Source organism: Halichoerus grypus, chromosome 7 (assembly GCF_964656455.1).
Source record: "Halichoerus grypus chromosome 7, mHalGry1.hap1.1, whole genome shotgun sequence".
NCBI classification, from domain to species: domain Eukaryota; kingdom Metazoa; phylum Chordata; class Mammalia; order Carnivora; family Phocidae; genus Halichoerus; species Halichoerus grypus.
In genome coordinates this window covers 111,807,898-112,817,272 of record NC_135718.1, presented here as the reverse complement: position 1 = coordinate 112,817,272, position 1,009,375 = coordinate 111,807,898, and the positions used below count along the sequence as shown (strand labels likewise).

The 1,009,375-nt window shown below is 41.7% G+C and overlaps 10 protein-coding genes, 1 long non-coding RNA gene, 1 other non-coding gene and 1 pseudogene across 29 annotated transcripts; 7 read left to right on the top strand and 6 right to left on the bottom strand.

Moving 5' to 3' along the window:
- Positions 1-24,416: 24,416 nt before the first annotated feature.
- On the top strand, positions 24,417-24,566 carry LOC118519956 (U1 spliceosomal RNA; annotated as a pseudogene).
- A 31,722-nt stretch (positions 24,567-56,288) lies between these two features.
- LAMC1 (laminin subunit gamma 1) lies at positions 56,289-180,670 on the top strand. Its single transcript, XM_036076391.2, has 28 exons — positions 56,289-57,199; positions 137,576-137,880; positions 142,323-142,453; positions 144,407-144,573; positions 147,113-147,301; positions 148,110-148,227; positions 148,604-148,702; positions 148,794-148,930; positions 149,511-149,633; positions 149,725-149,914; positions 150,220-150,332; positions 152,336-152,557; positions 152,691-152,879; positions 158,235-158,480; positions 158,830-158,983; positions 159,606-159,748; positions 160,993-161,171; positions 162,267-162,423; positions 165,883-166,088; positions 166,527-166,606; positions 168,396-168,533; positions 169,059-169,203; positions 170,347-170,496; positions 170,758-170,872; positions 171,867-172,066; positions 173,370-173,528; positions 175,719-175,818; positions 177,622-180,670. Exons 1-28 carry the CDS (start codon positions 56,785-56,787, stop codon positions 177,876-177,878), a joined length of 4,827 nt encoding a protein of 1,608 aa, XP_035932284.1. The 5' UTR covers positions 56,289-56,784; the 3' UTR covers positions 177,879-180,670.
- A 31,036-nt stretch (positions 180,671-211,706) lies between these two features.
- Positions 211,707-267,292, top strand: LAMC2 (laminin subunit gamma 2). The gene is made up of 24 exons (XM_036076484.2): positions 211,707-211,786; positions 211,902-212,117; positions 229,948-230,136; positions 238,234-238,369; positions 241,622-241,720; positions 244,229-244,365; positions 245,368-245,490; positions 246,326-246,515; positions 247,598-247,710; positions 248,661-248,879; positions 249,508-249,690; positions 250,640-250,885; positions 252,996-253,141; positions 254,163-254,319; positions 254,600-254,805; positions 256,080-256,159; positions 257,255-257,404; positions 257,878-258,022; positions 258,723-258,872; positions 259,422-259,536; positions 260,491-260,690; positions 262,377-262,535; positions 262,629-262,728; positions 265,576-267,292. Exons 2-24 carry the CDS (start codon positions 212,039-212,041, stop codon positions 265,827-265,829), a joined length of 3,576 nt encoding a protein of 1,191 aa, XP_035932377.2. The 5' UTR covers positions 211,707-211,786; positions 211,902-212,038; the 3' UTR covers positions 265,830-267,292.
- Positions 215,967-222,441, bottom strand: LOC118525749 (uncharacterized). Its single transcript, XR_004912290.2, has 2 exons — positions 222,216-222,441; positions 215,967-217,339 (listed from the first exon to the last, which is right to left on the bottom strand). It is a non-coding gene; the product is annotated as an uncharacterized LOC118525749 (long non-coding RNA).
- On the top strand, positions 250,228-250,300 carry TRNAQ-CUG (transfer RNA glutamine (anticodon CUG)). Its single transcript has one exon. It is a non-coding gene; the product is annotated as a tRNA-Gln (tRNA).
- Positions 267,293-269,027: 1,735 nt separating the features above from the next.
- Positions 269,028-453,265, bottom strand: NMNAT2 (nicotinamide nucleotide adenylyltransferase 2). 3 transcript variants are annotated; one of them, XM_036076583.2, is made up of 13 exons: positions 453,126-453,265; positions 450,428-450,556; positions 414,698-414,843; positions 303,349-303,437; positions 302,480-302,547; positions 300,381-300,459; positions 297,507-297,633; positions 296,006-296,086; positions 294,603-294,647; positions 289,890-289,966; positions 276,927-277,028; positions 276,686-276,753; positions 269,028-274,378 (listed from the first exon to the last, which is right to left on the bottom strand). In XM_036076583.2, the coding sequence occupies exons 3-13, from the start codon at positions 414,780-414,782 to the stop codon at positions 274,276-274,278; spliced, it is 924 nt and encodes a 307-aa protein (XP_035932476.1). In that variant the 5' UTR covers positions 414,783-414,843; positions 450,428-450,556; positions 453,126-453,265; the 3' UTR covers positions 269,028-274,275. The 3 variants fall into 3 exon arrangements, with proteins under 3 accessions (XP_035932476.1, XP_035932457.1, XP_035932486.1); XM_036076564.2 differs by lacking the exons at positions 450,428-450,556; positions 453,126-453,265 and having other exon boundaries at positions 414,698-414,929; XM_036076593.2 differs by lacking the exons at positions 414,698-414,843; positions 450,428-450,556; positions 453,126-453,265 and adding an exon at positions 414,564-414,606.
- SMG7 (SMG7 nonsense mediated mRNA decay factor) lies at positions 453,156-541,903 on the top strand. 6 transcript variants are annotated; one of them, XM_036076429.2, is made up of 24 exons: positions 453,156-453,292; positions 487,973-488,111; positions 503,213-503,244; positions 505,546-505,663; positions 507,370-507,502; positions 516,016-516,187; positions 517,392-517,463; positions 518,288-518,438; positions 518,820-518,955; positions 523,133-523,295; positions 523,845-524,001; positions 525,077-525,147; positions 526,370-526,430; positions 528,888-529,007; positions 529,866-530,154; positions 532,117-532,261; positions 532,752-533,131; positions 533,757-534,128; positions 534,900-535,049; positions 537,002-537,082; positions 537,582-537,741; positions 538,422-538,592; positions 538,712-538,857; positions 539,466-541,903. In XM_036076429.2, the coding sequence occupies exons 2-24, from the start codon at positions 487,996-487,998 to the stop codon at positions 539,577-539,579; spliced, it is 3,510 nt and encodes a 1,169-aa protein (XP_035932322.1). In that variant the 5' UTR covers positions 453,156-453,292; positions 487,973-487,995; the 3' UTR covers positions 539,580-541,903. The 6 variants fall into 6 exon arrangements, with proteins under 6 accessions (XP_035932322.1, XP_035932314.1, XP_035932349.1 ...); XM_036076421.2 differs by having other exon boundaries at positions 529,866-530,292; XM_036076456.2 differs by lacking the exon at positions 534,900-535,049.
- A 1,073-nt stretch (positions 541,904-542,976) lies between these two features.
- NCF2 (neutrophil cytosolic factor 2) lies at positions 542,977-572,813 on the bottom strand. 2 transcript variants are annotated; one of them, XM_078078072.1, is made up of 15 exons: positions 572,429-572,813; positions 570,511-570,593; positions 563,773-563,881; positions 559,264-559,398; positions 558,502-558,609; positions 557,351-557,410; positions 556,025-556,068; positions 554,263-554,404; positions 553,964-554,032; positions 552,921-552,996; positions 551,214-551,239; positions 550,440-550,591; positions 550,212-550,323; positions 545,800-545,977; positions 542,977-543,468 (listed from the first exon to the last, which is right to left on the bottom strand). In XM_078078072.1, the coding sequence occupies exons 1-15, from the start codon at positions 572,600-572,602 to the stop codon at positions 543,356-543,358; spliced, it is 1,581 nt and encodes a 526-aa protein (XP_077934198.1). In that variant the 5' UTR covers positions 572,603-572,813; the 3' UTR covers positions 542,977-543,355. The 2 variants fall into 2 exon arrangements, with proteins under 2 accessions (XP_077934198.1, XP_077934199.1); XM_078078073.1 differs by lacking the exon at positions 570,511-570,593 and having other exon boundaries at positions 572,429-572,524.
- A 27,021-nt stretch (positions 572,814-599,834) lies between these two features.
- ARPC5 (actin related protein 2/3 complex subunit 5) lies at positions 599,835-607,979 on the bottom strand. The gene is made up of 4 exons (XM_036076663.2): positions 607,636-607,979; positions 605,192-605,264; positions 602,999-603,175; positions 599,835-601,212 (listed from the first exon to the last, which is right to left on the bottom strand). The coding sequence occupies exons 1-4, from the start codon at positions 607,776-607,778 to the stop codon at positions 601,150-601,152; spliced, it is 456 nt and encodes a 151-aa protein (XP_035932556.1). The 5' UTR covers positions 607,779-607,979; the 3' UTR covers positions 599,835-601,149.
- Positions 607,980-608,191: 212 nt separating this feature from the next.
- RGL1 (ral guanine nucleotide dissociation stimulator like 1) lies at positions 608,192-851,105 on the top strand. Of its 7 annotated transcripts, none has more exons than XM_078078067.1 (20): positions 608,194-608,635; positions 660,003-660,118; positions 691,455-691,618; positions 728,134-728,244; positions 764,499-764,707; positions 788,506-788,583; positions 804,544-804,728; positions 809,507-809,631; positions 811,028-811,243; positions 814,742-814,845; positions 818,129-818,213; positions 823,165-823,254; positions 825,982-826,068; positions 827,386-827,418; positions 829,419-829,540; positions 832,074-832,163; positions 837,279-837,465; positions 841,500-841,754; positions 845,740-845,854; positions 848,652-851,105. In XM_078078067.1, exons 3-20 carry the CDS (start codon positions 691,487-691,489, stop codon positions 848,837-848,839), a joined length of 2,412 nt encoding a protein of 803 aa, XP_077934193.1. In that variant the 5' UTR covers positions 608,194-608,635; positions 660,003-660,118; positions 691,455-691,486; the 3' UTR covers positions 848,840-851,105. The 7 variants fall into 7 exon arrangements, with proteins under 7 accessions (XP_077934194.1, XP_077934193.1, XP_035932583.1 ...); XM_036076690.2 differs by lacking the exon at positions 660,003-660,118 and adding an exon at positions 637,105-637,219; XM_036076671.2 differs by lacking the exon at positions 660,003-660,118 and having other exon boundaries at positions 608,195-608,635.
- Positions 617,977-619,086, bottom strand: APOBEC4 (apolipoprotein B mRNA editing enzyme catalytic polypeptide like 4). Its single transcript, XM_036076756.1, has one exon. The coding sequence runs from the start codon at positions 619,084-619,086 to the stop codon at positions 617,977-617,979; it is 1,110 nt and encodes a 369-aa protein (XP_035932649.1).
- Positions 851,106-856,540: 5,435 nt separating the features above from the next.
- Positions 856,541-962,811, bottom strand: COLGALT2 (collagen beta(1-O)galactosyltransferase 2). The gene is made up of 12 exons (XM_036076724.2): positions 962,257-962,811; positions 901,270-901,380; positions 898,462-898,579; positions 895,858-895,992; positions 892,870-893,074; positions 887,409-887,528; positions 877,106-877,182; positions 873,200-873,306; positions 865,989-866,121; positions 864,752-864,879; positions 860,982-861,188; positions 856,541-859,425 (listed from the first exon to the last, which is right to left on the bottom strand). The coding sequence occupies exons 1-12, from the start codon at positions 962,517-962,519 to the stop codon at positions 859,149-859,151; spliced, it is 1,881 nt and encodes a 626-aa protein (XP_035932617.1). The 5' UTR covers positions 962,520-962,811; the 3' UTR covers positions 856,541-859,148.
- Positions 962,812-973,340: 10,529 nt separating this feature from the next.
- Positions 973,341-1,005,680, top strand: TSEN15 (tRNA splicing endonuclease subunit 15). Of its 4 annotated transcripts, XM_078078065.1 has the most exons (6): positions 973,341-973,576; positions 975,797-975,878; positions 976,153-976,288; positions 1,002,013-1,002,050; positions 1,004,293-1,004,426; positions 1,005,023-1,005,680. In XM_078078065.1, exons 1-6 carry the CDS (start codon positions 973,448-973,450, stop codon positions 1,005,080-1,005,082), a joined length of 579 nt encoding a protein of 192 aa, XP_077934191.1. In that variant the 5' UTR covers positions 973,341-973,447; the 3' UTR covers positions 1,005,083-1,005,680. The 4 variants fall into 4 exon arrangements, with proteins under 4 accessions (XP_077934191.1, XP_035932680.2, XP_035932686.1 ...); XM_036076784.2 differs by lacking the exons at positions 1,004,293-1,004,426; positions 1,005,023-1,005,680 and adding an exon at positions 1,002,680-1,004,094 and having other exon boundaries at positions 973,368-973,576; positions 1,002,013-1,002,154; XM_036076787.2 differs by lacking the exons at positions 1,002,013-1,002,050; positions 1,004,293-1,004,426 and having other exon boundaries at positions 973,345-973,576.
- Positions 1,005,681-1,009,375: the final 3,695 nt, after the last annotated feature.

The following is a 1,009,375-nucleotide window of genomic DNA, read 5'->3' as shown; positions in this document are numbered from 1 at the left end:
TCTGCCAGCATGGGGGACTCTAGCTTTTAATGGGGAGAAGTGAGCTCAGAGGGTTCAGGGGAATCTGGGGATTCAGTATCTCCCAGTGCATCAACCAGGATGTCCTCATACCAAGTCTCAGGATCTCTCCTTCCCAATCAGAGCCTGACTGGTTTAGCAATCCTGCTTCTGAGAACTCAACCTTTTCTGGAACTTACTTTTTTTTTTTTTTTATTTTAAGATTTCATTTATTTGAGACAGAGAGGGAGCATGAATGGGGAGGGGGAAGGAGAGAAGAGAGAATCTCAAGCAGACTCCCCGCTGAGCATGGAGCGTTGAGCATGGGGCTCAATCCCAGGACCCTGAGATCATGACCTGGGGCTGAAATCAGACGCTTAACTGACTGAACCACCCAGGTGCCCCTGGAGCACCATTACTCTTATAAAAAAAACCTGGAGCCCAAGTTTTTTCTGCCCTTCAGCTGGAAATGAGTCTCTTTATGTGCTGCAATGGAGGCCTTCTGGTTTTGACACTTCACCTTAAATTGGTTATCTCAGCATTTCTTTGTCTTATGCCAGTAAATACATAATACTTAGCAAGAGACAACTGATTCCATAGTCCTTATAAACACTATGTCCACCAAACCTCTCAACTCCTGACATTGCACCACCAGGGCATTCTCTTCCGTCTCACCCAGAGTGGAAGTTTGAACAATTGCACCAGCACAGCACACTAGGAGTGATCAGTATTCCACGCGCCACCAATGACAGCGTCCTCATTGACAGCTGCCTAGAAGGTGATTCAGCTCCAACATATCATTTTATAATCTGCTTCCATACTGTTTGTCTTAGCTTGGGTCTCCTGGGAAGGATCAGAGGCAATGACTTGCATAAAGAGAATTTGGGGGGGGTGCTTTCGAGAACAATATCTATAAGGGAATGGGGGACTCAGGAATGGGCAAGGAGAACTGTGGAACTATAATGTGTTTGTAACAGAGTTCTCAGCCCTTCCTCCTGGAAGCTCTGGACTAGGATGGCCCTTTCGAGTTATGGCAAGGGGTGGGCCTTTACATCCATGCCTCTTCTAGTCACTGGGGGTGAGCTGCCCACAGAGAGAGACATGATCTTGATGTGGCAGCTCCCTTTGTAAGAAACTGCCAAACTGTCTTCCAAAGCAGCTATATCATTTTTGCGTTCCCACCAGCAATGAATGAGAGTTCCTATTGCTTTGCACCCTCACCAGCATTTGGTGTTGTCAGTGTTCTGGCCATTCTAACCGATGTGGGGTAGCGGCAGCACCTTTTGGCTGAGGGTCACTCCCAGAGAGGGATTTAGAGGTGAGTTTTCAGCAGCCTACACTCCCAACATCCAAGAGAATGAATGTCTTGGTTCTAGAAGAAGGCTTGGGGCAGCAAGCCATAGCATCCAGTCCACACAGTTATCAGACTGGGATATAAGAACAGAACTCTACCAAAGTGCACTTGCTGCTGACTCCTCTGAGCCGCTGGCCTTGAACACAGCCTTAGTCCAGCACTTGAGATTATTGTCGAGAAGTCAATTGGTTTTAGCTCTGGGTATTGATGGGAAACCATACAAAGTGTTAGCCATGCTCTCCCTAAGCCTGGGATTCAAGGGATTTGAAGGATGGACACAGGCAAAGTTTTTGAATGTCCATGTAGCTGATTTCACTGGACTCATGTCTTTGAGCTTTCTTTTCCTCCAGCACTTTCTCTCCATTCATTTTTTTGGTGAAGTTATATTGTAAAATGAATGGTCAAGAGCATGGACTCTGGCCAGACTGCCTGGGTTCTATGGTGTGGCTCTGATGTAAAGGTAAATTTCTCTCCTCTTCAAGGCCTTTTCCTTGCCAGTAAAATGGGACTTAAATAACAATTTGTGGTAAGGAGTTTCTGTGCCCTCAGTGTTCTACTTTTTTAGTAGTGCCTGAGGCCCATCCCACCCAATGTTCAGTCAACTTTTGCTTTCCCATAGCAGTTAAAACAATTCTTGCATTTGATTAGTGATTCTAACTAACAAGGCCTTGGGTGTTAAATGAGGCCAGCTCTGTTCTATATCTTGGGGTGGAAAAACTCATTTCCCTTCTTTCTCCTTGGAGGCTTTTCCTTGAATTGGCTCTTCCTTCCCATTGAAGTGGTGAGATACAAGAGGGTGATTGTTGAGCGGGGCCCTGGCTTGTGTGGGCACTAGGACTCAGGCCTGCCTAAGAGGGGCAAGAGAGTCTGTGGTTCCTGCATACGTGGGCTAGTTTCCACATTGGGCTTTATGGCCAAAACCTGCTGGCCTTATCTTGTTTCTCACAAAGACCTCTGCCTGGCTGTGGCAGAATTGAACTTGAGAAATCTAAGGTCCTGGCTATCTTTCTTTATCTCTTGTTTCCAGGGATCCAACCAGTAGCCACTGTCCTGCCTTGCTCATGCCATTTTCTTTACCTTGAATGCCCTTCCTGCTTGTCTCTACCTGTCAGAGTTCTCCTAGGCCAGGTTCCAATACACAGCCCTCATGAGAACTAAGCTTTTTCTCCTCTGTTGTCAGAGTACTTTCTGCCCAGTATTACAAACACTGAAAACACTTCACGTACAGGGACAGATATATTTTATCCCCAGTACTTAGCACAGTCCTTGACACATAACAAGTAAAAGTTTTAAGAATGGTACCACTATAGGAGTATAATCAACATTTTTTCCAATTTCTGAGTTGAAATGTGTATCCATTCTTCTCCTCCCCTGGGATGTCACTTCCTTGATGCCCACCCAGGATCAGGTCTACTCATCTTTATGTCCATTGCAGAACTTACTTAGCATGTGGTTTAAGTTTTACAAATTAATGGGAATATTCACAGGCTTTTATTCTCTTCGGGTTGGGCTATCTGAGGGACCGCTAAGTTAAATCCTCAGGCTGCCTCCAATATACAAATAATCTACATTACAAAAGTTTATTTAAAAATTAGAGATGCCTGGGTGGCTCAGCAGGTTAAGCGGCTGCCTTCGGCTCAGGTCATGATCCTAAGGTGTTGGGATCGAGTCCCGCATTGGGCTCCTTGCTCAGCGGGGGAGCCTGCTTCTCCCTCTGCCTGCCACTCCCCCTGCTTGTGCCCACTCTCTCTCTCTCTGATTAAAAAAAAAAAATTAGAACTCATTATTGTCTATCTGAAAAATCTTTCTGATCAAAACTTCTCTTCCTAGGTCACTGAAGCAGAAAGTAGGCTTATAAATTCTTTCAGTCTTCCAGTCTCTGAAAATTAACTCTTTGAGATCTTCTTTTTTCTTTTTTGCTCTTAGAGGGAAAGAGCAAAGCACTGATGAATAATAACACCTAGCTGTAGACAAAATAAGAATAGATAAGAGTTGGGGCGCCTGGGTGTCTCAGTCGGTTGAGCGTCTGCCTTTGGCTCAGGTCAAGATCTCTGGGTCCTGGGATCCAGCCCCCATGGGCTCCCTGCTCAGCAGGAAGCCAGCTTCTCCCTCTCCTGCTCCCCCTGCTCCTGTGCTCACTCTCTCTCTGTCCCCCTCCCTCTCAAATGAATAGATAAAATCTTTTTTAAAAAAAGGAATAGATAAGACTCAGTGACATTTCAGAGATTCACCCAGACTCAGTTTCCTTGAGGTTTCATTATTATGTAGAGTAGGGACTTGGGGTCAAGAGTGGACAGATCTACTGGATATAAGTACAGAGATGTTATAGGGGCTGGAGTGTAATGCAACCAGCTCTGGGACTGGGGAGATGGACTGGAGAGACAGCAGAGACTGGGAGTATTCACCTTCCTTTCCTCCTAGTGATGACTAACTGGAACTTAGGGGAAGAGTTAGGGACCAGAATTAAGAGGAACTGAGGGATCCTGTGTAGCAAAGAGAAAAGAGAAGGGCTGTTGTTTCATTAGACAGATCGTTGTTGTCAACCTACTTTGTGCTGGCATGGTGTTAGGTGTTGGGGATATAGCAAAATACACAAAAATCCCTGAGCTTGCATTCTGGCTAAGGGAGATAGACAATAAACATTTTTTTTAAGTAAAATTCCCAAGAGAAACAAACACTTGTCCGCACAAAAACTTGCACAAGAATGTTCAGAGCAGCATTATTTATAATAACCAAGAAATGAACTCAAACGTCCCTCAGTTGATAAACAGAAAAAGGAAATGTGGTATAATCCATATAATGGATATTATTCCAAATGAAGTACCGATACACACAACATGGAAGAACCTTGAAAACATGCTAAGTGAATGAAGTCAGTCACAAAGCCCACAGGACGTATGATTCCATTTATATGAAATGTCCTGAATAGGCAAATTATAAGGACAGGAAGCAAATTAGAGATTGCCTAGGATTAGGGGCAGTGGGATGGCTTGAGGGGAAATGAGATCCTGCTAACTGATAACGGGTCCGGGAGTTCTTTTAGGGGTGATGTGAACATACCGTAACTGATTATAATGAAGGTTGCACAACTTTGAGAATACACTAATAATCATTGAGTTATTGGTGTTAAATGGATGAATTGTATGGTATGTGAATTAAAGTCAATTTGAAAAAGTAAAATTTGTAGTGATAAGTGCTATGAGAATGATAAAAATATGGCAGGGAGCAGAGATGGGGGAGTTTTGGAGGGTAGGGCTGGGGATACAATTTTTACACAGAATAGGGAGGGTAGGTCTCACCCATAGGTGACATTTGAGTGAGTACAAATCTACAGGAGGTCAAGAGGAAAATATTGGACTTTGACAGTACAAGGGAAAGAAACTTTTTTCCATCACCCAGTTATTTCCAGAGGGCAATTCGGATAAAAGGAACACAGGTAACTACAGTTTTAGAAAGTCCGTAATACAACTAGCATATTATTTTCACATTTCCTTACGATAAGCATTTAAATAAGGCTCACATTGGTCAGAAAACACTAAATGAGTACATCTGGGGATTTAGGAATTTTAGAAGTTTTGTCTGGTGGAGATTGGTTTTTATCATTTTGGTGAATCGTTTGGTATCGTTTTGTGAAATGCTGTTGTATTTGTTTCTCTACTTGGTTTTCTCAATTGAATAAATAAGTAAATATTAATAAGCACTTCAATCAGCAATTTATTCTCAAGCACTTTCATTTTTCCTCTCTTCGAACACGAATTTTCCTCTCTTCCTTAACTCTTTGACCTTAACTTTGTGAACAAATACTCGGGGGGGGGGGGGGGGGGGGACCTGGGAGGAGCAGCTCTCTTGGAAGCATGTAACTCCTCATTTTTGCCAGAGGAGGGCACTGGAGAGCTTTTGGGCCGTTTTAAGGGCCCCAATCCCAAAGGGCTAGGTGGAGCCTGAAGCCATCCTTCAGCCCAGCCCGCCCCAGTTCTGACTCAGAGTCAGACTGGGCACCACTTTGCTAGGGGACAAGCTCAGACACATCTCTCTAATGTCTCACACTTCTTTAACCACAAACGTGGTGTTCTGCTAACTCTTCAAACTTTGACAGTGTGTACTAACTCCCTGATACTTGTTCTGTGTTCTGCTTTTGTTTTTAGCTCTTTTTGGGATAAATACAGGATTTTAATTTTACATTAACCAGCAGACATATTAGGAGCACATGAGCTCCACTAAAGAGAGGCAATACGGGATATGGACAGGGAACAGCCTAAAACCACTGACAATATCTTCCCGGGCAAAGAGCTAACAGGCCAAACTTGCCTGAATAGTGCTCAGAAGTCTTACATTTCAATCTGACAGTAAAGGACACTAAGAATGACAGGGACAATGGCTAATTAGCCTACATTTCAAAAGGTGCCTAGATATCTAATAGTAGGGCAAACACGTAATATTGATAATGACCACTGTAAGATACTCACTCTCGACCACTGTTGATAGAAGTCGAAATTGTTAAAGACATTTAGGAAGGCAATCTGGCAAAATCTTTCAGAGTGTCAAATGTGCTTAACTTCAATCCGGCAATGCCATCTTTAGAAATCAGTTCCCCAGAAATGGCTTGTGCAGAAAGGCATATGGAATAATCATAACGATGATAATAGCACTTATAGTAGATAATAGTAGAACTCCATGTATATTGACTAATGTAATTCTAAAAGTAGCCCAGCGATCCCCTCTTCATTGACGAGGAAAGAGGCACAGTGAGGTTAGTGACAACCACAATTCAAATACAGGCAGTCTGATTGCAGAGTTTATGCTTTCCTAACCAAGACATTGGGCAGTACAGGGTATTTACTGTAGCATTGTTTCTAATAGTGTAAAACTGGAAACAACCTACACCCATGACTAGTGGAATACCTAAATCACGGATGATACATCCATCTTATCAAAATGAGGTCAACCTAGATGCACTGACTCAGAAAGAGCCCCAAAGACATATTGTAGGGAAAATGGCAGGCGGGCAGGGGGAGGAGGGAAACGATTCTCAGGATAATATATATAATATGATTCCCTTTACAGTTCTTTAAATTTCATATTTGTACTTGGACATATATACAAGCATAGAGAAAGGATGGAAGGACATTACAGGCATCAAACTGTACTAGTTGTAACCTTTGGGAAGAGAGTGGGTTTGGGGATGGGGGTGTTTGTAAAAGGGAAATTTCAATGTTTTACCCTATATAATTCTGAATGACTTAAATGTTTTGAAATAAAATGTATTTATATACTAGAGGAACATCCGTTCCATAGGAGGGAAAATGATATAGTGTAAAAATAGAAGGTCATCTTGGCAAGCAGTCCAGTCAACCCCTTCACATCACAAATAAGGAAACTGCGGTGTTGAGGAGTAGAATGGAGCGTGCGCTGTTTTACGTGCAGCGGCCGAGCTAAGCTAGAGCCTGCCGGCCCCACTCCTGCCCCGGTGTTCTCTGCATTGCACCATTTTGCCTTCACTCTAGTGAAACCTCTGAAAATGAGCCATGCACTATCTTAATATGATCTCACAGTTATGTTTTATTTCAGAGATTCATAATCATCTGGCCTTTAAAAGTTTTGGAAGGTATATAATGTCAGTCATTCAATCAACAATTATTTATTAAATCAAATAATTAGAGAGTACTAATTAGATGCTCATTGTTGTATGCCAGGTACTACTGCCCTAGGCCTGGAAGTACAGTGGGATTTTTTGTTTGTCTATTTGTTTTATTTCAAGTTTTTATTTAAACTCTAGTTCGTTTGGAAGTACGATGTTGATCGAGGAAAAAAAAAAAAACAGTTGCTGCCCTCAAGAATTCTGGACACATGTTCACCACGTAACCATGTATGGATTAACGAAAATGTGAGGCTGTGCTTGCTGGAAGAACATGCACAGAAATGTTAATGGCTTTGTCTTAGGAGTGTTAGGGTGTTTATGTGGTTCTTTACAGATTTCCATGTTTTCCTTTTTCCAGAAGTTTCCAATTTGTGTGTATTTCTTCCACACTCAGAAAAATATATTTTAAAGAATCCAGTAGTAGCTCTTTGTCTGTGTCTGAAGCATGTTGAATTATATGGAAAGGGAAGAAGGTCATTATACTGGAGGAAATGAAATGTTTCCTGGGGGGAGAAAAGGCTTGGGCAAGCTGTTCTCTCCCTGACACTAAACCATAATTCTATGGAATTCCCCAGAGAAAAGGCTTCTCAAAGGGCACTGAATGGAGGTGGGAGATCTTTTGTCACACTCCAGGGAACATCAAGCAGTATGCTAAAGGGGAGAGGGTGCTGGAAGCCAGGTACACACCAACGGGTCAGTCCTCAGGCTTTGGAGACAGACACCTGGGCTGCTCACCCTTGGGAAATACACTTACCTTTCTGAACTTGTTTCTCCATTCATAAATGGGAAGAAGATAGATATCATACCATTGGGTGGTTATGAGAACTAAATGAGATAATGTGTGTAAGCAGCTCAAAACCAAAAACAAAATTAAAAAAAAAAAAAAAAAAAAAAAACCCTCAAAACCATGGTTGACCCATAGCAGTGCTTAGTTTATGTTGCCTGCTGCAGAGTTCAGCAGCAAAACCTAATCCTCACTCCCTTGGCCATCCCCTCATGCCCACACAGTCCAAACACATATATGCACTCACACACTAAAAACACAGGCCAGGCCAGAGAGAAAATGTCATCAATGCTATTTCAGGCAGTCATACAAATTAGTTCATTTTCCTAGCAGTCGGACCAGAAATAGAACAAATATAATAATAGAAAATGACCCCCATGACATTTCTTTTCACATTATTGCTCAGGGATCCTCTATGTCCAGAGAAATAGGTCTTAGGGCGCCTGGCTGGCTCAGTTGGAAGAGCATGCAACTCTTGATCTTGGGGTTGTGAGTTCGATTCCCACACTGGGTGTGGAGATTACTACAAAAATAAACTTAAAAAAAAAAGAAATAGGTCTTAATATTTTACCATATCCATTGCCTTATTTTTCCAATTCCTTAAAAGGAACCTATAATGGAAGGACTCTGAAGAAAAGTGGCCATGTGGTAATAATGTAAGAAGGGTTAGCCCTGAGTGACAGGGCGTCCAAATAAGCAAAGGCTTGGATGATCCCTGACATGTGATCAGCAGAGCTATCTAATTTGAAGAGACCACATGGGCTCAGCAAGGAGGATAGCCATGGCACCCATAGTGACTTAACCCTTAGTCCTTGTCCAACACCAGAAGTTTGGGCTTCAGCACTTTGATGCTTCAGAGAACCATTTGTAAAAGACTCCTATCTTTGTCTAATAATGCAGCACCTGCTAGATTTTGAAGGAAAGTAAAACAATGTATTAAACCTACAGTGAAATCACAAGATCACTTTCCAACAAGTCGTCCTACTGCTAAAAGCCTTCTTGCAATCATGAAGGAAGCCAGACTGGGTGCAAAGCCAGAAAAACAAGAAACAGAAAGAAGGAGAGCCAGAGCCTCGATCCAACTATTCCTGAAGCTTGGAACCATTTCTGGACTCTTCAGTTATATTGGCCAATAAATCCCAAGGCTTTTTGAAAAACAACCAATAATAGATAGTTCATATTGCATATATTAATGAAGGAAACAGATATTCAGTAGAACAAGTGAGTTTCCTATTCTGGTTTTGAGTCAGAGAACCAAATTTATGGAGCATGAACTGATGCAGAGTCACAGCAAAGTTTTTACACTAGTATGTTTGTTCCCTATCCCTAGCAATTCCAAATTCTATTGATTTTGGAATACTTCTTCACTCAGACTTTTTAATATATATTTAAAAGTCAAAGCTGTAAGTATGTTTTACTGGTGAACACAATTCGTCAACTTACCAGTTGGAGGTTTGGAAGGCTCACCAAGCCCAGGACTCACTGCTGGGGAAGAGGTACCAGAGCACTTGGCTGACCTGGGGCTCCCGCCAAATGGGGGCTGAGGGAGCAAACACTGTTCCAGGGAGTCACTCATCCATCTTTCTGCTGTGGATTTGTTGCTGGAGGGAACATATCAAACATTAAGGAAAGGGGAAATGAGCTACATTTCAGATAAGGAACTGTTTGACTTAAACAGGATTTCTCCGTGCCCTTCTCTTTGATCTCAGAGAGAGCAAGAGGAAAGAAACGTGCTAGTGGAGAGGTAAACGAGAAGAGCAGCCATGTCTTTGCCTCATGAATGCCAAGAAACTTGAGTCCCAGGGCACCTGAGTGCCTCAGTCATTGAGCGTCTGCCTTCGGCGTGGGTCGAGATCCTGGGGTCCTGGGATCCAGCCCCGCATCAGGCTCCCTGCCCTGCGGGGAGCCTGCTTCTCCCTCTCCCACCCCCCTTGCTTGTGTCGCCTCTCTCTGTGGGGAGACTGTGTCTCTCTCTGTCAAATAAATTAAATTAAATTAAATTAAATTAAATTAAATTAAATTTTAAAAAAAGAAACTTGAGTCCCTGAATACCGGAATACTGCTAACTGGCCTTTGCCTGGTTAGAGTTAAAAAACCTCCTTCAGGCAGCCCAGGGAAGAATATAGAAATGGAGAATTGGAAAACTCCAGCAAGGCTAGTTCAAAGCAGGTTCCAATTTGACTTAGAAATGTAATTCATTTTATCCTGTAGCTGTGAAAAGTTAATGCCTTTCTAAAGAACTTAGAATCAGAGGGTAACTAATGGACTACAAAAAAAACGGAATGGTTTGAGGTAGAATGATTTGGGAGGGCTTGGGACACACACCCTTCCTTTGTATAAGACAACTGGAAGTTCCATTGCATTCATATTCAAGTGCATCTCCCCAGCCGAGAGCTGAACACACTCCACAAATTGGTCTAGACTTCTTTTCTTGCCTTGTCTCTGGCTAAACTTTGTTTATCCCATACCTTTCATACCATTTCTTACCTTTGGGCTTTTGTTTAAGCGGCTCCATTTCTGCTTGGAATTCCTCATCCTCTCCCTCCCCATAGTATCTGCCCATCAAATTTATACTTTTTTTTTTTTTAAGGCATAGCTCCAAACTGACATACCCCAAGTGCCTCACAAAGTTCTTCCGGCAGGAAAGAATTTCACTGTCCTTAATATTCTCATAGTGTTTTGTGTGTACTGATCTTGTACACTTACTGCTGGCTGTCTTGTATCACAGTTATTTATGTGCTTATCTTCCATGCTTGGTTACCTGCTCAGAATGCAAGGACCATGCCTCTTTCACCTTTGAGCCTCCATCTATGCTCTTTGCCCATATTGTATAGCTCATGGATTCAGTGCATTCCCATTTTCTTGTAGTATTTATGTACTACTACCCATAATAATAGCTCACCTTTATTCATTCAAGCATGGTTTTTAAGATTTTATTTATTTATTTGACAGAGAGAGAGATCACAAGTAGGGAGATAGGCAGGCAGGCAGAGGGAGAGGGAGAAGCAGGCTCCCCGCTGAGCATGGAGCCGATGCGGGCTCGAACCCAGGACGCTGGGATCATGACCTGAGCCAAAGGCAGACGCTTAACCGACTGAGCCACCCAGGCTCCCTCAAGCATGGTTTTAAAAGCTCTGCATATATCAACTCATTTAAAACACATAACACTGCTATGGGGTAGGTTACCTTTATTACCCACAGTTTACAGTTGACAATACTGACATGTTACAATAAATTACCCAAGGTCACACAGCTAATAAGTAGCAGACAGGGATTCGAATCTAGAAAGTCTGGTTCCAGAGTCAGGCTCTTAACCACTAAGAGATATGTGTGTGTGCATATGTGTGTGTATACATGATCACCATTATTCTTAATTATTATATTCTTTTGGAGAAATCAAAGACTTTGGTAAGTCACACATTGCATGGGAAATTCTAGAGGTCTGACATCATAAGTACTTGATTAAGAGAATTTGTCTGAACATGAGTAAAGCCATTGACATTGGAAGCTGTTGAAATGGATATTTCTTATTTTTAGTCTGCCCAGCATTTTCTGATCACTTTTGCTACATCAGGGAAATCTCTAGACCTAGGAGTCCTGCTTCCCCAAGACAGAAACCCAGAAAATTCGATTCCTTGGGATCCTTTGCAGCTAGCCCATAGGTATGCGAGATTTTATCTCTGAAGTTGTACAAGGAAACAGACTCAGTGGAAGCAATCCATTTTGCAGATAAGGGTGGAAGTAGAGGGGACAGCTGTGATCCTAAGGTTGGTTTCTCACCTGGGAGTTAGCTGTGGTGCTGGCCAGAGTATGGACACTGTCAAGTCAGTTCCTGGCAGAAGGACCGTGGTGAGCCATCCATGGTGGGGAGAGCAAGGCCAGCAGGTTCCTCATCAGACCATTCCTTCACTAGGGTTTTCACTGTTGCTCCTGGAAGTGTAGCTTGAATTCACATCTGTTTTCTCAGGTCGTCCCCCTGATTCTGTGAGCCATCCTGTGATATGATTTATAATAAGAAATGTATAGTTGGTTTTTGTCCAGTGAAGAGAGTGAAAAAAAAAAAAGATGTCCTTTGTTATGTTAATGAGATGACTTTTGGAAAGACCCTAAGGATGGGGCTGGTCAGAGCAATTACAGGGCTGGAGTTTTCAGTGCCCGCCCCCCACCCCCCAGCCCCATCCTGAGGAAGGAAGAGGGGCTGGAGATTGAATTCAATCACTGGTGGCCACCGATTTAATCAATAGTGCCTGTGTAATGGTGCCTCCATAAAAACCCAGAAGGATGGGGTTTGGAGAGCTTCTGGGTTGGTGAATACTTGGAAATATATGAGGGGAGAATGGCAGGACCAGACAGCATGGAAGCTCTAATGCCTCCTTCCCACACACCTGACCCTGTGCATACTTCATGAGAGAGCTAAGGCTGTCTCTCAGTGCTGGAAGCTAGGATAGCTCAACAGGTGAATCTTGCTTATCAGCAAAAGAGAAACTGAAGGCTCACTGAGGAGCCTGATGCAGTTCAGGCCTTTGAGAACTGACGATATAGCAAAGGAATGAAGAATCTCATCCCTTATGAGTTTGGTATCTACATGATAAGAAGATTAGATCAGAAATGACAAACTGCTGAGTTTTTCTGTTGTCTTTTTTTTTTAATCTGAGTCTCAGGAGGTCTTAAATATTAAATCATTTTGTCTAGAAATCTTGTGTAAAATTGGACTGGAATAAATTCAAGACAGTAAGACATGGATTGTATTTCCAAATGGTATCTTTTTAAAATATTTTATTTATTTATTTATTTATTTATTTATTTATTTATTTATTTATTTATTTAGAGAGTATGCGTGAGCTGGGGGAGGCGGCGTGTGGGGAGGAGCCCAGGGAGAGAATCTCAAGCAGACTGCGCTGAAGTGTGGAGCCCAACACGAGGCTCGATCCCACAACCCCGAGATCATGACCTGAGCCGAAACCAAGAGTCCATCACTTAACTGACTGAACCGCCCAGGTGCCCCTCAAATGGTATTTTTAAGAAAAATCCAATCATGCCTTTTCAGCATTCAGAACTCAACCTCAGTCCCACCATACACAGCTATACCACTGTGAGCAAAAATCCAGGGCCTAAAAGAGATTGAGAGAATAAATACTCCTTGGAAGTTGTTTCTAGCCAGAAAGTAAATATGATCAAACAATGGAGCATGGTTGTGGTATTTTTCAAATATGAGCTAAATTCAGCGTGGTGTGTTACCAAGCTCAATTTACTCAGCACAAAATGTTCCAATTCACAAGGAGGTGTGGGGAAGAGCCCCAGTTTACTTTACTTGCAACTGGAAATTTTGGAGGAAGATTAAGTTTAAAAGTTATTTTTCTCATTCTGAAGTTTACTTTTGGTTTTTAAGGGCTCCCTGGCTTCTCAGGACATCAAGGCAAAGCATGCTTGTTGTTTTCACTGTGAAGTTACAGTAACTAACTGGTAGTTTTTAGAAACACGGAGTATAAGGTTGCCTTTGTCAGCAAGCTATTAGACTGTTGATTAACCCCTACTCAAGGTCTGATGTTTAACTTCTTGAAGTAAACATTTGCAGGTCGCAGCAGTGACTATGTGTAGGTTTTACATATCACTTCAGGTGAAGAGGTGAAAGTGTTAATGGTAAACTACACATTTGGTCAATGTATCCGTTCCCTGTGTTTAAGAATTGAATGTGAATTACAATGATAAAGGAAATCAGTCTCTTGGATTCTGAACTATAAATTCATGATAATTTCAAGAAAAATATTTATAACTTTATGATTTCAATGTGGAACTATGATTTTTGAAATTTAAAAGTTTGCAGAAAACTACAAAATCTTTAAAAAGTTTTAAAAAAGCATTTTACGTTGGTTTTTTATGATTTTTTTTCTGTTTTATTTTATTGAACTGAAGGATTACGAAAATGGAAGTGTGAGGATCAGTCATGATCTTATTGCAGAAGGCCAGGTGAAAGATAATAGTAGCTCAGTCTGATAGAGATGGGTGGAGCAATGTGTTCAGATTCAGGATATATTCTAGAGGTAGAACTGACAGGACATAGTGATGGGTTGGATGGGTGAGGATGAAGGAAAGGAAGGCATCAAGAATCAATCCCAGGCTTCTGGTTTTGGTAACTGAAAGAATGGTAGTGCTAGGATTTATGGCAGAAAATAAAAAATTCCACTCTAAACATATTAAGTTTGAGATGACTTTGAGTCATCTAAGTAGGTAATATACAACTAGAGTTCAGAGAAGCAAGCTGAGGATCAATAAAATTGGGGTTTAAAACAAATAAATGGTATTTGAAGTCACAGAAATAGATGGGTTCACCTAGACAACGTATGGATATTGAGAAGAATCTGGTAGGAAGAACAATGCTGGCAGACGCATTGCAAGTGCAAAGGGCCTGCAAGGCAAAGGGCTTGGCGTGTTAGAAAAAAACTGACAGAAGGCTCAGATGAGGGAAGCATCAGGACCAGGGTGGGTGGCGTGAAATGAGATTAGAGAGATAGGTGGATACAGATCCCACAGGAAAACATTTCTCAAAACTTTTTGACAGTGACTCACTGTGGGTAACACAGTTTATATCTCATTCAGTACTTAAACAAAGCAAATGCACGAAACAAGACGTACTCTTATAATGTGTAATGTCTACGATATGTTCTATTATGTTCTGTAATTTTATTTTAAAATGCTGATCATTACCTACTGAATTGATTTCCTGACCAACTAATGGATTTTTGCAAAAATACAGATAAAGGTCCTTGTAGGCCAGGGTAAAGAGTTTGGGAAATCATTGCAAGTCTTTATTTATTTATTTGGCAGAGAGAGACACAGCGAGAGAGGGAACACAAGCAGGGGAGTGGGAGAGGGAGAAGCAGGCTCCCGCTGAGCGGGCAGCCCGATGCGGGGCTCGATCCCAGGACCCTGGGATCATGACCTGAGCCGAAGGCAGACGCTTAAGGACTGAGCCACCCAGGTGCCCCTATTTTTATTTTTTTTTAAAGATTTTATTTATTTATTTGACAGAGAAACACAGAGAGGGAACACAAGCAGGGGGAGTGGGGGAGGGAGAAGCAGGCTCCCGCTGAGCGGGCAGCCCGATGCGGGGCTCCATCGCAGGACCCTGGGATCATGACCCGAGCCGAAGGCAGACGCTTAACAACTGAGCCACCCAGGCGCCCCACGTTGGTTTTTTAAATTTCCAGGACACAGTTGGAATCCAAACATTCTAGTAGTTGCTAGATTTCTGGAAATAATTACCTGCAAGGAGATTAACACCTCTCAACGAGTTAGTGGCCCAGCTGTATGCTATTGTTTGTTGGTAAGGGAGCTATTCATTCATAGAGCTGAGCCTACCAAACCAAACAAAGAGACTCTTGGTGGCTATTCAGGTAACTCCAAGCCAAGAAAAAAGGATTGCCTCATTTCCTCAAGACTGAACTTTTGATCAGTGCTGTGTGGTCAATCTAAAAAGTTTGATGGAATTTTAAACAAGGTTTTAATGGCATTTCGGAAGCCACCACCAAATATCCTCTGCTAAGGAAGCAGGATAACAAGACAGATGGAGTCAGATAGGAATTTGTTAAGGAAATTCGCCTCTATTACTACACTATGCATAGAACTCTTTCTGACATCTACTGTCAAGGCTGATGACTATTTTACAAATAATAATAAATTATTCACTTTGGCAAATCTGAGGATGTAACATGGGCCTATTTCATAACTTTCAAGTTTTTTATAACTAAAATGAGGTTGAGTTTGCAAGATGCTGGGGTACAAGAGAGAAAAGATTGACAAAGCTCCTGTTCCCGTGGACCTTAGATGCTAGTGGCGGAGACTGACTGTAAATATCTTTTTAAAATATATTTTTACAAGTTGTGATTAGTGTTTTGAAAGAAATAGGGTACTGAGAAGAAAATAACAGAGGGAAACTAATTCAATAGGGTGATCAGGGAAGTCCTTTCTGAGGTGTGGACTTTAAACTTGAGACCCAAAAGATGAAAAGAAGCCGTTCATGGGAAATCTGGTAGGAAGAACAATGCTGGCAGACGCATTGCAAGTGCAAAGGGCCTGCAAGGCAAAGGGCTTGGCGTGTTAGAAAAAAACTGACAGAAGGCTCAGATGAGGGAAGCATCAGGACCAGGGTGGGTGGCGTGAAATGAGATTAGAGAGATAGGTGGATACAGATCCCACAGGAAAACATTTCTCAAAACTTTTTGACAGTGACTCACTGTGGGAAACACAGTTTATATCTCATTCAGTACTTAAACAAAGCAAATGCACGAAACAAGACGTACTCTTATAATGTGTAATGTCTACGATATGTTCTATTATGTTCTGTAATTTTATTTTAAAATGCTGATCATTACCTACTGAATTGATTTCCTGACCAACTAATGGATTTTTGCAAAAATACAGATAAAGGTCCTTGTAGGCCAGGGTAAAGAGTTTGGGAAATCATTGCAAGTCTTTAAGGAAGGGGGAGCATTATTAATTTAAAAAAAATCATTTTAGCTATTGTAGGAAGGATAAACTGAAGGATTACGAAAATGGAAGTGTGAGGATCAGTCATGATCTTATTGCAGAAGGCCAGGTGAAAGATAATAGTAGCTCAGTCTGATAGAGATGGGTGGAGCAATGTGTTCAGATTCAGGATATATTCTAGAGGTAGAACTGACAGGACATAGTGATGGGTTGGATGGGTGAGGATGAAGGAAAGGAAGGCATCAAGAATCAATCCCAGGCTTCTGGTTTTGGTAACTGAAAGAATGGTAGTGCTAGGATTTATGGCGGAAAATAAAAAATTCCACTCTAAACATATTAAGTTTGAGATGACTTTGAGTCATCTAAGTAGGTAATATACAACTAGAGTTCAGAGAAGCAAGCTGAGGATCAATAAAATTGGGGTTTAAAACAAATAAATGGTATTTGAAGTCACAGAAATAGATGGGTTCACCTAGACAACGTATGGATATTGAGAAGAAAAGGAAGGGCTCAGGAAGGACTTCCAAGGAGTTCCCATGCTGAGAAATGGGATAGAGGGGTTAGGAGGACCTAGCAAAAGAGATCAAGAAGGACCTACCTTGAAATATGAGCAATGGCAGCAGAGTGCACTATCCTAAGAACCACCAGGCAGAGTGTTTCAAGGATGGAAAAGCTGTGTGAAGTACTATTAAAGAACCAAGCATAATGAGAATGGAAAATTACCCATCTGGCACTGTGAAGGCCTTTGGCAATCTTGACAAGGGTATCTGAGTGTAACTGAAGGGACACAAGCTAAATTAAACCCTATAACCCAGAAATTCCACCCCTCGGTTATTGGAAACAAACTCTTGCATGAGTACACCAAGAGACTCCTATACAAGATGGTCATAACTGCTTTCTTTACTGGGGCAAATAACTGGAAATGACCCAAATCTGCATCCTTAGGAGAATAGGTAAATAAATTGTGCTGTATTCATGGAATGGAGTAGTATAGAGTAATGAAAGTGAATTCTTCAACGGGGGTAAATCATGTGAACTTAATGTTGATGGGGAAAAAGGCATAGAAAAAAGGTATAATTCCATTTATATAAAGATTAGAAATACATTGTTTAATGATGCATAAGCAAGGGAATGACAAACACAAAATTCAGAAGGGCCGTTAGCTGGTACATATGGGAATGCTCAAAGATTAAACTATGTATTGTATACATTTTGGTGGATATAAAATATTTCATTAAAAATAGCTACCTAGCTCTGTCCACTGAATAGGCCTAAATGCATTAACCAACCCAGTAGCAGTGAGTACTGCTACTCAGTACTCTGGTCTCCAAATGCTATTTCCTACTGAAAAGAATAAGGACTCTTTGGGAAAAGGGCTGATTTCAGGTATGGAACAAGGGAATATACAGGACAAGTTTGAAAATGTTGTCTTAGACTATAAGGAAGATCTTGGGATTGCTAGGGTTGTGTCTAAAGAACTCAGAAGCCAAGCTGAAGGGTGCCTGGGTGGCTCAGTTGGTTAAGCGACTGCCTTCGGCTCAGGTCATGATCCTGGAGTCCCGGGATCGAGTCCCGCATCGGGCTCCCTGCTCAGTGGGGAGTCTGCTTCTCCCTCTGACCCTCCCCCCTCTCATGTACACTCTCTCTCTCTCATTTTCGCTCTCTCAAATAAATAAATAAATCTTAAAAAAAAAAAAAGAAGCCAAGCTGAAGAGGCTCCCATTGAAAAGATGGGAAAGTTTGAGCACCCATAAGGATAAAAAATGCAGTAAATTGAAAAACACATCAAATATTCTTACCTACTTTTCTTATATAAACTATTATTACTATTGGTTATCTAAATGGCAAACAAGGACAGTTTCTCTTTATAGTATTCCAGATAATAAATGAAGAAGAAATGAGAAAATATAACCATTTTGCAATTTGTAGTCAATGAATAGACTTAGACATCATTCATCAATTCCTAACATCACAGAAAGAAAATCAGACATTATGTGCAAAAAGAAATCAAACCTGAATCTGATCAAGCCTCTAGATCCAACTACCAATTTATAGGAAATGCAGAAGACACAACTACCAATTTGTGGGAAATGCAGAAGACACAGGACTATCTTAAATCACACTGCAGGGATGTAATCTGCAAGATGAATACTGTGGAAAATTCCCAAAGACAAACAACTTGATTTTTTTTCAACAACAACAATAAGAACAACTGTAAACTGGTAAAGGAAACTGAGAGACGAAAGAGGAACCTACTGATTTAAGGAGCTTTAAAAGATAACCAATCCCAATATGTGGACATTATTTGGATTCTGATTCAAACAAACTATTAAACATTTCTAAGAAATGTATGGGACAATTGGAAATTTGAATGCTGATAGATACTTAGGATGTTAGGCAATTTCTAAGTATTTTTATATGTGATAAGGCGATTGTGGTTATAGTAAAATGAATTTTACATTTAAAATGACTTTGGTTTGGAGATAAAAATTAATTTTTAAAAAAGAGCTAATTTGCGGCACCTGGGTGACTCAGTCAGTTAAGCGTCTGCCTTCAGCCCAGGTCATGATCCCAGGGTCTTGGGATCGAGCCCCACATCAGGCTCCCTGCTCTGCGGGGAGTCTGTTTCTCCCTCTGCCTCTGCCCCTTTAGGCCCACATGTGCTCTCTCTCTCTCAAATAAATAAATACAATCTTAAAAAAAAAAAAAAAGAGCTAATTTGGGTTAGTTAAATAGACAAAAGAAACATTTAGTTAAAATATCTGATTGAATGCACTTTCAAAGTTGCTTTCTCCCAAATTAGAGTGATAGAAAAGTGTATACTGTACATACATACTTGTATGAATTTTAAAGACATAAATCCATGAGTACAAAAAAATAATGGAGCAAAACAACGACAGAATTCTGGACTTGGGGACACAATGCCCATGGGAGGGTGGGAGTATACCAAAAACAGAGAGTTAAGTGAAAGCTTCCTTGGCCCATCCAGCTGGAGAATGTTGGTTTTATCACTTTAACTTGCATTTCCCTAATTAAGAGTGAGGTTGATCATCTTTATTACTGGCCATTTAGTTTCTTTTTTTGTGATTTGGTTGTTCATATATTTTGCCTAATTTTCTAGTGGGTGGCTTGTTTTCAAGTATTCTGAATACTAAACTTTCATTGGTTGTATATGTTGCAAATATCTTCTCTGAGACTGTCACTTGTATTTTAACTTTGGGGTGTCTTTTGTCATGTATATATTTTATGTAGTCAAATTTATTAACATTTTCCTTTATGATTTATGGTTTTTATCTTATTTAAGAATACTTCCCCTTCCAAGGTCATAAAGATTTTTCCTATATTTTCTTCTAAAAGTTTTAAGGCTTTACCTTTCATTAAATACTTAATCCATCCGGAACGATTTTTGTGTAAGATTTAAAGTACAGATCTAGGGGCACCTGGGTGGCTTAGTCGGTTGAGCGGCCGACTCTTGATTTTGGCTCAGGTCATGATCTAGAGGTCCTGGGATTGAGCCCCAAGTCAGGCATTGTGCTCAGTGGGGAGTCAGCTTGAGGATTCTTTCTCTCTCTCTCCTTTGGCTCCTCCCCCTGCTCACACTCTCAATCTCTCTGAAATAGATAAATAAATTTTAAAATTAAAGTATAGATCTAATAGCTTTTAAAATTTTTTAAAATTTTTAAAAGATTTTATTTATTTATTTGAGAAAGAGAGAGAGAAGGAGCAGAGGGAAGGGCAGAGGGAGAAGCAGGCTCCCCCCTGAGCAGGGAGCCTGACACGGGCTCGATCCCAGGACCCTGGGATCATGACTTGAGCTGAAGGCAGACGCTTACCTGACTGAGCCACCCAGGCGCTCCTTAATAGCTTTTTTAAAAATGTGAATTATCCAGTTGTCCCAAGATCATTTACTGAATAGTTCATCATTTTCCCACTAGTTTAACATAGCTTTTCCCATCACATACAAGTTCCCAAATAATCATTAATCTGTTTTCAATTGTTCTCTTCTATTTTATTGATCTGTTTGTCCCTTTACCCATGCTTCTTAGTGTGAACTACTATAGCATCAAACAAAATCTTGATAGGCAGTTGGGCAAGTAAAAGAAGGCTTTGTTTTTTAAAGCAAAGTCAAAACATTATTAGAAGAGAAAGGAATTAGACTGAGAAGGGGCAAAGGCCATAAAATGCTATACTTTATTAAATCATCCATAAGGGCTTATTATCACTTTCAGTGTTCAGAGGAGAATAAACCACATGCTTTCTTTGAGCAGGATTTGTTTTGGAACAAACTGGAATATTCGTGTTACAACTAAAAACCAACAGAAGATTCACACTAGACAAGACAGGGACTTGCCCTTTTGTACCTGATGTGTTTATGCATAGATTTAATCTTCATCCAAGCTCCGATCAGAAATTGGTTCAGCTTTTGTATGAAGTGAACGTATGATGAGTAAATCACCTGGATGAGGTACCTACTTTTTATCTAAAATCCATAAGTACTACTTAATGAAGAATATGCAAAGCCATAATTAGGAGCAACAGAGATATTCTGTTTTGAAAGATTTCTAAATTAATAGAACTTATGGCTTCCGTTAGTAGTTCTTTTAAAAGTTGTCTCACAAATATCTCAGATCTGATCTGTATTTGAAAAAGTAAATCACTTTTGGGCGCCTGGGTGGCTCAGTTGGTTAAGCGACTGCCTTCGGCTCAGGTCATGATCCTGGAGTCCCGGGATCGAGTCCCACGTCAGGCTCCCTGCTCAGCAGGGAGTCTGCTTCTCCCTCTGACCCTCCTCCCTCTCATGCTCTCTGTCTCTCATTGTCTCTCTCACAAATAAATAAAATCTTAAAAAAAAAATTAAAAAAAAAAGTAAATCACTTTTTTTTTTTTAAAGATTTTATTTATTTATTTGAAAGAGAGAGAATGAGAGAGAGCACATGAGAGGGGGGAGGGTCAGAGGGAGAAGCAGACTCCCTGCCGAGCAGGGAGCCCGATGCGGGACTCGATCCAGGGACTCCAGGATCATGACCTGAGCCGAAGGCAGTCGCTTAACCAACTGAGCCACCCAGGCGCCCCGTAAATCACTTTTATGAGCATAATTTTTTAAATGATAGAGGTGGTTTTGTGACAAGCTAGTATATTATAAACTAATAACCATAGTATAGAAAATTTGAAAAACTAAAGCCAGTAAGTCACCCACAAAGTCAGTGCCCTAACACAACCTTTACTATTGTTTTAGAAAGTATTTTCAGTGGCGTGCCTGGGTGGCTCAGTCGTTAAGCATCTGCCTTCAGCTCAGGTCATGATCCCAGGGTCCTGGGATCGAGCCCCACATCAGGCTCCCTGCTCCGCGGGAAGCCTGCTTCTCCCTCTCCCACTCCCCCTGCTTGTGTTCCCTCTCTCGCTGTGTCTCTCTCTGTCAAATAAATAAAATCTTTAAAAAAAAAAAAAAAAGAAAATATTTTCAGTATGTTTTTCACCTGAATAAGTTTCTACTAATAATTTTGTATTGCATTGTGCATGAACATGTATAAATGAACTATTACAAAGTGAACACATCACGTAACACCATCCAGAAGAAGAATATTAACAGGACCCTAGAATCCACTAAGTGTCCTCCCCTCCCCCAGTTGTTAATGCCTTCTTTCTCCTAAAAGGAATCACTATCTTGCCTTCTAAAGCCATAGACTAAGTCTGTCTGTTTTAAAATTTTATGTGAGTAGAATTAAACAGTAAGCTTTCTTTCTGGCTTCTTTTAGTCAATGGTACATTTGTTTCATCCATGTTGCTGCACGTAGAAGTAGTTGGTTCATTTAATTGCTATATAGTATTCTATTGCATGACTAAACCACAATTTATTATAATCCTTCTGGACATCTGGATTGTTTACAGATTAGGGCTAATAAGAATAATGGTGCTATAAATATTCTTTTTTTTCCCCTAAAGATTTATTTATTTACTTGAGAGAGAGAGAGAGAGTACAGAGGGAGAGGGACAAGCAGAGTCCCTGCTGAGCAGGGAGCCTGATGCAGCGCTCCATCCCAGGACCCTGAGATCATGACCTGAGCCGAACGCAGACGCTTAACCGACTGAGCCACCCAGGCACCCCTATAAATATTCTTTCAGTTGTCTTTTCCTGTATATATGTATTTATTTATGTTGGATATATATCTAGGAGGGGGTTTGCTAGGTCATAGGGTATGCATATGTTTAACCTTAGTACACATTACAAAACAGTTTTACATTGTAGTTGTACTAATTTACTCTATCCTAAGTAGGGCACGAGAGTTGTGATGAATATTAAAATCATGAGTAGGTATCAAATTGCACCACGTTTTTCTTTTACATCTGTTGTGATGAGTATTTGGCTTTCTCCTATATTTTGTTCATTTTCAAGTGTTAAACCATTCTTGCTTTCTTGGAATAACTCCAACTTAGTTATAATGTACTCTTCTTTTTAATTAACACTGGATTTGTTTTCTAATATTTTGTTTAGGGGTTTGTATACAGCTCATCAGAGACATCTGTGATGTTTTCTTTCTTTCTTTATATGCCTTCAGTTTGGATGTCAAAGTTTGCTGGCCTCATAAAATAAGTTGGGAGTGTATATACTTTCTTCATTTTTTAAGTTGTAGTACAATATACAGAACATAAAATTGACCATTTGAACCATTTTTAAGTGTTCAGTTCACTGGCATTAAGTACATTCACACTACTGTGCAGTCATTGGCACTATCCATCTCCAGAACTTTTTTCATCTTCCCAAACTGAAACTCTGTGCCCATTAAACAATAACCCTCCATTCCTCCCTCCCCTCAGACTCTAGAAACCACCTTTCTACTTTCTTATCGATGAATAAGACTACTCTAGGCAGCTCCTATAAGTGGAAGCATACAGTAATTTGTCCTTTTGTGTCTGGCTTATTTCATTTACTATATCCAAAGTTCACCCATGTTGTAGCATGTGTCTGAATTTCCTTCCTTTTTTTTGGCTGAATAATTTCATTGTATGCATCTATCACATTTTGTTTATTCATTCATCTGTTGATGGACACTTGGGTTTTTTCTTTTACATTTTATTTATTCATTCAACTGTTGAGGAACACTGGGTTTCTTCTATCTTTTCTTCTACCTGTTTCTTCTTTTCTTCTATTGTATATCTTCTGTGGCCATTGTGAATAATGCTGCTGTGATTATGGGCATACAAATATATTTTCGAATCTCCTTTCAATTATGTTAGATATATTCCCAGAATTGCTGGATCATATGGTAGTTCTATTTTTAACTTTTTAAAGAAACTCCATACTGTTTCCAAAGCAGCTGCACCATTTTACATTCCTACCAACAATGCACAGGTTTCCAACTTCTCCACATCCTCACCAACACTTACTATTTTCTGGTTTTGTTTTGTTTTTGTTTTTGTTTTGTAATAGGCATCCTAATGGGTATGAATTGTGATTTTGATTTGCATTTCCGTAATGATTAGTGATGTTGAGTAACTGTTGATCTTTTAAGGTTTCTAATACAATTCATGACTTTTACTTCTTCCCAGGTAATGGAAGGACCTTAGAACACTTGATTTCGATTTCCTCTTACTGCCTATTGCTACTATCATTATGTAATTTAATTCTACATATATTTTAAAATTCCATGAGGCGTTATTATTGTTTCATAAAGTCACTACTGATTTGTTTTCCTGAAAATAAGAGCTAAGAAACATGCGCTGTTCTCATATCCATTTTTCTCTGTTCCCCTGCTTTTCATAGGGATTGCGTTTCCCAGGCTCCCTTGCTAACTGATCCCGTTAGGTTCCTACAAATGGGAGGCACTGGTAAAAGATTGGAAGGTAGCAGAAAGGGAGAAGTCAAGCCATTTTCCTGTTTCTCCCTCTGCTTCAGGGGGTATCTCCATCGGTCACTGTGCCTTCTCTGTGGCTGTAGCTCCTACTGGGTGTCCCTCTCCCTGGGATCCTAGCATCCATTGGGCACTTCTCACTATGGTTCTGTCCCCTTGCTGCATGGCCCTGCCCTCTAGGCTCTGAGAAGAACTCCTCATCCCATTGCCCCTACTCCTACTGGGTGTCCCTCTCCCTGGGATCTTAGCATCCATTGGGCACTTCTCACTATGGTTCTGTCCCCTTGCTGCATGGCCCTGCCCTCTAGGCCCTCTAGGCTCTGATAAGAACTCCTCATCCAGGGCGAGGCTTATCCATTGCACTCCGGATGTGCTGACCCCTGCGATTTCCCCAAATGTGGGAAACTCGACTGCATAATTTGTGGTAGTGGGGGACTGCGTTTGCGCTTTCCCCTGAAAAAAAAAAAGAACTCCTCATCTCATTGTCCCTGCTAATACCTGGGCTGTCACCCTGTCCCTGTGAGGCTTCTCAGGGCCTTCATCACTTACATAACCAGTTCTCTGTACTAAGGTCCTTTTGTTCATAGGTCTGAGAGTAGTTCCCATTTCCTGACTGGATCCTATTATTACACTCTACAAAATACCATTTGCTCACCAAGGTATAGCATTAAGAAGCTGTTACCTAGTTATTCTGAACAGAGATTCAAAAAGAGAAATGCAATAAGATGTGTATTGATTTTAAGTCTTGAGAATGGTGTGGGTTGATTTTCATTCTATTATAAACCTTGGAAGCCGCAAATCAATGTTTGCCAAATAGGAAAAAATAAATACATTGGTATTTAGGGGAAGGAAATGTTATTTTTAAGAATCTAAGTTACATATTTAAAACAATAGAATGCTTAAAAAAGAAAACCTTAAGAATATATAAAAATAAGCCAGTTTCCTCTGAAATACTGCATTATTTCCTTTATGAAAAAAAAATCAGTCAATACCTATTTAGAAAATTAAAATATTCAATTGTTTTTAAAAACAAATTTAAATTTATTAAGTTTTAAAATTTTAATTTAAAGTAGATAATAAAAATTATGGGGCACCTGTTCTGTGCTAGGTAAGTATTATGAGACATACAGGATGAATAAGACAAAAATAACTCAAAAGACAAAACAAAACACAGGAAAAAAAATGTACATGTCTGGAAATCCATGTATAAGATTAGCCATCACTTAAGTTACATTTATTTATTTATTTATTTATGATTTATTTATTTGAGAGAGTGAGTGTATGTGGGGGGAGGGGCAAAAGGAGAGAATCTTCAAGCAGACTCCCCACTGAGCCCGGAGCCCTAAGTGGGGCTTGATCACATGCCAAGAGTCAGATGCTTAATGACTAAGTCACCCAGGTGCCCCAACTTAATTTAAATTTAAATTTAACTAACATATTCTATCTTATCATGGAATCAGAAGGAAGATTTAATATTAGAATACTAGTGATACAATGCTGATTTCATTTTTTACCACTTTCCCTTTTGCTCCCCCCATTCTTGCTACACCAGACTTATTGCTCTTCCTTAAACAAGGTAAGCATGCAGACAATGGGAGATAATACATAAAAATATAATATATAAAATACAAGTATAATATATAAAAATAACAAAATATATTAATGATGATGGGTGTCAAATTCCTTATTTTTTGGAGAAACATATGGAAAAGGACAAAACTAGAATGAACACTTTGGATTGGATTAGAATTAGAAGTATTGGTGTGAACTCATGGATTTCAGTATGTGTAGACAGATACGAAAATACATATAAATATAAGATACATACATTCCCTAATCTTGGCCTAGAGCAACAATGCTTCACCCATAATAGCAATGAATACACCAACTGTCCAGAAATTGTCTTCTAAATACTATTATTCTCCACTAAAAGGAATCAGGACTCTTATAAAAATGGCTGATTCCAGAGTTGGTGCAGGGAAAGTAAAAGATGAGCCTGGGATATTTTATTATTCCAGACAAAAAAAAAAAGAAACACTCAAAGAATGACGGGGACATGTCAAAAGGACACAGAAGTCAATTTGAACAGAGTTCCCATTGGCCAAAATGGGGATCATATGAACAACAGAATGATTCTTGAACAGGTTATGAATTCATGAGTCCATTGTAACATATATTAATAAATGAATAAATTAAAGGTTTGGTGAAACTTTATAATAGTCTCAAAGTACCACTTTACAAAATGCTTATTAATGATAAAGGGAAAAAGAGTAACTGTAAAGTGGAGAAGCCTGGCAGACATCACCTTAATCAAGTGATCAGAGTTAAATGGAACAAATGAAAATTCTGTGTGCCTGGATTGGATGGAATGAGAAAGGGCATTACTCCTGTGATGTTCCTGACAAAGGTTCAATACCTGAGAGCATAAGGAAATCTTACACAAATCCAAATTCAAGGACATTCTACAAAATAACTTGCAAGTAATTCCCAAAAATATCAAGGTCATGGCAGTGAAAGAAAGACGAAGGAACTGTTTGATACTGAAGTGTCTGAAGATGAATCACAAGGAAGTGCAATCGGTGATTCTGGATTGAACCTGTTCCCTATGAAGGAGATCACAAGTGTTGATTTCCTGATTTTGATGGTTGTATTGTGGTTATGAATTCATAACATATTCCTACTGTGAGGACATCAAATCAGAAATTTAACTCCCAAATGATTTAGGAAAAGGTTCTTTGTGGTATACTTGCAAATTTTCTCTAAGTTTGAGATGATATCAAGATAATATGATGCATACAAAGAAAAAGAATGGAACTCTTTCACAATCCTCTGGGTCAGGAATTCAGGCAGGACGGGCAACTTTTGTGCTCTGTGTAGCAAAAGCTGGGGTCACTCACTCAGCTGCATTCAACTAGAAGTTGTGCTAGAAGTTCCAAGGTAGCTTCACTCACTGTCTGGCTCCTATGTGCTCCTCCATGTGTGCCCCCCTACCCCTCCACACACAGTGTCCCATCACTCAGGAGTCTAGCCCAGTCTTCTTTCAGTCTGATAGCTGGATTCCCAGAACAACAGAAAAACAGCTAGGCCTCTTAAAGTCTTCTCCACCTGGCTGGTGGAGATCAGCCAAAGGTGTTCACTTTGTACAGATTTAATCAGGCTGTATACTTAAGATTTTATTTACCTTATATTATGTTCGATGTACTTCAACAAAATAAGTAAAAATAACTTCTAGTTACTGTTTGTACTGTTCTAATTGCACATCCTCCTTTTTTACCTTTCCAATTAACAACATCTGATAGACAAATTCTTCTGGAATGAAGGTAAGATGGTAACATAAGCACATGTATTTCACAACCTTCCTTTCTAAATATCTACAAAAATAATCCAGCAAATATAAAATGGATATGTTTTGCCTAATCCTGGAAAATAAAGGCCTATCCCACCTACATATTTCAAGACTCCAGGAATTTTCACTGAGCTAACATAAGCAAGAAAATGGAGCACCAGCTTGTTGGCAGTTACTTTTAACCATTCTTTCTAGGGAGAACTAGAGAATGGCTTTGACTCATATCCTTTTTGCTTGCTAGGAGAACTGGCTGGTTCACAAATATTTATTAGCCTCCCACTCTGGAGGAAACCTCTTTACAGGTTTGCCCCCAGGGAAAGACGTGCCTGGTCCTGTTCTCAAAACCACTCAAGAGGAAGCCTGCTTGGAAACTTGCTCCAGGGAGATTGCAATCTCTGTAGCCACAGGCTCTGCTCCTGCTCAAAGGAAGGAATCTGAGAATAAGAAAGAGAAATATATTTTATTTTTTAATCTAGTTAAGGTAGATTATAACTGAATGAGCACTAACTTATGGAAAATTAAATGTGTGAATTGTCCCATAATGGAGAACAAAAAGGCTGATGGAAGTTATTAGATTAAAGGTAAAAACATGGAATACAGAAGTAAGTAATCCAGTGTTTGTTTTGTTTTGTTTTTAATGAGTTGCTAGAAGTAAAAATAAAGAAAATAACCAAAAGAAATTTATAAATAGATATGCAGTCAGGATCACTGAAAAAGAGATGTACAGCTACATGCATTCTGATAAAATTTATAGATTTCAAAGATAAAGAAATTTTATATACTTCAAGAAAGAAAAATATCTACAAAGGAAAGATAATCAGACTGGTAGTAGATTAGTCCAGATGTTCACAAAGATGTATGAAGTTTGGAAACAAATTAAAATATCCTTTGGTAGAATTTACTGGTTACATTTTAAAGGAATAAAGTATTTAGTCTACCTATCCAGGAACATGATCTCTCTCTCTATGTGTCAGATAGTCTTTTGTGTCTCTGAATAAAATTTTATAGTTTTCTTCATTTGGGTCTTGCTCATGTCTTAATAGATTTAATCTTTGGCATTATGTGGGTTTTTGTGTGTTTGTTTTGACATTGCTTGTTTATTTTTTTCATTATATTTTGTAAGCAATATTAGTAGTACATATTGCTAAAAATAATGACCATTTGTTTATCCCGTTTCAAAATTTATACTGTATTTTTTCTTATCTTATTGCATTACTTAGTACCTCTAGTACAGTGTTGATACTTTCAGTCTTTTTTTTTTTCTGACTTGAATGGGATTGCATTTAATGTTTCACCATTAAATATGAAGTTTGCCATAGAGTCTGGTAGATCACTTTTATCAGATATATTCCTAGCTTACTAAGGTTGTTTATAGATGTGGAATTTTTATTGAATTTTTTTTCTGTCATCTTTTGAGATGATTGCTTTTATATAACTCTGTTAATGTAGTGAATCTCATCCTTAGATTCTGTAAAGCTGATGCATTTTTATATTCCTGTGATAAACCTAATTAGGCAAAAGTATTCATCTCTTTGTATACTACAGAATCTAATTTGCTACTAATGATTTAGCATTTTTGCCTCTTTGTTCATTAGTGAGACTGCCTATAATTTTATTTTTGGTGTGCTGTAATTGTATTTTAGAACTAGAACTATGGGTATGTTAGATTCATAGAACAGGTTGGAAAGATTTTTTAAGCACATGTTCCTGAACAGTTTGTACAATTTAAAAATTATTGAAACTAGGAAGAAATTGTGTAAAATTCATTAATTTTTTAGAGTGGTTCTTTGACAGGTTCTAATTTCTCCTAAGGTTTTGTTGTTTTTTTTTTTAAAGATTTTATTTATTTATTTGACAGAGAGAGAGCGAGAGACAGCAAGAGCAGGAACACAAGAAGGGGGAGTGGGAGAAGGAGAAGCAGGCTTCCCACCGAGCAGGGAGCCCGATGCGGGGCTCGATCCCAGGACCCTGGGATCATGACCTGAGCCGAAGGCAGACGCTTAACCACTGAGCCACCCAGGCACCTCTCTCCTAAGGTTTTAATGTATTTATTGTTTCTACTCCTTTTTTTTAATTTTATTATGTTATGTTAATCACCATTCATTACATCATTAGTTTTTGATGTAGTGTTCCATGATTCATTGTTTGCGTATAACACCCAGTGCTCCATTCAGTACGTGCCCTCTTTAATACCCATCACCAGGCTAACCCATCCCCCGACCCGTTTCTACTCCTTCTTGAGTCAAAAGTAACATTTATATTTTCCTAGAAAATCATCCATTTCAAGTAGCTTGTCAAGTTACTTTTGTATAATAGTTAACAATATTATCTAAGAGCATTTAATCTTTCTTTAAGCAGTTGTGTCCGTTTCTTGTTTTTAATGGTGTTTAATGATTTGTACTCATTGTTTTCTTGACTGTTCTTACCAAAAGTTTTTCTATTTTATTGGTATTTTCAATGAAACAGCTTTTGGTTTTTTCAATTAAGGTTACATTTTAATTTTTGGTTTTGGTTCTTATTTACCAGTTCATTTCTTTGTTCTTATTAATTATTTACATTTACGTATATGGCTATATTTTGCTATATTTTCTTCTGACTTCTTGAGTGGAATATTTAATACCTGAATTGTATTTTGTTTTAATTTGTAAAAATTTCATCAAGGTAATATATACAAATAGATAAATTATCAAGTAGTATTAGAGGCTTACATCAAGAAATAGTAGCCTTGGTGGTGGGGTGGGGGTTGGCACTGTTTGTAAGTGGCCCTGGCCCCACTGTCCACCTGGCCCCATGGTTCACCCCAGCCAGGCGGCCAGCCTACAATCCCCCTACCCACACCTCCCCAACTGGAAGGCCGCAGCCCTTGCCAGAGTAAGGCCAGCCAGAGTGGGAAGGAGCACACAGCACAGGCTTGCCTGGAGAGAGGATCCCATGCTGGGGGATGGAGTCCACCTCCTAGCAAATTATTGGAACAAACGAAAAATGGCTGTATCCTGTCCTTGTGTGCGATCCAGCCTGGCCCAGAATGTAGGTGTTCCAGGTGCATCTGCTGGACCACTGACCTGAAGCAGAGGCCTGGTACCCTCCAGTGCCCTCTGCTCCCCACCTCAGGGGCCTCCCTTGCAGATGGTGCAGTGCCAGCGGGTCTCCACGTGGTGCTTGCACTCGTTGCAGTGTAGACAAAGCAGTCTTGGCTGTGGGTGTACAGCTCCACCAGCATGCACATGGTGGACCACTGGGCTCTTTGGAGTGGAGAGAACTCCAGGTGCTTGTCCCTTGTGAGGGTAAGGAAGGCGACCGGCTCATCCATCAGATAGCAGGGGATGAGGAGGTCAGGATCAACGATGTGAGGCAGGTAATAAGAGGGATCACAAAGAAGACAATCTCAGTCTGACTCTGGAACAAGAGCACCGCATGGCGCTGGATCAACAGCAGCAAACAGGTTGACCTAAATGCCCATGAGGCTGGTAATAAACTTCAGTTAGTTTACAACCATACAAGTTTCGACGATACAGCCCTCGCTTTTTCCTGCTCACAAACCTCTGGTCGCTTCTCTGAGAATGACTACAATGGACCTAAAATCTACATCTTTTTATCTTCTCATTTAATAATTCCTTCAAAATAAGAACCATTTAGGTCAGGTACAGTGTATGTACAGTGGACATTTTGCCTCAAAAGGTCTACTCTAAAATGTAGCCCATAGTTCAATCTGAATCTAATCACAAGGAAACAAGTCAGACAGATCCAAATTGAAGGACATTCTAAAAAACAATTTTTGGCCTTGACTTTCAACAAAATGCCCATGTTATGAAAGAAAAGAAAGCCAGGAACTGAGACATGGCAACTTAACCTGACACAATCCTTGATTGGAGCAGACGCTAGATAGTGGCACTGGGGGAAGCTTCCTGTGTGAAGCCCTAGTGTGGTTAAGCAGAGAACTACAGATAAAGAAGATGTAGCAAAATGTTAGCAATTGGTGAATCTAAGCAAGGGATAAGGGAGGGGGTCCACTATGCAACTTACTGTAAGTTTAAAATTTTTGAAAGTTGGTGGGAGTGGGAAAAATAAAAAAGCAAAATCTTCTTAGTCCTTGCTGTGGAAAAAACAAGAGTTTTTCTCATTAATGTCTGAGAAGACACAACCACCATTAATTCTCATACCCGTTAGTGTAAAGGCTGCAATAGGAAGCTGGTATTGCATATCTATTTTACATTAATTCGTATATAACTCTAAACTCTATTAAACTGAAAAATGTAAAATGGTACCTTCAAGAGATCAGGAACTCGTGAGCAACTGCTGTGCTGCCCACTACATTCTACCAGTTTCTCAGAGACTGAAAATCTGTGCAAACTGGCAGTAACACTTGTAATATACTTGGGCAGCAATGTTTGCATAAAACAAGAGTCTTAAGATAAGACACATTTCTAGAAAAAGAACGTAGGGCAAGAGAGCACACTGAGTAGAGACACCTCTCAAACAGACGCCAAAAGTTAAAAGCATCAAGGGAGGACTGTGACATGTGTTTGACCTTGTAATATTGGGTATAAGATTGTGACTCAAAGAAAACACTCATAAAACAAGGAAGAGCATTTTGAAAAGGTGATGCACAGGAAAACACTAACAGTGGAGAATGCCTGTAACAACTCATTCAAAATAGAGGCAAATAAAACCATCTAGTAACCAAAAAAAAAAAAGAGAGAGAGAGAGAGAAATAAAAGAAATAGTAGACTTTTCTCTTTCTACCACCAACTATAACTCCTTAAGAGCATCCATTTTCACCTTTTTTAGCTGAATCTTCTGCTATTCATCTCCATCTTTCTAAAATTATGCTATTTCTTTTTTTTATGTTTCATGATTAACTTTATTTTTTTTTAATTTTTTTATTGTTATGTTAATCCCCATACATTACATCATTAGTTTTAGATATAGTGTTCCATGATTCATTGTTTGTGCATAACACCCAGTGCTCCATGCAGAACGTGCCCTCCTCAATACCCATCACCAGGCTAACCCATCCTCCCACCCCCAAATTATGCTATTTCTTGACTTATCAATTTTAGGCAGAACCTATAGATTACCTTTTATGGTAGTTGAGGATTTACTTCTGTACTTCCCTTTTTCCATTCTCAAAAAATTTTGTTAAAGCAATATCCAATGTTATATATCGTTCTGATATGTAAATATTGTTCACTATTTTGCAAAATAATGTACTATGATGATAGGTCCTTTCTGTAAACACTCTGGTTTTCCTGCAAGTAATAATTGCCTCCTTTTAAAAATTTGCTTAAGTTTTTTCTGTACGTAGCTCTAAGTGTTTTCCAAATACTACTACCATTTATTTTTCCAAATCACCTAGCAATTTTTCCAAATGCTCCATCATATCAGATAATCTGTAAGTTCCATCTATTTTCCTTGATGCCTTTGTCCCAAAGTCCACCGTCCTCCGACTCTAATATGAACCAATTGGCCCCTAGGCCTGGTGTGTAGTTGTTAAGATGGGCATTTCTTTGTCATTCTCCTGTGGAAGATCTCCTGTTTCCTAGCTTCCACATCTCTTGTTATAGATTAACAGTCTAGAGAATATATTCTAGCTAGTTTAAGCCCAAAGAAAATTATTTGATTTGTACAATCATTGAAAGAGCTGAAGGAGGAATCTCTGGGTCAAGCTTTCAGGACCTCTGCCAAAGTCATACCATAAAACTAAGTAGTGTCGGGCCCTGTCATGATCAGGAAGCTGCTGAATCAGGAAGCTGCTTCCACAATGGCTGGCACCAGAACCAGGCCACCTCTGCCACATCAAAGTTGCTGAAAATAAAGCCCCCTGCTAAACCAGGAGGCTCCCTGGCAATCGGTATGCCGCAGCCATAGTGGCCAGCTCTAAAACCCTATCTCCTCTTCACAATCTGTATCCGTCTCTATTCTCACATAATTCAGTTCCAGGTCAGATTCCCTCAGAGTGCATATGCTTGGCCCAGTACACATAATCTGAATCTAGAACCTTAGCTGCAACTTAAATCTAAATTCTGGGATGAATGGTTTTCTGCTTTCCAACCTCTGCATTACGGGAAGGCATTCTGGGACAAGGGTAACAGCACAGTAGGTGTTGTGCAAACCATTCCACAGTATGTGCGATAGTCCTCTTGGTTACCTAACATCTATACTCACCATTCTTCCCAGACCTAAACTTCCAACGACAGTGTATTCCCACTTAACACAATGCAACTATACTTTGTACAAATGAAAACATCCTTACCATCTTTCGAGAAGAGGAGACCCAAAATCTCAGTCACTGCCTCCATTTCTGGGTGATGCTCTTTCTTCCTCTGGTTCGGTCACAAACCTCTCTTGCTAACCTACGACATGTAGATTAAATAAACTCACCTCTACCAATACACTTTGTATAAAAGCAGAGGAAAGAAAAAGGGAAAAAAGGAAAATTAAGTCATTATGCAGATCTTCCATGATTTACAATGGCATTATGTATGGAGAAGCCCATCATAAATTAAAAATATCCTGTCAAAAATGCATTTAATACACCTAACCTACCAAATATCATAGCTTAGACTAGTCTACATTAAAAGTGTTCAGAACACTTACACGAGACCACAGCTGAGCAAAATCATCTAATGCAAAACCTATTTTTCAAACAAGGGTTGCATATCTTACATAATTTATTGAATACTGTACTGAAAGTGAAAATGGGTACAAAATCATTGTAAGTGTGTTGGTTGGTTCATGATTGTGTGGCTGACTGGGACCTGGGCTCACTGCTGGTTCCCGGCATCACAAGAGAGTAGCATACTGCATACTGCTAGCCCAGGAAGGATCAAAATTCAAAATTTGAAGTATGATTTCTACTGAATGTGTATTGCGTTAACAGCAATGGCTTTATAGGTTACTCAGTAAAAAGTCAGAGCTGTATACCGAACCATGGCACATACTAACTCCAAAATGCAGGCAATCCTACTAAGTGTTGTGCCTTTGTTTTCAAAGTAGAGTTTTAAGGTATATCACTGTATCTTTCCCTTTGGAGGGACTATGCTGCTGTGACTCAAATAATTGGAATCTTAGAAACTTTATTGAGGTAGCAGGACCATGAATTTTTATGGGATTTATTTACCATTCTTTAGCACACATGACATCTGCTTATCAAGATAATGAAGGTGTAGTCCTGTTCACATTGGAGAAACCAAGCTGCTTTTAGTGTTCTCAGCTTATTAAGATAGAAAAAAATGCATTTATAAATCAGTAGCTTCATACAAGTTGTAGAATTATGTTGATTTGACCCAGTAAAGAGACCATAGGTACAATTGTCTACTCTTCTTGATTAAGCTTATGATACCAGGACCTATCTATCTTCAGCACAGGCCAATGTCAAGTTCAATGGAGATAAGATGGGGACTACTATATCTTGTTTGTTTCAAGTTTTTTAAACCTTATTTTAAAGCACTCATTTTAAGGATTCTCTTAGGAAGGGAATGCAATGTTGCTTTTGGTTTGCTATTTTGATCGGGAGGGGTGTTCTACTTGACCCTCTCTACCATGATAGCCCTTTACTACTTGATTGGAAGTTAATGTTAGGATTCTACCAGTTGCTGAGTATACTATTCCAATATACACTCTGGAATAATAGAAGTAATGATAGAATGGGTTTGTAAATGTCAAGACCCATTGTGAGATGCCCTGGAGCCCAACTCCATTTATGATCTGACCTTGTAAGTCAAACTCAACTGAGTGACCATTGTAATGTTCTGGGTTCCCAGGGATTCATGGCAGCTCATAGCCATTGGTGTTCAATAATCCTGAAAGAGTATTCCTCTTTCCCCAGTGTACAGTTAACTCAGTAAATGACACAAGGTCTTTTGGAAAAAGCCAGGAGCTCTGGGTTTGAAACAGACTCCTACTATGGTGAGGGGTCATGACTCAAATCAGGCTCTATATACCAGACCTAAAATTTTTTATTTATTTGGTTGGCTGGTTGGTTTGATTTGATTTGGTTTGGTTATATAGGTCATGTAGAACCTTATTTAATAACCTACCCAGTTATTTAGTCCTAAAGACTACATGACCAATTAATGATTGCAGAAGATTCTTGAGAATAAAATTAGTCTGTCCCTCCAGTCCTGATGCCTATTACAGCAACCATGCCTATTTGCCTCTGTGGTTAAGTACTGCTAGCTGGCCTTTGCATTCCAGTTTCCCATCATTCCTGTTGAAATTAGAGAGCCCATTTAAATGGCAGCATCTCCTTCCTTCACTCCCAGCCTACAAGGACAGGCACTTTAGCAACTCTCAAGAATAGTCTTATTTCCTTGACCATTAAACTTTGTATGCCCAAGTAAAGGAAATATCCTTTGGAACCTCCCAAGAGGATATAGGGGGTTGTTGAACTGGTCACACATGATCAGTCCACTCTAAGATCCCCATATCTCTGAGTGTTTAGATTTGTTCTTATGTACCTCTTGAAGGAATTTTGGGAATCTGTGGAACCATTGGATGTCACAGTGATTAGAGAATGTAGTAAGCATTTGCTGGCAGGGGCCAGGAATAGTAAATGTCCTGCAATTCATGGGACAGACTGACTCAACAAAGAATTGTACTGCATCCCGCATAACATTCAGTGGTCCTCCAGACATTACTGTATGTGAAAAATCTGCTTACAATAATCTGAACCTAACTCCACCTAATATATAAACACAAAGTACTTTCGCAAGGTGTTAATATACACTAAATTTTCTGGAAAGCAAGAATCGTGTAAATAAAGATATTACTATATGTTTTGTTCAGAACTCTACCAACACTTGTTTCATCATTTTGGAAAAATCATATTACTGACTGCAGTACTGCTTGTGAACTTTGATCTTCAAAAGAACACATCTGTATCAGTCTGCATCTGGAGCTGTTGTAATCAAGGCAACTCTGAATATAGATGCCGACATAGGACTACTTTGCTGTGTCTTCTAGCAGAGTTGTGCCTAAGCATTCATACACAGAAATGATGATAATTTCCTTTTATTTTCTTATGTCACAGAATATTATGTTGATTTAAAACATAATATGTATAAGTAGATTATATTAACTATAAATTTCATTTAAGAATAAAGGGGATATTACCATAAAATTATCATAAAAAGGGGACTTTGGGTCTAACAGGGTTGAGAATCACTGTTCATATAAGACCAAGGAATTTCTGTTATCTCAATTTAACTCAGCATAGAACACTATTAAATCAAAGCCAACAATTAGAACTACTCTCAGCTGCTTGAGTTAGCTCACTGAATCCAGAATCTCTCATGGATACATGCCAATTGATATATTCAGCCCAGTCTTAAGTTATGTTCCTGCCTCCTGATCTAACATCCTTAGAATTTATTACCACACATATTCACTGTTCAGGGTTTGGACAATGTAAATTAGCACTTAGGAGCAGCCAGCCTGCCTGACAGTTTTTGACTCCTTGTGTGCACCACCCCCGACTTTCTCGCTTAAGATCTATTGCAGTTGATGTGACATCTGCTAAAGCCTTGCCTTTAATAGACAATTCTTTTAAAGTCATCACAGGTGGTAATTTATGGTTTTTTTTAGCACCAGTCCTTGGACTACCAATGTCCTTTCCTTTTCTCATTATGGTTTTCTGATACTGTTTCATAGAGGCTATGTCTTCTTGCATTTTATGGAAGAGGACAAAAAAACGGAAATTTCTTTCTGAATAATGCTCTAGGATGGTTTTCAGAACTATGTTCTGCCCCTTCTTCCCCATTGGATTGTGAATCAACAAATATTATGGGAAATCTATTATGTGCTAGACATGAGGTAGGTGTCAGGGCTATATCAGGGCTATAAGACTGGCATTGTTCCTGCTCCCATGGTATGTTAAAAGTACTGTTCCCCTCCTCTTATTCTGTAGAACTTTTCCATGACCTTCATTTCTTTATGAAGTCAGATCTTTCCAGACTTTATATTTATAGTCTTTGTCAATAACAGTGGCAGTTGAATGGATCCTTTTATCTGATTCTGGATTACATCCAAGCATCTGCTAATTCAATTCAAAAAGCATGTATCTACTATACGTAAAACATTGTGCTAGGAGATATGGCAAATGATAGTAATAGCTAGCACGTACTGAATGTTTAATAAATGTCAATCACTTTTTTTTTTTTAAGATTTTTATTTATTTATTTGAGAGAGAGAGAATGAGAGACAGAGAGCATGAGAGGGAGGAGGGTCAGAGGGAGAAGCAGACTCCCTGCTGAGCAGGGAGCCCGATGCGGGGCTCGATCCCGGGACTCCAGGATCGTGACCTGAGCTGAAAGCAGCCGCTTAACCAACTGAGCCACCCAGGTGCCCCGTCAATCACTTTTAAGTACTTTGCATGTAGAACTTGTTTAGTTCTCCACCATTTTCTGAGGTGTTGCTGTTATTACCCCCATTTTACAGATGAAGAAACTGAAGCATTAAGTGGCTTAGAACCTTGCTCAAGGTCACACGCCAGTAATTAAATTAAACACAGGTGATCCACATCCAGGGCCAAATCTCTTAACTACTTTCTTGTGGTAAGTAAGATACTAAGTTGAAAAATATGACTTGCTTCAAACAACTTGCCACCAAGGGGAAGCTTTGAAAATTACTGTAACTTATTATTAGTTGAAAAAAAGTCAACTAAGATTCTTGAAGTTTTTTAGAACAGCTAGCTCAGGTAACCTTTCTGTTGACTTTTTTCTTTCACTTTTTTTTCCCTCTACTGATTCACTTGACCATTCATGAAATTATACCTATTTACATTGACTTTTTGATCTTATTGTTTATCTTCCCTACAAAAATGGAGAATTTCTTGAAGGTAGGAATCGTATATTATTTATCCTTCTATCTTCAGCACCTAACATATAATAGAGGATTACTAAAAATAAGGACTAAATTAATCCTTATATTCAAAATAAATAGCAGTAATCATTCATACTCAGTATTTATGAATACATTTCACCCAAGGGTACACCAGTGTTTTAAAGCCTTTGATTGAATAAGTCTCAGTAACATTCTCATAGGAGAGTTAAACATTATTATCCTGTTTCACAATCAAGAGCTTAATTGTCAAAAGGTCAAGTGGCTCACAAGTTATAAAATGAGTAGAGGAAAAAACAGAATCTAACGGTTTCTTATTACAAAAAGTTTCCCCCAAAGTTAAATGAATTCACATAAGAATACAAAAAAATAATAATAAAGATCTTTATCAAAGCCCAAGCAATACTTGAGCAGAAAACATTAACTTATGTTAACTTTTGGAGTAAGTTATTTTGAAAAGCAGCTATAAAGATCATGTTCAGAAATTTCTTTCCATGCTATTTTTGTTTTCTACACATTATTTTAGTAATAAGGGCTATATCCTCCCATGAGATCTACAGGACGGATATGAGATAAGCCACAGATGAGTTAACTTGTTTTGGCCTGAATAAGGAAATGTGGCTGCTCCAGATGCTTCCATGCTCCAAGCACATCAGATCTAGTAGGCCATAGAAACTGGACGAAGACTCAAAGAGGGGCAGTTTTAGCAAATAACAAAGTCTACTCCTTCAGTGTTTCCCTAGACAAAGGTTTTTTTTTTTTAAAGAAAAATATTATTACAACATAGTTCTAGATTAGCTCTTCATAAACAAACTTCAACAAAGGATGATCCTAGAGTCTTGAACTTTTTTTTACTATAGAAAAGTTATTTTTATTCTTCACTCTGTTTCGGTGACTGCTTTCCCTACTTCTGTTCATGGTTTCACCATCCACTGAACCAACCAAGCTAGAAACTTTAGATTTATTCTCCATAGCACGTTCTCCCTCACCCTCACATGTCAATGGTTTTCCACATCCTGCCCATTTTCTTTTCTTTTTTCTTTTTAAAGATTTATTTATTTATTTGAGAGAGAAAGAGCAAGAGTGGGAGAAGCAGAAGGAGAGGGAGAGAGAATCTCAAGCAGAGGCCATGCTGAGTGCAGGCCTGATGTAGGGCTCTATTCCTTGACGGTGAGATCACGACCCAAGCTGAAACCAAGAGTTGGACACTCAACCCACTGCACCATCCAGGAGTCCCAGTTTTCTAAGTAGGTATATCTCTATTGCCTCTTTTAAAGGTTGAGCCTCTTATGGACTATATGTCAGTCTCTTAGGTGGTTTTCCTATCTCCAGTCTCACCTCTTTCTAGTCGTTTTTCTTCCCTAGTCGATAAGGTTATTAACCTAGAAACCACTAATGGCTCACCTTTGCCTATGGATCACAATACAGCCTCCTTAGTAAGATATTCATGCCCTCCCCAATCTTTATAATACCTTGTTTTTTTGTATTTCCTTGAAACACTCTATGCGAACTACAAGTTCCTTTTTTTTTTTAATATTTTATTTATTTATTTGACAGAGAGAGACACAGTGAGAGTGAACACAAGCAGGGGGAGTGGGAGAGGGAGAAGCAGGCTTCCTGCTGAGCAGGAAGCCCGATATGGGGCTCGATCCCAGGACCCTGGGATCACGACCTGAGCCGAAGGCAGACGCTTAACGACTGAGCCACCCAGACACCCTGCAAGTTCCTTCTTGCCATCGCCCAGACATCTCTAACATCTTGAGCTCTTTCATGCTTCAGTGTCCTTGCCCATGATGTTCCCTTGGCCTGCAGAGTTCTTCTCCTGTATTCATCACATGGCCAACCTCCTAGACTTCCCTCAAATCCCAACACAAATGTGGCCTCCCTATTAAGGATTTCTTGACTCTTCCATTTAATTAATCACTCTTATTTCAGACCCATGGCAGAAATTCCTGCTCCTCACTGAATAATCTCTTGATGTCCCACATTTCCCAGCTCCTTTCTAATGAGTAGGGCCATGTGACTTCTTCTGGTCAAAGAGTTAGAAGTGCAAGTGAGATATGCCACTTCTGATCCAAGACATGAACTTTCAACACTCTCTTCTCTTTTGGGAAACTAAGGGGGAATTTTGACTAGATGGCAGAACCACAAGATGGAAATGGCCCAAACACACCACATTGGGGGAGCTGCTCTAGAAAGTCCTTTGAAACTGCATTAGAATTCATATAAGCAAGAAGTAAATTTTTTTGGTTAAGTCACTGAGATTTGGTATTTATTCATTACCACAGTGTAACCTCACCTATCCTGACTAATTCAATGTTCTGCCTATCTCTATTTGGCCTTTCATTATGATAAATTATGATAATGTGTTAATTATTTTTCTCCTATACTTTGAACCCTCAAGGTCAGATGCAATGCTGTGTTGCATCTAACACAGTGTTATGACCAAACTGAACTTGTTGAAAATTAAACTCAGCATCTTCAGACTTTACCCCCAAACCTGTTCTCCTTCAGTATTTCTTATCTCAGTGAATGACATCACCATTAACACAGTCACTCAATTCAGGATCTGGAGTTACCTTTCTTTATTGTCTTCTTAATCATCTTAAGAATACCTAGAAGAAACTTATTCTGCCTCCTAAGTATGCCTTGAGTTTGCCACGTTTCTCAATCCCCTTATCCCTCATTACCTATCTCTTGTTGGGATGATAGCCACCAGCTTCCTAAATGGCTCTCTTCTATTGCTCCTTTGTGATTCATTTTTCATCTGCATTAAGAGGAAGATGTTTTAAAATTTGCAAATTCGATCACATAATTTCCATGCTTAAATACGACCAAATACAGATGAGAAATATATTTTGGCCATCTGAATGACCAAACACATACATTCATTCATTCATACATACACACATACATACATAAGTATAAATTACAATATCACACCTCCCCTTGGGTTTCAAGTGTGTTCAGGGAATAGCCCTGTCTTGTCTGTTCACTGCTATATTTCCAGCTTCTGACACACAACAGACAGTACCAAATATTTATTGAATAAACTAATGAATGAATACTTGGAAACTAGTAGGTACTCAATAGGTGTTTCTTGAATAAACAGCCAACAGCTAGCTCATATATTCAAGCAAATATGAATTTCAATACATTCTGAAATGTATTATCAGTGCATATTTAAACTTTCAGTCCTCTTTCTCTTCTTTTATGTCAGCCCTTGCAACCTTTAAAATTCTAGTCCATGGCTCATTTATTCATTCTTTTATTGGGGAAGGAGGTTCTTTGCATATTAATTCTTATGCACTTATGTATCTGAGTTACATAACATCATTTAAAATTTTGTGTTATTTTGTAAACATGCTTCAATAATTTTAACATTTATATAAATATATATATATGTCTTCTGGACTGAATTATAAAATCACTTGGAATTAAATCTATGAGCTCTGTTTTGAAACTCTTGCCTCCCCTCACAACCTTAACCCTCCTGGTGCCCAGCCTTCTGCATAAGCTGATCACTTAGTTAAGTAATAGTAATTAAAGGATTGGCAAGATTTAGCTTACAAGAGTGAAAGATGGATGGGAGAAATGCTCAGCAGACAAATAATTGGAATGGATTCCTGGCTTTGCCTTAAGGTAGAAATGAACTTTGGGGCTGGCATCTAGGGCTTGGGTCAGAGGTATAGATGCCTTGTGTTCATTGTCTTAGTTTTGCTGGGCTCCATCCCCGCATGCATTTTTTTCCAACAACTCAGTCAATTACTTTTAATGACCCCATGTTATGTGTAAGACACCTTAAAAACAATCCATGGAGAAGAAAATTGTTTTTCTAAGGTCCTTTTAAACATATTTACAACTTGCAAAAACCTAAGTAAACTACATTTGTTCATTACAAATTAGGTAATGTTAAGATCTAACTTTACTTTTTTTTTTCTTACACCCTCCCACCTCTCATGAGTATTAACATTTAAAATGAAGCAAAAACAACAAAAAAATCTTGGTCTTTAACGTCAGGTGATCTGGAATATAAAAGACCCATCTCGAATGAATGAAATCAGGCACACATGTGAATTTATTCTTTGTGTGTCGCTGGCCATGGCCTTGACTCTGTGCCAAGATGGACTCTTTCCTTGGCTGTTCTGACACAGCAGCGGGAAATACATTCTAGTTTCTGTAGCTCCCATGCTGCTGTGTAATTATATATCTCACATGAGGGGATAAGACTGCTCAGGAAGGCAGCCTGATGACCATGGTTCTTTCATGTGCTCAACTGATACTGATATGTTTTCGTAATAAGCTATCCAAGATGGAAGCTCCAGAATAAGAAATACTCAAGTATTTGAAAATAATGTAAAGTTGTCCTGTTAATTAAAATGATCCTCTACACAAAATGAGGGAAAAGTACTATTTTTAAAAAAATATTCTATTTATTTGACAGAGAGTGAGACAGCGAGAGAGAGAACACAAGCAGGGGAAGTGGGAGAGGGAGAAACTTCCCACGGAGCAGGGAGCCTAACGCGGGGCTCAATCCCAGGACCCTGGAATCATGACCTGAGGCGAAGGCAGACGCTTAACAACTGAGCCACCCAGGTGCCCCGAGAAGTACTGTTATAATTCTCAGTTCTTACACCTCATGTCCATGAAAATGTTCAGATGTTATACATTCTGAGTGAAGAAAATCCATCCTTAACATTATTGAAATTAAACTTTAAATAAAACCACAAGATTTCAGAACGGAAACATAGCTTGGAGCTATAGGCAAATAGGATTTTGGCACCTTGCTGTGACTACTGGAACTTTACTGGGTAACTAAATTGTTACTTTTTTGGTATATGTTAGACATCAGTGAATATTAGATTGTGACAAATTTGGGCATATTAAGATATAATGTATTCCTATTTTTAGGTTCCACAACTGATTAAGAAAAAGCAGGCTCATTTTCAGCACATACACAGAGTCACAATTTCTGAGATATAACAGGTTCAACTTTGTGTCTACTGAAACAAACTAGTTTGTAACAATTGTATTAGGTCAGCGGCTGTAACAAATGCCATAGACTGCCTGGCTCAAACAACAGAAATTTATTTTCTCTCAGTTTCAGAGGCTCAGAAGTCCAAGAGCAGGGTGCTGGCCAAGCTTACAGACAGCTACCTTCTTGATTTGTCCTCACATGGTAGAGAGAGAGAGTGGGAGAGAGCGAGCTTGCTCTCTGGTGTCTCTTCTTATAAGGGCACTAATCTCATCAGACCAGGGCCCCACTCTCGTGACTTCATCTAACCCCAATTATTTTCCAAAAGCCCCATCTCCAAGTACCATCATATTGGGAGTTAAGGCTTTAACATATGAATTTTGGGGTCCACAATCAGTCCATAACAATTATTTAAAGCCTTTTTTTTTTTCTTGAAGCATTTCTGGCTGTTGCCATGGTGCCAATTTCTGGAGTGTGTTACTTTTTTTTTTTTTTTACATTCTGCTGGTTTTTATTTCTCAGACTTTAACGATTTGTTTTGACCTTCATTTTGTGACATACTGGGAAGAATTCTTTGGAAGTGGTAATTTTCTTTTTCTGCTTAAGAAGCCATAGGGAATATTTGTGCTTACTTGCCTTATGTAGTGATTATATTTATTCCTGCTTTATAGCCTAGAGTATTTTCCTTGCTAAAACTGCAGTGATGTCATAGAGGTCCTTTCTGTTCAGACTGTCCTTTCCACAACTCATTCCAGAATAAGTGATCAATGCTTCCATTAGCACAAATGTTCACATGCTATTAAAAACAAAACAAGGGTGCCTTATGCCTAAAAAGTTCTACTGACATGCAAGCAATGGACATCCAAAAGATCATCCAGATCTTTGAAAGAAAATGTCATTCTTGTATTCAGTTAAGACTGATGTCAAATTACTTCCTGGAATGACTTTTCTGTAAAATCAGTTTGAGCCAGTATCCATTCTTGCTTTGGAAAAGCATATCCTGTGTCATTAACAAATGGGTATAGTGAACACACCCTAAAGATCAAAGGTGAAAAGTTAGTAGAAAACTAATATTACTTCAGTCAAGTATGATTGGATAAAGGATTTAAAGCCCTATACCTAAAATTGTGGCACGCTAACACTTAAAAGCAAGTGAAGGACTTCAATTACTCTATAATTTACTGGACAGTTTAAAAAATATAATGTATGGGAAGAGGATTGTTTGCCTTTGCTGTCATTAAGCTTAGTGGGTTATTAGGTGACCCTCTCTCTGGACTTGGAAGAAAATGGACCCTTTTTCCCTTCGTGTGGAACTAACACTGAATAAGCCTTGTCACTACAGCATATTTATGAAGCCCTTGAGTGGTTTAACATTAACGTTTAACTTCTAAACTTTAATAATTCAGATTGCAACTGTGGAAAAAATAACCTGTGTGCATAACTTAAAGCAAATTGAAATTTTCTTTCCCTCAGCTGATTTTAGCTGTAATACTCATTGCTTTTTGTTACAGAATTCAACCCAAAAATATAATGTGTATTTGCATAGTGATTTTTGTCCTAAACATTATTATTTGCAGGTTATTTCTATTATGCCTATAAATTATGTTTTTAAATTTTAAAAATTGGAAAGAACTTTGCAAATACCTTATTTATGAGCAAAGCATCCATTCAGAAATAAATATCTCATCATTCCTGACACAATTACCAAACCTAGATGAATGTTAATTTGATGATATATGTGAACGGATATGTCTGACACTGGCTGTGTCTCTGCTGTTGTTTTTTGTTAAGTTTTTATTCAAATTCCACTAAGTTAACAGACAGTATTATATTAGTTTCAGGCGTACAATATAGTGATTCAACACGTCCATACATCACCCGGCGCTCATCACAAGTGCCCTCCTTCATCCCCATCTCCTATTTCACCCATCCCCCCACCCCCTTCCTTCTGGTGACCATCAGTTTGTTCCCTATAGTTAAGAGTCTGTTTCTTTGCCTCCCTCCCTCTCTCTTTTTGTTCCCTTTGCTCATTTGTTTTGTTTCTTAAATTCCACTTATGAGTGAAATCATATGGTACTTGTCTTTCTCTGACTGACTTATTTCACAGCGTTATACTCTCTAGCTTCACCCATGTCCTTGCAAATGGCAAGATTTCGTTCTTTTTTATGGCTGAGTAATATGCCATTTTGTATATATATGCCACATAATCTTTATCCATTCATCAATTGATGGACACTTGGGCTGTTTCCATGATTTGGCTATTGTAGATAATGCTGCTATAAACATCAGGGTTCATGTATCCCTTTGACTTCATCTTTTTGTATTCTTTGGGTAAATACCTAATAGCACAATTGCTGGATCATAGGGTATTTCTATTTTTAACATTTTGAAGAACTTCCATACTGTTTTCCAGAATGGCTACACCAGTTTGCATTCCCACCAACAGTGTAAGAGGGTTCCCCTTTCTCCGCATCCTAGCCAACACCTGTTGTTTCTTGTATTGTTGATTTTAACCATTCTGACAGGTGTGAGGTGAAATCTCATTGTAGTTTTGATTTGTATTTCCCTGATGATCAGTGATGTCAAGCGTCTTTTCATGTGTCTGCTGGCCATTTGGATGTCTTCTTTGGAAAAATGACTATTCATGTCTTCTGACTGGCTGTGTCTTTGACAAGTCAATATAGTTTGGGAAGCAGTATTAGATAACAGTGAAGACAAAGACTCTGCAGCCAGACTGTCCATGTTTGAGTCTCAGCTCCGTCACTTACTAGCTTTGTGGTTTTCGGCAAGTTACTGAGCCATCCCTATAAAATGGAATGATAGTAAAAATACCTACTTATAGAGTTATTGCAAAGACTGCACTGAGCACTTAAAATGTCATTGCTACCTAGGAAACTCCAAATAAGCTTGTTATTATTATCCACAGTGGTTAGGAGCATTGACTGTAGGGTCAGACATCCAGAGTTTAAGTCCAGGCTCCACTACCAGCTGAATAACCTTGGGCAAGTTACTTAATATCACAGTGTCTTCATTTCTTCATCTGAAAATGAGGATAATAATAGACATGAGAACTAATTGAAATAATAGAGAAAAAATGATTAGAAAGGTCCCTGGCCCATAGTAGGTGCTGAGTAAATATTAACAATGGATATAATAATCATATTACGGAGATTAAATTATATTCATGCCTCCTAAATATCAAGTGAAATATGATATCAAATGAAAAATGCTATATCCTATTTCACCAGTCTTGAGAATAACTTAAGGTCACGTATTTTTAGTAGTAATATGACTCCAAACATCTATCCTGCTTATTATGAAAATGTCTTTCCTTTTCTGTGTCCCTATGTCATGGTAAGTGCAGGAACCCAGGGGTTGTTACTCAGCCTCAAGGGGTCAGTATTGAAAGGCCATTGCTGCTCCTGCAATATAACCTCAGCGTACTGGGTCAGTGAGGTGCTGGTACCTGCCCTCCTTTTCAATTTGCTCAAACCACAAAATCCTTTTTCTCACCTTCCTAATGTACAGCTAAGGGCAGACACCATGATCCAAGCAAGACCATCACAATAAGTAAGAGTACATTTCCTAAGGTCTCAGTTATTCAATTTTAAATAATGATGTGACAACAAACAATATAATAACAAAGGTAAGTAGAAAATCTCCAAATGTTTAGAAATTAAACAATGCACTTTTAATAATCAATGGGCCAAAGTAGACTTTGAACAGAAATTAGAAAATATTTTGAATTGAATAATAATAATGGTGGTGTGGCACATCAAAACTTATGTTTTAAAGTGGTGTTAAGAGGGAAATTTGTGCTTTAAACACACATATGGGGAAAGTGGCTGAAATTAATTATCTGAGATTTTACTCAAGAAATTAGAATAGGATATCAAACTCAAAGTTGAAGAAAGAAGATATAATAAAAAGCAGAAATGAGCAACATAGTAAACAAACAATAAAGAAAAATTAAAAAGCCAAAAGCTGGCAATCTGTAACAATTAATTAAACTGATAAACCTAGTAAGTAAAAAGAGAAAAAATACCAGTTTTAGGAATAAAGTTCCCACCATCATTAAAAAGAGAATAAGAGGTTATTATGAGTAACTCCATGCCAATAAATTTGAAATTTAGATGAGGTTGACAAATTCCTTGAAAAATACAAGTTACTAAAACTGACTATAGAATAGAACATTTAAATAGTTCTATATTTACTTTAAAAATGGAATCTGCTGGGGCACCTGGGTGGCTCAGTCGTTAAGCATCTGCCTTCGGGGCACCTGGGTGGCTCAGATGGTTGAGCATCTGCCTTCAGCTCAGGTCATGATCCTGGAGTCCTGGGATCGAGTCCCACATTGGGCTCCCTGCTCGGCGGGGAGCCTGCTTCTCCCTCTCCCTCTGCCTGCTGCTCCCCCTGCTTGTGCTCTTTCTGTCTCTCTCTCTCAAATGAATAAATAAAATCTTTAAAAAAAAAAAAAAAAAAAAAAGCATCTGCCTTCGGCTCAGGTCATGATCTCAGGGTCCTGGGATCGAGCCCCGCATCAGGCTCCCTGCTCCGCGGGAAGCCTGCTTCTCCCTCTCCCACTCCCCCTGCTTGTGTTCCCTCTCTCGCTGTGTCTCTCCCTGTCAAATAAATAAATAAAATCTTTAAAAAAAATAAAAATGGAATCTGCTATTAAAATGTCTTCTCCTCTTCTACTCCCCCCCCCCCCCACCAAAAAACAAAAACAAAACAAACAAACAAACTAAAACCAGAACCAAATGGCTTCACTGGTGAATTTCAAGCATTGAAATATGCAATAATGCTTAAAATAATTTCCCCAGAGAATAAAAAATGGGATACCTCCCAACTTGTTTTGTAAAGCCAGCATAATCTTGGTACTAAACCTAACAGGATGTAAAAAAAGGGGGTGAGCATATAAGAGGGCAATTTCTCATTAACATAGGTTTAAAAATCCTAAGTATAATATTAGAAACTAAATTCAGTGTAAGATAAAAAGATAATAGCACAACCAAACTAGGTTTATTTCAGGAATACCAGGTTGGTTTAGCATTTAATAATTATTGAATATAACTCAGCACATTAACAAACTAATAACATATAGTACGGATAATAGAAAAGTCATGAACATTTCAATAGGTGAGAAAAATCATGACCAATTCCAACATTCATTCATAATTTAAAAATAAAGACCTCTCATCAAACTAGTAATATAAAGGAAATACCTTAATCTGATAAAAGGTAAATATAGAAAATGTACAACAAACATTATACTTGTGAAGTGTTGAAAACTTTTCCCCTGAGATCAGGAACAAGATAAAGATATCCACTATCACCATTTCTATTCAATGTTACACTAGATGTTCAACAGAAGTAGAGAAGGAAAAGAACTAAAAAGTATTAAAAAGGAAAATAAGAAATAAAACTGTTAGTATACACAGATGGCCTGATTATGTAGATGGAAAATTTAAAAGGATTTACAAGCTATTGGAAATAAAAGTGAACTTAGCAAGGTTGTTGGATTGCTGGATATAAAGCCAAAATAAGAAAATCAGTTCTATTTTTATATTCTAGTAACAAACAATAGGATAAAAAAGCAAATACCTAGCAAAATATTTAATTAAAAATGTGCAAATTTCTACACATTGTGTAGAAATGATAAATGATAAAAGATTACCATGATAATCTAAAGAAGACCTAAGAAATGGGGAGATATATATCTACACTTATATCTATATTATATGTATAGATATTGAGGGATGGAAGACTCAATGTTGCATAGACGTTACTTCTTCCTAAATTAATATATAGATTGAATGCAATCACAAACAAAATTCTGGGTAGAAATTGAGAAGCCAATTCTAAAATTATATGGAAGTGCAAAAATTATATGGAAGTGCAAGAATAATCACCATGGTCTTTAAGAAAAAAAAAAAGTGTTGGAGAACCTACCCTAGTGGATATCAAGACTTATTATAAAGCTACAGTAAAACAGAAAACAGATGTTTGAAATAGATGACTTGGGTGTTTGGTGACAAAGTTCATATTGCAGAGTAATGGGGGAAAGAATAGTCTCTTCAATTATGGTGATTTAGTAGTAAGGTAGCCGTATGGAAAAATATATTTTGATGTCTACCTCATACCATACACAAGAATCAATTCTAGGTAAATTAAAAATTTAAATGTGAAAGATAAAACAAAATTTCCAAATCATAGCACAAGAAGATATGTTAATAACCTTAAAGATTTTTTTTTTAAGATTTTATTTATTTATTTGACAGAGAGAGACACAGCAAGAGAGGGAACACAAGCAGGGGGAGCGGGAGAGGGAGAAGCAGGCTTCCCGCTGAGCAGGGAGTCCGATGAGGGACTTGATCCCAGGACCCTGAGATCATGACCTGAGCAGAAGGCAGACACTTAACGACTGAGCCACCCAGGTGCCCCAACCTTAAAGATTTTAAATAAGAATAGAAATAGCACTAGTCTTAAAGTTCAAAATTAGATTACATTTAAATGAGGAATTTCTTTCATCAAAGGGTACCATTAAATGAAATGGTATAATATCTGTGATTTTGCTTCAAAATAATTAAGTGGTGATGGGAGGGAGTGAGGTGGAGGAGAAATATGAAAGCATAGCTGAAACAAAATTGGCTATGAATCTTTTTTTTGAAACTGGAGTTTTATTGCATATTTCTCTCCACTTTTATGTTTGAATTTTTCCATAAATTAAAGTTTAAAAAACGAGAGACACTATTAAAGAAGGAAAAGACAAAGCAAGGTGAAAGAAGATATTTGCAATACATAGAACAAGAAAAGGGGCCTATGTCCAAAATGTATAAAGAATACGTACATATGATTAAGAAAAAGTCAACTCAAAGAAAAATGAGCAAAAAAAGTGAAAAGGCACAAAAAAGGATTCCCAAATGGTTAAAAAAATATGAAAAGGATGTCAGTCTAATTAGTAATTAAGGAATTAGAAAATAAAGCCACAATTCAATACTACACATTCAGTGACACAAGCAATTTATCATTTATTTATATATAATATATACACATATAATACACACACATGTACATACACACTGGAGTGAGAGGCCCCGGAGTTCAGCACCAATACCATGACAATGTTAGCCTAGGATGGTGAAGATTAAAAATGTTGACAATACCAAGTGTTTTTGTGAGGAAGTGATGTAACCGCAACTCTCATACACAGTTGGTAGGAGAGAATATTGGTTCAACTAGTTTGGAGAACAGTTTGGGAGTATCTACCAAATTTGAATATGCCTACCCCTATGACTCAGCAATTCCATTCCTACTAGATACCCTTAAATGTGTGTGTATACATATTTATATATATTTCCATAGGACAAGTAAGAATTTTGGTAGTAACAAGTAATATTGTTCATAATAGCGGAAACTGGAAATGACTGAAATGTCCACCAACAGTAGAATGAATAAACAAGCATAGTTTATTTATACAATAGAATACCATGCAATAAAGAAAAACAATGAACTATTGCTACTTTTGAATTATTATTTTGAACTATATCAATACAGATGCGTATCAAAAACATAATATTAATCAAAAGAAGCCACCCACACACAAAATACAGGTTGTGTGATTTCATTTAAATAGCATTCAAAAATGAGCAAAACTAATCTAATCTGTGGGAGACAGAAGTAAGGATAGATGTCACATATGGGGAGAAGGGAGGGGTCCTGATTGTCAAGAGACATGATAGGGCTTTTGGGCTAGGGCAATATTCTGTTTCTGGACCTGAGCAGTAATTACAGAAGTGTTTGCACTTTGTGATATGAGTCCTTGGAATTTGTGCATTGTTCTTGATATGTAGATTGTACTTCAATAAAGGATGTCTATTAGAACAGTAGAATGACAGGGGCTAGGAGAGGGAATTCTGATAGATGACAGTCACTTTAGCACAGCAGAATTATGAGTGAATTTTTAAAAAATCTTGCTTTTAATTTATCATACCAAATTTTAATTTGGTATGATAAATAAAATTTGCATTTTTATGATAAATAAAATTTGTGTGGGAGGAAAATTAATTTATCATTTGTCCAAATACATATATAAACTGGAGATGGAGGCCCTTGAGTTCTGGGCCAGGACCACAACAATTACAGCCAGAAAAAATTGTAAAGCTGTATTATAACAGCCTCCCCAAAAATATTGCTCCAGAGGCCTGGGTGGCTCAGTCGTTAAGTATCTGCCTTCAGCTCAGGTCATGATCCCAGAGTCCTGGGATCAGGTCCTGCATCAGACTCCTTGCTCAGCAGGGAGCCTGCTTCTCCCTTTGCCTGCCACTCCTCCTGCTTGTGTTCTTTCTCTCTGACAAATAAATAAAATCTTTAAAAAAATCTTGCTCAAAAAGGTGTAAACTTCTAATTTTAAACAATATAATTTTCAGGCACATCCTCAAAAAAAAAAACCCTATTGCAATATATATCTAAGTAGTTGAATAAGGTAATGAACTATAAGGCAATCAAATGTTGGGAGAAAACTAGTACTAATAGTATTAACTTTGGTTTTGAATGAAATATCCTTTTTTTCTTTTAGAGTTGATTTTTTTAAATTGCGATATAATTGACATATTATATTAGTTTCAGGTGTACAATGTAATGATTTGATATTTGTATATACTGCAAAATGGTCACCACAATAAATCTAACATCCATCACCATTCATAGCTAACTTTTTTTTCCTTGTGATGAGCACTTTTAAGACCTACTCTCCTAGCAACTTTCAAATATGTGATACAATATTGTTAACTACAGTCAATGCTGTACCTTTTCTGACAGTATTTAACCAGTCAGGGTCAACAACTTATTGAGGATATTCTGAATTCCCATAATAAAACCATGTCATCTGCATGTAAAAGATTATTTATCTCTCTGTTCTCTATGGTGAGATGTAGTCCACATCTGGTTAGTAGAACAGTAAAATTTTTGAGACGTGAAGTTCTTTGTTCCTTTGATGGGAAGATTTTGGGGTTGGGGAGGGGTCGGGCTTTGCTCCTCATTTTGGGAAATATTTCCTTTTTTATTGTTTTTGTAATAAAGTTCGAATTTAAATTTTATGAATTATGATATGTGTCCTTTCCTCTTCCTTTTTAAACCAGCATCACAATATAAAGATGGTTTAAATCAAGTACATGTTGGTGGGTGGGAAGGAAGGGTTTTACCTCATACATGAGGAATCCTGTCTTTACCTGAGCATGGCCACAAAAGATACCTTATCTTGTTATGCTTGGACTTGTACCAAGGATCCAGGAAGGATCTATAAACCTAACACAAAGGATTGTGTGTAGTTAGTGTAACTCTGAAGAGGGATATTGTTAATTTTCTTCCAGTATCACATTAATTTTCATCTAATTTAGAATTCCCATTTGATAACCTAAAAACCTTGAAAGTTCGAAGTAGCTCTTCCTTTACACTTGACGGTGACCTTTACACAACAGAAAAGGAAACAGCACTGGATAGGGAACCAGAAAGTGCAGGCTCCAGTCTTGATCTTGCTGCTTGCTAGAGATTACTTAATCTCTTTGAGTCTTAGTTTCTTCAACTCGACAAGTTAATATCCCCTGCTTCAGAGTTATTACATTTTGAAAAGCATAAGACAGAAGGTAAATATAGGCTAACATCATTATATTAGTAGTAACTGTTATCTTTAGGTTGCATTCTAAATATAAAAGATAAAGCCTAGAGTATAGTGGTGCTTAGGCTTGGGAAAAATACAGGGAAGTGAAGTCAGCAAAAACTAAGAAATGGGAAAATGGACACATTGGTAATTACAGAAGATTTTTTAAAAGGGCAAAGTTTCGATGTTAAAAGGTCACTATAACCCTTTAAGTTGTTTTTCTAACCAAATCACACATTCTCAATTTGGATGTAGTAGACATCTGTTGTATTTTTCTACCTTGTAACCTGCCCCCTTCTGGCAACGGCAATCGCTTTCCTTGAAGAACTGCTTTTCCCAAATTCCATGGCTTTCTGTTGGGCTGCTTTAGCGCCGTTACTTTATTCAACTGGCTAGGGGTGGGTATGCCCAGGGATTTGCAGGTGACCCAAGCCAGGGAAATCAGCATCCGTCCTTGAAATTGTTTAGATAGATCCTGATAGGGGGAAATCTCTTTTCTCTGGAATTCTAAGTGGGATTTTTAAAATTTTGGAACTCTTTTGTCTGTATAATAAACAACTATATCCTCTCATTCTACATTTCTTGCTGCATAGAGACCCTGGGGGTTGGGCACTAATATCATTTTTTAGGGGATCTGAAACCATTTCTCCCACACCTTCACATTTTTCTTCTGAACACTACATCTGTTTACTAGATAATGTAGTTTGTAAGCAGTTTAGAACATGTATTATTTTTTTTTTAAGATTTTATTTATTTATTTGAGAGAGAGAGAATGAGAGAGAGCACATGAGAGGGGGGAGGGTCAGAGGGAGAAGCAGACTCCCTGCAGAGCAGGGAGCCCGATGCGGGACTCGATCCAGGGACTCCAGGATCATGACCTGAGCCGAAGGCAGTCGCTTAACCAACTGAGCCACCCAGGCGCCCCTAGAACATGTATTATTAAAGGGCGCAGAATTTTTTTTTAAAAAACAGGGTAACCTCGGGGTGCCTGGGTGGCTCAGTCGGTTAAGCTCTTCATTTCTGCTCAGGTCAGGTCATGATCTCAGGGTTGTGAGATCGAGCCCCACGTTGTGCTCCCTGATGGACCTGGAGCCTGCTTAGGATACTCTCTCCCTCTCCCTTTGCACCCGCCCCCCCCCCAAAAAAACCCCACAGGGTAACCTTAAGTAAAAAAAAAATCTCACACACTTTCACTTTAAAAAAAAAAATACCAAGTCTATTTAGTAAACAGTAAAATCTTCAGGTACCTAAAATACTTAATTTGTTATCACAAAATATCTAATTAGCATTTAAATTTTCCAAATTGTCTTAAAATTTTTATTTTAACCTTTGTTTTGTTTGAATCAGAATTCAAACAATGGAGCAAAGTTGTTGTTGTTTTAATTTTTTTTACCAAGCCCCCCGGCCTAGGCCCAGTTACATTTTACCTCTCTCCAAAATAGATATTTCCTTGTCACATTCCCATGAGCAATAGAATTTAGAAATTAATTCAAAGTCTCTTTATGGGCTTTACAAATATCAGATGAGGTTCTGGTAATGAAATTTTGGGGCAGAAGTAATAAAGTTACCCTTGGATATTAGAATCCAAAAGGGAGCAGCGACAGCAAACATTTATTTTGATTTTGCAAACTTGGGTATTTCCTTACCTTAATCTGTTTTAACCTGGTAGAAAACAAAAGGACCCCCACTGTTTTGTTTGCCAATATCTAATAAAATATTGAAAATTTCTAAGGGCAAATGCATTAATGTATTTACTTAAATATATTTATTAGAAATACCGTTACAACTAACATTCTTATCTTCGTCCTATATGTCTTTGTTCTCAAGTACAATGAAAGAGAGAATATCATCCTCTTTAGGTATAAATGAATGTATTTATTTTGCTTCAACTCGAATATGAAAGGATTAAAATACTGTTACCCACAGTCCCACAAGTTTCTTCTTCCAAAGCGGAGGTGCCAAAGGATGAGGAGTTAAGAGACTTTCAGTCATGCATCACCTTCACCCAGCTCATCAAATAAATGAACAATACAAGTGATCCATGTGCCTGCTAAGCAAACTCAGCATTTTGGCAAGACACCCCCCGCCCCAACCAGACCATTATCCTTAAAGTACTCTTGGAGTTAACACTGACCCCAACCATAGTAATCTAACATTTACTTACTTCATTATTTCAGATCCCCACTCTCTTAACGGAGCTACTGAATCCAAACGTAGTTTGGGGTTGTTTCTTTTGGGGGGGTTGGGCTTTTTTCGAGCGGGGGGGGTGGGGGGCATATATTTATTATTCTCACTTTACTATTAAGATCTGGAAAAGTTAAAAAAAAATCTGTCTCATGAGCATCCACTAGTTGCATCCACTTTGCCTGGGGACTCCAAACGTTTAAAAGCCACCACCCCGGCCGTCCACTTTTACGGCACCCTCCTTTCCCGGTCCTTGCTTGTCGTATCAGCACTGGGTAAGTGCCCAGGTTCTGATCTGGGACTAAAACTCATGATCTTCTGGCTCAGGTTCTGTGAACTGAGTCATTCTGGCACGGAGAATATTCCGTGACTCAGCAGGCCCGAAAAGGAGGATGTCAGATCCAGATAATTTCGAGTCTTTTAAAGGCAAGATGGGGAACATAAACAACACAGTGGAAGAATTTCGCAGTGGGTCTGCCTACCCAGGGGAAAAATGTCATTCCATTCCCAGCCCTTTCACTTCCTTCTCTGCCCCTGTTAAAGGATGGGTTACACTTTAGAGGCAGGAAATTGCTTCAGAAAATTCATTTTGATGCTGAGACCAAGGCCCTTAATACTCCGGGGACCGTGTAGGTCCCCGGACACCCCGGGACCTCTCCTTGGAAAAGGCTAGAGCCCCGCCCCGCGCAGCAGGGGGCATTCCCGGGGCGGCCCGCGGGGGCGAGGAGCCTGCGCGCAGCTCCCAGCGTCCGGTCCCTCGGGTCCCGGCCCCAGGGCGCGGCCGGCTGGACGCAACGACCGACACCTGGTGGGGCGGAGATCCGCGTTGCCGCGGCCCCGGGTTGGCGCGGGGCCCAAAGGCCGATTCCAAGTGACCTCACCGACCCAGCGTCGCCCCTTTAAGGCTCCCTCCATTACCCCTTCCCCCAACCGGAGTCCTCCGGAGACGCGGAGCTAGGGGACCCCGGCGTCCAACTCCCCCAGGGCGCGGGCTCTCCTCAGCCTCCCCTTCCCTCCCGTCATGCACCGCCCCGCCGCCCCTCCTTCCCCCGCTCTCCCTCCGCCTCTCTCTTCCCCCTCCCATTCCCCGATCCCCCACCCCTTCCCTCACTCCCCGCCCACCCCTCGCGCCCCTCAAGGCCCCTCCCCCGCCGATCCCGCGCCGCGGGCCCGAGCGCGAGATGCCGCCGCCCCCGCCGCCGCCGCCGCCGCCGCGAGTCGCCCGGGCGGACGCTCAGTCCACGGCGCGAGGAGGGCGGGGGAGCAGCTACGGGGGCCGCGGGAGCTGTTGAGAGGAGGCCGGGGTTGGGCTTTCTCCTCCGCCAGACCCCACCCCACTCTGCCGACCCCACCCCCTGCTCCTTCCTCCCCGGGGGCGCGCTCTCGGGCCCGCGCTCGGAAGTCGGGGGTCGGCGCCGAGTGCGGGCTGTGTGGTGGGTGAGGGAGGCGCGGAGGCGGCGAGCCGGGCAGTGGTCACCGAGCCGCGCGGTCGTCGCCAGCGGCGCCCACTGGCCCGTCTCTCCAGTACGAGCCGCCGCCACCACCCGCCCCGAGAGTCCGGCCCCTGGGCCCCGAGGCTCAGCCCGCAGAGCGGCCTCCCCGGGACACCGCTGGGCGAGAGGAACGCGCCCGCGCCCTTGCCTTCGCCGTGGCCCAGCGCGCAGGCGGCGGGATGAAGGGCAGCGAGCCGGCCGCGCCGGCGCTGCGGCCCCGGGGGCGGCTCTGGCCGGTGTTGGCGGTGCTGGCGGCCGCTGCGGCCGGCTGCTCCCGGGCAGCCATGGACGAGTGCACGGACGAGGGCGGGCGGTCGCAGCGCTGCATGCCCGAGTTCGTCAACGCCGCCTTCAACGTGACCGTGGTGGCCACCAACACGTGCGGGGCTCCGCCCGAGGAGTACTGTGTGCAGACCGGGGTGACCGGGGTCACCAAGTCCTGTCACCTGTGCGACGCCGGGCAGCCCCACCTGCAGCACGGGGCAGCTTTCTTGACCGACTACAACAACCAGGCCGACACCACCTGGTGGCAAAGCCAGACCATGCTGGCCGGGGTGCAGTACCCCAACTCCATCAACCTCACGCTGCACCTGGGTAAGCGGTGACAGCCCTGTTCCTGCTGCTGCTCGGCAGCAGCCCAGCTCCCTGGCCATCTTCACCTCCTGGCCCAGCCTGCGGGGCCCAAACAGCCGCATGCTGGCTCTCTGCTCCCCAGCATGGGCCACACAGATACTCCCCTTTCCAACTTCTAAACTAGATCTAGCACTTAACATTCCGCTGAGGGCCAGGATGCCTCGCGCTAGCATCTTTGTTTGCTTTTCTGTTCTTTCTAATTTAACCAGATTTTCGCTTCCTTGATAATTCGCCATTTGGGCTGTTTTTGTCCCTTTTTTTCGGAAGCGTTAATCAGAAACCCGTAGTCTCGCTTTTCTCCCTCCTCGCAGGGCCATCACGGAGCGTTCTTGGATCAGAGATAGGAACGTCCACCTTCAGCACTTTTATCTTGTTTAAATGCCTCTCTCTCCAGGATTGAGCGTGATTGCTGTTTGCTCTATTGAATAAGCTAGAGAGCAAAGGGTCTCTAGTGAAGGGAATTTGAGAGTAGCAAATGCTTTTACTACCGGTATGGCCTATGTGTAACTAAAATAGAAATTCGCTTTTAAAGTTATTGTTCTTTAGAGTTGTTTAGCGGTAATTAAGGGCCACAAAACTATTTCACTGCTACTCCTGGAACAGAGAAAACAAAAGAAAGTGTGCACTCACTGTAATTTCTGGCCACAGTTTGGTCCCTGGGTATAAAGGCTCTCCTTACTGTCTTTCCTTTTACTTTGATTCAAAACAAGTGTAGCAACATGTATGAATGACCTTTTAGAAATCAGGAAAAGGATGTATAGAAAACTTTTTTGCTGGGTGGTAGATGAGGATGGACATTTTATCCTAAGGTAAAAAAATCATGTTTGGTCTAAGTAAGTTTTTCTTCATCACTGAACTATATAAACAAGCAGAATAATTCATTATTGTGTTTAACAGAGTAAAATATGTGTGAGAAACTGGCATCTGATTTGTAGAGCCGCAGTCCCCATTGCATTGAAATAATTGATTTTCCTGGTAGCTGGTAGTAATGAACTTCCAGAGAGAACATAGGGCCCAAGCCATTCTTTGGTCAAAGCCAGATCATCCTATAAGGCTGATATTATTTGAGGGTCTTTGAAAGGAATGTTTTATAGGCAAATAGTTCTTTTGGTCATGGTTTTGCATTTTTCTTTCCACTGCTCTCTGGCACATTAGACTCTATGTAAGTGTCAAGATTCCAGAGAAAGAATATAACTTACCAAAAGTAACTTGAAAAGCAGTTAAATTACTGTGGGTGGAGTAAGTTTTCGAAAAGCAGTGTTCAGCACCTTTGTAATACCATTTTATTTCTAGACAAGTTATTAGGAAGATGAACTTTTGGAAAATAAGTTCATAAAGTGAAACTCTGGGGCCCCTGTTTTTCAGAGATGGAAGAAGTAAACTGTACTTCAGTGTTTTAAAGGTGTTGCAAATGCCTAGAACCAACAGTATGTTGGAACAGGTGCCTTTCTAAGACACAGCAAGAGACCTAGGGTCTTCTAAGACATCATGGGAATATTCTTTAACTCTAGACAGCTATATGCTCTTAGGTGTTATATTTTTAAACTTGGCCAAAATTATTTTTGAAATTTATATCCAATTATTTTTGTGGAAACTTTGACTTATTAAAGTTTCTGTGTTGAATTTGGAATGCCCACCAAGTTTTACTTAATCTATTTTCAAATACTAAAAATTTCAAAGTGAAAGCATTTGCTCGATGTCTCAAAGTGCCTGAGATTCAACTGAAAATTTCAGAATACGAATCTGTTATTTAGGTAAAGGTCAGGCTGTCAATCTTGGCCTTCTGAGTTTTCTGCTGTGGGCACTGTGTAGCAAAAGGTTATTTCAGGTGATTGCAGAGGTAGTTGATTACTCAAAGATTATTTCTCTGTTACAAAGGTAAAAGATAAGACAGTAACAGTCAAGTTAGGTTGTTACTGTTGGGGAGCAGATACATTAATTTTGGGTCATGGTCATTTAAAGGTCAAAAGAAATCTCAGAGGCCAACTACTTAGGACTCTTACATGACTTTGTACCCTAAAAATGTTGTATGCTTGGACTTGTTTTTGCTGAAAAAGTCTTCTTCAGTTTTTGGTAATATTCGTGGTAAATGAAGTTCATAAAACTATGGGTTTAAAAAAAGTTATTTAAAATAGTTTCCATATGAGTATTGTGATTAACTGTGAAAACATTTACTTGAGACTTTTAAGATAGACAGTTTCTAAAAGCCTGACTAGAACTTACTGTACTTTTTCTTGGATCCTAAATGATGTCCCAGAGCAATTTGTGTGTGGTTGAAAAGGTGGAAAAGGGGAGGGAGATTTGTGTGTTGTGGGGGTGATGTCTCAATCTCTCTCTCCCTCTCTCTCTTTCTCCCCCCCCCCCCGCCTCTTTTTTAATGACAAGGATGTATGTATACATGGAAGTTATGATCTAGAACGTATAGGCAGGGCTTTATGTATCATTGTGTGTTTTGATGTTCAGCATATTCAGTTCCTAACATCAGTTACTCCATGGGCTCTAGCTCACTGTTTCCCATGAATTCAAGTACCATGACTGTTTGTGCATCTATTAAATCTCCCATCCAGTTCAAATTTCACATACCCTTAAGCAAGTGATGCATATTGTGCTTTGCCCTTACAGAGCCTGTGAAACTCCCAAGAGAACAGTGTGAAAGAAGCAGGGCTAGCCAACACTTTTCTCCCCTCCCTTTTGATGTTGAACTTTAAACGCAGTAAACTTTAAAATAAGCAAAGTCAGACTGCACTTACGTCGTTACAAGAAACATACATGTTTTGGATTAATCGTAGGTCATTTTTTTACTGTAAAAATAAAACATGACATGGTGAATTAAAACAGTTACATATAATGACTAGGGAATCTCTTCCTCTTCAGTTGCTAAGTTGGAAGAGACCACCATTCACAATTTCTCATGCAGCCTTCCAGAAACTTTTCATGCATACACATGTATATATAAAATTATGTTATTGTTTTAACTGCTACCATTTGGGGGGGTGTGGTCGGTAAGGCAGATTTTAACTGATGGCAAGGACAAATTAGATCATTGTACCATTATCATCACTTGTACAGAAGCCAGGAAAATCAGTGTGGATTCTGAAAGCAGCCATGTCTTAAGCACCATATACAGTAATCCAGGGTGCAGTGTATCCTCAGATATAATCAGTTCAAGTTGCTGTGGGAACAAGAATTGCATTTTCTGTCTGTTGTGGAGAGAAATCTCAGCCAGGCACCCTGTTCTAAAAAGAAGTCTTATTTTGCATTCAACTTCTGGATCTTTCCTAACTTCTGTATGGATTATTCATCTGCTGTTTAAAAGTTTGGCTTTTATGTTATATAATAAATCATAATAAGTTTTATTAGTATCAGTGGGATAGTTGATAGTAGGATTGTAGCTGAGGATTTGACTTTTATTAAACAGCCTTTTTAATTAACTTGATAGTCATTGCGGATGGAAACTTGGCAGGCTGGGTCTGAATCTAGAGGAAGGTAGCTCTCCCCCTTTCTGAAAACAATTAGATTAAGGAAGAAACTGCTTATAAACCAACTCAATCAAAGTTTATGGAACTCCTAAAATTTACACCAAGACCAGATTTGTTTCCAACCTCCTTCTATAAGCTTTCGGAACAGTGATTAAATGATGCTTTTTAGGTATATCCTTTTTGTGTGTCTCAATCAGAATAATTGGTATGTAAGGATACTGCATTTTATTCTGTTCCTTTCAGTGTATATTTAAAATGAAACAAACAGCAATTTTTTTCCCCAGGACAGTCTTTGCAAGGTAGGTTCTGACTGTGTCAGGGAATAGTTCACTCTGGTGACTTCACTGTGGTATTTGCACACCCCGAGGGGACACTATTTTAGTTTGTCTCACAAAGGACTGATTTACATGTTGCAGGTTTCAACTTGAGAAGTTAGGGAGCTCTTCTTTAATGGCCAGCGGTAGTTGAACGCAGTTTTATAAAGTTGCTGTTGGCTGTTTTCCTTTTCTACAATTCATGGCTTTTTCTGTAAATACCTTCTCCATGTTTCTAAAGCATTCAGAGAAACAATTTACGCGTTAGGAGAGAAGTTGGGACTATAAGCACCCCCCCCACCCCCCGCCATTATTTTCTCACTGGCCACAGTTGAGGGTTGGTTTGACTATTTCAGTTCTAAATCCTTTTAGGAAGTTGGATATGCCTTTTACTATGTGCTCCTTCCCCCCCATGCATACATTCTCATGTTACTACCAAATATTCTGCAAACATTTTTTAAATACCTACTAAATACATAGTACAGTACCTGATAGGTATGCAGGATTGAAGGTCGTGTCTTCAGAAGTTTACACTCTTAGATGGAATTTTCGTACTCTGTCGTAATGATGATGATAAATCAGGAGTGCTTTTATAATATTTTACACTTTATGAAACTTTCAGTTTATCACTGATTAGACTTCCACAACTCAGTGAAAGCAAAGATGAGGATCCTGAGGTGGTGATTTGCCAAAAGTCACAGTGGAGGTAGGTTTTTGACTCCTTAGTCTATTGCACTAACCCCTGCAACTCTTTGCTTCTTTAACAGATCTTTCAAGAGTGACTAGTTTATTCCAGGCCAGCTTTAAAATACAAGTTCAGGTACACACTCATTTAGAGATATCAGACTCCCTTGGTTTTCCTCCTTTTCCCTCTGTTCTTTTTCACTTATAATTTTGGATTCCTTTCTTTTTCATGGGACTCACTTTCCTTGAGTGAATTCCTCTTAGTCTCAAGGCGTTATTTACTGTTTGCAAATTAATAAATTCTAAACTTGTATCTCTAGGCCAGCTCTTACTCCAGTCCTAAAGACTTATTGGCCATGGTCAGTTTGGGGTGTCCAAAGGCCATGTCCAAAACTATATTCATTCTTCACTGTCTTACCCAACTCAAAGTCCTATCTCAATGAATGCACTACTGGTTAATCCTAAGGCTCTAGACCAGTTTTTTGCCAAGTCTCTCATAAAAGATAACCAGGCTTGATAGGCTCTCATCAGTAAGATTACTCTGTGTGGAGAGCAGATAGGATCCACTGCTGGAGGCAGGTCAGTTCTAGACAACTGTAACTCCACCCCTTTCTTTCCCACCCATCCTTACTACAATCTGTCCAAGATACCACTCTTACCTCCCATATCCAGCCACTGTGTCTCTTGAATCCTCACCTTTATCTCTACCTTATTTTAGCTTTCCATTGAATTTCACTTGAATTACTGCAACAGCTTTCTAACTACTTGGTGGTCTTTCTGCCGCCATTTTGCCCCTTCTGATCAAGCAGCCACACTTTGGACTGAGTAATGGTTCTAAAATGCAAATCTGATGATATCATTTCCCAGCTAAAATTCTTCAGTGGTTCCTCAAACCTTTAGGATAAAGTCCAGACTCCTTGGCATGATATACAAGGCACTTTAGGATCTGGACTGTTGTTTTAACCTCTAGGTTTATCTCTTGTCATCTTATATGCTCAAAGGGCTGCTTCTCTGGTTTGGAACTCTTCTCCTAGGTGTCACCACCTTCAGGAATTCTTCCCCAGTTTCTCTGTCTTCTACCCTTTTCATCCTTCTCCCAGGCATGGATTAGGTGTCCCACTCACACCACCCTGTAGGTATCTACCACAGCACTTATCAGTGATACATGTTTCTTGATTTGTCTGTTACCACTTCTTGACCATGAAGTCTTTGAAGACAGAGTCAGGGACTTAAGTCTTTTAATTCAGTTCAGTATAACCAACATTAGTTAATTGCTTGCCATTCCTCAGCACCATATTAATTCCTGGATGCATAGTGATTCATAGGACATTGCCCTGACCTCATGGAACTTGTGCCCTAATTGTGGAGACCTGTATCTCTAGACTGGGATGTAGGCAGATTATAGCCTACTGGCCAAATCAGCCCAGGGTTGCCACCTCTTTTTGTATGCACTGTGCAAATGTTTTTACATTTTTCATTCAACAATCAAGAGTGAAATTTTGTGACATATGAAAATCATATGAAATTCAAATTTTGGTATCCATAAAGTTCCATTGGAACACAATGAGTTTCATTTATGAACCTATTGTCTATGGCTGCTTCTGTGCTATAAAGGGATTGAGTTACTGCAACAGATACTGTATGTCTTGACCCTCAAAGGCTGAAATATTTACTATCTGGGCCTCTACAGCGCACATTTTGTGACTTCCGCCCTAGACCAGTGCATTCAGTGTTATATAATAAGTTGTAAGTGAAAGGTGTGAGCACAGAGAGCATTCACTTATCATTTTGATGGAGGCTAGAGTCTTTGTATCTCCAGTGCTTAGCAATGTGTCTGGCGTAGTGTTCCATAAATGTATGTAGAGTGAGTGAATACATGAATGCCTGAATTATAAGGAGTCCCCAGACATCGCCTGTTACTTTACATTCTCCTCAGCAATACTGTGGAGTTTGTGTTTATTTTTATCAGTGTCATCTCTCTATTTTCTTGAGACATATGCCACTGTAATAGCTAATATTAAACATGGTACATGGTTTTTTTATTTCTATAGTTTTTAAAAAAAGTTCTGAGTTAGATGTAACTGACATGGAATTGAAAGATCTGTGCGTGTCCTTTTTTGGGTAAAAACTAGACTTTTATGTGATTTGAAGTCATCTAGATAAATTATATGAGTAAGTTATCTTCTCAGATTTGAATCTCATAGTGAATATGTATTTCTGAAAATTTAATGTTAATATCGTGTGTGTTTTCTTTAGAAATGGACCTGCACTCATGTCCATTGTTAAAATACCCCCTTCAAGGATATCTTAAAGGGCAGTTGTGGGGAAAAGTTACAATGACATATCTGCCTATGTGTGTGGCATCATTTTTAGTTTATTTGATTCATTGGGGTACAATTAGAAGACAGGCATAGTGAAGGACCCTTCCCTCTTCCCTGCGGGCTAGCAAAGAACCACGTTATAGTCGTCAGGCAGATGGACGGTCATCACTTACTTGTCTAGAGTTAACGGGTGCAGAACCAACAGATGCTTCCTTACTTGTTCCTTGTTTCCAGCTGTACCTAATTGACAGCTCTACCACTGTTCTGTTTGAGGTTCAGGGAAAAGTGTCAAAGCTCAGAGCAGAGCTGTTTATTTATTTTTACTACCCCAAATTCCTGAGAACATTTTTAAAAATAAGGGATTAATCTGTCCCTTATCTTAAATTGTCAGTTTCAAAGGGTAAAGTTCCAAGATGACTGTGTGCTGGTTCTATTGTCTTGCTTAAGTTGCTTGCTTTTAGATTTGTAAGAGGACCTTGCTAGGATTTGCAAGCATCTCTTTTCTTATAAAATGATAAAAGTTAGATGTTTGCTCATTAGTGCCTAAAATTGATAGCTTGCTAAAAGTGGTTACCAGAAAACTCATTTATAGAAATGTCTCTGAGGTTTTAGAGTATTGTGCCAGACTGTGGGGACACTAATTAAGTACATCTGCTTTTCTTTCCATGGGCTCTTCCAGGAGGCCATCCTAAAATAACTGGGCCCAGTCAGCCTGGTGCCCTATGAAGCTACATATTCATGAATTAAAATAAAGCAGACTTATCTCTTTCTCAGACAATGGGGCTCTCAGATCTCTTGTGGGAGGAGAACCCTGTGGCAAGGCTGGGAGATGAATTAGGGGATTTACATGATTTCTTTTAAAACTTTTGGAGTTATATTCCCTGGGCTCCCTTCTTTTACTCTTTGTTTCCAACTGTGTGGCCGCTTCCTGTTATATGGAAGGCAACATGGAATTTTTGTTATACCCTCTTCTTTGGATTTTTGTTATCTTTTTGTTTTGAAAGTTCTTGGAAATATTGATCGAGAATCAGCCTCCTTCACTTTTTTTTTTTTTAAATTCTTAAAATAAAAAATGGAAATGGTCTTATGTAGAGTTACGGACTCAGTGAATTTTGTTTTGTGATGATAAATCACAGAGTACGTGAAGGTTTCTGCTAACCAAACTGATTCTCCATGACAGTGACTACAGAGGAGGCGCCTGTCAGTGTTCTCAGAGATAAGGTTAATGGCCAGTCTTTTAGCTCCTATATAGTTCTGACTTTATGTTCTATGTCTTGATTTGGGGGGAGGTTACATAGATGTATAGATATGTACAAGTTCGGAGCTGTATATTTGATATTTTTGTACTTCATTGTGTGTAAATTATTCCTCAAATTAAAAAAAATTAAACTTTTCAGTCAGTTATACAAAATAATATACTGGTGGTTTTGTTTGTTTCTGGTATGATTTTGGCTTAAAATGGTAGTGCACGAAATCTGAGGCTTAATCATCTAAGATCTGTTTCTCGTACTGTCTTTCTATTCTCTACCAGCAGTCGCTAGCAATAATAGGTGTTAACAGATGTTTCTTGGGTGAGTGGACAGATGGTTTTAATTGAAGTACCTGCAGAATGCTTTCAGGAAAGCATTCAGGTGAGCTTCATGGAAAGTCTCAGGAAGAGAAGTGTGGGGAATGGTGTGGGAAGAGCACCCAGGTGTCTTTGCTCTTCTCACGTACCTTTAAGCAGGTAGTGGTTTTGGTTGATGCTTTTGTGGTTTCAAGTGGTAAAATCATAGGTTTGCGGGTTTTGCTGCAGGTTTAGAGAATCCTCTAAGAATGTCTACGTGGTTGTGATTTGGTTACAATACCTGGTTTTTATATAACTTATTATTTAATTTCTGTGGTGAAATCTAAATGTTCCATAAATTACTTATAGTGTGAAGACCCCATCTTCTTTCGTTTGACATGTTCTGAGTAATGGCTTCCTCTCATTGAGCCTTTCAGAATAGTAAGTCTGAAGCTTGAATTGTGTGGCTTTCCTAGAGAAGTTTATGAAATTTTGTGAAGTATTTCCAAGTAAATGAAAAGAGCTACCTACCAAAAAGAGATGAGCTTATTGGATTATAAATCTAGTTAGTGGGCAAAGGTGTTCTGTAAATAAGGTGACCCTGGTGGGAAAATCCTTCATTTAGGGCTGTTGTAATAAGCGATGGGTGGGTAACAACAGATGTTGAAACACTCTATCTTCAGGTAATTTGTAATGTGTTTGAGGAGATGAGACAAAAACATTCACGCAGAGGGAATCAATGGGAGAATATAAGCATAGTAAAAATAATTCAATTGAAACTCTGGGACACTGAAGAGTGTAGATTGAAGTTAGCCAGGAAGAGCTTCGTGGGTCTTGAAGAAAAATAGCGGATGGGAATGAAGGACTTTGCAGGAAGGGTGAGTTGTTTAAAGATCTAAAAGTAACTGGATAATGGTGAAGGCATTGTTTGCTTTCCATGGAGTAATGAAGACATGCATGATGGGTTCTGAGAAGACGAGGATCCTGAAAATTAGGGGACAGAAGAAAGTAAATCACCTTTCATGGAGAACGCCCCTTCCTACCTTTTTGAATCCTCAAAAACAATTGAGAACTGTTGTTACCTCCTATGGAATAATCATGTGAGGTGACTAGTGACTTCTCTGAGGTCACTAGTGACATTTTCAGGTTGGAATCTAGACTTGTCATGGATAGGTTCTGCTCTTCCTAGTCTACCATGTTAGAACAGACTCCATGAGTGATAGAGAACTAGAGAAAGATCTTTAATTGAGGGGTGAAATGAAAGTAGGTTCTCTGACAGACCTCTGCTTGAGGGGCTCTGGATTGGGATCGCTGCTCTTACAGAGGGCTTTGCACTTTTTATGAAGAACAGAGGATTGTTGGCAATGGAAGAATTTTAGGTTTGGGGTACTTATGCTATAGTTTTATAATATTTAGCTCTTAATGCTTCTAGGAATTTCTAAGGAATTTATTGAATTTCTGAATGAGATCCTGGGTTTTGTCAGTGTCTACTGATAGGAAAAGTATACCATATACCCCATTTCCTGAAGGGTGGTCAGGGGAGTGCCCCCTTATCTCCTTTCTGCCTTATCCATGACTCTTTTCTGGTTGTTGAGAACTGTTGAATTTAGTTCAGTTGCTTACTTTATCTGACATCCTTAAAGATAAGGCTGCCAGGTCCATCTCCCAAGTTTGATTTCATTTCCATTCTGCTCCAAGTAAATTCTAACTCTTACATGGTGGCTTTTTTTTTTTTTTTTAAGATTTTATTTATTTATTTGAGAGAGAGAGAGTATGGGGGGGGGGGAGGGCAGAGGGAGAAGCAGACTTCCCGCTAAGCAGGGAGCCCGATGCGGGACTCGATCCCAGGACCCTGAGATCTGGGCCTGAGCTGAAGGCAGACGCTTAACCAACTGAGCCACCCAGGCGCCCCGCATGGTGGCTTTTTTGTTGTTCAAGTTTGCCAACTTTAGGTCTAATCAACCTTTTATGGATTGATTGATATGTAACTACTGTGGTCCTAGGAGTCCTAGGAGATCTCTTTCAGGCTCAGAAGTGACTCCCTTCACCTTGGTTTCTGTATGTGGTAATTTGTAAATCTCTGTCTATTTAGTTCATGTATCTTCTCTGTGTATCTATCCTTTATTTAAGTTACATCTCCTTAGTTTCCCCAGAGCATGCTGAGCTAAGGTTCAATCAGGGGATTCTTAGATACCTAATTTTTATTTGTGTTTTTTTTTGCCTGATCGCTGAAGGAGAGGTCATAGTTCCGGCTTAGAGTTTGCGTGTTGTGTTGCTGCCTCGCTACAGACTACCCCCTGCTTCTTGAACTTGAGATTCTGGGATTGGGTTTTCTTCACAGGTGTGAGTTGACTGATTACATTTTAAGTATTACTGAATCGCCGTCTTACCTTTTCTACATTTTTTTTTTTTTTTAAGATTTTATTTATTTATTTGACAGAGAGAGAGACAGTGAGAGAGGGAACACAAGCAGAGGGAGTGGGAGAGGGAGAAGCAGGCTTTCCGCGGAGCAGGGAGCCCGATGCGGGGCTCGATCCCAGGACCCTGGGATCATGACCTGAGCCGAAGGCAGACGCTTAACGACTGAGCCACCCAGGTGCCCCGACCTACATTTTTTTTTTTTTTTAAGATTTTATTTATTCATTTGAGACACAGAGATACAGAAAGAGAAAGCATGAGCAGGGAGAGAGGCAGAGGGAGAAGGAGAAGCAGGCTCCCCGCTGAGCCAGGAGCCCGATGTGGGGCTCGATCCCAGGACCCTGGAATCATGACCTGAGCCGAAGGCAGATGCTTAACCATCTGAGCCACCCAGGCGCCCCCCTTTTTCTACATTTTTTATAGAGCTGCTTAGCACACATTGTGTTTTCTGTGATACATGTGGCTACATCATCACATCTTAGTGACTAATCGTGTTTAAAGGTATGCTCCTTTCTTATGGGTGGTCGGGGGGGATGGTACCCATTGCTACATTTGAGGGCTGAATGTTGGGCTTAAAACGCACCCCCTCTTTTTTTGCCAGTTGGTAAAATACAGAAGCGTAAGCATTTTCCTCAAAGCTTTTCCATCAGTTTTCTTCCAGGAGAATGAAAGGATTCTATTTCCAAGAGAAGAGCTTCACCGTCTTTGAAGAGGGGATGGTGATATCTAGATGATATTGAGTTGAACAGCTCTTGCTGTAAGGGCTTTCTATTCTTTGGCAGGACTGGGAAGTGGTATTTTCCGGCTCTGGCAACACAAATCCTGATTAGAGGGAAGAATGGTCCGTCTGCGCAGATGTTCTCAAGAGCAGAGATCCTTTTATTAGGATCTGTTAGGATCTGTTGGGATCTGTTAGGAACTGTTGAGGATCTATTAGGAACTGTTGAGGAATAAATGAGAGTAACTTGGCAATGTAAAATGATTCGATCTAGATGTGGATTTTCATGTGAGGGTGTAGTTGCCTTGGTTTAGCAGTTGGTCTGTCCACCTGCACCTCTGTGCTGTGGTTCCTCCCCCAGTGGCTCCTGCTTGTCTCAGACCTTATTCTGATAGGACTGCTGACCTCTGTTGTTTTGGTGTCACCAAATTTTTAGATTATTGCCATTTTAATGCCAGACCATGATCTGGTAGAGATGAGCCTCCTTGGATGGGGGTGGGTGGCTGGGGATGTGAGGGGAGAGGGCAGTTGGAAACCAAAAGAACAATCGTGTACTTCAATTGATTTGGTCATATGATTGCCTTTCATGGAAAAAGGGTCATGTTCTGTGGGGTTGAGTGTCTAGGAGTAACTTTTAGAGTGGCTCTCTACAGAGTTGAATTTATAGCAAATATTTTAGGTAAGTTCATGGGATAGACAGTCTGCTGAAAACCAAATTTGTAGAACTCTACTAGATTATGAAAGTTTCTGGGAACATCTGTAATACAGCTGTAATAAAATTTGTTTACTTTATCAGGATTGCTTTAGAGGCTCAAGCTGGTTTGTTTACTGCTGTTTTCAGCATTCTTGCCACATGCCAAGAAATAAGTGAGCATCAACTCCTGGTGGAATTGGGGGTCATTCAGTTTTATGGCCATTCTAATAAAAGTTTTGGTTTTAAACTTATGTCCACTTTAAAGCTCTTATATCCTGGCACAAGACACAGATGGTGAATTCAGGGTACCAAAAGATGGACTGATTCTGGAAATTAACATACTTTCCAGATGTTTGGAGAATGTAGGCTTGTTTTCTCTGCTGCTGTTTGTGTTTTCCTTTGTGTACCTGTATCTCTGCTTTCCTGTGTTTTTATAGGAAACTCCCTTGGGGAGGGGGTGGGTATCTGCTTTTTGGTTTGGGAAATAAAATAGGTATTAATTTTTTTGCATGAAATATTTTGAATTGGCATTGCCATTTTCTGTGAGAGAAAGGAGAGGCAGCTTTGTTCCCACGAGAGGGAGATTGTTGGGAAGGGTGGGGGTGGGGCTGAGACTCTGGAAGTAGTAACTGGAAACAGACTTATTCACATCTCTAGTGACTTTAAATTATGAAACGGGTCACTAATGCTCTGAATCAGCAGACTTTTAACCATGCCTGACTAAATAGACCTTGTTTTTGAAATTCACAGCAGTGCCTAGATCCCTGCTGTCTCTTTGTCCATCCTGCTAACACACAGCTGTTTTTGTTCATACATTATTTTGTGTTCAACTGCCTGGTTACTTCCTCAGGTCCCTTTTATGGTGAATAATGAACACATGGGAGTTTTGAACGCCCAAGTGTGTGGTTATTCAAACAGGAAGTCTCAAGGAAGCACAGTAACCTTGTCAGAGGAACAAAAGATGGAACTGGAAAGGCCATTGATGATTCCAGGCTTAAAACATCTGCCAGGAAACATCTGACAATTTCTGAGATACAGACATTCTGCATCCTACAAATGGGATGGTTTATTTGGAACTTGTTCCTTTTTTTTTTTTTTTTTTTAATGCTTAGAGGATTAAGCCCTAACCCAAAATAGAAGTGGAGGCGAAAAAGGAAGTAATGTGGCATTATTGGCATTAGAAGCAGGAAGGTAGCTCTACCTGTGGGGTTGGCTGTGGGTCGTAGGAAAGAAGGTGCAGCATCTCATCTTTACCGAAAGGAGCAATGGGGCTGTGCCCAGAAACAAGTAGATGGGACTTGACAGGGGCTGCCGGAGCTGACGGGGTTGGGTGAAAAGATGATGTCGTGCCAAGCCTTTGATTATTGAGCATGGGAGGAATATGAGATAAAGAAGAATGTGGATGCTGCATGAAGAGCATGCAGTCTAGTGGGGGAGCAAGGATGTGTACATCAACAAATACACTCAGGCAAAACCAGACATGCCATAGGAGAAGGATAAAAATCCCATGCCACTGCAGAGGAGATCTGATTATAGCTGATCAGGGTAAGTGACTTCCAAGAACATTTATGCAGTGACCTTCCTGATTCCTATCAACCTTGAGATTCCTTGATTGTACGGTAGAGGACTTTTTAGAATGAGTCCAGTAAGTCCTGATTTTTAGATTAAAAATGAAAATTAAATCTGAACAGCAGTTCACATTAGGCAAGTGGGGTGATGCAAACGCTAGAGAAAGAATTCAGCTGTAGACTTAATTAAGGGAAGCGGTAGCATTCAAAGGAGTACTAGTTGTGTTCATTGTATGACTGGAACTGTGCCGTTGGAACCAGTCATCGTAGACGTGTTCACCCAGCACGGGTGCCACATCTTTTCTTGAGGCCTTACCTTTTTTTTTTTTGGCTACCTTCTAATTGTTCTTTAGAACTCATGCAAATTTCAGCTTTGCCAGGAAGACTGTGCTGATTTCTAATGCCTCCTGCCCCTCCATGGCACTTGCATTAAGTTGTTTGATACATTCATTTCTAAAAATCCATGAACATTGGGGCGCCTGGGTGGCTCAGTCGGTTAAGCGGCTGCCTTCGGCTCAGGTCATGATCCTGGGGTCCTGGGATCGAGCCCCACGTCCGGCTCCCTGCTCAGCAGAGAGCCTGCTTCTCCCTCTCCCTCTGCCTGCCACTCTGCATACTTGTGCTCTCTCTCTCTTTGTCAAATAAATAAAATCTTAAAAAATAAATAAATAAAAATCCGTGAACATTGTGCATGCCCATGAGGTAAGAGGTACTACATTGTTTTCTGTTTCCCCTATTAGACTGAGTTCATTGAGGACAGGACTCAATTTATTGATTTCTTAATTCATTCACCTAACAGCCACTTCCTGAGCACCTGTTACGGGAAAGGCCCCACAAAGTTCTGGAGACAGGGCAGAGAAGATGACCTGGAGCTTGCCTTCTGGGTGAAAAGCATGCACTACGGAGGACCTGACCCGGGGAGAGATTCATTTGCTTTCTTTTTCCCGTTGACTTTTTATCCCTAGTGAGGAACATACTACCTTTTATATAGTAGTAGGCGGCTCAAAAGTTTGCCAAATGAACAAATTCCTATTTCTCTGAGGCTATGGCCACAAAATGCAGATGAGGCTGAGAAACGGCAATTTTGTCTAGATTATCCCGAGATGGAGTTTGCCTTTTAGATAGGGCTCTTGAAATTGGACAGGTGGGATGGGATGGTTCGCACATGGTGTAGCTTCCTCATCAGCGTTGTTAGGTAAGGACTGAGGCACAGTAGCAAAGAGTCCAGTGATAAAGTAGTATAAAAACATTGAAGTTTGTTTCTCGCTCGGGTGGTAGTCCTGAGGTAAGTGGGCAGCAGGGTAGCTGTGATCCACACAGACGTCCTGGGACCCAGGGTCCTTTTATCTTCATGATCTGCCGTGCCTTAGGGTGTTGTCCTTGTGTGTGTGGTGTGGTTGAAGTTGGGTGATAGGCACTTCTGTGTTCCCGATGGGAGGATGGGAGGAAGGGCGGATGCCTAATTCTTTTTTTTTTGTATTTAATTTAATTTATTTTTTAATTTTAGAGATGGGAAGGAAGGGGCAGAGGGAACGGGAGAGAGAGAATCCCAAGCAGGCTCCATGCCCAGTGTGGATCCCTACACAGGGCTGGATCTCACAACCCTGAAATCATGACCTGAGCTGAAATCAAGAGTCAGACGCTTAACTCACCGAGCCACCTAAGGGCCCCATAATTCTTAAGACCCAAGACCCGAAAGCGGCATACAATCATCTGCCATCTGAGAGCATTTAGTCACCTGGCCACCTCATACATACGGGGGGCGGGGGTGCGGGGGCTGGAAAATGCAGCGCTGCTGGGCGGCCCTGTGGCCAGTCTCGGATCTGCTGTGGTCGCAGAGAGGGAGAACTGATTCTGGCAGATGGGTCTGGCATGCCTGCACGTCTGCTCCGCTGGTGGAGCTGCTGGCTCCAGCATCCTTTCTCTCTCAAGTTTTGGTCTTTCTGAAGCACCTTCTTTAGAGGATCTAGAAAAACTAGCAGACATGCTCTTTGTGGACCCTCATACTCTAGGTCTTCAGGAGAAGACCCGTGAAGAAAGGGGGTGCACCCTCATTCTGCTCTTCCCAGTGTGCAGCCTTCACACCCCACCGTTGCAGAGTTCTTTTATTCTGAGACGTCACCAGTGTTCATTCCCGTGGTGCCCTCTTGTAGTGAGATCTCCCTGTGTTGCTGCTGAATGTACTTTACCTGGTGGGCTCTGTCTCCGCTCCATCTTGGAGGAGCACATCCCACGCAGTATCATTAAGTCTTGATTTACTTGACAATACTGAGCATGTATGTATGTTTACCTTCAGCTGTGATGGATGAATAAAAGCTCTTTTAAAATCCAGATGTGTCTTAGATATGAGGATTCCAGAAATGATAAAACAGTGCCTGTTGTTTGTTCCACTCTTTGGTCATTTGAACATTCCGTTTTGTGCTGGAATCTTTTTAAATGTGTATTTATCTTTTTCTTCAATATGTGTTCATCGAGGTCAGGAACTGTGTTTTAACCCCTAATTAGGTCAGCAACTTAGAGCTAGGCACTTGACTTGGGGAATCATAGTAAATTTTGTCAAGTGGGTCTGTATTAACTAACACCTGCAGCAAAAATTTCAGTATTTCTACAACGAAACGTTTTCACATTTGAGGGTGATTAAAGACTGTAATGGCCTCACACTAGTTCAATTTGTGTTTTGTTGTCAGATGTTACGAAAATGCTGTTTAGGATTTTTGAATGTAGAATCACAGAGATAAGAAATTATGGACTTGCATCACATTTGATTATATAAAGTATACCACTTTTTACAGATAATGACAATAGGATTACTAAAGATCGTAAAAATTTGGCATGCAATAGGCATATAATAAATTTGTTACTTAAATAAGTGAATAAAGTCCATTTAATAGGAACTTTTATTTCATTGAAAGGATGAATTTTAACAGATTTATTCTAAGACCGTTTGAGTGGTTGGGTTATTATATTAAATGATAGAAGTACAAGTATGGCATTACATAAATATTTTTAAAAAGTAGTAGTGATTGAATTCTAACAAACAAATTACGAATTTAAAGACAAAAGTCTTTTTTTTTTTTTAAAGATTTTATTTATTTGACAGAGACACAGCGAGAGAGGGAACACAAGCAGGGGGAGTGGGTGAGGGAGAAGCAGGCTTCCCGCAGAGCAGGGAGCCCGATGCGGGGCTCGATCCCAGGACCCTGGGATCATGACCTGAGCTGAAGGCAGACACTTAACAACTGAGCCACCCAGGCGCCCTGACAAAAGTCTTTCTTTTAGTCTGTGGGTATTGGTTCATTTTTTGTTTTTGATTGTTTTGTGTAAAAATGCAGTTTTATCCCTGGTGCCTGTGTGCAGTCTTGTTAGGAACCTGGCTATATTAAAGCGATTTCATTTGAGATACTTTTTGAATTGGGAGTTAACTCCGATATTCTTGTTTTCAGAAGCAGATGATTTTCACAATATCTGTGTCCTTACTCTCTCCCTGTCTACCTACCTCCTTTTTTCTTTCTGTTCAGGTGTTTTAAATCAGTAAGAAATTGGTGTCTCTAGGAATCTTTAAAGAATCACTCATGTTGGGACGCCTGGGTGGCTCAGTCGGTTAAGCGTCTGCCTTGGCTCAAGTCATGATCTCAGGATCCTGGGATTGAGCCCTGTACCAGGCTCCCTGCTGATGAGAGCCTGCTTCTCTCCCACTACCCCTGCTTGTGCTCGAGCTCACTCTCTTTCAAATAAATAGATCTTAAAAAAAATCACTCATGTTGATGGTTATAATGGTTATAAATGACTGCTTTTGCCTTTAGGGTTCTCTATCATGGTTTTTGCTTTCTAAAAGATTATGGTGTCCTTGAATTCAAATCTTTTTTTTTCCCTCAAACTCATTGTCTTTATTTACTCAGAGTCCTTTGCTGTCACCCTATGCCTAAAATATATCCCATTGTCCTCTGGGTTTTATCATTCCAGTTTCTTTTGGAAGGAAATTGCCTTCTCTATAAATTCATTTCAGCATTCTAGAAGTATGATACAACAGTACGTATTGTACCACCCAGTGATCATACCACCTTGTTCTGGAATCTTTTTAATGTGTATTTTGTTTCTTCATATCAGCTCATTGGAGAGCTATATTTTAAACCATTAGGTCAGGAACTTAGAGCTAGGTACTTGACTCGTGAACTCATAGGCATTTGAATGTTCTTCGGGAGACCATGGCTTTGGAAGTGTTTGAAAGAGCTATGTTTACTAATCTTTGGAGAAAGACCACAGAGCTGTTTTCTCAAAATTTAAGATATCCTGTGTGGACAGTAATAATAGAGGACCTGTCCATTTGTTCTGATGAACTTTCTTTCAACAACAGGAACATAGCTGAAACCAACCATAAAATTGTTTCATTTTAAGAAGCCTCCTCTTCCTTTCCAGGATCCACAATGCCAAGTTAAATACCTTTCTTTTTTTAGAATACTAGAGTTTCTCAGACTGAGACTTTTTAACAGTTTCTGTTTCACCAAATATAAAGTCCTATAAAGTAGGTGTTTAAATTCCTTCTTCCTGTCTTTTGAAGGCTATTACAATATAATACTTCTCTTTTAAATACTTAATACTGATTGTTAGTGAACCTAGGGACTATTCCTTTAGGTAGGAAATCCTGTTGTCACCTGTCCTAGTGGTTCTCAAGTACTCACCAGTGATAAATGGAATCATCTTTGGAGGTTTTTTGTGTTTTGTATTGAAATACATATGGTCAGCTGCGGATTAGTATGAAGTGTTGTTTTGTGTTTATAGGTAAATACAAGTTAAAATAGATAATTACATTGTTTGTGCAGCAGATAATTCTGTTTCAGTGCACAGAAATCCGGAATAGAAGTGAAAACTTCTCTGTGGAGTGATCAGTAACTCTAGGAGCATGTCTATCCAACTTATCCACCCCAGGTATCCACTACCCTCGACTTTGTGTTTTATCCTCCTGCTTCTAAAAGAAAATAGTTTGATCATCCCTAGACAATAAAAATGGTATATTCTATATACTCATCTGCAACTTGCTTTTTTCTCTCAGTGCATTTCCAAAGTGTAGTTGTAATTCATTCATTTTCATTCTTGGGGGCATTTTATTAAGTGATTATACTAGAGCTAATTTATTGATTATCCTGCTGATGGACCTTTTTGTTGTTATCATGAATAATGTTCTGCAAGCATTCTAACGCATACTGATGTTTTCGTGCAAGAATCTCCATAACTGAGTTGGTGAGTCATAAAGAGTATCTTCAGTTTTATGAGATAATGCAAATTGTTTTCCAGAGTCATTGTGCTGGTTTCGATGCTCACTAGCAGAGTTAGTAGGCTGTTGATCCACATTTGTGTTGTGAGAATTTGTAAATTTTACCTATTTGGTGATGGAAAGTTGTTTCTCATAGTGGTTTTATTTATAAGGGTAAATATCTTTTCATGTGATTATTGGTCTTTCATATTTCCTCTCCTGGAAAATGTCTCTTCACATTTTTTGACCATTTTTCTTATTGATTTGTAGAATTCTTCATATATTCTGGATACTAATCCTTTATCAGCTACATATTGTCCATATTGTCTTTTATTTTCTCTGTAATATCTTTTAGACAGAATTTCTTAATTTTAGTGTGATCGAATATATCAGTATTTTCTCCGGTAATTATGTGTCTTATGGAAGAAATCTTTCCTATGTTTTATTTAATTTGCCTTTTACATTTAAGTTCTTAATTCACCTGAAATTCATTTGAGTGTTGTCTTTATTTCTTGGGCTGGTCCCTTTTAAACTTATTTTTCTTTTTTACAAATATTCTAGCTGTCTTTGGGCCTTTGCTCTCTCATGCAAATTTTAGAATCAGGTTGTCAAGTTCCTCACTGACCTCTGTTTGGATCTTGATTGAAATGGCATTGACTTTATACATTCTTTTGGGTTGAACTGACATCTTGATAACATTGAGTCTGTCCATGAACATAGTATAATTTAGGCCTTCTTTTTGAATTCCAGTAATGTTTTATAATTCTTTCTCCATGAGCCTTGCCTTGTTTTGTTAGATTTATTCCTGGGTATATTTTTTTTGTTGTTGCTATTTAAAATTTATTCTAAATTACTTTTTCTAACTGTTGCTGGTATATAAAAATGTAATTGGTGTTTGTATATTAATCTTATAACCATTTGTTTAATTTTCTTATGCTAATGATTTGTCTTTAGAGTCTTTCTTTTTTTTTTTTTTTTTTTAAAGATTTTATTATTTGTTTGACAGAGAGAGACACAGCGAGAGAGGGAACACAAGCAGGGGGAGTGGGAGAGGGAGAAGCAGGCTTCCCGCCGAGCAGGGAGCCCGATACAGGGCTCTATCCCAGGACCCTGAGATCATGACCTGAGCCGAAGGCAGACATTTAACAACTGAGCCACCCAGGCGCCCCAGAGTCTTTCATTTTTACATGCAGACAATCATCATCTGTAAATAATGACAGTTTTGTTTCTCTTTACCAATTCTTAACTCTTTTATTTTTTCTTTGTTGATTAGAACAATATACAAAGTTCCTGTTAAACATTCCCCTTAAAGTACTATGATTTTACAAAAGCTTTGCTAGTTTGATAGATGAGAAGTGCTTTTATTTTAGGTTACAATTCTTTTGTAATTGTAGAGGCTATTTTTTATTTTGTTGCATAATATTTATTTTTGTAAACTGCCTCACTTCCTTTTTTTGGAAAGAGATGTATTAATAAAAAATTTTTTTTAGTTTAATTTCCAACTTTTTGCAGTTAAACCATTTTAAGATATGTTTTGGGTATAGGTTTTAGTGTATTAAAATAGCTCTAAAATATTAAATGTAGTCATATACAGGTATTGCTCTTTGGTAAAATCAGTTATCAAATTAGTTGCTCTTCATACTGTTTGACATGATAAGTGGTAATTTGAAAAACGAAAACATTGCTATTTATAAAATTCACTGAAGATTTGACTAGTATATTTGTCTCCCTAAAGAACACAGCAAACTGTGTCAGTGGCAACTCTAGGAAGCACTTACAGGGGGACCTGGATTTTACTTTGGTCTTCATAAATGAATCATTCTTGTTTTCAGATAAATTTCTCAAGCTCCTGAGATGTTTTAGGCCAGACTTCATGGTTTTCATAATGTTAATGTGGGTCATATACTTTAAGCTCTTTCTCCCTCTTTAAAGTCTTAACACACTCTGAGACATTGTTTATAAATCTGAGAAGTTGACTGAATTTAAAGGTCTTAAAACAAAGAATGGTAGATCCATGGGACTTTGTGGAAGGATTGTCTTGTACAATATAAAATATGATAAATGTGAGTTTATCTTTTAAGTTCTTGGGATAGATAAGCCCCATGTGTCATTCACCTATAAATCCCACAGAAGTGGTTTTCAAAGGAGTGTGGTACTGTCTGGTTAGGGGCATTTAGTGGACAGGAGGCAGGGAGTATGAAGTGGGAGGGAGGAGAGCAAGCCCCATACAACAAAGAATTGCCCAAATCCTGCCCAATTTGGGATTTCTCACGGGACATTTGTGCTATTAAAAAACCTGATTATAAATATCTGAGCCTAGAACGTAACTTTGTCTTTATATATAAACACAGTTTTCTTTTACATAATTTTATTATACATAATTTCCCATGAATACAACCACTATGTAAATAAATATTTTTTGAGCTTAGCATGAGTTAGTACACCAATTAGGAAACTCATTCCTCAGCCACAGGTGCCTCTTGTGGTGTTTAGGTTGCCCATACAATTCATGTGTAGATCATTCTGCATTTCTAGCACTCACAATCAGAGTGATTCTGTGTATGTATTTGTATATTCTTATGTAGCCTTTTTTTTCCTGAAATGTCAAATGTAAAGAAAAGTGTTGATAATATTCAGTTGGTATTTTGAAATTTGCTTTTGCAGCTTTTCCTACATATGAGTAGTTACCAACATGTCTACTCTGCCAACTTTTTTTTTTAATGGAGCAATGAAAGCAGGTTAAGATTAAGTGAATATTTTATAAGGAAACATGCTGATAAAGTTGGCAGAGATATATCATTCTTCCTTATGTTCTCCATTTGACAGTCTATAATTTGTCCTGACTCAGTTAAAGTGATATATCTATTCAGTTGAAGTGATATTCCTCTTTATCATAAAACATATGGGTAAATCTGGTGTGTCATTACCTTTTCTGACTCCAATCTGTACCTCTGCCCCTTCATTTTCCTGTGTGTCTTGTACCGAATGGCATCCAATCCAATTTTTAAAAATGCAGATTTCTTTGTTATAATAAGTAGGTACAAGTGTCTGACAGCTTTGTTATTGCCCTCTAGTGAAGTAATCCCCAGGACTTTAGCTACTGAAATGGGTATGTTTCCTTTTAATTTCTGCTTTATATTATGGTTAGGGCTACACACATACACATACCACTTAGAAGTTATATATGTTGTAGATTATATGATTTATGGATTTCATTTTAGGGTGATAAATGGGAGGCATTACAAAATATTTGTCGCAAGAGCAGGCACGAGTCTGGTAGGCTTGGGAATGGTCCCATAATGCATTATCTTCACATGTGTGGTCTTCTAACTTGTGTCTTCCCTCCATGTTCTCTCTCCCCTCCAATCTTTTGTACAAGGGAAGCCAAGCCATCTTTCTAAAATACCAAATGTTACTTCCCTAAGTGCTAACTTGTATTAACTTTTGGTGTATATAATGTCTCACGAACTGGAGACATGCTAGGCAGGGACTATATCTTAAATTTGTTTATGTCTCCAGGATTAACATAGTTCTTTGTGCCTAGTGTATACTCCAAAAGTGTTTGCTGATATTTTTAGTCTACTTTTTCCTCCCTATGATAGAAACTACATTTGGAGAAGGTTCTCCACGTTTCCTTATAACTCACCCTTTTTTTTTGTACACGACTACTCTTTAAATGGGTCTCGGCAGTGAATATCATCTTAATATTTTCTATGGTGGAATAGCATGTACACCACCCCTAGATATAGAGGAGATGTATAGAAATGGGAAGGCCTTAATACTGGTCTGATTGTAATTAGAATATTAGAATAAACTGTGGCAGCAGTCTTTTTTTAAAAATGTACTTAACAGTGATAAAAGTAGTCTTAGTTTTCAAGTTTATCTGAAAGGTTACGTCAACACTATATTCTTGATTTTTGTTTGTAGCTATTTTTTCTAATTTGGAATTAATTTATTGTGTACATTTTTGTTTTTGTTTCCTGGTGAGGGAATTTCTTTTCTCCTTAAACACCATACTGTCCCATTCTCAGCAAAATTAAAAAAAGGAAATCATTCTGGACCTTTTCTGTGTCACCTATGTATTTTTTTTTTTTAAGTTCATTTATCTATTTAAGTAACCTCTACCCCCAGCGGGCCTTGAACTCATGACTGAGAGATCAAGAGTAGCATGCTCTTCCAACTAAGCCAGTCTTGTGCCCCCTTCTGTCAGTTTTTTTAAATATTTTATTTATTTATTTTAGAGAGAGTGAGCAAGCAGGGGGAGAGGGAGAGGGAGTTGGAGAGGCAGAGAATGTCAAGCAGACTCCATGCTGAGTGAGGAGCCCAACGTGGGGCTCGACCCCAAGACTCTGAGATCATGACGTGAGCCGAAACCAAGAGTCAGACGCTTAACCAATTGAGCCACCAAGGTGCCCCCTTCTGTTTTTTAACCTGGGTATAAAAAGAGTTTGGGAGGCATCAATAGTAAGTTAGATCTGTAGTGGATGGCATTTTACATGTGTTTCTTCTATGCATTATTCTTTCAAATTCAGTATTCTTGCCTGATACACTTAGCATCCTATGTGCTGGAAATAGAGTTGCCAGTGAACATAAAATTATCTACTTACTGATCTTTATCATCAGATTTCAGAGTTGTTGTCAATCACACTGTGTAGGATTTACTACCTATTTACTCTTCATGTGAATTTCATTATATTGCTTAATCTTCTTTTAAAAGACATTTTTGTCTATATTTAATCCATTTCTTAGAAATATAGATTACTTCCTCTTTGTGACTATTATAAATAGTGATTTGATATATACCTAGCTTTATGTGCCTTTCTGCTTGTTCTTTTATATTAAATTCTTAAAGATGGAATTATTGAATTGAAACACATTCATATTTTTAAGGCCTTTAGTGGTTCATCCTTAAACTCTAAGTAATAGGGTCTAAGAGTATCTATTGCTGTAGGAATTCCCTTTCATCCTGTCCTAATGTGAGGTAGTCAAATGAATTTTTTTCATCTGAGTTTTTAAATTCCCAGTATTCAGTAGTTAGTAAATTATGGCAGCTCTGAGTTTGGATTGAAGATGATCACATACTCTGACACTCCTCCTTTTGCGTGTGAGCTGGCCTGAGCTTTGCCCAGGATGCACTAGCAGGTGTGATGATTTGCCAGCCTTGGGCTTGTCCTTTGAGAGGAGTGGCAGCTCTCACCTTGGTCTCTGGGTGCCTGAGCTGCCATAGCGAGGTCCAGCCACCCTAAGACTGGCAGGCTTGGGAGGACATGGACAGGCACTGTGGTGTGTCCCCAGCTGTGTCCAGTCTCCTGTCCATCCCCATCGAGGCATAACCAACTCAGCTGCCAGCTGACTACTACTCGGTGACTTCAGTCAACACTGTGTGGAGCACATGAATCCTCCTGCTGAGCCCTTCCCCAATTGCTGACTCTCAAAATCATGAGCTCTAAAAATGGTGGCAGCTGTAAGTGACTAAGGTTTGGAGTAGCTGGCTGTGCAGCCATAGATAATTGGAGGTTACCGAGTCAGAGTATTGAGTTGGAGAGCCTGCACCGTTTTTTCCCAGGAGGAGTCAACCTTTATTCCCTCCTAGGATGGTTGCTTGAGAAAGGCCCTGTGGACTTTTGGTAGGCACTGTACTTCTCCCAAGCTTTAGCTAGAGAGCAGTGGGGGAAGAGCCAGAAGTCTCCTGAGGCTGTGCGTTTTTGTGTGAGAACTGAAGCTTGGCCGAAGTTTCAAACCAATTTACTGTCACAGGACTCTTGTGTCCGAGAGAGCAGCCTCTTTTCTGTTCCGAATCCTTTTGTGTCTACTGCATGGGAGGCAGGGATAGGGAACCATCTTTAAGATGATCTGAAGGGGAGCTGTAAATGTGGGTAACCGTAAGAAGACAGTCCATAGGTTTCTGCCATTCCTTGACCAAAAAGCTTCCCTTTCATTGCCTACCAAAGCCCTGGTTGCTCTTCAAGGCACTCTGGGCCTAGTGCTGTAGCCCTAACTCCCACCCTTCTCCTATAGCTACCTGTCCCATTTTCACAGTGCTTTCATGCCTTTTCCTTGCTGTTCTCCCCTCTAGAGGCACCCCACTCTCCACTCCTCATCCTTTCTTTCCCAAACAATGCCAACTGGTATTCTATTCATTCTAAAAGGTTAATTTCAGTTGCTTCCTTTTTCTTAAAAATCTTTCTTTATTCTTCCTGCTTGTGTCCTTCCTCCCTCACCTTGAGCACAGTCAGCCTGGCTTTTGGGTATTTGTCTCATATCCCTTAGTAGATTACAAGAAGTTTGAAGACACAGAAGGGGCTATTCATTCATAATATATAATAGTGTACATTAAAGTATTTGGATTATTTTCTATATTTGCATTTTTTTCTCTCTTACTCAAAGAAAATACATGAAAGTTCTTTAGGGGTTTAGAGACTAGAAACTTAAGGAATTATTGTCTTGAGACCATGTGGGTTTCCTTATGCAAACATAGGTAAATGAGGCAAGAGACTTAGACAATGAGTACTCTGTACTTCCTAGGGTTGGCTGGAGTTCTCTGTGATTCTGCTTCCTGTCCAGGGAGGGTAAAGATCAGTCATTTCTGAATTTATTTGTTTGAATTTATGGTACCAGGATGCTGTAAATCAAATCTCTTGTTAGGGTTTGATTTTTTTTTTTAAAAACTTGCTTAAAAACTTGAAAAACTTGGTGTCCTTGTCTATTTTTAATCAGTTTTTCCTGGATATTTTTGACTGTAGCCCATTAGAAAAAGCATATTTTCCATTGCCACCTAGTCAGAACATATAACTGAAACAAGTTCCTTAAAACAAATCTTACCATTGTTTCATGTATTATGCTCTGATATTTTCTATTCTAATGTTTTTAAATGCTGGTTTTGACCTGGGAACTTGCTGTTTGTTTCAAACTATTGTATTGTTTGAAATATATTCAGATAATAAAGGCTTGAATGGTAAGGGTCTGATTCTGAGGTTGATCAGCTTCCCTGAGAGAATTGGTGTTTTTAAAGGCCACATTGAGGGGCGCCTGGGTGGCTCAGTCGTTAAGCGTCTGCCTTCAGCTCAGGTCATGATCCCAGGGTCCTGGGATCGAGCCCCACATCAGGCTCCCTGCTCAGCAGGAAGCCTTCTTCTCCCTCTCCCACTCCCCCTGCTTGTGTTCCTGCTTTTGCTGTCTCTGTCTTTGTCAAATAAATAAATAAAATCTTCAAAAAAAAAAAAAAAAAAGGCCACATTGGTGGATGAATCGGATCAGAACAGTCACATTTTATAAAGATCTTGTGTAATTCAAAATGTAGGTAGTAAAAGGTAGATTTTCGTATTGGAAAGAAACATAAGGTGGGATCTGTAGTCTTTTCTCAAATGCTGCTTTTTATTTTCTTGGCATCATCACTAGCTTGAGGAATGCTCTCTCAAAGTAATGGCACTGCCTACCAAAGTAGTTTAGTTTCTGTATTTTTTCTATAAATAGTTTAATCATTTCCAGTTTTCATTTTAAAGTTGTTGATTTTCGGGTGTATTCATAACACTAGTTTCATTATTAGTACCAACACTTAACAGCTAACATTTATTGAAAAGTTATTATGTGCCATGCATGGTGTTGAGTGCTTTAATTTAACCTTCAGAGTACACCGATGGGGGTGGTAAGCTCTCCTAGTTTACAGAAGAGGAAGCTGAGACGCAAAGAGACCACACACCTTGTCTGTGGGGAGCCAGAGGTGTACCCTGGGGCCCGCTCACAGAGCTCCTGCTCTGAACTGGCCTGTGATTGATTCTACCTCTCGGAATAAAATGCCTTGTATAAAATGTAGCAGTACTATTTATAACTTCTGGGGCTTGTTAGTACTTGTAACTCATCCCTAAAATCTGAGTGTCATTTCTGGCATTCTATACCACTTTCCCTAGGATATTGATATTCTGGGATAATATTAACAATGAAACATAAGTATGGGGTAAGTAAGGTCTTTTTTGATATTTCAGTGGACTTGGTTGCGTAATTAAGGGTACAAGATTGATCTGCATTGTATATCTCACAGTAAATCTATGCTGAAGTTTCTCCTAGCTTGAAATTTACTTTTATTTGATAAACCTTGAGTTTTTTAAACATTTAGTGTCTACCATATGCTAGACCCCGTAATTGGCTCTAAGATCACAAAAATGAGTGTAGAAAATTTGGCCCTGATTAGAGGATAAGACATTGACTGTTCATGGACTCCTAGAACCACAAACCTGAGAGATTTTTTTTTCACTTAACCTCTTCTACCGATGAGGAAACAGGCCAGGTTATCAGGGTCTCTTGTTCTTTGTTCTATTGTGTTGCCTTTTCTTCTGCCATCTTATTCCTTTGGTTAGTGCGAACCCTGCACATTCTCTTTCTGATTACCTTTTTTTTTTTTTTTTTTACCAGTTTGTGAAATGTGGTGGTAGGTATTTTTAACCATTTACTAGTGATTGATTGAGTTGTGTTGACACTTGCTAAGGATGACTTAACCCCTTGAAGCCTGTTTTCTCATTTGAAAAAGTGGGGTAATAATGACACCTATTGGTAGGATTGATGTGAGGATTAAATGAAGTAAATGCATTAATAGTGTTTACATGGTGTTTGGCACAAACACAAATACATTCAGTGATGATTATTTTTAATGAGCTTAATTAAAGTGAGACTCTAGTTGGGGACATTTCTTAGAAGGTGAATTAGGTATTATAAAGATACTGTTGCATTAACAGATCTTGTGTAAAGCTTTGAGAACGGTGAACTTTACAAAAAAGAGTCTGTGCCTTTGGAGAGCTCCCAGCCTACTGGGCTGTTAAGAAACCATGGGGCTAAGGAAGATTCTGGAGGACCGAATGAGCTTTTCCCACAAGACAGATGCAGAGAAACACAGATTGGTGTTCACCTCACTCTCACCTCGGCTTCTCCAAGAGAAGGTGTTTGGTAGAGGCAGGTGTGTTTCTGTTTCAGAACCACGGTGTCCACCTCATAGCTTCCTGGGTGCTCCCAGGGACTTGCTTTGGTCAGCTCTCATTCCTTACCACTCCCTTAGCCATCTCTGGTGGGTAAACAGATTTTATAACACAGGCTAATGTCCAGTTTGATGAGGTTGCCTGTCTCTCCAGAAACTTCCTGGACCATCCCATCCCGTATAGAAATTCACTGAACAATTTTAACACCTGTCAAACTGCAGCCTAAGCTAGCAGGGTTGGGAGGCTGAAAATACACATATAAATCACTCTCATTCGGTCTATTGAAGTGTTTCTTATTTTCTCTTCTTAAATAAAACTATGTGCCTTCACCAAACATAGCATATATTTTCTATGTGCAGTTCAACATCTAAGAAGTAACGAAGTCATAATCGAAAGTCATCTTTAGAAAGATTTGCTCTTGTTTAGCAAATAATGGCAGACCTCATCTCTTTCTAAAAATAAACCGTCAGTTTATGTCACTGAGTATATTTGACTCTTCTAAAAAAGAGGCCCTCTCTCTTTCTCTCGAACATGAGAGGGCATTTATTTTTTTTGTCTGTGATGTAGTTTTTCAAGAGTTCGTCACTATTGGCTGCTTCATTTTGGTTCTAAATTTAGTAAATTCTTGGAAGTATACTTAAAGAGGTGATTTAAGGATTTTATCTCAAGCCTGGCTGGTTGTGTGGTTGCAAGTGGTCAAGTTGTTACATTTCATAGTGACAGTGTAGGGATACAGGGAGCGACTGAATTTAAAATGGTTTGCAGGGCACCTGGGTGGCTCAGGCGATTAAGCGCCTGCCTTCTGCTCAGGTCATGATCCCAGGGTCCTGGGATCAAGTCCCCTGTCAGGCTCCTTGCTCGGCGGGAAGCCTGCTTCTCCCTCTCCCACTCCCCCTGCTTGTGTTCCCTGTCTTGCTGTGTCTCTCTCTGTCAAATAAATAAATAAAATCTTTAAAAAAAATAAATAAAGTGCAGTTCTCTACATTTTTGTGTCTGACTGCTTCTTGAAAAATGAATGCATTCCTTTTTGTGGTGAAGACTCCTCTGTGGTTATTTGAATTTACCTGGCAGGTGTGAATTTATCTGGTGTCTTCTCTGCAGTTTTTTTAATAGAGAGCCAAGATGATTTTTTTTTTGTCCCCAGAAAACACTCATTGGAGTGGAGAGTGATGGAATTTGGTAATTCAGGAGTCTGGTGTGTGAATGAATCAGAAAACACATGTTAAAGACTTCAGGTTTAAGTTTTGTGGTTCCTATGCATTTCCCATTTTCTTGTAACATTTTCTCATGTCTCAATATATAAGTATTTTATCTCTACTCATACTCGTATTTCTTGTTAACCAAATTCTTTCCTAAGACTGTTGATGTAGACTTGAAGTATTTTTAATGTCTCTGGGTGTGGGTGTTCTAAGTACCTCCCAGAAAACCTCCAGGAATTTTTGCCCACCTACTTGGTTTCCCTGGAGGGTGAAAGAAGGTGATTAGTGGAGGAGAAAAACCTCACAAAAAGCCACCAACAAAAAGCTGCCTGCCTGTTTGTTAAAGGTAAGACCCATGGGCTGCCGTCTCCTCAGCTCTGCAGGCTCTTTAAGTAAGGTAATATCCATATGTCGTTCTGTTTTATAACATGTACGGTTTTCTTCCCTCAGAATAAAGTCTCAAAAAATCTTCTTGAACGATAGCTATACTGTGACAGGAGATTTTTTTTTTTTAAAGATTTATTTATTAGAAAGCAAGAGACAGAGCACAAGCAGGGGGGAAGGGCAGAGGCAGAGGGAGAAGCAGACTCCCTGCTGGACAAGGAGCCCAATGCAGGCTTGATCCCAGGACCCTGGGATCATGACTTGAGCCAAAGGCAGACGCTTAACTGACTGAGCCACCCAGGTGTCCCCAGGAGCTGTTTTTGTTGAGTGTCTCAGTTGACTGGAAGTTTCACGTGGGTAATTGCTTCCACTGTGTTGTTCCCTCTACCCTGTTGCTTATCTTGTGATTTTCTTAGAATCACCTGGTAGTGAAGTGGCCTCTGATTCAAGCCTTCACAAGCATCTATGCTTAGAGAAGGCTGTGTTAGGAGAATAAGAAACCTGCTAAAAGGGAGGCTTCACTGTTGATGATTTTATTAACTCAGGCTTGGATTCCTGCTTTGAGAGATGTTTTGCCGAAATGTTGATGGAGGGACTATTAATAAGTTATATCATGGTGGACAGTAGTATCTCAGACCTTCTCAGCCCACTTTCCCTGTTAGATACCAGCATTTGTGGTTTGTATTAACCCCAAGTGTGTGGCGGGAGAAAATGGAAGTGATCTGAGAGACCACCTGGTCTAATTCTTCATTTCAGCCGAGGAAACTAGACAGGGTAAGTGACTTGCCCAGTGTAAGGCAACACCTAATTTGTGGCCGCCGTGGGCATGGGCCCCAGGTCCTGCAGCAATTTATGAGTTAGGGAAGAGAAGGCACAGAGATGTGGAACCAGGGAGAGGACAAAAAGAGCACAGTTCAGGGTAGGAGTGTATGTGGCATTGTGGATGGAGACCATAGGATCTGGAGTTAGGTTTGAATGGCATCTCCCACTTACAAGCTATGTGATACTTGGACAAGAAACTTAATTTCTCTAAGTTCCTTTATCGTTGAGGTGTAGTAGTTAGATAAAATGATGGTATGAAGTATCTGGCACAGTGCGTGGGACCTAGGAAGTGTTCCATAATGATAGCTGTTACTGTTCGTGTAGTTTAATGGGGGAGGGAAGCATGGAGAGAAATGTGAGCATTGTTGTAGTAGGAGATACATTGGTCAGGGCTCTCTGGAGAAACAGACCCAATGGCAGATACACATATAAAGAGATTATTTGAGGAATTGGCTCATGCTATTATGGAGACCGAGAAGTTCCATGATCTGCTGTCTGCACGCTGGACACCCAGGGGAGCTGGTGGTGTAATTCCAGTCTGAGTCCAGCGGCTGGGGACCAGGGAGCCAGTGGTGTAGGTCCCAGTCCAAGGGCAGCAGAAGACAGATGTCTCAACTCATGCAGGCAGACAGGAAGCAAAAATGGTGAATTCTTCTTTTTCTGCCTTTTTCTGTTCAGGCCTTCAGCAAATTGAATGATGCCTGCCTACACTAGGGAGGGCAGTCAGCTTTACTGAATCCACACATTCAAATGCTAATCTCCTCTGGAAAACACCCTCACAGACACACCTAGAAATCATGTTTAATCTGAGCACCCCATGGCCCAGTCAAGTCGACACATAAAATTAACCATCACAAGAAGGCGTTACTGATCTTGAAAGGAGGGTCTTTCGGAGCATGTCTTTAAAATCTTCACACCTGGTCATGTCACTCTTAAAAATCATCCTTGGCCCCTCATCACATATCTAAAAGTTCAGGCTGACATGAACGTACTTTCCAGCTTTACTTCTTGTGTTTTTGTCATGCTGAATCTCTTGCAGTTAGTTCCTGGAACATGGTCTGCATTTTCATTTTTTTCTTGAGTAGCAGTTGCCCCTTTAACCTGTCCCACCACTCCCCATTAGTCATCCTTAAAGACTGAATTCAATTCCCATTTCTTCTGTGTAGTCTCTTAGACCATGGTCTCTCTGTCCCACCTTCCTTTATGGTGAATCACTACTTGTATTGTGTTTCCATAGTACCCTGTACACAATGTTACAGCAATTACGAAACTGTCCTAATGATTTGTTTACATGTCTGACTCACTAAATAATCATTACATTCCCTGAGGACAAGGACCAGGTCTTAGTCATTTTTGTATGCCTAGCACTAGATTGGTGCCAGACACATAGTAGATGCTCATTAGGTGCTTATATGAAGGGAGGGAGGGAGGAAGGAAAGAAGGAAGGAAGGAAGAAAGGAAGGAAGGGAGTTATCCTAATTAAGGGTTGTCCTAAGTTGGTATAACAGCACGAGCAAAGATAAGGCTGCAAAATTGCGTTATTTTGATGGGAAGAATGAGACCGTTTGATTGGAAAGGGTTTGTGTTGAGAAGTAGGCTTGTGTAAAAGAGAGGTAAGAAGATATGATCCCTTCATTTGGAGGGCTTTGAATATGAAGCAGAAGAATTAAGATGTGTTAAGAATTGAGATGTATTAATGAGCCATTTTAGGTTTTTATCAGAGGAGTAACATGGTTCCATAGCAGAGTTATAAGAAAATTAGCCTAGTGGCTGGATGGTTTGGAATGAGGGTAGGTGTGGATCCTGGAGTACTAGTAAAATTATTGCAGCAATAATGAGAGTTGAGATTAGGGTGATGCCAATCAGAAAGGCAAGAGGAGAGACGTTTAAAACAACAAACCACAAAATTCTGGCAAACTAGTTCACTTTAAGATTTCTCACATTTTGGTTTGCCAGAGTTTTTGTTTTTTCTTCCTCCCTTCAAAAGTAAAGTCGTCTCCATTTGGGTCTTTTGGTATTAGTGCCTAAAAACTCCACCTTAATCTGAAACTCCCTACTCTGATTTTTCAAAAAGGAACAGAAGTTCTTTCAGTAATTTTTGTTTTAGTTTTGTTTTTGTGTTTTGGTCTGGTTCATCTCTGCTGGGCTGTGGGCCCAGAAGGAAACTTGGGAAATAATTTGTCAGTTCTCTTTGGCTTTTATAAGATGTTCCTATAGTTGTCTTATTAGAGCATGGCTTCCTGACATTGAGTTTGGTTGTCGACGAGAGTGCTTATTGAAAAACAGTACCTTTATCATTTTTCTTCCTTTGTTTTTTTAATTATTTATTTATTTGAGAGAGAGAGAGAGGGAAAGTGAAAGTGGGGGGAGGGGCAGAGGGAGAGAGAGAGAGAGGGAGAAAGAATCTCAAGTAGACTCCCTGCTGAGCCCCACGTGGGGCTTGACCTCAAAGCCCTGCGATCATGACCTGAGTGTTCATGACCTGAGCTGAAATCAAGGGTCCGATGCTTAACCAACTGAGCCACCTAGCTGCCCCTTTTCTTTCTTTCTTTTTTTTTTAAGGTTCCTATATCTTTTTAGTTTTCTGTTTGAGGTATTCTCGTAAGGTCTTTTTTTTTTTATAGATTATGAAAAATGTCAAATGGAATTCTAATCAGAGGTCAGTTTGGTTCTGTGAATTTGTACATTGAAAAATAATTATCTAATTGATTGACCTCTCTCATTTTCATTTAATATTGAAGGGAAGGAGAACAGATATGAGTGCCTGCCTAGCCCCAGTCTTGGAGCTAGATGCTTCACACACATTATGTTGCATGCTCCCATCACCTGGTAAAGTACATATTAATAATTTACTAGGGAAATGAAGGATTTGGGCAGTTGTGTCACTGTGCATAGCTGGGAAGTGGTGGAGAAGGAAAACCACATCTTTCTGAATATGCCCAGTTGACGCTGCACATTTGAATACAGCAGTTCTCAACCTTTCTCAGTAAGGGGACCCTTTATCCGATGAAATCGAATTCCTGATTCATCAAATGGGTAAGAATAATGTTCCGTTATATACATATATTTTATCTGACACAGAATTTCAGGTTGAGGGTTATATGATGAAAGTGATTGAAGACTGAAACATAACTTACTCTTATACATGTAAGATACATAAGAATTCAAATAAGTATTCAAAGTCATGCAGTAAATTCTAATAGCTTATTTTTTCCTGTGTCAATATTGTTAAGAGCACTAAAAATTACAATGTGGATTTTTAAATGAATTGCTTTTTAAATAGCTTGTCTGGCAGTTTGAGAGCAGTGTCTGATTATACTGATCCAGAAAACTAGAAGGAGAAATAGTAGGAGATTTTGTTTTAAAGTTGAATTATTAATCATACCTAGTGATGTCCAAATTACTTATCAGTTAAGTTCATGGCCAGTGGGCAGCGAGGAGCAGACAGGGAGTTAGTGAATTCCTTCATATCCGGTTTCATTATTCACTGTTTGGCAGAAAACAGTTTTTGAATATACCTTATAATATTTTAAGACGTTCACGGTCACTTAAAAAAATCAGAAAACTGTTAGCTTTTCACTCAAAGGTTCAGGAATAGTCAAACGTATTTTGTTTTACATGCTGAGTACAAACTAACTTACCTGCAATCCTTACTATAGTAAGATTAGAGCTTGTTCAGCAGGACAAGCAAGTTAATGCATATATGTATTATTTCAGAGATAGTTAAATATGGAATTTATCAACCAAAAAGTAATTTTTAAAAATGTCATCAGAAATTTTTACATCAGCACATGGCCCCAGAGCAAATAGCAAGCCTAGATATGCAAAAAAAAAAAAAGTTGAAATTGTTGTATATGGGTATAGAAACCTTGGAAAATGAGCATTTCAAAGATGGCTTAGTGCAATTTGATGGCTTTGCGCATTACTATTTGGAAGATGCTGACATCTAATGCTTATTATTGACCACTTGAACATATTTTAACAGTGGCGTTTGTAGGAGCCATGCTACTCCTGAGGTCTTTCCTATCATTGCTTTAAATAGTACAGTGTAATGACTTGTAAATCTGCCTCACGTGTTACAAAGGCAAGCAAGACAGGCACATCTGTCTCATCAAAGTGAATTGTTGTAAAGAGTTCCGTTAATTTCAGACATGGAATGAACTCATCATATGCAAAGGATGCTCTTGCTTAGAATCTTCCCTGGGTGGTGTTATGAGATAATGCTATTAATTTTCTTTTCATAATATCATATTCATCCATCAGCCTCAATGTTGTGTTTCTACTTTTTTTTTTTTTTTGGATAATGTTTGCCTCTCGTATAGCTCATTCTGTGATACATTAATTTACTTTGAGTGACAGAGTACTTACATTTTTATTGTCAGGTTTAAGTGTAAAAGACAGTAAGTCCTAAAACTTTAAATCTGTATGAAGGTATTATGAAGCAAAGTGGGCAACCTCTTTATTATTGTATGGTGGACTCTTACACTGTGGCAGGTGCAGGCACTGGGTAGGCAGTTGTGCTCAGGCTTTCCCTGGCATTTGAGTGTGACACACGAGGACAGTGGACATGTGTGTTCTTATAAAGTTTTATACAAGTGGACAAGCCCAAAACTAAATTCACTTGAAGACAAAGCAGAATGGTAAACAATCTAATTAAAGACACATGTATAGGTTCAGATATACCACAGAGGTGGAGAAGAGTTTTTCCAAGGTCTGCATAAAAACAAATTAACTTCTCTGTATCAGTTAGTGCATTTGGTGGTTCAAATTTTATACGTAGTACATCTAAGTGTATGTATGGTTAGGGTTCTTCAGAGAAACAGAACCAATAGGAGATACGTGTGTGTGTATATACAAACACACCTATAAATACAACACATAAATATGTTTATCCTATATGTGTGCATAAATCAATATTATGTGCGTAAGTACATTTCTGTATATATATAAATGAATTAATATATATGTACATATGAATTTATTTTAAGGAATTAGCTCACATGATTGTGGGGACTGGGAAGCCTAAAATCTATGTGGCAGGTCAGCAGGCCATAAATTCAGATAAGAGTTTATATTTCAATCTTGAGTCCAAAAGCTGGAAAGTCAGCTAGAATTTCTGTGTTGGGGTTTGGAGGCAAAATTCCTTCATCTTAGGGGAACTTTAGTCTTTGTTCTTAATGTTTTCAACTGATTGGATGAGGCCGCCCATGTTATGGAGGGTCATCTGCTTTGCTCAAAGTCTACTGATTTAACATCTAAAAAATACCTTAATGGCAACATTGAGAGTGGTGTTTTTTTGTTTTGTTTTGTTTTGTTTTTTAATTTTTATTCTTTTTAGATTTTATTTATTTGAGAGAGAGAGAGAGAGTGAGAGAGAGCCTGAACAGGGTGAAGGGCAGAGGAGAAGCAGACTTCCCGCCGAGCAGGGAGCCTGATGCGGGGCTCAATCCCAGGACCCTGGGATCATGACCTGAGCCGAAGGCAGACGCTTAACCGACTAAGCCACCCAGGTGCCCCGAGAGTGGTGTTTGATCAAACATATGGGCACCACAGTCTAGCCAAGATGACACATAAAATTAACCATTACAGTGTGTATTTTTAATTACAAGTTTTGAAACATTAAAAATAATTCAAACATTAAATTTTGTTTAGTGTGACAACTTCTTTGGAAGTCCAGAGCTCCAAGAAGAATGAAAGGGTAGTTAGGTATTGAAAAAGTGAAGGGTTGTAGCTGAGCAGCTTGGTTTCAGACTCCAGCTCTGCTGTTTACAATTTGTGGGACTTTGGCTGAGTTCCACTTTCCCCATTTATAAAAGAAGGTGTGACTTCATCAGACTACTTTGATAAATCAATGAGAGAATGCTCGTAAGAGTCCCAGCATAGTGACTGGTGTATAGTGGCATTCAGTACATGATAACCTATCATCGTGACTATTACTATAGACTTATATTGCATTTTAAAGTTTTTAATTTCCCTTTATATCTTTTACACGGTAGCCTGGTACACAAGTGTCCTGTTGAGCATGCTCTTGGTATTGTTTAGGAGGAAGAAAAGGAATCAAAATCCAGCATCTTTCAATTTTATTTTTTAAAAGGAATATTATATTTGAATAACCAAGAAAAGTGACATTATGACCTCCAAGTATTGTTTGAAGATTAATGAGGCGTGCTGAAGAGCATCTGCTACAGAGCTTGGGACAATAAGTTGCTTATTGTGTTTTTAGATACTGGTATATAATTTTTCTGGTGTCATGGGTTACAGTTAAGTGCATTCTAAGAGTACATCCAAGACTTAATTTCTTGTTTTGATACTAGTGTTCATTGAAATGGAACCATATTTTGTAGAAAATCTTTAAAGCAGTTCATATTCTTACCTAGGGCCTTACTAACTATTGATGACTTATTGATGGACTCTGGGATTTTGCTCAGAAATAGAAAGTAATCTTTGATCTGTAAGGTCTTCAATTTTGTTTGGAATTCTTTTTTTTTTATTTAATAAGTGCATTTTTTAGAGATTTTATTTATTTGAGAGAGAGCGAGCACAAGAGGGCGGAGGGTCAGAGGGAGAAGCAGACTCCCTGCTGAGCAGGGAGCCCGACACAGGACTTGATCCCGGGACTTTGGGATCATCACCTGAGCCAAAGGCAGATGCCTAACTGACGGAGCCACCCAGGCACCCCGATAAGTGCATTTTTAAGGTTATAAAAATGCCCTTGTTTTGGTTTTTTAAAAAAATAGTGTGACGACTCCTAAAGTTGACCATACTACTGCAAAATGTATTATGTTCATTTCTTTTCTGCTGTAGTTTCTGCACTAAGTGTTCTGTAGCTTGTCAATATTGATCTTTTTTTTTTTTTTTTTTAAAGATTTTTTATTTATTTATTTGAGAGAGAGAGAATGAGAGACAGAGAGCATGAGAGGGAGGAGGGTCAGAGGGAGAAGCAGACTCCCTGCCGAGCAGGGAGCCCGATGCGGGACTCGATCCCGGGACTCCAGGATCATGACCTGAGCCGAAGGCAGTCGCTTAACCAACTGAGCCACCCAGGCGCCCTGATCTTTTTTTTTTTTAAAGATTTTATTTATTTATTTGACAGAGAGAGAGAGAGTGCACAAGCAGGGGGAGTGGCAGGCAGAGGCAGAGGGAGAAGCAGGCTCCCCGCTGAGCAGGGGGAGCCCGATGTGGGACCCGATCCCGGGATCATGACCCGAGCTGAAGGAGGTCGCTTAACTAACTGAGCCACCCAGGCACCCTTGTCAATATTGATCTTAATGGTGTTGGGAGTATATGATAGCAGAGGGGACTTTGGAAAGATCCATTATTGGGGTCTTCACATGGGTGCTGCTGTGATAAAATGAATGGCAAAAAGAGACTTAATTCTTTTTAGCTGTTTCTTCTGGTGAATCTCCCAGGAAAAGTGGATTGGAGTCCATTAACCTGAGCTTCCTATAGCAAAATGCAAGATGTGCTTAGGTTCTGTTTCCTGGTAACCTCCTGAGAGGCTTAAGGGCTAAACAGAAAGTATCTGGTAATACTCAGTTTCTTACTTGAAAGTAGAGTTTAAAAAAAAAAAATCTTTTACTAAATCTTACTGCCTAAGATGAAGTTACCATTTTAATGGTTTTTGCATTGTGGTTTCTTTTTATGAAACATGGTACTGAATAGTCCCAATCTTAGATGCTTAAGTGAACTTAAAGTATAAGATAATTATTTTCATGTAAATTAAAGTAGCACCTGGGATATTACAGTCTAAGGTAGGAGACAGAAGCTAGTGCTCATTGATAGTACCTAAGCATTGGTAGGTAAGTAAGTCCACTCAGGTGAGAATGAAGAAGCAGTCCAAACCAGAAAGGTTTGAGCAGTATGGGTGCTCTTCAGATTAGTCCGGGAAGGCTAGCAGCAGCCCCTGACTTCTAAAAGGACCTGCTAAGTGCAGACACTGTGCTCGTATTTTATGGTTAGTCAAACCACTCCAAGAAGTAGGTATTAAATTATCACAGGTCTACGGTCACACATCTAATACTCTTGGGGCAAAACATAGTTTTAGAATTTATGACTTTTTGGATGTTTAGACTATTTTAGCATATGCTTTATATTATGTATTCCCCCCTGCCTCAGCACTTTTTGGCCAAATCCCCCTTAATTGAACACGTGACTACTGTAGCGAAATACAGAAAAATTCAGGCGTTAAGTGGGATAATGACTCCAAATAGCCCCTCCCCCCCATCATTCAGGTCAAATTTTGCTACAAATGAGTTTTCTACCAAAGGAGTTTGCTGTTAACCTCAAAACAAAACAGAACAAAGACTGGTTTAAAGAGCTTTTGAAATTCCAGATTTGAGGAAAAGGGGTTATGGATCAGTATTTCTATTTTTATAGTTAGAAAGAATGGCAAAGAAAAATAATTTGCCCAAGGGAGTTTGAACTCATATGTTTACCCCCATACCACTTATAGCAGGTAGGATGTGGTGTTCCTAACAAATCATGCCATTTCATTTTTTCTCTACCTTTTTTCATCACCTCATGTGTTTCTGATTTTTTATACATCATTGCATTCTAGAGACAGTATAAGTCAATATTGGCTTTTCCACCTCATTCTTTTCCATCTAAATTAATGTGCACTTTAACCTGGTTTTAGTGCGTTATTGGGAAGTTTCAGTACTGCAGGTGAAATTAGGAGATTTCCTGTTTTACATACTTTCAAAGGTTCTTTATAATTTATAGTCTTACTCCATGGAGATATTTTGTTAGATATTTTGCATTGGTAGGTTTTTATTAGCCATCTCTTAACTTTGTCTCTTTTCCACAAAATATAAAAATAGCTTATTTGACAGTAAATCAGTGCATGTTCACTAGTTTATATATAGAAACAACATGGTGGTTAAGATTTTGCTCGGTTTTTTAAGAGTTTAAATCATATTTTTTCTGTTTTCCTTGGCTTAAATATGCTTAAATCATAGTATTTACTTTCTTGATTTGATTTGAGTGGGGAGAACTGAGAAAACAGAATAGGCTCATGATATCAGGGCGGGGGGGATGGGGGGGCTGGGGGCGTGGGGAGGGAAGATTCTGAGGGCCTAACAGCCCAGCTGCCTGGGTTCTAATCCTACCATCATCTCAGGCTTTTCATACATCTGGTTTTGAAGAGCTATCAGGAGGATTAAGTGAAGAGGTACTTGCAATGCACTGCAAAGTGCATTACACCTGTCACCTGGTGAGGACTCAGGGTTAGCTGTTATGATTGACATCCCGAGCAGAACTAAAGTTTTCACCTCATGTAGTTCTTTATCAGATTTGCATTTAAGTTTAAGCGGTTTTTGTTTGTTTGTTTGTTTGTTTGTTGGTCTCACCTTTCCCCTCACCTTCCAGTAAGTGGCCTTCTCAGCCTTTTTCCTGCTTTCCACTTGCAAGAGCTATAACATCAGATCCTTATCAGGTGCGGCACTAATGCTCAGCTGAGGGCGGTGTCGTGTGGGGGAGTAGAGGGAGACTGACTAGGGACCTCATCTCAGACTTGAGGGAGTCTGAGTGTGTTCATTGGTTTCTACTCCGTTCTCTGGGGGCCCTACCATTGAATCAGTGAATAAGTAGTCTTAGTGATTGTGCTTGCTAAGTTTCTAGTTAGGAAGTTTTCAGAAATATTTCAATATTTAAGATAGTCACCTCTGATGGGAAATGTACCAAAATACTATGGTCTGGCGATGAAGAATTAATTTAAAAATGTGTTTCTTTGTGTGACTCTTACTTCTTGACTAAAGAGAAAGCAGGACATGAGTTTACATTTAAGTGTATACTTTTAATATTCCAGTTCTTTACCTTTAATTATTTAAACCATACAGCTTTTTTAAGTGCTTTAGATAAGAAAGACCTTTATGTATGTCAGTCGCTGCAAATTTCAGTCAGTCATAGAAGCTTATGTTTCAATAAAAGTCAGGGATTTGAGGGTCCTTGCTAGTTTACTTGCATGAGTGTGGGGTGCTTGTTATGTGCAGGTCCTTATGTGCTTTCACTTGAATAGATGATTTTAGGTGCTCTGTCAGTTAAAGGTAATGAATCGTAAGGAAGCTTTTGAAAACCAAGTTGTGAATTTACAAAATATTTCCAGGGTAATAATTTAAAGATGCGTTTGGCACAAATCCAGTATTTATAAAACAAATAGCTAAGCAGTGCACAGTGAACTTTTCTAATCCCCATACGCTGTCATGATGATCTTTATCATCTTTTTTCTTTTAAGTCACCACCAAAAAATTAGAATTTGTTGACACATAATGCTATCCAATACTTAACGTAGCCTTGTACTTACTGTGACTTTGTAGACTTTTCCAATCTGATGGTTTCTTTTGCTTTTAGAGAATATGTCAGAAAGCCTTATTTTTTAAAAAGATTTTATTTATTGAGAGAGAAGGAAAGCAAGCTAGAGAGAGTGCATGAGCAGGGGGTGGGGTGGGGTGGGGTGGGGTGGGGGGAGGGACAGAGGGAGAGTGAGAAGCAGGCTCTCCGTTGAGCAGGGAGCCCGATGTGGGGCTCCATCCCAGGACCCTGGGATCATCACCTGAGCCAAAGGCAGACACTTAACCTACTGAGTCACCCAGGTGCCCCAATTCTTCTCATACTTTATGTAATGTTCTAGAGTTAAAACCTTTTAAAGCAAGTGCAAACCAACCTGAACTAATAATGAAGTTAATTTGTTCCCCTTTTAGGTGAGCAACTCATTGGCCACTTAGCTATTAATTCTGTTGGGTGGGTCTTATCGGGCTGTGTTATTTCTGTAAAATAAAGAATCACTAGGAAATAGTGCCTGTGGAGGATGGATCTAGGTGGCTTCCAAAGGTGAGGCTCTTTTTGATGTAGGTATGTTCTCAGCTTAACAGTGGAGTGAGGTTCTCATTAAGTAGCAGGTATCTTTTTTTTTTTTTTTTTTTTTGAGAGAGCGAGCGAGTAGGAGTGTGAGGGGCAGAGAAAGAGGGAGAGAGAATCTCAGGCAGACTGCACGCTGAGCATGGAGCAAGGCAAGGCTGGATCTCATGACCCTGAGATCACAACCTGAGCCGAAACCAAGAGTCAGACGCTTAACCAACTGAGCCCCCCCAGGTGCCCCTAAATAGCAGGTATCTTAATAGATGATTGAGGAGAGTTCTTATAGGAAATTTATTATAATCAGTAATATTTCAGTCATGGTGACTAGAGTAGGGATGGATGACGGCTAAATAGATTGAAAATATTGATGCATTTGAATATTTGTGCCTCAGATGATAGAAAGAATAACAAATGAAATGCAGTTTCCAAGTTGTATTTTTTTTTAAAGATTTTATTTATTTATTTGAGAGAGAGAATGAGAGACAGAGCACGAGAGGGAAGAGGGTCAGAGGGAGAAGCAGACCCCCCGCTGAGCAGGGAGCCCGATGTGGGACTCGATCCCGGGACTCAAGGATCATGACCTGAGCCGAAGGCAGTCGCTTAACCAACTGAGCCACCCAGGCGCCCTCCAAGTTGTATTTTTTAATTCTCAGAGGGAGAGTAGGAAGTGGCAGGGGTGGAAAGAAGTATTTGCATCCATGCTCTTTTAGACTTGGTCCTCAAATAGTTTTAGAACATTCTTTTATTGATAGAGTAGACATTTATTGAAAGACCACTATATGCCTGGTACTGCAGGAAGTTCTAAAGATATGCTTTTGAGGAACTCAGCCTAGTGGGCAATGTCTTAACTTTTAGAAAGCCTTTTCTAACATCTCTTGGGGTGATACGCCTCCCCTTTCTTGTGTACCCAGAGCATTCTTCTCATTATACTTACTCAAGTATTGTAAAACTCCTAGAAGCAAACATAGGGTAAATGGTTGTGACCTTGGGTTAGGCATCAGTTTGTTAGGTATGACTCCCAGAGCACCAGCAACCAAAGGAAAAAACATAAATTGGACTTGATCAAAATTAAAAGCTGTTGTGCTTCAAAGGACACTATCAAGCAAGTAAAAAGATAGCTCACTGATTGGGACACAATATTTACAAATCATCTATCTGGTAAGGATCTGGTATTCAGAATTTATAAGCTCTTACAACTCAACAATAAAAAAGACAAATAATGCAACTATAAAATGGGCAAAGGATTTGAAAACACACCTCTCCCAAGAAGATTAGTAAAGGAACAATAAGTACATGAAAAGATGTAATGGTCAACATTAGTAATCATTGGGGAAATGCAAATCAAAACCACAATGAGATACGACTTCACACTCACTAGGGTAGCTATAGTTTAAAAAAAAAAAAAAAAAACACCTAACAACAAGTCTTGGTGAGGATGTGGAGAAATGAGGAAGAACCCTCATGCATTGCTGTTGGGAATGTAAAATGGTGCTTTGGAAAATAGTTTGGCAGTCAAGGTAAACATGGAATTATCATATGACCCAGCAATCCTATTCTTAGGTGTGTTGGATTTATATGTCCACTTTGCTGGGCCATGGTATCTGAGATATTTGGCCAGACATTATTTTGGATCTTTCTCAGGGGGTGTTTTTTGGATGAGACTAACATTTATATCTATGGGCTTTAAGTAAAGCAGAGTGCCCTTCATATTGTGGGTGGACCTCATCTAATTATTGAAGGCCATAATAGAAAAAAGACTGACATCCCTTGAGCAAGAAGGAATTATACCAGCAGACAGCCTTCAGACTTAACTGTGACACTGGCTCTTCCCTGGGTCTCCAGCCTGGTGGTCTTTGGCCTTGAACTGCCATATCAGCTCTTCTGTGGGTCTCCAGCTTGCCAGCCCACCCTGTAGGTTTGAGCTTGCCTGCCTCCATAATCATGTGAGCCAATTCCTTAACATAGATGTCTCTTTCCATATATACCTCTCCTGGGGCGGGGGGTGGGGGGGGGTGCGGTTTCTGGAGAACCCTGACTTACACAATACCTAAGAGGATGAGAACCATGAGTTCACACAAAAATTTGTACACAATATTCATAGCAGCATTATTCATAATATCCAAAACATAGAAACAACCCAAATGCCCATTAACTGAATGAATAAACAAATGTTTATACAGTGGAATACTGTTCAACCATAAAAAGGAATGAAGTACAGATTCTATGTATATGTATATATATGTACATATACATGTACACATACACACACACACTACAATATGGATGAATCTTCTAAACATTATGCTTAATGAAAGAAGCCAGACACAAACGGCCACATATTGTAGGATTCCATATATATATGAAAAATTCAGAGTAGACAACCCTATAGAGACAGGAAATAGATTATTCTTGCCAGGAGCTACAAGGAAGAGGAATGGGGAGTGACTGGGAGTGGGTTTGGTGTTTCTTTTTGGGGTGATGAAAATGTTCTGGAATTGGATAGTGATGATGATTGCACAGCTTTGTGAATATACTAAAAAACACTGAATTATATACTTTGGGTGAATTTTATAATATATGAATTATGTATCAATTAAAAGACATATTTTCGGGCGCCTGGCTGGCTCAGTTGGTTAAGCGACTGCCTTCGGCTCAGGTCGTGATCCTGGAGTCCCAGGATCGAGTCCCGCATCGGGCTCCCTGCTCAGCAGGGAGTTTGCTTCTCCCTCTGACCCTCGCCCCTCTCATGCTCTCTGTCTCTCATTCTCTCTCTCTCAGATGAATAAATAAAATCTTTAAAATAAAATAAAATAAAATAAAAGACGTATTTTCAGGAAGCTTTCACCAGGTATATTATACTTGGCACATCAATCTAAATCTCTTGGGCTTTGAACATTTTTTATTTACACAGTAAATACTGAGTTAATTCAGTTACCATGTCCTACATACTCTAGGGAATAAAGACATAGATCAAAACACAGATGCCAGCTTATATATTATAATAATAATGTAACCCATATTCATGGATGGATTTGTCACTTATAAAAGAGTTTTACACATCTCATTTGATCCTTACTACAGTCCTCTGATTTAAGTAGGACAATTAATTGGTTTCTTATCTGTGTTTTCTAAAGTCTTTTCATGCCTTTTACTATGACATCTTTCTTCACAGTAGTGTATCTGTTTACATGTTCTTCTTAAACCATTATTTATCTTGTCTGTCAGCTAATAGGATCTCAATAAATGCATTGTTACTGGAATGGTTTATCCCCATTTTCTAGGTGAGGAAATCAAGACTCTGGGGTTGAAGGGACAGGCTCCTCTTCCCACACTGGGTCGGGGCATAGCTGTGGGCTGGGGTCTATGCTGGGTCCTTTCCATTTTTCCTCACTTGACCATGCACAAGAAAGATGATTATATACCATAACAGAAACTCTATCAGAGGATTTCTGAGGCTTGGAAATGAAGGCAGTGAGTTGTGAATGGAGTTTTGAATGAAGGTGGTGAAGCGGGCATTTTTGTCTCATGAGAGAATGCTTTTAACGTTTCACTGTTGAATATGATACTTGCTGAAGGCTTTTTTTTTTTTTTTTACTAGGTTAAGGAAGTTCCCCTCTCTTCCTTTTTGAGGTACTGGAGGCACTGGAAAAGAAATGTGCTCATCAGACACTTGTTATTTTTTGTCTGTTTTTGTTAACCTAGTGTTTTGGGAACGTAGTCTACCTAAAGTGAAAGAGTCCTTTGAAAGCCAAAATTGGAAAATATTGTCGCAGAGCCATTTTGGTGACTAAAAATGTTTTAGGGAAATAATGATCTCAACATTGTGTTTTTCCTACTTTGATGATAACCTGTTCGAATACCTTACACCTGGGGTATAAAGGTTTTTAAAACTGCATTTCAGGAGTTTCAAAATTTAGCATAAACTCTAAATATGAGTTTTGATCATAAGAGCTACCTGAGGAAAAGTACTGTGTGGGGTGTTGGGCAAGGATTCAAATCTCTACTGTGTCACTTAATGGTGTGACATTTTTAGATCTTAGTTTCCTTAAATCCAAAAAACAAGGTTCTTTCAGGGAGTCCCCTTCCATGAATCTGGTAGTTAACCTTGTGGTCCTGGGGTGTTTGAGATGATATCCAGATGGTGGGTTGTATTTAACAAATTTTGATAAATTGATTACTAGAAAGCTTATCAGTTACTGGGTGAACCAATAAGGGAAATCTCCGCAGTATTCCTGTTTTAAGGGGATGTAATAGGGAATGTTTATTTGTTTTTAAAATTTATGGTTGAACTCTGCCTGGTTTATATATTTTAAAATGTAATTGTGTGCCTTCACATTACAAGCTCTATTGTACCCACTATACTGCATACGACACCAACTTCTGGAGAACCAAATGAGTGGTCTTAGGCTATTGTCAGGGTTTTAGGTCCCTTTATACACTGGCAAATAGGCATATTTTAGGTTGCGTTTCTTGCCAGATTTCAAAGCAGCCTTGTATGTGTCTGGGAGCAATAATTATGGACTTTCATTGTCAGTCTTGTGGTAATGCATGTTCAAAAAAACAGGTGGAAGCTATTCACCAAGATCTATAAAACCTAATTATTAAATGGAGTTTAATGTTCTACTGTGTTGGTATGTTTAGAAGTAGAAGTGGAAGATAGAAGGGGGCATTCCAGGTAGAAGAGCATAGGCAAAGGCTCTGAGACCAAAAAGAGAATGGCCTAAGTACAGATCTTCCTCGACCTACAGTGGGTTATGTCCCAATAAACCCAGTGTAAGTTGAAAATATCCTAAGTCAAAAATGCATTTAATACACCTAACCTACTGAACATCATAGCTTAGCCTAGCCTTCCTTAAACGTGCTTGCAGCACTTACACTCGCCTATAGTTGGACAGCATTGTTTAACACTAAACCTATTTTATAATAAAATGTTGAATATCTCATGTAACTGATTGAATGCTGAACTGAAAGTGAAAAACAGAATGGTTGTAAGTATATGGGTTGATCACATGGCTCCCTGGGAGTCGCGGCTCACTGCCACTGCCCAGCCCAGGAGAGAGCATCATACTGCAGATTGCCAGCTTGGGAAGAAATCAAAAAATAAACATTCGAGGTATGGTTTCTACTGAAGGTGTATCACTTTCACACCATCCTGAAGTTGAAAAATCATAAGTCGAACCACCCTAAGTCAGGGACCATCTGTAATCTTAAGTAATTTGGGATGGCACAGTGCCCAGCACACAGTAGACTCTTCATAAGTCATTATCAAAGAATGATTGAGTGAATGAACTAATGAGTGAATGAATGCACTGGATTATAGAGTGAGCGTAGGATTAGGTAAGAGATGCATAGACTTGGCCATGAAAATCTTTTATGCCATATACTAAGGAGCTTTTTTTAAGTCCAGGGTGCTTTGGGAAATTATTGAAAGATCTGAACAATGGAATGAAATGACATATTTTGTAAAACTTGGGTAGTTTTACTGCCTAATAAATCATCTTTCCATAGCCCCTTTATGAGGCAAATACACAGTCAAATAGTTCAGTCTGTGATTCAGTAGTTATATTAGCACATTATTTAATCTCTGGGCTATTTCTTCACCTATAAATGAGGCAGATGGCTTGGGATTTTTCTGTTCCTTCCTCCTGACAACATGTATGTTTTTAAGTAAGGGACAGGGAGCAGTGCTTCTCATTGGGCTTCAGAGCTGAGCCCTTTCCATTGGGTTCCATGGCGTGGCTCTGCACGCATCACTGTGGGCTGTCATAGAGTTTAGATGACTAAGATGCTTTGTGGACGCCCAGATGTTCCTGGGATGCCTCCAGTTTTGTGGGTGATGGTGACGTCTGTGTGTTCTTCCTTTGTTGTCTGGATCATGATCTCATGGGTATAACCACCGTTTGTATTTATTTGGCCACTTTGATCTCTGGGGTAGTGAGGTAAAACCTCCTATTAGATTTGTATAACTGTAAGTAGAATAAGTGCTGTATTTAGTTGGTAATTAGGGAAACCTTACTCTTTGGAAGTGGTTAGGGGAAAAGGGTTTAACATTTAACAGTTCCTTGAGATATTAATGTTACATTTTTAAATGTAGGGCTTAAGGAGATGTGGTTTTAGGATTTTTTAAAAAGGAATTTAGGAATTTTTTTCTTTTTTTTAAAAGAGTTATTTATTTTTAGAGAGTGTGTGTGCACACATGCACACTCACAAGCAGGGGGAGAGAGAGGGAGAGGGAGAAGGAGAGAAGCAGACTCCCGCCTGGGCACAGAGCCTGACGTGGGGCTCAGTTTCAACCCTGAGATCATGACCTGAGCTAAAATCAAGAGTCAGACACTTAACCAACTGAACCACCCAGGCACCCCATTAGGAATTTTTTTTTTTTTACTTGAAATCAGTGGGATCTTTCTCACCATAATGTCACCCTTGGCAAATTTCTTCTGCTAATATGTAAAGAATAGTGGGACAGGTGGGAAGGGTCACTAAGCAGTAGGTGGGGGTGAGTTAAAAGAAGAGAAATCCTACAGATGATGACTGGTTGGATGATAAAGATGTGGGATTGTGTGTTGATATATTATTCCCTGCGGTGGTCTGCAAGTTTGTGTGGGAGACATTTGTTCTCATTTCCTGTTTCATCACACCCTGCCACCTGCTGCGTCGCTATACAAAGTAACAGTACTTTTCAAGATTGCTGTTTAGGAAATGTGTTTTATGTGTCAGGAAGCCAATTTTGTTGTTGTTCCACAGAAGGCTGATCCAGGAAATGTCTCTCAAGGCTCTAAATTTGAAGTGTGCGTGTGTGTGTGTGTGTGTGTGTGTGTGTGTGCGCGCGCGCGCGCGTGCACGCAGGCGCGCGCACACGCGTGGTCAAGTTAGCGAGTTGGTGATTGATGCCAGAAGAGACATGAGTAACTTGGAATTGTGTGAATATAGTCCACATGTGGGTGGAGGAAAATGCTTTACACTCTGTTCTGTAGCTGTTATCCTGTGGGATTTCTCACTTAAAAACTGAAACTGTATCCAGAGACAGCTGTAATTTAAAATAATAAGGATAGTACAGTCTGTATTTTTCTCTTTGTGGACACTGGGAAGATAGCACAACTATGTTGCTCTTTGACGTTCACACAAAGACCCTGTAAATCCATCTTCATTATTCAGCTGTGATATTTACGAATTCACCTATTCACTAAACTTTATTTGTAACCCCCAAATCAATATTCATGACACTTTGGCAATTATGTGGGGACGTGGGCAGAGCAGTGAAAAAGTTGACATGCTCCTCAGCTGAAGTTGAAGAAAAGGATGCTTTGCCGCCTTTTCTCAGCTCTCATACTGTAGACAAGAGTCTTTCATGGCCTGTTTAGTGCCATGTTTTTCATTTTTGTGCTTTTTCTTTGTGATTTTGCTACCTAAAATGGCCCTCAAGTGTCTAGTGTTCCTAAGTGCAAGAAGGCTTTGATGTGCTTTAGGGAGAAAATACTTGTGTTAGACAAGCTTTGTTCAGGCATGAGCTTATAAGCACTGTTGGCCATGAGTTTAATGTTAATGAATCAATAATATATAATAAATAAGGTGTCCTAAAACAGAAACATACATAAAACAAGTTTATATATTGATCTGTTGATGAAGTATTGTGACTAGAGGCTTGCAAGAGTCTAATCCTGTATTTCCTCTAGGAGCGATGCGTCAGTATTCACAACAACTTTATAGAACCTAACTACCAGGAATAATGAGAATGGAGTCTATTTAGGGTAGAAGGTTATTGCTCTTACTTATGGGCCACACTTGTCTGGGTGAACATGGGGTATTTTTATGCCTTTGAAAAGATAAAATAAAAATCTCTTGAGAATTAAAGGAACTGTTTAATTTGGAGCCAAGAACAATAATAGCACATAGGTAAAATTTGACTTTCTAAGTTCTTTATTTAAAGTTTGACCTTCTGAAATCTGTTAGTTGGGGGCACCATCTGTGATAATGTGACCATGGTGAGTGTCTGAGTTTAGATAAAATCTTACTACAACACATTCCAGAGATTGTGAGGCTTGGGGACATTTATTTGAAGTGGTCCTTGTAAGGTCTGCCGACAGCTCTTGGACTATCTCGGACTCTGGGACTTGGTCCTGGCTGACTGTGTGTGTATGTTTCTGCTTCATTAGAGTGCCTGAGTTGACAGCCAAGAGCCTCTTGTTCCACTGGTTTTTAGACACTGTATTTCTTTTACAGAGACCCTTCTTTATAGGTATGGTCCTACCAGAGCAAATGCCTGACTTGAATCCAGGAAATGGTGGGAGAGAATTTTCCCACATTACTATTATAACAGAGCTGTGAGAGAATGGACGTAGGTGTGATAAACGGATGACTTTTGGGTAGAGCAGGTTAGAGGACAGAGTCAGCAGGACATTATTGTAGCATCATTGCTTGGTATTTTCTTTTAATAGCATTAAAACTGAAGTTTTGCTTTTTAAATTCACCTATTACCTTCCATGTCCTTTCACTTTATCTCATTCATTATTGTTTGAAGAGTACTCCTTAAACCAGTCTTTAAGATCAAATATATATGTGGACTTAAAAAGAAAGTATTAGGCAGTGTCGCACTAACAATACTAATTGTATAGTTTAATCTAGAAGATGCTCTTATGTCATATGATAAAGGAACTTAGAGGAGATAGACATATTTTTATATGAATCAGATATCTAGGAGTCAGTCCTCAACTTTTGTATGAGTTCAATACACTCCAAATGTTTAACCATGAATATTTATAAATTTGTAAATTTTTTCCATAAAAATTGTTAAATGTAAGCTTCCAAAATCTGTTTGAAATGATACTTATTATGTACTGAATGTTTGTATCCCCCTCAAATTCATATGTTGAAGCCCTAGCCCCCAATGTGATGGTATTTGGAAGTGGGGCCTTTGGGAGGGAATTAGGTTTAGATGAGGTCTTGAGGGTGGGACCCTCATAGTAGAATTAGTGCCCTTATAAGGAGAGGAAGAGAGACGAGAGCTCTTTGTTCCTCTCTCTGCCATTGAGGAAACAGGGAGAAGGCTTATAAGCTCTCTGCAAACCAGGAAGAGGGTCCTCACCAGGAACTAAATCTGCTGGCAGAAGTCCTTGACCTTGGACTTCCTGGCCTCCAGAACTGTGAGAAGTAAATGTCTGTTGTTTTGTTTTAACAATATTTTGACATTTTATTATAATAGCCTGAGCTAAGATAATACTGCATGTGCTATAATGAAGAATACATTTTAATGTCCTTGGTTCTTGGTAGATTGAGCTCAGTCATGTGGCCAATGATTTAATCAGTCATGCCTATATAATGAAACCCCAATAAAAACTCTGGTCCTGAGGCTCAGTGGAGTGTCCTGGTTAACACACACTGATGTGTTGGGCGGGTGACTGTCCTGGATTCCATGAGGAGAGTGCGCAAAAGTGCTACATTTTCCCCCACCCCCATCTCACTCTATGGGAGTCTCCATTTGGCCGTTTCTGACCTGTAAGTAATTGTAAGCATAACACCTTCCTGAGTTCTGTGAGTCATTCTAGTGAATTATCGAATCTGAAGGGGTTGGGGAACTCCTGAATGTATTGCCAGTTGGTCAGAAGTTGGGGTGGTCTGGGAACTCCTGAAGAACAGCTGGTATCTGAAGTAACAGCATCTTGTGGAGGACTGAGCCTTAAGCCTGTGGGGTCCAATGCCAACTCCAAGTGGTTGATGTCAGAGTTGTATTGCAGTACACCCAGCTGGGGGTGAAAATGGAATAGTGGAAGGCTCACTACTAGCTCATATATTTAATAATACTTTACACTGATGAATCTTTAATTTTACTAATCAGATGGGTACAGAATGGTATCATTGTGGTTTTATTTTTTATTTCACTGATTTAAAAGCCTGAGCATTTTTTGCTTATTTGCTATAAATGTTCCTCTAATCCTTATACTTTTAACTTGCTTTTGTGCTGGCTAGGGTTTCTAGTATGATGTCAAGGAGTTAGGCATCTTTGTTTTGTATTTTTATGGAATTCACCTTGCCATCGAGTGTGATGATGCTAAAGCCTTTTTTGTTTGGTTTGGTTTGGTTTGGTTCAATACCTTTATTAGGTTAAAGAAGTTCTCTTTTATTCTTAGTTTGAATTTTTTATCATGAAAGAATATTGAATTTAATAAAATGTGCTTTCTTTGCCTATTGAAGTAATCAGTAATTTTTCTTTAATTTCAGAAAAGGACAGATTACATTAACATGTTTTAAAAATTGTTGAACCAACCTTGTATTTCTCGAATAAGCCCAACTTGGACATAATGCAATATCTTTTTTGTATGTTACTAGGGAGGACTTACTTTTGCCTCTGGTAATGTTCAGCCAGGCTTTTTAGCACAGTCTTTCTGAGGGGCAAAATCATCTCCAAGTATTAACAAAATAGGTAGGAGTTTCTGGGTATAAACCTAGGAAAAGGTAGGAACAACAGAAGTAAACCTTGAACACATTTTCCAGTCTGCAAGAAATACAGGTTTCCTCTGCTATCTGAAAGTAGAGTGTTCCTATGAAACCATTCTTAAGCTGAAATGGCATCAAGCAAAGAAGCGATTACCCTTACTTGATATGAAAAAATTGAGCATTCCCAGACCCAAAAAATAACTTCTCTCAAGATTTTCTGATACCTTAGGACATATCTTGCTAATGGATGCACAAAATAAATCAAGATAAGGCACAGGTGCTCACAGACACAGTTCAAAGCTCTGGCAACTTGATGTTGAGATACTGAGTGCAGTTCCCAGGGAAGGAGTTTGGCGGTGCCGCTGTAGCTGCCAGGGGAGCCCACTGCAAGCCAGAGGCTGAATGCTACTTTTGTTATTTGCCTTTTTTCGTAAAAGCTAAAATCCTTTTTGAATTTCTTTTGATTAGTGAAAATGTATTAATGTAGGTCTTCTGTAAAGGCAAAGTAGCATAACACAAACTTTTGAAAAGTGGGGTATACCTATAGCTACAAAACAGAGGTTTTGGTAGCCTCATGGGGCAAGGGAGACAAAGTCCAGGACCCATCAAAGGTAGACTGTCTGACAACCCTCCCAAACTGTTCAGCTGGGCCCCTAAGAGGCCTTCATCTTTGGATGAAGTGAAAACAGAAATATACCATCCTGCAAACAGATTTATTTATTTATTTTATTTATTTATTTTTTTTAATTTTTTTTTTAAGATTTTATTTATTTGCGAGAGAGAGAATGAGAGACAGAGAGCATGAGAGGGAGGAGGGTCAGAGGGAGAAGCAGACTCCCTGCTGAGCAGGGAGCCCGATGTGGGACTCGATCCCGGGGCTCCGGGATCATGACCTGAGCCGAAGGCAGTCGCTTAACCAACTGAGCCACCCAGGCGCCCTGCAAACAGATTTAGAGCCAGTTTTGCATCACCTGGCTAATCCAGGGGGCACTCAATCTTTGAACTTGGATTCACATGGAGCCAGTTTGGAACCACTCCCAGGTGCCTGGCATAAACAAACATTCTTTTTTTTTTTTTTTTTAAGAGAGCATGCAAGTGGTGGGCAGAGGGGCAGAGGGAGAGAGAGAATCCCAAGCAGGCTCCACACTCAGCACGGAACCCATGGAGCTTGATCTCAGAACCCTGAGGTCGTGACCTGAGCCGAAATCAAGAGTTGGATGCCTAAGCAACTGAGCCACCCAGGTGCTTGTTGAACATTATTTTGTAGGAAGATAGTGCATCTCAAATTATTCGTGTGGGTGTGTGCATTTTTAAAATATGTTGTCTAGCACATAGTCAAAGATAACTAGGCATATAAGAAAATAAGATATAATGAAAGAAAATCAGCAAAATAATAAAGAGAAGTAGACACACAAATTTCAGTTATTGAAATGACTGGTCTACAAAATATCTATGTTTTATATACTCAGAAAAAGGATAAGTGTGAAGATTTCTTTAGAGAATGAGAAACAACAAAAAAGTGACATAGATTAGAAAACAACCATACAATTTTAGAAATGAAAAACATATTGCTGGATTTAATTTACTGGATGTTTTATATCTGTATTCATAAGTGATAATGGCCTGTAATTTTCCTTATTCATCCTGCCCCTATCTGACTTGGTATCAAAGTTATACTAGTTTCATAACATGAGTTTAAAAGTATTCTTTATGTTTCTATTCTCTGGAAAAATTCTAAAGAGAAATTTAATTAAAATTAATCATGAAATTATTCAGGTCAGATACGTAGTAACTTTAGTCATATGTGTCTTTCATAGATTTACAGGTTAGCACCACTGAGTATGCATAAATTTCTGTTGCTCGTATAGTATCTTTTTAAAATATTTATTTGAGAGTGAGTGAGTGAGAGAGGGAGAGCATGCACAGGAAGGGCACAGGGAGAGGGAGAGAGAATCCCAAGCAGACTCCACACCGAGTACAGAGCCCAGCACAGGGCTCAGTCCCACAACACTGAGGTCATGACCTGAGCTAAAACGAAGAGTTGGATGCCCAAGCAACTGAGCCATCCAGTTGCCCCATATAGTATTTTTATAAAGAAAAATGATTAATTGCACTTCTTATGCTCTTAGTCACTTAAGCTCCATGAATCTACAACTTAGAAAGGGCTGAGTTTTCAGAGTCCAAGAATGATATTTCCCTGTGGAAAACAAGTGCTGTTGTCTAAGAAGTATATCCATACAAGTTTATCATATAGTGTGTGGTTCACTCTTGTGCATGGAAGGCAAAAGCGTATAAAGCCACATAGGCATGGTTTACTAAGCATTTCCCCAGTCTTTATAGGATCCTTTAAAGCTGGAACTGTCAGGTTGTGAAAGACTTAGTTCATAGGGACTTTGAACAGAGAGCCTGAGTCACATGTTTTATTAATGAAGAGGACGCGAAGTACTTACCTAAAGAAGAGCTGTACATAGAACACCTTTTCCATCTACTCTGTTACAGAGCATTTTGACACTTTATAAGTTAGAAAAAGTTGTTTTTTTCATTCTGGCCTGATAATCTCATTGGAGTCTATAAGGAAAAAAATGTTGGAAATTCTCCATTCAGTGCTGCAAGAATGAAAGATGAAACTTTACCTAAATACCAGGTAACTGAATAGAAGTAATTGAAACTGATGATTCCATTTATCTACGTTTGGATATACAGATCGACCTTTATCTCACTCACTTTACAAAAGGAAACTTACTCCCTTTAAATCCAAACACACCCTCAATATCACTTAAGTTTAAAAGAATTGTACTGAAATAGTTTGTCCACTGCTTATATTTTTTTTGTCTAATGGAAAATATTTTCCAAAAACAGGTTATTAGAATTGTAGATGTATTTGAGCAAGAATGAAAGGATGTTAAAGTTAGGAAGTGAACTCTGAGATTATCTCAAAGTCCTACTCAGTATTTGAGTCCCTTTACAATCACGGGCTCTAAGTGGCTCTCTGGCCCTATGGTCTCTCAGTGTTTTTGATCAAGCACAATAAAATATTTCTTGGCATATATACATAATATATATACACTGACTTATTTATAAATGCTATACATATATGCTATAGTAATATATTATGTACAAGTATAGTAAATGGAAAGTTTAGAAGGATGAGATCAAACTTAAATGTAAATAGAGTTTCTAATATTTTCTTCCCACACATCCCAGTGAACCGTCTTGGTTGCTCATTTTGGACAGCATTGATCTGGCCTCCCTCGTCCTTCCCCAGAGATAGGGAATTTACAACTTCTAGAGTTAGCTTACTTCAGGTGTGGTGTTAATTTGTGTAGTACAGTGATTGGAACGAACAAACATTTGGTATAGAAAACTCTCATATCCTTGGAGGGTTTTTAAAACTTCCATTTCCTTTACATCAAATCCTCAAATTCTGGGTGCTTGAAATGTTTTGGCTTTTGACTCTCAGCTGCCTCCTGGATGGAGAAGGGTAAGAGGTAGTGCGGTCAGAGTTTCTTAATTTCTTGGTGCACTGGGACATATGAAATCAGTGGATTCGAATCATGGTGTCTGGCCAGTTTCTATAAATGCTTCTGCAGCTGTCCTAAGCCGTGCATCACAAAACCTCATTCTGTCATTTTACCAGATCTCAGAGTTATTATAAAGGGAGAATTTTCTTTCCTTGGCAAGTGCTTCCCAACAGTGAATCTGTAAATATATCTCCACAATGGTAAAGAAGGATGAAAACGAGGAATCCATTCACCATTTGAAAGGCTGTGTGCTATCCAAGCTTTTTTTGTGATTGTGAGGCACACCTCATGTCGATGCCTTGAGTCCCATTTCCTTTGCCTTTATTTCTGAGTAGGGAAGGATATTTTGTTTAACTGAGCTTTGTCATTTTTATTTTTTACCAGTAAGGACTAAAGGAATGCTGTCATGGGGGTTTTGATGAAGAATGAGAAACACAAGAGAAAACATTGCAGTAGTTCTTTTTAGTTCCATGACAGGTCCAACGACTATTAACTTGTTCATCATCCTTTCCCATGTTTTGTCCAGTCCCCTAGGGTAACAATGCAGCCGAGCTGGGTTTAACCTGCTTTCTCTCTTCCCTTATTCTGCGACGGTTGAGAACCAGCCTTCATGCATCAGCATATCCTTACTTCAGGACCACTGTAGACCTTTAGGATGAGACACTGTACTTAGACCACACTTTCCTAAGACCGCATCTGAGCAAAGTCATTTTCCACTTGTTTTCCTTACTTTTCTGCCATCTCCGTCACCAATTCATTATGTGAATGTACTGTAATTGATGTTACAGGTTGGATCCTTGGTTATTGAAGCTTTGAAAAAATTTTGGACAGAAAATCACTTGGCATTCAAAACATTAGTGCATGTGCAAAAAATGAAAAATCAGTTTTTCTCTTAGAGACCCCAGTACATCCCTCCCCACCATTTAATGCCTTATAAATATTTAAACACAAAAATATTTTAACTTTATGTCTAACTAATTAAAGAAGGGCCTGTTGATTTTGGTTGTTACCTAGTGATTGACCTTTTCGTTACAGTCTCTTGAAGTAGCTTGAAAAGCCAAGGGTGTCCTTCATGAACTCATGAGTTTGGGAAATTAGTGTAATTAAGAGGTACTCTGGAGAACAGTGAGGGTTGCTTCTTTCTAATTTATAGAGAGAACAGAAGGAAGGACCTAAAAATGCAAGCAGGTACACTTGCTGAAAGTTTTGGGGAAGTGGAGCTTTCTTTGAAGTACCTGGCAGAATAATTCTGTAGCTTTTTTTTTTTTTAATTATTTCTGATCCCAGAAATAATCCTATTGAGTTGTTCTGACCAGGGGAGACTCATGGCTGTGGGCAGTGCTGACTGTTCGCAAGAGTGCCTTTTCCTGTACCCTCTCCCGGGTTCTGTCAAGCTGTTCTTAGTACCATTGCCTGTCTTGACTTGCTCTTACAGTTTTCTGTCTTGTCTCTTTGGAGTTTACTTGTTTGGAGCAATAAAGTTCTTTCTTAGATTTATTCAACTCTGATGTTTTTTTTCTTAACCTTTAAAAAAAGTTGTATTTTGCTTTTTGTTTGCCTGCTTGTGTGTCTTTGTGTATTCAATATACTTTTTTCCTTGATAGTTTAGATACGGATTAAAATGATGAAAGATATTGGTTCAGAGAGAATGTTCTTAACAGGAACTTTATCATATTTGTTATTTTTTTTAAAGATTTTATTTATTCATTTGAGACACAGGTACAGAGAGAGAGAGGGATCATGAGCAGAGGGAGAGCCAGAGGCAGAGGGAGAAGCAGGCTCCCCCCTGAGCCAGGAGCCCAATGTGGGGCTCGATCCCAGGACCCTGCGATCATAACCTGAGCCGAAGGCAGACGCTTAACCATCTGAGCCACCCAGGTGCCCTATATTTGTTATTTTTGACTAGTTATGGATCTTGTGAATTTCTGCATCTGGAGATAAGGAGTTAACTGGAAAGATATGTATCACATTGGAATGTTAACCGCTTTTTTAAATGCACTTAAGTCTAAAAACTCAAGTTAATGAGATAAGATCTTCAAATCCCCAAATCTGGAATCAAGATGATAAAGCTAAACCTGTAATAGGTGGAGTAATTTTGATTCATTTTTATGTTATGGTTAAAGGCAGCATTGTGAGATTAAGGGGATTATGACATACAGTTAATGTAAGAAGCTTTAGTGACATATAAGGAATATTGAAAAAGAAATGGGTAAAAATTTTAATCTATGCCCCATTGTCTGGGAGGGCGAGTCTTCCAATTTTAGATAACTGGTCTGATTACTTTTAGAGAGAATTATCTCTACATCAGAGATGGGCAGTTTTCTATAATTTGATAGAACTGTTGCCTGGGAGTGTTCAACTCCCATTTATTTGCTCCAGTGTTCTGCTTACCAAGCAATCTATTGATCTCGAAATTTTGGTCTTCTGTGAGGACTTGCCCTGTCCAGATACCTGCCTTTATTGTTTTGACAAAAAAAAAAAAAGAAAAAGTTTCACTCAAAAATTAACATGCAGTTGTTTGTGGTATGTAAATCAGTTTGGTTGAGTTTTGTTAGCACAAGTCAGTTCCCAAGAGCCTAATGATTTGCTGGACTGATAAAAATTAAATTTCTGAATTTCCAAAGCTGATGATCAGATGATTGTGCTTAAAATAACCAACCAGTGTTACCAGTCTTTTTAACAGATTCCATGGAATTCTATTGAATAGAAATATAAATGTTTTTTATTACTGTAGTTCTCTTATAATGAGGGGATATCTTATTGAATAATAACAGTGCCATGAAAATATTTTTTAAAAGGTTTTTTTTATTGTTCTTGCTATTTTTCCCACAGGTGATGTTTAAGATACCAACATAGTTTCTATAGTTTCTAGGCTGTATCTTTTATCTTTGGTTACCCATTTCTGAGAGCACTAGATCAAACAGTGATGAAATACACATGGGCAGAATCTGGAGGTGTGGACATTTGTTTTAGCTGTAGCTCCTGAGCAGGTTGGATGGGATGTGGCTTATTCCTGGAGTCCTCAGAGGATCAGCCCTATCTTCCTCCATCCCCAGTACTTTGCCCTCGCCCTTCCTATGGAAGCTAAGGCTTCCCTGTTCCCTTCTTACATTCTTAGACTGAAGCCTTGGAGGTTAGTGTTGAGAAAATCAGTCATTTGAGTCATACCTTCTGGGGACCAGAGATTTTCTTTCCTCCTGTTTGTTTTCTCCAGACCTAGTAGTTAGTATGTTAAACATCAGCCATTATAGTTTGATGCTAGTGTTTTTGATACTGTGTTAATAGGGAAATTTATGTTGTTAGTCTGTGATTTTATTAGTGTTATTTATGTTAGATTGGTAAGGTTTTATTTTTTAGTTGTGGTTTTTTTTTTTTTTTTTTTTATCAACACAATCCTTGTCTTTATTTTTTTGGATTTAAAAAAACTGGCTGTAAGACAACTTTTTGGCAGTCCATTGTTCTAAGATTTTAATACTTCTGAATGAAAAATGCCTTTGAAAGGCTATAACAAATTTCATTTGGCTTCTAAAACAAGTCTTTCAAATGAAATTTAGTAATGCTCTTTTTTTAATTAGTAGACTTTATTTTTAGAGCTGTTTTAGATTAGCAAAATTGAACTCTAAATAAAGTACCAAGATGCCCCACGTACCTTTTCCCCCCATCTCTACACACAGCTTCTCTCATGTCAACGTCCTACAGCAGTGTGGTACATCTGTTATAATTAATGAAACAACAGTGACTACATTAGTATCCCCCAAAGTGCATAATTTACAATGGGGTTCACTCTTGGTGCTGTAAATTCTGTGGGTTTGGACAGTGTTTAATGACATGTAACCACCATTACAGTATCATACAGAATACTGTTACTGCCCTAAACATCCTCTGTGTCCACCTATTCATCCCTCTCTCCTCCCAAATTCCTGGCAACCACTGACTTTTTTACTATCACCATAGTTTTTCCTTTTCCAGAATGTCCTATAGTTGGAGTCATACAATCTGCACCCGTTTCAGATTGTCTTTTATTGCATTTAGTAAAATGCATTTAAGTTTCCTCCATGTCTTTTCATGATTTGATAGCTCATTTATTTTTATCCCTATATGATATTCTATTGTGTGGATGTACCACAGTTTATTTATCAGTTAACCTGTTGAAGGACATTTTGCTTGCTTCCAAGTTTGGGTAATTATGAATAAAGCTGCTATAAACATTTATGTGCAGGTTTTTGTGTGGATGTAAGTTTTCACCCTATTTGGTTAAATACCAAGCAGCAATTGCTGGATCTTATGGTTAAGAGTATGTTTGATTTTATGAGAAATTGCCAGACTGTCTTCCAAAGTGACTATACCATTTTGCATTCCCCTGAACAATGAATAAGAGTAGTGATTCTTTTTACTCCTAAAGAGATTGATATATTAAATGTATTTTTGATGACTTCCTTGCAAGGGTATCATATGGGCAAAGGACTGTGAAGTTTGAAGGATCAGGGTAAAAGCGTTGACTGGGGGGTGTGACACATGCGTGCGTGCAGGCAGGGGCCTGAGAACGGACGAAGGGCAAGGGCCTCCCAACATCCTCTTTTTCCAGATTACCACAGCTCATGCAGAAATTGTCTTCTGTTTTGGAATCATTGTTAGAAATAGAGTTATGCTGTTAGTGTGAGTATAGCACTGATGTGCTTTCATTATAATAGTATTGATGGTGAAAATATCTGTGGAATTTTAGGCAGATGCCTGGACCTCCAACAGATGGGTAAATCTGGGGTTTATTATGATCTGTGCCAACCATATCCTAGTGCTGAGAGTTGAAATAAGAACCGTGACTTTGGACAGTGTTCTTTAGAGTCAGGATAGTTTCCTAGTGAGGTTCCCCCACCCGAAGCCTTGATGTGGACAGTATCATCGTTTGTCCTGTTGATGATACGGTCGGTGGAGCGAGGTCTCTTTGGCGTTGGATAGCACAGGTCATGCAAAGTTAGCTAAAATGCTCACATTTCTGCTATCTGTGCTACTGACTTCCGACATGTTTGCTCTTCACTTGAAAGGACAAGAGGACTTTGGAGGAAGCAAAGTTTTTGAATTGGTACAAGGCAAATAAGAGAAAAAAAGAATCCCTCCCCCCATGTTATTGTTATCATAAAGGGTACATTGCATGCTGTTTCTTTATAATGATTCTATATGATGCTCTTTCATTATATTGGTGTTGATGGTGATTGATCTGCCTTTACAGTTGATTTTCCTTTTTAAGTAGGAATAAAGTGGGAAGGAAGGGTCTCAAGCTGGGCTCCTTCCACTTGGGTGACTTATAGCTACTCCATGGAAACAGTAAGAATCATACCTGCACAAGAGGCTGGCCTACCACCCATATGCTACCTGACTTATGCTGGAATCTTCTGGGACTGAAATTTTGGTGTGGGTACTGCTCTGTTGTAGGACAGTTCTCCCACAGAATCCCCTTTGGACTACCATCATATTTCTTTTGAGTCTTAACATGAAATTTACCATATGAATGTGTAAAAGACAACCCCCAATATTAAGCTATTTCTCATTTTCCCTTTGGGAAGATTTTTAAAACAGGTTTATACCAACTTGAATATATAAAAATTTTAGGGAAATAGGTGAAATAATTAGATGCCTATTTAAAATATTTAATTTATTAACTTACATGTTATAAATAACATATATAAAAATTAGGATTAAATTCCACATTCTTATATCTTATGGAACCATTTTTTTAAAAGATTTTATTTATTTATTTGAGAGAGAGAGAGCACATGAGCAGGGACAGAGGGACAGGGGGAGAAGCTGACTCTCCTGAGATGCAGGACTCAATCCCAGGACCCTGGGATCATGACCTGAGCTGAAGGCAGATGCTTAACTGACTGAGCCACCCAGGTGCCCCCTTATGGAACCATTTTATTCCAGTTCTTTATATGCGTCTTTAACATCAGTGATTATTAAAGTCACCTTTTAGCCATCAGCATAGTTTCCCAGATCATATTATATTCATTTCCATGAATAAATTATTTATGATAGTGTATTTTAAAAATTTGTATAAGATTGCTATCACTGGAAATTTTATTTTAAGCCATATATACTGATTCATGTAACATTAGTATGCATTTTTCCATTTCTTCTTTTAGTTTATATTTGGGATCTTCACAATATAACCACTTATTCTCCTGCCTAATAAAGTATTCTTTAAAGGGCTTATTATTTACAGTATTCAGCACTTTTAATTTTAGAGCCATACCTCCCAGGGATAATTACATAAATCTGGGTTAATCTCTTTGCCTCTTAAAAAACAAAACAAAACAACAAGAATCTTCTATTATGTGTCCTATAAGCTTCCAAAACTTGTATTATTTGAGGTCATTTCAAGCTAATTTGATTTCCCCACAGTAATTTGTGGTCTAAAATGAAGTAACTGGGAAGCTTTGTAAGAACTAGAATACAAAGCAATTCTTCCCTTTCTGAAAGGATAATTTAGGGGAGAAATTCTTTTATTATATTAAGGCATATGTGGTATGTAGAACTAGGCTCTGTCCTTATCTGTACATGTATTCATAGAAGTTCTCTCTGTGGATTCCTTACAATGCTCCCTTCTTTTATTCTGGTGTTAAGAATGACAATGCCAGGCATTTTACTCAATGTCAATGTTCTAAAAACTCGTGTAGTAAGACATCAGGAGAAGCACTGAAAGAAAATGCAGTTGAGGGTGTGTATTATATTGATCATATTGTGTCAAAACCACCCACTTGTATTTTATCAGTTATTCGGAAAAATCTAAATTTGTCCATAACTGCTTTTTAAAAGTTCATGAAATCATCCATTTGGAATCAGTCGGCCCTGATGATGCCTTTGCTAAAACGTAGCACATCCTCCTTTGTGTTGTACTTTGATTTGTGGTCCCACGTGGTTGTAAACTTTGTGACGGCGGAGTACACATTCATCCTTACATACTCCATTACTTCAGGCATTCAGGATGTGCTTAGAAATTAAATTAGAAAGGAGGTGCCACTAAAAAAAAGTTTATAAACTTGGTCTGTAAATTCTGGACAAAACTGGGGAGAATTGGTTCACCCTCTTGCTGTCCCTTTGCTGGTGTTTTTACCACTTAGCTCCTTCCCATTTTCATCTTTCTATATATTGTTAATATACTATCAGTAGTATACTATTATATTGTATTATATTAATATATATAGTTTAGGTTCTCCTTGGACATTTATGAACTTGGAGTGTTTGACTTTCAGGACATGTCCACTTAGTCTGGCCTTTGATGAGACCTCTACCAGGGCTGGAAACAGCACTCAGTATAGACAGGCAGTTGAAGTAATGCCTGTCTCTCTATTTAGAAATATATAGACAAGCCTGCTTTAAGCTAAATTACACATCTATGGTATATGGTAGACTTGAAATTTTATTGCCAAGGAAAGGAGGAGAACGGAGAAAACTCTCGAGAAGGCTTCCTTGACTTACCAGCACAGAGTCACGGTGCAACAATGTGCTGCATGGCTGCATTACAATTCTAATCCGCCTACACGCGGAAGGCAATGGGGTCTTTGTTCCAAGCTTGCGGAGGAATGCGGGAGCCAAGTAGTGGTGGGAGTTCAGTTTAGTTCCAGTGTTTTATAGATTGGGCTAATTTTCAAAGAGATCCAGACATTTGCTTTTTCAAGTGAGGGAAGCAAGAGCAGAAAATCCGTTCTTTCTTGCTACTGAAGAACTTAATCTAAAACATGACGTGTTGTCTGTCCCTCCTAGCTAGACGTGGACAAAGATGTGTGATCATTTGTTTAGAGCCTGGAATAGAACTGCGTCAGCTTTTGTGGACCTAGAAACCAAGAGTTATCTTTTTCTCCTCCAAAGATGGAAACAATTATTTGAGAACCCTGTGCTCATTCATTAGAAAGCTTTAACCTTAAAACCTTTAACCTTGTACCTTAATTTCTGTTATCTTTTGCATTCTATTCAATATAAACATTCACCTGCATCTGGGAATATAGGACTTGACCGAGCTAGGAATATTGGCAAAAAGCACTGTGTAGGTGCAGAAAATTATTTAGTTCTTTATAGAACTGAAGTTAATTGGAAACCAGCTGATATTTCATGTCTCTGATGTCATTTGTCTTTGTGAAATCAGTTCTTAATGGCATTTTTAACATTCCTCCAGAATGTTCCTGTAAGAAAAGAAAGTATTAAAAAGACCTGGTGAGAGAGGTATCCTTAGAAACATTGCTGACAGGTAAGGTTGTAGAATTAAGCAACTTTTTAGATCTGGACGTTGAAGTTTGTCTCGTCAAGCTCTTTATTTTACAGAAGAGAAAAACAGATGTATGGTTGCTCTTTACTCCCTAGTATAGTATGTCTCTCACTTTGCATTTTAATGATTTGTGTCTTCCCTTATAGATCATATAAAATTACTTTAGGGCCAGGACTGAGTCTTATTTCTTCCTTGTATCTTCAGTGTCTAACCAACCACCTGGCATGCAGTATGTTTTAGCATATTTTTGCAAAATGAATAAGTCAGTGAATGAAGAACCAGACAACAAACCAGGCTTACCTAGGCCACTGTCTTTCTCGTATAGGATTGCTGCTTATTTTACAAGTCAGACATTTCTCTCCCTTTAAAAAACAACAAAAATGCACCTCAAGGTGAAGGGGTAGCAGACGATAAGACAAGACCTTCCGGTCCTCTAAAGGTTGCTCTCATGTCTGTGTGTGTGTGTGTGTGTGTGTGTGTGTGTACATGTAAACAAAACATGCAAAAATAAAAGATAATTCCAGGTACTGGTAATCCAATGAAAAAAGTGCCGTGAACATGACTTACAGAGAACGGAGTTTCCCAATAAATAACCAAATGTCTTCTCTTCAGTAGAAATCTAGCTTCCAGCACCAGGCATTAGTCCATCCATCCCACAGAGAGGAAATCCTTGCTACTACCCTGAAGGCTTATCACGTGCTCATGGTTGAAGTTCTTCTAGAACCAGAGCTGCTAAAAAGAACTTCTTTGGAAGGATTGGTTAGCCTCTTAAGGATGCCATGTTGATGAATGGAATTTCTGGCCTTTTCCCTTTAGGAAAAGGGGTTTTTCCTTTGATCTTGTTAAAAGCTCCCACAGACAGACTCTTTTAAAAATATTGTCCTGGTTTTAAAGTAATTGGAAGAAGATCTTAAAAGGCATCATCTTAAACTTTGTCAGTGTCCAGGAAACATCATTTCATTGTAGAATTCTGACCTGCTGTGTGTAAAAGATGAGTCAGTCTAGTAAACAAGTATTTATTGAGCACCTGGTTTGTGTCAAGGACAGTGCCTGAGGGATGGTGGGTTACAACTCCCTTATGTCATGAAATCAATTTAGTGAACTGTAACTAGCATTTTATAACAAATAAAATGGAGACTAGAATAGAATATCAAATTGTATCATAGATAGTATCAAATTTGAGTTTCAGTTCTGTGTGTATGTGTGTATTCGGGATTGCAATATAAGGTGGTGTTTTTTTGTTGTTGTGTTGTTGTTTTTACTGTGCATCATGGTCAGAAAAGCTTGAAAAATATTATAGTAGAGGATACCCTAAAAGTACAGATAGATTCCTTAGCTTTTGAGTAAGTTACTCTCTTGTAGGGTAAAAGAAACTTTTATATTGATTTGTGGTCCCACATGGTTGTAAACTTTGTGACGGCGGAGTACACATTCATCCTTACATACTTCATTACTTCAGGCATCTGTCATGTAAGGAGTGAATACTCAAGTACTGAATTCTGTGGTTTGGATAGTAGGTGCCATGTGTTCAGGAAAGTAAGATGATAACACAAGTGTCAAGTGTCATGGAGACCATAGTACCTGAACTCAACCTGGAGAGATAGGTAGGGTTTGGAAGGAGTAAAGGCTAGAGGGTGACTCTGAAGTGAGAAATGGTATATGGATAAAAACGATGGCAAAGCTGGAATAGAGGTGTTAGATTATGCTGGAGAGTTTTAGGATATGGTTTGAAGGCATAAAACGAAGCACAGTTGTTGAGATTTATGAATGCCTTGCAATAACATGCCTAAGGAATTTGCACTGCATCAAGTAACTTGCACAGATTGGTAAGCTGGAGAATGATAGGATGTAGGATGGGTTTATATGGTATTTTCCCACTCCTTCCCAATTCCTCTTTGGTCCTGGAGCTCCTAAGGGAATTTCTTCCAGGTGGGTGTTAGATACCAAGTCTCTGGCATCAGATCAAAGAGAACTAGAAAGGACTTTGGCCGTCCTCCAGAATGTAAATAGAAAGTTAGAACAAGTCCCATTGTGGTACGTGTGAAATACTCCCATGGATGAGAGCTGTAGCACTGTCTGTTTGAAATACAGTGAAGGATGGATTTGAAGAACATTTCTTCTGATAGCACTGCTAAATGTTTGCTCTCAATGTAGAAGGGAAGCAGATAAGAAAGGCTTATGTTTTTGAAGTACTAGGAATCTGACCGACCTACCTGAAGCATGCTATGTGAATAATTTGTCAGATGGTCTTCTCCTTGCCTTCGACATCCCCTCACTGACTGTGGTATATACATAATGTATAAAAACAGTTTCGACAGTGATCATAAAAAGTTTCTTCTCGCTGGAAAGGGACATTGAAAACTCTTAACTACTTTCTAATTGAAGAGAATTTAAAACAAGTTTCTGGAATTATAATGTACATTAAAGGGAAGGTGATTTAACTAGAAAAAAGCATATTTGAACACAACTATTTAATCTGTAACACTAAATACGCCGATAATTTAGATTGACTTCTGGATGGAAGTTTTGATTCTTGTTGTGGTAGATTATCAAATGTTCTAACCTGAGGCTATACTGGAGAATATTCAGTGCTTAAGTCTTTAGAAAAAATAAGCAGATGCTTGCATCTGGGAGTGCAAGATTGTTTACAAATAGTCTAGGGAGATTGCATACATGTTAGATATTTGGTGGGGCTGTAATTTAATAAGGAATGCAGTAGCAAGTTCAAGTACAGCCCACGAGAGATGAAGGGATGTGAAGGACACAAACTTTGGTTTCTAAAAGACAGTGTATAGGCTGTGTATTTCCATTCCTCTGCAAGGAGGGTGGAGGAATGAAAAATGAGGAAGAGGGTATCCGTTCATACTTATCCCACGAAGGCATCTGCTCACAGTCAGTCACCTGTGGAGAGAGTACCAGTTGGCAGAGTATTTTCACGATGTAAATATCCGTCCGCTCAGAAGAGCCACAGCACAAGGAGGCCTGTGTCAGGGACCACATTCCTACCCACGGACACTGGAGGGAGGTTCTCGCAGAGATCTCAAGGGGATCTACTCACATTTTCCACTTTTTTTTTTTTTTTAAGATTTTTTCTTTATTTATTTGACAGAGAGAGAGAGATAGCGAGAGCAGGAACACAAGCAGGGGGAGTGGGAGAGGGAGAAGCAGGCTTCCCGCTGAGCAGGGAGCCCGATGTGGGGCTCGATCCCAGGACCCTGGGATCATGACCTGAGCTTAAGGCAGACGCTTAACCGACTGAGCCACCCAGGCATCCTTCCATCCCCTCATCTTTTAACTGCTGATCTTTTTGCCTGTTCATTTGCCAGGAAAGAAAAAGATGGCATTTTTTTTCCCTATGAAGTAATAAGTAATTCTTCTATCAGAGATATTAGAATTGTTATTAATCTCGTAAAATTTCTGAATAAACTTTCTGCTTATTTTTTGTGGCAATAGAGGAAAAATTTAGATCCTTGGACCAGATTTTAAAACAGTATGCCCTGCAGACAAGAGGTAGAAGAGGTTTTAGTAGAAATCTTTGTTCTTACGGTCTTTGATTTCTTAGGTCAGTATTGGCAACTGTCTTCTTTGCAAGGCCACATAGTGAATATTATAGGCCTTGCATGCTCTCTGACAATTGCTCACCTCTGCCCTTATAACCACAAGGCAGCCAGAGACAGAGTGCAAATGAATGGGTGTGGCTTTGTTCCAGTAAAACTATTTACAAAATAGCTAAATTCAGTCTGCAGGCTATAGTTTGTCAGCCTTAGATTCTAAACTACTAAATGTGTGTCCTAAGGCTTGAGTCTGGAAGGAGACGGGATCAGTTACTTCAAAGTATTTCTAAAATGAAAAGAAAGCACTCCCTGCAGATGAGATGTGAATGCTCTGAGAGTATGGAAAATCCAGAATATCAAGTCTGGATTTTTAGACTGTTCTTAATGCTTCCTCAGTCAATCTCTATCTCCCCCTTTTCTCTCCCTCCCCTTTTTTCCTTCTGGCTCTCTGCTCCTCTCCCTCTCTTCAATATCAATATGAACTCCTGGTACTTTGCTCTTAAGTCTCCCTTCACATATATATAATTACTACAATACAATTACATATATATGAAATATATATTTTTTTAATACCTAAAATTTCTTCTCTGAAAAGTAAGTATTTTCTACACTGGTCTTGAGCCAACAGAACGTAACACCCTCCCTGAAAATGCCAGCATTACCGACACAGACTAGGATTAAACAAGTCTAGGCTTTTAGACAAAGAAGAAAAAGCGTTTTCTTATCTTTTTGAGTGTCCTGAAGCAGAAGTGAATTCTTTGCTTCCAGATTTGCTTCTTGCCATTGAGAATTGCTGTTGGTTTTGTTATCATTTTATTAAATATTAGTAATTGTCCAGAGAAGGAAGGAGGAAGTACAGGACCCAGAGGGGATGGGGAATCTGGTTTACAGGGAATCTTGACCAGTATCTGCATGGAAAGAATAGCACTGTGAAACCCCCAGCAGCAGGAGATTTCTCAAAAATCAGTATATTTCTACTTGCCCGGGAAATAGGACCTTGAGGGTATAAATTGACTGACAGAGGAAACTGGCATGGAGAAAAATGTCGGGGAGTTTGGGTTCAGCTAGTCTAATCACCCAGCCTCCTGGGAGGGGAAGTGAGCAACCCCTGTGAGTGTCACGTCTGAATGTGTTTTAAGAAGGACCGCAATGATTCTGCTTCACCCCTCCTGCCTGCACAGTTAATGTGATAAATTTCACCTTGAAATCCTGACCTGTGAAAATCAGAGTCACCACTCATGGGTGCCTGAGTTCATTCTGCAGGGCAGCACCAAGCTCAGAACTCTTTTCCTGCCTAAGTCTTTGAAGAGGGAGAACCAAGATGAGGAAGAGTCGACAGTAGGGCCATATTCCTCCAGTGTAATTATACATAAAACTCACCCAGGGTGCTTTTAAAAATACAGATTGGGGGAACTCACCCAGAACCTATAAAAATGGAACTTCTGAGGATGAGACTCAACAATTTGCACTTTTTCAGAAGTTTTCTACTTCTACAGATTCTGACAGGCAGTCTGGTCCTTACCATGGGCCAGATGATGGGACTACTGCAGCAGGAAAGCTTACCCCTGGGCTGGCTCTACTGGGGAGTGGCCTTCCAGAGCTCCTGTGGTTTTGAACTGTTTGGATACCAGATAGCTCTTTAGTCTAGATTCTCACAGTGACCCCTGTTAATTCCATTATTTCTTCTTTCTTGAAAGAAATCTTTGAGAAGTCTCAAAGAACTTTACTGTGGACCAAAGTGGGTGTCTCTTACATACTCTCATCCATCTCCACCACCAGGGAAGAGGCTCACTGTTCAGTGTAAATTCATTTCCCATCGACATAACACATGCTGTCTTCCTACCTTAAAAAGGAATTTCTCCTGGAACCCCCTCTTCTCTCCTCCATCTACCACCTTATTTCTTGATAGCAAAATTACTTGGAAAATTGTCTTTATTCGCTGTCTCCAATCCCTGTCAACACACACACACAGCACACACACACACACACACACACACACACTCACACACTCCAGCTTTCATGCCTTTCTTTCTACCACACCAGTTGTTGTCAAGGGCAGCAGTAACCTCCAGGTTGTCAAATCCAGTAACCGATGCTCAGTCTTCATCTTTCTCAGCCTTTCAGGAGTATTTGGTTCTGTTGACCATTCTCTTCTTCTTAAAACAGCTTTTAAAACTTGACCTCTGGAATTCTACTCTATTGGTTCTCTTCTGCTTCAGTGGCTGTTCCTCTTGGAGTCTCCTTTGCTGGGTCCTCCCTCTCTCCCCCTACCTCTAAAAGTTGATATGTCCCCAGACCCAGTTCTGTACCTCTCCTCTATCTGTATCTAGTCCCTAGGTGTGTTGATCTAATAACCCCATGGCTTTCAATACTGTCTGTATGGTGGTGACTTCCAGATTTCTCTTTACTGCTTGGAGCTCTTCCTGAAACCCAGACTTGTATATCTTAATTGTCAACTTGACACTTAACACTTAGAAGTTCTATAAGTATCTCAAACTTGAAATACCCGGAACTGAACTCCTCATTTTCTTGCTCTCCATCTCCACACCTGTTCCTGCTGTATTCTTTGCTCAATACATGGCAGCTTCATCTTTCTAGTTGCTTCAGCCACAGCCTACACTCCAGTCCATCAGTAAAACTGTTTTGCTCTACCCTCAAAATATGGCCAGAATCTGATCACTGCTCACTGCTCCCAGCCTGGACCAAGCTACCATTACCTTGTGCCTGGGTGATTGCAAAAAGCCCCCCATTAGCCTTCTTATCTATCTGTGGTCGCCTCTGTAGTCTGTTGTCAATAAAGCAACCAGAATGATCCTTTAAAATACCACTCAGGTCATGTTACTCCCTTGTACAAAATCCTCCAGTGGGTTTTCATCTCATTCAAAGTAGGAGCCAAAGTCTTAACAATGGCCTACAAGGCCTACATGATTGGCAGTCCTCCCTCCCGTCGGTTTCTCTGACCTCGTCCCCTACACTTTCCTTCTTCACTCTTACTTCAGCCACACTGGCCTCCTCACCATTCCCCAGAACTTGCCAGCATGCTCCTGCCTCAGGGTGTTTGCATTTGTCCTTCCTAGAATGCTCTTCCCTCCATGTCTCTTTCACTTCTTCAAATGTCACCTTATCCAGGTCTCTGATGACAGTGTATTTATAAATGGCACTTCTTTGTGCTTTCCATCTCCACCTTATTCTTCACTGTGTTAATGCATAACATTTTTGTTTTGATTTGTGATTGTCATTTATCCCATACTTACCCCACTCCCTACTGTGCTGTCAGCCCCACAATTTTGTGACCTTGTCTGTCTTATTCTCTGCCCTAGCCCCAGTACCATAACGGGCTTGGTAAATATTTGTTGAATGAATGGAAGAGTTTGGACTTGGAATTGTCAAGACCAGTTGGGCTATTATACTTGACCTAATGGGTGACTGTGGTAGGAAATTGAGCAATTGTGAAAACTGAGAAAGATATTTTGGTATTAACATATATTATGGTATCTGTAGTTTTTTCTTCTTTTGAGGGACAGATACAAATAGTATATGATCTAGGGGAATAAGGGGCAAGTTTATTAGGAATTAAAGAAACTAGAAAGTAAAAGGCATTCTAGCAAAATGAAGGACTGAGTATTACAAATAGCTCAGTAGACTTTCACTTAAATTCACCTAACAAATAGTTGTTGAATAAATAAAAGTACTCTGTTGGTCAACTTTCTGTGATTTTGGAGGGGAGGGGTTTACCAGAGTCGATCTTAAGTCTATCATTGCACCATGTAACTATATATTAGGATCTTTTCTCTCCCAGATTTTGTCACTATTCTTCTACCATTCTTTACTCTTCTGTTGATGAAAGCCAAAAATTAGTCAATTTTCAATAGTGTATGGATGGCACAGAACAAGAAATAGCTTCCCATAAAATTATGGTGTCTTTTTTCTTTTTCATCTCTTAACAATTAGGCATTTTTTAAGTATGGGTTCCTTGCAGCTTGTATTTTTGTTGCTTCTTTATTTCTTTAATTTGTTTCCTTAATATTATAATTAACTACTTTCTCTATGGGATTCCATTAAATTCCACATGTCAGTCAATTCCTTGTAGTTAGAATTCTGCTGTTCAGCAGAATGATTTTTTGCCTCTGCTTGGATGAGTGGGAGTAAATGCTGGCTTCATTCTTTTAACTCGGCTCAAGGATTTCAGGCATGCCTGTGACCCACTAGCCTGAATTAGGGCTGGTATTGAGTCTTGTAAACATGAGGTTTGGGTTAATAAGGCATAGGCCCAGTTGTTGGCTTGGAATCTTACTTGTGAATCTTATTTCTTCTGGTGAAAGTTTCAAATAAAATTATAAAATATACAATTTAGGATAAGTTTATTTTGTGTCTAAATAATGGGAAATATCTATCTTCCACAGTAATTTGCACCTATTTGAAATTACCCTCCAAGACCGTTTGCTATTCTAGTCTTCAGTTAAGAATTCTCTGTTCAGATAGTGGCTGTCTGATGATCTCGTATTTGATTAGTGTGTTGAGCCAAATCACTTTTGACCCTTCAGTTTGCTGAAGAGCATATGGCATTTCTGGGGTGTTGCAGTTGGGTAATGCAAGCAGGGAGGTTTTATTTTTTGTGGATTGCTATACTAGGTTGGTGCCATGGTCTTATTTAGCAATAGCACCAAGGGGTAGTTTGTGGGGGAAGTGGTAGGAAGAGAGCACTGTCTTCTTTGGCTTAAATTGGTACTTTATGGAAACATCTAGTTTTCCTAAGATTATGGGTTTATCTTCCCCAAAATCATGCCAGTCAACTTCAAAGCTTTTTTTCCCCGGTAGCTCCATTGTTATAGCCACAGCACTGTTTTTATGAACAGCTTTTTTTTTTTTTTTTAAAGATTTTATTTATTTATTTGAGAGAGCGAGAATGAGAGAGAGCACATGAGAGGGGGGAGGGTCAGAGGGAGAAGCAGACTCCCTGCCGAGCAGGGAACCCAATACGGGACTCGATCCAGGGACTCCAGGATCATGACCTGAGCCGAAGGCAGTCGCTTAACCAACTGAGCCACCCAGGCGCCCTATGAACAGCTTTGGTATAGACTTTTAGCCTTTTTTTTTTTTTTTTTGAAGATTTTATTTATTTATTTATTTGTTTGTTTATTTAGAGTGCAGGGGGTGGGGCAGAGGGAGAGAAAAGGGAGAGAGAACTTCAAGCAGACTCCACGATGAGCACGGAGCCTGATGCAGGGCTCGATCTCACAACCCTGAGATCATGACCTGAGCCGAAATCAAGAGTTGGATGCTTAACTGTCTGAGCCACCCAGGTGCCCCTAGAATTTTAGCTTTTTTTTTTTTTAAAGATTTATTTATTTGTCAGAGAGAGAGAGAGAGAGCACAAGCAGGGGGAACAGCAGGCAGAGGGAGAAGCAGACTCCTGCTGAGCAAGGAGCCTGATGCGGGGCTCCATCCCAGGACCCTGGGATCATGACCTGAGCCGAAGGCAGATGCTTAACCGACTGAGCCACCCAGGTGCCCCTAGAATTTTAGCTTTTAAAGGAACTCTAACAGGGAGTCTGCTACCCCCTCTCACTCTCCCTCTCTGCAATCTCTCTCTCTCTCTCTCAAATGAATGGGTAAAATCTTAAAAAAAAAAAAAAAATAGGGTGTCTGGGTGGCTCAGTCAGTTAAGTTCTGCGTTTGGCTCAGGTCATGATCTTGGGGTCTTGGGATTGAGTCCCACGTCAGGCTCTCTGCTCAGCGGGGAGTCTGCTTCTCCCTCTCCTTCTAGGTTCTCTCTCTCTCATCGTAAAATCTTTTAAAAAAATTAAAGAACTCTAAAGTGATTATCTTCACTGCTTCTTTGTCCGCCTGCTTTGTATATTTCATCATGGCAGTTTGCGACCGAGACTCTCCATAGTCCAGCGCCACTAATCTCAGCATGTCTTTCTGTCAGGACAGTGGCTCGTGTGTGATAGGAAGTGCTTATTGCATGTATTCAGGAAATTTGGACTATCGAAGCATTTCGTTTAGTCATTTGAATTTCAGTACATTTCTCAAATTGTAAATTCCATCTCATTTGCTTTAATAAATTCAATTTAAAATGACTGTTTTATACAAAGCTAATACAGGTTGCTTGTCCTCGTTCGTAAGTTGTGCTGATTGAGATGTGCTTCATATGGAATTGTCCCCTTGCACTGCTGGCCTTTAGCTGATTGACAGAGAGAGGGTATGAAAAAAGGAGCATTGACATTTAAGGGAAAGTAATGGGAGAATACGTTTTTAAAAACAATCTATTTTTTTTTTAAAGATTTTTATTTATTTATTTGAGAGAGAGAGAGTGAGAACGAGAGAGAGCATGAAAGCAGGGGAGGGTCAGAGGGAGAAGCAGACTCCCTGCCGAGCAGGGAGCCCGATGTGGGACTTGATCCCAGGACTCCAGGATCATGACCTGAGCCGAAGGCAGTCGCTTAACCAACTGAGCCACCCAGGCGCCCCAAAAACAATCTATTTTGAGGATGAGTTTTGGACAATAGAAAGTAGCTTTTCAGCAGGCAGTCAGGACTGGGTTTTCTAGCAGTGGGCATGAACTCCACGTGCCACATCACTTCAGCACATTCTGTGTGACTGTTCCTCTTTGTGCTTTCTGGTCACCCATCTGAGTCTACTGGAGGATCCCACATTCAGCATTAACTTGGCCCTGGGTCATTGATTGGCCAGGCGGTGTTTGTACCATCTGTCTGCGGGTGGAATGATAACAGCTGGTGTGCGGCCATACATGTTGTCCTGGGAACTCTTATTTCCACCAGTGGTTATACTAACAAAAATGAAAACGTCTTCGGATTGCTGCTTTCTGCAACTACTGTTTGTGTTAATTGTTTGGAGAACCCCATTGCGGAGCCTAAACGTCTACCATCTCTGATGGATTTTATGTACTACAACCTTATGACAAGTTTTATATTCCTAAGATCAAGTTTGACTTCGAGGAGAGCGGTCCTTTTCTGACTCTAAGGAGTTAGCACATGAGAACAATAGTGAATCAGTGAATTCCTAATTTGATACTTTAGAATGAACTAGTTTTCTTCGTTGAATTCAGGCCATGGAAGGGCATTTTGGAGTTTTGTGAAATTCTGTATAGCCATTGTCACTCATCACTTCACTGTAAAGGGGGTTGTTTCACAAGAGCCTCATGGAATTCTTCTGAGCTGCACATAACAGAGAGGCATTTATGTTCCCCAGTAGTCAGTTCTTGAATCCAATTCCAAGGCAGGAAGGGTTTCTCCCCTACTCAGAGAGATTAGAAATACTTCACCACGTAGGAGGCTTAAGCAGAATTCCTTGGCTTGGCCCTGCGTGAACAAAGGCTAGATTCTCATTGTTCAGATGGCCCCCTCCCCTTCCCTCATTCTCTGGCCAGCCCGAAGGGAAGCATTCAGAGCAGGAAGTATTAGTTAATTTCGTGTGCTTCATTCTAAACATCTGTACTTGAGTCTTTTTGTTTATGGAAGGAATGTGGCAGGGGAAGGGGGGAAAGCAGTAGAATATTCAGAAGCTAAATATTTTCCTGAGGGTGTGTATATCCATGGTTAGTCTTCATGCTCATGAATGCAAGGCGGGGAGGGGGGGCGGGGGGGAGATGTTCTATTTGTATAGTTGCTGAATACTTTCTAGACTTCTACTTGCTGATTTTCTTCATTGTTTAGCTTGGCCTCTTTACCTTAAAGTCATACTGTCTATGTTCGCATGCTCCCACAGTGTAAAAATAGTAGAGTGGCTCTCATTGGACTGGAAATCAGAAGACCTGGTCTTGTCTTCTATTGGTCTACCATTTAGATCTTTTTACTTTGTCCACTGTGAATCGAGTAGGATGGATAAAGAGTAGGGAGGTATGGAGAGGGAGAGAGAGAATGAGAGCGAGCATACTTGACGGGTCTCAACTGGTAGCTGTTCAATGGAATAAAACCCAGCTCCTTAGTTTCCCAGTTCTTGATTATCCATGACTACAGGTGATGGTGGATAGATCATTCAAGACTTGACCCTTCTCCATTTTCTGTATTGGCTTCCCGATTTATTCAGATTACATTCTAAGTTCCTTGAAGTAATTTCAGTCCCCTTGTCTCTTAATTTTAAAGGGGGTGCAAAGTGGGCTATAGAAAACTACACCCGCACAAAGTCATGACCTCCTACCCTCGTCTCGGCAGCCCTGTCTCTGCCCAGCAAACCCCCTTTTCCTCTGGTCCGCTTCCTCTGCTGGCCTCTGCAGGGGCTCTTATGAAGTCTCTCCCCTCTCTGCAGATATTCCCCACTGGCTTTGCTCTCACCCCCTCCCCCTTAGCAGGTACCTTTGATTTTCACTGCACAAAAAAAGATAAAGTCATTAGAACTCTCCCAGCTCCCGTCCCTTAAAACCTACTCAGTCACTTGCATTTGCCCCCGGCTGGAAAGCAAGGGTGCAGGGTTTCTCCTGTATGGAGCCAGTCCTTTCACCAGCGCAGAATCCCGTTCTTATTGCCCAGCTTATTTCCACATCCAGCCTTCCCCCTTTCGGCTGACTCGAGCACAACAACATGTAATACAACCTCCTCTCTCCTATCTCAAAAAACAAAAAAGAAAAATATTCCTGGACCCAGTGTCCCATCCCACTGTTGTCTTCCTCCTCCCCTTCAGCCCGGTGTCGTTGACTACACTTGCTGTGTCTGCTTCCCTGCCTCGTATCTGCCATTCATCTTCCATCCCACCAACCCTGCCCGCGGGGCCACTCTCCCTGAGTATAGCAGCGACCTGTTTGTGGCTTGAAGCCAGTGGACATCGCAGTCATTGCCTTACATGACTCTCTTAGCATATTTTAACACCATTGATTACTTCCTCCTCACGCTCTCTTGGTATCTGTGATACTGATCTTTTACTTGCCGTCCCCTCTCTGGCCTCACAGCCTCCCCTACAGTCCCACCACCTGCTGTGTGTGCTTTAAATGCTGACGCCCCTCAGAGCGATCTCACAAGTCCGCCTTCTCACTCAGCACCCCTGCCTCGTTAGTCTCACCCATACCCAACCTTCATTATCCATCTACCAGCCAATCTGTATATCTAACTCAGACATCGTCCTTGGGCTTTCAGACCACTTACTTCCAACTCCCTACCAGACGTTTCCTCTTGTTTCGTTGATCCACAGATACCTCAAAACTAGGATATCCAAAATTGAACTCCTCTCCCCATCCTGCCCTCCAGCCCTGCCTCCAATCCTGCTTAACCTTCTCTGTCCTCCATTTCAGTGGACGGTTCTACTCTCCATCTACTTTTTTTTAAGTTAGGAAACTGAAAGTTATTTTTAATCCTTCCATCTTACTTCCAGACAAGAAAGTTTGACAGTGAAACAACATGTCCACAGACTAAAAGTACAGGAGGCTTCAGCAGTGGCCCCTCTCCCCCGTACTTTCCATTGGTCACCAAGTTACTGCTGAGGTCGACTTCCTACACCTCACCCAAATCCCCTCATTTCTCCCCATTCCAGCTGTCAGCCACTGTCATCTCCAGGACTCCTGCCGCATCTTCTTAACTGTTCTCTCCACTTCTAGTCCCGTCCCTTCCAGCCTCATCTCTACCCAGTGGCAGTGGCCAGAGCGATCCTTTTAAAAGTCAAATCTGGGGGCGCCTGGGTGCCTTAGTTGGTTAAGTGTCCAACTCTTGATTTTGGCCCAGGTCATGATCTCAGGGTCATCAGGCTTTGCACTCAGTGTGGAGTCTACTTGGGGTTCTCTCTCTTTCCCTCTCTCTCCTCCTCTGCCCCTCCCTTGGCTCACACTCTCTGTCTCTTTCTCTCTCTCTCTCAAATAAAATCTTAATAGTAAGCCGATGGCTGAAGTTGCTCTTGAACGTGGCCTCAGACCTGGCCTGTTCTCACCGGTGAGCCCATCTCCAACCTATAGCTCCAGTTCTTGCTATACTATGCAACTCTAACTCCTCAGTGATCATTCCTCTGTGTTCTCTGGGCTTTTCATACATGCTGTTTCATTTGCCTAGACAACTGATCCCTGTTTGCTGACGTCATTCCTCTGCATTCCTCGGGTCCTGGACACAGATGTCTCTTCTTCTAGAAAATGTTTTTTGACCCCGCAAATCCAGCTTCGGTGACTTTCCTCCATGCCCCCCAAACTTTGTGCATTTCCCCTGTCAAAGCACTCATCACATGGAATTGTAGTCATCTGTATCCACTACTGGATTGACTTGATCTCTGAAGGCAGTGCCTGTGGCCGTCTTGTTATGTGGAATGTGTGAGCCTCCTTTGCGGATGGCCACAGAGCCCTTTTTCTGTTCCAGCTGTGGCTGTGGGTTGAAATGAATAAGGCAGCTCTGAAAACAAGGCTTAGTGAGGTAGGACCGGCACCAGCAAACTAGTTTGCTTCAAAGTTTAATGCTAGCCAAGTTGCTTACTCATGTTCTGCCGCCCATTGCTCTGGGTCTGTGGCAGCAGTGAGAGTGGCCACCTGAGCGGGTTTCTTTCAGAGTGTGGCTCTGTGGTGCAGATTTTAGTCTGGAACACAACACACCCTGCTCCATTTTATCTTCTCTCCTTTGATCCAGTCTCCTGCAGGTTGAGTTGTTAAAGAACAATGAGATGTCAGAAATGGAGACAGACTAGAAAAGCAGGGGTAATCTGTAATCCACAGATTAGTGAGTAAGCCTTTGAACATCCCAAACCACCTGTTCCTGAATAAAACCCAATTGTTTTACCATTCCAGAATGTCTTAGTCTCTGGAATGCCACAGTTACTATAAGTCCATACCCTCATTTAAGGGTAACATTTTAACATTTTTTTTTTTTTTTTTTTTTAAGATTTTATTTCTTTATTTGACAGAGAGATTGACAGTGAGAGAGGGAACACGAGCAGGGGGAGTGGGGGAGGGAGAAGCAGGCTTCCTGCTGAGCAGGGAGCCCGATGCGGGGCTCGATCCCAGGACCCTGGGATCATGACCTGAGCCGAAGGCAGACGCTTAACCGACTGAGCCACCCAGGCGCCCCTAACATTTTTGATACAGTAAAGAGAGAGAGGTTACATTTTCATTCTTTTAACAGGTGGGGTGTAAACTGGATTTGCAAAACCTGTGTCTAGGCAAAATGTTTTACTGCATCTTAGGTAGAAGATCCAGATTTGTATAATATTCTTTGGCAACTGTACATAGTCCCTGGTACAATCAGACCCTTCTATGTGGACATATCCAGGATCCTAATTCAGGAATTTTCTTCTAAACTCTATTATAATAATGCCTTATATTTGTATAGAGTTTTACAATTAACTAAGTACATGCAAGATCTTAGTTTGACCTTCTAACAACTCTTTGAGGTAGGTGGCTCAGGGGTCATCACCCTCATTTTTGCAGAGGAGAAAATGGCGGAGCAGAAATCACAGAGCTAGTAACTGAAGGAGCCAGGACCTGAGCTCAGGTCTCATAGTGCCCACTCCTGTGTTCTTTCCATCATGTGACACACGTTTGCATTCAAAATTGTATGTGTGTGAGTGTGTTTCATGTATATGGGGGACAGTTAATCAGACTTCTCTTTTTTAAGATCTGGACCACCTAAGAAATAGGTATGGCTCATCATATTAGTTTTAATGTGGATAATACTGGATTAAAAATAGAGCCTGGACACATGACTTACATGGGCTTTCTGCTCTTCCCCCTCCCCCACCTCTCCAGCTCAGCTGGACTCATCCACGTGGTCCCACATCTAGTAGCAGGACAGCCGCAGGCCTCCTGGCACAGAGGCAGACGCACGGTCTTGCATTGAGGTATGCAGGAGAGGAGAGGGGCCCTCAGGAGGCTGGAGAGTGAGCTGAGGATATTCCAGGCCACACATGACCATCCCTCCTTCTCCCCTAGGGATGGGTGGGCACGAGGAAGTAAGAGGATGGCAGAAGTCTCTCCGCAACACTTCTGAGAGTGTGCAGGAGTTCTTCTGTGGACTTTGTAGGAGAGGACGAGTATGGTGCTTCCTGCAGAATTAATTCGCTTGGGGAGGAAAGACTGCAAGCTCCTTGAGGGCAAGGACCTTTTATGTCTAACACATCCTGTCCCCCAAAGTATATAGCATAGGACTGAACATGTAGTTGTGCCCAACAAATCCTTGTTGACCAGTCTGTGATCTTCACGATAGCATAGAAGTTGCAGAGAATAAATATTGTCAGAGATGGAAAGACCCAATTGGTGAATGAAAGGTGATTTAAAAACAGTTGCACTTTGTCTTTTTGACCCACCTGAAGGCATGCTGGCTGGCAGCCACGCTGTCCCAGCCATCAGACCATGCCCTGGCTGCCCCAGCAAGCTGTCTGGCCAGTGGCTCTTCCTCCAGAGACAGCACCCGAGTAGCTCCTCCCTTTTGCTGTCCTTCCCTGCTCAGTGCTCGGATCTTGCATATTCTTCTTTGAACATATGCAAACAACTTTAAACCCCCCCCCCTCCTTTTCTCTCTCTCTCTCTCTCTCTCTCTCTTTTTTTTTTTTCTTTGTTCAGCTGCTGGAGGAATTTTTTCTTCATTCCTGCTGTACTCCCTGCCCCATCTCTTAATCACTGTCCTTTTCTCTTTCTCTCCTTCTCAAATTCCTCTCTTAACTTGGTAGATAAGTAGAAGAATAGTGCTCATGGAGGGAAATCGGAGGGGGCTACGAACCATGAGAGACTATGGACTCTGAGAAACAAACTGAGGGTTCTAGAGGAGAGGGGGGTGGGGGGATGGGTTAGCCTGTGATGGGTATTAAAGAGTGCACGTACTGCATGGAGCACTGGGTGTTATGCACAAACAATGAATCATGGAACACTACATCAAAAACTAATGATGTAATGTATGGTGATTAACATAACATAATAAAATAAAATTAAAAAAAAAGAATAGTGCTCATGATAGTCTTCCTTCGTCAAGAAGTAACATTAATAGAGTGAGTTTTTAAGTACCTTGAAAGTTTCCAGAATACCCACCTAGAAAGCCAGCAAATATTTTCTTTTCTGTTTTTTAATTAAATTGCTTTTGCTGAAGCACCAGCACTAAGAATAAATGCACCTTTTTATGCAATTTTGGTTTTATTTAATAGTGTAAGTACAGTGCTACCATTTCTCATGGCAAACGGGATTTCAACAATGCATATCTTAAACAAGCTTTTATGAGCCAACTTAGAACCCAGCTATAACTTGTCATTTCTGTGGGAAAACGCACACTATTTCCAGGTTTAGAATCGCCTGTTGGACACAACCAGTGTGTTGTGGGTTCTGGAACCATCTTCGTCTAGGGTGTATCCTTCCTTTGTCAAGTTCCAAAGCAACCTGGGAACAGAGGAAATTTCTTTGCTTCATACGTATGACTTACGAACTTCATGTTTGTCCCACAGGAAAAGCTTTTGACATCACATACGTGCGCCTCAAGTTCCACACCAGCCGCCCAGAGAGCTTCGCCATTTACAAGCGCACGCGGGAAGATGGGCCCTGGGTTCCTTACCAGTACTACAGTGGCTCATGTGAGAATACCTACTCGAAGGCAAACCGTGGCTTCATCAGGACAGGAGGGGACGAGCAGCAGGCCTTGTGCACAGATGAATTCAGTGACATTTCCCCTCTCACCGGGGGCAACGTGGCCTTCTCAACTCTAGAAGGAAGGCCCAGTGCCTACAACTTTGACAACAGCCCTGTGCTGCAGGTAATGCATCCAGAAGCTGGCTTTGTAGTCCCTTAGTTCCCCCACGTGCATACAGGATGCAGGAAGATTGTTGTATGGGGGCCTGTGGTCCCACTTCAGAGGTAAGGGTAGGGCTAGGAGATTCCAGGTGGATTTTATTCTGCTCTCCTGTATATTCTCAGTATGTGAAGGAAAGTAGCTTTGTTCCTGCCACCCAGGTGATGTTCTTGTGTTCTCATGTACCTGTCAATGTATTCTGGGATATAAATTTTAGAAATTTTTTAAAAAACTGAACAGTTTTAACTTGGGTCTTTACTTGCAGTGGAAACGTTTTGCTTCTGACCTTTCGAAGAGAGTATTTGAATCTACCCATTCTTTTCTTTTTTTTTAAGATTTTATTTGAGAGAGAGAGAGGGAGAGCGCGTGTGTGCGCACGGCACACGTGCATGGGGGGAGGGGCTGGGGGAGAGGGAGGAGCAGACTCCCCGCCGAGCAGGGAGCCCGATGCGGGGCTCGATCCCAGGACTCTGGGAACATGACCTGAGCCAAAGGCAGACACTTAACTGACTGAGCCACCCAGGTGCCCCATGAATTTATCCATTATTTCCACAACCTTCCTTATCTCTTCCTTCATTTGACCAAAGGAAAAGTGTTTTTTAGTATTCGAGAGGGGGACCAATTGAAGCAAGATATTTAGGAATGCCGTCTTCCTTCATTATTGTGCAAGGAAATGTGGACTGGGCTTGTCTGGCACTATTGTCACTCATAAAACCTTCTCATCACCTGGCCGTACTGGTGTTTGTGACAGGATGTAAGTGTAGGTACCCGTGGTACAGTGCTTGAGCATCACGACAGAAACCTTTCCCCATTTAAGCATAGAAAGAATTAAAGCTTTCTTTTTTCTCATGAATTCTATGTAATATTCTTCATACACCATAATTTGGAATCTTTCTGTAACACAGAATTGGAGATGCTTCTGTCTTTTGGCTGAAGTTGACATCTAAGTGGGGGCAGCCTGCCCGTATGAACTCACTGAGACAGGAAAGACTGGATGTGGGTTTGCAAACTCTATGTACGTTTTATGAAATGCTGTTGTCATTTCTAAGTAGGGAGAAATAGGGAGTCCCTTTATTCTGGGCTTTATGCTTTTTTTTTAAGATTTATTTATTTATTAGAGGGAAAGAGAGCATGCACGAGCAGTGGGGAGAGGGAGAACCAGGCTCCCCACTGAGCAAGGAGCCTGATGCAGCACTCGATCCCAGGACCCTGAGATCATGACCTGAGCCAAAGGCAGATGCTTAACCAACTGAGCCACCCAGGCGCCCCTTTATGCTTTTGTGGCTTCCAGTCTTTCTCTTAAAGTTTATTATATTCGAGGACTCTTTCTGATTTGGCCATGTGGTTTTGGATGGTGGCAAAAGATGAGAATATGTTTCTCTGTGGGTCTAGTTCTTCCCTTCTATTGTATTTCTGCAGTTTGCTGGGAGATCGTGAATCTTGATCTTGCTAACCTCTGAGGTTCTGGTGAGCAATGAGTATGTTTGCAAAGGCCTTTCAGTAAAGTGTTTCTTGCAATGGTAATAAGATGTGTTCAGAATAATGAGTTGAAAGAATAACTGATTTTGATAGATGAAAAAACAGAAGATGGAATGTATAGGGGAGATGTGATCTACAATTTTTTTAAGTTGATCAACTAGCAGACATTTGCTAGCTTAGTTTCTTCCTATACTGATGATTGTATTTGACGATCCTGCCGAGGCAGCAGGAAAAAGCAGTGACCTATGTGACTGTGGTGTTCTGGCACCTCGCCAGCTGGGTGCCTTTATCAGCCTGTCTTGAAGCAGTTCCCCCAGCTGTAGGAATTCTGATGTTTGCTATTGGTTTTTTTTTTTTTTTCCCTCAAGTAAACTCTACACCTGACATGGGGCTTGAACTCACAACCCTGAGATCAGGAGTCACATGCTCTATCAGCTGAGCCAGCCAGGCGCCCCTGATGTTTGCTACTCCTTATTCCATAGGAACTCATGAGACTAAATGTGGTAGAAATGCTATGGGCATCTGTAATAGATCTGGTCAGTTGCTGTCATTATGCAAAGACATTAATTATGTGTCTCTGGATGTAAGAGTTCTGGTTTTCATACCCAGTTGCCAAGGAGGGTTAGCTGATCGGACTTCAGCTGATTTCACAATGATTAACTGATTTGACAGCTTAGCTGATACGACCGTCTCTCCTCATTGCCTCCTGTGCCTCTCTCCAGAAGTTGTGATCTCCCAGATGGGAGAGGAGACCCTTCCTGGTTTCATTGTATATGAATATTACTAAGCATGTGCTGATTTACAATAATAATAATCAGCATTTATTATAGCACTTACTATAATGTGCCATAGTGTGCCAAGCACTGTTCTGAGTCCCTTAGATATATTAGCTATATTTACTATAGATGTATATACACACTCTCTATACTATTTACGTATTTAACCCTCACAGTAACTCTACAGGTGGATACTTCTGTTAAGCCCATTTTACAAATGGGGCATCGACATCATTTCTCAGAAGAGATCCAATAACTTGCCCCAAATCACCAGTTTTAAGCAGCAGAACTAGGATTCAAAACCTAGAAAGTCTGGCTCCAGAGCCTGTTCTTTTTAAGATGCCTGTTGTGGGAAAAAATGACTTGGACTCAGCCCTTGAGAAGCTTTTATTCAAGGAGAGCTGTGATAAAGATAAAGCTCAAAGGAGATATAATAAGCATTAAACACAGAGATATGTTGAGCTATTTACATTACAGACGACTCAAAGATTCCTCGCATTGTGGCCATGAGTGGGAGCTGTTACTGGAGTTCCAAGTTTGGATGCAGTGGAATCATCATCTCTTCTCCTTTCTAATTATACTTGGAGGCTTCACGGGGATTAGCTTTTATGAGCCCTCTAGGTTGCTCTCTGTGCCAGGTGTTTGGCATGGTTCGGGCCGTGCTGCTTGATCAGGGGCATGCCTCCCTGTCTCACGGGGAGCCTTCTGAAAACACAGACGCCTGCAGACACTTGCTTGGTGCGTCTCCATGGGTGATGCTGACAGGCAGTCCCAGGAGGGGACTTTACATGGTGTCTTTGGGTGGTCATGGGTCATACACTACTCCAAAATTTAGTGATTTTAAATGACCACGATTTATTATTTCTCATGATTCTGTGTTGGTGTGGGCTCACTCACTGGCAGGTCAGCTGGGAGCTCGGTTTCTCTCCCTCTGTGGTCTTAGTGCTTCAAGGAGGCTAGAATAGGCTTCCTGGCGTGATGGCAGAAGTATTCCAAGAGGGTAAGCCCGGGGCACAAGTGCTTATCAGACTTCTGCCTGTGTCACATTCGCTCATGTCCCCTGGGCAAAAAGCAAATCACATGCCCCAGCCCAGAATCAGGGTGTGGACACTGGCAGACATGATTCACTGGAATCATTATTCTAACAGTCCACCACAGATGTAAACATCTGACTAAAATTAGCTCAGTGAAAGGGCATTTATTATAAGGGCTTAGATCTCATAAAACCTAGGGGAAAACGTTAACTTTCATTCTTATCCTCTGTCATTATGGTACACCTACCAATTTGATCAGTTGTGGTTTCTTCAGATTTGTTCATTTGCTCAGCAGATGTTACTTGAGCACCTACTGTAGGCTAAGCACCAGGGAAACTGCAATCAACAAAGAAAATAAGTCCTGCCCTCGTGGGGCTTACAGTCTTGGTGGTGGCGGTGGTGGCAGGCTGGGGGTGGGGTTGTGGTGGTGGAAACAGACAATATAAATAAAATAGGCAAGTGAAATAGGGTGTTGGGCTGGGCAGCAATTCTAGGTTGGGTGGCCAGGAAAGGCCTCCCAGAGAAGTGACATTATGGGAAAGGTCAAGACAAAAACCGCATCTGATTGGTTCCGGCCCGTGTCATGATTTATTACTTTATACTTGCACGCCTCTCCCAGATCTGTCCGTAGCAGATTGGGGATGGAGGGAGAGAGAGATGGTACAAAATGGCCAGGCGGAGGCGATAACCAGCATATCGCATGCCACCATGGTGCTCATGAGCTCTGCGCTGGCTTCTCGGACTGGATTTGGGGTGCGGATACAGGCTGGAGAGAAGGGACATGTGTATTGAGTACCTCCCGAATGTGAAGCATTTAAAAGTATATTTCATGTAAGCCTCTCAACAACCTTGTGAAGAAACGAGTAGTATTCCTGCTTTTTGGGACTCTGAGTGGTGACACAACAACTTAGATCAAAGAAGGGAAGAGTCAAATATTAGGAAATTAAGGGAGTCATTGGGCATTATAACAGATTTAATGCTAGAAGAGGACATAAGTCACATGATATATTAACTATTTGAAAAATTTAGAAAATTTTGTCACATTTATGTCTCTTGTCTTCAGCCCCTTTACCTTTTCCTGTTTTTTTCTTTTCTTTTCTCTTCGTTCTTCTGACAGGAATGGGTAACTGCCACTGACATCAGAGTAACTCTCAATCGCCTGAATACTTTTGGAGATGAAGTGTTTAACGACCCCAAAGTTCTCAAGTCCTATTATTACGCAATCTCTGATTTTGCTGTGGGTGGTAGGTAAGTAGACCGTTAAATAACTTTGAAAGTGACTGGAGCTGTGGTTTAGAAGTGATTGTAACAACTTGCTTACAACCATATTAATAATGTTGTTAGACCTTCTCATTATCCTGGAAACAAAGTAATTAGGTTTTCTAAAACCTTGTCAGATCAGCACAGTTGGTGAATTCTTACTGAGCACCTCAGTGCAAAACTCTGCGGCAGGCCCTCTGAAGCCACCAAGGTAGCATGAGACATTCACCTGCTGAGAAGGACTTGACCTTCTAGCATCCTACAGATGAATGGAGCAGGCGATATATGAATATGTGAAAAATTAAAACACATGTTTTAGATAAAAAGAGGCCATATATCACAGAATGAGACAGAACTGTCAAGCTAGAGAAGCAGATGGAAACTAAGCGGGGCCTTGAAGCCTGGATAAGGAAGGAGGATGTGTTAGTGGGATGCAGGATAGGCGTGTCATGAGCAGAAGTGAAGGGTTGGGAGATTAAAGACCTGCTTGGCTTAGGGAACATCTCCTCTGTGAATTTGTAGAGTTGACAGAGTGAAAGCTGACAGAGACTGTAATCAATGAGAAACCATGTACTTTTTGAAGTAGGCCGATGATATCTAAACAGTGGTTAGGAAGATTAATTGCAGACAAGGTGAAAGTAGAGTACCATTGAGAGAATTTATATTCTTGTTATGATGCTGTGATCTGCGTGTTAGGTGACAAATACCTGACATTAGGGTGGTGACAATAGAATGGAAAGAAAGGAACATTTTAGATGGATTTTATTGTGAAGCAAGAATTATCAGGACTTTAGTCAAAGATGATTTTAAAGTTTAATGATCAGGAGAATGGTGGTAGTATTAATGAAGTAAATGAAGAAGATGAGCTAATTTAGGGAGATGATGAGTTTAGTTGTAGATATGTAAAATTTTAGGTTATTGGGGACATCTGAACTTGTGTACCAGTCAAGGATAGGACCTGGGAGAAAGACAAGAGCCGGGGATATGAATTTGGGATTCATCCTGGTATACTGTAGATGTTTCGGAAAGGTTTGAAATGTATTACCAAGTAGCGGTGGGAGCTATACGGCTGATTCTATCTTTAAGGAAGCTATGAGGGAAACATCAGGGCACCAGAGCATGTTTTAGTATTCATGGGCATTTCCATGAGTCCTTAGTTTATGATTGCATATCCCTGCATCTAGGGATCCTTCGGGGATTCTTGCCCCAAACAAGCTGGAGGGAGTATGAGGCTGCCAGAGTTGCATATGGTGGTGAGGTGTTGACTGTCTCTTACTACCTTCAGAATGGAATACTTTAAAATCATTATGACAGATAACAGCTGTGACCTAATTTTTGACTTGTAGTGTGCCTGCACAATCTTAGGCACGTGAATAAAGCAGCTTCTTGATCCTCCCAATAACCCCGTGAAATTCACACTGTCATCATCCCTATCTTACGGGTAAGGCACAGAGGTTAAGTGACATTGGTAAGTCACAGGGCAGGTCCCAACCCATGCAGCCGGACTTCAGGGTCCTCGCTCTGCTTAACCTACACGCTTGATTGCTACTTGATACGCACAGTTGACTTCCGGAAGTGATCCCAGAAATTGTAGAAGCCTCCGAAATTGCTAGAGACTTTCTTCTGTCTTGTTAATGCCCCATCCCCTATTAAATAAAGATGTTTGGGGGAGTTTTTGTTTTTTGTTTTTTGGGTTTTTTTTTGCTTGTTTAATTTTCCTTCCTGCCTGAAAACTCAAAACTGCCATTACTTAATTTTGCTTAGCTCCTCAGTTTACGGTCTTGAATGGTCAAACTAAAAAAAAAACAAAACAAAAAACAAAACAAACAAACCAAAAACATTCTGGGGTTGTGTTTAGTTCTTTTTGTACATCATTTTTCAGCATCCATTTCTGGGACTTGGTGGCTGTTTCATATTTTTGGGTGTCTTTTCTCTTCCCAGGTGTAAATGCAACGGACATGCAAGTGAGTGTGTGAAGAATGAATTTGGCAAGCTGGTGTGTAATTGCAAACATAATACTTACGGGGTAGACTGTGAAAAGTGTCTGCCATTCTTCAACGACCGGCCGTGGAGGAGAGCGACTGCGGAGAGCGCCAGCGAATGCCTGCGTGAGTCTGTTGAATTATCTTGAGGACTTCCAGAGTGGGGAGAAGGAATGGTTGGCTTCCTTCTGTTCCTCCTTGAAAGGAGAACTCTGAAAGGCAGTGCTGCTTCTGTAATTGGAGAGCATAGAACGGTAAACTATATGCACATCAGAGGAAAATCATAGATGAAGGCAGTTGGCTATGAATAAAAAAGTATGTTCATTTTGTTCAGTTTCCTTCATGAACACACGTACCAGAGTAGGAGCAGCATCTCCAAGGTTTGGAACTTCGCTTAGATCCAAGTGCTGGGCCAGTGTAGCCTACTATAAAATATGGTTTCTCTAGTCTTGTCTTTGCTGCACATTAAAATATTTTCCTACCAACGGTCATTTCCTCAAGCAGTCAGGGTCATTGATGAACATGTGTTGGGTGTGTTGAGTTCTAGACTAAGGCTGCCGTTGAGAAGATCATTTCTCAAAATTATTCTTCCCTTATTTCACTGAAGAGCACAACAGGGAGGATTTTCCTATTTCACCCATGCAGAGGTGGGTGGCTTTGGGAAGGAAAGTAGATCCTAGTATTTCTAGAAAAGGGTAAAAGAAGAAAGATTGCACATTGTTTTATCCCTTCATCATGGCTTGGTTTATTCTGAACAGATAGAGAAAGAAGCCTCAGGAGAAAGGAACCATGAAACTATGTAATCATGCTGTGTCAAGGACTTAAAAATAAGAAACTTTTAAAGCACCTATAATTTTTATGACCTTATAAATATTTCTTATCCTATACTCTTGATAAAGGAATAAGACACTCTGAACTCACTGGAGTTATTGGCAGAAACCTTGAGAAATGACCAGTATCTTGACTCATGACTATTTCTGTTAGTTGCCTAGAGCAGATTTTCTTATCTTTCCTTTTCCTCAGCAAATCCCAGATTTGAAGATAAATTGTACAGCCTCCTCTAGAATTCCTAGGCACTTGCTTGAGCTTCAGTTCTTTTACGGAACTGTAAAAGCCAGTATGAGAAGCCACATGATAAAGATCTTAACAGAAACAGTGAAATGCCCCTCAGATGTGACATTTCAATAAATGTACACATGTGTTTGAAAAGTATTTTGCTTAGTGATGGGGTCATATCTTGAGTCTCCAGGAACATCATGAAAATGTTCCTGGGCCAGCAAATGAACTGAATACTGTTTCTAAAGGACTTTGAGGAGAAACTAAATCAGTTTGCCTTCCTCCTTGCCTTGCCACTCTTCAGCACTTCAAAGAGTGAAGTTTCTGGAGATTGAGAGAGTACTACAATATTGTCAGGATGCTGGGGTTGGAGAAGAGAAAATTACAGCCTTCTCTCTTACCAGCTGATGGTGAAGGAGACAGAGCGTCTGCTTTACCCATGTGTTAGGACAGTGTAGACAAGAGGACTGTTCTGTTTCATAGTCCCAGAGCACCAAACCATTTAGGTGGGGATGGGCTGGGTTTGGCCGTGAGTGGGATGTGCGGGATAATCTAGGGAGGCTTGAGGGAAGAGATATAGAAAGGGAGCTCTCCAAGTTACTTAACACAACTCTAGTTTTTGGTGCCAGTGATTCAAGTTTCTAACAAGTTTTCAAGTGTAATACTATGAAAGAACTGATTATAAAGAAGGGGAGGTGACAAGAAAGAAAAAATATATATTCAAACATTCTTTTTTAAAACAACTTGGTTTATCTGAAATCAAATAAAACTGTATTTAGTGTTCAAGATACTGCTGGTACTTTGTGTGAAATCCATAATTCTAAGAAAAGAAGTTCTGTAACTACATATACTTGTTCTTACAATATAGTTGTGTTCTGCAGGGAACATAGTTACTTAATGGCAGACCTGGTTGGCATTGTGGCTCCCCAGGAGATGGATGTGTCTACTGAAGCTAGATTTCCCTTCAGTGCTGCTGCCTTCTGCAGAGGCGCTAATTTTAACCCATGTGTGTCAGGTTACTCCAGTCTAGGCTTGCAAGCAATCTGGCACTTCGAAAATTAGTGTCTTAACGTATTTCAACTGTCTGGGGCCCTAAAAGTTAGGGTAAATTAAAGCCTGAATATAAACTGGCTCCCTGTTGTTGGAGTTGGTATTAGAACGAAGGATAAAGATTCAGAAAAATTACAATTTGACTTGCCTTTCACTTATGTGTAAACAGTTACCTAGAGATTTCTAAGGACAGGAATTCCTCGTATTTTACGATGGCACTGATTTTGATAAGAACATCTCTCAGTAAACTGATAGCCTGGCTCTCTCAACCCTTCATTGACCTCCTGTTTTTGTTTTCAAATGAACAACGCGTCAAGTGGGTGTTCTTATCCTACCACCCATTGTGCCCCAGAGACATGGGAAATCGCGGTTTTGGTTTGCTTAGAGCCTCTCGAAATGCTGTTCATCAAAGGAACATGGGTCTGACGTAACTTGTACGTTTTGGCCAACAGCCTGTGACTGTAATGGCTGATCACAGGTTTGCTTGCTTAGAGCCTCTCGAAATGCTGTTCATCAAGGGAACATGGGTCTGACGTAACTTGTACGTTTTGGCCAACAGCCTGTGACTGTAATGGCCGATCACAGGAGTGCTACTTTGACCCTGAACTTTACCGGTCCACCGGCCACGGGGGCCACTGTACCAACTGCCAGGGGAACACAGATGGCGCCAACTGCGAGAGATGCCGGGAGAATTTCTTCCGCCTTGGGAACAACGAAGCCTGCTCTCCCTGTCACTGCAGTCCCGTGGGTAAGTGACAGGCAGTGCCAGCCTCAGCCTGGTGGGTTGAAAGACAAGTACTCCCCGCCCCCCCCGAAAACAAAGCTCTGCTTCCTAGGCCTGAGCTCAGGGAGTTCAGTTCCTCTGCCCAGGGGAAGAGTGGGAATGTGTGCACTGTTGTCCCGACCCATGACTCAGGAGCTGCCCGACCCCCACCTCCACTCTGTGTAACCAAGTTAAACTTTCAAATGATGTTCTGGTGTGTATAAGTAAGTGTGGACTTGGCCTGTGTAATGGTTTTGTGAAGATAATTAGTAGCCCGATCCTAGAGACCATTTGAACTTTGACTGGAAGAGGCTAGCTGCTTCATGAGTTCTTGCGCGTTAATGATTTTGTTTAGTTTACGATCCTCGAAGGGCTGAACTTCCTCAGTATGTTGGTGCGTTCAGAGATGTAAAGTGCTCTGAGTGGGCTCTCCTCTTTCAAGAGTTTGACCTTTATTTAGTTGTGCTGTAGTAAATTCTAGACACGGGCTTTCAGGAGCCTGTGCTTGCCCACAGAGAAGCGACTGGTTTTGTGTCCAGTTGGTCACTGGGTGCAGAGTGACTTGTTTTTCAACATCGATGAGCAGGGTGTGTGTCCGGAAAGTTAAAATGTTACGGCTCAAAAGGATATGATTTTGAGACAATCCGGATTTAAAATTTGATCTTTCTTCTCTCTGTAACCATCTAGAGGTTACATCTTGGGTTTCAGGCATTGTTTTTAGTGACCCATTTTTTTTTTTCCTTTGACATATTTACTGACATTTCTGGTTGTTGACAAGCTCTTTAAATTTTAGGTTCTCTCAGCACACAGTGTGATAGCTATGGCAGGTGTAGCTGCAAGCCAGGAGTGATGGGTGACAAGTGTGACCGTTGCCAGCCCGGGTATCATTCTCTCACTGAGGCAGGATGCAGGTAAGACTTTTCAAAACCAGAGAAAGGGGGCAGAATCCAACTGTAGTTGATCCAGAATAAGAGATATCGTGGCTCGTCCGCAGCAGTATGAACATTTTTCCCCATAGTAATTCAAGAACTTCTAGCTGTAATGATGGTCCAGGACTGATTTGTAACAGAAATGAAGCAGGGTTTTTAGTATTGAAATGTGAGAGGCATATCCTTGATTGAAACCAAATCCAGATACAAAACTGACTTTAGGACTCCTTTTGCTTTTTTATGTATTCTTTTTTTTTTTTTAATGTATTAACATGTAAAACAAAAGGTTGACTTTAAGAGTGGAATTTCTTTCTCGTTTCTCTTCTCTCTTTGTTTTACTCCTTTTTCCATCCAACAGGCCATGCTCTTGTAATCCTTCTGGCAGCGTAGACGAGTGTAACATTGAAACGGGAAGATGTGTTTGCAAAGACAATGTTGAAGGCTTCAATTGTGAGAGGTAACTCATTCTTTCTCTGGCTGTGCTGTGTTTTTTCTGGTCTCATATTTCAAGTCCAAGAAATTCCTGATTATATCTTTATGTTTTTCAGATGCAAACCTGGATTTTTTAATTTGGAATCATCTAATCCTAGGGGTTGCACACCCTGCTTCTGCTTCGGGCATTCTTCTGTCTGTACAAATGCTGTCGGCTACAGTGTTTATCCTATAACCTCTACCTTTCAGATCGGTAATTTGGACCTTCCCTTTGGTCTCCCAGAATTACAAGACTGGACTTACAGTATTTTTTAAAAATGAGTAACTTTTTGAGGATTTTTTGATGGTGGCAACATTTTGTTTTCAAATGTGCAAGATTTTTTTGTTTGGCTCTTTGTTTGGCTTTTTATTTATTTATTTATTTATGATTTTATTTATTTATTTATTTATGATTTAATTTATTTATTTGAGAGAGAGAGAGAGGGAGAAGCAGACTCCCTGTCAAGCAGAGAGCCCGATGCCGGGTTTGATCCCAGGACCCTGAGACCATGACCTGAGCTGAAGGCAGACACTTACCTGACTCAGCCACCCAGGCGCCCCTGTTTGACTTTTTAATTTAATGAAAACATACGTCTGTGGAATTTACTGTAGTATAAATTTATGTGAAATCAAAATATAGCTTGAGGGATGTAGCATATACAGGTACTGTCCTAGGGTCCTGTATTCAGAAATATTTACTGGTGACTTCCTGTATATTTTCGTGGTGTATAGAGGACCTGAATTCAGGATGTTCACAGTGTGATGGCCCTTGTGTTTTCATCCTGTTCTTGCAGATGAAGACGGGTGGCGGGTGGAACAAAGGGATGGCTCTGAAGCGTCACTCGAGTGGTCCTCTGAGAGGCAGGATATCACCGTCCTCTCGGATAGCTACTTTCCTCGGTACTTCATTGCTCCGGGTAAGTAAGGCTAGGCAGCAGTCTGCTGTGATGAGTGCTCCTGTTTACGCTCCTTCTCACGCTCTTTCACACCACTGTGTCTGCTTTTCAGCAAAGTTCTTGGGCAAGCAGATGTTGAGTTATGGTCAGAACTTCTCCTTCTCCTTTCGGGTGGACAGGCGAGACACTCGCCTCTCTGCAGAAGACCTGGTGCTCGAGGGAGCTGGCCTGAGAGTGTCTGTGCCCTTGATCGCTCAGGGCAATTCCTATCCGAGTGAGACCACTGTGAAATACGTCTTCAGGTAAGACGGTCTTCTTTGTAAAATCTGAGTTGACCAGAGTTATAAAAGTGGTTTCTTTACCTAAGCTTATCAGGCCTCAAGCTGTTGAAGAAAAACGTCTGGGTTATAAAGGTGACTTTGGCAAAGGAAGCCTTCCCTTTATTTACTGTACCCTTTCCAGTTGTACTAAAACCAACAGATCCATTTCTGACTTGGTTGGATTGTCAGAGCATTGACTTGTTGGCAGCATAAATGCATAAGAAATGCTTTCTCAGCACCCAGAACTGTCCTGACAGAGGTTAACGTGGCCCTTTCTTTCTCCCTAGGCTCCATGAAGCAACAGATTACCCTTGGAGGCCTCCTCTTACCCCTTTCGAATTTCAGAAGCTCCTAAACAATTTGACCTCTATCAAAATCCGTGGGACATATAGTGAGAGAAGTAAGTTATGATATAATTTAAGAGCATTAAGATGATTAGGTAGAAGGATCCACAATACAAAAGTTTATCTCTAAAGTCCCAATACTATAGTGCTGATCCTAAAGAAATGGAATGAATTATTTCGTTACATGTGAATTATGTATAAAAATAATGCATTTGTTTAACCGTTTTCAAGGACCTGGAGAAAATTTGCTAAAATTAATAAATAGCATTGTTTTATAATGACTAAGCCTAATGAGGTGACTTTATATCTAAATATAGTCTAAGAATCTTACATGTAATTCTACTGGCTCACATGCTTAACCTTTACTTCTTTTTATTTATTGCTATGTGATTATCAAGCCCTTTAAACTATTGGCTAAATTATGAAAAATTATAAATTCCTGAGTGAAGGTTCATTATAATGTTAAATAAACAAAGCTGTTTTCAGTATGCCTTTAAAATTATTTTCATTTATTTATTTATTTATTTATTTATTTATTTATTTATTGTAACGAGGACCTTTTCCTGTAGAAAGCTCAAGCTGTTTGGGTGGAGTCAGAGGGGTGGTGTGGCATTGTGAGTGGCATCTGCAGCATGGATGTGTTGGTTTTTGAGATGCCTACGTGAATATCCAGATGAAAATATCTTATAAGTTGTTAGAAATAATGGTCTGGGGCTTAGGAATAAGTTAGTACTGGAGATCTAGAATCAAAAGGTTGACTACCTATGGGCAATAATTTTTAAACTTGGAAATAAGACAAAAAATATAGAAAGAAAAAGTATAACCCCAGAAACATAGTTATCTAAGGGCCATGTGTTGAGACTCAAGGGAGAAAAAAGAATTTTAAGGAGAAGAAATAATTAAAGGGTTTATAAAGGTGATGCCATTGGATTTTGGATCGGGGGACTAAGGAATCATTGGTCATTTTTTTTTTTTTTTAAGAAGTGTTAAAACTGACGTTATGCTACAGTGCTTTGACAAGTAATTTGAAGGAGAAGAAGTAAAATAAAGCTTATTCTTTTAAGAAGTTTGGCTGTAAGGGAAGGAAAAGAGATGGATTGTAATTCAAGAGTAGGGACAAGATTAGAAGAAGAGTACTTTTTAGAATGGGAGACTTAAGAATGGTTGGAATTGGAAGCATATTAGCCAATGGGTATATCTCATGACCTAACTGTTGACAAAATCCATAAATATATTAAAAGTAACTAAGTTCACAGTAGTCATAGAAGAGATGCCCTTCAACCTGAGGTTGTCAATTTCTAAGAATTCTATACAAGGCATATATATATTTCATAACATAGGAAAATAATGATGATGTAATTAAAGACTGCCACTTGGTGGAATGTTCCTGCTGAGGCCATCACATGCCCTTTTGGGTTGGATCACCCATTGGTCTAAGCCAATTTACGGCTTCTTCTGTTTTTATTTTCTTCTAGAAGTGGGGAAGCATTGTGATATATGGCATACTGGCTTTGGAATAATTACATATATGCCAAAGTGGCCCTGAATATTAAAACTTGGTCACCAGTTTTTCCTATTTTATGCAGGGCAAAAATATATGAGTGGTGCTTGTTGGCAGGTGTTTTCCTTGCTTTCTTATCCCTGAACTCTATAGTCAGAGACTGCTTTTGTGGCAAAAGAACAAAAACACTGCTTAATGGCTGCAGACGTAAACTCGTCCCCTACATTCTCGCTCTGATCTCCTCTTGCCCCACAGTATTGTCCAGTGCCTTTCCTTTTTCACACTGGTGATTGAGACAACTGTAAAATCCAACAGATCTGGTTGTGTGTGTGTTTAACAATGTGGTTGCTATCCCGCCTCTCCAGATACTTAGCACCAGGTACCCCATGACTGTCGTGAACGCTATTTTCTAGTTATCTCCGCCAATAGATGAGTTAAACTAATAGCTGATTGTCTCTGGAATTTTGTGTCTGATTACTCTTTAGCTTTATTAACTTTCTGTAAGCTTTTGGAAAACAACAGCTAGCTCAGTGACTCTCTTATCCACACCACACGCAGGTGCTGGATATTTGGATGATGTCACCCTAACAAGTGCTCGCCCGGGGCCCGGGGTGCCTGCCACTTGGGTGGAGTCCTGCACCTGTCCTGTGGGCTACGGAGGGCAGTTCTGTGAGATGTGCCTCTCGGGTTACAGAAGAGAAACTCCGAGTCTCGGGCCGTACAGCCCGTGTGTGCTTTGTACCTGCAACGGACACAGCGAGACCTGTGACCCTGAGACAGGTGAGACGAGGTTCTTGGGGGGTGGGGGTGGGGCTGCTGGGCCTAAGTCCTCTCCAGCGGATGAGCAGGGAAGTGCTCCTGGTCTTACCGGCTGGCTCACCTGCCTTTGTTCTCATCCCCACTCTCCAAACAGGTGTTTGTGACTGCAGGGACAATACAGCTGGCCCCCACTGTGAGAAGTGTGGGGATGGGTACTACGGAGATCCCACGTCGGGCACCGCCTCCGACTGTCGGCCCTGCCCGTGTCCTGGCGGCTCGAGCTGTGCCTCTGTCCCCAAGACGCAGGAGGTGGTGTGTACCAGCTGCCCCACCGGCACCACCGGTCAGTCCGCTCTTCCCGTCTGCCCTCCGCGTTCCACTGGGCAAAAGGACCTCGGGACACAGGGCCTGGGGGTTTGCAGCTTCTGTTTGTTTGTTTGGCTCCGTGATTATAGTTGTCCGAATAGGCAAAAGTTGTGTGTGGAATTTATCACGGATTCATAGAACACATATCAGATACAAACATGGCCAACATGGTGACGGCCACGTACTTAAGCACCCTCCGCCTCCTGCCTCAGTAATCCTCACAACCCCGTGAGGTGGGTGCTGTTAGTTTCCCCGTGTGACAGCTGAGAACACCTAGGCACGGAGACATGAAGTGACGTGTCCCAGCTGCGTGGCTGGTCCCTGGAGGAGCTTGTGACGAGCCCTGTATGCTCACCCACCTAGGATGAGAACCAACACTTGATTTTTAGTTTGTGGGGCTATCCTGGGATTCTTGATATAAAGTGGTAATGCGTAAATTCTTTAAATTGTTTCTATTCTTTCTTTCAATAGTCCTTTCAGTGCATCAGAGCCCATCACGTTTAGTTAGGAAAAGATGTTTTTATAGCTTTGGATAGACATCTGTTCCCGTTCTCTGAGTTTCTTTCTTTTTGTTAATAACATAAAACTAGATCTTTCCTAGCTACTCAAGGAACTGTCGTGCTGACTAAGGAGACCAAGGCTCACTGATGAGCGTACCTCTTTTTCCGTTGACTTTAGCTTCCATGTAATGGAGAGGTTCTGGCTAGGCTTCTGATAGAACCCTTGACTCCATTACATACTTTTTCTTCAAAAGATATTGCTGCCTGGAAATAAGTGAGACAGAAAAACCACTCAGCTAATAATTTGTATCTCTTGTACATCATCAAAACACTCTTTAATCCTTGGGAAACATCAAAATACCCCATCTTCCCTTTACTACTCCACTGACCCCACACTAAGCACAAGGTCTTTGCAACACAGAGAGATTCAATCATTTGCTTAAGGTAGTTGAGAAAATAAGGAGAAACTAGTGTAGACTTTCAGATTTTTTACTCTTTTCTTTGTGTATGTGTGTTTTAAAACAGTGGCCCAACAGAGGTTCATAGATGGAGTTCTCTGACCTTGTTCCCCACCACCCTCTGTTGCCTTTGCTGTCTCTGCTGCAGCTGTCCTGGGCTGCTTGTAATCCGTCAGATCAGCCAGACTGTATGTCCTGTTATGCACGGTTTTCTTTTTTTTAGAATGCTTTACCCCACCTTGTTCCACCCAAACCTCACTTTTCTTGTTCAACTCCTCTCTTTACCGTGGAGTCTGGTTGAAACATCACTTACCCTGTGCTAGTACCTCAGGGTTTTAGGACCCTTTTTTACTCTGCTGCCGTAGCATATAGCATCCCCCTTGCAGAATCTGCTCCTAGATGTACTTAATATGACGTTTTGATGAGAGACCCCTTTGCTCATTCTGTTGTTCCACTGAGTAGACTGCAAGCCTAAAACTAAGTTAAGCATTGGAGATGTTCTCATGGCTATGCTGAATAGTACAAATGGGGGAGTTGAGACTACTTGGGATACAGAGTGGAGAGGTGGAGTATACTGTAGGAGATCTTGCAAAATGTTGTAAACCCGTTAGTCTGTAACCAGATGTCTCTCACACAAGACTGGTGAGATATGTTTGTTTTGTTAGTTATCACGTGACTTGAAGGGAATGAGCTATAGTGCTTCTTGCAGATGTTAATGAGGGTGTAGAGGTCCACGTGAAAAACAGCATAGACCCTGTGAAAGATGATGCCGTCACTCGTTAGTCCTATATCCTGCTTCCCTTTTTTCATAGCACGTTTTAACCACTTCATATTTTTCTATTTATTCATTTGTTTATTGTCTATCTTTCCCCTCCTAACCCCTGTTAAGCTCCACGACAGCAGGGACTTTTGTCTGTTCTACTGACTTTTGTATTCCTAACACCCAGAATAGCACCTGGTATGTATGCTTGTTGAATGAATGCAAATATTTTTTGGATAGCGAACAGAGATTGCAGATAGAGGGTAAGATGTTCTTCATTTAGAAGACTACTGAAGAATAGGAATAGCTACCTATAGTCCCTGAGCTCTTCACACGTGGTATGCTACACATTTGATCTTTAAAATGATCTTTTGAGGTAAATTAATAATAATAATAATAATAATAATGATACTCTTTTTTCATCACATTTATTTGAGTGCCTGGCTTTGGGAATGCAAAGATGAATAAGGGATGGTCCCCACTCTTCCGGGGCTAAAAGTATAGAGGGAAACACAGATAATTGTAAGACAGTGTGGTTAGTTCAGGCAAAGGAATGCACATAAGAGGGGTAGAGGAGAAGAAACAACACCTCTCCCGAGGTGGGGAGGGGATGATAAGGAAAGCTAAGGCAAAAAAAAAAAAAAGTACCTAACTTGCCCAAAGTCACATCCAGGACTTGGACCTACATCCTGGACTCTGAGACAAAGGATAGGTTAGCCGTTGTTGCCAGAAGATACTTTGGTATGAAAGCGTTCCATGGGCTCCCATGCAGCTCTGTTTTAGGTTTTCTACCAGATTTAAAAAAAAAAAAATTGTTTTATTCAAAACAGGTTTCAAGGCATTTTAAATATAGATCATATCTAGAATGGCTAAATGATCTGATGAAAAGCAAAACTGACACGCTGTCCTAATCCTGGTCTGGAGAAGGATCTCGGGTGAGGGTCTGGTAACTACATCAGAGACAAGAAGGGCCTGAGTAGCATCCTGTTTCTTCCTCTCCTGGCCCACCCCCAGCCACAGATTCTGTTCACCTCACCAGTGGTTTCCATTTGCCAAATGCAGGGGTCAGTTTTCAGTCCTCCTCTGACCCTGTCTCTCAGCAACGTGGGATGCTGGTGACTGCTCACTCGGCCCCAGACATTTCTCCTCTCGCCTTTGGGGACACTGCCCTCTCTTGGGTCTCCTTCCTTCCCTCTTCTCTTGAGGCTCCTTTTATCACTTCTGATTCTCAGCCTGAGACTTCCATGTCAACTTTATCTGTATTCTCCCCTCAGGTGAACAAATCTCATCTTATAGCTTCAAAAGCCTTTCTGTGCCTACTGAAAAATCTGCGTCTTGGGCCCCAACCACGCTCTCTCCCGAGTGCCAGCTACCTACTTGCCATCTCCGCTTGGCTGGTGGGCTGGAAGCCTTCCATTTGCCCCTGCACATTCTTTCTTCTTTTTTCTCCACCCCGATGGGACCTGTGTGCACGATATCACATGGGCCCTCCATTTGTGTTCAGGCAGCAGGAAGAAGGAGGTGGGTGGGGCAGAGTATTTAGTCCAAGGCCCCTTCTCTGGGGGGTCCTTGTGGCTTAGTGACTTTCATCAAGGTTCTCAGCTCCTGACACTAGCTTTCTCCAAACAGCCCTTTCTTATGTGAGGTTCCGGTTAACTGCTCCCTCCCCGCAGCCCCTGAGGCCCAAGTAATAGAGCCCCACAGTCACTACCCCGGGGCTGCACTGTCCCCCGGGATTGCTTACACCCTGCCCACACTCGTATAGATAGTATCTTTATTAAACTCTCTTCAGGTCTTGCTAATTTGAATGTGTCTATTTAATTTTCTGCTTGAGTCAGATGGCTAAAGGCATCTCAAATTTAAGCAAATCCAAGCTAAATCTTTGATTTCTTTCTTTTTCTCAACCCCAACCCTATCCTTCCCCAGTCTTGTTCATCTCAGGGAAAATACTACCATCCACCTAGTTGCTCCAGCTAGAAGCTAAACTCCTGGGCTTGTCCTTGATTCTGCTTTCTTTCATTCCCTGGAAGCAGTCAGCCAGCATGTGTGATGGACTCGATCTCACATCTGACTGCATTTCACCGCCTCCGTTTCATCACCCTGGTCCACCCACTGCGGTCTCTCACCAGAATAGCCTCCTAATTGGTCTCCCTGCAATCCATTGTCACACAGCAGCCAGGATAATCCTTTTAAAATGTAAATCAGGGGCGCCTGGGTGGCCCAGTCGGTTAAGTATCTGACTTTGGTTCAGGTCATGATCTTGGGGTCCTGGGATGAAACCCTGCGTCAAGGTTCTGTGCTCAGCGAGGAGTCTGCTTCTCCCTCTCCCTCTGCCCCCTACTCATTCTCTCTTAAATAAAATCTTTAAAAAACTGTAAATCAGGGCTTATCACTTTAAAAACCCTCAATATCACCTCATTGCACTTTAATATAAACCAGATTTTTTACTGTGACCTACAAGATTGGCTCTTACTATTTCCATAAGCTCACTGTGTTTTTCTGTAACATTCTTCCCTTGGATATTAGCATGACTGTTTTTTTTTTCCCTGTCTTTCCATTGTCATCCCAGATATCTCCTCTCTACAGAGCTTTCTCTAACCACCCAATCTGAAGTAGTCCTTACCTTGTCATTCTATCATGTTGCTCTGTTTTATTTAATTTGTTATGCTTATCCTGATCCAAAATAATCTTCTTATTTATATTGTCTGTGGATTGGTCTCCCTCAGCTATAGCATAAGCTTCATGAGAGTGGAGATCTTGTCCACCTGGTTCACTGCATCATCCTGACAACCTAGAACAGTGCCTATGTATAAGAGATGCTCAGCAAATGTTCATTAAATGAGCAAATGAGCAAACCTTTATTTCTCCAGAAAGCTTAAGCTAATTCAGTCCCTATCAGCTACAAAGATATCAAGATTCCAACTTGAGCTAATAATGAAGGGAAAGTGGGAAAGGAAAGAGGAGGAGCAGTGAGTATGGTGGCAAGAGTCCCGGATTCTAGCTGTTTGGTTGTGGGCAAGTTATTTAACTTCTCTGGTCCGTTCACTATAATAGAAGCTGGAGGCAAATGACAATCTCTAAGTTCTCTTCTAAGATACTCTTGATTCTGTCCTAGTTGACACAGCTCAAACAAGGGTTAGCACACGTCTTCCCTTTTTTAGGAAGATTGTCCTGCTTACTCTGCTGTATAGGAAACTTACGGTATTGAGTGGCACTTCATCTTTTTTAATATCATAAACCAAAACAAACATATGAATGTGCCATCCCTTGGGACAGGAGAGGTTAATAAAGCCTGAGCCTGACTCATTTACAAAGCACTTTTAATGCATGATGTCAGTTAATCCTCAGGACAATTGAAATGCAGTAGGCAAAACAGGTGCTATCGTCCTAATAACAAAATGGGGCTGTGCCCCGAGTCCCTGCGCTGGTCTGGCACAGTGCCAGGACTGCAGCCCAGGTCCTCTGCCCTCCTGTGCTGGTGCCCTGTCCGCTGTGGCACGTGGCCTCCCATCTGATGGTTCACCTGGACTCTTCGTAACCAGACCGTGTGTGTCCAGCAGCGCCAGGTATGTCTGAGGTCTTTCTTTCCTAACATCAGATTGTCCCACGTGCAGGTAAAAGGTGTGAGCTCTGTGATGATGGCTACTTCGGAGACCCTCTGGGTAGACACGGCCCTGTGAGGCTTTGCCGCCTTTGTCAATGCAGTGACAACATCGACCCCAACGCGGTTGGAAACTGCAATCGCTTGACAGGAGAGTGCCTGAAGTGCATCTATAACACTGCTGGCTTCTACTGTGACCGATGCAAAGATGGATTTTTTGGAAATCCCCTGGCTCCCAGTCCAGCAGACAAATGCAAAGGTAATCTAGCCATCGGCCGGGTTCTGCCACCGTTGTGCTCATTTATTCTGAAAATTCATCGTGTGGTCTCTTTAAGTATTTACAGATGTTTGGTCTAACACAGCGCTGTTCAATAGAAATGTAGTGTGAACCAGTCGTGTAAGTTAAGTTTTCTCATAGACACATGAAAATAAAGAGAAACAGGTGAAATTGATTTTAATCATATATTTTATTAACCCTAATATGTCTTGAGCACATCTCGAGACCAGCCACTTCACCTGAAGTCTGGAGAACCTGTGTGTATTGTTTACATTTTCGTATTTCGCTCGGGTGATTCGCATCTCTTGCTGTCTCCATCTCCCCACCCTAGCCTGTGCGTGCAATCCCCACGGCACCTCGAGGCAGCAGAACAGTTGTAACCCCGTGACCGGGCAGTGTGAATGTCTGCCCCACGTGACCGGCCGGGACTGTGGAGCCTGTGAGCCCGGATTCTACAACCTGCAGAGCGGGCAGGGCTGTGAGAGGTGAGGCGCCAGGCGCCGTTGCTGGAAGCAATCTGGGCTTGCCTTTTTTTTTTTTAATTGTGAGAGATGGATTTTTATGACTTATACCCGTAACGGTAGCCTTGATTTTGTTCGGGAATTATTTGAGTGCCTCACTCGAGCAGAGCACGCTTAGGGGCAGTACCGGACAGCGGTACTGAGGCTACTGGGAGAGGCGCGTAGAACGAAGCTGCCCTGGCTGCGTCAGTCACCTGAGCAACCTTTCAAACACGACATCTCATGAGGTGCTTTCTGAGGCGCCCAGAGTCAGACCCTCTGGGGCTCGCAGCCCGGGAATTTCTATTTTCAAAGCTCCTGCTGGTCAGCACCGAGGTGGTGCCAGGTTGGAGAGCCCCTTTGTAGTGGTTTTAGGAGTGGAATCAACCGTGTTGGTGGGTGAAGTTAGAAAAAGAGGGTTCTGAGTAGAACTCATGAAAATTACTTGAACCTCAGGCACTTAATAACCCTTAACATTTTGTTTTAATAGCCCTTTAGATTGTTTTCTCATACAAATTACAGCAGTTCTGTGCTGACTAGGGGCCGGGGGAAGGTTTGCTGAGAGTCTGTTTTTCTTACCGGAGAAACATCACGTGTTCACTTTCAGGTGCGACTGCCACGCGTTGGGTTCCACCAATGGACAGTGTGACATCCACACTGGCCAGTGTGAGTGCCAGCCTGGAGTCACGGGCCAGCACTGCGAGCGCTGTGAGGTCAACCACTTTGGGTTTGGACCCGAAGGCTGCAAACGTAAGGAGCTGGGAGCATAGAACTCTAAGTCTTTCCCAATTCCCGTTAGAACCACAGACTTTGACAGTCAGAGCTGGACCTAAGTCCTCACAGATGCTTCAGTCAGTGAATATTCTCCTTTTCTAAAACGGGATTGAGTGCTTCTCTAGTTCCTTTGCAGCCACCTTATTTACATCTTCTTGGATTGTATTTCTGTTTCTTTTTCCAGTCTCTTGTCTTTCCAAGGAATGTCTCCCTTTGATTACTGGGCTTTCCCACTGTGCTTAATGAAACATTTTATTGATCACATTCTTAGAGCAGATAATGAGACAGTGAGAGACTCTGCTCACAACTTAGTTGGTGGTTGACTTACCGGCTGCAGTCACTTCCCACCCTTGGGGCCCTTTTGGTACGGTTACATCTACACATCTGCTTCTCCTTGGCGTAAACACTTGCCTGGAATTAGGCCTCAGAACAGTTTGGTGTTTTGCTTTTTGAATTCCTTCATTTCTCCTGTGGAATGTAGCATAAATCATTGACCCAGTTCAGAGAACAAAGCAAGTAAACAAACTATAAAATAATGCAAAATATATATTAGCATTTGGGTTTTCTAGTTCCTTAGTGAGAGAAATATTAAACAGCAGAGAGATGAAGGTAGAGAAGAGTTCTTGAAGTGCATAAAAGGGCATTGATTAGTTTAATAGACTAATTTCTATAATTACTAAGTAACATGAAATGTGTCCCCTCAGAGATGATGCACATTATACTTTAAAACTCACTTATTCCTAACATAATGTAATAAAATAAAATTAATAATAATAATAATAATAATAATAAAAGAAAACTAGTGGCAGACCAAGATCAGAAGAGGAGGAGAACTGACATTAAACCTGAGATAAAAGTACAGAACTGAATTCTCATTAGTGGAATAATAAAATGTTTTCCTTATAATGCAAAAGTATTTCAAACTTCACTACATTGCTTATAGAAATATTTGTCATATACTGAATGTGATTCTAATCTTCTATGAAGATCTTTTAAAGTTTTTTAAAATGTAAAAAAAAACCTCACTTTTGCTTTAAAAATTTTTGTTTTCTCTACTGAGCAGACTTAACCATTCGAATTCTCATAATTTGGCCTGTTTTTCAAAAAAATATCTATGTATAATGAGAGTACCATCAGCTTATTGATATCAGTCTGGGTTAAAAGGCAATGTAATCTTCCTTCCTTTCTCTATCATAGACTCTTTTTACTTTATTCTGCAGCCTGTGACTGTCATCCTGAGGGATCTCTTTCACTCCAGTGCAAAGGTGATGGTTGCTGTGAATGTAAACAGGGTTTTGTGGGAAATCGCTGTGACCAGTGTGAAGAGAACTATTTCTATAATCGGTCTTGGCCTGGCTGCCAGGAGTGTCCAGCATGTTACCGGCTGGTGAAGGATAAGGTAAGCTGTCAACAGGGCATTCGCTCATTCATTCATTTATTCATTCAGTAGACATTGAATGGGTACTTCCTGTGCACTGAGCTCTAGAGAACAAATGATGAACAAGATAGGCATGGCCCCTGTCCTCAAAGACTTATGTTCCAGTCGGGAGACAAATAATAAAAATTAAATAAAGACATACTGAGATGAGCACCAGAAAGAATACAAACAGAGAATAACTGGGAGAACTACTTTATGTAAGTCCTCTCTAAGGACATTTATTTAAGGTGAGATCTTAAGAATAAGAGGGAACAAGCCTAATGAGAAGTGATGGGTAGGCTGTTCCAGGCAAAGGGAATGTGGGGTACAAGGGTCTCAAAGGTGGAGGGTGTCTGGAGCCTCCTGACTGAGGAGAGAGTGGTTTGTGATAAGACCGGAGAGGTTGGTAGAGACAGCTCATGTCATACCATGTCAACCATAGTAAGGGATTTAGATTTTACTCCAACGCACTGACGAGTTTTCAGCTAGGAAATCCAGTTTATATTTTAAGAAGAACACTCTGCTATGTGAAGAATGATGGTTAGGAGTGGGGCAAAAGGGCAAGCCTGGATTGAATTGGGTAAGTATGTGTGTTTGGGGGGCAGGGCATTAGAGGGGGCAAGAATAGAGAAAGAGAATCACCAAGGGTGCCTCTTGGGGTTTTTGCTTAAGGTAGCTGGAGGCATTGTTTATTGAAATGGAGATGACTCAGGGGAAACAGATTTAAGAGAAGAAAATCAAGAGTATAGTTTTGCATGTTGAGTTGAGATACCCATCAGAGAGCTGAGTGGAGATATCAGGAAAGCAATCTAAAATGCAAGGGAGAGGTCAGAACTGGAGTATCCTCAACATGTAGTGTTTAATGTCAAAGGAATGGGCTTGATAGTTTTTCTCTTGAAGCCAGAGAAATAAAGAAAAACTACCCATGTTATCTGTTTAAAAGTAGATATATGTGGAGTATATAGACCTACGTAAATGAGCACCCTTTTGATGATCATTCCTGCAGGGAGTACAGCTGAGTTCTTCAGGAATGTTTATATGTGCTACCTTTCCCTTTTCTTCCCTCATTATGTCCAGGTTGCTGATCATCGCGTGAAACTCCAGGAATTAGAGAATCTCATAGCAAACCTTGGAACTGGGGAAGAGGTGGTGACAGATCAAGCCTTTGAGGACAGACTAAAGGAAGCAGAGAGAGAAGTTATGGACCTCCTTCGAGAGGCCCAGGATGTCAAAGGTAAACGTGTTAAACAATGGGTAACTTCTGCCAGATGGCTCAGGCTTTAGACATGCCTCCTAGTTCAGGGTTATTTAGTATGGCTTTATAAAATTCTTCCTCAATTTTTCAAACTATTTGTAGAATCTGAATTTTTTTAAACAATCTGTGAAAATACAAGAACTTGTTTTAAGATACAGTAAGCAAAAATAATTCTCCCAACACATCAGAAACTATTAAATGCTAAAATTCCAAGTGTTGTATAAATCTCTTCCATTACAAAGTGTTTTAAAACAGTTTTTAAAAATCATGAAAGGTATGCATTTTGGGTGCGCATTATTTTAAGTTGAAAATTTGAACTTGGATTCTTCTGTCAGTCTACTGAGTGAGAATTTATTTTACGCACTGCTTTATTTCCTTAGAAAGGACCCTCATAAGGAAAAATTGTAATCTTCAAGTATTGACTAAACGGCTAGATACTAAATATATAACACCTGATATTTATGAAGGATTAGAAATTAGTGCCTGCTTATGAAATTTTCTGCTTAATAAGTGAACAAATGTGCTAGTAACATCATGTAAAAGCATATATTTTATATTATGTGCATATTTAATGTCCTTTGCAATTGTGTTGCTCCTCTGTACATTATCTGATGAGACTGATGATAATAAGCAGAGGAATTGGCTTAAGATTTAGAAAACAGTTTATTTTAAAATACTTTAAAGGAACCTGAATTTGTGAAACTTTGAAAATAAGAAAAAGTTATTTTACATTATTTACGTGCTTTTTAAATCACTTTTTTAAAAAGATCATTTATTTGAGAGAGAGCGAGCAAGAGCAAGCGAGCTGGGGGAAGGGCAGAGGGAGAGAGAGAGAATCTCCAGCAGACTCCGTGCTGAGTGTGGAGCGTGACATGGGGCTCAGTCTCACAATCCTAAGGTCATGACCTGAGCCAAAATTGAGTTGGACGCTCAACCGATGGAGCCACCCAGGCACCCCTTAAATCATTTTCACATTTTATTTTTATTACTTACTCTGAATTAAGCTTTTTTTTCTAAGTTTGGACAAATCCTTTTCTACACTTACTGAGGGCCTGTAGATACCAGGCATCGTGCTAAACACCAGTAATGAAAAGATTAAGACTGTGCTCCTTCTATCGAAGTACTCACCGCCTGGCTGAGGTCACTTTTGTTTAGGGGCTTTCCACTCATAGCGAATGTTCATTAACATTAGGACACCTGGGACCACAATGATTGACCTCTTTATTGAGTTTATGAATCTACCCATTTGGAGTTAGGTCTTCCTGTCAGAGTATAGGTCAACAGAAATTAAGTATATTACTTATTTCTTATTGTAGATATCCCTAATATATATAATTTTGATTTTATAAAATTATTAAAGAAGGAAGTAATGAGATGCATATGGTTTTGGCCAGTTTAATTTTTATATGAGTGTCAGAAATTGTTTTATAAGGTAAATTTTTAGAAATTGAAAAATAAAATGAGGGGTCAGTAGTTTGTTAACTTTAGTTGTGCGTTTGTCTTTTGTGTTGTTGTTACATTTTAAGTGTTAAACATAGATTAAGAAGAATTTGTATGTTTCCTGTTCTGTGTAAACACTAGTGTTTTTTTTAGGATGTTCATTTGTTGGCAAGAACTTTTGACACACAGTTTTCCACTAATATATTCTCTTGTAACAACAAGTTCACATCTGTCCTGCCATATACACTGAAGAATCGAATGTGGGGTTATCTTTAAGTGCTGCTCAGTCCACCTGAGAGCTGGGGTCTGGCACATAGCTCTGGTGCCCACACCAGGAGCACATGGGAATAGTCAAGAGGCCAGAAAGGGAGGTCAGCCAGCATTGTTCGGCATCTTGGTGCAGCCCCAGCTACGTCTAGCTTCCTCTGGCCATAATGACCACCTACTTCCCTCTCCCCAAGCTGGTGATTCCATCGGACAGAAGCTTGGACAAAAACCATGGATGTCAATACCGCCCCTTGAGCCACTTGAAAGGCAGGAACGTAATGGGCTGCAGCTTCTCATAGCTCAGGAGCACCACAGTGAGGCTAGGGTTAAAGTCTCCTCCCACGAAGACTTGATTCATGGAGTTCCTGGCTGACCTTTCTTACTTGGGTTCAAACTAGCCAAGAATAAGAATATCTCCACAATGATTTATCCTTTCAAACTATCCCTGAGTATTTATTTGTAGTTTAAACTTGTGTTTATTCTGCAGCTTTAAAAGATTATATGGTGCAATTAGGTTTTGCAATTTGAAGGCATTTGAAGTGATCCTACCAGTTAGATTATCTATTCTCTTTTCAGTTACTGATGTTTCTCTAAAGAGCTGGCCGGAGAGATTGGTATCTGTTACATTCCTGAAGGTCTAAAGGAAAGGGGTTTTCATAACTTCAGTGGCTGCTTATGCTTCTTGAGTCTAAATGAGTTTCTACAATTTCAACTTTTTTTTTGGTCTTTTGTTATTTTCTTAAAAATCTTTAGATTTTCAAAGAATTGTCTAACCATTCAAGCAGGGCCACTGTGTATAGTTGGGCGAGTTTCTCACTGCACCAACTTTGCATGTGTATTTTTGATGGCCCTGCTTACAAGATGCTATTTTCCAAACTTATATTCATCTTTATTGATCTTAACTTTGACCTCTCATCTTTTTCACATTCCTTGGAAAATTTAAACGCCAACTCTGAGCATTTTGCTGAAATAAGAACGGATTGATTTTGAATAGGACTTAATGGTTCTTGTATGTTAATACACCCTCATGACCTATGAGAATTTTAATAATGACAGAATTATATTTACACAGGTGTATATTTATCTTTTTATTTATTAAGACCCAGGTATGAGATTTAAGTTGAATGGGCATAATCAATAAAAAACAATTTGCAGAACTATTCAAAAGCAGAACTCAGTATGAGAGAAATTACCTGGCTCTACCAAGGGCGGGAGGGGGGGGCAGCAAGGGTCTGTGTTTAGTCTTGTATTTAGTTTAAAATACAAAATGAATTTAATTTTCCGTACTTCAACATCTGTTTGGAACCTAGATTTTTTCCTAGTTTAGAAAAATGTCCAGCTGTCAGGGCTGATAGTTCTTTCAATAACATTGTGTTTTTATGATTAAATCTGGCATGTGCTGGAACATCAAAGTTTTCCTTCCTCAGACATTTCTTGGGTGTCTCCTCTTTGCCAGTCACTGTGTAAGACTGGGGATATAGTGATGAGTAAGAAAGAGAAGCTCGTGTCCAGTGGGACAAACAGGCACACAGTTGGAGACAGTCTGATAAATGTAACAGGGGAGGTACTACTGGGCACAGTAAGGACTGACCAGTTCTGCCGATGGGCTTAGGGAAAGCTTATCAGAAAGATCTGTGTTTGGAAGAATAAAGTTGTGCCTCGGATTTCATGTGCGATATGTACCCCCCCCTTCAGATAATTTATGGACTTTCTTCTGCAATGCCATTGCAGATGTAGACCAGAATTTGATGGACCGCCTCCAGAGAGTGAATAACACCTTATCCAGCCAAATTAGCCGTTTACAGAATATCCGCAATACCATTGAAGAGACTGGAAACTTGGCTGAGCAAGCACGTGCCAGGGTAGAGAGCACAGAGCAGTTGATTGAAATTGCGACCCGAGAACTTGAGAAAGCAAAGATTGCTGTTGCCAACGTGGTGAGTGACTGGGAAGGTCTGAGGTTCGGGTGCAGGATTCCCCTGGTACTTTGTAGCAAGTCTCTTACTGTCCACAGAATGCTTCAGCTAAATTGACTCTTTGTGTCTTTTTGTCTCTAAACATGGAGCAAGAAAGCCACGTTGCTCAAAGTTGTCATTAAATAGTTCTCACAAATTGGATAACAACCAAAGGACATCTGGGTCCTTTCTCTAGCTTTGTTCCTTCTATGGCAATAGTCAGTTTAAACTTCCTTTATCCTTTGATGAGAATAGCAATAGTAATCTGTAGCCAAGGATGCTAATACTAATGAAGGATCTTTGAATCAATGAGACATTCTTTTTGTTAAATAACACTAATACAAATTTGGTTTTGACACTGGTATTAAATTTAAATAATTCAGTCCTTTGAGATTAGTGCTCTGTTTATTTCCTCTTCAGTCAATCACTCAGCCAGAGTCTACAGGGGACCCAAACAACATGACTCTTTTGGCAGAAGAGGCACGAAAGCTTGCTGAACGGTAACCTCCAGATCCCTGTGTCTTAATGGTTAAGCTATAACTTTCCTTACATGTGTACATGTTGTCCCCTCCTTTACCCACAAACACTTCGCATATAACCTACTTTTGTAAAGTTGGCTCTTTTCTGAAACGTTATTGGCTCTGTGTACTCTTTTCTTGCCTCTCCTTTGAAATCAGAATATTTACTTTGAATATTTGAACATGATGCTTTGGAGGGAAATTATATTTGCACATCTCAAAGAAAACCATAACATTTTTAGATTTTTAATTTCAAAACCTTAAAGTTGATAACTAAGAAGCTCAGTTGAATTTAGTTATATTTTTAATTTTTAAATTAATTTTTAACGAAAATGTTTCTCAGATTTTAATAGAAAACGTTTACAAACCCATAGTACCTTTGAAAATCAGCCCAAGAAAACAGACCATTTCATTCCTCATTTTTTTTTTGAGATTTTTAAAATTATTAAGTATAAGGTAGTTTCTTAGGAAAAACTTTAAATTGTAAGAGAGCATTAAATTGAAAAAGTTTGTTAAAGTAGTTGCTAGAACGTAGGCTTCACGAAGGCAGGTGTTTTTGTGTGTTTCATTCACTACTAAAGTTCTAATACCTCAAACAATGTCTGGCATATAGTAAGTACTCAATAAACGTTTGTTGAATGAATTGCAGAACAGAGCTAGTAGACCTCATGGGTGTGGGATTCTTAAGCCCGACGTTAAACTTTTAGCCTCATTGTTTAGAGCAATTACTTTGGCTTCTTGCTTTAACATGTGCTCTCTTTCTATTCTTTGCAAATGGAAATGGGTGAGTTGTATCATTTAGTTCATAGAACATTCATGGTTTCATAGCTAGATTTTCTGATGAAAAGAAGATAGCTGAAAACATACGGAAAACTCCCAAGGAAATTAGGTCTTGAAAATAAAATAATTCTGGTGTCTTTCATACAGGAATTTTGAAAGAAACCTTTATCGTACCGAAACCGAATGGCCACACACCACAGTGTGACACTGTAATACGAAATTTTAGAGCTGAAAAAAACCTTAGCAGTTCCTCAGCTGAAATTTGCATTATTTGGCTGGATTCCCTGTTGAAATGTTGCTTTCCATTTGGTGTCAGGGTGCTTTTCCTGTCAGTAATTAGGTTATATGTGAAAAGTCTGAATAGTTGGAGGCTGTTTCAAGACTATGTAGTAACTGAACCAGAGTGAAGATTAAACATTAGGTGTGGGGTTTTGTGTTTATGTCTAGACGAGTTCTTGCTAGCATACATGGTCCTTTTTTTTTTTTTTTTTTTTTTTAAAGATTTTATTTATTTATTCATGAGAAACAGAGAGAGAGAGAGGCAGAGGGAGAAGCAGGCTCCCAAGGAGCAGGGAGCCCGATGCGGGACTCGATCCCAGGACTCTGGGATCATGACCTGAGCTGAAGGCAGATGCTTAACCACCTGAGCCACCCAGGCGCCCCCATACATGCTCTTATAGATAAATTATTCTTAAATGATTTTATTTAGAAGTAATTTTTTGAAGAAATATAGACATTTGCCCCTATAAACTTTATAGGAAAATGTCATCTGGATAATACCATTTTTTTCAGATTGTAGAATGCTATTGTAAACTTAGCCCCACTGAAATGGTTGCAAAATTCCAAATTTATAAGAGTTTTTCAATATTTATAGAGCTCTGTCCATGTTAGTATATGTATATATTAATAAGGTAAGCATTACCTAAATTCTGCCTCTTTCCCTATTAAATAGTTCTGTTTCATGGCTTATTTTTTCTTTTACATTATACAGCCATAAACAAGAAGCTGATGATATCGTAAGAGTGGCAGAGACAGCTAATGATACATCAACCGAGGCATATAATCTGCTTCTGAGAACACTGGCAGGAGAAAACCAAACAGCGCTTGAGATTGAAGAGCTTAATAGAAAGTGAGTGTCATTTAAAAGTGGCTTATGGCCCTTCAGTTTTTCTTGTAAGTAGCACCGGTTCAATGAAAAATTAAATGCTGATGGATTCAGAGCATGCATTCATGCAGTAAGATTTCTTTTGTTAATCATGCTTTTGAAATGGTGCAGTAATTAGAGCAGGGGCTGGAGAGCCGCAGAGGTTTTATTCATTCCAGTTCCTGTAACTACACACAAAGGTAACAAGACTAGCCGTGATACTAAAATTTCTGCATAAATGAAAAAAAAGTATCATAGAGTCAGTAGAGAAAATATACTTGAGCTACACATATTTAAAAGGTGTCCAAAATAAGAAATATGCGGTAAACCATATGGTATAAATAGAAGTGACAAGATGAAATCTAAATTTAAGCTGTTTTGGTATTAAATAATAACATTTTCTTTGAAGTTTTAGGAAATTCCGTTGCAGTGATTTGAACCAGAATGAATGTGGTTAACATGAAGATGCCAAAAGCAACCAAGTTTTTCGTTAAATCTTTTGTTCCTTAGGTATGAACAAGCGAAGAACATGTCACAGGATCTGGAAAAGCAAGCTGCCCGAGTACACGAGGAGGCCAAGAGGGCTGGAGATAAAGCGGTGGAGATCTATGCTAGCGTTGCCCAGCTGACGCCCGTGGACTCGGAAGCTCTGGAGGTATGGGGTGGACAGCCTGTGTGCACGGGGTGTTGGCGGTCACTGCCGTCCCCCATCCATAGCACGCAGCCTCGCCCCTCGGACGTGCACACGCACACACACACAGTATGCACCCTAGCCCTCCAGACGCGCACACACACACGCACGTAGTATGCACCCTCGCCCCTCAGACGCACACACGTGTGCACACGCACACACACACATCCCTCACAGTCAGGGTAAGAGCTATTCTGACTTGCCCTGCAACTGTCACTGGTACCGACCTCCTCTGTCCTCCAGCTGACTCACTGGTAATGTCGAGTTCTGCTTCAGATATGTTCACTTACTGAGGTCAAGAATCCTGTGATTATAAAGATTAAACAGCAAAGACTACTTTAGTGATAGGAATAATCACTCCGAAGTGTTAACTATAAATCCAAATTATTACATATTTGTATTTATTAGAGCAGAGTACACCCAGACCGTTATGCCCAGGCACTCTCTGGTTGAGAACGAGAGAGAAGTAAAAGAAAATAGTTTAAATGAAAGAACTATATCAGGATGCTGCTGGGCAGCTAAAATATCTGGGGATTGGTAGGATTTTATTACATCTGTACTCTACTCATGAATCCTCATTCCAGGCTCCGTATAAATGCTATTTCTTACATTGAATTTGAAATTTTAATTAAGTTTCGCTTTTTACATCTGAGGCATTGACTTGATTTTTTTACCATCAAGGTTTAGTTCGGTCTCTTCAGACACGTACATACTGTCTGATCTTGCATATTTGAAATTTGAGAATAGGCAAAACTAATCGGTGATTAAAAACCAGACCAGTGGCAGCTGCATTGCTGAAAAGGTAGGTGTGGACATTAACTGGAAAGAGACACAAGCGAATTTCCTGGGGTGGAAATATTCTGTATCTTGATTGGGGTGTTGGCTACACAGGTAAATATATTTGTCAAAGCTCATCTCACTAAGTGCTGTGCATTTTACTGTGTGTAAAGGATACTTCAATTAAAAAAAAAAGTCCATAAAATCTTGACCTGTGCTTTTCTTTTAAAAATATCTCTGAGTGTTAAGTGTTACAGAGTTACTAAGCCTACCTTTTCATCGGTTTCATTGTTTTGTCTAAAATGTCACAACCTTACTTGCATTTCACAGAATGAGGCAAATAAAATCAAGAAGGAAGCTGAGGATCTGGACCGTCTGATTGACCAGAAATTAAAAGATTATGAGGACCTCCGAGAGGACATGAGAGGGAAGGAACTTGAAGTCAAGAAGCTTCTGGAGAAAGGAAAGACTGAACAGCAGGTTGGTTTAATTTGCAGGTGACTTCATTTCTTGAGGCAAAATGTGAAACCGTGCCGCGTGACCTGTGTCCGTGACGTCACCACACGTGCAGGGACCGCAAGCCCTCAGGAATTCAGAGGAAGGCCTTCTGTGGGGCGCCCCGGCCTAGCTGCCCCATTGCTGGCAGGTGTCAAGGTGGCAGCTAGGAGCTGCCTGGCCTGTTAGGAGAAAGAAGGGATTCACCTTGGAGGGTTTGTCCTCTGATCTGCCGTGTGTTTGCAGACTGCTGACCAGCTCCTAGCCCGAGCAGATGCCGCCAAGGCTCTTGCGGAAGAAGCTGCTAAAAAGGGACGAAATACCTTACAAGAAGCCAATGACATTCTCAACAACCTGAAGGGTATGAAAGACTCACATGATAGCGTAAATTTCTATGCTTTCTTCACTGAGGTGATTTACTTCTTAATTTTTACCATGAGATTCTCGGAAATATACCATATGAAAGATAAGAGTATACCAGATCCCATAAATCTATCATCCAGATTCAACAGTTAATGATTTTTACTACACTAACTTCATCCCCCAACATCCACCCTACTTTTTTTTATACTGAGAGAGTTCAAAGAAAAATCCGAGAGCTTGGGTCATTTTACCCCTTCATACCTCAGTATGAAAATAAAACCAAAAAAAAAAAAAAAGGAAATTTTCTGATATTAGAATAACTCATGTTATCAAGATATGCCTATTTAGCTGGCTCATGTTGTTAAATGGAGATTATTTTTCATTTTCTCTGCCAATTGCATCTCAATCCTTGTGCCTTCTGTCCTCACCCAAGGGAAAAAAGAAATGTGCTCAATTCACGGGATAGTCCTGGACTTGCCTCTGATAAAATAGCCCGTAGGTTCCATAAACATGGAAGCTTTATAAGATAATGGTTGACTCTATCGGCCCTGGTGTCAGTGGGATTGGGTTAGAATCCCTGATCCACCTCGTACTTCCTGTGAACCCTTGGGGGAAATTCTCTCCCTCCATAGTCTTCAGTTCTTATGTATAAAACTGATACAATGCCTGCTTCACAGGCATATAAAAAAGGTCTTAACCCAGTAGCTAACACCTAGTAAACACTAAATAAACTGCAGTTTTTAATACTGTTTGCCGTGGTAGTAGTAACGGCATACTCCGTGCTTTGCACAAAAATAAACTTCTTTGCAGAAACATGTTCGTTCATAAGACTCTAAAGCTGTACGCTTCCTTCTTCTAAGGCCGTCTGTGGTGTTTTTCATTTTTCTCTCCCGACTTTCACTGTTCGTAAAATGAAGTCCCGTTGCCGCTCCCTGACAGGTTCCCTTTTGGCTTGCTGAGAGTTGAGCTCAAATGCACCTGCTTTATTGTAGATTTCGATAGGCGAGTGAACGATAACAAGACTGCTGCAGAGGAGGCTTTAAGGAGAATCCCTGCCATCAACCAGACCATAATAGAAGCCAATGACAAGACAAGGGAGGCTCAGCTGGCTCTGGGCAGTGCTGCCGCCGATGCCACCGAGGCCAAGAGCAAGGCCCACGAGGCGGAGAGGATCGCCAGCGCCGTCCAGAAGGTGTGTGCTGCACACTTTGCTCCTGTGTTTCTCCAGTCGTTTTCCAGTTTCTTTCCCCATCCCTAAAAGCCCTCGTAGACTTCTTCCTCAACTCTGCTAAGATTATCCTTAAGCTGTCCTTGTTCCTTTTTTACTGGGCATTTAGAGTAGGTAAGTACATTGACTGAAGAGGGCGAATCATTGAAGTCGTTGAAAGGGCCCTTGAACATTTCTACTGTTGTCTCGGCGGCAGGGTCTCTGTGGTGAGGAGGGGGATGGCTTCCTGGGCCCAAAGAGCGCCTTGCACAAGAAAATCAGACTCTTCTCAAGTAAACACAGTTCTTTGACATGGACAGCTGATGTTTTTTCAATCTTACGTAGAGTGCCAGGTCAATACAACTCTCAGGCCCCTCTTTTGAGCATATTTTATATCGGAGCCCTACCTTATTTAGCTGCCCCTGCTAGGATTCTTTCTACTCATCTTTTTTTTTAAAGATTTTATTTATTTATTGGAGAGGGAGACAGAGCATGAGCAGGGGAGGGGCAGAGGGAGAAGCAGACTCCCCGCTGAGCAGGGAGCCTGATGCAGGGCTCCATCCCAGGACCCTGAGATCATGACCTGAGCCGAAGTCAGATGCTTTAACCAACTGAGCCACCCAGGCGTCCATCCCCTTTCTACAATCATCTTAAAGAATAATCTCTTTAAGCTGGTTTTTTCCTACTTAAAAGTCAATCTGTTTATTTTATTTAAAAGAGAGACTAGAATGGATTCTAAAAGAATGTGTTCAAGAATCACAAACATTTTTTAGTTTGTTTAGAACAGTTGGTTTTGGATTAATTATATTTTATAAAATATTCCTACATCAGGATCGTGGGGTTTTTTTGTACATTGTGATGAACTGCCAAGTAGAACAAGGCCACTACGTTTGAACTGAAAATGTATCCAAGTTGAAGAGTCTAATCAATATGATGTGTTGGAAAGTGTACACCATTTAAATGTTTTATCATTTGCTAGCCGTGTGACCTCAACTAAAAATGGCAATGATAGAAAAGGAAGTATTAAGGATAAATAAGAGGATACAAATGGAAGTGTTTTATAAAATATAAAATGCTATTAGATTAGGTGGTAACGCTAGCTTTTCTTTCCTTACTGTTACTTGGAACCCAAATAAATGATACCCTAAGTCAACGTATGGTATAATTTACTTCCCTGTTCTTTCTGGATTATATTTTCAAACCATTCTACAGATTATTAAAGATGCGGGAGCATACTTTAGAAAGAGGAAAGCTTTTTTTCACTAGCTGTTCTTTATCATGTGCCTAGAACGCTACCAGCACCAAGGCAGAAGCCGAAAGGACTTTTGCAGAAGTTACAGACCTGGATAACGAGGTGAACAATATGCTGAAACAACTACAGGAAGCAGAAAAGGAGCTGAAGAGAAAACAAGAGGACGCTGACCAGGATATGATGATGGCAGGGATGGTAAGCAGTTTTGGCCTATTTGCTTATGTGCAGAAAGTGAAGGGTGTTTAATGATAAAGATCCCCATCTTGTTAAGAAGAGTCTCTTTCATATTGACTTCTGTTTTTCATTGTGCTTTCTGGCCAAGAATCGGGTTAGTAACTTACATAGAAGACAAAGAATTTGGGTCTCTTGTGGGGTTGTTGCACAATTGTCCTGTCCCAAAGTTTCTCTCAGTTAAAAGCAAAACATTCTTTTACACATTGAAGTTTTAGGACATTGAAAAGTATGCATTTGTATTTTTGGATGGGTGATTCATATATGGTATAAAATAAAAAAGGAATAAAAAGGAATACAATGAAAAATTAATTTCCTTCCTACTCTTGTTATCCCAGCAACTTACTTTCTAGAGGCAAAAACACCAGTTTCTTGTATTTCATTTTTGAAGATGACAAAAACATACCAAACTTACATCTAATTTAATTTTTTTTTACCTTTTGTGATGATGTGTATAGACAACACTGTGGGTGACAAAATTGACTTAGGAATGCATGCCCAATAAAGAACAAGGGTGCGTTTTCCGGAAACATAACTTTGCAGTTCAGTCTGATTGCAGTCACAGTAATGAACTTGTTTAATTGTGCACTTTCAGTACAAGTGAGGGACCCTTTTTCCACTCCTGCTGAAAACAGGCCTTTTACCTGGCTGATTTTCACCCTGGGACAGAAAGGAGAAATAGTAACCCTGTTTACCTAAAGAAGACTCTAGGGAAGTGATAACAGGAAGCATTCCTATGCAAGCACCTTATTTTAGTACGCTTTTTGGCTTTTATTTCGGACTATCTCAGTTTTCTCTAGCAAGGTATGGCTCAATTGGAAATTCCCATATAGTAAAAAATACGCATTTCTCATATGGGATGAGAGGGTCTCTGCATTTCCTTTTTCATATAGTTGTAGAAACATTGCATTTAGAGCCTGTGGAGAGAAGGAAAAGGATATATTCTTGATGAGCTCCAAGAAAAGGGTATAGATTCCATTCAAAGGGTGGAAGAAGATCCATCTTTTGTTCTTTTTGGTAAATAACTTCTAACGAACACAAAGCACCAGCACGCACCCCATCCCATTTGTATTTACGTCAGTCCTGAAAGACACAGCGTTGAGCCGGTATTAAGTTTGAGTCTGTCACGTAACTTTTTTCACCAAAAGAGTAAAGGCTTATGGTTGTCCTGGAAGAGGAGGCTGGAGCCTACAGATGACCCGCGGTAGCATTGCTCTCTGTAGGCCCTCACGAAGTCACTTACCCTGTCTAGGACGTGTGCAGGAATGCCTGTCAGCGCTGTGATTTCAATAGAGATTCATCATTTATTTGTGAAGGGTTTTTTCCTCGTGCATTTTCTTTTTTTAAAAAATCTCATGTTCTGTCCAAAAATGTTGCAGTGTCTTGAGCCAAACACTAGGAAAAACAATTTTGTGGTAGGGAGCTCAAAGCTGCTCGTTTATATCCTGACTGGATTTTATTTGTGAGAGCATCTGTTTTCTGATATTCAGACGCTTCCTCTTCCATTGTCATTTCCCGTGACTCACGCACAGGGTATTTGTTCAGGTTTCATGGAATTTTCCCAAATACATTTACCTTTGGTTGATTTACAAAATGTAAACCGTATTGCCACATGCGTGTGCGTGCGTGTACGTTTGCAGGGGGGAGAGGGTGTCATAGAAGGTGTCACTTGAGTATGAAACTTCTCTGAGAACAGGACATTTCTAATAATCAAGTCTCTAAGAGTGTCCTGAAGGACATAGTTTGGTTCTAAAATGTAGTTTTTATACTTGTCCTTAAAAATAACTTGTTTCTGCTCGATGAATTTGGTTACGAATCCGCTTCCATGTATTTTTGTGTGAGAAAGTGAGAAAAGGGGATAATATTGGTCTTTCTGAAATACAGATCCAGTCAGTGTAGGCATGCGGGCTGCCTACTTGTGTCTGTTCTGTGCATTAAAAATAGCAACATTTGACCATGAAGATACTCTGAAAGACCGAAAACAAAACAAAACCAAACCAAACCCCTACAGTGAGAGATTGTAGTTTCACAAGTTAGGAAAGAGGAAGCATCTTAAAATTGGACTTGTTGGCTGACTGGGGGGGGAAAAGATTTCAAGAACATGAAAACACACGGTCAGGACTGCCGGTGTCATCTGTCCTCTTTCCGCTACAGGCTTCGCAGGCTGCTCAGGAAGCCGAGATCAATGCCAGAAAGGCCAAAAACTCCGTTACCAGCCTCCTGCACCTGATTAACGAGCTCCTGGAGCAGCTGGGTAAGTGGCTGTGCAGTGCTTGTCGGCCGCCCCCGGATTCTCTGTGCTGCCCTTGCGGTCTCATGCAGTCAATGCAAAAGCAGATAGTACAGCGGGCCTGTTGTGTGAACCGAGTCAGGACCCGAGGTCGTATTCACTCAGCTACGAGGTCCTTCCATGGCATGTGATCTGAGTCCTGGAATCTGACCACGGTCCAAGGACTTATAAAATCAGGAAGACAGGCTGCCAGCGAGGGTGGCTCACTTGTGGTCGATGCTTATGATACACTGAACGGTGATTATTCTGAGCTCATCCTGCTTGGCAGACTGTCTTTAGAGGATTTAAAGTGAAGGATTTCAGTGCTAGAGTGAAAGAACACTTTAAGCTGGTGACAACTTCACTGCCTGGAATTCTTTTCATTTGCTAATTAAAAGGAGAATCTGATGAGGTGACAGTTCTTCAAAAAGAGAATAAGCTTGATTTTTCAAGGAAATTCAAGCATGTTGAAATGCTCTTTTAATCCAGGGTGGTAGGGAGCAGGCTTCGTTACAGGACAGATGTACTTTTGTCGCCAGCCTCCATTATAAAGTGGTCATACTCCAGCCCATATGGCTTTGTGGCAAGGCATTCTGCTTTAATTTAGCCTTGAAGGTTTATTCAGTGTTTTGTTTGGGGTGTTTTTTTTTTTTTTTTGGTTTTTTTGGAGGGTGGGGGAGGGTATATTTTTTGTCTGTCTCAAATATCAAGAATAATAAATTATGTGCTGTCAGATGGGTTTTAAAATGATAGGAGCTAGAAGAGGTAGCTTTTTGTGGCAGAAAGGGCTGGATTTTTAAAGTTAGTCAGGCTTGGGTTGGAATCTGTTTTGTTGCCTTGTAAACTGTGCAAACTTGGGCAAATTGCTTAACATCTGAGAATCACTGGCAGAATATGGTCTTGTGAGAATTTAGTCAAGTACAGTATGCATAAAGTGTTGAGCGCTGTGTGGCTGTCTGCTTTCATTAACTATGGAAGCAATTCTTTCCATAAGAACCTCCTTTTCTTGCTAATTTTAAAGTGAAGCTTTTGCTGGAATTATTTCAGCATTTTCCTCCCTGGCCATTTTCCGTAGGAGGGCTCCAAATAGAGTCTAACTCCAGAAAGCAGGACAGGACTCCCCAGAACCAACCCAGCCTCCCTGGAAGCTAAAGAGCCGAGGGCTTACAGTTCTATCCCGAAGATTTTTATGTTCATTAGATAGCATTAAAATGACATACAGGTTACATACATAAACATGAAAATGGTATCAAACGTTGCCAGATGACCTTCAAAACCGCAGGTGAGGCTTAAGGTCTCAAGCAAGGCAGCTGTGTATTTAGACAACATTTCACAAAAACTGTTTCCTCAGAGAAAACATCCAGCCCAGTATCCATTATATGCTCTGACCTGTCCTCGCCGAGTTAGGTCCGTGTTTACACTTGGTCTGCATTGTTCATGCCCTTGCGTGACACGAATGGTCTACAAGCCCCGTTTGCAGGTCACCACTGCATAGCAGCAGCTGCTGGGCTTCATTTCTAAGACAGGCTAGTGGAGGGGCGCCTGGGTGGCTCGGTCAGTGAAGCATCTGCCTTCGGCTCAGGTCATGATCCCAAGGTCCTGGGATGGAGCCCCGCATCGGGCTCCCTGCTCATGGGAAGCCTGCTTCTCCCTCTCCTGCTCCCCCTGCTTGTGTTCCCTCTCTCGCTGTGTCTCTTTCTGTCAAATAAAGTGGAGGTGCTTGCGGAGTGATGTGATGATTCTTACTGGGTGCATCTGTTTCCTCCTGTGTCCTTTCTGACTCTACAGGGCAGCTGGACACAGTGGACCTGAACAAGCTCAATGAGATCGAAGGCACCCTGAACAAAGCCAAAGATGAAATGAAAGTCAGTGATCTGGACAGGAAAGTGTCTGATCTGGAGAATGAAGCCAGGAAGCAGGAGGCTGCCATCATGGACTATAACAGAGATATCGAGGAGATCATGAAGGACATTCGCAACCTGGAAGACATCAAGAAGACCTTACCATCTGGCTGCTTCAACACCCCGTCCATCGAAAAGCCCTAGAGTCATCTTTTAGGGCTGGAAGGCAGCACCCCCCAACCGGGGAGCCGTTGTGAGGCCACAGAGTGCCTTAACACACAGATTACATTTTTTCAGACCCCCACTTCTCTGCTGCTCTCCACCACTGTCCTTTTGAACCAGGAAAATTCACAAAGCTTAAAGAGAAGCAAGTCAGACATCATGAATCGGGAACAGAGGGTTTTATCTGATAGTCTCTCTTCCACGGAAGGCACTCCCTTACCCACACTTTCCCTTCTGAGTCGCGTGAGGACGTGGCATCTTACGTGATCGTACAGTGGTGTAAACACTTCGTGAGAACCATTGTCTGCCGGGACTGAGCAAGTGGCCCTCCCTTTTCTCCTGGATACCGGCAGAACCTCCTCGGTCTCAGTGCTCTTGTTTCTATGAAGGAAAAGTTTGGCCACTAGTAGCCGCGTTGCGATGGCCAGGATATCCAGTCTGTCGATAAAGAAAGTGCACCTACATCTACCACCCCTCCTCCTTTTACGCAAAAGGAAATAAACGTCCTGTGCCAAAGATATTGGTCACTTAGAACGTCAAGAGCCATCGTCAGTTGCTTTAGCTATTTTGAGTATAGGACACTGAGCCATCCACGGGTAAGGCTGCAATTATTCCTGACAGTCTCCAGGAGAATGAGGCTGCAGAAGTAGGCTGAACATTTTCTCATATGTTAATAATTGACTAGGAAGATACACTTTTTTTCAGATCTTTGGGCAGCTGATAAATCTGGATGGGCAGCTTGCACTCACCAATAGACGTCTTCTGATATTCCTATAAATGGAATTTATACAGAAGAAATAGGGATATGATAACCACTAAAGTTTGTTTTGTTTTGTTTTTTTTCAAAATCAAACTAATACCTAGAGCTTTTTTAGTGTGTTAGTCTTGGAACTAGTGCTGTTATCTGGTAGAGAGCAGTTGATCCCTAAGATCTTGACAAACAAGAAACAAGCCGCCTTGTCCTAGTCTTTCCTCGCAAAGGGATAAAACTTATATGCAACTTGTATTGTCAGGATCCCGTATATCCATTTTTTTCTTCCATTGGGGAGAGATGACACTTTTGACCCTTATCCTCAATTATCTTCTGATGTTCCCACCTTCTAGGGTCCCTCTACACGCCTGCCAAATCCTGGTGGCAAATCCCTGCACTCAGTAGTTCACACAGCTGCCAGCACCATCTAGTTCCTGCACTTTGTGATTGAAACCCATTCGAAACCTTCCCTCTCGGTGCAGAGGGAAGACCCGTAGGTGGACTTGCCTAGCTGGCTTCTCAACTTTGGATCCTCAGCTCTGTGGTTTTCTTTCAAGATCACAGTATGAAGATTCTCTGCCCCACAACGCCTTCCTCCTACCAACCCACCTTTGAGATTCATATATATCGCCTTTAACACTATGCAACTTTGTACTTTGCGTAGCGGGGGGAAAGAAACTATTATCTGACACACTGGTGCTATTAATTATTTCAAATTTATATTTTTGTGTGAATGTTTTTTTTGTTGTTGTTTATCATGATTATAGAGTAAGGAATTTATGTAAATATACTTGGTCCTATTTCTAGAATGGCACTGTCTGTTCACTTCTTCATTTTTCCCCTTCACTGGCACAATGTGTCTGTATACCTCCTTCCCTTCCGTCTGCAGTCCTTTGCCTTGCACCTGCCCCCCCATCGCTCCGCCCTGCGCCTTGTGTCTGCAGCATGTTCATTCTCTAGCGCGAATGTCCACCCGCTTCCCTCCACACCCAGCCGCTCCGCAGGGGTGCCTCCCACCCTCCTCCACCGCAGGCCCGCCCCCCGAAATTGCAGCCTGATGTTCCTGAGGCCCACCCCCGAGCAGGCGTGTCAGGTCGACAGGAGGTGGCGGGATGAGGATGTTTTGCTGAACAGCATCTTCAGCATCAATGTGGGCCTAACCGGGAATGAGCTAGAAATGCCCTTTCCGACAGCTGGACCTATGGACGGGTGCATTGAGAAGGGAGGGCGTGATCCCTGAGCACTCAGAGGCACCAGGGATGGAGTACAGACAGGTAGAGTGGGAGCGGCCGTGCAGCGGGGTCTCCCCTGCTGCCTGCTTGCATACCAGAGTCGGCTCCAAAGGCTTTGACTTGGCCTACCCCTGGCTTTCCCTGGGCCGCTTCTACTGTTGCCAGAGGCCAGGCTCGTTCCTGCCAAGTTTTCACATCAGCGTCTCCTAGCTAGTTCCTCGTGGTAAGGGGCCACCTCCTAACAGAGACATTTTGTTCAAGGTCGCAGGACAAGGACTGTAGATCGACTGCCGGGATAGTTGTCCCTCTAGCCTGTGGGTCAGCCTCACACCAGTCAGTCGTAGGCCACAGTGAAATTAGGAGTTTTTTTGTTTGGTTTGGTTTGGTTGCTTTTCTCCTTCTCCATCTGTGTCATATATTTTTAAACAGAATTTTATTTTTAAAATAAAAAGCTCTTTATAAGACAATACCTTCATTACACTCCTGCAGTATGCATTATTTTATTGTATAGTTCTAGTTACCTGAATTTCATGTAATAAAACTGACAGGGTGGCTGCTGAAGAATGCTGGGGGTCGCGGGGGGCGTATCCAGCTGCTCTCCGGAATTCTTCCTTGTAATCCCCGCGGTGGCCCTTCGATATGTGCCTTCACCTTAGCTGTCTGCCTTAATCTCTACAGTCTCGCTCTCCAGGGTGGTGAATAAAATGCAACACTTGGCCTTTTTTTTATGTTAAAAAAAAAACAAAACAGTATTTTATTTATAATAAAATCTGAATATTTGTAACCCTTTATATTTGGTGTGGCCTGAGTGTGGTACTGGGGACAGAGGATGTTTTGAAAGGTACAATGAAGAGAAAGCTGCTTGTAATACCTTCTTTGGGTGACTTATTTCCTTGAGAACAGTCCAATATGTGTGCAGGTACGTGCTGTAAGTGTGTGTGTGTGTGTGTGTGTGTGTGTGTGTATGTATATATGTGTGTATATATTATACATACAAGTAATACACACACATATATATACGTATTTTTTTTCCCCTTCTCAGATGGGGATACTTTGGTGTGGTCCAGAGGTAGGCAGACTTTTTCTGTAAAGAGCTAGACTGTACATATTGTAGGCTTCACAGGCCCTACGATCTCTGTTACACCGACTTTGCTCTTGCAGCCTGAAAGCAGCCCGGACAGTGTGTAAACAAATGAGTCCAACACAACTATTTACAAAAACAGGCACGGGCCCGAGGGCTGCCATGTACCGGACCCCTTGGGGTATGATTAATGCCTGCTTAGTGACACCTGAAGACTATTTTAAAATTATTTGGGCTTCTTAAATTAGCAGCTGTATGTAAAAAGTTGTCTTTCTACCTGTAAATATGCCCATAACTTCAGCTAAAGGGGGTCTCTTGAGGTGATGAAAACCACTCTCAAACATAAGGGAATAGAGAGAAAAAGTAAGTGATGTGCTGAGCCGGCAGGCCAGAGTAGCTCATCCGTGCCTCAGCCCATCTGGAGGGTTGACCCAGCGGGAGTCATCTGAGGCCAGGTGAAGAGTTTCAGATATGGAGACAGCAGGAAGGCTTTGGTTTCCTCTTCGGTGCTCTGTTCATAGCCCTGAGTCCCTGCGGATGACCTGCCACCTTCCTGGTCTTCTAAATCCTTGTAACTATGACACCTGTGAAGAACCTGAACTCTCCTCGATTGGACTTGCTCAGAGAGAGCTTTAGAGGGCACTAGTTCCTCGCTTTCACGCATACCCTGTTCTTAACCTGTTTGTAGGACCTGATTCAAACGCAAACACATCTTTCTAGTTACTGTGTCCGAGTGATGAGTGGGATTTTAAAAACTTGCGGGTCAGCAGTTTCTCCAAAGTTGGTATTGGCATAATCTGATGCAAAATATCCCCAAAGGTTTACTCCTTAAAGTAAACGTTTTTAGCCCCCTGATAAATCTGAATTCACCAGCTCCACTTCACTAAGCTCAAAATGGAATGCTAAAGAAGACCTCTGGCACCCAGGAGAGCCACCGAGTAGAAAAGCAGATGGTGCCTGCTTCATAGGGTGAGGAAGGACCCATCCCAATGAAAGATCACCTCTCTCCAGGCCCTTAGCTTATGGGACCAGAAACAAGACAGTTGTACATAGCAGGTAATTTTGCCTGTTCACACTAAGCAGGTTTAAATGAAGTAGATATTAATCCCTGGAGTGAAAAATAAGAAACTTCCTAGTAAATAATCTATCAGAGGCTCCAGTGGTTCAGAAGTTATCAGCAAGAGTGCTTTATATTTGTACTGAGTCCCCCAAGATGATTATATCTGCTCTACACAAATGATATTCTAAATAGAAATTAATTATATGCAGGGCGCCTGGGTGGCTCAGTCGGTTAAGCATCTGCCTTTGGCTCAGGTCATGATCCCAGGGTCCTGGGATGGAGCCCCCTTCAGGCTCCCTGCTCAGCGGGGAGCCTGCTTCTCCCTCTCCCTCTGCCCCTACCCTGCATGTGTTCTGTCTCTTTCTCTCTCAGATAAGTAAATAAAATCTTTTTTGAAAAATTAATGACATGCTTAAGAAAAGGAAATATTTAGCAGAAGTCAAATAAAAGCTAAGAAATTCCTGGTTGGGAATTCAAATAAGAGAAACCTCAACATTTCCAGTGTTGTTATAACATGTCATTTCTTTAACTCTTCTCCCTGCCCATGGTATTCTTTCTCCTTTCCATTACAGGAAAGCCTGAGGTCAAGGTGTCACCTGCTCTGTTGACATTGGTCAGTCCTTCCTTGTGTCCACCAGCCCCCCCCGCCTTGTACTGGCTTCTAGCGTTGACACATGTTTATTGATCAGGTGTCTCTCACCGACCTTTCCCCCCAAGCTCCCTCCTACTCCCCAAGATCCCGGTCTGTGTATTTCTGTCCACATCCTCAGGGTTAGGAGGCATACAGGAAGTGGTCACTGGGTTTTCTAAATGGTCTAAAGGTAAAATCAACCTTTCTCATTTGCCTATTCTCCCATTTCTGTTACTTTTCCCCTGCATGAGCAGAAAGCGAGGTTTACGGATGCTTGTTAATGCCCTCTGTCCCCTGCTTTCAGCATCGTTCTGCTCTCTCAGTACTCCCACCGAAGGAGGGATTTGCAGGAAGAGAAGCAAAACCGCTGTCTTTCACCAAGTGGCACAGCACCCACACACCACACACAGCTCCGCAAGCGGCAACCAGCTGGCGTGGTCCGCTCTGCAAGGCCCTCGCTCTGCATCCCAGTGCCAAGTGGCACAGCACCCACACACCACACACAGCTCCGCAAGCAGCAACCAGCTGGCGCGGTCCCTCACTCTGCATCCCAGCCTCACACTAGCTGCTCCCAGCACTGCGTGTGTCTGCCAGCGGTCCCTCGCTCTGCATCCCAGCCTCACACTAGCTGCTCCCAGCACTGCGTGTGTCTGCCAGCGGTCCCTCGCTCTGCATCCCAGCCTCACACTAGCTGCTCCCAGCACTGCGTGTGTCTGCCAGCGGTCCCTCGCTCTGCATCCCAGCCTCACACTAGCTGCTCCCAGCACTGCGTGTGTCTGCCAGTGGTCCCTCGCTCTGCATCCCAGCCTCACACTAGCTGCTCCCAGCACTGCGTGTGTCTGCCAGTTTTACCCACAGCCCCTTCTGTAGATACCTCTGGGTCCCGGCCCACATGATAACATTAGTTCCCTTTCTTTTTCCCTAACTCCTGGGAACGGGCCTGGTAAATTTCAACAGCTTGGTTAGTGTTTCATCCTGTTCACCCGGGTGCCTTAGAGGGCCTTGTAATATAGACCATGCAGGCATTGCTTGTGATGAATTCAGTATAGTTTGTACTTATTTCTATAAAAAGTTGAGCATCAGGCTCTCGATCAAGAATGTAACCCTCGGATACAGCACTGTTCCCATGAGTATGTCAATTTAACTGATTCTCTGTGAAATGTGCCTGGTCATACCTTTGAGGACACCTCTCTCTCCTCCCATAATCCTTTTTCACCATGGCTAGTAACAAAAAATTCTACTTGAGCTTCAGACTGTTGCTTTTGAGCCTGTGGTTTCTGTACTTGTACTGAGATCCTTTGTCATTTCAGTAACTAAATGCAATCATCAGGAGCGCCGGGGCGGCTCAGTCAGCTAAGCATCTGACTCTTGATTTTGGCTCAAGTCATGATCTCAGGGTTGTGGGATCGAGCCCCCCACTGGGCTCTGCACTCAGCACAGAGTCTGCTTATCCCTCTTCCTCTGCTCCTCCCCCAACTCCCTCTCTTTCTGTCTAAAATAAGTAAAATATTTTTAAAAATAATTAAATAAATTCAATCATCAAATTGTGTGCCATAGCAACTAGTGTTAAGAATTTCTAATGCAGGGGCGCCTGGGTGGCTCAGTCAGTTAAGCGTCTGCCTTTGGCTCAGCTCATGATCTCAGGGTCCTGGGATCGAGCCCCCATGTCAGGCTCCCTGCTCAGTGGAGAGCCTGCTTCTCCCTCTCCCTCTGTGTTCCTCTCTCTCAAAAATAAATAAATAAAAATATACATATATAAAAAAAGAATTTCTACTGCAACTCCTTTCTGAATATTCTGTGCTTGCCTTCCAGGATGTAGGATCCGATTTTTCCTCTGTGTCAGTTGACCCCCCATTCTTTTTTTTCCTCCTGAGAGTGGTTTCTAAGTTGAGGTTAGTGCCGAGTAAGCTCAAATCCAGCCATGAGCAGAAATGTCTGGAGAAGATGTGCTGTCCTAGTGTGGATTACACGTTCCTGGGTTGCTGAGCCAGCGTCCAAGATAAAGGCTCAGTAGAAACAACTGTGATTTCAGTGATTACATGTTTAGCAGGGTCAGAGAAGTTTGTGTTACAACTTGCTCATCCCTCTTGGCTCAGACAGTCTGCTATCTGCACTGTCTGAGTCAGGCTGAGACAGAGGCTCAGACCTGGCCAGAGAGATGGGTTTTGCCACATAGATTTCAGTCAGGTTGCCCTCCTTACATTTCTGAAGGACTGGGGAAGGACTGACGCTATCAAGATATTTTGCACCGTATACTATGTTTTTAAAGGTACCTTCATGATTATTTACTTTCATTTGCCCCTGATTTATTGAGGGTCTTCATTTGACCAACGAGGAGATACAACCATGGCTTGCTGCCCCATCACCCTAACCACTATTTTATTTTATTTTTTATTTTTATTTTTTTTTAAGATTTTATTTATTTATTAGAGAGAGACACAGCGAGAGAGGGAACACAAGCAGGGGGAGTGGGAGAGGGAGAAGCAGGCTTCCCACCGAGCAGAGAGCCCGATGCGGGGCTTGATCCCAGGACCCTGGGATCATGACCTGAGCTGAAGGCAGACGCTTAACGACTGAGCCACCCAGGCGCCCCCCTAACCACTATTTTAGCATCTTACCGTATTCTCTCATGATTATGATCCATTTTCCTATTATGTACATGTACTTTATGATAAGGTTCCTCAAATCCCTTTTTTGGAGAGATCAAGGCAGGATTTAAATATATTAGTAATTTGCCCAATATTAAGGAACCAGTTAGTGGCAGAATTATTACTTGGAATGGAATTGTCTTTCAGCATCTGGGCCATATACCCTACACAGCTCACACCCCTCTCGTTGCCTATGGTTTTTCCCTCTCTTTCTCTTCCCTTACTTAGGATCAGGGATAAGGAGCATAGAGCTGGCTCACCTAGCTTCCTCTCATGTTAACGTCTGATATAACCGTGGTACATTTATCAAAACTAAGAAACTATTGGTAGAAGACGTAACTATAGTCTTTTGCCTGCTTTTAAAAAACCTTTTTCGAGACCCCATTTTTAAAGTAATACTGAATTTTAAAGCAAAATGAAAAATACTCAGCATTAATACCCAAGCTATGGGACAACAGGAGTGTGGATAGTTGATTTTACTTTCGTAATACAATCAAGACTGCCCGATGTATAATGTGTTCATAATTAACTGCAAGTAATGTCATTAAACCACTTGCTAAAATGTCCTGAAAGTTTCAAAAAAGATTTTTAAAAGATCCATCAGAATTAACATGTCATTCATAACAATATGCCACAAATTTAAGTATTTATTAGAAATAGAAAATTTATTTATAAAGATTACATTTAAAATTTTTTATTACATCATTTCAGACCTACAGCAAAATTGTAAGAATAGCATAAAAAGTTCTTCAGTACTCTTTCCTCGGATTCCTCAAATGTTAACATTTTATCACATTTGCTTTTTCTCTGCTCTCACTCTTGCTCTCTGCGTAGAGAGAAAGAGAGAAATGTTTTAAGTTGCAGACATGATGCCCTTTTACCCGTAAATACTTCAATGTATATTTCCTAAAGACGGGGAACTTTCTTACATAACTACAGCACAGTTGTCAAAATCAGGAAATTACCATCAGTACAATATGATTATCTTATCCACAGCCATTATTCAGATTGCACCATTTGTGGTAGGCAGACTAATGGTCCCTCCAAAGATGTCCACATCCTAATCCCCAGAACCCGTGAATGTGTTAGGTTGCACGGCAAAGGGGAATTAAGGTTTCTGATGTCATTAAGGTTGTGAATCAGCCAATCTTAAAGTAGATTATCCTGGGTTATCTGGGTAGGCCAACATAATAATCATAAGGATTCTTATAATTGGAGGAGGGAGGCAGAAAAGGAGGTCGGGCTGATGCAATGAGATGGGGACTCAGCCTGCCATTTGGGGCTTAAAGATGGAGTGGGAGACAGGAGCCAAGGAACGTGGGCAGCCTCGAAAATCTGCAAGAGGCAAGGGAAGAGATTCTCCCCTAGAGCCTCCAGAGGGGGAACACAGCCCTGCTGACACTTTGAGTTTAACCCAGGAAGATCCCTGTCAGACTTCTAACCTACAGAAATAAAAGAGAATAAAGTTGTATTGTTTCAAGCCACTAAATTTGAGGCCACTTGTTGTGCAGCCATAGAAAACTAATACACCATTTGTCCCAGTAATGTCTTTTTAAAAAAGAGAAAATCTGAAACTATGTGTTCAGTTGTCATGTCTCTTTTATTTCCTTTACTGTGGAGCAGTTCCTGAGTCTTCCTTTGTATTTTCTGATGTTGACATTTTAAGAAAATAGACAGTTATTTTGTAGCATGTTCTTCAGTTTGGTTCCTTTGATGTTTTCTCTTGATTGGATTCAGGTTGTGCACTTTGACAGCGAGATTGCAGAAGTGATGCTGAATTCCCTTCAGTACATAGTAACAGGAGGCACATAAGTCGTTGCTGACAATGCTCACTTTGACAGCTGATTGGGGTGGTGCCTCCCAGATTTCTCCATTGTGAAGTTACTCGGTAACCCTTTGTAATTAATAAGTATCTTATGAGGACATACTTTGAAACTATATAAATATCCTGTTACTCCTTACACTTTTACCCACTAGTTTTAGCATCCATTGATGAGGCTGCCAAAGGGAGAATTCCATCATTCTTTATATATATATTAGTTGGCATTATTCTGAGAAGTAGTTTTTCCTTCTGTCCCACTTTTTATGTTAGATCTTCATATTAGATTTATGGATTCCTCTTTTATTTAATAAGTTACGATAGGTTGTTCTTGAGATTTATTTTGATCTTTAAATGTCCCTTATTTAGCCGTGGCAGTAGCTCAAAGCTGACCCCTGTGATCTTTTGATAATTTCCCTCATTCTTTGAGCGTTATCTTACTTTTGGCACAACAAGACATTTCAGGCTCGTCTTGTATTATCTGTGCCATAATCCTGGAACCAGCCACTCCTCCAAGGAGCAAAATTAGGTTTCATTAATTCCCCAAATGCCAAGAGCCAACAACAACAAAAATGGGTCACTCAAATTGATGAAAAACTCTCAAAGATGATGCTGAATTTTGAGCAAATTGTTTATTAGGCTACTTGGCTTTAGGGAGCATGGCCTATTTTATTCATTATTGACAAATATTTTTGGAGCACTCATTGCTTTTGCAGCCTACCTGGTACCAGTACCCATGGGTTTTACACTGTGACAAAGGCAATTTTTCCTACTTTGAGAAATCTATTTAAGTAGGGGAAGCAGCAAAAGACAAAAACATAAGAAATAGTTAAAAAAAAAAAAGAGGAAAACATATCTCTTTAAATAGGGATATGTGAGCATGTTGGTAAACAGATGCATAGGAACATTATATATTAATATTAGTATATTGATTTGTTCACTAAAATAAATAAATGCTAAGGACTGTTCTTTTTGCTAAGTCTGTGAAGGACAAATTATATTTGTACGAAAAAGTATAATTTTTGGCTGTGTTGGAGAATATGGTGTGGGAAATGGGTTCAGGGACATTGATCCAGATTTGAAAAGGCAGACAGCGAATTCGATGATATGCAATTGAGTGGTTGAATTTTCCTCCCATCCACTGCTCTCTGTATTGAAGATGTTCTGGAACCCAGCACTGTAGTCTCTAATCACAGGGAGAACTCTTACGCTCCATGTGCTCAGTTTCCATGTTCCAGTTTTTGATTGATAAGACCAATGACATAGCAAATTATTTCATTATTTCAAATTCTGTTTATTGAGGCTCTACAGAAGTGCCCAGTTATTAATCAGAGCCCAAACGAGAAAGATCTCCCCATGTTGAGATCAAAAAGAGTAGTTACCAAACTATTGATAGTCTATTGGTGTCTAATCAGATTCTGAAGAATGGCTGGCAAAAACTATTGTGGACTTTTTTGTGCCTTTGTGCTGAGTTTGGTGAGGGTTGAATATGTAATAAAATAAAGTTTGCATTCACATAGGATTGTGGACTCAGGAGTTCTAGAGCAATCGTACTCAAAGTGGGGTCCTAGAGCCAGCAACGTCTGCCTCACCTGTTAACTTCTTAGAAATGCATATTCTCGATACCACCTCAGACCCACTGAATCAGAAATTCAGGGGCGGAGCGGTAAGAGGGTAATCTGTGTTTTAACAAGCCCCTTCCAGGGGATTCTGATGCTGGCCAGAGAATTAGAGTGCTGTGTATTGGTTCTCAACAATTATATCTTCTGTGTCTGTGTGTTGGACTCAACCAGGCATTATTTTCACTCTCAGCTACCCTTCCTGGGTAGCTCTTTGAATTGGGAAGAATGTTCAGAATATGTGCTAATTACAGTGTTAGAGACAAACAATAGTAACTCTTCTCTGTGCTTAAAACTTATACTGAGAAACTCTAACTATATAAACATCAAATTTGTTAATTAATCAAGACATTTGTCTTATGGAATACAAAAGCCTTTTTAAAAAGTAGGTGAAAACTGACAAATCTATTTTAAAAATTTTAATGTAAGTATTTTTGTTTCCAATTGATTTCTCCACTTTTCACAAGATCTTCTAAATAATAATTTCTATCCACTAGATGTGAACAGGCCAAAAGATCATGGGAGAGACTAGACTTTTTATGATTCATAATTATCATCTAATGCTATGAATTTGGCAAGCTTGTTCTGAACGTTTCCACAAGCATGAAATAAAAGAGAGCCAAGTCATTTAATGTGGGAGATGCATTTGAAATTAGGTAAAGCAACAAATATACCTAAAGACATCCAAAGAAGTTCAGTTTAAAACTTCAGGCCCTACTGAGTGGCCACAATTCATGGACAAGTTAACTGTGTACCCTTAACTAAGTCATATAAATGGGGCTGTCACAACCCCACAGAATTGTTCAAGTCAATGGGTAAGTATGTAAAAAAATACAAAATTTAGTATAATCAGGTAAATTAAGCTTTTGTGGGTTTGGAAGCTTGTGCAACTTGGGGCCTTCTTTTAAAAAAATATATAAGATCACAAATGCAAAAGTAAGCGTGGAGCCGGAAAGGGGCCCATGAGCTCCATTACTTCCACATGGGAAATCCACCTCTGTGCTGTGACTGTATTTATTTTCTGCTAGTTGCTTCCTTTATGTCACTGTGTCATCGGGAGTGAGTATGACTATACTTCCCTTCCGCGGCAGACACCTCAGCCGCCGTCTGGCCCGGAGAACCTGTTTGGTGTGCTCACTGCATGACGACAGTGGGTGTGGCTCGGAGGGGAGTGCCAGGCTCTATAGACCATGCCCAGAGGCTGCAGAATCAGACTTTTGCCAGAGGAAGAAAGAGCGCCCGGAGGCATGCATTCACCGGAGCAATGGTGAATGGCTTGACTGGGCAGAGCCTTCCAGATCTTCGTCATTAAACCTCTTAATCTCAGACATGGAAGAGGTAAAACTCAATTTTTAAAGATCACTTGTTAAAATAGGACCACTCCTATCCTCAGGAAATTGCGCACACCAGAGACCGTCTCAAGGACTGGAGTCATTTTGAGATGCTTTGTGGCCCAAGCCTGCTCTAAGCATGCGCCACGCTGAATAGAACATAAACTCAGGACAGCGAAGTCACAGACCCTGATGTTTCAGCCAGGACTTGACGCTACTTGCTTTTTCTTAAAACAAGACAAACAGCAACAACAGCAAAAACAGTGCTATTTCAATGTGTTGAAAGAGCTGAAGTCTTTTTTTAAAAATTCCAGTTAACACAGAGTGTTATATTAAGTGCTTATCAGGATAAGTGTATTCTCAGTGCCCTTCACCGATTTCACAGTCCCTCCCCCACTGCCCCCACCAAAAAAATCTGAATTCTTTTGAAAAAAATTGTTTATTTATTTTTAAATAATCTCTATACCCAACGTGGGATTCGAACTCACAACCCCAAGGCCAAAAGTTGCATGCTCTACCAACTCAGCCAGCCAGGCCCTCTAAAGATCTGAACTCTTAAGCTTACCCTTCTGAGTCTATACTTCTGGACCTGTGAGCTGGTGCAGAATAATAATAGTGTCCTTCATTTAGGGAGTCCATTTCACTGGGGACTCCAGAGTAACCTGTGGATTTTTGCTCTCTTAAGAATGGCACATTGAAGAATATTCTGATCAGAAAACACTGAATGAAGGACTAGAAGACCTCAGTTAGTTATTTTTATCAAAGGAAAAGGATTTCTGATATTTATTACTGAAATAGAACCAAGGCAAGCCCGCCTAGCACACTTTGAGTCTACTCTGTGACTTTCTTAAGGAACCTAGGAAAGAGGCTCGCCACCTGTGAATGATTTACACAAATTACCTGGGCCCACATCAACATCTGCAACAGAGGAACTCTAGTTTTTATTCATATGGACATCATTCTATGAAGCAAATTTTAAACAAGTTTTACTTACTGACTCTTAAGTATCTAAGAAACTTTAGTGACCTGTCTTTCTACACCTATCCACTGAGAACCAGCTCCATGTGAGGCCCTGCCCACGGTGGTGAGGATAGAGCAGTGTACAAAACAAACAAAGACCCCTGCTCCTATGGGACTTATGTTCTAGTTAGGGAGACATAATAAACAAAAGATGAATAAAATATGTAAATATTAGCCAGTTGGGTAGCACTTAATATGTTCCAGGTGCGGGTCTAAGAACTTTATAAATATTATGCCTACACCCTGATGAGGTGGATGCTATTATTATTCCCATTTTGTAGACGACAAAAATGAAGAATAGAGAGATTCTATCTTTTTTTTTTTAAAGATTTTATTTATTTATTTGACAGAGAGACACAGTGAGAGAGGGAACACAAGCAGGGGGAGTGGGAGAGGGAGAAGCAGGCTTCCCACTGAGCAGGGAGCCCGATGTGGGGCTCGATCCCAGGACCCTGGGATCATGACCTGAGCCGAAGGCAGACGCTTAACGACTGAGCCACCCAGGCGCCCCGAGAGATTCTATCTTGACTACCTGCTAAGTAACAAGCCAGGCCTCGAACTCGGGCAAACTGACTCTAAGTCCTACCTGTATCCCAACCACCACATTATACTGCCTCTATGTGGCCCCAATGTCTAGTGGGGCAGAAAGTTCTAAGGAGAAAAACAAAGCAGGAAAGGGGGAAAGAAGGGGCTTGGGGGGTGGGGAGGACCTTGCAATTTGATACAAGATGGTGGAGAAAGCCCCACAAAGAAGATGGCATCTGAGTAAACCCAGAACCACACGGATATCTGGAGAAAGCACATTCCAGGTAGGGACACAAGAGATTGTAAAAGTCCCAGAATGGAACCCCATGTGGCTGAGGGTGAGTGAGAAGGAGGACAGTGAGGTGATGGGGGGGCGGTGGGGAGTGGGACACATCATGTGAGACTCTGATGACATTACAGGGACTTTGGCTTCAACTCAGAAGGAGGTGGAGTACCTAGGAGCTTTTGTAATAACGCATGATGAGATCTGAATTATACTATAATAGGAGCAGCCTGGTGTTGTGTTTAGATTAAAGGTGGGCAAAGGCAAAAGGAGGGAGATGAGACAGGAGGCTATCACAGTAATCTATGCAAAAGATGAGGGGGTTTGGATTAAGGTGATCACAATGGAGGTGACGAGAAGTGGTCCAATTCCTATCATGATCTGAAGGTAGAGTGAGCAGCAAGATTTGCTGTGAGAAAAAGAGCCAAGAATGACTTTAAGGTGCTTGGACAGAACATGCCATTTGTTTTATTTTTTATTTCTTACTCATTTTCAGGCCTTTCCATATAGGGAAGACTGAGGCAGAAGAGGTATAAGGGGCAGAATGAGTATCAGGAGCTCAGCTTTGTATTACAGCTGAGATGTTAATTACCCACCCAAATGTAGATTTCAATTAGGCAGTTGAACATGATCTTAAGAGTTCAGGGATGCTGTGCAAGCAAGCTAAAGATATAAATTTGAAAGTCGTCGGCAGATATGCTTCAAGCTGTGAGACTAGCTGAGAAAACCAAGGGAGTGAATAGAGACCAAAAAAAGAGATGAGGTCCAATGCCTGAGCGTTGGGTGGCTTCCCCTCCATTAAGAGGGCACTTCTATGTTCCCAGGTAAGAGAGATGCACATAATGTCCTGGAAACCAAGACAAGTGTTTTAAGGAGAAAGGAATGATCAATTCTGACCAATGATGCTGATAGATCCCAGAAGAGGTAGGCAGAGAATTGGCCATTGAGTTTTACAACATGGAGGTCCTTATAGACCTTGCAGAGGCCAGCTCAGTGGAGTGTGGAGGCAAAGACCTGATTGCAGTGGTTGGAGAGGCGTCGTGAGATCTAATAGCAGCGGTTTCAAGAGAGACCAGGAGGTGAGAAACTGAAGAGCACAAGCATAGACTACTCTTTTGTTGTCCATAAGGGAGGCGACTCTAAAAGGGAGCAGAGAAATAGGGCAGAAGCTAAAGTATAACAGTTGAAGGGAGTTTTTGTTTTTTAGGATGAGAAAAATTCAGAAAAGGAAGAAAAAACAATGATGCAGGAGAGAGAGTGAAGAATCCTTCTCCAGGAGGTGGAGTGCTCTCCCTGAGTAGGACAAGGGATGAGCCTTCCTGTGGGTCATAGGTGGGGTACATACCAGCGAGGAAAGTGGGAAGGAGGGCAGGTTGTTGGATGTGGCAGTAAAAGCATGTGGGAGAGGTGCTCTGCCAAGTGCTTCTATTTTCTCAGTCTTAGGAAATAGGTCATTGGCAGAGAGTGACATGAGGGAGGAGATGTGAGAGGATTGAAGAAAGGGGAAAGTATGAAATAGTCTTCAAGGAGAATTAGGAGAACCAATGGACTAGGGAAATGAGGTCTGATTGCTCAGAAGCCCTTTGAGGTTAATGAGCATGAATTCAATCTACGGCAGTACCTTAAGCCTGGGATTCTAATGGGACCCTGAGGGAGGGAGGTGGGAAATGGGTGGGAAGCATTGGGATGGCAAGAGGGGTAAGACAAGTACAAAGATGGTCAGTTCAATGGATTGCAGGGGCTGAGGTATTATTAAAGTCAGGGCACTGGACAGACTGAGCTTCCCAATTCAGAGGTGGTGATTAGAAATCGGTGGGGGAGGGGGGGAGGCAGTTCTGGAAGAGGTACAGTTACTTGGAATGGCAAGATGTAGATGTGATCACAGGAGTGAGTAACTGAGTAGGGTGTGTTTTACTAGAGAGTGTATTTGGTTAAGCAGTCACACTTTTCTCACATTTTCAACCCTGTCCCAGTTGAAGCCACCTCAGTAAATTGTCCAAAACGTTGTTTTATTTCTCAAATGAAACTGAATGACATCTTTGTTCATTGGCAGCCATAGTCTATGAATGATCCATGGTGACTCATTGATGCCCTGACTCTCTGCATCCTGCCCACAGACACATGACTAGGACATTTGACGAGACTCCCTGATAGGAAGGGATGGCTTTGAATCCCCAATGAAGATTACCATACATACTTGGGGTTGATGAAGTATACTTGAGTAATTTCTGTAAAGCCAATGGTTTAAGAATGGATATTTTATTGATTCTAACCAAATAGCAGATTACCGTATTTCCCTTTGTGGTTGCCATGTGCATTCTGCAAATTGGCCTTCTTTTAAGTATACCCCATGAGGCAAAGAATTTGAAAACCATGTACCCAGAAAACCTAAATCAGAACCCTTAATTTGAATGGTTTTTTTCCCCAGCAATTGAGTTAACTGAAAAAACAAAACAAAAACAAAAAAAAACTTCAAGAATATAAGCTCATATCAATTATCTCACTGAAAAAAAATATTAAAGAGACAAAGAACTATCCAAAATTTCCAAGTGAGGTCAAAGGGTTGAGTCAAAATTTGGCTTACACTGTCTGTGTTAACTGTAGTGCTAAAGAGTAAAAATGGTGGTTAGGAAAGAACCAGATCCAAACTCTTCAAGAAGGATTGTAGTAGGGGTGCCCGGGTGGTGCAGTCAGTTAAGCGTTGGACTCTTGATTTCGGCTCAGGTCCATGTCTCAGGGTTGTGAGTTCAAACCCACATTGGGCTCCATGCTCAGCATGGAGTCTGCTTGTCCTTCTTCCTCTGCTCCTCCCCCTACTTGGGGTTGCTTTCTCTCTCTCTCTCTCTCAAATAAATAGATAAATAAAATCTTTTTTTTTTTAAAGATTTTATTTATTTATTTGACAGGGAGAGATAGAGCGAGAGAGGGAACACAAGCAGGGGGAGTGGGAGAGGGAGAAGCAGGCTTCCCGCTGAGCAGGGAGCCCAATATGGGGCTCGATCCCAGGACCCCGGGATCACAACCCGAGCCGAAGGCAGACGCCTAACAACTGAGCCACCCAGGTGCCCTGATAAATAAAATCTTTAAAAAAAAAAGATTGTACTAATCATGCTTTAGACAATTTGGGTGACACAGAGAGGGCATCTGGCTCGTTAAATGAAGGCATGAATGCCTTAGTCTGGAAAATGAATGCTGTACCTTAGGAAAGTCTGTTAGCAAGGGTTTCGTTAGCCAGAAACCATATGCAACCCCAACATCTTCTTTCCTGAATGCTCTATTTAATCACGGATTCTCCATTTGCTGCCTTTACAGGAAGTGGGAGGTTAAGGAGGCTCTGAACTGGCCAGGATAATTCATTTTAAGAATCTTTATGATGATACACAGGAGCTGTTCAAAGGCATTTTCCTTCTGCTCATTTTAATGGCCTGAGATAACAGATCGAAATGAAGGCTTGTCCTCTGGTGCTGGTGAAAGCAGAGCAGAGGACAGGAACCAAGGCCAAGGCCACTGGGGGACGAATGCTTCTACACGCCATGCTATGGGTGGGTTTGCAAAGGGATTGTCAGAACCCTGGAATGCTGTGACGAGAGCTGTGCCCGACCTAAGGGGGAGCGAGGAACCCACTGAGCACATTAGGGGCCTCTCTGTCTTGAGGTAAACTTCGGAGAGGTGAGCAAACACCTATTTCCATAAGCCTATGCTTTGGAAGCAAATTCTGAATTGCTTTCAGAGAAAAAAATATTCTCTTAAAAAAAAATAATGGTGGCTGAACAGATGTAGAAAGATTATAGGCTGATCCAACAATACTCTTTCCCCATTTTCTTTCAGATGAACAACCCCAAATATCACCTTTCCCTTTTTACAAGAAGTCTTTCTATGGAAAAGTTCAAGTGGATTTTCAGCTACCCAGCCAATTATTCCAATGATTTTAATTCGTAGGCATGGAATTTATTCTCAAATGGTTTGGTGGTGGTGGTGGTGGTGGTGTGTGTGTGTGAGAGAGATTTTTAAGAACATGTTAATGCTCAATCAATCTAAAGATGTATGTTTTAGGAGAGGCATAGAGCTAGCTTCCTTTTTGAGGAGGGGCAGGATTCATGCCTACAAAAGGAGCCTAATGGCCTGGAACATTAGAAGCACATTCTCAGGACATGCTGAGGTAACCAGTTTAAACTTGCCAAAGGATGCTTTTCCACTTGGCTCACAGCGATTCATTCATATTGGTTTTGACCATCCCACTTGTTTTATTTTTAATTCCTTATTCATTTTCAGGCCTTTCCGTATAGGGTTAGCAAGAAATTGCTAATTCCAGAGCTGGCTGGCATTTGTGATGCTGAACTAGAAGATTGTCAGGTTTTAGAAATCTTGTTTTTTCATATTTCCTCCATGCCCAGCTTGAAAACACTCCAAATATTAATACTTAATTATAGAAAGTGGTAAGTTTTAAAGAAACCAATTTGGGGGAAGTTGGCTTTAGACTATTTTTCGGTGGTGCTTTGTAAACACTAAACAATTCATTCAAGCAAAGATTAGCCTAGAAAAGTTACTTGAGGGGAAAAAACAAATCTGCCATAGAGAAGAAGTCCAAACAATTTATGTAGCTATTCTGCCCTCGAGGAGGTGGAGGGTTACTCCCACTACTTAGCTGTGGGCAGCAGGGAGTGACTTCTGAAGAGTACAGTATGGAAAGGGAGTAAAAGGTAACTTTATGGTGGAGAAACCTGGCAAAACTGCCTCAGCCAGGTGACTAAGGTCAATGTCAACAGTGATGTCATGTTGATAGTATGTACCCTTGATAGGATGAAATGAAAATGGTACTTACCACTGTGGTCTTCCTCCCCAAAACCTATATCCCCAGTCTAATCATGAGAAAAATATCAGACAAATCCCAACTGAGGGACATTCGACAAAACACGTGACCAGCACTCAAAACTATCAAGGTCATGAAAAAACAGGGACTGTCTGAGAAATTGTCACAGCCAAGAGGAGCCAAAGGAGACACAACAACTAAGTAGAACGTGGTATCCTGGATGGGATCCTGGAATAGGAAAAGGACATTAGGTAAAAAAAATTAAAATTAAAATTAAAATTAAAAAAACCTAAGGAAATCTGTAAGATACATTATCAATACTGCTTTATTGTGGCAAATACACCACGCTAATGTAAGATGTGATTGGGGAAATGGAATATGGGGCATATGGGAATCCTCTATACTCTATATTTAAGTTTTCTATAAATCTATAACTTTTCTAAAAATAAAATCTATTAAAAAATTACTTACACACTGCTCTCACACAGTCTGATGCAGAAAGTCTCATCACAAATTGGGCAGTCCTGGGCAGTTGGAACCCTATAAACATGGACTCCACCATTCAGACTATGCTGTGAAGAGAAGTATGTTCCCAGGATCCCAGTTTCCCCATTCTGGGCCCTTTCCCCTCATAAGGATAAGAACTAATACTAACCTAGTGCTGTGCTAAGTATTTAGCTCATTAATCGCCCTTTACCTTCACAGCAGCCAACACTATGAAGTAAGCAGGGGCTGTTGTTATTATTCTTTTATCCAGGCAGAAAATGACACCTAGAGAATGGAAGGGCCCAAGATCACTCTGCCTGGAAGGGTGGAGCTGGGATTAAAACTCTAGACTGTCTGGGCCCCAGAGCCAGTGTTCTTGCACCTCTCTCATTTGTGTACTCCTCAGTCCCCTTCACCCCTTCTCTTCCAGGCATTCAGGGGCTCCTATTCCCTTCAACAGGAATTCTCCTCAGTTGATGAAGGGCCAATTTTATGATGACCTATGGTGTCGGCGGTACTGTGTAGACTTGGTAGAGAAATAATGGAGGTGGGGCAGGTGCCATGAGCAGGGTGGGAAAGCACCACTCTCTGAAGTAATGCCTGGTTTCTAATTACAGCATTGGCCCCGATCCCACACTCAGATCCCCACAGGGATTTGCAGTGAGCCTGAATCCCATCCTCTAGTCTACTCTAGCCCTAAACCGAAGTGTGGTACCCATCTGATGTTTTGGAAACAATCCAACCTTCGGGCATTTTCAAGTGGTTTCTATAATGAGCACTAGTAAACCCACAGGTGTGCCTAAAGGAGGATTTGTGAAGCTGAGCATACTTTCCCAACCCTATATTTCAGAAAGGTTGACTCCCTTTTATTTACAAAATAAGGTGAAATTGTATGTGCCAGCCCAAACGAAGAGAAGTAGCTCTCTTTCATGTTTGCAAAAGATGTGCATAAGCCTTTGAGAGAGTAATTTGAAATGGCAGCTTCTCAAACTCTGCCCTTTCCCAGACATTTCCTTAAATGGGTATAAGGTTCACAATTTAGTAAAGACCCTTGGAAAGGCTAGTCAAAGAATAGACCCATTCAGTAACTTCATAAATATAGGGAGCTAAATGTAAAATATTCCATCATGACTTCCTGCTGGAAAAGTCAAAGCTGGTTTAGGTCACTTGGAGGGGAGATTACTGCTTGTTTTATGAGTTCCCTGGGGCATGGTGTGGTGACAAGGTTTCTTTTTTTTCCCCTTTAGTTATCTGTTTTCTAATGTTTCCACAGTGGACTTGTGTTGCTCTTATCCTAATAGAAGTAAACAAGAAAAGCTATATATATATATATATAATCAGAAAGGTCAGATTGTTGTTTTGACAGGAAATGGCTTACCTGGAAAACCGTGATGTGAGCATGCGCAGGAATGGTTCTTCCTGTGACTGACCAGGCATTGCTGAACAATTTGAGGGAGATTTCTTCTGGGAGCGCAGCAGGACCCTGGGGGAATTCCTCTAACCACTGTTGGTGGGTTGAAGATCTGGCAGAAGGTTTGAGTAGTCTGGTTTCACGGGATTAACAAATAACTAGCAGACAATTCATAAAAACAAAACAAAACACACCGCCAAGGTTGGAACACAGATCAATGTAAGGAACTGATACCAATCAATCTGGAAGAAAAGAATGAGGGCAAGTAAATGACCTTCCAAAACTAAGGCTTTCATTCTGAAGCTGGTGTGTTCATTTCTTTTTCAGCTCTGCCCAGGAAAGAACAGGGAGGAAAAAACCGACTAGGTTTACATGTGAGGGCCTTATATTGGTCCAATTGAGCCCAACTTTCTCTCCTGTAACATCATGATTTAGGGGATTAGAGTCAGCTCCAAAGTGGGTTCATGTGGACCCAAGCCAGGGGTTGGCAAACTTTCTCTTAAAAGGCCAGATTGTAAATACTTGAGGATCGATGGACCCTATGGTCTCTGTTAGCAACCACAGAACTCTGTTGTGGTGCAGGAGTCGCCGTGGATAAAATGTAGGGGAAGAGTTTGTGTTCTAACAAAACTTCCCAGAAACAGCTGGTGGGTAGGATTTGGCCCACAGCCCTAATTTGCTGACTTCTGGCATAAGCCAATCATAGTTTTCCCACCCCTCTTGCCAGTGATTAGGGTACCCAAGCTTAATCCAATCCACATGAACTATTTTCCTGGTGATAGTTACTGATTGAGAGATACGCACAGGACCTAAATCAGCCCAATCAGGAAGGGGAAAGATTTTTGTTTGAAGTCTTGGGGAGAGAGATCAATAATCCTGATTGTTACTGGCAACCAGTCTACGACTATGAAGGGAACCAGTCTTCAGATGAAGTGGACTCTGAATGACAGAAGAGAAAGGTAGAACTTGGATCCTTGATGGCATCACTGGACCATAGGATAATTTAACCCTGTTTCCCCTCCAACCTCTGGATTTTCAATTATGTGAGCCGATAAATTTGCTTATTGTAAAAATCACTTTGAGTTGGGATTTCTACTACTTGCAGCTAAATGCATCCTATCTGATGGAAAATTTTAAAATAAGTTTATGACTTTCAAAGGTTACAAATGCTAAAAAGAGTTGATACCTGTTTCTATAAAATTTCCTTTCCATCATTATAAATAATTGTGAAAAATAGGAAATGAAATGGCTCTTTTTAATTGCCTAGGTTGATGAGTGTGGGTCTTCCAAGGGGCAGGGAAGGTTGGATTAAATGACCTTTAATTTATGGAATATCTGGGTTGGAGGATACTTTCTCTGTGATTCGACCAAGAAGATAGATGTAAGAGGCACCGAAGACCTGGACAAGGGTATGGAAGACCTGGACAAGGTCACCAAAGACCTTCACCAAACACCGTGAGCACAAAGTGTCCACTCACACCCTTGGTCTTAAGCACGGGTCTCTTCCCTTCAGCACCTTCAAGCTCTAAGCATAAGAAAGTACTTTTCAAATGCACATCTAAAGCTAGAATAATGAAGATAATCTAGAACCTTGGGCCTTAATGAAAAGAGTTTATCAAAAACAACAATAATAAATAACCACTTGTAACATGAAAAATAAGTATTTTTCTTAAACAGCATCTCATTTAGAAGTTTAATGTTCCTTTTGCTATTCTTATTATAGTTATAGACCATTGTTCTATATTCATTGTAGTCTCTCTTAATTGTGTGAATTTATGGCTTTAGTGATCTACCTAATTACTTTTATAAAACAAGAGAACTTAAGTTTCAGAATTGTATTTTTTTTCCAAGCAGGTCCAATCTGTGTAGTGTTAATGTAGTTAGTCATCTTCCTAACATCGTTAAGGGGTAATTTAGATTAGATAATGTCCCTCATCACATTAATATTTAAACTGAGGTATAGAAAGGTAAGTGAATTCAGTCTTGCAAAAATAAGTACTAAACATGCATTACTCATTCGTTAAAAAAGATAGTACTGAGGGCGTACCGAGGGCCGGGCAGTGAGGGTTCTAGGCCTTGTTACAACAGAGTCATGGCTGTGCTGAAGCTTATGTTCTGGAAGGAGAGACAGATAATAAGCGTGAATGTCTGACGTGGGGTGGTGAGAAGTGCTAAGAAGACACACAAAGCAGATTCAGGCATAGACGCTGGGTGGGCAGAGGTGGGAGGTGGCATCTGATTGTGGTCATTTTCTTTTCTTTTTTGTTTTTTTTAATATATTTTATATGTTTATTTGTGAGAGAGCAAGCAAGCAGAAGCTGGGGGAGCAGCAGGCAGAGGGAGAAGCAGGCTCTCCGCTGAGCAAGGAGCCTGTCGTGGGACCCGATCCCAAGATCCTGGAATCATGACCTGAGCCGAAGGCAGGCAATCAACCGACTGAGCCACCCAGGCGCCCCTGATCATGGTCATTTTCACCCTCAGGTGGGACCGGCTCTGAGACAGAGCGTACTTTCTTGTTTGAGAAACAGCAGAGGGGCCGTGTGGTCAGAGCAGAGATGGATGGGGCACGTCGTGTATGACCTTAGAGGCCCCATATGGACACTGGGTTTTATTCTGAGAAAGATGGGAATTGTCGATGTCATGAGCTTGCAGATTCCCTGACAAGCCTAAATATCGCCAGCAATACCAAGACAGCAAAACTGATGAATTCCTACTCTTCATTAAGCTGATGTAACAAGTTGTTGAATGGCCATTGATGACAGAACCAAGGGATTAATTCATTGTTCTTTTCCAGGGCGGCTTGTTGTACCAGGAAACTCTACTCCATGATCATATTTTTCATTTGGTCCCTTCATGCCTAAGGAAGTGTGTTTCGTAACACCTGTCTTATCCTTTCCCCAGAGATTATGTAGAGTGGAGCTGTATGATTTATCAAGTGCCTACCACCATGTCTGGCTCAGAGGAGACACTCAAAGAAATTCATTGAACAAGTAAGCAAAAGAATGAGCACAGCAAAATATTGTGATAAAGGATTCTCTATAAAAATTATCTCAATAAAATAAAATTGTCAGACTTTAATATTAAGAGTTTAGTCTAGGGTCACTGGAAAGACAGATTACAAGCACTTCTTTCCTCTTCTTGTGTCATATTATTTTCTTTAAAAAGATCAAATCATAAAATCAAAATCTGCATTACGATGAGAGTTTTTGAAGATAAATTCCATTTGTAGGTGATTACAGCACCTGAGTAAGATTTCAAGCATGTTCTGGGAAAGCAATTTAAAATACTTTTTTTTTTTTACATTTAACAAATGCTCAGTATTTTGCTTCTCATGAATACCCTTCAAATATAGCAAAGTGAATACAATAAGTAAGAAAATGAAAAAAAAAAAGGCAACTTTCCAAATTTTTGGCATAAGAAGGTGAAGTTTAAAGTCAGAGCAAGGAACTTATATCCCATTTCCAGGCGTCTAGTTTACAAGATTTTATTAATATAAAAATGATATTTGCCAATAGAAATGCAGGGTCAGAAAATGTTAGATAACACATAAGATAGAATTTCTGCTGGGTAAAAATGTAAAAGTCAAACAATAAATCATAAGTGTCTACCTTCAAAAAAATTTTTTCCCATCAGAAGTAATTTTATCTACTCACTAACTTAGTTACAAGTGACCACGGTGAAGGAGGTGCTTAGTGAGATGTCCATTTAAAACAGAGAGATGGGTGCCTAGGTGACTCAGTCGGTTAAGCATCTGCCTTTGGCTCAGGTCATGATCCCGGGGTCCTGGGATCGAGCCCCACATCGGGGAGCCTGCTTCTCCCTCTCCCTCTGCTGCTTCCCCTGCTTGTGCTCTCTCTCTGCCAAATAAATAAATAAAATCTTTTAAAAAATAAAATAAGACAGAGATAAAAAGGCCATGGACCTGCGCTGCCTAATATGGTAGCCCTAAACCACATGTGGCTATTTACACTTAAACAAAATTAAATAAATTAAAATTTTCACTCCTCATTTGCGCTCATTTCAAATGCTCAGTAGACCCATGTGGTTAGTGGCTATCTCATTAGGAAGCACAAATATAGAACATCTGTAGACATTTCCACTGGGTAGCACTGCCTTAGGGAGCACAGAGAAGGGAGTCAAGCTGATAGAATCTTTAAGTAAAGGTGGGTGAGCAAGCTACTCTGGAAAAGGAGTAACAGATCACACCAGGATGGCTCTTTGGGAGGGTAAATGAGTTTAAAGACAAGATAGACACATTGTAGTTTTTTGTGGATGTTAAAGAGAGTTACTAAAGTTCCATACCAGAAATTATTTTAAAGTTTCATTACCTTAGAACCAGAGGTCATATTTCGCTATGATAGGGAACTTGCTTAGGAGAGAAGAATGGGGAGGTTTTTTTGGATGGAGGAAAACGTGTTAAGAGCAACATCCTTCAAAGATTGGTGTGGTAAGCAATGTTCTCTAAAATGATTGTAAATTACCTGGAGGACATAATACATGGTTTAATCTTCCAGAAGGTATTTCGCTGAGGTTGGTGCTAAATGTCAAATCAGTGCAGCGAAAAGAAACTTTTTGGGAAAGTTCGCAAGAACTGGAATAAGCAGAAAGGTAAAATGTGAAATTCAGTGGAAAACTCATGTTAATTATTATATTTAAGGAAAAATAATCCAAATTAGGATAACTAAATGCTCGGGTGCCTGGGTGGCGCAGTCAGTTGAACATCCCACCCTCGGTTTGGGCTCGGGTTGTGATCTCAGGGTCGTGGGATTGAGCTCTGTGTCAGGCTCCATGCTCAGCGTGGAGTCTGCTTGAGTTTCTCTCCCTCTCCCTCTCCCTTTCCCCTTCCCGCCTTCCTCATGCTCACTCTCTCTCTCTCTCAAATAAATAAATAAATCTTAAAAAAAAAAAAAAAGAATAACTAAATGATGGTATCTGAATTACCAGCTTCACATCAAGGACAAAATCAAGAATTCATGTAGACTGATCCTTTGGTTCTCATTTACTGCTGATGGCTAAAAGGAGCCCCTCTGGGTAGACAAAGTAAGGAAAAGATTTCCTTCCTCTGGATGCATGCAGACTAGTGTGCATGGCTTGGCAAAAGAAGTTCTGTGTGGGATTTCAGTGCTCTGCTCTTCCTGACCCCTGCACATCTCCTCTGCTGGACCTCTCTGGGCTGGGCCTAACCCTACAAGATGCCCAGCACAGGGCCCTCCATCCAAAACCGTATGCCACCAGTGCACAAGCTGAGCTACTTCCAAACATAAGAAGTTTTACAACCTGGTCTCTCTTGGTCAAGACATACATGGGGAAGCTTGGAAACATTCTAAGGAGAGCAACCAAAATCATCACCAGGGCAGGATACTAGATGAGTCTAAAAATGGATTTTTCTGCTAGAAAGGCAAAGGGACATACAGATCAAGCTTATAAAGTCATAAGGGATTGGGGAATGGTTGAAATCTACTCTTGTTTAGCAAATCCTAAAGTATTAGAACGAGGAATGATTAAGAGGTCTTCTTAAGAAATAGGAAGTCCATATTCTATAGCAGATCAAGAAAAGACAGCTATTTAAAAGAAAGAGTTGGTGAACTTTATGGATAAAAATTCCATAATATGTTAATAAGAAAATCTGAGGATATTTTGGATTGTTTTCCTAAACATTTAAGTTAGTGTCGTGGAATACAGCATAGTTCTGCGTAAGGGGACATTGACTGGAATCAGCACAACACTTGATACGTTACCACTCTTTTGGCTGTGGTCCAGTGGGAAAATCAACATTGTGCTTGACTGGTTAGACAAGATCTGGTCCTGAAAGGAAGCTCATTAAGTTAATTTTTATTAGTATAAATTTATAAAGTTAATAAGAATTCTTCAGAAAATTTCAAGAGGTAAGAATTAGTCTATGGATAACATTGGGACAGTGACTTCAAGACAGGTTTTCTATCAGGCCCTGAAGAGTCAGAAGATTTAGAATTGCCCTTTCCTTAGAAAATATTGAATATAAGATTAAAACCTAACAAGCAAACCGACCAACAAAAGTCCCAAAATTTTACTCAAAAGATTTTTTATGAAGTAGTTAATTTTAATTCCAGTATAGTTAACATACAGTATTATATTAGTTTCAACATACGATGTAGTGATTCAACAATTCTATTCGAAAGATTTTTCTATCTAGAGCTCAAGTAATATATATTCATGTCTGCGTGCGTATGTGTAGAATTTTTAGTGAAGATATAATCCATTTTAAGTTTACCAAAGGCACATAAAATGTATCTGTTTCTACATAAACAATTCTGCTGCCAAACCAAGTAGCCATACTTTGCTTTGGCTGAGATTTTCTAAATTCCTTCCAAAGGTTATATGAATAGAGGGCCCTGAGATAAGAAAGTAGCAAAGGCGTTAGCAGCTTCATAAAGCAATGGCAATTAAATCTTGTTTTGCTGTGTGTTCATATAATAAACAGCAGAACATTGAAACAATTGTCTAAATAACTCAGTATATTATATATAATATATAAAGTATATTCACCTAAAATAAACAGATAATTGCGGGAAATGTGTCATTTTGGTTTAAGTCATCTGAATCAGTGCATTAATTCTCCTCCTGAATCTAAGCAGACATATTGAGGCTGTGGGAAATTTTTAGGCTAGTGAGGAGTGTCTCTGGACTTCTCAGTGATTATTGGTAGCTCTCTCCATAATTGCCATGGTCTGACAGTTCCACCTTGTAACCGAAGTCGAATCCAATCCACAGGCTTCCTGAAAAAGACCCACCTAGGAATGTTTGGGGATTTCTGTGTAACCTGGAGATAGCCACTAAATTCTGGCGCTCTTTCAGACCACTCAGACTCAGACGAGGCCGAAAATAATTTCCAATTATTGTAAGGAGTTTAAGAACTAAGCTACTTAATAAAAGAGCTCTTCTACTGGATTAAGGTATCAGACCAAGAGGAAAGCATCAAGACCTGGCTGGATGATGTAAAAGGATGTTGCGTAAGAATCTGAAGTCATTGTTCACTGACAAATTACAAAAGGTAATGGGAACAGGAAAATGCACCCCTAATAAATGTTTATTACTGATCTGCAGGAGAGGAGTCCTGCAGAATATAGTATATGTTATAAGGACTAGGCATTTTATTTTTTTTTAAAGATCCAACTCAACTTTTTTTTTTTGAAGTGGAGAAGTGTGTGTTTATTTAGTGGGAGGCTTAATTTGTTTTTATCTTGTAGCTGAATAATTACTCTAGAGAGCGGTATTGGCATGGATTGTGAGGGAGCCTGAGTAACCTCAAAATGAGGATAATAATAGCACCTGCTGCGGAGGGTGGTGGTGATGATTGAGTTCCTAACCCCCTGCAAGGCTCCCTGTGTGGAGCTGGGCATGTGCAGAATACCCAGTATAGTAGCCTCACTGCAAGTACCCTGGTTGTCAAAATTATTATTAGATGTTTATGCTTTATTTTAAAGATTTGTTTATTTATTTGAGAGAGAGAGAGCAGGAGGAGGGGGAGAGGTAGAGGGAGAGAAACTCAGGCAAACTTCCCACTGAACATGGAACCCAATGCGGGGCTCAATCCCACGACCTTGAGATCACAACCTGAGCCTAAATCTAGAGCCAGTTGCTTAACTGACTACGCCACCCAGGTGCCCCACATTAGATGTTTAAAATGTGTCCAAAGTTTCCTATCTAAAGACAAAGAATTCGACTCTAAATGATATAGGGTTTTTCAGACTTTATAATTTAAAGGTGGGAAAGTTCCAGATTGAAATTAAGAAGCATGTTTAGAAACACTGTTTCCTGGACATTTCTTCCTTTGGGAAGGCATATGGGTGAGGACCTCTGATCTCAGGGTGGCCCCCTCTCCCTTCCAGCCTATCTTGCCATGCCTACAGCCCTGGACCCCCACCAGTGCAACCCAGGTGAGAACTTTCACTGTGCGGGCTCCTTCACCTCTCATTCAACTCCGAATATCTATAGATCAAGGATTAGTGTGGCTGAGGAACTGTGGGCAGCGCATTTAATCTAAGAGACATTTCACAGATGGGTGGGTGCCCACATTTCAGACTAAGGGAACACAGCAGCTGACACACCCCTCAATCTAAAGTTCCCGGAATCTTTCACCGTGTCATTTCTTATATGTTCTGAGCGTGTGTCCCCTTCTCTCTGCTCCTCCCCATTTGTCGTATTGGTAAACAAAGGCTAGATTGGAATATTTCTGTCTGCAATAACTACACCAAAAAAAAAGATGCAAATGAAATCGTGCTTTGCGTGGAGCTGTTCATTTCCCAGCACATTCCCCGCCTAGGTGTACCACCAGGCAGCCACAGAAAAAAGAAAAAAAGTAATGCCCTTAAAAAGGAAAAGGCATTACTTGAGCTTTGGCCTGGCTTCTCCGGCTCCCTGAAAGCGAACTGTGGGAATGCTATATATGTTTCTGCATAAAATAGAAGCCTGCCACTTCAGCCAGAGTGCTTGCTTCAGAGAACATTGTTTTCTGGAGTCTGGCCAACCTTCGAGAATTTACCCAGATGGCCCAGGGAACACTGAACCACTTCCATTTATGGACATTTTCCTTTATCAATTAAGAACAAAGGAGAGTTGGGTGTTTTTTGTTTTTTGGGTTTTTTTTACCCCTTGATTGCTGTATTTTACATTTAAAATTTGTCTGCACATGCTGACATCATTAGAACTATCTGGGGAGATTCAGGGCAGGGAATCGAGTCCCACAGTCCCATCTGTTGCCGGCATGTGAACGGGCAGTGCTTCAGTTTTTATCGTAAGTGAGTTTGAAAGTGGGTGACATGCCAGACATTCCTTCTGAAAGTGAGCTAAGGTAATGATGGAACGCAAGGCAAAAATCAACATGTCACTTGCAATTCTATTTGGGAGTTTGGGGGTGGAGAGATGACAGTTCCGTGGAGGGATTTACATAGCACCGTGAAAAGAAAAGTCCCCTGGGTGATGACTGAGTTGCAAATAAAACAATGGACCTGGGGACTTCCAGGGCCTCAGGCTTCCCGGCCACGCCCCCAGGAAATGCCCCAGCACCTTCCCAGCTTTGCAACCAGAGAACTGTGTGGAATGAACATCATCCCCACTGACACCACGGCTTCTAGATGGACATGGCCATTGCGGGGGCGAGGGGGGGGCGGGAGGGGAGACGAGGACAATCCACATGCTCACTTCCTAAAACAACATGTCCAGCTGGGGGTTGAAATTTGTGCCCTCCAAGCAAACATTTCAGAATGGCATCTCTTACCTTTCATAAATTGCCCAAACAGAGAGGTTTCCAGCAAGAGGGGTCCCCCTGCCATTCCTGGGTAGTGTTTCTGCCTGGCGCTCTTTAGAGCTTCTGAGAACCAGCGGGGTGCTAGGGCTGGACTCCGCCTTGACTTTGCCACAACTGTGCAGACAGTGGTGTGTTTCTAGTCCTGGGTCTGGGTTTGCACATTTGAACTGAATAGCATCGCACTTATCATATCAAGTTTTTGAGATTTTCTCTTATTTTTTTATACCAGTTTTATTGAGGTATAATTTATACATAATCAAATTTGCCTATTTTAAGTGTACAATTCAATTGCTTTTTTAAAATTTGATTGCTCTTGACCATTATTGTATTTTAAAATATTTCTTTCATCCCCCCGAATGAGCCTCAGGCCCCACTGCGCTCAGTCCCCTAACCCTCCCAGCCACTGGTATGTTCTTTCCTTGTAGTTTCACCTTTTCTAGGATTCATATAAATGGAATTATTTGGAATTTGGTCTTTTGTTGTCTGGCTTTGTTCACCTATCACAGGGCCTTGAGATTCATCCATGTTCTGTATGTGTCAGCGGTTCATTCTTCTTTTATTGCTGAGTAGTACCTAATGATTTTTGTCTGAATTTGGAAAAGAAAGATTTGTTTGGGTCACATGGAAAAGCAAATAGACTTTCACTAGCTTTTCGAAAAGCATGTGTTCACTGAAGTTAATTGTAAGAATTCTTTAAATCCATCTTACCATTCCATTTTCCCTGAAATATAAGATCTTCCTACCCCTTAATTAAAATGAAGTTCTAAATGCAAAAATCTTAAAACATTACGCAGGAAGATCCGGAGGTGAAGGAAATTTCAAGATGTGTAACAAAAATACAAATTAATTAACAATTTCCAAGTAAATGTTGGCAGTCTGGATAGGAACCTGGATTAGACCAAGAGTTTCACGGAAGTTTGAAATTACTATTGAATTGTCAATTAGTAGAAGGATTGAAGCAAAACCCCCCATCTTTCTCATATGGTATTTGTTAGTAATTACAGTAAGGGAAAACTGATGGTGCTTAGTGATAATAATAGCAACAACAACTATTATTATTATTATAGCTAACTTGTATAGTGCATATTATAGGTCTGGTACTTCCCTGAGCACTAGATAGGTCATTAATGCATTTAATTTTCCCAGCATCCCTACCAGGTAACTGTTCTATCATTACCCCCATTTTACAGATGAAGAAACTGAGGCTTAGAGAAAACTAAACAAACTGCCTTGAAGAGAGGTCAAGCCAGGATCTGGCCCTGAGAATTCAAGAACCTTCAAGAACCTTCACTTTTGACAAGTAGAACACTACAGAAAAATCCTCAGATTGGCAAAGGGGGTTGATATTGTCCCTGAGCAAGGTAGGAGATTGAACCAGAGCAGGCGTCTCCAGCCTGAGCCAGACAGGTTGTTGAGATGTGTGGAGAGACCCGGAAGAAGGCAATGAGAAGGGGAAGGAAAGGAGAAACACTGACGTGTAGCGTTCACATCAAAGAGGCTGCCGGTTGGCCTGGTGCCCAGGGCCCGGCTGCCGATTTTCTACCCCAGGTCCAGGTGACCTCTGGGGGGCCTTTCAAAGCTAACATGTTAGGAATATCGGAAATACTTGTTCAGAGTCACTGTGACTTGGCTATATCGATGCGGGCCAATAGTCCACAATCCGGTTGCGTTGTGAATGTTGATGAATAACCGCTGGCGGCATAGCGAATTCATTCAGTATTGTGAATTTGTCCTTTTTATGGGGCTTTTTCATCTGACCCATAAAGTCTGGAACAAGATTGCCTAGTGTTGAATCTTGGCTTCACCACTTACTAAGAAGTGCAACTTTGAGCATGTTACTTGACCATTCCATGCCTCTGTTTTCTCATCTGTAAAATGGGAAATTAAGAGTACACCTATTCTGTAATATTGTTTCAAAGGTTAACGTGTTGTTAGGTATAAAGGATTTACAACAGCAGTTACAAATAGTAGGTACTATATGTGTGATAACTTTTATTCCTATCACTATCCAAAAATGATGGTAGGTGAAAAAAATATATATTTGTATATATGCAATAAGCTATAATAATCTGCACTAAAATGAAATTTACATCCAAGACTTTATGTTGCAGGGCTCTGTTCCTTGTTCTTGCAGGTTTGTGGAGGATTGCACAACACTGATGGGTACAAGTGCAGGCTCAGGACCCCAGGGACATGATTTTAGCCTCTACAACTCTACTAGTTACTAGATGGGAAAATTATAAATACCTGGTCTCCAGGAACTGAAACTGTAGCAGTAATTGGACACCATGCATTTTGAGAGAGAAGAATCTTTATGTTATTTGTTTGAATCCTGAACAGAGTAGAAGAGAAGAGTAGAAGCTTGGGATGAGAAAAATGGGAGTTTCCTTTCTATTCCTCGTTTTTTGGTTGCTGGAGATTTTAGAGTAGATGGTAGCCAGTTTGCAGTAAACTGTCCCCCTGTGGTTCTTTGGTGCTGTATTCAGATCCTGATTATTCCCAAACACCTAGTTCATGGTCCATGTTTTGTACAAAACCCTCCCTAGCTATCCCAGCCAGCCCATACTGCTCTCAATTATGTGCATAAACTGAAATTCTTACACCTTTTGACACATAATCATGTACTATGTTGTATTGTTTGTTGCCTTATGTTCTATAGAACTCTCTAGAGAACATTCATTCATTTAGTCAGTGAACAGTAATTTATTGGAAGCCTTTGCAGGCCTTGATGATGAAAAGTAGGAGAGGGGTTGTTTTGGACACATTGTGCATATATACTGAGTACATATAAACCTCTGGTGATTTTTATTTAATTAATTTTTAAAAGATTTTATTTACTTATTTTAGAGAAAGAGAGAGAGCGCATAAGCAGGGGCAGGAGCAGAGGGAGAGGGTCAGGCAGACTCCATGTTGAGAGTGGAGCCCAAAGCCGGCTCCATCTCACCACCCCATGGGAGGTCATGAGCTGAGCTGAAATCAAGAGTTGGGAGCTTAACCCACTGAGCCACCCAGACGTCCTCCTCTCTGGTAATTCTTAAGTCTCTAGTAGGAACCAAAGCCTTCTGTTTGACAGAGGCCTCTACATTATTTCCACAAGCCTCCTTAGGGATAAAGACGATGTAGGATACAGCAAGATTTGCAGTTTCCTGGTTATCACTCCCTTCACTTAGCACAATGGACTTGGATGACACTCACGGTTAGTCCTGTCAAACATTTTCTGTGGGCCCACAGAGAACAGTATGGGAAAAACGCTCTAAGATGTAAAAGGAATATGAAATCTGAGTCCTCCTCTTTATTCTATTCAACAGAACATTTACTGAGCACTGACGGTGAGCCAGCGACTGCACTAGAGAGTAGGAATAGAGAGTGACACCTAGCCTTCGTAGGGAGGCCAGCCAGTCAACAGGTGAGCTCATGAGTTGACAGCCTAGGTGATCAGGAAGTTAAGGGGTCCCAGGAGAGGAGCCCTCGGTCCAGCCTGGTGATGGGGAGGGAAGGAAAGAAGAGTTAGCAGAGCGGGGGTGGGGGGGTGGGGGGGAGGGCTGCTGTACTTCCCAGAGGGGTGAAGGGTAGGCCAGAGGGTGCAAGGCACCCTGTTAGGACTCTCCGACTGGCCTGTTTTCCTTGCAGTCTTTTAGACCAGAGCTGATCAGGGTCCGAGTGGTTTCTGAGTTTGCGCACTTGAGCCTGGGGCTCCCAGTTTGAGGAAGCGGCGGGCCGCCGGCTCGCTACCTCTGTGAACCGGGCCGCGGACCACCCCGGGAGAGAAGGAGGGCTGTGGGGAACGTGGCACATTCCTCCAGCAGGATCCCGGGGCCGCAGCCTCCGCACCACACCCTTGGCCCGGGCCAGGTGTGCAACCTTCTTGCGGCGAGAGGGGGGAGCCCGGCGGCTGGGGTGAGCGCTTTTGCAGCGCGGTGTGTGCCGTGTGTGTTTGTCTGCCTCCAGAGGGCTGGGTCCTCCTTATTCACAGGTGAGTCACACCCTGAAACACAGGCTCTCTTCCTGTCAGGACTGAGTCAGGTAGAAGAGTCGATAAAACCACCTGACCAAGGAGAGGGAAGGCAGAGCGGAGCGCAGAGTGAAAGCTACCAGCGGCGAGACGCGCGCAGCGACCCCTCAGCGGCGGACGGACGCGCGGCCCCGGCCATGCCTGCGCCCTGGCTGAGCTGCGGCCTCTGCCTGGCGCTCCTCCTGCCTGCAGCCGCGGCCACCTCCAGGAGGGAAGGTGAGTCGGCTTCCCCCGGAGGAAACGTTGCAGCCCTGGGCTGGTAACTGGCCTTGCTCTGCAGCCTCTGCTGGCTGAGCGCACCTCCGAGGATTCCCACTGTGTCGAGAACTTCTTTAGGGCTCCCTCCTCCTCCCGCATCTGGGGCTTCTCCAGAGATGGGGTTTAACGTAAGACCGATATTATATACAGCTGTCCGAGTTTCAAAGGTGAAGCCAGTAGGTTGTGCCAAATCAGGATTTTCCTTCTTTTAAGAATGTTCCTTCTTGATTGCGTTTTGGGTCAGTGGGCCCCTGTTTGATCAGGAATATCATCAGTAATATGTTGGCATATAAATTCTTTTCCCATAATGTGTTTTCGTGGAAGGGATTTGGGTGGGAATGTTTTCTTGTGACTGTGAACACCACAAAGATGGAAAAGGAACCTCTCTAATAATCCTTCTGGAATTCTCGGTTCGTCTTTGGGATGGAAACTGAGCCTTGGCCATGCCTCACTTTTGCATAATGTTACTTCTTAAGGGTATTCTGACATAATATTCATTCAATAGGCATTTATTGGGCACCTCTGTCATAGATCATTTGATCTGAGCTCAGCTGTCATGTCGTGAGAGGTTCAACTCACTCATGTAAACAGAACTTGCTGAGAACCTAGCAACCGTTTGCTCTAGGCATGTGTCAGCTATGACAACACTATTGGGTGTTTTCCTTGTCACTTAGTTCTAGCGATAATATCTGCTTGTCTCAGTACCCTGAATTTTCATATTTATATTGCTTCCTGCACCTGATGGCATTTCAATACTCATTTCAATAGGTCCAAGAGTCATTTTCACACATGTGAATGCGTGACCATGAGATAATGTTCACGTAGGCATAGAATTATCTTAAATTTTCCCTAAATGGCTGGCCTGAATTATGTTTGAATGGCATGGGTATTTTAGCATGTGTTCAAATGCATTGATAGTCCTTTTTTTTTCTTGGAATTAACTTCCAACCTGTGATCCCTGACTACCATGTTAAAAGTCATTTGTGAAGATAATCATGTAGGTTAGGTTCCCTTAGAGTTAACCTAGTGAGAAACATCCTAAAAGTAAGAAGAGTCTCCGAATATTAGAATTCAAAGGGACTGCTTATGGATCAACTACTATACCCCATGGCTTAAAATACGAAAACACAGAAATGGGTTTGCAGAAAGCCACACACCAGCTATTGGCAGAGATACATCTTGCACTTGATCCAGGGGTTCTTAGGCTGGAGCTTTTGGGACCACATTGTAAAGGTAATAAAGGAGCTAGTACATATGTTTTACATAATGGGTAATTATTGAAGCAATTTTCCCATTGGCTATAGTTGAGTATAGGTGTGTTGTGTTAGCATTAGATAACAGAAATAAATATGTAGGATTTGATCAATTGTTTAATAAAATCAGACTCGGGAGGACAGAGCTTGACTTGTACTTCTCCAGGATAGACAAGCTCTGAGTATTCCATCTAGACCAGTAAGTCAGAAGCTGTGTTCAGTCTCCTTTCTAGACTTTCCCCTTCCTTGGAGATGGGCTGCTTAAGATAAAGGGCTTCATAGAGCACCCATGCTCTTCTGTTCACGGGATGCTGGGATGCAGTGTAAGCTCAACTAAAGTATGGGACTTGCCACTTCCCAAAGTGACCTGCCTCTGGGCATCCTGTGGGCTGCACCTATGAGAGCCTAAAGCAATGACATTGCTTCCCAGTTGTTCTCTTGAAGGTGAAATTATGGTGTTAGATATCATCAGTGAGACTTGCAGGGCTGGTCTCAGCTAAAACACAGGCTTTAGAGTCAGCCTGACCTGGCTTCAAATTTTGGCTGACCCACTTACTAGTTTCTTATTAGTAATCAGGCTTCTCAGCTTCTTGGTCTTCTTTGCCTGTTATATGGGAACAGTAGTACTATGCCACCTTGCAGAGTTGTTGAAAGGATGAGGAATTATTGTAAAGTGCCTTAAAATCCCTGGAACCACATTTCTTTAAAAAGTCTGAAGCCAACAGTGCAGGTATAAATAGTGAACTTGAATCTGAAAAGAGCAGTAAGCAAGATAAGGACTTCCCTTCAGGAGCTCACCGTTGGTGTGAGAGAATGTGGCACGTAACTCCATTGGTCAGGATCACAGTTCACATAGATCACACGACTGGAGAAGGGGCAAGAAGTAGATAGGAATGAGACTAGAAATATAGTGAGGAGCCTTATATGCCAGGCTGTGCAGTTAGGGTAGTGCCCCAGAGGTCAACAAGAGTTGCAGATGGTTTATAACCAGGGGTGGGCACGGTCAGATTCGTGTCTTAGAAAAGTCACTTACTGAAGGGCTTAGAGGCTGGAGCTGAGCTAGGAGAGGGCAACAAATGGCCATTGCAATAATCCAAAGGAGAGATGACAAAGGCTTTCATTGTGGTGGTGGAAACAGCAAAGTGGAAACAGATTACAGGACATTTAGAAGGTAAAATTGAAAGAATTTGGTGATCCAATGCACGTGTGTTAGGGATACAAGTAAGGGGAAAGCACGAGAAATAAAGAAGAGTCCAAGACGGGTCTGAGGCTTCAGGTGAGTGCGATTGGTGAGACAGTGATGCCATGAAAGGAAATGAGAACTCTAAGGGAAGGATCAGTTTTGGGAGCAAGTTTGGGTGGTGGATGAAGAGAAAGGCGTGAGTTCCTGTGGGGATCTGTTGAATCAGAGACACAAGTGGAGATGCCCAACAGTCCTGGTGAAGAGCTGGAGCTATGATTTTGAAGTTTAGAACAGTTTGAAATATAAAATGAGGAGCCCAAATGTGGAAAACAAAGCCCTGACAATACATGAGATTACTGGGACATTGAGGTTAGAGAAATCTCAACACTTACCAAGGAGATGGCACAACAATGAAGGAGAATAGGGAGGAACAAGCCTTGAGGATAGAGGAGAACATTATCGAAGAGGAGTGTTTTGCTAGCCCAAGGGAGAGCTGTAACAACGTAGGTATAATAAATGGTATTTAGATATAAAAATGTGAATACACAAAGAATGAGGACTAAAATGATATGGTTGGATCCAGCCATCAGCTAAGCTTTGAAACAATCATTCTAGAATGATGAGCTCAGAATCCAAGGTGATTATAGAACACTAATCTGGATTTCTCCCACAGCCTGATATGGGAAAAAAGGTGCTGTGGATAGTGGAAGGGACCCCTGGAAAGGTTTAGACTCTCTGATGGATTCTGCTGCTTTAAACTGTGGAAATGGTACAGCATGATGCAAACAGGTGCAGGCCTGGGTTCAAATCCTAGCTCTGTCATTTCCCATTTGTTGGGGTTTAGACAAGCTACTTCCCTTGTTATGTAAGTTCCTGGTCTCTAAAGTGAGGAAAATAAATTGTGTGATCATTACCTCTAAAGCACTATGCATAGTGCCTAGGAAGCTCTCACTCCGTGTTCAATATTATTATAACTAACTGCCTTGCCAGGGCTGAATGTCAATATATTGCCTTCTGAGTTTTAAGTGGTAAAATTTTTGAAGAGGTTCCTTTCATTAGCCCAAGAAAGGTGATGAGGAGCCCTTCTGCTCAGGCTGAAATGAATCCCCGGTCTTACCCAATGAAACAAATGGAATTCCTGACAAGGGGCCCAAAGCAGGTTGGAATTCCAAAGTTAGCTTTCATAACATTTCTTATCCTTGCCTTTTGTCAACCACCAGATCACATCACATACAGATTCATTGAGTCTGTTGCTCTCTAGAACATACCCAGATATAAGAGGATCCCCACAGAAGCTGGTCTCCCACTTCTCAATAGGAGAATCTCCCCCATCCCCCACCAAAAAAAGGGTTTGGCCAACCAGGTTATGAAAACATTTAGCAGTGTACATGCAGTGGTCACATGTCTTTTTATGCTTAATTTAGCATATTAATTCACAAACCCACTTAAAGTCACATAATTTATAAAATAATAACTTACAAGTATTAATTTGTAAATCCACATTTCATGAACTAATTACATTCAAACTCCACCTTTAGCATCAAATGCAACTTGAATACAGTTTCTTCTTCACTTCGGACATGGGTGGCTTGAGATATAGCTCGATTTGAGTCTGCTTTTGAGGCTGTCACTAGAAAGTACACCATTTTCAAATTGTCCAAAAGATTAAACATTATCCTTCAACGCACATTGTAATCTTCACAGCACAAACATCATGAAAGCCTTATTTATGACAACTTTCGGCACTCGCCATTGTGAGATAATGAACAAGTATGAGAATGAGAATTGTGTTCAACACAGTTTCTTCTTTCTTACTGATAAATATCCAAAACATTGATTGACGTCATGTCAAATTAGTGTGTGTTTCCCAAATAATATTTTAACAATAAAAGCAATTGAGAAAGTGCCCCATACCAGGGGAGATTTTGAAAACACTTCCCCCCCCACCCCGCCCCGGAAAAATAAAAACCTCCACCTTATTATATTCAAGTATGTGCAATAAACAGCAGTATAGAACTGGGTTGGAGTATATGCTGGAAATTCCTATGAAGGCTTAAATTCTGGTGTCCTGAGCTGGGGGCAGACATTGGCTTAGCTCGACTGGTCCAAGGAGCTGAGGAAGAATATTGGTTTGTGACCCGTGTTGATAGGAAGGTCAGGAGCATGGAATTAAGCTGTCGAGGCAATTTTGGGGATATTTTTCCCATTTAAGTCCTTAGTGGTTCAACTATATATAGACTTTTTTTTTCCTAAAGAAATTTCCAACGACAAGTCTTGAATCATCTGTTACAGACCAGTGTAGAAATAGGAGTGCCATAGATTATGGAAGACTCAAATTTAGTCACAAATTAGGCCTAGCGGATTACTGAATCATTACTGGGCTGTGTACTAATATAATAACCCCCAGGTACATGATGTAATATTTGAATCATATCCAAGGCCCAAAGCTAAGTCTTTTCTGTTTCTGTGGGTGACTATATGTCTAAATATGTGCCTCCCCAACAAACATGTGCTTCCTTATGTCACAATTATGAAAGAAGAAGAGCATGGTGCTTCCTCCAACACTGATCAGTGGAAGGGCTCAATCAAGTCTTTCCCTTCTGCTATATCAGAGGAGAGATGGAGATCACCTGGCTAAAGGTATACGCATCCTGGCCTTCTTCAGGCTGGTCAACCATTCACAGAATTCCAACCTGCTTCTTTTCCAGATTTTATTTGTATTCACTGTTGTCAATATTCACGTTCTAGAAAAAATTAAATTGCAACCCAGTCATTTCCCACACTAATTTAAACATTGGAAAAGTTACTCAAATCTTTAGCTGCATGTAGGGACATTTCTTACAAAAAGGTTTGCACATTTCCCCACTTTTTTCTCATCCTACAGCATCATGGTCCTAAATGAGAGTGGTCCTTAGAGGTTCTTGACACCAGCCTCTCATTTTGTAGATGGGGAACATGATACCCGGGCCCCAGGTAAAGGAACAGTGCAGATTCTCACAGTTAGTTATCGCAGAGCTGGGCTCTAACATGTGTAATCCTCCTTTGTAGATGGGCAAATTGAGGCCCAGAACAGTGATTGCCCTGACCAGAGCCACACACTGAGTATTGGGACCAGATTTCAGTTGCTTGTTTAATGTTCTTTAACAAGACAGCTTCTTGGCTGATTTCTAATTCTTCTTAAAATTTTTTCATATAAATTAATTTCTAGACTTGATGGAATCTTGATCTATTATTATAAGAACATCCCTATGTCTCTAGTAGGGACTTCTGTGTCCTGTCTATTCAGAAGTCTCTGTTTGTGTATGTGACTCACTGTAGTGGCCTTTCCTTCAAAAATGTCAGGGGACTACAGGTTAAAACCAAACACAAACTCTAGTTTGTGGGGGCATTGACAAGAGAACAGTTTTTAAATGAGTAAGTTTTCTCTCTCTCTCTTTTTCTTTTTTGTTCAACTATGTTGTCAGATTTTCCTGCAGCTTGGAATTGACCAGGTGGCTCAGTTAAAAATAATAAAGGGACAGTTGAGGGAGAGTGATAAGCCTTTTTGTTTTACTAGTCGTTGTTCTCCAATAATTGTTGACATTTTGACTCTATATATGCATATTTGTGTCCAGAGGCTATTTTTCTCTCCCTGTTGGAGACCATTGGTCTCTCCATGAGTTTTAGAGTCTTTCAGGATCAGGACAGTTCCATGGCCAGAACATTGACCATGTAAGTTTTACACTTACTTAATACTACTATTTCAAATTATCACCCATTTTGCTTCTGGTAAAAGGGGATTCCAAATGTTGAAAGATCATTTCTCATCGCAGACAGACTGGTCTACCTTGCAGTGGCACTGGGTCCAACAGTAACCCAAAGCTTCTGCTCTTGCCTCACGGGAGGGGGCGGTTCATGGTAGGAGGGGACGTTCACGTGCTGAGGTCCACGGGCAAAGAGGTGAGGCCACAGCTGACCTGGCATGGGAGGAGATGGTGGAGGAGCAGTGCATTTGTCCAGCTGAGATGCAAGACACGTGGCACCCACTCCCTGGTGGAGGCTTTGTGGCCCAATCTCTTCTTGGAATATTTGTTACTTCTTTTTATGGATATATAAACAATGGTTGGGCCCCTAAAAGACCATTTGATTCATTCTTCTGACTTTAAGCAGTACAGTTTTACTCTACAATTTTCAAATGGATTTTCTTTCAGAAAAGAATCTCTAAGGAAGATGCTATAAATGTACTCCATACATATTTTCCCAACATTGTAAATGTACATGAATTACCATTGTTCTTTTGTCAAACTGAGAACTTTAATGGGGCACAGTAAGCATGCACATACTTACATGGGTATATCTTTGTGAAGGGCCCTAGGGATAGCAGAAAATCGATGGCTAATCTCCTTGTACAGAAATATATTGTTTGTAAAAGCAATGTAAGGTTTAAAGAGGAAGTATTTATTTGGTAACTTTTTTTTAAAAGAGCCAACAAAATATAAATTTAAATGATTGAAAAACCACATTTAATATGAACTCTGAAAAGCAATTCAGTACAAATCAGAATTGCCTTTTTAGCTTTTCTTTACCAGACTCCTTATACACATTTTTTTCCCCTTTGGTCCTCATTGCTTCATGTCACCTCTAGCTGTCCTGAACACTCTAATTTTCTTTATTTCAGCTCCTCTTAAAAGGTTATAGGATACCTTTTGTTGAGTCATATAGAAAATGCTCAATGAATACCATACTCTTTGAAGTTAGTTAAATATGCTTTCTATATTGAAACTTCTCTTTATAGATGATTTCATAGAAATATAGAAATTGCTATTTGTGCAGTCAGAAGGATGTGGGGGTGTTGAATATTTGCATATAGAATCCTTAGCATGCATACTCACTGATGAGTCTCCATGCTGTAGCTGACACCGGCTGTCTTGGCGTGGAGCCCTTACAGGTGTAAGGAAAGGAGAAACTCTCCTGTATCTCGTGTCCTAATCTTCTCTTCGCTTTCACCTTTGAACTCACTCAGACTGAGTCATCAGCCTCCTCCTTTACCCTGAACTCCTTTGCTGGTTAGAGGACAACTGGTGTCCCCAACCTACCTGTTGGCTGGGACTTTCTTTCCCTCTCCCTGCTGTCTGCCTGGGCCCTGGTCGGGCATTAGGGGAAGACATCTCCAGATGTGGTCTCCTGCTGTAGGCCTTATCAGGCCGAGTGTCTGCAGTCCACATGGGCCGTTTCCAAGTCTAGGTTGTAATATAATGTGCTATGAACTCTCAGTGAAACTAGGTGACTCCTTTTAAGCTGTAATCATTCAAAATGAAAATGTGGGGAATTTCATTGACTCTTGATGACTTTAGACTATTAAGAGTGTGGGGCACCGGGTGGCTCAGTCTGTTAAGCGTCTGCCTTTGGCTCAGGTTATGATCCTGGGGTCCTGGGATGGGGCCCCGAGCCCCGCTTCAGGCTCCCTGCTCTGCGGGGAGTCTGCTTCTCCCTCTCCCTCTGCCCCTCACCCCCAGCTCGTGCTCTCTCTCTCAAATAAATAAATCAAATCTTAAAAAAAAAAAAAGAGGCAGCTGTGAAAAATGTGAGAGAAAAACTGAATTCAGTTTAAAAACTCTTTAGTGAGGGAAGTGCCATTTTCAGTTTTAAATTTTAATTAGAACACATATTGTGACATGCCTTAAAAAGATGAAGCTGGAAGCAGACATTCACACATTAAACCATAATATTTCAAGATTAGTTTAAATAAAGAAATCTTCAGACTCTCACCCAACCTGAGAGACATATTAAATCTTGAAAAATCTCATGAAGGAGATTTTAAAACTAGAAAATACTTATGAGCATTTTCATCATCACATGTAAGTATAATAGAATAAAAATACTCATCTTGTCATCTTGAGTATCTCAGGTTTAGAGACTTCGATTTTGACAAATAGGATGATAGCTACCAATGCCTTTGGTATCTACCTAACTGATGGATGTCAGGTGTATCTTGCTTTAGGCTTTGTAAGTAATGTGCAATTTGCGTATTTGTAAAAATAACAAAAAATACATTCGAATAGATTGCTACTTAAAGGACACTTTCAATAATTGCTTTTGTTGTGAAGATAAACACTTGCCAGGTTTTGGGTTGTTGTTTGTTTGTTTTTGTTTTAATGTGAGTATACTATTCTCAATGTTAATTTTATTCATTACTTTCAGTCTAATGCTTTACATTTGGACTTCCTGTTGAACCTCATTACAACTGACTTGACTTCACGGAGGTGACCGTTGCTATATTTGAGCATAAAAGTGTTGTCAGTTTACGGGAGGCCAGTTCTTTGACTCAGAGGAAGGGAATAATATTCAATAGGACAGATGAAGGTTGAATTTTTAGTGTAACTGCTTTGAACAAACAAAAGGGAAGATGGCGATTGCCATGTTAGCCCAAATCGCCTCTCCCCACCATGATGCTTTTCCTTTACAAATCAAGAATTTTAAGAAGCAGAGGAAGTAAAGATATAAAATGAGGTATAAATGAAATGAATGGGAGAGAGGTGAAGATGTCCCAGTGGGAAGTGTTATATGAAATTAGGTTGGAAAAGTAGGTAGGATTAAACCATGGAAGTCTTTGTAGCAATGTTAAGGAATTCTGCTCTTTATCCTAAAAGTAAAGGAAAGGTACCGGAGAGCTGTAAGCAGAGACGTATTGGTAGAATTTGTATTTTGGAAAGGTGTTCTGACTGCTGGATGGAGGCAAGAGAAGTTGTAGGGAATTCAGTTAGGAAGTCTTGTAAGCAAGGGGTGATAAGGGTTTGCGCTAGAGGGGCTATTTTGGACATAGATGGGCGTGAGCTATGTAGTGGGTTATATCAATAGAATAGGTGTTGCAGGGCACCTGGGTGGCTCAGTTGTTAAGCATCTGCCTTCGGTTCAGGGTCCTGGGATCGAGTCCCACATCAGGCTCCTTGCTCAGCCAGGAGCCTGCTTCTCCCTCTGCCTGCCACTCCCCCTGCTTGTGCTCACTTTCTCTCTGTGTCAAATAAATAAATAAAATCTTAAAAAAAAAAAAAAAAAGAAGAATTTGGTGTTGCATAGAATATGGACAAGTAAGGATGGAGAACCTATAAGGATAGCTTCCAGCCTTTTGACTTGAAGGGATGACGGCTATGAGTTTGGTTTTAAACACGTTCTGTGTGAAGAGTTTGTGAGGCCCCCAGTTGGAAACCTAAAGCAGGTGGCTGGTCTGAAGGTGAGCATGAAGTCTGGGCCAGGAAGGACCTTGGCGCCCTGGTCAGCATCTATCACGTTTATCCAAGCCCTTGGCTGGGGTAAGAGAGTTCCAGGGTGAGGCGTGGTGGAGGTTCAGGACCGAGCCTGGAGCAACCCCAACATTTAGAGTTAGTGTAAGGAGAGGAGCCACAGACTTGAGTGGGAGTGGGGGACGACGTCAGAAGACAAGAGGAAACCTGATAGGACGGCCTCATGGTGTCCCAGGGAAGACAATTTCAAAAGGGAAGGACAGAAAAAGATTTGGCGTCTCCGAAAGGGAACGAGGGGCACAAAATGCTGGCAAGGGCACACACCTTTCCTCTAAATAAGGAAGAGAATGGAGTGCCATCTCCGCACGAACTCCTCCGCGGGCCATCCCAGGGGACTTACTTTACAAACCTGCTGCGTGTCACCGAGTCAGCATGCGCGCGCGAGCGGCGAAGGGAGGCGAGGGCGGCAGAGCTGCGGGCCAGGGCGGCCGGCACGCAGTGCCAGGTTCAAACTTGACGCCCGGATTCCTAGCCCCTGAGGTCGTCCCGCGCGCCGGCCAAGTGCACTGCCTGTCGAGGCTGCCCGACTCCTGCAAGCTGATCTCACGCTCTCGGGCCGCCCTCGCCCCGGCCCCTCCCGCCCCCCTCGCTCCGGCCTTGCTGCCCTTTGAGTCGGCGGGCGGGCGCAGGCGGGGCGTCAGCGCAGCTCGCAGCTCCCAGCTCCCGGCTCCCAGCTCCCGGCTGCCGAACCACCACCGGTGCGCAGGCGGTCTGGACGCGGAAATAGTTCCTCTGGTGTGAGAGCAAACCTGAAAGTCTCCTTCTAACTGAAACTATCACCTTCCTCTCGCAGTTCTTTCTGTTTCCGTCGCACCATGCAGTTTCATTTTTTTGGGGGGGGGTTTTGGTTGAAACAGTAGCTTTTTAAATTTACGCTGAATGCCATATATGTAGACAATGGAAATTTGGTGTATTGTGTTGAGAAAATTTCATACGGGGTCCCTGGACTCCTGGGAGATTTCAGGTGCTTTTTTGGCTTTTCTTAGAGTCCACCTGCCTGCCTGCCTGCCTGCCTTCCATCCACCCACCAGTCACAGCCCCACGCCTCGGTTAGGTTCGGTGGGAATCAAACGTGGAAAAGGCTATAGAGGAAGTAAGTCCTGTAGGCAAATAGCGAAGGCACAGGACAGAAAGTGATTAAATGCCAGGCCGGAGGTGAGGACGAAGTCCTGTGGGCATTCAGAGGAGGGAGAAGCTGTAAAAGGGCCATCAGCAGGGGCCCTACACCCTCATTTTTGCTCTTAAAAAGATCACTGGGTTGCTGTGTGGATTTAGGGACGGTGGGAGCAGGTAGCGCTCCTGGCAAAGGATATAGCAAGCCTAGAGGCCTGCGGTAGGAGGAAGGTGGTGCTTTCCAGAATTCATGCAAGGGTCTGTGTGTTGGAGCCCAGAGAGAGAGAGACAAAGAGGAATGAGAGAAAGTTGGAGAGGTCAGCAGCACCAAATCTGCAGGGTTTTGAAAGGAGCTTTGGATTTTTAAATTTGTCGTTACTTAGAACACTAAAAAGCACGATGATCCCATAAATTGTTAGGTCACATTGGTGAAAAGCAGAGCATGTTTTCAAGTTTAGAACAATAGAAAGAAGATCTGCTTATACGCAGACGATCATAGTAATGCCAAGTTGTTACAATTCCTCGTAACTGTTTGCAGTGTTTCCTATGGGAAATTTAAAATGAGGTCCTGATGAATGGCCACCACTGATGCTGATTAGTCCGAGGCTTTGCAACAGTACAACCCTAGGAAGTATTTTTGGTTTCCTTTCATTCTCCTAAGGATGCAGCTTGGAAACAGCCTTTGCCCCATGCTTCCTGTCTCGACCTGTTGGAGCTGTGTGTTGGAGTGAGGGTGAGAGTGTTGTGAAGTGAGCCTGAGGGGTTCTGCACACCTTGTTTGAAGAGGGCTGCCTGCCTCTCAGATCTGTGTCTGGGGGCGTGTAGGTGGTGGCGGGTGGGTCAGCCTGTGTCGGACTGCCCGGCGGGCTTCTCTAAGAAGGTCAACTTGAGGGGCGCCTGGGTGGCTCAGTTGGTTAAGCGACTGCCTTCGGCTCAGGTCATGATTCTGGCAACCCGGGATCGAGTCCCGCATCAGGCTCCCTGCTCAGCGGGGAGTCTGCTTCTCCCTCTGACCCTGCCCCTCTCATGCTCTCTGTCTCCCATTCTCTCTCTCAGATAAATAAATAAAACCTTTAAAAAAAAAAAAAGGTCAACTTGATGAATCTCATTCCTTTAGCTGTGGAGAGACCCCTGGCTGACAGAGACCGGGATTTGGGGTTGGGGGGGAGCTGGAGTGAGGGCACCGGGACAGAGAAGGACAAAAGTTTGCAGAGATGTCCCTAGCTTGGGAAAGCACAGTACAAAGGAATAGTAAAATAAGACAATGGATGGGACCTGGCACCGGTGGTACTGGGTTCACTGAAAGAGAGGGAAAAAACTGCCCGTCTTGATTCCGATGCCCTGTAATGCTTTGGGTCTGTTCAGGGTCCCAGAGTGACTTGTTTCTGTTTTTTTCCGCTGCAGTGATAAGTGAACTCCGGGCCCCAGACCCATGCCTGTCCATGGTGAAATGAGGAAAAGTGGACAATGTGACGGGTGTTTGAGAAAGCCCAATATATTGATTAAATGTATACATATTTAATCTCTTATTTGACAAAATAAAACATTGGCATCTCCCTTTTTTGAAATCATGCTGGTTCATGAAGTCCCGGAATCCAAGCGCCCAGTGCAGCCTCCCTGTCAGGTGGGAAGTGGTATTTATTAAATGAATGAAATAAATGTACATCTAAGTGACCAAGGACAGAAGAAGGAAGGGGAAAAAGGAGTAAGACTCGGTAAAGCAAAATCTATCAGTGAGGTACTTTGGAGAGAAAGGAGATTTGTAGGAGGGGTAAAGAACATATGTAACAAAATGAGAGAGGAATAGTTTGATACATTTGTTAGGTAAATAATTCATAATTTATAAGAAAAACATCACGTCTAGTAGATAAATGGATAAAACTCATGAACAGACCAGCATCACAAGTGAAATAAAATAGTAAACCAGGGGCGCCTGGCTGGCTCAGTCGGTAGAGCATGCGACTCTTGATCTCGGGGTTGTGGGTTCAAGCCCCATATTGGGTGTAGAGATTACTTATAAAAAAAAAAAATCTTAAAAAAAATAGTAAACCAGCTTATGGCACTTTCAACCTTTCCTTCCTCCTCACTTACCCCCTCCCCTTATACTTCCTATTTCCTTTCACTGCTTTATGTATTTCTCCTTAACAAATCTCACTATCCCAATATTCTCTCTGTATTACTTATCTTGTTTATTTTCTTTCCCCCTGGCTCACATGAAAACTCCATGAGGGCTGGGACAGCGATTGGTTTTGTTTACCGCTATATCCTCAGTGCCTGGAACAGCACCTGGTACATACTAGGTGCTCCATATGTATTTGTCGAGTGAATGGAACCTTGATAAACGCTTCCCAGGCAACCCAGGAAATGTCCAAGACTCCCGTCTTTATACTTCCATCACTTGTCTTTGTGTCAAGATTCTCTGATGGAAACTAGACAGCCTATTTATGAAATTTGGAAGGATAGCAAGTAGATTATAAAATAAAAATGAAAAGGAAGTTCTAGACATGAAATTGAACAAGGCTAAATATAAAAGAAGGAAAGTATAATAAACATTTTAAGAATTTCTTCCTGTTTGAAAATGTAGCCAAGGCTTATATTTAGGTCTATTAACCTAAATAAAGCATTGTATTACAAGTTACCAAGAAAGGTTGTTTTCTGGACTGAGCTGCTGTGGAGAAAATCATCCTTTCAAGGAATAGAGAAGAGACAGACTGCCAGATATTAGTATTTGTATTTTTAAGGCAGGTCCAGACATGTGGGGCACATGGAGTCCTTTCAAGTGGTCAAAACACACCTAGGGATTTCCTGAAGTTCAAGAGAACATTCATTCATTTGTTCATTAAAAAAATACCAGATAGGGTGCCTGGGTAGCTCAGTCGGTTAAACATCTGCCTTCGGCTCAGGTCATGATCCCAGGGTCCTGGGATCGAGCCCCGCATCAGGCTACCTGCTCATCGGGGAGCCTGCTTCTCCCTCTCCCTCTGCCCCTCCCCACCCTTTGTGCTCTCTCTCTTTCTCTCTCTCAAATAAATAAATAAAATATTAAAAAAAAAAAAACAACAGCAACAACAAAAAACATCAGATACCCACTATGACCAAGCCACTGTGCCATTAGACAAGGGCCCCATTTCTCCTTTTTCTAAAGTATGACCATGTTTTCTGCCTGTTAGAAGAGCAGAGTCAAGTGCAAAGATTTGCCCTTGGACACAGCTTTATTTCAAATAGAAATTTTAAAAAATTATTTTTGCCCCCATTTAAAAAATCAGTAGATGTCATACACAAAGCCAGATTTCTGTCTTCTTTGGAAACCTACGTGGAAGTGCTGACCACAGTGGGCAGCATCCCCACGTGGCTGTGGTGGGCTGCTTCCCCAAGAGCCCTTCTGGCAGAGTCCACACTGCCGCCTGCATCCTCGCTCCCAGCATGGCAGTATCCTTCTGCAGACACGGTGCCCGGGCCCGCGGCGAGGCAGAAATCAGTCACAGTATAAAAAGGACCAGGCTCAAGCAGTATGAGGCCCATTTTATTGAGCCAATTGCAAGAATATTCTGGAATTTGAAATAAAAAGATTCTTTTTTCCCCCCAGCAATGAGCGTGAGTAATAATTAGTTTTAGGGTAGTTAGTCTAAATTCAGGAGATGACTTGAGAAAGATCATGTTTCAAATGCATCAGTGACAAAAGGAGTCATCCCATGCAAAAGGAACAAACTCTCTGCTCTCCTCCTCCTCCTCCAGGTGTGAATGTTCTGAAGAGTCAATATTTTTTTTTTAAGATTTTATTTTATTATTTGACACAGAGAGAGAGAGAGAGAGAGAGGGAGAGCACAAGCAGGGGGAGAGGCAGAGGGAGAAGCAGGCTCCTGCTTAGCAAGGAGCCCGACGCAGGGCTCAATCCCAGGACCCTGGGATCATGACCTGAGCCGAAGGCTCTATGCTTAACCGACTGAGCCACCCAGGCACCCCTCGTAGAGTCAATATTAAGCAAAGTGCAGTTCAGCTAAGTGCTGAGCTCGGTGCAGCTTGGAAACCTCAAAGTCCTGCAGGCAAGGCTGGGGAGTGTCCTCATGAAGTGCTCACATCATGCAGACCCAGGAGGCCCATACACTCCCGGACACATGGCCTAGGCGTCCCTCACTCCAGTCAGCACAACCATGGGCTTTCATGGAAACTCAGGTGGCAGAGGAGGGGGATTCAGCCGTGGGTGAGTTCCAGAGTGGAGCTGCTAGCTGCTGACCTCCCTGGCTGGAAGTGTCATGCCCATCCGTGGAAGGCTGCAGATTTAAAGGAAGAACACAGGTGTGGTTTGTTTGTTTTTTCCCCCAGAGTAGAGCCTGAAAGGAGAAAGGACAGATGGGGAGGGAGGTATTAAAAGCTAGATGATAACCAGGTTGTCTATTTTTAAAATATTGCTCTGAATAAGTATTTCATGAGCTATCCTTATCAAGTTAACTATTATAAACTATAAACTCAGCAAAGAGTTTGTTCAGGGTGAAGAGAGGCACAATGAAAATGTCGTGATTGTTTGGAGATTGTCCTCAAAAGGCATCCAGAGCGGGAAAGGGCACTGGCACACGGTGCCATCCAGCTGGGTAACCTCTCAAGGGTCGTTGGCTGCTGGATTTAGCTCTTGTACGTGCCTAACGATGTACTCGGTGATTTCACAGCGCACGACAGCTGTGTGGCACATCTGTTCGGGATCCAAAAAGTTAGTTACACAAGCATTCGTTGGGAAAGATTTGGCTTGGCACCAGTTCAGCGAAAAAGACCTGGGAGCCTGAATTGAGTGCAAACTTAGTATGCTGTAAGTTTAATGAAATGTTAAATTGCGTCCCTGGAATTATAGTATCCAGTTGTGTTGCAAGCTGAGCTATTCAAACCACCCTTGGAGTACTGTCATAAAGTCTGGCCATTTCAAGAAAGACATGGGAAATTAGAGTATGTTCCTTGGAGGACAGTCAAGAAGAATCTAGAAATCGTGACACGGGAAGTGGTTGAAAGACCTGGGGGTGATAGGTCTCCAGTGTAACCAGAAGGAGAGAAGGCTAAAGAGGAAAATGCTGTCACTGTCTTCAGACGGTTCAAAGGTTCGGCTACTCCCGTGCTTGTAAGACAGTGTCTGAAATAGAATAAGTAAATGGAGAAGAGAGTAGATGTGTGTGTGTGTGTGTCTGTGTGTGTGTGTGTGTGTGTCTGTGTGTGTTTTCCAGGGAAGAACAAGAACACATAGTAAAAATTACAGGGAGGGAGGCAGATTTAAAATTCTAAAAAAATTATAATTTATAAAAAAAAAATAATTTATAATAACCAGTGCTGTCAGTGGAGGGATTTGAGTAGGGCCTGAGAAGCCTGTGTGAGGGATTTCTAGAAGGAATGCCTCCATGCCCAGTGGTAACCAGATTCTTGAGATGCAGGGCTAAAATGGGAAGGGGAGGGCTTTGTGGTTGGACAGATCTAGGAGCAAATGATATGGTTACCATTTAGCCGTGTGACTTGAAGCAACATATCCATGCTCTCTGAGGATTAGTTTCTTCATCCAGTCAATGGGGACAATAAAGCCCATGTTGAAGTGTTATTGTGAGAAGTAACCAAGCTGAGGCATGTGAAGTGCTAGAAATGGAGTGGGCTCTGGGGAGATGCTAGTTCACTTTCCCCAGATTAGAGAGCGAGTTGTAGGAAGCGTGTGTGGTAAGGAAGTCGCGCGTAGGAAGCTCATGGGTTTACTTCATCATCTTTGCGCCTCCAGAGCCTGACACGGCCCGCACGGGACAGCTGCTCGGTGCGCGATGTTGGCCCATTTGTCGACTCTTTCTGTCAGTGCGCTGCGTGAATTGTGGCCCTAGGCAGTTCTAGAAACAGACTGTCCTTGAGGCCACACGGCCAATGAAGACAGTGTGCCTGGTGGAAACAAAGTGGGTTTTGGCATCAGACACAGGTTCAAACCCCAGCTCTCCACTGGGTCAAGTTACTTAACCTTTCTGAACGGCATTTTTCTCCTCTGAGGCAGTGCCTGTCTCCCTGTCTTGTGTGAGTGAAGTAGCAGATGTGAAGGACTGGATGTTCTTTTCTCAGTGAGATCCTCTCAACAATCCAGGGAGGCAGGGAGTGTCTTCCACATTTATAAGAGAAAAGAAAAGGGATTCAGAGAGTTGAAGGGATTTGCCCAAGAAAATAGTAGAACTGGTATTTATTGGATCCGATTCTTTTAACCTCAAGGTTTATCATCTTTCTCTTCTCAGCTGTGACTGAAACATTTTTTGAGGGTCTGCCCTGCACCAGGAACGACGCTGAGTATTTCCACATGTTACCTCACTGGCTTTTAGGTCCCCCATAGAGATGTCACTCCAGGAGTATCTCTGGAACATCAACGGGGTGAACTTTCCTGGACACTTGGGAAAATGTATTCTTCATGGGGCTATGATTCTTTTTGACACCTGGCTTTGGGAGGGCCACCCAAGGCACAGTGAGGGGTGGAGAGAGATACCTGTCCAGACACTCATATTAGCTCCTCAGCCTTGACCATCACTGGAGGGACAGGTGACCCCATCAGCTGTTAGACAGTTGTGCGCATGTGCTGGTGGTCCTCAGGTCTTCTTTAGCCCGTAGACTTGGTCTAGGGGGTTGCACAGGGTTTTAAAAATGAACTCCTTGCAAATATGTAAATCGAGAATTTTTACATAAAAATACATCATGTGGGATTGTTGGTGTCCCTTGAGGAATGGGACAGTCGGGCCACTCTGAGCTCATGTTCTCTCCGACAGCACCCCCGACCCCCCCGCCCCAGCAGAGCTCCCGCTTCCTTTACATGGGACAGGGACTCTCACAGTCCGCATCCCATTTCATCCTTACCTAACTCCAAGTCGTTGGCATGAATATTTGGTACCCCGTGCATAGTTTCTATTAATAACAGTAATATTGTCTCTGAGCTTTTTACCAGCGATGTCTCTCTCCCCCGCCCCCAGTGTGTGATTGCAACGGGAAGTCCAGGCAGTGCGTCTTTGATCCCGAGCTTCACAGACAGACAGGGATCGGATTCCGCTGTCTCAACTGCAATGACCACACGGATGGCCCTCACTGCGAGCGGTGCCAGCACGGGTTCTACCGACAGAGGGAGAGGGACCGCTGCTTGCCCTGCAGCTGTCACACCAAAGGTAAGTGTGGGACGACGCACTGCGCCAAGAGGGTAGTACGCTACGTGGAATGAGTCAGACCGAGAAAGACAAATCCCGTATCATTTCACTCGTAAGTGAACGACGACAGCAACAAAACCCCACAAATGAATAAACATACAAAGAGCAGAATCAGGGGTGCCTGGCGGACTCAGTCAGAAGAGCATGTGGCTCTTGATCGCGGGGTCATGAGTTCGAGCCCCACGTTGGGTGTGGAGATTACTTAAATAAATAAATAAACCTTTTAAAAAACGCAGAAGCAGACCTATAAATACAGAGAACAAACTGACCCTGGCTGGAAGGGCGGGGGTGGGGGGATGGGCGACATGGGCGAAGAGGAGTGGGAGATACAGGCTTCCAGTGACGGAGTGAGGGGATCGTGGGGATGGAAGGTAGGGCATGGGGAACGTAGTCCGTGATACCGTGATAGCGGCCTAGGGTGCGAGATGGGAGCTACAGCTGCGGGGCGCACAGCATAACCTATAGAGATGTTGAATCGTGTTATACGCCTGCAACTAACGTAAGATTGTGTGTCAGCTATACTAAAAAAAAAGTAGTTGGGAAAAAGGGCAAGGAAAGAGGGAGAGGGAGGGGGGAAGGGGGGAAGGGAGAAGCCAGCAGGCCAAGAGAGTGGTGTTCAACATCTAGAACGACTGGGAATCTTCTAGACACTGGTGGTGGAGTGTCTTACCAATTTCAAGCTGAAAGGAAACCTGCTTTTCTTAAGTCTGGGTTGTAGGAACCAGCTGGAGTCTTTAGGACACTTTGGCTTGAATTCTAGTCGCAAGAGGAACATGATTAAGTTTCCCGGCAGATGACAGTTTGACTTAGGGACAAAGGAAGCTTCTATGCTTCTGGTGATAGTTCCCCGTATCCACAACTATGCCTTTGACCAACCTCTCAAAAAATAAGGGATAGAAAGATCTGTTTCTGGGGCTATGGTAGGTGCTAGCAATAGAAAGTGGTACTGGTCCAAGAGACAGCCCAATTAATAGGCAGATTAAAGTCTTTCACAAACACGGTTGTTAACAGGAGAAAATAGAATCAATAAATAGGAAGCACCTACAGGAGGATTGGTTGATAGTAGGGCTCTTTTTTGGTTGTACTTTGGTTTTGTTTTTTAAATATGTCACCCAGTGCTATGTTCACACAACTGTGGGTAATTCTTGCGCACACAGACGCACACTTTGTGCTGTATTCATCATGGACAGCAAAGACAAGTTAGTACATATTAGGGGCGCCTGGGTGGCTCAGTTGGTTAAGCGGCTGCCTTTGGCTCGGGACGTGATCCCAGGGTCCTGGGATCGAGTCCTGTTTCGGGCTCCCTGCTCAGTGGAGAGCCTGCTTCTCCCTCTCCCTCTGCCTGCCTCTCTGTCTACTTGTGCTCTCTCTCTCTCTCTGTCAAATAAATAAAATCTTTTAAAAAAAAAAAGTACATATAGAGAGGGAGAGACAAGTAGTTGTTAGAGAAGTTGAGTTTTTTTTTTAAACTATGTTATTTGTGTATTCTCTTTCTTGGCAGTGTGTTTCTCCTCTTTGTTAGAAAGCGTTTACTAGTGTAATATGATAAATATTAACCCACTTAAAGAGTATAGCCAGAGTGCGTGGCAATGACTCAATGTAGCTCTGTGGAACGAATACACAGCAGCAGCTGAAAGAATCTAAAAATGGTCAGGTTTGGTCCAGCCATGAGCTGCTGGGAGAGGGTGTTGGAGAGCCTTATAGAAAACTGGGGATGACCCCATGGTGATAGAGACCCAAATCCCAGCAAGCACTTCCAAATTCTCCAGTTGCTGTTACGGTGTGGTTTGAGTCAGATTTGCTCAGCTTTGGGGCATGGAGTCAGCATCCAGAATCTTTTGGATTTAGCAGCTGTTCCTGTGAATCAAAGAACTTCATAAAGAAAAATTAAAAGGAAAATGACTCCATTTTAGTGGGCTTTCAATCCTCCTGAAGAGCCCACATCCCTTTAGGTTATGCAGCTTCACTGTGAGTCACTGGAGTGGGTCATCCCAGCAAAATGATCAGTGAGAATGTAATTAGAAATTTAATTGGCTTAGCTGGAAAGCCTGGCCCGAAGACAAGGTTATTAGTCTTAGAGTAGACAAGGAGCCTGCTGCTTAGCAGAGAGATGGTGATGAAGGATTTGCCACACCGTCTCTTCTTCTTCATTGTGTAGTCCGTTGCTCGCCCAGCATCCACGAGCCTGGCTTTTTCTTTTCCTTCGGGCCATAGACATCCCAGGCTCAGTGTGAACAGCTTGGTAGGAAGTGGTGGAGCCCAAAAATGATTTCTAGCTTATGAAATGATAGTTAACATGCATTACTCGCTTACTCTGTGCCAGGCGCTTTTCTAGATGCCTTCACCCGGGAAGGAACCTTCACAAGTCACCATATGAAGCAGGTGCTATTATTACTTCCATTGTACAAATGAGGTAGCAGGGGCCAAGGGAGGGAGATGAAGGAAGCCGCCGACGGTTGTAGAGCTCAGTGGCAGAGAGGGTGCCAGCCCCAGGTTCACTGATGTCCAAGATCATAACGTAGAGACCAGTGGGTTTGGGAGCCAGACAGCCTGGGCACTTCCACTGTGTCGCTCTGGACGTGTCCCTTCTCCTCTTGCTGCCCCAGTGTCCCCATCGGTAAAAGGGTCCCCAACCCCATGCTCTTTGTATCACAAGAGCCTGTGAGCATCACATGAGGTTTGTTAAGCACGTGGTAGACAACTCAGTAAATTGGAGTTGATGGAGTTTTTATTATTAGGACAGAGATCGGTGTCGCAATTTCCTGGAACATTGGCTTTTTAAAAAATCACATTCCAGTTTAGAAGGAAGCTGTAGAGGTCATATCTTTGGTCTAAGACTATTTATTAACGTTTTATTTTTTTATTAATATCCAGAAATTGGCAGTGAATTTTTCAGTATTTTTTAAAGAGTGGGGAAATGGAGCCCTGGAGGAGTGGATAAATGGCCTCTAGTCTTCACAACAAGCCATTGCAAGGGCTAAAGTTGTAATCCAGGGCTCTGGTGGAGGACTGTTCCCTCTTACTCCTTCCACCTGAAAGTAAGAAGTATCCAAATGGTGTCCTTTTATCCCCAACAGCAGACAATTAGATGTCCAGGAAAAACTTCATGGATATTATTTCCTAAGATCTGGCTAATGCATTCTGTTTTTTCCAGAATATTTCCATATACTATGCCTTCTTCAGTACTCGTAACAACTTGACAACCTGTATGTGTTAACACGCTCCACCCACCATTCTAGAGACGAAGAAGTGAAGCTCCCGAGCCTGAGCTGCCAGGCTGAGTGGCATGTCAGGGACAGAGACTGTTCCCACCCTGTGCCATCTCCCACTACATGGTGGCTGCCCAGATTACTAGCCCGGTGACGCAAGCTTAATCCCTGTGTGACTTCTTAGTCTCCCAATCAGCCGGGAGAGATTTGTCACTTTCAAGGGAATTTGTTGTATATGCAATCTCAAATGCCGAAGAACACATCTTACCAAAAAATGCAGTCAGTCCATGTATGGTGAATGAAGCCAACAGCATTAATAATCCCCAAAGTGGTCACAGATTTTGGATTTCACATCGATTTCTCATAGATATAGCAGCGAGGCTTATTTTTAAGGGGTGACTTTGTGGGTTCAGCCACAGGGCTGAGTTATCTTCAACTCTTGTAAGCACATGTGTAAATCCTGAGGACCTTTTGCAAATATTTTGAAATTCACTGTGTGTATTTGTGTGGTTTTCCTCCCAGGACACCTACAGTCTTGAGACCTGTATGGACATCAGTGATACTGGACTTCTTCTCTTAATTTTATTATTATTTTTTACATATCTATGACCCTGAATTACTCAGACTATAACATTTGGGTAATTATTTAAAACAATCTTAAATAATAATTTATCATTATTAAATATAATTATATATTTATATTGTATATTATATAATATTATAAAAATATAATAATGTTACTTTAAAATACAAGTGTAGATATATATTTAAAGGGTTCCCAAAAGGACATACCCTCTTTTTAATTTTTATTTATTTTATTTTAATTTTTTTAAAGGTTTTATTTATTTATTTGAGAGAGAGAGAGAAAGAGTGTGAGGAGGGGGAGGGGCAGAGGAGGAAGGAGAGAGACAAGCAGACTCCGCGCTGAGCACAGAGCCCGACACAGGGCTCCATCTCACAACCCTGCGATTATGACCTGAGCTGAAACTAAGAGTCTTGCACACTTAACCGACTGAGCCACCCAGGTGCCCCTAATTTGTAAATAGTACTCATTTCAGCATACTTTCCTGAGCCCTCAGATGCACATAGACCGTATCTATAGAAGCCTTAAAAGAGCTTATTGGGACACAAAACTGAAAGAGGAAGCTGTTTTCTGTTTTTTCAGCCCACTTGTTCACAATCCCTAAGAGCAGCCCACGAAGGAGGAGTTGGGACAGGTGTTTTTATTTTAATGAGAGAGTTTGAAAACCCAGTGCTATTAGTTTGGAAGTTTTGGAATGTGACATAAAGTGGTCATGCTCACCGTAAGGACCTGTGCATGTCTCCATGTTCACTCTGCAAGGTTTGAAGGAGGCCGGAGGGAGCAGTGCCAACTACATTCTTTGAACGCCCGTGACGTGTGAGACACTGAATGAGGCACTTTATATATTTTAGTCCAAAGTCTTGCAACAGCTCCACAAGGCATAGGTGGCTACCCTCCCTTAAAAGAACTGATGAGTAAGCCATTTGCCCAAGGACACACAGCTAAGTGGCAGAGCTGGTTTTGAAGGGAGATTTGTTGGATTTCAAAGTCTGGGCTCTTTGACCCTCCAGCTTTTAGAGCAGGATTCTCTAGATAATGTCCTGTAGAATACAACATTCCTAAGATAATAATAGATGTGGCCTGTAAGAATGGCAAAGAATGTTTAGAAATACTGGCATTAAAACTTAAACAAGGTCCATGCCTGCTGAAGGTATTATTATATTATAAGTCTCTGAGGGATCAAGTGAGCACCATTTCCCAAACTTTTCTCAACACAGAACGCCTATTTTCATGAGATGATTATTGATTTCTCTCAGAAGGGTGTTTTGCAGGGTAACCATTTTGGTCTATGTGGGCCAAACCCAAAAGCCAAGTACAATCTTTTCCATTTTCTAGGAAGAATTCATTTCTGAAAAACTGTAGGGAGAATTTTCTTGGGTTGAAAGCATAATTTCCATTAATTGGAATGGGGAAAAATGGATTTCTGAGTCCCAGATTGACACCCATTTGTGTTAAAGAAAAAAAAAAAACAGAACAAGTGGATTGTATTAAAGAGAGATATCTTCTGTTGAATGTTACTTATCAGAGCATAATTCAGAAATTTTCCTTCTTAGCTCTGTTGGCTGCCTGCTTGTAGGTCAGGAGCGTGGAGGTCTGTGCTTGGCAGCCCAGGAAGCCTCTCTTCATGCTCATCTCGTCAAATATTCTCTTGCCTTAGGTCCTGAAACTCCCACCCTCCTGCTCTCTTGACCCTCAGAACTCTGCTCCCTTGGCTTCCAGTGTCCTGAGACTTCTTTCCGCTTTGATTATGAAAGGCCCCTTAATTAATGGGGTTCCATTTGTGTCCGAGGCTCCTCCCCTCCTCGTTCTATCTGCCCCCAGAGCGATCTTACACCTGCTCTGCTTTCCTACTCAGCCTGTGTGCTAAAGGCTCCTAGATCCTCACCCCCAGCCTCTTTCTTGAGCTCCAGGTGAACATTTCCACCTTAATATGCCACCGGAAACTCAAATTCACAATGTCCAAAACTAAACTCATGATCTTCTCTTGATGCTTCAACCTGAGATCTTGCTCCTTCTTTCCCATTCTCTTTGGTAAATAGCTTCCCATTGCTTCTAGTGGCGCAAGTTGGGACCTTGGTGTCATCATGTGATCCCCACCCCCTCATCGTCTATTTCTGAAGAGGGGAAGTCTGTTCCTTCTGCATCCACGTGGCTCTCTCAGCGATTCCCTCCTCCTCTTCTCACCCAGACTCCTCCAATCCAGGGCATCCTGTCACAGGAGGATGTCTTTCCGAGGAATGGTGTTCCCTTCCCTGAGGCATCCTGCAGATTGCCTTAGAGATGCCTTTCTGAACTGTGGCTCTGTAGTTCCTGAGCCTCTGATACTTCCCTGTTACCCACAAATGGATCTGTTATTCTTCTGTCAGCTCTTATTTCACTAGGAGATAGCATTTCCTAATATATATAAAGCGCCAAACCCAGTTTCTCACATGTGGTAGGTGCTCAAAAAATGTAGTTTATACCATTATCACTGAGGGCCCCTTCAAGCCTTGCAAAGTTGACATGGCGTCTTTCACCGACTGAATGTGGCTAATTTCAGCTTCCACATGTGGCAAAAAGCCATTATATCGGCACAGAGCCAAAATCTTCATTGATTGGAATTGTATCTACTAGTGAATCAAAAACTTACAGAATAACCCATTACAAAGAAAGGAGCAACTGGTTAGTGTTCTGTTGGCTTTATCGATTATGGGTGGCCTGGTTATCATGGTTCGTTGAGATACGTGGATTCTTTGATAATTCTGCCAGCAGCACAGGGAGGTTGCAAAGTAGGTGAGGTCCACCTCTCACCACCTTCCTGCTCATTTTTGGTCCCCCTCTGACTCTGTCCCAACAACCCTAACCTCTTTCTTGGCATACGTGCCTTCATCCAACAGATTTCTGGGCATCCTCTTTGGGTTGGATTCTGCCCTGGGGCCCTGGGGACAGAGCAAGGAACACAAGCTGAGGTCATCCTGAGTAAGCAGGACTGCAAGATGGCTATTTGGGATTTGGGAGTCAGAGGAGATTTCCCTAGAGAAGTAACATTAAATCAGGACCTGACAGCTGAGGATGGGCCAATTAGGGGGAAGTTCTGCGGAAGGGGCCTTCCAAGCTGGGGGAGCAGCAAGGGCAGATACCCAGAGGAGAGAAGCCATTTGGCACATTTTACACGCAGGCTGGGGGAGCTGGGAGCTGGAATGGAGTGAAGGAGAGTAGGCGATGTGCTGGGAGAGGTCGAGTCCTGTGGGCCACGATACAGAGTTTGCATTTTCTTCTGCTTATAGTGGGGAGCCACCAGAGAACGAAACAGCTGAGTAATGTGATCTGAATTCCATTGTTAAAGCAGCATGAAAGGAGGGAAGGGAGGTGAGGATGGAGGCAGGGAAGAGAGTGGGAGGCAGGGTCCAGGGAGAGAGGACAGACCCGAACTGGGGTGGGGGAGGGCGAGGCAGTCAGATGAAGAGGCTGGGCTCTGGAGGGGCGCATTTGCTACCCTGAGCACTTCTTGTCTCTCATCAACTCGCAATCCAAGAGGGCCCACTAACAAGTAAGAGCATGTCTATACAGAATCAATCACAGGACAAGTGCTCGGTGCACTAAACCGGGTGAGATGCACAGGGAAGGGGTGATGCCCCAAGGACGAGAATGTCCACCACTCCAGGTAGGAAGAGATATTTCTGGTTAGGAGGCCTTTTCATACTCAAAAAAAAAAATAAATGAATAAAATCACACTGGCCCTTAAAAGATGGCTTTTGCCTGCCAGAAATAAGAGAAAATGTTGCTTGCTTTCTCATACTAACTGTCTTCGAGGAGGCTGATGCGCTCATTCCCAAACTGTCCCTCTTCTTTTTTTTTTTTTAAGATTTTATTTATTTATTTGACAGAGAGAGAGACACAGCGAGAGAGGGAACACAAGCAGGGGGAGTGGGAGAGGGAGAAGCAGGCTTCTCGCAGAGCAGGGAGCCCGATGCGGGGCTCGATCCCAGGACCTGGAATCATGACCTGAGCCGAAGGCAGACACTTAGCGACTGAGCCACCCAGGCACCCCTGTCCCTCTTCTTGAGATCTCAAGGATTCAACAACCTTCTTTTAAAAAGCAGTGGCTGACATACTACTTAATGTTCGATAGAGAAGTACAAATGCTTCCAGGAGTAACTTCCATTTCTTTGCTGGAAGAAGCTGCGCCTGGCTGTGAGCTCTCATGGGGTTTCAGTTGTTTCCTAATGCCCTATAAACTAAATACTTCCTTTTCTTCTTTCCTTCTCCCCACCTCGTGTGTTACAGGTTCTCTTAGCGCTGGATGTGACAACTCTGGACGGTGCAGCTGCAAGCCGGGTGTGACAGGAGACAGGTGTGACCGATGTCTGCCAGGCTTCCACACGCTCACTGACGCCGGGTGCACCCGAGACCAAAGGCTACTGTAAGCACCTGCACCCCCCCCGCAGCTTCTGCCATGAGGGATGACAATGACATTAACATCCGTGGCCGCTTCCGTTACTGAGCACCAACTGTGTGGCAAGTGCTGTTTGAGGACTTCCCGTGGGTTATGCCATTTAATCCCTACAGTAAGCCTCAGAGGTTAGGATTAGCGTCACACTCATGTGGAAGATAAGAAATGTAAACCCCGAGGGGTTAAGTTTACCCAATATTACTGGTGGGGGTGGACCTAATATTCAGGCCCAGAAACCTACGTTCTTCACCCAGATGATTGCCCTGCTTTAGATGAACGAGGATGGAGGTAAAGCGCCCTCCAGATTCTTACCTGGGACCCGTTTCGACCCAAATGAATTTGGACTAGAAAAACTTCTCTGCACAGTTTTATTACGTTTTAGTTTGAAGCATTCTCTATCCCACGTCATATTCTTTCCCAGAAGAGTGGCACCTGGGTGACTCAGTCGGTTAAGTGTCCCACTCTTACGGTTAAGTGTCCCACTCTTGATTTCGGCTCAGGTCATGATCTCAGGGTCGTGAGATTGAGCACTGTGTTGGGCTTGAGCTGGGTGTAGAGTCTGCTTGAGATTCTGTCTCTCCCTCTCCTTCTGCCCCTCCCCTTGCTTGTGTGCATGCTCTCTCAAAAAAAAAAAAAATTCTTTCCTGGCAGAAGATGGAGCATACATTATAAATCACATAAGCAATCAAAGGGATGCAGAGCTGGCAGGTGCTGGCATGGCTTAGGGGGAAGAGAGCTCGGCAGGAAGGGCATCAGCTAGAAGGTGCCCGCAGAGGATCACTTCCCGGTGCCCCCTTTTCCAGCCCCTTGCCCTCCATGTTGGCGCCGGCCTGGCTACCACTGTCCCAAGTTCTCTCACCCTTGGGCCTCTGCACAGATTGTTCTCTTCCAGGCTTCCCTGTCCCCTTTTAGACTGTCTTCAGAGACCCTTCCTTCGGCCGGGTCTGCCTTTGGAAATGCTTCTAAAGCATGAAGTAGATCATATCACTTCTCTGCTTGCCACCCTCCAGTAGCTCCCTGTCCTCTCAGAATGAGATGGAGACTTCTTTTGTAGGCCAGCAGGGCTCTGCAAGATCCTCCACCCTCTGCACCCCCAGCAGTGGACTCCCACTGCTTTTCTCTCTCCCCCTGGCCCCCTGCACTCGGTCCCACCAGCCTGCCTTCCCTTCTTCAAAGGAGCCAAGCCAGGACCTCGGCCCTGGCCTAGAGCACTCCTGGTTCCTACGGGGCCACAGAGAGCCTCACGGGCTCCATCCCCACCTCATCCACGCCTCACAGAGGCCTTGCCTGACCAGTCCCCACCCCTCCAAGTTCTGACTGATGTTCTTCACATCTCTTGTTTGTCTGTCTCTCCCACCAGAACGAAAGCCCCGTGTTGGCTTTGTCTTATTCATACTGCATCCCCAGTGCCCAGAGTGGGGAGAAGCACACAGAAGGGGCCCCCCACCCGGTTCCAGCTGGCCTTAGGCTTCGCTGCCATCATTGTTCATGTTTCTGCCCTGCCTGGAGACTCCTAGAGACCAGGATCCTATTTCTTAGTGTCCTCAATGCTTAGCAACCAGTAGATGGTGCCTAATGTTTGTCAAAGGGTCCAGATAAAGTGGTGTGGAGGGGCTAGGACAGGAGGAGAGCCTCACAAGTGAAAGAGGAGGACTGGGAAAGGGATCTTCAGGGAGCCTGACAGCTTGGGACTCTGACTGAATGAGAAATGTGAGGGGAAGGAGGAGCCCATCCCGGTTTGGGTAGGATTTGGATGGGGTCAAAGGGCAGTCAAAGGGGCGAACAGTAGGGAAAAGACAGATTTGGTTTTAGACCCATGAGATAGATGCCTATGACTGTGTGCCCATCTGAGTGATACTAGTCAGTAGCCAGAGCACTAAGAGATTGTGCCAAAACTAAATAATGGAAACACTGAGAAAGTCTTGCAACCAAAAAAAAAAAAAATCAGCCAAACTCAGCAATTCCTCTCCTAGGAATACACTCAAGAAATATGAAAACGTACATATCTGCGTAGAAACGTGTGCACAAATGCTCCTAGCAGCATTATCCATAGTAGCTAAAAACGTGGAAACAACCCAAATGTCTATCAGCTGTTGAATGGATAAGCAAAATGTAGTCTATCCATATGATGGAATTTTATTCAACCATAAGAAAATGAATTATTGATACATGGATGAAGTATAACATTGGATGAACCTTGAAAACATACTAAGTGAAAGAAGCCAAACACAAAAGGCCACAGATTGTACAATTCCATTTACAGAAAATGTTCTGAAGAGGCAGATCTGTAGACACAGCAAGTACATTGGTGGTTGCCTAGGGCTAGGGGGAGAAAGGGAGGGTGATCGCTAGGGGGAGAAAGGGAGGGTGATCGCCAGGGGCACAGGGCTTCTTTCTGGAGTGATGAAAATGGTCTACAATTGATTGGGATGGTTGAGAATCTACTAAATTCTACTAAATTCTACTACTCTGAGAATCTACTAAAAGCCAGCAAATTGTACATTTTAAATGGGTGAATTGTATGGTATGTGAATTGTGTCTTTTTAAAAAATGTTTAAAGATTTGATTTATTTATTTAAGAGAGAGAGCATGAGGAGTGGGGAGGGGTAGAGGGAGAGGGAGAAGCAGACTCCCTGCTGAGCAGGGAGCCCAATGCGGGACTCAATCCTAGGACCTCAGGATGGTGACCTGAGCTGAAAGCAGACACTTAATTGACTAAGCCACCCAGGCACCCCTGAATTGTGTCTTGATAGAAGTGTTGCAAAAAGAAAGAACTAAATAAACGAAAATAGCAAGTGGATGGAATCCATCACAATGAAAGCAGTCATCACTGAATTAAACAATAGAGAAGCAAATGATAAATTAAAAAAAAAAAAAAAAGCAACTGAACCAAACAGTCAACCAAACTAAAACCAAACCAAACTGAACCGTTTAGTGATGGATTTGGCTCACACTCTGGCTCCAACCCCTCTTCTCCTTGAGGGTGGGTAGCAAGCAGTTCATGGACCAGCTGTCACCCTCAGAGTAGCGTGAGCCTAGACAACCAAGTCCTTAAAGGGCCTGGGAGAGATGAGCGTGGACAAGGGGAGCCGAGAGGGGCCTCAGTGAAGACGAAGGATTTACTCAAGTTGGTGACATTTACTTAGAAGCACTTGATCTTTATGTGGATAGCCGGGAAGCATTTGGAGACACATCCCTACTTTTCTTTGTCTTCTTTCCTAGAGACTCCACGTGTGACTGTGACCCAGCTGGTATCTTGGGGCCCTGTGATGAGGGCCGCTGTGTCTGCAAGCCAGCTGTCACCGGAGAGCGCTGTGACAGGTCCGTGTGAACCGTGGCCCTGCGGACACAGCAGGGAGAGCCTCTTGGCAGCTAGCGTGAGAATTCATCCTCTGAGTGCAGTTGTGGAAAGGGACACGTAACAAATAGAGACGATCTCTGTCCTGCCTGCTGGCCTCAAAATCCTAGCTTTTTAAAAAAAATACAGCTGAGCCCCCCAAATCTCCCTGGACCCCATCCTTTTGCAGGGTCCAGGGCCCCGGGGAGTCCCCTTGCCAGCTGACTCCGAATCCCAGGTGCTCCCATACAAGGTGGCATGCGATGATGAGGTCACCTGACTCAGCTTGGTCCCAGAAAAGGCCTGGCCTAATTAAGCATGTTGCAAAAATGCTAGTAAGAGGAAATATGGCCATATATAACCATCATGTGCAGCAAAGGAAACGCCCAGGGATGGGATGGTGCTTGCATGCACACACATGAGCCGGGAGGAGAGGTAAGAGCCCTTTGGGCCCCGGGCCATGTTGGGGCAGGTGGCACAGGAAACAGCGATCCACCCTCCGTTGCAGCTTGCGGACAGTCCTTACGGACAAATTGCTCAGACTTAAAACGCTCCCCTCCCCTACAATAGCTGGGAGGCTGGGCGCAGAGGTAAAGGCGTTCTCCCCGTTTCCTTAAAAGTAAGAAAGCAGTCCTTTGGCATCCTGACAATCACTTGTACCTGGGCAGGGAAAATACCAGATGCATTCCCAGCTTGTGTTTCCAGGGGCTTCTTCACTGCTGCAGTGGAGGGAGGGGGCCACAGCTTACGTGTTAAAAGAGGAGTCACTTTTTGAAAAGGTGTTTCATTTCGAAGTGTCAGACAGAAACAGAAAACTACATAAAACAAATGTTGTCAGCACCACCGCTTCTAAGAAGTAGACCTTCACTAAAAATGTGCCATCCCAATGGCAACAACACCCTCCCTCCTTTCGAGAAGTGACCACTGTTCTGACCTCTGTGTGATCACTTCCTTACTTTTCTTCATAATTTATTACCTGGTTACATCCCTCAACACTGTCGTTGTTTTGCCTGATTTCCTTCAGTTCCTCCTTTCCCTTCTTTTTTCATTCCCTCCCCTCGCTTTCTGTGCCCCTCCCCCTCTTCCTTCCTTGCTTTTTAATCCCTTTTAATCTGCAGGTTTCCTCCAAAGAAACCATAATGATTTTTTTTTTAAGCCCTTGCTCTGTAGAGAAAAAAAACAATGCTTATTTATATACAGCTGTTCTCTGAAGCGTTTATTGTTCACAGTTAACCTGCTTTTCTATAATTTTGCACAATATACAGACTCCCCTCATAGGGGGCAGTGGATTAGACCACATGACTTAGAGGCAGATGGACCTGGTTTGAAAATCTTTTCTCAGTCACTTACCAGCTCTATGACCTCGAACAAGTTTCTTAACCTCTCTGGCCTGGGTGTCTTCATCTAAGAAAATTGGAAATTGGGAGCCTGGGTGGCTCAGTTGGTTAAGCGTCCAACTCTTGATTTCGGCTCAGGTCATGATCTCATGGTCATGAGATCGAGCCCCTCATCAGGCTCCGTGCTGGGCATGAACCTGCTTAAGATTCTCCCTCTCCTTCTGCCCCTGCCCCTGCTCATGCTCGCTCTCTCATTCTCTTAAATAAATAAATAAATAAATAAATAAATAAATAAATAAATAAATAAATAAATAGAAATTGGAAATGACAACTCCTATCTCATAGGGTTGTACCAAGGATTAAATTGGAGAACATACACAAAGTGCCTGCCATAGCATCAGTGCTAAATAAATGATCATTGAAACTTTTATTATTTCATGAAGAAGGATGAAATTAACTTGAACGGAGAAAAACAAGTCCTCCCCAGCTTTTCCTTCTTCTCTGTGACCCCAACATCTGCGACTTGCCTGGTAGCTGTGGTCCTCAGACAAGCCACTGGCAGGTGGGACGCCAGCCTACATTTTGCTTTTGTAGGGAGCCTCCAGCCATCCTTCTTTGTCATATCCCCACCTGCCCCTTTCCCCGTGGACAGAGCAGGGATATAAGGGGCAGGGATGGTGGGCAGCAATTAGTGTTCTTGTGCGGGCCAGGACAGCTGAGCAGGTGCTGGGGCCGGGACATTTATCTTTCCTTTCTTGGCCCCACCTCCCACTCTTTGCCCCCATTAAACACTTGCTCTAAGACAGGGCCAGCTCTACGTCCCCCCTGCCACAACCCTTCTTGTCCCGCTCATGTGACCTCCATTCAGTTCCTCACCAGGGATGGGGAAATCACTAAGTTCCCAGGCCACCAAGTCCAGCGTGATTGTGCTCTACCACAGGGACAGAAAAGTGAACGTTCATGCTCTCTCAATGGGGGCTGTGACTATCCATCCCGTCTGGGAGTGGGGATGGTATGTGTAAGTTACTATTTCCCAGTTCTGGGAATTAATAGGGCCAGGCGGGAGAGAAAGTAGAAAAGATCAGTCATCATATTCTCTATGTGAAATAAGAAGTAACTTCTAACATTGTCCTGATCTCTAAAATGCTGCCACAGGTGTCGACCAGGTTATTATCACCTGGATGGGGGAAACCCTGAGGGCTGTACCCAGTGTTTTTGCTATGGGCATTCAGCCAACTGCCACAGCTCTGGAGACTACGGTGTCCATAAAATCACCTCTACTTTCTATCAAGGTAAAGTGTTCTGTTTCTAGAATTTTGTTTTTAACATTGTATAGAGCTTTATGCTTACAGACGACCTCCTCCTCGTCACAGCTTGGGACCTTTGCATAGTCTTTAGCAACTCTCTTCTGGCTTTAAAGGACATTATTTTGTCTGGGCAATAAGGCAGATCCTAATGTCTTGAAAAAGTCATAGCTGCACAGCTGACTCATACCGGTATATGAATAACTTAAAAGAATAACTAAAAAGAGACCAGATTTTCATCTCCCTGCACTTCCCACCTCCATGTATTTTAAAACCACAAAAGAGCCTTTCATTTGGATTGGGGGGGGTGGGTTATTGAGTCTTCCTGGAATTCACACTCATTAATAATACTGCTTTCACGGGCGCCTGGGTGGTTCAGTCAGTTGAGCATCTGACTCTTGGTTTCAGCTCAGGTCATGATCTCATGGGTCGTGGGATTGACCCTACAACTCTGCTTGAAAGATTCTCGCCCTCTGCCCCTCCTCCCACTCACATGTGTTCAATCTCTCTCTAAAATAAATAAATAAATCTTTTTAAAAAATACTGTTTTCACATACATTACATGAGTTAATGTATGTGAAATTAGTTATCAAGCTACAAAACCCTATAAAAATCTAGGAGAGTGACATGATTTCAACTTTGAGTTTCTGTTGGAACATACTGGACCCTCCTGACTCACAAAGGCCAGACCCTGTTTATGTAAATAAAATAAAAGTATGAACTCTACAGGCAGATGAAAACATGCTCTCTTATTATGAGAATCAGACTCAAAGAAGTCAGAGCTGCTGTGGGGTGGGAGCAGGTGAAGTTGAGACCCAAGTGGAGTGGGGCATAGGACATTTTAAGGACTGCACACGAATGTGGAACTATTAAGAAACCCCACTAGCTGTTCACCTCTAAGACTTTTTGGCAATCAAGTCTTGCCTTATTTAGCTCAATAGATGATGAGGTTTGTCCGTCAAATGCAGAGTGGTTTTATTTGCATTCCAGATGTTGATGGCTGGAAGGCTATCCAAAGAAATGGGTCTCCTGCAAAGCTCCAGTGGTCCCAGCATCACCGGGACGTGTTCAGCTCAGCACGACGATCAGACCCCGTCTATTTTGTCGCTCCTGGTATGTACGGTATTTTTCTTATAGAAGCCAACCTGTAAGCCTAGAAGTCAGGAGAGAAAAATGGAGTTAGCAAATGTGAAAACCATATCACCTGGTGTTCAGAAAAGCAGTATCTCCAGAAGACAGTTGGGGCTTCAGCCCTATTGACAAAGTCATGATACAGTAGAACAGGACTGTGTATCCAGGCAGATGGTCCCTGGTTGAGGTTCCTACTTCCGTCAAATGGGAAGTTTCTAGGTTTTCCATCAAGACAAGAAATAAAGACAGAGGTCACATCTGTGGATCTACTGAGAAGCAGATGGAAAAGTGAAAATAAGGTTTTCTCAGTTTTAACCACTTGTACATTAAAAACATGTATTAGTAGTTCATTTCATTAGCTACTATGTGGTGTTCAGGTAAGTTGTCCTCTTAACCTTTCCAAATTTCAGTTCTCACAGCTGTTAAATGGGGATAATAATTCCTCCAAGGATTATTAACATCAAACATAATGAAGTCTGTGAACTATAAAGCATTATGTAACAAATGGTACTATTCCCAACATACCCGGGACCTTTATGTCCCAGGCATTCACAGGGCCATGCTGTGAATCATCTAATACATGGAATTGTCTTACAACGTGGCCCTTTTAACATGTCAGTCACTAACTCTCCTTTGTAGCCAGGGGCAGTATGGCCACATCCATGAGCTGCTTCTTCTGGAAGGGTGGTTGGGGGCATGGTGGCACACTGATGACACAGGACTCCAACAGAAATCACCAACGTTAATGCAAACTTGCTAGCTCGTTTACTTCTCCAGTTTCACACTGATCTCAGTCTTTTCAAATTCTGTTTCACAGCCAAATTTCTTGGGAATCAACAGGTGAGCTATGGGCAAACCCTGTCTTTTGACTACCGTGTGGACAGGGGAGGCAGACACCCATCCGCCCACGATGTGATCCTGGAAGGCGCTGGTCTACGGGTCACAGCTCCCTTGATGCCTCTGGGCAAGACGCTGCCTTGTGGGATCACCAAGACTTACACGTTCAGGTAAAAAGAGTGACTACAAGTGGGTCAGGTGACTGAAGTCCCCTTCCTTTGTTCATGCATTCGATCATTCATTCTTTTAACAAGCTTTTCTGAGCACCTTGCATGTACCAGACATGGTGTTATGTACAGAAACAGGACATGCTTCCTGCCCTCAAGCCCTTGACAGGCTAGTGGGAGAAAAAGATAAACAGAATATTACAGTGTGGCTTGTGAGTGACAAGATAGGCAAGGTGGGCACAGGTGTTTTGAACACACAGAGGAGCACAAGTAACCCACATTGGAGCGATCAAGGGGAGCTTCCCAAGAAAACATGACAAGTGAAGAACAGTTTTCTAAGGATAGAAAGGGGAGCGAGGGGAAGGTGAGCAAGGCAGGGGAAATAATCATGCTTGAGGACGTTTTGTGCATTAGGAAATTCTAAGTAGTTAAGCATGAGCGAAGTGTGGAGTGGGGGAGAAGAATACAGTGAGAAGTGAGGTCAGTGAACTAAAGAAAAGAAGTTGGGTTGTTCCTGGAAGGATTCCAGTAAAAAACAAAAACAACATTTGAAAGACCAGTGCAGGGGAAGATGGTATGATGCTGTGAGATATCATCATGCTAAATGAAGAAGTATTGGACGTGTCCAATGTAGAACGTGAAAGCTGACTTTTGAAAAGAGTAAGTGAAATGTGCTCAGTTAACAAACCATTTAAACAACAAAACCAAAAATTAATGGTAGCTCTCTTGAGGGTCAGAGCTTCTTGAACTCAGCAATGTTCCTGATATTAAGTTTTGTGTGGCCAGGAATAGAAAGTGGTCTCTGAGGACTCGGGCCAGCACTGGATGCCATGACCCCTGGGGCTGGGCTTCTTGCACTGGGATGCCCTCCATCACTTCCTGTGGGGTTCATGCTCCCTGCAGAGAGAGCAAACTCCAAGTTCAAGCCTACAAGGATGCAGCTACCCATCCTTCATCCCCCTCTAGGCAGGGCCGTGAAGGGGCTTAGCGGTTCCCACCTTCTTGGGCATAATTTATATCGTGTATACAAATTATAAGACTTGATAAGAGTTGTATTTTTAAGCTTTGGGCTTTAAATCCCTCAGATTAAATGAACGTCCAAGCAGTAATTGGAGCCCCCAGCTCAGTTACTTTGAGTATCGGAGGTTACTGCGTAACCTCACAGCCCTGCGGATCCGAGCTACTTATGGAGAATACAGTAAGTGACGAAGGGAAATGAATTTCTCTCTTAGGTTTGAGTTTGTCTCAGCTTCCTGAGGTGGTGACAGTCTCCAAACAAGTAGGTAAACTACTTGATGGTTTTGATGGAGGGTCTCCGATTAGGTCTAAATTCTTATATTCTAGAAGTTGTTAAAAGTAATGTTCCTCTAAAAAGAAGTTAACACCAATGAAGAGTGAATGATGCTCCTTTGCTTAAGAGTCTCCAGATTTAGATGAAAGCTGATTATTTGAAGAAGATAATCTACAACGAATGGGCTTGTCCCCTTAGCTAGGAAATGGCATCTACAACTCAGCCCTCTATTCCTTGAGTTGCTGCTCCTTGGGGATTATACTCAGTGCTACCGTATTCAGACATCACCTGTACTCTTTTAACTCCTTTTATTGAACTTCATATGGGGGGGACTCCGATCCCAACTGGAATTCTGTAAATGTGAGTTCCTTGAGTTTTTTAGCACTTATATAAACAGGAAGCATCGCTCGCTGGCATGCCTAATTTCCACATCACTAACGAAGCAAGTCCAACAGGATATAGAAAAGGTGTTTATTAACAATTTTATTGAATCTTTACTTCGAGCCAGGCACATTATAATATATGCATTGTCTCATTTCATTTCACAACCAACATGGGAGGTCCATACCACTGTTACTTCTCTTCCACACTTGAGGAAACACCATGGTAGCAAGTTGTGTGACTTGCCCAATTCGCACAGCTAGCGAGGGTGGAGCCAAAATTTAAACCCTGCCTTTCCTGACACCACAGCCTGTGCGTCAGTCAGGACGGATGGCGGTACGTCTACCCAGGGCATAGTGAGTGAACGCCACCTGTCTTTGTTAGCGAGTTAAGAAAAATAAAATCCAAAGAGAGGCCTGCCTTTAGATCTTTCAACCTCACCACTTGCTCCTTCTAACCTGATCTCCGTGTGGCAGGCACTGGGTACCTCGACAACGTGACCCTGATTTCAGCCCGCCCCATCTCCGGAGCCCCAGCTCCCTGGGTCGAACAGTGCGTGTGTCCCATTGGCTACAAGGGCCAGTTCTGCCAGGATTGTGCTTCCGGCTACAAAAGAGATTCTGCCAGACTGGGACCTTTTGGCACCTGTATTCCGTGTAACTGCCAGGGGGGAGGAGCCTGCGATCCAGACACAGGTGCGTGAAAGGACACCTGGCCCAGGTGGCCGGGGGCGGTCAGGTGACTGGGGTCTCCCGTGCAAGAGACAGAGCTGTGTAAGGAGGACTCTGCCTGCACTCACTTCGGAGATGGGAAAGGATTAGGAAGGTAGGGCTGGAGTCAGAGAAGATGGACATGGGGCTTTATTACACTCAATCCTTTTCATTATGGAACATGCCGCGAGGGTGTGGGAAAGGTACCAGGTTACAGGAGACGGCTGTCATGGTTCAGTGCTGGGGGTGTTGTTGGTGTCAAGTTTCAATTGTTTGGAGAGATCAAAGGCAATGTCAGGGCCTGAATGAATGTGCAGACAAATGGTGTCAGGCCATGGGTGGGGGGGGTGGTAGGAAAGTGTTACATTATGGGTGGGAAAGGAAGCTAGGTCTACTGAGCATGGGGGAGCCGCATAAGAGTCAGGGTCGTGGCCAGGTTTAGAGTTGGTACTGGGGCAAAGGTGAATGCCGGTGCTCAGGCATTTTGGGGAAAGCTTCAGAAAGGAAGATTTTGGTTCCAGAGCTCTGCCTCCCACGCATCACCCATATTACAGGAAGTGTATTGTTTTACCCTGCTCGTTTCTCTGCCCTCCCTTCTTCCTCTGCCTCCCAGGAGACTGTTATTCAGGGGATGAAAACCTTGACATCGAGTGCGCCGACTGCCCCATCGGTTTCTACAACGACCCACACGACCCCCGCAGCTGCAAGCCGTGTCCCTGCCACAATGGGTTCAGCTGCTCTGTCATGCCAGAGACAGAGGAGGTCGTGTGCAATAACTGTCCCCAGGGGGTCACGGGTAAGGCCCCACACTGCTGCCCCCGTGCCAGCACCATGAATTCCCGTCAGTGGCTGCTATTCCAAACAGTCTCTAGGGGATTATAATTACTTAGGGTTACTGTAGAAGGCCTCATTCTAAAGATAAGAATGCTCCCGAAGGGTGGATGGAGGAAGGGCAGGGCATGGTTCATAGGGGATGTACGTACGGTTAACGTTGTTTTAGGTTTGTCACTAGGAGATGAAGTTTTCAGATGAAATACGTGGTTTATTTTAAAGATTTTATTTATTTATTTGAGAGAGAGAGACAGACAGAGATAGTGAGAGAGAGCATGAGTGGGGAGGAAAAGGAGAAGCAGACTCCCCACTAAGCAAGAAGCCCAACTTGGGACCCGATCCCAAGACTGAGATCATGACCTGAGCCAAAGGCAGATGCTTAATCGACTGAGCCACCCAGGCGCCCCGAAATACGTGGTTTAACTTTAAGCTTTACACAATGAACCAGGGTAGAGAAGGGAAACTTAGTGGCCTTTTAAATGTCACATCTCTCTCCTGGGGTGCCTGGCTGGCTCAGTTGGTAGGGCATGCGACTCTGGGTCTCGGGGTTGTGGGTTCGAGCCCCACGTTGGGTGTGGAGATTATTTAAAAAATAAATAAAAAATAAAAGAATAAAGGCACATCCCTCTGCTGGCCCGTCCGAAAGGAGTTAATTCTTCAGCGACAGCCTCAGTGGTATTGCTATAAAACTGACTTTTCCCCAACCACCTAGTTAGCTGGCAGGAAGCCTCCTAGCAGGGCTGCTGTGTTCCAACATCGGGGACCACCGTGGAGCAAAAGAGCCAAGCCCTTGCCCTGAGCACCTGCCCCTGAGGCTACTGTTCTGGGGTCCAGGGTGGGAGGCTCTTCTAGAAGGACGACTGGTCTTGCTGCCAGCAGATGACCACTCAGCCTTGGGCATTTGTTCCTTCCAGGGGCACGCTGCGAGCTCTGTGCCGATGGATACTTTGGGGACCCCTTTGGGGAACGTGGCCCAGTAAGGCCTTGTCAGCCCTGTCAGTGCAACAACAATGTGGACCCCAGTGCCTCTGGGAACTGCGACCGCCTGACGGGCAGGTGTCTGAAGTGCATCCACAACACGGCGGGTGTCCACTGTGACCAGTGCAAAGCAGGCTACTTTGGGGACCCGTTGGCTCCCAACCCAGCGGACAAGTGTCGAGGTAGGACTGCGTCCCCAGACAGTTGGACAGGTGGGGTGTGTGTGCGCACGCACGTCTATGCGTGTAAGCTTGCTAGCATGTACACATGTAGGAACATACTGATCAGCGAGGCCAGCAGCAGGTAAGAGGAGGCTGCTTTGGTTTCTCTGACCAACTGGCCTACGAACAGTCTGGACCTTTCACCTGTCAAAGGCCTTAAGACCCCTGCAGCAGGCTTCTGGAGGGCAGAGCTGGAGGATGTCGAATGGGTTAAAGCTGGGTGGGAGAAGAGAAAAAGGTCGAGTTTACATTCCTGAGTGGAAGAGGAGATGGAATGGGGCCAGGCCATATGCCTCATTCCAAGGCTGGCAGGAGTGCTGCCAAGCTTGTTCTAGGACAGCAGGAAACGACTTGAGACTAAGCCCGAACACACGCGGCAGGGGGGTGGGGGGTGGGGTGGAAGGGTGGGCAGCAGTTTAAAAGACCCTCTCAGGAAATCAGTGTAATTGATGTAGACAAAGGTAACAGTTCCAAGTTCTACTAACGAGACTTGGCTTCAACCTCACGGCTATCAGGGTGCATTCCTTAGGGCTGCTTCAGATCAAAGTGTAAATGTATACATCGGTCCTCTTGCTCGACCCTTTTATCAAGCCTCCGTACATGTTATATTCAGGAGGCAAGTTTAGTTCTAGGCAAGTTCAAATTCAGTTTTAGGGTGCTGGCCTGCCCCACAGACTCACCCCTCAGTCACAAAGGTCCCAGACTAGTCCTGGTGCCCAGAACTCAGGGGCTTGTTTATTATAACAGAGCCAGAGAGGGCCTCTGGGCACCCAGATGGGAGGGCTCCTGGTTCCCCAGGAGGTCTGCAGGGAGCCCAGCACCTCCCACTCACCCCAGAATCCCCAGCCCTGGAAATGCCTGAGGACCCCTGTGCAACCTGGGGCTTCCACCCAGGAACACAAATGCCACCTGCCCTAACCCCAACCTGTGGGTTAGCTCTGATGTGCTAGAAAGTACCCCATGATAAGGAAAGAGCCCACATGCTATGAGCAGTACTGAGTTCAAGTCTAGTTTTTTACCATACCTATCGTATTACACTGGTTATGCCAATTAATCTCTCTGAGCCTCAGTTTCTTCATACAGATGAATAATATTTAACTCAAAGTGGTTGCAAATATAAAATAAAATAGCATCTGAGAAGGTACACTGTAAAGGATAGAATACTAGTTACAAGGTGCTATTAATAGAGACTTCACTGGCTTTAGACCGTACATTTCTTCACTCCACCATCTGTTGTCAAGCACCTACTACCATGGACCCAATGTGCAGCTACATACTGAGGTCATAAGTCAGTTCCAGCCCCCAAAGAGATCATATGCTAATAAGGAAGACACACAAGTATGTAAGCACATAATGACAGTATACTTAGATATGTGATCATATTACTGTGTGCCGAGTGTTTTGTGAGCGCCATAGAGCAACCCAGAGAATCACCGTAACTCCCTTAGTGCAGTGTCTCACCCACCGGTATATCCTCAGCTCCTAGAACAGTGTGGCACGTAGTAGGTGCGCAATCAATATGAATGAATAAAGGTACTGCTTTTTTTTTACTGCATTTCCTACATCAAAGGCAGCAGAGCAAAAGGAAAAGAGCAATGCCTCTTTCCAAGCTCTCATTCCGGTTTACCATTTACTTGCTGTGTGACCTAGGATAGATTACTCAACCTCTCTGAGCTCATAGTCCTCATCTGTAAAATAGAGAGAGATTACATCTGGCACGTAATAGGCCCAGAAGACATGTTATTCCCCTTTTGAGCAAAGCTAGAGTGCCTACAGAATATCCAACAGGCTCACAATTTAATGGGAGGAAAAAAAGAGTAAGTGCCACCAGAAAGGGTGGACTGTTGTAGGATCTCTTTATCCACACCCACACCAAACAAACTTCTAGATGATTCCTAAGGTCCATCTATATTATAAATGTGCTTAGAGGCACAGGCAAGAGATGAATCTAGCACAATGTGAACTGACTTTGCCATTGGTGACTCGAACTTCCTTTTATCTTTGCCATACCTCCAGTTTCTAGAATTAGCTTGATATGAATGCTTTCTGTTTGTCTGTGTTTTGTCTCTAGCTTGCAACTGCAACCCAGCGGGCTCAGAGCCTGGGGAATGTAGAAATGATGGCAGCTGTGTTTGCAAGCCCGGATTTGGCGGCCTCACCTGTGAGCATGCAGCACTAACCAGCTGTCCAGCTTGCTATAATCAAGTGAACATACAGGTGTGCATGCTACCCAGCCCTCACCCCCATGAGTAAAATTGTTACGTGTCTACGGGGTGGGTCTGTCCCAGATCTAGGACCCTCTTAATCTCCCAGGGATGAGGGTGGAGATTACTATTTCTTTCTTTAAAAACTTCCATATAGTAGTAATATGTGCTCTTATAAACACTATTTTCAAGATCCCTTTTGAAGATACTGTCTGATTTGGTACTCTTGATGACTTAGTCAATTTGCAAGAGAAGGCATTCTAAAGTCAGTCACTGAGCAAAGTCTCCAAACATTTGCAATTTTTCAGTCACATGGCCAGGTGGAACCAAGAGTCCCACCCTGAATTCCCTGATTCTTGGTTCCACCTGGCCACGTGACTGAAGAATTGCAAATGTTTGGAGACTTTGCTCAGTTCAGTACTCTTTCCACTTACAACATGCCATTTCCTAGCTGGATTTTTTCCAAGAGATGTCTTTGTAAAACAAATGAAGGAAAACGTAAATATGTAGAAGATTTGAGGAGTCTAAAAGGTGTCAAGGCTGCTCAAACAAGAATGGCCTCCAGAAATTTCTCATTCACATTCCAGAGAAGAGTGAAATTGATGTTGTTGTTAATTATTATTATTTTGTCGGGGTGAAGGGCGAAGGAAGAAAAGGCCCAAACAGAACCCCAAAGGTAGAACAAACTCAACTTGTTTTTTTTGTTAACTTTTCTATTTAATCTGCCCTCTATAGCACTTTCTTTGTTCCAGACACTGTTCCAAGCACTATCCAAATACTAACTCACTTTGTCCAAGTAATAACTATGAGATATTATTATTATCCCCATCTAATGGGTAATGAAAGCGACTTGCCCAAGGTCACACTGACAGCTAATGAGTAGTGGGGCCAGGATTCAAACTCTAGGCTCTAGCACCTTTAACTACCATGACATGCCAAGCATTTCTGGGCTTTGAGCTGTTCTCCCCTGAGTACCTGGTATTGGACTGTGATGCCCGCCACCTGTTCTGACCCTCTTTCCGGTGTGCTTTCAGATGGAGCAGTTTACGCAGCAGCTGCAGAGCCTGGAGGCCCTGGTTTCCAGGGCTCAGGGTGGTGGCGGAGTGGAGCCTGACACAGAGCTGGAGGGCAGGATGCAGCAGGCCGAGCAGGCCCTTCGGGACCTTCTGAGAGAAGCCCAGATTTCAGAAGGTGATGGAGGCCAATTGCCCTTTGGACAGAAGGGAATTTATAATCTTCTGTCGGGTATCAGTTCAGTGGGTGTCTCTGTCCAGCACTTGGAGAGATAAAAGGACTGTGATCTCCTGGGACCTGAATGATGGTGATAAGAGAGTGGCTGCATGCATTCATTTATTGGGTTTTTACCATTTTGCCGTTAGCCAGTCAAAGTCACTCTTCAACCCTCCCTCATGTCCTGTTCCTCTGTGCTGACTCCAAAAGTGCTCATCCTCCTTTTCCTTGTTGGCACCAGGTGCTAGTAAATCTCTCAGTCTCCAGTTGGTCAAGGCAAGGAGCGAAGAGAATAGCTACCGGAACCGCCTCAATGACCTCAAGACGACTATGGAAAGAATCCGGGCCCTGGGCAGTCAGTATCAGAACCGAGTTCAGGATACTCACAGACTGGTCACTCAGATGCACCTGAGCCTGGAGGAGAGCGAGGCCTCCCTGAGAAACACTGTAGGTGTCGCCGGGTTCAGGGTACTGAGGATCACTGCCGTATCGGGGCACCCACCCGCCGTCTCTCACATTTTTCGGTCTACCTGGTAGAGAGCTGAACTTCTCTTCCTTGAAATAGGCGTACCTGTTCTTTGTGTTCTTGGGCTTCCTGCAATTTCCCATTTTACTGCATTTATGTTCTTCTTCCTAGCTCATTTCCTGCTAGCCATAACCTCATGTTGGCCCTCTCTCCTCTCCCTTCTTGCTGCACACCTCCTAGCTTATTAGCTCCTAGTGGGCAGGATTTAGTTTTGCTCACGTCTGCATTCTCAGCCCCCGGCACGTGTGTGGCTGTGATACGTTTGCCGCATGAATGAATGAAGGAATGAATGAGTGAATGTTCATTTCATGAACAAATGAAATGGGAGGAATGGTGGGGAGAAGGAAGGAATCCAGTGAAGACAGGATTCTGAAAAGGGGAAAAAATTGTTGCCAATGTGATTTTCTTAATGGTGTCGTTTGGAGTGTGACAGGAGGGAGAGATTTGAATGGGCCCTCTTCTCTTTCTCAGTAAAGAAGGCAATGGTGACAATAGTGTAAGTGGGTGGGTAGAAGATGAATAAAGGATACTGGAAGATAATCAGGTATGCTGGCAAAATGAAGGATTTAAAGAAAAATGTGTATTGATTTTTTCCCCTTATTACAAAAATAATGTTTATTGTAGAAAATTTAGAAAATAAATAAAAATCCCCTATGATCCCATTATTAAGAAATAACCATCATTGAAACTTGGTATATAGTCTGTTGACTTTAAATACATATGAAAATACATTTAATATGTATATATTTTTAAATGAATCTATTTCTATTTACAGTTTTTTTAAATTGGATTTCTACTTTATTCTTTTTTTTTTAAAGATTTATTTATTTATTTATTTGGGAGAGCGAGCAGAGGAGGGGCTGAGGGAGAGGGACAGGGAAAGAATCTCAAGCAGACTCCCCGCAGAGCAGGGAGCCCAATGTGGGGCTCAATCTCACAACCCTGAGATCATGACCTGAGCTGAAATCAAGAGTCAGACGCTTAACTGAGCCACCCAGGAGCCCTGGATTTCTACTTTATTCTTGTCTATACTTTTTTTTTTAATGTAATGATTATGGTGACTAGGGACTCTTGATGTGTCAGGGTGTAGAATGCTCTGTGGCTAATGACAATTAGTTCTAACAGGACAGATGCAGAACCTACTTAGGCTCCAGGGCTGAGTGCAAAGCTTTAACCAATTCTCCTTTTTCCACAGAACATTCCTTCCTCAGAGCACTACGTGGGGCCAAATGGTTTTAAAAGCCTGGCCCAGGAGGCCACAAGATTGGCAGACAGGTAAGCGGACCCCTGCTTCGGACTACCTCTGCAAGGCCAGACTTGAACAAGATGGTAGGGTATTCAGGACCTAAGCAACATATTCATTACCTCTCGGCACCTTTGCAGCCCTTTCCTTGCCTTGAAGCCATTTTTTTAAACCTCCTGGCTTTTAGCCTATGTAGGTGGCCACTGGGCATGGTCATTTGGCAAGTGTTGGGGGTGGGGGTGTTTTTTACCCCAGATTTTTCTATGACTCACTGTATGGCTCTGGTGTATGTCAGATGTGATTTTTCGGGCCCCGTGAAATGAATCAGCCTTTGGAAAAGAACGTCCTGCAGCTTTGAGGGACTCCCAGGCTCCCACATCAAGCCTGGGAACAAGTAGCAACGAGTTGTTTGCTAGCCTGTGGGAGCCAAGACTGCAGAGAGGGAACCTCCTCCCCAAAACCGGCTCTGCAGGGCCCCAGGGATAACAGGCAGCTCCCTAGTCCTTGCCCGACTGTAAAGCCTACCGTGTTAAAGAGGTTTGCTCCTAGCAGAGTGCTCAGCAGGGTGGCAGGCTCTGCTAATCCCAGATGGAATTCAGTCAGTGAAGGAGGTTGATTTGTGTTTTGTAGCATAAACTGCCTCCTGAGCTTGTTTTTTGTTGTTGTTTTGTTTGTTTTTATCACTTTGTAAGCGTTTGGGGGACTTTTATTGACAGGCTCTGTCCCCTCTAGTGGTGGACCCAATGTAGAGTTTCAGCGAAAGTCAGGGGAGAGGGGTGGGTCCCGGATGAAATAAGACCTAGGGGTTTCTTCCTGCACAAAACAGCTTATAAATGCAATACTTTATCCCCCTGAGACTGCTCGCACCCGTCTCCCCGCCCCACACCCTGCTCCCCTGGTTACGCCATAAACGGAAAAGATCACCAGCTAGGGTCTAAGACATGAGCTCCATCTCCAGAACACCTCCTGCTTCCTGACAGATCCTCTAATTCCGTCTAATCTGGGTCAATTCTGTTTGGTTTTTCTAGACAAACCAGTTCCCTTACTCCTCTCCCTTCCTTCCAATAAAAGACCTAAAGGAAGCCCTTGCTATGAAAACTCCAATTCTTTGTTTTTAATCCTTTCAGCCATGTTGAGTCAGCCAGTAACATGGAGCGGCTGGTAAGGGACACCGAGGACTATTCCAAACAAGCGCTGTCACTGGCACACAAGGCCCTGCAGGAAGGCGGCGGCGCGGGCGGCCCGGACAGCTCCGCGGTGCAAGGGCTCATGGGAAAGTACGTTCGAGGGGCCTCACCTGGGCCAGGATAGTCCGCGTCCCTCCAGGGCGTAGCGCAAACCGCGTTCGAGGGGCGCCGTGCTTCATTAAAAGATATGAATCCTAAGGGACAAGAGAATGAGAGTGTTAATTTGGGGGAAGGGACATGCCTTTATGTCTGGAAGAAGAAAAGACTAAGTAAAACTTGTGTTTTGACTGAGAGATTGCAATGCTCGGAGAAGTTGTGGTGGTTGAGTAAATGGAAAAGAATATATTATCAAGAACTGGGAAACTTGGGCGGAATTCTTCCAACCCAACCTGTATAAACTTTAAGGCTTATGTTTAGATTGTGGAAAGGGACACATGTCTGTCACATAACCTCATTCGGTTCTTCTGATGACTCCAACTGCATACTTTTTACACAACAAGATGAATGTTTGCTTTTAATAAAAAGAGTGATTCCTCAAAGTTCTCTTTCTCCCCACCCTGCAGGTTGGAGAAAGCCAAGTCCCTGGCCCAGCAACTGTCGGGGGAGGCCACTCAAACTGACATTGAAGCAGATAGGTCTTATCAGCATAGTCTTCGCCTTCTCAATTCCGTGTCTCAGCTGCCAGGAGTCAATGATCAGTCTTTTCAGGTGAGGGCCCGTACTGATGTGCTTGATGGACAGAAGGGCCACAGAGCTTGCTTCTCTGGGGGTTCCATACTATGGTTCAGTCATTCAGCTTTTCCTCCACGGGGACCCTTCTTGTGTTTGATTAGGAAGAATATCCTTCTTGTTAACCATTTCCTTGTTCTTAAACTCCAGTCTTTGCCTCTGAAAAAGGCTTAGCCCACATCCTGAACCTATTAGTGGATAACAATTTTATATCTCCTTAGTTTGGGGGACTACTGAAACTTGTGGGGAATTATTAGAGATAAAGCTTGATATTTACATTTGGGTCCAAACTATAGTACATTTCTATGTACAACCATTCCGAGGACTTTTGTTCTTCTCAGAAGTTTTACATTGTTTCTGTCATTGATTCCTTTAACTATTACAAATGTATTAGATTAAGAAGATTCAGCTTTCTACCTACACAAAAAGCACTCACAATGATTCCCATAAAAGTGTTTCCATGCATGTATAAACCAACATGTAAAATTTAAAAAGAGAGAGAGAGAGACAAGACCTGTTTGATGCTGGGGGAAACTGCCACCTGACTATCATTTAGGCATTTTGCTTCATTTCTATTAAACTTTGTGTCTGGATTGCTGTTGTTTTCAAGCTCCTAAGAAGGCTGGTGTGGCGACTGGTGGGCAGAAAGTCAGACTCCTTCATGTCTTTGGGCTTACAGGTAGAAGTGAAGAGGATCAAACAAAAAACTGACTCTCTCTCAAGCCTGGTGACTAGGCGTATGGATGAGTTCAAGCATGTGCAAAGCAGTCTGGGAAACTGGGAAGAAGAAACCCAGCAGCTCTTACAGAATGGAAAGAATGGGAGACAGGTATCCTTTTATTAACTCATTCACTCAACCAACAGGTACTGGATGCCTACCATACGAATAAATACGGCAAGAGGCCATAAATATGCAACCCTAGGAAACTCTCTGAAGGTCATGGTACCACTGCTTGTAGATGGAGTAACTGAGATACAGACAGCTTGATGTAATTAGTTCCGTTCTACCCACTGAATCAGCCCTCAAGCCTAGGAATAGGACTCAGGCCTCCTGAGTTCAATTTTGGTCCAGCTTTTTCTACTAGCTTGGCTTTAGGAAGTATCTGGAGTATAAAATTATGATTTGCAAAACCGTACTTGTCCTTGATAGTGGCCTGGAATTGGAGACTGTTCCCTGTGCAGGATGTGTCGTGGGTTTATAAAGTTTGCTCTGTCCCAGATTGTGGAGGGCTTTACGACAGCAGCCCTAGACTTTCTGGTGAATCACAGCACTCAGTTGTCACGAGGACAAATGTGTTCGAGTGATTCTGCTGGCCGGAATGCTCCTCCTAGGTGTATGTTACATTTTACTCTAATCTTATTGTCTGCCTGTTTACAGACATCAGATCAGCTACTTTCCCGTGCCAACCTTGCTAAAAGCAGAGCCCAAGAAGCACTAAGCATGGGCAATGCCACTTTTTATGAAGTTGAGAACATCCTAAAGAACCTCAGAGGTAAGCATTTCATGGTTCAGGTCACTTGATATGTTAAAGGAATAACCACAACTTTGATTTATTTTGAATCCCTGTGCATCTCTCTAAATGATAGGTACATTGGGATATTAGCAGACACTTAATAAATACCTTCCTAAAGTAAGAAATTGTATTAATATTTGATGTAGTGGAAAGAATTTAACTACATGTCAGAAGGCTTGAGTTCTGAGCTTGGCTGGGCTGCATGACGGCTCTGAGCAGACTGTGTGACCATAGGCAAGTCACAGCCTTTCCAGACCCTAACATCCTCTTCTTTAAAGAAAGAAGGTTGAGCTAAAGGATCTCTAAGGTCCTTCACAGATCCAACATCCTACTACGACGCAGATATTTTTCCCTTTTCTTTTGTAGCCTGGTTGATTCCAGGATAAAATCCACGTGGTTGTTTGTGGTGATGATAGAACAAACTGTCACAGCACCTGGATCCCAGGAAATCCGGGTTTCTGCCTTGTAGAGATTTGGTTACAATTTCAGGTTTCTTCACGAAAGAACAAAAAAGAAACATTTCTCAAGTCTTGGGATTTTCTTCACAGAAAGAACCTCTCTATCCATTCTGTTCAACCTCCAGTTCTCATCATTGGCAGCTTCGGGTTTAAGGCTCTGGCTTGAAACTTTGGGCTTCAGAGATTTCACCTATTTCTGATTTACTTTGGGGTCTTAATACTCTTGCAGTGGTGGGGACCCAGGGCAGGCTGATTGTCAGTTTCTCTAAGCAACGATCTAATCATGGCCCTTTCAGTGCCTCCTTTAAGTGGCTTTCTGCTGGATAAGAAAGGGCAGTAACAGCCACAACTTCCCACACTCTTGCCCCCAGGCAGTAATAACCCTCTTCCTGGGATTTTTCTTAAAAACTTCAGCCCCATTCAATTTCATTTGTGAGTTTCACAAGTCACTTTTGTTTTCTTGTCTTCATTTCAGAGTTTGACTTGCAGGTTGAAGACAAAAAAGCAGAAGCGGAAGAGGCCATGAAGAGACTCTCCTACATCAGCCAGAAGGTCGCAGATGCCAGTGACAAGACCAAGCAAGCAGAAACAGCCCTGGGCGGTGCTGCTGCCGACACCCAGAGGGCCAAGACCGCAGCCAGGGAGGCCCTGGAGATCACGGACAAGATAGAACAGGTAAAGAGAAATCGAAACGCAGGTTGGCATGAGCAGCACCAAACATAAGGGTCGTGTGGGAAGAGAGAGAGCATTGGGCTCATTTTGGCCCCTAGATCTCAGAGTGCTGTCGTGGTCCATGGCAGCCCCAGAGCCACTTACGTGCCCCCTTTTGTTGGTTGAGTCACAAGGCTTTCATTGACCAAGAGCTCGAACCTTCATTTTCAGCTCCCTTTTTGGACAATACCATGAGAAGAACCATCCAAGATTGGGTTTTTGTATCAACTCTTGTATTAGTGTCACTAGAGCTGCTGTAACCAAGTACCACAGGCTGGATGGCTTAAGACAACAGAAGTTTATTCTCCCACAGTTCTGGAGGCTAGAAGTAGAAATCAAGATGTCAGCAGAGCCACAGGCCCTTGGAGGCTCTTGGGTAGAAACCTTGCCTGCTTCTTCCTAGCTTCTGGTGGTGACTCTCACTCCTTACCGTTGCTTGGTTTGCAATGACGTCACTCCAGTCTCTGCCGCTATCATCACGTGGGGTTTTTCTCCCTGGATATCTCTGACCCTTCTTATAAGGACCGTGGTCATTTTGAATTAGGGGCCCACTGGACTCCAGTATAACCTTATCTTAAGTAATTGAATCTGCAACAACCCTACTTCCAAATCAGGTCACGTTCTGAGGTCCTGGGATTTAGGACATCAACATATCTTTTTGAGGACACAGTTCAACCCCATAACAACAATCATCAGTGTTTGACTCAAGATTATGAAATTCTGGAGTTCTAGTTCCCTTATCTCTATTTTCTATGTCTAAGTTCTGCGTATTCATTTTTGTTGTTGTTCCCACTATGTGCCAGCGCTGTGCTTGTTGCTGGAGATATGAAGACGAGAAAGACCCAGTCCTTCTCTTCAAAGAGCATTCCGTGTAACGGGGAGAGAGAGACTAGATACACTACAACCCCTATGTGAAACGCTGTAGTAGAAGCTGTGCTTCTCGGCTGGAAGAGAGCTGCTTAGCTCTCATTTTGGCATGACTTCTAGAAAGCTTATGCAACTCTAGAAAGCCCAGAGGGAACTCTTAGTATCTGGACTATTTGACCTCTCTCTTGGACCACTTGGTAATTTGCAAGAATTATTTCTAACTTTAAGTCCCTTGAGGGTGGAGACCAGTTTCATGTGGCTCTCTTAATATAGCTTTTAGCACAGAGATACCTGCAATTTGATGTTTAATAACAGCTTATGGGTAAAGATATTGATAAAATTTGTCCTAATAAAAACAAAAGCCACAGCTGTAGCCCATTTTCATTCTCTGCACCTTGAACTCAGCTGTCTCAAGGATCCCAGTAAAGTTGCTCAAACGACTGTGGCAGCAAAGAACTATGACAGGAAATGATGTGAATTTCTCACCCTCTGGGTTTTCCCAAATAGTTTTTATTGTGTTCACTTTTTGGTGAGCATTGACCTGAGAGGGAATCAGTGTCTCACTGCTGACCCTCCTAGTCCCTACAGACATACCCCCAAATTAATTTATTTGAAGCGGAGCTTGGGGAAGGGTGTGTCTCCAAGTCTGACTCTTGTTGTTCATCTAACTTACTCCAGCAGGGTCTGGCTGCAGCTGTTTATTTTTTCTCTATTTGTCCCTGGGACATTTTTGTGCCTCACCCCTCTCTCTCCTCCCATCCCTGGCTCCCTTTCTTTTCCCAGGAGATAGGAAGTCTGAACTTGGAAGCCAATGTGACAGCAGATGGAGCCTTGGCCATGGAGAAGGGACTGGCCACACTGAAGAGTGAGGTGAGGGAAGTGGAAGGAGAGCTGGCCAGGAAGGAGCAAGAGTTTGACCTGGATATGGACGCAGTGCAGATGGTCAGTTCCCATCGTTCTCCATGGGAGATTCCTTTAAACCTGCCAATATGAGAGACACCCTTTCAAGATTGCTTTGTATTTCTTTTTCTTCAGGTAATTACAGAAGCGCAAAGAGTTGATAACAGAGCCAAGAATGCTGGAGCTACGATCCAAGACACACTCAACTCATTGGACAGCATCCTACACCTAATAAGTATGTGGAGTATCCACAAACTTCCAGCCCCGTGCTCCAGGGCTGCTCCCAGAAGACGAGTGAGACCTAGCCCTGATAAATGGAAGCCTTAAGGGTACCCTTAAGGGTATCAGAAATTAGTTTTATTTCTAGGCCCAGATACTTTGGGCACACAACTTTACATTTTCTGGACTCTATTTTACCATCTAAAGATGGGTCACTGAGTGCCTGTTGCCCGTGGAGGTGAAAGTCTGTAGCTCAAAGATCTGGGTGTATTTAGGGAAGGTATATTGAAGCACACAGAGGTTAATCATGTCTCACTGATCCCATAGTAAACTGTGGAGGCAGTATTCAAACTTCACAGCTCAAGAGAAGACTGGACAGTTTAACAGTCCTGCTAAGGATTCTGACCTTGATCCTGAGAAGCTTGTAGGCAGTTGTGGGCAGAGGAATAACATCATCACTGTAGATTCAGAAAGATCACTAAGTGGAGTTGCACGAGTGAGTGGAGGAGCCTTGGTTAGACAAAAGGCAGGGTGAGACTACTTTGGAAATGGCGGAGGGAATCGAGGAGGATTATGGGCTCTGCGGCAGTAGAAATGGTGAGAGGGCAGTTCTCCCAGCCTGTGAAGCCAGGAGTCACTTGCCGATTCTGCTGTTCATCCCCAGCCCACAGTTATACCATGATATAACCAGCTGTGGGACTTGGCCTACCTGGCTGATAGCCCAGAAGAAACGTAAAGGTAGTAGGTACATAGATACTGCAAAATTTCCAAGTAAAATAGATGTGATGGCACAGAGTGGCAAGAATTCAGATTTACCCACAGAATTCCTCCCCCGCAAAAAACTGATGAGGATTAACATTTCGAATTGGTAAATCTGATAGCGAGCCCTCATTTGGCCCGTTTTATCAAGCGTGGACTGCAGCAGATAGGGAAGAGAGGATTCAGTCACAGACTCCAGCCACGTTCCGGAAAAGGCTTGGTTCTACCTTTTAGGTTCAGTAGAACAACTTTACTTTTTTCTTTAAGATTTTTATTTATTTATTTATTTTGAGAGAGAGCGCACAAGCAGGGGGAGGGGAAGAGGAAGAGGGAGAAGCAGACTCCCCGCTGAGCAGGGACCCTGACATGGGGCTCGGTCCCAGGACCCTGGGATCATGACCTGAGCCGAAGGCAGACACTTAACCAACTGAGCCACCCAGGTGCCCTAGCTGAAGAATTTTAAAATCTGATTTTTCTGTGGAGTACCATCGTCACTTACCCTGGGAGATCAATATTGTCTGTGTTGTTAATACTAATGAGTCTGCTTTGTGGTCCAATGAGCCCTAAAGAGTAAAGAGCCTCTAAGGGTAAAAAAAAAAGAAAAAAAAACCCCAACTCCCCAGTGGAGATTTTAGCAGCTTTGTTTAGTGTTCTGAAAAAGGTAATGAAACGAATAGGGCCTTTCAAGAGAAAATGAGAGTGTGGGGGAAATAAGTTGGTGGGAATTATTAAACATCTAGGTGTCGGGCACTCTGCCAGGTGTTTTCTGGTGTAATATCACTTAAGTCTTTTAAAGGTCCTGTGAGACAGGTTTTATTTTTTTTTTATTATTTTATCTCATGGAGCAGTAAACTGAGGCTCAGAGAGGTTGATAGGGTCCCATGGATCACATAGTAAACTTGGAGGTGGGATTCGAAGTGAGATCTCTTTGTTGCCAGTGCTCCTGCCCCCTTTTTGAGCAGTTTGTACCACCTCTCCATGGATGGTGGTTTTGTTCCCAAGCTTACTTAACTTTCTCGGCATGTCATAGACCCCGAAGTGCTGGAAATCTCCCCTGCTCCTCGGTGAAGGACCGATCCACTGGATCTGCATTTTTGTTATGGTGTTGTTCCTCCTGTTTGCTCCTTGGAGTCCTGGACCAGTCACCATGTCATCACCCCCAGGCACAATAAACTCGGGCAGGCAAATGCTATCACCACAGCTCCAATATGGGAGGCAACCTGACCTTGAGTTTGCATTGACCAAAGGCCACCCAGACCCTATGCACATCAAACAGGTTTGGCCTGGTGCCCTTCGTGCTGACATTAGTTTTAGATTGTGTATGGGTAAAACATACCTGAACAAATAAGACTACATTTCATATGGGAAATAAATGAATATCTAGCCAGATTCCCACTGTCTCAGGCCAGAATGAAGTCTTACATCATTTCCAAACAGCTGGAATCTATCCCCCAAATAGCAAAGCATACCTTGGCCTCTATAAACCCAAAAGCCCAGCCAGTTTCTAAAGGTCTTCTAATGGAAAATAGCAAGATATTTCCTAAGGGTAGTTCAATAAACATAATTTGGAGTTGGTCCTGATCCGAGGGTGAGCTGTGTGGGGCAGGCATCTTGGACAGTACTCAGTCTCCAGTGACCTTCAGCCTTCATCCTTTCAGAGCGTGAACTGTCGGCCCCAACGTGAAAGGAGAAATCCAAGCTTCCCATTTCTTAACTATAGAGCTCAGAAGTTTGAACTAGGCTGTTCATAACTAGTAACTGGGCTAGAGCTCTCGGAACATTTTCTGTATTATCTATATTATATTGTGGTCCAAGTGTAAAATATCCCAGTGTAAAATAAGGCTTTTATTTTTTTTTTAGTTTAAAGTTTTTTATTTTAAGTAAACTCCACACCACCCGTGGGGCTTGAACTCACAACCCTGAGATCAAGAGTCACATGCTCCACCGCCTGAGCCAGCCAGATCCCCCTAGAATAAGCACGGCATACTGTTTCCTCTGGGCAGGTGGAAACAGGAACTAGTTAAGGATCTAGAGGGCCCACGTGTGTTCAAGGAGATCTAACCACGCTCTTCTATATTAACTCTTTTCTCATTCCCTCAAATAGGTCAGCCTGGCAGTGTGGATGAAGAGAAGCTGATCTTATTGGAGCAGAAGCTCTTCCGGGCCAAGACTCAGATCAACAGCCAGCTGAGGCCCTTGATGTCAGAGCTGGAAGAGAGAGCACGTCGGCAGCAGGGCCACCTCCACGTGCTGGAGATGAGCATAGATGGGATTCTAGCTGACGTGAAGAACCTGGAGAACATCAGGGACAACCTGCCTCCAGGCTGCTACAATACCCAGGCTCTTGAGCAACAGTGAATCTGCTCTAGAGATTTCCCAACTGAGGTTCTTGGGATGCATAACTCAGGAGCCATCTCATGTGGTTGGGGTGGGATGGAGACATTTGAACATGTTGAATGGGCATGCTCAGGTCCACTGAACCTGACCCCATCCCTGAGATCTTGGCCAGATAAATGTCTTGTTACACCAGCGTGATACTACTTGGGCAATGAGCCAGATAGCATTGGGTATGAGACTGGCCAAGGGCCTGGACCCCGAAGGGTAGACTGGACGGAAGGACAAGCTGCACGGCCAGGTGTTTGCCTCAGGAGAGTCACAGACTGAGTCCTGGAGTATGGACAGATGCTGCTGGGCTAGAGTCAGCTTATTTTTTGGGTAATGTGACCAACGGAATTTTTTTTTTTTTTTTTACTTTGCCCACCCAGAAAATTCTTCTCAATGTCTGAACAGAGAGTGAAGTCCAGTCACACTGTGGCCAGTAAAATACTATTGCCTTATAGTGTCCAATGCAAGCTTCTTGTTGACCAGAGTTCCTCCCACTTACCACCCAGTTTGTCAACATGCACTCTACTTTCAAGCTGGAAGAAGTGAACAGTGGTGGAGTGAGAGGCTGTAAGGCTGGTCCATTTGGAGCAATGGTGCCTGCTTGGGTCCTGCCACCTTTGAGTTCTGGGGCCTGGAAGTGACATCCTTTCTCCGGTGATGCCATGACTAGTTAGAGACTACATTTTTATTAAAGCATTTCCGACCAGCAAAACAAACTTTGGGAAGGTATTTACTTTTGGGTTTCAAAGTGATAGAAAAATATAGCTTGGGCATTGAAAGAAGTACAATTATCTAGAAGATTTATTAGTCCTTATTCAATCCCACTTTTCAAATGCTAAAAATTGTATGTGTCTATGTGTTTTATTTTCTCACTCTCTCTGCCTATAGCAGAGAATGTTCCTACTCACACTGGAGCTGGGTAGACTCCATCCTTCCATCCATCCATCCATCCATCCATCCATCCTTACAACATATATTTATTGAGTCCCTGCTGTGTGTCAGGGGCTGGGGTACAGTGGTGACATAGTCTCTGCCCTCACAGAGTTGATTGTCTAGTAAGGAAGACAAACATTAAAAAAATAAATTTAAAGGTACAACTCTTGTTCATCACAAGTGGTTTTTATTGCAATAACCCCCTGGTTTGCAACCTCATTTCTCAACAGAACATATGTTGTAAGACACTCCCAGGGGGGCACTTGGGTTTTGGCAAAGCCGGGATGGCTCTGGGTTGTGCACACTTCTTTGCATTCTAGCTGTCACTCCTCCCCTTTCCACACCTGATTGCAACAGACTGTTGAGTCATGATTACACCAGTGGGAATTGCTGGAAAGACCAGAGATGCTTCCATCTCGTCTTGGAAGATGTTGGTGTAGGCTCGCCTTTGTACTTCCTTGGCTTTTCATGGATGTGTTTTTGAATAAAGAATAATTCTTAGATGCCTGTGGTCAGTTTCTAACTTGTCAAACTCTAAGTCTAAGATGGAGGTACCAAAGCAATGGAAACCAAAATGCCCCAGAAATAGCAATGAGTCCTAGAGTTCACATTTTTCTGAACATCTTGTTTTGCCCTTTCCAACCATTAGAGCACTTTATAAGAGTTAATTGGTGCTGTCTGCTCAGCATAAAGAAGGATTTATTTCTGGAACAACCTGAACAGGGTAGGGTTTTAATTAATATTTTTGTCTTTTTTTCTTCGGCTATGAAATTAAGGTAAAATCAATAGTTTGTTGTACAGTGTCATGCTTTTTAATAAATAAAAATCTAATAAATTAAGATCCTGAATTGGCCATCTAGCCAAGTGGCTGAGGAAGAGATTCTGTTCCTGTCCACATTAACCCCACAAATTCTGAGAGGTCTGATCACTTTGCTTTACCTTCTGTAGAAGTGAATTTATAATCCTGTCTTGGCATGCTCAATCACATGTCCTATAAATCTCTCACTGTAATTAACAACTAGTGCCCAGGAAATGTATATGTATTAATTAGATTAGATTAACTACTATGTCACATAGACCTAAAAATGTACATTACTGAAACACAGGAGACATTTTTCTTGCTCTCATAACAGATGGGGAGAAAGTCGGTAGGGTGACCCTCCGCATGGTCATTCCAGAACCTTGCCATTTACAACATGTGACTTCTAAGGTTGCCCTGGGAATCATTTCCATTCCAGTGATTAGAAAGGGAAAAAGACATGGAGGTGGGAGACACCTGGAAGGTTTCCGTGGGCTAGGCCTGGGAGGGGATGCATGTCACTTTCTCTCACGTTCCCTGGTCCAGAACCCAGTTTTATGACCACATCTGACTTGCAAGGGGTCTGGGAAATATAGCCCGTTGGTAAGAAGCCATGTCTCAGTGACAATCCTACTCTATGAAAGGGGATAATTCATTAGAATGCATAGCTAGTGATCGGCGTCTGTCTCTGCCAAGTATGAGATTAAGCAGTGTATGTTCTAGGGAACTTGGTGAGGGATTCCATTAGTTAATAGCATGCAATCATAAAGGGACTCCTCAATGGAATAAATTGTTAAGAAGGTCATAGAATGTCTTCCCTGATAAATGGGAGATGATCTCTGAATAGAGATGGGAAGTGGAAAAGTGACTCATATGACTCCCTTGGTATGGACATGATTCCCTCATTTTCGAGGACCTGACAAATTATCCCTAAGAAGAGAGAAGGAGTGTGTGGCTGAGAGATAGCCTACTCAGGACTTAGCCTCTGTTGCCAGTCTTGTCCTACTCTGTCAAGTTAAGAGAGCTGTCCTTCCGGGTTCTCATCAGTATTTCTAACTGGTAGTGAAAAACTCCTTTGAACTTCTCCCCTGAGAGCTTTCTGATTAATTGTGCTGCTGGTAGGCCATTATGCATATCATCATCTACTTTGACTCATAGGGATTTCTGTTTAGAGAGGGGGGTAGGAATGAACCTGCCCATAGGCCATGGCTTCTTAGCAGATGTATTTCTGATCTTATCCCAGGATGTGGTTTCTTGTCAGTACTCTTGGGAGGCCAGGGAAAAGGGGAAGAAGATACTCAGTAATGTCCAATGTTTGGAATGAGGCTCAAGGACTGGGATATATTTATTATGTCTTCTTTCAATGTTTTTGCATGGTCATGGGAGCGTTGTGGATTCTTGCTGTGGCTCAATTTTGCCACCTGGAAAATAGAGATTAGTTTTTTTTTTTTTTTTCCTGCTTTCTTTATTCTATGGGCTACATGGAACTTCCTAAGAAATTCCAAGACCTGAAGCTTACTTATGGGTCATAAGGGAAGAAGTGTGTATGTACATGTATATTAACTCATAGTACATATATTTTATAAGTTAATGTAAGTTAGCAAATTAAACCAGTGTTTATACCCAATTTTAAACAAGCTTTCAACATTACATACTCTCAGGACAGAGGAAAAAAGTGTTTAGGTTTGTGGCCAAAATAGCAAACGTAAACACCAGTAATCAATTTACAAGACATATCAAGCATCACTATGATGGGTCACCAAACCCAGATGGACACGCACAAAGCTAACTAATTCCAATCTTAAACAATAACAACAAAACACATAGTAAGGACCAAAGTGATTTTTTTTTAAAAGCACAGCTAATCTGACAAACAAGTGGCTAAGTCCTAAATGAGGGGCCTAAAGGGGAATTGCTATTTTACCATCTTAATCACGACTGATACTAGCTAACGACAACCACCATTTGGATCTATACCAACACACAATGCATGTCACAACTACAAATGAAATAAGAGCGAATAGAGCAGAACTGAGCAATTAACAAATTACTCATTTTTTTTGCTTGTTTACACTGCCCAAACTGTGAGTTTAATGATTTGTCTTACTTAAGATCTTTTATACCAAAAGTGAGTTATACAAGTTTGGTTTTTACAAATACATTTTTGCTTCGTAAAGAACTAATTTCATTAGTGAGCCAAAGCTAACCAACAGGAGACTATGAAGATTAGGTAGGTTCTAAGATTCAATCTTTAATTGAAAATTCTTAGGCACAGTTCACAAATTTGTTAATTCTTCTTCCCTACCTATGATTCTTGGGCGTGGCTGTACATGCTTTCCTATCGCACATGTGGCATCAGCTAAACCAGGCAGAAAATCTGCTCTAAGAACATTTTTGCAACTGTTGGCTCCCGTCAAGTAAGACTATGACAAAAAATTGATTAATTCTGCAACTCGCAGAGAAGATTCTGGACAGACACAGGACTAGTAGCATTGTCTTATTTATTAATGTAATTCAAACATTTTGCTGATAAAACTTTTGTCCATGACTATCCTAGCAACAAAATTTTACTCAAAATATTTCACTATGAAATGGTGTTGCAACTTCAATGTAGTTTTTATTAATGAATTGATTTTCATAAAGCAAATCTTACTCTTAAAATGGTAGGTTCAGTGACCAAAAGCGATTAAAAAAAAAAAGCTTCCCCCCTCCCCATGCCAATCCTTGAGACTGTTTGGATCAAACTGAGTTCTGGACCTGGGCTAGACTGAAGGGAAAGAGTGTAGCTCATTCCCAAGTAACTAGAACAGGCTAATAGGACACCCAAACTGACACGACCAAGAAACCACATAAAGAATTGAGTTCACTGGGCAGCTCTAGAAAGGTGTAGACCGGATGAATCTGACCGAGAGCATGGTCTCCTTCACCAGAATGCTATTCCTCGGGTATCCTAATTGGAAGAGCTACAAAATCAGTCCCTGTTTCCATCCTCCCCATCTCACCTGTAGGCCTTCCTGCGGTACCTTGGGAGAGATCCTGAGCTTTTCATATTCTACGGATTTTTGCATCACTCTTTTGATGAAGAGAATTACAATAACATGCTTCTCTCTCTTAGTCCCCTAAAGTGTGTGTTTATAGCAGTTTGAGAGAGTAGATTTGGGTTGTTAAAATACAGTCATCTCTCCCTATAATTCTCTGCCTTTTGCTGCAGTTTGATTACTGAGTCTCACTTTCTACTTAATTAGAACAGCGAGTTCTTCTATTCTTTCTGAGAAGCTTAAGTATGAGACCAGAAAACGCTGGGAAGTTTTGCCACGTGGAGATGGAAGAAGAGCGTCTCTAGAAGCTCTAGCTCTGGGTTTCAGGCACTTCAGTAAGAGACTTTCCTCCCCTGTTCCTATGTACATTCAAGGAAAATGAAAGCAAGAAGGCCCCAGAGACTGCCTGGGGGAGGGGGCGGCAAATGAGGTACCGGGTAGCCTGTCGGGTAGCAGCACAGGGCTCCCCAGAGGGCCACTCACTGAAGAAGAGTCATTGGCACAAAGGGTTTCCCTCCTGCCTGTTCTTACTCATATCAGCCACTTTCAGAAGAGTGGGACAGATGTTTTTCATTGGTAGGCAGGAAATGAGGCTCCTGACCCCTCTTAACATGATCATTGCAGCCCATGCCTTTCTCCCAATCTCAGAGCCATGCCAGCCTTGAGTTGGCCTTTGGAGGAAGAAGGGGGACCGCAGAGGGGAAGTCAGGGACTAGAGGTCATCCTCATGGCACCTGGGGCACTACTTCAGACTCTGAAACTTTCTGGTGCTACCCTTTGCAGGATCACAGCCACAATGTCCTGCCCTGGACTGAGAGAGGGGGCTCTACCCTCCCCCTAGCAAATGAAGAATGGCGCAGGTTGGGGAATGGACAATTCTACCCAAAAGGAAATTCACTTTTTCTTATATTTAAGGAAAGCTATTTTAATACAATCCCTGCGATCCACCAAGATAAGATCTGCCCCATTTCATGCCAGACATCTTCTAATGACCCTGTTCTTTTCCTTCCTGTGCACCTTCCCACCCCCACACCAACTGCATACAGCCAGCCCGGTTCCCTCTCATGGGCTGTGGACTAAACGCAGCCTGACCACAGAACCCAGCAGAGTAATGGGGTGCATCAAAGAGACAAAAAATGTTTGGTTTCTCTTGGATCTGCTCATGTAGATCCTCATAATAAACTCTAACCGTAGATAACCTTCACATCCTTGAAAATGTCATGTTCCCCTCGGGATCCGTTTCCCTCTTTTCTTTTCCTGGCTTAGGATTGCTTTGCCCAAAGTCTCTTCTGTCTCTCTGTCTCTGTCTCTGTCTCATCAAGTGTCATCTTGAGCACTCGAGGTCTTTCCTAGCCTTCCATAGAGCATCCTTTCTTGGATTCAGAGGGTCACTATATGGGATTTTCTTTAAGCTGCTGAGATCTCGATTTCTGAGGGAAACCTAACTATGGCCTTGCTCCCCATCACACCCCTCCTCCCTCAAGACTGGCATGTGCAGTGCCATCTGTAGGAGCACCTGGGTGAGACATAATTTAAGAGAAAGATGCCAGATAAGGGCTGAAAAGAGTAGAAGCCACACGTTACCTGGTCAGTATTATGGGGAACTGGGGGACAGAGATCATGCGGTACGATGCCCTAAGGGTCAGGGAAACAATATCCTTTTGCCAGGCTCTACACTTGCTGTGTAACCTTGGACCAGCCATTTAATCCAGTGGATCTCTGCTCCCTCATCTTTTAAAGGAGAATGTTGAATCAACTAATCTCTGAAGGGTTTTTTTTTTTTTTTCATTTATGATTCCATGATCTTTAACCAAACATTGAGACCCAAGAATAGGTTATTCATTCCCCCCTCTGAAGGTTATTTCCATAATCCAAAAGGAATAATACGCTCCTGGATGCTACTTGAACATGCTCTTCTGTTGAATCCAGTTCCTTTTCCTGGAGGCTATGGAAGACTGTCACAGATGTGAAATATGTACAGAAGAATGGTGTCCCCGATGTCAGGTCTCACCCCACCCCTCCTGGCCATAACTGGTACTAGATTTTGATAAAAATATCCTGTTGCTCAGGGACCCATTCCATGAAGACAACCAAAAGCCCAAGAGCCAGGGACTAGATGAGAGACACAGAGCATAAGAGAATAATTTCCTTTTGGCTCTCAAAACAGGGCATGAGTGAGACCTGAACAACTAGAACAGTCTGTCAGAACTGTTTCCAGGAACAGCAGAGGAAGGTAAGAAATTCGAAAAAGGATGAAACAATTTAGTGCCCTCCCAACCATGATCTCTGTTCTGTGAACCCACTCCCCTGCCAGACAGAATTCCTCAGGCAATGACTGTGGTTCTGGGCTCTGCAGGAGATATGACCAGCTCCAGAAACAAGGCTGAGGTACTGTGTCTCAAGAAGAAACTGACCTCAGGCACTGCGGTGAGAGTGGGTGAGAACCATCAATTCCCTTCAGGGCAACAAGCCTCTCTCTCCTTGGTCATCTTGGACTTACATCATGACAGAAAAATTTCCCAGCCAAACAGGCAAGAAATAATTCTAATTAGCAAAGATCTCTAGGGTTGAGTGAATTCCTAGCATGTTTTATTTCAGAAATGGCTGCATTATTAGGATTTGGCCTTGAATAGGTGATTCTTCTCAGATGCAGGAATGTGGCTAGGTAGGACCTCCAAGGGCTTAGGTGGTGACCTGAAGGTTTCTTGGAAATGCTGGGCTGGCAGGGAACCCACTCTGCCATTAGTCACAACCCAAAGGAAGAACCATACAGATGCCACCAGGACATGAGGATGGACTGGATCTGCGTGATCACAGGCCCAGAGCATCGGGACAATGGTCTTCTGAAATTAAGGAAATGGACACAAATTCTTCTGAGAAACCCTACTATTCCCAGACCTGCCTCCCAGGTTTTGGAACCTGAAAGCCTCAGTCCTTAGCCTAGTCGGCAGCTGCTGTGCGTGGGGGTTTGTGGGGCGTGAGTGGGCAGGTGGGGGGTGTTGGGAAGGTGGAGGCGGCTTGGCCTTCTTTACCGGGTGTGGCTCTCACGCTGAGGCTGGCTACTATCCTATCGAACGGGAAGTTACCACCACAGGAATGCGTCAAGACTACAAACATAAAGAACCACAGACACAGATTTCATCCAAATTCTATGAGGAGTGAACAACAACAACAACAACAAAACAAAACAAAAAAACAAAAAACAAGAGAAGAAAGAGAAGAAAAGAAAGAAAAAAATAGCCCTTCGTGGTAAAGGGCATGCTGGGAAGGCGAGAGCCAGAGCCGCCTCCCCAGAGCATGCTGGGAGGACGGGCCCCGGAGCCGCTCTCTAGAGCATGCTGGGAGACAGACACCAGCACGTCTCCAGGGACTGCGCTTCCCCCAACTCCCACCCCTGTTCCCTCACCCACCCCCAACCCAGAGACTAGAGGAAAGTCTGTCCAAAGACGACTGCTGAAGAGGGTATGCTGTGGTTCTCTGCAGGTCCCCCACACTGTGGAGGGTTGAGTCAGCAAGTGGGGAGAACAGTCAAGATGAGGAGATGGAGAAACAGAGAGGCAGGAGAAAAACGGGGGGACTGACAGAGCCTGGAGGGGCCAGTGTGTTGGCGGAGGACGAGGGCAGAGTGGAGCGTGCGGCCGTGTGGCTGCTAGCCCGAGGCGTTGATGTAGAGCTGGCTCTTGAGAATGTAGTCGATGACCGGCTGCGACAGGTAATCCACCACGTGGCCGTCCCCGTGCTGCAGGGCCAGCCTGGAGGAGAAGAGACGGTGGTCAGACGACGCCTTCCTTGACCAAGGCCGAAGGACGGGCCTGCCCACCTCTTTCAGGGAAAGGGTTTACCCAACACCCCAGTCTCTGCCTTTGCTTAGGCTCCATAAATGGCTTCCCTCTTGGGAAAAGCTCGCCTGCCCCAGAATTCCTCCCCCAGCCTGGTGACTCCATTCCATCCTGGCTCTGCCATTTCCTAGCACAGGGACCTCAAGCAAGTTATTTAAGCCCCTCTGTTCTTCAGTTTTCTCCTCTGTAAAAATGAGGGGAATATTTGGGCCCATCTCCTTCAGTTATTAAAAGGAATTAAAAAATAAAAATAAAAGGATTAAATGAGTCATGCAAAGCCTTTAGAATAGCCCAAACACACAGTAGGTATTTAAATGTGTTGACTGTTCTTATTTTTTTTCCTTCGTGTTTCTCTGCATCATGGTCTCATGAAAGTGAATCTCCCGAGGGACCACTTCTTTCCTTCCTACAGGAGCCCTGACACAGAAGAAGGTGACCTCCTCTGAGGCAGGGAGGAAGGAGGAAGGCACTACCAGGTACGAGAGAGTTCCAGTGAGGCGCTTTGGTTTCTCCACAGTTGTGCTCCAGCCTTGGTCTGGCTGCTTCCCATTCTCTGCTCATATGATGGTCTTGGGAATGTCAGGCCCCACAGAGCTATTTGTAAAAAATGCACATACTCCTCCAGAAATGTAGATTCTAAAAGGCAGCTGAGTCCTGCCCTGTGAGACCTCTTCAGAGGCTGGCTCACAGCCTCTTCAGTGCATACACTGTCTTGATCTTGCAAGCAAGCTAGGTCCCTAAGTGCCTCCCTGCGCAGTTCACAGCGAGGCTTCTGGAAAAAGTGATCGGTATCTGTAGTTTCCGAATGCCAATCCCAGCTTGATCAGAATCACCCAGGAAGCAGATTCCTAGGCTCATCCACCACGGATTCTGATTCAGTGGGATTCAAGGGGACACGGGAATTTGTGTGCTTGTGTAAGCTGGTGGGGTAGTTTTATTGTGCAGCCATGTTTGGAACCAAATCCTTCTCCTCTCCCCTCATTGGCCCTTGTTACTGGGTTTCAGCTCTCACCTCACAGTTTGATGCTCTGCTACTCTTTGAAGTGTGTACATAATCACCTTCCAGGGAGGAAGTCCAGTAGACCTTTAAAAATGCTGGGCCCATCTGATTTCTCTGAACTATGTGACAGAGATGACAATGCTCCCCATCTTTGTGCCCTCTCTTGCCTTGGTTCTTGGGCCAGCACGGCTGGTGGTCTCTGACGGCTCCTTAGCCTTCTTTTAAATGCTTCTCTTCTTACTGACTCTCCCTGTGAGCTCAGCCATACTCTTAACGTAATTTACAGCTATGTGCTCATGGCTTTCGGTTCTATTCCACTTCCAGACCTCTACATTCATATACCTCACCATTCTACTGGACACTTCCAGTTGCAGCTTGTGGTGGACACTGTTACCTGGTCCTTAGCATCCATTCTCTCCTTCTATTTAGGAATAGAACCTCCTGAGTTTAAGCTGGGCACATAAAGTCCATGTTTCAGCCTCCCTTGCGGCAAGCTATGGCCGCGCGACTGGGGCTGAGCCCATGGGGTGCAGCGGGGGAGTGACACGTACAATGATGAGTCACCTTTTAAAAGACAAAGCTCCTGCCCTTTCCAGCGGTCACGGCAGCAGCTGGGGACCCACAGATAAGAGGCTTCACGTGAAAGAGGTCAGAGATTCAATCTCTTTTGACTTCAGTAAGAGGGAAATAAACATTTCTCTTATTTAAACTATGACTATTTGGGCTCTTTTTGTTATGGCAGCTTAGCCTATACTCTCATTAATACAATAAACACCTCAAACTAAAGAGTCTCAAACTAAAAACATCCTCTTCCTCCCGAGAACTAGGTAAAACTAGCTGATGACCCACCTCCCTCTTTAAAAGTAAATGACTGAGGGGGCACCTGGGTGGCTCAGTCAGTTGAATGTCTGACTCTTGATTTTGGCTCAGGTCATGATTTCAGGGTTGTGAGATCGAGCCCCATGTTGGGCTCTGCGCTGGGTGTGGAACCTGCTTAAGATTCTCTCTCTCTCTCTCCCTCTCCCCCTGCCCCTCCCCGCCCCCCACTCGTGCACTCTCTCTCTCTCTCCAAAAAAAAAAAGTAGATAACTGGGGACAAATACATGAGGTCCCCAAAGAAGGCTAAATGCCAGGCAGCAGGTGTCAGCAAATGGTAAGAGTCAGTTGTATTAAAACTTGTAAGCCCATTTGACCAAGGTCCCTCTGGCTGTTAAACGTACCTGCTCTTGGTTGAGCTGACAACAGACATGGGATGGTTGATGTCATCCTTCACCACCATAATGTTATTCTGGAGACAGAGCAGAGAAAGCAGGTTGCCCTCTCCTCACACTTAAACTCCTCGGGTGCCCTCACTCTTCCCTACCACCGCTGCCCCCTACCACCTCCCCCCACCACCCCAACAGGCCCCTCAGAGAAGGAACACACCACAGAGCTAGAGCAGCAAAGAGATGGAGGACTCACTTTGTATTTGCGGAGTATTGAGGAGTGATTCATAATTCGGTCTGTGTCAGCTGCGTCCCGGGGCACCACCACAATCCCAAAGTCCCCGACGATCACCTCCATCTGAAAAAACAAAGAGAGCATCGTTTGGTGCATCCATGACTCCAACCCCTACTAAGCAACTACTTAGCAGGTGGAATGATCTTCCATGTGGAACCCCAAGCTCTGGTCCTAAGCTTGCCTTCTCAACCCTACCAGTCAGCTCTTTCAAGTAACAACCTGTAACAGTGTTAGTGGAATGAGTGGGAACTTTGCCTGGCACCACAGAAGATGCTTAATAAATACCTCTAGACTGAATGAATAAATGTGCTCCTGCATGTCTGGGCATCTCCAATTCCTGAGGCTCCCATTGAGTTCATTATGCCGAAGAGTAACAGGAATGACACATAGTCCTTACATGGTAGATACCCTCACAGGCGACACAGGTCCCGTTGCCCAGCAAGTGTACCCCCGCTCCCAGCCGGACTATTGAGAAGGGCTGAATGCTCCCTGGCTCACCCATGTCAAAGCTGCTGGGGACTCAAGGGTGATGAAGAGCATGGAAGGGCTTGGAACGCCTGTGTGCCCACAGGCAGTGATAGAAAGAATATCACTATGGGGTCACTTCTGAGATCAGCCTCTGATAAATGCTTGCTGCCCTAATGAGAAATGAAACCTTTTCATGAAGAAAAAATTATTTTTTCTGGTTATACACACAGTACAAGCTTGGGAAATTCAGGGAAAAAAAATCAATCACAACCGCACAATCCGGATAACTACTCTTAACATAGTGTGTTCTGTCCAGTGTTTCCTTCTTTATAAATAAGTGTATATACCTACAACTGGATTACACTGAAAAATTAATCATTTTATCTGTATTTTTTATTTAGTATTATATTGTGAGCATTTTTTCACATTGTTAAAAATTACTTGAAAAAATTAAGTTTTAACAGTCTGATTATTTCATTGTCTGTACTATGATATACATGATATATTAAACCAACCTTGTATTATAGAATGTGTACAGTTACTTCTGATTTTTTGCAAGTATACATAACACTTTGTTGAAGATCTTTATATATAAATCTTTTGCCACATCTCTATTTCCTTAGGATAAGAAGTAAAATGATTAGATGAAAGGATATACACTGAACAGATTTCAAAGTCTTAAGGCCTATTACCAAGTTGCTTTCTGGAAACTCGGGCCAATTTTTATTTTCAAAAAGCTTGAAAGTTACGGCATTTAATAGACTTGGATCTCGCCCGGGCATATTACTGTTTCGATCTTGCCAATTAAGGATCCCAGATGCGGAGAGAAGGGAGGGGGAGACAGGTTGCTTCTAAGCAGGGCAGCTCATTGTGCAAGACCCGCTCTGGTGGCAAGGGACCCAGGTTTTTCCTCCTAATAAGTGCCACAGAAACAGACATTAGGGAGCACTGTGGCCACCTCTTCTCTATCAGACAACTTCGATACGAGCAGAATTCCACTTCGCAGTCTGATTCATTGATTATGTTTGCGTACGTATGTGTGCGCCCGAGCATGTGTGCACATGCCCTTGGGTATTTCCAGCCACCTTTCCCCTACTTCTCCCATTGCTTACAACTGGGGCTAGAGTTGCAGCTGGAACTCTGATGTTGCTGACACAGAAAGCTGGCTGAAGGTGCCCTGGGAGGGAAGCTGTGGAGAGAAGTTAGAAGCCAGGTATAGAATATCAGAGTCCCCATTGGATCATGCCATTTGGAAGAGACAGAGCATTATACCGCATGCTGCATCTGTCGGTAGTGCTCAGGTGGGGCAAACAGGCACCAAGCATTTGTCCTATAAACCAGGAATGTTAGGGAGAGGCAGGGCAAGGAGCTGGAGGTAAAGCCACTCCTCCTCCACAGCTTTAGAATATTGCACTGGGATTCGCTACTCAGAAGGTAACCCGAGGCACTGGTTCTCAAACTTGGCTGCACGTGAGAATCACCTGAGAGCTTTTAACACTCTCAAAGCCCAACTCGCACCTAAGAGCAGTGAAAGTCAGAATCTCGGAGAATGGAACCCAGGCATCAATAGTTTGTCTAAATTTCCCAGGTGATTCCAATATGCAACCAGCTTGAGGACCAGGGGTCTAAGTACTGCTTAAAACTCCGGGGGAAGTGGTAGGGTGGAGAAAGAGAAAAGAGAAGGGGGAGGAGAGGAGAGGACCGGGGGGGGGGGGGGGAAGAGGGGAGGGAATCTATCCAAGCTGGTATACACGAACATTCCTCAACTGCCTCTCTTGGTAGATGACTCAAGATACCTGGTGTACATGGCGTAATGTAGGATCTGCCTTCAATTTGATTCTGAGGACTTGGTAGATGTTCCATAAGCGATGAATGAACTAAGAGGGCTATTTAAAGTGAGCATTCTCAGTGAAAGCCTGAAAACAACGGTTCCGCCTGGAGTCCGGCCTCGCGGGGGATGTCACCCTACGGTGACACCCTATGGGTGACATTAGTACAGCTGCTGCTTCCCACTCAGGAGCTGATGATCTGAGCACTCAATCAGTAACAGTGCCAGGTGGCTCAGTGGGTGGCAAGCAGATGGAGACCTTGCTGCCTGAGATGTTTTCTTTTTCCAGAAACAGGTGACAGACTTGCCCCCTGGGAATCGCAGATGGAGCGAGGGAGACAGGGTCTACAGGACAAGACATACAGCTTAACCACATCCAAGCTGCACGTCTGTGGAGTTCGGGTCAGAGACTGCAGATCTTTTCTGCTCCTTTGCCTAGACCCTAGGACACCGGGCTTGATTTTCATGCTAGAGGGTATCTGTGTGGGTGTGCGTCTGGGGGTGGGGAGAGATGCCATGTTCTAGAGTTGGTAAGGTGCGCCCTCCATCCCATACGTATCCATCTCGTGCAGGGACTTAGCTGTCCTTCCCACCCCCACCCCCAAACCCCGTTTCCTGTCTTCGCCTGGCCCCCAGGAGACGACCCTCTCTTGGTTTCCTCCTACCTCAGCAGCTGCAATTTTTGGTCTTCTTGTGCTGGTTCTTTCTCATGTCCCTAACCTTGACCCATTGGAGTCCCCCAGGCCTCAATCCTTGGACCTCTTCTTTTTTCTAGCTACACTCATACTCTTAATGATTTCACTCAATTTCAAAGCATTAGAGACAGACCGAAGGCTCCCAAATTAATACCTGGGGCATAACTTCTCTCCTGAACTTCAAACTCATATATCCAGCAGCCTTTTCAATATGCCTATTTAGTGGGGATCCCAAATCTAAAATGTCCATGGGCACCCAAACCCTCTGACATCAATCAATGAGTAAATCAGCCAATCCTCATACCCCGCAAAATGCTTTTCCTATAGTCTTCCTGTAGTCTTTTTCATTTCAGGAAATGGAAACTCTCTTCTCACAATTACTCAGGTCAAAGCCTGGGAATTTTCCTGGACCCCTCCCTTTCTCTCACATCCCACATTCGACCTAAAAGGTACCCAATTGATTCCAGCTTCAAAACAAATCCAAGAATCTGCTCGTTTTTCACCATTTCCATCAAGTCTCTGCTGGTCCAAGCCTCCTTTGGTAGGTTAAATAGTGGCGCCCAAAGATAACCAGGTCCTAATCTGTGGGACCTGTGAATGTTACCTTATATGGCAACATATATGCAGATGTGATTGAGCAAAGGATCTTGAAATTATCCTACATGATCTAGGTGAGCCCTAAGGTAATAACAAGTGTCCTTACAAGAGGGAGGCAGAGGGAGATTTAACACAGAAGAGAGAAGATAATGTAAAGACAGAGCAGAGAGAGATTTGAAGATGCTCCACTGTTGGCCTTGAAGATGGAAAGAAGGGTCATAAGCCCAGGAAGGCAAGCGATGCAGCTCTAGAAGCTGGAGAAGGTGAGGACACAGATTCTCCCCTGGAGCCTCTGGAGGGAATGTGGCCTTGCCAACAACTTGGTCTTGGCCCAGTGAAACCTATTTTGGACCTCTGGCTTCCAGAAGTGTAAGAGAATAAATGTGTTTGTGTGTGTTGTTGTTTTAAGATTTTATTTATTTATCTATTTGAGAGAGAGACAGAGAGCGAGCGAGCAGGGGGAGGGGCAAAGGGGGAGGGAAAGGCAGAAGGAGAGAGAATCTTGAGCAGACTCCGTGCTGAGCACCGAGCCCTATGCAGGGCTTGATCTTATGTCCCTGAGATTGTGACCTAAGCTGAAACCAAGAGTCAGAACCCTAACCAACTGAGCCACCCAGGCGCCCCTGTGTGTGGCCTTAAGCCACCAATCTTCAGCAACAGAAAATTAATTCATCCTCACCACCTCTCACTTGGATTACTCTGGTCTCCTTGTTTTTCTCTTGCCTTTTTTTCAGTCTATTCCCAACAGCCAGACCGAGAGTATTAAAGTAGATTGTCCTGCTCCTTGGCTCAAAAGTCTTCACTTAAGTGTCACCTTCTCAGTGAGACCAGGCTATTTCAACTTGTGTGGCCATGCACGCAGACCCACAGGCTTTCCACACCTGCACCATCCCTGCCCCTTCTTGGGTTTGCTGCTCCTCCTTAGCTTTTATGTCCATCTAATACCTTATATATTTTCTTTATTCCACCTGATTTTTGTCTCTTTCTCTCTCTTCTATAAAGGTAACCTCCATGAGGACAGGGAGCTTTGTGTGTTTGGTTTACCACTGTGTCCCCAGAGGAGAAGCATGCTTAATAGGTGCTATTGAAAAAGTAGATGCCTGCAGAGTCTTGTCCGGCAGCTGAGGTCGAGCCATTAGCTGATAAACTCTGTCTCAGGACCTGGCGACGAGCCCACAGTACCTCATGGGAGCTCTGGGAGGTCCAAAGAAGTTACTCAAAAGATAGACTCTCAGGTCCTATGATAAGTTAAGGGTGAGCTTACTTTTGCAGGTTCCCACATTTGATCTGATTGGTGGGCAGAAGTACCTGGGGCAGCTTTAAAACCAATGACAAAAGTAGAGCCCCCAGACCTCACCCCAGGGATTTTGATCCAACATGTCTAGGATGGGCTGGAGCCTCTCTCTTCACAAAGCTCCCTAATCCTTCTGATGTGCACCAACCCCTGGGGAATTGATGCTTCAAATCACATTGGCAGTTGCCTAAGCTGCTAATTCTCTGGCTTGGTTTGGGATGAGGTCAAAATGAGATACTCGTGCGACAAGCATCTCTGAGGATTCCAGCAAAAATGAGGACAAGCACGTCACTCTGTGCACTGGGGAGTGGGGGGCGGGGGGTTGGGGCGGACATCTGACCCCAGGAAACAGAGGGTGCTCAGGCTCTCCCTGCCCATGGAGCTTGCAGGAGTGTGCTCAGACCCCTGGGATGGAGCTGTTATTCCAGCATGAGGGGGGCCCATGTCTCCTGCATGTTCATGAAGAGTTCTCCGCCTCGGGAGTAGGGAGGTGGGTGAGTCGCCAAGGTAGCAGAGCTGTTCTGCTCGGCAAGTCCCTTTCCTGATGCTGACCAATGTGACCCCATACTACCCCGCCACAGTTAGCAAGATCAGGGTAGTCTTCTCCTACCCCCCACCCCCGCCCAGCATATAGTGGCCCTCTCAGCTGAGCTCTGGCCGGTCATGCCTGAGGTGGGGGTCTATGACATTCATCCTGTTTCAACTTCCTGCTCACAGGCACAGCGTTTTGATCATATCTTTTCATCCTCTGGTCAAAAGCTCCCCAGGGGAGGCAGGGGTGGGGATGGGGAGAGGAAGTGGGAGGGGGTGGACTCTGCTTCCCCAAATGTGGGGAATCTGAAGGAAGGATATGAGACATGTTGAGGCAGGAAGCAACTTGGCCTTGGGAGAGAGAACACTCATGAGGACCCAGGCGGCAAATCTGGAAGGAATGTGAAGTTCTCATCATCTTTCCAGGAGGCTGAATTTCAATATCTGCACTGTTGGATTAGAGGGATGCTTTGGGTTGGGGATGCCCTGTGCTCTTAGCCAAGTACTTTCCTGGGCACCAGGGACAGAGGGCTTCATCTCTTGGATCGATCACTACCTAGAAGGAGGCATTAAACAAATGATTAATGATTTCAAGTGTATCTATTGCTATGAAGGATGAGGGCAGGTTACTATATTAAGTGGCTAATACCTTGTAGTGGCTAATGTCTTATGGGTAACTTGTAAAAGTTTGGGCCACATCTCATGGTAGACTTAAACTCTCTTTTGGGCTAAGCTCCTCCAACCAAGGAGGAGGTACTCTTTCATTCCACAAACTTTTATGTCGTGTATATGGTAAATGGGGTACTCTCCTGGTGTTGCCAAATAAGACAGGTAAATCTAGTATACTCATAGAGCTAGTATACTCATAAACAAAAATGTAAATAAGAATACATGAGGTGGAATTAAGTATAATATTGAATATAAAACACAATGACCTTTAAGTTGAAACCAAAATGACAAGAAGGGGCCAGACATAGGGATATCTGGGGTAAGAGCCCTCCTAGTTAGGCCACAACTAGTGCAAAGGCCCTGAGGTAGGAAAATATATTAAAAAAAAATAAGACTGAAGCACAGAGAAGTAGGAAAAATAGACAAGGACCAGATCAAAGATGGTGTGTCATTCCAATTGCAAACAGAAGTCATTAGAGTGTTTTAAACAGAAGGTTTGACTTCCACTGACAACAGGATCCAATTTACATTGATTTGCCCAGGCAAGTGTAAGTGGACCCTCTGTAAGATCATTCTGAAATCAGGATTCAGAATCCTGACCATCTCCCCCAAACAGTGCTCTCTTCTCAGTACATGGGTGACTTGAGCCCACTTGTGTTTCTTCTCCAGATGAGGATGTTCAGCGATAGACAAGGGACTGTTAGTAAGGAGGGAAACAAACAGGCATTAAGCTATTTGTTATGTGCCAAGCACAGTGCTGGGAGCTTTACTGATTACTACACTTAATCCTTACAACAATGGTCTTCTGAGATATGTGCCTCAGTTCTCCATTTATAGATGGGGAAATCAAGACTCAGATATAGTAACTAGTTAGTGGATTTGAACCCACTCTGGTCAGCTTTAAAGGCTCTTTCTGCCACATCAAATCTCTTCGAGATCCATTTCTTAAGACTCACATTTTAGTGACTTGAAACTTTTTTGGTTTGAAAATATATTCTTATTTTTTCTCCAGGTTTATCATGGGCTTCCTCCGTTCATTACTGTACATCGCCCCCTGGAGTATATAATTTTGTATTCTTTCAACGGGGTTGCAAAAGATGCAAGGAATGGTGTCCCGCAGAAGCCACAGAGTGGGTTAGGGGTTTCTGAAATATGCCCCACCCATTTCGGCAAAAGAATTCTCCACCCTTGTTCTGGCCTCTGTTCCTCTCTGGAGGGAAAGCAGGGCAAGAGGTTAGTATGATCAGGGTTGAGAAAGTGGGAAGGCATTTCCAGAATGGCTCTCTTAAGTGCAAATAAATGAATGATCCTTCAGAGGGGTTTTCCAGAGGAAATTATCCCCATTCCCATTTCCAATTTGACTGGGGGTTGTGGGAAGGCAAGAGATTCCAGACTCAAGTCAAAAGCTTGAAAACCAAACCAACAGTATCTTTCACATGAGAACCAGAATCTTCCATGATAGGAGCTAAGCCTCCTTCCCTAAAGCCTGTAAATTTGACATTGGTTTTATCAGTGTGGGGGCCTAATCCCCCGGGGTGGAACTGTCCATCGGGCTTCCTGGCTGGGGCTGGACTGTCTGATAAAAACCATCTGAGCCTGAAAGACCAAATGTTTGTCTTTGCTCTATGAGTCCCAGAGCCCTGGGATTTCTTCTGGAGTGGCTAGTGCCCCAGGCTCTTCCTCTGTTTATTTTCTTTGGTTGTTTTCTCATCCCTGGTGGATGTAGGAAGCAGTTAGCCCATGGCTGGTTGGCTGGAAAAATGTAGGGTACAGCCAATTAGAGCCAGCCCGTGGAATGCTAGGTTTCAAGAAGTACAAAAAGAAAGAAAAAGAAAACACAATTTTCCTTACCTGCCCATCTCTGGTGCCTAATGTTCCACCTTTAGATTTTCATTCCTTTTGGTTAATTATTGCCCCTTGCTCATTTAAAATGCAAATGCCATTTGAAAGCAGCTAATACATTTAATCATTAAACTTAAAGATTTTGCCTGTTTGCTGAAAAGTCAAAAGCTTCTCAAATAAAGACCAAGATAAACCATCTCTTTCAACCAGCCAGAACCATCTCCTCAGAAGCTCTTGTTCCCACCATTAGACCTTTTACAGCCTTCTCTCAACCCCAAAAGCCCATCTTTCCACCCACTTAACCCAATCCTGCCCATTACTCAAAGCCCAGCTCAAGTGCTCCCCTCTTGCCGCCTGCTATGAAAAAATATATATATTTCTCATCCTTCTCACTGTCTTTTATGGATTAGGGATCTGAAGACTTGTGCAATTTCACTTCCCAGGAGTGTGCTGGGGGTTAACTGAGCTAATCCAGGAGAAACATCAAAGTGTTTATTGTTTCTCTCTGCCCCCCTAGAAAGTAAAGTGCCCACAGTGAGAAGCTTTGTTTTGTTTTCTCTGCTCATTCAGGCCTAGAGCAATGTCTGGCACTTGGTAGGTACTCAACGAATATTTTAAAACCAATAGATGAATAACAGCCAACATTTATTGAGCGCTTACTAGTTTCAGGAACTCTTCTAAACTTTTTACAATTTTATCTCATGCAATATAAAAAACTAATGTATTTTTAGACTGCAAGTGCCTTAAGGACAGATAACGTGCTTATATTCATACTGGGGTCTAAAACTCAGTAAGTATTAGTGGAAAGATTGATTGAAGGAAAGAATGCTGGAATCAGAATTAATTTGCCAGACTGCCTTCCATTATAATATGATGGACAAAGCAGCTGACAGCATAAGAGCTCTAGACAACGGATTTTATTTGGGGGAGGGGAGTGAGTGTAACAGCTTCCTGCTTCACAAATGTGTGCTCACGGCTGACCCTTTCATCTCTGGTCTTGACTTCCCATAGATCCTGCTCCATGCTTGGATACCTGCTTTCGTGCTGGTGCCTGGATGTGCACAGCAAAGATCAGGTCCCCTAGGGAAGACCGACTCTGTAATAAAAACCCAGGGATGGGAAAGGCTGGCCCCCCCCCCCCCCCCACTCCGGGGTGCTGCTCTCCAAGGCTAGCCCAGGAGCCTGGATCTTGAATTCTCTCAGGAATCAAGAATGAAAAAGCCAACTGCCAGGCCGCACAAGCAGCTCCTTTGTATCCCATGGAGAGAAACTTGATGAATATGTATGGCATTTTCTCCCCCTGGAATGTAAGGGGATGGGTGTGTCATTGGTCAGAGGAGGTCAGAATTCACTGTGGGCTAATGGATCTTTGTGCCTAATAGGAAATGCCCAAGGGATGAGTTAGGAGGTGGGTTTGTTCCTTTGGCTGTGGGATTAGACTGCTGGATGGAGAGCACTGCTTCAGGAGTCCCAATTGCAAGAGCTAGATGGACTCCAGAGAATTTGTGACCATGCTGGAGGAAGCCCGCTGAGGGACAGACCAACTCAGCTGCTTCCCAGGCCAGCTGGGGGCAAAGCTGCTCCCTAGCCCGCTTTGAGTTTTCTTTACAGAAGGGTGGAGAGACTCCTATTTCTCCCCAGACCTGTGGCTTCTCTCCTGCCATCAGAATCCTGAGGATTCTGAAGAACATGGGAGGCTGGGGTGTGGAGCCAGGGCTTGTGACCTTCCCAAGGAGCTTGGCTCTTCTGCCCACCTCCTGTCCCCAGTCATGGGCAGAGTCAGGGGTTTGGGCTCATGGTCACTAAACAGAGGTCTGTGGTCAACAAGTATCACTTGGGACACCAGCTAATGAAGAAACCCGGGGTAGAAATAGGTCTCATGTACCTCATCCCTGGTAATCGCATGGTTAGGAACTGAAAACCCTAAAATGGAGCCCTTCCAGGCAAACTCCAGATGGTAGAATTTTCTAGTAGAATAAGCAGGATTCACACTGTACCCAGTCTTTAAAGTAAGACCTTCCTTTTCTAGACCCTGAGATCCAACCATCTGCAAACAAGGACAGTGGAATAATCCTCGGAGTTACTAACTAGTTGTGCGTTCCCTACATCCCCCTCTGCCCAGCCCAACCCTATTTCTAGCAGAACCAGACCCTTTACCAGACCCTGCTCTCTCATTTGCAGGGCAGAAAATAATGCTTTGCAGTCAGCGGCTTTAAGCTCACTGAAGAGATTTCACTAGATATCTAGGATGAGAGAAAATAGGAAAGATACCTTTAGAAGAGAAAGAAGAGGTTCTGCATTCTCTGCCTCCCCCACTCCATCCCCCCCCCTCCCCACCCCACCCCCAGAGATAGAAGCTAGAGATCTGTGAAAATCACCCTCTCCTCCCTCCCAGGCAGCACCCTAGGGGCAAAACCTCAGAAGAAAATGAGTCCTGATGATCATTGGTGGGTGGGGCCCGGCGCTGGGCTTCCGGACTTGGCCAGGAGCCCTGCAGAACCCCACCACCTCCCAAGTGACCAAGAATGTCCAGACAGGGAAGGCGTCCTGATGAACTAATGTTCACGTTCAGGGCCCACAGAAGCCTTTCAGGTTCTGCTAGTCAGTAATATAATAATTGAGACTAACTTCCCATCAGCCCTGTGGAATAGATTTGGACTTGAATTTTAATTTGATTTAAATAAATCAAAGGTGATATTTCTAGCACACCTCTTTTGTGGGTTGAGATTCACACTCGTTATGTAAGGAAACAGCTCCTTGATTTTTTTTTTCCCCTCTACCTCAGGTAGCCAGGCTGGATGCTCTGAATCTTCAGAGTAACCAACCAAGGGGGAACACAGCTGAATAAATGAGGGTTTTGCTCCCCCTTCACTGTCACATTCCCAGTAAATCAACAGCTATTGGTTGCTCTTATTTTTTGTCTTAACCTGCGCTGCTATTTGAGCACCTAGATCTTGTACACAATTTTGGCCACATTACTGTCTACTTTCACAGCACCATGTGAAGTTAGAGAAGAAAGTAAAAGTTAATTAAGCCATTTCATCCAGAACCGAAAGGAGATTTAGAATTTCACCTGCAAGAAATGGTCCAGGGGTGGAGATGAAAGCCCTACGCAGTATAATTCACCTCCGGGAAACTCTCCCTCCCCTCTCGGTCCTCCCACAGCATGTTAGCACTCACACCCTTCACCTGGAATATCAGTGTGTATGTCCATGGGTCTGTTGAGGTAAATTTGCTTATGAATGTTTGTTGTATGTAACTGTGTGTCAGGTACTAGGCTGGGCACTTCACGTACACAATCTCATTTAATTTTCCCCAAATCCTATGAGATAGGCACTATTATTACACCCATTTTAGAGATGGGATAAACTGAGGCTCAAAATAGATTTTTGTCATGAGCTGTGTTGGAATAGAGCTGGAATCTGGAATCTGATCCTGAAGGTTCTCTCTCTCTCCAGAAACGTACATATATGTACATGAAAAAATTTCATATGTATATGTCTTGCCATCTGATACTTGGGGGAACAGACTGTATTGCCTATTTTTGTAAATGTCAGAATGTGATAGATAACATGCCATAGATTTTTTTTTTTTAAGATTTTATTTATTTATTTGACAGAGAGAGACACAGCGAGAGAGGGAACACAAGCAGGGGGAGTGGGAGAGGGAGAAGCAGGCTTCCCACTGAGCAGGGAGCTGGATGCGGGGCTCGATCCCAGGACCCTGGGTTCATGACCTGAGCCAAAGGCAGACACTTAAGGACTGAGCCACCCAGGTGCCCCAGCATGTCATAGATTTTTAAAAGCACAAGCAAGTTGTACTATGTGAAGTGATGTTAACTAAATTTGTGATAATATTTTGTAATATATACATATCTCAAATCATTGCGTTGTACACCTTAAACTAATACCATGTTACATACCAATTATATCTCAATAAAACTGGAAACAAACTGATGCCCAGAGAGTTGAGTGATTTGCAAGTTAATTAACAGCAAGTTAATTAAAAAAGCACTAGGTCTGGAATTGCTGCCTTGAGAACCCAACTGGCATAGGGCTATGGAAGTGGGAGGGGGGTGGCTCAGTTGGTTAAGTGCCTGCCTTTGGCTCGTGTCGTGATCCCAGGGTCCTGAGATCGAGCCCCGCATTGGGGACCCTGCTTAGCAGGGGAGTTTGCTTCTCTCTCTGCCTCTCCCCCGCCACCCTCTTTTGTGCTCTCTCTCTTGCTCACTCTTTCTCTCAAATAAATAAATAAAATCTTAAAAAAACGGGGGGGGGGCTATGGAATTGGGAACTAGCAATAGCTCAGGCTATCCAATGAATGAATTAATGAAAGAGCAAGAATGAATGTATAGACCAAGAGTGAGTAACTTATGAATGAGCTGGTTTAAGACATCACCATCAGATCTGGCAACAAAAGATGTCCATTGAGCTTCTAAGTGGTATAAGTTTAACTTCCTGTTTCCCTCTATCCCCAGTCAATTGCTAGAAGGATTCTACTGACCTTTTGCCATGAATGCCTCCCCTCCTGACCCCTTTTTTCTTGTTGAGGGAATTCTAGGGTGGTATTTACCACCTCTTCAAAAGGAATCAAAGGAAAACAAAACACACATAATCTCAAAAGGGCCAAGGCTTTTTTTAAAATCCCTCCCTCCCCCAGCTCCTGCCTCTGCCACACACATACACTCCGGGTACTACTTGGAGAAGGTATTGGAGAAGGTATTCTATGACTCCGATTGTTTTCCCCAGGGGCTTTACAGGAGCAAGCCCGAGTAGGAGTGAGTGTAAAAATGCAGTCAGAGCTAAAGCTTGGGATAGGTGAGAATTTTCTTCCATAGTGACGAGAATGGATTGTCCTCCTGGAAGCTCACAGGAGATGAGACCCTCGGGTTGGGGAGGGAGGCAGTGGGGGGAGGGAAGAGCAGAGGCCGAAACCAGGCGTCCCCTTCCCATCCTCCCCATGGCAGCTGTGCGTGGTGCTGTAGGGCCCTTGCTACTCACATCCGCCTCATTCCAGAGCCCAGGGATGCAGAAGGATTCCAGCAGGTCACTGCCACACAGCAGCAAGATCCGCAGCTCTGGGGAGAGGGAACAAAGTTGGCACAGGGATGAGTGGAGACCTGGAAAACATGCAACTCTCAGCCTCGCCGCTGATAAATACAGAAGTCTCCGATTCCTGGGGCTCCAACACCCATGTCCTCCAGGCTCCCCTGCACCATGGTGTGTGCGGTGTAGACACCTTTGCCTGCCTGGCTCATTTACAGACCACTCTTGTCCCCTGTGTGAGGAATTACTCATTCAGGGAGGGTCTTGGTTTGCCTGGTACCGAGGGGTTTCTGGGGACATGGGTCCTTCCATGCTAAACCAGGATGGCTGGGCTTCCTCCGAGAGACAGAGCTGGCTATGTGACTTGTCTCAAGTCTGAGGGGCTCTCTCTTCTGCTCCGTATCAAACTCAAGTGCCAACAGAGTTTGGCCCCCCTGCTGCTGTCCATTATCCAGGCTTCGTCTTTCATCACAAATGCGGAATGCTGGGGGGCCTGGGGGGACACCGAGTGTCCCCATGCAGTAGCTGAGTTAATCGGATGTCCTCTCTTTCTGGGGCCACTGTCCTCAGCAAAGAGCTTGAGAGCAAGGCCGAGCCCACCCCCCCCCATCCCAGGTGCACTTCCTGCTAGTCCGTTGTTTTCCTTCCCTTCCAGCCCACTCTGCATCATCCCAGCGAGGCCCCTCCAGACAGGCAGCGAAGTGACTGACTTACTAAAACAGAGCAATGGGGGAAAAAAGGATTCTGGGATTCTCAGGACCACGTGGGGAGAGACCCCTGCCGGGGTGTGACTCAGTGTGGAGTGTTTGGTTCCCAGGCATCCTGGGCCCTCCGGCGAGAGGCTGTGGGCATCTTGTCCGAAACGGTGAGAGAGACAGCCCAGCTCCGAGCCTTCCAGAGACCACCGCCACCCTGCACCGAGGCTGAGAGATGGCGGTTAGGTCTGCCTGCCTGAGATGTGACAGCTCGCTCGGGGACCTGACAAGGACTTACAGATGGTGACCTTGTCCCTGCTGTGGGAATCTCCAGATGGTACGGAAAAGGAAGGCCACTGGGCTGACAACAGTGTCAGTATCTCATTCCACCTCCCACCCCTCCAACCCCGCATCCCGTCTTCAGGGAGCCCCGTGGAGCGCTGTGGTCTTTGTTCCTAAATACTCCTGCAGCCTCCTCTCTCCTCCATGCCATCCTGTAGCCCAAAGATCTGCTTAGGGGCAGGGACCTTAATTTATCTTTCTATCCCCCGGGCCTGGCAGAATGACCTGCACATGGTAGGCGCTCAGGATGTAATGAATAAGTGAACCACAGACAAGCTGCCCACAGAGGCCATGCAGGCAAGCAGTCTAAGAGCCTTCTGGGCAGTCTGGGATGGCTCTGCTGGCCCTTATGGCCTTTGCTTTTGCAGCCCAGGGTCCTGGGGGAGCGGTGTCTCCCTCCTTCCATGTTATGCCGTGGGACTTCTGGCCCAACTCCCCATCTGTGGAGATGAACCAGTCTTCGTATGGCTGAGAGGAGCCACACTGGGCTCATTGCTGGGATCCTACTGTCCCCCACCCCACTTGGAACCACCCAGGGCTCCAGAGTTCTCTTTCTGTGGAAAGAGATTGCCTGTCATTCTGTATGGTAACTCTGATCGCCTAAAATTTCAGTCAGGTGGCATTGTCCAGAGGATGTGCCAGCCCCTGGCTTTCTCTGTGTCAGTGGCTCTCAGTGGGGGGCTGTTTTGCCTCCTGAATTTGACAATGCCTGGAGACATTTCTGGTTGTCAAGACCAGGGAGAGGGGCGTGGAGGGCAGGAATGCTGGCGAACATCCTGCAAGGCACATACATGGCAGCCCCCACCACACAGAATTGCTTATTTCCAAACGTCGATGGTCCACAGTTGAGAAAGCCTGCTCTACAGCCATGAAAATAAATCTCTTTTCTATTCCCAAGCCAGGAACTCCCTTTCCCACTCGAGTACAATGTTGTTGTGTTTTTTTTTTTTTTTTTTTAAAGCCAAAGCACAGAAAGTTAAAAAGTGAGGTCTCCACCCTTTCTTGCGGGACCAGAACAGATGCATTTGTCACGGACCAGAGGCCCTAGCGGAGCTTGGGATCCCACGCATGGCCGCTGGAGGGCAGCAGCGATCTCTCGTGGTTTGTTGCCGGAGACTAGAGCTAGCATTTCCCGCCCGGAAAGCCTTCGGTCTGGGGCACCCCCCAGGAGCAGACAGTGGCTTAAGAACATGGAAACGGAGCCATAGGTGCTAGCTGAGCTAGGAGAACATGGCTTTTCCTTCTCGCGAGGTGCAAGGGGATTTCAAGAAGGGGACTCGTGAGCCAGAGGGCCTCCCGGCACACAGTATGGAAGCAAGGCAGCTTCCTTCCACCTGCTCTGCGCTCCACCTCCTTCCCAGGTTCACCCCCATCCAGGGATCCAGAGCCAGGAGGCAGAACTAGCGCTGTCCCACCACACTCCTCTCCCAGGAATCCTGGCTCTGTGAAGCTCCGGCCCCGGGGCCCTTTCCAGCTCCCACTGCCCCGCTGAGGCCACGGCCAGCTGGACCACACCAGGCCACGAATCGATCCTGACAGCTGTGGCCGCCCAGCTTTCCTTTCTTGGAAAGAAGAGTAAGAATGGATCAGGCTAGCCCTGCCCCTCACCAGGCAGCGGAGAGATGAGGAACTTGAGGGTGCAGGCCTGGCAGCAAACTGCGCAAACCCTCATCAGCCCGCCCTTCTGCGGGCGGGGGCGCTCCCGGCAGGTGGCCTCACACACTGGCCCTGCCAGCCAGGAACGTAAACAAGGTCACGGCTAAAGCTTGCCACAATAAATGCTTTCTGGAACAAGGAACGCAAGAAATGGAGAAATCGACATTGAATACAGTTGCAAGTCTAAAGACTGCTCTGAGCTGGGCTGCTCAAGAAGACCTCCCAGGGAGCGCAGTTCCCGGCCAGGTGCGGAACTGCAGGACCTGGGAGTTCAGGGCTTGCTCTTCCTCGCTTTTGGGGTGTTTGGGAGCTGGGGAACCTGGTGCCGAATGCTTCTGCCTTGTTTTGGGGGAGCAACCAGGAAGCCACGTTGCTGCTTTTTGTGGCCTTAAGATGGTGAAGGGCGGGTAAATAAAGGACATTAAAATACATGAACAGGGCGCCTGGGTGGCTCAGTTGGTTAAGCGACTGCCTTCCGCTCAGGTCCTGATCCTGGAGTTCCAGGATAGAGTCCCGCATCGGGCTCCCTGCTCTGCGGGGAGTCTGCTTCTCCCTCTGACCCTACCCCCTCTTGTGCTCTCTCTCTTACTCTCTCTCTCTCAAATAAATAAAATAAAATCTCTAAATAAAATAAAATAAAATAAAATAAAATACAGGAACATAATTCAGAAGTGAGGAGTTTGGAGGACTTAGGATCTTTGTTAATACAGTGTACTGTTGTTAATACAATGTACTTAACTGTTGTTTCGTATTGGCTGCATTTGACAACCAGTTTGCATACTTCCTGAGAGTCGTAGAAAGGGTTCTAACAAAACAGTAGGCGCCAACTCAGGTACACCATGGCTCCTCAGATCACAGGACAGGACCCAGAGACACTCCTTGAAGTGATGTCACCTCTGTCGGGCCTCCTGGGAGAGAGCATGAGGCTCCGGGTACAGTCCTCCGCTCCCAGGATCCCAGCACGCACACCTGCCCGCCAGCCCACAGCAGGAAACGGATGGCCTGGAGTATTTCTGCAGCTGGGATTGCGGATTGGGCGTGTCTGCTGGACACCAGGCTGCCCCTCATGCTAGAGCTCCAAGCATTCCAGTTGTCACTGACCCTCCTTGTCACCTGGTACGGGGTCAACTCCAGCTCCATTCTGACAGCTGTCTGTTCTTTCCCCAGCTTCACACACTTGTATCTCTCACCCGCTCTGGAACTCGGGAAGAACTCAGTTTTCTGGTTTGCTCCCCAGGGTTCCGCGGGACTCCGCTCATTTCCACGGGTGGGTCAGCTCCTTCCCATCCGGCACCGTCCACCTGCTCTGGCCCTGGGCCTGCGCACGCTCACACGGACGGTGGGTGCCTTAGCCCCGCCCACGGCTGCCGGGAGGCTGTGCAGGTGGCTCTCAGCCCCTCTCTCCTCCTCGCCCTCCGAGCCCGGAAATAAGGAAGAAGATAAGGAAGACAGGGGAGGGGGCCCGGGGGGCTCAGTCGTTAAGCATCTGCCTTCAGCTCAGGTCATGGTCCCAGGGTCCTGGGATCGAGCCCCACATTGGGCTCCCTGCTCCGCGGGAAGCCTGCTTCTCCCTCTCCCACTCCCCCTGCTTGTGTTCCCTCTCTCGCTGTGTCTCTCTCTGTCAAATAAATAAATAAAATCTTAAAAAAAAAAAAAAAAAAGGAAGACGGGGAGCTCCTCCGCCTCACTCAGTGTCATGGGCCAAAGACAGGTCTCTCTGGCTGCCGCGGAAGCTTAACTTCCACGTGTTTTGGATGAGAGAGGGGAGGCTCCGAAGGGAACGTTGCCAAGCCAGCCAGTCCTACTTCCTGGGAACTGGCCAGGTGGGAGATAACTGAGAATCTGCTCTAGTTTGGAAGCCATCGTTCTGAGAGTAGACCCTGTTGCAAACACAACCCAGGGGCTCCAAGCCTCTCCCCTGCCCCCCTCTGCCCCCCAGGAAGCCCCAAGTGTCCCCGCTTTTCCGGCCACTTACCGATCTCCTCGTACCTCATCACCGTGCCCAGATTGGCGTTCTCATCTAGGGAGGAAAGAGGGAGCGGAGAAGCATGAGGGGCCTGACTGACTGCTCCCCAACACGCGGTGGGCCCAGGGGCCTCCTCCGGAGTGAGTGGGATGGGGTGCAGCGCATGGGGGTAGGGGGTCATTCCCTCCCTGCACAGAGAGCATCTGCGTACAGTGAATGGAGAGCAGTCCAGCCTAAAATGGAGAGGGAGCGTCTCCTCATGCTCCACGGCAGGAATTCACATTTCTGGGCCTTTAAGAATTATACAGCCTCGCTGGGAAGCCGATGACGAACACACACACACTCATGCTGAGCACCTTCTGCTTCTTTCTGTATTTTAGGGAGGTAGTCCACAAAAGCAATGTCCTCTAAACTTAGGGAAACAGCTCTTAGGGGCGCCTGGGTGGTTCAGTTGTTAAGCGTCTGCCTTCGGCTCAGGTCATGATCCCAGGGTCCTGGGATCGAGCCCTGCGTCGGGCTCCCTGCTCGGTGGGAAGCCCGCTTCTCCCTCTCCCACTCCCCCTGCTTGTGTTCCCTCTCTTGCTGTGTCTCTCTCTGTCAAATAAATAAATAAAATCTTTAAAAAAAAAAAAAAGAAAAAGAAACAGCTCTTAGAGTCACAAGGAGGTGGCCCTGTCTCCTTAGGGGTCGCCTGGTTCAAAGAACAAGCTGAGCGTGTTGAGATGGCAGATACAACAGGAGGCTGTGAAAGAGGAGGAGACAGAGGCTTTGACCTGTGCTCTGAAGTGTGCAATGCCGGCACGGGGGTTCACGGTGTGCACAAAAACCACAGAGCCACCATCTTGGTCCCCCATCTCCTCTCCTCCTCTGCTACCCCTCTTAGTGCCTTTTGGAAAACTGGCGGAATTTTCAGAAATCTCAGAAATGGCAGAAGTCAGCCTCAAAGCGTCAAAGGAATGAGGTCTAGACCTTCAGCTCTTCTGCAGAGTTGAATTGGGGGATCCTGAAAGAGCCCCAGTGACTTGGATATTCTCATCCATGCAGAGTCCTTGAGGGAAGAGCCAGAAACAGGGAATTAAGGAAAGAGCATGGGTGTTGGTAGCCTATCAGCAGGGAGGCAGACGCTGCCAGAGCTGGGAGGACCAGAGGGAGGATTCTGGGCTCCTGAAAACTCTTAGGCATGTGGCCTCATTCTGTGTGTGAGGGTGGGGCGGTGGGGGTGGGGGTGGGGAATGAGCACATCACCACACGGAGGTCTCAGCAGCCCCAGGCCAGGCGGGTCACACCGCTGGGCCCTGCGAGCCTGGGGACATTCCTGCTTGCTTCTGTTTTCTCTCCATCATTGCTCTATCAACAGTCATCCCACAGCAGATGCTGGGAGGTGTTTGCTGAATGAATGAATGCTCCCTTACCCACAAAGGTGAAGCGCTCCACTGGTGGGCGGACACAGCAGATCCGGCTTAGGCTTTCTCCCACCTTCCCCAAGATCTTGGCTAGGGGAGAGAGCAAGACAGACAGGGACAGAGGGAGAGAACCACTCACAACTTACAGCCCAGCATTTGGGCCACTTAAACAATAGGGTTGCCCTGGAGGGGGCAGGGGGGGGTAGTGGGAGGCAGGAGGGTGGAGAGAAAGAACAGAAATATGACAGCAAACATTCCTTCCCGTTCACAGTCCAAGGCACAAGCACTGTGAGCCACAGACCGGACTATATGCTCTGCTCGTGTTTATTATACTGTCAAAGAATGGAAAATGTAGAAGAGGAAAATATATAAAGAGGAAAATAAAAAGCACCCATAATCCCATCCTGGGAGACAACCACCACTAACACATTGGCATATTATTTATTCTCCTCCACTTAAAAAAATATGCATTATGCAGGTATGTTTGTACACCATAAGTTGGCTCATATTCTGCATTTAAAAGACATATTTGCTTTTTTCATTTTTTAATATGAGCCTTAGCCTTCATTCCTTCCCATGAAGATGGACTTTATAATAATCAGACATCCTGCTTTGGCTGAGAGGGATCTGGTTTTTGATGACCTCTCTGGGCTCTAATCCAGAAAATTTTTCTGAGCCCCCACTTGTAGCTATATGAGACTTTGTGACTTACCCTGTTTAGAACATACTAATAACCTTATAGCTTATGGTCTCTAGGCTTGAAAAGTAATACCAGGATCTGTCTCTTGAAATGGGTTGGTAAAAAAAAAATGTTGGAAAAAACATGGACCTTGGATTCAAACAGTCCTGAACATGATTTCTGACTCTTCTACTTTTGAGCTGTGTGACCTTAGGCAAATCACTTACCCTCTCTGAATTTCAGTTTTCTCCTTGTAAATGGGAACATAATATCTTTATCACAGAATTACTGCATAAAATACGAAATCACGTAAAACACTGGGCATTGTATGGGCACACAGGACTCGGTGTTGGGTAAATGTTGGAGCCCTTGCTCTCTGCCACTGAAGAGGTGGTTGAACTTGTGGGATTCTGAATGCAGATGCCTGGGTTTGACTCCGAGTCCTGACACCTCCTCAATGTGTGACCTTGGACAAGATCCTCAACTCCCTTGGAAGAGGCAGAGAAAAATGCTGCCTTTCGTGTCTTTAATTCCCAGGAAGGCAATTATAAATATAATTTATAAATATAATTCAGAATTATAAACTTATAAGTATATGAAAAAATGCACACCATCAACCCTGTCTCTCTCTCATTGTGACTGCTTCTCTCTGATGCTCTATTTTAAGGACCAGAGCATCGGTGTCACCTTGTTAAAAATGCAAATTTTCCTTCCTTCTCCCAGACCTACTAAATCACATTCTGGGGAAGGGCCTAGCAATCTGGATTTTAACAAGCCCTCCAGTTGATTCTGAGGTTTGAGAACCACGGCTCCACACCGGTGTCCCCCTACCTGCAGTGGGCTTGCTGGACACATTGCTGTTCTGGTAAATGGGCTGGGGGGTCTCATTGTGGGGCTGTCCGACCACAGGCGTCATGGAGGGCGTGTTGACATTGGAGAGGATGCAGCCAGTCACCCGCTGAGGAAAGGGAGAGGTGCAAGGTCAGTGTCGTTAGCCAAGCGACTTATGAAAAGCATTCCTAGTGATCTTCAAACGCTCATCTGTTCGTCTATCACGGGGAAGCCATTTGCAGCTGAGGTGGTGGCAGGGGCGGGTTCTAGACTCAGCTGTACCACGTGGCTGCACGTGGCCGGCAGGAGGCAAGACCGCTAGCTCAGGGCTGGAAAAGCATGGGACGCAGTGTCGCACAGACCCTGGCTCAAGTTTGAGCTCTGCCCCCCTCTGGCTGCATGACCTTGGAGAGTTACCTTCTCTCGGACCTCAGCTCAGGAGTGTAGCACGGACAGGTCACATAGCTGCCTATCTGCGTTGTGGTCGGATTACACATGCGAGTGTTTGCAAAGCATGTGCCTACAGAGTATGTGGCCCCTGGCCGCCGATGTTGTAACCTTCTGTGTAACGTGCACACCTGCCCTCCCTGCCTGCTTCCCGGGGCTCACAGGAGGTCATGTCCACAGAAGGGCTGTGTACGCTTGGCGCAGGTCATACGAACACCAGGCACTGTCACCACCTGCCGCCTCCCCAGGCCAGAGATGCCAACGACAGGATGTGTTGGTGTGGCAGGAAGCGGGGGTGGGGTGCTGGGCACTCTCGCGCCTGCTGGCCGGTGTGGATACGCATTCCAGAGCCAAGCGGAAATTCTATGTGTATGATCCATTGTGCTGCGTTATCTGGCCTGCAGTTTTCCTCTGGGGCCGCAGAAAGCACTGAGCTGATAAGGCCACGTTCTTCCCAGCTGACCCAGAAGCCACCCCCCTTCCCTGCTGTGGGTGGGAGAGCCCACTCCGGGGCAACAGAGAAACAAAGGATGGATTTTTCAATCCGTTCAGTTTTCCAAGGGCCGTTGCTTCTGCAAGGTCCCTTCCCTGAAAGCCAGTGTCCCACCCCCGTGCTCCACTCTTTCTGGATTCCGGAGTCCGGCTGCCAGAGAACCCCAAGCCGCAGGGCTGCCACGACCCTCGTGACCAGCCGTGGCTGGTGGAGTGGAAGGGGCAGCCCACCTCCTTTCTTATTATTATTTCACCTCCAGAAAAGAAAACACCACATTCTTATTAAGTAACTGGTCCTGTAGCTGAGGAATTGCTTCCTCCCGCTGTGCACGTCATGGGCCCCATGGGACTTGTTCTAGGTAGAGAACATTCTCTATTGGCCTGTGCCCGTCACTGCAACGCCTGGGGCTCCTGGCTGAGCTGCTCTGGCCCAGACTCCTGCCTCTGGGCATGAGTAACAGGGGGAGGGTTCGGGAAGCCCAGGCATTTAGAAGCAAAACAGCGGCTAGGCCACATGGCTGGTAGAGGCAGGGTTCAGGCATGTGTGCGGGGCCCCTGATTCCTCCTTTCCGTCATGGAGCCTGAGGCTGCTGTGTGATCAGAAGGCGCACAGGCCCCCGGCTGACCCCTAGCTGACATGTAGCGTGAGAAATAAACTGACATGAAGTCACCAAGATTGTAAGGATGCTTGTTACCACAGCGTACCTTAGCCTATCCTGACTGATACAGTAAGACGGGATGGGATGCCTTTTATTACTGCTGTCGTTGAGACCAGCACAGGGAGCAAGTGAGTGCCATCCTGTGGCAGAGTCCTTTCAAGGGGACCAGGAAAGACTCAGGATGTGTGTGAAGGATTCTGAAAATGGAAGGAAGGGAGGTGCACCGTCTTCAGTTCCGAGGGGGACAAACCTAGCAGATGAAGCAACAGCCAGCTAGAGCCCTCCCTCTTCCTCTTCCTCTTCCTCTTGACTCCCTGGCTGGGCGGGAGCCCGAAACCCCTACTCTATTCAAATCAAGCACAGCTGCCCAGTTGGTGAGCGTGATGCTGACAGGTCCCCAAGGAGCGGATTCTGACACCCACTGACAGAAAACACGGATGCACAGAGGCCCTGCGTGTGTGAGAACAATGCCGTCCCGACTGCCGATGGCGGCTGACGAGGGCACCGGGACAGGGTCAGTGGGGCTGGGCAGGACCCACTGCCTCTTGTCTTGGGCGGTCAGGCTTCTTGCTCCGGATGGCACTGCCCTTCATGCCGTCACTGTGGAGATCCGTGCGTTGGTGTTGATCTGGGAAGCACGCTTTCCGCACACTCTGGCCAGTGCTGCTGGCTGGTGTGGCAACCTGCTCTTCGGTCGCGACAACCTGGCCACAGGCCACGTGCTCCCATCTGTGTTCACTAAGCAATGGCTGTGTGTCCTCAGATAGATGGGCTCACCTCTCTGGGCTTCTTTTTATCCACTCATATAACAAGGACCAGAACACTGTCTGCCTTGGAACTCACGTGAGGAGGAATGAGAGTGAGCAAAGGGACAGTGACTGGCAGGGGTGAGGTGCCTCGGCCCCAAAACAGATGGGGCAGGAGCACCCGGCTGATGGCACTTCCTCCCAGCGCCCCTCTGTGCTCCTGCCTTCCTTGGCCAGGTCTCCTTCCCTCCTCACTTTCTGAAGTCTCTCCTTAATCCCACCCTGGATTTGCTGCCAGAATATGAAAACCACCCGAGTCATACTGAGCAGGCGGAGCAAGGCCGGGGGGCAGCCTCCGGTACAACTCGGGTTCCTAATCGGCTGCCCTCCTTCCTGCTGTTTGGGGCCTGGTCTCCCCCACAGCTGGCTGAGAAGCAGGAAACTGAACCAGGTCAGTAGGCCAGCAGCACCCTTACCGGGCCTGCCTGGCTTTCGGGGGCCACCCACCCCTCTGTCGTGGCCCAGCTCACCTTCATGAGGTCCCGATGGTGCTCCAGCACGCTGCACGTGGTCTGCCAGGTGTCCTGATAGCACTCCCATGGGTCCACCCTAACATAACCAGAAAGAGGCTTCCCTTGGTTTCCATTCTCATACTCTTTCCTTAGTGGCTCCTTCCAGAGACCGGAGCTCAGGGAGCTTAGCACACCGGCTCACGCCGTGTCCTTAGATCCCAAATCAGATCAAACATGGGCTTGAAACACGTTGCTACACCTCAGTTTCCCCCCTGTAAAAATGAGAGGAGTATGGGACTTTGGGAAAGTGATGTTGTCTTTTGGTGCTCACTTTCCCCACCTGTAAAATGACTCCGTAACTCTCTTGTGGGGTTATTAGAAGGGCTCGATGAGTTTTATAAACAAAGTGCTTAGTACAGAGTCTCACTCTTGTGCTTCCCCACAAGATGGAAATTCTCCTCTGGGCCCTCTAGGATTGGGATAAGGATTAAAAGCCAGGCCCTCATTGAGTGGTGGCTGCAGATATCTGAATATCTGTGCAGTGGGGGGCCTTGTGGCATGGGGGGGGCGTGCCAGTCAGACTAAAGGGCACAGCCCTGCACCCTGGTCAGCCCCTCCTGTACACGAGGATGTGAAATGAGCAGGGAGCTAGCCCAGACCGATGCAGTGCTCGGGCTTAATTGCCATCTTAATGAGCTGCTAAATTGGGAGATTTCTCAAACATTTTCTTAGCCGTTGAGCATTCCCTGCCCACTTCCCACCATGAGCACACACCTAAGCTTCCCAGAGGTAAGATCTCACTGACTGAAAACCCTTGAGAGTCAGCTTGTGCGTCAGGCTCCCAGTATCTCTGACCACCACCCACCTGCCTAAAACAGATAGACTGGGCTAGGCAGCCTCCCCCGGGGCCAGGGGCTAATTGTAGAGCTACCTGGGCCTCCCTAGTGACCTCAATTCCTGGAATTCTGACCTTGCCCAAGTGCCTGGAGCAGTGCAGAGCAGGCAGGGGGCGCTGGGTAAATATTCATTGAATGAATGAAGCAATTCTTTCAGAATCTTCCAGTCACATCCAAGCAGGAACAACCTCCTGCCCCGTGTTTTCCCCCAGTGGACCCCATTTTCCCCAGGAGATCCTGAGCCCCAATGTTACAAGGCCTTGTTTCTATCCCTAAAGTGACCATGGATGTGCTATTCACGCTCAAACCCCTTGACTTCTCTGGGCCTGTTTCTCACCAGAGAAAAGGCAGCTGTGTCTACCTGTATCTTAGGGGGATGAGAAAGTCAATAAAGGGCAAGTGTTTCTCACACAAATCACTACTCACGACTGGCTGGGATCACTATTTAATTATCATTGTCGCCTCCCTTCACTGCTCTCCTTCCTGCCCACCCCATCTCTTCTCCCTCATTGTGAGGTCAGCTTCCCTTCACTTCCCTGCTTTCATGGAAACCTCTAGGTGCTGCTTATTTTTCCGTGGGGGGAAATTACAGTACAAATGGTGTGCCATTATTTTTTTTAAAACGCCATTTTCTCATGCAAATTATAACTGTAGGAACTTGGGGGAGCATAATTAGCATAATTAGTGGAAGATGCTTTAATTACACTGCGAGCTCTGTGCATAAGGGTGGCTGCCATCTTAGTGAGGACGGTGCCCAGAGTCTGAGGGAAAGGCAGTGAGCGCTCCACGGGGAGCCCCAGGGAGCCTGAGTTCAGGAATGGGAAATAAGGAAGGCCAGGGAACATTCCCTAAAAGGAAGTGCGAGTTCACAGGAAGTAACTGGGGAGGAAAGTGGAGAGGCATTTCGGATTTCCTGGCCAGGCCTCACTCCAAATCCAATGATGCTCCAGGAAAATCCTGGATCCAAAAGTCCCAGAGCAGAAGAAACACTGACGCTTCCCTCATCAGTCTGCTGGGCCCTTTGGCCTGGTTATAAACTAAAGCTATCAGTTGGGCCACCTCCCAAGGTTTGCATAATTATTGCCTGCAAGGGACTAACATCTGTGCCGGCCTCCCCACCCCTGTGGGATCCAGATGGCTGAGGGCATTCCTCCTCTTCCTCCACTCACCCCCAGTGAGTCGCAGGCCACCCACCTGTGGCAATGGCCTGGCCAGCCCTACCTGATCCAGTCGGAGTTCTGGACGGCCAGCTGACACATGATGAGGCGGTGCCGGCTCGACACAAGGCCCTGGGGAGCAACAGAGCATCAGTGGGAGGCTCGCTGCGCTCCCCACAGCCTCCTGGAGACCCCACCCCAAGCCGGCTCCTATTCAAGGGCGCCGGGAATGAGGGTGTGGCCCCCCTGCCTGTGCACCTGCCACGCAGACACGCATGGAGCAGCGGAGGGGAAAGAAAGGGACGGAGGGCGGGGATGTGCCACTCGCGACAGGGTCCGGAGGTGGGCCTCTCGGAGGAAGCAGCCAACGCGTGCCCAGCGCAGAGACGAGACTTTTAACCCTGCAAACGGTGCTTTGTCTCGAGGCTCGAGCTGCTGGGTCGGCAACTTCCCCAGCGCCCAACCACGGGTAGCTGGGGAAGGAGGGGGGATGGACACGCGGGGAGGGCTCCTAGACTTTCCCTTTCCTGTGGCAGGCAGGGAGCGGCAAGGACAGGAATTTTAAATCAGGTCGTAAGAGGCATGGGCCTTTTCCTCCTAAAATCCGGGAAAGATCCGTAACCGGCCGCCAGTGTGGCATCCGCGCCAAGTCCCGCTCGGCCCTCAGCGGGTGTGCGTGCTCCGCTGCTGCTGAGCCCCGACCGCCTGGCGCTGCGAGCGGTCCGGCCCCGGGCACGGGCTCCTCCCGGCTGCTGCCCAGCACCCACCCGCTCACGTCGGCCTGAGCTCCAGAGCCGGGGGCAGGACGCCCGCTATCGGGCGTTTGTGTTTGCAGGGAGTGTAGCGGATGGCTGTGGGGCAGCTGTGCCCGAGGAGGAGCCATGGGGTCAGAAAGGGAGGGTCCAGGAGCAGAGAGGCAAAGGACCAACCCACCTGTTTTCCGTAGGAGTCGTGGACGGGAGAGACAATCCCACCAATCACAATAAACCTTCCGGTTTTGTGCAGATAATCCCTGGCTCTTTCTAATTAAGAGAAGAAAACCACACATTATAAAGGGGAAAGGTGTGGATTAAAGGTGATCGTTGAAATCAATACGTTCCGCGCTGCAAGGCTTATTGCCTTACAGCTTTCTCGCCATTTACATGCAAAGTGCCAACTTTCAAAGTTATGTTGGCCATTCAGAAGGTTATGGGATGAGATTCTGGCCCCAAAGCAAAAGGATTTAGAACTCAAGGGGATTAATACAGTTTAAAAGGTCCTCTGCTGGACAAGTCGGTAGCTTAGAGGGATTTAGAACAAGCATCTCACTGAAAGCCATTTGAGGGACAGATTGGAATTTACGTCTATGATCACTTGCAGAAACTCCAAAATGGAGGAGTGACTTAAAAGGAAGAAGAACCAGAGGAAGAAGAAGAAGCAGCTGCCACCTTCTTATAATATGAAAGTTGGGCTGATTGCCTCATCTCAGAAGAGAAGAACCACCGAAACAAATTTAAAAGGCCGTCTACATAATTAGGGAGAATTAACAGTAAAGCCATCATTATTGATTGAGAAAAGTTCAGTCACAGAAAAGCCTTTTTTCCTTCAGAAGGAATTCGTGAGGCTGCTTTTTCAAATTTACCAGACAAGCCCAATGTCACTTCCATGAGAAAATTCAGAAAACTAGGAAGGGGATGAAAATTTTGGTTCTCCCTTCCAAGGGGGTTCAGTGTGCAAACCCAACAGAGCCTGAGCTTGTACCACTGAGATGTGGTGTGGATTTCTGTCATAGGTGAGGGATTCTGTTCGTGAAGAGGGTCTTGGGTAGCAAGGCTGGCTGTGTAGTTTGCAAGCAAGTTCCCAGGACTTCCTTGCTGGCTCTCTTAACATTTAAAAATAATTCTCATCGCATTTGCCTTTTTTTTTTCAATGTGAAATCTCTTCGTTTCTTAAAAAAAATAATTAATAGACTTTATTTTTGAGCACAGTTTTGGATTTAAAGAACAATGGAGCAGATAGTAGAGTTCTATATACTCAGCCCCCACCTTCCTATCTCCCCTGGACACCGTTTTCCCCATGATTAATATCATGCATTAGTGTGGTTCATTTGTTACACTCGATGAGTCCATACTGACACATTATTATTGATTAACTATAGGCCATAGTTCCCGTGAAGAGACACTGTGTTGTACAATCTATGGGTTTTGATGAATGACAAATGTATGTATGATATGTATGCACCATGGCAGTTGTGTTGAGAATAGTTTCCCTACACTCAAAATCCACTGTGCTCCCCCTATTCATCCCTCTCCCTGGCCACAGACGTTGGTAACCACAGATCTTTCTACAATTTCTCTAGTTTTGCCTTTTCCAAAACACCAAGTAAGCTGGGATCATGCACTACGTAGCCTCTTCAGACTGGCTTCTTTCACTTAACAGTATGCATTTAAGGTTCCTCCATGTAGTTTCGTGGCTTGATAACTCATTTTTTAAAATTGCTGAATAACATTCCGTTGTCTGGATGTATCACCATTTCTTTATCCATTTGTACCATTTGTTTATCCATTCACCAATTGAATGACATCTTGGTTGCTTCCAGTTTTCACTGATTATGAATCAAATTGATAAAACATTCCTGTGGAGGTTTTTGCGTGGACATAGTTTGCAACTTGGTTGTGTAAACATCTAGGAGTGTAATGGCTGGATCAGATGCTGACAAGTACATTCGATTTTGGAAGAAACTGCCAAATTGGCTTCCAACATGATCGTTCCATTTTGCAGTCCCACAAGCAACAGATGAGTGTTCTTGTGTCTCCACATCCTCGCCAGCATGGGGTATTGTCAGGTTTTTTGAATTTTAGCCATTCTAATAAGGGGTGTCACCTCTGCTTTTTAAGAGTGATATTACTTTACTTGTTTTCAAGAAGTCTTATTTTGAGGCCAAGGACAAACTGAAAACCTAGTAAAAAAAAAAAAAACCTTTTGATATTTGGATAAACTCCATACCTCCTCTCTCTTCTCTTGGCCCTTCATACCCCAGTCTTCATTGAGATCATTTACATCTGGCCCTTAGCTGTCACCAAGTTTCTGCTGCAATAAGTCAGAGCTTCCTTCCTCCCCCATCCTCTAAAAAGTAGCCTCTCCTTACTCTCTGCATACCCAAGCTTTTCTTTGGAAACTCCGCTCTACTTCCCCTCTACCTCAGTCCAGCATGCCTGCTCTGTCCGACATCCCCCTTGGCTGGACTTACTGCTCTGCTAGCCCCCTGTGCATCCAGTTCAAGGGGCCTGGCTGGGAAATTGTTTCTGAAAACTTATACCTTCACTACTCTTCTGCATTGAGTTCTTCAAAGCCAGATATTTTGCCGTAGGTAGGAGGTCCCCAACTCACAGCTAAAGGAGACGTGCAGTTAACATACATGTGAGAAGCAAGCTCTTGTTGTAAAATGATTTGCATTCAAACAACCTTGACCGGACACATTGCCATTTGAAACACTGCTGCCCTAAGAAAACGAAGCTGTGATCCAAATGTGGTTCAGTCTGTCACGCATGCTGAACACTTCTTGGGTTCTTAAGCACCTTCATAGTGACTCGTTTATTGACCAATGGATGTTTAACACATGCTCACCTAGAAGGCTCATGTAGCTACCTTTCCTACTCTTGCCCTTCTAGAGTGTCCTTTCACTGGTCTATCTCAGGCTAGAGACCCACCCACTCCATTCCTCAGACCATACTCCAGAATTTCCAGAGGAAATACGTTGTCCCAAAGAAACTCATCACCTTAGAAAATGTTACCCTTTGCTTCTGGCCAAGGTGAGGAGCCACTTCTCCTGGCAATTCTCCAAGGCTCACTCTCTCACAAAGAGGCAATTTCTTTTTCTTTTTTAAGATTTTATTTATTTATGGGGCGGCTGGGTGGCTCAGTCGTTAAGCGTCTGCCTTCGGCTCAGGTCATGATCCCAGGGTCCTGGGATCGAACCCCGCATCGGGCTCCCTGCTCAGCGGGAAGCCTGCTTCTCCCTCTCCCACTCCCTCTGCTTGTGTTCCCTCTCTCACTGTATCTCTCTCTGTCAAAATAAATAAATAAATAAAATCTTTAAAAAAATATATTTTATTTATTTATTTGAGAGAGAGAGAGCATGAGCGGGGGTGAGGCAAGGGGCAGAGGAAGAGGGAGAAGCAGACTCCCCACTGAGCAGGGATCCCGACACAGGGCTCCATCCCAGGACCCCAAGATCATGAACTGAGTCGAAGGCAGATGCTTAACTGACAAGCCACCCAGGCGCCCTACAAGAGGCAATTTCTGAAAGGAATAACCCCAAACCTAAAAGAGGATACTTGATCTGAAGTAGTTAAACCCAGCAGAGGTATGATTGTGATGATGTAATCAAATCAATTCAGTTGTTGAGCACAAAACACCATGATGCATCCTAGAGGAATAAGAGGATAAAGATGGCTTTATTTATTATTCTCCAAAGGTTCACAATAATGGAGACACAGAAAGCTATACTGATGGATCTAATGAGAGGTGAGTTCTATAGCTATTGCTTTCAGTTTTGTTGGAGTACAACCCACAGTAAGAAATGCATTTTATATCCTGACACAATACATACCTACATATAGGTATAATTAACTGAAACAAATGTTTTACAATACCCTTAACCCAATGCACACTGATATTTTCCATGTATTCTATTCTGGGAATCATAAATTTAAATAAAAAGTTGGTCAAAACCTATTACTGTGTGGCAACCTATAGTTTGAACAACTCTGTGCTAACGTTGAAATGCTAGGGGCGGGGGAAAAGGGACAGGAGAGATTAATTTTGCCTTTCCAAAGAGCACTCGCCAACTGGTTTAGTCTTTTTTTTTTTTTAAAGACTTTATTTATTTATTTGACAGAGAGAGACACAGCGAGAGAGGGAACACAAGCAGGGGAGTGGGAGAGGGAGAAGCAGACTCCCCGCGGAGCAGGGAGCCGGATGCAGGCCTCGATCCCAGGACCCTGGGATCATGACCTGAGCTGAAGGCAGACACTTAACGACTGAGCCACCCAGGCGCCCCTCAACTGGTTTAGTCTTACCCACTATGTTGGTCTGTAGGTATGGAGGCCTGGTAGGGGTGAGGGTGAGGAAGGGGTACTGTTGACTAAGCAAGTTGGAATCGAACCTCATAGTCCTCAGAGGACTATGACCTGTATGCCTGAGATCGCTGTTTGGTCAACATGGATTCTGTGGACCACTTGCACTGGAATGACCAGCAGGAGGTTATTAAAATGCAGATTCCTAGGTCTCAGTCCAGAGTTACTGAGTCAAAATCTCTGGGGCTGGAACTTAAGGTCTACATTTTCAATTAGTGTCCCCAGGTGATTCTTCTCTTCTCTGAAGTTTGAGAACCCTACACATACATAGACAATGACCATAAAGTTAAGAAGTATAGACAACAGAGAATCACTGAAGGCTGTTAAACAGGGAAGTGACTTGCTCTGAGCTGGGGTGAAAAAAACTCACAGAAGGGATAGTTCCTATCCCGATGTGGGGCTCCATTCCAGGACCCCAAGATTATGACCTGAGCTGACACATAAGGCAGACACTTAACTGACTGAGCCACCCAGGTGCCCCAAATCAATTGTATTTTTATGTGCTAGCAACAAACACGTGGAAACTGAAATTAAAAATACAAGACCACTTATAACAACTCAGAAAAAAATGAAATACTTAGGTATAAATATAATAAAACATACACAGAATCTGTAAGCTAAAAACTACAACATGCTGATAAAAAGAAATCAAGGAAGATGTAAATAAATGTAGAAACACACCATGTTTATGAATTAGAAGATATAACATAGTAAGATATTAATGATCCAAACCAATATATAAATTTAATGCACGTCCTATCAAAATTCCAGCAAGATTTTTTTTTGGTGTAAACACAGACAAAATAATTCTAAAATTTATATAGAAGGAACCAGAATAGTTAAAACTTTTTTTAAAAAATAAGAAAGTGGGAAAAAAGAAAGTGGGGAAATCAATCTATCCAAATTTTATATAGATACAGTAGTCAAGACTGTGAGGTATTGGCAGAGAGGCAGACACATAAATCAATGAAACAGAATAGAGCCTAGAAATAGCCCCACATATGAATGGCCAACTGCATTTTGACAAAGGTGCAAAAATAATTCAATAAAGGAAGGATAGTCTTTTCAATAAATGGAGTTGGAGCAACTGGACAGCCATAGACAAAAATAAACAACAACAAAAAAAACCTAAGTCAACTTAAATCTCTTACCCTATAGAAAATTAATCCAAAATGGATCATAGATTTAACTTGTGTAAAATATGAATTTTAGATGAAACTATGGCAGAAAATCTTTGGGCGCAGGGCTTGGCGAAGACTCTGATATGACACTAAAAACACAATGCCCAAAAGAAAAAAACCCAATAAACTGGACTTTCACAGAATTTAAAACTTTTGCTCTTTGAAAGACCCTGTTAAGCAGATGAAAAAACGAGTTACGGATGGGTTGCCAATATCTGTGATCCACATATCTGAGGCCTCATATCTAGAATATAAAAAGGACCCTCAGATGCCCTGACCACACTGTTTCCTCCATTAACTCTCTGGAAGAGGAGAGTAGCTCCTCAGAGCTCAACAGTAAAAAAAAAACAAAACAAAACCCTAAGGATCCAATTAGAAAATGGGCAAAAGACAGAAAGAGGACAAATAAGGATGGCAAATAAGCTTAGGAAATGATGTTCAGTAGCACTCAGCATCAGGGGAATGTAAATTAAGACCGCGAAGAGCTATCACTAATTCACCAATCAGAATGGCTAAAAGAAAAAATAATGATGATACCCATAGCTGACAAGGGTGTGGAGAAACTGGATTTCTCCTACACTGCTGGTGGAAATGTCAAACGGCAAGCTCTTCTGAAAAATAGTTCGGCAGTTTCTTAAAAAACTAAACATACGCTTTATCATATAACCCAGAATGGTACTCCTGGGTGTTTTTTCCCAAGAGAAATAAAAACATGTCTACATAAAAACCTGTACATGATTATTCATATTGGCTTTATTTGTAGTATCCAACTTCAGGAAATAAATGAAATGTCCTGCAGTAGGTAAATTGTTAGACAAGCAGTGGTACATCCATACCCTGGAATACTTCTCCTTACCAGTAAAAAGGAACAAACTAACAGTTCATGCAAACAATTTGGATGGATCTCCAGATCATCATGCTGTGTGAAAACCAATCTCAAAAGGTTGAATACTATATGATCCCGTTCACATAACCTTCTCAGCAATGATACAGATTAGTGATGGTCAAGTGTTAGGGATAGGGCTGGGGGCAGGGCAGGGAGGTGGTGTGACTATAAAGGTATAGCTCCAGGGAGATCCTTGAGGTGACAGACTAGTTCTGTAGCCTAATTGTGTTGGTTACATGAAGCTACACATGTGATACAATGGCATATAACTATACATCCACTTTATACCAATGTTAATATCCTCACTTCCATATTGTACTGTAGATACATAAAATGTAACCAACAGGGTAAACTGGGTTAAGTTAGGCACATGGGAACTCTCTGTACTATCTTTGCAACTTCCTATGAATATATCATTATTTCAAAATAAAACATTTTTTAAAAGTTTACAGCAAACTACAGAACGCTGTACAATTGTAAGGTGGAAGTGTGCGTATCCAAGTAAATAACAAGCAAATTCGTGGCGCTGGATGCTTCTGGAACTTCTGGAATCTCTGCTCATCCTTTTCCATTTTTGTTGCTGTCTGGATTCCAAGATTTGGGGTTGTTATGGCTTGGGAGGTCTTGTCCGAAGCAATGTTTCTCAAACTTTGATGTGCATGTGAATCCTCTGAGGATCTTGTTAGAATGCAGATGGTCTCCCCCAGTGGTCTGGGTGGGGCCTGAGATCAGGACCAAGATTAGGGTGAGGTGAGAGGGGTAGGATCGTTCAAGTGCAGGGTCAGATCCTGTCTTCATTTAAAATTATTTTATTTTGCTCATCACAGTTTTTTTGCATTAATTTTGCCTTTTTAAAAAATGTTATTTACCTCCATTACCGAGTTTAGGGGTGCTCCCTTAAATTTTGCACCAGAGGGAGTTACCCCTTGGGCCTCACACTACCCCTAGCCCCTCCTGAGAGTCAACATTTCTTAACCAGCTCCCAAATGAGACCAATGCTGCTGGTCTATAGACTATATTTTGAACAGCAAGGGACTAAAGATGGGGGGGCAGCCCCTGCAACATTAGTGTACCCACAAAAGAAGCTCTCCTCCCTCCCCAACTCCACCACCACCTCCACTTCGCATGATGAGGGCGTTTCTGGACATTGGCAGGTAGTCCACTGGCAGAGCAATAGCTAGGGCCCTGGAATTTAATTTCATGCCAGGCTTCCCAAGATGTAGTCTATTTTTGTCCCTCAGCTCTGCCCCAGGAACAAGCCAAATCCCTCTAACATTTTACACTCAGGTCCAACCTGTCCTCCATCTGGTCTACCCTCCCTGCTCCTGTAGTCACAGAGGAGGAGCCCAAGGCCACTGGTGGCATTGCCGTGTCCTTGCCCTCCTCAACACCCTGATGATCCACGTGTCTCACAACTCATTCCAGGCCACTTTGAGCCAGGTAAATCTCCACTCCTGACAGCCTGTGTTAGACGCCCCCCAGCCACGGACGGACACAACACAGATGATTTGTCCATTAATAGTAATTCATGAGACAGACATGTCTCGCCTGCCTCCTGGCTACTCAGTGAAACCAACTGATGTGTGTAATCTACTCTCCTCTTCCAGAGAGTTAATGGAGGAAACAGTGTGGTCAGGGCATCGATACTAACACAATTTTTCCTTTTCAGCTGCAATGAGAAATGACCCTTTCGGAGTTGTATTCACAGCTGGAGCTGCCTGAATTTTCCTTGTTTGTGAGTTTCACAATGATCTGGATTTGTAAACATTCTACATTTTAGAATGTTTAGGGGCGCCTGGGTGGCTCAGCCGGTTAAGCGGCTGCCTTCGGCTCAGGTCCTGATCCCAGGGTCCTGGGATCGAGCCCCGCATCCGGCTCCCTGCTCAGCGGGGAGCCTGCTTCTCCCTCTCCCTCTGCCTGCCTATCTGCCTACTTGTTCTCTCTCTCTCTGTCAAATAAATAAATAAAAAATCTAAAAAAATAAAAAAATAAAAAAAATAAATTTTAGAATGTTTATTGGATGATAAAGGAAGGAACCAAGCAGGGTTATTCCTGCCCAGGGGTTGAAAATGGTTTTTCTTTTAAAGGAACCACCCCTGTAGCCTACCACACTGAACCTTGGGCATTCCTTAACAAAAATTTAGTGAGTATTTATTACGTTCAAGGCTCTGTGCCAGGTGCTGTGGGGGACACAGAGAAGTAAAAGACACAGTCCCCACTTCCAAGGATCGTGGATTTTGATAGAGGGACACAGCACTCTCTGCTTAGATAATGGACACAAAGCTGAAGAGCAGCACCACTCCGTGCCATAGGACTTCAGGGGGAGGGAGTGATCCCAATGGGACAGAGTAGCCTGGGAAGCTCTCCTAGAACAGATGAGACTTGAGCTGGGTCCTGAGAGCAGAGAAGAGGAAGGTGTATTAACTGTGTCTTTTTATTTTTCTGTTTTCTGAGGCTGACATCTGGGGCCTTGCTGACCCTGGAGGGGCCAGCCCTCCCAGGGATAGCCAGTTCCTAGAGATAGTAAACAACTCACCCTAGAGCAGGCCTTTCAAATGCAAACTAACCAATCCAGAGCCCATACCCCCAACTACCCCCTCGGTGTGGCGCTCATGCTCAGCGCCACTATCCACCTGCCCTAATCACCCCAGGGCCAGGTACCAGACACCTAGGGACAGCTTCTATGTCACAGAGCCACAGAAATTAATCAGACTAGCCAGTCATAAGCCTGATTACCCTTCCTCCCGGCTTCCTCCCTGCAGTAACCACAAAAAAGTCTCTGGCCCCTGTTTCCCCAACTCTCTCAGCCTCCTGACTGGTGCTTCCCCATGTGCCCCCCTCCCCGCCCCCCCCCCCCTGCAGCACGGCATGTCCTCTCTTGGGATCTGTGAGTATCATTATCTTTTCAGTAACGTTCGACTCCGGACCTGTTAGCTTTGCCGCACAGTAAAACACACACTTTAAAACAGAAGGAATATGGGGCCCCTGGGTGTCTCAGTCAGTTAAGTGTCTGCCTTCGGCTCAGGTCATGATCCCAGGGTCCTGGGACTGAGCCCCATGTCAGGCTCCCAACTCATTGGGGAGCCTGCTTCTTCTCCCCACTGCTCGTGCTCTCTCTCTCTCTCTCAAATAAATAAACAGAATCTTAAAAAAAAACAGAAGGAAGAAACTCGTTTCAGGGGATGTGAGCAGATGGACTGAGTCAGGAATGGAGCCTCCAGGTTCCACTGAGCTCTATGGCTTGGCTTTCTTTGCTTGAGAAGCAATGGTACCATTTCCATGCCTTGTCATGGAGGGTGTCTCACCCTGGAGCATCTTCCTGGATCTCCTTCTACTCCCAGACCCTCCAGTCGCAATGTGTTTGGGAAGCAGGGTGCTGGGTGATCATGTTTCCCTGGGTGGGTGAAACAGTCAATCATACCAGGTCCTCTCTCTTCAAGATGTCCAGCCCAAGCCATAAGTGTTCAAGTGAGCTTCCCACTTGAATCTGAAGCAAGTGTGAAAAGGAGTATGGTCCCTGACCTTGATCCATGAGTGAGACCATGGGAGCCCACCAGATCACCACTAGCTGAGTGGGCTGCCAGCCCCCTATAATAAGTGCAGGCTAGTTATGGACTTAGTCTCCAGGAGGAGCAACTGGCTTAGCCCTTTCTGGAGCTGGCCAGCCCTGCCCCCAGCCAGCCATCTACAAACGCTTGCCACCATCCCTCAGCAGAGCTGGTGGGCAAGATGCACTTTCACCAGCGCAATGGTCTCTCCTCTCCTACACACCCAGGACTCTTAACTATAAGAGAAGCAGTGAAATAGGGAGCCTCTTGGGATTATGAGAGCACAGCTTTTGTTCTTCGCCTGCTTACTCCTGTCTCTCTGACTCAGGAAGGCTACATTTCCCAAGGCGATGATAGGGTGCGCCGATCTGGCGTGTTCTTCCACGCGGTCTCTGTGGCCAGGGGCTGACCAGAAGAAGATGTGGGCTGGGTGTGGATGCATGTGGGGGTCAGACTGAAGCCCCTGGCCAGACTCATGTGCAGAGCAGTCCAGCAAAGCCCGAGAAGCTCCCCTGGACACAGAGTCTGGTTCTCTCGACCATCTGTCTACTACCACCATCTGCCCCCATCTGCCCCCATCTGCCCCCATCTCCGGTGCACGCACCTCGGGTTGTCTTAATTCACCAGAGAAGACAACAAATGCTTCCCAGAACCCCCTGCATGCCTGGATTTCCTCTAGTTCCTGGGTTTTCATCCATTTGTCTGGCTAGCACAGTTCCTCCCTCATTACTGCTCATCCTATTTGCTCCGCAACCTCTAGATTGGGAGAATGTGTGTCCCTTTGTCTTCACCGCTAGGAAATGATTTATGACCGTCAGTTCCACAACCCTCACTTCTGACAGACCGTGCCGGGGTGAACCTCTCATGTGTCCCAGCGGCTCCGTGCCACCTTCGAAGTCTGGCCTCTCCATCTGAATCCTCTCCACTGGAAAAGCTCCCCAGATTCCCGTCCCTCGCTCTTTCCAAACCCTGCTTCTGGGAATTCACCCGTTATTGAAAACGATTTTTTTTTTCTATTTATTTCTCCAGAAATAGAAAGCTAAATATATATGTAAAAAGACAGCATGAACTGGTTTCCCCTTGAGACTCATAAACACATGGGAAAATTATTTTACAAACCCACAGCCTGTAATACTAAATATAACTGGGTGGGTGGGGGCGGGGGAGAGAGGGGAAAGTGTAGGGAAAGGTATAAAGACAGAAGAGCACACATGATGTTAAAAAAAAAAAAGAAAAAAAAACACCCCACCGTGGCTTCACATTAGTGATGAGTCTGTCACTGGCATGGAATCTGGCTCTATTTTTAACTACACGTCTGTTATTTCCCACTGGATGAACCATTAACTTTTTGAATATAAGTTCACCATACAGGTTTCTTATTTAGGGATAATTCAGGCTCTGAAGTAGAGTTTATCCAGGAAATTGCTTTGCTTTTGTCTCGTAAAACAAGTGGGGAACATTAGGCAGAGAAGGCTCCCTTTTGGAAGGATGTGGTCCTGCTGAGGCTCTCGTGCAGGGAACACAAAGGACAGGACTGCTTAAAGGTTAAAAGTTGCTTTCCCCCTAAGAATGCGATTGGGAAAACACTGTTTCCCTTCCAGCTTTCTTACCTGTGCTCATCTTCCCTTTCTACTTTCCCAAGAATCAGTAGAAGTATCTTCCTGGATCAAGGGCACCCCCGGCCAGGGGCAACCAACTCTCCAGGCTTGCCTGGAACTTTCCTACTTTCAACACTGAAGTTTCCACAACCTGGAAGTGCTCATAGTCCCCTGCAAACTGAGATGAGAAGTGTGGTTGCTGAACGACAGCCCTCCAAAGAAGTCCAAGTCCTAATCCCTGGAACCTGGAAATATGTCACCTGAATGTGGCAAGAAGGACTTTGCAGGTGTGACTTAGATTAAAGACCTCATCTCAAGATGAGGAGATGATCCTGGATGCTCCAGGTGGGTCCGTGTGATCACAGAGAGAATGCAGGACAGTCAGACTCAGAGAAGATGTGACAATGGAAGCAGAGAGCGTTGAGGGGTTTGAAGTTGGAGGAAGGGACCTCGTGACAAGGAACGTACTTGTCCTCTGGAAGCCAGGAGAGGAAAGGAAGCAGATCTCCCCTAGAGCTTCCAGGAGCTATAAGATAATAGTTTTAGGACTTTCAGAAGTATAAGATAGTAAATGTGTATTGCTTCGAGCCAACAAGTTTGTGGTCACTGATTGCAGTAGCAGCAGGAAGCTAATACCGCGGTCACCCTACCCATTGCTTGAATCAGCGTGCCCAGGGAACCCGTGAGTCACTCTGTCTTGCTTTGCATGCACTGAACCAAAGAACAAGTACCAACTCCTGCAGAAGTGGAGAGAGGAAATCAGCTCAAAGAAAATGTATCATGCGTTGGACTTGTTCATGGTTGCAGAAAGGACAGGTTTTAAAGTAATTTCATTGGGATTTTAGAATTTTCTCTTTGAAGAAACCTGTAAGTAAAGAAGTGAACGATAACCTACGAACTACCAAAATCAAGCCTTTGAAATTCCTGAAATTAAGTCACAGCCCACCTCGTTGGCAATAGAGCGTAAGTTTATAGACTCTAGGTTCAAATCCTGCTCCAGGTGTGACTAGCTGGGTGACCTTGGGTTAGTTACCCAAATGCTCTGGCTACTGACACATCTTTAAAATAGAGATAATAGGGCGCCTGGGTGGCTCAGTTGGTTAAGCAACTGCCTTCGGCTCAGGTCATGATCCTGGAGTCCCTGGATTGAGTCCCGAATCGGGCTCCCTGCTCGGCAGGGAGTCTGCTTCTCCCTCTGACCCTCCCCCCTCTCATGTGCTCTCTCTCATTCTCTCTCTCTCAAATAAATAAATAAAATCTTTAAAAAAAAAATAAATAAAATAAAATAAAATAGAGATAATATGATCCAACCTCACAGGGTTGTGAAGTAACAGACGTGAAAAGCAGCATAACACCAGCATCCAGAAGACATTGGCCATCCATACTTTTTTTTCTTGGATAAGTTCAACAATTCCTTTGGAGAGGAAGGTTATGAGATAATGGAAAATATATATATTGGTCTCTGCCCCTGGTTCCTGGCACAGAGCTCCTAAAATCCTTGCAGATTCCTAAGGGATAAGAGTACTGGGTGCATCTATTGTTCTGATATTTGGTCTTTGAGCCCCATTCCTGACATACAGTTCCAACATCCCTTGGAATTTCCTGCGTGATAGCAGTGTCTTTTGTTCTAAATGAGATGACTCTTGGTGCTCCTGGATGGGAGCTGGTCACCAGAAAGACCAAGCCATGATCAGAAGCTTGGAATTTTTAGCCCCCTCTTCCCACCCTTCATCCTCCAGAGAGGGAAGAGCGGGCTGGAAATGGAGTTAATATTTGATCATGCCGATGTGAAGAAGCCTCCATAAAATCCCAATAGTAGGGGGTTCAGAGAGCTTTGAACACAACATGGGGAGGGTGACACATCTGGACTCCATGGGGACAGAAGCTCCTAAGCTTGGGACCCTCCCAGACCTCACCCTGTCTCTTCTTCTGTATCCTTTACCATATCCTTTAATAAGCTGGTAAATAGATGGACTCTGAGAAAAAACTGAGGGTTCTAGAGGGGAGGGGGGTGGGAGGATGGGTTAGTCTGGTGATGGGTATTAAAGAGGGCACGTTCTGCATGGAGCACTGGGTGTTATACACAAACAATGAATCATGGAACACTACATCAAAAACTAATGATGTAATGTATGGTGATTAACATAACATAATAAAAAAAAAAGCTGGTAAATAGAGGTAAGTGTTTCCCTGAGTTCTGTGAGCCACTCTAGCAAATTAATCAAACCCAAGGATGGGTCTTTAGGACCTCTGATCTATAGCCAGTTGGTCAAAAACAGGTGACAAACCTGGGCTTGCTCCTGGCTCCTGAGGTGTGTGTGAGAAGGGGGCGAGGGGCCACACTTGTGAGACTGAGCCCTTACCTGTCTCTGGGTAGATACTGTCAGAATTGAGTTAAATTGTAGGGCACCCAGCTGGTGTCACAGAGAATTGACTGTCTTGGGGAAAAACCTCCGCACGACAGGTGACCAGAAATGTCCGAAGTGCGAGCATTTTGTACAAGGAGTAAAGGAGACACCCAGGGAAGAGACTCCTAGTAGGAAAGAACTGAGTTTTTCCCTACGCAGGGAGGTGGAAAATGGAGGTTTTTTTCTTATTACAAAAGTGAAGGTGGGACAGGAAAAATTGAAAAACTCTTTTTAAAAAAATATACAGCTTGCCATTGTGGGGGCATCAAGTATCAGAAAGCTTCCTTTGCTCCTAATGCTCTTGGTGTCCCCGATGAGCCGTTTCTCATGGTGCTGGCAGCCGCTGGTCCTGCCCTCCCGTAGAGAGTGGATGTGGCCCTCTGTCCGAGTGTCTGCCTATTCCCAGACCCTGAGCTCCCGTCCTTCGGTGCAACCGAGCAAAGGGTTCTGAGCAATGCCAGAGAAGCCAAGACTGGGGGTGGGGGCCTGCTGCACTTGGGCAGATTTCGGCTCTGTTCAGTCGGAGCTGAGCGGCAGGATGTGTTTGGATGATGGATGGGGGAGCATGCTGCATGCCGGAAATGTCAGGCTGGCCCACGGCTCTCCAGGTTATTGATCGCGCTCCGCTGGCGGCTGGACAGAGGGCCTTTCTGCGGCGATGGATGAGACAGCTTTCAGAGGTTTCATTTGTCTTCGGGAGCTCTCAAGAGCTCACAGAGGCTTTCGCTGCTTCTCCCCAAGCTGACCTGGAGGCATGACTCCAAGGGACGCCCAGCAGGAAACGATCCTAAAATGGCCTTCAGGCTCATGATGTGAAAGCTGATAGCTCTGTCGTATATCCTTTAAGGCAACATTTTTTTAAAAATGATACTAATTAGTGTCAGTGAGAATGAGGGGAGTGTGTACTCTAACACACCATCGGTGGGAGTATAAATTGATTGCCTTTTAGGAAAGCAATGTGGCAGTGAGCATCTATCAAAATGACAAATGGACATAACCTTTGACCTGGCAATTTCACTTCCAGGAATCTTTAGTACAGAAAAAATCCGTGCATGTGCACAGAGGTGTGTCCAAAAGGATGGTTCACTTCAGCATCATTTGCAATAGTAAAAAATCAGAAATAAATGTGGCAGCCATCAGACAAATTATGGTACATACACCTAAAGGAATATTACGTAGCCATTAAAAAGAATGGACTAGGCCTATTCAGTCTGACATGGGAAGGTCTCTAAGACACATTGTTAAAAAAAAAGTCAATAATGGATTTTGAAAAAAAAAATTCAAGTCACAGAACACTACGTATAGTATGGTGACATTTGACTAAAACCATATGCGTGTAAAATTATTTCAGATAGTGATAATAAGAGCAGTGAAGAAAATAAAATGGGCAGAGAGGGTGAAGACTGGGTGGTTGTGGGTGGGCTTCTCTGTGGAGGTGACGTGGAGGCAGAGGAGTGAATGACAGGGCATCAGCCACACAAAGATCAGGAGGGAGAGTGTGGCAGATCATGGGGTGCAGTGGGTACAAAGTCCCAAAGGCAGAAGAGTCAGGCTTGTGCTGAAGTCAGGGAGGCAGGAGGGAGACCAACCCCGAAGGGCCTTGGGAGCAAGGAAGAAGTTTAGGATTTTATTTTAAGCCCTTGGAAGGTTGTAAGCAAGAGAACGATATTTTTTGAAATGTTTGAAATTTGAAATTTTGACTATTTTGCAATTTTCAAAAAATTTGAGAGCACATTTGTCTATTGGGTGGAAAATGAGTTGAGGGGGAGCAAGAACGGAGGGAGTGAAACCACTTAGGTGATCCATATGAGTCCAGGAAAGACATGATGGTCATGAATTGCAAATGGCCAGGTCTCCCATCATTTACCTCTCAAGGAGCTACAGTAATCGATTAGCATCTTACAAAGTGTTGGATAACTAAGACATTATTTTTTTTTTAAAGATTTAATTTATTTATTTGACAGAGACAGAGATAGCAAGAGCAGGAACACAAGCAGGGGGAGTGGGAGAGGGAGAAGCAGGCTTCCCGCTGAGCAGGGAGCCTGATGCGGGGCTCGATCCCAGAATCCTGGGATCATGACCTGAGCTGAAGGTAGACGCTTAACGACTGAGCCACCCAGGCACCCCTAAGACATTATTTTAAAAAGTAGAAAGGCCTACATGAGGGAGAGAGTAATATTACAGTAGAATTAAGTTTTGTGATAGCTGATTAATTATGAAGATTATTTTGTGAGGACCGTATTTGATTTGGTCAAATCCCTTCCCCAGAACATGGCTGTGTATTCAACAACCTGATATAATATTGTTAGTTTATGAAATGAGTAGCAATACTGCTCCCCCAAACCCAAGAGTTGAAAGCAGACCCCAAGAATTATGAAAACCTGTGCAAAATTCCTAAGTAAGCAGTAAGTCCCATATTCTCGTGCTCTTAAGGTGTATCATGCATGTGTTTAAGCATACTTATCTCTCTGGTTTTTGTTCCTTTTTTTTAGCTGAAGTTACAATGCCCCCTAGAAGACCAGACTTGATATTCTCATCCTGATTTTAGGCCCAGCAAGTATTTTTTCTTGGATGAACCTTCTCAGCACTTTCCTGAAAATGTAGGGTGGACACCTGAAGACTCATGGAAATTCACCCTGGGCGGTCCACAGCGCTGCTCTTGGAATGTACAAGATGAGCTTTGTGACCGTCTACCGGGAGGGCAATTCTAATTACAGAGCAAAGAGAGAGACTGCCAGGAGCAGGTAAATCTGCAGCCAACCTGGGCGGGGCCCAGATGGACGCTCCCTAACATTCTTAAGATGCCGTATTTCTAATTATTCAAAGACCTTGACCTGGCAATCTGGATCTTACTATCTCTGGGTCCGCTTTCCGTACTGCCCCGATCCTGAAACTGCTCTCAAAAACTCCTGTGTGAACAGCCGGTGCAGAACATGACACAGTCCTAGACTTTAGATCTAGCACCCGGAGTAATACCACAAACCATGTCTTCCAGAATGTCTCACCCCTCAGGTCACAACTGTTTCTCTTCGCTCCATCAGCCCAAGCTGAATCAAATGCCTTTAGCTTCTTCTGGTTTCCCAAGAAGAACAGGAAGACCCCTATTCTTAAGGAAGTTCTGGATCAGCTCGCAACCGGGTTGATTTTGCTCTCTGGGGGACACTTGGCAAGTCTGGAGACAATTTTGGTTGTTGCTGTCGGAAGGGGGCTGCTACCGGCTTTTAGCTGGTAAAGGCCAGGATGCTGCTTAACATCCTACAATGCTCAGGACAGCCTCCATAACGAAGAATTATCTGGTCCAACAGTGCCCAGATTGAGAAACTAAGTTCCAGATAAATAAAACAAGGCCTCTGTCTGAAAGGTAAAATGGAAACGAATAACGCTAACACAGGTGGAAGAATTATAGCCCCAAGAGAAGAAAAACAAGGGCGCTGGGATTTCAGAGTCCACCTTTCCACCCCTTCTAGCACAAGGGACTGTTACTGGGGAAAGTGACCAAGTCAAATACCATTATGACAAAAAGCCCCACACGATGAAAGGATTTCCAAGAGATCCAGCAGGGTTGTAAGAGACGAGTCCTGCGGTTCGTGCTCACGGCAACGGGCTACACAGCGAGACTTGCCTCTGCTTGAGTGAAGGACGGTGATCTGGACAAGTTCCTGTTCACCTGCCTTCTTCCTCTCTATCTGCTCCCCTCCCTTTGCTTTTACAGCCTCTGGAGTCACGCATCTAAGCTTCAAAAATCTCCTGAGCTGACAGAATGAACGTTTTTTTTTTTTTTAAGATTTTATTTATTTATTTATTTGACAGAGAGAGAGAGAGCACAAACAGGGGGGAGCGGGAGAGGGAGAAGCAGGCTTCCTGCTGAGCAGGTAGCCCGATGCAGGACTCAATCCCAGGACCCTGGGATCATGACCTGAGCTGAAGGCAGATGCTTAACCATCTGAGCCACCCAGGCGCCCGTTAGAATGAATGGTTTTTGTGCACAGTAGTGAAAGTGCACAGGATTTTGGAACGAGCAGACTGAGCGATTTAGGGAATCCTTGGCCAGAAATCAAGGGAGACCCTTTCTCCTCGAAGGCCCTACTTAATTCATGTTCCTTATGAAAAGCTGTGAGGGAATAATTCAGACAAGCAACAGCGAAAGGATTTCTCAGCAGTCTATTTTCTAGGCCCAAAGTAATATTATATAATACTCAGGTAAAAAAAAAAAATTGCACTGTTTCTTGGCACTCTGCTGTAAAGATTTTTTTTTTTCTTCTGGAAGTTCAAATGGTAGGGACCTGTTTGCACGGTCTTGGCAGGAGTGAACAGAGAGGCTTGTTTCTGGCCAAGCTCCCTGGAAGGATCTGCCTCCTGCTTCTCAGGTCAGGGGACAGGAGGGTCTGTTTTATAACCTGATGATAAGAGCCATGAGATATAGTTACTACTTTTCTCATGCAGAACCTGAGAAGTGAGCAGCTGCTCCAAACAGAGTAAGATAGTTGTGCAAGACATTCACACTTCTGGCCCCCTACACACACACACACACACACACACACACACACACACACACACCACATCCTGGAGTTCTACCCAATTTAATCAAACAGATTTAGAAATTTGGCAGCATACTCTGACATAGGAAAAGGCAGAGAATCACTTTTTCTAAGCACATTAGTCACAGGTTCATGTTCTTTTAAAAAATATTTTTATTTTTACATAATTTCAGATTTAGAAACAAGTTGCTGAACTCCCATATACCATACCATTCACCCCAACTCCCATATACCATACCATTCACCCCAACTCCCATATACCATACCATTCACCCCAACTCCCATATACCATACCATTCACCCCAACTCCCTACCTGTTAATATCTTACCACATTTGCTTTATCATTTTGCTTTCCGTATATTCATATTATTATTACTTTTTAAACTATTGGATAGTAAGCGGCCTTTCGGCTCCTAAATATTTCAGTGTGTATTTCCTAACAAAAGGGCATATTAGTGACAGTTTATGAAGCTCGTCCTTTTCCAATTGAAGAATAGCTGAGTGACTGGCAAATGGTTTAAAAGTCTGTACCAGCAGAATAGGATTTTCCAAGGATCTCCTGGTATATCTGGGTTCAAATCCTGGCCTCACTACTTGCCAGTAGTGTGACTTTGGACACCTTCTTAAGTCTCAATTTCTCCATCTGTAAAATGGGGAAAATGCTCATCTCTCTTTCCTAGGTCTCTGGGAACGACCAAATGAACCAAGTCACCAAGTAAGTCTATGCAGGGACAGGTTTCACACATGTGTGAAGCAATACTCAGTAAGAGTCCTCATGTTCTCTACTGTCTCCTTTTCTTTTCACTTCTCATTTCCTTGTGATTATATAGGATTATTATTCTCCAGTACTTCTCCAGCCAGTGCCCTTTGCGATGAAGTCCAGTCCTCCAGTTTTCATTGGCAGAGCTGGTATCAAACGTGCAATCTCCCTAAATGCTTTCTCTCCCTGCCAGGTCCCCTCCCCACCCACCCACATCAGTCTTCTGTTCAATGAAACCATGACAGATTTAGAGATTTATAAGCATACTACAGAATAGAAAAAAACAAAACTCCATTTCTTGTAAGATTACTAAAATACCTGTGCTTTAAAGTAGGACAACCACGGGACGCCTGGGTGGCTCAATTGGTTAAACGTCTACCTTCGGCTCAGGTCATGATCCCGGGGTCCTGGGATTGAACGCCACATCGGGCTCCCTGCTCAGCCAGGAGTCTGCTTTTCCCTGTGCTCTCTCTCACTCTCTGACAAATAAATAAATAAAGGCTAAATAAATAGATAAATAAATACATGAATAAAGTAGGACAACCACAAAGAACCTAGTGTGCGTAAGATCACATCTCTTCCTAAGCAACAGGGCGGTGATTTGAGTATTGACCACTGAACACAGGGAGCTACCTGGCTTCTGAGCTTTTGGGTCAACCAGCTGTACTTTCTTTCCCTGGGCATGGATAACTGGGTATTCGGTTAGGAAGAAAAAAAGAAAACTAATGTTTAAAATATACTTACTATGTTGCTGGTGTTTTCACAAGATGTTTAGCTATTTCCACTTTCAAGCATTTCTTTTTGAGAAATATCTTTTATTTATTTATATATTTATTTTTAAAGATTTTGTTTTTTTATTTTGAGAGAGCGAGAGCAAGCAAGCGCGGGGAGGGGTAGAGGGGGAGGGAGAGAGAGAATCTCAAGCAGACTCTCCGCTGAGCACCGAGCCCAACTTGGAGCTCGATCTCACTACCCTGAGAGCGTGACCTGAGCCAAAACCAAGAGTCAGATGCTTAACCGATTGAGCCACGGAGGCGCCCCAAGAAAAAAATCCAATGACAACAGCACATATCAACTAATCACTAACTACCATCAATGGGCAGCTCCAAAGACAAAGGCTGGAAGAAGCGCCTGGAAGCAGAAAGTGTGGTTTGGCCCCAGCTGTAGGTGGGTTTTCTCTCCAGGGACCTGCCAGGTGTGTAGCTACTGGAAACAGGGTGGCTCTTGCTGAGCCACAGCCTTAGGCCTCACGTGTATGAGGCAGCCTCTGGCAAGAGCAGTTGCAGCTGAAAGTCAAGCAGCCTTCAGTGTGTCCCATGTGGAATCTTCTGCTTGTCTCCAGGGGCACCTACTCACCCTCTACCATGCGTTCAAACCTTCCACAGCTCCTCGCCTTTAGGATAAGGCCCAAACTCCCAAGCAGACCCCTTTAAATCTGAACCCTGAGGCTCTCTCCTGTGCCCCCCCCACAGCCTCAAGCCTGCCCTTCCCCTCCAGCGACATGGATTCTTGCACACGCACCCCCTGGCACCTTTACCCATGTGTTCCTTCTTCCTCGAATGCCCTTCCCCAGCTTGGTGACACCTGGCAAAGGACTGTGCTTTACTCTTCTTTGCATCTCCAGTACCGGGCCCCTCCTATCACTTAGACAGTAGGTAATACACAATGAGCACTCGTGCTGAATTACAGCACATGTATGTGTAAAAGTGCAGGTTCCTTGAAAACTAGAATTACCAGCCTGAAGGTGAATTTTTCGCATACAAATATAGTAACTTGTTAGAAAAAAAAGTGTTATGAATTTAGTTTCCTAACATTACCTCATATGGACTTCAAGAGATAAAATAATAATTAGGTCAAAAAAATTTACATTAACACTTCATCTGAATATGCCAACCAATTATTTTTTCTCTTGTTATCTAGAAGACTGGTTTACCTCAACAAAAAGGTGGTAATGATTATTTTAAAAAGAAGAAGAAGAGGAGCATATTCAATGGGACTATCCACCGTACTATGATGGCGATTCTGAAATCACGTGGGGCAGATATACCGATCGAAATAAAATACTTCTGTACTTGCTTTCATTTTATTTGTTTGTTTGTTTATTTAAGTGGGCTCCGTGCTAGGCGTGGAGCCCAACATTGGGCTTGAACTCACAACCCTGAGATCGAGTCAGGTGCTTAACCAACTAAGCCACCCAGGCACACTCCCTACCCCGTACTTACTTTTAAAAGGGTTCATTTATATCTCAACTGTTTTAACAAAACAAAGAATAAGTCCCAAGTCTCCCAAAGGCACAGCAGTTGCACCTTGGTGAACACAAATGCATATCATGCATGTTCAGTAACATGTGTAGTGACCAGTCCAACACTCCTTTAGGGGGTACAGTCCACACAGAATGTGTGTTGTATGTGTGGGGGTGCAGGTTTAATTCAACCCAAATTAAAGACATCATGTCCAAACTCCTTTTGAAATATTAGAGTACCCCACAGACTGAGCAAACCACCAAATTCAGAGTAACCAGTCTTTCATTTTTGATTCGAAGATGTTTTTTTCTCCTTAATGACTATTGAAGTAAACCACCACCCTGTGGGAGGGATCAGCCTGTGTTTCTCTTCTTGGGCTCAGTCTGTGCCTATCCTGACAGCATCTATAGATTGGGGTGCTTGAGGCAGTGAGGCAGCTTTCTTCAGAAATGGGGAAGGGGCGCCGGGGTGGGTTAAGTGTCTGACTCTTGGTTTCAGCTCAGGTCATGATCTCAGGTTTGTGAGATCCGCGCTCAGTGCGGAGTCTGCTTAAGTCTCTCTCTCCCTCTGCCCTTCCCCCACTCTCTTTCTCTAAAAAATAAATTTAAAAAGTTTAAAAAAAAAAATGAAAGAAATGGTGGGGACCTCATAGGCCCAGATCCACTCCCCAAACCCATGTGCTTGCATTCCCAGAAACTTCTCTCCTAGGATCTGGAATTTATTTATTTTTTATTGTTATGTTAATCACCATACATTACATCATTAGTTTTAGATGTAGTGTTCCATGATTCATTGTTTGCGCATAACACCCAGTGCTCCATGCAGAACGTGCCCTCTTTAATACCCATCACCAGGCTAACCCATCCTCCCCCCCCTCCCCTCTAGAACCCTCAGTTTGTTTTTTACACAGGTCAGAGAGCCATGTGAACAATGAGGAAGGAGCGGGTGGTAGGGCTCTGTGTCTATGTCACCTGGGCGGGGGGTGGGTGGGGGGCTGTCTCCCTGACTCCTCCCTGCCATCAGTGGCCACTTGGTGGGATGGGGAGTGAAGGGGGGAGGGGCCAGTTCTCTCCCCTGCAGGCTCTCTAGCTTAAAAAGGGAGAGGATTCGTCCTCCACACATTCTTTCTGACCTGTCTTCTCTGCGTCTCAGATCATGTGCCAAGCCAAACAACAATCCCAGATTTTCTTCTAGGTGGCAGGAGCCCTGGCCCCAGATCCAGGGCCAGACAGCCCACCGGGTGTCCCAGGCCTCTGAGCTGACCCAGGCATGGGCTCCTGGTGGGCTGTCCAGGAGTGTTCTGGAGGGAGGGCTGTGTCTCACGCAGCTTGCTGCCTTCCCCCCTCCACCCCCAGCCCTTAGCAAGCATCTTAAATATTACTGATACTCAACAGAACACTGAATGAGGGAGTGATTGAAAGCAGACCGATACTCACAGGAATATTGCATACTAGGCAAAATATGTTGGAAATAGGCCCTTCTCTGATTTCCCTTCTTCCCACTTGTGGAAACTGAGGTCTTTGCCAGCAGCGCCGAGTCCTCCTGCTCGGCCCCTTCTCTGCATTTTGGAGCTCTCATTCAGCAGCCCTGGCATGCTCCATGTTCCAGACCTCAGGGCTCCCCTCCTGCCCTCCGCCAGATGTTACTTAGTATCCTGACACCACTAATCACTAGGCCTGTGTATTTTTTTTTTTTTTTTTAAAGATTTTATTTATTTATTTGACAGAGAGAGGGCACAAGTAGGCAGAGTGGTAGACAGAGAGAGAAGGAGAAGCAGGCTCCCTGCTGAGCAGGGAGCCCGATGCGGGGCTTGATCCCAGCACCCTGGGATCATGACCTGAGCTGAAGGCAGACGCTTAACGACTGAGCCACCCAGGCGCCCCATAGGCCTGTGTATGTTTAATAAATGTTACCTAGTCCAGGTCTAATAACATACATTTTAACCCTCAGCCTGCCCCTCCCCAAAGGAGCCACTCTAAAATGATCATTTCAGGGGTGCCTGGGGGGCTCGGTCAGTTCAGCGTCCGACTCTTGGTTTCAGCTCAGGTTATGATCTGAGGGTCATGGGATCCAGCCCGAGTGGAGCTCCCTGCTTCTCCCTCCTGCTCGTGCACACACACACTCTCTTTCTCTCTGAAATACATACATCTTAAAAAAAAAAAAAAATCCCGCACCCTCCCCCTTTGGATAGGCAGGGTAAATAAATAAATAAATAAATAAATAAAATGATCATTTCAGCAGTCTCTGTCGAGGTAGGGTAGATCCCTCTAGATTGGAGCCCTCAGGAAGACCTCTAAAAGTGGCAGCCTCAGGGCAGTGTGACCAGGCAGGTCAGCCCTTCCATCCCAGAGGGGAGGCCCAGCTTTACCCAGCTATATCTCAGGCCCCCTCCCCACACCCCCTGCCCCACCCTGGGCCTGAGCCCTGGTCCTCTATGCAGTCAAGTCACCCATTCAGTCTCTGCAAGCAGAAAAACCCTTTAGAGTTGACTCCGTTTCCCCATCACTTTACTGACAGAGGGGTGAGGGCCCAGAGACTGTCGAAGCTAACCTATAGTTCTGGACAGGGATTCATGATCCCCCCCAGCCCAAGGCCAGTAACTGCAGGGCTTTTGTCACTAGTCAAGAGACAGGTCCCTAGCCAGGTTAATGACAGGAGCTTTTCAAAAAGTTTTGCCTCGGGTCCAAAGTAAAAAATTTTTTTTAGTTCGCAGCAGCTGTGAGCTGGGTCCTGTAGGAAGCACCGCAGATTGGGATGAGTCCCCCAGTGTGAGGGAGAGATGCTTAAATAGACAAATCCAGTAGCGTCAGCAGTTGTGATATGGTCAACACTCTGAGCCATTTTTATGTACTGGACACTGCTACAGACTTCACAGTTCCTAAGTCTTTTACTGACAGAGGGAAGCTCGGAATCCCACTGCCGGAGGCGGGGAAGGGGGCCTCTCACCCCGGGCACCGGCGCCTGGCCCAGCCGGGTCTCTGCCTCACCGCGCCCCCACCAAGTCGGCCCCAGCCGCAGAGCCTGGGGCCCCAGCTCCTCTCCCTTGGGCTTCACCGGGCCTCTTCTGGGCCTCGGTCCTGGAGCTCTCGGGCCTGTTTACGAGCCGTCGCCTAGTCTGTTGGAGACAAGCCCAGGCCAGATGAAGAAACAGGGCCTGCCTTTGGAGGCGGCTCCCGGCTTGGCTGGGGGGGGGGGGGGGCGCGACGATGCGGAGGGGATGCCCACAGGAAAGGAGGAAGTGAGTGAGCTCGGTCTTTGGAAGCTAGGTCAGCTCGGGAGGGTTCATTCCCGTTCCGTCTTGGAATTCCGAAACCAGAGCGGGGTCATCTTGTCCTCCCTGAGAAAGGAAATCCCCCGAAGGGGATGGTGGGGGAGGAACTTGTGGGGCTGGCTCCGCCTGACCGGGCCGGGAGGGGCCGGCAGGAGAGGGCACCAGAACGTCGCACCACCCCGGGAAAGTCCGAAGTCCTTGCCGCCTCGGCAAGAGCCGGAGGCCACGGGCTCCACCTACTGAGGCCCATGGACCCGAGACCAACAAGCCCCGAGCAGCTGACTTCCGCTTCCGCCCGGCCGGACTTCCGCAATCCGCTGCGGGGGCAGAGGGCATGCGCGTCCGCATCGCCTTTTTGTTGTTACTTTTCATCATCACACCGGCTCTATCGGGGGTGGTATGTTTAAGCCCAGTTTAAAGGTGGCAGAGTCAGGAATCACACGAGGTGTGGACTCAGAAGCCCCGGCACGGGGGACACACGTGTGTGCGCACCCCGCGGGAGACCCCCCAGGACTGCCGCGGTGGAAACGTCACTGAAGTAGAAGTCAGACTTCCCCGGTGTTGACTCCACTGGACGCTGGTTGGTGGCTCTGGGCTTTAGTTGACTCTCCTAAACAAATCTGCCCTGCTTACTTCCGTCTCACCAATGCTGAGTACCTACTAAGTGCCGAGGCACCGCGCTGAGGGCCAGGAACACAAGGATTCCTGTTTTCCTGGACTCATCCCAGGGTGAGAGGAAACTGGTTGATGCATCTCTGTCCTCTCCCCTCTCCCCTTCTCTGCCTCTGGAGGGAGCTCTGGGGTAGCACAGTCTTCAGTGCCGAATTGGGGTAGTTGAGAAAAACCACTGGGTGGATTGATTTCCTCTGGAAAGTAACTCTGAGTTGTCGGTGGAAGAGAAATAAACAGATCCTGAGTGAGATGAGAAGAGAAGAAGGATGCGAACCTTCTGGGCTCGGGGGCCGTTTGGGGGAGTGTGGAGGGAGATGACAGTACTTGAGGTAGTTGTATTCAAAATGTACATGGGGAGAGAGTTGTTTTTTTTTTAAGTGTTGCTCTATTTTGAGCAGAACACCCTTTTGGTGTTCTTTGAGAGGTTTGAGCAGAGATTAGAATTTCTTTGTGAATGACTTTTTGGCTATCCAAAGATTGTTTCTGAGTACATCACCATTTTGGGACTGGGTCACCAGGCAGCCATGCTTTGTGTGGGTTACACCAACACTCATGGAATTTGATCCAAAGTCACCTAACATCTTCATTGTATTACAGAAAAAGAAACAGATCGGAGCCAGACAGGCCCCATTTTCTTGTTTCTCAACTAATTTCCTGACCAAGGAGTGGAACTGCTCTGTCCTCACTGCCAAAAGAGAATTAGGGGAGATTGGTGAGGAGGGGGGAGAAAGGAGAGGAGCGGGGAGAGAGAAACCATCTCCCTCCATTTCTCTCGTTGGCACACCCCCATCTCAGCCCCCTTCATGCTGGCAAGAAGTTCCTGTTCTCTCCCTGCCTTTTTAAAGCTCCATGGCTCTGGGTGAGTTTTCGTTTCCTTCTCTATAAAGTCAGATTAATGAGACCAACTACCCTGCAAGGTTGTTGGGAAGTTGGAAGGAGAGCATGGAAGTGTCAGTCGACCCGTAAGTGTGCAATGAAACAAAAATGTCCATTCCTCCTTCCCACCAGAGAGAGTCCTGTCATTTCAACCTCCTCCCCTAAAACTCCTTCCCCACTTTCAAAAAGGATGCATGCTTTCCTCCTAGGAGAGAGGCCAGACACATCCATAATAAAGGGCTAAGGGAGAGAGCAGGGCAGGGAGGGAGGCATCCAGAGAGGCTGGCATAGAAGAGAGTTTATTTATGAGGGAGGGAGAGCCGGGTTTGTCAGTGGTGGTGCCTGAGTCTCTGTGGTGTATAAATCACATGAATAGAAAAAGAGATAAGATTTTAATTAACATTACCGGGACTATGCATTTGAGTGCCTTTAACATCCTTGACAGTAAAGATGGAATAATTTTTAAATTTCGAGTGAATGCTAAGCTGACTTTCCAGAATATGACACCCTCTGAGACTATATTATGTGGGTTTATGGGTTCAGAAGGGGTACAAATGTGAGAGATTATAGTATCATCTGCCCGTGAGACCCTTGAGGGAGAGAACATGTTCAGGTGTATGGTCCCAGGCTCTCCTTAGACCTGAGCACAGTGGGCCTTGAATCCTCCTTCTTCCCTGTGCTGTGCTGCACCTGCCTGGAGGTTCCAGGAGTAATCGCAGCCACTTAGGGCAAGGACAGCTCCTTCTTGACTGGAAATATCCTGCTCCAGCCACCCCATCCAGATGGCCAGACCTCTCCCTCCTCCCACCCTGACTTCTCACAAGCTGGGCCTGTCCCAACCTCTGTCCCCAGCTGGGAGCTCCCACATATCACCAGACTAAGAGAGCCTGCACAGGGGGTAGCTGCAGCTGTCGGGATCACTGACTCACCACCTGGGTCCCCAGGGCCTCTGGGACAGCCATCTGGAGCCTAAGCTCTTCTTACTCAAATCACGAGGTGAAATTTTCAGGACCACACAGCAAAGCCCTAAGCCCCACCTGAACACTTGAGACTACTTAAGGTCCATTCCCATGATTTTAAATACCATCTGTCTGCTGACCACTCCCAAATTTCCATCACCTTGCAGACCTCTCCCCTGAGCTTTAATCTCAGAAATCAAATGATCTGCTTGACATCTCTTGCTAGTATGTCTCTCACGAATATCTCAAACTTGAAACATACAAAACTAGATTCTTGATATCCATCCCCAAATCCACTCCCCACTTGCTTACTCCCTCCCTGCCCTGCTCTCTACCCAGGGCCTAGTTGCTAAAGCCAGCATCCAGGGAGGTATCCTTGGTTTCTTCCTCTCCCATAACCTCCCCACCCCCATCTGATCCATCAACAGCCTCTAAACCCCACCAGCTTCTTTCCAACTTCACTGCCACCACCATCCTCCCAAGTGACACTGCTCTAGATGACCAGGGAGTGGAGCTTAGAGGAGAATGAGATTGGAAAGGAAGAGCATTTCTTTCTTTTTTTTTTTTTTAAAGATTTTATTTATTTATTTGACAGAGAGACACAGTGAGAGAGGGAACACAAGCAGGGGGAGTGGGAGAGGGAAAAGCAGGCTTCCCACTGAGCAGGGAGCCTGATGCAGGGCTCAATCCCAGGACCCTGAGATCACGACCTGAGCCGAAGGGAGACGCTTAACGACTGAACCACCCAGGCGCCCCAGAAAAGGGAGAGCATTTCAACTGAGGCTGGAACCTGGCTCACTGCTGCCCCACTCCCTCATGACTGTGGCATGGAGTCCAAATTGGAAAAGTTTGAGAATCTGAGAATGGAAAGAACTTGACCCCACTAACCCTCTGCAACTCTGAACAAAAATTTCAGCACCAGCAAGGGATGCACAGTAAATGAGCAGATTTAGGCAGAGAAAGGGACTGAGATACTACCTTCCTGACATCTTCCCCCTGCCCCGCCCCATTATCTTTGCTTCCTGTAGGGTGGGGAGATTGGATCAATGCCTAGGTGCCAAAGTGGGACAAAGGTTAGCTTGGGGGCTTGTTGGGGGATCATCATAAAATGTGCAAGGGGTCCCAAAGTCAGAAGCTTCAGGGTGGGTGACCAAACTGGGGACTTGAGAGGAGGCAGAGCAGTAAGGGCAGAGATGAAGGCAGAACTTGGAAGGGGAGACCCCTAGAGAAGTTAATTCATGTTGCCCAGGGCAAGAGAACAAATGCCAAGCTACATTAAAACAGCAGATGCCAGCAGAGGACGAGCATGGGTCAGGTGCCCTTCCTTCAACATCAGAAAGATACATATGCCCCTTGGAATTTTGAGCAAATCCAGGGAGAAAGGGTGAAGGAAAAGGGAGGGAGGAATTCTGAAATTGCTGAGAGGGTATTAAAAAAGAGTACCAGAACTTACTGTGTCATCTGCCCTGACAAGGGCAAATGGACTCTCATTAACTGAGTTTCATCATAGGGAAATACACAAAATTAAATGTCTGTACACAGTACTGTTCAAAGTGGGGATTCTCACACCGGTGACACGTAAATCCAATCATACTATTTGCCTTAACTCAAAATCCAAATCCAAACTGCTTACTTTGACCCAGAAGGCCCTGTGGTCTGACTTCTGCCTTCTTCACTACCCTTATTTCAAGCCTCTTCCTGGACCACTGAAGGCCAGCTTCCCTGGCTTTCCTTGAGTTCCTCCATACTATAAGCCTTTTCCTGCCTTTGAACAAGCTCTCCCTTCCTCCTTTTAGATCCTTCAAACGAATGCCACCTTCTCTGGAAAGTCTTCTCTGACCCCTTTCTAAGTGCTTTTCTGCATCATTCTCCATCTCTGCCCCTCGCTTCCATCCTCCTAACACTTCACTGTACTTTTTTCTTTCTCTTTGGCTTGCTACCTGTCTCCCCCAGGCTTAACCTCCCTGAAGGTAGGAACTTAGACTTTCCTACCATCACCATTATGTACCTAGTTCCTGGTAGTGTGAGTAGTGGGCAGATAAATATTTATTGAATGACTGAATCTCTGGACCCCCCCAGAACCCACCCAGTAGAGTGTCAGTGTGGTTCAATGTGGGCAGAGTAAATGTGGGTTCAATGACTGTGGTCCAACAGAGAAATCCTTGGGGTTACCCAGGAGCCAGAAGTCACACCAAGTCCTCTCTCTGGGTATAGAGCAGATGATTAGGGACCGCTCGCCCAGGGTCTGCCATTTCACCATCATCCATCCATCCTGATCTCTTGCCCCCAGTAGATCAGGACACCTAAGTAAGTCCAGTCCCTTGACTCTCCAAGTGAGAAACTTGAGGCCCCGTGAGATGATCTGACTCACCAGTTAACTTCGTGGTAGGACTGACCCCAGCAGCTGAGCTTCCCAAACCCTAGCCAGTGCTCTTTCCCTACCTCAGCCAGCTCCATTCCATATTTAATTTCTTCCTTGGTGTAGGTAAAAGGATTTTATTCCCTCTCTTTCAACTGAATGCAAACACAGTCACCTTGTAAAAGGATTAAAATCCATAAATACTCTGTAGAGATTCATACATTTATCTGCATGAATAAAATGGAAAAATGAAAAGTGTCATGTTCTTTAAGAGACTCAGGGCAACCTTTATGGCTTTCTTTAAGCTAATTTAATGCTCGATGGTTTGGGGAAAATGCATCAGAAACCTCTAAAGAATATGTCTAAATAGGCCCAAAGTATTACACCAGGGCTGGAGCTACTTTAAATAAAACCTTTCACCTTCTATTATTTCCCCAATGGAGCAAGCCAGATCAGTCTGTTGGTATTATTTTGGGTTTCTTAATGCAATTGCAGTGTGGTTTGGATATTAAAAGAACCATCACCTCCCCCGCCCCCATACTCAAATAGTAGTTAATCATGTGTTACGACCATCAACTCTATGTGGGCAGTCTGTTTTATTTCATCACTATTGGCCCATCACATAGTACAATTCTTCACACATCATAGGTGCTCACAAAAGAAGTAAATAAATATTTATTGAGCACCTGCTATATCTTGGGTACCCTGCCTGGGTGCTAATGGTCAGAGGTGGGCCAAAGGGATATATCCCTGTCCCCTTGGAGCTTACAACCTGAAGGAGGGAGACAGAGAAGACTGGTATTTATTTTGAAGTATACACATAAACACATAAATGCAAATTGAGAAACATGAGCAGAATGAAATAATTGGGTAATGAACAGAATGAAGTAATCAGGAACATGTGGAATAGGGGAAGAGAGTTACTTAGATAATGGTTGTCAGGGAAGATAGGTTGGAAAAAATAATTTTCATTTGAGGTATGAATGAGGAGGAGGATCCAGGGGCAGAGATTTAGAGGTTTAGCCTTCCAAGTGGAGGCAACAGCATGAGCAAAGACTCTAAGATAGGTGTGTTCCAGAACATGAAAAGTCTAGCATCACTGAGGGGTTCCACAGGCAACAGACCATGTTGGGTGTATGTCACTGAGGGGATTTGAGAAAGTGACATGGTCTCACTTAGGTTTTAGGAAAGCACTCTGGGCTGTAAGGAGAATGGATTGAGAAGCTAGAGGGGCACTACTGCCACAGAAGAGGTTAAGAGTTGACAAGGGAAGTGGAAAGAGGTTAGACTCAAGATACACGTTGGAGGAAGAATTACCAGGGTAGCTGAGGGTTTGGCTCTGGGGGTTAGGGAAGGGCTTGGATAACCAGGTGGATGGAAGAAGACTGGGTGAGAACCAGGATAAGGAGATGAATGGAATCAGTCTCCAGTCATACCACACAGGAGTAAAAGGGTTGGGATGGCTGCCACCATTCCCACTTCCCAGCAGTGCTCATGGTTGTTTTTTTTTTTTTTTTCTTTAATAGGAAAGTAGAAACAGAAATTGGTGAGATAGTTTATCTCCGTTCACACAGCAAATTATGGAGATGTGTTGGCATAAGAATCAACAATCCAGCAAGCCAAATGGGCCATATTTACATGCAGTCCCCCTTGTTACCTCTGTGGTGCTAATCTAAAGGTCAATGAGCCTTTCTAGAAGAGTTCTTCTCTGGGGTGCCTGGGTGGCTCAGTCGTTACGTGTCTGCCTTTGGCTCAGGTCATGATCCTGGAGTCCCAGGATCAAGTCCCACATCGGGCTCCCTGCTGAGCAGGAAGTCTGCTTCTCCCTCTTCCACTCTCCCTGCTTGTGTTCCCTCTCTCGCTGTCTCTCTCTCTGTCAAATGAATAAATAAAATCTTAAAAAAAAAAAAAAACAGAAGAGTTCTTTTCTGTGATTCACCATCTCTGCCTCCCTGCCACTCCTCAGATGTTCTTGGGCAATGGTCCCTTTGTCCTCCAGTCCTTCCTGAGGGTGGTGGAGACCTGTGCAAAGCCCTGGGTAGTCCCGAGTGAGCCAGCATGGCCATTGCTGATCTGCCCACCAGATTTGCCATCAGAGCCTGCAGTCCTTCTGATTCTAGTCTAAGTGCCTTGTCTCCCAGTGCCTGGCCTACAGTCCTTCCCAGCTCCAACACATAGTGCCACTGGAATGATGTTCCACAGTAGTAAACTTCTGCCTCCTGTGGGGAGAACTTAAGGAATGTCTGTCCAATTTACAGTGTCTCCCTATACCGACCTGAGAACCCACAGAGACAAGAAGCTGGCAGCCATCTTGAAAAATGTGGCCCTGTTCTCCACTCCACTCACAGCTGATTGGACTAGAAGGACAAAGAAGAATTTTCCCCCTGGTATTAGGACCGGAGGAGAGAGAGACAGAAAAACATGGAGATGGAAGGATTTGGTCCTTCTGTGAGGCTGTGGTTGGCCATCTTATGCTGTGAATTTTGAGGTATAGAGGTCTTAAGTCAGCAGAATGAGTGAATGATGAATCAGGTACACAGAAGAGGCAAAGATGAGAGAGGACTATACTTCAAGGAATCCCTACAGTGTTCCAAATTTGAGTTTCTAGCCTCCCTGAGGCCCCTTCTTGCCCACAGGGGTTCATGATTGTTATAATAAAGTCCCTCTTCTTGCTGAAGTGATTTCTGTCCCCACCACCAACATAGACTAAAGCAACAATAATGCTATTAAATTTCTTTAATTTTAACATGGACCACAAGCATTCAATAATTCGTGTGTGTGTATGTGTGTGTGTGTGTTTGTCTTGGGGGAGAAACACTACATTAAAAATAAGTTTGTATGACATTCCAATTTTAGAAATGTTCAACATGAAAAGCATGCATCTCAGCATTGAGGAAATAGGACACTTCAATTTTTAACTCTCTGATTCTGACTCTTAATTAGGTAAAATGGTCCATTTAAATGCAATTAAAGTGTACACGTCTCCAAGTCATTAAGGAGTAGCTGAAATCTATCTGTTACTGCCTTCGTGGGAGAGCTACTTGAGTTAGCCTTTGGCTGGTGGGGCATAGCCCTTGGCAGTTTCCTACTAACCCTGCCATGAGGACCATAACCATGGTCATCATCATGGGGTTCATAATCATAAGAGGATCTCCCTGTTAAGATCATTATCCAAACCCTTACTGTCCCCCTCACAGAGGGACATTGTCAGAGCCTCATTAAGCTGTCCATCTTTCCAAAGGAGGCTGCCCCCCCCACTACCTTTCTGCCAAGTGTGTTTGCCTCCCTCCCTCCCTCCATCTTCCTCTGGGGATCCCCAAGGTGAGTTCCAGGCAGCTGCAGGGATGGCTTGGCCCAAGCAGAGCTGAGTGCTCTTCGGGGGCCTTGCAAGCCTTCAGGGGTACAGTGGTATAGAAGTCAGCTAGCTAAAGATATGGAACTGGGGTGCAGAGCATTCAAGCCATGTGCACAGGGACCCCTGGCCAGATAGTGACAGACCCAGACTAGAACCAGGTTTACTGACCTCCAGGCTGTCTTCTACTCACTCTATCCAACTCCTCTTCCCACCCAAAGCACGGAGGCTGGGCATGGAGCAGGGAGACAAAGGGAGCCAGCGTGAGTGCAGCAGAACCGGTGATTAAGAGCATGGATCTGCTTCCAGAGTGCCCAGGTTCAAATCCCAGCTCCACCCCTCCTGAGCTGCACTGGCTCTGGCCAGCTACTTAACCCCTTTATGCCTCAGCCATTTTGTCTGTAAAATGGGAGCTAAAAACAGTATCAGTCACATAGGTTTGTTTCAGCATTATTATAATTAATGTGAATAAAACACATTGAATAGTGCTTGGCACATGCAGTTCGCGCTATATGTGTGTTTGTTAAATACAACCCAGCAGCCTCTGGAGATCCAAAGTCTGATGAGGCGTCTGGGGGTCGAGCCATCCTGGGACATCAGGTGGACAGAGTCCCTCACCACCAGGGGCTGGGTTACAAAAGCAGCCAGGTGGAGACCCACAGGAAGGGGGGTAGGAAGGATGCTGGCTTGTGGCTTGGGCTACCTCAACATATAGCCCATCACCTCGCCTACTACCTCCCTCCTCAGGAAGGCTCCATATTCTTTCTGACAGCACTGTAGCTAGTGGTGCCCTTGAGAACACTGCTGGTGGCAGTGGGACCGCAGGCTGACGGGCCAAGTCCCTCCACCTCTGAAAGCAGGACCTGGGGGGAGGAGAGGGTTTCAGAGGCTCCTGCTGGAGGAGGCTGTGGGTGCTTCCTGAAGTCTGCGTCAGCCTGCCGCCCGCTCTGGAAATAGAGAGCTGGGTCACAAAAGGCACTCCTAAACAAATGAGGCATTTCTTTCTTTTTTTTTTTTTTTTTTAGATTTTTACTTATTTATCTGAGAGAGAGTGAGAGCAAGAGAGATCACAGAGAGAGAGGGAGAAGCAGACTCCTCACTGAGCAGGGAGCCCGACATGGGGCTCGATCCCAGGACCCCAAGATCATGACCTGAGCCAGAGGCAGATGCTTAACTGAACCACCCAGGCGCCCCCAAGTGAGGCATTTCTTATTAACCTCCAAACATGTGGGGTTTGGAGTTTTTTGACCAACCTGCATTTTTAAGGATAAATCCAAACCAGAACAGAGGTCTAGAGTAAAATATGCAGGGCTCAGAGCTCTCTGAGCTCTGTCTAAAGAATTCCAACATCTCCTTCAGATCTTCATTCAACCTCTCAGAAATGTGGAACCTCCTCTGTTTCCTTCCCTTTCTAAGATGCTCTCTCTCTCCCCTCTTTCTTTTTCCCCTACCCTCTCCCCCCCTCACTTCCCCAGGTTTGTTAGAGGTCCATGCCTGATTTTCAGGCAGAGACGCAGCCTGAGACTCAGCTGGGGTCCCCTCCACCCTGAACCCCTCATGGCAATTCCAGTGACAGAACAGAAGTGAATTGGGGCAGGGTTGGCGGGGGCAGAGTGGGGGGCAGCGGTGTGCTGAGCGCTCAGGAAGGAAAGAGGGCAGATGCGGACCCCAGCTGTTGTCATAAAACATGCCGGGCCACCGGGGCAGGGGGCTGGGTGGAGGGTTGCCAGAGCGTGTTTGCAGCTCGCAGCTGGGGAAGAGGGGAGCAGGAGGGCCATGTGGAAGGATGAAGGGGAGGAGGAGAGGGAGCTGGAGGGGGAGCTGCTGGTAGGAGATCCTGCTGCCCAGACCAGATGAAAGGAGAGCAGATACCCGTGAAGGAAGCAGAGGCAGGTTTGGCCCAGGGGTGGGCCAAGGGAATCGGGGAGACTAGAATGTGAACACCTTCTCCCCATCATGAAAAGCCACCAGGCTTTCTTTTTGAGCTCCCTCTCTTTCTGGAGGGCTTCCCGCTCTCTCTGTCGGGCACTCCTGCCTCAGCCTCTTCAGGGCCAGATGCACACTGCTGACAGCTCAGGGCTCCCCTCCCCGGGGCGGGGGGGACACAGTCTGCCTCCCACTCACCCAGGCGGCTCTCTTGCCAGTAGCAGGCCCCACTCTGCACCTCTTTTACAAACTCCAAATGGAACCCGTGTTCTCTGAGGAGAACTCTGCCAAAACATTGCACAGGCCTCCCAGCCAGGAGTTCAGCTTTCTGTTAGAGAACATTATGGGACTGCAAACAAAGGGCCAGTGGGCCTTTTCTAGAATTTGAATGCAGGGCCCAGATTCACAAAGTTAACCCTACTCCTTTCTATATTATCTGATCTCACCAGCAAGGGATTTCTCTTTTTTCCTCCAGACAACTTTATCTTATCTGACTGTCTTTGGGGGGACACCATAACCCAGGAGGTATAGCAGAGTTAAATGGTAAGAGGCAGGATATGGTATTAATCACTGAGAATGCTCAGTGTAAAAGGCACCAAAGCCTGAATAAATTAAAGCGCTAGTCATGCAGGCCAGGACCAAAGAGAGGGGAAACTGAGGGCAACAACAATGGAGAAAAGACTTGAAATGAGCTTTGGGATCCGCATGAGCACGTAGGATGGAAGTGAAGTGCAATCAGATCCTGTCACCAGCCAGCCCTGCACCAGATGGGGAAAGAAATTCAAAAAAGTAGAAAAGACACTTGCCTGCCTTTGAGCCTGCCTGAAAGACATGCTAGCTAAGCCCAGGAGGGCCACCCCAGAGTCACTTTTAAGCTATGCTGGACCAGAAAGAAATTCCATGACTTCCTTGGATGTAACCCTTTCTCTGGGGATCCAAACTCACCCTGGAATTCTCCCAGCTTCACACAGGTCTGGGCACCCTGCCCTCCCACCTTCCCTGCTGGCTTCATGGCCTTTAAAACCTCTGCACATTTCCCCTCACTTTGTTTGCAACAGTGACGGCCATCAGCCTATCGGGAGCCACAGGGTAATGGCAAATGAGATCACGATCCAGGGAGGTGGCCCTTGGTCTTATGGCTGGGCAAGGCTGTGATGTCCGTGTCACCAGGCAATGCTGGCACAGAGCTGGGACGCCTCTGGCCCCCACTAAAAACCCCACAGAAAAGGACTCCACCCAGCTGCTCGAAATTCTTTTGGAGGGAAGAACAAAACCTAGGAGGAGCCGAATGCCCAGAGAACCCTCCAGCGGATATTCGGAGCTGGTAAAAGTGAATCCTGGATACCCCATCACTCAGAGGTGTTACTGAACATCTCCAGATAGACCCAAAGATAGGCCCTTTGGCCAAAAGAATGGTCAAATTGGGAGTGGGTTGAGAAGGTCATCTCTACCATGGTAGGCAGTATAATGGTCCCCCAAAGATGTCTACATCCTAATTGCCAGAACCTGTGAATATGTCACCTCACATGGCCAAAAGGACTTTGCAGGTGTCATTAAGTTAAGGATCTTGAGATGGGGAAATTATCCTGGATAATTTGGGTAGACCTAAGGTAACATAAGGATCCTTACAAGAGGGAGGCAAGAGGGTCAGAGTCGGGAAAGGAGATGTGATGAGGAAAGCAGAGGTCAAAGTAACAGGACGCCATGAGCCAAGGGATGTGGCAGTTTCTCGAAGATGGAATGGACAGGAAAACAGATTCTTCCCTAGAGACTCCAGAAGGGAAAGCAGCCCGCCTGACTGATTTTCAACCTCTGACCTCTAGAGTTGTAAGCTAATACCTTTATATTGTTTAAAACGATCAGTTTGTGGCAATTTCTTATAGCAGGAATAGGAAACAAGTATACTCATTAAGCGATTTGACTTCCCCATGACCCAAACCATTTCTGGGTAAGCCTGAAACATGGCACTCCTCTTGGCTTTCTTCACAGAGCATCTACAGCTCGTGCTTCCCTCTCCTGCCATTAATTCTGTCATTTCTGGCTGTGAATTGGTTCTCTCCAGCTATCTCAGGGATCCACTGGTACAGTTTAACTGTTCCCAGAGGTGTGAAAGCTGGAAGGAGGAAATGATAAATGCGAGTCCAGAGGCTTTGAGAAACGTGCATGATGGCTTTTCCTCACTGAATGAAGAGGATGCTGGGAAGGATCCCCTCCAGCAGATGAGCTTATCAAAAGTTTCTTCCCACCACACTCAGGGCAATATATTACGTGACTGTGCCACGCAGACTGGGGTTAGCCTTCACACAATACTGTCCTGGGGATGTGCAGGGCCCAGAGCCTCTCTTGGAGGTGTGCTGGAAGGACAAGCAGCTTAGGTGTCTCCGCCTACCCGACCCCCAATGGTCACCTGGGCAATCTGGCTAACAAATGTCAGGGGAGACCTTCTGTGGCCTTCTACGCAGCCTCCTCAAGGGGAAGGTATTTGTCTCTATTCCCCGATGCACAGACACAAGCTTGTGTCGAGATTTGCTGAGCCCCAGTTGGAGCAAGCCATTCTCTTCAGCTCCAACTTTGCCACCATAGGCAGCAGCTCTCAGGCCTTAGGGCCCCACAACACACCCAAGAGCCTATTTGTGCCTGCTCTTATCATAGGCCCCGGGGTGGGCCGCTGAGGTGAGCACAAGAACACTAGAACCTTAGGTCCCACTCAAACAGCCATGGAGACTGAGCACTGGTGTTTGGGAGGCTCCAGTGGAGAGGCTCTGGGCCCACTTCCTGTTTGCTCTAGTCAATGGGTCAGGAAGAGGTCACATGATATTGTCCTAAGTGGAGAGAATTCAGGAACTAGAGCACAGGTTGGGATTAGGTTATCACAAAAGCATGATTCAAACCAGGTCTCCCAACTCCTTACCATATTGATTAATAATAGTTATCAATAGTTAATATAACTTACCAAGCACTTTACAGATGCTCCCTCATTTAATTCACGCTACTATCTGGTTATCCTCATTTTACTGGGCTTCTGTGAAAGATCACCAAACATTTTATTTAACTTATTTTTTAATCCCCAGCCTAGCCAGTGCCTGGCACATTATAGACACTTACCAATGTTTGTTGGATAAATAATCTGTGACTATAAGAAGCCTGCCTGTCCTCTGTGCACAGGATCTTCTTAAGAGATGAACAGGTTTATAAGGATGTAGGAGGCAGAGACTTCCACAGCTAAGCCCCTGAACTCTACGAAACCTGCTTCTGGAAAGAAGTTAAGCCTAGTCAGAAATTGCTCCCTGAATTTATGTGATTTCCTCTAATACCAACCTTATTCCCTGGCAACAGACTTTAATGCCTCCCTAAATCAGTACAGTGAACTTCTGTTTGTTGGGTTTTTAATCAGGATCAGCACTGTGGTGTTACTAGAGCAGGCCATGATCAAATCTAAGCCTACTGGACTCGATTCAGAATCAAGCTGGGGGACTGGATTAAACATGGTAACTGTCAACATTATGAGTCACTGTCCCCTTCACTTTTCATTTAGTCCTTACAGCAGACTTCTGTTGCACACGGTAGACTGAACATATGCATCTATTTCTACTCTCTTAAAACCCCACTAAGAGGGGAGCACCTGGGTGGCTCAGTCAGTTGAGCATCCTGACTCTTGATTTCGGCTCAGGTCATGATCTCAGGGTCATGGGATTGAGCCCTGCATCAGGCTCTGCACTGGGCATGAAGCCTGCTTAAGATTCTCTCTTTTTCTCTCTCCCTCTGCCCTACCCCACTCACACTCTGTCAAAAACAAAACAAAATAAAAACAAAAACACAACCCATTAAAATGAAAGTAAAGGAATAAAAAAGTAAAATGTTAAAGACAAAGAAAATGGGATGGGAGGTAACACCAGACAAAAGATATCCACATTATCTTTGGAAGGTGAAAAACAGATGCATGAATAGTAATTGACAGAGCAGAGTGGAGAAAGTCAAACATAAATGCCCAAAGCTAATTTGCATGACTGAATCTAAGAGTGGGGATTTGAGGCACCATTACCTTACAAAGTATGGAGCTGAACACAGAATAGGTAAAAATTGGTAAAAAGGGCCATTAGACCCCCACATTCTCTGACCTCCTCCATGTAGTGTGTTTGTTGCCCTTCTCTGATCCTGGCAGGAAATGGGAATATTTTCCTCTGGAGCAAATAACCCTAAGAGGTTCTAGACTCCGAGAAACAAGCCGAAGTGAAGGGCAGAGGGGAAGTGCTTGCTGGAAAACAAGGGGATTAAATCAAAGTCTCCATGCTAAACAGTGAGATCCACAGCTTCCTTTCCCATGAGGCTCCCAAAACACTAGCAGGCTAGTTGATGTTCTTCAAGCAGAAGATCGAGGGCTCTTCTTTGGGGAAACTGAGTGGCTCAAGAGAAAACATGGATGGATATTGGTGGAGCCACCCTTACATGTCCATAAACCCACTAGTCAACAAGCTCCATCTCTGATTCAGCAAGGCCCAGTTTGTGAATGAACAGTCAAGGATCACCAGTCACTTGAAGAAAACATCCAACATAAAGGAGGAAAATGAAAATTAACAATGGGGGTCGGGAGAGGAAACTCAGAGAAACAGAGGAAATGCAGAAAATAGAAAAAAAAATTTCAAAGATATTATAATATCCTCAGAGAGATATAAGATTTTGCATCCATGAAATAAGAAGAAAATGCTATAACAGACCCAACCGTTAGTTCATTTGGTAGATTTTTCCTGTGCCTAACTGTGCACAGCACTAGTCTAGGTTCTAGAAACAGCAGTAGCACTAATATAGAACACATTTAAACAACCCTGCCCTCAGGGAGCTTTCATTCTAGTGGAGAGAGATAGATAACAAACAAAAATAGGTAAACTGTAGTATGCCAGCTGATGGTAAATTCTTTGGAGAGAAAAAATACAGCAGGGAAGGGAGTTAGGCAGAGCTAGCAGGGAGATTACATAAATTTAAACACAATGACCAGAGAAGACCTCACTGAGAAAGTAACATTTGAACACAGAAATGAAGGAGTTGAGATAGCAAATATGAGAACACAAAGAGACTCTTGCCAACTGAAAACACTACAACCAAAAATTAAAATTCTAAGAAAAGTTGGAAGATTAGGTTGAAGAAATCACATAAAGTAAACCATGAAGACAAAGAACAATAAGAGAGAAAAATAAGGTAGAAGATCAATCCAGGAGATCCAATCTGACTAAAAGGTTTTCCTGAGACCCAAACACATATGGTCAATTGATTTGCAATAAAAGCAGATCAATGGGGAAAGAAGTCTTTTCAACAACTGGTGCTGAAACAACTAGATAAATGTATGGGAAAACCCTGCCAGAACTTCAACTCCTATCCACAACATTCACAAATATTAGTTTGAAAGAAGCATAGCACATTTATCTAAATATAAAAGCTAAAACCATAAAGCCTCTAGAAGAAATAGAAGATAAGGAATTTGTGACCTTGGAATATAGGCAAAGCTTTCTAAGGACAGAAAAAGTATTAACTGGGGCACCTGGGTGGCTCAGTCGCTAAGCGTCTGCCTTCAACTCAGGTCATGATCCCAGGGTCCTGGGATTCAGCCCCGCATTGGGCTCCCCGCTCTGCAGGAAGCCTGCTTCTCCCTCTCCCACTCCCCCTGCTTGTGTTCCCTCTCTCGCTGTGTCTCTCTCTGTCAAATAAATAAATAAAATCTTAAAAAAAAAGAAAAAGAAAAAGTATTAACTATAAAAGAAAAAGTGATAAATTAACCTCCAACAAAATTTAAAAGTTGTGCTTATCAAAAGATACTTTATTTTTTTTTAAGATTTTATTTCTCTGAGAGAGAGAGAGCACCAGAGGAGGGTGGGGGTGGGGAGAGGGGCAGAGGGAGAAGAAGACTCCCTGCTGAGTAGGAGCCCAATGTGGGGCTAGATCCCAGGACTCTGGGATCATGACCAGAGGGAAGTCAGAGGCTCAACCCACTGAGCCACCCAGACCCCCAAAACATACTTTAAAGAAAATAAATAGGCAAGCAACCAACTGCAGAAAATATTTGCAACATATGTAACTGAGGACTTATATCTAGAATATGTAAACAACTCCTACCACTCAATAACAAGAAGACAAACAACCAAGTTAAAGGAAAATGTATGAAAACTTGAATGTACACTTCACAAAAGAAGACAGATGAGGGACCGAAAGCCACATGAAGAAGTATTCAACATCATTAGGAATCCAAGAAATGCAAAATAAAACTATAAGGAAATACCACTTCACACCTGTTTTTTGAAAAAACAACGTATTTTTAAACCTTTTTGTTTTGAAAATACTGCTAGATTCACAGGAAGTTGCAAAGACAGTAGAAAGGGGTCCCATGTATTCTTTCACCCAGTTTATCTCATTGGTTATATTTTCCACCACTTTATACCAGTTTGAAGACCTACAGTTAAAAAGACTGACGAAGCCAAATGTTGGTGGGGGTGTGGAAGAACTGGAACTGGTGGGCTTGTAAAATAGCAGCCATTTTGAGAAACTATGAGGTAGTTCTCTACAAAGTTAAACAGTTACCATATGACTCAGCAATTTTACTCCTAAAAACTTACCAAAGAGAAATGAAAGCGTATGTCCACAAAAATACTTCTACAAGACGGCTTATAGCAGCTGTGTTCACAATAGCCCCAAACCAGAAACAGCCCACACGTTCGTCAACAGATGGGATAAACAAATTGTGGTAGACTCTTACAATGGAATACTACTCTGCAGTTTAAAAAGGATAAACTTTGTTACTCTCAAGAGCACAGATAAATCTCAGTAACATTATGTTGAGCAAAGAAAGCCAAAGGCAAAGCAACGTATACAGTGTAATTCCATTTATGTGAAGTTCAAGAATGCAAAACTAATCGACGATGACAAAAATCAGAAAAATTAGCTGTCTGGGAGGGGTAAGGGCTGCATGGATGGGGGCATGAGGACACTTTCTCGGTTGGAGGAAATGGTCTATATCTTCACTGGGGAGTTGGTTACGCGGGCGTATTTATTTATCGAAATTCACTGAATTGTACATTTAAGATTGGAGCTTGCCGCTCTGTATAGATTTTACCTGTTTTCAAAACTGAAAAGAATGGGGAAGAAAGCATTTCCACAATGACAGAGAAAATGAGATAATGGTGGGAAAGAAATAAGGAAAAAAATACTAATAATTTTTTTTTACTTTAAAATCCTCACATCCCTATTTGACATGTTATTTAGTGTTATTATTATAACATAGATTTTTATAAATAAAACCCTGAGACATAAAAAGGTTAAGTAATTTGTTAAAAACTAAGTCCTGAATTTAGGTTTCCTTACTAACAATAATCTTAACCACCTCCTCTCTGCAGCAAAAAAGACCATATATTTGAGTAGCATCTATAATGGAGAATCACTATCAGTTTGTGGGCTATTTTAATTATTCCTTCAAGAGTAATGGACCAAGGATTCAGCTGAAGCTTCTCTCTGTTGGCAACAATCATTTCCTGCTCCATTTTTAAATTCTTAATCACTTAGATACCTTCAGCCATCAATACTCTCGATCCATTTGCACTATTACTGCCATTTTCCAGAGGTCTAAATGCCTCATAGATGATGCTAGAAGATGTTGCAGGCCAGGCTTCTTTATGGAGAGAGGCTGAGCTGCCCTCAGAGGTTTAATGCCCAAGTACCGGGCTGCTCGAGTGCGCACACCCTTCCAGGGGGGTTTCTTTATTTGCTACTGTAGTCTAAGGAATAAACTAGTAATTCTCTTATTATTGGTTGCAAATAGGTCCCCTCCCTGAAGAAAGTATATTCCCTGAGCTATAAGAATGGCAGTGTTACAGGATACAGCTAGACAAGTGGGAACAGGTCTGAAAGATCACAACCTTGGTACAAGTATCATAAACGGAACAAGGGCGCATCAGAAAGCTGAAAGACATTCGATTCTGTTTGAGCTAGAAGGGACCTCAGAGCTCGTTTATTGCAAACTTGAACTTCACACGTGAAACTCGGAAGTTCATTGTGTGTGTGTCTGTATGGGGTATGGGGAGAAAGGAGAGAAGTGACAATGTGGACATACCATTGGGACTGCTACTAAGATCTTAGGTTTGTGTCCTGATTTTCACCTATGAGAGGCCCAATCTCCATCAGGCTCTTAACCACACCTCAGGTTCTCTTCTGTAAAATGGAAATCAGAGAATCTGTCCTGATCATTCACGCGGTCTTACAAGAATTAAATGAAACAGGGTTTGAAAGGCCATTTTGTCAATGCTGTCTTAGTGTTTGTTATTACTATTGCCAGGTTGGTAAATGGAAAAGCTAAATGTAGAACCCGGGTCTCCTGAGTGCACTCCATCCATCTGAAAAACTGCCTCTACTCAGCTGCCCTCATGGGGCACTCTCTTACTCACTGATGACTTAGGAAGCAGCACGTGGCTTCAGGGGGCTGTGGAGGAGGGCAGCTGACCATGACAGTTCTATGAACAATGTGGCCTTGGGTTATGGTAAGAAGCAACTACAACTGCCCCTCATGGGGGAATTTGGCCAGGCAACCTTTTTTGGAGACGGCCTATCAGTCTCAGGCTAACAATTGGGGTGAAGTGGGGCAGGGCAGGCAGGGCGGGCAGGGCTGGGAAGAGAGATGGAAATGTCTCAGGGGATCAGAGCCAAGCGCCTCTATTTCACTGTTGGCTGAGTGCACAGGGTCCTGCCAGGAGCCCCTCTCCCCCACCCCAGTCCCTCCACAAGGGCTCCCCTGGGGACACACGTCCCATTAGGGTAGACACAGCAGCTCCAGTCCCTGAGATCACAGTTTTAAGTCCTCAGGGATTGATGCCCAGAGTAAGTGCTTGGACAACACTGCTTTAGTCCCTTTCAGCATTTTGGGACAGAGTCAGGGTGGGAGGAAGCACAAGTCAGAGGAATCCTGAGTTCGAGTCCTGAGGACATCATTCACAAGCTGAATGAAGCTGCCTGGGAAGAGATCCATCTTCTCTGAGCTCCAGTTTCCTCCTGCTTAAAGTTGAGTTACTAACAATACTTCTTCATAACGTATTGTGAGAAAGGTAATAATGATGACTAATATTAACTAAACACTGCCTGTGTGCAGTGTTCTAAGCATTTGGCGTGGATTATCTCAGTTGTCACACAATGCATTTTTGGTAACTGTCCTGGCAACCAGAGAGGTACGCTGTGGACCAGGAAAGTGACATTGCTTTTGAGACAGCACCTTTATCTCTGCCTTCTGGGTGGCCCAGTGAGGCTCTGACAGGGACATGTGTGCTGGGATGGGGGGAAGAAAGGAGGGTTGGAAACATTCATTAATGCCTGGAACACATAGGGAGGTGGGGCCATTACTGTTATTAAGGATCAGCATCCTGAAAACCCAAACACGTGAAAGAGGAATGGTCCCCTTGACCATCAAAAGAGCCAGTTGGGCTGATTAGAATGGTTACAATGAGCACAGAGCCTGGTCCCATGACCTTCCTTAAGGTCCACTGCCAACCAGCCTTGCAAGGGACCTCGGGCCAGAAGATCAGACTCCCTGGCTTCTCCCTTCCCAGATGCTGCCTCCCTGCAGGGGGCCAAAGTGCTGAAGAGCAAACCCAGCCTCTCACTCTGGCTCCCCCAGAAGGCACATCCTCAAACACACACAGCTGGCTGGTACCGATGGGTCATTTGGATCCTGACACTGTCCTCTGCTTAGCTGCTTCTCATGGACAGCCAGACTGGGAACTTTTTCCAAATATCTCCTTGACTTAGGTGTGACGATACCTGCCTGGATGCTGGGAGGTGTTTGTCCTTCCCGGCCTGCCAACCTGGGCTGGAGAAGCACAACCCAAGGATGATCTGCCATGTGGTTGGTTTAATTACAGCATCCAGCAAGTGGCCTAATGGCAGAGCAGCCAAATGATCGTCACCCAGAAGCCCTACCTAACCACCTGGATTTTTACTGAGGGCAGGTCATGGTTATTGGGATAATATCCTTCACCTGGAGTAGGCTGTCGTTCACAAAGGCCCCACATGTGTTATTTCATTAGATGCTGATGACGAACTGTGGGCAAAGGCAATACCTGTCCTCATTTTACTGCTGGGAAAATAGGTTCTGTCAGGCTAAGTGACTTCCCCAAGGTCATGCAGTTAATGGACAGCTGAGCTAGAACTCGATCCCAGCTCTGTTAACTCCAAACCCTCAGCCCTTTCCCCTCTGGTACACCAGACTGCCCAAGTTGGTAGGACTGAATGCTGTGAGTCAGAAGAAGGCATTTCACTGTGGTTCACTTCAAGATTCCAGGAACTCAGGGTCTCTATTATGTACCTACCACTCAGTTGCCCCGGTTCTGAAATGGCAAACATAATATTTTCAAATGGGATAAGTGAAGTGCTTTGGGACAAATGACCATACGTGGTAGGCATCCGATAAACGTTGATTGTTGTTAAATATGACAAACTGTTCCCTTCAATTCAGATTACTTTCCAGACTCATGCATTTAAGATTGATTTCCATTAAGAGTACTCAGAGGAAAAAAGTCATCTCAGAAGCCCACTGGAAAATATATCAATATACTTACATTCCCTCAATTTTGTTAAAGTGCTTTTTGTCTGGACACACAATTACCAAATTAATTGATGGAAACCAAGCTCCATTCCTTTTGGATGGTTTGCCCCAAAGACATTACATGGGGTAGAATCCCATCTCTGAATTTTGGTGGGGGGAGCTTCTTACAGACCAGTTGCATCTCCAGGATTGTTTTCTCTTCCTTCCTCTCCTCTCTGCTGCCCCTTCCGTCGCCTAGGGCCCCTGCCCACCACCCCTGCTGTGTCCAAACCTGCAAAGCAGTGTCTCTGGTTGAGAAACCATCCACACTGCCAGAAAATCTCACCTTTGTGGCTCCATCCTTCTTAGGCTTGCACTTGCAGCCCCTGAAGACAGCTTCAGATAATCCTTTATGAAAAAGGCTGGAGGAAGATTGAAACCACCCTGACACATAGTGCACATCTTTATTGGTGTGTAAATCTCTGAAGGGCACATCTTTAAGATATTTCTTTCTTTCTTTCTTTCTTTTTAAGATTTATTTATTTATTTGAGAGAGAGAGAGAGAGAGTTCACAAGTAGGGGAGGGGCAGAGGGAGAGAATCTTTAAGCAGACTCCCTACTGAGCGCACAGCCCAAAGCGGGGCTCAATCCCATGACCCTGAGATCATGACCTGAGCTGAAATCAAGAGTCAGATGCTCAACCGACTACGCCCCGCCCCAGGCGCCCTTCACTTGTTTTCTTGTTTATTCTAGGTCTATTCCACTAGAAGGCAGTCTCTGTGTTATCGGGATTTTGTCTTTTTCATCGTGGTATTCCAATCACCAAGAACTTAGTAAATGCTCAATAAAAGTTACCAGAGTGAATGGAACTATGCTTTGAGATAAAGCATTAGTTCTATTGTATCTCCCTCCTGGGTTTTTGCAAAAGTCTCCTTATATGTCTATTGGTCCCTTCTAATCTACCCTACGGACTTCAGAAAGAGTGATTTATTTTTCCTAACTCCTAAGTCTGACCTTGTCACTCTCCCATTTTAAATATTCCAGTGGCTCCTCCCAATTTATAGTGCAAAAGCTGAGCTCTTTGGCATTGAAAAAAAGGTACTTCATGATGGGGCCTCACCTACTTGTCCAGCCTCTTATCCTGCTAGCTTCTAACCCCAGTCCCAGCCAACACCCCTACTTTCTGTTAACTTGAGCAGTACTGAGCTATTTGTAGTTCTTCAAACAAGTCATGATATAATCTCTCCCAGAATCTTTGCCCATGATGTTTTCTCTGTGTCCAAAATGCCTCTTGTTGCTTACCTAGAAAACTTCTACTCATTCTTCAAGCCTCAGATGAAATGCTACTCTGCAAAGCTTTCCCAAATCTTCAGGCGGGCAAACATCATCATTATCAGCAACAGCACTGTCTTCATCATTAGCGTTAGTTGCCATTTCTTGATCAATCATTATGTGTCAGCACTGTGCGAAGTTCATTTCATCCTCACACAAACAATAAGGTCAGCATAATTATCTGTATCATAGGTGAGGAAATCGAGATTTATGGGGGTTCGGTAATTTGCCCCAGGTGATGCAGTAAGAATAGAACTAGTGATGTGGAAACAAAGGCAAAAGAAAACTTAAATGTCCTTACTACCTAGAGCCCACTGACAAGTCCTTGAAACAGGCAGAGGGACATTCCTCTAGGGACTCAGCTGCCTCCATGGCGATACTTTGCTAAGGGCAAAAGGCAATCTAAGCCTGACCCCCAGGATCCTGTAAGTCTACTTTAACATATATAAATTCCTTTGGAAACTTCCTTTATCTCTAAACCCCCCAAGATACATGTTGGGAATCATCCCCCAAGCATATGGCCCACCGATATATATCTGAAGGGTCTCACGACTCAGGTTTTATTAGCCAGTAATAAATGACCTTCTCCTAACAGTAGCTAGCCCCCTCAAGGTCCTGGAAACCTTGCTTCCAAAATTCCTTAGCGACTTATGCATCCCTAACCCCCTCCCAACTTGAAAGTATATAATGGGCCACTCCTCATGATGCCCTTGCAGCTCTTTCTGCCCATGGGTCCTATTCCTGTGCTTTACTAAAACCACCTTTTTGCACCGAGGGCACCTCAAGGATTCTTTCTTGGCCATTGGCCAACCCTAACATCTTTCCATCACTAGGACTCAAATCCAACGCTGACCAACTCCAAAGAGACTGCTTTTCAGGATGCCTGGGTGGCTCAATACGTTAAGCATCTGCCTTTGGCTCAGGTCATGATCCCAGGGTTCTGGAATCGAGTCCCGCATCGGGCTCCTTGCTCAGCGGGGAGCCTGCTTCTCCCTCTGCCTGCCACTCCCCCTGCTTGTGCGCTCTCCCTCTCTCTCTCTCTGACAAATAAATAAATAAAATCTTAGAGAAAAACAAAACAAAACAAAACAAAAAAACAAAGAAAATGCTTTTCAACCACCATGCTGGGTTTCTTTTCCATTATTCGTGCTGGTCTTCATATGTACTCCCATGATAACATGCATCTTATTTCTGTATCATTGAACATGTCTGTCTCCTCACAACACTGTCAGAAATTTGAGAGCATAAATTTGCCTTTCATCTTCATATCCTCAGCTCTGTGCTTAGAGGTGGCACTTAGTAGGTGCTTTATGAATAATAAGTGCATTAACGTAAGCTTTCTCGGCCACAGCACTGTTGATACGTTGGACCAGATAATTCTTCATTGTGGGGGCTGGCCTGTGCATTGTAAGATATGTTAAAAAGAAACCACAGGCCCAAAAGGGAGTCATCTTTGCTAAACTTCACTAAGACTTAATCCCTAACTCAACCGCACTTCCAGCCTCTCTCAGGAGTGGAATCTTAAACCAATCAGTCTAGAATTTCCTCATCAGCACTAGTGAGGTCATCTGCATGATAAGACCCCCTGCTCCTCCCCTTGACCTTGCATGTTACAATCCTTTCTTTTCTTTTGCTAATAACCTCCTTGTCCTGCCCCCGTTTCTGCCTATAATACCCTTCCATTTTATACAACTGTCCATTAGATGGGATGTTGCCCGATTCATGAATTGTTTAATAAAGCCAATTGGATCTTTAAATTAGTCAGTTGAATTTTGCTTTTTTAACAGATTTTTAGTAGCATCTCTGGCCTCTACCCACAAGGGAAAAAGTCCAAGTTTCCCTGGGTGAACAAACTGCCCTGGATTAAGGACCACTGCGTTACGGTAGGTAGAAAATGAATGTCAGCTGAGAACCTAATCCTCATTAACTCACCTTACTCAGCAGCCCAAATTGTGAGCAATTCATGGTCTCATGAGAGCCAACTTCTGTGACCCTGACATCAAAATAGATCTCAGAGGTATACCTGGGTGGCTCAGTCAGTTAAGCATCTGACTCGTGATTTTGGCTCAGGTCATGATCTCATGGGTCCTGAGATCAAACCCGTTTCCCTGCGTGGGCTCCACGCTCAGTGGGGAGCCTGCTTGAGATTCTCTCCCTCTGCCCCTCCCCTCACTTGCTTAAATAAAAAAATAGATCTCAGAAGTAAGAGGTGATTCTCTCTTGACCTCCATACCAATCCTAATGGAAATGAAATAGATTTTCCATACAATATGACCACTACCTGCCATTAGTAAAACTAAACCAACGGCACTTTCATCTGGCCCCCCTGTCACTGAAGAACTCCAGCACAGCAGAAGATGGAATTCCTTTAGTCCACTCAGATGCTACCTCCTCCATGAAGCTTTCCTTGATCTTCCTGGTTGGAACTGACCTTTCCTTCTTACAAACTACTATAGCACATCCTTTGTAGCTTCTCCTCTGGCATTTTATCACTTTCTTCTGTGAGTGTTCTGTCCTTGCTGTAGAGCACAAACTCCTGGTTCATAACCTATAAAATGAAATAATACCTATCTCATGGAACTGTTGAGAGGATTAAATTAAATAAATTATTATATGGAAAATTTCCTAATCCATAGGAAAATACATTCTGAAAATGCTGTTATTAATTACAGCTTTGTGTCTTTGAGGCACTTAGCATGGTGCTAGGACATCGGAATTTTCAAAAATATTTTTGACCATATGAATGACTGCAACAGCACTGTTCTTTGAAGATCAATACAACTGTGCAGCATCTAGCAGGGGTTCCCATTCCACCGCAGATCTTTGAATGTAAACTATTTGTTCTTCAGTGCTGCTATTCTCCACCTGTTAGGTGGGCCCCAAACCATCCTGTTCCTTTAGATCAGTTGACCTCAACATTTTTATTTTTATGCCAGCACTCAGAGAGATGGCACACACTCTCAGAAACGTGGCTATAGGTTCAACAGCAACTCAGGGTGGGAGGAATGAATGAGAACATGTACATTGAAAATCGTTCCCAAGAGAATTCCTGCTATAGCTCTCCTCCCCACCTGCTGCCCCGTTTTGAAAAGAGGCACTCACCTGTCTCTCTTTAAAAGATAGGACCTGAATATAAAATGCCCTCCTTACTTTCCCAACATGGGTGATACATTCTCTCCTTTTCCATCCAGCCTGATGGTTAGTAAAAACGGTGGCAACCCAGCAAAGACATCTTTTACAGGTTTTTCAGTCCATTGAAATAATAAGGAACATGGTTGGTTTGGTCTTAATCTGTGTGTGTGTGTGTGTGTGTGCACGCATGCACGAGTATGTAAGTGCATGCATAGGCAGCAGGGAGAATGGAAGTAATTTATTCTGGCAAAGCTGAGTGAGTGAGTGCTGTTAAATCATTTCTACCCCTCTCACTATAAATGTCCATCCAGGGAGCTCCCCTGTGGACAAGGAGCAGCACCAAGGGCAAAAAAATATTAGTTACGAAGACCACTTATGTTCTTTGCTGTTAAGACCTGTGTACTGATGTGAATGTCCCGGAAACAAAATAAAAGAGGGAGATGAAAGGAGAATGAGAGAGAAAATGTCTGTGTTTTGCCTAATGCACCAGACCAGCCTTGCAGCCCGGACCATGTTTGGAGATTTGCTGGAACAAAGGGTCTTTCATGGTACATGCATGATAACGGGCATCTCAGCAGGGTCCTTTTGCTTTAACAAAACAAAACCCAAAACTGTTCTCCTTCGCTTGTTCCTGCCACACATTCCAGGCACAAGGAAGCTATTATGCTTTCGGAGGCCGTGGGTTTTGATGAGATCTTGATGCCAGACCTATTAAATTTCCTATCTGAGTCCTGATCCTTTCGTCCGCCAACAAGCACAACTTTTCCTCGAAAAGACAGCCTCCACAGAAGACCAGGAAGTGAATCCTTGGAAGTCATTACAGTTTCACCTCCTGTCTGCTTAGGAGAGCTGATGACGCAGGTTAGGTCCTTGCCAGGAGAAAAGAACACCAGTGTGAACGCCGGGGAGGACTCATGCTGCCCTGGGGACATCTGTTGCAAAGAGCAAGGCAAGCAGTGAGAATGTCACCCATGAAACCCCTACCAGGTGGACCCTGACCCATGGCCCCGGCCCAGCTGCTTCCTGATCTGCACTGTCCTGGGCTCTGGTTTCTGGTATTCAGAAATAGCTCAAGTGAAACCTGGCATGTGGAGTATGCTTCCCCCAAAGGACAGAGCTCTGCCAGTTTGTAATCCAGAATCATCAACTTAGAACACCATTCTGCATGGTAGACTTGAAAGCAGGCTTGGAAATGCTCGCTGCCCAGTTTAGGTGCCTCTGCTCTTTCAGGCAGCCCCGGAGGAGCCTGAGAGCCACTGTCCACACTCAGGGCCAACAGCTCAAACTCTCTGCCTGCTCACAAAAGGACCAGTCATCCTTAAACGGTCATAGACTGAGAAGAAGGGACAGGATGGCTCTGAAGCCGAAGACAAGGGAAGAGAAAGAAATGAAAAGATTTTAAAAGCATTCTCTTTCCAGCCCCCGCTGAGAATTTTACATGCCTTCTCCTCTGACATTTTTGAAGTCTGCATTTTATTGTCTGTTTAACTTACCCAGCAAGCCTCTGGGGCAGGCGAGAACTGTGTTGTTGCATGTTTGTGTCTAGTGCTGAGTATGCTGTTGGCACTCAGAGGAGCAGAAAATAATATACCTAAAATCCACTGCAGCAGTGGGTGGCCTGGGCCCAGAATGTAAAAGCCGGGGGAGAAACTTCCTATCTGGGTGGTGTGAAGAGGACATGAGATTTCCAAAGTTGCAAACGTAAATGCAGCCAATACCGATTTCCTGCTGGAAAATGTATCTTGGCCCTGCAGACTTGGAGCCTGGGGTGGGGTGAGGTGGGGTGGGGAGAACCGAGAGGCTTACACTTCCAGGAAAGAAAACACAGAAACTATCCCAACGCTGAACTTGCGAGAAGATGCTGTCTCAGTCCAAAATAGGAGGCCCCCGGGGCACCTGGGTGGCTCAGTCGGTTAAGCATCTGATTCTCGATTTCAGCTCAGGTCTGTGATCTCAGGGTCGTGGGATTGAGCCCCAAGTCAGGCTCTGCATTCAGCATGGAGTCTGCTTGGGACTCTTTCTCTCCCTCTTCCCTCAGCAACCCCCACACCCCCTGCCGCGCACGCTCTCTCTCTCTTTCTCTCAAATAAATAAATAAATAAATAAATCTTTAGGGAAAAAAATAGGAGGTCCCCTTGCTGGAATTGGCAGAATGTAGTTGGAGGCTCCTAAGCTCAGCAATTTTCCAGATTTGCTTTGTGACCCTGCCCCACCAGGCCACAATCATACACATGCATGCCTTCGTTTGCTGTACATTTATCAAATCCCTGCTCTGCACCAGGCACTGTGCAAACACCGAACACATAAAAGTATATGAGATACACACAGTCCCACATGGAGCTCCCATTCCAAGGGGCATAACTATAGAGGATGGTAAATGCTATCAATAAATACATTGAATAACATGATTGTCAGGGTCGTCCTTCTTTTCCCCTCCTTCACCCACCAAGCAAGAGCCATGACCTAGAGTGTCCAGGAGGACAAAGGAGTCCCCTTTTCTGCTCACCAACTGAGATCAGGGAACTGTCCTTGTCAGCCTTGGTCAGTTTTGGAGGGAAAATTGAGATAAATCCATTCAAAGATATCCTGCAGTTTGAAGGTCTTGATGATAAAGGGAAGAGGGAATAAAGGGGAGAAGGAAGACAGAAGGAAATAATGGGATCCTCCTTTTATTACCACAATTTTATAGCTCAAAGTTCATAAGTTATCTTTAGTAAGGAATATACATGTCTGACTTCCCAAGGCCAATGCTAATTTGTTCAAATTCACTTTTGTTATTGGGCTTGATTGCAATTCAGCTCCTGGAGTGAACGATTGTACATTTGGACAAGACTCTTGGAAATGGAGTAGAAGGAATTCTTTATGGATGCATTAAAGGGAGCTGCGACAAGAAATAGGAGAAATAATTATTTCCATTTACTGCATGTCTACCACATGCCACACATTACATGTAATTTCATTTAATCTTCCATAAGCAGTCCTTCTGGGTGGGTATTATTTTCTCTTTTTTACAGCTGAGTGAACTAAGGCTCAGATAAATTAAGTACCATATATAAGATCACAAAGCTATTAAGTGGTACAGCTGGGATTTGAACAATAAGCTAGTTTACTGAGTTCAAGATAAATTTGGAGGGAAAATTCCCCAGTTCCAGAATTGGGTCAGCAAAAAATAGCAATGAATCTCACTGTGGAATCTTGTTTTGAGGGTTGGGGGTGGGAATAGGGGTCCTTGGGAGCCATGTCCCATCACTGTTAGCAGCCAACCAATCTGCTAACATTCCATTTTCCCCTGTAGAAGAGTGCCCCATACTCTAAATCAGTGCTCCTGCACCTGGGGCCCATTTTGGGGGGAGGGGAGGGTCTTGTTCTTTGCTCAGCCACTTATGTCATTATCTGTTACTGACTTCATGTAAAATGATTTGCATTATAAAAGGAACCTTCTGGAGACAATGCTATAACTAAATAAGGGTCCGAAACTATGGTGGGATTTTTCAGATACTTGGACAAGCCTCATGGGGCCCTAGTAGCAGGCTATTCCCTTCATGAGCCCCAGGGTTCAGCTTTCTCCATCAAAATAGCAAACATCTAGAGTCCTGGATAGATAGGAGTCATTCTAAGTGATAGAATGAGCTCCAAGGATGCTGAGGACACAAACTGCCAAGTCTGTGAAGGTCTGGACCCTCCTTCTCTGTGGAACTTTTGAAACAGGCCAGCTACCCATTCCTGATGTCATTTACTCTTCTCTTACATCCTCTGCAGCACCTTGAGAAAAAAACCTCATCCATAAACCTCATCCAGGTGCTAGACACACAGAGCATTGGCAATATCTTCTCATTGGTTCACCCTTTTCAGCCTAGGGTCTTTGTTGAAAAAACTAAGCCCTCAGAGGGTGGTAAGTTCTGCAATGTTGGCAGTATCCAAGTCAAGGTGGGCCAGGGATATGGCATTGGGAATTTGTGTTTTAAAGATTTATTTACTTATTATTTGAGAGAGAGAGTGGCGGGGGGGGGGAGGAGCAGAAGGAGAGAGAGAGAGAATCTCAAGCAGACTCCCCTGAGCCAAGAGCCCAATGTGGGGCTCTATCTTACAACCCTGAGATCATGACCTGAGCCGAAATCAAGAGTCGGTTGCTTAACTGAGTCACCCAGGCACCCCCGGGGAGTTTGTGTTTTAAAGTGTTGGATTTGAAGAACTGTTGGTCCTTCTACAGTCCTGGAGGAGGCTCTAGTGGGCTCCCTGTAAAAATATAGAAATCAGGTACCCTTGGAAAGGGACACTATTAACAGTCAAGCTATCCAAAAAGAACATCAATAAATCAGGAGACAAGGTGACCAGGGTGTGATTTGAGTGGACATAATTGCAAATGGTTTTAGCATTGAGATAGTTGAAACCCAGTGAGATGTAATATGTTATTGACAGGGTTATGCCAAAAAGAGCAAAACTGATCAGTATTTACTTTCCCAAGGCTGTCCTAGGAAGAGAATGGCAAGCTCAGGGGCATGTGAACATTCTGCTATAACCCAAAAGTGTGTGTCTTTGGACAGGGATACTTCAGCAGGGGTTTCTGTCCCAAATGAAAGATCATTCAAGGTCATCCACTTCACTTTGCTCTAAAGCTTTAATCACTAAGTAAGCTCCTGATTATCAGTTCTATCTCCCAAATACTCTGACACTGGATAAGAGACCTGAGAAATCCGGTCTCTGAAATGGGATATCCTCCATTATAAAATTTATATAGAGACATTTGAATTTATATGTCAATTTATGGCAAACCTGGTTATTATGAGTCAGTCTATGAAACCCGGACCTATAAAACAAATGGCTGGTCTCAGGAACACAGTGACCACACCACGGTCCTGCACTATGAGAGACCTCACCTGAATGAAGTCTTAAAGTCTCAGCTAGTTCCATGCTCACCCCTTTCTGACTGAAGCCCTTTCCAGCTCTGATATTCTGTGATTCAAGACTTGTTTGACTCATCCTGAGAACAGCCTGAGGGTGCCTGTATGGCCTGGGCATGCAATCTGACCAGATGAGGGGGCTTGAAGAAGAGGCCCTGGCCATCTTTTTCTGAACACAACCTCCTAAAGAGACAGAAGAGCCAGAGCAAATGTTCTCAGAGATCTTTAGGAAACAGCAGGATCTTTTCCATTCATCCTTCCCTTCTTGATATTTCTCAAAATCAGAAAAGTTGGAAAATGTTGTAATGTCCCAAGAAAGACTTTTAAGCTAGTTAAAAATCTCATACGATTGGAGCCCTAAAGTCTATCATTCCCTGGGGATGGTGCAGTGGACAAGGGGGAAGGCATATTATGAGACGGTGCTTCTAGGCTTCTATCCTAAGACTGCATCACCATGTGGAAAACCATCTGAAATTCTATCAAATGCCTGTGAACCAAGTCATCACAGATATTTCCAATCTGAGACATGAAAGTGGAGAAATACAACAGGTTTTCAAAGTAGCAGTTGAGTCACCCCCATATTGCTAGGTTGCTGGTCTCAAAAAAAGAGATGGTATTACCATTGCCATGGGAACCTCCACTTTGACTCACTGGTGTTCAAACCTCCAGCTGGAAGCATCCTGTTCCTGTCCCTAATTGCAGCTCATGACCTACTTCTACTTGCTTGAGCAAGAGGCTCTGCTGAGATAGCTGGGAGCCAGGAAGCTCCAAACCTCCACTCTGGAATTGGCTTCCTTCCCTCTCTGGCAGACAGCAAGGTATTTTGCTCCATGGTTCAGTGTTGCCCCAGTGAAATAAGGATGACAATATTAAGCTTTCTCTGATGAATGTTTTAAGAGTTTTACAGAAGAGCTTGAAATGGATACAGCATCTGTGTATGTGGACAATCCTTTTTCCCATTGTGTTTGTCAGATTGGGAACCAATGCCCACAGGTTTTGATCAAACTTTAACTAGAGTCTTGCCCTCATCTTCAGATAGTCTACTGCCACAGCAAATAGCTTAATTAGCCCAAAGAAATGGCAGATGGCATCAAGCCTGGCTTGATGGCGAAGAGATGAGAGGAAAAGGGGAAGAAAGATGAGAGGTAAGATCAAATAAAGACTGTCAGTGGATGTGTACACAAAATTTTCATCACTTTCTCGGGAAGATCATCAGATCCATCCCGCTGCTATAATTTCATCCTACTTACCCATAGTCATCCTTAACTGTTTTCTTTTCCTCTCTCCCACATCCAACCCATCACCAAATTTTAGCCATATTACCTCCAAACAATATCCCAGATTTACCTACTTCCCTCAATCCCTACAGGTGCCATCGATGTCCAAGTCACCATTTTTTTTTTTTTGGCCTGGACTTCTATAACAGTCTCCTCACCAGTCTCCTACTACCATTTTTTCCTTTTATCCAATCCATCTTTCATACAGTGGCAATAAGTTAAATCTTAAAACTATAAATCGGAACATGTCACTTTTCTGCTCAACAAAGGCTTCCCACCGTGCTTAACACATAAACCACAACCCTTCTGCTCATCTGCAAGATCCTGATGATCTATCTGACTCTTGTCCCTGTGACTTTGTCTGAACGACTGTCCCCCCACCCACCATGGTCCCGCCACACTGGCCTCCCTTCTCCAACTCACCACGCTCCCTTCCTACTCACGGCTCCTTCGTTATTCCCCGCCGCCCCCCACTCTTTCCCGCCTGTTCAGATTTCAGTTTAAATGCCATTTCTTCAGAGAGGACTTCTAAGACTCTTCTGATCTGAGTTAGGACCCTCTGATATACTCTCCAGACCCTCTATATTTTTGCCCCACAGAACCTATCACAGTTTGTTATTATACATTAGTGGTTCTCCAAGTGTGGCTCCTAGACCAGCATCACCTGGAAATTCATTAAGAATGCAAATGTTGGGCCCCACTCCAGACCTCCTGAATCAGAAACTGTTTTAACAAATCTTTCAGAGGATTCTGATGCACACTAAGGGTTTTTTTTTTAAGATTTTATTTATTTATTCATTTATTTATTTGACACAGAGAGAGAGAGAGAGAGCACAAGCAGGGGAAGGGGCAGAGGGAAAGGGAGAAACAGACTCACCACTGAGCAGGGAGGCTGACATGGGACTCGATCCCGGGACCCCGTGATCATGACCTGAGCTGAAGGCAGACGCTTAACAGACTGAGCCACCCAGGCGTCCACACACTAAGGTTTGAGAACCAGTGCTATAGTGCTATTCCTGTGGCAAACTGATTGACACCTGTCTCTCCAGCTTGAATGAAAACTCCATGAGGTCAGTGGTTGGCACAGAAGCAGGCACTTAATAAGATTTTGTTGAGTGAATGAATTAATAAATGTGCATTACATGGGTTCATTGGGAGAGATGGTACTGTGGCCAAGATCAGAAATGTAGCCCTGGCGTGGGCTCCTGAAGCTTGCTCTGCTCCACAGACTTTAATGGCTAACCCTTTAGCCAGGTCCCAGCCCAGGTTCTGCTCACAGTATGTTTCAGGGCCATAGAGGTTATGCTGTCATTCTAACCCATGGAGCCCCTGATATAGAGACAGTAGATCTGCCGCCCCCTCCCAGCCTTAGACACTTGAGAAACAGTGTTTTGTGTTGTTTTTTTTTTTAAGATTTTGTTTATTTACTTGAGGGAGAGAGAGGGAGAACACAGAGGGAGAGGGAGAGGGAGAGGAAGAAGCAAACTCCCCACTGAGCAGGAAGTCCGACAGGGACTCCATCCCAAGACCCCAAGATCATGACCTGAGCCGAAGGCAGACACTTAACTGACTGAGCCACCCAGGTGCCCCAAGAGGAAAGGTTTTTGACAGAGTTGTACCATTATTCTCTCTACCTTTGAAATCCTTCTTCTGGAAATCTCAGGGCTGCACCGAGGGTAGAGTGGGTTCAGCTTAGTCTTCTGAGAACAGCACTTCCTGCTTAAAAGCCAGAATTAATGGAGGACTGCTGCCAGAGAGGCTGGGCATCTATTACTAAGCACATGGGAATAGTCAACTCCCAAGAGCTGGCAGGTACTGAGCACTGACTACGTGTCCGACACCACGGAGAAATGCACAATTCCATATAGTCCTCAAAACAGTGAAGTGGGCTATTACTCCACCTCACATATTTTTTTAAATGAGCCTTAAAGAGATCAAGTATCTTATTTTACATCACTCCTTTAGTAGTGGGTGGAACCAGGACTTAACCTAGTTCTGTCAAAACACTCTTAATTCTTTTTTTTAAAATATTTTATTTATTTATTTGACAGAGAGAGATACAGCTGGTTCTTAACCATTATCCTATACTATTCCCCATTAGAGAGAGCCACGGACTCTTAGAGCCACTTCTGGGGCAAATAGCCAGCCTACTGGGTGCATCTGAGCAGCTTGTTGGCACCAAGGGCTTTCCACTCAGCAATGCCAGGGAGTGCCCAGCATGCCACTCGGCCAAGTGTGTAGTTTAGCATGTACCTACTAAATTACGGAGTGCAAAAATGTAGCATCATCACCCTGTGCATTTGTCCTGCATCTCAAATCTTTTGTTCAAACTTGTCTCAGATGTGACTCCCATTAGACCATGGACCCCACTAACAATAGGCCAGAGACAAGACCAGCTGGATAAACCGTGGGCTTGAGTCAAGTGGTTGTGACTGTGTTCACAGTATATACACAAGCAGAGTTAACTAGCAAGGAAGTGAGAAATGTTCACCTTTGAAAGGTGTTAAAATTCCTTTGTGCTGCCAGGGGCTATTTATGATAGTGGAAGATGGATTTTTCTAGATTAAACTGTGTTTGTCAGAAAATGAGCCTCTAACATCCAAACAACATTTCACTAACAGAATCAGGTCTACTGTTACAATTCACAGCCAATATTCTATTCAATTTCGGTACCCACAGTGGTCTGGGTCTGTGCCATGTGCTATGGATAATATAAAAATTAATAAGACACACATTCATCCTCAAAAAGCTTATAATTGATTACATGGGATAGCTATGGTAGGGAGGGGTGGGCAGTGTGTGGAGGATTTTAGTGAGGATCAGAAAAAGTGCAGTAACATAACCTATGGCAGAACCCAGGTACTAGAGCCAAGTAGCTCAGGGAAAAGAGGCATCAAATTCAATAGAATATTTCAGGGGTGCCCTCATGAAGACCAGGATTTCCTGAGCTGCGCCACAGAGGGTGGGGAGGATAGAGGGAGGGCTCGAGCAAAGGTGCAAAGGTGAAAATGCTGCAAACACATTTGCAACATCTTGAGCTGAGTGACCAGACCAGAGACCTGGAAGCAAGCCCGAGCAGAACGGGGAGTGGCAGCTTCCAGAGAGAACGGTGGGGTATACGTGCCTCATCACTTATCATCCCTCATCCCTTGGTCTGACGATTTCAGTTTTTTCCTAACATGCTGAGTCTAAACCATTTCTAGAATCTTCCAGTATGCCAAGAGTGTGCAACTGTACTCTTTTTCTGCCCTCTCACGTCTGCTCCTCCTTTCTGGATGGCAGCACATTGAAAGGTCCAAGGCACACACTAAAGCTGGTGCATGCCTCTTTCCAGACCTCTCCTAATTCACTCAGGCTATGCTGCATGAATGATCTGAAGATAGAAGCATCCTGATGATGTAGGGGAAGGGGAGTGGCCTCTGGTGTCTCTGCCAGTTGCTCTGTGTAACCTTGGGCAAATGACTTACCCTGTTGGTCCCCAATCTCCTCAATTGTAAAACAAGAGGATTAGATAAAGTGGTCTCAGAAGACTTTTCCCATTATAAAATGTTCTGATTCCTTTCATTTTATCATTTTTAAAAAATATTTTATTCATTTATTTATTTGAGAGAAAGAGAGCGTGCACATGCACACGAGTCGGGGGAGGGGCAGAGGGAGAGAGAGAAGCATACTTTCCACTGAGCAGGGAGCCTGCTGTGGGGCTCGATCAGAGGACCCTAAGATCATGACCTGAGCCGCAGTCAGACACTTAACCGAATGAGCCACCCAGGCGCCCCTCCCTTGTATCATTTGACTTCTCTTTGAAAGGGTCCGATCCCTTCTTCCTGAAAGGAGGCATCACATAATCAAAATAAGATTTAATGGGATAGCATAAACAAAATGCTTAAGGATTGGGAGTAGAAGGGAGGAGCTTGATTTACTTGAATATAAAAGGAACAGGTCAGTCCCTGACTGAAGCAGAGCAGGAACGTGCATGCCTCACATGCAGAACTTGCAGGTGTTCCTATGAACAGCGCTTGTGCAAGCAGGCTAGCAGAGAGCAGCTGGGCGAAGATGGTACAATTAAAGTGTCATTATTTGTTGAGTTGTTCAAATATACTTATAAAATGTTCTATCTTGATTTTTCTTTTAAAGGGTGTGGCTTTTAATACCAATTACAGAACATAACGAAACTGATTTCATTATATAATTAATTTTTTTATGTAATTTTAATAATTCTGTTACATTTCCAAAAATGTCCTTTCTTTTTTGGAGTGGGGGGTAGGGCATCTCCCGGTTCCTTCAGGCCTCCTCAGTGCCACACTACCAACAGATTATGTTAGGAAATAAGAACTTCTTTTTTATTTATTTATTTATTTATTTATTTATTTGAGAGAGAGAGAATGAGAGACAGAGAGCATGAGAGGGAGGAGGGTCAGAGGGAGAAGCAGACTCCCTGCCGAGCAGGGAGCCCGATGCGGGACTCGATCCAGGGACTCCAGGATCATGACCTGAGCCGAAGGCAGTTGCTTAACCAACTGAGCCACCCAGGCGCCCAAGAACTTCTTTATAACACACTTACAGTACTGCCATTAGGAACCTTTCCATAAGGAGACAAAGGACTCTCTGGAAACAGAAATCCCCTCTTTTCCTCATCTCCCACCCAACAGATAGCCAGGAGAAGAAAACATAGCAGTATGTGAACCACCAGATTTGTCAGTTGGAATGACAGCTCATCCCATCTTTACTGTCTGGTTGCTCTGGGATGAGAAGAGAAGAACAGCCCTGGGAAGCTGATGCCAGTTGTCTTTGTTTCTTAATTTCCTGGCTCACTTTATATTTTGAGCCATGTGAGTTCTGAACTCTGTCCTTCCTCTGTGTGACGCTGCAGTGGGCAAATCTTTTTCCAAGTATGGGAGAACAGGACAGAGGGCATCTGAGTCATTTGTAAGGGATGGAGATGGAGTCAGCTCAAGGCTGGTGGGAACACGTCCCTTGGGGCCGTCTCCTTCCTATCCTCTTGCCAAGATCTGGCTCAGCAGTGGGAGAGGGACAAAGGAGAGATATGTGAGACAGAGTCCAGTAGAAGTAGGATACAGGTGTGGTTTAAAGGCAGGAAGCACTGGAAGGCATTTATTCTGGGAACTTTAGCCTGGATATAAATTTTTTCTAGTTAATCTTCCTGCAGAGAGACCTGCAAGATAATGACAGTGTTTTTGCTTACAACATTCTAGCAGCTTTTTTCCTGTATCCTTATTGTCTGTCCCAAGCATATCCTTATCCTTATGTAAAGTTAAGTGTAAAACACTGAAGTTTTGCTGGTTTGGGGCTTTTTTCTGATGGGCTGTTAAGTTTAAATCCTCTACTTATTCTTCCTGTAAAGAGACAGACCAGTGATGAGTCACCCCACTTTCCCCTCCTTATTTCTGTGTCATTTCTGCTTTGTTCCCAGAAGCTTATATGATACATTTCAGGGCAAAGCTAACTTGATTTCCAAAAACCCTTGGCAAATAGGAAATATGAAACCCATTTCACAAATGAGAAAGCCACGTTTCAACCAAGGAAAAACAGCCTGGTAGGGCTGACATGGAAAATTTGAGGCAAGGTAAGATGAAAGATGCACAGCCAATCTTTGCTCCCTGGGGTGAAATGATGAACATAGCTTGTCTTTTCACATCTGGGAAGATGTGACTGCTCGCCTCTTCTTACTTCCTCTCCTGAGCCCCGGATCCCACCCATGACTAACATTCTCAGACTCCACATTCGCAAATAAGTCTCCCCATCACATCTCCTAGAGGAAGGCCCTGCTGGTAGACTCTTGTAAATATCACCCATCCGGGGAGTACCTGGCAAGATGGAATCAGAAAGGGGCCCCTGCAGAGCTGAGGTCTAGAAACACCTGCCAGGTCATCTATCAAGATCAAATTACAGCAAATTTGCCCATAATGGAAAACAGGCTGAAGGAGCAAGGTAATGAATCTCTAAATTTGGCACTGTGCCCCTCACTGCAAAGACTCTGGCCTGTGAGTTGCATATAGAAGACTGACTTTCTGGGGCGCCTTGGTGGCTCAGTCGTTAAGCGTCTGCCTTCGGCTCAGGTCATGATCCCAGGGTCCTGGGATCGAGCCCCGCATTGGGCTCCCTGCTCGGCAGGAAGCCTACTTCTCCCTCTCCTGCTCCCCCTGCTTGTGTTCCCTCTCTCGCTGTGTCTCTCTCTGTCAAATAAATAAATAAAATCTTTTTAAAAAAAAAAAAAAGAAGACTGACTTTCTGGGTTTCCCAAGAATCAAAATAAATACAGATGTCCTTGGGTTTGTTTTGTTTTATTGTACAAGTATTCTTTTATTGGTGAAAGCATTATTATCAGCTATTTTTTTTTATTTTAAGAAGTAATACATGATTGTAAAAAATTCAAAATATACAAATAAGGGAGAGTCAGAACATCTTTCCTCTTTCTTTGCACTCCTCCTCTCTTAAGCCCACTCCCCAGATATAACCCTTGTTTTGACTGTAAATCTGTTAGAAGCTTTTCTACCCTTTTAGCGATAGTCCTAACCTCAGAGCCATGACCATGCATGTGTGCAGAAGTGGCAATAATAATAATAATAATAATAATAATAATAATAAATGCTCTGCACATTGAATATTCACAATGTGCCAAACACTTTTGTAAGCATTTTTGCATTCAAAACTTATTAAATCTGTATACCATCCCCGTGAGATGGCAGAGGCAAGATTCAAACCCAGGCATTTGACTCCAGGGTCTGGGCTAGACATTACTCACTCCACCACCGTGCTCATCCTCCCCATCTCAATGTTGTCCATAGATGGGCCAGCCACTGCTTGCTGTCTACTCTTTAATCCAATCCTCTGGCTCTTAGCTCTGGAGTCAGACAAATCTTGGGGCAAATTCTGTCTCTATTACTCACTAGCTATGTACCTTTGTGTAGTTTTCTTAACCTCTCTGAGTCTCAGTTTTCTCATCTGTAAAATGGGAGACTAATACTTTATGAGATGTCTGTGAATAATAAATGTGATAAATTCTAACATAAATAGCAAAGTACCTGAAACACATCCCAGATGTTGGGTAAGTACTTTTTAACAAACGAACAAATGAAAGTAGCAATAGTGGTCCTAGCACTACATTTACCTTTATTTTACTATTGTATTATAAAAGATGGACTGTGTCTCCTATTGACTGTATACTCCTAGCACCTTAATCTCTGTGAGATACATTAATATTATTGTAATGAGTGATGTATCTCACACCAGAACCAAAAGGGACATTCTTTCATCTTTTTGGTTATCAAGAGCTTCATTTCCAAACCTGTCATGGATAGACACTCCCTACAAGCATTCTATAGATCATTTTATTGTTAAATCCTAAATCTTGGTAGCATGTGCCCCGTGAGTTAGTATTTTTCCCAAGTATGGTTACCTGACACTAGCTTAAACCAACCCTCTGGCCTCACATACATACTTTATAACAGCTTTATTGAGATTCAATTTACATATGATAAAATTCACCCTTATTTTTAAAGTGTACAATTAAGTGGTTTTTAGTGTCTTCACAGAGTGGTGCACTCACCATCACTATCTAATTCTAGAACCCTTTTATCACCCAGAAGAGAAATTTCATATTTCCTAGCAGTCACTGGCCATTCCTCCCTCCTCCCAGCCCCTGGCAACCACTACCTCCTATCTTTGTGGATTTGCCTGTTTTGGACATTTCATATGAATGGAATTATACAGTATGTGGCCTTTTGTGACTGGCTTCTTTCACTTAGCATCCTGTTTTCAAGGTTGATTCATGTTGTAGCATGTGTCAGTATGATAAAATTCACCCTTATTTTTAAAGTGTACTTCATTTTTTATGGCTGACTAATATTCTGTTATATAGATATACCACAATTTATTTATGCATTTATTATTGGATGGATATTTGGGTTTTTCTCACCTTTTGTCTATTATAAATAATGCTGCTATAAACATGCAGGTACAAGTTGTTGGGCGGACATATGTTTTCTCTTTTTCTTTTTTTAAAGATTTTATTTATTTATTTTAGAGAGAGAGTTAGTAGGGGGAGGGGCAGAGGGAGATGGAGAGAGAGACTCTCAAGCAGACTCCCCACTGAGTGCGGAGCCTGATGCCAGGCTGGATCCCACAACCCTGAGATCACGACCTGAGCCAAAATCAAGAGTGGGATGCTTAACCGACTGAGCCACCTAGGCACCCGTGGACATATGTTTTCAATTATCTTGGGTATATACCTAAGAATGGTATTGTTAGTATAATATCATAATTCAATGTTTAATTTCTTGAAGAAATGACAAACTGTTTTCCAAAGTGGTGGTACCATTTTACAGTCTCACCAGTGATGTACGAGAGTTTCAATTTCTCCATCTCTTCACCAGTATTTTTTATTATTGGTCTTTTTTATTATAACCATTCTAGTGAGTGTGAAATGGTATTTCATTGTGGTTCTGATTTACATTTCCCTAATGACTAATAATGTTGAGCTTCTTTTCTTGTGCTTATTGGACATTTGCATAACTTCTCTGAAAAAATATCTGTTCAAACCCTTTGCCCATTTTTAAAATTGGGTTATTTGTTGGCCTCAGATATTTTCATAACAGCTGTTGAATGAATGGTATCTTGGAAGGATCACAGGTTTACCTGTATTTGATTCTAGCTTCACCACTTAGCTATGTGTCCTCAAGCAAGACTATTTTATTTCTCTGAACCTTAGCTTTATTATCCGTAAAAAAGAGGTCAAACCTCTCTTCCAGGAATTCCAGGGCTATTATGAGGAACAAATGAGATGCAAGAGCATCAAGCAGAGAGTGGAGTACTCAATAGACACTAAAAAATGTGTTAGACTCTCTCATCACCCCACCCTTGCTGTAGACATGCTTTCCCTTAGGAAGATGGGTTTGACCCTGGTGGACCAATTTCAACATGGCACTTGGAGTGGATTGAAGTCCAAAAGGCAAGGCCTTCAACGTGAAGAGGTCAGTGAGTTTATTATGAGGTCCCCTCCACACACATGCACACAACAATGCCTCTCCTTTTGGGTGAGGGGTGACATGGCCCGGCTGATCTCTGCATGAGATCATCTGAGCAAATATAAACCATCTTGGCAGCCTTAAAAAAAGGAGGACAGAGACAGTTATAAAAGAGGGATTGTAACCCCTTATTCTAGCACCAGTACTCTTTACAATCTCCACAGTTTTGAATAGCAAGACTTTAAGAATGGGTGGCTTGAGAGGGCTGGGTAACATGACATTCAGAGTCTGGCTTTCCATAAAAGCAAGTCTGGCTCCTGCTTATTAACAGTCTGGTAATGCACAAGGCCTATCATTTATTCTTTCTCTAATGAATGGATAGGCTGTTTAAGTTCCTGATGGGCAACCTAGTAAGTTTAGTCTCCTGCTCCAAGCCTTTGTCTGGCTTCTTCCATGTGCATACAAACAACCTTCTTCCTCCTGCTCCCACGTGCTGGCTTTGCACTACAGCTCAGCTTGAGGGCCATTTAATATCTAAGTAGTATTCTCTATAAAAGGGGGAGTCAAAGCCCTGAATGAGGGGCCAGACTGATAACTCCATTCAGCCATAATCCTGCCATCATTTATTGAGCATGTACTATGTGCAAGACATTGTGCTATGTAGTGGGAACACAAAAGGGAAGATGACATAGTCTATGCCTTCAAAGAGCTCATCATATGGTGAAAAAATGGTATATAAACAATATTTACCAATAACATTGTATTTCAATGACTGCCCTAAAGTGATTTTCATCATGGGAGTACACATGGTAGGCTTGCAAAAATATTAGACCCTGAAGTTTCACCTTTCCCTGGGTATCCTATGGCAATCCCTCCATTTGCATATAGCCACTAGAAGGGAAGAGAGAAAAACATACACATGCTTTCATTTTTCTATGTCCAGGCTTACTCTGGAGAAGGCAACCAGCAGAGAAGAAATGAAATATGATAGATTTTTTAAGTTATTTTTCTAAATAGAAATTAAAGGAGAAATCACAGGAAAGTATGAAAATCAATTTACAGTGTAATTGTGTCACATAAGTAGAAGCTGCGGGGAGGAATTTCGGCAAAGGGAGAATGCTTTCTATCTCCCATGTCCCCTGACAAGGGTTTTCATCTAAACCGTGTCCCACGACAGGATCCTCAACCTTCTCTGGATTTCTGTTTGCTCATATTTATTATTTTTTCTTTCTTTCTTTCTTTTTTTTTTTTTTTTTGTTTGCTCATATCTAAAACGAAGACATTGAACCAGCAGGTCTTGAAGATGCCTTATAGTTCTGACAGTCTATCAGAGTGGGCAGTTTATTCATGTGTTTATTTTTAGCTGGGAGAAAGGAAGAAAACAGGAATAGCAGGAAAAATGGAGGTGTTTTGATGTTTATTTGGTTGTAGAGCGCAACAAAGGAGGGAGAAGGACCCTTTTCATTGCTTTTCTTTCTCAATGGTCAGGGCAGAACCACAGCACAGACCCTCTGAAAACAGAAAGGAAGCTCAGGGAGGTTTAAGAACTGGGGAAGACAGCAAACAGGTCCGGCAGCACAATTTTTCTAGATTATGAAATCTAGACAGGTGGCCAGCAGCCCCCCCATAGATGCCCAGGACGCTGTGCTATTTAAATCCCAGGTAGAGGGCTCCCTGGGGGATGCTGGTCACGGTGTTTGTGTAGCAAGGGCTGGATGAGGCAGGATGCCAGTATCACTCTGCAGGCAGACTGTAGATAAACCACCCCTGACTCATGCCTCCAACTGAACTCAGACCTTGGACCAACCAATTTCCTTTCCCTCTCCATCAAGAATGTTTTGTCCCCTTATTTATTTTTTTTAAATTTTTTATGGTTGTCCCCTTATTTATCTTGATCACATATATCAAATTCTTATTTTCTCTGATGTACTACCCTCGGTCAAACTACAACTGCCAAAACAGACATTTAGCACCTCCTTAGAAAGAAACCCAAGAAATGGCTTTCAATCTACCAACTATACACATGGCACAACTTATTACTATGCAACTCAGCTCCTCTTTCTGGCCTCGGACATTTATTCTCCCATTCGTGTTTTCATTCATTTATTCATTCATTCATTCAACATTGAGCCTCTATAAGCTGTGGACCTTGGGCAAGTTGCTTAACCTCTCTGTGCCTCTGTTTTTCATCTGTAAAAAGAATAATGGAATGAGGGGCACCTGGGTGGCTCAGTCAGTTAAGCGTCTGCCTTCGGCTCAGGTCATGATCCCAGGGTCCTGGGATCAAGTCCCGCATCGGGCTCCCTGCTCAACAGGGAGCCTGCTTCTCCCTCTCCCTCTGCCTGCCGCTTCCCCTGCTTGTGTGCACTCTCTCTCTCTCTGTCAAATAAATAAATGAAATCTGAAAAAAATTAAAAATTAAAAAAAAAGAATAATGGAATGATAGAAAAAGAATGATCTACCTCCTAGGATACTTGTTAGAATTAAGTGAAGTATTATATGTGAAGTGCTTCGAACAGGGCCTGGCACATATTGAGCACTTTTTAGAATTAGATATTCTCATCATCATTACTTATTAACCTTAGTACTATGCAGCAGGCTCAGTACTCTGCTAGCTTGGAGACTCCAAGATCAATAAGAGCACATAGTGGTGGAAAATAGTAGCCTTATAAAAAGTATTATCATTATTAATATTGAAAGGAAATGCATTTGAGACACGGAAAAGAGGTAGAATTGGACAGATATGAACAAAAGAGATGCCAGAGGTGAGAGAGGGGAAGAGTGTGATGAGCGTACAGGCAAGATGCCGATGCCATTGATACACTGAGTGTGAGCGGACAGAGGCACAGTTAAAAGATGAATATCCAGGTCTTATGCTAAGATGAGAGATCTGGAATAGAGACATCAATTTGGGAGTCACTGATATGTAAACAATAGCAGGAAGAAATGAGAGCCAGCAAAAGGAGGCTACAAAACATGAGGTGGGAACCCAAGATGGAACCCTGGGGAAAGATCCTCATGAAGAGACAAGAGAAGAAAGAGAAGCCAGCAAAAGAAACTGAGATGGAACTAGGAGTAGAGAGGAGGAAAATTAGAGGAAGGATGCTTAAAAAATGTAAGGAGAGTAGAGTTTCAACAAGAAGCATGTGGTCAAGAGTGTCAAGAAGACTGAAGAGTCCATGGGACTTAGCACCAAAGAAGCCATTGAGAGCCTTCAGGGAAGGTGAGGGGCCGTGTCCAGTCTTCAGTGAGTGTGGTTATGTATGGAGGTGAAGTAGCTGCAGAGAGGTAAGGATATGAAACCTGGCAGTCCAGGGAGGGAGAGAAGGGAGTGAGCAGCTAGAGAGGAATGTAGGGTTAGAAGAATCGTGTTGTTTCATTCTAAGCTGGAAGGAACATTAGCACCTCCCACCTCTTCTCCCTCCCCTCCTCACAGCTTATAGTCCAGCCATAGTCAAGTGCAGAAAATGCCATGCTTTGAATACACTGGGTCATTTGTTACTTTATGCCTTTTTAAAAATTGTGGTAAGATATATAAAATGTAAGATTCACCATTTTAACCATTTTTAAGTGTACAGTTCAGTGGCTTTAAATACATTCACGTTGTTGTGCAACCATCACCACCACCTGTCTCCAGAATTTTTTCATTTCCCCCAACGGGAACTCTGTACCCATTAAATAACAACTCCCCATTCCCTCTACCTCCCACCCCTAGTAACCCCATTCCACTCTCTATCTATAATTTCAACTCCTCTAAGTACCTCATATAAGTGGAATCACACAATATGTGTCCTTTTGTGACTGGCTTATTTCACTCAGCATGATGTCCTCAAGGTTCATCCATGTGGCAGCATGTGTTAGGACTGCCTTCCTTTTTAAGGCTGAATAATAGTCCACCATATATATAGACCACATTTTGTTTATCCATTTATCTATCAATGGATGTTTTGGCTGTTTCCACCTTTGGTTATTGTGAATAATGCTTCTATGACTATGGGTGTATAGATATCTGTTTCAGTTTCTGCTTTTTATTTCCTTGGAGTATAAACCCAGAAGTGGAACGGCTGGATCATATGGTAATTCTATGTTTAATTTTTGAGGAACCGCGATACTGTTTGTAATAGTGGCTGCACCATTTTACATTCCAACAGTGCAAGAGGGTTTCAATTTCTCCACATCCTCGCCAACACTTGTTATCTTCTATTTTTTTAAAGAGCCATCCTCATGGGTGAAGGCATAGAGGTCACCTCTATGCCTTTTCGCATGCTGTATTACCGAAAATATCCTCCTCCTGCCAGCCATGCAAAGCCTGGTTATCCCTCAATATCTTCTCAGGTATCAGTTCTTCTGGATGGTTTCTGAGAACCATCCCCAATGGAGTTATCCACTCTTTATGCCTTGAGTTTGTTACTGATGCATGCTAACTCAATTGCACATGTTACACCAGAAGCAATTATTAATTTGTAAGGTCTCCGTCCTCAACTTAGACATATACATCCCAGAGAAAGGAGACCAATTCCTAGTCATGTTTATATTCCTGTATCCCAGTACACCGACTGGAATCACATTCATGCTTTTCTCAGCTTAATAAACATAAATAAGGCATATTTCCTGCCCTCAGAGAATTTATAATTTTAGGACAGGCATAAATATATGAAATTTTAAATAATAGAAGCCCAATGCAGGACAAGCAATGCCCCAAAGAGGGATATCAGTAACTTTCACATGAGTAGTTGAGGGGAGTAGACTTCGTTTTTGATCACATAAATCAGTAAAAAGGTTCTAAGCACAACTTGCCATTTTTTTTTTTTGCTTATAAAGTGTATGTGTCTTATTTTACAATTGTGTTACGTATGTTAAAAATATACACAAAAGTAAAAATCAGAAGAAGATGCATATAAATAGGTTGGCAATATTTTTTCCTACACCCCAATGGATTGCCTTGGCATACCATTCTGGAGGCCAGCAATTTAGAACAATGCCATTCAAAATGGGGTCCCCTGACCAGTGTGGGGGCACAGCCATTTTGTTACTGATCCATCACACAATAAGCACCAAAATGGAGAGCAACTATCTAGAAACGTTCATAGCAATTTGAGTAGGCAAATTCATGTCTGTTGACTATAATAATTTTAAAAAGTGGTCTTGTATTTTGTATCTCTTTGTTTCTTACTTCACTTTTCCAAATTATTTTTTCATTTATTTATTAAATAAGTTTAGTAATTCATTTTAACTGTACTTCATCTACCGACAGTGGATTGGAAATTTTTAAAAAAGTGAATCAAAATACAAACTTGGTCTTTCACCATAGAGAGGCTGGGAAGTGCTACAAGACACAGTAAGTCTTAAGAGTCCTGAGCTAGAAGGGCATTGGGAAGCTGTCTGCGCAGGTGGCAGGGTCCTCTGGGTTCAGAATCAGGTGAGCCTCATGGCTGCAGTGAATTAGGAAGGATCTTTGGGAGCCCAAACAAGGACACAAGGACCAGGGAGTCTTTTCTCCTGACTGCCCCCCGCCCTGGCCCAGGTTGTCTGCCCCTTAGTGAGTTCTATACACCAGACAATAAATGTTATTGGTCTGGACTGAGCTGTGGTGTCTGGGGAGAACTGCATGCAGGAAGTCTGAAGGAGCTCCTGTCCCCAGATCCAGCATGACACAGGGGTGTTCTACTGTGTGTGTCTTCTTTCCCTCCTCAGTTCCATAACACCTCACTAGCTGTTTCCTGATCTGAACTCTAAGAACTTTGCCTCCCCCACTCCCCTGTTGACCCACCATAAAGATTTGTGGGCAAGGCCAGTGAAAACATTGAAACACCATTCTCTTCTCAGACATACTGTGTTGATGCCATTTAACTGGATGTTGTCCTCAGTGGGTTCATAATTCTTTTGTTCTACCTTAACCACCAAATTCAGCCACACGTCAGAGCTGGCAACTCATGGAGTGAGTATGTGTAAAATGGGGTGATTTAGCAAGCAGTGTTCCATTTATAACTTTGGTGCTTGACATGGGCAGTGAGAGCTCTTCCATTAAAATGCACAGTCACCAGCCCATCCTGACAGCTGCTGAATCACGCACAGGGAGCTGCTCAAGACGCTGGCTGTGAGACCCCCTGCTCATGCAACGCTGAGCCAAGAGACAGGTGTGTGCTACAGAGCTGTGCTCCTGGCTTCAAGGATTTCCCTGGAAAAGGCAAGGTGGGAGCCCAAAAGAGCTCCTGTTTATGGAGCATTTACAATGGCTCTGTTCTAAATGCATTATCTCATTCAAGCTTCCCCCAAATCCTTTGAGGAAGATACTCTTTTTTTTTGCATTAAAAAAAATTTTTTAATATAAGCAATACACCCATCGTGGGGCTTGAGCTCATGACCCCGAGATCAAGAGTCGCATGTACTACCGTCAAGAGTTACATGCTCTACCCACTGAGCCAGCCAGGCACCCCTCTTTTTTTTTTTTTTTTACTATTGTGGTAAAATATACATAACATAAAACTTACCACTGTAACCATTTTTAAGTGTACAGTTCTGTGGCATTAAGGATACTCACATTGGGGCACCTGGGTGGCGTGGTTGGTTGAGCGTCTGCCTTTGGCTCAGGTCATGATCCCAGGGTCCTGGGTTCGAGTCCCGCATTGGGCTCCCTGCCCAGTGGGGAGCCTGCTTCTCCCTCTCCTCCCTGCTCGTACTCTCTCTCGCTACCTTTGTCACTATCTCTCTCAAATAAATAAATAAAAGTCTTTAAAAAAAAAAAAAAGGATACTCACATTGTTGTACAACTATCACCACCATCCATTTTCAGAACTTTTTCATCTTCCCAAACTGAAAGTCTGTACCCATTAAACAATAACTCCCCATTCCATCCTTCCACCGCCCCCTGGCAACCACCATCCTACTTTCTGTCTCTACGAATTTGACTACTCTAGGAATGAGGATAGTATTCTTATTATTACCTTCTTTGTAGAAGAGGAAACTGAAGCACAGAGAGTTTAAGTACTTTGTCTAAGGTAACACAGCCAGCAAACAGAAGAGCTGGGATTAGAACTTGGGCATTCTGGCCGTGGAGCCCACGAAGCCATGTGAAAGGAAATAGAAATCCCTCTGGGGAGACAGCCAGAGACCTCTTGTCCTTAATGCCCCGTCTGTCCAAGACACACGGCTGCGCTCTGAGCTGAAGCAGAAGAGTGGCCAGACTCTCCAGGTCCAGGACTCAGGGTGGGGGAAAAAGAAACTGGGATGACCCGTACTGCTCACTTCAGCCTCTCCTAGCACCGCCCATCACGTGCGCGCATGCATGCACCCACACAGGGGCTGTAGCTGCAAGATTCTGACTTTGGGCTTCAGAAAGACCTGGGTTCCAGGCGCAGTAAATCATCAGGCAGGCGCAGTTCCTGACCCGGAGCAGAAACCCAGTCATTGTGAGCTCCCGTCCCCTTCCTTTTCCACTTTACCCTCTGCAGAGAGAAAACTGAAAACCCTCCGCGAACACGCTGAATTTAGCAAGTGTGCTGGGGAGAGGAGAATGAAGGGGATGAGGTATGGTTGAGGGGAAGGAGTGGTTGGGACTTGTTAATCCTGGGGGAATGAAATAACATCCCCAGAAAAATACGTGCCGCCTCTTGCATCTCAAGTACTGGCGGGAAAACTAGAACAACGGGGTGCTGGAGAGCTCACAATAATCCTAATGCTGTGAAAGGCCAAATCCCTGTCTGAACTTCCACGCCTCCGCCAGCAGACAGGCTGGACAGCTCCTGCAGAGCCCAGTATGCTCTCCAAGGATGCCCAGAGCGTCATGGGGTGCAGGCACACAGGGGGTGCTCGTAAATATCCTCTGGATCAGCTGGTGAGCAAGTGTGGGGCACCTGACTGCAGTGCCTAGCACGTGTTTTTACTTAGGAAGAGCAAACTGCCTGGAAAAATATTTTAGGATGGATTTCCCCCATGCCTTCCACAGGGTGGGCGGGGGGGGGGGGGGGGTGGAGCAGAAGGTGGAGAGAAAGAGAGAGAGATTGATTTTGATTGATGCTTTCAGCGACCTGGAGCATGAGACAAACTTCCTGAGACCATAAATCCAAGGAGCTGAAAAGGCCTGAAACTCTGTGGTGTTCTGAGCTCTGCTGAGTTTGCTGGCTGCTGGAGGGCAAGGAAAGAGGGAGCTGGGCTTCCGCAATTTCTTCTCTCCTATGCAAGGAACTGCGAGATTAAAGAAACAAAAGGTGAGCTATGAATGCTCTGCCTGCTTCTCCAGAGAAATAAGGGGCAGTTCACGAGACATTTGGAAACAGGTAACAAAGACATGCTTCTCAAGGAACCAGGCTGCTGGGCGTTGGCTGGTGAAACAAATTAGGAGAGGGATGCTTAGCAAACCAGAAAGACAGAGATAAGGCAGAAGCAGCAACAGTGATGATTGAGAAATAAACTCCACACTACAGAAAGCCAGGAAATAAGGATCCGTGATTACTCTAAGACTTCTGCCTTCTCCCTCAAGATAGTTGAACTTTACTCTTTATTAATAATAAGGAAAAGCTATCTTTTGTTAAGTTCTCACTATGTGCCACTTTGCTAAATACATTTCATGTATTATATCATATAACCCTGTGCAATACTCCAGGTGCTGGGTATTATTGTCCCCAAATCATAGGGATGGAAACTGCAGTTCAGAGAATTTAAGTAACCCTTCCCAAGGTCACACATCTAGGGCTGAGGGTCTGAACCAGTTCTCTATACACTGTAGTACCACTAAAAAATTTAATGAGAAGCATTCACAAAATTAAAGAAAGCACAAGTGATGGGTTCATCAAAAAGAAAGGTAGACTCTGCATGGGTCTGTTTGCACTCCCCTGGCTTCAGGCTACCTCACCTGGGCAATTCTACATCTGGCAGTTTGCCCACAAGAGGCCAAGGTCTGAGCACCTCCTACCCCATGGAGAAGAGCCTCTCTCCACACACTTCTGGGGGATCATCTGTTTAAACTAGGCCAGAGTCATAATCATTCATTCCAGAAGGGGCTGTGATTCACATCTGAGCTTTGGAAAATCGTGTTAGTTTAATTTAAAGGGGAGAGGAAAGCAAAATAAATGCTCAGATGCTGACGGATTTCTCTAGACCTTAATTTGCATTAGTTTTGCTTTCAGAGCATTTGATTTGTTTTTTTATTTTCAAACTGTGTTGTACCACATGCAAGGAAAATAGATTTACTTAATCTGAATCCTGTGACTTCATTGTTTATCGATGTCAATACGTAATAGATGAGGAGTGCTAAGAAAGGAACATCAGAGGGCTTTCCATCTTCCCTCTAGGAGGCAGGAAGGGGAGAATCATCAAGCCTAGGACATTTAGAGGCTCATACAGATGTCAGGGCCGACAGTCATGCTACATGTCACCTCCCCAGATCCTCCCCAGGAGCCAGGCCAACCCTGACACAAATGCAACCAGGAGATCCTTAGTCTCCTCCCTGGGAATAGGATGTGTGTTGATGTTCCCAGTGTGTGTTTAAGCATACCCTGCATTTAACTTGAGCCCTACATTCATTGACCCATAAACATTTCAAAAGAGGGAAGTGTTCCAGCCTAGGTTTTCACAGAGGCAGAGAATCTGGCCTTCCAGGACTGGGGGCAGGGAGGACAACTTAGGACAATCATCACGGTTTCCTAACTCGGATCCCGCCCATGGCTGGCCTTCTCTCTCATGTGTCCTCCACAGAGCTGCCATCATAACGTGGTCATACCACTTCCCTATTTAAAATTCATCACCATTAGCTACTGCAATAAATAAGCAAACAAAATAACAACAACCCATGTCTGATGCTGACATTCTCTTAACCAATCATTTGACAAGTATTTATTAAGCACCTGCTCCCTGCCAGACACACTCTGATTCTGGCCAACCTCTCCAGTCATACCTTCTAGGCCCCATTCCCTCCACTCCATACACCTTGTTCTCTGTGTCATGACTTTGTATTTCCTGATCCTGACCTATACTTGTCCTACCCTGTGCCTCTGCCCAGGCTGTTCCTGTGGGACCAACTCCCCTCCTCCATAACCAGACGTCCAAGTTCTGTCCAACCTCAAGGACAGCTCGAGTGCCACTTACATTATGAAACATTTCCAGATCTCCCCAAGTCAACATTAATCACTTCTCTGACTGCCTGCCATTCCCTCATCCCCAGGAAGAAGTAGCTGTTCCCCTCTCTGAGCTCCTTGCCCAACCATGCTCTGTCCACATCTGTTATTTCTTTACACCTTCATCCTATTATTTCTTTGCAACCATCCATCAAAGCAAAACTCATGCTTATTCTCCTCCCTCCACCTTAAGTCCAAAACAAAGCAGACACTCAGAGTATTTATGAGTAAATGGGCACATGAACATTTTCTTCACTGTTCCCATGGCCCTCTGTACTCATAATTAGGTCATTGATCATACTCTGCTTAGTATTTTAACTACCTCTGTACATAATAATTATAAACCACTTAAGGGCAAAATTCTTGTCTTGTTTATCCTTTTATCCCCTACAGCATCTAAAAAAAAAAAAAACCTCCTTGCTCAAAGTGGGCACTCACTAAATGCCATTAAGATGAAAAGAAATAAAAATAAATATTGCATCCTTCCAGGTGGGCTTAGGGAGGTACTGGAAGAGGATCTAAGGAGTGCTAGAGAGGGCATCACAATATGTCAGTTCAGCTCACCTAACATTTATTAGCAATGTATATACATACATGTATATGTATATACACACACATATATATAGCACCATATATGTATATGCACATATATTATGGTATTAATAATTAATATTAATATTAATCATTATCATTAGCTGAACACCTATTACATAGGCTACATTTGAGGGTCAAGTTAGAGAAACAAATGTGAATGTGACATGATCCTGCTTTCCAGGAGGTCAACAACAAAGATACAGAAAACAGAACTCCATGAAAAGGCAGCTAAGCTCTGCAGCAAGCCCATGAGCACTAGGCGAGGGCTTGTGCTGGTCCATAACTAAGCATCCATTGATCTATCATGATAAAGATAAAAAGTTAAGTTCACCTTACTGAATTTTTCAAAGGGTTAAATTCATTCCAAGTGAAGGATTGGTCACTATTGCAAGACTACATCATTTGTAGTTTGAGGAGGGGAGTGATATTAAATGTTCTTTCATACTGAAATGATGTGATAGCAAAATGAGTGCTTTTTGGTCTGAAAAATAAAAAGTTGAGAACCTGATGTTGATCCTCTTAATGATTTTTTGTTGTTGTTTTAATTTTACTGTCCCATGAAATCCAAACATGGAACCCACTGTTCCCCATTTAGAACTTTATGATCTTGAAGATGCATTTGACTATGTGGTGGTTAGAATGAACATAAATCTTGGAAGATATTTTCTAATAAATATCATGGCCTGTCTACAGGGGCCCCAGCAGCTTTTTCCACGCTGAGGTAGAGTGGCAATCTCTACGGGCCTAAGAACTATTTGGAATCTTTATCATAAGAGGACTCCAATTCTGCTCAGTTGACTATCAAAAATAAGGTTTCCCTTATAAATTCTTTTCTCTAGGAATCCCACTAAGGTCTTCCAGAGAAGATTAGGGAGAAAGCTCCTCTCATGGTACTGGCTGAGGGAGAACAACAACCACTGCTGAACTTCTACTTCTTCTCTAAGGAAGAAAATATTGAGCAGGAAGGGCAGCAAAACAATTGTGTCAGAGCATTGGTGGAAACTCACAGAACTTGGGGTAAGGGAATAGGAAAAAAAGGGAAAACTCTACCTCTGGTAGAGGGGCAGAAATGCATGCTGGTGGCAGCATTACATCTGGAGGAGGAGTAAGAACACTTGAGAAAGCTACTGCCTTGAGTCCCAGATGGATAGTACCTGCCTACAGCTGAGGCTTAATCAGGACATCAGAGAATGGCCCCCACACACCCACCTTCTCCACACTAACAACCATCAAGTAAAAAACAAAACTGGAATATAGCTAGGAGAGCTACAAAAGGCAGATTCTCTCTGTAGTAATACAAAAGGAGACCCAAATCCAAGCAGGAAGATTAAAAGTCAAGCAGAGAACAGACACTGACAAAAAATTCACAAATTAGTCCATACCATAAACAGAAGTTATTAGAGGGATTTGAAGCCTTTGGTGCACTAAGAGTAACCACAGCAACAACAAAGCCAGCCTAACTTCAAACCACACCTAACTTCTGAGTAGGTTAACATTAACTCCCTACCCTACAGGTCAACCAAAAGGAAAGGTGTGTTCATCTTCAAGCATAAAAAAATATGAACTCACCTCATTATTTACTGTATTATACAACACATCTGACTTTCCAAAAAAAATTACAAAGCATACAAAAAGGCAAAAAAAAAAAAAAAAAAGAGCCAAAAGAGAAAAAGCAATCATTAGAATCAGATTCATAACTGATACAGATGTTGGAGCTATCAGGTTAGGAATTTAAAATAACTATGATTCACGTGTTAAATGCTCTAATGGAAAAAGCAAACAACATGGAAAATCAGATAACTTCATCGGAGTTGAAAAACTATAAGAAAGAATCCAATGAAAATACCAGAAATAAAAAACACAGGAACAAAGATAAAGAATATTATCAATGGGTTCATCAGTAGATTTGACATAGCTGAAGGAAGAATCAGTAAATCAGTGAACTTGAAAATAGGTCAGGAGAAATTACCAAAACTGAAACAAGGAAAAAGAATAAAAACAAAAACAAAAACAAAAAAGCAGACTAGAGAATCTGAGAGATGTGAGACAATATTAAATACACGGTATTAAATATATGTGTATTTGGAATCCAAAAAAGAGAAAGAATGGACAAAAGAAATATTTGAAGAAATAATGGCCAAGAATTTTCCAAATCAGTGAGACACACCAAATCATAACAGATCCAGAAAGCTCAAAGAGAAAATCTTGAAGGCAACCAGAGAAGACACATTATCTCATTACCTACACAGAACAATGCTAAGAGTTAAAACACTCTTACTGTACATTTAAGCAAGAAGAGAAGGGAGTGCTATTCTGAAAGTGCTGAAAGCAAAACAACAACAAAAACAACAAACAAAACCAACCAACTAACCAAACAAACAAAACCCCCACATCCAAAAACCAATTCTTAATTCTATCCCCAGCAGAAATAGCTCTCCACATTGAGGGAGAAATAAAGATTTCCTCAGACAAACAATTTAGGGAATTCGCTACTAGCAGACCTACTCTACAAGAAATGTTAAAAGAAGTTCTTCAGGCAGAAGAAATATAGGTCAGAAATTTTAATCTATAGGGGCGCCTGACTGGCTCAGTCAGTAGAGCATGCAACTCTTGATCTTGGAGTTGTGGCCTCAAGCCCCACATTGGGTGTAGAGATTACTTAAAAGTAAAATCTAAAAGAAAAAAAAAAAAGAAGAAGAAGAAGAAGAAAAGAAATTTGAATCAACACACAGAAATGAAAAAGGAAAAACAGATTTTTTTCCTATTTTTAGTTGTCCTAAAAGATATCTGACTGTTTAAAGCGAAAAAAAAAAGTAACAATGTGTTGTTATGATGTTCGTAGCATAGGCAAAAGTGAAATATATAACAACAATGGCACAAAGGATGGGAAGGAGGAATTGGGAATATACTGTTATAAGGTCTTTATATTTCTTTTTTTTTTTTTTAAGATTTTATGTATTTATTTGACAGAGAGAGACACAGCGAGAGAGGGAACACAAGCAGGGGGAGTGGGAGAGGGAGAAGCAGGCTTCCTGCGGAGCAGGGAGCCCGATGCGGGGCTCGACCCCAGGACCCTGGGATCATGACCTGAGCCTAAGGCAGACGCTTAACGACTGAGCCACCCAGGCGCCCCAGGTCTTTATATTTCACTTGAAGTGGTATAATATTATTTTAAGGTAGACTTAGATTATTTTAAAATATGTATTATAAGCCCCAGGACAATCACTAGTATATATAAGTCAAGAGAGGAAATAAAAATAGAATTTCAAAAAAAATTCTAATTAAGCCTAAAGAAGGTAGAAAAAAATATATAAGCAAAGAACAATTGGAACAAGTAGAAATCAAGAAGCAAGATGGTAATTTGGTGGGGCGCCTGGGTGGCTCAGTTGTTAAGCGTCTGCCTTCGGCTCGGGTCATGATCCCAGCGTCCTGGGATCAAGTCCCACATCCGGCTCCCTGCTCCACGGGGAAGCCTGCTTCTCCCTCTCCTACTCCCCCTGCTTGTGTTCCCTCTCTCGCTGTGTCTTTCTCTGTCAAATAAATAAATAAAATCTTAAAAAAAAAAAAAAGGTTGGTAATTTGGTAACATGGTTTTAATCTAACTATATCAATAATCACCTTAAATGTGAGTGATGCAGGGGTGTCTGCCTGGCTCATTCAGTATAGCATGCAACTTTTGATCTCAGGGTTGTGAGTTTGAGCCCTACACTAGGTGTAGAGATTACTTAAAAATAAAATCTTTAAAAAAAAAAAAAATGTGAGTGATGTAAATATACCAGTTAAAAGAGAGGTAGTGTCAGATTGGATTTTTTTTAAAGACCCAATTCTATACCATTTTCAAGAACCCCACCTAAAATATATTAAAATATAAAATATAAATATAAAATATAAAAACATAGGTTAAAAGTAAAAGGATAAAGAAGAATTATGCAAACACTAACTAAAAGAAAGCTGGAGTAGCTCTATCAACTTCACACGAAGTAGACTTCAGGCCAAGGAATATTATCAGGGATAAAAAGAGACATGACATAATGATATAAGGGTCAATTCAACACAAAGACATAACAATCATAAATGTGTATGCAGCTAAGAACACAGCTTTAAAAACAAAGATCTGTCCTTGATTGATAACATAAGTCACAAACTATAGTTTTGTTTTATTTTTTTACAAAGATTTTATTTATTTATTTGACAGCGAGAGAGGGAACACAAGCAAGGGGAGTGTGAGAGGGAGAAGCAGACTCCCCGCTGAGCAGGGAGCCGGATGTGGAGCTCGATCCCAGGACCCCGGGATCATGACCTGAGCCGAAGGCAGACGCCCAACAGCTGAGCCACCCGGGTGCCCCACAAACTATAGTTTTAACCTCTCTCAATATTAAGAAAAGGTATACTATGATATATTCATATTAATTCAAAGGATTTCTTGATGGATAAGCAATCCATCCATTTCTGTAGTTATTTTAAATTTTATTTCTTAATCTAGCCAAACCATTAGAAAGCTGTGCATTTGAACTGCATTATTTTAGTCCCTTATGGGACTGTTTTCTTAATTGCACTTTGATGTTCTGCCAGCAACTTAAACTGAGAGATGTTGTAAGAAACAGTCCTATATAACTCCTTACTGGGCTTAACATAGGGTTATTCTTGAGAAAGCTTTCCTTTAGATCATAGCGTTCTCTTCATAAGAAACCATGAGAAAGATTTTGCTCAAGTTTCAGAACTAGGAAAATCTCTATTTCTCTGGTCATAATTCCTTATTTCCTTTGGCTGCTGGGAAATTTAATCAGAGGCAAATTTTTAGCCCATGGAAATTTATGGCATGCATGTTTATACTAATTTTACCCCTAGATTTACTTTATTTTTCTGTCCTTATTTTCCCCTCATCCTAATTTCCCATGTGTTAATTTTTATTCTCCTTTGCTTTTACTGTATTTTTCTCTTAAAATCAATTTTATTGAGGTATAATTTGCATGCGATAAAATAAACCCATCTTAAGTGTACAATTCAGTGAGTTTTGACAAATATTATCATGTCATTTTTGTTAGCCATCTGAAAACAGTTTTGAAATAAGTAAAGGTAAAAATGAATATCACAAGGCAGTCTGTGTTAAGCATTATCATAGAGATATAAACAAATTACTGGTAGTATGGGAGAGGATAAAAAATTCTGACTGGAGGGGTAGTGGGTTGGGGGGTGGGGGATCTTGGGGAAAAAGTCTCATTTTAAAAACTAATATCTCATCTTAAATTTTATTTATTTATTTTTAAGATTTTTATTTATTTATTTGTCAGAGAGAGAGAGAGGGCACTCACACAAGCAGGGGAAGCAGCAGAGGGAGAGGGAGAAGCAGACTCCCCGCTGAGCAGGGAGCCTGATGCGGGACTCGTTCCCAGGACCCTGAGATCATGACCTGAGCCGAAGGCAGACGCTTAACTGACTGAGCCACCCAGGCGCCCCTCATCTTAAATTTTAAAGATGGAAATTCAACAGTTATAAGTAGCGGGAGAAGTCATTTGGAAAAGGAAATATCTTGAGTGAAAGAAGGAAGCAGAGATATAGGAATTGGTTCCTTCTGGCTGGAGTAGAAGGTGAGCAGGAAAGGAGCTTGGGGAAGTGAGCCTATAGCCAGGTTCTGAAAGCCAAAAGGTGTCTTCTTACATGATTGTGCAGGGAATAGGGAGCCACTGAAGGCTTTCGGCAGAGAAGAAACATAATGAGACTTGTTTTGGAAAGATCACTGTGGAAGCAGTGTGAGGACTGGATGAGAATGTTGGAACTAGAGGTGGAGAAGATGGTGAGGAAGCTTCTTTAATGGTCCAGGAGAGAGATAAGGAAACCTGGGCCAACCATTAGGAAGAATGAGAGGGAGATGAAATGGGGTCAAAGGATTAGTTGTAAGGATGAGTGAGAAAGAAATTGACTATGTAAATAACCAGGGGGACAGGCATTCACATGATTCCTGTTCTGCATGGAAGATTGACAGGCCCTGTATTCCCTTTCCCAACCTCTGCAAGCAGAGAAGTACAAAGTTACCAGCAAGAGACTAAGCCCTACTGTGCAGGGGAGGGGGCTGGGGAAGGATAACCCAATTTGGGCTGGTCACGGCCGTCAGTTCCTTTCCGGCTGACCAGAGCCAGTGTCATATATAATAATAACAGCTACCATTTTAGCTCAAAAATAAGTATATGAGATGATAGTAACTCACACTTAAAATTAACCGTTACTGGGGCGCCTGGGTGGCTCAGTTGGTTAAGCGACTGCCTTTGGCTCAGGTCATGATCCTAGAGTCCAGGGATTGAGTCCCACATGAGGCTCCCTGCTCAGCAAGGAGTCTGCTTCTCCCTCTGACCCTCCCCCCTCTCATGTGCTCTCTCTCTCTCTCTCAAATAAATAAATAAAATCTTCAAAAATAAAATAAAATTAAATTTAACCATTACTCTGTATGAGGTATTGTTCTAAGCCCCTCACAGAACTCCTAGGAGTAGGAACTATTATGTCACCAGTCAACAATGAGAGAATGGAGGCACAGAGAGAAGAATAAGAGTCTTGCTCCAGATCACATAGCTGGTTAATGGCAGAATCAATATTCAAACCAGGCATCTGATTCTAGAGTCCAGGCTCTGTGCCATTATGCCCTAATGTTGATGCTCTGGACTCTGTAAGAATTCCCCAAATCACATCCCCACCCAGACAGTGAGTGTCTCTCACTGCCTTGAGGTAGAAAACGCTGACATTCCTGGCTGAGAATAACAGAAATGCAAAGGAAGGCACTAAAGATGAACGTCTATGGTATATATTTGGTACCCTGCCAATCATGAGGTCCGACAGAGCAAAGCACCGGGCAAGACATAGTATATAAACTGTGACCAAGACCACAGCAGCATGAAATCTATGCAACAAATATCCTGTGAGAATCACAGCCCCTGGGTATCTATGTGCGTGAATGTGCTTGCGTGTGTGGAAACCATGAGCAATGGATGGCAGAGGTTGGCTGAAGCAATGGCCTACAACCCACGGATGGCAGAAATTCCTGGAAAAGCATCCACCAACTATCTAACCATCTAAAAATACACCTAGGGAAGACAACCTTGGAAGGAGGCAGGCGAAGGTCTAGTTGAGATAAAACAAACTCAAAGCAGATGACTGGTCTACAAATGGGCTGGATGGGCGCATCTTCTGTGAAGACAGGGGTGTGGCCGGGCCCCAAACCAGTGCCCTGTGCTGTAAACAAACAGGTTGAGCCTGGATTTTTTTTTTCAGAGAAGCCTCTACATTGAAGATGCAGGCCCTGCCTGTCCTCCATTTATCACCCCGTGTATGAGATTTGGCCACCCAGACATTTAGACGACAGATGGAAACTATCTGAATGTGTGCACATAGTTGGAATCAACAAACATTAAAGTCTGCATATGGCATCATCTGAAATTTGAACCAACTCTCTAAGATACTGGAATGATCCTCTATCACAGGAGGATGTGTGACATTTATTTATGCCTTCAGGCATTAGGCCAGGGACTGAGGTCGTGAACAAGACAGTCTCTGCCCTCCAGACACCTAGTGTCTAGAGACCCAGACAAGTCAACGGGTATATCTGAAGCCAGTGATGGGGGCCGGAGGAATTAAGTCCTGGGTGCTGAGAAGACAGAAGGAGGGCACCGAGCCATTATGTCAGGGAAGCTCTGGGAAGGAAGACACATACCTGATGCCCACTGTGAGGACTGTTCTAGGGAACTGAAACTTTTGGGATTTTGTTTGTTTAACTCTGCTGTAGCATTTCGTTTCCTAAAGGACCGTCTTTTAAGCAAAAACTATACCCACTTAGAAAAAAATCTGTGAGTAAAGGGATCACAAGACCAGACATTATCAATGGGAGAGAAGAGACCATATATGTCCAAACATACGGTGTCGAAAATATCCTTAGGAAAGAGAAAGCTTGAGCACCTGGGTGGCTCAGTTGGTTAAGCGTCTGCCTTTGGCTCAGGTCATGATCTCCGGGTCCTGGGATCGAGCCCCACATTGGTCTCCCTGGTCAGCGGGGAGCCTGCTTCTCCCGCTCCCTCTCTGCCTCTCCCCTGGCTTGTGCTCTCTCTCTCAAATAAATAAATAAAATCTTAAAAAAAAAAAAAAAAGGAAAGAGAAAGCTATCTTCTGTATAAATCTTTACAAAATCTCTAATATTTTGAGGCTCCCCTTCAATTATTTTATTTCGAACAGTTATGTATTAGGGGAAGTTATTTCACTCAAAACAACCACAGTCTATGCTAAGTTTGGGTGCTTGCAGAAAACATTTGATGAAATTGGTAAAAAGCAAGGCAAAGAAATTTAATGCACATCTAATAATTAGTTCTGGGGATATAACTTTGTGATAACCGGGGTTGGATGTTGTATGTAAGCTTTTTAAAAATTACCTCTTAAAGAAATATAACTGTTTTGGGCATTTTTTCATAGCTGAGGTCATACTATATTTATATAGTTATGTATCCTGCCTTTTTTAGTTGACCTTATTGTGTCAAAATTTTGCACTAAATTAAAAATTCTTTACCAATTAAAAAAAAAGCAATACAGTATTAGCTATTTCATGGAAATTACGAGCAGCTAGGAAAAATGAAAAATCAAAACTGCCCTTATGTTATGCAAATGGACACTTGTCGCTTAGGATAAAATTTTATTATACACAGATGCAAAAAGGGCTTTATATCAAACCACTTACACAAACATGAAGATATTGTGTTCTGGAAAACTACTAGACGATTCTAAAATTCACTTAGCAGTGACAAAGACATGGAGGTTGATGAGTTTGAATGCCCGTGATGAGTTTGAATAAAACTGATGAAATATGCATGAAGACAGGCAATATTTATAAATGAATATACTATTTCATATGGTATATAATGTTAAATATGCAAGAGTAAATAAATACATGAATTAAATGTTGTTTTAAATGTCATCTATAGCCCTAAGGGTTTATGTATGGAAAACCCCTATCTATTTTTTACAACTTTTTTTTTTAAGATTTTATTTTATTTATTTATTTGAGAGAGAATGAGAGAGAGAGATCATGAGTGGGGGACTGGAGGGGAAGGGTAGAGGGTGAAGCAGACTCCCCGCTGAGCAGGGAGCCTGATGCGGGACTCGATCCCATGACTCTGGGATCATGACCTGAGCCAAAGGCAGGCGCTTAATCGACTGAGCCACCCAGGCACCCATATTTTTTACAACCTCTTACTGAGAAAATATGGAATACCCTTGATTTGGAATATGTACTGTAGGTAATTAATTCACTTAGGTTTTCTTGACCAATCCCTGGGGAGAATCTAATAGATAAAACTAGTGGGGAAAAAATGAATAACTCAAAAAATTACAGTAGCTTTGGGTTATTTAAAGTTGGGGTAAACAGTCCTTACACCCACACACCTACATTATAGCAGAGAATAAATGTGGCTTCCTAAAAATCCGCAATAGTTCCCTGTTTGCCTGTAAGGTAAAGTCTAACACCAACAACCTTGATGTTCACGTGCCTCCACAGTTTGTCTGCTAATGTTTCCACACCTATCTCTTGGTCTTGACCTCATGCATTCAGTCTTCAGGCAAATCATCTCCCCCATTGCATCAGTGCCTCTCAATATGCCTGGCTTCTGTTCTTTTGCTCCTGGAGTTCTCTTCTGACTATAGGATAGCTTTCCCCTCCCCTTCTCTGCTATTCCCAAATACCTACATCCTCCCCATCTCCAAGGTCCATCTCAAATACCACTGCATTGTGGTTTCATATGTTTCAAGGGAAAGTAGACCTCCTTTCTGAAAATCTCAAGTGCCAAGGGCTCAGCACTGGCGGCCTCTATGCTCGGGAGGTGCAGGGTGGTCTTGAGGGTACATGAGGTCAGTTTAAATAATAATAATGAACACTTAGATAACACCGGAATAACAATTGCTAAATCTAACTCAAAATTTGCTATGTGCCAGGAGCTCTTCTAATTACTTTACATAAATTAATTTGATTTTTATGAGAACCCCATGAAGCAGGTGCAATGTTATCCACAGTTTACAGATAAGGAGACTACGGCCTGGGGACACAGCTCTAAGTGTGATAGAGCTGAGAAACCATGCACTCAATCATTATGCTTTTCTACCTTAGTCAAGAGTACCAGAAAAAAGAGACCAGCTGTGGGCAGGGAGACAGGCCTGTAAACTGGGTGACGCAGAGGTGCATATGTTTATTTGGGTGAAGCAAAGGTCATGCATTAAAAAGGCAGGGCTATAGCAACGAGAAGGCCCAGAGTGGAGTCTATGGAAGGCTTTCTCCCACTCTCAACCAATTTCCGGATCCTAAAGAAATGCACTCCTGCCAACTGCATTGGAAAGTTTATAGCAGTTTGGCTACCTCATCACCTTTGAAGTTACTAACAAACCCATCTCATCTCCCCTATTAACCAGATGCTCCTTGAGGATCCACATTCAATCCACTTACTATAGGATCTAGAGCTGGACTTTGGGCATGGTAATTAATCAATAAAACTTTGTTACACAAATGTCATAAACCATTACTTCTCGATTCTTAGTTCTCGCTTCATAAAGCAGACACGTGTTAAAAATATTTCAGGAAGATTTCTATCCAACACTTTTTTTTTTTTTTTTTTAAGATTTTATTTATTTATTTGAGAGAGAGAGAATGAGAGAGAGCACATGAGAGGGGGGAGGGTCAGAGGGAGAAGCAGACTCCCTGCCGAGCAGGGAGCCCGATGCGGGACTCGATCCAGGGACTCCAGGATCATGACCTGAGCCGAAGGCAGTCGCTTAACCAACTGAGCCACCCAGGCGCCCTCTATCCAACACTTTTAAAAATAATTCTCTGTTGTATTTTTTCCCTTATATCACTTCCTCGTTCTTTTTTTTATTGTCTGTCTCCCCCAACTACTGTACAAGCTACATAAGGGCAGAGACTTCATTCTTGTTTATCACTGTATTTTTGGCACTGTAAAACAAAGACTGGCACAGAGAAGGAACTCAGTAAATATTCATGAAGTGAATATTTGAAAAAGAATAGACTTTGAAAATGCTCACCAGACCCTTGTGGGCAGCCTTTATTCATGCCAGCCAACGCTGAGTTAGTGTATCGATACTATTCCATTATCCCCGAAGCAAGTGCATGTCACGAAGCACAAGGAAAAGAGAGGGTTTTGCTGGAGGGGGGCTGGGAGATGGAGGAGAGAAGCAACCTCACACAGAGCACAGCATTTTGCTCCTTCCTGAATTTCCACTGGGCATCTCTGTGCACAGCAAGCTCCTGGCCTGTCAGCTGGCCATCCCTCTACCCTCTCACGCTGCCTCCCTCGGGCACTGCAGGTCCCCAGCTGTTCTTCCTACTGGATCTCTGTGCTCCCCTTGGCCCTGAATACAGGGTCTGCAGGGTAGTTCCTCACACCTGTGGCCCCTTGGAATCCATGCTCCTCAGAAGCAAATATGGAAATTAAAAATCATTTTTCTGTTTTTCAAATTTCTTTATTATTTTTTTCTGTCACGCACCAAGACCTGAATTTGAACCCAAGTTTTTCGATTTTATAGCTGTGCGACCTCGATCAAATTACATAACCTCTTTACCACCTTGGTCATCACAGCTTGTAAACATGGGGATAAAACCAACTCTACATGGCCACTGTAAGAATTAAATGGGACAAATAGACAAAAGCACCTGGTGCAGAGTAGGTATTAAAGAAAATGTTACTTCTCTTTCTGTCCTTGAAGTAAACTCTCAACTGTCCAAAAGGACCCACAAACCAAGGAGAGTTGAGGTTTTATAGAACCATGCATAGAAACTCATCACTATTTAGAACATTGTTACTGTGGTCCCAGGGACAGAGGGCAACCACCACACAGGGCAGTGGTGAGAGAAGGTGGTGGAACATTGCTGCCTTCTCTGTGTGTGTTGCTTATAAATCAGAGGTGATGTACATCACTATGAAAACAGCGACTCAAACGCACCCATGGTACCAGCCAGCAATGAGAGGGAGACGTGCAGATCTCAATGACCAAAATGAATATGCTTTAGTGTTTCTGGTGAGAAAATGTCACATGCCAAGGTCATCTTCCCACCCCGATCTTGTCAGCACTCCCTCAGTCCTCAGTTTCCTTATTATGAGGTGGCTGAGCCTGAGAAGGCATCCTATCCTGCTTTCATTGGCATATCGTTAATGCCAAGAATGGAAGAGCTGTCATTGCACATTATGATTTCCCGGCTGATACATCATAGTTGCCTTCCGAATACTTGTTAGCTGTTTGATTCTAATGGTAGTTATACAAATTATACTTAAAACCAAAATTGAAGAGACTCTTGGCTGCTGTCTAAAAGGTGGTGATTCAAGGGAGCATTTAGAATTTTTAAAAAGATAAAATAACTCAGGCTAGGGATGCCTGGCCAGATCAACCAAAGTCACTTTGGCAGGGAGAAATGCAAAGGATAGCACATTTATCTGAAACAAAAGAAATAAAGAATTCCTCTCCCAGGCCAGGAATGACTCCCTAACTAATGATGTAAAGGAAAAGTTAAGCCATGTATGCTGCATAAATCTGGAACATTTTGAAGGTCAGCTTGGGTCGGAGCATACCATTTTTCCTTTTTTCTTTTTATGAAGTCAATTTTCGAAAAGACTGTGACAGTTCTGATAGCTCCCACAACCTAGAATCATTTGAGTGAATCACAAGTGAGTTTTAATTTCAAAACTTATGCCTAAAAATTGATAAAAACCTGGCCAAGAAATCTTGAAGGAGGGATAGGGGCAGCTAATATTTTGCAGCAGAGAGCAGCACTGAGCTCCTCTCACACAAGGGCAGTGCCAAAGCCCTTAGAGAAACACCTGCCCCACATCATTCATGTTCCGTCTCTGCTCCTGTTGCATTTTTCTCTTCTCTTCTCAAACCCCAGTGCTTGCTCCCCCATCCTCACTCTCACCTGATGACCTTTCTCCCTATTTCACTGGGAAAGTAGGAACTCCCAGAAGAGAATCTTTGCACACTTCCACCAGCATATCTATCCACCTTCCTGCATGTGACTCCCTATTCCCTGCTTTCTCTTCTCCTGTAAGTCAATTTTCAGTGCCCCTAGGCAAGGCCAACTCTACCATTTTGCCTTGACTCAACCCTCTCACCTAATCAAGAACCTTCTTCCAAGATTTCTCTCCTCTCTTTCTTGTGGTATTGGTTTTTCCATATCCATTGGATGATTCTCATCAGTACACAGACATGATGTTATTTCTTCCATCTCAAAAATGATAAAAAACAAAGACGTTCTTTTGACTCATGTCTCCCTCCAGCCATACCCTGTTTTCTGCTCCCTTCTAGAGCAACACTCCTCAAAAGAGTACCTAAATTTGCTCTCTCCAATTACTCTCCTCTTTCTTTGTTATGGTCACTCCATCCAGCTGCTGCCCCCACCACTCCAGCAAATCTGCTCTTGTCAAAGTCTTCAATGGCCTTTGCTTTGAGACACCAAGAGTCAGTTCTCAGAGCTTATCTTTGTTGACCTCTCATCAATGTTTGATGTGGTTCATCTTGGCCCCCTTTGAAGCACCAGCTTCACTTGGCTTCCAGCATCTCACAGTGTCCTGATTTCCCTCTGCCTCTGTAGAGGGCAAGATGGAGTCACTCATGTCAAGCAGTGACTCATGTCAAACAATGACATAAGCAGCCAAGGGCATTACAGCTAAGACCAAATATCACCAGAACCAGCACAGGCTGACAGCACCCAGGACTGATACCAGCAGAGCCAGAGGAGGCCTGCAAAAGCCCAAGGCTGGTTAAACTCCTTTAAAAGGGGAGAACTTTTGTAGCAAATGGTAGACTCTCTAGACATTGACCCTTTCACATCTGACCACATAAAAAACGCAACTGCCGCCAAATACGCTGCCCAAATGATCTCTGAACATAACCGAGATTCTCTACTGCTTGAACAAAATAAGCTGCGCATGCCAGGAGCTGACATGGACCATGGCCTTATCTCACCTGTACTCACGGGCTGACATCACATTTGGTTCATTAATTTCTACCCTTTGTTGTAGCTTGTAGGTTGTGTGACTTTGTATTGTGCTTTGCATTGTGTGACGTGAATGAAACCAAGTTAAATGCGTAGCGAAATGTCAATGTCAATGAGTTTGGAATCCGGAACCTGCTTCAACCTTGCTCTATGATTAAATAAAACTGACATTGTGGAAAGACAACAACTTGTGTGTGCGCCTTCAAAGCATGCTTGCATCAGCTTCATTGATTGTCTTTCAAAGTCAGTGTCGCTGCCCCTTCCCCACACAACCCGCGCCCCCACCATGTCCCCAATCCCTAAACACTGCAGTGCCACAGTACTCAATCCTTGACCTCTGCCCTGGGGACACTCACTCCCTCAGTATTCTCAGCCAGTCTCGTGGCTTTAAATACCAACCATGTGCTGATGACTTTCGAGTTATTTATTTACTTGTATCTTGGGCTCCTGCTGGTATATGCTTACTCACCATTTTCATTTAAATAACTAATCATCTTCTCAGAAGTAACATGTCCAAGGCTGAACCCCTGATAGTCCCTCCCAAACCTGCTCTTCCTACAGTCTCACCACATTAATAAATAGCAATTCCATTCTTCCAGTGGCTCACGCCAAACACCTTGGTTCATCCTTGATTCCTTTTTCTTTGTCACCAAAACAGAACCATTAATAAATCTTATTGGAACTTGCTACAAAATACATCTAGAATTTTATTACGTCTTCCCACCTTTACTTCCTTGGTCCAAACTACCATCATTTCTTTTCTAGATTACTAGGAGTAACTATATAACTGGTTTTCCTGTTTCTATTTTCATCCCTGATGGTTTAGTCTCATCATTGCAGTCAGAATAATTCAGTGAAAGTCAGATGATGTTACACTTCTCTTCCAGACCTTCAAATGGCTCCCCTTTTCCCTTGGAGTAAAATCCAAAGTCCTGAAAATGTCCTTTATGACCCTATACAATCTGGCCACCCATATCTTTCTAACCTCATCTACCACTCCATCTCTCCCCACTCCAGACACACTGGTTTCCTTATTTTTCTCTTGGGCATTTGAGAGAAGCACTCACCTCAGGACCTTTGCACTTGCTGTTCCCTCTGCCTGGAATGCTCTGCCCCCAGCATCCATACTACTGAATCCCTTACCTCCTTCAAGTCTTTGCTTAAATGTCACCATCTAGTGAGATCTCCACTGACCACCCTTTAAAATTGCAACCCCCATCCCTGGTACTCCTTATTTTTCTGTTGTGCTCTTTTTTTTTTTTTCTCTGTTGCACTTCGTGGCACTTATCAACCTAACACACTATATAATTATTTATTTTGTTTATTGTCTTTCTGCCTCCTCTAGACTGTAAATGTCATGAAAGCAGGGATTTTTATCTGTTTTATTCTCTGATGTACCTCCAGCAACTGGACAAATTGTTTACAACCAGTAAGCACTTAAATAAGTATTGGTAGTGAGGATAGGATGTTGGTAAGCAAAATCATAAAGAGCATCTCTAGAAATTGTATGATCCCTAGCTGCTCCAGAAATTAATTCATCTCAAGAGTGAGATAAATTCATTCTCACACTAAATATACTTTTGCTATATGAAGATTATACATCTTCAATCATAATAATCATAACAGTAATAACTCATATTTATGTAGAGCTTTCCAGTTTACAGAATTCTTTCTCACATATAGTTGTATTTCATCCTCAGGACAACTCTGAAATTGAACAAAGCAGGAAGTGTCAATCCCACTTTACAGATGAGGAGGAGAAGCCCTAGAGCAGTAAAATATCAGCTTAAGGGTCACCCAGCCAATGAGTACAAAACTGGAATGAATCCAAGTGCCCTGAGTCCAGGATTAAGACTATTGCTTCTAGAGCAGTCAGTCTTGAAAGAGACAATTTGTCCTTCGCCACATTGCTCAAATGAGTACTGATAGGATCTGGGACCTTCACTATTCTAATTTGGCTCTTGATATATTCCCACAAATACTGAATCCTTCCTATGTTCCATCACTGTTCAAAAAACTGGGCATACAGTACAGGCCAATACAGACCAGGACAAGGTTATGTTCTCACGGAGTCTCTATTCTTAGAGAAGAGATGTCAATAAACAACTAAACACCCCCTAAAATATGTCAGGGGGTGATAGCTCTTTGAAGGAGAAAGGCGTTGAGGTTGATGGGGAGCAGAGCAGATGATCTATCGTTAGAGATACCCAGCAATAACGCATTAACATGTTACCCACAAATCCTTCTTATGGCAGGGGAGTGGACTGTGCTTCAAATTGTTGGGTGGAGATCCTACAAAATTATACATTTGAATTACGAAGATGTGCAAGATTCCCAATCTAGATGCTAGGTCATGGGGTGATCTTAAAGCTAAACAGAGCGTGGTTGGCAGTTTCAGAAGACAGCACTAGGACAAACAGCCCCAAGTTATAAGAACACTGATTTTGCTCATGACAGAAGAGCTTTCTAATAAACAAAGTTGCCAGCAATGAAACAGACTGGAAATGAGCTCTCTGTCATGAAAAGTATCCAATAAGTGACTGAATGACCTCTGAAGTCTCTTCCAACTGCAAATCTGATTATGTTCCATTCTACAGAGATTCTCTCTACCCTAAGTCACTATTAGTTCCAGTGGGTGATGGGGTGAGGACAGGCACAAAAATCTGGCCCCAAATCCTGGTTCTCTTGCCAGCCCTCCCAGAGGATGAGCAGTCACCTGACTGTTGGCCCTAGATCTTTCCAGCAGCAGCAAAAGCTAGCTATTCTGCGGGGAGACCGGGGTCATAGATGCTCACCCTGCAGGATCTACCAAGGGCTCTCATCTAAACGAGGTGCTCTGCCCAGCAGGGACACTCGCTCTATTCTCACTGACAGGTAAGCCACTAGTGATTACAAAAAGGAGAAGGGCAAATCGTGCTGGACAGGAGGCTGCCTCCCTGGTGACTTCTGGATGCTCATTGGCAACGTCCACACTCCTGCAGGCCTCTCCTGAAATCCTAGCCCACTCACAGCATCCACTAATGTCAATCACCCACCCTTCTTTGCCTTTCTGTCGTTTCCCAAATCCCCCACTAATATTGGCAAGTAGACCTCTGGCCTGACTGTGTGTTGGCCCCAGCAAGACATCACGGGAAAACGTGCCCATCTCAAGACATTCCGATTGTAGATTTGAGGTTCTGGATTCCGGGTTTGGAGTTTTCCAATGTTAATGCAAACAGAACTGGCACACACATTAAGATGAATGTAATTATTATTCCTCTTGCTGGTCACTACCGTCGCTTTCTATTTCTCTTTCTTTGTGTGAATTTATTTAAAAGAAAAAAAAACTTTTTGTAACAACTATTTGCAGTTTAAAAATCAATAAACCCCGTTTTTTTCAAGGAAAAAAAAAGACATCACGGGAAAGACACTGAAGCAATTGCTAGTATTACCCACATTTATCCATCGCTTACTGGGGGCCAGATAGTTTGTTAAAAACTCTATATGTGACAGGCTTTATAATCTTTATACATGGCTGGGACATGCGTGGAGCTGGGCAGAATCTGATGAATGGCTTTTGTTTACTGAGCGGGGTAGGCAGGCTGGCCAAGGGATTGAGAGATAGGAAAGATGATGGAGGGACAGCTGAACCAAGGAAGCTAAGAGCCGGATGGATGGGGAGGAAACAAGGGCATTTTGTGGGAAGGACATGGGGATGGGGGGGCGGGGCAGTTGCTGGCAGAAGGGAGATGAACCTGCTACCATAGGGAAAGAACCAAATTCCCACCCACCCTAGAATTTTGTGTGATATTTTAGAAATTGTTGATGATTTACACTGTAACCCTTCTATCTCTTTGTAAAATATGGAGTAAAATCTACATCACTCAGTCCTTAGGGACTAGATCTGTCATTTTGCAAAGGGTGAAATAAGGCACTGGGGCCCACAGTGAAAGCCAGGCAGTCAAAGAAGGTGGTCCTACAATATATTCACTTTATTTCATTTAATGCTCACAATAGCCCAGTAAGGTAGGTATTATTATACTCATTTTACAGTGTGTGAGGGGAGCAAGTTTCCTGAATAATTATGTGGACACTTTTGCCAACTACAATGTAAAAGGAGAGAATTTTGTATTTCTATCTGTCCACTCTGACCCTGTGCCTTTAAATTAGCAGAAAGGTGAGTATGGCTATTTCACTCTGTTCATAATCATCACCCAAGGCCCTTCTTGAATGCTCCCAATCTTCTATTTCCCTCCAGTGTCTCCTGGTTCTGGGCTGAGCCCTTCTTTTTGCTCCTTTTTCTGTCCTCTGGACTTGTCCACAGGTCTCCTTGGTGTGCTGCAGAATCCACACTTGGCTGCCGTGGGCAGGATCCCCAGAGCAGCGCCAGCCTCTCTGCACACGAACCCTGGCACTGGCCCGCTTGGTAGATGCAAGTGTCAGATGAGGCCTAGCCCATTTCTGCATTGTCACAGCCCCTAATACAGTGCTCAGCATCCCTTCTCACCCAACAAATGAGCAAGGCAGCAACTTGCAGCACTTAAAACAGTGACCAGGGTCAGAGCATCTGGGTCTACACATTTGCCCACTATGTATTTGCTGTGTGGCTTGACACAAGTTACCTAACCTCTCTGATCATTAGCTGAATGAGAATGATAATAGGATTGTTGTAAAGGGGCGCTTGGGTGGCTCAGTTAGTTAAACGGATCGGACTCTTGATTTCAGCTCAGGTCATGATCTCAGATTCCGGAGGCTGAGCCCTGGGTGGGGCTCCTCACTCAGTGGGGAGTCTGCTTGAGATTCTCTCTCTCCCTCTCCCTCTGTCCCTTCCCCACCCTCACCCCTGCTTGCAGATGTGCACTCTCTCTCTCTCTAATAAATAAATAAAGTCTTAAAAAAATAGGATTGTTGTAAGGATTAAATAAGATAAGATAAGAGCATTAAAACAGTGCCTGGCAAAGTAAGTGCTCAATAAACCAATAAAGGTTAGGTCATGTTAGTTTATAGTGATTATTTATTGGAGAGGATGAAGAGGGTTGGTCATAACATGGACCAACCAGAAAAATTCCCTGGTGTTAGGAATGTCATGCCACTCTTTCTCCCGGCTTCCCCAGGCCAGGGAGAGTATCTGTAAGTGGTTTCATTTCCCACAAAGGCCTTTGGTCATGAACCCTCTGGGGATAGTTCAAGCCTAAGGGGAAGGAAGGAGAAAGGAAGCTGAGCGATTACCTCATTGACAAGTTGGATTTTCTTTTTTCTTCCCCATCCTTTTAATTTCCAAAGTTCAGACTTTACCCCAAAGCCACTGTCAGACAATAAAACAATTCCTCGTCAGCCATTCATTTCTTACTCCTTTCCCCCTTCCCAGCCTTTTCAAGCACAATGTTTTAAACAAAAAAAAAACTTTTTTTTATCACAATAGGCTAAAATAAACCTATTTTGCATTTAAATGAAATGGATATGTGTAAATGACTGTGGGTTGTACTAGGTGGGGGATGGGAGCAAGTGAAGGAGAGAACTGCCAGAAAAACACATTAGAGGACCCTCATGGCCATGATGAGAGGCCCCACTCCGGAAACTGTCCTTACCAGCTCCCCAGCATTCCTTCCCTGTTCATGGTCAGAGCTCCATACAACCATAAGTGAAACCAGGAAGAACCAATCTTAACAAAAAGAGTGCAGGCCGGAAGAGCAAATTCCATATGGAGAAGTCATTCAAGCCTCTTTTATGAATATTCAGAGCTGCTTGATTTACCAGGCAAACTGGGATTTTGGGCTTCAACATTTCCCAAGGGATTCAGCAGGGAGTTCTTTATTCACTACATTTAAATGCAAATGATAACAAAACTGCATGACAATATACTTTGAAAAGTTGATTTAAAACAGCAAGGGAAGGATTAAGGTACCAATAAGAAGGATTTTATTTTAATTTTCTACAGAGGTTAAAGGCAGGCCAAACAGAAGCCCAGAATTCAAATGTTATCCCGGGAGCAAAACTGTCACAGAATAGAATTTGGTCAATTATTTCCCTCCTCTTATGAAGAAGTGGAAGAAAAAAATTCCCCCTGCCTTATTATTTTATTTTTTTTTCCATCAATGACATCCATAACTACCAAGCAGGACTCCTGATCAGTACGAGCTTACCTCACCAAACTGATAACAATATAAGCAAAAGCCGGGAAACTTGATGCTTAGCCTGTACCATATTGAGGGTGAATGTATATCCTTTCTGGAAACAGTTCCCAGACCTCTCTTCTGATTTATGAGAAGCCCTGGTTGTTCAGAGCCCCCAAGGTTGGGGCCCACTCATGTAGGAACATCTTCTAACACAGACATTTATGGCTTTGAATGACAAGGGATAAAGAGCTGAACATGTATGTCATGGAAGAATGGCCCATTGTGTTCTGTGGGAGTTCAACTCTGGAGGAGAGCCTTCCAGGCCCCACATGTGAGAAAGATGGGAGAGGCCATAAATCCCTTGCTGTAAAGGCAAAGCCAATGATGAAGTGTCACTTGCTGTTGACTGGGGTAGAAGCATTATTATGTCTGTTCAAAGATGGAAATTAGACATTGTCCCCCTACTTGCCCAACTGCAACTTGAACTGTCAAGCAAACAAACATGAACCAGGGAGGAGAAAGATCCAGACTGTTAGGGGAGGTCATATAGACAGAGAAGCAATTATGTACTAGGTGAACGGATCTCACCTTGAAACAATAGGATGTCTGGGACTTGTTTCAAAAGAATATAGGTGGGTTGGGGTATCAACGAATCAAGATTGGCAAAGAATTGATAATTATTGAAGTTGGATGACAGGTACTTTGGGGGTATCACTGTTTACTTTTGCATGTTTGGAAATTTCTGTAAGAAAAATGACCTTTTTGCTATTTGTTTTTCAATTCCACCTGCCCAGTTAATTGTGACACTGCGCACCTCTATTGTGACAAAGTCACCATTGCTGGGAACAAGAGCATTTCTGCCACTCTTTTGGGAGCCCTGGGAATAGGGCAGTGCCAATGGCATAACCATGAAGGGGAGAACTAGACAAGATAGGAAGAAAGTTCAGACTTCAGTCCCCAAACCAGGACTTTTAAACATGGAGGAGAGTTTATTTGGAACTCTCAACAGAACCCATTAAAAAAAATAACATACCCTGCAATGAAATATCAAGAAACTTGATAATTCAAGAATTCAGAGACTTCTGGTCTCAGCCCTGTCTGGGAACCTGCAAAGTTTCTTATCCTAAAGGCAGCATGTTACTCCCAATGTAGGGTTGACATCTCACACAGCTAAGCATGTGCATTGACCTGCAAAGTTCCAGAAGATACTACATCTTGACAATATGCCATTCAGGTTTTTGTTTGTTTTTAACCAGACAGATCTTTAAATAAATTGGACTAGTTTAACAGCTCATTCCACCAAACTGACTGATTATTCAGAATATCAGGACATTTTAGCATGCAGGTAGCAATAGCTTGCCTTACCTGATTTAATGAGAAAAAGAGAGATAAGAGTGCCATAAATAAAGGGAATGTCCAGAAAGCTAAGTCCAATAATAGATAAGATAGTACACATCAAGCCACATTAGAATGCTGCATCATGAACTGGACATAACATTTAAAGATGAATACAGACAATGAAGTTATGATCAAAGAAGATAAGCCACGGTGGTATGAAGACTAGAAACAGTAACGGATGCCCAGCAGAAGGAACTAGAGCTTTTTAAGCCTAAAGAGAAGCCTGGTGAGGACAGAAGAGCTGTCTTCAGCTATTCCAATGTCTCACAAGTAGACGACAGATTAGACCTCTTCCATGATTCCCAGGGAAAAAAACTAGGAAAAGAACTACCAACATAGGAAAGTCTCAGGAAGGTCAACGTCAGCCTAATAGGAGGAACAAGGTTGAAAAAAATAAAATTGTGCCAAGTACTATTTGGCTGCTTTGGACAATAGTGCATTCCGGGACGATCTCAAACAGAGTTTGGACAAACAGTTGTGAAGATGTTTTAAAGGGGGTTTCAGTACTGAGTATCTGCATGATTTTTGAAATCTCCTTCAAATGGAGATTCTGTGATTTCTGAGGATGAAAACTTAACAATTGACAAACCGGTTTTCGGTTCATTTTGTTTGTTTGAAGTAAACAATACACAAATCTTCCTTTGCAGGTGCCTTGTGCCTAAAACATGTTTCAAACTGTGAATAAATAAGAGTAAAACTTAACTCCTCTGCCATCCTCCAACCTACTGACCTCACTGAGAAAACATTCCTAGATGTACCATGCATCTGACTAAAGCATCTAGGGGACGGTTTCAGGATTCACCTTCATCCTTGACCCTACATTTTTCACTCCTGCCAAGTTACATACTTAAAAGCTCCCCAAAATGACCTGCAGGTTCCCACTGTGGAGATCTGGAAAGGCTACACACTGGGGTAGGATTCCACAAGGATACATGAGCCTTCTCATCTTGGGACAACAAACATTTCAATTTTGAAGTCCCTGAGTGTTTGTTATTGTTCTGTTTCCTGACTCTGTCATACTTGAATTTCTGTTTTCCCATATTTGCTGGTTCCCAAATTCTTGTCTGATTTCTGATCACCTATCTTACCTCAGAGAATTCTAAATATTCCTAATGGTTCAATCTTTCAGTTATTTGGTAAATATTTATAGTACCTTCCATGTGCCTAGAGCACTGTGCTGGGCACCTTAGCAAATACAAAATGCCATATGACCCTGGCAAGGGCCTACATCTAAATCTGATAGAGAATATGAAACATGCACAGAAATAGCTACAGCCCACAGCACAATGTGCTAAGTGCCATAAGAGAGGTACAGAGCAAGTGCTGTCAGAGTTCACAGGGAGGTGAGATGCTGCAGAAAAACGAGATGTGACTGCAAGAGCAGCCTGCAAAAGCCTGATGCCATTGATGTGCTAATCTTTTAAAATCCTCAACTATAAAGTATATAAAATATTAGATTTAAAGAAGGAGGTAACTGTGAATCAGGAAAAGGATATTCTGGAAAAATACATCTAATGTTCAACGGCAAATAAATGTCTGACAGTAGCCAGAGGGGCTAATCAATGTCCAATGTAAACCAAACACCAGAAAATCATCCCCATTGTGAACACAATCATTTACTCAGTCAGCTAGAAAAATTACAATTATGAAATTGAAACTACATTTACTGCTTAAACAAGTCTTTTTGGAGATGTAGTTTAGACTGAAAATTGTTCATTAAAGAGTTCCTTTGGGTAATGCACTTCAACTGCACTTTATGTTTTTGGAAACCTTTAGATTCACTCCCCATTCCAACCCCCAGAGGTAGGTTATATCAGGGATAGGCAAACTTATTCTGTAAACAGCCAGACAGTAAACAATTTCGGCTTTGCAGTTCATAAGGTTTCTATCGCAACTGCTCAAGTTTGCTGAGGTAGTGTGAAAGTAGCCATAGACACACGTGGATGAGTGTGGCTGGACGCCAATAAAATTTTATTTATAAATACTAAAATTTGAATTTCATAAAAGTATTATTCTTCTTTTGCATTTTTTCAACCATTTAAAAATATAAAAGCCATTCTTAGCTTGTAAGCCACACTTGGCCAGCAGGCTATAGCTTGCTGACCCCTGGGTTATCTAATCACTCTATTTACAGAGGAGAAAACAAAGGCTAAAGGAGACTAAGTATATTCCCAAATCAATAGCAATTCAGTTTATTAATGTCCATATAGAGAGAAATAATGAAGCAAGAGGAAAAACGGAGACATTTACCCACTCTTTCTCAACATTATTCACAGCATGGGCAAATCATATGTTATCTATAAATTTTGATTCCCAGTGCATAACAAGTAAATAATTTTTAAACTGTGCTTAGGCAGATTGGTTCCTGGTAAATGAAGCAATTATAGCTTAAATTTATATGTATCCTATTTTATTGTCTTTCTTAATTTATAATGGGTAGCAGTCTCTAAGTTAACAACAACAGAAAACATTTGCCTAAAGATCTTGTAGTTCATGTGATGAACCACACACTGCTAAATATTTATGAGTACATAAATATTTCAAAAGAAATATGAAGAGTTATTGATGTAGTTTAATCTCAGTGCTGCATGGAATGAGTATTCCACCTCACTGTGAGTACCAAGATGAAGGGTTGGGAAATGTTGAAGAATAAAGCCCCCCACTGGAATGTCACTTACTTGAGGATTTAAAAAGATATAATACTAAATTTCAAAGTCATGGAAACCCATAGTTTTATAGTAAGAGCAGAAATATACTTGTTCGAGACCTCCTGAAAGGATATAAGCTAAAAACACGTGTCAAGGAAAAAGATCTCTATGGCCCTTACTCTTCTGACAATTAAGCCTGTGGATAAGAGAACAAGCACATGATCCAAATTCTACAAAATTATGGAAGATCAAACTAGGGTGAATTGAGTTCACCAAATCTGAGAATATTTGAACAATGAGAGGCCATCCCATTGATGTACAGAAGACATACATTTAGAAGGTAGGTGAGAACAACTTCCCCAATCAGGGAAGAGGGTGGTTGTTTGGGTGGGTTGTACAGTAGTAGTATTTTATTCACTTATTTATTCCTTCAGTAGATATGGCTTGTGCAATAGGCAATGGTTCCATTTTGGAAAATAATAAATAAATAAATAGATAGATAGATAGAATCATCTTTTAAAAAAAGAAAAGCCCTCCTTATTTCAGAGTGATACAGAAATAACTTCAAAACAGAAAAAATCACAGTGACAGGGACATTGACATTTGGGATGCAAGGCCCCACATGTGAAATGTATTCCCTTGCCCATCACCCTTCAGGGGCTCACTAAAAGTGCTGGGTAAAGTCTGAACTCTTTGGAACTGCCCCTCCCCTCTCCACCCAACCCTGTTTTCTGGCTGTCTCATCTCCTGCCCTTCCCTGTCCCTAGCCACATTCAGTCATCTAGCAAGCTCTTTGGAGATTCCTCAATGTGCCCTGTTTTTAAAAGTCTTTACACAGGGACACCTGGGTGGCTCAGTCAGGTAAGCATCTGCCTTCAGCTCAGGTCATGATGCCAGGGTCCTGGGATCAAGTCCCGCATCGGGCTCCCTGCTCAGTGGGGAGCCTGCTTCTCCCTCGGCCTCTGCTGCCCCTGCTTGTGCTCTCTCTGACAAATAAATAAATAAAATCATAAATAAATAAATGCCTTTACACATACCCTGCTCTCAGCCCAGAATGCCATTCTCCATCCTGTGCACTGGGCAGCTCCTACTTTCAAGCTCACTCTCACTAATACCTGCTCTGATGGCCTTCCCACCATGTCTTCTTCCTCTGTGCTCCCACTCAACCTCATTCTCGCCTCTTTTATAGCACTTACGACTTGAACTGCTACGTTTAGCTTGTTTATCTCCTGTATGGAAGATGATCTTCCCGGTGCATGGGAAAGAGTGCCTTTAACTTTCATATCCCTGAGGCCTAGCATGGTGCCTGAGGCACATGCATAACTCATTAAGCTGCTGTTGGATGAATCAATTGCCCCTGAGTCCTCTCATGACTATCTACCCTTCCTGCCACAAAAAGAATATAGACTTGAGGTGAGGATGGTAGGTAATTCTAACATTTCATTCATTCACTCATTCAACAGACATTTATTGAGCATCTATTATGTGCCAGGCACTCTTAGGAGCCTGAGATACATTAGTAAGCAGAGTAAATGAAGATCCCTGCCCTTGAAGAGCTCACATTCTAGCTGGGGACATTAAATAACAAACATGACAAATAAGGAAATAACATGCTTTGTTAAAAGGTAATAAGAGGTGGGGTTCCTGGGTGGCTCAGTCTTTAAGCGTCTGCCTTCGGCTCAGGTAATGATCCCAGGGTCCTGGGATCGAGCCCCGCATTGGACTCCCTGCTCAGCGGGAAGCCTGCTTCTCCCTCTTCCACTCCCCCTGCTTGTGTTCCCTCTCTTGCTGTCTCTCTCTCTGTCAAATAAATAAATAAAATCTTAAAAAAAAAAAATAAAAGGTAATAAGAAGTAAGGGGAAAGGTATAAGAAGAGCAGAATAAGGGGGACTGGGAAGGTGTGAGCTACAATTCAAATTATGTGATCAGGGGAATAGGATCTGCAAAGTAGACAATGAGAAAGTAACATTTGGGCAAAAACTTTGAGGAGGGTGAATTTGACATGGGAATATGTGGGGGAAGGGTATTCTAGGCAGAGAGAACATTCAGCATGAAGACTCTAAGGTTGAAGCAAGGAGGTCAGTAAGGTTGGCTAAGAATGAGGTGGAAAGAGTGTGTTCCTGTAGGGGGGTGAGGGGGAAAGGTTGCAAATCATGGAGACCTTGTAAGCCGTTTTAATGACATTGACTTTGAATGAGATAGAGAGCCATTGGAGAATTTTGAGCAAAGGAGCAACATGATCTGACTTAGATCTGGCTTACTTTTAGAAAGGATTGCTTTGGCTATTTTTGTTGAGGACTGAGTATTGGGGCCAAGGGTAGAAGCAGGGAGATCAGTTAAGAAGCTATTGAAATAATGCAGGTGAAAGATACCAGTGGCTTATACCAGGGTTGTAGATGTGGAAAAGTGGTTGGTCCTACTTGTATTTTGAAGATAGATCCAAAATCATTTGCTGACATAGATGGGGTGTGCAAAGAGAAGGATCAAGGAAGTTCAAGGTTTATGACCTAAGCAACTGGAACAAGAACAAAACCATATGCATTTAGTCTTATCTAGGGGCTATACTTCACTCATCCTCTTCCTACTGATTGGTAAATATTAAATGAGGTCAACATATAGCAGCATGGCTATCCACGTGGAGGTAACATGATGCAGAAGAAAGTAGGAAAAAAGAGTGCTATTTAAGCTGCCACCACTTCCATGGGTTAGCCTCTAAGTTTTGCTCTTTTCTACCTCTTCCTCCTACCCCTTTGTCCCCAGAATTACAACAATTTTCCTGAATGGCTCACTTGTTCAGAATAAAGAGAATTGTGCAATAAATTTAACAGAAAACAATTTAATGGTAGTAGAGTTTACAGAAGCCCAAAGAAGGCAGCTCCACTATTAAAATGATAATGTGGAAGATGATGATGCTGGTGGTGGTTATCATATTTGCCTTTGCTGCAGAGTTCATAGATCATGGAGATATTGTCCAGTACAAGAGGTGGAGGGAAGATGCCAATGTCAGGGGGATGGCCTTGGTCAAACCATGTAACTTTTTTTTTGGCTAAAATACTTCTGAGGCTATCTGCCAAACTGTATCCAAAAAAAGCAAATTCGTTCCTTGCAATGGAATGCTTATAATGTGAAAACCTCTGGCAATGGAAAACTTCCTTCCTTGTAAACTAATGTTACATTTACATATGTTGAAATATGGAACATGTCCATAAATTATGTAATTCTCTATCAAATAAATTCCTATATCCCAGTTCTTAGTCTGTTACATCAAATCTTTAGGAATTATTTTAAATCCCTTGTTTAACCAAAATTCTGTGTGTTGAATATTGTTTTTATTTTTATTTTTTTACTTTTTTTTTTAAGATTCTATTTATTTATTTGACAGAGAGAGACACAGCGAGAGACGGAACACAAGCAGGGGCAGTGGGAGAGGGAGAAGCAGGCTTCCCACTGAGCAGGGAGCCTGATGCGCAGCCCTATCCCAGGACGCTGGGATCATGACCTGAGCCGAAGGCAGACGCTTAACGACTGAGCCACCCAGGTGCCCCTGAATATTGTTTTTAAAAAGGTGGTATTAAAAAAAAATTAAAAAGGTGGTGTTGAAAAAATATTTAATGCATTTCTTTGTGTCCTTAGGATCTTCTTGAGCAATTCAGGATGATTTGAAAGTTTAAAAAATGAACAAGAGGGGTGCCTGGGTGGTTCAGTAAGTTAAGTGTCTGCCTTAGGCTCAGGTCATGATCTCAGGGTCCTGGGATGGAGCCCCATATTAGGCTCCTTGCTCAGTGGGGAGTCTGCTTCTCCTGCTTCCCTCTGCCCCTCCCCCCATTTGTCCTTTCCCTCTCTCTCAAATAAAAAAAAAAATGAACAAGAACTTTACTAGAAAGTGTATATTTTACAGTGTCATTAAATACTGATTAAACAATCACTACATTCAGAACACTGTATCTGTGGTGATATTATTAAATTTACACTTGAATCTTTTCTAAAGAAACACTTTTTATTTTTAAGATTTTATTTGAAAGTAATTTCTACACCCAATGTAGGGCTTGAATTTATAACCCTGAGATTAAGAGTCATATGCTCTACTCACTGGGCCTGCCAGGTGCCCTTTAAAGAAGCACTTTTTTTTTTTTTTTTTTTTTTATAAGGTATTTTTTTTCTTTTCTTTTTTTTTTTAAGATTTTATTTATTTATTTGAGACAGAGAGAATGAGAGAGAGAGAGAGAGCACATGAGAGGGGGGAGGGTCAGAGGGAGAAGCAGTCTCCCTGCCGAGCAGGGAGCCCGATGCGGGACTCGATCCCGGGACTCCAGGATCATGACCTGAGCTGAAGGCAGTCGCTTAACCAACTGAGCCACCCAGGCGCCCATAAAGAAGCACTTTTAAAAGCAGGTATGGGGCTCCTGGGTGGCTCAATCGGTTAAACGTCTGCATTGGCTCAGGTCATGATCTTGGGATCCTGGGATCAAGCCCTGTATCATGGCTCCCTGCTCAGTGGGGAGTCTGCTTTTCTCCCTCCCTCTGCCTTCTCCCCTCCATACCCCTCTTGTGCTTTCTCTCTCTCAAATAAATAAATAAAGTCTTTTTTAAAAAAGTGGGTTTTCTTTCTCTTTCCCAGTCATCCTTATACTACTTTCACAACTATTGCCTATCAATAGAAAATAACAGAAAATACAGATAATCCATCCAGTTTTGCATGTTCCTCTCATATCTGAAGATATCTCTGAAACAGAGGGGTCCAAACTTGAGGGTTAGCAGGTTTTGTTTTTTAGTTTGCCTCCACACATCTAGGCTGTTCATTTGCCTTGGTCTAACATTGGAAATGTGTATAGAAATCTTTCTCTTGAGATTCATAATATTTTTTATATTTTTTTAAAGATTTTTATTTATTAGAGAGAGAAAGAGGAGGGTCAGAGGGAGAAGCAGACTCCCACTAAGCAGGAAGCCCGATGCGGGACTCGATCCAAGGACTCTGGGATCATGACCTGAGCCGAAGGCAGATGCTTAACTGACTGAGCCACCCAGGCATTCATATTTTAAAGGATGTTCCTACTAAGTAATATTCAAACTTTTTCTTAAAAGGCATATGAACCTCTAATTCTGATAGGTCTAAGCATATCTTCTAATAAAATGCTTAGACATGTAGAATAAAATCAAGTAAAACAAAAAGAGAAGAGAAACTGAAAATGAATACTTCATTTCAAAATTGTTAGAATATCAACCCTCTTGGTTTTATCATATTCCTTGGTTTGGGATGAATTCCAGATGGGATATTTGTCTCTCATAGCTAGCTTGTTCCACATGAGGCTCGGTTAATCAGTTCAGCAGGAGAACGTAAATCAAACACCTGTTCATGTGAATAAAAATGTCCAAATTTTCTTTTTCAGGCCTTATTCTCATGTCATGAGCAGACACAGCTCCTGCCCGTGAAACTACCATGATTGATCCATGAGTTTTCATTAGTGGACTTTTAACTTATCAACGAGTTAGAATGCCCAAATCCACCTGAAAATATATTACAGCCATCATCAGTGTTGGGCAAGTTCTAGAATGGTCTTTTGAACTGTATCAACTATTCCCAATTTCACAACCTTAATATTAAAAAAGAGTCACTTTTAGGACCTTGATTTTCTCCAAATTCATACTTTTAAAAAAGGCAGCACACCCTTTTTTATCTTTTTACTTCCATAATGTTAATGAATTTCAATATCATTCTCATGTGAGGAACTTTGAATAACCCAACTAGAACCTACTGGGAGCTTTTATTAGAAGATCCAAATGTCCCAGCTACAAAGACACTTTGAATTTAAGTATTTCCTTTTTTTGCATCAGTGCTTAGTTAGAACACATATTTCCAAAATTTTAGAGTAAGTATAATCCTTACTTTCCCCACCACCAACCCTAAACCTGCTTCTCTTCAGTGTTCTTTATTCATCTACCTTGGACAGAAACCTGAGAGTTACCCTGGTCTCCTTTGCCAACACCCACCCATCAAGTCACCAAATAAGCATCCCTTTTACAGCTCAGATATTTTCAGATACACTCACTCTCCATCCCAAACACCACCAGTCTGGGTGAGGTGACCATCTTCCCTTACTTGAGCTCTGTATTGCTGAAATAGGTGCTTAGCTGGTCACTACATTTTTATTCTTGCCCTTCATCATTCTGTATTCAAAATTTGATTAATTCATAACTTCAGAGATATAATTATGACATTCCTTTACTTTAAAAACCATGCAATGTTTTTTCATTGTCATTGGGATAAAATTTAAATTCCTTAACATGACTTACAAGCCTTTGTAATCGATCAGACTTCTATCTACCTTTCCAGTATTATCTCTTACTCCCCTTCTCCTTGAACCATCCTTTGTTTTAATATATCATGTCTCTCTGCCTCACCACCCCAGCCCTTGTGCATGGTTGATTCCTCTACCTGGAACAAGATTCTATAGACTCATTTATTTTTTATTTACTCAACAACTATGATGGAGCAAAGACTTGTTACTTGCAACTATGATTTATATTATACTATTACGGAAAGCTTACTCCATGCTAGGTACTAGGAAATAAATCAATAATGAAACCAGGCATGGTTTCTGTTCTAAAAGAGCTTAAGGTCTAGCATGGAAAATAGTCATTAAGCACATAATGAGATGACAGTTATGGCATGGAAAGTATAAGGTGATGTGGGATCAAATGTCAGGGTAACCATACTTAATTTAGAAGTCAGTGGAGGCTCCCTGAGGAAGTACCATTGAAGCTAAAATCTGAAGTATAAGTAGGTGTTAGTTGTGGTAACAGAAGAGTGGGGAGGAAGGAGGAGGTATGGGAGTGTGGAAAAAAATGTTCTAGCAACACAATTATATGGAAAATATATGAGTACTAAGAAAAAAAATAGCTTTTCCTTGTTATAGTATAAGATGTTGGGAATAGATATCTTTGTTGAATATATTTTGTTGGTGGCCTGTGTTACCAAGGACAAAAGTTCTCATCACCCTTTGTTAACAACTAAGTTCAGGTGACTCCTCCTTTCATAGGTGTTGTTGCAATGAAAGGAATAAAGAGGTATCCTGAATGAGAGAGAAAGTCTAGATATCAGAAAACTAGTTTTATCTTGACTTTTGCATATGACCTTGACCAAATGACTTACACCTGTACCTCTGCTTTGTCCTTTGTAAAAAGGAGATGATAATATTATCCAGTTTAACTTGCAGGGTAGGATCAAATAAGAAATGGTGCCAAAAGTACAAAATATCACTTTGTGTTTAATGTTTTTTTTTTACAGGCATTTCAAGCATATTAAACACTTTCTTCATTTCTGACAGTTCTCTATATCAATAGAAACTAAAATTCATTTTTCTTATGATTTCTAGTTGTAGCAATAGGGGCTACGTTTCCAATTCCACAATAAATAAAAAGCCCTCTTCATTACCCTTGAAGCGGGACAGAATTGGATCATGTCTCTTTTCAAAAGACCCACTTGTTCAAAGTAAAAATATTTTGAAGTAGAAAAACTGGAAAATCCAGTTATTTTGCAATCATCAAAAAACAGAATACATTTCTGCTGTGATCAAGTCTTGCAATTCCTTTATTTTTTATGGCAAAACTTATCTGATCAGTCCTTTTTTTACTTTTCTATTTAAACTTACTATCTTATTTCTGAGGGGTGAATTTATTGACAAACACAGCAATATAAACGCGAAGAAAGTTATACTGAAATATAATCTCTACATACTCAATAACTAAGATTTAATGTGTTAAAAAAAAAAACCTTCTAGTGTCATGTTAGTCTCTTATGTAAAAAAGCAGACCACGAAATAAAACACTGTTAGTTTGAGTTTATTTTGCCAAAAATTTACTCATCCCTGAAAATATTTTAGCTATAGTTAAGTATATAAGTGTCAAATTCTCCATCACAAACATTAAATTTTTCTATGTGTTTCTATAGCCACAGTTAGGAATAATATCAACTTCCCCTTCTACAAAGTAAAAGGAAAAGCTCATTCTAAAATATTTTACAGGGCGCCTGGGTGGCTCAGTTGGTTAAGCGACTGCCTTCGGCTCAGGTCATGATCCTGGAGTCCCTGGATCGAGTCCCGCATCGGGCTCCCTGCTCGGCGGGGAGCCTGCTTCTCCCTCTGACCCTCCCCCATCTCATGTGCTCTCTCTCTCTCTCATTCTCTCTGTCTCAAATAAATAAATAAAATCTTTAAAAATAAATAAATAAATAAAATAAAATAAAATAAAATATTTTACAAATATTGAGAACTGTACAAGTACTACTTTTCAGAGATGAAGAATGAGTTTTTAGTTTTGAATGACACATCTCTTTTTCCTTATAGTTTTTCTCTTTTTTCTTTGTCAAGCAATTGGATTTCAAAATACAGTAACTTTGTTAAAGATGTCTAATTTCAAAGTCCTGTTCAGGTCTTTAAAAAAGAAATTCAATTACAAATTTCAGGCACCTTAAAGAAAGTTTGATAACTTTATTGAATTGATTATTTCTGTACTGTTGTGGAGAAGATTTAAAAAGCCATTTAAAAGGAGAAAATAGTTTGTGGATAACTGCTTTCATTAGAGACAGAAAAAAGCTCTTAAAATGCATATTTAGGAATCTCATTTAGTTGATGACCAATTTATTTTTTCTTTTTTTTTTTTAAAGATTTTATTTATTTGAGAGAGAGAATGAGATAGAGAGAGAGCATGAGAGGGGGAGGGTCAGAGGGAGAAGCAGGCTCCCCGCTGAGCAGGGAGCCCAATGCAGGACTCGATCCGGGACTCCAGGATCATGACCTGAGCTGAAGGCAGTCGCTTAACCGACTGAGCCACCCAGGCGCCCCAGTTGATGACCAATTTAATTCAAATCTCTGTTAGTCTACGTTTGAAGGAAATAGAGTTTATGGAATTATGCAGTCAGATCAGTGAGCACTTGTTCCTGCACGTAGTACAGGGCAAAGTCCTCTGAAAGAGGAATCAGGAATGTGGGCTTCAAGTCTTAACTCTGCCACCCACTCTTCATGTCACCTAAGCCTCTTAAAGTCACTTCACCTCTGAACATCAGTTTCTTATTTGTAAAATGGAGATAATGATGACTTTCTGGTAAGCTTGCTATTAGGAATAAGTAAGATGAAAAGGCTCTGTAAACCAGAAACCACAGAAGTAAATCACAAAATTATCATGAGCTCAAAGATGCCCATAAGAGATTCTACAAAGAATAGTTTAATATGTATTTTGTGTTCTTGTTTCCTTTTCATATGTATATGTGCTAAATCCTTCATTAGGTTATAAGCTCCTTAAGGCTACAGTGAGCATACCATATCCTCTTTCCATGTTGCTCTTCGGATTACACATAACTAATGGACGCTCATAAGGCTTTGTTGACAGATATTCTCTCTTATTCCTCAGTTCCAATACCAAGAAAATAGTCACTACTGTCAGAAAGTCTACTTTCACCTCTTCCATGTCTAAACCTGCTTGCTGTAATCCATACCTATTTCCACATATTCTATCCTCTGAACTCATGGAGAATTGGCAGGTCAGCATCGACTTAACAAAAGCCTTTATCACTGTTAGCAAACTGTTTTCAGCTGCAAAACAGAATCCTCAATTCTTGATTTAAATCTACCCCTCTTGCAATCCAAAACAAGTGGAAGTGACTACTTTAGCCCCAGGAAAAAAGGAGTACCGGCTAGCTCACTAAAGATTTCTAGAGCCAAGCAGTTCCAGAGGAAAGCCCAATCTTGCCCTGGCAATGGAGAGGAATAAAGTACAGTGACACAAAATGGCTAGAGGAAATATGGACAGAGAAGAAAAGCCGGACCTGGGTAAAGGCATCAGTGAAAGTAGAGTGTTCCTAGGGCACTGATATTCCCTTAGATAAATGATGAGGTACTCTGGTCTACTCTGATGCTTAAAACAAAAGTCTTTATTTAGTAAGTAGGTTAGCATTAGCTCCTAATAAGACACTTTTAAAAGCTGAAGGCATGGTGAGGAAGGGATGGCTACCTCTCAATCTCCCTCCTTGTATCCTATAAATGTGCCTACCTGAATCTGCCCTCAGCTCAAAGTAGTTCTATATTCTTTTCATGAGGTTTTTAATAAGCGGGCCCAGTTCAACGCACCTTCTAGGTTTAAGAGAAGAGTATTTTTAGTCAAAGCCACCTCGCCCAGTCTTTACCGATATGATGTGGTTTTCATTAAACAGCCCTAGGAGGGCTCACGCAATCCTCCGGCACCGGGTAAACACGTGTGTCCAAAGCCAGCTCCGGCGCGCCCTGAGCTTCAGCACCGCCGCCTCTGGATAGCGCCTTGCTGGCAGGCCCGCGCAGGGCCTCCCACCCGTCTCTCATCCATCTCCAGCCCACTCTCTCTCCTCTTCTCATTTCCTGCAGTGCCAGAAAAAAAGCACCCCCAACTTCTAACCTCTGCTCTATGCCTGCTTCTAAAGTGACCTCCGCGTCCCTCCCTCAGGGTCTAAACGCGCACGCCCCCGTGCCGTTGGGTCCTACCGGAGCAGCAGGGAAGCCGCGTCCACCGGTGGCCCGAGATCTCCGACAGGCATCGATCAAATGTCCCTTGCCCCTGCTTAATCCCAAACCAGCAGCTGGGAGCCACCGCTCACTCCCTTTCTCTCCACGCCCCAAAGCCTCCAAGAAACAAACGCGCAATGATGCGCGCCCCCCCGCCCCAACTCGCGCGCGCGCGCGCGCGCGCACACACACACACACACATTCACACTCATACACACGCTCGCACGCCGCAAGCCTTCCGGGTGCCATAGCCCTCGGCAGAGCCTCAGCCAACTTGGGCCCGGATCCATCAACATCAGCTTGAAAAGGGCTGCCCGCAGCGGCCACCCCGCCCCCTCCCCTTCCTGGGCAGCGGGTCCCGGCAGCCAAGCCCAGGCTGGCCAGCCCCTCACCCGCTTCACTCAGCCATCCACCTCGCGAGGGCAATACACGGTCCACAACCCTCAAACATTCGCCCCTGGGCCGCCCTGAACCATTAGCCAAACCCTAAATTAATCTCTTCAAGCCCCAGCCCTGCTAATGGTGTGTTGTGTGTGTGAGTGTGTTTGTGTCTCCAAGGCATATACATCATTTAACTCCTTCGAGCTTTCCACCCATCCTAAACAAACAGCACGTTATCTCCAACCCCCTCTTTCCCTTCTCCGCGACCCAACCTCTAACCCCACCCCGATCCTCCGCAGCCAAGTGGCCAAACTACCACACCACCGTACCCCAGTTCTGGAACCTCGACCTCCCACCCGGCCCAAACCCACAGTCACCTCCGGCCCCTCCCCTCCCCCACCCCTTGGCCCCCAGTAAGCCGGGTCTGGCCGGAGCAAGTGACGCCTAGGAAGCGCAGTCCACGTCCCTTCCCAGGAGCCCGGAATAGACGGGCTGACCTCCCACCAGGGGGATGAGCCGGCGCATCCCTCCAGAGGGGCACACGCCTTACTGTTCAGTCACCCTGGAAAATACAGGTGCCGGGGAAGGAGAGAGGCGGAAGCTGCCTCCGGGGGTGGGCGGGGGGACTCACCGAACATCTGAATGTGCCCTTTGGTGATGGGATTGAAGCTGCCGCAGGCAAGCAAGATTACGTGGGTCTTGGTGGTCTCGGTCATCGTGCGGGTGGGTCCCTCGCGCTGGTCCAGGGGTCGCCTCTTTTTTTGTGTCTCGATATGTCTGCAGAGGGAGAAAGGAAGGCGAGGCTCCGGCGGTGGATGCTGTGGACTCCAAGGAGCCGCTCCAGACGCAAACCGCGTCACTCCCCGCCTCCCCTTAACGCTTGCAGCCCCGGCAAGATCCGAGGCTGCTTTTGTATGGCTCTGCTTCGTCCTTCTCTTTTCTTTTTAGCCTTTTTCACGTCTCTCGTCCTGGTCTCCCACTCCTGCCTTTCCTCGCCGCCACCCACCTCACTCCATCACGCTCTTCCTTAGTGTCTATGTACAAGGCAAACCATGGTACCCAAGCCCAGAACCATGATACTCACAGCACGGTGTGAGCTCCTTCTTTTACCTCCTTCTGACTTTTCCTCCCACACGCTAACATTTTTCTGTCCACATCTACTTTCTCTAACATTTTCAACTCCAAAAGTGTTTGATCTTAAGAACTGGGGTTTTTTTTTTTCTTCCTAAAAGTTTTAAGTGAGAAATGACAATGGTTTATGTCAGGAATACTAATTTCTGTCTTTCTTTTCCCCCTAATCTGATGATTTTGAACTGCTGAACTGAGTCCAGATCTTCACCGAGTGGTTGCCAAGAAATAGGGGGAATCCCTATTTCTGAATCCCTCCTCTGGAATAATGGACCTTTTTATGGGTTGAAGCAATGCAGAGAACACGTATGGGGCAGAGTTACTAAAGCTGTACTAGGAAACTACTGTGATCCTACACAAGCTGTCAAAGTTGAGACAAAGATTTACCCATTCAACAAGTGTTTCTTGAGTGCTCACTATGTGTGAGGCCCCGTTATAAACCCTGCTGATAAAGCAAAGTCCTCCTCTTCTTCAAGTTTACATTCTACTGGAGGAGGGAGGTGACAAACAGAGGAGGAAAATATTAGACGGCGACTGTGCAGTGCCCCACCAGTGAATACCATTCACTCTCTGGCAGAACAAAAGGTGAATGGGGGAGGGGGGCCACTTTAAATCCAGTAGTCAGGGAAGGCCTCTCCAGGGAGATGAAATTCAAACTGCAACCTAAATGACAAGGAACTGCTGGTACACATATTTTGGGACAGGGAAGAGTTATTGTGCTCATAGACGTGAAAGAAGACCAGCATGACTAGAATGCACGAATAAGGGGAAAACGCTAGGAGACAAGATTGGACTGTCCTTCAGGACAGAATGGAGTGGGGCTTGGAGGCTAGGATAGGGTTGGGATTTTTTCTAAGTGGAATAATTTAGAGAGGAATAACAAAAGGAAACCACTGAAGCTTAGCAGGGGAGTGATGAGTAACTTGCATTTTTATAAGATCACTCCGGTTGGTAGGCAAAAAGTGGGAGGGCAAGGCAAGCATTTAGGGAATTTTTTTAAATTTTTTATTTATTTATTTGAGAGAGTGAACAAGCAGAGGGGAGAGGCGGAGGGAGAAGCAGTGTCCACACGCTGAGCTGGATGCAGGGTTCCATCCCAGGGATCCGGGACCATGATCTGAGCTAAAGGCAGACACTTAGCCAACAGACACCCAGGCGCCCCAAGCATTTAGGAAATTTTGCTGGTAGCCTAGGCTAAGTGGAGTTGTCCTTGGACTAGGGTTTATAAAGGTGAAGTTGATGAGAAGCAGATGTTCTTGGGACAAGTTTGGTAGATAGAATTTATGGTCTTTGCACAAGGATTGGATGTGTAGGATGAGGTAAAGAGAAATCTAAGAAAATGTCTAGAAATTTGGCTTAAACAAAGGAGTGGACTGAGATTGAGAAAATGGGGAAAGAAAGTTTGAGGGATAACCAAGTGTTCTATTGTGATATCTATTAATTCTTATTTTTTAATGGCCTTTAAAAAAGTTGAGGTATATGGAAATCCAAATCAAAACCTCAATGAGATACCACCTCACACCAGTCAGAATGGCTAAAATTAACAAGTCAGGAAATGACAGATGTTGGCGGGGATGCGGAGAAAGGGGAACCCTCCTACACTGTTGGTGGGAATGCAAGCTGGTGCAGCCACTCTGGAAAACAGTATGGAGGTTCCTCAAAAAGTTGAAAATAGAGCTACCATATGATCCAGCAATTGCACTACTGGGTATTTACCCCAAAGATACAAAAGTAGGGACCCGAAAGGCTACGTGCACCCCGATGTTTATAGCAGCAATGTCCACAATAGCCAAACTGTGGAAAGAGCCAAGATGTCCATCAACAGATGAATGGATAAAGAAGAGGTGGTATATATATACAATGGAATATTATGCAGCCATCAAAAGGAATGAGATCTTGCCATTTGCAACGACGTGGATGGAACTGGAGGGTATTATGCTGAGCGAAATAAGTCAAACAGAGAAAGACATGTATCATATGACCTCACTGATATGAGGAATTCTTAATCTCAGGAAACAAACTGAGGGTTGCTGGAGTGGGGGGTGGGGTGGGAGGGATGGGGTGACTGGGTGATGGACACTGGGGAGGGTATGTGTTCTGGTAAGCGCTGTGAATTGTGCAAGACTGTTGAATCTCAGATCTGTACCTCTGAAACAAATAATGCAATATATGTTAAGAAAGAAAAAAAGAAGAAGAAGAATGTAGCAGGAGGGGAAGAATGAAGGGGGGGAAATCGGAGGGGGAGAAGAACCATGAGAGACGATGGACTCTGAAAAACAAACTGAGGGTTCTAGAGGGGAGGGGGTTGGGAGGATGGGTTAGCCTGGTGATGGGTATTGAGGAGGGCACGTTCTGCATGGAGCACTGGGTGTTATGCACAAACAATGAATCATGGAACACTAAATCTAAAACTAATGATGTAATGTATGGGGATTAACATAACAATAAAAAATTAAAAAGAAAAAAAAAAAAAAAGAAAAAAAAGAAAAGTACCGGTTTGGCAGGAGATATGAATTCTGGAGTCATCAGTATAGTTTTATATTTAAAACCATAGGATTAAATGAGGTCATCTAGGGAGTAACAGATATATGAAGAAGAAAAGAGTCCCTCAGATTCAGCCTTGGGGCACACCAAATTAATAATGGTAGCTAAGGTTCACTGAGTACCACTAGAAGCCCAGGTACTATAAGCTGTTTACAGATGTTAATTCATTAACTCTATAATAACTCTAATTGTGAGTTCATATAACTCCGATAAGTTCATGTAATTTATCCCATTTTAGAGATGGGCATAAAGGAGAACAGAGAAACGACGTAAGTGGTCCAAGTTCCGAAAACTAGTTTGTATGGAGCCAGATTCAAACTCTGGTAGCTTTTGGTTGAAGGACCTGCTCTTGATCCAAGTTTCACTGCTATGCTATACTGACCACATCCGTAAAAATGAGGGTAACTATACCCCCTAAGCCACAGAGATGTGAAGATTGCCAATAATGGATGTAGAATATGTAGCATATAGTAGATGGTCAATAAGTGATACCTATTTTATAAATGAGAGAATGGAACTTCTTAGCAGAGACATGAAGAACAGACTGAGAATTGCCTTACCACATTTTTAGGTTTTCTTTTCTTTATCCAGGAAAAATGGAAAGGTAGAGAGGAAAATTCAATGTTAACTTGCTGGAATGACTGGACACTCACTCAATGCTACAAGTTAATTTTAGTAAAAAGAAAGAGAAAAGATCCAACTCAGGCTTCCCATACACAATAGTGGTCAGTAAATATTTATCTTGAGACTCAAGATTTTCCATCATAAAGTCAGAGATGAATTAGGATGAAAAATCTTTTCATCAGCCCAATGCCCAGAGGGTAACAGTGAAACATGAATGTGTTATACAATGCAATAAATATTTTCAGTTTTGTAGGTTATGTCTTAAGTGATAGTTTAAATTCTATCGATTAGATTAATTGGTTGTGATTCTAATTGTCTCTTGTTATTTTCCTTATGCTTATATCTAATTTCTGCATCCCCAAAGAGGGCTCTGGAATTGGAATATAAAAACATGGAGAAGGGTGCCTGGATGGCTCAGTCAGTAGAGCATGTGACCCTTGATCTTCAGGGTCATGAGTTCAAGCCCCACATTGGGCAGAGAGCCTACTTAAAAATAAATAAATAAGAATTAAAAAAACAAAACAAAACCATGGAGAGCAAGTCCTGGCTCTCCCCCTTCTAATTGTTTGGCTTTGGACAAGTGATTTATTGCTGATTCTATTTTGTCAATGTGCTCTGTGTACTTTAAGGGGTGCTAAATGGATCAAATAACACCATGTGTGAGTCACTGACTTTTTAAAAAGCATAGTGTCAGCTTTTGGTCAAACTCCATAGTTGTTACCTACAAAACACCTATTGTTTTTTAAGTGTTCAGTTGTTTCTATTGATGGCTTTGTCAGGAAGATTTCTGGAAGTGCTGATCTTAGAGGGTAATAACTTTGGAAATGTGCTAGTAGTGTATATATTAACCAACAAAAATAAATAGCCAAAAAGATACTAACATCGAATTTATTTTCAGGGAAGATTCCAAGGCTGGTTCATGAGATATAGAAATGGGAATGTCAACTCTTGCATAATACATGTACCTTAGTATATGTAGTGATCTATTCTCAGGAGTGCTTATTTTAACTTAGGTAATATAATTTGGTCCAATATTTCAACTTCCCAACAGCTGGGTAATTGCTTTAGGCTAAAAAGGAACCAGAGTCATTCTCCCACAGCCTAAATCTTGCAATCTGCTCTAGCCAGTTTGGTTTCCAAATGGCTCAAGACGGACCATCCAACCCAGAACTTTCTTTGCTGTAAATATCTGTTCTGATGGGTGGGCATAAGTATCTATGAGTCTGATTTGAAATGTGCCCATGTAAGTCTAGCACAGTGGGTATGCGTGTTCCCTTCTCTCCCCATTCACCTAGTCCAGATTAATCATCCATTTACATCACTGATCAGGGGGAAACCATTCCATGTTTATAAAGCTGGTTCCAAGGTAATATTAGGGGTCATCCTTTTTAGGAAGAGCAAAAAGGCACACACTTGGTGTGGCTCCTTTAGTTCTCATCATAAAGTCAGAGAGTGAGTATTTATTTTATGTTTTCCTTGTAAAAATATTATTCTGAGAGAACCATGACTCTTTGGGATTCTCTACAGGCCTCAACATTTGTACAATTCTCTCTCCTTTGCTTTCTCCACTTTTCTTCAAGATAAACATCTTCAGGGATAGAGCTAAAGTGATTGGCATTACTCTCCCCATCTTCTCCACAAGCGAGTATTTTTACATCTGTGAAGTGAAAAATGTCCCTAGATCAAGATTCCTTCTTCTAGCTCTAAATCCCCAAAACCTCACTCGGACTTATAATTTCTCTAATCATTCGAATCCTATTTCACAAGTGAAAAATGTTTCCAAAATTTAAAGCCTGGTTATCAATTACAAACATAGTAATACTGCTGGCACCACAGGTCTTTATAACCAATAAGCATTGGATGCCTTTAACAATAAATTTCTTCAGCCAGCTCGGATATTTGCTGATTTATTCATCATGGCTTCTTTCAGATGGAGGGGCAGGGAGAGGAGCATATAAATCATTATTTTCATCTTGAGACTCAAGATCTCACAACTTATAAAGTTTTCCCCAGAGCAGCAATAGGAGATAGAAAAATCCGTTCTAGGAGACTTAGAAAGAAGTATCATTAAGAGGGATAAGTATTGGGGAACCTGGGTGGCTCAGCCTATTAAGTGTCTGCCTTCGGCTCAGGTCATGATCCCGGGGCCCTGGGGTCAAGCCCCGCGTCAGGCTCTCTGCTCCTCGGGGAGCCTGCTTCTCCCTCTCCCTCTGCCTGCCGCTCCCCCTGCTTGTGCTCTCTCTCTCTGTCAAATAAATAAATAGATAAATAAAATCTTAAAAAAGAAAAAGAAGGATAAGTATTGGGGCACCTGGGTCAGTGCATCCGACTCTTAATTTTGGCTCAAGTCATGATATCGGGGTCCTGAGATGGAGCCCCACTCTACGTTCTGTGCTGAGTGTAGATTCTGCTTGAGATTCTCTCTCTTCCCTCTCCCTCTGGCCCTCCCCCTGCCCGTGCTTCCTTTCTCTCAAAAAAAGAAGAAGAAGAAGAAAGAAAGAAAAAAGAAAAAAACGGGTAAGTATTCCCTGAAATGACATCTGAAAATATCTCTGCTTCTCTCTTTTACATCACTCAAATGGAAAACACATTTGGCTCAAGGGAGTGTTAAATAAATAGGCAACTTAAAATACAAATATTTTTTCCCATTATGTCAATAACTCACAATTCAGTTAAGTCAGATCGACCTAGAATTTCAGTCCCATGATTCCCCAAACCCATGAGATGCAGAAAATAACAGTGGTATGGCTGAGCTACTCTCACAACTTGCCAATACTAACTAATTTCAGAAGAAATAGAGGCATAAGAAAAATTTGCACCACTTGGACCTGTTAAGTTTCAATCTTCACAACCTGTATTCATTTTTTTGGTGGAGTTGAGGTGGCTCAAGGTTGGTAGCTGTACATTTTTAGATTTTATAAGTTGCTTGTATTATTATACAAGGACTATTTCAGAAATCCATAACAGAAACCCTATTCAAACCAGCATACGCCAAAGAGAGCATCTATTGATCTCTGTGAGTAGGAAGTTGTTTTGTAGTCATTTACGAGATGGTCAGCCAGGTAGGGTCATAAGAGGAGACACAGGAGAGGCCCAGGAAAACAGTTTATTATCCTCACAGGTCCTAGAGACAGGAGGCATGACATGTCATACAGGGCCACAGGGAAAAACATCAGGATGGTTAGGACGTGGAAGATAGGAGTGAGGAGAGAGCTTAGGCCATAGGCCTTTATGTCCACAGAAAAGGCAAGGCAGGGTAGAGTAAGCAGTGTAGGATAGTCTAATTTGAATAATTTTGGAGGGCTTTGGGCTATAGGTGTGGTCCCTACTTGCCTAGTAGTTGGCCCTAGGATGAAGGCAGAGAATATTACCTCCTGGAGTTTATGGTCCAGATAGAGGATGTCTGACTCTGGATTAGTTTGCCTATCAAAGGCATGCTTTTTGTTGGGCCCTTTGCTATCTCTAAGAATTGGCTAGCTCAGGGAAGGGCAGTCTCTCCCCAGAAAAAGAAGGTTTTAAAGATACCAAAACATCAGAATATATCATATACATAACAGAAAGCTAAAAAGTAGACCTAGCTTTAGGGAAAGCTGTATCTAAGAGTTGGAATAATATCATCACGACTCCATTTCTTTCTCTTACCATCCCTGTTTACTTTCCTTTGTGATTGCTCTATTTCAGATCGGTGCTCTTCATATCAAAGAAAGGTGGCTGCTGGCAGCCTCAAACGACATTGTCCCTACAGATCATAATCCCATTAAGAGGGCACATCCTTCCCAGGAATGCCAGTGAAGTCTTAAGGAAGACTGATTATCTGGCACTGATCTTGTGCCCATTCCTGATCAGTCACTGTGATTAGAAAGAGAAGTATTCTAATTGGCCAAACCTGGGTCATTTGCCCATGCTGGGTTCAAAGGGGGAAGGGAAACAGGAAGGAGGCCAACTCCATTCAAACTGCTTGGCTGGGCAGGATTGTTCTAGAACACGGTAGAGAAGCTTGACAAAATTATGTCCCCAACGTTGCTATAAGAAGAAAACATATAGTGTAGACCTCAAATTCAATAATCTGATTGAACCCAGGAACATGTCTTATTAATATTCAGAACTCCAATTTCTTGTAGGGGTAAGCTGAGACTGACTGACTGGTGGGAAGGTAGAAGCTGGTGGGAAAGGAGCAAAGCGTGCCAAGGTAAACACAGTCCTAGATGAATCCAGGAAGTTTGTGCAGGAGCTTTCAAGAATTGAAGAGAGTGTTGGAAATACTCTTTTGAGGATGAGAACTAGATACTCTCTAAGACGTCCTTGCCTGGCAACCAGAGCTTTAAATTCCTTCAGTTTCCCTCCCTCTCTCCACCCCTCCCCCCCCGCCACTTCCTCCACATGATCTGTTGTCTGTACCAGGCATCAGCATCATCCTTCTCTCTGTACACCAGGTTCTCTGAAAGATTCTTGGTTCCTGCTACTCTGTAAGAATGACTTGGATTTTCATGGGCCAAACTATGGCACAGACTATACATGACTTCCAATTCCCAACATCCACTGGCCTCAGTTTCTGTGTCTTGGTACAAACTGTTAAGATGGAATTCTGTTAGCTCAGTTTGAGTCATGTAACTATCTTAGTCCACTCACCAGGGGCCAAAAATAGGTCTGCCTCTGCCCATTTACTCAGTTGGAGTTGTAAGAGGGCACTGTCCCAGTTTTACTACCCCAAACACACCAAAGCAAAAGCCAGATGCAAATTTAGTCCTTGCTCCATCTTTTTTTCCACATGACCTGAAATTTGCAATATGAACATCTTTACTATGTTAACTAACATGGGGCATATGCTTCTGGAGGCCACTATATGATCTGTTACCTAAGAAGATAAGTTTGTTAAAGGTTTTTGTTTCCTAATTGAAATTAATAAAGAAAGCCAAGGAAGGACTGGAGAATAGTGGGGGGAAAATGCATACCTTACCTTCCAGCCAATTGCTTCTTAAATATCTCCAGAACTGTTCCATTTTTCTTTATCTTTCTGCTACTTCCCAGGTTCAGACCACCTTTTTCTCTCTCTTTAGTTAATCCAAAAAATTCTGGCTGGACTTCCCGCCAGTAATCGTTCCCTCCTCTAAACATTTTCCATATTCCAGCCAAAGGGATTTTTTTCTAAAATATAAATCAGGTCGTATCACTCTGCTTTGAAACCTTCAATGACTTCCCAGTGCCCTCAAAATGAAATTCAAACTCTTTTTTTTTTTTTTTAAGATTTTACTTATTTATTTGAGAGACAGAGCACAAGCGGGGCGGGGGCTGGGGGAGCAGAGGGAGAGGAACTAGCAGACTCCCTGATGACAGGGAGCCCCACATCCAGGCTCAATCCCGGGACCCTGAGATCATGACCTGAGCCAAAGGCAGCTGCTTAACTGACCGAGGCTCCCAGGTGCCCCCAAATTCAAACTCTTAAAAGTCTTGTAAGTCCCCTCATGATCTGGCTAATTGCCTTCTAACCTCACTCCACTTCCTCTGCTCCAGCCACACTGAACTTCTTTTAGTCATCAAATATAGAATGCTTTCTCCTAGCCAGTAAATGCCAACCCAGAATTTATTTATTTCCTGAGCTTTCAGTGAGCCCCCTAGGCCTGAGTTAATGCCTCTCCTCATATGTGCTCTTTTTCTTGCATCATTGCATTATTACAGTGTCCTGTACTGTAATTGCCTTTTGATTTGCTTAAACCCTTCACCAACATTTATTTACACCCTACGATGATGTACCAGGCAATATGCTTAGTACTCTACATGTGTTATCTCATTTTATTTTTACCATCTCTCAATTAAGTAGGTTCTTTGATTACATCTAGCTTACACATGAGGAAACTGGGACTTGGAGAAGTTGTTCAAGCCAGACAGCTAATAAGTAGTGGAGGTAGGCTTTGAACCTGGGCAGTCAACCAGACATTTCTAATATCCTATCTCTCAACAGGAACAGCTTCTGTGTTGTTCACTGTTCTGTCCCCAGTTATCTATCACAGTGTGGCACATAGCAAATGTGGAATCCTTTTTGCTTGTGGCCGACTCCACTCTCTATGCATAATTTTTACTCTTAATCTGAGTTATGTGTCTTAAAAACCAAGAGGCCTGCCCCAAATAAATCCCCACAGGTATTTGTAAAGGTTGCAACTACAAGATCTCTGCCCCTTTTCTTCTCCCCTCCCCTCAAACTCTCTTTTAGGCCATCATGGTGTTGTTTACTCTGTAAGGAGTATAAAGTCACTATCTTGAGCAGGTTGTCGTCAGATGGAAGTAGGCATCCATTCCCAAAGCCCTGTATGTACATTCCTGAACTTTAGGCCCTAGAAAGTCAGAAATGACATTTCTCAGACTCCTTTGCAACTAGATTTCTGGATACTAATTAAATTCTGCCAGGGCAATGCCCTTGCATGAGATTCGGAAGGCAGTGGTGAGGTGAAGGCCACCTTGCCCTTGCTCTTGCTGCTAAGCAACACTTGATGTGAGTTCAAAGCCAGAACCCACATTCCAGTAGTCCCCAGATTCTAGTCACTGAAATCACAGGTATTGAGAGGCAGTTTGGCAGCTGACCTCTGGACTACAGCTGTTGTGCTGTGCCCTTAAAATCTAGGCCCCAGGGGCGCCTGGGTGGCTCAGCTGGTTAAGCGTCTGCCTTCGGCTCAGGTCATGATCCCAGGGTCCTGAGATCGAGCCCCACATCGGGCTCCCTGCTCAGCAGGGAGTCTGCTTCTCCTTTTCCCTCTGCCTGCCACTCTGCCTACTTGTGCTCTCTATCTCTCTGTCAAATAAATAAATAAAAAATATCTTAAAAAAAAAAAATCTAGACCCCAGTGGTGGCCCCTAACTTCCCCTTGTTTAGCTCTTCCTGTGAATTTTGTAAGCACTGAATTTCTTGTTTTTAATCCCTTTCTGCTTAAAATACCTACACTTGTTTCTGTTTCCTGAATTGAAATCAACACACCCCCTTAAATGCCGTATCTAGCTGTACCCACTTTTTGTGCGGGCAAGAGAAAATTATATGTAAATGTGGTTATTTTGGAAATGTAAATATGCAATGAAAAAGAAACTGATTGACAGGAGTTAGAATAATGGGTGAAAGAATTATAGGTTTTGTGCATGTGTATTTCATGAATAGGGGAAGGGAGAACGTGGGAAGGATGAATCAAGCAGAATGATAGATAATGACTGGGGAAAGAGAAAAAGAAAATGAGTGGAGGACCCCAGAGTTCTACAAGGGACTATCAGCACAATTGTAATTAATATGTTATTATTATTATTATTAAGGATTTGATCCAATAATTGCTTACATGTGTAGAGCCATCTAGGACACACAGTGCTCTCACATATGTTATTCTATCGGATCCTTACAATGAATGATCCTGTAAGCTAAGCGTTTACAGGCCCTGTTCTGGATTTTCCTATGAGGAAAGAAAGCAAGGTTCAGGAAGTTTAAGTGACTTCCTCAAGGTTGTATCTAGTAAGTGTCCAGATCAGAACCTCCAGGCTGCTGGCTACAGAAATTTGTTTGGCTTGAGAATAAGGGAGAATTGAAGATTTCAGACCATCAAGGAGGACAGAAATGATATTTTAAATCTGAACACAAAGACTGCAGAGCCTACTCGTAAAGATCCTTGCCTTTCTCAAGACTAGAAGGTGCCTCTTTTCTTCTTTCTTAGCCACTAGTTCCTAGGAGGTAGAACCTGAATAGCCTGGCAGTGGGACCGAGAAGCAAAGTGTATTCAGTCTCTCTACTGGGTAGGTAAATTTCGGCATTTCATAGGTAGTCTTGGCTTAATGTTCCCATATTGTAGTGAAGTCATTCTTGCACTTAAACGTCTGACTGACTTCTTATTACTCGTCATGGAAAAAGGCAATGGGGTGAAGTTAGAGACTAAGTTTTGGTTGTAAGGTAACATATAAGGCAGAACAGACTTGGGGCGCCTGGCTGGCTTAGTTGGGAGAGCATGTGACTCTTGATCTCAGGGTCATGAGTTCAAGCCCCACACTGGGCATGGAGCTTACTTTATAAATAAATAAAATTGTTTTTTTTAAAAAAAAACAGACAGAACACCCTTTGGTTGCTCCTAATGTGACTTATGGTGAATGGGACATGGAGGACCCCTGGTGTTTGTGTCCACCTCCCACTCATTTCCCCCTCGGCTCTCACACTTCCTGTCACATGGGTCAATCTTACTTTAAGGTGCAGATAAGCAAGGGGTTCTGCTGGGAGACAGAGAGAGTGATTTCCATGAGGGCAGTCGGATACACAAAGAGCTGCTCAGAAGTAGCCTGGGAGAGGGAAGGATGAATAAACAGTCATCCAGGGGAACCAAAAGGAGTTGGTTCCATGATTTATTTCTTCTATCTGGAGGACACTTTAGTGTCTGGTGAAAGGAAGATAGCCCTCCATCCCTGGGTTGACTGGCACCATGATAAAACACAGATGCATCTGACCCTGACCTTGGAATTTATGGGGAAGAGGAAATACTTAGGGAGACTATAGAGCTTCCCCCACTTTTGCCAGGTCTGGTGGCATTTGCCCTAGACTAGCTCCTGTCTCAGCAAATACAGGCAATGGTCACTCTCGGGTTAGCTGGGCTTCTAGCTGCCTTGGGTAGAAGAGAAAATGAAAGCAGGAAGGGAGGAACTCACCTTGTCTGCAACTGTCTGTCAGGGAGGAGGATCTAAAGGGGATTCAAAGAAGGAGAGGAGATATGGGACTGAGAGCTACTGTACATGGATATGTGCGTGTAGATATTTTTCTAAATTACTGGTAGATGCACTCTAGAAAGCAAAGTGCAAGGACATTATAGAACATTAGAAGTCCATAAAAATACACTCTCAGCCTTCCTCCACCAAGCTTTATTGAGGTAAAATTAACAAATAAAATTGTGTATATTTTAGCTTAACGTGATTTGATATATGTACACATTGTAAAATGATTACTACAACCAAGTTAATGAACACATCCAATTCACCCTCAGTTTTAATGCTGACAGATGGCCATGTAGCTATTTGAACTAAAGGTGGAAAGATGCACTTAGAGGTCCCAAGCTCTGGGAGGTCTGAGATTTCACTTTGTAAAGGTGGGGAGGGTGCATTTTATGATTCACCTTTATGGCTGCTTGTGATTAATGTTGTTCTCTTGAACTGCCCTTGTGCACACGTCCATCAGCCTACACAGGCTACAAATTTTTCTCCTGCCATCCCTCTGGATGGGAGCTCTTCTCACTCTCCACACTTTTAATTTTTAAGTGAAGGGAGGAAAGGAAATTTTGAGGTGAGTTTAAAAGTCATGTTTTCTGACTTTTTACTCTAAACCTGGGTGTGTGGAGGGGTTAGAGGTTGGCAGGCATTGTGATCACAATTTTCCAAATGAGAAACGGGTCAGGGGAGTCAAATGATTTGCACTACACATGGCAGAGTCAGGATTTGAACCAGTGCTGTCAGAATCCAGGGTCCACTCATGTTTCAAGGCTTCAAGCTGCCTTTTTGAAGGGAGACTGTGGGTGGGGGTACACACCTTCCTCTATCAACTGCAGGACAATGAAGTAGGTAAGGGTCTTTTGGCTCTCAAACATGATATCTAGCCTAGACGAAGAAGGAAGGCTATGCCAGCCCACTTTGTAGCTCAGTGACATTTCCAGCTAAAGGCTGAGCACACCAACCTATCCAGAAGCGACTGCCAGCCAGAGTCCCCGGAGTTGGAATTCCAGTGATATATGGGATAGGTAAGACAGCACTCACTGCCTGTGATCACCAGCACCTTTGCTCTGCTTCCTCCCACACCAGCCCACCTCTGCTGAAGTCTCCCTTCCCCTTCAGCTGTGAGACTTTGAAAGTTTTCTGGCTCAGCTGGTCTTTGATCGTTCTCCTAGTTCGAGGATCTCTTAATCCCAGGGGACATCTCTTTTAAGGAAGACTTCCTGACAGAAGGAAAGCATAGGCTGGTTTTGGTAAAAATGTTCTAGAATCTTCCTGTAGGCCCCCAACTCAAGGCTATCCATGTGTTGGGGTGGTCTCCAAGATGATTTGAGCAAATTCATCACAGTAGAGGAAATGTTATTTGCAAATAGTAAAGGGTTCATTTCCTCATCTAAATGGCACCAAAAGCGTTCTTTGAAGTAATCAAACTTTGTATAATGATGGGTCTTTTTAGCCTCTCTGGAAAAATGCAAGAGCCATAATGTGGATTAAAATGAAGTATGCAATTGAAAAGGAGGCAGTTGCACAATGCAGTAAGTAAGAAACTGCCTTGGAGGCTGCGACATGTTGTTCTCTCTTCTCTTACCATTGTACTCTTCAGCAAACCCAGGACACTGAAAGAAAAGAAAGCACTTTTCACTTGAGAATGACCCAAATCTCAATCTTGGGAATGGAATTCAGAGGGGGAAGAATGAAGGTTGCTCACACCTTTTCCTAAAAGCTCCTTTAAGAAAAAAATAAGCAATTTTGGGTAAGATGGACTTTTTCTTATCTTTCTTTCTTTCTTTTTTAAGATGGATTTTTTCTAAGTATAAAGTGGGGTTTGGTATATTTGTTTGAGGTGTGTGTGTAGGGAGAGGGAAGTGTCTTGCTTAGAGAGCATAAAAACAAGAGTTTCCCTGGAAATTTTTGTTATGAGAGATGTGAATACTGTTGAAATAATATAACTAAGGGAAACCAAGGCAGAAACATATACTATATATTAGACAAACTTTCTAGGAGGAGGATCCATGTATATGTAAATCCATGTTTACATGTAAAGAGGTAATTAGGGGGTGGTTATTTGACTATTGATGGATTTCTTGTTTTAGAGAAAGAAAGTCACAAATAGGATTTCCCTAAATAACAAGATTCCTCATAATTTAGGAAACTAAATTGAAAGCCAATATTGTGTTAATTTGCCTAAGTTTCCTTTAGTTGCTCCCTTGATCGACCACTCCTCCATCCTGCATACACAAAAAATACATATGCTAAACAGGGTTGCAGAAAATAAGTGTTTAAGAAGCTTGGTAGATCCATTTGTATACAAAGAATGTTCATTCCTTAAAGCTTCGTCTGAAGGATTCATTCTTGGTCTTCGCCAGCTAGCCCAATTTTTACTGAGAAGATGCAGTTTAAAGTGATAGACATACAAGTTACTAAAATTATTCTATAACTTTTTAAATTTCAAACTAAGATTTATCTTCTTTCTACTTAGTCTGAATGAATGCGACAGTATAGAGATACAAAGTGACTCATGAAAACATCCCAGTCAAATAAAAGGGTGGTTGAGATGCTTTTTGCTTACTAGATTTGGAGCTTGCCTTTGAAACAGAAAGTGAAAAAGAGCCTTTTCTTTTACGGGTGTGGTAGACACTGTTGGTTGCCAACTCTCTTCCGTTGTTCAGGCAGTCATTCCCACCTCTCTTTAAAGCCAGTGTAGCTATGTGACCCGGTTCTGGCCAATAATACATGAAGGGAAGTTGGCTGGGGTGGGAGGATGGATTTACTTCTGTGAATAATTTTTATTTCTGATAAAAACAGAGATGGGGGTTCAATATAATTGTATGAAGATGCGGTCTTGGAGTTGTAAGAGCAATTTTGTTACCATGAGATGACCATCCAAGGATAAACATTCAACACTCAAGGATGTCAGAATGGAAAGATTAAAAAAAAAAAAATCTTTAATGGCATCATCAAGCTACTTCCCAACCCTGGAACCATCTATCTCCAGATAAATGTGTTAATTACTTAAGGCATTCTTTGTCACATGCTCTGTGACTTGCAGCTATATGTATCCTGACTAATACAACAAACTTGGCAAAGGAAAGGATTCATCAGCTAGGGCACCATTACCCCATTTGACATCTCTCTGTAAATTAGAAAAGATGCTCCTTCCTCTAGATGGATTTTAGGTCCCACTTCCTTTGCCAGGTGTCCTGGTCTCATTATTGATCACCAATTGCTCCCTTATGAGATACATGGGAGGGCTGCTTCTGCTCAAAGGACTGAGGTTGAAGTTGCTAATTCCAAATAAGGAGGAGAGGGCAATAAGAGTTCCTTCTGCTTTCTGTCACTTGTTGACTTAATTTGATTTTTAACTGAGTGGCTAAAATTTGGGCTGTTGTTATTGCTATTGCATTCCATTTTAAACAGTGAATTTGTTTTCAACTCCAAATCCAACATTAACTGTACATTATTCAACAGTGCACCCCAAAATACAATTCTGGGAAAAATACTAGTTAATACAAAATTCTTTTTTAAGTTCATACTACCATACTTCTGCTAATAATCTGTTAAAATTGGGTTGAAAAAGACAATATTGAAGCAATATATCCATTTGCAGTACGAAACTGTTATGGTGCAGATTAATTCTCCTACTCCTCTATTTAAACTACTAGAGGCACTTCTTTTGCATGAGAAAGAAAGTTAGCATGACATAATTTGACTTTCATTTGATGCAAATAAGAAATTTACATACTAGGTCAGCCACTATTCATTAGCTGGTTCTAAGTCATCTCATCATGTTTACCCCAAATTTCAAGTTATTAAATAATTTAAGCCACAGTATTTTTCTATGAAAATATCTTTCCAGTTATTATTATACTGCAAAAGCTTAGTTTTGTCTACACAACTGGTAAAGCTAATCAACATAACTATAGCAGTATATGCAGGAAAATTACTGTCATTTTGACTTCAAGACAAGCAAATTTACAGGAGTCTGACAAGCTTTTCCACTCGTTAAATACTATATGCTGTTACTTTAGATATTCATTGGTACAAACTCAGCTAGAAACAAACATGAGGACTAACACTGTATGACAAGATCCAGAATAATTTCATATTAGATGATCATAAAATGTAGACACAACATTTTAAAAATCCTCTTTGAACTCATAGATGCATTTGAAAACTTTGAGATAACGCATTTAAGACATCAGGTTGGCAGCTGAATAGACAAAAGCACTCATCATAAGTAAACTCAGATATGAGACAGATGTTAGAACTAGACCAGGGAATAATATATATAATACATAATATATATAAATGTATTTACCTATATATTATATATATAAATATACATTTGTATATGTTTACATTTATATATTATATATAAAAATATTATATATAAACAAAAATAAATATATGTATAAATATATAAGTATATTTATATATAAGCATATATGGAGAGAGGGGAGTCATACTACTCAATTTAAGATTTACTATAAAGTTATAGTAATCAAAATAGTATGGAATTGGCAAAGGGAGAGACACATAGATCAATGAAGCAGAAAAACCCTGAAATAGATTCACCAAAGTATAGTCAACTGATCTTTGACAAGGTGCAAAGTCAATTCAATGGAGAAAGTATAATCTTTCCAACAAATGGTGCTAAAACATTTCAACATACATACGCAGAAAAAAAAGGAAAAAATAACTTTAACACATGTTTCACACCTTATGCAAAAATAAACTCAAACTGGATCATATACCTGAATGCAAAATGTAGAACTACCAAGCTTTCAAAAGAAAATACAGAAATTTGCATCATCTTGGGTTTGGTAATTAGTTTTTAGACATGACACCATAAGCACAATCCATAAAAGGAAAAAAATTAATAAATTGGATTACTGAAATTAAAAAGTTTGATTTTGAAAAAAAAAAAAGGTTAAAGGAATGACAAACTATAGAGGTGGAGAAAATATTCACAAATCATATGTCCAATAAAGGATTTGTAGCCAGAATATAAAGAACTCTTATAACTCAGCAAGAGCTGTGTAGGGTTTTTATTGGGGACTAGTAGTGTCGGCAGTTGTTTTTGGGTTTTTTAACCCAATTTAAAAAAAAAAGAGATACTTTCCCCAAGAAAACATACAAATGGAGAAAAGCATATAAAAATATGCTCTAAGTCATTAATCATTAGGGAAATGCAAATGAAAACCATAATGGATACCTCCATTACAATGGCTAAAAAAATTTTTTTTAATTGACAATTCCAAATGCTGGTTAATATGTGGTGCAGCAACCACTCTGTCATTGCTTGTGGAAATACAAAATGGTACAGCTAGTTTGGCAGTTTCTCAACAAAGTTAAACATACATTTATCATATGGTGCAGCAATCTGAGTCCTAGGTAATTATGAAAGTGAACTGAAAACTTGTATATACAGAAACCTATAAATGGATATTTATAGAAGCTTTATTCATAATCACCAAAAACTAGAAGCCACTGAGATGTACTCAGGAGGTGAAGAGATTAACAAATTGTAAAATATCCACACAGTGGAATACTACTCCGCAATTTTAAAAATATGAACTATGGATTCACACAACAACAAAGATGAATCTTAAATGCATTTGCTAAGTGAAAGCAGCCAAACCACAAAGACTACACACTGTATGATTCTATTTACATGGCCTTCTGCAAAAAGGCAATACCATAGAGACAGAAAACCCAGATTAGTGGTTGCCAGGAATTGGGAAGAGGTTAACTGCAAAGAGGTGGCACAAGGTAGATTTTAGGTGATGGAGATGTTCTGTATGGTACTGTGGTGGTAGATACATAGCTGCCTGCATTTGTCAACACCCACAGAATGGTACACTTATTCTAACAAGGTGTAATTTATTATAAAACTAAAAGTGAAATATACTGTATGCAAATTTTAAAAATCCATGAGGATGTGGGAGAATCCCAGGATAGAATGCAGACTAACAAATCTATCTCTATTACAAATAACCTATCTATCAGAAATGGATGGGGGGAAAGGTGCTGACCTAAGTAACTTTGGAAATGTGTTTTGACTGGCTACTGTAAGGCTAAAGCAAAAGCTGCTTTACTATAAGGGGTGTAAGTTGGTGAATTTGTTCTCACAGGGGTATAAATCAGCAATTCTGAAACTACTTTACATGTATACTAGGGTTGAACAAATACGTAAATAAATTGTAGCTAATGGAAGCTAGGTTTCTCACTGTCAAAGAAAGAAGTTACAAATAAGCAGAGAAGGCTAGAATGAACCCTGTGGTTCTAGGTTAAAGTTGATGATACCAGTAGGAATTCACTATGTGTGTGTTGTCACAAGTAGAAAGACATAGAAATAAGTATTAATTTGTGCGTATATATGGTTCAGCAAACATACATACATTTCCTTGTCTATTTGCCCAAAGGGCCTAGAAGCATGGATGCCACATTAGCAATGAGTGCCTAGACTTTGTTTTCTCAGTATCATCCTCCAATAAAAGAAATGAAGGCTCCTTGAAGAAATGGCTGATTCTATGTATAACTAGGACAAGGAAAATACAAGTCCGAAACTTCTTGTAGTGCCACAAAGAAAGGAAGTACTAATAAATAAATAGAGGGAGGGAGGGAGGGAAAGGGGGAGGGAAGGAGAAAGGGGGGGATAGGGCTTATTGGGAGGTATCCAAGACCACTAACAAATGCAGTGCTATGCTAGCAGAAGAACTCACAGGAGTTGGTTGTACTAATGGCTAAAACCTATTACAGTGACACAGTAAAGTTACACAGCAGACCATTAAGGGGGAAAGGCACATTAGGCAGAATCTAGAGAAATCCATCCACAGACTTTCCCTCCCGGCCCAGGAAGGGGCAAACCAGGTGTGCCCGCTTTTTTGGTAGTGAAAATGCAGTGGCATGTGTTTAAATGTTTCTCCTAGGGAAGTCTATTTGAGACTCAGAGTGTAGGGTTTTTACTGGGGACCAGTAGTGTCGGCATTCTTTGCCTGGCAACTACCAAAACCCCAGTATCTCAGAAGGAAGTAGGTGTTCAGTGCCTTAGGGGGCAAAACAACCTTGGCAGTGTAGAGAACTTTTCTTATTAGGGTGGGGAACTTTTCACAAGCCAAGTTCCCAGATGCCACCCAAGGACAACCTTGCAGGCAGACCCTTATAAACATAGCAGCCTCTGACCTATGTTAACTTTTTCCTGCACAGGGCATATCAAAAGGACACAGGAGCCAACCTAAAACTATTCCCAAGGCCCAAATTGGAACAATCCAAACAACAAAATAAGTAATTACAACACTGGATTATAATTCAAAGAATAAAATAAATATCGATGAGTCTATACTGATATAAATATGTGAGGAAAACAAACAAATAACGAAATTAGTGGTGGTAGAGCGTGTGTGGCAGGAACCAAATCTTTCTTAGAGAAGAACTTCAGATAATAAATGTAGAAGGAATCAGGGATATTGAAAATAACCATCAGCACACCACAGTGATAACTGCTGCAGTCAAGATCCCCTAAAATTAGAAACAGAATATTTGCACAGCCTCAAAGTATCTCACCAAAAAATATTTATCAGTTATTGTGATGGCTGAAACATTTATGTGCCCACAAATTCTTTGATAATCATCTTTCTGGAAGGTGAAGCTTAACTCCCTTTTCCTTAAATGTGGATTGGACTTACTGATTTGTTCTTACAAACAGCATGGAAAGAGAAAAATAGTAACTTGACAGTAGAGAAGTCTGGCAGACCCCATTTTAACCAAATGACCAAAGTTAACATCATCAGTCATAAGTCATATTGATCTCATGTAACCCTGATATGATGTGATGAAAAGGGCACTTTGCCTCTGTGATGTCATTTCCTCAAATCCATAAGCTCAGTCTAGTCATGAGAAAATATCAGAAAAACCTCAATTTGGGGATGTTCTACAAAATACCTGACCAATCTTCTTCAAAATTGTCAAGGTCATGAACAACAAGGAAAGACAGTGAAACTATCATGGATTGAAGGGGACTTAGATGCAATGACTAAATGTAACATGGATTGGATCTCAGAGCCAAAAAAGGTCATTAATGGAAAAACTGGTGAAATCAGAGTGAAGTCTGTAGTTTAGTTAATAGTATTATACCAATGTTAGTTGCACAGTGTCAGTCTTGTACTGTGGCTATATGACAGGTTAACATTAGGGGTAGCTGGATGATGGATATCCTTGAGCTCTCTGTATTGTATTTGCAACTCTCCTGTAAATCTATTTATTTATTTATTTATTAAAGATTTTATTTATTTATTTGACAGTGAGAGACACAGCGAGAGAGGGAACACAAGCAGGGGGGGTAGGAGAGGGAGAAGCAGGCTTCCCGTGGAGCAAGGAGCCCAATGTGGGGCTCAATCCCAGGACCCTGGGACCATGACCTGAGCCGAAGGCAGACGCTTAACGACTGAGCCACGCAGGTGCCCCAAAAATCTAAAGTTATTTAAAAAAAAAAAACCAACAAATTTTTTTAAGCATTTCGGCTAGTACACACTAGTTGTTAGCTGTTAGCTTCTCTTAGTTAATTTACTTGATAATCATCCCCAGAGGGTGATAATGCTAGGAAATCTCTCATTGCCTCTACTTTAAATAAGTTGTGTTTTTAAGGATGAGTGATTTTAGTGGCATTCATAAGCTTGGGAAATTTCATTGCCCTTTAAATGAATAGTATCATGATGGAAAGTTACTAGGCAGACAGTTCTAAAAAATAGAACTTAGTCAATTTTTGAGTTGCTGGGATACTTTGGTTTTACTGTCCAATCTGTGGAGACTGGTTTCCAGAGTGCCAACCTGGCTGGGCAAGAACTGGATGTGGGCTGTGACCACTCAGGCAAGATGAGTTCGCTATATACAGCCCCTGAGCAGGCTGTAACCCTACCGCCCCGCTACCCAGGCCTGTGTTCTTGCAGCTGTTTGGAAGTCTATGACCTGGGATGCAGGAATCAAATCAACACCAAAGCCAGAAATACCTAAAAATCGGACAGTGTGAAAGTGTGGCAAATGTGGGCTTTACTGCTGGTCCTGAGGGCTCTAGATATTACTTCAACAGTGGTCAGGTGAGAGACTGGTGAAGAGTAAAAGGGTAGCTTTGGAATATGGACTTATTGTAGGCTGTATTGTATTCCTACCTGTGCTTCATCCTACAGTAAAATGCTTGTTTTTCTCTCATTGGAAAAGACCTTTGTAGTTTTACCTTAGCTAAACTCCTTGCTTCGTGGCTTTTGTAAAGCTACAGTGAAGTAGTTGTTGCTTATTATTTATGTTCTTACCTACTTCCAGAAGGGATCTAAGATGGCTTATTCACCAAAAATTTTGCTAACCCTAGGCCTCCATTCTTTTCCAGACCATCTGTTCCTCTCTACCATGAAGTCATAGTACTAAATTTGTGACAGTACAATAATTTCCATGGTAACAGGATGTGGTCTTCACCACTGAATCCTGATTTCACTCTGACCAAGATCAAGCAGCAGGAGGACTGGGGAATATATGCTGACATTTTCTATTCTTTTTCAAGTTCAGTTTCTCTGAAATTCTTCTGATTCTAAAATCTTAAACTCAGCCTGGATATGTGTTTTTGCATAGTTTACATATGAAGTATTTGTCCAGTAAATGATTAGATATGCAAGTCAAAAAATAAGCTGAGAAATATCACACAAACCTACACACACACGAAGTATAAACTTGCTTGAAGGTGAGATGATTAGCAAAGTCCTGGTTTGTAGAGAAGAAAAGAGAACACGGAATCCATTTAAAAGACACGAAACTCTAAGCTAAGAAATCTGCTCTGATGACTGTGATAAGCAGTGGGAGGCAGATGACCCAGTTCCTACTCAATGGTTTCCTTATCTCGCTTAGCACAAGTAAGACATAAAAGGGTCTTCCCGTGTGAGCTCAGACCGTCTGAGCAGAGGGTGATAGATAGGCAGCTTTATTCATATGAATGACCAATACCTGGATATTTTGTCCATTTGTTTTAATCTCACACAGCTCAATTACACAATTACACAAGTTACACAATTTTTTGAGAACTTCCTAGAACACCATTTGTTATGCTATGGAACTGAGTAAAGGGCATGAACTTTTAAGAGAACTAGTTATTGGAATTCAGAAAAAAATACCCGACTGGTGCATTAATCTAACAATTTTACAGGACAGAGTGTAATGGGCAAGGACTGTTACACTGAGGCCTTGCTGGACATATTATATAACATATCATATACATGATACACATATGTGTTACATATTATATATTATATATGTATATACCAGAGAAAGAGTGTAACATGTAAGAATATCCCCTCCATTTGTTCTCTCCCAGCTTTCTTGTTGAGTTGATGGGGTAAGTGGGGGAAAGCAATGGGGGAAAAGGGTGATAAGGGAATAGAAAGAACTGGAGAAGCTAAAGAGATTTACATTAATTTTTAAAAAGATAAGAAATCACTCACAGTGGCGAAGCTATGGAAGGAAGAGGTAGGGGACAGAGGAAATAGGGTAGTGAGAGATGAGGGAGTGATTGAAAAGCAAAGAAGGGCTATTCAGACAGCAGCCACTTTGTGGTATGGGGCTTTGAGGAAATAAATAAGGATTTTAACTAAGTTCTAGTTATGTGGTGTGATTCACCACACCACATAACTAGAACTTAGTTAAAATCCTTTGCTACTTCCTCAAGACTTCAGTGAAGATAAATGATCTTTCAAAGCTCTTTAAAGATGGATTTATGATTATTCTTTTGAATGAGATGAGATGTTCAGATGAACATTACAGCTGGAGTAAGCCCTAGTTTGGTTTTACTAATATATAATCAGACTGTCTTGAGAAACATAATCAGTGGTGCCACAATCTACTGCTACCTACTACCCTTGGAGAATATGTTGGCCAGAGATGGGTAGCATTCTAATGGCCTGGTTTCTAACTCTAATGAAATTTAATTTTAGCTTTAAAGAATTTGGAATTTAGTAGAATCAAACATGGAAAGGTAGAAAAGCCACTATTATTGCTTCAGGGAGGCATAAGGCCAAGCCCTAGACCCAATTTTTGAGGCCTAAGAGAAGGCAAGACCAGATTACAGACAGCATCATGACACCTGAAAGACAGGATTACACTGACAGGGAGATACTGCATTCAGGTCTGCTCCTATTTGGCACGGATCTCTCTGAGTCTTGCTACAGATTGCAATTGCTTCAGAAAATGCAGAGCCTCCTGCTGGTACTCATGCCAGGGATATGGTAACAAGTGGTAAGGAAGACCTTGCATGAAGGTCATCATTACTTTTGATGTCATCACCATTTTCCAAGTATGAACATCATAATGGAGGATGTGTAATGATTCAGGAGAGGGTAAGGTTAGACAAGAATGAGGTGATTAGCAGGATAGAAACAGAGACCAGGAGAAAAGTAGAAAGGATCAGCTCTTCCCAAGTGTCCTATATAACATTAGTCCATAACGTGTGCTGTGATTTTAAAAAAGGGTTCTGTGGGAAGATAATTTTGAGCACATTGCATAATATTTTTTTTCTTTGGAAGAACTATATACTTTCATGTTATAGGCTCTGAGAAGTCTCACCAAGAGAAAAAAAAAATCCTGCTTAAACTACTGTTGCTAAAACTTATTTAATCATGAAATACATTATGTTAACAACATCTATAAAGATCCAAAGAGGCTAGCATTATTCAAGACATACATTGATTAATATTGGGGTAGATGATGTATATGAAACCATTTTATAACAGGTTATATTACTCTTACAGCTTAAAAAAAATACTGAGGTTATGTCTATTGTCAACCTATACTCAATTACTATGACTTTTGACCTTCCTGTAATTTCCGAGTAGGGCTTCACCCTACTATATGGCCAGACATTGTTTCACGAAAACTAGGTGAGGTTTATATTTGGCACTCCATAAAGCTGCATGCTTTTCTCAATTTCTCCCAAATGCTCAGTTCTTTCATTATGCCTGTTACTACGCAGGAACTCTCATGTGGCAAATCTCAAGGGTGTGATCCTTTGCAGGGTTGCAAGCACCAGAGTTTTTTAATTTCCTCCCACCAAAACCAACCTTATTCCTCAGTTAATTTTCTGCTAAAGAGAACCTGTTAATAAACCCATCTTGTTACCAGGTTAGCCAGGTTACATATGTGCAGCATAACAGGGGCTTGCTGAAAATATGCTTTTACCCTAAAAAAGAAAGTTCAAGGTAGGAGTTTTCAGAATTGGAGCAAGTTAGCAGGAGGAAATGTTTTGAGTTAGATGGATCTTTAATGATCCATAGATTGTACCACTTGAGAGTCACTTCTTGTCTTTACATAAAGGGGATTCAATCTGTAGGATGATGCTCTACTGGAAGGAGTCATGCTTGGGGCACCTGGGTGGCTCAGTTGGTTAAGTGTCTGACTCTTGATCTCAGCTCAGGTCTTCATCTCAGAGTCCTGAGTTCAGACCCTGCATTAGACTCTGTGCTGGTTGTGGAGCCTACTTAAAAAAAAAAAATGAAGAAGCCATGCTTGACTGTGTGGTGTATTTCTTTTCAATAGTCCTAGAATTGCTGGTGCAGTGTTTCATATGTAACATCAAGCATGGGGGAGTGTCTATTTACATTTAATGAATAAATAAATGGCTATCTGCATGGCTGGGGATTTTTTGTTTTTAATTTTTAATAGATAATGCATTCACATGATATAAAATGCAAAGGGCACAAAAGAGTATATTATTAGAACTATGTTTCTGTCCTTTTTCTGTCCCTCAGTGATCCCATTTTCTTCTCCAAGGGCAATCACTATTACTGATTTCTTAAATATCCTTCCATGATATTCTATGTTTACAAACATAAACATATATTCTATGTTTACAAGCATAAACATATATTCATTTTTCACACAGATTAAAGATGGCTACTATGATGTGAGGAAACCTAAACCACACAGAGAAGTCATGTGTAGGTACTCCAACCTACAGTTCCAGTAGAGTCCAGCCTTTGTCTCTGTAGCCTCGACATAGGAATGAAAAAAAAACCAAAACCAAAAAACCCTAGTCATTCACATGACTACCAGTTGTTCAAATATTTTCACCTGACACACTGAATATCATGAAGCCAAGTTAAGCTATCCCTGAATTCCTATCATACAGAACCTCTAACTATAATAAAATGGTTAACGTTTCATGCCACTATGTTTTGGAGTGATTTGTTACACAGCAACATGTAGGCAGAATACATTAAGGATGCACCTAATTAGCGATGTCAGAAAGAGAGAATAAAAGGAATGGTGGAAGTAATATTTGGGGAGATTATACTGTGAATTTTCGAAAGTTCTTGAAATGAAAGCACATATTAGGTGCAAAACAATGAAAATAAAATTCATACCTAGATGCGCTATAGTGAAGATGCCTAACACTGAGGATAAAGAGAAAATTTCAAAAGCCACCAAAGAGAAAATATAGATTACCCATAAAAGAATGACAATTAGATGCCAGAATTCTCATCAATAACAACAAATACCAGAGGCCACTGTGGTAATATCTCCAAAGCATTGAGGGGAAAATAACTGGCATCATAGATTTCTATACCTAGCTAAGCTATAATTTAAGAATAAGGCAGACTGGCACAAGTCTTGATTTCTCTGCTTCCTTCCACTAGCAGCGGGTGGTATGTTTATTCATTTGTTCATTTTGTTTTTTAAACTCTAGCTCAGGGTGCAAGTCATAGCTTTTCCCAAATCCCAGTTTCACTGTGAGTCTGACTTAAAGGGGCATACTCTGTATGGGGTGCCATTGCTCTCCATTACTCTGAAGGATTCAAAGTCCTAGCCAACTTCTAGCTGCTTTCAGACCCACATCAGAGCCACAGCTCTAGCCTCACTAACCCAGTTGTGTTGCTCATTTAATCCTGATGTCCAGAGATAATTATCTTGTTAATGAACCCAGAGATGTCTTTTAATTTAAGATAAAATGTTTTTATGATTGAAGTTTTTGGAGAAGATGTAGAAATTCAAAGCATGAGCTCACAATACTATTTTAACTATTTTCCTGTGCCATTGTGGTCTTGCTACTTTCTTTGGCTTTATAGAGTAATGGGGATTGAGGTTTTTATTCTATTCTCAAACACCAGAAAACGATTTAGAATATCTATAAATCTCCTCAGGGCTTCTGGTTTCAGATGGGAGGCAGAGTACAAAGTCTCCTTGTTTTTTGTTCTTCTCTCTGATTTTCTGTATGCAATTAGAGGAATTTTTTTTTATATATTCTGGGGCTGAGAGCCTTAGTCTTAAATCATCAGTCTTTGTCCTGGATTCTTCAGTCTATGTGATTTTGTAACCTGAAGTTTTGAAATCTATAGGGGCATGAGATAAAAGAGATAGGGGTGAGAGTAGTGGGAGGGAAACACCACAATTACAATCTCATTATTATTCTACCAGAAAAGAAATTTCCCCTTTCTGCCCTTGTGTCCTGAAAATCTATCTTCTCCAATTTCTTCAGAAGCCATGCTCCTGTCTACTTGGCCTCTCTTATCTCTTAGTTTTCTATCCTGGATCCTTTCTTGCTGAAGTCTTTCACCTCTTTATAAGACAAAACCTCTCCTAGCTCTCTCATTTTCATAGGCAAGCTTTTTGAAAGCCCTCAAGTAACTTCAATTACCATTTGCATGCTGAGGACTCTTAATCTACAACTGGCTCAGATTTCTCGTAAGTTCTCCAGATAAACAAGACTTTTTCAACCCCAGACAAATGAAGTTCAACGTGTCTAAAACAAATTCTTATCTTGACATCCATCCATCTCTCCAACTGATTTCTTATGTTTTCTATTTCCACTCAGTTTCCCAAGCAGAAACCTGGGAGTCTCCTTGATTTCTCCCCCTCCCTCCCTCACATCCAATAAGTGGCCAAGTCTTGTTATTGTATTTCCATTTAAGGAATGCTTATAGCCAATCATTATTAGGTATCACTAGAGCCGTAGTGATACACAGAATCAAAGATGAGGTTAGGTAGTAAAATTAAAAAAAAAAAATCATTAGATTCGAGGTAAAAAAAAATAGTTTCAGTAAAGAAAACATGATTCATATTGCCGAATGGAACATAAAGTTTGAAAGAATAAAAAAAAAAAAAGGTTACTTGTGATCTCAGTTACCTGAGAGGTAAAAAAGGAATTTCTGCAGAGTATATAGTAGTTTAACAACTGTCTGAACTCTAATGTTTTGTATTGTTTTGTTTTATTTATTTTAATATTGTAAAATTTATTATTTTCTAAAAGATTTTATTTATTTATTTGAGAGAGAGAGAGCATGTGCTCATGGGGGAGAGGGACAGAGGGAGAGGGAGAGAGAGAATCTCAAGCAGACTCCATACTGAGCATAGAGCCTGATGCGGGGCTCGATCTCATGACCCTGAGATCACGACCTGAGCCAAAATCAAGAGTCACATGCCACCCAGGTGCCCCTGTATTGTTTTGTTTTAGATGGTGTTTTCGAGTAGGGTGATATTCCAACTCGTACTGACAGGCCAAATTCAGATGATACTTTTTGTTTTGGAGAATATCAGTCTTTAAAATGACAGTACACAATTTCTTAAGGTGTATACCACCCTCTTTGACTTGGATCATTATATGGAATCATGTCCAACTGTCACAGGTTATAGGCAGCAAGACCAGTCATGTCCCACTCAGAAGATAGATATTGTTGAGTCTGTAAGTATATTCTAGAGGTCACCAAGTCCCTTTCCTGTTTTTAAGACAGGCTGCGGATCTAATCTCTTCTTAATATCTCTCATGGAAAGTAGATTCTAATAGGAAGGTGTCTAAGACCTATTACTACCACTAACTAGGCCGTGTACTTCTTTGCTCATCCATCAATTTCTTCCTCTTCCTCCAGACGTTATGGTCTTCTTTTTTCTTTTTCTCTTTCCCTACTCTTGCTTCTTTCTCAATTCAGTTTTCCAGCCTCCCTTTTTCTTTCTCACCCCTGAATAGAGGGGGGGAAAAAAAAAAGCACAAATGCTGAGATTCCTGACTGGTGACATTCCAGAGAAATGAGGAAATGCGGTGGTTATATAACTGGGAGGGGTCAGAGGTGTGACCTAAAGTGGAGGGAAGAGAAGAGTAATCTAAAGGTAAAAGAAGGCAGAAGGGTTAAGGATAGGTTTAATTTTGGATTTTTATTACTTAAAGTGATTCTTTTGTGTATCCCATCTAGGGCATTCCATCTTTCTCAGGCAGAGATGGTTCCCACCAGACCCAAAGTTACCGAAGGGGGTCAGTGATGACACATTCAAAGACGACCGCCCCCATCAGTTTTTGTTTGTATGAAAGTATCAGCGCCTGATAGCACATTAAGGCGAGCCCTAGGAAATGCCTAAGGAATTGCGAATGATAAGATCTCTTTTCCAATCACCAGGAGGTGAGAGCTATTACATTTATCCTTTCATCTAACTCTTTTTCAATTTCCAATGTTACTTTTAAACTCCTGTAATGTGGTGGATAGCTTGGTCGTTCTTTAAAAACAACGATGAAAAATGAAACTCCTAACAACTGCAACAACAGCCACCCAATCTAATCTACTTTACTCTTTGGTTGGTGGGAGATGTTGAAAAATACAAGAAATAAAAGCCACCCATAAACAGTTTGCCTCACAAAAATAATTGCTATTAGAATTTTACTGTATTTCTGACCATTTTTCTATGCAATTCTATTTTGTGGTTATACTTCATGTACACAGTTTTGTATCTTTCAGGTATATTTTCGTCTAAAATGCTTTTGGCTATAGCTTTCCATCACTCTTCTGGACAGGTGAACTGTATATATTACTTTTCCTGCTAAGTAACAGAATTTGAAACAGTAAACTCTGCAAAATCTCATTCTGAGGGACTTTGTAGTTGACTGGGACACTTAAGTGGATTATCTGATTGGATGCCTGCACTTGATCTCATGGTAGAATGGTTCCAAAGACCTCTACTACAGATTATTATTCTGTAATATAACTGCCCCTTTCCTTAATTGTCCTTTAAACTCTGACAGCAAGACTGTATTGTTCACCATCTCTACCCCAGTGATAAGCATATGACCCAACACACAGAAAATTCTCAATATGGTGTTTGTTTGTTTGTTTTTTTCTTATTTGAGAGAAAGGGAGAGAGAGAGAGCACACAAGCAGGGGGAGCTGCAGGCAGAGGGAGAAGCAGACACCCTGCCGAACAGGGAGCCTGACACTGGGCTCAATTCCAGGACCCTGAGATCATGACCTGAGCTGAAGGCAGATGCTTAAGCGACTGAGCCACCTAGGAGGCCCCTCAATATGTTTTTGAAGATTAAATGAATGAAAGAATAAATAACTAAATACTAAAATTCTAGAGGAGCCATAACTTATCAAGCTTTTGCCTTAGTATCAGGATATATCCAGATTAAGGTTTCCAGAAGTAAAGTACTGGTTTAAATTCAGGTTTGTCTTGCAAGGGCAGTGAAAGATAAGAACTGATCATCAGTTGAATATTCCTCATAGACCCTAAACTCATAACTCTACCTAAGATTCCTAATTTGCTTTAATGCTAAAATTTGGCTGTCCCACAAATACTTATAGAAAATTAATTTCGACTTCTTTCTACAGCTAATAACCTCCTGTACATCTAGGCCACTGCTGCCTACATTTTGGAAGTATTGGCGTTCTAATATTTGGCTGCACTATAGGCTTGATCCCACCACAGGAACACTGTTAAAGAACTAAAACGATGCATGTTCTCTTGGACAAAGGACTGGATCACTTGGGGGAGGGGATGTGTACAACAGAAAGCTTACAGCCAATGGTTGAGAGAGTGAGAGTGTGCGCCAGAGAGCCTTTCCAGAGATGTCAGTTTGAAAGAGGGCAGGGGAAAGCACAAGCAGTTGGTTTTGCTCCTTATGAGCCTCCTTATCCTCTTCAGCTTTGACAGATCTTGGATCTCATCTCATTCCAACACAAAACTGCTAATGAACTGAGACATCCTCTGTAAGTAGATGAAAGCTGTTTTCCCTGCTGGCAATTTATACTTGGTCATATGATAGAACTGGTCATATGATTTAGAGGCAGTGTGCTAGTACGTTTCTCTCTACAAATGTGATTCTACATTTGTGTTCGTTTTTTTAAAAAACAAGTCTAACCTACATTAATTAGAGTACGAAGTTGAGTGAGTGAAGCTCTGATCCACCCCCTATGCATAATAACAGCAGCACCACCTGTTGAGTGCCTACAAAGTGCCTAGTAGTGCTAGGTAGGATACATACACTCTCTAAATGAACTTGGAGAATCTGCCTCCAGAAACAGTTTAAATGCACCATTTACTGTGAAATTGCGTGTGGCCCTTTCCTTAACAAACTTATACTCAATTTATTTAGCCCTATCCCATCACAGGAGGAAAAAAAAACCCAGTAATAATGCCAGAAATTTATAGACACTTTTCTGGTGAGAGATACAAAGATCACTGAGTTTTCCATTCTATACTCTGATTCCATTTTCTTTCTGAATTTTTTAAATCTAATTTTTCTATCTTATTTACCAACTGGCTAATAGCTTCTTTTCTCTCTTGCCATCCAGCAGTGTTTTTTTATTTTGCCACACAATAACAGGGTTGACTACTTTCCCTATTCTCAAATCAGGAAATATAAAAGTTAAATAAAAATGATTTGGATATTGAAGACTTTTTTCCTACATTGAAGTATGAGACTTTGCTGTGAGATAATTGATGAGTTATCCATAATCGTGTAAGTATGCTCTTTACTCATTGCCTAAGTAAATTTCATTTAATTAAAACTTCCATCTTGTTAAATATCACAGCAGATTTCAATTCCCCAGATGGGTTGAAGGCCCAGTGAAGTTCTTTTCTTATTGCTTAGGGATTACTTTTATGTTCCATAGTTAGGAACATAAGTCAGGGTCCAAATTTCTATTTTTCTATTTTTTATTTCTATCTTTTTTCCCTAAGATTGATTCAACAAGCATTTATTGAGCACCCCTTGTATCAGGCACCCTATTAGGGAAGTGAGCAAAACAGTCCCTGTGTCTGCCCTTACAGAGCTTACAGCCAATTGGAGGTAACAGACATTGAACAAAAAGAATTATGAATATGACAAATGCCATGAAGAAGGGAAGGGTACTGGGGGAATATGTAATAGATGTAGCTAATCCAGCCTGATTGGGGGTGGGCGTGGGTAGAGATGATTTTTCCAAAGAAGTTCAAGTTTAGGCTTGAAAACATGAGAAGGAGAAGAGTGGTCCAGGAGAAATAAGGGAACAGCTTGTGTCAAGTCTCTGTGTAGAAAAGAAGGCTACCTACTGAAGGACCCAAGAGGAGGTCAGTGTGACAAGAGTGGTGATGTAGGAAATGTTGGAGAAAAGACAGGCAAGGACCAGATCACATAGGTCATCTTAAGGATTGGAAAATTTATTCTAAGGGTAATGAAAACTAATGGAGAACTTCAGCCGAGAAATAAAAGTTTTTAAAAAGCTTAACATGACTAAAATGTAGAATACAAAGATATATTAACTTACTATTTAATTTGTTCTGGAATGTGCTGTTATATTTAGTAATCCAATGATATTAAGAATTTTTATTCTTCTTAATATATTTTTGTATTCAAAAAAACAAACTATCTAGATTTCTGATACATATAATTTTTCTGAGAATGGAAAAGACCTTAGAATAGTTAAGCAAAGCAGAACAGTCCTTGGGTATGTATCCTTAGTATATATTGAAGTGACAGACTTACATCCTGAGTTCTTTGCTTTACATCTATATCATATCTTAACTTGAATTGCAAATAGAGGTGGTAAAATAATAAAGACAGGGAGAGGAAGAAGGTGTGCATGTGCGTGTGTGTGTGCACATGTGATTTCCCAGGGTTTTGAAGAAGAGCAGATGACCAAGAATATCATATCACATTCTCTGTTCTCAAAAATAGTCTACCTTATAGAAATTAGGAAAGTGCACACTCTAAAATATTAAAAGATTTTTTTTTCTTTTAGTTGGGTATTTTAAGAAAAAAAATGGCAGCTTCTGGATAATACAACAGATTTTGAGATGAAACATACTGATTTCACACTAGGGACACCAAGATGGCATCAGAAGTATTGTCCTCGGAGTAGTAAAGAGAACACAAACAGTGTTATAAGGCCCTTGGACAATATAGACTGTTAAGAGGCTAATGTTTTAATTTTCTTTTTTTTATTTTAAATACTCTTCAGTTTTCCCTATGAGCATTTCTTGTCTTCTCCAGATGGTCTGTGCCCATTAAATTAGCAGATAAAATTTTAAAATACCCAGAGGTATTTTCTAATTGGGAATTGGGAGAAGTTCTTGAAGATTAATAAGGTTTCCCTTAGTAAATATTAGGAGAATGAAGAAGGAGATTGAGCTCTGACTACCATTCTCTGTTACCTCACTGCCTCCAAAACCACAAGTTTCTTCTCTAGGATCTTGGGCTGCAAGGCTTCCTAACTGTTCTTCAGGCTCAGTGACTCCTGCTCAGGAGTGAATGAATATATACTTGGCAAACTGCTTGAGAAAGGCTGCTGACCCTCGGCCTAAGAAATCTTGAGCAACAGGAGACCTGAGTTTAAATGTCAATTTGTATATGACTCACTATTTGAAGAGAATGAATCGTTCTTTTGGTTGAATCATCTAGCTCCATGACCTGAGGTGTGGTACTGAAGATAGCATGGACCGGCTTTACACACATTGTGTACTTGAATACATTCTACTCATCAAAATAGAAACACATGTAGTAAATACCTAATTGTGTACGTGATTTGCAATCATTCAGAATATGTAGGCTAAATATTAAAATAAATTAGTGCTTGTTATGGTTTCATGGGTCAGGTAAGATGTCTGTTATCATAAAAAAGGGAGGAGGCTTCCTATGTATTAATTACCAGGTTACCAAAGCTCTGGGTAAATTTGGTAGGAATGTTAAAGTAGCTTGTCAGCAAGTAGTTGCTGTCTGGTTGAAAACTGGACACTCTGTTTACTTGGGCCAAAATGCAGTTATATTAGGCTAATTTTTTTTTAAGATTTTATTTATTTATTTGACAGAATGAGAGAGAGAGAGGGAGAACAAGCAGGATGAGTGGGAGAGGGAGAAGCAGGCTCCCTGGGGAGCAGAGAGCCCAATGCCTGGCTCGATCCCAGGACTCCGGGATCATGACCCGAGCCGAAGGCAGACACCTAACCAACTGAGCCACCCAGGCACCCCATATTAGGCTATTTTTAGTCATAAAAAGTTTTTTAAAAGTTTCAACTCTCCAGAATCTGACTCAAAACGTCCTGATATTGTATTCTTTTTGTTTTTGTTGTTGTTGTTAAAGATTTTATTTGACAGAGAGAGAGAGAGCATGTGAGTGCACAAGCAGGGGGAGTGGCAGAGGGAGACGGAGAAGCAGGCTTCCAATGTGGGGCTCAATCCTAGGACCCCGGGACCATGACCTGAACCGAAGACAGACGCTTAACCCACTGAGCCACCCAGGTGCCCCCCTGATATTGTATTCTTTTCTGTGATCAGAGTCAGGGATAAAGAAATCTATCTTCTAGCACTGAATAAGAATAGATTTGGATGTGTGGTCAGACCTATGAGTATTACAAAGAGTAGATAAGCTACCATTTAAAAACAATAATTTTATGCTGTAGTAGTTCTATTCCTTTTAGCCTGATATAAAAGAGTAAGAGGGCAAAAAGAAAATTAACATTTATCAAGTGCCAGTGTTATATGTCATTTATACTTAGTCACATATATCATCATTAAAGTTCACAGGAATCCTGTAACAGGTAATATTTCCATATTGGTCAAGGAAGAAACTGAAGGTTAGAGACTGGGAGGGCAGAGCTGGAATGCACACTCAGGTCTGCTAGCTTATGATCTTTCCACAAAATCACTTAGGCACAAACAAAAAAACCCTTAAAATCAGGTAGGGTTAAAAATGAACTATTGGGACTTCATCAAGATAAAAAACTTTTGCAGAGGAAAGGAAACAGTCAACAAAACCAAAAGACAACTGACAGAATGGGAGAAGATATTTGCAAATGACCTATCAGATAAAGGGCTAGTATCCAAAACCTATAAAGAACTTATCAAACTCCACACCCAAAGAACAAACAATCCAATCAAGAAATGGGCAGAAGACATGAACAGACATTTCTGCAGAGAAGACATCCAAATGGCCAACAGACACATGAAAAAGAGCTCAACATCACTTGGCATCAGGGAAATACAAATCAAAACCTCAATGAGATACCACCTCACACCAGTCAGAATGGCTAAAATTAACAAGTCAGGCAACGGCAGATGTTGGTGAGGATGCAGAGAAAGGGGAACCCTCCTACACTGTTGGTAGGAATGCAGGCTGGTGCAGCCACTTTGGAAAACAGTATGGAGGTTCCTCAAAAAGTTGAAAATAGAGCTACCCTACGACCCAGCAATTGCACTACTGGATATTTACCCCAAAGATACAAATGTAGTGATCTGAAGGGGCACACGCACCCCAATGTTTACAGCAGCAATGTCCACAATAGCCAAACTATGGAAAGAGCCTAGATGTCCATCAACAGATGAATGGATAAAGAAGATGTGGGGTGTGTGTGTGTGTGTGTGTATGTGTGTGTGTGTGTGTGTGTGTGTGTGTGTGTGTGTGTGTATATATAATGGAATATTATGCAGCCATTAAAAAATGAAATCTTGCCATTGGGTATTATGCTAAGCGAAATAAGTCAATCAGAGAAAGACAAGTATCATAAGATCTCACTGATATGAGGAATTCTTAATCTCAGGAAACAAACTGAGGGTTGCTGGAGTGGCGGGGGCAGGAGGAATGGGGTGGCTGGGTGATGGATATTGGGGAGGGTATGTACTATGGTGAGTGCTGTGAATTGTGTAAGACTGATGAATCACCGACCTGTAACCCTGAAACAAATAATACATTATATTGTTAATAAAAAAAAAAAATCCAGTAGGATTAGACAAAGTAAGAATTTCTTATTAATTTCTTTTGGTTTAGATGTAATTTATATCTGCAGGGGAAAAAAGTGAATAAAAGTTATTGCATAGGGATGCTTATATTCTACAACTCTTTTGATGGGGGGCAGTATAAAGAGGTGAGATTGGAAAATGTACATTAAGTGATATGTAAATTCCGGGTTTTCTGAGTTTTATTGATTTTCAAAAGTTAGTTTCAGGATTGACATTGATGTTACTATTCTATCTAGTTTGTAGGGACATTGTAAAGCTATTGAAGAATTCTATAAAATTCTTAGGAAAACTGCTATAAAATATAAAGGTTATTTATATTTCTGTGTACCTAAAATACTTTGTTCTTACCTTAATTACTGCACCCACCATACTGCATTCTTATCACTTCTCCACTTTCTCTATCTCTACCAGAAGGTGGGTTTCTCCAAGACAGGGACGTAGTCTTCACCATGGTATCCATAGTAACCTGGACAGTGCCTGAAATATAATGTTTAGTAAATGCTTATAGAAAAAACAACAAAAGGATTCATCTTTCTAATCCCAGTTTCCTTATTTCCGAAATGAAAAGATAGTAATACTCTCCTAGATCCCTTGTCAGGACTGTCATGACATATGCTCAAATACTGTTTATTGGAGCTATAAGCCACAGACATAAAAGGTGTTATTGTGATGATTACTAAGGGAGTAATTATTTTACCTAACATAAATTTTTTATTCTGGCTAAAATCTTTTTTAAAGATCTAATACATTTCAGGAAAGAGAGGTGGGGTATTTTAGGTAATATGTGGTAGTAATCTCCATCCTTGGGCTCTAGAGTTGAAGGAAAAGAAGTACCTACACCAGAGATGAGAACAATCTTTCACTAGGTGGCTCTCTTTTCCGTGAGTGGGTGGCGCGTTGGTGCAGCGAGGGATGACAGGGGGCATTGCACGGCTGCAATCCCCACGCTTCACACCACATCACAGTAGGCTGTGGCAGCAGGAGGCTTAGGGCATAGTTCAAGTTCTGTTTCGTTAATGATAATCTATTCTTGGGATTTATTTCAGAGTAGCCTGTACTTTCGTTTCCTCCAAACGTATACGTGATGTTCCAGACAGACATTGGTCTAGTCTTGTTACAGGTGTGGTCTCAGGGAAGGATCTTGAAAAGTGCCTCTTTACCTAGCATGGAAACAGCATTAACTATCTAGTGAGGGCTGCATTCCGGGGGTGGGTTATAAGTTATACATCCTAAAGTACTTGGGTACTGCTACGTAATGGACGCCACAATACAAAGTGAAAATATAATTTGTAAAATGTCAAACAAGTCCTTTAGACCATGGGAATGACCATTTCTCCAGCTACTTCTCACACTCCATAGTATTATTGACCCCATTCTTTATTTCTGGTTTTTAGCCCCAAACCTGACACAAAATACACCTAATACTTTCAAAAAGATTTGTTCTAAGAATGAAAATCCTTTTCCTAGGTGCCTTTCATCGGTAGTTCGCGCCAGTATCTAGGTTCTTGTCGATACTATTTTACCCAACGTTTTCCTCTCAGACCCAAAAGATACAGAGTGACAAGTTCTAAAACACTGTGGACCCATCAGAGAAGTCTGCAGAGGGAGGAACTCAGGTCGACCTTTAACAATCAAGTGGGACCCCCACTGGGGGGTGCCTCTGAGACGGATGGCAGTCGTGGGCGTCTCACCACGTCCCTGGCTCTAAATGCTGGAAAACCACTTGTCAAGTCTCCTAGGATGTGTTCCCACACTCACTCTGGCGGCCTCCCGGCAGCAGGAGGTGGCTCGGTCGCCGCCAAGGGCGTGTGCGGGCGGCAGTTGGGGGATTTCGGTAAGGGGTCGACCCGCCAGGAAAAGTCTGAGGTCCCTGCCCGGCAGGAGAGGAATCTGGGTCGTCGTGTGCCGTTCTCCTCCCTCAGGGACCCCGTCCTGGCGGGATCCCGCCTCTCCGAGCCCGAGGCAGTCCTGGGGAAACCCCTCGCCAGCCTCACAGCTTCCCGCCGCCACCTCTCCCGGCCGCCTCGCCCTCCATGCTCCAGACAGCAGCTCGCCAGCCTTCAGGCCCGGCGTCTTCCTCGCAGGCCCGGCCCTCTCCACGCCTCGCACTGAGAGGAAACTGGAGGTGGTTCCCGCCCGCAGGCGGGTGGAAAAGCCCACGGTGAATGCCTCGGGGTCCCCCCATTGTTGCGGGAAGGGGAAAGGGAAGAGGAAATGAACTTCACCGCCCAGGAGATCACTCGGATTCCCAACTTGGGGGAGGCTTTTAGACGGAAGGGAAGCCAAGGGGGAACCCTGGGCACTTTCCCGGGAATCCATTCGCCAAGGGAGGGTCCCCCAGTCCGCACACATTGGTTACTATGACAATACAACCACAGCCTCCAGTTGCCATGGCAGCTGCTTATCCAATCCGATTGGTTTCCTTTCTCTTCCTCCCTGGGCTCCACCCCATCCCCTTCAACAGTCTCCAGGCGTGCAGGAGGAGGGGCCCCAGAAAGGGGGAGGGGGTCCTTAGCATCACTCTCTGGGGCGCGAGGGAAGACTAGAGTTGAGGGACTGGCGGGCGGAACTGTAGGAGGAAGGGGCAGCGTTTCCGGTAGGGAAGAGTGGAGGAGAGGAAAAAGGAAGAGAGAAATCGGGTGGAGTGGAAAGACGGGGGAAGACTTTGAGTGTAACTCCTGGTTGATTTGGGCTCGATGTTCCCGGTGAGGCTGGGGTTGCCCCCTCGCGCGGGAGAGGGGTGGATTGGCCGGAAGCCGCCAAACGCCTCCAGCAGGCCGCTCAGCAGCCGCACAGGCGCCTCACAGCTAGCCGATCCCAAGAGGGAGCGCTACAGAGAGGCAGAAGTCACCCGGAGGGACGGGCGCCACTGAAATCTCGCGAGAGGGACCCCCACTTCCTTCCTCTGCTTCTCCCTCCTCTTTCCCCCGCCCCCTTCCCTTCTCCCTCCCCCTCCCCCCTCCCGGGTCGGAGTGTCCCTGCGCCCCACGGGCCAGAGCAGCAGCGAGAGCAGCTTTCCCCGCTCCCTCCCCCTCGCCTCACTCACCCCCACCCCCCCGCCGAGCGAGGAGGAGCCGGAGGAGAGGAAGATGGCGGCGGCCGCCAGCACCCGCGGTGCCGCGGGGCCGCTTCGAGGAGCCTGAGAGACCCACAGAGGCTTCGCGGGAAGACGCGGCGGCGGAGGATGAGCCTGCAGAGCGCGCAGTATCTCCGGTGAGTGCAGAGGTCGCCCGTGTACGTGGGGGGAGCTGGTCGAGGGTTGGGGTACGGAGCAGCAGACACAGAGGTGGTGTGTCGGGGTGGCGGGGGAGTTGCTGTGTCCTCTCCTTCCCCGGCGGGGAGGCGGGGGCTGCGAGGGGATCCGCGGGAGGGGGCGGGGCGGGCACACTCTCGGGTGCCTAGCCCCCGCGGGCCGGGCTGAGTTCCAGCGTAGCCAGCTAGTCCTGGTGCCGGGAAGGAGGTTAGGGAAGCGTGAGAATGTGTGTGTGTGCGCGCGTCCCCGGGGGTCGCAGGCTCGCTGGCGGGGGGGGGGGGGGGGGCGGCGGCGGCGGCGACCCCGAGTGGAGGTGGGTGTGGAGTCTGACTGATCCGGGTGGTGGGGGTAACGTTGTGTGGTGTGGGATTGGTTGGGGCGATGCATGGGGAGAGGACGAGGTGGAAGTCTGCACACCTGGAGGAGGGGGGCGAGGACGGAGGACTAGAGGAGAGGGAGACCGCTGGGAACCCGAGTTTGTTCTTTATTCTCGGGTTGAAAGTGCTGAGGAAAAATGTCATCTGTAGTTAGTTGGCGGGGTGGGGGTGGGAGCATAAAGAGGGGGGAATGGATGAGGAAGTGAGGGAAGAGGGAGGTACTATGGACGGTGTTGGGTTCCCCAGAAGAAACTGAGTTAGAATTAGTGTAGTCGGAAGATACCATTCTGAGAGTCGTGTGCATTCATTAAGAGTGGTGTAAGGAACTTGTATGTCGGTGGTAGAGTGACGCATGGATCAAGAGCTCTGTGTGCGAGTATGTGATGTGTGTCTGGGGTGGTGTAAAGGGAGCCACTGATAAACATTTTAGGAAGGGTAAGATAGATACTTTGGATCCAAGTATGTGATGGTGAGAGCATATTGAATGGAAAGAGACCAGCGATTGTGCAGCCAGGAAGATTCCATGGAAGCAGAATAAAAGCTTGGAGGTAGAGGTAAAAGAGGGTCGAAATCTTGATGGCAGAGAAATTTAAGGTTGTTAGAGACTGAGATTAATTGGAGAGTTGCTACTTCTTAGGAAAGGGGAAGGAAGACCTTAAAAGGGATCCTTTTTGTCTTTCAGGAGCAGAACTAAGGCAGGCTTATGGGAAGATCTTTTAAAAAAATGGTTTCATACCTTGTAGAGGAGGGAACTGGATGGGGCAGAAGTCTGAAATGAGCAGAAGCATCACTTTAGCTGTTTAGTGAAGTGAAAGTATTGATGTGTGATGGGCTTTATGCATATTACAAGAGAAGGTAGGTAGTAAGTGATATAGGAGAGTGAGTGGCTATTCTACTTATGAAAGTAGTAATAGTTTCATTAAGCAGAGTGTGGAGAGAGTAGTGATGAGATCTTTGAATTATGGTTGAATGCTCGAGTTTAACAGTGACAGGATCCACACAACGTGTGTGCTCAATGACTATAGGGTAGTTGGAATGTTATCTATCACAGTCCTTTTTCTCCACTATTATCTTTTTATTGTTTAACATATCAGATGAACTTAATAAATAAAACTGTGGGAAAGATCTATGGTAGATATTGTAGAGGGAGCTTATGGGACTCATTAGGCTAGTACTTAATTTTAAGGAATTTGCAGTTTAGTTTATTAGGCAAGTAAATTAATAACAGCACAGAGTAAACTATGACAGGTATCAAAAAGATGCCAAGTGTTTTAAGAGTCTGAAGGCAGAATATTACCTGAGCAATTGGGGGAAATCAGGAAAAGCTTCCTTTGTTCATTTGCTCATTCATACACTCATGATTCATCAGTCATTTTGTTGATCACCTATATGGGAGGTATTGTCCCAACTGCTGAGAATAGAAAAGAACTCCACCCTCTTCTTACAGAGTTTACAGTTTGTTAGGTTTCAAGGAGAAAATGGCACTTAAAATGGACCTTTAAGGATAAGCAAAATTCTGACAGGTGTGGATTGAGAATGGGGAATCCAATGGAAGGAGACTGAGCAGAGATACGAAGATAGGAAGGATGGGGGCCAGGGAAGATGTCTAGTCTAGTTAAACAAGAATATAGGATGATGCAGCTGGAAAAACTTATATAGATTTTTTTATAGATGAAGTTCGACCTCTTCCTTTTACAGATGAAGAAAGTATAGCACAAAGAAGTAAAAATTGTTGAGGACCATATAGCTGGTATGTGGAGGCTCTGTAGGTCTTCTAACTCCGTATCAGCCATACTGTGTGACATGTCTGGGTTCATCCATTCTTTCCACAAATATGTATTGAGAGCTAAGTATATACCAGTTACTCTTGTAGGTGCTGAGGATACAATGGTGAACAAAAGAGTGAACATAGAAAGACATATTCTGGTAGAATTATGCAATCAATAAACATATGAACAGATAAGTTTGTTTGTCAGGTGGTGACCATTAGGAGGAAAAGGCAAGGTATGGATATCTTGTTTTATATAGACAGGGTGATCAAGGAAAGCCTATTAGGTAAAGTGCCCATATTTGAGAGGGTCTTAAATCATGATCTGTAGTTTATAGTTAAAATGGATGAACAGTGGAGAATCTGAGATGCTTTGTTTAGAAGAGCATTCACATGCTCATTGATGGGTATTAGGGAGGTGAATCTGTGTAATGTAGTAATGGGCAGTTAGGACCAGAAGTAAGGTGGTGGAAAAGAAAGGTATGAAAAGCAGACTGGAAGAGTGGTGATAATTTTAATGGGAAGATTGGTTGGCTTTGAGAGGCTTCTGTGTTAATGTGTTTTATATTTTGCAAAATCAGCATAATAGGGAAGACTTATCCTTAGGTTGTGGAATCACTGGTAGACCACTTGAGATGATTTGAGTTCTTTGAAGAAGGGAGAAAAGATTAACAATGAAAACCATGTTTAAATAACTTATATTTTCCAGCTGAAGTTGAGTAAGCAAAATTGAACAGACATAGGACCTTGAGTCCCTTAAGGATTCCTGGGAGCCAGTCTTTTCTCAGTCTTGTACATCTATTCTAAGTAAATAAAGCGAGTCTTAGGGCTAATAGTAGTCTGGGACTTAGAGGGTAACGGGTAATAAAGACTTGCACCAACCCAGATTTCCCCTTTCCTCTTCAGATAATCATTCTATTTAAAGTCGGCTGTCAGGAGGCTAGAGAATGTCTTCAGGGAAGCATCATGTTCACTTTCTTTTCTTTGTAGGAAACCGAACCTTTGATTTTTAGACAACTCGGGAAGGATGCTAGGTATTGCTGAACACGTGGGGTTTGGGATATAGCAATTATTCTTTGTGACCTTGACTTTCAGGAGAGTTTTGTTGCCTACCTTTCTCAATGGTATAAGACCATGACTGGGCAATTTTTAAACTGCATAGCTACAGATCTTTTTGTGTAGATGAAAATTAGCATTGTATCAGCTGAATTAATTTGTTAGAGTAAATGAGCTAGGGTGTCTGGCATTGAAATGGTGGGGTGGTGGCAAACCAGGGAGTAAGATGGCAGTTTCAGAAGAGTGAGGTATGAGGTTATGAAGTAAAAAGCATCAGTAAGATGAAGATAGAGGGAATTCAAAATCAAGTGGACTGAATTACTCTTGAGTTGTAGAAATAGAGCAGAGATGAAAGGAAAGAAAACCTATTTTCTGCTTGGGAAAGAAGGTGATGTTCTAGGCAATACAGGATGGTGGACATTTTTTTTTTTTTGGAGGAGAAGTGTCTTTTTAATTTTTTTGAGAAGTGTCGTATTTTTAAATAGATTGACAAGACTCCTATCCAAATGAATAAATTGAGAATACTTTCCTACATTTTATAAAAATAAGAAATGGCCTTAAATATGAGGGTCCTAGACTGAATATCGTTGGAAATTTATTACTCAAATTGAAGAAAATTTCAGTGTTTTCTCTTTCAATTTATGACAAAATGGAAAGATCTTAAAGACTTTGACACCTCGAATAGAAGAAAAGGGTATATTGGATTTTGTTCATTTAATAAGGGGTGGGAGAAGGGTAAGGATAATCCGTGGATGAAATAGTAGATGATGTATATCATGCTTTAAAACAATAGTATTTTAGGGAATAGAAATAGGGGAATTAACATATCAAAGTTGGAAAAGCAAGCGTGGAGAAAGTATTGAAGTACCATATAGGGAAGACATAATCAAAGTTGTTTGGAAAGTTGAGAAAATAGAATAATCATAGCCAGAGGGAATACCAGTCAAGTAGGTCAAATCCTGTTACAAAAGGTGGCACAGGTGCCACTGAATGACTTCTGCTGCTGTTGCGGGAGGCAGCAGTCGGTACTCTGTACTCCCTCCAACTTTTCTCCTCTCCTTCCTTCCCTATTCTTGTCTTTTTGCTTTAATTTCATTCTGTGCTATAGGTTTTTCAGGGAGATCCACTTGAAGTTGATCCCTGGTATTAGACCCCTTACAAGAAACATCTACAAATTGTTTTGTTAGAATTTTTCTTTTTTTTTTGCATGATACTTCTGTTAACACAGAGGCTGCATTCCAGTGGCACACTTCTTTGTCAGAAACTTTGTTGCCAGAGGTAGAAATAACGTAACAGCCACAGGGTGGTTTTCTGAGACAGCAGAAAAATGATTATCATTTATATACTAATTAAAATATCCAGTAAGTTGTTAAGATAAAATGTGTCACTGTAAATCTTGGGATACAGGGAGATAAAAGGTGGAGATGAGGCTGAATAAAGTAGCAAGCAGAGCCTTTTATCCTAGCCTGGGGAGAGGAGCAGGGAAGTTAGTGGGAGCAGTTTGGTAGGAATATGTATACTAAATCGGTTCTGGAAGATTCTGGTAATTCTGGGCTGGGCATTCACTGTCTCTAGAAGCTTCAAGAAATCCTATAGCATAATATGAAATCGTATTAAAAAAAAAGAAATCCTATAGAGCACACACACACACAGGAATCCTATAGTACATGCTGATTCTAATTCACGTGGTTAAGAAGTCCTCCCCCGGCTCCTGCACGGGATTTAAAATAAAATAGCTTTGGTCCCAGAAAATCAGCCATACATGGTAAAATTGTTGGGGAAAAAAATTACTCTCTCCTGAGGCTTATAACTCTGTTTTTTTTGTTATAATGGTTTTAATAGCATTTTACCTGCTTGAATATTGACTGGCTAAATTATTTTGGCAGTTAATTTCTGCTTCCCTTGTGGTTTCAGTTGGATTCAAAATGTATACTTCCTGTCCTAGACTATGTTTCATTGCTTTCTAACAGCTGCTGTGTTCTACCTTTGTGGTAGATGAAACAACTTCTGAGCTTTTGTTTTGTTTTTTTAAGGTGCTCTAGTAAGATCTGGACTCACTAGTGTAACAAGTTTCTCAAGGCAATTTTGGGGTAGAGGGTGGTTCTGACTTTAAAAGGGCTAGTTTGTTTTATAGTGGATTAATATTGTTTGCAGCCTCCAACTACATCTCTAATCCTGTCTAGCCTTTCAGATTTTTAGTTTTAGTGGCATGAATGAGTACCTGAAAGTTTAGGTGGGTTCATTTACCTGATTGATCTTGTTCAGAGAATAAATTATTAAGCACATGTCTTTTGGATAGTGGATTGGTCATCTGTATGTGGGTATTTTGGCAGGTGGTCATCACATGTCATTTAAATTTTATAGTCAAGCTGTATTTTAATTTAGTTGTTGAATTGTTGTGGATGGACTTATTAGTGGTCTAGGAGATTGTAACTAAGAAGGGCTAATCAGCAGTTAGAGGAATATACAGGGATGGAGTTTTGGCAAACATGTCACAAGGTAAGTGAGAACTTGTATATTCCTTTCTCGTTAACATGTAAGTGGAGCTCCTTAGGAAAGTTGTTTTCACTGCTTTAGACCCAATTTTTAGTAGGAAGAGTAGATGTTTAAGAAATTGTTTAAGAAAACTTTAGGAGTCTCAAGTAGACTAGGTAGCAATTTTGTTTCAGTTTTTTTCTTTGCTTCATTTAGAACAGGGTTTCTTAACCATGGCACTTACTGACATTTTGGGTCAGACAATTCTTTGTTGTGGGGAGCAGTCCTGTGCATCATAGGATGTTTAGTAGCATCCTTGGCCTCTACCCACTAAATGACAGTATCATTCACCTCCATTTTTGACAACCAGAAATATTTCCACACATTGCCAAATGTTCCTTGTGAGTACATATCCACTCTCAGTTGAGAACCACTGATTTAGAAAATATAAATAGGAAGGTTATATCATATATGCACAGCAAAAATTCTTTTTCTTGTTTTCTCCTTCTTCAAGCCGTAGATTACTTCTTAGGCTTCTCTTAGCTGTTTTCTCTTAGGTGTAATAGTTACCATGTTTTGACTTGGTGAAAACTTGTACATATTTTAAATGTATTTTTTAAAGTCTGTTTCATTTTTTTTTTTTTTTTAATTTTATTTATTTATTTGACAGAGAGAGAGATAGCAAGAGAGGGAACACAAGCGGGGGAGTGGGAGAGGGAGAAGCAGGCTTCCCGCGGAGCAGGGAGCCCGATGCGGGGCTCGATCCCAGGACCCCGGGATCATGACCTGAGCCGAAGGCAGACGCTTAACGACTGAACCACCCAGGCGCCCCTAAAGTCTGTTTCATTTTATTGGCTGTTAATACTATGTGCAGAGCACAATTATAGGGGCTTTGCCTGTGGAAAACTGAAAGATATTGGAGAAAGACATTTAAGTAACTATAATAGCAGATAAACTAGAAAGTTCTATGATAGAGAAACAGAGGTACTATGTAAATACAGGGAGGAAGAACTTTATTCCAACATAGGTGGAGGTGGGGTGAAGAAGGTATCTTGGAGGAGGTGAGATTTAGTCTGGGTTTTGAAAGATGGATGGGACTTTTAAAAGTGGTATTAGGAAAATTGACATCTCAGGCAGGAGGAACATCTCATAGCTCCTTACTCCAAATACATTTTTAAACATTTCATTTACTCTCATTTAATACATGACATTAGTATTCTAGCCAGGCCTTTCTAAGTTTTTCTTAGATAAGATAGGTTATGGGACGAGAAGTAGAGATGTAGAAGTGGTGGTTCTGAATACATGATGGCTGCTGTAGACGGCTGAAGGGGAAAGGCAGTTTGGTTAGGGTCCTGAAGGATCCCTTCTCCCGTGTGCTTGATCATAGACCATTTCTCCAGAACCTTATTTCAGTTCTTTTGTCTCTCCTCTTTTAGTTAGTTAGTTAGTTTGTTTGTTTATTTATTTATTTATTTATTTATTTTTTAAAGATTTTTTAACTTATTTTTTGACAGAGAGACAGCGAGAGAGGGAACACAAGCAGGGGGAGTGGGAGAGGGAGAAGCAGGCTTCCCGCCGAGCAGGGAGCCCGATGTAGGGCTCCATCCCAGCACCCTGGGATCATGACCTGAGCCGAAGGCAGACGCTTAACAACTGAGCCACCCAGGCGCCCTGTTTATTATTTTAGTCTATTTAAATATTCCCCCTAATAGTCTTTTGTGGACCACTCTCAGTTTTCTCTTAACATTCCTTTCCTGTTCCTGTTTTCCCTTTAGATTCTGTCCTTCCTTAACCGAAATTTCTTATGGCTAACAATTTCAAGTTTGCCCTATAGTTTGTTTTTACTTTTCTATACCATCTGCTTTTCCTTAATCCTTTATAATCCAGCTGTTTTTCTTTAGCACCTTATTGGAATTGGTATTTCCAGAGGTGCCAAAGAACTGATGCCCAAATTCATCCACTGATTGTTTTTCTTTCTCACTTATGCTGACACTTTTGTTTTCCTTTTTCTCTGTCTCTCTGCTTCCCTCTCATATGCATCCATTCATCCCTCCCACAAATAAACATTCAGTTTGGCGCAGGGTATATATCCCACGTCCCTGGGGATAAAAAGAGGATCTATTGTCAAGTAGTTTTACCAGGTCCTACAAACAAGTACCTAATTACCACATACTTCATAGATGCTATGGCTTATACATAGGGGCCTTAGGGGAGTTCCTGAAGTCTGTTGTTTTTAGCACTGAGATTCCATGATTCTGAATATCCTACCTTTTTATTTTGTTTTCCTGGTTTGCCTTGCCCCATCAGTGGCAAGAAGAAATGCATAGCCCTATTCCTCTTTTTTCTCTTCTTTCGGTGGTTCTTTTCCTCAGATACCATATCCCCTCGCTGTCACCACATCATCGTTGTTTAAAATCTATCAAATGTTTATTTAGTACAAATCATTGTGTTAAGTCCTGGGGAGATACATGTATTAGATATCATGTCTCCATTCAGAGAGTTTATAAACTATTTAATGGAATAGGCATAAACATAAAATAATACATAACAAAGTACAGTTGAGTATAGTAGTTTAGAGTATGGTCTCTGGGGCAGAATTGCCTGGATTCAAATCACAGCTCTACCACTTACTGGCTGTGTGACCTTGGACAAGCTCCTTAAGCTTTTTGTGCCACAGTTTCCAGATCTGAAAAGTGGTGATGATAATAATAATCTTTATCTCATGAGTTATAATGATCAAGCGAGTTAACTTGCAAAGTACTTGGTATGGTTCTGGCACATAGTAAGTACACTATGTAAGCTTTAGTTATAGATAGTGCCTGAAAATTAGCCTCTGGCATTGACTAATCTGGTAATTTTGCATAGCTACCTTCTGGACATTCCTAATTTTAGAAGTCTTTCTGTCATAGCAAAGTCAACACTCTTAAAGGTAAATTGGTTAATTCTTATTCTTCTCTTCTCACCCTATCCCTCATGTTTCCTCATTTTGCTCTTTGGTGCTGCCACTCCCCATCCTCCCACCCAGGTTTAAAGTCTTGCAGTCATCTTTGAGTTCTCCCAGTGTCCTCAGACTATTCCACACCTAAACTGCTTTTGGAAATGATGCCTTCCTGTTTCCTCTTTTTTCTCATGTCTGGCACTGTCAGCTTTATGGCCCTGCTGTTGAAATAGTCTTCTACCTGATACCTTGCCTACAACTCTTGCAAGTAGCAAGAAGAAAGTGTCGACTTTGGGTTTTTAAACATTGCCCACTAGCCTCTGTTTTTGAACTAACAACATCTCTGGGTCTTGATTTGTTTCTTGTTAAAATGGAACATTGATCTCATAAAGTTGTCAGTGTTAAACAAAACAATAAAGATTTATGTATGTTTAGCAAATTTTGGTTCTCTTTCACACTGCACCTGTCCCCCTGCCAGTTGATCTTTTACATTGCTCCTGCATTAATATTCCTGCGAAGCATTTGTATGTCGATTTACCTTGTTTAAACTCCTTAGGCCGGCATTCTGGGCCTTCCATAAAATGACCCTTATCTACCTCTGCTACATGATATCTTGTTATATTTTCTTAAGAACTCACAGTGCCAGCCAGAGTAATTTACTCTTTGCCTTCTAAACATGGTTTATCCATTCCTGCTTTAATCTCTCTTCCCAGGCCATTTTCCCTGTAGGAAGTACCGTCCTGCACTATCTTAAGCCTCACCTTCTCTGTGAAGACTTCTCTACTCTGGTGATTTCTGCATTCTTTGAAATTTGTAATATTTCCTTTCTCGTAGTCACTTGGTATGTATAATTTCTTAAATTTGTAATGATCTCTTTTTTTATATAAGTGAATTATCTCTGCAGCTAGACTATGATAGAGACCATGTCTCAGCATTTTTAAATACACAATGTACATAATGAGTGTTCAATAAAGTTTTTATGCTTTTTTGTTTTGTTTTTGCAAAAACATTTATGGAATACTTATGGATGATAGTGCTAGGCCCTGAGAATATAAGAATGAATGAACTGATTTTTGTTCCTTAGTATAGTGGTCTCCTGGGGGAGATGGATGTTATGCAGGTATGTCCATATAATGTGGTAAATACCATGTTAAGTATTTTCAAGGATGCCAGAGTATACTGAGGGAAGTGGAACTTTGATTGCCATGGGAGTTCAGAGAAAGCTTCCTGAGTTGAATCTCTGAGCTCAGTCTTAAAGGATGAGTAGGATTAATGAGGTGAAGAAAGAAGGGAAAATGTAGTAGGCAGAGGAACAAAATGAGTAAATAAACGCCTGGGGGCTGTGTGTTTGAGAACTCTGAAAAGTTTGGTATTAGAAATGTTTGAGAGTTTGGTTGATGTAAACACTGTGATCAGATCAGACTGTTAGTCAGGTTATAGTGTATAAGTTACATGAGATTGTTATTAGCCCTATCTCAAATCTGGTTGTTAATCTTATGGGAGCAATTTATATTTGAATGGCTGATGTTTGTTGTACACATTCCTACTAGAATAGGGAGACACAAGAGAAAGATACTTATATAATGCCTACAGTCCTTCCTTTGAGATACATATTTAAATTTCCTTTCCTTAGCTTTGAAAGTAACTTCATCTTAGCTAAAAATTAGTCATTTGGAGCATTATTAAATTATTATGTTTAGATGACAGTTTTAGTGAATACATGTAATTCTGAAAATAACTGGGTTGATAGGACTGATTTTCTAGAATCTTCACCTCTTGGGTCCAGATATGGAATAGAGGTGGAGGTGAGGGAAGAAAGGGGAGAAAACCAGAACCTTAAGTTAGTGAAGTCTCTTTTGATTCAACTTTTTTAAGTCTTTCATAAAGAAAACAATACATTTGAGATCCTTTTTGATTATTAATATTTTGTTCTCATATTCTTGATGGCATTTTTCTCTTGATGGCATTTTGCTTTCTGTAATGTTGGTCTTAAGTGAGAAGCATGGTTCTAAAATCTATTACATTTAAAGAGCTGCTGTATTTATTTTTTTTTTAAATTTTTTATTGTTATATTAATCACCATACATTACATCATTAGTTTTAGATGTAGTGTTCCATGATTCATTGTTTGTGCATAACACCCAGTGCTCCATGCAGAATGTGCCCTCTTTAATACCCATCACCAGGCTAACCCATCCTCCCACTCCCCTCCCCTCTAGAACCCTCAGTTTGTTTTTCAGAGTCCTTCGTCTCTCATGGTTCGTCTCCCCCTCTGATTCCCCCCCTTCATTCTTCCCCTCCTGCTATCTTCTTCTTTTTTTTCTTCTTAACATATATTGCATTATTTGTTTCAGAGGTACAGATCTGAGATTCAACAGTCTTGCACAATTCACAGCGCTTACCAGAGCACATACCCTCCCCAGTGTCTATCACCCAGTCAACCCATCCCTCCCACCCCACCCCCCACTCCAGCAACCCTCAGTTTGTTTCCTGAGATTAAGAATTCCTCATATCAATGAGGTCATATGATACATGTCTTTCTCTTTTTGACTTATTTCGCTCAGCATAATACCCTCCAGTTCCATCCACGTCGTTGCAAATGGCAAGATCTCATTCCTTTTGATGGCTGCATAATATTCCATTGTATATATATACCACATCTTCTTTATCCATTCATCTGTCGATGGACATCTTGGCTCTTTCCACAGTTTGGCTATTGTGGACATTGCTGCTATAAACATTGGGGTGCACGTACCCCTTCAGATCCCTACATTTGTATCTTTGGGGTAAATACCCAGTAGTGCAATTGCTGGATCGTATGGTAAGGAGCTGCTGTATTTAATGTGTTAATATTCTCAGTCTGTTTCCTAAAACTCCACAGGTTCACTGAACACATAAGTTGAGTACGTTTTCCTTCCTTCCTCTTCCCAAAAGCCTAGCATTTCAATGCTGTTAGTTGGGTCACAGTGTATTAGAATGTGTTTTACTAATACTCTTATCTTAAGTAGGTCATGAATTATTATTTAGTTTTTGTCAGGTGAGATACTATGCAGTGATGAGATATTGGTAGAAAGATAATCAGAGTAAAATGCAATTAGAAGATGATATTCAAAGAAGAAATGAGTTAAAATGTATGCTTCTTTGAAAATTTTTTTATTGCTGGTTGGAAAAGATAAAAAGCATAGTGTTAAAAGAACTATCACAGGATGAATTTGAATATAAAAAGGGCATCCACAAAATTTTGTGCATGTGCACCCATATAGTTTGTAAGATATTTTACGGTGAAATTTTTGTATTTTAATATCTAAGTCTGTAAAATACGTATTTCTTAAACTCTGCTTATTTTATTTTATTTTATTTTTAAAGATTTTATTTATTTATTTGACAGAGAGACACAGCCAGAGAGGGATTCCCACAAGCAGGGGGAGTGGGAGAGGGAGAAGCAGGCTTCCCACGGAGCAGGGAGCCTGATGCGGGGCTCAATCCCAGGATCCTGGGATCATGACCTGAGCCGAAGGCAGACGCTTAACGACTGAGCCACCCAGGCGCCCCTAAACTCTGCTTATTTTAAGTAATTAAGATGATAATATTTGTTTGCCTGAAATAATCGGTACTTTTGCTTTGTTTTGTTTTTTAATGGAAAAAGGTCAGAACATTTTAAGAAGCATAACTCAAATGTTAAGGCATGTTGGTCATAACTTCTGGTTTATAATAGGAAAGGAAAAGCAATGTTAGTTGCTTTCTAATTTAAAAAATTTTATTGATTAGGTTGTTTGTAACTCATATTCAAGGATCTTTTTGGTATCCTAAGAAAGCAGGGTGGTGTTGAATGAGCAAAAGCCTTTAAATTAAGACTGGCCTAATTTGTGTTTAGATTGTCCTGAGTTCAGATCCCAGCTCTGCTGCACATGGCAATGTAACCTTGAACCTCTCTAGTTTTACTTTTCTACTCTGTATTTTCCTTTCTATAAAATGACAGTGATAGAATTCTTAGAATTACATGAGAAAATGGGTATATGAAACAGCATAGTAAAGAGCCTAATCTATGCATTGTATTCATTTTCTGCATTTCTGAGTGTATCAATATTTAACTTATAAACTTGCTAAGGTAGTTTTTGAATTGGGTAGGAGCAAATTGTGTCTTACTGGCTATAGAGTGGTTGAGTGATCTTTACTGTGAAGTGGGCTACTTTATTCCTCAAGGGTACTGTCTTAAATTTTATTAGTGCGTTGTACTTTTCAAAATACTTTTATATAATTGTCTTCTTAAGCCATTGTATACAATAACTTTGTATAGCTCGCTCAATTGGCATATTGTAGGGAAGGAGAACAATACTTAAAGTACCTAATTAGTGGCAGAGCTGGATTGACCTTAGTCTGCTCCCTCTTTGTCCACTGCACATACTTGGGCAGTGCTCTTAAAAATGAAGTTTCTCTTTTGGTGTCTGTGTTTGCCATTGATGCTGTCAAATGGTATAATGTATGTAATTTAGATGGCTCACAATTAGTGGTTGCAAATTCACATATTAAAAAGCATATTTCCTAAGCTACTTTAATTTTTTAAAATTTCAAATGGTAATGTAGATTTGATTCTTGCCACTTTTAGCATCCAGGAAAGTACTTGTTTGAAATGGAACAAAACAAACCCCAGAAAATTGTAAGAATGATCCTGTGATCATGAAAGAGAGTGCAAACCATTGCTGGGACAACAGGCATAAATCTGGACTGTTCCAGGCACACAGGAATGTGTGGTTATCCTACCATCCAGAGTTGTGTTGTCTTCCAGTTATTTTTTATATGTATGGTAACATATTCACGTACTCATATATTTGTGTGTATGCATATTCTTTAATAACTGGGATTGGACTATATCATTTGTTTTTGTGATCTGGCTTTTTTTCACTTAACGTTTTATTAAAGACATGTTTGTAATTATATATCTACAGCATCATTGGAAACATAAGCATACTGCTCTGTTGTATGGGAATACCATAGCTTTCTAAACTGATTTCCTAAAAGTGAAAATTTGTGTTATTTCCAGTACTTTATTATTATTTTAAAAAGTGCTATAATGAACATCCTCGTACACACATACCCTTGTGTACGCTTATTTGAGTGACAGGGTATGCACATTTAAAAATAATTTGTTAGGTGTAGTAGGCAGACTAGCACCCACCCCCCCCCCCCCGACCCCCAGGATATGTCTACATCCTGATCCCTGGAGCCTGTGAATATGTTATGTTAACATGGCAAGGGGGAATTAAGGTTTCTAATCAGCTGAGTTTAAAATGAAGAGATTATCAGGGATTATTTGGTGGGCCCAACATAATCACAAGGATCCTCTAAGTATGGAAGAGGGAGATAGAAGGATTGACTGGAAAGAGCATTCTGCTGGAATAAGGAGATCACAGGCCAAGGAATGCAGGCAGCCTTGAGAACTAGGTAAAGCCAAAACCCTAAAGTCTCCAGAAAGCAACACCGTTGTGTTGACACCTTGATTTTAGCCTACTGGGGCCCATTTAGGCTTCTGACTTTCAGACCTGTAAGATAATGTTTTGTGTCGTTTTAAGCCATTAAATTTGTGGTAATTTGTTACAGCAACAAAAGGGAACTAATAATACATAGTAGATCCTACCAGAAAGTTCGTACTGTTTATTCCCGTCCTAACAGTGTTTAAAAGTACCTGTTTTCTTGTATCCTCACCTGTACCGAGGGAGTACCCCTGTGAGGGGTATACTGTTGACTTCATTTTATAGAAGAACAGAGAAGCAGAATAGTTAAGCCCGGTGTCATGCATAAAGTAGCTGAACCAGGCAGGAGTCAGGCTCCAGAATGTTTTTCACCATACATCATATGGACTCTTCCTTTATAGTTCTATATTCTTATTTGCTTAGGATTTTAGGATTTTTAAATTGTATTTTTGTTTATTTATATATTTGTTATTAGATAATATATTTCTGTAAAACATTTAATACACATAAGTATATATGTAGGATATATGATCTGAACAAATTTTCTTGTCAATCTCAAGCTTCCTAATGCATTTATTTTTTGTAGAATAATAAGGGAGAGGGCAGGGTAGTTTTGCCAGGAAACTTATTAAGGGAAAGAGAAGGGGGGGATTAAATTTCTTTTATATTTGTAATGAATTAACTTAGACTGCTTTGAACTCTCTTACTGACTAGTTGGCCTGCTGTTCTTCTCTCTTAGCTGTTCTTCCTGCAGTTTCTGCCTTCAGTATTGCTATTTAAGTATAGTATATTTCCCAAAACCTTTGGGAATATCGAGAACTAGCTACTATGGGGAAAAACAGTTCTGACCCACCTGGGCTAATAGGACAAGTGGAGGATGACTTGCCAGTTTTATAATTCAAGTACAGAAGATTAAGATTGCCTTTTCCTTATTGCCTTGGTTGACTTACTACACAGAGGTGTTCAGGTATCAGCTTCCGACATTAAGGAATAGAATTTTACATGTATGAAATTCAAATCTTAGGTAATAAGTTGCTTCAGAAGGAAAATTCAGTGTGATTCTTTAAAAGTAACAAATTTTTAAAGCTTTCATACATGGCCTGACATCTTTTAATTTTCCATTTTCCTGCTTAAACACATAGCTGATCCTGAGAAGGTAAGACTATGGTTAACTCTAGAAAAAGGACAACCTTCCTCTACTTACCTCACAGTCTTCGCTTCTTTTCATGTGACTTCACATTGTCCTTGAAAAGTTCCTTCTTCCAGAAAGTCTTTCTTTGAATCATCTTAGAATTTTGTCAGATAAATGACCAGATGTTCCTCTTTATTTTCAGTACTCTTTCATTGGTTACATTATTTTGTGTTTGTTCACCATTTTATTCCCATGTTAGCATTTGAGGGGAGGTCTTTCTCAATTATCTTAGTACAACTTGATTTTGTTTATTTTTTAGATTTTATTTATTTCAGAGAGAGAGAGAGAGCAAGGGAGAGCGCGCGCAAGTGAGCACGAGCGGGGGGGAGGGGCAGAGGGAGAAGTAGACTCCCTGCTGAGCAGGGAGCCAGACATGGGCCTCCATTCCAGGACCCTGGGATCAGGGCCTGAGCGGAAGGCAGATGCTTAACCGACTGAGCCACCCAGGTGCCTCTATCTTGGTACAACTTTAGAGCAATACTGACAATCAGTAAATATCGACCAGTAATGTATGAGATCATATTTATTGCAGACATTTTTTTTTTTTTAAAGATTTTATTTATTTGACAGTGAGAGACACAGCGAGAGAGGGAACACAAGCAGGGGGAGTGGGAGAGGGAGAAGCAGGCTTCCCGCGGAGCAGGTAGCCCGATGCGGGGCTCGATCCCAGGACCCTGGGATCATGACCTGAGCTGAAGGCAGACGCTCAACGACTGAGACACCCAGGCACCCCTATTGCAGACATCTTGAAATATATTAATTTCTCAGTCAGAATGGTTGAACTATCTCAGACTTCAAGAGATGGTAAAGTCTGAATAATTAGTAGTATTCTCCATTGTGATGTAAACAAAACTAGGCACACTTAGGCAATGAAAAGAAGCAAAAACTGTGTCATTGTCTTTTTAAGAAATGCTATTAGGGGGCGCCTGGGTGGCTTGGTCGATTAAGTGTCCAACTCTTGCATTCAGCTCAGGTCATGTTTTCAGGGTGGTGAGATCAAGCCTATGTCTCGGGCTCCGTGCTCAATGTGGAGTCTGCTTGAGATTTTCTGCTTTTCTGTCTCTCTCTCTTTCTCACTCTTTCTCTCCCTCTCCTTCTCCCTCTGCCCCTCCCCCCCACTTGTGTGTGTTCTCTCTCAGATAAATAAATCTTAAAAAAAAAAATGCTAGTAGATTTTATAGGCTTAAGGGTGGGAGAATTAGGGGAGTATATCAGTTATGTGAGCAAGAGAAACAACTGGTTTATTTAAGTATGAAGGGGCTAGAGACTTAGGTTCAACAGCTGCTGTTACAAATTACCATAAAATTGGTGACTTAAAACAACACAAATTATTATCTTACTGTTCTAGAGGTCAGAAGTTTGAAATGGGCCCCACTAAGCTAAAATTTAGGTGTCCTTCCTTCTGAAGGTTATAGGGGAGAATCCCTTTCCTTGCATTTTCTAGCTTTTGAGGCTGCTCACATTCCTTGGTTTATGGCCACCTTCCAGCTTCAAAACTAGTAATCCTATCATTGTACCCTTTGCTTCCTTCATCACATCTCTTCTGACCCTCCTGCTTCTTCCCTCTTTTACTTGTAAGAATCCTTGTGGTTATACTGGACACACCCAGGTAATCCAGAATAATCTCTTCTCAAAATCCTTAATCACATCTGAGTTAACGTAAGTCCCTTTTACAGTGTTAGGTAACATTCACAGGTTGTGGGGATTAGGATATGGAATTTGGGGGAGGCCATTATTCTGACTGGCATGACAGCTATATAGCCTGGAGTGTACAACCTTAAAATTCAGCCTGTGAAGACACTCCTTTGTAGGACCTTGATCTCTCCGTAATTTATATCCCTGACGCACACTTTACATGCAGGACCACTGATACTGGAAATTGGATTTAGTCGCTCTCGCTGTCCAGGGTGGATTTGCCGCAGTACTTCTTCTCTCACTAGCTGTCATTTACATGTGGTGTTGGTGTACTCATTGATAAGTCTGATTCATCTAGATGCACCCTAGCTGCAAGGGAGGCTGGTAAATCTGTAATGGAAATTGCTTCTGCCTTACAAGTTGGGGGATTTCTTAAAAATAGGAGGGGAAATTAAGATGCTAGGCTTCAAAGAAGAATGCCAACCAGAGAGAGCATGTAAGTACAGCAGAGAGTCATTGGTAATGGGATTCTATTCATTTGATAAACTCTGTATCAGAGATGCACAGATGAATAAGAGACATATCTGTTTCTGTTCTGAGGGCAGCCAGAGGAGGAATGGAAAGCTATGTGCATGTGCCAGTACTCTAACATAAATCAGTGCTATTTCTCTCATACCTTACCTCATAGGAAGCCAACTCTGTTTTGTGAAAGCTTTTCATTTTCATTTCCATTTCATTCTCTCACCTGCTTATCAAAAATTGCTATCAGCTGTACCTTTCTTTTGAATGGTGATGTGGAAAGTAGGCAGGTTTTGAGGCTTTCCTCTTTCATTCCAGTAGGTTATCAGTAACAGTGGTATTGATACATACCTGTGCTGTCCAGAATGGTAGCCATTAGGCATATGTAGCTGTTTAAATTTAATTTCATTTAAATGAAATAAAATTTAAAATGTCAGTTCTACTAACCACATGTGAAATGCTCATGTGGCTAGTGGCTACTGAATTAGACAGTCCAGGTCTGTCCCAGTGGTGTGGCATGTTTATTGTATGAGGGTCAATCAGGAAAAATGAATTTTTTGTGGGGGGCAGCAAAGCAGGGTTTATTGAGCAATTGCAAAGTGAGAATACAAAGCTCCCAAGAAGGGAGGGGACCTGAAGGGGCTGCCCAAAATGAAATAAGCTCTTTTTTTTAATACTCCTGGTAAGTTTTTCCTTTTCATATAAAGCTTTAGAGTTCACAGCATCCGTTCACATGTATTATATGTTTTACTGATAACACAAACTGCAAAATAAGCTTAACTAACTCTAACTTTTCATATAGGAAATTGAAGCTCAGAGAGACCAGAGGGTCAAACAGCAAAGTTTGAAGGGGTTATATTCTTTTTTATGTGTGTGTAATATTTAATTCTATTCAATGCAACATGAAGTGCCTAGGGTACTAAGTACTATGTCAAATATTAGGATACTAAAAAGGCTAGATGGTCTGCCCTGGTCTGGGCCTTGTCTGATTCTTGTTGCATTTTTCAGCTTGAGCTGCATAAGGGAGGGCAAATGGAAAAATGTGGGGAAGGGGCCTCACACTCCTATGAATGGATCTAACTTTTCTCAGGGAGTCTTTACCAGACTGATACCCAGTCAGTTTCACACTGTAACCCCACTAGATTATGTATGGATTTGCTTTTTGTCTCCTCCCACAGCCCCTAATACAAAATGTAAATTCCTTGAAAGCAGGAACCTTGTGTACTTTCTTCGCTGCTATATCCCAGCTCCTAGAATAGTGTCTAAGATATAGCAGGCCTGAAATATTAAGAAATTATTGGTATAAAATGTTTTACAGCTGCTTCTATTATTAAGCAAAGTGGTTACTCTGGAGGGTTTTTCCCCTGCTAAAATCTTAATGGTTTTAGGAGTTAAAAGTCTTTTGTGATATTTCTCTTTCATATTGCTAAAATAATTGATCCTCTCATGAGTGGTTTATACCTGCATGGCCCTGTATAGTAACTACTAGCCACCTGTGGTTATTGAGCACTTGAAATGTGGCTGGTGTGACTGAGGAACTGTATTATAATTAAGGATTTTTTTAAGAGAGGGAGATGGGGTGGGGAGGGTCAGAGGTTGGGGCGAGGGCGGGGGGGGGTGGGGGAGAGAGACTCTTAAGCAGACTCTACTCCCAGCAGGAGCCTAACACAGCGGCTCAATCTCATGACCCTGAGATCATGACCTGAGCCAAAATCAAGAGTCATACACTTAACCAATTGAGCCACCCAGGCACCTCTATAATTAAGGTTTTTTTTTTTTAATTAAGTTGTAAGAATTTATGCTTGATTGAGTTGTCAGGACAACTTGTAAATTTGTTATGAAGGTATGGCCTTCAACAGTAAATTTTATGAAATCTAAATTCAGATCAAATATTTCTGATGAAAAATTAGCTACTTAATTGACAGGTGCTGTAATTGTGAAACATACACCACATTTGGACAGCTTAGCATGAAAAAGAATTTGAAATCTTCAATAATATTTATATTGACTACATGTTGAAATGCTAATGTTTTAGATGTTAGATTAAAATACATTATTTTCTCTTTTTTTCTTTTGTAAGTAAAAAGAAATAGATTACATGTGATAAATATGTGACTCATATTAGATTTCTTCTATTGGCCAGTAGTAGTATAGACCATAAGGAGTTTCCATCAAAGGATTTTTACTGTTAAAAATTTTTTTGTGTACATATTTGTAGCCTTGAGGTTTTTATTTAATATATACTTTAAAAATATACAAATAATATCTTAACTACATTCATTCAACATACTTATTCAGGGAAGACTAGAAAATAAAGTACTCTTCCAGGCAGTTTTGGGGTTATAGTATGAATTACACTTCCAGAGATTAATTGAAGAAACAACATGTTAGGACGTAGTATGTGCCATAATAGATATGAATTGAAGGGTTGACTTCACAAAAATGTCTTAGAAGGTTTTATGAAGGGCATATCATCTCCTTAAAATAGGAAGAATTTTGTGGTGAACTGGAGAAGGATATTCCAGGCAGAGAAAATATAATTTTTTATATTTAAAAAAAAAAAAGACAAGAAGAGTCAGAAGCATCTGGAGCATAGTTCATGAAGGGGAGGTTTAAGGAGATAAGGTTGGAAGCTAAATTGGGGAATACTGACAAACAGGCTACTTAGTTTGAATTTTATGGATAAATGGAAATTAATGTTTTCAGTCTGGAAATTGATGTGTTTAGAATTATTTGGTATCATATATTTGGGAACTTCATGCAAGTAAAGTCATGGAAACCATTTGAGAAAACCGCCAAAATCCATGTGAAAGGCCAAGAAAGTCTGAATCAGGATACTGAGAAGCATCTTTGAGAGATAATACATGAATGTAATCAGTGGGATTTTGCTTACTGATTACATATGAAGGGAGAGAGGGAGGGTAATATTGAAGTTGGCCGTGGGGAAATGGTAGCACTTTTCATGGAAATAGGTAATAGAGGTATGGGGGTTGAAGGGAATATTTAATAAATATCCATGCAGAGATGCCAAATAGGCAGTTGGAATGGGGATATAGTGTGAGCTGGGTTGGAAATGATTGATTTGGTAGTTGTCTTCAATAATGGTGACACTTAAATCCACAAACTGGGAAGTAATGATAGAGGTGTATGGGTATCAGGTGAGATCCTGAGGGGACAGATACCAGATGATAATAAGATCAAGTTCCATTCTTCTCCCCCCGCCCCATCCTCCCATCTACCTCCCCACTGGTGACCATCAATTTGTTCTCTATAGATAAGAGTCTGGTTTTTTATTTCTCTCTTTTTTTCTTTGTTCATTTATTTTGTTTCTTAAATTCCACATAAGAGTGAAATCATATGGTATTTGTCTTTCTCTGACTTATTTCATTCAGCATTATACTCCCTAGATCCATCCATGTTGTTGTAAATGGCAAGGTTCCATTCTTTTTTATGGCTGAGTAATATTCCATTGTGTGTATAATATATGTGTATATGTACACACACATATATATACACACATACACCACATCTTTCTCCATTCATCTATCGTGGACACTTGGACTGTTTCTGTAATTTGGCTATTTTAAATCATGCTGCAGTAAACATAGAGGTGCATATATCTTTTTGATTTAGTGTTTTAATATTCTTTGGGTAAATACCTAGTAGTGGAATTATTGGATCGTGTGGTAATTCTATTTTTAATTTTTTGAGGAACCTCCGTACTGTTTTCCACAGTAGCTGCACCAGTTTGCATCCCCACCAACAGTTGCCTGAGAGTTCCTCCTTCTCCACATCTTGATCAACACTTCTTGTTTCTTATGTTTTTGATTTTAGCCATTCTGACAGGTGTGAGGTGATATCTCATTGTGGTTTTGATTTGCATTTCCCTGATGATTAGGTGTTTCGTTCTTAATGACTTTGCAACCCTATATAAGTGGGAGCAGAGAGAAGAAACAAGAATGACCTATCAAAAAGGTGGGGAAGGGCCAGGAAAAGCTAAGTGTGTGAAAAGTTTTAATAAAGGGGTGGTTTTAATGCGGTAGTTCTCAAAGTGTTGTCCCCAGACAACAGCATCAGCATCACCTGGGAACTTGTTAGAAATACAAATTCTTGTGTCCCATCTCAGACCTGCTGAATCAGAAACTGTGGGGATGAAGTTCAGTAACCATTTTCAAAAGCTTTCAAAGAGATTTTGATGTGGGCTGAAGTTTGAATAAGCACTGATACACTATAGTATTGAATAGTTCAGTATAGTATTGAATAGTTCAGGAAGTATGAGGACTCAGAAAAAGCTAAGTTTGGGCAGTCATTGTTAACTCGAGAAAATTTGTAGTATTAAATTGCCACCAGTACTGTTCACACTATTCATTTTTTATGAATATAGAATGCATTTTATGCAATATATAGATAATAATGCATTTTAATCAGATTATGATCATAGGGCATATACTTTTAAATCACATGAGTTGAGGTAATCAAAATAAAACACATTCATTTTAACTGTACAGTTAATGAACTTTTATGAAAATATACCCTCTAACCACCACCCTGATCAAGATACAGAACACTTCCAAATCCCCAAAATATTCTCCCAGACTCCTTTGCAGTATGTCGTAACCCTCTGTGTGCCTCAGGCAGTCATCATTCTGATTTGTATCACTATAAATTACTTTTGATTGTTCTAGAACTTCAAAAATGGAATAATACAGTATTCTTTTGTGTCTGGAATCTTTTGCTAGACATAATATTTTTGAGATCAGTCCGCTTTGTTGCATGCATCAATAGTTTGTTCTCTTTGCTGCTGAGTAGTATTCCATTGTGTGACTATGCTGGTTTGTTTATCCCTTCACCTTTTGATGAACCTTTGGGTTCTTATTTTTTGCTATTGTGAATAAAGCTTCTAGGAACATTCTGTGAGTCTTTTGTGGACGTGTTTGCATTTCTTTTGGTAAATCTGTAGGAACTGAATTGTTAGGTCATATACTAAGGGCATGTGTAACTTTACAAGAAATTACCAAACTCGTTTTCCAAAGCAGTGACAACATTTTATACTTCACAGCAGTGTAGAAGAGTCTAGTTTTTCCACAGCCTCACCTACAACACTTGGTATTGGTAGTCCTTTGATTTTCACCATTCCAGTGAGTATGAATTGGTATTTTATTGTAGATTTACATTTCCCAGATGACTGAAGATGTTGAGCTTCTTTTCATGTGCTTATGGGCCATTTGTGTATCTTCTTTTATAGTGTTTAAATCATTAGCCCATTTTCATTTTTTATTTTTTAAAATATTTTATTTACTTGACAGAGAGAGAGCACAAGTAGGCAGAGAGGCAGGCACAGGGAGAAGAAAAAGCAGGCTCTCCACCAAGCAGAGAGCCCGACGCGGGGCTTGATCCCAGGACTCAGGGATCATGACCTGAGCCGAAGGCAGACGCTTGACCAACTGAGCCACCCAGGCGCCCCTAGCCCATTTTTAAAATTGGATTGCTTTATTATTGAGTTCTCTTTATATTTTTTCAGTGTAATTCCTTTGTTTTGTATACACACACATATATCCCAGTGTGGCTTGCTTTTTCACTTTCTTAATTATTTTGAGGAGCAGGAGTTTTAAATTTTAATGAATCGAATTTATCATCAGTTTACTTTTTCTTTTATTGAATCTTGCCTTTATGGAATTCTTTGTTTGCTCTGGGGCAGTGAAGATTTTCTCCTAGAAATTTTATAGATTTAGGTCTGTGATCCATTTTGAATTAATTTTTGTGTGTGCTGTGGATGTATCATTTAAGGTTAATTTTTTCCAGTTTTTAAATTTTTATCTCCAGTTATTCCAGCAATACCATTGAAAACATTTTTTCCCTATTACATTGCCTTAACACTTTTGTTAAATATCATTTGACTATGCACACAGACACATTCATATGCATGTACTTACATACATGAGTAGATGAGTCCGTTTCTGTACTCTGTTCTGTTCCATTGATCTATATATCTATTCTATACCAATACTATACTGTTTTGATTATCACCACACTAAAGTAGATTTTGAAATCTGGTAGTGTAAGTCCTCCCAAATTTATTCTTTTTGAACATTGTTTTGGTTATTCTAGGTTCTTCCATTTCCAGATAAATTTTAAAGCCAACCTGTCAGTTTCTACCAAAAACAGCCTGCTAGGGTTTTGATTGGAATTGTATTCTAACTATAGATCAGTTTGGGAAGAATTATATTGATCTTTTTAAAGTTAGCTTTTGTTTTCTGTTTTTTGTTTTCTGCTTTTCATTATTTTCTTCTACTTAATTTTGGTTTAATATACTCTTTAACAGCCTAAGATAGATGCTTAGATTAACGCCTTTAGACCTTTTCTATTTTCATACAAGCATTTAAAGCTTAAAGAGCTCTCTGAGCGCTGCCTTGATAGCATCCTACACATAATTTCCATTTTCATTCAATTTAAAATATTTTCCCATTTCCTTTGTGATTTCTTCTTTTGCCCCATGATTATTAAGAAACGTATTATTTCATTTCCAAATAGGTGAGGAATTTTCCAGCTCTCTTTCTGTATTGATTGGTAGTTCTGTGATTTTAATTCTTTTAAATTTCTGGAGATTTATTTTGTGGTTCACATATGGTCTATCTTGCTGAATGGATGTGTACTTGAAAAATATGTGTATTCTTCTGTTGGGTAAAATGTTTTAGAAATGCTAATTAGATGTTTGGTTAATAGTATTGGTCTAATTTTACTAGTTTTCTGCCTACTTTTCTGACTAGTTTTCTGTCAGTTATTGAGAGAGGAGTTTTGAAATCTTCAAATAATTGTAGATTTATCTATTTTTCTTTTCTCTGTCTGTTTTTATTTTATCTCCTCTGTTGGTTTATTAGGTATCCTCCCCCTTTTTGGTTGCTCTGGGGTTTACAATATGCATTTTTATATTATACCACTTTAACTATAATATAAAATCTTAAGCAATATAATTCCATCTCCCTCTCCTTTTGTTTGTACTATTATTGTCAAACATTTCTGTATTTGTTTTCTTTTTTTATTTTGTTGATTTGTTTGTTTTTAGAGGGAGGGAGGAAGGGACAGAGAGAGAGAGGGAGAGAGAGAGAATCTTAAGCAGGCTTCACGCCCAGTGCAGAGTCCGACACCGGCCTCAGTCTCACAACCCTGAGATCATGACCTGAGCCGAAGTCAAGAGTCAGACACTTAACCTACTGAGCCACCCAGGTGCCCCCTTTTTTATTTTGTTTTAAAGTCATTTATTTATTTTTTTTTTTAGTAATTTCTATTTACCCAGCATGGGGCTTCAACTCATGACCCAGATATCAAGAGTTGCATGCTCTTCCAAGTGGGCCAGCTGGGCACTCCCTCCTTTTTTTTTTCCTTTGTTTTAAACCCTAGACTACGTGTTATTTTTGTTTAAAAGTTAACTTTTAAAGAAATTTAAAACCAAGGAGAAAAAAATTATATTTACTTACATATTTCTCATTTCTGGCATTCCTTATCTCTTTGTGTAGTTCTAGGTTTCTGTGTGGTATCTTTTTTTTCCAGCCTCAAGAACTTCCTTTTTTTTTTTAATATTCCTTATGGTATTGATCTGCTGGCATCAGGTTTCCTCAGCTTCCGTGTTTCTGAAAATGTCCTTATTTCACCTTCAGTTTTAAAGGATATTTTTGCTGGATATATAATTATAGGTTTGATAGGGCTTCTGCTCCTCCCTTGCCCCCTCCCAATATTTTGAAGATATTATTTCATTATCTTCTGGCTTACATTTTTTCTGAGAATTTGGGCTTTAGATAAGAAAAAGATAAGAATTTCTTATCTTTATTCCTCCTTATATAATGTATCTTTTTTCTCTGCCTGCTCTGAAAATTTTCTCTTTATCATTGAATTTCAACCATTTGATTACAGTGCCTTTGTATGGTTTTCTTTTGTGTTTAAATGCTCAAGGTTTGTTGAGCTTCTTACATCTGTGCGTTTATAACTTTCATCAAATTTGAAAGGTTATTCTGTCATTTCACATATTTTTTATGTAATTGATATGAGCCAGATTTGATATGAACTCTTAATTTCTTGGGATCTGTTGCCCAGTCAACTGGTAATTTGATTTTGTTAATATGATATAGAGTTATAAAGGTTACTAAACATTTAGCATCCAAGGAGGGTATATATTTTTTTCTTGTTAGCAAAGAACTTAAGAACTGGATTTTGGGTAATGTTGGAATAACAGGTCAGGCCATATCTTTGCTTTTCACATTTTAGAGGAACAGGATGGGAGAGTATAATAAAATTTGTTTGATCTTGCTCTATGTTATATCTGACGTAGAGAAGATTTGTCCATGAAGATGTCCGTTTCCCTTTTTTTTCAATCATATATTCAGGAACTTGTTCTGAGTAACTTGGGTCCTTAAAGCCATAGGGAGTATTCCTCGCAGTGATGACTTAGAGTCACTCTCAGGAACATTCTGTTGCCACTGAAGTCTGTGTGCATTTATTTCTCCTGTATAATTCATGCAAGAAAATACAGTAAACCTGTGTTATCTGGAAGTTGTCTTATTAATCAGCATTTTCTAAAATTGGGATTTTTGGTTTGCACTGTGATGAGGAAGAGAGTGGAAAGAACAGCTAGAGAGACCTCTTGGGACAGAACCTGTACTAGCGGTAAAACCAGGAACGTTTCCTGGAGAAGAGTTTTTTAGGTTTAAGGGAAAAGATCTGGTGGGTCTTACCTTGTTAAAAAGGCAAACTCAGAATAAATCATAAGCAATAAAATATTCATAATTTAGCTTTCAATATGTGATTGTTGAAAATTGAAGTCTGTCATGAATCATGGAATAATGAATAGAAGGTTAGGATCTGGAATTCTGATATACCTGGATTTGAATCCCAGTCCTAGCACATACTTACTATCTTTGTGATCTTGGGCAAGTTTCCTACAATCTCTGAGCCTCATTTATAAATTGGAAAAATAGGGGCGCCTGGGTGGCTCAGTCAGTTAAGTATCTGACTCTTGATTTGGGCTCAGGTCATGATCCCAGGGTCATGAGATCCACCCCTGCCTTGGGCTCTGTGCTGGGCGTGGAGCCTGCTTAAGATTCTCTCTCCCTCTGCCCATCCCCTCCTATTCCCCGCCCCTCCACGCCATGCTCACACTCTTAAGAGAAAAAAAAGGGGGGGAAGGAAAAATAGTAGTTATATAGTAGTTATCACAGATTGCTATGAAAATTAAATTGAGAATGGTTTATGTGAGTCACTTGTCATTTTCTGGGTCCCCAATAATTAATAGTTTATTTTTCTTCTCCATATATTCACTTTAAATTTTATTCTTTCACTCAAGGACTTTTTTTCCTTTTAAAGGTGCAGTATTTAAACAAGCCCCTTATGGCATTCATGAGACTGTTTTCATCCTTTTGCTTTTCTTCCTTGAGTTTTTCCCATGTTTATCCCATTCCATCCCATAAAAAACATTTTATGTATCCCATCTTAAAAACTCTTTTGACCCTCATAGCTCCCTCCAGCTACTGCCTCTCTTTCCTTGATAAAGATGCCTAAACTCGGTTTTAGTTTCAGTTCCTTTCCTATTTTCTGTTGAAGTCAAACCATAGGCTTACGCCTCCACTTCTCCACCAAAATTGTTCTTAACAAGATCCTCAGTGGCTTCCACATTACTAAGTCGAACAGTCAGTTCTCAGGCCTCATTTTACTTGATGCATCAGCGGCACTTACTGATTCTGTCCCCTTCTTGAAGCTCTTTCTTCATTTGGCTTCTAGGACACCACATTCAACAAATTTTCCTTCTGGGGCACCTGGCTGACTCAGTCTGTAGAGCATGCGACTCTTGATCTCAGCATTGTAAGTTTGAGTCTCACTTTGGGTATAGAGATTACTTAAAATCTTAAACAAACATACAAACAAATTTTCCTCCTAACTCTCTGGCTGTTAGTTCTCAGTCTATTTACTGTTCTGTTCCCTTCTCAGCTTTGGCCTCTCAGGCATACCTCAGAGATACTGTGGGTTCAGTTCCAGACCACCACAATAAAGTGAATATTGCAATAAAGCAAGTCAAATGAATTTTTTGGTTTCCCAGTGCATATAAAAGTTACACATACACTATGCTATAGTTTATTAAGTGTGCAATAGCATTATGTCTAAAAAACCAGTGTGTACACCTTAATTAAAAAACACTTTGTCGCTGAAAAATACTAACCATCATCTGAGCTTTCAGTGAGTAGTAATTGTTTTGCTAGTAGAGTATCCTCCCTTGATGTTGATGGCTGCTGCAGGGTGGTGGTTGCTGAAGGTTGGGGTTGGCAATTTTTAAAAAATGAGGCAGTGAAGTTTACCACCTCAACTGACTCTTCCTTTCCAAATGATTTCTCTGTGGCATGCGATGCTGTTTGATGGCATTTTATCTACAGTAGAACTTCTTCCAAAATTGGGAGTCCGTCCTCTCAAACTCTGCCGTTGCTTTATCAGCTAAGTGTATGTAATATTCTAAATCATTTGTTGTCATTTCAGCAGTCTTCGCAGCATCTTCACCAGTAGGGTCCATCTCATGAAACTACTGTCTTTGCTCATCTGTCTGTAAGAACCAACTCCACATCTGTTCAAGCTTTATCAGTGCATTATAGCGATTCACTCACATCTTCAGGCTCCACTTCTAATTCTCGTTCTGTTTCCACCACATCTACAGTTACTTCCTCCACTGAAGTCTTGAGCTCCTCAAAGTCATCCATGAGGGTTGGAATCAGCTTCTTCCAAATTGCTGTTAATGTTGATATTTTGACCTCTTCAGATGAATCTCAACTTCCTTAATGGCATCTAGGACTGGGAGTCCTTTCCAGAAGGTTTTCAGTTGACTTTGTCCAGATAGTGATTCCCATCAGAGGAATCGCTATCAATGGCAGCTATAGCCTTATTATGAAATATATTTTTTATTTTTTTTTTTAAGATTTTATTTCTTTGACAGAGAGTGTGAGAGAGCACAAGCAGGGGGAGCGGCAGAGGGAGAGGGAGAAGCAGGCTCCCCGAGGAGCAGGGAGCCCGATGTGGGGCTTGATCCCAGGACCCTGGGATCATGACCTGAGTAAAGGCAGACACTTAACTGACTGAGCCACCCAGGTGCCTCTGAAATGTATTTTTTAATCGAAATTACTCTTTGATCCATGGGCCACAGAAAAGATGTTGTGTCAACAGGCATGAAAACAACATTAATCTTGTCCATCTCCATCAGAGTTCTTGGGTCACCAGGTGTTTTATCAACGAGCAGTAATATTTTGAGAGGAATCTTTCTTTCTGAGGAGTAGGTCTCAACAGTGGGTTTAAAATATCAGTAAAAACCATGTTGTAAACAGATGTGCTGTATCCAGGCTTTGGTGTTCCATTCATAGAGCGTACAGGCAGAGTAGATTTAGCGTAGTTCTTAAGGGCCCTAGGGTTTTTGGAATGGGAAGTGAGCATTGGCTTCAACTTAAAGTTACAAGTTGCATTGTCCCTTTATAAGAGAGTCAGCCTGTACTTTGAAGATTTGAAGCCAGGCATTAACTTCTCCTCTCTAGCTATGAAAGTCCTAGATGGCATTTTCTTCCAATATAAGGCTGTTTTGTCTACATGGAAAGTCTGTTGTTTAGCCGCCTTCATGAATTATCTTAGCTAGATCTTCTGGATAAGTTAGTGCAGCTTCTATATCAGCATCTGCTGCTTCACCTTGTACTTCTATTTTATGGAGATGGCTTCTTTTCTTAAACCTCATGAACCAGCCTCTGCTACCTTTCAGATTTTCTTCCTCAGCTTCCTCATCTCTCTCAGCCTGCATAGAATTGAAGAGAGTTAAGGCCTTGCTCCGGATTAAGTTTTGGCTTGGGGAAGTTTGTGGCTGGCCTGATATATTTAGACCGCTCAGACTTTCTCCACATCAGCAGTAAGGCTCTTTTGCTTTATCATTTGTGTGTTCACTGGAGCAGCACTTTTCATTTCCTTCAAAGAACTTTTTTCTTTGAGTGTACAGGTTGGCTGTTTTGTGCAAGAGGCCTTGCTTTTTGGCCTATCTGGGCTTTCATTCTGCCTTCCTGACTAAGCTTAATCATTTCTAGCCTTTGATTTAAAGTAAGAGACATGCTACTCTTTTCACTTGAACACTTAGAGGCCATTGTAGAGTTATTAACTGGCCTAATTTCAGTACTGCGTCTCAGGGAATAGGGAGACCCAAGGAGAGGGAGAGAGATGGGGGAGTGGCCAGTTGGTGGAGCAGTCAGAACATACACATTTGTTGATTAAGTTTGCTGTCTCATATGGGAATGGTTTGTGGTGCCACCAGAACAATTGCAATAACATCCAAGATAACTGATCACAGAACATCATAACAAGTATAATAATAATATTATGACAAAGTTTGAAATATTGTGAGAATTAACCAAAATGTGACACAGAGACATGAAGTGAGCAAATGCTGTTGGAGAAATGGTGACAATAGACTTGCTGGACACAGGGTTGCCACAGACCTTCTATTGTAAAAAACGCAGTATCTGTGAAGCACAATAAAAACAAGGTATGCCTTGGGTGCCTGGGTGGCTCAGTCATTAAGCGTCTGCCTTCGGCTCAGGTCATGATCCCAGAGTCCTGGGATCGAGTCCCACATCGGACTCTCTGCTCAGCGGGAAGCCTGCTTCTCCCTCTCCCACTCCCCCTGCTTGTGTTCCATCTCTCGCTGTCTCTCTCTCTCTCTCTGTTGAAAAATAAATAAAATCTTAAAAAAAAAACAAAAACAAGGTATGCGTGTATGCTGATGACTCCCAAATGAATATCTGTAGTCCAAACCTTTCCTTGAAACCCCAGACTCTAACTACCTATCAGTTCATTACCTTGGATATATAATAATCGTCTCAAAATTACCATCGTTATCAAAAACAATAGCAAGAGCTTATATAATACTATGTGCCAAGCACTGTTGTCCCAAAATGGACTCTTCTCCATATACCTACTTGTATCATCTTCCTTTTATTAGTAAATGGCAAATCCACTGTTCTAGCTGGCCAGGAATCATTTTTTATTTTCCCTCTCTCTCTCTCTATCTTTTTTTTTCCTTCATGCAACAAATGTTGTTGGTTAGAGTCTGATGACAGCCATCTTTACTGCTGCCTACTGGACCAAGCCAGTTAATTCTCAATAGAGCAGCTAAGTTGAACCTGTTAAAATCTAGATTAGATCATGTCACCTCTCTGCTCAAAATCTCCAAAGGTTTCCCATGTTTCAGACCATCTAGGTCAAGTTGGATAACTCAGTCAGCCAGTGGGTCAACCTGACCGGAATGGTCCAAGACAACCTCACTCAAATGTCTGGACCCTCAACTGAGATGACTGTGATAGGTGGGAAAACTGGGTCTCCTTTTCCCAAGTGGTCTGGTGTCCTTGGCTTCATAACATGATGATGGTGTTAGCAAAAGGGCAGGCTCAAATGCACAAGTGCTTATCAAGCCTGTTTCTGTCACATTTGGTGAAGTCCGATTGGCCAAAATAAGTCACATGGCCAGCCTAGGGGTCAGTATGTGAAGGGAATTAATAAGGGTGCAGATGCCAGGTGGTGTGTGATTCACTGGGGGCCATTAATATAACAATCTTCCGTATGCCCTCCGTGATCTGTATCCAGTTAAATTACTTGATTTTAATATACCACCCCTTTCTTCAGTCAGATAGGAAAATAATAAAGAAGGAACATGACTAGGTAAAACTGACCTCTGGAAGTGTGAGCTAAATAACGTTATTTTGGTAGAAAAATCAGATTTGACTTTTGTATATCTTTTATTTTTTAATTTCAGAGACCACCTAGAAGTAGAGAGTACTATATGTACTATAATAATTTATAGATTCTTTTTTTTTTTTTTAATTTTATTTATTTGTCAGAGAGAGGGAGAGAGCACAAGCAGGGGGAAGTGGCAGGCAGAGGGGGGAGAAGCAGGGTCGCTGCTGAGCAGGGAGCCTGATGTGGGACTGGATCCCAGGACCCCGGGATCATGACCCGAGCCAAAGGCAGACTGTCAGCGACTGAGCCACCCAGGCTCCCGTTTGCTCTTTTTTTAAAATCTAATTTTTGTTCCATGTCATCTATCAAAGCATATAGTCACATACTTGTTTTCTTCAAATCTCCTCTGTACTTTGTCTTGTCTTGTTGCCCTTACATCATTTTTTTTCTCTTATTGCCATTTCCAATGCATCTGGTCTGTTATTATATTAATATTTATTTTAATTCTAGTGTCTACTCATATTTTGGCTTTCATTTTTTGGTCTTTGGAATTCTATTAACCTTCTCTTACTGTTATAAGTACGTGCAAGCATTTACTTTATTATGTCTTCAAAGGTAGTCTTACCTGATCATTTATATATTCAGATGCTAATTTTATTAAAAATTGCTTTTCTTTTGGGCACCTGGGTGTCATAGTCCATTGAGTGTCCTCCTCTCAGTTTCAGCTCAGATTGTGATCTCAGTGTTGTGAGATGAAGTCCTGCGCCGGGCTCTACGCTCAGTGCTGAGTCTGCTTGAGGTTCTGTCTCCCTCTTCCTCTCCCCCTCCCACTCATGCTCTTTCTCTCAAATAAATAAATTTTTTTAAAAAATTGCTTTCCTTTATTTTTCCCTTTTTTTAACCTAAAAGGCATTTAGTTTTCATTTTTACTGTGTTAAATAAATAGTATAATATTATCTTGTATTTTATTTCCAGAAGGTACAGAGTTGTTACATAGAATGCATTTTTTTTTTCTCCAAAGGCACTGGGTTCAGTAGAGTCGAAAACCATTGTTTTGGCATACCTCATCTAATGTAAAAATTGAGATGGGGGGGAAATAGCCTTCCAATTGTTGGTTTAATCTAAATTTCTTTTCTTTTTTTAATTTAAATTCACTTAGCCTTAATCTAAATTTCTTGTTTAACTCACTTGGGTTATTGTATTTATCCATATTCTGTTGAGGTTTCAAATTTTATATTTCTTTTTCTTTTTTAAGATTTTATTTATTTATTTGAGAGAGAGCACACATATGCACGAGCAAGGGGAGGGGCAGAGGGACAAGCAAACTCCCTGCTGAGCACAGAGCCTGATTCTGGGCTTGATCCCAGGACACTGAGATCATGACCTGAGCCGAAATCAAAAGTCAGATGCTTAACCAACTGAGCCACCCAGGCGCCCCTCAGATTTTGTCTTTCTATAGAAATCTGTAGTGTATTGTAAGTACTATACAGATCCCAATGTGCAGAAAACAATCTGAATTTCGGATAGCCAAGTAAATGATCATGGACTTCTCTAAACTGACTGTATGAAATGGTAGATTTTCTGAACTTAGAAGGAAGTATGTTATTCCTGGTTATCAGATAAAAAAAACCTTTGAAATTGTTTTCCTGGAAGACTTTGGAGGCTATTCTCAGTTTTGAGAAACTGAATTTTTAGTGTCTTGGCCTTTTGAGAGACTGTGTAGTCCAAATTAACAGAAATTTACTTGATACACTTTAGTCTGGCAGGCATAAACTAGTTAGACACCGGATATACAAAGTTGCACAGGACAGTCTCTAGTGGAGGAAATAACTTCATCATAGTGCTGAGTGCTGAGATGGCGTTAGATGCACTGGGAGTGCTTGGCCAAGCCAAAGCCCTCATGTAGAAATTCCTGAGTTTTAAATGAGAGAAGGGGTTAACCAGACAAGGAGGGAAGAAGGAGGGCATTCCAGGTTGAGTGCAAGAACATGAATAAAGATAGTGAGGAACAAAATAGCTAAGAACTAAAAGTAATTTAGTTTTATTAGGTCATGAAGTATAAAGTGGGGAGCTGTGGGATTTCACATGCAATGCTAAGGAGCTTGGGTTTTATCATGTGGTATTTTCTCAGTCTTCCACTAACGTACAGCTAAGGTCACTGGAGATTGAATACATGCTTTCGAAGTAAGGGAACAAAGTCCACATGGACCTCCTGCATGTTTGAAATTTCTCTTAAGACTGGTGTTTTATTGTTAAATATTATAACTTTGTCTTTTATTCTAGAATTGATTAGTGTGAGTTCTTAGCTTCAGTTTCCTAATTTATAGAAAGAGAATAATAATAGCACTTACATCTTAGGATTGTTCGGAGGACTAATAACTATAATGATAACAATGACAAAATAGCTAATATTTTTTGAGGGCTTACTGAGGAACAGTCCTAAGTGCTTTATTTCTATTACCTCATTTAATCCTCAAAACATCTCAATGAGGTAGGTACATTTATTTATCTCCTTCTTACTTCTAACAAAACTGGGGCATAGAGAAGTGATTTTCCTAAGGTTACCCAGCTAGTTGTTGGCAGAACTTGGTTTGAATGCAGTCTGAATACATGACGCTTAACTATTACATTATACTCCCATGCTTTGAGATCATGCATATAGAACATTTAGCACATACTCTACCACATAGTAATTGTAATTGTAAGCAATTAGCAGCAGCCAATAATATTAACTTAACTTTGTTCAAATCTTTGAGTTAAATTGATGTCCCTAAGAAATTTTGCTGTTTTTCTGTGGCTAGACTTACTCCCAGCATGCCATTAAATGCAGACAGTGTGACACATACACCCATGCTTTTAACCACTACCCTTAATTGCCTCCTCCTTCCTTGTGGATCTGTGTCCACATTAGATTTTAAATCCATGGCAGGGAGCATATTTGTTTTGTTCATCATTGTATACCCAGTCCTTCACACAGTATCTCACACAAAGACTTTACTAAATCATTCAGTGAGTGAATAAAGATTTAAAAACCTGACATTTTTAGCTGATCTTAGAATTTAAACATCATTCATACCACCTCTAATTGTGGTTTAACTGCTTTACATGTTTTTCTGTTGATAACAGTCTAGTTTGGACCAACCATCTGCTCCTGTGTTCTACAGGGCACTCTCACCTTGGAACTACAAGAACCCTGCTGGGTAACTGGTATTTGTTTGCCTTATAGAGATCAGTCAGCTTTCAGAGAGAGAGGGTAATTAGATAATATTATGATCTAAAACTAGAATGTTAGAAATATACAAAACAGCATTTTAAAATGTGTATTCTAAGAAACTTAATACAGAAAGAAAAAAGTATTTTTCATTTGCCTTTGACATTAAATCATTTCAAATAAAGAGAAAATAATTTAATTTTTTTCGAAGGAGTTCTCTGTTACTGTGGGTTAACTCATATTTTCCTCCTCTCCTCTGTCTAGAATGTCTTAAACCATTCTACCTTATGAGAAATTGGATGTTCTTGCAGATAGTCATTGTGGGAGAAAACGTTTCATTTAAGTCCCAGATGAGGACCGGAAACTTGAAATCAGAGGAGCATCTGAAATCAAGTAATATTAGGTAGGATAAAAATTACAAGGGATTTCTACATGTTTGTATTCCTTTTAGAGATGTATGTTAAAGTATGCATATTCTATGAGCACTAATGGAAGAGTTAGAGACTTTGTGAAGCATTTGCTATTGGCCAGGATGGGAGATGGGAATGCTAAGATGTTTTTTTACTTATGTGGCTTCATGAGAACTTTGGCATATGTTTACTTTGTCATGAGCATTTATATCTTGTAGTTGAAGGAAATTTTTAAAATATTTACTGACATAAATCTAAGACATTTTTATGTTTATATAATATGAGGTCTCTGAATATTCATGATAAGCGTAGGGACATGTGATCCATTTTATAGATTGTCCTTTAATATGAAAATTCCTGTGTTTTGGGTTACATATATAACAGTTCATTTGCGTGCAGGGAGCATCAGCTCTTACTTAGTTCTCTCTGTGTGCATGGATACAGTCCAGCCTCCCAGATGCCTATAGAAATAGGTATATGATTGCATGCTAGGGAAGCCCTCTCTAACCACATGGTGAGTTAGAAACTGTTGTCACAGCAGTTTGTAATAACAGTTATAATGACAGAATGTGTGAGGGCATCTGATCTCAGAGATGTGGCTTTTAAATTAGAAGTGATAGTTGCCCCTAGAAGTTGATACCATGACAATGACACCTATAGCCAGGCCATTTCAGAAGACTTGTTTTACTGTACAATGCTTAAGAACTCTGGAACCAGACTGACTATAGGTGGAACCTAAGCTCTGCCACCTCCTAGTTGTATGACTTTGGGCAAATTATTTAGCAACTCTGTGCCCCTATTTCCTTGCAGCAAAATGGGGATAAACTTACTACTTACCTGATAGATTTGTTGTGTGAATTAAAGATTTAATAAAATATGAAAGCATGTAAACATGACCTAGCAAATACTAACTGATCAAACTCTATTTTCATTAGGCTCTTAGTTAATTCTTAACAGAGGAGTTTAGAGTCTATAATTAATTATCATAACGTGTCTGTATTTTATAATTTGCTTGATCTGTTATCAGGTCCAGTATTTAAAATGTGTTTAAGTTATGTAATCAAAACTACTGTTTGGAGAAAAGCAAAAAAGAAACTATTTTGCAAAACTTTGACGTATCTACCTCTGGTTTCATTTTCTGTACATACTAAGAACTTGGTCATCATGACGTGTAAACAGTTTCTCTTTCTATTGTCCTTTAGCATTATATGGTAGTAGATGACAGGATTTTTGACCCCCATCTTGGAATGTTGTCTTCTTCAACCCCGTGTTCTGCTTCAGAAAGGATCCTGTGTCAGGAACCAGATTAGCAAAAGTAGTTTGGTGGTCACTAAAGTGTTGGTTTTATAACCAGATTACAGCCCTCCCCCTCTTGGAGTTTTCACTTAGGTTCTTTTATGTAACTTACTGGTTGTCTTGTTTATTTCTCATAGCAACTCTGAAAGGGAGTTTGTTTCCCTGTTTTACAGATGAGGAAATTGAAGTTTTTTGGAAAGAAGCGCCAGCATACTGCTACTAATATATAGGAAACCCACATTCAGACCTTTTGTATTCTGTATCACTTTTCATTGCAGAAAATTGCCTCTTGTATGATGTACATTTTACCATTCATTAATTCAACAAAATTTTAGTGAACAGCTACCATATACCAGGCATTATTTTAGGTGTTAGGGATACAACCCTGAACACTATCTTCTCCCTCATTCCCATGGGCTCTTCTCTTTCTCTAGTTGAACTGTAAGCATATATCTTTATCCTTGTACTCAGCCATAACGTATTGAAATCATCTGTATGTCTTTGTATCTTCCACTTTATCTTGAGTTCCTTAAAAGTAAGTAGGACCTGCCGTCATTGAGGCTAGCTATATTTTCATATTAATTTTTCCATTGTGTCTAATCTATACAGCTTGCATAACTTTTTCTCAGTTATTTTCTTTGCCTTTGGTAAGGCTCCCTTTCCTATTCATTTTGTAATTATCTCTGATATTCACCATTCTCTTCAGTTTATCTACCTCCTACGTTCATGATCTGATCTCCTACTTTATCTCTGAAGGTAATGCAGTGAGTGTAGCTTTGAATTCTCTTGATATCTCTTCACCCCACACTACTCCCAGATTCTTCTAGCACATTTCCATCTAACCTTACCTCCCCCCAATTTCATCCTGCCTCTTTTTCAAAGGCAGTCTTGCCTCCTGTCTTATTAATCACATTCTCATTTCCTTCCATATCTTCCAGAACCATGCTCTGTCAGTTTTGTTCTCATTTTCTTAAGTCTTCCATTCTATATTCATTTCTTCATTTTAAACCTGTTTAAGTCTCTACCATTATAAAAAGGAAACTTCTCTTTATCATGGCCCTCTTCCCTTTTTCCTCACTGCCTAGCATTTTTAATTGGCCTAAGGTTTTCCCTTTGTTTTCTTTTCTTTCTTCTTCTTCTTCTTTTTTTTTTTTTTGAGAGAGGGGGAGAGAGCCCGTGAGAGCAGGACGAGGGGCAGAGGAAGAGAGAGCATCTTAAGCAGGCTCCACACTCAGCGCGGAGCCTGACTTGGGCTCAATCTCATGACCCTGAGATCATGACCTGAGCCAAGATCAAGAGTGGGACCCTTAAACATCTGAGCCATCCAGGTGCCCCTAAACTTCTCTTTCTTATTTGTTCCCTAGTCCCCTGCAATTTGACATTGTCTCTTTTCTGGCAGGGCTATCGTTGACCCTTACTTCATCGAATCCAACCTGCTTTCCAGTCCTTGTAGTTATCTGCCCCTTAAAAATGAATATAGGTCTTTCTCTCTCTGACTTCACTTCACTCAGCATGATATCTCTAGGTCCATCCATGTTTTTGCAAACAGCAAGATCTCATCCCTTTTTATGGCTGCATGATATTCCATTGTGTATACATGCCACATCTTCTTTATCCATTCATCTATGGATGGACACTTGGGTTGCTTCCATATCTTGGCTATTGTAAATAATGATGCAGTAAACATAGGGTACATATATCTTTTTGAATTAGTGTTTTAATTTTCTTTGGGTACATACTCAGTAGGAATTGGATTATGTAGTATTTCTATTTTCAGTTTTTGAGGAACCAAGGAACTGATTTCACTTACATGTGGAATCCAAAAAAACAAAACGAATAAACAAAAAGCAGAATCAGACCTATAAATAGATGGTTGCCAGAAGAAAAGGGGATGGGGGAACAAGCAAAATGGGTGAAGGGGAGAGAGAGATACAGGCTTCCAGTAATGGACTGAGTAAGTCACAGGAATAAAAGGTACAACATAGGGAATCTGGTCAGTGGTATTGCAACAGTGTTATATAGTGACAGATAGTAGGTACACTCGTGGTGAGCATAGCATAACAAATAGAGTTGTTGAATCACTGTGTTGTCCACCTGAAACTAACATTGTGTGTCAACTATACTCAGAAAAAAATGATCATTGAAAGCTAGCTTCTCCCTTCTGCCATCTGGGCAATGACATTTTCTCTTATGGTTTTAACTGTCATCGATGTTCTGGTCATTCCAGGACTATATCCCTAGTCTTGATGGCTCCTCTGCTTGACACTTACTGCTAAGTTCCTGCTTATACACCTGTATTTTCTCATATACCCAGCTATCCAAGCTAACAAACTGGGAATGATTTGGACTGTTTTCTCCGCTTTAGCTTTCCTTCTGCTGATTTTACTTCCAGGTATTTCTTGAATCTAGGTTTTTCTGTCCATCTGTATTGTCACTTCCTCCCTTCCAGTCTTGCCCTTTTAAAATTCATCTTTCATGCATGTTGTTGTAATCTTTTAAAAATGAAATTCTGACAATGCTGTGCTTCTGCTTAAAACTCAGCACTGGTTTCCTGTTACTTAAAAGATAGAATCTGAGCTCTTTAATGTGTCATGCAGGCTCTCACAATCTGCTGTCTGCCTTGGTTCTCAGCTCATCTCCTGTGGCTTTTTACCTAATATTTTATGTTCCAGTCTCCCTCCTTCACTGACTTAGCTTAGCTTTTATTATTGTGCCACTGTTTCTGCCTGGTAGAAGAATTCCTTCTTACCTTTGCTATTTCCAGACCAGGGCTGTCCCTTAGTAAAACTAGGTACACATTTTCAAATAATAGAAACTGTAGAATAAATGTTGTAATATATAGAGCATTGGTTAATGTTAGGAAACTTGGAAATTCATGACCAACTGTAAAGTGCCATAGAGAGAAAGCAAATTAGTGTTTTTGTTATCTCTTACTGAGAAGAGCTCCTTCAGGAGCAGCATTTTCTCTAAGTGTTCTTTTCTATGTGAAATTCAACAGTAGAGCAATATGAGTTATTTATTTATTTATTTATTTATTTATTTATTTATTTATTATTACCATGAGACTTGGTGATGTGTTAGAGATCTATAGATTGTGTATTTCTGTGCATGCATGTGTAGGCTCACACTCACCTTACACTATCTGGCCTACTGTTTTGCAGAAATAATTATGATTAAGTTATTATATTTATGATTGTAATTGATGAATACTTTTATTATCCCAAGTACTCCTTAGTACTCTACGAAAATAAGTAAACAAATTAACTTGACATAAAACCTGCTATGGCTTTTATTTAAATTTCAAAAAATAAAAAATTTCTAGCCTCACCTCCTGAAACAGAAGAGGCTGATTCATGATTCACCTTTCTTTAGCAACTGTGAGTTTAGAAGATGTTGGCTTATTTTCTTGTGTTCTGCTCATAGAAGAAACAGGCTTGGAAGTTCAGGTAGAAGGAATCTTCCATTGTGTCTGCCCCTGTTTTGGAGATACCTTTTATTTTATTTATTTAATTTTTTAAGATTTATTCATTTTAGACAGAGAAAGAGAGAGAGCATGGGGGGAGGGACAGAGGGAGAGGGGAGAGAGAATCTCAAGCAGAGTCCCTGCGGGGGCTTGATCCTAGGACCCTGAGATCATGACCTAAGTTGAAATCAAGAGTCAGATGCTTGGGGCACCTGGGTGGCTCAGATGGTTAAGCATCTGCCTTCGGCTCAGGTCACGATTCCAGGGTCCTGGGATCAAGCCCCACATCGGGCTCCTGGCTCAGCAGGGAGCCTGCTTCTCCTTCTCCCTCTGCGTCTCTCCCTGCTCATGCTCTCTCTCTCTGTATCTCTGTGTCTCAAATGAATAAATAAAATCTTTAAAAAAAAAAAAAGTCAGATGCTTAACCGACTGAGCCACCCGGGCACCCTTGGAGATATCTTGTATTTTAAACCACAAATCTTAATGTGTGTTCTTAAGAAAGATTACTCTATATATGTTACCTTGCATTGTTATGTAAGTGCTGTTTATAATCAAGGTAATTGTTAAAGAAGATAAACATTAATTTTAGTATTTTTTTCTCTAATGACATTATAAAAAATTATTGCAAAATATTTAAATATTGAAGGCCCTAGTTCTGTGGGTTATTACTATCAAACATTCCAGATTTTTTTTTTCTTGCTGTCTTGTATAAGAGGAACTATGATGTAATGGTTAGGAGTTAGGCTCTGGAACCGAACTGATTGAAGAGCTCAAATGCTACCTTTACTACTTACTAACTTGATGACCTAGGATGTGTTACTTAACCTCTATTTCCATGTGTTTCTTCGTCTATAAAGTGGGGGTAATAATAGTTCATAATACGGATTAAATAATTTCTGTAAAGCCCTTAGAACAGTGTCTGACAGTAGTAAGTACTATATATAGTATTGGCTATTCAATACCTAGTGCATTAGAATACATTGGATATATTTATAGATTTTGATGATCATGTTGTCTCCAAGAATATTGTTTCAGGTTGTTAGCTTTCAATGCATTGTTTATCACTGAATGTTTCAGATTTTATTCAGCCTTTTAATGACTTTTTCTTTTTTATTGCTTGATAGAAGTGCTTAATTTCTCTCTTTAAAGAAGTGACACAATGTGTTTAATATTCTGAAAGCTTTATATTTTGTAACTATTTAATAGTGCTATTTTATTATTGAAGGCATGATGGTTTTTCATTTTTGAATTCTTGGTTCATTCATTGTTTTCATTAATTCCTTCAGCTTAAAGTAAAAATAAAAAGGAACTCATGTTGCCAAAATCTTCTACCAAGAGAAAACATTAAAAAACTCTCTCTCTATATATAAGTATTGGCTATAAACTCTAAGATTAAACTTTAACATTATTGGTCTTTAACAAAACAATAGGTCAGTTGAGGTGTAGTAGTTTTTCTTTATGAAATAATCAGCCAATTATGCACTAATATTTATGAAAGCAGTTGCTGTAAGATCACGTATCTGTTGATTTGGTTTCCTGTATATTATACGCTATTAAAAGAAAGAAAATTGTGGGGCACCTGGGTGGCTCAGTCAGTTAAGCGTCCTACTCTTGACTTCGGCTCAGGTCATGATCTCAGGGTCATGGGATTGAACCCTGTGTCAGGCTCTGCGTTTTGGGCTTGGAGCCTACTTAAGATTCTCTCTCTCCCTCTGCCCACCCCCCCCCCCAAAAAAAAAGAAAAAAAGAAAAAGAAAAGCAAAAGGAAATTGTGTAGTGGGGGTTAGGGATTCGTCTTCTTGTGGGATGATAATTCTCAGTTTAACCCTCTCACCTGTCTAAATGCGTATTTTTGGTACACAGGAAAAAGGAAGAGTTAGTAGATAATAGTATATAACCCTAACAGGGTTTTAGACCGTTTATAGGTTAAGTCCATCAAAAAAATAGCATGGCCTGCACTTAGTAACTTTACTGTTTGTTACATGACACTGTATTTTTTAATATAGTTCTCTTTGTGGTAAGATTACTACATTAATAAAAAATAGATCTTTACTCTGAGGAAACTATTATTGATGGTTCCCATATGGGAAAGCTATTTGGTTTGGGAACTTATAGATACTTACCTTCTCATTTTTTGATCAGGTACTCCTAGAGCAGGAGAGGCAAAGTTTGCTGTAAAGGAGCCAGATAATAAATATTTCAGGCTTGGTGGGCCATGTGGTCGTTGTCTCAACTACTCAGCTCTGCCCTTTTAGCAGAAAGCAGCCATAGACAGTATATAAATGAAGGGGCTTGACTGTGTTACAGTAAAATTTATTTATGAACATAGATTCAGAGTGAAGGAAGGAATTTCACCCATAGGCTGACCACTGTACTAGAATATGAATTTTACTTCTTGTGGTCTTTTTGATTAAAAATCTCAGGTAGAATTTATTTTCTATTTGAGCAAATCTTTTAATTTAGGCTAGGTAACTTAAATGTTAGTGTTTAGTTGACAGAATCTGTGTTAGCTTTTTAAGTCACAATTTTTTTTTTATTCTAATTTGAAAGAAGTAGAAATGACTGGACTTTGGAGTTGGAAAGAACTAAGTTTGTACTTAATTGTACCTAATTGCTTTGTGACTGTGGACAAATTATTTCACATTTCAGAGCTTCAATTTCCTTGTTTATAGAAGAGGAATAATACTAGATAGATATCTTCAGGTTGTTATGTTTTCCACTTAGTTATCTTTTCATCAGTTCAATTTACTAAGATTATTTTCATCATTAATGTGTCTCTTTCAGAATCTAGGAGAGAATGAACAGTGCAGAGAATGAGCACCTCTACTCTTGTCATACTGAGGAATCAAAACTCCTCGAATTTCAAAATGCTTTAACATTTATGTCAGATAGGTTTTATGACATTTTTGCACTTTTGTTAGTGCTTGAAGTTTTAGTTTTTCTAAAAATTCTTAGATTATGGTATGTAAAAATATAAAGTAAAATTTTGATCTTTGTTTATCAATGGAAGCCTGCTGCAGAATTGGCTAGACTTACATGAGACATTATTAGACATACATTATCTTCTCTTACTGACAGCCTGTAGGGGAAGCAGATTATTTGTAAATGGTTCCTGTTATATGCTCAATAAAATCTTTGACAGGAAGTTGGTATCCTCATTAGGCTGATGTTAGCATACTGAAATGATATTTGTTAATTTTTATAACCAAATCTTGCTTGGAATGAGAAAACAACCTTTAGAAATGTGATTCTAAGTATAAGATATCTTATATATACTTGTATGAATTTTTTAACTAGTATGTGGGAGCATAGTAAGATATATTATTTGTAACTTTGCAGCTCAGGGAGTTGAGTCTAGTAAAGATGCATAATTAGCACTGGCTTTCTCAGTATAAGGTTCATAAACAATGCTCCAGCAGGATTTTTTTTTTTTTTTTTTGGAGGGGTGTGTTATTTTGACATGGATAGGATCTGATATATGGCATTCTTCTTTTTTTTTAAGTTTTTATTTTAATTCCAGTATAGTTAACATAGATTGTTATATTCATTTCAGGTATACAATATAGTGATTCAACACCTCTATACATTACTCAGTGCTCATCATAAATGTATTCTTAACCCCTATCACCTATTTCATCCGTTCCCCCCCCCCCCACCTCCCCTCTGGTGACCATCAGTTCTCTATAGTTAACAGTCTGTTTCTTGGTTTGTCTTGCTCTTTTTTTTCTTTGCTCATTTGTTTTGTTTCTTAAATTCCACATGTGAGTGAAATCATATGGTATTTGTCTTTCTATGACTCACTTATTTTGCTTAGCATTATACACTCTAGCTCCATCCATGTTGTTGCAAATGGTAAGATTTCATTCTTTTTTATGGCTGAATAATATTCCTTTATATATTATATTATGCCACATCTTCTTTCTCCATTTATCTATCAGAGGACACCTGGACTGCTTCCATAATTTGGCTTTCATAAATAATGCTGTAATATACAGAGGGGTACATGTATCCCTTTGAATTAGCATTTTTGTATTTTTTGGATAAATACCCAGTGCAATTACTGGATCATAGGGTAGTTGTTTTTTTTTTTTTTTAACTTTTTGAGGAACCTCCATATTGTTTTCTACAGTGGCTGCACCAGTTTGCATTACCACCAACAGTGCAAGAGGGTTCCTTTTTCTCCACATTGTTGCCAACACTTGTTATTTCTTGTGTTTTTGATTTTAGCCATTCTGAAACGTGAGGTAATATCTCATTGTGGTTTTGATTTGCATTTCCCTAATGAGGAGTGATATTGAGCATCTTTTCATGTGTCTGATGGCCGTCTGTATGTCTTCTTTGAAGAAATGTTTTTTCATGTCTTCTGCCCATTTTTTAATTGGATGATTTGTTTTTTGGGTGTTGTATAAGTTCTCTATATATTTTGGATACTAACCCTCTATTAGATATGACATTTGCAAATATCTTCTTCCATTCAGTAGGTTGTCTTTTAGTTTTGTTGATCATTTCCTTCGCTGTGCAGAAGGTTTTTATTTTGATATAGTACCAATAGTTTATTTTTGCTTTTATTTCCCTTGCCTCAGGAGCTATATCTAGAAAAATGTTGCTGTGGCCGATGTCAGAGAAATTACTGCCTGTGCCATTTCTAGGATTTTTATTGTTTTAGGTCTCACATTTAGGTCTGTGTTTTGAATTCATTTTTGTGTATGGTGTTAGGAAGTGGTCCAGCTCCCAACACTGATGAAGAGAGATTGTCTTTTTCCCGTTGTGTATTCTTTCCTTCTTTGTTGAAGATTAATTGACCATATAATTGTGGGTTTATTTCTGGGTTTTCTGTTCTTTTCTATTGATCTGTCTGCTTTTGTGCCAGTACCATGCTGTTTTGATTACTGCAGCTTTGTAGTATATCTTGAAATCTGTAATTTTGATACCTCCAGTTTTGTTTTTCTTTTTCAAGATTGCTTTGGCTATTTGGGGTCTTTTGTGGTTCCATACAAATTTTAGGATTGTTCTAGTTCTATGAAAAATACTGTTGGTATTTTGATAGGGATTGCATTAAATTTGTAAATTGCTTTGGGTAGTACAAACATTTTAACAATATTTTTTCTTCCAATCCATGAACATAGAATGTCTTTACATTTCTTTGTGTTGTCTTCAATTTCTTTCATTAATGTTTGATAGTTCTCAGAATACAGGTTTTTCACCTCTTTGGTTAAGTTTATTTGTAGGTATTTTATTATTTTTGGTGCAGTTGTAAATGGGATTGTTTTCTTAATTTCTCTTTTTTTCCTGCTTCATTGTTAGTGTATAGAAATAACACATTTCCACATATTGACTTTATATTCTGAGACTTTAATGAATTCATTCATCAGTTCTAGTAGTTTTTTGGTGGAGTCTTTAGGGTTTTCTATATATAGTATTATGTCATCTGCAAACAATGAGAGTTTTACTTCTTCCTTACCAGTGTGGATGCCTTTTATTTCTTTTTGTTGTCTGATTGCTGTGGCTAGGACTTCCAGTGCTATGTTGAATAAAAGTGGTGAGAGTGGATATCCTTGTCTTGTTCCTGACCTTAGGGGAAAGGCTCTCATTTGTTTTCCCATTGAATATGTTGTTCACTGTGGGTTTTTACTATATGGCCTTTATTATGTTGAGGTATGTTCCCTCTCAACCTACTTTGTTGAGTGTTTTTATCATGAATGGATGTTGTACTTTGTCAAATGCTTTTTCTGCATCTGTTGAAATGATCATATGGTATTTATCCTTTTTCTTATTGATGTGATGTATCACATTAATTGATTTGTGAATATTGAACCACTCTTGCATCCCAAGAATAAATCCCACTTGATTGTGATGAATGATTTTTTATAATGTATTGTTGGATTTGGTTTCACTAGTATTTTGTTGAGGATTGTTGCATCTATATTCATCAAAGATATTGGCCTGTACTCTTTTTTGTGTGTCTTTATCTGGTTTTGGTAACAGGAATGAATAGAATGAATGAATTTGGAGGTTTCAAACAGAACAAATTTGGGAAGTTTTCCTTCTTCTTGTACTTTTTGGAATAGTTTGAGAAGAATAGGTATTAACTCTTCAAATGTTTGGTAGAATTCCCTTGTGAAGCTATCTGGTCCTGGACTTTTGTTTGTTGGGAGTTTTTTTTATTATTGATTCTGTTTCTTTGCTGGTAATCTCGGTCTGTTCAAATTTTCTATTTCTTCCTGCTTCAGTTTTGGTAGGTGATATGTTTCCAGGAATTTAACCATTACTTCTAGGTTGTCCAATTTTTTGGCATATAATTTTTCATAATATCTTACAATTGTTTGTATTTCTGTGGTGTTATTTCTCTTCTTTCATTAGTGATTTTGTTTATATGAGCCCTCTCTCTCTCTCCTTTTTTGATGAGTCTAGCTAGAGGTTTATCAATTTTGTTGATCTTTTCACAGAACCAGCTTCTGGTTTTGTTGGTCTGTTCTATTATTTTTTTTTAGTTTCTATATATATTCATTTCTGCTTTAATCTTTATTACTTCCTTCCTTCTGCTGGTTTTGAGTTTTGTTCTTTTTCTAGATCCTGTAAGTTTAAGGTTAGGTTGTTTATCTGAGATTTTTCTTGTTCTTGAAGTAGTCCTGTATTACTATAAACTTCCTCTTAGGACTGCTTTTGCTGCATCCCAAAGATTTTGAACCATTGTATTTTCATTTTCATTTGTTTCCAGGTAATTTTTTTTATTTCTTCTTTGATTTCTTGATTGACCCATTCATTGTTTAGTAGCATGTTATTTAACCTCCATGTATTTGTGCTCTTCCAGATTTTTTCTTGTGTTTGTTTTCTAGTTTCATAGCATTGTGGTCAGAAAAGATGCATGGTATGACTTTGATGTTTTTGAATTTGTTGAGACTTGTTTTATGGCCTAATATGTGATCTGTTTTGGAGAATGTTCCATGTGCACTTGAAAAGAATGTGTATTCTGCTATTTTAGGGTGAAATGTTCTGAATATATCTGTTAAATCCATCTGGTCCAGTGGATCATTCAGAACACTCTTTCTTCGTTGATTTTTTGGTTGAACGATTTGTCTATTGATGTAAGTGTTAAACTCCCCTACTGTTATTGTATTACTATCAATTAATTCCTTTATGTTTGCTATTAACTGTTTTATATATGGGGGTACTCCCATGTTGGGTGTATAAATTATTACAATTGTTACATCTTGTTGGATTGTCCCTTTTATTATTATATAGTGTCATTCTTTGTCTCTTGTTACAGTCTTTGTTTTAAAGCCTCTTTTGTCTGATACAAGTATTGCTACCCTGGTTTTCTTTTGACATCCATCTGTGTGGTAAATGTTTCTCCATCCCTGCACTTCCAATCTGCAGGTGTCTTCAGGTCTGAAATGAGTCTCTTTTATAAGCAGCAAATAGATGGATCTTGTTTTTTTATTCACTCTGTTACCCTGTGTCTTTTGTTGGGAGTATTTAATTTATTTACATTCAGAATAGTTACTGATCGATATATATTGCCATTTTGTTACTTATTTTGTGGTTGTTTTTGTAGTTTTTCTCTGATCCTTCTCTTGCTGTCTTTCATGGTTTGCTCGCTTTTTTTTAGTGATATACTTGGATTCCTTTCTCTTCTTTGGGTATTACTGGTTTTTGATTTGTGGTTGGTATTAGGTTTGTATGTAACATCTTCTGCAGGATATATGGTATTTTTTATTAAATTTTATGATCTTAAGAGACATAAGCCAACAAACTCTGTGAAAGTTGTTTGTTTGTTGGTTTGTTTGTTTTAATGGCAAAAGTTTAACACCCAAAGCACACAGTGAATCTAGGTTATATTGAATAATGGAATTTGAAATGATGTTACAGGATAAAGTATAGCTGTTTATTTATATTTTTTATTTATACTGGTAGTTCTCATAACACCCTGTTGTTTGAAAGCTTAATTTTAAAAAAATATATTTTTTAGGGGCGCCTGGGTGGCTCAGTCATTAAGCATCTGCCCTCAGCTCAGGTCATGATCCCAGGGTTCTGGGATCAAGCCCCACATCGGGCTCCCTGCTCAGGGGGAACCCTGCTTCTCCCTCTACCACTCCCCCTGCTTGTGTTCCCTCTCTCACTGTCTCTTTCTGTCAAATAAATAAATAAAATCTTTAAAAAAAGTAAAAAATATATTTTTTAAAAGCTAAGAAAATGAAAAGGTTTGCCTTATGTGTTGATGAAACTAAAATTCACAACTGATACTAAGTACATAACATTTACAGTAAAATTTTAGAATCTCTGAATATTCTCTAGCTTTTATGTCATATTTTGTTTTTAGACATGGAAATCTCAGGGTGCCTGGTGACTCAGTTAGTTAAGCTTCTGAACTTGGCTCAGATCATGATCCCAGAGTCCTGGGATCAAGTCCCACGTCCAGCTTCCTGCTCAGCCAGGGAGTCTGCTTTTCCTCTGGCCCTCCCCCTACTTGTGCTCTCTCTTTCAAATAAATAAAATCTAAAAAAAAAAAAAAAAAGACATGGAAATCTCATAAGTTTATATACATACCTTTTTAGAATATATGAACATGATGTATCCTTTTTCCTTTCTTCACTTAAAAGATACTTATTGGATGCCTACTGTATGCTAGGTGCATGTGCTAATAGATTGTGATGGTGAGCATTCTTAAAGTCTGTGATATGTACTATGAAGAAAAAAATGAGTGCTTTGAGGACATAAAATAGGAATATCCTTCATCTATCAAGTGAGATTTCTTGAGAAAGTTATGTCTCTGACTGAGACAAAGGATGAGTCATAATTAACCAAAGGGGGCGGAGGTAGATATTCCTAGGGAAGGGATTCTTCTTTACAAAGGCCTGAGTGTGAAGGGAGCAAAGCACATTGCAGAAACTGGAAGTCCAGTAACTGGAGCACAGAGATCAAGGAAAGAAGAGAGTAATGGTAGAAGCAGAGTGTAGACTCTAATTTTTAGAGTGCAGGGAACCTTGTAGGACGCTTTAGTAAAGATTAAAGTTTTTACTCTAAGAGCAGTAGGAAATCATTAAAGTGTTTTAACTGGGCAGTTGGTAAGATCAGATTTGTATTTTTATTTATTTTTTTATTAGAGGTGGGGGAAGGGCAGAGGGAGAGCAAGAATCTGAAGCAGGGTCCACACCTAGCACAGAGCGCAAGGCGAGGCTTGATCCTATGACCCTGAGATCATGAACACTTAACCAACTGAGCCACCCTGGCACCCCTCAGATTTGTATTTTTAAAAGGTCCCTCAGATAGCAGCAGAGAGAACAGTATGAAATAGGGCAAGAGTGAAATGGAGAAAACAATTTTGGTGGCTTTGCATTAGTCCAGGGAAGAGATGGTTCAGAACTTGAGTAAGAGGAGCTGAATAAGAAGTAAAGGGAAATTAATAGATTCAAGATATATTTAGTTGGTAGAATTCTCTGGAGTTGATAGATTACCAGGGCTTTGGGAGAATGTTGTCATGGGTGACTTCCAGGTATCTGCCTTTCACAACTAGAAAGCAGTGATACATTTGGTAAGGTAAAAACACCAGAAAGAGAACCCAGAATGGCGCAATGGGTCACGAGTTCAGTTTTGGACCTCTTGAATATAGGCAATTCTTGAAGAATTTGAGAGAGAGAAAAGAAGCAGCGAAAGGAGGATAATCTAGGACAGAAAGAAGGTTTTTTAAAACCTGTGAAAGACTTGGGCATGTTTAAAATACTGAAGAAAAGGAAGGATCCACTAGAGAGGGAAGTTTTCAAAATTACTGAAAGAGGAAGGGAATAATTAAAGGAGCAGAAGTCCTTAATAAAGAAAGTCCAGAAAGAGCCTACCTAAGTGGAATTCCTGGTCTTAAATAAGAGTTGCAGTGCCTCCAGTGTTGTCACAGGAGAAAGAAGAGGGCTGTGTGAATGTAGGGTTTGGCAGCTGGGCATTGTTTTTGCTGAGATATGGGGCTAGCCTTATGAAGAGGTCAGAAATCAACATCTGAGGAGAGTGGGGGTTTGAGATAGTTACAGTGGTTAGTGAATTGAGAAACATAGGATTTCCTGGCTGCATTGAGGGAAAATTTTTTGTTTAATGAGTGTCATCTAATGTTATCTTAAATATATCAGATTTGGAGGAAAACAGCAAGAATGTGAGCTCTACTCATAGAATTCATGGTGACCCTGTATACTTTTAAGTAATGGCATTAGTTTGCCAAGACCTCACATATGGAGGTGCTATACATCTTTATGTAGTATATGATTTCACTTAACTTCTAACTTTCAGTGTTATTTATGTTGAGTAGGCCTAGTTTGTTTCTAATCGATGTTCTTTTTTCCCTTTTTTTAGGCAGGCAGAAGTCCTGAAGGCTGACATGACAGGTATTGACTGGCTCATTTGTTTTTCACACTTATTTTATACCATTAAATTAAGGGAAGGGTCTCATCTTTCCTCTATTATTTGTTGCACTGTCCTAGTTGCCAAAAGGAATGATAACTTACTATTTGCTTTTAATAATTACTGTTTTTGAACTTTGAATTCTTACTTAGATGATCAGGAATTTTATATAGTCTGTGCTACATTGAATTAAATATTACCTAATTTAATGCATATAATCATTTAATTGTTATGGACTATTTATCATCAATTTAAGACATAGAAAAGAGAATTCATATACTGTATAAACAAAAATACCTTAGGGTTTTAGGTTCATGTCTTCCTGTTTATAATTCCCCAAACTTGAGTAGTAAATAGACCTTGAGAAAAAATATTTGTGGGAAAACCCTACTAAAAGTCCTTGAAATTGAGTGAGCTGCCTTGCCACCTTTCTTTTCTCCCTTACCCTTTTTGTTTTGAATTTATATAACCAAGGTGTTTTTGAAAGAATAACTGGAAGTCACTAGAAGAAGCAGATGATCAACTTTTCAAAATTGGGAAATATATGACAGTGACTTTGTAGTGATCAGTATGCTCTCTATAGCAGCATATGCTGTCCTAAAGTGTAAAAAGAGAAATGGATCTCATTCTAATTTTTAAGAACTTTAATTTCTGAAGTGAAATCCATTAAGAAGAGTTAAACTATTACAACCAGTATTCTGGCCAAAATTTATAATCAAGAAGAAATAGGGTCTTTAGATGTCTTTTTCTCAACATTGCGGTCTAATGTTAATGTAAATGTTGATACTAATGTTTTAAGAATTTATGGGTAGTATCATTATCCTCTGTTAAAGGAAAAGAAAAAAAAAGCTAAAAGCACTTTTTAACAGGTTTACTTAATATAGTACCTCAGTTCTTCCCATTATTAACGTGACTGTTATCATCTTCCATACTATGGAGATCAGTGTCAACTCTAAGCTACTGTATTAGCTTTTGTATTGTCCTGTTAGGCATAATATACATTATGTGACAAAAGTTATACGTGGAGCAATATTAAGCTAGCTATACCTTTTACTTTTTCTTAACTATTGAATACCCTCAGTAAGTAGGCTTAGTTTGGCTTTTATAAGGAACATTTGACTGCCCAAGAACATTAACTAGGTTATTAAGTAATTTAAATGATAGTCTGTCTAATAGATCAGAGTTAATGATCCTTTATAGTCCTTTCCCTGCCATCGATGAATCAAAACAAGATTGAATAAATCTATAAATCTGTTTATTTAGTCATTAAAAACCTAATAAGGGACCAAGAAGCTGATAGTACACCCTGTTTTTTTGTAGCCAGCAAACTCTTGTGAGGATTAATTCAAATATCCAGGAGATTCTATTTGCAGACTTAAAGAAGAGTAAAAACTATGCCATTGTGCTGCAGCAAAATATTAAATGTAACCAGAAGCCTAATTGAAAAGTCTGCTATTCGGTTCTTCTATTGAGGCAGCTCACCATCAATTATTGCACTCATAAACCTAGTAATCGGAGGAGCTAATGTGTCTTGTAGGACTCTGGCAGACAGTATGGCCCCAATTGGGTATTACATTTAGTCATAGCCTGACTTCTTTTCATTTTGCACCCAATCTCTCATTTGGCCTCTTGAGCAGTTTAATCAGTGTCTGCTATGAATTCTCATTTACATTAAATGGCAAGTGTGGATTGCACACAGAATTTCTTGGCAAGCAATTTACCAATCATTAAAATAACCCTCACTGTTTTCGGCTTTATTGGGTTGACATAGAGAGAGTATGAATAACAGCAGAATGTGCAAACAACTGCTGGATTGTGAGCAGACATGAAGATTCTGTAAGGACAGTTGTGAGAATGATTCAAAATAAAAAGAAAAAAGCTGCTTTGGACAAAGAGATACAGTTATGAGAGTAAACAGACCATCTTGGCCGTCTATCATTTTAAATGGGGTGACTTCTGAGGCATATGACTTCCTATGATATGAATACATAGAAGTCCAAACTAAAGCAAAGGGTGCCCATTCATGTCATTTCATGTCATTGTGTTATTTCAAAGCTAAAAGACAAATGCAGAAACATTTCAAACCAGATTTAGTCATTAGCCAAAAGGTGAAAATCATTTGAAACTGTAGAAGTATAAAACGACTGCAGCAATCTATGGCATCTACTTAAAGCAGGTGTGTGCTTTGGGAAATGGGCAGGGAAGGAGTCATTGGTGTGCTATAATGATTTTAACTGTCTGTTTTTTCTATCTATCTACTGTTTTGTCTTTGTTTTGTTACTCAGATTCTAAGCTGGGTCCAGCCGAGGTCTGGACATCCAGGCAGGCTCTGCAGGACCTGTACCAGAAAATGCTAGTTACTGATTTGGAATACGCTTTAGACAAGAAAGTAGAACAGGATCTGTAAGTATTATCATTTGGGATGTCCCTGTAAGATCAAGATATCACCAAGACTTTAGGATAGAAAAGAACAATTTGGTTATTTCTTCTTAACCTATAGTAAGCTCTTTCAATGAAAAAAAAAAAAATTCTTAAACCTGTGGGTTTTTTGAACAAAACATTTAACCATTGGTGTTACTTCAGATAGTCTTGCGTGTCAAGAGGAGAAATGCTTTGGAGTTGAATGTTTTTAAGGTCTCTTTAGGGCATATCAGAAAAACAAATCTATATATATTTCAAGTACTAAGAGACGGTGTTTGGATTCTCTGTATGTGTTCAGTCCTGCATTTAAGCCATGACTAAAAAAGAAGTTCAATAGTAAGCTTTAGATAAATCTTCTTTGGTAAATGTGATTCTATGAATTTCTCCCAAAGGAAAATAAGTTTGCACTGTAAGGGAAGTTCTTCCTTTTATAAAATAAGTAGGTATTTCCTTTTTTTCCCCCTAATAAGACTAAAGAAAGATTTTGTATATTTAGGCTATTCCACTTGTTCTTTCTATGAGAGGTGAAATGACAGATGACCAGATTCCCAAGTGAGTAAATAAATGCCTTTTGTGGAAGGCCTTGCCTTATAAATTGGAACAGGGATATTAGGCTGATGGAAAATTAAAAATCAGTTAAGAATATTCTCTTTAGTAATGGCTGTTACCCTAAGTTATGGTGAAAATTAGTTTTTCCTATCTTTTACACCTTTCTTAGATACTTTATATTTTTTTAGGAGTTCTAGTAATAAAAGAGCTTAATCACAGCCACTCAAAATCCATTTCCATGATATTAGAGTCACGGATAAAATGTCATCAAAAATCCTGAGGGAGTGATTGTGTCCTCATAAACCATTAAAAACACCCAGTGCTCTTGAGTCTCAAAGTTGACATTGATAAAGAATTAGTACTTCCCAGGTAGGTTGTGGACCTTTTATCTGTGTTTGCTTCCTTTAATTAAGGCAATAATATTCTCCCTCCATCCTAGTTCTGTTTTCCCCCCTGTGGTTTACAAGTTAAGGAATGACCGTATTTCACCATAACTGAATTTAAAATGATTCTCTATACAACTTGATTAATGAAAGACATTTTATAATAGGATTTTGGTATGCCATATTTCAGCATTGTATTTTTTCCTAATTTAAATAGCCAGAATTGAAATGTCAAAAAATGAGCTTATATTTCAAGCTCTCAAGAAAATATTAACCCCAAGAGAAATAAAAGTATTAAATAGAATTAGAACAGAGTACTGTGGGAAATAGATTTTATGGAAATAAGAGATATGGCTTAACATTTTTAAAAAATTTTCAAAAAGAATTATTTCTTCACATAATACATGGCAGTTCATTAATAGCTTACTTTTACTTTGGTCTTGCCACTGTAGTTCTGTTTTTGTACTGGGATTCCTAAATAGGCTCTAACTCTAGTAGCTCTAAAAGATTAATAACTGAAGCCACAGTCTGATTATTTGAACATTTGGTAAGTGTTTACTAAGGTCAGTTGGATTCTACTGCATGTCTAGTCTTGCTCAAAGAGGAGCACAAAGTTATTTAAATAAGTGAATAACTTTAATGCAGGTTTATTGTCTAGTTATAATTATAACAAACAGTTCTTTCTTGTTCTCAGGGGGACCAGTGTCTGCCCAGTGAGTCACTGCTATACCAAATAGAATTACATTTTGTTTTCAGCTGGAATCATGCCTTTAAGAATCAGATCACAACACTACAAGGCCAGGCAAAGAATCGAGCAAACCCGAATCGGAGTGAAGTTCAGGCAAACCTTTCTCTGTTCCTAGAGGCAGCTAGTGGCTTCTATACTCAGGTGAGTTCTGCATTGTATACCAATTCTTCTAGAAATAGTTGTGAATGTTCTTTGTACATGTCTTGTTGTTCATATAAACGCTTTTTGTTACCACTATGTGCGCCATCCAGGAGTTGATCACCTATAATCTCACATAAATAAAAATATCCCAAATTGTTTACCATAAGACCTTTCAAACAATAAAGATTCAACCAAAAAAGGTTGATGTTTTGGCTTAAAGGTTGGAGGTATAACTGTGTGAGTAGAAAAAGGGTAATGAGTAGAAACACCATATCTTAGTGAAACAGCAGAAGTAGTCAGTTATAAATGGTAATAGAGCAAATGTGAATTTATGCATATGGGTATAGTCATTATGAAAGTAACAGCTGTGTTGTACCGGGCAAGAAATTGTCAAAATTTGTAATAATCAAGTGAGTTTTCATAGTATTATGTGTTCAGTAGAATTTATCTGGGGCTTTAAATGCTATTAAGCTACTTAAGAAATGGAGTAGATTTTTCTCCATTTTAATAATAAGCCATTATTTATCATCCTCAGAGACTTATCTTGTCCTTGGTTACATCCTGCTATAGCTTCTAAGTCAGGCAAGGTAAAAGAATAAATAAATCTTCAGGGTGCCTTGGTGGCTCAGTCAGTTAAGTGTCTGCCTTCAGCTCAGGTCATGATCTCGGGGTCCTGGGATCGAGCCCCACATAGGTCTTCCTGCTCAGTGGGAAGTCTGCTTCTCACTGTCTCTCCCCTTCCCCATCACTCATTCTCTCTCTCAAATAAATGAATAAAATCTTTTTAAAAAAAAAAAAAAAACAAATCTTTTGAACAGTGAATTTTCTTTAAGCAGAATCTTTTAGAAAATTTCATCTTATCCATTTGTAGTAGCATTCATAATTTAATTAACAAAATGTGTATAACTTACGAGATGAGGTTTTGAAGATCTTGGATTAATGTTTGGCCATTCTCTCTGTGTTGCTTCTTGACCATTGCTACCTGTATTTTGGCTCCATTTTGGTTATATCATTTCTTTGAACAAAGGAAAAGAAAAGACTTTGTGTTGGAAGTTGTCCCATAGCCAGCCATCATCTTATAGAGATTATTTGTTTTACGTAAACTAAAACATTCTTCACAGTTCATTATTGAAAGAACTCAAGTGTGGTTCTTATTCTCAAAATTCATTTTCAAATGGATGCCAACTTCTAACAGTAGCAGTCGATACTTCTGGAGAGAGGGATTGTGGTATGCCACTAACTAGTCCTTAAAGCAGATGTTAGAGATTAATTCCACAAGTGACTTTTAAAAGCCTACTATTTTGGGGAGCCTGGGTGGCTCAGATGGTTAAGCATCTGCCTTCAGCTCAGGTCACGATCTCCAGGTCCTGGGATCGAGCCCCATGTCCAGCTCCCAGCTCAGCAGGGAGTCTGCTTCTCCCTCTTCCTCTGCCTCTCCCTTTGCTTGTGTTCCTTCTGTCTCTCTCTTTCTCAAATGAATAAATAAAAATCTAAAAAAAAAGTTAAAAAAAGAAAGCCTACTATTTGTAAGGTACAATACAGATACTGAGGATATGGAGGGAAAAGAGTCTTTTCCTTTAAGGGAGCATCCAGTCTAAATGAAGAGATGGCTACATTAATAGATACTCTTTTTGCTTTCTGATTATAAAAATAATGCATACTAATTTCAAGAAATTTGGAAATTACACAAAAATAAAATATTTTTTAATTAATTCTCCCATTCAGGATAAATTACTACTTTAGTATATATCCTTCTGGTGTTTTAGTAATTTTGTACATAGTTGTACATATCCAGTCTTACATCTGCTTTATAAACATAATGTAAATTTTCCCTTGTATTGTTAAACAGTTTGATAAACATCTTTGTGTATAAAGCATTTTCTCTAATATTGGATTATTTCATGATGACAGTTCTTCACTGGATGATGAATGAAATCACTGGATGAATGAAATTTTAAAACTGTTGATACACATTGTTTTCCCAAAAGATTATCATTTATATTTTTGTATGCAAGTGTCTGTCTTGATGCATGTTTGCCAGCGTTAAGTGTTTTCAGTAAAAGTGAATGATTAAGTGAATAACTCCTATTTAATAAATGGAAAATAATTTTTCATTTAAAATTTAATGTCTGGGTTACTAGTGTTGAACTGTATTCATATTCTATTAGATATTTGTATTTTATATAAATCATCTATTTACTTTTCCTGTTCATTGTTTGGACCCTATTTTTTCCATGGTGATTTTTCTGAGCTCTTTATACATGAAAGATATTAATTTTTTCCATTATTTTTGGCAAATATCTCCAGTTTCTTCTTTTGTTTTTTCATTTTATTTAGAGCTTCCTAACGTTACCAGGTTTGTTGTTGTTTTTTTGTAATATAGTTTTTTTCTTTGTCCATAGATCAGTGAATATTTAATAAGGACAATTATATTTATATGTAAAGGAACAAATAGATATAAATTATAATTTAAATCATAAAATTTGAAAATAACACCGATATCTTACAATAGAGTAATGATTAAATAAATTATGGCATATCTGTAAAATGGAAATTTATGAAACTATTATAAGTGATATTTATGAAGATTTTTTAAGATGATGAAAAAATTGTATTATTGGGTGAAAAATCATATAAAATTATGTATACAGTTTGACTCAATATGTTGAGAAATCTCAGAGAGCCAGATGCCCATAGACAGATGAATGGGTAAAAAGATGTACATATATATATACAATGGAATATTACTCATATATATACAATGGAATATTACTCATAACCCTGACTGTATAATCGTCCCTCCCTCCCTCCATCACTACTTTCAGCTTGCTTTGTCGAGTTCCAGATTTCCGTCATAACTTCTTAGAAAGATGCTGTAACATTCTGGTTGCCTTTCCGTTTTTGAAACCTAGTCTAGGTTTAAAACTCCAGTCTCATTCTGATTCAGATCTGTTTTCCTTCCCTTCCCCATGCAGTAGAACCTGGAATTGTGAATGAACACAGCTGAAGTAGGCGGAGCAGTAGGGGCTCCAAGTAGGGGCACTGGTGGGGGGCGAGGGAAGGCATCCCCATGTTGCGATGCATTTTTATAATAGCCATTGTATAGTTTGGTTTGTCACCTTGAAACATGATTTTTGACCTTTTTTTAAGATGTAATATATATGTAACACATTTCCAGAGTTTTAATTGCACATTGATGAACCAAATCTGCAAGGAAGGAAAGCAAGAATCATCATTTTTATTGAGGGAGCATGGTATTTATAAAAAAAAAAAAAATTATGGGCAGAGGAATAATAAAATCATTCAAATTATTTTATAAGGAAAATATATGAGTGATCTAATTTTGAAATTTATTTTTTCAAATTTTTATAGTCATTGATTTTTCTCCACCTGCTTTCTTTAGGCAGTGGTTGAGCAATTACAATAATGGTAGAATAAGCGTTAATAAACTTTTTCAGATATTAGCATTAATAGGACTTTTTACTTGCATTTTTATGTTGTCTTGGTTTGATCATTGAAAGAGTTAATGGTGTTGCTAACAGTAATGTTTTATACATTTTTCTTGATTACATGCAGTGCAGATTAAGCCACCAGATTGAGGGAATAGACCAAGTCCAGATCATTGTACAACCTTACAGGCCAAGATAATTGAATTTTGAATTTTAATCTTTAGGTGTAGTTGTAGGCCATTGGAAAGGAGGCTAGGGAGTAACATAATAAAGTTTGCATTTTTAAAAGATTATCCTGGCTGTTGTATGGAGGATGAATTAGTGGGGTTCAGGAATGGAAGCTAATTAGGATGCCCCTGTAATGGAAAGAAATTGATGGATTTTTGAAGAATAGCCAATAGACTTGCTGATGGACCAGATTGGATATGTGAAATCAGGGTGGGGGAAAAATTATCAGGTGACTTGAGTTATCAGATTGAGCAGCTAGATGACTGGTTGTTCCATTTATTGAGATGGGGAGTACTGTAGAGAAAGCAACTATGTTTGTGTTAAATGAGATAGGCTATTTGAGATCTAAGTGCAGGTGTCAGATAGGAAATTAGATAAACAAACTTGGAGTCAGAACAAAGGTCAGGGCTGGAGTAAATTTTATGATTACAATAAAGAACCCTGATTTAGTCTGACATTAGTGTTTGGTATTTAAAACCACAGGACTAACAAACATAGTGATTTGAAGGGGCACATGTACCCCAGTGTTTATAGCAGCAATGTCTACAGTAGCCAAAATATGGAAAGAGCCAGATGCCCATCGACAGATGAATGGGTAAAGAAGATGTGGCACATATATACAATGGAATATTACTCAGCCATCAAAAAGAATATCTTGCCATTTGCAACGACGTGGATGGAGCTAGAGGGTATTATGCTAAGCAAAATAAGTCAGAGAAAAACAGACACCATATAATTTCACCTATATGTGGAATTTAAGAAACAAAACAGATGAACATAGGGGAAGGGAAGGAAAAATAAAATAAGATGAAAATTGAGAGGGAGGCGAACTATAAGAGACGCTGAACTCTAGGAAACAAACTGAGGGTTGCTGGAGGGGTTGGGGGTGGGTAACTGGGTGATGGGCATTAAGGAGGACACATGATGTAATGAGCACTGGTTGTTATATGCAACTGATGAGTCACTAAATTCTACCTCTGAAACTAACCAACTAACTAAATAAATAAATTTTAAAAACCACAGGGCTAGGTGAGAACAGGTTAGCACAAGTGGAGCCACGATTGCAATGTTCTAAAATCAGACACTGGTGACTTAGAAGCCAAGAGAGAAGCATTTCAGTAAGGAGTAAGAGTGATCGACTCTGTTGAGTGCTACTGAGAAGTCAAGTAAGATGATTAAAAAGGGACCAATTAGATTTGACAACACGGAAGTCACTGGTGACATTAACAAATACTGTATTTCTTCATTTCTAAAATATTTTTCATATTGTAACATCTCTAAAACAGGGATAAGTTCACAAAAGATTGTAAGTCACTGTTCAGTTGGCAGTGTTTTTTTTTTTTCTCTCAATGTTGTGATAAATAATAGTTCATCTTATAATTTATGGTATCTTGGATTTGATGCAATGTGACTTTGGTAAAGTAGTGGGGATAGAAATCTAATTGAAGTGGATTGAGAAGAGACTGATACATGTCATCCTAAGTTGTATTTTCTGTGAAGATGGTTTTTACTTCTTAGCTGTCATTTTTTGAGCCATTTAAAGCATGGTACCTCAAGCCAGAACGAAATTCCCAAAGGAAAGATGTAACATTCTGCTACAGGTTTTTTGAAAACATGAAAGAACCGAACAAACAGTTGTTACTCTAAAAAAGTGAGAGCCAAAAGGAAAGTATTATTAAGTTTCTGTAGTAATTTAAAAGGTGATATTCTGTACCTTCATCATTAGTTCTCCATTCTTGGCATAGGGTGAAGAGCTAAGGAGCAGTGGAATAGTTTAATACAGAGTTTTCACAGAATAATTGCCAAATATAGTTCTGCTCAACTTATGAAACATCTGTTTCTCTTCTTCAGTGCCACCTTGTTTCTGCCTCTAAACCCACTAGACATCTCTCACCCAGAATCTTTGAGTCAGCAGGAACTTTTCTGGTATCTTCATCTACAGCCCCTGGGTTCAGGCAAAGATTTTATTAGAAGACATTACACATGATGCTCCAGCCATGTTTGATTTACTTTTCATGAACATTCTTTTTTCTTCTTGATAGATGTTCAGTCTTGCCTAATTTTCCAGTCTGTTCTTTCAGTAGCTACTGAACTTCATTCTCCACCATCTGTCATGTTTCTTCTTGTCATCTTCTACAATCATATGGTTTGGCTGTGGGGGTTTTGTTTTTGTTTTTGTTTTGTTTCTTCCATTTTTTGTTCCTTTCCTGTTACTTCTTGCCTTTTATATTTCCTGACTGTAACCATTCTGGGCTTTAACTTGTTCAGCTAATTTGATGTCAGCAAATTTCTTGCCCATAACAAATGTATAGGTATAAGTAAAGCTGAAATAGATAATTTCTATGCTTAGTAAGAAAGGGTATACAGAACTTGTATTTGGTTATGAAAGTGGTTTTTAACTTAGAAAAAGGTGGGACATTTCAAATCCTGAGGGGGGTCCTGAGGATGTCTTATTTTATATTTTGAATTCTGCACATGTTAGAAAGGGTGGTGATAGAATCAGGGTATTTCTAATTCTGTAACTTTAGTCAAATCACTTGATATTTCTGTTGCTTTCATATCCTCATCTGAAAAAATGGAGCTTTGTAACTACATATACTGTATTGTTACTAGTTTATCACAAGGATAAGTGAGACAAATATATCAAATAACCTAAGAAATAATATTGACTATAGATGTAGATTATTCTGTTGGCTTATGCTAGCTATCATGTTTGATATCCCTTGCCGCTCCCTGCCTCTTCCCTTCCCCACCCCCACTTTATTTACCTGTCTTGCTCATTTGGCTGTGAGCTCTTTAAGAAGGTAGATTTTCTTATCTCTGTTGCTTACCATGGTAACCAAATATTTGAATGAATATATTTGTAAGTAAATATTTGAATAAATGAGAGTAGAATGCAAAGAACTGTGTGGGAGCCAAGAATGAAACCCTTGGGGAGCAAGGTGGGGGGAGAAAAGCCTTTGACTAAAGGGGACTGAAAAGGAATGATTGGTAAGACAAAACAAAACAACTAGCAAAGCTCAGTGATCAGCCATAAGGTCAACTGTTTTAAATGCAACAAAGAGGTCCAATAAGATGATGACTGAAAAGTGTCCATTGTATTTGTTTATTAGATAACTGGTTGTCATATGGCAACAGTTTCAGTAGAGTGGTAGTAGGTGGTGGGATGGGAAAAGAGTTTGTGTGGAAGGCAGATCATAATGGATTAAGGAGTGAATAGGAATTGAGAAAGCGGATAGCTTTTCCTTTGAAGGAGTTTGGTAAGAAGACGAAGAGACATTAGAAGGTTGCTGGAGAAGGAATCTAAGGTCAAGGGGGAGAGTGTTTGGTCTGGGGGTTTTATTATTGTTTTCTGTAGATGATGCTTGATATTTGTAGGTCACAGCAAAGAAGCATGAGAAGCTGAAAATAAATTTAAGAGTGAGAGGATGATAGGCAGGAGGCAGACAAGAATGAAATAGGTATGCTCAGATAGAAGAGTTAGTTCTGACCAGGAGGTGGTACCTTTAATAGACGAAAGGAGAAAGGAGGAAGAAATGGGTGGTCTATATAATGTCAAAAGTCCCTTCCAGATCTGTAATACCATCAGATCTGTTATGTATGCAAAGATATGAACTGACCTAGGGCTTAAGAAAATAAATCTCAAGGGGACACCTGGGTGGCTCAGTCAGTTAAGTGTCAGACTCTTAATCTTAGCTCAGGTCTTGATATCAGGGTTGTGAGTTCAAGCCCCATGTTGGGCATGGAACCTACTTAAAAAATCAATCTGTCAATCTGTCTGTCTATCTCAAGGAATTCCTAAAGTCTGACAGATATGTTGGCTTGCATTTAAGTCATATTTGTAACCACCCAATCTTTAATGTTTTGTGTGTGTGTGTGTGTTTAAGATTATTTATTTGAGAGAGAGAGGGAGGGAGAGTGGGTAAGCATAAGCAGGAGGGGCAGGGAGAGGGAGAGAGAATCTCTAGCATACTCTTCATTGAGCAAGGAGCCTGAGGTGGGGCTCGATCTCATGACCTTGAGATCACTACCTGAGCTGAAACCAAGAGTCGGTCACTTAACAGACTGTGCCACCCAAGAGCCCTGGTTTTTATGTGTTCCTAAGAGGAATACTAGATAGATGATTTCTTAGAATTGCTTGTTGAATGTGAATGAATACCCTATTTAGGTAAAGTCTTTTTAAATAATGTTTCTGTTCCTTTTATTTTTTTAAAGATTGATTTATTCATTATTTTAGAAGGGGGGGTGGGACAGAGAGAGAGAGAGAATCCCAAGCAGACTTCCTGCTGAGGGCCGGGCCCACCATTGCGCCCATCTCAGGACCACTGAGATCACTACGTGGGTCAAAATCAAGAGCCAGATACTTAACTGACTGAGCCACCAAGGTGCCCTGCTGTTCCTTCTACTTATTTATTTATTTATTTTTATTATTTTAAAGATCTTATTTATTTATTTGAGAGAAAGAGGGAGGGACAGAGGGAGAGAAGCAGACTCCCTGCTGAGTGTGGAGCCCAACTCATGGGCTTGATCCCAACACCCTGAGAACATGACCTGAGCCAAAAGTCAGATGCTTAACCAACTGAGCCACCCAGGTGTCCCCCCTCCGTTCCTTTTAGATGCACATTCTAGATTGCTCTAATACTTGAGAATTTAAAAGATACGATTTATAATAAATGTAACCAATTATCCAATCCTATTTTCTTTGAGTCTTTGCTCAGGTCTCAATTGTATATGATACCAGGTACACATGATAAAGTATACAAACTTCACTGTTAGATCACTTCTGACTTACCAGTTCTGACTTATCACTAAATTTTGTTCATGTTTTCCTTGTAGTTATTACAAGAACTATGTACAGTGTTTAATGTAGATTTACCATGCCGTGTGAAGTCTTCCCAATTGGGAATTATCAGCAATAAACAGACGCATACCAGCGCCATAGTGAAGCCACAGTCCAGCTCCTGTTCCTATATCTGCCAGCACTGCCTCGTCCATCTTGGAGACATTGGTGAGCCTGTGGTGTGAAGGAATGCTAATACAGTCATCTTTTTCTTTGGAGTAGTCATAGAAGGAAACTCTTTTCCTTCAAACTGAGCATGCACACACAATTTAGATAGTTATAAGAGGAAACTGTCAAATGGATATTAAAGAACTTAAATTTTCTCAATATTTTGGGATTGGCGAAGGATCTTGAAGGTGTCAGCTTTCATGTTAAGATTTAAGTTTTATTCAGACTCATGCAGATGTAGGCAAATGAATAGCAAAAGTGTAATTAAAGCTAAATTTTTCAAAGTGGTGCCATAATATCTTCTAAATTAAAAGTCTGTACTCTTGGAATTGCAGGGTTTATAAGTTACTCCTTCTGAAGCTAGATTGTCTTCTTTCCTTCCTATCAGTGTATTAAAACCTCTTTTTAAATTGTTTCCTTTTTACAGTTAAATTTGTATTTCTATTTTATATATTTTATCTGGGAGTATTCTGTAATTTATCCTTGTTCATCCCTTTAAGGCTAACCTAAAAAGGTTGTAAAACAAATTAACTATAGGATTATGTTTCAACTGTCCTAAAATAACAAGGAATGGAGAACATCACTGCTTTAAGTTCAAAGTTTAGATTTCTTGATGTCATAAATCATTGACCTCCATGAGGGGTCACATCAAAGTAAGCACCAAGTTCTGCACGGAGATTCGGTGAATAGTGTATTTAGGTCGTTTTTGCTTTCAGTGTATCCTGTGCACACACATACTTAATATTGCAGTAGGTATGAGGCATTTTTCAAAATCACTTTATAAGATATTGAAGAAATACATAACTTTCAGATCATATTGTATAGTGTTTTTTGTTTTGTTTTGTTTTTAAGTGCCATATAACTCACCCCTTCTTGTGGGCCGGCTCCAGGTCACCAGCATAGTCCATAGTGGGAGCTGGTGATGCATGACACTGGAGGACCTGAAAATGGGGGCTAGGTAAGCTTTAACATTGGTTACATGCTGAATGTCCCAAATAGGGAAGGCCAGATGGACACTTCACACATAATCCTATAGTTAATTTGTTTTAAAGTATTTTCTGTCTTTAATTATCTTAAATTAATTTTAATGTGTTTGTTATCTTTAGAACTGAAACCTATAGTTGCTTTGGAAATATTACCCTACTAGTTTTTTATTTGTTTGTTTGCTTATTTTTAAACTAAATTTTCTTTTTTCTCCTCTCAGCTCGATACAGAAACCAGACCAGCCAGGCAGAATCCTACTATAGGCATGCAGCTCAGCTTGTCCCCTCTAATGGTGAGTGGGCCTCTTATGTCAACTTGTGGATGACTTTATAACAATATGGAAAATAACTCAAGGTTCATCTTCCAAGTTTTATGAAAGCAAAAGATTTTGGGGTTTTGGTATTGAGTTTTGGGGATTTGGTATTGATTTTTTTGATTTGGAGTTGTGGTCATATTCTTTTAATTGTATATTCTATATAACCAGAAATGAATTTTTTTTAGTAAGATTATTGTCAGTAAACCAGTATAAATAGAATATCTCCTAATGTGATCTAAAATTGTTTTAACAACTCTGGCTTCCTTAACTACTTATAGAATAATTATCTCTTAATACCACCATTTCCTTACTAGAAAATTTATTTTTTTATTACCTAAAAGACAGGGCTTTTGTCTTTTGATGACCTCACAATCGGAATTAGCGGTGATTCTTGGGTTAAGTCACATTGAAATTCTTGATTCTGAAGGAGCCCCTTTGAAGCAGGGGTGGCGGTGCGCGCACGGCTTCCTATGGCCATGGCTGCTTTCCTGCGCCAGTGGCCATAGAGACTCTTAGGCCCAAAAAGCCAAAAAGATTTGCTGTCTAGCCCTTTCTAAAGTCTTATTTAAACTTAATAGTGCTCTCTTCCCTCATTACGTGCTTTTTAACCTAAACATAGTATGTGCTGTCATGGGAGTGTGCTATTTTAAATTATGCCCATTTGTAATGAGGTAATCATGAGATTTACTTTATAAAATACTCCCCTTTATTAATTTAACGGTTTAAAAACTGATCATCTGTATTCTGATGGCAAGATTGTACATCTTGGGTTACTTTAGAATCTTCACTTTCTCCTCTAGGTCAGCCTTATAATCAGTTGGCTATCTTAGCTTCTTCCAAAGGAGACCATCTGACCACAATTTTCTACTACTGCAGAAGCATCGCTGTGAAGTTTCCTTTCCCAGCTGCCTCCACTAATCTACAAAAAGCACTTTCTAAAGCACTGGAAAGGTAGGGTTGACTTTTCCAAGAGGAGTTGGTATAATCTGGTAGCCTTCACCTGTCAAATTTGGGCATGCGAGAACTAATAGTTACTTGTGTTTCTCTTCTGTTTGCCTAATTTCTAAAAACACAGATATATTTTAATAGTGTTGCATGTAGTTGTTGCTTGAGTTTCAAGCAATCTGCATCTGATTTGTTCCTAGTAGAGGAGTACAGGCTGCTGAATACTGATGACTCATCTGAGTGTGTTGCAGATGAAAAGTTAGATGCAGAATCCTCTCCTTGTGTATCTGGTGCTCAAATAATGTGTTTTTGCAGACTGAAACCTCTGTTAAGAGGTGTTAGCCATTTTGCTGCTTAAGATTCATGAAAATTTTTCTTTCATTTCAGCCGGGATGAAGTGAAAACCAAATGGGGTGTTTCTGACTTCATCAAGGCCTTTATTAAATTCCACGGTCATGTGTACCTGAGTAAGAGCTTGGAAAAGTTGAGCCCTCTTCGAGAGAAATTGGAAGAACAGTTTAAGGTTAGATTTTAAAAATAGAGAACTTTTTGTCTTGTCTGAATCAGGAAGCATAAGATTTGGGGGAAGCTGACTTTTAGTTTTTATGTCATTATTTAACTGTGAACTGTTGGGTAAAATTAAATTTGAAGCATATGGAATTCTTGCATACAGCATCCCCTCAATTTAAACAGAGATACCATCTTTAGAGAAACATCGCAGCAGTGTTTTCACTAAGTAGCTGCCATTTGGCAGAAGGTACCCAAGTGGGAAAAAACAACTTCCTTCCTTCTCAGATCAAGCACCTTTCTTTCTCAGTTTTGAAAGTACTACTTTTGATGGTTTTTATATTCTTAGGTAGGCTTCTGGTACCTACTTTATAATATTTCCATTCTGTAAAGCTAGTTCTTTATTCTCATTGTGCTTTGATCCATTGGGATTTGTGGTAGTTCGAAGGAAACGAATGAAAATTTGATTCAACAGGACTATATTTTACTAATTTGTGTAAGGAGATAAAATTAAGTAACCTTTGTTCATATGAAAATGATCTTTTATTAGTATATTAAATTAACAGTTTAGATGTAGTATAATATGTAAAATATGGCAGGACTCAAGATTAAATATTAACTTTATTTTTAATTCATTTATTCAACAAATAATTTGACTGCCTGTTGTGTCAGTCACTGTTTTAGTCACTGGGGTCAACAGCGAACAAGACAGTCTAAAGAACATTTTATATTAGTTGGTTACTTCTGGGTATCTAAACACTTGGGGAATTGTCTATAACTGCCTTACAGTTTTATAAGTATTATAAAAGTAACACATTCCAGAGATTGTAGAACTTAGATACTTAAGAGACATAAATTAACCAAATATAGTCAACGCGAAGTAGTTTTTGCAGGTAATCATTTTTGCAGTTGACACTTTTTATGTATAAGAGATCGTACTAAATAACTATAAGAGAAATAGTTTGTTTTAAAATAAGCTTCTAGAGTCCCCTGTTGTTTTCTGCTTCTTTTGGTGGCCTATTTAAACTTTTAGCCCATGATTTATAGAGTCGGGTGCATGAAAGGAACAGCTAATTTTTATGTCCTAAGCTCTTCTGCCTGGACAGAACAAACAAATCTAAATAGTTTTATTTTAAGTGTTCAGATATATGAAGGATTATTTTAAAATAAATTATCTTTGTCTCTTCTGAGGTCAGAACTGAAATTAAATCTATCTTAAAAAAGAGATCCATAGGGGGTTGCTGGGGATTCTCTCTTTTGAGGACTTAAAAGTCAGGTTGACAGCCATCTTTCTTGGATGGTTTAGGTACAGTTCTGTAAAATAGCAGGGGATTGGACCAGATGACCTCTTGAGATTGCTCCTGGCTCTGTGTCTATGAAAGATATATTTCCTAAGTGGGGAGAGAGGGGGAAACTACCTTAATGAAATCTTCTCTATGTAAGTTATTCTGGTCTAGAATCTAGTCATTTTGCATTCGATTCAACCTCAAACACTGATATTCTCTTCAAATATATATATATATATTTAAAGATTTTATGTATTTATTTGAGAGAGAGCATGCATGCATGCACTTGAGCTGGGGGGAGGGGCAGGGACAAGCAACTCCACCCTGAGCAACTGAGGGCGGAGCCCAGTTTGGGGCTCAATCTCAGGACCCTGAGATCATGATCTAAGCCAAAACCAAGAGTCCGACACTTAACTGACTGAGCCACACAGGTGCCCCTCAAATATGTATTTCTGTATATAAAGTTGCGGGGGGGTTATGTGGGCAGTTGTAAATACACTTTGAAGTATCATTCCAACACTCCGAAGTTAAACATAGTATGAGGCAGATCTATTTTAAACTTTACTCATTTCTGAAACATCAGAAGAACATTGTCGGAATGAAATCTTAGCATAGTTGAGCAAATATTCAAAAGTGTTTCTAAAGCATATGTAGATGATTAGTATCATCTACATGTAAACTTCAGTGTGTCTGTCTAACTAGCAATCATTAGCTCCTAGGTTGAGGTTTATTGAAAGATTTAAGGCCTGGGGTTTAGGAAATGAGACTATGTGCTGTTTTTTCATGGTATTTAGCTCAGTATATTCCTCAACTGCTCTTGAAAGCATCTTTTTTTTTTTTTTTTTTTTTAAGATTTTTTTATTTATTTATTCATGAAAAACAGAGAGAGAGAGGCAGAGGGAGAAGCAGGCTCCCCGCGGAGCAGGGAGCCCGATGTGGGACTCGATCCCAGGACCCTGGGATCATGACCTGAGCTGAAGGCAGATGCTTAACCAACTGAGCCACCCAGGTGTCCCTATTGAAAGCATCTTTGAGTAACAGTGTGTCAGTTCTGATCTGATTTTGTTTCTGGTGAGGTGCTCTACCTACTACAGTGCAATCTAAATTTTATGAAATTACAACCAAATAGTTACACATTTACTTACAAAGGTGTGGGTTATGCCTTCACTAAGTACTTATTGAGTACCTACTGTGTACCATACACTTTTCTAGGCTCTTGGAGATAGAAGGGAGAGCAAGACAAAGTCTGTGCTTTCGTGAAATTTTACATTATCATTTGCTAGTACTTAGGCTGCACTCATGCATTAATGCTTCTGTGCATACACTAGACAATCCCTTAAAGGGCTGTAATTGTCTTCTATTGGGTATTGCCATCTAAAATAAAATGCCTGTGGATTAGTAGATACATTGTTAAATTTTACTCATAAGAAAAAAATGCTTTTTGAAAAATACAAGCTAATCTCATTTTATGCCAATATTATGTATTTGTGTAAATGGTCAGTTTATCTAAAAGGTTAGATGTAGAGATTGAAGGAGAACTTCCATGGGAGGAATCTGAAGAAGAGATACGATTTCAGGATGTTTTACAAAAGAAAGGAAAGAAAAATGCTTGATGCCTTTGGAAAAGGAATAAGCATTCTAGATGTATATACTGGCATGGCAGATGGCAAGGAGGCTGAGAGAGAGAGTAGTTTAAGTGGAATTGAATTGTACTTTCCTGCCATGATAATGTAAAAGACCTTGCTAATAGAATCATAAAACTTAACTCTGGATATTTCAGATTCTTTATATAAATAGAAAAAAAAAATCTTTGGAGCTGGACAAAGGCAGCTCTAAATTTCTGAGATGGTAGGATCTCCTCACTGCTGGTAGAACTGTAATTAAGGTTATCTGTTTCCCACCATAAGGCTAGTGACAATGAATCCCCATTTGTATCCATTTCCTGAGAGGGAAGGATGTTGGCTATAGGTTAAATGTAGGGTGAAGCCAGGATATCATCTCTAGTAGCTATCAGTTTGGTTAGGACTTGCATTTGAAAAATATTTTATATGGGAATAAGCTAAAATTACTGCAGATGCTAAAGGTAGAAGGGTGATTAAGCTGAGGCCACAGCTGAGAGCATAGTTAGGTGATTTCTTTCTTATAATAACCTGTTTAGCAGGTTGCTATGAACAACACATAGTTATTAAGTAAAAAAAATTTGATGATGAAGATCATGCATGTGCTTTTCTAAGAGGGGAAAATGTCAGTGTTATAATTTGTAGAAGTTGCCTATAACACATTATTAATTGTTTTAGTATATTATTTACCCTGTGTTCCAAAGTAGGTTCTTGCTATCTACCTCATTTATAAATAAGTTTTTTTAAATGTGTCAAGCCTTTGAAAGAGTAAACTTTATGACAAATTTTGGAAGTCATACTTTATGTATAACTTACGTATGTATGACCAACAGTTCAAAAACATTTTTTAGTCTTTTAGTTTGAAATTTTCCTTTTTACTGTGTACATCTACTTTCTAGTCATTGATTCCAACTTAATATTTTACTATGTATGCATTTCTTATAAAACCGCTTCTGATGGATTAAGATGTATACATTTATTAACTGATGCCCAAAACTTTTTCCTCATCATATTAAAAAATACGCAGTTTCTCAGGGAAAAGTATTGTGAAAAACAGCTCAGGGAGCTCTGTGGTGTCTGGGCTAATTCCTTTCAAGGCAAAGAGTCAGCATGAGAAACATCAGACCACATCACACTCGATTAAAATCCTGGGATTAAGGGTGGAGACATTTACTCATCCATAGCTCTGTTAGTCATGTGGCTAAATGCAGACCACCAGTTTAATTCTTGTGTGGAAAGTGGCTCCTGTTCTTGATAATATATGCAGTATTTCTGTTGTCTTTTACAGAGGCTGCTATTCCAAAAAGCTTTCAACTCTCAGCAGTTAGTTCACGTCACTGTCATTAACCTGTTTCAACTTCATCACCTTCGTGACTTTAGCAATGAAACGGAGCAGCATAGTTATAGCCAAGATGAGCAGCTGTGTTGGACACAATTGCTGGCCCTCTTTAGTAAGTATTAAATCATTTAATTTTCTGTGCTGTCTTCTTTGGAAAGCATAATCTTAGGCATTTTCATCATTGTAACAGAGTACTAGTGACATATGAAAAGGTGTCCTGTATTTCCTAATATTGAATCAGGAGGCCTAAACCCTAAGTTCTATCCTTTTAGCTACTCACATTCCCCTCATCAACTATATCTGTAACATCTTTTATTTAAGATTTTATTTATTTATTTGACAGAGAGAGAGAGAGTGAGCACACAAGCAGGGGGAGCAGGAGAGGGAGAGAAGAAGGCTCCCGCTGAGCAGGGAGCCCGATGCGGGGCTCAATCCCAGGACCCTGGGATCATGACCTGAGCTGAAGGCAGATGCTTAACCAACTGAACCACCCAGGCACCCCTGTAACATTTTTAACATAGGAAAAAATGCCTTTTTAGAAAAAAGCTATGAGGTATTTGTGTTAAGTAGACTACAGCAGAAGGCTTATAATGATAGTTTAATTTGGACTGGTACATAGTTTCAAATATCTTATGCTTCCTAAATACATTTTTTCTTTAAGTGTCTTTTCTTGGCATCCTGTGCAAGTGTCCTCTCCAGAACAAGTCTCAGGAGGAGTCCTACAATGCGTATCCCCTTCCTGCAGTCAAGGTCTCCATGGACTGGCTGAGACTCAGACCCAGGGTCTTTCAGGAGGCAGTGGTGGATGAAAGACAGTAGTAAGTGTCTTACAATTTCATATTAGCTTATGTGCTTTGTTTGTTTGATATTCATAGATATGTAGAAACTGCTTCCTAAAACACAGCATTTGAACAATGGAAGACTTTGTATTTTCCACCTACTCTCTGGAAATTGAACTGAAGACCTCTGCGTGCTTTTCATTTATTTGTTTGAATTTCTCATGTGAGACACAGTCTTAAGGATTTCTGGCTCCCTGTGTGTCCCGGCTCCTCTGCCCCTCCCCCGCCGATACCTGGCCGCCATCATGGGGAAAAAGCATTTTTCACATTTCAAAGTGAAATCGAAGTAAAACCAGTTTGTTTCTTACCTATTACAATATGCCCCAATTTTCTGTTTTTTGATGAAGAGAAGTGATGTTTTACTTTTTCCATTATTTCTGTTTGATGCTGTTGATACTGCCTTAGAGTGACACCCGATTTGAGTTATATTTGCTTGTTTTGAGCATAGAAGATTGGAAATTATTTTGGCTCTCACCGTTTTCTCTGTAATCTCTACTCAGAATAATTCTGATGTTTCTTAGGAGCTTTTGATTTTACAGTGACAAATGAAAGCTTTCAGTTTACCATGATATTTTAACAATATGTGGATTTTTTTGTATCATAAAGAAAAAGGCATATTCTGAATAGAGAATGTAATTTGTCTATGGTGTACCCTACCCATACCCTGTCACAGATTAAGAACTAGCAGTGGGTTCCATAACATAATGAATGTGACAGCTCTATCAAAACATAGTGTTGTTTCTCTAGTCAGTGTGTTCTCAGTAAGTATCAATTATGTGTTTAAAACTAACAGTTATTTTCACTAATTGTTAAATTAGGAGCCTGGGAAATGATCTACAGTAGTAGGTCTCTGTTGTGCAAATTTGACCCTTCTTGTGTATCTTTTATCTAGACATCTTTGAAATAGGTTTTAGGAAATCATACAGCCTTTAAAATGCTGAAGCAAGGGGAAAAATACATAAAGTCTAGGCCCTTAGATAACATTGTCATGGCTTATTGGTGTTCTGGTTTTCTCTATTTTAAACAAAGTCTGAAATGTCTCTTTAATTTACAGCATTTGGCCCTGGCTAATTTCTCTTCTAAATAGTTTCCATCCCCATGAAGAGGATCTTTCAAGTACTAATGGTAAGGGCTACCTTAATCTTATGTTGTTGACATTGTTCTATATCACTAATACTAGGCTTAAGGCCAAAGAAAAAACAGGCTTTTGTTAAGTGTTTGACTTTAAGTTCAGTGTATCTCAGAAGTGACTTCGAACTCTATACTCATCATGATTAAGAGGATGGAAGTAGAGGTAATGTTCTTCCAGTTCTTCCAGCAGCATAATCTCCTATTTAGCTATATTTGAATAGGAGTCCAAAGAGTGCAATACCTTTAAATTCTTTCTGTCTTCTTCCCTTCCTCCTCATTCTTACTATTTTTTTTAAAGGAACTAATGTGAACAGCATTACTCTGTTAAAGTAATACCTGCTTATTATAGAACATCTTGGACATTCAAACATTAAGAACAGGAGTAACCCATGGTTCTCTCATACAAAGATACTTTATGCTATTCACATGATAGTGTATTTCTTGGGACATTTTTCTTATGTGTACATACACCTGCCTGTGATTGATATCTGATAAGCTTTGGGCCTGCTTTTTAAAGTTAACATTATATTGCTAGCATTTTCCTTTGCCATTTGAACGTTTTGAAACATGATTTTTACTGGCTGCATGATAATTCTGCCCTGTGGATATGCCATCATGTATTTAATCATTGTCTATTTGCTTTAAAATTTTCCCCAGTATAAATAATTCTGCACTGAACAATCTATAGTTTGACTCCTTTCTGATTATTTTACTCCCATCAGATCAGTGCTTCTCAAGCATTAATTTGCAAATGAATCACCTGGGATTTTGTTAAAATGCAGTTTATGATTCAGTAGGTTTGGAATAGTGCCTAAGATTCTGCATTTCTTACAAGCTGGGTGATGTCGGTGTTGTTATTCAACACTTTGAGTAACAAGGAGATAATCTAAACAATGGGATTACTGGATCTGAGGCTATGGATTTTTAAGGCTGCTAGGGAAAAAAAGGTCCCATCATCTCCATCCTCCTCAGCATTGAGTAGTGGGTAAGTAGCAGAGGACAATGTCAAGGGCCCAGAGGCAACCTGCAGGAATTTGATAGATGAGTTCTGTTACCAGGATTACTGTAGAGAAGAGCAGAGAACTCTGAGCATTATAGATAGCATTTTTTTCTGTATAGAAGATTGTCATTTTCTTCATTTAGTGAACAACATTCTGCTGAATAACAGTTTTTAAATTAAAATGTTTACAAATCTTTGCTTTCTGCCTTTCTGTAGCTACACCACTTCCAGAGGAGTTTGAGTTACAAGGATTCTTGGCTTTGAGACCTTCTTTCAGGTAGGTGGCAGCTGAATGAGGTTTATTTCATTACCAGTGATTACAGTACTAAAATGGAAATCAGGCTTGGGTATAGAAGAAACTTTGATTTATCCCAACTTTGCCTTATTTTCCTAACAGCAACTAAAAGCAGAAGTTTTTGATATGAAATGGATTTGTATATGTCATGTGTTTACCTACTGTGTAATACAATACTAAGTGCTTTTACAAATATGGAGGAAAGGAAAGAAAAAGAAAATTGCTTTTCCCAAGTGATATTTATACACTGGATTTTTTTTTATAGTTTTATACTTTGTTGAAATTAGAGGGGAAGTCTCAAAAATGGGAACTAAATGTAAACCAAAGGATATTGCTTGACATTTTTCATATCAATAAAGATGATAAAACTGTTTTTATAGTCATTCTTGTCTCTTCTCCTCCTTTCAGAGGAATAACTTTATTCCTTTTCAAGTGTAACTCTCTCATCTGTGTCCTTGATCCTATCCCTTCTTGCCTCCCTACCTGTTACCCTCTCTCTGTTGTATTTCCAGTATCTTTTTATTTTTTTAATAACCAGTTACTTCTTTTAGTAGCCTAGTAACATTCGGGTATACCTTTTCTTTTTAAAAATTCACAACCCCATCTTTCTCTGATGTTGCCCTTTCTCTTCATCATCAGACTTCTTAAAAGGGTATAGTTAGTGTGTGACCCTGCTTCACTCCCAGTCATTTCTCAGACTCCTGCAACTTAAACTATTAGTGCCTTCCTGGTTACCAGACTCCATTGACTTTACAGTTTTCATCCTGTTCAGTTTTCTCTAGCATTGAGTCTATTGATCCCATTCCTTCATGAAGCCTCCTTTTTCTCAGCTCTGCCATCATACTCCGTCTCTTTCACTTTCTCTGTACCACATGCCTCAGAGTATTATCCTCCAGAGGTCTTTGCTACCCTTCCCTTCCCACCTTCTGCATTCTCCCTGGTAATCAGATCCATCCTTTTGTCTTCAGCTTTCATCTCTTGGATAGTAAGTCCAAAATTTTCAGTTCTGACTTTTATTTTGGAGTTTGGACTCCTATTTTAACAATCTGATATCCCTTATACATTTCAGACTTTAATATGACCCAAAAGGGCTCTTATTTTCCTATCTGGTCAGCAAAAAATGATCTTTCTATATTTATCTGTGTGCCATTAGCCACCTACATGAACTCTAAAAAAAAAGAAAAATCCTTATTTCCATTAATCTTTCTCACCAAGTCTTTGTAATTCTGTGTTTAGATCCAACTCCTCCTATTTATTTCCCTTCAGTTCAGGGTTTTGTCACCATTAACCTGGAGTATAAAAAGCTTCCTAACCAACCTCCCTACGAAGAGTCCCTCTCCTTCTTTAGGTCATTTCTGCCATGCTTCCATGATTATGTTTTAAATATAGACCTGTTAATGTCCCATTACTGATGCAAAGACTTCAATTCAATCACCCCCAGTGGTTCCAATATCTTTTTTAGCTTCATGTCCAAGTGCTTGATTTTTCAACCATATTTTCTGCCACCTCCACCCTCCTGTCCCCTAATACTTAACATACTATACATCCACTGTGTCCTATTCTTGAGTAACTGTTTTTATTCCGCCAAGACTTTGTTTATGCTATGCCTGGAACAGTCCATTTTCCTCTTCTGCCCTTCCCTTACCAACCTGTATGTACTTACCACACCTGTCAAAGTCTAGCTCTGGTAACACTCTGTGAAACCTTTTCAGAGCTTATCAGAAGGAACAAGCGCTCCTATTATTACTGTGCTTATTCTTTGCATAGTTTTTATTGTAATACTCATCAAATTGATTCATAGTCTCTTATTTCATCCTTATGACAGAGACTCTTTCTCTTTCTCATTTATCTTTGTGTATTCGGCATCTAGCCTACTACCTGGCAATGTTTAGATGCTTTTAAAAAAAATCATTTAATGAGGAGAAATCTGAAAAATCCTTATTTTTTTCAGGTTGATTTACCTTTGTAATGTCAATGAGATTTTTGCTTTATATACTTTGTGATATGTATACATTTTTCTGATTTAGGGCCACCTAAAGTGCATAGATTAGCAGTTTGTTAGAATAGGCATACTCAGAGACCCCTAGCATTGCAATGGTCATTTCAAACAAATTACACAGAATACAAGGAAAGTGTTAATGAAAACTTTTATAGTAAAATTATCTTTCCTAATAAAGTATTGTGATTTATTTGAGCTCCTCATTTAGAAAGTAAAATTTAAGTAAAAGTATGTTAATGTAATGAATTTGCATGTTCTTTTTTGCTTTGTTTCATTGTACTTCAAATCTTTGGGAGCTTATATTGAAGTGCAGTTGATTACATCAAGTAGCTAGCCGTATAGAAAAATCTGAAACCATTGCAGTTAAATAGGTGAATTTGGTTGCCTGGGAAATATCTTTAGAAGTTTAATTTTGTATAATTTGCTTATATCAATTTTAGGAACTTGGATTTTTCCAAAGGCCACCAGGGTATTACAGGAGACAAAGAAGGTCAGCAACGACAAATACGGCAGCAGCGCTTGATCTCTATAGGCAAATGGATCGCCGATAATCAGCCAAGGTATTTCTTGTCAGATACACTTACACAACCCCACATGTGTTTCAGGCTCTGGCATAATGCTATTGATTATAAACTCTTAAGTCAAAATGTTGGTAACACAATATCAAATTATGACCTGGTGATCCTAAGTATATTCCATTTAATCTCTGTTCTCCCTATTACACTGCCTAGTGTAGAGAAATAAGCTTTGTCTCCCTTGTTAATCATGAGCTTCTGCTCTAATTTATAAACATCTGTGTAGATCTAACTAAATGGTATGTTCACAGTTATGGTGATTTGTATTGATGGGCATGGTGGTCAGTTTCAGTCAGGACAGCTCAGAGTCAGTTAAGTTTCTAGTTCTGCCACTTCCCTAGGTGTGTGTCCTTAGGATCTCCCCAGTTGATTATAACCTTTCCAAAGTCAATAACTGTTTCATATTAATTTCTATCAATCCTCATATTAATTTCTATATTCAGGCTACTGTAAGCACTTAAATGGTTGCATGTTTGAATGAACTTAGTCCTTCTGAGCTCTAGTTTTTACACCTATAAATGAGGAATTACAGATTACCACTTCAAGGGCCTAGTCTAGTGCCTTGTACTTAAGACATGCTCAGTAAATGTAGCTGTAATTAGTAGAAGACATTAAAAGGGCATGGGAATGTGTTGTGGGGATGCTAAGCGATTATGAGAATCTCAATTTTTCTGTAAAACTTTTTAAGTTATATAAAAATAGATATGTTATACTGTGATAACCCCACTGTCTCCAAGTCTTTGGGACCGGGGATGTACTGACTGTTGGGTCCAGACTCAGTTCCATTGTTAGTGTTTTTTAGGTTAATGGTTTTCATATATGGATTTATTTTTACTTTTTTAGGCTGATTCAGTGTGAAAATGAGGTAGGGAAATTGTTGTTTATCACAGAAATCCCAGAGTTAATACTGGAAGACCCCAGTGAAGCCAAAGAGAACCTCGTTCTGCAAGAACCATCCATGATAGAGTCACTGGCTTCGGATGGGAACCCAGGACTGAAATCAGTGCTGTCCACGGGCCGTAATCTAAGCAACAACTGTGACCCAGGAGAGAAACCAATGGTCACCTTCAAAGAGAACATTAAGCCGCGAGAAGTGAACAGAGACCAAGGAAGAAGTTTTCCTCCCAAAGAGGTGAGAAGGGACTGTAGCAAAGGAATTACTGTAACTAAGAATGATGGAAAGAAGGACAACAGCAAGAGGAAAACAGAAACCAAGAAATGCATCTTAGAAAAGTTACAGGAAACAGGAAAGCAGAGTGTGGCAGTGCAGGTAAGCTGTATTTAAACTATAATGCAGGTAGAGGAAGGCTCACAAAAGGCAAGATTTTCATTTTGTTCCTAAAGCCTTGAGAATTGGCTCTTCTGGAAGCTTGAATGCATTCTTTGAATGCTGCACAGTAAGGTCACGTAAGAGCTATGGTAGGTGGCTACTCCATCAGTTCTTGGAAACTGTAATGTGAGTAAAAAAAAAATCTCAACCTGATTTGACATTTTTATCAATCCTCTCCAATTTAAGTGGTTTGAAATGACCAGTTGCAGACCTATTAACTACATGAAGAATTCTATTTTCTTTGGAAAGTGTAACTGCCATTTGTTAATGTTATGTTGGGAAATTTGGGGTCTTTTATAGATCCAATAGAACCAAGAATATATTAAGGCTTATAATTTTTTGGGTTTTTTTTTAGTTCACTATAAGAAATAAATGATATTCTTGGAAAAAGGCGAGGCTCTTTTTCTTGGCATTTATACCTGCCCCAGCCAGTAGCATTATATCACTTCAGTGTTATCCTCACTCATGGGAATTTGTAAAGTAAGAATTTAAGTCTCTTGCTGGGAAAAGGTAAACACTGCTCAATTATTTGTGACTTTGTTTTTCTTAAACCTTTCCAAAGAGATACAGACGATTACATATAAACGGAAAAGGTCTTTGCTCTGTGCTGGTTTCATTTATACCATTAATGTTTGAACAAAGACCTAAGTAGCCATTTGATTTGTTAGTACATTTTGGCAAATGTATTTGTTTGCAGTAGGCATGAGGGCCCTTATTGAAGCCTGCTTGCAAATTAAGAGTGCCTTCAGGGTATTTCACCTACAGAGTTTTTTGGGGAAACAGAGAAATAACATAATAGTTGCATTTTAAGATTAATAGTAGGGGGAGAAACAGAGAAAAACATGGTAGAAATTGAGAAAAGGCATGGGAGGAGAGAGGTGCTGGGGAAAAGCAAAGAACAAACCAAATGAACTATAAAGCCAAAGGGCCAGTGTTTTAGGGATGAGTCCAGTATTTCCTGCCTGCTCTGCCTCCGTTCTCTGCAACTGCCTCCCAACAAGGGCCAGACTGAAAATCTCCTTTCTGGTCTCTCTTCCCTCTTAAATCTACTTCTAGATGATTAAAGAAAGCCTGACAGGAGTCAGTATATTACCACTCTCTGTACCTCATCCTAAGGTCTCTGTAAATGTCACCTGTTTTCCTTCATTTTACTCATTTTGAGCAACCCAGATGACATCATATTCTCTGTGGCTCATTGTGTAGGATCTCGGGGCCTGCTCCTTACTGCTGAAAGTATCCATATTTATTCTAAAGGGGTGTCAGCCTGGGGGGCGGATACCTGACTGGTATGCTTAAGGCTGCCCATATGAAATTAAACTGAGGACCAAAGTATCTCCCCTGTGGGTTAATAATCATTGTTATTAATTCATAATTCATGTATGTTGTTTAATGAATCCAAGTATAAAGGGCCCTGGGGTCCATAGTAGGTGGCTTAAGATTATAGGCAAGTTTTTTAACCTGTTGGCGAGATGTGTCTCATTTGTAAAACAGATGAACTTTCAGGTCCTTTCCGTATTTAGTATTTTTATGATTTTGTGAAAGGAAAATAATTACACTAGTAAAACTAAGCCCTTATATCTTTTATTGACGATTAAATAATTTATTTCGATTTTCCCGTGTTTAATTTAGGTAAATTTAAATACCTTCATATGCTTTTTTTTTTTTTTTGACATAATGGGGTTTTAAATAGTTTCTTAGAGTAGGTGCTTCTTTCTGACACATTTGAGTTTCAGATTATTATAGTTTTGCTTCTGTTGGTCATAGGTAAAATCCCAGACAGAACTAAGAAAGACTCCAGTGTCTGAAGCCAGGAAGACACCTGTAACTCAAACCCCAAGTCAAGCAAGTAACTCCCAGTTCATCCCCATTCATCACCCTGGAGCCTTCCCTCCTCTTCCCAGCCGGCCAGGTAAATATACATTTTATACTTTGTTCTACTTAATCTTACCTGTGTATGAGTTTCTGCTTGTTAATTGAATAATTTATAGTCTACTGGAGTTATATTACTAAACCATAATGTTAAAAGGTAGGAGGAAGTTCTCGTTTCTCTAATGCTTATGAAGTTATTTTTGAGCCATTTCTCTAGTTTATATACAAATGCATGTTTGTTATCATGGCAGAATTCCCATCACTAAACTTGACATTTAAGAAACCATCTTTAGAATACTCCCGTTGCTTCAGTGGATAGAAATAGCAGCCACTACTCTAATTTAATTCTTGAAATCAAGTTAAAGATTGATGCTTGATAAGTCTCACTTGATGGTTGATCCCTGTTTTTTATAATTTATTAGAGGACCTCCTCTCTACTTTACCCCATGTCCCCCTCAGATGACTTATTTTTGTCTTTCTTTTGCTAAGTACCTTTAGAACTAAAGCTGCTGTGTTCTTCTATTTTGAAGGGTTCCCGCCCCCCACATATGTTATTCCCCCTCCTGTGGCATTTTCTATGGGCTCAGGTTACACCTTCCCAGCTGGTGTTTCTGTCCCAGGAACCTTTCTTCAGCCTACAGCTCACTCTCCAGCAGGAAACCAGGTGCAAGCTGGGAAACAGTCCCACATTCCTTACAGCCAGCAACGGCCCTCTGGACCAGGGCCAATGAACCAGGGACCTCAACAACCACAGCCACCTTCCCAGCAACCCCTTACATCTTTACCAGCTCAGCCAACAGCACAGTCTACAAGCCAGTTGCAGGTTCAAGCTCTAGCTCAGCAACAATCCCCCACAAAAGCTGTGCCGGCTTTGGGGAAAAGCCCTCCTCACCACTCTGGATTCCAGCAGGTAAGTTACAGTCGCGGGTACTGTGCAGCTGAAGTAAGGAGGGAAGGCTGAAATTATTCAGTGTTTGATTCACTAGAAATACTGGTTAGGCTTTCAGATGCTTTTGCTGTGTAAGGATTATGGGAATGCAAAAATATTCTCTTTGCTGTTGAGGCAATTTCACATGTGTTCCTTTCTCTTGTAAAGGATAATAGATCTTAAGTACCATTCTTTGCTGCTGCTACTTGTCAACGTTGTAGAAAGGACTTTGTATAAATAATTCTCCTATTTGAACATTAACTACGGAAGGGAAATAGAATCATAATCTTAATGAGGTGTTAAGGATAGGACACCATTCTTAAATATATTGTCAACCCCATGGTACTTGAGGCAGGAAGGGGGAACACACACACACACACTCATTTGTTCATTAAATCTCATAAGTAATTGACTTGAAAGGGAACGTGAGTTCAGTGCCCATCATCTGTTCCCAGAAAGCTCTGTGTATTGAAAAACCTAAAGGGTAAAGGACTGCTGAGTTCCGTTGGTTGTAAAATCTCTCAGGTTCATTCTGTGATTTCCTGAGTATTGAATGTAACATTGCATTTTATCCTAGTCCTGATGACAGGCATCTCTGATTTTTCAGTATCAACAGGCAGATGCCTCCAAACAGCTGTGGAATCCCCCTCAGGTTCAAGGCCCATTAGGGAAAATCATGCCTGTGAAACAGCCCTACTACCTTCAGTCCCAAGACCCCATAAAACTGTTTGAGCCGTCACTGCAACCTCCTGTAATGCAGCAGCAGCCTCTAGAGAAAAAAATGAAGCCTTTTCCCATGGAGCCATATAACCATAATCCCTCAGAAGTCAAGGTCCCGGAATTCTACTGGGATTCTTCTTACAGCATGGCCGATAACAGAGCTGTAATGGCACAGCAAGCAAATATGGACCGCAGGGGCAAACGGTCGCCAGGAGTCTTCCGTCCAGAGCAGGATCCTGTGCCCAGGATGCCATTTGAGGTGTGTGTCCTTTCCTGTCACCAGGCACAGCGGAGAGAGGTCTGGGGCTGCATATCTTTTGAATTTCTCAAGTAGATGTTTATAAAGGCCACTCTGATCCATTAGTGCCACAGCGTGCTGATGACTGACTGGTGTGGCTCTTGGCCTCCTCCTCACAATTGCACAGCCCGATTGGATCTGGGGGAGCTGAGGAATCCCGTTACTGATGTGCAACTGTGATGGTCTGGCAGAGAGATGGTGTGGAAATCTCTTATCACAGCATGTTAGAGCATTCTGAAACAAAGCTCCTCTCAGTTGGGCTGAATCATCTAAGTTTAAAAATAGGTTTACTGCGTATTGAAACAAATTGCTTTCTGAGAGGAACAGAGTCAGCCAGTTATCTTTGATAGTGGAGTTCCCCTTCCTTTCTCTCTTTATTCATGAGAAACAGGTGTGTCTGTAATTTTTTAAAAGAGCTGTTTCTCTGTTAGCCCAGGATATGCTAACCCCTTGGTTAGCTCCACCACATTGTTTTACTCACAGGCCGCATTAACCTCTTATGTTCGGCTCCATGTTTGTCAGTGTTTCTTGCTGCTTTTGTTGTCTTGATCTTTTGCACCCTTGTCCTTGTGTCACTTTACTTGTGTTTCAGAGCCTGTTCTTCTTTGCTCAATACTGTCTGCTGTAATTCTTCTTGACCTGAGTTGCTTTTATCCCCCTAATCATGCTACTTACCCCTTTGTGCTTTTGTCATCCCTTATTGCATCTCACTGTGATCCTTTCTGTCACTAGGACCCCAAGGGCTCCCCTCTGCTTCCTCCGGACCTGTTAAAGAGTCTGGCTGCCTTGGAGGAAGAGGAAGAGCTGATTTTTTCTAACCCTCCTGATCTTTACCCAGCTCTGCTGGGGCCTCTCGCCTCTCTTCCTGGACGGAACCTCTTTGTATGTATTTGACATAATTCTTCTTGCTCTAACCCCAGCTTCCCTGAGATTTTGGAGTCCTTGGAATAGATGATTTCTTTTTTCTGGAGCTTTCCTTCTTTACAGAATTGTACCATTTATTTCCTTACTGCCCAGACTAACCGTCAAATGGTAGTAGAACATGGGAAAACATTTCTGACTCCATAGTTATAAAGCTCAGAGTCATAGCTTTGTTATATGTGTTATCCAGAAGCATCCTTCAGGGCTGGTCACACAGGATGCAAACCTGGCAAATTAACTTACTTTTTAGGTGGCACTTCCATCTAAACCCAGGAATTTCAAAGATCGTTTGATCTTGCTTAGGAGCAGTGGATTTTTCTTCATGTACTCAAAATATGAAATGAAATACATTCTAGATTTTTTAGTGACACTATTGAACGGTATGTGGCTCTTTTCTGTTTGGTTAACTGAGAGCCCGGATCTAAATTCAGAGCCAGATTCATAAACAGAATGAGTAAAAATGAAGAGAATTCTATTTATAAACATTATTGGAGTGCCGTAGATGAGTGAATACAGAGATAAATAACTAGGATGACATGAAATAAAGTCTTAAGTATTGATTAGTGGTATCTTTTAAAAACAGCCTCTAGAAATCACTCTGCATTTCAGAGGATGGCCGTTTTGTATTCTCGTCAATATTTATATTATATTTTACTGAGGTGGGGGAACATGAAAAGACATATGCTGTGAAGTTTTCCCCTCCCTTTACTCCATCTTAACAAAGCATAAAACAATTCTGAATTTTACTTTTTTGCTGTTTCTTTCTCATAATTATGAGACAAGAAAACATCCATAAGATTAGAATGCATTAATGTTAGTATTAGGAGAAATAAAACTGTATGGCTCTCATGACAGAAGCTGCCGTCCCTGGCACTTGAAGTTCCCATCAGAATTTGCCTGGGTGAGTGGCCAGAGAGACGTCCTACTTTTTCACCCAAGTTAGAGAAATAAAAGATTCCCTAGAAACGTAAACTACAAGAGCACAGTGACAGCACCTCAGGGTTGTGGAAAACCTAACTGTGAAACTGTTGGCTCCCTGTGTTTGCCTTTCTTGCCGCTTCTCCACCGGTGTGGCTTGAGGGCTTGAGGGCCCCGGGGGCATGGCCCCTCTCTCCACTCCTTTCCTCCTCCCTGACTTCCTGCAGTGCTTGCCCCTCCTCCGTCTGGGTGGGACAAGTGGGCGTGGAGGGGAGTGGTTTAGGGGTTTTTTTTATGTTTACAAAAAAAACCTTTAACTGTAATCCTTTCTGTATATAACATTGTTAATGATATAATGTGTGTGAAAGTGCTTTGCATGTAGTAGGTGTTTAGTAAATGCTTTGTTGACCAACTACTCAATGACAGTGAGCATCAGAGATTCAGCTTTTTTTCCTGGTAATTTTCTTAGGGCCAATAAATGTTAAGTTCAACTTCAGCAACTATTTTAATATATACCACAAATAGAGCTGCTTAGGAATCATGTTGACAAAACCAGTTCCGTTGTCAAATGGATTTGAAAGGCTTTAAGTCATTACTGTGAGTGTTTTAAAAATTGGGGGAAAAAGCTGCCAGATCAGCTCAGCATCTTGTTTTGAGAGTATTTTAAATGCAGCTCTTGATAAGGGTATTCCTGAAGGTCCTGCTAGTAAACACTCAGAACTGCCATTTTCCAGGGTCCCTGGTCCCTACCAGGGTTTCTGTGCTAGATGAGAAGTATTGATCCAGGAACATTGTGTCTGACTTGCACTTAGCTGGTGTCATGGTATTAACATTTAATTCACATCTTCGAAGCCTTACCCATTACATTGTACATGATGGGTACGTACAAGTATGCTTAAATGGTGGTCTTCTACTTTTATTGTATAGTATCTTAAAGATTAATATTAAGAAAATGGAAGCCTTATTTAACTACCTTTTTTTCCGGGACTGTGAAGAAATCCTTGTTGGAGAAGCCCTCGGAGCTCATGTCCCATTCCTCCTCTTTCTTGTCCCTCACCGGATTCTCTCTCAATCAGGTGGGTAGACGGTGAAGAATCCTGCTTTGTGCTTTTATATAGTAGGCTAGTATATCCTTTCCCATTTTATTTCCATACCCCTATTTTTCTCTTCCTTTCTCTTCCATATATTGGTGTCTTCCAGACATTTTATTTTATCCTCTGTCCCTCTGATTCGGGTATATGAGATACTTGTATGTTATAAGTTTGAACCCTTTAACTTCTCATTAATATGGAAATCCTTAGGGCTCTGTTGTTCAGCCAAGTGAATTATTCATACTTCTAAATCTGGGTGGTTTACATAGATAGAGAAAATAAAGAGTGAGGGAAAGCAAATTAAGGGAAAATGAATTTAACAGGAAAACCAAAAGAAACTGAAATAAAAGCCTTCAAAAGTTTGTCTTGTCCAGAAAAGCTTGATACACTTAAGATGCTTAGGCATCTGAGAACATGAACATTACATTTTCTTAAATCTCTTTCCTTGGAGTGAGTTTATAACTTGTTTGTCATTGTCTTTCAGGAAAGATACCCTAATAACAGTGTGTTCAATGAGGTATATGGGAAAAACCTGACAACCAGCTCCAAAACAGAACTTAATCCATCGCTGGCCCCCCAGGAGACATCACTGTACTCCCTCTTTGAAGGGACCCCCTGGTCTCCATCACTTCCTGCCAGTTCAGGTATTGACTAGTCTTTAAATTACAGACCTTGCCTTTCCTATTCACTCAAATTGATGATGAATTAGTATGATTTTGTGATTATAAATATGGTAGGTTTTTTTTTAAAGTAGTTTCTGAAAGAAAATAGGAAAAAAGCCTGATGAGCCAGTTCACATAGTAAGTGCCACTAAAAAAGCTTTTTTACATCCTCAACAACCAGCAGAGTTGTAAGAGAGAAAAATGTGGGTTCTGTCTTAAGATTTGCAGCTGTTCCTTAGTTTTGTTTGTAGATACTCATTCTTTGCAGGGAAAGTTGCACTTTTTAAAATAGAGATTTTTTTTTTAATCCCTGTTTTATAAATGGAGTTTGATTTAATAGTAATACCTAAGATTAGGCAATTCTGTTTCTAGTAGAGAAGACCAATAGATATTTACCTGAAACAGCAATGCCAAAATAGTGCATGCCCAGAGTTGTCTGGTTTTCCTTTTTTTTTTTTTTTAAAGCAAGGACCATGCCTTAGATGTGTGCAGTAAGACTAGCGCATCTGGCAGAGTCCCTTTGGGGGCCCTTATTCCGCCTTTCTCCCAAAGCTGCATGGTTATCTTTAATAGAATTTAAGTGAGCAGATCTATAGGAAACTTCAGTTCTTGGTTTGTTTGTGAAACATCTATTAATGTCTTGTGTTGTTGTGATTTAATAGATCATTCAACACCAGCCAGCCAATCTCCTCATTCCTCTAACCCAAGCAGCCTGCCAAGCTCCCCTCCAACACACAACCATAATTCTGTTCCATTCTCCAACTTTGGACCCATTGGAACTCCAGATAACAGGGATAGGAGAACTGCAGATCGGTGGAAAACTGATAAGCCAGGTGAGATCCAGATTTCATTGCCTAGTGAAAGTGAAATCACTTACTCTGTCCTTCTCTGGTGTTTGGTGTTTGGCAATGACAGAACATCTTGAATTCTTCATATCTCTTTGCATCCTTAGCCATGGGTGGGTTTGGCATTGACTATCTCTCAGCGACATCATCCTCTGAGAGCAGTTGGCATCCAGCCAGCACTCCAAGTGGCACCTGGACAGGCCACGGCCCCTCCATGGAGGATTCCTCTGCTGTCCTCATGGAAAGCCTAAAGGTGAGTGGGTTTTAGGAACAAGAACCACGAGAGATGTGGTTCTGCTTTTGTTCCTATAAATAGCCAGGCTTATTCCTTAGGCCCTTAGAGTTGATCGATTCATAGCACATATCTAGCAAAGTCCTAGAAACATGGTCTACCTTATAAGATTCTTGAATAGGAATTTTGTTTTTTAATTTGTGAACTCACTAGTGATAAAGCAGTTATCTTCAAGGGGGACAGAAACAAAGGTTTTAGTTGCATTGTAAGGTTAAGACAATTCTGATTCATTTTGGAATGTTTGATTTAAGCCTTTTGTGAACAAATAAAAGAAGGGTATCTAATTTTAGAGATGTTTTGTTTGCCTAAAATCTTTATAGTAAATATTCTGTGGTCCCACGTGGCCCTGAGTTTTAGTAAATATTTCACTTTTTCTGGTTTAAAATAATCCTAGTGGGAACTAACTGGTCTTGAAGACAGTCTTACAACAACGTCTAATAGCTGGGTTTTTTAGGGGGCAGGGATCTTGGGACATATATGCCTTTATATTTGGCGAGGATTGAGAAGCAGATCCCTTTCAGACATCCAGGCATTTGACCCCTGCTGACAAGCTCTGGGCTGTTTTTCAGTCTATCTGGTCCAGTTCCATGATGCACCCTGGACCTTCCGCTCTGGAGCAGCTGTTAATGCAGCAGAAGCAGAAACAGCAGCGGGGACAAAGCACCATGAACCCTCCACATTGAGGCCAAAGTGGCAACCCTGGGAATGAAGGCTCCATAAACCATGGCATGTTGGGTTTGCAGGACTGGCCCATACAGTCCCCTGCAGGTGGCAGCCCTCTTTTCTGTTTCTTGCTGTCGAGAGGGTGTAAGCGTTCCACCGGCGCGCTGAGTGTGCACGAAATGTCCGCAGTGCAACAAAAAGAACAAAACCATCAGGAACTCTCCGTCCCCCTGGGGCCTTCCGGAGGGAGAGAGGAACTGCTGTTTGTCTCACTCAGTTACCTGATATCACCGCCTCTCACCTTCTCCATCGTGCATGTCCCCAGCCACAAGGGAAGTGAAAGCTGAGAAGGGGAGGCAGATGGGAGAAGCCAACGGGAACTTCTCAGTCCTTTTTTCCTCTTTGGGGAATAAAATAGGAATCCATTAATGATTGCTTTGCTGACTGAGAATGTAGTTGAAATTATTCCTGAACATCTTTTATTATTGTTATTACTCTCAGTAGTAAAATATCACACTGAATTCTTCCACACACAGATGTGCTTCTTCTAGTCAGTGTGCAGCAAGGAAAGCCCCGTTCACTGCTCCTGCGAGAGGTTGGTGGTGACAGGATGGGGAAGCTGACCTCTTCAGCCAGTGGACGTGTTCCATGAGGGAGAGTCCAAGGCCTCAACTTTCACTCAGAAGGTTCTGGCAGGCCCTCCTCTGGCCTGGAGACTCCAGCAGGAAATGCCCTTCACTCTGTAGGTGCTCGAGCCCCAATCGAGGATGCAGTGTGGGTGGTGGTGCTGGGCTGGACTGGCAGATGACTGCTGTAGGATTTTAAATTAATGTTTTTGATTCCTGTACATTTTCCAGTAGCATAGCAAGCAGTCTCACAGAAGGCAGGCTGGTCCGTTCGTGGCCTGACACGTTTTAATAGGTAGAAGCTTTCAGTGTGGTTATTTTTTGTTTGATTGGTTTTTGTGACCCCCATCCTGCTTACCACCCACCTCCTCTTGTCCCTACCTCCATCCCTTTCCCACCCTATGCTGTCTGCCAATAATTGTTTCTATTCCTAATGTGTACAACATCTCGCCAAGAAGCAACAGCATGGGGTCCAGCAGTTGGGGCCCGAAAGACAGTCTGAGGAGGAAGGAAGCAGCGGCGTCTGCATAGCGCACGACGGGCCAGGCCCCTGCCCAGCTGCGCCTCCCGACCTCCACTTTCAGAGTGAAATTCAAGGCAACACGGACACGTGTGCATCATGCACAGAAGAAAACACAACGAAGTCCATTCTGGAAAAGGCGAAAGAAAGGAAAATAAACTTTTATTTGGTATTTATTAGAAGGAAAGAGGACTGAAAATTTTCTTGTGTAGAAACAGAAGGACAGCATTTCTGTTAGTTCCTGGAAAAGTAATATTTTAAGGGGAAATTATGGAAACAGTCTAAATGTCCAATTGCTGTGCTAGTGGTAAGGTCTGTTTCTGGGAGGTCTCTCTCGTGTGTGTGTGTGTGTGTGTGTGTACGTGTATGCACGCGTGCCCAGCTGCTCTCCCTGGGGGAGGGGGAGTGTGTGTGAATGTGTGGAGTCAGTGTGGGACTTACAAACTGGAAGACAGCTGCAGAGCAAAGCACATCCAGGAGCCCCGGTTGTCACTCGAGTCTGGGCAACCCCAGCAATGGAAGGGGTGAGATTAATGCTCATTGCTCTTCAGAGACAGTGGTTGGAGCCCCGTATGCTTACATTATTGCTCTTTAAGTTTGACATGGTGTTTGGGGTTTTTTGTTTTTGTTTTGTTTTTTTTTGTTGTTGTTGTTTTGAAAGGTCTGAAAGGGTGAAAACCCCCCCACCCAATGGCAATATGAAACCCTTTGTGCTTCTCTCCAGCCCCTTCCCTGTGTGTCCGCCTCTCTCCCATCCCCACCTTTCCAAGCCTCCTTCCCCACTACCTCGACCCACTTTGTGTGTTTGAGCTCTGCATTCAGGCAGCTGCAACATTCCAGTGTTTGAGCTGTCCCTGATTCTTGCACCCTAGACGAGCTAGCCAGGTTCACTGTCTCACTCCCTGTACTGCCCACATCCCATCTACAGCCCTGTTTCTGCATGAGAATTTGGTGTTTGGAATGTTTTCTGACTCTTGGGGCGGGGTTCCTCGCCTTATCATCCTCAGTGTGGAGTAATGAGGAGGGAGAGGAGAATCTTCATCAGAAACTGGTTTTGTGTAGTAAACTTTCTCTTGTGTTTTGTTTTGTTTTGTTTTGTTTTTTGTTTTGTTTTGTTCTGTTTCGGTCTGTCTGTGCAAGACCTGCAGCTGCTGAAATCAGCTTTGCCTTTAATTAAACCATGTTCTCTCCAACCAGATCTGTGTGTACGTTGTTTCTTTTCTAACCTAAAAGAATATCCTACTTAGAAAAACAAATACTTAAACTACTTAGAAGTCATCTAGGGGAAATCAGAGATGGTCAGAAATTGAATATGCTTCAGGGTTATTTATGCTTTCAGTAGCATTCCAAACCAGTGTGCATTATTATGGAAAGGGATGGGTGAAAGAAACTGTCAAAATTATTTTATCTAATGAATAAAGATGGGCTTATGCAAAGAAGTTAACAGCCCTCCATTTTTATCCCTATTTTTACTGTCAGTGGGACAGTGCAGAGATGGTTTCTCTTTCTGGTCTATAAAAATCACGAAGTCTGATCAGCCCCAATGGTAATTAGTGTTCTTAGCTTTGAGGTTGCGTTTCTTTGAGTTGTGCCCAAAATTTCCAGTGGTAGCCTGCCGGGCCTGCAGCGGTGGGTTGGAGGTCAGTGCCACGGCATGCCGGTTTGTGTGTTCACTCTGGTCAGCAAGCCTCTCAACTTCTGTGTTGATTCCATCTACACATCATTTCCTAACTGCTTTTCACAAGCACCTGCACACTTGAGTGGTTACAAAGCCATACGTACTGTACAACAAGGAGAGAGGGAGGGAAATGAAGGCGAGGTTCTAAGGTCTAGTATTTGTTAACCCCAAGTTAACCCTAAAAAAATCAAGCCATTTGGTTAAATGATAACCAAAATAAAACCATAGCATTCTCTCATGTATATTAGCATAGTCCATATTATAAAATGTTAACTAACAGGATAGTCCTGACTAAGTGGCTTCCTGAATGCGGCTTCTTTACATCACATACTCAGTATTGAACTCTTAACAAATGTCCCTCCCTGAGAAGGCATGAAGGGGTGAGATTCTAGTATTTTAATTCTCTATGGAATTGAAAACTAAGTCTAGGTTCTGTTTAAGCAATGAGACTTTTAATAGAGGAAAGTTATTTTTATGTGTGTCTGCCATCTGAATTACCTGTAAATTTACTTCAGGCTCGAGGAGTCTGTGACTGTCGTGGTACAGGAATACGAGTATTTATAGTTCAGCCTTGGGCCTGTACTCTCGGTGTCTTGTTTTTGTAAGTTTTTTATTGAGGTATCACATACAGAAGTGCACCAATAGTAAGAGTACAGCTCAGTGAACTTTTACAAAGTGAACACATTTGGGTAGCCAGCACTCTGAGCAAGAAACATTATCAGCACCCTAGAAGACCCCCTCATGCCCTTCCAGATACTTCCACCCACTCACCCCACCCCACCCCACCCGCCAGGGTCATCATCATGATAAGTTCTCATGTCATCGTGTAATGGGTTAAATTTTCAGTGGGAAAAGTAGACTAGTTAACACTTCCGAACAGTGATGTCTCCCTACAGTGTACTGCAGGGGCATTCTTAAACCTCACAAATGGTTATAGTTACTTTTCTCCAACTTTGTAGGTTATGGAACATCCTAGACTCTTCTAGGAGAGCTTTCCAAATCTGTAGTTGCATGTTCTTCAACAAACGCTTTGGGGAAAATGCCAATCTTCCCTTTGCACTCTCCTTCCAGCCAATCTTCATTCACTGATAAAAGGAAATGTATATATCGACTTTTAAAACCAGTATAGGAGAATTATCTCATCTGGATATGCCACACAGATCTTTGGCAGTCCTTCACCCCCAATTGTGCTAACAGGGAAAAGTCCATATCGGAAAGTGATTTGAGGGAAAAGTGAACATACGACTTCTACCATCTTACTGGTTTCTGTCTTATATATGATAACGGAGAAGTAAAATACAGAAAATCAATTAGATTTTTCAAAAAACTGCCAGAACAACAACAAAAAAAAATGAAAGAAATTGAACAATAAATCTTGAGACAGGATTTTTTTAATAACAGTTTTACCTGACCACTGTTAGTAATCTTTATTCTGACTACATGCCATTAATTAAATACCTTAATCTTTGGGGCACATGGGTGGCTCAGTCGGTTAAGCATCCGACTCTTGATTGCGGCTCACGTCATAATCTCAGGGTTGTTAGATCGAGCCCTGCATTGGGCTCCGTGCTGAACGTGGAGCCTGTTTAAGATTCTCTCTCTCCGGGACACCTGGGTGGCTCAGATGGTTACGTGTTTGCCTTTGGCTTAGGTCATGATCCCAGCACCCTGGGATCAAGTCCCACATCAGGCTCCCTGCTCAGCGGGGAGCCTGCTTCTCCCTCTGCCTGTCACTCCCCCTGCTTGTGCTCTCTCTCTGATGAATAAATAAATAGAATCTTTAAAAAAAAAAAAAAAAGATTCTCTCCTCTCCCTCTGCACCTACCCCTGTTCACTCAAAAAAATTAAAAAAATAGTTGATCTTTGAACAACACAAGTTTGAACTGTGAGTGTCCACTTACAGATTCTTTGATACAGCACAGTGCTGTAAAAGTATTTTCCTTACGATTTTTTTCTTTTTAAGATTGATTTATTTTAGAGAGAGAGCATGAGCCGGGGTAGGGGGGTGGGGGAGGGAGAGAAATCTAGGAGACTCCCCGCAGAGCATGGAGCCCGAGACAGGGCTAGATCCCAGGACCCTGAGATAATGATCTGAGTTGAAATCAAGAGTCAGAAGGAATATGCCACCTTTTTTCTCTCCAATTCTATCCAGAAGGTTTTTCTATGTGTGTTCTAGTTTTTATCTCATCCCACCCACCCCCAAACAAACACCGGACAGTGTAGCTGGTTGGTTGATATTGACACTTAAAAAGTGGTGCTGGGAGTTACTAAGCCCTACTGTCCCCTGTCAGAAGACAGGCACTGCCAGGGTACCCTGCTTCTTTATTTCCTTACTCATATTTTGAGTTAATTGCCAGACAGTTGTATACTCTCTACCCCCATTAACTTTAAAATCTCATTTCTTCATCTGTTGGATGGTAATGGAATTTGTTTTCACTACTCTGCATTGCTAATGCACATTTCTGCTGTTTGAACAAAGCTTTTTTTTTTTTTTTTTTTTTAAGATTTTATTTATTAGAGCATGAGCAGGGGGAGAGGGAGAAGCAGACTCCTTGCTGAGCAGGGAGCCCAATGCGGGGCTCAATCCCAGGACCCCAGGATCATGGCCTGAGCGGAAGGCAGACACTTAACCGACTGAGCCAACCAGGTGCCCCTGAACAAAGCTTTTGATGGGACTCTTGTTTTGAAGAAGAGAAATAAGATTATGTCAAACTGTGAGTTAGAATTGGTGCTTCTCTCTGTCAGAAGATCAGCATCACACTGGAAGCCAGAAGATCAGCATCACACTGGAAGCTGTTAGAAATGCAGATTTGAGGCCCCACCCCAGACCTGAATCAGAATCTCTGGTTGCTGGGCCTGCGAATTTTATTTAACTCTCAAACGGGTGCTTGGGCATACTGAAGTTTGAGAAGCACTATATTAGAACTCTACTTAAAATACTGTTTCAATTTGTAGTGTGTTTGATTCCTAACAGGATCAGGAAAGTCACCAGAGATACAAAGCAATGTCGAGTAGCTTCTTTTAAGGCAAAATTTACCCACTTCTTCCCTCATCTTCAAAAAGTACATCAGTTCAGAGAACTGTGGTTTATAGGAAAGTATCCTATGGCTTGGTGCAAAGGCAAAATGATTCCAGCCACCTTCCAATTGGCTCCCTCTGGGAATGAGAATGCATGCCTTCTAAAACACAGCCATTTTTAATGATCAAAACGTCAGCTGAGTCTGTCATTTGTTGGTTCCCTGCCATTGGAAAGGCTGAGCCCTCTGTTCTGCTCCCTCCAGCTGAAAGCTAGGAAGGAGATTGAAACCACTGGCTAAAGTTTGGCTTGTAGGTTATTAATGTTTCTTCCTCTCTTCCCTTGAACTTACTGCTGCTCACATGGAAATTAGTTTCTATGATCCAGGAGTAGTACTTACCCATTGATATAATCTGGATTATGTCCCCTTCCTGAAACTCCAGGTCTTCCGGCTGGGTGGCCTCGTAATTGAAGAGTGCTACCACTTGGCCTCCTTCCTTAAGCTGAGGTTCTGTTGTCTGGTTATTAGCTTCAGATTTTTCACTTTCCTTGGGTTCATCTGGAAAGCCTTGGTCACCCTGAAATAGTAAAAGGCCTGTTAGTTTCCTCAACTTTTTGGCCAGTGAACATTGAGCATCACTAAAGGAATCCGTGAAATGTCAATGTAGCACCTGGGATATAAACTCACAAAGGCCAAGTCTGTGATCAGTCCCTAGCATAAACCTAATGTGTACTTTAGGAATATAGGATGGTTGGATAAGTGAAGCCAAAAGGTCTGCAGGACCATAGATAGTCTTAAAATCTTACAGAAACCTTAGAGTAATCCTGAAAAAGGTAGAATAGGTACTACTGTTACTTCTTTGCAGATGGAAAAACAGAGATGGAGTCACAAGTAAGCGACAGAACCCAAAGTCAAACCTGAGTTTCTAACTCTGAATCCAACACCCTCTCCCCAGCACCCACAATACTAGGGACCTCGTTAGAAATGTAAATTTCTGGCCCCATCCCAAACCTACTAAATCATAAACTCACTGCATGTGGGGCCCAGCAATCTGCATTTTAACAAGCCCTCTAGGTGAGTCTCATACCTGCTAAAGTTTGAAAAACCCTGCAGAGCGCCATACCGTCTTTCTAAGGCCATGAAAAAAGGCCTTGCTTTCTGATATATGTAACTACACATCTTAGTTACCATTGTGGTCATTTTTCATCCACAAATGTTGAAAAGAAGAAGGGTACAGTTTCTAGAGATGTGAATCATGGGATTTAACAAACCCGCGTTAGAAACCCCGCGAGGGTAAGAGCTGTTCTGAGTGTTCAAAGTTCTCACTTCCTAATGTCGCTTGTTCCAGCCCTGGCAGATCCCTTTTATTGAAAGGCAGTACAGTGAGGTGGAAATGGTTGTAAGGAGTCTAAAGGCCTAGGTTTGTATCCCAGCTCCACTGCTCACTGGCTGTGTGTCCCTGAGCAAGCGGGGTAACCTCTCTGAACTTCAGTTTCCTCACCTTATGAAATAGAGGCTAGAAGAATGAAATGATATGATGTAGAATAGTAATAGCTGACAATTATTTTTTTTAGATTTTATTTATTTGAGAGAGAGCATGCATGTGTGCATGTGGGCAGGGGGAGGGGCAGAGAGAGAGGGAGAGGCAGAGAATCCTCAGCAAGCTCCACGCTGAGCCAGCGCAGGGAGCCTGACGCAGGGCTCCATCCCATGACCCTGAGATCGCAACCCCAGCCAAAACCAAGAGTCGGACGCTTAATTAACTGCACCGCCCAAGCGCCCCTAGCTGACAATTATTAAACTCTCAGAGTACTAAATATATACATACATAGATTTAAACTTGATTAATGGTAAGCGTTCCTGCATAGAGTAGATGCTTAATAAATGATTGTTCATTTTCCCGCTCTTATACTAAGTGAATGAGAACATCCTGACTTGCTGTCTCCAAGAGTAAGGGGTAGTGATAAAGAATGCTCGGCAATGACCTCTGAAGCTGAACTGAGTCCCAAAAAGACTGTGTTGGGAATTTGGGGAGAGTTAGCCACGTACAGCCACTAATTAGACTGAAGCTCTCTTCAAAGAACAAAAATTAACAATAATTAAAAACAATAAACCTTTTAAGGGAAGTAATTCACATTTAGAGCAGAACTGCTAGGCAGAATCCTTTTAAGACAATACTGAAAGGATTAGTCCCAACATAGACCAGCGAAAACCTTAGGATGACCTTTCAGACTTCCACAGGACCCCTTGCACTGGTTACCTATTCTACCCCATCCCCCACCCAGGGTCCTGGGGCGCCAGTGAGTCCAGGGGCTGTACTTCCTGAACGCAATCTTCTGAACCCTTAGATACCACCAACCTGGGGCTTACCACGGGGCCTTCCTCCAGACCCACCCTCCTTACATTCCTCTCCCACTCATTTTTCTTTCCCAGCAAACATGTATCTGATTTCATTGAGAATCTGCCAAAGAGACCCTTCCCTAACTGAGCAGAAGCCCCTGCCCAGCTGTGGGGTTGAGGGTTTAGAGGAGGGACTCTGCCCCCACAGGGCCCACGGCCCCAGGCCTAGATGGTGTGGAAGAGCTTTGCCAGTGTGCTCATTTCCATGGTCTCAACATCCATTCAGAGGTGAAAAATAGTAGCTCCGCAAAAGATTCACATAGGACCTGTTGAATTTTATACCCCTTACTGATGTAACTGCAGATGCCCCACAGTCTAAACATGCTAAAGCAGGAAACGGGAGAACTGAAGGTGTCAGAGGGACCCCAGCTGACAACGGCTTTAGTCAGTGGAGACTGCAATCTCCTTGATTGTGTCTTGTGACTCCCCAGTGTCAGGACTGGATGGGGAGCTGAGCACTCGAAGAAAGCCCGCTGGCCGGCCAGCCTCCCAGAGCCCGCTGCCTTGCTCATAGGTCCCTGAATCATCCATCCCAAGCAATCATTCATCGTATTTTCTACCCGGCTCACAACCTCATCCGAGTGCAGCAGTGTGCAAGGCCTTCCATGATGTGGCCCTGTTGCCTTCCAGATTGTCTCTTTGTGTCTGTCACCCCTGCCAACTCTTAGGGTCTGCCCTCTGCTCTTCCATCTATATAAGTCACCTTAACCTCCTCCACCTTGCTAATTTCTATTTACCATTTTAAGGCTACTCTTCAAGACAATTTCAGCATCATTCTCTCTAGGAAGACTATTTTGACTATTGACTTGTCCCACCTTCCTTCAGCATTTTTGGGTGAGACACCCTCCCTTGTGCTTATAAAACACAGTACACCATTCGTGTGTCCGTCAGTTCTTAACACACGCTTTATAATCATGTCTGCCCTTGTCTTTCCCCCAAGAAGAACCTGTGTCTTGTGAGTGTTTATATTGCCAGTGCCTGTCAAGAGAGCAGTAAGTGCTCAGCAAATGTTTGCTGAAGAATTAATGTCACTAGACAAACACTGGAAACAATCCAGATGGCCACCAACAGGTGAATCAATCAGCAAACTGCAGTATTCATATTGTGGAATACCATTTAGGGATACCATTAGCGATCAAAAGAAATGGGACCATTACAACACAAAAATATATATAAAAATGGAAAAATACATATTGAAATGTACTATTAAAACAAAAGTTTATATGTACGGTATATATATTCACAGGAACTCCTGTGAATATATATACTATATGTTCCATTTATATGAAATTGATGGACTATTAAAAGTTTATATATACAGTATATATATTTATATAATATATACTTATATAATATTTTTATATGATATATATAAATATATACTGTACACGTAAACTTTTAATAGTCCATCAATTTCATATAAATGGATCATGTGAATTCACGTGAATATATATACTGTACGATCCATTTATATGATCCATTTATAAGAAATTACATACACGGTGAAAAAACATACGTCGGTATGTTGACAGAATGCAGATGGATGGTTTTCAGGAGCCATGGTTGTGGGAGGGAATTAACCTCAACAACAAAAAGAAATGGCAACTTTTCCCTTGGAGATAAAGGGACAAAGTCAAGAGTGTTAATGTGTAGCTACTACTTCTAGCCTTTAACTTTGCCCCTAACTCCCTTTACTCTTACTGGCCAGTCAGTTAACTCTGTTCTGGGCCCTGAGGTCTAGAAAAGGGTTCAAGAATACAGGCCCTGGAATCAAAATACTCACTGGGCCCCGGTTCCACTACCGACCTGCTGTGTAATCTTGGTCAAGCTGTAATCTTGGGCAATCTCTTTGCCTTATTACCTAAACTGTGAAATGGGCTAACAATACCTCACAGAGTTGTGGGGTCTGTAAGAATGAATACGCAGCGTGCATTTAGCCCGGGACCTGGAACGGGGGAAGCTCTCAATAGATGCTGACTATTAGTGGGATGTTGTAATCCAAATCATCTCCCCGTGAAATAAATGCTCACTACTCTCTTCCACTCTCACATGTTCTTCCCCGTGGGAACGGACCGTGAAGAATGGCTAGGAGCTCAGCCTCAAGCTCGGATTTCATTCCAACCTTGCTTGATAACGATGGGCCTACCCTGGGAATGGTAGGTGTGGCGGCAGACAGAAGGGACTCGGAGGCTTCTGTGCGTTGTTGGTCCTGCTCTTCCCTTGCGGGGAGCCCTCTCCTGGCTGCCCCCGGGGTGCAGGGCAAAGGGACGCAGAGCTCGTGACTCACCGGATCCTCAACACCAAGCACAGTGCCAGGCTCACGGACCGGGCTCGGTGAACGGTGGACTGTTGTTGAGGAAGTGGCCCGATAGACACAGGACCTTAAGTGCCCTTGGGCTCACTGCACTCACCACTGTGTTCTCACACCACAGAGTCAGGCTGTAGTTTTTCACTTGGCCCCAGGCAGCCTTCATGTTATCTTCTGAAAGGGGCACCAGCTCCTTGCTGTCCGGAGGCCGATAGCTGGGGAGAGACGAGTAAGAACCAAGCCAGAGAACATCAGTACAAAACCATTGCCTTCTCCCCTCCAGGCCAGCACCAGGTCCCCAGGTGTAGCCCCGCTACCTTCATGGACTCACCTCAGCTTCGTGTGTTCTGGCAAGAGCTCCAGTTTCTTAGACACCATGTCGCGGACCTGGCTATAGGGGATCCCGGGCTGAGTCTCCATGACCACCGTGTACTTGTAGTGCACCTTGAGTGTGTAGGGCATGGGAACGCTGAGCTTTACTTCCTGAGGTGAGAGGAAGCAGAGGGAGCTCATGAGAGTCTGCGGCCTCCTCTTAGCCCCATCCTGGATCACGGGGAGTGTTCTGTGCAGCAGGGAGAGGCAAAGAGCTAACCGGTTTCACAGTAACGGAAAGGGGCTTTCAGAGGGCCCATAGCCCCACTCCTGCCTGGATGGGAATTCCTACTGAGCCAGAAGAGGTGGCCCACACGCTCTAGGCCTGTAGGAAATGTGTGCACGGGGGTGGGGGGCCCTAGCCCGTGGACTGTGTGTATGGTGGTAACTGGTCCACCCTTCCTCTGGACTCCTTCTATAACCCAGGGACACATGCTCATGGTGGAGAGCCTCAGCTTTTCCTTTCTCTACCACTTGAAATAGTACAAGGGGGGCGCCTGTGTGGCTCAGTCGTTAAGCGTCTGCCTTCGGCTCGGGCGGGTCATGATCCCAGGGTCCTGGGATCGAGCCCCGCATCGGGCTCCCTGCTCCGCAGGAAGCCTGCTTCTCCCTCTCCCACTCCCCCTGCTTGTGTTCCCTCTCTCCTGTGTCTCTCTCTGTCAAATAAATAAATAAAAATCTTAAAAAAAAAAAAAAAAGAAAGAAAAAAAATAGTACAAGAAAAAAAGCTTACCTTGGGCTCTTCTTTTTCTTTTTGACCTAAACGGAGAAGGTAAGAAGTAAAACAAAAGAAGACGGTGAATAAACAGTCCTGGCCAGCCCCTGGCTTCCACAGAATGAAACCTCTTAGAATAGGACACCCAACTTCTTACCTTTAAATCTCTGGGGTGATTCTTAACCTTAATAAACTGTAGGGGAAATCGCACTCAGGGGAAATGTGCCCGGCAAAGCACAAACACACAGACGAACACAGTGCCTGGCTCAGGGGGAGCATACAGGCAAGTATCAAAGGACCATCACACCCCAGCAGTGCATGGGGTGAGCAGGGACCCCAAAGTCCAGCTAAACCAGTGGGCTCTGAGCAATGAAAGCAAGGAGTGCCAGATGAACCAGGGGCCACAAGCAGCAATGTTAGAACCACTTATTTTTCCCTTGTCCTTTATTTTTGTGCATGTTTCCTAATGTGCATAATATATTAATATGACCATATGCACCTAATTTACATAAGAGAAGTCTGCATAAAAATACTCACTATAGAGAGTGCACAATGGTCACTGATCTCATTCCCAGCTAATCATTAGAATCACTTGGAAGGGTTTTTTCTAGAAATACAGATTCTGAGGCCCAATTCCAATCCTGAAGAATCAGAATCAAAGGCCTAGGAATCTATATTCATAAAATTTTCCTAGGTTAATATGTGATCCTTGATGGGCCCCTAGACAGAAAAGGTAAAAACAAAGCTATCAAGGATGTTTTGAGGGGTAATTGGAGAAATGTGAATATGAAATATACACTCTATAATATTATATTAACGTTCAGTGTCCTAGATGTAACAACTGTGTTGTGGTTATGCAGGAGAATAGGAGATAATGCTCAAGTGTAGGGCAAAGGGTCACGAATCTGTAACTTCCTTTCAAGTGGCTCAGAGGGGAGGGAGGGGGAGCAGGGCAAGTCCTTGGTACAAAATGTTAACAGTTGGTGAATTTAGGTGAAAGGTATTCTGGCATTTATTGTACTACAGTTTCAACTTTCAATCTGTAGGTTTGACAGTTTTCAAAATAAAAATGGAAGTGTGGGGAGCATCCCAAAGGGTTCTGGTGATCTGGGAAGGCTAACAATCATGGATCTAGGATCTGGACAAACGACCTCTTCAATGCATCTCTACCGAGCACTTATCCAGAATCAGCTTAAACTGCATTCGTGACCAAAAACCCCTTACTTCCCAAGGCATCAGGAGAATGTCCTTTGACATCTGCCCTCGGTTCGTGGTCTATCCCTCGGGGCTCTGCAGAGCAGTTTCGTTTCCAGATAGAGCTCCTTGGACATTTGAAAAGAGCCACTCTGTCCCCCTCTGAGGTAAACGTGTGCAATGACTTCAACCTTTCCTCCCGGGACATGGTTTCCGTACCTCATGATGGAGGGGTCTGGTGACTACTTGAGTTGGAACACTCACTGCCCCCCCGGAAACCAGCTACATTTACCCACGCCCCATGGGTGTTCTGGAGCAGGTAGGGAGAAAGAGCATCTATTTCCTATGTTTTGGGTGGGTGGGTGGTGCAAGAGAGAGGGGCCCTGGGGCTGTGGGCTCATAAGCTGAGCGGCATGCTGGGAGGAGAAGAAACCAGAATCTCCTAGAAAGCTGGGAGAGCAATGCTCCGTGAGGAAGCAGCCGGGAGCTTTCCTGCACCCAGGCCAAGGGTGTTGTTCCAGGGACACCAACCGGGTGGCAACTGGGGCCTTCCAGGAGCGCTGGAACTGGGAGGAGCTGGGATATCAGACTCTGGGGAGGCTTCCTCCTGGAGGTGACAGAGATGGTGAGAGCCTTCATTCAGACAAAGTTTTTAAGTAAGAGTGGGGGAGGGGGGCCCCATGGAAAGGAGCCAGGGGAAATTGGCTTCCTAAAAGTTGGAGGGGTGGCAACATTCAGGGGAGACTAAGGGAAGTGCTGGTTAAAGGGGAGGCAGGGTTGGCCTGGTGGGAACAAATCACAGTAGAAACAAGAACCCTAAGCCCCACCTAAAAGGCCCTCGCTGCCTAACCACCCCTTTCAGCCACACTGGAAGTCTGCTGGAGCTGAGGGAGGACCCTGAGTCTTGTCTCAGCTCACCCTCTCACCCCACATCTTGCCCCTTCAAAGGAAAAAGTCCACCTCTCATTGGTATGGCATTTAAAACATTTCAAGTCATCTGGGTAGAGCAACTCGGAGCAGGGAGGGCCAAGCCCCCCGAGGACAGCTGGCTGCCCAGGGTCCGGAGAGACAGGTCAGATGCCGCCAGTCCTCTGCACGGCAGCTCGGGTCCAACAAAGACCACCGGCAGAAGGGCTGGCCTCCGAGGAGTGAGGACGGGGCCGCGGCGGGCAAGGCCTACTCTGATTCTGGGCTCTAAAGCGGACTTCTCTTTGTTAATGGCACGTCACCAGCCAACACATTGACTGTTCTTCTAGGTGAAGAGGACATTTCCGGGAAGACCTAACCTTCCTATACTACAGGCTTTGGGTCCCAAGTCACCCCTGACCAGGGGGAATCAGAGAGATGGGGTGGGTGGGCGCAACAGGTCCCTCAGACGCCTGCACTCTGCACATCTGGGCTCTCTCCTTCCTCCCCAGGTTCAGTTTGGCTCTGGGCGGCTGGTGCCAACCCCAGGTGGACTCAGGACTAGTGTCCCTCCCGCACCTTTTCCACACAGCCCTTCCCCCCCCCTACGGAGAGGCCTGTCTGTGGTGGGACAGAGGAGGGCGGGAAGGGGTCAGGCACTACGTTACCTGGGGCTGCTGCTGAGCTTGGATCCGCAGCTCCACCGGCTCAAGGTAGTTGCAGGGAACGAGCCCCTTCTGCGGCGCAGCATCGCGGGATCGGAAAGGCGAGGACAGGGTTGCGCTCATCAGGCCCCGGCGGACCCGTACCACCCAACGGCCCAGGGATGTGGGGGAGGGATGGCCGCACAGACGAAGGGGGGCAGCTGGTCTGCGAATGAGGCGGCAGATGCTGCTCCTCAGAAAGCTTTGCCATTTGCTGCCAGGATCCCGTGGCCAAAACCCCCACCCCCTGGTCCTCTGAATACCTGCCCGTTGAATAAGACTGTTGCCCAGTTATCGTTGCCCTTCTTCAAGACAAAGACGATGTTCCCTGGCATGACCTGCAGCTCCTCTGGCGTCTCAGGCACAAACCCAAACAGCACACGGTGAGCTTCCCCTTCCAGAGCCCTGCGGGGGACAGACGCGAGAGTCCGTCCTCTCTGTGGCCTGGACCACGTCCCGCCCGTGGCACCGCAGGACAAGCAACGGTGGCCCTGGGGCCAGGACACCTGCTCCGGCACCCTCCAGCTCGGCGTCTAGCTGCCTCGGGGACCTGAGCGACACCAGGCAGGAAGCTGCGTGTGAACATGCTCCATAACCACGCAGGCAGCGGGACGGGAAGGAAAGACAGAAGCACACGAGACACCCAGGCCGTGCCCTCCAGCCCTCGCTTCCCCTCTCAGGAGGAAGCGTCCTGGCTGTGCGGGGCCAGCTCTCAAGTCTGGGCTGGGGTGGGGGTGGGGGGATCGGGCTCGTGTGGCAAGGGGAACACACAGGGGGGAGGGGGGAGAGCCAGCTTCTCAGGGCTGGGAAGGGGGAGTGGGGCGGTGGGGGCCAAGTCACCTGGGGGTGGGCGCGCAGCCGGAGGCCAGCTGTGGGGAGTGGGGGGATGTGTAAAGGGGTCCTGAGGCCAGCCAGCTGTGGGGCATGTCATTGTCCCTTTACCGTTTCCTCCAGACCTACTTTGCCCTTGGAGGCTCTGGCTGCTGTCTGTGCCTCCTTGGAATGTGTGGCTTCAGGGCTGGCTTCGGGGCTGCCTGAGGCACCTCTCTGGCGGGGGGTGGGGGGGGTGGGGAGAGGTAGAGGGGTGGGGGGAGGTGGGGGGGTGGGGGGAGGTGGGGAGAGGTGGGGGGTTGGGGGGGTGGGGGAGGTGGGAGGTTGGGGGGGTAGGGGAGGTGGGGGGAGGTGGGGAGAGGTGGGGGGTGGGGGGAGGTGGGGAGAGGTGGGGAGAGGTGGGGGGAGGTGGGGGGGTGGGGGTGGGGGGCGGGCAGCTCCCTCTCACCCCGGCTCTGCCCCCTTCCCCTCAGCCCTGCTCTCTGTTTCCCAACAACGGGCTATCTGCGTGGGGGAGACAGACTCCTCCAGCAAGCAGAGTTAGCAATGAGCTCATCAGCCCCCTCATTTTTATAGTTGCTGTGGTACTTTTTTCATTTTTTAAAAAAAACCTTCTGTACTGGGTGGGGGATCTGGGCTTGCTTCCTTGCTTAGAAGAACTTCTTAAGAAAGCTGCATGTTGTGTCATTCCTGGCTTCCCATCTTCTATAAGAATGGCTTCCTTTGCTTGACTTGTTCCTCTCACTTCTCCCGAGACCATGTGTCCAGAGGGAGTGAAAAACGCCCCCTCGGGAAGGGACACACCGTCTAGCTTCCCACTTCGCTCACCCGGCTCCAGAAAGCTCTGGCCTCCCCCTCTTCTGAAGAGGCTACAGTCAGGGCAAAACTGTGCTCCAGCCTCTGGTCAGAGGGGCGATGTTCCACGGACAGCGCTGCCCTTCAGAGGTGACCACCACGTGTGGGTGGCTGTGCACGGGGACCTGGGGACCCCGGTGATCAATCCTACCATAGTCAAGACTCCCATCCCCCCTCCATGACTCCACTCTAACCTTGAAAACAGGGAGAGCCCACCCACGAGGCTACATTCCCCAGGACTCAGCCCCTGACCCCAGCTTCATCTTCTTCACCCCCATTATTGCCATAGTTCAGGCTTGGAGCTCAGATATTCTGCATCCTGCCCTAAATCGAACTTACCTGAAGATCTCCGGGGTTTTGGGTCTGGGTGGAGGTTCAGCGGCCTATTGAACATTCGGGAGGAATGAAGGGAAGGAGTGGGGGAGAGAACAGAATGTTAATAGTAATTTGAGCTTCTCCCAGACCCGAAAATCAAAGGATGCCTGTCAAGCTCCATGGGAACGCTGTCGTCGAGGGAGAGGGCACCTCGCACCCTGACTACCTGCTGGAAAACAACCCCTCCCACAGCTCCCCGGGGCCAGGTGTCACTAGCACAGCAATTCATCTTGAGCCAGTCCTGGTGTCTGGAGAATTTTCGCTGTCACAGAGCCACATGGCATCACGAGGGTGCTTTTGACCTTGAGCGCTGTCCCTTTCCTAGGATAATTTCCAAAAGCTCTGTTCTATAATTAATGTCTGCTGTATCACGTGACACTTGTGGGTATTTAAAACCCACTCAACGTCCCCTGACCAGGCAGAAATCTCCTTTCAGTGTGTTCCCTGCTCTACACGAAATGTCATGGAGTCCACTGATCTGGGCTGCTTCCGCCTTTTGGAGTCTCCGGCTGCTCTGAGGCCCTGAGGGGGGTGGGGGGGTCCTCCCCAAGGGTTTTCTTCAGCTTCATTGTGAAGACACAAAGCAAAGGATCCTGAATCTTTCGATCCTCCTTGACTCCCCTCACCCTCCAGAGCCCGCCGTCGGTCCCATTCTGGGCTAGCGGCCGTCACTGCCCCTGGGAGGCTGTGGGCGCTGCTCTGGGCAGCCTGGAGGGGGTGCCACGCTCACAAGCCCCTCGCCAGCACGGCCAGCGCATTGTCCTCAGCCTGGCTTACCTTCTTCCCCTCACAAGGAGGGAAATGGCTTCACGTTTCTAGACCTACTGTCACCCAGTCTGCCTGGGAGCGGCTCTCTGAGCCCAGGCCAGGCAGAGCAATGGCTCACTGGGGGCACCCATCGTGTTCCCAAGGGGATCCCCTGCACGTGGGCAGGCCCCATGGAGGCCTCTTCCAAACGCCTTCCGTAGCTTGTGTTCCAGTTTTCTGAGAGACTAGGCCAGGCTTCAGGAGAGACCGTCAACAGGAGCAGAGGAATGAAGACTGGCATTTTGGGGGAAGCAGGAGGGTTGGTTTCTGGGAACTGGAGGTTAAGCCTAAAACTGCGTTTTTCTCCCAACAGTCGTGGAACCTTTGACCCAGAATGGCCAGGCAGACACCGTCAGCAGCCCCGAGAGGTCAGCTGAAGGAGCCCTGAAAATGAGGCAGCTCAGCACAAATACTCTCCCCAGTTGGATGATTCCAGAGAGCTCTGGAGACCTGGCTCCGGGGAGGGGGACAGGACTGCCTCACCTGTGGCTGCAGAGGGGCAAACCCCGAGAAACTGTCCTGATCCACCACAGATGCCACCACCTGAAAGGGAGGAGGGAGCGTGTGAGGCTCTGCCGGCCCTCCTGCCCCACGCTTCCTGGCCTTCCCCAGGATCCCCCCCTTCCTCGCACCCTGGATCCATTCTGACAGGAGCGCGTCCCAGACGTGGACAGTGGCTGAGGGATGGATTGCTGAGCCTCCGGGTTAGAAGTTCCAGGAACTCAAGAAACCAGTCCCTGCCCAGCCCTGCTGCTAACCTGGCAGGCTCTCTCTTTGTCCCTTTTTTTTTTTAGAGAGGAAGACAGATGGGGGTAGGGGCCGAGGGAGAGAGAGAGAGAGAGAGAGAGAGAGAATCCTAAGCAGGCTCCATCTCCATGCCCAGTGCAGAGCCCGACACGGGGCTCGATCTCACACCCCTGAGATCAGGACCTGAGCTGAAATCAAGAGTCAGACGTTTAACGGTCCGAGCCACCAAGGCGCCCCCGTACTTTATTGCTTTTTGTGGTCATGTCACTGTATGGCTACATCACATGTCTATCCACTCATCCGCTGATGGGCTTTGGGGTGTTTCCCAGGGGAAAACCCCAGCCTGCCCACAGCTCTTGAACTCTGCTGTTCTGCCAGCCACCCAGTCAGTGGGCAGCGTTAGCCCTATGGATGTGTCAAAGTCAAGGGCAGTTTTGGAAAGGGGCTGCGGGCTCATTCTGGATCATCCCCGAGAGGACTTAAGACCTGGATTTAAAGGAGTCTAATCAGAGGGCTGTGGCAGTGGGGCTAGAAAGAGCAGCAGGCCAGGAGAATGCTGGGCCCGTCCGTTTCTCTATGTTTTCTCCCCATTTACTGAGTGCCCCGTAGCTGTGCTTTCTCCCCACTGGCTCAGCATCCGCAACCAACCCCGTGGCTCTCACCCAGGGTCAGGCAGGAAGGGAGGAGCGAGAGGAGCCAGAGACAAGAAGCTAGCAGCGTTTGCCCACCCCTCAGCAAGGGCTCCTAGGTGCCAACAGTCCCAGGCTGCCATCCCAGGGCAGCACCGCAAGGGGGGGGGTGCTCCCGTCCCAGGAGTTGGTCCCCACCCTGGTCCGCACAGGGCCCACACCATAGGAGCCTCCGGGGAAGCTGAAGGAGCTACTTACTGTCGCCTTGCCCAGGTAGTCCTTCTTGGCCAGCTGAGCCACTTGCCTCTCGTTTGGCCGAAACAGCCTGCCCACAGGGATCACCACTGGCTCATACAGCTTCTGTTTCTGTAACACAGAGGGCACGGCGTTTTCTTATCTGCAAAAAAGGGGTCATGATGCGCGCGTCCCGCCTCCCTCTCTGAATGGATGCAAAGGTTCACTGAGATGACCTCACAAAAGCAGGTTTCTACATGTGCAAAGACTGCACTTGTGATTATTTCCGAGGGTCTAAGGTGGGAACACTTGGTTTCAATATCGCCTTACCCTGGGGCTGTGTGGACATCTGTCCCTGTTATTCCCTAGGGGGCTGCCCCTCCCCCTCTCCACGTGGCTCAGGCGGGGCGGGCACTCAGCACAGGTTACACCATGACCACGAGGTGGCCGGGGTTCAAGCAAGGCCCGTGATGGTGCCATCCTGGGGCTGCCGGCGAGGACTCTGAGGTGGGCAAGCAGGCACAGCCTCTGCCCCCTCCCCCGCCACCCGTGCTGGGATCCAGCCTCCAGTCCCCTGCTCCCCGCACCACCCCCAGCGCCACCGCAGAGGCCCCCGGACTCAGCACTGTCAGACTCAAGATCCGAACATGGAACTATACCCCAGGATCGGTGTTACCCAGAGCTCGGAGAAAGTACAAGCACCACGTCCACCGTTTCTCAATCCACCGAAACAAAGAGAACTCCAGTGGGGACCCTCTGGCCGCCCCACGTCATCAGTGCACTTACCCAAACACATTCCATGGCTTTGTCAATTTTAGTATGTCTCGGCTCAGACTTCATGCTCATAGCCAAAGCTAAGTGTTCTTCTGCCTGTTTCCACTCCTCCTTCTTGGCATACATGAAAGCAACATTATATAACACCTAGAAAAGCACAGGCCACAACACAAAACTTGAGGCTGCTCCAGATCTAGGCACCAGGGAAGAGCTCACCTGTCTGCTCCTGGAACGCTGCCCGCTGACATCCCTCCCTTCCTCAGCTTTCCCGGGAAGATCTCAAATGTAACACCATCAATCGCGCTACCAAGTTATGCCCAGCACACGGACGGTGTTAGGAAAACATCACGTGATGCAGAAATCCAACATCGTGTGCGTTATTCTTTCAACAACCGAATAGGTCAGGAGGGGACAAAAACTCTTGTGTTGGCTGCCACCGAGCCTCGGCTGAAAGACCGGACAGGTGCAGGGTGGGGGAGAGAAGGTTCCAGATGCCTCAGCCTGCACCAGCAGCCGCAGCAGAACCCTGCCTGGAGCGTGGTTACAGGTAACGAGACTGTGGTATGGTTCCAGGGGCAGGAGGAAACTCTGCAGGCCGAGGTGCAGTGAAGCTAGAAAGGGACTCGGCACAAACCCAGGCCAGCGCTTCCCCGGGGACAAGTGAGAACAGCACATTCGTCAAAAATCACGATTTCCCAGGTCTCGAGTTGGGTGGTAGGTTCATGAGCGTCTGCTTTATCATTATGCCTTACAACGTATTCAGAGAATCAAATAATCTTTTGGATGCATCGGCAAGATAAAAAAACACACACACACAAGAAAACGACTTGACTAAGTGAAGTAAAAAGATTCTCAAGCAAAGATGGGAAGGCAATGGCGAGCGGAAGAAGATCAGGATGACAGCTAACAAAAAGGCTTTACTTTCCTTCTTTCTCACGACAATGCAGGGGCCCTAGCACCCTGTGAGGAGGATGAGCTGAACAGCCAGGAGCTGCTGCAAGCTTTTCTCAGATGTAAGTTAGAGGACTCACAGCCTGATACCCCGGGCGCGTGGGGCTGCTTCTCCAGAACCTCAGAGAAGAGACACAGTTGGTCAGCTGAGGCCTAGTAGGGACGGGGGTTGTTGGCCTTCTCTCCCCAGTGGAGGCTGTGCAGTGCAGGGGTGAAGGGCGCGGGGACCCCTGGGCTCTATCTAATAGGTGGCCTCAGCTTCACTGTAAAATGGTGGCAGGAACCGTTCGTTGCCTGCTTCCAGATTGTTCTAAGAAATAAATGAAATAATTCATATCAAGCACCAAGTTGGGGTTTGCTTGGCACAGGGTGGGTATTCAACACGTATTTACTACCCCCACGACTGGTACTTGCCCTACTGTGTTGGGGCTTGCTGGGCGGCTGAGCAAAGAAGGGCTTTCATCCCCCAAGGGCCGCCTGCGTGGTTTCAGGGAAGACTTTCGCAGAAGAAAGCCATCTGGGGACGCTTTGTGTTTATAATCTGAAGGCTAAAACTATGAAGGACAGTGTGCTCCTGGAAATCGGGGCTGCCTGTCGGAGGGGGTGTCACTGTCGTTCTCGTTGTCTTCCTCATCCTCGCCCTCACCGAGGCCACCCACTGACCACCTATTATGGGCCACTTTATCTGCATGATCTCTAACCCCCACCCCCACCAGGTGAGCTGAGGCCTCACTTCTGTGCTTCCATGGTGTTTCCATTGCAATTCTCTTGTCCTGACCTCACCACCTCACATTACCCGTGACCGTGAGCTTCTGGGTGCTGACACCTTGTCTTGTGGACCCCGGGACCTCTGCTGCCTGACATCATAAAATACACGGAGTTATTAATGAGTGTGTATGAGGTAAGTACTCAGCCCTTCTTTACAGATGATGAGGAGTCTGAGGCTCAGAAATGACATATTACTCACCTAGGATCACACAACTGCTAAGTGTTTGGCTGGGATTTGATCCCTGTCTGCCTGATTCTAAAGTCTCCGCTGTTGTGGCAGCCAGCTTCCAAGATGGCCCCCAGTGATTCTCACTTCTTGGCCCTCACCCCCCTGTTCCCTCCCACATCCAATGGAGCTGACATGGATAGCCAATAGGATATTATGGAAATGAGGGGCCGTGGCATTTTTTTTTTTTTTTTTTTTAATTTATCTGACAGAGAGAGACACAGCAAGAGAGGGAACACAAGCAGGGGGAGTGGGAGAGGGAGAAGCAGGGTTCCTGCCGAGCAGGGAGCCTGATGCGGGGCTCGATCCCAGGACCCTGGGACCATGACCTGAGCTGAAGGCAGCCGCTTAACTGACTGAGCCACCCAGGTGCCCCTATGGCATTTGAGGCTAAGTTATAAAACACCTTGGTCGTCCATATTACTTTTTTTTGGATCATTATATTCTCTGGGGAAGCCAGCTGCCATGCCCTGACAAGACTCAGACAGTATTATGGAGACCTTCATGTGGCAAAGAATGGAGGCCTCCGGCCAACAAGTAACACTACCTTGCCAGACCCATAAATCATCTTAGAAGTAGACTCCCCAGCCCCAGTCAAGCTTTCAGATGATGGCAGCCCTGGCCGACATCTTGAGTGCAAGCCCTTGAGAGCCTGTGAGCCAGAACCCCCCAGCTAAGCCACTTTTGGATTCCTGACCCCAGAATATGTGAGATAATAAATGGTATTATTTTAAGCCACTGCATTTTAGAGTAATTTGGTATTCGACAATGGATAACCGATACACTTCTCCTCTATTACAATAGTCTGCCACCTACATCCGCAATTTGGTTCAGGGCCCCAGCCAGATAAAAAGAACAGTTTATCAAGGCAAGTACAGACACATGGCAGGACTGTGTTTCCATGGAGTGAGTTAGTGGCTGGTGCTGGGTGATGGCATGGGAGCAAGCCCAGAAGCAGAGGTCTAGATTCCCTTCCCAGGCTGTTTCTGAGCCTTTTGCGTGCATGCTTGGTCGGCCCGGCCCAGCCCTGGCCACGTGCGCGGGAAGGAAGGAGAACTCAGGTCCTTAAACATTCTTATTGGGTTCTCTGCTCCCTTCTCTTAAGACCTTTTCCCACAACAGGCTTTTGTGACTCCAAGACTGGAAAAGCCTAAGACTCTTCAAAAAGGATGGTGTGATTTCTCAGAGGCCAGGGTTGTACCCTGGTGGGAAGGAGGGGTGGCGTTATAGGAAAATGACTGAGAGTCTCATGGGGAGTAAGGGCCTTAGACCGTGAAAACCCCAGCTTCACCTGCAGAGAGGCCCAGAAAGCCAGTATTTCCTGTCCCCGGGTCAGTTCAACTCCAACCATAGGGGAAATTTCTCCCATGGGATTCTGCTTGGATGCCAATGTTTTATGATCCTTTTTCTAGAGCTACTTGGTCCCCACAACCCTTTAGTTTGTGTAAGTGGTTCTCACTGCGGGGGTGGGGGTGACTGGCAATGTCTGGAGATATTATAGGTTGTCATGTGGCTGGGGGGTGCTACGGGCATCTGGGGTGCATAGAACAGTCCCCTACAACAACAAGTTATCTGGTCCAGCATATCAGTAGCGGCACGGTCGAGAAACCTCTCTCTAGAAGCTGGCCAAATGTCAACCAGTCCCCTGAAATTCCCAGAGCCTCATTTCCCGGACAGTGAGAAGTGAAGCAAGTTGCTAGCCCGCTGCAGGGTGGATGGGGGCCCTTGTCCCCAGGGGCCTGGGCAGCTGTGGACTCTATTATTAGCCCTGAGCAACCCTGGGAACGCTTGGCTGTCTCCTGCCTGAGAAACTAAAGCAACGGGACCTTTTTATCAGCAATTCTTCTAAATAAAGATCCATGATATTTGCAGGGCTTTTCATTTTTCGAGCTAGTGGTGTATATTTGGAGTTTAGGAGGGAGGATGGGGAGTGTTGGTTGGAAAAAGCCCACAGGCCTGTGAAGTCAGCGCCGGTCATGTTTCTCCCTTTTGGTAATAGAGAAAGTCAGTTATCCTTCTATGGAAACCTTCCCTAAATGTGTGCTTTGAGCTGTTCTTTGAGCTAGGGAGGACAGATTGGTGCCAAATTATCCTCACTCTTTCTTTGGGTATCAACCAAGCACACGAAGCCATGAATAACAAAGAGCGTGGTCTGTTACTCAGGACCTGAGCTGGGTTACTGCGGGTCTGGCATGGATAGTGAACCCATGATTTTGGATTTGTTAGTATAATGCTGAGCAAAGAGCTTGTCAACTGGAATTATGCAAATCATTATGAATACTTTCACAGGCCAGCACAGTCGGGTCTAGCCTCCCTTCAGAGGGCCCAGCAGGCTCATTTCCAAGCGGTCCTTTGAGCCCTACATTAATAAAATGCAGGCCCCCAGGAACTGGAGACTCTGGAATGAGCCTGTAGTTATTGATCTGAGTCTTTTCTTAAGGGGAACTCTGAGTCCTGAGGCACAGGAGCCTTTTCCAAGCTCCCAGAGGTGTCAGCAGATCGCTGTGCATCCGAACGGTCAGCTGTCCCCTCAGCCTCCGCGCGCTCCCGCCTGGGGCTGGGCCCTTCCTCCTTACCTCACAGGCAAACAGCTTGAACTGTAGCCCCAGGATCTTGTAGTCTATCAGCTGGTTCCCTCGAAGCTGAGTCAAGGCCTCTTTAAGGTCTTTAATAGCTGCATCATATCTGCAGGACAGAGGGTGATGAGACCACAGGCCAGGGCAGAGAGGCACAAACGTGGGATAGAATGTGCTTCCCTTCCCCGACCCTTCTTACTGAGACAAGAAGCCTTCTGATCCCTTTTGGCCTGCTCTGGCTCTTTGCCAAGGCTGAGCCCCAGTACTCTATTGTACTCCGTGTGAGCGGCACCCTGGGCGGGGGGCGTGCATCCCAGCACCCCTGGGGTTCCCCCCAGACTCAGGCCATCACGGGTACTTTCTATGGACAGCATCCAACTCCTACCTTTCTGACTTCACTTCCCAGTAGAGCCCTCGTCCTCTCCTGAGAGCTCCCAGCAGAGCCAGCGCCTGCCGCCCCCAAGCCCCTGGGGAGCCATTTGGAGCACTGCTCATTCCTTGCTCCCCACCGTCAGGCCAGGCTAGCCTGACCCAGCTCCGGGGAACCCTTCCAGAGCCGAGGACGGCACCCTCCTTCCTGGAGCTTTCTCCTTCGGCTTCTTCTTTTTCTTTCTTTCTTTTTTTTTAAGATTTTATTTATTTATTTGAGAGAGAAAGAATGAGAGACAGAAAGCATGAGAGGGGGGAGGGTCAGAGGGAGAAGCAGACTCCCCGCTGAGCAGGGAGCCCAATGTGGGACTCGATCCTGGGACTGCAGGATCATGACCTGAGCCGAAGGCAGTTGCTTAAGCAACTGAGCCACCCAGGCGCCCCTCCTTCGGCTTCTTTTGAGTCCAGCTCAGCTCTTGGTTCATGGTCTTCTTCACCTCCTCCCCCACCCTCCCTCTGCACACACTTTGCAAAACAGAAGAAAGAAACCACCAATTAAGCCAGATAGCATCTCTAACACTGCTCCTGGCACTGCCCTTGTGCTTTGTTGGATTGGCATTGTGCCGGCTGGGGCAAGGTGTGCAGGGCTGCTGTCGCTGGCTTCGTGACACACATGGGGCCGGCCACGTCAGTCGTGCCCACCGGGATGCGGGCAGGACCTGGGCCAGGTCTCCTGGGCCCGCCCTTGCCCTCCACAGAGGCCCTGGCGGGAGGGAGCCGCTGCTGGGCTGCAGGGGGTGGGACACTCGAAAATCAAGCCGCCCTCACCTCCTCAGCTCCCTGGCACAGCAGGAACAAATTTCGCTGTCTGGCCGTGGTTCCACCTGGGCCACAGAAACGAAGGTGCCGAGGCGACTGGCTGACCTAGAGCTGCCGCATGCAGCTTCTCTTGGAGGCAAGCCTGGAATTTGGACACGGGCTGGCAGTGCACGCCTGCACCCCAGGACAGGGGGCCGAGAGAAGGGGACCAGGTCCACCAGCTCTGCTCTTCACCGGGAGACCCTGGCAAAGTACTTTCCTGGCCTCAGGTTCCATGTCAATAACAGGAGCGTATCGCGTTCGAGGAGCCGATAATAGGAGGCAGTCGCTAGTATGTAGTCCCAGATCTAATTTCTGGAGTCAAAACCCCTGGACCTGAGTCCTAGCTCTGCCACGTCCGATCTGGTGACAGAGAGAAAGTTACTGAATTTGTCTGAGTCTGTTTCCTCATCTTTACAACTAGAGAGTAAATGGTAGCACGTGCCTCCCGGGGCTGTAAGAACTAAGTGAGACAAAGCATCCAGGTGCTCAGGACCGTGCTTGGCACACACAGTAATTTACTACTATTATTATTATTATTATTATTATTATTATTATTATTTTAGCTCTAAAATTCTGGCAACTAAATTCATACACCAATCATTTATTACGTGCATAACACCCTACAGTGAATTAGGTATTATCCGGAGATAAAATCCCATGGCCGTCGCAGCTGGAAGCGCGATCTCAACGGGCTGACCAGCAGGGTGGGCTGGCCTGACCGTCCTGAGAACGCGTGCCCAGGGCGGCTGGGGCAGAACCTAGCTATTCTGTCACCGTTGCTGTGAAGTCAGTTGCTTTAGCAGGGATGGGAGAAGACAGGCTGGATCTGAAACAGGAGAGTGGCTTTCTCTAACCACATCCTTGTTGTTAAGACAGCTGATTGTAAAACCTGTTAAGAGCATGCGGGCCACTCCTTAAGGAGCAAGAAACACGTCAAGTCATTTACCGGTGCTTACAGACACTGCCGAGAAGGGGGAGAGAGTAGGCATCCCCGTTTCTCCTTTCTAAGCTGGGAGATTGGGTGACTGGCTCCGATTCACAGAGCCCAGAAGGACGGGCAGACGGAAACGCAGGTGTCCCGTTCCTCGGGCAGATGCGATTTCCACTGTGTTCCACCGCCTGCCCGGGAGGTAGCCGAAGGTCCCCAGAGGCCAGGCTCGGAGCACGGTCAGCATTCACCCTCACATGTGACCTCCTCCCTGGCCAGCTGGCCGAGCAGGTGAATTTTAGCTACGAAGTAACACTGACTGTGTCTACCTGGTAATGAGCCAGCCCAACAAAATCCTCAGAATTTTCCCCTCCATCAGGTTCTAAAGATCTGGACCCCTGGGGGGGAGAGAGAAAGAGTTGACGAATTATTCAAAGTGCTCACTTTGTGTTAAGAAACGGGGTGGGGGGGGGCCCTGCTAAATGTCTGATTTAAAGCATTGCCCTGACCGCCTTCTTGCCCCCCCCCCCCCCCCCCCCGTTTACCTGGAGCTGCCCCCCTGGGGCATCGGCTTTGACACACAGCTCTGCTCCCCATTGTACAGGCTCTGAATAAGCTCAGTGTGAGATTCCCAAGTCGCATTCAGCCGGCGGGTGGGCCGTGCAGCGGCAGCCCCCGCCACCCTCCAGCCCTTCTCCGAAAGTTCTCTGCGGTGCCATTTGGAGCCCACAGAGTCCCCTAGGAGGCCGGGATGCTGGCAGCTTCCTGCAGGGTTCTGCTGGGCGGGGGTGGGAGTGCTTTCTTCACATACCGTGCCCCCTGCCCCCGTGACACTCCCCCCCCACACACACACCTCCTGGGGCCCCTGGCTGCCCTGGACCCAGAGCTCCCATTCCTCCAGGTAGGGGCTCTGAGCCCCAGAGGGTGTATAATCCCCATCTTTGCAGTACTCCCTGTAGAGGTTTCTCAGTAACCACTGCTGTTCCGGATTGTTCCTGCCCTACCAGTGCCCCCCCAGTCCAGAATCCTGCCACGCATGAGCCTGCGTCCAGGACACTAGAGACTTCTAGCAAGCTGAAGGAAGTCAAAATGTCAGACCCCTCCAAGATGGGCCTGGGGCTCAGGCCCTCTGCTGTTGCAAAGACAGCAGAGAGAGGCTTTGCTGTGTTGCCTCCGTGGGCCAGGTCCGTCTAAAGGGTTTGCTGTTCCTATCCTGGCCCTAAGACTCCTAAGGCCCAGAATCGGAACCGCCACCACGTAGAGCTCCCTTCCCCTTCCAAAGGACAAGGCTGGGTCAGACAGGTAAGAGTCCGTCTTAGTCAGCACTGAGGCCCCACCTGCCTTCTCAGAAATGCACCCAAACTTTGTCCTGTGGAACTTCACAATGACGGGAGGGCCGCACAACAACACGTGAAAGGGGGGGAAAACTGAGAGGAAAAGCACGCATCACATCATCACCCTAAACAAGCCCCATTGCGATCCGGAGGGATTCCTAGCCCCCCCATTAAGAAGTAATCTTCCTATGTCCCCACGGCACTTATTTCAAAATAATCTCTCCTGGCACTTGCCCCTTTCTGCCTTGCATGATAGTTCCTAGCACTCGTGACCTGTTTCCCCCTTTTAATTTGTAAGTTCCTTAAAGTAGAGGGTGTATTTTGCTTGCTTTTGTTTAATTTGTTTAATTAATTCAATAAGCATTTATTAACTACTAGATTAGACACAGAAATATAAGAGTGAATAAGTAAAGATTTCTTCTCTAAAGAAACAGAGTAGTCAAGGAGACAAATATGTAAGCCAACACCTGTCACAGAGTAGACGTATTATTTTAAAAGGCACAGAAGAGAGTGGTCGCCGCCCTAGGGCAAATGCATGGAAGATGACTGAGCGGGTAGTCAGCTGCTGGACCACATAGGAACAGCCCAGGGAACTTTATCCTATAGTCCTGGGATCCACTGGAAGTTCTTAAGCGGATCACATTTATTTTTTTTTTTAAAGAAGATCACTCTGGAATAAGATAAGACTGGGGGCTGGAAAAGCAGTTTGGAAGTGATTTCAATAGTGCTGGTGAAAAGGAGGGTCTAGACCAGGGCAAGGCTGGTGGAGAAAAATGGGTGGATTTAAGAATATGAGAGGTCAACTTGACAAGGTTTGGGAAAAGAGACATTCTGGGTTGATCCCAGGGAGAGATTTAGCAGTTGGCTGGCTACAGGTGGGGGTCAATGCTATGGGAGAGGGTGAGATCCCTCAGGGCTCACGTATGGATTTTCAGTGGACACTGAACCCCCTGAAATTGTATGTAGAAGGATGTATGTGCTTGTGTGTGCTCTTCTGGAAGGACAGCCCATATATTTTGCCATTAAACCACCACTGCTGGGGCGCCTGGATGGCTCAGTCTGTGAAGCGTCTGACTCCTCTCTTGATTTTGGCTCAGGTCATGATCTCAGGGTCCTGGGATCGAGCCCCGAGTTGAGCTCTGCATTCAGTGGGAAGTCTGCTTGAGATCCTCTCTCTCCCTCTGCGCCTCCCTGTGCTCTTGCACACGTGCTCACTCTTTCTCTCTCTCAAATAAATAAAATAAGTCTGAAAAAAAAACCCCAAAAACCCAACCACTGCTGTTGTGACTAAAGGGGAAAAGAAAGAGCAGAGCCTTGGGAGATGGGGACACAAATGCGTATGGATGAGCAAGAGACAAAGAGGCAGTTCAGAGTCGAGAATTGTGCCTCATTTATATTATTCCCTCAATAGACAGTTGCTGAGTTGAAGATGAACTTCGGTAGATTTTTCTCTCAGATTTAACTATTATCAACCACAATCCAATTGAATCCTAGGTCTCATTCCTAGATCTTTCTAAGATCTGTCTGCTTCGCTCAAAATCTGAGCCTTTCAGGTTCTGGGGCTTGTGGGCATTTTTGTGTAGAAATGTCTTCTGGGAGCCTTCCCTCTTCGTTGTCTCCCCTCATCACAGGCTGTTAGAGCTAACTAAAGGATGGCCTTAGAGCTTGTCTTTTGAGGTTTAAGATCAGTGGGAGGACCTCCCTGCATAATCCATCCATCTGGAGAATGTGAGGATGAGGGAAGGGGGAAGGAGAAGGAGACTAACGTTAAGAAGGGAGAGAGAGGCAGGACACCATCAAAAGGTAAATGCTTGTATATAGCTGTCCTCCATCCCCGGCTTTCTCTCTGTGTCTGTGGGTAGCCTCTGGGAAGACTTCACTCCTGCCCTTCCTCATTCAGGTGATTGCATCTACATCCTGCAAGTCCTCTGAGCTTCTTGTGGTTCTCCCTAGCAACAGCTGAGCTCAGCAGCTTTCCAGGCTGTTTCTGACTAGACCCTGGGATCCAAGCCTCTCAGGATTGCACAGGATGAGAGTCCTGTCCCTCCCCAGTGCGCGGATGTTCTCTGCCATCTCCCCTCTGCCCCATCAACGCCCCACCTCACCTGCTGCTCATGCTCTCTCTCTCTCTCTCTCACACACACGCACACACACCATGCCACCCACACCATGCCCCCACCACCATTTTCACTGTTTGAAAGTTTTTCTTTAGGCTGAGCCAAATTCTCCTTCCCTAGAACTTGTGCCCACTAATGGAACCATTTCTACAAAGGGAAGTTTGCCATCCCCTAAGACATTTTAAATCAATGCTTAGAATATTTTTCCTTTGTTATTTGTATGTCTCTTTTTGGGGGTATGCTGGGGGAGGGGCAAGGAGTGGGAATTGAGATTAACTTTCATTTTCTATTTCTTTGGTTTTTTTTTACTAATGATTTCATGTTGACTGTAAACACACCAGAAAATACAGATCGGCTGACGGAGGACAATTGAAATCCCTATAACATCACCACCCGGAAAGAACTACTGGCAACGTTTTGGCCTGTGGCCTTCCAGACCAATCTGTGAAACAGAAATGGGATTGTGTTATACACACAGTTTTGAAATCTGTGTTTTAAATTTAACATCTGCTATGAACTTTTTTCCATATTAATACATATGCCACTTATTTATCTGGATTGGTATATCCTCACACACAGAATGTTAATAAGTTGTAGTCTCATTCTGGTGGCTAAATTATATTTCACCGAATGGATTAAAGCAGCCTTTTGAAAACACATCCTGTAGGAATGAAGGACGGTCTTGATGTGGTTTCCTGCTAATCCTCATAGTGTGATAGCTCCCTCCCTCCCCGCAGAAGACCCTCACGGGTGTTCCCTTGATGGCCAAAGTGTTGACAATCAGCACTGCCCAAGCTATGACCCCTCAGGGATGCTGGGGGGGCGCCACACCAGCTGAAGGGAAGGCCTGTGGTGGTTCCGCAGGCTCCCTGTGTGCTATGACCCTGCTAATTCCTAACTGGGTGGCAAGTCTGCCTTCCCTCCTTCCTTCCCTGGGGAGGGCTTCTGCCTCGTGCTGACTTATTGCATAACCCCCCTCCCCCCCCCCCCCCCCCGCCCAGGAAGGTCAGTCACACTTCCCAACAGAAGCTGGAAAGATAGTTCACAAACACCAAGCCTAGCAGCAGCAAGACCCCATTCCGGACTTCTCTGCAAACTTCCCCGGCTTGCTCAAGGCTGGACCGCTTACTTCTCCATGTGGTAATAGAGCATCCCTCTTTGGAAGTAGGCCACCGCCAAGTGCTTGTCTCGGTTAATGCTTTTAGTGAAGGCCTGTGGAGAGAAGAAGGGTCCAGACGTGGTCCAGGAGCCAGGCAGTGAGGAAGGCGAGATGAGCCCAGAGGGAGAGGCAAGAAGGGGTACGAGAAGGGTCGGTGTCTTGAAGGTGACAAGAGCCTTAGAGGTCAGGCGCCTCTGTAAGAGGGAGGTGTTAGTATCTGCCTTTCAAGATTACTGACCGGATTAAAATAATGAAAGTAACGAAACAGGAAAACAATTAAAATGCTATATACAGTATTATATTGATTCAGTAAATAAATATCATGCAATTAGAATAAGAACCAGAACGCATATAAAATGCTGGCAGTAAGGCCTGATGCAGGGAACCAAAGAAAGGCGCAGTGACTGAGAGCCAGAAGCAGAGGAACGTGAGCACAAATCTCACAGCTCGAGGGAGGCGACAGCAAAGCTGTGCCCAGACTGGCTGCCATGCTTGGCCCATCTCTCCCTCCCGACAGTGTGCACTCTGTCTCCAGCAGCCCCTGGAATCTGGGGTGCTATTCGCTCAGCCCCTGGGAGGAGGTGGGGACTGCGGCCCTCCTCCCGCCAGACGTGAGGCCCTCGCCTGCTCCCGTCTGCCCACCCTGGGGCCTGACATGGACCACCTGCTTGGACCGTATTCTAAGTGGCTTCTCTCTTCTGTCTTTGCTCACTGGCTGCTCATGGCCACGGCCAGGATGCTGGCGAGTCAGTCATCTGTCCACACCCCCTTGCGAAGACTGGCAGTCGAGGGGGGAAATAAGAACTGACATCTACACAGTGGCGTGAAGTGACACAGCATCTACTAGTTGGTGCCTCACTTCACCCTCACGATGTTTGCCCCCCTCGGGAAACTGAGGCCCACAAGTCTTCATGACTTGCCAGAGACCCAGGTCCAGAGACAGGCAGAGCTGCGATCTGATCCTCCATCTTCTGCTCCCAAACTCCAAACCCTGTCCGGCTTACCCTCACCCAGCCAAAAAGTGATCACGGAGAGGGCTCAGCCCCATACTAGGGACTATGAGAGAGAGAAAATATTTGAAAGAGATGCCGAGACACCCCACAGTGTGCCCTTGGCAGACATCATTAATCAATCACGGTATGATTTCCTTGTGCCAGCCGCAGAATCCTAAAAAAAGTGCCCTGCCTGATTGATCCGCATTGTCCCATGAGAGGAAACCTATTTTTCTTAAGTGCCTCCTCTTGATCGCTAGGGCAGGCAAAGCTCACACATATGAAATTTCCCTGAAAGCCCAAAAAGGGGCTTTGTTTTTTTTTTTTAAAGATTTTATTTATTTGACAGAGAGAGACACAGCGAGAGAGGGAACACCAGCAGGGGGAGTGGGAGAGGGAGAAGCAGGCTTCCCGCGGAGCAGGGAGCCCGATGCGGGACTCGATCCCAGGACCCTGGGACCATGACCTGAGCTGAAGGCAGACGCTTAACGACCGAGCCACCGAGGCGCCCCCAAAAAGGGGCTTTCTCATAGGTGTGCAGCAGTGAGATGGAGATCCTGCAGCCAGCAGGAGTTCAGAGAAGAAAGCATAACGAGGGGAGTCTTCATAAAGGTGCTAAAGAACGATTCCAGAATGATTTGAATTGAATAGATGGAGAAGAAAAGAGCACACGGTTCCCAGCCCGTGGCCCCAGAACCACCTGGGGAGCTTGTAAAAACTGAGGGCTGCTCAGGCCCCTCCCCAAGCCGATTCAGTCAGGATCCCTGGGGGTGGGGCCTGGGCAACTTTTGTTCTTTGAACGCTTGGGAGAGGTTTCTAAAGCGCAGCCTGGGTGGAGACCCACTAATGACAAAGGCACAGAGGAGGAGGCTCCAGGGAGAGGCACCTCCACTCACCTTCTCCGCCTCAGGCATGTTTTCCAGGATTGTGTGCATGCAGCCGATGTTGAAGCAAATCCTGGAGTGGGGGTCCTGGACCGCAGTGAAGGCATCCAGGGCTTCCTTCCAGTCCTTCTTGTCGGCTGCCAGCACCCCTTCATTCCAGAGGCTGATGGCCTCGGCCAGGGACATGGTCAGGCACACGCTTGGGGGCCGGGAGGCTGCCAGGACCCAGGGGGAGGGCGAGCAGGTGTCTCCCTCGGCAGGGCTGTGCCCAGCTGGGCCTGCACTTCCCAAGCGTGGTGCTCAGAGTGGGGTCCAACTTCCCTTAAGATAACTTCTCAGTGTTGCAAAGGCTCAGGAAATGTCCCCACCTTTTGGCAACTGACGCACAACCCTACTGTGAGAGAGAAAAGGAAAGAGACAGAGAGGGCGGGCGGCTGGGAGGCGGAGTGTGGGAGGAGGAAGTACATCAGATGCTGCCTGGATGGGTCACTTCCCCAAAACGCTTCTGCTCTGTCACCCAGCTGTCCTCTGACTTCCACCCCCCCCCCCATCCCCCACTTTGGGGCAGCTTTTGGTCAGGTCTCTGCCCCTCAGGTCTCGGCAGGTGGATGCGCCTTCTTGGGCCTCCATTTCCACACCCTCATTAAGTGATGGTGTTGGAGGAGAGGCTAGTTCTTTCCAGTCTTACATGAATTCCCTGCTCACTTCCTCATTACCTCATAGACTATCTGGATGGAATTGTTGTTGTTGTTGTTTTAATCTGGAGGTAAAATGAGCAATTAACACATTGCTGATACAGGATGGTCTTGGGTGTCCACCTGGAACTGAGATAACTTTTATGAACACTTAGGAAGCTCAGAGGCGACCAATGTCCTGCAAACGTCAAAATTAGGAGGCAGATATGATGGTGAATTAGGACTTCTCCTGACCTTCTCTGAGACACTGAAGATAGGAAGCATCTCGTGATAACCAATGCATGTCCTAGTCTCCACAGAAACGGATTTAAGGCTCCTTTCCTTGCTGCCCTGGAAAAGGAAGAATCAGTGAAACCTCCCCGACTAGTAATGGGAAGCAGAGGGTGTCACCAGTTTGACTTACTCAAATTCCTGACTTCTTGTTAATATTAGTTAAAATGCGTGTTGACGAGGATCAATTTTTATTCCGTAGCAACTGAAAGAACTCACCGGTTATCACCAAACATCCCCAAACAGCCTGAAAATAAATTTTAAAAATATACATGCCATAGGGCTTATAGGCCTGAAGGTGTGAGAATCGAGAAGACGCGCGTGTGTCTACACAGATCATCCATCCCCCGTGTTTGGAAGCCCTTCCAGCCTTGCTTCTTTGCCTGGCAAACCCCTCCGCATCCTTAAGGCCCAGGGAAATGTCCCCGCCTCTCTGAAACCTAGCGCCACGCTCCAGCCACTGGGGAGACTTTTTCCCTCCTTTGGGCCACCTCTTCCCTAACACTTAGGTTGTATTTGTGGCAATTTATTTCTTCATCTGCTCAACTCTTAGATCCCCTGAGAGCCGGGCCCACGTCCTCTCATTCTAGGATCCCCAGAACCAATACTCAATAAATGGTGAAGGACTATCCCAAAAAGAAGTTAGAAATCATTGGCAAGTGACCCACAGGTGACAGTGATGCTAGAAAGTGATACTGTGACTCCATCCAGTGAATAAATAATCAAAACTTGATTAGCATGCTGACTATTCCTAGGAAAACCAAGTGGTTTTGGAGCTAAGCTAGATTTTTATTTAAACTTCTGTTGTTGTTCCTTATTTTTTTATTTTATCATCCTAGCTGGCCACACAGAACTCTCCTTGAGCTGACCCCCATGGCTTTTCTAGCCTTATTTTCTGGATTGTCCCTTCACAAAGCCCTGCAAACTCTATTCCCTGTTCCCCTCCCTCTACGTCTGCATTTCCTGCCTCTTTGCTTTGGCCCAAGCTGCTTCCTCTCCCTGGGCTGCCCTTTTCATGTCTGCACCTTCAAACCCACCTTGCACAGCACCCGCTCCAGGATCACCTGCCTTCAGAAGCCACCGGGAAATCAGGCTCACATGAAAGCCCCCAAACTGTGATCTCGCCTTCTTCTCCCATGGGGCGCTTCATCACTCTCCCCCAAAGTAGAGTTCTGTGTGTGCAGGTGCATCTTAGCCCCTCGAACAGACCATACACTTCCGGAGGGAGGTCCTGGGACTGCCCCATCCTTGTAGACCCAGAACCCCAGCAATGCTGTCAGCTCTGTCCTCTTTTCTTCCACCCTCCAGTTGCCAAGCCACTGTCACTCTTCTCCCGCCTCGTCCCCTCTATCCATTCTGCATCCTGCAGCCAGACTGGGGTTTTAAAACACAAGTTGGATCACGCGCCTGTTTTGAAACCTTCAAGAGCCTTCGGGTTGCTCTTAGAAGACAAAGCAGACTCCGTCTCATGCTGCAGACAGGACTCCACAGGTTGCCGCATGCCCTTTCTGTGCCATTTTTCCTCCTTCCGTCCTCTCCCCCAGCCCCATTTCCTTCCTGGGTTCTCCAATGAGCCAGGCCCATTCCCTCTGCCTGGAATGTTCTTCCCCCAACCCTCTGCCTGCTGGTTCTTATTCATCTTTCACTTCCTCTGAATGGCCTTTCTTGACAGTGACCTCGCTATGATCACCCTACGATGTCTCACAGCCATCTGTTCTCTCTGGTCATGGTGTGGTTTTGTTTTTGTTTCTTTGTTTTTTAAGTAAGCTCTACACCCAATGTGGGGTCTGAACTCATGACCCTGAGATCAAGAGTTGCATGTTCTACCGACTGAGCCAGACAGGCGTCCCTGGTCATGGTGTTTGTCCCAATTTGTAACTGCATATCATCTGTGAGATTGTTTCTGTGGCCCAATCCGGAGACAATCATTACTACCATCTCCAATTACAACAGTTACTGATACTGTTAGTGGATGGCCTGCCTTTTCAGCTGCTCTTCATTCCCCTTCCTCCTTTTGGTAGAACCCACTTTTGTTCAAGTCTCTGCTCTCCTGAAGCCATGTGCTTCAGGGAAGATAAACCCCCAACACTGGCCCAGGGAGTGGTTTAGACACAAGCCTGAGATACAGTTGTGGTTAATAAGACATTAGGGGAAGTCTACGAAGGGTTTCTGGGAAAGATTTTTTTCCCCTCTCACTAATAATAATAATAATAATAAAGACACATGGGAAGAACCAGTTGTTGTTTCTCCCCTAGACAGTACTGTGAAGATGTGCCTAGAACAGTGGCAGCTTTCTTGTGACTATGAGGAAAGCCAGCTAAGATTGTACAAGCCAGAATCTTGAGGAAAAGGAGATGGAGAACTAAAACAAAACAAAACAAATCCTGGATCTTCAATGATGTTGGTGAGCTCCTTCTTGTTCGGTGAGGTAATTAATATATTTGTTGTTTAAGTCACCTGAAGGGGCTTTTCGGATTATAGTTTTAAACATTCTGACAGAGGGGTACCTGGCTGACAGCCAGGAAGTGGGCAGGGAGACCTCATATATTATGTATAAACTTTGCCTGGATTTCACAGAGAGCATACAGAATACCCAGCATGGATCCCATTGTCCAGAAATGCTAGTTGAAAGCCTCAGTGTGAAAAGTCTTCCTTCTCCAAGAACACATCATAAGATAGTCCTGTCTAATCTACCATCATATTAGTTTTCTATTGCTGCATAACAAATTACCACAAATTCAGTGGCTTGAAATAACACACATTTACTCTCTCAGTTTTCATGGGTGTAGAGTGTGGGCACAACTTAGCTGGGTCCTCTGCTCAGGGTCTCACAAAGCTGAGATCAGGGTGTGGGCCAGGCAGCATTCTCATCTGAAGGCTTGACTGGGGAAGGATCTTCTTCCAAACTCCCTCATGTTATTGGCAGGATTGCAGCTGTAGAACACATGATCCTTGCTTCCTCAAGGCAGCAATGGAGAGAGAGTGTCTACTTCATTGAGTCTCTGACCACTAGGTTCTCTTTTAAAGGACCTGTCTGATTAGGTCAGGCCCAACTGAATGCAATTGGTTTTTTCAATCCAGTGTCTTCTCCCCATAGTACCCATCCAGCAAATGTGATCTAACCACAAAGCCAGAGAGATGCGGTTTGTATTTTCCTTGGACAGGCTTAATACTCCAGGGCCTTTCTCTCTAGGAAGGGATAATTCATTTTGTGTTTCTTCAGTGTATTTTCCCCAAGTATGCAGATTCCAAGTCAGTGGGTATCCAAGGGAAAATTCTGCTCTAAACAAGACAGTTACTGATATAGAAGGAGTAGAAATGGACCATGTCATAATACAAACAATGGGGATGTACAGAAGAGTTAGAAACGTACCTTGCATTTAGTGGAGTAGAATTTTTAAAGATGCTCTTGCTTTCCCTGTAGTGTCCTTAACAACTAAAACAGTGTCTGGACATATGATAAATATTTGCTGAATGAATGAGTGAGTAAAGAGTAGACACTTACTAGGTTGTGTTCCTCCCCTTGCTTCTCTCGGAACTGCCCCATCTAATCCATAGCAGGAGAGTAGGCCCTGTGGCCACATTTGAACAACATGATTTCTGGCTGGTTGGATTGTAGTGGGTGTCTGACTAACCGGACCAGTTAGGTTCCATCTCCTGTGTTAGGACTGAGACAGCAGGCTCATCTCTTTGGGGAGCTGGACACATGACATGCGAACTTAATAGCTGTGGGTCTATGATGTTCTGCCATGAGGTCCAGGAAAGCAGAGAAAACCAGTCTGCATAGAAAAAGAATGAAGCAGATGCCCAATGAGAATCAGAGACAAGAGACAGAGACAGTGAAACCCAGTGACTTTCCAGCCACTGATTCCAGGATTTCCTGAGCCCCTCCTCAAATTCCTGCCCTTAGCCCCTAGGAGACATTGATAGGCCCTTATAATAAATGTCGGTGTTGGCTTAGGTTTGCTCTAGTTAGTTTTGTTGTATGTCAAAAAAAAAGACTGGGCAAATAAAAAACAAAAAATAGATATGCACTCATGGCCCAAGACTCTAAAACAATCAATTGTAATGAGAGATGGGAGATCCTCAGAAACAAACATAACCACATAGTAATCAGGGATCGCAGTGATAAGAGAAATGGAGAGGCACTGGGGCTCCACTGGGGAACTCTCTCAGAGGCTAGACATGCACAAGTGATGGAGGACATGGCTCTTGGGCGAAGACAAATCTAAATGCTGTGCAAAGAGCACAGGAAGCTGAAACCCAGAGTGAGCTGAGGCTGCAAAAAATACTAGAGACAACACAAAGAGCTCCTTGGTGTCTGAGGAAGAGCAGGAAGGGTCACTGCTTGGTGCAGATGGCATCACGTTAACAGATGTCAAAGAGAAAAAGAACTCAGCTTCTACTTCGTTCCTGAGTTACACAGAGAATGAAGACCCAGACAGAGGACAGTGAGAAAGCTGATAGCTGCTTTAAAGAAATTCCAGTTATCAATTTCAGATTCACTAAATCCCAGGAACCAAAAGATTTTGCAAATATGATCCCTAAAACCTTGTCACCAATTGAAACATGGCAAAGACCAGGATAGATGCTAGAAAGCCAGGATGGATGGGTAAGTGTGGTTCTAGATTTCCAAAAGGTGTGAATTCTAAAAACAACATCAAAGATTTACCAGCTGATCCTTGGAAAGAATTCTAAAATACAGATTATTAAACAGAGGCATTTAAAAACAAAAAGGGAGCTGGGACCTTTAGGAACTAGCTTGAGCTTATAAAGAAAGTCAGGTGAAAGCAAACTCTCCCTTTTTTGAGAAGACTTTCCTAATCAGTGGAAAAGTGCCATAGACAAATATCAGAAACATATTTGGCCAAGGTATTCCTAAGACAAAACAATTTACATGATTTATTTGGCTAAATATTATGCCCATAGAACCTTCTTGAAGTATCAATGTCAACTTGTTTCTTTAACCTTTTAAAAAAAAACTTGGATCAGATTTGCAAATGACTCAAACCTTGGAGAAAGAGAGTTAACATGTAAAATAACAGAATCAGGATTAAAATATTGCCTGACTTACACTGATTTACAAAAACTCCAAGTTGAAATTTGATAGGAATAAACGTAAAGTTTTACTCCTGAGTTTAAGAACTCAAGTGTCCAGGAGTGCCTGGGTGGCTCGGTCGGTTAGGTGACCAACTCTTGATTCCAGCTCAGGTTGTGATATCATGGTGGTGGGATCAAGTCTCATGTTCAGCAGGGAATCTGCTTGAGATTCTTTACCTCTCACTCTGCCGCATCCCCAGTGTGTGCTCTCTCTCTCAAATAAATAAATAAAACTTTAAAAAAGAAAGAACTCAACTGTCCAAAGATGGGTAGAAGACAACACTTAAGAGCAATGTCTTGGAAGAAGCCTAAGCATTTGAGTTGACTTTAAACTCAATATGAGTCAACAGAATCATGTGGTTGCCAAATGAAATCGTAGGCTGCATTAACAGAAGTGCAACCAACTCTTGTGTCAGATGGTTCTTGACTCAACAACTCACACAGAGACCTGAGTAATCTCTCTGTTGACCATTGTGGGAGATTGGCACCAACTTTCTAACTCAGAACATATTTGCACACATCCTCTTCTATCTTCCATTGTCTGTCATCCAGGTCTCCCATCCTGACCTGGCTGGTGTTCACATCTCTTTCCTCAGAACTCTTGGCTGAGAGAAGAAGACATTGGAAGGTCCTTATATCACTCCTTTTTCTCATCTGGTCACAGCTCATCTGCCAAAGCAGACATAGCTCATGTATTCTTCATAAAAGGACACAGCCCCTTTTCTTGGGGGCTCAGATTTTTTTCTGGGCTTCAGGGCAGTCAGCAACATGGACTCCATGAGCAGATAATATGTCTAAAGAGCCGTTCTTAATGATAGGGTTCTTCCACTTCCTTCTTATCTCTAGGGTTGGCCTACCTTATCCAGGACTTTCACCTGCTTGACAGTGCACACCCACGCATGTGAGCACTTGGGTGTAGAGTTGAACACATACCATCAATGGCTCACAAGATGATTTTAGGCAGTGTGTAGATGAACATTTCTATCATAATAACTATTGTACTATTTTAATTCATTTGATTTTTTTGGATAAATAATACATTCACATAGTTCAAAATTAACAAATGTGGTGGGAGCGGCTGGGTGGCTCAGTCAGTTAAGTGTCCAACTCTTCTCTTGATTTCAGCTCAGGTCATTATCTCAGGGACGTGTGATCAAGCCTCGTGTTGGGCTCTGTGCTCAGCTCAGGGTCTGCTTGTCCCTCTCCCTCTGCTCCTCTCTCTCTCTCAAATAAATAAACAAAATATTTTTTAAAAATTAATAAATGTGGACAATTTTCTTCCCATCATGGCCAAACTCTTCCTACCCAATAAGAACCATTTGCATTAGTGTGTTGGCATTCTTCTCTCAGAAGAGATTTTAGGCATATGCAAATGTAGACCTCCTCCCCTTTTAAGCACATACCATTTGGTATACAATTCTGCACCTTGCTCTTTCTCTTAACACTAGTTCCTTCTCTGGGCATAGAGAGCTTCTTCCTTCTTTGTTTATGGCTATATAGTTTTTCTTCACATAACCAGTTTTCTGTTGAGGGACAGGTTGTTTCCAATTATATGCCATCATAACAATGTCACAATGAATGTTCTTGCATATATGTCCTTTCACACTTCTGTGAACATATTCATAAGATAAATTTATAGAGGTGGAATAGGTGGGAGTGTTTTTTATTTTCATGTGTAATCAAAAAAATGTATAGCTACCAAATAATCAAACACAATTTCAAGTTAATATATTTTATAATGAGGCTAAACACTTTTAAGTGAATTAATGGAAGAGAAATACTAAGTAAATGACAGCATAGATGAATTGAAAATATCACTAAAATTTGAAAGTGATATATACGTAGGGCTGGAGTTTGAGAAATGCTGATCTAGTATGGAACTTTCATCTTCCCTGCTCGAAGCTCCTAAAATCTCCATTTTATGCAGCGTTTGAAGGTGGAGAAAATGTGCAGAAGAAGGGAGAGCTTTGGAGTCCAGAAACCTGGGTTTGAATGTTGACTTTCCTCCAGCTGGCTGTGGGTCTTATAGCCTCTTGCAACCTCATAGTTCCCATGTGGGAAAGTAGGAGTAATAATACAGTCATGTGCTTGGAACATAGAACCTACTTGTTGCATGGTGTTTACTATAATTCAGCTATTTGGGATGAATTGGGGGAAGATAGAGAAGTCAGAATCTTGGTTCTGCCTGGCACCTCTCCCTTTCAACATTCCTCCTCTAGACCAAAATACATATATATAATGGCAGCCAGGAGTCCCAGGCTTAGAAGATCCCCATGCTTAGTTTCATTCCCTGCTGCCACCATTTTGAAATTCTTAGTAATTCTGAACAAGAGGCCACATTTTCATTTTGCAGAGGACTCTGCAAATTCTGTAACCAGTCCTATATATAATGTCAGGCATGCATGGTCTCCTCCCTCCTGCTGCTACCCCAACAGACCCTATCACTCCTGAAAGCCCACTCCTTTGGTACCACCTATGAGGCTAACTGGGCCACCTGCGCTGTGGTCTGGGGCCCTTCTGCTGACCCATTCTGTCATAGTCCTACATCTATCACAGAAATAGCATCACTCTAGGGGAGAGCCTTTGGGAGCCTTGTTCCAAGTTCTCCCTGGTTTCCCAGGGAGCTTTAACTAGTCAGAGCCAGGATTTGGAGGTGGCTCAGTGACTTCTGTCCCCACTCATGCCCCTGAGTCCTGTTGAAGCACTTACCCACTCAAGGTCCTCTCTCATCCTATGTTTTAACCAAGAAAACATTGTGGGGTCAGAAATCCTGGATTCAAATCCTGGGTCTGTCATGTCTGACCTAAGCAAACTTTCATAAATCCTTCCAGTTCTCAAGAGCCTCTGCTTCCTCCTCTGCAAAATGGTTATAAGAACAGTGCCTAACTTGCTGGTTTGTCCTGAGACTGAAATGGAATGTCATATGAAAGCATCAAGCAGCGGCTAATATGCAGTGGGTTCTTTCGGATTTCCAAATTTATAAGAGAAGAATGAAGAGTCTTTGTTTGCCTCGTGGGGTGCTGATCCTCTGTTCTGGCATTCCCACCCTCCTACTCCAGGCTGACTGGAGCCAAAGTCTTATAGCATGCTGGGCTCCACCTCCTCAGCCGGACCCTTGGATACTCAATTCCACTTCTGTCCAAGCTCTGAGCAAATTTCTCTCAGCTTCTGGTTTGCCTGCTCTCGGCTCTGTAGCCATTTACCCCTCAGAATTCCTAGCACGTAAAAACTCTGCAGAATGGTTTATTACACTGAGATGCAATTAAAGCCATAACATGCACGACCCTCTGTCCAGGGTTATTGCTATGGAAGTTCCCTTTTACACAAAACACTGGACTTCCTGCTTTAGAATTTATTGCGATTTTCCATGAAATAGAGTTCTTCATACTTCCTTCTCTCCCTCTTTGGATGGTCCGCTTACAAGCTGTAAGTGAGGCATCTATTCCTTATGGCCAAGGGTCTTTCAGACCCTCTCTTGCCCTCTCCTTCCATCCCTATCCATTGGAGCATAGAATCCTGGAAGGAAGATAGGGAAATAAGGTGTTTTGAAGGCTGGAGTAGTGGTTCCTAGCAGGGCAAGGAAGCGTATTAAGAAGTTACTGCAATGTTTCAGGCAAGAAATAATAATATTGAGGCAGCTGCAGGAAGACAGGAAGGGTGTGAAGCAATGCCAAAGACGATGTGGTCTTGCACAGGGAGATAAGGGAGAGGGAGGGATCAAAGATAAAGGAGTCCCTGGTGTTTCTAGCTGGAGAGGCTGCGAGGCTGCCACAGGAAGTGGAGGAAATGGGGTGGCAATCTCCTGCACTCCCATGGCTTTATACAAATCACTCTCAAATGATGCTTCTGATCGTATTGTCTCTCCAAAGCCTAAGGCTGAGATGGGCTGATAATGGCCTTAAGAAAACCAAGACTGAACTTTAGGGAATTCCTAGTTAAGGCAGGTGGAGCCGAGGAAGGTTGGTAAGAAAGTGTTCAGAGAGGGGCGCCTGGGTGGCTCAGTCTATGCGTCTGCCTTAGGCTCAGGTCATGATCCCAGCGTCCTGGGATCTAGCCCCGCATCAGGCTGCCTGCTTGGCGGGGAGCCTGCTTTTCCCTCTCCCTCTGTTGCTCCTCCTGCTTGAGCTTTGTCTCTCTGACAAATAAATAAATAAATAAAATCTTCAAAAAAAAAGTGTTCAGAGAGGAGAGGAGCAAGGGTGATGCTGACACACACGTCAGGAGATGGAACTCTTCAAGGAGGGAGGTGAGCAGTGTGGGATGCTGCCGAGGGGTGACGGAGGCTGGAGGCCAAGGTTGGGGAGTCAGCAGAGCTGGGCAGCGCACGGGGAGGCAGAAGTCAGGTCCTGAGGGGCTGAGGAGACAGTAGGAGGTGAGGGAATAAAGGGGGGAGGCACTCTGAAAAGGAAGAAGGGGAGCCCCACCTGTAGTGGGTGTGATGTTCCCAGCAGGTGGTGGTGGCACAGGGGGAAGGGAGAGTGTCCTGGGACTGCAGCCCTCATCCCTTTGCCTCTGTCTTCCTCCTGGTCTTGAGCCCCCTGCAGGCTCAGTAGTCTTTCTGAAACCCTGGTCAGTCCGTAGTAACACCTTTCCACTGATGAAATGCTTTTCTTCTCCTTTCTGCATAAACTCTAGCAGCCTCCTTCCTGAGCAAAACTGAGCAGCTACATGAGGCTACCCCTCAACTCATTTCCACCAAGTTCACCAAATAAGCCAAAGAAATGGCTGGGTCCCCGAGAAGGGGTCGGCATCAGGTAGCAGGAACTCAGGTCTTCTCAAGGGTTGCCAAGGGTTGAGATTGGAGGCAGATGGTTTCCAGACATTTTCCACACGCACTTCCCCTCCTCTGGACACAAAGTTTAGATGGCGGACATGTCTCAAAGGATGCAGAAGGAAGGGAAGTAATGACTACCGCAAACCAGTAAAAGGCCTCCCCTAGTAAGTGTACGTAAATGAGGAGTACAGGGGGTCCACCCGGGTTCCCACTTTATCTTAGAGAAGGTTAGGGAACAGAGGGCTGAAACCAGTGACCCACTGGGAGTATAGAGTTCTCAGACTGTCATCAAAAAGTAGCAGGACGGCCCAGCCCCTCCTCTTACAACCTCCTTTGGTGAGCCCTGGCTTTCCTGAGTCCATTTGCGAAGCTACAAATAAAGGACGGCTGAGGTCATTTGCCAATGTCACATGAAGATCGCGCTCATGAACAACCAGATTTTCTCTGCCTGGGGAAGAAGCAGGTGAATCTTTGCTCCCTCGGGCTTTCATTTTAATTCTGGAAAAATCCATGTTGTCTGCTGAGGCTCCCAATGAGCTGTTTTCCAGCCTCAAGCCGAGACTCCTCCGACAACTGCTCACTCTGGATTCTGCTCCTAGGATCTCTATAGCAACCTGGGTGCAGCCGGAAGACCCAGAAACCCAGCAGGGCCCCGCTCACCAGGCCTGAGGCAGAGCACCCAACAGTCCACAAACAAGGAAGTGTCATTTTGCAGAGGGCTTTTTTTTTTTTTTAACCTCAAAACAGAGTTCTGAGGAATAACAAATGTGTTTAGCTGACCATGAAGTAGCTTTAAAAATCAGATGCTTTCTGCTCCGTTCTAGGCAAATGATTAAAAGAAATTGGCTCTTTGCTATTGTCATTTGCTATTGTCAAATGTGCATATTTTAAATTTAGCTATTCAGGGTCCAGCAATTCTCTTTCATTCTGTTCAGGCAAAAAGTCACAATGCTGTATCTCAGAACTCACTGTCTTCTAAACTACATTATAATCATGTTCTTATCCGTCTTCATAATTGTTGTCTTAACTGAGAAAAGGAAGAGGAGAACTGAAATCCAGGGTTGATGTCAAGCTTAATTAAGTCGTCCTCACATAATTACAAAGCCCTCAGTCTGCATACACTGGGGGCTCTGCAAACAGAGGCGAGGTCAAGATCCTTGCCCTGAAAACACTTCCATGCGGTTGGAGACATTATGAAGAGCTGGGGTAAGACAATCAGGGCCAATACCAAGCCATAGGAAAATCAGCTTTCTGTTGTGTGGGCCAGACACCATTTCCAGAAGGTGAAAAAGATGTATACTTAAATTCTTAGGACTTTGAACATATATATTCAAATGAATTTTGCCTCCTTCCCAAATTAAAGTGTTCCAGCAGATTGGCTTTCCCGATGCGCCATCTTGGGTGAACCAAAGGGATTCCTTTTTCTTTTTTGGCTGTCTTTCAGCCACCTGGCTTTCAATAAGATTTTCAGTGCATCTTGCAATGTGTGAAACTGTAACACCTGTCTAGACCCTAAACCACTCTTCTGGGTCCGGTTTGCTAAATCTGGAGCCAGAATTTGATTGGTTGTCATAACTGCTCTTGCTTTAGAAACTATTTCCCAACCATTTAAGCACCCACATTGGGGTTTCTGCACTTCAGCTGATTACTCCATGCTTCCGTTCACCAGGCACCCATTTGGGGAGCTAAAACCATAGCATCTTAGATTCATTTGCTCTCTGGGAACTTAAAAAAAAAGCCAACCCACCTGTTACCTTTGGCCAATTGATCCCAGGGCTCAGCTGTTAGAACTGAATCACACATGCCCAGAGTGAACAAGGGGAGCATTTCTTTCCCCTTCTGGGGGGAGGCCAAAGTGGGGCTGGGAGTGGGAAGAGGAGGGAGGGAAGTGGTCCAGGTGTCCACGTCGTGGATCCAGGCTTGAGGAAGCCTTTGTTCATAGCATCTCTTTCTGCTTGTGCTGTAGCAGGCCATCAGGTGGTAGTGGTTAAATACACTGGACCTTCCCTCCCTCACCCAACCCTTGGGTATCTGCTGAGTCACATTCAGGGGTGGGGAAATACAAATGGCTGTGAAGTGGGCCTCATCATGTGGTTTTCTTTTCCTAATTTGGGAAACAAATTAGGGCAGGCCTGGGCACAGAGGCCTGGGAAACAGTTTTCTTCTTGGCAAGGGTAAAGGGGAAATCTAGTGCCTTCTCTTTTCCCGTTCAGTGTCTGAGCTGACACTCTGGATGAAAATCTCCAGATGACAAGAGCTGAGCCATAACTTTCTCTCTTTCTCTCTCTTTTTTTTCTTTTCTTGGCTGTCCCAGTTAGGTCACATATGTGATTTCTAGGCTTGGAAAATGCATCTTTGTGATAAGTGTGATGCAGAACACAAGCAAAAACATCCACTCCAGAGAATTGTGCTTTTGTGGCAAATGCGTATTTTCCCACTAATACAGATATGCAAAAAAAAAAAAAAAAGTCTGCATTTTTTTCCAACTCTTTATTTTTAGTTCTCTTTTTTTTTTTTTTTCTGGTGGCAGAGAACAATCTTATTCAGTTCCAAGCATACACAGACACTTCAGATTTAAACCCACTCTTGTTCCCTTACTCTGAAATTCCCAAACTTTCCTGGGGGCCGTTTTTTTCTCCCTTTGAAGCTAACAACTTATGAGAGACCAAGGCCTTCAGTGCCTCTCCCATGAGTCCCCCATCCAGACTGGCTCTCTCCCTTGTTTATCTTCTCAGGGGTGGGGAGGGGGCAGCAGGGAAGAGGGCAGTTGGAAGAAGGGGGGTGGACAGTGCAGGAGACTGGCTTGGCCAACATTCTCCATTCCTCCATCTATCTTCAATGTTACGTTGGAAGACTCCTTCTGAATTTAAAAGCCAACAATCTGTGCTCTCTTCTCTGGCTCCACCATGATAAGCCTCCTACGGGATAAATGGCAGCCTCTTGTTTCTCCACAGGAATGGGGGAAAGGTCACCAAGTCAAAGGGAGGGTGAGGAGAGGAATCATCCAGTAATACTTCTCAATATTACATCACCAAATGTTGTTATTGTGCAGACGCTCTTTCTCTGTTACTCCATCTCTTGTACTATTGACTATTAACAATGGACGCACCATTGTTGAGCAAAGGGCGCGGGGCCAACACCAGCGGCTCACTTGGTACAGGCTGGAACACAGGCCAGAAGGTCCACAGGTCCTTTGTTCTCTCATCATCCCGGGAAGAGGTGTGCTTGGGCGGTGATGGGACACCCTGTGGGACCCTGTCCCCTCCGGACCCTCCTTTCCCTTCTCTTCCCTTTTTTCTTTCTCTTTTATGATCCCTCCCTCCCTCCTCTCTTTTGAAGTATAATTTACATGTAGAAAATGCACACATCTGAAGTGTATGGCTCCGTGAATTATTCCCTGTGTTATGCACCCATGTCATCACCACCAGAGAGCTTCCATTTTATGGGAGATCATGAGTTCCATCTTGTAACTAGGACAAAGAGAGCCTGAATTTGTGCACAAAATGGTCTGACTTTGGGTGCTAGCTGTTTATAGGTGTTTCTGGCCTTGAATTCCTCTGTTCCTCCCAGCCCAGCTCAGGTTGCTGGGTCAGGAAGGCTCTATCAAGGAACCTTCCCAACCCAGAGGCCCAGCAGGGTCCCCTCCACCACCGGCTGTCCTCTACTAAGCCTCCGATGGGAGGCTGATTAGTGAACCAGTCACATGAATGTCTGCTCCAGGTGAGCTGGGTCTTGTGGGGGCATCTCAGGGTCGCCCTGCATGTGATGCGGGCTCAGCTATGTGGGTGAGGCCCACACAGCCTCATTGCTTGGTCATCTACTAGCACAGAGAGAGGAAGTAGAGTCAGAACCAGAATCACTGAGAATTAATCTGGGGTTTTTTTGTTATTGTTGTTGCAGCCTTGGCCCTTGACAGAGGAGTTCTGCCTCTACTGCTTTTTAGCTATTTCCACGATTAACAGGGTCTTGGATCCCCTCGAAAGGCAATAGACCTGTTCCTCCAGGGACTTTACTCTGACAAATACCATCAGTTTTGGAAAAGTTGAAATTGGGACAACCTTTCTGAACAACATTTTGTAATACACTTGTAATATCCTTTGAGTCAGCATTCTGCTTCTAGAAACCTGTTCTGCTGAAATACGAAAATGTGCAAATACACTCCTTCCCATACACATGTATACGTGCATTGCAGCAACATTTATAACAGGTAAGAATTTTTTTTTTTTAAGATTTTATTTATTTATTTGACAGAGAGAGAGAGAGACAGCAAGAGCAGGAAAACAAGCAGGGGGAGTGGGAGAGGGGGAAGCAGGCTTCCTGCTGAGCAGGGAGCCTGATGCGGGGCTCGATCCCAGGACCCCGGGATCATGACCTGAGCCGAAGGCAGATGCTTAATGACTGAGCCACCCAGGTGCCCCAGGTATGAATTTTTTAAAAAAAAAATATAAGTGACTACCCATAAGGGAATTATTAAATAGATTATGCTATGTGTGTATAGGAATAGAATGCTGTAGATCATGTGCCCATATTATGAGATGGCCAAACTACCCTGTTAAATAAAACAACACAAAGCAAAACAAAAACCTAAAGAAGCATTTGATACCTTTTTGGTAAATTAATAAGAATATGATATTAGCACATATATTGGAAAAAGGGATAGAAGTGTATAGTGCAGTATTAACATTGATAAGTTATCTCTGAGATGTGGGAAGAAGGCTGGGGAATTTTTATTTATAGTTTTATATTTTGGTATTGTCAGAATCTTACAATGAGCTTGTGTTACTTTAAAAATTTTAAAAAATTTTTTATTTTAAGTAAACTCCACACCACATGTGGAGCTCGAACTCATAACCCCAAGATCAAGAGTTGCATGCTCTACTGACTGAGCCAGCAAGGCACCCCAAGCTTTTGTTAGTTTTGAAATCAGAAAGCTATAGAGTTTTTTGTTTGTTTTCTTAAAAAAGAGACAAATTCTTGAAATTGGTGGGAATATAGAAAATTTTTTCCATGACTGCTTCCAGAAATCCTAGGTTAGGCTATCTATAGAGTGGGTCCCAAAAGGGAGGGAAATAGTAAAACTGGGGTGGAATGCTCAGCAGAAATCTGTGCTAAGCAGAGAGACCCTCCCTAACTAAGGGAGGTTACTGGGGGTGGTAGGAAGCCATGGGGCCTCAATGATCCCCACTTCCTAGTATTCACACCCTTGTAAGCCCCCTTCCTTGAATGCAGACTGGAACTACTGCCTTGCTTCGAATGAAGAGAAAACAGCAAATAAAATAAGAAAAGAAAAAACTAAAAGAAAGGAAAAAAATTAAAAATTTAGAAATAAAATAAATAAGTAAACTAAAAACACTTAAAAAAAAGAAAGAGAGAGAGAGAGTGGGGATGTTACTTCAAAAGTGATGGGATGTTACTTCCAAGATCAGGTAACAAAAGGTTGTGATTTCCATCTTACTAGCATTCTCTCACTTCCTCTCCCTTGCTAACTTTGATGAAGTCAGCTGCCTCGTTGTGAGCTACACTAGTGAGAGGCCATGTGGCCGAGAGAGGGCAGCCTCTGGTGAACAGCCAGGGAGAAACTGAGGCCCTTAGTCTAACCACTGGTGCAAAAGTGATCCAGCCTCAGCCGAACCTTGAGATGAGTGTAGTTCCTGCCCTACACCATCATCACAGCCCTGAGAGAGACCCTGGGCCAGAGGGCACAGCTAAGTTATGCCCAAATTCTTGACCCATAGCAACTGTGAGATGATAAATTTGTGTTGTTTTAAGCCTCCAAGTTTTGTGGTAATTTGTTATGAAGAATACTAAGAAGGCCGACTGTGCTTCGAAATTGTAAGGAATTCTGCCTCTACTGCTTATATTATAGTGATCACTTAGAATTTTGGTGTCTGGTTATAAACAAGACTTTTTCCACTACATGAAGGACTACAAATGGAGTCTTACAAGAGATGTAGGTGATATGGCATAATAAAATAAACTTTTACTTTGGAACAAACAGACCCAGCAAGCTCTATAGTCTTTGTCAAGTTGCTTTACCTTTCTGAGCCTGTATATTCATCTGTAAAGTGAAAATGTCATCTATAGCACAAAGTTGTTATGGAACATAAACCCATAAAGAATGTCAAATGTCTGGCATATCAGATTTTCAAGAAATATTGGTTATATTTCCTTTTTGTACTAATTGTCTTTGTTGGAGTTGTTTCTCAATTTTGGTGTCTGGTTAAGTGATAGGATAGGAAAACAAATGTGACCTCCTGGTCACTTGAATGGGGCAGAGGCTTTGGGGAACAGTAACTTGTTAATTAACTCTGTATGAGAAGGTTGTTTTTTGAGACTTTCACTAGAACTTCTGATTTTGGAAACCCAGTATAATTCTAGGAGAGGTAGAGAAGCCTCAGGGAAGGATGCCCTGTCTTCTTTGTACAAATGTTTTCCATATGTCAAGGGTCTGAAAATGCAAGAGTTAAACAGAAGTGTTTGTGGTAGCCAGTCTCCAAGATGGTTTCCAGTTATCCATGCCTGCTGGTTTTCGTGCCTTTGTGTAGTCCTACCATGAATCAGAGCTGACCTGTGTGACCAGCAGAATACTGCACACATGACTGTCCGTGACTTCCAATGTTAAGCCATAAAATTGCAGCTTGAATAGTTTTCTTTGGTAGAAGCCAGATGCCATGTCTTGAGGACGCTTAAGAAACCCTGTGGAGAGGCCCGTGTGGAGAACTGAGGCTTCTTCCCAAGAACCAGCAGAAACTTCCAGGCTCTTGGGAAGATCTCCAGCCTCGGACAAGCCTTCAGATGACTGTAGCCCCCACTGACCTCCAACTACAACGTCATGAAAGACTCAACACAAAAGATACTCAGGAAGCCACCACCAAATTCCTGACCCACAAAAACTGTGAGAGGTAATAAACGATTCTTGTTGCTTGAAGTTACTATGTTATAGATTAATTTGTTGTACAGCAATAAGCAATATGTTTTTGGTCATTTTTATTGTACAACATGCATTCCTTCAACCAATATTTTCTGTACATCTGCAATACATCAGCTAGTTGTACTAGACGTGGGAGAAGTGTGGTGAGCAAAAACAGACACAGTGCCTGTTTTCTTGGAGCAGACCATTTATTTAGTAGTGATACAGATAATCAAATAATCAGATAAATAAATGTAAGTTACCAGAGTGCCAAGTGCTACACAGGAAAAGGACTATAGCTACTCTTGGCTGTGAGGGGGACACAATTTAGATAAGATTTGGCAAGATTTTCCTGAGGAAGCACACTAAATGAGCAGTTAGGTGACTGGGAGGGAGAGGGGAAGAGCATCTGGGCAGGGGAAGCAGTGTGTACAAAGGCCCTGTGCTGAGGGAGCATGGTGGAGGCACTGAGGGGAGGCCCCTGTGGCTGAGGCTCAGAGACTGAGGAGCCAGAGGCCAACCCACGTAGAGTTTCATGGCCATACTAAGGAGTTTGGGTTTTATACTAAGAGCAACGGGAAACATTTGAAGCCTTTTAAGAAATAGAGAGATATAATATGATTTTGATGTTCAAATCTTTGATTTGAAAAAATCTGGCCATGTAGAGACGGAATGGAGGGTGTCTGTGTGGTACCTGTTGAAGGTTGTTTTGGTAATCCAGGCACTTGTCACCATCAAATGGCGTCGTTACAATTCCGAAGCACAGTCGGCCTTCTTAGTATTCTTTAAAAAGAGTAATTTATAGAGACATAATGCTTGGTCTCTCAGAGTCTACCTGCTAACAAAATAAACAATGGTAGAGTCAAATAGGATGACATGCAGACATATAAGATGGCTGGGAAATTGAGAAACAACTCGAACGAAGACAATTAGTACAAAAAGGAAATATAACCAATATTTCTTGAAAATCTGATATACCCAGACATTTGACATTCTTTTTTTTTTTTTTTTAAAGATTTTATTTATTTATCTGTGAGAGAGATAGAGAGCACAAGCAGGGGGAGTGGCAGGGAGAGGGAGAAGCAGGCTCCCCACGGAGCAGGGAGCCCGATGTGGGACTCGATCCCAGGACCCTGGGATCATGACCTGAGCCGAAGGCAGTCGCCCAACCGACTGAGCCACCCAGGCGCCCGACATTTGACATTCTTTATGGGTTTATGTTCCATAACAACTTTGTGCTATAGATGACATTATTTTCACTTTACAGATGAATATACAGGCTCAGAAAGGTAAAGCAACTTGACAAAGACTATAGAGCTTGCTGGGTCTGTTTGTTCCAAAGTAAAAGTTTATTTTATTATGCCATATCACCTACATCTCTTGTAAGACTCCATTTGTAGTCCTTCATGTAGTGGAAAAAGTCTTGTTTATAACCAGACACCAAAATTCTAAGTGATCACTATAATGTTTATATTTCTCCAGGCAATGTAATTATCTGAGATAACCTCATTAAAATGGAGACAATAGGGATGCCTGGGTGGCTCAGTCAGTTAAGCATCTGCCTTTGGGTCAGGTCATGATCCCAGAGTGCTGGGATCAAGTCCCACATTGGGCTCCTTGCTCGACAGGCAGCCTGCTTCTCCCTCTGTCCCGCCTCCTCCCCCTACTCATGCTCTCCCTCATGCTCTCTCTCTGACAAATAAATAAATAAAATCTTTAAAAAAATAATAAAAAAATAAAAAAATGGAGACAATAATATCTATAATCATTCATTCATTCATTCATTCATTCATCATTCAACAAAAGGTGCCTGGTTCTTCAATGAAATATATGAAGGACCCAATTACATACAAGTTTTATAAACTGACCAAAGATCAATAATCCATGGACCCTGCCCTAGAAGAACCTATATATGAAATAGACATTTATTAGTTTGTGAAATAAGAATCCCCTGTTTCTAAAAACTTGAGTTACAACAAAAGTTTCCATATTAGTAAAGTGTGATCCATCTTACTCCTCACAGTTGATTGGTCTAGAAGTTGGTTCTTGACTCAAGCTGGGCCAATCAGAATCCTTGCCTGGGACTTTGGAAGCGGAACTGAAAAAGAGAAGTCAGTTTTTGTCTGGGTGTCTGAACACCCAGATGGAAAACTTAGGGGGCTTCTGATGAACGTATTTTGTCGTGTCACTGGTGAAGGAGTGGAATCTGGATGGTAATAAAACGAAGAATGGAACAGACCTACAGTAGATGTAGGCATGCGTTTTAGGCAGTGAGCATGTAAAAGTAAGCAGAACTTCAGTCACTATTATGTTGTACAGCACCAAGGGGCACCATTTACACAGTTCCTGTGAGTGGCACCCTCTGAGAACAGGACTGTGTGGGCATGAATGGGGACCCCTTGTGCTATGAGACATCCCCTACTTTTAGTTGGGGATGAGGCCGTAGATAAAGGTCAGGGCCAAATAACTCAGGTATTGAATGTAATTGGATAGCATGTGTGCTGTCATTCTACCCCTCTAAAACCCGCTGCAGACCTCACTAATTATCATGGCCTGCCTTCCTGCTGGCTCCCGACATGTCCTACTCAGTACAGCACTCCAGAGTCACCATCAAGCAGCATGTGCCTTGCGAATATACTTCCTGGCCCAACAGCTGTACCATGTCATTTATAAGTGGCTTTGTCTCCGCGGCAGATGTTTTCCCTCTGGCTAGAATCAACACTGGGAATTGCATATAAGTTAAGGAAATCCTTTGCTTTTTATCTGAGGACCAAGAAAATTTGGAACCAGTACTCAATCATCTGGTGGTACAATGGTATCAGTTAATTAACTTGACTTAATACCGAGAACGAACAAGATTCTGGAATGCTGATTGGGTGATTTCTGATATTGTGCTGTTCCGTCTGCCTGGCATTCCCTTTCTGCTCGCGTCTATCTGGCAAACTCTTATATAGCCTGCAAGACTGGTGGAAAGATTATATTCTTGCAGCTTTTCCTTAACATTCACTCTTGGAGAAGGAACTGCTCCCCATTTGATATTCTACCTGACTTTATTCCTTTCTCTATTCTAGCTTGTTTCCTATAGAATTGCAGGCTGCTTATGGTGTCCAGTCCCTAGAATATAGCTTCTGAAAGATAAGGATTGTGTCTTACACACTCTAAGGAGCCCCTGGAGTGTAGATATTTGATTGGATGACAGCGTGTGAAATACTCTGGGTGGTTTTAGCTTATCTCTTCAGAAAAATACCCTCAAGTCCTGAGAAAGGCAATCAAACTAGTCATTGAGGAGCTATGTGGGATTTCTGCAAGGGCAAATTGATCATTAGGATCCTTCCATTTGGAACAGTAATTGTTGAGAATAAAAAAAAATCAATGTTTTGAAACTAAAAAAATCTAAAATTTAAGATCATAGAAACAACAAAGGGAACTTTGGGACATTTTTATTTTTAAATTTTGGAGCTGGGAAACCTGAAAGTATGACTTGAATCCATAAAAGAAAAGATAGATAAACTCAATTACATAAAAAGAAAATAACATTTTTCTTCACAGTAAAAACCATCATAAAGTCAAAAGACAAAGTGTGAGAAAATATTTAACATTCCTATTACAAACAAAAGGCTTACATCCTTGTGAGCGCCTACAAATCAATTAGAAAAAAATGATCAAGCAGGCAAGAAACATAGAAACATAGAAGTACAGGAAAGAAAACTGGCTCTTAAATCTATGAAAAGATGCTCAACCTGCTTACATGACAAGAAATGCAAATATATGTATGATACCACTTTTTTATCCTACAGATTTGCAAATATAAAAATGTTTGATGGGGCACCTGAGGGGTTCAGTCAGTTAAGCGTCTGACTCTTTCGGCTCAGGTCATGATCTCAGGGTCCTGGGATGGAGCCCTCGCGCATCTCTCTCTCTCTCTCTCTCTCTCTCTCTCTCTCTCTCTCTCAGCTTTGTGCTCAGCGGGGAGCCTGTCTGAGGATTCTCTCCCGCTGCCCCTACCCCAGCTCACACACACACACACACACACACTCTCTCTCTCTCTCAAACAAATAAATAAATCTTAAAAAAAAAATGTTTGATGACAAGCACATAGGGAAGGTAAAGAGGTGAGAAAACAAGCATTCTCCTACAATGCAGAGCAAGTGTAATGTACAGGACTTCTAAGGAAGGCAATCTAGCCTCCAAGATCTATCAAAATTATGAGTGTTTGGACCTAAAATTCCACTTTTAGGAATTATCTATAAATAGGCTTGACCACTGTGAAATGGCTTTTGGTGTGTACAGTGTTATTTATTGTAGCATTGTTTGTAATTGCAAAGGATTAGAAACCACCTAAATCAATAGGGAAATGGCTAGGTAAATTATGGTACATGTATTTATACAGTAGAAAATTATGCAGTCACACACACAAAATAAGGAAGTTCTTTATGTACTGATAGGAAATTATTGCCAAAATATACTGTAATGAAAAAGCAAGGCATAGAACAGTATGTATGCTATGCTAGTATTTATGTGAACAAAGGGAGAAATATTATACAGGTATTTGCTTGGGACTGCATACACTCTATCCAGAGGATGGCCAAGAATTTCATAATTTAGTTGATTATTAAAAGGGGATCTGGGATGGGAGGGAAAATGACCATAGCACATCTTTCTTGCCTTTTGAATGTTGAACCATATGAACGAATTACTTACTTGAAAATAAATGAACAGGGACACCTGGATGGCTCAGTCGTTAAGCGTCTGCCTTCGGCTGGGGTCATGGTCCCAGGGTCCTGGGATCGAGCCCCGCATCGGGCTCCCTGCTCTGCGGGAAGCCTGCTTCTCCCTCTCCCACTCCCCCTGCTTGTGTTCCCTCTCTCGCTCTCTCTGTCTGTGTCAAATAAATAAAATCTTAAAAAAAAATGAACAAAAATGAAAATGAATAAAATTATAAAATTATAGGTCAATGAATACTCAGTCATCAAATTGAAGAAAATCTTAACTTAGAGGTATTTCTGCAATCTTGATTCAATTTTTGGATAAACAAAAGGAAACACAATGTTACTCAGTGGTATTGTCCTTTTATGGTTGACAGTAGAAAATTCTAAATAGAGTCAGGAATGATTTTTTGTAGCATTGTTTGTAATTGCAAAAGATCAGAAACCACCTTTATTTACCTTTAACGGAACCAAAAAGTGTTGGGACACGTCTCCGACCTTAAAGGTGATGCCACAGAATAATGAAAGCTGTTCCACGTAAACTCCCTGGATGCCACCGCCGGCCAGATGTGAGCTGGAATTCTGTCCCTCAGCCACTGTCTCTGGTGACACTATATGCCCCTGAATATGTTCTCCTATCCGGGCACCCCAGGACCCCCTGCATATAACTCATGGTATCTTATGGGCGCCTGGGTGGCTCAGTGTGTTAAGCATCTGCCTTCAGCTCAGGTCATGTTCCCCGAGTCCCTGGATCGGGCCCCACCTCAGGATCCCCGCTCAACGGGGAGTCTGCTTCTCCCTCTGCCCCTCATCCTGCTCATGCTCTCTTTCTCTCATTCTCTCTCTCAAACAAATAAAATCTCAATAAAAAAAATAATAACTCAGGATATTTTAGATGACCCTGCTCAATCCATGTGAGCATACTGATGCTCAATGAATATGATGCAAATATGATGCAATGGTGAGCGTTGACTATGTCAAGGGATTGCAGAGAGTAAGTAAGACACAACTGTGATTTCAGAAAGGTTGCACAGTCTGGTAGAAAGTTCAAGAGCGTGTCTCCTCCAGAGCATGAGCTAAATGCTGGGCTGAAAAATAGGGGAGTCTTAGAACGCTGGATAGTGGGATTCAGGAGCCGCATACTCTTCAATTTGTCTTTCATGTAGACAGCCTTTAGGGAACTGTTTCCTAGAGAAATAAGAGATGTAAACACAGAAAATTTGTGTTTATTACTTAAACATCCAAGTAACATAAATGAAGGAAAACAAATGAGGGGAAGCGCCATCCCACGTGGCTTGTGGTTGGCTCATCACCGTGAGGAAGTAGCACCCCCTTGAGGCAGATGCTATGCGGTACCTCTGTGTGTCCCAGACCCGCTCAACAGGCACCTGCATTCTAGCACACAGGACATTTTGAAACTGGGGTTTTCACATATTCCTCTATCAGTGATACTGGGTTGAGGTGGAGATGGGGTGGGGGGAAGGCCCATGGCAGGACTATGGACAGAAGCAGCCTTGTTGTTGGGCACCCCTCTCTGAAATGTTCAGAGCCAATTTGATTTATTGGGCTCGTCTTCCCATCCCCAGACACCTCGGGGCTCTTTTGTACTTTTTTTTGTGTGTGTGTGTCTGTAAGGTGAAATTATTTGTAAATCTAAAGGGGGAAAATATTTAAAAATCAAGTCTGAAATTTTGGGTTATTTGCCCAATTGCTGTCCAAAGCAACCTATGGAAATAAAACCCAGCATTTTCGTGGTTTAGAAAGAAGCTGTTTAAACATTTTGAGTCAGGTGGAGAATCGTGGGAGGGCCGTACTTGAACCAATCTGCAGCGCCACATATTTAATCAGCAGCAATGAGTCTGAGTGCCGGGGCAGGAGGAAAGGAGGCCCGAGGAGTAGAGAGACGAAAGAGGGCAGGAAGGCCGCAGCTGCAGGAATGAAGAGAGAAAATGATTCAGGGAAGGAGAGCAGAGCAGGAAAATGCCAACAAGGAGTGGAAAGGGTACAGGGAGGGGCGCCTGGGTGGCTCAGTCGTTAAGCGTCTGCCTTCGGCTCAGGTCATGATCCCAGGGTCCTGGGATTAAGCCCCGCATCAGGCTCTCTGCTCGGCGGGAAGCCTGCTTCTCCCTCTCCCACTCCCCCTGCTTGTGTTCCCTCTCACTGTGTCTCTGTCAAATAAATAAATAAAATCTTAAAACAAAAAAGAAAGAAAGAAAGGGTGCAGGTAGACAACAGCAGTTAAGGTTTCTCCAGACCCATACGAACCCACCCCCGTGTGGTGGGGCCACGCGCAAAGAACGTGGTGGAGTCGCTGTTGTTGACATCGAGCCTGGTGAGCGGTGCCTTGGTTCCTTATCCACACAGGTTTATGATTTTGATTCAGATTTCCTCCAGCCCAGAGTTACCTCAGAGATGTCCCATCTCCCAGGATTTCTCCTGCAAAAACTCTAACCCTCAACTGGCTTTGAAATCAGTATGAGGGCAACTCTGGGATCCTCCTCAGAGATAAGCTGCCAATTTGGGGTACCTCCAAAATGGGGCACCGGCCAATTACAGTGGAGGTGACCAAAGTGATTCTGAGGAATTCAATTAGGCAAATAATTTTTAGTTATGACCAACAATGTATTGAGCTTGGCTAATATAATGAGGGATTGAGGCTCTGGTTCTTCCTAAATGGAATTAGGACAAAACTAATTAAAATAGAAGTTTATTAGTTAAAATATATCATCTGTGAAAACATGGAAAACAGAGAACATATTGAAAATACTGCATGAAGAGTGGGGTGCGTGGGTGGCTCAGCTGGTTAAGCGTCCGACTCGATTTTGGCTCAAGTCATGATCTCAGGGTCGTGAGATTGAGCCCCGCCTTTCCTCGGGCTCTGCACTGAGCTGAGCATGCAACCTGCTTAAGATCCTCTCACTCCCTCTCCCTCTGCCCACCCCCCCCAAAAAACCCCAAAAAACCCCCAAAACCAAAAAACTGCATAAAGAGCAAGACACAGAGAAATGACATGCTTTGAGTAGCCCTCAGCCACTTTTCTCTTTTCTAGTGGAGTTAGGCATGTTATGAGTGTTGAATTCTAACCTCACAACTTTAAAAATCATCAAAGGCAAGTAAAAGTCACAGTGAAGAAAGAGCTATGCTCTGTTGGCTGCTGGGTGTACCTCCTCGAATCTTCTGACCTCGGCGCCTGTCAACTCTCACCTCTCTGAAGGGCTCCTGAGTGGGTTTTTCCTTTCAGCGGTAGCCCCCGTGCATCCAGGGTTGAGATTTCTAGAGAAAGCCCCAGTCCTCACCTGTCCTGGAAATATCTGTATTCCCCAAGCACCAGACTTGAGAGAAAAGTGTGGTATAACCTTGGAGTCAGGCAGACAGGGGTTGGAATTCTCGTTCTTGCCCCTACAAACCATGGGATCTTATATATATTCTCTAAGCTTCAGTTCTGAAGATAAAATATACAAGGGGTCGGACACATCCTAAGTACTCAATAGAGGGTGGCTTTTGTGTCTTAATCCACTACTCTCACTCAGAATCTTGCTTTGGAAATTAAAAGCCGTGGTATGCTGGGGGTACTATGCCTTTGGTTTCCTGCTATTTGAGTTCTAACTATGTGGGTTAGGTTTCATTTCTTTTATAAAGCTCACGTAACCCTGCGCCACACGGACCCAGGCAGGATTACTGATGTCTCAGTGTTAACAGACTCCTTCGAAATGAACTCTCTAAACACAACTGGCATTTTAAGAAATGCTCAAAAATATTTAGAGGATAAAATTATTCATACCTGTTTCTTATAAGTGAAGTTATTACTAACTTACTATTACTCTTCCATTATGTCGTTCATGATCCTTGGGCACAGAGTAAACGCTTAAAAAATAAATCTTGGTTAATTTGCACCATCTACAGATTGATTGCACATATATGTCGCTGGGTTTCCTTAAGACATCAGCACACTTACTATCAAATGTGACTGCCGCCTACATGGTGCGTGCGGTCACCTAATGACCAAGAAAGGGGATGTGTGCCATTTCCCTCCCTTTAAAAATGGTAAGAGCAAAACAAACGAAAATGGCTACAATGAAACCAAAAAACCCAGAGATTCAAGTAGAAGGGAATGGAAGGGAAGGAACTGCTTTTGTGCCGAAAGTGCCCCTTAGCATCTGTATCTTTTTTCTGCCATCATCCTGACAGCCCACCCCCACCCGCCCCGCCGGTCCACGCATGGTTGGCACCACCGGGGCTCCCAGCCCAGAGGAATCAGGGAAGCCAGGGGTCTCCAGCCGGCATCTGCTCTGAGTCAGTCCCTATGTTGCCCTAAGGGTTAAATATTTTTACTCTCTCCTAGTGAAGCCGACAGGCTGACAGATCACGAACACACCTGTTTTGGGGACTATAAAATATGGAACTCCAGAACTTTCTTCAACAACATGATAGTCATGAAAATGACCTTAAGAAATATTGCAATATCACTTTTGTTTTCATTTTCAAGTTTGTAAGGGGTTATGCTGTACCTACTCGACTACCTATTGTTTTGCTTCTCTTAACTCACCGCCCTCTGAATTGCCCGTTTGGTTTCTAGGGCTTTAAAGCAGGAATCTAATCAGGGCTGGTGTGGAGACAAGAGAGGCTGCGCTGTGAGAAAGGGTGTACAGTCCGGGGGTAACGGACCACAGCTGCTAGGCTACTCGGCACATTCTAGTTTCGGTCTCTGGGCAGTGATACTCGGGTGCTCAGCTGGCATCCGGAGGGCTATGGAATCACTCATTCCAAAGGCTCTGGCGGTGCCCTGCCTTCATCCATGACTCTCTTTTACTCCACTCCTTTATATGTGAGTAAAGGAGTTTTAGAAACCTTCTGTACCAAATTACTTCTTGTCAAGAGTACCATAACCTGCTGGGAAAACAGGGAATCTTCTCTCTTAATTAACCACACGTTCATAAGTATTAAAATAAGAGTTAGAAAAATAAATTATTCAACACTGACATTTTATTTTCCAAACTTTTACCATTTTTACAAAACAAAACAAAAAGCAGTTATCAAAAACAGCAAAGAGGTTATAGAATTTCTCCACCAGTTTTTATGTAAGACAGTGATTACGAAACTGGTGTCCAATGTAAATACTAAACACAAGCTGATTTCCCTCTTGGTCATATGCATTCAGGTGGTTTGTTTTGGAGTTACTGAATGATAACTTTTTATAAGCACCGGTCATTTTTTGAGAACCGATTTGGTTTGTCCAACAAAGTAAACACTTTTTGCTGTGTGGCATTTTCCTTTTTTGAAAACCACTGAGCTAAAATACAGAATGTGTATGTGTCTGGATCTGAACCAAATCTTTTAAGATCCTAATTACCCTGAAGAACACTGAAGACATTTATAGGGCATATTAAACACTAGTTATATACCTCATAATATCTAAGGCAGCTATTATATTTCTAAAGAAAATAGCGTTTCATTCAGAGGCTGCCCAGAGTTTGAACTTCATCATTGTTTCCATGTCTTTTCTCATTTGGAGTAGTTTCCCCAAATTGGGTCATATTATTAGAACAAAGTTTTATGCCCGTGCCAAACAGACTCTGGCATTTCATAGATACATTTTTGTAGAGCAAGACTCCTTGCTCTGGACCCTGGAGACCACAAAGAAATCGAGAGGCCATGATTACTGGATGCAGAGAGGAAAAAGCGTACTTAAGCTCACATGATCTGGAGGTAAGCAGAAACAAAGCTGGAACTTGGGAGTGGTGTTCACCCACCACTTGTTCCAGAAACACATTTTGCTTAAATAAGGGAATTATGGTCCAGTTTTGCAATGTTAATAGCTGCCAGTTTCTCAAATATATTTTTTATAAAGATCATTTCCTGGCTAGGAAGGAGTTAGGAAACTGGCCTCAAATTCTGATCATATTTCTCACTATTAGTCAAAAACAAAACAAAACACTTCAAAAAAAAAATGCAAAACAAAACAAAACCCCACCAGCCGATAGGGGTTAAAATTGCACAATTAAACTTGAAGGCAAATTATACTATATACAGACATGTATACACCAAAATTGTTTTTGAGAGCATGAAACACTCCTGTTCATAAACATTTCCTCTCTATTATCCCAATTTTCATGAAAGGAAAACTGATATGTGATTTTGCTCTTTACGGATATGAAAAAGGAAGCAAGAAGGCAAAGCTGAGAGAAAGAGATGCTACCCGAAGGGCAGCGGTGGCATTTGGTTGTTTTGGTCTTTGTACCAGCAGCTCCCACACCCACGGGCTGTCCAGTTCCCGCCGACTACACGGTTTTCCTTGCGGTCAGGACTCGAACAATGGACCCGACTCCTCCAGCAGCAAGTGCCTAAAAATGAACAAAAATGTAAATGCTGACGGAATCATAAAGGGTCAATTCTCATACCAAGTAAAACATTTTTCTTAAAGGAGGAATGTGTGCAGCTATCGGCTTTGGATTCATTAATTTTCATAAACATTTCTTGAACACCGATCATGTGCCAGGCACTATTCTTGGTACTGGGGACACAGCGACCCACACCTTCGGAGTCCCTGCCTCATGCACCCACATGCCAGTGGGACACTAGCTGACGGTCTAGCATGTTGTTTTCACATTATGGGATGTTCTTAAGGATTTACAGCATGAGCTTGCCTAAAACGGGTGCTCACATGTCAATTTAGGACTTTGATTTTGCTCTCTTCTTAGCACTGTCAGGAAGAAATTCAAACTGGGATCAACTACCCAACTAAGTTCCATTTAGATTAGCCAGTTTGTCAGATTCTTTTTATTCCCCCCAAGCTAAGAATGTATTATTTGATAGCTAAGAACTAGAAACTTTAATTTTGACTTTACCTTCAAAACCTGCAAGTCCTGAGTACATTATCAGGAATTGAAAGCTCCGGCTTACTTACTGAATACTTTTGTGTATTGGGTACCGTGCTAGATGCCAGGGATATAGCACCTTCTGGTCTACCGGGAAGGGGCAGATATATAAGGAGAGCATGTTAATATAATGTATGCAATGACAGAGGTGTGCACTGGGGTGAGGAGGCACTCAGGCAGACAGAAAATCTGTGCAAAGGTCAAGAGGTGTGGAACAGTACAGTGTATTCTGGGAAAGCATACTATTATGCTGCTCACTGCTGGAGCACGGGGGGAAGAACAACGTAGAAGAGGAGGGGCTAGACTTGGGAACTTGGGCTTCATTCTGCAGGTGACTGACAGGGTAGATCTGGATTTAAGAGAGCATTCTGGCGACTGGGTGGAGAACAGATTCGAGGGAGACACAACTGGTAGCTGGTGGCCTGTGTAGCAAGTTACAGCAACAGACTGGGAGAGAGGCTGCAAAGAGCCGCCATCAGAAGGGTATCTGTGTGCATGGCTGGAGAATTATTTAGCAGACAGACTGGCAAAAACTGGTGACTGATGTTAGGAAGCAATGAAGACTTAACGTGGGCCTCAGTTTCCCCATCCACCAAAAGAGGAATGATAGCAAGCTTCTCCTCCTGGTATTTTTATGAAGATTAAAGGAGTTAATATTTATAAAGTGCTTGGGAGAGTGCTTGGAATACAGTAAGTGCTCCACCAATGTCTGCTATGATCCTGAGACTGGACAGGAACCAGGTTGCTTAGGTTTTTAAGTAGGCTCTTCATCTCTAAATTGAGGATGATAAAGATGTTTATATACCTCATAGGGTCATTATGAGGCCTAACAAAACATCAACTAATGGTACAGTGACTGACAAATGGAAAGTGTTCCTGAATAGGATGACCATATACATTATTCTCCAACTGGTACTGGAGAGTGAAAGGGAACTAGTCATAATTACGTTGGGACAACAGGCATAAACTGGGGCCGTCTTGGGAAAACAGGGAGGTCTGGTTACCCTGTCCATAAAAGTTAGCTCTCTTTATTTGACAGTGTATGAACCATCAAGTGACTTGACCAAGACGAGTTTTATTCTCTCTGTAGTGTGTGTTTTCATCACTGAATGTGTGCTGCAAATCAGAATCTCTTAAGATCAAGGTTAGTAAGCATAAATCTAAACGTTCATTTTCATGCGTTTATTTGTAAAAACAAAGATGTACAGCCAAGAAATCAAAATAATTATTTAGGTGAGAGAACATAACTTACCTTTTCATGCCATTGCAATAACACAGCACTGCTATTGTCAGAGGGGCTCTCGAAGCCTTTATAAATATACTTCATTAGAAGATCCACACCATTCTTGTCCAGGGATTGAACTGCCTTTTCAATATCATTTGCTTTAAAAGAGATGAGCACCTTCAAGACAATGCTGCCGGCTCGATCCTGGGGATAAAGAAAGAACATTTAGACATATGGGTGTGGAGTGGTTGTTCTAGAAAGGCCACACTGAGGTGACATTTAAGACCTGAAGGACATGAAGCTCCCTGGGGGCCAGAGCGATATGGTGGAATAGTAGGACAGGAGGTCAGAAAGGTCGTGGGAAGACAGACCACATAAGCCCCACAGGCCACTGTGACGACTCTGGTTTTCATAAGAGAAATGAGATGTTGAAAGGTTTTGAGAACAGTGATATAATCTGACTTGTATTTTAATGGGATCCCTTTGGCTGCCATGTTGAGAACAAGCTGATGTGGGGCTGGTGGGGGGCAGGGAACGAGGCAGAAGCCGGGAGACCAGTCTGGAAGGGACTGCAATAACACAGGCTGGCTTTGGCTACTAGCAATGGGAGCAGTGGAGGGGGACAGATTCTTGACATGTTTGAAGGAGAGCTGAAAGGATTTGCTTACAAACAGATGTGATAACTTGACAATTTTCTTAAATCAATATTTAAATTTTACTTCTTGACCTCAAAAAAACCCTGAAGACAAAGAAAAAATGAAGTGCAGTTCTACCCTGAACCATCCTTCAAAAATAGTAAGAATAAGCTTTTAAGAAGACTTATTTTAAGTTTTATATCTACCGTCAAGATATAAGATATAGTGATCTTCACTTATGATTTTTTTTGATAAAAGGCTGTTCCAAGAGCAAAGTTATTTTTTCACCCATGAAGCCAAGCAAAGAGAATACTTAATTTACCCTTTCAACAATTTCACTTCGCCTTTTCAAGAAAGAGTGGTATCTTTGGCATTCCTACTGATCAGGAGTTTACAGAATGTTTCTACCACCTATTGTTGTCTTCAGTTTAAAGACTATGGAATTACCCAATTTAGAAAAATATTCTTAACAACCACAGCTATAACTTCCCACCCACAAACTGTGATAAAAACTCACCCATATAAAAGCAGAAGGTGGTAAAATTGAAATTTCAATGACGTCCCTCGCCACTTTCAAAAACCAAAGAAAATGTTTCCTCTCATTGTTGCCTAGATAATTATTATGCATTTACCTAAATTATTACTAGTATTCAATTAAAGAGATCCTTAGGGCTCCTACAGACAATGGGTCCAGAGCTCTAGGCTTCATTTTAAATAATTAGTAAATACGTTCTCCAGAACTTCCGAAAAGACTGCTGCAGTGAATGTTAGTCATGTTTTTCTGAAGGGCAATTTGGCAATACCGCTTGTACCAAAAGCCTTAAAAAATGTGCATTCTAAAACCCAGCGATTCACTTCTAGGAATTCATTCAAAGGAAAAAATTAACAATTTACCCAAAATTGTTCATTTCAGTACTGTTCACAACAACAAAAGGTCAATAATCTAAATATACGACAAAAGGAGATTAGTTATATGTAAACTGCAGCATATGTATACGCAGCCATTAAAAAAAGATCTTATAGAAATAAACTTAAGATGTTCATGTACATTGTAAAAAAAAAAAAAAAAGCCAGTTATAAAACTCCATTTTTATTAAAAAACAAATAAACCAAAAACCCCCCAAAACAAAACACAACTAATACAAAAGCTCTATAAGCATATAGCAACACCAAAAAGTAATAACCGATTATCTCTGGGCAATGGGATGATGATTATCCTTTTTGTCCCCTCACTTCTTTGAGTTTTCCATAAACATTTAATACTTGCATAATTTAGAAAGATTTCTAAAAAGCAACCAAATAGAATCTTGTTTATTTTGTACAAGTTTTGTTTATTCTTCAGGCCTTTGTTTAAATTCAGCCCGAGTGCCTCCATTAAACACACCAAAATGATCTCTCTTATATTCATAACTCAGTATTAGAGTGCTATTTTTAATACATAAATTTTTACCTATCAAACTACATAGTAAGCTCGTCCATGTCAAAGACAATAAATGGTTAAAATATTTGTTGCTTTCATGACACTTCAGAGGATTTTGGTAAGAAAGCTAAGATACCAGCAGAGATCACTGTGTGTGTGACTTACCTTCACCGCCTGACTCTTGGTGTTGATAGGGGGATTTTTCAGAGCTGCCTGGAGGGCGGCTGTCATGTTTCCTGTGATGGAGGTTAAGGGGATAGCGGCATAGGGCAGCTCTCAGGAAAGCATTGTTTACCAGGTATCATTGATTCTTAAGACTTGATTTTATACACAGAAAGAAAAATTACCATAGTCACTATGTTCAATATTGGAAAACTCAGTATGTTGGTTTCAATGATGTCAATCAAATGTAAAATACTGAAAACACAGGAGCACGTAATAAGGCAAAGACCAGTTCTTGTCTGGCTCTAATTACTAAATGAACACTTTGATAGCCTTTTATTTTCCAGTAAGACACATATGCAAACATTATCCAGTAATATTTTAAAAAAATTATATGTATCTCAGAATTACTAGGTCCCAAAATGAAACAGCATATCCTCAACCAAAATGTGTTTTTATGTGATTCTAACTGGAAAAACAAAGACCAAACTTTTGCTAGAATTATATTGTGTATGAATTGAATTCCGGCAGAAAATGCTGGTGACTATTCTAGCACTCTAAATGATATACATCAGCAATCTCTCAATATTAATGAAAAGAGGCATTACAAAAGATGTAATAATTCAATGACATTTAGGTAGAAGCTTAATTTTTGTTTTGTGTATTTTCTCTTATATTTCATAAAGGTTATTAAAACTGTTTTAGGTCATACCTATTAAATTTAGTCTTTGAAAGCACCAGTGCGTTAGCAAGTACGAGACTCGGAAGGCCAATGAGACTGTCAGAATATACAGTCATTCCCCTAAAAGGAAAACCACACAGAGTTCACTTGTTCCTCCATCCGTAGGGCCTGACCCAGAGCTTGTCTCTTCTGGTTCCAACAAGAGAAGAAGAGACAATTATCTTTTTATTTTTAGATAAAGTGATTAAAAAGCAGATCCATTATATGGATACAGCAGTACCAGTCAAGAGTCATCACCCATCAACCTAAAGTTAGTTCACATCATTTATCCATCACAAAGAATGTTTTCAGACAGAATAATGTTCACTGCTTATGTTTGAAAAAGAAAAAGAAAAAAAAGGTCTGACCAAAAAAACCCCCCAAAACAAAAAACCCCTATAGTTGGTGGTAAGCTGTTATTTTCAAGGGTTAACGAACTTCTAGGAAAGCACGTCTTCTGCAGACTGGCTCATTTTTAAGACCTAAAGCGTTTAAGTATTTAAATAATGCAAAATAGCAACAGCTGACTGTGAAAGTTGTGGAAATCAAAGAAACATCTGTATGCTGATAAATGTTTAGTGCTGTATTTTAGGTGCCTTTAAGACTAGATATAGTTACAACCAATATTTTCACTCATATTTCCCCATTATACTTTAATAGGACATTGATGAGGAAAGGGTTTAAAGAGTCTTCCTTACCTTATGAATACATTCAAGAATAATTAGAACTGAGTGAATTCAGTAACTGAGAATCTCTAAAACTACAGCATGAGTTGTTCCAACATTTACATTTTTCTAAAAAAGATGTGATGCAAATGCTCACTCGAATTTATGAATATTCAAATATGCAAAAACAAAAACCAGGAACTGACAGCCACATTTTAACTGAAATGGAAACGGTTTCAGGATTACAAAAATGATTCTGCTTTGTACAAATGACTCATCGTCTATTTTATTCATCGTCTATTTTATTCACTGGGGTTTATTTTAAATATTTCCAGGGATTCTCCATATGCCATCCCTGTCTTCTTTCCATTGTCCCCTGCTTAGCAGGTAAAAGCCTACAAGCTTCCTTCTTGGGAGTTGGTTTTTTGTACACACTCCCTTTCCCCCGGTTAACAAATTCTCTATCTTGCAACCTTTATCTTGCCAAATTCCTTTCTCTTTTTAAATAATGATTTTTTTAAAAAAAGGCCCAGGGGCTAAAAGGACAGACAGAGGGCCTCAATTCTGCAAACCGCCCCATCCCTCCCAGCAAGGAATAAACTCTCCTAACCCTGCCAAAACCAAACCGCCAAAACAGAAGCAGCCTGCTCCTCCCAATCACAAATTTCTGGAGCCGAGGTGACTCCGGAAATCACCGTCCTGGAGAGGACAACTTAAGCGCCCCCCGAGAGCCAGAGGGCAGCACCAGATGCCTCCCTCCGCGTCGGGAGGGCGCGGCCCGCCCCGCCAGTTCCCGGAGGCAGCAACTCCGGCCGCAACCTGAGGAATCTGGGCGGGGAAGGCGCGCCGGGAAGGGCAAGTTTCCGAGGCGGGACCCTGGGTTCTCGGGGCGACTCGGTTAGAAATGGGAGTGCCCCTTGCCCTCTCAAGAGTGGAGGACCCCAAAGAGACAGATTTAAGTCATGGGCCGCTGGGGGCAGCTCCGCGCCCCTGCCCCGGGGTCGGAGGGGGTCCCGGGAGAGGGGCGGGTGGGGAAGGGAGGCCGGCAGACGCAAGGATATTGCCGCAGGCAGGAGTCCACCTCGCCTTCGTCAGGCCCGGCCTGCCCATCGCCCCCGTCTTCCTCGTCTACGAACTTGTTCTCGTCGTACTCATCGACGTCCACCTTCCGGAACCGGGCCGACGACACTGTGTTCTTCGACATCCCCGATCCGGACCGGTGGCAGAAGCCTCCTCTCGGTTGCTGCCTCTACCTCGGTAAGCGTAGCCCACCAGGAACCCGCAGCCTGGCGCCTTCACTTCCCTCTTCCGCTCTGGGGCGTCGCCGGCAGCCGGGGCTCGGGCGCTTCTGGGCCTGCGCGCAGGCGGCGCTCCTTCCTCCTCAGCTTCATGCTCTTCTCTAGCCTCCTACGCCTCCCCCACTCTTTCCCCGGGGAGCGCGCGCGAGGGAGGGAGCGCGCTGGACGCAGTGCGCAGGCGCGGGCTCTCCGCAGGAAAGGGGCGGGGCTGGGCGAAGGAGGCGGGGGCGGGAGGGGGTGGGCCGGAGGGAGGGCCGAAAGCGGTGCCGCGGGCAGAGGTAAGAGGCAATTGGTCGTCCGAGGGCATCACGTGATCCGCAGGGGGTTTCCATAGCAACGCTTCTCTGCGGTCCAGCCTAGGGGGGTCTTAGGTTGGCGGCTATGGGCACTGGGGGCGGGTGGCTTTTGCTGCCGCCGCTGCTGCCAGCGACCTGTCCTCGGGGACCTGCGTGAGGTCCGGCTGGCCCGGACTTGCCTCTGAGGTGTGATGGACCGGTTGCCGGACCAAGTCCCCTGCAGTTGGCAGGAGTATGGGGCGGAGTGATGAGCGCCCGGGCGCCCAGCGTCGTTCTAGTTGTCAGAGACATCACTTCGGACAGTGCGCTGCCGGTGGCTGCGTTCCGGAGCCGGGAGCCCCTTTTCCGGGGTTGGAACTGCGCTGCGCGGCCAGCGGGAGGTCCCCAAGGACGGAGTCGAAAGGTCATATCTTACCTGTCAGTGGTGTGTGACAGCATCCCGACGGCACCTGCAGAGCCTGAACTAGGTATCATATCCACTGGGAGGGAGGGGGAGGTTCTGGGCAGGGGCTGGGGTGGCAAAACTGGGGCGAACCTGTGGAATTTGGGGTAGGGTCAGTCATTGACATCTTAAAATAAGTGCCTGTTTGGAGCAAGAATGCTAGAAAAGGATAGGGGCGAGTTAGGCTCTCCGGTGCTGTGGGGAAACAAAACGTGTGAGGATTAGTAGAAACCAGATCTTTAAGATTTATATTTGTGACTTCAGATTTTTATGATTCTGCTAGGCCAGCTTTTCGTTACATTTGACATCCTCATTTCTGAGAGCAAAGCTCTTACTGAGGAGGTAAAGGCACTAACACTAAAGAAATGGTAGTTGTGCTGTGTGTATAACCCTGAAGTAAAAATATTTGCAGAATAAAATTATTTTGGACATTCAGCTGGACGCTGCTCAGATAGCTTTGTGTTTTCCTGACATCCTATCAGGTCTAGCTCGATTCCACCTCTAGCAGAAAGCCGGTTGTTGCCCTGTGAATACCCCAATCCTTGGTTTCCTGTGCTGTATTGAAAAGAGCACTGGACTTAGAGTCAGAAAACCCTGGCTCAAGTCTTGACTTCCACTTGTAAATCATTTGACTGAGGCATGCCACTTAAAATTCTGAATTTCAGGCTCCTCGTTGCTAAAGTGGAGCTAATAATGTGTACTTCACAAGATTGTTCTGAGGATTAAGTACAGGAAAGTGTTCTGAAGCTCTAAAATTCTACATAAATGTAAAATGCATGTTACCTGTACCATTGATTTTGGCACTAGTCTTATGAATTACTTAATTGTTTTATCTTGCTCCTGGAAGAGATCAGAAGATTCTGGAGGGCAAAGACTTGTCTTATATTTATTTTGTATTTTCCTTCACATCTGATATAATGCTAAGCATGCAGGCGGTACGTAATACATTCAGGTACTCAATTATTCACTGATGAATGAATAAAATGTGAAAGGCAGACAGTTTGAAAGTCACAGTGAACATAATGAATCAGTAAGAATAGGAAGAGAGATCTCAAAATCAAACATTTGTTGGACAGATATGCATACATATGTATATATGTATATATATCTACATTGACATGTATACATATGTATACATATATATATATGGAGAGGCAGAAAGTTCACAGGAATGGAATACATCCTTTCTTCTTGGAAGGAAGAAGCAATGTGGCATTTTTCTCTTCTCAATTAAATCACCCTTCTAGAAAATATATCATTTAGGTAGTGGAAGTGACATTTCTTTAAATTAAGATTCAAGTTATGAGCAAAAACATGGACACTCCCCCACGTTTTGTTTTCGTAGAGCAAAGGAAAATTTTCTACCTGTTGGTAATATTTATTTTAAAAAGTCATATACCAAAGTGTCAGACCATTAATTACCATGGTGAGTGGCATTATATAAGTTACAATAAAAATTTATTTTAATATTTCTTCCTCAGTTTCAATCTTTTGCTAACTTTGGTAAGAGCTAAACAGTATACTTCTTTTGATGTTAAAGATGATTGTACTCTTTTGTTCTTCTAAATCAAGATTTTCTTTGAAGAGAAAATTGAACATTAGAAGCGCTATTGAGAACAAACAGAAACAAGGATTTAAGACTAATGTATCCCTTCTCTTACATTTCTCTTCTTTTGTATTAGGTCTTATTTAGGAAATGTCTCTATTCTCTTATTTTAGAACTGGGAAAGAATCCTGGGGGTAGAAATCAACTTAAGGGAATAATAAGAGGAATTTAAAAAATCGAGTTGCTCAAGGGTATAATTGATTTGATTACTCAGAATTTTGTTCTATATGTTGAATGTGTTAAATATAATTAATTAATTCTCAGTTGCATAATGCATAATACCTTTGAGATGTAATAATGTCAAAAAGGTCCTTTGCCAATGTGGTATTTTTTATTGTCTCACAATGATAAGTACCTAGTACATAGTAAGTATGCAAAACATTTCTATCCAGTGAATTAATAATCTGACAATTTTGCAATCATATTTAGAGATTGAGTATTTCTTAATGGACACATTAATTTCCTCCCTACCCCAATCAACTAACAGTTAAATCTATAAAGCTTTAGGGAAATGTGTGTGTGTGTGGAAACCTGTCCTTAATTATGCTTTAATTAGATAATACACATTATTGCACTTTTTTGCGAATTACAAATTTTTATGTTAATCATAGTACTTAATTCATTTTAGATAATATTATTCTCCCTATTTAATTTTCCAAATGAGTGTTTATCCCTGGAATAACGGATCCATAAGGTTTTAAGACATCTTATTTACTGTGCAGATAACCTGGTTTGGTTGAATACTAAAGTAAGACTAAGTCTGAATTTTCTCAAGGTTAATGCTGTGTGATAGTATATAGCTCCTTTTTATTATCTGTGATAATGCAAAGAGTAAAGGATCTTTTTAATTAGAAAGTATTTTGATAAAACTATTTTATAATAGGTCTTTCTTTTCAGATATTTTAAGCTGAGTACTCCACCTACCATGTGTTTCTTTTACCCAGCTTTGCCACTAAATACTTAACAAACGAAGACATTGATTGAATCCCACAGCAATGAAATGGAAGCGAGGCCAGTGTTAATCAAATATATCAGATGTGTTATAAATATAAAATAAATAAGTAAGATTCACTTCTGGTAATGGTGATGTAATACCATTGTTCTCTAGCAATATAATTACTACAATAGAAAATGATTTTTTAGCATGTTACCTAGACTATAGTATGGTCTCATGCTTGTACATAATATCCAAATGAACTGGTTCTATGTTGAACCACCAGCCTCCCAAACTTTCAATTTTTGCTTTGTGATTTATTTTAGCTTTATATAACTTTATGATTACACACTAAGGTAGGGTAGTTAGGGTGAACTATTTCACAATGGGACCTGTATTTATTTATATGTTAGTGCTTCTAAGATTAAAAATTTTTAATCTGTACTCTTGTCTCAGGGAAAACGTTTAGTGCTAAATGGAATAATAAACCTTGTTTGTTAAACATTGTTTTGAATGGGACTCTTTTATTTATTTTTTTTACCTGCTTATGATAATATAAAGAGAAGCTATGGATTTAAAAATTTATTTATTCTGTATTCTTTCCCATTGCTGGGATCTCTTATTAATGCTAACAGTTTTTTAAAGGTTGCATTTCTTGTCATAGTATATAATCACAATATTTGAGATAATGATAGCTTACATTTTCTTTTCTAATATTTATATCACTTTCATTTATTTATTTATTTATTTATTTTTAAAGATTTTATTTATTTGACAGAGAGAAACACAGCGAAAGAGGGAACACAAGCAGGGGGAGTGGGAGAGGGAGAAGCAGGCTTCCCGCCGAGCAGAGAGCCTGATGCGGGGCTCGATCCCAGGACCCTGGGATCATGACCTGAGCCGAAGGCAGACACTTAACGACTAAGCCACCCAGGCGCCCCTATTTTTTTTTCTTATTGCATTAGTTGGACTATCAAAAACAGTGTGAAAAACTGGGTGATATTAGGCATTCCTGTTTTGTTTCTATTTTAATGGAAATAGTGTTGGTATTTTACCGGTTTATATTTCCTATTGTTTTAGGATATTTAGGAATGACTGCTAAAATTATCAAATGCTTTTTTTGAGGGACCTATTAACAAAAACCATATTATTTTTCATCTTTTAATTTACAAATATAAAATGAATTATATATATATATTTTTTAAAGATTTTATTTATTTATTTGAGAGAGAGGAAGCATGGAGGGTGTTTGGGAGGGGCAGAGGGAGAGAGAGAAGTTGGATCCCTGCAGGGAGCCTGATGCGGGGCTCCATGAGGGGCTTAATCCCAGGACCCTGGGATCGTGACCTGAGCCGGAAGGCAGACGCTTAACTGACTGGTCCACGCAGGCGCCCCTATTTATATATATATTTTTGCACTGAACCATTCCCACATTTCTAGAATAAATTGTGGTTACTATTTTAATTACTTGATAGATTGGATTAGTTTATATTTTCTTTATGTGATTTCAGAATCAATATGTATAAGTGAGATTTACCCATGGTATTTCTTTATGCCATCTCTATTCAATTTTGATATTAGGATTAGTATTAGCTTTGTAAGATGAATTGAGATTTCCACCTTCTTTCCTATGCTCTGGAAAAGTTTGAAAATTTCTATGCTATTTTTTCTTTGAGAGTTATAAAATATGCTTGCAAAATTATCTGGACTTGCTCCTATTTTTAGGGTTAGATCTTTGATCATCTCTATCTTCTGTGGTTATTGACTTGTTTGATTTTTCTCTTTTTGAGTCAATTTTAGAATTTATATTTTCATAATAGATCATGCATTCTATCTAGATTGCCAATTTTTTGGCAAAAGGTTGCACAAAATATTTTCTCACAATTATTTTAATATCTTGCATGACCATGGACTTATTGCTTCTCTTGTTGCTTTAAGCAAAATATTAAAATCAAACTTTTTTTCTCCCCCAACCTTATTGTTACAAATGCTAGTAATAGATCTTTACTTCTTACAGAAAATAAAATTTATAGTTTTGATAGAATTTGAAAGATCCTGCAATTCCTATTTTTCTACTGTCTATCCTTATTCTATTAATATTTTATAAACAATAGCAACTGCTTGATGTTTGTTTTGTGTTAGACTTGGTAAACAATCTCTTTATTTACATTATTTAATCCTCAGAGTAGCTCTAGGGCTTAGGAGTTAGTGTGTCCATTTTATGGATGAGGAAACAAAGGCTGAGAGAGGTTATGTGACTCAGCCAATGATACTCAACTAGCATATGGCAGACTGGTATGGTAATTAGGTATGTCACATTCCAAAGCTTGTGCTTTTAATCACCACTGTCTACTCAGTAAGTCTTTCTCATTATTCCCAACTGTACTGCTTACCTTTGTGCTAAAAATAAGGATATAACTAAGTATCAGGGTCCACATAAACCTACACAGGGCTTTTCATAGCTTGAAATGAACTCTAAACTGTGAACTTAAAAAATCTTGTTATTGTAATGATTTTTTAAAAGACATTTGTTTTTCAGGTACTTGTGAGCTTTCCCCACCTTATCTCAGTATTTTGAGATAGACAGAGAGCCTGTTACCTAATATTTAGTCTATCACAAAAGATGTCACTTTTTTTAGTATATGAAGAGATCAGTAGGTGTTGATGAATAATTCCACTTAATTTTTTTTTAAGTCGTAGCAAAATACACATAACATACAATTTACTGTCTTAACCATTTTTAAGTGTACTTTTAAGTAATATTACGTTTGCATTATTGTACAACCATCCCTACTATCCATATCCAGACCTTTTTTTATCTTGCAGATCTGAGACCCTGTACCATTAAACAATAACTCCCCATTCCCCACTCCTCTCCCAGCCCCCAAAGACAACCATTTTACTTTCTGTCTCTATAAATTTGATAGCTCTAGGTACCACATATTAGTGGATTCATACAGTACCTGTTTTTTTTGTTTTGTTTTGTTTTTTGTTTTTTGCTTTGTGGCTGGCTTATTTCACTTAGTTTGATTTCCTCAAGATTCATTCACAACTCTAGCATGTGTCAGGATGTCGTTCTTTTTTAAGGCCAAATAGTATTCCATTGTATGTATATTCTACATTCTCTTTATCCATTCATCATTGATGGACACTTGGATTACTTATGGCTATTATGAATAATGTTGCTGTGAATATGGGTATACAGATATCTGAGACCCCATTTTCAATTCTTTTGGTTATATACTCAGAAGCAGAATTGCTGGATCACATAATTCTCTTTTTAATTTTTTGAGGCACCAATTCCACTTAATTAACTAAATAGAGTAATAAAGCAATGTTCCATTGCCTCAGGTCTGTGATTTTGTACATCCCTGAGAGTCAGAGACATCAAGTTAAGGTAATCTCAGGACGTATGTTTGGTATGAGGCTCTAGCTAAAACAAGGAGTAGGGGATGAGGAGGGTGCCAAAACTCTGGGATCTAGAGCTACTTAAGTTCTCCAGCCCAGCCCACCAGCCTCCCTAGCTCCCATAGTCTACAGGATGCCTATTGATGCAATAGTCTGAGCAGAACTACAGAAAGGCCTCAGTGTGGGTAAAAACGGGTATTGATTTTCCCAGGCTTTGTAGTGAGTCCATGTTGTTGCTATTTTGAGAGCCATTAAAGCATAGTGATTAAGAACTGGGATTCTGGAGCTAGAGCTCCTGGGTTTGATCTTAGCTCAACCTTTACTACATGAGTTCTCTGTGCTGCAATTTCCTTATTTGAAAATAGATATTATAATAATACCTACCTCATAGGATTATGGGGAGCATTAAATGAGTTAATACATGTAACTGTTTAGAAAAGTGCCTGACATAGTTCTCACTAAATGTTAGGCAGTCATAATATTATTTTTAATTAATATAAGTTACCATGTAGTTTTCCTTAAAACCTTTGGAAATAAGATGCATAACATGATATTGTTTGAGCTAAACTTTTTGGATTTCATGTGCTTTGAATCAAAAAAGATATGTAACAGCTGTTTAAAGAGATAGGATTTGCTCCCAGGCCAGCAGGATTAGATGGTAGCTTGATAAAACATTAACATCTATAGAGAATCGATACTAGTCATGACAGGAGTTGGTTATAAAGGTTTCTGTAGTCTCCTATAGTCTCCCCCCACTTAAACACTGTCCGGGGGTCAGGTGCCCTTGGGCAGAGCCCACCATTTTAGGCACAGTGTCCCTGGTAAGCAGACTGTGATAGCACTAAACATTTGATTCAAATAATGAACTCCCCTAATCCACAAAGCAACCTTCTGATTATAATTTGGCTTCTCAGGTAGCTTCTCTGCATGGAGAGGCTGTATAGGTGAGACCACTTGAATTATCTGGTTGCATATCCCGTTGTAAGTCTCACTGGAAATCAGTACACAGCCTTCCGTTTTTACATGTCAATCTTGGGAGCTTTATTAATCCAGGTCTGCCCTGATTAATAGATTCATTCTCTCTGTATTGACTAAGTAGGTAGTTGAACCTACAAAACTGAGAGCCAAACCTGCATCATGGTAGATTCATAAAGGTTGTGTGTTTGAATCTACTTTTTTCTTCTTTTTTTTTAAGAAACCTATAAGGTGGGTAGATCCTTCCCAACTGCTGTAGGACATCACCGGCCAACCTGGCAGAAGCTTCAGAGCTGTTTCTCCAAACCCCTCAGATTTACCAGTGCTCTTAGCTCAGTTGCCCACCTGGATAGAGATGCTGAATTTGTCGCGTTGGGTCTTTTTTATTTTTTTTGACTCTACATCCCAGATTGTAGACATATGATTTTTTTTTATTTTTTTGACTCTACATCCCAGATTGTAGACATATGATTTCATGATCTAATAATAAACTTAAGTACTTTTTAAAATAATAATTACTGTATACTACAATGTAATTATATTCCAATAATTCTATAAAATTTTTCATGTTAACAATAGAATATTCTTTTAAAAATTTTAGTGATGTTTATTTTAATCACAATAGAAATTTCTTTTCTAAACATTTTTCTTTTCTTTCTTTTCCTCTTCCTCCTCCACTTCCTCCTTTGACATGGAGTACTATGTGCTTTAAGCTTTTTATTTTTAATTAAAAAAATTTTTTTTCCTTTTTTAATTTAAATTCAATTACTTAACATATAATCTATTATTTGTTCCAGTGTTACAGGTCTGTGATTCATCAGTCTTATATAATACCCAGTGCTCATTACAACACATACCCTCCCCAATGTCCATCACCCAGTTACCCCATCTGCTTTAAGCTTTTTTTAATGGCAAAACTATCTTATTTTAGCTTAGCATTACTTTTTACATATATTAAGAAAAAATTTGGGGTGCCTGGGTGGCTCAGTTGGTTGAGCATCCAACTCTTGATTTTGGCTCATGTCATGATCTCAAGGTTGTGAGATGGAGCCCACATTAGGCTCCCTGCTAAGCAGGGAGTCTGTTCAAGGTTCTCTCTCCCTCTGCCCCTCCCCACAGTGCATGCTCTCTCTCTCTAAAAATAAATAAATCTTTTTTTTTAAAGAAAAAATTTAGTAGCAAGTTACAAATGGATATACATTTTTCTTGTAATATATTTTTACATACTTCTAAGAGGAAAGTGAGGCAGCAAATGTAAATGAATTAAACACAAAGTGCTTTAATGTACACGCTCGGATGGTTATTCAAGGAGCACTTCCTAGAAGTGTGTTTCAAACAAGATTTTAAGAGACTATATAGATATACATTGCTGAAAAGAGAAAACGTTTGGAAAAAGGGAAGTAAAACAAATTATGCATTGGGGAGCTATATCAGAAGAAGGGGGAATGGATGCTAACAACAACAAAAAATGATGTCCATTGCAGGATGGTTAAGCGAGCCCTTTGTTGGAATGGGTATGGAGTGTTGGGAAACAGTGATTGGTAAAGTTATTGAGATGTAGATTCACAACCTTGCTACCCACATTTTGCCTGGATACTTGGCTAGAGTCTAAGGGAAAACCAAAGAGGGAGAGAGACAGTGTTTGACCTGTGGGAACTTACAATCTTGCTGATGAGACTAGGCAACTGGAAGGTAAATGAGGAACCTTGACAGCTAGTAAGAGCAGCTTGGATTTTATATCGTGTGTGATGGAAGGAGCCTTTGCAGGGTCTCATGTATCATCCTGCCTCTATCGTCTGCTCAGGAAGGAGAGACCTGAGCTGGGAAAGTCACATTGAGCAGGTGACTAGGTTTCAAAAATCAATTTTTGTAGCTGTATATAATCAATTAGCAAAATAACTTCTTTTTTTCACACAGAACTATTTTGAACCACTTTAGGAAAAAAAAATGGCCTGCCTAAAGTCTTCTGTCCATGATTAACAATTAATGGAAAATCACTGGTTTGCTTTTGCAAACAGCACTTAATGTCAGTAACTGCAGGCTCTTTTCCAATTTTACAGTAAATTTTTATACTGAAATCAATTTAGGAAGCTGTTTAGTCCATGGGCTTTTTTGGTGGAAAGATGATGTGGGTAGACTAGAATAATGACATTTCCTTTTCCACACCAAAATATTAGCAAGGTACTAATGGCTCCATTTTGATAATGTCATTTTCAAAATAAAGGAGAGAGGTCAAGTTGCTTATGGAAACATCTTGGATTATGTTAAAAGTAGTGTAGCTTTATAGTAGTTGAGATAGCAAATAATTCAGGTTTTGCTTTTAGTGTATCCGTTCATCTCCCATCTTGGATCAGACCGAAGAGAGAAAGTTTCCAGATTTTTGTTTGCTATCGAATTAGTCCTCTGGTAGTTGTTTGGTCTCACGTTGTAGAAATAATAGATTTTATTTTTTTCCTTTCTTCTTCTTCTTCTTCTTTTCATCCATCTCTTTGCTACTTGCAAGCTGCTCCGTGATTTCCATTCTCTCGACTGGCATTCCCATGGGAGGCCTTCCGAGGTCCTTGGTTTCCTGGAATGACATTTGAGGCATATTTAAGTGCCTCACGATATTCCTGGGTTTATGTGGGTTTTGACCCACGTGGATTGGTGGTAGGTCTCTGAAAGGCACCAGCACAAAAATGACAGGAACCCTGAGGTCTGGGGTCAGATTGGGTTGCGGTCGTCCCCTTGTCACTTGCAAAGACTGTCCAGGAAAGACCTTGTTTAAGGGGTAGCTCTCTAAAGCTGCCTGAGCTTTTATGTTCTGATTCTCTTTGGTCTGGGGAAGAACATCGGTAAAGTAAGGTTTCACCCCCGTTACGGCTTTGATCTCATATGCGTTCTGCCTATCAGCCAGTGCTCTCCCAGTTAAGATGGGCTGGAAAACAGTTGATCCCGAGACACCACTCACAAAGCTGTTGAGGAGAAAATGCCAAATTCCGCCACTTATTGGGCTCAGAGTGACCTGTGGCCACAAACTGGCCAGGCTCCGGAGAGCCTCCCGGTTCCACGCCGAGGCAGGAAATTCGGTCTCAGTATGATAGAGCTGAGAAAAGTAAATGCTGAGAGTAACGTCTGGATACATTATTAAGAAATTGTACATTTTGCTGATGCAGCAGTGGTTGGCTTCATTACAAGGGGAGTTGTTGGAATACAGAATGATATGCCTGATAGCCTTGTTATTGTGTAGGGCTGAGTCAAAATAACCATTCATCTCGAATAGCATTGATTCTGGGTGGGTATTATTCCCAGTGCAACTGCTAGCATGGCCCTTTTGCACCAGGCTTCCAGAAGAAGTTTTTAGTTCATAAAATGTGAGGTGCTTTGTTTGAGGATACGCTGGCCCATAAGGGAATCCAAAAATCTGATAAAATTCTGTATAGGGAACTCTTGCTTCTTCACCTGTCCGAATATGGTAAGGACAGTTCGAGCAATCTAGAGAGAAGCTTAGCCAGTAATAAGGTTTTACTATTGTTCCACGATTTGCTAGGTATTCTTCATATAAGGGCTCCATTGCTAGTTTTATGGTCTTCTAGCTGCAACCCTAAACAAGGGAGAGAAATTATACATAAAACCAGTGGAGGAAAAACTAAAGAAAATGCATTACTTTATTGAACCATACTCTTCTTTAAAGGAGGTAGCACAATCACTATAGCATCTTTGATTGTAAAAGACAGTGATATATATCCATAGACTAGAAAGCTCAGGATTCATCTTTCTTCAATTGAGACTCTTGGGGCGTGGGGAGGAGATGAAAAAGAAAGGCATAATGCACCTTTACCTCTTTTACAGATTGTGGGGCAATACAGCAAATGGGTTAACAGTGCAAGTTCTGGAAACAGACTACCTTGTTTCAAATCTGGGCCCCGCCACTTACCAGCTCAGTGACTTTCTGCAAGTTGTTTAAAATCTGGGAGTCACAGCTTCCTTGTCTGTAAAAGGAGGATAAGAATAGTACATTATCTTGAGGATTGAACGATGAAATACATATAAAATGCTTTATTATGTGCCTGACTCATATTAAGGACTCAATAAAGATGAGCTCTTAGTAGTGATAGTACAAATCCCAGGATTATCTAAATGATTCTTGTTTTTGAAAGTCTAAACAAACAAGCGGGGATTTCGCAATTTTGTTTGTAATGTTCTTCCTTTGTCCCTTTTCTGAATGATATTATCTAATTATCTGCATAGGTTTTGAGTGTGCTTGCATTTAAAATCAGTTATTTCTTCAGATCAGTGGCAGTAAATTGGAGGTAATTATCCTTTTGGGAAAAGGATCATGGTTAATGGTGGAGACTTCTCGTAGGAATGCCACTTGAGTTTTCTTTGGGTCGTGGACACTTTGCTATTTGAGAGTTTTATTTCCAGTGGGTGGGTCTTGTTAGAACATTTTGGAAACTTTACCATTCTGGAAAGCACATGTGGTTCTTTAGTTTATTTCAAATAAATAGTTTCTGGGATGTTAAACCACAAAAGTTGAGGTCTTTAAGTAATGATTTTTTTTTCCTTTAAACAAAAATTACTCAGTTATCATTGTTCCCAAGCAGCAACCTAGGGCATTCTAATATAGTTTTAAGAACATTTTTAAATAACTTTTTATTATTCAAGTATTATGTATTTCTTGTAGGATATTAAAAATACTAATACATAAAGGGAAAAATAAAAACTCATACCGGTTTATCTCAGTTTACGTTCCCGTAACTGTTAACATGTCTCTTCCCTCTAGTCTTTTTGCTATGTGTGTTTGTTATGTACAACATAAATAAAATCATGTTTTATACTTCGCTTCTCACTTAGTATTAGGTCATGAGTATTTCCCCATGTTATTAAAAATCTTCAAAAAACAATATTCATGGCTAATTAGTATTTTATTATGCAACAAATATGTAATCAAATATTCACATTCTTGCCTCTTTTTATTATTATAAATAATAGTTTGATGAGCATTTCTATAAATAAATTTGTATTTTTCTTTTCTTTTAATGTAGATCACTAAAAATTGTATTATTAGCTCAAACTTTGTCAGATTGCTTCTTTTTTTTTTTTTTTAAAGATTTTATTTATTACTTGACAGAGAGAGACACAGCAAGAGAGGGAACACAAGCAGGGGGAGTGGGAGAGGGAGAAGCAGGCTTCCCACAGAACAGGGAGCCCAATGCGGGGCTCGATGCGGGGCTCGATGCGGGGCCCAATCCCAGGACCCTGGGATCATGACCTGAGCCAAAGGCAGACACTTAACGACTGAGCCACCCAGGCGCCCCTGTCAGATTGCTTTTTAGGGAGGTGTCCCAATTCTATCTCATTCTCTCCCAGTGATGTTTATCACCTCCTTTGCCCGTTTGAGAAGTGAGCATCAGTATCCCTTTGTGGCTATAATTTGGACCTTTTCAATTCCTAGTGAGGTTGAACACATTTTCACATGCTTATTGGTCTGTAGTATTTATTCTTCTGTGAAGTATGTTTGATCCCTTATCTCTCCCCCTTCCCCCCCGTGCTTTGTTGAGGTTTTCCTTACTGATTTGCAAGAACTCTTTATGTATTAAGATTAGCTGTCATAATTTTTGCAAGTATTTTACCTGGTTTATGAAGCCATTTAATTATGCTGATGGCATTTTTAATTATACTGGTTTTTACATTTTATATGGTCTCATCTTTGCCCTTAAGATTTATTTTTTACTATTGTATTTAGAAAAGACTTCCCCATCAAAGAGGAGTTAAGTATTCCCCATATTTTTTTCTAGTATGTACGGTTTTATCTTTTACATTTAACTCTTTGTCCAGGCAACAACACAGATAAAGTAGAAAATTTAAGAGAGATAAACTGACCATTACAAAACAAAACAAAATATATTTCTCACTTTCCAAAATCTAATTTGTCGTACAGGAATATTTATTACAGCCTTTCATATGGAAGCACTTTGATCAGCTTCTTTCTTCCTCAACCCCGATCACCTCCGTCCCTGCTGTATTTGGTACAGCTGAAACCTGCAGAGTTCCTTTGCTAACCTGTCCTGGGCAGAATATATTTTAGGAGCCTCTGTCCTGCTATAGAGGGAATGTGACTTTACTCATGACACCATTCTCCTAATGGCTGATATCTCTGCAGTAATTCTGGACACCACAAACCCATCCCATTCCAGGTTTCTCCTAACCTCTGTCATGTCAATTTAGTCCATAGGATCAGGTGTTTGCCTCAGTGTCCTCCTTAGTTCTGCATTTTCCTGATGTGACTGAATTCATGCCCCGAGGCTTCCCAGACCTTGCCTATCTTTTTCTCTGGGTCCTGCACTTTCCTGCTTCACCTTTGGCAATGAATCCATTACTTGGAGCCTCACACCATCTCGGGCTTGATCCTGGGCATTGTTTTCTCCCTGAATTTCCTACTCTTTCAGCCCTACTCATCAGACTAGATAGAGCTCTCTGAATATCAGAACTTGCTGAAACCAAGCCCAGAGTCTCACTTACCTTTCAGTCTTGAGCCCTGGATGTGGTCGGCTGTTGGGTGGCACACCTGATATCCAAGTGACTACTCAAATTGCAATTTCGAGTCCCCCATGATTTGACTGAAATGTTACAGAAGCCATACCATGAGGCCTTTGTCTGCCTTTCTGTTTTTTTTTTGGGGGGGGGTGGATGGATTGAGTTAACTATATTAATGGTCCCCCCATTACCCTATGGGAAGCAGAAGTCTTTGTATCTTTCAAAATAAAGGCAGTATGGAAAGTCCTGACTGTTTTCCTAAGTACTCCTCTCTTTGCACTCCATCTCCTATTTTAGCTGGGAAGGATGCATCCTTACTGTCTCTAAGGAGATCTTGAGGACTAGTGGCCTCCATAGGTCACGGAGGGAGCTCTGGAGGTTCACTCTTGCTAATGGCTTTTCACTGTCCGTCGGCTGTGGTCCCCCATTGGTGAAGCTTCCACTTTTTTAGAGGGCCTTTCGGAGACTATTCTTTGATCACCTTCATCTGAAGGGGAAGCAGGAAAGACCTCCCGCCCGCTTTGAACTCTTAGAGAATTTGTGGTTTATATCATCAGTTTGCCATTGATCACAGACTCTCTTGTATCATTCACTTTTGCTTATCTGCCCTTTCATTCTGCCCCTACCCAGGCAAGGGGCATGCCCTGTTCAGCCCAGGGCCTACCTCGGGGAATCTTATTTGGTTCACAGGCCAGGTTGGCTGAGACTTGTCTCCCCAGCATCCTGTGTCCCTACAACCTTGTCCTTTCCCCTGTGCTTTGGCTGTGCTTGGGAAAGGCGTGCTGCCCCCAGTAGAGCAGATCTACTAGCAGTAAGAAGCAGAGATCTACAGAACCCGGCTCCTTGCTTCCGGTTGTGAGTAGCCCCTGGACTGCAGCCCTGGGACGACAGCCTTTCTTCCTTTAACATAAATGAGGCATACATGAGGACAATCTGCTCTCTTTTCACCCCCGGCTAGGATTTAGTGAGTACTGGTAAAGCACAGTTTGCACTGGAGTAGTTGGAGAGTGGAGTTTGCCCTTCCCAATCTGTGCACAATCTGTTAGCAGCGAAAAACAAATGTTAGCAGTTATAATTACCATCATTTTATCTCCAGGCTTGGATCACATTCCAGGTGTTCTAGAAGATGGCCCGTTCCCTTTTTTTCCTCCTTTAAGTACCATGCCCTGTTTCAAGGGGCTTCAGAGGCCAGTCGTGCTGAAAGCTTCGCCTCCCTAATTGGTTCGGGACTCTTCCACAGCTTGTGTCTCTTAGTTCCTTTGAACTTTGCTGTCCCAAGTTAGAAAGACCTTGTTGAGGTGTGGCTGCCTCTAAGAACACTGTTGAATTGGTGCCATGGTAACGTTTGCAAAGTAGCTACTGCTAGGATACGGCTCTGACACTTATTACTTTATTTGCATTTCCAACCACCTGTTCCAAAGATGAAAATATACATGAATGCATATTCCAGTCTGGATGAAAGCATACTATCTGACTATTTAAGTGGACATGTTGGGGTTTTTCTCCCTCTGGCTGTAAGAATTAAACTCTGAGGTCCTGCTCCTCAGCGTCTTTGTCCTGATTTAGAACAGGTGCCAGGCCTGGTGTGTGGACACGATTCATTGGTTCTGTTGCCTGTGGAGGCAACAGGAACCTTTCTTAGGAGGTTTGCCCTTCTGGGAGAGGGAGGCACCTATGAAAGGGAGCAGAGACTTGATCTCCCCCAAGGGAGGCACTTTCTATTAATAGTTCCACAGCCCCTGAAGGGAGAGCTCTTCAGTTTGTCCAAATCTGGGTTCCTGGGAGACTCTAGCTATTGGTATGTATCTGTTTCCCTCCAGTTTCAGGCAAACCCTCCCCCATCAGTTGTGGCCCCTTGTCCATAGCTAACAGAAGAGCCGTTCTGCCTTCTCCACTCTGTTCCCTTGGCCCCTTCAACTCCACGTCATCTCCTAGGACATTGGACATGTCAATGGTTGATTCATTGTGCTCACTCCCGATTATTCCCTCTTTCCTCTTCCTCAGGCCATTTGAAGGAGCAAGTGGTGGTCACTACTGTGTATTCCCATTAGTTACCACCAAAAGTTCTTAAGCACATTTACTTTGCTGAAAATAGCCCATCAGGGACAGGGGAAGCACCTAGAAGGCTTCCTGCAGCAGCCTTAGGACTCTTAACTAGTTTCTCAGTCAACCTCCCATTCTGCACAACAGCAACCATCCTTTCTCCTCAAGGGGACTCCTTCTGGTTTAGATGTTTCATGTTGATCTTTGCCTTTTAAGGGTCTCAGGTGTATTCACGAACTCCTCAGCTAGTTATTTTTCAGTTACATTTTCTTTCATGCTTGCTTCCGTGAGTGCTCATGATTGGTCCCTTCCCTACCGTTTGCCACTGATCATGCTTTTGTCGTCCTCACTTCCTGCCTCCATTTTCCTAGCATCTCCTAGCTCAATGAACTTGTAAATATAAGACCAAGATTTCATCTTTTATTTAACATTAATAAATGGCATCCCATTTAAAAATGTTCCCTTAAGGGGCGTCCAGGTGGCTCAGTTGGTTAAGCATCCGACTCTGGATTTCCGCTCAGGTCATGATCTCTGGGTCCTGGGATCCAGCTGTGTCAGGCTCTGCACTGAGTATGGAGCCTGCTCAAGATTCTCTCTCTCCCTCTGCCCTTTCCCCAGGCTCTCTCTCAAATAAATAAATAAATCTTAAAGAAAATATTCCTTTAAAAATGAGCTTCTATCCACTAGCATATTTACCAATTGCATTTTAAGGTCATTTCAGGGATAGGCAATCCCAGGTAGCCACCAGTTTTAAAAAACACTCTACTGAGGTTTAATTGACAAATAAAAATTGTGTATATTTAGGGTGTACAGCTTGATCTTTTGATATATTTATATATTGTGAAATGGTTACAGCAATCAAGGTAATTAACATATTTATAACCACATATAGTTATCTTTTTGGGGGTTTGTGTGAGAACATTTAAGATCTGCCCTCTTAGCAAATTTCAAGTATACAATATGGTATTGTTCACTGTAGTCACCGTGCTGTCCAGAATTTAGTCATCTTGCATAACTGAAACTGTGTACCTGTTGACCGACATTACTCCATTTCCCCCTTGCCCTAACCCCTGGCAATCAACATTTTACTCTATGCTTCTATGAGTGTATTTTAGATTCCACATATAAATGACATCAGGCAATATGTGTCTTTCTGTTTCTGGTTTATTTCATATAATATAATGTCCTTCAGGTTCATCCATGCTGTGGCAAATGCCAGGATTTTTTTTTAAGGCTGAATAATATATCATTTTATGTATATACCACATCTTTATTCATTCATCTGTCTATGGACATTTAGGTTGTTTCCATATCTTGACTACTGTGAATAATACTGCAATGAAAATGGGTGTGCAAATACTATCTCTTTGAGATAATCATCTCTTTGATTCCAGTTCTTTTGGATAAATACCCAGAAGTGGGATTGCCAGATCACGTGGTAGTTTTATTTTTAATTTCTTGAGGAACTGCCATATTGTTTTCCATAATGGCTCTACCAATTTATATTCCGACTAACAGCTCCCTTTGCTGTGCCATCACCAACCCTCGTTATCTTTTGTCTTTTTGATTATAGCCACCCAAACAAGTGTGAGATGATAATCTCATTGTGGTTTGGATTCACATTTCCCTAATGATTAGAGATGTTTGAACACCTTTTCATATACCTGTTGGCTGTTTGTATGTCTTTTGAGAAATGTCTGTTCAGGTCCTTTGCCCGTTTTAAAATCAGATTATTTGGTTTCTTTTTGCTATTACACGCATGCCTTATGTATTTTGGATATTAGCCCCTCATCAGATATGTTGTTTGCAAATGCTTTCCACCATCTGTAGGTTGCCTTTACGCTTTGTTGATTAAGTTTCTTCAGCTGTGCAGAAGCTTTTTAGTATCACATAGTCCCATTTGTCTATTTTTGCTTTTTTTAAAAAAGATTTTATTTATTTGAGAGAGAGAGAGAGAGAAATCGAGCACAAGCGGGGTGGGGGGAGGGGCAGAGGGAGAGGGAGAAGCAGGCTCCCCGTGGAGCAGGGAGCCCTATGTGGGGCTCCATCCCAGGACACTGGGATCATGACCTGAGCTGAAGGCAGCTGATCGAGCCACCCAAGTACCCCTATTTTTGCTTTTTTTTTTTTTTAAGATTTTATTTATTAATTTAGAGGGAGAGAGAGAGCGAGAGCAGGGGGAGGGGCAGATGGAGAGGGAGAGGCAGAGAGTCTTAAGGAGACTGGCGCTGAGTGCAGAACCCTACGTGGGGCGCAATCCCACAACTCTGAGATCATGACCTGAGCCAAAACCAAGAGTCAGATGCTTAATTGACTGAGCTGCTCAGGCACCCTTATTTTTACTTTTGATGCCTACACTTTTTGTGTCATATTAAAAAATTCATCACCACAACCAATGTCAAGAACCTTTTCCTCATGTGTTCTTTTAGTAGTTTTACAATTTCAGCTTTTACTTTTGTCTTTAATTTGTATTGGTTTTTTATATATGGTGTGAGATAAAGGTCCAATTTTATTGTTTTGCATGAGCCACCATTTTTTTACATATCTTAGGTGTAGGAAAATTCCAAAGGAAGATCGACTTTGCAAAGCTTCATTTAGGTTGCACATAATGATTTTTAAAATTTTATTTATTTTATTTTGGGGGGGGCAGTGAGCCCATGAGCAGGGGGAGGGGCAGAGGGAGAGGGAGAAACAGACTCCCCGCTGAGCATGGAGAGGCTTGATCCAGGACCCTGAGATCATGACCTGAGCCAAAGGCAGATGCTCAACTGACTGAGCCATCCAGGCGCCCACACAAAATGATTTTTAAAACAATTTAGCCACAAGGAAATGAAGAACCTTGATCATGTGGTTCCTGCTCACAATCTTATTGCTAAATTGACATGTACAGGAAGGGAGGAACTTTGAAGAAACATCTATTTCCCCAAACAGACTCCTTTCTTCTGTCTTCCTTTGTTACCTTGCCATGCTTCATCTTCACCCAGATGAGTTACAATGAATATTATCTCTATCAAAGTAATATGACATTATAATGAAAAAGCTTTACAAAGGCAAAACTGTCTTACACTTATATATATATATATATATTATTTTTTTAAAGACCTTTACTCAGTTTAACACTCCAAAATATTTTTTTTTCTTTTTTTCTTTTTTCTTTTTTTTATTTTTTTTTAAAGATTTTATTTATTTATTTGAGAGAGCGAGAATGAGAGAGAGAGAGAGCATATGAGAGGGAGGAGGGTCAGAGGGAGAAGCAGACTCCCTGCTGAGCAGGAAGCCCGATGCGGGACTCGATCCCGGGACTCCAGGATCATGACCTGAGCCGAAGGCAGTCGCTTAACCAACTGAGTCACCCAGGCGCCCCAAAATATTTTTTCTAATCTGTGTTCTGGCATCCCGATTTGGGATATATCTGAGATGGCTTGTGTGTTGCTAGTTGCTGCCTGTAAGGTAACTTTAATAACTTTTATTGCTATTTTTTTTTACTTTTATTTGAAGGTATGTGCCCAATTAATTATATAATTCACTCCTTTCATAGCAGTTTGGTTGACACTGAATAATAACGCCCACATTCACGTAGCAGTAAGAAACTACCTAAACTGAAGAAAAAAAGCAAGCATGAAATAAAGGAGAGCAGAGAATTCAGTAGATTTCGTGGGGCTCATTAAGGAATTAGGTAGGAAAGATGGGACAAGGAAAGTGTTAGGGTTGAGAGGAAAAGACAAAAAAGCAAAGGATGGATGTCCTAGCTTGGGATCATTAACGGCAAGGCCACAGGGTGGCAGCATAGTCTTATCAGCGGGAAACTTTCTGTTGTACCACAATTCATTTGCTAAATCCACACATTTGCAGAATTCCTCCATGTTGGTTTCTCCCATTGTCCCAGGTAAATACCAACAAATGTTTAGAATCAGAGGTAACTCCTACAACTTAAGCTGAGGCAAAGTGCAGAGTGAAGGCACCATCTTTACTCCCAGAATCTGTGCAGATGCTCTAAAAAAGGTTTCAAACCATTTGTGGGGAAGGACCAATTTAGGTTTACAAACCATCATACTGATCATTTTGTAAAATTCAGTGAAAGTGATTTTATAGAAAAATGAACAAAAAAATACATAGACATCATAAGCTCATTTTACAAATAACTAAAAGATATAAACAGATCAAAAGATATAGAAGTTTTAAATCATATTTCAATAAATGTAAATGGAACACTCGTCTATTTTTGCTTTTGTTGCTTGTGATTTTGATGTCATATTCAAGAAATCATTGCTCAGACCAGTGCTACAAAGCTTTCCTGTGTGTTTTCTTCTAGGAGTTTTATGGTTTCAGGTCTTATGTTTAAATCTTTAATCCATTTTGAGTGTGTGTGTGTGTGTGTGTGTGTGTGTGTGCGCGCGCGCGCACGCGCACGGTGTAGTTTAAGGGTCCAATTTCATTCTTTTGCCTATGGATATCCAGTTTTCTGACCACCATTTGTTGAAGAGACTGTCCTTTCCCTATTGTGTAGTCTTGGCACCTTGGCACTTATCAAAGATCACTTGACTGTATATGTGTGGGTTTATATTATTTTTGTCCCATTTGTCTCTATGTCTGTTGTTATGGAAATATAAACAGAACAAACATAACATAGAAAAAAAGAAAAAAGAATTAACAAAACTATACATGTTGTTTATTGAAAGTATTATGTATAGATGACTAGTATAGAGAATCACTGTTGCTGTTATTATATTCTACAATTATATTAACGAAATGTTTCTGAAGGATATATCTATATTCAGTGTCCTCTATATGTACAGTTTATGTAGAGTTTATCATTTATATCAACTTACAAAATTTTTATTGTGACCAACAAACTTACTTCTTGCTTGTTATTCCATCGAATCTAGGTCCAATTGATGATAACACTATTTGCAGGATATAACATATATCCAAACGGATTCTGTGTTTGTTGTGATAGCATTAGAATAGGGAAGGCCGGTTGTAAGAGGTATGCTGATAGGAATAGAGGAAGAGATTTTAAAGCAATTTCACAAGCTCAAGGTATTAATTTTTAACAATTTTAAAAAATAAAGCAAGTGATACTCTATTTTCAAAATTCATCAGTAGCCAGTTACAACAATTTATCCTGTAGTTATATTAAATTTAAGTTATCTTTCAATGAAAGGACTAGTTTATGGTTCCATGAAATTCCTATGCATAGAATTCTCTATCAAAATTATTATCTATTGCATTGATAATAGTTGTTAAAATTATGAGACATGACATAACCATCTCTGGAAACTCTGTTCTTCCACACTTCTAATATTTATTTTGACTTTTCATTCATCTGCTATTGAAAAACATGTTGAATTTCTTCCTTGTTTGGAAATACTAAGATTATTAACATATCAAAGATTTCAGACAAATAGGCAAATCTGACTGTCTAATATACTTTATCTTTAAAAGGTTGGGCCCAAACTGGTTTCTTATCCAGCAGTAATTCTGAGAGTTTATTCAACAGTTCCAACATTCGCTACAGAACTTTTTCCCTAAGTAACCGTAGTACCTAACATGTAAAGCAGTTGTTTATGATCAACTTCCATATTATCACTTAAACATAATGATTTCAAATGTAATGCATTAGGCTTTATGTAATTCAAAGTTTTTATTGTGTCACTAAGCACAATGATTAGTTAGGTTGACTTTTTTTCATAGTAAGGTTTTCTCAATGAAGGAAATAGTGTGTGGTTTTGCATTCTGGCTCAAGATCCTTAATCTGAGCGATTATCCTAGAACTTTCTCCCATGCAAGATTTAAACTTTAAATCACTTTTCTCATATAAATCATAAAGGGTCATATCAAATTTCTATAAAAGTTTCTAAATACATACTCTCGATTTCTGTACTTACCTTGTTGACATTGGTAACAGTTTATGGTTCACAGACTCAGCTTTGAGTGACACTGCTTTCATGCACTTCCTCCATTTCACTTAAGTCACTATTAGGTAGTGATTCTACTTAACTAAGTTCACTAAATTTTATTTAATTGCTCTGGCTATCTTATAATATAAATGATAAAGAATTTAAATGAAAATATCATTTGTTGAACAGAGAAGAACATTTACTGAATGCCTCCTTTGTGCCAAAAAGTTTACATGCCTTACATCCCTAAGAGGTGCGTATTACAATTTCCACTTTACAGATAACAAAACTGAGGTTCAAAGTGTCTAATGCTAAGATAACATAGCTAGAAACTGGTAGAGCTGGGATTTGAACTCAGAGCACTCTAAAACTCTTTTTTTGATACCATAATCCCTCCATCACGTCCTACATTTTGAGCAAAAAGAAAATAATTTCAAATTTATGACCTAGTCTTAAAATAAATGGGAAAAATTAAATTTCAAAGGCGAGAAAATGATGTAGTCAAGAAAGACAGGCAGACATAGGAAAACTGTCATGGTGAGATAATAAGTGTGGGAAAACAGCTGAAAATGTTTCTGTCAGGAGGAAAGAAAGTTTTTTTTAAAAACCAACTTCATCGAGGTATAATTTATATAATAAAATGCACCCATTCTGTGTGTGCAGTGATATGAGTTTTGACATATGGATATACTCATGTTACCACCGTTACAATAAAAATATAAAACATTTACATCAACCCCAAATTTTCCCTGGGTCCCTTCCTTCCCCATCAATTACCCTCCTTCATGGATCTAGGGAAGTATTATCTTTTTGCTGTTACTATCGATTAGATATGTTTTTTTCCCAAGTTTCACATACATGGAATCATAAAATATGAATTCTGGTGTCCTTCACTTGTTGCTCAGCATAATGTTTTTGAGATTCATCCATGTGATTGTGTATATCAGTACCTTGTTACTTTTTAATTTTGAGTAATATTCCATTATACAGATATGCTATAATTTATTCATCTGTTGATGGACATTTGTGTTGTTTCTAGTTTGGGGCTCTTATGAAAAAGGTGCTCTGAACATTCACGTCCAAGTCTTTGTGTGGACGTGTTTCTATTCCTCTTGGACAAATACTTAAGAATGGAATTGCTGGGTTGTATGGTAAATGCATTTCAACTTTCAAAGAACTGCCAAACTGTTTTCCAAAGTAGTTTATTAATTTATATTCCCACTAGCAACATATGAGCATTCCGGTTACTCTACATCCTTGACAACACTTGCTATTGTCAGTGAAAGCAAGTATTTGTCATAGCAATTCTGAATGACTGGTTTCTCTTAAGCTTGTCATTTGACAGGATGGGAGTAAACAGGGGATGGGATTCTGTAGTACTTATGTTTCTTCATTTGCATAATCAACCCCCAATAAATCTCCAAGAGCACCACGCTTATCAAGAAATTTGATATTTAGCATCTCACTGCTTTCAACTCCTCTTATACCAGTCTCTTCCAAATGAAGTCACTGATAATGCTGAGCTGAGCTCAGTCCAATCTCATCCTTCGGTTAGGACGAGAGTATGTGGAAGCTGAGAGAAAATATTATGGCCATAGACTCAGTGTGGAGAGGATATGGTTAGCTCTGAAAATCCTCTAAGTAAACCTGTCAAGAAATCTGTTGTCAGTCTAATTGTTTCGTTGTAAATACTACCTTTTCTTTTAACACAATTCCTTGCCTTTCATGTTTTATAGTTTTAATATGACATGTTTAGGTGTGGATTTAGTTTTCTTTATCCTGCTTGAAATCCAAATTTGGTGATTCTTATTTTTCATTAGTTCTGGAAAATACTTAACCATTATCTCTTGAAATATTTGTCTCCTCTAGTCTCTCTTTTCTCTTCTTTTGGAACATTGATAAGGTATATGTTGAACCTTCTTATATGACCCTTAGTTTTATGCTGTCATTCCTATTATTCATCAGTCACGCCCGCATTCTAGGTACTTTCTCCAGATCGATCATCTAGTTCTCCGCTTTTCTCTACACATCTGTCAATTTGCTGTTTAATCCACTTATTGAGTTTTTTTTTTTAAGTCACTGAATATATATATTTAGTGTCTGTATTTTTCTCCATTTTCATATTTTTTAATCTTTAATTATTTTAAGTGTTCTTATTATGTAGTCTCTAACAAATAATTCTATTATCTAATGTTCTTGGGAATTTAACTGTGCTTTTTGTTATTTCTGCCTACTCTTGCTTATGGTGAATTGTTCCTTTGGGTGTTGTAATATTTTGTTTTTTAAGTCATGCTTGGTGGGGATCCTGTGTGGTCTGCACTAAAGATATGCTCCACAGCAGTGGTTCTCAATCTTTGCTGCACGTTAGAATCACCTAGCGAGACTTTAAAAGTTAGAATGGCAGCTTGAACCCCAGACCATTTAACTCAGATACTACGAGTATGAGACTTACACGTTAGTGTTTTTAAAGTTCCACGGTCATTAAAAAAGAAAAAAAGAAAGAAAGAAAAAAAAACTCTCCCCAGTTATGGTTGAGAACCACTGCTCCAGAAGAATTTGCCTTTAATTTTTATAGGCACTAGAAGTGTGTTTCTAGCCCTGGATCACTTTAATATCAATTTCTCATCTCTGGGTTCCTGAACTATATAGGTAGTATAAAATTTTTTTTTAACAGTAGAAAAACATTTTAAATACAGAGTACCAACAAAGCCAATTTGATTATTTTTGTTATTTGCTTTTGGATTTTCCCCCCAACTTCATTGAGGAATAATTGACAAATATAATTGTATATATTTAAAGTGTAAAATGTGATGATTTTATATACATATGCATTGTGGAATGATTACCAGGATCAAGGTAACTAACACATTCATCAACTAACATAGTTAACTCTGGGGTTTTGTTTATTTGTTTGTTTTTGTGGCAAGAATGCTTAAGGCCTACTTTCAGCAACTTTCAAGAAAATAAGTATGCAAATAACATATAACAATACTATATTATTAACTACGGTAACCATGCCGTACATTAGATCCTCAGAACTTACTCATCTTATAACTAAAAGTTTGTGCCCTTTGACCTACATCTTCCCAGTTACCCCTACCCCCATCCTTGGTAACTACCATTTTATTCTATTTCTATGAAACCAGGTTTTTCTTTCCTTTCTTTTCTTTTTTTAAAAAGATTCCACATATAAGTAATACCATACAGTGTTGGTCTTTGGCTTATTTCACTTAGCATGATGCCCTCAAGTTCCATTCATATTGTTGGCAAATGGCAGGATTTCCTTTTTTTAATGGCTGAATAATATACCATTGAATATATACTCCATGTTTTTTTCATCCGTTTATCTATTGATGGACATTAAGTTGTTTCCCTATCTTGGCTATTGTAAATAATGCTGCAGTGAACCTGGGAGTGCAGATAGCTCTTCAAGATACTGATTTTGGGGTTTGTCTGCTTGTTTGTTTTGATATATATCCAGGAATGGGATTGCTGGATCATGTGGTAGTTCTATTTTTAATTTCTTGAGGAATTGCTATACTGTTTTCTGTAATGGCTGTACCAGTTTGCATTCCCACCAATACATTCCCATAATGGATACACCAGTTAACATTTCCACCAACAGTGCAAAAGGATTCCCTTTTCTCCCCATCCTTATCAACATTTGTTGTCTTTTGTCTTTTTGAGAATAGCTATCTTAATAGGTGTGAGGTCATATTTTAATGTGGTTTTGATTTGCATCTCCCTGATGATTAGTGATGTTGAACACCTTTTCATGTACTTATTAGTCATTTGTTCGTCTTTGGAAAAATGTCTCTTCAGATCTTTTGTCCATTATTAAGTTGGATTATATGCTTTTATGCTATAGAATTCTATGCATTCTTTATATATTTTGGATATTAACTCTTTGTCAGGTATATAGTTTGTGAATAATTTCTCCCATCCTGTAGGTACCTTTTTAATTTATTGATTGTTGTTTTTGCTGTACAGAAGGCTTTTAGTTTGTTGTAGTTCCACTTATTTATTTTAGCTTTTGTTGCCTGTGCTTTTGGTGTCTTATCCAAGAAGATCATTGCGAAGGCCGATGTCAAGGAGTTTTTCCCCTATGTTTTCTTTTAGGGGTTTAATGGTTTCAGGTTTACATTTAAGTCTTGAATCCATCTCAAGTTAACTTTTATGAGTAGAGTAAGATAGTGATCCCATTTCATGTGGCTGTCTAGTTTTCCCAACACCATTTGTTGAAGAGACTGTCCTTCCCCTTTGTGTGTTTTGGTGCCCTTGGCAAAGATTACTTGACTGTATATACATAGGCTAATTTCTAAGAATTTTTATTCCGTTCCATTGGTCTCTGTTCCAATACCATACTCTTTGGATTACTATAGCTTTGTAATTTAGATTAAAATCAAGAAGTGTGATGCCTCCAGCTTTATTCTTCTTTCACAAGATTGCTTTGGTTATTCAGAGTCTTTGTGGTTTCATGTAAATTTTAGGAATAGTTTTTTCTATTTCTGTGCAACATGTTTTGGAATTTTGATAGGGATTGCATTGAATTTGTAGATCACTTTGGGTAGTATGGACATTTTAACAATATTTTTTCCAATGCAAAAACACAGAGTATCCGTTTATTTGTGTTTTCTTCAATTTCTTTAGTCAATGTCTTATAGTTTACAGTGTACAGGTCTTTCACCTTTTTGGTTAAATTTATTCCTAAGTAGGGGCACCTGGGTGGCTCAGTCAGTTCAGTATTTGAGTATTGATTTCAGCTCAGATCTTGATCTCAGGGTTGTGAGTTCAAGCCCTACGTTGGGCTCCATGCTGGGCATGGAGCCTACTTAAAAATAAATAAATAAATTTATTCCTAAGTATTTTATTGTTTTTGATGCTATTTTAAATGAGGTTGCTTTCTTAATTTTATTCAGATACCTTGTTGTCAGTGTATAGAAATGCAAATGGCTTTTGTATGTTGATTTTGTATGTTGATCCTGCAGCTTTACTGAATTCATTTCTTAGTTCTAACAGATTTTTTTTTTTTTTTTGGTGGAGTCTTTAGGGTTTTTTACATATAACATTATGTCATCTGCAAACAGAGATAATTTTACTTCTTCATTTCTAATATAGATGTCTTTTATTTCTTTTTCTTGCTTAATTGCTGTGGCTAGAATTTGCAGAGCTATGTTGAATAGAAGTGGTGAGAGTGGGCAAGCTTGTCTTCTTTCTGATCTTAGAGGAAAGGCTTTTAACTTCACCACTGAGTATGATGTTAGCTGTGGATTTGTCGTATGTGGACTTTATTTTGTTGAGATGTATTCTTCTATACCTAATTTGTTCAGGACTTATCATGAAAGGATGTTGAATTTTGTCAAATGCCTTTCTGCATCTGTTGAGATGATCATATAATTATTATTATTATTTATTAAGATTCTATTTATTTATTTGATAGAGAGCACAAGTAGGCAGAGTGGCAGGCAGAGGGAGAGGGAGAAGCAGGCTCCCTACTAAGCAGAGAGCCCCATGTGGGGCTCGATCCCAGGACCCCGAAGGCAGATGCTTAACTGACTGAGCCACCCAGATGCCCCTAATTTTTATTCTTTATTCTGTTAATGTGGTGTATCACATTGATCTATGTATGTTGAAGTATTCATACATTCCAGGGATAAATCCCACTTGATCATGGTGCATGACCCTTTTAATGTGCTCTTGAATTCAATTTGCTAGTATTTTGTTATGAATATTCACATCTATGTTCATCAGGGTTATTGGCCTGTAATTTTTTTTTCTTGTAGTGTCCTTGTCTTTCTTTGGTATCAGGGTAGTGCTGGCCTCATAAAATGAGTTTGAAAATGTTTCTTCCGCCTGCCTTGGTTAGGTAAATAAATTTGAACCTTGTGTTTGGGAATGCTGAAGAGTCTATGCTGAGATAGAGAGGTTCCTTGTCATCTCTTTTTATTGAGAAAGCAGCCCTTTGCGAGCTTATGGGGGGCAGGGAGGGGCTCTGTTCCACTTCTTCACATTAAGCAAACCTAAGGCTATAAAACCCCAAACTCATTGCTTATCAGCATCAACAAATAGTCTCTGGACAGTCAGTGTAATATATCTATATTTATGTTCTTCCCTTGCTCGGTTCTATAATTCACCTTACTTCCTTGAGACTTTAGACTTCCTTGTGCATTTAGAACCTTTGTTTTGTTTTATCCAACAATTCTAGATTTTTTTGTGTACTTAGATCACAATATTACTGGAAATAGAAGTTTTGCTATGACTATGAGTCTATACCTCCATGGCCATGCCCTGTCCTTCAGTTCATCCTCCTGTTCACAGTGTCTTTCTGAATCAAGAGGGAATTTGCTGTGTCTTTGGACATGATACATTGGTTTCACAAGTGTCCACCTGGTGACAAACCTCTGGAGCTTGTATGTGTTTCCCTAGACTGTGCCTGGCCTGGTTTTGGCTTCATCTTGCTCCAGCTGGCCTGTGTTGCCAAGGTCCCAGCATGTTTGAATTCCAACCTACCTGAATTATGTCAACCACTATTCTTTTTCTTCTGTTTCCAAGTCTCTGTCTTCACTGACTTGCCAATCTGAAGTCTGGTTTCAGTTTATTTCCTGGACTCATCTTTCTACAAAGGACTCTATTCCTGATTTGAGAGTTTATAGCATAGTTTATAGCAACGTGGGAATGGGTCCAACTCAGGATTCAGAATTCTAAGATGTCCAGATGGTCTTAACAAAAAGCTTCTAACTTTCCACTTCATTTTTAAAACACTTAATTTATTGAGTGTGTAAATTCCGAAGACACTCTATTACATGTTGATAATATATGTACCCATAGTATTAATTGAAGATAAATACTGTATTACTCATTTTGTCAGAAGAAGGAGTTTACTGTTGAGGTTACCCTTTGATTTAATCTTATTTGTTTAATTCACGAGTAGCCATCTCCTTGTATACCAAACACAGCCAGCTGTGGTTGGATTGTGGCTGTTCTAGTCCATGTACTCTTTTGCTCTGAAACCTTGTAAGGAAATTGAGTTTGGCAAAAAGCATCCAGAGAACTCCTGGCAGTATTGGATGGATCATTTACCCCAATTTGGGCTTTCTTATTTCTTTTAGGGAGCCCTGGCAAGATCACCACCAAGACATTCGTCTTACTCAGAGAACAACCCCTAGCTCTGTGCCAGTGGTGTTAGCCTTGGATTATGGACAGTGGCTTTGAAGATGAAACAAGGTATCTGGTGGCAAGAGAGCACTATGTGCTCATAACAAGTCCACAGAAATTATGAGTTGAATGGTTGGTCAGTAGTCTAGTAGAATGTTTAATTTTTATTAGTTGTATCCATTGGGCTTCACGTTGGTGTCCTTCTTTCAATCATTTTGTCCTTATTTAGATTTCTCTTCATACTTTCTCTCTTGCTTTTCTTGGCAGTATCTTCAAAAGGAGTTAGGAGGCTCTTCCAGAAGTTGCCTTTGAAGATTGTTGCGATGTGTATACTTGTCAAAAAGGATTGGCCAAATCCTGTGGAAAGCTATTTCACACATCAAGTCCTGAGTCAGTCTCAGCTCCTCTGTTCTGATCTGATCATCCAGAATGATCTAAAAGAAAACCATCAGAGCTCATTATAGAGCCTGGAGTGATTTTCAGATGTCTTTTTAATTTCTTTTTCTCACGCAGGGTACTCAGGAATCTTGTACTCTGGATGAACCCGATTTACATTTTTGTTGGAATTGGGGAAGTAGGGGCTTAGAATTCATTTTGAAGGAAACTTCTTTAATTTATGTAGGAAACACTTAAATTCTACATGGTTTTCTTTCTTTCACTCTCTTTGTTCCCTTTTTTCTTTTCTCCCATTCCTCCTTACCTCCTTCTTTCCTTTTCTTCCTTCCAATCTTCCTTCTTTCCTTATGTCTTGGTAGGTTGGAACATACCTAAATATTTTGGAAAATGGATACTGTTGAAGGGAAAATATTATTTTTATTACAAAAATGTGATTTAGAATAATGAGATCTTGGGTTTGGAAAGAAAACTTCATGTTCTTCTATTTCAGCCGTTTAACTAATATTTGAATCTTTTCTATTCTACCCACAGTCTATGATGGGATAGATACCTACATTACCTACAGTGAGAGGGAACTCCCTCTGTTCCGAAGTAGCCCATTGCAACTTTGAACAGCCCTGACAGTTACGTAGTTATTGTTTTGTTGACTTGGAATGTACTTTTCTGTAACATCTATCTGTCACTTTTTAGTTTCTCTTTTTGGAAGCATATAGAGCAGTATTTTTCAAATTTTAGGCTGAAATCCGGGGGTTGTGGAATAATTTTAGTTGGACATGACCAGCATTAAAAGAGATTAAGAAAGGGGTGCCTGGGTGGCTCAGTCGTTAAGCGTCTGCTTTCGGCTCAGGTCATTATCCCAGGGTCCTGGGATTGAGCCCCGCGTTGGGCTCCCTGCTCAGCGGGAAGCCTGCTTCTCCCTCTCCCACTCCCCCTGCTTGTGTTCCCTCTCTCTCTGTGTCTCTCTCTGTCAAATAAATAAATAAAATCTTAAAAAAAAGAGAGAGAATAAGAAAGAGAAGAAGAAATAGAGTAGAACGGAAATAGAATAGAATAGAAAATATCAGAGTGTATCATAAGTAGTAAGGTTTTCATGAAACCTTTGTCTCGATTACATAATTAAGTTATTTAATCATATAATTAACTACATAGGTGAACTGAATCTCAATGATTAAAAAAAAGTCTGAAAGCTGCTGAATAGAGTCTGACTTTTCCTCCCCATGGCCATCCATGTAGTTGAGCTGTTCTCATGCCACACCAAGTCTCTTCTCTAAGCTGAACAGTTCCTTTTGCTCATCCCTGGGTATTATGGTCTCACATGTCCTTGCCTTCCTTAATACACCCTAGTGTGCCTAGTTGGTATGGACCTCGAATCAAAACCATGTTTCTAGCTGTAACTCTGATTGAAACAGAAGCAAGCAGGACTATTCTTTGCCTGGTTAGCAGAATGCAATTCAGTGCATTTCATTGCAGCCCGAGGCTGTATGTTGTAATGGTTAAATGCACAGACTCAGGGGCGACTGGTTTTGGAGTATATCTGTTCAGTTAGTGTAAGCCTTGGAGTAAGCTGAGTAGTTAACTTTGGGCAAGTTATTTAAACTCTCTGTGCCTCAGTTTTTTCATGGTGTGTAGGATAATAAGACTTTAGAATACTTTTGTGAGTATCCAATGAGCTAATACATGTAATGGATTTAGAACAGTGCCAGGCATATGGTAAGCACTTAGTGAACGAATATATTTCTAAACCAGTTACAGCAAATTGTTGATCCACTTAACTTTTCATCAACTCAAATGTCTAGAGCTTTTGGTGTGTCCCATACATAGTGTAATCATGTGTCCTGGTTTGCTGAGGGCAACCCCACTTTTCACCTGTTGTCCTCTCATAATTAACAGTGTCTCCTTTTACTCTCAAATGTGGCCCAGATAGAAACTCATGTTTGATTATTCCGAACTATATTTTTGTAGTTGGAATTTCTCCAGTTATATCCCCCCTCCCCCAGCTAAAAACCACATCTTCTCTAAGTACTTGATCAATTTTGGACTTACGTGGAGGATCTTACTTTTTTTTCCTCTGGAAACTTCGCCTCAATTCTCTGCCCACAAACTCTTTCCCTCCTTGACAAGTGGCAGAATCAAGATTGAAAACAGTCCACCTGACTCTCAAGGCTAGCCTTTCCTCACTCTGGGAAATTACCTGGGTTTCATTTGACCCATTATTCTGTTCTGTGAAGACCTTTTGGATTCTGATTAAGTTACTCAGAGTATTTATTCATTCTCTCAACTTTACATTATTTACACATTTTTTATTCATTCAACAAGTATTTAATGAACTTCCATGGGACACCAGGTCCCGTTCTAAGAGCCAGGGATGGAGCAGGGGACCAGCCGACAAATTCCTTCTCCTAGGGAACTGATGTTCTTTGAAGGTTGCTTTGGGTCTTAATCTAAGTAAATTGGGTTTACCAGAATAGGATTTACATAAAGCCCTGGGACTGGTCACTAGATACTTTCTTCTGGATTAAAAAAATGTATCCCTTAAAAGTAGCATTTGGCAATCATTTAACAATGAATCTGTTTGTATTATCACTCAATCTGTATTTCTTCTTGTCCAAAGGATAGTATAAGCCTACTGCCAAAGGCCTTTTTCTTGCTATACCGTATCTCTCATATTTTCTAGATATATTAGTCTGCTGTGAGAGCAAGGAAATGGTTTAGACTAACTCATTGCTAATGGCAGCCTTGTAGCATTCTTTAAGTGACCATATATTTTAATGGTCTATTCTAGAGTGTTGTTGTCAACAGTTCTGTAGTTTGCAGAACTTGCATTCTCTGTTATTTTGAAAATTAGGACTTTCTTTCATTTAACCACTTCCTCTCATTTGCTAAGATTCCTTAAAGATACCCACTGTTGGCCCAGTGATCTCATTTGCTAAATTTTCCATATCCTACAATGTAGTTTGGCCAAGGCAGGAGATTAAAGCTTCTTTAGAGAAGCTAGATGTTCTCTTAAAATCTGACTCATCTTTGATTTCAGATCTCTCTAATGAATATATTAATGAAATTCTTCACTGAAATTTGGATATTTTAACAATGGCTATTTATCAAGTACTTACTATGTGCAAAGCATTGTTGTAAGCATTTTACAGGCATATTTCCCTTAGTCATGTTGTATCGCCACCACATAACTATTACCTCTATTTGAGAGATGAGGAAAGCAAAGTCACACAGGTAGTAAGGTGTGTAGAGCAGGAACTTGAACCCAGTCTGTAATGTCAGGATAACTGGAGACTGGGGTACCTTCAGGACTAAAATCTGGACAGAGATTCTTGATCAAATAGCCTTCTACAATGGAAAACTCTTCTTCTTCTTCTTCTTCTTCTTCTTCTTCTTCTTCTTCTTCTTCTTCTTCTTCTTCTTCTTCCTTCTTTTCTTCTCCTTCTTCTCCTTCTTCTTCTTCTTCTTTCTTCTTCTTCTCCTTCAGAGGAAGAGAGAGGGGGAGGGGCACAGGGAGAGGAAGAGAGAGTCTTGAAGCAGACTACTTGCTGAGCGTGGAGCCCAACAGGGGGCTCAGTTGGAGAGAGAGAATCTCAAGCAGCCTCCATGCCCAGCACAGAGCCCAAGGCAGGGCTTGATCTCATGACCCTGGGATCACGATCTGAGCCAAAATCAAGAGTCAGATGCCCAACCGACTGAGTCACCCAGGCACCACTGGAAGACTTTCTTCTAATGTGATAAAATTAAGTTTGCATTTGTAATTTATAATTTTGTTGATGACTCATAGTCCTTACTTAAGATATTTTACTTCCACAAAGATGAAGCTTTTAAAGCAGGTGTAGATGAGGTGGAACTTTGGGGGGGAAAGGGGAAATAATTTAAGGAAAACTGTCTAAGCATCCACAATTTCTATTCATTTGCTTTTCTTCATAAAAATGAATAAAAATGAATATGCAGCTCTGTGTGACCTCCTAGGCAGTGAAACACAGTTTGCTTTCTGTGAAATAGTCTGGTATGCCAAAGACCAAAATAGGTTCTTTTGAATTATTTTCTCTCCATAGATTCACATTCTTCCCTCCTGTGATACATGATCAGTAAGTTTCATTTTCATTAGTTCATATCAGGCTTACTTTCTAAAAGGCTTTGAGGTGATTGGCTTATTAGCAACATTAAAGCAATTATTTCTATATTACTAACATTATGTTACTACTGAACAGGAGGCTCTGTAAAGACAGGGACACAACTCTTCTCTGTTCGCTGCCACATTATTTGCTCTGACTACCATTCATGGCAAATTGCCACATTAATTGAGTAAATGAATGAATTGGCGAATGGCAATCTCCATGTTAGGTTTAAGAAAATTTCTCTATCACTTGTATTTATTTTATTGTTGGTGAGTTGAGAAGCTACTTTGTATCTCTTTTTTAAAGAGCGAGATTCTTTTAAAAAAATGTCATGTTTGAAAGAACAAGATTACTTTTTAAGACTTTCCCTCTTGGAGAAGTTTTGTTAGCTTGGTGAATTTCAGTCCTGGCACTGGCTACTTGTGGGACCCACAGGAGGAATAGAGCAGAGCATTTGCAAGGGTGAGGCAAGAGACCTCTCAGTGTCGTTGTCAACCCCCCTTTATAAGCCCAAATAGTCCCAGAAACTGCTGGGGGTGGGGCACTTGCCGTATTGACACGGCTGGTTTTTACGTGGAAAGACCAGGAGACTTCAGTCCCAAAGTGGACAGAAGAGCCTTTATAAATGAGTCCTAAGCACACCATAGAGGTGAAGGCCCAAACCCATAATTTGTTTCCTCCTTGCCCCTCCTGCCCTTAGGATGTTAGTGGCAAGTTGCTTTAGCAGAGCCGAAGACTGAGTTTTTTCCTTTGGAGAACCTTACTTCTTTCCACTTAAGTTATAATTATCATCTGAAAGTACACCAATGTTTGATTTCAGTGTTTTTATATTTATATTTATAGGTCGTTATATATTTAAAAACCTCATGTAGAGAATGCAATTTAGGGTAATAGCAAGTAGGGAAAGGTATAATAGTGTCAAGAAGAGAACGCCCTAAATTGGCTTGGAGGGTTTTTTTTTTCATGTTTGAAATGTTTAAAATTTCTTTAGTTACTCAAGAACTTTAACTTTGTTAATAACAAAGATTTTCAAGTTCAGCCTAAAACGTGGGGAAAAAAAAAAAAAAAAAAAAAAAAGCAATCAGTTGCCTAGTTATGAATCAGCAATGCCATCTAGTGCTTGCTACCTTGAATTACAATTGGGAGCACCAGCACGGGACGTGAGAGACTAACTTCTACTACTCTATGTTCAATGACTTACATAGCATTGTAAAACGTATTTCTCCCCATGTTGAGATTTTAGCTTTATATAATCAGAAGGGGTTTTCCGTTTAGTTCAAATATGGCAAAGACTATGGTTTCCTCCAAAGTATCCTTAGTGTTAAATTTTTTAAAACACACGGTAACATTAAAAACAGTAGTTATAATTTCAGAAAGACTATACGAAATCTTTTCTGTTGCAACAACTCTTTAGGTATTCTAATAAAACCTTGTGTGATAGGTTAAGTTGGATAAATCTAGAAGATACATAGGGTAATTAGATAAAATAAGCAAAAATGTGGGAAGAATGTGATCAGATAATAATCTTGCTTCCTCTCTACTTATTGTATGCAATACAGTAGTTTTGTGATCCTTAATTTGTCCGCTGCTTTTAAAAACTCTTTCCAGGGGTGCCTGGGTGGCTCAGTTGCTGAGCGTCTGCCTTCGGCTCAGGTCAGGATCACAGGGTCCTGGGATCGAGCCCCGCATCGGGCTCCCTGCTCAGAGGGGAGCCTGCTTCTCCCTCTCCCACTCCCCCTGCTTCTGTTCCTGCTCTCCCTATCTCTCTTTCTGTCAAATAAATAAATAAAATCTTAAAAAAAAATTCTTTCCAGCAGTTAACACATGTCAATGCATTCAATCAGAAAAAAAAAGTCTAACTTTTTAAGTTTATAATAGGCTAGGTAAATGTATGGGATCTTTGAAATTTCTAGAATAATTGTACTTTCAAACCTCAGCACTTGTAACCTCACCAACACACATTAGAGTTTAGCAAGAACATCATCCAGGTCAGTTTATCAGTCATTTGGTGATTCCAACTTCCACATTGGAGCTTCTAGAAAATAGTCCACGAGTTGCTATTTTTTCCCTATTAGTTATATATGTCATGCCAAATCAATATTATTTTCAGAAATCATAATTCTTTATTATATCACCCTTTTGTGGCTTTCTTTTTCTAATTATGAGAGTAATAATGATAAAATTCTAAGAATTAATCAGTCCCTGGAAATATTCACTATTAAATACTGACTATAAAAATATTCACAGCATACTATTTTCAGTTCCTACATTTGTTACTGAAAATCTTTTCTCTTTCCAGTGGGCCAGAGGTAGGGACACCCTATATTTATTTTCCTCAGTGGCATTTTCTTCAGGGAATTTGCTGGCAATTGGTTTTGCTCCTCTGCTAAGGTAACTGGTCACTTATTACCATGGTCAGGAAATTTATATTTTCATTCCTGGTTTTACTGTTTCTTTCTTTCTATGGTGTTAATTTCTTGGGAGCTTGATGACAACATGTATTTATGTAGTGCTATGCAGATTTCCTAACATGTTCAGATATATATTGACCCTGCATAGAAAGGTTGTAGAAAGGTTAAAGATTTTGCCTAAGTTAGGTAATGATTTGAACCCCTTCTGATTACACATATCCTGAGGTGAACTCATCTGGTCCCATGACTTTAAGTGCTATCTGAATTCTGTTGAATCTCAAATTTGTATTTCTAACCCTGAGTTCTCCTCTGAGCTTTATACTTGTATATTCAATTGTCTTTTTTTTTAAAGACTTTATTTTTTTATTTGAGAGAGAGCGAGAGAGAGAGAGAGAGAGAGAGAGAGCAGGGGGAGGAGCAGAGGGAGGATGGAGAGAGATAAGCAGACTCTGCACTAAGCACAGAGGCTAATGCGGGGCTTGATCTCATGACACCAAGATCATGACCTGAACTGAAACCAAGAGTTGGACGCTTAACCCACTGAGCCACCCAGGTGCCCCTCAACTGTCTTTTAATTTTTTAAAATAACATCTCCACTTCAATGGCACCTCAAACTTGTCTCAGCAATAAAGAGGATCCTTGATGTTCCTACCCTCGTCCTGTTTCTCTCTAGGTCTCTTCCATCTTAGCCAAGGCACCACTGGTAAGCAACTCATGCAAAAATCTTGGAATAATCCTCAGTTTCTCTCTTCTTCAAACTTGACATCAAATCTATCAGCAAATGTTAATCTAACTATTTTTCATCGGCCTACTTTCATCTCTTACCTGGGCTCCCATAATCACTTCTCAGCTGCTTTCCCTGCTTCCACTCTGTTCCCCATGACCTGGTTTTATTTTTTCATTATACTTAACAATATATGATACTATTTGTTTATGGGTTTATTGCCTTTCTTACTACCTCTAGAATGTAAGCTCTACAAGGGAGAAACTTGGCTGGTTTCCACTGAAGCCCTGGGGCCTAGAGCACCGCTGGCAATATGAAACTCCTTGTTGAATGAATGCATGAGTGACCCAACCAATGAATGAATGAAAGGAAGAAATCTGCTCTTCTTTCAGTGGTTGCGGATTCAAGAAAAATTACTCTGTGGCTGGTTTTCTTAGGGCTCTTTTGTAAAATGTTGAAAGAATGGAAAGACTTTTACTTCATAATGTGTTTTTGAAATTGATATTAGAATCTTATTCTCTTAAATATATGGTATCATTTGGGCCTTGTTGCTTGCATCCTGTGGTCCCTGCAATCTTTCTGAGAGGTTTTCTGTGTAAACCTGAAAAGGAAACCAATTATGGTGTTTTCTGGGAGAGGCCTGGCCCAATAAATGAATGGGAAGAAATTTTACTGGTTGAGAGAGGCACTCATTATGTGCTCCAACAGTGATGTAAAAGAGGAAAAAGAGAAGTGAATGCAGAACATCATTATTTGCTTTAGACTGCCCTTCTTCCAGGAAGGTTAACTGTGAATAAAGAGGAAATCGATATTGGGCTGATTAATACATTTTTAAAACTGGAAACTCAAAATGAAGGTCTGAGGATCCTGAAATACTATATTTAAAACCAATCAATGAGTCTATTAAGAAATGCAAAACAAAATGAGGGAAAGATGGGGAAAGAGATTGATTGGGCATTCTATATCTGGTGCAATGGAAAAGATTGTTTTGTACCAGCAAGTTCTGGGCTTTGATTCTACTCTTGCCACTAGCTGGCCTTATGTCCTTGGGCATGTCACTTCTGGAACCTAGGTTTGTTATCTCTGTTGGAGGTTTAGGATGAACACATGAGGTGAATCTGGGGAAAGAATTCTTTTAGGTATAAAGCATGATACAAATATAATGTATCATCCTGATCGTCATGATGAGGATAATCGCCCTTCTCATATGAGGATCCAGGTCTTCATTGTCTTATCGTTTTCAACGTTGGGGTCCTAGAGCTCTAATGGCAATGAAGAGGCCAATGAAGATCTGAACTCAGAGTTTGGTGAAACAACTCAAAATAATTTTAAGTGACTTTCCTAGGAAATTTCTGCTTGCTTATTTAGTTGATTGTTTATTGTGTCTCTGAGATTAGTAACAACCATAAAAGCACCTTTTGTGTAACACCATCAGTGAGGCTTTGTGTCTTTATTATAAATTTGTGCGCATCCTCTAGTATCTCAGATATGAAGTCTGCTTTGGATATATTGGGGGAGAGAGAACAAAGGCTCTCGTGTCTTTAAAAGCAATTACAGGCTCAGGTCTCTGAAAAAGTCCTAAGTGCCAGGAATAGCACCTCTGCAACCATTTCTTCTTGACTTTTTTCTTTCCAGCTTTTTTTTTTTTTAAAGCCAGACTATCGATGCATTTTAATATCATTAGTATTTTTAAAATAAAATTAGTTTAGCAGTGTTACTAATCTTTCTTTTTAGAGTACAAGGCAGGAAAGTGAGCCTGAAGCAGTTTATTGCCTGTGTTATTAAATGAGTCCTATTTCCAGATATTGGAAGGCATGTTTTTAAGTGTTCTGGAGAAAAGTAATTTTTTTTTTAAAGTTCAAGCAGATTGTTTTGTTTTAGAAAAATACTGAAGATGCAATATGTGAATCATATTTGGATTTTAAAGCAGGATATTAAACTTCACAGTAAAAGTGATTCCATGGTTGTTAAAGCCCAAAGAGAGGTTTATAAAGCCAGCAGACAGAGAAACTGAAACGCACTTGGAGAAGTAAATGATACAGGAATGGAAAAGTTGAATAAATAACTTTAAAACCATTTTTTTTCTTGATGTTATTTTATCCCTTAAAGGCAGACAGATCATTATAATTAAAATTGTATTAAAAATCCTCTCTATAAAAATATGGATCCTAATAAAACTAATGTTGAGTCAGTCACATGTATGTCATTACAAATCTATAATTTGGACTTGGGTTGGATTTCCAAATCCAAAATACAAAATTTACTTAGTATTATGAAATTCATATTTGCTAGGCAATGCACCTTAGTCCATCTTTAAAAATAAATCCCTGTTCAGGCAAAAAATCTGGAAGGTGAGATGAGTTGGCCTTATTGAAATGTGGACTCATTCCGGGGCTGATGAGGGAGAGTTGAGGAGGGGATTAAAGAGACATGTTATTTCCATGCTTTTGGCCTTTGCATTTGCTCTTACCCTCCTGGGATGTCTTTCCCATTGTAGTTCATCTCATACTGATTCTTTCAACATCCATTTCAAGCATCCTGTTCTCAGTAACAACTTTACTAACATCTCTAGATAGATAGTTGCCTGCTCCTCTTTCCCTGGTGCCTTGTGCACCCATTACTGCATGTAGCATACCATAGTTCATCTGCTTACATTCCGTCACTTTTGTATTTCCAGAGCCTCGCTTAGTGCCTGACACATAGTGGAAACTCCATAAATGATTGCTAACTGATGAACAAAATCGTGTAGTGTGATAGCCACTGAGCTCTGTATAACCTAGATTTTGCTCAAAAAGATGTGGGTCCTGGGGCGCCCGGTGGCTCAGTCGGTTAAGCATCTGACTCTTGATTTCAGCTCAGGTCATGATCTCAGAGTCCTGAGACTGAGCCCCAAGTCAGGCTCCACACTCAGCAGGGAGTCCGCTTGAGATTTTTCTCCTTCTCCCTCTCCCCCCACCCCTCCCACCAATCTCTCTCTCATTCTCTCTCTCTCTAAAATAAGTAAAATAGGGGCGCCTGGATGGCTCAGTTGTTTAAGCGTCTGGCTTCAGCTCAGGTCATGATCCCAGGGTCCTGGGATCAAGTCCCACATCAGGCTCCCTGCTCAGCGGGGAGTCTGCTTCTCCCTTTTCCTCTGCTGCTCCCCCTGCTTGTGCTCTCTCTCTCTGTCAAATAAATAAATAAAATCCTTAAAAAAAAAGAATTAAAAAAATAAAATAAGTAAAATAAATCTTAAGAAAATGTGGGTCTTGGCCTCATCCTTCTCCTTGGGTCAAGTAGCGGTGATGGGACAGAAGCTACCTAGAGGATAAGTTAGATGAGTGCGCTGATCATTCAGTAAATGTTCACTGGCACTGTGCCAGGTGCTGTGGCGGGAGCTGCAGAGATGTTAGGTGTATGTATCTGCTTTCCGGGATTTACCAATTAGATTTTGAGGTATAACTTCCCTGTATGAATTATCTAGAGGGAAATTGAATGCTAAGTTTTAAGACTTGACTCTGTGGGTATCAGGAAGCCTGGAAAGGCAGAAAGTGGAGGTGAATTGAAGGAGTTGGGGAAGGCTTCATAGGAGACGCACAAGTTAATTTGGGCTCAGCAGTATTGACCAAAGGAAGGACTGAGGAGATGGCAAGCCCTGGGCCAGAGTTGAATGGTTGACTTGTGAGAATCAGCTTGGAACAGGGTTTACTCTGAGGACTACAGACCCTCTGTGCACCCACGAATAGGCTTTAGAGCGACTTTGAACCCCTGGAGTTATTTGCAAACTGTTGTTTGTATATGTGTATGGACAGTTTTCTATGGATAGGGTTCAGCTTTTAAAAATGTAGATGTAGAATTTTAAAAGAATGCTAAATTTTGTAATTTTAATCAAAAATAGGTAACATTTTAACGATTTGTCTTTTCAGGAGGTCTTATAGAGAGATAAAAAGAAGAATTCAGGGACTGGGGAGGGAAAGGAAAGAGAGAGAGAGGAAGGAGATTTAGGCTAATCCTTGAAAAGGCAAACTAACAGTATAGGTATTAATATTAATGATCTTTCCCTGAAAATGTGTCAGTAACCATGAGGCATCTTTAACTTACTACCAAAAGAGATCATCTAAGCAATGAAGGCCAGAATTCTGGACCCAATACCACTGATTTCGGAGAAAGAAAATACACTTGACCCTTGAACAACATGAGTTTGAACTGTGTGGGTCCACTTGTATGGGGAATTTTTATAGTACAGTGCTGGAAATGTATTTACTCTCCCTTATGATTTTCTTAATAACATTTTCTTTTCTCTAGCTTACTCTACTGTAAGAATACAGTATTTAATACATATAACCTACAAAATATGTGTGAATTGACTGTTTATGTTATTGGTAAGGATTCTGGTCAACAGTAGGCTAAGAGTAGGTAAGTTTTTGGGGAGTCAAAAGTTATGCACAGATTTTTGACTGAGCAGGGGTCGGCGCCCCAATCCCCACATTGTTTAAGCGTCAATTGCGCTCTACTAGACGTGAATGAAAATTTATCCCATTGGTATCCAAATGAAAAAATACTACATTCCAAGGCAGACAATTCTATAGGACTTGGGATTTATTTTCTTTTATTTGTTGGTGTCTTTAATCAAGTAAAATTGTTGTTAAGGATTATCCTATTTAACCTTTTGAATTTAAGGACTTATATCTAAAAATCAGTATTTCATACTAAAAATTGAACATAATGAACTTGACTTGGTTATTTGCCATAGATGAGGGTTCTTTTAATATTAGATGCTCAATATAAATAGAAAACTTTCATATTGAAATCCTTTATCAGCCCATTGCCAACTGGAGGTTAACATATTAACATTTCACCAACAGGAATGATGGACTTCCATTCTGGTTTAGTGAGCATTTCACTATTAGAAACATGCTTTGAAGTGATAGCTCTGTATGCTGTAAGTGTGAGTTAATGCGAAAGGAAAGTATCAGATGAAAAGAATAAGTCTATTCATTTGTTTTTTGGCTTGTTCTGAAAAGGATTGCAATGAAGAAGTATTTCATATCATTGGTTTATGGGATTGATAAGAGCTCAATAGTTGAGGAGCAAAGAAGCTGTATATTTATACAAACAAATAATGCAACAGGGGATGTTTCTATAATTCTTTTTTTTAGGAAATTAATAATAGTTAAAGAAGATAGTAATGTTGAGAGAGGGTGTGGACATATAAACCTCAATTGTATCAAACATCAGTAAGCCATATTTTTATATAGAATTCAGTTTAATTGGAAGAGCGGAGCAATTTGATGATGCTGGAAACGTTTTGGTTTAAGTTTATAAACCTAAAAAATGCATAACCAGTGTTAACTTAATAATGTTGGATTTTAATAGCCTTAAAGTCAAGTATTAAGAAAGATGTAAATTCTCAGATCATATAACTTTATAAGAAATAGAGTGTTGAGCCCATTAAGATTCAGCATCATGTGCCACTTTAGCAGATGTTCAAAATGTATTATCATTTCTATGTGGTCTAATCTCATTTTTTGAATCTGATAATTATATGTATATATAAACATATATACATATACACATATATGTATATACATGTATATACAATGTTAGAATCATAATTCAATATATATTTAATATGGTGTTATATATTACAATATATAATATATAGTAATACAACATATATACAGTATATATTATATAATATATATTGTATATTATAATATATAATATGCTTTTTTAGTTCTTAATATCTTGTATTTTTTAAAAAGTCATATACATGGCACATATGAATATGCAACATTTGAGATGACTGTACTACAAGCTGGAGAATGTAGTGTCTTCAGAGCTTGCCCCTTGCTCATTGACCAAGTTGGACCAAGAGAGTGTGTTGGCCTCGTGGGCCATCCATGGGACTTGGGCTTGAAGGTGGGAGGTTGGCCCAGGTGAAGTAATTAGAGAATCCAGAAGTGCAGAGTGTGCAGGAGTCCAAGGGGGAGCAGTGGGTCAGAACTAGATCAACCAGACACATTGTCAGTTCTGAATTGAGGCTGGTTAAAGGGCAGTCAAGAGCAGGGTGAAGGAAGGTTCCCAGGGGAGTGAGAGAAGCTCCAGGCCTCTGTGAACAGTGAACGGGGTTGGTTTTCTGGACTGCCTGTTCCCAGGTTGATGTTGGCTAGAATTAAAGGTGTAGTTTCAGATGGTTCACCTTTTTTAGTTTCATGCTTATTAACATAAATTTATATTTTATCTTGAATAAATTTTTATATGAGTTAAAATAACTACCATAACAAGATGCTTAACTTTCAAGCTATAAACAATAGCATTTCTAGTTTGGGAATGTGGAACAAAGAAAAATTTTTTTTTTTTGAGAGAGAGAGGGAGATCACATGCACAAGTGGTGGGGAGCGGGGACAGAGGGAGAGGGAGAGAGAGAATCTTAAGCAGGCTCCATGCCCAGTGGGGAGCCCAACAGAGCCCAACATGGGGCTTGATCTCACAACCCTGAGATCAAGACCTGAGCTGAAATCAAGAGTCAGACTCCCAACTGACTGAGCCACCCAGGCGCCCTGGAACAAAGTAACTATTAATGATCTATTTGTCAAGAACAGATCAGTGGTTGCTGAGGTTAGGAGTGGGGAGACAGTCTTACTGCAAAGGGATAGGCCCAGGAAGTTTTTTGGGGTCATGGTTTTATTCCATATGCTGATGGTGGTGGTGTTTACACAAATCTGTATTTGTGTTAAAATTCATAGAACTGTATACCATTAAAAGTCCGTTTTACTGCATGATAATTTAAAAAATACAAAATAGAGCACAAAATGCCTACAGGGAAATAAAAAGATCTTTTATTATATAAGAGACAAATGATGGAGAAAAGTACACCAAAATAGTCTCAGAAGGCCATGGGAAAGCAGAGGTCCTAAATGTGTATGATTTGCATGTTTCTTAGCTCTTTAGGTTGGAGAAGTGCACCCTTCAAGATTGTTATATGGAAGTTGAAAATTATTTGATTTACTAAGATTCCTTTTATCTCTCTCTTTTTAAAAAGACCTTTCTCGCTCCCTCTTTCCTTCCCTCCCTCCCTTCCTCCTTCTCTTCGTCCCTCCCTCCCTCCCTTCCAATCTTTCTGGAGTTAAATTCTGACATGATGAAGTGGCATCCTAGATTACACGGAAGGGACATGAAATGAAGGGGGATGAGAAGCTGGTCTGTCCAGTTCTGCTCCAATCCTGGACAGCTGAGCCAGAATAAAACCAAAACTAGAAGGCTGCTGCTCTCCAGAACACATTTGTGATATCCGACCTAACCTGTAGGCCTCCCTAGTTCTGACAACATTGAGTGTTGTTCTGGAGCTGAGCCTATGGTTTGCGTTAGAATGGAGCCAGGCTCCAGCAGCTGGGCACAGGCCAGAAGTAGCCAGAGGGCCCTTGGAGTAGCCATAAGGTGATCTTGACCTTTTAGTGTTCTTTGGGCTGGATATCCCAGGATGACACCTGTCCGAAGTGAGCTTTCTATTCCTTTGAAAGAATAACTTTGTGTCTCGGGCCTGAACCAAATTTGAACCAGTCTTCTATGGATTTTGAAGGGCTATTAAGGCAAGGCTTAGAACACATGGCCTCTTCAAGACCTCAATACTGTCACTTCAGCTTCTCAATTCCTTGGCAACCTGATTTCTGGTTTTCTGAATGGGTGTTCCTCTGGTCATTTGCCCAGGAAACAGCTCTGGATGAGGGACCAAAGGAGAAAGTTTCATATCCCTTGGGAAGGGAAAGGTTAATGTTTCTTTCCAAGAGTACTGGCTGCGTGAATTTTTGGATGCAGGAGTTCCCAGGAGAGCGCGGTGTGCCCAGCTGAGGTGTGCGCATAGCTCCACACAGGCGGGAGGGGGCTGGGCAGTGCTGTGTCCAACAGCCTCCTGAGTCTGCTGATTCCAGACTGAGTGCATGGAAGATTAGATTCATATTCTTTACATGAAACATTGGTAATCTCTTTTTCCTTCCATTGTTCCCTAAGTTGTTCTGGATTTTAAAATGCTACCTATGAGATAATGTCACCTGAAATTCTTGACATTTGCCAACCCCAACCATAATCCTTGCTTAAGATCATTTCGAAATAAAGCATTTGTCTTTTAGCTAGTCTGAAAATATATTGTAGTGTGTTGCTGGTAATAGATTTCTTGGAGTCGAATCTCTGGGTATAAGGTTTGTGATTTGCATTCACCATCTGATTTATATATCCCCTGGTCCTATAATAACTCAGATTTGCAAATCGGGGTACCACTAGGACTGTGGGGCTATTGTACCTGACTTAACTGAATATTTAAATATAAGGCTAGAGCTAAAGTTAAAAAGCAGATGGATTTGGAAGAGGAGCTTGTCCTGTTTTGAGGTCATGTGGAAAGCCAAGGAATTGCTGGAGCAGTTCTGACAGGGATTTCAGGAAAATAGGCTTGTAATATATTTCCACTTCTCTCGGCTTGCAGTCTGGCTGGAAATGCGGTAAGATCAGCCTCTTTCCCAAAGGTCTGGGTATTTCTGCAGCTGTTTTCAGAAAGCCTGGAAAATGAAAAGCAAAGTAGTCCACAGAATCTCAAGTATCCATACCCCCATCACCAAAGTTTTTGGATGATCTAAGTGGGAAAGAGTTGAAGCCACGTAAATGAAGGTGTGCGTGACAGAATATGTGTGTGGAGGCTGCCTTTTCAGATACGACATCATGCCGATGGCACCCCCCCCATACCCCCACCGCAGGGAGCACTGGCTCAACAGCAAGCATGCCAGAGGCCTTTACAGGAGCTCTGCATGTTATAGTTCTACTTTCTATTATTTTAGGTCCTTTTTGTTCCATTCACTTGAGTCAGCTGAGCCATCTGTCTAGGTCAGTAAATGTCCCAAACTTCCCAGTTGGTCCAGTCAGCTCAGTCTTTTTTTTTTTTTTTTTTAAAGATTTTATTTATTTATTTGAGAGAGAGAGAGCACGTGAGAGGGGGGAGGGTCAGAGGGAGAAGCAGACCCCCTGCCGAGCAGGGAGCCCGATGCGGGACTCGATCCAGGGACTCCAGGATCATGACCTGAGCTGAAGGCAGTCGCTCAACCAATTGAGCCACCCAGGCGCCCCAGCTCAGTCTTAATGTATCATGTACTCTCACTACTGAGAAACTGTGTTTGCTAGCACTTTCAAAGCCTATTTAATGAATGCTTCCAGCATTACCATTCTGGGTCTCCAGGAAAAGAAATGAGGGCTCAGAGAATTTATGTGATTGTGCAAATCATAGAAACAGACCACTGGATCATAAGAACTGTAGGGCAGTAAATTTTATACTGTTAGCTGCCAGCTTTCAAGTGGTTGAAGCTCTCAACCACTTGAAATATATAATATAATAACACATTATATTATATATAATGTGTGTAATGAAGTTTAAAACAGTAGGAATGATCGGATTGCATTGGATTCTTAAATATTTTTGGTAAATGGAACTTACGTGAAAGCCCAATACATTAAGCCATAGGTTCTATTTTTAGCATAAATTTATAAGTGCAGTTTTCTAATCACTACCTATTTTCTAGTTAACCAGTAACACCAACAGACTATTTATGATGAACACAAATATTTGAAATCTGGATTTATGTAGTCAGTCAGAGCCTCAATATCTGGATATATTTTAAGTTTTGTTGATTGCCCAACATTGAAAAAAATTCTAAGAGATAAATTCTTGCCATTGGGCATGATTTTCTTAACAGTTAAGCTGACTCAGAATAATCTCCTATCCGAATGACCCAGAAGTTTGAAAGATGATTGATAGGAAGTTTCTGGTCCAGTTTTAGTCACCATATAACTCTAACCTAAGAAGGCTCACTCTTCCCGTTCTCTCTTAAACCCAGTACAATGCAAGCTATTGAAATGGCACTTGTCGAGGTTCTTAGACCTCCATGTCTGTCCGAAAGTTCTCAGAGGCCGCCTCAGGGGACCCATCAGCTGCATTCGCTCCCCCAGATCACTCTCTCCTTCTCTTAGCTTCCAGGTCTTCTCCTCTCTGCTGGCTTTCTTCCCACCTCACTGACCATTGTTAGTTTTCATCCTGCTCCCTCCTCATCGTCCTGACTAGTTCGGAGTCCCCAGTCAGCCTTTCCCAACTGTGGTTTCTCATCTGAACCACACAACACACGTAACAATTTGAAGGACTATTTTCTCAGTGTTTCCAAGATAAATAACTAGCACCCTTCTAGATGCATAGGAGGGAAGTTTATTTGTTATGTACAAGGAGTGTCTTAGGAAATTGCCTTAAGTGTCTCACAGACCCTCCGTTGAGAACGGTTGCCAGGCTCAGTCCACAGATGATGGGAATCCAATCCACTTTCATGGCTTTAAATTACATCTGTATGTTGACAACTGTCTGATTGATATCTCCAGCCCAGAACTCTACTGGGTAGGGAACAAGGTAGATTCTTCTATCCAACATCTATTCAACGTCTTGTCTTAAATTTCTAACTGACATCCAAACTTAGCATGTTTAAATACAAAAGCTGATCCTTCTCCCCAAAGCTGGTCCCCTCATAGTTGTCATCAGTCAGGCTCTACATTTTAGAGTCATCTCTGACCTTCTCTCTTTATATCACACCTTACATACAGTCTTCTGCAAATTTTATTATATCTCCCTTCTCCATTCTGTGTTGTTGGGGGAGGGGAGCTTCTCCTTGGGCATCCTTCTGTCTGGGTTGAGCCAAGAGGAGCGACTAGTAGATGATGGAGGGAAGTGGGAGGGAAAAGCCAACATTTTCCTCCTCCCTCTCTGCTTCTGTGAGCTCCACGGGCAGCGGCAGTGAGTCCATTGCCATGGCGGCAGTCCCTATTATGTGAGTCCAGCCTGGTGTTTTGCAGGAGCCAGCTCATACCAGCTCATGAGGGACAATGCTGTTCATTTTTTCCCAACTTAATGTTTACTGATATCGTGTTGATGACTTAAAATAAGCCACGATGGGAGTATTTCCACCTCAGAAATTGCAAACATTACACGTGGGGGCTTTCCCCCATTAGCCATTGTTAAACATTTACCAGGGCACTCCTGTTAGCCCAGCTGCTGGGTTCTGGTAAGCTCAAACTTCTCCTTTTCTCTCTCAGGTCTCAGAGCTGTTGCTCATCTCTGGATTCTACTCCTATGTAAGGAACTGTGGAGGACTCAGTTCCTTGATCACTTTTGTGAGGAATTCCCTGGGCTAAATTTCTTCCTTTGTAGAAGCAGGAAACGATGTCTGTTTTCCTGTGAAGTGACTGATAGAATCCATGCGCTAGGGCAGCAATGCTGTATTTGAGTGAACTCAGGGAGGATCTTTAGTAGCACAAAAGATCAGCTGCAATCGCTCCCCCAGATCACTCTGTCCTTCTCTTAGCTTCCAGGTCTTCTCCTCTCTGCTGGCTTTCTTCCCACCTCACTGGCCATTGTTAGTTTTCTTCCTGCTCCCTCCTCATCGTCCTGACTAGTTTGGAGTCCCCAGTCAGCCTTTCCCAGCTGTGGTTTCTCACAAAAATTTGTCTTATCTGAGGTATTTGTACTGTTGCCTTGCTTGGAAATAGGAAGAACTATAACATCCATACCCTTATTTGGTTGAATTGTAAGGATTTTAGCCTTCTTATTCATCATATATGCTGTGTGCCCGTTTTTAGATACTGTGAGCCGTGATATCTGGCCAATGGTACCAATATTTCTGAGGCAAGGTGGCCTGGTCATCTAACACACTCACTGCAGGGTCAATAGCCCAGAATTTAATAGATTCACTCAGTGTGTTTCCCCTCACATGTGTTGGTATGATTTGCCCTGAATGATAGTATAAAATTCATTTTCATTATTTTTTTTTTTAAAGATTTTATTTATTTATTTTGACAGAGAGAGAGAGAGAGACAGCGAGAGAGGGAACACAAGCAGGGGGAGTGGGAGAGGGAGAAGCAGGCTTCCCGCCGAGCAGGGAGCCCGACGCGGGGCTCGATCCCAGGACCCTGGGATCATGACCTGAGCTGAAGGCAGACACTTAATGACTGAGTCACCCAGGTGCCCCCATTTTCATTATTTGAATGCTATGGCTCCAGACTGATTAAGCATCCTTGAAACTATATTGTACCCTCATCTTTGGTACTGCATCTAGGGCCTGTTCCAAAATTGCTTCAGGCCCATGGACTTGAATTATAATTCCATGTTTTATTTCAATGCCCACCTTACAAAGTCCCTAAGGAGTATTCTAGAGAGCCCATATTTCTGTATTGATCAACATACTTTATTCTGAGTGGAGCAAGGAGGGGATAAAATGAGGAAAGTCCATTGATTTTAATACTGTTCCATCCTCTTAATATTCTCCTCAAGTCTGACGTAAATTGTTAGGCCCAACTTGGTTTTTCCTATCCAGGGTTCCTCCTCACCCCACTAGATTCGATGTGCAGGCTTACCTGGCTTCATATCCCTCACTGCTATTGGTCTGCTTCTGCCCTTTAGCCCTTGTCTGAACATCTGAATGTTTGCTTTGTTCTCACATGCAATCCCCGTACTTTATTTTTTATAACTGGCTTTCTATCTTAATTCCTCCATCTTGGTTCCAATTTACCTGCTTATTCATCTGTTCCTTCCTTGTTCTTAATTTTCCATTTCCCAGAGCCTACAGATCTGTCCCAAATTCCCACCTAAAGCCTGGGCTCTATCATCTGTTGAGAGACTTACTTGAAGCTTATGGTCTGCATCCTGTCCTTTCTCTGGAATGTCTGCCTCCCATCTCTCTGATGTTGTGTTGTGCCCACCTGTTGAGACGGTGCTACCTCAGCTCGTTTGCCTTTGCCCTTGCCATCTGGACCATTGTAGACTGGATATGGTGCTTTGCCTGCCAGACTGAACCTCCACTTATTCATGGGGCAATACCAATTCTCTTAGTGGCTGTAGCCAGGCTAATTCTGTGTTCTGATCCCTCTCCTCACTCCCACCCCGAACCTGCTCAGACCTGTACAAAGTAAGAGGAAATTACCCACCCAGTTAAGTCCCCTGATAAACCAAACTCCATCACCTACCACTGGCCTTTTCAATCATGAGGAGCGGCCATATGGGAAGAAAGTCATTGCAAGCCTATGGTGGTGGCTTTGTCAAGTTAGTACCTCCGGGTCCAGCCCTCGAGGGGAGGATTATGTCCAGATTTCAGCTTTGCAGTACTAAATGGGGAACATCTGTCTAATACTATTAACACAGGTCTCATATGAAGTCTTTCCACGTCCCAGGAAAATGGACAGAAAGCAGGTTTCAAGGCTCTTAGGCAACAGATGGGGAAATTAAGATCTGGATGAATCAGGGGCAGCCCCTGACACCACATAGGGATTTGTTGAACAGATTCCAGGCTTTAGTTTTGGGGACTGCCAATCCACTAAACCAGGGGTTCCCAACCTTTTGGTGAAGAAAGGATGATTTTCAGTTCTCTGAAGCCTTAAAGTAATTTAATATAAGAGCTGGCCTGGAAGTGAACTTGGAGGTCACCTGGTTATTTGTGTAAACCCTCAATTTTGAGGTGCTGCTGAAGTTCGTGAGAGAAAAGATGGTGTGCTCCATTTCCCTACAGTGCTTCCTCACCCATATCATGTGGTTGGGAGAAATGGATGGGGCATGGTCTATCAGGAAAGGCCTCAAGATCTACCTGAACCTATTGTGCAACCAGGTTTATTAAATGGACACAAGTCAATGGGAATTGAGGCAAGGAACAGTTTCCTGCCCCTCCCCGCACGCCCTCTGTTGCCTTCAGTAATGTGCTCTTCCACTTCATTTTTCCATCTCCTGTTTTTTCTGGGTCTTTTCTAGGATCAGTGGTGGAGGTGGACAACTAGAAGGAAAGGGACAAAAGTCCTTTTGCGTATCTGGATGCTGCTTATCCAGCTCTCTCTTGGTCCTTGCTGTTCTGTCTGTGTGACATGCTTACATACATCATCTCTCTGTGGGCCACTCTCCTGGGTTCCTTGGAGGCCTTTCATCAGGGACGACTCTGCTTCATTGTTCTTTGACTTCCTCCTGTGCTCCTGCTCCTGGAGGTTTACCCCATACAGTCTATTACAGAGTCAGCCCTTTTAGACGGAGGTCCCTTCCATATGTCTCAAGCCTGGGCATGCTTTGCAATGCCCACTTGGATCCTAGGAAACTCAAACGTCTTCATGTTGAGTGTAGCCTGCCGCCCTCTCTCTGCACCCTGCTTTTTTAGTTTGGCTCCAGTCAATCTCTTCAGTGGGACGCAGGCCCAGGCTCTGTGTCCACAGACACCCATATTCCAGGGAATGGCCATCAGTTTCTCCCCTGAAATGTCCCTGGCTGCAGTTCAGTGAACATTGTCAGTGGGGTATGCAGTCACTCCCAGCCTCAGTGAGCAGTTTTCTGGGAGCCCTCCAAACTACCCTTATCCCCTACTGTACTAAATGGGCATGTAGGGGTGTGTGTAGGAATGACAGAGGAAAACCACAGAGAGGAGTGAAATATTAGAGACCCTTCTTACTGGGTCTCTCCAACTCCCTCATATGGTTACTAAGGTTTAATGGTGATAGTCTAGGGGCTCCTTAGACTTCCCCTTGGCAAGCCTTGGAAGGGAATCCATTACACGTTCTTTTATAATTATCTGGGGAATCCTGCTCTACTGTTCAGTTGAACCTGTGATGCTCAGTGGATTCAACAACCATCTTGAGCTTTGCCCTGAGGGGCTTTCTCAGGTCATTCATTAGGTATCTCTCAAGTATCTACGGTGTTCCCAGAACTCTGGGAATAAGTGGGGGAGGGAGATGGGAGCAGAGGAGAAGCAGAAGACATTCATAATTGACATCTCTGATAGCAAATAGATACTGTTACAAGCCACTTTATCCATGAACTAAATGGTTAGTCACAGATGTGAAATGCTGTGTGGTCTTGTGTAAGTCTCTCGCTTTTCCCATCTCTAAAACCAGAATATCAGTTCAGATTTACTTGGCAGGGCTTTTCTGAGGATTAAAGTATCCCAAGTCATGTAATTAAAGTGATCATAAGGTATTTTCCAAATTTGGAGAGCTGTGGAAATGAGAAAAAATACTTACCAAGAGACTGAGTCCGGAGCTATACTTGGGCTATCAGCCTCTCCTTGGGCAGTGGCCATTTCCTGGCAGGAACTGGCTTGGGAGGGGCTTTGACAGACATTGCACAGAGCAAGTTGAAGAAGGCCTGACTGACACATAGTTATTATTTTATCTTTGTAAAGCTGCAGTGTGAGGCCTGAGACAGCGGGAGGAGGCAGTGAGTTATTCACTTGACATCCTGCCATTGTCAGCTCTTACGGGAGGGAGACGTCAGTGCCTAGAAGGATAGCCTTGGGTTGTAAGTGATTCATTTTTTTTTTTTTTTTTTTAGTTTAGCTGCAATAACTCCTGCTGGTGATTTAACACTGTGATTTTGGAACTCTCCACATGTGCTTGAGTGAGTGAGTGTGTGTGCACGCACATGCATTCATGTGAACAATTCCTACTTACTCACTCTGTGATTACCAGTGGGCCACATTCTTCACTGGTTTCTGAGGCTTGGTATAAAACACATTTTACGAGGATGACCTGGTTTTTTGGACAAGGAAGCCACACAATAAGTCTTATAATAGTTTAGTTTATGTCTCGCTGGTGTGGTTGTTGGCTGGTAGCAAGGCCAGTGGGGCTCTGATATGCACCTGAATCCCAGTTCCTAAGGTCGAATAACGTTGTGGAAATCAAGTTTTCTGATGCTATAATAAAGAAGTGTTTTGTGGAATTCTTATAAAAGGAAAAAATTGGGAAATCCTTGTTGAACCTTGATTTTTTGGCTGCAAATTATGAAAGATCCCAGGTTCCCAGCATTAGAGATATTTGTCCTGGCTAAGCAGACCAGCGAGGAGGAGGTCATTTTTATCAGTTGACATGAACAGTCTGCAGCACGGCGGTGACCTGCATGGCCTTCCTTTACCTTTGATGATTGGATGCCAGTGGGATGGATGGAGGTTTTTAAAAGATACTTTATTGCCTTTTTTTTTTTTTTTATAAATCTAGAAGCATAGGGCCCCATTTTTAAATGACCCTTTTGATGGAAACAATATCTTACACATTCCAGGACCAGAGGGAAATTAGTCACTAGAATGTGATTTAAATGAATGCAGGGATTTTGTATATTTTATTCACCAATGGATCCCCAGGCCCTAGACCTGAGCCTGGTATATAGAAGGTGCTCAATAAATGTTTAATGAATGAACCAATCAAAAAAGGCATATGGCCCACCATTGGGAGTGACTTCTGGGTCTTGGTTAGTCCTTACCCTTTGGGGTTCCCTGCGTGGGTGCCATAAGTACAAACATCTTAGGCCACAAGAAATAGGGCATTTGTTTCCACCACAGTGATTTTCTGTGAAAATGCTACCCAAAGTTTCTCTCCCCCTTTCTGTAAATATTCCTTTAGTGAATGCATATCATAGGTGAGGGATTTTTCCTCTTTTTGGGCAGACATTCATTTCTTTCCTTGCTTCATTTATTATTTCATACAGATGTCCCTGCGATGTTTAACTTAACCTAACTACTGGGTTTTTCCTTTTTTTGGTATCTGAGTCACATTCAATCCCGTGCCAGAGAATAATGCAGTTCAGCTTTCTGATGGCCATGTACAGTGTCTGAAAGGTGGTTTACCTTACTCTTTTTCAAGTTGAGGACCACCTCAGTATAAAAGATCAGATAAACAACCCATTCCCCACCTCCTTCTGCTTTGCTGGCATACACGGAAACAATGCTGCAAAATCACAGGGACAAGACTCCACTCCAGAGTTAAGGCAAGATGAAGCATTTGATGAGACATCAATGAACAAATAAAATTTTAGAATCAATAATAATCATAGCTTAGTTATGTAATTTATGCCCCTGGGTTTCCACCTGAGGAAGCCAAAGCCCAAGGGACACAGAGCAGGGACGTTATAGGAACCAGGGTAAAGACGGAAGCCCTGACTGGCGCTAAGTTTATTCCGCAATACTGTTACAACAAGCCACAGGGAGCCAATGTCTCTTACGTTTTTTTAATAACTATATGTCAAATGATTGATTAAAACCAGAAACAAGAGTACAGATGCTAACAGTTTTTATATTTGTACTACCCAGCCCCTAGGCCACCTGGAAGAGCCTCGTGGGCCTCAGTGAGTCTTGAAAAGCTGGGGATTAGGAGTTGGAGGCAGTCTGGTGGCGTTGGGAAGGGACCGAACTGGGGCGGCGTCAGGAAGCTTGGGTTTGGGCTCTGATTTTGTTGCAGGAAAGAAACCAATATTTATTGGCCCACTGCTATGTTACCCACTTTTTATCTCGTTTAATCCTAATTACCGCCTTTGCTAGGTGGGCATGTTTATTCTTATCTTAAGAAGGAGGAAACTGAGGCTTAGAAAGTTTAGGAAGCCTACTTAAATTGAAGTCATACAGCCAAGGATTGGCAGAGACACATCTGAACCCTGGTCTGCATCGTACTACCCGAAAGTTACCGCTCAGTTTCTCCTTCCGGGTCTCACTGTGAAGAGGAGGTATTTGTGATAGGGAAAAAATCTGTGTTCTAAGGTGGCCCACCAAGCCAGCATGGGAGTCCCAGTCCCTGCCCCAGGGCTCTTCCGGGTTCTTCTTCCTGCTCCGCTTCCTGTGCGTCAAAGTGCCAAGTATGCAGAAGTAGAGTGTATAAATTACCCCCTCTGTCTGTGCTCGGGGCTCAGACCTTTGGAGATCGCTCTCTTCTGAGCCCGTGGCGTTAAATAAACCTGTCCTCCAAGATCTCCGAGTGCCGCTTGGTTCTTCCTTCGGGCGATCCAGTCCAGGTTCCTAACATTTGGGCAACCTCTGAGATTCCTCCTAGGTCCCCAATTCTGGAGATTCTATACTTTGTCCTGTTCTTTTTACTAATGTTTGACTTTGAAGATTTAATTTACCAGCTATCCACCCCCTCTCCCCCCCTGTACCCCCTGGACTGTGAGCTGATTTAGAGATTTTCGCATGTGCAGCTCTCAGGAGAGTGTGGTGGGGGGACCACTGGAGACTGCAGGACTCTCCTTCCCTGGGGTGTAAGCCTTGTTTCTCAGGCTGCTCTGACATCACTAGCATCTTACGGATTACGGGCTGGGTGTGATTAACACTTTATTTGCACATTTCAACACTGCAAAGCTAAGAATTGCTACTATTTTACCAGTTCTTCCATGCAACCTTTAGCTCATGAACCAAACTGTTATCTCCATATACTGGAACTTTTACATTCTTACATTTTAAGACAGGTTGAAGTTACTCATCAGACTAAAGGAAAGGAAGGGTGGAATGCTATATAAAACCTTGTGTAGGCTGTTATAACAAATGGATTCCAAAATGTATAATGGCAAAAGCATGACAGAAGTTTATTTCTTGTTCATAAGAAAGTACTGGGGAAATTAACAAGTCAGCAGGGACCCCAGTTCAAAGAGGCTCTTTCATCTGCAATATTCAGCTCCTGAGGTCAACCTAGGGGTTGTCTCCATTGCAGCCAGTTGGAAGAGAAAAGAGCATGGGAAAGTGCCACATGGGAAGATTTTATGAGCCGGCTAGGAACTAGGAATGGCACACAGTGTTTTCATCAAATTCCTTTGCTGGACTCCATTACATGGCGGCACCTAACCGCTAGGGGTCTGGGAAATGTAGTCTCTGGCAAGAGACCCCACACAATAGATGGAGGGACATACATTTATAGCCTTCTGTCACACCCTGTACCAAGATCAGAAGATCTGTATTCTGGTACTGGCTTTCCTGGTAACTGGCTGGTAATCTTTTCTTATCTGTAATGGGAGAGTTAAACAGTTGACATCCACGGTATCTTTTTGCTTTAGAAGTCTGTGTTCCCTCTCTCGCTGTCTCTCTCTGTCAAATAAATAAAATCTTAAAAAAAAAAGAAAAGATAAAAAAGAAGTCTATGGCTTCCTATTGCTTTTTAAAAAAAAAAAAACCAAAACAGTCTTATTCCATGGGAAGGCAGCTAGTTCTTTGGCTGGATGCAGTGAAGATCCTGGTTTAATGCAGCAGAACTTCTCTCATGCTGAACTTCCATCCTGGCAAAGCTGGCAGCCAAGTTCAGGGGCTCATTTGATCCCATACTGGGATATTCTTCATGGAGCACTGTTGGCTTTGATCTGTGGGAGGCAGTTCACTGTGCCACAGGGATCTTCTAACTGGGATGTGTGTGCCCCCCAGCATGCATGAAGATTTTCCAAGGGGTGAGGTGTTACAGTTTTAAGGGAATCAGTTATCTATAACTTTTAATGTTTATATGTTCTTAAAACTGATCAAAGAATATCTACAGTTAAAGTGTCTTATCAGTTCTCCCTTCTTCCCCTTATAAAGAAAGGTCTTTTGCTTACTCATGCTGATTCTTGCATAGCTCACTGTTCCAAGCGGAAAAACGTCAAGGGCACCAAAGTGGTTTTTTGAAATAATTGGCATCACTTATATTCAAGATATTAAACATGCTTCCTCCATCTATCTCAGTAGGAGATACATTTCTAATAAAAATTTTACTTTATATGTTTAATAAAAATGTGCATGAATTTATGTTCTTTTGATCAATGATGTACTATTAATCATTGTAAAGACAATATTATTATTTATTAACTTACTTATTATTTAACGTATAACCTTGTAGTCACAGAAATAAAATTTATATTTTATTTATATACAAAATAATTTGAAATTTAAAACTATTTTACATTAAGATAAAACTCTATAGCAAAGGTGAAACAAACACAATTTCAAGGAGATAAAGGAACAATTATGTGCTTGAGATATAGTGATAATTGAGACAGACTCTGCTTTCATGGATGAATCTTCTACTGGGGGAGGCAGAATGTAAGTGAATACATTAGTAAATGTGCAAGACAATTTCAAGTCATGATAGGTACTATGAAGAAGTAAACAGGGTGGTCCATCCAGGAAAGCCTCTCAGAAGAGGTGACATTTGGTACATGTACGGAAGATGTGGTCTCTGTTTTTGAACAGATGTATCCTTCCAGTTGCAGGGAAGGAGCAGTGGGAAGGAGAGCACAGCTCCTTTCCATTAAAGAAGATCTTGTGCACATATATTTTAAATGGATGCTGTTGAGGATCAAATTGCTGTGGTATTTACATTCCACTGGATACATTTAAAAGAGTGATCTCAGTTTTATTTTAAAATATTTCAAATATTTCTAAGCTTACCATGTACCAGATATTACATCATCTGAAACTATTTAGATTTATAATGAAATGTTTTTATATCAATTTAAAATGTATAAGTGGCGGGTGCCTGGGTGGCTCAGTCAGTTAAGTGTCTGCCTTTGGCTGAGGTCCTGATCCCAGGGTCCTGGGATCGAGCCCCGCATCCGGCTCCCTGCTCAGCAGGGGAGTCTCCCTCTGCTCGTGTGCTCTCTCTTGCTCACTCTCTCTCTCTCTCAAATAAATAAATAAAATCTTAAAGAAATAAAATGTATAAGTGGCAAAATAGTTTATCACGATTTTTTGAGGGATACATGAGCAAAGAATTTTAAGACCTTTGGATAGTGGCTTAGAATATGGGCTTTGAGTTTAGGCCACTGGGGTTGGAATCGTGGATCCACTATTGTGGTTGTAGAAATAAAAAGTCAGTTCTGTAAGCCACAGTGTCTGCATCTATAAAACAGGACCTTCCTGGGGGCGCCTGGGTGGCTCAGTCGGTTGAACATCCAACTCTTGGTTTCGGCTCAGGTCATGATCTCAGGGTCAGGGGATCGAGCCCCACCTCAGTCTCCGCGCTCAGCATTGGAGCCGGCTTGTCCCTCTCCCTCTGCTCCTCCCCCCGTGCTCTCTCTTTCTCTCTCTCTTTCAAATAAATAACAGATAAAATCTTTAAAGCCAAAAACCAAAACCAAAACAGTACCTTCCTTGCATAGAGGAAAATTTGAAGTTTAAGTGAATCATGCATGTAAAGTGCTTAGCTTAGAACAAGGACTCAATATATTATCAATATTATAGCTTTACTATCAACTAGGTAGGGCTGATCCAACTCTCATATGGTTGCAGAGCAAGCTGAAAGGCACACCATCGCACCTAGTTGTTTGCTGAACCGGGGTAGCAGCCCTGGAGGCAAACCCTACCATTCATGCAGTTCTTTCCTAATTGTTTCATGTGTCACGATCCAATGCAAGTTATTATTTTTCCTGTTTTACTGATATGGAGGCTGAGGCTCGAAGGGTTGAATAACATATCGAAAATCACTCAGCTGGAAAAGGTAGGGCTTGTAATGATGGAGCTGCGATTATAACCAAGTCTTTATAATTCTAAAACATATTCTTTTATTGATATACTATACTGCCTCTGTGATGGTATGTGCTTCTCTGCTTTACCACGAGCTCTGAGCTCAAAGACCATATTGTGTTTCTATTCTAAATGCTAGTGCTGCTGGCCCAGTAGTCGGTATTTATTGTTCGACAGTCCAAGCAGAACATATGTTGAGACACTTGCCGAGAGGGCCTGCACGTCTGCTGGCCTGGCTCTGACTACCTGTGGTCTCTACTCCTTAAAAGTGAGGAGAGAAGTCCAAGGAAATTAGATTTTTCCTTCTCTCTTCTTCAGTGCACGTGGATCCCTCTCTAGGGCATAGTGAGGTACAATCACCAGGAGAGTAGCCTCTCCCTGAGGAAGAAGCTGATGGCTTTATCTCCTGATGCCCCCGCGTGGCTTTATCTTTTGTTTTTCTTTGTCTCTTTTAAGGCTGGGGGGGGGGGTGGGGCGCGGCTTTATGCAACACACCCAAGGTTATTAGGGAAGAAGTAAATGTTTGCAAAGGGAAGGAGACCTTACAAGCCAGCTCACAGGGTCTGGCAGGGTGGAGAGAGGAGAAGCTGAATGAAGATGGTGTTAAAAGAAGAGAAGATTTAGAATAGCCTCGGGGAAGGGGTAAGAAAAGAAACTGGAGGATGAATATAAAGTATTGTAGAAAAATTCACCTTAAAAAAATAGTCTACCAGAAGCAAAAGGAAAGATTCACTAAGATATATAGCAGAAGAGAAAATGTGAAATGAAGGTAAAAATACAGCTGATAAATCACCAAGGAGATACAGCAAGGCCCTTAAAAATCATTAATGGAAAATTTAATACCAAAATATTAGAGTAAAAAAAAAAATACTTGCAAGTACAGAGCTTGCCTGTGTGTGGCTCATAAAAAATTTACCCCAGAAAAACCAACTCCTTTACCTCTGGCACCCACACAAACACGTGTGCCCTGAAATGAAATCTTTCATGCCCCCTGGTACTCCCACTTCAAATACAAGCTTTGTTGCCATTCTTCTGTTTCATTCCCACTGGCCCCAAACCACATATGCCCCTGTAAGAACTGACCCAGAGGGACTGCCAACATGTCAAGATTGCATCCTGGGATTGCCTTCTTCTGGCAAAGGATCAGTTTGCTTCAGCTGTCCATTTCCCCCATCATACTGCTGATGTGTCCGTATTACAAGTATTTAATTGGCAATCTCCCTTCCTTCATTTGAAGGCCCTTCAAGTCAGGGACTGTGACTGTTTTGCTTATGTAATATTCCCAGGACCTAGTGTGTGGAGAATGGATTGGATAGGGAGGAAGTAGGAGTTTATGTAGTGATTCTAAGGAAGAAGTCTTGGTAAGTGTGAAAGGTGCCTTGCTTTGGGAGTAGGAAGGTGCAGCATAGGAAAGTGTTTGAGACTTTCAAGACATATGTTGCAATGACAGAGCAGGACTCAGTGATTGGATGTGGATACCAAGCAAGGCGGAGGTGTCAAGGATGATCGGGACAGAGCTCTGAATGGGTGGTGGTGTATTTGTCTATAACAGAGGACACAAGAGGAGGAGAAAGCTTAGGAAGGAAATTAAAAAGCTGAGATGTCCAAGTGAAGAGGTTGAGTTGGCAGTTGAGTTGGACATCAAATTGGTGTCCCCTTACCCCAGTTCTCTAGACCTGACTTTTTTCCTGATTCCACATCTCTATTTCCAGCTGGAAGAGCTACAGGCTGCTCACACTCAGCATGTCCAAATTCAGTTTATCATCTTCCTCTAAAGCCTGGTTCTTTTCCTGTAATTCCAGTCATTCAGCAGGAATTACCGTTTCCTGCTTCCTCTGTCTCTTTCTGACCTGCAAATCCAAAACACCCATGCTGTGTCAATCTCTTTGGTTTGTGTAGTTCTTGGTTCTCTTCTCTCATTTCCATTTCTACTGCTTTACAAATGCTCATTTTACCCCTGCCCATTTTAATAGCTTCAAATTTGTCTCCCTGACACTAAATAAGCATAAATTTTAAACTCCATCTTATGTCAGCAAATGTCCTTTCCCTTCCAGCCTCTGCATATCTGCATATACCAATCTTACCTTCTTCCCTCTACCACACAGCAACCCAACTTTTGGACAACATACCGTTATCCAAATGTGTGATACTCTCTAATTTGTGCACCTTACACATGTTGTTACCTCTCTTCAGAATGAACTTTCTCCACCCAGCTACCTTGCCTGCAATTTTCTCAGCTTTCTCAGCTTGTCCCTCCCACCCCATTCTTTGGTCCGTTTAATGTTACCTTTAATGAAAAGATAACATACTGAATGGGAGATGATATTTGCAAATCATATATCTAATAAAAGATTAATATCAAAATATATAAAGAACTCATACAACTCAATAGCACAAAAAAATCTGATTTAAAAATGGGCAGAGGATCTAAATAGACATTTTTCCAAAGAAGACATATAGGTGGTGAACAAGCACATGAAAAGATGCTTAACATCACTAATGATCAGGGAAATGCACATTGAAACCACAATGATCACTCCATACCTGTTAGAATAGTTATTATCAAAAAGACAAGAAATAACAAGTGTTGGTGAGGATGTGGAGAAAGGGGAACCCTCTTGTACTGTCAGTGGGAATGTAAGTTGGTACAGCCAATTTGTTTGAGGTTCCTCTAACAATTAAAAATAGAACTTCTGGGCATTTATCTGAAGAAAATGAAAATACTAACTTAAAAAGATATATGCACCCCATATTCTTTGTAGCATTATTTATAATAGCCAACATATGGAAACAACGTAAGTGTCCATCATTAATGGATGAATAAATAAAGAATGTTTATATATGTGTGTGTGTGAAAGAGAGAGAGAGAGAATGGAACATTATTTAGTCATAAAAAGCAGGAAATCTTGCCATTTGTAACAACATGGATAGACCTTGAGGACATTATGTTAATAAGTGAAATAAGTCAAACAGAGAAAAACAAATACCATATGATTCCATTTATATGTAGGATCTAAATACATAGATACAGATGACAGATTGGTGGTTGTGAGAGGCAGGGGCCTGGGGGTGGGTAAAATGGGTGAAGAAGGTCAAAAGTTACAAACTTCCAGTTATAAAATAAATAAGTCATGGGGATGTAGTGTACAGCATGGTGACTATAGTTAATAATACTGTATTTTATATTTGAGGGTTGCTAGGAGAGTTGATCTTAAAAGTTCTCATCACAAAAAAAAAACTATGCATGGTGACATGTTAATTAGACTTATTGTGATGATCATTTTGCAATATATGCAAATATTGTACACCTGAAACTAATGTTATATGTCAATTATACCTCAACTAAATAAAAGAAGATGATGATACTATGAAACCAGAATGAACTTTAAATGGCAGGATTAGTTTTATTCCTGGTTTACCCGGTCTTTTACCCATTCTTTTTTGAGAGTTTATAATTTAACTTGAAAGGATCATGGATGTTGGAAAGTTCTACCTGTGAAAAGCCCAATTTGGACTTAGCGAACTAACCCTGTAATTAAGAACATGTTTGGCTGTTAGATGAACCTAGGCTTGAATTTTCGCTCTATCACTACAACCTTTTATGTGACCTCGGGTACTGTATTTAATCTTTCTAAAGTTTACTTTCCATAATGAAAAGTGGGAGTACAAATACCTACTTTGCAGGTTTGTGGAGATTGTATGAGGCAACATATGTTCAATACTCAATAATGAGATTTTTGAATTAGAAGCGTGACGAGGGTTTCCTCCCCATACCCGATTACTCTGGCAGGGGATTTCTTTCAAGCTTCTGAGACAACAGTGCAATAAATAAGCTCTGCATCCTCAGGGCAATCAGATGCTAAGTAAGCACCAAGAAGCCTATAGCACTGCATGAAGTTCATTGAGTATGGCAGGGATGTTGAGTAGAATCAGTGGAAAATCTGGCTTGTGCTTTTGCCGTTCAGCCAACTGGTGGAACAATTGGCTAGCAATTTGCTGAGATGCCACTTTTTTGGAGATGCCACCAAATCCAGGATTACCATGGTTTTCATGCTCATGAGGTAGCCCCTCAATATTTGTGGGAAACAGAGGACAGGTGGAATGGAATCCATAGCAATTAAGTTGGCTGAGAACATGCTTAGCTATTTTCTCTTTAAAAAGATTTCTCCCTGAATTGGTATGGATCCTGCACGGAATCGCTAACATATAACAAAGCATCTCAAAAAGTCTCTAACATGTCTAAAAAATGCATTTCACATTCTAATCAACCAGTGTTATAAAAAAAGTTTGTATATTAACCTATGTGCAGGCTGGGACTAGCTGTATAGTAGTGGTAGTGATGGTCTTGTTGAAGGAGTGTGGGGCATAGAGGATTAGAAGAAGAATCTCCATTTCCAATAAAAATAAAGACAGTGTAGAATATTTTTTCTTGATTATTATGAGTCTTGAAGGAGAAGTCTGTTTTCTAGAAAGACATCTAGTGTCATAGGAGATCTTCTATTTAGGACCCTAGTATGAAAACTATCTTTACATTTCAGAGAAGTGGAAACAGCCAAAAAGAGAAGAGGTGGGGTACAAGGAGAAAAGACCAGCAATGATGATGAAATACCAGAGATATTGGGACTGATGGTCAGAAAAATTTCCCAAGAGCAAAAAACACCAGGTAGTTGAATACTATCAGATGAAGTGTTGACAAAAACTACCAAACAGAACCCTGCATTTTGCAGAATTGATAAGACAGAGATTAGATTTCAGGTGGGTTGAGACAGCCAGACTTTATGAGACAGAATACTGGGAGGGAGGGAGCTATGCTAAGAAAGAGCATCAGAAATCTCCACATGGGTCCCCTTGAGTCTTTGACTAAATAGAAATTTGTACAAGTGTAGGGTGAAACTTCTGGCAAAGAAAAAATTTTTAGGTGTATGTAAGCTGAACAATTCTAAAGGTCAAACAAGACCAAGAATAATTTAAGTTTTTACCAACACGAGAGAGAGAGAGAAAGAGAGATCTCATTCCACATGTAGAACATTTAATAGAGACCTTGTAAGGCTTGAACATTAGTTGGGGGGCTAAAATAGCCCTAGAGTAAAGAATAACCTAGACCTACACTAAAAAGCTTAAAAATAAGCATGAGGAGAATCAAACTAATCCACAAGAGACTTAATTTCCTGTCAGAGCAATGTCCAACATTTTTTAAAGGAGTTAAACAAAACCTAGCACTTAACGATGCAAAATTTACAATGTTTAGCATCTAAGAAAAAATTGTAAGACATGCAAAAAAAGCAGGAAAATGTGACCCAAAGCCAGGAGAAAAAATCAGTCAATATCAACAAGCTTAAAGATGACAGAGATAATAAAACTAGCAGACAAAAACATGAAAATAGGTATTATAAATACACTCATTAGGATCAATTATTAAATTGAAAATATGGACAGGATGAGATGAGAAAAGGAAAACATGCAAAGAAACTAAAGGGGACTTTTTATCTGAAATGAAAATTTTACTTGATAAAAGGGATTAACAATAGAACAGACATGACATTAAAAGAAAGATAAATGAAAGTTGAAGATAAAACAATAGAACCTTTTGACAGCATAGCAATAGGATCTATCCAAAATGAAGCTAACACAAAGAGACAAAAGAATTAAGAAAAATAGACCTGTGGGGAGATATCAAATTGACTAACATGTAACTAGAATCTTTAGAAGTAGGAGAGAGAGAAAAAGAGAACAGAAATAATATCTAAAGAAATAATGACCAAAGATTTTCCCAATTTTATGAAAAATATAAACTCAGATTGAAGGAACTCAGCAAACATACATAAGCCAAATACATACTACAAAAAAACCACACACCAAGAACCTCATAATCAAACCACAGAAAGCTACTGTTTCTGAGAAAAATCTTAAAGGTAGATAGAGGGAAAAAAGGGATGGACATATGCAGAGGAACAAAAGATAAGAATTACAGTAGACTTTTCTTCAGAAACTATGCAAGTCAGAAGATAGTAGTATATCCTTAAAGTGCTAGATAAAAGTTTGTCAACCTAGAATTCTAGACTCAGTGAAAATACCTTTAAAACATGAAGATAAAATAAAAGCTTTTTTCATACAAAAAAAGCTATAGGAGTTTGTGGCCAGCAGACCTGCACTACAAGATCTATAGTTCTTCAGGTAGAAGGAAAATGATACCTGCAGAAAATGTAGATCTACATAAAGGGATAAAGAGCTCTGAAAACATGAGGAAGAAGTTTTCTCATTATTTTAAAATTTCTTAAAAGATAATTGGCTGCTTAAACCAATAATAATAATATATTGAGGGATTGGGCGCCTGGGTGGCTCAGTTGGTTAGGCCACTGCCTTCGGCTCAGGTCATGATCCTGGAGTCCCGGGATCGAGTCCCGCATCGGACTCCCTGCTCGGCGGGGAGTCTGCTTCTCCCTCTGACCCTCCCCCTTCTCATGCTCTCTCTCAAATAAATAAATAAAATCTTTAAAAAAAAAAAAAAAAATAATAATATATTGAGGGATTTACAACATAGGAAAAAGCAAAATGTATGACAACAATAGCATAAAGGACAAGATAGGGAAATGGAGGTATATTATCCCAGTATTCTCACATTGTATGTGAAGCAGCATAATATTATTTTAAGATAGACAGATATAAAGATGCATATTGTAAATCCTAGATGAACCTTTAGAAATTAAGAGATATAGTTAAACAAACCAATGGTTGTGATAAAATGGAATTAAAAAAGTACTCAATCAAAAAGAAAGCAGGAAAATAGGGAGAAAAACAAAGAATAGATGAGATAAATAGCTAAACAATAGCAAGATGGTAGGTTTAAACACAACCCTGTCAGTAATTTCATTAAATGTAAATGGTCTAAACTCTGCACCAAAAAGCCAGAGGTTGTTAGATTAGATTGTAAAAATCCCAGTTGTATGTGGTCTGTAAAAATTTCTGTCTATATGACCGTGAGAGACTGTGGACTCTGAGAAACAAACTGAGGGTTCTAGAGGGGAGGGGGATAGGGTGATGGGTTAGCCTGGTGATGGGTATTAAAGAGGGCATGTACTGCATGGAGCACTGGGTGTTATACGCAAACAATGACTCATGGAACACTACATCAAAAACTAATGATGTAATGTATGGTGACTAACATAACATAAAATAAAATCAAAAAATTTTTTCTGTCTATATATAAAGATACAAATTAAAAGGGAGAGGTTGGGAAAAGATAAAGGTGTTTTAACTAAATTAATAGAAAAAGTAGACTTCAGAATAGGAATATTACCAGGAATAAACAGGGATATTTCACAATGATAAAGGGGTCAATAAATCAAGAAAGCATAGCAATTCTAAATATGTATGCACCTATTAACTGACTTCAAAATGTTTGAAGCACCAACAGATCTGAAAAGAGAAAAAGAGAAATCTACAATTATAGTTGCAGTTTTCAGAACTCTTTTCAGTAATTGGTAGAACAGGCAGACAGAAAATAAATAGGGATGTGGAAGATTTAAATGACATTTCAATCAGCGTGGACTAATCGACATTTATAGAACATTCCACGCAGCAAATGCAAAATACAGATTCTTTTCTAATATCTAGGGAACATCTACCAAGATAGACCACATGCTTAGTCATTAAAAAGTCTCCAGGAATTTTATTTATTTATTTATTATTTATTTATTTATTTATCTATCTTTAACGATTTTATTTATTTATTTGACAGAGAGAGAGAGAGAGCACAAGCAGAGGGAGCAGCAGGCAGAGGGAGAGGGAGAAGCAGACTCCCCGCTGAGTAGGGAGCCTGACACGGGCGGGGGCTCGATCCCAGGACCCTGGGATCATGACCTGAGCCAAAGGCTCAGGCTTAACTGACTGAGCCACCAGGTGTCCCTCTCCAGGAATTTTAAATGATTAAAATCATATGTAGTATGTTCTCTGATCACAATAAATTAAATTAGAAATAAGTAATAGAAAGATACCCCAAAAAATCCCAAAACATTTGGAAATTAAGCAGCATAGTTCTAAATGATGTATAGTTCAAAGAAGAAATTACACAAAAGTTGGAAATATTTTGGGCTGAATGTAAAGAAAACTCACATTACCAAAATTTGTGAAATGCAATTTAAAGGGAAATGTATAGGTTTAAAGCTTATATTACAAAAGGATAAATCTCTACATGCATCAGTCTAAGCTTCAACCTTAAGCTAGAAATACAGGAGAAAATTAAACCCCAAATCAGTAGGGAACAAATAATAAATCAATGAAATAAAACACAGAAAAATAATAAAGAACATCAATGAAATCAAAAGCTGATTCTTTGAAAAGACCAATAAAATAAATAAACCTCTAATTGTATTAATCAAGAAACAAAAAGGATACATATATTACCAATATCAGTAATGAAAAGGGGGCTATCTCTAAGATTCTACACACATTGAAAGGGTAACCAATGGAGTGTTACAAACAACTTGATGCCAGTGAACTCCGCAGCCTGTATGAAATACACAAATTCCTTGAAAGAATTTATATTCTATTCTATTTCAGAAATCAATAGGAAATCTAAATATCAATTAAAGACATTAATTCACAATTAGAAACCTCCCTACAAAGAAATTTGTGGGCCCAGATGTCTTAACTGGTGAATTGCATCAAACACTCAAGGAAGACAGGAGCCTGGGTGGTGCAATCGGTTAAGCATCTGACTCTTGGTTGCTCTCACCCTCTTCCTCTGCAGCTTATGCTCTCTTTCTCTCTAAAACAAATAAATAAATCTTTAAAAGAAACCACTCAAGGTAGAAAAACCACCAATCCTACATAAACTTGTTTTGAGAATATAGCAGGAGAAATGCTTCTCGTCTCATTTTATGAGGCCTGCGTTATCCTGATATCAATGTCAGACAAAAATATTATAAGAAAACTACAGCCCAACATCTCTCATGAAAATGAATCACTAGGGGTGCCTGGGTGGCTCAGCTGGTTAAGCGCCTGCCTTCGGCTCAGGTCATGATCCCAGGGTCCTGGGATCGAGCCCCACATCAGGCTCCCTGCTCAGTGGGGAGTCTGTTTCTGTCTCTCCCTCTGCCACTTTCTGGCACACTCTCTCTCTCTCAAATAAATAAAATCTTAAAAAAAAAAGAAAATGAATAAATGAATCATAAATCTTTAGCAAAATATTAGCAAACCAAAAATGAAATATATAAAAAGCATAATACATCATGATTAAATAGTGCTTGTCCCAGGAATATAAGGTTGATTAACAATAAAAAGTAATTAATGTAGTTCATCTTATTACTACAATAGAGGAGAAAAACTATATGGTCATTTTGATTGAAGCAAGAAAAGCTTTTGAAAAAAATCAACATCCATTCATAATAATAATCTCTCATCAAACCAGGAATAGAAGGGAACCTCCACAATCTGATAAAAGGCTGATGATTGCACACCTCTATGAATATACTAAAGCCACTGAATTGTGTACTTTAAATGGTTGAATTTTGTGGCATGTGAATTATATCTCAATAAAGCTGTTAAAAAAAAAATACAAACTATTACTAAATATCACTGGTGGACCTGAATGATTTTGCCCTAAGCTCAAGAACAAGACAAGGATGTTCATTCACTCTCTTCACTTCTAATCAAAATTCTACTGGACATTCTCACCAGTACAGTAAGACAAGGAAAAGAAATAAAGAGTATACAAATTAGAAAGCTACAAGTAAAATCATTTCTATTCACAGATGACATGATCAAGCATGCTGCAAATCTTCCCTATCTACAAAAAAAACCTGCTAGAACTAGTAATAATTTTAGAAAGATCTCAGGGTACAAAATCAATATGCAAAAATCAGTTGCATTTCTGTATATTAGCAATAAACAAATAGAAATTGGAATAAAAAGTAAGACAATATCATTTGCAGTAGCATCCCCAAAACATGAAATACATGAAACCTCTACCCTGAGAACTAGAGATATTTCTATGAGAAATTAAAGAAAACCTAGGTGAATTGATTTACTAAGTTTACAGCTGAGAAAACTTAGTATTGTTATAATTTCAGTTCTCTCCAAATTGATTTCTAGATTCAATGAAATCCCAATAAAGTCAGTATTGCTATTGAATCAGTATTATTAAAACGTTACTTCTCTCAAGTTGAGTTATAGATTCAATGAGATCTCAATAAAAATTCTAGCAAGCTTTCTTGTAGAAATTTCCAAGCTGGTTCTAGAACTTGTTTGAAAATTTAAATGCCTAGAATAACCAAAACAGTTTTGCAAAAGAATAAAGTTAGAGGAGTTACACTTACTGATTTTGACACTTACTACAAAGCTGCAGTTAATCAAGATAGTGAGCTATTGGTGTAAATTCAGGTACATAGATCAATGAAACACAACAGAGAGTTCAAAAATAAACCCATGTATGTATGTATGTATGGTCAACTGATTGTCAACAAAGATGCCAAGGTAATTCCATACGGAAAGGATTACTTTTTCAACAAATAGTCTGAAGCCAACTTATTATCAACATAAAAAAAATGAACCTCAACTCTTTATCACACACAAAGATTAACTTGAACTGGATCATAATCCTAAATGTAAATGCTAAAACTATAAAACTTCTAGAAGAAACTTTGTAACCTTTGTGTAGGCAAAGATTTCTTAGGACACAAAAAGTTTAAACGTAAAACGTTTGAGTTGGGCTTCATCAAAATTGAAAATTTTTGCTGCTCATAAGGCAGGGTAAGAAAATGTAAAAGCAAACTTCAGACTGGGAGGAAATATTATCAATATATATATCTGACAAAGGACTGCTTTCCAGAATATATAAAGAACTCTTAAAATTTGCTAATAGAATCAATAAAAAGTCTCTAAAAATGGACAAATTTGAATAAACTCTTTACCAAAGAAGATATACAGGCAGCCAGTATATCCACGAAAAGATGCTCAATATCACTTATCATTAGGGAAAGAACATTAAAATCACAAATGTGATATTACTGTACATCCATTAGAGCATTAGAGTGGGATCACCTGGGTGGTGCAATCAGTTGAGTGTGTGACTCTTAGTTCCAGCTCAGGTTGTGATCTCAGCATTGTAGGATTGAGCCCCTTGTTAGGCTCTGTGCTCAGTGCGGAGTCTGCTTAAGACTCTCTCTGCCCCTCCCCACTGAGCTTTTTCTCTCTCTCTCAAAAAAGAAGAAAAGAACATTAGAGTGAAGAAAATTAAAATGACTGAAAATGCCAATTGTTGGTGAGGTTATGATGCAACTGGAACTCTCATACACTGTTGATGGGAATATAAAATTTTATAACCATTTTGGAAAAGAATTTTGACAATTTCTCATAAAGTTAAACACATACTTACCCCATGATCAAACAATTCCACACTTAGGTATTTAAGAGACATGAAGCCATATGACCACAAAAAGATTGTACACAAATGTTCCTCGACTTTTATCTAAAGTAACCCAAACTGGAAACAACATAAATGTCCACCAACAGGTAAATGTATAAATAAAATATTGAACAGTATATTATTCAGCAGTATAAGTGAAGGAACTACTTAGACCACAACAATGTGGATCAATCTCAAAATAGGTATGATAAGGGAAAGAAGTCAGTTAAAAAGGTATAGATATTGTATGATATTCAATGACATGAAACTCCAAAAGAAAAATGTACCATGTGTTTACAGAAGGCAGATCTGTGGTTGCCTGGGTACAGTGATGGGGTAAGATCAGCTTGGAAAAGGCCTAAAGGAATGACCTTTTGTGGTGAGGGAAATGTTCTATATTTTGATTTTGGAATAACAGGGTATATACATTTGTCAAAAGTCATAGAATACATCTTTAACATGAGACAGGTAAATTATACCTCATTAAAACTGTTCTTGTGTGTAGTGGTTGCTTTGTTTTTGAGGACAAGTTCTTGTAGGGAAACTTTATAATGGTGTTGACAATTTCATCATTGTATAAAGCCTTTTTCTGTATTGAGTACTATGTCAGACATTCCTGTGCCTTTTGCATTTATATTTAATTTGTGATGGGGCATAGTGGATTGAGGGGGGGAAAGTAAGGATTGAGGAGGGACCAAAGATTTGTAAGTTGATTTATTCAACAAATATTTATTGAACCCCTCATATGGGCCAGCATGCACTAGGTACTCAACATATGAAGGGGAGTACAAATAGTCCTTGACCTCTAAGAGCTCAGTCTCCTAGGGTACAAACTAAAATACAGTATTGTAAATGCTGTGATAAAACTATGAACAACTTACACAGGGAGAGTCATTAACTCTCCCCAGTGGGTTTGGGGGTGATATTTACATTTGCTTTAAATTTAATGCCCAGTGGTTAAAATCATGTACCTTAGAACAAGAGAGATAGAGATTGGAATCATGGCTCTCTTACTTACTCTCTATATCAAAACAGGGTGCCATGAATAATGTGTCACAGTATCAGGCATGTGTATGCCGAACAATTAAAAGCATTATATTAGAAGGATATAGATTCAGCTGCTGTAACAAAGACAAAGAGAAGGGGATGGGGTAGGGGGTGGAATATTCTGAGTTGAAGTTACCACATAACAAAGGTATGAAAGGGCCCTATTTGGAGAACAGTGATATGAGAGAGTAGGGAACTGGGGTTGGGCCAAGGTGAAGATACGACTTGAAGGTCAGGATACAGCCATATGACAAACTGGAATAGGAGCCTTGAACTCTCTCCTATTGGTGTATTCCTATTGCAAGTTCCTAAGCAGGGCAATTTTCTAAAAAAGATTTTTAGGGAAACTACTCTGGTGATAGTATGGAGAATGACCAGGAAGAGTCAAGGTGCAGAGAGTCTAGTAACTTGGCTCTTTCACTGGTTCAACCCAGAGATAATGGAAGTATACATCAAGGAGGGTGGCTGGCATATAGAGGAGGCTCTAGCCTGAGATGCCTCAAAGAAGTAGTTAATAGGATTTGGTGAACCCTTGGATATGGAGCATTTGAGGATGACTCTGAGATTGCTAGCTTGGGTATTTGGGTGGATGGTATTGCCATTGGTAGAAATAGGAGCTTCATGAGGAAGAGAAAGTTTCTGTAGTGAGTTAAGAGGTATGGAAGTGGATGCTTTATTTGTGGAAGGCAGTAATTTTGAAAATGTTTTGGTGGAGTAGTCTACTCAGTACAATATTTTTGAGTATCCTTCAATAGATACACAATTACTTATAAATTGCATACATGCACTATTATTCTAACATTTATAAATATTATAAAACATACAAAATGGAAAAAAAGATGAGATGAGATAAACATATAAATCAAAGTAGTTATTTTTTTCCTGCACATCAGTACATCATCTTGGGTAATAAGCGGGGTGTGTTCAGCCTGCTTTGGACTCACTGGAGTAGGACACCAATTGTTGGGACCTGCCCGCAGCTTTGTGGAGTGGAGACGTGGTGGATCTTTCTCCCCTGGGGGGAATCTCACTGATGCGTCTTTCCTTCTTTCTTTCTGGATCGTTTTTTTTTCTTGGAACAGGTACACAAGTCATGACCCACTGGGAGCAACACGTGCGAAACTTTCTTAACATCTGTGGTGCGTGGCCCTAGAAGGTCATTATAATTCAAATGAAGCAAGATTTTAACTGTTTGGCCTGTGATACAAAGTAACTTCCCCCTTACACACTGGCTGAGACCAAGAGACAGGGGCCCTCCACTGGAAGTCCCAAGCTGGACCCAGAGGAAAGTGTGCCCATGGTCTGGCCCAGCAAAGAGGATCGTGAAGAAGTTTATTGACTTCACTACCACTCCCTGAGATAAAGGTGGAGAAAAGGAGAGTGTGTTAGATTGGCTCAGTGGCTCAGACTAAAACATCAGGGACTCTTATATTTAAAATTGATGTCCCTGCGAATGTGCTGCTTGAGTGTATGCGAAGTCCTGCCTTTCTATTTCAATTTCCTTTTTGGTTACGTGAGACCAGCTATGACAGCCCGTTATTCATGGAAGGCTAGTGTTGCCAGCTTCTAACTTGGAGAATACAGCACTTATTCTTGACGAATTGGTCCAGTAGGAAATGGAGTAGAATCTAAACAACTCTGGAGGTCTGTGGCAAGGAGACAGAAGGAGAGAGAGAGTTAATCAACCTTCACCCAGGCAGCCTGTTGACAGATTTCTAGGCCGACTTAATCGATGCACTTAGTTCTCAAGGAAGACCTGAAAATTATTTGGGCTGATTTCACCATACTTCATCCTTCTTGTGATGTTATAGCTATAAAGTAACTAGCTTGAGATTCCTTTTTAGGGCACACAAAAGAATAAAAGAAGAAAACCCCATATTTTCTTGTGGTCCAGCCTGCAGTGCAGAAATGGACTGAGCATATAGAAGTTGAGATTCTGAGCCAGCTTAAGCTTCACTAGCATGTAAATCACTTTTCAGTCTACAATAAAGTTAACAATTAAAATCTCTCTGGTATCCAGAATCAATGTCAACCGCAATCAAACTGGGGCAATGAACCCAAGAACTGCATTCACTTGAGCTGTAAATCATAAACCCATCACCCTCCAGAGCAGAAGCAAAAGTGAAGAAGTCAGTGAGTACTGTAATAGGTTCCATATGTTGTTTTAAAGAGAGTCTTAAAAAAAAACAACTTGGACTACAGATCACCATACTTTTGTAGCAAAAATTTACATATGTGAATGAGAAGTGAAAGAAATGACAAAGTCAATTTTTTGCTTCTGTTTTCTGCCACTTTTTAAAAATAGGGAAATAGTTGTTTAAGTCTGGAAGGGCAGGGCTGGTCCCGGGAGCATGTTCGGCACCCGAGAAAGTGGAAGAGGCGGCAGAGGGGACTGGAAAGGAGGGAGGAAGAAGCTGACTCTCAGCTTTGGCAGATAAGGAAGCATAGATAAGGAAACAAATTCTAATAACCCTCTTGGCTTTTCCCCTGCAACCTGAGGGCAAAGAGGTAGTGTTTCTCTTTAAGCATTAAAGTTACAAAGCTAAAAGTTAACATGGCCACAAGTCTGTGAAATTTGGGAAGCGCCACGACAGAATGGAAAGGGTAGCTGTGTTCGGAGCCAGACAGATCTGTTTTCAAATTTGCATTCTGCTGTGTGATCCTGGGCAGTTCCCCTAACTCTGCGGGGCTTCAGTGTCTTCTAATGGGGAATTAATACTTGGCTCACAGAGCTCTCACTGTAACGCACTTGTGCATATCTAACACTTATCCAGCATTTGGAAATGTATCTGTGAGATGTATCCTATCCTTTTGAAATCTTTCTTTTTCTCTTCCTGTGATTACGGACTTCGCAGTGATTTGGATTCAGAACTGCAAGCACGTAGGCTGGTAAAAGGAGTTCCTAGGTTTATTGATCTTTTGTGTCCCTGCCTCATATAAACCTGGCCCAATGATTAGGCTCTAGCCAAGTAAAATGCTACGGACTTCCCTTCCCTCCTGCGCATAGCACCGTGCTGAGTGGGGTCAAAGCAACCTGACCATCATATTCCCTGGAAGTCGCCACTTGCTGTGGTGAGTCATATCGGCCCATTGACCCCTCAGCTAGGAAATTGGGGATGCTGAGTGGTATATTTGCACAATTGCTATCATGCTAAGAGGTCTGAATCCAAGACACCATCTCATTCAGTTTCTACTTTGGTTTATTGGAAATAGCAAGGTCAAGCTGTGGTCAATGCAAACACCAGGGGAAGTGGAAAGTCCTGTGAAAGTTTAAGAAGGGAAAAATAAAAGAAAGAGAAAAGAAACTACAACCCAGTTGGAATGGAACAGTGATACAGAAGGAAATGACCCTTTTTCTCCTCAGACAGATGCCGTGGTGGATTCAGTGCCTCTGAAACTAGAACCATACCAAACAGAGTTCTCAAGCCCCACATTCCATCCAGCCCTCATTTACTGCTCTCAAAATGGAGACATTTCACAAATTCGGCTCTGAAATACCGTATGTGTCCGTAAAAGGGCAGATAAAATGGGCCAATCAGACCACGACTACATCTGTCAAAGCTCTAACCCTTCCTTGGCCTTAGTGAAAACGTAACCTCGGACCAAACGCAGAAACCCGGCGGAGGTACACAAGGCATTTAGTGCAGCCTTTGAAAAGTCGGTGATGGATGGCTGGTGCTGTTCTGAAGGCCTGATGAGAAATCCAGGCTTGGCTCTGCTGGGAATGGTTGCAATTTTAAAGAAAAAGTAGGCTCAACTTCAGTAACTATTTAATCTATCCCAGCAAGGCCTTCCCCACAAGCTGAGTTGAAAACACTCCTGACTCTTGCCATGCAAATTAGTTTTCAAATATGTTTTGGAAATTTGTTTGGGATTTGGGAATAGAATTTGGTTTTAGGTTTGTCTCATTTAGGCTTCAGATCTTTTGGTTCACTCCAAAATAATGTGAGCGTTTTATCCTTAGTGACTATTTTTATCCTTAGTGACTACTATATAGAGGGTAAGTTCTATAGCAGCCTGGAAACCAATACACATACCCACAAATGCAGGACCATTCGTCTATGGCATGTGGGTACAGAGCTTGACATGAGACAAAACAAACATGGAAGAAACAGAGAAGTTGAGCGGCCTCACTGAGTTCACTAAAAGACTGAAAACAGTTGAATATATTGAATAAAAATATTCGAAAATAATGATTGCATCTTTTCCAATGTACATGAAACATGACCAACATCGCTGCCTTTCCTGATAAAAATGTCATTATGCTACAGCAAGCTCAAGTCTTTGGGAGGGTTTCTTGGAATTCCAGAAGATAATAGCTTCGACTTTTTGTTGCGTTCGCTCAGGACACACAGATCACCAGGGGACAAGCCCACTAGATCTATGCAAGAGTCAAGAGTCAGGAAGCAGCATCTCTAGGGGTTTCTCCTCCACTTCGTTGTCTCTTTAATGTTTCTGTGTCCATTTGGGTCATTGAGTTTTTGATCCCATATGGGATAAGTTTACCATGTTATATTGTGGGTACAGACCAAAAAAGCTGAGAAGAAAGTAAACAATGTGAGCCAATGGGAGAAGTCTCCCTAACACAACACACAGAGATCCCTCCCTCCCCCATGCTGGATGAATATTGGACCCATTCCTTCGGCCTTAGCCTCACTTACGGGCATTTATGCTTTTAGAGGTCAAGATCAGGGAAGAAACAACATAGTTAGATGAAAATGAAGATGCTGCCCTCATTATAAAGCTTCCTGTACCTAGTTAGTCTAGCAAATTGGTGTCTGGGTATTTAGCAGTACCAACGAGATTTAATCATTACTATATGAAACTAATCAGAGTCGTTCATGTGGGGCAAGATGTTATCTGATCTAATGAAAGAAGAGTTGTAATTAAGAATATATGGGGGGGAGAATACATTGTATTTGGAAAAGTCATGGTGTCCTTGCTGCTTAGAGACTAAGAAAGAGAATAAGGATTGGCCTAGTGCCAAGTCACTGTCCATGCTTCTCCCAGAAGTGTTTTCTTAAAAGAGATCCCCGCCCCCCCAGGACCTGCTGTTATCCTATAGCCTAGTAAAGTGACTGTAATTAAGTAGATTAGACTTCTGTTTTTAGTCAAGTAAAAGATTGAGAACAGACTGCTCTTTAACCCGAGATGTGGAAAGGCCAGTCTCCTTGGAAGTTAGTTAAAATGATCTTGTGTGTTAACTGATAAACTCGACAGACTTCCTTCCCTGAATGTAATATTTTCAGCTTTTGGCATTGCTCTTATGAGAAGCCCACCTCCGAATCCTTTCAAGAGCTCAGATTCCTGCGAATTCAGATTTTTCACCTTTTGTAAGTGGAACACAGGCGATTATGGTGTGGCAGCCTGTGTCTCGGTAAAGACCCAGCTCTGGGGTCCGGAGGGCTCGACAGAAACTCTAGGCTTGTTCCTTCATCTCTCTTGATCTGAGCTTTTCCTAGGCTGCTGTGAGGATGCACTGATGCTCGTGATGGGCAAGTCCAGGGCCTGGCACTGTGAATGCTACCTCGCCACGGCATTGCTGTGGTTATTGTTGGTACCTAAAGAATGACTCCGACCTGAGTCAGCTTGACTTCCTTCAACTCGAAGATAAAGATTAGCCTGTGATTATTGAACTGTGTGATGCTCCCCTGATGGTTTTTGCATTTTGCCCTCATTCAGCCAGTTAAAGCTGGAGTCCACAGAATTGTGAAACATTTGAGCCTGGGACAGTCATGTGATTTACGGTTTCATCTCCTTAGCTTTTCAAGCAACAGAATCGCTGAGCTTTTTATTGTAGTAAAAATGCAGACCATAAAAAAATTCAGTTCCTTAGAATTCTTTCTGTCTCTCTTACAACGCTGAAGGATTCTTCCTGATCTCGGGCTCTATTCTGTTTAGGTATCGTCCCTCTCCCTCCCCCACGTCTGCTTTTGCAGATCTGTTTCCAGACTGCCCACTCTGATCGGGGGACCAGGAAGGGAGCCCAGCTGTTTTCCTTGTGTTGGCTTTCTGTGCTGAGCAGGAATTGCTGAGCAAAGAGCAACATTTCTCCAGGGAGGTTCACAAGGGTAGTACAAACTCAGTCTGGGTTTTTCTTTTTTTGAGTTATTATTAAAAACTTCTGCCAAGTACTATCAGTTGGGGGAGGGGGGGGAGGCGGGGGGTTGGTATCGCATAAAGTCTGCAGTGCAGATGGACCAGCCTTTAAAAACTATCAATTCGGTGGCGCCTGGGTGGCTCAGTCGTTAAGCGTCTGCCTTCGGCTCAGGTCATGATCCCGGGTCCTGGGATCGAGCCCCGCATCGGGCTCCCTGCTCCGCAGGGAGCCTGCTTCTCCCTCTCCCACTCCCCCTGCTTGTGTTCCCTCTCTCGCTGTGTCTCTCTCTGTCAAATAAATAAATAAAATCTTTAAAAAAAAAATAAAAAAAAAAAAAAACTATCAATTCGAGTGAAGCAGGAATGTCTTGCACTCCTTCAATGTTCTACATTTAACAGGAGACAGTTGCTCTCAGAGAAAGTCATTCTGATTCCATAGCCTCTATTGTACAACCTTGCTCAGTGGTCAGTAAGACGGGACATAATTAAAATTCCTTTGAAAATGGTTGCCCAATGATTGACATTTGTTCCAAAATACATCATAATAGTAAATGCTTAAACTGTTATTCCAGTGAAGTATTTTTCTTTTTTAGTGGAAGGAAAATAAAATCATTTTTTTTAAAGGGTGATTGAGCTTTTTTAAAAAAATTGAAGGAATAGGATACGTTTAGGTTCAGTCTCTCAAAGACCTGGCAGTCCAGCGGGGGAGGCCAGAGTAAATCGAGAGGAGCAAAAGAAACCAATATGCAGACTCTAAGTGAATTGCCTTATAGAGACTAGAGTGCTGGTGGGTTTCCAAAGAGGAGGAGAAAATGACGATCTGTTTCCTTCCTAATACATTGACATCAACTGTCACTTCAAACACAGCCGACTTTTCAGTATTGCTCTGAAGCAATCTGACATGCTTGCTTTTCCAGGAGGAAAGCTGCTCAGCGCTAGAAATCTATGCCACAACTCCCTGGAGTTCTTCCTGTCTGGTGTCTGTCCATGCTCCAGTCTCCATTTCTGGGCAGAAATCTTAGATTCTGGACAGCTGCTTCTGTCTCTGTTTTCAGAAGGAAGAGACCACTATGATGCACCCCAAAACTGGGAAGGCTGTATCTTCAGACTTCCTTGGATGCCCCAGTTTATGAATACCACAGTAGCAGTCATGCTTAGAGATGTCTACCCCCGAACCAGGATTTGGATGCTAAGGATCATTGAGCTCATCCAAACACCAGCCTTACAAAGCCTCTGCAGATTTACACATTAGAGAATTTTGAATTGTTCCTGAAGAGTCACAACTCAGGTGTTCAATCCATGAATGCCAAGGGGCTATCATAATTTCCTACTGTTTGACTTTTGAGTCGTGAATGCATGCATCATTTGGGAATAAGTACAATATGTGAGGGACCCATAGAAATCACAGCTTTTTACTGTTGTGTTTGGTAATATAAATCCCTCAGTTCTACTAGAAAAATACTTCAGTGCACATTAGTTTTGCTTTCTATATTTGGCGGGGAGAGGTGAGTACTTTATTTTATTATATCTGTAAGGGGGCTTAGCGGTGTTATGGTCTATTTATTCATATTAAAGATGAGGAACCTGAGGCTGAGAACAGTGAAATGGTTTGCCCAAGCGTTACATAGAGAACTTACTGCAGTCTTATGATTTGAACCCAGGTCTTCTGACTGGTATTCCAGTGCTCTCTGTACCATGCCATTCTCAACCCTGTAAATAAAACTAAAATGCAAAGACTGTTCTTGATACATAGATGTTCGGGTGAAAGAGTTGAAGATAACCAGAGGTAAGGAAGCCTGTCTCATCTGCACAGAAGCTGAGCTCATTAGGAAGCAGAATGAGGATGAGAAAAGGTAGAATGAAAGAAATGGCAGAAACACTAGTAATCGTGGGAAAAGACTGGAACAGGGCAAATACCAGACATCTTCAAGATGAGAAGAAATCTGAGTTGAGGTAAAAAATAAAAAGTTTTTTCTTTTTTTTTTTTTTTAGGCAGAAGCAAGAGTGTATGTGTAAGGGAATCAAATAGAAATGCTGTATTATCAGTGCATACGATGGAATCTGTAGGGTCAGAAGAGAAGCATGGCTTTACTAGACAAAGGCTAGAAATACCAAACCATCCCAGTAAGGTTCTGAATATTAAGTAGGTTCTGAATATTTCCTTCTGAAAAAATGGAAAGGGGAGAGGGAGGGAAAAAAGATAATGATACAGAGGGATGTCTCATATATTATTTACTAAGATGGAAGGGAAAGTCAAATTCAATAAAGTCAAGACTGACTTGTCAAACCAAGGCCAACATGGGGATTAATAAAATAAATACAGATTTCAGTGAAATTGTACCCTAGCACTTATTTTTAAAGCCATGCTTCAAAAAGGTTGCATTCATGAGAATTATAGATAATTTTTATCAAATCACAGGAACAGACACTAGTAATGTCAAATGTTTTTGTTCTTAGATTATCACTTAATACTTATGTTTTTAAGATTAGCCCCTGGGTCGCCTTGGTGGCTGAGTCGGTTAAGCCTCCAACTCTTGATTTCGGCTCATGCGGCATCAGGCTCCTCTCTGGGTGTGGAGCCTGCTTAAGATTCTCTCTCTCCCTCTCCCTCTGTCCCTCCCCCACCATCCCACTCATGTGCTCTCTCTCTCCCTCTTAAAAAAAAAAAAAAGACGATGGTCTTTGGATTTAACCAAACTGAAAAAAAAAACATAAACCTTTAAGCTTTCGTGGGAATGGTAGGGCTCTAGGATTTGGAGCAAAGTGATCTTAAGAACCCTCACATGGCTTTTCTCATCTGCAGGTTGTTTCTCAGTGTCAAGTGAAAGCATCTGTCTTCCATTCCAGCAGACTTGTCTTCCCTGTTCTTATTTTACTTTTCCGTTTCATGAATTAGAGACAGTATACAGTCACGACCCTCTTACAATTGGAAAAGGCATTTCTCCAGCAATTTTCTTTTTACAATTTTGAGCTAAATTTTGCTTCTGTGTTCTCTGATCAGATATTTGCCTTTCTCTACATACAGGTTCTTTTCTCTACCCCCCTCTAACTTAAGGGTGATCTCACCATCTAGGAGATGCTTTGTTTTGTTTTGGGTATTAGGTATTTTAGGATGACAGTTCTGTTTTGTTTTGTTTTGGGTATTAGGTATTTTAGGATGACAGTTCTGTTTTGTTTTGTTTTGGGTATTAGGTATTTTAGGATGACAGTTCTTCAAAACTGATTCCCAAAAAAAGGTCACAGGCTTATGATATCTTAGACCAATTATTAAGTGGAATTGAAGATTCTGCCTTTAGGTTTATAGTGATTTCATCTTATTCATTGAATGGGCTTATATTAGTGGTATATGCTTGGAAGTTGGCTTGTGAGCCTTGACCACATGTTTTAAGAAAGAAGGCAGGAGTTCAACTCTAAGATATGCAGTGTATCAGAGGTAGAAGAAGGTCTACATATGCCTCTTGTTTTAATTCTAATGAAAAATGACCCCACTATATAGACTTCTAGCTCATTTTAGGGAAATGAGAAACCTATAAATAAATGTATGAATTGTTTAAAGAAGGTATGGAGTAGAACTTTAGATGTGAAGAGGAAAAAGGTGGGTCATCAGTAGGATTAGCTATATAATTTGGTGGCCCAGTGCAAAATGAAATGTAGGGCTTTTTGTGCAAAAATTAAGAAGTTCAAGACAATGATGGAGCAGTCAGCCAAACCTGGGACACTTCTGAGCATGCGGTGCTGTGTGACTGTGCAGGTCACACCTATAAAGGCTGCCCTGGTCAGAAGTTGAGATAGGGGTGGGGCACCTGGCTGGCTCAGTCGGTGGAGCATGGGACTCTTGATCTTGGGGTTGTGCGTTCAAGCCCCACATTGGGGTAGAGAGTACTTAAAAAAAAAAAAACAGAAAAAAAGAAAAGAAGTTGAGATGGGAATAAAAAGGAAAAGGAATGATCTATTTTCCCAGGATGTTTCCCTCTCTGTATCTATCCCACTCTTCCCTGTATACTCATCAGACGTGACCGCCTCTCAAGTGGGCACTACTGGGCCAGTTGGCTAAGACACTAACACTTTAACTCTAATCCATGGGGGAGAGAGCAGGAGAGGGTGGTCTCATTCTACCAGTGATGGGGTTGGGGGTGTGGGGTTGAAGTTCTGCTGACCTGACATAGGAGAGAAAGCATAAACTTGGGACCTCTACTGCTTTCCAGCAGCATATTAAAGTTACTTAGCTGCCTTGCATCTAATTTGTCATAGCTGTAAAATGGTGAAGTCTACCTTACAGGGTCATTGTATGGTGTAGAGATAACGTGGAAAATCTTAGCATGGTGGCTGGTATGCAATGAGAGCTCAATATATGTTGCATATATGGTTTTTGTGTGTGTGAGTGAGGAGAGGTACTGAGGATGGGTGAAAAGACCTCAAGTCTCAGATGGGGTGGAGGATCTCAAAATGCGTGAAGGGCGTCCTAGGAGCTGGCTATCTCTCTGCTTCCATCCTTAGTTCCCAAGGACCTTGTAATGGTTTACAACTCATTCAATTGCATCTTCTTCCCAAACAGGGCAAGGAACAATCTGTGGGAAGTCAGTACACACTAGAGTTCAGTCTCCGATACTGAAAATTTGCCAACTCTCACCCACACTGTAGTGATGAGAAAGCAGCTGTGGGCAGCAGTGGAGTGAAAGCCATGGGGTCACCGGGACACATTACACTTACAGATGTTCCATTGTTTGCCCTGAGATTTGTAGTTCGCCTATTTTGTCCAGTTAGGTTTCCCTGATTGGCAGAGGATAGAGCCCAAACCCTTTTCTGTAGTTTTTCCACTTTGTTTTGATTTATTATTTGTTGTTTACAGTATTATCTCCAATAACAATGATGGAATTTCCTTCCCTACTAATCTGGCGGGTTTCCATTGTGCCTGTTTATTTTAATTTCCTTTTTTTGGACTGAAACCTCCACATGACTTTGCTTTGTTTATTTCCTTGCCTGTATGTGTCAGCATCATTTATTAGCATATCCTCTCACATGAACTTTGTTCATTAATTATGAAGGTTTTGTTTCCTGCTTCCTAGTAGGATTGTATTCAGTGCTGCATGTGTGTAGGGACTGTGGGGTGGTTTTGGTTAGCAGTTTCCTCATCATGGCTCTCTGCAAGCAGATGGCTTTCTCTCCACGGTTTCCAGATGGAGCGCGTGAGGCAGAGAAGGAAGTCTGCTGCCGAAGAGGCTTTTCTCAAATCCTCTGACCAACCAACGCTGCTCTGCTTATCAATACTCATTTCTGTTTACTTTTACTTGGGCAGTAGGTTATGTGAGCATAAGACCTGCTTTTTTGCAGATGTGCTCCATTCCTTGAAGACATTTCCATGAAAACTAGTCTATTGTTAACTAATGAGCAATTAGCAGCTTGGGGATGCATGATGAAGGTTAGACTTGGCTCTTTCTCATGAAGACCTTACAGCCCAGTAAATAAATCAATAAAAAGGCGAAAGAGAAGAGGTAATTTGACTTTTACATCTGTTATTTGAATATATTGGATCTGCTGCCCCATTTTCACCGGATTCTCATGATTTACTGAATTAACTAATTCATCAAACATTTGTTTAGTACTTACTCTGTATATGATGCCATCTCTAGTGTCAAGATGCTTAAAAGACCAGAAGGTGGAAATAGAGTTGAAAGCAAATAAATATAATGAAGTGTTACAGGTGGCACAATAGACATCTTTCCAGAGTATCTAGAGGGAGTAACAAAGGAGGAGGGGGGCTTTATTCCCATGGAGTGGGGGTGGGAGAAGATGTCACAAACAAAGCCTAAAGGTACTGGATGTATTTGAGATGCATATGTACCTTCAGAAGGCTGAAACAGTGGCTGAGGAGGCAGCAGGGTATGGTGGAGGAAGGGAGGGCTATGGTTGCCATTTTGAGGAGTTAGGATTTTATTCTCTAGGGAAAGTTTTAGGTAGGTGGGATATCATTATCAGATTTACTTTTTTAAAAAAAATTACCCTGAGAAGGATAGATTTAGGCAGACTTGAATGGAGGCAAGGAGATTCCTTAGGACAAGATGGCGTGGAGCAGGCACCATGTGATTTCAAACAAGCCAGGGGCGGATGGAAAGATGTCAAGGAAGTAGACTTTATGGAATTGGTATCAATTCTAAAATATTGTCTTTACAGCAACTGCTGCTGAAACTAAGGCTCAGGAAAGTAACACACCTAATCAAATGTCTAAGGGACTATTTCTCTGTGTTTCCATTGCAGTTTGAAAAAAATGATGATTGTGGCACTGAGCACACAATGCAGTAATATACCATATTGTGATTACTTGTTTACAACCCTTTCTGCCCGAGACACTACACTTCTTAAGGTTAAGAGCCAAACTACCAAATGATTTGTGTATGCCTAGCATGGAGCCTCAAATAAACAAGTACCCAATAGGTGTTTGAAGAGGAAGACTCCTGACGCCAATACTTCTTCCACATGCAACACACGGCATGGAAATACGAAGAAACTTCACTCAGGCTTCTCTTACATCCACCCATTTCCATCTCGCCTCCTGAGGGGGCCAGTGACAAATAGGGATAATAGGCAGATGATGCTTCTTCCTTTGCTGTAAAATTTCTATCACCTCATCAGAATGCACCCCTGCCTCCAGAAACCTGCATTAAAATAACAATAATGAATATTTAAAATATAAAAAGGGGCCATGAAAGTTGATGTCTATTGTGACACCTTCCTCAGTGGTCTCATTATCCACAAATCAAGCATGAGAATTTGCTTTCATATCTTTTTTTTTTTTTTTGCTAATTAATGTTTTAACCTGGATCACACTTTATTCTTCCTCACAGATCCGTAATGCCTCCTGTCTGGCTCTTTCAAGATGGAGGATAAACCTGTGGGAGAGCCTATGCAAGTGGTGTCTAAATTCAAACTTTCCAACAAGGTAGAGAGCACAGGACACTGGTTGGTGGAAGATCATGCTCGGATATGGGAAGTTTTAAAGACAGAGGAGGTAAGACAACTCTAAATGACTCAGTTGGTACAATGATGGATTTTCTTTGACTTGAGACTCTAGTTCTTAGTGTAGTGAGCACCACAGGCCAGCTTGGCAAATTTTTAATTCAGGGGCCAACCATGAATGGAGAACAGTAAGTTAGGAGTGTATTCCTTGGACATTAATAACTCTGCAGTGGGCGCCTGGGTGGCTCAGTTGGTTAAGCGACTGCCTTCGGCTCAGGTCATGATCCTGGAGTCCCTGGATCGAGTCCCACATCGGGCTCCCTGCTCGGCAGGGAGTCTGCTTCTCCCTCTGACCCTCCCCCCTCTCATGTGCTGTCTCTCTCATTCTCTCTCTCTCAAATAAATAAATAAAATCTTAAAAAAAAAAAAAATAACTCTGCAGTGACTTAACCAAAAGAGGTGGCACTGACAGGTAGGGCTTAAAACATACAGGTAGACATTCTCCTTGTAGAATCCTGCCAATCCTAAATGGGAAACAAAATCATGGTGAGAAAGTTAATTCCTAAGGATCAATCATAACAAGTGGAATTATATAGATTCATTGTTTGACAGCATGAGGCTCAGTGTATCATTAGGGCTCTTTGGTTGCAAGGAACAGAAATTGATTCTGACTAATTTAAGCAAAATGGGAAATTATTGGAGGATATTGGGAGGCTCACAGAATTGATGGGACGCTTTGAAAACTAGGCTTGGAAAGAAGACAGGAGCCAAATCAGTAAGAACTGCTCAGGGCACTACCCCTGGTATAAATTCCAATCTTTCCCCCACCCTCTCTTTATTCTCACAGGTATCTACTCAAGATGCAAAGCCATGGGAGAGGGGGGCTCACTGCCAAGCTCAGTCACATGTCTTTTTCCTGGTTATTCTGTAAAGAGAAAAAGAATCTTCCATGAGAGATCATTATAGCAAGTCCTCACAGCACTTGTGTTTGGAGTCCAAATGTCTAATATCCACATGTCGTGACAATTCCAGTTCAAGAAAGTAACTTAACAAGTGCAGTCTTAAACATGAGAATACTGCCCAAGCAAATGTAAACCCTCTCTGTAGGGATACTTGCCCAACAGATTTTTTTTTTTTTAAAGGAATAAAACTCCACAGAGAGCAGTTGAGGTCTCTACATAACCCATCTAATAGGACCAAGACTCGGGTCAGATAAGTGAGGTGCCGAGGGCACAAAATTTAAGGAAGCACTCACTCTTAGGTTTATGTCCTGCATTTGCACGAACTTGAGAGTTAATGCATCCTTATATTTTGAAGTGCCTTGCTTGCCTCACCCTTGTGCTGGTTCTGCCACCCAATTTTATTCTTCTCCCTCTTTCCCCCAGGTTATCCCTTTCCTGAATTAGGCATTCACCATTCTTATGCATATTTCAATATATATGGTACATACCTGTTATCCACATATCCAATATATAGTATTGATTTACATCTTTTCAATTTTGTATGTTTTATACTATATATCTACTTCTATATCTTCCTTTTTTTTTTTTAACATTTGGTTTCTACCTTATCTGTTTTCTGTGGTTGATACGTGTAGTTCTAGCTTATTCACATTTTACTGTTCTTTATATTCTGTTGATTGAATCAAATTTGTTTATCTGTTCTCTTACTAACTTTTAGTTTTTTTTCAGTAGAAGGTAGTGTAGTACATTTCATTAGCATAGACACCTGGAAGTGGCCTGCTGGATTATAAAGTATGAAAACCTTCAGTTTTACTAGTTATTATCAGATTGGTTTCCAAGATGAGGACATGAGTTTATATCCCCACTAGCAGCATATGAGAATTCCCCCTGCTCTGTATCTTCATCAGTTACTGATTTTGTCAGACCTTTAAATATTGGCTGATCTGATTGTTTTGAAGTGGGATTTTATTGTTTTAACATGAATTTTCCCATATGGATAATCAATTATCCCAGCACCATTTTTGAATGTCCATAATTTCTTCTTTAGTTGGTAATGTTCTCATGTATCATATTTCTTTACATACTCTCTCTGTTGATGTAATACTCCCTCAACTGTTTTAGCTTTAAAGGAAACATGGATATCTAATTGGGCATGTCTCTCCACTGAATTATTGCTTTTAAAAATTGTTTTGGCTGTTTTTGGAACTTATATTTTTGATATGAATTTAGGATGAGCTTGTTAGGTTCCATGAATACGAAGAAAAAGCAAAGTCTGCTGGAAATTTGATTGGGATTGAAATACGTTTGTTGATTAATTTGGGGAGTATCAACATCTTTATGCTATCCAGTGAATATCTTGTCTAATTATTGACTTTAACGGGCATGCTTCAATAGTTCACCCTCACTATTTCACCAATATTTTATCCTATACGCCTTTGCTGTAAGATTTTCGTTAACTAAGATCAAGGAAGTTTTTTCTTTTCCTTTTCTTTTTTGTTAAATGTTAATTTCTTTACATTATAATATTTGATATCTACAAAATAATATACATATAAGTTATAGAGTATAATATTAAAACAGATACTTGTGAGTTCACAGCAAACTTAAGAACTACAACTTTACCAATTTGTTGAATACATATGTGGACTCTTCCACATCCTATCCCCTTGACTCCTTTCCCTGCAAAGTTAACCATTTTCTTGAAGTCTGTGTTTGATCATTCTTTACCTTTTTAAAAGTTTTTATAGAATATATATGTATCCCCACACAATATTGTTTAGTTAAATAAACTAGTTATTTGGTCTTATATGTATGACATAGATCTGATTTCTTTGGTGACTCACTTCTTTCACTCAACATGTTTCTAAGATTTTTAGTAGTAATTCATTAATTTTTACTGTTGAAGAATATGCCATTATGTGGTTATGCCATGATTTATTTATTCATATTTATGTTCATGGACATTTTAATTATTTAGTTTTTTGCCATTATGAGCAATCTGCTAAGAACATCCTTATACATGTCTGTGCCCTGGTATAAGTGTTCCATGCGTAAGAATCTTTCTAGGTTAATACCTATTAGGTGAATTTTGTAGTTGGGTATGTGCAAGTTATGTTCTGCATGTTATTGCCGTATTGCCTTCCAAAACAGTACCAATTTACACTCCCACCAGCAGGGCATAACATTTATCTTATTCTATATCCTTGCCAACTTTTGTAATTGTCAGATTTCTTAATTTTTTCAATCTAGTTGGTAAAAAGGCATTCACCTTTGAGAAATGAGAAAATCTCATTCTTTACTAATCAATTCTTGATGTATATCACTCCATCTTAGATAATTTCTCTCTCTCTCTTTTTAGAATTTACTTTTCTGAGGGTCTAACTAGAGCAAGAGTCTTTCTTTTCTTTTTTCTTTTTGTCTGAAGATGCCTTCATTTTGAGCCTACTCTTAGAATGATAGTTTAGATGGCTTACTTTCTAGGTTACTTTCTTTCAGTACATTAAAAATATTCCGTTGTTCTCTGCCTTCCATTGTTTTTGTTGTAAACTAGCTAAAAGTCTAATTTTTTATTCCTTTGGATATAATGTCTTTTCTAACTAGCTAGATCTTCTCTACATTTTTGCTGTTTTGTAGTTTCATTCTTCTGTGTTGAGGTGTGGGTTTCTTTTTATTTAACCTCTTGGAATTCATAGGGCTTCCCAAATATATGAATGCTGTCTTCCATCAGTCTGGAAACATCTCTGTAATTTTCTTTTCAAATAATTGCTTTTGCTTCATTTTACTTCTGTAACTCCAACAAGATTTATGTTTGTTTTTCACACTCTTTGCTTATGTCCCTTAACCTCTCTTTTGGAGGTTATATTTTTTTTCCTCTCTGTGTTGTATTTGGATTAATTTTAGATCTCTTTTACAATCCACTAATTCTTTCTTCAGTTCTTTTTTTTTTTTTTTTTTTAAGATTTTATTTATTTATTTGAGAGAGAGAGAGAGAGAGCACAAGAGGGAGGAGCGGGAGAGGGAGAAGCAGACTCCCCGCTGAGCAGGTAGCCCGATGCGGGACTCGATCCCGGGACTCCAGGATCATGACCTGAGCCGAAGGCAGTTGCTTAACCAACTGAGCCACCCAGGCGCCCCTTCTTTCTTCAGTTCTATCTAATCTGCTCTTTAACTCAACCATTGAGTTTTAAATTTCAATTATTCTATTTTTTACTTCTAGAAGTTCTATTTTGTTCTTTCTAAAATTTTCTAGTCATTTTTTAATGTCTTGCTTTCTATTCCTATTTTTTATTTTTGAAGGTGATTTGTCAAGAACTGTGAAGGCTATGAGATCTTATGCTATTTGCAAGTTAGCTTGCCAAAGTTATAGATACTGAAAGAAGACATGAGACTCCTCTGTCTCAGAGACAGAAGAAATAGTAGCCAGAGTGTCAGCATGTTTTTATTGGTTCCTTATGTCACAGTTCCTCCAGGGCCTAGATACCTGCCTGCACAGGAAAGGATCAGTGACTTTGGGAAACTTTCCAGTTTATAGTAGACAGTAAGTAAGCCTGCACTTTCTCCTAATGGGAGATATTACCTTATCCTTTAAGGTTAACAATAGGCTGCAAACACAGGCCTGAAAAATGATCTGGGTAAAGATCAGCCAGGCCTTGATCTTTTGGCACAGAAATCAAGACATACAGAAACAAGAGAGACTCATGGAGGAGTGTTTCTCAACAATATTAAATATAATAGTCTTATATTCTGAGTTGGCAATTCTAATAACTGTGGATCTTGTTTTGCTATTTGTTCTTTCTGTTGCCTTTTGCACATGATGTTTTGTTTTTTTGTGGTTTTATGATTTTTGACTGTGAGTTCATTTTTCTTGAAATGAAGGGAGCTTTCTCTGTTGAGAATTTGCATTTACTTCTGGGAGCACTACCAACTGGAAGTGACTTTAAAGTAAATTCTTAGCTTGAAGTTTTTCAGACTACTCAGTGTGAATACAGGCTGAAAACCTGTGGCTGGGTGTATTTGTGATAATTAGTTCTGAGGGGAATTGACTCCTCCCTTCCCAACCCACCCCTGCTCCTGTTCAGCACCATATTTTAAGATAAGCAACTTTCCTGGTATTGTTGTGGAGGGCATGTCATTCTTGGTTCATCTTAATGCAGAGGGAATAATATTTTGGGGTCCTAGTTTTATGCAGTGGGGATTCCCTGTAGATTCTCTCTCTTGAGCCAGTCCCCCGTTTTGTCTGTTAGTCCCTGTGTCATTTAAAGTAATAACCTATATTAGTTAAAGTAACACTAATGCTGTCTCAAATATAGTCAAAAATTTAAGTGGCTTAACACAATAAAAGTTGATTTCTTAATCACATAATAGTCTAACACTTGAGTTCATTCTTAAAGGAAAAGCATACATTAGCCCAGCAAATGGGATTTCAGAAGAAGAATGAGAGAAAAAATATTCCTGGAAGAGGAAAAACTGTGTAAAGGTATATTAGAGAGAATGTTCTGCAGTTTGGAGCATTTATAGCAGAAAAGGAATGGCAAGAGATGAAGCTGAGAGGAACCAAATAATGAAAAGTCTTATGTGCTCCACGCAGAATTTCAGAAATTATCCTGTGGGTCTTGAGGAATCAATGTAGGGTTTTAGGTGGCGCTAGTGACATGGTTGGATTTGTTTTTTAGAAATGTTACTTGAGGGGCACCTGGGTGCCTCAGATGGTTAAGCATCTGCCTTCGGCTCGGGTCATGATCCCAGGGTCCTGGGATCGAGCCCCACGTCCGGCTCCTGGCTCAGCGGGGAGCCTGCTTCTCCCTCTGCCTCTCCCCCTGCTCCTGCTCTCCCTGTCTCTCTGTATCTCTGTGTCTCGAATGAATAAATAAAATCTTTAAAAAAAAAGAGAGAAATGTTACTTGAACACTTCAAAACCTTCTAGCCCACTTTGGTCTCTTTCTTTTCCATCTACACTGTGCTGGTCAATGCTCAATGGGGAATTATTCGGGATGGGAATTCTCTCTCTTCAACTAGACCCTCTGTCCTTGAGATCATATTCTTTAGTTTTAATTCTACTCCACGATAAACCCAAGGCACGGGCATACTGCTGGACACAGGTTGAAATAAAAACCTGATGATTGATTGCCAAACATTTTCATAGTCTTTATGTAATCATACAGTCATTATTTTACACTAATATGTTGTTTATCTAAGTTGTTACATCCACCAATATTGTACAAAGGTGATTCATTTGATTCACCATAAGATAGCACTTATTGGTGGTGACTTTTTTTTTTTGTCATTGCTGATTGAATTTGCATTGAGTCATCTGCCATGCCACTGGACTTACATGTGTTCAATGTTTTACATTTGTGAGGAGGCTGCCAAGATAAGCAAACAAGACAACGGAACAGGGATGCTCTCTGTGTGAAATTAAACTAGTGAATGCCTGTATGGAGACTGGACATATGACCTCTTCCTGTCTATCCAGCCCAGGAATGGGGCCCCACGTTGTAACATCACATTCTTGGAGGAAGAAGTAGTAATGTGTTCATCATGCATGCTTTGGAGATTAAATCACTCTCATCATGAAATGAGTAAAGTAGATGTATCATCAGTAGTGAGAAATGGAATTTTGAGACTAAATAATATTCAATTGGGGTCTGTAAGTGAGGGAAAAAATCATTTATCAAGCACCTTCTCTGGGTCAAGAACTGTATTTAGTTGGCACTTTCATATTCATCGATATATTTGTCACAGCCAAAGGTATATTTTTCATCAGGATTTTGCAGATTAGAGGCTAAGGCACATACCCAAAGACACATAGCTGGTAAGTGGCAGAGTAACGTTCAAACTCAGGCTTGTCTCTCTTCATTTTTATACTCTTATTTCCTCACAAAGTTGTCTTCCAGAATTATTTAAATCCATCTGATTCTACATTTGGTTTCCTTGCCCAGACTTTAACTAATCCTGGCCAGGGCAGGACCCTCAGCTTGATAAATGGTACCAGTCTTGCTTTCATAGAGCTTGGCTCTACAGTGTCTGGCATGAGTAAACACCAATGTGCCCACTGAGTCACAACTTTCTTCCATTCCTCAAAGCATCATCCCAGGGTGTGTGACTAGACTTCTATCTCAGCTCTCTCATATAGTACCCCAGTATCTCATGGAAACAGCACCCTCCCCTTAACTCTGTCCTATTTAAATGGAGCCCTAAAACTCTGCTAAACTCTTTGTAGCTCTCTTTTCTGCATAGCTGAACTCTGCTCCACATCCCCTAAGCTGTTGATTGGGGTCCAGTTGTGAACAGTCTGATTGTTTGGGACCTGGATATTTTCACCCATTTCCTGAACTCTTGTTGCTTCCTTGGACATTAAAACCTGCCAGAATCACAGTGTTTTCCTATGCCCATGAGACACTGCTCACCAAACAGTCTGCTATTACCACAGGGCACACACTTGTCATCAGGGAGTCTCTCTAGCTCCAGTCGGCCAACTTGATATCTTCTTATTTTTATCCATTGGCTCTTGTCACCAGAATCCCAAGTTGCCCAGTGTAAGACCATTTGAGTTATGGCCTGACATTTTTAATAAGTTTCACAGTCTAAACCAAAGGGGGATTTTCTGGATATCAGATCTTTCATTATGGTTACATTTCAGTGTTGATGTGAAAAGGTGCTTGTGTACCACCTCTTCAAAGAAGACATCCTTGACCCCTCTGGTCAGGGTTAGTGACCACACTGTGTGATCTCATAATACCTCTGCTTATCTATCTTATAAGACTCATCACATGAGTGAGACTTGTATGTTTATATATTGCTGTCTCCCAAACTAGAATGTAAGCTCCTCAAGGCCTCTGTCCTATTTATCTGTATATGTTCAATAATATTCATGGTGTTTGGCACATAGTGGGTACTTGATAGGTATTTATTGAATATAGAAAATATACAGAGCAACTAAGAGCATGGACTCTGGAACCAGACTTGCTGTGTGAACTTGTCAAATTTCTTAACCTCTCTGTACTTCAGTTTCCTCATCTATAAAAATGATATACTAATAGGGTTGTTGTGAGAATTCATTGAGTTATAATGTGTAAAGTGCTCAGAACAGTGCCTTCTACATAATAAGCAACAGATGTAGACTTTTATTATTGTTGAACAAATCAGTGACAAGGGAAGAGTACAAGATGGTACACCATATTGGCCTATCCATTGTACAGCAGCTGCTTTTAATCCCTGCTATCTGAATTTAGGATTTCCCCTACCTTCTGGAAGGCCCCACACTCTAGGATCCTTTCTATGTTTTAAATAGAATTTGAACTGATGGACACAAATGCCTGACTGTAATGAGACTACCCTCACTAAAGTTCCTGTAGAGAATCCCTCAGGCAGGAAGACAGTCAACCCCAACTAAACAGCACTGTGTTGAGATACACAAATGATTTTGGTGTAGTGGCCAAATGTGGGTGTTTCAGAACCACTCAACTCTACTCCCCCTTTACCCTGTGTGTGAGGTAGGGTGACACGTTAGCAGTGTGCTTGCTTGCTCCTCAGGGGCAGTGTGCATGGATCAGAGTGGACGGGCTGGGTTCTCAACCTTGTGTTATGCTGGCTGCTGATTCAGGTGGCTCAGGTGATGATTTGAATGGGACGGCAAACCCTTCTAGAGGATAGAATAAGACAGGATTGATATATCTTAGACTTTTGTAATCAATTTAGCCTGCTCTATTTGGTTCCTAGTTCTAGAATAAACCCTGCTTTCACCATACCAGACATCAACATTTCTTTATGTTTTGATACAGAGAGTAAAGGAGATGCCAGGTAAACTTAGGAAAAAAGGAAGGAAGGAAGGAAGGGAAGGAAGGAAGGAAGGAAAGGAAGGAAGGAAGGAAAGGAAGGAAGGAAAGAAAGGAAGGAAGGAAGGGAAGGAAAGGAAGGAAGGAAGGGAAGGAAAGGAAGGAAGGAAGGGAAGGGAAGGAAGGAAGGAAGGAAGGAAGGAAGGAAGGAAGAAAGAACACAAGTTTCTTGAGGGCCTGGAAGTCATTCATTCATGGGGCTTGCATTGAGGGGGATGTTAAGTCTCCAAGAAAAAGTTTGCAAAGCAGTTCTGTTTCAGCCCATTGTTTTCCACAGTGTGTTCACTGTAAACCTCAGGATCCCTTTTTGTTCCCTTGAAACCCCCATTATGTCAGGAAAAGCATGGCATGAGGCAGTAAAGGGTCAGGGGATGGGGGAGAAGAGCTTACAAATGGAAATCATTCCCATGAAAGGGAAAGGAGGTGTCTTCAGTCCTTTAAGCTTGTCTCCCCTTCAAGGGGGCACATGTGAGGAAGAAATGACATTATTTACATTTGTTCTTGGATTACAAATGCAGGGTATTTGGGAGAGGTGCATGTCTTCCCACAGGAGTGAGTAGCTATTTTAAAGGCCCATCCTTTCTCAGGGGCCCAGGAGAGGAAATAGTTGAAAATCTTCACTACAAACTTTTCCTCTATGACCTGGCATCTGAGAAATTCACCTGATTTACATAATGGGAAACCCTTATCTAGGAATCTCGGGAAATTTGATAGATGAAGAAAATTTCAGTGAGGTAAAGATTGGGGGAGGGGTTGGCGTTGCTGTTTGGAAAGGGTTGGCATTCTTTTTTTTTCCCCCCCTCTTTTAAAAAAGATTTATCCATCTATTTTAGAGAGAGAGAGATCAAGAGTGTGAGTGTATGAGTGAGGGAGGGGCAGAGGGAGAGAGTCCTAAGCAGACTCCCCGATGAGCGGAGAGCCCTACACAGGGCTCAATCTCATGACCCATGAGACCATGACCTGAGCCGAAATCATGATTTGGAGGCTCAACTGACTGAGCCACCCAGGCGCCCCAAGGGTTAGCATTCTTTAAAAATTGCACTCCCATGTCAGTAGCCCCAGTGTCTGTGTATCATGCTGTTCTGTTTAGGATGCCCTTCCTTAGCTAACATTTACTCATCACTCAGACTCTGGAAATTTTCCTTGATCTCCACACGCTATGTTATGTGCCCTTGTCATTTTCCCCTTACTCTTTTTTTTTTTTTTTTTGAAAAGCACTTTGTGTCTTCTTTATGTATATTTATCACATTATATGGTAAATTTTATCATCTTTTATCATCTTTTCGAGTGTACTATGAGCTCCTAACATGAGGAACTATGTCTGTCTTATTCAAAGTTATATCACTACACTGTTGAGGTGTTTGTTGAATGAATGAATGAATGAATGAATGAACAAATGAACAAAGGAACAGACAGATAAACAACCATTTTCATATGTTGATAAGAGGACCTGAGAACACTCAAGTGACAGAATTGGGGGGAGCGGTCTAGTGGTGTTTTCTCTGCCATCATAAAGGGGCAGACCCAAGGCCCAGAACTATATGTTTTCTTCTGTGGCTTGTATTGCCACTAAGAGGAACCATTACAATTTTATTGGATTTCTGAGAAATCAACAACATATGTGTATAGTAAAAATACAGTGATGAGAAAAGCAAAATTGCCTGATGAAAAGAGTCCTCAGTAAGCAGAATAACCTCTCCACCCACTCTTATTTACCCTTATGGTCAAATCATGCTTACAAACTAACTCATTGTTGCCTCAAAACTTTCATTTTAAGTAGGATGAATGCTGGGAGAAAACAAATCTTAATTGTTTCAAAGTAAAAATGTTGATCAAGGGAGCTAAAAATGGCCGAGACTTGAAACATTGTGATGGAAGAATCCTGCCCTCTCAAGGTAGGATCAGAAGTTATTTTTAAGGAATAACTGAGGGTGGTAGATCTGTGAAAGCAAGACAGAGCCAGGATCTCAAATGGGAGTGCAGAAGTATTATAATTTACTACGAGAAATGCAAACTGCTGACAATACGGTCACAGAAAGTGAGAGATTCCCAAATGCGCAGGACTTCTTGGAAGAAATGTAGCAAGTCCCTCGATACAAAGTATACCATACAAGGACATGCCACCCCTTTTGGGCGGGGATCAAGGTGTCACCCCTTTTCTGAAAGGAGGCAGGGACCGCAAGGAAGAAGATGCAGAGGCTTAACTAAACCAGACTTGAACTGTAGAGCCACACAGGAGTGACCATTAAACAACCGTTGGGATTTGAACTGAGAGCTGAGATCTATGGAGAAAAGAGCCAAATTGTTCACCTCAGTTTCATTTTTTTTTTTTATTGTGAAAACAAAAACACGGGATACTGTAGAAATCATAAGTGACAGCCCGTTTTTCAATATGACACTTAAATATCTAGCCACCTTGTAAAATCTTTTCACACCACAACTGCAACATTGTAGTCATTGTAGGACCGGGAGAAACCTTCAGGGGCCAATCTAGTCAGAATGTAGCTTGTCTGTTTGTCATCCTTAACCAGCTGGGGGTCTCTGCAGTCTTTTGATGCTATTTTCTCATTGCTTCCGCAGTTGGATGTTTCTTTTGCGGTGGACAAACATTCATTGCATTAGCCCACCACTTAATTCTTATTCTTTAGCTAAATTAACCAGAATGCTTGTGAATACAGTGCCCTGGTTAACTTAATTTTCTGCACATTTATGAGATAACGGACATGACCCATAGTAAGCCCTTAATTGACATTTTTCAATGAGTGGATACATAACAGATGTGAAAGTACATTTCTCGCTCAAAAAGTGCAAGTTCCTTCCAGACATGATAGGATTTGAGGATGTAGGCCATAAAGGGGAAAGCCTCCATGGATTTTGGATTTAGCTAGAATTTGTTTGAACAGGGGAGTGATGTTTACTAGATGTGTTATCCCGGGCAGTAGTTAATCCTCTAAGCTTCAGTTTCTTGGTCTGTAAAGTGTGGATAATAATATTCTTTTGGGGAAGGTTGGGTATGCAATGTATATAAACCACCTAGGACAATGATTGACCCATAGCAAGTGCTTGATAATATTATTTCCATTTTTCTCTCTCTAGTTAACAGGATTAATCACAAAACCACTGGAGTTTTGGCCCTGTGAAAAGTCTTGAATAGAGTGAAAGTAATATGCAAAACTATTAACATTTGTCAATTATAGATAGTGGTAATAATGAACATGATTGTATATGTTTGTGTTTCTGTGTATGTTTTACAATTCTAAAAATTAAACGTGTCAAAAGTAAATAAATAAAAGTAAATCAAATGACAGATATCATTAAATGAGCCATCTAAAATAAATCCATTTCTACCGTAGTAAATATAGAAGAGTGAAATTGACTCATTTTGCAATCAATATTTGTTGAGTAACTACTAGGAACTAGGACTGATACAACCCCTGCCTCGTGGAGCTTACAGTCCAGCGAGGAATACAGTTTAAAACAAACAAACATAAAGGCATCACACATGTGATCAGGGCAGTTAAAGGAAATACAAGGTTGTAAGGCAGCACATATGAGTCACATCTTTACCTGAATTTTGGGAGGTGAGGAAAAGCTGAGGGTGATTAGTGATGTGTGGGAGGACGTGATGTATAGGATAAGACATGGAGAATGAACAGGGTGAACGACACCAAGAAATGTGGGTAGGGAGGGAAGTCCTTGGCACGTGCGGAGGGAAAAGCATGTGCCAAGGCGTAATGCCTAGAGGGATGGGGAATGAAGATAGTTCAATATGGGTGGAAGACAGGCTTCAAAGTGGAAGGTGTAGGGGGAGATAAGTCTTGAAAGGAGGGCAGATCATGAAGGGCCGGAGAAGTTTCATGCTTCTTAGGCAGAGTTCGCCCACCAAAATATCAAGACCTTTGTCTGCCCCTGTTGGTGGACTCTCGTTTTTGTGCTAATACTGTTGGTACTTAGGAACTGATAATTCAGTGCTTCAAGTTTGATGGAAGCTGTGTTTTCTGGGGAGCCTGAAATCATGTTGCTTGCTATTTTTAGTGGACAGAAACTTAGTCTAACTACTTCCGATGAATAGAATGAGTATGGAAGTTCTGTTTCTTACAAATTTTCAACGTAACAACTTTCACTGATGGACTGAGGCTGTCCTGAGCTGCAGCACGTTTCTGCCTGCCATCAACAGATTACTGGCAGTGGCTTGTTTAATGTCCTCTTGAACTTAACAGAAAAACAGACTCAAAGATAGCCTTTGGGAACCTAACTTGTAAGCAGATGAGTTTTGTAATAAAAAGTTAACTCTATCATATTTTTCGTAGCCTGCTGGTATCCTCTCACATCAGATGGATCAATGTTTGTGTCCCCAATCTTGAGGTTAACTAGAGTTTTTGAAACCAATAAACAATTTTACAATCTGCAAGATTTTTCTTTAACAAAACCAATAGCATTTATCCATTATCCTATGGAGCTCGGACAAATAGCATTTGGTTTGGAGAGTCTGGAACACAGTTGCACTGGGGCAGAGATGAAGAAGGGTGATTACATTCTAATGACAGTCATTCACAATATCTGATCATGTTCAAACACAGGACCATTACACATGGTTTCATAATGGAAAATAAACGGGCCAGACAATTCAGTATACACAAACCATCTGGTGACCTTGCCAGTGACTCCTCAGGGAGGGAGTTGATAGGAAAACTGATGATCTGAGATTGTGATTTTCCCAAAGTTGGAGAATAACATCATTATCCTCTAATTCCCAACGGTTGCTCCCTGCACTTTGTTTTCCACAATTGTCTAAGATTCTCAAACATCCTAAGCTTTGCAAACTCTAGTTACACGATAAAGCTCCTGGCTATTTTAATTTGGGAGTATACTTTTTATTGTCACTTGAATTCTTCATGATGACAGTCTTCCCTTCCTTCACTCTCTGCCCTGACCTGCCTCTTTCCCTCATTAATATTGAGAGAATTAACATTAAATTTAGAAGTGGGATGTTTGAAGGAGTAGATCATCTTTATGGTTTGTTATACGTGTCCAAGAAAAGTCTTTAAGCTACAACTCTGGGTAGCATTTTTCTTTCCTCCAGTTGCATTTTTTTTTTCTTATTTAATGTGAGTAGTAGTTCAAAGCAGAATCTGTTTATTCTTGGCTCGGTTTCCACCCCACTAGTTATGACTTTTAGATGTATATGTGGAATCTTGTTCTCAGAGGAAGATCTAAGGAGACCCTGTTATAAGTATGGGGTTAACCACCATAAGGCACAGCTGGTGCAAATCAGCATGATACAGCAATAGCTCAGGGTTATTGGCAGAGCCTGTGTTTAGGATTTAATAGTAAAGAAAAGGGGCTCTGTACTGTAGGATAGAGAAGAAGGGAAAAGCTAGGGAGGGAGGAGTGGAGGATATCAAAGATAAACAGGAGAGGGAAGACATTAAAAGAATGGTGGTTTTCCTAGTGCCCTCATAAACCAGTAGTAAGGGGGAGGAACCATATAGTATGGAAAGTTTATTAAATAAAATGATGTTCATATCTTCATGGTTTGGAGAGATTTGGGGGCACCTTATTTCATATACAATGTTCCAGTCCTTTAGGAGGGTAAACAGAGGCACTGTGGGGTAACTTGATAGCCTATGAAGAGCTGGAGAGATTTTTTTTTTAAAGATTTTATTTATTTATTTATTTGATAGAGAGAGAGAGTGCAAGAGAGTGCACAAGCAGGGGGAGTGGCAGAGGGAGAGGGAGAAGCAGGCTTCCGGCTGAGCAAGGAGCTCGATGCGAGGCTCGATCACAGGACCCCGGGATCATGACCTGAGCCAAAGGCAGATGCCTAACTGACTGAGCTGCCCAGGTGCCCCAAACTGGGAGAGATTCTTGAAAGAGATTAGGAAGAATAGAAATTCTAGAATGGGAAGAGGGTACAAATTCGACAGCCCAGATTCTCTTCCATAGTCTGATTTGATGTATGTCATCTCTAGTTCAACCATGTCTCAGATTTTGAATAAAGATATACATGGTCAGCATAAATCTGAGTAGGGTGACATACTTTCTTAGATCATTAAAAATAGGCTCAACCTCCAGAGAATTATCTGTATCCTTCCCTGAGGCCTGGCTTCAGTGCCTCTGAAGACAAATGAGCAGTGATAGGTGGAGCAGTTTTCGAAAAAGAAGGTCCTATTCTAGCCTCCTGGCAGAATTATACACCTGGCCCTGTGGATCCGAGAGCCTCCTGTATGCTCTTTTCTCCGTCTTTCAGGGGACATCTGTAGGTGGCTGAGAGGAACAGAGAAGGCAAGACCCTTCCTCCCCTAGTGGACAGACTCATACTAGTAAGGGAGCAGCGTAGCCGCCCATTTTCTGGAATCAGGGATTCAAAGTGGAGATTCTTATTTGTGGTGTTGCGAACTTTGATTATCTTGAGATCAGAGAGCTTCCAGTTGCAGATGTGCTCAGATGTCAAGTATGTCAGATGGCCCCCAAGGCTAATTCTGGGTCTACGTGAGTGTTCGAGATAGTCCCCAAGGTGGATTCTGGGTCTTCATATGACTATGGATTCCGTTGGAAACTTCAAAAGCAAGGAGATAGATAAAAGTGTGAGGAAAGATCATTTGTAAGTTTGTTTCTTTTTATGAATGCTGGAAAGGTATCAGCGTTGGGTTCTGTGACCCAGCTAGAAAAAAAAAAAAGAAGGTATTTTATGTATAGTATGTGGGTGAAAGAACATATTTGTGAGGGGAGGACTGGGGCAATTTGAAGAACTATCAATTTATAGAAGAAAAGAATCAGTTTCTAATTAGCATGAAAAATGCTCAGACCAGATAGTGACTAAAATGTTCATCTGGTTTAGTTTTTACATAAAATACTTAATGAGTTATAAAGGGTATAGAATTTGGTTCCAGTGTCCTTCCTGGGGGAATACCTGTAAAGAAGTAGCATATTGTTAACATGCTAAAAGAAATAATTTTCTTTCTTTTCTTTTTTTAAGATATTATTTATTTATTTGAGAGAGAGAGAGAGAAAGAGAGAGCATGCGCTGGGGGGGAGGGGCAGAGGGAGAGGGAGAAGCCGACTCCCCACTGAGTGGGGAGCCCAGCTATGGGGCTTGATCCCAGAACCCTGAGATCGTGACCTGAGCTGAAGTCAGACACTTAATCCACTGAGCCACCCAGGTGCCCCAAGAAATAATTTTCTTTAAAGAATTATCTTAGTGGAAAAATGGGTTCATAGTTAGTAGGATAGCCTTCTTAAGAAGAAATGGGATCTCTCTGAATATGTAGCTCTTTTCTATCTGATGACCAGTCTAGCAGTTGTGCAGGTCATTGAAGTCTGCTTGGTGTTATTATTCGTGATCTCTTTGGAACAAATACTAGGTGATGTCATTTTAACATTTTTAATATGTTTTGTGTTGTTTTTCCAGGAGCATGAAAATTTGAACTAACACATCTATTTTACTTTGGACCAGTACTCCTTGCTATCAAGGGCATCCATTTTTGAAACAGCTGTTTGGGTTGAGGGATATAGAATGTGGCCATGAAACAGATCAAAGCTAATTGGCCCTCAGGGTAAATAAGCTCATGACCTCGGCCTCATTAGCCCTGTGCTGTAACTAGCTGAAGTAACCTGCCCTGGGGGAAAGTTCACTTCCCTGAAGAAGTTCCAGCATTTGGAAATTATCCAAGAAGGCTTGTCATGTTGCTGACCCCACCTTTTCTGACCTAATGATGAAATGACTGGATGGTTGAGGGAGAAAAGGGGAAAATTCTGTGCTTACCCTGGGCTTGGTGATCCTGGGGTCAGCATCAGGTAGAAAATAATGCTAGAGTTGGGCTATTTTGTAGGATTTGTATCTAGGCCAGTGCCAGTGGATATTTTACTCAGACAAATGTTGATGAACTTGCTCCGGAATGAAAGCCACTGAGGTGGGTTTTGACCAATAGAAAACCTCCATGTGTGTGACAAACAAACATTGTGTGACAGGTGAGACTTTCTGTGCAGTAGACTCTTTTGAGTCTTCGTCTTGCCTTATCTCTTCACGCAGCTGGGATAAACAATTGCGTGTACCACACCAACCGGGACCATGGAATGGATTGATAAATACAACCTCCAGACCATATGCAGAAGCCAAAGGTTTTCCCAGGCCCCGGAAAACAAAGGAGTCACGCTGTTCAGTAGCTACAGCAGCTCTTGAAGGTCTGTTCTCTGAGGCTGGTTTATATTCCTCTTCCTTTAAGGCCTATTGCTAAGTAGCTTTGTCAATATTCCCTCCTAACACCTCCCTTCTAGCCTTCTGATTGGCCAGTGGGGTGGGGAAGGGGGATAAGAGTGCTCCTTCTGACTCTTTCTGTAGAGCTGAGACAACATTTTGGTCCCTCATATTCTCAGGCAAGGGCTAGTTCCTCTTAACCAAAGTCCCTTTTCTAACGTACAATAAGAAAAAATGAAATTCAATGAAAAATCCAGATGAGGCAGTGATTACTCTTCTTCTTTCCACTTACCCTCCATTCCAACACACAGTGAACACTTTCTGCAGGGTCTAGCTTCCTCCTCTGTGTGGACTAGAGAGCTTCCTCTTCAGGTCAGCTGGCTAGGGTATTATCGATCGCCCTGCCGACAGTCTCTTTTTTCTGCCCTCATTGGCCACACACCCAATTGCTATTGAAGACGCGAATTTAGAAACCCTGTAAAATAATAATAGAATATTTATTATATTTTTAGTAGTGGGGGGTACAAATAAGAAACCCAAACTGGTCTCTGATCTCTCTCTCAAATGGTCCCCTACCCCGGGAAGCCATCTCTCCACCCCATCTCAAAGCCTTTTCCTAAGTTAACCACTGCTAACCATTTCTGCCCGAATGTAACCAACTATGTGCCCATCTCCACATATGTGTGTGTATACTAACGCATAAGGGATCACACTATACACAATGTTCTATAGCTGGCTTTTTCTCCTTAATGATGTATCTTAGAAATCTTTCCACATTGACACACACAGATCCATCCCATTCTTTTAACAAGTCCATAGTAATCCATTGTATGGATGTGCCTTTTTTATCTAACCAGTCCTTGTATTGATGGACATATTGATGTATTTTTAAAACCATGACGAATAACACTTCGGTGACCATCCTTGTCCATATGTTTTGTTGAAATATTCCTTAGATATCCACAGGATAAATTCCTAGCAGTGACATTACTTGTTCAAAGGGAATGTATGGTTTTAATATTGGTAAGTATTGCCAAATTATGCTCTAAAGAGGTTATGCCTGCTCATACTCTCAAGATAATAAATATCTATTTTGGGTACAAAGAAAAGTAATGTTTTCTCAGACTTGCGTAGCTGGTTTCTGTTTCTATTCTTAAAGTGCTCTCTATGTTTTAGCTTCTGGACATCGGATACATAAAGTAATGATGCTCACGTCATTTCTCTTCCCCACCCCTCCCCTAGAGGATCCATCCAGCACTGAAGCCTATCAATAGAGTATTCTTGTTCTACACCTTAAGAATGTGCTGGGCCAGAGAAGGATATGGGTTCTAATTATGAGGACTCTCCACTGATAGCACTACACCTCCAAGTACCTGCCGCAAAGGACACCAGGGCTTCAATTCCAGCGAAGCATCTGGAAAATAAGGCTTGGCCATTTCACATCAACCCAGGAACATGGCATTTTGAGAGGTTATCACCAACTCTGCTCCCCATCAAGGGGCAAGAGAGAATCTTCTTTGATGCTTCTAAAGGAAACTCAGTGCCTATAGCTTCAACGGGGAAATGGAACTCATCACCCAGATGGGGAAGCAGGGAGGAATGATTAAGCACTTCAAAGCCCTGTGAAGCATGTTTAATCATAGTTAAATGCTTCTTCATAAAACCTGATATTTTGATGTCTGTCTAGCATCATAGGAATCCTGACTATGGCCTAGGATTTGACACTTTATATTTTTACAGTAGAACAGGAAAATTAGACATGAAAGCCACTCAGATGTCCAATATTAGAGAATAATGCAGGTAGTACAGACATTGTGGTGGGTGGATTGTAATTACCTTATTTTTGTTGGTAATGCGCTCTCATTGCATACAGGGATTTGGTGAGATTGTTGTCATATTTTCTAAAGTATCTGGAGCTCCGAGGAGGAAAACTGGAAAATGAGTACAAATAATGATGCTCAGTCTGCTTAACTCATCTCCATCACACTGTGGCATAGACCCTGGCAAAATAAGAAGACAGTAGGATCTCCATGTATAGATGTACTGGTATATAGGGAATAAGAGGCTGAGTTTTCTACAGAGTGCTAGAGGCCACTTGGCCCACCTTAATCATAAACGGGAACACCCACTTGTCAGTCTGGTTTTCCTACCATTGAATTTTTAAAAGATAGCCTGGGGAGGGTGTAGCTGTGTTCCCTAGGTCCTTGAGTTGCCTTGTGTCAGTGGGGAAACTGCTGTGCCTCCTTAATCACACTTGTGGACCCAGTCGGTGCCCGAAGGAAGGACTGAAGGGCTAGGAACTGGTGATTGGATTTATTCAATCTGTTTTGGGAAGCCATGGAAACTTGGGGTGGGGGAGAGAGAGAGAGAGAGAACGAAAGAGGGAAGGAGGGATAGAGGGGAGATGGAAAGTAGTAAGTCCAAGAAGAGAGGCAAAAGGGAAGAAAATAAGGAACATATATAGAGAATAATATTATTAGCTAAGGGACTCTCAGTGAATTTCCTTAAAGTCTGTAGGGACAGGGGCCCTTATCCCCTATGTTTCAGGAATGATTTGATTAAGGATGCTAAGCAGGCACTTGAAAGTATGAGCTTGTTCAGCTCCAATCCTTGATGGACCATTACTCATTTTGCAAAATTAAGCCAAGTCTCTCTTTCACTCTTCCCCTCTCTCCTAGCTGTTCTGCTTTGCTAAGTAATCAGACATGGATCTTATTCCCAAGATGTTTATTTATAGCCTTAGAGAGATAAGACATTTAAAACAAGTAGGAATGCAATAAAATCTGTAATCGAAGTCCAGATAATGAGCTGCAGGAGTTCAGAGTGGGAAGATGTAATTTCCAGTCAGGGTGGGCAGGAGATTATGATTGTCATATTTTTAGGCTTAATATTTATTAAGAATGCCTCAGTAAATGGGGAGGGAATGGGAGAAGGGCCTTTCCAGACTGAGCGGTTGGCAGGAATATATCAGGGAGGTATTGTAAGGGGGAGGCGCAAGTAACAAACAACAATTAGATTGTTTTGACTGGAAGAAAGGGCACACAAGTGTAGTGAGAAAGATGTTTCCAGCAATTGCACTACTAGGTATTTACCCCAAAGATACAGATGTAGTGAAAAGAAGGGGCACCTGCACCCCAATGTTCATAGCAGCAATGTCCACAATAGCCAAACTGGAAGGAGCTGAGATGCCCTTCAACAGATGAATGGATAAAGAAGATGTGGTTCAGATACACAATGGAATATTATTCAGCCATCAGGAAGGATGAATACCCACCATTTGCATCAACATGGATGGAACTGGAGGAGATTATGCTAAGTGAAATAAGTCAAGCAGAGAAAGACAATTATCATATGGTTTCACTCGTGTGGAACATAAGCAATAGCACAGAGGACCATAGGGGAAGGGAGGGAAAATCTGAAGGGGGAGAAATCAGAGAGGGAGATGAACCATGAGAGACTATGGACCCTGGGAAACAAACTGAAGGTTACAGAAAGGAGGGGGGTGGGAGGAGGGGTTAACAGGGTGATGGTATTAAGGAGGGCACATGTTGTGATGAGCAGTGGGTGTTATACGTAACTGGTGAATCATTGAACACTACATGAAAAGCTAATGATGTACTAAATGCTGGCTAACTGAACATAATTAAAAAAAAACATGGAGATTTTCACTCCCACTCTTCCCTCCCCCCTTTTCAACTGGCATTTACCAAAATAAAAGAGGAAATAAAATTATATATATATATATGTATATTTGCGGCAGGTACTTGGAGATGTAGTGCCATCAGTTCAAGGCCTTGAATGTCAATGGTCACAGCTCACAACCTTGTTGGAAATAGCCTGGTTCACTGCAAAAGATGGGAAACTGGCAGAGACTGGATCCGCCCCCAGGGCTGGGGCAGGAGCCGAGAGGGAGTCTAGGCTGAAAGACGCAGCATTGGAAGGGATAGGCAGGGGGATATGGCAACAGATGACACGCAGTCACCTAGGCGGGGAGAGCTGGTATGGCAAGGTAGGTGACATATCTGCAGGTTGGGAGGTGCTGGTTCTGAGAAACGTAGGAACAGGTGGCACGGAGAAATGTAATCGAGGGTGAGGGAATAAGAAAGTGTGTCGGCCGTTGGAAGGCTCCAGTTGCTACGCTCAGTTTTACAGGCAGACTTCCAAGCTCTGGAAGGGGGAAAGAGTGGAATGGAAAGCAAGAAGCAGGGCCCCCATCCTAGAGGGACTGGGCAGATTTCCAAGCCAGGAGTCAGACGTGGAACGGGGGTCCTGCCTAGCAGTAGGAGTGGCTCGTTGTTCCATTCCAGAGTGCTGAGCGGAGGGCTTCTCATTCCTTCTGCATAAGGTTATGACTGCTCTTCGATGTGGGGTCTGCAGGTGGGCGCGAAGAGGCCCAGCAATGGGGAGGGGAGGGTGCAGATGCTGGAGGAAAGGCAGGGTCCACTGCTGGCTAAGGAGTTGGGGGCTTTCCTTGGTAGGCGAAAGGTGAAGAATGGAAAAGTGAAAACAAGTGGCTATCTTAGTTAGAGCTGTATTTCAGGAAGATTCATTTGAGGCTAGTGTGTAAAATGAATTAAATGAGTCCTTACCGTCACAAATTTCTTCTCTTCCTCTTCTCCAAATACTTCTCCAGTGTGTTCACTTCTCTCCACACCTCTTTCTAAGGCTGTAGGTTAAATAAACCATTGTGTTCAAATTAGTATATTAAGTTAAATAATACAATCCTCATTTTTAATGTGGCTTCTAGAAAAGTTGAAATTATGTAAGTGACTCACATTATATTTCTATGGGGGCAGTGTCCCTCGAATCCTTTCTCCGTATCGCAGTCCAGATCTTTGTAAAATACAAGTCTTCTCGTGTAACTCTGCTGTGTGGAACCTTTCGATGGTCTCCACGGCCCCCAGGATCAAGTCCAGATTCTTCAACATGGCTCCCAAGCTCGTATCATCTGATGCTGACCTCATCTCTCAACTACCCCTCCTCACTGCACTCATCCTTCGGGCAGATCAAACCATACTGAGTTCCATCTGTGAAATTACTGTTCTCTTCAGCATTCATGCCACTCCTCTTCCTGAACTGAGCATTTCTTCCCCTTCTCATTGGCTAACTTTTGCTTCCTTCCCGTTAAATTCTCAGCTTTAGACCTCCCTGACTCCTTGACTCTAGAATAGGTGCCTCTCCTTGATGCTAGGGGGCCCCACCATGTGCTACATTATAGTCTTCTCATAAGTAAGGTCTTATTTACCTGCCTCTGTCCTCCCTAGAATTATGTTCTTTGAAAGCAGGGACTCTGGGTTGATCCCCACCGCATGCCCAGCACCTAGCACAGTACTTGGGCTACAGCAGCTACCTGCATGATTGTACGAATGAAGAAATGGGGCTGTATGAAGGAAGAAATGGGGCTGTATGAAGGAAGAAATGGGGCCATCATGGCAGGCAATATGATCCTGAACCAAGACAGTGGTACCAGGAATGAAAAGGATGAGACACTCATGAAAGAGCCAGTAAGGACGTAAATCTTGAGGGCAGGCAACAGGTGTGAATGCACCTCTAATTACGAATGGGTATAAAGAACTGCTGAACTTTGGTAGGTGCCAAAAGTCCTAAATAATATAAGCAACAGCAAAGAGGCAAACAAATGTTCTAAGAACAAAAGTGTATTCTTACTTTATTTTATTATTTTTAAAAATTTTAATTCCAGTGTAGTTAACATACGGTGTTATGTTTCAGGTGTACAATGCGGTGATCAACAATTCTATACAATACTCAGTGCTCATCACGAGAAGTGTAAAAGTCTATTCTTTTGAAAGCAACATGATTTTTGGAGTCAAAAGACTTGGATTCAAGACACAGCGCTTGCATTTACATTGTCTTTGTGGTCTTAACATTTCATTTTCTTAGGTTATAAAATGGAGCTAGTACCTCTGTTTTGGGGGTTGTGGTGAGGATTAAGGAAGCGAATATGTGTCAAATCACTTTGTAAACTGCAGTGACAAAAAGCCAATTACCAATGCAAAAATATCTATACCTTCAAATAGGTGATAGTCATGCTGTGGTGACTAAATTGTACATAATCTTGACCTACCCCAAGGCATGTAAACCTCAAGTAAACCACCCTAGTACAGAGGAACTTGGATAGTCTACACTACGTGAAGTGACCCACTTCTATCATTATGACTCAGGGAATGCCCTGGTGAGAGTGTGAGCAGGAGGTGCAATGGGGGCTTGCGCCCTGGCAGTGTGGCTAGGCCAGGCGGCCTCCTTTTCTTTGTCTGGTCTATGATGACCTTCCATTTGACCTCTAAGCTTGGGCTCATGCCTTTCCCTCTGTTTGCATTGCTCTCTTCTTCCTGTCTACCCTGCTTCCCTAAACCCCTTCCCCACCACCTGGAAATTCTATTCCTACCTCAAGTCTTTAGGAGGCTCACAGCCTTTAGTATCTGAAGTTGCCTTTTTCCCCCTCAAAAGAGAACTCACTGTCTGGTCTTCTCTCCCATTCCCTGATCAGTTATAGCACTAACACCGAGTATTTCCAAGGTGGGGCTTGGTAGAGGCCCTTCCATCTAGCCTGTATTCTTGCACCCAGACATGTGCCAGACTCTCACCTGGGGTGTCCCGAGATGGTTTTTCTAAGTGGGACAACCTGCAACACGTGCATTCTGACTTGGAATTTAGTCTGGATGGTTCCATAGAAGGCCATAGTCACACTCTTCCCTCTTGCCTGCTTACTTTGTTCATTTGCTTGTTGGCCTCCCTTACTTTAGATCCAGGGCCAGTATGTGTAATTCGGTGCTGTACACATAGTATGCGCTCTGGTAAAATCATTAAAATAGTTATTTATTTACCTGACCCTTCACAGAGGATTATTTGAGTGATTATTGGATTACATAAAATAAAACAAAAGCATGCCTTGTGTTTCCAAGAGACATACATCCAGTTGCTATATTATACTATTTCGATGAATTAGTGTTCACAGAGTGAAGATACAGCACTACTTCTTTTTTAGGAAAAATGAACAGCCTATTTGGCATGTTTTGTGAACTAAGGCCACGCCTAGGATTCTGCTTGATCTGTGATTCCTCTAAGTCTGGGGCCTTCTCTTATTCTGTTCCCTCTGCCTGGATGGCTCTCTCCTCCACCCCCTCCCCACCCCTTTCCTCTTCTACTTCTAATTCCATCTCGGCTTTCAGATCTTGCCTTAGAGACCATTTTCTCTGGGAATAATTCCCTGAATCCTATAGGCACAGTCTGTACCTCCCAATAGCAGTCTTCCTGTTGGCATTTATCATACCGTAATGTACATGCTTTGTCTGTTTCTCCCTTCAATCCGCTAGCACCGTGAGGCGGATACTGCAACTGTCTTGTTCAAAGCTATTTCTACAATGCCTGCCTAGCACAGTGCCTGATATGTAGTAGGTGCTTTGTAAATATTCGTTGCATGAATGAGTTAATAAATAGGTAAAGGAATCCCTTTTAGAGCCCAGAACAATTTTCGAATCAGAGTATATCACAGTAAATCTTAGAATTGCTTAGAATGCTCTCGCCTCTAGCTAAATAACTCTCTTACCTTTACTGATTTCTGTTCTATTTCATAGGTATATTAATTGGGATATAGGTTGGGCTGCTTGTAACAGAAAGCCAAATTTATAACACTTGAAACAAGAAGGAATTCTCTTTTTCTCTTGCAAAACAGTCCAGAGATAGGCAGTCCAGGACTGGTCTGGTAACTTTGTTCTATGAGATAATAGAACCAGGCTTTTTCTGTTTTGTTACTCCCTGATCCTAGGATGATGCCCTTGTCCACAGGGTTCCCTGTCATAACAACATCCTGGGAGGTCCACTTTTGTCCTGGAATTCTTGGATTCTACACCCACAGTGAATTTAATCTCTTTTCAGTACCTGGAACTGATTCTAGGGCCTTCTGTACCCTCTTGGGGCAGCTTGAGTCTGGTGTAGATTTATAGAACTAATCCAATTGAGGAATTTCTCACTGCTTGCCCAATCCCCACTTTCCCTGCAAGTCTTTTCAGGTGGGGAAGACCAAAAACTGAGCAGAAGTTGGGCATGTATGCCAAGAACGCCAGCTGGTCTTCATGCTAAGGTCATGCAGCCTTCAACCAAGGGTGGTGTGGTTTCCTGTGGCACAGGATGTGCTAATTTCATAGGATGGCATCCTGGCAAGTTACAGGAGAGAAATTCCTTTGAATAATGTAAAATAGATGACCTATTTGGCTATAAGGCAGAAGTATATTACTTACTTTGTTATAAGGTTGCCATGTAACTTATAATTGCTCTGTCATTTCTTTACAGTGCCTTTATGTTATTTTGGAGCAGTCATTATCTTCTGTGATTAAGGTTCAAGATGAAGGCCAGCCTATCAGTTCTGCCTCCTACAGCACGTGTGCGCACACACACACGCACACACACGCACGCACACTGTCTTTGAAGGAAAAGGAGTGAGGGCTATATGCAGATTTCTAGAGCAGTAGCTATTTGCCTATCTAGAAGATCCTAAATAAACCAAGGTAATGACTCCACCCCGTCTCCTGCCCCAAATTAAACATATTTCCATCCTATAAACCTTACTTCATGTCTTAGACAAAACAGGATCAGTATGGGTTAGCATGAGTTGATTCTGCCAGTGTAACAGGCAAATAACAAGAACCAAAGATCTGTCTAAATTTATTCCTGGCAAAGGCAATATATGAGATATTTTCTGGTTTTTAAAAAGACATTAGATAAGGGCGCCTGGGTGGCTCAGTTGGTTGAGCGACTGCCTTCGGCTCAGGTCATGATCCTGGAGTCCCGGGATCCAGTCCCACATGAGCAGGGAGCCTCCTTCTCCCTCTGACCCTCCCCCTTCTCATGTGCTCTCTCTCTCTCTCTCAAATAAATAAATAAAATCTTAAAAAAAAAAAGATACAAAATATTAAAAAAAAAAAAAGACATTAGATAATTGATGTGCAATCCACAATCAGCTCTCCAAAGTGGTAAAATTCACTTTTCTTTGTGTTCTTGTGTGTTTCTGTGGGAGTAGTTTCCTGTTTGCAGCATACTGGTTAATTATTGTTAAAGTGATACTTCCGTTATATATGTTTTTCTTTCCTTTCCACCTTCTCAAAAGTTCTCCTTTAAGGCAGAAACTTTCCATTCTTGGTTTCATCCAAAAGACAAATATTTCTGGGAAAACACTGCATTTAAGCTATTCAGCAATTCTAGTGTTATGTAACTGACCACACTAAGATTTTCAATTAACTTTGGTTACATTTTATTGAAGAGTGTCACAGAATAGAATGACCAGTGATAATTTAGAAAAAAAATTTATATGTTTTTAAAAACAGGGAAAATCCTCGTCAAATATGTGTAGCGTCTTGTGATAATGACAGGAGATAAATTGCTTGTCATTTGAAGCATTCTAAAGTCCATTGACTGTATTCCAAGACTGACTTGAGTGTATTTGAGAATTTTTAATCACAGTGAGCTTTCCTTCAGCATTAGTTTCCATAACCCAAGCTCTCCTTGTTCCTCTTTCCCTCTTGCTTTCCTCTCTGGTTATTTTTGTTTGGTGTTCAGTTGTGGGTGCATCTTGAGACTGTGTAGACTCTGCTTCTCTTTCACTCAGGAGGAATCATGGGAATTCATGGTCTTGAACAACTTCCCGTATACATAGTAACTTGCAACTACTTGCGTCTAGTGTTTATCTTTCCTTCCTATCACTCTTCAATATCTTTTTCTTTCTCCCCAGAACTGAGCTGATATTTCTTCCTGGAAGCAGAGAGTCCTTTATTATTTATTTCTCTTTATTTCCATGTCCCCTTGTCAATCCTAGTCTTAAAACCTTGCTTTCCCCTCTCATTTACTTGCAACATGCTGCCTGTCATTAAGTTGTGACATTTATTTTTCCAAAATGTCACCCCAGTTCCTTTCTTTAGTTCAAAATCCTTGTCTCAGCCTAGGTGTTAATTGTTTGGCATGTATGTACTTTATTGTATTGTTTCCTGTCAGATCGCTCTGTCTCTATGCTGTCCCCCTCTGACCAACCTATGGACAAGTATTATAATCGTCTTGTTCACCGTCTGTTTTATCATTTCGATTTCCTTTTGAGAAAAATGCCAGAATCTCTGCCATCCAGCTATTTTATCTGACTATATGAGCCTCTTCTCCAACCAAATACCATCCTCTGACCTGCCATCTCTCCTGCTGAAAGTCTGTCTTTTCTTCCTCTGAGTCCATGTTTCTCTTTTTCCTCAAAAGTCATGGTCAACACAATCTCAGTAAAGACTGTAATGACCTGCAAGTCCTTTAGGATTGTGTGCCTCCTGATGGAGGTGGTCATGTCCTCTCAGTGACACATTGCTCTGTTGGCCCTGTTGTCTTAATCTGGACTTGCTGATCTGTGGCTTTATGAAGTCGTTTTCCAGTTTCTCCCCTGATGTCCTTTCCTTGCTTTTAGAGTACAAACAACCTTAAGATAGAGACAACATCTAAGATTTATTTGTATCACTCAACAATTACAAAGCACTTACTGAATTTACAGCATGGCTTTATGTGTCTGTACCTATCAATCGATCATAGTTATTTATTGAGCATCTCCCATGTGCTACGCACTGTGGGAGGTGCTAGAGAACCATGAAGAGAAAAAAAATAAATTGCCTCTGCCCTCATAGAGTTTGGGGGAAACAGACATTTATCAAATAATCATACAATGAAATGTAAAATTATGACTGTGGTGGAGTTACAAAGAGAAGATCATGGTGCCAGGAGAGCACATAATAGGGGGATTGAACCCAGTTGGGAGAGGAGAAGAGGGAGGGGTGTCCCAAGAAGGAGAATCACAGGTGGAAAGGCTCTGCAATGGACAGGGGCCAGATGTAGTGAAGACATTGCAAAAAGACCAGGGTTGCTGGAGCTCAGAGAATGTATGTAGAATTGAGCGAAAGGAGCCTGGAGAGGTAGGCAGGGGCCAACCTGGGCAAGGCCCTGTGGGATATGAAAAGGATTTAGGTTTTTATCCTTAGCAATGGTGAGCCATTGGAGGGATTTAAGAATAGGAGGGGATGCTATGGTGATTTGAAAATACCACTCTGGTCACTGTATGGAGGTGGAATGAGGTGGGCAAGAATACCAGGCACAGTATCTTTCTGTGCTTCATAGCAACTCAGTAAATGTTGCTCATTGACTGAACAGTTTGTGGGGCTTACAGTTCTTTCTGGGTTCACTGCAACATGAATTTTTGGCTTCAAGCTGCAAAATCTTGAGTTACTTGATATATGTGTCTGAGTTTTAATATAGGCAGTCTCCCTTAGCTTTTGCAAATTGTTGATCTGACCAAAACAACAACAGACAACATTCACTGAGAATTTACCTTGGTGCTGGATACTGTGCTAAAGGCTTGATGTGTATTATCTCATTTAATTCTCAGTGTGGGCCAGTGAGGAAGGTGTTTGTATTCCTATTTTGTGTGGGTTTAGGGATATGAAAGATCTTACTTCAGAGAGGAGTGAGGGATCTAGGACTCACATCTAGGTATTTCTGACTGGAGCCATCACTCTTAGTCACGATGTTCTAGCACTTCTGGTTCATTTGAGCTTTCAGTACCACTTCAGTACCATTATAATAGAAAAAGGTTGTTCCTTTAGCCTAAAACAAGAGATGATTTGGCTAATTGCCCTCCTCCCAGCTCCACCCAGAATCTTGGTCAAAGCCCTTCATGGCATCAGGTCACCCATCCTCCACTTTGCAGAAGGTTTTATTATAAATCACACAGACCTGGCATCATGTCTGAGATGACTGTTGGATGTTTTGATCTTTTCAACCATCTGAATAAATCTCTGTCCTTTTTTCTTTTACAGAAATCTATAATTAGATGAGGTAATAATGCTCATTAGCCCAAGTTACAAATAGTATTCCAATAACTAACTTCTTCCTCAGGCAAGTATCATCAGCATCAATTAAGAGTAAATGCCAGCGATCGGTAAACTATTAGTTGAAAAATATTAGCCATCATGGCCAGAGGAGTCCTTTGCCTTTGGCCTACCATCTGTCCAGTGCTGTTTGTTTATGTTTCTACTGTCTTCATTTTCTACCCGCTGTGGCAGGCTCTTCTTTAGCTCTAATAGGTCCATCTAAAATTGGCTTGTAATTTGCTTGCCTAAATAAGAGAACCTAATAACAGAGCATTGAGAATTTTTAATTTGTAGTATCTCTATGATAATTAGTAAAAGCACTTTGGGCCCTCAGAAAATGGAAGCAAGTCATCTTTGACCAAGCATGACTGGTTCTTTACCCTTTGCAAAGCAAGGTCGAAAGTTCAAGCAAAGAGGAGGTGAATGGGGGCAACCCCAGTTAGCAGACCTGGGAGCAACCATAGTGGGATGCCCAGCTAATCGTGGGAGGCTGAATATGGAAAGTTCATTGAGGAACCACCCAGCCTGCAAGACTGAAGACTAGGAAGAAGTGTTTCATAGGGAGGTTGACAGGATTCAGTCATTCGCAGTTTGACAATACATTGATATTGTTGGAGGAAAGGGGTTAAGAATTAGCAGATTTATTTGCTTACGTCCTCCACCAAAAAGTTTTAGGGAATTACAAATTGCTGAAGATATAGTTTATAAATAAAATATTGCAAAAGGGCCATTGTTGATTTCACTCAAAGCAAGAAAGGTTTTCAAACTCATCTGTTTAGGTAAGGGCTATGGGCAAGTAGAGGCGATATGCACTCAGCGCTGCTAACGTGTGGAAGGAGAATCCTGACCTCTTGCTTTTTAGTTTTTTTCACATATTTGTTGTTGCTGTTATTCTTACTGCTCTCTTAGGACTGTTTTCCTCTAAAGTTTTGACTGGGCCTAAGACCTTACAGTCCAGCATTGAGTTTGAGGACAAAACCAAGGCCTTCCCGTATCTTACCATCTCACACTAATGTTGCCATTTTCCAGACAAGTTCCTAAGTATTTATTTCCAAGCACAATGTCTGTTATACTTGCACTGTCCTTATTTTTCTGTCATGCAGAAATTATTTATTTATTAATAATTTATTATCCAAGTAAACAACCAAACATGCAAAGAACATGCTGGGAAAGAGTGTGGGGGGTAGGGAGGGAAGGAGATACATTTTTATTCAAGGCCTCTTATATTCCAAGAACTCGATTTGGTGCTTTATATAATAGTTTATTTAACACTCCTGATAAGCTTGAAGGGGAACAGATGAGGACACTCAGGCTGTGAGAAGTGAAGGTCAGTCCCTTGGTTGGAAAGCTTCTAGAACTGAGATTCAAACTCTGGCTTTCAGATGCCAGATGTCCCCTCACTCACCCGGCACATAAGTATTACTCCATGTCATGCTGCCTACATAAGTACACTCTATCATAGTTTTTGTATTTTTCACTTTTTCTTGCATCCGGAGAGGTAGAATAAAATCTAGGAAGAGAGGCCAGTGAATAGATAAATGAATGGAGGGAATATATAAACTACATATTTCCACTTGTAGGTAGATTCTCTTAAAGAATCAGCTGCTTATGTCTGCTCTTAACCAGCTATCTCTTTATTGGCTCTGGTGAAACTGTAAAGTAAGAAAGTTTTTCCCTCCAATTTGGGGCTCTTCCATATATCTGTCCTCTTTCCTGTGAAATCCTAGGATCCTTGTACTGCTACCGACTTATCAGTGACCACCAAATATGGCAATATGAAACAATCCGTAGCAATATCCTGTGTTTTAAGGATTGATCTTTGCTTCCCTCCCGACATCAAATTTTTAAGTGCGCAGCACATAATGTTAGCTATAAGCACAATGCTGTCCAGTAGTTCTCCAGACCTTTTTCATCTTGAATCACTGAAACTTTATACACACTGAACAGCAGCTCCCTATTTTGCCCTTCCCCCAGCCCCTGACAACCACCACTCTACATTCTTTCTTTCTTTCTTTCTTTTTTAAGATTTTATTTATTTATTTGTCAGAGAGAGAGAGCACGCGCACAAGCAGGGGGAACTGCAAGCAGAAGAAGAAGCAGGCTCCCCACTGTGCAGGACCCTGGGATCATGACCTGAGCTGAAGGCAGACGCTTAACCGACTGAGCCACCCAGGCACCCCATGTACTTTCTGCTTCTATGAGTTGGACTACTTTAGATACCTCACATAAGTGAAGCAGTGTTTGTCCTTCTGTGACTGGCTTCTTTCACTTAGCATTATGCTCTCGAGGTCCATCCATATAGTAGGCATATTACAGGATTTCCTTCTTTTTTAAAGATGAATAAAATTCCGTAGTAGGTGTGTCCATATCACATTTCCTTTATTTGTTCATCCATTGATGGACAGTTAGGTTGCTTTCACATCTCGGCTATTATGAATAGTGCTGCAATTTGATCATGCAAATCATGCAAATACCTCTTCCAGATCTTTAGTTCAGTTGTTTTGGATGAATACGCAGAGGTGGGATTGCTGGATCATAAGGTAGTTCTATTTTTAGTTTATCAAGGAAACTCGGAACTCTTTTCCATAATGGCTGAGCCAATTTATATTCCTACCACCAGTATACAAGGTTTCCCTCCCCTCCACATCTTAGCTAACATTTTTTTCTTTGTTTATTTGAATAATGGCCATCCTTATAGGTGTGAGGTGATATCTTATTGTGGTTTTGATTTCCAACTCCCTGATGATTAGGGATGCTTTAAGTTAAGCATCTTTTCATGTACCTGTTGGCCATTTGTATCTCTTCTTTGGGGAAATGTTTATTCATTCTGTGCCCCTTTTTAAATTGGGCTGTTTTATGTTTGTTTTGCATATCTTTTCTGTTGAGTTGTAGAAATTCCTTATACGTTATAGATATTAACTCCTTATCTGATATGTCGTTTGTAGATATTTTCTCCCATTTGGTATGTTGCCTTTTAACCCTGTTGATTGTTTCCTTTGCTGTGTAGAAGCTTTTTAGCTTGATCTAGTCTTGCTCATCTATTTTCGCTTTATTGCCTATGCTTGTGGTATCACAGCCATGAACTCATTGCCATGACCAGTGTCATGAAGCTTTTCCCCTGTGTATTCTAGGAATTTGGTGGATATCCAATTTTCCCAGTACCATTTGTTGAAGAGACCGTCCCTTTCCCATTGTGTGTTCTTGGCACCCTTGTCAAAGAGCAGTTGACTATATATGTTTGGGTTTATTTCTGGGTTATTAGGTTCCATTGTTTTATTATTTGTCTGTCATTATGCCAGTTCCACACTGTTTTAATTACTATAGCTTAGTAATATGTTTTGAAATCAGAAACTGGGACACTTCCAACTTTGTTCTTTTTCAAGATTGCTTTGGCTTTTCAGTATCCTTTGTGGTTCCATATGAATTTTAGGATTTTTTTTCTATTTCCGTAAAAAATGCTATTGTGATTTTGTTAGGAATTGCATTGAATCTGTAGATTGCTTGGGGTAAGCATGGATATTTTAACAATATTAAGCCTTCAAATCTATGAACACCAGGTGTCTTTCCATTTACTTGTGTCCACAAGTAAATTGTTAGAACTAATAAGTGAATTTATTAAAGTTGCAGGATGCAAAATCAACATATAAAAATCAATTGCATTTCTACACACTAACAATGAACAATCCAAAAATGAAATTAAGAAATCAGTCCTATTTACAATAGCATCAAAAAGAATAAAAACTTAGGAATAAGCTAAACCAAGGAGATGAAAGACTTGTACACTGAAAATTACAAAAATTGCTGATCTCCTTTTAATAAAACTTGACCTGTCCTCTTAGGACCATGCTAGGTCATGGGCAAGGTAATCTGGTAAATAAATTCAAACTTAATTATAAATGGCTTACTGGTTTATCCTTCCCACATATTGGCCAGGAGTATTTTAACCCAAAGGTATGTGTAATAAGGTAATACTGTCTGAGCTGCCTACAGGTGAAATACTTTTAAATGAATATTTTAAAAATTGTAAAATGCAATGCTTGATTGCACTACCTAGTATAACCAGACTTTCTTTTTTTTTTTTGTGGCTCAGCACTGAACAAAATCACATACACATTATCAGGTATAAATACAAACAGTTATTCTTGGAAAACCTCTCTGAAATTATAATGTAATTTAGTAAGAAGACATGATTTCAGATTTTCCCACATTGCATACATACACAACTTTTCAGTGAGTCTGGGAAAATACAGTTTGGGAGAAGTGCAATGATACGGGAATGGAACTTTTTTTGATCTCTTACCATGTGATAATTTGCATACATTTTTCATTTAATCCTTCTTCAAACTTAATAGATAGATGTTTTTCCCATTTTACAGATGAGGAAACTAAGGCTCAGGGAGGTAGCACCCAAGTTCACTCTTTTTTTTTTTAAAGATTTATTTATTTATTTGAGAGAGAGAGAGAGAGAGTGTGAGAGAGAGCAAGAGAGAGCGAGCAGGGGGTTGGGGAGAGGAGAGAAAGAATCCCAAGCAGACTCCGAGTTGAGCACGAGCCCGACATGGGGCTCGATCCCAAGTCCCTGAGGCCACTACCAGAGTGGAAACCAAGAGTTAGAGGCCCAACCAACTGGGCTGCCCAGGCACCCCACCCCTAAGTTCACTCTTAATTTAAGTGTGGATTTGAAGCTGGATCCATTTGCCTTGAAGCCTGTTTTCCCTTTATATACCAAGTGGCCCGCCAGGGAATTGGTGGAGTAGAAAAGAGGGTGATGAGATCTGAAACCTGAGCGGGGCCTTGTGAGTTATAAGCTGCTCTGTCTGGGAAGGCTTCCTGCGAGGGGCGGGGCTGAGAAACTGCTTGATACCCCTGAAGTGAAAAATTTTCAGTCATCTCGAAATGGACAGCCCCAAATCGGGTTAAAGTAGTGGTGAAGTTAATCTTATGGGTTGCTTAACTGTCCTCAGGTGCATCTTGTGATCTTTGAGATCCCTGAATAGGTAGGTCCTCTAGGGGTGAGCCAGGGGACCTGGAGATGGCTTAAGGAGGAGGGGGGTCGGGCCTCCACATGATTTTCCTCTAGACGCTGGGCACACTCTGTCCTGGTGATCACAGGAGGATCTAGTCTATGTGCTTTTACTTTTTTTAAGTTATAGAAACAACCACTTGGGTTTTATAAAAAGAGCATGCACTCTCTCCACAGTTACTGAGCTGAGTAGGTTCTAGTTATCTGAGAGAAACTTGGCTGAGTGACTTCAAGATGTTCTCAAGTGTCCAAAATCCTTTTGTTTCTCCTTGATGTGTCCTCGCTGTCATTTATTCTGCTCTCCTGGGAACATCAGTATACATGATTCTCCAGCTTTTCAGCTCATGATATATTTATTACGGAACCAAATCCTAGCCTTACGCCTTAGCATGGCAATTAGTGAGAGGGCTTTAAAAACAAATTTAAAGGTGATTGAATCCAGTTAGGGGGAATAGTATTATAGACATGAACTCTAAGGTTTCTTGTAATTGGTGTGGCATTCTGTCATGTGCCAAAGTTTGAATACATTATCATCTGGTATCATGCTGTTGATTTATTAAAATTGGATCCAAAAGATGTTATAATCTTTTGTCCTGGTAGCAGATCTTTCTGTTATGACAAAACTCCCCCCGGCAATCTCCTCATGAAGGGCTCTTTCCTTGCTGTTGTGATTCTGCTGTGTCCCTTCCGTAGGAAAGCTCAACCCATGGCTGTCTCACAAAAACTCACAGAACCTCCCGGGCCACTGATGGCTCGCTTTCCACGCTGTCAGTCTCAGCAAAACCCTTTCCTGCTTCGTCTCCTTCCCACCCACAGTGGCCAGTTACTATGGATGAGCCTTATCATAATGGGTGGTAGAAGAAAGTCCAGAGCAATTTCCTGTTGGCAGCATGCTGATGCAGCACCGGGTACAGCCCCTGGGCATGGGTTTTGGAATATCCTCCGACCATTTCTTTTTTGTCCTAATGAAAAACTTCCTGGCTTGGAGTACTGCTCCTGTCTTCGGGGCAGCTCTGATTTAATCTAAATTCAGGAGGTAACAAAAGTTTTCCTGACCCTCTCCTCCCATCCTTTTGGCACTGCCCCCTCCCCCTTTATCTCTTAGCGAAGGAAGAGGACACACACTTGGATTCCCCCCCACCCCCCCCCCCACCCCCCGACCGCACCCGGTCTCTTTTTGGCAGTTTGGTGACCATCCAGGAAACCCGAGCACCTTGAAAGGGTTGTTTCCCGATCGCCTTCGGAGCTGCTGAAACTATTGCATGCTCACTTGATGCATGGGATTCCAGAAAGCGAGTGTGCTCGGAGCACAAACAGGAAAGCCTGACATCACGGAGCGGCGGAGCGGCGCGGGGAGGAGTCTGCGGCGCCCTCGCTCGCCGCGCTCCCTTTGTGGCCCGAGTCGCGCGCACCGGCGGCGGCGGCGGCGGGGGCAGCGCGCGGGTCTGTGCTCGCTCGGGGCGCGGCGGCTGCGCGGGCGGTGGGCTGGGGGCGCGGCGGCCGCGCCGGCCGACACTGCGTGGGCCCCGGAGCAGGGCGCACCATGCCGCGGCCGCGGACCGGAGAGAAACCTGAGAATGAAATTGCTTTGGCAAGCTAAAATGGTAACGAGAGCTCTGCCTTCTCCCGAGGCTTCTCTGGTGGGGACTCTTCTCCCGCTTTCTCTGGGCGTGTTTTGGACTCACTCGGAGCGAACGCAGCCATCCGATCCCCTGCTCGGGAGCTGAGGCTTTCTCGCTCTGCTTTGTATGCCTTCCTCTCGGCGTGTCTTCTCCCTCTCATCGCACCTACTTTCTCGCCAGTAGCCTTTGGTGTGTCTGGGGCAGCTGTTTGTGGGGAAGGGAAAACTTGTCAGGACCGAGAACTGTTAGTCGGGGTGGCCCCGGGAGCGCCTCTGCGTCCCAGTGGCTCTTTAACACAACTTCAGGTTTAGCTGGGGACGTGGAAATCCAGGGAGTCGCTGCACGCGTCTTACTTGAAGTTGCATGATGCTGTGTTGCTTTTTTTTGTTTTGTTTTGGTTTGGTTTTTTTGCACTTGCCAGATTATTTTACGGAAATAACTTTCTACCCCCGACCGCGCTCACTCTTTGGGTCCCAACGCAGCAAGAGGAGAAAAAGACACTTGGGAAGCATTTCACTTCCAAAGGAGAGAGGACTCTTGGCATTTTAAACACTTGTTTGTGCCTGAGTTTAAAATGTAGTATGCTCAAATAACTGAGCCATTATGAAAGTAGTACCAACTTTTTCTACCAACGAATTATTTTTCCTTTTACTTATGGGGAGGGGAGTTAACCAGGACTAAATAAATCACAGTGTCTTAAGGGAAGAAAAGACTTTAAAAGAACAACAACAACAAAAAAAGCAAAACAAAACCTAAGATATGTGAGTGAGTCTAGGAAAAAGAACTACATGGAAAAGTCCGGGGATCCTGATACCACAGGAAAGGACTGGGAGCCAAGAAAATTTCAGCATTCCCTCTATCGCAATGTGTCTTATATTGCTCTGATGGTAATATTTATTTTGAACAGCCCATCTTGTGCCCTGAGTGCTGGTGTAAGCAGTAAAGCAGCTGGGATAGATTGTGGTTAGCAGAGAGGAAAAAAAAATACTCTTTTTCTTTCTCTTTATCCCACCCCCTGGCAGAGCTCGATTCAGGACTGGGGTGAAGAGGTAGAGGAAGGCGCTGTGTACCATGTCACCCTCAAAAGAGTCCAGATTCAACAGGCTGCCAATAAAGGAGCAAGATGGCTAGGGGTGAGTAAAGCCGGAGAGACTGCGAACTTTGGAGTTGCAGTGTCTGTTGTTCTGTGAATATCATCATTATTTAGCAGAGGCAGGCTTTTCTTCTTCTTCTTCTTCTTCCTTCTTCTTCTTCTTCTTCTTTTTCTTCTTCTTCTTCTTCGTCTTCTTCGTCTTCTTCATCTTCTTCTTCTCCTTCTCCTTCTTCTCTTTTGGCCTTAAAAAGGAAACTGCCAATGACCGAGTGTTTGCACCAGCTGTACAGGTCTGTTTTTGTACTTAATGTTTCCCAAAGCATCTTCCCTTGGTTTGTCAATAGTTCAGAACCTCTTAGAAACATCTTGAGGTCTTTGGCAAATAGAGTGGGGGTGGCGTGGCAGAAAGTGACACGCAGTAACAGGACCAGAAAGCAGCACTCTGTTAGACAAGAGCCATAAGCAGTTTGGCTCAGATGGCACCCTTTTCTCTCCCTGTCCTCCCCCTACTGATGCTGACAGCCCCTCTCCTCCTGTACCTTCACCAAGTACCCAGAATGCTCAGGGGACAGATCATTCCGGATCTGCCTATCTTCCTACTGGGGGGAGGTGGTGGCAGATTTCCCACTGTTACCTCCTCTTTGCAGCCCGTGAGGAGACAAATGCATGTGTCGTGCCCATGATTTCATGTGTAGTGGGCACAGAGTGCTGGGTCTTTGGGGAAACACTGCTTCCATAAGCAAGACTTTTTCCACCAAGGTTCTGCAATCTTGGTTGGGATCACGTGAGTTATCTGTTACCACCTAATGGCTCCTTCAACACATCCCAGGGAGAAATGGAAAGCTTAGTGACAGGATCACTCCTCGGGCAGATACCAGCCTGTGGAAGAACAAAAGAATTCTCGATCTGGAGATAGAAGTAATCCTCAGAGCAGTGAGAGGTGACGCAGAAAGCCTTGAGAAAGAAGATCAGGATGGGCTGAAGAGAGGGGATGGAGTGTGCTTTCACCTGGCCTCATTCGAGCCACACTCAGGCTTCACAGGGGATGGACTGGAGGGCAATGAAGACTATGCACTTGCATTCAATCTTCACTGGCTTTGCGTCTCACAGAATTCAGTGCTTGAGCAGCATTCAAAGGGAGGGTGTGAAGGCGGACAGGAAACAAAACTGCCCAGGGCCTCACATGGAGACTAGAGGCAACATGTAACTTGTAAGTCCCCTGAGTTTCAGGCAGGATGGGCCGCAGCAGGGATCTTCTCCGCTGTGGGTTCGCTGGTCTGCTGACACAGGCCTTCACTGCTCTGGGCTTCCCCAGCTGCCTCAACTCAGGCCTTTCCTGCTCTGTACTTTGGGCCGAGGTGCCACCCACTAGGGCAGTCACCTGTTAGTGACATCTGCGGGTGTGGCCTGGAAAAGTAGGAATCTTTTTTGAAAACCGGAGGCCTTCACTTATCAAGCAGGTACCTTACTCAGAGTATGACTTTCAAATGCATTAGGTGCATCCTCAGCAGACCTGATAGGGAAGGAAGGAAGGCAGAACTAGAGTTCTGATGAGTCATCTCTTTGTTTTGGGTGGTTGTGTATATGCATTTTATTTAAATGTGGTATTGATGTGGTTTGGCCTGTCTTGGTGTTTCACAATGATTTACAAGTTCTAAACCAGCTGCCTTGGAAAGGGTCATTGTATTTCCTGATGCTGGGTTGTTCCTCTCTTTCTGAGGAGACTGATGTTGCTTGGGTGACAGTTTTAGTTTTCAGCCAACACAACAGCCATGAGTGAAGAAGTTATGGGGAAATGGAGGGGTTAACTCTGTAGGCCCCAAACCCACAAAGTGTGGTTCATTGAGATGTTCACAGTTATTTCATGATTCTCACTGACCGTTCTGTTCACTGGACTCTGCTTCTCTTCTCTCCCCCACTCAGCATTCTCAGATTTATACAGTTAAGAGTTGGTTCACCCTGGCTTTAGCAGTAGTACTGAGATATTGAGAGGGAGGACAACGTGAAAAGATTTCTTCTGGTTGGTAGAAGAATCTGTCCCTTACCCTCCAGTGCAACAAAGTGTGATTTGTGGCTACCACCCCGGCCCTCAACAGCATGTTCTTAAGAACTTTCCAGCTCTGATCCCACTTGTTTTCTTATCTTAGGTGTCCTGTTGGGAAGCTCTGTTTTTTTGTCCTTGGAAATTCCAGACTTAATTAAATGTGACTCAACCAATTGAGCCATAGTAATTACAAAACCCTTCTTTTTAGGACTGAGTGGCTTCTCCATATTTGTTTTCCTATGTTCCAGTAGCCCTTTCAAAATTCTCCAAAGCAACCAGTTTTAGAGTGAACTAGAGATTGAGGTGAGGTGAGGGTATTACTGAAATGTGTCAATAATCTTATGAGGAAGGTGGTGTTGTGATTTTTTTCCCCCCCCACATAAAGAAATTAATGCCTAGAGAGGTTAAATTGCTTGCCAGGATCATACACCTCGGAAGTGGTAGAGGTTGGATTCGAACCCAGTTGGTTAGTTCCTTGTAGTCAGGAACTGCCTGGAACCTTCTGGCTGTTTCCCATGAGAGTGGAAGAGAACATTGGCTCAGAAGACCAAAGGTGCATATGGCGTACTTTTTGCCTGGATGTGACACCTGGTGCAGGACTTGAGTGATGGGACTTTCTCTTCTTGACGCTCTGAATGATAGTTTGAACCACAAGTTGAGACATTTGTTGTGAAGATATGTATCTTAGTGAGAAACTCTTGGATGTGTAAAGTGTGGAGCACCAAAGAGATGTATGAGGTTCTGTAGTGCATGAGGGTGGGCGTAGGTCTTGTTACATATCTATAAGGCTTTTTCAAAACCCCTTAAAGACTGAGCACAAGTTTTGAATTTTCTGCTACTCGGATCTCAAAACGTAATTAAGATTCAGTTTGGAAAGGATAGCAAAAATAATTACACATCCTTAGACGGGAAGTATCATACAATCCAAAACATTTAGAACATTCTTTTTTTTTTTATTTGTTTGTTCAATTTTGTGTTTCATTGATCTTTTGAAGTAAAACCCTCCGCCTTTGGTTGTAAAATATACAACTGAGTATGGCCCAGGCTGCATTTACTTCTCTCTGCAGCTGTGGTTTTGCCTGTTACCAGTGAGGTTATGTTGGACAACTTCAAAAAGCCAAGTATTATTGAAATGCTGACCCGATTCTCCCTCTACAATAACTTCGTACACTGGGATAATTTTTCCTAGCTATAGCCCTTAAGGAGAAATGGCTGCAATTATGTCGTAGGATCATAAAGTCTCTGGATTGGAAGGGACATGAGCAAGTAATTCCATCCAACCATTCAATCAGCTTGTAGAATGTCCAGTGATTTCTGGAAGAGCAAATGGTCAAAACTTGTTATTTTTCTTTGGTCTCAGTGTTGTGGTTTTATATTGACAGTGATATGTAGAAATGATTTAAGAAAACATCCGTATTCTCTGGACACAGGAAATGTACCATTTTCGGAAGAATACTCAAATGGACAGAGGATGAGGATCCAACTATTAGGGAAGGGGCTCTGGTGGCCGGAGCCCAGTCTGCTGTCTTTAGAATATAACAGATGCTGGGTACAGAGAAATGCGTCCAACCTAAGATAAGTTCAAAGTGGGGATATTTGTTTCTCAAGCAGGATTGGTAGCGCTAGGGGACCTCAGCAAGGTTTGTGGGGAGTGGTATGGTCAGTGGGTGGTCACATGGCTTTTCTCAGTTTTATGGTTCTGTGGTTATGTGGTTCTTGAGGTGGGGCCCCAGTTCCTCCCTTCCCTGTGTCCTTTATCTATCACCCTGTCTCCCACATAGGCCCTTGTTGGGTTGAGTTGAAATGCTTGATTGTTGGGAGGCTGGTAAAGACAGTGAACTAGGACAGGAGAAAGCAGAATATATTTAGAAATAAAGGGAACTGGAAACCTGTTATAGAACCTAGTGTTTGGGATGAATTGTGGCCAGTCCATGAGTCGTCTGGGTGCAGCAGCAAGATGACCACTTGTCACATCTGGATCAAGAAGTTGACTCTCACTGGGATAAACTATTTGGACTGACTCTATCTGGTGTTTTGGTGGTGTTGCTATCATATTACCTTCAAATAGCCTACGGTTCCTCAAGTTTTCAGCTAACTTCACTTACGGGAAGGTTCTCTGATCTCCCAAGTCTGGAGGAGATGCCCCTTCTGCAGGTTCCAGAAGCATTCTCTATTTCTCTGTCATGTATTTAGCTCACTCTGTTGTAATTGTCTGGTTATTTGCTTCTATCCCTCACTAGACTGTAAACTTGGTGAAGTGGGAACCGTGGCCATCTAGTTGGCAGAAACTCAGTATTTGTTGAATGAATAGACTGAACTTCTTCCCTTTTTGGGACACTAATATTGTCTTGATACGTATGAATGTGTGGTTGCTCCTCATTTAAAACACAATCAGCATGAAGATGTTAGCTTACAAAGAAGAGGAGGGGTGTGTGGGAGCGAGAAAAATCAATTAGGTAATGATTATAGCTATCTTACATTCTTTCCGGAACAAAGCGGGGCACAAACAAAGGTAGTGATTATTCATTTTAAGGAAAAAATTCACAGCAGTGAATTAACTATACACTTCCCCAGTACCTTTTAAAAGCAAGAGACCCTGTTGTACTTGTCTTACTGCTGAATATTGAAGAAAGAAAGGCAATGCATGAGTTAAAAAGTGTTGGCAAGCATTACAACTGTGTGTGGTTGGAAAGCTCAGGAGCGGGATTTTAGAATTGTAAGGAGCTAAGCCCTAGAGGAGCCCTAAGTTTACAGTTGGTCATCCTTGTTTTCATCTAGGAAAACAGGCCCTTGGGTTGCATTATTCCTGTCTATCAGAGTGTTGAATTTAGGCTTTAGAAAGTAAATTTCAAAATTTAGCAGCCATCTGTAGCCGAATCAACTGATCTTTTTCCTTTTGACCTTGGGAACTGTTTCTGAAATAATCCACTAATATGGTAACCTGCACCGATCAAGAAAATGTTGTCAATTTCAAGTGCCCGAGATATCATTATGATGTTGGATCCTTTCATTGTTTTTAAAATCTGTTGGGATCTGGGTGAGGGGTATTCAGCCTGCAATTAAGAATATCCAGTTCAGTTCAGCAATTCAAGGGACTACTCAGCTGAGTTCCAAATACACGTCTACCCCTGTCAAATACATAATAATACAAATGTAAGAGGTACATTAACTCCTTATACTTAAAGTATACATTCTGTTAGGTCAGTCTTATAAACATATTTTGTTCTTATTTCTGTATAATTATAAAGAGAAAGTTTCTTGAAGTTTTCAATTTAGAAAAAGAAAAGGAGAGCAATATGGTAAATACTGTGCTTTTCTCCTTGAGTGCCTTGCTGGAATTTGTCATTGCCCTGTCCTACTTATTTCAGTTTCCTTTGTCCATGGTACATGTTCCTTTTACACATCCCCCTCCTAAATAATCAGAATCTTACAGTGACTGTCTTACACATTTTATGTTAAAATATACAATAGTAAGCTAAAATTAGTAAGACATTAAAATTTCTACCATGGTATACCATGATATCATATCTCATGATATGGAAAGAAAAAAGATTTCTGTAAACAGAGCAAGGAAAGTTTTGGTTAAATGGGGGGAAGATACCAAATGTTGCTTCATTCCACTGGAAAAGCTCAGCTAGCTCGTGTCTGAGTTGCTGATGGGTGTGGCTATCTCCAGAGTGATTTGGAGTCTGGAGTTTTTGGCAGTTTCTGGGCCCTTTGCTAGTAAACACATCCAGTATGAACTTCCTCACTGCTGTTGCTCATCTGTTTGTATGATTCTGTCATCTGTGTTTGAGTCAGCTAACCTTGCCTTCGATAGTATTCCTTTATTCATCAAAAACCTACATTATGCCAAGTACCATGTTAAGTCTTGGGAATCCAAACTAAAACAAAACACAACTCATTCTGAAGGAACTTCCAGGGAGTAGGGGAGACAGAAACGTAAACTGATTACAGCATATTGAGGTAAGTATGATCAGTGCCACGCGAGAAATCTGTGTGCTAGGGGAACCCCGGAGGAGGGCACGAAAATCAGGTGGGAGGTGGGGAGTGGGCACTCCAGGAAGGCTGCATGGAAGAGAGGGCTCTTTAGTAAAGAGCTGGAGTTAAAGGAAGTGTGGGCATTGGAGGCAGGCATTCCAGTCAGCACAGGGTGGGGGGAAGCATGGAGGCCGGAGGTGAGAGCACTGTGTGGGGCTCAGTGTGGGGAAGAGGGAAGGACACCTGGTGGGAAGGTGACAGGAAAGGAGGCTAGGGAGAAAGGCTCAGTCATGTCCCTGGGAGTCTTTCATCTGTGTTTGAGTCAGCTAGCTCATGCCTGGGTTGCTGATGGGTGTGGCTATCTCCAGAGTTGAGCTCCATCCTGGGCTAAGCTATGGGATTCGCTCCATCCTGAATGCTAGTTAGTCACGGAAGGGCTTTAAGCAGAATGGCATGGCCAGATCTGCATTTTAACAAGATGACTGACACCTGAGGGCTGGACGCACTCTGAAGGATAGCCAGACTGGGACGTGGGAGGGGGAGGAGGCTAATGTGGAGGTAAAGTGAGGAAAGGGACAAGGACCTGAATGGCAGCAGAACAGAGGGTGGGAGTGGGGGATGGGAGACCTGACAGGCAAGGATCTCAGGCACCCTGGCTTCAAAGAGCTTGTCAAAAACTGGGCTTGCTGGGATCCACGTCACCCTCTGTTCACTGGGTGAGATGTCCTGGGGACTTCCGGTCAGGCTTCCTCTGTGTGTATGCTAGCAGATGCCTTCTTTCCTGTCAGAAGGCCCTGCAGAATAACCAGGCCCAGGCGTGCCTGATAGGTCATGTCCAGAGACAAGATCTCGGGCTCACAGTGAGCAAGGCAGCAAGCCGTGCGTGGTTCTCAGAGTCCAGAGAACTTTGAAGAGCTGGTGGTTTCTTCCTTTCTCTCTCTCTCTCTCTCTCTCTTTCTTTCTAAGTCTTCTGTTTCCCTACAAACTAAACAAATTAAATCTGTAGGCCACAGAGAGAGAGAGAGAGTAAATATGGGACCCACAGGACTATGATTATAGAGCTGTATTTTAGACAACAGCAGTTAAACTTATAATTGTCATGTTAGAGACACAAGAAATTTTATGGTTGGGTGTCTTGGCCTTTTTCCTCTCCCTCTTCGCTGACTTTAACCCCTCTCTGACACTGTTTGTCCTGGTTCCCTGCATTACTGCTCTTGGAGGCTCAGTCTGATTGTGAATTCCACTCATGTACAAGAAAAAATCTCTCTTTCTCTCTTATACACACACACACACACACACACACACACACGGTCTACATTAAGATGTCTTTTCACATTTAACTTTTTAGGATTTCCCACATTTTGGAATGTCACTCCTTGGCCTCTTCTATATAATTATTCAAAGCCTGCCCCTGTCATGTTTTGCTTGTTTTCCCTTAATTGTGTCATTTTTGTGATTAACTTGCACTGTCTAGGAACTGCCTTCAGTTTAAAAAAAGAGTAAAGACAGAGAGAAGGAGGAAGGAATAAAGGTAGGGCAAGCTTCCAACATGAGGTTGAAGACTCCGCCTTGGAGGAAGCTCAGTCAGTCTTGTAAAGAGGGAGTCACGTCATCTCTTGCTGATCCTTTCGGCTTAACCGTCGGAGAAATACCTGTGCCTTTCCATGGATGTGGCTGCGTACGTATTGTGTTCTGATGGCTGGGGTTCCTGCCTCACTTGGTTCCACCAGGCCGTGTTCTCCTTTATGGCCTGCAGTATGTGACTTCTAAGGCTAATAACAGTGGTAGTTGGGGGTGAGATCGTGTGTTGTCAGTGGTTCTATATATTTTTCCATCCTCACAGACTCATTACCCTACATTTTCTCCCATTTAATTGCCTGTGCCATCTGTAGGCCGTTCATTTGAATTCGTTTCCACGCAGTTAATCTTGTCCCATGTAAACTTTCCCAGACGTTTTTCTGTTTGTTTGCTCCTTTCAGCAAAGAATTGAGCAATTCAACTTTTTCCTTTATTTTGTTTCCTGCTGATTTAAATATCCATTCTCCTCTCTTATAAAAGCGAAGCCAAGGCTGAGTCCTTCCAGTTTCATAATTCTAGAGAAAGCTGTGGAAAAGCAAAAGCAAACCTTTTCTGCTAAAAGTAGGATGTCTTTGGTAAGTAGCATCAACTGAGGCTCTTTGCAACCCTCTTGCTAGCACTTTCCCCTGGTTATGTGCCCTTCTCGTGCACATAACTTCTGTTGCTGCTGGTGATGAGGCTAGAATAATGGGGACAGTTTTTATCTAACAGAAGAACATTTAATGGATATAAGTAAAAATAATCAAAACTGGATTAGATATTGGCTTAAAATGCTTTACAGTCATGATTTTTCCATTTAAAATTGCAACACTTGAAATTATTTATTGAGATAACGGACACTCCTGAATAGAAAATTCAGGAAATCGGAAGCATTTTGTTAGTTTGTGGAGCACGTGGAAAACATTTGCCATCTTCTGTCCCCATGTTGCTTCCTCCCAGCGGCACAGCACGATGAGAATATCTATTTTAAAAATGACTTACCCAAGTATGAACAAGGCCCGGAGCCATCAAGGCCCGGCTGGGGGGCTAGCACCTGGTTCTTTCTCCTCAGTTGGAGCCTTGGCAGGACCTGGCACCTTCTGGTCGCTCTTCCTTCTCACGGGTGTTTTCAGCAGGAGCTCGGGTTGAAGGAGGTCGTAGGGCACTGCTGAAGAGCCACTAGTCAGTCATATTGTAAAAACTTTGTATGGGTAACAGACGGTCACTATGCTTTTTGTGGTGAGCATTTTCGAAATGTACAGAATTGTCGAATCACGGTGTTGTACACCTGAAGCTGACGCAATATTGTATGTCAACTGTACTTCGGTTAACAACAGAAAAAGAGAGAGCCCGGGCTCTGGAGCCAGGCCGACCTGAATTCAGAACTCGTCTGTGCCACGTGTGAGCGGCGTGGGCTTGAGCTGTGACGTGACGATCCTTGCACTCGTAGAGAGGACACCAGCAGTCCCTTCTGACAGAAGGACTGTGAGGAGTGACTGAGTCATGTATATAAGGCGCTTGGCACAGTGCCTAGGTTATGGGACGCCCTCTGAGGGTGGGGCTCTCATCGGGACCCCACTGTCGGGGCCCTCTTTTTAACCCTGCCGTGGAACCTTGTAGAAGCATGGGTGCCTTTCCTACCCGAGTCCCCCGAAGCCTGGGGTTGTATATAAACCAGATTGTGTAAGAAGCAGCATTAGCAAGGCTTTAAGGCATGTTCCTGACATCACTTTCTCCTTTTGCACATCTGGGAGGAAGGACCATGGCGGTGTTTGGTAATCCTTGTTTATTAGAAGCAATATCTATTGTGTTTTCTCCGTCTGGCTGCCTGTACAGCGAAGGGCAATTATCACTTGGGCTCTAATATTTTGCATTTTAAATTCCTCCAGTTTTCCCAAATAGTTAATTGGTTGGTGTGCTTATTTTAATGCCTTAAAAATATTTTACTACTTAAAAATTATATTTGCTATTTCTGACTGAAAAAAACAGGAGGGTAGGAAACCACTTTTCTATATTGGTAAGCATTATGCTGATCATTCTTTGTTGGACATAACTTAGGATGTTAGCAAATTGTGCTTGCCCCATGAATTTCAAGTTCCGGATTCAACTTCAGAAGTTCAAATAAAGATAAAAATTTCCCACTGTACCGCACGTCGATTAGCTAATGTAGTACTTGAGCCCCAAACTAGGAATGAGCTGAATTGCTCCTGAGGTTGTGATTTTCAGAGTGTCTCGTGGCTTTTTAAATCTTCACTTCCCTTACCTGTGACGTGGGGCAAATACCTGCTTTTCGTTCTGCCTGTAGGTTTTGTCAGGATCATCTGAGTTAATGTATAAAAGTACTTTTTTTTTTTTTTTTTTTTTTAATTTTATCTATTTATTTGAGAGAGAGAATGAGATACAGAGAGCATGAGAGGGGGGAGGGTCAGAGGGAGAAGCAGACTCCCTGCTGAGCAGGGAGCCCGATGTGGGACTCGATCCCGGGACTCCGGGATCATGACCTGAGCCGAAGGCAGTCGCTTAACCAACTGAGCCACCCAGGCGCCCCTAAAAGTACTTTTTAATATGTAAATAATTATACAAATATAAGGGTAGTCTTCTTGTTGTTATTTAACCTAAAGTCATTTTTTTTTTCTCTCTCTCTTTCCTCACGGCCTAAGTGCTCGATGGGCATATGGTCTGTTCATTAGTCCTCCTTTTCTTCCCTCATCCCAGAGAGAATCTTTTCTATATTTTTTTCTCCCCACTTGCTGTTTACTTAATGATATCTTCATGTTCAGCAAGGAGTAGTGTTTCCTCTGCTATCGCCATTGATATTCCTGGATTTGTAGGTGCATTGAAAAGGTAGACAGGGCTTCTTGCTATAGTTTGGATGTGGGGACATAAATACCCCATATTCACAGGAGTCTAAAGACAAATGCAGTGAATATTTTACATATGAAAATGAAAACTTTCTTCTTTCTCTTTCTTTCCTTATTCTCTCCAGTATCATTTTTTTTTTTTTTTTTTTTTTTGAGATAATGGCTGTTAGTTTTCTTTGATTCTCCCTTTCTTTCTGGTACTTTTAATTTGGTGCAGAGCAGGGTGGTAAAGTTAATGCACCAAGGAATGGAAAATGCTTCCAGCCTTCCAGAGCTGCTGGAAAATCAAAGCTTGGTTTGAGGCCAAATCCTGATGTGGGACTTGAACTCATGACCTAATGCCAGAGGCAAGAATGTTACCAGCCGACCCACACTGACCCTCATAAGATTAGGCATTTAAAATACTTCCTCTGAGTAGTCCTATTGTTACTTTCTGTTTTTCTCCTCTTTCAGCCTTTCCTACAACGTTCCTGGCTTCCCTGTTAGGAATACAATTTTAGTTTTCAGATCTTTTTTTCTCACTTCCTTTCCATTTGCTTGTTACTGTTACTTCCTTCTTGCTTTCCATGTCTCCTGGGTGAGTTCCTTTTTTGTTGTTGTTCCTGTTCCTTCCTGTCCTTCTGGATTAAAAATAGTCTCCAGGGTCTCTGGCTGCTTGCACATGAAGCTGACCTTTCTTCTATTCATATAGGGTTCCCCCTGAGCATCTGAAGATCCTTTCCTCCTCTCTCAAGATACTCAAACCCCTGCACCCATTCCCTGTTATTAGCACCCATTCTCAGCTGACTTATGGACTAACTGACCCTTGTACTCAGAGCTCTAAATGAAAATTAAATCTCTTGTACAAAGATGCTGAGCAAGTGCTTTGTTCACGTTAAGTGTCACTGACAAACACTGACTTCTCCCCACATCTGCTGACTCTGTGTATGGTGCTGAAGGAGAAGGAACTCTTGGGCACTGACTTCGAGGTGCAAGTTTAATATTCATCTACGTGCAAAGCAGTGGCTCCGTGATCAGGGGAACCCCAGGAAGCAGCGTTCTTCCAACTCGCTGGTGTGGGCATCCCAGAGGGATCGGCAGTCATTGCGCTCCCACAGAAGCGTTTCTCAGGGAGTTAAAGTTGATGAAAATGTTTCTTCGTGAACATTCTTTGGCTAGAGTTGGAGGATTATGATATTTTTTACAAAAATGACTTTCTACCCAGTGTTGACCTAGACCATCCACAGATGAGGGTCTGCTTGAGGGTTTAGCCCGTATACAACTTTAGATGGCTGGGCCAAAAAGTGCAGGTGGGCAGCAGCTCTGAAAGCAGCCCCCAGTCCTAACCTGAACTCCCTGTTTCGCTGAGAGTTCCAGCAACAGGGCTGATGAAGGGTTAAAAGATTTCCTTCCATTTGTCGCCCCAGCTCCCTATGTGGATATATCTCCAAGAAAAGAACTAGCTGTATCCCTCCTGGAGAATCCAGACTTGTAGATTTCATTATCCCTAGTGACGTCCATGTTTCTGAGCAGCTCTGTCACCCTCCTGTCACTGCTTCTGCCGCTGAATCAGCCTGTAGTGCTTTTCTGTTCCCTGATTGACTGACTGATGAACTCCCACTTACCTTTCAAGTCCCAGCTCAAATGTCATCTTTACTCTTCTACCCTTCTTGATCCCTCTTCTGGGATAATTACCCTTTCATCTGGGTCTCCTTAGCACTTTACCAAAAGCTCTCTTATAGCACTTATCACAACATATCCTTTTATTTATTTTTTTCCTCTCTGCCCTGTTCCTTTGTGTGCTTCGGGGGTGGGGACCCCGTTGAATCAGTCTTTGTACTCCCATCACCTGGGACCATGTCTGAGCCACACTTGGTACCCAGTAAGCACCTCATAAATTGTTTGGCCTTACCTCTATTATAAAACATGTATCTTTATGACTTCTTTTTTATTTTTTTTTGCTATTTGGTGATGTTGTAAATCTTATATTTTGAAACAAAAAGGAAAAATATTAAATAAGTAAGCTAGATTTAATTTCTATTTTATGTGTCACCAAATGGCACAATGAAAAAGGAAGATGCTGCTTTTGCCTCATTTTTGTTATCATTATTTGATGGACACATTTCACAATCTTACAAAACTTGACTTAACTGTGATGGTGACCTCTATAGATGGGATGACGTGGTATTTAGAGTTAATCCATAAATTTTGTGGTGACATATAGGTTTGAGTCACGGGTCAAAGATAGACTTTTGGGAATGCAATTTCTCTTTGGATTTCAAAGTTATTTTACTTAGGGTTTTCACATATCTTATTATATCTTAATCTGATGGTTCCAATTTGCTTCAAGCTTGCATTGACCCAGTGTCAAGCCAATTTGGCTATGCTCTGTGCAACACATTTTTGTAAAAGGATCTGACACCCTCCATGCACATGACCACTAGGGTTATGCACATCATGAGGAAGGCTGTCTGAGATCTTTGTGGCAGGCTTGTTGTGTAGGGCACTCTCTCGGGGTGTGCTGTTCCTTACCAGGATTCACTGGCAAAAAGGGAAAAATATGTGAAGTAAATTATATGTTATTATATAAACATATTATTTGTATACTTTTCAGTGTTCACAAGTAAAACTCAACTCCCTTTGCTCTCTTACCCTCTCCAACTTTCCTCTTCTCTGTGGTCTTACATTCTTAACTCTTGAATTTCTACTTCAAGCAAAATGCAAAGCCTGTGCCGGAAGTTTTCAGGATTCTAGCTGTTGTTAGGTGTTTTCATTCACTCTCCTGGTGTCATTGGCTCTGGTAAGAGCAAATCTTCTGACTGCTTCTGATCTTTCTTGCCTTTTTACGGAGCATGCTTTCCTCACCTTTTTCTGTGTATAGGGATTCGATGGCATCTATGTTTGCTTTGGACAGAAGGAAGCACCTTTTTAAGCAATTCTTAAAGTTATTCTTAAAAAAGTGATGCAACATCATTATCCATATATTTTTTTAAAAGGATCATAATCCTACTGCTATAACACAGTTGTTTATACATTGGCTCTTTATCTTCTAGTCTTTGTCCACATAGTTGCAGTCCTGCTATTTATTCAGTTTTGTAATCAGCAAGATATATTTTTCAGAACAAATTCTCTAGAAGTTACTTTCTAGTTTGAATCTTTTGTGACATTTGTTCTATTTCTCATGTCACAAAAAACTGCATTTGGACTTTGTGTTTGAGGAGTTTCAAGGTGATAGTGCCTATCTGTTATTGGTTAACGAGCTTCATTTCTGTCCTTTTTCCTGTGAAATCTCCTATCCTTTATCAGGACTGTGGCTTTTACGAGGAGCCTGATAGTACAATGAGGTGAGGGCATGTGAGGAGTGGAACGCACCCCTTTCTTCTGCTGAACACCATTGTGTGCTCTGCCCTGGGGTGTGGGGCCAGAACTCTCCAGGGCTACACTATTCAATATGGTAGCTACTAGCCACAGGTGCCTATTGGGCATTTGGACATGTGGCTAGTCCAAATTGAAATGCTCTGTGCATGCAAACCCATCATGTAAAATAGCTCAGTGAGTTTCTGTAGTGATCACATGTTGAAATGGTAATATTTTGATATAATGTATTAAATAAAATATATTGTTAAAATTCATTTCATCTGTTTCTTTTTACTTTTTTTAAAATGTGGCTACTAGCAAATTTAAAATTACATATTGTGACTGGCATTATATTTCTATCTGTCAGTTGTTCTAGGGCCTCACATTTAAAAACACAGGATGTAGTTTATTAGTGGTTTTTTTTTGTTTTTTTTTTTTTAAAGATTTTATTTATTTATTTGAGAGAGAGGATGAGAGACAGAGAGCATGAGAGGGAGGAGGGTCAGAGGGAGAAGCAGACTCCCTGCCGAGCAGGGAGCCCGATGCGGGACTCGATCCCGGGACTCCAGGATCATGACCTGAGCCGAAGGCAGTCGCTCAACCAACTGAGCCACCCAGGCGCCCTATTAGTGTGTTCTGAAATCAATTCAGTGGGTCAAAAATTGGTATTTTAAAATTGGAACAGAACGGAATGGAAAATATCAGAATGGTATTATTCTGAAACTTCTTGTTTTAAATACATGTATGTGTTTACTGAGTCACTTGTAAAACGTATCTTTTCTTTTTGCTATGAATTGTCATTAAAAAGGTTGAAAATCACTGTTCTAGGGTGGTCCAGCTTAATTTAAAGCATTACCAGGAGGCCTGGTCTGCTCTGTAAGAGGACAGGTTGGTACCATGAATACCATGTAGATTTCAGGTCTGGTTGGTGGAAGCTCTTCTAGAACTTTTCAACTAAACCAGACCCAGCATCAAAGTAAATCTGAGCATGAGGGCTCATCCAAAAAGCAGTAGCTACTCAGGACCAGCCCAGAGGGAAGGGTCAACTAAGGACGGCTGCCATTCTGCCATCTGACGTCAGGACCTGTGTTGCCCAGCAATAAAGTGTCCCTGGAGCTGGGAGTGACTTTGTCTGATTAGTTTCTTCTAGAAACTTCCTCAAAATGGTCTCCTTGGTGGGTGGTGATACTTTCTAAGAAGCAGGGTGGTTTCTTAATGACCTTGGAGCCAAGCTGGGTTGGACAAGTTTCTCTTTGGCCCTTAGATCTTCCACCCACCATGTCCTGTTGAAATCAGAAGAGGCTGTACTGCAATCTAGGACCACACCAGTCCTCTTCCCTCCTGAGAGAAAACATGTCCTTACAGTACACAAGATGGGGGGGGTGGGCAGTTACCAGGGCGCTGTCTGTGACTGGGTTCTAAATAAAGGACCCCGAAAGCCACAGAGAGAGGAGCAGGGGAAAGGCTCCAAAAATGAAGTTTATGGGGTTGCATGGGCCTTGTATTTATTCTGAAAGTTGTAAAAATTCTTTGGGGCTGACCCATTTTTCCTTTCTTAATTAAAAAAAAAAAAAATCTGGCAGGCAAGAGGAAGAAATGTAAGACACGTGACTAATGCTTCAGCATTTTCTCCTGGAGCCAGATTCTTTAAAATTATACCTTAGCCATGCTTGATGTTTTAAAAACAATTGCCCACAAAAGCCACCAAACATTTGTTTCTGAAACTTGTAGACTTAGATGGCATCACTTTCAGGAAAGAGTCCAAAAGCACAATACTTAGGAGTTATTGAACCGAAATCTTTTTTGGAGATTTTTGCCCTGGTGAATTAGATTACCGTAGGAACTGGCGGAGGGCCAGGCAGCCTTTTGCCTTTATTTTGCTTGAGTATTTCCAGTCCTGTTGCTAGTCACCCAGAAATTTTGAGGGAGTTAGATGAAATGACTTTCAAGACGGAAAGTACTGTAATTCCAACAACGGACTGAGTTGGCAGTAAGGAACTGTGTTTATGTCAACCTCTTGTTGTTCTGTACTTATCACAAATCAGTCCATTCATTCATTCAATTGTTCATTTAAATATGAGCCCATACTAGGTGCCAAATATTTGCGCTTGGCCGTTGTGGGAAAATCACAGAATTTTAGAGCACTGATCACGGTGGATTGGAGGGTCTTTAAGGTCTAGTTCCAACCCCCCCTCTAATGTTATTTCCTGGGTCCTACATTTACGTGCTCCCCACTTTAACCTAACAAGGCTACTTCCCTGCCCTGGAGTCTTTTTCCCCCACTGTTGCCTCTGTCTGAAATGCCTTCCTTTCCCCAAATATTCTTCTGTTTAAATCCTAGCCATCACTCAGATTCCAGCTCACATGCCACTACTCCTGTGAATCCACTCCAGTCGCCCAAATGGTGGTAAATTATCCTTTTCTGAACTCCAGCACACTCTACTTCTCTTGTGACATCACATGTAATCTTGCATTAGGTCAACCCAAATGAGATTGCCGTGTTTATAAAGTTAAAAATGGTTGAATACTGGCAATTTTCTATGGTTCGTTTTAATATTAGGAGTGTTTATTTTTTTAAAATTTCTTAAATTAGTTCTCTTTGCAGATGTATTATACTCATGACCTATATTCAGCTAAGATTCCTTGGTCTTTTTAGTTTTGTAATGTTAATTGCTGTTAAACTATGTCTCATTTAACCTGTACGTGGAGAGTTGATTTAAGAAAATCTAAATGTAAAAAATACGTATTTTTGTGAAGTACAATTTTGTTAGTTGTAGCTAGTTTTTTCTAGCTTTTTCAAAATCTTCTAAAATTCTGATTTGGTAAGTCAGTGTATCAGCTATGACTTTCAATTCATTTTAATAAGGTTTTATATAATTACCTATGTCATTTGCTAACATGATTTAATCAACATGGCCAAAGACAAAACCGTGTTCTCTTTCTGGAGACATTCTCCACTCCTAGCAATGCTTCAGAGTTCACATTGCTTCCCCAGTTCGCATCCCTTGACTATTTGGTTTGGATACACATCTAGTCAACTCTACATCTGTTCAACTCATAGAGCTCCATCATATTTATAAAGATCTAAGGGGAGAGCTGGTAGAATGGTGTTTTGAGTCTGTGAACATGTCTGGAGCATTCCATGTTACTTGCCTAGGGTCAGAACAAGATGGAAAGTTAGTTTGATATGATTTTTTCCTCATGATTTATGTTTGCTCCTTGCGATCATGGCTTATAAACCATCTGGGATATTGGCAACAATGGTTGGCGGGCCAACCAGTCCATTGTTTCCAGTCTACCTTAATTTCTGTCTGAAAATTGGTGTGTTTTCTTGTTGCCAGTCTTTAGACACTTCTATGGTTCTGTGCTTCTGTGAAGATTCCACTCATTAATATTATGATCATATCTGCTGGATCTTTCAGTGCCTTTTCAGATTGCTTCTCTGGCTCTGGAGACATGAAATTACTTAAAGGGCTAACTAAGTGCTTTCTTATTATCACCTTCTCTATCTTGGGCTCTAGTTTCCTCTTTACCATGTTGGTCCTACCCTTTCCAGTTTGAAGATTCTTTTCTTTGATAGCGAAGATAGACGCATAAGAGGAGTGAAGTAGTTCTCTTTTCTCTGTTATCAGTTAGCATTAACCCCCATCAGCAATGAGCCTCCTCCCTTCCTCATTCTTGCTCCCAATACAGCTGAAAAAAGCTCTTTTACTTGACCGTACCATTTTCACAAGACTCAGTTCATTATGACTGTTATCTTTTCATGGGGCCATGCTTTTCGATCTGTGCTACCCTAAGTAGACAGCCTTAAGCCCGGGGCCTTCTTTCTACCTCCAGTCACTTGGAAATCCTTGACCTCTTTAGTTGCTTTCTTTCTTTTATTTCATATTTGGAATATTTGTCCTACCTTTCTTGAATCCTCTTCCCTGTTAGAGGTTTATGCTAACTTTGAAAAAGCATTCTTTTCCTAACACCTGGGCCAGCTCTCTGACGCTTCTAGGAGAACAGAATCCCTTTCTCCCAAGGTTTCTATACAGTCTACAGCAATCAGTTTTCATTAGCGATCACGATCGTTTCTGGAATAATAGCTGTTTTTACTTCCTTCAATCAGCAGAGCATTGGTGATTGAAGGAAGCCATGGTGCCCACTTGTACAGTGAGAAGGGGGATTCAGAGACGGTTCTGAGAGAATAGTTGTGTCGTTAGCAGAAACAGGGATGCTGGGAGGAAGAGCTTCTTTGTGGTACTGGTGGGGCATGCTGATTTCAAGTTCAGACATGGCATGATGGGGCAGTTTTCTGATTGGAAGAGATTCAGGATCAGAGAGATGCGTTTGGGTACCATTCACACATAGGTGAGTGAAGCAGTAAGAAAGAGTGATACGGAAAATGGAAGGAGGCTGAGGGCCAAGCCTGCATAACGCACACTCAGGAAGCAAGAAGGTGGAGAGCAGTTAGTCCAGGGGGCAGAAAAAGCACAGTTAGAGAGGTAAGGGGGAGAAGCAGGCTAGTTGGTTATCAGGGGAGGCCAACGTTTTCAGATGTTTAGAGGCTTATGTACCCTAAGAAACAAGAGTAACACCCTCTCGCTTTTGGTTATTTCAACTTTCCAGAGCAGATTTAAAAACTGAAAGTTAATGAAAAAGTTCTTTGAGTAACCCAAATAGCTCACTCTGGAGGAAGGGCCATCATTCTTAATACATACCATGTTAACTCCTTAGCAAAGTTAGCTTATTTATATATAGTCATAATAAAGGTTTTTGTTTACAGTTGAGTAGATGTGGCACATCTGAAAGAGAGTGAGGCAGACATGCCCATAAGACGAAAACTATCCCAGTGGTAGGTTGTTCAGATGTCACCTCTCAGTGAGGCCTTCTTTAACTACTCATTTAAATTGCACCCCCTCATCCCCCACCCCTGTTGTGGACCCCGTCTTGCCTCTTAACAACTGTCTAGTATACCCTTTTATTTGTTATTGATTGATTGCCTCTCTCCTGCATTAGAATGCAGGTTCCATGCGTTGAGTATTGCTTGTTTCTCCCCCTGCTGCCTTCCCAGAGTCTAGAACAGCACCTCGCAGGTAGAAGACACAATACGTATTTGTTGAATAAATGAGTGTAAGAAAGTAAAGGTGATTATACATGCATGTGAACTAGGAAGGTGTAGGTATTTGGGATCATTTAGTTTGGAATAAGCCCTAGTCTCTAGCTCAGTGTCCCCGGCGGCAGGTGCTCTAGTCCCTTGCAACGTTGGTGGCCTGCTGAGCTATGAATGAAAGGTTAAATTACGCTTAGGACATTCTACTTCTGAAGGCCGAAAAATAACACATTTCAGAAACATTCCCGGCAGATAAATAAAGCTTTCAAAATACTAGTGTTTAAAAGGCCCCTCATTGGGAAAACAATTCCTTCTGTGTTGAACATTACATTTCCCCGTGTAGGATTGCTATTATGTGATTTAAATGTTCAGCTGACCCTTGAACAGCAACAGGGGTTAAGGGCGTTGACCACCCACAGAGCTGAATATCTGTGTATAACTTTTGACTCTCCCAAGACTTAACTACTTACAGCCTACTGTTGACTGGAAGCCTTGCTGATAACATAAACAGTGGATAGCACATATTTTATATGTCATCTGTATTATATATCGTATTCTTCTAATAAAGTAAGCTAGAGAAAAGAAAAGCTTATTAAGAAAATCATTTACAGTGCTGTATTAATCAAAGAATTCCGCACAGAAGTGGACCCGCCACAGCTCAGACCTGTCTTGTTCAAAGGCCAGCTGTACCGCTTTCTTAAAAATTGGATTTTTCCGTTTCCGCATTCAAACCCCAAACAACTTCCTTCCAGCTCCGCCGGAAATAAATATGAAAGGTTCCTTCCTTCCTAGTCTCAGAGGCCTTTGACCAGAGGTGTGGAATTAGCGAGAGGCTGGGGCTATGGAGGAGTCTGCGGGGGCTACCTCTCGTGCTTTCTTGGCAAAATGAATGAGTGTGGACTTCTCACTACCTGCTAGGTGCCCATCAAATCCCATGAGTTGGTTTGAAAAATGCTCTATTTCCTCTCCAGTTAAGACATAGCTACAAAGCATTAGCTCTTCAGTCCAATCCTAGCCTGGCCGCCGCCTGCACGTCGTACCCTCTTCCAAGTTGCCTTTTAGTCCTTGAAGAAGCATTTCTTTCTGATTCCCCTTGCGCGTTATTTACTTTGGACGCAATAACCGTTTACACACGTTTCCCAGGATCCGTCTAATTTAAAGTTTTTCAACCTTACAAGCTCTGGAAGTGAGCGAGGAGAGCTGTTCGAGGGGAAGGGGAAGCCCCCCGCCCCCACTTTTATTCGAGTGACATGGCAGCATGGCAGCGTGGCGGGTATCCACATAGCTGGGCGCATTACATAAGGTAATGGTCACCCTCAGCCAGATCCTTAACCCATCTCACATTCAGGACCATGGTGTCCACTTGTGGAGACAGGACTTCCTTTGTTCCCGAGAATAAGCAGCTAGTGATTATTAGCTTAGCTATGAAGTTAAATCACATTCCTGGAAAGGGAAGTGTTGTAGCTTTTTTTTTTTTTTTAATGGGAGAGGAGAATGCATTTTTGAAAATCCAAACATACGGTTACCACTGACGACAGGAGCATTACACCTCGTTGACAAGAAAAGTTTTATCTTTTGTTCGATGCAGACAGTTACATATAATCTCCCATCGTGACTGCTCTCCTGATAAAATGAAGTCCAAATATTTGCCTTTAAGTAGCTGTACTGACGTGGATCAGCCATGTCCTAGTTTGCCCACACTGGTGTCTTTTCCCTCCCAATCACTCGCGGAGGGAAATTGGGCATGCTGTTGAGTGTAGGACCTGAGAGGCTGTGATTCACTGGCAGCACCTGACACTGAGTAGGCTCTCACTATTTGCTGTATGTTAGATGCAGGGTGCGTGGGGGACCTTCAGGGAGCAGATGGGGGTCTTACTTACTGGAGCCGTCTGGCGTTGCTCCTTCAGTGTGGCTTTGGAGTGCAGGGGTTCTGGGCTTGACTCTGGATTCTGTCAGTTACAAGCAATGTGACTGGGTAAGTTACTTAGACCTTTGAGCCTCAGTGCCCTCATCTTTAAATTGGGGTTGTTGTGGGGATCAAATGTGTGTGTCTAAAAGAGCCTTGGTATTAGAAAGGGCCACACATCAGTTGGTTAAGTGTCTGACTCTTGATTTCAGCTCAGGTCATGATCTCAGGGTGGTGAAATGGAGTCCCGTGTTGGGGGTCTGCACTCAGCAGGGAGTCTGCTGGAGTTTCTCTCCTTCTTCCTCTGCCCCTCCCCCCACTTGTGCTTGTGCTTTCTCTCTCCCTCTCCCCCTCTCTCAAATAAATAAACAAATAAAATCTTTAAGAAAAAAAGGGTCACACAAACAAAAGATAAGAGTGTTCACAATCTGTATTTTTCTAGTCAGAATTGAACTTGGATAGTAACACTGATGAACGTTAAGTGTTCACTTGCTCTGATCTGCTTCAGTCAGAAGCATTTCAAAGTCAGTATATGTATGCCTCTACTGTGAATAAAGCTAATGTCAGTTGATGACAGTGGAAAAAGGATAAAATTGGTCCCTTGCTAGGGTAAGGAAGAAAGGGAGTTGGAGAGGAGAGTGGTAACACCAAAATTTTAGAAGAGGGAATTCATGCCTAAGTAAAAGCAGATTATTTTACTCCAGTCATGGTTTATTTCATTTAATGGTCATTGGAATTCCTCTGGTGTTGTTACTGTGCTTTTTAATTATTAATGTTTCTTATAATAATCTGGGACTTACTGCAGATTCCCCAGTTACAAGGATTTGGATTTAGTAGCTTGGAGGTTGGGTCCATGAATCTGCTTTTAACATGTTCCCCAGGTGGTTCTGGTGCCGGCAGACCATGGTCCACATTTTGAGAAACTTGCCTTCTCTAGTAGTCTTCTAACTGAATCCATTCTTGCTTTCCTACAGTTCATTCTTCATGTAGACCCATGTCACATTTGATCATGGTGTACTTATTGCCTAAAACCTTTTAGTGGCTTTCCACTGATACTCGGTTAAGGTTCAGAATTTTTCTGGCTAAGCTTATCTCTCGCCACTGTGGCTCACTCTCCTTTGACCACATCGCCTTCTCTCTAGCCTTGTGGTATGCCCAGTTTCTTCCTGCTTCGTGTCATTTGCACCTGCAGTTCCCTCACCTGAAATTGTTCTCTCTTACCTTTACCTGGTGAACACCTACCGATTATCCTGGTCTCTGTATTCCTCCGAGAAACTTTCCCCGATCACTGTGACAAAATCTGACCCCATTCTCTTATGTTCTTTTAGCACCTTTTTGGGGAAGCAATGATCTCTACTGTCATTAGATAGCAAACTGTTGAATTATCTGTTTAATATTTGTCTTTGCTTGAATGGTGGCTTCATGAGGATAGGGACCATGTCTGTGTTCATTTCTGTATCCATGGTGTCTTATAATAGTACCGTGAACATATGGCAAGCTCAAGTACTTTTGAATAAATGAATGAAAGTGGGATTTGTGGTAAAGAAGCTCTGCTCTAGACCTGCACTTAAGTTTAATGACTGGGGTTGCAAATGGACTTTGTTATAAGGTGGAAACCACCCTCACTTAGCATTCTGGAATGAGATGTTTAGAACACTTACTTGTTTCAGTAATAAAAATTATTATAAATAGAGACCTCAAACAATGGTCTTAGTGTTTAAGGCTTAAAACCTGGCATGGGAGAAGGGGGAAGTTAAAAGACTTCAAGTGAAATCCTTACTTACTTTATACCATGTCTTTCATGCAGGAAGTATTGGAAGCTTCTTGGTTGTCCAACACCCCACATGTAAACTTTTTACAGTGTATTTATCCTTATATCATGTAGCTGGTTGATGAGTTTGTGTATTCATCTTCTGATACTCCCACTTGGAGTTGTAAGAAATGAAAACAAGTGCATATTCCCACTCTCTGTTTTCAAAGCAAGCAATCGGCTCAATGGCTTTTACATCTAATAGAACAATGAAGGCCATGTCAGTCTCAGAGAATGAGAGATCCTTGTTCCATGTAGTTTGATTCAGCATCTCAATCTTGATGGGAAAGGAATTCTGGAGAAAAAAAAAAATCCATGATTTTAGTAATTTTTAAAATCATGATAATCGGGTATGGAATTGAGATTCAAAAAAGGCCCAGAATAGTCATTTTGATAAATTCACTAAGGTTCTCACCTGCTATGAAGAGATCTTTGTTTTTACCTAAGATTTTTAGTTCAGAGGACAGAGTTTTATATGTTTTGGTACATCTTTGGAGTTTACTAAGCCTTTAATTCAGATTTCTAAGTCATCTGCAATTTAATTGCATTAATTAGTTTCTCACTCATTACTACAAACATGCAACCATTGTTAGACATCATTCTGTTCGCCAGCAATACATGAGTGAACAAGATAGATAAGGGCTCTGCTGTTGTGGAGTTGACAGAGAGTAAACAAGTAAACAAGTCAGTGCTGTTAAGAAATTAACCTAGATCGCATGATCTGGTCTGGCGGAGGAAGATGGGTCGCATGACACTGAGGAGATACTCCAGATCAAAAGAAGTAAATGAGAGGAAGGATCCACATGAGAAAGTCAGGCCGAGTAGCATTTTAGGCAGAGGAGCAAATGCAGAGACCATTAGTGTGAATGAGCTTACTGTGTTTTGAGAACTGAAAGACATGTGTCTGGGGCTTAGGGAAGGAGATGGTTTTGGTGGTGAGGTCAAGGAGGTAGGCAGAGGGGCCTTGTGGGCCATGATGGAAGTCTGCATATTATTCCAAGTATTATGGGAAGCCAGTGAGAGGTTTTAAGCGGGGGAGTGACATGATCTGATTTGTGTTTTTAAGAGGTCACTATAGTGGGACCCTGGCTGGCTCAGGTGGTAGAGCATATGGCTTTTGATCTTGGGGTTGTAAGTTCCAGCCCTGAGTTGGGTGTAGAGATTAATTAAAAATAAAGTCCTTAAAAAAAAAAGATCACTGTGGATGCCATAAGAACAATTTTAAAAAGGCATTTGCTTTAGCAGTCCAGCTAAGAGATGATGATCAAACATTACATACTTTTGCTGTGTATGTACACACTTTTCTTATTTATATGTACAGACTTTTTTATTTGACTGAATTTGGAATAATCAAGTAAAGCTGGTTTAGGGAACATAATGTTAAATTTGTTAGATAAAAAACTCATTCCTGTCTTAAAAACATTCATTTAATACTCATGAAGTGCTTGTTGATGTGGTTATAGGCTAATTTCTGGAGATATAAATACAAATATGACTAGTCTTTGCCTTTAAAGATTTCACAGTCTACTGGAGGATGCCTGGAAGTAACGAAATGCTGACAACATACTATGGAAAATGTGTGACTACCACAGATGTTTCTGTCTGTCTCTTGGTGGACATACACAATCATTTCTTTTGGGAATGTACCTAGGAATGGAATTGCTGAATCACAGGATAGGCATGTTTGGCTTTAGTGAATACTTGGACTTTATTCTAAAAGTAGAATTTGTGCTTCAGAAAGAACATTTTGGCAAGACTGGAGGCAAGCAAGCGTCGTTAAGTGCTTGTTACACTACCCAATTAAGAAATGAGGTCTAAATTAAGGCAAGACCATGCCTTAATGGTCATGGGGAGCAATTTAGGGAATGGGACAGGTTGGATTTTGGAGTCGAGGGGAAGATAAGGTGGAGACAAGGATGACTGGCAGCTTTATGACTTGTACCTTGACTAAGTTAAGGCTAAGTCAGAGGCTAGAGAAGGGGTGAAATTTTAGAGGAATTAAATGAGTTTCTTTTTGCACATGTTGAATTAGAGTTCCTAATGATTATCCAGAAGAAGAAAAGTTCAAAGGAAAGTAAGAACTCGAGATAAAGATCTGGAAGTTAATATAACTGATGTTAGGCAAAACTGTAGGGCTATATGTATGAGATGGCTAGAAAGAGGATGCAGACTAAGAAGAGGCTGGATGTTAGAAATGTTTCCATCTCGATGGTAAGTGAAGGATGAGGAACCAGTGCTCAGCCTGTAGTACGGAAAGAGAGCCTTGAGGGAAATGAGCTAGCATTCTGGTGAAGTGTGACTCTGGGTCCAGACCACCTCGATTTACTCCTGCTTTGGCCACCTTTTAGCTGTGTGCCCTGGGAGAAGTCACTTAGTCTTTCTCAGCCTCAGTTGTCTGTAAAATATCTGTAAAATGGGGATAATAAATGTATCTGCTTTATAAGGTTATTATGGGATACATAAAACGTGCTTAGAATTATTAGTTGTTGTGTTGAGAAAGGGATGTTCATAAACTAAAGGGGCAGAGAGTTCCAGGAGGGAATGAGTGGTGCCTATTCTATAGGGAGACCGCAGGAGGGACGTGCAGGAGCATTTTCATAGGATTGACGACCAGGTGGAAGAATACTGAGGGCAGAAGTAAAATCTACAGGCTAGTCTTAGTACCTTCCCTTCGTGTAGGAAAGCCCATTGAATTTCAGAGCATAAACATGTCAGAAAGATCACATGGTTTGCTCGAAAGCATCTCAGGTCATTGACATGAGTGTTAATAGCTTGGTTTATTATACAGCTCTTTTATCTCAAGCAGTTCAAAGTGCATCCAACATTTTTTTTTTTTGAATCATCCTCACAACATCAAGGTGAGTTAAGGAAGGTAAAGGTAACATTATTCCCAGTTGACAGATGAGGACCCCGAGACTAAGAGAAATCCCATGGCTTTGTCTAAGCTTATATTAATCAGCTTCTCCTTTATCCCATCAATAGAACTTACTCATCTCTCTTTTAGCATTGTCAAGCACAGGATTCCTCAAAGGGTAATCAAGGAATCTTCTGCATTTAGAATCCCTGGGGATGCTGGCTAAAATGCAGATCCCTTGGCTTTATTCTAGGTCGACTGAGTCTCTGCAAATACGGGCTCAGGAATCAGTGATTTTGCCAGCACTCCAAGTGATTCTTTTGAAACTGTTTAGTGTGTTCAAGGAAACAGAGAAATAAATCCCCAAGTGTATATTGTTCTTAGTGACATTATTCACACACAAAAAATCTTCAAGTATTTTATATTCAGAAACTCAAACTACTGTAACTAAAACCTTAGTACCCTTTCTGAACATATTGTCTGATTTATTAACTTTGTGAAATGGAGTAGTATCTTTGGGCTTGAAAGTAAAACTGATTTGACCTATACAAGTGAATAGGACAATTTATTGTTGTGTTACCATAGCACTGCTCGGGGTGTCACAGAGAAGCTATGGCCAAGAACTCTCTCTATTTACTTCAGTTTGGTCAATGGTTCCATCTGCAATTACTGTATATAGTAAACTTATATGTATATAAGTTTATAAGTATATAAATTTATATATTAGTTACTTATACATATTATATATTAGTTACTATATATAGTAAGCATATATATATATATATATTTTTTTCATATATATATATTTTCATGTGATAATAAAATCAACCATATCTCTCTATGGTATTTTTAGTGGAGCAGCATAAAACTCTCAGGATCAGGTAACTTGAAGACTCTGACGCTAGGGATGGACTCCATTAGAGCAAGCCCAGGTCCAGTCAGTGATGGCTCATAAATCACTTTCTTCTCCTTTAGTTGTAGGGGAGGTGGATTTTTCTGTGTGAGTTGGCATCTTGTCTGTCTGGTTCTCTGTTTTTACTTCTGGCTTCCAGCAGCCACATAGTAGGGACTCAGCAAATACTTGTTGAATGAATGAATCCACTCAAGTATATTTAGGAACTATCAAACACAACCAAGTTAAAAAGAGTTATTCTAGCCTACCGCTGAGAGAAATAGAAGGCACGGACAAGTACTCGATGATTAATTGAACTGGAACTAGAAACAGAATCTAGTTCTGTGGGATTCCCCCCACCCCCCTGCTCTTCTTCCTTACCATTGATTCTCCTTCTTTACCATCGACTCAAGAGGGCTTTATCTGAAATTCTCACTGTAAGGCCCCTATTATTTACCTGGCATTATTTAATAAAAACACGCCCTAGTCTTAAGTTCTGTACATCCCTTCCCTTCCATGCCATTAAGTGAGAAGATTCACATTCATATTATATAATCTCCACTGTTAGGTTTTTAAAGAATACAGTCCTTTATTTCCTTTATAGATTCCCTTAGCACCTCATTTGGGTTCTTTGCACAATGGAAGTTCTTTTAATACTGTTTTTACTGACTTGGTATTAAGAACGGGTCATGACCCATGGGAATGATGAGCATATTATTAGGAAGATAAATATTTTCTTTATGATTGACATGCCTGTCTTTTTACATATATTTTTGACACATTAAATCTATTGAACAGAATGGTTGCTTTTTCAGTTTCTGTTCGTTTGAGAAATTGGATCTGTGTTTTTGCCAGCTATCAGTCCTTTCTATACTCTACCTTCTCCTTTATTTTTATTAAGTGTCAGCATTTACAAACCTGCCACTTCGGCTAAATCCCATAGTCAATCATATTATCATTCTACTTTCATTTTCCTTTCTTTCTAAAGATAGAAGGAAATGATCTCTTGGCTAGAGAGATTTATAAACTTAGCAGGCAGGAAAACTAATTAATAATCTGGAAATCAGAGGAGCACATCAGTATCCCCCATGGGTTCTTAGGCTGTTATCCAGTGGCTTCTCAAACAGCTTACTAACATTGTTTTCCTGGCTTCTTTTGAGCCCTTGGGTGAAGTCATTTGTCTTTCTGAGGCTTAATTTACTCATTTAAGAAACTAATAATGAGGGGGATGGGGGATTTGTGTTTTCCTCCAGAGAGGGTGTTTAGCACGAAAACAATACTTTTCCGCCTTAGCTGTTAAAGCTTTTGGTCAGTGTCAGGAGGTAGGAGGCATACTACTACAAAGCCTTTGATGCAATAAGACCTAACTTTTGGTGAAAGTAAATGAGGTAGGGGGAAAATTGGACAGAGGATTTTAGTATAATATACAATATTTTCTTTTATGTGTAGAATCCTGAGTAGTTCTTGTAACTGCTCAACAGGCCTTCAGATCTGTTATCTCATTTTATCTTTCTTACGACAATCGTATGAAGTATGGAGATTCTGGGCTATTGATAGTCCTGGTAGTCCTGGGTATACAAATATGGACATGGAATACTGAATACTGTGTTGCTTTGTGTTTTAACAAAACATGCTCTATAGAGAGACAGGGCTGGTTTTATATTCTGACTCTGTCCGTTGTGCTAATGGGCTGGGTAACTTTGGGCCGGACCCTCACCTCTCCAAACCTCAGGTTCCTTTAGTAAAGTGAGAATAATTCTCGTACCGGAGGATTATTGCAAAGATTGAGCATCTGACCTACGAGTGCCCAATAAATATCTATTAACCCTCTCTTCTCTTCCTTTTCCTTTAGGGCATGAGGATGGTTTTCTTAGAATCGGTTTACAGATTCTGAGGAGGAAAATCTCCTGAGAAAAAAAGCCTCTTTATTTCAGTATATCTTTCAGAGAGATGTACTCAAGATAAACTAAATTGTTCTTCCCACCTTGCCGTAGATTTGATCACCTGATAGGATGTTGAAAGATACCTGCTTGCTCTGTAGGTAGCCATGTCTACAAATCCATGACCTGGGAATATCACCTGTGTCAAATGCAGATCTGAGGACTAGGGTATTTGCCAGAGGCTCTATGTTCTAGAGCTTTGTGGGAACAGTAAAGTTAAGCTTTACCTTTGAATTTACCACATAGATTTTTTTTTTTTTAAGATTTTATTTATTTATTTGACAGAGAGAGACAGCCAGAGAGGGAACACAAGCAGGGGGAGTGGGAGAGGGAGAAGCAGGCTCCCCGCCGAGCAGGGAGCCCGACGCGGGGCCCGATCCCAGGACCCTGGGATCATGACCCGAGCCGAAGGCAGACGCCCAACGACTGAGCCACCCAGGCGCCCCACATAGACTTTAAAGATTTAGTTTTGGAGGGGAGAAGAAGCAAGTTAGACAGTCATTATTTGAATTCTGAAATCCAGGGGGAGTAATGATTTACTGGCATTTTGATAATGGGGCTTTGATTTTTATGCTTTATCATTATAAAGGGGATAATAACAGTGGAAAAGAAATGTTTGCTCTGCTTAAAACTGAACGAATCCCATAGGGGAGGGGCAGGGGTTCCTTAATGTGGTGCGTAGAGGAAGAATCAAACTCAGGACTATGTTCGGAAACATCAGGCAGTCGCCAACCCCTGCCATCCACCCCTTCCCCTCACGCCCCAAGGATTGGTGAAGGAGCCCTTTAAGCCCGAGAAGGAGATAAAGCCCCATGGAACTGTCTGTGGGCTTTATGGGGGGGCTGGGAAAGCTTCTGAGCTGTGGGGAAGCTTTTCCATTCATAGCAGGCTTCATTCACAGAGAATATTAGGTCACACGGAAGCTCACTACCCCCTACTGACCTTTCCAGACAGAGGTTGGCTGGACCGCACAAAAACAGAACGAGTTTCAGAAAGCCAGGGCACCTGTTAACTTGTGACCTCAGAATATGATGACCTTGGGCATTTGAGGCTCTGAATGAGAGAGAAAGGCGGAAATTATACATTTTGCAAGTTTATTCTGGATACTAAACTGTGATGATTTGTGATATGATTTGCTAAATGCAGCAGACTAGTTCAGACCTCCCTCTCCTCATGCAGCTCTAAATCCTTGAACTTCTCAAAGTAACGCGTGATTTCTAAATTTTATAGGATGGGCAAGACATTGAGGCCTTAAGTTGTTGTCCTAGACTCCATAGTAACTTGGCCTCAGAAATGGGGATGGAGCCCAGGTTAATTCAAAACATCTTAATCATAGCATTCTGAGTTTTAAGCACAAAAGTAGCATATAAAGTGAAATGATCTTTTTGGAAAATGTAGCCAATGTCGCGAACTCCCTGACGTCCATTTGATTTTTGAATCTGCCTCTGTAAAGACTTTGGAATCCTTCCAAGAGGACCAGCATGTCAGACAGAGGGACTTGCGTCAGGGAAGATGGAGTCTGTGATGGGTTAACATTGGCCTGAGCAGCTTCACAGCCAGGAGGACTACTGTTTTTAGGCGATGGAAAACACAACTTCCCGTTTCCCTCAGGAGAGTTCCTGGACTCTGAAGGGGGGATATAAGGAGCCCTGCTGAGACAGGATGGTGGCGGGAGCTGGGGATTCTGTGTGATAAAACAACGGCCTTTGTTTGTTGTTACAGCTCTCTTAGCATTTTCCTGAGGATGAAGGGTACTCATCGTAGAAGGCTGACCACATTGTGACATGTGGCTTCAAGTCAAGTCAACTCTTGGGGATCTTGTCATTGTTTTTAGAGCACATTCATGTGTCATGGACATGCTCCTCTACCTCTTCTTCCTTCACATACCTACTTTTTTCTTAGTTCAGAGGCAGAATTTCTGCCTTCCCTGAGGTCAGAAATGACAGTGACAACACAGATGCCTTAACCAGAGCGGACACAGAGAAAAATGTTCAACCACTATGAGGGTCTCTACTGCATTTACCATTGACATCATCTGGGAAGGACTCCTGGGCAGTGGCATGCTGATAGATCAGCTCTCCAGAACAAATGCCCCGATTTGTACCCAATCGGCCAATTTCTGTGTGTAAATCTTTCCAGGATGACCGAATTCACAATACCAACGCCATGTCATTGAACGTAGAACTGAGAAGGGGTGTGCACAGTTGGCTCTTGCAAGCGGGGCACGCCGGTTCCAGCACACCACTGGCTGGGCCTTGTGTGTTTGCATAATTAGATGGAAGGTTATGTTGGCATGTGTATAAATCTGCCATTGAAGACTTCTTCTGAGTTCTCTACCCAGAAATGTTACCAGAGATCAGGCGATATGTACATTTGTCACGTGTGCAGGTGCTTCTTCTAGTGCTTGCCATCTCTGCCCTTGGGACCTTCTGAATTTTGGTCTTCTTCCAGATGCCGTCCTCAGTCCTCTATTCTTCCTGTTCCACACAGTCTGCCTGGGACAGTGAAGCCATTTTAATTGACGTAATGTCTACATATTTCCGTCTTAAACCCCTGTCCCCAGCTTTGAGACTCTAACTGCCTGTTGGACTGTACTATTGGAAAATCCCAAAGATACGTCAAGTTCTATGTCTGTAAGGTGGAATTCAGTACCTCGGCTCCACAAAAATCTGGCTTCACTTCCTCGATTTTCTTTCATATGGGTGGCACTTTTATCGTCGCGGTCATCCACCTAGAAATCAGGGAAGTGTTCCTGATTCTTTTCCCTCATCTTCATCCTCTGCGTCCAACTCTTCAGCAAGTCTTGACAATTCCTGAGTATCCCCTAAATATGCCGCCCCCACCGACCCCTTCTCTACCCCTGTCATCGTTATGCAGATTAAGGTCCTTACAGTTGCTCACCTGGAGTACAAACAGCTTTCTTACTGATTTTCTCAACTTTAAAACTTCCCATCAGATCTGTCCTCCACACTGTGATTTCTCTTACCACGCTTGAAACTATAGGAAATGACGTCAGCTTTTTAGGATTTGACCAGCATCCTCTATTATCAGGTAGTTAGTTCCCTGCTGACTCTTTGGCCAAGCTGTCCATTCCTTTGGTCTTATTGCTCCTGTAACCACTGTGCCGTCTTCCTCCTCTCCCCCACCACTGTCACACCTCTTTTCTTAATGCCTTTGTTTGTGCTGGTGTCTCTGCTACATCCTCCCCAATGTTGTTAACTCCTACTCATAACTTAAAAGCTGCTGCAAGCATCCCCTACTTAGGATGTCTTTTCTGATGCCACCTTTAGGCTGGGTCCCTCCTGGTTCTTCCATGAATCTGCCTATCTATCTCTGCTCCGTGTTTTTTTTTTTTTTTTTTTTAACTCACTTTGCATCATAATGGTTTCTTTGTGTCTGTTTCCTCCTTTAGACCAAGCAACCCTGGTGTCAGAACTGCACGCTCTTTACCTTTTTGTCTCTATTACCTTGTACAGTGCCTGGCACATTGCACTGTTAGTTTATGTGTGGCTGAATAAATAAAAGAGAGATCCATGTTTTCCTCCCTGTATGCACTTAGCTTAGCCTTCCCAAATAAAGGTAAAGGTACAGGATGCCAGGTTGAATTTGAAGTTCATATACACAACAAATAACGTTTTAGTATGAGTTGGTCCTAAATACTACAAGTATCCCATTATTCATTAGTTATCTGAAATTAAAATTTAACTGAGCATCCTGGCAACCTTAACCTAGCAAAAAAAAAATGAGTTCATGTCCAAAGTAGTTCACACAATGCGGAAGCTCACACTGAGCTTGACATCACTTGCCCTAGGGTTTTGTACGGACTGCGCCTTACATCTCTGAATGGCTTGTGTGTGCATAGCTCCCAGCACTCACGGCACGGGCCTTGCCATAACACTGCTGTGTGCCATTACCTACATGGTGTTTGCCTCTGCATGGCAAGGACATTTAATCTATATATATCTGGGCAATCTAGACAGATGGTCACAGCCTATTTGTGCAGCATTTCGTGGCATTTCATGTGGCTGGATGGCGTGTTGTTTTGAAAAGAGAATATTACATGTACCCTTGGTGCTCTGGGCTGAATGTAGAGTTAGCAGTGTGTACCTTCTTAAAATCTGTAAAACCCAGGATGTGGGTTTTAGATTTTGTTAGAGAGTTATGACTGGAAAAGGACTCGCAGTTGACGTTCCTGCTGAGGCCAGGATGCCCCTGAACTGATGTACTGAAGGTTGAGCACGGCTTGGAGAAGTACTGTCTCCAGTTTAATGAGGTTGTTTACTTAGCATGTCCCCTATTAAAGAATCAGATGACTGAAGTATTATTTTGATTGAAGGACATTTTTTTTTTCCAAGTTAGAAACACCCAAGTTGTTAACAGTTTATGTTTTCAGAAGGCGAAAGAGTCTTTCTCCATATCGTTTCTCCCGTCCTCCTCATGCCAAATGGATAATTATGGAAATTCCTCAGCTAGGACAGTTGGGCAGAGTTTTAGATATTTACCCCATAGGAGTCAGACATGTTCTCTCAGGAAACACTGAATTCTAATGGCAAAGAGATTGCCATCCCCCCGCCACCATAAAAAAAAAATCCTGAAACATTTTTGTGGCCTCGGTATCATAATCTTGTCAGTAAAACGATGGTCTCTGATTAGATCCAGATTGAGCTGTTTCCTGTTAGTGTGCTAACCCAGAGGGCAGGCTCAGCCCTCCATGTATTCTTCTCCGAGTCTGGGTTATTAAACACTTGTCTGCCAAAGCTCTCCCCCTGCCTCCCCCACTTTCCTTTTAAACTAGAATTCAAAGGTATTGAGATATTACATATAAAAACAGATCCTAAAGTCTCTTGAAAGGGTCCTGTAGCTAGTGGATATTTTGCTGCAAAAATTAAATGAAGATTTTAGCTTCTCCAGTGTGAATCATACAGCAGATTTAGGTTTTCTGTTTCACTTTTGTATAATTTTATTTCCATGTAATTCCAGGAATAAGCAGATAATTTCAAAATTTCTGTTTCACAAAAATGTACTCTATTTGAGGGTTGGTAAATTAGAAGTTGTCTTCAAAAACCTTCCCTCTGCTCTAGCAAGTTGATATTAGGGTGCTTAGCAAATGTGCAGAACATGACATGAAGCGAGTGCCCTGACACCTTAGCACGCGTTGTGAATTTTTGTGAGAACGATTGTAGGCACCATAGCAATTCCCGTACTTCATTTGATATTGTCATTCATGCTCACTCATCGCACTTAGAGAATAATTTTTAACATCTAAATAATCAAAGTATTTTATGAGCTATTCTGTTAGCTCAAACATGGTTCTTCCTAATGTACAGATGCAAACACTGAGGAACAAAAACCATTACAGGGAGGTATGGGCATCAGGCATGCATATAGAGATCCTTTTTTCCAGAGGAAAAGGAGGACCAAAGGAAGTGACTGGGTTAATGAGTAGCAGGACTCCATTCCCAAGGGAGAGACTTGGCTTCCTGCCAAATCTGCTTTCTGGCAGGAAAGGGGACCCCCTTCATCAGGTCCTTTGACAAGTATTTTTCTCTGTGTTTGAATTTTTGGCTACATCGGTGCTCAGGGAAAAATTAGTTCTTTTAAGTCGTTTTCGCTTTCAATAAAGAAAAGATTTAAAGCGGGATTTGCATGGTGAGTAAAATAAGAATCCTCAAATTACAAGACTGTTTGGTAAGGAAACAGTGTCACAAGGTAAAGAAACTTGATTTAGAATTAGAGCTTGAATATCCCTCAAGAATGAGAAGCGATGCCTTTCAATGTTGATGTTAACATTTGACATCGAAGCATGTTTTTTAACTACTTTTTAATATTATCAGGCTGATCATTTTTCTGGAACCAGCTCTTTTGAAGTGACAAAGTAAAACATAGAAAAACGTCCCTACATTTTGGTATTAAGAAAGAGGTCAAATGGATAGGGATGTTGGAAGATAAAAATTAACATTATTGTATTTTATCATGTCTTTTTTTTTTTTAAGTGAAAAGTGGCAAAAGTGAAATATGGTTTAAATGCATTACAGTGACTTACTAAGCTAACGTTTTCCAAAGTATGTTCATTCTGATGGTCTGCAAGATGCCGTGAAAATAAAGGGAAGTCCATTTGGAAGGATCATGTATCATATCCTAGTCTTAGAGTTTCATAACACGTTAGCATGTTAAAGACAAATCTGCAGTAAAGAAATGTATTTGACTTTGTTTTACTCTGGAGTTCCCAAACTTGGCCACAGGACCTTTTGTTTTAGAACTCGTGTTTACAGCACCCATGTAGGGCAACACTGTACTAACTAGTAAAAAAGTAATTAGACTTTGAAGCCATATATCCTTTCCATTTATTGTTTCTGCTTAAAGTGGATTGACACTCCTGGGAGGACAGACGGATACTATTAGGCCTGTTTTAAAACTATGTACAGAGTGATAAAGGACAGTTATTAGGCCATGATCTGAGTCAACAGGCCAAAGAGGCCTACAGAAATGTTTGGTATTTTGCCTGAACCAGATCCCTCCCCTTAGTAAAGTCAAAGTATCCTTCAAGAAGGAAATAAAGAAATAAAGTCATCCACTGTGGAAGGTGGAGTCTTACTATTCATTCCCGTTAGCATTTAGACATCATGACATTGAGCTACCCTCACCCTTTTCTGAAAGTGATAGCCACCACTTTGGTCCTACTGGAAGCAGTCTTGCCAGCTAATTTCCTTCCAGTGGTTGAACATCTGACAGGCCAGGTGAAGAAAAAGCCAACGTGAGGCTTCGTGAGTGCAGGGTCATCATTTAGAGATCCAGTTCTCTCTTCTTTGCTCCTCTCCCTCGATTTTCACACATCTGGCTATTTCTGGCTATTTCGGTTTAGGAAAATCTGTATGCAACAATTCAAACTTACCGTTGTGAAAAACCACCTGGTGATTGTTTGCCTCACTGACAGTGATGGTTTGCTTTAGAAAAAGATCCTCTCGGTAGGTTGTCTTCGTGCCTGTGAAGGACAAGTTAAGCTGAAAACTGCATCTCTATAGAATTTGTGAGGCAGAGATTTATGGCAGGAGGTAAGGTACATTCCTGTTGTTCTTCAGTTTAATTCTCTTCCCTCAGACTCAATTTTAAGCTTTGCATATCTTATCCATAATCAGTTGGTAAGTTTTATGTCTCCCAAGGGGCGGTTATACCTGCCAATACCATCCACGGTGTCGTTCTCATGTAATAGCTACCTCTCAGGAGCCCATGTCTTTTCTTATTCGTTGCAAGTCTCCAGGAGGCAGGGGTCATATACCCACACACCCTTTCCACCACTCCCCAGAGATTAGCCCAGGGCTCCTTGGTCCAGCCACTTCTGGGTCAATTCCCTTGATTGCTGATGATACTGAATCAGGAAGGCTGTTGCTTCTTGTGGGTTGAAGAATATCAGACCATGGTCAGATCTCCAGAGATTTCCATGGGGATCATACTCCTACCAAGGCTGGTCTTTCAGCCTAGTAACATGTCAGCTGGCTCACACAAATCCTAAAAATCTAACAGTCACCTCTTCAAAGCCAGTATGCGTCAGCTCCAGCACACCGCTGTAGGAGCGGTCTTTAAGAATGAGTTTGACATCAATGAATCATGGAACACTACATCAAAAACTAATGGTGTGTGGTGATTAACATAACATAAGAAAAAAAAAAACGGTGAGTTTGACAGCTTACCATGGAACAATACAAAGGTAATGATCGATTAACTTCTGCTGAGCTTGATTCTGGGGTCAAAGGGAAACATCCTCTTTAGGCCAGCAGCCAGGTTCTTGACAGGGGATCAAATAGAAGCAAGTGTAAGCACCATGAAGTAAAGTAACAACCCCCTCCCCCCCACCACCTCGCTCTGCTACACTCAGGTGAGAGAATTGCCTTACATGGCTCGTAGGGAAATGAAATAAGAGCAGAGAAAACGTGACAGGTTGTGTTTCAACCGTTTCAGTGTTCTCGGTTTTACTTTGGGGAGCCATTTCGCCTGATCCTAATCATGAATTTATTGTACAGGTTGAAGGGGACCAGCTGCCTCCAGGACATACAGTCAGTCAGTATGAAACCTGTAAGATCAGGACCATCAAAGCCGGCACCTTGGAGAAGCTGGTGGAGAACCTGCTGACGGCTTTTGGAGACAATGACTTTACCTATATCAGCATCTTCCTGTCAACATACAGAGGCTTTGCCTCCACTAAAGAGGTGCTCGAACTGCTGCTGGACAGGTAAGACTCTAACAGAGTTTGTGAGATGAGAGAAACACGAGAAAAGCTTTCTGCAGAGGGAAGGCGTGCGTTTCGGATTCACCTGCACTCAGTATGCCGAGTGGGATGTGTGAGAAAGGATTAACTGGAAGGAATAGCTTTTGGAACAAGTGGCACGAAGGCCATTCAGGAGCCACTTTATGGTTTATTTCTGGTAGAAATACCTTATAAAAAATCTATAAAATATTTAGGAGTACATGCTATAAATCTAGACTCAGTTGAGTATAGGTTTCAGTTACTATTTGCCACCCTAAAATTTTCTCCATATGTTAATAATTTTATATTATTCTAGTAAATAATCAGTAACCAGGAATCTTATGGGGTTGCTGGGAGAATTAAATATGCTAATATATGTGAAGCATGGAGTTCAGTATTAGACCCGTAGGAAAAAGCTAATGGATGGTAGCTTCAATAATGATGGTGATGATATTATTAACAATTACTGCGCATTGACTGCTTTATGGACGTGCACATAAATATTATCCTCAGGTTATGTTGTTAAGTCACATGTTACATATAGCAGAGCAGTGTATATTATAATTCACACAATGATAATTATATTTTCCCCCTCATTTTTGCTTTAGTTATAATTAAGTTTGACCTTTTAATAAATTATTATTAAATTGACTTGATACTGGAAGGAAGAAAGCCACCAGTCAGACAATTGTTCTAGAGACATTAGAGTTCTCATCTAAATCCTTATATTCTGGGATTTCCTGCATAAGAAAGGAAATGAGATAGGATGTTTTTGTTGGAGTAGTTGAATGCTGACTTTTAGCTAGGTTTTTAAAAAATTTTGAAAGTATTATACGCTCATGTGCTCATAGAAGGGTATAAAAAGAAACATTCATGTTTTCTCATATTGCTACGTTTTCCCAAATATCTTTTATTAGGTTTTTAAAAAAAATTGTAGAAGTAGAAAGAAAAAAATTAAATAGACCATAATCTAGTTAAGCAGATAACACGTATTAACATTTTAAAAATAGAAGTAATAGAGGCCCTTGGGTGGCTCAGTTGGTTAAGTGTCTGCCTTTGGTCAGGTCATGATCCCAGGGTCCTGGGATCAAACCCCACGTCAGGCTCCCTGCTCAGCAGGGAGCCTGCTTCTCCCTCTCTCTCTGTCCCTCTCCCTCTGCTTGTGCTCTCTCTCGCTATCTCTGTCACTATGTCTGTCTGTCTCTCTCAAATAAATAAATAAAATCTTTTAAAAAATAGAAGTAATCCATATATATAGTGAAAAAGTTCAAACAATTCAGAAAATTATGAAAGTAAACATTTTCTTTTCCCCCAAGTCCCACTCCTCCTAGGTAATCACTGTAGACCATTCCTTTTGTATTCTTCCCCAATTTTTCTGGGCATATATACATATATATACACACATATACACTTATATAAACATATATATTTGTTCATATTTGATATTTGTCAAAAATATTATTTTTTTATATGATATAAATAGAATCATAGTACACAGTCTGTTCTGCAACTTTGTTTTTTTTTTTTTTTTTTTTTTTTCTTATCTGTCTTGGAGATATTTTTTTAAAGATTTATTTATTTTACTAGAGAGCACAAGTCAGGGGAGGGGCAGAGGGAGAGGGAGAGAGAATCTCAAGCAGACTCCCTGATGAGCCCAGAGACCACCGTGGGGCTCGATCTCATGACCCTGAGATCATGACCTGAGCCAAAACCAAGAGTCCGACGCTCAAATGACTGAGCCACCCAGGTGCCCCGTCTTAGAGATTTTTTATTCATTAAGAGAATTAACATATGCAAAAAGCCTAGAATAGTGGCTGGCATATTGAAAGCTCAAGAAATGTAAGATATTGTCATTTCAAAATCACATATAGATGGATTACCATATTCTCTTTAGTGGCCTTATAGTATTTATTGACTAGATTATTCTATGGATGGACAGTTAAGCTCTCTCTAATTTTTTAATTTGTTTTTTAAATTTTTAAACAATGCTGCAAAGAGTGTCTTTGAATATATATCTTTGAGAATTCTATAGGATAATTTTATAGAAGAGTGATCAATGGGACAAAATATATAAACATTTTAAAATGTGAAAGGTGTTGCTAAATCACCCTCCAGAAAGCTGTATCAGTCACATTCCTGTCACAGAAAATGAGAGTTGCCTGTTCCTTCGCTTTCCCCACACCCTTGTGAACTATGGATGTTTTCACCTCTGCCATTGAAACCATCTCTATCATGATCTGTCCATTGAAGAATAGCTCATTGTTTTTAAGTTTATGTTTCTTACATTTGTGAGTGAGGTTTAGCATCTTTAAAACATTTACTGGGCATTTGTGTTTTCTGTTTATGTCTGTTCATATCCTTTTCTTATTTTTGTTTTGAAATATTGTCATCTAATTATTGATCATCTGATTATAATTCTTTAATATTATGAAATTCGTTTTTTGCCTATCATATGTTAGAAATATTTTTCCTAATCTGTCCCTTGGTTTTATTTATTTTATTTATTAATCCATTTATTCATTTATTTATTTAAGAGAAAGAGAGAGATAGAGCATGAGCAGAGAGGGGGGGTTAGGGAGCAGGGAGGCGAGTTAGAGGGAAAAGCAAGCAGGTTTCCTGCTGAGCAGGGAGTCCGACGCGGAGCTAGATCCCAGGACCTCGGGATCATGACCTGAGCCGAAGGCAGATGCTTAACTGACTGAGCTACCCAGGTGACCCTCTCCCTTGGTTTTAAAAGTTGTTTATTAATGGGTCACCTGGGTGGCTCAGTTGGTTGGGTGTTGGACTCTTGGTTCTTAGAGTCTGCTTAAGTTTCTCTCTCCCTCTGCCCTTCCCTCCCATGCTCACTCATGTGCTCTCTCTCAAATAAATAAATATTAAAAAAATAAAAGTTGTTATTAATATTTTTCATGGAGACATTTAAAGCAATTTTTTATGCAGTCATATCTGTCAGTCTTAAGTAAGGCCTTTAATAATAAAGTTCTATTCCAATGTGATTAAGGTTATTGATAACAGTGAGTTCTTCTCAAGATATTTTCCTCAATAGATGCAAGGCAGAGTAACATCATTTGGACCGATGGTTATTCATATGTTCATATTCAGGAACATTGACAAAATGTCTATCTGTCCTTTATCATGCATTGATCTGGACATGATAACTCTGGACTTCAGCATAGATAGAAAGTTCTGTAGTTTTTTGCATGACAGCACTTAAAATGTTAAGCTTGGACTATGAACCTGTGGGATTAGTGAGTCATTTCTTTCATGGTTTGTTTGCTTGTATAGTATCTCACACCTATAAGTAGAACTTGGAGAATTACATGAATTTTCTTTTTGCTATTTCATGTGTATATAAAGGATGCAGTATATGCAGTATATGGTTGGCCAACAGTATGGGGAAACAGGTCAACCCATCAAAAACTCCTACAAGTTTTCCTTTGGAATTGGCAACCTCTTCTACTTATGGGGCAACTCTACTGATAATAGGCCACAGATGTCCACAGTCAGTAAAGGAGTGCACATGAATCCAGCTGTTCATCCTAAGTAGTGGACATACACACAGGAACTAGAGTGTTTAGTCTGTGACTCATGTACATCCAGCTTTTATTTGATGATTTTTAAAATCTTTTCTTTGTTCTATTATAGGAGATACACATTTTTGGATTTTTAAAAGATTAACTGGATGACAGTTAATAAATAAAACAATCAGCATGAATTCAAATTCATAATTTGAATTCAGAATTCAAATTCAATTTAGTTCAAACTATCATTTAAGGTACAACTGAACTGAATCTTAAGGTATAAGATTTATCTTGACCTGTTTGGATGGGCCATGGCTTGGCCTTAAATTTCATCTCATAGTCCTATCCTTTGCTTGCCTCTGAAATGAGTGGAATCAACAAGCACTGAATGCCTATAAAATACCCAGTACTCTGCAAGACAGCATTTGCGTGAAACAGAAATAGAAGACTTGGTTGGTTCTCACCCTTGTGGTGAATTTACTGTGAAGCTGTTGGTACTTAACCTCCAGGGTCATTCACTTACTTGCAATACTCTCTTACATAATTTGTATTCACAATTTTGTATTCTTTTTCTTAGAGAGGGCCCTTCAAATTCCATATGCTCTGCAAAAACCTGAATCTACCCCCTGAGAACTTAATATTTTACTGCAAAAGATAAGGCCTACACTCATAAAACAAGTAGGCAACCACTTCAGATGGTGTAAAAATGAAACTCTTAACATGTTCTGTAGAAGTTCGGAGAAATAAATCTCATTTATTTGCTTCCTCTGTGGAAATTTGATTTGTCCATGTATGTACAAACTCCAACATGAATATTTCTTTCTCCCATTTCCTACTTACTTAGGTCTTGTGGCCGGATGTAAATCTTTGTTTAATTTTAACCAAAATGCAGATACTGTGGAACACTGGGTTCTTAAATTGCTTGTTGGGAGTTTTAGTGTCTGTAATTGGGAGGTAAGCAATTAAATTGCACAAACCTACCTTCTCTGAAGATAAATTTGATACACTCTTTTCTTATTAGTAAATCGTGGTAGGGTTGTTTGTGAGTCTCTGATGTAACTTTTTTATGATTTCTCTTGGTTTCTTAATAGTAGATTGCTTATCTTTTGTGAAATCAACACTGAGAAGTTATTATAGGATGTGCTAATCCTAACCAGTCAAGAATGGATTGAAGGGAGATGCTGCAGTCTTTATTTACCCCCAGAGGAAAGCTTATTTGTTTTTTGTTGTTGAGGAAAGCTTATTTGAAGTCAAGCTTTGATTTTCCTTAAGACTTCCAATCCTGTGACTTTTCTTGTATGGAACTTTATGTAGTTAAAAAAAAATCTTTTTACACTTTTTTTCATTCTGCTAATATGAGTGTTTGTGACTGACCAATAGACAGTGGTTTGAAGTCATATATAGCTAATTCCATGTGTTTGCTTTTTCTCTTGCTTGGGGTTATCAGAGGTTCACCAGGAATCCTGTTTTTCTGTGCTTGTCACCATGGCTCAGTTAATTCTAGGGCTCATTGACTTCCTTTTAACCTAAGAGAAAGTTTTGAATTGTGGCTCAGCTGTTTGTGTTAATGCTTTGAGATTTTATTTTCTCTTAACTTCAAATATACATTCCACTTAACATATATTCTTCCCACCATACCATTAAAAAAAAGTAAGGGAGGGGCGCCTGGGTGGCTCAGTTGGTTAAGCGACTGCCTTCGGCTCAGGTCATGATCCTGGAGTCCCGGGATCGAGTCCCACATCGGGCTCCCTGCTCAGCAGGGGGTCTGCTTCTCCCTCTGCCCTCTTCCCTCTCGTGCTCTCTGTCTCTCATTCTCTCTCTCGCAAAATAAATAAATAAAAAATCTTATAAAAAAAAAAAAAAAAAAAAAAAGTAAGGGAGTTAGGTCCCACTGAAAATACCCAACCTCAAATGTAGGGAGAAGCCTACTTCAACTAGTGATCCTCACTGAGGACCATGAAATGTTTATACACATACCTAGATTTTTCTTTAGACACCTGTCATTTTGGGCCATTTCTTGATCATTCTGTCTTTCTCTAATCAATATCCTTCATATCAGAAGTAATCAGAATGCCAGGGACAAGCAGAATAGAGGTGAATGTGTCTCCAGAAACTTTCGCTAAGCCACTGTTGGCACTCAGTTCACAGTTTGGAAAGAACTGAGCACTTCTGAAGTACCCCTTCATTTCAAGTGAATTCTCCCAGTGGAGGACTTTTGGAGAGGATAAAGGTTAAAGGCATCCATAAACATTATACTTCAAGACCAATCTGACTTAAATTTGCTTGCTTAGGTCACAGAGAGGAGACTAATTCAGGGGGTCTCTGAACTTATCTCTTCTTTCTATGTTTTCTTGCCATGCATTTTCACAGACTTCATCTCAGTTTATTTATCATTACATTACTTCCATGTTTACAGATAAGAAAACTGAGGCTCAGAAACATTGAATCAGTAAGTGGCAGAGCTGGAATTAAAACTTACCTCTTTCTGAGTTGGAATCTTTTTCCAAGCATACCATATTACTTCCCATGATCTGTTTTTGCCATTTTAAAATAAGGGTGATTTGGGGATCCCCCTCAGCTATACTCAATTGACTTTCCTTGGAAACTACATTACTCTCTTCATGTAGTTGTGAACAATTCAGTTGGACATCAATATTCTTATTTGTTCATCTGTTCAAATGATAGTTACCAGATGTTTAATATGTACCATGTACTTTACTGTACAAGGTGCTGTGTATATAATGGTGGACAAACTGTTCATGACTCCTGTACTCTTCATATTTAATAGCTAATGGGGGAAAAGTAACATTAAATCACTATACAAATAAATGTGTATAATCAAAATTTGTACAATCCTTGGGACATAAGAACTAGAGTCTATGACAGAGACAATTAAGAGAGGATTTGGGAGATGGATATTACCCAAACGAAACTGGATGTTGGCCAGCAAAGTAGGGTGGTTAAATAGGTCATGGACCATCAAGGGCACTATTGGGTCTGAGCGTCTAGAGTATTTCTGTTTATTTGATGTGCTCAGGCCAAATCCACTGACCTGAATCTGCTACTTCCCAACAAGGACCCTTCTTGGAGGACAGGGGTATAGTAAATGAGAAAGTTTGGGAGGATTTATGCAAATATATTATCACTATGGAGATAGTAATCTTAAACCCATATATTATGACACCTGGAGTAGTAACACCTTCCTATGTAAAAGATGCTGTACCAATAACCAGCAAGAATGGAGCTGACCTTGCTGAGTGAAGCCAGTTCCTCCACAGCACAGACAAGAGTCGATCAACTATAAAGCTTGACAAAGTAAGTCAGAGAAAGACACATACCATATGATTTCACTCATATGTAAAATTTGAGAAGCAAAACAAACAAAGGGAAAAAATGAGAGAGAGAGACAAATCAACATACAGACTTAATTGTAGAGAACAAACTGATGGTTACCAGAGGGGCGGGGGTGGGGTGATGGGTGAAATAGGCGGTGGGGATGAAGGCGTGCACTTGGGACGAGCACAGGGTGTTGTATGGAAATGATGAGTCACTATATTGTATACCTTAAACTACTGTAACACTGTATGTTAACTAACTGGAATTAAAAACTTAATATAAAGCTTGAAAATGTTTTATTTATTTCCATAGACTTTGTCATAAGTGCCAAATATGCTTCTGTTTCCTTTCAGAGTTTTACAATATTTATGGGAAAAGCAGTTTTCCTGTCTTTCTTTTAGTCATGAGATTCATGTAATGAATAGAGTGTAATGGTTTAGAGCATGAGCTCAGGAGTGAGAAAATGAATTTGATTACAGTTTTGCACTTCTTACTCGCTCTGCAACATTGGGCAAGTTACTTTATCTTACTAGCTTCAATTTCTGTATCTATAACGTTAGAATGAAAAATAACCCTAATACTTACAGAGTTATTATGAGGTTTAAGCTTGATAATATTAAGTTCTTAGTATAGTGGCTAGCAAATATTAAGTGCTTAGGAAATTACTGTTAGTTTTTCTTTCTTCATGGAACTTTCTACTATTGGAAATTCCCTTTTTTATTTATCTTCCTTTTTTTTTAAAGATTTTTTATTTATTTATTCATGAGATACAGAGAGAGAGAGACAGAGGCAGAGGGAGAAGCAGGCTCCCCGCAGAGCAGGGAGCCCGATGCGGGACTCGATCCCAGGACCCTGGGATCATGACCTGAGCTGAAGGCAGACGCTTAACCAACTGAGCCACCCAGGCGTCCCTATTTATCTTGCTTATTTCTTGACTGTCTCCCCTACTCCCCCACTTAGTGACCATGCGTATCCTGTTCATGGCTGTATCCTTAGGAATGGTATCTGGCAGTAGGTGCTTAGGAACTATCTGTCCGATGGATAAATAATGGTTTATATATTATTCATGCCTATTATGAGCACTCACATTGGAAGGTACAACCATGAACATTACCCAGCGTCTGCCTCCATTTAGTGGGACAGACAAATAAATCTAAAGACTTGTACCATTACTGTCAAGGCAGTGAGGGCTCAATATGTGCTTTAAAAAGAAAGACTTTTTTATAGAATTTAAGGTTCATAGCAAAACTGTGGAAAGTACTGTGAGTTCCCGCATACCTCCTGCCCCCACACATGCCCCCACTATCAACATCCCACACTACAGTGGTACATTTGTTATAGTCATTGACAGACATGTCATTATCAACCAAGGTCCATAGTTAAGTTAGGGTTCACACTTGGTATTGTACATTCTCTGGGTTCGGACAAATGTATAATGACATGTATCCATCATTGTAGTATCATACAGAATAGTATCACTGCCCTAAAAATCCTCTGTGCTCTGCCTATTCATCTCTCCCTCTCCCCACCCCAATCTCTGGCAATCACTGATTTTTTTTACTGCCCCCATAGTTTTGCCTTTTCCAGAATGTCACATGGTTGGAATTGTTCAGTATGTAGCCTTTTCAGATTGGCTTCTTTCACTTAGTAGCATGCAATTAAGGCTCCTCCATGTCTTTTCATGGCTTAATAGCTCATTTCTTTTTAGTGCCAAATAATATTCCATTGTCTGAATGTACCACAGTCTATTTATTCAGCTACTGAAGGGCATCTTGGTTGTTTCTAAGTTTTGGCAATTAAATGATAAAATAAAATAAAAGTGCTATAAACATCCATCTATAGGTTTTTGTGCGGATCTAAGTTTTTGGCTCCTTTGGGTAAATATCAAGGAGCAAAGATGCTGGATCATGGGGGAAGAGTGTGTTTAGTTTTGTAAGAAATTGCTAAACTGTCTTTCAAAGTGGATGCATTCCCACCCCAGTCAACAAGAGTTCCTGTTGCTCCACATCCTTGTCAGTATTTGGTATTGTCAGTGTTTTAGATTTTGGCCATTCTGATAGGTGTGTAATGGTATCTCATTGTATTTTAGATTTGCAGTTCCATAATGACATATGATATCTTTTCATGTGCTTATTTCTCATCTGTGTATCTTCTTTGGCAATGTGTCTATTTAGGTCTTTTGCCCATTTTTTAATTGTGTTGTTTGTTTTCTTATTGTTGAGTTTTTAGAGTTCTTTGTATATTTTGGATAACAGTCCTTTATCAGATGTGAGTTTTGCAAATGTTTTCTCCAAGTCTGTGGCTTGTCTTCTCATTTCTTAACATTGTCTTTTGCAGTGCAGAAGTTTTTAATTTTAATGACATCCAGCTTACCAATATTTTCTTTCATGATTTGAGCCTTTGCTGTTGTATTTAAAAGGACATCGTTGCGGCACCTGGGTGTCTCAGTCAGTGGAGCATGCAACTCTTGATCTCTAGGGATTGTGGGTTTGAGCCCCACATTAGGTACAGAGATTACTTACAAATAAAATCTTAAAAAAAAAAAAAAAGAAAAGGACATACCCAAGATCATCTAAGTCTTCTCCTATGTTACCGTCTAGAAGTTTTATAGTTTCATGTTTTACATTTAGGTCTGTGAGTTGAATTTTGTGAAAGGTATAAGGTCTGTATCTAGATTTCATTTTTTTTGCATGTGAATATTCAGTTGTTCTATCACTCATCATTTGTTGAAGAGACTGTCTTTGCTCCATTGTATTGCTTTTGCTCCTTTGTCGAAGATCAGTTGACTGTATTCATGTGGGTCTATTTTTGGATTCTCTATTCTGCTTCATTGATCTATTTATCTGTTTTCACCAATACTGTACAGTCTTGATTACTGTAGCTTTATACAGCAAGTCTTGAAATCAGGTAGCATCACTCCTATGACTTTGTTCTGTTTCAAAATTGAGTTGGTTATTCTGGGTCTTTTGCCTCTCCAAATAAACTTTAAAATCCATTTGTCAATATCCACAAAATAACTTGCTGGGATTTTGGTTGAGCGTGCATTGAATTTATAGATCAAGTTGAGAAGAACTGACATTTTGACAGTATTGAGTCTTCCCATTCATGAACATGGAACATTTCTCTATTTAGTTCTTCTTTGATATCTTTCATAAGGGTTTTGTAGTTTAGCTCATATAAATCTTTTACATTTTTTTTAAGATTTATACATAATATTTCATTTTGGGGACGGTGCTAATGTGAAGGGTTTATGTGTTTTTAATTTCAAATTCCACTTGTTCATTGCTAGTATATAGGAAAGCAATTAACTTTTGTATGTTAACCTTGTATTCTGCAATCTTACTATAATCACTTATTAGTTCCCAGAGTTTTTGGTTGAATTTTTTTTTTTTTTTCAGATTTTCCACATAGATAATCATGTTATCTGCAAACAGAGATGGTTTTATTTCCTTCTTCTCAATCTGTTTTCCCTTTTATTTCCTTTTCTTGTTTTTTGTTTTTGCTTTTTGTATTAGCTAGGATTTCCAGAACAATGTTTAAACGCAGTGGTGAGAGGGGACATCTTGCCTTGTTCCTGATGTGAGTGGGAAAGCTTTGAGTTTCTCATTGTTAAGTATGATGTTACCTGTAGATTTTTGTAGATGTTATTTATCAAGTTGAGGAAATTTTTCCCTATTCCTGGTCTGTTGAGAGTTTTATCATGAATGAGTGTTTGATTTTGTCATATACCTTTTCTGTATCTATTGATATGATCATGTGATTTTTCTTCATTAACTATTGATGTTATGGATTACATGAACTGATTTTCAAATGTTGAACCTGTTTTGTATACTTGGAATAAATCCAACTTGGTTATGGTGTATAATTCTTTGTTTACATTGTTGGATTTAATTTGCTTTTTTCTTTTGAGAGTTTTTGCATCTATATTCATGAGAGATATTGGTCTGTAGTTTTCTTATAATGTCTTTGTCTGTTTTTGGTATCAGTTTAGTACTTGCCTTATAGAATGAGTTAGCAAGTAGTCCCTCTGATCCTATCTTCTGAAAGATGTTGTAGAGAATCAGTATAATTTCTTCCTTAAATGTCTGGTAGAACTTACCAGGGAACCCATCTGGACCTAGTATTTCTGTTTTGGAAGGTTATTGATTATTGATTCAGCTTCTTTAACAAATATAGGCCTATTCCGATTGTCTATTTATTCTTTTTTTTTTTTTTAAAGATTTTATTTATTTATTTGACAGAGAGAGACACAGCGAGAGAGGGAACACAAGCAGGGGGAGTGGGAGAGGGAGAAGCAGGCTTCCCGCCGAGCAGGGAGCCTGATGCGGGACTCGATCCCAGGACCCTGGGATCATGACCTGAGCTGAAGGCAGACGCTTAATGACTGAGCCACCCAGGTGCCCCTGTCTATTCTTCTGTGAATTTGATGTAGATATGAATTTCTGACCTATATCATATTCCTTCTCTCTGAGGAACTTTTTTAAACCTTTCTTCCAAGGCAGGTCTACTGGCTAAAAATTCCCTTGATTTTGTTTTTGTTTATTTGAGAAAGTCTTTATTTCTCCTTTACTTTTGAAGTATAGTTTTGAAGAGTACAGAATTCCAGGTTGGTGGGTTTTTCTGTCAACATTTTAGGTATTTCACTTCACTCTCTTCTTGCTTGCATAGCTTCTGAGAAAAACTTGGATATAATTCTGGTTTTTGCTCTTTATAGGTAAGGTGTTCTTGTTTTGTTTTGTTTGCTGTGACTTTTTTCAAGGTTTTTTTCTGTTTTTGATTTTCCGAAGTTTGAACATGATATGCCACAGTGTAGTGTTTTGGGCATTTATCTTTCTTGATATTCTTTGAGCTTCTTTTTTTTTTTTTTTTAAAGATTTTGTGTATTTATTTGACACAGAGAGAGTGAGAGAGAGAGAGCATAAGCAGGGGGAGTGGCAGGCAGGCAGAGGGAGAGGCAGGCTCTGTGTTGAGCAAGGAGCCCGATGTGGGACTCGATCCCAGGACTCTGGGATCATGACCTGAGCCAAAGGCAGCCGCTTAACTGACTGAGCCACCCAGGCGCCCTTCTTTGAGCTTCTTGAATTTGTGGTTTTGTGTCTGACATTAATTTGGGGAAATTCTCATTCATTTTTTCTTCTTTATTCCTTAGATATTGTTTCTGTTTCCTTTCCTTCTGGTATTCCCATTACAGATATGTTATACCTTTTGTAATTGTCCCATAATGCTTGATATTCTGTTCTTTTGGGGAGGATTTTTAATTTGTTTTTGTGTATTTGTGTTTGTTTGTTTGCTTCTCAGTTTTAGAAGTATCTCTTTTCATATTCTCAAGTGTAGAGATTCTTTCTCTACAGAATCTACTAATGGGTCCCTAAAAGGCATTCTTCATTTCTATTACAATATTTTTGATTTCTAGCATTTCTTTCTTATCCTTTATTTCCATTTCTCTGCTTATATTATCTATCCTTGTATATGGTCTTTTTCCTTAACAAGTTAATCATAGTTTTAAAAAATTCCCAATCTGATATTTCTGCCATTCCTGCTATATCTGACTCTGGTTCTGATGCTTGTCCAGTTTCTTCACAATGTGTTTGATTGTTTTGTTTTGTTTTGTTTTGCCTTTTAGCATGTCTTGTAATATTTTGATGAAAGGTGGATATGATGTACCCAGTAAAAGGAAATTGGTTGTTCCTGATGTACTTGAAATGTAGGGAGAAGGGAAGCTTTCTGTAATCCTATGGTTAGGTTTCAGTCTAATGGTGAACCGGTGCCCCTGGACTGTGAACTTCACCAGTGTTTGTTAGTTGTTTTTTCTCCCCCTTCACCCTTAGTGAAAGGATGGCCAGGGTGGGCCTCAAGATGGGTATTTCCCTTCCCCCACATGGAAGGCTAGAAGAGGCTGGAGCAGGCATTTTCCTTTCCCTGGGTAGATTAAGCTCTGGTAAAATAGTTTGTCTTGAGAGCAGGTGTTCTTAAGAGGAACAGAATACTCTGGTGTATTTCAAGATGGTTCCTTTTCACCTTCCCTTGCTAGAAGTACCAGGAGACTTTTTTTTTTTTTTTAAGATTTTATTTATTTATTTGACAGAGAGAGAGAGAGAGAGCATGATCACAGGGGAGGGGGCAGAGGGAGAGGGAGAAGCAGACTCCCCACTGAGCAGGGAGCCTGACATGAGGCTTGATGCCAGGACCCCAAGATCATGACCTGAACTGAAGCCAGATGCTTAACTGACTGAGCCACCCAGGTGCCCCTGTACCAGGAGATTTTTCTCTGATATTTACTGTGGGAACCTGGTCAGCCTCCTAGAGGTAAAACTCACAAAAGTGTGACAGTACATCTGTGACTGGGTCCCCCTGTAGTTTATCTTTCTTAGTCTTGTCCTCACTGAACCTCCAGCAATTCAGTAATTACAGTTCAGGTTTTCCTACCCTGGCACTGGTTTCCATGGAATTTCTGCTCTGACAAGTTGTGATTCTTTGTATCTGCCTGTCTGCTCTTCAGTTATGAGGAGCAGTGGTTTGCCCTGTGAACTCACTTTTCTGATGGATCTAAGAATAGTTGTTCATTTTCCAGTTTAGTCAGCTTTTCACTTGTTGTTAGGATGGAGTGGCTACTTGTAAGCTCCTGCTGGACTGGAAACTGGAAGTTCTTTTCTGCCCATTTTTTAATCATGTTGTTCAATTTCTTACTGTTGAATTTTAGGAGTTTTTGTATATTTTGGATAAAAATCTTTATATGTCTTTTGAAAATATTTTCTACCTCTTTGTGGCTTTCTTCTCATTTTATTGAGCGAATGTACACTTTTCAAAAAAATCTTTGTTGCCCCTGGGAACTGTGAGGTGGTCATAGTAAACATCCTTTCAAAAGCTCATAACACAAATACATTCAGCTCCCAAATGATTTCTTAGCATGAGTAGCTGGGTAAGCATTTTGAGATTTTTTGAGATGTTAAACCTCATTTTAAAATAATTTTGAAATTTAGTTCTGGAATGGAACTATGCACTTGCCCAGTTTTCCTAGATTTGTGCTTGCATGCATTGCTCATGAGGTTTCATTACTTCCTTCTCTTTTAGTGGGAGGCAGAGTTTCTAATATCTTCCCTCTGTTCTTTCAGGTCCAAGGACAGAGGGTTATGAACAGAGAACTCTTGGGAGCAGATACTGGAATCTAACCTCCTTAGACTAGGGCCTCACAGCATCTTACAGTGGTAACCATAAGTCAACTCCAGTTGCTGGTCTCTCACAGTAGTAACATGTGTATTAAATGTTACTATTAAACTCATAATGTGATTTTTTCCTACACCTTTGCTTCTGAAATTTACTTATATCTAACTTCTATCACTTACATAGAAAAGTTTGTCAAAATAATATGTACCATTCTCTACATTTATTTTAGTAATTCCCCTCTCCAGCTCACTACAAAATCAAGTGGAAACAAATAGAGTGGTTCACTTATTGAGTCTTTTGTCCTAGAATCCATGAAAAAGTTGAGATTTATTGGTCAGTTGGCTCCAGGATGCTCATCACGTTCATATAGTGGGAAAGCTTTCAGGAAATCATAACATTCCTTTGTTTCCTTTTCCAGCTTAAAATACAGACATACTGGATATCCCGCTAGGGTGAGAATTTCTTAGAAAATGAAAGCTATTTCTTAGATTTGTTTTATATCAGATGAGTTTAAATAGATTTTCTCTAGGTTTGAGTGTTGATGACCCCACAGGCAAGAAAACCCTTGGATGGTGTAGATGTTATGAGTTTAGAAAAAAAAAAAAGGCAGTTTGTTGAAAGATAAATTGGACTCATATCTTATTTACTGTGACTATTAGGAAGATAAAAATATTTGCTGATAGAAAAGAGGATTATGACAAGGGCTATGAGAATCTTTTGGTATCAGTGCTTCTAACATTGAAAAGAGCATTGAAAACTTTTATAAGGCACGTCCTCATGAAAGGTCCCATGCTCTTGCTGGTTCATGCTTTATCAGGTGGAGAAAAACAGTTTAGCTCATAAAATGATAAAAGATATAACATTTATAATAACTTACATAACCATCCATGGCAGGCAGAATAATGCCCCCCCCCCAAGATGTCTAGTATTAATCCCTGGAATATGAATATGTTGGGTTTCAGGCAAAGTAGAATTAAGGTTGCTAATTAGCTGACCTTAAAATAAGGAGATTATCGTGGATTATCTGAGTGGGTTCAATGTAATCACAAGGGTCCTTAAAAGTGAAAGGTGGAAGGGCATCTGGGTGGCTCAGTTGGTTAAGCGTCTGCCTTCAGCTCAAGTCATGATCCCAGGGTCCTGGGATTGAGCCCCATGTCAGACTCCTGGCTCAGCGGGGAGCCTGCTTCTCCATCTCCCTCTGCCTGCCACTCCCCCTGCTTGTGCTCTCTCTCGCTGTCTCTCTCTCTCTCTGTCAAATAAATAAATAAAATCTTTAATAAAAAAAAGGGAAAGGTGGAGGTGAAAGAGAGTCAGAGGAAAAGAGGTGAGGATGGAAACAGGATCAGAGAGATGCTGTGTGGCTGGCTTTGAAGATGGAAGAAGGGGACAATAGGCCAAGTATGGGCAGCCTCTAGAAGCCAGAAAAAGCAATTAAATGGATTCTCTCCTAGAGCCTCTAGAAAGGAACACAGTCATGCTGATACCATGTGTTGGACTTCTTTTTTTTTTTTTTTTAAAGATTTTATTTATTTACCTGAGAGAGAGAATGGGAGAGAGAGAGAGCATGAGAGGGGGGAGGGTCAGAGGGAGAAGCAGACTCCACGCTGAGCGGGGAGCCCGATGTGGGACTTGATCCCAGGACTCCAGAATCACGACCTGAGCCGAAGGCAGTTGCTTAACCAACTGAGCTACCCAGGTGCCCTCATGTGTTGGACTTCTGACCTTCGTGTTGTTTAAGCCACTGAGTCTGTAATAATTTGTTATGGCAGCAATGGAAAACTAATACAACATCAATAAAATTTTTGGTCTGTTGGAGAAGTTCACAATTTGATAAAAACAGAGAATTCTTGTCAGGGAGATTGACTCCAAAAATCTGATGCCCCTAGGCTGCTCAAGGAAGCTGAAGGTCAGGTGTTGATTCACCTTCACCTTTGTTCTGTCCAGAACATCATGCCCGAATGAGCCATGGCTCACTCAGCCCTGGGAAACATGGCAGAAACAAAGGACAGGGCTTAGCCTCAACAAGACAAACACTGTTACTCTTCTGTTTCTGTGACGACACCACTGCTTTAGGTTAACCAGAAAAATTTCATTTGGTACAGTTTTAGAATTACACCCAACCATAATCACTTGAGGGAAAATGAAAATAAGTTCTCTTCCTTGCTGGCTTGGCAGTCTTTGGTGAATCCTTGTTTATTTTTGCCAAATGGACCCAACTTTCACCCAGAAGCACTGTGGGAATTCTCTGTGGGAACCTGTGGTGACTGTAGAACCCTAGCTTTCTGGGCTGGTAGTGATGGTTCTGTGAAGTAGACCCTGAAGGGATGCTGTCGAAGACTTCACCTCAGGTTATAACCAGGCTAGCTTTCTTCTCTTGAGATGAGATAAAAATGTTTCTGTGAAGTAGCTTTTCTTTCTTTCCCTTTCTTTCTTTCTTTCTTTCTTTCTTTTTCTTTCTTTCTTTCTTTCTTTCTTTCTTTCTTTCTTTCTTTCTTTCTTTCTTTCTTTCTTTCTTTCTTTCTCATTTCACTTGACAAAGGGAGAGAGAACATGCAATTATCCTTCTTTTGTAGAAAAGAATACCAAATTGCTCAGCAGGGGTTGTTTTTTTTTTTTTAATGTGCATTTGTTTGGAAACCACAAAACAAAACTGACAGAAAAACTGAAAGGCAAGGTACATATATCTTGAAGAGTAACTGGAATGTATTCCAGTTTTCAGTTCAGCTTTGATAATCTAAAGAAGTGGTCTTGGCCATTTTCCAGCAGGTGGTGGAAGGGCTTGATCACAAGCCCCTTTAGGAATTTGCTAGAAACTATGGATCAGCCATATAGAAAAAAAGCACATCATCAAATTTTGTGTACCGTTTGGGATTCCTAGACTTCCATAGGTTCATCCAAGGACCCTCCAGGCATAGGCTCTCTAGCATGGACGATGGGACACAACACATAGGTGGCTGTTATGAGCCAGAGGAAGGCCCTGCTCCTACCTTATATCATGATGGGGCAGATAAGTATGGTTCTGGAAATTAAATTCATTAATTTCATTAAAGTAAATTAAATGGTTTAAAAAAAGGTGTGTCTGAATCAAAGTTAAAGGACTGTTTTTGAGTTAGTTTTAGTTTATCTTATCACTTTTCTCTTACTTGACATTTGCCTTTTTTCACCTGTGTATTTGTGTGTGTGTGTGTGTGTGTGTGTGTGTGCAGGAGAGAACTTAGCCCTTGAGAACAACATATAAATTGATGCTCTGTTGAGTTTTTGTAAGCATAGGGGATGAATGATAGGTAACCACAGTCCTACCCTCATATTCATTATACAAGGTTTCACATAGCCTATTTCATGAGGTTCTTGACGAGATCTGCAATAGCACCTTCTCGTGGGTGGGGAAAACTAAGCTACAGACTTGCACTGATTCGTTGGTTATGTATTAATTCATTTTAAACCTAAGACAAATCTCGACCCGCTAACAGACTCTGTGGTTGTCCGAGTGTTGCCTGCTCGCCACCCTAGATGTAACCCCATTTCTTCTGTTGTCTTTCATTGTGGCCGCGGCCACTGTAGTATACTACCCAGATGTATTTGCAGTTGATTGTTTGCAGTTGCTACACACTAGAAGTGGAAGGAGGAGATACTGATGAGCCACTGAGCTGTGATGGGGGAAAAATGGACCAAAGAAGAGAAATGGATGACAAGGACTTGGAGAGGAAAATAGAAGAAACCTTACAGCAAGGGTGTGAAACCCATCATACTTAAGGAATAATTCTAAAGTTGGATGGAAGCAAGTTATAGCAAGAGAGACCTTTTGGTTTTCTTTCTCTGGAAGAACAGGGGTTGTAAGACCTTTGTCCTTTTGGTCTCCTCTTCAGACAGTTGTGGTTTGGGGCAAGGGGTGAAGGTATTCTTCTCAAGGAAAATTTTATAACTGTGAAGCATTTTGTAACTGTGAAGTGCAACAGAAAGACTAGGTACTCTTTGCTTTAATGGTGCCTTAACTGTCAGGGATACCATGGCGGTAAAGTGGAGAATGGAAGAGCATCGAAGATGGAGGGCCCTTCCCAGCAAAGGCCTAGAGGGGAGGACGGTAGCTCTTTCTGGGTCTTCTAGCTTTTTCTCATCATGGTAAAAGTGCCTGGAGAACCAGATCTTATGACTGGAAAGCACATCCCATGCTTAGCATCACTGGCCCCTTGCAAGAGAACAGAGAGTCCTTGACCTTTGTCTTCTCCTTAAATAACCAGCTCCATGGTGGTAACAAGACCTTTCCAAGGTAGACTTGGTGGCAGTGACCCAGTTCTGAGGTCAGACTTGGGTGGAGAGTGCCTGCTCTGAAGGATATTATTTAGAGTGATTAAAAACATCCCTCTTACTGATCTGTGGGATGCGATCCCCAGTCGTAATCAAAGCTTCCTTGGTGTTCCAGACATCTGCCAGCTCTTTCACCCGTATCATTCTCCTGAGTCAAGGTCAGCTTCTGAACATTTTCCTCATACCTGACCTGTGTTCCCATGGGTCAGTTAAAGAAAACCACTTTGGATGTTCATGGGCTGGAGTTTATTAGAGGAACAGAGACTCCCAGAGGTCCTGGAGTCAGCAGCTTCATGTGAGGTCTTGCTTCCCTTTCCTTCTTCCTCTCTGTTCTTTCATCTATCCCCAGTCAGTGACTTCCTCCCTTCTCCTTCCTCCCCAGCCTTTCCTTTCCACAGGAGATGGTATTAGTTCATTCATTTAGCAAATGTTTATTGAGTGTCTGCTAAGAGTGGGCTCCATTGCTGCCTCAGGGAATATGGCAGTGAGCAAGATAAGAGAATGAAACCAAAGTCCTCACCATGGCCTATCAAGCCTCCTGAACGGTCCCTGTCACCTCCGCACCCCATCTCCTTCTCTCCCTTTACTTACTCCGTGGTGTTCTTGATGCTTCTCAAGCACGCCATTTTGCCACTGGGCTACGGCCTCTGCCACAGATCCCCCCTCTGTGTGGAAGACTCTTTAGAGATCTGTAGAGCCCACTCCCTCACCTTCTGGAGGATGTTACATCATGGGCACGTTCACCTCGGGCCTTGTCTGAATACCTCCTGTGAGGGAGCCATGTCTGATCATCGCTACCTGCTTTATTTTTCTCCATTGCACTTTTCACTCTCTGACTTGGTATATATTAACTAATTATTATTTTATTGTCTACCTCCCCCCACAACAGTGTCCGCTCCCTGAAAACAGGTCCTTTGGTTTGTTCGCAGCCTGTATCCCCAATGCCAAGAATAGTACCTGAACATAGGCCTTAACAAATATTCCTTGAATGGGGACTAAATGCATAAAAAGATGAAGGATTGGGTAAATTAATGCAAAGAATAAGGTTTCTGACCTCAAAGAAGTTATAATCTAGTGCATCGGAGGACATAAAATTAATAAAATAACTCAAGCTCGTGTGATCTGGTAGCAACTCAGAGACTGGGCTCTAGAGTCTGACTGTCATGATTCCAATCTCTGCTCCACGTATTAGCTGTGTCTTCGAGGGCAAATTACCTCAGCTCTCTGGGCCTCATTTTCTCATTTGTGAAATATGAATAATAATATCACATAGGATTATTGTGAGAATTCAATGAAACCATCCATATAAAGTGCTTAGCGCAGGACCTGGCACGTGGTCTGCATTCAGTAATTATTATCTGCTATTGTTATTGGATCACTTGCTGGAATCAAGTGGAGCCTGAAAAGTTCCTCAGGATTACCCCCATCCTGGTCTGGTATTACTCCCTTTTCCATTAGGGAGCAAAAGTTCGAAAGTGTCCCCGAACCAGAAAGACTGTCCCTGAGGACAGCTTTATCTTAGGATTTCTTTGAACCGCAAATACTCCTGTCCTCCCTTCAAACACATATTAAACATTTCATTTGCCCAGATAGGCTCCCAACAATAATATCTGTCCCCTCTGGAAATAACTGTTTCCTGTTAAAATATCAGCAACCAGTTAAACATGGTTTTGTTTTTCTTTTTCTAGTAATTTTTAGGCTGCAGCAAGTAATTGCTTAAGACTGTACTTTAAGAGGCATCTGTAAATCTTTCCTTTGCCTTGTGATACACGGGAAACCATGTCAAAAGTCATTCTGACAATTTGTATTTTAATTTAAGTTTTATGAGTTACCATTTAAAGAAGGCCAGTTTCTCATTGGCAAGCCTTCTTAAGAGATTGACGCTTTGATCTTAAATCCTGGGGAGACTTTGCAGAAATAGGGGGTGACATTGTTGACAGGTTCATCTGTAGCTATTCTACTGCCATTAATTAAACACCCCCCCCCTCTATTATTTACTCCCCTGGAGTAAATGAATTGAACTTGACTTTGGTTTTTGATGGGAAGCTATGAGAGCGTCCAGGAAACATCAAAGAAATGCTCTTAATCTAGTAAAACTAACTCTCAACTGACCTAGCTTGAACATTAAAGAGTTCTTAATTCCAGTGCTGGTCTAGTTTCTTTTCTGTAAGGCGTTAATTCTCTCTAATGATTAGAAAAGTGCAGGGGTAAATAATCATCCCCTCCCCATGAAATTCCAGAGGGTTACAGGCTCTTTAATTTTATCTTGCTTCTGAAGGTCTCCTTTGTAAAACCGTATATACATTTTGGTTTTTTGCCTTTCCATAACTGCTTATACCTCCAAGATCTCAGCTTTAAGATCTTAAAACTTTATTTCTTTTGCACTTCGGTTTTAGATTTTTGGATCACAGCTATCCTAAAGCTTTTTTATGATCCTAGACTTTAGGAATGAAGGCACAGACAGGTTAAGACACTTGTATAAGCAAAAAGCCAGATGGTGCCCTTGCAACAACAGATCCGAGCCTAGTAGTTGAAAAGTCTGTTTTCATGTCTGCTTAGAGAACCCCACCAGGCCATTCATTTGCCCCCAAACAAGTAGCCATCAGCATGCCTACTGGGTGCGCAAAAGAGACAGGAATCCTGTTCTCATGGAGTTTACATTCCAATGGACAATGAACACAGTAACTAAGACCGTATATGAGAAGGTGCTAAAGGCTGTGGAGGAAAATAAAGCAGCATCGTGAGTGTTGGTCTTACATAGGGTGGCCGGGGGAGGCCTCACTGAGAAAGTGCCGTTTGAGCAGAGCCCCACAGGAGCCGAGGGAGGTGCTGCTGACACGGGGGCAGAGAGAGGAGCGCAGAAATTCTGAGCCAGGAGGATGCCCAGGTGTGGGTGGAGCAGCAGGGGGGCCAGTGAGGCTGAGGGAGACTGAGTGGGCGTGGGAGACTTGGTCAGAGGTATCAGAGCAAGTCCTTTAGGGCCTCATGAGGCAGGTATGACTTTGGCCTTTCTTCGGAGTGGAACGGGAGCCACGGGAGGGTTCTGCGCCCGGCAGTGACATGTTGGGATTTACATCGCCCAGGATCATGCTGAGCTGAAGCCAAGAGACTAGTTAGGTGGCTATTGCATTGATCTAGACTAAAGGTGGTGGTAGTTTGAGCCAGGGTGGAAGTGATGAGAAGGGTTTGGATTCAGGGTATGTCATAAAGGCAGAGCCAAACGGATTTCTTGGTGGGTTGGGTGGAGACCAGCCTGAGCAACCCGGAGCGTAGTGCATGCTACCAGACATCCCTTGCCTTCTTCTTGATGGTCCTCACTGGTCTCCAGAGTATTGTCAACCAGTCATTCTGGTCCTGATTAGGACTCTGTAGACAACTCTGGCGGCTGAGAAAAATATGCATGGGGTCTTCTGAGCACATGTTCTGAGCAGATGATACCAGGTTAATTAATGAGAGCGAACATCATTCAGCAGTATAAGTTGCTTAGTCCGTCTTGACAGCACCTAACTCCTCCTGTGGCATCCCATTCTCGGAGGGGACCTGGGATAGGTGCTCGTGTCATCCCAACCAGCACTCAGCTCCAGAGTCTGAAAAATGTAGAGAAAGAGCAGTAGAGTATGAGAAGCTAAAGTGAAGACAAGGAAGAGGAAGACCAGGAGATTTTTAGTAGAAACACCTCTAAAAAAGAAAAATAATCAGGAGCATATCTTTCCCTTTCTATCTCTCTTAGCTTCCAGTTGGGCGATAAAAGGTGAAGTATTTCCTGGATAACCAGAGAGAATTAATGAACTAACACGGATATGACAAAAACAAAGATTAGGTCCCACATGTATTTGCTGAGGCTGGCAGGAGAAGAGTTTATGGCTCTGTCTTGTCAGATAGGTGGAAGGTACCGTGGCTCTCCCAGAGCCCCACTCTCCACTGCACCTGCCGTAATCTTTCCTACTTACATAAACCATAAAGGCTGTTGTGAGAGAAGATGGAGACATGGTTGACTATGATGGTGGCCAGGGAGAGAGCCAAAAAAATCTGTTTGTTTAGGAGAAATCTCATTTTGCATCCCTGCCTTGCTCACATGGGGCTGAATAAATCTTAATCTGACTAAGTTCTTATCTCAGGAAAAGCAAAGGGTGGCCCTGGAAGCCCTCTAAATAACAGGTGCAGACAGAATGGAGAGGAATAGGGAGGGTGGAGGCCAGTGGAAAATAGGTTTGAGAGGCCAAGAAATCCATAAGGCTGACGAGCTCGAGAGAGGAGCAGGTGGAGGGGAGGGGGGCTAATGCCTCAGGGTGCAGACTGGAAACTACCGGGATAGGGTGATAGGGAGACCAGATGGGCTGGCATTCAGTCAAACCAGATGGTGGGCTTTTATTTCTAAAAGGATTTGTAAATCCTAGGAACAAGGAACATAAGGGTACTGGGGCCTTTAATCCCATTAGTAGAAGACAAAAGTGTTCTCTTTAAAAATGTAAACCCACCAATTATAGAATTTCTATTATCAAAACTTTGGGACAGAGTACCAGCTTGTGAAACGCCAAGGAATCTCTGGATTCTTCACTGAGGGAAAGAGAAACTGCAGAAATTGTCAGGGCATTCATTATAAGTTAATAAAAAGACGTCTCCTCAAGAATTTAAAGTGTACTGTTGGGACCAAACAAAATGTGATATATTTGTATGCAATAAGCTTGCTTACATATGGAGTTGGAAAAACAGCTAACTGCAATTAGGGACTGATTGTTTAGTAAATTTTGAGTTTACAATGAGACAAATTTAAAAATTTAAGCACCTATCACTTTCTAAAAAGTCGTCCCCCGTGTCTCCTTGCCCAGTTGTCAGCCTCCGTGTCCCCACAGCTGCTCTCCCCATTGCATACAAATCCTGTTCTTCATCCTTGTCTCAGCCATTCCTTGAGGGTCCAAAATTACTTCCATAACCCTTCTCCTATTGGACTTATCCCCAAGGAGACCAGCCTCATCACAGAGCATGGAGTCGTCCTTGTGTGCTTATGTTGGTGCAAGTGTGAAAGCTACCCACGCGCAGCCATGCTTCCTTCAGGAGACAGAGCAGAGGGGCAGTGGTGTATAGGCTTGGGTGCTCCAGTCTGTGAGGGATCTACCGTCTTTGCATCATGTAATACCTCATCCTCCTGCTAAGAGAAGAAGCCTAATTTCATCTAAAGGATTTCAAAGAAATGCTAAATATTAAGAGAAAGTTTTAAGTAGTGTGATTCATTGTGAAATCCCTTTTTTGTTTAAGGCTATCCATATACCCGTTAAGTTAATATCACACAATATCACTTTTTGATGCTATTTCATAAATATTTCTTTCCTTAATTACTGCTGAGAAGTGGAAACTGTTATCTCATGTTTGAAATGGAATACAGTTGCTTTCCCACACCACTGACTGGGGTTTTTTGTTTTTGTTTTTGTTTGTTTTGTTTTGTTTTTATCTGTAAAGGTATGGAAACCTGACAAGCCCAAACTGTGAAGAAGATGGAAGTCCAAGTTCATCAGAGTCTAAGACGGTGATCAGGAAGTAAGTGTGCCTTTTCTATGCATTACAAGCTCTCAGTCAAGACTTACTATCCTAAAGGAATGTAATTTAGTAGAGTTTTTGAAAATTCCTTTTTATGTTGTCATTTTCCCCCATAATGTGTAAAATCATAGATTTATTTTTTGACTATCCAGTGATAGTCATTTATTCATCCAGTAAAAATGTATCAGGCACCTACCATGTGCCAGGCCCTGTGCTAAGGGAAACAACTATGAACAAAATAAATAAGTCTCAGCTCTTAAGAAGTTTGGATTTTAGCAGAGAGACAAAGAATCCACACAAAGGAAGAATGAAGTAGGGCAAGGGGGCTAGATCCTGATGGAGAGTTTGATTCACATAGGGTGCCAGGAATGGGCTTTCTGATCTGGTGACACTGGAGCAGAGTGCTGAATGGGGTACAGGCTGGGCTTGGTGAATATCCAAGCAGGGAAAATGTGGACAGAGCTGTGAGGCAGATGAATGAATGAGGCTGGAGCAGAGCACATGAAGTGACAAGTGCTAGAGGATGAGATCTGTAAGGTCATATGGGTCCCAGATCACATGGGGACTTGAAGGCCTTGGGCAGGATGTTAAATTTTATTCGAAGGAAGATAAGAAGCATTTAGAAGATTTTGAGGAGAGCAGTGCTATGGTCTGATTTATATTTCAAAAGGCTTGCTCTGGCTCTATGTGGAAAATAGACTCTGGCAGTGGGATGGGGGGCAAGAGTGGCAGCAAGGAGCCTGGTCAGGACTCTTACAAAGACCCAGGCAAGGGATTCTGGGAGCATGAACTGGAGGAAGAGGAGGAGGAGATGATGGTAATAATAGTGATGGTGGTGGCGTCGGTGTCGGTGGTAGTGATAGTAGTAAAAGTAGGAATAACTTGTAGTAGGAAGAGCTTCTGCAGACATCTTGAAGGTATTGCTGGCAGGTTGTACTGATGAAGTGGTTGGGGCATATGAGAGAAAAAGAGGAGGCACGGGCACCTCCAAGGGTTGTGGTGGGAGCAACTGAGAGAAGAGAACCTTGGTTTTGTGAGCTAAGAAAGACTGGTGAGGAGAAGCGGGTGTGGTGGGGAGCATGTGTCAATAATTTCATCGTAGACATACTCACTTTGAGACAATTGGCTGAGTCTAGAGTCCAGGGAGCAGTCTGGTTGGGAGGCATAAATCTGGGCATCCTTAGTTTAGACATGGTATTTAAAGCTATGGGGCTGGGTGTGCCCCCCGTGGGAACAAGGCTATAGAGAAGAGGAAGGTCCAAAGACTGAGCCTTGGTTCCTTCCAGTGTTCAGATTAGGAAAGTAGAGGGTCCAGCAAGAGGAGGTTGGAACAGAGGAGCTAGCGGGGAATGAGAAGAAAGAAGTTGTGTCCAGAAGTCAAGTGAAGGAGTTTTGGGGGGACTTGACCAACCACGTCTAACACTGCTCATGCATCAAGTGAGAGGAGCCTGGGAAGAGACTACTGCTTTTGCAACATGGTGGTCTTTGGTCCCCTTGACAAATGTAGTTTTGGTGGATGGAGGTCTGGGTCAGGAGAAGACAGAAGTTTGGAGTTTTTCTGTAAGAGAAAAATGGGCTAGAGGATGATCTGGGGCAAAGGAGGGTTTTTTCATTTTGTATGTGTTTGTTAAACCTGGGTGATGCTTTAATCTGATGAGAATAATCTAGGAGACACTGAAGAATAATCCATGATGTAGGGGTGCAGGCCGCTCTAGGAGTGATGTTCTTAAGTCGATGGGATATATGCCAGGGTGCTTGAAAGTTCTCTTACTAAATATTCATCTTGGGGCCAAATGTCCAGGCAGTTAATCCTGTGGAATATTTTAACTCCTCAGAGGATTGACTGATGGAATCCTTTCTTCAGAAGCCAGGGATATGAAGCTTAGAAAATTGAGTATCTTTTTAGTCCTGAGTGAGGCAGTTTTATTATTTTATTGGATGGACCATAATCTTCCAGAAAACCAGACACGCCAATGTAGATATTTGAATGTCAAATGCAAGGTGTGTGGTGAGCAGCACAAATACCTTTATTCTTAGAGGGCTTGGGGGGGCTTCTTTGAGGAGTTGACATTTCAGGTAGGTCCTGAAGGAGGGTGAAGATTTTGGTGGTAGAGCCACCCAAGCAGGGGGAACGGTGGGACCATATTGGGGAAATATATTTTGGGAACAACATGCCGCTTCATGATGGCGTATGTACCAGGTTGAGGGGATCTGTAGAGCCGAAGCTATCATGAAGGGGGTTCATTCTCGCAAGAGAATAAGGACCTTCCCTGGTAAGCAGTAGACAGTCAGCCCTGAAAAGTTTTTTTTTTTTTTAAAGATTTTATTTATTTATTTGACAGAGAGAGAGATAGCGAGAGCAGGAACACAAGCAGGGGGAGTAGGAGAGAGAGAAGCAGGCTTCCCGTGGAGCAGGGAGCCTGATGCGGGGCTCAATCCCAGGACCCTGGGATCACGACCTGAGCCGAAGGCAGACACTTAACAACTGAGCCACCCAGGCTCCCCAGCCCTGAAAAGTTTTTGCAGGACAGAAACAGTATCATCAAATAGGTGATGTGGGGGGATGGATTAGATTTATAGACTTCCTACTTAGACTATGGTACACGGACCAGGAGCATCAGCACCACCTGGGAGCTTGTTAGAAATGCAGAATCTCAGGCCTCACCACAGATCTAGATTAGAATCTGCATTTCAGTAAGATCCGTGAGTGATTCCTGTGCACTTTAAGGGTTTGAGAATCATAGGATTAGAGAGGTTTTGTTGTTAATTGTGTTTATCCCTGAAAACTTACTGAAATGATAATTTTTTGAAAAGAACCTTTTTATAATTAGTCTTTTAAAGCATATACAAAAGGAGACCTGAGTGGCCAGCTTGTCACATGTAACCTCCCCCTGTGACCAGATTCAGAAATAAGTGTGTTGTTCTCCACAAATTTTGGAATTGAGTCAAATTTGGAGCTACCATTCAACTAGCCACCTGAACACTCCAGGGAGAGTAACAGTCTGAAAAATATCCAGAGCTTTTCTGTTTCCCAGGGGGTGTTTTGAGATTAAGTAGGTTTCTGGGAAGTCGCACGAAAATTGGTTTGTACCCTGGATGTGAAGAATCATGCTCATTATTTTAAAGTCCTATTATAAAATTTTATTCAACTTCATTGTACACCGGGAACAGTGTGATGTGGGTGAAACTCCAGGATAAGCTGTTTTAAAGGGCTTTCCAGTTTTAAGCATATGAGTCCTTAACAAAGAGCTTCACATAGAACTCCCCTGAGGGGGTCCATCATCTGGGGACAATGGTCCTTTCCTAAAGCCTCACAATGAATTGGTAGAAAGTGCTTGACCCTTTTCCTCAGACTGACTTGCCTTTTAAAAAATTATGCCTGATGAAAATACACCACTTTATCTTATAATGGGCCACTCTGTCCTACAAATACTGGAATGCTAAAATCCCTTCTCTCAGCTGACCTCTTTCTTCCTTGCGTTTTCCTTCTTTCGTACTGCTTCCTCCCCACCCTCCCCCCATTTCTCCTTTTATTATTTTTCATCTCGTTTCGCCATTATCTTTTTGCTCTCTCTTTTGGAAGTTACCCTTCTCCTAATCATTTCTGTGGCTAGTTAGGGTCAGTGCTCTGTCTTTCTGAGAGGAAATCAGGGTAGCACCTTCTTCATTCCATCTGTAACATATGGAGAATTCCTCCACCATCCCAGAGCTCTGGCCTCTGACATGGAACCATGACCGAAGGCTTCCTGATGGCTGGTGCATGTGTAGGAGATACGGCTCTATGGCCATTCTCAATGGGCTGGTTTTGTCCCCAGAGGATATTTGGCAACATCTGGAGAAATTTTTGTCTTAACTTGGTGGGGGGATGCTATTGATATCTGGTAGGTAGAGGCCAGGATTGTTGTGAAACAGTCTATAGTGCACAAAACACCGCCTTCCAACAAAGAATGCTCTCCCTGTAAATACCAATAGTGCACAGGTAAGAAGCTCTACTACATGGTGAGGACTGCAGTCCTCAAGTGAAAGCTCTTTATTTATGAATATCTAGATGTATATAAAAATAGGACCATGCGTATTTGGGGATTTATTTATTTATTCATATCCCATCTTAGAATGAGGTGAATCCAATGCAGAGGTTGCCCAGGAGCCGGCCTCAGAGAAGGTGAAGGGCCCTGGGTAAGGAGCCTGGAGAACTCAGATTCGAGTCCCTCACCAGTCACTGTCACTCCCCAGCCATATGACCTGGTCACTTCACCTCTCTCTCACTTTCAGTTTCTTGACCTGAAAAATGAGTGCTCAGAATGTAGGATCCCTGGCGTCCTTTCAAGTTTAATGACCACTGGGATAAAACTTGTTTACTTTTCATCTCTTCAAAAGTGAGAATGAATATCAGAAATGGAGATATTGAGGCACCTGGGTGGCTCAGTTGGTTAAGGTCTGCCTTCGGCTCGGGTCCTGATCCCAGAGTCCTGGGATGGAGCCCCACGTTGAGAGCTCCCTGCTCAGAGGGGAGTCTGTTTCTCCCTCTGCCCCTCCTCCCCCCAACTCATGCTCTCTCGTTCTCACTCTCTCTCTGAAATAAATAAATCAAATCCTTAAAAAAAAAAAAAAAGAAACAGAGATATGGCCCAAATATTATACTGAATTTTTGAGAGGTGCCCATGACTGCTTTTTTCAGTCGGAGGGGCTGTGCCACCAGTTTTGATAAAATAGGAAAACAAAACAGACAGCTTCTTTGACTTGATCGTTATTAATCGTGACATCACAGCTGCTCACTGTGCTTCTCAGTACAGAGATGAGCTAAAGCTTTGTATCGTGGGGTCAAAATGGGGGGTGGGGGTGCAAAATGCCTATTGTTTTCTTTTGCTGTGAATCTGTCTTCTTGTGATTTCAGGTGGGAAACAGACGGCAGGAATTCAGTAACTTTCTAAGAAGTAAACATCCTGTTTTAGGGCAGATGCCTGCAGTTTTGCAGATGGGGAGTGGTGGGGGGGGGGGGAATTACTGCGAGGTTTAACCCCGAACAGAAAAATCCTCAACTCTTGTTTGGCTTTTCAGTTTTTAACGTAAAGCATAGAGCAGGGCTTACATTTCATACAGGGTCCCAAATCCCAGGATAACAGTCTTCCCTGTATTTCTAAATATGGATCTAATCAACCTCTCAGAGGATAAAAGAACTTAGAAGAAAGAAAAATGGGGAAGTACAGATGGAATCGTCGAGATGAAAGATTGGCTTCTGGTGTCTTGGACCACAACTGACTAGTGTTCTTCATGAATTTCAAAAAGTGTCAGATTGTGCTGTGACTCCCACTTGTAATTCCAGGCCCGAGTGTGCCCACTTCGGGCTTTGTGCAATATTGGGGGCCTTTAACGTCATCTAGCCAAAACACGAATTCCTTCCGTTGCGAGGAAGGCAACTTCCAAGGCTTCTAGGTGTTGGAATCTGCCACACAGTGATTTTTGATGTTAGCGCTGGACTGTTGTATATAATAAGGCATCCAATGTTTATTTCTACAATCCCTAAACTTGCCACTATTTGGAAATCAGGAAACTCACTTCCTGTGACAGGAAACAACATTTCTGCCCACATCCATCCTACCTGTGCCCTTTTCCTCCTTGCTGCTGACACTTCTGTATGATAAAACGCTGTCTATTTAGAATAACAAAATCAGAACCAGATGGAAAAGGAAACTTTCCCTTGTGCAGATTTATTACAATCATTGAATTCAGAAGTGAAGAGAATGTGAAGAAGGGATATTAACCATACAGAAACTTGACACGGTGAATCTTCATTCTCTGGAATGGATCTGAAATTAGAATATCTATCTATCTATCTATCTATCTATCTATCTATCTATCTATCTAATATGCTTTATTTAAAGAGCTTTAAGAGTCCTCAGGAAATGACACTTTTTTCTTTCCTTTAATGACTATTATTATAATGTCGAAATAGTTGTTTCCTTTTCTTTTATTGACTCGCTTCACTTCCCTTCTGGAGCGCTATGTTTGTCTTCTCAAACTCTTTGCCACCGCAGTGCTTTAAACTGTTGAAATCATTCTGCTTTCATCTCTGCATATTCAGACGATATGAATGCCATTCTTGTACTCTTTTCCCAGAAGTTGTAAATAGTGACACCAGATTTTAGTCCAGTTAAGAATCACACGAATAGTAGTAATCCAAGACATTGGAACCACTTTAAAGAAAAGGGAGATGAGTTAAAGAAGCCTGGCTGTGATTCCTTAATGCCCAAGAAACTTTACAGTGGAAAGTACTAAAAAAATCTGCCCAGAGAGTTTGCAATCAATATTCATTCCAGCAAACTCGAATACCCTAAGAAGGCAGTGGAAATTAATTTGGCTATTTTAACAAAAATGGGTCAAAGAAAGGGGTAAAGAACAGAGCAAAAATAAGATTTAAAACTTGAAATTTAAAAGAATGAATAGCTATACAGTGAAAGGAGTATTTTTAAAAAGTTAAAGTAGAATGGAAGAAGAAATAGAGAAATAATACGCTACGTAAAAGAACCTGGTATTGTCTTTAAAACATCCATACTGGACAAAGAAAAGTAGAAATTATCATTTTAAAAGTCATTGAAATCTTGAATCAAAATTGAAATCTTGAATCAAAATTTGGGAAGAGAGTAGGTTCCCAAAGCAGAAATTAGTTTTCCGAAAATTCAGGAGGAGTAAAACAATGTCGATGATCAGTGGTTCAGAAAGAAGAAAAATCAGTCACCTAAGAATCTCTTGGAGTTCTCGAAGTGTCAGAGAAAGGCAAATAGGCATCTCGATCAGACCCTGTCATTGACTGACCCTGCAGCCTGGCAGGGGATGACAGTGATGATACTGTTGTCACCAGCCTGGCCACCGCCCCTGGCCGCAGCGTATGGTGTGCTTACTAGCGTGAGCCCTTCTGCTAGGGGCCTTTATCTTCCTTTACTGTCGCAGATTTGCTATGAGCTATTGTCCTCATTTTATCGGTGTGTAAATGGAAGCTCCAGAAAAGTTACATACTTTGACTAACGTCAACCAGCTGGTTAAGCGAGCTCTGGTATCTGAACTCAGTCCCAGACCTGGGCTTCTCACTGTTTTGCTCTTGGGCCTGCCATTTCAGAAGAGCATCGGGATCTCAGGTGCCTTTCCAGCTCATATATACCTAGATCACTGTAATCTGGTTGCAGCCAGAAGTCCATGAAGAGCTAAGGCATATTATCACCGTTGTGATTAGTGTTTTAGTGTGTTAGCATCCTGACATTTTCTAATTTGGGATTATTTACTTTACCCTATGTTGTTTTGCCTGGCTTTATTACTGAATGAACAGCCTGAGCCAGGTCCCCAGACAGCTGTTAGAAATGGGGAAGTTAGGCTTGTTTCCTGGGGAAGGAGATGGGTTACAGGATATGAGGAAAGAAGAAGGAAGATCAGATGGTTCAGGCCCATGGATCTGAGTGCCTGCTTCCTGCTCTTGGGGCCTTGTTGCGTCTTTCCTTACCAACTTACCAACTTACTCCATTCTAATGGTGAAAAATGGAGAAGGCCTCAGCAGTTTTTTCATTAGAGGCCCATTTATAACATAAAAACACCCACCTCAGGCAGTGAGGAATTGGAGAATACGGAGCTACAGAGGTCCCTGAGAAATAATTTGGGTGGGAATGGCAGTGTCCCTTTCCAACAGCAAGAGCTAGAATTCATGGATGCTTAGTAGGGATAGTCCCTGTGTATATCCTTTTATTATTCCCATAATAACCCTATGTATTCTTACTCCTCTCTTACACATGAGGGGTCTGAGACAGAGAAAGGTTAAGGAGCATGTCCAAGGTCACACAGGGAATAAGGGAAAGCTGGGATTTCAACCCACACCTTGCCCTCTACACTCTGTGTCCTCTGCTTCTTCCCCTGTGATAAAAAGGAGATGGTTTCTCTTAAGAACTGAGGTCAGACTCTCCTGTTCATGCTTTTTTCTTAAAAGTAAGATGTTTTTCTTTTCTTTTTTTAAAGATTTTATTTATTTATTTGAAAGAGAGATAGCATGAGCAGGGAGATGGGCAGAGAGAGAGGGAGAAGCAGGCTCCCCACTAAGCTGGGAGCTGGATGTAGGGCTAGATCCCAGGACCCCGAGATCATGACTTGAGCCGAAGGCAGACCCTTAACCGACTGAGCCACCCAGGCGCCCCGCTTAAGATGTTTTTCAGAACAGTTTTAGATTTATGTAAAACCCGAACAGATAGTACAGCAGAGTTCCCATATGCCTTCCTCAGAGATTCCCTTACTGTTCTTACGTGACTATAGTACATTTGTTAATTAACGAACCAGTATGACACATTATTAACTGAAGTCCAGAGTTTATTCACATTTCCCTACTTTTTACCTCATGTCCTTTTTCTGTTCCAGGATCCCACCCAGGATACCATATTACATTGAGTTGTCGTATCAACCTACGCTCTTCTTGGCTGTGACAGTTTCTCAAAATTTTCTGGGTTTCAATGACCTTTACGGTTTTGAGGTCAGGTATATTGCAGGATACCCCTTTATTGGAATTTTTCTCATAACTAGACTATTTTTCTCATAATTAGACTGAACTTACGAGTTTTTGAGAGGACTATTACAGAGGTAGAATGCTGTTCTCATCACATGCTATCAAGGGTACATACTATCAATATGATTTATGACTGTTGTTGGTCTTGATCACCTGGCTGGAGTAGTAATTTTCAGATTTCTCCATGGAAAACATCTTCCCATACTATATTGTTTGGAAGGAAGTCACAGTGCATAACCCCCAATTAAAGAGTGGGGATTATACTCCCCCTCTGTGAGGGTAAGGTATCTAATCAATGTATTTGGAAAACTTCTGCATGGGAGATTTGTTTCCCCCATTTATTAATTTATTTAAACATTTTTATCAGTTTAGACTGATGAGTAAATTCTTTTATGCTTTGGGTTATAATACAATGCTAGTTTATTTGTTGCTCAGATTGTTCCAGTTTGGGTCATTGGGAGCTCTTTTGATTGACTCGTATGTCACTTTGATATGCATCTCTATCATTGTGGGTGTGTTCGGTTGTTCGAGCCCTTCTTACCTTCTGGCACGAAAAGGTGCTCTAGGCTCACCTTGTATGTTTCCTGCCCCAGTCCTAGAATCAGCCATTTCTTCAAGGAGACCTGGTTTTTTTCATTGCAGAATAGTATCGGAAACCAGGATCTGGGTGCTAGGTGTACTCACTGCTGCTGGGATGTCATTTCTTTTTAGCCCTCTCAGCTGATAGGGCTAGGAGATTCATGTTTACACCAATTATATAAGTACACACATCTAGGAATATTTATGTATAACCATCTGTATCAGTATTATGTTAAACACGAGTTCTTACTGATGTCTCCAACCCTAATCCATGACCACATAGATGGTTTTAGCCTGCTCCCTTTGCTTATTTGTAAATTCCCTCTGCAACAGCGAGAAAAGTGGCATCCACCATCTGCCATGCATTTGCTTAGTTGTTCAGTTTCAGGATACTTGGATGGCGTATCAGAGTTGTCAACTCATACCCAGTGGGAAACAACTTTATCAACTAGAGTATGGTGCTTATCTAGTCCTTAGTCTAATAGACTGCCATTCTTCTGTTTTAAAACAATAAAAATAGCTAATATTTTTTGAGCACTCACTATGTCAGGAACTCTTCTAAATACTTCGCATGTATTAGCTCTTGGCCTCACGATCCTATGAGGAGGCATCCATTATTGTACCCATTTTATAGGTGAGGAAGCTGAGGCATACTGAGGCTAGCTCACAGCTAATGAGCCACAGAACCAGGGCCCCCGTTAGGCCCTCCAGAGACTGTTTAGCCACATTGGCTGAGCTGCTTATGAAAAAGCAGGCATTTCAGAGCCCTCTTAGTTTTTTTCCCTTTTTTTTTTTTTTTTTGACACTGACACACTGAGTAAGGTTTGGTGATATGGGGTTAGGTCTGTACACAATAATTCTCTTCAGTTTCTGTAAATTTGCCTTCAGATGCCAGGGCCTGCACATCTAGTTTGGGAATAAAGGACAGGTGTGTAAACACTCCTGACTTTGGATAATTGGTTTCGGGCTCATCTCCTCCTCCTCTGGGCCCTTCCCCACCCATATTTACTCGGTATTTCTGTGTGTCCTTCCTATCACAGTCTTCCTCCTCCTCCTCCTCACCTTGGAGCTTTTTCTCTTGCACTGCCTCCTGGCCCCTCACTGGCTTCCGTGCCCTGTACTTGCCTGCTGCTTAGCTCTGAATCTGGCCCTGTTTGCATTGATTTCCCTGAGCCTCTCAGCATTCCTCTTTCACTTTCCCTCCCAGCCTTCTAATCCCTGCTCAGCCTCTGCACCAAAAATGCACAATGGAAAATGTACGAGAAAGCCTTGCAAGATGACCTTGACAAGTCCAGGTAGTCATGTTTCCATCTTTCCCAGGCTTTTTCAGAAAAAAAGGGAAACAAATTCTCTGTACCTTCCTTTGTTCTTTCTTGTCAGGGAAACCATCTTGCCGGGGGTCTCCGAGGCAGCCTCTATCTGGCAGCCTTCTCTGAAAAGGAAAACCCCCTCTGTGACTAGGAGAACCAGGCGGGTGTGGGGGGCTGTCTAGCTTAGAGTCAGTGTCAAGGTCACCTTCCTTTCTTTCCCTGAAGAGCAAGGTGCATTGGCTCCCACCCTCAGGGCTTGGCGGTGTCACCTGCCACGTTGATTCAGAGGCCCACCCTCCACATGGATTTTCTTATCTTTTATCTATAGTAGGAAAAGATCCAGTTTTTGGAGAATATCCGAATGTAGAAAAAAACATTTTGCTGCTTTTGAAAAAATGGTTCCGCGTCTTATTAAGTAACAATAAATTATTATCTCAGATTTCTGGGGAGAGAAAAGAACTCTAAATGGACAGAGTTATTATTTTTGTCCTGATAATCCTATTTCTTGGCTTGGAGGTTACACATCATGGGAGAAATGACTTCATATTTTGAAAATTTCTTATTAAGCCTTTGACCAATTGTAGAATATTTTACTACCAATGGGATTTTAATATGATTTAGTACCTGTGCATTCAAATCCCTGCATGTATTTAAAAATCTGTGGTTTGAGCATCCTGGCAGCCTAGACGCTCACCTCAGGCAGCCCAGTTACTCTGCACTGAAGGTCCCCCCGGCGGCTCTCAGTATGTACTGGTTCCTTGTCCCTCTCAGCGAAGGCATCTGTCTCGTATTTTCCAGCCAGGTATTATTAAGTGTGATTTCTGTTTGGCTGAGAAATGAGTATAGCAAATCTCACTGTGCTGCATTCCTCCCCTCTCTTCCTATTCTTTAAACAGGTCTTCTGTACATCCCCTGAAACTGTTTTGCCCTCTCTCACCTCAGGATCTTTGCTCACGCTGTTGCCATGGTTTTCACCCCAGTAACTCTTCCTTATACCTGAGATCTCAGCTGAACATTGTTTCCTAAATCCTTCTGTGGGATTCCCTGTTGTGATGTTCACGTATGTGGTTTTTATGAATATGGAAAACAAAGTGCACTCAAATACTGTTAGTGTAATTAGTGAATTAAATCTCCCCACGGCTCTGCTTCCTTAGAAGTAAAAGCCTTAGACGCTGTGTCCTTCAGTTCCATGCATGGATGTCTGAGCATGTCTTCCTGTCCCTTACAGACCATTGCAGTAGGTTGGAGAGGGTGGCCAGGACTGCCTGAGGTAGAAAAAGCAATCCTGGTCGCCCCCTCGGCTATCAGTTTGGGCTCCTGCCCCTGGCCCCCCACCCAGCATGCTTACTTGGGACCGAGGGGGTGTTGCTCTGTAACGCATCAAAGATGACTTCGGACAAGGAGCTCACGTACTGGGTTTAGATTATGTCACAATCGCGATCTTTCCGCTCGGTCTCTTCACAAGTCATTCAAGAAGCACGTCTTGTGGTTTGTATTAGAGTTTGGGGTCCCTGAGTTGATCTGTCCCGACGAGGTTGCCTTACGCGGGGGGTGCGCGTTCGCGCATGCGTGCACGTTCGCACATGCGCGTAGTCTGTTTCCAATGACTTCCTGCAGCAGGCCTCGGGCCCCACGTGGTGTACCACGGTGTGGATTCCACGTCATCCTTTCTGTGATAGAGGATTCTCTGAGTGATGTCCATGAGTGCTGATTGATTTTCACTGAGCCCTTTTACCTTTTTAAGTCCCTTCCTTTTGTGATTTATGGCAAGTAGTTTTAAGACTGCCAACAGTTAGGTTTCTCTGTAGGTACCTGGAAATGCCCGTATTGCCATCCTGTGGGGTGAAAGCACTGAACGGTGTCAGGGAGCTGCAGGCAGGTATTACTGCATGTCTCCTCCAGGTCGGGGTCAGTGGAGTTGAGGGACCTGGCCAACTCCCTTTGTTCACAGGTGGCACAACTAGGACCCATCCCAGCTGGTTTTCCTCCTTCATCCTCCTTCCTTGTTCTGGTGCAGAGCCAAGTAGCTTCTCTAGCTTAATAGTCACACCTTTCCTGTAAGTTTGTGATTTTAAACCAGATTTCCCTTCAGTATGGAGGTTCTTTACATTCTCCCAAACAACCAGTTCTGGTTGGGACATAAGTTCGATCTTCGGGGTGGAGCCATGAAGGGTGAGATGGAAAGGTGTTGGCCAGCAATCCCATTGGCTGCCATGATTTTGTGATGTTCCTTTCCTTTTTGAAATATTAAATGTTTCACATTTTATCTGCTTTATAGCCTATCAAGAACAGGAAGTTTCTTCCCAGGACTGGTAAACATAAAGCTACTGTGAGCATTGGGCACGTGTCCAGGTCTTTCCAGAAAACCTCCTTTCCTGGCATGCTGATAGCCACCCTGCTGATAGGAGGGCAGGGGTCTGCCTCGTGTTGTGCTGTTTGTGTGTTTCCTTCCCTTCCTCTCTTCCTTCTTCCTCCCCCCCTTCATTCCTCTTTTCTGTGAAATTGCTTTTTCTAGCCAAGTCAGTGTCTGGGTCTATAGTGAACTTTCAAAGTCCTCTTAGGCTAAGCTGTGGGAAGGGCACTGTCACAAAGGGTAGAAGGAATAGATTATCAGAGCTAGTTAAAAACATCAGACTGAGGAGGACGAAATGTGCACCTAAAGGCAAGTCCAATCTGGACTCAAGTCCCTCTTCAGAACTTCCCTAGCCCTTCCAGGCTGCAACTTCCATGAGAATAAGCTCTAAATAATGTGTCCCATAGAAATGCGTAAGTACTCAGAGATGTAAACAAGGATACATATTTTGTAATTGTTTGTGATTGTGAGAACATGAAAATAACTTGAATATTTGCACACTAGTAGAAGAATGCTTACATTAATGATGGTGTGTCCATGCAGTGGAATAGTATATGTAACTCTGGGAAACAATAAGGTAGATTTTGAATGGAGAGGTGTCGTTTTCATATATTCGGTGGGGCAAAAAAAAATCCATGTTGGCTTATATATACATAGCATATTTATTTAAATATATATACATATCTCTTGAAAAGTCTAGAAGGATATACTCCAAACTGCTGATAGGTAGTCATGGAAGTGGGATTAGAATGAAGAGGACATAGGTATTTTGCTGTTTTAGTTTGTATACATTTATAATATTTACTTCTTTGCAATAAAGAATCAGCTTTGTAATTTTTAAAACTAACAATTATGGGAGGCCAAGAAGGCAATGATATATTAATATCTTTTCCTATCTGTCTTTTACCTGTGATTCTGAATTTCTGCCTGGGTTTTCTTTCAAGTCATGAAACCGAGGAGTCACTAGGGTCATTGCATTGCTGGTCTTGTTGTTAGGTGGAGGCTCTTTTTACTTTTATTGATTGATGTGCATTATCATCCCTCCATGACTGTTCTTCCATCAGTATCATTGGCAGTGTATCCTCTCACTGAAGTATTAAATATTAAATGAGTAGTTCTACTCATGAAATCAATTCGCCCTTCTTTTGAGAAGGACAAAAGTGTACGTAAGAATCAATGTGACGGAGGCAAATGTCAGGTTTTCCTGCCTTCCGGGCTATGAACCCACCTGTGTGCCTACCCCGGTTCTGGGCTCTGTGCTTGTCAGCCAAGATGAGAAAGAATTCATAGGAAAAAAGTCCCATTCCTTAGAAAAATGACATATCAGAATGCCACTTCATTTTCTTCTTTAATTCATGATATTTGTTTTTTGTGAAGAAAGGAGAAATAACGAATGCTTTGTGTGGGCTGTCAGAAAGTAGAAGTCCATCAGTTTTGGGGGTGGTGGTGAGGGTTTCACCATATGAATGGCGGGGGGGGACACAAGCATGGATATGGAACAGATGAATAAACGGCAAACCAAGGATCGTAGGTCCACTGACTAGAAGCCTGTTCATTTCACTTAGGTTTTCATTTAATCCCAGAGCTCGTATTAATTTCTTCGAACTTTTTAGAAGGAAGGGAAACTTTTGTTTGACTTTTTATTTAATCTGTACTAAAGATTTAGAGCATATTTTAATCATTTCTGTGGCTTTAAATTCCAGCATTTGATGGCTTTATGTCACCGAATACTTCCGACGTACGCATGTAAATATTATAGTTCCAGACACCTTCATGTCCTCATTGGTAAAGCAACGATATCCATAGCAGTGAAAACAGTTAGTAAATTTATTTTTCTTCTGTTTGCACTCTACTTCCAGAAGTTAAGCCTTGAATTGGCTTTAGCTGTACGTATGCCTGGATTGTAGTCCTGCTCTGTGGTAGGAAATTGGGACATGTAGAATTTAGACATGCCTGCGAAAGCCCAGCCTGCAGGTCCACATCGATGGATAATATTACCTTGTGGTCTCTTTATAGTTTGTTAACTAAGTAAACAATTTGTTTGAAGTATACTTAAATGATCATTTCTAAAGGTGCTAACATATTTTTTTATCAGCTGAAAAATTTTGGTCACTGGGGTCTTCAGCTAAAACGAAGTGTCCCATCAATAACATGTGGATTAATTTATAGCCCCCATCACCTGCAGCCATCATCAGTGCATTTGCGTTAGCCATGGGGGCGGCTGGTCAGTAAAGAGGCAAAGTACTGTCCTTCCTGGCAGACACAGCCTGGCACGTCCTCTTTGAAGATGAAGCGTAGAATCGCAGCACTCAAGACTTTTTATCCTTTTTGCCAGTCAGCTGTTTGTCTGTTCCCCTGGATGAGGGGCTGCCCCTCACCTAAAGACAGCACAGTTGTGTTATTAGTAGCGTGGTGGGGGGGGGTGTGTGTCCCTGGCTCCTCGTGCCCCGGCCCCTGTCTCACCCGACACAGACCCTGCTGAGCCATCGGAGGGAATCCCCTTCACCGGGGCTTTGCATCTCCACATTTTCTCCTTTACTTTACAAAGACCTACTTCTCTAAGAGGTGCTGTTTCTCCCACAGATTCTCCTCTTATAATTTGAGAAGCAGAAGGATAATTGGGGGAGGACGTTTTTTTGGCACTTAGGCTGAACCCCTGGGAATCTTTGTAAAATTAAATCAGTGCTTTTATCTTTTCCCAACATAGGCACTTCCTGTCAGTAGACTGATTTCGGGTCCACCGTCAGTCAGTGATTTTCTAAAATGTCGGTCCAGTTGATTTTGTGGTCTCTGACTTGAGTGAAGCCAGAATTGGAAACCCATAATCTCACTGTCACAGATTGCTTTGAAGTTGCTTCAGGACTCACTAAATCTTCTTCCACGTGTCTTTTTTTTTTTTCCTCCTGTGCGGGTTTTTCCAAAGTTGATAAGTTGATGGTCCTTTGTCTTTTTGGAACTTATCAGTCTCTCCCGTGCTATACAGCCACCACTTAAAATAATGAAGATGTAACCAGCTTGTTTTCTAGCGCTTTAACTTCACTGACACTGCCAGGAACTTCGGGATGAATTCTCTGTTGACCCCAAGTCCTGTGGAGTGTTCTGGGTGAGGCCACAGTGTCCAGGCCCTGTTTTGAGCCCCCACAGCCAGTTGGGTGCAGTGACTCTCCCTTTCTATTTCTCAGTGCCATCGCCTCCATCCTGAGGGCCTGGCTTGACCAGTGTGCAGAGGACTTCCGGGAGCCCCCTCACTTCCCTTGCTTACAGAAACTGCTGGATTATCTCAAACGGATGATGCCAGGCTCTGATCCAGAGAGAAGGGCACAAAATCTTCTTGAGCAGTTTCACAAGCAAGAAGTGGAAACTGACAGTGAGTACTTGCTTGGTTCCAGAGAACAAGCTAGATTCTGATTCTGCAGGCTCCATGTTGAAGATAGGTTCTCCCTATACTTTTTTTTTTTTTTTTTAAGATTTATTTAGTTGTTTGAGAGGAGAGAGAGAGAGTGCAGGAGGGAAGGGGAGAGGGAGAGAGAATCTCAAGCAGACTCCTCACTGAGCGCACAGTCCGACGTGGGGCTCGATTTCACGACCCTGAGATCACGACCTGAGCCAAAACCAAGAGTCGGAGGTTTAACCGACTAAGCCACCCAGCCGCCCCAAACTGTTCTCCCTTACTTGATGAATGACCTTGGTTTGTCTCAGAGAGACAAGCTGCTGGAGGATTGGTGGTGGATAAAAATTCTAAAGTTTATCAAAGTGCTAATTACAGAGCCTCAGCCTTCTAGAGCCAAGAAGGAGATTTTTAAGACCACCTAGTCTGATGCTCTCACTTTATAGAAGAGGAAACTGACTTTGAGAAGTGAAGTGATTTCCTTGAGTTTCTTCTAATACCGTAAAGAGGATCTTTTACCTTCTCTTGTCAACATGTCCCACGCTGAACTTGATTTTGCCTTTTATTATCTGTCTCCTGGCTCCTCTATCTAATGAATGGAAACCCCTCACAACCACCCCCATTCAGCAGGCAAAGAATTAAATCCAGTTGTGCTCCTGCCCTCAGAAAAGTTCAAAAAGCCCTGAAAAGGTATTTCTCTGTCAAGCTGGAAGACATCACTGTCACTGAGCTTGCCAGTGGCCTCGTCTTGTCAGAGGAAGTTTCTGTGGCTGTTTTTTCCTATTGGAGGAACTGACTGCCTGTTTTCAAGGACAAAGGAAGGGCCACCACTGCAGGTCGTGGGCTGCTTGAAATTATCTTTGAAGAACGTCAGAGCGAGGTTAGGACAGGCTTTCAGCCTGACGATTTATTCCCTCGCTGGCCTGCTGGCTGATGGTTGCCATGGCGGCTGACCCACTTGGAGCTTTTGACAGGCATTTCCCTGAAGTGACGCCCGATTTCCTCAGTGAGGGAAAGGAAGCGGTTCCTCACGACCGATAAGGGAAGCTGCATCAGTGCCAAAGAAAATAACCTTACATTCCAAACAGTACCTGTGGAATTGTTTTACGTTTGGGGAGTCAGAGCAGGGGGAACATGCAATCGCATCCTGAGAATCCGACTGCCAAGTACTCTGTATCTCAGATGACTTCATCTGCTGGGAATGTTGGAATACCAAGGGCACTCCTCCAGCTGCCGGACCTCCACTCCCTTCAGGGCCTCCCCGCCTGTCTCTGAGCCGGAGTGGAAAATGCTGTGTGAGAGCCCAGCTCTCCCCACTGGGGCTGCCCCTGGCTCCGGGCCTAATTGGGGAACCGGTGGGACCAGTCGTTCATTGTTTCCGACCCAGCGACTGGAAGGCAGAGCTCATTTGGCAGGCTAAACAGGGGAGAGGGAGATTGCCTGACTTTGGAAAGGCTTTTAGGCAATGCTCGAAAATGAATTTTTCCTGAGTTTGGAAAATTTTAATCAAGAAAGCTCTAAACTCTCTGTTTATGAAGTCCAGGGGTCGTTATTGAAAAAGGACTTTTAGGAGCTTGGTTCTCATGGGCGTATTTTGCCCAATTTCATGCTGGCAAAAGCAAAAGTTCACCTACATTGTTTTCCAGTAGTAAAATTTTGCTTCGAGTTTTTACTTCCCTTACCTCTGGAAGGGAGCCAAAAGCAGAAACAGTGAAGGCATGGCCTAGGCCCTGGAGAGACAGGACCACGTAATCTTTACCCACAGCAACATCCCAGGCACGTATGGGTCACTGTGAGTGTTTGTTGGCTGAGTGAGAGGATCTGACCTTACCACACATCCTCTTTGGCTGAAATGGGTCAGCCTCTGCATTCCAGAGCCACTGGGATAGATTGACATAGTAGCTAGCAAGAGGGATGGGAGGCCCATTCTGGAGCTTTGTTTGGGATTTCAAATTTCTTCTTCCTCCACTGAATTGAAGAGTACTGCCAGAGTTGCGTGGAGGCAGAGTGGTGAAGTCATAGGGTTTTAGCTCTCCTGAGCTCGTGCCTGTTTGTGTTTCAGACTCCAGAGGCAGGCAATGATTTCCTCCTACCTCCTCCAGTCGTAACCCAAGCCCATTAGCATCAGCACCTTCAGCTCGCCTGTGGTAGGGAGGGGATTGTTGGGGAGTGGCACCCTTAAATCCCATGCCTGACCCTGGACTTGGCAAGTCCCCACGTGGCGCTCTGATAGGAGGAGTGATGTAATGTCTACTCTCAGCACCCCTTTCCCCTGGGAAACCAAGAAAAAGAGAAGGCCACCCCCAACTTGACCCAAGATGCGTAAAAGTCTTCTTCTACAAAGAAAAAGAGAAAAAGCTTAAAATGTAAACATCCTGGGGGAGTAGTAACATACCGATTTACATTTCTGCCAAGATAAGGTATAACTGAATGCAGCTAGATTTTTTTTTTAATTTAATTTTATTATGTTATGTTAGTCACCATACAGTACATCATTAGTTTTTGATGTAGTGTTCCATGATTCATTGTTTTCGTATAACACCCAGTGCTCCATGCAGTACGTGCCCTCCTTAATACCCATCACCAGGCTAACCCATCCCCCTACCCCCCTCCCCTCTAAAACCCTCAGTTTGTTTCTCAGAGTCCATAGTCTCTCATGGTTCATCTCCCCCTCCGATTTCCCCCCCTTCATTTTTTCCTTTCCTTCTTCTAATGTCCTCCATGCTATTCCTTATGTTCCACAAATAAGTGAAACCATATGATAATTGAGAGCCCAGCTATGGACCCTCAACTCTATGGTCAAATAATCTTCGACAAAGCAGGAAAAAATATGCGATGGAAAAAAGACAGTCTCTTCAATAAATGGTGCTGGGAGAATTGGATAGCTATATACAGAAGAATGAAACTTGACCATTCTCTAACACCACACACAAAGATAAACTCAAAATGGATGAAAGACCTCAATGTGAGACAGGAATCCATCAAAATCCTAGAGGAGAACATAGGCAGTAACCTCTTTGATATCAGCCACAGCAGCTTCTTTCAAGATACATCTCCAAAGGCTAGTGAAACAAAAGCAAAAATGAACTTTTGGGACTTCATCAAGATAAAAACCTTCTGCACAGCAAAGGAAACAGTTAATAAAACAAAGAGGCAACCCACAGAGTGGGAGAAGATATTTGCAAATGACACTACAAACAAAGCGCTGATTTCCAAGATCTATAAAGAACTTCTCAAACTCAACACCCAAAAAATAATAAAGTCAAAAAATGGGCAGAAGACATGAACAGACACTTCTCAAAACATACAAATGGCTGACAGACACATGAAAAAATGTTCATCATCATTAGCCATCAGGGAAATTCAAATCAAAACCACATTGAGATACCACCTTGCACCAGTTAGAATAGCAAAAATTGACAAGGCAAGAAACAACAAATGTTGGAGAGGTTGTGGAGAAAGGGGAACCCTCTTACACTGTTGGTGGGAATGCAAGTTGGTACAGCCACTTTGGAAAACAGTGTGGAGGTTCCTCAAAAAATTAAAAATGGAGCTACCCTATGACCCAGCAATTGCACTCCTGGGTATTTACCCCAAAGACGCAGATGTAGTGAAAAGAAGGGCCATAAGCACCCCAATGTTCATAGCAGCAATGTCCGCAATAGCCAAACTGTGGAAAGAGCTGAGATGCCCTTCAAGAGACGAATGGATAAAGATGTGGTCCATATGTACAATGGAATATTACTCAGCCATCAGAAAGGATAAATACCCAATGTTTACATCAACATGGATGGGACTGGAGGAGATTATGCTAAGTGAAATAAGTCATGCAGCGAGGTTTTTTGTTTTTGTTTTTTTGAGAACAGATTTGACAGGAGAGCAAGGAGTGTGGAGGGGATGAGGTGGGGGATAAGGTTGGAAAACAACCCAGGAATTGGGAAAGGTTCTAGGGAAGGGAGGCTGGGGTTCAAGTTCAACTTCATCCAGTTCCACAGTCTTTCAGAATGGAGTCTGGAGTTCCTAGTCCATGGGCTGAGTCCTTCAGCTTTTGATTTGGAATCCAAGTAGTTATTATCGTGATTTTTTTTCTCACTTCTTCAGTCTGTGTCCTGTGTAATTGGCTAATTGTGGATCTTATCTATAATAAGGCTCAGGTGAATTTAGTTTCAGGCTGTTCTGCTTCACACATACTTAACTTTAGGTGGGAAACTGAAAGCTACTCCAAACATCTTGAGAATTCTAAGGACTGTCTTAGAATTCTGAGGACTTCATCAGCATTTCTGACACCAACATGGCCCATTCTACTCCCCAAAGCCTGGCCTGCTTTTATGCCCAGTCTTCCCAGGCTTCTGGTTATAATTGGCCAGTAATTACGAATTGCATAGTTGGGGCTTAGGAAGTGGCTTGATGAGTCCTTAAGCTGAGCAGAGAGTATGAGAGAGCCCAAGATGAGGGAAACCCCCAGAATGTAGCCCAACTTTGCTTCTCTAGACTTTGCCTCATCGGGCTATGTCCCTGGCCTAAGAATCTGGCTTATCAAAGGGATAACATGAGGCCTCTGAACTTAATAAAGAACCTACAGAGATTAAGCAGACCTCCATTTCACTCAGATTCATTGTGCTTAGCATTTCTCCCTGTGGGTTTTCTGAAGGATTAGCCCTCTTCTTTCTAAATGAAGGAAGTGCAGTTTGACTCTACTAACAAGGTCATAAACAGTGGCACCAAAATGCTAATTTTTTTTTTCCATCTATGAACAGATGGGTTTCCCAGCACCATCTTCTTCAGCCTGGAAGAGGAAGAGGAACTGGAAGGTGGAGGGCCTGCAGAATTCACGTGCTTCCCAGAGGATCTCGTGGCAGAGCAGCTGACCTATATGGACGCAGTAGGTCTTCTCAGTGTGCCCCAGATGGGCTTCCACTTAAATGTGGGGACTGACAGTACTGGTGGCCTGGGGAGGCCAGTGGGGGAATGTGATTTAAGTCTTTTGTGATCCTTGAGAGAGGCCGTGCCTATAAATGCAGAATGAAGATGTGACTTGAATCAATCATCTGAATAATTCAGGCCTAAGCTCTTCTTGCAATTCTGGGTGAAGGTGCTTTTTACTTGGCACTCGATACGCAGAAGGAAATAAGAATTCTAATTCTCATGAAACAAAATCCACCCTGTTCCATGGGTATTTCTCTCCCTCCAGACTCATAAATATTTCAAGATCTGAATTGTTTATTTGGAGGGTTGTAAAGTGGTCAAAGTATAAATTAGGATAAAATAAGTTCACTGAATCCACATGTGACTCTGTCTGGCAGTTCATGTCTATGTGTGTTTCCTGTACTTTTGAATATGTTTGTTAGCCATGCATAGTTGACGACATTGGTCACGTGTCTTAGCACAACGTTAGCTGGTAAATACCAGTTAAAGGAAAGAGGGCTATTATAAATTATCATGATGGTTTTAGCTCTTCTGCACTTACCACTTTGAAGAAAGCAGCATAGAAAGTGACAGAGTTTCCATCTAGGGAGCATGCAAATAAATTATCAGAAGCAAATCAGAGTCTATGTAAAGTAAATCCTGATGTTCTCACTTTCATACAAACCCTTGTATTGAATTGTCATACAGATGAGAATCAGATTTGGTCAGCAAATTTGCTTTGATTTTGTTCCACAATTGACAGCATCAAAGAAAGATAGGAAATCTCATTGGTGATGACTTTCAGGCAAAGACCTGGAAACCAGGCTGTAACTTCCTTTCTTCCTTTTACTCTGTGACATTGAGTGGTATTGCCTTTTATATACTTACATTCTTCATTTTAGAAATCCTGTAGAACACATTGATGATAATGCCATATGCCCTGTCCTTCTTTGGATCACCTGTCGGGTGGTCACTGGGCGTCCATATGCATTGTACCCAATTCATGATCGTGAGTGCCCAGAACATATCCTCGATATGATTCTGAGGCCAAAACCCTCTCGACCACTAGTATAGATTTGTACCCGTCTTTCGAGATAGAAAAATCAAAATGTGGTTGGTCATTTAAAATTTTCTTTTGGTCGTTGTGTTCCGTTTGTGCAGTCGAGCAGATTTAGAAGGAACATGTGGGCTTTTCTGACCAGTTAACATATTAATTATTTACTTTTGTCCATTGAAATAGACACGATGAGTCAAGTCAAGTAGAAAAGGGTTGTTTGTCCATTTACAAAATACCAGTTCACAGATGACCCAGATGATGTGCTTTGCCATATGCAGTGTCTGTGTCCTGAAAGCCCGTTTCTCTTTCGTTCCAGCAACTGTTCAAGAAAGTAGTGCCTCACCACTGCCTGGGCTGCATTTGGTCCCGAAGGGATAAGAAGGAGAACAAGCATCTGGCTCCTACGATCCGTGCTACCATCTCTCAGTTTAACACGCTCACTAAATGCGTTGTCAGTACCATCCTGGGGGGCAAAGAACTCAAAACTCAGCAGAGAGCCAAAGTCATTGAGAAGTGGATTAACATTGCTCATGTAATTGTCTTTTTTTTAAATATTCTTTGTATTTAGTAGATGTTGGAGACTACTCCATCTCTCTGTTTAAAGGGGTCTATGCGTTTTGCAAGGCAATCAAATGACCATATGTGAGGGACCATTGGGTTTTTGTTGCTGTTATTGTTGTTTCTCCAAAGAAGAAAAATTGCTTTTTTAACTTAGGAGCTTATTTTTGCTCTTTAAAGAAAATTGGTCCCTTGCACACTTCTTTCTGCTCATGGGCCTGCACACTGCTGTGTCTCCAGGGTAAGACATCCATCTGCTTTTCCCCTTATTTTCACAAACTGAGTCAGTTCTGCCCATGTTCAGTAAATAGAACTTGATGATAGTCTAAGTGTTAGACAGACTACTCTTCAACGCAGAATGATTACCTACCTAAGCACCCTTCCAGCACCTGGAAGCATTATATCTTCTACCGATATAAAGAGCTGGTACATTCTCAGAATCCTGAATCTCTTTTCCAAAGGACTGAGATGCACAGATTTCACATTGATCTGGGGCTTTTCAGGAGGGCCTTCTATCTGAAGTTGGAGGGACAGAGTTTATTTCTAGGCCTGGTTACATTCTGTTGAGTGTCAGTCTGGTCTCTTGGGTCAGCCGCTTACATACTGTATGACCTTCACTAATCAGCATCTTCATGATTCAGAAAAGGTGAACAGTATTCAGTCACTTGGTCACCAGGTATTTCATGAGCTCTTAAATGCACGTGAGCTACAGTTTTATGTACTTAGGGGACATCATTAGGATAAGCACAATTAATGTGGTCTTACAGGAGCCTGTAGACAAACAAGAAAGCTAAGATAGACTGGAATGATCTCAGCTGAAGCAAAAGAGGAGTGGGACCCTATGAGATAAGTTACAGCTTTGGAGGAGGGAGAACTCACTTCTGACTGGGGGGATCAAGGAAGGCTTCACAGATAGGATGACATTTGGATTTAGCTTTGAATACTAGATATAATTTTTGATATTTGAAGATTGGGTAAGTTTTTTTTTTTCGTAGGCAGAAGAAATTACATCAGCAAGAGCTATGTAATTAATGACTTTGAAACATAAGTATTATGTAAATATCTTATTAGTCAGTGTTCTGGGTTATATGGGTCAACCCTCAACCAAAACCCATTTTGCTTTCTATGCTAATATATATTTGTTTCATTAAGCCCTCATGTTCAGGGCATAGTGCTTAAATTTTCACACACACGCTCTCTTCTTTCTCTCTCCCTCTCTCCCTCTTTTCAACATTCTCTTTTGTTGTCTTTAATTAAAGAGCAGGGCCATAATTGTGCTAGGAAATTTGCCTTATTTTGAATTGTTAGGTGGTCTGTTACCACAGATGTTTTAGTATATAAAAAAGTAGGAAAATACTGTCTTACAACTTAGATTTCTCCTATTCTGAATTGAGCTTATTTCTCAAGAGCTACAAAAGAAGTTCTGATAGAGTGGAACAGAGCATGGAATTTCTGTCTTCTTAAAATGATAAGAAAAAATATATATATATTTTCTGCCATAAATGCTATATCCTTTAATCCATTCAACTGCTTAGAAAATCTGTAGCGAGAATACAGCATCTGTGTGTTTGACAATGTGGCTCAAACCATGACTTTTGGTCCAAATTAAATATAAATTGTGCATTTATGTGATAATAAGAAATACAAGTTGAACAATTTGAGGTCTATTCTAAATCCCATAGCACATGCTTAAAAGCCAGGGGTCCTTGCTCTTGGTGATGTAGTTTCCTAATATTGAGCATGTCGTGTCCCTTGAAATTGTGTGGAGTAATTTAATAAAATAATGAAACTCATAGGTGGTTTCCTGCCAAGATTTATCTTACTTTTCCTGCATTAATCACAGTTAATTTCTATCAAGAGGATATTTGAAAAACGATAAAAATTTTACACAGAAAATATTTGTGACCTAATGTGATCATATTTTCTTGGACTGGCCTGGCTGCTATGTTTTTGTTTTACTTTTGCATCTCCTGGAAGATACCTCCCTTTCTGGAAATGGGGCCAAATGTCTCTTGTACTCCTTTAAACCCTTAACTGAAGCCTCTTTCTGGATAATGTGTTCCATATGTCTATTACAATTTGCATGAAGTATCTGTGCCTGAGTTCCTTTATTTATTGCAAGTTTCTTGATTTTTGGAACATAACTTTTGGATTCTGAACCTTTGTTGAATCATGCTCTCGTGGGCTTGGGTTTCCAGACTGACCATATTTCAGAGTGCTCTCTCTCTCTTGCTTGCTTGCTCGCTCTTTCTTTTCAAGTAAGGGGAGGGCATAGAGAAATTTAAAAAGAGTGGGCATGACTTTTGTGAAATACTTTGGCACTGACTCTAAGAAAAAAATGTTTGGAGGTTTGTTTGTTTGTTTGGCATAGTTTTAAGTAGCCAGATTTTGGCAAGCTAAGTTAGAGAAGGCTGTTTTTCCTTCCTATTCAGGATTAGCATGTCTTCATGAAATGACCTTGGAAGCAGTGTGCATTTATGCCCAACCACCCTGGGGTCTCTTGCTTCAGATGTTCCGCACAAAGCCAAACCCGTGCTCACACAGTGTACTCAGTGGATATATTACACTCCCAAATGCCTATATATTGAAACATCTCCTTTGACATAAGGCATAGCCCACTCTCCCCATGTTGCTAAGACTGGGGCTCTCTCCCTTACTGTTCCACTGTCCCTGCCATTCATCAGCAGGATGTTGACTCCAGGGTCACCGGCTGCTGAGGCTGCAGACTCCGTGCGGTAGCTTCGATTTCAGGATCAGAGAGCCTTTCTCCTTACCCAGAAAATGCCATCCAGAATATTTCCTGTTCTCTTTCTATTTTGTTTTCTCAAATGCTGCCAAAGCAAATTTTATTTTAAAAGCCCAAGTTATTTTGGAAACACCGAAGGAACCAAGGTGTTTCTGAATGTTTATGATTGTGGCCCAAGCCAATTTGAAACCAAACGAATGTGTATAAAAATATTCCCTCTTGGCAAAGAGCATAAAAGCCAAAGTTCAACTCGTGGTGAGTTTTTATTGCCAAGTTATATACACCTCTCTGGGCAAAGGTTGGCCATGAGACGTTCGATACCACCTGACTCACAGAGGCTGTCTGAAGGATACAGTGATGGTTCACGTGTGGCTTTAGGGCATCTGTGTGCTTTCTGCAGAAGCAAGCTTGCTCTCCCGAGCACAGCACTGCAGACTCACCTCCATTCGTGTTTTACTGGGAAAGCTGGAAACCATAAAACTGTAACAACAATGCAAAAAATATATTAAAGGGAGAAAAACAAGCATACGGTGCCAAAACCTATAAAGTGTTTCGGTGACTGGGGTGGGAGTAAAGGAGCCACTTTTTGATGTTCAGTATTTATACAGCTGCCTATTTAGTGGTAAGAATTCATAGCAGCTCTGATACCTCTAAAACAGGAAACCACCGACTCACTGTATTATTGATATTTAAATGCCTTTTATGTTTTAATCACTCTGCGCACAGGAATGTAGGATCCTGAAGAATTTTTCCTCCTTGAGGGCCATCATTTCTGCACTGCAGTCCAATTCCATCTATAGGTTAAAAAAGACCTGGGCCGCCGTCCCCAAGTAAGTTCCCAAGTGTCCTGCTCTGCTTTTCTTTGGCTGGGGCGACTGGTCGCTGTATCAAGGGTGCGGGTCCTTGCCTTCAAAGCTCATATTATATAACTAGAGAAACACGTTTGAAAGCCTCTGTGTGTCCCAGGCAGGGTGCTCTTTACACGGAATCATTAATGAGTTTTGAGAGGGGCCGCCACAGACAAAGTGTGCCGAAGCCAAGATTATTGGCTTTGGGGATGATTTTAAGGATGTGCTTATGATCTAGATTCTGAGGGGATAAGTTTGTGGAGTGATGAAGTTATAGCAGTTTGCTGTTCCTTCTGGTTATTTCTCAGCCACATTCCAAAGCCCTAAGCTGTGCCAAGATGTGAGGGATCATGTGCGTAGATAGGACATTAGTTCTTGCTGTTCGGCAAGAATCTCTTCAGTTCACTTCTGTTTCAGCGTGTTAAAAGCCATCTGAGTGATATTCAAAACCACCAAGTGTTCCTTCCTAGGCACCTGACTAAAGTTATCAACTGGCCACATTTTACATTGTTTTTCATTTTGTATTGTTTTTTTATACTGTTTTCATTTTATATTGTTTTTCATATTTCTTTGTGGAAGCTGTGGAACAATTAACAATTTATTGTCCTTATTATTTTACTCTCTTCCTTCCCCTAGTTCCAGAGCTTCCCTTGTAGACCAGAGAACTTTTTGCAGAGGAGGGAAAGGTGAATGAGGAGGCAGCTCTGGTTCCGTATCAGTACAGATTTAGAAGCTGGGGAATGTGTCATGGCTACACATAGGCCAATTACATTCAACAGGTCTACCTGGGCTTGAGCTAATCAAAAAGTCAGGCTGTATCTGGGAAGAATGTGTAAACTGTTTACAGCCTATACTGTATGCCGTATAGTCGGTTTCAGCCAGGAGGGGAGCCAGCTGGCTCCTCAGGCAGGCCTGCCCTTGTGGGATTGGTGGCTTCAGTCCTTAGGAGTGGAAGGTCTAGGCATTCGGCTTCATCAGTTTACTTAGAGCTGATTAAGCCCTAAGGGACCGACACTATCCAAACTTGCAAGAGACCCAGACCGGTACACCAGAATTTCATAAGTTTATGCTGAAAAATGAGTGCCAGAGTACTCACACATACCAGTGGGCTCCTATTCTCAATCAGAAGAAAGGCTACTTGGGGGAAGTCAAATTATTTATTTCATAAGGCTTTGATGAGTCAGTAGAAAAAAATTGAAGTGGCTGATCGTAATGTCTGGTGTCACGGAGCCGTAGAAGCCATAGGCACTTGGAGACTCCAAAGCTCATGCTCTGTTTACAATGCTGTTATCTACCAGGAGAAAACCTGGTAGATGGGCTTTCCAAAGGCCAGCGCAATTTTTTTGATCACCACTTACTCCTTAGGTTCTTTCTTCATTAGTTTGAATAATCCAGGTGACTCTGTATGTGAAAGAAAGATTAGTGGATTGGTTTTCCTTTGCATATAAATCTTACAAAAGAGATGGGTCATATAAAATCATGAGATGATAGGCCTCGGTAAAATACAATGGGAAAATCAGATGCATACAGAGTCCTCATCCTCAATAGCACGGGCCCCTCTCCTTCCCCTCATCAGTGCTCCCCGGTCATGGTATCAAAAATAAAAACAAAGGGGGCTCAGGTGCTGAAATAGCTCCTGTGCTTGAGTGCAACCTTCTCTGATTGCAGTGAAAGGTAATCCTATCTTTCTTTGGTGGTTGATTAATAGCATACTGTGGAAAGTCACTTAGCCAGCCAAAGATTTCTTCTACAGCAAATTTGAGGTTAAAACACAAGTAAAAAAAAAATAGTGGAGTTGTATCTTAATCTCTTGGTTACCATATGAGGCCCATTCTTCCAGCTGGCTTTTTAAATGATTTCACCTCAAAACAAACCTCAGAGCCTCATTCTGTACAGTATGGGTGTCTGGTTTGTTTCTTAGTTGGTCGGTTCATGTTTTAGCAGCGATGCTGCCGAAATGTCATGAGAAGACGCTTTCATATCAGCTTTCCATAGTTTTCATTGCTAAATTCAAGGGACAGAGTTAGGATACCTTATTTGGTTATCACTTTCCCTGTAACCCTTAATGCTAATCACTTTTCAGTGGACAGAGAAGACGTCTATTTATTTCTCTTTATTTAGGCCCACATATAATTAAGTTCTTAATTATTTTTTCCAAAATGCAAATAGCTTTACTGGTTTCCTTTATTACAAGAATGATATTACCCTCATTATAAAACAAATAAGTTAATAATGGCTTTCCCGTGATCATGACGTGCTGCCTGGGGAATGATACAGCCCCGTTAATTCTCTGCCTCTGGAGTCCTCCACTCAGTAACCCTAGAGGGCTGGAGAGAAAAGCCTGAGGCCCATGGAGAGGGACAGGGCCTCCAGAAGGGAGAGGGCAGAGTAGCCACTTTATGTATATGATCCTGCTGACCTTCACTGCGGTCCCTCAAGGGGACTCCTAGTATGTTCCTTGTATAGGTAAGAAAATGGAAGCTCAGGATGGTTAAGCAATGGGCCCAAGAGCCCTTGGGGAGGGAGGGGCAGAGTGGGGATTTGAACCCCCGCCCCTGACCAGAGCCCGTTCAGCTTCCATCTACTCTGACTCCGATTTGAGAGCACTGGCCTGTGACTCAGGAAATTTGGCTTCTACACCTGCCATGCTCAAAACTTAGCGATGGAAACGTCAGCAAATCCCTGACCCTGGCATCTTCATCTCTAAATGAGGGAACCGGCCAGCATGATTTCTCGGTCCCCACGGGGCTGTGTGTGTGTATTGCTAAGACAGATTTTTTTTTAAAGAACATGTCCCATTTAAACAACTTGATGCCCCAATTTAGCAATCCTTATTTATGATTATAACATAGGTGGTTAGGAAAACCCCCATCTTCACATAGGTGACTGTGTGTACCTTTAAAAAGAAAAAAAGAGGAACGCCTGGGTGGCTCAGTCATTAAGCGTCTGCCTTCCGCTCGGGTCATGATCCCAGGGTCCTGGGATCAAGCCCCGCATCGGGCTCCCTGCTCAGCGGGGAGCCTGCTTCTCCTTCTCCCCCTCTCTCTGCTTGTGTTCCCTCTCTCGCTGTGTTTCTCTCTGTCAAATAAATAAATAAAATATATATAAAAAAAAAAGCTGCATGAACAAAGTCATTGGCTTCCTCTCTGCTCCTGAGATCAGTCCAATCCCTCTGTAGTCACAGGTAACGGAGGGCAGCAGGGCCGAAGGTGTGGGCCTCTCACTGACTCTTTATTTGTGAATGTTTTCTTCATCCCTCTCCCAGGGACCGGATGCTGATGTTTGAAGAACTTTCGGATATTTTCTCCGACCATAACAACCATTTGACCAGCCGGGAACTTCTGATGAAGGTGAGGCTCTTGGTGGGGGCACCGGGCCACGTCGCGGATAGCTCTGGAATCCCTTCAAGGCCAGAGTGGCTTGAGGGCTCCCCACATTCCTGCAGTCCCAGGAGAAAGCCTGCAGCGACTAGAAGGCAGCATTTTTGTTTTCGCGGGCAAATCAAAGAAGCTCAGGGCTGAGAAAACTGAATGTCCAGCTCCGAAGCTTCACGGTTACACAACCAGATTGTGAAACTTGTGCTCACGAGTGTATCTCTTTAACGAGCCGCTCTGCGGACACCAAGTGCTGGCAGCGAGGTGGGTGAGAGGCCCTGGAATATTCCTTCTCAGCAGAACATCTTCTAGAGTGACAGAGGCCAAGCCCGCAATTCCATATCCTGTATTTGGACCAAGTTGCACGGGCCCATCAGCAATATTTAGTGAATGCCAAGTGAGTGCTGACTTTGGAACCGTAGAAGGTAGAAGTATAGCTCGGTTGATTTCATTTCCCCAGACATTTGTTGAATGTCCAATATCCGTGAAGCATTGGAGCGGCCTCTAGGAATATGAAGGCAACTAACCCAGAGCCTGTTTTCAAGAATTCACCCTCTGGCTGGTGGATGGAGGCACTAACTGAGAATAAGTAGTCAAATAAAGGTACAAATAACAGGTTGTGAATGGTCATCAGAGGGGCACATAGGCCAGATACGATCATCACAACCTTTCTATAAAGTAGATTTTATCATCCTAGTTTTGCAGATAGCCAAGACTCAGAGAGGTAAGCCCTGTGTCGTAAGTCACACACCTGGTAGGTCATTAGAATGTGAACCCTACCTGGTAAGACTCTAAAGCCCGTGCTTTCATCACAGAGGCATAGGACTGTTTCTTCTGGCCACTTGGTAGTAGGGGGCAGGATAGATCAGAGAAAACTTCACAGAGAAGGTAAATCAGTAATTGAACAACAGTTGATTGAGCGTTCACGATGTGCTGGGTGTCCGAGGTGTGACCACACTGAAGGCAGTCTCGGATCTGAAAGAGATTGTGTCTCACGGGGGCAGGTAGAGAAGTAGACAATTATAAAATCATAGGGTATGCGCTACCATAGCCCTGAACTGGGCAATCAGACAATATGATCCTTGTTCTTAGTCTCTTTTTCTGTATAAGAGACTGTATTATCTGTAGAGATAATAGTATTTAGTCCACTGACTTCACAGAATTGATTTGAAGATTGACTAAGGTAAAATATTTGAAAGCCCTATGCAAATGTGTTTTTAGTATTTGGCATGCTGTGTGCACACGAAGCCAAAGTATGCATAACAAATCAAAGTGAGTAAAGTATGGGCTACATACACAAGCTCAGAGCACACACTTGGAGGAGGGGTGAAAGTCCAGTGGAGGTGGGGTCCCTACGAAAGGGCATCCACCTGACACCTGTTAGATTAGTCATTCCTGTAAGGGCATCTGTTACAGTCTTCCTGATGGTTGTCCTCCTGAGTCCTGCTCTTCCTGCATGTCTTTCTCATCGTGGGCTCTGCCGGGGACCCAGCCTGTCTCCCTGCTGGCCTGCAAGCCTCTTGTAGGCAGGAACTGGGTTCTTTTTGTCACTGTTCTATCCTTAATGCCTGACACAGTGCCTGGGGTGCAGCAAATGTTCAGAACTCTGTACGATTGCATGAATTGGTGGGCCTTTGGACTCATGTGACTTTGAGAAGCTACCCACTCTTGGCCCTTCTTGGAGTCAGTGGTAGGAGCAAGGCAGTTTGTGCTGATGTCCGGCTCCGGATTTGGCGTACCTGATTAGCTGCACACTATCCAGTGCTTGCTGAGATTGTGTTACTCCCTGCTTCATGTCCCCCTGGATTTGCAGACTTTAAATGGAAACTCATCTGGCTGGAAGGAGATGGCTTAGTGGTCTTCCTGTCAGGAATACAAAGCTAGACTAACTGGAGCCACACATTGAAATCCCAATAGCTCTGAGTCATCCTTCCAACGTAGATAAATTCAGTGCCATGCAGCCCATTGCCTGGTGGCGGTGTTCTGGCCAAAACTTAGAAGCAAAGCCATATCTAGACATTAAAGGTCCCGTAAACCTTTCTTAAGTGTAGAAGTTGGCCCTCGTGCTCTAAGTTAAATTTCTTCTACATGGCTCCAATCCCAAAGAAATGAAAAACTTGGCTATGAATTCCTGTGGTCTGTGCATTATCATTACGATGGTGTAATGTGTTTTGGGCAGGCCGTATGTATATGTAGGTCCCTTTCCAGTCACCTTTGTTGATCATTCTTCATATGAAGTATATAAGTCCGAGTGTTAATTCTCAGCATGGTTGTAAAAAAAAAAAGGAATCAAGGTAGTTATGTTCTCAAAAGAACCACTGAGAAAAACTGCAGGCCTCTGTTTCTAATATGCCATTCCTGGACTCACACTGATTTACAGTTGGGTAATCTTAGTCTTAAAGACTGGTCTTCTCCTCCACTTCCGGGTAGATGTAATGTTCCACCTCTATGATATTCTGGCTGATGCAACATAATAATTAACAAAAATCTAAAAAAAAAAAAAAAAAAAGAATCTAAGGTTTTCATTTTAATTGTTGGGGAAAAAAAATGTTTTTATTTTTCTCAAAGATTATCTTAAACCTGTGATGATGAACTTAGATCACTCCGAGCAGTTGAATTGTAGAGTCCATAAATTTTAAAGCAGCAGGAAAGCAGACTGCCACCAAATTGTCCTGGTTCTTGGGACTCTTGGATGAGAACTCTCCCTGGTGGAATTACATAAAAACTGTGAGAAAGGCCCAGGAATTTGGCTCTGGCAAAATTGTATGTGTAGTGAAGCTCTGAAACATACTCAAGTCGCAGTTGGAACAGGACTGTTAGGACTCTGAAGGCCCATTCAGATCGCTACCACTAACTTCTGGGCAATAAAGTACCCAACACTGATTGAGAAGAATCCAGTGCCTGTACACACCCAAGGCCCGGGAACAGGATGGATGAGGCAGCTGAACTCATGGAGGTAGAGAAAAGATGGGACTCAGGTGAGAAATTTTCACTAGAGAGAGAGAGGGAGGAGAGAGAGGAGGAGGAGGAGGACAGAGGGGGAAAGATATAGGAGGGGAGCTGGTGGTTGATGGAGGGAGAGGGAGCAATTTGGAATTCATCCTAACATAGGCAATCATTAAGGATGACGTTTCCAAAGACCCGATTATAGCAAAAAACAAGAAGGTGATTTTGGCAGAAGGAAGAGACACTAGGAGCATGAGTGTGGCCAGCAAAGGAGTCAGAAGGGAGGAACCAGAGTGATGCCATCAGCAAACCTGTGAAAAGTTCCAAGGGGTTTCAAGGGATCGGTGGTGTGAGAAAACAGCAAAAGATTTAGGGCCAAGAAGGGAAAATGGATACTGCTGGATGTGGCAAATAGTAGGTTTTCGGTTGACCCTCATCTGGAGGAAGTGGCACTAGCCATCTCTTCCGTGACCCAGCCAGGAGCGGAGTCTAACTCTCTTGAAATCATGAAGTCATGAAATCCGCAAGCCTGCGAGCTCTCACCTCAGGTCTTCACCCTTCCTGCCAGCAGGGAGGCTGTCCCGAGTGCTCTTCCTTTCTGTCTCTGCTATTCTGTGGCTCTCGGGAGCCTTTTAACTTGTCAGAAATCCTTCTTAAGAATTTGAGGTCTGCCTTCCATAACTTCCACGCATGATACCTCTTCCAGTGATTGAGAAGCTGGAAGGGGACCAGAGGGACCCACACAGGGAAGGGATGGACACTTGCCTTCAAGTCAGACAGAAGTGAATGCTCACTCCAAGCAAATTCTCAAGAATTTGGGAGGACTCACCACCCCCTGGCTTGGGAAATGGAACATTTTAGGCAGCTTTCATTCACGCCCAGGAAAAGCTGTATGCAGGAGGTGGTTAAACAACACTGCTCCTTATCATCATTTGTGATGGAGAATTAAAGTAGATCGTGAGTCACTGTGGGCTCTGGACCCAGGTGAGGGCTGGTGATGCTAGGCGATCTTGGTGCCTCGCTGACATCGGGAGGGCCAAGTCTGCAGAAGACGCCGCTGCTCTGTGTGGTCGGGGAAGGTCACAGGCCATGGTAACATAAACCCCGGGAAGACTGACCGAGGAAAAGCTACCGGAGTGCTTGTCCCCAACCGAATTGTGAAATTTGCCTCCCATTCATACAGTTCCTGGAAAATGAGAACTCAAAAGACCCTGAAACCACAAAACCCCAAAGCACTGTGTTCAGTCAGCAGACTGGAGTTTAGTCACCATCGTGGAAGAGTTTGTTGTGACAACAGACAGGGGAGCCGAGGAAGGGTAGCCATCCGCCCCAGGCCCCAGGAGGAAGGATTGACTTGTAAGAGTTCCAGACCTGAGAAAAGCAACTCAGGAGGATGGGTTAGGGGGAGGAAAATGGGGGAGAAAAAAAGAGGCAAAGGTCTGGCTTTCATAGGTTAGTGCTGCTCCATGATACGGGGCTTCCTCAGAAAACTTCCGGTACAAAAGTTTCATTTAGCTAAGAAATAACCACAGAAAGAATCCCGTTTCTTTCACAGAATGCTGGCACATGTGTTTCAGGCCAAGAGCAAGAAATCACAAAATGTACTGAGGAAGAGATCTTCATTTCCGGGGCATGTGATTAGTCCCGGTGAAATGTAGGATATGCAAAATATTGCCTCGGTTCTGGGGACTTCAGGCCTGGTATTGACCATTGATTTGATCACCAAATCAGGGGTTCTTCTTACAAAGCAGGGGGGAAAACGGGATTACCCGAGGCCACCAGACCTTATTGCACATAGACCTCTCGCGACAAGCCAGCTGAACATTGACATAATTCAGCCCAGAGCCTGCTGGAGGCCTCTTGGTTTTGCACGACATGCAGGCAGTTGTGCAGAGGTTCCGGACCAGAAGCTACGTGCCCCTTCTCTTCCTTCTGCTGCCACTCTCCATCGCTCTCCTCTGTGTGTGCTTCTGTTTCTTAGGAAGGAACCTCAAAGTTTGCAAACCTGGACAGCAGTGTGAAAGAAAACCAGAAGCGGACCCAGAGGAGGCTTCAGCTCCAGAAGGATATGGTACGTATAGCCCTCGGTCTTCCCTGAGGACCCGTCAGAAAGCAGCCCTGTGTGGGTGGTGGGGCTCCTTCATGGCCCCAGCACCTTCGATCTGCAGGGCGCCCCTGCTTCCAGGAATGTTCTCCATCCTTTATTTATTATCCACAGCCCTGGGAGGTCTGTAGGAGACATATTATCACTCCCATTTGACCCAGGGGGAAATAAACACTTACACTTGCAAAGCGTAGTGTTCTCTGGAACATTTTTTCTTCTAGAGGTAAGGAGAAAAGTCTGCAGGAGGTAGACTTCCTCCCTCTTGCTGTCTTCCTCTGTCCACTCCTGCACTTAGAAGCTGCTGCTACCTTGGCCTTGAGACCTCCTGGGCTTCGGTTCCCCAACAGGAATGCCTACTGTAGTCAACTTTGGACACCCGGTGGCCTAGCACATGGGTGCCGAGGAAAGAGCGTCGACTCCTAGGAGGACTTGGTCTGTGTACTGGCAGATCTTTTCATTTGTTCCAAACCCTCTCTCCATTTTCCAGCTTTCCATACTAATCCCAAGGACTAGCCAAACGTTTTTCTAGTTTTTCAATACTCAGGAATACCGTACCTCCTTCCTTAAGACTGAAAGATAGTTACCATCTTTAGCTTTATCTTAAAGCTTTATTTTTAAAACTCTCCTTTTAGCATGGAAGAGGGAAAACCAGAGAGAGAGGAGATTAAGAGACTGACAACTTCTAGATCTTCTCATCCCTGCTTTGGGAGGATTTTCTCCTTCTTTGGAAGGCTGGACATAAATCAGAAATGTTGTGTTTGAATGATAGGACTCTTCTGTACCATAAAGCCTATGAAACATTTCACAGCATTTCAGACTTTTTTTTAGTTGTTCAAAGATAAGTTAAAAATAGCTGCTAAAAAAAGATTATTTTAGTTCAGGATGAGACCTTGTGCACATAACAGGGAAGGACAAACTGTGCCTGAGAGAGAGTCCTCGGGGTGAACCTCTCCAGTCAGTTCTGGCCAAGGAGACAGCTGGCCTCCCATGGAGCAACCTGGTCCTGCCCTGGCTGGGGCTGTGTTTTCTTCCAGAATATCCTAAGTGCCTGAATGGAAGTGAGAAGGTATCCACGGAAGTTAGTGCCTCAGTGGCCTTACGGAGAATTGAGATGATCTCAAAGGAAATTTCATGAGATTAATACTGTGTATACCTGCAGTTGAAGTGATTCTGTCTTCATTTCCAAGGGACAATTTAAAAAAAATAAATAAACTTTTTACTATGAGTTTACGGATAAGTTCCAGATAGTACATGGAGTTTCTCTGAAGCCCTCAGCCCGTGTCCCCCATTGTCAACACTCTCTCTGGCCATGGCCCATCTGTCAAGCTTGAGGCACCAACACCCTAGTGCTGGTGTGAACTGTGAACTGAAATCCAGACTTGATTGGGATTTCACCACTTTTGCATGAGGACGCTCTTTCTGCTCCAGGAGCCAGGCCAGGGGACCACGCTGTAAGATGCTGTCCTGTCTCCCCAGGCCTCTCTGCTCTGTGAGAGCTTCTCAGCCTTCCTTGTTGCTCCCTACCTTCACAGTCTTCTGGAATACTGTCCTGGTATCTTTAGAATGTCCCATAATCAGAAGGTGTGTGTTGTTTCCTAGTGAATAGGCTGAGATTATGGATTTGGGGAAAGGATATCACAGAAATGAAGTGCCATTCTCATCACGTCCCATCAAAGAGTCACTGGTGATGTTAATTAACCCTCATCACTTAGTTAAGGTAGTATTTTGCCAGATTTTCCACTTTAAAGTTACCATTTTTCCCTTTCCCGCTTCTATCCTTTGGAAGTGAGCCACAAAATCTAGCCCATTTTTAAAAAGGATTTTATTTATTTATTTGAGAGAGAGAGAGAACAAGCAGGGGGAGAGGGAGAAGCAGGCTCCCCACTGAGCAGGGAGCCCAGTGCGGGACTCGATCCCAGGACCCTGGGATCATGACCTGAGCTGAAGGCAGACGCTTAACTGACTGAGCCACCCAGGTGCCCCCCAAGAGACCATTTTCATAGTGACACCCATGCTCTTGTGGTATACACTCTTCCTCAATGTACAGTTGCCCTCCCTTACCAATGGTGAAGCCATTCCAAACCCCCAGGAATATCCACACACTCTGAAAGAGAAAAGCCATCCCTTGAAGCAGCCTAAGCAAAATATGAATCCTTTGTGAACACTCTTGAACATACTTGTATGATCTCCTGGCTTTGAGGCCTATTTTCCTAACTTTGAAAGTTAGAGGGGCGCCTGGGTGGCTCAGTCGTTAAGCGTCTGCCTTTGGCTCAGGTCATGATCCCAGGGTCCTGGGATCGAGCCCTGCATCGGGCTCCCTGCTCCGCGGGAAGCCTGCTTCTCCCTCTCCCACTCCCCCTACTTGTGTTCCCTCTCTCGCTGTGTCTCTCTCTGTCTTATAAATAAATAAATAAAATCTTTAAAAAAAAAAAGATTAGGTGATAATAATTCCCATCCTTTTTAAAAATCTTAAAAATTTCATTCATGGAGGTTAACACTAATGGTCTTCAATGGTCCTTCATTTTCTCTGAATGCTGTCAAGGCTTACCTGGCCAAAGATTGCTGCCTTCAACTATGAACGGTCACTTGCCAAATTTAGCCAACAATGGGTGCATTTGCTCCAGCGTGGAGGCCTCTGAAACCCTTCCACTTTTTAGTAACAACGAAGACCGTTTTGCTGTGCTTGCTCTTCAGGGTGTGATGCAAGGGACTGTGCCCTACCTGGGCACCTTCCTGACTGACCTCACCATGCTCGACACTGCTCTTCAGGACTATATCGAGGTGCGTTGTGTGAATGTGGTGACTTGGATACCCAACAGAGAATTTCACTTTATTAGTGTCTGTTGAGGGCCCATTATGAACGTGGCACTGTGTTAGGTGCTGTGAGGAACACAAAGCAGAGTAACACCGGAAGTGACTCACAAGCCAGTGGAAGCTATGACTGTGGAAATACTAGGAATTCAGACAGAAATGCAGTGAGAGATGAGGGGAGGTCACCATCCGTTCCATATGCGGGATGGGGAGGGGTGATGGCAGGGCCTTACAGAAGGAGTGGGTTCGAGAAAGACCTTGATTTTGAGTAGCATTTGGGCAGGTAGGGCTGAGGGGTTGATATGCCCTAATATTCTACTTGGTGGGGTAGGGAGGTGGTCAAATTTGTGGATTTTTAATTGTTCTTTTCTTTTTTCATATAATTACCTGCCCTGAGATGCTCTTGTGCTTCTCTTGTGTGTGCATTCTTTCTCTCTCAGGGGGAAGAGAAGTGAAAGTTAAGCTACTTGTTAGTAGCTGTAATAACATATTAAGTGGAGAAGAAATTTGACATTTGAAGTGAGATTTAAGGATTGCTTGTAGATCTAAGTTTCCGTCCCCTCCCTGGTTGCCACATGTGATGAGTCTGCTTCTACTCTATCAGAGTTAGCAGGCCTGGTGGTGGTTCTGCGTGTACCTACCTCCAAGCTCGTCATGATGTTGTGGGCATGCTCATTCATTTTGCATTTCCCGAGCTCTGTCTCTTCATGTCCTCTGCCTCAGCTTATCTCAGGAAACACTCATTAGCACTGGGGAATTTTTGGGGGAGTGACTGATGATTTAGAAGTTATATTCAGCCTACTGAGAACAGGAGCGGGGGGATGAAGAATTGAAACTTAACTTTTCACAAAGCTATATGTAGAAGTGACTTCCCTTTTAATAAACCATTGACAATTTGGTTTCCAGTATGAGTCAATGACCATCGTTTTTGTGGCTTTGGGTCAAGAAATAAAGTGTAATGGACTATTTACTCAAGCTTTTGCCCTTATTGGCTCTACAAGTGTATTTGGATTCTAAATTGTAACTTCCTTATCATTAACTATTTTAGTTGGTTTTGGACATTTTATAAGAAGGTTGTCTGCCTATCCTGTCCTATTAGAATTCAAAGAGTGTTTTTCTTGAAGCAAATAGTGCTTCTCTTCCTACATAGTAGCCATAATTGTAGTGTCATTGATCATTGTGACTTTATCATCCCTGTGATCTATTTTAATGATTCATAGAACAACATAGGGCTGTATTTCAAAGTAGCTTGGTTTGTCACTATTTTTTTTATTGAATTTCTTTCAGGGTGGACTGATAAACTTTGAGAAAAGGAGAAGGGTAAGTAGAGGTCTTGGTTGCAGTGTTCCATTTTACTTCATTTGGGTATGAAAAAAGAGAAGCAGGGACTTAAGCCTTTTTTTGTAGAGGCAAAAAAAAAAAAAAAAAGAATTTGCATTTATCAAGCACTTATCATATACAATTGTACCTTGTGCAATCCTGTGTATTACTCCCCCAGAGTGCTGTGAAGTAGGTTTTATCTTCCTCAATTCCCAGGTGCAGAAACCAGCCCCCAGACCCAGTCCTGCTGCTGCAAAGCCCACGTTTCTTTCCTCACCCTTCCTCATCTCTTCTTTATAATCAGCCTGGGCAACCAGGTTCATCCTATGAAAGAGAAGGGGTTTTGAAAGAGTAAATGACATATGGAAGAGTTAATAAAGATGGTGAAGAAAGGAAAGGGTGTTCACTGTGACATGTCGATAATTCTCTCCCTTTCCTGTCAGCATGGGAAGGGGTGAATTTTTCTGTGGAGAGAATAGTGGATGGCTTTGCATAGCACTAAAAAAAAGAGAGAAAACAGAGCTTTGAAAATTTGCTATGGTTTTAGTGTAAAAATGGTGTGTTTAAATAGATACTTAAATGATGCAAAGGAAAATGAGTGAACAAAGGAATGCCTTCACCTCATAACACTCATGACTAAGGAAGCTTACTCAGTCCTTCGTTCTTTCATTCTTTTACTCCCCAAAAATTGATGGCGTACCTCACATGGGCCAAGCACTCTGATAGGTTTGGGGGTTGCTGCAGAGAAAACCCAGCACTCCCTGCCCTCATAAACTTCACAGTCCAGGAGGAAGGTAGACAAATAAGTCGGCAGTTCTAATACAACTGATAAGGTCTTGTGAGTGGAAGTCGTGGATATCATAGGAAGATGTAGAAGGGCATCAGTCCCCAACTTGTGGGGTCAGAGAAGCTTCCAGGAGGAAATGAAATTGGGTTAAACCAAACCTTCAGGAGCCAACCAGGCTGAGCTCATGTTAACATAGACAAATAGACAAACGTAAATCTTCTGTCCCTGGTAGAGTATACTTTCTTCTTTAGCATGATGATAAATATTCCTTGAGGTTATTGAGACCAAGAGCTGAGGTTATTGGATGGGAAGTTGATACCCACAGACCCTGCCCGTTGTTGAGTTTCTTCTTTCATGTCCTGAAACAATAAAACAAATTTACTTACTGGGCTCCAGAGTTACCCATCTTTGTCCTTTCACTTCAGAATCACCCTGGATGCCTCTCTCTTTCCTTTTAAGACTAGCATGTTAAAGTTCTGGAAAATTTGAGTATAAAACCTAAAGCTAAGGCTTATACCCTTTGCTGACTTAAAAAAAAGTCTTTATTGAAACATCTAAAGAAGTATAAATAATTTTGGACATAATTATATACTTGCTTCTCTTGTGAGCTTTAAAAGATTTAGTTAAAGGATTTACTGGAGTAGTAAAAACCCAAGGATTCAGGAAATCCAAACATTCAAGTTTATGAGGCCCTGGACTGTTTAGATATTCAACCCTACCAAAACTTATTTACTGAGGGGTAAGGGTTGAAGAAGATGGCAATGGGGAATTTACGAGCCTCCTGACTTAAAGGAAATTTTTTTTCTCTCTTTTAGGAAATAGAAATGGAAATTGAAAATATACTTTAAAAGCACACAACTTTAAAAAATAAGTTTTCTATCCCTAGAATGAAAACCTAAAAGAGAAAAAGGGAGCCACTATGGCTTTAGGTAATAACTAGTTTGGGTTGCTCTGCTAGCCTGTTTTAGTTATATCAATTTCCTTTTTCAAGGCGGGGTGGGGATTGACAAGTAAGCATACAAAGACAGGGATTCAGAGTTGGAATTTTTAAGAGTTATTCAGTTCTTCTATTTCTAAGAAAGGCAGGACTTCAGAGTCGTCCTAGATGGTTTTCTCCATTGTATATCCTAATGTGGTGTGTCTTCATGTTGAAAAGAGATATATTGGGTTGGCCTTATTATTTACTTTCTTTTTGGTGTTCTGTCTGCTGTAGGAATTTGAAGTGATTGCCCAAATAAAGCTCTTGCAATCTGCCTGCAACAGCTATTGTATGACACCAGACCCAAAGTTCATCCAGTGGTTCCAGAGGCAGCAGCTCCTAACAGAGGAGGAGAGGTAGGTGCTCATATTGTCCATCAGGGTGGAGCTTCGATGTTGGCGAAATGAATACTACCTCCATTTCCTCATTGGGCCATTTTTTCAGCAACTATTTAGTGAGCAGCTAGTAGATTCTAGAACCTCAGTTTTCAAAGGATAATGGTATTTCAAAGGAGAGGTGGATGGATGGCATCAGAACATGTGCTTTCAGATTCTTGCTCTACCATTTTTTTTTTTTATCTTTGTAACCTTGAATAAGTCACTGATTCTTCCTGATCTTCAGGATGCTTTTCCATAAAGTGTTTGTGAGGATTAAATGAAATTGTATTTGGAAAAGCACCGTTCAAGTGCCGATCATCATTGCCCTCATCATCACCACCACTGCTGCCTCCATCGTCACCGTGTTTGTCATTTTTGTTCATTGGGACCAGCTTTCCAGGGAGCTTTCAGTTGGGAAGGAGAGACAGATTCATGAAGAACTGAAATCTGGCGGGTAGCTAAAGTGCTGAAGGATCTATGGGCAGGAGCAATTTGGTCAAGGATGGGGGGAAGTAGGGAAGATCATCAGAAAGGTGTGAACGTTTGGACTAGGCTGTGAAGGAGAACTAAGATTTCACCAGGAGAACTGGAAGAGAACATTCCAGACAGAGGGAAGAACATGAGCAAAGGCTTAGTGGCATGACATGGTTGGCATTTGGAAGAACAGTGAGAACTCTGTTGTGGCTGGGACACAAGGGACAGGTTTCAAAATCATGGTTGACAAGCATGGAAAAGCACATTAACTCCAGTGCCTTGAATGTCCACCCAGCAGGGGTGTAGTCTTTACCCTGTAGTCCAGCAGAGAGTCTGCAGGCCCTATTTGGCCCACCACATATTTTGATATTTTTAAATGGTTGGGGAAAAAAAAGAAAGGGAGATTATAACATGGAATAGTTATTTGACATTCAAGTTTTAGTATCCATAAATAAAGTTTTATTGGAATACAGCCCATTGATTTACATCTTATTTATGGTTGCTTTCATGCTTTAAAGGCAGTTAAGTAGTTGGAAGAGAGACCATATAGCCTGCAAAGCCTGAAATATTTGCCATCTGGTACTTTACAGAAAATATTTGCTAACCCCTGCCATAGACCAGGGGATTTCCTTGAAAGTTTATCATCAGGGAGAGCAAAATCGACAGCAAAGTAAGTATTTTGCCAATGAGGAAATTGAGATTCAGAGAATAACTGACTCTAGTCAGTGATAGAGTTTGGTTTTAAATTCTGATCTTCTTGACCCTACAACCTAAGCTCTCAAGGTTGTTGTATGATGTTGGGCAAATCGTATAACCTCTGTAAGCCTTGGTACCCTCATTTGGAAGATAGATGATTTCTGAGGTCCTTTTTTTATCCCAGAGTAGATTGGTCCTGTTACATTAAAACAAACCTGTGATTCAGTACTCCTTTGTTGGTGAAGATTTTTTTCTTTGCCATGTAGAAAATAAAGCAGTTACTGCCTCACCTTACATTTCTGGTCTGATGATCAGTATGTATAAGTTAGTTTCTCTCTATGTGTCCATCCTTCTCACATATGGAACATACATACCATGGCTGGTGATCTGGATCAGAAAGTCTAAGCTCACAATATCAGCTGTAATAATTAACTTTTTGTCAGTTGTATTAATTGACTTTTTAATGGTTAGAGGAATCTTGCTAAATATATCCCATTTTTTCCTTCCTATTTACAACAACCTCTAGAGCTTAAGTTAATATTTAAAAAATTCCTTTATCAATGAATGCCCACACATGAGCAAATATCTGGATACCATCTTTAGGTTTAAAAAAAGTACACGTAATTAACAAATTACCTAGCTACTATTTACCACACTCGCCCTTCTGCACCTATCCAGAGCCAAATACATCTACAAGTTAGAGCTACAAGCTTTCATAAAAGACATTTCAAGTCAGATATAAATCCCTCTTGTGCTTATGGAAGTTCTGTCTGCCTGGCATATAGATGTCTGAATTTGGAGCCTTTAAATTTAGGGTGTTTTGACAATTAAAAATCATATTCAGATATCTTTACCAATAATATAACTGCCTATGTCTATTTACTAGAGATTAGATAGTTTGCAAAAGTCTCTTCTTTCATTTCTCTTAGATAAAGAGTTAAGCACGTGTGCGCACACACACACAGAGTAGTGGGGGGAAGTAGCAGACAAGAAATAATTCTCCCCCTGGCTCAGTAGTGGGGTGAGAATGATCAGGAAACAGAGTGGGGTTGGCCTTTGATGCTGCCAAAGCGCACAAGTCCCTCTTTGAGGCGCAAAGCACTGAAGGGCCCCAGTCCGTAGGCCAGGACGGGGATTAGAGTGGGAGGCGCACATGTAAATTTGTAAAATCTGGTCATTAAGTCCATCCCCTCTGATACTGGTGATGGAACAACATGGTACATGCATCTTTACTTTGAACCATCAGAGACTTCCTCTAAAACAAAATCGGCAGGTCATATGAATTTCAACCCGTTCTTCAGTTCTCCAGCTCTGGCCTCACCACCCCCCTCCTCTTCCCCAGCTACGCCCTGTCCTGTGAGATCGAAGCAGCTGCTGATGCCGGCGCCACGTCGCCCAAGCCTCGGAAGAGCATGGTGAAGAGGCTCAGCCTGTGAGTGTTGCCTCCTTGATTCCTTCTCCACCAAATAGCCTGGTAGTCTCTTAAAACGTACACCAGATTATACCTCCTGCTTAAAGACCTCCGATGGTTTATTTGAATATAGCACCTGATTCCTTATCCTACCTTAGGAGGACTTTCATGATCTTCCCCAACCTTCTTGACCACCTTCCTCCCAACCAGCCTTGCCCCTTGTTCACCAGGATCCAGCCACGCCTACCTGGTAGCCATCCACCAACCACACCAGGCTTGTTCCTGCCTCAGGGCCTTTGCACAGGATGTTTCTTTGGCCTGACATGCTCTTTCTCTGTGGCTGGCTCCTTCAGGTGTGGGCAACGGTGTCACCTCCTGAGAGAGCACCCTCTCTGATGCTGCTGCCTGCCTCCATCCCTCTCAGTCACACTGGCTCTTTCCTGTGGTGGAACATTCGCCACCAGAGAGCAGGAACCTCGTCCATGATACTCGTGGCTATATGCCCTGCTCGGTGCCAGGCGTGCAAGAGACACTCCACAGCTAACTTCATAATACCTGCCTCCCTTTGAGTAAAATCAGGAGTCCTTACCGTGGCCCTCAAGACTCTTCAGGAACTGCAGTGTCATCCCAGGCCTGCCTGCCCATCCCATACCTGACTGTCCTTATCTTTCCTGGCTCGCTCTACTCTGCATTCCAGCCACCCAGACCTTGCTGAACATGCTCGGCGTGCCATTTCTTCTGCTTAGAACACTGGTCCCCAGGTGGCCAGAGGACTCACTCCTCACTCCCTTCAGATGTTTGCTGAAATGTCACCTTCTCAGTGAGCCTTCCCCCAACCACCTTACTTGCTACTATAACGTATCCGCCTTACCTGCCCATAGCATCCTCTCTCACCTGTACCTGCTTTGCATTTCTCCGTTGCCTTTACCTCCATGTGACATACTATATGTTGTGTGTGTCTGTTTATTATCTAGAATGCAAACTCCATGAAGGCAGGCATGTGTGTCTGGTTTTTGCTCATTGCTGTATCCCCAGGACCTAGAATGGTGCCTGGCACATAGTAGATAATTAATAAATATTTATTGAATGAATACATTGAGCCATGTGCCAACACCATTTTAAGAACAATACATGTATTTCTCATCCAATCCACAAAATAACCTAAGTGGTAGTTCCTACTGTTATACTGACTTTATAAACCAGGAAAGTAAGGCACAGACAGGGGAAATAGTGTGTTAGTTATTGGAAGATCTGGATTCAAACCCAAGACTTGGCTGTAGAGCCCAGGTTGTAACTTTTTTGCCATATTGCCTGTGGGGTAAAATACTTTTTGAAGGGAGAGAGGAAGGAACAATGGAGCAGTAGGTAAAAAGTGGAGGAGGGAGAAGAGGAGGGAGGGAAGGAAGACAAGGGAGAGAGACTTAGATATTGCCATATTCCCACTAACAGAAACTGCTCAGGCTTCCACCTGATATCAGGTGACATTTGAAGATGAGGTTGGGACGTGATTTTGTAGAAAGCATTTTAAAGGTAATCTTGATCTCTTGCCACACCTCTCTCTGTTCAGATGCCTAATTTGGCCCTCCTGCACACTAGATTTATGAGCTTGTAGATTGACCTCTGTAGAATTTTCCATAGTATCTTGCTATCTTTTCATCATGGCAATTATGGAGGAGATTGAACTCTCTTTTGAGATAACCCAAGGGCCTGACCAAGCCTTGTCAGCTGGTGAGATCGACACCTACACAGGGAATCAGTCTCCCTGCGAGGTGAGTCAAGGAATGCCAGGCATCTTGATGGTCATCTGCATCAGAAATAATTGGAAATTTCTGGACCTGCTATGGCAGTCAGAGGTCTGCACAGGTGGATACAATCCTAAGTGCTTCTACTTTGCCCTCTTGCTTTTTCTTCCCTGTTCTTAGGCAGTAGCCACTGCAGATGAATTTTTATATAACTGCTTCCCACTACCCCTCTCCAACCCAGCCATCCATCTGTATTGTGCTGGGTGCTCTCTCTGCACCAACTCTGGCTCATGCACAAACTCTGCAGGGACAGTCCCATGAAATCCAGGAGAAGCGGGATCATCAGGGCTCAGTGGCCTGCATAAAGTGTGGTCGAAATTGAGTACATGTCTCTCCTTGGTGAAATCTTGCCGAGATGCTTGAATTTAACCTTTGGTATCTGCAGTTGAGTTTGAACGTTTATCATGAATAAAAAAGGCCACAATGTCACCCATCGTATTTCTTGTACATATAAGGGTGTTTGTATACCTGTCGATTTCCAAAATATTTTATCGTCTTAGCATTTTTAAAAATGTGGCAAATGTACTTTTTGCTCTCCCCACATTTAATGACCCATTTTCCAAAGAATTGGAAAGAATTTGGGGGCCTTCGGGAAAGGCGTGTTTGGTCTGAAGGCCAGAGATGCCTAGTATTGAGCTAGAATTAACCTTTACAAAGCAGAACTGACCTCATAGAGTTGTACAAATGGAAGAACCTTTTTTTAGTCTTGGAACAATTTCATTCTAAGCTAGACTCTCAGATGATGGGCTGAGGACCACGAGTCCACAGCCTTTAAAGGTCTACTCCTCAGAATTCATGGAACAGTACAACAGTGGCATTATTTTTTCTCCTGTGAATTGTGATCAGAGTTTAGCTCTTTTCCTCTATCCCCATTAGTGCCTGGAGGTCCCAGAAAGGAGACGACATGGAAAACGGGCAAGAGGTGGAGGTGCGGGGGGTGGAGATGAGGCAGAACAAAGATATGCTTCAGGTCTTGGAACTTGAGGGATAATGCCTGAAATATTTAATGAAAAATCAAGCTCATTGTTGCTACTTGTTATTTTATACAGTCAGTGCTTGTTTGGGGTTGGCTGCATTTGCTAGTTTCTTTACATGCCTTTCCTTCTTGCATCTTACCCTTCCCTCCTTTTACTCCTCTCCCCGTCGTCTGTTAATGTAAACCCTCTCCATCTCTGTCTGAGAATGTCTTTATTTTGCGCTCACTCTCAGAGTTCTTTTAGCTGGGTATAGAATTCAAGGAGGACCGTTCTTTACACTCAGCACTTTGAAGACATTATTCCGTGTCTTCTGATTTCTGTTGTTGCTTTTGAGATGTCTGGTATCTGTTTATTTACTGTTCCTCTGTTTTATGCCCCCCACCTTGTTGCTTTTAAGAACTACTTTTGTCTTTGATATCCTGTTAGACGGTTGAAGCGAGGATTGAGTCTGATTTATCCTATTCAAGACGTGGTTCCTGGGTCTGAGGATTCATGCAGTTCATTACTTCTGGAATCTTCTCAGCTACCATCTCCTTAGATAAGGTCACTCTTCCATTCTCTCAATTGTCTTCTCTTGGAACTCTTCTTACATGCATGTCAGCATTTCTTATTCCAATCTCCATGTCTTTTAACCTTTCTTATTTTCATGTCTTTATATTTTGATGCTGATTTCTGAAGATTTTCTTCAGATCTATCATCTTGTTCAGTTTTTCTCTTCAACAGTTATTTAATCCTTCCACTGAGTTTTTCATTTAAATCACTACATTTTTCACTCTAGAAGTGAATTTTTTTTTTCAAACTGTCTTCCTGTTATTTTGTCAGGATATCTTGTTCTTAACTCCTGTTTTCAATTTCTTTTCTTATGTCTTTAATATCTTAAACATATTTATTTTATAGCCTGGCCCATGGTAGACCCTCAAATATTTGTCAAATTAATGACTAAATTATTAGTTTCTTTCTGACAAGTCTTGTAGGTCAAAAGTTCTGAAATTCTCAGGAGTCTAAACCTGCTATTTGTTATGCTTGTTTAACTCCCTTTGGGTGGGATATTTCCTTGTGTGTATTTTGTAATTTTATATTATGAGCTCATCTTTATCAGAAAATCTTCTACATCCTGGTTTGAAGGTAGATTCCTCCAGAAAGTTTTTGTTGTTTTTTTTTGGTTTTTGTTTTTTTTTTTAATTCTAGTTTGCACAGGAGTATTACTGGTCTGAGAGTTCCTAGTTCCTAGGTCACATTGGTAGTGAATCTGAGTGAGGTGCTGGGCAAGATCACACATGATTTCAGGGGAGGCGTTTTCCTTTCACCGAAGTTCAGGCCAAGGCAGATAAGCTTCCTTGTTGTCTTCCTGTGCCAGTAGGAAGATATTTTTCTAGCCCATCTTCTTATACAGGGATAGCCCTTTGAGGGTCTTGGCTCTGTAAAAGGGGTTTCGGTTTCAGCATCCCACCATAAACAGAAGCCCTCATCTTTGGGTCTGTATCTGTGTTAAAACCCTTGTCCCTCATTTACCAAGATCGGTACTTCCCGATCTGCATCCAGAGCAGCTGCAGAATTAGCTCATGTTGCTTCTGGTTTTCAGTTCCCTGTTCATTTATGGCCTGTAGGGATTTTCCTTACTGTCTTGCAAGCTCAACTTTAAAAAGAGTTTTTAATGTTTCTTTTCTAGTTGTTTTATAGTGAAGTGGTTTAGCTTCCTGTAGTTCACCAGATGTTTGGAAACAGAAGTTGTCCTCTTTGGTTTCTTTTTTTTTTTTTTTAAGATTTATTTATTTATTTATTGACAGAGAGAGACATAGCGAGAGAGGGAACACAAGCAGGGGGAGTGGGAGAGGAGAAGCAGGCTTCCTGCTGAGCGGGGAGCCCGATGCGGGGCTCGATCCCAGGACCCTGGGATCATGACCTGAGCCGAAGGCAGACGCTTAACCGACTGAGCCACCCAGGCACCCCTTCTCTTTGGTTTCTTGACCAAAGCAGAGCCAGCCTTCTTCCTTAGCCTCATTCGTAGTTCATTTTACGGTGGGAAGTGATAGGGGACACAGCAACAGTATTTTGATCCTGCCAGAGTGGTCTATAGCATGTTAAAAAATAAAGAACTGTTGATCTAGAAGGACCTCAGATTTCTATGGCGTCTCATTCAGCTAAGCAGTCTGTGTGTTCTTTGAGGCTGGAAATTACCTATTTGGATAAGATGTTTACTATGATCTGTGAGACACTTTATAGGAAACATTGTCCAGTGATGACAGGGCATGCAAGATTGACAAAGCAGCTAAGGGGCTAATTAACACAAAACATTTGCTTAATCATGGGTTCCAGATTTGTAAGAGCCCAAATGCCTGGCATTATGTTTCTTGCAGACTGTTTCTGGGGTCGGACATCATTACCAGTAGCACTCCCACCAAAGAGCAGCCCAAGTCCACTGCCAGTGGGAGCTCTGGCGAAAGCATGGACTCTGTCAGTGTGTCATCCTGCGAGTCAAACCACTCAGAGGCTGAGGAGGGCTCTATCACGCCCATGGACACACCTGATGAGCCTCAAAAAAAGGTATATGCTTATTCCCTTCCCATAATTCCCAATGTAGACACCTGACATAGTTTAGTGTTTGCCACACGAGAATGTCTGTTTTCAAGTTTATCACTCTACAGTGTTTTGAAAGTCATGTTTTAAGAGCTGTCAAAGCAGAATTCAGTCTCGGGACCCATTCCTTATAGAGACAGGTCTAAAAACAATGAGCATGTTGGTTTATTCAACTGGCCTTGAAAATATTGTTCTGGACCCACATCCAATGGTGACTGAAGGGTTGTGGCCTGTAACATGAGGTATGCTTTATTTAGGAGGCGTTGGATTTTCTTAGAAGGAGTGAAAAGTCAAGAGGCAGAGATGTGTCAACCTCTTGGTGTCATACCTTGTCTTAGCCATGCTTTTACTGCAGTAATCTTACATAGCAAACCACTCCTAAACTCAGTGACTTAAAACAACAACCACTTATTCTCTCTCATGCATCTGTAGGTTGGTTGATGTGCGTTGGGCTTGGCCCTAGGCCATGGATTTGGTCCAAGTGTGCTCTCCCTGCCTCTCATTCTTGGAGTAATGAGGCTCCCCAGGCCATGCTGTTAGTATGCTAAGACAAATGAGCAGGAGAGCAAGCCTGACCCCACAAGTATGTGTCAAGCCTCTACTTCAGTCATACCCACCAACATTCCATTGCCCAAAGCAAATCATGTGGCCAAATCTCATCTAAATAAATGAGGCAGGGAACTCCTTCCAATGGGAGGAACTGTGGAGTCACAGGGCAAAGGGCATGGATGCTGAGGAGAATCAAGAATTGGTAGGAATTATACAATCTGCCATGTCCCAGAAAAGAGAAAGTGATGAGAGGTGATAAAAGAATTCCCATTCCCATAGAGAGTTTCCATGTTCCATGGTTTCATAAAGAAATAACAAGGAAACAAGATTTGTCTTAATCTTCTGTATACATCTGCTTCAATCTGTTGGTCAAGAAGCTTGGGTCAGAGATGTCAACTGTGACATGACTAGAATTTGCACCATTTGGGGGAGATTTTTGGCCAGCCAGACTTGCTGTGTGAGTGACTGTTGGCCCTTTAGCTTATCCGTAGGCCAATGAGGTGGAGTGTTGGGAAGAATTCCTCCATTCTGTTTGTATCTGCCATTCTGTCAGGGGATTGGTGTATGGTTTCACATTGTGTTACAAACAACAGCAGCAGTATGGAAACCTTCAAGTGACCTTGTCATAGTGTAGCCAACCCAGGATGGACCACATCTGACTCAGGAGTCACCAGGCTGAGATGTCTCAGGTGCTGCCCCTGCTGGATTTCTTACCTTTCTACTTGGAAATCCAGAGACACATCCTCCAAACATTGAAGGAAAAGCTCTGCAAACTCCTATGAGTCTGTTCTCTGTTTTCTCAGGTGTATTTCCTAAATCAGCGATATAATCATTCTCTGTGACTTGACATGCAGCATTGAATTTGTTTAAAATCTGGAGTGAAGTCTCATTATTCACCTGTTGACAGGTTCTTATGCTTTGTAGCCCCCGTTTCTGATGGTAGACATCGTACACAAGTGACAATAGAAGTCTTGCACACATCTTTGGGGGATTCCTCGCTGTCCGGGGAGGGATGGACTCACCCTCACAGCTGTCGGTGCACTGGATGTGCTCACAGGTCCCGGCTGAGCCTTTGAAAACTACCCAGAAGCCCCATGTGTGTCATTTGCACAGCCCTTGCTGTATCCTTTTTGTCTCCTCCCTTATCACATGGGTGCTTCAATTTCTTACACAAGTCATGAATTTTTATTCTTCTGATGAACCTTTCAGAGTCAGGAATTTCTCTAGGTTTAAAGCTGAATCATTGACTTGGATGCAAGTAGTTGCTGGGCTACAGTCTTCCTGAATGTCAACTGGAGAGGCTTCGGTTCCCCTTGCTCACTGCGTAGCGGGACCTGGATGACCTCCCTAGTCTCTCCCTACCCTGGATCCTCCCGTGCCTTTCCCAGGGGTACTCCCTGAGGTTGCTCTTTTCAGTGAAGTAGACTTTGCATTCCTTTTTCTTCAACCCCCTGATCATGATTTCTAAACATTTATTTTCTTTCTGTTTTTAAAAGATTTTATTTATTTATTAGAGAGAGAGCACAAACAGGGGGAGGGGCAGAGGGACAGGGAGAAGCAGACTCCCCGCTGAGCAGGGAGCCTGATGTGGGACTCAATCCCAGGATCCCGGGATTGTGACCTGAGCCGAAGGCAGACACTTAACGGACTAAGCCGTCCAGGCACCCTCTAAATTTATTTTCACACTTGCTCCTCATAGTAAATTCTCAGTAAGAACTGGGCTTCATCAGGTGGTCCATTTAAAGCTGCTATAACCCAGGCATCTACAACAGTTTATCTTAATCATAAAAGTCATTAAAATTAGGGAAAATCTAACAGAGGGAAAAGGATTTATATAGAGAAAAAGGAGGTGAAAGAATTGAACCAATAATTGGAAAATGGACCGTCTTCGCGACTGTGTGGCGCACCTTCAAGCAAAGTGATGCTATTAAAACTGCACCATCAGCCCCCAAATTGAGCTACAAAGTTGATTCACTTGCAAAAATAGACCAAAAATGTTACTAAACCACACTGTGATAGAGCCACAGTTAGGGAGGTCAAATCAGCTTGCTGGTTCTAATTAAACTAATCATACAGTGGAATTTCCTGTACAGTTATGCCATAGGAAGAAGTCCATAGGAAATAAAATAGAGTAAACTCCATTTTACTTGGAAGCTAGAGAATCAGAATGCTAAATTTCTGTTCTGTTTCCATGGAAAGGCAGACAGGTATGAGAGACATTTGTAAGTTATTTATTTTTTAAATGACTTCCAAAATATTTGATAGGATTAATGTGGTATAATTTAGCTTCACACACTCTGAGAAATTATTTGTAATTTTCAACAGCAAGAATTGATATTTAAAATGATTCCATTTAATGACTTTTTTTTTTAACACAACCTGCTGAGTTTTGGGCCTCCTGTTTCCTTGGTAATTAATTTTATATTGTTTATGGTAACTATGTAGTTAGTCGGAAAACACATTAACTATAGCACCTCATTCCTTAATTGTCCTTGATATAGGATGTGAAAATGTATATAGTTGGTTCTAGAAGCAAATGTAGAAAGTGATGGAACCTGCTCAAAGGCTGTGTTCCCTTTGGGCAAGTCACTGTATTTCTCTGAGTCTTCTTTCCCTTTATCATGCTCTGTATTTTGTTCACAAGATAGTTGTGAGAGCAACATGAGATGAGAAATATGAAAGCTCCTCACAAACGTCGCAGTGCTAACTGACACCAAGGTAGTGACGTACTGTGTTCATTTACCACTTCCCATCAACTTTAGACTGAGCCTTGGCTGGGTGCCCGCCCTGTGAACCTGGCCGTGGGAGTCAGGGAGCTCGGGAGCGTGTCATGGTGGTGCTGCTGACGGTTTTTTCTTTGGCCTCGGGTTCCTCAGCTGTAGAGTGCCACTGGGGCTGGGTGATGTGCAGGAGCCTTTCTAGGACTAATAGTCCATGCAGAGCTGTGTAATCTGTGGTCCTTATCTTAGAAGCTTCTAAAAGTACAGACATTTCTCTCCTGCTACATAATCTGATTGTGAAGTGGAGCCAGGATAGGAATGATCTTGGTTGGGCTTGTTAAGCGGCGTTCCCACTCAGGACAGTAGGACTGGATAAACTCTTGGTAAGTAAGGCTTTCCTCCAGCCCTGAAGCTTCCGACTTCCTCCCGGAGTCCATATTGCCTCTAGTTTCTGGTATTTGCTGCCATCTGCTGGCCACTTCCTTAAAAGGGGGGAATTGCGAGACCTGGATGCGAGGGACCAGGGCAAGTATGGAGTCGCTAATAAGCATCTGCCAAAAGGGTGCTTGCACCAGGGACAAGATCCGTGTGTGCTGTGGGCTCTTAGGGAGGAAGTAACGGATGTTTATTCACCTCAGTTAGCGTCTACCTCTGCTTTGACAGTCGTGAGGCACCCCATTGGCCAAGGTTCTAACACTAATGTTTTCTTCTGGGTTATGTTTACTCTTTCAGCTCTCTGAGTCTTCCTCATCATGTTCCTCCATCCATTCCATGGACACAGCTTCCTCAGGGATGTCGTCCTTAATGAACCCCCTCTCCTCCCCTCCATCCTGCAACAACAACCCTAAAATCCACAAGCGCTCCGTCTCTGTGACATCCATTACCTCGACAGTGCTGCCTCCCGTTTACAACCAACAGAATGAAGACACCTGCATAATTCGCATCAGTGTCGAGGACAACAATGGGAACATGTACAAGAGCATCATGGTAAGGCACTCAGACCCACACCCAAATGCTGACGCATTCGCCCAGACTGAATACACACCCAGATCTCCCTGGGTAGACGCCACTAATGGATTTATATATATATATAAAAAAAATCTTCATACCAGCAGTGCCCATAAGATACAATTTTCACATCTTAAAATTTGCTAAGACTTACTCATCCCGGTCAGTGTTGCTTTTTTCAAAACGATCAATTTGAATGAGTGTAGAAACGTATTCCAGGGAAGATGCCACTCCTGCATCGGAAGTCTTCCTGGGGAATCCCATGTCTGCGTTTATCATGAATTCCCATGCGTTCTCAACAGTCAACTCTGTGCTCCCACATTTTTCTCCTTTCGTCATTTGGAATCAAACTTAGTAAGGTGAATGATGGAGCTGGAAGTGCGGTTTGAGTCCACAAGACTGACCTTTTTGCGCTTCTTGTAAAAACCGTGTTTGTGACTCAATCTCAAAAATGTTTGGAATTAATGGCGAGCTTTTTGGAGTGCATTCAGAGCCTCTCCTGGTAATAACCTTGGGAGTGTTGTCACAGGAAGAGACTCCTTCGTTTATAGGACATGTCACGTATTAAAGAGCAGGTTCTCGTTGGCAGCGCATCCCACGGTAATTCTCTATCTTCCCTCATTTTCATCACTCGCCTTCTTGGGGGATGCACTGAGAGCTTACAAGCTCAGCTCTGAAAATGACATAAGTAATATGGAGGCACTCACTGTCTTCTCACATTCCAAAGGAAAGCTTTCCTATGTAATTCATCAAATCAACAAAATATTTCTTGAACATTAGTTGTGTGCTAGTCACTGGGCCAGGCTTTGGGGATGGGGAGATGAGTGGGGCATTTCTGTCTTTGAGGGACTTACAATCAAAAGGGAGATCATAAAGCAGTATTGAAAATGTACTGAATTCTCTAGTAGAAGTGAGACCAGATTGTAAAGGGCCTGCAGCCCTCGTGAAGGAGTTTATGTCCTACAGGCAGTAGCATCTCGTTGAAGGTTTTTCAGTTGTCATCAGATTTGTTCACTGGAAAAAGTAGCTGACATTGTGGAGATGGTGCTGGGGTGTGGGGGTAGACTGAAAGCGAAGAAGCGAGATAAGAAGCTGTTATCATAGTCCTTGTGGAGGATGATAAGGGCTTGAATGACGGTCATGTGGCTGGAGACAAGATGGATTTTTGAAAGATTTTTATGAGGTGTAATTGTTTAGTCATCAACTTCATGTTACTATGGTGGGGGATGAGGAAGAGGGAAAACTGAAGGCTGTCCAGGCAGCTTGGTGGTTGGTGGTCCTATTAAGTGAGGTATGAACTGCCTGAAAAGGGGGGTTTGAGGGTGCTAAAATTGGAGGGACCAGTGGGACATCCAGCTGGCATTGTCTAATAGATGGGCAGAAGCCCTGTTGGTGCCAGGCTGGTTCTGGGGTCAAATACTGGGAGGGAGTCATCCAGCCCATTGGGTGGACGGGGCCACACCAGGAGCGGGAGAGAGGTGGGAGAACCACCGGGAACCCGTGTCACCGATGTTATTATTGTGTCCTCTATGGGGCTTCCTCACATGGCTTCTCTTACATGTGCTGACCAGAGAAGCAAGACCCACTTTGTAACTCTTCGGTGTCTCTGAAGTGAAAGTGAAGAGCTGACACGTGCAACTATGGGGATGGGTCTCTAAAACACCATGTTGAGCTAAAGAACCCAGACAAAGGATTACATGCCGCAGGAGTCTTCCCTTTCAAAAACAGGCCAAGCTAACCTGTGGGATTAGAAGTGAAGCTCAGGGAAGAGGCACAGGGAATTCCTTGCCTTCTGTATTTAAGGTCCATGAAGGTGACACCCCAGCGTCACTCGATACTGCGCCCTCCGTACATTAGCCACTGGGCACGTGTGGCAGTTGAGCATTTAAAATGGGAATAGTCCAAATTGAGATGTGCCCTGAGTGTAAAATATACACCAGATTTTGAAGACTTAGTACAAAAGAAAGAAAGAATTTCTCATTGGCAATTTTTGTCTGGATTATATGCTGAAATAATAGTTTGGATGTATCAGATTAAATAAAATATATTATTAAAATTGATTTCCCTTCTAAAAATACTTTTTTAATATGGCTACTAGACACTTACAATTAGAAACGAGGCTTTCATTATGTCTGTCTACTGGACGGTGCTGGTTCCGTATGTGAGCTGTTGATACTAATTGTGATCCTCCACCGCACTCGGTACCTTTGATGGGACAGAGGAATAAACACCCCAGGAAAGCCCTTGGCCATATCCCACCTCGATTGGACACACCTGGGGAAGCTTAAGGTCAAGAAAATAAGGGTAGCCTGGCTTTCTCCTTAGGTAGGTTTAAAGTTGACAACTTAGCCTAACATGAGTCACCTTAGCCCAACAGAGATCCCCGGAGTGGGATCCTTTCTCTTTAGCTTCATGCTTCCGGTCCGCTTTGATCCGGCTGTGGGAGTATTTTCTTTAGACTCTCAAAACACATATTTCCTCTTTCCGAATTTTGTGTGCATCTGTTTCTCCCTTGGAAATGAATACGCCGGATGTTTAGGTAATAGACAAATGAACAAGGTCTTGGTTGCTTACAAGGACCCCGTTGTAATGCATGTTGTTTACTGAATCACAAACCCCAAATCATGACCTGAGCTGAAGGCAGACGCTTACCTGCCAAAGGGAGACATCTAGGCCCTGTCACCTTCGGGCCCTCGAGGACAGTTTCTTGGAGAACGTTCTTCCTCTCCTCTTCCTTTTCCTCCTTTCTCTGTCCTCTTACCCCCTGATGAGAACAGTAATCTGTGTTTTCTTTTGCATTCTTTCTAATGTAAATAAATCACTCAAGAGATGGTATAAAAGTCAGCCTTCTTTTCCCCTTGCCCTGAGCATCCTCCAAATAGTTGGCTGATGTGCAGGGATCAAGAGGAGAAAGTCAGAACTGGAGGTGAGGAGGACCTTTACTTGCACTAACAAAATGTTAGATTTATTATTTTTAAACATTTAGAAGCTGATTTTTATTGAAGCCTAATTTACATAGATTACATACACAGATCTTAAGTGTTTAGTTCTATTATATCTATGTAACTCCCACCCCAAATCTAGATAAAGAACATTTTCCATCCCCCCTCAAAATTCCCTGTGCCCCTTCCAATCAATTCCCCCCTTAACCTTAATGAAGGGTAAGGTTTGTTGTTAGTTTTCTAACACTATAGATGAGTGTGGCCTGTTTTTCAAAGAATAGACTCCTGCAGCATGTAATCTTTTGGGTCTTTTTTTTTTTTTTTGCTCAACATGATGCTTTTGAGATCCATCCACATTGTTGCATATGTCAGTTCTTAGTTTATAACGGCTAAGTTGTGTTCTATCAGGAATGTATTATAGTCTCTTTGTCCATTCCCCTGTTCTCTCCTGTTGAGGGAGATTCGGGTTGATTCCAGTTTGGGGCTTTTACGAACGAATCTGCTGTGAACATTTCTGTAGTAGAAGTCCTTTTGTGGACACAGGTTTTCATTTCTCTTGGTAAATACCTATGAGCGAGATTGCTGGGTCATGGAGTCCCTTGTGCTTTTTGAAATGGTCATTGTGCAGAACTGTGACCATTTCTAACCCACAGGTTGTGACCAGTGCTCAACAGGTAAGGCTAATTTTGGCCCAGGACCAAAATCCTATGCATTTCCTCACCATACCTTCCTCTTTTTCCCCACACTGGAACCTCAACCCATGTGGAGGAGATAGGCAAGGCACACATTCTATTTCACTAAGAGAACACACTTGATCTGAGAGAGTAGGTAGCCCATCATCATTTGGCTAGTAAGGGTGGAACCAGAACTAGAACCCAGGAGTTCTGGCTCCTGGTCCTGTTCTCATTCCACTGGGCCATTACTCCCAAGAAGGCACAAGGCAGCAAAAATAGGAGGGTCGAGAGAACTCTTTCAGGAAACATGAGGTGAAATACTTAGAGACCCATCCGTTGTCTTTGCAGTTGACGAGCCAGGACAAAACCCCTGCCGTGATCCAGAGGGCAATGCTGAAGCACAATCTGGACGCAGACCCAGCCGAGGAGTACGAGCTGGTGCAGGTCATCTCGGAGGGCAAAGGTGGGTACGTGCTGCTTCTTGTGGCAGGTTACCCTGGTTTTAGAAGTTAGAAAATGAATGCAATGTTTTTGTGGGGTTTTTTAAAGATTTTATTTATTTGAGAGAGAGAGAGCACAAGGGAGGGGCAGAGGGAGAGGGAGAAGCAGGCTTCCCACGGAGCAGGGAGCCCGATGCGGGGCTCGATCCCAGGACCCTGGGACCATGACCTGAGCCGAAGGCAGACGCTTAACCGACTGAGCCACCCAGGCACCCCTTTTTGTGTTTTTTGGTTTTTTTTATGGAACCAAGTAGGGGTTTTTAATTGTGCAAGAGTGGTGTTGTGTGGGGGACCCATGCCATCACCTCACTTGTAGAGTGAAGCATCTCAAGCTACCCCCGCCACAACCCTGTTTTTTCTACAGTTTTGCTGAGCACCCTCCTGCCCGTTCTCTGTAAACTGTATATCAAGCATTCTTCTAGGAAGAGGTCTCGCCCTGTGTCAGAAGGTGGGGGGGAGGTGGTTCTTTTGGGTCTTTGCAGATGGCCGCGCACCTCCTTTACCCTATAATGTATGTCTAAGTTGTATGTGCATCTGAAACATAGCGGTCCTTGTAATAATTTCTCATTTTTTCAGTGAATCATGTGCGAGAGGCTTCTAGGTTCATCTTTCAGTTTATCTTTATTCATGATTGATCTTCAAGTAGCAAAAGCTTCTCACTCCAGAATCTGAAGACTCTTTTTTTTAAAAAAGATTTTATTTATTTATTTGAGTGAGAGAGAGGCAGAGGGAGAGGGAGAAGCAGGCTTCCCGCTGATCAGGGAGCCCCACGTGGGGCTCGACCCCAGGACCTGAGATCGTGACCTGAGCTGAAGGCAGACGCTTACCTGCCTGAGCCACCCAGGTGCTCCTAGAATCTGAAGACTCTTTACCTCACAATTCCTGAGGCAAAGAACTGGTGATCGTACTTCAGGATGCCTAGGAACCCACTCTTCGCAGAAATTCCTTTTATGAAAACGCTGGGAAAATACTCACCTGAAATGTATCTATATTTTGCTGGTTTGAATTGGGATTGTATTTGTTGAGAGGAGGAGACAGGCTGGTAGGTGACTTCTCTGGACCCTGTCACATCACAGAAACTCAGTCACCCTAAGTCTCTTTCCAAGTGCGGTTGTTGACTGAGGCCAGCCCTATCTGCCGACAGACCCGACGCTAACTGATTCAAGCATCTTAATAGGGCTATTCACTAACAAGCAGCTGCCCTATCACGAAAAGAAGGATTATAGAAGTTGGGGATATGAGAAGGGAGCAGCTATTCCCACTCCATTTGGCCAACAGATCACCCAGGACTATAACTTGGGCCCAGAGAAGAGTGGCTGTATCTTTTCCTAGAGATGAAAAGCTGTAGCCCCTGAGGAAATTATTTTTCAATTACCTCTTGGGAGTTTGCTCATTCGTTCAGCTGAGCCCTCAGTTGAGGGGCAAACCCCTGTCAGTTATATCTTTTATTGTTGTTACAGTTAAAATTCTAGGTCTAAAGCGTGGTCTCTTGAGTTTGACCATGTTGCCCACAAAACAATGCTAAGGTGAGGCCGGTGATTCTGAAGAACCAGGAGCCCCGAGGTGTAGTCTGGGCCCAGCTTTCTTCACCACTTGGGTGGTCTTAGGTGGGCTGCTTGACCTCCTCGGGCCTTGGGCCTCAGTGAAAAGGAGGCAGTACCCTACTAGAGCTTCCTACATCACAGGGTGGTTGTGAAGATAACAAGAAGTAAGGTGCCCACAAGTACTTTGGAGGTATGCTAAGTGACATGTCGCTGTGAGGTGAATTATTACTTGCCCAGGGATATGTGGGCAGGAGATTGGGGACACTTTAAGGGAGTTATTCTTTGTGGAACATTTGTGCAAAAGGTACTAGAGTCACTGAGAACCTGATTGCATCAGTCCTGCCATAGAATGCCTGTGTTTGAAGTTAACATCAGCCTCACTGAACCCGCAAGCAGATGCCTCTGCTGATGGCCCCCCCACTCCACTGTCACCGATGTAGACTTGCCCATCTCACCTCTTTTATCCCCCATTTGGTTTCCTTAGATACCCATTACCCCTGAGTGCTAAATAGTATATACCTTCTTTTAAAATGTAAAAATGAATTAAAATAACTTTGCCTGATGATTTCATCTTATACTTGGCATTGTCCTTGTTCAGAAATTGTGGCTCTCTGGTTAGGAACCACTGAAGTAGATACACTTCAAATGTTAACAGATATACACATTCTTATTTGGATGGTGTTCAGTATTAAACTGGTTTGATTTGGGATTACTTCAACAAATATTTCAATATTCCAAGTAGAAAGTTCTGGAAAAACCTGTAGATTTTTCTTTTCTCCCCCATGTCATTGGAGTCTCTCAGTATCTGAGAAAGGCTGCATGCTGGAGTAGCAAGTGGACCGTGGGAGGAAGGACACTGGGTTGGAGTCCCAGTTCTGCCATTGCCTGGCTGCGATGCTGGGAGTGTCCTTCCATGTCGCTTGGCCTTTGTTTTCCACTGCACTTTCTTCTAGCTAGAATAGTCTGCAGTTGAACATTTAGTTCATGGGTCAAATTTCTAAGGTCGTATTTGCACTTCATTTTTAAAAATTGGGGTTGAGGAGTCGAGCGCGCCAACTTTGGCGGGGGGTGGTAGTCATTGCCTGGTTCCGTTCACATCCCGGGGACACGGGGCCAGAGTCCCTGCCTTGTGGCTGGACAAAATCTCCACCTGCCATGGTCAGTGCTGGGCTGACCTACACCAGCTGACTGCCTTCCCTCTCCTGATCTCTTTCAGAACTCGTGATCCCAGACTCGGCCAACGTCTTTTATGCCATGAACAGCCAAGTGAACTTTGACTTCATTTTGCGCAAAAAGAACTCCATGGAAGAACAAGTGAAATTGCGTAGCCGGACCAGCTTGACACTGCCCAGGACAGCTAAACGGGGCTGCTGGAACAGCAGGCACAGCAAAATCACCCTCTGAACGGAGGGACCGGTGGCCCCTCGCTGGCCAAACGCAGAGTGGGGCTGAGAGCAGGCCGTGGTGATTGCAACGACCATCCAGTGTTAGAGGATCGTTGGTGAAGTCAACAGATACTTATTGAGTACCTCTGGTGTGCAAGACACCAAGATGGGCATTGTGGGAAAATCGGGGATGAGTTTGACAAGGAAATGGATGAATGTTTCACTGATTCTCTTTGACCTATTTGAGACTGAAATGCAAAATTATCCACTTTTATAAATATATATATATGTATACACATATTAAGGATGTATGTGTATATATATATAAATATATGAGGGACTTATGGGATATTCTGGACTATGGAAAAAGGAATTTGCACAATGGCCTGGGATGTTGAGGTCACTTTTTACAGGGAAATAGAAAGAACTGAAAACCGAGTCTCCTACCTTCCAAGTAAATGGAATCAGTCCTAGGAATACAGTGTCCTTTGTGCCAGTATTATACGAAGTCCAACCATGTTTATAAAGGGAAAGAATTCCCTTCTCCATCAAGTGCCACCAGAACACCTGCGCTGCAGAGGCCGGAACGGCCACGGCTGAATGAAAGGCCGCTTCCAAAAGGGTTTGGATGAGCCAGTGGGCTTTCGACCTCTGCCCGCATCTGCCACTTTCTGCAACCCCAGGGAGGGAGGGCAACGAGGAGCTTCGGAGGCCCGTCTGACCCGCCGGTCCAGCCATCGCGACACCTCTGGAGTCAACACAAGCCCATTTTGATTTCTGGCATTGTGTTTCTGTTCCCCCGGTCCCCCCAGCGAACAGACCACAATCATTACTGCACAAGTAGCCATGCTCTTTGGTAGCTTCTCAGCCGGAAAAGAAAGCACAAAAGAATGGTGACTCGCTTGGACTCTTACCTGTCTCGGAATGCCACTACTTCGTTGCCATTTCTGATCGCCGCCTTTTGCATGTAAAACTGTATGTCTGGAGTCTGTCGCCATCTGGATCCTAGTACCTCTCTGTTACGTGCAATTTGTTCCTCAGGTGTAGAAATTCCTACTGCAATGGACTCTGTTGGATCATTTTGAGCCTGTGAAAGCTTTCTGAACGGCAAGCGCTCTGTTGGTAGCCCCTTGGAAGATGTTCCCTGCTCATAGCAGCGGCCTGTTTTACTTACTAACTTCTACAGCATTACTGTGCCTAGTCACGGGGAAAGAAATGGGGCTACGTAGACCATCTAAATCCTTTCTAACGAGGTACATTTCTTCCAGAGGGAATCAATAACATTTTTTTTTCAGGTCCCCACACTTGCTGTCACAGTGTTACTGTTAAATGACATTTTTGTCTCTAGGAACACCATCACCCTCTCCCTTCCAAATCTGAGCTGTGCTGGGGTTTGAACTAAAAAGCCATAATGTGGGATATTGACATGTGTAAGAAGCACTTTCAGAATGTCCTTTTTAAGAAAAAAAAAAATTCTCAAAATACCAGTTTTTATTCCAAAAATAAAAAGAACCAACCCAGATACGAAGTATAGATTGTAACATGAAGCTTTTTTTCTTCCTTTTTCCTAATCCTGTTAAGACAGCTCCCCAAGGTTACGTGAGATTTATGTCATGTAAATAGCCATATGAAATCTGCAAGAAACACCAGGGAAAGTTTGGAGATGTGTGGCAGTGGACCAAAGAATGAGCCAGGAAGGCCTCGCATTTCCTTTAGGTCTTTCTAGGAGATCAGACGGTGCATTAGAAGACCGACTGGGTTTCAGCTGGTTGAAAAGCACTTTCTTCAGTTTGCAAGGCTCGTCCGATTTGTACTTCTGTGCTTGGAGGAGAGATGGCCAGGGTGCTAGACATCATGGAGATTGAAGTAAATGTATCCTCAGCCTGAATTACTTGGTTTGCGGGTCGCAAAATATAGGACCCTTGGCCTGGTTTAGGGTGTGGCTGCAAAGACCTAGGAGTCGCGCCTGTGTGCTCGCCCTGTGTATTGTACTGTATATGTAGAGTCTAGATTTATATACTGCAATGTAAAAATATATATATATATATATATATATTTTCCTTTTTTAAAGACAGTGGAAATTCCACGTAGATAAAACATAGCCTCATTTATTTAATGCCACTTTCAATGTCTTAAATTTGTTTCCTGGTGGACAGCTGGGTAATGCTTTTAGCTGCTCGCATGCTCGTCTTTCTGCATCTCCATCGTCTGTTTACCTTTTGGTTAAACTAATAAACTGGTTTGGGACTTGGTTGGCATGTGCTGCCAGACCCAAAGGGATTGTATCTGGAGTATTCATCAGGTGCGTTCTGGGTTCGTATCCGGAGTATTCATCGGGTGGTTCTGGGATCCAGATGTGTCCGTAAGCTTGTCGCAAGCCCACTCTGGCTCGGCTGGGGGGAGCAGAGGGACAGCCAGTGGAGTTAGGAGGGGATCCTCTCCACTGGTGATGTCACGAGCATTTGGGGGAGAGAGTGACATCCTTAGGAAACTGCAATCTGGTATGATGCCTTGCCAGATTGCTGTGCTTAGGAGTCACGTGGTGGGGGACACTTAAAGAAAAACCTGAACTTAGGATCCAAGATAGTACTTTGCCTCCTTTCTGACAGCCTTTTCCCTGGTCTGCAATTGCTTCCATCTGTGTAATTGTTGAAACCATCCGTGGTGCTCTAGAAGCCAGGAGAGCCTCTATGAAGGGAGGAAAGAAGGTTTTCCCAAAAGACAATCAGAACCAGTCCAACTTCCCTCAACGGAGACACATTATTGTCATTTCGTCATATTTCCAAAAAGTTTCCAGAATTATTGTCCACTGGATTCTTAAATGGATCCAAATCATCAAATTTTCTGGACCCTTGTGGGATTTTGGAGAGAGCCAACTAGGTGTTTTAATCATTGATAATATGGGGTGGGACCGGAAAAAGAAACGGGATTTCTATCTCTGGCGCTAGGTGAGTATTTTTTTAAGATCATTCTAGAAAACTGGTCCCCTTGTTTTGCCTCTGTCTAGAAGCTGGGCTTGGTTACTTTCTGCCCAAAGACATAGTGTCTTAAAACTTCCTTCTCTGGAGCCTTTTCAAATCCATCACGCAGCACAAGACCATGAGGAGGCAGACAGTGTTGCTCCATCCCTGATACCTGTGGCATCCAGAAGCTTCCCTGATGCCAATCCTCTTGTTCTCCAGATGCTGCCGCGCTGGCACCGGTTACAGCAGGTCCCCCAGTTCCACGATGAGAAGTTACTTCCATCGTGCTTTGCACTGCTGTTTCCCCTAGAATCTGAGAACAAAATACTTCTGGAAGAGGGGATGGGTTAGGCTAGGTTTGGTTGAGCTGAAGTAAAAAACCATGAAACCTCAGTAACTTACGACAGTTTTATGCTTCGTCCCGTCATGGTATATTGCAGATCGGGCAGCTCTCCGTAGGGGCTCTGCCCTCACAGTGGCTCCAGGACCCGGGCAGCGTCCATCTTGCTGCTCTTCCATCTCCTTCATCTGAGATGAAATAGAAGCCAGGCAAATTTAATTCTTGTAGGCTCAGATTTTGAAATCCAGGATTTGGTGTGGTTTCTCAGCATCCCTACCCAGAAAACTGAGGAAGCAATTCACTTATCTAACAGTTTGCGGAATCCAGTGAATTTCACATTTCCTTAAGAGTTGGAAGCCATCTTATAAATTGCAGTCAGTCCCCTCAGATTACAGATATGGGGGCTGAGGCCCAGAGCAGTCAAGTCAGTAGCCCAAGGTTAGGGGGCAAAGCTCTGAATTTTCAGAACCCCGTTGTGTGCCTGCCACACTGGGCTGGCACCGAATCCAGGAGGCTCTCTTGACAGATATTCCTTCACAGTCTCATAGAATGGAAGAGAATGCCTGGAGTGTGAGTCTGTTGGCTCCATTCCCAGCCTTCGGAGGATGAGAATTCACACAAGCTGTCTTGGTTCGATGGGCATCTGGTTGTTTCTTTAAAGTCTCCAAGGAACGTCCTGCGGCTGCTCAGAGCACTGCTACCTGTTTTCCCGGGCATTATTCCATCTCACAGCTGAGGAAGCAAAGCCGTAAGGATCAGGAGGACATTGAGAGTTTGATCCCCAGCTAGGACTGGAATCCATTGCTGATCCATGAACTTGCGCGCCCCCCCCACACACACACACACAACTGGGGGATGGGGTGGGTGCAGAGGAAGAGTCTCCTGCAAAAAGCGCCAACTGGATGAGGAGTTAAAGGAGGAGCGGATGTGACCAGGGCTTGGGTGCCATCCAGGAGCACTGGAACTGGGCTCAGCCTCTCTGTAAGCCAGTTATCAGTACCCAAGTCCTTTATCTTAGGCTTCTCAGAAGCAATCATTTTTATTCCCACCATTGTTTAATCCCAAAGCAACAGTTTGTGGTACAGTTCCAATTTCTTACACAAAGGGTACCAGTAAATCAAATTTTTTTAAAAAGTGAATAAACTTCTGGATTGCTGCAGCCATTAAAAAAAAAATCAAGGCACCATTTTCAAAATGGGAGAAGCATTCTAAATGAGACCGTTAGCTCCCCCCAAGACATATATTTGTGATCCTCGTTTATATGATATCTGACACGCAAGCCTCCAGCAAAATGTCATCAAGGAATCAAATTTGATCAGCTAATAATCAATATATGAGGTTTCATAGATCTGGGGTTGGTGCTGCCAGCTCCATTGTGTATTGGGCTCTGTGTGTGAGAGAGAGACAGAGATGGACACGTTAGATGTTAGTGAGAAAAGAAACAGGTCGCTTGGGTGACACCAGCTGAGCTGCACCCACCCAAAGCCATCCTCCCATCTGCCCACAAAAAGGGTGGAAAGAACAAAGAATTGCCTCTGAGCATTGGTTTTGTCTATATTTTTAATTTGCTGGGTTTATTTTTATGTCCCTCCCTGTAGTTTCTTCAGCTTGGCTGCCTCTGGAATGGGCGTTTTCATAAAATCTCACATCGGAGCAATTCTGGGGCCAGCTTCGCAGCCCCCAGTGGTCCAGAGGGGGGCTCCCCTGATGTTTCCCATCCTGGGGGAGGCTGGACAGACATCTGGGCTCTTGCTCAGGGGGGGACTTGATTTTCAGAGTGTAGTGGATAGCACCCTCTCTCTGGTCTTCAGAGAAGCTTAGAAAATAATCGACGACAACGTGTTCTCTCCCAAAATACAACTGGCAGTTTAGAGAAGCCCCCACTGCGCCCCCCTGGCAGGAGTTGAGATGTCTGAAGGTTGATGGTGTGATCTGCAGGGTCTTAGTTGCTTTGGAAACCACCAGCCCTGACTGTGAAGACTCGAAGGGGCTATTACTGTTCAGACTGGCCCCAGAGAGGAAGCCCTGTGCAGAGGGGAGTGGGGGTGGACAGGGAATTTGAGGGCAGGGGGAAGAGGTGGCTTCCAGGCCATGGCACACAGAGCCCAGGAGAGAGGTGCGGGGACCAGGGAGCAAAAGACAAGTTCAGGCCCTGCAGCAGAGGGAGTGAGGCCAGGCACCTGCCAGGAGAAGTAGGGAGGGAGCCGGAGGGGAAAATCATACAGGGGAGCTTTCGAGTGGACGTGGCAGCGCCCGGTGCTCACAGCGACCGAGGTGTTGCTGAGCTGAAGGGCCTGCCGAGGACCCAGAGGAAAAGGCCGGAGGCCCGTTGCGCGCCCCCCACCCCGTGCCTGTGGAACAGCAGCACCTCCTTGTGCGGGGAAATCGTCCCTGACCGGGGCCATGGGCACAGAGGGCCCCTTCCCGGGGGAGCACAGAGGAGGGAGGACGGAGCAGCAGGGAGCGGGCCTCCTGGTGAGAAAACTGTCCCCAACCGCAGAAGGAATCCAGTGGAGGCCCTCGCGGGAGCCCCCGCCCGCTCTGTGTGGCGGCCCAGCGCTTTCCCGGGAGGGACCCTCAGCTCAGACGGGGCGGCTTCGCACCAGCGGGTCGCTCCCACCATCATGGCGCCGGGCCCGCCGGCCCCGCGAGCTGCCCGCAGTCAGCCTCTCCCCAGACCGGCCGCGGCCGAGGCTTTTCCCGGCTGCCTTCACACCCTGCGGGTGTGACAAAGTGTGCTTTCTCTCTTTCCCAACCAGCCAGAAAGGACTTCCTGGCCACCACGCGCCAGACTCTTGAGCCTGGTCTCACTGCCCCGCGCGGACTCGAGGCCGCCATCAGCCTGCGCACAGAGTCCTTCACAGGCCACTGCCCTCCCCTGGCCCTCCTGCCTCTGCCACATTCAATCAGAACGCCCTGGGAGGGAAGGTTCTCTCTAAAATAATCAACCTCACCCCAAAACATACAACACGCGCATAATGATTCTCTCCGAAGCTGCCTATTCTTTGTTTCCCGTCACCCATGACAACTACTTTCTCATCGAATGACCAGCCTCATTGTGACTTTCCCCTTGTCATTAGTTAACTCCTCAGTGAGCTGATCTCTTGTCAATCGTGGATATCACTTTTTTTTTTTTTGAAGTAGGCTCCATGTCCAGCACAGAGCCCAACGTGGGGCTCGAACTCACAACCCTGAGATCAAGAACTGAGCCGAGATCAAGAGTCGGGTGCTCAACCGAATGTGCCACCCAGGTTCTCCATTCATGGATATCACTTCTGGATCATTTCTCTACTACTCTACTCGGGGAGAATGTCTAAAAAGCACATTGTAGGAACCTCTTGGGAAGACTCACCTTTATTTTACACTTTATTTCACCATAAGGGAAAAGATCCCCAAGTCTGTAGCTGAATGGGAACTTCTCTTGTTTTAGGCACCAGCGTTTTCCTGGAAACCTTGGCACTGTTTGTCAGGAAAGTAACCAAACCTAGCATCCCCCAGAAACAATGGCCTCTGTATTCACAACAGATGATAACCCAGGGAGGGAGGGTGGCTGACGTACCTTGCCGTCATGATCGGGTCTCAGTCTTGTTTCCTGTCACCTACCCCAACACAGCCCTGACTTGTCAGAACCTCCAGTCCCCCATCGCTCCCCAGCAGGCCCCTTCCTAGCCCCACACCTTCGCAGTGCCTAGAAAGCATCACCACCCACCAGACCCAACCCTCCTCTCTAAGTGCCCATTCACGCCCCCACAGCCAACACAACTGTCACCTTCCCGGCCACCTTCCCAGCAAAGCTGCACCAACAGTCTTCTTGGGCAGAAGCGGGTTCTCTGAGGTCCTACAATTTTGTTCCTGCCTCTGAAATGAAGCCTTCCTGCTTGCATGGCTGCTCCACCGGCCTGTGGACCCCCCAGCAGTGGGGATCTTTCCTCGTCCTCTGAGCATCTTAGTGCCCAGCGCAGGGCCTGAAACAAGGCAGTGCTCACACCTGGTTTGGGGGAAGCTTGATCTGAAATTTGAGGGGTCACAGAGGCCAACATGGATTTTTTCTCTCTCTCTTTTTTTTGCCCCAGGATCAGGTTCTTTGGCCTTGGACAAGCTGGTATCTTTCGATGAATGGTTAGACTGACCTATAGCACAAAACTACAAGATGGGGCCTCCCTTACCACCCTCCCACTGGGGACTCCTATCTTTCTCCAGCCTAGAAAGTTCTTCCACTTACCCACCTCTCCCCAGCAGTCTAAAACAACTCGCACTGAACAGGAAGGTCGGTGACCACCTTTTCTTGTCTGCCATGGGGGTGAGCAGCACAGATGGTCATCTCTGGCCTCCGACATCCTTGGTCCAGTGCCAAGGTCTGGGAAGGTCCAGCAGCATTGGCCATTGGGCAGTGTTGGCAGAACCAGTAAACAATCACAGTGTTGAGCTATTTTTTTTTTTTAATTTTTCACAAAGATCTCTAGAAGGCAAGTAGTTTATCATTTCCCCTCCCTGAAATGACACGGCGTGATAGGCAGTGTAGGATGCTGGGATGCCGGCTCTTTCTTGTCCTCCAGAGTTCCTGCAGGAGGGCCCAGGGAACCCAAAGCAGGGCCGGGGAGTGTGTCCTCTGCAAATCGTAGGTGCTCAGTCCACTCTCAGCAGTACCAGCACTGCTGAAGTCAGGCTCATCGTCCAGAAGATCCCACCTTGGATCCCGAGATCCAGAGAGGGATCCAGATTGGGATTCCAGACTGGGTTAAACTTCCAGAGGCAAAGAGCAGGTGCCATGGTGGAGGTAAAGGCCTCTGACCCTGCAAAGGTCAAATGTCCTGACTTAAGACTAGAGGGGACGCAGGAAGAATAATGAGGTCAAGGAACCCTAGGATTGTTGAAGAGACGACTTTTTAAACACGAATGCGGGTGTGTGCAGAGCACAATGTTCACAACAAAAGAGCGCTGCTTGGGATCCCAGACCCGAGCAGGTGGAAGCGAAGGCTGTGCTAACAGAGCCAGAACTTTATTCACAGTAGAACAGTCCTAATCTAAAATTCTAGAATTTAAGACCAATGTCTTTTAAGAATGAGAATTCATAAACCCATCAGACCAGCTGACAGCAAAAGGAAAAAAAAAGTTCTCTATTAAACAAAACCACACAAAAGTCAACTCAATCTTTCTCCACTCCCAATCTCCCGACCACCTCCCACCCTATTAAAAAAATATATCGTGAACATCAGGCACACTGGCACGCACTCAAATATGCAAACAAAATACAAAATACCCAAGGAAACCTTAGGGATCACCCAAGGGTTTTTCACTAGCTCCCCAGATGCTCTTTCTGTTTTTCTAGAAAAAAAATTAATAGGCTCTGACAGGTATGTCTAAGCAGTAAAGACTGAGGTCGGCTGAGATCTCCTTCCTCAGCCTCGTTGCTTACTAGTCAATGTGGAAGAGTATCGACGATAAGTCAAGCAGGAAGGCTGAGGCTGATGTTCTGTGGAAGGCGAGCTGCCTTGTTGTCCTGCAGCTTGGGGGCCCTCACCAGGGAGCACTGAGCTGGGTTCACGCAGCATCCCTGCCCGTGGGCTCTGCTCCAAAGCGTGAAGCTCAGGGAGAAATGTGTGGGGAGGGTATTTCTGGAGGCAAAGTCTGACTGCTTGCAGGCGGGCGAACACAGACCTGAGGCAAACCATCATGAGATATCTGAGGAACACAGACTGTGGAATTGGCAGAGAATATGTAGCCCAACACTGCACTTCCCAGAAAATCACTCTATGAGGAAAGCGGGGAGGTCATCTGCCCAGGGCGCTGACTCCGAGAGCTTCCCTGGATGTTGGCCTAAATCAGTGGATCGGTCCATTGTTTCTGACCAAGGTCTGTCATCTGAAATGGAAAAGCATTGTGCTCACTTCGGCAGCACATATACTGAAATGGAAAAGCATTTGTTTCCAGATGGTGAGAATCTCCCACTCCACAGGCCCCCCTGCAAGAGCCAGGCTGGGAAATGCAGGAGAACCAGATCACACACTCAGTACTCCCCAGGGTGCTATGAAAGCTTGAAAAATCTGTTTCTCTGCCTTATCTTACATTTTCCCCACATTTTGTAGAATAAATAATTCAAAATAGAATGAAAAACCCAGGCAAGGACAGTTGCTGGCCTGAAAACATGCTCTGCCTCTTCACAGTGACTCATAAAACTCACACTCCCAGTTCGTTCCCAGGGTCAGGCATGGAGGGGAGAGCATGACATGTCGCAGCAGCAAAGAGCCCCCTGGGACACGAGTTAGACACCAGCCCGAACCCCTTTATATATTAGATTTATCTTCATAAATAGAGCATCCTAACTCAAGTGACCACAATACAAGGCCAAAGTCTGAGTTCTTTTTTTTCTCAAATATCTACACAAACCTTCAAATATCTACTAAACTCTACCCACATGGCAAACTTGACACCTCTTTAGGAGACCTTCAGTTGCCATGATAGTCAAAGGCCAAGTCTCAGACAGACCCAAATATTGGATCCCTCTTGGATAACGAGGACTAAGATGAACAGCTCACTTTGGCTCATGAGAGAATTCCTTTAAACCAAAGCCCAATTAATTTGCTTTTAAATGATTTGATCCCCCTCCCTCGCAAACTTGTTACATACACAAGTTTTCAAGGTCACATGAGACCAACGGATGTGGCCCAGTTGGCTCGACTGCCTTGCCCGCCCATTTATTGATGTGACTACCTTTCTCAGGGATGAGTCTCTGGGCCATGCTGTTCATCCTTAATGTAGGAAGCAGTACCACACGAATAAAGACTGAAGGGCTAGGTATCTGGATTGAAGTTTATCTTGATGGTTGCCATAAAGCCTATCTTCTAGCCATCTTAGGAAATTTGGGTTAAGTTTCCTTCTTATCCTCCCCTGTCAAGAATATATTAATTTTGCTCAATCACAGTAGACCACTTTGGTTAGAGGACTGTGACCACTAGAAGAAACTGGAGCAAACAGATGAATAGCCCGTTAGAAAAATCAAGGGTAGTGAATCCCCCACGGAGCCTTCATAGCTCATCCCTCGAAGGCACAGCATCCAGGGAGGTTGGTGACGGCAGGGCCTCTGTGTTCTTGGCGTTGCGGTGGATGTGACCTTGCTTCCGGGACTTCCAGGAATGGGTCCTGTCCCAGTCGGTGGCCACTGTCTCATTGTCCCAGATGGTCGAGGTCTCCGTGTCACTCAGATACCCCGGCTGGCCTGTGTAGTGTGTGGGGTAGATGAGCAAGGGTTCCGCGGAGAAGGCCTTCAGGTCCCTGGATTCGTAATACTCCTTGTACTCAGCTCTGCAAACAAGAGGAGTGCAGGTGTGTGAGGGGGTAGGGCGTTTAGCGAACGGGGACAGGGGGTGGGGGGGAAGAGCAGAGGGGCCCTGCTGGTCATCTCTTACATTGCCGTGGAGGCCTTTGATGATTTTTAAAGTTGTGTCCTTTGGGGAAAAGTTTAGTCTACAAACACAATAAAAGTTTCTTTACAAGCTTTCAGATGATCTAAACAACACACAAAGAGAAAGGTCAGGATATTTCTGTTGTATTTGGTTGGGCTCGTTTAAAACATGAATTTCAGGTCTTACTCTAAAAGCTGAGAATTAAGCTCTGTTGGACCATCACGAGACATCAAGGTGATCACTTTGTGGGAGATGCCCTGTTCTTGGATGAATAAATTAGTTGAGATCTGGACAGCAGTGGTGGGATAAGTCACACGGTGTAGGCTTGGAGGCATGCCGGCTTGGCTCTGCATCCCAGCTCCCCGTGAGTGTAAAGGGGAGGACGACTCACCCCGACCCCGGGGCTCCTGTGCAGATTACACGAGGTGACATCTGCTTGGCTCTGAGCTCACTCAGTGCACCGTGGCAGTTAGTTTCCTTTCTGTTACAGGGATGATGTTTGACCTCCATGTTCCTGCTAGGACACGGATATACGGTCAGCTGTGTCAAAGACGGTGAGGAGATCCATCTTTGCTGAGGACAGGAGATCAAATGAGCCAGATGAAGGACAGGAATTCCCAACCACTAAAATGAAGCCCAGCTAGTAAGGAGATCACCCGGCAACTGAGAGAAGGAGCCCAGGTTAGAATCTGGTCTCCTGCTCCATTAATGAATTTAGGACTCATTGATTGAGCAGCTATTATGGGTAGAGTTGGGACTAGGTTCTCAGGACACAGGGATGTGAGACTGTTCCTGCCTCAGTGGGCTCACAGGTTAGTGGGGAGACTGACCGGTAAACCACCCATCTCCACACCCATCAAACAAGGCTAGGTCAGAGTAAGCTCCTGCGTAAGGGGAACCCTGAGCGTCACACTGCCTTCTTCCATAGATACCCTGCTCAGGGGCCACCTCCACCCTCCCCGAGCCTCTAACCTATCTCTGTGATTGCAGGTCTCACAGTACATCACAAGGACCGTTCATGAGTCTGAATTCCCGACCAGACTGTAAGCTCTGCAGGGAGGGGACCCCTGCCTGCCCAACAAGTACACACAATGGACTGAGAAATGAACTGAACACTTGAAGATGCTCAGGAAGATGACCTTCACCTTCAGGTATATGAGTTTTTGGAAATAAGAAGATCAAAACAAGGAGAGGACCGAGCACATTATGTCCAGGTAAACTACACATGGGGTATTACAGAGGGCTGCCATGCAAGACTTGCCATTTCAGCCTCAGCTTCCCCATCTGTACAAGGGGATAGTCACTCCAGTCAGACTGTCTGAGTTGTGATTATGGAAAGATCATTTAGGAAAGCAGGGCATGCTTTAGAAAATACCATGCACTACCGAGAATCTGAGGAGCACGATATATGAGCGGGCTGAGCCCTCAAAGGGCAGGCAGTGCGGGGAGACTCACACAGGATGCTTGTTGTACATGATTGGCAGGAACTCGTCCACTGGCAGCATCTTCCCAAAGGGATCGGCTCCAACCAACTTCTGTGCTCCTTCCAGAGAGATGACGTAGCCCAGCGTCCAATAGGAGTAGTCAGCTTCGACCAGATTTCCCACATTGGGTACCGCTTTCTCGGGCTCTTTGACCTGCATCCTCTTCCTGCCGATATAACTAGAAGGAAGCGGATGGAGGAGCAAAATTCCAATTTGAATATTAGACATCCGGAATAACAGAGCACAGGTTTGCGGATACTTTTGAATGCTGGGACCGACTGTGTCTTACATCAAAAATATCACCACAACGTGCATCCCATCCCCAACGATGACTGGCAGCTGCCATGAAGGGGGCCATTTTCCTGGCTCCATTTACCAACATCCCAACTGCTCTTGCCTAGCACTGTGCTCCAGCCTGGAAGTTAAACTCTAGAGAGACTAAAAGATCCCTCCGATCATTTCCCAAAGATGGTATGTGTTTACAGAGGTTGGAAGTGGACAAAAAGGGCTCAGAGGTGAGATCCCTAGAGTTTCAGCCTTCAATGGTCTCCGGTTAGCTCTCCAGATGCTGACGGTAAACATAGGACAGAAAAGGCTGTGGGGAAGACACAGTCTACAATCAAAGACCTGGGAACCCCAGTGGCCCCAAGCGGGTCCTTCCTGGGAAGAATGAGTGACAAAGCCTGCCTGGCTTTCTCTTCCTCACACGTACCTAGCTCCGCCCTCATTTTGCTCTGAGAAAAGCACCTGGCCTTCTCGAAGAGCTTCCACAACAGCCATTCCAGCTTCCCCACAGTCTACTCACAGACCTGTGATCCGTCACTTTTGTTTGGACCCCGCTTGCTTTCCACCTGCCTGGAGCAAGCTGAGGAGGTGAGGGCTTCCTGCCTGGGGGTAAAGCCCTTCCTTCCTCTGTTTTGCCTTAAGACTCTCTCTTTCAACATTTAAAGGACTGCTCTTGTCAAGACATTTCGGGATTCGTGGCATGAGTCGTCGTTCACCTTCTCAGGACACCAAACACAGATCCTCTCAGCCACCGTCCCTTCAGACTAAAGCGTCTGAATTTCTCTCATGTACCATCAAGTGGAAGAGAAACTCCCACTGAGCCCTTGACATGTGGCTAGAGTGACAGGACCTGAGTTTGTACTCAACGGGTTCATTTTACATGGTTTAAATTGAAATTTTAAAATAAAATTGAAGATGTGTAAAATATTTTTTCCATTAAACACAGTTGTTTCGGTAGGACTGCAGTTGATTGCAGCGGCTGAAAACTTAGCGTCTAGACTGAGATGTGTTGTAAGCATAAAATGCACACTGGATTTAAAGATGGTAGAAAAGGGGCGCCTAGGTGGTTCAGTCGGTTAAGTGTCCAACTCTAGGTTTTGGCTCAGGTCATGATCTCAGGGTCCTGAGATCCAACCCCATGCTGGGCTCCGCACTGAGTGTGGAGCCTGCTTGAGATTCTCTTTTGCCCTCTCCCTCTGCCTCTCTCTCTCTCCCTCTAAACAAACAAACAAAAAATGAAAAAGCTTCCAAACAAAAATAAAAACAAAAAACAATGTAGACTGTCTCATTAATAGTTTATAAATATTGATTACATATTAAAGTAATAATATTTAGAGACATTGGGGTAAATAAAATGTATTATTAAATTCTCCTAATGTATTTTTTACCATTTGAATGGGATCACTAGAAAATTTCAAATGATGTGTGTGGCTCATGTTACGTTACTGCTGGACAGCGCTCCAGTGGTTTGTTCTACTCCTCCCATTTACTGTTTCCGTTTCTGGAGAAATGTAACATAGCAGCCGTGGACCACTTATCAGCTTTCATGTTTGAGTTTCAGTAACATTTGTTTTTGTTCATTTTAGAAAGAGATAGGTACGGGGCGCCTGGGTGGCTTAGTCAGGTAGGTGTCCGACTCTTGATTTCAGCTCAGGTCATGATCTCAGTGTTGTGAGATCGAGCCTGTGTTGGGATTCATGCTCAGTGCAGAGTCTGCTTAAGATTCTTTCTCTCCCTCTCCCTCTACCACCCCAAGTCGCTTGCATGCTCTTTCTGTCTCAAGAAAGAAAGAAAGAAAGAAAGAAAGAAAGACAAAAATTTGAAACCACTGTCATTCTTTAATAGTATATAATTGATATTAATGGCGTATTTTCACTTGATCAGTCTGTGAAATTTAGAAAAGATTTTTGTTTTGTATCCCTATCATTCCTTGTACCCATATCCTTATCCAATCATTCTGCTTTCTTGGATCTGTCATTTTTTTTTAAGATTATTTATTTATTTATTTGTCAGAGAGAGAGAGAGAGAGCACAAGCAGGGGCAGGGGCAGAGGGTGAGGGAGAAGCAGGCTCCCTGCTGAGAAAGGAGCCCGATGCGGGGCTTGATCCCAGGACCCTGGGACTATGACCTGAGCAGAAGGCAGATGCTTAACTAACTGAGCCACCCAGGCATCCCAAATCTGTTGGTTCTTTGTCCCAAGAAATGCACCAGCTAAGCCACAAGTGGACAAGGACATGCGTCAATCATAAGTCTTAGACTCCCCAAGTCCAGTCCTCTGATTCCGAGGCTTAAGTGAAAGTTGTCTTTGCAGGTCATGTGAGCATAACACGGCTTCCAGGCTCCATGCCCGTGAGGCATAGCCACCAGCTGCAGAGCGCTAGACTCAGACTGAGGTGCGGGGACCTCTGGAGGGTTATAGGAACAGACAAGGATCCTAAGGGACAGTGCAGAATCTAATCACATGGCTGACATCTGACAGGGAGCCAATCTCTTTTTATTACACAATACTGATTCTGGGTCTCTTCCCCATGGATTAGTTGAGTCACTACTAGGTTTCTTTTGGGCTCAGAATGGTATGTTTTCTGAGAGAACAAGTATTCCACTTGGGCCCACAGTTAAGTTTCCCTCCGAGGATGGGAGGAGTAGGGACAGCTTGTCTGCTGCAGCCACTCCAAAGGAACAGGCTCTGATTTGATGAAATTGCCTTCGACACACAGCTGGGGAGCGTACATAATGCTTAGGAACTTTCTGCCTCACTGGACAAAAGTAAAAAGTGTCATTTGGTTTAAAAAGAAAATGAGGGGGGCGGTGAGAGACAGAAGAGAGGGAGGGAGGGGGACACAGCTCGAGGGGGAGGGAGAGAGAGGGAAGGAGAGGGAGAAGGGGAGAGAGAGAGAGAGAGAAACAGAGAGAGAGAGACAGAGAGACACTTAATTCCCAGAGACAGCTACCAGAGCATTAACTAAGTGTCAATTCAGAACCAGCATTACGTTGGTAAGCCTTTGCACACTTCCCTTCCCAAGAGAGGCACTCTCATGCTGACCTTCAGCCCCCATACTCTCAGAGGCTACAGAGGAAACCTGCTCTCAAGTGTAACACAGGACTCTTGCCCTTGAATGAATGCCTCCCCCTCTCTCTTCACACCTCTCCATGCACCTGTTGCTTCACTGGTGGGACTTCTGCTGTGCTCAGGCTGAAGACCCCTCACCGGCAGGCAGGCTCCAGGTCTCACCAAGAATCTCCCACAGTTTCTTTCTCAGCCCACAGAGTATATAGATGCAGAAACCAGGGCCTGTCCTCCACTCACTTCTTGTTTGTGGGAACATTTATGGAGAGAAAGTTGGCGAAGTGGAAGCGTGAGCTCTATCTCCTATCAGCTGGGGAGGTGGAGCTTGTTGCCCTTGAATAGGACTGAGTCCTCCCAGTGTTCTGAGATAAGCTTGTCTTGCCACTCACATCAGTTCCCAATCCAGCTGAGCCTGGTCAATGTCATCCATCAGCTTCATCAGCTTCTTCTTAAACTGATGTTCAAAGCGCACATCATCCTCAATAACCAGAGTCTTCTCCAGCTCTCGGTCAATCACCTGTAAAGATCATCAGTGGGAAGAGACCTTATGAGAAGTCCAATACCTATTTTTTATTAGGTGAATATATATTAAAAAGTCAAGAGTATAGTAGCACAGTATGTAATAGCTCATAACTGGAGTCTAAGCAAATGCCATCAATGGTAGAGTGGATAAATAAACTGGGGTATATTTTCAGCAATGAGGATGTACGATCTACAATTAAATGCAATGTTATAGATGAATCTCCCGAATGTAATCCTGAGAGGCTTTACCTCAATACCCTATGGTTCCATTCACATAAACAAAAGTACAAAAGCAGAAAAAACTATTCTGTGCTGTTAGAAGTCAAGATGGTGATTACCCTTAGGGACTGTTCCCTAAAGGAAATATGGAGGAGGTGCTTCTGGGGTGCTGGTAACCTGTTTCTTGAGCTGGGTGCTGGTTGACATGGCTGTATTTTTATTTTATTTGTGAAATTTCATTGGCCTGTATTTTACGATCTATTTAATTTTATATGTATCTATTACATTTCACTTAAAGTTTAAAGAAAAAAAATAGGCATAGACTGGGTCGTTCAAAGAGGGAAGGCAATCAAGGGGTCCTTCTTTAGGGGCTTTCTCTTTTCTTGTGGGAACTGACCCTTAATCAAGAACCCCACACTCCAATACCTCCCTCCATCTAAGCCATGGGTTCAAGTCCTGGCTTTGCCACTTCTTACCTAGACAAGATATTTAATTATTTTCTCTTGGATAAAATGAGCCCATGTGTCCTGACCCACTTCATATGATTTCTGTGTGACTTCTTGTATGAAATTATTTAATAAATGATGACATGCTAGATACATACAATACAAGGCATTCCTACTAAGGATAAGGATGCGTCAAAAGGAGTGTGGCCTCCTGAACCTGGGTATCTTCCCCTGTTATCATCTCAAGTGGCAACAAGGCTCCCTCTCACTGTTTGTTGCTGGCCTTGTGTCAGAGGGAGACACGAGGTAACAGAAACTTCCAAGCATACTTCCAGAACAGTTATGGCTTCACTTTATATCTGGCTGTAATTCACCTACAAAGTCCCACTTTCCTTCCTCCTTATTACAAAACTGCATACCTAAAACAAGCATTATTTACCTCTTTCCAGACAGAGTAGTGGCTGAGAAAGCAGCCAATTTCACCCCTGGTGAGAGGCCTAGAGGAGTAGGGATCTCGATATCCAGGCAGCATTTCAATATTCAGGGCCTTCAGCTGACTTGTGTTGAGTGCTCTGCATGACAGAGAACATGTCTGAAAATTAACAAGTTGAGATGTCCCCCCTACAGAAGCCAGAAAGAGAGAGTTCTGGATGTTCCTCAGAGCCCTTCTGCAATTGAGGAAGACTTCTCAGGTTTCCCATCATCCCTTAGGAGCCCCTCAGGGTTAACGTGTCATGGCAGCATTACAAGCTTGGCAAAGACAAGAGGATGTCTCATACTGGGTATATCCCTCACAATTGCCAACGTAGTTCTAAGTATTACCAGTTTTTTTGACAGCTTTGAAAAAGTATTTTCCTAATGAAGGCCAAGTGGCTAATAGCATTAAATACTGGAGGGGATGAGGACAGGAAGAACTGTGTACATGTGCATGTCTTTCCTTTGGGCCTAATTTTTTTTTGAAGTTAAGAACAAAAATAGCAGAGACAATCTTGTGAGCAGAAAGAGAGAAGTGACTCCCTACATACAAAGTGTTCTCAACAAGATTAACAGCTGATTCTCAGAAACCATGGAGGCCAGAAGGCAGTGGGTTGACATATTCAAAGTGCTACCCTGAAAAAGACTGTCAACCAAAAATTCTATATCTAATCAAACTATCCTTCAAAAATAAAGGAGAAATTAAAATATTTCCACATAAACAAAAACTGAGCATTTGTCACCAGCAGATCCGCTCTACAAGAAATACCAAAGGGAGTTCTAAGGCTGATATGAAAGGAAATTAGAGAGTGACATAAATCCATATAAAGAAATAAAGAGCATGGGGACATGTAACTGCATAGGTAAATATAAATGACAGTATAAATGTTTTTCATTGATAACTTTTTTTCTCTTTAAATTTTCTGATTTAAATTATAGCTGTGTAAAGCAATAATTGTAAGTCTCTGTTAAAGGGCATATAATATAGAAAGAAGTAAATTGTTTGACAACAATAGAACAAAGGATGGTGAAAGGAATGAAGCAGTATAGAAGCTAAGCTTCTGTAGACCACTGAAATTCAGCTGGTTCTTTTAATCAAGATATAATTGACATACAACATTATATTAGGTTCAGATATATATTGACTTGATATTTGTATATATTATGAAATGATCACCACACTAAATCTAGTTAACATCTGTCACCCCACATAGTTACAAATTTTTTTTTCCTGTGATGAGAACTTTTAAGATCTACTCTCATAGCAACATTCAAATAAGCAACACAGTATTGTTAACTATAGTCACCATGCTGTACACAACAGCCCCATGACTTATTTATTTTATAACTGGAAGTTTGTACCTACTCACCTCCCTTTATCCATGTTACCCACCTTCCAACACTGCCTCTGGCAATCACCTCTGTTTTCTGTATCTATGAATTTGGGGTTTTTTTCTCTTTAGATTCCACATATAAATGAGACCATCTGGTATTTGTCTTTTTCTGTCTGACTTATTTCACTTAGCATAATGCCCTCAAAAGCCATCTATGTTCTTACAAATGGCAGGACTTCCTTTTTTAATGGATGAATATTTCATTGTATACGTTTATATGTACCACATCTTTTTTATCCATTCATCCACTGATAGGACTCTTAGGTTGGCTATTGTAAAAAATGCTGCAATGAACATGGGGGTACATATGTTTTGTTTTGTTTTGAAGTTGTTTTTTCATTTTCTTTGGATAAATACCCAAAAGTGGAGCTGCTGGATCATATGGTAGTTCTATTTTTAATTTTTTGAGGAAACTCCATACTGTTTTCCATAGTGGCTGCACCAATTTACATTCCAATCAACAATACAACAGAGTTCCCCTTTCGTTACATCTTTGTCAACACTTGTTATTTCTCGTCTTTTCGATAATGGCCACTCTAAGAATATGAGGTGATATCTCATTGTGGTTTTGATTTGCCTTCCCCTGATAATTAGTGATGTTTAGTACCTTTTAATGTACCTGTCGTCTACCCTTTAATGTACCTGTTGTCTAAAGAATGTCTTCTTTAGAAAAATGTCTACTTAGATCCTTTGCCCATTTTTTAAGTCAAGTCATTTGAGTTTTGTTGTTGTTTATGCTATTGAGTTGTATGAGTCTTTATATGTTGTGGAAATTAACCCCTTATCATGTGTATGATTTGCAAATATTTTCTCCCATTAGGTAGGTTGCCTTTTCATTTTGTTGATAATTTCTTTTACAATGTAGTCCCACTTGTTTATTTTTGCTTTTGGTGTCAAATCCAAAAAACCATTGGCACAACTAATGTTGAGGACCTTATCCCCTATGTTTTCTTATAGGAGGTTTGTATTAATATAAACCAGATTGCTATACATTGAAATGGTCATTGTAATCTCCATGGCAGTCACTGAGAAAATAACTACAAAAATGTAGTAAAAGAAACAATAAGAGAATTAAAATGATAGAGTAGAAGATATCTTTTTAACACAAGAAGGCAATAATGAAGAACAGAGTGACAAAAAAGATGTAAGACATATAGAAAACAAATGGAGACTGACAGACATAAATGGGGTACATTAAATATGAGTGGATTAAACCCTACAATCAAAGGCAGAGCTTAGGAGAATGAGTTTTTCAGAACATGATTCAACTATGTGCTGTCTACAAGAGACAGACTAGATTCAAAGACACAAATAGGTTTAAAGTGAAAGGATGAAATAGGATGTAACCAATAATCACAAGAGAGTTGAAGGAGCTATATTAATATTTGACAAAGTAAACTTTTAAACAAAAGCAATTATTAGAGATAAAGATTAATAAAAAATCAACCCATCAGAAAGACAAAAATTGTAATTATACATGCACCTTACACCAGAGCAAAAACATGAAGCAAAAACTGAGAAACTGAAAAGAAAGATACTATTTAACAATAATACTGGGAGACTTTAATAAGACACTATCAATAATGGGTAGAACAACAAGGCAGAAGAACAACAAAGAAACAGAAGACTTGAACAACACCACAAACCAACTAGACCTGACATATCTATAGAACGTGACACCCAACAGCAGCAAACTACACATTCTTCTCAAGTTCACATGCAACATTCTCTAAGAAAAACCTTGTGTTAAACCATAAAAACCATATAGATCACAAATTAAGCCTCAGTAATCATATAAGGCATGTTCTCTGACCACAATGGAATTAATTAAAAATCAATAACAATAGGAAATTTGGAAAATTCACAAATATGTGAAATTAAACAACACACTCCCAAATAGCTAATGGGTCAAAGAAGAAATCACAAGGGAAATGAGACAATAGTTTGAGATGAATGAAAATGAAAACAAGGCATACCAAAACTTACAGGATGCACTTAGTGTAGTACTTGGGAGGGTTAGTAATAGCCATAAATGCCTATATTAAAAAAGAATACCTCAAATGAATAATCTGATCTTCCACTTTAAGAAATTAGAAAAAGGAAGGCAAAGTAAACGCAAAGCAAGCAGAAGGAAAAAATTAGGACTAGAGTGGAAATAAGTGAAATAGAGAATAGACAAACGATAGAAAAAAATCAACAAAACCAAAAGTTGGTTCTTTGAAAAGATCAACAAAATTGATAAACCTTTAGCTAAGCTGATCAAGAAAAAAAAAAAGTAGACTCAAATTATTTAAAAAAAAAAGAATGAAAGAGTGGGCAAACACTTACTGACCTTAGGGAAATATAAAGGATTATAAGATAATACTATGAACAATTGTATGCCAATAACTTAGATAACCTAGAAAAAGATTAATGAATTGTAAGAAAATTACAAATCAATGACTCAAAAAGGAATAAACATTCTGAATACACCTATAACAAGTAAAGCAGTTGAGTTAGTAGTAAAATTTCCCACAAAGAAAGATCCATAATCAGTTAGCTTCTTTGGGGAATTTTGCCAAGCATTTAAAGAATTAACACCAATCTTTCACAAACTTTTCCAAAAAACAGAAGACGGTAGGAACATTTCCCAGCTCATGCAATGAAGCTAGTATTATCCTGATACCAAAACTGGAAAAAGACATCACAAGAAAACTATAGGCCAATATTCTTTATAAATATAGACCCAAAATTCTCAAGAAAATACTAGCAAACAGAATTCAGCAACATATCAAAATGATTATACACCATGATCAAATGGGATTTATTCAGGATTGTAAGATTGGTTTAACATGTGAAAATCAATCAATATAATACAGCGTATCAATAGACAAAAAGATCACATGACTACACAATCATCTCAATAGGCACAGGAAAAGCATTTGACAAAATCCAACTATATATGGATTGAATGTTTATATTCACCCCAAGTTCATAAGTTGATGGTATTAAGAGGTAGGGCCCCAAGTCATGAGGGTGAAACTCGCATAAATGAGATTAGTGCCTTTACAAAAAAAGACATGGGAGAGGGTGCTTCTCTCTCTGCTCTTGGCTATGTAAGGGAACAGCAAGAAAATAGCATCTACAAACCATAAAAGGGACCTCTCACCAGAATCCAACCACACTGGCACCCTGCTCTTGGACTTCTCAGCCTCCAGAACTATGAGAAATAAATGTTTATTTTTAAGCCACTAGTCTATGGTAATTTGTTATAGCAACCCAAACTGACAAAGACACCAACACCCTTTCACGATAAAAGCACTCAATTAAATAGGAATAAAAGAGAACTTCTATTCAGTAAAGACCAACTATGAAAACCCTCCACACATTAATATCATACTTAATGGTGAAAGATTGAATGCTTCCCCTAATATCAGAAGCAAGACAAGGATGTCCACACTATTTCTATTCAACATTTACTTGAGGATCTAACCAGGGAAATTAGGCAAACAAAATAAATAAATGATATTCAGATTAGAAAAGAGGAAGTAACACTATCTACATTTGCAGATGACATAGTCTTGTATATAAAAAAATCCTGAGGAGGAATACACACACACACACACACACACACACACACACATACTGTGTTAGAACTAATAAGTGAGTTCAGCAAGGATGCAGAATATAAGATCAATATGTAAAAATCAATTCTATTTCTATATACTTAGAAGTAAGCAATCTAAAAATGAAATTAGAGAAACAACTTCATTTACCATAACATCAAAAAGAGTAAAATACTTAGGAATAAATTTAACAAAAGAAACACAAGACTTCTACATACTAAAAACTACAAAAAATTAAAGAATTAAAGATCTAAATAAATGGAAAGATATCTCATGATCATGAACCAGAAGACTTCAAGTTATTATGATAGAAATGGTCCCCCCAGCTGATCCACAGATTCAATGCAATTCTTATAAAAATCCCAGCTATCTTTTCTTTGTGTAAAATGAAAAGCTGATGCTAAAATTCATATGGAAATGCAAGGGACCTAGAATAGCCTAAACCATCTTGAAAAAGAATAAGAAAGTTAAAGGACTCGGACTTTCTTACATATAAAGGTACAGTCAAATGATAGTGTGGTATTCACATACGGATTGACATAATACATCAGTGGAATCCAACTGAGAGTCTAGAAATCAACCCTTACATTTATAGTCAATTGATTTTGACAAGGGTGATGACAATTTAATGGGGGGGGGGGGAAGAATAGTCTTTTTAACAAATGGTGCTAAGAGACCCAAACTATGTGCAAAAGAAGGAATCTGAATCCCTATCTCACACCATATAAAATATTAACTCAAAATGGAGCAAAAATTGAATGTGAAGAGATCTCTATGAGGTAGAACTATAAAACTCTTAGAAGAAAAGATAGAAATAAGTTTTTGTGACTTTGGACTTGGCAATGGATTATTAGATATAACACCAAAAGCGGAAGCAACAACAAAAATGTATATTGGGCTTCATCAAAATAAAAAACTTGTTTTGCAATGGATGCCATTATGAATTGAAAAGACAACACATAGGAGAAAATATTTGCAAATTGTATATCTGACAAGAGACTTGTATGAGGAACAAATAAAGAACTCTTACAATTCAACTAGTTTCCCCTGGTCCATGTGGCCTATAAATAAAATCTGGGCTCTTAGGTATTTGAAGCAGTGGTTCCCAAACTCTCATGCACCAAAGAAAATGTTGCCAGATTTAGCAAGTAAAACATGGACCATCCATGTCAAATTTACTTTACTTTTAAATTTGACCATCCAGTCAAATTTAAATTTCATATAAACAATGAATAATTTCTTAGTGTAAGCCCATGCAATGTTTGGGATGAATTTAACTGAGTGTCCTATATTTTATGTGGCAACCTTACCAAAGAATCACCTTGAGGCTTAAGTTCAGATTCCCAGGTCCTGATTCAGCAGCCCTGGGCTGGGACTCAGGAAGCTGCTCTCTTTTAACCTTGGAGACCAGACATGGGTGTCCAGGGCACATTCTGAGAAACTCTGATTAAATTCTCTGAAAGTCATAAGAAGCTTCACAATAGCTTCTAGCCATACTCCTTAGAGCCATTCACATTCCAAACTAAGAAAAAACATGGAACTGCAGGTTTTGCAAAAATCTACACCTTGAAATAAAGTGTCAAATAAAAGGGCAAAGGAAAGCAAAATAATAAACAACAGCTATAGCAAAACTCTTGAAGGAATTCAACGAAGTTCCCTGTGGGACTTTCCTGCCATATTCTTGGGAAAGGTGATGAGCCCAGGCAGGCTATGGTAAGATCTCACACAACAGGATATACAGATCGTTATGCATTTTTCCTCATTTATTCTCCTCAGGTGGCCCAAGTTTGGCCACTTTGCTCTAAATCAGGCTCTAAATGCAACTCTAAATGCATTCTTTCCAATACACTTTGGAAAGCTGGAAACCACCACAACCATTGCAAAAACCCCCAGAGAAAGGGGAAAATCACTTCCACTGTGAGCCTTCAGCATAATGAAGGCCAGAGTTCCCTGGATGTTGAGTGGATTTCGGGCCTACTCTACATGGTGAAATTAATTTAAATGCTGCTATCATTCATAAAGCTTTTCCCAAAGTAGGCTGCATGTGGCCGTTATAACAATGTGTCTATCTTCTAATGACTCTAGATTCCTCCTGCTGAGCACTAACCCTCTGTCAGAGAGGGCACCTCCCCACTCCAGCCATATCTGCAAGGATTCAAGAGAAAAACCCAACCCACTTTCCATCCACAGCCTCGACAATCTTGACCTCAATCTCTTGCTCGTACAGGGTGCGTAACATCCGGTCCCGCCTGTCCTTTCTGCGCTTGAGGTTGATCATGAAAATCTAACACAGAAAGAAAAAAGGAAAAGAAACACAGATCATTCAAGTCTTACTTTAGGCTGTTTGAAAAGTTAAGTAAATGTAAGGACCAAAGTTTTAATTAGAATAAGGAGTGGAAGAAAATAGGGAAAACCGTGGTGAAGATCTGTTTGTATTTCATATCAAGTCAAATGATACTAAATCAAACAGAATGACTTTCGAAACTGAACCATCTGCAGTGACTTCACCCTCTCTTTGTTTCTCTGATGCTTGTTGGTGGACAGGTTTGCCGTGTTCTTGAGATAGGAAAGTTCAAAAAAATTACTCTTCAGGAGGCCAAGTGCGAATTAAACCCCAAATAGAAGACTCCGAGGTAGGAGGCAATTGGGCAAGTGTGTTAGATTTGTCAGCTGACCTAAGTCTACATCCTGACTGTTATTTACTAAGTGTCTGCCTTGGCGCAGTTCCCATTCCTCAGTTTCCTCATCTGTAAAACTGGGGTGATACTGGTCTTATCTCATGGGTTCTAAATATTAGCTATTCTTAAAGTTCATATCCACTCTAATAAATTTCAAGTCATTGAAGGAATGAGAAAAATCTAGTCGTAACACATTCCTTGCATTTCCAAAGGTTCCAAACAGAATTATCAAGGTCTCAATGTTAAGAGCTTCTTGGCCAGAATTGTTCAACTCCCCTAGAGACAAGGGAATTTCTCTGAAAGAAGTAAAGAGAAGGGGCCCTACCCTTGGAGGCAGCCCTTTGACAGAAGGGAGAAATGGAAAAGCATCATTTCCACAACATACTAGTCCATGAAGTCTGCAAGAATATGCATCCAGATTCCTTCCCAAGGGGGTTGGGTCCATCTTTAGCCCCTCATCTTAGCCCCTACATTCCTGATGGCTGCCCTAAACACATACATATCATGAAGCCATGGCAGGGAGTTATGGAGAGTGAGACAGTCCTGACTACTCTCAGATTTAAGGAGCCACAGAAATACCTCAAGACTCATGAACGCTATTACAGGTAAATATGTGTATTCCCAAGGTCCTTTTGCTAAAAGTAGTAACAAACTCGCTCTGAACATTAAATTAGTCCTCTAAAGTACAAGACTTCAGCTGCCAGCAAGAAATATTGATGACACGTAGCATGGAAAAGGAGAAACCCATAGGAATAAGTTGAATGATGTTGGCTTCATCTTGACTTAACCACCAGATGACTTTGAGGAAGACACTGAATGTTTCAGGGTCCAGTTCGCTTGTTCATTAAAGGGGGCGTTGAACAACTTCATCTTGCAAGTACAACACAGATTAAAATGCCTATGATATGTGGTTTAGATAAAGCTTGCTTTATGCCATGCCTAGAATAAAGAAGAAACTATGTCTTGTAACCAGCCTGGCGTTAAGACTTTACTGGAGATGAAGCTTTGGTTCACATAGTCATTCTGAATGTAATCGTCACTATGTTCTATGTTTTACTGGATCAAAACCTACACTAAAATTCCAACCCTTCCTTCCAAAATATCCTCACTTCCATCCATGTGTAAAGCTCTGAGCAAAGAAACTGATGGGAAAACAAGATGTCCTCTTGAAAGAAATTATCCACCTAATTTAGGGCAAAGTGAATTCAGTGCATCATGATTTCATTACTTCTCTTGATTACCTGAGTATTTTTTTTTAAAACATAATTTCTGTGCTGACTCTATTTGCCTTGTTACTTGGGACTTCGTAACTTAATGGGTTGTGTTCTTTTACATTTCACGTTCTTCCTGTTTAGGATCACAGTGTGATGGGCCATGTTTCATCCCACAATTTTAAAAGATATGGAAAGGAAGGGGCATTTCCTCCTGTGTGTACATGGAGCTGCCCAAGGTCACTCCAGGAGAACAAAAACAAACCCAAACAACCCCCCTGCAGATGAACAGAAATACAACAAATAGTCCCCTCAAACCAGAGACCTCTAGTCTGGGAAGACTTTTGTAAATAATAATTCAGTCCCAGCTTCTGCCAGGACAAGTGCAGTAAAAATTGTAGCCATGAAGGAAAAACTCAGATGGCTTGCTCATACTTACTGAATAGTAAACAGAGAAAGAGCCACAGAGCCAAACGCAACCCAGACACTACCAACAAGGTCATGGAGTTCTGGGAGAATGAGAAAGGCCCGTGAAAATCCCTTTTTCCACCATCTTATCTCTCTTCTAGAGCCCAGGTTAATTATTTCCTGCACCCTGTATCACCTCCTAGAGTTGGCATTTTCCAAAGACTTCTAGGGTGACCCAGTCCTTACACCCCCATCCAAATGGAAGGCCAGAACTAGAAGATCCTGGTTTTGCCCCATTTGATTTCCTTCAGCTTGGTCCCCATAGGAATGTGTTTAACTAGAAAAATGAGTCTATGTGAAGACACTTGTGTTCTTTCACCTGGAGAACTGAAGGCTGATGAGGGTTGCAGGGAAGGACAGCTCTAGTAAGATGTGGAAGCTGGGACAGTGCGTGGTGTGGACCAAACTTTTCTGCAGCCCCAGTTGTTTTTAAAAATTATTTGCACTTTATTCTAGTTCCTCTCTTCCACATTAAAATCATCTCTTCTCATTCTGCCCTCTGTGGAAACAACATCATAGCTGCTAACTCTTTCTATTTAATATTCATGAAATATTCTTTCCCATTCCTGAAGCCCAGATTCATATCAATTTTATAAAAGAAATACCAATGCTTATCCCAGGAGCTTTTAGATGGCTGTAGCTGGGGACATGTGTGACCCAGCACAGAATGATAAGCAAGGCTTTTTCTTTCACTGGAGCAATGGCAAGAGCACACAGCGCAAAGCCTGGCCTATAACATACCCAGAATCCATGGAAAAGTTCTATCTCAGTGTGTGGATTCCTGAGGCACCGTCCTACTCTTTAGATCACCAAAGTCTTGAATCCTGATCAGCAGCTACATGACATAAGGGACTCGCAAAGGATTCAGTGACTTGGAGTCACACTTCAGCCACTCCCAAGTAGCTGTTGTGTATATTACCAAGAGAAGTATCTCTTTATATTCTTGCTTCCTTCTTCATGCAATCAAAACTTTATATTAAATATGGCCCTCGGAGTGCTATTATGAAGTTCTTACCCACTGAAAGACAGAGTTTTACAACAGGTTTCTTTTTTTCTCTTTTTCTTTTTCCTCTCAACCCTGCCCTCAACCTTTTTCCATGGAAGAACAGCACAGAGAAAATAAAGCACAGACTGTTCCAGAATGGTTTCTATCCACTCAGAATAAAGTTAAGGTCCTCTAATACTTAAAACATTATCCTCTTTACCCTTGAATCTTTATAGAAAGGTTTACAAAATATAGCAGTATCTGCTCCTAGAAAACATAAAATTCACTCATGATTAAATACTAACGTCTTTCTAACCCAATGATTAATTTGTTTTTACCTTTTACCTTTTTAAAAAAATTATTTATTTGAATATAGTTGACACACAATATTACATTAGTTTCAGGTACATGTGATTCTTGTTTTTTTTATCTTTTATTTTTATTTATTTTTTTAAATAGGCTCCACACCCGACATGAGGCTTGAATTCACGACCCCGAGTCCAAGAGTCGCATGCTCCACTGACTGAGCTGGCCAGGCACCCCAAATGCTCCTTTTTTAAGAGAAGAAAGCTGAGACATGACACAAATTGGGTTGTTTTCCCAAGACCTCGGTACCTTTTCAGCAGCCAAGCCAGTTTTGCTGACTCTCCGATGTAAGATCAGGCTCACACTCCAATATAAACGTAAGCATGCCACATACATGCACATGTGTGCACGTGCACACACGGGCACCTTTCCTACCTCATCAAATCCCATCTTGTCTGGATATTTAGGGACAACTGAAACAAACTGGGAGGGTTCCATTGGAGGACCATCAACTGGAAGACACAAGAAACACACAGAGTGCTTTGTTAGTGAAAGGCTCAGGGAACAGAATTCCATCCACACACCTGGTGTCTAGGAACACAGTCTGGATGTCCGGGGCAGGGGATAACTGCTCAGCAGTTCTCCAGGACTGAGTGGATACACAAGAACCCTGATGGCCAGGGCTTCCAGAATGCTTGTTCATACACAGACTGCAATATTCACTCCATTTCCCTTAAGACTTATTTTCAGAGGAGATGAGAGTCAGTCTAGGATGATGGTTAAGAGTGAACGCTCTGGAGTCAGATGATCTGGGTCCAAACCTTGGTCTGGGAAGGTCTGGAAGAGTTAAGTGACCCTCCAAGCCTGTCTCTTCACGTGAAAAATCAGGATAATAAAAGTGTATCTCGTGGGATGTTGTGAAATTTAAATGAGACCTGCATGCAAAGCACTCACCACCAGTAAATTGACATAGTAAAAACTCAGTAACTTTTAAGCTATTATTTACTGTGGCTCATAATGAAAGACCTCAAAAGTAGGCCAGACTTCTTCTAAATAATGCTTTCTCTGTATATTTTAAAGGGGACTAGTCTGGGACTATTTTTATCCCATTCAGGCAGGTTTAGCTACAGGTATGCAAAAGGTCCTTTATTTTAACAGGAACTTGCTTTTGAGGGCCAGCCCACATCCCAAAACTTGGTACAGGGCTAACAGGTAAATTTCCAGATGGGAGGCACACTGCATCTTAAGTAATAAAAGATTGATTTATTTCATACTCGAAAAAAAGTTTTCTTTACAAACTATACATTTGAAAGTTCGGAAGCAATGCTGAGTGGAGAATCTGGAAAGGTCTTGAAGATTTTTGGAATTGCAAATCCAAAGTACTCATTTGGTTTTCCTTAAAGGGGTAATACAAAGAAAACACAGTGAGAGCTGGTAGCTTGGGTGGTTTGAGGATCCGTTGGTGGTGGCCATCACCACTATTCAGCATTACCCATCTCCTCCAGTCCAGGCAGATGAGAGGAATCACTTCCTCACCCTTGAAGTTGGTCATGGCCTTGTGAATTGCTACTTCTCAGCTCTCCAAGCCCTCCTTCCATTCCCACCCTTGCCCACCACAACGGTCACAGCAGATGTTGATAATGGAGAAGCCGCATATTTGAAGCAGCCTAGAATGATGTGCCAACATCGGGAGGACAGCTGCCCAGAAGGAGGCCAGGACCACTGCGGACTTTGAATTGCAAGAAATATGCCATTGCTGTAGGAAGCCAGCGAGATTTTGTCACTATTTGATATCCCAGCATAACCTCTTCATCCTTCTGACTGAGATACTGTCCAAAGAGTATTATTTGTTTAACTTACCCTTCCCTGGGATATTAAAGAGAAACCATGACATCCAGTTTCACTTATGATTGAATGATGTGAAGTTCTAGAAGGTAGTGAGACAGGTTTCCTAAGCCAAACACAGAGTTGGTCTCATTCATTCAAGCCTAACCCCTATGGTCACATTTCTGTGAATACACAGTGCATGTGTTTCTGTTTCCATTAGAAGCCCAGAATATTTTGTTCCTTTCTGCTCCTCCCCACTCCTCATTAATTTTTTTTTTAAATCAACAAATATTGATGGAAGAGCCACCATGTACAGAGTTAGGCTTTTGAGAGAAAGAAACTTAGCATACAAACTCCTTTTTGTTCATAATGTTGTTTGAGGAGCTGTCTGGCTCTCCCTCCTTGGGTCTTGGAGTTGGGAGGGGGTTATATTTTGAGTTCCTCTTTTCACGCTGTTGGTCTCTGTTTGGCACTCACATGGCCTGCGTGGCTTTAACATTTCAGCCAAAGAGGCTGCTTTTAGCCATTTTGCTTCCATCAAACAGGGGCAGTCATTGCAATCACAGGACAAGTGTCCCCCACAAGCCACAAATGGCTGGCTTCTGAAAGCCACCATTGAGCAAAAATATGAGAAATATGTCTGGGTTTTGTCCCCGAAGACAGAGCAAAGCCACTGGGAAAGACGGGGAATGATACAAGTCAGACCTAAGAAATTTACTGTGCAAGGAGAAGGGATGTGTCTTCGCTTCATCAGAGTTGAGGGTCAGGTATATCCCAGCTTTGGTTGAGGTCATTTCTGACTCCATCGTTCATAATTTATCAGTCCCTCATTGAATCGCTCCCTAGACATAGCCCCTCACTGTGCCACACCAACTGAGACAATATGTTTTACTGGCTACTGGATAGTTTCAAGACCTAGGAATAATAATCACAACTACTATGATAGAGATCTTATTATCCACTGAACTCTGGGCTACACTCTTGACATATATAATCACAGTTATTTAATTTTCACAACATGTACCATGGGATAAGTATGAGTGTCCCTATTTTTACAGATAAAGAAACAAAGGCTTCAACAATTTGCCCAAGGTCACAGAGCTGATAGAGCTGGTACTTGAACCTAAGTCTGACTCCTGAACCTTTTACCCCCACTCGGCCTGCCCCCAAAGCTGGTCCTTGGTAGCCATTGGCATCAAGTTGGTCTTGGCAACTGGGCTGAATTCACAGAAGCTCAGTTAGCTAAGTCGTTGCTCCTGGGTGACCATCACTTGTTGCTTTTTCTGTAGTCTACACTGGAGCACGCACTATCCAGCAGTGTACAATGCGCCAGCTCAGTCATGCCCCCCAAAATATTTGAGAGATCATGCTTGTACCAAATCCTAACTAAATCATAATCATTTAATCATAATCCTGAGGTTGTCCTGAACTTCTTGGATTGCTGTAGCCACCACCCTAGCTCGGATCCTCACTCACCATGATTGGGCTGGGTTTTTTAAAATTTTATTAATTAATTAATTTATTTAAGAGAGAAAGAGAGGGCATGAGCTGGTGGGGAGGGGCAGAGGGAGAGGGAGAGAATCTTAAGCAGGCTCCACATTCAGCACGGAGCCCAATGCTGGGCTCAATCTCACGACCCTGAGATCATGACCTGAGCCAAAATCAAGAGTCAGACGCTTGGGGCGCCTGGGTGGCTCAGTTGTTAAGCGTGTGCCTTCAGCTCAGGTCGTGATCCCAGGGTCCTGGGATCGAGCCCCACATCGGGCTCCCTGCTCTGCGGGGAAGCCTGCTTCTCCCTCTCCTACTCCCCCTGCTTGTGTTCCCTCTCTCGCTATGTCTCTCTCTGTCAAATAAATAAATAACATCTTTAAAAAAAAAAAAAAAAGAGTCGGATGCTTAACCGACTGAGCCACCCAGGCGCCCCCATGCTTGGGCTGTTTTAATATTTTTCAAATTCTCATGCACTTGGTCTTACTTCATTCTAACTCGTTATGCACACTATTGTCAAAATAATCTTCTCCTTCAAGCACAGCACTGGTCTTGACCACAACAGTCACACTCAACACTTTGCAATTTGTTAAGTGCTTTCATATTCATGACATCATTTGTCTTCATTTATCTTTTGGTTGTTTTTATAGATGAAGAAATTGAGACCCACCCAGATGTAGACTTGCCCAAGGTCAAACAGGGAATAATTGGTGCCAAGATCCAATAGTGAGTGATTGGTAATATTATCAGACCTTCCAACTTCATGTCCAATAATCTTAATAATCTTTACATGACATTCTATGGCTCCAGAATGTTGTTACCGAGAAGGGCACGTGAGATCTCCCATCACCTCATGCTCTGACTTGCAAGACCAATCCCCTCACGCCTTTTATATAACCCATTGACTTCTTTCACCTTGACAAGATCTAGCCTCCTGTCATTCATCCCCCAATTTTCTGTACATGAAGCACATTCCCAAATTTTCTGTACAGCTCCTAACATATGAAGTGAGTAAATACATGTAGAGTGATGGGCAGAGTGCTTCCTGTGCACCTTAGCTGGTGCTACACCCCGTCTCCCACCCCACCCCAGCTCCTCACTCTGCTCTCTGAAACTCCAGTCTGTAATTCATCAACTCTTTGACATTTTTAGTCTCTTACTTTCTCTGAATGTCTCTTTACCTTTTTATTTTAACTAAAATTTGGCTTTCCTTGGAGGACACTGCTTCTCTTTCACCCATCAGAGTAGAAGCTGATTTTTCTTATCTCCTCCAATTCACTCCCAAACTGTTTCCCTTTCATCCCTCAAAACCCCCAGCTTCTTTGAAGTGTATGTTAGCACCCTCTGCCCCCTAGCCATGCCCCCCTCAGCCACTGATGATGACAGCCTTTGGCTCACAATCTCATTGTTCCTGCCATCATTCTTAAAACTTTAGCATCCGCATGGTGATCCACCTGACAACGGGGCTTCTAGGTCCTGTACTAACAATCATTCTTTCAGTGACCCACTACCATGTCTGCCTCCATCACCTCTTTCATGTACTCGTGTCCATCGGTATCCAACCTAGATTTCTTGGGCTAGCACTCTAACCACCCCTTGTAAAGACTCTTGATCTGCTTCCACTGATCTTGCTTGGTAAAATCCCAATCCTGCTTCAACTTGATTATCCACTTACTCAGCCTCAAGAATACTGCAAGAGAAATTCACACAATTGTGTTGACTGAATCACTTTAAAATTACAACCACAGATGTCACATTGGCACTCGACACTGCCAAATGATGCAGCTATGCTTCCATAGTAAATTTACTTTCCCACTCTCCGAGCGATCTGTTTCATGCCTTGTCCTCTTTCCTGACACCTCCAGCATCTCTCTCAAGCTGATGGACTACATACCTCATAAAAAAAATAGTCAAAGTAGACCTGCCTTTTCCTTCCACCTCAAGTCCACAAACCCAGTTGCATCTGTACCTACACATTCTTCCTTCCCATCTGCTAGGGTGGAAGAAGCCTCTCTGTTCCCACCTCGGACAACTTCTCCAATACTGTCTTAGATTACAACGCCTCTTGTTTTCTCAAGGACTTCAGCCTCACAACTGCCTTCTTCTCTTCTACATCATCTGGTTCTCCTTATATACTGAATCCTTCTTGTTAGTATATGAATATGCTAAAATCTTGTTAGTATATGAATATGCTAAAAAACAACACAAAACAACTTCTCCTTTGATCTCTCATTCCCTTTCAGCCACCATCCTATGTCTCTATCCCCATCTCAACAAGCTTCCACTTTCTCAACTCCCCATTGTCCTCCCTTTGGCCTACTCCAGTGGGCTTGTGTCCCCATTATTGCACCGTAGTAGCTCTTATCAAGGTCATCACAGATCTTTTCTTGACAGAACCAATGTTAAATTCCCTATCCTCATGTTACTGGACTTCTCAGCCACAGCTGGCTCCTTCCTGAGACACTTCTCAATTTTTCCTTTTAGCTTCTTGGCTGTTTGTCTCCCCCAGGGATCTGTCCTGTTCCCTCCCCTCTTCTCTTTCTATGATCTTTTACTAAACAAGTTTGCACTGTTCCATGACTTCAAATGTCCTTTTAATGCTGATGACTTTCAAATGTCTGTCTCCAGCTGGAGTATCGACCCTGAACTCCAGACTCATATCCAAATATCTCTTAACTTCTTCACTGAGATGTTTTAAAAATATCGTAAGCTTACATGACCAAAACTTCCCTCCCCAGATATTTTCCTATTTCATTAAAGGGTATCCCGGGCCCAAATCCTGGTGTCATCTGGATCCCTTCCTTTCCTTTGTTGGCTGCATCCAGGTCTCTGTAAGTCCTGTTGGCTCTACCAACAAAATATATCCTAACTCCATCTGCTTCTCATCACCTCCCTGCTACATCTTGCATCCCAACCACCATCTTCTCTCACCAAGAGAGAGGAACTGCTCCTCCTATACTCAGATGTCCACACCACAGACTGAGTAATCTTTCTAAATGCATACATCACATCATGCCACTCCCCCCGCCCCACCCCACATGTTATCCCATTACTCTTAAAATAAAATCTGAATTTTTTGCTGTGGCCGCAAGGCTCTGCTTGATCTGGACACATCTTCCTTCATGACCTCATCTCCTTCTACTCAACTCCTCTGTACTCTGACTACATTGGCCTGTTGTTCTTGGAGCATCACAATCTCTCCTAACAACCTTTGTAGTTTTGGGGGGGTTTTGTTGTTGTTGTTTTGTTTTGTTTTGTTTTAAGTAGGCTCCCTGCCCAGTGTGGAGCCCAATGCAGGGCTTGAACTCATGACCCTGAGATCAAGACCTGAGCTGAGATCAAGAGTCAGACACTTAACCGACTGAGCCACCCAGGCACCCCGGTAGTTCTTTCTACTTGGAACACTCTTCACCCAAGTATTCATGTGGCTGCTCCCTTGGTAGATTGTCTATCTCTCTGTGTTGGAACATAAATTCCTTGATGGTGAAGCTTCTGCTGATTTTGCTCACTGTTGTATCTCCAGCATCTTGAACGATCCATGGAATATAGTAAGTGTTTAATCAGTACTTACAGCCTGACTCTCTCTTCTAAAATCTTCCTTGCTTCCTTATTGCTTTCAGGATGGGCATTCTGCCTTAGCTGGGCAATTCAAGGGCCACAACAATTAAGCCACCCTAACCCTCAAATTTTATTTACTTCTACTATTCAAAGCCAACTCTCTTCCAGGGTGAGAATGCTTTTTGGATGATATCTTTGCTCAGTCTGTTTCCTCTGCCTATAGTGCCCTCACTGTATCACTCCTTCTGTTTAAACTTCTAGCAAAGCCCAGCTTGAGAACCACCAGGGCTTGGTGGACTCTCCTAGAACACACCTGCCCACAGCAATTTCTCCCTATTCCAAATTCCAACTGGTCTTATATGTGCTCCTCTTACAAAGCACTGTACTGTGCTATTGGGATCTTTTAATGGTTGTCCTGTGTCTCCAGTTAAATAGGTACACCCAAAACAGAGAATTGGTTGTAAAATGTTTTGAATCCCTCATAGAGTGACTCACAGATTGTAGGAAGGCATTCAATGTTTGTACATAAATATAATTCTTGTTCTAATGCTGCAATTGGGATAGTCTATTAGCAGCCAGATTCCAGATGCTTTGCAAAATGTTTTAACATCTGGCTCATCTTTCCTGAGGACACTTGACAGATATGATTTCATGATTAATCCTTTTCTTAATCCTACAGTGGCCTCCAGTCTGTATTTCTGCATTATTACCCTCAAAGGTTTATTTTTCTAATCATTTTTCTTACTCCAATTATGTTCTACTTTTTAAAATTCAGAATCTGAAATTTTAACAAAATTATAACTAAAGAAGGTAAATGCAAGAATTAAATAAAATGCCATATATAAAGTGCCTAAGATTAGAGTTGGTATGCATTGGGAGATCAATAATGACAGCTATAAATTATAGGTTCTTTTCAGATGAATTCTACTTACATAGCATGGTGTTGTGCATGATTGTAATTTATAATAATTAAAAACTTTATTGACAATGTGTGTGCTTCTATGTACAGAGAAGCTTCTGTGCTCTCAGTTCTATGGGGGGAAACAAGAGAAGGCAAGGCTCTCACCGTCCCTCTCTGAGCTGCCATCTACTTGGAGTCAAGTCTGATGGCGATGAAACGGGGGTGATAAGGGGACGCACATTACCAAGGGTCAAACTGAGTCCTAATAACCACAACGCTTCAATATTTTATGGAGTTGATGTCCATTATTTTATTTGCCTCTCCTATCCCTGCAAAGTAAGTGCTATTATCCTCACTCCACAGATAAAGGAACTAAAGCTCCAAGAGGTGAATTCCCCCTTCCTAAGTGACAGAGCTTGGGTTGAAATTCATTATTTTGGATTCAGGTTCAGTGCTCTTTGCAATACAGTTTTCATGTGTTCCCTTACTCGTTCTTTCACTTGTTTGGTCATACATTCAGCAACTATTTGTTTGGTAGCAACCATATATCATGCACTGTGCTAGGTGCTTGGGATAAAAGGCAGTAAGATACTGCCCTTGTCTAGAACATAGACAATAGGCAGAAACAGTATGTATTAAAGAAATTCACAAAAGAAATTCCTAAGGGCTGGTTCAAGAAATACTGTCTCAATGAACTAGCTCCTTATTCAATTCTCATCCCCCCCAAGGAAGGCTGGATTTTTTGTTCATTATCCTTATTATTCTCTATATACTTAGAGAGCAATAGTATCTCTTGTTGCTTTTTTCAAACCCAGGGACACTGAGATGAGGAAAGACTGGATGGCTTACAAACTATCATGCACATCAGCATGCAAAGCTTGTCATGGTAGGAGTGCTCCTCTCCTCATCCCAAGTATAGTCTATGGACGTACTTTACTCAGCACCACTGATGTGCTCCGGGCATATTGAGCTGACTGATATTTTGCAAACAGAAGCTTATATAAATACAGTAGGAGAGCCTGCTATTTAAAGGAATCTTCAGATGAATCTTTTAAATTATTATTGTCTTTCTTACCTTCGGGTCCCAACTATGTTTCTTTAAAAAAAAAAAAAACTCTCCTTTTTCTCTATTTCCTTGCTTCTTAGTTACTTCTCAAACACTTTGAATTCTGATTCAGCCTTTTCGAAACCATCCTTGTTATGGGCATTAGCTGAAAAATCCATTGGACTTCCAGTCTTTATCTTACTTGAACTTCCTTCCACATCTCACACTCCTGTTTTATTGAAATTCTGGGATGTCACATTATCTTGTTGATGGAATCTCAACTCAAGTCTTTAGGCTTGATAGATTCATCTCTCCATCTCTTCCCTAGATATTTCAACCTAAACTCATTCACTCATTTATTCATTCAGTTATTCAACAAATATTTACTGGGTGCCTACTAGGTGACAGGCAAAGGACTATACTTTGAGACAAATATGATGAACAAGGCATTTACTGTCTGAAGGTGGGAAGCAAGAAATAGATATTCGCAGGCAACTCAGTGGGTCTAAAAATGAACTCATGATTTTTCTTTGCAAACGTCCCCTTTATTCTGCGTGCTCTATACCATTTAAAGCTCCTACAGTGATTCCAAAGCACTCAAGTCAGAACTTAGAAGTTTTTCTCTGCTTCCTTTTGCTCAGCCACAGACTCTTGGCTGAGTCCCTTCAAGCCTATGTCACGAGGTTCTCTTAATCTCTTCCTTCCTCTCCATTCCCCCTGGTCCTGCCCTAGCTCGTATCCTCACCATCTCTTGCCTAGTTTACCATGTAACATCCAAAATGTCCTCTTCACCTCTGGCCTGAGCCCAGCCATCCCCTGCCCCACCCTACTCCAGCCATACTTCTCTTACTGTGAGAGAAACCATTCTAAATCCAGATTTCAATCAGACATTTCTCTGCTAAAAATCTCTTTAAGAGCTCCCCTCCTTTCAGGAAAAGTCCAAACACCTTCTTATATACATTAGAGGTCCTTCTGGCTGGGCTCCTGCCCACTTTCCAGCCTCACTTCCTGCTGTGCCTCCCCAGTCATCCCCATTGCCCCCACACACACATCCTACCCTCCCGTGACGAATAACAGAATTTCTCAGATGCTGCGTGAAAATGAAGTGCAAATATTCCGTCCTTTGGGAAGCCATTTCCAACATCCTTCCAGGCAGGGTTTATCCATTACCTTCTCCTTTAGCCACCACTGCACATTATACACCATAATTAGTATGGTGACTGATTATTGAGCATTTACCGATTCTGACATCATGCTAGACACAGAGGCAATAAGGATGCCGTGTTTAAGGACATGAGCTTTGCAGATTGCAAGACTGGTTCAAGTCCCAACCTGTCATTTGTTTAGCAAAGTGATCTAGGGCAAGTTGCTGACACTCTACTTCTTCATCTGTGATATGGGGATAATAAAAACCCTTTCATTGAATGTTGTAAGGATTAATGAGACTATGGACAAAAAATGCTTAGCCTAGTATCTGTTACATGATAAGCTATTATTAAGTTGAAATCATAATTATCGTTATTGGACTTCTGATATATATCATGGAGAATTTGCCCCCAAGCCCTAAGTTTTTATCTCCATTTCACAACTAAGGTTAGATTGCTTTTCCAAAATCCTATAATTAGAAAGCAGTAAAAGTTTAGAGTTTAAGTCCACACCACAAAACACCATTCTAGCCCTTATAACCTTGTGTGAGATGTATTTACTGTGTACCCAGCTTCGGCACCTGGATTGGAAGCTCCCTAAGGGCAGACCTTGTCATATTGGTATGTTGCATAGGAGAAGTTTAAGAATGAATGAACAAATGAATGTTTCAGCCAAGGCAGACTGGTGGCTGTGAGATCTCAGTCCTGGGAGAGGGGAGGAGTGGCTGGTATGGTCACGGTGGCAAGGGAACAAAAGGCTCCGGGATCACTCACTCATCGCTTCTATCTGCACATGGATGAGGTTCTCGATGTCCTCCTGCAGGGTCTGATGGGGCTTCAGGGGGATGGGCAGGTAGCCATAGTGCTCTCGGTTGCAGAGGTACATCTGGATGCCTGAGGACCCAAGAGAGCAACAAAAGCAACCAATCAGAAAACACAGTTCTTAGTTCCCTAGAGACAACTAAGGGGAAAAAAAAAAAAAAAGCTTGGACTGTGGCTGAAGCTGAGTTTGGCACTGAAACTGAACAGTAGTTGTTTCAGACGCTGTCTGTAGACCTCAAAAATGCTCTTTATTAAGAAAATTTAACACAGCGTTGGGGGCTAATAAAAACCGTGGGCTATTCTTCAGCTCAGAGGAAATTGATTTTTTTTCTTTCCAAAGAAAAAGCATACTCGTGGTCTGAAATGAACACTAAAGGCTTGAAGGAATCAAAAGGAGGCAAGGAATTCCCATCCCAGAGAACAGAATGGAACACTGTAATCCGCCTACAGGAAATAACAAGAAAATGAGGAATAAAATCCACATTTGATATGAAAGCAAACAGGAAAACCCTGCGAGGCTGACAGATTATTAAAGCTAAATCTAGGCATAGGGAGAACAAAAAACAAAGGAAATTTAGAATTCTCCATGGATCTCCATGGTTTTATTTCTTCTCTTAGCAAGCATGGATTTGGAGTCAACCAACAGACGTGAAACTTGTATAACAGATTCATAAAGGGACAAAAGAGTCTGCATTTCAAGTCCTAGTAAGAACCTTCAGTGTGACAATACCAGAAAAATGCCCCAGCCCTCTTGTATTCAACACTGGGTTTCCAGGCCCCAGATGGCTAACTCCAAGAGTTGTACAGCGTCTCTGTTTAACCAGACAGCTAGGAATACAAGAATCAGATGGTCTCATAGAGATCCAACAATTGACAGTCCTGCCTAATGAAAAGATTAATGAAATTAATGGGATTAATTTATAGGATTAATGAATTAATCCTAATGAAAAGGATGAGTCTGCCAAGCACTGGTCCATGGGTCCAAGCTTCTGACTGGTTAATTGCTGTAATCATCTATGCTTTCCAGAGACAGAATTACCTGCATAGTGACTTCTCTATGTTGTGCAGATGAAATTTCCTCCAGTCAGCTCTATCACCTGCCAAATCAGGTGAAGCTGTCTCACGGCATTAACAGAAGAACAGGGGAAAGAAAAGGGCCTTTATCCTCCTTTTTACTGAATCTGGCTCAAACCAGGGCTGGTCCAGCACGCGCTGTCCCTTCTCTTGCTTCACCAAGTGAACTCACTAACTCTGCTGTTTGTCTACACGATCCTTTGGAGGAACTTCGAACCAAAACGTAGCCTCTTGCAAAGTCATGATGCGATTAGGAAATGAAAGGCAAGTGATTTCATGTTTCGGTTGCCTCTCGAGCCTAATTAGGTAAATCATTTTACCATTCCCCTTTCCAAAGCTTCAGTAAAAAGGGGAGATGAGACTAGACTTAGCCAAGGTGTCCATCAAATATGGAGGGACAAGAAAGGCATTTTCACACATGCAAGGTCCTAAGTATTTACTTACCATCGCACTTTCTCAAAAAGTGACTGGATGATGCGGGAGAAAGAGAAGGGGGAAGAGTAAGGGGAAGGAGAAGAGGAGGGGGCGGATCACAGAAAACAAGGGAGACCTGGGACATAATTGACAGGGGCGCCCATGTGGGAGGGAGGAAGGGAGAGAAGGGCATCCCGGGTTGGGGTCGATAGGTGTGGCACCACTCAGATGCAAGTACATCGGAAGGCTCCAGGAGAGACATCTTCACAAACGTGCAAAAAGAACATCTGAAAAATTGGATCATTCTAAGAGAGGTTTTAGACAACTAGGGCTTAGTTTGGGATTGTATTTGGAATAATAAAACTAAGCAAGAAAAGGGGGGGCATTTTTAAGTTAAATATGGAAGGCAAACTAAGCATAGTCTATAAGTGGCTCAGCCTAGAATTAGGTTCGTATAACTCGAACAACAAAAGCACAGGCCATGATCTATCTTAAATCACCATGTAATTCTATCAAGAGGGCAGGGTGTTGGGAAGACCGTGTTTGCACTGAGGGAGCAAAGGGAGGGGAGAGGGCTAACTCCTCAACTTCCGTAGTGGACACTCAGTAGATAATGCCTCAAGCAAAACCAGAGAATCAAGAAGTAGCAACACGAGCATATTATTTAGAAACACGGATATAATATTACACATCTACCATCATCTGTTAGAGATAAAAGTGTCTGTCTTCTAGAAGAGGGAAATGAGGTACAAGGGGGTGATGTGTAGGGGACTTCTAATTTTATAATAAATCTTGGAGGACTCTTTTAACTCAACTACATACATGGATAATTTGATAAAAACATAAACATTTTAAAAGGAAATGTGTTGATCATTAGTTAAAGTCTATAAAGGAAACTGGTACTCTCAGTGAAACCTACTTCTGGAGAAAACAATTTTCTTTCCCTTTGGAAAAGATTGGTAAATGAAACTATACCTCGAAGCTCTGTACTTGTGAAAATATCCGACATTTCCTTGTTCTCACATAGTACCTTAACACGGCAAATTGATATGCTTATTTTTAATCTTGGTGATGACAAATCAGATTCAGGAGGGCTATGACTTGTCCAAGGTCACACAGTAAGTCATTAGCATGAAACCTTTGTCCCTAAAGAGCCAAAGCCAAGTATTTTCTTATCTGCCTAGGGTTCCGAAGCCAAGTCTCAGAACCAGTAATAACTCCGAGTTGCCATTCTCACACATGGGAGGCACTTTGATTACTACCAGTGCCATGTAGGAGGCAGATCTGCCTGCCCATCACCCACATCGCTTGCCTTCTTTGACTCAACAGCAGACATTCGGAAGATGACTGGCCGGCGCCAGAGATGACTCCTGTGGATACAGAGCCCACACCCCTGGCCACAATGGGAAGTGAACTCCTGACCTTGGCTTCATTATAGCCTCAGAGACTCGCCTATGATCCTGTGCTCTCCTCGGGGGCTAGATCAGCAGCCACACCCCAGCGCACCAGCACACTTGGATTGCCCCTCTCACTCATCAACCCGCATGTGGCAATGACTGGAGTCCGAGGTGAAAGGTTAAGGATCAAGGTCTGCAGTGAGACGGTCCTGCCAGGTACCTGCAGACCCTTAATTGCCTGTTGGACATTTAACAAATGATGCTTCAGTGGAGGAAACACAGCTAGGGAGATTCACAGAGTGAGAACAAGAGAATGCAAATCATCTTTCATCAAGGGAGAAGTGGAGTGCTTTGCTTTGGATCACCAAAGCTTCCATGGGCTACACAGACTCCCAGGCTCATTCTTGTCTCTCCTGGAAATACTTCAAGAGAAGTTTAAGTGTCACCTTGAAGCCACAGGGCTGTCAGGAAAGCTCTTTCATTTCCCCCAAATGACAGTGATTCTTTCCTGCTTGCCCCCTGATGGGTGTGTGGTTTATACCACCCGTGTGACCCTCAGCTTTCCCTGCTTCACAACTACTACTCATATTTCCACATGCAAAGACCTTATCTCCCCAAGTAACACGGAGCCTAACACGATGCCAGGCATGAAGGCAAGGCCTAGAATATTGATTTCCTCTCCTTTCTTTTCTACCTCTTCTCTCCCCAGTTGAATCACCAAACAGCTTTGGGCCTATCCATCTGTTTGCAATGTCCTGGGAAAGCCTATGGGAGTCTGACTCATAAAAAATGAAGCCTGAGTGAACAGGCCAAGGAAAGGACAGAGCTAAAAAATTCCTATCCAGCCTGTGTCACTCTTCCAGCCCCAAATCCAGTTCTTGGTTTAAAAAAATATATCCTAATAATTGAGTGCATGGGTCACAATAATACCTTATGCACTGACTATCAGAGAGGGCTCTGTTAGGCAAGGACCATTATTGTAATTGTGAATAGTTCACTTTCTTGGAACATCCTTACTGCAGGCTTGGAACCAAAGGGACTGGCGCAACCAAAAGGAATGACAAGGTCCCAAGTCTGCTTCTCATCCTGGAGAAGTCAGAGCAAATCACAGACCGAGTTAAAAGGAACTCTCAATCCAGATGAGGATAGGAACCCTGCTTTTGCCCTGACACGGGGCTCAAGAATGCCTACACCTGGCCCAAGGGTCTAAATGGCTCTAGCAGCCAAGGGAAAATAATCAGCCTTCTACATTTCCACCAAATATTCTCATTCCTACCAAGTCTACAACTGATGAGTGGCACACCGATGGCTTTAAAGATGGCCTGATGTGTGAGCTGTAGCTTGAGTTTGTATTTACATTCTCACCTGCCAGCAACCTGCCTCAGCTGCCTGGGGTCCTGGTCTCATCCCCACTAATGTATATGGCCACATGAGTTTATTCACCATCTGCCTGGTTTCTGAGCTCATTTTTGCTAGTGGTGAAATGACATGTTTCTGGCTCATGGATAATGGGAACTGACTTCTCTCAGGAAGGTCTGAATGATGTTGAGAATACAGCTTTGCTTTAGGAATGTCATGTATCTTCCTGCTGAGTTGCCGTAGTGAATGAAAGCCTCCCTGATGGCATGTGCAAGGTGACACAAGAGAAATCACTTACCCTCCTACTGACTCGTCTTCCTCAAAAAGCCTACGGGCCCCACCGGAAACGCTTTCCAGTGGTTCTTGAAAGGCTCTGGCTCTGCCTTTCCGTCCATGGGGACTGTGGCAGAGACTGCTGGTCGCCTCCCTAGATCTGTCCCCTCCTCCTTTAGAGTAAGAGAACTGGGGCTCTAGACTGCATAGAATAAAGAGTACATTCTGAGCCCTGCTTCCAGCTACGAGGTGACCTGTGACTAAATTCTGGCTAAGGGGATATGCATGGAAGTGACATGTTCAAGTCCTTAAATGAAGGAGGGCCCTTCCCTCCCAGCATTTACTCATTGGCTAGAATGCATCCATACCGATGAGATGTCTTGGGTCATCCAATTAGAGACAATACTCATGGAGGATGAAGAAGCAACAGAGAAGGAGCCAGGGGCTCTGAAAACTTTGGGGAACAGTGTCACTCTGCCAGCTCAGACTTTTTTAAGAAGAGATAAACTTCTATTTTTAAAGTCTGGGGTCTTTGCCAATGTTGTTTTGGGCTTCTGTCACAGTTTCCCAATTAATAAAAAGTTCCTATAGTGAACAAAATGATGCAGCGGCACCAGAGAGGAGCAATCACCTGCTCACGGCGGCTCCACCCGCACGGTCTCCCCAGCACTCAGAAAAAAGGAGAGTGGATTTCTGAGGAGGGGCCAGCCCTGGCTCTGGGTCATTGGTGTTCACAGAGACAGCAACAGAGGGTCCTGAATGGCAAAAAATTGTCTCTAATACTACCTGAAAGAAAAGGTTTATATAGGTCTGTTTTATACGAAGATGCACAAAACAGAGGACCTGGTTATTTGCAGTGTTTCCATGGTGACAGGACAACTGAACAGAACTAGTACCTGCTTGCCTGCTGGAGAAGGCAAAGACGATGATGTCGTCAAAGGTCCAGGTATAGTCCTGGTGCGGGGGATAGAACATCAGCTTGTCAGAGGCCTCCTTCCTGAGGTCAATTAGGAAGGTGGAGTGAACCATGGGAACGGGAAAGCAGCCCATCCGCTTCCATTCTCTGATCTGAAGGTAGTCTGGGGTGCGTTTATAGAAGCCCTGGAAAAGAGAGATAGGTGGGCTTTGTTCTCTGATCTGAGGCCTTCATCTTTCGCAGTCTTCCGCTAGGCTCCTTCCTTCTAAGCTGCCACCAGTTAAGGAGAAGTCCCCAAGCAAAGTCACTTCCGCTATTCTTATCTTGATCTAAGAATTTCCAGCAGAGCTCAAGAAATGCTATTTGCATAGAAAATAACACTTAAAGGGTCTTGTTTTCAGAAATAATTTTGGTATTAAGGAGGGCATGTATTGCATGGAGCACTGGGTGTTATACGCAAACAATGAATCATGGAACACTACATCAAAAACTAATGATGTACTGTATGGTGACTAACATAACATAATAAAATAAAATAAAATAAGAAATAATTTTGGTTTCAGCCTATCTCCGGATTTAATGATCTCATAAAAGTATATTTCATGTTGATGTATGATTGAATGTGAAGAAAAGTATTAAGAGGTGGTGGAGCAGAGAAGTTAAAAGCACAGGTTCTGGTGTCTGGTTGCCCAAATTCAAATTCTATCTCAGCAACTAATTGTCTGGAGGTACCTGTCAGGTGACTCAACTTTGCTGTGCCTATTCCCTCATCTGTAAACCAGGAATGATGGCACAGTCAACTCCATGGGGTTGCCTGAAAAAATTAGGTAAGGTAAAATCTGAAAAATGCTTAGAATAGTGCCTAGCACTAAGAAAGCATCAAAAAATATTGGCTAATACTAAAATTACTACATTATCTGGCCAATATTTTTAATGAAATCTGTAGTACTTAAACATACAAAGAGGGTCCTTCAGTGCAGTTACTTATTCAATATTCTGGTGCAGCTGCCTCCACTGCTCCACACTCTTTTGGGGATTCTCCTTTAGAAAGTTCTTTCTGGATGAGCACACAGGACAACCAACCTCCTTACTCTGTGGTTTTGAACCACACATTTCTCCTGTTTGCTTTTAATGATTAAAGCAAATAAGGAAATAATAAAAACTTAGAGGCTGTAGTTACTAGGGTAATCCGGCCTTTTTCCTGGTGTCAACGCATAACTCATTAAGAACAGCCCTCGAGTGGATTCTATCGTGTGAAACACTGCAGATTACTGAGAGTGTATGAATTTAAATGAACTTAATAAAACGTTCTCTCCCCAAGGAACTGAATGTCTTTTATAAATACGAACTTAATGTCTCCTTAAAAGAGATGTGGATAACATGCATTCAAGATCTCTCAGAACTGCAGGAAATAATTGTAACCAAAGAGGAATGGCTCATCCAGCAGTGTGCTAAAGCTACTGTTTATTAAATTTTCAGAAATTTTGCAAGCCAGTTGACATTTTGGTAGCTTAAAATCTGTTAAAAAAAATCATGTTAATTCCCACCATTCTAAAATACCACAGACGGTAGCTTTGTATATTTTTTGTCATTATGTCACCAAGTGGCTACACTGCAATTACTCAACTTTCCCTCACTTTGACAACATTTAAGTTGTTTACATGGTGAGAGTACCTACACTATCAAAGCTGGCAAATGGCTTTTCCCCCCACGGAGAGCCAGTTATTAAACATTTATCAGCACACCACTGGACTCATTCTGCATCCAAAACCAAACCAAATATAAAAGAGGGACTCAAAATTTAGCCCTTTGAGCATGAGACATTTTTTTCCCCTTAGCACAGCTTTATTCCATATTGATATATACTACACTGATCGGTTTATCTCTTTAATTTATCTAATTTATTAACCAGAGAATTAAAAATACAGTCAGACAGAAGCATTCACTGTAACAGAGTTCTAGACTTTGAAGATTTTTAGAATGGAAAAGAGATGATGGAAATTTAAAATTTTGTTTTTCACTTGAATTTTGTAAAAGCCAGCTACCATAGCAGCTCTGATTATTAGATGGCTTTGGAAATAAATTTGGCAACATATATCAAAGGTCATCAAAATATGTATACTCTTTGACTCAGTAATTCTACTTCTAAGAAGCTATCCTAAGGGCATAATATTAAATACAGAAAAATGTGCATTAATCATCATGGGCATTATAATCATTAAAAGTTGCAAACAACTTGAATAATTTTAAACTAAGAAAAAGGTTAAGTAATTTGCATTATAGCCACTTGATGATATAGTTACTAACAACATGTTGTTATCCATGATGTTAGAGTCGTGGGGAGTCACATAATTTTTTTTTTTTTTACTTTTTTCCATTTCCAAATTTTTCTATAGTGTTCTTATGTTTTAATACCAAAAAGTCCTATTTTTTTTTTTTTTTTTTTTTTTTTTTTTTTAAAGATTTTATTTATTTATTTGACAGAGAGAGAGACAGCGAGAGAGGGAACACAAGCAGGGGGAGTGGGAAAGGGAGAAGCAGGCTTCCTGCCGAGCCGGGAGCCCGATGTGGGACTCGATCCCGGGACTCCAGGATCATGACCTGAGCTGAAGGCAGTCGCTTAACCAACTGAGCCACCCAGGCGCCCCAGTCCTATTTTTTTTTTTAAAATCTCAGAATCAGAGAGGAAAAAATTACAAATATCAGTAAGCTTTATTGGTTAAGTTAAAGCTTCTAAGGCTAAGCTCACTAGAATATTTTCTTCATAATTCATTAATATAAAAAAGCTCATTGGATTATGCATTAGATATTGATTTTCCTCCTTTCCTGAACATGCTTACTCCTGTAACACCATGACATGCACATTTCAAGGGAGGAAGTAAGGAAAAAGGTGAATGGGGCCATGGTTGACATAATGGCTGCCTTGTTAAAACCCATAGCCTTTTAATCCATCAGCCAGAAGACTTGCCTGAGGTGTGATTCCGCACCAGAAATTAGAGTACAGGGCCCGAGACTCCAGCATGGGTGCCACAATGGTTTTGTTTTCTGCAATCATTAGATTGAGGGTCTGTGGATTAGTCAGGAAGTTGTCGACATCTATGAACTAGGAAAAGAAAAGATAATGTCAGGTGAAAAAGTACTTTTCTGTATTGGGTTCAAGACTAACCCAGCACTTCTGAAGGATCACAGGAACTTGCTCATGAGACATGGAACCAGTTATTTATGTTCTCCTTATTGAAACTTGTTGAAGCCAGATGGCATTCATTCAGGCAAAATACATTGAGACTCACTTCCACATGTCTAGCTCTGCATAAGGCACCAAGCAATAAATTGATGTTACCATACTGGGTACACACTCAACCAGCACCCAACCCACACCTTGGTTAGTGGTTATTAACCACTAACAGCTCCCAAGAGCTCTTAAAGAGTCATCCAAAAACACTCATTGAGTGCCCAGCCTAGGTACAAATGAACAGACTTATTTAGGTTGTCCATCGTAATGCCAAAATGGCCCAAAACAGATTTATCAGTGCCATTTTAATGTTACAAGTAGAATTTTTGTTGAACGTACATTATATCAACCCATGAAGCCTATCCCTCTCTTAGCAGAAGTCCATGTTAACACTGATTCAGGTATAGGGATAGTTTAACAATAGATTCTATTATATAAAATAAATAATCTCACTGAACTATACACTTAAAAAAATTAAAATGGTAGGTTTAAGTTATGTGTATTTTACCACACACACACAAATAATCAGAAGCTTTCATTCTTATGATAGTCAGTCTGTTTACCCAAAAATTTGGGACTCAGCATTTGTATGCTTCAATGACATTTAAACAGCTTTATAATGTTAAATATCATCAACTTGAAAACGTATATGAAATTATTTGTATTGGACAGGTGCATGTGATAAATTATTGGGCTGATTTTTGTCATGGTTATGAGCTGGGGATGGCCATAGGTCAAAAGTATTCCTTTTAGGAATCAGAGTTTAGTGATGGAGAGCAGATATTGACAAGCCTAATGAAACCATATTGTCTTTGCTTTATTGGTATTATTTCTAGGATTGTACTAGAAAATGCTCACCAAAAGAATTAAATGGATTTTGGGGGCTACAGATGGAGAACTTGATTCCCATAAACTTGCAAAGAAAAAAAGCCCCTGTCAACTTTCAGAAGGGAAATGCAGACTGCAGCAACTTGCTGCCTAGGAAGCTGCCCTCCTTTCCAATTAAGTTAGGTTCCTGGAGGACAAGGACAGAAGATAACACTGGTTCCTAGTCATTGAGTCCAGCATTTTTCTGGACCATTCCAAAAGTTCTAAGAAAAGTGATGGAACCTCTCCACAGAGAGAAATTCTCCAGGAGAACCTAGCATAATTAGGAGCAATCAAGAAGCCAAGCAAGAGATGCCATTCCCCTGCCAGGGCTGCAAGGTCCCGGCTGCTCCTTTAACTGGGCCATTTCTCAGGGTTGTTTGTGAAGCTGGTAACCTTGAAAGATGAAGTAACATATTTTCCCAGAGAAAGAGCAGGTATGTTGACTGCTTGCTATAAAAGCAGTAGGTTCCCTGAACTCTGGGTTCCTCAGCTGTGATACAAAACCACTGGATGCAGAGCATCCATCTCAGCCCATGACATCACCTGTGTGAGAAGTGGGGGTCAGGGGAAGTGCCACAAGCATGCTGGTAGACATGCTATTTACTGTAAGTAATAATCCATTGTCTCTTAAAAAAAGAGGGATGACAGTCCCCCAAATCACTGAGGAACAAAAAGGAATGGAATTTCAGAGCTGTTAATTTGAATCTTTTTTTATATAATTATTTTCTTATATCTGAAAAAAAATTTCTAAAGAGTTATTAAGAATCTTCCCTAATAAATCTTTAAAAAAAGGGGGTGGTGCGCCTGGGTGGCTCAGTCAGCTAAGCCTCTGACTCTTGGTTTTGGCTCAGGTCATGATCTCATGGGTTGTGAGATTGAGCCCCGCATTGGGTTCCATGCTCAGTGGGGAGTCTGCTTGAAGATTCTCCCCTTTGCCCCCTCACTCTTCTCTCTCTCTTTCTCTAAAATAAATGAATAAATCTTTAAAAAAACAAAAAAGAATCTTCCCGAGCATTCCCTATGAACTGAAAGGATTCAGAGTTTCTTATCCCTATTACATGAAAGAGATCAAATAATCCAGGAGTTTATTCACTTACTCACTGAAAATGCATGTCAAGAATGGTTTGAGATGAAATCCAGGTACCCCAATATTAAGTTCCCCAAGTTTTCCCTTGTGTGTTTATTAAAAAGTGGAGGAGAGGCTCCTTGGTGGCTCAGTCATTAAGTCTCCAACTGTTTTTTTTGTTTGTTTGTTTGTTTTGGAAGATTCCAACTCTTGATCTCAGCTCAGGTCTTGACAGGTCTTGATCTCAGGGTCGTGAGTTCAAGCCCCACGTAGAAAAAGTGGTGGGGGAGTTGGTTCTCAAACAAAAGGTTGTTTTAATAGCTCCCACAGTCTTAAGTTTTGGACAGTTGATTTGGACACATTCTAGATAACAGTTGTAAAGAAATCAAACATCTTTTTTTTACCAGAATATAGTCTGACCATTTTTCCCTCGCAGTTCGAAGGGCCGCCTGCCGTAGTTTCATCACATGGGCAAAACGGGAGCCTGGCCAATGCTTTGGTCCAATTTCATCAGGGTAAGATCTAAAATAATAATAATAATAGTAATAATAACAATAATAGCTTATAATTATTGAGTGCCTATATATTCCAGGCTCTGTCCTAAATGTTTATATGCACTAACTCATTTCAACTTCCAACAACCCTAGTGCATGGGTACTATTATTGTTATCATCTTCCTCATATTACAGATAAGGAAGCAGAGATTAAGTAACGTGGCTTACTGTACACAAGAATCCTTATATGAAATATTTCAGTGGCTTCTAAGAAGAACCTACGGAGTCCTCACAAGGTTAGTATTCTCCATTTCACAGATGAGGAAATTGGTGCAGAGTGGTTAAGTCATTTGCCTAATGCTACACGTTAATAAGGGGCACAGTTAGAATTTAAATCCAGGCATAGCCCCAAAGCTCATGTTCCTAAGCACTTTTTAATATATTCTGCCATCAAATAAATTTAAAAATTTTGCAGCATAAAAATATGAGTTTCCCAGAAAAAAAAACCAAAGGTTAAATTTACTTGATCAAGTATCAGTAAAGGATTCCACAGAGCCTAACACACTGATTTATCCCAGGTAGAGTGAGATCATGGAGCGGATGCATAATGTCATTGGAATCTCTATCAGCATCTACGAAACAGCCAGGGCAGGACTCTCACATGGCAACATTAGCAAGTGGGTTGGCATACCCTCAAGAACCCTTCTGAAAGCTTCCAGGTGGTATGGTTGTTGATACTGTCTCAGGAGCCATTATTTCAAGTTCTTCTAGCTGTGCTAACAGTACCTATATATACTTATATAATTATGAAAATATAATTATATAAATAAGATTAATAAAACTATGTCCTGAACAGGGGCTCTCTAAGATGTCTTTCCAACGATTGCTTCAGTGAAAATCAGTGGAGTCCTGTTTTTCTCAATATATTGCCCCCAAAATGCCTTCACTAATATTTTTCACACTGACCTTGGCATATAATATATTTAGTCAAGATCTGGGCACAGAGAAAATTACCAGGATGCAAGGTAAGTACATAATCTTTTTGGCTGTTCTAGTTAGGCCCAATTCCATTGTAAGAGACTCCAAAAAAAGCATTCAAAATCTTTTATAGTGTTCAAATTTCATTGTTAAATTTTGCTTGATATATGGACCATATGCTGGGATTTGAAATATATATGTATATACATATATAATAAAACTATTATATATAAAGAGACTAAAAAAATCTGTTCTGGAATGGCATTTATTATTATTATTATTATACAAATTTGGCTTTCAACAAATGATTTATCCTAGGCAAAAATTCAGGCAACTCAATTTATTCTACTTCTACAATTTCTTAAGCTAGAATTGCAGTAGGCTTGGGAACATTTACAATAGTCCATTTTAAATACACTTATTCATGTTGTCATTTGCTCATTTGTTCATGCAACAAGTATTAATTTAGTGCCTGCCAAGAACATAGCACTGGGGGAAAATATGAAGTATTTGTATACCGTAACCTCTGCCAAAGAACCCAAAAATCACTTTGAAGAAATGCATAAATTACATAGTTAAATAACAAAGTTAGTTACGTGTATTGCTATGTCAAAAAGGATGATGTAGGAAATAAGCAATACAAGTGTTGAGAGAAAGGTAGATTTTTGTAGCTGGAATGATTAGGAACAGCTTTCTGTAGTAGGTGGGGCTTGGCATAAGAGCTGGTTACAAAGACAGAAAGGGCCTTCCTGGAGAACAAACCTGCATGGGTAACAGCTTGGGGTTGAAAGTAAAAGGAACATTCTAGACAAAGCAGTTTTCTTTTGGGAAGAAGCAAGAGATATGGGTGCATAGCTGTTGGTGTTAAGTTCATAGAATTTTTAAAAAGTGTTTAAGTCTGAAGTATTTGAACTTTGTTCTGTGGGTACTGGAGAGCCACTGGAGTCCTTTTAACAGAGAGATTAAACCATGTCATTAGCATTTTAGGTAAGTTGATTTGACAGTATGGTACGTAGGATGATCTTGAAGATGGAAGTAACTAAGAAATTGCTATGGTTAAGAGAAGAAGTAACCTAAATGCCCATCAGTAGGGAATTGACTACTCATTATCATTATGGTACATCCATATAATGGATACTATGCAGTCATAAAAATAACGAAGAAGGGCGCCTGAGTGGCTCAGTTGGTTAAGCAACTGCCTTCGGCTCAGGTCATGATCCTGGAGTCCCAGGATCGAGTCCCGCATGGGGCTCCCTGCTCAGCAGGGAGTCTGCTTCTCCCTCGACCCTCCACCCTCTCATGCTCTCTCTCTATCATTCTCTCTCTCTCAATAAGTAAATAAAAATCTTTAAAAAAAAAATAACGAAGAAACCCCTTAACTACTGCTATGGAATGATGATAAAAATATGATAAGTAAAATAGCATAGTATATATAAAAAGTATGCAGACTTTTCACTATGATCCACCAAATATGAAAGACTTATACTCAAAATATGAATAAATAATATCAATATTTTTAAATATATACTGTGGCAATTTATTTGTTATTTATTTACTGGCTGGTGGCTGCAGGAGTAAAGAGGAAGAGAGGCAGTTACAAGGCAGGCCCTTGTAACTTACTAGATACAGAGACAACCAAAAAGTCATATGGGCCTCCAAGCTTAGACACCTGAATGGCTGGAAAACTGGTTATGGGAAGTGGGATAAATAAAGTTCACAAAATGTTGTCTTACTACTCACTCTGGTTCATCCATAGGCCTCCACTCCACATAGTGATAGAATCTCTGTACATTTTTCAACCACTCCCTGAGTATTTCTGTTGTATTATCCACATTGTGATCAGTGGCTGCCCTGCATGAGAGAAAGCACAATATAGCTCAGTTGCCATCCAAAGAAAGAGGGAGACATCCAAAAGACCCCAGATTAATTGAAAGGAGAATGGCCAGTTCTGAGAAGAAAAAAAAAAATGTACATATGAAAATGACATCCCTCATGGTCCAAACTAGACAACAGATTCCTGAAGTGAGAGATACTGCTTAAAATCATTTTTGTGTCATTATATCCTTAAAACAGGGCTCAGCCAATAGCAGAATCAATAAGTGGTTGTACTAAAACTGTGTAAGCAGAAAATGCATTAAGAGTAAGCTAACTAATCTTTTTTGGGAAATTTTTCTATTTGGCTTAATTTTTAGTTATCCAAGATGTAAACTCTGCCTTTTAACTTCCCTGACAACTACCATCAATTTAAGCAATAATTCAGTTGCATTTTCCTTTTAAGTTTCTTTTCGGATCACAACAAAATTGCTAATCAGTGGTACTATGATCACACACCCTCCAGGGGAAAGCAACTTTCCAGTATAAAACTCAAAAAGCTAAGTTATCTTTACCTATTTTGTATTAACGTTGCCATTACTTATACAAGCTAGAGTACCTCCAAAAGTCTTCAAATAATGTATACAAAACTTGTTTCTACCTTAGAAGTTTAACAGATTGATCTACTTATAAAGGAGCTTAACTCACTTATTAGAACAAAAATATTTTCAAATTGTATCGCAAAGCAAACTCATGCTGTATATAAGATACATATCTAAAACAAAGTTATTCAGAACACTAAAAATGAAGAGACATATCAGTTAATTGGGAAAGAAAAAGAAAGCAAGAGTTATAATCCTGACATCAAATAAGGTAGAATTGTGGCCAAGACAAAGAACGATACTTTATAACGCTAAAGGACACAATTCACATCAAAGACACAATAAATGTGAACATTCCACGTACCTTCATATAATACAGGGGTTGGCAAACTTTCTTTAAAAGCAAGACAGTAAATATTTCGGGCTTGCAGGCCATACCCTCTCTGTTGTAACTACTTAACTCTGCCTTTGTAGCAGGAACACAGCCACAAACAATATGTAAATAAATGTGCATTGCTGTATCCCAATAAAGCTTTATGCACAAGAATAAGCAATGGATCTACAGGCTGTAGTTTGCAAACCCTTGATATAATGGAAAGGGTGGAAACTTCAAGGAAAAACAGAAATACCAATAATAAGAGATGTTAGCACACCATTTTTTTTAAGATTTTATTTTTTTAAGTAATCTCTACACCCAACATGGGGTTCCAACTTACAACCCCGAGATGAAGAGAGTCATACCATACCACTTTCAGTGAAGATGGTGAAGTAAATATACAGAGGATCTGGGTATTAAAGAGGGCACGTACTGAATGGAGCACTGGGTGTTATACGCAAACAATGAATCATGGAACACTACATCAAAAACTAACGATGTAATGTATGGTGATTAACATAACATAAAAAAAAGAGTTTAAAAAAAAGAACACAACGAGAAAGAATATGCTTTCTTCTCATGTTCAAGTGGAACCTTCACAACAATTGACCAACAATTATACTACACAGAGAGCCTCCACAAAATTGAAAGAATATAAACAACATTCTGTGATAATAAAGCAATAAAACTAGAAATTGGTAATAAAATAAAAAAACCAAAAAATTCCACTAAGAATTCTCTATTAAACAACTATTGAGTGAAAGAAGAAATACAAATCAATTTCAGAAATTCTCAAAATAAATCGTGGAAACACTATGTGTCAGAATTTTTAGATACAATTAAAGCAATGATCACAGAAAAATTCAGTTTTATGCCCTTCAATTAATAAAAATAAGTGAGTTGAATTCCTGCTAGGAAGCTAGGAAAAGAGCAACAAAACAAACAAGCATAAAGAAAAAAATAATAAAGGAAGAAAGTCCAGAAGCATAAAACAGAAAAAGGATAGAACTAATAAATTAAAATTTTGCTTTTTAAAAAATTTTTTTATTTTTGTACAACTCCAGTATAATTAACATACAATGTTATATTAGTTTCAGGTGTACAATATTGTGATTCAACACTACTTTACTCGGTGCTCATTGTGATATGCATTCCCTTAATCCCCGTCACCTATTTCACCCATCCTCCCACCAAACTCCCCTAAAATTTTGCTTTTGTTGAGGAAAATCAACAAAGCAACCATTTATTAATCTATCGAGACAACACAGATATGTAAAATAAGAACTGACAAGGATGCAGGGAATATGATTGGTAGGAAAGAAATTATTTAATTACTTTGCACAACTCAATGAAAAGTAAATTTGAAAACTGGATATAATGGAGGATTTCCTAGAAAGATGCATGTTAGCAAAATTGACTTCAGTAGAGATATAAAACTTAAACAGAACAATTACCAAGAAAGAAATGAAGAAAGAGAAAAAAGAAAATATTAAGCCCAGATGGTTTCACAGGGGAATTCTACCAGATATCTTTTTTTTTTTTTTTTTTTTAAAGATTTTATTTATTTATTTGAGAGAGAGAGAATGAGAGAGAGAGAGCATGAGAAGGAGGAGGGTCAGAGGGAGAAGCAGACTCCCCGCCGAGCAGGGAGCCCGATGCGGGACTCGATCCCGGGACTCCAGGATCATGACCTGAGCCGAAGGCAGTCGCTTAACCAACTGAGCCACCCAGGCGTCCCTCTACCAGATATCTTAATAGACTAGATAATTCCAGTGCTATGTAGCTTGTTCTCCAGAGCGTAGGAGAAACAAATGAAAATTCCAAGTTCTTTTAATAATGCAAGTACAATATTAATATCTAAACCTGATGAAGACACACACACAACTACAGACCAATATCTTTAATGAATATGCTGCAAAAATCCTCAATAAAATATTAGCAAACAGAATCCAACATCCTATTAAGAAAATATTACATAGCATAGACTAGGATTGTTCATTATAAAAGGAAATCCATTAATATAATTCACATATATTAACAGACCTGAAGAAAAATCATATAATTACTTCTGTAAATGCTAAAAAGGCCTTTAATAAAATTCAACATCTATTCCTGATTTTTAAAAACCACACTGAATAAAATTAAAACAGGAAGGAAGAAAGGAAGGGAAGAAGGAAAAAAGGGAGAGTAAACAGAAGAGTAGTGGAAAGACAGAGGTGCCTGAGACTCTTAAAAGGGAGTAAAAATGCTTAGAATTTATGAGCAATTTAGCAGTCCCTCCTGGAAGGAAAAGCCAGAGCCATTCTCAACAGTAGTGGTTCCCTGGGAACATGGCCTTGATAAGAGCAAATGAAGAGATGTGAACAGTGGTTGCTTCTTCCATATATAGGCAATTTCAGTAAATAGGATTTTGTTAAATCCAATCTGTGATGGCTTTTATTCTTCCTACTTGAGCTTTTGGAAGTCACTGCTCTGCCAAAGGTAACAAAATCTTTAAGGGAGAGAATATTCAGAAATGTTCAAGAGAAAAAAATAAATTGTTAAGCAAAGCAGAGTAGAGCCCCGTGTGACATAGGGAGTAAATTTCTATAAAACACCAAGTAACTCGAAACTATGTAACTTTGTCATAGTGTATAGAAAAATGGGGGATAGAAGTATAGGCCTAATATTTGAAAATCTTATTTTATAAAATGTATATTTGAACTAAAACTAGCCTTATTGAAAATATTATTCCAAAAAATAGAAGATCAGGACCTGATGCCAATTGCCAATTTGATCTTTCTTTCTTTCTTTCTTTCTTTCTTCTTTCTTTCTTTCTTTCTTTCTTTCTTTCTTTCTTTCTTTCTTTCTTTCTTTCTATGATTTACTTATTCATCTTAGAGAGAAAGAGAGAGAGCATGAGTGGGAGGGACAGAGGGAGAGAGAATCTCAAACACCCTCCACGCTGAGCACGGAGCCCAATGCAGGACTCGACACCGAGCTTTATCTCACGACCCTGAGATCATGACCTGAGCCGAAATCAAGAGTTGGAGGCTTAACCGACTGAGCCACCCGGGCGCCCCTTGATCTACTTTCAAGTCTCTTCTGGAAATCAGATTAGAATCAGCTCCTCCCTTCAGAACAAGGTCTAGGAGGGAGGAGACCCACAGGCCCACCCAGAAATTCCACTCCCTGGGGAGAGAAAGGGTAATAGTGTGCAGCTGAGGGACACCAGGTGAGCACCTATGGACAGAAGTGGGGTAACATAAGGAGGCAGGAAAGTGGACCAGAAAGCAATGTGAGAGAGGGTCACGGGCTCCATCTAGCTTGTGATTATACTGAGAAGTGAAGAATGTTAGTGACAATCGCATCCACTGTGACTCATGGCCACCAGCCACCCATGTCCAGTGAAGTAGCCATGAAGGGCACTTTGAGAGTCAAACCACTCATCTCACTGTAGGAAGCATATATAGAGCAATTCCTGAAACTGAGAATCAGCTTGATGCCCATGAGTCTTTGCTCAACATATTATGAGCATGAGTAAATAAAAACAAAACAAAATAAAAAAGATCTTGACTGCAGTATTAGCTAAAAATTATGGGAATTCTACATTATTCCCAAATTACTATAAAGTGTAGGAGAATTCCTACAACATCTACTTCTTTCCTTGGTTTCTGGTTCTTCATTAAGCAGGACGTACATTCTCTTTGCCCTCCCTGCGTCGATGCCTTTCCTCATCATTTTAACAAAGTCGGTCTCACTGTGTGAAATTTATTTTCCTGCTGTCCAGACTAAACAACTCCAAAGTCTGCCTAAGGATCCACTATTCACAAACATCCTCAGAAATGAGCTGCTTGCGTGTACGCAAAGACAGAGGTGTCTAATTAAAAACAGAAGCACAGATTTAAGATACTCTCCTTATGGAGTGAAAACAGTTTCCTATTCCGTTACTTCCCCAAATTGTTAAGATGCTCTTTGTTCTCAGGCTTCCTGGGAAATGCACAAATCCTCCAGCTGTGGTTGGAGGTCCACGGACACCGGTGTTTGATGTGCGGTGTCAATCTCCCGCACCGTCCCGGAGGGAGAGCCGTGCTGACCCCTCCAGCCCACTGAGGAAGACTTGCATTCCCCCCTCCAGACCAAGTGTCCTGCCCCTCCACTCCCCTGGCCCAGGCAAATAAACAGAAATCCAGGTAGACACTTCTAACTGCTGCCTTTTCCATCCCTCTGACCAAAAAAAAAAAAAAAAAGTGTTTCTGTTTGAATACTCAATCACAAAAGCCCGCGGGCACTGGTCTAGTCGGAGGGTTGGACAGAGAGATAGCAAAGGCCCAGCTGTGAGGTCCTGGGAGGAAACAGGAGGCTTGAGTCAGCAGCTCTATTTTCAGAGCCCTGCAGCACAATGCAACAGTGTGGTGCCTGTCCTGCTGAGAGTCTCCGCAAGGAACGAGACACAGACAACGCTGCAGCCCATGAGGATTTTTCCATCAAGCTAAGAAGCTGAGGAGTCAGAATGTGTGACCGCCTTCAGGGGAAGTCGAGGCATCTCTCCCAACCGAAAGCTCTTTCCAGTCCCATAGAAAAAGAGCCTCGGGTCGGCTTGCTTCTCCCATCAGACCGGGAAAGGCACCCGGCAAGGTAACAGACATTGCTCAGGGGGTCCTTGAAGAAAACAAATGATGTGAAGAGTCGTCTGCAGAGGTGATCTGCATGGGACTGGCAGTGGCTAGTCAAACTCATGGAAACACAAGCAGGCACTAGCTGGAAGAACACGCTCCCTGGAAGCAAAGCCTGTTGATTTTTGCCACAAGGCTCCCAGCTGAGGCTTAAACCAACAAGCCCCTCCCTCGCTTCCCTGGGGCTCTCTGGCTCCGGATAAGACAGCAAGGTGCGCTCAGCTCTTGAGCCAAGCCAGTCCTCACATAATTAATCTTCTTTTAAGGCCGTGATGCGACAGTGGCTTCCCTTCACCTCTAAAAAGCACCAGGCCACCAGGAGGTCTCCCTCCACCTTTGGCAGAGCTGTTGCCCCAGTATGCCCGCAGTGCTCGTGATCAGTCCCCTCTCTGTGCATCCGTCCTTGCTGGCTGGCTGTGGAGCTAGTATTTGAAATGGAAGAGCTGGTAGACACAAGTGCGACATCCACTTGGCCTCAGAGGAAAGTTTGGGCCATTACTCATATAATGCTGCCTGCCCATCCACTTTCTCTCGGACTCTGCTTCTAGGTCCCGTCTCTCTCCTCTAGCTATGCCCATCAGCAAAGGCCCGTGAGTCTCAGATTCAAAGTCACATTAGGACAAAGATAAACACATACTGCAAATGCAATCAGCAGCAGAGTGCAGGGCATCTCCTTGGTGAAGGAAGTTCCCCGGGCCAGCAAGTGCATTGTCACTGTTAACAGGGAAAAGTGAGAGCTCATAGAGCAGACTAATAAATAAACATGTCTGCAGGATGATACAATTTTACTACTTGGCTGTGCCAAAAAAGCAACATTGCGATTTCTCTGGCAGTGTCTACACACACTGACATTTCTCCTTGCTCCAGAAGGTCAGTTTTCATTCCTCAGTCTTGGCTCTTACACTAACAGCCAACTTTAAATAATTAGAACTGACTCATTTATTTTTACCACAAGTCCTTCTGAGCTTGTGAGGGCTAAACTCAACATCGGTGAGCGTGGGGCCACCTGAGCCGTGGTAAAGATGCAGACTGGCTCTCTCAGCAGGTGAAACACAGATGTTGAGGACACGGTACTCCTGATTACTTCCATCTGCACTGACCCTCAGGGATTGTTCTCAGCTTCCCTGCCACCCCAGAAAGCCTAGACTTTTGATGAGATAGAACAACAGGACTGCAATCAGTGGGCCAGGATGAAGGCAACGCTGAGCAGTGTCTGCTCTTTGCTGCCCCAGAACCTGCAAAATACAAACCCCAGAGGCTCACGGGAAAGGTGATGGAATGAACAACAAGGTTAGTCATCAGCTCAACGATTCACGCCATGACTAGTTAGTTGGCAAAAGTGAATTTTCCAACTTGGGACTTCAAAAACCGAACTACCCTCTTAACTGCCTCAAGGAAAGACTCACCAGTGTAGAACATAATGAGCTCCCACCTAAAAATAAGGTTCCCTTTTTGAAGCAACTAATGAAATTTTTTTCAAGAAAGCTCATGTCATCAAGTCCTACCACCTCGGTCTCTGCTCTCAGGAAAGCCTCACCAGCAACTGTTCTGCCAAGGAAAAGAGATATGCTTAGCCACTTGGCAAAATATGCTGATGGATTCTTGCTTCTTGGTTACTGTGTAGAGTTCTTTAAAGATCTAGAATCTGTCTGCTGAGTGAAAACTAGATCTGGATACGGTTAAGGATATGGACATGGACTGGGGGGCTGGGGATTTCTCCCAACAAAAGCCTTTTCCTAGGTCTCACCAAGTCAATCAGTAGCGATTCTTCCTAATGAACTAAGAAATCAGGAAAACTCACTTCTCACGAAACCCTCCTCACCAACAAAATAAATGTTTCTACTCCCTCAAAATCCCTCCTCAATAAGTCCCATTTTAATCCCAGAAACAATCATAGGCATTACATATCTGAAGACTGGGTAAGAGTGATGTAAAAAAAAAAAAAATCTGTTTCTGGAAATGAAATCAATCAATGAATCAATTTCATTCCTAACGGGTAGGAAAGAGAAATGGTAAAAATTGCCAATTGACCAGTTAAAAGTTAATTCAAAAGCCCAATGCCATTGTATTAAAGTGAAGAGGATCTTAATTAAACATTACAGAAGAGCCATTCCTTGACACTTTTGATTCTGAGGTATGGTTTGCCTCTCTCAATGTCAAGAACCCCTCACCTGTGTGTCATGCACTATCCGATGTTGAGCCCTATAATTAGCCCAGGTAGCATTATTTTTCTCTCTCCATCATATAGAAGAGAAAGGCTATGACATGCTCAAGTCATGCAAATGGTGGATCTTAGAGCCTAGACATTTCCTTTCAGGCCTCGGATGCCCCATCCCAACCCTAGTGCAAACTCCCCCACCATGCTCACCCACAGAGAGTGGAAGTACACCTGTCGGATTGGAAGGAATTCTCTGTCTTGTCAAGGACATTAATCAATAGGACCAGAGTGATCATCTCCAAATGAAAGGATGGACTTGTCCCAGCAGGAAACAAAGCAAGAAAATGGGAAGATCTGTTAGTTCCCTATGAGCTTTTGTTCTTAATTGAAGTAGAGTTGGCACACAATGTTACACTGGTTTCGGGTGTACAACACAGTGATTCAACAACTCTACACATTATGCTGTGCTCACCACAAGTGCAGCTAACATCTGTCACCAAGCTTTGTTGAGGTTCGCTTCAGCATCATTTTCCTTGGAGTCAAAACTCTTGGAATTCTGTGCAAATATCAGCGGCAGTATCTGAGACAAGATAAATATGTTTCTCGTTTGTGTAAATTTTCCTTTTCCTGTGTTTCTTCCCCTTTGCCCTTTGTTTTTTCTTCTCCCTGCTCTTTTTCACCCACTCCTCATTTCCTTTTTTCTCTTCTTTGCTGGATTTTCCAGATCTGTTGAGTTTTTTGTTATGTGGATGTGTCCTAAAGAAATGGAATTACCAGTGGAATATATTCCCACGTAGTCAACAACTAGAGTCCTGATACTGAAGAGAAGACACACAGGATCTAGGGACACATTCTCCAGGAGCCCTAAAGCTCTCCACCCCCCAAACACCTCAGGCTGGATGGGATGCCTGAAATCTGTAATTACACATCGATTCTCTACCCATACTTCCAGCATTGCCCCCGCTCCTGCATTGTAATTAACTGGTTCTCTGTCTCTCTCCATTTACCAGATTCTCTTCCCTGAGGATAGGAGCATCCCAGCACCTAAGAGAGTTGACTGTGTAAAACAGGCACTAACCATGGGCCTGGTGAATAAATGAATGAATGAAGAATTCGAGAAAACTTTCCCCAATCCAACCCAAATGCCTACAAAGGCCGAGCACAGATAACATCAAGGAGTGAAAGGGACCATGTATGTATGAGAGGGGACACCTGCGGGCTCCATCAGATTGTTGCCATGTTAGAATGTTATGTCCAGAAAGCCTAGATTTTCTAGTGTTTCAAGAGAAGTCAGATATCCAGGTTTTAGAGATAAAGGTCTGTTAATATCCTATAAGAACTGTTAGACTGAAATGCTGTGAACACATTCCAGCCTGATGAGGGATCTCTGGAAACCAGGGACCTGGCACAAAGGCCACATTATGTCAGCTCTTAATAGCCACAGTCCATCCACCTGTTCACACTTGGGGCACATAGTTCAGTAATTAAATATTTCAGATATGGTTGGGAGGATAGCAATGTCACTCCCTTGCTTTCACAAACAATGAAAGTATTTTCAATGAAAAAGGAAAGACAAACATGCACAGGTTGGGCAAGGTCTAAATAATTCTCTGAGTCAAATAGCAATAGAAGCAGAAAACAGCAAAAGCAAGCCTACAGCCACCATGGAAGGAGCATAAGGGTGCACTTCACGCAAACACCACACAGAACCTCTCTTTGCATAGCAACGAAGGCATACTTATTGCCCAATTTTTAAAAAATAATAACTTTACTGAGATATAATTCACATATCTAGCATTCACCCAGTTAAAGCATGCAAGTGAGTGGTTTTTAGTATATTCACAGAGTTGCACAACCATTGCCATGATCTAATTTCAGAGCATTTTCATCACCCCCAAAAGAAATCACTTTGCATTCTTCCCCGCTCCAGCTCCTGGTAACCACGGTTCCACTTCTTGTCTCTATGAATTTGCCTTTTCTGGACATTGCATATAAATGAAATCATACCATTGTGGCCTTTCATGTCTGACTGTTTTCACTCAGCATGTTTTCAGGGTTCATGTTGCAGCATTTATCAGCAATTCCTTTATTTTTATGTCCGAATAATACTCCATGGTATGGATATACCACAGTGTGTTTATCCATCCATTATTTAAAGGATATTTGGGCTGGTTTTACTTTTTATTTATTATGAATACTGCTGTTATGAACATTCATGGGCGAGTTTTTGTGTGGACCTATATTTTCATTTTCCTTGGGATTGCTGCCTACATTTAAAATATTATGGAAAATGAAGAAAATATCTTTTATTTTATTCTCTACCATTTATGGACTACACTCTGTCACAGGAACAAGCTGGGCATTTTACATATATAACTCTAATCCTTATGGTAATTCTCAAGGAAGGTACTATTATTCTCATTTTACAGAGAAGGAATCTGAGGCTTAGACACTTTCTCCCAAAGCTTATTCTCTTTTCACTTATACTTCGTCTCTGATACGTATTTTTCTCCATTTCTGAAATTCTCAGTTTTTGTTCCAATGCAGCCAAGAGGGACCATTACTCTCCCGTATCCATATATATTGATTTCAGGCGACATGAGCCGATGCGACACAGGAATGTGGGGGCAGGGGCAAGTATGCAAGAAGTGTCGGGTCTCGGCAGACGAGCAGGGCAGGTGCCACCAATGTAAACAGTCAACCCTCAGGCCTGGCAGGGCGATGCCCTGGCAAAACACAGAACCCATGAACCATGAGGTCATGATGAACGGGGGCCAGTGTGACCACAGAGAAAGTCACAGCCCGAGGACTGGGCTTGCTAAATGAAGCACTATGGAGGACCTCGCCCTTGGAGCCACTCTCTGTGTGGAAAGGAAAGCTGGCTGAACTGGGCTCGAAATGTGAAGGCAAAGTGTTCGTTCGAGTGGAGAATCAGGAGAAAGCTGAAAGAAGTGTTCAAGTTCTACACAGAAAGGTTTAGTTTGGTTCATTTGTTTCTGTAGGCTTTTCACTGTACTTAAAAATGACAGTAAATACTTTAGTCACCCATTGATACTGAGTTACTTGACACTACTATTCGACTAACCACATTATTTTTTTTTCCAGTTTTTTTAATATATATCTTTTTTATTTAAATTCAATTAATTAACATATAGTGTCTTATTAGTTTCAGATGTACTCAGATGTATTCTGAAACTAATAGATTCATCAGTTGTATATAACACCCAGTGCTCATTATATCCCGTGCCCTCCTTAATGTCTATCACCCAGTTACCCCATGCCCCCACCCACCTCCCATCCAGCAGCCCTCAGTTTGTTTCCTATGATTAAGAGTTCTTATGGTTTGTCTCCCTCTCTGGTTTCATCTTGTTTTATTTTTTCCTCTCCTCCCCTATGATCCTCTGTTTTGTTTCTTAAATTCCACATACCAGTGCTATCATATGATAATTCTTTCTCTGATTGACTTATTTCGCTTAGCATAATACCCTCTAGTTCCATCCATGTCATTGCAAATGGCAAGATTTCATTCCTTTTGATGGCTGAGTAATATTCCATTGTGTATATATACCACATCTTCTTTATCCATTCATCTGTCAATGGGCATCTGGGCTCTTTCCATAGTTTGGCTATTGTGGACACTGCTGCTTTAAACATTGGGGTGCACGTACCCCTTCAGATCACTACATTTGTATTTTTGGGGTAAATACCCAGTAGTGCAATTGCTGGGTCATACGGTACCCCTATTTTCAACTTTTTGAGGAACCTCCATACTGTTTTCCAGAGTCCTGCACCAGCTTGCACTCCCACCAACAGTGTAAGAGGGTTCCCCTTTCTCCGCATCCCCGCCAACATCTGTCGTTTCCTGAGTGACTAACCACATTCTTTTTTTTTTTTTTAAGATTTTATTTATTTATTTGACAGAGAGAGACACAGAGAGAGAGGGAACACAAATAGGGGGGAGTGGGAGAGGGAGAAGCAGGCTTCCCGCTGAGCAGGGAGCCCGATGTGGGGCTCGATCCCAGGACCCTGGGATCATGACCTGAGCCGAAGGCAGACGCTTAACGACTGAGCCACCCAGGCGCCCCCTAACCACATTCTTGATCAAGCAAAAAAGTATGAAGTCAGGAGACATGGCTCTTTTACCAACTAGCTCTATAATCTGAATGAATTTACTTGAACCCTCTGTACCTTGTTTTTCCATCTGTAAAATGGAAAAATAACACCTGTTGTACATACCTAGCTCAGCGAGTTATTGTGAGGAGTCAGCGGCATGGGAAAGAGCTTTCAAGAACACTTTCTTTGAAAGCTGGCCTTTCCCTAGCTGTCCCCAACACACACATGCACACATGCATGCACATGCATGCACACACACGCATCCTCAAATAAGAAATTAGACAGCCTGTTGAATAGGCTCTTAAGATGCATACAACCAAATTCAACACATGCATTTAAGGCGAACAAACCAGAACTACCACAGTCTACCATTTTTTAAGAATAAAAATACATCTGCCATTTACATACAGAGAACACGAAAGAATAGTATGACAATGATTGCTAATTGTCTCAGTATCAGCCTTCCTCCTCTTCCCTAGGAAAACATGTTTGGCTGAGCCTGTGACCATCCAGCTTAAGGAGTACATTGTAAGCTCCATGACAGCCAGGATGTTTGCTCTGTTCATCGCTCTATCCCTAGCACTGAAAAGAGTGCCTAGGACATAGTATGTGTTCAACAATTATCTGTTGAATGGTTCCTTTCTCAGCAAATTTCTAACCTCAGAAGAACTAGAAAACCCCTGCATGCCTCTCTCATTTTGATAGACACCTGTGCATCTCCTATGCATCTCGTCTGTGCCAGACATCATGGCACCTTCTGGAAAACAACACTTTGTCACTGATGTTAAGGTGCTCCTAGTTCCTCATCATTTAAAAGAAAATACAGGTATATAAAGAAATCATTGTAATTTGATGTGATGTTTGAGACAGTGGATACATAACAAGGTGGGCAAGTGCCAGAGAGGAGAGAGTGGCTGGCAAGATGTGGAAAGTCGAAGGCTGAGAAGGCTGAAGTGAAATCTGAAGAATGACCAGATATTTATAGGGATGTGGAAGGTAGATAGAGCATTCCGGAAGAAGGAATAATATGTGTGGAGGCAGAGAAGCATGCGAACACAGCATGCCGTGTTCGCAGAGCTACGTGCAATTTTGTTGGTCTACACCTTATAGGTCAAAGGGGTGACGTGGCTGCAAAAGGTTAGGGATGACTTAATTGTCCCTTGGGAAAGGGAGGAGCAATGAAGATGTGTGTCCCACTTTTCTGGGTCCCCAGCATCTTGCCCCACTTAAAAAAAATAAACGGGTGAATAATTCTCTGAAATAATATATTTTGCCACATTGTGATAGGTAATACCTTTAGCATCTACAGACAGATGCTATAGAATCTATTCTTTGAATTCCTCAAAGGGAATGCTCAAAATACATATGAAGCGCTGACCCACTTCATTCCGCTGCCATACATAATGGGTTTTCTGGGAAAAGTGTGATTTCTAACATTCTGACCCGTTTTCTTCAAAACTTCATTTATACTTCTCAGTCCATGTGTCCAAATTTCCCACTCCAAAACTGTGCCCAGTACATTGTAAACATTTAGCATGTGCTTGTCTAATGATGAAGTGAGTAAATAAATACCTGCGGAAATGGATGACAAAATAAAAATAAGGGTCTACCCTTGAAGCAAAACAAGCAGCAAATGTAACAGCATAATACTAAACCCATATAAAGCATTTTGATTTTTTTCCCCAAAGTCATCAAACTTCTTCCTGCTATAGTACTTGTTTCCCCATTGAAAAAATTGAGCTAGGAACATGAACAAAGTCAGAAAGTGTCCAACTTGCAAATCGAATTCAAGGCTGTTTTCCCACAGAGTCATCTAGAATGAGAACTTGGCTCTAGCTGATGAAAAATCTCTGTCCGGTCCATCACGGTTACCCGATAGCTGTTGTCTTGGGTCCAGGAATAACACTCCAGCCAGCTCAAAGGGAGAGAGAAAATGTTTGCCTTGAATTTACCTGCTTTGAACAGTGTTGAGTCTGGCGTCCCCACATCACTTCATTTGAGGTTTCTTTAAAGGGGTGTGGGGGCAGGGACCACTGTTTAGCAGGTGTTAGATCCAGGTTCATATTTTATACTCACACTCATGCTAATCGTAGAGTCCTAAAAAATATTTTTTAAGAGTTCTGAGTTCTTTTCCTCTTATTCATGCTGTCAGAGGCAAATAGGAGGCTATTCGGATGGTATTTTTTTCCCCATCTTTATTATGGAAAATTACTGTTGGAGAGAAGGAACATTCTGTGCTCCTAACATTTCCAGGGTCTGTGTGGCTTTGTAACATGCTCCGGACGAGGTGAACATGCACCAATACACAGGATGTGCATGTTTCCCTACTACCTTGCTTTCTCACCACACTTCCACAGAGATGGGCAGCAAGGGCAAACAGCTGAGCCCGCATGCCTGTCGGGCCCTGAACAGGGACTCTTGCATTGTAACATCTCACTGACTCCTCACCACACCCGATGACGTAATGCTCTTCTTAACCCCATTATAAAGTGAGGACACTCAGGCCCATAAAGGGGACACATCAGGCCCCAAGTTCTCAGAGGGCAGGAAGAGTCAGAACCAGGCTTGAAGGCAGACTCTGGGCCTCAGATGATTGTCTTGTTAAGCCCAATTCTAAGAGCCTGGTTTTGAGATCGTATTTCTGGAATGAAATTTAAGACAGGAGGAAATATTTTAAAGAAGGTGAGGAGTAAATTGCAATCTTGTCTTCAAAGTGCTAGACACAGCGACAAGCTTGATGTCGTTAGTAAAACTGCTGCAGTCACAGGATACTTAACATTATTTTAAAGCCCCCGTGGGTCATGAGCCCTCTTGTCTTCGTGCCTCGGGAACAAACATACCTAACCCGGCGCTCATAATTTTGAATAATGTGTCAAAGAGCAAAGGGCACTTAATAACTGATTGATTTCTCTAATGTTTCCCAAAACTTTGTGTTCCCTTGGTTATCTCTGCTCTAACAGGTCACCATAAGGATCTTTTTTGCCCTTTCTATGAGTGGAGAAGTGGGGTTGAGGGAAAGGTTGACTGAGACACTCGCTTTTTAAAAACCCACCCCAAATTTCATCTGGTGACTCTGGAAGGTAGGGCCAGGACCCTGGATCTTAGATTTGCAAGGTGCTACAGCCTCCCTGATCTCCCCACAGGGGTCAAATCCCCTGGCTCTAAGTTCTTTTCATACCACGTACCTCTTATTCCGATTACTTATCAGAGTTGCAATTCTGTATTTATTTCTATGGTATTGAGTAATGTGTTTCTCCCCTTCTGGTCTATGAGCCGTGCAGGGCAAGAATATGTTTGTTTGTCTTTGCTCATCATTGTAACTTGAAGCCCAGGACGGCATGTGGCGTCAGCACCGAGTCACGTGCTGCTAAATGAATAATTGAACGCAAGATTGCTGTCTCCACCTTCCTTTTTAATCACTAAATATTTAAAACGTGGATAATCTACCTGTAAAAATGAAACACATAATCAGACAGTATTGGGAAATATCTTTTGGGGCACTTCCTGTTTTATAATCCATATCCAGAAAGCTCGACTTTCAAGTGGGCCCCGGAAACAGGCAGGAGTCAGATGCTATTTGGTACTGAGCTCTTGGGAGGCTCTGGGGGAGCACAATAACCTGTCTGGGAGGAAGTGGAGAATGTGAGCAGCTGCTTTGAAGGCAGCACTCAGGAGATATTTCGCAAGGGCAGATGTTCAAGCAGATGTAACTGTGGTCGATGGTAAATATGGCAACAGGCGAGTCATTCTTCCCGGCTTCAATTAGGGTGTGTCCTTCGAGCCAAATTAGAAATCCAGCAAAAGGACTTGGCGCTCAACCTTATGGAGTCTAGTTCCAACCGATGCAGGGAAAAGATGACAACCTCCCTTTCAGACCTAAAAGAGGGTACAATGGCTCCCCCAGGACCAAGCAGGCCAAAGGTAGCTCTTACTGCTCTTCCTTCCCCAGCCTCAGGTCAGACCATGTCTCAGGCAGGCTTTAGTCTTTAGCTGCCGCCATGTTCTTCTGGAGGTACATGGGAAGGAAGTCAATAATATCCAATGTTCAAAGTTCATTTCTCCAGAGCCTCCTGACCAATTTTTCAGTTGCCTCTGTAAATTATCTCATAACATGTCACTGGTGAAATTCTCATTTTCATTCCCACATAGGAGACATTTCCAGAGGGAATCATGCATTACCAGAATGAGATTCAAACTCACTGTCCCAAGTTCCTTTGGTAGAGGATTAGAGCATAGCCTGAGAGGAACAAAAATTTTCACCAGGGCTACTATCTATATGAAGACCTAACAGAAGACCTTTAGTACAATGTAGCACTCAAGATTTGCTAAAATGAATCACACATATTTTCTCATTTAATCTTCACAATACCCTAGAAAGTAGGTATTCTTTCCACCTTATGGATGAGAAATCAATCACAGAGCTAGTAAGTGATGGACCCAGGATTCTGGCCTTAGTAACCCGTAAATTAAAGGTGAATTTTCAAAAGCAGTGGGTGTAGACATCTCCTTGTGATAAGATCTAAAGGACAGGAGTAGTAAAATACCTAGCATAAAATCAAGAATTTGATATGAGATCAGAATTTTAAAATCTAGAAAATAAAGTCAAGTATATCTGAGTACACTGTGTGCAGAAGGATTCCATTATACCTAGGAGCCTGTGTAACTGAGGTAGGTTCTGGACTCCTTCAGCTGTTTAATCCTGGCTCAATTACCTGACATGTCTAAGCCTTCGCTTCCTCGTCTGTCTTGTTGTAAAGACTAAGAAACAACAAATGGAAAGAGTGAACTTAATAAAAAGAAAGAGAATGGAGAAAAATAATAACACTAATGTATAACATCAATGGTCACCTTTTTTGAACATATAAAATTTCCAAGCTTATGTCACAAGAAACTTCAACTATAAGCAGGTCATCAATAAAAGAAACACATAACTTAATCCAATAAAAGGCATTTGGGCCAGAATCAGTGGAAAATCTTCCAAATAACCAAAAAAATCTTTAAAAATCTAATATATTTGCAAAAATGATTTTTCAAACCCCGAATCTATAATGAACAATTCCATATATGTGTAGTCATGTCTGAACACAGATGAAATATATCTTAAATAAAACCTTAGCAAAATAGATTTTGCTTTGTTGATTTCCCCAGGCATCCTGTTCAGGCCATAATTTTATAAGTGAAGACCCTCAGCCTTGGGAAGCCAGAGTCACATCAAAGGCTTCTTGTATTATCACTTTGCACATTTGCTTCCACCTGGCAGGTGGGTTTTTTTTTTCTTTTTTTCTTTTTCTTTTCTTTTTTAATTGACCATTTGCTTTTCTAAGGAAATCTTTTGGTTTTGTTTTCAATTTTTTCATTTAATATTCCAATTTATTTTAAAAAATCCCGATTGCATTAGTACATTTAAGTGTGCTGTCTTCATTTATATTCTCATAATTGTACTTTTATGGGGTATTCTAATTTATCATCTTTCCCTAATCTCTTTAAGATTCTTACATTTTTCTTTGAAAAGTATAACCCTGTTTATTTTTTCTTTACTCCTAATTTCTTACTTCTTATTCCTCATCCATAATCTTCAATCTCAGCTTCGATAGATGTAAGCTTTTAATTTTTCAAACGTACTGGGTTTTTTAAAAACTATTTCTCTCTCAGTTATCTCATTATGCAAATCTGTTCTTTTATTTTTAATATTTTAGTACTATTTTTCAGCCTTATCCTAACTAGTTTGACACTCCCAATGCCTAATACAGTGCCAGGCCCATGAGAGACTTCTGTGATCCCTTCGGGATAACAAAAGAAAAACTATATGAGGAAGGGGATGCAGAAAGTTCAAGTTGATAATGTTTAGAAGCCACTAGAAGCTGGGAAAGTCCATCTAATAATCAGGTGATTATAGGTATAGATAGTGATTGGGTTTCCATGTTCAATAAAGAGGCCCCAAAATCAGGACAAATGAGATAAGTGAAGAGAAAACTCTGTGAGGATGCAATACAAAGACGTAGCTCGATACACAGGGTCCTGAAGTCCCATAAAGGGAAAGATATTTTCAACCAAGTTATCTCTCTGGAGACAAAAATAAATGTTATTACATTCCTGCAGGCTCAGTAAATTCTCCACCTTGTGAACAAAGGCTTGCCTGTCTGGAGATGAGGACCTGTGAGCTGACATGCTGCTTATCTGCCTTCGAAACTCAGTGCACTGGCTTTCTTTAAACATAGGCAAGGGTATTGAGTGGAGGAGACTGCAGTTCTCTCTCAAGTGAGAAATACCTGCTGTGACAAAGTGAAGGTTGGGGTTGGACACACAGCAGGTGTCTGTGATACTGAAGAAAGAAAATACTGTGTAGGCTGAAAGAGATGACTATTGGAAATGGAGTGAATATGTAGCCAGAAGCCACTGCCTCTCAGATAATCAAAATATTAACTATTTAAGCTTTTTACATTCTTGAGCTTTATCCCCTTGATAAATAGTACCATGAATTTCAATAGTACAGTGCCTGAATCAAGAAGGGGGGCTGTACATATTAAGTGAGTGAGTGAATAGCTGAGCAAATCAATGAACAAATGAATTCATGGCATGGGATGATGGCAAGTCACAGAAATATCTCCATAGAACAAGAGGCTTGGCATCTGCCCCCAGACAACCTAGTATGGAATTTCAAGCAAATAAATTTACAACTCAAATTTATTGTTTGTATAATAAAACTGTCTTTTCTTAACAGAGGTACTATGAAGATAAATGTAAGATAAAAATGTTCATTGGACAGCATTATATAGAGGTAAAAAATTATAAATTGTCATATTTTCCTGTAAATGATATCATACAAGAGTGAATACAACATATGTTTAAAAGAATAGGAAATGTACCCATGTACACCCAACCTATGAAAGAGGTAAAGCATTATCAATATCCTTGAAGTCCCTTCCCTAGTTATTCCTCTGTCTCTAGTCTGAATTTTTGGTTATTAATTATTTTACTTTTCTTTACAGTTTCACTACAAATGTATGTAATACTAAACAAAGAATAGTTTGGACTGTTATTGAACTTTATATAGACTCATGCAATATGTGTTTTCTGAGGTCTTCATATTGACTTTAAAATTCAGGCATGTTGATGTTTATATCTATAGTTAATTCATTGTCAATGCTCTACTATAGTGATCTATTTGAATGTCAATGCACATTTAGGGTGTTCCCAGATTTTTGATATTAGAACAATGCTGCTATGACCTTGGCTGTATGTATCCTCTGATGGACAGAAACAATAGTATACTTGGGAGTGGAATTCCTGGGCCAGAAGTCTGAGAATGGTCAACTTCACTAGGGAACGCCAAGTTGTCTTCAAAGTTGTTGCACTGATCATCAGCAGGATATGTGAGCTCTTGTTGTACATTCCCAGCAATACTTGGTATTGTCAGGCCTTAAAATTTTGGCTAACTTGACTGGCAAGAAATGATATTTTACTGTGGTATTTATCTGCATTTCCTTTATTACTGATCAGGTAGTACAACGTTTCATATATTTGTGTTCATTTACATTTTCTTTTTTGTGGGTATTTGTTCATGTTATTTGCCCATTTTTCTATTGGGTTCTTTGATTTTTCTTATTAACTCATAGGTATTCTTTATTTATTCTCAATACTATTCCTCTGTCAGTTGTAAAATATTTTCCCACTATTTTTATGGGCACTTTTGATTAAAATGCCCCCCCTTCACCATTTATCTTTTGCTTTAGGAATGACTTAGATATTCTTGGTCTTTTGCTCTTTCAAATAAATCTTATAATCAGTTTGTCCAGGTCCATGAAAAATCCTCTTAGGACTTTGATTAGAATTGCATTAAATCTGGGGTGCCTGGGTGGCTCAGTCATTAAGCATCTGCCTTCGGCTCAGGTCATGATCTCAGGGTCCTGGGATCAAGCCCCGCAGTGGGCTCCCTGCTCAGCGGGAAGCCTGCTTCTCCCTCTCCCACTCCCCCTGCTTGTGTTCCCTCTCTCACTGTGTCTCTCTCTGTCAAATAAAAAAAAAAAAGAATTGCATTAAATCTATAGATCAGTTTGAAGAAAATTAATATCTTTATTGAGTTCTCTTTCTTCATGAGTCATATTGTTATTTTTTCCTAAGAATTTTTAATATCTTACCTAATTTCTCAAATTTATTAGTACAAAGTTGCTTTTAGTTCTTAATACTCTTTTATGTTGTTAATATTAGTTGCATCATTATTTATATATTCTCTTTTTCATTTCCTATACTTTTTGTATAATCAGTCCTACCTGATTTTGTTGATTGTATTAATCTCTTTGGAAAATCATATATTGGATTTATTTATCCTCTTTATTGTATCTTCAGTTTCAATTTGATTAATTTCTGTCTTTACATGCATTACTTTCTTCCTTCATCTCTCATTGGCTTTATTCTGTTTTGTTTTGTTTTTCCCTAGTGTCTTAAATTTGCTAATTAGCTTATTTAGTAGTGTTCATCCTCAATGTCTTCTAAATTTCCATTATTATTTCTTCCTTGACTCATGTGTTATCTACAATTGTAATTTTTATTTTCAAAATATACGGCAAGTTTTGAGTTACCTTTTTGTTGTTGATATCTGTTTAGTTGTGCTATAATCTGAGAATGTGGTTTGTATGATACCAGTTCTTTTAAATTTTTTGAAGCTTGCTTTTTAGCATAAACACATTTAATTTTTGTCAATATTCCATGTGTGTCTGAGAAAGAATATGTGTTCTGCAGCTATGGTAATTTCGTTTTGTTTTGTTTTTTGTTCTTTTTTTTTTTCCCCAATTTTGCTCCCCTGACTTACTTTAGATTGAACTATTTTCCACTCATTTCATTATTTCCCTTCCAATAGTTAGTGGTTATATAGTTAGAAATTAGAATATAGGTATCTGACCTAACAAGCTTAAAATGTAATAAACATTTTTACTCTCTGCAAACCAATATTAGGACCTTAGAATGATGTAACTCCAGTCACTCCACATCCCAAACGAAATGTAACTGTTATATTATATTTTAGTCTAGCTTGATTTTTAATCCTCTAAGTTAGGCATTATTGTTATCATTTTATAAAATTAATAATTTGTTAAAATTCACCTGCATGTTTAACATTATCCTTGCTCACCATTGCTTTCTGTGTCTATCTGTATCTGGTATTATTTTCTTTCTTCTTGAATTACATTCATTTAGATCCTTCTTTAGCAAATGGATGCTCATAGTAAATTCTCTTAATTTTTGTTTGTCTGAAAATGTTTCCATTGATGCTTCTTGCTGAAAGGAAGCTTTGATAGGTAAAGAAATCTAGGATGGAGGTTTTATTTTAGCACCTTAAAGATGTTATTCTGGCTTTGACTTTCACTCTTGAAAAGTCAGCTGTAGTGTGCTGTTCTTTTTTAGTACTCTATCTTTTCTCTGTGCTGTTTTTTTTTTTTTTTTTTTAATTTATTTGACAGAGAGACAGCCAGAGAGGGAACACAAGCAGGGGGAGTGGGAGAGGGAGAAGCAGGCTTCCCGCAGAGCGGGGAGCCCGATGCGGGGCTCGATCCCAGGACCCTGGGATCATGACCTGAGCCGAAGGCAGATGCCCAACGACTGAGCCACCCAGGCGCCCCTCTCTGTGCTGTTTTTAAGGTCTCATCTTTTTTAAAAATATATTTGGCAGTTTAACTATGACATATCAAATTGTGCATTTCTTTTTATTTATTTTGGTTGGGATTCACTGGAATCTGAATCTGAAGATTGGTGTCTTTTATAGATTCTGGAAAATTCTCAGCCATTTTCTATCCAAATATTGACTCTCCCCTATTCTTTTTAAAATCTACTACTGGAATTCTGATAAGCATATATTAAATCTCATCCTTTCCTGCATACATCTAAGCCTCTCTTCTATATTTTCCATCTCTCTGACTTTGTATACTGATTCAGGGTAATTCTTCAACTCTATTTTCCAGTTTATTAACTCACCCTTATACTGTACTTACTCTGTATTTCTAACCTAAAGCATTATTTTATTTCTAGAAATGACTAATACATCCCTATTTTACATTTTTATATATTCAGAGAAACACTTTTCCAAAACACTTCCATTATAGGCCAATTCAATTCATGTATTTTTAAAATTATAATTGAACTTGGCATATGAGTCTCTTTGTTATTAGGAAAGTCTGCTAGAATCACATAGAAATATTCCGTCTCATCTGTAAAATCCCATGAAATGCCCTGCTCCAGAATCTTCTTTCCCCTGAATCTCAAAGTCATTATAATCTTCTTAGGTCAAGTCAGAAGTCCAAACCCTTAGTTATAGTCAAGAATACCCCACAGGTGTGCGGGTTTGGGCTTTATACTTCTCTGGCACAAAACCTCATTTCTTTATAAGATTCTTCCAATTAGAGATTTGGAATGACAAAGTTGAAACTGTCTAGCTGTGCTACCCCATGGGCTCCTTTTTTCTCCTCCACACTCTATTTTGAAGACTGTGATTTTCCCATTTCACTGCTACAGAAAGCAAACACTGATCCACCAGGAGTCTGGGATGGACGCCCAGTGCTCAGTGCACGGCCGCCTGGGCTCCCACCGGAGGTGCTCCTACTCGCGGCCGTGTTTGCGAGCCTGAGCCCAACAGCAAGCAGGGTCTGCTTGGCCTGTGGTGGACGGCTGTCAGGTGAGGGCTACTGCAAGCTGTGAGGAGAAACCTGGCTCGGACTCCAGGCCTGTAAATAAGCTTGTGGCCATCTGCATTCCCTTTCGTGACTCAGCTGTTCTTTATGAAAGGATTCACTGTGTGAGGAGCAGTGGGCTGGGAGATCTGAAAGAAGCAACGGCAGAAGAAAGCTGTGCAGATTGTGAAGTCACTGAAACCAAGGTGCAAGAGGGGCTGTTCTAGGCTGTTGTTGCTTTGTAGCAGCAAGAAGAGAATTTTCCACTAAAAGAACAATCATTGTGAGAAAGTTCATCTTTGCACACAATGCAAAACAAGACCAAATCACCTTATTGGGATCTCAGAAAAGAGCAGTAATATTTTATTTTTTTTTAAGATTTTATTTGTATTGAGAGAGAGAGAGAGTGGGGGGGGAGGGGCAGAGGGAGAGAGAATCTCAAGCAGACTCCACACTGAGCACGGAGCCCAATGCGGGGCTTGATCTCATGACCCTGAGATCATGACCTGAGTCGAAATCAAGAGTCGGACCCTTAACCAACTGAGCCGTGCAGGTGACCCAAGCAGTAGTATTTTAGAACAAACTGAGTAAATGCTGAGTTTGTAACCTGAAGTCCTATTCCAGTTTGGTATAGTAGAAAAAGGACTTAAGTCTGAATTCTTGTTCTTATCTTTCAGACCCTGTGCAAGTTTCTTGCCATTTCTGAGCTCCAGCTCCCTCCACTGAAAAAGTGGCATAATAATAACTATGCCTTTGTGAGAATCAAAGAGGACGCATATAAAGAAATGATATAAGTTGCTAGGTACCTGCTCTCCACTCTCCATTCTCCCCTTCTTTCCTAGTAATAAGAACTGTGGTTGTATCTGGGCACATCACCACTTGGATAAAAGGAGACGCTCTCCCAAATCATGCACCTGTGTATATATAAGTTTGGGCTAATGATATATAAGAAATGTTGCACATGATTTCCACGAAATGATCTTAAAGGAAGGGAAGTGGGTCACCTTTCTTCCTTCATCAGTCCATCTTGCTGCCTAGAACTCAGATGAGATGGAGAGCAGCCACTTAGAATTAGGAAGACAAAGACATATTTACCTTTGATTCAAATCAAAGTGGGGATTCAGAGAGGAGAGTTGGAAGAAGACTGGGTTCCTAATGATACCACAGAAATACCATACTACCCTGGGGCTCTTTTATCTCCAAATTCCTTTATGGGGGAAGAAGAATTTTCTAGTGTGTTTAAGGTAGTTATTATTTTCAGTTTTTTTTTTAATCACACTCAACCAAGCTTAATCCCAATGTAAAGAACTAAGCTTCATATCTACCAAAATTAAAATTTCACATTTCTTTGACCTAGCAACTCCACTTCGAAAAATATACCCAAAAAAAATGTGCTGGGATATGTGCATAAAAGATACAATCAAAAATATCTATTGCATCCTAGAAACATCGCCAAAGGCAAGGGAAGCAAGGGCAAAAATGAACTATTGGGACTTCATCAAGATAAAAAGCTTTTGCAAAGCAAAGGAAACAGTCAACAAAACCAAAAGACAACTGACAGAATGGGAGAAGATATTTGCAAATGACATATCAGATAAAGGGCTAGTATCCAAAATCTATAAAGAACTCATCAAACTCAACACCAAAAGAACAAAGAATCCAATCAAGAAATGGGCAGAAGACATGAACAGACATTTTTCCAAAGAAGACATCCAAACGGCCAACAGACACATGAAAAAGTGTTCAATATCGCTCGGCATCAGGGAAATCCAAATCAAAACCTCAATGAGATACCACCTCACACCAGTCAGAATGGCTAAAATTAACAAGTCAGGAAATGACAGATGTTGGCGGGGATGCGGAGAAAGGGGAACCCTCCTACACTGTTGGTGGGAATGCAAGCTGGTGCAGCCACTCTGGAAAACAGTATGGAGGTTCCTCAAAAAGTTGAAAATAGAGCTACCATATGATCCAGCAATTGCACTCCTGGGTATTTACCCCAAAGATACAAAAGTAGGGACGCGAAAGGGTACGTGCACCCCAATGTTTATAGCAGCAATGTCCACAATAGCCAAACTGTGGAAAGAGCCAAGATGTCCATCAACAGATGAATGGATAAAGAAGATGTGGTATATATATACAATGGAATATTATGCAGCCATCAAAAGGAATGAGATCTTGCCATTTGCAACGACGTGGATGGAACTGGAGGGTATTATGCTGAGCGAAATAAGTCAAACAGAGAAAGACATGTATCATATGACCTCACTGATATGAGGAATTCTTAATCTCAGGAAACAAACTGAGGGTTGCTGGAGTGGGGGGTGGGGTGGGAGGGATGGGGTGACTGGGTGTTGGACACTGGGGAGGGTATGTGTTCTGGTAAGCGCTGTGAATTGTGCAAGACTGTTGAATCTCAGATCTGTACCTCTGAAACAAATAATGTAATATATGTTAAGAAAGAAAAAAAGAAGAAGAATGTAGCAGGAGGGGAAGAATGAAGGGGGGGAAATCGGAGGGGGAGAAGAACCATGAGAGACGATGGACTCTGAAAAACAAACTGAGGGTTCTAGAGGGGAGGGGGGTGGGAGGATGGGTTAGCCTGGTGATGGGTATTGAGGAGGGCACGTTCTGTATGGAGCACTGGGTGTTATGCACAAACAATGAATCATGGAACACTATATCTAAAACTAATGATGTAATGTATGGGGATTAACATAACAATAAAAAAAATTAAAAAAAATATCTATTGCATCATTGTTTGCAATATCAAAAAACTGGAAACAAACTAAAAGTTCAACAGCAGGCGACTGGATAAGTAAGTGATTTGTACTCAAGCAGTGTATTACTGTGCAGCTGTTAGCCTGAGAGATCTATATGGAATAATCTCCAAATAGAATGAATTTCCATTTGGGGGGAGAAAGATGATACACTGTGCTTCCCAAAGACAGCCACAACATTGTTTCCCATCTCCCGATGTGACATTCCTCCCATCAAGAGATGGGGGCTGGTTTCCTCCTCTTGAATCTGGACAGCAAAAGCGACACTATGTGACTCCCAAGGCTTAGTAGGAAAGGTGAGGCAGCTTGTTCCTTGTTGACCAAAAGACTTAAGCCCAGACTCCAAAGCTGCATGTAAAGACTGCCCTGCTGTGAGGAACCGAGGCCACATGAAAAGGTCATGGGTAGGTGCTCTGCTTAGCAGTCCGGTCTTCCAAGTCCGCCCTTTCCAGGGACCAGACATGGGAGTAAACGAGCCTTCAGATGATTCCACGCCCCTAGCATTCAGGTCTTTTGAGCTAAGGATCCAGATATTGTGGATCAGAGGAGTCATCCCTGCTATACCCTTTATGAGTATCTGAACCATGCAATTGACGAGCCCAGTGAAATTGTCGTCTTTTTATGTCACTAAGTTTGGGGTGGTTTATTGCACAGTAATAGCATAGTTTTTATGTGTATAAAAAATTTCAGGAAGACCATACAATAAAGCCATTAACCTCAGTTGTTCCTGGAGATGAGACAGGAGATCTAAAGAGGGGAAAAGACTTAGTTTTCACTGTATGCTTTTTCATACCATTGTAATTTTTCTTTTACATGAGCAAGTATTGTTGAATTTTTCTAGTATGTATGAAAAAAGGACATTTGTTAGGAAGACGTATGAGACAAAAACAAGCAGGTCTGCCAGTTCCAACTAGCAACATGATTCTAAAAGCCTGAATTCCATTGAGCACATGTGCTAAAAAGTCCAGAGATGATGAAGATAATACTCAGCCATCAAAAAAAAAAAAAAAAAAATGAGATCTTGCCATCTGCAACTACACGGATGGAACTAGAGGGTATTATGCTAAGCAAAATAAGTCAATCAGAGAAACACAATGATCGTATGACCTCACTCATATGTGGAAATTAAGAAACAAAACAGAGGATCATAGGGGAAGAGAGGAAAAAATGAAACAAGACAAAATCAGAGGGGCAGACAAACCATAAGAGACTCTTTTTTTTTTTTTTTAAGATTTTATTTATTTATGTGACAAAGAGACACAGCAAGAGAGGGAACACAAGCAGGGGGAGTGGGAGAGAGAGAGGGAGAAGCAGGCTTCCCGCTGAGCAGGGAGGCTCATGTGGGGCTCGATCCCAGGACCCTGGGATCATGACCTGATCCGAAGGCAGATGCTTAACGACTGAGGCACCCAGGTGCCCCAAGAGACTCTTAATCATGGGAAACAAACTGAGGGTTGCTGGAGGGGAGGTGGGTGGGGGGATAGGTAGCTGGGTGATGGACATTAAGGAGGGCACGTGATGTAATGAGCACTGGGTGTTATACAAGACTGATGAATCACTGACCTCTACTTCTGAAACTAATAATACATTATATGTTAAATAATTGAATTTAAAAAAAAAAGGAAGATGAAGATAATATTCTAAGCTTTTAAAATTAGATAACATGTTACCAACTTTAGCAACTACAGTATTTCAACATAACACATTCATCAGTATTTTCTTTTCCACAATAAATTATTAATTTAAAAAATTACCATCATTTAACTTGGTGCCCAGGATCTAAAATGACATTATTTTAAAATAGATTAAGGTGCATGTTGAATACAACTTTCTCTTTACATCTTCAAAACAGTAAGCTAGCCAGAGTCTTCAACCCCTATCCAGTCATGCCAAGGCAGGCATTGGCATTCAGAAGAGAATCTCATCTCTGGGGAAGGTTGTCAGTCACTCTCCCCCACTTATTACAGGAAAGCATGCATCTTGGAATTCATACAAGTGTCCTGAAATCTGGTAATGACAGAAAAAGAAAACCCTTACCTATCCACTTTACTAAACTGTAAAGTTAATGGAGAAAGTGGGATGTAACTAGTAACTTGGAGAATTTATTCCAAACAGTACCAGGAAATATGAATAGAAATCATAAAGCAGAGCAATTGAAGTTCTTAACTGATGGAATGTTGGAGCAAAGTTGCTGCAAAAATGCTCAGCAGGTGCCTGTTTGCCCTCGGCTAACTGTAACCAGGACAGACCAATAACCCAATGCAGAGTAGCACAGAGCAAGGGCTCCAGAAACATTTGCTGATGAATGAATGAATGAATGAATGAATGAATAGCAAGGAATCCCCAAACTTCTCCAGGCTTCCCCAGTCTATGGACATAAACCCATCAATAAGTGTCAAGTGTCCAAATTGCCCTACTTTATCCTTCACCTTCTCACACAGGACCTCCAGTTCCTGCTGAGGTCCCCCTGACCCCATCACCTCATGTGAGCTGCTTGTCTTAATCTCTCCTAGGTGCTTAATCACACCCCTACCATTGCGCTCCTTCGTCGGTGGTAGGATGACCAGGAGTGGGGATATTCCTGGTGAGTGGGCTCCAAAGCGGTGCTGCTTCTTCTCCAGTGCATTATAGAATGTGGTCTCTGAGGCCTAGACAGGTCTCTGGGATCTGGGCTGACTACAGATTTGAAAAAGAGCCACCTAGTTATATTCAGAATTGCCCCCCAACTGCCCCTCTTGCCTGGAACAAGTTTGATACAATAACTTTTCTTCTGGAAGTTTTCTCAGCCTCCTGCACATCCCACACTGTGCCTCACCACCTCCACCCCACCCAGCCCCTGCATGCCATGCAGATCTGGTCCCTGGGTGCTCTTATAACTTGACTTACTTCCCAGGAGACTCCTCAGCCCTGGTGTAAATCATCGGACCTCTCCTCCATCAGGCCTGTTATCATGGACTGAATGTCTGTGTCCCCTCCACCCCCAAATTCCTATGTTGACATTCTAACCCCCAGTGTGATAGTATTAGGAGCTGGGATCCCCAGGAGGTAATCAGCTCATGAGGGTGGAGCCTTCTTTTCTCTTGTAAGAAAAGACATAAGAGCTTGTTCCTGCTATCTGCTCTCTGCCATCTGAAGATACAATGAGCCATCTACAAGCCAGGAAACAGGTCCTCATCAGACACAGAGTCTCCTGGAGCCTTGATCTTGGACTTCACAGACTCCAAGACTTCCAAACACAGAAATAAATGTTTGTTGTTGAAGCCACCCAGTCTGTGGTAATTTGTTATGACAACGCAAGCTGACTAAGACACTTATCTCACAAGTTCTCCAGATGAGTCCAGCCATACCTGAATCCCCAGCAAGTGACAGTAGACAACCATGGGCCAAGTGCAGCCTCCACTACAACATGTTTGAGGAAGAAACCGCAAGTTATGGATGGATGAGAAAGTCACTGCGTAAGAGAAAGCCAAAGGAGCCAGTGGTGACTGTAATCTGTTGCTGCCATCAGAGGAACTTGGGAAGGGTTTGGGGCATGTAAGAGGAGGAAGGCCTTCCCATGCTGTCTGAGTTATTGAAAAGAAACCATGTTGGCACCAGTTTCTTTCCCTATCCTGCTATCTGTCTCTACCCTTCTAACATATGGTTAAACAAAATTGGGAACATACTATATGTACAGTTCTGTATCTTTTAGGGGACACTTGTTCATTTTGTTAAATATTCTCTAAAAATATTACTTTATTCCGTTCCCATATGTTGAACGTTTGTTTCCAGTTTTACATTTTTTAAAAATAATGATGGAATGAATATTTGGCTCATAAATCTTTAACTGCATCTCTTGTTATTGTCTTAGAATAGAGCTCAAAAAATAAGATTATGATGAGGGCAAAGGACACCAATACAATCAAGGCTATTTATGCACATCGTTAAACCATCCTCCAGAGGGGAAAAATTTACACTACTGAGAAAAAAGTGTAAGAGGGCCTATGCCTGATTTCACATCCGCACACTTTGCATGATTATTATTGTTTTAGTTCTGCAAGTTACTTTTAAAATCATGATCCATAAGTTGCACCTCATCGATTCTAAAACTCTGTTTCTCCCCCGCATCTTACAACAGCTGGAATCTGCCGGCTAGTCCGTCTATACCGAACAACAGTCACAACTTCGTACCCACCCATGACGAGTGAATGTGGCTGTTCGTTCTGACTTTAGGATTGGCTGACTACTATTCCTCAAAGCACTTCTGGGGACCATTTGGGGAAGAAATGTGAGTCCCGGATCTTTTTTTTTTTAAGATTTTATTTATTTATTTGACAGAGAGAGACACAGGGAGAGAGGGAACACAAGCAGGGGGAGTAAGAGAGGGAGGAGCAGACTCTCCGCGGAGCAGGGAGCCCGACACAGGGCTCAATCCCAGGACCCTGGGATCATGACATGAGCGGAAGGCAGATGCTTAACGACTGAGCCACCCAGGCGCCCCGTGAGTCCTGGATCTTAACATATTCTGGTAAGATTGACAGAGGCAGCATTAAAATGAGCAGGCCAGGTGTATGTGGCTTGGAAGAAAATCCTGTAACCAAAAGCAGAGCACATTTTCTGCAAAGTTGCAGCCCCAAACTCCTGATGGCACAGAGAATAATAGCACGTGTGAACACACAGACCGCCATAACTCCAAGACAAAAGTGATTCTCTCATATTTGTATTTGTTTCTCTTATGTTTTTCCTCTTATATTTTTCTTTTTATGTGTCACAAGAGACAAACATTTATGTATAAGTAACTCTAAAAGAGCTCTTTGAGTAATCCCAACATAAAAATTTTAGGTGATAAGAAAAATTACGCAATAGTTTGGCTTGCAGCTTTTTCTTTCTCCGTAATACATGAAGTGATGGCATATCTTAGATTTGATGAAACACCATATTTTAACATTATCAGCATACTCAACAATAATTTTTTAATGATATTTTATACTTGCAACGAATCACGTCTTTTCTTATTAACATGTCATTCCTTCCTTGTATGTTGTCATTCTTTGAAGAAGAGTTAAAACCAGGGGCACGTTTCCTGGGGATTGTGGCTTCTCTGAGATTCAAGACCACAGCTGCATTTGGTGTGGAGTTCTGTGAAACTGGTTTACATTGCCCACAGACTCCCGGGTTCCTCAGGTGAAACCTAGGGCCCTCCAACAAATATTTTGAAAAGAGCCCTACCCTGATATTCTTCTTTAATCTTTCCTTTACCAAAAGTTATCCCCTTTATCTTAAAAAAAAAAAATCTCTCAGAATGACTGGTAGAAATACACGCTCATATACATTTTACCCAACAAACATTCTAGACCCACTATCGCCAGGTCTCATGCTCAGCGCTGGAGGTACACTGAGGGAACACAGAATGCTTCATGCTCACCAGGGACTTAAAATCCAAGAAGACAACTTACTTATTAATTTAAAAAGGAAAATACTACTATAAATGAAGAAATTGGAAACCTGTCAACCAAAAGATCAAAAGTAACATCCCAGAAAGGAGCAGTCATCAGCCTCCAGATAGATAGTGAAGACACATGACTTATGCAGGACCGCAACCCAAAATGCATGGCCAGAAGAAGCTAATCATGAGGAAACATCAGAGAAACTAAAGGGGGAGACATTTTGTAAATTACTGGCCTATATATATTTTTAAACGTCAAAGATATGAAAGAAAAAGAAAGGCTGAAACTAAATATTTATTCAGATTAAAGGGGGCTAAGAGAATGGCTAAATGCAATAAATAATCATGTTCTAAAATTTTTTTAAAAAGACAGAAAATTCTATGAAAGACACGAGTGGACCAATCCATGAAATTGAAATGTAGATCACAGATTAAAGAATTGTATGACGTTAAATTTCCTGCATTTGATAACTAAACTGCAGATATATAAGAAAATATTCTTGTTCCTAGGAAAAATACACAAGTATTTCAAGGTAAAGGAGGTAGGCAATCTCAAATGGTATAAAATATAAAAATACGTATACACACAGAGAGAGAATGATAAAGCAGATATAACAAAATGTTGGTATATGAGAGTTCTTTGTATTATTCTTATAACTTTCCCGTAATGTTTCAAATTATTTCAAAATAAAAAGTAAAAAATAGATAATTCACATGAAATTTTTTGTCTATATTTATAAGGTTATAGTACAATTAAAGAGAACTCTATTCTTAAGCTGAGAGAAAAAAATCTAATAAGAGCTATAGGCAAGTAAAGTTGCAAACCCTGCTGTTAGGAGTTCCAACACATTAATCTCCAGATCTTGAGAAATGAACCTGAATGAAGAAGCCAAGATCAGAGAGGAATATGTCAACATTAAACATGATTCATTAAATGAGAATTAAGATCAATAAAATTTCCCTCTGTTGCAGCATTTTTCAAATTACATTTTATTAAGAGACTGACATTTTCATAATTAACATAATTCCCTGCAAATCCTTTTTGGAAATAGGTGAGGTATCAGTAAATTAACTGATGTATGATTCTTATTTTTGTCTTTCTCAGACATATGCATTACATTTGGCCAATTATTCCAGAAGCTTCATAATGCTGGGTTGTAAATGGCATTTCTTCAAATTTTATATACTTGTTTTATACTCTGCCCTTCATATTAATCTCTATTCCTTCCTCTAGACATAAGTCTTTGTGCTTCTTTTGGATTTTACTTCATTTTATTTTTTAAAGATTTATTTATCAAGCAGACTCCTTGCTAAGCATGGAGCCTGATGCAGGGCTCAATCTCACAACCCATGAGATCATGACCTGAGCCAAAATCAAGAGTAGGACATTTAACCAACAGAGCCACCCGGGTGCCCCTTTGCTTCTTTTGGATTTTCAAAGGAAGTTACAAGTAGATCATCTCGGGAATTATATTCATATAGTTGACTGGAGACGACACTATTTTTTCAAATCATTGAACATCCAGAACACTGATAGTGATAATCCAAGAAGTCAACAGAGACAGAGTTAAAAACAAAAAAAGATTTTGGCTTACATTTAAAATTTGTGATTACTATGGTATTTTACTTATTATTAATATCATTATTATTTTTAGAGACGGAGCAGGGAGGGCCAAAGGGAGAGGGAGAGAGAGAATCTTAAACAAGGTTCCACGCCCAGTGCAGAGCCCAACTTAGGGCTCGATCTCACAACTCGGAAATCATGACATGAGCTAAAATCAAGAGTCAGACGCTTAACTGACTAAGCCACCCAGACACCTCATACTATGGTATTTTAAAATATGACTCCTCTCCCTAATTTTTGGACATAATTTATATTAATTCCACTCTTACTCATGTTCTGTAGTTCATCAGAACAGTGATTATTGTAAGGACAGAAAGGAAATTGCAGAGCAACTAAAAACCTGAGCCTAAAGTTGCCAAATGCCCTGCTTTTGACCAACACATGGAGGAAAGAACTATAAGATTCCTCTGGACTTGAGTCAGCCTTTGCTCCAAAAGTACTGGCCACCTGTCACAGTGGCACTCCTGGCCAGATTTTGGGCAACCGAAACAAATGATCATCAGCTCCCAGGAGAGGGATCACAGCCACCGAGCAGGGAGCTGATGGTGCCTTACAACCAGCATAAGCAAATACAACAGGCTAGTGGGAAGGAAGGTCTGTTTTTAATTTTTGGTGGCACCACACAGCAGCTCAGCAAAGGGCTGTGAGTTGGGAGAAAGCCATCACTTGACATATAATTACCCATGGCAGCAACTATTGCGGAAGCTACTGGAGATCCAAGGGTTGTTGAGCCTTTTCAAGGAACAATTCAAAACCTGGCCAGGACAATAACATTCATATTTCATCTCCCTCTTTAGTGCATGTCCTGACCTCGAGTTGAACACACCAGACAGTGTGAACACTTGTAAGTGAATGTTAGTTATGCAAGTGCCGGCCACATGGTTTGTTTTGGGAGCTGATTTAATGAAAGCAGGAATCTGGACCAGTCAAGCCTTCATTTCTGTATCCCTTCTCCAACATAGCTCTCTGATGATTTAACTGGGAAAGAGAAATTATCCAGAAAGAGATAGTGGACTGACAATCATTTTGCTATTCACAATCTCCTGTCTCTTTCCAGCTCATTCTAGAGTCATGCCAACTTCCAGTTATTTTCAAACCTGTCTGCTGAAGTCCTTTCTCCTCTTTGCTACTATCTGCTACCCAGAAACCCAAGCAGCCTTCATCTCTACTACTAATTCTTATTAAAGGGGCCAGCCAGTATGTGCAAAACCAATTTGTTCCAATCAGCTGTCATGATATTTGATATATGGTCAGGGGCCGAGGTGTCACAATCTTCAACTTCCCTTTTGCTCTCAATGTAATTATGTAGTTACGAGCATTATGCGGTTCCCTCCACCATCTGTCTTGTCTCACATTTAGAGTGTGTCAACCCTATGTATGAAATCTCTATGTGAGGCACAAGTGGGCCAAAGTCTGATCTACTGATTAATATGTTCCCAAACTGTTATATAAACCATAATAAATGTGACCAGTATGGTTTGGCAGGAAATGCAAATCATACAAATTCTCTGCCCTTGCACTGGCTTTTATTATAAAATACTTTATTATAATTCATAATATTGTTATCTCCAAGAAGAATATAAGGAAAAAGATGGAAAAGAATGGTATTTCTTTGTCCTTCCTCATGCCTGCTGAGAATGCATTTCTCAGACTCTTCTACCCCAAAAAGAAGAAATTAAAATAGAACAGCAAAAGGAAGAAAGAGAGTAGAGATTTCCCAAGATGTCTGCTTCGGCCAGCCCATCGGGTGTCCAAAGCCCTACAGCATTTCTGCTTCCTCCTTCTTTAGGATGGTGAGTGCAAATGATTTTTTAATCCACTATCCTTACAAGCATTTTTATGCAAATGTATTTATAAATATTTAAAAACACTGTAAAAGGTTATCTGCAAATATAGAGTACAGAAACTTCTAATCAGAAAAAAAAAAAAAAGGAAGCTCCTTAATCAGAGGTTTTGGCAGTCACTAAATCTGAATCAAACTGTGTGTGTGGTATCCCGCAGCATCTAGGATTACTGGAGGAAAAAACTGTTTTCCACTAAAACCAAATGAAAACACAACAGTGGGTCACATTTCAAAATCCTTTTTCTTAAGAGGGAGAAAAAAAGATTGAATTTAATTTTCATAATTTAATTTTCATAATGAATGTGGCTCATTCTTTGAAACAATGAACCAGTTTGTGTTTGTTGAACTTGGTATCGTGATAAAGAAATATAGGTTTTCAGTGTGGATGTGGGATTCTAATAAATGTGAAATGTATCCTCGCAGTGCTCTTCAAAATGCATCTACTCTCATTATCAAATAAACAATATAAGGGAAAGGATCCCACAGAAGAGAATTCCAATTCCCCTGCTTCTGGAAAGAAAAGCATTAAGTTCTCAGTTTGGGTCCTAACTTTGTAACCAGATAGGCCCCTGAGAAACTGGGAGGAAACTATTGGTTGTCTTTGGGGACCTTAGTTTTATCTTTAAATATAAATGAAATGGGTATTGATGTAAGAATCTATTAAAATACCTTATCTACCCTTTCTCAAATATTAATTAGGTCCCTTCCTACTAGGTACCTCAATGCCAGAATCCTGGGATACAATAAGAAGTGTCAGGACAAGCCCTGTTCTCAAGACACTGAACCTAGGGGGCAGATACAAAAAGCATACAGGTAATCAGAAACTGTTACAAGAATGCTCTGGGAGATGCATGAGACCACACAAATGAGGTCTTGCCCAGATTTCAGTCCCTGGGAGGACCTATTAGAGTAAGATCTGTTACAACCCTTGACAAATAGGCAAGTAAGAGTGGAGACAGGCAGACTGGATCTAGCAAAGGGCATTTACAAAGACCTAGAGGCCAGGAAGAGTTGTGGTCTCCTGGAAGGCTGTTCCATGTGATTACACCCTGGGGCATTAGGGAGGAGTGGGGAAGAATGGGGCTGGAGAAGCTATCAGAATCCCCCTATCTTGAGGGGCCTTGAATGCCATTTCAAGGATCGAGCCCTGCATCGGGCTCCCTGCTCAGCGGGGATCCTGCTTCTCCGTCTCGCTCTGCCTCTCCCATACGTTTGTTCTCTCTCTCAATAAAATCTTAAAAAAAAAAAAAAAAAAAGATATACAGATTTTACCCTCCAAAGCCACTGAAGGTTTGGGAGTAGCACGGCCAGATTTTATCTAGAGAAAGATCATGTCATGTTCAGTGTGGGTAATGGATGTTTAGGGGGTTGAAAGTGAGGGCAGAGCAATCCATTAGGACACGGGAGATGATGGTGACTTGAACTAAGGAAGTGACAGACAGGACAGAGAAAAGAAAAAAACTAGAGGATTAGGAAGAAAGACTGAGAGAATTTAAGTAATAACTTTATGTGAATGATGATGAAAGCTCTATGTTTCCATTTTGGGCAAATGGGTGCTCGGTGATGGGAACACGGGATCTGGAGCTGACTGAGAAAAGAGATGAGAAGGCAGTGAGTTCAGCGTGAGACTTACAAACTAGAGGAATCTATGGACCATCCACATGAAGATGTCAAGGAGGGTACTAGGTCTAGAGTTCAGGAGAAACGATCAGGGATAGAATAAAGATTCAGGAATCCGGGCACATACGTGGTAACTGAAGCTACAGGAATGGACAAGATCAGTGAGGTTGTTCATTGAGAGCGTCACATCTAGATCCCTGGGGAACACCACTTTTTAAGAAACATGCAAAGAGAAAGAAGTAAGTCAAAAAGAAGGCAACAAAAAGAAAATTAAGAGAGAGGAATTATGGATCTGACTGAAGACACTGTTGTAGAAAAGTAAAGTGTGGTCCACATGATTAAATGCAACAGAAAGATCGCTGTAGATAGGTTGTCAAAGTGCCACTGGATTGAATGACAGGGATTGCTGGTCATCTTGGCAAGGAAATTTTCCATGGAGTGCCGACTGTGGAAACCAGAAGAGGAATGAATGTCAAGAGAGAATGTAAAAGTGGCCAATGTAGACCATTCTCTCAGAAAGCTTAACTCTAAGTCCTTGAGGGCCGATACTCTAGTATCCTCAGGTCTAACACATAACAAGTGATAAACATCTGTCAAATTAATGCTAAGTTAAAGGGAAGAAGATGAGGCAAAAGCTACTGGGAGGAGAGACTCAAGCAAGAGGATGGGATCCAGGGTAGAAATTGAGAAGTTGACTTTAGACAAGAGGGAATCTCTCTTCCGTCAAAACAGGATTATGCTAAGTGAAATAAGTCAAGCAGAGAAAGACAATTATCATATGGTTTCACTCATATGTGGAACATAAGGAATAGCGTGGGGGACCACAGGGGAAGGGAGGGAAAACTGAGTGGGAAGAAATCAGAAAGGGAGACAAACCATGAAGAAATCAGAAAGGGAAACAAACCATGAAGAAATCAGAAAGGGAGACAAACTCTGGACTCCAGGAAACAAACTGAGGGTTACAGAAGGGAGGGGAGTGGAGGGATGGGGAAACCGGGTGATGGGTATTAAGGAGGGCACATGTTGTGATGAGTACTGGGTGTTATATGCAATTAATGAATCGTTGAACACTACATCAAAAACTAACTGTTGGCTAACTGAACATAACTTAAAAAAAACAAGATTAGAGGAGGCAAGGAAATGGAAATAATTGTCATCAAGTGGCTTCCCTATTCTTGATGAATTCAGAAGCAAGGTGATCTGCTGAAAATGGCAGTGGAGATGACGAAGTAAGTAGCCTTAGAAAAGTGGAGAAGAGAACCAGAAAAACTGGGGAAACAGAGGATCCCTAGGCAGCTGAGGGGCCACCTGAAGGCAGAGAGCTCAACCTGTGTGGCAGAGTTAGCATGAGTGTGTGTCGAGGGATGGGGGGTGCACAGTGCCCCAATGTAGAGACTGCAGGAGGGCTGACCTGGGATTGGGCATTTTCTAGATGGGTGGAACAAAAAGACAAAGGCATCTAGGGTATCTGCAATTGGTCCAGGTTAGAAGGAACTGATGACCAAAGAGGGCTTTGGTAGCAAGTAGAATGATCAGTGAGGTGTCAAAGAGGACAAAGATTGCAGAGGGCATGGCAGAGTGAGAACTGAAGACCCATTATAAAGGGGAAATTCTATGTAGATGTAGGGTAAATACACATGTAATCCAGTTACTTTTCTGTATGGCTCTTACAGCAGAGCCATAGCCAACTCCTCCAGCCTTGTCTCAATGCCCCGCGGAGCTCTCAGAATGGTGCCTTGTTCCTGAACCCACTGTGATTTTTTTTGTGATGCTGAGCTGCCAGAGGGGAGAGAAAGGCAGTATTTTCTCACTTTGTAAGAGCTTGGTGCCTGCCATTGGAAAGATTCTTGATATCTTTGGTGAATGAATAATAGTAATAAAAAAAAAATATCTCCGTGTATTTGCATGACTTCTAATTTGGTGAAACGCACTCTTTGCTCACTTTCCCTGCAGAGGTCCATATGGAACATTCCTGGTTCGGAGATCCGCATGGCAGATCCCTGGCCCTGGGTCATGAAGTCATTACATGGCAGATTAGGAAAGAAGCTGCAGAGGGGGGATGCCTGGGTGGCTCAGTCGGTTAAGTGTCTGCCTTCGGCTCAGGTCATGATCCCAGTGCCCTGGGATCGAGTCCCTGCTGAGCAAGGAGCCTGCTTCTCCCTCTCCCTCTGCTGCTCCCCCTGCTCACTCTCTCTCGCCCACTCTCTCTCTCTCTAACAAATAAATAAATAAAATCTTTAAAAAAAAAAAAGCTGCAGAGGGAATCACGTGGCTGATCAGAAGAAGGGATGTTTCTGTAGCAGGTGACAAGCCAGAGATCACAGGGCACCTCCTGAGAGGTGTAGAGGAGGATTTGGTAAATTAAATAAAAGGTTATATGTGTGAAACTATGAAGAGCTCCTAAAGTCCCAGCTGTGGACATCAGAGAGGTGTGTGGAATTCAGGCATATTGGAAATTCTAACTCATTATAATTTCTTGACCGTCACTGTTAACTCTAGGGAATATGCTGAAAAACATAAAACGCCAAAGGTGATGTTATGAAAATGAATTTTTATTCCAAGCCTCAAACTGTCATGGAGCATTATTTATAGGTACATGGTGGTTTCTGAGGCCATACAAAGTTAATAAATTATGACAAAACAGGTTTTTTTATGGACTAAGTGACCTTTAATTGCTAAATTTATCTCAGAGTCAAAATGGTTTAAAAATTTCCACTGATTATAAATTATCAGTCACTAAAATTTATATCATTCACTGAATTAAAACAAAGACCCGGGAGGGGATTATATAGCCAGCCTGGGGCAGGCGTGTTGTGCTAAGAACTGCCCTCCAGTGTGGCAAAGCAGCTGTATGGAATGTTCTCAGAGCATCTTATTGTGGGAAATGAGTCCGGGTGTTAAAATGCTATTTATAACTACAAATTTGGGGATGCTATTTTTTTAAATGTTAAATAAGGATAAACTTGATTAATTCAGAAAGCACTACCATGAAACTTTAATTGAAAGAACAGCTGGTTTGTGAGACAATCAAAAGAAAAAACAAGGTTTTAAAGGGACTATGTACCATCCCAGTGGCTGGGTGCTGCAGGAGGGCAGGAGTTGGGTTTGAAATCTAAGGACTTAGACAGGGTTATATCAAACTTTTGTGGGGCCTGAAGCTTATATAACTTGGGGGAACTCATTTTAAGAAAAAAATATAGGGGTGGGTGCTTGCCTGGCTCAGTCGGTACAGCACGCGACTCTTAATCTGAGGGTCGTGAGTTTGAACGCCACGTTGGGGGTAGAATTTACTTAAAAAAAAAAAAGGAATCTAAAGTTCCAAATGTAAAATTAAGTATTAAATTTTATGTAATATTTATTTATATTGAATATTAAATATTTTATTGAATATTTATTTATAATAAAAATAACAATCCAAATAATTATAACAAATTAATAAATTATTTTGTAACTAATTATAATTATTAAAATATAATTAAATATAAATAAATATAAATTATTATATAAATATAATTAGCAATTAAGGTATAGTTATAATTAACTATTTATGAAAATTTTTCAAGAGCTAAGAAATGCCATGAATGTCCAAAATTCAGAAAAATATTTTATTAATTAACTACCTGACATACTTCTATAAATATACCTTCTTAGATTTTTGTTTACACACTCTCTATATGTAAATCATACCTCTTCATAGGACAATTACTTTACTACAGCTCTTCATATAGAGAGAATACAAATATAATTTGGTTTTTCCTCAACCAAAATTGATTGCAATTTGCTTTTTATTATTAATAGTTTAGAAAACTCTCAAGCCATTTCACTACCTGCGTGACATTTTTGTGTGCCATTTCAACTGGAATGGCCAGACTTTGTCTGATCCAGATGCATTAGGTCCGCTGGAACACAATGCGAGCTCGCTGCCCTGCAGAACCACGTGTATCCTCATGCACACTACCAGAGGTTTGCGCCCTTCAGACACAGGGATTCTGATATAGTCTATTTCATGTGAAAAAGAAAAAAAAGGAGTGTCCCATAGGTTTCCAATTATATTCAAATCTATTCACTGCATTATCACAAATGTTTCTGACAGAAGTCTAGTTTTGCCCAGCAGCTAATGAGAACTAAATCATTCTTTAAGAAGTGTTCACGTCTGATGATGGGAAGTAGTTTCTAGAGACAAGTTTCAATCATTGTTTCTCCTCCAAACCTCGCTTCCTTCTGATAGCAGCGGCACAATAGAGCCTTTGGTTCTTCACCTGTGTGTCAAGTAGACCATAAGGGCAAGAAAATATATATGTGGAAGTGACTCCGAACCACATTATTCCCCTAACCCCAAACTAAAGGTATCCCCAAGTCAGCTTCCCCTTAACCAGATCCCAGGAGCACCCAACGCCACTCCAATACCACTCAAAATAAGGGCAAGTGTGTTGGAGGGGAAACTGGCTGAGTGGTCTTAGCCAATTGATGATAAACTGTTTTCCTTTTGCACGTTTTACCAAAACAGCTGTTGAATACATTGCAATGGGCCCCCTAGCAGGGGGACTGGAGTTCAAGCTTCATTAGCTCCACAGTCAACCTGCATCTGGGCCCGGGTCAGGTCGGGGCTCTGCCATTGATCAGATGAAAAATCTTAATTTGTCTGGACTTCATTTTCCCTTGGTCAGATGAGGCTGCGAGTAACAATAGGTGTCTAACGCGGTTGTTGTGATCTCTACATGAATTTATTCATGAAAAGTGCTGTGGTAATACTTGGTACACAGTAAGTATCCAATAAACATTAGCTCTCATTATTAAGTGAAGGGTATTAGAGTGCAGAGTACTATAGAATATAATCAACTCTTTAGAAAAATCATTCATATACCAACAATAAAGACATTAAGCAGACACAACTGTCATGTATTAATTAAAAATGATTCTCCGGGGATAGCAAGAGCATTATCCTAAATTACCAAGTGTATCTGGAAACAATGAAACTACTTTTAAAAATAATATGTTGAGGGGCGCCTGGCTGGCTCAGTTGGTGGAGCCTGTGATTCTTGATCTCGGGGTTGTGAGTTCGAGCCCCACGCTGGGTGTAGAGATTACTTAAAAATAAATTTTTTAAAAAATCGTATTTTGAGAGATTTAACTCATACAAACTGAACACCCCGCCTTCCCATCTCACTATGTCTGACCTGGGGGTTGGGTGATTTGTCCCACTATTGTATTATAAGGGGAAGAAGGATATATCTTTTCTAGTATTAATTATTCTAAATGGTGTGTTACATTGCCTTCCCTAGGAAGCGTATAAAGTTTCCATTCCCAGAAATCAAGGTTTCAAAAATATCTTCAGAAGCAAAGTAAACAAAAGGGAAAACAAATCTTAACAATGATTTCATTCATAGGAATCTTTTTATTGCTAATAAAATCAAGGAATAGTACCAACCTTTTTCAGACTACACACATTCTTTGCCGTACCTTAAAACTGTAGATGTTTGCTAAAATATACATGGAATTACACACACAAAAATATTTAAGTGAGAAGACCTAAGATATTTTAGAGCCAAATTTGACATGGAGGCCCTTACAAAAATAAATATGTGATCTTTCAAAGTCATAAATTAGTATTCTGGAAGATGCTCCAGACAGCAGGAATCAGAATAAATTGAGAAGGAAGAGATATTTTCTGCCAGTTGCAAGCAGTAAAAATGCCAAAAGTAGGGGAGCAGGGGAGGCTTTTAAAAAATAGAGATCATTGTGGAACCATACATCTGCTTAAAGCAAACCAGATTACAATTATTATTTTATTAGAGATTAGTTTTTGAAACATCTTGAGTGTGAACACTTGAATTTGAATGACTAGGATCCTTTCTTATAGTCCCTGTGAATATGCCCCTCCCTTTGAAAATAAATGAGTCATTTCTCTCTATTCTAATTTGTGACTTCTCAGTATCAACTCGCTTTTCAGTTGCACCATATGAAGGTGGAGAAAATGTCACTGACCTAAAGAATCTAAATCGTAAGGGGTGAAAAGCAGCATTTGTGAGGGCTCAGGTATGAGACAGAAAAATCCTGGCAGTTATCTTATTTTTCATGAAGAAACCAGAGCTGAGCGTTGCCAAGCAGACAACTATGAGCTCACTGGTCTGAAATAATTACTCATTGAGACTTTTCCCCAGGACAGAACTAATGGATTTATGCAGGAAACATAACTTGAATATTGGTTTATGGGGCTTTTCTTTTTAAATCAGTAATCAGTACCCTTTGTACTTGGGCCTCACAAAGTTTTCGGTTACATTAATTGACAAAGTAGGAGATTAAAAAGAAAATAAATATTCAACCAAAGGAGATTGTTTTTAATTCACATTCTTTATGTTTGGTGATCTCATTCCTGACTTATGAGATAAAGAAGTCAAAGCCTCCAACAATTGAAACTGACCGAAGAGTTGTTAAGGACTTAACATCCCACAGTTGAAACTCCGAAATTAAGTGTAAACTGAAGCAAACCCAAAACAAATTGCTCTGTTTAGCCCAGAGCCAATCTGAGAAATGTTCTTTTTAATCAAGATGAGATGTACTATGATGTCAACTAAGGGACCAGGGATATCAAAAGTGGACTGTGTTCAAATGATTTCTGTGGAAAGATGGAGAGCGAGATCTAGAACATTGATCTACATTTTTGCAAATTTCTGCTTCATGCCTAAAGAAAACAAATCAAAGTACAGCAAATAATTCACCTAAAACTCAGTGATGTAATGTTAGCAGGTCCTTTCAACACCCCGAACCTATGCTGTAAGAGATGAATGCAGATCTGATGATGTCCAGCACTCACTTGTTTTTTAGACTCTTTGGATGGCTGTGTAAAATGTCCTCATTTATTGTAAGAATTGCATGTTTTGTTTAGTTTTATTTTGTTATTTTCAAGTAAAGCACTTTAATTTTTTATGAGTACTGGCCCTCTGAATTCTGTTAGTGGATGGCATTTCCACTGATGACAACAGAGGGGACAAAAAGTCTTTTGAGAACATTCCACTGCAAAATTAGGATGCAGAGGATGCTAAAGTAAGGAATTTGCTGACATTTTAATTTACTGGCCTTTGACAAAACTCAAAGGCTAGTAGTACAAATAATACTCATTTCCACTAATTAGTGGCACTTCAGCTGTGTAGTTAAATGGATCCATAAGAATTAAAATAAAAACATGTTCTACGTTTGTTGATGATATTGTAAACTGACCATATTTCCCCCAAGAAGAAGCTCAAAGAAGAATGGAGCGTCATTCAGAAGGCAAAACGGACATCTGTCCAAAATAGACTAGCTATACCAGCCTTCTTGGCTCTCCTTCAACAAGTGAAATCTTTTCTTAGAAAAGCCACATGGGTGGCTCAGTCGTTAACCATCTGCCTTCGGCTCAGGTCATGATCCCAGGGTCCTGGGATCGAGCCCCACATCGGGCTCCCTGCTCTTAGGGAAGCCTGTTTCTCCCTCTCCCACTCCCCCTGCTTGTGTCCCCTCTCTCGCTGTCTCTCTCTCTGTCCAACAAATAAATAAAATCTTTTAAAAAAGAGAAAGAAAGAAACCTGACTTGTTCCCTTTCTCTCCTCTCCACCATCTTGACAAGGTAGCTCCCCATCATTCAGAACTCAGCTCAAATATCACCTTCCCCAAAAGCCCTTCTCACCACCTTATATATGAAGTACTCTCCTATCCAAGTCTTCACATATACCCCATTACCCTGTTTTACTTTCTCCTTAACACCTATCTTTTGAAATCATCTTGTTTCTTTATGTACTTGTTTATCATCACTGTCCCCCAGTACAACACAAGCTCCATGGGAGCAGGGTCTCTATCTGCACACCCAGCACTTTCAACAATGATGTTCATTGAGTTCTTAGACTGTGTGGGTCAGGAGTTTATCACATTCTTGCTTGGAGTCTCTCAGGAGCTCCTACTTAGATGTCATCTGAAAGCCCGACTGGGCTGGAAGATCCACTTCCTAGGTAGATCACTCACATGGCAGCAAGGTGGTGCTGGCTGTTGGTTACAGCCTTAGCTCCTCCTCACATGGGCCTCTCCTTGGGACTCTTTCAGAGTCCTCATGGCATGGAGCAAGCAATCCATGAGACCATGGCAGAAAAGGCAACGCCTTTTATGATTGGTCCTTGAAAGTCACACACTCACTGCCACCTATACTTTTGGTCACATGGTTCAGCATGGGAGAAGACTACTGAAGGGTTGACCACCAGGAGGCAAGGATCATTTGGGGCCATCATGGAGCTTGGTTACCATCCTGCTGATTACAGTTTACTATTAAAAAAAAACAGGCCTTTAGGAGTGCCTGGGTGGCCCAGTCGGTTAAGCATCTGCCTTCAGCTCAGGTCATGATCCCAGGGTCCTGGGATCAAGTCCCACGTTGGGCTCCCTGCTCAGCAGGGATTCTGCTTCTCTCTCTCCTTCTGCCCTTCCTCCCCGCTCCTGCTCATTCTCTCTCTCACTCTGTCTCTCAAAAAAATAAAATCTTAAAAAAAAAAAAGCAGGCTTTTAAGGTAAGGCAAGAAAATATCCATGCACCTCATGGATATGCACCTCATTTTTACATAAGACTTCAATTTTAAAAATACTTTTAAAGACACAATCACAGTTTTCTACTTTTCTATGGAGCCTGAAGAAAATATGAATTTCTTTTCAGTGACAGAATTAAATGAAAAGAATCATAAAATAACAACTGTTGTCCCTCTCACTTTTCGTTTCACAACAGGTTACTGGGTTTTTGTTTTACTGTCTATTTAGCTGTGGATGTGCAGCACTCAAGCTCTTTGAAATATAAAAGCAAGAGGAAGGCCAAGTTCAAATTAAGCTGGGGAGAGTTCAACAAATCTTTGGAAGCAGGTCCCCAGACAGGATCTGCAGCCCATGTCTCTTCTGAGACAATGACATATGCGATTCTTCTACCAAAAATGAGCTCACTGGTTAAGAGCTGATTGTCCAGGGGTCTGGAAACCATAGTGTATTATTTTACCACCCAGGGTGAAATTAACTACAGACTGTAGCCATGTGTAACCTTGATCTTTTCAGGGATCAAAGGCCAAGGAAGGCAAACAATATTTTCTTAAAGTTGCTCAAAACAAGAATAAACCTGTCTGGATTCTGTAAAGTCCTAATCATTTTTTTACAGGGTGATATGAAGAAGAGCTTCTCCTAATTATTTCAGATAAGATACCTGAGTTTCTAGTACTGCCAACTCTATCCATAAATAAACAAGAGCAATCCATCAATAAATTAACAAAAACTTACCTAGAAAAATGCCTCTTTGAAAAAATAAAAAGGAAAGAACTGGAAAAGAGAAAATAGAACGAAATTCACCACATGAGTAAGAGTAGGAGTAAAAGCGGTGAGGTTTAATTAGAATGAGAACTCCAAAAATCTGCTACAGAGAAATGGTTTCAGAAGGCGAAACCCAGACTATGGTTTATTTATCTTCTGCTCCTTGGACATGCAAAAGATCAAGTGTTCCCTTTAGGGAAACTATTTGCTTTCTAGTTCAAAGCTACAGAATGTCAGTGCAATTTATTTTCTAAAACTTGACGGCTGATATACAGATCAGTGGAAGCCACCAAATCTCAGATACCTTATTACATAGAGGAGAGGAAAAGCTTCAAAATCCACCTGACTTCAGGGCAGAAATTGTTTGACCCTCTGTTCCTTAAAAGCACATTTACTGTTATATCAGAAGAAAAGCTCATCAGGGCATTTTATGCTACCAGGCCTGAGCCCCAGTGTTAACTAAGGCATCCTAGGAGAGACGTGTCTACTTCAGAGGCTCGAGACATCTGGCGCTGGATTGTAGGGAACCAAGGCAGCTAGCTAGTAGCCAAAATCAGAGGGAGATGACAGAGGCAGCCAAAGAGCTGCGCTTTATTAAGATAATTCTGATCCAGTGGAAGGCTTTGCTTTTTTATTTGCTGGTTACAGCTCCGAAAAGAGTTCGATTTTAGAAACTGAACCCCAAGAATGTTAAGTCAAAGAATCACCAATGGGAAGGCTCTTTGGGAAAAAAAATTGTTGCCTTCTTGGTTTTATCTTTCTGTAGCACATACATTCAAAATCAGGAGACAAGGGATTCTGTCTCCCCTGTGTCCACTCCCCTCACTTATTCTGGGGACCCTACACTCTAGCAGCGGCAGGGAAGGACACAGCCGCACCCAGCTTCACATTACAGGCGCCTTTCCCTGGGCACTCATGTTCCTGGCCTCGCAAGGCATCAATTCAGACCAATCTTCAGCATCTCTACCATATAAGGACACCACTGTGCTGTAAAGCCTCTCCCTGGGGAAGAGCGAACACTTCCGTGCAATAATCCAGGAGCCTGGTGAAACTTGGCCTCCAACCGGCAGGTTCTCCCAATGTCCAAATTGTGCACGCAAGTTACTTTCCTCACATGACAGACGGAGCAAAACACACAGATTCGGAGGCTGGCCAGAAGCTTCTGCAAAAATAAACATATATTGTTTCCCATCACGACGGCAAACGTCAAACTCCCATTTTTGCCTTTTCCAAAACCCAGGGGACCTTCTAGGGCAGACTTACACTTACTTGTTTTTGCAGGCATGAGGAAAGTCAAGTTTAATGAACCATTTGCTATATGGATACTCGTACCACAAATACTCCACCCCAAGCATCCACGGCACTGATTTTCCCAGTCTTCAGGTTAGGAACGATCCCTTCTGACATAATTTTCTGGGTTCCTTTCCTTCTCATCACAGCCTTTATTTTGGCTGTTGTTCATAAAGAGATGGTATTTTCTTTCAAATTAAAGGTTATATTAGTCAATGCTCTCATGAGAGAGATTTTAAGGAATTGGCTCACAATTCCCGGCAATTGTGGAGATTGGCAAGTTCAAAGTCCGTGTGGTGGGCCAGCAGGCTGGAGATTCAGGGAGGAGCTGACGTTGCAGTTCAAGTCCAAAGTCAGTTTAATAGCAAGCAAAATTCCTTCTTGGTCGAGGTAGTCAGTCTTTTGTTCTAGTCGTACCTTCAACTGATTGGATGAGGTCCACCCACATTATGGAAGGCAACTGAAAAGCAACTTTTACACAAAGTTCACTGATTTAAACATAAATCTCATCTAAAAACAGCCTCTTGGAAACATCCAGAATAACGTCTGACCACCTATCCGGGCACCCTGGCCCAGCCAAGTTGACATATAAAATTAGCCATCACAAAGGGCAAACATTTTTTTTTAATTTTATAATTTCATGTAGCGATGAACCATTAGTCTGTGCACCAAGGATATGAGACATGGATAAGTCAAAACTACTGAATAAGTAAAATATAAGTACAAATAAAGAGATGAAGGCCCAAGTGGCACCCCCAATAATTCGGCAACAGAGGAAGTTACTTCATTTTACGTGGCGTCAGTGTAGAACTACAAATACTGAGCATGCTGTGGCTAGAAAAGCTTTTCAAGATCAAGCTATCCAGCACTTATTGTATAGATGAAGAGACCAAGGCAAGACAAAGAATTCAAGAAAATCTGAAAATATGGCAGAGCAGGGCACAGAGGGCACAGAAGAGCAAAGAGCTAAGAGGCCAGATGCAACTGCTACTGAAATGCCCTGTGTGGAATGTGTCAGAATACCTTCCAACTTATTTTCTGAGCTGAGATACAAATTACTCTCTGTTGTCTAAACACAGAACTCTTGGGCGGCATAGAGAGAGACGCAGCTCATGGGTGTGCTGGTGGATTGTACCACACTGACCTGCTATCAAAAGCCGGCCTCAGTATATCCAACATATAGATAATCCCATCACGGATAACTGAGAGTCCAATTACTGTCTTTATTTTGATAAGATGCACGGGAAAGTAAGGGTTTGACCTTTACCATGCCAACATCAGCAAAGACTGACCAGTGAGCTGGGGCTTCCATGCTCCCCGGAGGGACCCTTAATAATCTGACTTTCATGGGGAAGGGGAGTCCAGTCAATCTTGGTGAGTTACTATCCTTTCCTCTTCAAATGCCAGCACTTCTCCTTCAGTTCACCAGGATTGGCACAGGCCTCAGGAAAAGCTATTAAGATTCAGCACCATTATCGAAGCGGACTTGGCAGAATCTATTCTTCTTTGGGAGACAGAAGACTGGCCCAGAAGTGGGGCTGAACCTTCAGGCACCTGCTGGCGCTGCTGCAATCTAATGCCTAAGAAATGAGGATCCAGTGTGTCTTTGATGCCCAGACGAGGCTTTGAAGCTGAGTCGAGACCACAGGACAAAGGCGGCACTGTTTATGCAAATCAAGAAACAAAAGAAGCGAAAATCCAAAGCCATTAAAAGTAGCATCAGAAATTCAATACCCAGAGATGATTAGAAGCTCTGCACCAGTATGAAACAGAACGCCTAAAAGCAAGGCCGGGCAACACACCAAAACACATACTGCAGGAAGGAATCCTGAGTGGCCGGAGCTTGGCAAGATGCGCTTAGAAGCCTTGATATATGCAGCTCCCTTAGCCAAGGGGCAGCATCTGTGCGCCACAGGCAGGAAGCCCTGGGCTGCGGCTGTCTCCGCACCTGGTGCACGCAGTCCCTTCGTGAGAAGCTCCGGTACGTGCCCCCGCAAAGCCAGCCCTCTTGTTGCCATCCCTTAACAATTCGGTCATCCCTATACCTGTCTTCTACCAGAGACCACATTCTCAGTGAACACCTTTGGGCACACTATACAATAGGGTGAAATACAATAAGCTTCTGAGAAGATGTAGATTTTTTCTTTTTAGGCCACTCCAAAAAGATCTGAGCTTAGGCAGGGGGTCCAGGAAACATCAATCGTGCAGAGTTATGATTCGTGAATGTTCTCCGGATATGGTCACCCCCATGAAGGGCATACTACTGTCAGATCGGGCAGGCACTCCAGAGAACATCTCATCCAGAGTTCTCAAGCCTGGCAGCACAGTTGTGCCCCTTGGGAAGCTTTTAAAATATGTCACTTGCCCTGATCCTACCGCAGAAATTCAGACTTGAATGGTCTGGGGGCGGGGGGGCCTGCATCAGTGTCTTTCCAAACCTCATCAAATGATTCAAATAAGCAGCCACATTTGAGAAGCACAACTCTAGCATGTTCCTCTTTTGTTACAGGAGAGGAAACTGAGGCCCAGAGAGAATAAAGAGCTTGTACAAAATGCCACAGCATAGGCAATGCCTCCAGCCCTTTCATGAGACAACACAAAGAACAAAAGGATGATATTTGCACACCGTGGGGAAAAATGGATGCAGCTGCTCTTGGCTAGGGGCAACTGTCCTGGAGACACCCAGGTACACCAGGCCACACCTTCGTCCCCAGATGACTGTTATTTCTCGGTGGGAGGCACTAAACGATAGAACACAGCTCACATCCTTGGGAAGAAAAAGGACTAAAAGAGAAAATGGATGCATAATTTGAGAACTTTTACCATGGAATATTTCACAGACCTGTCACCAAAAGAACACAGTAAAATTAGGATGTGGAACAGCAAGAGATTCAGCAACTGAGTTGTGATCTATCCCAGAGAAGGCTGCCTGCGCGTGCACTTGAAGTAACACAACTATACCAAGTTAGAACATAACTTGGCGTAGCAGCAACCAACTCAGAACAATCCTTTCTACAGCAGACTAGAACGGTGTGAATTCCCAAACAGTTAAATTTTTATTTCATAAGTAGTGAAGACCCGGGGCTTAGGGACTTTATAATATCATATAATTAAGGCCGAACTGCCAACTACTAGAAGCAGGCTAATTTAATAGATTGTTTATATTTTTCACAAATGAAGGGAGGAGGTTTTCATGACATGCCAAAGAGAAAATCAAAGGTAAGAAAATTAATTACAAGCAACAAAGGAACCAAGCCTCGGGAATATGAGGAAACTTTGAAGTGGTTCAAATGACCACTTTTTATTTAGAAGAAAAGCACTGATTTGATTTCCCTCTGCTCTATTAAGAGATGTTCATCACTAGATGTCTTTTCTTCTATGAAACTAAATGCTTGATGAGCTCGAGATGTGAGATACACTGCACAAAGAGAAGGGTTTGAAGGAGTGTCATTTTATACTGAGCCCCAGTGCAAGGCACTCCATAGAGTGGGCAGCATGGGGCACCACCTTTAAAGCACAAAACAAAACATAACTTGTTTAAAAACAGCCACTGTTGGAAGGAGGGAGAACACATGCACTTGACTCAATAAAAAACACAAAGGATGCATACCTGGCAGAGGCTCTCCCTTGTAATCCTGTACCTTACTACTTCTCTTAATAAGAAAACCCTTTGGCCTTCTTGATTGCTTAAGCATCTGGATCCCGAGTTTTGAAGAGCCCACAGTATGTTAACTTTCCGAGTTCTGAAAATCCTATGGCCTGTACCTTAGATGGATACACAGTCTTCAGTCCTTTCCTGAGGGTCCCCCACTCCTCCCAGGGTTTTCTGGGAGGTCAGCTCTTGTAATTCCTAAACCCACAGGTGCATCCAAATCATTTATATACATGTTTAAGATACAAATTCCCAGGCTATTCCCACAGGCCATCTGATTGAATGTGGTTGAAAAGGAGCCCAGAAGTCCATGTAACTAATAAATGTCCTAGGTGTTGTGGCCCTGAACTAGTATTTAGGAACCACTAGTTGAAGCCCAGCAGCCTTAAACCAAAAGGTCCGCAGAACAGTGATGAGGGCCATGTCCACTCATGGCCAAAGAACTTGACCAATGGGGGTGAGTCACTTTTAGGCCACCTCAACTACTAATTTCAACATGATCACCTGGATTCATCCACATAGACAATCGGTGATGGCCAAATAAATAAGAATTGCATAATATTTTTTAGTCCATTGTTTTATAAATTCATAGTTTATCTCAATAAAGAAAAATTTCTAGGATGGAAATCAATGTGCCCAATTCATCTTAAAGTCTAGGAAGACTGAGAAAAGGCGGAAAGATTTATAATTTTCTAAAATATTTTAGTATGCTGGCTGTTTCAAGCCTTCCATGGCAACTCCATGGAATCCATCTGAAACCCCAGACACGGTCTGACTGTCTGAATGCTCTCCCAGCCCCGCCCCCCCCCCCCCCCCCCCCCGCTTACCCCATGCTTCCAGCTGAGGGAATGCCGTAATGTGGGGGCTGCATTAAGCTTACTGTTCAATGGTGTGATGATGACATGAAAAATCCTGATTCCACTTGGCAGTAACTTTCCACTATCTTGGCGGGTCTCAACCATAGTCACTGTGGTGTGTGGAGCTTGAACAGATTATGGGGCTGGCTGGAAACCAAGAAACTAAAAAGCAGTCCAGTGGTCCAGCAAGGGACTCCGTGTTGGGAAAGCCACAGCCCCAGAAGTCCACATTTCTCACAGATATCCCAGGAATTTAAGTTCCAGTCTTAGTCTCCAGAAAATTTTGCCTTTCCCAAGACCCTGAAAAGCAGCAGTTTCTCACTTAACATGACTTTTTAGGGAAAATGCCAATCAATGTACCTTCATTATATCCCTTCTCAGAATCATCTCTAGTCCTACGAGAATAGGAAGCTTGCTATAGCCCACTCCCCTCCCCACCTCCAAAATATATATGATCACTCTTTGAGAAAGAATGGGGAATGGAAAAAAAGAGTGCTACTTCCCTGTTGTCTAAAATGTAGGCACTTTTAGCTACCTGTCTTGGTTTTCTTGGGCTTGACTGCTGTCTTTGTCTGTTCTAACAGACTTAAGCTGCTATAAGAACATACCACAGACTGGGTGGCTTATAAACAATAGGTTTTTCACTGCTCTGGGAGCTACAAGTCCAAGATCAGGATACCAGCATGGTCAGGTTCTGGTGAGGACCCTCTTTCAGGATGCAGTCTTCTCTCTGTGTCCTCACATGGTAGAAGGGTAAGGAATCTCTCTGGAGCCTCTTGTTCCAAGGGCACTAATCCCATTCATGAGAGCTCCACCCATATGACTTATGCACCTCCCAAAGGCCCCACTTCCTAATACCATCATCTTTGGGGGTTAGGATTTCAACACATGAATTTTGAGCCAGGACAGGGGGGAGGGGCACAAACATTGAGACCACAGCAACAGCCAAAGTGGTGAAAGTTGCCACTGACAAGCCTGACAAGTCCTTCAGTAGACATTTAAGTACTTCAACCTAGAGGGTAAAGAATTCTTCCAATGCAGCCAATTTATCACTTAAAGCAGGTACTCATGAGAATGCTTTGACAGCAGACCCAACCCCACACTCAGCCCTCTGCCATATTCTTGGGGCATATGCAGTCCAGGATCATTACTTACATTATTATTTGTATTTCCAAAATGCACATCTTCTAATGGGTCTTGAAACATTAATCAGAAATGCTGAGGGGTGGAAGGGGTTACTTTTTATTATGTTTGCAGAGGAAGAAATCCCACCGGCTAAACCAACAAGTCAGGGACAGTCCTCAGCTTGATGAATTTGACAAACAACTAAAATAATAACAATTGTTGCTTCAATTAAATGAGATGTGTTACAAAGTCCTAAGTTCAGCCCTGGCAAGATGTCATGAAGTTATTATTGGAAGTCTAAGTCTGAAAAGATTACTGTATGGTGCTCCTAGAGAGGAAAAGAAATGCCCTCCAGACAGATCTAAGGTTTAATTCATGCAAGAGACTTGGCTAATGCCACCAACCACAAACGCTGCATTTTCAAGGATCTGAACGGCAGCATGTTCCAGTGAATTAATTACAGCCACTCTATTTATATTCTGCGTGGCTTTTCAATTATTACCTATAATGGGATTCTTTTTTACTTTTATGAACATTAACACACAGCTTTTCCACCAGCGGAATGGAGAGCTGAGGGGAAAGTAATATGATCTTTTACCACTAGGTCATTCACTGGCAGCTTGCCAAGCCTGCTCGTTCTAGAAAGCTCAAGTCTTAGGGCTCCTGAAGCACTGAGCAAGGGTCACCACCCAAATTTCTACAAGGGCCAGGCAAGCCACGTCAAAGAGCCAGACAGTGGGGGGTAATCACAACTGCACAGAGGATGGGCCTGATGGGGATATGACTGCTGGACAAAGGCCAAAGGACAGTGGCGAGGCGGCCCCAACAATCACTGTTGTGTACAAATTCAGGCCTGGCGAGGCAGCTGCTGGTTACACAGTTTTGTTCAGTTTGTAAAAAGTTATCCAGTTATACATTTATGATATAAGCACTTTTGGGATGCATATTATACTTCATTTAAAAAGTGTTGTTTTGTTTTTAAATGGGCTTAGGGCCAGATTTTCTAGGGGCCAGAGACACAAGGACAAGAGAACAGGATGAGTGTAATTAAGGAAGTGTTCAGAGTAACTACCTGAAACGGGTGTTGTGTTAAACTGGCTTTTACTGAGCCACCCAGGGCATGAGTATAGGTGGGCTGGCAGAGTTTTAAAAAGCTGGGATTAGAAACAGAGATTTTAAAACTTATGCAGAACAGGATATACAAAACACTCCTATTTGGGTTGACATTAAAAGAATATATGTACATGCACAGAAAGTTTCTAGAAGAATGTACAAGAAACTGTTAACATTGGTTGTCTCTGGCAGGTGGCATAGAGTAGACGGGAAATTTACTTTTTATCATGTTTCTAGTCATCCTGTTTGAATCTTTATTATAGGAGGATATTATTATTTCAGTTGAAAAGAGAAAAAAATCGGGAAAGTTCTTAAAATAATTAAATCACTATTAAATAAATCTACAAGGCCCCTAAGGGATTTCAGAATTTTTTAAATCAGCAATTTTTGATATGTTCACAATGTAAGTGTAGTTAAATGAACAAGTCACTCCTTTGAGAATAAGAAGTCAAGACATATACAATAGACACATGTCGTAATTCCTGATGAATAATAGCTATGATTTAAACACATATAGTGAACCGTCTTCAGAATATGGTAACTGGGGAATAGGACAAACAACCATATTATAGGCTAATCAATTTTTTTAAAGATTAATTATTTATTTGAGGAGGGAGGGCCTGAAGGAGAGGGAGAAAGAGAGTCTTAAGCAGACTCCGCGTTGATCACAGAACCCCACTCAGGGCTCGATCCCATGACCCTGAGATCATGACCTGAGCCAAATCCAAGAGTCAGATACTTAACTGACTGCACCACCCAGGCGCCCCTAATCAATTTTTTTCAGACATTATCTCAACTGTATACTCTATTGTTACATTATTTAAAGAAATGTGCAGAAACAAGCCTTAGAATAGTCCTACTATTGTCCCTATGTAAGCCTTATAATGGTTCTACTATACTGTGCTGAAGACTCGAAGACAGTGCCACATAGTGATACGATCCATGTGTACACTTAAGTGTTGGAAAAGGGGCCCGGGCACAACCAGCAGCCTCCCTGGTTACAAAGCTTCCATTGTTCATTCCTACGACCACCAGAGACAGTCAAGGGAGAGGGCCACAAGAAGCCTGCTTATGTACCTGGAGCCACAAAGAAGCTCAGTGGTAGAATCACCTGGAGAAAGTCGCTGAAGACAAATCTGTAAAAACCAAATCCTGCTTAGAATAACTGGCATGTGCCTTTAAACCATGAGTTTTATTTGTTATAAAGTAATCAAGGGGACCCTGTGTGGCTCAGTCGGTTAAGCACCCAACTCTTGATTTCGGCACAGGTCATGATCTCAGGGTCGTGAGATTGAGTCCCGCGTCGGGCTCCATGCTCAACGTGGAGTCTCCTTGAAATTCTCTTTCCTCTCCCTCTGCCACTCCCCCAACTTGTGCTAAATAAATAAATAAATAAATAAATAAATAAATAAATAAAATCTAAAAAAAAAATAATCAACATTAAACAGCCACACTGGGTTTAAAATCTAGAAATCTGTTATCTCATCCCATGACTTATTCACTGTATAATATGCTAGGGGAAAATCCTTTAATTGCCCTATGTTTTGGTTTCCCCATCCGTGGACATCAATTAATAAAATAGAACCAGGGGAATTTAGGCATCCTTTTATCAGTCATTTCAGTTTTTACCCAAAGGAAATACATAATTCTGAGGCCCAATCATGTTTTGAAATTGGAGGGTGGGGAGATGACTGATAGTTTTCTCCAACCATTTGGAAGAAGGTTGAGTTTAAAGGTCAACTAAGTCTAAGACCACTAATTAAAAAGGCTGAAAAACTGAAACTGTTTTACCAGTACGAACCCAAGATGCTGCAGCCACCGTGCCTATGAATAGTGCTGCCTTATTCATTTGCTACCAACAACACTTGATAAATTTCTTTCTTTTGCTATGTAGCTGTGATCATAGCAAGTGATCTGCATATTTATGTACAATTCGCACATTTAGTCTCACTCTGTACCTATGAAATCCACCAACATAAAGCCGAGTTCGGTAACTAGAAAGTGGCTAAGCTAAGTGATGAAATTATCAAGACAGCGGAAGGGAACCACTGAGTCCCTTGTGTCATTCAAGCAGAAGGGGCCATTCTTGTTTGGAAGAAACACTGGCACTCTTATCTTCCTAAGTTGGGTCAACTGACAGAAGCAAAAACTAGAACTAATTGGTCCTTTCTTGATCTTAAACAGGCCATCTGTACTCAGTATGGGACATTAACTGCTTGGGTCACATCCTTGCTCCACCATGCACTAGCCTTGTGACCTCAGGCAAGTTATTGAAATTCCTTGTGCCTCACTTGCCTTCTGTGTAAAGTGAGGAGAGTCGTAGCATCTCTTGCCCAGGGTTGTTGTCAGGGTTAAATTAGTTATCTTATCAAAGTGTTTAGTTTTCACTAGTAAATGAATGTTAGTTTTCATTCTGCTAATAATTTGTTTTGTTGGAAAGAAGAGAGAGCGCCTTGTGAATATATTGTTTTGAAAATCTTCATTTGGAAAGAGAAAGGTGAAGGAGATGGGACCAAAAGGAAAAGATGGAAATAGCAACTATTGTCTATTTGTTAACATTTACATGAAAGACATAGTCCATACATTATTTCACTTGTTTAAAAACTTGTTAAAGGGGCGCCTGGGTGGCTCAGTCGGTTAAGCAGCTGCCTTCGGCTCAGGTCATGATGCCGGGGTCCTGGGATCGAGCCCCACATCGGGCTCCCTGCTCAGCGGAGAGCCTGCTTCTTCTTCTCCTTCTGCCTGCAGCTCTGCCTACTTGTGCTCTCTCTCTATCTCTCTGTCAAATAAATAAATAAAATCTTTAAAAAATATATTTAAAAAAAAAACTTGTTAAAAAAAATCTTGGAGGAAGGTGTTATTATTGGTTATTTCCAGATGAAGAAGCTAGGCTTGGTGAGAGGTTCGCTGATGTGCCCACAATCACACAGAAGATTCAAACCCTAGCATACCTGACTATAAGCTTGGATACGCCCCTCCTCAGTACTCCTAAACCACCAGGCTGGGGAAAAAAATAAGAAAAAGAAGGTGGAAAAGTGAGGAAAACAGACTAATGGGGAGAAAGGGACCAAAGTATCATCTAGTTTTTCACCAAGGAGCTGAAACTTCTACCCATAGGGATAACATAAGCATTGAATGTCAAGACTGTAATGATAAAATGTAACATTGTTCTTGCTGGTGCTGAAAACTATCACCAGTAGTAGTTTGAAACATTTTATAAACACACTTACATTAGTGTGTCTAGTTAAACATTACCAAAATGCAACTGGTTGAGCATCAAGAAGTGGAGAATAATCCAAGGTAATCCCCCAAACACTGCAGCAATGAAGTAGTGTGCAAAATGTGGGGATCGACACCCCAGAACAAGCAGAAGCCCACCAATGTTAATGTCGATATCAACAGAAAACCATCTCCTGATTTAGAAAGCCATACAGTGGTTCCCAGTGTAGTACTTTTCAAACCTCTACCAAATGTAATGCCCAAATCGTTGTATAATTACATGGCAGTTACTGCCTTATGATGGCACAGACTCTGAGTCCCCACTGTCTTCCCACAGGCTCCACGAGACAAACTGAATGCGTCTTTTGGGTCAAATGTTTTTCCTTGTGTCCTGCTCCATTTTTCATTATCATGGCAACTTGGCACTCCTCCCCTTAATCATAGGGTTCGGAAGGGGGGTGAGGTCAGCCTTCCCTCCGTCGCTAAGGCCACCGTTCATGGCTCCATTGAAGTAAAGTGCACCCACTGCAGTGCATATGCCACACACCACATGCCAAACGGTTCTCTTCATCTCGGCACAGCAGTAATTCCCATCAACTCAGTGCAGGTTTTAATTAGAACACAAGGAACATTAGTTCCTTATCACCGTTATTATATTTGAAGGAAAACAATTTGCTTGATGGGGGTTTTGAGATCAGACAGGTAAATGTGACAGATTTTCTCTTTGCCTGGTACAAAGTATCTCTAAAACATAAACTTTCCTTAATTCAATCCAATCCAAATAAACTTAATGCTAACTGAGATAACTGTACTCAGTCTCTGACAGTCAAAGTTTTCGGGACAATTTATTGGTACTGACTGCAACTATGGTCCAGAACTTTCAACGTGCAAAAAAAATGACAGCAACAGGAAGTCTGAATGTGTTCAATGAACCACACCTCTCACTCATACAGGAAAGAAGTCTTATCAGATGTTCCTCTAGCTAGTGATAGAGGTAAGGAGATGAATGAGAAAGTTGAGTGTGCACAGAGCTCGGGAGATAAGATTAAATGGAAGCTAGCAGCCCAGACTCTATATGCCACCTGGTTCTTTGTGTAAAGTTCTGGGTAGCTAACGCCATTTTTGACATTGACCATCTTTGACATTAGTGTATGCCGGGTTTGCAGAGTGGATACGAGTCAGTTTGGCATCTCAGAATGTTGAATAGAGCTTTAAACTGCAACACTAAAAGGAAGTAACTGGCAGAAGCTCCTCAAAGCTGTAGCATTCTAATTGAGTTATCACTTCCTCCTGGAGGGTAATATCCCATAACCTTCACAGCCAAATACTCGCCTAGTGCCAGTCTCAAAGTTAGCAGCTTCGGTGGTACAATGCAATGAGTTTGGAGATTTGCACTCAATAAACCTGCCACCTGCTTTATTGCCCTGACAGGAAACTGGTTAATGTCCCAGTGTCTTTTTTCCCCCCTCACTGTTCCCTCTTCCTGGAACCCTCCTTACTTCCAAGGTTTTAGTGGATTCCTATTTGTCTTGCAAAACTGGGTTCCAACTAAGTGTCAACTCTCCTCAAGAAGGCTTCCAAGACCACACAATCTGATCTAGAAGTCCTTTGTCACTCCCCTAAACCCTATACATGCCATTCAGATCACCTTACACTGCCCAGTAAAAGGAGCCATATTTGTCTGTGAAAACCACACCTTACTCAACTTTTTTTCAGCTGGAACCTGGCATAGTGCCTCGATCTCACAAAAGCTGGTCATTAGGAGTGTGTGCTTGCAGAACCTCGCTGTGCCTCAGTTTTCTCATCTGTAAAAGGGTATGATCACAATACATACCTGATAGTGAATGTAAAGTGCTTAGAATAACTGTGGGCTCTTATTATTATTTGTGAAATTGATAAATAAGTGTAATCTTAAGTCAGTTACTTTATTTTTTTTAAAGATTGTATTTATTTATTTGACAGAGAGAGACAGCGGGAGAGGGAACGCAAGCAGGGGGAATGGGAGCAGGAGAAGCAGGCTTCCTGCTGAGCAGGGAGCCCAATGCAGGGCTCGATCCCAGGACCCTGGGATCATGACCTGAGCCAAAGGCAGACACTTAACAACTGAGCCACCCAGGCACCCTTAAGTCAGTTACTTTAGATACAATGTCTTCTTCTATAAAATGGAGATAAGTTTATTTCTTTACAGAATGGTAGTAAGGATCAAATGAGATGACATAGTTAATGAAAGTACTTTGAGAGCTGTAGAGGACCATTTTTAAACTGCCCTTTTGTTTATTATTACCTAATAAATGATATAAGGTTTCTAAACCAGAATTCAAAGAAGAGTCTTTAGTGGCTAATGCAGTGGTTGCCCAAGGCCTATTCAAACCTTGGGTTTTTTCCTTAACTTTGCAACACTGGCTATAAGGGACAAGGTACAGTTACATGGACTATTAACAAGGTTAAGGGAAAATAGATCCCAAAACTCAATGAAGCATTAGAATACTAGCCATCTGAAAAGAACATCAACATCCACAAAATATGGAACATCCAGAGGACTTAGGATGCACTATCATTGCTGCTTGATTCTGATATCACAGAATCCATGGAATTTAAGACCTGGAAAGAATTTTGGAAATCATTTCTTCCAATTCCTTCATTTTACTGATGAGGAAACTGATGTCTCTGGACCCCAAGCAACTGGCCCAAAGCCACATATCAAGCTAGTGACAAACCACTTGCCTCCTAATTTGTAGCCTATAGGGTTATATAAATTTTGTTTATATCATGTTGCCACCACTATTTTTGTAGGATAGACTTTAGGGACAAACTTGAGTTCCAATTCCAGTTTTACCATTTATTAATTCTGTGACTTTAAGGGAGTTATTGAACTGATGGAAGTCGCAGTTGCTTCATTTGTAAAATAGGGATCCTCGTATCCCTTTTAAAAATTCACCCCATTCTAGAAGAGAGGAATGTCTGTACATCAGGTAGCAAAAACTGTGCCCCTCCTACCTGCTTCAGCCTTCACTAACTTCCTACAGTAACTTAAAACCAAACAATGTTCTTTAAAACCAAACGGTGCATAAAGACCAAGACCATATTGTAAAACATCTCTCTTGAAGAAAGCATCTAAGAACTGACATTTGTGAAATTTTCTTCGGTATTGAAGTGGTTAAAAAAATCCTTCTTCCTTCTGGTTTAAAACCTGGCTGCACCCGTTCTCCCTTTCCACACACCGTGCCCTTCTCCGTGGCAGCCGTCACGTATAACAGGGTAATAGTAAAGCAGTGTATAGCACAGCACTGCACTGTATCTCATGTTTGCTTTCTCACCTCCGCACCTCTCCCACCAGGTACCGTCAGGCTGCCAATTCCAGCTACTGCTTTATCCTCCCTTCTCTCTTTCTGCCCAGCCGCAGCTTTAAGGATGTGTCTTGTCTGAGGATGGCTCCCCTTACCAACGCAAGATAGAAACTGCTCCGGACTGAACTGGGCTCTGTCTTCCTCGGAGGACCAGAGTCCTCTTGTGCACGTTCCGGCTGCCTGTCTCCCGAGGCCAGCGTCCACCTCCTCCTCCTCCGCAGGCCTTTTAGCCGGGCTCCCCTGACTACCAACGTCTCGCCCTCTGATGACCGCGTTTCTAAAAGGTGCGAGACTAGACCGAGTTCTAAAAGTTGGTGCGGGCAGCCATTCGCACTGATGTCCTAGCCCTCCCCGCAACAAACACAGTACCAGGCGCAGGGCTCTATCCCGGGGCCACAAAACTGTCTGCCTTCTCCAAGGCAGCTCCGTGCCCAGGACACAGTACCCCCAGGGCACCCCGCGTGGTTTGCAGCTGCGGCGAGGAATGAGCCCCAGGAGGATGCACAGGCGCGGACAGCCCGGAGCAGGCGGAGACGACAGGGCCCAGCGTGGCGGCGCGGTTGGGAAGACACCGTGGGCCCGACCTAACCTCAAACTCTGAGTCCATATCCCCTCTCCACCCCCAGGCCCCCACCCCACCGTCCCCGGGAGAACCAGGAGCCACTGTTCTAGCCTCTGAGGTGAGAGAGCAGGAGCCGGACGCCGGGAAGCCAGGGCGGATCACTGTCCTCCACCTAGCTACTCCGGAGCCCCCCTGCCAGCCACAATGAGTCTTCCCGCCGCGTCTGGACGACTAGGCGGCGATGGGCACCCCTATTCCCTCTCCCCAGGGCTAGGGTACGAGGCGGGAAAAAGGAAACCTCGCGAGTTGGAAGGGGGCGCCGCTAGCCCTCTTGCGGGGTGCCCACAAGCCTCTGTCGGGGAAAGGGACGAGGCCACCCCGATCCACACCCCCACGCACACCCCGGAGCTCGGGGCGGGCTGGCCATCCCCATTGGCACCCCAGGCGCACCCAGCCCCACGCGTCCTTCCCCAACACGACCTCCGGATCTCATCCGCCCCGGAGCGGCGCGGGCGGCGGGAGGTGTGCGCACCGCGCTCGGCGCGTGCCCCACGCTCGGGGGCCCGGCGGCCGCAGCTTCGCGCGCTCACCAGATGGCCATCCTGCTCTTGGGGTAGTCCAGCCGCTCCAGGCAGCCGAGGAAGTGAGGCAGCGCGTGCGCAGCGTTGCGGGCGAGGATGGCCACTAGCACCGTGGGTCTCTGCACCGGCGACTCGGGGAAGACCTCCGGCTCCTCTTCGTCGTGCTCCAAGTCGGGCTCCGCTGCAAAGCGCGCCCGGCAGCCGCGGCGGAGCAGAGCGGCGGACAGGAGCAGCAGCGAGCAGGCGAGGGTGGCGGCGCGGCGCGCAGCCATGTTCGGGGCCGCGGCGCGCGGCGGGAGACTGGGGGCCCGAGGGCGCAGAGGCGGGCTGCGAGGGCCGCACGGGGGACGCGGCTGCCCCGGCCCGCAGGCGCGCGCACACTGGCACTGGGCCCTGCAGCCCGGGAGCCTCCCGCCGCCGCCGCCGCCGCACTGCCCAGGCCCTGACGCGGGGGCGCACCGAGGACCTGCCGCCGCCGAGCTCGCCTGGGGCTCCGGCTCGCGGACAGCCGCGCGCGCGCGTGTGCGTGTGTGTGTGTGTGTGTGTGTGTGTGTGTGTGGGTGTGTGTTGGGGGGGGGGCTGTCCGTCCCGAGTCCCGCGGAAAGTTCCTCTAGTCCAGGCTCAGCTCGTACAGCTGAGGTCTGTGGCTTCCCCCGGAGCCGTGAGGTGTGGCCGCCGCTGCCAATGGGCGTGTGAGTGTGTGTGTGTGTGTGTGTACATAACGGTGCAACTCCGAGAAAATTTATTCTGCTTTTGCAAACCGCAGTCTAAAGTCCTTCACAGTGATGCAATGTATCCAGTTTTGCATAATGCACCTATTGACTAGACGGGTAGAGTTCTAAAATGGAAAGTCACCCAGCTATCCATTACCACGGTAAGCATTTTTTTTTTTTTTTAAGATTTTGTTTATTTATTTGAGAGAGAGAGAATGAGAGAGAGAGCACATGAGAGGGGGAGGGTCAGAGGGAGAAGCAGACTCCCTGCCGAGCAGGGGGCCCGATGCGGGACTAGATCCAGGGACTCCAGGATCATGACCTGAGCCGAAGGCAGTCGCTTAACCAACTGAGCCACCCAGGCGCCCCACCACGGTAAGCATTTTTTTAAAAACTTCCACAATGGCAGAGTGTTTGCATTTCCCTATACACTCAGTTTCTCTTGAAGTTCATCCTTGACTGAGTAGAACCCATTACACCAAGCTTGGAGACTTGGAGAATTTGAAAGATAGACTGAACCCTTGCAATTAAAGGGAAGCCCCTGATGGGACATTGTTCTGAAGCCCTACTCCTCTCCCTTTCCCCCCTAAGGTCCTGAGCTTCCTGACAGGATGGCATAAAAGACAAGTTTCATCTAAATGGTTTTATTTTGCCTTAATGACCCAAACTAACAAAGAGTAACAAATACAGCGAAAACTCATAGGTGTTGGAGTAGGAGAGAGAGAGAGATAAGGAAGAAGAGAAGAAGGGCTGAAGGAAGAACACAATTAGCACATAAGATGAAATTGCTAGGATACACTGCCACAGGATATTTACTCTTTAACATAACATAGGAAAGTAGGAATGAAATCTGGAGTTCCTTCTTTGTGGGGTTGTGTAGCCTTTGATCTATCTATGTACAGGATGGGTTGGTACCACTGCACATTCATGACCTCCAACCCCAACTCGCCCTCAGCCCTGTCCCACAGATTTTTACTTCTTGTGTCCCTCCTTCTCTGCAACTATTAGAAGTCTTCATCACTCTCCTCCCACCCCCTCACCTCCTCAGAAGAATATCACCTCCTTTACTTAACTCCCTCAACAGCCTTGTCTCTAATATCCCTACCAGTGCCCTCCTTACTTGCAGGCGCTTATTCCTAACAGAGCTTTTGACCCAATCCTCTCCATTCTTGTCCGTGACTTTGCTTTGCTCCATCATTTATCTTTACTCTCTACCAAATCTACAACTGGTCCCTCTCCATCAGCTCCTCCCCCTCAAGCTAAAAACTTAGTCCTCTCCTATCCTTGAATAAAAAAAAATTGTTGTTTTAATCCTGTATCTCCTTCTAACAATCCCCTCTGCCTTGGCCAAGCTCCTTCAAAAAGCTTTATCTACTTCTTCATCTCCCACCTCTCCTACTTCTTCACAGAGGCTGTTCGGGCAAAGCCACAGATGACCTCAGCGTTGGAAGATTCAGTGACCTCTCTTCAGTTCTCACCTTCCTGAACCTGTTTCTACTTGTGTTTGCACTCCTTCACTGGGTGCCCCTTCACAATGTGTTACTCTTCTAGCACCATATGGTCTCCCAGCATAACTGCATCTTCCAAATCTACGTCTCCTGCTCTAACCTCTTCTCTGACATTTAAACTTTCATATCCAGTGGCCTACACACATTTCCTTCTCCTCCATCCTCCTTTGGAAACTGCCATTGCTATCCTGCATATAGGCCACAGGGACTGTTGGACAGTGCCCCTTCCCCGGAGTGAGATGGGATTGATGGACAGTTACTGGCATTCCTGGAGCTTAGTATTGCTGGGTGTATTCAGTTTTCTGAACTTGCTGATTACAAAGTTTTCTGAAACCTTGCTGATTACAAAAAGAACCTGTTAATTAGTTATGGCGTGGCAAAGAAAATGAGATTTTCCCTGATTGTGGCAGATTTGTAAAATACACATTCATAGAATGTGTATTTTATTAATCATAAGAACAGATATAAAATATGGAAACAGTAGTTTATATGTGTGAAATGTAGTGTAGATTTAATTAGTCTGCAGACAAAGCTTGGTTCAGAAGTAGATTCCACAACAGATTACACAAACTTGGCAAAACTCTATTACCCATTGGGCTAACTAATGAATTCAGTAAAATTACAAGATACAAAATCAATATGCAAAAATAAGTCGCCTTTGCACACACTAACAACAAACTACCTGAAAAAAATAAAATAATCCAATTTTCAGTGGCATCAAAAACAACAAAATATTTGGGAATAAATTTAATGAAGGAAGTGAAAGATCTGTACATTGAAAACTATTGATGAAAGAAATTGAAGATGACAAAAATAAATGGAAATATATCCCATGTTCATGGATTGGAAGACTTTAATATTGTTAAAATGTCCATACTAATCAAAACCATCTATAGATTCTACGCTATTCCTATCAAGATTCCAGTGGCAATTTTAGAGAAAAAGAAAAAAAAATCCTAAAATTCATATGGAACAACAAAAGACCCTGAATAACCAAAATAATCTTGAGAAAGAACAAAGATGGAGGCATCACACTTCCTAGTTTCAAAGTATATTACAAAGCTATAATAGTTAAAAGAGTAAAGTACTGGCATAAAAGACACAGAGACCAATAGAACAGAATTGAGAGCCCAGAAATAAATCCATGTATATTCAACTAGTATTTGACAAGGGAGCCATGAATGCTCAATGGAAAAAGATCACCTCTTCAATAAATGGTATTGGGAAAACTAGATATTTGCACACAAAAGAATGAAACTGGACCCTTACACCACTTGAAAAATTAACTTGAAACAAGTTAAAGACTTAAATGTAAGATCTGGAACTGTATAATTCCTACAAGAAAATACAGGAGAAAGCTCCTTGACATTGGTCTTAGTAATGATTTTTTTCAATATAATACCAAAGGCACAAGCAACAAAAGGAAAAATAAATGAGTGGGACTACCTTAAATTAAAATGCCTCTATACTGCAAAAGAAATGATCAACAAGATGAAAGACAACCTGTGGAATGGAGAAAATGTTTCCAAACCATATATCTGATAAGGGGGTTAATATCCAAAATACACAAGGAACTCATGCAACTCAATAGTACACAAATAATCCTATTTTTAAATGGGCAAAGACCTGAATAGACATTTTCCCAAAGAAGATATACAAATGGCTGACAGGTACATGAAAATGTGCTCAGCATCATCAGGGAAATCATCAGGGAAATGCAAATCAAAACCACAATGACATATCACCTCACACCTATTCAAAGGACTATGATCAAAAAAATAATAGGTAACAAATGCTGTCAAAGATATGGAGAAAAGGAAACACTTTGTACACTGTTGGTGGGAATGTAAATTGAGATAGCCATTATGGAAAACAGTATGGAGATTTCTCAAAAAATTAAAAGTAGATCATATGATCCAGTGCTTCCACTTCTGGTTTTAGATGTGAAGGAAATGAAATGGCAGTCTCAAAAACATACCTGCATCCACATGTTCATTGCAGCATTATCTATAGGAGCCAAGACAAGCAAACCTAAGTGTCTGTTGGTGGATGAATGGATAAAGAAAATGCGGCATATATATGTATGTATATATATATATGCATGAAATATACATATATAAAGAGAAGGAAATCCCTTCATTTGTGACAACATGGGTGAACTTTGAGGGCATTATGCTAAGAGAAATAAATCAAACAGAGAAATCTGTTATGTAGTTATATGGGGAATCTAAAAACGCCAAACTCACAGAAACAGAGAGTAGAATGGTGGTTGCCAGGATTGGGGGATTGAGGGGGGGAATGGGTGAAGGTGGTCAAAGGGTACAACCTTCTGTTTATAAGGTGAATAAGTTCTGGGGATGTAATGTACAACATGGTGACTATAGTTAAGAATACCATATTATACACTTGAAAGTTGCCAATAGAATAGATCTTAATGCAAGGTTGGTTTAACATTTTAAAAATCAATCAAAAGAATTTTACAAAATCCAATATGCAGTCTCAGTCATGTAGGAATAAAAGGGAACACACTCAACCTGATAAAGGCCATATGCAAAAACCCTACACCTAACATCATACTTAATGGTGAAAGAATGAAAGTTTTCCTCCTAAGATCAAGAACAAGAATGTCCTAACTCAGCACTTCCATTCAATATTGTAGTGGATGTTTTAGATAGGGCAATAAAGAAGGAAGGAAGGGAGGGAGGGAGGAAGGGGAGAGGAAAGAAGGGAAGGAGGGAGGGAAGGAAGGAGAAGGGAAGGGGGAGAGAGAAGGCAGGAATAGAGGGAGAGACGGAAGGAAACAGGAAGGGACATTTAAAACAAGCTAAGTATGTTGGCAGGCATGTTTTAACATGAACGTGTAGGGTGGATTTAGTCCTTCTATGCCAATGGCTCCAAATTCAATGATTTATTGAAATCTATTTTACTAACAGGAAAAAAAAATATGTTGAAAGTGGAAAAGAAAAAAAAAAAGAAAAACTATCACAAATCCACTACCCACCACAACCACTGTTAAACGTTTTGGGATAATTTTAATATGGCCTTTTCAATTTGGGTGTTTTAATTTTGGGTTTGTTCTCAATCCTGCTAGGGAAATTCAACACTCATGTTGATATCAAATGTGAATACATATCTAGAGACAGAGATGGGATGTTTTTTGGATGGAGAATTACTTTTGGTGCCTTTTCACATTTACAAAGCCAAATATTACTTAAGACTGCATATCCGCAGCTGTTTACATATTTTATATACAGAAATTACCAATTTATTATCCCTTTTAATCTAATTCTTAGACAAAGGCTAAAATAAAATATTTAATAAACATGGAATATATACCTTATCTATTTAATATATTATATATTTAAATACTACAAATAAAATCAAAGTCCATATACCCAGCACCCATCTTGAGAAACAGAACATGAACCATCAACTTTGACACCCTCTGGGTGTCCCTTCCTGTCACAATACTCTGCTCTACTCCCCAGAGACAAGCACTAGACTGAATTTTGTATTAATCAGTCTCTTAATTTTATTTAGAACTTTACCTCCAGTGATGGTAAATTTTATGTGTCAATTTGGCTAGGCTAAGTTACCCAGTACTTAGGTCAAACCAATCTAGATGTTGCTGTGAGATGTTTTTTTGGATGCGACTAATAATTAAATCAGTAAACTTTGAGTAAAACAGATTACCTTTCATAGTGTGGTAGCCCTCATTCAATCAGTTGAAGGCCTTAAGAGAAAAGACTGAGGTCTCCTAAGAAGGAAAGAACTCAACTTCCAGGCTGCCTTTGAACTCAAGACTGCAGCATCGACTCTTCTCTGGTTATCATGGCTGCCAGCCTGCCCTATGAAATTTGGATTTGCCAGTCCCCACAATTGCATGAGCCAGCTCCTTAATATCAAGCTCTCTCTCTCTCTGTCTCTGAGTCTCTTGTGTGTGTGTGTGTGTGGTGTGTGTACATACACACACACATCCTATTGATTCTGTTCCTCTGGATAACCCTGGCTAAAACACCTCCTAAATATGTATTAGTGTTGCCTACCTTTGAATTTTTTTTTCCAATTACTATACAATTTGCCTACTTAAAGTATGCAATCCAATGGCTTTTAGTGTATTTACAGTTATGCAACATCATCACCATTAATTTTAGAACATTTTCATCACCCCCAAAAGAAATCTCATATTTATTAGCAGTCAATCCCCATTTCCTAGCCCTAGGAACAGCTAACCCTAGCCCTAGGGAACAGCTACTCTACTCTGTCCCTATAGATTTGCCTATTCTAGACATTTCATATAAATGGAATTATATAACATGCGGTCCTTTGTGACTGTCTTCTATTAATGAAAACATTATTCTTAGCATAATGTTTTCAAGGTCCATCCATGTTGTAACACACATATCAGTACTTCATTCCTTTTCCTTGCTGAATGATATTCCATTGTATGGACAAACTACATTTTATTTATATATTCATCAAATAATGGACCTTTGGGTTGTTTCTCCTTTTGGGTTATCATGAATAATGCTGCTGTGAACATCCATGTACAAGTTGTATTTGAATTTTATGTAAATCAAATCATATTTTATATATTATTCTGTGACTCATATTTTTGACTGTACATTAGGGTTTTTTCCAAGTTGTTGACTGAAGCTAGGGTTCATTATTTTCACACAGTATTATGTTATATGATTATACAATAATAGATGTATCTATTCTACTTCGATAGATATTTGGGTTGTCTTAGTTTTTTCTATTCCAACGAATACTTCCATAAATATTCTTCTACATGTCTCCTGGTCCACAGAAGATAATTTTTTTTTTTACCATAACCTCCAGGGAGAAATCCACTGGATATCATGGTATAGTACAAATATATAACTGAGACAAAGTGTTCCTAAAGCAATACTTAGTAACAGTTATTCTAACCACATGCAATGCACACTGATACTTTCTCTTCTATTTCAAATAATTCATTTTTAAAAACTGGGCCCAAGTCACTCAATTTATTTCACAACCTCTAAGGATCCTGGCCCTCCATTTGAAAAATACCACTCTAGGCTATGTACGAGGGCGTAGGATCACCAAATCATAGGATTTGTGCATCTTTCCTTTGCTCTACATTTTGGCCAACTCTTGGCTTTTGTTACCAATCTCATGAGTATTTTATGGTATCCTCCTGTCTCAATTTACATTTTCTCCTTCCACCAATGTGGTTGAGTACCAATTCATGTTTGCTAGTCATTTATATCCTTTTTAAATTTATTCTCATTTTTTTTCTATAGAGTGTTTTGTTTCATTTCTTAATTGATTTTTAGGAGTTCTTTATATATTCTTGATGTGAATCCTTTCTTTCACTTATGTATCACAGATGCCTTCTCCAAGTCGATGGCTTTTTTTCCCCACACTATCTTTGTGTCAGAAATTCTTAATTGAAATATAGTCAAATGTAGCAAACTTTTTTCATATAGTTGGTATTTTTTGTGTTTTACTTAGGAAATCCTTTTCTATCTTGGGGGGTCATAAAAATTCTTTTACATCTCCTCCTAAAATCTTTACTGATTTGGATTTCACTTTAAGCCTTTAAGATATCCGGAATTGATTTTGTTTATAGTGCAATTAGGAATCCAAATATATATATATATATATATATATATATATATATATATATATATATATATTTCTTCAACTCCTCCCCACATCTACAACATCATCTCTGTCCATATTTGTATGACTCTGTATTTGGTTCCATTGGTTTGTTTATCTATCACATATCTGTACCAATATCACATACTCTTAATTATAGGCCTTTATAATAAGTTCCCTCTACTTGTTCATCAGAAGGGTCTTCATTATTATTGGCTCTTTTATGCCCATATTTCAGAATCAGCTTATCAGATATTAGGGAAATTCCTGCTGGGATTGTGATTAGAGTTGCTATAAAATTTGGGGGGATTTACCACCTTTACAATACTGAATCTTTCTTTCCAGAAGTATAATATGTCTGTGCATTTATTTAGGTCTTCTCTAATGATCTTCAATAACATGTATAATCTATAAACTGTTACTCCTCTTTATCCTTGGTACCTTATTTTTATTGTTGTTTTTGTTCCAAATGGAAGCAGTATTTTAAAAATAAATATACTATATCCTGATTTTGTAAGTGAGGGGTTTAGATTGTACTCTTAAATTTATGAGAAACTAGGGATAATATTTTGGATCATTCTAAATTCTTTTCTATATAATAGCAGTTCCTCATATATGCTCATACACATGAATGGTAAAATATAACATTCTAAATATTTTACTAAAGGTATAAACATCTCACGTATTCTCCTCAAAATACAGAGAATGGGAAAATTGTATGCTTTATGTGCAAAAGAAGGAACAAAATATGTATGAGCATTCTTACAACCAGTGTATTAAAAGCTGATCCAGAATGCTAGCCTCCATTTTTCAGCTTGAGATCATTGTCTTATACGATGCTGTGTAAGAAGCTTTTTCTTTTTAAAACACTAAAAATTCACATCACAATTCAAAGTTCATTTTTTTCCCTTGAGACTCTAGTTGAATTAAAATGTCTCTGCCTAGACATTAAAGGTTTTTTTTTTTTTTTAATAGGAATAAAATGGTCTGGCTCAGATATCAAAATGGGAAATCAGTAGAGCAAGTGCCAGATTACATTGAATTTTGATTACATTCAGTATACTCAAGGAGAATTTTATTTGTTGTTACTTACCTACCTTCTTCCTAACCACTTAATTTCTCCAAAATAGTGAACTATTGAAGCATTTATAAAAGGAGAAATTCTTCAGTCTGTGAGAAGCCGAAACTCTAACCAGTTCTCTGGTGGATTTCACTCTAGATGGCCACAATATTCATTTTGAGTCTATAATTTAAACACTAAGTTTAAGTTTCCCCAAATCCTTTGGTTTCTGTCTTAGGCATTCCCAATCACCAAGAATTATTTATGCTTTCATTGTTTAAAATGGAAGCTAAGATACTGTCCACTTCCAGTCTTCAACTCTTTGTACTGGACAATGACATTAAAAGTCAGAATCATGCTTAAATGTATCATGCTTTTTCTAAGGTATAGAACTTGATTTATTTGCCAAAGGGTAGCATTAGCCTGTTGCTTTTTTAGTCTATGGTTCTTTCTGCATCATTCTGGATTCCTTAACTCCCCTTTTCCCTTAAGCTTAAGCTGAAAATCTTCCCCTGAAGATGTTTGAGCCTTGTTCACATGTACCTAATTCCACTGGATCTCCTTACTGATTTATAAAATTTCCCCTCTACTCATATTAGAAACAAAATGTTGTTAATGCTTCTATAAATACCATCATTGGAACTGATTGGGAACTTTAGGAGTCAGAGAGATTTATTTACTTCTAATTACTTGAATTAGTGTCACTGTTCAGTGCTTCAGGGAGTCTACTAATTTCAGTGTCCTTTGCTTCTTTGGGGGTTAGCAGCTGCTTTGTGGAAATAAAGTTTAATGGCTTCATTCAAATGAAATACATTCTGGGGCAATTTACGAATCTTCATGTGTGGTTTTCCCTCACATCAAGAATAGATGCACTTCCTTTCCCTGTATGGAAGGCACTGCTTTCTTTTTTCTTTTTCTTTTCTTTTTTCTTTTGCCCTCCCATGCTTCCTCCCACCCACCCATGCGTTCAAACTTTTCATGTGGCTTTTAAGAAGTTGACCTCAGTGGGGACTTCGCCATGTTTCTTTTGCTTGTTATTCATGTAGCATTTTGTACCTGCAAGTTTCTCTTTCATCAAATTTGGGGCAATTTTTTATTTCTTCAATTTTTTTTTTCCTACCCCATTGTCTTTCTTTTCTTCTTCTGGTATTCCATTTACATGTATGTTGGATTGTTTGATGTCATGCAGCAGGTCTCTGAGGTTCTGTCCATTTTTTAAAATGATTTTTGTTTGTTGTTTATCTTGGCTCATTTCTTGGATGATTCAAATTCACTTAATTTTTCCTCTGTAATTTCCATTTGGCTGTTAAATCCACCCAGTGAAGTTTGTTTTTTTATTTCTAAAATTTTAAACTTTCAGAATTTCCGTTGGCTCTTTTTTCTTTTTCTCTTAGAGATTTTTGTCTCCTGAGATTTTCAACTACTCAAAACATGTTTTGTTTTACTTTATTGAGGAGAGTTATAATAGTTCAAAATCCTTATCGGTCGGTTTCAACATGTGCTTCATCTCAGGGTCAGACTAAAAAAAAAAATGTGACCCATTTTCTTGACATTTTGAATCATATCTTGGATTTTATGAATAAGTTGTAGAGGTTCTGGATTCTATTGCATAAATGCTTCAAATGTCCTACTCTGCCTCTCTGAAACTCCTCATCCTTGGTTTCCAGGTCACATGCTCACGAGGGTTTGCATCTTTTCTAACCGCTCATTCAATAAGTCGTATTTACTCTTGCTCCTCCTATCCTGAAACGTGGGTCCGGCCTAAAAACATGGTTCTTGGCAGTCTGGTCTTTCTTCTTTCCACTTTCTTCAACAGAGATCTCATCGACTTCCACACTTTAAAACTCACCTGACAGGGAACGGAACGAGGCTTTTCTTGCTACCAGGAATTGGAGACCCGGAGTCAAGGCTGCCGGCCCAGAGCCCTTCAGTATTTCCCACTTTCTCAACGGGGCTGCAAACAGCACCGATGGGAGGAGCATTGAGGGCTTCGGGGCTAAGGGTACTCTTGAACTTTCTTCCCCCTGGTGTCTGCCCAGATGTGAATAAATGCCGAGCGAAACTGGAGCGTGTGGGCTCAGGTTCGAGCTACGTCTGCCAGAGGGAGGCGCTCCTCTCGCTTTCCTCCCGGTGTGTGCGGCCCTCCGCACGCAGGCGGCGCGCGCCGGGGAAGCGGAACCCGGACGCGTGCGCCCCTTGCTTCTGGCCGGGCGCGGACCGCGGTGCACCACCGGCTCGCCGTGCACCACCCGCTCGCCGCCCTGCCCGGCATGGCGGAGCGCGGCGATTCCGAGCCCACCCCGGGCTGCAGCGGTCTGGGCCCGGGCGGCGTTCTCGGCGGCGGCGGCGCCGCCCACTCATGGGCCCCGGAGGACGCCTGGATGGGCACCCACCCAAAGGTCAGAAGGCGCGAGAGGAGCAGGGCGCCGATCCGGGGCCCTTCCCCAGGTGGAAGGCCGCCGCCGTCCCCTCGGCCCTCGCCTCCCTGCGGGGCCGGGTCGCAGAGTTTGCGCGCGAACCTCACGGAAGGGGACCCGCGTGCACACCGCCCGTGGCGGGCAGTCTTGGTTTTGTTTGTTTAGATGAGGTGAACTATTGTTCTGACACCACCCCACCCCACCCCAGTCCCGGACACACACACCCATCCAAGCCTTTCCAGAGCAGGACATTAAACCCAGCGCCTCTCCAGGCAGAGCCCAATAATAACCATTGCACCAGTTTCTTAGTTTTGCTGTCTAGGGCTCCTCCTGGGGATGGTCTCCTTTAATCCTCGCAGTAACCAAGTAACCACAGTACCCACAGCAAAAAACAGCTTGCGGGCCTTGGTTAGATAAAAAAGATCAAGGCTTAAAAGCACAGCCACGTTTGCACTTAGCCTTGAGCCCAGAGTGTGCGTTGTGATTTTGCTGAAGTGCAATTTCCTGACTTTTCTCATTTCTTGTAAAGTTTGAATAGGTCCTTCTCCAAAGCAGACATTTGGGTGTTTTTTGTTTATTTGTTTGTTTGTTTGTTTTTTGGGGGTTTTTGTACAGCAGCAAAGAGGTATAGTTCCTTTGCTTGCTTCTGCTTGGCAAATTGCTGCCTTGGACCAGTAATGTCCCGAGCAATGAATGGACAGTGAATGGAGATGGGGGTTTTGTAGGAATCTCAGAGACTGGTCTAGTTGTTTTAGTACGATTGCAGTCTTCTGCTGCGAAGCAGTATTTCATAGATCATTATCTAAAAACAGTCAAGAAAAGAAAAATTTCGAAGATGTAAGTCTGAAAAGAGATAATCCCTTTTCATGTTCTCTTTCTTGATTTTATTCTCCTCCTCTATCCCCTCATTCCCCGTCAAGGTGAGAAAAACAAACATGGATATGTTATTCGGTGCCATAAAAAAGAACTGTAACACCATTAAGTAGCATGAACCCAATAGTTCTGTGTGAGACTTTAAGTAGACTGCTTGAGTTTGAAAACCCTGTTAGGTCACTAGCTTTGTGGGTTGTTCTTTTTTTTTTGGAAGTTTTAAAAATCTCATTGTTCCTCAGTTTCCTCATCTGTAAAATAGGGATAATAATAGTACTTACCTTAGAGGGTTGTTACAGGATTAAATCAGTTAATATTTGTAAAACATTTGACATATAGTAAGCACTATATAATATATATATAATATATATAGTATGCAACATTAATTTCATTATTCTCATGCTTAGAAATCCTCAGTGTTTCTTTATGGGTAAAATTCAGACTTTTAGCTTGACTATCAAGACCTTGCAACCTGGTCTCCAGTTACCAATTAATTTCAGTGTCATTTTCAAACACATTTGTGGTGTGAAGAGGACAACTAATAATACCCCTGTTCTCCTGCACCTGTCCATACTTACGATGAAGCTAGTGGGAGAATATGATGGCAGGTCTGTACCCATGCAGGTCTGCTAATGCCTCACCTCTGCATTAGGCCTGCTTACCCACTGAGTCACTAGGATAGCAGGCAAACCTCAGGCTTCCCTTGCAGAGGTAGTCCACTCAAGAATGTTCTCCAGTGCTGACCAGCAAGTCTGAAAGAAGTCAGGAGTGGTTTTTTAGCAGACTTTCTTCACAGGCAAACAGAGACCTTGGAAACAGTGGCTCTCAGTAACGTGCTGCAGTAGAAATCCTATTAAAAGATGTCTCTACTCCTGGCAGATAGATTTCTTTATAGGCCCTTGAATATGTGTGTATTCCCACCTATGTGTGATTACTCACGCTGTTACCCTGCCTTCTGTATTTACTCAAAGCATGTCTGCCGTTCAGGGCCCAATCTATATCCACCTCTGCCATGAAACATTCACCAGCCAAGCCATCCAAGTAGAGCTCCTCTGACTTGTTGTCTCATGTTTTTTTATTTCACACACTGGTTTTTAATCACTGTCATGGGTTCTTATTTGCCTAACAATTGCAAGTGTGCGTGTGTTTACCTTAACAATTGCAAGCTTTTTAGAGATGGGGATCAGGTATTAATTGCTTTCTAACTCCCACAGTACCTAGAAGAGAGTCTTCTACTTTTATATATACATATTTAATGAGTAGTTGTTGATTGAGTGAAAGAAAATATTAAGAGATTTCTTCCTTCTCTGACAATTACGTTTTGATTTCCAGTATTTAGAAATGATGGAATTAGATATAGGAGATGCCAGCCAAGTTTACATAGCATTCTTGGTTTACCTGGACCTCATGGAGAGTAAGTTATTTGTTTTATTGTTCTGTTGTTGGGGCTATGGCAGGGGGATGGGGAGTTGGGTTGGGATATGGTATTTAAGCATTTTCTGTTAATTTTGTCAGTTTTGTAATTTCTTCATTTACATTGGGAATTACTGGGTAACAGAAAATACTAGAAAAGTGAAGAGAAGATAATATTCTGGGTGACGTTTGCTCAGCGGAGTATTAGGTAGAAATTTAGAATTTTATCTTTTATTTTGATAAACATTATTGTCCATTCAATGATGCACTTTTAGGTAAAAGTTGGCATGAAGTAAATTGTGTTGGATTACCAGATCTCCAGCTCATCTGCCTTGTCGGTACTGAGATAGAAGGAGAAGGATTACAGACTGTGGTGCCTACACCCATCAGTGCTTCCCTCAGCCATAACAGGTGGGCAGGTGATTTCGGTCTTTTAACATGTTAGTTCCTTTCCACTAGGAATCATTAAATTCGGGGTAGTAATATATTTTTAAAGGAACATAGGGTACAGGGATCATAGCTTTACTCTTGGTTATTTGAGGAATAAGTTAAATATGAGCATTTAACAAGTATTTAGCACTTACTGTATTGTCAGTACTTTTTCAGAGAAGGAATATATATGATAGAAATACTATATTAAGAGAACAGAAGATGTTTTCATTCTTATAAGGAGGCAAGACCATTATACTTGAAACACAGGTATTTTAAGATGTACCATAATAATTGATACAAATTATATTTGCTATAGATGTTGGTGAAGAGTATGCTTAACATGCAAGTTGAAATCAAAGAAAGTGTCATGCAGTTCATGGGATCTTTTTTAAAAAATCTTAGCTACACAGAATTGGATTAAACATATCTTTATTTCATGACACATTCTACAAATCAACCTCACGAAATAAAACTAGATTCTTGGCAGTAACTTATATCTAACTATATGGGTCCCCTCCTTCTTTGCTTCCACTGTCCTGAGGTAACTCATCCTGAATCCCATATTCATTGGGAATTGTTTAATTTTAAATCTTTTTAACTTTATAAGAGCATATAATCTTTTGACACTGACTTTATACACTCAGTATTATATTGCTGAGATTAATCCATTGTTGTGTATTTGGTTTTGGCTGCCATATCGTATTCCATTGTGTGATTGTACCCTAGTTTACACATCTGCTTTCCTGTTGATGGAGAGTTGCTAATGTTTGACTTTAGGGGATAATTTCAAACTATTTTCCAAAGTGGTTGCCTCACTTTACTTTCCACTTGCAGTGTAAACAAGATATCTTGAAGTTGTATTGTTTCTGACATTTAGTACTGTAAGACTTTAAAATTTTTGTCAGTTGAATGGGTTATCTCATGGTGGTCTTAATTTGTATTTTTCTGATCTCTGATATTTTGAACATTTCTTTATATATTTATCGTTTCCTCTCTTGAGAAATTCCTGTTCATATCCTTTGCCTATCGGATTGTTTGCAGTTTTCTCATTGACTTGTAGGAGTTCTTTATATATTCTTGACAATAATCCTTTTGGTTGTGTTTCCCAGTTCTTAAATCTGTTTTCAAGTATTTTTTGATGAATAACAGTTCTTAATTTGAATATAATCATATTTATACATTTTTATAATCAATGTCTTTGTGTCTAGGTTAAGAAATATTTCCTATCTAAACGTCTAAGGAAAACTCACCTATATTTTCACTAAGAGTTTTAAAGTTATTTTTTTTTTCATGGTGTGAGAAGAAGGTGAGGGACTTTGTTTTCATGTGGATAATCATTTTTTTCTACTTCCCTTTGCTGAATAGTCTCCTCTTTCCTCATTATCTGACATATCACCTCTGTCATTTTCCAAAGCTCCATTTATGCATTGACTTGTTTCTGAGCTCTCTTTATATTCCATTAGTCAATATATCTATCCTTGTGCCACTATCACATTTTCTTAATTCCTGCTTCAGAAGAAGTCCTGATATCCCTGGTATCTGGCTATCAAGTCTTCTTTTCTGCTTTTCTTCTTTGAAGCTGTAGCAGGCAGCCTCTAAGATGGCTTCTTGGACTCCTGCCTTCTGGTAGTCCCACCCTTGTGTAATTCCCTTTCCTTGAGTGTAGTCTGTACTTGCTGCCTTGCTTTTAACAAATAAAATGAGGCAAAAATGTTGGGATGTTCCTTCTAAGATGACATTACAAAAGACTATGGCTTCTGTCTTGGGTATTGTCTCTCACTTGCTTGTTCTGAGGAAAGCCAGCTGCCCTGTGAACTGTCATTTAGAATGGCTGAAAATAGAGGAGTAAAAGTAACTATTGATGGAGCAAGATTCTTGAGAGACAGGGAGGGGTGGATTCCAGAAAATAGTTGAAAAGATTAATATTGAGCTAAAGGAGGAGGATCTCAACTTCTAAGACTGTGAGGCAGTTAGAAAGGACAGATGAAAACAGAGCTATATTTGGATGGGTAAATGCGTATAGAAGAGAGCAGAGTACCTTAAATTCCAACATGAAGGGCTTTAATGAATACCTTTGTTTTTCTCATTTACTGTGATTGAAGAAAAAGAGCACTGGACTGAAGCCTTAAGACCTCAGTTCTGATCTTGGCACTGACACTTAACATTTTGTTTGATGATTGGTGACACACCTAATTTCTCTGGGTTTTAGTTTTTTTGTCCTTCATTGAGGGATTTAGATTGTCAGTGGATAATATGTAAGATCCTTTCCAAATCAAAGCTACCATAATTCGTTCTTTTCTTTTTTTTTTTAAGATTTTTTTTTTTTTAATTTATTTATTTGACAGAGACACAGCGAGAGAGGGAACACAAGCAGGGGGAGTGAGAGAGGGAGAAGCAGGCTTCCCGCTGAGCAGGGAGCCCAATGTGGGGCTCGATCCCAGGACCCTGGGATCATGACCTGAGCCGAAGGCAGACGCTTAACGACTGAGCCACCAGGTGCCCCATAATTCATTATTTTCAATAGTGTATTCCATAAAACTATATTAAACTAATTTTTAGATTTCTATTAATATTTTTGGTACAGTTTTGTATAATTCATTATAAGAATTTTTTTTCAATATATCAAGCTAGTCATGCTCTGAGAGGCTCTTTACTGTGAGATTTTTCTGTGTGTTTCAGAATCACAAATAGTTGATAGGGTTGACATCAAATTTGATCACTGATACTTTCTGTTTTTTACTAGCATGAGTTCTAAGCCTCTCTATGTCTAAAAGACTTAATAATTCATTCATTAAAACTCACCCTTTGTGTCTTTTAGTTACTGTAACAAATATCATACCAGTTTACTATTATTGTTATACTATTTGTTTGGAAAAGGAACTGCCATTTGGAATTAACCTGAATTTAATCCTAAAAAATAAAATCGGTAGTCTATTTGAATCAAAATGATTCATAAGTCTAGAGGTGGAAATTTAAGTCCTATTACTTTCTAGTTTTTTCCAATTGGTGATTATTGATTTTCCAGCTTTATTACATAAAGCTTGTTTTCCTCTTTAAATAGAATTAGTTGGGAGGATAAATTAGTAAGCGATTTTTACCCTCTTGCATTTAATAACTCAGAGGGCTTAATGTATCTTGGTTTTTATATAAATATTCATAATTATATTATGCAGTGGAATAATAATATAGAAAATAGCACAAATGAGGCCCAATACCCAGTAGATTTATTATGCTGTTTATGGCATGAAATTTTCTCAACTCAAAGTATGCAAATAACTTTTTAACAAATAGCTATTGTGTGTGTGTGTGTGAATGAGAAAGTGTGTATTTAATTTCATTCCTCAGTCTTTAACAGGAGTGGTATTTTTAGGTAGTAGGCATACTTTTATCTATTTTTGCCTCCATGCATATTTTGTATATAAAATGTTATATATCTAACAGATACATAATTTCAGACATTTGTTTGTTAATGTAGGAATTTTCCTTCATTAGTAACACAGAGAAGAAAATGGTTGACTTTGAATCTTTGGCAGCCTTGCACAGGGAAGAAATTCATGTCCTAAAAGTATTTGGGTAGGACTTTGTGAGGCTAGTTCACCAAATAAATAACTAAATGAATAAATAGAATGTTTTATATAAGAAAACTAACAGCTTACTTTATTCAATAATAAATCATCTACAAAAATAAATCACTGTGTTCACTTTTAAACAGCATTTTTTTCTCAGATAATGTTGTTGAGGCTTTTTAGTCTTTACTTACCAAGTATTTATTGAGTGACTATCATGTGTCAGGCAGTGATCTAAGTGTGGGGATACCATGTTGATCAAGACAACTCCCTTTGGTATCAGTGACATACGACATTATATTAGGTTTCAGGTGTACAATAAAATGATTTGGTATTTGTATATATTGTGAAATGATCATCACAAGAAGCCTAGTTAAGATCTGTCACCATACGTAGTTACAGAATTTGTTTTCTTGTGATGAGAGCTTTTAAGATCTACTTTCTTAGTCACTTTCATATATGCAATACAGTGTTATTAACTGTAGTTTCCATGCTATACATTATATTCCCATAATTTATTTATTTTGTAACTGGAGTTTGTGCCTTTTGCCTCCTTCAACCCATTTTGTCCACTCCCCACCCCCGCCTTTGACAGCCACCAATCTGTTCTCTGTATCTATGAACTTTTTTTTTTTTTAGGATTCCAGATATAAATGAGATCATATGGTATTTAAGAGAGCCTCTTGAAAATAGTGTTCTGGTACTAAATGTTGGCTTGGAAAATAAATTTATTTTATTTTTTGGTAATTGTTGGATGGGATCTAATAAAAACAGAATTCTCCTTTGTTCTGAGACTTAATTAACTGTGTAATTTGGGACTGCCTCCACTTATTTTATTGTTAGGTAATTGAATAAAAAGGACAATGGAATACTGATAAGTACTTTATAGAAGGTTGTAGCAAGACTCAGAGGAAGGACAGGAAAAATCTCTTGTAGGTGGTAGGAGACTGTGTTTTAGCAGGACAACTGCAAGTAGTTAAACATGGTTGCCTGCCTATAAGCATGGTGTCTAGTTCAGAGCAGGTGCTTTATAATGTTGGGTAAGGCAGCTAATGAATAAATGAGTATATAGAACTCAAGGGAAAATAGGGAAGGATGGGAAGTGAGGTGGGAAAGGTTACCTAGATCATGAAGGCCATCACTGATTTCAGTGTTTGCTATTAAAAATTATACTGTAATGAATAACCTTGTAAGTATATCTTTGTTCTCATGTATGACAGCTTCTCTAGGGTGGAAGTCTAGAGGTGGAATGGCTGGGACTTCAAGCATTTACACCTTCCTCTTTACTGGTTATTACTAAATTGCTCAATGAATAGTTATCAGTTTATAGTCCACAATATGTAAGTTTTCATAGAGTAGGAGAAGAGATTTACTGACCTATAACTGACAAAGATTAATTCATAGTATATAAACAACTTTTGTGACTCAAGGAAAAACAACCCAACAAAAAACATGGACAGAAACAGGCAGTTCGCAGAAAAGGAACTCAAATGGCTCAAATCCGTTTATAATCAGGGAAATAGAAATATAAAATGTGCTCATTTGTGGTTTGTCTTAACTATGCAGAAGCTTTTCAGACAGTTTACATTGTTATTGTGTGACAAAAAGAAGGTATTAGCTTATGGGGGAATCTTTGAATAGGGCTACAGCCAGCTCAGAGAGTACCTTTGAGTGAATTAGAAAGAGACAAAAAAAAGTCTCCAGGGTTGAAAGCGTGGCACGCAGCATAAGCCGGATTTCAGACCCACTTGTACCAGGCACTCTTGTGCAAGGCACAGTCTGTGCAGTATACACAATTCCCTGTCCCTGCAGCATGTTTACTGAGTCCTGGCTTTCCACAAAGAACACTGAAAATTGTTGCTATGTGGATGGTGTCACTGGAAGGCTTTAGGCAGCGGAGTGATACTGTAGATGATTCCATGGGGTTGTAAGAGTATTTTGCATTTGTAGACAATGTTACAGTATTTCAAAGTACATTCCTAAGTGTACTCTCATCAGCACTAAAATTCTGAATGGTTTATAGGGTATTTCTTTTATCTAATTTCACATGTAAAAAGCTGAGGTTAAAAATGTATCTTTATTTATACTCTGCTGTTTCCAGAAGATTATGCGGGATTAAGTGAGTTGCATCAGAATCATAGTAGATAACAAAGTCTCATTGCTATTAGAGTTCTGTTTCTTTCTTTCTATTTCTATTGGTGTTTTTAAAATCTTTTTTTATTGAAGTATAGTTAATATATGGTATTATTTAAGTTTCAGGGGTATAACACTCTGATTCAAGAGTTATAGACATTACAAAATGTTCACCACAATAAGTGTAGTTAGCATGTGTCACCATACAAAGTAATTATAATATTGTTGACTATATTCTCTATGTTGACTATATTTTCATCCCCGATGATTTATTTATTTTATTACTGGAAGTTTGTACCTCTTAATCCCCTTCACCTATTTTGCCCATCTCCCCACCCCCCTCTCTCTGGCAACCACCAGTTTGTTCTCTATTTATAAGTCTATTTCTGGGTTTATGTTTCTTTGTTTGTTGTTTTGTTTTTTAGATTCCACATTTAAGTGAAATCATGGTGTTTATCTTTTTCTGGCTTATTTCATTTAGCTTAATATCTTCGAGGTTCACCCATATTGTTATGAATACCAAGATTTCGTTCTTTTTTATAGCTGAGTAATGTTCCATCATATATATTATATATGCACACACATACACACACACCCCCCACATCTTTATCCATCATCTGTTGGATCCATCTATTGGCGCTTGGGTTGCCTCCATATCTTGGCTATTATAAATAATGCTGCATTAAACATAGGGGTACATATATCTTTTTGAATTAGTATTTTCGTTTTCTTTGGGTAAATACCCAGTAGTGGAATTACTGAATCATAGGGTTATTCTATTTTTAATTTTTTGAGGAACCTCCATACTATCTTCCATAATAGCTGCACCAATTTACCTTCCCACCAGCAGTGCACAAGGGTTCCCTTTTCTCCACATCCTTGCCAACATGTTTCTTGTCTTAAATCTTTTATTGTAGTATAAAACCAGATACAGAAAACCACACAACAGAAATGTATAGATTGAGTTATATGATAAACATCTTGAATCCTAGTAACTACCATCAAGTCAAGAAATAGAAGTTTTCCAGTCATCCCCAAGCCCCTTCCATGTGCTTTGTTCCAAGCATAACCCTCTCTTTCCCACAAAAGTAGCTGTTATTCATACTTTTATAGTAATAATTTCCTTGTGTTTCTCTGTAGTTTAGTTATGTCCTTTTTTTTTTTTAGGATTTTATTTATTTGGGGTTGCCTGGGTGGCTCAGTTGATTAAGTGTCTGCCTTCCGCTCGGGGTCATGATCCCAGGGTTCTGAGATTGAGTCCCGCATTGGGCTCCCTGCTCCACAGGGCAGGGAGCCTGCTTCTCCCTCTACCCTCTACCCCTCCCCCCTGCTCATGTACTCTCTCTCTCTCTCTCTCACGCTTTCTCTCAAATAAACAAATAAAATCTTAAGAAAAAAAGATTTTATTTATTTGAAAGAGAGAGAGAAAAAGCATGAGCAGGGGGGAGGGGCAGAGGGAGAGGGAGAAGCAGACTCCCTGCTGAGCAGGGAGGCCGATGTGGGGCTCGATCCCAGGACCCCAAGATTATGACCTGAGCCAGAGTCAGACACTTAACCAACTGAGCCACCCAGGCACCCCAGTTGTGCCTTTTTTTGTTAAGTCAGGCTTATTGAGGTAAAATTTATACACAGTAAAAATCACTCATTTTAGGGATACAGACATGTGAGTTTTTAATAAATGTATATAGTCATGTAACCAATACACAATTCCCCCAAAACTTCCCTCATGCTCCTCTGTCATCAATTCCTATAGTTTTGTCTTTTCCAGAGTGTCGTATCAATAGAATCATAGCCTTTGTGTCATGCTTCTATCCCTTAGCATGATGCTTTGGAGATTATTCCATGTTGTTGCATGTATCAGTAGTGTGCCCCTTTTTCTTGCTGAGTAGTATTCCATTGTGTGGATGTGCCACAGTTTGTTTAATCAATCACCAGTTGTTGGATATTTGGATTGTTTCTGGTTTTTGGCTTTCATGGATGAAAGCTATAAACATTCTCTTTAGGTCTTTGTGTAGACATATGCCTGCAGTTCTCCTGAGTGAATATTTAGGCACTGAATTACTAACTAGTTCATATGATAAATGTATTTTTAACTTTATAAGAAACTGCCAGATATTTTCCAAAGCTACTGTGCTATTTTCTGTACCCACCAGCAAAGTATAGAAGTTCTAGTTGCTCCACAACTTGGCAACATTTGGATTATCAGTTTATTTAATTTCAGTCATTCAGTTAAGTATGTAGAGATATCGCATTGTGGCTTTAAATTTGTATTTCCCTAATGACTAATGATGTTGAGCAACTTTTGATGTACATATTTGCCACCTGTACCTCTTCTTTGGTCAAGTATCAGTTCAGATCTATTGCTTATATTTTAAAGATTGTGTTATTTGTATTCTTAATAAATTGTAAGAGTTCTTTATGTGTTCTAGATACAATTCCTTTATCAAGTATTCTTTTGAAAATATTATCTTCCAGTCTATGACTTGTCTTAATTTCTTTGGAAGAACAGAAGGTTTTAATTTTGATTGATGTTCAATTTATCATTTTTTCTTTTACAGTTTGTAGTTTTTGTGTTCTATGTAAGAAATGTGTGCTTAACCCACAGTCATAAAATTTTCTCCTTCAAAGTTTTACAGTTCTAGTTTTTACTTTTAGGTCTGTGATTAATTTGAGTTGAATTTTATATATGGTATGAGCTAAGAGGGTCAAGATTCTTTTTCCTTTTTTTCTTTTTGCAAATGCATGTCCAGTAGTTCCAGCATGATTTAATTGCTGCAACACCTCTGTTGAAAATCACTTGACCATGTGTATACGTCTATTTCTGGACTCTAGTCTATACTCTTGATCTGTGTGTCTATCCTTTTGTCAGTGTCATACTATCTTGACTATAACTTTGTTAGGAAGACTTGAAATCAGGTAATGTAAGTCCTCCAACTTTTTCAAAGTTTTTTTGGGGGGGCTATACTAGGTCCTTTTATTTTCCATATAAAATTTAAAATCAGCTTTATCTCTACAAATAATTTGTAGAGTTATTTGTGTCTCACAAATTTTGCCCATTAAATTTTTTTTTGGTTATATCTTATAAATCTCCATTGATCTGCGTAGAGATTGGCAAACCTTTTCCATAAAGCTCTGGATAGCAAATATTTTTGATTTTGCAGACTATTTTGTCTCTGTCATAACTCAGCTCTGCCATGTTAGTGTGAAAGCAGCCATAGATAATATGTAAACACATGGGTGTGGCTGTGTTCTTATAACTTCATTTATAAAAAATAGAGGGCAGTTCAGATTTGGCTCACAGACCAGTAGTTTACTAACCCCTGATGTATGGGTTCTGCCTCTATCCCTTTCTTTTCTTTACAGTTTTCCTGTTAAAGAACCTGGGCCATTTGACCTGCATCCTCTCCCGTAGTCTGTGTTTGCCAACTGCTCATTCACGGTGCATTGCAACATGTTTCTCTGTCCTCTGCCTTTTCTGCACATTGGCAGCTGGAACCAGAGCGTTGATAGATTTAATTTGATCACATTAGTAAGACCATAAAGTAGCTGGTGGTCTGTTCTTTGATCAGTAGGCATATAATGTCTGATTACCTCTCTCTGTGTGATCTTGGTAACTATTGATACTTAATGCCTAGCATTTACTGGTGGTTTTAACCTTTGTTATCACTATTGTTCTGACTCATGATTCCAGTTCACTTCCCTTGGACTGCAGCATAGATTCATAGTATTAGTATTATAGGCTTTGGTCATATATTGTTCCCAGAACCTCTTGGTGCTGACTTTCCCCTTTGACTCTCACTCAGGAAAGCATGGTGGAATGTGAGTGGATGAGAATGATGATATAGGGAATATTAATTTTATATTAAAACATAACTTGCCAACTTTGGTACTTTATTGTTAGAAACAAATTACTTGTCACACACTGCACAATCTACCTGAACACACTGGTAGTAAATCACTACCCTGTTGTATGCTGCTTAGTTACTTGACATATGGTGTGTGTGTGTGTTTGTGTGTGTTTTAATGCTTTGTATCCCTCAAAAATATTAAATAACATTTTTATTACTAAGGAATCTGGGTAGTATACAAAGCATGAGAGCCAGAGGAATTCGTAATTTGCTGGGGGTGAAAGCTCATGTTGTTTACAAAAGACATACAGCATGTAAGGCATAATAGCTGTCTCCTTTGTTTAAGTCCTAAATTTTGGAGTCTGTTGTTTGTAAAACTGGACTAAACTCTATCATTTACGTATGTAACTACAACTTAGCTATAAAATATTTCCCCAGTGATGACAATAAACAATCTCCCTGTATCTCTTATAGTCACTTCAGTAGCTGCCTTGCTGCTTGACTACTGAGTAGCCGAGTAGCATATATATTTACATGGCTTATTTTTTCCATTATTTATTTTATGATGTGTATATATTTGCTGACTCCTAAAGAGGGAACAGTTCTAGTCAGCATGTAATGATTTACCTGTGTGAATTTCTAAGAATGCCTAAACAATTTTTGTATCCATTTCCCTCCTGTTTTTCCAGGCTTTGGACCTGGTTTAATTTACATAGTTTCTGGCAAGAGTGTGGGGTGAATGTGTATTTGGATGGAAGTGAATGAATGCACTACTTTGAGCAAAAGTACACTTTGTGACTGGTGATATCTGTAAAGCGGATATACATGATATATGTTCATATTTAAAACACCTTGACTTATATTTCAAGTCTCAGAAGGTCTTGTGTATAATAGTCCCTTGTGAAAATATTGATTTAATACTAATTGCTGATCTCCAGTGGGAGGATAGAATTGGTAAAGAGCCCACATATGACTATCTAGTAGGAAAATTATGCTGATGGAGTAGGAGGTTGTTTGTTTTTCTTGAAGGGAAGGACACACCTCCTTTTTCTCTCATCTAAAAATACTTCTTAAAGCTAATGTAAAATGATTTTTAGCTTACATTTTAAAATACTATATTAAGTTATATATTTGGATGGGATATGCATATGGAAAGTACTCTAGATTATTTCTTACTAAAGTGAATCTAGGAATCCATGTAGCAAGTTTGGTAAATGACTGTAAATGTTATGAATACAGTTTCCCCAGACACAACAATGATATAAAATCATATTAATAAATTCATTGAGGTCAAAGAGATCTGATGAATTTAAAGATGAGACAACCAGAGGAATCCTAATGAAAGCCAGAGGCCTTTTCCAGTGCTAAGGTAGCAAATGAAGTCAAATTTATGTTCGGATAGTTTGATTAGCTTCTTTTTGGCCATTGATATTTGTTCAATGTCCCTAAATGGGAGAAGTATATTATAACAAAGTTAGGATAATAGTATTACAGGTTTCTGTAGTAGTATTATAGGTAGTTGTAAATAGGAAAATATCTTAACTAACTCACACGAGGACACATAGCAAATTATGAGGAAATTTTTAAAAATTTTTTTAATTTTAATTTTAATTTTTTTTAAGTAATCTCTCTGCCCAATATGGGGCTTGAACTCACAACCCTGACATCAAGAGTCACATGCTCTACTCACTGAGCCAGCCAGGCACCTCCGTTTTTCTGTTTTTTAACTATGAAGGTTTTTTTCTGATAGAGCCTATGTCATCTCTCAGTTTCATTGTCAATTTAGTTTCTTCAGCAATATATGAAAGATGTGCTGAAAACTAAAACCACAGTTACCACATTTTAAGCTTGTCTGTGTTTATAGATGTTACAAGTTTGAAAAAAAGCTGAGTGAAGTGTTTTGTGCAATTATGAAATCCATGGACAGTTAAGATACTGTTTTTTGAAATGATCTATAAATTTCCTATGTTACAAAGGATCATAATTCCTTGCTTAGTAGTACGAATGAATCATTCATCCTTTTGAGACCTGATTAAATTATAAACAGTACTCTCTTGGTGCTAGAGGATAGTGGATGGCTTGTGTGAGGATGGAGCTTCTCCAGCGGCTGTTTTATCCTCCCACTCCCACAAATTAGTAGCATTTATTTTGATTTATGGTGATTGAGAACCTCTTGAAAATGGGTGCCCTCAGCCATTTTATCTGAGAGAAATTTTTTCTGAATATTCTCTTTCTTTGCACCTTCCAATCTGAATATTACTTTAGAAACTTAGAAAAAGGCTTCAACATTCTGTATACCAAATTGGTCATCTGCTAGTTCAGCAGCCATAAGGCAACAGTCTAAGAACTTCAGTCATTTGGTTTCATGATCCTACAGTTAAGGCTAATTTATGTGGTAAGAGAAGTGAAAACAGTTCATTACACATATAAATGAGTGTCAGAACCAATGTTAGGATTCCTAGTCTGTGATTTTTTTTTAATTTAAATTTTTAAAAAAATTTTTTATTGTTATGTTAATCACCATACATTACATCATTAGTTTTTGATGTAGTGTTCCATGATTCATTGTTTGTGTATAACACCCAGTGCTCCATGCAGAGCGTGCCCTCTTTAATACCCATCACCAGGCTAACCCATCCTCCCACCCCCCTCCCCTCTAGAACCCTCAGTTTGTTTTTCAGAGTCCATCGTCTCTCATGGTTCGTCTCCCCCTCCGATTCCCCCCCTTCATTCTTCCCCTCCTGTTTTCTTCTTCTTTTTTTTTTTTTTAAACATATATTGTATTATTTGTTTCAGAGGTACAGATCAGTGAACATACAGTACAATATTGGTTTCAGGAGTAGAATTCAATCACTTACAATCACATACAACACTCAGTGCTCATCACAAGTTCCCTCCTTAATACCCATCACCCATCTAGCCCATCCCCCAGCCACCCGCCTCCAGCAACCCTTTTGTTCTCTGTCCTTAACAGTCACTTATGGCAGGTTGCCTGGGTGGCTCAGTCGGTTAAGTGTCTGCCTTTGGCTCAGGTCCTGGGATTGAGTCCCACATGGGGCTCCCTGCTTAGCCGGGAGCCTGCTTCTCCTTCTGCCTGCCTCCCCCTGCTTGTGCTCTCTGTCTCTCTGACAAATAAATAAAATCTTAAAAAAAAAAAAAAGAGTCACTTATGGCTTGTTTCCCTCTTTCCTTTTTTTCTTTTCCCCCTTCCCATATGTTCATCTGTTTTCTTTCTTGAATTCCACATATGAGTCTAATTTTTAAAATCTGATGCTCAGCTTATTAAGCCATATCAACCTGTTTCCTACACCATTGTTTTCAAAAGAATACACTCTCCCTTCTTCCTACATTGAATCAAGAAAACTGCAGTTCTTTTTTCTTTGTCAGAACTAATGTAGCTTTTAAATATTCTGTTTAAAAACTATTAATAGTAATTTTCCCTTTTTAAAGAACATGATTACTTTTAAAATATTAGCTGTTCATGTGTTATCACAGCAGTAACCCAGATAATAAAAATGGACTAATTGTTTATCTTTAAATATGTTCTATCAGGGGCGCCTGGGTGGCTCAGTTGGTTAAGCGACTGCCTTCGGCTCAGGTCATGATCCTGGAGTCCTGGGATCGAGTCCCGCATCGGGCTCCCTGCTCTGCAGGGAGTCTGCTCCTCCCTCTGACCCTCCCCCCTCTCATGTGCTCTCTCTCTCATTCTCTCTCTCTCTCAAATAAATAAATAAAATCTTAAAAAAAAAAAAAAATAAATAAATAAATAAATAAATAAATATGTTCTATCAGTGTTCTTATAGGGAGAATAAAGAGAACCCATATTTAAAACACTGAGATGTGTAGGGAAAATTAAAATTTTATTTATTCTTACACCAAAATAATATGCCTTTCAGTAAAAATGTTAAAAATGTATATAATTATGCTTTTTATTTAAACATTAAATATAATGAATATAAATATAATTATAGACTATCTAGAGGCAAAGTAGAAGTATGTTTTGGTTTTAGAGGTAGATAAAAAGGCAAATTGCAGATTACTTCAATATATTCTAGGTTTCCCATTCATTTATTGGGTGCCTGTTGTGTACCAGACTTAAGGGGTACGAAGTATCACAGTTCTTGCCCCCATGATGCTCACAGTCTAGAGCTGAGACGGACAGGCATTTATGTCTAGTGTGATAAATGGAACAAGGGATAGGTACAGGGCACTGAGGAAAACTGCAGAGGTGGGAGATCCGACCTTGGCTGGTAGTGTGGGAGGCGGGGGAGACTGAAAAATCTTCCTGCAGGACAAGTTGTTTGAAATATCTGTAGGCATTCCATATAGAATGGGGATGGGAATGGATGTTCCTGACAGAAGTAATATGAGCAAGATATTGAGGGCTGAGAGAGCCTGAAAATTGCAAATGGTTCATTATGACTGGGTATTAGTAATGGCAGAGGGAGTACCTATGTGCAACTGGTGAGAAAGCCCTAGAACAAGGTGTGTGTGTGCGTGTGTGTGTGTGTGTGTGTGTGAGAGAGAGAGAGAGAGAGAGAGAGAGATGGGACCAGGAGAATGAGGAAGAAGAGAGGGAAGGAGAGACAGACAGAGAATATGAGAAAAGTAACCACTGTCTGGTAGGCAGTAATAGATCAGGAGAGGCATAATGGATTAAGGAATTCAAAGATAGAGAAAGAGGAAGAGCTTTGCCGCTTGGATGTCTTTGAGGGACACAGATATATCCTGAAACAAAGGTGGGGAAATATGTGAATGAGAATAGTAGGAATTGTAATGCTTGTGTCCAGTTTCTCTAAAGACTCCCATTAAAATACACAAGTCTGAGAATGTAGAAAATGATCAGCTATTAGTGCAAGAGCATAACTTGGGGATTTGAGGAGGTTAAGCCACTCTCCAGCACTTGCCATTTCTCTGCTTCCTTTGCTGAACATTTTCAGGTTTCTAGCCTCTAAATGTTAAAGTTCGCTAGGGCACAGATCTCTGAGCTTTTTTCTGTTCTTTGTACTCCCTAGATAGCCTCATCTGGTTCCGTGGTTTTAAATATCATCGATATATTGAGGACCCCCAAATTTATGTCTCTACCTCAGCCTCTCCTTGAACCTAAGACTCATATTTGACTGCCTATTTGACCTCTCCACTGGAATCTAAAAGGTATCTTAAACTAATATATCTAAAAAGAACTCTCGATTTGCACCCTAAACTGGTCCTTCTGCAGTTTTCCCCATGTCAATCAATGGCAACTCTATTCATTCTGAAACTCAGGCCAAAACCCTTGGAGTCATTTTCTGTATAGATAGACTTTATTTTTGAAAATAATTTTAGATTTATGGAACAATTGAGCAGATAGTACAAAGATTTCCCGTATGAGCCCCAGCCCAACACTGTTTTTTAGTGTTTATTAGTGTTATTATTAACATCTTGCATTAGTGTGGTACATTTGTTATAATTAATGAACCAATATTGATACATTATCTTAACTAAAGCCCATAGTTTACATTAGGGTTCATTCTTTATTGTACAATTCTATTGATTTTGACAAATTCATAATGTCATGTATCCACCATGACATACAGAATAGTTTCACCACCCTAAAAATCCCCTGTGCTCCATGTATTCATCCCTTTTCCCCTACCCTGAACCCCCAGCAGCCCCTGAACTTTTAACTTTCTGTATAGTTTTGCCTTTTCCAGAATGTTACATAGTTGACATCATACACTATGTAACCTTGGCTTCTTCCACTTAGCAATGTGCATCCTCATCACCATGTATTGTTAGTTTTTTGAGTTTTAGCTATGCTAATAGGTGCATAAGCAGTATCTAATTTTTTTAATTTGCAGTTTCCTAATGACATATGATGTTGAGCATCTTTTCGTATGTTTATGTGCCATCTGTATATCTTCTTTGGTGAGGTGACTGTTCAGATCTTTTGCCCATTTTTTATTTGAGCTTTTTTTTTTTCTTTTTGTTGAGTTTTAAGGGTTTACGTATTTTGGATACAAGTCCTTTTATCAAATATGTGTTTTGCAAATATTTTCTCCCCCACTGTGGCTTATCTTTTTATTCTCTTGATAGTGTCTTTTGCAAAACAAAAGTTTTTAATTTGAATAGAGTCCAACTAAATAATTTTTTCTTTTGTGGATCACAGTTTTGGTGTTGTATCTAAAAACTCATCACCAAACCCAAGGTCACTTAGATTCTCTCCCATGTTGTCTTCTAAAAGTTTTATGGTTTAGTGTTTTACATTTAGATCTGTGATCATCTTTGAGTTAATTTTGGTGAAAAGTGTAAGGAGTATGTCTAGATTCATTTTTTTTTCTATGTTGATATTTGGTTGTTCCAGCACCATTTGTTGAAAAGACTATTCTTTCTCTATTAACTGGCTTTTGCTCCTTTGTCAAAGATCAGTTGACTGTTTTTGTGTGAGTCAGTTCTGGGCTCTCTAGTCTAGTCCATTAACCTGTTTGTCTTTTCCTTCACCAGTACCACATGGTCTTAATACTATAGCTTTATAAGTCTGGAAGTCGGGTAATGTCAGTCCTCTCACTTAGTTCTTCTCCCCTATTGTGTTATTCTGGGTCTTTTGTCTTTCCATATAAACTTTAGAATCAGTTTGTCCATATCCACAAAATAACTTGTTAGAGCTTTGTTTGTGATTGTGCTTAATCTGTAGATCTCATTGGGAAGAATTGGCATCGTAACAATATTGAGCCTTCCTATCCAGGATCATGGACTATCTCTCTATTTATTGAGATCTCCTTTGATTTTTTTCATCAGAGTTTTTTAGTTTTCCTTATACAGATCCTGTACGTATTTTTGCTAGGTTTATGCCTAAGTATTTCATTTTTTATGCAAATGTAAATGGTGTTGTCTTTTTTATTTCAAATTACAATTGTTCATTGCTGTTATATAAGAAAGCACTTGACTTTTGTATATTAAGTTTGTATCCTGTAACCTTGCTATATAATCTCTTTATTAGTTTTAGTCCACCCAGTTCTCATACCCCAATTAATACATCAACAAATTCTGGCCGTTCTTTCTTAAAAGTATATCCAAAATCTATCATTTCTCACCACTTCTGCTATACTGTCTTACTCTGGTGTAAGCTACTATCATCTCACTCCCTGTACAATTACAGCCTATGAAGTAGTCCTCCTTTATAACACTTACCACATTTATTGCTACTCAGTATATTATATATTTGGTTGTCTTTGATTGTTTCCTATCTTCCTTCCTCCACTAGAAAATAACCTCCATGAAAGCAGGAACTTTGCTCTTTTTATTGCTGTTGTCCCAGTGTCTAGCTCGGTACCTAGCACTTGGTCTTAAATAAGTACTTTTTGAATGAATGAATGAATGAATGAATGAACTCTCTTAGACTACTCAGTTCCTACAGCAGAAACTTGCTAAATAACATTTTAAAGAACATAAGGATATGCTACAAGCAACCTTCTAAGAGTTTCAAAAGAAAATAGGATGTCTGCAGAATCTATCCACTTGCAAGATTTATCACTGTTTCCCACTCTTTACACTGTAACTATATATGCATCTGCAGATAGAGAACACTCACAGGTCTGAAGAGGCACTCCGCCAAGGCTATGAATAGCCTCCTTACCTTTTAGTTAAATTCTTTTTCGTGTATATCCTCCCCACCTCTCCCTCCAGCCACCTTTCAACCCTTCTTTTTCCTTAGTGTCTTGGAGAAAGGACTTACATTAATGGTGGAGTAAAGGATTATCAGAACTAATTGAGTTCCCTTTTTAGGACATTTTTAAAGATGTTCTTAGTTATAAGATTTGATCCTGAAGTGCTACATATTTTTTTGAAAGATACTCCATTATTTTCCTGTAATCAAAAAATATTTCTTTTCTCCAGAGGTATATTCTTTATTACAAATGCATTTAATGACCATTATTTTATTTGAGGCCTGAAGTCTAATAACTGGTAAAATAATTTCTGTCATTTGGTCTCCCTGCATATCAAAATGTGTGTCCTCATACTACCTCCGTTGGAAATCTGAGGCTGGTGAAACCCCCAATTCCAGCAGTGTCTTGCAACTGACACAGCATTTTTCCTCTTAGCCTCAAAAAAAAAAAAAAAAAAGCTTACAGTTTATTCTAGCAGAATGGCTTCCCACTGGGGTGAATGGCCACACAGGCACTTAATTATTCACTAATCCAACCCTGGAACTTTAGCTGCCTTGATTTTTTTTTTTTTTTTTAAACTAGGAAGGCATTGGCATGATTCCCAAGGAAGTGGTCTATTATCCTTGAAACTCTTCTTTAGGATTGAGCCTGTGGATGAATATTTTACTTTTGCTTTTGTTTCCCTTGCCTCCCTGAGCCTTGAACTCTTCTTTGGTACCTTGGGCACCAATTTCACTTTGCATTGTGTTCAGAGTTGCATTGTGGTGTGCTGTTCCAGTATATCATAATGAGGCAGATCAAGAAGTGTTTCATTCATTGCTAACTCTACAGTATGTACCAGTTTGGCCACATTGAAGAGGACAGGACATACTGCTTTCTGTGGGTTGAATTTTAACCCATGATGCATTTTATTTTAACAACATTTAAGTTAAAAATAATGTTTTCAACTTGCTTGTCCTCTGTACAAATCTTCAGAGATTACTTAGTCTCTGTTATAGGATCATCACAAAAAAACGAATGCTAAGATTTATGGAAGGCATTATATAGCTTGGAGGGAGGGTAGTAGCCAGATAATGTTACCTATGTGTTTGCCGCAGGCTTTTTCAAGTGAGCTTTATTAAACTTCGGAATTACTCCGTGTTCGGTATGTTGAGGTTCTCTCTGAACAGTTATGAGAAGGGAAACCTGTTATAAACATTAACTTCTATTACTGCTGATCAACAATTATGATTATTACTGATTTCTTTCTTTAGGTTTTTCCTTTGAAATGTAATAAACTTGAGAACCTGAACTTATTATGAATACATAGGTTATGTTTTTCATATATGGATTTCTATCAAATATGAACTATAAATAATTTTATTATCTAAGTTATTTTAGATTTATGTGATGAAGCATCTCTACAAAATATTTCCAAAGAACTGAGCTTTAAAAAATTTTACATGAGGTTTCTGAATTAAAACTTTAAGCTGTAAGCTTGTTAGAAGTTAAGTGAGATTGTAGTATTTTGGTGGTACCTCATTGTTCTCAGCATCTTTACAATTGTGTGTGATTTTTAAAGTAGAGCTTTGGAACCTTTTGTTGTATTCTTGCTGTTAGATTGAGAAAGTGCAATCTGTTGACTTAAAGGCAAAGTAAACATTTTTAGGAGTTTATCAGTGTCCCATAAAGGAAACAAACAAGAAAGTCTTGATGGCATTACTTTAAACATATGTTAAAAATAGACCAGAAGAGATCCTGAACAAGAATCTTTGTAAGCCTTCCTTAGTGTGCTTTCAGTAACAGAAGCAGATAAACTTTTATTATGTAATTACTGAGAAAATTCACTGGTAGTTTCCCCCCACACACAACCAAATAGGAGCTCTGAGATGGGAAGTTCCATTCCATTTTTGACAGTGATTTCCCTCAACTCTGAAGACAAAACCCCTTTTACAACTCTGAGCTAATTTTCAAATATTAGTTTCCCACATGGGTGTTTTAAGTAAATTTGAAAGTGTTTTGCTGTTTATATTAAAGAACTCTGGAAACAAATATGAATGAGATGGAAATTTCTATCCTAAAGTTGAGTATATGGGCTAGAATTCCCAGACAGTTTACCTTAGAAAAAACTACACACGTGTGCACGCACACACATGTATGTTTCTGATTTAAACAATATCATATCTTAAGAAATGGAAACTGTGTAAAAGTTGCCTTAATAGGTTTTTTTTCCTTCCATCTGTGTCCCATCCTTGTCATACTCTGCCAGCTAGGGATATTTAAAGAAAATTATTTTTTTAGTGTTTTATTTTAATTTCACTTAGTTAACATACAGTGTTATATTAGTTTCTAGGTGTATAATATAGTGATTCAACACTTCCATACAACACCCAGTGCTCATCACAGCAAATGCATGCCTTAATCCCTATCACCTATCTAACCCACCCCCAACCCCTCCCCTCTGGTAACCATAGTTCTCTATAATTAAGAGTCTGTTTCTTGGTTTGTCTCTCTCTCTCTCTCTTTTTTCCTTTGCTTGTTTGTTTTGTTTCTTAAATTCCACATATGAGTGAAATCATATGGTATTTGTCTTTCTCTGACTGACTTATTTTTTTTAATAAAGATTTTACTTACTCATTTGAGAAAGAGAGAGAAACAGAGAGAGCACAAGCAGGAGGAGAGGCAGAGAGAGAAGCAGACTCCCTGCTGAGCTGGGAGCCCAACTTGGGGCTCAATCCCAGGACCTGGAGATCATGACCTGAGCCGAAAGCAGACACAACCCTCTGAGCCACCCAGGCACCCTTCTCTGATTTATTTCGCTTAGCATTATATGCTCTAGCTCCATCCATGTTGTTGCAGATGGCAAGATTTCATTCTTTTTTATGGCTGAATAATATTCCATTCTATATATCTATATCTATCTATCTATCTATCTATCTATCTATCTATAGATACATTCTATGTATATACATACACCACATCTTTATTCATCAGTCAGTGGATGTGTTGGTTGCTTCCATATCTTGACTATTGTAAATAATGTTGCGATAAACATATGGGTGCATGTATCCTTTAGAGTTCGTGTCCCTGTATTCTTTGGGTAAATGCCCAGTAGTGCGATTGCTGGATCATAAGGTAGTTCTATTTTTAACTTTTTGAGGAACCTCCACACTATTTTCCACAGTGGCTGCACCAGTTTGCATTCCTAACAACAGTGCATGAGTGTTCCTTTTTCTCCACATCCTTGCCAACACCTGTTGTTTCTTGTGTTGTTAGCCATTCTGACAGGTGTGACGTAATATCTCATTGTAGTTTTGATTTGCATTTCCCTGATGGTAAGTGATGATGAACATCTTTTCATGTGTCTGTTGGCCATCTTATGTCATCTTTGGAGAAATGTCTGGTCATGTTTTCTGCTCATTTTTTTAAATTGGATTATTTGTTTCTTGACTGTTGAGTTGTATAAGTTCTTTATATATTTTGGATACGAACCCTCTATCAGATATGTCATTGTGAATGTCTTCTCCCATTCTTTAGGTTGACTTTTAGTTTCGTTGATTGTTTCCTTCGCTGTGCAGAAGCTTTTTATTTTGATGTAGTCCCAATATTTTACTTTTGCTTTTGTTTCCCTTGCCTCAGGAGACATATCTAGAAAGAAGTTGCTATAGCTGATGTCAAAGAAGTTACTGCCTGTTCTTTTCCAGGATTTTTATGGTTTCAGGTCTCATATTTAGGTCTTTAATCCATTTTGAATTTATTTTTGTGTGTGGTGTAAGAAAGTGGTCCAGTTTCATTCAAAAGAATGTTGCTGTGCAGTTTTCCCAACATCATTTGTTGAAGAGACAAATGAAGAGACAAATTTTCCATTGGATATTCCTTCCTGCTTTGTTGAAGATTAATTGACCATATAATTGTGGGTTTATTTCTGGACTTTCTATTCTGTTCTATTGAACTATGTGTCTATTTTTGTGCCGGTGCCATTCTGTTTTGATTAGTACAGCTTTGTAACATAACTTGAAGTCCAGAATTATGATGCCTCCAGCTTTGCTTTTCTTTTTCAAGATTGCTTTGGCTATTTGGGTTTTTTCTGTGTTCCATACAGATTTTAGGATTATTTGTTCTAGTTCTGTGAAAAATGCTGTTGATACTTTGATAGGGTTTGCATTAAATGTGTAGATTGCTTTGGATATTATAGACATTTTAACAATATTTGTTCTTTCAGTCCATGAGCATGGAATGTCTTTCCATTTCTTTGTGTCATCTTCAATTTCTTTCATCAGTGTTTTATAGTTTTCAGAGTACAAGTCTTTCATCTCTTTGGTTAGGTTTATTCCTAGGTATCTTATTTTTGGTACAATCATAAATGGGGTTGTTTTCTTAATTTCTCTTTCTGCTGCTTCATTATTGGTGTATAGGAATGCAACAGATTTCTGTACATCGATTTTGTATCCCGTGACTTTACTGAACTTGTTTATCAATTCTAGCAGTTTTTTTGTGTGTAGTATCATGTCATCTGCAAATAGTGAAAGTTTTACTACTTCTTTACCCATTTGGATGCCTTTTATTTCTTTTTGTTGTCTGATTAATGTGGCTAGGACTTCCAGTTCTATGTTGAATAAAAGTGGTGAGAGTGGACATCCTTGTCTTCTTCCTGACCTTAGGGGAAAAGCTCTCAGTTTTTCCTCATTAAGGATGATGTTAGCTGTGGGTATTTCATAGATGGTCTTTATTATGTTGAGGTATGTTCCCTCTAAACCTACTTTGTTGAGAGTTCTTATCATGAATAGATGTTGTACTTTGTCAGTTGCTTTTTCTGTGTCTATTGAAATAACCATATGGTTCTTATCCTTTCTCTTATTGATGTGATGCATCACACTGATTGATTTGCATATTGAACCACCTTGCAACCCAGGAATAAATCCCACTTGATTGTGGTGAATGATTTGTTTAATGTATTGTTGAATTCAGTTTGCTCCATTCAATACTGGCCCTCTTTAATACCCATCACCAGGCTGATCCATCCCCCTACCCCCCTTCCCTCTAGAACCCTCAGTTTGTTTCTCAGAGTCCATAGTCTCTCATGGTTCATCTCCCTCTCCGATTTCCCCCCCTTCAGTTTTTTGATTATTGACTCGATTTCTTTGCTGGTTTTCAATCTATTCAAATTTTCTATTTCTTCCTGTTTCAGTTTTGGTAGTTCATATGTTTCTAAGAATTTATCCATTTCTTCTAGGTTGTCCAACTTGTTGGCTTATAGTTTTTCATAATATTCTCTTATGATTGTTTGTATTTCTGTGGTGTTGGTTGTTATTTCTCCTCTTTCATTTGTGATTTTATTTATTTGGGTTTTTCAACAACTTTAGTTTTTCTGAAGGTCTTCTTGTATTGACTTTTTGCTCTTGATTATTAGATACTTTTTCTTGCTTCTTCATATAGCTTAGAATTGTTCACTGTATCCAGATAGTGTGTATAAATAAGAGACTGATGTTGATGCTACTCCATGCCCCCCAGGAGCTCATCCTTTCCTCTTTCTGGCAAGTAGGGTCAGGGCCTGATTTAATCAGTCTAATCAGAAGTCGAGACAAGTCACGGCTGAGTTGCAACTTTAGTTATCCCAGTTTTCTTCTAGTTTCAGATGTCTTGAGAATAGGATTAGACCTCTCTCTTCATCAGGGCTTTGTAATTAGAGCTTGCTTGCTATTTTCCAGTCCCTTCCCCAGCTTCTCATGCTGTCGTGTCACTTAAATGCAGAATAAGTCCCATAGGGGAGAATTGGTAAACTGGAGGGACTGCTGTCCCTCCAGATTTCAGTCCACCATGCAAGTTCATATGTAGCTATTACTAGTATTGATGGTTTCCCTTTGTCACAGTGAAGTTGCTTGCCCATGACTGTCTCACTCTTCTAGCCACTGGGCCCACACTTAGCAGTTGCCCTCAGAGATAGAAGTGGCCTATCTCTGCTTACCTGGGAAGGGCTCATTTCTCATTAGAATTTATTTCCTTTAACCTTCTTTGTGTCTACATTTCTTTTATGTCTTTAAAGAAAAATGTCATATTTTTTTAAGAAAATCAGGTGTTTTTTTCTTTGTTGTGGTAGGAATAGTGGTCTTTGATTTCTTCTATATTCTAATTAGAAGTAGAACCTCCTCCTGTTCTGACTTTTGAATAAATAATATTGAAAAAAAGTACACTGCCCTGATGATCATTTCTTACAATTCTTATTTTGAACCTTTTTCATAGTATAGAGTAGGGGTCAGCAAACTGAAAGGGCTAAGTAGGAAATATTTAGGCTTTGTGGACAAAGTGGCAGAATCGAGGCTATTATGTAGGTACTTACAATACCATTTCAAATGTACCATTTATAGATCTAGAGACTATTCTTAGCTCACGGGCCATGAAAAAACAGATGATGTGGTTTACCAAGTTCTGGTATAGAGACAAGTGATAAAATAATTAAAATATTTCGATGAACAAAAAGCAAGCAAATATCAGATACTTTTAAGAAATTAAATTCTAGGGAGTTCTTTGGTATACCATCTACCATGATATCTACAGTAGTAAGTACCAAAAATGATAATCCTGATCTGTCAGGACAAGTTGAACTTTTATTTGGTATAATAGAATTGCATAATAAACTTCAGAAAAGTATTTGTCAGAAATATATTTAACCATATGAAATCTTCATTTAGGAAGCCTCACTCATTCATTCTGCCCAGGTATTCTACTACAATATTGGGCGTATTGGGCAATTTTTTTTTTTTAGCTCTGACATTCAAAATGGGTCAATCCAGTGGAAAACAGACACTTAAAAGTATGAATGCAAGGTAGCGCATACCGTAATGTAGGTTTGCACAGGCTTCCTCCATAGGGTAAGATACATAACTTTGCCTGGAGGTTGGGGAAAGGTGACCCAGAAGAATTCAGAGATGATGATGCTTTGCTAACTCTTGAAAAGGAATTAAGACTTTTTCCAGGTGGACAGATTTTATACACCCAATAAATGTTGCCTGACAGTTATGCTTAACAATTGAAGTATCACCATATTGTTGACTTGACTCACTCAAGGTCATTTTAGAAATGGTTTGAGTATGAGGAAAAAAACTTAGAAACGCATTCTCTCCTTATATCGTTACGTGCCTGTGTAAACTTAAATGAGAGGTAGTAGGTAAGGAGCCTTTTGTAACTGTTTTAACAAACCGGTTATCACTGTGTGACATATTATAAAGTGATTAAGTGATAATTTAGCAAGAATAATTTAATTTCAGCTTGTCCAGAAGTTTATTGCTGCTTTTAAGTCACTGAAATCTCCAGTCTCTACTACAGATTTTTTTTAAAAAGCATTATAATTATTGTAGTAAGAATACTTCAAAGCAGAGATTTTCCTTTTTAGATTCTTTATAAATTTCATAGTTAATAGGAGGGGTGAAGAGTGACCATAAGAATTTTTACTTAGAGGTGAAAAGTAGAATGTAAGGGGATAAATTACGTGTTTGCTAAAGAAAAGTATTGAGTTATTTAGGTATTCAGTTATAGCATGTTAATAAGCCAGTAAATCTTTTTCCAATTTCTGGAGAATTGGTTAGCTTAATGAAAAAAGCAACTGATCATTTTTTATTTGCCTTTTCAAGAATGCTCCTCTGGAGGTTACATTTTACCAAATTATTGAACACAAGCTTTATTGTGTAGGTAATAAGGATTTTTAGTTTCTGGTAAACAAAAGCTAATAGCACTTTGAAGTATCTAGGAGATACTAGATTTGGTAGATTATTTTCCATAACAAGCAAACTGAAACCCTTTATAACATTGATGCTTGATATATAACTTTACAAGAAAAAAGTTTTCTCTCTACATTTTTCTCTTAGCTTCTACTAAGTATCAGAATACATATTGAAAACCATAAAACTATCTATACTCATATTTAATAATTCTGACCTTGGAAAGACCGAACAGAAACAATTACCTACAGAAGGATCATCATCACATCTTTATTAGTGCCCTTCTCCCCACAAAAGGCCTGAGAGAACTCCATAGGAATAGGGGAATGATTGGGTAAATTTTGAGTCAATAGGTAATATATAGCCATTTAAAGATAGTAATGACGAACACCATGTAAAACATGGAAATGTTTATTATCTATTTTTTTTTGAAAGCAAACCTGAATACCACATTGTTCCACCCTATGATACCAAGTTGGAAAATGAATGCCCAGGATCCATAGGCCATAGGTGCACTGAACACTGTTAGTACGCCATTCTGTAGGTTCCTGAATACAGTCTGATTCTTTCATGTGTGATGATCAGGAGAGATGGGTAAATCCAAAAGAGGGCTGAAAGTCAGTAGATGGCTCTTATTTGCAGGATTTTCTATATGAGACAACTTTAGATGTTTATATTTGAGCCTTCAGACGTTTCCTTAGTCAGTATTATGGATATAATGTTATTACCTGCCTCTTCCCCAAGATTTTACAGTGTTTGATCTTATTATTAATTGAGTGACTGTGAATCCTAAATGTATTGTGGCTTTATTTTCAGGATAAGGGAGATCTTGAAGGCATCTCGAAAATTGCAAGGTGATCCAGATTTGCCAATGTCTTTTACTTTGGCCATAGTGGAGTCCGATTCCACAATAGTCTATTATAAACTTACTGATGGATTTATGCTGCCAGACCCTCAGGTCAGTTTTGAGGCAACTATCAGTAAACAGTGAAAAAAAGAGGAAAATGATAACATGATTTTAAGTGCGAATCAAGCCATTTAGCTTCCTTTGCAATATGAAAATTCAAGAAAATTATGACCTGATTTTCACACCTCAGAAACTTGGCTGTTTTGTTTAAAGTAATATGTTCCTAGTTTCCACAAAAATAATTAGACTTTTTTTTTTTTTACTCTTTGGAGAATTTCATAGTCTCCCGGAGTACTTCATAAATTCATGTTTTATTTGATAATTAACTGAGGTGGAATGTGAAGGCTTATAATAGCTTTAGCCAAAAGAACACTTCTTTAGAAAATGTTAAATTGGTTGACAGTTTGACAGGAACCTTTTAATAAAATAAATGTGTTATGCATGATTTCCTTATATACTTTGTTGGTGTATTTGGGATAATTACATTAAATATCTTTCTGATTTTGCTTTTAAATTACCTTATTTAATATTGGGGAAAAAGTCCATCCTGATCTTTTTTTTTTTTTTATGTTGCAGAATATTTCCCTTAGAAGATGACACCTATACTTCCTGATGCGTGAGAGTGGATTTGAGATCCGTCAGCCTGGTTCATCTTTTATATCAGAGATAGTTAGGGTTGACTTAGCTGGTCCTATTCCATAAGTTTTTCTTTTTGAAGAATAAAACTTTCCCAGATAGAAGAATTTTTTTTGTTGATAAGTATAGGGTAGTTGCTCAAGAACTTTCTTACCTGGAAATAGTTTAATTACAGTTAAATACAAGTTGATGCTTAGGATGTGTTCAGAGGGGTGGCACACGTGTGTTTCTTCTGTCGTCCACCACTCATAGCTGCCTCGTTGTTCATCGCTGCCCCTGCTAACACATTGTTGAGACTCCCCTTTCTCTAATTCAACCCTCTCAGTGCCTTTTGGCCACTACAGCTAGCCTGCTGTGGCATTTCATGGACACCTGGACACTTGGAGAGTTTGCTCAGTCTCCTTTTAAATCCCCAATAGAAAGTAACAGTTTTCTTTCTATTGGTTTTTATGTGGCATTTACTGTTGACTTTAAGTCAAAAGTAAAGATACGCTCATCCAGAGTATAAAATTACATACATGTCTAGATTAATAGGGACCAGAGAAGTGCTACCCATTAGTTACTTCCTACCTAAGTAAAGGAAGTACTGGGCCTTCCTTTCCATTCTTATTACCACCACCCTTATTATATCATAGTTAGAATATTATGTGAGATAGTGAGAAACGGTGTCAGCTTTAAAGACATCTTTATTAAGTAGACCCAGTTATTCCACTTTTGTTAATACCTCTCAGTTATGTTGCCTAAAGTACAAAAAATTATATGCACAAAGATTCCAAGTGACATTAATTGTTATAGCCAAAATAATAATCACTTAAAAGTTTTAGGAAGGGGTCATCAAACTTTTTCTGTAAAGGGCAGAAAAGAAATATTTTAGCCTTCACAAACCATACGGTCTCTCTTAAAACTTCTCAAATGTGCCGTTTGTAGTACAAAAATAACCATAGACAATATGTAAATAAATGGGCATGGCTGTGTTCTAATAAAACTTTATTTACAAATGCAGGGCCATAGTTTGCCAATCCCTGGAATAAGGAAATAGTTAATAAACAGATATAGATAGCCAATGAATGGTACATTATGTACTCATTAAAAAGTAGTAATGAATAAATGAAAAACAGAAAATATTTAATTAAAAAAGCAAGATATGAAAGTGTGTGAATGGGTAAGATCATGGCTATAAATAACACACCAAGCATATAATAAAAGGGTGACAAAATAAATTACTAACTGTTCTTATAATAGGGTGGCAGAGCAATAAATGGATGACTTTATCTTTCTTTAGTATTTAGTATATTTTTTCTTTATTTGTATTATTTTTATAATGTTTTAAAATTAAAAAAATATCTTGAGATCTATATTAGTTTCTGTTATTGTATAATATTACCACAAACTCAGCAACTTATAACAACACACATTTAATATCTCAAAGTTGGGTCCAGTCAAGCCAGCCTCCACTGAGACTTGTCTGGGCAAGGTTCAGCTTCCTCCCTCATGTGGTTGTTCGAAGCTTTCAATTCCCTGTGGGCTGTTGGACTGATGGTCTCAGTTTCTAGGGGGCTGTTGTCAAGAGGCCACCCTCCACTCTTTGCCACATGGGCCTTGCCAGCACAACTGGTTGCTTCCTCAAAGCCAGCAAGGGAGACAGTTTCAGCAAGATGGATCTCATAATCTTATGCAATGTAGTCAGGTACATCCTGTCACTTTTGCCATGTTCTATTGGTTAGAAGCAAGTCAAGACTAACTACTCTAGAAAACAGCAGGAACAAGAATGGAAAAAGGGCAAAAAGTAAGAACATTATAAAATGGTGTAAAGCATCATTAATGGTCTGTAGTAGTTTTTGACTCCTTTCCTTTGCTCATATTTGAATTTCACTTTTATTCTTGATGGAACATCTTGGCAATTCCTTTGGACTCCCTCTGCTTTCCCAGAAGGTCTGAAGATGTACCCATTCAGAACAATGTGTGTTTCTGTGACTCTGGTTGGCACTTTGCAGACCTAAGGATCCTAAAACAATTTATGATCAATTCTTGGGGTCTCTGCCATTTGATTCCTTTTGAGCCTTTTCATCACAGTGCGAGAAAAACAGTCTGTGTTTTCAGAAAGAAATGTAAGGCTTAATGAATTTTAGATTTGTATGTCCGATCTGGTGACCAGTGAGCCCCTAGGTTACTACAAGACCAGAAGTATCTTCTGGAGTTGACTCAAAAAGAACGTTCCCACAGAAATCCTTAAAATTAGGCCTCAATCTCATTGTATGTCCTGGGATATCTCCTCTGTTTCAGAATGTTCCTTGTGTACTTCACCAAAGCTATTCGGCCCAAAGCCAGCCAGATACCTGTTAATATGAATAATGGTCCGGAACAGTTTGGAAAGGGAGACAACCCAGCTGTGACTGTCTCATTTTACTAGGTAAAATGATTTCTCTTGTATGATCAAGTAACTGTAGAATTGCAGTTCATTTTGTCTCATGTTAGACTATGGGCTGCTTAAGAACACAGCAAGGAACCAAGTCTTTTTTTTACATCTGTGTATCCCACCACTTTCCACAAATTCACACACACTAGACTCTCAATAAATATTTAGTGAATGAATGAATGTAGATCGTAGACTTGTTTAATTGCATGGTAGCTTTTACTCTTTGCCTCAAGGCAAACTAAAGTGATCCATTTGGACACCAGAGGGCAGTGCTAAATAAGCACCAAATTTTCAGACTCGAGGAGTAGGTTAGCTTGAGAAGTGGTGCTCTTGAAAATTTATTTTCAATCTGTGGGAAATAGGCATAAATAAAAATATAAATAAGTTTTATGTGCTAACATTCCCCCCCCTTCTCCTTTCTGGCATGCCTCTAAAATTATACTCTACTGACATTAAATATGTGGCTTGATTCATGCTTTGCTCAAAATACAGATCTATATTTAAAAATAAAAGCTTGTTTGGGACAAGGGTCAATGGGATGGGTGTTTTTTCTAGACTGTGGTTTTGTTCATAACCATATGAAATGATGTATTCCATTTTTTTTTCCTTGCAAAAGCCTAACTTACTAAACTTCAGGATCCTATTCCATAGCAAGAGTCCCCAGCTCTGAAACACTGAACTGGCTACATACCGGTGGTGAAAGACATAGATTGCTGCCATCATGAACACAGACTTTTCCCATAACAGGGAGCCCTCTCTGGGTGGTAGCAGGAAGTGGGGAAGGACATTGCTGACTTCTCTCTAGTGCTGTCTTTGCCTTTGATTTTTGGAGTCCCTAGTCAGTGTCCCCTCTGCACTGGAAGGGCTCAGTGGAACAATGGATGATCTAGGTCCGAGGAGTCCCGACTAACCTATTTTGCTTTCCAGGCCCAGGCCTCCGGGCCTCTCTAGATGAATGTGTTCCTAAATGGTATTGATCTCTTGTGAAGAACAGGAGGGCAGAGGCACTTTGGAATTCTAAGCTCTACTGAGAATAGCAATCTCTGACAAAGTTCACGTAGTCTGCATTATTTTTTAACTGAAAACTTTTACATGCCTGGAACCAAATGACTTAACCAAAACTTCATGATGTGTCATCTTGTTCTGAGCCTTTTCCGTTCTGAATTCCTCTGAGGTCACATTTTCCACTGCGGCCCTAGCAGGAGGCCTTTTACTGGTACAGCCCAATGTTCCTGCCAGAGCCTAGAGCTCTCTATAGAAGCTCTTTATTCAGCCGCTGTATTTATGTTTAATGTGCAGAATGACGTTGTATCTGAACAATTAGTACCATTTTCCTTTCTTTCAGACCAATAGCTGTTCCGGTCCTTACCACTCTCACTCCTGCAGCCTAATCCTTTTAATGACCTTTGAATAAGAACTGCTTGTGCTCACAAAGGAAAGAGGAGAGAAAAATCATGTGACTTACTGGGGAGGTGTACTCATAAAATGCTTAGATGATTCTGCAAAATTAAAAACCAACTTAACCAAAATCAAACAAAGATTGGCTTTTTAGGTTTCTGGGTGACTGAATGGAGGTAATATTGGGAAGTATTTAAGTAAAGTTCACTTCATGCATTTATTAATTATGTGCAGACATTGCTGGGCTCCTTCTGTGTGCTTGCATGATTAAGATAAATGTGGGATACGAAGGTTAATGAGATATGACCTGTGCCCTCAAGGAACTCAGATAAGCAATACAACTCTCCTTAACCAGAACTCTAAACGGGTGTCAATGTGAGTGAGGAACACCTGTCATGCAGTGTATGTTTATGAAGTTCATGCATTTTACTTGGTGGTGAAGGGGTTCAACAACTTTTGGTAAATTAAACTGTTTTCAAACAATCATGGTATGTATATTTGTCCCAAAGGACTGAACACTGGAAGCATACAAAGAGATATTATACAATGCATCTCTCAGGACTTACTGTCTGGCTAGAAAGGAGAAAATCTGTGTGTATGAGATAATTTGAGAGCATTTCAAGGCAGTGTTATATATGAATACTGAGTTACCATTATGTGGAGCTGATATCATGTACTTGTTATTATTAACTTATTATCCTCATTTAATAGATAGAGAAATTAGCACACCAAGTCGTTAAGCAATGACTTTGAGTAGTAGCAGGTGAGTGGATAATGAGGGCTAGAACCAGGTCTCCCAACACCTAGCTCACTGTTCTTTTCAGGATACCATACCACGTATGGTGCAGGGAAATATATTAACGTCAAAGAGCCTTTGGGAAGAAAAAGGTAGCTCCAGTTAGTCCTGGAGGGAGTTGGGAAGTGATTTAGGGATCAGTTAGATTAACTTCTTGTACTCTTGAACAAATGTGTCAAAATGTCAAGCTGTTTGTAGATAATTTGGAAAACCATATTCATAGGCAATATGAATTTTGGGAAATTCATATTGCCTATGAATATGGTTTTCCAAATTGCCTATGAATATGGTTTTCCAAATTATCTACAAACAGCTTTTTTCCTTTTTCATAGGAAAAAAACTTTACAAAGTTTTATTCCAGAGACCAAATACATTCATGTCCATGCTTTTATGTCGGCAAACTTAAAATTACATTTAATGTTAAGTGAGAGAGAGAAAGAGCTCAGGAAGGTTCCCTGCTTGTTGGAGCTAAATTTTGTGCTGGCACAAAGAGTAGACTCTAGGAACTTTTAAGTGATGGTTTCACACTCAATGAGAAAGGGTCTTACACCCTAAATAACCCCCAGTCCTGCTTGCTGTTGCTTGAAATCCTACCATAATTCTACTTCTTAAACATGAAACTTTGATCCAATTTAATTTGACAAACAGTTTTACAGCACCCCATGGGGTAAGGCACAATACTAAGATTTGAAGAGACTATAAGCCCAAATATTTTATTATTAGACTCAACAGATAAAATTAATCTGATAAATTGTTAAAAGAATTTCTAAATGTTTATTCTCAGTTTCTGTACTTCATTGCAGGTCAGCAATATTTTGTGGATTGATAGCCTGTGCAGACCACACTTTGAGTAGCGTGTGTTAGAGCTCAGGTGAGAAGTGATGAGAGCCTGAACGCCACCAGTAGCCCAGGTATGTTAGTCAGGATGCGCTAGATTATGATGCTGTTGGTTCACAATCCAAGAATTTCCCTGGGAGAAATCTGAAACTGGCCCCATCCACCGGGGGCAGGGAGAAAACAAAAGAGAGACAGACCACTCCAGATTGGTAGATGGCAGTTTTAATAAGCAAGGGAACTTAAATATAGGGCTTATCTTGGGTGGCCGCAAGATGAGTAGGTCTCCCCACCCACCCTGCCAGAATCATAGACATTTCTATAGAGGCCTGAACTTGATTCAGTCACAGCTACCGTTCAGATAGTTTCAACAACACATTGCTCTCTCAAGGTCGCCTCCTTGAAAATGGCTCCCACTGTGGGAATGGTGGGCAGAGTGTACATGCCAAGGATAGGGGAGAGGGTGAGGAGCCTCTGATTACCTGATCCAGCTCTTGGGTCAACCAGTGGTCATGTCCTCTTGATGACATGTTGTAATAACCAGTGAATTAGTTTAACAAATGTTTATTTCTTGCTCACATTACAAATCCATTGTACGTAGACTTGGAGTCCTTACTCTGGGAATTAAGTCAACAGAGCCTCTGCCATCTGGAATGTGGTCGGGTCCAGTGGCAGGAAGAAAAAAGTGTGGTAGTGTCACATACTGCAACTAAATACTTCCACCAAAAGCAACATATATCACCCCTGCCCACCTTGTCTCAGCCAAAGCAAGTCATATGGCTGGCCATGATCAACTTTAAGAAGGAGAGGAAGTGCAAATTCTGCCATGTTCCTGGACTGAGGAGAAGAAATAGAGAACAGCATTTCCAGATAACGGGAAGGAGAGGAGAGATAGCAAGGAGGTAGGTTTAACAGCTGATTAGCTGTGGAAACGGGGCAGGGGGGTGGGGGAGGAGGGGGCATTAAACCTCAAGCTGTTCTGAGTCTGACTTTAATGTGAATGAGTTTCAGGATACAGTGGGAAGATAGAGGACATTACAAGAAGGACAGGCGCTAGGCACAACCAAAGTGGGAAAAGGGCCAACTTAGGAGGCTGGCAAGGAGGGGAGAACTTGGAAGACAAACTTTTCCCCACTGTTTTGCTCAGGTTCTGGATTTAGTATCTGAGCTAAGAAGGGAAATACTGTATGTA

Excerpts from the sequence above, each read along its gene's own strand:
- LAMC1 (XM_036076391.2), top strand. The coding sequence starts at position 56,785 with ATGAAGGGCAGCGAGCCGGCCGCGCCGGCGCTGCGGCCCCGGGGGCGG. Across the intron at positions 162,424-165,882 it reads AGAGGCCCAGGATGTCAAAG|ATGTAGACCAGAATTTGATG; the intron begins GTAAACGTGTTA and ends ATGCCATTGCAG. Across the intron at positions 175,819-177,621 it reads CGAGCTCCTGGAGCAGCTGG|GGCAGCTGGACACAGTGGAC; the intron begins GTAAGTGGCTGT and ends CTGACTCTACAG.
- LAMC2 (XM_036076484.2), top strand. The coding sequence starts at position 212,039 with ATGCCTGCGCCCTGGCTGAGCTGCGGCCTCTGCCTGGCGCTCCTCCTG. Across the intron at positions 248,880-249,507 it reads AGCCTGCGATCCAGACACAG|GAGACTGTTATTCAGGGGAT; the intron begins GTGCGTGAAAGG and ends TCTGCCTCCCAG. Across the intron at positions 256,160-257,254 it reads GCCACAAGATTGGCAGACAG|CCATGTTGAGTCAGCCAGTA; the intron begins GTAAGCGGACCC and ends TAATCCTTTCAG.
- NMNAT2 (XM_036076583.2), bottom strand. The coding sequence starts at position 414,782 with ATGACCGAGACCACCAAGACCCACGTAATCTTGCTTGCCTGCGGCAGC. Across the intron at positions 303,438-414,697 it reads AGGGCACATTCAGATGTTCG|AAAGAGCCAGGGATTATCTG; the intron begins GTGAGTCCCCCC and ends TCTCTTAATTAG. Across the intron at positions 300,460-302,479 it reads CAGAACTCCGACTGGATCAG|GGTGGACCCATGGGAGTGCT; the intron begins GTAGGGCTGGCC and ends TGGTTATGTTAG.
- SMG7 (XM_036076421.2), top strand. The coding sequence starts at position 487,996 with ATGAGAAATTGGATGTTCTTGCAGATAGTCATTGTGGGAGAAAACGTT. Across the intron at positions 503,245-505,545 it reads CCTGAAGGCTGACATGACAG|ATTCTAAGCTGGGTCCAGCC; the intron begins GTATTGACTGGC and ends TTTGTTACTCAG. Across the intron at positions 537,083-537,581 it reads CCGGATTCTCTCTCAATCAG|GAAAGATACCCTAATAACAG; the intron begins GTGGGTAGACGG and ends ATTGTCTTTCAG.
- NCF2 (XM_078078072.1), bottom strand. The coding sequence starts at position 572,602 with ATGTCCCTGGCCGAGGCCATCAGCCTCTGGAATGAAGGGGTGCTGGCA. Across the intron at positions 554,405-556,024 it reads AAAACCCCGGAGATCTTCAG|GGCTCTGGAAGGGGAAGCTC; the intron begins GTAAGTTCGATT and ends TGTCCCCCGCAG. Across the intron at positions 554,033-554,262 it reads CAGTCTTATTCAACGGGCAG|AAGGGGCTCGTTCCCTGCAA; the intron begins GTATTCAGAGGA and ends GCTGCGCCGCAG.
- ARPC5 (XM_036076663.2), bottom strand. The coding sequence starts at position 607,778 with ATGTCGAAGAACACAGTGTCGTCGGCCCGGTTCCGGAAGGTGGACGTC. Across the intron at positions 603,176-605,191 it reads CCAAGAGTCAGGCGGTGAAG|GATCGAGCCGGCAGCATTGT; the intron begins GTAAGTCACACA and ends CTTTATCCCCAG. Across the intron at positions 601,213-602,998 it reads TATTGCAATGGCATGAAAAG|GCACTTGCTGCTGGAGGAGT; the intron begins GTAAGTTATGTT and ends GTTCATTTTTAG.
- APOBEC4 (XM_036076756.1), bottom strand. The coding sequence starts at position 619,086 with ATGGAGCCCTTATATGAAGAATACCTAGCAAATCGTGGAACAATAGTA.
- RGL1 (XM_078078067.1), top strand. The coding sequence starts at position 691,487 with ATGGAGGATAAACCTGTGGGAGAGCCTATGCAAGTGGTGTCTAAATTC. Across the intron at positions 728,245-764,498 it reads AAGGAGCAAGATGGCTAGGG|GTTGAAGGGGACCAGCTGCC; the intron begins GTGAGTAAAGCC and ends TTTATTGTACAG. Across the intron at positions 837,466-841,499 it reads CTGATGAGCCTCAAAAAAAG|CTCTCTGAGTCTTCCTCATC; the intron begins GTATATGCTTAT and ends TTACTCTTTCAG.
- COLGALT2 (XM_036076724.2), bottom strand. The coding sequence starts at position 962,519 with ATGGCTGCGCGCCGCGCCGCCACCCTCGCCTGCTCGCTGCTGCTCCTG. Across the intron at positions 893,075-895,857 it reads GGTGCGGAATCACACCTCAG|GGCTTCTATAAACGCACCCC; the intron begins GCAAGTCTTCTG and ends TCTCTTTTCCAG. Across the intron at positions 887,529-892,869 it reads CTTCTCCAGCAGGCAAGCAG|GCATCCAGATGTACCTCTGC; the intron begins GTACTAGTTCTG and ends TTGGGTCCTCAG.
- TSEN15 (XM_078078065.1), top strand. The coding sequence starts at position 973,448 with ATGGCGGAGCGCGGCGATTCCGAGCCCACCCCGGGCTGCAGCGGTCTG. Across the intron at positions 973,577-975,796 it reads GGATGGGCACCCACCCAAAG|TATTTAGAAATGATGGAATT; the intron begins GTCAGAAGGCGC and ends TTTGATTTCCAG. Across the intron at positions 1,004,427-1,005,022 it reads ATCTTATGCAATGTAGTCAG|AATGTTCCTTGTGTACTTCA; the intron begins GTACATCCTGTC and ends CCTCTGTTTCAG.